This window comes from Capra hircus, chromosome 17, assembly GCF_001704415.2.
Source record: "Capra hircus breed San Clemente chromosome 17, ASM170441v1, whole genome shotgun sequence".
In the NCBI taxonomy this organism is placed as follows: domain Eukaryota; kingdom Metazoa; phylum Chordata; class Mammalia; order Artiodactyla; family Bovidae; genus Capra; species Capra hircus.
The window spans coordinates 2995643-4149075 of record NC_030824.1 but is presented as its reverse complement, the minus strand read 5'-3'; the positions used below and the strand labels follow the sequence as shown (position 1 = coordinate 4149075).

General features: G+C 44.8%; 8 protein-coding genes, 2 long non-coding RNA genes, 1 other non-coding gene and 1 pseudogene across 21 annotated transcripts in view; 4 read left to right on the top strand and 8 right to left on the bottom strand.

Moving 5' to 3' along the window:
- Positions 167071–175418, bottom strand: LOC108637869. The gene is made up of 4 exons (XR_001919377.1): positions 175137–175418; positions 172054–172221; positions 171173–171285; positions 167071–167511 (listed from the first exon to the last, which is right to left on the bottom strand). It is a non-coding gene; the product is annotated as an uncharacterized LOC108637869 (long non-coding RNA).
- MN1 (MN1 proto-oncogene, transcriptional regulator) lies at positions 240940–290334 on the bottom strand. 3 transcript variants are annotated; one of them, XR_001919358.1, is made up of 3 exons: positions 285038–290334; positions 242279–243896; positions 240940–241878 (listed from the first exon to the last, which is right to left on the bottom strand). XR_001919358.1 is itself a non-coding variant. In XM_013970805.2 (2 exons), exons 1-2 carry the CDS (start codon positions 288792–288794, stop codon positions 243715–243717), a joined length of 3939 nt encoding a protein of 1312 aa, XP_013826259.2. In that variant the 5' UTR covers positions 288795–290334; the 3' UTR covers positions 240940–243714. The 3 variants fall into 3 exon arrangements, 1 of the variants encoding a protein (XP_013826259.2); XR_001919357.1 differs by having other exon boundaries at positions 240940–242357; positions 243456–243896; XM_013970805.2 differs by having other exon boundaries at positions 240940–243896.
- On the top strand, positions 316114–316185 carry TRNAW-CCA. The gene has a single exon. It is a non-coding gene; the product is annotated as a tRNA-Trp (tRNA).
- Positions 326200–330077, bottom strand: LOC106503043. The gene is made up of 3 exons (XR_001296720.2): positions 329135–330077; positions 327727–327837; positions 326200–327589 (listed from the first exon to the last, which is right to left on the bottom strand). It is a non-coding gene; the product is annotated as an uncharacterized LOC106503043 (long non-coding RNA).
- Positions 334109–397553, bottom strand: PITPNB (phosphatidylinositol transfer protein beta). Of its 2 annotated transcripts, XM_018061054.1 has the most exons (12): positions 397440–397553; positions 392609–392639; positions 389702–389847; positions 378747–378838; positions 377831–377838; positions 377253–377327; positions 375568–375651; positions 355500–355577; positions 342455–342565; positions 340660–340782; positions 337306–337391; positions 334109–336134 (listed from the first exon to the last, which is right to left on the bottom strand). In XM_018061054.1, exons 1-11 carry the CDS (start codon positions 397457–397459, stop codon positions 337344–337346), a joined length of 816 nt encoding a protein of 271 aa, XP_017916543.1. In that variant the 5' UTR covers positions 397460–397553; the 3' UTR covers positions 334109–336134; positions 337306–337343. The 2 variants fall into 2 exon arrangements, with proteins under 2 accessions (XP_017916543.1, XP_017916542.1); XM_018061053.1 differs by lacking the exon at positions 337306–337391.
- TTC28 (tetratricopeptide repeat domain 28) lies at positions 452072–1026442 on the bottom strand. 3 transcript variants are annotated; one of them, XM_018061050.1, is made up of 23 exons: positions 1026247–1026442; positions 1004943–1005221; positions 729768–729915; positions 721084–721356; positions 720055–720185; positions 608468–608975; positions 549490–550831; positions 547715–548238; positions 544140–544249; positions 542323–542452; positions 540056–540274; positions 537945–538110; positions 485605–485745; positions 474944–475088; positions 469696–469875; positions 467383–468103; positions 465760–465884; positions 463055–463286; positions 462498–462574; positions 461235–461258; positions 460698–460827; positions 458293–458400; positions 452072–457340 (listed from the first exon to the last, which is right to left on the bottom strand). In XM_018061050.1, the coding sequence occupies exons 1-23, from the start codon at positions 1026346–1026348 to the stop codon at positions 455725–455727; spliced, it is 7431 nt and encodes a 2476-aa protein (XP_017916539.1). In that variant the 5' UTR covers positions 1026349–1026442; the 3' UTR covers positions 452072–455724. The 3 variants fall into 3 exon arrangements, with proteins under 3 accessions (XP_017916539.1, XP_017916540.1, XP_017916541.1); XM_018061051.1 differs by lacking the exon at positions 461235–461258; XM_018061052.1 differs by lacking the exons at positions 1004943–1005221; positions 1026247–1026442 and adding an exon at positions 865620–866496.
- Positions 1027560–1065358, bottom strand: CHEK2 (checkpoint kinase 2). 3 transcript variants are annotated; one of them, XM_005691608.3, is made up of 16 exons: positions 1065188–1065358; positions 1063930–1064114; positions 1062528–1062825; positions 1057854–1057978; positions 1057588–1057735; positions 1055072–1055162; positions 1051061–1051169; positions 1049221–1049274; positions 1043767–1043828; positions 1041783–1041882; positions 1039351–1039437; positions 1037617–1037780; positions 1037276–1037391; positions 1035860–1035945; positions 1031655–1031735; positions 1027560–1030568 (listed from the first exon to the last, which is right to left on the bottom strand). In XM_005691608.3, exons 3-16 carry the CDS (start codon positions 1062817–1062819, stop codon positions 1030479–1030481), a joined length of 1605 nt encoding a protein of 534 aa, XP_005691665.2. In that variant the 5' UTR covers positions 1062820–1062825; positions 1063930–1064114; positions 1065188–1065358; the 3' UTR covers positions 1027560–1030478. The 3 variants fall into 3 exon arrangements, with proteins under 3 accessions (XP_005691665.2, XP_017916535.1, XP_017916536.1); XM_018061046.1 differs by lacking the exon at positions 1039351–1039437; XM_018061047.1 differs by lacking the exons at positions 1031655–1031735; positions 1035860–1035945 and having other exon boundaries at positions 1030433–1030568.
- Positions 1038267–1038924, bottom strand: LOC102183898 (annotated as a pseudogene). The gene has a single exon (XR_001296727.2). The product of XR_001296727.2 is annotated as a 60S ribosomal protein L17 pseudogene (transcript).
- On the top strand, positions 1065433–1074432 carry HSCB (HscB mitochondrial iron-sulfur cluster cochaperone). Of its 3 annotated transcripts, XM_005691708.3 has the most exons (6): positions 1065434–1065733; positions 1067223–1067319; positions 1067828–1067917; positions 1068487–1068631; positions 1072846–1072893; positions 1074288–1074432. In XM_005691708.3, the coding sequence occupies exons 1-6, from the start codon at positions 1065498–1065500 to the stop codon at positions 1074377–1074379; spliced, it is 708 nt and encodes a 235-aa protein (XP_005691765.3). In that variant the 5' UTR covers positions 1065434–1065497; the 3' UTR covers positions 1074380–1074432. The 3 variants fall into 3 exon arrangements, with proteins under 3 accessions (XP_017916537.1, XP_005691765.3, XP_017916538.1); XM_018061049.1 differs by lacking the exon at positions 1065434–1065733 and having other exon boundaries at positions 1067828–1067922; positions 1074288–1074427; XM_018061048.1 differs by lacking the exons at positions 1072846–1072893; positions 1074288–1074432 and having other exon boundaries at positions 1065433–1065733; positions 1067828–1067922; positions 1068487–1068569.
- Positions 1088823–1099658, top strand: CCDC117 (coiled-coil domain containing 117). Its single transcript, XM_018061045.1, has 5 exons — positions 1088823–1089116; positions 1089814–1089870; positions 1093687–1093911; positions 1094351–1094488; positions 1096743–1099658. The coding sequence occupies exons 1-5, from the start codon at positions 1088935–1088937 to the stop codon at positions 1096978–1096980; spliced, it is 840 nt and encodes a 279-aa protein (XP_017916534.1). The 5' UTR covers positions 1088823–1088934; the 3' UTR covers positions 1096981–1099658.
- XBP1 (X-box binding protein 1) lies at positions 1102203–1107237 on the bottom strand. Its single transcript, XM_018061044.1, is given in 6 exon segments — positions 1102203–1103333; positions 1103635–1103742; positions 1103745–1103780; positions 1104891–1105019; positions 1105806–1105902; positions 1106965–1107237. Coding segments are annotated over 6 exon segments (1155 nt in total). The 5' UTR covers positions 1107192–1107237; the 3' UTR covers positions 1102203–1102775.
- The window catches only part of ZNRF3 (zinc and ring finger 3), a 145266-nt gene continuing 139985 nt past the window's right edge, over positions 1148153–1153433 (top strand). The window contains exon 1 of the mRNA XM_018061043.1: positions 1148153–1148711. Coding sequence (XP_017916532.1) covers positions 1148412–1148711 — 300 coding nt within the window. The 5' untranslated portion in view covers positions 1148153–1148411. The remainder of the gene's footprint in view (positions 1148712–1153433) is intronic.

Genomic DNA, 1153433 nt, shown 5'->3' with positions numbered 1-1153433 from the left:
GACCTGGAGTGGGTGCCTCCTCGCTGGGGGTATGGGGTGGGGGCCTCTCAGCCAGCTTTGCTTCTCTAGCCCCCCACAAAGCACATGGGCCCCAGCATCTACCTGCTGACCCACAGGGTTAATCGCCCAGCCTGCCTGGCTGTGTTCCTTCTGCTGGCATTTTGTTGCACACCTACTACACGCGGGCCAGGCAAGGCCTCTGTGGCCGTCTGAGCTCTGGGGTTTTCTCTTCTATGAGAAGCCGAGGAGGATGGGGAGGTGTCAAGGAAGAAGAGCTCTGGCTCCCCTCTCAGCTACAACACTGGTCTGGGCAGCCCCTGCCCTCCCCTGGCTTCAGGGACTGTGGGCAGTCCACAGCCTCAAATCTCCAGTCGTGGGTACACAACCGTCCTCTGGTTCCTCCACGTGGCTGGCTGGACACCCCCTCTTGGCTGCCATCTTTCCCCCTCTCTGTATCCACGGCTTTGACCACGTGACTGGCAGAGCCCTTCCCCCTCTGACTCTGGGCTCAGTCACCTGCTTTGGCCAACGGGATGCCAGCAAACACGATGGGAGCAGAGGCTTGGAAAGCACTCGTGTGATTGGGCTTCCTGCATCTCTGTGGAGGCTGTGAGGACACGCTGGTGCCAGCCTGCTGCAGGCTAGGCTGTGTGGAGCCGAACCTAGATGAGTTGGCAGCCGACCCCTCCAGGACCGTCTCAGAGAAGATCAGCCCAGCCCAGTTCAGGGCCCCTAAGTGCCATGGACACACAAGCTGAATGATTATTGATCACTAAATTCCACTGAGCTTTAGCGGCTATTTGTTAGGCAGCATAGTTGTGGTCGTAGGTAACTGATACACTCTCCAACTCCTCAGACGTGGCGTGGGTCCATCTAAACTCTTTTTCTTTGCTGCCAAACTGCCCACTGACCCCCGTTTTATGGAATGCCCCCACCTTCCACCCAGCTGCCCAAGTTAGAGATCTAGGCTTTACCTTCAACTTCTCCCTCTTCCTCACCACCTGCCCGCCCCCCCCCCCCCCCGACAGGTGCTGCGCTGCAAATTCCAGCCCTGAACATCTCTGGACTTGGATTCATCTCACCTGAACGTCTGACTCTTACGCTTGGCTTATTCCCACAGACACCTACCTCTGAACTAGTCTCCCCCATCCAGACTTGTCCTCGTCAATTGGGTATCCGCCCAGCCCTGCCCCCAGGAAGAATTTCCTGAAAGGGAATCTGCCTGAAACTATTCAGCAGATGCCAGAGATGCAGCCCAGCCCGTTCGCCTCTCCAGACAAGGACTCCTACTGTCCTCCTCCAAGCCTCCCTCACTCCGCCTCCTCCTCCGCAAACACTCCTGTTTCATGACTCTGTGCCTTCGCAGGTGCTGTTCCCTCCACCAAAGATGCCCTTCTCTGCCTCTTTCAGGTTGGCACCTTCTATGACACTCCTTCATAAATATTCTGTCACCTCCTCCGGAAAGTTGCCAGCTGCCATGGGCAAGAGGTGCCACAGTGCAGAGGAGTGGGAGTGGGAGACAGTTCACTCTCCTCCTGGAAATTCAGGAAAGCTGAGCTCGGGATTTTGACTTCCGCCAGTCTGCCGTGAGAAGTGCGTGCATGGCCCCGGAGACACAGAGAACCGGTTTTAAATCCCAGCTCGACCTCCCCTTGCCCGGGCAGCAGCTTTTGGAGCCTGTGTTCTCCGCAGGCAGGAGAGTGGCTGTTGGAGTGTAAGAGCCAAGGGCCCCTAGAGACGTATAAGGTGTGCAGGGGCTCATGGGATCCTCTGCTGACCCTGCTGCACAAGGGAGGAAACTGAGGCTTTGAGAGGATGGATGAGTTGCCCAGGGAGCTGGAGGTGCACCCCCTCAGGGGGCCTTCAAAGAATAGAGAGGGATCAGCCCAGACCCTCCCATCACCAGCTTCCCTTCCCCCCAGCTCCTTCTTGCAGGAGTCCCTCCCAGTCCCCTCTTTCATTCCAGCGGAGCCCCTGACCCCTTGTCCCTGAGGCTGGCGTTAGATTACAGATAAACCTCTGCCAGGAAGGCAGGAGCGGAGGCTGGGGAGGCCCTTCCCCCACCATGACCTCTGACCAGGGATGAATGGGGGCAGGAGGGGGGCAGAGGGGACAGAGAAGAGCCTGCCTAGCAGAGTGGGGAGATAGGAGAATAAAAGACAGCTGGGGGCTGGAGCCAGAGTCAGGAGCCAGGGGACCTGGGAGTGAGCAGGGGCCCCGGGCTGGGCTAGTCACAGGTGGGAAACCTGATGCCCCGTATCCCACCAACTCTTACTTGCCAGTCTCAACACAGACCCCCAGACTCCCAATCCAGTGCTCGCGCAAACCACCCCACCATCCAACCCGACCAACATCAGAGAGACCCCCTCGCCTTCTCCTTAGCTTCCCTACAACCCAGAGAGGTGGGCAACATGGAAAGCTGAGACCCATTTCACAGATGGGAAAACTGAGGCCCCAGGTGTTGTACTCCCAGTCTCACAGAGACACGGTGCAGGCGCTGGGATAAAACCCCCTGGGGCTGATGCCTCCAGGTCGAGGCAGACGCAAACATCATCTGGAGGAAGCACGCAGTAGGAAGGCGTTAACAAGGACACTAATGTTGGCCGGCACCTCCCCCAGGCCGGACACTGGGTGACCAGCGAGCCAGGCAGGCGTGGCCCCTGCCCCTTCACGGCCCACAGCTGGAGGCAGAGACACAGCACAAGCAGGACAGTGCGGAGGGCCCGGCAGGGGCGGGGACCCCGGGGGTCAGCAACCCTACGAGACAGACCCCAGGGTGACGCCGCGCCCATTTCACAGATGAGGAAGAGGGGCTCAGAGCTGGGACGGTGCCTTGAGCCCCAGCTGACCTCAGGCTCCCTTTCCCATCATCTCACCACCCTCCTCACTCTCAGGGCCATCCTGGGTCTGGATTCTCTTTGCTGGTCCCCGTGGGAGATGGCAGAGGTGTGGCTGAGCCACCGCAGGCCCTGGGCATGCACCAGCATCACCAATCACCTTGGGAGCCTGAGGCTGGTCTTCCTGGTTGGATCCAGAGTCCAGCCCCCCAGGACCATGGGGGGATATAGGTGCTGTGAAGTCTTGGGTTGGGGCGTCACTAAGCTGTGTGAACTCACACACACACACACACACACACACACACACACACACACACACAGGCACAGATGCAATCTCGTTGGCCTTGGAAGCAGCTAATCTCTAGCTGCTAGATGTCAGGATTGGCCCCAAAGTAAATACAGAAATCAAACTTCTCTCCAGAGGACTTGCAACCCCGTTCCTGCGGGGCCAAGAAATCCTCCCATCTCAGGGGCTGCGAGAGGCCGAGTCCCTGACAAAATACAAGCCGCCCCCTTCTTCCTGCTGGGTTTTCACCCACCCGGGGGTTCCCAGGAGAAGGCTCAGAGACCTCAGCCCCGGCACACTGACTTCACAGATGTGGAGCCTGAGGTCTGGGTGGGGGTGGCGGGGGAGGGGGGGATCATGGCAAGAATACACCAGGGTCACATGGTCTGGAAGCGAATCAAACCTAGGCCTGTCTGAGGCCAGGCCCAAGGGTCCATCCACTTGCCCTTAGACTTCTGGAAAACAATCTCGACATCTTTTTTTTTTTCCCTTTTCTTTCCCCTTACTTGAAGGCAAAGGGAGAGAGGGCGGCAGAGGATGGGATGGTTGGATGGCACCACTGACTCAATGGACATGAGTCTGAACAAATTCCAGGAGACGGTGAAGGACAGGGAAGCCTGGTGTGCTGCAGTCCGTGGGGCCGCGGAGAGTCGGACACGACTGAGCAGCTGAGCAGCTACAAGAACGGCTTGCCCCTCTGTTACCGGCCCATTTTCCCTTTTCACTCCCTCGTTTAACCGTCCACCTGCCCTCCCTTCTGTCTCTTCCTTTCCTCCCTCTCTCTCCTCGGCCCCTCCCTCTCTCTCTCTCTCTCCTCGGCCCCTCCCTCTCTCTCTCCTCGGCCCCTCCCTCTCTCTCCTCGGCCCCTCCCTCTCTCTCCTCGGCCCCTCCCTCTCTCCCCTCGGCCCCTCCCTCTCTCTCCTCGGCCCCTCCCTCTCTCTCCTCGGCCCCTCCCTCTCTCTCCTCGGCCCCTCCCTCTCTCTCCTCGGCCCCTCCCTCTCTCCCCTCGGCCCCTCCCTCTCTCTCTTCGGCCCCTCCCTCTCTCTCCTCGGCCCCTCCCTCTCTCTCCTCGGCCCCTCCCTCTCTCTCTGGCTGACTGTCCGGTTCACCTCTTCCTTTCGCATTCCACTCGTCTCTATCCTCCTTAATCCTCTCCCTGTCCTCCGTTTTTCTCCCGAGACCCCCATTTCCTCTCCCCTGCACCCCTTCCCCATTCCCACCTTTAGAGGGTACCCTCTGCCTCTCCGCCCACCCTTCCCACCAGCATCAGCACTGCTCTGCCCCATCCCCCAGCCCGAGCTCCGCAGGAGCCAGGAAGCTTCCCGCCCTTCCCCCTCCCACCACCCCCTTCAGCCCAGGACCACCAGGCCCCGGCTCGGGCTGTATCTGCAGCCACGAAGAAGCCCCCACCCCAAGTGAAAGAGCAAACACCTGAGGGGTGCAGGGCTGGGGCTGGGGCTGGGGCGGGGGGAGCTCAAGTCCTGATTAAAGAATGCGCTTCCCGGTGCGGCCTGGTTTGCATTACCCCCGGCCGGGCCGGCTCCAGCCTGACAGCTGGACACACTTTTCCAGGGTGCAGGGAAGGGAGTTGGACCGTCTGTGTGCACACATGCGTGGGCTCCGTCCCGGACAGCCCCGTAATGGCTTTCGCATGGAAGAGGAAACAAACTTCTCCAAGCTCAAGCACCGATTTTCCTGTCAAGAGATTTCTGGATTCCAGAAGGAAAGAAAAAAAAAGAAAGAAAAAAAAAAAATTATAATCACAAAGAAAAGGGCTTTGCAGTCTGCACAAAAGGGCCTGGAGCCCTGTGAAGTCAGATTCTGAAATGGAACCAGGGTCAGGAGACAATAGCCCAGGGACAAAGGGAGGGAGAGGGGCCAGTGACTCTATGGGGGCAGCGCCAGGCCTGAGACCCTCCCGGCTCAAGCAGGACAGAGTAGAAACCTCTGCCACCCCGCCGTCCGCCAGCACTGGCCCCACGCTCCACCCCCTGCTGTCTGTCCACCTCCTTCCCAGGTAGGAGAGCCTGAGAGCATGAACCCAGATTCCAGCATTTGCTCCTGGTTTGAATCCCAGCTCCTTCACCCACAGCTGTGCTGAACCCGAGTCCTAGCTTCCAGCCTTGTGAAATGGACCCGTGTGCCTCCTTCCTGGGGCTGTGGGGAGAATCTCCTTGAGCTGGGACCTGCACCCTGCTTGGCTGATGGCCTAGATATCTTCCAGCTGGAGGGAGCTCTTCCTCCTAGGAGGAAAGCACCGGGCTGGAAGGCGGCAAACACAAGATCCACCCTGGCTCTGCTTTCATCTCTCTGAGGTGTCTCCCAGGCCTCAGTTTGCCCGTCTGTAAAATGGGCAGGCAGGACCTGAGCCCTCTCATGTCCTCCTTCTAGTGTCATGACCTGCCCTAGAGCCTGGCCCACAGAGAGGCTCACAGGACTTCTCCTGCCATTTCTCCCTGCTTCACCGCCTTTGCCTGGAAGGCCCTTCCCCTCACCCATAGGTCCTAGGGGAGGTGACTCCTGCTACAGAAGTCCTCTCTGAATCTCAGCCCACTGGAGTCACAGATTGCATGAGTGTAACCCTGAACAATCCCTTTATGAAGAAATAGAAAATTTCTCCTGCCACAGAGCCCATCAGTTCAGTTCGTTCCGTTCAGTTGCTCAGTCGTGTCCGACTCTTTGCGACCCCATGAATCACAGCATGCCAGGCCTCCCTGTCCATGACCAACTCCCGGAGTTCACTCAGACTCACGTCCATTGAGTCAGTGACGCCATCCAGCCATCTCATCCTCTGTCGTCCCCTTCTTCTCCTACCCTCAGTCCCTCCCAACATCAAAGTCTTTTCCAATGAGTCAACTCTTCGCACGAGGCGGCCAAAGTACTGGAGTTTCAGCTTTAGCATCATTCCTTCCAAAGAAATCCCAGGGCTGATCTCCTTCAGAATGGACTGGTTGGATCTCCTTGCAGTCCAAGGGACTGTCAAGAGTCTTCTCCAGCATCATAGTTCAAAAGGATCAATTCTTTGGCGCTCAGCCTTCTTCACAGTCCAACTCTCACATCCATACATGACCACAGGAAAAACCATAGCCTTGACTAGATGGACCTTAGTCGGCAAAGTAATGTCTCTGCTTTTGAATATGCTATCTAGGTTGCTCATAACTTTTCTTCCAAGGAGTAATCATCTTTTAATTTCATGGCTTCAGTCACCATCTGCAGTGATTTTGGAGCTCCCCAAAATAAAGTCTGACGCTGTTTCCACTGTTTCCCCATCTATTTCCCATGAAGTGATGGGACCGGATGCCATGATCTTCGTTTTCTGAATGTTGAGCTTTAAGCCAACTTTTTCACTCTCCTCTTTTACTTTCATCAAGAGGCTTTTTAGCTCCTCTTCACTTTCTGCCATAAGGGTGGTGTCATCTGCATATCTGAGGTTATTGATATTTCTCCTGGTAATCTTGATTCCAGCTTGTGTTTCTTCCAGTCCAGCGTTTCTCATGATGTACTCTGCATAGAAGTTAAATAAGCAGGGTGACAATATACAGCCTTGACGTACTCCTTTTCCTATTTGGAACCAGTCTGTTGTTCCATGTCCAGTTGTAACTGTTGCTTCCTGACCTGCATACAGATTTCTCAAGAGGCAGGTCAGGTGGTCTGATATTCCCATCTGTTTCAGAATTTTCCACAGTTTATTGTGATCCACATAGTCAAAGGCTTTGGCATAGTCAATAAAGCAGAAATAGATGTTTTTCTGGAACTCTCTTGGGGCATAGACTTGGAACAGAGCCCATAGTACCCAGCAATACAGTGGCTTGTCTAATTATAAGAAATTGAATATGTATAGGGCACCAATTATGTGCCAGGCACTTTAGCCATAATAGCAAATGAATGGATGGTTGGATGGATGGGTGGGTGAAAGCATGGATGGATGGGGGTGGTGGGTGAATGGATGGATGGGTAGATGAGTGGGTGGATGGATGGAGGGTGGGTGGATGGATGGATGGGTGGGTGGATGGATGAATGGTTGGTAAAAAATAAAACACGTGCTTAGGAGGCACTTATGCCAAGCCCGTGCCAAGCTCTCTACACGAATCATCCAGTGTGACTCTCACATCAACCGTTCTCCCGTTCTACGGCTGAGGAAGCCCAGACAGATTAGGGAACTTGCTCAAGGCTGCATGGCCAGTGTGGTGGAGACAAGATTCAGTCCCTGGCCGCTGGTTCCAGACCACATGGGTTCAATCACTCAGCTAGACTGGGGCCAGCTTGAAGCGATCATGAGGGTTATCTGTAGAGATGTCTGTCCCCCACCCCACTGGACTGTGGGTCCCTGGGAGCAGGGATGGGGTGGCTCACCTCTATAAGCAGCCTGGACGTAGAACACAGAGGCAGGGCAAGACCAGCCTGGGAAGGGGCTCCTGATCCCAGGGAGGTTGTTTGGGGCCCATTTTACATCTGTGAAGGACTTCCCTGATGGCTCAGACAGTAAAGTGTCTGCTTACAATGCGGGAGACCAGGGTTCGATCCCTGGGTCGGGAGAAGGCAATGGCAACCCACTCCAGTACTCTTGCCTGGAAAATCCCATGGATGGAGGAGCCTGGTAGGCTACAGTCCATGGGGTCCCAAAGAATTGGACACAAGTGAGCGACTGACTTCACTTACATCTGTGAGGGATTGTGGAATTAGACCTGGTTTTGAATCCCTCCTTCTCTCCCACTGTACCGACACAAAGCGACTGATTACCGGCTGTATGACCTTGGGCTGCGTGTGAGCATGTTCAGTCATGTCTGACTCTCTGAGACCCCGTGGATGGTAGCCCGCCAGGCTCCTCTGTCCATGAGATTCTCCAAGCAAGAATACTGGAGTGGGTTGCCATTTCCTCCTCCAGGGGATCTTCCTGACCCAGGGATCGAACCCAGGTCTCCTGTGTCTTGTCTCCTGCACCACAGGCCAGTGCTTTACTGCTGAGCCATCTATGACCTTGGGCAGGACACCTAATTCTTTTGAGGCTTGGTTTACCCATCTGAGCAATGGGAATGATAAAACCTGCTCTGCAAATTAACACGCTCCTGTTGCAAACACATATCCACCCAGTTCGGATCCGGGCACTCCGGGCGGCGGCGGGTGGGGCTCCACTCCAGGCAATGTTTCAGGAGCAGCAGAACCTCCTGAAGGACTCGTGCCTCCCGGACCCAGCTGGCTTCTGGCCTGGGTCCAGCCTGGCCGCAGCCGCCAGTCCTCCAGGCTTAATATCCTTGGCGGCAAGGCTGGAATAAGCTGCCTTTCAAGAGGGGAACTTTATTTATACGCTGATGCCAGTCGTGCTCCTGCTATTAGAAATTTCATCGGCTTCTCTGATTTAGGGCTTGCCACGAGCTGCCAATCGCAGCCGCCTCCCGGCCCGGCCCCGCAGCTAGGCCAGCCTTGTTCCGGCTCACAGAGGCAGAAATGAACATTATTTAATTTCCCGCCAGCGGGCAGTGAGAGCCGGGGCTCCCCCTCCCGCTGGATGTATTTATTTAATCCTTTTTGAAAGTGTCTGCCGAGGGATCTGATGGGCAGCTCTGGGGACCCTCCTAATTCCCTTAGCCTGGGCAGGTGGGGCCTGGGGATCACTGAGGGAAGGGGTCTCTTGGGAAGATTCTAGGGGTACCTCAAGATGGGGTACCTGCCACCTCCTGACCTTTGAGGGTCTTTGCATGGAAGGTGTTAGCCATAGACCCCGCAGTAAGCACTCCAGGGTGTTTATCTGAGAACAGATCCCAAGAAGCATCCGAGGAGATGGAGGAATTGAGTAGGAAAGGATGAAGCGCCGGCAGTCAAATCAAGACGCGTAAGTGAGCAGGTTTCTACCGTGGGCGCGTGGGGCTCTGGTGTGCCTGGAGATTGCATAGACGCATCTCAGCATCATCCACCCAAGGGCGCAGAAGGTGGGGAGTTTGTATCCCAGCCCCCGTCTGCTTTCAGGTGAGGCTGCTTCCCCTGGGGGAGGGGCAGTCCTTCTGCAATACTTGTCTCCTGCCCCACGTTCAGAACAAACTGGACCTGCAGCTGCCCTGTCAGCTTGTGTAGGGGAGGCACTGGGCGTGGGAAGGTGGGGCACTAACCTCACACATGAGTCTGCTCATCCTCCTTGTCCCCTGTCAACTCCTCCTTGTTCTTCAAGGGCACCTCCTCCAGGAAGCCCTCCCTGAGCAGCCCAAAAGAGAGACCGTGACCTTGTCATCAGATAGTTATTTCTTAACCTGTTCCCTGGTGGCTCAGAGGTTAAAGCATCTGCCTCCAATGCGGGATACCTGGGTTCGATCCCTGGGTCGGGAAGATCCCCTGGAGAAGGAAATGGCAACCCACTCCAGTATTCTTGCCTGGAGAATCCCATGGACGGAGGAGCCTGGTAGGCTACAGTCCACGGGGTTGCAAAGAGTCGGATACGACTGAGCGACTTCACCTTCACCTTCAACCTGTTTCATGAGCCATGATCCTCCATGTATTTGTTGGTGGGTTTATTGTCCCTCAGCCTCAACTAGACTGGAAGCCTCCTGAAGCAGGGAGTCGCGTCGAACAGTTTCCATCATTGCCCCTTGCACAACCTAGCTGCACAATGAATGCTGTGGGAAGGGGCAGGGGAGGGCTAACACACCCCATATTCCAGGCCAGAGGTCATTTATCCCAGCACTGAGCATCAGGCTTGGCTTTTTCACATGTGACGACAGATTCTTTAACACTCAAGCCAAGCTTTCTAGGAAGGGAGTGGAATGCCCATTTGACAGATGGAAAGATGAATGCTCAGAGGGGACCCTGCATCACACTCAGCTGCAGGCTTACATAATGCCCACATCTTGCTGCTTCTTCCCTGCAGCCCCAAAGAACAGGTAGAAAAGTCTTTCAGACCTCATTTCACAACCAGGAGAGCTGAGGTTCTTGGGGCAGGGAACGGGGAAGAGAAAGTCCTCCTGGAGTCTATAGGATCAAGAGCTGGAGGATAACAGTGGAGAAAAGTATTCAAAAGGGGTGAAGCAATCGAAGAATGCTCCCTGGAAGAGGTGGCTTTTCTCTCTCTCTTATAAGCAGTCAAACAAGAAAGTCTCTTGAGGCTTGAGAAAGGAGGAAATTAAAAATATTTGATGACCCATTAATCCCAGCAGTATTGAAACTTTCATGCACAACATACTTCCAAATTGGAACTTTTAAAATACATATGGCTCAGTGTTAAAGAATCCGCCTGCTAATGCAGGAGACGTGAGTTTGATCCCTGGTTCAGGAAGATCCCTTGGAGAGGGAAATGGCAACACACTGCAGTACTCTTGCCTGGGAAATCTCATGGACAGAGGAGCCTGGTGGGCTACAGTCCGTGGGGTTGCAAAGAGACACGACTTAGCAACTAAACAACAACAACAACAAATGTAACATCATGTTGCATTTTACATGTAATGATTTTTAATATGTAATGATTCCAAATTGCTGAAGCTGGGAGATTAAATGCCAAAAAGTCTAAAACAAAAGGGAACGAGAACACAAGAAACAGTGTGTAACTAGATGAGGTGGTGGATATGTTAACTAAATTTACAGTGGTAATCATTTTAAAGTATATACATATATCAGATTATTATGAGGTACACCTTAAACTTATACAATGTTATATGTCAGTTACATCTCAGTAAAGCTGAAAAAACAACATAGTAGGTCAAACTGAAATAAATAAAAGGGCGAGAGAGAAAATCCAGGGTGAAGCGGACTGGAGCACATGGGGGGAGAGGCGTAACTCTGAGCTACCGACTCAACGCCAGGGTGATGTCGGAGCCTTTCTCATTGGACGTGGTGGCGGCACTGGCCCGCCCGGGAGTGTTAATTGTCTGTGAGTCCTAATAGGTGTAATATTACATGTTACATGTGCATTAATTCAGTCACAGTGCATTTGGCTTCAAATCATGCAGAAGGCTTGTGTGGTGTTTGCACGGGCATAAATATCCGTTCAGTTACCAAGTGGCTGCCGTGCTTTTCTCTGTGCCCATCGAGGTCAGAGAAGGCATTTTGGGGAAATGGGGGGTAGTGGAGCCAGAAAGGGGTTCGGGGAGTGAGGAGAGCCTCTCCATGGCCCGGGACAGTGGGGAGGGGGAGGGAAGAGGAACAGAAGATAAGCTCAAACATCGGGCAACCGGTGCGCTCTGAAGTCACATTCAAAGCCCAGCACTGTCCCTGACTTGCTGTGTGACCTTGAGCAAGTGGCTTGGCCTCTCTGAGACTGTTTCCTTATCCAGAAAACAGGACCACAATAGGACCCCCTCACGGAGCAGTTGTAAGAGACCCAAAGGATGAGCGCCTGAAAAGCGTGCAGCGCAAATCACTTCAAGATGGGCAGGAGTGATTTGAGCCTCATTTTGGGATGAGATCTGGGCATCTCAAAGTTGGGGTCTGGCCCCAGGTGAGTCCTGTGCGTTCAAGACACTCCAGGCAGAGCAGAGACTACAGAAGAAGAGGACGGTCCCTGGCTCGGTGCAGTACTGAGCTCTCCGCGTGGGAGGGAAGCAAGCAGCTGCAGCAGCTACCTGGGAGAGACCGCCCGGGGTGGGAAGGGGCCGGACTTGTTGCAGGATGGGGGCACAGATATGCCATCTCGTCCCCCTTTTGGCTCCTGCAGGACGTGATGTGGGCTCGGTCCCTCTTCTGTTCTGAGCTGCAGTCATCAACATGGGGCCATAATTCTGAAACATCCTGAGATGTGTGTGTTAGTCGCTCAGTTATGTCTGACTCTTCGTGATCCCGGGGACCATAGCCTGCCAGGCTTCTCTGTCTATGGAATTCTCCAGGCAAGAATATCAGAGTGGGTTTCCATTTCCTTCTCCAGGGGATCTTCCTGACCCAGGGATCAAACTCAGGTCTCCTGCATTGCAGGCAAATTCTTTACCATCTCAGCTACCTGGGAAGCCTCAAAGTGTCTGTAGCTGACTGCAAGAAACCTTACTAGAATAAGAAGGATGTTGACATTGACAAAGAGATGGGGGATCTGCAGGGCAATGGAGGTCGCCAGGGTCCTTCCTGACCTCAACAAGTGTCCCCTAGCATCATCAGACCTCGTGCCTTCCTCCCCTTCCACAGATGAGGAAACCGAGGTCCCAGGAAGAGAAGGGACTCTCTCAAGGGCTCTTTGCCATCGGGTGGCAGCCTGGAGTCCAGAACCTTGACTCCTGGCCCTGGTCCCTTTCTCTCCAAATCCGCAGGGGGCCCCCAGTCAGAGCAGCAGCCCACCCCATCCACCGGGTGACCAGGACCACGGGTGGTTTGTCTGTTTCACACTCTCGCGGCTCTGTGTTTTCGCTTCTTTTTAAAAGGGCTCCAGATTCAGGAAAACCAACTCAACGTGCATAATTTAGTAATTATTTCTTGCGTTCATCCTCAGGGCCGCGCCTGCATACAGATATTGGAATTTGCATAAAACAATCTTGCTACCGGTCCTCCCCCCGCCCCCCACCCCCACCAACCCCGCTTCCTGGGGAAGAAAACGCCCAGGTGGGGGAGGGGAAGTTCAGGTCAGGCCCACCTGTCCCTGGTCTGTCCTCCACCACAAAGGGAGATCCGGGGGCCGGGGGGCAGGGGGGGGGGGGGGGCCAGGGCTCAGCCTCTGGTACCCGCACCCAGGGGAGGCAGCGGAAGGCGGGACCCGGTGGGGCCTCGGTGGGCAGGAAAAACACCCCATGGCAGCTCGGAACCCTCCCGATTAGTATTCAGCGAGCATCTCTCTCAGAAAGGATTAATGGAGTCTGATGCTTAATATCCTGGAGAACAATTAATTTGCCCACAGTTTTGTCATGGTTGAAAGTCAAGTGCTGGAACAGATCGATGCTCGCGCGGCGAGCAGGAGCCCAGGAACCTTCGGCAGGAGCGGAATTTTAATTTTCCCGTCGTCCTGGCCACCCCCTCCCTCCCCCCACCATTCCCAGCACACCCACTTTCTAATAGTTCTAAAAGCCACCTTCTCCACGTACAGCGCGTGTTATCTTCACGACATAAGTCCACTGGGAGCCTTCAAAGGCAAAACCCTCCCCATCTCCCATTATGGGATTAAAGTCGGCTGCTCTTTCTTGGGGGGGGTGGATCTGACCTGTTTAATTCCAGTTGCCCTCTCTAGGCCCTCCCCCCCCAACCCCCACCTCCCCTATGCTGGGCCCCTGATGTCTCAACACTGTCAGCCAGAACGCTTGTTCTGAAAGATGCTGGAGTGAGGTGGGACGTATGTGGGATGTGGCGGGGATTTGCTTATTTATTTGCTTGCCAGGGTTTCACCATTTGTTTACCCTGAGACATTGACTTGGCAAGGAAATCACAGGCGTGGTGGTGGGCTTGAAAATGTGGTGAACTGATAGGCTGGGAAGGAACGTGGGCTTTGTTTAAAAGTCACTTCCAGCTGGGCTGAATGGACGAGGTGACTGGTGATTTGATTCTGGTCGGGGGTTTGGGGGTCTACGAGTTGGGGGCTTCATGGGGGGACACGGTGCCAGAGGGAAGCTTCCAGGCCACCCCATATGACCCCTCCCCTACCAGCTGGGGAGACTGAGGTCCAGAGAGGCCAGGACTGGTTGTCCGAGTTCACAGCGCATGGCAGAGGACCAAAACTGACAACCAGCTGAGCTTTTAATGCTCCCCAGGGCTGCCCCTGAGAGCTCAGTTGGTAAAGAATCCGCCCGCAATGCAGGAGACCCTGGTTCGATTCCTGGGTTGGGAAGATCCGCTAGAGAAGGGATAGGTCACCCACTCCAGTATTCCTGGGCTTCCCTGGTGGCTCAGCTGGTAAAGAATCTGCCCGCAATGTGGGAGACCGAGGTTCAATCCCTGGGTTGGAAAGTCCCTGGAGAAGGGAAAGGCTACCTACTCGAGGATTCTGGCCTGGAAATTACACGGACTGCATAGTCCGTGGGGTCCCAAGGAGTCGGACACGACTGAGCGACTTTCACTGCACAGGGCTGCCGCGACACCCCAAACCCAGCTCCTCCAAGTGCAACCCCAGGCCAGCAGCAGCCACCTCCCCTGGAGCTTACTGGAAATGCAGATCCCAGGCCAGCTTCTCAGACCCATGCAGCCCGTATGTTTAACTTAATGCTCCGCCGTCGACATCTTGAAATTCTTTTCAACAATTTCTGAACCAGGATCTCGCATCGCCATTCTGCCCTGAGCCCTGCAAATCAGACAGTCAGGCCTGCTCAGTCAGAGTCTGAATTTTAACCCATTCTCCGAGTAACTCTGGAGCACAGTGAGCTGTGATCGTGGTGGATTTGAAAATCCCAGGTACCAGCCCCCAGTTCGGAGGGCTGGCCAACGGGTGCAGTCAGCACCCCAAAAATCACAACAGGGCCAACAGATGCCACCTACACCCTCTCCCCAGGAGCAGAGAGCCACCCTCAATGGGCAGGCTCTCCTATCAGGCTGTGTTTCTGCTCGTTCAGTATGGACCGAGTGCCAACACCTAGCCCCCTTGTTGTCATTTAGTCGCTCGGTCGTGTCCGACTCTGTGACCCCATGGACTGTAGTCCACCAGGCTCCTCTGTCCATGGGATTCTCCAGACAAGAACACTGGAGTGGGCTGCCATGCCCTCCTCCAAGGGATCTTTCTGACCCAGGGATCGAACTTGTGTCCCCTAGGTCTCCGGCATGGCAGGCGGATTCTTTACCACTGAGCCACCGGGAAAGCCCCACATAACCCCCAAGGCAGGCACTATCCATGGGCCCATTTTACAGATGCAAATGCTATGGCACTGGGCAGGGACATGCCTTTCTGGGGACCTCAGGCTGGGGGAGTCTGGGGAAGGCTGAGTAAGGGGCCGGCTGTCCTGGGCCAGTGTCCAGGCCCCTTGGTTCAGACAAGCGGTGGGAGACAGATGATCCCAGTGGTCTGACCCCACCTTACACACCCACTGGGTGACAGAGGCCCCAGCTGGGACCTCCTGCCTGGCCCCAGGAAGCCCAGGTGAACCCCACGGGCATGGGCATTGGGGGCACTGGAGAATGCAGGTCCGTGGGATCTCCCCAGCCCCAGAAGAAGGAGCCAGAAGGTTCCGGCAAGCACACACCCCTGCACAAATGCTTTCCCAGCCCGCCCTCGACCGCAGGCTGAACCCCGTCACAGAAAGCACCCCTCCCAGCCTCAAGGCGTCAGCCAAGGAGATCCTCAGCATCCAGGGCCACAGCTGGAGCCTGCTTCGTGGACACCAAACATCTGGCTGCTGGCTTCCAGAACCACAGATGGGCTGTGGGGGAGACGGGCCCCTCAAGAACGCCTGGGTCGGATCTCCCCCCAAGAGGCCCCAAGCCTGGATCTGCCCACACAAGCAAGAAACAAAAGTGGGGAGAAGCATGAACTTGCTTCTCTGGGAGGCAGGGTGGGCCACCTAGGGTCCCTCATCTACAAACTAGGGACAATAAGACTCCATTCATAGACTCTGGAGGCACTGACCCTACCAGCCTCAGGGTGAGTGCTCAGTAAGCAGTCACTGCCAATATTATTACTTTTAACCAGAAATACAGTCATTCCTCAGGATCCCTGGGGCATTGGTTCCAGGGCCCCCTGGCTGGTACCAAAATCCCCAGATGCACAAAATCCCCGGATTTATATAAAATGAGCAGCATTTGTATATAACCTATGTTACATTCTCTGGAATACTTAAATCATCTCTCAGTTCAGTTCAGTCGCTCAGTCATGTCCGACTCTCTGTGACCCCATGGACTGAAGCATGTCAGGCCTCCCTGTCCATTACCAGCTCTGGGAGGCCACTCAAACTCTGGTCCATCGAGCCGACCAATGATGTCATCCAACCATCTCATCCTCTGTCATCCCCTTCTCCTCCTGCCCTCAATCCTTCCCAGCATCAGGGTCTTTTCCAATGAGTAGTTCTTCTCATCAGGTGGCCAAAGTATTGGGGTTTCAGCTTCTGCATCAGTCCTTCCAATGAATATTCAGGGTTGATTGCCTTTAGGATGGACTGGTTTGATCTCCTTGCTGTCCAAGGGACCCTCAAGAGTCTTCTCCAGCATCTCTAGATCACTTATAATCCCTAATACAATGCCCATATGAAGCAAATCATTGTAAAGACCACGTAAATGCTATGCAAACAGTTGCCTGCACGTGGCAAATTTAAGTTTTGCTTTTGGAAACTTTCTGGAATTTTTTTTCTCCCAAACATTTATAACCCAAAGTGAGTTGAATCTGCAGATGTGTGGATTCAAGGGCTGACTGTATTCACCCCACCATGCACCCTCTGAGCTTCACTTTTAGTGCGGAGAGTTCAAGGTCAAGGAGGTCATTGGAGATTAAGCCACTAGGAGAGAGGCAGCATGTGTGGCCGATGAAAATACAAGGGGCTGGGCTCAGCTGGGCTTGATTCTTCCTCAGTCTCCACTTCTTGCTCTCTTGTGTCCTCAGCAAATTATTCCTGAGGCTGAGCCTCTGTTTTCACATCTGCAAAATGGGAAGAGCGCCAGCATCACTGGGTTGCCTGGTGATCTCACAAGGCTCTGACTGTCGGAGTTTATGGTCAAAGTCTCTGTTGCAACTAGATTTTTTTCATCATTGTTGTTTTACTTAAATGCCAGGCCCTCGGTAGACTACTGGTTCTCCTAAGACCTAATATGATGATGCCTGGTAGCTGGTTCTCATCCTCGGGTAACGCCCTTCCGAATTAGTGTGGACTCAGTTTTCTCTGCTGCACAATGGGGAGAAGGCTTTGGCCAAGGTCAAGTGCCCCAGCCCTGACATGCCCTCCCTGGATATGACAGAGGAGCCGGAGGCAGCCTCCAATCAACGGCCACATTCCCCAAAGGAAGGTTGGAGACAGGGCTGGGCGTGGCGGGGGAGGCCGGAGACACCATCCATCTTCCGGGCCTGCCCCACGTGCCGGCACGGTTATTAGCGCCGTGAAGGTCCGATAATGCTGCTCATCTGTCTGGGAGCCGCATCACGTCCCAGCTGTCTCCTGCATCCCAGCAAGGGAAGATTTAGAGACGAGGCCTTTCTTTAGGGCCCCGGGGATGGGGTGTTCCCACTGAGGAGAGCCAGGAAGAAGACGGGGGTCAGCGGTGTGGGTTCAGGTCCTGGCTTTGCCTCCTCCTTGCTGCAAGGCCTTCCTTCTCCGGGCCTCGGGTTTCTCATGGGTAAAATGAGGGTCACACTCAGGACCAGTAAGTGCAATAGCTCGGGTCGTGCTGGGCACCCGCAAGTGCTCGGAAAACAGAAGGCGTCAGAGTTCTTACAGAATCAGTAGGCGCATGAACTTTAGTCTCCAGACCCTCGACAGCACTGTTTATCTCTTGTGCCTGGATTTACAAGTCAGTTAAAGACCCAGCAGTGTTTAGGGGAGCCGCAGGCTGAGCAGCTCAGGGTGAAGGGGAGAAATGGCAAGAGTGTGGTCTCTGGACCAGGCCCAGCCTAGGTTCGCATCCTTGGCCTGGTCCTCGCAGCTCTGTGAAGCCTGCTGACCTCTCTGAGTTTCTTTCCCCATTTGTGAAATGTGCAGAGCATCCCCACCTCGGAAAGGTTGAAGAATGTTCTTACATATGTCAGAACCATCCTGGTATACAGTTCAGTTCAGTCGCTCAGTCATGTCTGACTTTTTGCTACCCCGTGGACTGCAGTATGCCAGGCTTCCCTGTCCATCCCCAACTCCCAGAGCGCACACAAACTCACGTCCATCACATTGGTGATGCCATCCAACCATCTCATCCTCTGTTGCCCCCTTCTCCTCTCGCTTTCAATCTTTCCCTGCATCAGGGTCTTTTCCAGTGAGTTGGTTCTTCGCATCAGGTGGCCAAAGTATTGGCGTTTCAGCTTCCTTCTAACGAGTATTCAGGACTGATTTCCTTTAGGATGCACTATTGGATCTCCTTGCTGGCCAGGGGACTCTCAAAAGTCTTCTCCAACACCACAGTTCAATTTTCAGCGCTCAGCTTTCTTTATAGGTCAACTCTCACATCCATACATGACCACTGGAAAAACCATAGCCTTGACTAGATGGACTTTTGTTGGTAAAGTAATGTCTCTGCTTTTGAATATGCTCTCTAGGTTGGTCATAGCTTTTCTTCCAAGGAGCAAGCATCTTTTAATTTCATGGCTGCAGTCACCATCTGCAGTGATTTTGGAGCCCAGGAAATACAGTAGGAGCTGGATAAATGCACTCTGTCATGGCTCCAGACTCGAATGAGGTTTCTTATCTTCATTAAAGTAACTTGCAGCTTTCTATAGGAAAAGATGTGTTTTACTCACAGATACCCAGTTTTAACTGTACCTATTTCACAGATATTTCAGACAGTACCTAATCGGGGTTGGGGATGGGGAGATGGGAACTTGGAGTTCCAGGTCGGGGAGCCCAGTCACACCACATTCGGTGATCTTTAGCAGGGTGCAACTCTCCTCTGAGGCTCACTTTCCAGGTTTGTAAATTGAGGAAGTACAGACGGTTAACCATGATTATTTCTATGAGAGAGGAAAGTCCTTTGATCATATCTCCTCACCTTCATTGTGGTTCATAGCAATGGCCAGCCACTGAGAATCATCAGATGAATGACATCAGGGGATTTGAGGGTGACTTTGCAGCCCTCTTGAAGCCAGCAGAAATGAGACAGTGTCAGAATTTACTAGAACCGAGGCTGGCTGTTAACTTTGCACAAGTTCCCCTGGGCAGGTCCCACTGCTCCCTAACTACTGGCCACAGTGTGGTAAGGACCCACTGCTTCAGTCCTTCAAGGGGGCAGCAAGGACTTCCAAAGCCATTTTTGAGTTAGACAGTGGATAGAAAGATGGGTGAGTGGGTACATAGGTGGACAGGTAGTCAGGAGGCTGGGTAGAAGGACAGTTGGATGGATAGAAGACAGGTGCATGAAAAAATAAACAGGTGAATGAGTGAATGCTTAGAAGGGACATCAAAGAAACAGTGAAGTGGAGAGTGGAAACCCCAAAGATTTTCTAGTGAGAGAGAAGTCCTTCACCTTCTCTCCAAGTCTATCCAAACTCTGTTTTGGAGCCCTAGCGCCTCTCTGGGACGTTCCTGGGATGGCCACAGTGTGAATGAGCCTGGTTTCCCACCTGTCTTTAAGGTCCTCCCATCCCCCATCCCACTGCCCAACAGAACAGGAGGTCCTTGCCATATTCCTTGTTCTTGAGGACCTGTCACAACCACTTAACACCTGGTAGCCTGGGATACAGAACCATCCCTATTCCAGGATTCTCCCAAGTGCCTCAGAAGCAAAATTGGATGCTCTACGGATCCTGGAGCTGGGAGCCCACTTGGAAAACAGGCTTGAAACACAAGCACCCCGGCTCTGGGCTCTGGGATGCGAACCACCAGCCCCGAAAAGTTTCTCCAGAGTCTGATCAGTGACGTCCTGGTACAGCTGCTCATCCAACCACGGACGTATTCATCCAGTCAGCTGTTTGCCCATCTGTCCGTCCATCTGCCCATCTATCCGTTTGTCTGATATGTATTTGGTGCTTGCTGCCTGCCAGGTATCATGCTTGGTGCTAGGTGCCAAATCCCATTTGGGGCTCCAAGGTGCCAAGTCTTCAGGGTTTCATAGCCCAACTTGCCAGTTACACAAAGGGGGAAAGGGCGGGGCAGAGGGAGGAAGAGAGTGGAGTCTCCGGTTCTGTCCCCTCTGCCACCCCCCCGCCTCCAGCTTCCCGCTGCCCTCCAGCCTGGGAGAGGGCAGCCTAGCTCTCTTGACTGATCAGGCCACTAACTTGGCCACTTGCCTTTAGCATTTAGCACATTCACAGCTTTCAGCCCGGTTCACACCAAGGTGTGAATGACTGGATACTCCTGCCCCCCCGGGGAGTCATCTACTGAAAATTAAAGGTGCTGAACCCCAGGATCTTTCTGGCAGAGCCCTCCTGGATCGAGACAGAGAAACCTAATTAAGGAAGCCCCTGAGACAAGGTCCCATTGGGGGTGGCATGATGGAGGGGTCAGGGCTGGAGAGGGTCCTGGAAAGCCCTGTCTACATAAGAGCCTGGCTTGGGGGAGGGGGAGAAAGCCCCGAGGAGTCAGCAGTCTACTGTCCCGTGTTGGGTGCAGACATCTCGGCTCATGCTCCTGTGCGCCGCACTCAACAGTCTGCGTGGCGTGGCTGGGCAGACACATCCCATCCTGCAATGAAGGGACTGTCCGCACGCCAAGGCCAGTGGCGCCCTTTCTATTGCCATGATCTGTCATATGGCTCCAGTCCTCCAAAGCAGCACACTTTTTGCCTCCGGGTCTTGGCGTGTGCTATTCTGCCTTCCTGAAACGCTCTTTCCTCCTCCCCCGACCCCACCCTGTTGCCTACGTATCTGTTTCTCAGCTGTCAGATTTTGTCTCGTATGTCGCTTCTTCCAGGAAGCCCACCGTCGTCCAAGCGTGGGAGCTGTCCGTGGTGTGTGATGCCACACCCTCAGTGGTTCCCGGACCAGTAACACAGCCTTCGATGGAATTTTCTTCCTCTCCATCTCAACCTCAGTTCCCTCACTCCTGCTTCCTGTAATCAACTCCAAATACATCTCCTTATCCCTAGGTCTGTGTCTCGAGTCCCACTTCCTTAGGAACCAAGTTAAGCTCGCTGACCATACTTGCCGTTTCTTTGAAGGCACAGCCTGTACACTCCGGGGTCTTTACCGCATCCTGCGCCTAGGACCTGGCCAACAAATGACCTTGGAGAGAGGGGAGGGAAGGGGGAGGAAAGGCAAGACAGAGGGGGAGAGGGAGGGAGGCAGAGAAACAGCTCGAACCGGGTGTGTCTTGCATCATACCCCAGACATACCGAATCATACCCAGGTTCAGCCAGTGTAGACAAAAGAAACCCCTAGGGTGGACATGCTCCCTCATACTTATCACCATTCAGAAGAACTCTAGTTCCCCCTTCTCTTGCTCACCACCCTCACACACACACGTGCAATGAATTATATCCCTGGTGGGGGTGGTGGGCATGGCAGGGTCCTGCCTGGGTATTAAAAAAAAAAAAAAAAACCCGTAATAGGAAACTCCACCAGTCATTTTCCCCCCTTTTTGTATCCATGAGCAGGTGCACAGTGTGATGGCCTGATTTTCAAGATCTGATTAAACTGTCATAGACGCAGCGCAATCGCAATAACTCCTCCGCCTCGGCGAGGCCCAAATTATCATGGACCCGCGCACAGCCCGAGACGCTGTAGATAAGGGCCTGTCAGCGTTTCTATCACTGAGCCCTGTTTGGGGGATTTGTTTATTTAAATTGGACGGACTGGGTGCGCCAGGGAGCGATGGATGCGCTGCAGGCAGCGTGGGCGGCTGCTCGGGGAGGAATTGCCTTCTGGCTGCCACCTGTTGACGTCACGCATGTCTCGGTTCAGCGGGATCCGACGGGCCCCAATGACTAACGGTGGATGGAGCGGGTGGAGCGGCCGCAGGAAGCTGGAGGAAGAGGGAGTCGCTGGAAAGATGTTGGGTAAAGTCGGGTGCAGGAAATGTCACATCCACCCGGGTAGTGATTTTAGAGAAGAATCACAGCGAGGGGCCAAAAGGAAGTGGGGAAAGGAACCAACAGAGCTGGAAGAGGCACCTTGTTATAAAATAACTCCTTGCCAGGCATTTGGGGCATGATGGCCCCATGGTAAAGAATCTGCCGGCCAGTGGAGGAGACATAAGAAATGCAGGTTTGATCCCTGAGTCTGGAAGATCCCCTGGAGGAGGGCATGGAAACCCACTCCAGTATCCTTGCCTGGCAAATCCCATGGACAGAGGATCCTGATGGGCTACAGTCCATGGGGTTGCAAAGGAGCCGGACACGATTGAGCGACTAATAAGCAATGTGTAAACTTGAGCTCAGGGATGGGGGAGCCTGGTGGGCTGCCGTCTTTGGGGTCGCACAGAGTACTGAAGCGACTTAGCAGCAGTAGCAGCAGCAGCAAACTTGAGCTTGACCTCACCAGCACCTTTGCTCCCAAACTCTTGGCCATGGATAGCCTTTGAGACACACTGCGATTGGGCCTCACCTCTGACACACCCCCAGCCCATTCGCCCTGCTCCAGCCACATGACTACTCAAGTCCTTGAATACGCCAAGCTTCTGGACCACTGGGCCTTTGCACAGGCTAAACTGTCTGCCTGAAATGCCCTCCACCCACTGGCTCCCTCACACTCTTCCAGCCTCAGTATAAATCACTCCCCTGATGACTGTCCCTGACCATCCATTCAAGGCTCCATGCCCACAGCCTGCTTCAGCATGAATTGCTCTTTAGAGCATCCTGTCTTTTGCCGACAGAGCATTTATCACCCTGGGTAATTATGTCCTTGAGTGTTTATTTGTTTATTCTCCGAAGAGGACATATGCTGTTTTTGTTTTCCCACCCTCCCTTCTCTGGAGAAATCTCAGCCTCTTGTTGCATGTCTGCTCCAGCCTGGCTGCAGTCACAGACTCACCCTCCCTGCCCACCCCCCCGACCCCCGGCAGTGTGCACACTGGCCCCAGAAAGCAGGGGGTGACCCAGTCCTGGACAGTTGCGACATCCCCTTCTGCAACAAGAAGGACTGGCTCAAGGAATGCACACGAGACCCAAGCAAGTGCATTCAGTGACCCCAGAGCAGAGGCTGTGCGGTGGCTTTAAAACATGGCAGCAAATTCATTGACCCTGCCTGCTCCCAACAAAAAAGCAGAATCTAGCTCTCCTCTCCTTGGATTTGGACGGCCTTCTTTCTGTAAGTGCTGCAACGAACAGAATATAGCAGGAGATGCCGAGTGGCCTCTAAGGCTAGGTTACAAAGGATGACTCAGCTTCTACCTGGCCCTCCCTCTCTCGGGGCACTCATCTTTGGAACCCGGCCACCATGTTGTAAGGAAGCCCAAGCCACATGGAGAGGGCGCACGTTTGATGTTCCAGCCCCAGCTGAGCTCCCAGCCAAGAGCCAGCATGAACTGTCAGACGTGTGGGCAAAGGAGACTGTGGATGGTTCCAGCCCCCAGCCTTTGAGTCTCTATAGGTGATGCCAAGTGGAGCAGAGACAAGCTGTCCCGCTGAGCTCTTCCCAGATTGCAGATCTGTGAACAAAATAAATGGTGTTGTTTTAACACTCAGTTTTGGGGTAGCTGGTTATATAGCAATAGAAGAGGGGAATGGCATACTAAGCTGAGAACTCTGGGTAACCAGGATTCGAATTCAGGCAGTGTGAATAAAGGGTGTGTGGCAAACCTTAGGGCTGAGCAGCTATCCCAGGCAGCAAGGAGAAGCAAAAATATTTCTTATGACCTGAGTACTCTTTGTTGCATAGAAACAGTGAAAAGAGAAAGAATGGGGCATGGGGAGGGGGGAAGAAAACTCTTACTCAACACTCAAGACCCCAGCTAAAATGCCCTTCCCCACTCTGATCTCACATAGAATATAGGAACTCCCCTGTCTTGTGATTACCCTATAATAATAACAAAAGTTAATATTCATTGAATGCCTACTATATGTCAGGGGGTGTTCTAAGAGTATTACACAATTTAAATAATCCCTATGGACTGTAACCCACCAGAGTCCTCTGTCCATGGAACACTCCAGGTAAGAATACTAGAGTGGGTAGCCACTCCCTTCTTCAGGGGATCTTCCCAACCCAGGGATTGAAGCTGGGTCTCCTCTATTACAGGCAGATTCTTTACCATCTGAGCCACTAGGGAAGTGCCAACAATAATAACAAAAGCTAATATTTACTGAATGCTTACTGTGTGTCGGGGGTGTTCTAAGAGTCTTACACAGTTTGAATAATTCTCATGCTCACATAGATTCATGAGGCAGGTATTATTGGGATCCCTACTCGCAGATGAGGAAATGAGATTCAAAAAGGTAAAATGACTTGCCCACGGTCTCCCAGTTAGTACGTGGCACAGCCAAGATTTGAGCCCTAAGCGATCGGTCCTTGCCCTTTACCAGGCAGTTGGTACTTGTGTGTGTCTCATGGGTCTCTGAGCTGGTCTGACTTAACTCTGGGCCTCCCAACTCTCCTGCCACCAAAAGCTCTGTCTTCCCTCCCATCTCTCCTGCCACCAAAAGCTCTGTCTTCCCTCCCATCCCTGGGATCCACCCTCACTCCTGGGGACTCTGGTCCCGTTTGCGACACTTGTCCCTTCACCAGGCAGAGTCCTGGGGTGGAGGCATCCTGGGACCTGGGGCGGGGGCGGCTCTGGCAGGCTAAGGCACTCCTCAGAACTTGCAGGGCAGGGTGGGGACCCCGAGCATCAGAGAGAGTCCACACTGGGGTCTGCAGGGTCCAGCCCCGCGGCGTGGGAAAGCAGAGAGGCCAGTGGAGAGAAAGTTTCTTCCAAATGAGTGGGGAGATGGAGGAGGCAGACACAGGAGGGGAAACGGACAGAGATGAGGAAGACAGAGACACAGAGGGAGAGAGGAGCATTGAGGGGGAGAGAGAGATGAGAGAGAGAGGAGAGGAAGAGCCAGGAGGGAGGGAATGGCCGGGAGGGGGTGGAGGGGGGCGACACAAACCGCCGCAGACAGGGACAGCCAGAGGGACGCGGGGACACCGAGGCCCAGAGACAAAGAGACCCAGGGGTGGAAAACCAGGGGACAGCGAGCCCGGAGCAGAGAGAGACCAAGGAGAGGCCGGCGCGACGAGGCAGGCGAGGACCCGCAGGCGCTGGCAAGAGTGCAGGGGCAAGATGGGGCTTAGAACAGCCCCCTCGCAGCCGCCTGTCACCCTGCTTCCTGTACAAGCACCCGCTTTGGTGGCCAAACAAACCTGGGCGGAGTCTGAGCTACATCACTTTCTCGTGGCAACTGCTGCCATGTGGAGAGACCCCCCCCCCCACCATCTGAATAATCCTACATTCCCCTCCTCCCCGGATCCTGAGCTCGGTGCCCTCTGACCCAGGGTGGGGGGCGGGGAGGGGGGCCTCCCTCAAGTCTGGAAAAATAAGTGTGCCCTGTCTCTTTTTATCCTTCCCTTTCCCCCTCCCCGCCCCCATCACCGCCAACCCCAGCACACATCCCAGGGAATTTTTTATTTTTTAATTTTTTTTTTTAAGAAAACAAGTCTTTCGAGACAGAGGTGACCCCGACAGTGATAAGTGGGAAGGTTCACCTGGGAGAGTGTTATCAGCTCTCCGTGGCTGCCCGGGCCTCAGATTTCTCATTTTGATGAGGAGGCCGGGGAAATTGGATGCAACCTGACTGTGCATCCTGTGATGAGCTTCCTGGAGCCGCGCCTGCGAGGGCAGCGCTGGCCTCTCTCCGAGGTCGGGGAGTGCGGGGATGTGGGACGGGCTGGAGGGGCCCTGGGGCTGGCAGGGAAGGGCTTTCTGTAGTGACTTTCTCTTTCAGCTTTTCCTCTTTCTGAGCCTTCTGCCTGCCTCCCGCTTTCTTGTTGTCTCAGCCGAGGGGAGGGGTCTTCCTGAGTCAGGAGGAGATGCCCATGGAGGGCAGCTCACAGCCAAAAAGATCCCCATGGTGGACACAGTGGGGACGCCCCCAGCCCACCTCCTCGTTCCTGCTATCAACATCCCACCTAGGGGTCAGCCACCTGGGCTGTGAAAAGACCCGAGAGTAAATGCTTTCAGCTTTGCCACTCGTGGGGTCTCCGTCGCCCCTCGACCCTGTTTGTGTAGACAGTACGTGAATGAATGGGTGGCTGTGTCCCTAAAATCTTTATTTACAAAAGCAGGTAGCAGATGGGACTTGGCTACTGGTCTGCCACGTCCTGATCATCCGTAGCCTTGCTACTCAAAGTGCGGTCCCCAGATGGACCTGCAACCTGGGCGTCCCCTCGTTAGAAATGCAGAAGCTCAGACTCTGCCCCCAACCCGCTGTCTCATTTAATAAATTCCCTGGTGAAGTCTGGGAAGCCCTGGTCTGCACAAAGAGAGGGGTGACTTGATCTCTTGCATTTGAGATTCCATGTCACGTGACAGGTGAGGAACCTGAAGCTCAGAGAGAGGTCAGCTGCTCAAGTACACAGGCCAAGGGTGGCAGAGTCAGGATTTGCACCCAAGTTCAGAGCCCATGCTCTTGACTTCCAGGGAAAGAAGGGACCTGGGTGTGGTTGCTTCCGTCTGCCTGAGGGTCTATGCAGGGACCCTGGGGTGAGTAGAACTCACTCTCTGGCAGCAGCTTCTCTGCTTGGAGAGACCTGTCAGCCTGCCGTGCACTGGTCTGGTTTCCTGGAAGGTGGGGCCCCCTGGGGAAGGGCGGTGGGACCCCGGGGCATTCGGCCCAGCGCTCTCTGGCCAGGCCCTGTGGCCCCCACCCCTGTCCTGCCCTCAGTCTAGCCCCCGCACTGCCCCATGCCCCAGTCCTCCATGCCCCTGCCCTTCTTCTCCACGCTCGGGTCCCCTCCTGGAGAATACACAGATGCTCATTGACTCCGATGCTTGGAGAACAAACCTGTGGTCAGAGCTGCTGGCAAGGGACCCACTCTGTGCCCACGGGACCCCACCCTGGGTCCACGATCAGACCTCCCCGAGCACCCACTGTGTGCCAGGCTCTCGGCTGGAAATAAAAACATGAACAAAGTGCTTTTTTCCTCCCCCAGGGAGTGGAGAGCCTGGCGAGGGAGGCAAATGTGGATCCAAGCGGCTGACGGGAGGCAGAGAGGGGGGTCAGTGCTAAGGCCAAAGACCTGGCACTGGCTGCAACGTCATAGACCCACTGTGAGCCAGGCAAAGGCCCACTGCGGTCAGTGTGACCTGTGACACTCTGGGAAACATCGGCCTGAGAAGGGGCGTGAATGCCGAGTGGAGAAACCCGCAGGTCTTGGCGCCGGCCTGGCACCGTGTGAGTGTGGATCTGGGCCCCGCCTCTGTATGACTTTGGGTCAGAGTGAGTGCTTCGATAAATAGCACTGCGTGCATTGTCGTTATTAATACTGGACTACGAGCACAGCTGTTGACAGTATTTTTCTGCCAGACCGTCCACTTCAAGATAAGTAGACTTTTCCAGTTTCTGCCAATGCTGAACAGCCCAATTCCATCATCCTAGAAGAGAAGACCAGATAAGAGAAATTACCTCTTTCCTATTCTATCCATTAGGGTTAAGACTGACTGAGAGAGAAGTCAAATAACAGTGGCTTCAACAAGATAGGCTATTTCTCGCTGATATAACAGAAGTCCAGAGGGAGACTCTCTATATAGAACTTTGTCTTCACAGTCCAGTACAGCTGCGTGAGCGCCAGCCATCGTGTCCACCTTCCAGCCAGCAGGAAATTGGCACAGAGGAAGAAAAGGCGACCAGGGTGCCCACCCACGATGTTTTAAAGAGGTTTCCCTGAAACTCTTTCCACATCACTCTGTTTGCCTCTCATTGACCAAAGTGTAGTCACAAGGGAGGTTGAGAAATACAGTCTTTATTTTGGGAGGCCACGTACCCAGCCAAAAATTGCAAGTTCCAATGGTAAGAGGGAACAAACACATTCAGTGTAGGTGACTCATAGGCAATGCTGCCCTTCTTATTTGTGGGGGTGGGGGTGCAGGTGGGCTCCCAAGGCAGGCTGGAACCCACCTACTGGAGGATTATCTTTGGAGGCTTCCAGACCTGGTAAGAAGGAACAAATATATTCAGGTGACATTTTGAAACATCCCAGGCACCCTGCCTTCCCTCCATCCTCATGGTGTGAAGCAGAAGATGAGAAAGTCCAGGGTTGGAGGGGGACAGCCTCCCCAAGGTTACCCAGCTGGCCAGGGACAGGGCTGGGTTCTGGATTCTTGGAGGCCAACCTCCGACCACTTTCCCATAAAGCTCACCCCAAGTTGTTGGGAATATGTTCATTTCCTGTCTTGACTCTGAGAGGCAGAGATGGAAGGAGAGAGACACACACATATATACATACATAGAGATGGATACCTATGTCTCTCTGTCTCCATGTCCGTCTCCTTTCCTCTTCCCTTTTCGAAAAGCAATTCAGAACTTCAGTTTATCAAAGCTCACCCTTCCTGAATAAGAGGCTCCCGATGAGCCCGGGGGGGCTCCCCAAATAGGACCCCCAGCCCATGGCATGTTTTTAGATCCCCGCTGGGGGAGCCAGGCCTGGCCTCTTCAGGGAAGAGCTGGAGCTGGCTGTCTCTGGATTTTGGGGAGTGTGTCTGTGCCAGCCCTGGGCATCTGGTGCCATCAAGGGCTACAGAGGCAGACGTGTTGAGGACGCCAGCCTGGGGAGAGGGGCAAGTGGGCTTGGCAGACAGACGTCACTGAACCTTGGCCACGGCCCGGCAGGCGTGCCCTGACAGTGTCCCAGCTCCCTGCTGGGGACTGGGATTTAGGGGCGACCCTGCTCAAGCCACAGCCTCCCAGACAGAAAAGGGCAGGATTCAAATTGGGTGGCTCCATTGTCCCAGCCCTTAAGAGAGTCCTCACAGCCCCACCCCCGCCCCACCCCAGGTGCTGGGTCCTCAAATCCACAGTGACCCGAGGGCCCAGCAAAGGACCAGGTGGTCCAGACAAGTTGTAAAAGAGGGGGAGTTTTTGCTCGTGACTCCACACATACACACACAGAGGCGTGCGTGTGGACGCAAAAAAGCACGTACACGTGAATGTATACACAGGCACACGTGTGGACCCGTGCAAGCACAGACCAAATGAAGACGTGTGGACGCAGTGAACCGCGTACACACATGCACGCATGCTCGCACGCACGTGCACACAGGGCCCGTAGTCCAAACAGGGCCCCAGTCTCTCTGACCCCGCTGTGGAGGGGGAGGCAGTCTCCAGACACTCCTGTCTGTGGCCTGTGCGCACTGGAGACTCCCCAGCCAAGGGTGGAGAAAGCGAAGACCCCAGAACTGAGGTCGGTCAGTCCCCGAGATCTGGTTCCCTGATCCAAACTCTACCCTTCAGGCCCCAAGGTTGGGGTGGGTGGTGGTCTTTGGGAATATTTTGGAGTCATCCAGTTTAGCCTCCTGCTTACAGAACCTTCTCCCAAGTCCAGCCTATGAGCTTGAATGCCCCTGGGGGTGGGGAACTCATTACATTCCTGGGCACTCACCCCAGTACCAGGCCACTCAGGACATCAGAAGAGGCCTCACTTGCCAGCCATGTGACTTGGAGAGACTGCACCCCCCGCCCCGACACACACACACACATTTTACTGCTCTGCACCTCGGTCAGCAACCGCAAATGGAGTCGATGTACCCACCGCCAACCTGGCCTCTGCCGCCATGAGGCTTATATGCCATCAGGCATGCACAGCTCTTCTCTGAGGAGATGAGAATGTGAGAGAAATCATTCTTCATTTCTGCCTCCTCCAAAGCCAGCAGGCCCTTCCCTGTTTGGCGCAGGGCATCCCCCCTGTGGAGAGGGGAGAATCAGAGGACCCGGGGCCTCTCTGCAAACAAGAGGGGTTGTGCTGTGTCCTGGGATCCACCCTGATCCCACCCAGAAGTGTCTCCAGCCCTCACAAGGCTCCCACAGGTGAATGGCTGCTGGCCAGGGCTCCCCAGAGATGGGTGGTCGTTGGGGTATCACCACGATGAGCCAGCTGCCAGCATTCATGAGCAAGGCTGCTCAGGAACGTGGCAGAAGCAGATACTCTGGGCAGGAATGCAAGCATTGTGTTGGCTGCTGTGTTACGGCTGGCAAGCCTCTCTTCTGCCCTGAGCCTATTTTCCCAATTCTTACCCAATGGGGAGGAGCACACACACCTACCCCGGCACTCTGTGGTGATGGTCCAATCCACAAGTAGGTGCCTATCCCCAAAACAATAGGTACTCACCTGTATGACTATTAGTTTCAACCAAACTATTCTATAGAGAGAAAAGTGGACACCCAGAGAGGGCAAGTCGTTGGTGCAAGGTCACACAGCACGCGTGACCCTGTCATCCATCTCAACCCTTATTTGATGAAAGGAAAGCAGCTGCCCCATGGGCATGGAGCCCACCCCCAGCACAGGAACCCCACACGTCTGTCCTTCAATAACGTACACCAGATCCACTGGGCACTGAATTAACTCCTCCTTTTGCAAATGATCCGCAACAGAAAACTCCTCCAGAGACAAGGAAAAATATTTCCCCTAAACCTATTTACTTTTCAAATTTCAGTTGCCATAACAACTCAGCACAACTATTTATGTGAAATCTTCGCCTTCCAAGTCTTGTTGAGCACCACGTTCTGCAGAGAGTTCAACTCGGCCCTTTCAATAACAACACATTTTTTCAATCAATGTGGGTCTTGGTTTTTTTTTTTTTTTTTTTCTTTTCTATAAACATACATAAAGTATGTTGTGCAAAACTTTTGAAAGCTAACAGGGAAACGCTGAGTTTTACAGACCTATTCTTCTCTGACTGCCCCCAGTAGATCCTTCTGAAGTATGACAGTGACAGAAACGACAGGCCAGCTTGGGTTTTGGGGTTTTTTTTTTTTTCCAAATGTCTCTGAATTGTTTCCACTCCTGGTGTCTGCGGAGCGCCTAGAGGCAGCGGCCCTGAACAACCGGCTCCAGCTCAGGCCCTGCCCCCAAACAGGCTGCGCATCCTTGGAAAACTCAGCGCATGTCTCTGGGGACTTGGTCCAGGCGCGCACTTGGTCCAGCTGGGCCCCCGCCCAAAACTGAGGGATGGAGGATCAGGACAGGCATCGTGTGTCTGAGGCATCCTGCAAAGATCCTGGGATCATGATGGCCACGGGTTTTTATTTTCCAAAACAACCCCAGCTTCAGGTTTTCTGTTCCAGGGTGCTTGAGAGCCTTCGTGCAAGCTGTTCCCCTTGCCTGGAATTTCCCCTTTGTCGACCGGTCAAGTTGACGCGAAGGGGCCCATGCTCGATGTCAAGCTCTGCTGTTGCCGTCTTGAAGTTCATATGTAATTTTGAACAAGAGGCCTGGCATTTTCATTTTGCAACTGGATCCTTGGATTCCATAGCAGATTCCTTGCAATTCCATTCCGGCCGGTCTCTATTCTAGCACATGGTGTGTATCAAACCGTTGAATCCCCAGACAACCCTTTAAACACACTGTGGTGATATGTTTTACACATAAGGAAACTGAGTCCCAAGAGATCAGAGGTCGAGGATCGTCATCATTCCCACCCACCACCACCACCCCCACCCCAATAGGAGCTGTTATGCATTAGGAACCATTCCAAACACTTTTTTGGGTCACCTCATCTAACCCTGTGAGAAGGGAACTACTATGATTCTCACTTTCCAGAGGCACAGAGAAGTTAGGTAACTTACTCAAGATCACAGAGCAAGCAGAAAAGCCATACTTTCCTATGAGGCCCTCTGGATCTCTCCCCTACATGCCAGCAGCAACTTTCTCAACGGGTCCTGACCTCTGAGCTAACCCCTCCCAGCCCATCCTCAGCACAGTAACCAGAGCCATGCGTCTCCCATAAACTTTCATTATGCTACTTTCTAGTGACAAATCCCCCCGTGGCTCTCAGGAACCTCAAGAAACAACTAACCTCCTTCATCTGACCATTGAGACCCTCAGTGATATGACCGTTGCTGATCTCCACCACTTCAGTGTCCCCTGGCTCTCCATGCTCCCACCTTCTAGATTATCTGCAGTTAGATCTCTGCACACATCCGGCTGCTTCTTGATTTATCAAGTTAGGGACTACTGGTTCCCTACACAGAGCCTGGCACACAGGTATTCTAGAAAACTTTGCTGAACTGAACCAACCTGTCCTGGTGGAATCCATCAGGATGGATGGATGAATGGTGGCTGGATGGATGGAGGGATGGGACGGTGGATGGGTAGGTGAATGAAAGGATGGATAGGATAGTGGATCGGTGGATTGGGTGGTAGATGGGCAGGTGGGTGGATGGCTGAATAGGATGGTGAATAGATGGGTAGATGAATATACAGATGGATGAAAGGAAACCCCAGAAACCATCTCATAACCATTAATAATTGGATGGTAAGGAACTCGAAGTTCTGAGTATGGGGTAGACCAGCAAAAAATGTTGATTGAACGGATGGTTAAATGAATGTCAGAGGGCGACTGGTCATTACCCCTCCATAAGCACCTGTGTTTCCTCCTGTTCATTCCTCCCTCTCCCGTCTCCACCCTCACTCTCGCCTCCACCCTCATTCTCCCAGCTTCCCATTTCTTCCTTCAGTTGTCACGTGACTCACAGTGGCCAAGGTCCTCAGGTTCATGCCTGCACGTTAATTATTGAGTCATATAATCCAAATTTATCAAATGAATTAATAATAGACCATAGGGGTATTTTAATAATGAAATATTTGAAGTTGTGTTTTGATAATTGCAGCAGGCTTTCATAATTACAACAAGGCTGTGGGACTAAAATCAAAATCAATTAGGTGGTATGCCATGACACCCCAGGAGCACCCCTCAAAGCTTTAATAGATAGACCCACCAGGTTGAGGGAGAACCACTCATCTCTGGAACCAGATGAGGCCTGGGGAGTCAAGGCCTTTGCTGGATGCTTGAGCTGGGGAGGGATTCCAGGAAGGACAAGGAAAGGAACATCACTGAAATACATCAGATGTTTGAGTCACAAAGTGCTTTAAAGGTCAACCGAACAAGCGTCTGCTCTTATAGAGGAGGAGACGGAGGTTCAGAGAGGCACCCTGACTCACCAAGGCATCCTTACCGTAGAGAGCCTGGACTGCGTCTCTGGACTCTAGTCCAGTGTTCTCTTGGACCCGGAACACACACTGTCCTCCTCCGGCCACAATACATCTCTCAGTGGCTTGGCTATGACTCTGCCTCGACCCCTGAGACTCCCTGTCTGTACAACCAAACCACGTGACGCTCAGGAACTTCGACATCTCCACACCTCTCTGCTTTTCCCTGTGCTGTGCCCTCTGCTCAGGGTGCCTTCCCTTCCCCACACTCAACCTTCAGATCCTCCCAGCAGGGGTGACCTCCTTTCCTCCTGCCCTCAAGAGCTCCCACTATATGGTGATTGCTTCTCTGCCTCCTCCAAAAAGATTGGAGCTCCTTTAAGCCAAAGGCAAGTTCACTGTGTCTCCCTGGGATGTTAACATGGGGGCGCTAACGAAGAGTAAATGCATAATATAGGTTTATTCAAGGCCAGATGGTGGGCCGGGAGGGAGGAACAAGAGCAAGCAAGGAAAACAAACAAAAAAGTTGGTTCTGGAGTTATTTCCAGAGTGCATTTAGCCAAGGCCTCTGAAAGGACATTCGGGCTTAAAAATACTTGTTTAGGGACATCTCTCGGATATTTAAGCTGCAACAAAATTAGACGCATGAAAGCAAGGGGCATCTTCTCAGGAGGACAAAGAAGGCTGCTGACGGCAGATTGGTATTCTAAACCACCACCCGCCCCCTCAATCCTCCCCACACAGTCAAGAAACCTGGGCAATTGACCCTGAGGTCCCTCTCTAAGACGTGTCCTCAAGGAGCTACTTGAACCTTCGCAGACACTGCCCAAAGCGGGTCCCCTGTGCAGAGCTGACAAGCGGCAGCTGGGGCTGCAACCAGTGCGATTAAGATCCGTTTCTGAAGGCCGTGGCGATCCCACTGCCGGTAACCGTGGAGCCGAGTGTGAACTGCAGAAGCCAGCCAGGTTTGGCCACCTTTATCATCTGGGAAACAACGGTCAGGTTTCTGGGGGTGGGAGGCAGGCTAACGCGCAGGAGTTTGGTAACCTCGAAGTATCACCACCTCCCACCCCCTTCCCCCACTCCCCACTTCCAAACAGGATCTATTGATTCAAGCTCTGAGCTTTATTTTGAGAGGCATCATAGCACTGCAGTTAAAAACACAGACTCCAGAGCCTGACTTTCAGGGTTCAAACTCCAGCACGGCCACTTAGGAGCTGTGTGACCTTCGGTGAGTTTCTTAGCATCTCTGTAACTCAGGGTCACTTGTGGGGAGTAGTGAGCTGATTTACCTAAATGCTGGATTAGGGGAGGTCTCTGTTCTCACCTCCTCTGTTAAGAGCACCTTGATGTGCAATGCCCTTCCCTGACTCTCAGTGTGGACTGGAAAGTACTGGTCTCGCCCACCAGTGCCAGGACTTAAGCCCATCCCCCATAACCAGCCAATCAGCAAAGTCCATTCCTCTGGACTACAGAGATTGGTCAGGATCAAACCCTTACCGTCAGTTCAGTTCAGTTCAGTTCAATCCATTCCAGTCACTCAGTCATGTCCAAATCTCTGCGACCCCATGGACTGCAGTATCCCAGGCTTCCCTGTCCATCACCGACTGCCAGAGCTTGCTCAAACTCATGTCCATCACGTCGGTGATGCCATCCAACCATCTCATCCTCTGTCGGCCCTTCTCCTCCCACCTTCAATCTTTCCCAGCATCAGGTTCTTTTCCAGTAAGTCAGTTCTTCGCATCAGGTGGCCAAAGTATTGGAGTTTCAGCTTCAGCATCAGTCCTTCCAATGAATATTCAGGATGGATTTCCTTTAGGATGGACTGGTTGCGTCTCCTTGCATTCCAACGGACTCTCAAGAGTCTTCTCCAACGCCACAGTTCAAAAGCATCAATTCTTTAGCACTCAGCTTTCTTTATAGTCCAACTCTCACATCCATACATGACTACTGGAAAAACCATAGCTTTGACTAGATGGACCTTTGTTGGCAAAACAATGTCTCTGCTTTTTAACATGCTGTCTAGGTTGGTCATAACTATTCTTTCAAGGAGCAAACATCTTTTAATTTCATGGCTGCAGTCACTATCTGCAGTGATGTTGGAGCCCCCAAAAATAAAGTCTCTCACAATTTCCTTTGTTTCCCCTTCTATTTGCCATGATGTGATGGGACCGGATGCCATGATTTCAGTTTTCTGAATGTTGAGTTTTAGGCCAACTTTTCCACTCTCTTCTTTCACTTTCATCAAGAGGCTCTTTAGCTCTATTCGCTTTCTGCTATAGGGTGGTGTCATCTGCATATCTGAAGTTATTGATATTTCTCCCAGCTATCTTGATTCCAGATTGTGCTTCATCCAGCCCCGCATTTCGCATGGTGTACTTTGCATATAAGTTAAATAAGCAAGGTGACAATATACAGCCTTGAAGTACTCCTTTTCCTATTTGGAACCAGTTGGTTGTTGCATGTCCAGTTCTAACTGTTGCTTCTTGACCTGCATACAGATTTCTCAGGAGGCAGGTCAGGTGGTCTGGTATTCCCATCTCTTGGAAGAATTTTCCAGCTTGTTGTGATCCACACAGTCAAAGGCTTTGTCGTAGGCAATAAAGCAGAAGTAGATGTTTCTCTGGAACTTTCTTGCTTTTTTGATGATCCACCAGATGTTGGCAATTTGATCTCTGGTTCCTCTGCCTTTTCTAAATCCAGCTTGAACATCTGGAAGTTCACAGTCCACGTACTGTTGAAGTCTGGCTCAGAGAATTTTGAGAATTATCTTGCTAGCGTGTGAGATGAGTGCAATTGTGCGGTAGTTTGAACATTCTTTGGCATTGTTTTCTTTGGGATTGGATTGAAAACTGACCTTTTCCAGTCCTGTGGCCACTGCCGAGTTTTCCAAATTTGCTGGCATATTGAGTGCAGCACTTTCACAACATCATTGTTTAGGATTTGAAACAGCTCAGCTGGAATTCCATCACCTCCTCTAGCTTTGTTCGTAGTGATGCATCCTAAGACCCACTTGACTTCTCATTCCAGGATTGTCTAACTCAATGAAACTATGAGCCATGCCATGTAGGGCCACCCAAGACGGACGGGTCATTGTGGAGAGTTCTGACAAAACATGGTCCACTGGAGAAGGGAATGGCCAGTTCTGTATTCTTGCCTTGAGAACCCCATGAACAGTATGAAAAACCCTTACCTGAAGCCCACCAATCAGAGCTAAGGCGGCTCTTCATCAGGGATTATCAGCTAGTATGGCTGTTATGCAATTGTGACAGATGTTGGCTCTCCAAGTTGAGTCTGTCTAGAGGGTATGAGAGACAAGGCAACTAAGAGCTTTGGGATCCTTGGGAGGAGAATGCCTGTACCCTTTTCCCCTCTGCTCCCCAGCAAAGCTGGGTTGGCAGCCTTCTCTCCTGGTGCTCACAGGCTCCTGCTATCTCCTATGGTAAAATGAAATAAAACTGGTCATTCTGAGTGCGGGCCTTGGGTCTGGTAGGCCTGATTGAAACCTTGATCCCAAGACATCGTTGGTAGTCCAATGGTTAAGACTTTGCCTTCCAACGCAGGGGGTGTGGGTTCAATCCCTAGTCGGGGAACTAAGATCTCACATGCCTTGCAGCCAAAAAACCAAAACAGAAACAGGATGGTGTCAAATTCAACAAAGACTTTTAAAATGGTCCACATCAAAAAAAAAATCTTTTTAAACTAAAACAATCCCAAGCGTCCCTTCTTACACGTGGGACCCTCTTCTCTCACCGGTCAGTTTCTTCACCTGGAAAGTGGAGATGACAAAGGACGCTGACTCTGGGGAGGCTCTGAGACTCAGTGCAGTCAGGCGTGTCTAGCACCTGGCACCAAAGAGGGGCTCGGGCGCAGGTGCAGGTCATTCGTAACATGCCCGTTCTGCCTCCTCTTGCACAACTGGCTCTTAACACATCTGTCCGCTGCCACACTGGGCCCCTAAGGCAGGGCCAGTGAGGATGGTCCCTGTGCCTTCAGCATCCTGTGTGAGGCCAGGCGTGGGCGGGGGAGGAGGAGGGGGATAAAGGAAGGGAGAGGGGAAGGGAGGGAGGAAGCTCAGGGGTCTTTCTGACACTGAAAGCCCAGCTGCTCCAGAATCAAAGCACATTTAGATCAGGAGACAGAAGACCAGTCTTAAGCCCTTCACTCTGCAGAGACAGAGCTCAGAGGGAGGCTCTGCCTTCCCCAGGGTCACACAGCAGAGCCTGGCTAAACAGCCCCCTGCCAAGAGTGCCTCCCCAGACCCTCTAGCCAGCCTCTGGCTTCCCAGCAGCCCAACCCCCTCAGGCCGATCCCAACATGCAGCGCCTTTTCCTATCTGGAGGGAGAGACACCACCCCCAAGCCAGGTGTTCCCCTCAGGTGTCTCCTTCCCCAGACCCCAGAAAATACCCTGGGGCCTCCAGGCCAGAAGGAGTAAGGTGAGTCAGAGCCAGCTGAGGGGGAAGTGCAGGGAGAAAGAGGCTGGGGGTGTAGCGAGGGAGAGAATGCTTTGTAAGTGAGTCAGGCAGGCAAGCTTCTCTCCAAATAATAGCAAGAATCTCTTGGCCTGAACTCAAGTCTGCAGAGCACAAATGTTGGTTTCCTGTCACTGAACTTGCGGGACCGAAGCCCCCTGAGCTCGGTTCTGATCGCACCTGCCATGTGACTCCCTATAATGGGATGACCTCTGGCTTCTCTTCTTTTCTGGCGGCCTCACAGGGAGGCGGGAGGTCTCTGTCTTGTTGAGGGAGTGGTGAGTCACAGGTCACCAGTTCTTCCCAATGAATTGCTTGTATCTGAGGTTCTGACCTGTGAAGTGATCGTCCCTCCTCACGCCCCAGAAGCATCATTCCCTCCTCTAGGCAACAAATGCAGGATGCTTCCCCCGCCATGATGCCCTGATTGGGGGGTGAGGGAGGGCTTACAGGAACCCTAGAAGCAAAGCTCTGGGTCTCGTTTCAAAGGAGCATGTCTCTCCTGCCCGGCCAGGATGGGCTGCCCCAAAAGCACACCTCTGCCGACAAGCACGGTGGGGCAAAGGATGTAAGAGGGTTGGGAGAGAAGCGAGGAAGAAGTTAGAAGAAGTAACCGGGGTTGGAAGACCTTGAACCACCCCTGGGAGTGTCTCACCCAAGGGAGAGGGGAGCTGGGGTGCTGATCCTCCATCTCCCATAGGGTCTGCCATTGGCCGAGGGGTACTCCCCCGGCACATTAACCTCTGTCCCCATGAGACAGGCCTGGGACCTGGGACTCTGCTGCAGTGTGGCACAGCTTGCCCCTGGATGCACCTCTCCTCAAGCTACAAAATTCAGAGAAACTACATGGGACTGTGTGCCGGCACAGCTGGGGCAAATTCTGGATCAAAAGATATCAAAAAAGGAAGAAAAAAACGCCCTGCTGTCATTTCTGAAGAGCCAGGAGCAAAAAAAAAAAGCTGGGTGTTGGGAACAAAAACGGGGTATCGTTCATGCCATCTGCACTCACCATCACAAAGGAGTGGGCAAACCACCTCAGACACCCCTCCAGCCAACCCCTGGACTCACCCTCACCCCATAGAAGACTGAGCTCGCCCCTCCTCCGGAAGCAAGCGAGGTAACCTGAGTTACTTGTTTTAGCTCCCCGTGCAGCCGGCACATGAGCCCCCGGAAGCCTTGCCTGAATTTCTCGTCTGGCCTTTTTATTATTCAGTCGCTCAGTCGTGTCCGACTCTTTGCAGCCCCAAGGACTGCAGCACGCCAGGCTTCCCTGTCCTTCACCATCTCCCGGAGCTTGCTCAAACTCATGTCCACTGAGTCGGAGATGCCCTCCAACCATCTCGCCCTCTGTCGTCCCCTTCTCCTCCTGCCTTCCATCTTTGCCAGCATCAGGGTCTTTTCCAATGAGTCGGCTCTTCGCATCAGGTGGTCAGAGTATTGGAGCTTCAGCATCAGTCCCTCCAATGAATAGTCAGGGTTGATTTCCTTTAGGATTGACTGGCCTTTAGTCAATTTCTGTTGATGGGGGAAGGCCAAGCCCCCTGGTCAGTATCAACTTCATTAGGGAAGGACTGGCATTTGGAAGCTGTGGGGTGGGCCAGCATAGGGAAGGTGAGAGCCAAGGAATAGTGGGTGAGCATCAGCGGTGTCTGCCAGACTCACTCAGCTAGGAATACTAGCCCTCTGGCTGTGCATGGAGCTTTGCCATTTACACTGCACTCACCTGTGGTTTCCTAGCATCACTTGCAGACATTGGTTCCACCCTCTTATTACAAATGAGGAAGTTGAGACCTGGACCAGGGAAATGGCTCACTGGTAAGAGGCCAAGAGGGGGCCACGAATCCAAGCAACTGGCTTCTAGATCCAAGAGAACCAGCTCCAGAGTTAGCCCTGGCTCTGGGTTCAGACTCTGGTCTACCTCTCCTGGCTTTCACAATACGGAGCAGAGTTGTAGACCTGACTTCCCTTTGGCCTCTGTTTCATCAACTGCGAAGTAGAGACAAGATCAGGCCCCCTCACAAAGTCGACGTCAGGATCCAACAAGGGGACACGTGCAGACAGACGGGAGCAGGCCCAGCACACAGTAGCTGCTCAGCCACCAATTCTCTCCAGACTCCTTTGGCCTCAGTCTGCTCCCCTCAAGGTACTCTGCGACTGGGGGCCAGGCCACGATTAATCCAGCCGACACTTACAGAGCCCCTGAGGTTGCACTGTTCCCATGCTAGTGCTGCTTATGAACAAGACAGGCCGGGACCCTGCCCTCGTGGGAGGCAGGTGGGTAAAGAGAGATTTGAGCAACATGGGGAGGGCTGCACACCCTCCTGAGTGGGAGGCCCAGGAAGGACAAATGAAGTTGCCCCGAGGAGAGTCAGGAGGCGTGGAGGGGGCTGGGGAGAAGTGAGGTCACAGCAGAGGCCAAGTAGCCGGTCCTGGAGGCAGCCTGGGGTGGGAGCAGGGTGGAAGGCTGAAAGCTAGAGGTGGCAGGGCCAGACTTTTAAACACCTATGGCTGCTGCACGGATACTGATCGGAGCTGACCAAGAAGGACCATCTCTTAACAGAGATGAGCAAAGATGATGGCCTGGCCTGGGAGGAGGCCTGCAGCGGGGAGGTGGGCAGAGGGGCTGCAGTGCCAGCGCTGGCTAGGTCCTTGGGGAGGCAGGAAGGGCAGTCAGGAGGCATCAAGGACAGCCTTCATTTGGGAGACTGAGCCCAGCTTGTCCCAGGACCTCAGCTGACCCTGCCCAGATTGTCCCAAGACCCAGAGCGCCTTCCCGTGAGCCCCACACCCTTCCTGCACCTCGGGGTTGTGCCTGTGGCCCCCTGGACCCTCCGCTTCCCTCGGCTCCATAGTCACTAACTTGCTTGTTGTTCAGTCACTAAGTTGTGTCCGACTCTTTGCAACCCTATGGACTGTAGCACACTGGGCTTCCCTGTCCATCACTATCTCCCAGAGTTTGCTCAAATTCATGTCCATTAAGTCAGTGATGCCATCCAACCATCTCATCCTCCATCACCCCCTTTTCCTCTTGGCCTCAATCTTTCCCAGCATCAGGGTCTTTTCCAATGACTCAGCTCTTCGCATCAGATGGCCAAAGTATTGGAGCTTCACCTTTAGCATCAGTCCTTCCAAGGAATATTCAGGGTTGATTTCCTTTAGGATTGACTGGTTTGATCTTCTTGCAGTCCAAGGGACTCTCAAGAGTCTTCTCAAGCAGCACAATTCGAAAGCATCAGTTTTTTGGTGCTCGGCCTTCTTTCTGGTCCAACTTGCTGGGGCCCCCACCATCAGCAGATACACAGACCATTCTCCTCCAGGAGGAGCTCTGAGACCCAGCTCCTGCTGAGAGAAACCAGAGGCCAGCAAAGTAAACAGACCTGGGCAATGATCCCTTGCCTGGTAAAAATGTGGACAAATGATGTGAGAAGGACTTTTTTTGGAGATGTACCCAGCCCCCAGGCTCTCTGGCAGGCACCTAGATCAATTTATCCATTGTCTTATTGTCAGAGGGACTTCCCATTATCTGTGTCTTCTCAAAGCAGTGAGGAGCCTTGAGCTCCTAAATCAGATTGGGGGCTTATCCGAAGAGCAACAGGGGACCCACTGAGTGTGCAAGGATCCCTAAGTCAGACAATGGGTCCAGCAAAGGAAAACACATTTGAGAGGTTGTTCCAAAATGTACATTCTCACAGCGGGAGCATTCAAATTAACCTGAGCCACTGTTCTTGCTGGGGTTTTCCTGGTGGCTCAGGTGGTGAAAAAGCCGCCTGCAATGTAGGAGACCCAGGTTCAATCCCTGGGTTGAGAAGATCCCCTGGAGAAAGGAATGGCTACCCACTCCAGCATTCTTGCCTGAAGAATCCCATGGACAGAGGAACCTGGTGGGCTACAGTCCATTGCATCAAAAAGAGTCAGACACGACTGAGTGACTAACACGTTCACTGTTCTTGCTTGTGTTGGATTGTTTTGCTTCGGTTTGATTTTTTACAGTTGAGCAAGGGATATACTATTATGGTTCATAATTCAAAAGGTATGAAAGGATATACACTGAAAAGTTTATTAGTACAGTTATCCCTCAGTATTTGCAAGGCATTGATTGGTCCAGACTCCCATAGGTACCAAAATCCACGGATACTCAAGTTTCTTACAGAAAATGGACATAGCGTTTGACTATAACCTATGCACATCTTTTTAATTATTCCTGGATTTTTTAATGATACCTAACACAATGTCAATGCCATGGAAATAGTTATAAAGAGAACAGGAATGCTACGTGAATAGTTGCCTGCAAAGAGAAAATCCTAGTCTTGCTTTTTACTGGCATTTACTGGAATTCTTTTTCCTGAATATTTTCCATCTGGGGTTGGTGGAACCATGGGTGGGATGCAGGATCCATGGGTGGCTGGCCAACTGTACACTGAAGAGACTCCCTTCAGGGCATTGATTGGTCCAGACTCCCAGTCTGTCAGTATATTTAAAACACTGAATTGACCCATAAGGTGAATTGTATGGTAAGTGAGTTATATCTCAATACAACTGCTGAAAAAAGAAAAAGTCTCCCTCCTCCTACTCTCCTCACCCGGGTACCACTCTGTTATCTTGGAGACAACTCTAGGATCTATTCTCTTCTGCCCCATGCATTCCTTCTTTAGACTTGGGTGGATCTGAGGTTAAAAAAAAAAAAAAAGATGCTGTCAAAATAGAAGTACCAAATCTCTCTCTCTCTCCCTCCCTGTCTGACATTCAATAAGCACCTACTACTTGCAACCATTCTGACATCTGTTTCAAACTTCACCACCACGTACTGAGCAGCAATAGTTACTTTCACTTGCCAGATGAAGAGGAAAGCTGAGCATAGCCTTCCCAATTCTGGACATTTCACTGAAAGAGAGTGATAAAAGATGCAATTTGTGCGTGTGTCTGGATTCTCTCACTTAGCATCATGTTTCCAAGGTTCATCCGTGTTTTAGCGTTCGTCAATGCTGTGTCCCTTTTCACGGCTGAATAATATTCCACTCTGTGCCTAGACCCCCCCCGCATTGGATTTATCTGTTTCTCTGTTGAGGTGCAGGTGGGTTATTTGTACTTTTTGGCTGTGGCGAATAATGCTGCTATGAACATTCATTTGCAGCTTCTTTTGTGCGGACATATGTTTTCAGCTCTCTTGGGTGAATGCCTGGGAATGGAACTGCAGGATCACATGGTAGCTCCAGGTGTCATTGTTTGAGGAACTGCTGGACTCTTCTCCATTGCAGTTGTACCTTTTTTTTTTTTTCATTCTCCAGACAAGAGTGTCGTTTCTTGAGCCAGGAGCTCATACAAATGATCTTGCCAAATCTTCCCCACAAGCTGCGGAGGAGGTGGACGCGACTTTCATCCCATCTTCCAGATAAAGAAACTGAGGCTTAGCAAGGCAGACCCACTGGCCCAGGTCACCCAGCCCGTGTCCAGGATTCCAGCCAACTGGCTGGCCTCAGACCCAGCCATCGAGGAGCTGATGGGACCTTGGAGGCTGACGTGAGAAATCGGGGGGCGGGGGGTACAGACGAGACTCCAGCACTGGGGAGACCCTCCCCCATGCCTGCCAGGTGATCCTGGAGAGCATTTACCCTGGGGCTTAACTGGCTGAGAGCGAAAGCCCTCGGGGGCTGTAACTGAAGAGGCCGGCCCTGGGGCTCTGCTGGGGCAGGAGAGAAGGCATAAAGGGTTCTTTGTCCTGCCCATTGTTCAGTCGGCCAGCCAGTCTTCCTGCGCCCCTCGGACCAACAAGGGACGCGCTGGGTCCGCAGAGCAGCTGGGCTGTCTCAAGTTCTCCAGGGGGCCCCCTGGGATGGGCCTGAAGATTCATTAGGGGCTTGGGAAATATTGGGGGATTAGTAGATACCCAGCGTATGGGAAACCATCGTCCTGATTTTTTTCACTTGTCTTCTGTCCTTGATGTAAAGTCCCCAGGACATATGCAAGCACAGAAAACCAAACGGCCCTAAGGACGGGTACATTCAGCCTTCCACACTGAGCCCTCAGCCATATCCATATCTCTTGTGTATCTTTCCAGAAAATTGTCCTTGCTTGTAGAGGAAAGCATTTGCACATGTGTATGTGTATATCTGCTTGGTTTTTTTCACACCCATCCCTTTTTTTTTTTTTTTTTTTTGTATGTGGCACCTGGAGATGATCCTGTCCCAAGACCAGCCCCTGCCTTCTTCTCAGTGACTGTGGCTCTCTGTCTAGAGAAGCAACATCCTTTATTCAGTGAAGCTGCATTTAAGCTTCCCTAGTCCTCCTACTGGGCTTCCCTGATAGCTCAGCTGGTAAAGAACCCGCCTGCAATGCAGGAGACCTGGATTCGATCCCTGGGTTGGGAAGATCCCCTGGAGAAGGGACTGACACGAATGTCTTGCACACAGATCTTGGCACACAAGGGTGAGAATGCCCTGGGCATGTGTGAGATGGGCCATTGTTTCGCTTCTCTGTGGAGGGTGGGGGCGGGCTTCGCACTCTCCCCAGTATGGCATGGGAGCCCCTGTGTACTCAGCACCCAGCCAGCACAGGATGGCATCAGCCCTTCTGTTCTTTACTTTTTCTGTATAAAAGAGCATGTCCATCCTCAGAGTCCAGCTTGGTGGATTTTCACCAAGTCAACACCCTTTATAACCAACACCCAGCTCAAGACCCAGAACATTCCCAGCTCCCAAAGCCTACTGGTCACACCCTTCCCAACATCCCCCTGATGTTTGGTCAGCCCTTTCTGCTCATTAAAACCCCCCTCCTGTACCCAACCTGCTTCACCACAGTGGCCACGCCAACACCACCTCAAGCATAAGCCAGAAAACTTTAAAAAAAGGGGGGGCTTTGTTTTCAAAGAAAGATAAATCAATCAGAACAAAGGTCAGCCAAATCCAGCTCATAGCCCTTTTTTGTATGGTCCGCAGGCTTAAAAGGATAGCCTTCGTTAACCATTTTTAAATGGTTTATAAAGAAACCCACAGAAGAACAATTTGTAGCACATAAACATTTTATCAAATTCAAACTCCAGCACCCATAAATAAAGTTTTATTGGAAGGGAGGCATGTCCTTCATGTATGGATTGTCTCCGATCGCCTTCCGGTCACAACAGTGTCGAGGAGTTACTACAGAGACCCTGTGCGCACAAGGCTGAAAATATTTGCTATCTGGCCCTTTGCAGAAAATGTTCGCCAGTCCGTAACCAAAGCATCATCCCTCCTTAGGTAGGGACCTAGATGCTGTCCCGTCTGGGGGCTGGAGCTGCAACAGGACCCAAACCCCCCTCCACCCAGTGGGGCTGCAGGGGGTGCAACCAGAACCCGGGTGGCGGATGCTGCAGCCTGGACTCGCTGGCAAGGCAGCAAGGATGGAGAAGAGGAACTGAAGTCGAGCAAGTCTAGAGGTCACAGCAGCAGCCGCAAGCTGCCGAGGGATGTGCAGACAGAAAGAAGGGAGGACGAGAGGATTCGGGAACGATTTGGGAGAAGCACTTAATGGCTTCCTCACCCCAGGAATCCTCTGATCCTGCGCATGGCACAGGTGTCCGGAATGCATTTAACCAAGGGAAGGAATTAAGGGAGAAGGAACAACGTTGTTGCTTGCAGGAGGTGTGTGTGAGGGGAGAGAAGACCCCACACAACCACCAGGGGCGGTTATTTGTGCTGGGCACAGCAGGACATTTGAGAATCACCTGGCCCAGCTGCCCATCCAATTGAACAGAGAATTGCGGGATTAATATCGAGCAGTGGCCATGGGATGTTTCTAGAGGTTTCTCCTGGCTTGAGAGTGAAGACGGTGCACGCAGGCTGCAGACTCGCGAGCCTGTAGGAGAATTCTGGCCGCATCGCTTAGGAACCCTGGGTAAGTTCTCATCACCTCTTATATCCTCAGTTTTCCCTTCTGTGAAATGGGACTGTAATCTGAACTTTGTAGAAGTACCATGAAGATTAAAGGAGATGCCTGTGTGTGAGATGATGGCTCATTGGAGCCTCAGCCCAAATGCCAGCCCTGTTGGGGCCTTCAGAAAAGTCTCTGTAGATGGGCAGCCAAGAGTTCCACTGTTTTGTTGATTTGGAGACATTTTCCCCAGAGGGTGACTGCGGGAACAGAGTGGAGGCGTTCCGGGTTGGGGAGACGCCGTTTACGACTCTGAGTGATGCCAGCTCCAACGCTTATTGTCATAAAGGAAGTTATTCAAACACAATCAATTAGGCACCCACATTAGCATATTTTTCCTTGTGATACAGCCGCAAAGAGGAGATTCTAGAGACTGTTTATTGCTGTTCTGAGCTAATATTTGTTAAAGTGATTAATATGTTTTTCAAATATCTGTGACAGGCGTGGCAGGTGTTATTTATCTCCACCACTGGAGCCTGGAAGGGTGCCGGGTGAGAGTCCTCGGAGAGGGGCTCCAGGTAGGGCCTCGGGAGACCGGTGAGGACAGTGTCCACCTCCCTCTCCCTGCTCAAGCCTCACCCCTTCCACTGTCCCCAGTCCCAGCCCCTCAAGCCAGCCTTGAACTCCCTGCTCTACGGACCATTCTCATCAGCATTCAAGGGCATCTCCCAGTGCAACAGATAAAGACCCCACACCCCTTCTCCATCAGTTCCTCTGAACCCCCATGTCCTCCAGCTCTTTAGCCGTCTTCCTCCTTTTCTGTTCCAAAGAACTCTCCCTACCTCCTTTATTCACCTTCCAGTCCCAGCTTTTAAGAAGTCATTCTGAGATATGAAAAGCACACAGAACCTTCTAGAACAGCACCGTCCAAAAGATGGTTCTATGATAACGGGAATGTTCTCTTATCTGCATCGTCCATAATGGGAGCCACAAGCCACATCTGCCTGTCGAGCCTCTGAAACATGGCCGGTGTGGCTGAGCTATTTATTGAAAATAAAATTTTAAATTTCATTTATTTTTAGTGAACTTCTACGTATTTAATTTTAAACTTTTTGTTTTGTATTGAGGCATAGCCAGCCGATGAACAATGTTGTGATAGTTTCAGGTGAATAGGGAAGGGACTCAGCCATACATATGCATGTATCCATTCTCCCCCAAACGCCCCTCCCATCCAGGCTGTCACGTGATATTGAGCAGAGCCCCCTGTGCCATACAGTAGGTCCTTGTTGGCTATCCATTTTAAATAGAGCAGTGTGTCCATGCCCATCCCAAACTCCCTAAATATCCCTTCCCCACATCCTTCCCCCAGCAACCATAAGTTCGGTGAACTTCTATTTACACTGAAGTCCCCATGTTTGGCAAGAGACTACCGGGTAGAACCACTCAGCTTTAGAGAGTCATATAATGAACACCGCACACTCACCACCCATCAGCTTTATCGAATGTCTACATTTTTGTCATATCTGCTTCTGATCTTTTTTTTTATGTAATTAGATGTTATGGATCTGTTTTCCCCTTTTCCTCTGTTGAGTTAACCCACTGTCTCAAATGTTTACATCTCAGTATTTATCCTTCCCATTCATGTTTTTATGTTTTTACTATATATGGATCCACAAGCAATACATAGCATATTTTTCACATTTTAATACTTTGTATACATGGTCGATTATTCTATGCATCATTCTGCAACTTGCTTCCCCCCCCCCCCCCGCAAATCGGCATCTCACTAGTTCATTTTTACCAAACTACAGTATCCTACTGCATAAGCAGCCTGCTGTTTAGTTCTCATCTTGAGGAGTGTGTTACTAACAACATTGTGATGAACATCTTGGGACATATTCCTCCGGGCAACAGGCTAACGTTTCTAGAGAATATTCACCAAGAAGCAACAGTTTGGTCAAGTTACAAAGCTTTAACTTGACTAGAGGGTCCCAGATGACGCTCCAAGATGCTTGTACCAACTCACACTCCCACCAGTGGCAGGGGAGAGGCCTGGCTGCTCTGCGGGCTCATTGACACTTGGTATTCTCAAGTTTTAAATTTTCTGTTAAGCAGATGGGTGGCGTCTTAGAGTTCTTTCCATTTGTGTTGCCTGATTACTGGTGAAGTTAAATGTCTTCCATGATAATCAGTCCTTTGGGTTTTCTCTTTTGAGAACTATCTGGTTGTACCTATTGCCTATTTTTCTCCTGGCTAATTGGTGTCATTCCTGTTGATTTGCAAGTGCTCTTTACATATTATGGATTCAATTCTCTCTTAGTTATATGTGCTCAGATATTGCTTGCTGGGCTTTCCAGGTGGCTCAGTGATAAGGAATCTGCCTGCAATGCAGGTTTTATCCCTGCATTGGGAAGATCCTCTGGAAAAGCTATCTGGGAGAAGGAAGCCCACTCCAGTATTCTTGCCTGGGAAACCCCATGGACAAAGGAGCCTGGAAAGCTACAGTCCGTGGCAACAACAAAATTGCTTTCTAGTTTTGTCTACTATGTTAACTTACTTATGATGACTTTGATTGAAAAGAAGGTTTTAATTTTAAGGCAGTCAAATTTATCCACTCTTTTCTTAAGGTTTGTTTTCTGTGCTATGATAAGAAATCTCTTATCCCAGGGTTATAAAGGCATCTTATATTTCCATTTGTAACCTAATTTCCCCCCCTCCTTTTTGTATTTAGATCATTACTGCATCTTGAATTTATTTGTTTGTATTGTGCTATGCAGTTTGGTATCTAATTTAATACTGTTTATATTAGCTGTCGACACTGCATGATAAAGCTGTGCACAAAACTGATGATTTAAAACAGCACATATTTATTCTCTCACAGTTTCTTTCTGCAGTCTGGACACAGCTTGGCAAGAGCCTCTGCTTAGAGTCTGACCCAATGCCATAGTCAAGGAGTTGACTGGGGCTGCGTTCTCATCCAGAGGCTTGACTGGGGAATGATCCACTTCAAGCTCCTCAGGTTGTTGGCAGAATTCACGTCTAGCCAAACATGGCAACTTCAATTTAAATAGAAGTTCACCGAACTTACGGTAGATGGGGGGGTGGGGAGGATTGTAGCTGTAGGATTCGAGGCAGCTTGTCTCCTCAAAGCCAGCTATGGAAAGAAAGAGAGAGTGGAAGGGAGAGAGACACACCCCCAGGAAGACAGTCTCACATGACGTAAGGTGATGGAAGCAGTGACCTCCATCCCCTTTGCCATATTCTGTTGGTTAGAAACCAAGTTTCCAGTCCTGCTCACACTCAAGAGGCAGGGGCTGCACAAGGGCCTGAAAATCAGGAGGCGGGGTCACAGCATCGTCTGAGGCTATCTGCATCTTGTGCACGCTGACCATCATTTGCCAGTATTCTTCTGTTAAAACTTTCTATTTTTAGAGCGATTTAGGTTCACAGCAAAACTTAGGGGAAAATACAGAGCTCTTTCATAAATTTTTTTCATGCAATTTCATAAAAATTTTTCATAAATACCCCCATATGCACAGCCTCCCCCGTTCTCAACATCCCCCCCACCCAAAGGGTACCTTTGTTAGAACTGATGAACTTCCAGTGACATGTCATTATCTACCAAGGTCCATGGTTTACATTCTAGCAGCTCAGTCTTGGTGTTGTACATGCTATTTGTTTGGAAAGTGCAAGTCACGCAGTCATGCCCAACTCTTTGCAACCCCACGGACTATACATATACAGTCCATGGAATTCTCCAGGCCAGAATACTGGAGTGGGTAGCCTTTCCCTTCTCCAGGGGATCTTCCCAACCCAGGGATTGAACCCAGGTCTCCCTCATTGCAACCAGATTCTTTACCAGCTGAGCCACCAGGGAAGGCCAAGAATACTGGTGTGGGTAGCCTCTCTCTTCTCCAGGGGAACTTTCCAACCCAGGAATTGAACCCGTGTCTCCTGCATTGCAGGCGGATTCTTTATCAGCTGAGCTACCCAGCAAGCCCATTTTTTTGGACCAATGTATAATGATGTGTATCCATCGTTATGATATCATCCAAAGTGCTTCCACTGCCCTGAAAAATCCTCGATGCTCTGCCTGTTCATCCCCCGCCTCCTCCAGTTCCTGGCAACCACGGATCTTCTCACTGTCTCCATGGTTTTGCTTTTCTTCCAGAATGTCAGAGAGTTGGACTCATACAGTAGGAAGCTTTTCCAGATTGGCCTCTTTCACCTAGTCACCTGCGTTTGCGTTTCCTCCACGTCTTTTCACGGTTTGATAGCTCATTCTTTTCTCGTGATGGATAATACCCACCAGCATTCTTTTATAGATGGCCCAACCTCTTCTCCACTGACCGGTAACGCTTTCTCCAACACATACGAGGTTTCCCGAGGCACAGAAGTGTTTCTGGGCTCCTTTGTGATTGTCGTTGCTGTAGTGGGCTTCCTGCTCCTACCATCCGTCTGAATATGCTCTAGTATGGGGTCATCAAGAGTGCCATGCTGTTGAATCATACTGGATCTTTCCAGACCTCAGCCGGCTAGACCCCTCACAGACACTGGGTTATTGCTGTTCATCAGCTCTGTCATGTGCGACTCTTTGTGACCCCATGGACTGCAGCCCGCCAGCCTTCCCTGTCCTTCACCATCTCCCAGAGTTTGCTCAAACTCATATCCATTTGAGTCAGTGATGCCATCCAACCATCTCATCCTCTGGGTACCAGGGACCTTTCTCTCCCTCTTGAATCATCCTCTCCAGGTTTGAGGTGCCTTGGCATAGATCTCCTCCACCAGCTGTCCCTCCTACCTGACTCAGAAGCCCTAGAAGTCATTCACCTTTTGTTCACTGTCCAGGTAATCTCCCCTGTGCTTTGGAACCGAAGGCCATCTTCAGGCTGAGGGGCTCAGGCCCCATCCCAGGCTGGAAGCTTCCTGGATCTCCACGTTGGCATAGCCAGTGGCTTGTTAAACTCCACCCAGCAGATTCACGGCCAGCTTGGACAACACAACCGCACGGCATTGGGGCTTGATTCTACCGCCCCCCATCAAGGACCCCTATCCATCATCTGCCTCTAACAAGAGGTAGGTCTCCCACCCTATGCTCGCGGCCGCCTCACCCTGGGTCTGGCCACCTCCTTCCATTTCCTGAGCTCCCACCCGGCTTGATCCACCATCACCTCCTCCACGAGCGCCTTCAGTAGCCTCCCAGCTCCCACGCCTGCCCTCTGCAGTCAATTCTCCACACGGCGGCCAGAGCAATATTTTCAAAAACATAAATCATCTCACATCATCCCCCCACTTAAAACCCTTTCCAGAGCTTCCCACTGCTCTCGGAATGGGATCCAGTTTCCTCAGCGTGCCCTCAATCAATAGTGGCCTGTCACCTCCTCTCCAGCTCCATCCATCACCACCCGCCCCCCCACTCTGAGCCCCCACCTCACCCCCACCCCCGCTGGACCGTGGAGATGATCTGATTATTTCTCTAAGGGGGGAGACTTTGGGGGTGGTCCAAGCGGTCTAGGGGTGAGGTGCCAAATTTCCCCTCTGAGTGGCAGGACCCGGGCAGGGCCACGAACCCCAAGGAGGTCAGGTTAAGCAGCGCTATTTACTTTAACCCTCTCCAAAGTGTGTTTTGGTGGTGGGAGAGAGTTATGAATAAGCTCTTAATTCCAGGGAGGGCGTGGGTCAGCTCTCCGACAGCGGCGTTTATTGACATTCGCATCTGAGCCTTCGCCCAGCGCCCCGAGTTTGAGTGGCCTGTCTGTGGCGGGCCTGGTGGCCCCAGCTCATCTGGACCCGGATGGGCACAGTCCTACCTGTCAGCTCTCTCCAAACTGGCACCAGTATCTCGATTTTCCTACTGGACCCTCAGGGAGTAAGCATCTGCGAAAACCGTGGTGAGCGGGGAGGGACCCACACCCCGCACCCGGGAGGGAAACCCAGAAACCAGACGCCACCCACGGAACCAGGCGGGTGGGAGGTCGGCGGGGACCGTCTGAGGGCCTGTCACCTGGTCGGGTTGTTTGTTTGTGTTTTCACCAGGCTGACAGGGTCCTTGAGGGCGGAGAGGGAGCCAGCTGGGCTCGCGGGCGGCTGGCTATGTGGCTTGGTTTCTCTTGCTGGTCCTCAGCGTCCCCATCCGTCTCACAGCCCTGCTCTGCTGTGGACGAGGATGCAAGCACATCCGATGGCAACCTACAGCTTCACAGAGGACCGTGGCACCTTTAAAGAGGAATATTTGAGAACAGAAATCGAAAGTTCAGAGAGGACAGTTTGTGAGGCATTCTTGAAACGATGAAACTACAGCGTTGGAGCCCAGAGGAGCGGTGGCCTGGGGACTGGAAGAAGGTCAGGAAGGGCCCATCCCTGACGGGGGGCCACACAAAGAGCTCCTCCGTGGGGACAGATCATCTTGACTGCGGGGGTGGGGGTGGGGGTGGGCCTGGGTGTCTGTTGTTGTTGTTCAGTCGTTAAGTTGTGTCTGACTCTGCCAACCCATGGACTGCAGCACGCCAGGCTTCCTTATCCTTCACCATCTCCTAGAGTTTGCTCAAACTCATGCCCATTGAATCAGCAATGCCATCCAACCATCTCACCCCCTGTCATCCCCTTCTCCTCCCACCTTCAATCTTTCCCAGCATCAGGGTCTTTTTCCAATGAGTCGCCTCTTCACATCAGGTGGCCAAAGTATTGGAGCTTCAGCTTCAGCAACAGTCCTTCCAATGAATATTCAGGTTGATTTCCTTTAGGATTGACTGGTTTGATCTCCTGGCTGTCCAAGGGACTCTCAAGAGTCTTCTGTAGCACCACAATTCGAAAGCATCAATTTTTTGGCGCAGGAGAAAAACCATAGCTTTGACTATACAGACCTTTGTCAGCAAAGCGACGTCTCTGCTCTTCAACACGCGGTCTAGGTTTATCGTAGCTTGGATGTCCATACGTGAGAGCAAGTTGCACAGGACTCCATTCACACGTTCATGTACAAACCAGTGAAAACTCGGTAAGTAAGTGTCAGTCACTCAGTCATGTCCAACTCTTTGCAACCTCATGGGCTGTAGCCCAACAGGCTCCTCTGTGGGCAAGGGACTCTCCAGGCAAAAATACTGGTGTGGGTTGCCATGCCCTCCTCCAGGAGATCTTCCTGACCTAGGGATCGAACCCGGGTCTTCTGCATTGAAGGCAGATTCTTTACCATTCTTTCCCACCAGGGAAGATCTTCGGTAAGGTCCTGGGGTCTAGTTAATGCTTGTACCGAGGTCAGTTTTCTGACTGTAATATCGAGCTCCGGCTCTGTAAGGTGTCAGCACTGGGGAAAGCTGGGGGAAGGGTCCACAGGACTCTCTGTATTCTTTTCACAACTTCTCATTTCGAAATGAAAAGTTTCACGAAAATGTTCAGGGAGGGTCATGAATGTGTCCAACGCCACCCAGCCAATTGAGAATGAAGCTAGAGTTAATACCCAGGTGTCCTGGTAGCCAGGTTCTTACTGATCTTTCCTAGAATGACAGGATGGGCAGGCATTCGGCAAAATAAAAATAAGTGAGTCTTAGCGATGGCAGCGTGAGAGGGGACCTAGCGGAAGTGGAGATGATCGTAGTAGTGGCCACAGTAGCAGTGAAGACGGCAGCTTCTATTTAGTGAGGCCCAACACCAGGCAAGGCATCTTGCAGGCAGCCTTAAATGCAAGACTCCTGTTCCTCACCGCGCTCTCCAAGGTCACACCAACCAAGCTGAAACTTGAACCCAGTGCCCAGTGTCAGCTCCTCGGGCCTGTCTACTCTTCGAGGGGGGTCCTGGCAGACACGAGGGATGGTGGGATGGCCGATGACCCTGTCTGGGGTCCTGGCAGCCATCCAGGGGTGGCTCTAGCGCTGAGCGGCCCTGCCCACCTCACATTCACCCACGAGCCATCCTGACGGAGGTCAAGGGCCAGGACAGGGTGTCCAAACAATCGCAGCAGTGTCACCCAAGGCTGTGAACGCAGAACGAGTCACCGGCCGAGGAGCCCCGGGGCCTAGCTGCCAACCTGCCGCTGTGGGCTGGATGCCTGCGAAGAGCTCATCCGTCTCTGGCCTCAGGTTTTATCTTAGAAAATTCTAGGCTGGGGGCTTCCTGCTCAGATTTCACATCTTCTCCAGGTGGGGATGCTTCTGGCTCCCCAGAAAGCCTAACCCATCCATGTCTGTGTGGCCTGGGTGGCCCTCTGCTGCTGGGCAGGGCCCTGAATTACTGTCTTCTGGCCGTCACAACAAACTGTGTGGCTTCCAATAACACAAACATAGTCTCTCACAGTTTTAGAGGCTGGAAGTCTGAAATCAAGGAGCTGGCAGGGCAGCGATGCCTCCACAGTCCCCAGGGGAGGATCCTTCTGTCCTCTCCCAGCTTCTGGGGGTTCCAGGTGTTCCTGGACTCATGTCGGAATCCCTCTGTCTCCACCTTCGCCTGGCCTCCTTTGCTCTCTGTCTGTTATAAAGGTGTTGCTCCTTGGATTTAGGGCCCACTCAAGCAGTCCCGGGCTTCCCTGATGGCTCAGTGGGTAAAGAAAATCCATCGGCAACACAGGAGACACAGGAGATATGGGTTTGATCCCTGGGTCAGGAAGATTCCCCTGGAGGATGAAATGGCAACTCACTCCAGAATTCTTGCCTGGAGAACTCCATGGACAGAGGAGCCTGACATGCTACACCGTCCATGGGGTCACAAAAGAGCTGGACGTCACTGAGCACACACACAGCCTTTGTTGAGGTCCCACCATGCACCAGGCATTGCTAAGTTGTCATTTCAACAGCCAGCTCTGAAGAGTAGGTACTCTTCTTGTCTGCATTTAACAAAGGAGGAAACTGGGGCTCAGAGAGGGGAAGTGAGTGACCCAGGGTCACACAGCAGTCATGCCTCAGACAGAGAGCTAGAACCCAGGCCTCCCAATCCTAAACCCCAACTTTCATGTATTCACTTTGACCGTCTACCATCTTTGACCCAATCGTATTCTCATTCTGGACTTGGAACACGCCCACCCCAAGGACTGTGACCCAAGCATCTACACCGGAGGTTGGCATACCACAGCCCACCGTGCGCCTATTCCAGCCCAACACCTGTTTTGTTCTGTTTGGTTTTAAAGGTGCTATCGGTTTATTTCATTCTATTCTGTTCTAAGCCACGGCCGCATGTGAAACGGCTTAGTTCCCCGGCCAGAGATCTAACCTGTGCCCCCTGCAGAGGCGGCACTGGAATTGGAAAGTCTTCACCAATGGACCACCAGGGAAGTCCCCCACCACCTGTTGTTTAAAAATTAAAGTTTTCTTCTAACACAGCCACCCCCGTCCTGTTACGTACTGTCTTTGACTCCTTCCATGTTCTAGCGCCAGAGCTGAGTAACAGAGACTGTGAAACCGCATAGAGTAACTGGCCCTTTACAGATCAAAGAGCTTCCCTGGTGGCTCAGCTGGCAAAGAATCTGTCTGCAATGTGGGAGACTTGGGTTCAATCCCTGGGTTGGAAAGATTCCCCTGGAGAAGGGAAAGGCTACCCACACCAGTATCCTGGCCTGGGGTCACAAAGAGTCGGACACAGCCGAGCAACTTTCACTTCACTTCACTTACAGATAAAAGTTCGCTGAGCCCCGCTCTGGAGTTAAGGATGGTTGGATCCTGGCTTCATATACTTAAAAGTAGAAGAATGATGCCCATAGTGGGGCCCCTTACCCCTGGAGCCCATGGACTCCCAAGGAACGCTGCTGAGATGAGGGGCTGGGGGTGGGGGTGGCCAGGACAGGTGTGCATGGGTGGGAGGGCAGGGACAGCTGAGAAAGACTCGTTTCCTGCTGCAGAAACATCTCTAGTTTCTAGATGAAGGAAAAAGCCCGGGGCTCTCAGCTGCCTCTGACTTTTCAAGCTCGCTGGTTTCCCCGACCCCCATTTTCCTCCTCTCCAGCCCCTGGCTTCTTCCAAGGCATCTTTGCATTCTAGAAAACATAGCCCCTGCCCTTCTAAGTCACCAGGGCCCTCCAGCCCCCAAGGGAGCCCTGACTCAGGAGACAATGAAAAGTCGGTGAGAAACCCAATCTGGGGCTATCAGGTGGGCAGCTCGGCGGAGAGGGTCTCCTTTCTGGCCCCCAGACAGGTCGGATCCTCTTGCCCCCTCCCAGACGTCGCATTCCGGGCACCAGTTGGATCCTCTCGGCTGAAAAGAAAAGTCCTTCCAACCTTGCAGGGGTTCCGAAGACTTTATTTTTTTCAAAGTAACCCCCCAAACAGTGGCTTTTCAAGCCACACACAGACTGAATCAAGCTTCATTTGTTTCCAGAAGGCCGAGGGGCAGCGGTTTGGAAAAAAGAACCTTCTCTGTAACTCACGGGGAGGCGAAGGCGGGGTCAGAGGGCACATTCCGATTGCTAAGATGCATTGACAAGAGCCCAGGCCCCCCCTTGGCCCTGCCCGGAGACCTGAGGAAGGGGAAGGGTCCTGGAGGGGTGCACAGGGGCCTCAGAAACGCTCCCCTGAGTCACAAAGAGTCGAAGGGTGACCCCTCCTCTCTCGCTGGCCCCCCACCTCCTACAGATACGCCCAGAAAGAACCCCCAGGTCTGGGAGGAACAGAGGAGGGAGGTTTAGCTATGACAATTTTTTTTTTTTTCCCTTAATGTAGGTTTGGTCAGCTGAGTTTTGCCCCCAAATGTTCAACTGGAAGCACAAGCGATGAGCCATGGTGAAAGCTGGGAATTTTTCATGAGCATTTGCAAAAGGGGAATAGACGTGGACTGGGGTGTCGTGGTACAAGTCCAAGCTTGGCTGTCGATGCCTGGGCGACCTTGGACAGCTGTCTGTACCTCTCTAGGCCTATTTCCTCGATGTCAACTGGGATCTGCCCCTGGATCTGGGCCATCCACTCAGATGGCGACACCGGGCGAGGGCACGCACAGCCAGATGCTCTGAGCTGGTGATGGCGGAGGCAGGGAAGACTGAGGGACCGGGGCTGAGCAGACGAGGTCCCAGTGGGGGTAGGGGAGGACCCAGACCCAGAAGGAAGGGCTAACCTTGCACCGTGGAGGGGCTCAAATAAAAACTCAGAGAACCATCTGTCGAAATGCTCTTTCCAGGGGGAAACTGAGGCCTGGGGTGCATGCCACGCATCAGTGGATGAACCCCTGGCATCACCTCACACCCAGCCCCCCGTGCTCCGCACTCACCTTCTCCAGGTGGCACTTTGACCAGATGCCTTGGTCCAGCCCTTCAAGGTGGGTCAGAAGCATCATTCCACTACAGAAAATGGGAGGAGGGGGTGTGCCTAAAAAGTTAAGAAATGCAGAAAGAAAGGTGGCCTTTCTCCCTACAGAGAATAAGCATTCGCAGCCCACGAGTTCTGGCCTCGGCTCGGTCTAGCGGGGTGAGTGGGAAGTATCACAGTAGCACGTGATACAAGGTGAATTCACAGGGGTGTGACTGTGGGTCATACCAGGAGCAGGGCGGTCCATGAAGCCTCATCTCCTCGCCCTCCTTAGGCAGCAAATCCCCACAAATTCCCGGGCAGGCTGGGGGACAAGGGGACGGAACGCTGGGGAGAGGTGTTGGGCCATCTACCCTCTTGGGGCAATTTCATCATCCTGATAACTCTCCAGGCAGGCTGCTGGTGCTGTGTCTTCCAGACTCAGGTTCTCAAACAGGTTCTGAGGGAGGCCACTTCTGCTTTGATCAGCCCATTTCCCCATCAGCCTGTCCCAGGGGTCTACTGAGGGTACCAACTCTCCTGGGAACAGCACTGAGCTGGCTAAAGCAACAACAATCTTCTTTCCTCCATTTGGGAGATGCCTGGTCCCCTCTTGCTTCTTGCCTCCCGCAGAACCAGGTGGCCCAGAGTCTCCTCCAACAATGAGATGTTTCAAACTCACCTCTACTGACAAACCCTCAGGAACCAAGCTCCAGTGCTTGGGAGGAAAAATGGGATGATGGCTCCTCCTGGGACCTGAGACCCCGCCTCCCCAGGACAAGTACACTCTCTTATTGCCTCCAGTGAAATTCTCAAGGTTGGAAATGATGGGAAGATCCCACAGAGGTCAGCCCTGGCCTGGGGCTCCTTCCTCATAACATGGCACGTGTGTGATCTTTGCTTCTGCACAGCGCCCGGGGCCTGGCCTGGCTCACTAACCACGGAACCCCCTTCTCAGTGCTTTTAGAGGGAGGCTATACTGCCAGCCACCCTCAGGGTCCTTGGACTCACTGCATCTTCCCGCCCAACAAAACTGTGTTCCTGATCAAGCCAGCCCTCCCACGCCTGGACCAAAGCCACGACCTCAGTTCCTACCTGTGTGTCTATCACCCCACTTGGAAGCTCCTTCCATCAGGAGCTGGTGCTTCCCAGATGCTCTGGACCACTTCTGTTTCAGCAGTTTCCCCACCAGCTACTTCTGAGCCTCTGCCAGCGGGGACCATCACAGTTCCAAAGTTGGGCTGATGGGAGGACTCTGTGGCTGTGAAGTGGACCCGAGTTCTAGGTGGCTGTCAGGATCAGTACTGTGGAAAGGGGCCCCAGGAGATTCTAACACTGGCTCAGCATATCAGGGAGTGTGAAGGTAACATCCTGAAAAACAGCCTCACACGTATATGCAAATGAACGGCAAAGCCCACCATGGCCAGGTCCACAGCCCTTCACAGTTTGCAACATGTTTTTCCTGCCTTCATGAGAGCTCCCTGGCTCTTCTGAGCAGCTTCTCAAGGCAGGGAGGACAAGAATTCTCATCCCCATTCAGCAGATGAGGATGAACCAGGACTCAGGTGAGAAAGGTGTTAGGCAGAGGCAGAGGGAGCTGCTGGAAGCCCTGTCTCAGAGGATCACATCCTGGGTCCGCTATGGATGAACTGTGTGACATTCAGTAAGTGGCTTGGCCTCTCTGTACCTTTATTTGCTCATCTGTCAAATGGGGATACTAAGAAGTTCCTACCTCTTGGGGTTACGGTAACATGAGATGAGCTAATAAATGTAAATCACTCAGGGCCTGGCACGTGGCAAGCAGGAGAGCAATTGCCTATTGTCATCACCTTTATCGTCATCCCAGCCCCGCAGCCAACCAGCAGTGGGGCCTCGGGTAAGTCCTCTTTCCCCTCTGGGCCTCAGTTTCCCCACTGGCAGAATGATCCCTGATGGTCTCTAACAGCTCAGTTGTGTCCACAGTTCATGCTTCTAGACCCAAAGCACAGACCAGAAAGGGGATAGACAGTGGAGCTCCCAGAACTCACAGAAGCCCACCTCCTCTTTCCTGGGCCTCGGCGTCCCCTTCTGCCAAGTGAGGAGGGGGAAGAAGCACAGAGCCCTGTGCGTACACCGTGACCTCACCAGGGTCCCAGACGGGAGCTCTGGGGGAAACTGAGTCATCAGCGTCCACTTGCTCCTCTGTGGCAACCCGGCTGCAAAGCCAGGGCAGGGTGCAAAGGGTTAACCGCCTGCCGGCCAGGTGAAAGGAGCCCCAGGAACCACCTCCGGACCCCAGTTTCAACAGCCAGAGCCCTGGAAAGAAGAGCCCTCATGTTTGCATTGGCAGCTGGGCCAGTGGTGGGAGGAATCGCCGCTCGGCAGGGCCTGGAAAAGTCTACTCATCTCGCAGCTGGGCCAGGCCGGCCTCCTCGCTGGGGTCCCCGCTCCACCTCCTGCCACCCCATTACCTAAGCCCCATACAGGACATGACTGCATGGCCCAGGATGAGGGGCGCAGGCGGCCCAGACAGGGTGGCCATTCACGGAGCCACCCCCAGCCTGGCTCACATGCAGCCCTGGGCACCAGGCAAAGGAGAGGGTGCCAGGAAAGAAGGGCACCCGGTGGGGGCAAGGGGCAGGGCAAACCCGGTCGGGGCGCCCCACACAGAGCTCCTGGCCCAGGAGGACATGTGACGTCATGGGGGACGGGAAGCATGGGGTGAGTTAGGAATGGGGAGAGCTGCCCCTCCCTCACCTGAGCCCCTGGAAACAGGGCTTCGCTGAGGGCCCCCCGGGGGTGGGAAGCAGAAGGCTGAGCCCATTCAGGAGCTCGTCCCACTTTGGGGAGCATCACAGAGGCTGCAGAGGCAGCGGGACGTGTGGCCTGGCTGTTGAAGGATGGAAAGGAGCTGACCCACCAGACTAAGGAGAGGAAGGTCCTCCAGGTGTAGGGAACCATGTGAGCAAAGATTCAGCCACGCAAGACCTTACCTGGGGCATCGTGGTCTTTTGAGTGGGAGGGAGGTGGAGGAAGGAGTTTCCCTGCAGGGCACTGGGGTCTCAGGGGGTCTGCTTCCATGAGACCTCTGGCAAGCCATTTTGCCTTGCCTCAGTTTTGGCATCTGTACAATGGGCACAATCATTGGATTGCAGATATAGTGAAAAGTTTCTGACTCACAGTAGGCCCTCACAAACCCACAGGCCTCCCTCTTGTGAAATTCTGGGTCTCCATTCGAGGCACTGAGGCAGGATTCAGAGACTGGACTCCAGTCCTGCCCCGTGGAACCACACCTGCAGTCCCTCCAGCCCTTGATTTCTCGTGTCTGAGATCAGATTGTCCCCTTCTCAGCATCCTCACTGACCAGCCTGGGATGAGCAACCAGAAGATGCATTGCCAGTAGAGGAACTTCTGTGACTACTGGGGCCCAACCTGGGGCTCGGGGTGGGAATCAGCCTGGGTTCAAGATTTCATGGCGCGTAGTTTGCCTCTCGGTGTCCCCAGGTGTCTCTCACCTGTAAGATCAAGGCCGTGGCAGCACCTGGCCCACCAAGGTGTGTTGTGCGTGATATGAACTGGACCAGACGGGGCTATGGGGCTCCTCAGCCCCTTGGCCCCTGACTATGAGGGCTCATTCAGTCATACTGATGCTGGCAGGCCAGGGCCCACGTGGAAAATCACTGGTCTTGTGCACGTAAAGGCTGGACCTAGTGCCGAGGACATGGAGCCCATCCCTCCAGATTATAGCTCTGGTCATGCTATTAACAAATCCTAAGCGTAATAACTGTCCCCCTCCAGCGAGCATTTCTGGTCATGCAGACTCTGGAATTTGACCCAAACGCCTGTTCCCAGGGTTATATCAGGCCCAAGCCCCCATATCAGCAGGGGCAGCCCTGGCCTTCCCAGGACTTCCCCCACCTGGACTGCTAGGGCCCCAGCCTAGACCTCCCAGACAAGCGTGTGCTGTGTGTATTAGTCGCCCAGCCATGCCCGACTCCTTGCAAGCCCCTAGACTGCAGCCTGCCAGGTTCCTCCGTCCATGAAATTCTCCAGGCAAGAATACTGCAGTGGGTAGCCATTCTCTTTCTCCAGGGTATCTTCCGCCTCAGGGATTGGACCTGAGTTTCCTGCATCGGGGCTTCCCTGATAGCTCACAGTTGGTAAAGAATCTGCCTGCAATTCAGGAGACCCCAGTTCGATTCCTGGGTCAGGAAGATCTGCTGGAGAAGGGATAGGCTACCGACTCTAGTATTATTGGGCTTCCCTTGTGGCTCAGCTGGTAAAGAATCCACCCACAATGTGGGAGACCTGGGTTCGATCCCTGGGTTGGAAAGATCCCCTGGAGAAGGGAAAGGCTACCCACTGCAGTATTCTGGCCTGGATTCCATGGACCATATGGTTGCAAACAGCTGGACTGAGTGACTTTCACTTTCACTTCCTGCATTGCAGGCAGATTCTTTACCATCTGAGCCACCAGGGAAGCCTCACCCCCACACCCCCTTCCCACCCCCAGATAAGAAGTGAAGAAGTGAAGTCACTCAGTTGTATCCGACTCTTTATGAGTCTGTGGACTGTAGCCTACCAGCTCCTCAATCCACGGAATTCTCCAGGCGAGAATACTGGAGTGGGTTGCCATTTCCTTCTCCAGGGGATCTTCGTGACCCAGGGATCGAACCTGGGTCTCTCGCATTACAGGGGGACGCTTTACTGTCTGAGCCACCAGGGAAGCCGCAGGCAAGAAGGAGGCTAAACAACAAGCTGCTGGGGAAATGCGAGCTGCTTCCAGGCCCCACCCCCTCCCACCTGCCCTCAACCCCCCTCAACCCCCTCTACCCCATAGCCCAAAGACCTCTGAAAAGAAATCCCTTTCTTTCTTTCCCTTTGTCCTGCCCAGGGTGGGGCTGTCACTGGAGCATCTTCCCTCCCCAGACAGGCTCAGCCTTTCCCCTAGGAAATGTGCCAACCAGTTAGGAGATTTGTTATTCATACTCTCCTTCTGGGCAAAGGCCAGCTTTCTGGGCTGCGCATGACATCTTGGGCCACAGGTAACATATCAGAAGGCTTAGAGCCTAAGAAGGAAGGGAAATATCAGAATGCAAGACAGTAGGGAGTGGTGGGGACTAGGGCCAACAGTAGAGTACCGGTCCAGCCTCCAGGCGCTATTGCCCTGCACAAATGTGCACCCACAGTACCCACTTCTTCTTAGTTCTTTGAAAGAAGCTGGAAATTTAGAATTTTCTCTGTTTAAAGTAAGAGTTGCTGACCTTCTAAACCCTATGTGGACCAAATGAAAAATCGCTGAGGACTAGATATGGCCAGGAAGGTCATAATTCCTGACCCTACTCCAGGCTAGTGTGTTCTGCAGACCAGGAATCCACAAAATGATCCCTGATTAAAGAGTTCCCTGGTCAATATTGCTGGGCAACAAAGGCATTCTAAATCCCCTCTGGGTGTCCCAGTGTGCATTAGCATACTAAAGGCTCTGAAAAGGTCTGCAGGAACTGGACCTAATGAACTCTGTGAAGCCCAGGAGAGCATGAGTGATCCACAGGGCCTGTCCTGGGTCACAGCCTAGAGCTGTGACTTCTGCAACGTGCTCACCAATTCAAAGGTTCATGGGCCCCTGCGGTCCATCTGAGCCCTGAGTTAGGAAGCTCCTTCCTTCATTTGCTGGCTGAACAATAGCTATGGAGATTGTGCTGCGCCAGGCTTGGTGTGAACTCCAGGGTCCTGATGCTCGCGTCCCTGCCCTGCCTCGTGGAGCCCACACACAACTGCCCCTCTGTCCAGGTTTGCCCCCTTCAGCAACTCTGGGCTTCCCATCACACAGCACTGATGCACTTTATATAAATAAAAAGCCTTTGTCAGCCAAAGACAGGAACCGATGGACAAGTCACCAAGACCCGGTTCTAGCCCAGGGCTACTTTGCACATCCTGTGGCTCATCGAGACAACATTTAATCAACAGTACTGACTGTGCGAAATTAAAGGAAATTGGAAGATGAAATTAAAAGATGCTCGCTCCTTGGAAGGAAAGCTACGACAAACCTAGACAGCATGTTAAAAAGCAGAGATATCATTTTAACAACAAAGGTCCGTAGAGTCAAAGCTATGGATTTTCCAGTAGTTGTGCACAGATGTGAGAGTCGAACCATAAAGAAAGCTGAGCACCAAAGAACTGATGTTTTCGAATTGTGGTGCTGGAGTAGACTATTGAGAGTCCCTTGGACTGCAAGGAGATCCATCCAGTCAATCCTAAAGGAAATCAACCCTGAACATTCACTGGAAGGACTGTTGCTGAAGCTCTAATACTTTGGCCTCCTGATGCAAAGAGCTGACTCACTGGAAAAGACCCTGATTCTGGGAAAGATTGAGGCCAAGAGGAGGAGAAGGTGACAGAGGATGAGATGATTGGTTGGCATCATCGACTCAATGGACATGAGTTTGAGCAAACTCTGGGAGATAGTGAAGGACAGGGAAACCTGGCGTGCTGCAGTCCATGGGGTTGCAAAGAATCAGACACGACTTATCAACTAAACAACAACAATTGACTGAGCACCGACTAGGTCCAGGCAGTGAGCTCAGTGCCGGAGGCACAGCTGCAAATCAGAGAGATCTCAAGACTTGGCCCCTGTCATCATCAGGCCTGCAGTACAGAGAAGGAAACAGAAAAAAAACCAAGGGGGCTGGGGAGACAGTGGGAGAGAAAAAATACAGTTCCGAGGAAGCTTTTCAAGTTTCTCAAAAGACATAAACAAGAAGCTGAAACAGAGTGCGATGAGCTGGAAAACCTGCTTTTGATGGGGTCAAGAGAAGTATCTCTAAGAAGCTGTTATTTATACTGAGACTTAAAGTGTGGAAACAAAAGATCCATGAGAACGCTTTCCAGGCAGACGGCACCGCATGGACAAGGGCTCTGAGGCAGGGAAGAGCAATAATCACGGAGGATAGCTTAAGATGAGACTGAAGAGGTCAGAAGGGCTCAAATCATATAGTAGCTGTGGGCTGTATGTATCCGCCAGCTATGGCTGCATAACAAACAAGCCCTAAACTTGGTGGTGTGTAGGAAGTACCATCAATTATTATAGCTCACACTCTGGGGGTCAGATGGTGTCGAGGGTGCTCTACATCAGGCTGAAGAAGCCTTACTCCACCCATTCCTCCTCCTCCTGCTTAGACTTGGGGGACCTGCCTGGTGGTCCCCTTCTCATAGTGATGGTGGGAGGGCAAGAGAGAAGCAGGACCTGCGAGGCGTCTTGGGGCTCAGACCTAGAGCTGATGGGCCGTTTTACTTCTGTCCCATTCTATTGACCAAAGCAAGTTGCCCATCTCCTTCAGGGGTGGGGAATGACATCCCCCCAACAGTGGGAGAACATCGCAAGGGACAGAGGAGGTGGCTCAGATGAGGATGGTGACCACTACGGAGAGAAGTAGAGGACATCCAGAGCCATCTAAAGGCAGGAGCAATAGGAATGCTGATGGATTAGAGGTAAGGAAAAGGGTGGAATCATGTTTGGCTTCTGATTTTCTCCCAGAGGGATGAGGTAGACGGGGACGTCTATAGGAGGCAGAAGAGACGAGACACGGGGGCTCACCCCAGCTTTCTCTGGCCCCTCGACTTCCTCTTCTGCACCATGAGAGGTCAGGGGAGCCTCCCCGGCCAGCCCAGGCCTCTCTTCAGCCCCCTCCCCAACCAGAGCACAGGCTTCCCGCGCTCCTGTACAGTGAACATCGGCCGGCCCTGCGGTGAATTACGACCCCCATAGCTCACAGCCGGGCTGGCGCTGGAATGATGTGTTGTGACCATCCATCACCACCTGACGGGCACCCAGCGCCAGAATTCGGCAGCTGCCCTTCACCAGGACACTTAATTATAAAGGCCTGAAATTTTCCCCTACCGGCCCAGGAAATAAAGGCTTTGTTTACCAACTGCAAGAGGGGAGGCACTCAGGGGAGAGCCCATATATCAGAACAGCCTGGCAGAGGCAGGGCGAATCCTGGGACCTGGTGGGCGGGGCACAGCAGAGGCTTCTGGGGAGCTGTCACCTCGACCCCCACCACCCCCCAGCCCTGTGCTCCTAGTCTCCGTAGAAATATTGATCCCAGACATTCTAAGTCATCTCACCTGTGCTGCGTCTGAATTTGTTCAAAGCCGACTCAGGGCAATGCTCTGGGCCCTTCTTCTGGGTTTGCCAGCCCCTCCAAAAACCCTCGGGGTCTTATGGACCTTGGGGAGAAGGAGAGGGCACAGCAGGACATCGAAGTCACAATACAGCCCACAAAGATGTGCATTCATCCTGCCCGGTTCTCAAAGCGTGGTCCCCAGACCAGCAGCCTCGGTCTTTAAATGTGTGTTCTTGGCCTTTGAGAAGTGGCATTAGTTGCTCAGTGGTCTGACTCTTTGCAACCCCATGGACCACTAGGATCCTCTGTCTGTGGAATTCTCCAGGCAAAATACTGGAGTGGGTTGCCATGCCCTTTTCTAGATCTTCCCAGACCCAGGGATCAAACCTGGGTCTCCTGCATTTCAGGCAGATTCTTTACTGTCTGAACCATCAGGAAAGCCCTGACCTAATGAAGCAGGAATTCAAACGGCTGTTGCTGGAGAAGAGCAGACTTCCTCCAGGGAGAAGGAAGGGGTTCCCAGCACTGTAGGTCCCTAGAACAGGTGCATCGGAAGGAGGTACGCAAGGAGAAGCTGAATTTGATCCTTGCCAGGTGATCGGTCCAAGACATGCCTTCCTCCAGATCTGATCCCCTCAGTGGAGGCATCACTGTCTGAGCACATCAGGGAGGACTCTGCAAGCACCCAGACCCAACCCAGCAGGGCTGAGTTATCCACAGTAATGTGGACCCCTCCCAACACTCACACTCTCTCTTCGCTGTCCCCCACCTCATTCCAGGGGACCATGGGGCTTGGCAGCTGCCCCGAGAGATGGAGGTGGTTTGCGGCTGAGGGATAGCGGGCATTCATCTGCCCACAGGCACTGCAGGCCACTCCACAGCACCATAAAGTGACACACGGAGAAACTGAGCCACTGGACCCGAAAGATATCTGGCAAGTTGGGTGTGGAACTATGCCGGGCCTGCAATCATGGCCTACTGGCCTCCAGTCTGCACTCTATGGCCCACCAGCTCTGTTTCTGAGCAAGTCACTGCCCTCCTCTAGGCACTGGAGTCTTTGTCTGCAACATGAGAATAACGATATTCCCCCACTGGGTTGATCCAAACCAGAATGGGGATGACCAGCGATGACGGATTCCAATCCTAATCACTGATCTGGATCCCACATCACTTTTCGGGAATGTGGCTTGTTCACCAACCCCAGCCGTCCTTGTGCTTTTTTTTTTTTTAAATTTGGAGTAATAACTACCGTATCTTGTTTATTCCTTTGGCTGTGTTGAGTCTTAGTCGTGGCACGCAGGATACTTCATTGCGGTGCATGGACTCTCTAGTTGTAGCTCTTCTTTAAAAAAAAAAGTTGTAACTATTCCACTGTCTTTGGACTCCCCCAGAGGCAGGCTTTGAGATAAGTCCTTTGCTTGGAATGTGCAAGGTAACCCTTGCTGAGGAGCAGAGGAACAAGAGACGAAGGCACCTGTAAAGGAAGTATTACCACAGGCAGGTACCACCAGGCGCTCCATCTCTCTGGGGCGCGTTGGAGCCTCTGTAGACACATGCCTCTGGGGTATCCCGCCTAAGATGGGAGGGAGCTGGGGTGTTGATACACCAGCTCCTGTATGTCAGTGGTTGAGGGCTTCCCAGGGTTGTTAATTCCCAGCCCCTTTTGCCTGCCCCTAGAGAGGGCAGAGAAGACACTAGCGGCCAAACCCTCAGACAAGGAACTTTTGGTGCTGGCCATTGGATGGGGCTGGTGTGCCCAGAAACACTTAGTGCCAAGGGGGGACAGGTGGGGTCCCCAGGACAAGCCACAACCTCCTTCCTTCTCCACGAGGAGAAACGCTTTATCTATTTCAAGACCCAGCTTGGGGTACAAGCTTTCCTCCAGTCAACCCTCTCCAAATGCCCTAAGGAGAACTGGAATGTGCCTTCTTGCAGCAACTTTATCTTGTCTCTTTCATGAGAATTGCTTTCATTCATTTGCCAGATGTTTCTTCAAAGACAGCTGGGTGCCAGGCACCACATGGGCCCCTGATCACACTGCACCATAACCGTTCTTGACTTGCCCGTGAGCGCTGGACCGTGAGGGCTCCATAGGCGGGGCTGGATCAGATTCCTGTGGGCATCCCCAGCGCTGAGCACATAGTCAGCTGATCTGAACTAGAAGGGAAGAGCAAATCTGACGCTACATGAAAAGTGCTTGGCTTGGTACAAAACCCACCAAAAGAAAAGACCTGAGGAAATAGCCATTAATGTGTGGGTACAAGCTGCGTGAGTCCCTCTGAGACACATCACCACACTGATCTGTACCTGTCTCACCCCAGGCGCTCCAAAACAGAGCCTGCATCCCCTTGGGAGAGCCCCCAGCGTAGGAGCCATCTAAAATTAGACCTGCCCCTGCGGGCGCTTAAAATTAGAAGGACTTTGCATTCCAAGATGCCAACAGGTGCCGAGCAACAGTTCAGGGACCAAAATAAATCAGCGGCTCACTGGGACTCAAAGTTAGATGAAGCCTCTGGGTCCAAGCAGCTGTCGGTGTTGGGCAAGTTGTCTTCCGTTAAGGATTGAGAGGAGGTAGTCCAAAGCCCTCCATATTAGAAGCCCTCTGATAAGTCAAAAGGAATGGATGTGTACTGACAATCTACCTGGTGCCAAGCCTGTGCTAACAGCCTGGCTTGCGTTCTGCAGTTAGATGTACACGGTGGAGCCGGGAGGGAGCACTATCAATTATTACGCTGCCTGGAGATTGATGCCAAAGAGCTTCATTCCAGGGACTTGTCCAAAGGCACCCAAATGATGGAGCGCAGTTTGAGCCTCTGCTTCTCCCCGGCTGCTCCTGGCTCATTTCAGGGAGCCAGACCACCCTCATCCATTTCTAGGAGGATCCTCACCCACCCCCTCTACCTCCCCAAGCCTTTGTTTGGGGTCACGCAACCTGCCCCCGGCCACACTGATTGGGCCAAAGCAGCAGCATCATCTAAAGTGAACCACTCACTGGCTGGTCAGAGACTTACAGCGTCGCCTGGGAAGGACGAACTGGACCACTCGGGGCTCCTAGGAGAATGTGCAGTGAGCAAGCTTCCTAAGAGGGAAGGGCAGAGTAGACCCAGTCGAGGAGAGAGGGGGATGGGGCAACATCACAGTCATGCAGCAACTCCAGCTGATGTTAGGGACCAGTGGGACGTAGCACACACCGCATCCTTAACTCATTCATAGGAATTTCACCCCCTTTTACAGAAGAAAGCAACTGCTATCAGTTGGGTTAATTGCTCACAACTCGTGTCCCACTCTTTGCGACCCCATGGTCTGTCCATGGAATTCTCCAGGCAAGAATACTGCAGTGGGTTGCCATTGCCTTCTCCAGGGGATCCTCCCTACCCAGGGACCAAACCAGGCTCTGCTGCATTGCAGGCAAATTCTCTATCATCTGAGCCTCCAGGGGAGCAATTGTGATTGGACAGATCACCAAACGACCCCAGAGATAAAGATGCGGTCTGGGTTCCAAAGTCTTCCAGCCTAGGGGTGCCCAGCCACATGTGTGCATGTGTGTGAGCGTGTGTGGGTGTGCACAAGCCCATGGGTATCACCCAGAAGAGAGGGCACAAGGAGGGCTGGGGATTCACAGCAGGTGCGGCCCTCGACGCAGCTGTAATGGGCTCCCCACCCCTCTGGGAACCTCTTCACGTTTCTTCTGTTTTCCATTGACAGGGCCCCCTGGGCTCAACCAGGAATTGCTATTGACACCAAGACAGAAGGTGCTGTTCGCTGCCTGGGCACCATGGCCTGGCAGCTCTGTCCTGCCCTCCAGGCTCCTGAACCAAATAACCAGTTTTGGGAAACTTGGCTGTCAAATCCTGGATCATCCGTAGCATGCCACTGGGCCAGATCTAAGCTTCTATCACTTCAGTTTCTCCATCAACGACGTTGGAGAAATAATGGCTCTTTTTTTTCTTTAATAGATTGTTCCTAAGAAATAGATACGTGAAGTCATTGTTTGACATTTGTCAGTTTCTTTGAATATCCTAAGATCAACTTTCACGAGGGCTCCAGGAACGCTAAGTTCCACTTTTTCACTCTGCCACAGACCCTCTGCAGGGCTTCCAGCAAGCCCTTTATCCTCTCTGGACCACAGATGCTCCCAGTTCTATGACAGAAGTGTAGCCCCGATTCAATCACTGATTTCCACTGGGTCCTGCATTCAACATAGTAGGTGCAGACATGAATGAAAGGAGGGTTACTGCAGTATCTGGGAAGACTTCCTGGAAGAAGAGGCATTTGGATGACTCCTCTCTTTCTTGGGAGGCTACAAGACTTTAAAAAGAAAAGGGGTCCACCTCAAGGGTTCCTGAGGCCTGTTTGTCAACTGGCTCACTGAACCCGGAGCACACAAGTGTGCACATCCACATGGGCCAGTGTAGACATGCAGGACACACCCTCCAGAAGACAGGGTGTGACAGGCCCAGAGATGGCATCTCGGGGAAAAGGATTAATCGGAGAGAAAACAGGAAGCAACTCCAAATGTTCAAGGCTCCCTCAGCAGCCACGTTCTTTTTCCACACTTTAGGAAGATGAGATGGGACAGTAGAGGGCGGGGAGGTGTGTAATGCTCTGGCTATTTCCTGACGTCCTTCCCAGTGCCTCCAGAGGACCAGACTGAGTGCGGTTATCTCCTCCCTGGCTGGGAGGGGGCTGCTTCAGAGCCAAAACCACCAAGATACGGGGAAGAAGCATGCAGAAAGAGACAAACAAGCCAGGCTCGTGACTTCAGGCCAACAGGAATGGAGCCAACCATTCTCCCCAGACCCAGCCCACATCCAGACGCTGGCTGGTCCCCCTGTTATCGGCCACAGAGGTGATGGGAGTCCAGCTTCAGGATCTGAGCCCTGATTCCTGAGTGAGACTGATGGGGGAGCTGGTGTGGGAAGATGAGGAGATGGGTGCATTGCGCTCTGTCTCCCTTTCTCTTCTTTGGGTGTCTCCAGCTCCATCGTGTAAGAGCCTTGGAATCTACCTTTATACCTGCATCTCAGCATCTCTCATCACCTTCATCTCTGTCTCACTTCCCGGTCCCTACGGATCTGTGTGTGTCCAGTGCCTATCTCTGAGAGGCGGAACCTCTTTCTTTCCCAAACAAGTAGGGGGAAGCCTCCAGGATAGCTGGAAAAATCCAACTCTACAAAAAAAAGAAAAAAGAAAAAACATGTTATGAGACACCCTCTTCTACCACATTTACAAAAATGAAAAGATCAGCGATATCCTTCATTCCAGATATTATATTAAAGACAGAGCAAACAGGCCCTCTCAAAAACCACTGAGGAGAGTAAAATCCAGTATTATTTTTGTGTGTGCGGGCAGAGCCATTTGGCAATATCTACAGAAATGTTGAATGTACACACTCACTGAAGGAGATCCAACCAGTCCATCCTAAAGGAGATCAACCCTGAATATTCATCGGAAGGACTGACGCTGAAGCTGAAGTTTCAATACTCTGGCCACCTGATACGAAGAGCCAACTCATTGGAAAAGCCCTTGATGCTGAGAAAGATTGAAGGCAGGAGGAGAAGGGGACGACAGAGGATGAGGTGGTTAGAGAGCACCACCAACTCAACAGACATGAATTTGGGCAAACTCCAGGACAGAGTGAAGGACAGAGGAGTCTGGCGGGCTGCAGTCCAAGGGGTTGCAAAGAGTCGGTCAGGACTTGGCAACTGAACAACAGCAAAGAGCACATGCCCACTGACCCAGCAATCAATGTGCACAAAAATGTATAAGGATGTACAAGGCTGTCGTAGCACTGTTAACACACCATTGTGTGTAACAGCAAAAAATATGGAAACAACTGACAAACTACTTAAGGAGGACAGGTCAAATAAGTCAAGGTGAAGCCACGCTGTGGGAGCTGTGGATATTAGGCAGATATTAAAAAGAGTGAGCGTGACCTATGAGTCAGGGCAGGGAAAGATGTCCACAAAATAAAGAAAGTGACAGAAATGGTATGGACCTAACAGAACCAGAAGATATTAAGAACAGGAGGGCCTAGAGGAGCTATCCCATGTTGAAGGTCAGGAAGGGTGGCGGTGAGGAGATACCCTTCGTCCAAGGTAAGGAGCAGCGGCTGCGCTTTGCTGGAGCAGCCGTGAAGAGATACCCCACGCACAAGGTAAGAGAAACCCAAGTAAGATGGTAGGTGTTGCAAGAGGGCATCAGAGGGCAGACACACTGAAACCATACTCACAGAAAACTAGTCAATCTAATCACACTAGGACCACAGCCTTGTCTAACTCAATGAAACTAAGCCATGCCCCTGGGGCAACCTAAGATGGGCAGGGCATGGTGGAGAGGTCTGACAGAATGTGGTCCACTGGAGAAGGGAATGGCAAACCACTTCAGTATTCTTCAGTATTCTTGCCTTGAGAACCCCATGAACATCATGAAAAGGCAAAATAATAGGATACTGAACAAGGAACTCCCCAGGTCAGTAGGTGCCCAATATGCTACTGGAGATCAGTGGAGAAATAACTCCAGAAAGAATGAAGGGATGGAACCAAAGCAAAAACAATACCCAGCTGTGGATGTGACTGGTGATAGAAGCAAGGTCTGATGCTGTAAAGAGCAATATTGCATAGGAACCTGGAATGTCAGGTCCATGAATCAAGGCAAATTGGAAGTGGTCAAACAAGAGATGGCAAGAGTGAACGTCGACATTCTAGGAATCAGTGAACTAAAATGGACTGGAATGGGTGAATTTAACTCAGATGACCATTATATCTACTACTGTGGGCAGGAACCCCTTAGAAGAAATGGAGTAGCCATCATGGTCAACAAAAGAGTCCAAAATGCAGTACTTGGATGCAATCTCAAAAATGACAGAATGATCTCTGTTCATTTCCAAGGCAAACCATTCAATATCACAGTAATCCAAGTCTATACCCACCAGTAATGCTGAAGAAGCTGAAGTTGAACGGTTCTATGAAGATCTACAAGACCTTGTAGAACTAACACCCAAAACAGATGTCCTTTCCATCAGAGGGGACTGGATGCAAAAGTAGGAAGTCAGGAAACACCTGGAGTAACAAGCAAATTTGGCGTTAGAATGCGGAATGAAGCAGGGCAAAGACTAATAGAGTTTTGCCAAGAAAATGCAGTGGTCATAGCAAACACCCTCTTCCAACAACACGAGAGAAGATTTTACACATGGACATCACCAGATGGTCAACACTGCAATCAGACTGATTATATTCTTTGCAGCCAAAGATGGAGGAGCTCTATACAGTCAGCAAAAACAAGACCGGGAGCTGACTGTGGCTCAGATCATGAACTCCTTATTGCCAAATTCAGACTTAAATTGAAGAAAGTAGGGAAAACCGCTAGACCATTCAGGTATGACCTAAATCAAATCCCTTATGATTATACAGTGGAAGTGAGAAATAGATTTAAGGGCCTAGATCTGATAGGTAGAGTGCCTGATGAACTATGGAATTAGGTTCATGACATTGTACAGGAGACAGGGATCAAGACCATCCCCATGGAAAGGAAATGCAAAAAAGCAAAATGGCTGTCTGGGGAGGCCTTACAAATAGCTGTGAAAAGAAGAGAACCGAAAAGCAAAGGAGAAAAGGAAAGATATAAGCATCTGAATGCAGAGTTCCAAAGAATAACAAGAAGAGATAAGAAAGCCTTCTTCAGCGATCAATGCAAAGAAATAGAGGGAAAGAACAGAATGGGAAAGACTAGAGATCTCTTCAAGAAAATTAGAGATACCAAGGGAATATTTCATGCAAAGATGGGCTTGATAAAAGACAGAAATGGTATGGACCTAACAGAAGCAGAAGATATTAAGAAGAGGTAGCAAGAATACACAGAAGAACTGTACAAAAAAGATCTTCATGACCCAGATAATCACGATGGTGTGATCACTCATCTAGAGCCAGACATCCTGGAATGTGAAGTCAAGTGGGCCTTAGGAAGCATCACTATGAACAAAGCCAGTGGAGGTGATGGAATTCCAGTGGAGCTATTTCAAATCCTGAAAGATGATGCTGTGAAAGTGCTGCACTCAATATGCCAGCAAATTTGGAAAACTCAGCAGTGGCCACAGGACTGGGAAAGGTCAATTTTCATTCCAATTCCAAAGAAAGGCAATGCCAGAGAATGCTCAAACTACCGCACAATTGCACTCATCTCACACGCTAGTAAAGTAATGCTCAAAATTCTCCAAGCCAGGCTTCAACAATACGTGAACCGTGAACTTCCTGATGTTCAAGCTGGTTTTAGAAAAGGCAGAGGAACCAGAGATCAAATTGCCAACATCCGCTGGATCATCAAAAAAGCAAGAGAGTTCCAGAAAAGCATCTATTTCTGCTTTATTGACTATGCCAAAGCCTTTGACTGTGTGGATCACAATACACTGTGGAAAATTCTGAAAGAGATGGGAATACCAGACCACCTAACCTGCCTCTTGAGAAATCTGTATGCAGGTCAGGAAGCAACAGTTAGAACTGGATATGGAAGAACAGACTGGTTCCAAATAGGAAAAGGAGGACGTCAAGGCTGTATATTGCCACCCTGCTTATTTAACTTCTATGCAGAGTACATCATGAGAAACACTGGACTGGAAGAAACACAAGCTGGAATCAAGATTGCCGGGAGAAATATCAATAACCTCAGATATGCAGATGATACCACCCTTAGGGCAGAAAGTGAAGAGGAACTCAAAAGCCTCTTGATGAAAGTGAAAGAGGAGAGTGAAAAAGTTGGCTTAAAGCTCAACATTCAGATAACAAAGATCATGGCATCCGGTCCCATCACTTCATGGGAACTAGATGGGGAAACAGTGGAAACAGTGTCAGACTTTATTTTTGGGGGCTCCAAAATCACTGCAGATGGTGACCGTCGCCATGAAATTAAAAGACGCTTACTCCTTGGAAGAAAAGTTATGACCAACCTAGATAGCACATTCAAAAGCAGAGACATTACTTTGCTGACTAAGGTCCGTCTAGTCAAGGCTATGGTTTTTCCTGTGGTCATGTATAGATGTGAGAGTTGGACTGTGAAGAAGGCTGAGCACCGAAGAATTGATGCTTTTGAACTGTGGTGTTGGAGAAGACTCTTGAGAGTCCCTTGGACTGCAAGGAGATCCAACCAGTCCATCCTAAAGATATCAATCCTGAATATTCACTGGAAGGACTGGTGCTGAACCTGAAGCTCCAAAAACTTCAGCCACCTGATGCAAAGAGCTGATTCATTAGAAAAGACCCTGATCCTGGGAAAGACTGAAGGCAGGAGCAGAAGCTCCAAAAACTTCAGCCACCTGATGCAAAGAGCTGATTCATTAGAAAAGACCCTGATCCTGGGAAAGACTGAAGGCAGGAGCAGAAGCTCCAAAAACTTCAGCCACCTGATGCAAAGAGCTGATTCATTAGAAAAGACCCTGGTCCTGGGAAAGACTGAAGGCAGGAGCAGAAGGGGATGACAGAGGATGAGATGGCTGGATGGCATCACCAATGCCATCGATGGCCGTGAGTTTGTGCTGGAGAGGGAAGCCTGGCATGCTGCAGTCCATGGGGCCACAAACAGTCAGACACGACTGAGCAAGTGAACTGAACGTGACATGTTAGTTGACATAGGTCAGGTTATGCAGCGATAACAAATATGCCCCGGAACTTCAGGGGCTTAATACAAAAAGTGGTTCATTTCTTGTTCACACAAAGTTTGATGGAAGTTCAGTCCCTCTAGGAGAGCTCCCTCAACACAGTGACTCAGGGATCCAGGCTGAGTCCACCAGTGTGAATCTACTCTCTTATACTGGGGCCCATCATCACTCAGAGAAGGAAACAGCAACCCACTCCAGTATTCTTTTTTGTTTGTTTTTTTTTTAATTTTTATTTTTACTTTATTTTACTTTACAATACTGTATTGGTTTTGCCATACATTGACATGAATCCACCACGGGTGTACATGCATTCCCAATATTCTTGCCTGGAAAATTCTTTGGACAGAGGATTCTGATGGGTACATGGCTACAATCCATGGGAAGACAAAGAGTTGGACACGACTGAGCGTTCGCACACTCACACACGTGCACACACACACAATCACTTGTGCATGGGAAGAATGGGCATAAAGGACCACTCTAGGATGCACTGTCCTTTGGCTGAAGATCAGTTGCTCCACCAAAAGCAAGGAAATCAGGGGAGTATGTAGATATCAAGTGGACAAAAAACGGCTCAGTCAAATATAATGATCACATGTAGAGCACAGTCTCGTGTATGAGAAAAAAAAGTTAAAGCTAAACTATGCTGGGGAGTGTGGGAAATAGATGAAAACACTTCAGAAAAGATCTGGAAGGACAAATCAAGGTATTGAATGAACTGATCTCTGGGGAGGGGGGATAGAATTGGAATTAATGGGCCGGGATGCAATAATTCTAATTTCACTCTATATTCTTTCATATTGATTGATGTCAAAACAGCATAAGGCTAGAGAGGCAGAGAAATGGAGCCCTGGTGACCCCATTTGAGCATCGGGATCAATCCATCCCTGAAGCTGATGCCAATCACTGCGCCAGTATGTTTTCATTCCCCACTCCCCCTATTTTTTGGTGTGTATGTTTTCATTTTTATTTAATTTTTAAAATATGTTTTGGCTTGTTTCACTTAAGCCTCTTAGAGGATGGGTTTTTCATCTGGACTTAAGTCCAGATCTGCTAAATTCCAACACCCATTCTCTTAACCAACATATAGGCTACCCTGTCCAGGGCACTGGAGTCAGAAGGGAACTTGGGTTATTATTAGATGCAAACCCTTTCATTTCACAAATGAGGAGATGAAGACCGGAGGAAGCCAAGTGACTCCCCTGAGGTCACAGAGAAGCCCACCTCGCAGCCTGCATTGCTGTCCTATATGCCCCAAAGCTTTTCCCAAAGAACCCTCCCGTGGCTCTGGGACCCTGCAGACGTCAGCATCACTTCTGAAGCTGATGACTAAGGCCCACCCTGGTACCCTTGGCTGTCAACTACGTCCTGAGACTTTTGCTGCCAGTAACCGTCCAAGTGCTGACACTCATGACTGACTTAGGTACTTTTCGTTTCCATTGAGTGTGGATTCTAGTGACATCACCCACCCTCCCTGGCCTTCCAGTGGATTTATTCCAGGCAAGGGAAAAGCTGAGAGTGGCTGCTGACCCACTGCAGGAATTAGCGGAGTCCCACTACCCAAATGTCCCGCCACTTTAGACCTCCAAGCCTCAGATCACATTCCTGTGAAATGGCAGTAACCACAGCACCCGCCTCGTAGGGTGTTGTCACAATGAGATGAGATTTCACGTACGCGATCCAAGTGTGCGATGGTGTGGATGTCACTGAGCGTCTTCCTCATCCTCCTTTAGGGGCTCCAGCCTGGTGGGGTATGAGACTGGGGGGCTGAGACTTAGGAGATGGGCATGTCGGCCCCAACAGTGTGCCTCATTGCTCTGAGTCCACGAAGAGTCCCCGCCACACTGAGCCTGTTTCCCCCATCACAAAGTAAGACCAAGATTCTCTAAGAACCTTCCCACCCTAACCGCTGGAGAAATGCCATTTAGCTGATAGCTTGGAGTCTCTGCACGCCTGCTGGCTACCAGTCCATGCCAGGGGCCCTCCATTCATTTGCTCACCAGCCCTATTGGGGCGGGAACTGTTGCCTCAATGTTCAGAGAAGGAAACTGAGGCCAAAGAGACTCATGAGGGCCCTCCTGCCCCAAGGTTCCCGGACACGTTTCCAAGCGAGCAAACTGGACTCCATTCCAAGCTTCAGCAGGCTCAAGATGTGTTCTTTCCTTGAAGTGAGGGTTCCCCAGTTATTGGTGGGGAACCCCCCAAGTCCGGAGATCTTGACCACCTTGCCCAAAGCTACAGAAGAGGAGCTCAGAACAGGAGTCCATGGGGCCTGACTCCTGAGAAAGGATTCTTTTCCCCAGATCATACTGTTTCTTATGGATTAAGAATGCCCTTCTTGGGACGGCCATGGCCGTCCAGTGGTGAAGACTCAGTGCTTCTACTGATGGGAAACTAAGATCCTGCATGCCACACAGTGTGGTCAAAAAGAAAAAAAGAAAAGCCCTTCTCAGTTCTCTTCAAACAGCAAAGCCCTCAGAGCTGTTTTTCAGAGGCAAGGAAAACTGTGACTTTTACGATCAGAAGGGGGAAGAACCCTAAAATCCAGTCCATCTTGAGCTTCAGTAACTACCAGTGGTAACCTTGGGAATCGCCCCACTAAGACGAAAAATCTTCAGCCATAGGCCCTTCTGTGTCATGATTCAATCAACAAACCTTGACTCCATCAAACCCCATGCAGAGCTGCTAAGAGGTCCCAGGGGTGCCAGGAAAAACCCAAAATGTGGGATGCAGCTGTAGGAGTTACTAACGATCTAGCCCATCCCAGGCTCAAACTCCAGCTTGGCCACAAGAGAGCTGGGCTGAACAGCAGCACATTTTGGGGCCTCTGTTTGCACATCTGTGAAATGGGGATGGTGGAACCTAGCACATAGTAGACACTTGATAAATATTAGCTCTTGTTATTATAGCACTGGAGCCTCAGTCACCTTTCAATCTGTTAATATGAAAACAAAATTTTAAACGAGCATAAAGATAGCCACTGGGGTCCCCCTGTCCCTGAGGCCTTCCGGGGTGGAGGGTCCCCCTCCATGTACTCCTCCAAGTCCCAAGTCTGCATTGCAATTTTTCTAGCTCAAAAGATCCACTGCAGAGGATGAGCTCCAGCAGAGTGTGGACAAAAGATACTTGGGAGTGGTGGCCTGACCCCAACAGAAGGAAGGTGGGAGAAGGGGATGAGGACCCAGCCCCTCTGGGCCTCCAGTAGGACCCATGGCCACACCCCAGGGTGGAGGAGGGGGTGGATTTTTTAAATCAGCCCCTGGTGCCCAAGAGACCTGAGTTTAAATGGCTCAGTCACTTACACAGGCAAGTTGCTACTCCCCTCCAAGCCTCAGTTTCCCCATCCCATGGGGGGTGTGGTGCAGACCAGGAGAGAAAATGAGTGTGACTGCGTGTAGGTGAGTGTGCACAGCATGGGCAGAGATTTGAGCTTGTGTTGGACCAGAGCAGAACCGGGGTGAGACCAGCGAGGTGTGCAGGGCACACTGTTTAGGGAGGCACCCAGTCCCAGCCCTGGTTGGGGGTCCTTATTGCCATCACCCCAGCACCCCCTGAATCACCGGGTATGAAAAATGAGCTGGCGTGGCCACCACCTCTCAGCATCCAAGCCCCTCCATCTCCAACCAGCCTCGGGCGCCCCGCCGGACAGGAAGGAGTTAAGTGGAGGCCCTTCCAAAGCAAACAGGGCTCAGAGCTACAGCCAGCCCCGAACTCAAAACACATGGGGAGCCAGGCCCCTCCTCCCGCCCTCCCCTCCCCCAGGGCTGCCTTTGTGTCTCCCTACCCTAGCCCCTTCACCCCTGCCCCTCAAGTCCTAGGGGCTCTGCCTCCCCTGTTCCCCCTTCCCTCCCTCCATCTTTATCATGCACAACCTATTCCCGCTGAGAGTGGAGGCCCCAGGGCCACCAGCTGACCTCCTGGACACTCTCAGCCTCCCCAGGCCTTGCCCCCACCCGCCCCCCCTACCCATGGGCTCTCCTCCACCGCTCTGCTGTAGGACCAGCTCACTCTGGGGTCATCTTTGCAACCTCCATTGACTCTGAGAGTGGTGGTACCCTTGAAATGCAGGCATCAAACCATCCACATAGCGCCCCCCACCAGCCCCAACTCAGGGGGAATCTGGCAAGAGTTAGGCTGACAGCAGCTAAGATTGGTCTGTACCTCCTGGCTGGGTGACTGCAGCCTTTTCCTGGGACTGTAGTATCATGGGTGCCCAGCCTTCCTCGGGGCCTCTGTGAGGATGGAGGGAGGCCTTGGGTGGGTAGGGGCGGCCCACGGGGGTCTCAGCATCTTTGTGTCTCTACTTTCATGCTCTCTTGCTCAAATGACTCTAAGAGGAAGGGGACTCTAACTCAGTATCTCTACCCCTTTAACACAAGGGCAGGTGGGAACTGATGATTGACCGTTTAGTAATAGAAATCATATGAATATCTTACTGATCCATACTTGCACACCAGTCCCTGCATGGAGCCCTTCCTTCCTGTACATTATTTCACGTATCTGCATGATAACTCTGAAAGGAGGTTAATACTCTCCCCATTTTACAGATGAGGAAACTGAGGCTCAGAGAAGTTTTTAAATGTGCCCAATTGCATTTCTCTTTAAAGAAGAAAAAAAGGACTCAAAAATCCAGCTTTCTCTCTACCACCCTCATCATTTATCAGTTGCCAAAAACAAATAAACAAAATCCTTGTCTAGAGGTTAGAGACGCTTCCAGTCTGCACCACGGGAGAGGTGACCTGCAGGTACCAAAGTCAGTGCGGACAGCCCGCACAGGGAATCAGAGGGGTCAGAGTCATTCATTTCCTTATTCCTCAAAAGTGGTTGAAAACTGATCTGAGCTTGCAATGCTTTAAACTGACTGTCCACAAGGCCACTGGCAAGGCAGATCTGACTTGCCCATTTTACAGACGAGAAAGCTGAGACCTAGATGGGAAGGGAATTGGTTGGGGTCACAAGGTGGTTATCCAGATGCAGGAGGAAACTTCAGCTCCCAGGCCGGGATCCCATGGTTCAGTAGAGGCTGTCAACGTCTGTACTCCCTGGGAAGGCTTGTTACAACACAGACTGCTGGGCACCGCGCTCAGAGTATCTCAGTCAGAAGGTCTAAGCGGACCCAAGAAATTACATTTCTAACAAGTTCCCAGGTGAAGCTGATGCTGCTGGCCCAGGATCTGAGGAGTTCAAAAGAACAGATTTGGGGTAGGGATGGTCGTGCCCACAAAAGTTATTCCATACAACCAGTTGCAACTGGGTCCCCCCATTTTGCAGTTGGGAAAACTGAGGCTCATAGAGGAAATGTGCCAGGCCCAAGGCAGCCTGGCTGAGGCTGTGACTAAAGCCCCCAGGAAAGAAAAAAAAAAAGGTGGCGTGATTGCTGGGCTCATGGCAACATGCAAACGCAGCACTCCTTGTTTGAAAATGTATTAAGAATTTCAGGGGACTTCCCGGCAGTCCAGCGGTTGAGAAGTCATCCAGCAACACAAGGGACACTGGTTCGATCTCTGGTCGGGGAACTAGGATCCCACATGCCACGGAGCAACTGAGCCCGAGCGCCACAACTAGAAAATCCGAGCGCCACGACAAGGATTCCGCAACCGAGACCTGCACAGCCAAATAAATAAATTAATTTAAAAAAAAAAGAATTTCACGATAGCAACGGCAGAGCATGAAACAAAGCGTGGGGCCCTTTGGAGCACGGAGTTCTGGGCAAGTACAGGGGGTCCCAGGCCATGGACTGGCCTGTCCCCCATCTCTGGCTTCACCCTGTACTGAGTCCCCAGCTGAGAGTCTGGAGGCACCGTGGGGGTCACAGGACACCAGCCCCCCCGCCCCAGCTCCTGGCCGCAGCTGCCTTCCCAGGGAGCGGTCTGCACCATCCTCCTCCAGGTGAAAGGACCCCAGGAGGTGGCCGCCTGGACTGGATTTCAGTTTGTTTTCTTTAGGTGGAGAGACACCGCGGGAAGCCGACCTGGAGGAAATCCAACCCCTGAAGAATTTGGCCTGCCCCAGCCTGGCTCCCAGCACCACCCCCTCTAGGCCCCCCTATCCAGACCCCTCCCCTCCTCCCCTCCCCTCCAGTCTGCATCTTATTCTTGAGGATTTTAGAAAGCTTTGTGAGCCAGGGGGAGGGCCAGCTGGGCCAAAAGTGGGAGAAAATGATTTTAAAAGTCACAGACCAAGGAGATGTAGCCCTGAGGAATCACTGAAGAATAGAGTGGTTTTTATAGAAAGAAGTGAGGGTTGGGTGATGCTTTGCTGAAATTCCCAGAGCAGCACAGTCTGGGTTGGCATCATTCAAAGTCAAGAGGGGAGAGAGGAAAGGACAAGGGCGTCCCAGGAGAGGACCCCTCTCCTCCCCAACAGAGACCCCTTTGTCCCCAAACTCAGGTGACATGGAGAGTGTTCCAGGCCGTGTATGAGCTGGGGCCCTGAATGAAGCCACTACCTAGCAGATTTCCAGCAGAGAGTATATAGAGCTGCCACCTTCTTTCCAGGGACTGTGAAGGGAGGGGACCAAAGCCAGCTGCAAGACAAGACACCCAGCAGCCTCTCACTTGTGTCATTAGGCCATGTGTGCGTGTGTCTGACGTGTGTGTGTGTGTTCAGGACACTGGTCCATTGACCATGGTTATCTGGGGAAGGGGTGGGAGAGAGGGTGATTTTTGTTATTGGCACTAAACCTGCCCCCACAGCAAGAGTTTTTCTAAGAATACACATGATCTGGAGCTTTAGCTTAAGCTGTTAAACTATTAACTGATGAAAGGATAAATGGAATGCCGTACATTCATTCAATGGAATATTACACATGCTACAACATGGATAAACCTCCAAGTATGAGGCTGAGTGAAATAAGCCAGAAGCAACAGGCCATGTGTTGTATAATTCCACTGATATGAAATAATAAGAATAGGTAAATCCATAGAGATATAGAACAGACTGATGGTTGCCAGGGGCTGGGTGGGAAGGGAGAATGCAGAGTTTAATCTCCAGACTGTATCAGGGGTACAGGGTTTAATTTTAGGGTGAAAACAGTGTTTTGGACTAGACAGAGGTGGTGGTTGTATCACACTCTGATTGTACTAAATGCTACCAAAGTGTTCACTTTAAAATAGTAAACTTTACTTTATGTCAATTTTACTTCAATTCCAAAAAAAAATTAAAAATGGAAGTGGACCCTTGGTGCACCCTAAGGGACTGCTCAGCAAGATCTTCTGAAACTGGACAAAGAGCTGCCCATGGGTCCCAGAGACCCACAGGCGGATGTTAGCAGCCGGCTTTTCTTAATAACCCCAGACCGGAAACTACCCAGATGCCCATCAGTAATGGACGGAGCACAGACTCTGGGAGATTCACAGAACTGAGAACGCCCCAGCCATGAAACGAACGCACTACTAATACTCACAATCACAGGGGCGAATCTCAAACGTGCAGCGTGAGCCAAAGAAACCAGGCGACAAAGAGGACGCACAACTCCGCTCCAGCGAAGTGCAAGAACGGGGGACCTTACAAGTCAAGATGCCAGTAACTCACACCTGCTGAAGGCCAGGAGTGACCAGAAAAAGAGAGAAGTGTTCATGGGTGGGGCTCTTTTGAGCGTTTCCTGCAGCCAGGCAACATGGCAAGCACTCTGTGCGCACGAAACCCTCAAATGTTTTTATGCCCATTTCACAGGTGAGGAAGCTGAGGCTCCGAGGATTGAAGGCTTGTGCTCGAGGTAAGAGAAGGAAACGGCAACCCACTCCAGTGTTCTTGCCTGGAGAATCCCAGGGACCGGGGAGCCTAGTGGGCTGCCGTCTGTGGGGTCGCACAGAGTCGGACACGACTGAAGCGACTCAGCAGCAGCAGCAGCAGCAGCTCGAGGAAAGGCAAGGAGCTGAGTGGCAGGTTGAGGTGCGAATGCAGTTGTGGTTGGTTCTGGGGACTTAAACACTAGGGGGACTTGTTCAAAGACTTCTAGGAACCTCTAAGTGGGACCTGGACCCTGAGCCTGCCTGAAACCAAAGCCCCATGCTCTTAACCCCTCCCTTCCAAGTTGGAGTATTTTATAAAAGACTAACCGCTCAGCAGGCGTTCAATCCACATTGTGCATGTGTGCTGAGTCACTTTAGTCATTCACGTCCAACTCAGCGCAACCCTATGGACTGCAGTCCGCCAGGCTCCTCTGTCCACGGGATTCTCCAGGCAAGAATACTGGAGTGGGTTGCCATGCCCTCCTCCAGGGGATCTTCCCGACCCAGGGATCGAACCCGCCTCTCTTACGTCTCCTGCGTTGGGAAGCCTGTTCTTTACCACCAGCGCCACCTGGGAAGCCCCCAATCCAAGTTAGTTATTATCATTAATAATAGTGGTAGGACTTTTCTAGCAAGCGATGTGGAATGGAGGACAGCCCAGCCTCGTGGTCAGTGGTGGATCCAGCCTTGTAAGGGAGTGTAGGGACAGAGGCCCATGGCCTGGGAGCCAACAGGCCAACGTGGGGTCCACATGCCAGAGCCCAGAGCCCTGGCGCCTGTCCTTCCAGAGCCCCCAGGCTCTCTTCCGAGGTCTACTTGACCATCCGGACCAACTCCAGGCGCATGGGCCACTCCAGGCCTGGTTCGGGGAGGTGGAGTGCGTGTTCATAGAGCTCTGGATGGAGCGGCTCGGGGGCTGGGACCAGCGCAGTGTGCTCTGAGCTCCTCTGCCAGGAAATGTGCATTGAAAATACATCTTGATCGATCAGAGGCCGGAGGTCAGGCTCCAGGGACGATGCATATTCCCTGCATGCCCAGACGTCCCTCACAATTTCACAAATGAAAATGGAGAACTCCTTGATTACCTCTCCTGGGACAGACAGAAAGGGGCTGTCTGGTGTCCCCTTCCAAGGCCGGTTTCTCTGGCTGATGACAGCAACCTCAGGCCCAGTAGAGCTGGGGAGGGTTTCAATTTCAGCTACTCCAGTGCCCCCATTCTACAGGTGAGGACACTGAGGCCCAGAGGGGGAAGTGGACCAGACCAAGCTCAAAGAGTGAGAAGGGGAGGCACAGTCAGGTTTCAAAACCACGCTCCCTGACTCCCAGGCTAGCTCTCTCTTGGCCAGTGTTCTCACTGTCCTACCTAGAGGGTCTCATTTCGCAAATATCTATTGAGTACAGCCCTACCCCAGGTCCCACGCTAGAAGCCAGCAGGGAGCCAGGCCAGGCATGGGGCCTGCCTTCCGGGAGCTTACAGTCCAGGGTGATGGCGCTTCCAGCAGGCCACTTCTCAGCCTTGGAAGTGCAGTCACCTCAACTTCGTGGGCAGCGGCCCAGGCTGAGGACAGGGCCGGGCCCCAGGTCAAGGCCAGCGGGCAGAAGGCGGCGAGGGGAAGGTATTGATTTACCGACAGTGTGGTTCCTCCATTTTCCTCTTCGGTTTTCATGTCAGCAGCCTGCGGGAGAAGAAAGATGCGCCCACTCGCTCTGTCCTCTGAAGAGGAAACTGAGACCCAAAGAGGGGAGGGCCTTGCAGTGAGGTCACCCAGCCAACTGATTGGCGGAAGCTGGACTTGGGGGCGGGCCTTCTGGCTCCATGCTTCCAGCCGGTGGGGTGTGCCGGAGGCAACTTGCAGCCCCTCCGCATCTCAGGGCACCGTAAAAGAGGGCGCCCGCGTGGCCCCCCCCCCCCCCCCCCCCCCGCCACAACCACCTGCCCGAGGTGTTCTTCCTGGAGTCTTCAAGGAGAATGTGCAGTCCCCATAAGCCCCGCCCCCACCACCGCAGGCCCCGCCTCCATTTCCCCCAGGCCCTTACTCTATACCCAGACCAGCCCCTGATCTCACTATGTCTCTTGCCAAAGCAGCTGAAATCGTTCAGGTCTTGGCTGGAGTCTGCTGGGGAGGTTGGAGGTGGGGGGTGGTGCTGGGGAAGGGGATGGAGAGAAACAAAGCCTTCCTCCTCCTTAGAGACAGTTTGTTCTGCGGACGGCTTGTTGAAAATATTGTTCCTCCAGGTTCAGAAAGGAAAGAGGGGAGACAGCTGGGTAGGGGAAATGTTACTTGGTAGATAGCTGCGTCCAGGAAGGAGGCGGTGCGGGGTCAGGGGGATGGGGAGTGGGGGGCGCACCTACTGCGCTCTGCGGACCCTCAGAACAGCAGCAGCTGAGCCAGGATTAGAGGGGGCTCTAATCGTGTTGCATTCACGGCTCCACTCCAGACTTCCGCTGATGACTCTGCCTCTCTGAGCCTCAGTTTCCTCATCTGTAAAATGGACGTGACAATAGTTCCTTCGTGGTGGGATAACCGGGGCAGGAAGTGAAATCACTCAAGCACTCAAGCACTTAGCCCAGAGCCAGGGACAAGCCCGGGTTCTGTTTATGCAGCTTAGAGGCATTATTTCTGCCGGTGAGGTTATCGTTGTTGCAGTGATCTTTGAGTTTAGGATGATCTGGTTATCTCTCTTTCCAAAGCAGGGGTTAATCACAGGGGCTTAAATGGCTTGTCCAAGGTCTCAAGGCCACTGGACTGGTTACACAGTTTGGGGGAACTCAGTGCAAAATGAAAGGCAGGGCTCCAGGCTCAAAAATTATCAAAAACAGCAAGATGGCAACAATGGAGCAGAAAACCATGCATAAGGCCCTCCTGCGTGTGGGGCCTCAAACGGCTGTGCAGGCATGAATGCACTGGCACGTGGAGACGTTTGCGTCCAAGGTCAAGTTCTCAAAGAGCTAGTCAGGCCCCAGAGTGGATCTCCACTCAAGCACCTCCCTTCTCTGTCCCCCTCTTCTTTCCACACCCAGGGCGCCCCAAACTCACTCCTTTGACTCTTTCTAGAGCCTGTTTCCATATGTATTCTCGTGTGTGACAGAACGGAATCACAGCTGAGAGCAGGCTCACAGTTCCTGGGGGCTGGCCGTGGTGAGGGTGAGTTGGTCCCACAGTCAATGTGTGACACGATACACTCGCTCAACATATTCTCACAGTGATGACCGAGCTCATCTCGCCTCTGAGTCAAGGAGGGCTCTGTGGCATGCGTTCCACTGGACAGAAGAGCCCAGGGAGGCCCAGGTGGGCCAGGGTCAAGTCAGAAGACTGGCAGCAGGGTTAGAGCCGGGTCCGCCTTGCCCCACCCCCACCTGCTAAGTCAGCCACTGCCCACCCTTCCCTCTCTCCATACTCGTCCAAGGTCTGGGGCTTCATCTGCCTTGCTCAGTGTGTATGCCTCCAGGCCTGGTAGGGAGCAAGCCGTCAGCAAGAGCTAGTTGAATGAATGAATGAATGAATGAATGAACCGTGGTGGCAACAGACTCTAGGGTGCCCCCATCGCAAGACCCATACCTTCTAATATTTTTCTTCTGCACAGTACCCTCTCCTGGAGTATGAGTGGGACCCCTAACTTGCTTCTAACCCATAAAATACAGCAAAGTTGACACCATGTATGTAATTACCTACAGTACTGTAACACCCATCTGACTGGCTTTAGAGAAGCAAGCCGCCGTTGGGTAGGCTCCCTATGTTGGGAGGCCCACGCAGCATGGGACTGTGGGTGATGTCTAGGAGCTGAAGGTGGTCTCTGACTGACACGAAATGCTGAAGCCCTCCGTCCCACAAGCAGGAAGAAATGAATCCTACCAACAGCCTGAGTGACCTTGGAGGCAGACCTCTCCCAGCTGACCCTCAGTGAGACCACGGCCAAAGAGTGACACTTTGATGGCAGCTTTCTGAGACCCTCAGTCGAGGACTCAACTAAGCCCTGTCGGGACTCCCGATTCAAGGACACGGTGAAATACACAGAGGGGCCATCACTTGCCCAGAGTCCCACAGCTGGGAAGGGGCCGAGTCAGGATCAGAACAAAGTCCTCTTGCCTCTAGAGTCTTTTCTGTGAACTGTTACACCCGTGAGACTGGCGGGGCCCAGTGCAAAATGAAAATGCAGGGACCCTTGTTCAAAATTTGTGAATTTCAAGTCAGTGACTGCTGCTGCTAAGTCACTTCAGTCGTGTCCGACTCTGTGTGACCCCAGAGACGGCAGCCCACCAGGGCTAGAACACTACAGTGGGTTGGCATTTCCTTCTCCAATGCGTGAAAGTGAAAAGTGAAAGTGAAGTCGCTCAGTCATGTCCAACTCTTAGCAACCCCACGGACTGCAGCCTACTAGGCTCCTCCGTCCATGGGATTTTCCAGGCAAGAGTGCTGGAGTGGGTGCCATCGCCTTCTCCGAAGTCAGTGACAGTTAAGCATTAAATGGAACTCAAGGCTCTCTGTGACAGCACAAGTCACGTGCCCACAAAGCCGGCATTGTCGACATGGGTGATGTTAGCTCATGTTACTCATATTACCATTTCCTACTCCTATGTGCCTGGAGTCTTCAAGTCAGGAAACAACAGAACAACTGAATTCTGGAGTCTCAAGGATCTTGGCGATGCTGGAATTACAGAACAGATCCTTGCTAGATTAGGACTCAGAGGATCAGAAAGGATACAGAATAGGCTGGCATATACAGAGTGTTGGAGCTGGAAGAGGTCATTGAATCAACCCATTTTACAGATGTGGAAGCTGAGCCCCAGAAAGTAGGAGTGGCTTTCCTGGTACCCAGGACCCCCGGATCCCCCTTCATGAACAGAGCCTCTGGGTCCCAGGCTCTCCTCATTTAATGGACAAGCCTCCCCCATTCTTCTGCCTCTGGCTCCCTAAGGCGATTCTTCATTCTCCTGTCCCCCTTGAGGACTCCTCTTCTCCCAAGCCATCTGCCTCTCTTAGCTCAGTACCCCAGGAGAGGTTACCAGAGGTTGCTTAACTCCAGTGATAGCTTCTTTAGAAAGAACAAAAAGGAGAGAGGAGATACAAGCAAACACGCCTCTCTAAAGAGGCCCTCATCAGCCTGTTATGAGTGAGGAGTTTGTTTTTTGTTAATATTTTTTCTGCATGGTGTGCTGAAAATAAGAACATTCAGAGAGCAAATTGGTGGCGTATTTATTGCCGTTGGCTCTCCAGCAGGACTAAACCAGTCATCACAGAGAAGCCCGCTTGACGTACAAGCTCAATTCTTGCACGTCAAGGTTAAAGAGGCCAGGGCTCCACTCAGAGGCTGGGTTTCATCAAGTTGGCTCAGAGCGCAACCCCAGAACGCCCAAGTGTAATCGGATCGAGCCTTCCATGTGCTCCCAGCTCAGGGCAGGTGCTCAGCACCCAGCTTCGGGTACCCACCAAGTACCAACAAAGGACCAGGGAGGGCTGGCGTCCCCCCTGCCCAGTGAAACTGTGTTCTCAGTGCTGCAACATATCACTGGGTACCCGACTGGGGGCTACAGGAAGGCTCAGAGAGTGGCTGTGAATTGCTCAGAGTCCCCAGCTGAGCAGGGCCCAAGCAAGGGGCCTGAACCAACTCCAGAGTCCTTCTTCTTAATTGCTACACCCAAGGCTGGCTACCTAATTGCAAGGCTGGGTGCAAAATGAAAATGCAGGGTCCCTTGGAAGTCACACCCCAGGAGGACAGAGGTACATCTCTGAGCAGAGGGGGCCACCTGGGTTCAAACCCACAAACTATCATTCCTGAATGGGTGGTCTTAACCTGTCCGTCCATACCTCTATTTCTTCATATAAAATGAGTAAAATACTGAGTACTTACCTCATAGGATTATTATGAGGATTAAACTGAGTTAATACACAGGAAGCCCTTAAGACAGTCGTTGATCCATAGTAAGAACTAAACAAGCATGGATTTTATCATCATTGGAAAGATCACAAGTCTGGAATCTGCAGCCTGGACTTCGCATCTCGAGTTGTTTTGCTTTATATCATCATAGGCTGACATTGGGCTTCCCTGGTGGCTCAGTGGTAAAGAATCCACGGGCCAATTCAGGAGATTCAGGTTCAGTCCCTGGGCCGGAAAGATCCCCTGGAGAAAGAAATGGCAACCCAACCCAAGATTCTTGCCTGGGAAATCCCATGGACAGAGGAGCCTGGCAATCTACAGTCTGTGGGGTCGCAAAAGAGTCAGGCACAACGTATCGGCCTAACAACAACAGGCCAACATTATGTGCTTTATTTTATGGGCATTAAAATACCTCAGTAAAAAAAATTTTTTTTTAAGTGTTTGATCGTTGGGTCAGGAAGGCCTGGATCCAGTGTTGTTTTGCCCTTCAGCGGTCCACAGTGACCTTGGCCAAGGCACCTCACCTCCGGGGACCTCCAGACACCCCATTGTGTTCTGAGGAAGCTTAAACTCAGCTACATGTGTGTGGTTGCTTAGCAGAGCAGGGCATCAAATGGCCGCTCAGATACAGACCTGGCAGCTCCAATTCAATTCCGAATCCCAGGGTCTCTGAGGGGTCTTCGTTGTGGAGCCTGATGGGCAGAAGACAGATTCCCAGGGTGCCTTTCCTGGGGCGACATCCCCCGGTGCTTCTGGCATCTGGGCCTCTCTTTTCCATGGGATGCTGAGCAAGGCCTGCGGTGACCACTTTCCCGGATTACTGGGCCCTGCGCTGACACCACCCGTGTTGCTGAAGGTTTCTGCCGGGAGGCGGATGCGCACACTGTCTCAGCACCACCCTCGGCCAGCTTGTCTCCTCCATCAAGAAGGAGGAGGCACCCTGAGTTGCTTAGATTTGGAGCAGAGGCTTAGACAGGATGCTAGTGGGCAGGGTCCCGGGACCCTCTTCCCTTCCTCTAGAAGTGTTGAGACCTTGTTGCCAAGCTGCCTTGCTTTCTCTCTTCTCTGATTTACCCACATGGAGGCAGACCTTGTTGGCTTTCTCTCATGTGCCTTCCTCATCCACATGAAGCTAGAGCAAGGCCAGCTTCAGCAATTGATGTGGTCAAGCAATGAGCCCCGTAGACCCGACACACAGATCCTGCGGCCCAGCCTAGCCAGGTCAAATTCACTAACAGCCATATGAAATTCACCTTCCAATGCCCTCTTCCCACCATCTCTCCTTTACAGATCTTGTCATATTTATCCTGTTGCACAATTTAATTCTGCTCCTCAGGAGGACAGACTTGGTTCTGCATTGACTAAAAGCCCAAAAACCAACTAAGGCAAGTTTGACCACTCGTCACCTCTCTTCACCTGCCCTCGGCACATGGTCAGAGGCTCAGGTGTGAAACATTACTTCCATTTAGATCAAACTCAGTCTTTTTTTTTTCTTGTCTTCCTGCTTCCAGCTCTCTAAACATGCATGAATAGAAAATATAAATATATGTAAATATAATTCTGTGGCTGTTTGTGTTCAGGATTTAGAATTTCCTCCTAGAGGGAAAAAGCAGGAAGGGAAAGGCTTGTAAGCACGGGCTGTGCTTCATTAAGAAGCGTGTTTGGGGTGGCGATCACTTTTCTCTAACGTAGACGAGTCGGCTGGAAGCTGACCTCGGTACATCCTGAAATTTCATCAACTCCTCCCCCCCCCTGCATCCCCCACCACCACAAAGAGCCTCTCCTGACCCCTCCCCCACCAAAACAGAGCCCTTTTCCTTCCTGCCTCCCCAAGGACCTCCAGGGGTCACAGGCTGTGCGTGAAACACACCCCTCGGCTCGGATCTGTGGGGCTCCGGGCTTCCAGACGGCTGCAGATGCCTGGCAGTCCGCCCGCCGGCACGTGATAAGGCCCCAGGTCACGAACAGCAGGGCCGAGGGCTGATGCTGAGAGCCACTGTCTGCACTGACAGAAAGGAATCCTTGTCCTGATTTCAGCCACAGACACACTCTGCATCGGCAACACAACTGTTCCAGAGTACTAACACACGGAATATCGATACTAACACTGATCGTCGCACCAGCTCTGCTTGCGTTCACTGTCTCTGATAAAGACGGAAACCCTGACAGCTATTTCTTGGGTGTCTGTTAGATGCTAGGGGCTTCCCAGGCGGCACAGTGGTTTAAAATTTGCCTGCCAATGCAGGAGACACGGGTTCCATCCTTGGGTCGGGAAGATCCCCTAGAGGAGGAAATGGCAACTCACTCCGATATTCTTGCCTGAGAAATCCCACAGGGGCATGGCTGGGTTCATGGGGTTGCAAAGAGTCAGACACAACTGAGTGACCAGGCACACACACACACACACACACACACACACACACACACACACACACCCTCACACACACACACTCATACACTCACACACACACACACACTCACACACACTCTCACACATACACACACACACACTCACACATACACACACATTTGATGCTGACATCTTATAAACATTTGGGTATCCAATTCTCACAAGGATCTTATTCAAGGAGGGTGGATTATTTTTCCCATTTTACAGATGAGGAAACCAAGGCTCAGGAGAGACGGGCTCCCTTGTCCAAGGGCACCCACATGGTACAGAGTGGCACCTGGCATCATACCTGGGGCTCTGCCTTTCTCTCTATCCCAAACATTCACCGCAGCATGGAGATGTCAAAATGACATTTCTTCCTGGATTAAGCTCAACAAGCAGGCTCCCTCAGAGCTGGAGCCTGTGACCCAGACTCCCACCTGCCCTCCTAGCCCCTGACAGCCTCGTAAAAACCCTGAGATTCCCCATCAAGGTTCATCTGAGCAAAGCCCTGTTACCAGGCTGTCGCCTGCCAAACACCCCAGCATATGCGTCAGCCCAACCCTCATGGTATCAGAAATACGGAAACTAACTCAGGGCTTCCCCGGTGGCTCAGCGGTAAAGAATCTGCCCGCAGTGCAGGAGATGCAGGAGACGTGGGTTCGACTGCCGAGTGGGGAAAATCCCCTGGAAGCGGGCATGGCAGTCTACTCCAGTATTCTCGCCTGGAGAACCCACGGACAGAGGAGCCCGAGGGGCTACCGTCCGTGGGGTCACACAGAGTCAGACACGACTGAAGAGGCTGAGCTCGTATGCAGGCAGGGAAACGAACTCACAAACGCTCCGCCGGCACTGCCCTGGCCGCTGGCAGGGTGCTCCCGGCGCCTGGCTTTGTGCAGACGGGCGGGCCGCCATGCTGGTTTCAGCTCTGGGCGGGCCCTGCAGGAGGCAGAACCTTCTCTTGCGCTCTCGACTTAACCTCTCAGCCAGAGTCGGCCAGGCTTCGGGGGGCTGGGCCGGGTCGGGGGGGGGGGGGTGGAGGGCCCGATCAGCCTGAGCAGCGAAGCCCCCTTCAGCTGGCGGGACATCAAAACCCACGCAAAGTGCTTCCATGTGGTGCTAGCCCTCGGCCCGCGTCCTTCGCGTCGGATTAATCCCCGGGCTGCTCGGACAGACATGTCCTCAGCACTCCGCTTTCATGTGTGCCCACAATTTCAATGTCATCACACAACATCAAGGCTAATTGCGAACAGACCTCCCCCACCCCCCCGTCCTGCCTCCCCTCCCCTCCCACCTTCCCTGGCCACATCTGGATCCCACAGCCTCTCCGGGGGCCTCGGGGACCTGCTGAGGTCGAACTCTTAGAATCTAACTCGATCCGGCCCGCCTTCCCTTCTTCAGCCTCCTCCTGAATCTGGATATCGGAAAGTTCTGCTCTTTCCTCTGCCGTTGACTTTGTCATTTGCCAAGACGACCCCCAGGAATTCTCCACCTCTCTCTAGGCGGACGGCTGTGCTCTGGCAAAGCCAAAGGAAACCCCTCTTCAGCCGGACCAGGAAAATCACCCAGAGCTTCCCCCTCTGCCGGTCACATCCCACTCCCCCCAACCCTCACCCTTGCTGCGTTTTGCATGAGCAGGAGCCCGTCATGATGCATGAATATGTTCCCCCCACGGCCCTCATCCCTCCTGTGCCCTCGTGTGAGTGACATGTCACCCACAGCAAAGGGGCATTTCTGGCTTGATGGGGCTCCCCGGGCCAAGAGGAAGGAATTTGGTGCAGAAGAAACGGAGGTGTTGACCACCCTTGGAGGATCCCAGAGGAAGAAAAGGTCTTTGATGCTTGCGGGTGACTTCTTTGGATGAGGGATCTGGGACGAATCTCCGGGTTCTGGTGGGAGGAGAGGTGCCCTCAGGTACTCAGGGCTCTGGGGAGGGCAAGATGCTTGGGGACAGAAGGGTGGCAGGGGGGAATCTCCAGCAGTGATTGGTGTCAACTATGTGTGGCCAGGTCCCCCAGGGCCTTCCAGAAAGAAAGTCCACGGGTTGTAATGACACTTTGTCGCTGTTGTTCGGTCGCTAAGTCGTGTCCGGCTCTTTGAGACCCATGGACTGCAGCACGCCAGGCTTCCCTGTCCTTCACTGTCTCCTGGAGTTTGCTCAAATTAATGTCCGTAGAGTTGGTGACGCCATCCAGCCATCTCATCCTCTATGGCCCCCTCTCCTCTTGCCCTCCATCTATCCCAGCATCAGGGAGAGGAAATGGCAAACCACTTCAGTGTTCTTGTCTTGAGAACCCCATGAACAGTATGAAGAGACACTTACTATCTCTACTCAAGGAAAAAAAAAATCATAGTTTCTGGAGAATTCCCTGGTGGTTCAATGGTTAGGACTCTGTTAGATGCCTCATCTGGGAATTAAGATTCCCTCATGCCACACCATGCAGCCAAAAAAAAAAAAAAAAAAATTCATAGTTCCAGAGTCTGAGTAGGGGCTCCAGGACCACCTAAGTACCCATTGTGCAGAGGAGAAAGCTGAGACCCAGAGAGAAGAGAAGGGCTTGCCCGAGGCTGGAGAGCAAGGTGGTCCTTTGGGACCAGGAGGGTCTTGCTTTTGGGAAAAGATGGCCATGAGCACCACTGGTGGCTTGTACCTACTGCTGGGGCCCCCAGAGAAGGCAGCCCACCCCAGACAGGTCTGAGAGGAGATACAAAGAATCTGAGTTTGGATCCGAGCTCAGCAAACACTGCTCAAACACAGGGCCAGTGGCCCCGGGCTGGGTCTGCAGCCCCAGGCGACACGTGCGCTCAGATTTAGCAGAAGAGCAGAGCAAAGGGAAGGAAGCAGACCTGCTGGGCTCGTATCCCACCTGCTTGACGCGCTTGCTGACCGTGTGGCCGTGCGCAGCAACCTAACCTTTATGGGATAGAGTACACTTCCACCACCGCCCTTGCAGCACCAGCCCTCTCCTGCAAACCAAGTGTTCAGCTTAACCCATTTAGCTCTAGCACAGTCCTGGGCTATCACTGTCCCATTTCCCAGGTGTAGAAACTGAGGCTCTGGTGCCCATATGGACACATGAGAAGTCAAGATTCCAATGAGAAACCCAAAGGGAAGCTTATCTTAGCCAATAGCTGGTGCTTCTTACCCAGCCCGCAACCTCTGTATTGCCCTTCTGCGTCCCCTCTCCCCACTGGTACCCCCTGGTTTGTCCTCTGTATGGGTGAATCTGCTTCTCTTTTGTTGGATTTCCTGGTTTGCTGTACTTTTTAGATTCCACAATAACTATAAATGGAGTATATTTTTAACCTTTAAAAACCGTGAATGACTGTATTGTACACCTGTAACATATAATATTGTACATCAGCTACACTTCAATAAAAAAAAGTTATAAACATAAAAACCAAAGTGATTATGGAAATGAATAAAGGGACGATGTGAGTCATTTAATAAACCAGCGATTTAAGAAGCAAGGAGAGGCGCAGTTGGATGGATGGTGAATATACACTCGCCCTTCTCGCGGGCTCTGGGGCACACTTTGCTTTCCCCGCCTTGGGTGGAGCTCAGTGTTGGTGGGGGAAAAGCCCTGCCACTTCGTTTTCAAGGACCGCAGAAGGGAATTTAGACTCGTACCTCTCCCCTGCTGTCCGCATCTGCCAAGAATAAGGCTGAAGCCGCGCCGACAAATGAAATTCTGACAGAACATGTCACAGGCTTGAAGCATCTGTCACCGAGGGGAAGAGACGCACATTTGAACGTGAGAGAAGCGCCCCAAGCTTTCGAATCACAATTGCACGGTTCCCTCCAACCCGCCCCTCTGACCTTCCCGGCAAGGAGGGCTGTCTTTGGCAAACATCCCCCTAAATAGTTTACCTTAATAAAAAATGCCCAGTGATGGAGACAGAGTTAATTTGAAAGGGTTTCCTCGGCCGTTTCTCTTGTCGGCCTATCGCTGGGCGATGGCTAGAGTCAGTACTGTCCGTGCCTGGCGGGGTCCTGCATGTCTGAGGGGAGGGGGCAGCACGACCCTGTGTGATGAACCTCTGAGGAGCCCAAGTAGGCGATTTCAGCTGGCACGCTGGACTTGACCTCAGACACGGTCAAGGGCCTAACTGTCATACTCTCACCTCTTTGCCCTGGAGTTTAATAGCAGAAGGTGGGCAACTAGATGTCCATTTCACAGATGTGGAAACTGAGGCATGGGGAGAGGAATCAGAAGCCTGTGGTCCTCTAGCAAACTGTCTGGAGGCTTGGAAACTGTGCTGTCCTTCCCTGAACACACTTGCCACTGCCAGCTGGTAACTGCATGCTGCAGATATAAAATTCAGTAAATTGCAGCAGGAACCCCCGGGGTCCCTACACCCAGTGAGTGGAAAGAGCAGGGGCTTAGGGGTGGGAAGCATGGGTTCAGATTCCACAGAGGCTACCTCCCGGCTGGATCACTTGGAGGACGTTGCTTAACTGCTCTGAGTCTCAATCAGAAAAGTCATAATATTTCACAGGAGAGTTCTGAGGGTCCAGCAGCTTTGCACGGGGATATAAAGGCCTCATGCAGTGCCTGCCACAGAGGAGGCCTCGCCAAGTGTAAATTCCCTCCCCTGATTCCTAATCCGGCGTCTTTTCACCCAAACCCGTCTGCCTCCCTGTTTTGTCCAGGCCTGAGCCTCCGCGCTGCCCAACCCCGAAAACCTTGCAGATGTGGCGAAAGGAGGAACGCATTAGGCTGGCCAGCGACGGTCTGCACGGCCGTGTTTATGTTTGCAATAAAAGCAAGCAGGTGCTGGCAATTTAACTAATCAGGTACCATCCTGGCCCCAGACGCCTGCCCGCCGCCGCTCCTCACTGTGGGCTAATCTCTGCCTGGCCTTCCCCAAGCCCGCAATTAGCCTGCTCCCCCGGCTCTGCACACAGCTCGGATTACCGCCACAGAATGGGTGAATGGACAAACGGACAGACCGTCAGTGGTCCAAGACCGGCGCCACAGAACTGAGCCCTTCTCAGACCCCTGAAGAAGAGAATGGCAACTTCTTGCCTGGAGAATTCCATGGACAGAGGAGCCTGGAGGGCTACAGTCCATGGGGTCGCAAAGAGTCGGACACAACTGAGCGACTAACACTTCCGCTAACTTCTGCTAAAGAGGACTCTGTCAGGGGTTTGCCCAGGGGAAGATGAGCAATACAGGCCCTCAGACAAACCCTGGTCTGGGTGAGGACAAGCCCCCAGAATTCAACCTGATCAACTTAGCCCTTCAGAATCTGATGGAACAATCTCTAAGCCATAGCCTGCAGCTTAGTATCAGGCACACAGTCCAGAGACAGAAGTTCATGGTCCTCCTGCTTGCCCAACCCCGCATGTATTCCCTGTATGACCCCAGACACACCTCATCAGCCAGTCTGGGCCTCAGTTTCCTTATCTGTCTAATGGGTGGATCTCTTAACCTCAGCACTATGGATCTTTGGAACTGGATATATCTTTGTGGTGAGGCTGTCCAGGGCATCGCAGAATGTTTACCACCCACTACCCACCAGACGCCAAGGAGATATATACATATATATATATTTTTAAGTTCCCAAGATGATTCTAAGGATGCAGGAGAGTCGAGACCACTGGGAGCATAAAGATCATGAGAAACCATCCCGCCCCCCGCCCCTTTCTGGGCAGAGTCCTTCTCGCAGAAGCTTGGCCAAGACCCCCAGTCCAGCCCCACACTCCTCTCTGTATTGCGGGCCTCTAGGGACCACCCAGTGCTGCCCATCCCACTCCACGTGCGGCTCTTCACGTTTCCGAGCAGACGTTATTTAAGCATTCCGAGTTGACCAGAATCCAATCAAATGCAGGCCCTATGACACTTTCACAGCTAATTGGTTTGACTGGTACGCTGTAAACGTGTGAAGCGACTTTGATGAGGGACAAGGGGGACCTCGTTAACCTTTCCGCAGGACTTGGCTCGTTTGTGTGTCTCTCACAAGGTCCGTCCTGCCCCCCGGGGCAGGGGGATGTTAAGCATCTCTCCTTGACCGTAACGGGCACTCCAGAGCTCCCGGTTCCCTTCCTGGCATAGGGCTTCCCAGGACCCTGGCTTCCGAGGCTCTGATATCGTCCTCCTGAGACAAAGTCCCACAGGCCTTCCTGACCCGGCCCTGCCCTCCTCCCACTTTCCTCCTCCCTGCCTCCCCACCTGCCATCCGACCAGCCCCTCTGGGGTCCAGGCCGTTCCTTGGACACTCAGCTTCTCTCTCTCTTAGAGCTTCACCCATGCTGTTCCCTCGACTTAGAAATCTGTTCCCAGAGGACTTCCCTGGCTGTCCAGTGGCTGAGACTGCACTTACACAGCAGGGGACGTGGGTTTGATCCTGGCTCCTGAAACTAAGATCCCTCATGCCCCATGGCATGGTCAAAAATAAATAAATAATAAAATAAAATAACTCAACTTTTATTTTTATGTATTTTATTATGTATTTGGCTATACCGGGTCTTCGTTGTGTCACATGGGATCTTTAGCTGTGGCGTGGAAACTCTTAGTTGCGGCATGTGGGATCTAGTTCCCTGACCAGGGGTCAAACCTGGGCCCCCTGTATCGGGAGCACAGAGTCTTAAGCCACTGGACCACGAGGGAAGTCCCTAGCCAAGAAGGCATTATTATCTATCATTGGCAAACAGGGGAACTGAGGCTCAGAGAAGCTATGTTTTAGCAAATAGCCAAGCCCCCGGCCCTGCCTGTACAGCTCTAGAACCGCGCTCTAAACATTCTGTGTCACGTGACCCATGAAGTCTCTACCTGCCCTCAGTGTTTGTGGTTACCTGCTTACTGTGGGGTGGGAGAAAGGAGACGCAAGTTCATGGTGGGTTGAATAGAGGGCATCAAAGAGGTCTATCTGGCTGGACCATAGGCCTTTGCAGAACCTTGGCAGGAACTGGAAAGAGTAGACCCCAAGGGGCCACAAACCACAGAAAAAAATCAGTTTGACTCAGACCCTGAAGGTTTCCCCTGCTGCTTGCTGGGTTCCTGGGGAGGGGTGGGTGACTGCGTTCCCCATCCATCTGGGAGGGGCCTCTTGGGGGCATTGGCCTCCCTGTTCAGCTGGCCTAACGTTTTCTATTTAAATGCAAATTTTGACTTTTCGCTTGGCAGCTAGCAAAAGTTTTTTGCACTGGAATGAGGGTCAGGATAATAATTTATCCACCGGCCTTTTTCTAACAATTATTATTTGTTCAAGGGAGAGGGCGGAGGCCCCGGCGATGGGGGAAGGGGCTCAGTGCCAGCACACAGGGTGGCCTGCAAGTGTCAGGGGCAGAGGCTGAACCTCTATCCCTGAGGCACTGTAGCCAAGGGATAAACAGAGGTAGCCCACCCCGGGGACCCCAGCCCCTGGGGCATACAGAAAGGAAACTGGTGTTTACTCAGACCTCAGCCCTGTGCTGGGACCTGAGTGGGCCTCAGAACTTTTTAAAAAATAAAGGTTGGTCTAAGGGAGCTCCCAGTCTGATGATGGGGACAAAAAAGGAAATAGACCACTGCCGTACAGGGTATCGCCAACTTGGCACTGAGGCTGGGACCCTGTTGAGGCTAATGAGCTGAAGGCAAGGTCTGAGAAGCCTTCCTGGAGGAGATGACAGCTGTTCATAATCTTAAATACGATGAGGGGTCAGCCAGGCTTTTCTCATATTCTGGTGGCAGGGTGTCCATCGGCATCCTCTATGGGGAATAGTTAGATAAAATCTATCGATACAATGAATTGGCACTTATGCTAGAGAGTTTCTCCCATAGGCACACATAGATGTATAAGGTTACTTAATGAACCTTTTAAGTAATGGAGACAACCCAGATGTCCATCAGTAGGGACTAGATACATAGATGGTGGTGCATTGACACCATGGGATACTATACAGCTGTATAAAATGAACCCAGAGGCCCTTTATTTACTGACATGGAAGATTTCCAAGTCATGGAGAGTGAAGAAAGACACGCTGAGTATAGCAGATTTTGTGGGAAAGGCATCAAGTGTAATCTTCTTAAGTATTTGAGTACATTTGCAAAAAATGTCTCAGAAAGGACTCATGCCAATTGAACACGGGGTTTGCCTGAGAGGAGGGGCCTTGGGGGCTGGAGGACAGCACTGGGAGGGAGCTTCTCAGCATGTTCTGTACCTTGATGGGCTTGATCCTGAATGCGATACTGATTCAAAAACGGAATTTTTAAACAAGAGGAGACTGGCCAGACTGTTAGACAACAGGAGTCCCAGGCAGAAAGGATACCATGTGCAAAGACCATATTCATTCTCTGGAGAGAATGAACTAAAAGGCTCACCTTCCTCAACAATGGGGGTGAGAATTGGAATAGGTTAATCAGGACGGGCTCTGGACTGTCACCATCAGCCTCCAGGGTGGGCTAACTCGTTGTGGGGGAGACTTTAAGCTCATTGTTAGCTTAGGGGTTCGTTCATTGCCTTTCCACACTGGGAATACTTCTTTCTAGAATGAGTTTAAGTTTTTCCTTCACTGAACCCTTTCGTTCAGTGAGTGTTAGCTATCTCACTGCATCTCTTGTCTTTTGGATCTCAGATGAAATGCTATTCAGAGGGAGCTTTTGCATCAGTCAGCTCCTGCTGCGTAACATAACACCTCAAATGTCATGGCTTCAAACAGCAGGCATTAGTTTACCCCACACGTCAGCAGGTTACGTGGGTAGTCCTACTGATCTGGACTGATAAAATGATCACTGCATTTGAGGTCAGCCAGCAGATCAGCTGTGTTCTGTCTTGTCTAGGCTGACCTTGACTGGGATGGCTTTTCTCTGCTCCGTCAGACTTCCAACCTCCAGCAGAGTGTCCAGGCTCATACTCAAGATGGCAGCAGGTTTCCAAGACAGGAAGCAGAAATGTGCAAGGTCCCTGGAGGCCTCTGGTTGGAGCTGGTCCTATATTGCTGATACCACATCCTACTGACCAAAGCAAGTCCCATGACCAAGCCCAGATTGCAGGGGTAGGAAATAGATGCCGCTCTTAAGGGATTGAGATGCAAAGATGCATTGAGAGGGGAAATGGCTACAGGGAACAGTGAAAGACTGGGCACATTTTTGCAATCAACTTTCCCCGCCCCCTTCTGCACAGTATCTAGGGAAACACTCCCAAAGGTTGTCACTTCATCTATGTGGTTTCTCATGCCACACTTTTTCCAGTGTGCTCTTGTTTATTTAGTTGTTAACTTGTTCTTGTCTAAGTCTTCCACGAAAATGTAAACTCCTGAGGGCCTGACACAGAGCCTGACAAACAGCGGGAGCTGGAAAAACACTGTCCTGTCCCCTTTCAACCAATACCCGCACCTCTCCCCATCCTGGGATGAACAAAGTAACCCAGTTCAATTCCGGCTCAGAGTTGGGGAGAGGATGCTGTACCTGGAAAGCAGGGATACAGAGCTCAGCCCAGCCTGGACCACATTTCCCATAGCTCCCCCACCCCAAGAGTATTGGCATATCCTCCCTCCCACTCCCCAACCCCCCTGAGGAGTCTGTGTCTTGCCTCATAATTGCATCTGAATGCAAATAGCTCTGCCAATGCGAATATATTAAAATCCGCATTGTCAGCGATCACAGTGGAGGGAAGGGGGCCGTGGGGGACCCAAAACACAAATGACTGTCTGGATGGTCGCTCCATTCCAGGGAGGCTGGGAGTGGGTACCTCCTTCTGTCCCAGGAGGGTTTCCTGCTTAGCTCCGTGAAGAGACACCACTGGGGCCGAGCTCATCCTGGCTGTGAAGTTGAGGCATTAGCAGAAGACAATGCCTGCCTCCAAAATGATGGAGGCAGTATCTTTCAAAGGGGGTCACCTGCCGGGTGAGGTTGATTTGCGAGAGGTGGGTAAAAGAGGGCAGGGCCTTGAACCCCAGTGGACCGTGAAGTTGAAGCGGTGCTTGTTCACCAACTCAAATAGCTCATTCATTCTTTCATCCATTCGGCATTCCCTGGGCACCCACTCAAATTTATGGTGGTGTTAAGTCCTTCTTAAAATTATCCGAGGTCCCCTGCAGTGCCTCACATGGGTGAAGCTTCTTTACCATCTGGCTTCTGCTCCCCTTGCCTCAGCAGCGCCCCCGCCTGTCCCCTGACAGCACAGCACTTCATTCAGGCCTTCCCCACTTCTGATGCCACCTCCAAGAAGTCCTCCCTGACTGTCCCCTTGACCACAGCATCTGTATTTCTTCATCGTCCCTGATATCATTATTTAAGTTGATTTAATTTTTTTTTCTTATCTCTCTCTCCCCGTTAAAAATGTCAGCTCTGTGTCTGTCATTTTCGTAGCTGAGTTCCATACATTCGTCCATGGCTTGCCTGATACCTGACAGTAGGTGTTTGTTGAGTGACTGAGTGAGCGATCAAGACGAGCAGTGGCTGTTACTTGTCATTGCTGCCTAGGACATGCTGGTTTTCAGAAGACACGGGGAAAGGATATAATAACCCTGTGTTCTGAATCAGGAGGTTGGAGGATACAAGTCCTGGGATGAGGTTCAGAGATGACCCCCACTACAGTGGGGGAGGCCACCCGAGTCCTTCTGGAGACACCATGGCAGCCAGGTGGACACAGTCCCTGCTCTCATGGCCAGTACGGCAGGCAGATGATGATGGATCAGACAAATGTATAGTATGAAGTGGTGACACGTGCCAAGCAGGGAATTTGAGCTGGAGGAGGGGTTAGATAGTGTTGGGGGCACGGGCAGTATCAGGGAAGGAGAGAATGCTTTCGGCAGAAGCTCAGATGGAGAGAGGGCAGCCCTGTGGGGACGAGAGAGACTGTGTCCCAGGCAGAGGGACTAGCCCGGCCAAAGAGAACGCAGCTGGCGTGTTCAAGAAACGGCAAGAGTTCCCGGGTAGAAGAGTGGAGGGACTAGCGTGGGGCCAGGCAGGAGACGCGATGACAGGCGTGGGGTTTTGAGAAGGGCTCCACGGTCGAAGCCCCTGCAGAGGACAAAGCAGACCCAGGGGATCGGACAAGCAGATTCCAGGCTGCACTTTGCTCTGTGAAGAGGAAAAGCTGAAGGGGCCCCAGGGAGAAGCAGAGAGCCGAGCGAACGGGCCACTGCAGATGAAGGGGTGATGGCGGGGAGCTGGCGGGCTTGGGGCGTTTTAAAGGCAGAGTGGTCAGGGTTTGCCAAAGGGCCGCGTGTGGGTGGAGAGGATTCCAGGGTGACCCGGGGTATGGGGCCTGAGAGCTGGGCATGGCACGTGGGGAACAAAACAGGCCTGGCCAGTGCCAGCAGGTACGGGCCCCTTAAACTCGTGTGGCCCACATGTCACCAGAACATCCTTGCCAAGTTGCTGTCCAGCTTCCACTTACAGCCCTGCAGTGACAGGGAGCTCACCACCCAGCCAGGGAGCCAGTTTCCTTGTCACAAATATTCTCCTTCTTAAACTCCATTAAAACAGTTTAATCCATGGCAGAAAACCAAGAAATGAGAAGAGGAAGGGAGGAAGGGCAGCGTAAGACAGGAGAGGGTGAAGTTTTCCAAACCCTGGAGCTCAGGGCTTCAGCATGTGAATCTGGGAGCAGAGATGTAAACCCTGAATTGGTAGCATCCTCCCAATGACTTGACTTCAGTGATGCCACCACTCCCAAGTGACAAGTTAGGAGACGGCGGCTCAGAGAAGAGGATGGACTCGCCCAAAGCCTGCAGGAAGTGCGTGGAAGAGTCAAGATTCAAACCAGGGTCAGGATCCCACCTGTATAGTTCAGTCTTAGCATCCCCCATGGCTGGCCTCAGAACAGAACTGATCAGGGAAGTTCCTCTGTCCCCACCTCCTGCAACCCACCAGGCACGGTGATGCCCCAAACCCAGCCTGCTGGGGTGAGCCTGGGGCCTCCGCCTTGAAGGCATGTGAGAAAACAATTTGGGGTACATGGTTTTCTTGGAGTTAGTGAGGGCCACCATGACCTTTTCTGACACCCGACCCAGCTCAGGAAAAATGCCTGGTTTGCCAGTCTCTGCCCCAGTCTAGGGACACTGCCTCATCTGTGCCATACCCAGCATATAGCACGGCCCTCGGCACATAGTAGGTGCTCAATTAATGCATGTCTGAATCACGGGGACAGGTCATGTCCTGTCCCCTCCTCCCTGGTAAGGAAAAAAGATCATTAAGCTCCCCACTTTCAAAAAATATTAAAGATAAAAGCCAATCCATCCACCCGGGGTTTCGGTGGCAGGGGCCGAGAGTCTGGGTGGGTGTGCCAAGTCGCGCTGGGACAGGGCGCCCGCGTCAGCCCCACTGTGAGCCACTGATAAGAGGCGCTCGGCCGGCGAATCCAGACGGCTTGTCCATCAGCCTATTAAACACCATTCTTACAAGTTTTTTTTTTCCTTCCCCCTTTTCATTAATACGCAGGGTGAATAGAACATTGAATAAAAATCAGCCTTTCCCCACAATTGCAGGATTGAAAGGTAACTGTCAACAGAGGGATTTGGGTGACAAAGGGGCCAGTTTCAGCGCTTAGCAAATGATTTTCGGCTTGTCATTTCAATGGGCTGTGTTTTTCAGAGATTGTGGGGTGAGTTTTTCTTTTCTCTTTTCTTTTTGAATAGCATTTATTACCAAGCTTTAAAAAAATTTTTTGTGTGTGTTCTCTTTGCAGCCGTCCTTCCTTCACAGATGCCGTGTTTCCACCCTTCCTGGGTCTTCTGGATGCGACTTTCTCCCCAGATAAAATAAGATTAAATAAGACACACAACAGATCTGAGAGGCCAAGGAGGGGAGAAGACGTTGTGTGAGGAGTGGATAGTTTGGAGGTGGGAAACAGAGGGCAGGGGTCCGAGTGGAGGCCGGAGGGGACCTCTGGGGATGTTAAGACTGACCTGGGGCTCAGCCTGCCCAGCTCTGGCCTCGGACATCGCTGGTGGCCGCCTGTCTTTCTCAGGGTGGAGATTAGTGACCCATCCTTGTCCTCTCTTCCACTGGGAATTAGTGTCCAGCAGCCCCCTCACTGTCCGGACCCCAGCACTGCAGTCTGGACGGCTTGCGAGGGCCCCAGGTCTGTAGAGATGGTGTGCCACAGGCTGCGGTCCGATGGCCGTCCCTCAAAGCTCTGTTGTGACCGCCTGTCCCCCGTCGTCAGCTCTTCAGACAGGCAGGAATAGAGGGACAGGACAGGGCACACACAGTCAGTTACAACGTCGAAAGAGCACCTTCTGCACCTCCAAGTGAAAGCAAGAATTTTTTTTTCTTTTTTTTTTTTTTTTGGCCTGTAGGGGCTTAGTTCCCTGACCAGGGGTTGAATTGAAGCCCCCCTGCATTGGAAGGCAGAGTCTTAACCATTGGACAGCCAGGGAAGTCCCAGCATCCTTTGAAAGAGCTCTGTTAAGAGGGTATGACCAGGAATCAGAATGAAGCCTGAGGGGTCCAGCTGCAGCTGGGCAAGTCTGTTTCAATTCCTGGGCCTCTTTTCTTCTCATCTGCAAAATGGGCCAGTGGGACCCAGTAATGGCTCCAAACATTTTTTAAAACCCCAGAGCAGGAAATCATTAGCAGGTAGGAAAATGCAAATTCAAACCACGGTGAGATGTCATCACTTCCCTATCAGAATGGACAAGGCAGTGTCCCTGGGATGGTCAGAGCCAGGGTAGCATCGCAGGAGAGATGCGGGGGCCCAGGATGGGGAGGAGTCCTGTCATCAGAGGGGCTGAGCTCATGAATGCTTTGAAAGCATCGCTGTCTGCAGTGGAAAGGTTCTAAGAAGGCAGGGACGGGATGGGACCTCTCGGGTGAGGTTGAGCAGATCCCACGAGTGTGCAAGGTGCTGGTAACACACCCAACCTCTGGCTAGCCTCTGACCAGCTCAGACTCGCCAGCCTGTTTGTCCAGCCCTGCTGCAGCCGGTAGCCTGGACTGTCCAGGGGTCCTGAGGACAGCCGTGAATGCTGCGCCGCAGGGTATTCCCCTGTGGCCATTGTCCAGCCTCTGAGTAGATTCAGGGCTCATCTTTGATGGACCTGGGATCCCCCCTCACTGAGGGCCCAGAGCCTCTTTTTCCTCAATGTTTATTTATTTGGCTGCATCAGGCCTTAGCTGCAGCGCGTGGGATCTCCGTCACATCATGCCAAATCTTCCCTTGCGGCTCAGGGACTCTGTAACTGTGGCACATGGCTTAGCTTCTCCTCCAGCATATGGGATCTTAGTTCCCCAACTAGGGATTGAACCCATGTCCCCCGCATTGCAAGGTGAATTTGCAACCACTAGACCACCAGGCAAGTCCCCTCGGAGCTTCCTGAGATGCTGCCAGCTCCCAGAAGGGCCACCTGCACTATCCCCCTACCCTTCCCGTCCAAGCTCTGCACCGCACAGACTGGCCCTGTGGCTACGGTCCCAGGCCCCCTCTGAGACAGGCTGCGTTTTATTAGTACCAGAAAGTCGAGTGCTGTGATTCATGGGCCTCAGGAAGAACTGGCTCCGTGCCCCAGGCGTATTGACAGGTAGGCGGGAATTACAGGCTGGTGAAGAGTTTGCCTGTAGGTTTCTTGGGAGGGGGGAATGAACTCCTACCAGCCTCTCCCCACCCCACTTCCTGCATACCCTGTCTTCCAGGTGGAAGCTCTGCTGCCCAGCCCTGCCCCCCATGCTGGGTGGGAGACACTCCCTTGCCTCCTTCCCACTGCTTCCTGTTGGCAAGTTTAGACTAGGGCCCCCAGCATGGTCCAGTCGTGGTGACTGATGGTCAGACCTGGGATGCTGTGGGCCTGGGAACATCCCTAGGGTCCCTTCTGTAATGATTAAGAATGATTATTGCCTGGCAGGTACTTGAAAGACACTGGAGGAAAAGATGGATGGAAGGATGGATGGATGAATGGAAGGATGAATGGATGAATGGACAGATGGATGAGTGGATGGATGGGTGGGTGGGTGGGTGGATGGAGGGATGGATGAATTGAAGGAGGGATGGATGGAGGGATGGATGAATGGAAGGATGTATGAATGGATGGATGGATGGGCAGATAGATGGATGGATGGAGGGAGGGAGGGAGGGAGGGAAGGATGGAGGGATGGGCAGATGGATGGGCAGATAGATGGATGGATGGAGGGAGGGAGGGATGGAAGGTGAGAGGGAGGGATGAATGGATCAATGGGTGGATGGATGGATGGATGGGTGGGTGGGTGGATGGATGGATGGATGGGTGGTTGGATGGATGGATGGATGGGTGGGTGGATGGATGGATGGATGGAAGAATGGATGGGCAGATAGATGGATGGATGGAGGGAGGGAGGGAGAGAGGGAGGGAGGAATGGGCAGATAGATGGGCAGACAGATGGATGGATGGAGGAAGGGAGGGAGGGATGGAGGGATGGATGAATTGAAGGATGAATGGATGAATGGATAGATGGATGAATGGATGGATGGGTGGGTGGATGGATGGATGGATGGAAGAATGGATGGGCAGATGGATGGATGGATGGAGGGATGGATGAATTGAAGGATGGATGGATGGGCAGGCAGATGGATGGATGGAGGGAGGGAGGGAGGGATGGGTGGATGGGCAGATGGATGGGCAGACAGATGGATGGATGGCAGATGGGCAGGTGGATGGATGGCAGATGGGCAGATGGATGGATGGGTGGGTAGAAGGACGGATGGATGGGAAGAAGAGAGGAAGGAAGGGAGGATAGGAAGATGGACAAATGAATGAGTAGACAGCGGGATGAATGGATGGATTCTTTCAGAGTTGAACAAACTCAGATTTAAGTTCTTATTCCTCCACAACTTATCTGTGTGATTTGTTCAAGCTGCCTTTTGTCTTTGAGCCTCACATTCCTTAACTGTAAACTGGGGGTGGTGATGTTTAGCTTGCTGTAACTTCTAACAAAAATCGCCCGTATAAGGGGACTGGTCGGATTTTCATCACATCGTTCTCAGAGTCTCCTGGCAGTGGCTCATCTGACACATGGTAGGTCCTCAGGAAGCCTTGGAGTTGGGGCTAAGGTCACCTGGCTTTCTTTGGGGCTAAGGTCACCTGGCTTTCTTTGGGGCTCTGAAAGCCCTTTCCTCAGTGGAATCAAGGGGAATCTCTGATGTTGACTCCCACTAAGGAGTGAGGGGAGCAGGGCTGGGACACACCCTCTGCTCACCTGAGGGCAAGGTAGACACCTGCCCCAAGTTTGTCCTTCTCAGGAATCCACCGATTTGGAAGGTCCCAGCCCAGCCTCACAGGGGCGACCCAAGGAAGCAAGAGAAGCAGGAGCCCCATTTCTCCAGCCTCCAGCCCAGGAATTGGAGAAGGGGGGAAGCCAGAGCAGAAACAGGTCCACGCGCTGATGTCTAGAAGATCAGACAGAAGCTCTCAGCTGCCACTCCCACGGCAAAGGGGATATTTGGAAATCTGAGGAATTTTCCAAGTGATCTTCAAACCCACTCTGCTTGGGTAAAATTCAGGAAGTTTCCCAGTGCTGGATATATCACCTGGAGAGGATCCCTGCTTGGCTAAGGACCCCTCCAGGGGTCTTGGGAGTGAACCTGGTGAATGAGAAGAAAAGCATGTAACCATCGTTCTCAGCTCTTCACCTGCCCCTCGCTCACCCGGGGCTCTGCTGGGGAGATGTGCGACATTCCAGACTGAAGCTGCCCTCCAAACTCTCCAAAGCTTACTCTGTGAATGGTCCCAGCTCCTCCTATCTAACACTTTCTTCTAGAATAAAGCTGCAGGGAATCCTCCTCGCAGACACATCCTCTAAAAGGGGCCCCGGGAAAGGGCTCTCCGAATAATTGAATAATCCCGACAAGTGTGAACAGCAGTGAAGGAGGCATGTGGAGGGGGAGTCCAAGGTGAAATTTATTTCTGTCAACTGGTGGTCTATTTCCCTGATACTATTTCCTTGTATACAGATAAGGAGTTATCTTAAATGACCATGTCTTTTTCAATTTGTACTTAACAGTCAATCCCATTTTCCTTATATGATGCTATCGCAGCTGGATGAAAAATGCATTCAGTAATCCCTAAGGATCTTCATATATCAATATCAAATGGTCTGAAATTGACCTGTTATAAAATCCAGTCCTTCAAGCTAGCAAGAGACTAAATCAAAAAGAAGCAAATTTTAGCACTCACGGTGTTTTTTGTAAGCTGACTGCTCCGGCACGGACTTTAGGACTTTAATGAGAACAAATTCTCAACATCCATTAAAAACCAAAAAAAAAAAAAAAAAACTACTCCAAAGAAGTATCTGGATTATCGATACAACTTCCTGATGAATGGGCCTTCTCAGACAAATGGGCCCTGTCAGGAATACTAAGGAACAGAGGGCGGTTAACAAAATCTATCCAACAAAAGTTCTTAGGAACCTGAGGTCTGTGCCCCAAGAATGTCTTGGACTACACAGGGGAGACACTTGGGCTCAGGAGAAAAGGCCGAGACACACACCTCATGAAACTGTCTTTCACGTGCCTGGATCCCTTCTTCGGCAGTAAATATGCAATAGGCATTCTTGCAAAATAAGAGTCATTGTTCACAGCTCGTCACCTGCTCTTGGCAGCCATCAGGAGCTCTACTTGGGAAAGCAAGTTTCTTCCTGGCTTCTAAAGTCCCCCGGCTTCTCCCTATCCATAGTTAAAATGGGAGAAATGTCTAAACTCTATCTTATGGAATACTCCAATACCTTGGCCACCTGATGCGAACAGCTGGCTCATTGGAAAAGACCCTGATGCTGGGAAAGATTGAGGACAGGAGGAGAAGTGGGCGACAGAGGATGAGATGGTTGGAAGGCATCACCGACTCCATGGACATGAGTTTGAGCAAGCTCTGGGAGATAGTGAAGGACAGGGAAGCCTGGTGCACTGCCTTTTGTGGGGATGTAAAGAGGCGGACATGACTGAGGAAGTGAACAACAAATGGAATACTCAGAATAACCCTCTGATGTTAGAGATGGAAAAAGTGAGGCTCAGGGCATGAAGAGGGGCTTGTTCAGGGCCATGTACATAGCAGCAGAGCTGAGGTTCAAGCCCAGGCGCTCCTAACTTAGAGATTATGCCCTTAAACATTGCACATTGTATCCCAGTAGACATTTAAATCATATTTGCCAGTGATAGATGGGGAGGGGAGAGGAAGGGAGAAAGATGGTGATAACAGATGGTACTACAAATGGTCTGGGCTCCTTGGAGTCAAAGAGAGGAAGCTGAGGTCCCTGGGCTTGGGGCAATCAGTGTAGGCTTCCTGGGAGAGGAGGATTAACTAGTGTGCAGAAGGGGGAAGATGGTGGAGTGGGTTCTGCCTGATGGCCTCATGCAATGCCCTTGCTACTAATTAGGCAGCATGTGAGATCTGTAGGGAACCAGGATGAGGAGATATTGGTTCTGCCTTCAAGGTCTGGACTAAGATTACCACAGGAAGGGAGAGAATAGCAATCTCCGTCATGTATGGATGTGAGAGTTGGACTGTGAAGAAATCTGAGCGCTGAAGAATTGATGCCTTTGAACTGCGGTGTTAGAGAAGACTCTTGAGAGTCCCTTGGACTGCAAGGAGATCCAACCAATCCATCCTAAAGGAGATCAGTCCTGGGTGTTCTTTGGAAGGACTGATGCTGAAGCTGAAACTCCAGTATTTTGGCCACCTCATGCGAAGAATTGACTCATTGGAAAAGACTCTGATGCTGGGAGGGATTGGGGGCAGGAGGAGAAGGGGACGACAGAGGATGAGATGGCTGGGTGGCATCACCAACTCGATGGACATGAGTTTGGGTGAACTCCTGGAGTTGGTGATGGACAGAGAGGCCTGGCGTGCTGCGATTCATGGGGTCGCAAAGAGTCGGACATGACTGAGCGACTGAACTGAACTGAACTTGTTTTTTGTTTTAAAGGCACTGTTTTTCTTGCTCTTTTTTTGGTTTTTTTTTGGACTATTTTTAAAGTCTTTATTGAATTTGCTGCAACGTTGCTTCTATTTGACGTTTTGGTTTTTGGCCACGAGCCAGGTGGGATCTTGACTCCCCAGGCCAGGGATTGAACTCACACCCTCTGCTCTGGAAGGTGAGACCACCAGGGATGTCACCCAGAACTCCGTCTGTAGTCCCATAGAAGACCCTCTACTTCCCTCAGTTGGCCAGCTTGGGGCTCCTGGTATGCGGAGCTGGGACTACCAGGTGGGAACCTTACCCTTCAGCAAGGACAGGTCTCCTCCAAGAAGAGGCAGACCTGAGGGTCTGTCCTGACAAGCAGATACTCTTGTGTGGGCTGGATCAGTGTGGGCGGAGGGGGGTCCTCCCCGAAGAGAAAGTGGAGGTGAGGAAGATAACTTTCTCTGTAGAAGAAATGAGCAGGAAAATCCAACAAGCTTGGTCCAAGTTCCAGTGTGATCAAGCTGGTGACCTTGGGCAACAGCCCTCACCTCTCAGATGCTCTCATGTTGGTGTTAGAAAGCAAGGTGATCAAACCAACCCTAGGGAGTTACAAGCAGAACAGCCATGTCAAGAACTCCTGGTATGTTACAGATGCTCACAAAACACTGGCGCTTTCTCCATCCTGGCTGGGAAGTCAGCTCTGTGAGGTCAGGGCTGGCATCTGCATCGCCGCTGGGTCCTCAGAGCCAGATGCAATCAGTGCTCAGAGAATATTTGTCTAATAGATGGACAGACAGATGGGTATACAGAGTACCAAGCTCTGTGAAAACTAAGTGTTTCGGCAACCCTGTCCCCTCCCAAGGGAAACATTCTGCTCCTTCAAATCAAGAGCCAGGAGTGGGAATTCCCCGGCAGTCCAGTGGTTAAAATTTCACCTTCTAGTGCAAGGGATGTGGGTTCGATCCCTGGTCAGGGAGCTGAGATCCCACATGACTCATAGCCATAAAAACCAAAACAGAAACAGAAACAATATTGTAACAAATTCATTAAAGACTTTTAAAATGATCCACATCGGGAAAAAAAAAAAAACAGGAATAACCGCTCCCCTGACCAGACCCTCTCCCAGATCCTTCTGGCTCTTCCACAAAGGGGGCAGGACACCATAAATCCCCACCTGGACCCTCAAAGTGTATGAATGTATGTATGGGTGTATCCTGCCAATACTAAATCTGAGAAATGAAAAGAACAGCCAGATAGCAAATCTAGACACATCCCCAGCCAATGCTGGAGTGTTTGATGAGCCAAACTCCTGTCGAGGGTGGGCTCACAGGTGCAGTGGGGGCATCCCCCTAATCCTCCATTCAGTAGATATCCTCTGAGTGTGTATGTAAGAAGTGCAGCTGACCTGACAGATCACTGGGTACCAATCACTTGGTGAGCAGTTTGGTGCATCCACTTACCCAGGTACCACAGCAACCCAGCTTGGCAAAGGCTGCTCTTCCTCACAGCCCATTAGGGGAAACTGAGGCACAGGAGGTTGAGGAGGCTTCTGAGGAGACATAGATGTAAGATGAGGTTGAGCCCACATGGAGTGTGCCATCCCACAACATGGGCATTGGTTACAGTTCCACAAATGTTAGTGTATTGTGGTGTATTCACATATCCATCATGGATGCTTTGGCGCAAATGCATTTGAAGTGGCCTGAGCAAAAGCAAGGAAGGCTTCCTGCAGGAGGTGGCATCTAAGGTCTAAGTCATATTCAATAGTAAACAGACACAGTTACTGGAAGTTTCCCAGGAAATGGGCAAAATGGTATTACTTTCCCTGCCAAAAGGTATTTGAGAGGCTTCTCTGGTGGTTCAGCAGCTAAGACTCCATGTTCCCAGTACAGGGGACCCTGGTTCAATCCCTGGTCAGGGAACTAGACCCCACATGCTGAGAGTAAAGGGTCCATGTGCTGCAACAAAGACCCAGTGCAGCCAGGGCCTTAATTAAGTGATTTAAGTAATTAATTTTAAAAAGATATTTAAGCCAAGGAATCGTCTCCTTTGAGCCCTTTAATGTCTAACCATTACACCTTCCAAAACCTTCCCATCAGACTCAGAACACAACTTAAACTCTGCTGTAGCCCAGGTGTGGTCAGGCCCCTGACCAGCCCACGCTCTCGGCCCTTCACCCACACAATTCCAGCCACACTGGGCTTCTGCCCATGCCTTGACTACTCTCAACTCTCACCAGCCCCAGGACCTTTGGGCATGCTGTTCTCCATGCCAGAAGTAACTTTCTTCCACTTTTCATGTAACCAGCCTTCTCTCATCTTTGGATCTCAGACTGAGAGTCCTGTCCTCAGAGAAGTCTTCCCTGACCAGCCCTCTAGTGTACAGCTGTGTCCCCTCATGCACCATCTAAGCCCCTTCTTTTTTCCCTTCTAGGACACTTATAACTTCCAGATATTTTACCCACTTGTCTCTTGACTCATTTGATCCATCTCCCCCACTGGACTGTGGAGTCCAAGGGGGCAGGGATTACATCCTGGTCTGGGATTAAGATCTCACATGCTGTGGAGGATGGCAAAAAGGAAAAAAAAAAAAAAAAGATATCAAATGAATGAACAAGGGAACCGACAGCTTCCAAATTTGAAACACTGGTGTCAAGCAGAGGAATCAAACATCAGACATCCCTTATGTGGCTCTTGAAGACTGAGGCAGAAAGAAAATGAGGAGGTAGACACAGATGGTCACAAGGGGGACCTAGCCTATGAGAGCATCAGAGACGGTTCCTGGAAACCTTGTCTGCGTGCTCAGTCACTGAGTTGCATCCAACTCCTTGTGACCCCTTGGACGGTACCCTGCCATGCTCCTCTGTCCATGGGATTCTCCAGGCAAGAATACTGGGATTCGTGCCCATTTCCTCCTTCAGGAGATCTTCCCGACCCAGGGATCAAACCCGCGTCTCTTGCACCTCCTGAAGTGGCAGGTAGATTCTTTACCGCTGAGCCACCTGGGAGACCTTGCCCAGCGAGGCCCAAATGCACAACCAGGAGTGTGCTGGGTCAAGGCAGTAGTGGGCACAGAGTCTTCCCTCCACACCACTCTGTTTTTCAGAGCGGCCCCAGAAACACCCACATCAATATCTCTGGGAAGTGAGATCATGTATTAAAAATACAGATACCCTGGCCACCCTCCCCATCCTGCTGAATCAGAGCCTCCAGGGCTGGCGCCTGGGCATCTGTATTCCTACCAGCTATTGTAGGAGATCCTAAGTACATCAGAGTTTGGGAAATGCTGCAAAGGTCCACATAGTCAAAGCTATGGTTTTTCCAGTAGTCACGTACGGATGTGAGAGTTGGACCATAAAGAAGGCTGAGCGCCGAAGAATTGATCCTTTTGAACTATGATGCTGGAGAAGACTCTTGACAGTCCCTTGGAGAGCAAGGAGATCAAGCCAGTCAACCCTAAAGGCAATCAACCCTGAATATTCATTGGAAGGAATGATGCCGAAGCTGAAGCTCCAATACTTTGGCCACTTGACGTGAAGAGCTGACTCATTGGAAAAAACCCTGATGCTGGGAAAGACTGAAGGCAGGAGGAGAAGGGGGCAGCAGAAGATGAGATGGTTGGATGACATCACTGACTCAATGGGCGTGAGTTTGAGCAAACTCTGGGAGACAGTGATGGACAGGGAAGCCTGGCGTGCTGCAGTCCATGGGGTCTCAAAGAGTCGGACACGACTGAGCAACTGAACAACATTTCACAAAGCCAGCCCAACACTCAGAGCCAAACTCAGCCACGAAATGAGTCTCTTACAACCAGCTTGATGTTCCATCATCCCTGCTCCCAGGTCTCTCTACTCGAGCCTCAGTGCGTCTCAGGTCAGCCCTTCCTCCCTCAGGTCAATAACTGCCCTCTTCCCAAGAAGACCCTGACAACCCCACCGTGTTTGGTTCAAACTGACTTGGGGTGCTCCCAGGTCTCCACGTGGAGCCCCAGGAACTTGCTACCTCAGGGAGAAAGATCTACAAACAAGATGCAAACATCACTCATCCTGTTTGGTGGTTGGAGGGCTTTTATTTTTTAAAGAAGAGGGGGGAAAAAAGTCTCTGATGATTGACTGCGTTTTTGCATCTTCCAGCCATTTGTTGCCATGTGATATAGACATTTGCCTGTCAACAAAAACGCCGTCAGTTTTACAAACACGCTGATTCCACTGGCTTCGTCAGGAGGGAGTGTTTTGACTGGCTTCAGTTGTTGAGTGTCTGTGTGCTGCTCTGCCCCGACCAGCTGCAAGAGAGATTGAGGCCACCTCAAGCTTTCTCTTCCCGACAGATCTCCACCCACTCAGGCCAGCAGGATCTGACCAACAGACCTAGTGGGTCCATGAGAAATGGGTGGGATTCAGGAAACTAGGCCTGAAATCACACAGTAACATCTTTAAGACTTAGACGAGTCGCTTGGCTTCTCTAAGCCTCAATTCCCTCCTCTGTGAAATGGAAATCAGCCTCCAACATTTGCTGTGAAGATGAAGCTAGATCATCTATGTAAAGGACATGGTGTGTGTGGGAGCCAGCCTCCAAGAAGGTGCCCAGTGAACCTTGGTTTCTGCTAGCCACGCCTCAGTGTAGCTCCCTCCCACATGGAATCAGAGTCAGCCTACATGATCAAGACAGTCTGGTGGGTACAATGCTGTGCGACTTCTGAGACTAGGTCACAAACGCCATTGTAGCTTTTGGACCACCCCTTCTGGGGGAAGCCGAGCACCATGTTGTAAGGGTGCTCGAGCGTCCCTGAGGATAGACCCGTGTGGAGACCAGAGGTACTGAAGGCCCTGCCAGCTAGCCGACCATGAATGAGCCACCTTGGAATTAGACTTCCCCGTCCCAGTCAATACTTCAGAGATGACAGCCCCAAACATCTGACTGCAACCAGCAAGAGCAATCCTGAGCCGAAACCGCCTTAACCCAGCAGCTCCCACATTCCTGATCCACAGAAACCATGAGAGATAATAAATAATTATTATGGTTCTCACACACACATACACACACACACATGGTTTTAAGCTACTAAATCTCAGGGTGATTTATTATACAGCACTAGGTAACCGATACGCAGAGTAACTGGATATACAAGATTTGGCACATACCTCTACCTCAGGATATTTGTTGCCAATACTTACCGCTCCCCGTGCTGCAGACACACTGCTCGTTCATTTACATACATTTACATATCTCGTGCCATCCTCACCCGATGCCTGTAAGGTAGAGTCCAGCACGAGGCTTGTTTTAGAGACGAGACTTCGGAGACATGGAACTGCTTCCCCGAGATCAATCACACAGCCCGGAAATGGCAGAGCCAGGATTTGAACCCAGGCCTGTCTGCCTCTGAAAACAAATTCTTCGCCAAATTTTTTTTCATCGTATCACATTCCAGAGCACAACGTGAACTGTCACTATTATCACAATTCTTGACTGTTGACTGGGGTGTTTTTGTTTTCCCCAGGGGGAGGACTAAGAGAAAAAAAACAGATTATCTCCGAGCCTCCCTCACTGCCTTGGTCCTCCATGGCAAATGGGACACACCCCAGACTCCCCTGTCCTAGGGGCTTAAAGTCAGACGGCGTCAGGGGACGGTTTGGAGGAGACACAGATTCCCAGTAGGAACGGCCCCATCCGCTGCCGGCACAGCCTGCCTGCCAGGGCTGCAGGGGTTAAAGAGAACCGCTCGGCTGCAAGAAAATATCTCCAACGGTGTTAGAGCTGGGGAAAAAGGCAAAATGATTGTAAATTCCGCCAGGGGAATTCTGCCATGAATCCGGCTCACCTTTCGCGGACTCCCCCCGCCGCCGCCCGCCCCGCCTGAGAGGATAACTGACCTTTGGAGGGAAATAATGAAAAGAAGAAATTCCTTGGAGAAAATAATGTGTCCGGGCCCCGGTAATGAGATCGGCTCCTTTTATGTTGCCATGGCGACGGCAGTCATTTTATAATACAAAATACATGAATGGGTGCGGGCAGGGGCAGCCTCGTCAACCAAAGGGGTGGAGGCCCGGGCCACTGGGCGGTAGGGAGGGGGTTAGCCTCTTGCAGGCCGTGGTCTGGGGGTCGGGCAATGGCTAGGGTCAGGGGCCACCATGCCTCCTTTCCCCAGAGAAGCAGGCCTGGCTTGGGCTGGGCGGGAGCGGGGCAGGGGGGGTGGTTTCTTCTTAGGCTGGGGTCTGGGGATGCAGAGAAGGGTTGGGAGGGCCTGGGGTAGGCATCTTCTTCATGGACTGCGGGGATCGGACATGGGACCCGAGGCTCTGGCATATTCATAATATTAGCGCAAGCCCCCTTTTCTCTGCATGTGTTTCTCTAGGGCAGGATTTCTCTGTCCCTGCCTGGGAGAGAGGGAACTGTGGCTCCATTGTACAGATCAGGAAACTGAGGCTCAGCCAGGTGAAGCAACTTGTTCAAAGTGACACAGTAGGGATTCCAGCTCAGTTACCTCCAGGGCCACTGATTGGGGTTATGATCGTGGACTCTGAGTGGGGCATAAGGGAACTTTCCAGGGTGCTGGGGACGTGTTCTGTGTTGTCATAGGCAATGTCTGGATGTAAAAATGCGTCGAGTTCTCGCTTAAACTTTGTGCATTTGATAGTTCGTAAATTAAACCTTAATTTTTAAAACATGTTTGTTGGGGAGGGGTTGGTGGATGGACGCCTAATGCCACACGAAGATGAAGTGTGGGGTCTCGGCTGTCAGCTGGACCAAAACTCAGACCCCAGCCCCTCCCTGCCCAGCTTCCTCCTCCAGGTCCCCCGTCCTTACCTGTAAAGTGATCCAATAACGTGCTCACATCCTAGGGTGTCAGAGGACGTTACCCCAGGATGGACTTGGTGCACGACGTGGGATTCAGGGAAAGCCATGAAGTGCAGCTAAGAGTCTTCACTCTCTCCTGCTGTTGCTTTGTGGGTTATGATGCCCATCACAGGCAGAGCAGGTGGGGGCAGGAGTCTTCCAGAGAAAGAACAGGAAGAGAGGAGAGAAAGGGAAGAGGAGGAAGGAGCAGGGGGGAAATGCAGCAAAGGGGCGAGGAGAAAATTCGGGAAGAGAAGAGGCAGTGGGGCCCAAGGTGCGGAGTTGGGTGTCCAGAAAGACTGTACACTCTTATGCTGTGTGGTCTTGGGAAAAGCACTGTCCCTCTCTGAGCTGTGGCTTCCTCGTCTGTAAAAGGATTATCAGGGAGGCCCAGGGTGCACATAGTAGGTGTGCAGGCTGCTGAAGGAGGAGAGAAGGAGAAGGGTCAGGGCAGGGGGCACCTTTCCTCAGAGCATATGTTTAACAACCACCACCTCCTTGGGTTTGTATCCCTCGGTCGGGAAGATCCCCTGGAGAAGGGAATAGCAACTCACTCCAGTATCCTTGCCTGGGAAATCCCACCGAGAGAGAAGCCTGGCATGCTATAGTCCGTAGCACTCTTTTCAGGGGTCAAAAAGAGCCGGACATGACTGAGCAACCACCACACACAGACACACACACACCCCAGCCCTGGCTGCAGTTGCCACCCATCTGTCCATTCCTCACCCTTGAAAGCCGGCTCTGAGCTCTGTCACCAGCCATGGGAACCAGAGGCCATTTCCAGAGAGGACCCTTTGTGGAAAACGCAGTGACCATCCTTAAAATAATAGCCTGATCAGGTTTTTACAGATCTGGGCCTGAGTGGGTGATACAGAGGCCAACCCAGAGATCCCTGTAGACAAGAGATGTTAGGACAGGCCAGCGGGTGTCTGCAGAGGACCCTGCGTCAGTTCTGGAGGGAAGGCCTGGAGGGCTGCGTCACTCAGCATCCAGCAGGCTGGCCTGCAGGTAGAGCCGAGGCAAGGGGCAGCCTGCCCCTGGCTCTTACCTGGCCACTTGCCCTTGAAAGAAGATGGGCTACCTTGGTGCATCCCTTGTCTCTCTGAAAAATGGGCTTAACATCCAAGAGCCAAGAGCTTCTAGCACCATCTTCCCCGAGCATCACACATCTGTTATTTCTATGAAGTGTCACAAAATGTGATCATTCCCATTTTACAGATGAGAAAACCGAGGCTCAGAGAGATCAAGCAATGTGCCCAAGGTCACCCAGCTGGTGAGAGGCTTGACAGGCGTTTCAGCTCACCTCTGGCTCACTCAGGAGCCCACAGCCCTGAGACTGTGATGCTCTGCCTCCCGGGTGCCTTCTTCTGAGGAGAGGGCCAGCCTTGTGCAGGATGCACGACCTGTCTGTACACAGCTCACTGGCCCTGTTGACTTGCCGCTGAAATCTCCAAACTGGACAGGAGAACCGAGGGTGAAATGTTCTATCTAGGATGTTAGTATTGGGGCCAATTGAACGTTTCTTGGAGAAATTCCATCTTGCTGGTCAGTAATCCCTGAGAAAAATATCTTGGGGCAGAAAGGAAATGTCAGAAAAAGCCTGCTAGCGAGAAGACAGAACAATCTTTCCATTGCCGTGTTCTATTACATGTCGCCGCTGCAGGAGCTGGTTACGTTAAATATAAAAAGTTATCTGGCCAAGATTTGTAGGACCTGGTTTCTGAGCCCTATTTTGCCATTTGCCTGGCAGCGTGATTGCGGGCCTCAGTTTCCCCATCTGCAAATTGGGAACTAGCAGATCGTTAGGAATCCTTTCCATTTCTAAGTGTCAACAGTCCCCAGGACACCCTCATATGGCCAAGCTGGCTATGCTGAGCCCATTGCACAGATGTGGAAACTGAGGCTTAGAGACGGCAGAGTGTCAGCCCCGAGCCCCACAGTGGTTTTGAGCTGGACTCAGCCTTAGGGCTCCTACTTGGGGAACAAAGCTGAGTCCCTGGTCTTCGGTCCCTGCCCAGTGAGAGCATGGGGACCTTGCAGGGCAGTGGATCCCTTGTGGGTGTCTGGGGCCCCTAACCCAGGGCTGTATGCAGTGTCACGGGGACATCTGGGGGTCATCTGGCAGCCTCCTTGGCCTCTGGGTCTCTGAGACATCCTGGGGCGTCACGCACATCTGGCCGGCTGGCGGGAGCCGCAGCAAACATCTGGGGGAGAGAAGGAGGAAGGGGCGGAAGGAAGCTGATGCTCCCAGGGTCTGAGGGATGGAGTCCTGGCCCTGCTCCAGCGAGCCAGGTGAGCACTTTGGTTTCAGGTCTCGGAATGTGTGTATGAGTGAGTGCAAGTATGAACATGTGTGTGCACGTGTGTGTGTGTGCGCACGTGTGTGTGTGCGCGCACGTCTGCCTATGAGCAGGTACTGTGTCCATGTGATTGCATGTGTGTGGATGCACGCATGTCCGGGTGACTTAGTGGTAAGACTGAGCTCAGAAACCAGCTCCACCACTGGCTGGCTGTGTGACCTCAGGCCAGTCGCTTCACCTCTCTGAGCCTCTACATCCGAGATGACGGGTGGCTGACTTAAACAATTACCTCCTCCAGCTGGTGAGGTTTGCTGAGTTAATGCAGAGACCGATGAACACCAACCCACGGCAAGAGCTGCGCAACTGGCCACAATCAGTCCTCTTCTCTTTCCTACCCGCTGTGTGTCTGGGGGCTTCGACGTTCCCCACGGCAGAGCCAGCCCATTTGCTTGTGGGTCTGTCCGCCGCTCCCCCGTAAATTCAAAAACTGCCTGCTACAGGAATGCCGTATTTCTATCATCTCCCAGACAGCGTCAGCCTTTTCAGAGCTGTTTCCCTTTGGCCTACAGCCAGGTTTAAGAGTTTTACGAAAATTCCCAAGACCTTTTGCCGTCTGGACTTGAGAAGATGGGGCTGCTGGGGCCAGAGAGAAAACTCGAGGCTACTGAAGGCAGGAAGCAAGCCGGATTCCTGGTCCCGAGGAGGTATGGCCAGGCTGGCGGGAGGCTCTGAAAGGCCAGGACATTCTTCCCCGAGTTAAAAACATGCAGCTTGTCATGTGCGGCACAGCCACTATGAACTAAATCCATTCCAGAAAGCAGCAAGGTACAGCAGTGTCTACACTTTAGCCTGGGAAGCAAAGGAAGGGGGGGTGTCTTCCAAAACTGTAGGCCCCCAGCTGGCCCGTGTCCACCCTGATAGCACCACTCCTGGCAGCAGCATTCTTTCCACCAGATCCCCGTATCCTCAGCCACTCTCTCTGCCACACGACATCCAGTTCTGGGGTTCAAATCCCAGTTCCACTCCTTGCTTGCTGTGTGCCCTCTGGAGAGTTGCTCTACTTCTCTGAGCCCCAGTTCCCTTCACTTTAAAATGGGACCAATAGATAATCCACAAGGACCTACTGTATAGCCCAGGGAATTCTGCTGCTCTGTAATAACCTAAATGGAAAAAGATTTTGAAAAAGAAGAGATGCATGTATGTGTATAACTGAATCACTTTGCTGTATGCCTGAAGCAACAGTGTAAATTCACTATGCTCTAATAGAGAATAAAAGCTTAAAAAAAATTTTAAGTGAAAATAAATAATTAAAAATATGAAAATAAAAAAGAAATTTTAAATGGGACCAAGAAGGCATGCCTCCAAGGATGGACAGAGACGGTGTCTGTGACTCTCTGCCTGCTCTCATTTCAGAGTCAGGCAGGACCCACCCTGGGGGGAGCTCTGCCTTTCCCGATGCATGCATGGTAGGGGATGCCCCCAGACCTGGGAGGCAGGAGGCCTGAGCTGTACTGGCTCTGTGGCTTTGGGTAAACTCCTGACCCTCTCTGTGCCTCCATGAAATAAGATGGTTGAACAGGATCAGCAAGTCCCCAAATGAGTTTCAGACATTGAAGTGGCCAAGAGATGGTGGTATACATCTTAAAAATATCACCACTTAAGTCCTGGAAAGTCATGGATCTTGTTGCTAAGGCTGAGGCTAACATCCTTTTTAAGTGACTTAATATAAAGTTGATTTGAAACATGACGTTGGATAAATTCTAGAGCAAGACACTGGGGCGGTACGGGAAGGTTTGAGGTTTGGACACACACTCCCTGAGTAGTGGGCAAAGGAGTCTGGTTCAAATCCTGGCTTCTTCCTTTCCCAGCTTCAAAATCAGGAGCCAGCCACCACATCTCTGAGCCTTGGTCTGCCCCACTAGTGTGGACCCCAGCGGGCACCAGGCGTGGGGTATGCCCCTGTGAGTATTGGGCATGTTTTCAACAGCTTACACGCTTGTGTGCTCTGGTGGGGTACCACGCATGTGTGGGGGGACAGGGGGGTCTTCCCTGGTGGCTCAGCAGTAAAGAATCTGCCTGCAATGCAGGAGACCTGGTTCGATCCCTGGGTTGGGAAGGTCCCCTGAAGGAGGGCACAGCAACCTGCTCCCAGTATTCTTGCCTGGAAATTTCCATGGACAGAAGAGCCTGGCAGGCTACCGTCCACGGGGTGGCAAAGAGTCGGACATGACTAAACCGACTGAGTGTGAGTGTGAGTGTGTGTCTAGGGCCGGCTGTGTGCTCACCTGCTGGCACCCATGTCCACTGTCTCCATCGTGACCTGTGAGATGTCCCAGGTGTGAGAGAGTGAGTGTGTGTATCAAGGGAAGATGCTCCAGAACTAAATCCATTGGCTGGCGTCCGGGAGGTGCCTCCCTGCCAGCCCCCCAACCACCCCCCTGCCCTGCTCAGGCTTCCTGGTTCCATCACTCTGTGTAGAACCCCCAGGTGCAGGAGAGGAAGGCGCCCCTGTTGCTGGGCCCCCAATATCCTGGTGCAGAGACTCCTTTCACCTTCCCTGCTCCCTCCCAGAGGTGGGTCCCATGAGGCACCCTCAACTTACAGAGGCGAACCCAGGGCCCCACAGGGTGGGAGTCAGGATACAAAACTCGGCCTCTGGGCCTGGCGAGATAATGGTAAACCCTGCCTGCTCTGTCTCTGCCTCCCCAGCCCTGACCCCTGCCTTCGCCTCCGTGGGAGAGTTTTCGAGATTCCCCACCCGTGTCCCGCTTATCCCACCTAAGATTTCATCTTCTCTGAGATCACTGATCCGGGACTTCCCTGGCAGTCCAGTGGTTAAGACTCGGCACTTCCAATGTAGGGGGCGCAGGTTCGATCCCAGTTCCGTGAACTGAGATCCCACGTGCCGAGCGGCGTGGCCAAAAATAAATAATAAAGTCACTGATGTGATGGGAAACCGGGGCCCAGAGAAGGAATGTGACCTACCTAAAGTGAAACGGTGAATCTTTAGTGAAGGAGGGAGGTTTTCAGCTCTCATAAATTTGTCTCACCGAAGGTGGGGAAATGAATGCAGGCTGCTGCAGGGCATAGAAGGAAGAGGGGCTTTGGAAGGACAAGGCCTCGGGGATGCCTGCCCCACTTTAGACATAGGGTCAGGTGATAGGCGGGAGAGGAATTACCAGGATCGTGGGAGATCTCAGGGAATAAGCATGCCCGTCGGTCACTACGGACACCCAGCCTTCTGCCAGGAATCAGAAAGACAGTCTCTAGGTTGGGAGTGTCAGGGTAGGCGTGCTGGGCTCTGTTTCCTCATCAGAGGGGACTTCCTCATCACCCAGGCCCGTCCAGGTTCCCTCAGAGAGGAAAACTTCATCACATTCAGGTAGACGCAGAGTCCAGACTCTGAAGAGAAGCATCTGCTAGGAGAGGATTAAGGCACGGCTGAAGGGGCAGGATTCGAACCCAGGCAGCCAGCCGCAGAGCCTGGGTTTTTACTCCACCATCCACAGCCGGAGGGGGGCAGGGGGCTTCCCTAATGGCTCAATGGTAAAGAGCCCGCCTGCAAAGCAGGAGACCATCCGCAATGCAGGAGATGTGGGTTCAATCCCTGGGTTGGGAAGATCCCCTGGAGAAGAAAATGGCAGCCCATTCCAGTATTCTGGCCTGGAGAATCCCAGGGACAGAGGAGCCTGGCGGGCTATCGTCCACGGGGCTGCAAAGAGTCGGACACGACTGAGCGACTAAACAGCAACACAGCAGGGAGGAAGGTCCCCCGGCCAGTGCCCGAGGGGAACCCCGGAGCTCTGGCCGGCCCAGCGCTCTGCAGACGCCACATTGATGGGTTTCCACCCGAGGGACCCGCCCAGACAGGAGACAGAAGCAGCTGCTGGGTCCAAAGAGCGTGGAAAGGGCCAAAAGTCAGTGGGCTCGGAGTGGGGCCCAGATCCAGCGTTGCCCCGGCAACCCCAGACAACAGCCTCACAAACAGGACGGCCCGGGAGGAGCCAGGCAGGGAGGGGGGCCTTCCGAGGCTGAGGATGCAGGGCGCCTGGCAGAACCTGACAGGTTTGAGGAGCCAGAAGTCAGTGTGACGCTGGGAGCAAGGAAGCCTGAACACAAATGGGCCCCGAGCCATCAGGCTCAGGGCAGTTCCGTGGGAGATGATCCTGGCCAGGGTCCAGGCAGCAGTGCCAGACACCCAGGGTTGGGAGGGGTGTTAGAAGTCCCTCAGTCAAACCCTCTCACTGGTGCCAGGAGACATGTCAATGATCTGTCTAGAATCTTGTTGCATGCCTCCAATGACAAGGAGCTCATTCCCCATTTCAGGTACAGACAAACCTGTGGAATATGGAACTTCATCAGCTCCCACTCATTCATCCATCCCTTGGACCACACTGAACAAAGGCTGGAAAATGCTCAGATCCCATTTTGAATGGAGCTGAGGTGACATACAGGAGGTGACGTACAAAATCCATGACTGAACAAGATAAACCAGGCTCCACCCTCAGTGGGTTTACAATCTGGCAGCTATTTATCAAATAATGAACTGGGTCAGTGCTTCTTGCCTCTAACCCATTCCTCACTCTGAATCTAGAAAAAGCCTGAGAAGACCAGATCCTTGCCCTCCCCTCCATCCCACCCAACTAGACTGGGGGAAAAAAATACCCTGTCAATCATCACTGCCCAAAATGTAAAGGGTTAGAGGCTTTTAGAAAAGCAATCACATGCGTTATTGCTGAAAATGTAAAAGCTACCTTAGAGACCAGCTAATACCCCTCCTGGGAGTCTGTCCCACAGAAACAAATGCACAGCTCTGAAGACTATGTGTTCGAGAACGTCACCAGTGGCGTTCTTTGGCACGGCCAAAAGTCAGGCAAAGCCAAACCAGAGCCCTTTGGCCAGAGAATGGGGAGTGCTCGAGAGTGCCTCTGTGCCACAAAACATTACTCAGCCCTCGACGGGAGGGAGCAGAGCTGTGCCAACCAGCTCGGGAGACGCCCAGGAGACTTTGTGAGTGAGCACAGCAAGGTGGAGAGATGTGTTTGCAACACGATCCCATCGCTGTGAAAGGAAATCAATCACAGAGCCTCAAGTGTGTGTTTGCACATGGCCGATGCTGATGGGAGCGTGGGGGACAGGCGTGACAGTTGTGGGGAGATTAAGACCAAGCTGTTAACTTGGGTGACCCGGTTGGGAGGAGGGGAGGAGGAAACCAAAGAGAAAGAAAAAAAAAGAAGGAAATAAAACTGTCAGCGCTAAAGGAACGCCTACGCGACAGGACATTCATGCAGGTATATAAAATTACACACGTGGGTAGCGTATGAAGGAATTAAATGTAGACACTGAAGAGACAGCAAATGCTAATCTGCCCCCCACCGCTCCTCCCCTCCCCAGCCTCCTCATCACCTGCAACATCATGGTGTCCTGAGGACGCCCAGATTCTGCCCACCTCCAGCCTTCCTCCTGTCTTCCCCTCTGTCCCGGACGCCCTTTTCTGCAGCCACATCACATCGTGGCTTCTTTCAGAGGATCCCTGAGAGATGCTCGTCGAGCCTCAAGACTACATGGTTGAGCATCTACCGTGGACCAGCTGTGGGCTGGGCTTGGAGCGTCGGCTCGCCGGCTTCGTCCCCGCATGGCCCCAGCTCTGTTCTTCTCTGCTCCACTGAGCATCGTTCTCGCCAAGCACTGACCCGTCCATCCAAGCCAGACGCCCTTTCTAGACTCTCAGCCCTGCCTCATCACTCACTCCAGTTTGCACTTTTTCAGCTTGGCAGGCAGGGAGGCCAGGAGGGTGCCGGGAAGAGGGTGTTTAGTGAGGCAGGTAAATATTAGGTGAGCACAGGGGTGATGACCACAGGCTGAGGAGGAAACTGAGGTTCAGAGGGGCAGGTTCACGTGTCCAGGATCACGCAGATGGGGAGGTGGGCTTTGCATCCAAGACACTGACCCTTAGAGAGTGAGGGAGACTGGGATCGACATGTACACACTGCTCTGTTTAAGACGGATAACCAGCCAGGACCTAGCGTACAGCGCAGGAACTCTGCTCAGTGTCACGTGGCAGCCTGGATGGGAGGGGCGTTTGGGGGAAAACGGATACACGTATATATATGGCTGAGTCCCTTTGCTCTCCACCTGGAATTATCACAACATTGTTAATTAACTCTGCTCTAATGATTCACTGGTGGCTCAGACGGTAAAGCTTCTACCTGCAATGTGGGAGACCTGGGTTCGATCCCTGGGTCGTCGGGAAGATCCCCTGGAGAAGGGAATGGCAACCCACTCCAGTGGGAATTCCGTGGACAGAGGAGCTTGGCGGGTTAGAGTCCATGGGGTCGCAAAGAGTCAGACACGACTGAGTGGCTTCATGTTCACTTTTCTTTCAATGTAAAATAAAAAACTAAAAGAGAAAGAAAAAAAAAAAGAAAAGATTCTGACCCTTAGCTCCAGCCTCCTTACTGGGAGCCACTCTGCTCACTGCTTGGAGAAGGATAGGAAGAGAGCTTGATTTAGTCAAAGCCATTTCAGGGCTGAGGTTGCTCATCCAGGGGGCTCCTAGCCCAGACTCAGGCTCTGGAGTTGGGGGCTGGGGGTTGAAGCACCTGTCGGGGGTCCCCGACACGGTCAGGCTCAGGACCCCTCCTTCAGGCTTCCCAGCCAGGAGACAGCTTCCTACCCTGCCCCCAGCCTGCGGTCATCACCCCTGTGCTCACCTAATATTTACCTGCCTCATTAAACACCTTCTTCCCGTCACCCTCCTGGCCTCCCCGGCTCCCAAGCTGAAAAAGTGCAAACGTCGCGGCCCGTGGAGCAGGCCCATAAATCACCAGGGTTTGGCAGAAGCACTACTGTATCCCTGTCACCTCTGGCTGGGAGGCAGAGGCCAGCCTTGCCAGGTCTCAATCACACGCTCCCATGCATGGACTCTGCCTGGCTTGGGACACCACAAGTTTCCCAGGAACCTGGGGACAGAGGTGCCTCAACAAAGCCTTAACATTAGGCGCCTCTGCAAAACGGGCAGGCTGGGGTACTGTAAGCCACTGTAGGGCATTGCCGTCCACTGGGATCTCTAAGTGGGTGAGTCCCAGCCCAGAGATGGGGAGAGCCGTACCTGAGGCCACGCAGCAATCGAATCGAAGCAGTTCCCGGGTCATACAGGAGATGGCCATGCTCACCTCGACAACAAAAATCGTTACCACCACCATCACTGTCGCCACCGTCATCAAGCCACAGACCATCCTGGGACCCCGGCTAAGCCCCCACACGACGCTAATTACTCTACATGAGCTTCTTCTGAATCCAACATCTTTGGGCCATCTCCCTGTGTCTGCCTTCCCCAAATACTCCTCCCAACTACTTATTCATCTTTCCTTAAAAAATATTACCTTCTGTTTTCAACCTCAGCCTCATCTGAAGCAATGACATCTGTGAAACCACTGGTAAGACGTACTTGTTACATCTGTGTCTAGTATTTATTAAAACAAATACATAAACGTGAAAAACTGAAACTTTGCTCATCTCCTGTCCTGCTTGTCAGTGAAATGCAGACTACACTCTGGCAAATGCTCAGTCCTTTTGTTTAATCTTCACAATGACCCTTCATGGTTGGTAGACTGTGCCCATTTCACAGATGAAGCAAACTGAGACTTGGAGGTAATTAAACAAGGGCTGGGAGTAGTTTGGTCAACTGGCCCAGGAGAGGCAGAGCCAGGATTCAGAGAAGGGTTTGTGTGAATCCAAGGGTCAGCTCAAAGCTCCTCCTTTGGCTGCTTCTAGAAGTCAAACATGCCAGGAGCCTTTAAAATCTATTCAGTAGTTATAGATTATTAGAGGCAAAAGCAGCTACTCCATCAGCATTGCTCCCATTTTACATATACAGAAGCTGAGGCCCCAGTGGGCAGACCCTGCCGCCCAGCAGCCTCATCCCACCCCCACAGCCACGCAAGTCCTTCCCCAGCGCTGTATTTAGCACTCAAAACAGTGTGTGACGCATAGGAATCCCACGAGGGTCTGCAGAGAAAGCGGAAAGGAGAGAGGGAAGGAAGGAAAAAGAGAGACGGTGAGCCATCACATTCTAAAATAGACCGAAGCACAGAGAGGAAAAGAGATTTGCACAAGGTCGCCAGATATTGCAGTCTCTCCACACAGAGCCCACCTGTCCGCCTGGTCCCCTGTCTTCCACACACACACCAGGACGGCCTGCACCAGCCCTGCGCTGGGGCCTGGGGAGACACGGTGGCCGGTGGCCAGCCAGGGCCAGGATAACGCAAGCCCGGACTCGCAAGTCTGCATCCCGTGAGCCACACCATCCCAGTCGGAGAGCTGTCAAGGAAACCCGCCCTCTCGTCACAGCCAATTGAATTTCAACCAATTTATATGTCAGGAAGGCACTCACAGGCCCGAATCCTGGAGCTTCCGACTGTAGTCAAAATATACCCCTGACACCCTCCCCCTGTGAATTATGGGCCAGCATCACAGGTTCCTGATGACCTGCTTCCTTCCCTTTGCCCATCGGGAGGCTGCAGGCCATGTCCACGAGGGTCTTAGCTCCCCGTGGGCCACTCCTGTCCAGCAGCTGCAGGAGGGCTGGGTGCTGGGGTGATGCCAGACTGGGCCCTGCCTGCGCTCAGACACAGAGCCACCTGCCCACAGGTGCCGTGGCCTCGGGGTCCCCGGCATCTAGATGGAAGGACCGGAGCTGGGGGCTGGGGGCTGGAGGGAGCCTGTCAGGGATCGAAGGCTGCCCAGGGCCCCTGGTCACCTGGCTGGGGAGGGGCCACAGCGTCTGCTGATCAGACCTAAAGAACAGAACTGAGAGGCAGGGATGCCTGCCAGATCCCCGGGTCCTGGTGCTCCAGCCATGGGTTCTAAGAGCCCCCATTTTGTCCACCCTACTGTGTGCCAGGCTCTTTATCAATGCTGCCTCCCACAGCCGCTCTGCAAGCTGGCTTTCACGTCACCCTGTGGACAGATGGGAAAACCGAGGCCCAGAGAGTTAAGTATCCATCCGAAACCACCCAGGTAGGATGGGAGAGAGGCAGGACTCAGTCGCGGTTCCCTGTATCTTCTCATTCAGCCTCCTCCATGCCTTCAGGCCTGGGCCAGGGCAGTGTGTGGGTGTGGCAAGAAAACCGTGCGTGTGTTTCAGTGTGCTGAAGCTCCAATACATTGGCCACCTGATGCAAAGAGCTCACTCATTGGAAACGACCCTGAAGCTGGGAAAGATTGAAGGCAGGATAAGAGGGCGACAGAGGATGAGATGGTTGGATGGCATCACCGACTCAAATGACATGAGTTTGAGCAAACTCTGGGAGATGGTGAAGGACAGGGAAGCCTGATGTGCTGCAGTCCATGGGGTCAGGAAGAATCGGATATGACCTGGAGACGGAACAACAACAACATGAGTGTGTCCGTGTAGTAGAGGAGCGTGTGTGTGTGTGCAAGTGTATGTACGTGCCCCTGTGAGTGCGTGTGAGCAGCCCGCAGTGTGGACACATTGTGTAGGGGTCCTGGTGCGTGTGTGTGGACATGTTGACAGGCCTGCTCTGTGCCCTTGTGGGTGTTTGACACACACGCCCTACGGCTGGTGGTGCATGGTCGTACATGGGTGGCTGGGTGCATCCCTGTGAATGTGTGTGTAGGTGAGTGTGCACCACAGCTGGGTATGAATGTGCTCACGTGTGTATTGCAGTGCATCCATCCGTGGGTGTCTTCTTGTGTGTAGATGTGAACGTGTGTTGCGGAGGGACCCGCACAGGTGTACATTGCCTTGCATGGGCAGCCTCAACTGAAATCCCCAGAGGCCACAAACTGGGCCTCGTCTTTCCTCCCAGAGCCTCTCAAGCAAAGGGCTGGACTCCATCAATACTAGGAGGACCGGAGTATGTTCAGGCGGTGATTTTCATATGAAAACACGACAGCCTCATCAATCAGGTCGAAGCTGTGGCCATCACAGCCTCGGGATTAAACACACCTAGTGGCCTGTTTAGGCATCGATCACACACATTTGCTTTGGGCCAGGCTGGGCCAGGGCAGGTCACGCAAGAGCAGCGTGAGCGGGTCACTTTCCTCCCCGGGTGTGTCGGGCCCAGGGCCAGGAGCCCCACTCAGCCGCTCCCCAAGAGGCAGGTGTTGGGGGGCTGGTGAAGCGGGGGTCACAGGTGCCCAGAGGACCAAGGAAGGCAGAGACTGAGGTAGGGAGAGACTGGTGTTTATGCCCCAGGCCTGCGGCTGTCCGCTGTGTGTCTTGAGGCAGGTCGTTTGACCTCTCTGAGCCTCGGTCTATGGGGACACTGGTCTCACTTCACTGGGACGTTACGGAATCAGATGAGATCACACGACAAAGGTCTGGCCCTGCACAGGGCACAGAGTCGGAGTGCAGCCCGTATTCCCTGTTCTTTGCCATGGAAACCAGCTCAGATCTGGGGGCAAGGGGATCCACCTGGCCCAGCCCGCTTTGTCAGAACTGACACCGCATCCCTGAAAACCACAGGTTCCTATAGGTACTGCTTCCTGAGGCTTGCATCTGGAGTCAGTAAGGGAACCCGCTAAAAGCATTCGCCATGTGAACAGTGCTCAGAGAAGGCCCAGCTGCTATTATTATTTTCTTATTATTATTATATCTGTCGTTCATGGATGTAACTCCATTTTCTCTTCCTGTGAATTTAGTGCCAGCCTTTCCCAGCCTTTCCCTGTCTCCCTCTATCTCTCTCTCTTTCCCCATCTTATTGGTGCTTTGCAGCTTCTGGGGCCCCTCTAGGCAAGAGGCAGGCCTGGGGGCAAATACGGCCTGAGGTTCCTTGGAGGCAACGGTGACAGTGGCTTTCAAACTCTTAGCCGCACCCAGCGAATTTGTTGTTGTTTTTCATTCGTTAAGTTGTGCCCAGTTCTTTGCGACCCCATGGACTGCAGCATGCCAGGCCTCCCTGTCGCTCACTGCCTCTCAGAGTTTGCCTGACTTCATGTCCATGGAATCAGTGATACCATTCAACCATCTCATCCTCTGCACCCAGAATGGGGACCCACAAAGGACTAGAGGGGGACAGTGGGAAGGGAGTTCCTTCTGAAACAACCAAACAGCCCCCACCACCATGGGAAACCAGGGGCTGGAGTCCTCAGTCCCTGGGCGAAGCAGGAGGGCAGCTCAGAATCCCACCTGCCATCTCTGAGCCTCAGTTTCCTCATCTATAAAATGGGACTGGTGCTAGTATACTCGCCCCAGCACTGGTTGGAGGTCACCCTGTGTGTCTGTGCCCATTGGGATCAGGGTGGTTTATTGACCATCGGCCACATGCACCCCACCTCCCAACCCCAAAGGGCCTCAAATGATGACTTGATTTGGACAATGCCTCCCATGGAGCTCGGAGATCTGTCATGGAAACACGTGACCAGAGCTGAAGGCAGAACCTGTTCAACTTTACCTGGTACCCAGACCACATGCCCATGGTGCCTTGCAAGTTTTATCTGTTTGTTTTTTTTAATGAAATGATTTTTCCCCAGCAACTCGACCTCCCTGCCTCAAAGTGAAAATGAGAGTGAAAGTGAAGTCGTGTCCGACTCTTTGCGACCCCATGGACTGTAGTCTACCGGCTCCTCCGTCCATGGGATTTTCCAGGCAAGGGTACTGGAGTGGGGTGCCATTTCCCTCAAAGCCTCTCTGAATTACAAACTGAACCTCGGTGCAGGTGGACATGGGAAAGATGCCTGGGTGCTTATAATTCTGTGGCCCCTGTGGTTGATAATACAGACCAGGAGGCTCAGACAGCTGAAGCAGCCAGGATGGGCCTCCACCTCTTCCTGATGCCTTCTGCCTCGTCCTAAACTGGGGTCCCCAGGAGCTGCAGTTCACTGCTCCCCATCACTCGCCTGCAGTGGGCCCCCCACTCCCAGCTTTTTAAATAGCACATGTCATTTAGGGTCATTTCTATAAAGAATAAACACCAACAGACATACACATGTCCAGGGTTGCCATTCACAGCTGCCCAGGTTGTGCACTGGAGAACTGCAGTCACTCCTGACACAGAGTCCCCGAGTCTTTCCTCTCCAGTCTCTGTCCTCCCCTCCCGCTTTGGACCTGGAGCCCCATGGCCATTTCACACATGGTTCTGCTGCTGCTTCTCGATCTCTCTGAGTCAGGGCTGCCAAGAAACGACTTTGTTTCTCTCTCCGCCTCTTCCACTTACCTCATCTCTGTGTGTCATTGATCCCTTCTCTTCACTCTTCCCCTCTCCCAGATGCCCAGCCAGGCCTCCCCAAATCCAAGGCCTGTCCCCTCCCAAGAGCCCTGGGGTCAAATCCCACCTCCTCCTATTCTCAGTGATAGACCTTACTTAGGTAGATGACTTCATCTCTCTAGGCCTCCTTCTCTCTAAACTCAGGATCTTTAAAAGTTTCTACCTTTTCCAATTGTGGAGAAAATTTCTTGAGAAGGTGTACACGAGGATTTTAGCTATGTTCCTGTGCACAGTGAGTGTGCAATACACGTCTGTGGCTGTGGTGGGGGTTGCTGGTTCTGCTTTCAGTATTGTTACTATTATTATTACTGGGGCTTTCCAGGTGGCTCAGTGGTAAAGGATCCTCCAGCCAATACAGGAGACACGTGAGCCCCGGGTTCGAGCCCGGGGTTGGGAAGATCCCCTGGAGGAGGAAATGACAACCCACTCCAGTATTCTTGCCTGGGAAATCCCGCAGACAGGGGAGCCTGGAGGGCTACAGTCCATGGCGTTGCAAAGAGTCGGAGACGACTGAAGTGAGTTCGTACATTATTGTTACTATTACCCTCAAGCAAGAAAAAGTTGGGGAGGGTGATCCAGGAAGATGGAAGAGTGAGGGTGAAAGTCCCGAAGAGTAATGGAACACGGCGTGTACGGTGCATCTGGGGAAGGGACCATCGAGGCCCCTCAGAACTTGTAAGAATGATCAAGGTCTGCAACATGACGAAAGATCGGTTTCCCCCAGGAACCAGGGCGAAATTCCAGTAAATCACCCCTGCTACGTGGAGCCAGCAGAGTCGAGGACTCGTTCTCAATTTCCACCAAGCCGCCTCCCAGGCCTCCCTCCTCAAAATAGCGCCCAGATTCCAGGGCTGGGAACCGTGAGGCCCTGCTGGCTCTGGAATGCAGGCAGGGGAGGGGAGGACCTAAGACCCCTCCTCGCCTCCTGACAGTCTCAGGCATAACCTCCCCGGGAGACCGATTTCTCTTCCATCATCTGTCGTCTGTCCCATTCCCAGCAACCAGCCCCCACTGGGCCCTTCTTCTCTCCTGCCCGAGAACGGTCCACGGTTGCCCACTGCCTGCCGACCACTGGCCGACTCTTCATGCTGACAGTCGAGACCCTTCCCAGGCGTCGCCCTTTGCTTTTCCACTTGATTTCCTCAAGTTTCCTCCCTCTCACCACCCACAAGCCTCCCGCTTTAGCCACATCAGGTTCTCCAGTCTTCCCCCAAAGGCCTCCCAGTCTTTACACCTCCAGGCCACCTGCACAGCCTCTTCCCTCTGCCTTGTATTCCATTCTTTTTTCCCTTACGCTCTGCAGAACTCTCACTAAGCCTTCCAGACCCACTCCCAATGGTGCCTTCTCGGTGACCTCGGCCCAGTCCTCCTGCTGCGCGTGCCTTCACCTGCTTCACACACCCGAGGACAGGCACGCCTACAGCAGCACCCTTGGAGACGCAGGATATCACAGCTAAAAGGGCCCTTAGGAATCCTGGAGTCCTAGGCCTACTTTTTAGCAACAGAATCTTTTGTTCAAACAAAATTTTTATATGGAATTCCAGCATATAGAATGGATAAACATAGCTTGGCCCTAGTCCCACATTAATTGCAGCTCTTTGGGTCGTAAGCTACAGAAACTCAACTCGAACTTGCTGAAGCAAAAATAGAAATGTATAGGCTCATACAACTGAAAAAAGAAAAAATTACAAGCCATCAGGTATGGCTGGATCCAGGAGCTGAAAGGATGACTTTGGGAATCTGTTTTGTATTTTGGTTCTATTTTCTGCAGGAGACCCGGGTTCCAGCCCTGGTTCGGGAAGATCCCCTGGAGAAGGGAATGGCTACCTACTCCAGTATTCTTGCTTGGAGAATTCCATGGACAGAGGAGCCTGGTGGGCAAAAGTCCATGGGGTCACAAGGAGTCAGACACGACTGAGCACCTAACACGGTCGCTTTCTTTCCATTGACTTCATTCTCAGACAGGCTTTTCTCCAAACCATGATCAAGAATGGTCTCCAAAGACTGATCTCCCATCCCCTGGCTCAGCCACTCCAAGGGAAAAAGAGTCTCATTCTGAAGTTCCAGCAAAGGTACCACGAGAAAGTTTTATTGGTTCTGATTGGCCAGATTTGAGTCATGGGTTTGGTGCAAACTACTCACTGTCACGTCATTACGCTGACCTCACCAGCCCATCCTGTGTCACTGGCCACCATCTGGAGCCAGGGGTTGGTTAATCCCTTCAGAACTACATGAACTGATGACAAGGAGGGAGGAAAAAGGAATGTGGACAGGTTCCTCCAAAATGATACCCACCCCACTGAAACCGCAGCCATTCTCATCCGTCTGCCTTCCTTTTAGGCTGCAAGACATGTTCTGAACACTTAGGACTTCTGCAGGACATGATTAGAAAATCATGTCTCTAATATTATTTTATAGAAAAAAATTGAAGGCCCAGAGAGGGAAAGTGGCTCCCCAAAAGTCACACAGCACTTTCCAACATCACAGTCCCAATTCCTTGAAAGTGCCTATTGGGTCCTGGATGAATCTCCTCCCACTCTGGGTCTGTAGCGTCTCCATAGCGGGTTTGGCTGAAAGGGTTTGTCAGTTGTCGGCTTGCTTGTCTAACTAAATTAATGTTTTACATTTCTCCACCAGTTTGCAAACTTTTAAAAAATTAATCCCATCATTTCAACAAGTGTAACAACTAAATTATCATCTTTACATGATTAAGGAGCCTGCCGCGTCTTCTCTTGGCAAACACTGCATGCACATAATTTTACTAAATGTAATAAACCAACCATAGAACTATTAATTTTGCCATGGTATTCATAACAATTAGAAACGCATGAACCTTAAAATGATAAAAACCGAACGGAATACTGAAATCATAGGAAATTCCCAATCCTCCCTCTGCAGGCTGAAGACAATGTCATGAGATGCTGAATAAGGTCGAGAGGCAGAAATTGAAAGTCATCTGCCTCTTAACACACTCAGCATGAGACAGACCAGGGTGAGAGCACTTGGCTAACTCAATGAGGCAATTCTCAAAATCTAGACATCTATGAGGAACAAGATGGCAGGAAAAATTCCCTTCCTTTTCAGAGCTCTAATAGTCTCCGAAAGTGTCCAGTCCTCGAATAGCTAGTAGATGGCAAAGGAACCATCACCTCCCTTCCCACACCCATCACAGACATTATTAATTGATCACAGCATGTTTTCCTGCCAAGTGTAGATAACTTGGAAACTCAACACAATCACAGGATGATAGTGACTGTGATTTAGTCCAATCTCATTAGCTTACAGGGAGAGAAACTAGGCTGCAGAGAGGGAGATGACTTAGTCAAAGTCAGACAGAGATTCAGGCTGGAGTCTAAGGTAGAAGCTGGGATGATGTGGCTTTATTGCTATAGGCCAGGAGGCTGACCTCTCACTGACAAACTGCTCCTCTTTCAACCTCCTAAAGAGAACATCTGAGCTACAGGCCACTAGTGGATCAAATATCCCAATATCCCCTCTCTTTTTCCCCCTCCTGCAATTTTATCCAATTTACACTAACCCTTTTCTTCCCTGCATTATTGCTGGAAATCTCCTGGAGAACAATCTTGCAGTTTGTGTTTCAAAAGACTCATACATCAAATATGCTCTTGCTTGAAATTCCTAGAATTTATCCCAAGAACTTAAATATACAAATGTCCCCAAAGCATGTTCATCATGCTATGTTTTAAATAAAATGGAAATAAAATGGAAATAGCCTAATAATTTAACTTATTGTTTTAAAAACATTTGGACTTCCCAGGTGGCTCAGTGGTAAGAATTTGCTTGCCAATCAAGGAGACACAAGAGACGCCGGTTTAAACCCTGGTTCAAGAAGAGCCCAAGAGTAGGAAATGGCAATCTAATTCAGTATTCTTGCCCAGAAAATTCCATGAACAGAGGGGCCTGGCAGGCTACAGTCCATGGAGTTGCAAAGAGTTGGACACGACTGAGCATGCATTTAAAATGAGATATTTGTTAACATAAAAAAACTGATCATGGTATGTTTTTAGTGAGAGACATGGCTTTTCAAACAGCATATGTTGCTTGGTGTCAATTCTATAAAGAATAAATAGCAAAACACACACACACACATATACACCCAAGGTTGCCATACACAGTTGCCCAGGTTGTGCACTGGACAACTACAGTCACTCAGAACACAATATGAAAGATGCCCAATGGAATTGGATGGTGCCCCATCCCTGCATATAACTTAAAAAACATGATGGGTTGTTTACCAAAATGGTAATAGTGACTATTGTGGAGGGGTGATTTTTGTAATGTTTGTCATCGCTCTCTAGTATTTCTGTAATGAACATGGTTCACTTGTGTAAAAATAATAATTTTTCATAGCGCTTTCCTGCTGTGACCCACTTGTGACCTGTGCTGGCTCATTGCACTACATGCCTCGGCTGGCTCTGCTGCGTGTGTATGTGTGACAGTAGTAAATACGCACAGGCGGACCCATAGGGGCCAGGCATTGTGCCAGGGATGCATCTCGGCCCTCTCGAATTTCAGATCCGATGGAAGGGACGGACATCAAGCAAATCCTGCAAACCGCTGTGGGCCAGAGCTGTTGGGGGGTGCAGAGCACCCTGCCCAGCTGTGCAGTGCCAGGGGCTCCGGGGAGGCATCCTTAGGGGTATTCTGTACGGCGCGTTACAGGGCCACCTTGCCTCCCCACCGGACCAAGCATCTAGGGGCACGTACTGTGCCTTATCAGACTTCTCAGACCACAGGACTCAGACGCCTTCCAACAGAGGCTGGGGCTGGCCAGCTTCTAACATGCCCCCGAGCCCGGCACCTGGGACTCTTCCTAACACTCAGTTTAATACCGCAGAGCTGGGAGTTCCCTGGTAGGCCAGTGGCTAAGACTCCGAGCTCGCAAAGCAGGAGGGCCCGGGTTCAATTCCTGGTCAGGGAAGTAGATCCCACATACTCAGACTAAGAGTTCACATGACTCAACTAAAGATCCCACTTCCTGCAACGAAGATGGAAGATCCCACATGCTACAACCAAGACCCCAGGCAAATTGAAAGGGGGAAAAAAAAAAAAAAACCTCAGAGCTCTGAAGCCAGCAGAACTGGGCGTAAATCCAATGACTGAACCTCAGTTTCCTCATCTGTGAATTGGGTAGAACCACGGTTCCTAACTCCTGAGGATTCAGTGAAGTAAAACAGGCAATGTATAATGAACGCAGGGCTTGGAGCAAGCGTTCCATGGATGGTAGCATTTATTATTTATTGTTAACATTATTATATAAGGGACTCAGCTGATGAAAGAGTCAGACATCAGCTCCACCCTGTTCTTCAAGACAGGGTTGGAAGGGGATCAGAAAGAAAGCATTTTCCCAACCTGGCTATGGACAGAGGACTGGGCAGCTGCTGGCAGGAGATGTGACCTAGATATTTTCAAGGTTCACCTCCCTTTGTCCCCCCTTCCTACCTGTCCATTCTCCAAGCGTTCGGCCCCAGACATTTTCCCCCTTAGATGGCAGCTCGTTTCCTAAGAGGAAATTGCCGTCTGTGCATATGTGACCCCCACCCTTCAAGAAAAATTGAGGTGACCTGAACAGGTCTGAGAACTGGCGTCTCCCTACCTGGCCCCGTATGCCTCTTTGTCAGCCAAGAATCTCTCGTTTTCCTCCCCAGAATGTATCACAAGGCCGGTCCCAAAGGAAAGGAGCTGGACTCAGTGTCAGAATTCCTGGCTTTCAACCTGGCTCTGCTATAAGATGACAGGCAAATCCTCTTATCTCTGAGTCTGCCTTTCTGATTCTGCACTGGTCCTGGCTCAGACAACCCCAGCATTGGCTACCTCCCACCTCCCAGCCTGGAGAGATTTCCCTTTCAGGCCCCCGTGCCTTTGCAAAGACCACCATACCTTCCAAAGAATGCCTTCCCCAGGCAAGTTTGTCTCCTTCACCCTCAAAGAAGATTCCACCCACCTTTGCCTGAGAATCACCCCTAAACAACCTTATGCTCCCAGATGAAGAGCCCCAGCATCTAAGGGATGGCTATCCCCTCTAAGACCATCTCTGCATGGGTGGGCAAGCAACACTGCTAGGCTGGATCTCCAGACCCCTGGGATTACCATGTACTTGGGCAAGTCCCCTGTGCCTGAGACCACCTCTTCCGAGGGCTCTGTTGACCAGCAGGCTGGAGGCATTCCATCCTTCAGAGAACACACATAGTCTGAGTGATGTGCCAAGGCGTGGATCGGGAGGCCAGGGGTGCAAAATCGGGTAAAGCCCAGCCCAGTGTCCAAGGAGCTCCCAGCCTGGGGCAGGAGGATGGGAAAGCAGATCATTGCAACACATCATGGCTTTCCAGGCAGAAAGGGCGCAGTGGACAGGCGGAAGTGCAGGAGAAGGGGTGGGAAGGTGAAGGTGGCTTGGTCGTGAGGGTGGACAGGTGAGGGTGGGGGCTGCGGAAGAGGCGGGTGCTGATGGTCCAGACGCCGTGGCTCCTGAGAAACCAGAGGAAGGATGTGAAGCAGGGAGTGAGCTGCATTTCACAGCGATGCTTCTGGCTGCCGCGGGGAAGACGGCTGTGGGGGCGGAGAAGGACTGGGGAGACCACTGTAGAGGGAGAAGGCAGAGGCCTCACGGGGCTGGGGGCAGTGGGGGTATGGAGATGTATATGGACTCAGGGGAGACTCGGAAGGTGAACTCTCTAGGCCTCGGGGATAGCTAGAGTCTGGGGGTGATGGGAGGAAGGAGAGTCCTGGGCAGGCTCTAGGACCCTCTATTCAGGAGACAAGCAGCGACCCCCAGAGGAGGTGGAGGAGGGAAGGGAGGGGACAGTGGGTTCAGTTTGGAGTGTGTTGAGCTCAAGACATCAGCTGTCCACAGCTAAACACAGCAGATGCTCCAGAACAAACGAGAAGACGCTGACATCATCGTCATCAGATGACTCAGTAGATGAAGGACAGGCATATGCAAGAAGAAACTGGGACAGGGGGTCCAGGAAGATTCTGGAATCTGGGTATCTAAGCCCCCAAGACTGGCCAGGAGGCTTCGCTTTCAACCAGAGACCTTGGCTCGCCTGGGCTGAGTTGGGTTGCCTGTGTCATGGGGCGAGTCCCTTTAGTTCTCTGAGCCTCCTGGGGTTGCTAGGAGGATCAGAAATAAAATGGGGAGTGTGTGAGAGTAAAAAAGAAACTTTCTCAGGGGCATCGTGGAAAACAGTGGGTGAATCATGCTGGGTACGGTTATCAGTGTTGTCAATGACCCCCCTCCCAGGTGCCAGGCCTTTTTCCACCCAGCCGGGCTGCAGCCCAGTGGCCCCTCCGTGCCCCAGCACCTTGGCTTTGCTCCACGGAGAACCTCCTCAGCCTCCCCGATGATGACGCTCCCCAGAGACGCCAGAGCCTCTATTTGCGAGGAACTGGAGGAAAATCAATGTGAACAATGTAGTCAAAACAGTGTCGGCAGGCGTCGGGCCGGCCGGAGTGAACATTACCGGGGACTCAATCGTGCCCCTTATCTGGCAGTTTGTTCTCGAAAGGGAGCTCTAGCCTCGCTGCGAACCCAATAAGTCTTTCAGTTTGACTTGAAACCCTACATTTTTCCTCTTTAGAAAAATGTCACCGACATTCTTCTGTTTCATTACTCTTGGTCTCTGAGGCTCTGGCCACAGGGAAATTGTTAGCGGAGGGAGGCGGCCTGCAACCGCTGGCCACCGCGGGATCTGGCCCCAGCTGGCAGGCCGGCCCCTGCTGGACGCAGGCTTCTTCACCCTGACTGTCACCCTGCTCGGGCTGGCCACCCCCACCCAGCTGTAGAGCCCCGCTCTACTCCCACCTCCCTGTGATAAGCCCAGCCGAAGCCCCCCAGAGAGCCAGTGGACATCAGCTTCCCCCTCCGCCCGGCCCTGACCACGTCTTGCCAAACCTATCTGTCTGTCTCCATCTCTGCCTCTTTTTTCGTTCATCTCTCTGCTTGCATATTCAACAAATATGCATTGAGCACTCGGGCTAAGTCACTTCCGTCGTGTCCAACTGTGTGAGACCCTATGAAGCCCACCAGGCTCCTCTGTCCATGGGATTCTCCAGGCAGGAATACTGGAGTGGATTGCCATCCCTCCACCAGGGGATCTTCCCAACCCAGGGATTGAACCTGCATCTCTTACGATTCCTACACTGGCAGGTGGGTTCTTAGCCACTAGCACCACCTGGGAAACCCACTGAGCATTTAGTACTTGCCAGACACTTGAAAGCTGTGATGCAGGAAACCTGGGTTTGATTCCTGGGTCAGGAAGATCCCCTGGAGAAGGGATAGGACCCACTCCAGTATTCTTGGGCTTCCCTTATGGCTCAGCTGGTAAAGAATCTGCCTGCAATGTGGGAGACCTGGGTTCGATCCCTGGGTTGGGAAGACCCCTTGGAGAAGGGAACGGCTACCCACTCCAGTATTCTGGCCTGAAGAATTCCATGGACTGTATAGTCTATGGGGTCACAAAGAGTCAGACACGACTGAGCAACTTTCACTTTCAAGAAGCTGAGGCTATGCAGCGAGTAAGACCAGGTCCCTGTGGTTCTGAGACAGGCAGTAAATGAAGAAACAAATGCATATATGGAGTGGATTATATTTTCCAAAGAGGGTCACACAATCTCCTCTTGTCTCCTTTCTCCTTGAAACTGGGCAGGCCTCCGTGACGGCCTGACCCACAGAGTAGGCCTGAAGTTTTGCTGGTACTTCCAAGGTGGGGTCATAGCAGCATCACAACTTGCACCGAGTTCTTTGGGGAGACTTGTCCTGGAGCCCAGCCACCATGCTAGGAGGAAGCCCAAGCAGCTCGTGGAGGCCCCCACATGGAGGGGAGAAGAAGTCCCCAGACAACGGTCATCCGGTCAGACACACGAGTGAGCAAGCTTGGACAGGAACCTCCCAGTCTCCGTAGCCAACCCCATGTAGAGCAGACAGGTGTCTTTTCTGCTGAGTCCTACCCAGATGACAAGTTGTGAGCCAAATAAATGATCCTTGCTGTTTTAAACCACTCAGTTATGGGGCAGTTTGTTACACAGCTGCAGATAATGAAAGCAGCCTATGAAATAACGAGTGGAGGGTAGTGATGAGTGCTAGAAAGAATCAGACTGAGCAAGGAGATAAGGAAAGTCAAGATGAGAAGCAGGGGGAGGTGGAGCATGGCAAAGCTGAACCTCCATTCCAGCCCTGCCTGATCCCAGGGGCCAAGATATGTTAACCAACCCCATGGACATGCTGGGGACACATCAGCTGACGAAAGAGGAGCTTACAAGTAGTCTCACTCCCAGAATGCAAACTCCCAACCCCAAAGCCCCCAGCCTAGGCTTGCATACTCCCAGAGACGGGGAGATCACTCCCTAGCCCAGGCAGCCCTGCTGGAACAGGCTGTGGGGATGGCCTCCTTCCCACCAAGGGAGGCCTGCCTCCGTGCACTGCCCTCTGGGACCTTGTGAACACAAGACAGGGACCCGTGTCCCCCTGACCACCTCCAGCTCCACCCACATCCATGGTGGTCCTTAGAGAACAGAGCAGGTAGGACCACTGGAAGCTATGAGTGTGTTCAGGATGGGATGGAGTCACAGTCAGGGGCGACATTTGTCATCACTCGGGGTGGAGGTAACGGAGGTCACATGGCGGGAGTGTAAGCAGAATAGAGCTTCTGAGCCTCAGTCACCACAATTTGGCTGAAATTGTAGCAGAATCATGCCTACGTGGTCACAAGTTCTTTTGTGGGAACAGCTCACCAAGGGGGTCCTGACCTCCACTTCACCCCTAAATGGGAACAACTCCCAAAACAAATGCTTTGGAGTCATGAAGACCTAGAGTTGGAGTCCCTTCTAAGGGACACGCACTTCCTGTGTGACCTCAGGCAAGTCACCGACCCTCTCTGAGCAGTCAATGCCAAAATGACAAGCGTGTGCTTGTGGCCTCCAGCAGCTTTTCCGAACTTCACCAGTTTGTGTATCTCCAGGTTAATTTCTGCCCTCTCCCGCCTTCCTATCTGAGGTGACCTACTTAGTATTTTTTCTCTAAATTGATCTCCTCCTTCTGCAGAAATAAACATTTTTAAAGAAACTTTTAATCACCATCTTAAATGGGAAATGAACATTAGATGCCATAAATCAAAAGGTACCCTAAAAATGAAAAAAAAACCAATGCTGGTGAGTTAGAGACAAACCCTGTTGCCCTCTCCGCCCTCCCCCTCAACAAGGCTTTTCAAAGAGAGATTAGCAAACCTGAGAAAGAAGTGTTAAAGACACATTAGCACCCAACAGGGACTCTCTGGTGTTAAGGGAAGTTTGCAGGAAACCACTTTCTCATCACTGGTTTGGGAAGCAGCTGCACCCCTCCTGGCCAGGGCAGGTGGTCCAGCCTTTGGAAGCCCTGAGGTCCTGACCTACGGTGACAGAGGCAGGGAGCAGCTGATCTAAGGGGTCCCAATAATGGCTTTTTGCCCCAACCTCCCCCTCCCAACAGTCCAAGCAGGGGCAGAAGGTCCCCAAGCTGCAGAAATCAAGAATGACTTCCTGGGGACAGTGGGGATGAGTCACCCGATGGACGGCTACCGGCCATGCAGGCACTGGCCACCAGTCAGCATGGCTACAGCCCGGCTCCAGGAGAACAAGTGGGCAGTGGGGCTCTGGATAGGGGCAAGCCTGGGGGACCGTGAGGGGCTGCCCCGTCCTTCAGAGGGAACCTGGCAAGCACCTCCCATCCCCCACCCTCCACCTAGGCGCTCACTGGGGCTTGGTTTATCCAGCTCTTTTGTTAACAGGATGTGTGTCTCTCATTCCTCTTTGAAACTCAATTCTCTCCCCCTCAGTTTCCCTTCGGTACAGAACCAATTTATCCGTCAGGCATGGTAGTGATCTCGGGTGGTCTTGGCCTGAAACGGCATGGAGCGGGGCTTGGGTTCCCAGCCAGAGGCTGAGGCCAGGTCACGGCGGTAAAAGCACCAGATCCCAGCCACGAGCCCAGGGGTCAGTGACTAGGGCCCTGGCCCTTCGCTTTGTGGATAAGAATCCTCACCAAGACGGAAAGTACTGAAACAAGAAAAGTGTTTCTTAAGAGGGAAAAAGAGTACAGCGCGTGTGGATGGACACGCACGGCAGACTCGGAGGATTCCTGAGTCGCACCGTCGTGGCGGTTTGAATTACTTTTATGGGGTATTTCTTCTGGGTTTTCCTTGGCCAATCATTTTGATTTGCCTGGTTCACAGTCCGTATTTGGTATAGCTCACAATCCTCCCAATTCAAGACGGATTTTACCGCAAAGGCATCTGGGTAGAACATCCCTTGACCTAACTCCCCTTTGGCCTCCAAGAGGCCTTTTCTGCGCACGTGTGGTGGGGGAGGTCCCCTGACTTCCAGAAAAGAAATATGTGGTCTGGGCAGGGCCCACCCTCCTCGCCTTAATTGTCCTGCTATTCTCAGCTTGGAGTTTCGATCCACAGGGAATGAATCTCCAATCGCTTTACCCTGGGGGAAGGAAGGGGGGCCATCTACCTCCTGCCTCAATAGTCCCAGAGCCTCGGGCCCACAACAGTTTTAGGGTTAGGATTTAGTTTTTCTCATTTTGAAAAACAATAGTTTTTCAAAAAATATTTTAAAATGTTTTCATTTTTTTTTAAATCCGAGGGGGGAAGGAGGCTTTCTGAAGATCATGTTTTAATTTCTAAAATTAATATTTTCATCCTTAGACCAACAATCATAATGTAATTTTTAATTTTTTCAACAGAGAAAGAGACCCACAAATAATAATAATAATGTGGCCTCTGTAAAATGAGGAAGAATAAAAGCACCTGCGTGGAAAGCCTTTGGCCAGAGACCCGGCACCTGGGATGGATCCAACAAAACCTTCTCTTGTTCTTCTCATTGGTGTTGTTCTTAGAGTGGTGAGCGCTGGTGTAGAAGACAGGATTCGGGGTGTTCTGGGCTCTGTCCCCGCTCTGTGTGACCTTGGGAAGCTGTCCCTGGGCTGGCCTCAGTTTCTCCCACTGCTCAGCGAGGGTCCTGAAGTCTGGCATCCTCTTTGTGCTTCTTCACTGCCTTTCCGCCTGGGGAAGTGAGCAGCCCCAGCCCCACCCCACCCCTGGGGGAGGCAGACCAGCTGGCAGCGGCAGCGGGATGGCCCACTCTTCAAACTCGTCTCGTCCCCCCAGCCAGGTAAATATTACAGGTTCAGACAATAATTGCGGCTTCTCTTTTTTTTTGTTTATTTTTTTTAATTCCCGGATGTTTGACTTGGCTGGGGCCCAGGGCCTGGTGTGTTCACCTGGGCCATCTCTGATTTCCACTCTCGTCATCAGAGCTCCATGTAGGAACAGGTCAAGCATCTTCCAGGGGGCTGATGGGCACCGTCTGGGCTGGGAGAGGCTCCCGATGGAGTCTGCAGAGTGTCACCAAGGTGATCACTCCCCAAGCACCCACCCTGTGCCCGATGCTGTTCCAGGCCCTGGGATTCGGCTGTGAAGATCAGAGGCATCTCTGATGGGGGGTGGAGGGTGGGGGGCCTCCTCCACTCTCAAGGCAGAGAGCAAGGCAGATATAGAGCAAGTAAGGTGCTCCTCCTCATGAGAGGGGGGCTGGGGAAGGCAGGGGAAGAGGAGCAAGGAAACGCCTAAGAAGACAAGTGCAGATGAGTCTGCAAAGGTCCCCCCTAAAAGTACGTGATGGTTAAACATCACTGATGCATGCACAGCTGTCAACTAGGAGGACGGGGAAGGAAGGGCACCCAAGGCAGGTGGAACAGAATGTGCGAAGATTAATGTGCTTTCCATCCCATTCTCCAGATGAGGAAACTGAGGCTCAGAGAGGTCACATAGCTGGTAATTGGCAGAGGCATGACTTGTACTCAGGGCTGCCTGGCTCCAAAGCTGGTTGGTAACTACTAGGCTATGCTCTTCCCCTCCCCACCACATCCTCCACCCTTCCAACATCCCCATCCTCAACCAGCCTCACTGGAGGAAAAGGTCAGAACCCAGATTACCTACTGGGACTAGTTTTAAGGTCTCCAGAGAGGCCATTACCTCTGTGTAAAAGCAACAGCCAGCTCCTCAAATGCCTCTAGCAGAGTCATGAGGCCCATCACCTATAAAATATGATGCCCCCACCCCAAGGGGTCCAGAGAGAACCCAGGTGGGAAAACTGAGGCTCAGGCTGCTGAAGGCTTTGCCCAAGGTCACCCAATGTCAGGAGACAGAGACGTGGAGTCCCAGGACCCAGGTCCCTGAGCCCCAGCCCTGTCCATGGGCAGGACACCCCCCTCCCCAGCCCTCAGTTCGGGCCCCAGCCCCCTCCTTTCCCCCCAGGACAATAGGGCCTTTCACAGCCAGACAAAGGGAGAAAGTTTAAAAGGCGAGAATTATGTTTCCACCAAGGCAAAGGGGGTGGAGCGGGGAAGCGGGGGAGCTGGGCCTGGGGAGGAGCTGCGGCAGCCGCAGAAACGGACCGGTGTGTATTTATTCATGTCTGACACAACACAATTTGATTTTCCACATAAAAGATCAAATAATATTTCAGTTACAGTTAATTACACACCCCAAAAGCACATCAAAGGACAGTCCGCGTCCGCCCAGCCCTTGCTTCGCCGCACCGCGTGCGCCCAGATTTCATGCCTGGCTTCGAGGTGGCTGCAGCACAGAAGCTCTGCAGTTCACGCCCACATGGGCCTTTGAGGCTGGGCTGGGGATCTCCAAGGTGCCTCCTGGGCCCTCAGGCCCCTTGCTGGGCTCCCAGGACTGTCCAGTGCCCAACAGATACCCCGCCTCCCCACCAAAATAGTAGCCCTGGTGCAAGTGCTTTTATAAGGCCCAGTCTCCCACAGAAGAGAAACACCCCCAGTGACACCAGCACTCCCCCTGCAGGCTGGGGAAGGGAGCAAAGTGGGCACATTATCCCCATTTGTTAGATGAGGAAACTGAGGCCCAGAAAGAGGAAGTGATTCACCCAAGCTCACACAGCCTAAAAAAGTGGAGCAGGGATTTTAGGTGAGCTGGATGACTCCAAAGAACCTCCCTCTCACAATGTATCACACCTTGCTGGAAAAGAGTCATGGAAGAAGGAATTGGTTTAACATCAATCACATCAACAGAGTCATCCTTTTCTCAGGAAGCCCTGCTGACTGACCAGCCACAGTACAAACCCCTTTGGGGTGGGGAACAAGGCTGAAGTGGGGACACTTAGGAAGTGTGACCTTGGGGGACCATTAACCCTCCTGGAGTCTTAGCTCACCCTGCGATGCTTCTCAAAACACTCACTGTGCACATGGTGGAGAAAATTCTGGAAAGATCAAGTCTGAGAATCCCAGAGTCTTAGAATATTGAAGGTGAGAGAATCTTAAAATCAGGAATTTCAAGAACAAGAAGAGACATCCAACTCCAGAGCTATCGTGAAGCCCAGAATGGTTGTGTGCTCAGCTCAAGATCACACAGCAGGCGAGGTTGGGCTTCCTGGCACCACAGGTGCAGTTTGGGGTGGTAGTCAGTTCACCCCAGAACCTGGACAGAGCTGCACTCTGCCAGAATCTCCCATCAGAGTCCCTACTTTTAGGAAGGGCCTTTGAAATACCTGCAGAAGGCCTGTCCCTGGCTCCTCCCCAGGGTGAGAGCTTGCTGAGAGCAGTACCTGGGGGAGAGGGGTGCAGAGACCAGGGCTGGGGGCGCCCAGAGCAGGGGAACCTAGATCTGCTCAGATGGCAGCTCTGTCAGAGGGAGGGAAGACCCCCAAAAGCAGTTCCTTCTCCCCCAACTCCAGATCCTATAAGAGCCCTGGGCCTGGAGATGGAAGCAGGGTCTTGCCAGGCCAGCCACTTCCCCTCTCTGAGCCTGTTTCCCTTCTGCAAACTCAGGCCCATGGAAGGCTCAGAAGATGATGCCTCACCGTGAAGTTTCCTGGCTATGGCCACTGGGGCGGGGTAATGGGGGTGTAGAAGGGCTGGAGGGGGCCAGGCAGAGAGCAGGGGCAGAGGAAGGGCAGGATCTATTCTGGGCCCCTCTCCCTCCCTGCACCCATGCACCAATGCTCAGACGGCAAACGACCATCCTGTTTGCCAGGCAAAGATGTTTCCTGTGCTGGCCGCAGCCAGGCTGAACCTGCCTGGTGCCCACCGCAGGCTCTTCCCAGAAGCCTCTGCTTTGCAGCCACCTTGGGACCAAGCCCCGCACAGCCTGCCTGGCTCCCGCTGCACCCCTCAACCGTTCCATCCCTCCAGCCTCAGTTCCCTTGTGCCCCAACCAGAGTCAGAACACCCAGACCTCACGAGGCTGGGACGCTTAATAAATAACATCAACCAAGAGAGGCCTGGCACATGGTAGGTTCATGCTTCACATCAGTGGCTTGACTGTCGACATGTCTCACACTTGCTGGCACACAGCAAGCCTCAGACACAAGGGAGTGTTAGAGCGATGGTGGATGACAGTGGCCCCATTGCCCTATTTACGCTCCCATCCTCGGCATGGAGCACACGGTTCTGTGAACAGCGGATGCCTTTGGGGTGTGTGCTGACCTTTTCCCTCGTCACCTTGTCACTGTTTGTTTGTTTCCTTGAAGGCAGGGCTGTGTTTTATTTACCTTTGTGCTTTGCAAATATTCACGAGTATGTATTGAATGGATGGTGGGTGGAAGGATGCATGGACGGATGGATGGATGGATGGATGGACGGATGGATGGATGGGAGAGTAGGTGGATAGGGAGCTGGAAAGAAAATGAGTGGATGACATTTTGTGGTACTACATTTATCTGTAGTTGGATCTTTTACAACAAGAATATGTTACTTTTTCAATCAATTTATATTTGAAGAAAAGATGCGAATGAATTTGTGGGATTCACTCCAAAACTACTAAATTAAATTTTCAAACAAACAAACAGAAAGAATGAGTGGATGAGTGGATAAATAAAAAGAAACCAAGGGTGAAAAAGCACTCTGGCTAGAGGACTCAGAAGTCCTAGATTCAAGTCTGCCCCCTCAGCTTATTCTGCTGTGTAGCCTTGGGCAGTGAAGTCACCCTCTCTGAGCCTGTTTCCTCATTTATCAAAGGAACCTGGCGACTCTGCTCTGGCAGCTCCCTGGGAGGTCTGGAAGATTCCTTGTGAGGCTGGTGGAAATTCCTTCCTAAACTGTAAAGTGTGCTGCCCTGGGCAGGTGGTGGCCAGTTCTGAGTCTCCTGGGGAGGCAGGCAGAGAGAATGAGGCCTGGCGTGGTGTAGCCTGGCAGGTGATGGAGGTCCTGAGGCCTGACACCCTGGCGGGCTCTAATCCCGCGTGGCTTCACTCGTGGGCAGAAGCTCTCACTCTAGTAAAATTTTATGGCCTCTGAAAACAGGCAGAGAGCTGCCAGCAGCAACTCTCTGGAAATTTATGACTGGCCTCCTCCCTCCTGGCCCGCCCTTCCTCAGCCCAGCTCTCACCAAAACTGAAGGCTCTGGGCTTAGCCACAGGGACCTGAGCCCCTCAGTGGGATAGGGGAAGAGGGGCTGAATTAGGAGAGGCTAAGAGATCAACCCTGGGATTTCTTTGGAAGGAATGATGCTAAAGCTGAAGCTCCAGTACTTTGGCCACCTCATGCGAAGAGTTGACTCATTGGAAAAGACTCTGATGGTGGGAGGGATTGGGGGCAGGAGGAGAAGGGGACGACAGAGGATGAGATGGCTGGATGGCATCACGGACTTGATGGACGTGAGTCTGGGTGAATTCCGGGAGATGGTGATAAACAGGGAGGCCTGGCGTGCTTCGATTCATGGGGTCGCAAAGAGTCGGACACGACTGAGCGACTGAACTGAAAACATTGTGGTCAAAGGCAGGACAGAGGCAAGCTGAAAGACCTGGATCTGAGAAGCATTTACTTGTCAAGATTGTGCAAAAAACTGTCACACTCTACATGAGGTTACAAAACACGCTCTTATCCAAGATCTCTTTGGAAAAAACAGGAATGTGGCCACAGCAGCCACAAGTGTCTCTTATAGTCCCTGAATACATCTTTCCCCCCACCCCAGGGCCTTTGCACATGCTGTTTCCTCTGCCAGGACACCTTCTCCCCAAACTATGAGTTGCGCAGTGAGCCAGAACGCACGTGTACAGCTGACATGGGTAGGCACATGTGTGCACGATGCTTATGTGCACGAGTGGGTTTCTGATGCCTGCAGCATGTCTCATGAACAGGAAAACCAGAGGGCCAGGTGGTGGGGGTGCAGGCCTGTGTGGCAAGTGCTGGGTGTGGCCCCAGGTGGGAGGGAAAGGGGGCAGTACCCCCATTTCTAGGGGATGACAGGTCCCCAGCACTGCATGGCCTATTTGTGAGTGAGCCCACTAACCTGACATCAGGGTTACTCATTTAATCTACGTTTCATAGAGGCAGAAACCTAGGCATCCAAGATCTGGCCAGGGGATCTGAACCCTGACTATAGAGGGGTGCAGCACCCCCATCCAAAGCTGGATGGGCTAAGGAAGAGTTCTAAGAGGGCTCCAGCCCCCCATCACTGCCATTGTGGAGGCTGCATGGAGAACAAGCAAGGAATGAGGGGACCGCCGGGGACCGGGCTGACGGTGGGGAGGGGAATGAGAAGCACCAGACTAAGAGAACCTGCGAGGGGGCGGGCAGGGCTGTGGGGCGGCCCCTTCCCAGGTCAGGCTGGGAACCCGCTTCCCCCGCCAGCCCTGCCGCGCTCTGGCTTCGAGGTGGCGCTCTGGTGGCGAGGGGCCGCCGTGGTCAGGACCCGTCAGGCTGATTTACGGGCCCTCCCCGCCCGCCACGCACCGGCAATCAGCTGCAGCCGCCAGATCTATTATTGATGAACTTTCTGAGCCCCGCTAATTAACTGCGTGCACCCCCGGCGGCCGGCTAAAATACTGGCCTGGACGCTCCAGCCAATGTCACAGGCACCGCCCCCGGACCCAATGGGGCCCAAGGCAGAGAGTGGACAGGGGGCCCCCCAGAGGAATCTCAGCTAGCTCAGACTCAGCCCCCCACTCCCAGGCCCCCGCCAGGCTCACACCAGGCCTCCTGGCAACCTGCTGTGTGACCTGGGGCCAGCCGCTTAATCTCTCTGATCCTCAGGCTCAGATCACCTACAGCAGGCAGCAGGGGACTGGAGCTGAGCATACTGCAGATGGAAGGGGTATGAAGGCTCCTGTTTGTCCTTTGAGAAAAAAAGACAAAAAGATTGAAAGCACCATAATTAAGGGCACAGCTTTGGAGCCATGCAGACCTGGGTGCAACCCTGGCTCTGCCGCTTGCCAGCTGTGTGACCTCCAGCACGTTCCTTCCCTGAGTCTCAGTTTCCAGATCTGTAAAATGGGTGGCAGCTGTCCCTGCCTGTGGGCTGTTGGAAGGAGTTAAGAGCTGGGGGCTGTGTGACAGCTCCAACACAGGTGAGTAGACAGTCGGCGCTCAGTCATGCTCCCTTCCCTCTGTCCTGAAAAACAGGCATGTCTGGCCTCTTGCCAATAACAGCCTCCTGGGGGCTCCCAGCTCCCCCCTCCCTCTTGAGAACACCTGTGCAGACCCCCTTCCCCGGCCCCATGGAATGAAAATTATGTAAAGAGGCCCACACTTCTCCCTTGCAGACAAAGACAGAAAAATAAAAATTCCACACTGTCCCAGGAGGCTGCTGGAGGTTCAGGAAAGACCCCAGCTGAGACCTCTCCTCCCCCAGGGCATGGGGGCTGGGCCTTCGGGACCCCCCCCCCTCCCCGCCCCGATCCTCACAGCTGGCGGAGAGCCAGGCAAAATGGTTCAGGGTGGGGAACCTTCATTCATCGGAAGAGAAAAGTGAGGCCCTGAGACCGGAGCCAGTGGCCCCCAGTCTGGTGCCCGAGACCCAGAGTTACCCCCTGGAGTGTAATGTAAGGACGCTGAGGGGTCGCAGGGGTGGTCAGGAGGGAGCTGAAATGTGCTCGCCTTCCTGGGGACTGGACTGTGGATTCAGATGCCGCAGAGTGGGCTGGGGGCTATTCATAGACAGCGAGGCAAACACCACTGAAGAGCAGGACGATACCAGCCCTCGTGGTCATCTTCCAGCTCTCCTGATAACGGCACAGAAAACCGCACCCGGAGGCTGCTGGGTCTTAAACATCTAACGGAGGGAGTTGTTAGCCTGGGCTCTGAGGACAAGCACCGCCACCCCACCACCGGCCAGCTAGTCTGAAATGCGCTTGCACTTCTAACTCAGGACTGAGTTTTCACTTCCGGCAAGTCGTCAGTTCAAAGCAGTGTTAGAAAGTTTCGAACTGAAATGAAAAGCAAGTCCCTTTAAATGCACACGCAGTAAGAACCAGTGCAGACGCAGTGGTGGGACGGGCTCCGAGGGGAAGCACGCTAGGCAGCTGGGGAACCGTGTTTCTTCCCAGCTCAGCAGATGGGCGGCTTCTGGCCTGCCCCTCCCCCGGGGGCGCCCGCACCCAGCCCGTTCACCAGTCATCAGCTAGCAGGTAATGCGTACCAGCCACGTGCCCCGTGCCGGGCTGGCTGCTCACAACACTCTGCAAACAGACGAGGCCCTGCCCTCTGGACCTTACAGTCCAGCAGAGAAACCAGGACATCAGATCCTCGTGGATGGAGATGAATGTCCTGAGGACCCCAAGCTGTGCTAGAGAAAAGCAAAGGGTGGGTGGGACGTGGCGGGCGGATGGACAGGAGGGCTTGCCATACTTACTGCTGCTGCTGCTGCTGCTAAGTCGCTTCAGTCGTGTCCGACTCTGTGCGACCCCACAGACAGCAGCCCACCAGGCTCCCTCATCCCTGGGATTCTCTAGGCAAGAATACTGGAGTGGGTTGCCATTTCCTTCTCCAATGCATGAAAGTGAAAAGTCAAAGTGAAGTCGCTCAGTCGTGTCCGACTCTTCGCGACCCCATGGACTGCAGCCTACCGGGCTCCTCCATCCATGGGATTTTCCAGGCAAGAGTACTGGAGTGGGGTGCTGTTGCCTTCTCCCTGCCATACTTAAGGGGGACCCAAAGGACGAGAAGGTGTAGGCTGTGCTGAGAGCAGAGGAAACAGCAGATACAAAGGCCCTGAGGCAGGAAAAACCACCACCACCCTCTCCCTGGAAGAACTGATGGGGGGAGGGGGTGGGGCAGTGAGAGAGAAGGTAGGCGGGTCCCAGCCCACTCAGGACCTGGAAATTTCCAGAGAGGATTTGGGGCTTTGTTCTGGGTATTATTTGGGCTTCCCTGGTGGCTCAGACAGTAAAGAATCTGCCTAATCCAAGAGACCTGGGTTCGATCCCTGGTTTGGGAAGATCCCCTGGAGTAGGAAATGGCAAACCCACTCCAGTATTCCTGCCTGGAGAATCCCATGGACAGAGGAGCCTGTCAGGCCACAGTCCACAGGGTTGCAGAGACCTGGGTTCAGGAGACCTGGGTTCGATCCCTGGTTCGGGAAGATCCCCTGGAGTAGGAAATGGCAAACCCACTCCAGTATTCCTGCCTGGAGAATCCCATGGACAGAGGAGCCTGTCAGGCTGCAGTCCATGGGGTTGCAGAGTCAGACACAACTGAGTGACTGACATTTCACTTCATTTCTGGGTATAATGGGGAGCTCCTGGGTTGTTTTTATTTTGTTTTGTTTTCTTAATCAGGAGAGTGGCTTGCTCCCGTTTGAGTTTTAAGCAGACCCCCTAGCCAGTGTTCAGATCATGGACTTGCAGGGGCCACCGTGGAGGAAGGGAGGTCGAGATGAGGGGGCTTTGTCTATGGGGGTGGGGGTGCCAGCTGGTGCCAGAAAGCAGTCAGACCTGAGGGTGATACTGGAGGAAGGAGCAGCGGGGTTGGGTGACTTGTGTATGTAGTTGACAGGTATTTATTAAGGACCTACTGTGTACCAGACCTCAGGCTGGGCACCAAGGAACCCTCAGTGAGTGACACTGGGAAGGAATCTGGTCCTTGTGGGGCTGGCTGTCGGGGGAGGGGGGGACATCACACGATACGCCCACAGCTGTGAGTGTCACACGTGCACAAGCCCACTCTCACCCTCTCCCCCGGCACACAGGCACGCGCACCCCAGGCGCCCGTGTGCACACGCCTGGCCCCCGTCACTGGTGCTCACATGCACACATGCACGCAGTCCTCGGCTTCACCTGTAAAAATAACCTTGGTGATTACGCCGCATCGGGCCGACGCTGGCAGGGAATAATTGAGATCCCCTCACTGCTGCTTTACCAGGTGATTCACTGAGAACGCACTTGGCCCTCGCCTCGGCCCCGCTGAACGCTGTGAGCACCAAGAATACTTTCTTTTATTGTAGCGAATGACATTTGAATTCATTTTCCTCCCCATTATGCGGCGAGATGGCAGAGACGGAGGGGTTATTACCTGCCCGCCATTATGTAACGTGACAGAAATCCGCCACGGCTCGCTGCTGCCGGATGCCTCTGGGGCCCCCCGACCCCAGGCCTCCCGGCTAAGAGGTGACAGCACCCATCTGTGGGCCAGGTCCCCGGGAGGCCGTGCAACTGCCAGGGGGCTGTGAGCCGGTGGCCTCAGTTTCTTCATCTGCTCAACGCGGGTGAAAAAGATGAGCTGAACAACCTTCAAAGTGTTTTTCAACCCTGCCACGTGTGATCGGCAGCTCCAACGAGAAGTTTGGTCTCCTCCTAAGCCTTCTCTGTTTAGGGGTGAGGGTTGTCTTTGTTGAGGTTTGAGAGAGTGATTCTTCCCTGTATGAGACTCCCCTCAGACCCTGAAGGGGTTCCCTGGAGCCCCTCCAGCCTCCCTGGGGGGTACAGATGGGAGGAAGTAGAGCAGAGTTCCAGGCCCCACTCTGTTCCCCTCCCAAGACAGGACCGTCCTTCTTTTTCTTTTTCTTTATTGTTAATTGGAGGATAATTGCTTTACAATATTGTGTTGGTTTCTGCCGTACATCAACCTGAATCAGGGATAGGTATCCCGCCCCCTCCAGGCTGTCACCAAGCACCGGGTTGAGCTTCCTGAGGCGTATGGCAGATTCCTACTGGCTATCTCATTTTTACACATGGCAGTGTATATGTTTCCCCGCCACTCTCTCAGTTCATCCAACCATCTCCTTCCCCTTCTGTGTCCACAAGTCTAGGCAGCCCTTCTTGTCTGATCTCTGGGGTCCTGGAAGAGTTTTCCTGAACCACCGCATCATGGCTAAGTAGGAAAAAATTGAGAGTAACAACCAAGCAAGGCAGAACGGGAGGAAGGGAGAGCAGGAGAGGAAACGCGTGTTTCTGCAAAGAAATGCAGAGGAGTCAGCGCTGGCATTCAACGCGTCAAGGCTCGAATTTCCTGGTTCCTAGCGGGAAACCAGTCGATCCCATTTCAACCCAATAACACAGGCTCTGGTGCCGCTGAAACCTGACAGACAAGCTGGAGAGCTGTCTCCTTCCCCCTCCCCAGGAGTGGAAAGGGCGCCCGGCGCTAGGAGGGAAGAGTCGAGGGTGACCACTTGAACCCTGACTGGGAGGGTGGGTATCACCCTAAACACACTGGCTGAGCCAGGAACCCAGAATTCCAGGAACAGCTAGGGGATATCCACAGAGGTCCCCAGATGTCCCCCTATCACAGGCGGACAGCTGGGTGGTCTCTGATGTCTGGGATTCTTCCTGAGGGCAGCCTGGCATTCTGGACCCAGCCACATGCACAGAGGTGACCCTCAGGCTTCCTCAAGTGCCTCCCCAACCCCAAATCACGTTCTCCCCATTCCACCCTGGCACTCGGGCCTCAGCTCAAACTGTTGCACCGTCATCAATGACGCTGCTTCTGTGACCCTGTCACTGAGGACCCGCAGGCTCGCTGAGGTCACCATGGAGCCACCGTGTGGGTGCTGGAGGGCCTGGGAGGTTTCCCAGGCCCCCGCCCTGTTAGAAACAGGGGCCAGTTTCTGACACTGTTGTAAATCGTCCAAAGGCCCTCGAGGATTTCCTACGAAGGCCCCGTGATGGGACCCCACATGCCGTCGAGTTAAACCTGAGTTGGATGAGACACCACTGGAGTTTATTCAAATTACAAGATGGGAAAGAACTGGATGGAAAAAAAGAAGAGAATAAAAAGGTAATGAGAGGGCTTCCGCGGTGGCTCCGTGCTAAAGAATCCGCCTACCGATGCAGGACACACAGCTTCAATCCCTGATCTGGGAAGATCCTACATGCTGCAGACCAACGAAGCCCAGAGTGTCTCGGCCACTGAGCCTGCGCTCTAGAGCCCGGGGGCTGAAAGTGCTGAAGCCCACGGTCTACCCTGAGCTGAAAGTGCTGAAGCCCACAGTCACCCTGAGCTGAAAGTGCTGAAGCCCACGGTCACCCTGGAACCTGTGCTCAGCAACAAGTGATGCCACCACAATGAGAAACCCACTCACCGGAACTAGAGAAAAGCCAGCACAGTCACAGAGACCCAGCATGGCCGAAAAACAAACAAGTAAGTCAATAAGACAATGACAGGGACTTTTCCTACTTCTTAACAATTTCTAGTGTGTCTGATGAAGTTGATCGTACCCACAAACGGAAAAAAAAAACTCCTCCATCTGGGGTGGGCTCGGAATGATCCTTTCATTTCCTCGGCATCCCACCCCCTGCCTACAAAGCCTTCCCCTCCACTCCCCTCCCCTCCCCTTTAAGCACTGATGACTGAAACTCCTTTCACCAGTATGGTTTGTTTGTTTACAAAGTACCACTGGCCATTACCAGGTCTAACCCTTCCCACCACCCCCCATCCCTGCCACCCAGAGCATCTTCTCCTATGGGTTCTGGAGGGCCCTTGAGGACATCAGGGGTCTTTGCCGGCATCCCAGCCTTTGGAGAAGCTGGTTTGACAGCAGGATAGAGGCTATGCGGGCCAGAACCACATGGATCCTAAACGCTGCATCCAGACGAGTGTGGCCGGGCTCCTTGATACTCAGAGTCCAGAATTTCCACAGTGAAACAGGAGAAATCTCCCACTTTGTCATGGATTAACATTCCAGATTTGACATCTTGGTCATGGAGCTTTGAATTGACGGTCAAAGCATTAACCCAGAGCTGGACAGCAGGAACCTGGGCTCCTAGGGCTTGAAACCACGTGTTCTCAAGGAGCTGTCATCTCTAAGTTTTGGAAGATGTGAGCTCTTCACTTTGGAGAACTTTGAATCTAGGCAGTAGAGACCTTTCATCAGAAGGGTTGGAGGGCTGCCTAGTCATCACCCACATGTGATTTCAGAGTCATCAAGAAATAACATGTGTTATTTCTTACATCAGATGTAATACACTTATTGAATACATTTATAGAAAATACCTATAGCTGTGAAGTCAGGAAAGAAAAGCACCTAAAATTATCAAGCCTGGAAATCACCAAGCTTATCATATTATTACCTTTAAACTTGTTCTCCATACATTTGAGCTGCATATTTATGCAAAATAGGATAACACGGATAATTTAACATCCGTAAAATGCTCTTTCCATGTTGTTCAGCGTTCACTCATCTGTTCATCCTCCAACAAATTATCGAACGCCTACTGTATGCCAGGCACTGTCCTATTTCCTGGAAATGCAACAGTTTAAACATGAATGGGTAGGGACTGCTCTAGCGGTCCAGTGGCTAAGACTCCATGCTCCCAATGCAGGGGGTCAGGGAACTAGATCCCGCATGCCGCAACTAAGGGCTCGCGTGAAGATTCCCCATACCGCAGTGAAGGTAGGCGATCCTGCATGCCACAATTAAGACCTGGCGCAGTCAAGCAAATAACTTTTTTAAAAAAATTTAAATAAATGAATGGGAGAACTAAAACCTTGTCCGCTTGGAACTTTCTTCTTTACATTCTGCTAACCAACCAGTTGGTCGTATGATATTCCACCGTGACAAGGTAGCATTATTCATTTAACCAGTCCCCTGTGGTTGGGCAAGTTAGGTTGCTTCTTCTCTTGATGAGATGAACATGCTTTTATGGCTGAATCTTTCTGAGACACTGTGATCATTGATTTCTTAAAGAAGGAGCCCTGAAGATGAAAGGGCTGAGCAGAGAGATAAATAACCACCTGTTTACGTACACTGCTTTGGATGTCTGCTTCCAAATTGCCCTCCGAAATGAATTCTATCCATGCGGACACTTGCCAAGCAAGGAAGGAGGGTACATGGTAGGAGTGGATTTATTTAGACTAGACGGGAGAAAGTTAAGGAGCTTCTCAGTCTTTTGTTTCTTTATTCATTTGGGGCTTTGCGGGGTCTTCGTTGCTGAGCGCAGGCTTTGCCTCACTGCAGCGAGTGGGGGCCACTCTCTAGCTGCAGGACGTGGGCGTCTCACTACAGTGACTTCTGTTGCCGAGCACAGGCTCCAGGGCACGTGCGCTCAGCAGTTGCGGTTCCCGGGTTCTAGAGCACAGGCTCAGGAGCTGCGGCAGACAGCCTTAGTTGCCCCGAGGCACTTGGGATGTTCCCAGACCACGGAGTGAACCCATGTCCCCTGCATTGGCAGGCAGATTCTTAACCACTGGACCATCAGGGAAGTCCAGAGTTCCTCAGTCTTAAGAAACAAAAGTAGGAGATCGTTCCCAAGACCTTGGAGACATGGGTTAAAGGCCATTTTCTAAGAGGCAGGAGACGAAGAGTGAAGTGAAGGATGAGGAAACCCCGTCACTGCCACAGGGACAATTTCCTTCTTGCAAACACCTTTGGAGACTCAAAGTCTCTTGTGTTCCCAGAGCACAGTACCGCACTCTCCAACATGATGTCAGCTTAGAAGATGATCCTCCACATTATATATATCTAGGGATACCAAGTCTCAGAAAGAAATTACGCAAAAGGGACTTGTGAAGTCTGGGAGTAGTGGAAACAAATTTTGGAGCAAGTCAGACCTGGTTTCAAACTGGTGTGGTTATTTCCTTCCCTGTGGTTGTGGAAGGCAGTATAATGCCCCCTACCCACGTCCCTGAGATGTCCATGTCTTAATCCCTGGGAACTGTGTTACCTTACATGTCAAAAGAGACTTTGAAGTTAAGGCTCGTGAGTTGGGAAGATTATCCTGGATTATCTCGGTGGGCCCAATGCCATCGTGAGTGTCCTTATAAGAGGAAGGTGGGAGGGTCAAACAGAGAAGGAGGTCAGAGTGATGAGCTTCGGAAATGCAAGAAGGAGCCACAAGCCAAGGAATGTAGGTGACCTGTAGAAGCTGGACAAGGCCAGGAAGGCCACTCTCTCCTAAAATGTCCTGAATGAATGCAGCCCTGATGACGCCATGATTTTAGCCCCGTGGAAACAGGGACAGACTTTATCTTCTTGGGCTCCAAAATCACTGTGGCTGGTGCACTGTGGACGGTGACTGTAGCCATGAAATTGAAAGATGCTTGATTCTTGGAGAAAAGCTATGACAAACAGTGAATTAAAAAGCAGAGACATCATTTTGCCAACAAAGTTCTGTATTGTCAAAGCTATGGTTTTTCCAGTAGTCATGTATGAATGTGAGAGTTGGATCATAAAGAAGGCTGAGCACCAAAGAACTGACGCTTTCGAATTGTGGTGTTGAAGACTCTTGAGAGTTCCTTGGATAGCAAGGAGATCGAAGCAGTCAATCCTAAAGGAAATCAACCCTGAATATTCATTGGGAGGACTAATGCTGAGGCTGAAGCTCTAATATTTTGGCCACTTAATGCGAAGAGCCAGCTCATTGGAAAAAACCCTGATGCTGGTAAAGATTGAGGGCAGGAGGAGAAAGGGGCGACAGAGGGTGAGATGGCTGGATGGCATCACTGACTTGATGGACAAGAGTTGGAACAAACTCCGGGAGATAGTGAAGGACAGGGAAGCCTGGTGTGCTGTAGTCCATGGGGTCACAGAGCGTTGGACACGACTGAGTGACTGAATAACAACTCATTTTGGAATTCTGACCTCTAGAACTGTGGTGGTGCTGGTTTAGTCGCTAAGTCATGTCCAGCTCTTGCAACCCCATGGACTGTAGCCTGCCAGGCTCCTCTGTCCATGGGATTTTCCAGGCAAGAATACTGGGATGGGTTGCCATTTCCTTCTCCAGGGGATCTTCCCAACCCAGGAATCAAACCCGGGTCTCCTGCATTGCAGGCAGATTCCTACTGACTGAGCTATGAGGGAACTATAAGGTAATATATACCTGTATAGGAGGCTCTGGGTCTAAGTCTTAGTTCTAGCCAGGGGCTCCTTCATGTCCCTTCTCTGAGCCTCAGTTTGTCCATCTGTAAAGTGGGGACATAATAGCAACCTTCCCCCAACCCCTAAAACAGACGATGTGGACAGCACAAAGGATAAAGCGTTCACTCACTGTAGAGAGAAGTGCCCACCCCAGGAGCCTGCTCTACCACCAGCCCCTTACCAACGCACTGGGCAGGGATGGGAGAGGTTATTCCCAGGGCCCAGCCCAGATGGGGCTTAAACTCCAGCCAGACAGGAGCCAATTTCCCCAGCTCATTATCCCAAACCAAATTAGGAGCAGCCTGGACTGCGCCACTCCTGGCTTAATTGGGGCTCACAGACTCCCCTGGCCCGTGCTTCCTTTCTTCCCCCACTCCCCCGTCCCCAGCCAGGCCGCGCCTTGAGGGAGCCAGAGGCTGTGCAGGCCTTGCCACCTGGGCCCACGCAGACGCCCCAGTGTAATCAATTAGAGCCAGGCCAGGCTGGGCGCATAATGGGGCACTGCTGGGCAGCTGGGCCCGGCATCGATCCCGGCCGCCGGTGACCCCCAGGGAGGCGAGGCAGCCAAGACAGGCCCGCAGATGGCGGTCTCCAGGGCCCTCTGCCCCCATCCCGACCTGGGGCTACCCGGCGGACGGCTGGAGAGGCTTCTGCTCCGGGTGGACCCCCCCAACAAGCCTGGGACGCTGGACTTTGGTATTTGGTCTCCAAAAAGAATGAGAAATATTCAGGAAATACTGCCTTTCTGGGGTATCATTACATACCCACCCCCAAACTGGAGCATCTTTCATTCCTCAGAACCACTGGATGCCCCCCGTGACACCCATGCTGACCAGGCCCAGTGCCCCCTCCCAGGGCAGCCCCTGCAGATGCAGCCAGACCGAGACGGGCCAGAGTTTCTTTGAAGAACCTTCTCCAGGGCCTCCTGGGCTCCCTTCCCGCCACAAAGGTTGGTTCAGACTGGCAGGGGGCGTGGAGGAGGGGGCCGCGGGATTCCCATCTGGGGACCGTGAGGAAGCCTGCATGGGGGTCTCTGCCACGGTTTCTACCCAGGATGCTGCCCCATCCCCCACCCAGCTGCTGTCACCCCAGGAACAGGGCTGGAAGCTTTGGACCCCGGGACGGGTGTGGAAATTTGGGGAGGTGCCGGGACTAGGGGGGAACTTCCTGCATAGGGCTAGGGGTAGGGATGTCGGGGGATATTGTTGAGGGTTGGGGGGAACATTGCCTGAGGGCAAGGACTTCTCTGGGATTACCCCGTTATCCCCTGTGAGGACACACAAGAGGCGTTAAGAACTATTTGCTGAGCTATCTGTGTGAATGGGCCTGTGAGGGAGGGAGCGTGCACGTGTGTGTGCATGCGTGTGTGTGAGAGACAGAATGTGTGCACGTGTAGATGACTGTGTATAAGAGTATGTGACTCTGTGTGTGTAATTGTGCGTCCGCGTGGCATTTTTTCTCCCTCCCTCTGGGCCAGCGTGCATATCTAAGAAAAAACTCAAGGGTTTGCTTCCTCTGGGAGACTCCAGGCCCCAGAGCGCCCCAGCCACCTCCTGTGGGAACTTCCTTGCCCAAGTGCAGGTGAAACGCAAATTTGGAAAAACAATGACGTAAAAAGAATAGAATAAAAATCACCTCTCGTGACACCACTTATAAGCGTGCCTGAGCAGAAGCGCTCCCCTCGCAGCCGTGCAGGGCAGTTCCTGCTAAACGTCCACTTCACAGATGGGCAGCGTGAAGCTGGGGGAGGCTAGGGGTCAGGATTGAGCTGCCAAGGTGCCGAGACCAGGACACAGCCAGGCCTTGAGGAGAACGCTGCCTTGCAGACAGGAGGGAACTTAGGTTTCCTGAGGGCTTGGTGCCCTTTGGGGCTGAATTTTATGAGTCAGGTGCCCAACACAACAGTGTGGAATTGAAGTGAACCCAACCCAAGAAACTCTAGCAGGCTTTCCATCTCACACCTGCTACCAACTGGCTGTGTGACCTTGGGCAAGTTCCTTACCCTCTCTGGTCTGTTTCCCCATCAGCACCACTGCCTCCAACAGCTTAGAACTCAGGGAGGGCCTATTCTATTCTCCTTCCTAATATAGAACCCCCCTTCCCCTTAATCTATGAGAAACCTGCCCAGCCACTGCTTACACACCTCCCCCAAAGAGGAGCTCACTCTCAAAAAGCACCAGGTTGTACAGTTGGCCAGCTGAGTCACACAGAGAGGCACATGGACTCAGAAGCCCGACTGCCCGGGTTCTAGACTTGCCTCTCATCATACCAGCCGTGTTATTAACCCAGTAGTGCCTCAAAAGCATCTATAAGATGGGGGTATTTCACTCACAGGGCTTCAGATGATTTCAGGAAAGCCAGTCTGCCTCAGCAGCTGCCTTAATGCTATTTGAACTGCTGCGCATCTTCCCTGCACCCACACACCCCCTGTAAAAAAGGATGCTTTCAAGCCGGAGTAGGATGGTGCAGGGATGAACAGTCCTGGGCACTGACTGAGGGCCATCAAAGTGCTCGTTACTGTGATCGCTCATAAAACCCTGCCCTGTGTTCGGAGGCATCCGCCTCCTGTCCCTTCCACTTACTAGTTCTCGGTCAGGAATGAGCTCACCCATTTGACAGATGCAGAAACTGAGGCCAGGCGGATGAAACTATGGGCCCAGGTCACCTCTCAGCACTCTGAGCCGCAGGGCTGCTGTCACGCTGGGGCTGGTCCTTCCATTGTCCACCCATCCTTGTCTGTTTGGGTCCTAGCCAGGTGGGCGGGGAGGCCAGAGAGAGGGGTTGGGCCGAAGCTCCCCTCCCCGGCCAGGGACACGGAGCCGGGTGAGCAGGCTACGGTCCAGCCACCAGCGCAGGCTGCCTAATTGCCGACGCGCGGCCGCTGCCCTGGCCCGTGACACGGGCCCCTGACAGACGTGATTTATGAGGGCCCTCGGCAGAGCGGAACCCACTCAATTGCCTATTACCTCACTTAGCAGACACCTTGTCACCGCCCGAGAGCCGGGTGTTAAAAATACAAACCAGGCGGCCAGCAGGCCCTGCGCACGGGCCCTCCACCTGCTCCCAGCCAGAGAACCACTCCCCCCAACCCCTCGCTGGCCAGGCGGCCCACTGATCTCCAGTCGGGCTGGGCTTCAGAAATAGACGGTGAGGCTGAGAGAAGTGGGTGTCATCGGCCTCAGTGGCTGAGAGGGAAGCAGGGCAACCGGAGAGGGGACAGAGCTGGAGTTTAGCATCTGTGAGCCCCGCCCCCTCAAGGCAGGGACCGTGGCTGAGCCAGACGCCCAGTGTTGTTGCCGGGGACACAGAGGCCCTGAGTCAAATCCCGTCTTCACCCTCTCCCAGCTCACCAACCTCAAGAGACTCCCTTAGTCTCTCTGGGCCTCAGTTGCCTCATCTGTAAAATGGGTTATGGAGAGGGTTAAGTGAATTAATACAGGATGTGCAATTAGGAGAGTGTCTGGCACGTAACAGATGCCCAGGAGTATGGTCCTTATAATATTGTTTTTCTCCTCCTTTCAAGCACTTAGCACCTGGCCAGGGGCACATGTGTTCTAATCAATTGATATACCATAATCTGCCTGCAACACAAGAGACCTGGGTTCAGTCTCTGGGTCGGGAAGATCCCCTGGAGGAGGGCATGGCAACCCACTCCAGTATTCTTGCCTGGAGAACCTGCAAGGACAGAGGAGCCTGGTGGGCTACAGTCCATGGGGTCTCAGAGAGTTGGACATGACTGAAACGACTGATCACAAACAAGCACATCATCATCACCATCAGCACAATCATCACCATCATCACCATCATCACTATCATCACCATCACCACCATCATCACCATCACCACCATCACCATCATCATCACCACCATCACCACCATCACCATCATCACCACCATCACCACCATCATCATCATCACCATCATCACCATCACCACCATCATCATCATCACCATCATCACCATCATCATCACCATCACCACCATCACCATCACCATAATCATCACCATCATCATCATCACCATCATCACCATCATCACCATCACCACCATTACCATCACCATCATCATCATCACCATCATCATCATCACCATCACCACCATCATCACCATCACCACCATTACCATCACCATCATCATCATCACCATCATCATCATCACCATCACCACCATCATCACCATCACCACCATCACCATCATCACCATCACCATCATCACCATCACCACCATCATCACCATCACCACCATCACCATCACCATCACCACATCACCATCATCACCACCATCACCACCATCATCACCATCACCATCATCATCACCACCATCATCACCATCCATCACCCATCATCACCATCACCATCACCATCAATCATCCACCATCACCACCATCACCATCACCATCACCATCATCACCATCACCATCACCACCATCATCATCATCACCATCATCACCATCACCACCATCACCACCATCATCACCATCATCACCATCACCATCATCACCACCATCACCATCATCACCATCACCATCATCACCATCATCACCATCACCATCACCACCATCATCATCATCACCATCATCACCATCACCACCATCACCACCATCATCACCATCATCACCATCACCATCATCACCACCATCACCATCACCACAATCATCACCATCACCATCACCACCATTACCATCACCATCATCATCACCACCATCATCACCATCACCATCATCACCATCACCACAATCATCTCCATCACCACCATCACCATCATCACCATCACCATCACCACCATCACCATCATCACCATCACCATCACCACCATCACCATCATCACCATCACCACAATCATCACCATCACCATCACCACCATCACAATCACCACCATCATCACCATCACCATCACCATCACCATCATCACAATCATCACCATCACCAACATTACCATCACCATCAACATCACGATCATCACTATCATCATCACCATCACCATCACCATCATCACCATCACCATCATCACCATCACCATCATCACCATCATCATCATCACGATCATCACCATCATCACCATCATCACCATCATCATCATCATCATCATCACCATCATCACCATCACCACCATCATCACCATCACCACCATCACCATCACCATCACCACCATCATCACCATCATCATCATCACCATCATCACCATCACCACCATCATCACCATCATCACATCATCATCATCACCATCATCACCATCACCATCACCATCATCATCACCATCACCATCACCATCACCATCACCATCACCATCATCACCATCATCATCATCATCATCACGATCAACACCATCACCACCGTCATCATCACCATCATTACTAGAAAGATGGGTCAGGCCATTCTTGGCAGTGGGAGCCACTCATCTTAATGATGACAATAACCCCTGACATTCACGTGGGTTTGTAAAGCTACCGAGAGCTTTCCCAGATGCTGTTCCTCTTCCTCCCCCGAGTCCTGAGGGGACGTGGGAGCCCAGAACTCTGTCCAGCACGGCTTTGAGGCCAGACGGCAAGCATGCTCATTGCTTCTCCACCCCTTGCCGGGTGACTCCTGGCCAGCGCAGCGCCTCTCTCAACTTGGGGGGGCGCAGCTCAGCTTCCAGGAGTGTCAGTGCAGCCCCCGATCAAGGAACCACTGCTCAGCGGACAAACGGCCTGAGGTCCTGGGCTGATGGCCGGCATTCCTGGGCCTGGCAAGACCACACCTGCTTCCCTCGTGACTCACCTGCCTGGGGCCCCAACCCACGTCCCTCAGCCATATTATGGTTTAGAACCAACATTAAAAGAAGCCACAGTTGAGATTTTTCTACAAAGTCGTGCATTGATTCAACAAACATGAGCTAGAGGCATCTCCTAAAGGAGCTCACACTTCAAGTGGGAAGATAGTGGCTTTGGTTAGAACAAGGGGCTTTGCGGGTACCGTCAGGAACACTCACAGCAGAGGAACTGAAGCCACGCTGTGGAGGAGGTGGTGGAACTAACTAGAAGGAAGGAGTCTCAGGCAGGAGGAATAGCACATGCAAAGGTCCCTAACCTAGAAAGAGTGCCAAGAACTCAGAACTGGAGCAGAGAGCAAGAAGCAAGAGAGGGCGGCCTTTTCCAAGACTTTCCACATTAGAAGGCAAAGCTGGGAGGGACTCGGTCACGTGGTCATTCACCCTCTTGGTCGTTCAACAGTTGCAGCTTATCTACTCCCTGCCAGACCCAACTGGGAGCTGGAGACAGGGAAACAGACAAAGGAACACGTGAGACAGAAGAGGGAAGCCCAGGGGTCATGGGGAGAGCCAGTGGGAACGGCATTAGGGAAGACTGCCTGGAGGAGGGGGCTCCAAGCAATCTAGAAAATGCCTCCTTGTACTTCTAAACTAAGCTCGGGTGTCAAGGGCAATATTGGTCCCAAAGCTCTCCCTGATGTCAAGGGCAAGGAAAGTCCAGATTCCTCTGGTAAGCTGATATTCTCATTCATTCATTCACTCATTCTCCCAAGTGGTAAGACAGGTAGAGGTAACTCAGGCCCAGCCCAGCACTCACCTGTCTCCATGTTGCTGCAAAGGAGACAGGTGAGCATAAACAAATGTAAATCGGTGTCCAGGGTGATAGAAGGTGGCCACCCAGTGCAAGCTGGTCACAGAATCACTTGGAGCCTTGAAACAAACAGATTGCCAGGCCCCGCCTTGGGTCACTGACTCTGCCTCTTGGGGTCAGGGCAGAGAACCTGGATCCTAAAACCCCTCAGAGGTGGGAGAGGGCTCAGCCTGGCGCTAGCCTGCTGACTGTCATTTCAGAACCCACCATGCCGGGAGCATTGAGCCCCCAAGGGGCTGAGCTGACCCGCTGGCAGGCAGGACCAGCTCCTGCTGACTTCAGGTCTTATTTTAGCCTCTGGTGTGTCCCAGGGAGGCCCAACGGGAGGAGGTTGGATGTTTTACAACGGGGATTTGCACGGGTATTTTCAGTCCGGATAGAGGGTCAGGCTGGTCCTAGCTGGCCAGCCCTGCAAGAAGAGAAACCAGGTGCTGAAATCGAATACAACTCCCCACCCTTCACCCTCCCTGGAGACGATGGTCCCCCTAAGCCTGGGGTGGGGGCTTTCCAGTGAGTGATGGGCCAGAAGAGCCCATGTCAGCTCATACCTGTCACCTGGGGGTTCCAAATAACTTGAAACTCCTTGGTTGCAAAAGAATGGGGAGGCAGATGACATCATCCCCATTTCACAGATGCAGAAACTGAGGCTTGGAGAGTCCAAGGCCAGCATCTTAGGCACACTCAACCCTAAATCCTGTGACAATGAACTAGATTCTTGCTTAAAAGGCAACATCGGTGCCTAACTACCACCACTCCAAGCTGGTGATTAATAATAATTGTGACATCCAGAGTTCACATGGCCTTGTTCTAAGCACTGAGTACATTTTGTAAGGACCTTGTTTTCTTCCATCCTCCTAACCACCTACAAAGCAGGTACTGATAGGATGCCCATGTGATAGATGAAATAAAGCCACCACCCAGCTCGGAAGTCAGGCAGAGGGTCTATGGAGCCCTGACTTTCCGTGACCTTTTCCCTCCCCAGACCACCTCCCCAAACCCTCCCAGCCCTAATGCCTTCTCTGATGGGTCCTTGAGGCAGAGGCCCGAGAGTAGGTTAACAAGACACAAGACATACAGCATCCTCCAGGCTTTGGTTATACCTGCCACGTGGGAGCTGGCAGTGGGGGTCGAGAGGCAAAACTGGAAGCCTGAGTTTGAATCCTAGCCCTGCTCTGGCCTGGCTGTTGCTCCTTTAGAAAGGTCTCTGGCCTTGGGACTTCCGGGGCAGTCTCGTGGCTAAGACTTCACCTTCCAATGCAAGGGGTGCAGATTCGATCCTTGACTGGGGGGCTAAGATCCCACATGCCTCATGGCCAAAAAGCCAAAACATAAAACAGAAGTCATATTGCAACACATTCAATAAAGACTTTCAAAAGGTCCACATCAAGAAGAAAGAGAAAGATTTCTGGCCTTTCTGTTCCTCAGTTTCCCCTTCTGAGAAGGGGGAGTGTCTCTTCCCACCCCGTGTACCCCCCAGCATAGAGGACTGGATCAAGCAAGTGGGGAAACACTTCCCAGGCTGCAGACCAGGAGGCTGAGCAGAGAGCGACTGGGAGACGCCCGAGGCCCCCAGCTGGGCAGGATCAAGTGGGCCCTTACAAATTTTTACATGCCACTGTCAGAGTGACAATTAAGGGGGAGTCAAGGAAATGGCCCCCACTCCAGCATTCTTGCCTGGGAAATTCCATGGACAGAGGAGCCTGGTGGGTTACAGTCCATGGGTTTGCAAGGAGTGACTAACACACCCAGCCCATGGGTCTCAGGAGGACGGGGTAGGGAAGATGAGGATCAAGGAAGGGCCCCCAGTAGGCTGGGTGCTGGAAATTGCAGGGCTGGCATTGGCAGGAATGACCCAGAAGGGCACTTGGGTGGAGGAACCGGCCAGGCAAAGGCCTGGAGGGGACTTCCCTAGTGGTCCAGTGGTTAAGAATCCGCCTGCCAATGCAGGGGACACAGGCTCCATTTCTGGCCCGGGAACCGAGGGTTCACATGTGAAGCCCTGGCTCTAAAGCCCGCGATGCGCAGCAAGAGAAGCCAGCTCCGTGAGAAGCCGGTGCGCGGCATCAGAGAGTAGCCCCCGCTCGCCGCAGCGAGAGAAAGCCCACGCACAGCAACGAAGACCCAGCACAGCCAAAAATGAACAAATAATTTTTTTTAAGAAAGAAGGCATTAAAAAAGGGTGGTGGGGTGGAGGCTAGAGGTTAGACCGCGGGGAGAGGCATGCGTAGAGAACAGCAAGGCGTTTGGACGGCTGGAGCTAAGGGTGTGTGAAGGTCTGCAAATAGGTGTGTGAAAGGTGGCTTTTCATCCGTGCCTGTGCGCGCATGTGAGCCTGAGCGCGTTCTCCCTGCCCCGATCCCCCATCAGCGCTCCGTATTTGTTTGCTCGGTTCCGGCCCTCCCCAGCCCCCTGCTGCCTCCTGGCTCCCCGTTTGCCAGTCGGCTCTCTCTCCCTCTCCCGGGGGCTCCATGGGTCACTGAAACCGAAACAAGCCCCGGCTCTGATGGTTAAACCAGATGCCCAGACCTCGTCCCGCCTGGGCCCCATCCCAGGTCAGGAGGAGCCACAGGGCTGCTGCAGAGGCCCCGCCCCGGCAGCATCAGACCGCGGGGGGCCTCGATCCCCAGAGGGACAGAGCCAGACGAGGGGAAACCCAATCCCGGACACATGGAGATCATTTGCAGACAGGACCGAATCCGTGACCAGCGGAGGGGAGGGAACGTGGAGTGAGGGGTGGGCTGGCCAGGGAGCACGAGGTGGGGGTGGAGGGGGGAGGCCAATGAGAGAGGGGCCCGGGCCAGCTCTGGGCCAGCCCCAGACCAGGCTCCAAGGCAGGGAGCCCGGGGGCAAGGCTCCCACCCTCTCTGGGCCTCCACATCCTCCTTGCAAAGACAGAGAGGACTGCAAGAGATAGCTCACAGCCGCACCTGACCCTGTGCCCAGCACACAGTCAGCCCCCAGCAAACGGGGTTGATTTGGAGCTGAGGCAGCTGAGGCCCAGAGAGGTTGTGTGACTTGCCAAAGGACACACAGCGAGTCAGCACAGGAGTGGCGCTGGAATCACTCAAAAGGCCCTGGGAAAATGATACGTCCATAGGGAAGGGCTCAGAGGTAGCAGCCGGCTACTGTTTGCCAAACTGGGTGTAGTTTGAGTGGCCTTTGTCTGCCCGTGGGCAGCTCTTCCCTCTACCTATTTCACTGGGAGTCCGGGGACCCCACCCCCCAGAATGGCTCCCACTCATTTTGTTTTGCTTTTCATTCACATATGACACAGTTCACCCATGTGAAGTGTAAACTCAACAAGTTTTGGTATATTCTATGATTTTAAAATTGCTGTAAAATATATATAGTGTTAAGATCACCATTTAAAACCATTTTAAGTGAACAATTCAGTAACATTAAGTACATTCACAATGTCATAACCTTGTGCAACCATCACCGCTAACTCCAAAATGTTTTCAACACCCCAAACAGAAACTGCTCCCATGGAGCGATTAGCCCCGCCCCTCCTCCCCGCAGCCCCTGCTAGCTTCTACTCCTCTCTCTATGGATGAGCACATTTAAGTGGAAGCACACAGTGTTTGTCCTTCCGTGTCTGGCTTCTTTCACTTTGGGTTTTCCACGTTCATCCACATTGTCGCCTGTGTCAGTATTTCATTTCTCTTGAAGGCTGAGTCAAACTCCGTTGGAAGAACAGACCATATTGCGCTGTTTTCATCTGTGATGGGCACCTGGGCCGCTTCCGCCTCTTGGCTCCTGTGAATAATATTGCTGTGAACGTGAGTGAACCCTGCTGGAGTCTCTGTTTAAGAGTCCTTTGGGTGAGCGAGCACCCAGGCGAGGAATTGCTGGGTCACAGGGAGACTCCAGGTTCCCTTTTGAGGACCCACCAAACTACGGCTGCACCAGGAGTCCGCAGCCCCCTGGCTTGGAGTCCAGCCCATATAAAGATGTAGGGACTGGGGCCCAGAGCTGGTCACCTCTCGTCTGGACCTCCCAGGAGACTCCTTGCTACCCCTGCCTCTGCCTTAGCTCCTCCTGCCTGAGAGATCCTCTCCAAACTCTCAGAACCCATGTGTGGTCCCCATGGCTCTCTGGATAAAATCCTCGGACGTGATGCCTTACATGGAGCCCTCCTGACTCCAGGCTGGATGGGGGTCCCCCCTCAATGTCCCACCTTTGCTTCTATACCACCACAGCACTGATCAGGTGCCCTGGGCTTCCTACTGACTCGCCTGTCATGTCTGCTCATGGTCCTCAGTGTAGGAGGTGCTCAATAAATAAATATATTTCACGGATGAAGAAAGGGGACTCAGAGAAGGAAACTGACCTGCCTGAGGACACTGAGCTGAGAAGCGAGGGTAACCCGAAATGGGTTAACTTCTAATTCAAGAAGAGAGCGGGTGTCAAGTGCCTGGCACATAACTGGTGTTCGAAACATATTAGGTGCCAGTTTCTCTCCCATCCCTTGCCTTGGGATCCTAAATGCCCCTGGGTCCAACCCAAGTGTGTGTAAGTTGCTCAGTCATGTCCAACTGTTTGCAACCCCATGGACTGTAGCCTGCCAGGCTCCTCTGTCCGTGGACTTCTCTAGGCAAGAATACTGGAGTGGGTGGCCATTCCCTTCTCCAGGGGATCTTCCTGACCCAGGGATTGACTCCAGGGCTTCTGCATTGCAGGCGTATTCTTTACTGTCTGAGACACCAAGGAAGCCCAGGTCAAGCCCAAGCCCTACCTCTAACTCCCTGTGTGACCTCGAGCAAGGCTGTTGCCCTCTCTGAGCCTCAGTTTCCCATCTGTGATCTAGGGGCTGGAATTTGAGGCTTCTCCAGCCGCCACCACCCCCCTACCTCCTAGCAGATTCCTAATAGCTCAGCTGGACCCCCTCGCCGACCCCTCCTGCCCACAGGTAATTAGAGGAACGCGTGGGGGTCGAGGGCAGGGGAAGCCCCAGCAGGCAGCTCCTTCCTCTGAAAGGAGCCCCTCAACACTGCCGGCCCAGCCCCCGCTGCGAGAACAAAAGGCCTTGTGGACGTTCAAAGCAAGGAACTGGGCGGGAGGCCAGCGTGGGCGGCCGTAGAGATGGCCACGGGGCTCGTGGCGGGGATGGCCGGCAACTGGAAGCTGTCCCCATCCATCAGTCAGCGGTGACAGCTCCCGGGGCCCCGCGGCCCCCTGCAGCCCAGCCAGCTGACCATCCCGGCTGCACGGGCCACCCCCACCCCCTCCCACCCGGTGGCTGCAGTCTGATGACCTGAATAATGGAGCCGCCTTGAGCGTCCGGCCACAGTGACAGACACAATCTCTGATCCAGGCCTCTCACACTCTGCCACTGAGCGTTACTGTCTCAGCCACAGCCCCGGCCACCAGCCCGCCGCGTGAAGAGAGAGATATGACATTCCGACGGGGCTGGGCAGCCTGAGCTGGTGCGCCCAGGGGCCTGGGAGTCCGGGAGTTGACCAGAGCTTGGCCTTGCTTGATGCCAGCCCCCTGTGTGACCCTGGGCAAGTCTTGATCCCTCTCGGGGCCTCAGTTTCCCCTTTTGTGAAATGAAGGTGTCACATCCAGCTTCAGTGGGTGAATTCTGTGGTGCTCAAGGGTTTGGGGAGACAAGTGAAGGTGGGAATGATGTGAGCTGGATGATCTGATATCAAATCTCATGTCCACTTGCCCCTGAGGTGAGATCCCAGGCAAGGTACTCAGTGCTTGCGATCCACCTTCTCCTTCCTGCCTGTAAACTGAAGACCATCCACGCACTTCTCTGAAATGAGACCATCATTGTAAAACGCTCAGCCCAGTGCCTGACCTGAATCTTACAGACACAGACCATCAGCCAAATGACTAGTTAATTCCTGGGAAGGATAGAGTGAAGAGTCCAGGAAGGGTCCTGAGAGGCAGGGTTGGAGATGAGCCTGGAAGAGCATTCTGGGCAGAGGGAACAGGCGGTGTGGATGCTCAGAGTTAGGATCAAGCTAGGGGAGGGGGCTGGTGTTTGAGGGATATGGTGGAGGGGAGTGATGGAGGGAGGCGGACTAGGCATTGCAAAGGGACTGGCTTTGCTGGGTGTCTTTGGGAAGCTGCTTGGCCTCTCTGGTTCTCCACAGCTCTGTCTGTTCCTTGAGCTCCACACTGGGATCTGCCTCGTGGAGTACAAGGAGGAAGAGAGGCGGCGAGCTAAAGGGCTCAGAATGGCCTTGCATGAAATAGACACTCAGGATCTGGGAGCTATTTTGCATCATCGTCATCCTCGCCATTGTGCAGCATGCTGAGCGCTTTGACAGATCATATCGGCTTTCTGTCGCCAGGTGCTTCTCTTTTAGAGAACACTGGAGGCCAGGGATGTCGACGGGTACGAGAGAGTTCCTACAGCGTGGGTGGTAAGAGGAAGGAAAAAAAAAAAAATTGGAAACAGCCTAAATGTCCATCAGCAGGAGGATGACTCAATGAATAGTGACATCCTCGTACCGCGGACGAGTCTATCGCAGTGACAGTGTGGCAACTGGAGCGTCACGTATCAACAAGGATCAGTCTCAAACGAGGATGCTGAGCCAAAAAAGCAATCACCGAAAATACATATGGGATGCTTGCATGTAGAGAAAGTTTTAAAACATGCCAAGCTGCGCTGTAGACCACGTGTGGATATGCACGTAGGTGGTGGAGAAGCCAGCGGGGTGGGGGAGTGATGACACAGGCTCAGGAGCGCAGTTCTCCCGCGTGGGGGGTGGGGGGCAGCGCTGGGGGACTGGCCAAACCCCAGGGCTCCCTTCCAGCATCCTCTGCTGCATTTTTATGATCATCTGACATGGTATGTATCGTAACCTTTCTTGTTTGTCGTTAGTGTTCCTTACTAGAATGGAAGCTCCATGAGGCCAGGGATCTTGGCCTGATTAGGTCCGTGCTGCGTCCCCAGAGCCTAGAATGGTGCTCTCTGTAAGTGTGTATTGAATGGGCAGGAGGGAGGAAAGGAAAGAAGCACAGGAAGGAGTAAATTAGCATTGCAGAGAGAAACACAAGGCCTTCCTATGCAAGACTCCCCTGGAGGCTCAGACGGCAAAGCATCTGCCTGCAGTGCAGGAGACCTGGATTTGATCCCTGGGTTGGGAAGATCCCCTGGAGAAGGGAATGGAAACCCACTCGAGTATTCTTGCCTGGGAAATCCCATGGCAGAGCAGCCTGATGGGCTATAGTCCACGGGGTCACAAAGAGTCGGACACGACTGAGCAACACACACACACACACACACACACACACACACACACACACACACACACAACTTCCTTATACAAAGGAAAACATCAGGACCCCAGGTGCAGTCAGAGGGTGGCTTGAGGAAATGGAGAAAGACCACCCCCTCTATTACCTCTGCCTTCGGGGATTCCAGCCACCCCAACCCTGTGGCTCAGGGGTCCCCACGCACCTGACATTCTCCCTGGAGCTGGGGGGACGGGAGCCTGAAGTGAGCCCTCTCTCTCCTCTGCTGGGAAAGTAGATAGGAGACAGGGTCCACTGAGCCACAGGGAGTCTGCCTGCCTGGTGTAGGAGAGGTTCATCATCTCCGAGTCAGGGTGGCCCAAGAGACACAGATGCCCTGAATGACCGTGTTCTTTGCCACCATGGCCTCCCCCGATGGCCTGAGGTCAAGACATCCCGCCAGACTTAAACCCACCAAGCCAGACACCCTGTGCCCCCAAACCCAGGTCCCCAGGGTCCTGCCCTCTAATAATTTTCACCAGGTGTGTCCGGCTTTCTCCATTCCCTGCCCCCCTCTCTGCCGGACCCTACTGCGGCCTCCTGGCTCATCTCCCTAAGACCCCCTCTGACCCCTCCCAGCCCTCTCCTCGAAGTTGACCAGGTCCCCTCACCTGGCCCAGCCTCCATGGGCCTCACAGAACTCGGGGCACGGTCTCCGCCACAGCCAGAGGCCCTGCCTGCAGCTCCCCAGAGTCATCCCCGCCACCCCCCACCCACACTCTGCTTCAGCCGCTTCCCCCGAGGTCCCCTCCCACTTTGTACACACCGGCCCCTTCCCTCCTTCCCCCCAACACACCCCCCACCAAACCCCCGGCCACTGAACGTTCCTCCTTCTTCAATAACTCAGCTTATAAGCACACGCCCCACCACCTCCATCAGGAAGCCTTCCTAGACTTCCCAGCCTAGGTGAAGACCCTCTTTGGGACTCTGCCAGCACCCTGGGTTTCCTGTTGCACTCAGAAGAGTGAGCTGCAGTGGGACAGAAACCACGTTCTGTGCACCACTGCACCCCTGGTACTGGGTCCGGGGAAGGCGTTGGTTACATACCTGCTGAATGAATGGATGGATGGGTGGATGGGTGGATGAGTAAACAAATGAAGAAACCACCTGGATTTAAGCCTCAGGATCCTTTGGAAGGTCTAGTCGCAGGGATTCAAAGCCATCTGAACTCGAGGCCTCCGGGGGGGGTGGGTCTGCCTGGCCCCACAGCCCCTTCTTGCAGGGAATAAAGACGTAAGGAGTTTATCGCCTGTTCCGAGCACTTGTCCAACCCCACCTGTAATTCCCCCGCCAAGTAAAGTGAGCATGATATAGCTGATAAAACTGCATTAAAATTCCCCTCGGCCTGATTTCCCTACAGGAAAATGGTGGAACCCTAAATCGTGATGGGCATGAAATACAGCCAGGAGTGGGCAAGAGCCGCGCTGCTGGGAGGAACCAAGGAGCAGGGAGCTGCAGCCTCATAAATTGCCTGGAGCTGCTGCCCTAGAGGCTCAGCCCAGAGGAGGCTTCCTGAGCCGCTCCCATGGCGGGGGCTGCGGGGAGGCCGACCCTCTCCCAAGCAGCATGGAAGACTGTCCAGATAGGATAGGCCTGGAACATTTCGGGTTGGGGTGGGGCAGGGGGAAGAGTTACAAACCCTTTTGCGCCTTCAGCCCCTCTGAAGCACCTACTTTAACTAATCCCTACAACAGCCCCAGGAGGAAAGTGCCTTCATCATGCCTGTTTCCAGATTTGAGTCTCAGAGAAGTTCAGGACCTTGCCCCAAGGCACACAGCTGAACAGGGCAGAAGAGGCGGACGGAGGCCAGGCCTGAGGATGGTCTGGTATGGGGAGAGGAAGTTTAAACAGTAACTTTTTCCTCTCCACCCTCTCTATATCCTTACAACTTCCTGTCTTTGGCAGCTCCCACCACCCTTCACAACAACGGGGGTGCAGACCCCAAGAGATGTCGAGGAAGAGTAGGGAGTGCCATCCAGGCAGGCTTCTCATGACAGCACTTTCTTCCCACTGTGTTTATTTTTGAAGACACCTTCTGTTGGCAGCCACTGATATCGGTTTCCTGTTATGTTCAGCGAGATAAAGCTTCCCTTTTAAGAAATCTCTTCATGTGTTTGAAGTGAGTCAACTTAAAGAAAATGTTAGGTAAGTAATGCAGGTGATAATGAGTCAAATCTGCAGACCTCGCCTCCTCTCCTGCCACGTCAGCTCCTTTTGCACTGCCTCTGCCTCCTCCCTGGGGCAGGGATCGCTGCCGGCTTAGTTCAGGGGTCTCTCCCGAGTGGCCTAGTGCTCAGCACTCAGTAGATGCTCAATAAATAACTGTGAGATGAAGGCAGTGGCCATGTAGGAGTTGGGTACTGAAAACATGCACAGCCAGCCCCTTTGCGTGCAATTCTAAAACCCTCCGACCCTGATATTCTGTTGCTGTCCGGGATTTCATGGACTCAGATTCAGGAGCCCTAGGTGCGGGGAACCCAGGATCTTGGCTCTGTGGTTCTCTGATGCCAGGCTTCTCTGTCCCTAAGGCCTTCAGTGGCTCAGAAGTGTACACAGTTGCTCGGAGACTCTAAGAATGTGGATGGATGGATGAGTGTAAGACTGGATGGACAGACAGGTAGATGGATGGAAGGGTGGTGGGCAGTGCATGGACAGATGGGTGGATGGAAGGATAGGCAGACAGATGAGTGGATGGGTAGTGAGGATGAAAGAATGAGAAGGAGAGAGACAGGATAGTTTAATGGATGACTACTTGGCAAACAGTTTTCATGAAGAGTGCCCCTCCCCTCTTCCGAAAGCTTCCAATCATCCACCAGCTTCTTCATCCCGATCCTGTCCAAGACACATCCCTATAACATAACATCAAGCTAATGACTGCAAGAAAGAACTGCAAGGAGAGAAGAACAAAGCTTCAAATACTGGTGAGACCTGCCAGACGAGAGGAAACCAGCCTCGAGAACATAAAGAGAATGAGTGGCTTAAGCATAGACCTGAAGCAGGAACTCAGCGGCACTCAGGGTATTTAAGGAGCAGAACTGAGAGCAGTGGGAGTGACGCTCTGCAGGAAGGAGGAAAAGAGGGCCTCGCGGGCGGAGTTTGCACTGGGATGGATGCCACGGGTTTCAGACAGGGGGCTGACTCGACCACCGACTCAGCACCCAGCTCACCGTTGCTCCTGGGGGAGGAGGGGCAGGGTTGGGAACAAGAGAGGCAGAAGAGAGAGAGGGTGGCGAGGCAGGGAGGCGGCCGAGCGCGGGCTCGGGCATGTTTGGAGGGGGACCCATCAGGTCTTGGCGATGGGTCACCTATGGAGAGTGGCCAGTGCTGGAAGCAGGGATGACTCTCAAGTCTTCTGGATTTCAGCTCTGAGAGTGTGGTGGGAGCCGAGATGGGGCTGGGGAAGCCTGGCTGGGATTGCAGATGGGATGCCCAGCACTCTTCTCTCCCTCCATCTGTAGAGAAATGCTTGATGGGGCACCTACTATGTGCCTGGTCGTGCACTGGACTCACAGAGAGAATGTACCAACTCCCCCACCTCCCGGCCACGCAGCACATCATGTACCCGACCAAGTTCCCACCAGCTCACCAAATACCCTGGGAGTGACAGGACCAAGTGTCCGGCGGTGTCAGATTCCCCCAGTCCCTCCCCCCCAGCAACCAGCTGGCCCCATGTTCATGGCGCCAGGCCACTCAGAGTGCAGGCGACCTTCCCGAGTGGCCGGTGCCCTGGGTGCTAATCCCTCCCCCAGCCCGGCCTTCTCCTGGATGGGCACACCCAGGACTTACACAATGGTGGCCCAGGACACCCCCAGAGGTCATGCCCTCAGAGAAGAGACAGCAGCTACCCAGCTGGCCCTCGCCAACTGTGTGACCTTGGGCGGGCCACGTTCCAGGAAAGATCACCCTTAGGTGTCATCTGTTGACCTGTGTTCACACAGCACCTTCTGTGTGCCAGACTCAGTGGGAACAAAAGAGACCCTTCTTGTTAGACTACCCCCTCCCCCACTGCCACCAATATCCTACCCAGAAACAGATAAATCAAGAAAGATTTCCAGAGCGAGGGCTTCTGGGGAAACCCAAGTGAAAGCATAGATCATCACAGACCACACACATCCCTTCTTTCATCTTACCTTCACGTTACCCCCAGGACAACCAGGGAGACGTGAGGAAATTGAGGTGCTCAAAGCTGGAAGTTCCTTCCCAGGTTGCATACGTATCACACCTGCCTCTTACAGCTGCTGCTGAAGTGTCAGGCTTGGCATCCGCTTTATCTAACCATGAGAGAGGCAAGTGACCACGTGAGCTGGAGGCTCGTGGGCAGAGAATAGACTAAGAAATGGAATGTGTTCTGGGGGTGTCTGATGGAGGACTTGAGGGTCTCTTGCCTACTCTGAAATGCCCCCTCCGAAATGCCCCCTCCTGACCATGCCAATTCTATCCCTTCCAAAAAGGATCTGAGAACTCCCCAGGTCCCACACGAGAGCCAGGGTTGGAAAGATGAATCGGTCAGGGTTACACAAGGCTTTGCCAGTCGCTAAATTTACAACTGCAATGTGAACCTCAGGACACAGTAAAAACACTTGGGGGAAAACCTGGGGCCAAAGGGAGAACTTCAGACACCTCTCCAGGCCCTCTGAGTCCGGCAGAGCGAGGCAGTTCCCAGTTGGGCCCGGAGAGAGGCTCTCAAAGCCAGCCTTGCAGACAGTTGGAGAGTTACCAGCCCGCCCAGCCCGAAGGGCTTTGCAAGCCTGCCCTGGTCACCGGAGCTACTCTCTGCTCTCTGGCTCCTGCCTGGAGGTCCTTGTTTCTGATTCGAAGAGGGAAGAAGAGAGAGAAAGACCCTCTTTACTGGCCCTTGAAGCAATGTAAAAGGAGCATCTCTCCCTACAAACATCTCCACACGAATTAAAATATTAAGTTCATGAGTACTGATATGAAATGTTCAGAGCAAGCACAAATCTATACCTTACAAATATCTACTAGGTTTGACCTACTCATCATGAACATACATTTCACATGTAATGTCCACAAATACATAAAAAAAGGACGTGCCCATGTGTGTCTTGCTTATGTGTGTACAGACACTCACCCATGTGGTACACACGAACATGCAAAGGTGATAAGCACAACATATGTACTCACATAAGATTCTGGACCCAATTTTCTGCACACACACACACACACACACACACTCTCTCTCTCTCTCTCTCTCTCTCTCTCTCTCTCTCTCCATCAACATCATAGGTAATTCACGTAGAGCTAACTATGGACCAAATCGGCTTCCCTGGTGGCTCAGACAGTGAAGAATCTGCCTGAAATGCAGGAGATGCAGGTTCAATCCCTGGGTTGGGAAGATACCCTAGAAAAGTGAATGGCTACCCACTCTAGTTTTCTTGCCTGGAGAATTCCATGGACAGAAGCCTGGCAGGCTATATAGCCCACGGAGTCACAAAGATTCAGACACCCCTAAGAGTGACTAGCACTTTCCCTTTCTCATGGACCAAATACCACTCCCAGTAGCATGTTCTCTGTGACCCCATGGACTGCAGCCCGCCAGGCCTGCCCTGCCTAAACAAGGGCTCTATGGGCATGGCCCCCCTCACCGAGAAAGGGCAGCCCCAGCCCCCGGCCCTTGGCACTGCTGGCTTCCCACCGGCTCCCAGTAAGTCATGGCAGGGGGCTCCCGGGGCAGCTCTGCAGGTGGGGAGGGACAAGTCCTCTAGGACTGGGGTCCCCAACCCCCAGGCCACCGACCAGTACCGCTACATACCGCCACATCAACACACTGGTGTGAGGCTGTCATTTCTCTGACGGGGAAACAAAAGCACGAACCTCAGAGTCGCCCGCCCAGGGTGCCAGAGCCAAGTAAACAAGGAGGCTGGCAGGTCTAGCATCTCTGGCTCCAACCAGCCCCGAGGCCCCATGCCCCGTTCCTGCTCGCAGCCCCCCGCCCCGGGTTCCAACCCCAGACAGTGCCATTTTCTTCCTGCTACCCAGATGGTGCCTTCTCTTTGTCTTGAGGGGGTTTCTCCCTTCCCTTTTTTTTCCCTCCGCTTTCTTTTCCGCCTCCCCTCTCCCCAGTTCGAAGGATGAAGGAGCAACTCCCAGGATGGATCTGAGAACAAAAGTGGCTGCTGTCACCCAGAGCTGGGGGATATGGAAATGAGCTGGTGGGTATGCAAATGAGGCTTCTGGGTGATTTGCATAGAGGCAGCCAGGGCGGGGCTGAGGTGGAGCAGGTGGGAGAGGCTTCAGGGAAGACCTCCTGGGGGCCCTTCCCCCAGGTACCAGGCTTCTCCAGGCCCACCTCCCCGCCGGAAGGTCTCCCTCAATACCCCGGCCTCTGCAGCGCGAGATACCTGGACAGCTGTTGGGGTTTAATCGTTTCTCTTTGGGTAAATGAAATTAAATTTCTGTTTGCTATCTCATGGTGCAAACACATAGCTGGTTTAATTTTTTTTTTAAATCAAGTTTGGAGTGTAAGTTTGGGATGACTTAACAAGATATTCCTGGATGGAGAAAGGAAAGGGAAAGAAGGGAGGGAGGGAGGGAGGAAAGAATAAAGGTAATGGATGCATGGATGGATAATGAGTGGACGGATGGATGGACGGATGGATGGATAACAGGTGGACAGATGGATGGACGGATAGATATAGATGGATGGATGATGGCTGGATGTGCAGATGATGGATGGATGATGGATGGAAGAATGAAATGATGGGAGGATAGGCAGGTGGAGAGAAAGAAAGAAGAGAGGAAAGAAGGAAAAGGGATTGGAAGGAGCGCTGTCAGCTTGGGCTGCCGTGACAAAATACTACAGACTGGGTGGCCTGAACGACAGAAATGCATTTCCTCATCACTCTGGAAGCCAGAAGTCTAAGATCAAGGTTCCAGCTGATTCAGCATCTGGCGAGGCCTTGGTTTATACTCTTCTCCTCGCTGGGCGCTTGGAGGACCTTTCCTCTGTGCATACAGGGGCAGAGGGAGCTCTCTGGGCTCTCGTCTTAGAAGGACTCCAATCCTATTGAATCGGGCCCCATCCTCATGATCTCATTTAATCTTATTACTTCCTTGCTGTGTTGTGCTTAGGCACTCAGTTGTGTCTGACTGTTCGCGACCCCCATGGACTGTAGCCCGCCAGGCTCCTCAGTCCTTGGGGTTTCTCCAGGCAAGAATACTGGAGTGAGTTGCCACGCCCTCCTCTAGGGGATCTTCTCAACCCAGGGATTGAACTCAGGTTTCCCACATTGCAGGCTGAATCTTTACCATCTGAGCCACTAGGGAAGCCCTGTGTTACTTCCTTACAGCCACACTGGAGTTTAGAGTTTCAGTGTATGGATTTGGGGGGATACAGGTGTTCAGTCCACAGGTGGATGGGTGGATGGATGGGTGGGTGGCTGCGGAAGCTTCACATCCTTCCCTGATATTCCTCCAATTATCCAACAAGCCCTCCTGAAGCATCTGCACTGAGCACCAGTCCAGGTCCTGGAAACACAGGAGGAGGTTTATTCTCAAGGTCACGTGCAGGGAGGGAGTAGGAACAGTCCACGCTGCCTTAGCCTCTGGCCAGGATGAAGAAGGTTTGCGGGCGGCCAGAAGGCAGCTGCTCCACGTCTCACTCCCTCCCCTGCCCACAAGTGGAGGGACACACGTTTCCTCCTTTGTCTCTATCTCTGCCCAGCCCTCGTGCCATCAATCCCCCTGCCAGCCATGGGACAGAGCGGGCTTGCCCTGCCCTGCCTCTGAACGTGCCCCATGGAGACAGTTATACTTTGGGGTGGAATTACTGCCCGACCATCTCCACTGGGCTCTTCCAGTGGATCTCCCAGTGATTTAAAGTCTTGTTCATATTCTATCAATAAACGAATTTCTCGGGCCCACATTTTGATGTAAGCACTCCTGAGCCTCTGGAAGGTGGAGGAAAAAAAAAAACTCCTCTTGAAAATGCAATGTCTCGTCGAACAGGATTCTATGACTTACAGTTCTCTCCTCTTCGCTGCACTTGAATATTAAATGTTGTATTAATAGCTCACTCTTAATTATCCATGAGTAATGTACTACAGCTCAGAAATTAATGAAGGCAAAGACCCAGGCGAGAATATTTCCCACTCCTCTGGGGGCCGCAGGGCTGATGGGAGCAGGGGGTAGATTTGCATAAGGTTTGTATGAGCCACTGTGGGTCTGGCAGTCCTGGCTGGGAGGGTGATAGGAAGACGTGAGATCCAATGTGAGGACTGCTGTGAATAGACCCAGCCCCTTCCCAGCACTTTCCAAAGAACTCTCACTCCCACCTCCCATCTTGTGCCCATTTGATCCCCTTGCCAGGAATGCCCAACCCACACACCTCTGTGGACTCAGGACAGAAACTATCACACTAGCTGCCATCCCAGGTGATGCTAGTGGTAAAGAACCAGCCTGCAAATGCAGAGACTTAAGAAACACAGGTCGGGAAGATCCCTTGGAGGACAGTATGGCAACCCATTCCAGTATTCTTGCCTGGAGAATCCCATGGACAGAAGATGCTAGGGGGGCTACAGTCTGTAGCATCGCAAAGAGTCAGAGATAACTGAAGCGACTCAGCACACACACACAAGGACAATTCATCTCAGACACATAAACAAATATATTTATATACGTAGCACACATGTACAAATGCAAATGTCTATATACAAACACACATTTCCTACCATTACAAACAAAGTTCAGGAGCTTCCCTGGGGGTCCAGGGGTTAAGACTCCACCTTTCGACCTAGGGGGGCGAGAGTTCAATCCCTGGTAGAGAAGCTAGGATCTCAAATGCCTGGAGGCCAAAACACCAAAACATAAAACAGAAACAATATTATAAAAATTCAATTGAATACACTTTAAAAAAATCTTTTTTAAAGAAAGTTCAGAAAACATATGTTACATATACATGTCTCAATGCTATTCTCTCAAATCATCCCATCCTCACCTTCTCTCATACAGTCCAAAAGTCAGAAAACAATTGACAAAAAGCTCAGCTTAGATTTACCGAAGGACCCAGCAATTCCTCGACTGGGCATCCACCCAAGGGAAATGAAAACACGTGGACACAGAAAAATGTACATGAATGTTGAAGGCAGCATTACTCATAATAGTCAAAAGGTGGAAATAAGCTGTATGTCCATCACTGAAAGAATACTAAACTAAACGTGATGTGGATCCATAGGATGGAATATTATTCAGCTACAAACAGGAAGGATGTACTGACGTGTGCTACAGTATGGATGAACTGGGAGAACCTTCTGCTGCATGAACGTGACCAGACACAGAAGATTATGTTGCATGGTTTCATTTATAGGAAATATCCAGAAGAGGCGAGTCTATAGAGACAAAGTTGATGACCCGTTGCCAGGGGTTGGGGGAGGAAGGAATGAACGGAGTAGGGAGAGCTGGGGGTACACAGTTTCTTTTTGATGAAAATGTTCTGAGGTTCACTATGGCAATGACCGCATCATTCTTGAGCACACCAAGTGTTACTCGCCCAGTCGTGTCTGACGCTATGCTACCCCACGGACTGTAGCCCACCAGGCTCCTCTGTCCCTGGAATTCTCCAGGCGAGAATACTGGAGTAGGTTGCCATTCCTTTCTCCAGGGGATCTTCCTGACCCGGAGATTGACCCCAGGTCTCCTTGTGTGCGGACTCTTTACTATCTGAGCCACCAGGGAAATGAACATACTGTTGAACTGTACACTTCAAATGGGTGAACTGCGTGGTTTGTGAGTTATATCTCAATCAAGGAATTATAATAAAAACCCACACGTTGGATCTTGCCTGATGGTTCGGTGGTTAAGAATCCACCTTGCAACGCAGAGGACCTGGGTTCGATCCCTGGTGGCGGAACTAAGATCCTACATGCCACAGGGCAACTAAGCCTGTGCACCACAGCTAGAGAGTCAGCAACGAAGCACCCCGCATGACGCAACTAAGACTCAACACAGTCAACTAAACAACACAAATTTAAAAACCCATGTATTTATGTCCTCTCCTACCTAGGACTTCGCATATGCCATTCCCACTGGTGGAAACACCCTTCCCCATCTCCCTTCCTCTGACCAATAGTGACATTCCCTGGGGACTGAGAGGCAGAGCCTCAGGTAGGGCATGTGGGGTCTGTAGAGACCTGTCGTGACAACCAGCTGCTGGGCTGTGTGATGTCCTGGGCGAGTGACCTCGCAGCCCCGAGGGTCTGCTGAGTCTGAGCGTGGGGGGCACATGTGAGCTGGTGAGAAGAAGGCTCACCGACCAGTGCCTAGTGGGCAGTGGTTCTCAGGCCTCCTCCTGCTTGGCGCTGAGGTCACAGGTTCGCTGGGAGGCCAAGCAAAGCAGGATACAGCCAGCCTGGCTCTGGGTGATGCCCAGGCGTGGGGGTGACACGGGGCCTTGAAGGCGGGCAGGGCCTTGGCTTGGCCAAGGAAGGGATTTGCTGTTCCCAACTGCCTGCAGTGGGGGCAGGCGGTCCCCCACCCCAACAGGTGGCCCAGCTGATGGACCCACATATGGGGCACTGCCCCCACCCCAAGGATGCCAGAAGGGAGGGCACGGAGGAGGGTCCTTGCATCAGGAGGCCGGCAGACTGCCAGCCACAGCCCCACGGAAGCCAAGGACCTTTCAGAATGTGGATCTGGTCACGTCCCTCCCCTAATGAAACCCTCTGCTCACCTCTGACGGTGGCCTGCGTGTCCTGGCCGTGCCCAGAAATCTGACCCCGTCTCCTCCTGCCCTTGCCCTTACCCAGCCGAGCCAGCCTCCAGGCCTTTACCCTTGCTGGTCCCTCCAACTTTCTCACTGCTTCCATCCCTCTGCCCCAGCTCAGGGGTCACCTCCCAGCGAGACCATCTGCCCCAGCACTCTCTCTTCTCCACCTGACTCTGTCTTCAGTTCCCCTCCCTCCAGTCACAAGCTCCAACTGCTCAGGCCTTCATCTGATAACCGGCGTTTTGCAGCTGCCCTCGTGGAACAGAAGCTTCAGGAGAGCAGAGACCGAGTCTGGTTCAGCCCTGATCCTGCAGGACCCAGCCCAGTTGCTGGCATAGAGCTGGTGCCCACTAACGATTGTCCAAAGAACGTGTGAGGCAGGCAGCCTGGGTCCCAGCCTCTGGGAGACATTGAACAAGTCACGCCTCCTCCTAGATGACTGGCCTGGCCTTTTTGAAGCCAAGGAATTCTCCCTTTTGATCAAAATTCTGGGGGGCCCCACAATATCAAAAGCAGTCAGAGACAATTGTTTGGGCTCAGAGTTGGGGGGGATCTGGGGCCTCAGGTGCCCAGTCCCTCCTTTGCCATCCTTCCCTACGAAAATGTGGGACTTCTCGAACCTCAGGGATGGATCCTATCCATCGGAGATCCCCGCACTTGGAATATTCCAGTGCCGAGTTAAGAACCGCAGGGACTTTAATCGATATGACATAAAACTAGCAGAGTACCAGATTGTACATTCAGGATCAGGCCAACCATGTAAAGAGAAATATGGAGAGCAAAATACACCCAAACGCCAATGTTGATTATTCCGATGGTAGAAATATGGAGGTAGCGGTTCCTCTTCCTTCATACTTTGGTCATTTTTTCATTTTCCCACAATGAATAGTTCTTTGTTTATCAGAGATAGACGATTATTTAAAGGAAAAACTCTAAAAAATCATCTGAGAATGTAGAGCTAGATAATGTCTCAAGGTTCCTCCAGGTCTAGAAAAGGCAGTGAGAAACTGAAAAAAAAAAAAGGGGGGGTGGGGGGGCAGGAGGGACCTTTGTCTTTTTCGAAACAGATGAAACACAGATGGGGAAATTTCAGGGAGTATGACAACCTGGTGGGACAGACATCAGTACATCATGTTCCTTTATTATTTCTCATTCGAGGTCTGTAGAACTCTCCCCTCATCTTGCCCATGGGCTTTTCTGGTTTTATTCATTCATCCATTCACTCATTTTCTCCCTTAACTCACATGCATGGAGTGCCTCCTGACCTTAACATTGCCATCTGAGAAATGGGTATATTCCTAGCACCCACCTCTATGGTTCACTGTGAGAGCTAAAGATCCAGATAGCTGCCTGGTACCTGGCACTGAAAAGTGAAAGTGAAGTCACTCAGCCGTGTCCGACTCTTTGCGACCCCATGGACTGTAGCCTACCAGGCTCCTCCGTCCATGGGATTTTCAAGGTAAGACTACTGGAGTGGGGTGCCATTTCCTTCTCCAGGGGATCTTCCCGACCCAAGGGTGAAACCCAGGTCTCCTGAGTTGTAGGCAGATGCTTTTACCGTCTGAGCCACCAGGACACTGAAGAAACTCAAAATAAATGTGTTAATGTGAAGAAGACAAAAGAGAGACACACAGCTTCACTATCAGGGACAAATCTGGACAACGTTTTGGCCTGCTTCCTTCCAGGTATGTTTTCTCTGCACAGATTTATAGAGATATAAAATGAAGCTGTACAACAATTGGATCATGTGAGAGTTCTATTCTGTCATTGGGTCCTTTTTTCATTTAACAACCTGGGAGTTATCATGTCAATACATTCTCTTTGAAAGCTGATTTCCACCGCTGAACAACATTTCAGCATGCAGCCATATCATAATGCATTCAAGCAATACTAGTCAAAATTAGTCAGCAGTAAGAAATGGTAAATAAGCAGCAAATAAGCAACCATGGTTTCTTTTGCATTCATCTTTTAGTTTGTTTCCACTTGTTCAGTGTAAACAATGGGGTACTTGTTGATAAATCTTTGTCTACAAGAAAGAAATGCTTTAGGATTTCCAGAGATAACGAATCCTCAGAGCTGAGACTACAAATCAGCTTTCCTGAGTGTTGTCCCCAGGATATGCTAACAGAGAAGGCGAGCAATCTTTTGGGTCATTTTTTAGGTAGCAAGTGTTATGTTTTGCATCTGACCAGTCATTGAGTCTCCATAACAACCTGTGAGATGGGTACTCTTACCCCCATTTTCCGCATTTTAGGGCTTCCCTAGTGGCTCAGATGGTAAAGAATCTGCCTGCAATGCAGGAAACCCAGGTTCAGTCCCTGGGTCAGGAAGATGCCCTGGAGAGGGAAACGGCAACACACTCCAGTATTCTCGCCTGGGAAATCCCGTGGCCAGAGGGGCCTGGCAGACCACAGTCCACGGGGTCACAAAGCGCTGGACACAACTGAGTGACTAACACCCACATTTTCCATATTAGGAAACTGAGGCCCACAAGATTACAATATCACCTTGCACTTATAAAGCCTGTTCATGTTTAGTTACTTTAATGGGTATACAAAATATTAGCTAACTGCTCCCCTGACAGTTATATGTGATAAAGCCTCTTTGTCCCCACCACTACCCATTGCTTGCTGCTGCTGCTGCTGCTACTAAGCCGCTTCAGTCGTGTCCGACTCTGTGCGACCCCATAGACGGCAGCCCACCAGCTCCCCCGTCCCTGGGATTCTCCAGGCAAGAACAATGGAGTGGGCTGCCATTTCCTTCTCCAAAGCATGAAAGTGAAAAGTGAAACTGAAGTCTCTCAGTCGTGTCCGACTCCCACCAACCCCGTGGACTGCAGCCCACCAGGCTCCTCCGTCCATGAGATTTTCCAGGCAAGAGTACTGGAGTGGGGTGCCACTGCCTTGATTTCTGTCAGTTAGCTATTGCTGTGTAACAAACCACCACAAAACTCAATGGCTTAAAACAGTAAGCATTTCGTACTGCTCTTGTACCTACAGGTCAGTTAGGCAGCTCTGCCAGGCCCACTTCTACACTATTGGTTGGCTCTATAAGCTTTGTCTGGAGCTTGGTTCTGCTCCACATGGTCCCTCATCCTCCAGAAGGCTAGCCCAGGCTTGTTCACAGTGTGGCAGCAGGGTTCCAAGAGACCAAGCAGAAGTTGCAAGGCCTCCTGAGGCCTGGGCTCTGCATCATGTCCGCCACATCCTATTGGCCCAAACAAGTCACATGACCAAGTCTGATTCAGAGGGTGAGAAATAGACTCTGTCTCTTGATGGGAAGAGCTACAAAGCTCATTGCCAACGGGATAGATACAGGGAGCGCCAGAGAACTGAGAATATTTTTGCAACCAATTTATCATATTTTATAATCATCTAAATTTTTTAATTTCTACCAATTTTGTAACTTAAAATTTTTTGTTTTAAGGTATATTTTTGGATCACCTACTGCTGTGATGACCTTTTTTTCCCCTCCCATCTGCTTACTGGGTAGAGATTGATTCCTTGCACCCAAACACTAGTCTTTACATCCACCTTGGCCCATGGTCCCCTTGGAAGTCCTGCTGGTGCCCCTTCTGGAAACCAGCCGTCATCCCCACACATCAGCTCCTCCTTCCCATAATGAATAGCCCAGGAGCCCGCAGGAGAGAGAGCTGTGCCCGCCCCCTGCCCGCACTCCCCCCGGGCAAGCCCCATGATGACACCATCCATCACTGTCACCCTCAGAAGCTGGACGCCCCAGGCCCGGCCAAGGAGGGGAGGAAATGCTGCCCACAGCTCAGTGGAGCCCTTAATGATTACGTCAAGTGGCAAGCCATCTATTAGTCTCCTTAGCGGCCAAAAAAAATAAGACCTGAGAAGCCGGCAAGAACATTGGGGGACTGCGGTTTAATTTTTTATGACGGCGTCAAGCCTCAGACACGGAGGGGGATACAGGCCTTGCTGGTTGGGGGTAGCAAGCAGGAGTTCTGGGCTCTACGCCTGTCTCTCCCAATAGACGTGGGCACAGAGTTCCTGCGTATCCTGTCCGAGGTCGCAAAGCTCCTAGGTCAGGTCTGTGTCCGTGTAAACAGCCCCCGTGGGGAGCACGGCCTCAAATATGTTTTTGGAGTTTGGCAGCTAAAAATCAGCTGAGTGGACACAGGTGGGGAAAAATAGAGCATGCTCTGGAGTGAGCATACCAGGGCTCTAGTCCCTGCCATTTCACTCCCTGGAGCCTCATGATTTCTCATCTGTGAAATGGGTGTGATCAGGATCTGCTTTAGATATGTGCAGTCTCTGTGGTCAGAAGGGCTCCACACCAGCTTTCACATTTTGCTGACATTGTCTCGGAATTCATTACAGTTTTATCTTAGAACCTGTGTTTTGAAAGTGAAGTCCAATGAGACAGTAGAGCGTAGGCATGAGCAAAAGAAAAGGAAGGCTTTCTATTTCAGTACCTCTATGGGCCCACCTCCTGCTGTTTGAACAAGGAGCCCTGTGTTTTTTAAAAGATATTTATTTACTTCTCTGGCTACATCGGTGCACGGGTTTTCTCTCTTTGCTGCTGCGTGGGGGCTTCGTTGTTCCTTGACATGTGGGATCTTAGTTTGCTGGCTAGGGATCGAACTTGTGTCCCCTACATTGAAAGTCAGATTCTTAACCACTAGACCATCAGGGAATTCCAAGCCCTGCATCTTTATTTTCCACTGGGCCCTGCTAATTACTTAGCTGGCCCTGGGCATGACGATCTCTCCCAGGCTTCTCTTGTACCTACAAGGCTCGCTGCACCAGGCAAGGCCCCCATCTCCCCCTTCCTCATCTGACTTGGCTCCTCACCTTCATCGGGACCTGTATTATTCTGGACAACGCCCCCTCTTCTCTGGCCACATCCAGACCAGAGCTGAGTCCTTCCATGCCCCCCCTTCTCTTCCTCGCAGCCGCCCCTGCTCAGATCTAGTCCCCCAGTATCACACCCCTGGATGGTCTCCACCTAACCGCACCCATCCCCACATGCTCACCTCCTAGGGACAAGTCAGCCCCCCAGACCCTTCCCTGGCTCCCCAGGCTCCCAAACCAGGCCCACCACCTCCCACTCTGGGCTTTAGATGTTCCCGCCAACCACCGGCTGGCGGGTGCCAAGTTCCACGTGTCTTGTACTCCCCACACCCTCTCAACCATGCATGTTTTATTGAGCATTTACTGTGTACCAGGTCTTGTGGATTAGCTAAGCCCCCTACATGGATTACCTCGTTGTCATCTCAAGATATAAGCACCATGATATCTTCGGCTTACAGGTGAGGTAAGGCATGGACAGAGCAGTTCCTCCGTGTGCTCCAGGTCACACAGCAAGCGGCAGAGCCAGGATTCGACCCCATACACCAGCTCCAGCACCCCCTCCCTTAACCATCATGGAACTCCTCCCCGGTACCTTAGGACCAGTCAAGCCTTCCTCTGGAAATGCCCTTCCTGAAAGACTTAACCTGCCCAACAGTATTTGCCAAAATGGTGAGTAAGTAAATGATTCCGCCCCTTGTTTGCTGTGTAGCTTTAGGTAAGTCACTGCCCATCTCTGGACTTCCATTTCCTCTCACGTCCAAAGAGAGTGAGCTCAGAACCCCTCACTGAGCAAAGTGAAGCCTCAGATTCACTGGGATTGGCCGCAGCTGCTTGGGAGGAAGCTAGACAGAGACACTGCCTCTTGGGGCCAAGGTTATATCTGGGCCATGACTAAGCGTGCCCAGCCCTGTCCCATCTGTCTGTCCCCATCTGTCACCGCAGGGCGGGGTGGAAGGTGGCATCCCTGAGCTCCAGCCCCGCAGGACACCTCCTCCCAAGAGGGTAGAGCTGGGTGGTTCAGGCTGCCGGCTTCTCAGCCATCCCACCGCATGACCACAGCCCCTCCAGGGCTCCCATCCTTCCTTACTGGGCAGGAAGGGCCAGGAGGAGCTTTGGGCTGGTCCCAGCTCACCCTCGGCCAGGACCTTGAGAAAATCCTCAGTGCAGCCAGTCACCAGGTACCCGTTGTGCCCCTCATCCCGCTGGCCAATGCCAGGTTCTTAGCCAATGCTGTGTGTGTTACCTCCTTGAACTCCGTCCCCCTCAACCGAACCTTGGGATGTGCGTGCTCATATTAGACCCATTTCATAGAGGGGGCAAACTGAGATGTGCAGAGGAGTTGGGACCATTCTGAGGTCAGACAGAGGCTGTGGCTGGAACCACTGGGCTTTCCTGCCCACCTTGTGCAGACACTGGCGGGGGAGAGGGGACCCAGGGCAGAAGCAGCACCCATCACCCTCCAAAGGTGTCTAGAGGCCAGTGCACTCATGCAAGTGACCCAGTCACCCTTCCTCACCAAGGCAAAGGGCCTGCCTCGACCCAGGCCCTTGTAGCTGGAGACAAACGGGTGCCTGTCTCCCTGCCTGGCCAGCTGTTCGCGAGCACCTGATTTCTTCCCCACTTCAAGGCTAAGCTGTGTGACCTTGGGCAAGTCACTCTGCCTCTCTGGACTGCCCTTTTCTCCTTCATCAAGAGGCTTTCAGATGCAGTCAACCATGTGACTCGTCTAGATGGAGCCTCAAAACCATCCATAAAGGTTGGTGGGTGATATTTCCCATTATCCAGATGTGGAAACTGAGGCTCAGAGAAAGGGAAGCTACTCGCCCGAGGTCAGGAAGCACATTCAGGGCGCGGCAGAGGATGCGGGTGTCCACAGGGCATAGGTGCTTCCTGCCCAGGGCTGAGGCCAGGGCCAGCCAGAAGGGAGGGACAGTAACCCTTTCCTGGCCATGCTCCTCCCTCCCACCCTCCTCCCCCTACCCCCTCTGAGGCCTCCAAACAAAGCTGCCTTTATCCAGACTGTAGCTGCATTCCTCAGTGACACACGAGGACAAAGGCGGGGGCCACCGGCAGCGGCAGGAAAGCCCTACCGCCCCAAACCAGTTTGCAGCCTTCCCACGCCCTGCCCCCACCCGCGGGGCCTCCCCGGGGCCTCCAGCCTAGCCCGGCGGAGGTCTGGGAGGAAGCCTGTCCAGGGCCTTGGGCCTCGCCTGCCCCCACTAGGGCTGCACCGGTCATCCTGGTGAGGGGCTGAGCTCATGTGGCTGAGGCCTGGGTCCCTCCACAGGTCTCCTCCCCTCTGGGCCTCTGGTGCCCTGTCTGTAAAATGGGGGAGGATATCTGGGAGGGCTCGGAGAGATGATGCATAGGGGAAGGGGATTATTGTTGTTATTGCTGATTTCCCATCTCCGCTTACTTCTAAGCTGGTTTCCGTCCACTCTCAGAGCTTTGCATATCCACTCCCTTTCACCCTTCCACCCTCCCCCGCTTCACTCCCACAGGTGTTTCCCTAGACACCCCCTCCTCCAGGCAGCCTGTCCTGACGTTTACGGGCCTCCTGTGGGCTCCCACACGCCCTGTGCGTCCCCAACACAGCCCCCAGTGCCCTGAATTATCATATCTGTGGACCTACTGTCACCCCAGGCTCTCAAGGGCAAAAGCACAACTGTTCTGTTCCCTGTTCAATTCCCAGAACCTGGCACCGGCCTGGCCCAGCTCTGTCAGTGTTGTGAGGTAGATGAGGTGTGGTTGGATGGATGGATATATGAATGGATGAATAACTGGGTGGGCAAATGGATGGATAGATGGGTGGGTGGATACATGGATGGGTGGGTGGATACATGGATGGATGGGTGGATACATGGATGGGTGGGTGGGTAGATGAGTGGATGGGTGGATGGGTGGATGGACAGATGGATGGATGGATGGATGGAGGGGGGATGGATGGGTGAATGGATGGATGGGTGGGTGGATGGGTAGATGAGTAGATGGATGGATCGAAAGATGGATGGACAGATGGATAGATGGGTGGATAAATGGATGGATAGATGGACAGATAGATGGATGGATGGATGGCTGGACAGACAGGTAGATGGATGGATGAATGGATAAATGGATGGATGGATGAGTGGATGGGTGGATAGATAGATGAATAGACGGATGGATGGGTGGGTGGGTGGATGAGTGGATGGTGTGGATGGATGGATGGGTGGATGGGTGAATAGGTGGGTGGATGGATGGATGGGTGAATAGGTGGGTAGATGGATGGATGGATGGATGGATGGATGGACGGATGGATGGGTGGATGGATGGGTGGATGGGTGAATAGGTGGGTGGATGGGTGGATGGATGGGTGGATGGGTGGATGGATGGGGGGATGGATGGATGGGTGGATGGATGGGTGGATGGGGTGGATGGGATGGGTGGATGGGTGAACAGGTGGGTGGATGGGTGGATGGATGGGTGGATGGGTGGGTGGATGGATGGATGGGTGGATGGGTGAACAGGTGGGTGGATGGGTGGATGGATGGGTGGATGGGTGGGTGGATGGATGGATGGGTGGATGGGTGAACAGGTGGGTGGATGGGTGGATGGATGGGTGGATGGGTGGGTGGATGGATGGATGGGTAAATAGGTGGGTGGATGGGTGGATGGATGGGTGGATGGGTGGGTGGAGGATGGGTGGATGGGTGGGTGGGTGGATGGGTGAATAGGTGGGTGGATGGGTGGATGGATGGGTGGATAGGTGGGTGGATGGATGGATGGGTGGATGGGTGAATAGGTGGGTGGATGGGTGGATGGGTGGGTGGATGGGTGGATGGGTGGGTGGATGAAGTAACAGGTGAATTGCAGGACCCTATTTCCTGAGAAGGAAGGAAGGCAGTAAAGCAGTGGTTTGGGTCTCGTGGGTGCGAAGGGAAGGGGAGGGCTGGTTACCTCTCCATTCCACCAAAAGGTTGTCAGGGGAGGTCTCTGAAGCAGAACTGGCCCCCCAATCCCACCCTATCTCCATTTTTGCCTCACTGGTGGCAGATTCTGAGGCCAACGTGTTTCCATGAAAATAAGAAGTGCAACCATCTCTCCCCTTCCACCCCCGACCCTGGCCCAGCTCTCCCAGGAGAATGAGCTCCACTCGGACAGCCAGAGCCCTCCAGCCAGATCTGCACAGTTGGGGACGCAGACAAAGCTGACTAACAACCCACTCACCTCATTTCCATGTTCCTTTCCGGAGTACCTTCTATACATTAGATAAGATAGAAAGATAGAACTGAGTCCAGTTTTCCCAAGAACTCACAGCCTGGACCTGCAGCTCGAGAACGGGCCTTTGAGATGACCTGGTCAGATCAGAGAGGGACAGATATTCGCCCAAGGTCACACAGCAGGGTACAGCAGTGAGAATGAGGACCCAGGGTTCTGGACTCCTGACCCCATGCTCCCCTCTCTACAGCGCAGGTCCAGGTGGGGAGAAGCCTGCGTGACAGAGACCAGGAGAGATGGAGGTGGGTCAGGGGAGAGAGGAAGAGATTCTCAGCACCTGCTGTGTGCCAGGCCAGTGCCAGCTGTTTCTCTCTCATCCGGGATATTGAGACCTCTCCCAGCCAACCCTGGAGACTGGTTTTATCATCCCCATTTAGTAGATAAGGAAGCGGAAGTGCTAGGGCAGGAGTGGGATTGGGATTCAACCCCAAGTCTGCTGAATTTCAGACCCTGGTCTTTTAACAAAAGGATGCCCATAGAGAACAAAGACGCGGGCACTGCAAGCACCTGGCTTGTAGTAGGTTCTTAATACACGGCGGTTAGAGGAAGGAAGGGAGGAGAAAGGGTGAGACGGCTGCCCATGAGTTGTTCACAGTGGAGGGTGGATGGAAGGACCCTCACGTGGACAAGTCCAGGGCTGCCTCGATGCAGGAGCATGGGGTGGACCCCTGGGCTCCCAGAGTGACCACCTATGAGTGTGAGCTGCCCCGCCTGGGGGTCACAGACCCCAGGCAGCACCCCCAGCCCCGGCACAACCTTCAGCCTGCCTCCAGCTTGGATGGGCGGCTCCAGGGAGGCCCCCGGGGGCCTTTCAGCTGGACATAAAGGCTGTGTCTAAAAACAAACAAACGACTTCCGGGGCAGAGGGCAGGGAAGCGGTTCCAGTGGGGTGTTTGGGCAGCACGTCAGCCATTCAGTCAGACCCGCTGGGCTGTGAGGGAATCAATCATGGGCCGTGTGTGTTTGCTAAAGGACGTGTGTGGCTGTGACAGCAGCAGGAGACCCCGGGGAGGCCCCCCGGGGACACGTGTCCACCACCTGGGCTCCCATGTCCGCTCAGCCCCAGAGGCCACAGCTGCTTAAATACAGTTTCCCGGTCCCCGGACTACAGCCTTGCAACTGAATTGCCAGAGATGGGGCCCAGGGCTCGGCAGCTCTCCTCAAGGGTCTCCCAGGCACTTCTGGTGAGCAGCCAGGCTTGGGGGCCCCGCTTGAGTCCACCAGCAGTAGTTGGGACCACTGCTCCATCTCCAGCCATGTGTGGGCTACTATGAGAGTCCCTTGGACAGCCAGGAGATCCAACCAGTCCATCCTAAAGGAAATCAGTCCTGGAGATTCACTGGGAGGACTGATGCTGAAGCTGAAATTCCAATACTTTGGCCACCTGATGCGAAGAACTGACTCATTGGAAAAGACCCTGATGCTGGGAAAGATTGAAGGTGGGAGGAGAAGGGGATAACAGAGGATGAGATGGTTAGATGGCATCACCAACTCAATGGACATGAGTTTGAGTAAACTCCAGGAGTTGGTGATAGACAGGGAGGCTTGGCGTGCTACAGTCCATGGGGTCACAAAGAGTCCGACACAACTGAGCAACTGAACAACAACAACAGTGGGGTCAGAAAGGAAGGTCAGGGCCGAGGAGAGAGCCGATTGGCTGGAGAAGCTGCCCCTCCCCGCCCCCACCCTGAAGCTGTTAGCACGCTGCCTGCACCTGGACTTCCACCTTGCAGAAGAACAGCCACTGTCTTCATTCCGACCAATCCCTCCCCCGGACCTGGCCATCAGCCATCCTTTTCTGAGCCCTGGCCCCCACCCCTGTCCACTGCCACAAAAAGAAAACACCCACAGGACCAAGCCACCCACTGCACAGATAGGGAGATGGGCCCGCAAGGGAGCACTGGCCCAGAACCGCCCTGAAAGTCTATGGCAGCCCTTACGACCTGGATCATGGGTGGTTTTCTCTCTCAAAGGCAGCCTAGAACCCCAGACTCTCAAAGGGCATCCATTTTATTCAAGTCCATGCCCCTCCCCTACAGATGATGTTACAAATGATGACTACAGATGACAACCAAAACCCAGAAAAATAAGGTGACCTGCCTGGAATCACATTAGGATCACCATTCAGATTTTTTTGACACAACCCTGATGCTCTGGATGGTGCAGGGGGTGTTGGGAGCATAAATGAAGAGTTGGTTAATCAAGAGTTAAGTCCTTCATATGTCTGGCCTTGCATCCTAGGTACATTTAAGTGATTTTAGTTCAGTTTGGTTAAGGTCAACATATTGAAACACATTGGCCGCCCTTCCTCCCAAGGCGGGGGAGGTTTATAGGGTGAGGGACTCCCCACACCCCTGGCTTTGAGGTGTGTCTTCCATGAGCCATGATCTCACCTCCGGTCCCACACATCCCTCTGGGTGTGAGCACCAATGACTCTGGCTCTCTGCGACCCTCACAAACTTCTTTATGTGGCGTCTGAACAAGAAAAAGCGTGATCTGTCTTCACACAGGAGGAAAAACTAGCCGTGTTGGATTTATTGAGAGATGGCAATGGGCTCTAACATGACGGCTTCCCAAGGAACTTTCAAGGGCGTTGAAACTATGCCTGATTTTCCCCTTGCACACTTGTCCTCTACATAAGATGCAATCCCATTGGCTCACTGGCAATGAGAAAAAAAGCAAGAGAATTGGCATTTTTCTTCCTCTCCACCAAGGTATAACCTACATAGCAATGCACACACTGCAGGCACATAGCTCAACGAAGTTTCCCCTGGTGGACATTCCCAGGTGACCAGCCCCAGAAGTCCCCCTCACACCTCCTCCTAGTCACTATCCCGCTAGGGCAAGCACTCTCCTGACTTATCTCATCATAGATTACTTTTACCTATTTTTGTACTTTATGTATAAATGGAACCATATAGCATGCATTCTTCTTGGTTGAGTTTCTTTTGCTCTGCATGGTATCTGAGGTCTCTCTGCATCCTGCGTTCAGTTCAGTTCGGTTGCTCAGTCGCGTCCGACTATTTGCGACCCCATGAATTGCAGCACACCAGGCCTCCCTGTCCATCACCAACTCCCGGAGTTCACTCAGACTCCCGTCCATCGAGTCAGTGATGCCATCCAGCCATCTCATCCTCTGTCGTCCCCTTCTCCTCCTGCCCCCAATCCCTCCCAGCATCAGAGTCTTTTCCAATGAGTCAACTCTTTGCATGAAGCGGCCAAAGTATTGGAGTTCCAGCTTTAGCATCAGTCCTTCCAAAGAACACCCAGGACTGATCTCCTTTAGAATGGACTGGTTGGATCTCCTTGCAGTCCAAGGGACTCTCAGGAGTCTTCTCCAGCACCGCAGTTCAATGTATCAGTTAGCTATTGCTGTGTAACAAAGCATCCCAAAGCTTAGTGTCTTAAAACAATAGCCACCTAATTAGCAAATGCTTCTGTCGGTTGATTTGGACTGGAATCTGCTGGGTTGTTCTTCTGGGCTGGGCTGGGCTGATCTCAGCTGGGTTCGCTCACGTGTTCGCTCACGTGTCTGCCATCTGCAGCTGGGGCTGGCAGGTCTAGGATGATATCAGCTGGGAAAGAGTATATCTGCTCCACCCAGCTCTCATCCTCCAGACCACTGGCCTGGACTTTTCACGCAGTGATGACAGAACAAGGAGAAAAGTGTAAGGCCCCCGGAAATCTGGGCTCAAAAGAAATGCACATCCTGCCACATGCTACTGGCCACAGCATACAACAGGACCAGTCCCAGTTCAGACGGAGAACAAACAGCCTGCCTCTAAATGGAATGGGCTGCCGAGAATTGAAGCTGTTTTTGCAGACAACTGAAGCAGGCATTTGGTCATTTTCAGTTTTCAGCCGAGATAAATAATTCCACTGTGAACACTCTGTGCTTGTCTTCTGATGACCGCAGGACTCATGCCAAGTGGGGATGTTCCTAGGGGTGAAGGTGCTGGGTTATGGAGAGAGCTTTCATTCAGCCTATATAACTATTTGTCCAGATGAGCAGAAGCTGATATGAGATTTATCTTCAGGAAATCCCTTAAAGGGGCATGTGCCTGAAGTCCTCCCCACCTCCAGACAAGCCCCTTCCTCATGCAAGAACTGCCCTGTCACCCTCTGGACTGGACTGACTAGTGCCCCCTCCTCAAAATTCAGGTCCACCCAGAACCTCAGAATACAGCTCTGCTTGGAAATAGAGTCTTTGGAGATGTAATCAGGTTAAGACAAGGCTCTTATTCGGTGATCAGTGTCCTGAGAAGAGACGCGGGGTTGCTTTTTGGATACAAAGGCAGAGGCACACCAAGGGAATGCCCGGAAGCAGAGACTAGAGTGATGGGTCTATAAGCCAAGACACAAGGGTGCCAGTCAACCACCAGAAGCTAGAAGAAACAAAGAAGGATTCTCTCCCCCTAGAGCTTTCAGAGGGAGCACAGCCCCATGGGCACCTTGATGTCGAACTTCTGGCCTCCAGAATCATAAGAGAACAAATTTCTGTTGTTTGACACTCTCCAGTGTGGGGTACTCAGCCTCAGCATCCTTGGGAAATGAATACACACACCCTCCTCCCATCTTCTTCCTACTCTGTCTTCCGGTTCAGAGCAGGAACAAAGGACAAGTTCCCTTTTGCCCCTTGCACTTGACCTTTTCATGCTGCTTGGTCCCCAGGGTCATCCGTGTAAGCACGTTACTCGGAAGATTTATCCCAAAGCACGCACAGGGCACGGGTCCCGTGCAAACACTTGCTGCTGGTTTGATGTGATTTACTCACAGATTACCCTCCGATGGGGTTCGGGGCTGAGGGGCGGTGGCGGGGGCAGCGCCCAGCTGATGAGCCTCTCTCATATATCAAAAAGGAAATCCTGAAGACATCCCTATAAACGCAGCGGGGAGGAGAACCTGCCGACGCCATAAAGTTACACGACATGGTGGAGTCAGATGGGCCATCTGCTCCTCTCTCCCATCCAGATGCAAGCGGCAGAGTGGCTCACTTCCAAGGCTCCACGCATACCCCAGACACCCCCTTTCCCCATCTTCTCTCCGCACCATCAGCAGCGGGGCAGCCCACAGGAGGGTCACATCAGGGTATCAGGAGGATCTGAATTATAAACCCAAGCGTGTTCAAACCTTGGCTGTGCCACAACAGCACCGTGAGTCCTGGGCTTGAGCCACGCCTTCTCTGAGTTTCAGCCATCCTGTCTACAAAATAAGAGCCTTCCTCAAGTTTACAGAGCAGAGGAGAAACTTGAATGAGAAAGTGTCCTGCCCGGCTCCATACCTGGCCACCCTCCCCCTCCACTCAACTCCTTACTGATAAATGGTATTACCAGGACTGCTGGTTGCAAGTGACAGAAACTCAACTCACAGTAACTTAAGAAACAAGCAAATGAGAATAATTTGTTTTCTCACACATATCTGAAAAATTTCTGAAACTACACCTTCAGGTATGGTTGGATCCAGGGTTTCAACAATGCCAACAAGAACCTTCCTCTCTCTCTTTTTTCTCTTCTTTTTTCTTTATTTTCCAGTTTTATTGAGACATCAGTGACATGTAATATTGTGTAAGTGGCTGTCTGTCTCTCAAGTCAACTTTCCTTTTGATTGACTTTGTTCTCAGGCAAACTCCCCTTGGGGTAGCTTAGCAAATCCAGCGGAAGAGAGGAAGATCTTTCCATATGCCCTGGACTGACATGAGAAAATTCTGATTAGCAACAAGGCTATGACGAGGTGGAAACAAACTCCCAGACTCATGTAACAAGATATTTGTGAGATATTCGCTATTGCTTTTTTCACCCTCGTCTATCTTTGCAACCTCTCAAAAGACAATAAGTTTGTCTACAGGCCCATGACTTCTGCTTACTAGACAAGGTTCCCATTGTCCTCCATGGGGTACCATCTCATTTCCCTCTGCCCCCAGGCCCGTTCCTACCCTTTCTTCTGGGAGGACAATAACCACTTTTGCCTGAAGACTCTTCCACATTGTCAGTTGGGAATTTTGCACCCTGAGTCCTTCAAGGCTTAGCCTATTGAAGCTCAAAAGCCAGGTTCTAGTAACTTAAGACAGACTTTTGAAATCAAAAAGCCACAGACTTGGGCTTCCCTAGTGTCTCAGTGATTAAGCATCTGCCTGTCAATGAAGGAGACACAGGTTCGATCCCTTATCTGGGAAGATCGCACACGCTGCGGGGCAACCAAGCCCAAGGCCACAGCTACCAAGCCTGTGCTCTGCGACAACAGAAGCCACCAGGTGAGAAGCCTGCGCGTCGCAACCGGACAGCAGCCCCTCCTCCACAGCTAGAGGGAAGCCCACGCAGCAATAGAGACCCAGACAGCTAAAAAAATTGTTTTTAATATTTTAAGCCACAAACTTAACTCTTTTATTTTTCTTTGCTGTTACATCCACTACTTAGGCAGAAAATACAGAATGCCCTGTGGCAGCCTGAAGTAGAGGAAGGATGGGTGGGGAGCAAGGGAGACATTGGTTAACGTATTGAAGCATCACCCTGACAGTTCCCACACAGAGCTGGAGCTCACCCTCGGCCAAACTGCCTGCCCACCAGCTCCTCTCAGGGAGGAGACCCCACCCCACCCCAGTTCATCTGAGTTTCTCTGCCCTCCAGTCAACGGAAATACCTCTTCCTCCAGGATGCCCTTCTAGGTTTGCCCAAATAAGAATGGTTCCTCTACTTCCTCCCTTCTCTTGAGAGTCCCTTGGACTGCAAGGAGGTGAAACCAAAACGAAATCAACCCTGAATATTCATTGGAAGGACTGTTGCTGAAGCTGAATCTCCAATACTTTGGCCATCTGATGCAAAGAGTTGACTCACTGGAAGAGATTCTGATGGGAAAGACTGAAGGCAAAAGGAGAAGCAGGCAGCAGAGGATGAGATGATTAGATAGAATCATCAATTCAATGGACACGAATTTGAGCAAACTCCGGGAGTTAGTGGAGGACTAGAGAGCCTGGTGTGCTGCAGTCCATGGGGTCGCAGAGTCACATACAACTTAGCAACCGAACAACAACAAACCATATTTTAGGCAACTGGCATTTACAAATTAGTTTTATAGCGTGATGATAACATGCCATGTGAAATCTAAGTGTGTCTCACTTCTTCTAAAAGACCCTGCGCTACTTGCCAGCAAGGGCCTGTTTTATTCTCTTTTCTGTCTCTGACACCTGGAACCCAGCAGCCACCCTGTTTCCATTAGACAGAAGGGAGTGACTTCCTTACTTACACCCAGAGCCACCAAATGAAAGTGAAAGTCCCCAGGAAGCAATCTAAGACTTGGAACCATCAGACCTGGGCAGAGATGCAATCACCTGCCTCGTTAAGGGGTGAGCTCCCTGTCACTGGAGGCAGACAAGCAAAGCCAGCTTGACAGAGACATTTGAAAGAGGATTCAAGTTTCAGATGGGCAGTTGGTTACCTAGAATCTGAGTAAGAGAACTGAGCAGCTGAATGAATGAATGACCTTTCATGTACCTTTCAGTTCAAGATCCGATATAAAATTCCAAGTCCTGCATGTCCAGGGAATCTGTCTGTTCCATTTGATCCACACTGCCAGAATGACAGAAGGCCAGAGTTCCAAGCTGAAATGGGGCAGACCCAGGGACAGACAGAGCTTCTGGGGCCTCTGGACCCCAGGTCAAAGTAACCCCAGAGACCTGGTCTTCCCCAAGAGGTGCTTACAGGAACAGCTCTCAGCCCTGCAGAGCAAGGGGAAGTTGAACCCATTTGCTGAGGATGACCCCACACAGGGCTCTACTTGGAATCCAGCAGGGCTGGAAGTTTGGAGGCAGCCCTGGGGTCCCTCCAGGGCCCCCCAGAGAAGTTTAGCCCCTAAGGCAGCACCAGGACGCTTTGAACACCTTCCCTGTGCTAGTTTCTTTCTCCAGGAGTCAGTCCAGGGAAGTGTCTGGGTGAGAGCCTGGTACACAGTAAGCATTAAATAAATGACTGCTGGCATTACCGTTGTCACTCTTCATGGTGACTCCATGCGTCTGCTCCTCCCTCTAACAACTACTGCATGTCACTGCATGATAATGAACAAGAGAGCCAGGTGGAGAGTTACAACAGACATCAACCTTGCCCAGGCGGAGCTTCCAGTCTGGAGGCCACCCAGGAAAGACACCCAGAGATGCTGCCAAGTGGTATGCGCTATGTAGAAGGTGCCAGAGCTACTAGCGAGAGCCCCGGGGGCTTGACCTGGCCTGTGGAGGGGAAGGATCCTCTGCCTCGGGCTCTCTGACTTCTCAGTCTGCCCTGCAGTGCACTTGAAGGGGAGACATTCCCGTGCATGGACCCTTCATCCTGGTGGATGCCCAGAACCAGCCTGAAGCCGGCAGTTCCCGCCTGTTTCTGCATCTGTGGGCTGGTCCTCCTCTCCCCCTGGCTGCTGCAGCCACCCTGGAGTCGAGGAACTTGCTGAACTGGGAGAAGTCACCCTGGACAGGTTCAGTGGCTGCAGGTCAGGGGGCAGAGCAAGGCTGGTCTTGGTGCTTCCTGGATCTATAACCCAAGACAGAATTGCCCTTTCCCTGGGCCACCGGAGGAAGTGTCACAGCCCCCGTGTGTCTGGTTGTGCACGCCAAGAGCTGAATTTCTTCCTCGTGTACCTCTTTGCCCACCCCCACGTCGCTGCCTTGGCCGGTTGGGGCCCCTGGGTTCCCTGAAACCTCTCTCTCTCTCTCTCTCTCTCTCTTTTTGCTGGTGCTCTGTGAAGCTTTCTGCATGATTGGTTGACTGTGACATTGCCCTTGACTTTGTAAAGGCCTTAGAATGAATGGGGGGCAGGCACCTGAAAGGGCTGGTCTGAGGGCTGAGAAGGGACAATCTTGTAAAGCTGGCATTCTTGGAAACCCCAGAAGGAAACCCCATGGAAGAGGCCAAAAGTGGCAAATCAGGACTTGCCTGGCAGTCCCATGGTTAAGACTCTGAGTTTCCAAGGCAGGGTCATGGGTTCGAATTCTGGTCAAGGAATTCCCCATGCCATGTGGCATGGCCAAAAAATAAAAATGTTTTTTAAAAAATATATATTTTTTTTAAGTGACAAATCTCTCACCTCCACCAGCTGCTTACTGGATTAAAAGTGGGCTGGCTATGTGTTGAACTGTGAGGTGCAAAAGCTAAGTGGATCGTATAAAATCCTGAAAAAGGGCCATTAGTGACTTTGCCTAAACATGGTCCTCTCAGGGATTTAATCATTCAGTTTAGCTCTCAGGGAATAAAATCTTCACCTTTGTATAACATACGAGTTTATTGCTCAGTTTCCACACATTTGAATTGCATATCACGCACGCCCATCTGTAGCATAAAACTGGGGGCTTGGAGGGAGGCCTGTCCTCAGCACAGGGCCTCCCCAGGGCTTGCTCTAGGGCTGCCAAGAGCCCAGGGACCCTGGAGGATTGGGAGGAGCTGGAATCCCAACAAGGGCCCAGCCATCGGCTCCCGGCTCTCCGAATCTGGAGATCCCAAGTCCACCCCCAGGAACACAGGCCAGCCAACCTCGCCTTCCCGTCTGCAGCCCCAGGAGCAGGTGATGGGGCATCTGTCCTTCTGTGAGCCCCTGAGGAATGAGAGAAAGGGTGGAAAGCGTGTAAGGAGCCCGTGTGTCTTCCTCAGGAGGCCAAGGGCACCCGGGACGTGGAAATTAAAAAGGAGGAGGGGAGGCCCAGCATATTAACCTCCTTAATCTTTCATTTCTGACACAGATTGTGGTCCCTCATTTCAAAGAATTTCAAGCTAATGTCTGGAGGGCAGAAAAATCTATTTCCCAATATGCGGCTGCAGCTTTTTCACCAATCGACTGCCCTTCCTGGTACAATCAGCCGAGCATTGATTTTTTTTTCCTTACTCTCTCCCCTTCTCTCTCTCTCTCTTTTTTTTAATCCTAGAGCATCATCCAAAAATCTATCAATACGAACAACATCTTTGGGGAAAATACTGGCAAGTCCCAAGTTGCTTCTCCATTAACCCCAGAGCTGCTGGCCTGAGATGGTAGGGTCACTCCTGGGAACCCCCAACACTGGGGATACATTTGTGCTTCTGAAAATGTTCGTCTCCCCAAGGATGTGTGGATGCTGGAATCTTTAGTTTCCCTGTGTCTTACTGCTTAGCCCTAGAGCTACAAGCGGTGATTTCAATGTAAATTAATTGGCATTACATTAAAAAAATAGTTTATCAATCAAATGAGCCTCATTTCCATGGCTCAAAAGCCACATGTGGCTTGTGGCTACCCTATTGGATAGCACAGGCCTAGAATATTCCTAGAAAATTCTGCTTTGGAACTTCTCTAAAGAATCCAATAGTTTTGACTTTATGGACCATACAGCCTCTATTGTAACCACTCACTTCCTGCCACCTTTGTAGCACAGAAGCAGCCATGGGCAATAAGTAAACAAATGGTTGTGCTGCGTTTCAATAAAACTTTATTTATAAAAAAACAGGCAGTGGGCCAGACTTTGCCATCTCCTGGTTTAATGACTTCTTCAGAAAACTTCAGGGTCTCAGAAGGTTAGAATAATCTAAAACACTAGAAAGGGACATGTAGGAGCTGTCAGGGACTGGAACTATTTCTTATCTGGATTCAGGCAGTGGTTATACAGAGATAATGTAATATCCGTGCATTTTACTGCACATGGGCTTCCCTGAGTTCAGTTGGTAAAGAATCCACCTGCAATGCAGGAGACCCCAGTTCAGTTCCTGGGTTGGGAAGATCCGCTGGAGAAGGGATAGGCTACCCACTCTAGTATTCTTGGGCTTCCCTTGTGGCTTAGTTGGTAAAGAATCTGCCTGCAATGTGGGAGACCTGGGTTCAATCCCTGGGTTGAGAAGATCCCCTGGAGAAGGGAAATACCTAACTCCAATATTTTGGCCTGGAAAATTCCGTGGACCGTATAGTCCATGTGGTGGCAAAGAATTGGACGTAACTGAGCAAATTTCACTGCACTTACTGTGCATAAATTGTCTCTCACTTTTAAAAATTCTTGAGAATGTTAGGCTGTTTTAGGGAGATAGAATGTCTTTGGGATACAAAGTAAGACTTGGAGCTGGAACCCCTGGGAGGAGGTCTGCGGGTGACATGGGGATGAGGCTGGGCACAGGAGTCTCTGGGACCCCAAGTCCCACTTTGGCCAGGGAGATTCCGTATTCTGCGTATTGGGTTTGTGAGTAAGAATGTGGCTATATAGAAGTTCTTTTTCAAGAGTTTGCTAACCACTGCCTTCTGGTTTTGGAGTCAGAGTATTTTAGCTCAAAGCAAGCAGCAGAGTGGAGGGCTAAAAGCACAGACTCCAGAGCCAGAAGAAGGGTTCAAACCCCAGCTCCAGCTGTGTGACTTTAGGACAGTGGCTTCCCCTCTTTGTGCCTCAGTTTTCTCTTCTGTAAAATGGGGTCAGTGATAGGACGCCCCCCACAATCATAGGTTGTTATGAACATGCTTAAACAGCACTTTGAACCATACTAAGCATCGTGCGTTTGCTAAAGAAGAAGGACGTCAGAGTCTGTCTAGGACCACCTGCTCGCTGCTTGCTGCTGCTGCTGTTGCTAAGTCATTTCAGTCGTGTCCGACTCTGTGCGACCCCATCGACGGCAGCCCACCAAGCTCCCCTGTCCCTGGGATTCTCCAGGCAAGAACACTGGAGTAGGTTGCCAGTTCCTTCTCCAATGCATGAAAGTGAAAAGTGAAAGTGAAGTCACTCAGTCGTGTCCGACTCAGCGACCCCATGGACTGCAGCCCACCAGGCTCCTCCATCCATGGGATTTTCCAGGCAAGAGTATGGAGTGGGGCTCACTGCTTAAAGATCCCCTTAACAAGCTCCACTGATGGAGCAGCCAGGCCTGGAGAAGGGGCATCCCGGCCAAGTCACAGCCAACACCCTTTGCTCCTGCCTCCCAGGTCCCACCCACCTCCTGCCTGGCTGCTGCTCCACCACACGGGCCCCTGCAGCCAGTGCCAACCAAGACCAGCAGCTCAGCAGGAGACCCCCACCCCCAACCCAGGAATCAGCTCTGCCTCAGGAGCCACCAGCCTCCGATGGCCCCAGCTGAGCTGGGGAAGGAGAGGCCCCCTGGCCCTGACCTGGACCTGGCAGCCTCCAGCACCCCTGCACCTGCCCGACTCCCTCTCCCAAGACTGGATCCTGCTCCCTGCTCCCTGTTCCCCACAGCTAGAGGAAGCCTCTCTCCAGGGCCTGCAAATGTCCTGGGGTTCTTTCCCCGCAAACATTCACCTGCCCATCCATCCATCCTGATGACTTCTCAGACCTGAGGATCCCGCATCCTCAATCAGTCACTTAACAACTATTTATAGAACACCTTTGCTGTTGTTTAGCCACTCAGTTGTGTCCAGCTCTTTTGCAACCCCATGGACTGTAGCCTGCCAGGCTCCTCTGTCCATGGGATTTCCCAGGCAAGAACACTGCCACTTCCTCCTCCAGGGGGTCTTCCCGACCCAGGGAGCAAAGCTGCATCTCCTGCACCAGTAGACCGATTCTTCACCACCGGGCCGCCAGCAAAGCCCGTAGAACTCCTACCACGTGCCAGTTCGGCTCCCCGGGATCACCGGGAAGAAGAGAAACGCAGTCTGCCCTCATGAAGTTTCCATCTAGTTGGAAACAAGAAATAAGCAAGCAGAGACCATTTCACCTGGAGATCAGTCCAGAGATGAAAATAATCCAGGCAGAATGGGAATGGATGCGGTCAGGGAAGGCTTCCTGGCAGAGGTGATAATTACACGGACACCCAATGGAAGGAAAGGAGCCAGACAGGCGGAACTAGTTGAGGGGCATTCCAGGCTGACAGAAAAGCACATGAGAACAGTCAGTGCCCTGGGTAGGCCTCTTACCTGTCTGCTTAGCAGAAACCTTGCTTTGATCTGCAAATGAGCTACCATTTATTGACAGAGCCTGCTAGTTACCCTCTGCAGGCTACAACCACAGGGGTCTGGGTTCGAATCCTGCTTCAGCTGCCTCCCAGCTGAGTGATCTCAGACAAATTTCCCCCAGGCCAGGCCACAGCTTCCTCACTGGAAAATGGAGAGACTCGAGCATCTGCCAGGGGCTTAGAGTGAGGGTCAGAGTGAGGGTGAAAGAGCTTAGCACAGTGCCTGCCATGGGGTGAGTGCTCAGCCAGCACGAGCCAAGACAGAAAATCCGTCACCCCTGACGCCAGGCGAGGCCTAATTATAGATGCCAGGGGTCACTTTCCAGGTCCCTGTGACTCAGGACCAGGACCAAGGCAGCTCAGGCCACCGACCCAAGGGAGGTTCTCCTTACGGTCACAGACCTCTGCCCATAGGCTGGCCCGCTCCCATTTACACACGGCTCTGCAGGACGTGGACAGCAAGAGGCAGCACAGGGCAGCTGGCAGGGCGAGAGATGAAGAGCCCAGCTGCAAGGATGTGCCTCAGTTTCCCTGCTATCCGTGGAGCCCGCTTCCCAGGGCTAAGTGTGGGTTCAGGGGCCCAGCACCCAGAAGGGGCTCTGTCAACCCCCACAGCTAAGCACACAAACGGGACCGTAGCTGTCATTTGGATAAATTTTCCCTCGAGGCTTTCTTCTCGTTAATTCAATAAATAGATGCCGAGACTCTTGGTGTGTGTCTGGCTCCGGGTTAAGTGCTGGGTGGACAAAAATACCCATGACAGCCACCCAAGGGTTTACAGAGCTGATGAAAAGGGTCAGTGAGGTCGCAGGGGCATGTTTAACCTGCTCAAAGAACAAACTAGAGGTTCCGGAGTGAACAATCTTTTTCCTTTGTTCTTCTGCTGGTTTGTTTGTTCAGCGTCGTAGGAACCAGACATCGTCCATCATGCCTTGGTGTCTGAAATCTGCTGGCAAGAGTGGGGAGGTGGAGGATCCCTTTCCCCAGTCCCGAGAGTGGGACCCTCTGCGTGACCCTGGCCTCCAAGATGACCGTATTCACCTCACGATCTGAGTTCAAGTCCGGAGTCTGCCCCTGCCGCACTGTGATACCTTGGGCAAGGCACATGGCTATGTGTGTACCACAACTTTCTCATCTGTGACAGAGGTGATGATACTAATAAGAATATTCTGTATGGGCTGTTTAGGGGGGTGATTGTGATCACGACGGTGCTCTGTGACCTACAGGCTCCAGTAGGAATCAAAGCTCTCCTTACTATCTGTCTAGGAGCTGATGGTGATTCCAGTTCTAACATCACCCCATGTCGAGGAGGGGAGACACATCCCTAAACAGCCCCAGTACCAACCCCACTGGATAACTTTGGGCAAGACTGTCCCTCTCTCAGGCCATTTGCAGGTCACCCTCTGGAAATGAGAGTGCGGGGCTGAGTTGAGGTGACCACCAAGGAGACTTGCTCTCCTTCCGAATCATAGCGTCATTGCTGGGAAGCAGTGGATCAGGCTGGGACTACATTTCCCAGCACCTTTTGCCTCTAGTTAGGGTCATGTGACTAGATCTGGCCAATAGCCTGTTAGAGGAAGTGGTGTGTATCACTTCAGGACTGATGCAGTTATCAGGCTGGTGTGTCTCCCCAACTTTTCCTCCCCACCAGCTAACTGAATGGGGTGGACTCGAAGCCACATGCTGAAGATAACAGAGCCACAGATAGAAAGAACATGGGTTCCTGAATCACTGCCTGGAGGAGGGCCACCCAACCAGAAATGCTAGCAGTAGGCTGTGACGTTAGTGAGGAATCATCTTTTACTGTGTTAAAACATAGAAGCATCAACTATATCCATGCAGCTAGCATCGCATTAATTATTACATATACACTGTATACATATTTTTTCAGTTGTACTCAGCAAACTTCTAACACCAATTATACACGTTTCTAATGTTTTGAGCACGTAGTTTGTGCCAAATCTGGGGCAATCTGGGTGAAGTCTTTTGCATCTATTTTCTTCTTTGTCTTAACCACAGTTCCATAAGGTGGGCTCACAGGCTTATTATTACTATTATTCCCAACTATTGATGAGGAAACTGACACTCAAAAACATTCAGAAGCCTGCCAGGGTCATCAGCTAATAAATGGAAGTATCTGCATTAGAACCCTGAGCTTACCTTATTACTTGCTACACTCCATGCCTCCCCACTGGACAACCCAATAAGGTAGCTATTACAAGCCATGATTTACAAGTGAGGACACCAGGCCTCATAGGAGGTCCATAACTTGACCATGGTTGCAGAACTAATAAGAAGAGTGACTGGCTTAGAACCCAGAGTCATCTGGCTCCCAACCTAGCGTACTTGTCTCACCCACACTGCGGTCTCAGTTGCCCTCTCCAGCGGGCATATAAGCCCTGACCCTGTTTCCATTCACCAGCGTTACTGTGCCATGGCTGAAGGCAAACTTGGCAACCACAAAGCCTGTTATGACGCTAAATAAATTTTTCTCCTGGCAGCCTTGGCACTTATTAAGCACCTGGGAGGCTGTTAGTGCTTCATGCTGTCCAAAACATTCTTAATTACTGTCTAATGAAGATATCTTTCACTGTAGGAAAAAAATAAGACAGATGATAAGGGGAAACGTTCATGCATGCATCTTTCGAGTCCTTCCTTGTGCGTTTCCCCTCAGCCATCGTATCTCCTGAATCTTGGTCAGGGAAGAGAGTAAAGAAGTGAAGATGGAGGGAAATTGTCACTGAAAGAGGCTTTGCTTTCCCCCCAGCAATATAACTTCCTGGACTTGATCTGGAAGTAAACTGGAATGACTGAATGGTGAAGATGGGCCTTACCTGGCTGCTGGTCATAGGGGAAAACTGAAGACATCTAAAATTCCTACTGATGAGGCATGGGTTAAATAAACTTTGGTTCATTCATGCAAGGGAGTACTATGTAGTTATTAAAAAGAATGACCTGGAGTGCTTTGGCGTGAAATGCAACAGTCTGCAGAAAAATCAAGATGCAGAACAATAAACTTCCTATGCTCCCAGTTGGGTAAAAACAAAAGGACATTTGTTGTCATTCCCAGCAGCGACTGGGGCTTAATATATCACATTTATTGCTTCATCTAATCCTTTCAAGAATTCTATGATATAGGAACTTTTATCATCCACGGATTGGGGATGACAGTATTGTGGCAAACCAGGGAGAATCGAATGCTAAGCCCCCCGCCCCAAGAATACCAGACACGTCGTCAGCAATGGCACCCAGGATTCCCACAGTTACAGCCATATCAAACATGAGCTCGCAATCCCAAATTGTAAAACATATGAGAAAGCAAACCACCGCAAAAATGCCTGGCAAGACACAGGAAGAATTGATGGCAGTGGTTGCCTTTGAAGAGTACTAAGTGGACAGATAAAGTGGAGCCAGGCTGTGGCTTTTCCCTTAATACATAACTAGAGGCAGGTTGAGTTTGTTAAAATGAGTTAATGCTGCTTTCTTCTTCCCATTTTAAAGTAAGAGATATTTAAGTTGAAAGAAGGGAATGGATGCAAGAGAGAAGATAGCTTTTTGTGGCCCCAGCCCCCACTCCAAGACCACTTCCAACTCTGCTTTTGCTAACTATGGCTGTGGCCACTGGCTTTAGTAATGCTTCATAGAACAGGAGTTCATAGAACCTTCCCATGTGCCCATGATGTCTCTATATAAGTAATCAGCTACTTTATCTAAAATGCATAGTTAGGGTCCGTGCCCTAAAATTGCCTCCAACAGAAGGGAGGCCCCACTTTAATTCCTCTGCTGGCATCAATCTGTCACCAAGTTCCTTGTTTCCACTTATTAAATATTCCTCAAGCCCTGCCACTTTGTCCTCCATCCCTAATGCCTCCTCTGTCCAGAAATCAACCCAGACCTTGCTCTGAACACAGTTCCCCTGGCTCTTCTGCTGACCTGACTGGCCCATCCTAAAGCCAGCAGCCTAAGAGATCTTCCCAAGATGCAAATCAGATTACCCCCCTGCTTGAATTGCTCCATCAGTTGCCCTCTTGCTCAGAATAAACACAAGTCCCTGGGTGACCTGGTCCCCATTGACCAGTCCCACATCATACCTACTGTCCCTCTTCTCCCCACCTCCACTCCCTCAGCTCCATTCAGTGCCTAACACAGCTGTAATCCCATGTCTTCCCGCTGGAAATGTCAGCCCCATGGAGGCAGGGCTGTGTTCCTCTCCTTTACCTTGTGCCCCTGGAGTCTGGCATAGGGCCCAGCATGCTGGGCATCCTGGATAAATGTTTGTCTGGTGGCCAACTGAGTAAATCAGCCTTTTAGATAAAGTGGAGCATCCTCCAGAAAGCAGAAAGCACTCACACTGCCAAAAGCCTCCTAATTGGTCTTTGGGGGCTGCTTTAATGGAGCCCAAGTTCCAGCTACAACATCCCTCTGCATGCAAATATGGGAGGTGCTAAAACCCCTCAGGGAGTTTGCTCCTCTAAATGGATTAAATGTGCCCTCTGCCACCAACAGCTGCTAGTACAGATCAGGCTTCCTGACCTCTGTGGGTAGGACTAAGCCACTGGGTGGAGTCACCAGCTCCTGATGATGGGCCCCCAGGAAGATCTCTCCTGTTAGCAGAGATCCTTAGCCAGCCCTCCAGGGCTTTCCATGACTTTGCACCTGCTGAGCTTGCCTGCCTCCACTTTCATATCCCAACTTCCCTCCTGGATTCCAGCCTCTCCAGACCAGTCAGTGGTTCCTCTTTATCCTCTGCACCTTTGCACATGCTGGTCCCTCTGCCTGGAATATCATTCCTCTCTTTCTGACCCTGGAAAATTTATGCTCAATACCCAGCTAAAATGTCCCTTCCTCCAGGAAGTCCCTCCGTCCTGAGCATCTGTCTCTGATTCTGGTCCGCCATTCTGGCTCCACCTTCCTCACTAGCCTGGGAGGTTCTCAAGGGTGGGGACTGTGTGTGACAGCCTCGTGGTCAGTCACGGTCAGTACCAGGAGCTCCTTTGGAACCACACCTCAAAGTCCTGAGTCTCAGCTTCCTCAGTCGGAGAACAGGATCATCACACGAACCTCCCAGCACCGTGGGGAGGAGGACACAAACGTGGCATGCGGAGCCCCTCAAGGAGGATGAACAGGGAAAGAGAAGCCACACCTCAGCCCAGCCGGAGCACCGAGCAGGGCCCACCTCCACCTGGCAGGGGCTGAGCGTGAGGATGCGTTAGACTTCTGCTGGGATGAAGGGCAGCAAGCACAAGTGCAGGCCACGCAGTCCTCAGAGCCGCCTTCCTCCCCTTCTATCCTCCCCGTGACCCGGCTGAGCCCGTCCCTGCCCGTCCCTGCCAGGTTAACACTCGCCGACCTCATACCACACCGGTCAAGAGACCAAAAGGAGAACTTGTCCCCAGTCTGGGGCCAGCTGTCCTCACGGACGTCACGAGGCTGGGCACCAGTGAAAGCTGAGCCCAAGAGTCACTGAGGCTCCTGCCTTCTGCCCTTAGCCAGGCCACAATGGAGACAGAACCAGACCGGGCACCCCCAGTTCCCAAGGGTTCCACAAGTTTCCCAAAGGTCATCTCAAATGCCCACACCAGCCTGGCGGTGTGTGCCCTGAGCATCCCCACTCTACAGATGGGGAAGTGAGGCTGGGTGTCAAGGGACGGGTCCCAGGTTTCACAGCCACGGGGCAGTGGGGAGGGGGGCAGCGGTCAGGACGTGACCCTGTGTCTGTTGAATGTCCCCGTCCTCCCGGCTTCCTCGCTTTGGCAGCTGCTGTTGGTGGTGTTTTCAGCCAGGGGACACCCTCCCCTCCCCCAGGGCCACACTGTGGTTCCGTGTGTACAGCAAGGAGGCCCAGGAGAAATGGCAAATGAAGATGTGGGTTCTTACTCAAGGTGCCTGGGGGTCGTCTGTCTCCACCAGGGAGTGGAGGTCAGGGGGTCCGAGGGCTCCTCCTCTCAGGACCCAGCTGAGCCACCCCTGTCCCTCACAAACAGAGAGAACCTGGGCCAGAAGACTGAGCCCCAGTTCACTCAGCTGCTGGCTGGGGAGGGTCAGGACAAGGCCCAGCTCCATCCTCCCACCCCGTGACCTGCATTTATTGAATACCTACTGTGGTCACCGTGCCCAGGGAGGGTCTTTTTGTCCCTTCCTTGCATGTACCCGTCATGATATCACCTCCCAGACTATACTCACATGTCCCCCTCAGCCCCTCAGGGCACATCCATTGATAATTAAGACAGAGCTGGGCAGAAGTTGGACACTGTCCCTGCTCTATCATCTCATGGAGGAGGCAGACAATACACAGATAAGCAAACCAAACGCTAAATATTAATAAGTAAAGATTGCATGAGGCAGGGAGAAAGGAAAACAGGGCACCACATAGAGACCACAGCCTGTGGGGAAGTCAGGGAAGGCTGCCTGGAGGAGGAAGTCCCTGAGCTGAGAGCTCAGAAATGAGGAGCCACCTTGCAAGAGTCTGGGGGAGGAGCATGGATTAGAGAGAGCAGAGCGAGAGAAGACTTTGCCCGGCCCCTGCCACAGACAGGGGCTCCATCAAGGTCACTCTCGAGTTCTCCACGATGTGACCACACCACCCTTCAGCTGCTGGGTTTCATACTGTAAAGCGCATCATAGTTTACAAGGCCTGTTCCTCCTCAGGACCTTTTTTCAGGTCCTCACATCTACTCTGAGGAGTGTCGATGAGGAAAACTGAGGCTCAGAGAGGAAAATGTCAGCCAAGGTCACACGGCCAGGTGTCCCCCTCCTGGTCCAAGCCCCCGCCCCACTCCACCTGTCTCTCCACCTCCTCAGAGGGCAGTGGCTGGAGGACCCTTGCCCACACCCCCTCCCAGCTTCCTGGGAAGGGAGCAGTTCTGCAGGAGCCCATATATAACCCGCTCCATGCGCCTTCCCTGCATTAATAAATGGGGAACCAAACGGTCATAAATCCTCATGCTGCCGATGTCCCCGGGACCAGCTCTTTCTCTGGCCACGCACTAGTACTCTTTACAACCCATTAATTAGTCCCTCTAATAAAGTTTGACAAAATGATAACTTGCCCATGAAAAGTGTTGTAATAAATACATTTTCCCTAACTTTCGACCATTCGAGCATGGCCGCCCCATAAACCCTCCACCACGGTTCACTGCCCTATTGTCTCTCTATATTTCTCCATCACCATCAAAGTTCGGGGCCTGGGGCCTCGTGGGCTCCAGATAGACCTGGGCCTGACTTCAGGTCCCTGCCATCTCCAGGGAGACAGTCATGGGCTGCACCTCCCCTTGCTCCCAGACCTGAAGGGGCTCTGCTGTTCAGGACAAGCCTCCCCCAAACTCCAGTCCCGTCTTCCCAAGTTCTGCTTCATCCCTGGGGGGCTCAAAGGAATAGAGTCTGAACATTGTGTTTCCTTCAAATCGATTCCCTTAAATAAACTTATTTTTCAAGAAAACTTTGTATCAGCATTAGAGAAAACTGGAATCGCAGAATAACAGACCCTGAAGAGGAAGTCAAGACAGATCCAGCGAGACAAAGGGTGTCGCTGAATCCCAGACGACAAGTCCTGCTGTCTGCCGCACATGCCCAACCGGGGCCTGTCTCTGTGTCTTTTATGTAAGGGGACCAGGGCTGAGGGCACTCCAAGAGGAGCCGGGGACGCAAGGGGAGAGCTCCTGCAGTGACACAAGAGTACACGTTCTCCTTAGTGAAGACGGAGGAGCTGACAGTAGGTTTCGAGTGGAACCGTCTTCTCCCTTGGAGAACCTCCGTAGTTGAACCCTGTGCACCACCGAAGAGGGGTTTCATGGCTGGAGTGGTACCCAGGTGGCCTGGGGGTGGGGAGGAGCTGGGGCCCGTCTGGAATCCCCAGCTGCTTTCCCAGCCCGCCGTGTTTCAGGTCTGAAACGAGAGACAGCGTTCTTCAGGTTCTTCCCATTTTACAGAAATTGGAGCAGTCAGACATTGCTCATGCGATAGTAAGAACTGCAAGGTGTGGTTTGCAGGGTGCAGGCTGGAGTCATATCGGAGTTCACCCTCGACCCCTCAGAATCAGTTGTCCATTCCCCTCCCCACAAAGGAAGATTCAGAAAGACTCCTAAGCTTGCCGCCAGCTCAGCACTGACCTGCCTGGGGTCCCCAGGTACCAGACCCAAGACCTCTTAGATCTCCCCCACCCCCATCAGGCCACCATCCACCTCAGGGCTCCTGGCATTTCTCACTCCTGTCCCTTAAGGTGAGGATTTGGGCATAGGGTTGTTATTCTCTCTCTGCTCCCGAGCCTGACCCCACAAGAAGGAGGGTTCCACTCAGTGTTGCCTGAACGAGTGACTGAGGGAGAATCTGGATGTCTGGTGATGGGGCATCCCCATTTCACAGATGAGCAAAGCAAGGCCCAAGAGGAGGAATGATGGGCCCAGGATCCCAGAGAGTCTGGAGCAGAGCAGAGACACTGGAGCTGCCCTGCCTGTGCCCAGAGCTGCTTCTCCAGCAGCCACAAAATCCTCTGGGGTGTCTTGGCTACAATCACTGCCCATATCTTGGGACCCAGCCCCCTTGAGCCCACCTGGACCGGCAGGGGCTTCCTACTTCTGGGCCAAAACCACAGAGATTTGCAAATCCACCAAACCAGTATGGCTCACTGGTAAACCATGCTTGCTGATGCAGAAAGCCCAGCCCCAGGCTCAGGCCACCGCCCATCACAAAGGTGGCTTTGAGTTCTGTGAACCACACTGTCGGAGAGGCACTCTTCCCATTTGTCACTGCTGAGCTTCTCAATAATCCTCCCCAGATGGGGTGACTCTGCCCATTTCATAGGTAGACAAACTGAGGCTCCAAGAGGTGAAGGCACGGCCCAGTCCCAAGCATGCCAGTCTGCACTCCTATAGGGTAGTCATCGGGGCTGACCCAGTTGTGAGGCACAGGAAATATGACTTGTCTACCACTTGGCACCTAAAATCCCACCATTGGTCTCACCCATTTGTGATCAAAGAACCTATTGCCTAAAGGCCTCCTTAGCACAGAGCAAGGGAATCTAGAACAAAGGCTATGACCAACACAGCGTATTAAAAAGCAGAGACATTACTTTGCCAACAAAGGTCTGTATAGTCAAAGCTATGGTTTTTCCAGTAGTCATGTATGGATGTGAGAGCTGGACAATAAAAAAGGCTGAGCGCCAGAGAACTGATGCCTTCGAACTGTGGTGCTAGAGAAGACTCTGGAGAGTCCCTTGGACAACAAGGAAATGAAACCAATTAATCCTAAAGGAAATCCACTCTGATTATTCATTGAAAGGACTGATGTGGAAGCTGAACCTCCAATACTTTGGCCACCTGATGCGAAAAGCTGACTCATTGGAAAAGACTCTGATGCTGGGAAAGACTGAAGGCAGGTGGAGAAGGGGACGACAGAGGACGAGATGGTTGGATGGTATCACCAATTCAATGCACATGAGTTTGAGCAAACTCCGGGAAATAGTGAAGGACTGGAAAGCCTGGCGTGCTGCAGTCCATGGGGTCGCAAAGAGTCGGACACGACTGAGCCACTGAACAACAAGAAAGAGTATTGGATTGGGAAGTAAAGCACCCAGATTCTAGTGGTAATTATTCTGTTAACTCCAATCTCAGCTAAGTTTATCCCACTACCTGCCCTGGCCTCAGTCTTCCAGGAGAAGAAACAGGGGAGGGGGTTGGAGGAGAGCATGGTTTCCCACAGTATGTTGGGGTGCAGGGGGAGAGGGGTGCCCTGAGAGATTATTTTAGGAGTATGTGTGGATCCAGCATCAAGAATTACCTAATGAAAACATTGTCTCCTTTCTGATCACTCGCCCGATTTCTAAGAAGAGAGTCTCAGTTTGGTGTCAATGCGTCTTTAATGCCTCCCTTTGGGCTACCCTCTTTTTAACAAAACTCCAGCAGGGCTCAGAGCCTTCTGTGGACTACAACGCCTGGCCGGAATTCTCACAGAATCATTCTGCTGTTTTCATTGCATTTTGGTTGAAGGGCGCCTTCTATTTAGGGCAAGTGGAACGCACTTCCCATTCACTGCAGCCGTATAAAATGCCCTTTGTAAATACACTCCCTGGAGTGGAAAGAATGAGTTGACATAAAGCAAACCACTGAATAAATGCGGGTGTTGGCAGAAGGGAGACTTGTGTGTGGAAGGTGAGTGTGGATATAGGGGAGACCCCAGCCCAGGGGCTCTGTTCGGGGCAAATGGGGACACTGTGGACAGCTAGTCATGAGCACGTGTTTGAGTCACAGTTTACAGAAGCCCTCCCCAAGCACGGCTGTGGTTGGTGCCCCCCAAGCCCAGAGACCCCACCTCACAGGCCCTTGCCCCACGGCCATGTCCTAGAAGCATCCCACCTGCCAGTCACAGGCTCTGATGGGCATTGCAGGTATCCTTGAACCGTGGCCTACACCTAGCCTAGGAAAAGGGCATGACATGAACCCCGCCTGCCAGAGGAGGAAACTGAGGCTCAGAGAGGCTAAGGGACCTGCCCAAAGTCGCGCTGCCATCTATCAGTGCCCCATGGCTTAGAGCAACAGGCCTCACTCTCCCGCTCTTCTGGAAGCCAGAAGTGTAAAATCACGGTGTCCGCAGGGCTGCAAGCTCTCGGGGGAGTCTCTCTCTCGTCTCTGCAGTTTCTGGGGGCTCCAGAGCTCCTTGGTTCATGGCTGCAACACCCCGGTCTCTGCTTCCATCTTCCCGTGGCCTCCTCCTCTGTGTCACTTCTTCTGCTTCTGAGGACACCTGTCATTGGATTTAGCGACCACCTTAATCCAAGCTGATCTGGAGACGCTTAACCTAATTCCACCTACAAAGACTCTTTTTCCAAATAGTGCTGTGCACTGGTTCCAAAGACACCTTTGGGGGATCCACCATTCAATTCACTGCAACTGGGATCAGAATTGACGCTTAGAACAGAGCCTCCTGGTTCCCTCCACTCCACACACACACAAACACACACCAGAGCCTCCCTCCTCTGCCCATGCCATCACAAGCTGCCTATCCTGCCACCTTCATGCCCAGGCATACGGGGCTCCAGGGGCAGCAGGGCTCAGCTCTCAGGCCCAAGTTGCCATTTAATTAGGACAGAAGACTGAACTCGGTTCAGTGATACCAGCATCAACCCACCCAACCTGCCTGGGGACCCATCTCTTTGAGGAAATTTATGGCCATAATTTAGCGAGGAAATTATGGCTACCAGCATGAGAGCTCTGAGAATCACCCCGGGCACATTAAATCCACCCGCTGATGCCCCTCAGTGCCAGAGCTGCCCTCGCAGAGCTTGTAAAGCAGGGGATGGCAGAGAACGGGGCCCTCGAGGGAGCCACCAGGACCCCAGGATTCTGGCAGCTTCTGGAGCTGGGGACTGAGGCCTGGATCTCCTCCTGTGCTGCCCGGCTAGGTGAGCCCTGGTGGGCCCCATGCCCATCCCAGGTGCCCAGTGGCCTGGTGGCACCGAGGGGGGTGCGTGGAGTAGCAGCAGCAGCATCTTAGAGAAGGTTAGAGACGCAGGAACTCATACATGCATGTTCAGTTCAGTCCAGTCGCTCAGTCGTGTCTGACTCTTTGTGACCCCACGGATTGCAGCACGCCAGGCTTCCCTGTCCATCACCGACTCCCAGAGCTTGCTCAAACTCATGTCCATCAAGTCGGTGATGCCATCCAACCATCTCATCCTCTGTCGTCCCCTTCTCCTCCTGCCTTCAATCTTTCCCAGCATCAGGGGCTTTTCCAATGAGTCAGTTCTTCGCATCAGGTGGCCAAAGTATTGAAAGTTCAACTTCAGCATCAGTCCTTCCAATGAATATTCAGGACTGACGTCCTTTAGGATGGACTGGCTTGATTATGCGTAAGGTGACTACAAAACCCGCGTTGCAATTTTTCTTTTTTCTTTTCTTTTAGAGAGAGAGTCATGTATCAGAGGTTAAAAAGCTCAAAATATTTTCGGTGATCACCTTTCTCAGTGCCATTAAGACCACCACATTGATTTTTTTTAATTTCTTCAGACCTGAGCTTTCAAAAAGCTTAGGACAAATGAAATCCTATTCCACAAAGAAGATAAACATATAATAGCCGCTGACTGGTGGCATTGACTAGATTGACGACAAAGGTAAATAATAGCAACAGCAATCATGGTAACGTACCCTGAGTCTGGGTTGCTGGCTGCTGACCCATTTCAATCACCCTTTGCAGCTAGCTTCAGTCTCTTGCACTCTGTCGAGGTGAAGATACACTCAGAAGCCAAGTCCCCAATTAGGTTGTTTGGAATTCCTAACTGGTGCAATTAACAGATCCCAAACACCGTTAATTATGTTTCCCGCGGCCAGTATACACAGAGGCTGATCGATCCACCCCGTGCTGCCAATTATGGAGGCACCACAGCATCAGGGCTCCTGGGGGGCTCCAAGTAAGGTTTCGAGCAGATCCACCAGGCACTTTCCTGTCGGTCCAATGGTTAAGAATCCATGCTTCCACTGCAGGGGGTGTGGTTACAATCCCTGGTCAGGGAACTAGGGTCCCACGTGCTGTGCAGCTTGGCCAAAAAATTTTTTAAAAAACCAGCTTACTTTGCTGTGTGGTTTTTCCTGTAGTCATGTATGGACATGAGAGCTGTACAATAAAATAGGCTGAGTGCTAAAGAATTGATGCTTTTGAACTGTGGTGCTGGAGAAGACTCTGGAGAGTCCTTTGGACAGTAAGGCAATCAAACCAGTCAATCCTAAAGGAGATCAACCCTGAATATTCATTGGGAGGAATGATGTTGATGCTGAAGCTCCAACACTTTGGCCACCTGATGTAAAGAGCCAATTCATTAGAAAAGCCCCTGATGCTGGGAAAGATTGAGGGCAGGAGGAGAAGGGGACGACAGAGGATGAGATGGTTGGATGGCATCACTGACTCAATGGACATGAGTTTGAGCAAATTCCAAGAGATGGTAAAGGATAGGGCAGCCTGGCATGCTGCAATCCATGGGGTCGCAAAGAGTTGGACATGACCGAGCAACTGAACAAAAACTTTGCTGTATACCTGAAATATAGTAAAAGCAACTATACTTAAATTTTAAAAGTTAAAAAGAAAAAAAGACTCACCAGCCTGCTTTGGGGTGTGGCACCAGCAAGCTCAAGTGGGCCAGAGCCAGACGCTCAGACCTAGAAAGCAGGAGGTCATGAGCCCATGTCACCTGCGAGGGAGCAAATGTCCTGACTCCCGTGTGTGCCACTGTCTGTGACATGGGATGCGTGCCTGTGTGTGTGCGGGATACGTGACTCCAGGTGCGTGTGTGCAAGCATAGGCGGGGGCAGGACCGGAAGGGTTTTTGAAGACAAGAGAATGTGTGCCTGTGTTGGAGGGCTAGGTGTCTCTGTGAGTGTGGGTGCGTGTAGGTGCATAGAATAGGCTGAGTGTGGGAATGTGTGTGAAAGAAGTGTGCAAGTGAGTGTGGGGCCCAACTAGGAGCTCACAGAGTCCTGGGAGAGACAATGTTTGTGGAGTGTGTAGAGTGCTTCAGATTAGAGGTGTATGGGGGGACTTCTCTGGTGGTCTAATGGCTAAGACTCCTGCTCCCAGTGCAGGGGGCCAGGGTTCAATCCCTGCTCAGGGAACTAGGTCCCACATACCACAGCTAAAGATCTCGCATGCCACAACAAACAGCTGGTAGCGCCAAATGAACATTAAAAGAGAGAGAGAGGCGTGTGGAGTGACAAGAGTATGTATCCCCCTTCTTAACTCTTCCTACTTAAAGAAAGTTCTCTTCACTTTATCTCCATAGCCCAGAGGAATAGAACAAACTTCGCCCTGGAGAACCTAGCACAGGAAAGAGAATACATTTTTAAAACTACTTATTGTATGAATGAATGGGTACTGGAGATTCAGCTCATGGTTAGCACTCAAGCCCTCAACTGCCAATCTCATGCCCATGGCAGACATCACAAATCAATTCCAGCATGCTAGGCCATGGATCCCTGATTCAGTCTCTATATTCTTAAGTCAACAGCCCAGGCAGCCACCTCCAATCAACATCAGCATGGAAGAACAGACGAGATTTAGCTGACCCTGTTTTGCAGGTGAGGAAATGGCAGCTAAAGAAGGTCCAGTGAGAAGTCCATGTGGACCAGCTGGTATCCTCTGGCTGCCTGCTTTACCCAGCCTCTCCAGAAGTTCCAGAGAAGCCCTTGTCTGGCTGGGCAGGCTGGGGTGCCAGGGAGGAGCGCAGCTGGGAAGCTGGCATGGGTCCCTTGCAGCACTGCCTGTCCGCGCCGCATTCCCCACTCTGGCGACGTCCCTGCTGTTTTCCGTTGCCCTCTCCCCACAGCTGCTCTTTTGAAAGCCCTGCATGGGAAGCTGTTGATGCGTCTCTCTGTTCCCTTTGCAGACCATTGTCCTCTCATTGGCGCCAGCCGTGTTCTTCTCTTGGCCGCTTAATTAACAGTATTATTAATGCCAAGAGGAAAGAGTCACCCAGATCCTTTCTCATAGCAACTCGTGCTTGTGAATATGAGCTGCAGGCAGACAGGAAGCAGGGGCTGATGCCAAGAGGTGCCCTCCTCCCCGCCCATGGGGCCCTTCACTTGCCAATGCCCAGCTGGACCCCTTGGCTCTGACTCCCAGGGGCAGCCATCGGGAGTCAAGCAGGAGATGAAAAGTGAAAGTGAAAGTCATTCAGTCGTGCCCGACTCTTTGTGACTCCATGGACTATACAGTCCATGAAATTCTTCAGGCCAGAATATTGGAGTGGGTAGCCTTTCCCTTCTTCAGAGGATCTTCCCAACACAAGGGATCAAACTCAGATCTCCCTCATTGCAAGCAGATTCTTTACCAGCTGAGTTACCAGGGAAGCTCAAGGATACCGGAGTAGGTAGTATATCCCTTCTCCAGCGGATACCCAGGAATCGAATGCATTGCAGGCGGATTCTTTACCAGCTGAGCTGCCAGGGAAGCCCCAAGGAGGAGATGGTTTGCAGCAAATCTGTCTGGAGGTCCCCAAGCCTAGTTGATAAACCCTGCTCTGAGCAATGTGAGCAAGTTAAATCTTTGGGGAGAGGGGCTAGGGATTCCCCTGGGATGAGGTGGAAGACAGTCGTGTCTTCTACAAGCGGAGAAGAAGCAGTAGATGGAAAGCTGCAAGGAGCTGTGTGAGCTCGGGCCAGCTCACCACTGTCTCTGTGCTCGCTTTCTTCTCTGCGAAAAGTGCTCCCCACACACGTGTTCCTGGGCTCAGCCCCTGCGTGCCTGGTGTCAGCTATCCCTGGTTGCAGCGGTCTACTGCTACATTACAGATACCCCCAAACCGTGGTGCCTTCAAACAAGAACATGCCTTAAAACAAGCATGAATCTGTGATCTGTGCAGGGCTCCACAGGTATAGTCCACCTCTGCGCCACGCAGCATCAGCTGAGACAACTCAGCTGTGGGGTGGGGAGTAGCTTCCAAAGGGGCTCACTTGCCTGGCTGGCAGGTTGGCCCCAGCCGTTTGCCGGCAGCCGGGCTGGGGCTGTACCCCAGACAGAGCGGGGTAGCCGGAAGGGAGTGTGTCTCCATTCTTCTCTGCAGGCTGCCTGGGCTTCCTCACGACACGGTGGCTGGGTTCTGAGGATAAATACCCAAAGAAAACCAGGCACAGGTACATGGCATTCTTATGGCCTAGGCTTGAAAGTCGTAGCATCACCTCCACTGTACTCTGTTGGTTGAAAGTGAAAGTGTCAGCCACTCAGTCGTGTCTGACTCTGCCACCCCATGGACTGTAGCCCACCAGGCTCCTCTGTCCATGACATTCTCCAGGCAAGAACACTGGAGTGGTTTGCCATTCCCTTCTCCAGGGGAATCTTCCAGACCTAGGGATCAGACCTGGTTGAGGCAATCACAAACGCTCACCCAGTTTCAAGGACAGGAGATTTAGACTCCACCTCTTGCTAAGGGACTGGAGAGGGGTGGGAAATATTGGTGTGACTGCCTTTGGAAGATGCAGTTGGTCACCTCCTTCAAGACAGGTGTGAGGCAGGTATGATTCTTAGTCCCATTCTACAGATAAGGAAAAATGAGTTTCAGAGAAGTTAAGTAATTTCCCCAAGGTCACACAGCTAAGATTTGAACATATGCAACCTGACTTCAAAACTTAGGGCTTTGGTCTTTTTTTCTTTTTTAGATGCAAAATTCTTTCTAAGAAAAATCTTTTGGGGAGAGACCTGCAAAGGGAGGCAGGGAAGCAGTGAGGGGAGAGCCATGATCCCATTTGGTCTTCAGGAAGAGTCCTTGGCCGTGGCATGGATGATGGATTTGGGGGTATGGGGAGTGTGGCTGGACTGGAGGGGTCATCCTTGGGCTGCAGAGCAGGACAGCACCATCTGCCCTGGTGCTCAGCGGGGATGGCCACTCCCAGTGGAAAATGGAGTGGAGGGTCCTTTGTCCTCAGGAGACTCCAACGACACAGGACCAGGGAGAAAGGAGATGAGACATGCTCTTTGTCAGGTGACTCATCAGAGCCCCCCCACCCCCAAGCTGCCAGCCAGGCTGCTCTGACGTCAGCCTGAGGCCTCTGTCTGCCCGTTCGTCACTTCCCAGAATGCCTGGGCTGCTCCTTATGTGGTGGCTTTGACGTGAACACGTCTTTCCTATAAAAAGAAGGGTTTAAAAATAGCCAACTTGTCATGAGGTGTAGGGAAGAGAGACACCCCCTCCCCACCCACAGGAGTGAGGTGGAAAGTCCCCATCACTCGGCAAAGCTGTGCTCATCACTGCCACCCCCTCCTCACCACCCAGAGCCACTCAAGGCAAGTTCTCGGAGATTTACTAAAGTAACTCAGGAATCTTCCTGCTACTTTAGGCAAATCATCCTGGTGATCAATGATATGACAGCTGCCAACTTCTCTTTCTCTCTCCTCTTAGGGACCAATGAGGCTGAGAAGAAACGCCTGAAGTCATCCAGGGGCCAGTTGGTATCCAGGGAAGCCTGCAGGTTGGGGGTGGGTAGTGCTCATAGACTGGCTCTGGACACCGGTGCATCTAGGTTCAAGTCCCCTCCCTTTCCCTTCCCTGCTGGGTGATCTTGCACAAGTGATTAAACCTCTCTGGGCTTCAGTTTTCCCATCTGTAAAATGGGTCCCAATGAGAGTTGGACCATAAAGAAGGCTGAACTTGGAATAATTGATGCTTTTGAATTGTGATACTGGAGAAAACCCTTGAGAGTCCCTTGGACAGCAAGAAGATCAAACCAGTCAATTCTAAAGGAAATTAACCCTAAATATTCATTGAAAGGACTGATGCTGATGCTGAAGATCCAATACTATGGCCATCTGATGCGAAGAGTTGACTCACTGGAAAGGACCCTGATGCTAAGAAAGACTGAAGGCAGGAGGAGAAGGGGATGACAGAGGACCTGATGGTTGGATGGCATCACCGACTCGATGGACGTGAGTTTGTGCAAATTCCATGGGATAATGAAGGACAGGGAAGCCTGGCGTGCTGCAGTCCATGGGGTCGTGAAGAGTCAGACAGGACTGAATGACTAAACAGCAACAGAATGGGTCCCATAACTCGGGGAGAAAAGAGAGGCACTGGTGAAGAGGGAGGGAAGATGTGGAAGCATCTAGAAGGCTGGGGCTGGAATCCCCCTCGTCCATCTTGCAGGTCCAACGAGTGGCTTGCTTCCCATGCGGACACTCGGCAAAGAGCACGGCCCACGGGAACAGCCTGAGCACCTTCATGCTGCTTGATGGATGTTCCATTTAGTGCAATAAACAACACAATTACTCAACTCCTGCAAACCCCACTCTGAGGGCGGGGGGCGGGGGCAGGGAGGACGGGCCTTCTGAGTCAACCCTGCTATTAATTAAGGCACGAGGCGCAGTTCTGGAAGCCTATGTCACACCTTCTCAGCTGCTGAAAGGGTGGGTGTGGTGGTGGGCGAAGATGGTATCTCATGGCCCTTCATTATGGCGCCCACAAAGGAGGCACAGCCAGAGATGGCCTAAGAGAGATACCCTCCCCTTCACGGGCCACTGTCCCTGCTTGTTCTCTTTGTCCCAATAAATCCTCACGACGAAACAAGGACAACGTCAGCGGCATCCAGTGCTTGGCTGGGATTCCTCTCCAGTCTGGAGCTGAGCTGGCTGTTGGCTTATCGAGGCTGGCCTCGGCGACTCAGTTCTGTTCCACGCGGCTCTTGTTTCTCAGCAGGCTTTGTTGTTAGTCATTCAGTCAGTCCTGTCCAGCTCTTTGAGACCCCATGGACTGCAGCACGCCAGGCCTCCCTCTCCTTTACCATCTCCCAGAGGTTGCTCAGACTCACGTCCACTGAGTTAGTGATGCCATCCAACCATCTCATCCTCTGTCGTCCCCTTCTCCTCCCGCCCTCAATCTTTCCCAGCATCAGGGGCTTTCCAATGAGCCCACTCTTCAGGCTAGCCCGGACTTATCCTCACGGCGGCTGAGCAGGAATCTGAGAAACGGTAGAACCAGCAGACCCTCATTAAACCCAGCTTGGAACCGGCATAGCTCATTTTCAGCCCCGTCCTTGGCTAACAGGTCACACGAGCACACCTAGATTTGAGGGATGGAAACAGACGTCGCCTCTGACGGAAGAAGATGCAAAGCCACAGCATGAAGAGGCATTGCGAGAGGAAGGGACCAGGAGAAGGAACTGAGGTCTTTTCTAACACCTCCAGCCCCCTCGTATAGAACTTATGTGTGCCATCTTGGAATAGCACAGGCAACCTGGGCTCACCATTTTCTATCCATGTGACATCTGATAAGTTGCCAGCCTTGCTAAGCCTCTTTGCCTCACTTGCAAAAGAAAATAAAAGGAATAAAAAATGGGATTGACCTCAGGGGGCATCGTGAGAACTAAAAGACATGATGTGTCTGAAGTGATGGCCACACAGTATGTGCTCAGTAAATCTCTGCTCACCATCATCAATACCACCATCACAGACCAGTAACAAGGGGGTGGAAAACTTGACCTGAGTTTGCATTCTGGCTCTGCCACTTGCCAGCTGGCGGTCTCTTAACCCCTATGCCTCTCCATTTCCTTAATAAACTGTGGAAAATTCTGAAAGAGATGGGAATACCAGACCACCTGGCCTGCGTCTTGAGAAACCTATATGCAGGTCAGGAAGCAACAGTTAGAAGTGGACATGGAACAACAGACTGGTTCCAAATAGGAAAAGGAGTACGTCAAGGCCGTATATTGTCACCCTGCTTATTTAACTTATATGCAGAGTACATCATGAGACACGCTGGGCTGGAAGAAGCACAAGCTGGAATCGAGATTGCCGGGAGAAATACCAATAACCTCAGATATGCAGATGACACCACCCTTATGGCAGAAAGTGAAAAGGAACTAAAGAGCCTCTTGATATAAGTGAAAAAGAAGAGTGAAAAAGTTGGCTTAAAGCTCAACATTCAGAAAACTAAGATCATGGCATCTGGTCCCATCACTTCATGGGAAATAGATGGGAAAACAGTGGTAACAGTGGCAGACTTTATTTTTTGAGGCTCCAAAATCACTGCAGATGGTGATTGCAGCCATGAAATTAAAAGACGCTTACTCCTTGGAAGGAAAGTTATGACCAACCTAGATAGTATATTGAAAAGCAGAGACATTACTTTGCCAACAACGGTCCGTCTAGTCAAGGCTATGGTTTTTCTTGTGGTCATGTATGGATGTGAAAGGTGGACTGTGAAGAAAGCTGAGCACTAAAGAATTGATGCTTTTGAACTGTGGTGTTGGAGAAGACTCTTGAGAGTCCCTTGGACTGCAAGGAGATCCAACCAGTCCATTCTAAAGGAGATCAGTCCTGGGTGTTCTTCGGAAGGAATGATGCTAAAGCTGAAACTCCAATACTTTGGCCACCTCATGCAAAGAGTTAGCTCATTGGAAAAGACTCTGATGCTGGGAGGGATTGCAGGCAGAAGGAGAAGGGGACGACAGAGGATGAGATGGCTGGATGGCATCACTGACTCGTTGGACATGAATTTGGGTGAACTCCAGGAGTTGGTGATGGACAGGGAGGCCTGGCGTGCTGCAGTTCTTGGGGTCTCAAAGAGTTGGACATGACTGAGCAACTGAACTGAACTGAACTGAAAGTGAGGATATTAATATACACTGCCTCCAAAAGCATGGTATGAGGCAATGAGATAATTCCTACAAGAAGCTTAGCTCGGTGGCTGGTATAACACTGAGTTCTTGGGAAATAGGGATGATTATGATTATTAATATCCATAAATAGGAATATTAATACTTATCTCAGACAGTGGCTCTGAGGAACAAGGAGGGTAATGAATCATGGAGATGCCTTGGAGGCCAGGAAAGTCTTGCATTTATCAATACTGTTTTAATCTTAGGAGACAGAAACAAAAGTCCAAAGCTTGTGTTTGAGCTTAAGCAAAGCAAAAGATGTTCTTGGCTCTAGTCACCAAAAATTCTGTGAGGAAGACAGGTGTGAGACAGGTCTCCAGGATGTCAGCCTCATCTGGACATTTTACTGGGCACCTTCTTTCCCTCAGACGTACCTCTCCACAGAATCAAGGACAGCTCATTTCAGGGAGGAAAAGAACTTGCCTTCATCCAGCCCAGAGCAGAAATCCCAGAGAAGGCTCTGATTGGCCCAGTGTGGGTCACATGCCCATCTTTAGATCAATCACTGCAGTCAGTGGGTGGGACATTATGCCAGAGAAGGCTCTGATTGGCCAAGTGTGGGTCACATGCCCATCTTTAAATCAATCACTGCAGTCAGTGGGTGGGACATTATGCCAGAGAAGGCTCTGATTGGCCAAGTGTGGGTCACATGCCCATCTTTAGATCAATCACTGCAGTCAGTGGGTGGGACATTATGCCAGAGGAGGCTCTGATTGGCCAAGTGTGGGTCACATGCCCATCTTTAAACAATCACTGCAGTCAGTGGGTGGGACATTATGCCAGAGAAGGCTCTGATTGGCCAAGTGTGGGTCACATGCCCATCTTTAAACAATCACTGCAGTCAGTGGGTGGGAGATTATGATTGGCAGCCCCCATCATAAGTGTTAAGATGCCTGGAAGGAAAAGGAAGTTGGATAAAAACAGGATACTTGCTTTGGTTCTGTCTGACCCTCCCCAGTTCTGCCTGCCCACATTTCATAGGGAGTTCCTTAAGTCTAAGCAAGAGACTCACTCAGGGGACTTTGCTGGCACTTCAGTGATCAAGACTCCACACGTCCACAGCAGGGGTCAGATTCCACATGCAATACAGTGCAACCTCCAAAAAAAAAAAAGAGAGAGAGAGAGAGACTCACTCAGGTTACACCACAGGAAAAGAAAAGCCCAGTCCTGACACTATGTGATGCTGTTTCTCACAGGGAAGAGTCCCTTGTGCCTGGGCAGCCCTGCTCAGCACCTCGCCCAGCCTGGCTGAATTCCCCCTGCATCTTGGTCCCTATCCATGTGTCCCTGGCACATTCACAGGAGGAGCTGTGGCATTTGGTTGCTCACACCTGGACCGGTTGCCCTCGCCCAGCACTGCAGGCCATTCTGCTGAGTCTTGGAGTTGTCAAACATCTCAGAAGCAATCGCCTGCATATTTTAGGTCTAGCCAAGGCTGCCTGCCTTTGTCCAGCATCATTTGCTGTATATTCCAAGAGAAATTGGATCCACATGGACCAAATTCCTCTACACTCATCTCACACTGGCAAGGGTTTGGCACAAAAGAAATAAGGACTGTGGAGAGTCTTCTTCTCTTCCCCTGGGGACCAGAGCACAGCCTCCAACGCCAAGGGGATGACAAGCTCCCAGCCGAAGGTGCAGTCAGTGCCGCCAAAGCCTAGCTTCCTAGGGTCAGAGAAGGACAAAGGCCAGAGAGGCGGAAAACCTGCTCTCCTGGCCTCCTGGGCTGGCGGGGGGGCGTAGAGCACACACAGCCTCTCCCACCCACTGCCTGGAAGCAGGAGGCATGGGTTAGGTGAGCTCATGAGGCATGAGCTCAGTGCTCAGTGGTTAGACTATCCCGGCACCCCACCCCAGCCCACTCTGCTACCCTTCAGCTAGGTGGCCATGGGCAAGCCTCAGTTTCCTCATCTGAACAATGGGGTTAGAAATGAAGTCGACCCCACAGGATAGTGGTTTAATCATAACAATGAAGTGAGGAATATAAGAGTCACGATTAGTCGACAGGAGTATCTGTGCTGTCGTGGGCTTCCCAGGTGGCTCAGTGGCAAAGAATCCATCTGCCAGCGCAAGAGACGCAGGTTCTATCCCTGGGTCAGGAAGATCCCCTGGAGGAGGAAATGGCAACCTGATCCAGTATTCTTGTCTGGAAAATTCCATGGACAGAGGAGCCTGGTGGGCTACAGTTCACAGGGTTGAAAAGAGTCGGACACGACTGAGGGACAAAGCACAAGTTCGTGCTGTTCCCACCGCACATCACTTACACCATCACTGTAACCATCATCACCACTACCAACACCAACACCAGTATCACCACCATCAACATCATTACATCATCACCATCCCAGTCGTCACCAGCACCACCAACACCGTCACCGCCACCATCGTTATGACCACACTTGTCACCACCTCATCACCATCATCAACGCCGTCTTCACCACCATCACCATTAGGCAAAGCCTAATTGTCAGGCCGGGCTTCCCTCGTAGCTCAGTCGGTAAAGAATCTGCCTGCAATGCAGGAGACCCGGGTTTGATTCCTGGGTCGGGAAGATCCCCTGGAGAAGGAAATGGCAACCCACTCCAGTGTTCTTGTCTGGAGAATCCCATGGACAGAGGAGCCTGGCGGGCTACCAAGTCCACAGGGTCGTAAGAATCGGACATGACCTAGGGACTAAACCATCACCAATTGTCAGGTCAGCCCTCATACCTTCCATCCCAAAGCCACCATCCTCCTCCAAGTCACTAACATCTGCAGACTGCCTACCTGCCTCTAGTCTCACCCCCTCCAAAACCCCTGTTACAGCTCCAAACCCTTCCCTGACTCCCATCACCCAAAGAATAAACCCCAAGCCCTTTTGTGTGGCACTAGGGCCCTTTCCTTAGCAGCAGCAGCAGGGCCCTTTCCCCTGGGGACCCTTCCCACATTTGTCACCCAAACCCTAGAGTCCTGGTCACATCAGGTAGTACCCCTGTCTCTCAAGTAGGCCACACTTCCCCAGGCCCCCAGGTCTACACCCCATGGGTTCCCTCCGCTCGGAATACTTCTTCCTATTCCCTGATGAACTCCCAGTGACCTTTCTGGGGTCAGCTCAGATGGTTCCTTCTTAACCAGTTGTTTGGTCTCTAAGTCGTGTCCAGCTCTTTTCTTAAACCAGCTGTTTAGTCGCTTAGCTGTGTCCCACTCTGCCACCCCATGGACTGTAGCCCACCATGCTCCTCTGTTCGTGGGATCTCCAGGCAAGAATACTAGAGTGGGTTGCCATTTTCTTCTCCAGGGGATCTTCCCAACCCAGGGATCAAACCCGCATCTCCTGCATTGGCAGGCGGGTTCTTTGCTGTTGAGCCACCGAGGAAACGGCCACTAAATTCTAGCCAGACAGCACAGCCTGCAGAAGGTTCTGCACTTCTTGGTTAAAACAGGAGATGCGTAAGAGCTGGAGAGAGATGTTAAAGTCACATTAGCACCCACAGGAGTCTTCCCCTGATGTCATGGAACTGGGAGGAAATAGCCGTCTCGCTATAGGGAATTCAAACCGATTCATCTCATGACCCACCCAGGGGGCTGCACCCTACTCTTCAAGACACATTGGCAGGTATGACGTGCCCCATGGGGTGCTTGGGGCAGGACTCTGTCTCCCCAGCATCCTCTCTGAGCTGAGCCAGTCCCACAGGTTTAGAAGTTCCATCGTTTTTTACGGCTGAGGTTACATCATGTGTCCTCTGAAGCAGACATTCCTAGTGTAAATCCCCGCTCCGCCCTTTCCCGTCTATTTGAAGGATCTCGTTTCCTCAACTATACAAGGCTGGGTTGTAGCAAAGGACCTCAGAGGAGCCTTCCCCTCTTATCCTGAGCGGGGAGTCACAGGGCTTGAAGCCGACAGATCTGTTTTCCGCCTGGCAGAGCTGCCCACCCCGACCATGAACGTCGGGGCTCCCCTGCCGTGTGCTGGAAGCAGCATGCTTGGACCTCGGTGTGGATGGCGGCCTCCACCCTGTGCCCGGCACCCGCAGAGTCTGAGCTGTGCTTTCTGAACACGGAGCCTGGCACAAGGGGAGCCTGTGCCAACACGGGCTGGGTATGACTCAACGTTCTCTCCCCTTCCTCTCCCAAAGTGCGGTTGCCTTGGGCAGGAAGGGGCTTGGAGAGGAAGCCCGGGCAGGCTGGACGCCCGGAGGGGCCAGACCCTCTGCCCACCAGCTCCCGTGACGCTCCTTTTAGAGCTGTAGGCTTCGTGACAGAGCATTTGGCTGGAACCTTCACAAATAAATGATTTCAGAGAGAATGCAAATGACACAGGAAAATGAGCTGCAGATGGTGCCTGCCGCCCAAAAGAGGGCCTCCCTGGCCCTCTCCCGGGCCCTCTCCCGGACCCTCTCCCGGGCCCTATGTCAGCACCCCTCAGGCCCCACTCCCATCCTGCTGACCCACTGTGGCCTGCGGGAGGTGCCCTGGGGAAGGGGCAGCAAAGTGGGGAAGGCCCAGCTGCGTTCCTGCGCAGAAGAGAGGAGGGAGGGGGCGGAGCTGCCTGTCTCGCACCCGCTGACCACCTCCTGGGTGTCAGGCCCTGCCCTGGGGACACTAGGGGAACTTCATCTGATCCCCCTGGCCCAGGAGGGAGGCAGAGAATCTCAAAACCCCAGTGCCTCAGGGGACTACATGAGGCTGGCCCACCTCCCAGGCTCATCTCCAACCACCCTTTCCTCTCTCCTTCTCCTCTAACTGCACACAGCAAGCGCTTCCTGCCCCAGGGCCTTTGCACTTGCCAGTTCCTGGGCCTGGATGGCGCTTTCAAATTGCACCCCTTCAAAAGAACTTCTCTCATCACCTGGAGTGATCTCAGCCTTTTATTCCTTATTAAAGCACACCATTTATGTCCTCCATACATGTTTTCACAACTAGGAATAATGTACTGGTGTGTGTTTACTTCCTCCTGGGCAGACCAGGGAAGTTTATTCATCAGTGTTTCTCTAGGACCTGGCACTATGCCCTGGAATATAGAGGTACTCAGGTATTTATGGGATGGAGAGGTGTTTGGGTGCTTAAAGAAGCGAAGAAAAGGCCATCTGAGCAGGGTTCTGAACAGAGCTCAACAGGTGGAGGGAAAAGAGGCGATGAGGCAGAACGGGCAGTGAGGTGTGAGCAGGCAGGCCTGCGGGAGTCTGGCCTGGTGGTTCTGGCCATGCAGGGAAGCATCGAATGGCCTGGGCTTAAACCCAGTCACCCCATTCACAGTGTCTTTGGGGGAGTCACCTCAGCTCTCTGAGCTCAGTTTCCTCATCTCTAAGATGATGGGGTGGAGGAAGGGGGATCTGGGGAGAAGGCACACAGTCTTGGCCCCACACTTCACACAGTCAGCTGGATAAGCAAAGTCACTATTGTTTTCATCTAGAGACTCAGCTGAAGAACTTGTAGGACCCAGGCCTGGGAAGGAAGGAGGGGAGGGATGGAGGAGGAAGGAGGGGAGGGATGGATGAAGAAGGAAGGAGGAAGGAGGAAAGAGAAGGAAGAGGGGAGGGAGGAGAGGAAGGGAGGAGGGAGGGAAGGGAAGGAAGGGAGGGGAGAGGAAGGGAAGGAAGGGGAGGAAGGGAGGAAGGAGGGGAGGAACGGAGGAAGGAGGGGAGGAACGGAGGAAGGAGGGGAGGAAGGAGGGGAGGAAGGACGGGAGGAAGGAGGGGAGGAAGGAGGGAGGAGGGAGGAAGGAGGGAGGAGGGAGGGAAGGAAGGGAGGGAGAGGGAGGGAAGGAAGGGAGGGAGGAGGAAGGAGGGAGGGAAGGAAGGGAGGAGGGAGGGAGGGAAGGAAGGGAGGAGGGAGGAGGGAGGGGAGGAAGGGAGGAGGGAGGGGAGGAAGGGAGGAGGGAAGGGAGGAGGGAGGGGAGAGGAAGGGAGGAGGGAGGGAGGAGGGAGGGGAGGAAGGGAGGAGGGAGGGGGAGGGGAGGAAGGGAGGAGGGAGGGGAGGAAGGGAGGGAGGAGGAGGGAGGAGGGAGGGGGAGGAAGGGAGGAGGGAGGGAAGGGAGGAGGGAGGGGAGGAAGGGAGGAGGGAGGAGGGAGGGAGGGAGGGGAGGAAGGGAGGAGGGAGGGGAGGAAAGGAGGAAGGAGAAGGAAGGAGGGAGGGGAGGAAGGGAGGAGGGAGGGGAGGGAGGAGGGAAGGAAGAAAGAGAAAAATCTGGCGCATCTCGTTCATGAGGCCAGGCTCTCAGGGATCCTTTGGCTCCGTACAAAGAGCCAAGTTCCAAGGAGCAATCTTGGCTGGGGGCCTGGCCCAGGAATCGTCCTGGTGGGGGGTGGGGGTGGGATTTAGAGTCACATGACCCTGGGGCTCTCCTCTGGGGCCTGTGGCTCAAACCTCCACCTCTGCCTTCACTGTTCCTGCTCCAGGTTCTAGGCTTTGGCAGCTTTCCCCTGAGACCGTCTCTAACTCCAAGCCTTCGCCCAGGTCATGACTTCTTCCTAGAATGCCCTTTCTTGAGATGTTGAAACTTTCAGCAAATTCGCAGCCCGTCTCTGATGACATGTCCGTCAGGGGCTGTCACTTACGTCCCACCCTCTGGCCACCTACCAAGGGGTGATGAGAGCTGTGGCCTCTGGCTTCAGGGTGTGCACAGGGCATGGCCCAAACAGTGAACCTAGGCTGGGAAGAAAGGCCCCGTCCCCCAGATCTGAAGCTCCTCGGGACTAGGATCAGGTCAGTCTTGCCTGGCACAGAGTGAACAGTCAGCCAACATAAGGACTAAGTAAGCGAACTTACTGAACTGCGGGAGTCAGGATAGTAACTGGCCTCTGTAACCTCAATCCCAGAACTTCCTTGGTGGCTCACTGGTAAAGAATCCACCTACCAATGCAGGAGACGGGGGTTCAATCCCTGGATTGGCAAGATTCCCTGGAAGAGGGCATGGCAACCCACTCCAGTGTTCTTGCCTGGGAAATTCCATGAACAGAGAAGCCTGGCGGGCTACAGTCCTTGGGGCTGTGAGGAGTCAGACACAACTGAGAAACTCAACAGTGACAAACTCAATCCCGCTTCTGCTCCTCACCAGCACCCCATCCCTGTGAGGCAAATCTGATGACCTCCAATCCAATCTGGAGGGTGCTGAGGTCCAGGAAGGTCCCAGTCTGGCCATCCATGACCTCACCTGGGCCCCTGCTCCTCCGTGGGCCTCAGTTCCCCCCTCTGAAAGGGAAACAGCGTCCTCCGGAACAGGACCAACCTCTCAAGCCTGCGACATGTCCAGGCTACACACCCCATGCTCTCTGAGGCCCCACAGTTGGTTCAGTCTTTTGCTGTTGCTGTCTTAAAGTTCCTCATAGTTTCATTCGAAAACGTGTCTTGTCAAGCGAAGTCTCTTGGGACAAAGGAGCATGCGTGCAAGCGGACGAGACACATGGGATATGGGTGTCCGCTGCCGTTTGCTGCTGCACGGCGCCCGTGTAGCTTTCAGGATGCCCCACGAGCAGAGTTCAAGTGGACGCCTCCTAGGCATGGGGATTCAACAAGAAGCAAATCAAGTGCAAGGTGGGGAGCTCGCATCTAAGACTGAGTGAGCAGAGGAGGTTGCCAGCTGGGAGAAGCCCCCTTTTCCACCTGAACTTACTTCATATGCAGCAACAAGGCACTAAGAAACACAGAGAGCCGAGGGGTCCCTGCAACCTCCCTGACCCGTGTTTACTGACGCCACAAACGGTGGCGAAGGAAGGGGAGAGTAGCCCGCTACTCCTCCTCCTTTCAGTGAGCCTCTCTCCAAAGGCAGGGTCCTGGAAGAATGTGCGTGTATCGAGAAGTGAAAGGAAAACATCCGGGTTCGTTCCTTTGAGCAGCATTTCCACAGTTCTGGTTACGATGCGTTTGTACCAACCACAAACCCAAGTTGTGTAATTTCGATGATTCCGTACATAAACACTCTTGTATTTGCGCTTTGAACTGGTGTTGCACAACATGAAACTGAGTGGCGAAATTCATGCTAATAACTTAAAAGTTTGATTTTTCTTCACTTAGACCCACATTAAATAGCAAAGAAAAAATACCAGCGGTCGGAGGAGTCACCGCAGCAGAAAGAGAGAAGTTCTGCATGTCAGTGCCTTTTTTGTGGGTTTTGCTTCCTGCTCTTTGAACAAGGGGCTCATGTTCTTATTCTGCATTTGGCCCCCAAAGCTGTGTAGCCAGCCTGTCCTGAGTGGCCAAGGAGCCAGCCCAGCTATGTCTGAGCTCACTGCCTGCAGCCCTTAGCCCTCCATCTCTTTAGGAAGCTGGCCTAGCCACCCTGCCCTCCTTGCTACACAGGGTCAGCTGCCATCAGGACAGGGTGCTGGCGGATGGGGCTCTCCACCTGAGTTTCACCACCTGGCCCAGAAGTCGGCATGTCAGACTCCACATCCAGAGAGTCAGGTCAGAGCATCCGGACAGGGATCGGGGCCTCTGCGGCCTTTCACACGTCCCCCTGTCCTCGCTCCGAGCCGTCCAGCTGCTCAGCAAACCCTGCTCTCCAGACCCCAGGAAGAAAAGGCACTTGGCTCCGGAGCCTGGGCTGCTACGGGCTTTCTGCATGCAGCTCAGTGACCCCAGTCCTGCTGGAAGGCCTCCTAAGGAATCCCTGAGCCCACTTCACAGCTGAGAAACGGAGGCCCTGAAGGCAAGAGTCTGGCCCACCCAAGGTCACACGACCAGCAGAAGGTCCCACAGGACTCAAGTCCCACGCAACACCCCAGCATCCACACAGCGCTCGTCCAGCCCCAAACGGGGCCAGACCCTGGGGCCACCGACCGTTCAGGCCCTGCCCTGCCTGCCATGAAGTCATACCACAGCCAGACTTGTCTCCTCATCTTCACATGGACCATGACCGTGGTGTCCACTTCACACCATCACTATTCCATAGCCATGTCCACCTTTAACACGACACAGGGAAGGGATTCAATGAAATCCTGAGTGTTCAGCATGTGTGACACGCGCTTCCTCACCCATAAACAAGCTGTGCATGCTAGGTCCCTCAGTCGTGTCCAGCTCTTTGCAACCCCGTGGACTGTAGCCCGCCAGGCTCCCCTGTCCACGGGATTCTCCAGGCAAGAATGCTGGAGCGGGTTGCCATCCCTTCTCCAGGGGATCTTCCCGACCCAGGGATCAAACCTGTGTCTCTCAGGTCTCCTGATTTGGCAGGCAGGTTCTTTACAAAGAGCGCCACCTGGGAAGCCCCATAAACAAGGCGTGATGACCCCGCAAGCCTCCGAGTACCTGTAGACACAGGTACAGCCAATCACCCCACACGTCCCAGTGTGAGGGCCGTGGGGTAGGGGTTTGCTCTGTTCCCTGTTGGGTCCCTGAGGCCTGAAGCAGCGTCTGGCATGCTCAATAACTATTTGAGCATGAATGAGCTATTTGCGAATGAACGAGTGAATGAATGAATTATAGCAATAAAGGACTATATTCTGTTACGTGCAATCCGGAAATCCAAAAGGGCTCTAAAAACAGAAAGTTGTCAAAGTCGCATGCCTGGAGGTCTTCAGCCTGCTAATGAGAGCATTCTGATGGTTTCTAATGTTTGATGGTAGCCCCACCACCACCCAGGAGCGGGGTGGGGTGGGTCACTGAGATGTGGTATAGGTCCCGTGCGTGCGTGTGCGCTTGTGTGTGTGTGTGTGTGTGTGCACACTCAGTCATGTCCGGTATAGGTCCTACCTTACCCACTTTCTAAGTTTTCCCAAATTCTAGATTCGGAAACACAGCTGGCCCCAAGAGTTGGATGCAAGATGGTAACAGTAACTATATGAAAAATATTCAACCCAGTACATTATAAATACAATACGACAGTTACAGGTGATCACCAGCCACTGTGGACTCTCGGCACCTCCCAATCACCCCATCTCACAGATGGGTAAGTCAAGGCTCCCGGAAGCAAGGTCCTCAGTGTTGTGGGGGGTTGGTGGGGCACAAGTAGCCTTGTCAGCTCTTGTCAGGGACTCCGCTCTGCTCCTCCCCCACCTAGCCTTGGAGCCTCAGTGAGCCCTTTGTCCTCCGAGGGGCTCAGAACTCCTGAGGGTTCCTTGCTGGGACAAAGGCTGCCTGGGGTGGCTGGCAGGGCTTCAGAGGCACAACCAGGAAGAACGTGCTCCCGCAGGCGAGATTCTCATGGGTCTGGCTCCCGCAGCACAGTGGGATGGGCTGTCATGGTGAGAGGAAGGTGCTGGCCTCGGTGCCTGCAACACTGACCTGCATCCCCACAGCCCCCACCCCAGCCCCCAACCCACCAGCCGGATCTGCAGGGCTCCAGCCCCAGGAGGAGCAATCCCTACCTCCCAACAGTGGGCAGGAGGGGGGCTGCTGGGAACACCCACCTGGCCCAGGCTGAGAGAGAGGAGGCACTAAAATCAGGAGACTCCTCCTCCCCAGCCTCTCCTCCCAGCCTCCTTAGCCAACAGCAGCCCAGAGGATGGGAGATCTGACCACGCCCTGTCCTGGGTAGAGGACAGAGCATTTATCTAGTGATCACTCTATGCAGGGCGCAGAGCAGGGCAGGCAGAACAAAAGACCTGACACCTTAACCCGAAAGACCCAAATTGCACCTGTACTCGGCCACTGGCAGGCTGTGTATCCTCAGGTAAGTGGCTATGCCTCTCTGAGCTTCATCTGTGTCACCCATTAGGGGCTAGCCAATCCTGGCCCTATGCTGAGCATGACTGAATCCTCATGGTCCCAGGAGGGGGAGCTGCCACATGCTGCCCTCAGCCAAGTGGCTTCACCTCAACTTCCTTCTGCAGAAAATGGGGCTCATAACAGAGCCAGTCTTCAGTGCTGTCAATATAACTCGTCTGTGGGAGTAAAATGCTTGGCTCAGGCCCCTGCACATTGCATCGTGTGAGTGTTTCCTATTATTGTTTATTATCACTAGGTCTGTTTTGCAAGGGCTTCCCAAGTGGCTCAGTGATAAAGAATCAGTCTACCAATGAAGGAGACACAGGAGACCCAGGTTCGATCCCTGGGTTGGGAAGATCTCCTGGAGGAGAGCACATCAACCCACTCCAGTATTCTTGCCTGAAAAATCCCAAGGACAGAGGAGCCTGGCAGGCTATGGTCCTCGGGGTTGCAGAGTTGGACACTGAGCCCCCCAAACCATTGATTGAAAGAGTAGAGCCCCCAGCTCACACCAGGGAGCATCACAGCTGTTTCCCTGGAGCCTCCACGAGGCTTCCCTTCCCCACATCCCCAGACCCCGGTGCTGTCCCTTTGGGCCTGGCAGCCTCCTGCACACACACAGATATCACATAGATCTTTGTATCACTCCTTTCAGTAAAATAAAGTGAGGGGAATGGCTGATAACTAGTGAACTTTGAGGAGAGCCAGAGACTCAGAGACCCTGGGACATGCATCAGGCCCAGAGAATCAGGTAGCAAGTGGGGTCAGAATGCAAACTCTGGGAGCCCAGGAGAGAACAGGGAGACAGAGAGGATGCTTTTCCAGTTATTGTCTTCAGATGCACCAGAGGAAGAGGTTTGGAGGACAGGGACCAGTTTCTGAAAGCCCCTTGCTGCTCTGCCTCTCTACAAACTCTGTGCCCATTGAAATGTGCTCATCCTGACCACCACAGGGCCTTTGCACATGCTTTCACTCTGTCCAGATATCTGCTTGGCTCGCTCCCCAACTTTCTCAGTCTCTTCCCCAGGCCTTCTTGGGCAAAGCATTCCTAAGCCATCCCTAACTCCTTTCCCAGCTGTATTAGCCTCTTAATAGAATTCACTCAAGACCGGCTGTGGGTTTTGTCACTGCAGCCGTGAGTGGCACCAGAAGTGTATTTATACATCAGCCAGAGTCTGAGTCTTAGCAATCAGCTCTCACCCCCAGACATGAGCCCTGTTCTCCATCCATTAACCTGACAAGGGGGGCTCGAAGCAAGAAGGTGGGAGCCACCAAGGGCCCCTTTTATTCCGCCTGTATCTAGTGCAGCCCTACTGTGTGCCAGGCCCGTGCCAATCGCTGCAGATACTGAACCAAACAAAACAAACTTCTGCGTGGCGCTGCCCTCCCCTTCCGTTAGCCTGGGATTACATCTGAAGACAGGAACAGTTAGTGACCAGAGGCAGGGTATTTGGTTCTGGCTCTGTGGCTGCCTGGCTGCCTGGCCTTGAACTGGACATTCTGAGCCTCCGAGTCTTCGCATGTAAAATAGAGAGATTGAGCAACATTTCTGGGAAGTCTGGGGCAGGATGGCACATGAGGTGCCCAAATGAGCCTTGAGCAATCCCCAGCCTCCTAGTGATGAAGTCACTCCTGTTTCAACTCTCTCCAAGCCCTTTCCATTGCTGCAAAGAGGATGTCTCCGCTCACTGCTACTCCATCTCTAACATCTCTCTCGGGCAAGCTGACCTCATTTTCAAAAAAGACGGACATTTTCAGGCCGGGGCCCTTCAGCAGGAACCAGTGACACTGCCATGTTGTCCACGGGGCCCCAAAGAGTCAGACAGAACTTAGCGTCTAAACTGCAGCAGCATTTCTTTTTTAAGATTTTTTTATGTGGACCATTTTTAAAGTCTTTTCTGAATTTGTTGCAATATTGTTTCTGTTTTATGTTTTGGGGTTTTTGGCCCCGAGACATGCAGGATCTTAGCTCCCCGACCAGGGATCGAACCCACACCCTCTGTATGGACAGGCAAAGTCTTAACCACTGGACCTCCAGAGAAGTCCCTCAAGGCAAACAAATTCTCATTTATTTTAGAATTGTGGAGGACACACTATAATCTCTTCTAGACTCCCTCTCTTGTCCATTCTTCAAAAAGAGCTTACCAAAATTTCTGCCCCAGCCTAAAATTTATACAGGGAGCAGAAGAGGGGCAACAAAATCAGTAGAATAGAGGGTTCAAAATTGACCCCCTACAAATATGGTCAAATGATTTTCAGCAGTGGTACCAAAACAGCCTAATGGAGGAATGGAAAAATCTCTTCAACCAGTGGTGCTGGGACAATGGAATATTCTAGAAATAAAGAACTCTTTTTTATTATTTGTATTTTTCTGCCCTGTGCTGCAAGTGGGATCTTAGTTCCCTGACCAGGGATTGAAACTGCACCCCTTGCATCGGAAGCGCGGAGAAAGAACCCTCACCTTTGCCTCATGCCGTATACAAACCTCATACCAAATGTATATTATGGGAAGCTCAACGTGGAAGCCAAACATAAAACCATAAAGCTACTAGAAGAAAGCAGAATCCCAGGGAAGACACAGATGGCTTTTGCCCTAAAGAGAAACTTGATGAAATGTACTTCGTGGAACTTGTGGAATATTTAAACGTTTGCACTTCAGAGAACACCGCAAGAGAAACCACAGACTGGAAGACGAAAACATTTGCAACACACGGAGAAGGGGCTGGTGTCCAGAATATACAAAGAATTTTTAGAATTCAATAACAAAAAGACAAGCAATCGGACAAATAATTGGGCAAAGGATCTCAACAGACATTTCACCAAAAAAAAAAGATATTCAGGAAGCAAATAAACACATGAAAATACACACAGCATCATTAGGGAAATAAAAGTTACAACCTCAATAAGATATCACTACACACATACTAGAATGGCCAAGTTAAAAAGACAGATAGTAAAAAGTGTTGCCAAGGATGTTAGAAGGAACTTGGAGCTTTCAGATGTCACCAGTGAGAAGGCAAAGTGGCACAATCACTTTTGAAAAATGGTTTGACAGTTTCTTAAGCAGGAAAACATACACCTTCTATATGACCCACCCCAAAACCTAGTGGCTCCAACAATAAAGAATCTGCCTGCAGTGCGGGAGACCAGGGTTCTAACCCTGGGTCGGGAAGATCCCCTGGAGAAGGAAATGGCAACCCACGCTAGCATTCTTGCCTGGAAAATCCTACAGACAGAGGAGCCTGGTGGGCTACAGTCCATGGGGTTGCAAAGAGTCAGATATGACTGAAGCAGCTAAGAATACAAGCACAAAGAACACTTGTACACAGATCTTTACACTAGTTTTATTCCTAGGTACGTGGAAGGACAGACTGTGGTATAGCCATACGATGAAGTCCCACTCAGCAATTCAGTGTTGTTTCACTGCCTCCTCTGGGCTGAGACTCGCCTCTAGGAGGGAGCTGGGGACCCTGAGAGTCCTCTGCTGGTGGCACTGCCCCATGGAGATTGTCTGGGGATCTCGATAGGACTCTTCCACTGATGTTACCATAGTCCCTGTGTGACTAGCGACTATTTGATTTGCAGAGTGTGTTCTAAGCCTTTGCTTACATTATACTCTCACCAGTATTTACAATTAATTTAACAGACACATTTTATGAGTTTTCTCCCTAGAACAACATACGTTGATGTTTTTAAAAGACCCTGATGCTGGGAAAGATCGAGGGCAGGAGGAGACGGGCGCGACAGAGAATGAGATGGTTGGATGGCATCACCGAATCAACCGACATGAGTTTGGGTAAGCTCCGGGAGTTGGTGATGGACAGGGAGGCCTGGCGTGCTGCAGTCCATGGGGTCGCAAAGAGTCGGACACGACTGAGCGACTGAACAACAACTCTCTGTCTCTATGTCTTTGCCTTTTCTAGACATTTCACATAAATGGAATCATATGATCTGTGGACTTCTTCTGTCAGACTACTTAGTGTAATATTTTCAAAGTTCACACTTTTCTACGGCTAAATAATACTCCATTGTATGAATATACCACATTTTGTTTATCCATTCGTCATCCAGTCGATGGCAAGACAGTGTTTCTGTTAATATGGAAAGACCAACCTGCCAGATGCGCCAGCCTGAAGCTTGAGTCCCACCCTGCCCTCCTCGGGGCCAACACACACCTCAGTGTGAAACCCCATCTGTACCGCATGATCCCACGCCTTCCCCTCAATACGCCAGTCGGTGGCCCTTCTGGTTCATGAATCCTCGGAGACGTGAACCCCTTCACTTTCTCATCTATTCGTCTCACACCAATCCGAAGGCTCTCAAATGCCCACACCTCACTGCTCATCATTCTCTCATCTTTCTTCCCTTCCTTGGGTACCAAACATGGCCACGTACCACTGCCACTTTGAACAGAAGATCTTTCAAGCTTGAAGAGATTTTTGAGCTCCTCCAGATTATAGTGAATAGAGAGGTCACTGTCTTAAGATTTTACATTCTGACAAAGACACTGTTGCGTTAACTGTTGACCCCTGAACCACAAGGGATTTTGGGGTGCTGACTTGTCCTCAGTTGAAAATCTGCATGTCGTTGATAGTCAGTTCTCCTTATATCTGGTTCCTTCAAATCTGTGGTTCTGCATCCATGGATTCAACCAGTTCCAATTGTATTTACTATTGAAAAACATTTGCCTCTAAGTGGACCCACACACTTCAAACCTATGCTGTCCAAGGGTCAACTGTATAAGAAAACTTTTTAAACTGAAGGGGAAAAAAATGCAACAAAATTTCTGCCAAATCAGGGTCCGTTGTATGCTGGGATGAATAAGGTGAACTCCTATTCATCCTTCAGAACCCTACCTGGGAATGACCGTTGGAGGAAGCCTTCCCTAAGCCTCCGATGTGGGGTTCATGGATCTCTGGGAGTGACATTCATCCCTCGTCCTACAGTTGGTGACTGGGCATATTCTCCTCGCTGGTACCTGTCAATTTATTTGTCTTGTCGGTCTCCTCCCCACCACATTTCCCCCTTTGGAGACTAAAGGTCTGCTATGACCTCAAGTCTAAGGCTGTAGGTGCCAGAGTGAACCTGCTGTCCAAAGGGAAGCCCATGGGACAGCCAGGGCTTTACAGGGCCTGTGAGCTAGTGCTTATGGTAACCTTCAAGCTAGATGTGATTTACTCCATTTTATTTATTATTTAAATTTTTACTTATTTATTTTGGCCATGCCTTGCAGCTTGCAAGATCTTTGTTCCCAGACCAGAGATTGAACCCGGGCAATGGCAGTGAAAGTGCAGAATCCTAAACACTAGGCCACCAAGGAATTCCCTCATTTGCTCCAGTTTAGACATAAGAAAGGGCTTCCCTGGTGGCTCAAACGGTAAAGAATCTTCCTGTAATGTGGGAGACCCAGGTTCGACTCTTGGGTTGGGAAGATGCCCTGGAGAAGGGAATAGCAACCCACTTCAGCATCTCGCCAGGAAAATCCCACGGACAGAGAAGCCTGGCAAGCTGCAGTCCACGGGCTGGCCAAGAGCTGGCCACAGCTGAGCAGCTGACACCCACACATACACACAGATAAGAAAATGGAGGTGGGGTAAACCACTTGTCCATGGCCCAGGGCTGCCAAGGAAGCAGCCCCCAATGCAGAACCGCCCACCTCCAAAACACCATCAGCTGCACGGTGAGCTGATCGACATGACACTAACAGTTTCTGTATATGGAGCCCTCCCATGTGCTGCGTCCACACAGACCGTCTCCTAGAACGACTCCACGAGCGCTCACATCATGGATGAGGAAACAGAGGCGCCGAGCACCTGTGAAACCTGGAAGCTTCCTGGGATCTGAACACGGGGACCCAGAAGAATAACCATCACCCAGCACAGCCCCTTGCCCCTGCCTCCCACTCCCTGCACCAGTGGTTCTCAGCTCCAGGGGGTCATGTCCTGCACAGGACATCGAGCAATGCTTGGAGACATTTGGAGCTGTTGCAAGGGAAGTGGGGGGAGAAGAGAGGCTACCGGCAGTTAGTGGGTAGAGACCAGGGACGACGCTAAATACCCTGCAGTGCCCAGGACAGCTGCCCCTCCCCCGCCACAGAGAGTCTGAATGACCCAACTTAGAACAGCATCAATGCACACATGCGCACGCGCGCGCGCACACACACACACACACACACACACACACACACACACGCTACAGCATCCAGACCCACATTCCCATCCCCCATCCTGAGTCATTCCCTGGTGACTCAGAGGGTAAAGAATCTGCCTGCGATGCAGGAAACCTGGGTTTGATCCCTGGGTCAGGAAGTTCCCCTGAAGAAAAGAACAGCAACCCATTCCAGTATTCTTGCCTGGAGAATTCCATGCCTGGAAAGAGGAGCCTGGCAGGCTACAGTCCATGGGGTCACACACAAAAAAAGAGTGGGACACGACTGAGTGACTAACACAAGGTAAAAGGGGAGGGGATGGGGAAAAATAATGCAAGCCCCGCCCACAAATATACCACAGTCACCATTAACGTCATATTTATTGTTATTTAGCTGCTCAGGAAAACATATACAGGTATATACAATATGCATGAATACAGAAGACTGCACTTTACATATTTTTTTAAAAAAAGAAAGAAAAAAATAACACTCAATTTCATGAGCTATTGTCACAGTCTTCCAACCAAGCATTTCAGAAATGAATTTCTTTTAAGAGTCAAAAAAGATTACAGGATTGCCTAACACACAGCAGAGTTAAGTTTCCATATTTTACATGTGCAATAACGTTTTCATATTCTTTCCCGAAGAGTTTTGCTATGCAGTACCGATTACCAGTGTTTGTGGAGTCTTGCGGGTTGGGTGTGTTTTTAATTTGCTTTTATTCTTTCCATTAAACCAAATCTAGTGAAATAACATCCTTTTGCTTAAGGCTATTTTTAAAGCTGTTCCATTCTGGGGTCGTGGGGAGCGAGAAAGTTGAAAACTTCAGGGGTTTCCGAGGTTGCCAGGACCATGAGCTGATGGCCTCAACGCAGGGAAAGTCAAAGACAGAAGTCAAGACACTTGGCTCCCCGGCCTTAAGCAATTAAGGAGAAATCATTCCTGTTTAAGAAATAAAAGGATGAAGCTCTCAAACAGCTGTACATTGCAGAATCAGAGGGGGCGTGGGGTTTCACTCAGACTATGGCTGGCCCTCCTGCAGCCCACTGCAGGAGGGGAGATTCCCTGCCCCTTTCTCTCCTTTACTGGGTGAGCTCCCACCTTCTTCTCTTTGATCAGTCCACACCACCCTGCCTTCTGCAGGGGCCGGGGTCAACCCGGGTGAAACTGCCCATGCAGGAACTTCGGATGGTCCAGACTCAGACCCCGAGCCAAAAGGGCCAGCAGGAGGAAAGACGAGGAGGGGGAAGTGGAAAGAGCCAGATTTTTCCGGATGCTCTTCTCCCTTTGCTAAAAAGTTCTTTGAAATAAACAATGTGGGTGTTGTACGGTGAGCTCAAAGCCTTCAGGTCACTTGCTTTAAAAAAAAAAAAAAAAAGCCGGGTCTGCAAACTCTGGGGACATGGGGCGGGGGTGGGGGGAAGGATGGAGGGGGAGTGAAGCTCAAAATGGAGCATTTAGTAAGATGCTCAGAAATTGAAACTGAGCAGAAGAGTTACAGATTTGGGTGACGTGGTGTCAGTCACTCCTTGTCTGGCCCACCCTGGAATCTGGGCCACCCCCACCACTCCCGTGAATCACACAAGCCCTTTGCAGTCATCAGCAGCACCCAAAGAAAGCCTCCCCTGCCAGCGCCGGGCCTCTGCTGACCGCTGCTCTGGAAGCACCAGGTAAGAGGCCTCAGCTGGGTCCCTGCTCACCCAGCCGCTCCTTCACCTCTGCTCAAAGAAGTCATTCCTTCAGGAGATGCTCAGGACATGGCTCTGGTTTTGCAGCAGGCTGAAATTACACCAAAAGCAGGAGGGGGGATTCTGGGGTTTAAAAAATAGAAAAAGGCCCAAGAATCAAAGTCACTAGTTGCAGCCCCTTTCTCTCCTCTCTGGCCCGTGGGAGTCCGCAAACTCCTCCACAGAAGACACACAGGCTGGGAGGCGGAAAGGGGGCTTGGCCGAGAGAGCCTGGGGGCTCCTTTACTCAACAAGCTCCTCCAAAAAGTGCTGGTCCTTCCCAGGGATGTGGGGGCGGCCCAGAACGGAGATAAGTGGGGGATGACCCAGAAACCACTCCTTCTTGCCCTGATGCCTGGTTGGCAACAGATATCGGGAAAGGTCAAGGCTGAGACCTGACCCTTAAGCTCCAACACCCTAGACCCAGCCAACCTGGCCCAGAGCAGAGCGGGAGCCTGCTACCATCCCCGTATGGAACAGGGATGCTCCGCACAGCGTGAAAATTCAGGGCCTGGGCGTTGGTGCAGAGGCCCAGAAAAGGAGAGGAAACACCACAGTCGAATATTCCAACTGCTTCCCACAGAAGCGGGCCGGACACGTCATCACCTCCATTGCAGTGAAAGGCAGCTCCCAGCAAAAGAGAGAACGGAGCTGAAGGCTGAGCGTGTGTTTGTAGGAACGAAAATATATATGTCTATTTTCTTAGGGAACAGACAAAACAAAATCTCAGGCGGAATACCTAAGGGGGGCATTAATTGTTTGGCTCCTGCCTGACTGATGACAGTTGGGTGTCAATATATAATATTGTGATGACAATTTGACTCTCACCCGGCAATATTCCAGAACTACTATTCTCCAGGATTTCCATTTTAATAAGCAGTGAACGAAGCAAAAGGAAAAAGGAAAAAAAAAAAAAAAAAAGGAGGTGGGCAGGAACAAGACTAAAAGAGAATTAAAAAGGAAAGCAACTCTTGTCTTATTATGAAATACAATACTTGGACATACAGCAGCACGAAAATAAAACAAGGAAAGAGGTCATCTAAAAAAACGTATGCCAAGATTACAGAAAAAAAAAGGGAATTATCTAGCAGGAAGAAAATGCTTCAGCAAAAGTTTGCTAACTGCAGAAGGGTTAACACTGGTAACATACCGTGGCAGACGAGTTTCTTTTAAAAAAAAATTTTTTTTGAGGTTTTTTTTTTTCTTTCCCCCTTTAAATTAACCCCTTCCGGTCCATATGCCACTAAGCAGGTACCAACCTAGAAAAAAAAAAATCACCCACTCAGCAATAGTGGCCCTTTCGAATTCACGCGGTGGGGGCAGGTACGGGTGGGGTCAGGTGAAGTGGGAAGAGGAGAGAGAAAGGGGGAAGGGAGGGCCTGGTGGGGGAGGGGGTATTTCTTGTCACTTCAAGTCAGGGCGGCCACGAATGTCCCGAATCTGTTGGAAATGTCGGAGTGCAGGGACCGCCAGGTGGGCACAGAGGCTCGGGCCTTGGCGTCACCCACATCGTCTGTGCAGTGGACAGACAGGCACTGCAAGTGGCTGCCGGGCTGGGGTGCCGAGGCCTTGTTCGCAGGGAGGTCGTGGGCTGCAGAGAAAGAAGGAAGAGAGAACGTTAGCTGCTTGCTTGACTCTACAAGAGGCCCTGATGGGGACAGAGTGGCAGAGGCAGGAGAAGAGAGGACAAGTCCAGGCCCTTTTTTTTCCTCATGCCTAAAGACAGCCTAAGGAGATCTAAAGTCGCTTGGTTTGAATCCTCACGCTGTTGCCTTTGACTTGCGCTGTCACGCTTTAGCCAAGGGAAGACCCCTCCCTCTTGGGTCTGTTTTCCCCCACCACCTTGGAAAATAGAAGAGTTAGGCAGGATAAACTCAGTGTTTGCCCATCTCTGATGGACTACAGTTCCCAAAAGATTAACTGCTCCTGTAGTAAGTTAGGATGGCTTCCTGGAGGAGGCATATCTCAACTGGGTGTTGAGGGATATGTAGGAGTTCATCAGATGCAGTGAATTAAATGAGAGTGGGGAGGATCATCCAGGTCTAGAATATAACCCATTCTCTTGTCATCTGCTAGACAGACATTTGCTAAGGGGCTGCTATGTGCTGGTAACCCTCTTATGAAGTGCCAAACTGCTCAGAGCAGTAGAGACTTAAGAGTGTGGGCTCCCCAGCCACATGGGTGCCTTTGCCCATCCCCAGCTGCTGCACGAAAGGACTTTCGGTGATAGAGGCAAGGGAGTCTACTCCTCTCCTACACCCTCAATGAAAATCCCCTCAAGTTCCTTCTCATTCAGTCATACAGCACCAGAAATAGCACAGACCATAGCCATGCTTTGATTAGACATCCATGAGGGGAAAGAAATTTGACAACCATTCACACCTGGTTTAAATTATATTAGAAGACAACAGGAATTGGGAGTCCTAGGGCAGGGGAGGAAGAGAGCAGTCAGTTCAGAGGACTTCTAATTTACTGTTGCCCAGTGACCCAGAGTTCTGTTCTGAGGCCTATTAAATCATGATTATTCTCACTGTTCCATTTTCACAGCCTGACTCTCAGAGAGGCAAGGTGACCTGCCCAAGGTCACACAGCCAGCCAGGAGCAGAGTGGGGTTTGAAGACAGACAGATAGTGAACTTCTGACTCAGCAAAAGTGAGAAGAGCCGGAATTGGGGGTGGGGGCCCAGCTCCGTCCGAGGGAGCACACCCAGATACTGAACTCCATGACCGGCCCGCCCTCCTCAGCACACTGTGCAGGCCCAGCCTGGGCCCTGCGCCAGGCAGGAGTCACCCCACCCATCCCGCCCTCTGGGATCTGGGCGGGTGGAGGGGGGGAGGCTTCCCCCGAGAGCTGAGCCACGGCCTGCAAAGAACAATCCTCCCAGAGGGACGGGCCTAGGCAGCCAAGGCCAGGTGTGACTAACTGGGTTTGGGGTCCCCACCCCGAAGCCCCAAAGACATCCCGCCTGGGGACCTGTGCTCTTGGGAGGAGCTGGGGCTGGGAGGGAAGAGTCTCTCCCTCTTCTTTCCTTCATTCAGTTACGAAGCCTTCACTGCCACCCTACTATGTGCCAGGTGTGGTGGTGAGCCTGCAGATTCCAGCGGGAGACAAGGCACTTTCTTACTCCTCCTCCTCCTCCTGCATCTGACAGTGAGGCTGGGAAACGGCGCCAGAGCCCAGGCACTTTGGAGTCAGAGGCTGCAGCCCGAATCCCAGCCCCACCGCTGTGTGCACAGGGCCTGACACTCTTCCCTCTCTGACCCTCAGTTCTGTGCACCGCTAAAATGGGGTGATGCCGTCTCCCTCGGGGCCTTGTCACAGGTGTCCTGGCACACAGACACATCCCCAGGCAGGGCGGCAGAGACTGTCATTCATGTCTGGGGTTGGGGAGGCAGCCCTTGCAAGCATCTAGAAGCCTTCAAGCCTGGTCCCCTCCTTCAGACTGGCCAGCTGGGCGTGTCCCTGACCATGAAATGGGAGTCTTTGACCATTTTGTGGGCAAGGAAGCTGAGCCTAAGGTTTCAGCGTCAGTTAGAGCTGTGATGCTGTGACCCCAGGAAGCTAGAGACACCAGATTCAGGGTCCTCTCACCCCCAGCAGGCCCTGGATTCCAGCCACGCTGATGCACAGCCCTCACATCTCCACTCTTGAGCCCACGCTTGCCTTGCTTCCAGTGACACCCTGCCGCTTAACACCGTTGGGGGTATTTTGTTCTGAGCATTGCAAGATCTGGACTTGGGAGAAGTAGCATCTATCAGAGGGTGGGGAGAGAGAAATTCTGAAAGGGGTTCCTTATTTCACTTTACACATTATTTCAAGGAGCCAACACAGCAAAGCTTGTGCCCATTTTACAGGTAGGAAACGGAGACCCCTGCCAAAACCTGCAACAGCTAAAGACAGACAAGACCCAGACGTGAGCTCCAAACACCCGGCTTCCTGGCTCTGCGGCTGACGCGCCAGAAAGGCAGACACAGGAGGGCCGGGACTCTCACAGGAGCTGGGTTGGCTCAGCGGTGGTTCCAGATTGCCCCAAATGGCCATGTTTCCTAAAGATGCTCTCTTCCCAAGATAACAGACAACTCAAACGCACACCATGCGCCAAAACCAGAGACAGCTGCTCTTTTTACTTGAGGTGGATTTAATGAGGGCGTGGCAGGCAAACAGCTGAACAAGTCCGTGTATTATCTAATTCCATCCCCCAGCAAACCCAGCAGTGGGGGGACTCTTCTCTTCCACTTGAGAGGGGGCACCTGTGGCTCAGAGAGGGTGAAGGGCTTGCCTGGTATCACAGAGCATGGGCGTGGGAGGAGGTCTCCAGACCCCTCTGCCTGGGACAAGTGAGCAAGTCTGGTATCCACGGGAAACGTTTCTGGCAGAGAATATGACTCTTCAGTTCTCGACAACCCAAGCATGACCAAACTCATCCTCCCGCCGGGTCCATTCCAGCTGGGGGGACCCAACACGCCCTCGGACCGCGGCTCCCCTGGGCTGCCGATAAATCAGTCCCGCAGGAGCTGCCTCAAGTCAGGGCCTGCCCCGGCCCGGGGCGGGGAGGGGCCCTCCATCCACCCTCCTCGGGGGCAGCAGACGGGCCAGCCCCCACGCCAGGACCCAGAGATAAAAGCCGCCCCCCTCGCCTAGCTCCCAGGGTTGGGAGAGACCCTGGGGTTACTCAGCGCCCGGCAGTGGCAGACACTGCAGAATCCGCTGGGCGTTGTCCGGTTGGCTGTCGGCCTCCCCCGTCAGACTGCGGCTGCGCGGGGGAGGGGCGGGTCTGGCCTGCTCAGCTCAGCTGGGCCCCAGGCACGCTGACTGTGAAGGGACTTTCAGCCCTATTTGACAGATGGGGAGACTGAGGCCCCAAGGGACAAGGAGCTGCCCAGGGCTCACCCGAGGCCAGGTCGCCAGCTCTGGGACCCGCCCTCTCCTTTCAGCCTGTGATTCCTTGAAGGGTTGGGTTGAGATGGAACCCCAGATCCTCCAACCTGGGCCACTGGCCCCCTCCTGCAGGGCCTCAGTTTCCTCATCTATATCTTAGGAGAGTGGCGGTGATTCCCATGGCCCTGGCTCTACGCTGCTGGAGGAGGACGTGCAAGAGAAAGAGCTGGGCTTCCCTGGTGGCTCAGTGGTAAAGAATCCACCTGCCGATGCAGGAGACACGGGTTCAATCCCTGGTCCAGGAAGGTCCCACGTGCTGCGGAGCAACTAAGTCCACGCACCACTACTGAGCCTGTGCTCCTGAGCCCAGGTGCAGCAACTGCTGAAGTCTGAGAGCCCTAGAATCTGAGCTCCACAGGAGAAGCCACCACAATGAGAGGCCTGCGCACCACAACTAGCAAACCCCCCGCCCGCTGCAGCTAGAGACAAGCCCACACAGCCACGAAGACCCAGCACAGACAAAACTAGCTACATAAATAAAATCATGTGTGTGGGGGGAACTTACTAAAAATTCTTATATAAAAGAGAAAGAGCTGATGACGCCCTGCTGTGAGGGTCAGCTTCTGAGGCAAGGATGGCATCGACTCAAAATTATAACCATGAGGTGCCTCATCCCGGGCAGCCACAGGGCTGAGATGAGGGCTTCCGGCTCACAGGACAGGGTGGCGTGCCTGCCCAGCAAGGAAGGACCGAGCGGCAGTTTTTAAGGTCATCCCCCTAATTGGCCAGGCTTCCCAGGTGGTGCAGTGGTTAAGAATCTGCCTAGACAATGCAGGAGACACAAGAGACATGGGTTAGATCCCCAGGTAGGAAAGATCCCCTGGAGGAGGAAATGGCAACCCACTCCAGTATTCTTGCCTGGAGAATCCCATGGGCAGAGGAGCCCGGTGAGATACAGTCCATGGAGTCCCAAAGTCAGACATGACTAAGTGAGCACGCAGGCACTCTAACGTTCGGAAGGTACCACCTGAGTCTGCACGCACAGGGCAGGGCCTGAAGCTGGGACGCCTCATTTCTCCTCTCCCTAAAGGCTCTCCCCACCCCTTCCCCCTGTGCACAAGCCCTGGCTGAACTATCCAGCCCCTTCCCAGCCACCCCTCCCTAAACGCCACAGACCTGGTATCACCCTACCCAGATACCAGCTGCTTCGGGCTCGCCCTGACGCCAACACAAGGCCACGTCGGATTCTGTCTTCGGCGCTTCCCCATCCCATAAATTCCACAAAGGGAAGAAGGAGAGAACCTTGAGCCAGTGCCCAGAAAGTGACCGCATGAATAATGGATGGAATTCCACTCCTCCGGTGGGTTCTGCAACCGTCGTGGCCTGCCGAGTGCGGAACGTGGGACTTTCGGGCACATCACCCCTCCAGCTCTCAGAACCTCAGTCCCAGGAAACGGGGGAAATAATAGGACTGGCCGCCACGGAGGCAGGGATGAGGATTAAGTGAAATGATCCATGTAAAGTGCTTAGCACACAGCGCTCCCGCCATCGCCAGGAGGACTGCCCCGTATGATTGTGGACCGGCCCTGCAGGGACGGGCAGGGCTGGGACGGCTGGTCAGAGCGCTAACAGGGACGGCTGGGTGATCCTTGGGCTGGCCGGCCACGGCTGGGGTGAAAGGGAGAAGGGAAAAGATGCTCCTGTCTTCGAAGTCTGGTTGTTAATTTCACTTCCGGAGGTACCGCCCATGTAAGGGGGATGGGTGTTTCTTTTTTTAATGTCAGCAAAGCAGGCCTTGTCACTGCTTTGCTCTGCACTCACTATCCTCAGGAATGGGTTCCAGTCTGGGTCAGCCATGTGCTCAGGCATCCAGAACTCTGGAGGGTGGTAGCTGCCACCCACCTCCCACCACCCCCCCTCAAATCCCCCATGGCAGCTTAACTGCTGCCTTGGCAGTACCCACAGCCACCACTTTGTTCTTGAACCCTCAAAGAGGGGACTTTTGACTGGTGACCTCCTGTTCTTCAGCACCCCCTCCCCAGAAGGAAGGCCAGATTATGGGGGTCAAGGGTGGGCTCTAGATAGCACCCGGGTCAGAGGCCCCACTGGATGCTAATTCAGGGTGTGGCCTAAGCAAGGTGTTAACCTGGGCTGTAAAACGGGAAAGTATTCACGGGCTTGGAGGAGGAGAAAGTGCAATCCCATGGGTGAAGACTTCAGCACGCGATGCGCTCTCAGAAAAGGTTAGCTGCTCTTAGGATTTTTATAATACTCACGACACTTCAACAGCCCAGGGCTTTGGAGGCAGGCAGCGCTAGTACGGCCAGGCGCCGGCCCTGTGCCATGGGGCAGTTTCTTTGTCTCCTTGGGGGCCAGGGGCCTGCCCTGCCCCTGCCCGCCAGAGGCTGGGGGTTGGGGTGCCCCTCCAGGGTACAATCCCAGGCAGAGAGGCGAATTAGAATTCCATGCGTATTTTTAACTCGAAGCTTATGTAAGGAGCAGTGTGGGCCCCAGAACACAACAGCGAATGACTCTCGCCCGGCTCACCAGCTCACCCTCGCCGGATTCCGACAAAGGGAAATGTATTTTGGTTTTTCCTTTATTTGGACCTGGAAGGGACGGGGGGTGGGGGGCTGGGGGGGTGGGGGGGCGGGGGGTGAGACGCCGGTGTCTGTGACAGCTGCCACTCAGCTAGGGACTGGGCTGCTGGGCCTTGAAGCAGAGCCAGCAGGCCTGGAAGGCACAGGGCTGAGCCGCTGAGCCACCTGTTCTCAGCACCTCTGTCCTGAAGCCTGGGAGTCCCTTAGGGCCCCTAGACACATCCATGTCCCCCCACAGATGCTCCTAGTTAGAAAGGCGAGGCCATTGCACCCAGGCTAATGCTGGGCGTCAGTCTTCTCCAAGCTTAAAGTCCAGCACCAGGGAAGGAAGAGCCTGCCTCCAAACTTCACCACCCACTTCTCTCCTGCCCTGCTGCTCCCACCCTCGTCCAGGCCCCCCACACCTGCCTGCAGGGACCACCTTGCCACTGTCTGCTTCCACACTGGCACACACGCTCCTCTTCCCTGAGAGTCAGGTGAGACACTCTAGAACACCAACCAGAACAGCCCCTCCCCGCCTGCTGAAACCTTCCATGGCTCCCCAGTGCCCCCAAGATAAAATCTCCAGCGTCCCCTGACCTCGCTTGCTGCCTTCTTGGGCCTCCAGCCTCATCTCTCAGCTATAAAGCCTCTCACAGAAGCCTGATCCTTCCCACCTCCACCCCTCTGTTCCTGATATTTCTTTTGCCTTGAACACCCCCTCTCCCCCACCGCACTCCTCATCTCTGCTGACTCCTACCATCGACCTGGCTTGTCAGCCTCATGGTGATGTGGCCCCAACTCCCCCCAGTTGCAGACAGCACCCCTGCCACCAGCCACAATAACAGGAATGATGCCACCGGCAACTGCCCCACCGGCTACAGCAAAGTGGCCACACACCTCCCCCGGCAGAGAGGGAATCCTGAGTTCCCAGCTCCTTATCAATAGGTCACCAAAGATGGAAAACACCATGCCGAGACTTGGGAATCAGACGACCTGACGTCTGCATCTCAGCCCCTGGCACTTTCCCCAGCCTCCACTTTCCCATTTGTAGAAGGGGTAACATTCCCACCAGTAAAGTTCAGAGAAGCCTGGCCTGGACAGAGACCCCCCAGAGCCAACACACCCAAGGGGCTCCCCAAGGTCTCTCTGGGGGCTGGCATGCAGTAAGCACCTGATAAAGATTCGTGAAATATTTAAATGAATTACTCACATTCAATGAAGGCAGAAGGGTGAGGTAGGTGCCCTCTGAAAGCAAGGGACACCCTGCGTGCTGTGTGGCCCTGGGCAAGTCACTCCCCCTCTCGGAGCCTACCTGGTATACTCAGAAATGGATAGTGGTGAGCGACAGCAGATTAAAAAGCAGAGACGTTACTTTGCCAACAAAGGTCCGTCTAGTCAAAGCTATGGTTTTTCCAGTAGTCATGCACGGATGTGAGAGTTGGACTATAAAAAAAGCTGAGCGCCAAAGAATTGATGCTTTTTAACTATGGTGTTGAAGAAGGTTATTGAGAGTCCTGTGGACTGCAAGGAGATCCAACCAATCAATCATAAAGGAAATCAGTCCCGAATATTCATTGGAAGGACTGATGCTAAAGCTGAAACTCCAATACTTTGGCCACCTGATGTGAAGAACGGACTCATTGCAAAAAACCCTGATGCTGGGCAAGATTGAAGGCGGGAGGAGAAGGGGATGACAGAGGATGAGATGGTTGGATGGCATCACCGACTCAATGGACATGAGTTTGAGCAAACTCTGGGAGTTGGTGATGGACAGGGAAGCCTGGCATGCTACAGTCCATGGGGTTGCAAAGAGTGAGTAACTGAACTGAACTGAGTAGATGTACAAGCCCCCAGATCTTTCTATCCCTTTGGGATGGTCAGATTTTACATTCAGTGAAGGCAAGAGGGTGAGGTAGGTGGCCTCCGAAAGCAAGGCCATACACTGACATACACTGACCTCGGGCTCTGTTCGGGACCGGGCCTCGGGCCAATCTCACTGGCCCAACCCAACACCCAGGGAGAGGAGGCATTTTACGGGGGAGGAAGCTGAGGTTCAGAGAGGGAACGTCACTGGCTCACAATCACACAGCTGGCCTGCGGCAGAGCCAAGGCCACTCTCGGGCCTGCCTGATGCCAGAGTCACAGGAGGAAGCAAGACGTCGCGGCCAAAGGGCGGGGACACCCTCTCTGTCTCTGCATCACTCTCTTCCCACCCCGCTCCTTCTCAGTCTCTCTCTCGGCCACACCCTCCTCGCTCGTCCTTGTCTCCTCTGCCCCCTCCCTCCCACTCTCTCTCTCTCTGGATCAACACTCCCCCTTTCAAGGAGAGGACCCCGAAAGCACACAGACAGACTGAGAACAAGCCCTGGAGATACAGCAGCCCTGGACAAGACCCGAGACCCCATTCAGTGACTTCTCCGTGGACGCTGACCAAGCGTTTCCACATCAGCCCCTTTGGACTGGGGGGGGCAGGCAGGACACGGCCCCGCACTAGGGGCTCCTGAAGAGGAAGGAAGGGCCTCCTACCAACAATCGGGAGGCCCCACGAGTGTGAGGAAGGGGCCTCGCTCCAGCCGCTGGGGCGGCTCTGTCTGGGGAGAGGCTCAGCCAGGCCCCTGGAAGCCTTCGGAAATTAATTGGAGTTGACTTGGCTGAGGGCAGCTGTCATTTAGATTGAGAACTGGCCGAGGGCTCCACTGAGGCGAAGCAGAGAGGGCATCGCTGGGACCAGGCTGCTGAGAGCTGGCGGGGGGCAGGGGCTGGGGCTAGGGTGGAGGGCTGAATTCCAGGGACCCTCCCCAGTCCTAAAGGAGGGGGCACCAGGGCAGTGTGTAAGCCCGAGCCCTCTCCCCAGCCTGAGCATCTCCTCCGGGTTCTTCCTCCCGGCGCCTGTGGCCACGTGGCCAGTGACCTGTGACGGATGTAGCCCTGTGCACCCCTGGGCCTCTCCCAGCCTGCCAGCTGCCGAGATGTGACAGGCTGGGGGGGCACTGAGCCCACCCCTCAGCCTGCACCTTCCTTCTGACAGCGTCCACGGGGGACACACCAAGGCTGCTTGTGCACAGTCCATGCAGAGCGCTTGTCTTTGGGGATGTTCACATCTCCCTGCCTCAGTTTCCTCATCCGTGGAATGGGGCGGGAGACAGTATTCTTCTCACAGGGCTGTGGGGAGAGTCCAGTGATAATAACGAGCAAAGTGCTTCAAACACTGCCACGCACCAAGGGTGCCCAAGGAATAGTAGCTGCTGTTAGTATGTCTACTATGATTATTCCCTTGTGGCTCAGCTGGTAAAGAATCCACCTGCAATGAGGGAGACCTGGGTTCAGTCCCTGGATTGGGAAGATCCCCTGGAGAAGGGGAAGGCTACCCACTCCAGTATTCTGGCCTGGAGAATTCCACGGACTGTAATGTCCATGGGGTGGCAAACAGTCGGACACGCCTGAGCGACGTTCACTTTACTTCTTCACAATGATTATTACACTGGAGATTCACTCCAGCCCAGTCTCCAACACAGCCCCTCCCACTCTGTTTTCTCACCTTCTCACCCACAATTCACCCGCCTCCCCATGACACTGAGCCCAATGCTGTGTGCCCCTGGGCAGGGCACTGTCTGTCTCTGAGCCCCAGTGTTCCACCCGTACACTGGGGGCAGCGTAACACCAGGGGCAACACCTCGCTGGGCTCCCCCACTCTGCCCGGTGTGCAGTAAGCCATTCAACCATTATCTTTAGCAAACAAGACAAATCTACACCCATGTTTCTAAAGAATTAGAACCACGATGCTGTCAGCCCACGGGAAGAGAAACCAGATTCAGTGACAGGTCTCAGTTTTTAAAAATAAGCTTTTGAAATGTGGATGCTTTGGGTAGAGGATCTTGGGGGCCTCTGCCGTGGTCACCCATCCACCGGAGAAGCTCTGAGATCTTCCCGCGTTGGGTCAGCGGGGCAGCAAGTGGCCGCATGGCCAGGAAACTTCCCACAGTGCTGCTGTGTCTCGCAAGAGGGCTCTGCTTGGGAGTCAGTCAAGGAACAGTCACGCCCTTTGGAGACAGAAACTTAGGTTCAAACACCAAACCTGTCAGTGCCGGGCTGTGTGGCCCACGATCAGCTGCCTTGACTCCCCAAGTCTCCTAAAAACAGTCTTCCTCACCTAAAAACAGTCTGGTCGTTGCTGCCTTGCAGAGAGGGGATGAAATGCCTGGTACCCAGGGTATGTTCCATATCTGGTTACCACGATCATTTCCCCAAACCAGGTGGGGGGCAGCCAATAAGAGGGAGTCCTTGAGACGGTGATAACGACATGATGACAAGCTAAAACATCACAAGCAAATGCATGTTCCCGGCTGTGTGCTGAGTGCTGGGCTCAGAGAGCCCCCGGAGATGTGCTGGAAAACACGTAACTGCAGAACAGAGACGATCCCTGGGGGACAGGTAGGGACACGCTAGGGGGCCTTGAGGATGAGCATAAAGCTCTGCCTGAAGGAAAGCAAGAGGGGAGCTCCAACCCCACTGTGATGGCTTCAAAAGAGTAAGAGGTCAGCCCGGGGACCCCAGTTTAGGGCCTGGGAGACACAGAGGAAGAGGAGGCTGCAAAGCTCAACTGGACTCAGTTGTGGAGGACTGGAGACTCCAAGAGAGGAGCCTGGCTTTGTTCCTGCAAAGGAGACCCGAGGAAAGTTTCCACGCAGGGGAGGAACTTCGGGAATCTGCCAGAATTAGTAAGAGGCTTGCACCTTCTCCACCCCAGCCCTGACACAGGACACCCGACTAAGAAACTCTTCCCCTCGTTGGAGACGAGGTCCCTTGCTCCCCAACTCTAAGCAAGCATGGGGATCGGATGGCAGCCCCATGAGAACGATACTCCGAGAGAGTGCTGGTCCAATTGGACCTGCCATTCCTCCTCGGCATCTTCTGAGTCAGACACCTGTAACCCAAGTCCCCAAGGAGCCCAGCTCAGGTCCTAATCCCAACCCTGCCATGCCTCAGCTGGTGGACCCCCACGAGACTCCACCTCTCTGTGCTTCCACATCCCCTCGGCACGATGGACGTGATCATTGTGCCCCTGCTTTTACATCACTGAATCCTCTCTGAGGATACAGGTGGGGAAACTGCACAAAGGGGCAGACTGCACCCCAGGTTATCCACTGACGAACAGAAGGGTTGAGGGCAAGTTACCTGATCCCTCCGCTTCCCAGTTTCCCCATCTGTGAAATGAGAGCCTATACCAACTGGGCGGTGCTGCCGGGTGACTGACCTCTGATAGAAGCAACTCACAGACAAGAGCTAGTTGGCACCTATCATGTGTTTGTTCTTTTAAACTGACTCCTTCCTCAGCGGAACCCTGGAGGGCAGCTTCTATTCTCTTAGCCCAGTGCACAGATGAAGAACCCACCAAGTGTTAGCATATTACAACCCCTGGGGTGAGTCCGGCCCACTGTCTGTTTTTATAAATAAAGTTTTATTGGCACATAATAATGCACACAAGTCTACATCTTGTCCATAGATGCTTTCATGCTATAGTGTCAGCGCTGAGTCATTGTGACAGAGGTTGTACAACCCACAACCTAAAATATTTACCATCAGGCCCTTTACAGAGAAAGTTTGCCAATCCTTGGATCTAAGGCTTAGAGGGGTGATATCACTTGTCCAGGTTCACACAAGCGGGAAGGAACAGCCAGCTACCCAGTAGGCGCTCAATACATGCTCCCAAGAAAGGTATTTGTGTACCAACAACACTGCTGATCTGTGAAAACGCATATGGTGATCCGTAGGGAGTCAGAAATGCCCTCCCCATTCATGTGGTCCTGGTTTACCTTCTCTGGCCATGGAAGAAACTGATTTAAAAACTAAAGAAACAGTAAAAATGCTGCTTGTAGGGGAGAGGGGCTGTTGTTAAAAAAAAAAATATTGTGGGAAGTTGCTGTATAGCACGGGGAGCTGAAACAGTGCTCTGTGACAACCTAGAAAGGCGGGATGTGGCGGGGGGTGGGAGGGAGGTTCAAGAGGGAGGCACATGTGTATATTCATGGCTGATTCACACATGGTTCATACATGGTCCATTCATGGTTGTTGGATGGCAGAAACCAACACAACACTGTAAAGCAATTATCCTCTAATTTTAAAAAAAAACCTAGAACAGAAAAAAGAGATTTCTTTCTTTTTTTGATAAAGATATTCTCAAGAGCATCCACAAATGCAATGAGGGAAGAGAGAGGCGGGCTTTCTGAGAAAAGGTGGGTCGTCCACATCAGACCGGAGGTGATGGGCAGCCACCCAGCACTCACGGCCCACCGAGGACCCATCTCAGCTCAGCCTTGACTCGGGGAAGGACTGAAGGATAGGTTGGGCGGGCGGGGCCTGAGGGCTCTGGTCAGCAGAGCTTCTACCCTGGGGCTGGGCCGGGACCTTCTCTCTGGCCGATCCCTTTTGTCTCCGCGACAGCCCCGTGAGGACCGAGGTCACACCGCTGGACAGTGGAGAGCTGGAACCTGAACCTGCGTCCGTATCCCTTCAGCCACCCCGGGGCATCTGCTTGGCCCAGGGAGGGAGGCAGGTGGAGCGGTAGAAGCTGGTCAGGGCCTGGGTGAAGCTGGCTGGTCATTCTTCATTCCCATCCAAACAACAGGGACCAAAGCTCCTGGGGTGCCTGGTCTGGCAGGCCCACCTCCCAGGGAGGGGTTCCAGCAGGTCCAGTCTTGGCTTCCTGGGAAGAGGCGTTTCAACTAAAAACAAACCCCGACCTGCTTTTCCCTGCTTGCTGGGCTCTCCTCCAGCTGTGTGACTTCAGGGGCATCACTGGCCCTCTCTAGGCTGCCATCCCCATGGTACGTGTCAGGAGTCCCCACTGCCAGACCTGCCACCCTGTGACTTGTGACCCAGTGACCCTGTGTGTTCCCCACTTCACACTGCGCTACAGGCTGATGGGAAATGTTAGCCAATCTCTGCCTTGAGTGATGGAGGGGACTGGCTTGGCCCTGAGCGTTCTCACAGGGCCTGCAACGCCCACAGCGTGCCTCTGGGGTTGACCTGCCAGGTGGGGGCCACCGCATTCCTTCCAGGCAGGGAGCGTGGGACGCGGCAGGCACAAGGGTGGGGGCTAGGTGACTAAGCCGACCCCAGTCTCGCCTTCTGTCACATTTTCCCTGGTCTGGACGCATTTCGCAACACTCACACTCCACCTCTTGGAAGCCTTTTCTGGATCTGGTTTATGTCTCAGGTATGAAGAAGCAGGATTAAGACTCACTGCCTCAATTCCCGTGGCAGAGGTCACAGACCCTCGTCCCCGTGACCTTCTGGGGAAAGCAGAACGGGATTCTAGGAAGACCGGACTGATTGGCGCCGTGCACTGGAGAAGCTGAGGCCAGAGAGGGCAGGTCCAGGGCAGCAGCGTGGCCCAGGGTCCGGGCCTGCCTGCCTAAGCCGGCACGTGGTCCTCCTTTTATGCAGAAGGTTCCAGTCACATCTGCAGCACGCGCTCACCAAGTGTGCCAACGCTATCGTGCCAGCTCTCCCCTCCTCCTGGACCCCTCCTTCCTTCACCTAAGTAATAATTCCACATTCTCCTTACTCACGAAGGTCTCTCCCAGCCCCTCAGGGGGCTCCAATACCCACCAGACTGTAGCATCTGGGGCTAACCATGACTTCTCAGAATTGTCCTGTTCTGGGCTACTGCCTCCAGAAGAGGAGTTCCATGAAATCAGAAGTCCTGACTCTCCTAGTTACCCCTGTGGCCCTGGCACCGGGTACATGGTTGACTCTCAAACCATATGTGCTGACTGCAACAAACTCTAAAAAACAAATCATTAAAATAAGGAAGACTCGAATCACATCACCTGGGCCTCCAGACAGACCTGAATAAGGGCTTTTCAAGGTTTCCTTGATAACAGAGAAGTGAAGCTTTGTTAGGAGGTCTGCCCACTGCCCCTCCCCAAAAATCTACTGAGAAGGACCACTCCCTCCAGACTATCCAGAAATGGAGGGGTGGCATCCGTTTAACTCTCCTGACTCCCAACCCAGTCAACAGACTTCCTTCAAAGAGGAAGTCAGAAATCTCACCATTTATTTTAGGCCCTACTGGTGTCTGAGAAAGGCACAAGATGCAGGTGGCTTTAACGGAGAGAAAAACTCAGGGTCAGTGGACAAACGCCAGCAATCTCCTGCCGGAGGAAGATGACCCAGGGAGGGCCCCTCTCCTGACCCACGCCCCTACCAGACACCTTCCTGCCTATGGATCCTGAGCCTGGACCCACTGGAATAACCTCTGAGATGTGCTTTAAGTGCACACCAGGCATGGGAATCAATTAGGTTACCTGCCAACACTTTAACACCATTTCTTTTTTTTTCCCTTTTCCAGGGAAAGGAACCACATCCCAGATACCATTCTATGCGTTTCTTGCACGTCTCTGTATTGGGTCCTCTTGTTAACCTTTGGAGGGCAGGGCTGTTATTCCTTTACTTTCCTTTTTTTTCAGTGTTTGCCCTTGGGTTTGGCTCATTGTGTGCAGATGTTATTCTTTTAATGGACGTTAGGAACAGGTTCAGGGAGGTAGGGAGACTTGCCCAACATCACACAGCTAGGGACCAAGTAGGATGAAGACAAGTCGTTTTCCAAAGGACTACTTTTGCCCCAGGCCAGAGAGGGAGAGGAAGGAAGGAAGAGAGAAGAAGGGAAGGAAAGAATAAAAAATGATTCTCAGTCTCCTAAAGGCTGCCACCTGGCCTTTGGTCTTGGCCCATCCACTCTGTTCATTAGAAGGACTGATGCTGAAGTGGAAGCTCCAATACTCTGGGCACCTGATGCGAAGAGCTGACTCATTGGAAAAGACACTGATGCTGGGAAAAACTGAGGGCAGGAGGAGAAGGGGGCGACAGAGGACGAGATGATTGGATGACATCAAAGACTCAATGGACATGAGTTTGAGCAAACTCCAGGAGACAGTGAAGGACAGGAAAGCCTGGAGTGCTGCAGTCGGTGGGGTCGCAAAGAGTCAGACACAACTGAGCAACTGAACAACAACAACCCACTCTGTGTCTGGGAACACCTGCCTGTTTCCTGGGGTGCCACGGGATGAGAAGAAGGTGGCCTTCCTGTCATGGCCTGAGAGGGGCATCTGATCCAGGCCAGGCCTTGCCCACTGCAAAGTCTGAGCCCTGGGGAACCAGGAGCCCTGGGGAAGGCAAAGTGGAGCGGAAGGGAAGAGCTTTATCATCCTGCACAGAGCTCACCCACCTGAGCAAAGCTCTTGCAGAGGTGGTTTCCAGCTGCCTGGGGGCAGGTACTGTTGCTAAGCAACAGGCTTTCACCCGACGACCTAGCCGAAGTTCACGGTATGCTTGGGGTATAACAAGTTGATGACCTTGGGGGCCTCTCTAGGAGTCTAGAAGCAGGCTGGCCTATATAATAGCCACGATACGTGTGATGTTTTAAATTTAAATAGGACATAAACATCAATTCCTCATTCACAACTAACCACAGCCATCTGTACAGTACAGACACAGGAATCCCCAGGAGTCCCCCTCACTGCAGAAGGTTCTACTGGACACAGCGGGTCCGGAAGTATAATCTACCAAGTCTCTCCTGATCTGTACCAGTGGCCACTAGCCACTGTACCATCTGTACCAGTGACTACTAGCTTTCTTACAAAAGGAAATTCCTATTGCCTCTCACACAGGAAGCTCCCATAGATGGAGGCAAATTCTGAGCCAGAAGGAGCCACAGGGGTCATCTTTTCCAGGATTATCAACCACCTGGGACTCACACCGAAACATATTTCCTCTTGAGCTCACAGCAGACATCGCTCGTCAGCCTTGGCACTCCGTCCTGTGGAAGTCGGACCCAGCCTCAGAGTCTTTCTCAACACAGTGCTCTAGGCAGCCAGAACCAATCCATCCAGAGCAGCGCTTGACACTGAATCAGTAAGTCTGACCCAGCCCAATCACAGACACGAAGGCACTGAGGCTCTGTGAAATAAAGTGACTTCCCTCAGGTCAGACGATGGGTCAAGGTCACGTTAGGATTAGAACTCACATCTCCGGCTTCCTGTTCTCCCCACCACATCCCCACCCCCACTCCGTGAAAGCTCTGGATAGTCCAAGTTCAAAACCTTTAAAAGAAGAAGCCAGGAAATGCAGTGACCAAAGACTAAGGAGAGTGAGGTAATATTAGCAATAATAACAATAACAACACCAGGTTATTGATCACCTGCTCCATGGCTGACCCCAAGCCTCACTTTTCACCAGGACCTTCCGTTATTCTCATGACAACCTGTAAGGAACACCATCACTCTTCCTGTTGTCCAGAACAATGAGCAAAAGGAGACTGGAAGACCTACGCGGACCCGCCCGAGGACTCATCATCACTAAGTCACAATCACACTCTGATATTGGTAACTGGCATTCAGAGCGCCTAGCGCCGATTGTGTGCAGTGCCACAGTCCTCACTCCAACCCAAGACAAGCCCTGATCTCCTTTCACAAGACTCTCCCCCTAGTCCTCTCTGGCCAGCACAGCAGATGGATCCCACAATCCCCTGCCTTAATTCATGGAACGATCAAAACTGCCCCCATTTTACAGATGAGAAAAACTGAGGTTCAGAAAAAGGAGGTGTTCTGGGCCAAAGTCCCACAGTTGGGAAGTGGCATTGCTGGGACCTGAAGCCTGGGGAGAGAATACTAAACCTCCTCAGGTTCTGTTTCTGGAGGTCCACTGTTGGGATCTTCTGGGCAGATTACAGGACAGGATGGATGCAGGGCCACCTGCTGGAAAAATCAAGCCTGGTACTGCTTGCTGAAGCTGCTCAAACATAAAGTATGCAGAAGGGGCTATGCGTGTCCAACTGCTTGGACCTCCGCAGGGCTCACTATCTTGGGAGAAATCACCACTTCGGGTTTAAGTCCTGGTGATGGGGACACTCAGGGGCAGTTCACATCTAGCCACCGACAAGCCAGTACCCGGACTAGCGAGCACCAATCCATCCTGCTCTCACTCCCGTGCTTCACCACCTCCCGGTACAGAAATTGCCCAAGACTAATTGTAAGTAATATTTAATTTTATCAGGGATAATTACCTGAAATTAACTCAGCTTCTACCTGGAAGCATTTTGTTACCATTGGCTTTCCCAGGGAGCTGGGGTGAATACCGAGCCCCACCTGCCAGAAGCAACCAGGGGAGGAGAGAAGGGAGAGGGCACTGGGAATAGGCAGTGGGCACCACCAAGTCATCAAGCAGAGATAACAGCTAGCGCTAAAGTGAGCACCTACTGTATGCCTGACTGAAACGCTCCTTGGATGATATCACTGAGTTCCCCACAATCCTGGAGGTGGGCATGTTAGACCACACCCTCCCCAGGGCCCCCATTTACAGAAGAGGCACGGGACCCCAAATGGAATAGGAGCAGACACCTATGAGCTGTCAGAGAGGGAGCTGGACTCTGGCTGAAGCCCTGCCCAGCCACCTCCTAGCCGTGTGATCTTGGACAAGCCAGCTTGGGCCTCAGTTTCCTCATCTGTCAAATGGGAATAAGGAGAGTAAACTGCCCCAGTGGCTTTGAAGAGTCCATAAGGCAGTGCAGACAAGACACTTGGCACAAGTGGGCGTTTGGTGGGGGCTCCAAGGATGCTGCCGGCACGCTCAGCGTCACCTCCATCTGCAGCACAGCTTCCAGGCTGGGCCTCCTGCCTCCACTGGCCCCCGTTTGAGGCTGGGTTGGGGGAGGATCAGGAGAAGAATTTGAAGAAGGAAGGCCTGGCTTTTTCGGCCTCCCCAAGGAGGCCTCACACACAGAACCTCTGAGCCAAGAAGTACAAATGGGCCCCCGAACAGACTGAGAAACCCAGGCCGCCCCTCCCCAGGCTCCAGCCCCCCAACCCAGCCCTCCAGGAGCCCCATTTAGGGGCACAGGCTCCCCCGGGGCACCAGGAAGAAAAGGGGGCCCCTCTCACACAGCTGCTACCCTTGCCAGCCTCCCCGAGGCCTGACGGGGGTCCGGAGCGGCTCTGAAAGGCCGCCGGGCGCCGGGGGTTCATTCAGCTGTTTTCGGGTGGCTCCAATGAGTTCATTTTACCACGGCAGAATATTAAACAGCTCCTGGGGAAACAGATGCTGGGCTTTGGTTTCAGAGGGAGGGAGGAAGGGAGGCCACGGGCCGGCAAGGGGAGAATTCAAGTTCCGCTTCAGGTGGTTCCAAGGACGTTTCCAGGCTCAGCTCAGCCTGAGTCGTTGTCACAGTGACTGGGGCTTGGGGACCAAGTGCATGGCATCATGTGGGGCGGGGCGGGGGAGCAAACTGGCACCTTGAATGCCTCACTCAGGTTTCACAGCCACCCAAGGAAGCGGGAGCTCTACTATGCCCATTTCACAGACGAGAAAACTGAGGCACAGGGCGGCAGCATGATGCACTCAAGACCACGCAACACAAGAGGGCACCAAGACTGGAACTCAGGCCCCCAGACATCACTTTGGTCCTTTTAGCTATGTCAATATCACTCACTGCCCCCATGGTACCCACCCAAGGGCAGATACTGAGCAAACGGACCCCTGGACAGACGTGGAGATGCTGGGTGCCACGCATCCCTTGTGCTCCGATTTCCTTCCACTTCCCATCATTTTAATAATAATTTCCCACATCTGAGCAGCTCTCTCAGAGGCTGCCAAACACATCTGGGAGGATCACTTCCTCCAAGCTTCATAGCAGCTTCCCCATTCCAGATGGGGAAACTGAGGCCCAGCCAGAAGGGCGAAACACAGAGCCGCTGCCGAATTAAAGGCAACATGATGGAGCCCAGCCTCCTCTGCTCCCCCTGCAGTCTCAAGGTCCAGATTCATCCCACTGCCCATTGAGGAGGCTGGCATTCTCTCCCCACCGCCAGAGCACAGAGATGGGAGCAGGCTTGCCCACAGCCACATAGCCTGGTTCAGAGGTCCACCCCTTGAGCCAGGCTGGGGCGGAGCTCCTCGGTCCCAGCTCTCGCTGGCCCCCAGCTCTCCGCAGAGGTGCTGGTCACAATATGAAGCTTCTTCCCTTTGAGACTTCATCGATGCCTACATTTTTTCCCCCTCTGTGATTAGGAATAAATAATGACGACAGTTCCCTGGAGAAGGGATTGGCAACCCACTCCAGTATTCTTGCCTGGAAAGTCCCCAGGACAGAGGAGCCTGGCGGGCTACAGTCCATGGGGTTGTAAAGAGTCGGACATGACTGAGCAACTAACACACAATGTGTATTGAAGCTTACCAGGTACGAATCACTGATCATAAAGCTTAACGTATATGAACCGGTGTAGCCCCCAGCTACACTGGACCCCCACAAGGTGGACACTGCCATCATCCTCACTTGAGAGATGAGGAACTGAGGCTTGGGGATCAACACTGAATGGTCTCCCAGTTGCCCTTGGGCAACTCCACGGATGATGGAGGCCAGGTGGTCCCAAAGCATGAGCTCGGTACTGTTTTTCCTTTTTCCATGAATTGGCAGTGTCCCCGTGCTTAGGGCAGCCTGGCCCAGTGGGCAGAAAGATGAGTTAGGAGGTGGGAGCAGATCTGGCTACACCACCCACCGGCCACATCCACAAGCAGGTCCTTCACCACTCTGCACCTCACCCTTCCTCATCTGTAAAATGGGTCAACAGAAGGAGCTGCTTCATAGTAGGGTGAGGGTGACTCAGAAATTGGCACAAGCTCAGCTCTCAAACTGACCCCCTGCCCTTTCCATGGCTGTAGAGTGGTTAAGGAGTCCAGACACCATCCTAGAGCCAGGACTTTTCTCTTACTGGACCCTAGAGACGGAGGAGGGGGATTGGCAGGGCTGGCAGTCTCTAGTAAATAGGAATCAAAGGTTCAGAACAAGAAGCACTGAGCCTCCATCGCATCCCTACCTGCTATCACCAGGCCTCCTGGGCCTCGGGCTTCCCATCTGTGAAGTAGGAAGCCTTCTGGGACACTGCCAGGTTGCTGTTCAGTCCCTCGGTCGTGTCTGTCTCTTTGCAACCCTACCGACTGCAGCACACCAGGCTTCCCTATCCTTCACCATCTACCAGAGCTTGCTCAAACTCACGTCCTTTGAGTTGACGATGCCATCCAACCATCTCATCCCGTCTCTTGCCCCCTTTTCCTCCTGCCTTCAAACTTTCCCAGCATCAGACTTTTCCATCAGAGTCACACTGATGGAGTCAGAGCGATGAACGTGACTAGACCTGCCCCACCAACCCCGTTTCCAAACAGGCACCATCTTGAGTCCAGTTTCCAGCACAACACAGGGGTTCATTACGTGCTCCGGGGACCCCAGACCCAACTTGCATTCTTCCAAGGGCTGCTGATGGGACTCATCCTGCTCCCCCAGCCCTCATCCTGTTCCCCGGCCCCCCACCAACACCATGGTGGGCGGGCGGCGGGGGGTAGTTTTCAGCATGCTAGGTGCCTGCATGCTCAGCCATATCCACCTTTTTGCGACCCCATGGACGCTACCCCGCTGGACAGGGTCCTCTGTCCACGGGATTTCCCGGCAAGAATAGTAGAGTGGGTTGCCATTTCCTCCTCCAGGGGAATCTTCCCAACCCAGGGATCAAACCCGAGTCTCCTGCACTGCAGGCGGATTCTTTACTGCTGAGCCACTGAGGAAACCCCTGTTTTCAGCTCGAAACCCTAAAAAAGAAATCCTGGTGACAAAACTCCCCTGACTCCAGTGAAAAGAGTAAGAAGAGGCGCCTGGAACCCGCAGGCAGGGGCTGGGCTCCAAAGGGTTAAGCTGAGCTCTGATTTCTCCGGATGGCAGAGACAGCCACAGGCTGCCCCCTGCTCCCCGCTGCCTGAAGCCTGACCCCTGACATTTCCACTCCCAGCCGCACTTGCATTTAAAAAAGGGAAGGAAAAAAATTTAACCATCCACACAGACAAACAGTTTGGGTAGAAATGTGGGGGGCGGGGGGTGGGTGGGTATCGGGGTGTGGGCAAGGAAGGAGGGAGACTGCTGCAGACTTCCTTTAACAGAGTTCAGTTCACCAAAAAAAAAAAAAAAATTTTTTTAAAGAAAGACCTAGAAGGGAGGCAGAAGGGGGGAAACAGAAGAATGAAAAGGTGGCAGACAAGTTCTCCGGAATCACTGGGCACCACTACATTTTCTGATTAATTAACCCTGAAAGGGCCTCTCTCTCCCAGCCCTTCCTGGGGGAGGCTCTGGCTGGCGGAGCCCCTCTCTGGGGGGGATTCACTTAGAGGTCCCCGGGGCAGGGGGGTGGGTGCTCAATTCCCTCTTGTGGCCGCATTGCAGCTAAAGCCAAGGATGATAAGGAATTTATCAAATGAGATTTACACAGGGAAACCCTAATTAAGAGGTTGGTCTCCAGTTTAATTGCCTTCAAACCTAGGCAGGCGGGCCCAGGCAGATGGATTTTCAGTCTGACCTCATTAAAAAATAATAATAACCAAATAGAATACAGAGGAAAATCCGAAGTCTACAATGTGGCTAGCAAGTAGAGGGGGGCAAGGGGTATGAAGGGCCGGGGTCGGCCTGACCCAGAATCTGCTAGCTGGCGCCCCCACCTCCTTCCAGCTCCTGGGCAGGCCTCAGACCCCGAGCTTGTGGTCCTTCTCTCTCCTCTCTGGAAGTCTGATGGTTTGGGCGCCCTCTCCCCAGCTCCTTGAAGGCCCTTCTCCCCTAACCCTTGCTCCCCTGGAAGCTGGCACATCAAATATAAATTGGAAGCATGCATTTCCGCCCCCACCAAACCCAGGCGCACGCCACACACCAGACAAAACGACTACAGGCCTGGTCATCTGGGGTTAAGAATGGTTTTTGTTTTTGGCAGGGAAGGCGGAGGAGCCCAAAGGAACTGGCCTGGACGATTGTTCCAGGCATGAAAGACAGAAGGAAAGATGGGGGCGGTGGGGAGAGGGAGATGGACAAACACCTGGGGAACCACAGCCAGAGGCAGTTTCCTGTTCCCCAGGGGATGACATGCAAAGTTTTTAAAACACAAGGGGGGGATGTGGACGTACCCCAACTCTGGGCAGATAGAACCTTGCTCTCTACGTGTACCCTTTTCACTGCCCCGCCCCCAGCTTTGTTTGATTAAACCATAAATTAATACATGAAGTGGAAAATCAGAAAAGATTTCTTTCCAAAAGCAAAATCTAGGGAAAAAAATCTCCAGCAAATGGGCTTGCTTGCTGTCACACAGATCAGGGGAGAAACACAAGCAAGATGCAGACTCCTAGAAGGTGTCCCTCTTTTTGCTCCAAGTAGTTGCCCCAGGCCAATGACAATGTAACAAGTCACAGCTAAGGGTGCTTCCTTCCAGCCAGGCACAGTTATTTAGTTTTGTTTTTTAACATTCCACTCAAGTATTTATTTAAAAAAAATTTTTTTTCGGCTACTCCACGGAGCTTTTGAAACCTTAGCTCCCCCACCAGGGATCGAACCTGCAATGCCAACGATGAAAGCAAACAGTCTAACTCTTGGACCACCAGGAAGTCCCCAGGCACAGTTTTGAAGGGCAACTAGCAGTTTGTTTCATAACCGCCCATGGAGAACACATTGCCGCCATCCATACACAGTGCAATTAATGTGCTGTACACATTATTAGCATTGCTGCTATGATTTTTTTTTTTTTTTTTTTTTTTTTTCAGAAAGTTCCCTAACGTTAGCAAGCAACTGATTTTCAAAACCCCACATAAACAGAGACGCTCAGATGTGGGTATGCGGGGCGGGGGTATTGAAAACTCTAAGGGGCTTCGGAAAAGGCACAGTTTTTGCCTCTGATCTGTTTCTCACTGACTTGCCTTCCGAAACATCTAGCCGTCTGTCTGGGGAGCTTCTGCCAGCTGCCACCATGGCTACCATCCACAGCACCCAAGATCACCTCCAAAACTCTGTAGGTCGATTTTTCAGGGCCCACAGGGAAGAAGTGATGCTGTCTAGGGGCACCCCGCTGCCCACTTTTCTGTGGCTTGCCACTTCTTCCCCTTGTAGGTCCCCGACTCGTCCCGCCCAGAAGGTGGAAAGCACTGTATTTACCTCAGGGTTTTGTGACCACTATGACGCGCCAGACACGGGGCTGAGAGCTTCCCTTATCTCCCCTGATCCTCACCAAGGCCCTTGTTTAACCCAAAACCAGATGAAGAGACTGAGGCCCAGGGCGTGAAGGGACGGACGGAGGGGTGGGGCGGGGGTCAGGCCACTACCGCCGCTGCCTCCTGCGCTGTCCTCGTTCCCAAGGCCTGGGGTGCAAACGCCAACGGTCCGCGGTCAGGACACTAACAGAGGAAGCTCCGGCCTCCTCTCCAGGGTCAGGCGAACCCTGATGTCTGTCCCAAGCCTTGAGTGAGACAGAGGCTGTGTCCTGGGCCCCTGGGCCTCGGGCAAGCACAGCCCACGGAAGAGAAGGGCTGGTGAGGACCAGTGTCCGGGCGGGAGTGGAGGGCGAGTGAAGTTAGGACAAGGAATTTCGATGCCCAAGGCTCCCTCCCTTTCCCACTCAGCCCTGCAGAGATGAGGGCTGGGACTTCTGAGCCTGGAGCAGCCCCACCCACCTCCTCTGCAGGACACCACCATCACTCCTGCTAGGCGTCAGGAGTTTTGGGGTGGTACTGACCCCCAGCCCTAGGACTAGACAAGGATGCACCCCAACAGCTGACAAAGCCCCCTGCTTTCATTCATCCAATCTCTGGGCACCCACTGGCCATAGGCCAATGCCAGGTGCTGGGGAAAAACTGCCTCTTCATCTTCATTCTCCATTTACACAGCAGAGGCCCTGCTATCCTGGCCAGCGGGCACGCCCCAGATCCCCTCTCCTCACACTGGCCAGTGTCCTGTGAATTATTAATGTAAGTGTCCCTTTTTTTCTATATATTTACTGGGTAATTCCCTCTCTTAACAAGCACGATGCCTGTTTTACTCACAGCACCGATTCTGGCACGGTGCGGGACACAGGCCATACGCTCCCCACTCACAGGGCTCCTAGGAGATACCAGAATTGACCCACCTGAAAGACAGGCAGACTGAGGCTCAGCAAGAGTGCCAAGCCTCACCCAAGTCACACCGAGCCACCTCCTGGCCCCCAAGCCTGGGGCTCTGCCTGCTGCCCCTTCATCCACAGGGGACAGATGGCGAAGATCTGGACAGTCAATGGCACGACTGACATTTGTCAGGAGGGGTGGTGCAAGGCTGGGAGCTGATTTTTGTTTTGGGTTCTCTTTTTTTGCTAATCTCTATTTTTACTTTTTTTTTTAATTGAAGTATAGTTGGTTTATGGTATCGTTGGTTTCTGATGCACAGCAAAGTGATTATTTCAAGCATCTGTCAGTGAGAAATCAGCTTCCTGGTTCATCCTTACGGGTTCTGAGTACAGATTCCCAAGTCAGGTAGGCCCAGGTGTGAATCCACTCTCTGCTCCCCACTTCCTAGCTGGGTGACCTCAGGCAGGTCTCTTTCCCTCTCTGAGCCTCAGTTTTCTCAGTGGTAAAACGGGATTTGGTGTGATTGGTGCTCAGTGACCACGGCCTGTTACGACTCCTTTGCAACTCAGAGAGTCAGGGAGGAAAGCAAAAGAAAGGCTTCCAGAAGGTGGACGCCAGGCCCGGGTCACCCGGAGGCTCAGTCCGGCTGGTCCTACGCCTTCCTGCCCCGTGACCTCTGAAGGGCCTGGAGAACAATGCCTGGGAGAAGAAGGAAACAGTCTCCCTGGGCTAGGACGTGAGCCATGCCCCGCCCAGATCGGGGAGAGGATAGTCACTCCCCTGACGGCCCCCCACCTGCGGCAGGCTGAGTGCTCCCTGGGGCCTGAGGGCCGTCTCCTGGGGGAGGGTGGAGACACCCCTGTCCTAACCTATGGCCCAGGTGCTACCACGCTACTGGAAAAGAGTTTCTGCCTCCTTGGAAGGGACCAGACAGGAAGAAAGAGAAGGGCAACAGACATTTCTCAGCTACTCTAGACTCAGATGCAACCAGCATTAATCACTCATCTAGTATGCGCCCTGAGCTTCCATCCTCTTGTGCCCAAGGCCCTTCCCTGGCCCCTCACTCCATCATTCTCAGAATCAAACCCATCCTCCTGACTTGAGTGTGATGACAGACCTCAGCGGTCAGGCCCCTCTTGCCTGGACAGGCTACACACACACACACACACACACGCGCACGCACACGCACACGCACACGCACACGCACACGCACACGCACGCACACACACACACACACACGGCCCCTCCCTGTTCCTGGAACTTGCCTGCTCAGGCCTGCCTCGGGGCTCCTGCTCTCCTGCTGCCTGGAACACCCTTCCTGCAGAGCTGGACCGGGCTGGCTCCGGGGTGTAGGAACCTATTGTTAAATACTCAGGAATTCTGCAAGCTGGCTGACAGCTGACGTTACAGCTTGACATTGGTCATGGTAGGAGTATTTACACCACGGGAATCAGCAAATGCTCTAAGCAGAACTTTTCCCTTCCTGGAGAGCAGGCTGTTAAACAGTTCCAGCACACCACGGGCTGAGTCCTTCTCATCACTCAGGGCCCGCCTTAACCATCACCAGCTCACAGAGCCCTCCCCAGTAGCCCCGTCTAGAACCTCTCATGCCCATTGCCTTCTGATTCTCTGTTCCTGGCCCTGCTCACTCTGTGACCTTCTTCTTATTTGTTGTTTGTCTGTTGGTCTGTCCTCTCCCTTAGGATGTAAACTCCTCGAGGGCAGGAGCTTCTGTCTATCCGCTTCCCCACTGAATCTAGGTGCCTAGCACAGCGTTGCCATGTGCTAAGCATTTGACACACGTTTTGTGAGTCAGTGCTGTGAGTTCAGACCTTACTACCATGTATCCAGTTTTGAAGCTCACCTCAATCCTTCAGTGTAGTTCAGGGGGTCTCAACCTCGGCATTTTGGGCATCTAGGGCTGGTTAATTCTCTGTCAGGGAGGAAATGGGGTGAGGAAGACGGTCCCTGAGTGTTGTAGGTTGTTGAGCAGCTTCCTAAAGGAAATCAACCCTGAATATTCATCAGAAGGACTGACGCTGAAGCTGCAGCTCCAATACTTTAGCCATCTGAGGCAAAGAGCCAACTCATGGGAAAAGACCCTGATGCTGGGAAAGATTGAGAGCAGGAGGAGAAAGGGGCAGCAGAGGATGAGATGGCTGGATGGCAACACTGACTCGTGGACATGAGTTTGAGCAAACTCTGGGAGATGGTGGAGGACAGGGAAGCCTGGGGTGCTGCAGTCCATGGGGTCGCAAAGAGTCAGACACGACTGAGCGACTGAACAGCAACTAGACTCTACCCTTCAGATGCCAGGAGTGGCCTCCTTTCCTGTAGTTGTGACAAGTGGACACTGGCAGGCATCCTGGAGGGAGGGGAGGGGTTCCATCACGCCAGGGCACGGACCACGGCCAGGGCCCCTCAGGGGACTGTGTCACTTGCCTCAGTTTGCCGCTGAGAACGCTGAGGCTGGGAGAGGGGCTGGGACATGGCCCAGGGCCCCCGGGCGGAACAGAGGATGAGTCCCCTCCAGCGGATCCTAAAGTCCTTGCTTTCACAACCTTCCCCCCACTGCTGCTCACTGCCGCCACGGCCCAGGGCTCAGCGACCCTCTGAGAGAGGTCCAGGGATCCCACCTGTGTTACGCGTCCTGGAACCTATGATTCACTGGTCCAGGGTCACGCAGCGCACAAGAGGCAGCGCTGGGGTTCGAACCCGGGCCTGTGTGACAGCTAAGCCCTCCCACCCTCACCAGCGGGAAAGGGTTGCCCACTCACTCCCAGGCACGCTCGCTCTCTATTCAGCCCAAGCCTATCAGGTTCCCAGGGCCCCACCTGAGGTGCCAGACGGCGGGGGGTGGGTGGGGAGGGGTCTAACTTCTTCATTGCCAGCACCCAGACTGTTTATGGCTGGCACAGGCTCCTGGCAAGGTGCTCAGGGGACAGGGGCCTGCTCATTTCACAAATTCCTTCCGCGAGGAGGCTGACCATTCTTCACACTCATCAGAAAGCTGTTCCTTCGGAGCCCAGGAGGGCTGTCAGGTGAAAAGAAAATAGCGGAGCGTTGGCATCCCAATGCCAAGGACCTGGGCCTGAAACCGCAGCTGCCCGCACCAGGCTGGGGCCAGCCCACCGAGGGGTGCACGCGGTCTGACTGCCCCCCGGGCAAGGACAGGGTCTGACAGCGAGGCCTGAGATGGCTGCTGCAGGAGCAGCGGGTTCCAGCCTTGCCCAGCCCTTGGCCACGTAACAGGTACTAAGATGTGCCTGGGTGCCAGGCCCCGTGCTCAGGGCCCGACGTACAGCCTGGCAAGGCTGCCCTCCAGCCGGCATGACTCCATAGCCCACGACAAGTCACGTGGGCTCTCCATGACTCATTTCCTCACCCCCTAAGACAGGACAAACACTAGCAGCTATACCATCCTGCACTCCGAGGGGTCATACGACAGGACAATGGAAACCCCAGGCATGGAGGAGGGGGGCTGCATAAAAGCTGGGACTGGTATAGTGTTTCCTCAGTGTTGGGCAGGCTTCTAAGCATCTACTCACGTGTGTGTTAACTCAGCAAATCCTCCCTGCCCCACGAGGTACACACTGTTATCCTCTTTTCCTGATAAGGAGATGAAAGCATGGAGAGGTTAAGAGCCCTGCCCAAGGGCACACAGCTAGGAAGTAGAGTTGCTTGGGTCTGAACCCAAGTGGTCTGGCTGTAGAGCCTGTGCTCTTAGCCACATTATTATAGAATCATAGTCTCATTTAGCTAAAATTGTCCTATTTAATCTTCACAATAGTTCCATGAGATAAGCACTATTTTTTTTTCCCCCTTTTTTCAACTTTAGGAGGAAATCAAGCTGGGAGCCCTGAAGAGGTGATGGTCACAAAGCTCAGAAGAGCCAAAGAGCCAGGCCTGAAATCTGGACCACCCATCCGGTAGGATCCAGAGCCACTGTGCTTTCTCCAAGGTCAAGAATTGTCTCCCATTACAACCCATACCTCCTACAGCTCCGAAAGAGGAAGGGGAACGGTGCTGCTAACAATATGCGTCACGGTGCTTCCTACAAAAGGCTTGGGAATTGCAGACTTGGGAGCCTGGTTTGCAGATCCTCAGCAGCCAAGTTACGGGGTCAAGAGGTAGCAAGGCAAGATGGAAGCCGAAGTGTAGCTTGTCGTGTAACTATGCTGTGTGACTTTGGCTGAGTTGCTTGCCCTCTCTGGGCCTTAGATCTCTCAGCTGGAAAATGTTGTGGAGAAGAGGCACAAAAAGAGAGAAGCTTTTCTCTCACTCTTTAATTTTACCTATGCTTTCACCTTTGTGGTGTGTCAATGGCGAAAATTACAAGCATGTTTTCCAGGATACCCATGTACCACGGCACTACAGCTTCAGTCTCCGTCACGTCTGGACATCTGAGTTGCCAGCACAAGTCTACCCAATATCTCCACATACGCACACCCTGGCAGGAAAAATTGGGTCAGCAGACAGTGGCCCAGAGCAGCCAGCAAAATAAACTCTCAAAGACTTTCCACAACGATGCCGCCGCAAAGTTCTGCTGGAATGCACAAAGTAGGCCTTCTAAGAAGTTCTGAATTTCCACTCCTCCCAAAATGGCCACAGAGGCCCTGGCAGAAAGGCAGAAAGCTGACCCACAGAACCGCCCCTCACTAGGCACCCTGGAGCTAAAAGCATCCTTTTTCACAGCTGTCACTAAAAGGGGAGCAGGCAGTGGGCACCTAGGACTCCTAGGAAGTAATGAAAAAGTCAGGGATCAAGGGACACACCAAGAGGATGATGGGAAATTCCCTGGGGCAAGACAGGTTAAGCCTCCTACCCAGGGAAGGTAAGGGGGGCAGGGGCACCAAGCACAAAGAGTTCAAATCTCAAGACCAGTTTCTCTGTGGAAACCGTCCAACACCTCCAAGCCCACCCCAGGAAGAAGAAAGAAAAAAATGTGGGTACACCCATCCCCTCTCCCTGTTCTCAGCCTTAACGTGGGCAGAGAAGAGAATTACCATTCCACCCTCTGCAGTACTAAACTTCAAAAATCTTGGGCGCAGAGCAGAGAAAGAAGGGGCCAACCAAAAACTGGGACACCAGTTTTTGCAGGCTTAAAAACAGATCAATTTTACTCTAAAGTTTAAAATGAAACATGCTCCTGTTTGGGAAAAGAATTTCATTAGGAGGAAAATATAATATAAAAATACCCATTTAGAAAGAATGTGCTATTAATTCTTAGCACTCTATGCAGAAGGGAAAATTGCATTTTTATCTAAATGGTTTTTCTGCATAAGCCATTTACAATATTCTTTGCCTCTCTATAATAGGCCCTGCTACCATTAGTAGTGGGACGACCAGGCTGAGGGCTGAAATCGCCCTCAAACACATTTAATACATAACCCCTGAAAATCTATTCCAACAGGGACCTCAGCAAACAGGCCCAGCATTCCTTCTTTAAGGAAGAAATAAATATTGCTGAGGGGGGTTGGGAGTGGTGTGCTGATGGGGGAGGAAGGAACAAGATGGTTTAAGTTAAAAGCAAGCGCTCTGGGTCCCTTTAGCAGCGTTAAAATCGCAACTGATTCTGGCTGCATGATTGCAACCACTTGACTGCCTGTGTGTGTGCAGTTGTGTGTGCTGGTATCCACCCCCCACACACATACAAACACACACACACTCATGGGTTTCCATCAAACAAGCAAACAAGCAAGGGATGAAATTCAGGATATGAAAACAAACTATTTTTAAACACTAAAACAAACACACCAAGATAGCAATACTGTTATTTTCCCATTAAACTAAGTTTCTCTCAATTTGAAAAGTGAGAAAAATCTAAACAATACTTCCAAACAAACTGCATCGAGCTTGGGTGTTGTGGCCTCCACCGGCTTTAACAACGGAAAAATCGCTCTGTAGAGAAGCAAAAACAGGCGGGGATGGGGCCAGGCGGTTTCACCCATGGCCTGCCACGTCCCACCCAGCAGGTCCCCCCTGGATGCCCAGTCGTCTCCAACTTCAGAAAGCAATACTTTTTGTTTTTTCCAAAAAAAGTTGTTTTTTTTTTTAAAGTCTTCCAGCTCTTTCTCTCTTGGATTCCCAAAATAACTACTTACTTAATACCAAATGTCGGGGAGCTGAATTAATTCATTAAGGAAACGCAAGGGATGTGACGGACACCAAGCGTGGGGGCCCCCGTGATTTTGCTGCCAGGAGCCAGAATGCTTTGAGCTGCTCTCTTCCGGCAAAACTCGGTCCATAAATTCCTCCTCTCAAACCAGGAGCCCAGAAATGTCATAATTATAGCTGATACAGGTAACAGGTGTGCCCCTCTGTCCCTCCCACGCCCCACCACCCGCCTTCCAGACAAGCTGCTGGAAGATTTAGTGGTCTAGCCAGGGGTGTCGTAATTACCGGAAACGACTCTGGTTTTAAGGGTTAGATAAAGACCCTCTCCAAATTTAAGGCCAGACACCGATGTCCATTAGACTTTAACGGGCCCACATAAAAAAAAGAAATTGTATCCTCATCTCTCCGAATGCCTGCTTCCCTAGCGCCTCGAGTTCATTTCAGGCTGGCTCAGCGCCCAAAATACTCCTGTCCGGCCCTTGCTCTACAAACGCATGGACTTGGTAGAAACTGATGTGCCAGGCATTAAGCAACTGGGGAGGGGGGCTCAGGAAACCCCTTTGCTCTATAATTGTTACCGCCAAAACCTCTCTTTTAAAAAATAATAATAAAAGTGGAATTTTAACCTCTCATCTAGAAGCAGAGAGACAGGGAGGCTCTAGGGCGGCCGAGGAGAAAGAGGTGTGGGTGGCTGGTACCCAGAGATGCCTGGCTGAAGAGCCCAGCACCATCAAGAATGACACATGCTCCCCTCTGAGACTCAGTGTTCAGAAAGGCCAAAGCTGTGGGCTGTTTTGCTGTGTTTTTCTTTTTCCCAGCTTTCGAGACTTACGCATGCTTTTTCTTCCTTCTTTGGAAGTCAAGCCAGGCGTTCCTCTAAAAGTTACACACACACACAGCCTCCAGCACTACTGTCTGTCCAGGGGCAGTGTGGAAGGAGCCCCCAAAGAGGTTTACGATCCCTCACTCTCCTCCACGTCTGCACTCAGCTCCCAGTCAATTAAGAATTAATGCTCAGAAACTTTCCGGGGACTAAGACACCAGTAGGAAGCGGATGTTCTCTGGCCGTCTCCGAGGCGCTGGGAGGCTGAGTTTGCTGGCTTGGGCTTTTTCTCCCTCCTTCCAGACAAGCGATGCTTGGAGGGGCCTCACCCTCCCTTTCTGCCCTGGGAAGGTGGTGGGAACCTCGACTGGGGGCCTTTATTCCATGACGGGCAAGCGGGCCCATTAGTGCATATACACACACTCTCACACACACACACACACACATACACGCACACATGCTTCTAATCCCAGCAAAATGCTTCACACACACTGAGCACAAAATAAATGCTTATTAACTAAACTGACCCAAAATAGTGAAATGTACAAGTAAATTAATCATGCCTCTGCCGGAGGCCTAACAGGATTACAAATTCGGCAAAAATTGACCACACGGAGATCAATGAGCTTCTACTTAAAACTCAAAGGCGCCAAAACTTTGTAGGAGCTGCTTCTTGGAGAAAAAAAAAATGTATTTTTTCATCTCTTATTAAGACTCCTAAGGCCTGTATGTGTGCATGTGGGTGTATGTGAATGTGCTTGTGTGTGTACTCGAGTTGGGGGGGGGGGGCGGGACACGGCGGTATGGGCGTACATGCCTGCACAACAAGCAGAAACCAGCAAAAGGCAACCAGAGCTTTATGCCCAGACAATTTAGAAATAGTCACGGCATAAAGATCGTGAAATTGCTCCGGTTTAAAAAAAAAACAAAAAACAAATTTTGGTCCACAGCCTCCCTTTCTTTTCCCTCACACATCAAACAACCACTAAAAGTTACATCACAGGGGATGAAAGTGATCACTTTGTTTTTAGCCAATTAGGTCTCACTTGCTACAGAAGTTTTAAGGGCTGCTGATGGCTGGACCGTGGGTCCCCCCCACCAAACAGGAGGAAGACAAACCTCCACTGTGTCCAGCTCCTTTCCACACTAAGCTTATCTCAAGCCAGGGAAATCTTTCTCTTGCTGAATTTGTCACTTACTTGCATTTCCCTTTTCGGCTACCATCAGAAAAAAAAGGGGGGAAAACACACACACACACACACATATATATATATATACATATTGTGTGTGGGGCACTGTGTGCTTTTTAAGACGGTGAGACCTGCCTGCGAGGTCTGTCACAGACAAGAATATCCCTAAAGAGGTTCAGTGCTGGAAGAGACGCATCAGTGGTCACTTTATGGGGTCACCAGGGAAAAGGTCACTCCTTTTTCCCACCCCCATCATCCCCCCAGGAAACACCTGGGGGCATCTGTGAAACTTGATGCTTTGAAACAGGCCCCCTGGGACCGGCTCCTCTGTAGGACAAGCTGGCCACAGCCACAATACAAGGGCTCAGCCTGTCCAGGGCCCGTCCCGGTCATCATCTCCACTCTTCCCCTGCCCTACGCGTCTAGCCTGGCCTCTGACTGCACAGAAAGGGGGTCTGATTGCCAATAGACCCACCATGTGGTCATCAGCCCCAAGCTGAGTCCCCTACATCTATTTCCCCCGTATAGCTGCAGTCATGTGGAAGCCCCAGGCCCAGCAGAGGGGAGCTGAACCAAGAACTTTCTGTCCTCTGTGAGGTCTGACACCAGCCTGCAAGCCATGCCCTCAACCCCCAGCCTCGACCAGGAGATGGTATTATAAATGACTTCGACACTTATACATTATTTTCCATTCCTAAACCCTGTGTTGGTAAATAACATTTCAACTCTGAGGGGCACACTTCTCCCTTCTCCATCCATCCCTCAATCACTGTCCCCCACAAAGAAAATAAGCTACACCCCAGTCTGCGCCCAGTGTTCCTAACTGCGGCTGGCATTTTCTTCCTCTGCCTTCCAGCTCGTAGGAAAGAACAGAGTGTCCACATCAGGACTCAGGCCCTTGAATTTCAAGGACTTTCCTAACAGCCCATGAGATCTGGGTAGAACCTGCTCTCTTCCCTGTGAATTCTCAACCAAGCCAGGCTTTCTCTGGAAGGCTGAGCTCTGGGGATTTCAAAGCAGGCTATGTTTTCTGCCGACTTCCCTGGCCCCTCTCTGATCGTAAGATGGTCCCTCAGAAGTATTTTATTCCTGGTGGTCGTTGCCAATCACTCAACAATGCTTGTGTTCCCAGATCCAAAGGCGCCTGAAAACACTGCTTCACGGTAACTTTAAAGGGTCCTATCTTTTTCACATCACACCCTGCCCTATACTGGATGAACAGGGGGCCGGGTGTGTGTGTGTGTGTATCTGTGTGTGTGTGTGTGTGTACAAGTGCATGCACATGTGTGCGCATCCCCTCTCATTGCAGGAGCTCCCAAATACAACCAGGAACATTGTCACTGGGGCCCCCACCTCTGGGGCAGACAGATTTCTTTCCCCAGTCACGCACCACACGAAGTCACCTAAGCCAAAAAGGCCCAAGCTTGCCCAGCTCCAGTCAAAGCGTTGACCTGAGCTCTAAGAGCAAAGGAAACCTCCATGCCCAAACTCTTTAAATTATCATCAACAATGAGAAGGGAAAACTCATTTTAAATCCTCAGATCGCATCTCCGGGCCACTTAGGTCTCACAAGAGAGACAGGGCTTCTGGAGGAGGGAGGGGGAGGCCCGGAAGGGTCTCAGGACCCAAGTTAGCCCACATCTCCTGCAAAGGCATGACAATGTTGCCCATTTCTGAGTCGCCGTGGACAGGGTTTTTGAGACATGCAGGATAAAAACAAGAGATGGTTCCCTCCAACTTTCCAAAGGCCATCCGAGTCAGTGGGCCCCAAAGATGCCTCCACAGAATGGTCTCTTTGGGTCCCTAATCCATCTTCCAACATACCTGACTCACCTAAACTGAACACTAGCACAGGTAAGTCAGACTGAGGCCCAGAAAACCAGAGATTCTCCCCCTAAGAATGGGAATCCCAGGGCCAATTGCCAAAGAGTCCAAGGTCTTCCAGAGACATCAAAGATGGGAAGAAGACAGAGCCTTGGGGTCACAGGGTCCATCCTACCAGCTACAGGGGAGGCGGGGCAGGCTGAGTCTGCTGGACCCCTGAGCTTTAATGATCAGAACATAAAACCCTGCTTTCCCTCTAGCGTGTGAGCTTGCGTGGGGATGTTTATTGGAGGTTTCCCCTCTTTGGGGAAAAGTCTATCCCACATATGATGTTCCTTCTGGGATACTCAGAGAACCAATTTGTTATCGTGAACGTGCTAAGGCCTCCAAACTGTTAAATTCAACTGCCGTTATGTTTAAAGGGCATTTGGGTCCTTACGGTGATGTACATAAATCGTGAAAAGTTCCACGCACGACCGCCATAAAGTACTCCCTCTGATCCCGCTTTGCAGGAAGTGGAGGTGATGAAACCCTGCCGACTTTCTCAGCCAAGAAGAAAAAACGAGAATGTGGGATGTTGGGACTATGATGGACCCCCCTCTCCGGGAGGGGGTACCCAGGATGGCAGTCCAAAGGGGACTTATGGGACCAAAACCGAAAGCCATCGGGGCCCAGCAAAGAGCCCCTTGGATTTCTCAAGTCTGGGCAGCCTCTCCATAGCACCCCCCCACCAACCCCTGTCCTTCCTGGACAAACACCATGTTGGGAGCAGACCCTCCTCTTGCTTCCCAAACCTCAGAGGCCGCTGATTAAAATGCAAGCCAGCAAACAAAGCAAGCTTCGGCGTCCTGCAATAATTACACCCCGTGAGAATGATGGCTTGCAAACGTCCCTTCTCTGTGCAAGTATAAGAAACTGAATTCTGCTTTTCGATCCAGGTCACAAAGTGAAGTTAGGATTTCGGGGCCCCAGATGTGCACACCCACGGGGTAGCTTCTGACCCACACCCTAAAGTCACCAATGGGCCCACGAGGCTATGTGAGGATGCCTGCTGTCGTGTCACTGGAAGATGGCAAAAAATGATCAAGGCTGCCGCAGCCCTGAACAACCCCATCCTGCAAAAAGTGATGGGCCAGGGTTCCGGAACCATCTCTCCCTTCCGGTCCGGTTTGTGAGTTGGGGGGACCGTTGGCTGAGCTGCTGTACACCAGGACACTGAAGGCAAAGCTGTGACTAATTCAAAAGCCCAGCGTCCTGTCCGCCAAGGCGCTGGTACCAAAAGATTACAATAAAGGAGAGGAATTTCCATAAATGAGAAGCAGCGTCCGCTTCCCACCACTGGGAGGGGGCGTGGGGGAGGGGGTGGTGGTGGCGGTGGGCCCTGATTCAAAAGATTCCTCTCCCCGGCTGGAGAGAGTTCAGTTAGCTGAACTCAGCCAGAGACACCTCCACGCGCAGAACCCAGCGAGGGACGACGTGCGTCTGCTACCGAAATACTCCAGATCAAAGTCACCCACAGCCTGGGAGGCCCGGGAGGCCGAGATTTCGTAATTAGGATCTTCAAAATCCTCCTCTATTTTTAGGACGTGCGCTCATTCAGTCCTTTAGAGAATCAGAACCTGTCAGCTAAGGCCAAAGAGACTGAAGGTTTGGTTTCTCTCCCTGCTTCCCCCATTCCCACCCCCCCACCAAACCCTACTCTGCTTTCGGAAAGCAGATTAAGGGGAAACTAAAGGAGTAACTGGATGATTTGATGGAAATATACTTGGTCATGCATATGTATATGCGCGTATGCTGGGGAGGGGTTCCTTCCCACGAGAAGGCCATGGGCCCTGCTCCCCTCCCACGAGCTGCAGACGGACCCCGACCAGACATCGCACGTCGGTCACACTCTTTCAAGCCAGCCCCCAGACCACTTTGCCGGGCTCCAAGGTGTACCAGAAGGCGAGGAAACTTGAAAAATGTCCCCCAAATGTCTCTTTTCTCAATCATGCACTCGTGTACATATCAACATCTCTGCCACTAGCAATCAAAACCCACACTAGAATCTGTCCACCCAAGACGCGCCTAAAAATAGACATCGTCCGAAAACAAACACATTGCCTGGGCAAGTCAAAATCCTGACTTGAGTCAAAACGATGAAGCTGGGGTTCTTCCAGCCCCTCCAGACTGAAGACGTGGGTGGAACAAGCAGGGGGGCATTGAGGGAAGGATGTAAAGTGACCCCACTAGTTACAGGGGACCCCTCCATAGATTCGGGGGCCCCCATAGATTCAGGCCCCCTCTGATCTAAGAGGTTGGGCGCTTTCATGTCGCAGTGCGCTTGGGCAGCCTTCTGGCCCTCACACAGTGCCTGGACATTTGATCCTATTACATAAAGCTGTAGTTTTTTAATCTCTAAAATTAACCAAACATAGGTAAATACAGTATTTCTTACTTGGAGTATTTATCTCTTAACAGCTTTCGGTAAAGCAGATCACTCCCTGGGCAAAGAACAAGACTCGACATTGCTGTCACTCAAATGGAGAGGAAAGTGATTTTTGCTAAATTTTCCAGCATATGGTGGGTTCAGGAGATTCTGTGAAATCCCAAAGATAGGCTCATGTTTGCCCTTCCAGAGTGGGAAGAATGCCCCTCCTCTAATTTCACCTGGTCCTCCCAGACTGTTTATTAAAGATGTATATTTTATATCAGCCAGAGAATCTCAAGTAACTTCTTGGCAAGGGCAGCTGTATTTTCAGGACCCATTAAGATTCTTTGTGGAAATTTAAATACCTCTGTCAGACAAACAAAATCATATCAGGAATCATAGAATTTCATTGCTAGAAAGAGAAATTAGATTAACTAACCCTCACTCCTTTCCTAGAAATCTCAATAAAATAGAAGTACATTTCAATAGTCTCTTCCGGTCTGAGGGGCCTCACCAGAAATCTAAATGAATTAAGGTTTAAACTAAGAAAGCTAAAGCAAGCTATCCTGAAAAAGGCCTTCCATCTACAAATACTGTAAACATCAATACAGATGATAACATATAAGCGTATATTCCATATTAGAAAGCAGAACCTATTTAAAATCAAAACAGAAAAAAACCCAGTGGCAGAAACCACAAGTTCAATGCCGATAAGCTTCAGCCCCTTGGAAATCCTTGTCCTTTATTAATATTTAGTAGAAATGTATAATTGCAGATGTGCGCTAGGTTGGGGTTTTATGTCGGGAGGCGGGCAGAGAAGACAGGTTTATTACAACCATGAAATATTAAACAAGCACCAAAGAAGAGTAGCTGTGTGTCCCGGACTAGCCAGGGAGCAGGCAGGCCCAGACCGTCAGCTGCACAAAGGGGGCTCCTATCTGTTTACATTACCCCTGATTAACACCTGCGAAGTTTTGGGTTACATCTTCCGGAGGCTGCAAAAGTCACTTGAAGGCATGCAACCCGTGCTGGGTGATTTCTTGGGGAAATAGGACTGCAAGGCTTCGCCATCCCAAAACCAGTTGGAAGGAGCCTTAAAAATTCTCTCCACAGTGTGAGGAGTGGGGAAAACGACTTAGCAAAAAAAAAACAACACTAGGAGCCTTCCCCCTTGCCTGCCCCCAGGACTGAGGAAATTCAGCATTCAAATCCTGCCTGCCTAGTACTACTCAGCACCGCTTTACTGGGCTCTGACTGGAACATTGAGAGAAGCATGAAATTCCAAAAATTTCTCCCGCATCACTGTAAAAATATCATACTTCCAAAAAGGGCCGGATTGCATGCAGAGCGTAGACGGAGACCCCTCCCGTTTCCATGTGTGTGAAAGAGTGTTTCTAGACATCTCTGGATTTCATGATAGAGAACAGCCAACAGAATGGAAGTTTGGCAAGGATAAACTTATTAGGGAATAGACTTAATTCAAGTTTTGAAACCTATAAGGGACCTGTGGGCAGGGGCGGAGGGACATACTTTTTTTAAGCTTAATACCCTTTATCTACAATCTATTAAGATTTCCCCTTCTCTCTGGGTTTTGACATTCCTCCATAGCCAGACACCTATTACAAAGATGGGTGGATGATTTTGCAAACTAATTTCAAATTCAGGTAATCCTCACTGATTTAATAGATGTCTGAGTAGGCCCAAACTCAGGCTGGTTTTTCTTTTTCCCCCTCTTTGCACAACCTCACCCTTCCACCAGCCCAACTCTGTGCAAACAGAATCTCATGAGGAAACCTAGACTTTCATGATATAAAAGTTGTTTGGCGGGTTGATTAAGAAGTCAGAGGAAGCATAATTTGCAGAGGCTCACTTTCCTGTTTTTTTTTTTTTTTTTTAAAGAGCATCATCACATGTGATTCTGGCCTAGACTTTGTGAGAAGTGTAACTTGCCAGTCAAGTTCCCTCCCCTCCGAAGGACATCTAAACCCCACAAGACAATATGGGCACGTCCTCTCCAATCTGAGCAGGATCATTTTTGTTAAAGACCGACTAGTATTTTGTCATCGGAGCAAAGAAATTTCAGAAACGGTGTTAATATTTAATCACATTAGTACTGGCATGTTTTATGGCGTGACAAAATAAAATATCATTACAAAAAATGGGCTTTGCCTGAGGTGGGGGGGATGGGGGCGGGTGGTGAAAGAGTGCTCGCTGGGGTTGGAACTTAGAGAAGGCACATTCACAGCTGCTTCGTGGCTGATGGGACCCTGGGCTTGTGTTTACAGAAAAGCAGGATGCTTTCCTTTCAATTCTTTTTTTTTCCCTCTCTCTCTACTCTGTTTTGAAGGGGTACACTTCATTCTGATTTTCAACCAGGGCACCGGGGGGCCCGTTGAAGGCTCTGTGTACCTATTTATACAACGTGCAGATGGAGCTGCGGGGTGTTATCATAATGAAAAGTTTAATCGTCCTTATTTACTACCAGTAAGGGAGCAGGAATCAGATGCAGATATCTTACAAAGCCTTAACTAGCAGTCCCAAGGCTGCAGAAGCTGTGAGTGACCTCAATTCGGGGCTTTATCTAGGAAACTGTCCTTCCTACATCACAGAGTGGAAAACAAAGGAGGTCAAGTGGGTGTCCCTGCCGAGGCTTCTAAGGCAGCCAGCCCCGAAGCCGGTCCCTGGAGGAAGTTTCCCATCTCCTGTGTGCAGGGGAGGGTTGTGTTTAGTGTACAGGGGGAAATCAACCCCAAAACTGACTAGCATCTGTTTCCAAAAAAATATTTTCCTTCGCCTGACGGTGATAATGAAACAAACAAAACAAAACATTTCTTTAATGACATTTCTTCATTCTCAGTCTGCATTTTTTTTTTCTGCAAAGGAAGATTAGTGGGCTGAGAAGGGAACAGTGCAACACCTTGAAAAAAAAAAAATCTCATTACAGCCATCCAATTCCTCTGCACCTAAGGCCCTTCAAAAGACTTGCAGGCCAAGTGCTATTGGTTTTTCTTTATTAATTCTCTGAATCGGGTTTTTTTTTTTTTTCTTTTTGACTCTTCTCACACCATTTTGGCCAATGTGGTCTTAATTATGGGTGCGGGGAAGGGAAGGGAGAAGGGGAAGGGGGAGGGGCAGCCAGGCCTAGCCAGGTAGAAGTGACAGGGGCAGGCATTTGTGCTAACCAGCTATCGATCGCAGGACCAAGATGTTGTCTACAAGAAAATAAAAGAGAAGGGAGGCAAAGCGACCAGGCTGCTAAGTCCAACTCCATTTTTTAAAAAGGTGGGGCGGGGGGGGGGCCAGGGAGAAGCAGCGGAGGGTCCCAAACTAACCAATTTATGGCCTTGCCTGGGAGAAGCCTGGAGAATGCTGATGCTGGCCGCAGCATCTGCTGTGCATGCTAAACACCCAGCTTCAAATGAGAGAGCGGCGTCCCGGGCTGGGCAGTAGGCGAACAAAGAGAAAAGCAGCAAGGCCGCATTCATGAATTAGAAAACCCAAGCGGGAAAGCTACCCGGGACGGGCGGTGAAAGCCCGGAGTTCTGAGCCACCCAACTCCTGCCGCAGGTCCCCTCCCCCTCTCCCTCCGCCCCCATCCCCTGGTCCTAAAACCAACAGGCACCTTAAACCCTGGGTCAAAAGACGGCAGGATGCAGGATGTGGGCTGAAACTGAAGGTAGAAACTGAAGGCAGAGGAGAACCACTCTAAGAGAACGCAAGGATCAGTGGACGAATTTTTTTTTTTTAAGACACAGTTAAATCGCCAGCTACAGACTCCAAGGTAATAGCCTGGTGAGACCAAGGGGATTCAGGGAGATTTAAAAGCAAAAGGTAGGAATGGGGTGGGGGTAGAAAATGATGCTACCTAAAAAGGCCCCATAAAAAAATAAAACAGATTTCTACTGCAGCCCAGGTCACCTTTAGGTTTAAAAAAAAAAAACAAACTATTATTACTTTAACGGCAATGGTGGTCCATTTTACTAACCCCCACCCCACCCACCTTAAAGGCCTCCTGGCCCGACAGGGAGGGAATGCTTAGAATGCAAAGGAGAACTGGAAGCTGACATCTGTCATCAAAGCCAGGCGAGATATTGACAAACTAGGGTCCTTTGTGTCTTAAGAATATATATCCATATCCCCATGCACAAATGATGCCCTGGTCGACTGGTCTGGTCTCTGCCAAGTAGACCCCACCCTGACTCCCGCCTGCCACTTCCCCCGCCCCAACCAAATGTCAAGGAGGTGCACTCTGAAAAGGCTGCCTGCCTCCTACAACCCTGACAGGTCTCCAGTTTTTCAATGAAACTCTAATCGTTAAGAAGAGACAAAACAGCTATTCATTAGGAACGAATGTCAAATTAGGCGTTGCCTCTGAATGATGCTGCGGACACCAGAACTGGTAACTTTTTCCCCCAAAGATGCTGGCACATGCGAGGGAGCTCAAGTTGCAGGCTGGCTGACTAGGAAAAGATGGGGAGGCGTTAACACAGCTTCCCAGGTGTCCTGCCAGGAAGTGGAGGCTGGAGGGGGGCGGGAGGATGGTAGGAAACTCCTGAAAAGTGGAACAGGCCTGAATGCTGAGGGGTGAGGAGGGGTCTGAGTGTGAAAGGGAAGAGGCCTAGTCCTCAGGGGACCCAGAAACTCAGCTAAAACTTGACAGGGGGTCCTCTACAATAATCCCCAAATGGGCGCCACTTTAAGTTGTTACCACTACAGCTGTGAAACTAGAGTCTACCTGGCAGCACCTAGGGGGAGGGAAGGGGGTCTGTCCACGGAGCCCCTTGGGTAACCAAAGGAAGGGTACCAGCTCTGAGCTGGGCGTCAGGAAGGCCCTGTGCCCTGCCGACCCTGAGGGACCCTCCCCTTTCCTGGAGCCTTCAAGGCAGACGCCAAGGCCAGCGATGGGGGTGGGGCGCGTATCTGCCAGGTGAGAAAGGAACCGGGAACGAGGGCATATACCTTCTTTGCTGTTGGGATTCTGGGGTTTGGCCTTCTCCCAGGGCGCCAGCGTCTTGTCCTCCTCTGTGCCGTCCACCAAAGCCTTGTCAGCCGGCATGTACCAGGTGGCGCCGTGCTCTGCCATCAGCGAGTCCAGATCAATGGTGCTCATGGCGCTCTTGACCGCCTCAGAGCAGCAGCTGCCCAGCTCGCTGTCGCCATTCTGCGCGCCCGAGGCCCCGACGGCACACTCACCCTTCTTGCCACCCTTGAGCCCCAGGGGCTGGTCCTCAGAGATGCTGAACTGCTGCCTCTGCAGCTGGATCTGTGCCTGGAGGATCTCCAGGGGGTGGATCTCGTCAGGTGGAGGGGCACCGCCGCTGCTCGTCGGGGTCCGAACCTGCTCCAGGCCCGGCGTGCCGGGATGGCCCGTGCCCCCTCCGCCGTAGCTGTCAGGGGTCGAGGTAGACGTAGACAAGATGCCCAGGCCAAGCGGGGGCGGGGGTGCCTTCGGTCCGTGTTCCCCGGCGCCCACCCCACGGGGAGGGAGTTTGGGCGAGCCTGTCACCAGAGGGCTCCTACTCGCTTTGGCCAGGGCTGGGGGGTTGTCGGAGCTGGAAGACACCTCGTCCTCGTTGGCGTAACTCGTGCTCACCTCGTCGGAGGCGAACTCGCCCACATGCGGGGAACTACCGTCCGACTTGGCCCCACCGTCCAGGGACGCCATGAGGTCTGGCTGGTCCCCCAGGAGCAGCTCGGCCCCCTTCCCCCACGACGGCGACGTGAGCGCTTTCTCGTGAGGCGTAGGCGCCCCGCGCGCCTCTCCCGAGTTTCCCCCGACGGCTGCGCCAGGCGCCTGCTGTTGCCCTGGGCTCACACCAGGCGCGCCCCCGCTGTCCGGCGCCGCCGCCGCCGAGTACTTGTCGAAGAAGGTCCCGGGGCTCACGTGACCACTGTCCCTTTTTCTGCGCCCCCGTCCCCGGCCGCCGCCCCCGGGGACCGGCTTGCCGTCGTTCCCCGACGTCGATTCCAGGGTGTAGTTGGGGGAGAGGCTAGTGCCGTCCCCCTGGGCGGGCGGATTGGGCGGCCCAGAGGCTTTAGAGCCGCTGCTACTGGTCCCCGACTGGCCTCCGGGCCCTGGAGCCCCAGGAGCAGTCCCTCCTGGGAAGTAATCCGAGCCCGGGTTGCCGGCCACGGCCGCGCCGTCGGTCTCGTTCTGGCTCAGTTTCCTCTTGCCCTCGGGCGGGTTCTTCTTGTTGAAGGTCACGTTGAGGTTGGGGGCCCCGAGGCTGGCGATCATGTTCTGGCAGGCGGTGGAGAGCGCAGCCAGGCAACTCTGGCCGAACAGGTTGTCCTTGGAGCTGGGCTTGTTGAAGGAGCCCAGCGAGAGCGCGCCCAGCTTACTGGCCGAGGTGCGCTGGCTGGGCTGGAAGTCAGGCTGCGGCGGGTATGCGCCCCCGCCGCCGCCGCCGCCGCCGCCACCGCCACCGCCCGTGCTGCCACCGCCCCCGCCCGTGCTCGGGGGCGAGTTCACGCCTGGGCCGCTGTGCGGCGTGGCCTGCCGGTTCGCTGCGCCGAACGGGAAGCCAGGCTGGCCCCCGAGCGCGGGCGTCGTGAAATCAGGTGGCTGGGGCCGGCGCTCGGAGGGAGCGCTGGGCAGCCCCACCCCAGCCCCGGGCGACTGCAACTGGCCCAGGCTGGCCAGGCTGCCCCCGAACTGCAGACCAGGGGAGGGCAGCCCGGGCACGTGGCCCTCTCCGGGCATCCTCAGCGGCTCCTGCAGAGAGCCCCGGAACAGCACCCCCGAGCCACCTGGCGGAGGGGGCGGCGCCAGTCCTGGGTCGTGCGGGCCGCAGTCGGAGGGCAAGCCTGAACCTCCCATCCTGCGGGGCAGCAGGTCGCCGGGCGGCGGATGCGGACCTGGGAACCACGCGCTCTCCTGAGCCAAGTGCTGCGCCTGCGGCTCGAACGTGCCCAGGCGCCCGGCGCCCGCGCCGCCGCTGTCGCGCTCAAAGTTCGGCTGGGCCAAGCCGCCCACTGGGCCGCTGTGTACCAGGCCACCCTGGCCCACGTCCCCGGGGTGGCCTAGCTGGGCCAGGTTGGGCTGGCGCAGCCGCTGCTGCTGATTCCGCGACGCCATCTGCTTGATCATGAGGGCCGCGTTTTGGCGTTGCTGCTGCTGCTGTTGCTGCTGCTGCTGCTGCTGCTGTAGGGACGGGTGGTCCGGGGCCGGATGCTGCAGAGGTGGCCCCGAGGGGAAGCTGTCGGGCACAGGCGGCGTGAACTCGCCGGGCAGGCCGGAATAGGCAGAGGGCGAGAGGTGGTTGTCCAGAGCGCCATTGTGCATGCTGCCGTTCCACGAAGCGCACCGATCCACTCCCGCGCTGCCCGGGAAGTCAAAGCGCGGCCTCTTGGCCACGTTCATGTAGGGGGGTGCGTCGAAATGCTGCAGCCGCTGGTTGGGCGCCTGCTGCATGTTGAATACAGGCTCGGAATAAGGGTGCATGCTGCGGTTCTCCAGCCGGTGGATGGGGTACTCGAACTGCGCGTGTTGGTTGGGCAGCATGGGCCCCCCGTCCTGCAGGCCGCCGCTGGGCGTGCCCGCCTCGCCCTGCTGGGGACGCGGGAGCGCGGGCGGACACGAATTTTGTCTGACTAGAAGCCCAGGCGGTGGCGGCGGCGGCTGCTGCGGGGGCGGCTGCTGCGGGGGCGGCGGGGCCTGCTGCGGGGGCGGCTGCTGCGGGGGCGGCGGGGCCTGCGGGGGAGGCTGCATCAACGGGTGCCTGGAGCCGACTCCAGGCTCCAGCCCCACGGGCATCTTGCGGGTCCCGCCGAACCTCTCGAAGAACACGCCGTGCTGCTGCTGTTGCTGCTGCTGCTGCTGCTGCTGCTGTTGTTGCTGTTGCTGGGCGTGCATTTTCGACAAGCCCACCATGCCTGCAGCTCTGGGCATGGCCGAGGCACCCGGGAAAGAGCCCCCGGGAACCTGACGACCCGCTGCATAATGAGGCAGCTGCCCCTCGGAATCAGAGGGGGAAAACATGTCGAAATGTCCCGAGGGCGGCTCGCCCGGGTAATTGTATTCCAGCGAGTCGACGGCTCCTTGGTTCGCCACCCTCCGGGGCTCCAGACTATGGGAATCGGAGCCACCGGAGGCGGGCAGGCCGTGGAAGGAGGCGGCTCGGTTAGGACTCTGGTCCAGCGGCAAGCATGGGGCAGGCACGGCATGGCCCGAGGCGCCCGAACTGTGGAAGTCCGGCAGGTTCCCGGGTCGCTGCGGGCCGAAGCTCTCCGGCCCCTGGCTCTCAGCCATATGATCGTAACCCTCGGTGAAGGGCGGCTGGCTGCCCAAGCCGCCGGCAGCGCCGCCGTAGCCGAGCAGGCGACCCCCGTGCAGGCACGAGGCCCCTGGATCCGGTCCGCCAAAGTTGCCCCCAAAGTGGGGGTGATGCTGGTGGGGGTGGTGGCCTCCGGGGTGGCCGTGGTGCGGCTGTTGGCCTCCAAAGAATCCGTGCACCGGCTGCGCCTGCAGCCCCCCCGCGTGCAACTCCGAGTGGCTGCGCGCGTGAAAGCCATAAGGCTCCATGTTCATGCCCAAGATCGGGGGTTCGCCCAGCCCGCTCATGGCAGGGTCCACGGGGCCAGGGGGTCCCCCCGCGTGGAAAGCCGGGGCCTTAAAGTGGGCGTTCATGCTTAGTCCGGCCTCGTTAAAGTTCCTCTCGCCCTGGCCAGCGTTCCTGCTGTTGATCTGGGGCTCGAATTGGTCCAGCCCAAACATACTTGGCGGGGGGCGGGGGGATCAATAGGGCATGACAGCCTGCTCTCCGCGGCGCGCCTCCGGCCAGCTACTCGTTCCGGCCCTGGCTTGGGCGCTCAGCACCGCCGGGGCGCAGCGCGGACTGCCACCTCGCCTGGCTTGTGAAGGCTTGGGGCTATCAGCTCCTCTCCCGAAGCTCTCGTTCTGCCCGACGCGGGCCTCTCACATCTTGCGGCGCCTCGGGGCCTCCAGGAGCCGTGTTGGGGGGCCCATGCCCCGGGCGGTTGGTACAGCCGCGGGTGGGTTTGCGGGGAGGGGACGGAGCTGCGGGTGACTGAAGACAAAAAGTTAAGTGGGGGGAAGGAGGCGGGAAGGAGGGAGGGAAAGCAGAGCAATCACCTTCTTAAGTCCGATCGGGTTGGATGGGGAGCCCCTGGACGCTGCCTGAAGCCTCCCGGAGTCCGTGGCGGAGCTGCTAAAGGGCCAGGCAGGGAGACCCTTCAAAACCGTGGCTGGTGCCGGGGCACAGACCGAGCGGTCCCTCCCCCCTCCCCCTGGAGTCCCCGCGCTCCGCAGCCGGAGCCTCAGCCAAGCACGATCGGCTCGCACAGTCCCCGTCGGCCCCAGCAAGCGGCTACTGCTTCTTCAGCGGGTCGGAGGACTGGAAGCTCCGCTCGGCATCACTGGTGCCCGCCCCCGAGCCGGGAGCTCAGCGGGGCTGAGGAGGAGCGGCGGGCGCCCGAGGTTGAAACCGAGGGTTGGTGGAAGGCGCGGCTCCCCTGTTCCGCGGCGGGTGCGCTGCACCCCGGCGCGCCGCTTCGCGGCCACGTCCGCTGCCTGCCGCTTCTGTCCTCTGCTGTTCGGTCTCTGAGTTCGCGGGGATCTCCGAGCCCCGTTCCAGGCGCGGGCGGGCAGCAGACGAGGAGTTAGGACGCTCCAAGGCTAGGTTCCCTGCCTCCGCGCCGAGGTGCTTCGCAAGTCGCCCTCGGACCCGGGGAGGGGGGCGTATGCGGGTTGGGGGGCCACGCTGGGCTAGCAGGCTAAGGCTTTCCGGGTGCGCTTTCGGAGCCCGGAATGGGAGGGGGCGGGGGCAGCTCTGGGGGGTCCGCGCACCCCTCTCCTGGCTGGCGGGGGGGCCCTGCGTGGGGCGTTCCGAGGGTCTCGGCTCCCCTCTCTGTGTCTGCCTCTCGCCTAGAGCCGGGAGAAGCAGCAACAAGTTTTGCATTTCAGCAATCAATTTCAGCCATTACATTTGCACCAATCAGCGCAGCCCGAGCTCCGGGCCGGGGGCGGGGCTCGCTCTTAAGGTGGTCCTGGGTGCTGACTGCTGAGGCCCCCGCCACGAACCCTCACTTCGCCTGTTCCGGGGTCCCCCGCACCGGTTAACCTCGGGGTCCGGTGCCAGCGCGTTGCGGGCGCGCCCTGGCCTCCCCGCGCACCCGGCTAGAGAGGGCGCAGGCGGAGAATGGCGGGAGCTTGGCTTTGTTCACCCCGCTTCCCATTCACCACAGTTCCCAACTCCCCACCCCCAGCTGAAGCGAGACCTGCGGGGTGGCTAGGGGGCGGGGAGGCCGGCGGTTAGCGGTGCGGGGCGCTCAGACAATGGGGTGGCCAGGCAAAGATCCTGGACTCGCCGCGGAAAGTCGCTTGGTGTCGACTGCACTTCAGCACTGGAGCGAACCTTCGGCTCTCCACCGCTGTCTGCTTACTTGTGGCACCCAAGTTAACCGACCCTTGGATTTTTCTGGAGGTGAAAACAGACAGGGAACCCCGAAGTTAGGGATCTCCTCGAGAGATAGGGGTGCTTGACTCGCTCCTCCCTCATAGGGCGCGCACAATTGTTCCCTATCCTCGCTGTCCAGGGTTCCCGGTTCTCAGTGACCGGCTTCCATAACCACTCTGCCACTTTATGGGGGCGCGTTTCGGATGAGCTCAGCGCCAGAGCGGCGAGGCAGCGAGGAACCCCGAGAAGACCAACGCGCCGAGGGCCACCCTGGCCAGCCAGCGCACCCTAGTTCAGGCACTCTGGCCAAGGCCCAGGCCCTCTTCCGGCGCGAGGTTGGCCTCCTTAAGAGATCAATTAAACTGAAGAGGCCAAGGAACGGAATTGGGTTGTGATACTAAAATCAATGGGAGTAATTTAATATCTGCCCTGCTCTTTATGAAATATTTATCCCAATAATCTTAGTTAAAATGTTTAGATCTTCCTGATCCCCACTGAGGCTGCAATCTATCTTGCAATTAGAAGTTGGGAGTTAGAGGTTGATGGAGGGTAGAGGAAGTGTTTATTCTGTATGCCTGCGTGTGTTTGTGTGTGTGTGTGTGTGTGTGTGTGTGTGTGTGTGTGTTTTCCTCCCTAAAGCGTTTGTAGGGGAGGAAAGGGGAGAAGGCCTTCAATTTTCCTTGCCATAAAATAGCACGAGGTGATTTTGCTAGCAGGCCAGCATTCTTAGGAGAAGGGGGTGGGGGGGAAGGAACTTCTTTGAAGTGCCCCTGAAATCGCTATTAAATCTAAATAAAATTAAGCATGGTGTATAAAAATGCCTTTTCCCCCCACAAAAGAAAGTGTTTATCGCCCGTCTGTCTAGCGTTTGCTAAATTGCGCATGAAATCTGAAATGAAATAAACGTTATAATAAAACCAACCCCTGAGCCCTTTTTATTTAAAAACCTCAGATTAAGCACTCCACTGTCGCAGGCGGGGAGTTAAAAAGTTACCAGGAGGAGCTGAGCAGATTCATTGCTCCCCGGAGTTACTGGTGGGAAGTCTGGGTGTTCTAGAACTAAAAATGCCAAGAAAATGGGCTCAATTTAGGGTGAGGGGAGTCAGGAAGCAGGGTCTTCGCAGACTCTAGAAGAAAATAACACCTTCCCCCCACCACCCAATAATAATAATAAATAAAAGCAAATGATAAAAACGTGCAACTTTAAAAGTCAGAGAGCAGAAGCCAGCTCAGATCCCAGGCCCTTTGTGGGACCTCCCTGTAGTGGATGTCTGCAGATTTTTTTTTCTTTTTGAAATTAAAAATGAAAATTACCCCCACCAAAAAATGGGGTCCATAAATAAGCATCCAGGAAGAAGTATTTGTACAGGGCGGTGGAGTTTTAAAAGGATTTTTCTGCAGGATCAGGTTGTTGGTCTGTGATTAAATATTGATTTTGTGTAATTAGTTTTCATGTGAACTATCCTCTTGCTGATAGCTTAGAGGTTTCAGAACTAGAAAAGAAATGGAATTGGACATGGAAATTATTACTTAGCAAAGTGACAGGAAAGTGAGGGCCGGAGAAAAGACTGAGGCTTGGCTGATTTCGGCACAAAGAAATAAAGGGCCTGGGTAGGCCTCCAGGGACCACCCCCAGAATCCCCACCCTGGGGCCCCAGGCCAGATCAGGGGAAGGGCCCCCTGAGCAAGGAAGGGGAACTGAAGAGGAATGGCTGCCAGAAAGAGGACCCTGCATGGGCAAAGACCTGTGCAAAACCCATGACACCTGGCCACATACGCTGGGCTCTGGGTGCCTCAGGAAGCCCCCTTGTGAGGATCCTTACATCTCAGGGTGTCTGGAGGGAATATAGAGAGTCCGGGCCTGACGGGAGCCCTGGGTGGGCAGGGCAGGCAGTGGGAAGAATGAGCCGCAGCCCTGCACTCTGGGGAGACCCTGCTTGGACTGTGCTCTCTGCTGAGGCATGACTTCACGCAGGGCTGGGCGGGGGTCCCCTGAACACCTGGGCAGGTTTCCTGTGGAATAATTCTGTGCGTTCCAGGGAGGAGGGGGCGGTGGTGTGGGAGTATTTTTCTGGGGCTGTTTCCAAGAGTTAAGTCTACAAGGTGTGTGAGTGTCTGAAAGCAGGGTATGTTTGGGCCGGGCTGCGTTTCTGCGCAGGATGTGTGTCTGGGTCACCTTCTCTTAACACTGAAGAATGTTGCGCGGGTGTGCAAGCATGCGGGTGTGCAGGCAGGCGCCTGCGTTCGTGTCTCCGCCCAGGTGCGGGTGCCCGGCATCCGAGCGTGTCTGTGTCCACATCTGCGTGTGCCCGCGTTGCTGTGGCTCTGTGAGGGGCCCTGTCTGTCCCCCAGCCCCTTGCTTCTCTCTGTGGATGCCTCTGTGTTTGTATACCTGTGTGTGTGTCCATGGCTGTGGGCCTTGCATCTTGTGTGCCTGTATCTCTGCTCACGTGGGTCTTGTTTTCCCCCCTAGTGTGAGAGCCTGTGCCCCTTTCTGTGCCCATCTGTGCCCGTGGATGTGCTGGTGCGTGCGCCTCCGCGGTGTGGGCGCCCCTGCGCGGGTCTGTCTGTGTGCGCGCTTAGCCTGCACCGGCCCGGCGGCTTCTTTGGAACAGACACACTGCCCCCTAGCGCTCAGATGAATTCCAAGTCCCCGCCCGCTGGCGGCACACAGCCCCAAGCAACAGGAGCGGCAGGATCCAACCTCCTCGGGCTCTTTCCCTCCTCTTCCCCTTCTTTCAGTCTTTCCCTGGAGAGGGGCACTGGGTCAGAGGGGGCCTCCCGGGCAAGGAAAGGAGGAGAGACAGCTGGACGGCGGGCCCCAGATCTGAAGACGGATGCTCTCTGCTGCTGACAAGTGGGGAGCTGCTCGGAATGGCCCCCAGGAACTCCAGTCCCAAACTAGTGAGCACCCCTACTCCATGAAAACACAAAGCAATCGACCCTCAACACCCTTTCTCCAGTAGACACACAACCATCACCCTCGCCAAAACCAGGCAGGCCCCCCCAAAACTAATACAGACACACACACTCACAGTCACAGACACGCACACCTCCACGGGGGATGCATCTGCACACTGGCTGCAGGCTACTGATGGCTCCTGTGTGTGGGGCCTGCGGCTTTTTCATCCAGAGTCCCATTTCATCCTTTGTAGCAACTCCTCAAAGTTAGGATTCTGAACCCATTTTACAGATGAGGTCATGGAGCCTCAGACTAATCAAATGGCTGTCAGCAGAGTGGCAGAGCTGGGATTCCAAATCCATCTGCCCTACCCTGAGGCCTGGCTCTTAACCACTACCTGCTCTACGTGTCTGTACTCGTTCAGGTAAAGTGATCAGCACAGCACAGAAAACGCAGCAAATGCCAAGAAATATTGACTACTTTTATCACTATTGCCATTGTGATCATCATTAATATTATTGTGATTATGATTAGTACCAGTCTCAAATTAGTGTGTGTGCACACACATACACATTGTTTTATCCTCAGCCCTCTCCTCACTAACCTCCATGCCCTTTAGAGCTGGAAACTCACAAGGATCAGAGTGGACCTGGTCTCTCTTGCAGACAAAGTCCCCCAGGACACCTGGAGGGCAGGTCTTTCTCCTGAGGGTGGTCACCTCTTTCTCCTGAGGGCGGTCACCTCTTTCTCCTGAGTTAGTGGCAGAATGTATATGGGCCTTGGCATTGCACACCCTAATTCAGATCTTGGTTTCACCACTGCTGATCTGTGTGACCTTGGACAAAATACTTTCCTCCTCTGAGCCTCAGTTTCCCCTGTTGGGAGGGGGACTCATCGCCAGTACATATGGAGCATAAGGATTGGAGACAATGTTTCAAAAGTGGCACAGAGGGTGGCAGATGGCGGGCATTCATTAGAAGGTAGCCTCTTATTACCATTAGTAACATTATCATTTTTTCTGTATTTGGGTCCAGGGACGTAGAAAGCAGTACAAGGATGCCAGATAAACTGGGTTTATTTGACAAATCAGTTCTGCCTCAACAGCCCGTCTGTGAGAAAAAGGATGACTCTCTTAGGTGCTCACATCAAACTCTCGCACCCCCAACTGTGCTGGTGTAAAGGGGGTGCAGGCCCAGCTTCTGTCCAAGGAGCACCCAGGGCTGAAGTCTTTGGGGAAGGTCTGGCTATGGCTGGAACCCAGGATTCAGTAGCTGGCTAGAGGTTGGGAGGGATGAGACCTCCATGTAACCATGGGCTGCCAGTTGCTAGGCAACAGCATCCCCCCTCCCTCTATTTTTGACGCCTGCTATCTTTGGGGGTCTCTTCTCCATTGAATAAATACATATTGAGTGCCTCCTGAATATCAGGGTTCAGTCTAGGAACTCAGAAGAAAACAGTGGAAGATCTAGCCCCAACCTTCAAGCCAGATCAAAGGGAACCTAGTATTCTATGCAAAAGGGACTATTTCACACACTATAAGGAATAAAATAACTGTCCTAAGAGAGAGGGATAATCCAGAAGTGTTCCCAGAGATGGGTTTTGAAGGTAGAATAGGAGTTTAACAATCCAACCAGGGTGCAAAGACTTCCCAAGCAGAGGAATTAGATTAGAAGGCATGTGGAAAGTTTCAGGCAGCACTTTGTTGAGAGCGGAAGAGGGAGGGGCAGGATCTGAAGCTCAAGAGGTCAGCAGGACCCAAGATCAGGAGGGCCACATAAGCAGATGGGGAATTTTGGACATTGTTCTGGGGAACCAGCCATGAAAGGGTTTTAAGCAAAGCCAAGTGACATAGAGGTGAGTTTTAAAAGGACCTTGGAGACCTCAGGGTCTCCCTCTTCTTTGCCTTTCAAGGTGACTCCAGAAGCCATCTTCACTGGTTTCCCTGGAAACAAGGTCTGGGAGATGGAAAGTTCCAAGTTTGTCCCCAAGGAACAGCACAGATCAAGGCAACACAGGCTGACTCTCCCACCCCCAGGGTTGGTTGAGTGAACAAGGGTCTCCTTGGGCCCCAGCATCGAGGAGAGATAGATGCTGCTTCCCAGTGAGTAAGACTTCCCACCCTCAGCCGGGGGAGGGGAGGCCAGGGAGCATTTACAGACGAGGCATCCTAGGTTCAAAGCCCAGCTTACCACACCTTAACCACATGACTGTGAGCAAGACCTGGACTGGAGCTCCTCTTTCTGGATTTACCAGTGTCCTGGGGTGTCTAGGGGCTAAAAGTGTGGGAAAATACCCCGCCTACACTCTATAACCTTTTTTATATAGACTAGATATTACCACAGTCTATCATAGATTCTATTATTGTACTGTATAGGCTTCCCTGGAGGATCAGACAGTAAAGAATCTGCCTGCAATGCAGGAGACCCAGGTTTGATCCCTGCATCAGGAAGATCCCCTGGAGAAAGGAATGGCAACCCACTCCAGTATTCTTGCTTGGAGAATTCCGTGGACAAAGGAGCCTGGTGGGCTATAGTCCATGGGGCTGCAAAAGAGACGGACTTGACCGAGCGACTAACACACGCGCACACTCACCCTGTGAGGTAGGTTCTGTTGTTTAGTCGCTAAGTTGTGTCTGACTCTTTTGCAGCCCACGGACTATAGCCCCACCAGGTTCCTCTGCCCATGGGATTTCCAGGCAATAATCCTATGGTGGGTTAACATTTCCTCCTCCAGGGGATCTTCCTGACCCAGGGATCGAACCACATTTCCTGCTTGGCAGGCAGGTTCTTTACCATCTGAGCCTCCAGGGAAGCAGGTTCTGTTAGTTTTCCCATTCTATAAAGGAGGAAGCTTAAGTACAGAGAGATGAAGGGACTTGACCGGGGGTCATCTGGCAAACGAGAGGCAGAGTGGGACTCACATCAGACCTGCAGTGACCCCCACGATTGGCCTGCAAACCAGTCCACAGTCTGTACAAATGTGGGCCAGGTCTGAATCTCAGAGGCAGGGGCTGGGGAGGGGCACGGGCAGGGCCTGAGAAACTCCCCTGGACACACCCAGCCTAAGGTGGGGTCTCCTCCCTCTCTGCTCCTTCCTGCACCTTCCTGCTTCCAGGAGGCCTCCTACCCCGCCCCAGAACCTGACACAGGGTCTCAGTATGGCGAAGCCATTGCCCTTTCCCATGAACAATAGCTGGATTGAAAGTGGCTGTTTCCCAGCTCACCTGGCCAGGAAGGGCCGCGGGCACAGGAAAAGAGCTCTGGCCTCCATGAGGCATTTCGGCTTCCCAGCACCGAAGCCTCCCTGGCAACCCAGTCTTCCCTCTGACACACTCTTTTTTCAGGATCTAGCTCAGAACCAGTTCAGACATCCAAATAGCAGGGCAACATCCTGGCTGATCAGAGATTGGGACCACTGCCTGGAAGTGTGAACAGCAACTTCGATAAGAGCTTCCCCTTTTTCTGAGCATGGAAGTTCTCTGAGATCTTGTTTCATCTCGAAGACACTCCCAGGAAGATGGTGTCACTTTCACCCTTGGGAACTTGCTGGCGGCCACGAGGCTTGTCCGTGGCAGGGCCCAGGCCCAAGCCCGGGTCCACAGGGTCCTGAGGCTATTCAGCAAACTTCTCCATCTATGACGATTTCTCTTCCGCAGACAGCATCCAGCTATGAGCTTCTATTTTCCATTCTCTAGGCGGAGTGCACTGAACCCAGGCCCTGGTCCCAAAATAACTCAAACCAGCCCCACGAGCTGGAACTGAGGCCCCGGCGACTCCAGAGCCCAGTCCAGCCTCCCCTTGAAAAAGTTCCCATTCAGCAAAAAAAAAAAAAAAAAAGAAAAAACAGGCATCATACATCACGCATCACGCACCACACAATTAGTCAGAAAATGGGAAAGTTCGGGAGCGTTCATAATTATTCAACAAACCTATTTAGCATGATCCCCCCAACCCCCACTTCTTCAGTTTTCTCTCCCTGCAGCAATCAGCTATGCGGGCTCATTACCACAGAGAATCTATCTGGCAAAGCAGCTTCATAAACAGAACCAAACAAGCATGCATGATGGGAAAACTCTGGACCAGCCAGTCATTAGCCAAAGCTTTTCAAGTCACATCTCTGTGGCTCCTCCCATCCCCACTCCTCCCCTGCTGGGGAAGACTGCTGTTCAGTGGTGTCTCCATGGGGCGGGGATGGGGGCTAGTAGCATCACCCCCAAGGCAAGGGGAAGGTCACCCAGACTTGGTCCCACAGTGCCTGGGGTCACAGACTTGTCTCCCAGGAGGGAACCTCTCCGGGTATCAATCAGCAGCAGCTGCAGGGGCAAGGGTGATCAGGTAGGTCCCTGTTTGCTCAACTCTAACCCATCCCTCTTTGCTTTCCATCACAGAGGAGTGGGCTGGTGTGACTCAGAGCACCACATAGATCTGAGGTCTGTGACCGGGTCATCCCCTTCCCTGTGCCTCACTTTCCTCATTGGGCACCTGTGAGGATGGATTAAGTGTAACAGGCTCACACTTCCCCTCGGAGGTAAGTGGGGCGGGGGGGAGCGTTATAAGGACACAGAGGCATCCTCTATAGGACTTTCTGGAAATGTGAACTCCTGTGTAGGAAATGCAACCCTCCCCCAGCAACTCACAGTAAGAGGGAAGCAGTCTCCAGCCTTGAGGCATCACAGTGTGCTGCGCTCCATCTGGGTCTTTGTCATGGGCTATTTCTCCTATAACAATTGCCACAGCAACCCTGCAACAGGGGTCCTAGGCGTGTGCCCATTTTGCAGAAGGGAATGTAGAGGACTGCATATCAGTTTGGGAAAGAGCATGGGGAGAGTTCCTCTGAAACCAGAGCCCATGCAGTTCGCCCAAAGCATCCTGGCAGGAGTCATACAGAACTTCCCCAGGGAAGGCTCAGACTCCCCCGACTCCAACCGCCCCCCACGCCTTGCACTCAGGCTGTGAAGTGGGCTCCGGGCTGTTGGGCTTTGAATGCCCTCCCACTCTGACAAAGAGATAGAGCCCAGGGAGAGTAATGTGCTTATTTGAGTCAGATCCTTGGAAACGTTCACAAATTATCACTGTTTGGCCCATGACAGTACGAACAGATCTTCCTCTGAACGTTGTTTCCGTTGTTTGGAACGTGTAGGACAGCGTGGCCTAGGGGTGAATGCGGACAGCGGCCTCAGGCTTGGCCGCTTAGAGCGGCTTTCCCGCTCATAGCCTCAGTCTCCCCATCTGTTCAATGGGGAGAATGATATTTCCGAGGGTTGTCTGTGAGGGGGCACCCGGCACAGAGCACTTAGCACATAGTTAACACTCAATAAACAGCAGTGCTACTGCTGCGGGAGCAGGCCCCTGCAGGGCGGGCCCAGCTCCCACAGGGCTGCCCAGAAAGGATTGATGAGGTGGCTATGTCACACGTTTGCTCCCTCCCCGACCCCAGCTGTGAGGTCCCGAGGCTCCCAGCTTGCATCCAGAGTCCTCACGATGCCAACGCTCTGCCAGCTCCCAGGAGGGGCGACACCCCCTCTACCTCACCCACCTCGGGTTCTCCTGGCCAGCCCCCAGCTGTGCGAGGCCCACCCTCCCGGGAGCCGCTGCCTTGCCACTGGAGGCCCAGCAGCCTCTGACATTGGCCACCGGGCCACCTGGTGAGCTCCGGGTGGGCTCCAGGCGCCAGCTCCAACCCCCTCCCCCACCACCCCCCACTTCTGGCTCGGGTGAGCTCATCTGGGTTTGGTAACATCCAAAGCAGCCAGGAATGTTTGCTCAAATGTTCCAGGCCCAGCGAGCAGGAGAGCGCAACGCCGCCCTCCGCCCCCCTCGAACATGCAGAAAGCAGTGTGCTATAACTCAGACAGGCGGGCTTCACCAGGCCCCAGGAGATGGATGCGGCATTTGGGAATCTATATCACCCAAAAGGAAAATGCCTCTTAAATCACAGGGAGCTGGCAGAGGACAGGGGCTCCGGGGGCGGGGCTGAGAGGGAGGGGCGGCACACTGGGCACTGGACCTCCTCCTCTCATTGGTCATAGCTTCTCCCCCTCGAGGAGTCTCCAGGGGAGGCAGGGAAGCCTGAAGGTGTTTGGCCGATGTGGACACTCATGGGAGAATGTGTGGACCTGCACGCATACACACACGCACACACACACACGCATGCACACACATCCTGTCCCTCCCCAGGTCCTGTTGAAATCTCTCCTGGCTCCATCCCTTCCCTGGTCCTGCCCCGCCCCTCCCCAGCCCTGACAACAGCCAGGATCTAAATCTCATCAAATTCAGTCACTCTCAACCCTCCTCCTGTCCCGACACCTACATCCTTAAAATGTGCCAATGGATCTCACCGTTTGAAAATACAGATCAAGTTTCTCCCCGTGCCCTCTGTGCCCGGGCCCTGGAGACCTCGCTGTGCCCACCCCAGTCTCCCCAGTGGAGCCCACACTGGCCCCAAGTCTGTCCTTGCTTTCCCCCTTCCGGGACTTGGCAGATGCTGTGCCCAAGGCTGAAGGGCTCCTTCCTGCCCGCACCCCCTTCGCCCAGTTGAGAAGGCACGGCCATCCCGCTGCTCGGCTGCCACATTCTTAGAGAAGTCTTCCCCAGCCCCTCCCAGGATGCTCTCCCAGCCCAAGGACCAGATAGTGTGACATCCAGTAAGTAGCATTACCTCTTTAATGAATTTCTGTCCACCCCACTCGAAAGTGAGCATCTGCCTGCTTCTGGGTCCTTGCTGTTTGCAGGTACCATGTAGGAACTCAGGACTTCCCAGGTGGAGTTAGTGGTAAAAAACCTACCTGCCAATGCAGGAAATGCAAGAGATATGGGTTCGATCCCTGGGTTGGAAAGATACCCAGGAGTAGGCTATGGCAACTCGCTCCAGTATTCTTGGCTGGAAAATTTCAAGGACAGAGGAACCTGGCGGGCTCCAGTCTGTGGGATCACAAAGAGTCAGATGTGACTGGGGGATTGAGCACACACAGGAACTCGATGGACATTTGCTGAATGAAGGCACTGTACCAGTTACAAGAAAGCGGCAAGGTTAGGGGTCCACAGCAGCATTTCTAAGACTTATTAGAATCAAATCCAACAGTTCTGCTGGCCAATAAGGACCCCTGGTGTTTAGATTTCCCTGTTCAGTCCTACCCGCTCTGGGGCCTTTTTGTCTGGTCTCACTGTTACTTGCCCATCCGGGCCCAATAAACTCCTATTCACTCTGCAGGACCCAACTTAGTGTTTTTCAAACTGCAGACTGTGATTAATCCATAGATTATAAGTCATTTAGGAAGTGTGGTATATGCATGCAATGGAATATTAGCCATAGAAAAGTGAAATTCTGGTACCCAGCATCCTGGGAGGGACTGGGTATATTCACCGTGAATATACCTTGAAAACTATATGCTAAGTGAAATAAACCAGACACAAAAGGACAAATAGTGTGATTCCACTTACATGAGGTAATTAGACAAGGGAAACCGGTAGACAGAAAGTAGAACAGAGATTACCAGGGGTGGGAGGGCAGGGGCAATGGAGAGTTAGTTTATAATGGGGACAGAGTTTCTGTTTGGGATGATGAAAAATTCTAGAAATGTACAGTTGGTGATAGTTTCACAACATTGTAAGCATACTTAATGCCATTGAGCTGTACCCTTGCTGCTGCTGCTGCTGCTGCTGCTGCTGCTAAGTTGCTTCAGTCGTGTCCGACTCTGTGCAACCCTGTAGACAGCAGCCCACCAGGCTCCTCCATCCATGGGATTCTCCAGGCAAGAGTACTGGAGTGGGGTGCCATTGCCTTCTCTGGAACTATACCCTTAAAAATGGATAAAATGGTAAATTTCACGTTATATATGTTTTACCACAATTTAAAAAAAAAAAAAAAAACAAACCTCTTAAGCTAACCAAGTAAGTACACAAGTAAGAATAATCTGGTGGAACTTTTTTCCATGTATGTGTGTTAGTGTGTTTGTGTAAACTGTATTTCCAACACTGGGTCAAGGTCAACTGATTCTGAAAAACACTGCGCCCTGGGGTCACGGGTCATCAGAAGCCTGCCCTGACCTCGCAGAGTGGCATCCTGCCCGCTCTGTTCCCTGGCCCCTGTGTGCCAGCTCTCAGCACTCAGCAAGCTTCCCCCTGTGGTCTAACCTCACACCCACCTGTTGATCACCAGCACCGGATCCCAAGCTCACTGGGCCCAAGGGCTGTGTCCCACTTCTCTCTGTGCACTTGAGATGTCAGTTCCGTGCCTGGTGCATAGTAGGTGCTCAGCATTTTTAAGAAGTGAGCAAGCTGTCTGTGAGTCCAGCAGTCCCAGCTTTGGATTCACCTTGATGTCCATTCCTATTGATAGCTCTGCCACTGATATGCTGTGTGAGCTCAGGCAAGTCACTTCACCTCTCTGGCCCTCCATTTCCCATTAATAATAATAATATGACCTATTGCCAGGCTGAGTGTTTTATAAATGTTGACTCGTTCATTCAACAAATGCTTGAGCACTGACTATGGGCAGCTTTGCAGATTAAAAAGTCAGCAGGACATGCAGGTCCTGGATCTTTATCTTTATGGATCTTTATCTCAGCAAATCCTCCCAGCATCCATTGTACAAACAAGAAGACTGAGGCCAGGACATTTCATTTGACTCTGAGTCTGACCTCTTTGCTGCCTCTCATTGCCCTATGAGGGTCACGTGGTCACAGCCCCAGGACTTGAGAAGAATTGATTTCTTCTTCATCCCACAGAGACTTCATGAGCCCTACTTTGCACCAGATCAGTCCTGCACTGGCTGGGCAGATAAACACAAGAATGGTCACTAATGCCCGTATGGGGGAAGGTCTGGGCCTGCGGGAGCATGTAGGAGATGCTAGAGGGAAAAATGAGTCAGGATAGGCCCCCTGGAGGAGGTGACACTCAAGCAGAGTGCCGTAGGTGAAGCAGGGAAGGGCATTGGAGCCCTGAAGACTCTGGAGGGGAACTAGATGAACCCATAGCAAAAGACTCTGACTAAACCTGGGCACAGAATAAGCAGATAAGAGTTAACCAGGTTAGAGAGAGACAAAGAGAGAGAAAGGGAAACTGCTCCAGGCAGAGAAAATGCCACGTGCAAAGATCCTGTGGCAGGAAGCAACCGGCAAAGTTCAAGAAATGAGGACGATCAGAGTGGCCAGAGATGATGGCAGGTTCCAAGCCTGCAGGACTCATTGACCAAAGGCACCCATGGAAGTTTAAGGGGCAGTGATATTCATTCATTCATTTAACAAATCAATCGGCAGTTAGCATCTACTGTGGGCCCTTCTTTGCCCAGCTCAGTTCTAGGCTCTGGAGACACAACCCTGAGTAAAACTGAGAAGGTCCCAGCACGCACAGAGCTCTTGAGGTCAGATTTGTGACGTCACATAAGCCTTCTTTGTCTTCCCTCTTCCCTCCCTCCCTTTCCACTAATTTCTCCCTCCTCCCTCCCTCTCTCCCTTCTTTCCTTCCTCCCCTTTTCTTAACTTCAGCCATCCCTTCCTGTTAACCTCAATGTTCTTACTTATGTCAAGTCACCATTTTGGAGAAAGAGCACCTTTCAGCAGCTAAAACAAGATGGGTAGTGACCCGTGTGTTAGTGCCCTAGACCTGCCGTAAACAGAGCACCGTAAACTAGGTAGCTTCAAAGAGCAGGAAGTTATTGTCTGGCTGATCTAGAGGGAAGAATCTCGAAACAAGGGGCTGGCGGGGCTGGGGTCTCTCCAAAGGCTGTAGGAGGGACTCTTCCTTGCATCTTCTAGCTTCTGGTGGCTCCCGGAAACCCTTGGCACTCCTGGGCCTGTAGACGCATCTCTTCAGTCTCTGCCTCCATCTTCACGTGAGCGTCTCCCTGTATCTCTGTCTTCCAGCATCCCTCTCCTTATAAGGATACCAGTCATACTGGCCGTGGGGGCCAGCCTAATCTAGTATGACCACATTTTAACTTGATGACATCTGCCAAGACCCTATTTCCAAATAAGGTCACATCCACAGGCTCTGGGTGGACATGAACTTGGGGGTACACTATTCAAATCGGTACACTCTGCTTCTTTTAAATCAGCTAGAATGTCTTCCAGCGACACCAGCTTTTTTTCCAAGATACACGGGATAAAACCCATGGATAAAAATTTTAAGCAATTTTGTCCAGATTCAGCATGTGTTATTCAATTAGGTGTTAAAATATCTTTTGTCGAGTAATATCACAAAGCATTTCATTTCAGTTACAGTCAATCTGAATTTCATCTCACACAACATTTAATAGGTTCAATTCCAATTAACCAAAAAAAAATTTTAATAGCTAATTGCAGACTGGTTAAATATGAGTATCCTTTACACTTAGTGTTCACTCAAGGTAGAAGAAAGGTTTGATCTTGATTCATCTCATTATGGGATACACTTCCCAAAATATATAGTTAATAATTATTTCATAATATAGCTATTTTATACTTAAAACTTATATATTATAGGAAATGTTGTATAATATTTCCTATAATATATTTGATCCTTTTCTGTTATTTTGATCAATTGAATGCCAATAATTGGGCTTCCCAGGTGGCTCAGTGGTTAAGAATCCACCTGCAAGGCAGGAGACGCAGATCCGATCCCTGGGTCAGGAAGACACCCTGAAGAAGGAAATGGCAACCCACTCCAGTATTCTTGCCTGGGAAATCCCATGGACAGAGGAGTCTGGAGGGCTACAGTCCATGGGGTCACAAAGAGTTGGATATGATTTAGTGACTGAACAGCGACAACAACTATGCTGGTAATTACTGAAATAACTATGCAATCACAACTCAAGACAGAAGAAACACTGTAACCCTTAGAGCTTTACAGTCACAGAAAAGATGACACATGTTAAAAGTTTTTTAAAAATCTGTGTGCAATACTTTAGCCTTGAGAGGATGAGGGCTGGGTTTGAGCGGTGACGGTACTATTTATTTCTATAGCACACGCCACGGGCTTAAAGAGCTGAATGAGACCCGCCTGCCTTTCTGGATCTTTCTCACGCTCTGGCCAGGACATGGCCCAGTGAGGAAGATGCAGGACACCTGGGGAATCGTCAGCATCTCAGAAACCACTCCCCACCTGGGCTAAGATCAGATCTCTTGAACCCTGATGGTGAAATTCTTTAGGCCCAGAAAATCAGAACGCCCCCATCCCGCAACCCCCAGAAGGAGAAATGTCAGCACAACTCCTCCAACCAAAGACAACCTCCCAAGAAGTACTTGCGAGCCTGCAGACTCTAACTTGGACCCAGAGGCGACCAGAAGCGCGAGGGTTAGTTCTGCACTAAGGTAGAGAAGCCAGAGTGGGAACAGTCAGAAGGGGCTGCCCTCCCCTGCACATCTCACGGTAGACGCGTGTTCCCTGCACCCTGAATGTCCAGAGAAACGTGAATTCCCCAGGTGCAGATGTTGGGGTGTCTCCTGGCAGCTCGAAACATGTGTGAAGGCAGTCAATGAGCCCGATTCACCTGCCCCGTGGAAATATTAATATGTTTCAGTAACAGACGTTTCAGCTTGGGTCAATAGGCTTTCCCCACAAGGGTCCTCATTGCTAAGACAGTTTCCTAACAGAACCCCTGGGTCACTCATCTGACCTTGGACCTTTGAGGGAACCTCCATAGAGGGCTTGACACAAGCCCAGGGTGGGGGCGGGGAGGGACGCAATGCAAACCCGTTTCCAAGGCCACTGCAGGAGGCGTGGAAAGCAGGGCTGGGCTGCCAGAAAACTATAGGCCAGCCACTGCACAGCCAGCAAGCCCAGTATCTTCCCAGGGCCTCTACTTTCTGATCTGTTAAATGGAGCTGCAGAAATCCTATCCTTCCAGAGTCACTGTGAGGGTCATTTTTATTTTAAATGGAGGTGAAATTCCTGTAACAGGAAATTAACCATTTTAAGGAAAACAATTCAGTAGCGATTAGTATGTTCACAATTGTACGGCCACCGCTTCTGTCTAGTTCCAAATGTTTCCATCACCTCGAAAGGAAATCCTGTATCCATATTAGTCCTCATGCCTTCTCCCCGCAACCTCTGGCAACCACTGGTCTATATTCTGTCTTTCTGAATTTGCTTATTGCGGACATTTCTTACAAATGGAATCATTCAATGTCTGACCTTTGTGCCAGGCTTTTTCCACGTCATATGATGTTGTTGAGGTCCATCCATGTTGTAGCCTAGGTCAGGACTTGATTCCTATTCATGGCTGAATAATATTCCCCTGCCCAGACAGACCACTTTTGTGTATCCATTTCTCCACTGATGGACACCTGAGTTGTTTCTACCTTTTGGTTATTGTGAAGGATGCTGCTAGAAACATGCATGTACATAACCTACTATGTGCCAGGCACTGTGATAGGATCTAGAAAAACAACAGGGAATAAGCTGGAAACACGTCTGCCCCTTTGAGCTCTTTGCAACACAGCATGGGATGAGATATGCGAATGATAAAGGGGGTTCCCTACAGGACAGTTCCTCTTTCGGTTCTCCAGCTCCTGATCCATAGTAGGAGCTCAATAAATATTAGCTGAATGAATGAATGGATGGATGGATGGATGGATGAATGGATGGATGAACTTTTGTCTTTGTCTTGTTCATTACTGGATCCCTAGGGTCTGGAACTGAGGCTACATGTAAGGTACTCAACATCCAATTGCAAATGACTGGGACTGAAACCTGGGGCCTGGTCCCACAGAGGCACTCAGGGCTTTGTGTTTAGAACCAAACAGAAATTCCAGCTGTGCCATTCACACGTTGGGTGACCTTCGCCAAGTCTTCCGCCAGCCCCTCGTCTGGAAAGCAGACATGAAGCTACTGCCCTTTTCCCTGGCTGCTGCTGGATCTCCAAGGCCAGAACACACCAGGGAGGGCTGTCAGCCCCTGCAGGGTTAAGGCCGTGCCGTGTCACGTGGCTGGTTGCCCTTCTTACCTGACAAAAGGCCAGTTTAATCCATTCGCCGTCACTGCTGCTGAGTCTGGGGGTACAATGCAGCAGGTTTGCCGCCAGCGTCTGCCGATCAGGTTCCGAGTAATATCCCCGCCAGGCTGCCCAGCCCAGCAGACAAAGGCCTCTTTGTTGCGCATATATTTTTTAAATCCCTCAAGATATTAGCAGTGCAGGGCAACTCACACTGCAAAACAGTTCAGAAACTGTTTAAGGAATATGTTTCAAATTTGGGGGGTGATTGTTTAAATGGAAGCTGCTCTGCTGCTTTCTTATCAGGAACAAGATTAGCTCAGGGCAGACTTGGCCCTTGGACCTGAGCTGGGACGTCTCAATGGTGAAATAATCCTAACAGGCGTCATAATGACAAAGCCAGTTGTGATTTACAGAGTCCTAGACAGGTGCCAGCCCACCTATGTATGTTAATCCCGATCCTAAGCACTTGGATTTGGACCAGTGATACCATTTTATGGATGGCAAAACTGAGGCTTAGGGAAGTCTTGGCCCAGAAGGACAGCTGACGGCCACGTGACCCCATGCACACCAACCTGGTTGAAGTTCACCAATTGGAGCGCCTTCCTCAAACCTCCCCTGCAAACCTCCTCAAGTAACTCCAGCGGTTCCAGACCACACCTACCCTTGTGTCTTTAATAAAGGACAGTGACAGTTCTTCAGGGCTATGTAGTGGCCTAAAGCATGCAGACGCTTCGTACCCCTCAGCCTCAAGAGAGCAGATGGGCAAAGTACTTGACCTTGGATCAGAAACACCAGCTCTACAGAGATTTTCACAAGCTGTGTGGCCAAAAGCAAGTTAAAAGTGAATTCAACATGGGGAAGAGTTAGTTGGGGTGTCTGGGTTCAATGTGTATGCTCTGTTATGTTTAAAATGGATAAGCAACAAGGTCCCAGTGATAAATAGCACAGGAAACTCCACTCAGTGTTATGTAGCAACCTGGATGGAAGGGAAGTTTGGGGGACAATGAATACATGGATATGCATGGCTGAGTCCCTTTGCTGTCCACCTGGAACTATCACAACATTGTTAATCAGCTATACTCCAATATAAAACAAAAAGTTTTACAAAATGAGTTCAGTCCCTCCACCGTTGAACTTAGAAACACCTTGCATGTGTGCATGCATGCTCAATCGCTTCAGTCATGTCCGACTCTTTGTGACCCTATGGACTGTTGCCGGCCAGCCTCCTCTGTCCATGGGATTCTCCAGGCAGGAATACTGGAGTGGGTTGCCGTTCCCTCCTCCAGGGGATTTCCCGACCCAGGGTTCAAACCTGAGTCTCCTGCATTGCTGGCAGATTCTTCACCACTAAGCCACCAGGGAAGCCCTAGAAACAGCTTATGGCCCAGCAATTCCACTCTTAGGTAGACACCCAAGAGAACTGCAAACAAGTGTTCCAAGGAAACTTGGACGTGAATGCTCATAGCAAGGTTATTCATAAGAGCCAAAAGGTAGAAACAACCCAATGCCCATCAACAGAAGAATGGATAAGCAAAAAGTGGTTCATTCATATAATGGAATATTATATGAACTAGAAAATAAAGAATGAGCAAAATACTAATACAAGTTACGATATGGATGAACACTGAAAACATGCTAAGCGAAAAAGCCAGACACAAAAGGTTGTTTGATTCCATCGATATGAAATGTTCAGAACAGGCAAACCCATAGGAACAGAAATCAGATTAATGAGGGGCTGGTGCTCGGAGGAGGTGCAAGGGAAGGAGAGGGACAGCTCATGTGGATGGGGTTCCCTTTCGGGGGGATGAAGACACTTTGGAAATAAACAGAGGTGGTGTTTGTACACTGCTGCTAATGTACTATTAAATGCCGCGAATCATTCCCTTTAAAATGGCTAAGATGGTGAATTTTATGTTATGTGGATTTCGCCACAGTTTTTGGTAATTTTACTCATTTATTTTTATTTTTGGCTGTGCTGGGTCTTCGCTGCTGTGCGGGCTTTTCTCTAGTTGCAGCGAGCAGGGGCTCCTCTCTAGTTGTGGTGCTCAGGCTTCTCATTGAGGCGGCTCCTCTTTTTGTGGAGCGCGGACTCCAGGGTGCGGGCTGCAGAAGTTGCGGTTCCGGGCTCTAGAGCACACGCTCAGTAGTTGCGGTGCGGGGCTCAGTTGCTTCACGGCACGTGGCATCTTCCTGGATCAGGGACTGAACTCATGTCTCTTGCATTGGCAGGCGGACTCTTCACCGCTGAGCCACCAGAGAAGCCTCAGTTTTACTGCTATTTTTTAAAAATGTATTTGCCATCTCTGTGCCTGCTTCTCTTACCGTCACATATTATTGTGAGCTCTCGAGAAGATGACACATTTAAAGAACCTGACACCAAGCAAGTGGTGACAGCTTGTTTATTTTGCTTTAATTGTCAAAACCACTCTTCGGTTCCCTTTATAGAGCAGGGAGCCAAGATTCAGGGGTGAGGTGGCCCGGCCAGTTGCACAATTGGGCAAGGGCTGCGGCAGACCCCAAACACTGCTCTGCCTGGGCCTCTGCAGTGTCCACTATGCCCTGGTTACATCTCCAGGAAAGAGGATAGTCTGATTACAAGTTGCCTTCAACTCCCCACTCTGTGCTGGACACGTTGGCAGTGATTAATCTTTTTAGTGCAAAGTCAAACCAGGACTCAGACCCTGTGCCCAGCCTGGCCCTCGAGTCTGACTTTCCTCATCAGATAGGGCCCTTTGCATTGCAAACATCTGAGAAGAGTCTCCACGTGTATGTACTGAGAGCTTTTACTCTGTGCCTGGATCAGCTGGAGTCCAGCAGAAGCTGAGAATTGGGGCGAGGTGGGGGGAATGTGATGGATGTTTAATAGAAAACCATTCACGGGAGAAAGGGCCAGGGGACAGGCCTGCAGAGGAAGTGTGTGCACCAAGCACTTCACAAACACAGGCGTATGCACACGGATGTGTGTATACACATACATACATGCACACGTGCACACACACATACACACACACTTGCCAGGAGGACTCAGGGGACAACACATAGAGGCCCCTCTCATTCTCTTAAAACTGGCCAGGGGACTTCCCTGGAGGTCCAGTGGTTAACACTCCACACTTCAGCTTCAGAGTGCGTGGGTTCAATCCCTGGTCAGGGAACCAAGATCCCACATGCTGTGCAGAGATGCCAAAATGAACAAAAACAAGCAAACAAAATTGGCTGGGATCCTCTCTCTCAGATTATGAAGCTTCATGGCAGCATTATTCCCCTGGAGAAGGAAATGGCAACCCACTCCAGTATTCTTGCCTGGAGAATCCCATGGACAGAGGAACCTGGTGGGCTACAGTCCATGGGGTCATGAGTCGGACACGACTTAGCAACTAAACCAGCAGCAGCAGCAGCAGCAGTTTTTGGTTATTCACAATAGCCAAAAAATGGAAACAACCCAACATCCATCAACAGATGAATGGATAAACAAAATGTGGTCTAGCCATCCAAGAACATTAATCAACCATGAAAGGAATGGAGTACCAACACAGGCTACACCAAGGATGGGCTTGAACTCATCACGCTATTGAAAGAAGGCAGTCACAAAGACTGATCCCATTTCGAATGATTCCATTTATATGAAATTTCCAGAAGAGGCAACTCTATAGAAACAGAAAGTAGATTAGTGGTTGCCAGGAGCTGAAAGAAGGGGAATTGGGAGTGACTGTTAGTGGGTATAGAGTTTCCTTTTGATGTAAAAATGTTCTGGAACTAGTTGGAGGTGACGGTGGCACAGACTTATAAATGTACTTGTAAATGCCAATGAATCATTCACTTTAAAATGGTTTAAATGACTATTTTATGTGGTATTTTAATACACACACACACACACACACACACACACCCCTCTATGACACTGCTCTTTCAGGCAAGAGGTGACATGAGGGAACAGGAAAAGAGCATCAGAAGATGTAGGTTCCAACTGAGCTCTGCCCAACCTGCTGGGCACCCTTGGGCAGGTCAGTGCACCTCTCTGGGCATCTTTGTCCTCCCCTATGTATCAGGCAGATTGCCCTGGGCTCCACAGACCTCACCAGGCTCAAGACAAACTCATGCAGAAGACCACGTTTGGAAAAAAAAAAAAATTTCATATTATGACATTGAGAGCAAAACAAGAACGGAACCCTTGGGCGCCACACAAACATTGCTCAAACTTCCCTTCTTTTTCCGAAGAGCCCTACTTCACTTTCTCCTCACAAAATCCCTGGAAAGAAGGCAGGCCAGGGCTGGGGGGGATTCTCCCAGCACAAACTGCAGGCACATCCGCCCTGGCTGGCTTTCCAGAGCACCGCAGGCTGGGTATACCGAGGGGAACCTTCAGACGCCTGTCTGTGCCGGTAGGTGGCCGTCCATTTCACTGGTGATCTGTCTGGACCAGTAAGGGCAAGGAGACGCAGCAGACACAGCCACCTCGGGTCCTCTGCCGGCTCTGCGTGTTCCTCTGGACTTTGCAGAGGCTGCTTCCCCTGCCTGGAACTCTCTTCCACAGTATTAGTTTCTGTTGGTGCTGTAACGAATTACTACACACTTACTGGCTTCAAGCAATACAGATTTATTATTTCAGCTCTGGAGGTTAGACGTATTTCCGGTTCTGCAGGTTAGGGTCTCCCTAGGCTAAAATGCAGCTGTTTCATCCTGGAGGCTCTAGCAGAGACTGACTTTTCCTGCTTCTTTGAGCTTCTAGAGACTGTTTCATTCCTTGGCTCATGGCCTTCTTCTTCCATCTTCAAGGCCAGCAGCACTGTATCTCTCTGGGCATTCTTCCACAGTAACATCTCTCTCTGAACAGAGTCGGGAAATGTTCTCTGCTTTGGAGGGCTCATACAATTACATTGCCCTTACCCCAGATAATCCAGGATAATGCCTCCCCCTCCGCCATCTGCAGACCCCAAATCTTAATCCCATCTGCAAAGACCCTTCTGCCATGCAAGGAAACACAGTCACAAGTTATTGGGAATTAGGATGCGGACATCTTGGAAGGCTGTTACTCTGTCCACCACAACCACCTCCTCTTTAGCTGAGCTGTGCTTAGTCACTCAAAATGTTCCTGACTCTTTGTGACCCCATGAACTGTATACCCCGCCAGGCTCCTCTGCCCATGGGAATTCTCCAGGTAAAAATACTGGAGTGGGTTGCCATGCCCTCCTCCAGAAGATCTTCCCAACCTAGGGATCGAACCCAGGTCTCCTGAATTGCAGGCAGATTCTTTACCATCTGAACTACCAGGGAAGCCCAAGAATACTGGGAGTGGATTCCAGGGGATCCTCCCAACCCAGGAATCGAATCGGGGTCTCCTGCATGGCAGGCGGATTCTTTACCAGTTGAGCTCCCAGGGAAGCCCCTTACCCTAACTCCTACTCATTCAGTGGTTCAATGTGTACATCTTGGGCGCCTACAATGTCCCAGGAACCATGTTGGGGACATAGCAGTGATTAAGACAGATGCAACTCCTGCTGTCATGGATCTCCTAAACTGGCAGGTCTCAACACAGACAATCACTGCCTCCAAGAAGCCTTCCCTGACTGTCCTGACTTCTCCTTTGACAGGCAGATTCTTTACCACTGAGCCACCTGGGAATCCTCAGCCAGGAGACAGGGCCCCTGGAAATTCCACAAGGTCGGTCTCTGATTTCCCGTAACTTAGAGACTCCTACTAGACTCCTAACTTTGGAAAATATTCTCTTAGCATTTGCAATTCTTGATCTGGGCCCAACACTGAAATTACTGCAGACTTTTTTTTTTTTCTTCTTCTCTTCTCCTTTTGACAGCTTGAGCAAAAGGAGCTGTTTTTGAATTTCAGAGGGGAAAAACACACACACTCACGCACACACCCTAAACAGCATCATTTTGCAGGACAAAATGTCCCCTGTGCTCCAGAGCGGGCGGCCCGGGCCCCGCGTTGCTGGCCTCACAAACATTTACTGTCACTGGGGGTTATGTAAGCGCGGTTTGGGCCTGTGAGGTTGGACGTGGCCTTGGGTTTAAAAAGGAGGCAGAGGAGTTTGGGTGAGGAGACGTTTGGCTCAAAATAAGCCCAGGAACAAAATGCAGGAAAAAAGCATAAGAATAAGCCCCAAGACTCTAATGGAGGAATATTTAGATGTATCGTTTGGAACATCAAGAACTCAGAAAAATCCAGCCAGAGTTTGGCCAATGTGGCTTTCTCAGCCTTCTTGTGCACATGTGTGAGGCTGAGAGGCCAAGGGAATGGGGGTCAGGGTGGGGTGGTTATAATGTGACCCCTTCAGAGGAATAAAGGGCAACATGCAGACCACATCACTCCTGGAAGGAAAACATTGATTCGTAATATATTTGAAAACTGTTTGTGCTTTTGTTCACTACATCTCTTCAGTTGGGGTTTCCAGCTCTTCAGCTGGGGCCCCAGATTCAGCGATTTCTACCGGCCAACAGGGACCAAGGCAGGCAAGCAAGATCATTGATCCGAGGAGAAGAAAGCAAGAGATGTAGGGCCCCCAACTCGTCCTGACTTGCCCCAAACCTTCCCAGTTTTAAAAACTAAAAGCCTTACATTCAAGGAAACCTCTCAGCCCAGGGTAGATGGGGCAGTTGGTCACCCTACAAAGGAGAGTAATCATGATGGCCCCTCATAACTGTTAACGGTGGTGGTGGTTTAGTAGCTAAGTCGTGTCTGACTCTTGTGACCTCATAGACTGTAGCTCACCAGGCTCCTCTGTCCATGGGATTTCCCAGGCAAGAATACTGGAGTGGGGTGTCATTTCCTTCTCCAAATATTACACAGCATCTGCTAAGTGTTCCTGGCCATACTAGGGAATCTATATAAATACTATTATACTTCATCCTCCCAGCTACATTTTCACGTTGATTATGCCCATTTACAGACCAGGCAACTGAAAGAGGGGAAAGTCAAACAGTAGGAGCAGCAGAAGACCATCAAGGACCCCAGCTTATAACACAATCCCAGTGACCTGTGCTTATAACACAATCCCAGTGATTCTGAGCAAGTAACTTCAGTGTGCAAAACTCAGCCAAGCTCCGCCGGGGATGGCCTTGGAACTGAGCACAGAAAGGCAGTTCAACAGGGACAGGTGTCTGAGTGGAGGGAATAGCATAAGGAAGGGAGACTATATAGCTGGATACAATTCTCTCCAGGAACAGAGCAGGATGAGAGGCTGCTGTTGACGGAGGAGCAGCTTGAATTCCCGGCTAAGGAATTTTGAATTTATCCCGAGGTCACTGGGGATCCCTTGAGAGGATGTAAATGGTAATGACAAGGTCAAATTTGTACTTTTATAACCCACCCTCCCAAGTGGGTCCCTAGCAAGAGTCCTTCTGTCCAGTGTCGTTGGAATCAATAGAATGAGACCAAGTTTAGTTCAGAAGCAAAGGAAGCCTTTATCTTTTTTTCTTTGTGCTGCAGGGAATGTGGGATGTTAGTTCCCTGACCAGGGATAGAACCTGCACCCCCTGCCTTGGAAGCACAGAATCTTAACGACGGCATCACCAGCGACGTCCCAGTTCTTTGATCAAAGCATGGATAGATGCAAACTCAAGCTTTACAGTCCAAGGTATCCGGGCAGGCTATGGGCGGGGCTACTTTATAGGGTCAAAGGGGAGAGGGCGGAGTTCTACACAGCTGTGCTGCTCCCGGCTCCAGAGCACGTGGCCCGCCGCCGCCATCTTGAATTGTGTCGTGTGCCACACGTCTGCACACCGCCCTCCGAACTGAGGTGTCTGTGCAGCCATTTAGCATCAGGAACTCTGGCTCGAGGTCTGAAAGGTTTGAAACCTCAGCATGTGTGTCTCTATGAGTGAGTGAAACTAAGCACAGAGGAAAAACGAAAAAAAAAAAAAAAAAGGTTAGACTTCATTATATCCAGATTCTACATTATATCCAGATTCTACTTTTATATCCCGAGAACTGTTACGGGGCTTTGCTGCTGACAGAAGAACCTCTCCTCCGCCCTTCGTCTGGCTCCTCAGTCCGTGGCGGCGCTGAGGGAGCAGGTCTGCCTTCCGTGCTGCGTCCTGCCGGGAGGCACGGGCCTCATGGTGGCGGGTGGGGGAGCGGAACTGCTCCCGCCACGTTCAGTTCTGTTTGGTGGTCACCCGGCCCTGAGCGTCGGCATCTCTGAGTGACCCGAGGTGGCTCAGTTGTTCCTGAAAGACATAAGCCCCAGGTCTGGGGGTGTCGGGTGGCGCGTGCATCCGGGAGTCTGTGTAAACACTTAAGATCTTCTGTATGGCGAGCTCGCAAGCTCCGGGAGGCCTGTGCGTTCGGCATTTGGGGCAGAAGTCCCTGGGGGAGGCGTCGTGCCTGTGTGACTTGGGTCTGGCGGTCCCTACGTGTCCGGGCAGCCTCTTCCCCTCTCTCCAGCTGTGAACCGCTCCCCGTCAGCGCTTGGTCGGGGCTCACGTCGGAGGCAGGGGCGTCTGCAGTGGATTTCATCTGTGTCCGTACGATCGTGCTTCCGGGCCCCGTTTCTGTGGGGAGCAGGGTGGTTGGGTGTAGCGTGTGACAGGTTTTTATGGAAACCACTGGCTTGTCTAAAAGCACAGCCTGAGCTTGAATCCACCTTTTGGGGGCAATATCTTTCTGTTCCCTTAGAACTTAGCAAAGCCTGAACCTGCTGTGGAGTCCACACCGCAATTGGAAGACCAAACTGCACACTTCCGCTGCCGGTAGGCAGGGAGGTCACTCCTTAGTGGTCCGATCCAATTGTTTAGAGAAACAACCCCCTGAGTGAGGGGTCCCAGGTTTTTGGGTTTTTTGTTTGTTTGTGTTTTGGGTTTGTGTGTGTGTGTGTGTTTGTGTGTTTCTACCTGCTACATAGCTCAGTGAGATTTTATTTCCGTAGTCAGGAATCAAATCTGTGCCCCTTGCAGTGGAAGCTCTGCGTCTAAACCACTGGACCACCGGGGAAGCCCAAGGGGAGGTCCCAGTTTTTGAGCTCATACCCCATGGGTGATCCCCCTTCTCTCATGAACATAAAGGTCAAGGGTTTAGCTAAATCTGGGAGGGCCAGGGTGAGGGCCTGAAGTAATTGCTTTTTCGACTCTTGAAAGGCCCCTTCCCATTCTGAATTTCATTCAAAAGGATCGTCATCCTTTCCTTTCAATGTTTCATATAGAGGCCCAGGTATTAGATCATAGTTAGGGAACCAGCTGTGGCAAAATACAGCCATCCCCAGGAAACACCCTGAAGCTGTCTTCCAATTCTAGGAGGGGCAAGACTGCAAGTAGCTTCTTTCCTTACCTGGGGAAGGCTTCTCTGACCTCCTGAGAGAATGAAGCGTACCTAGGTCACCCTAGTTTGTGACATCTGAGCCTCTTCCTTGGACACCTTATATCCCTTATCAGCTAGGTGACTCAGGGTGGTTACAGCTGGAGATCTGATGTCCTCTAACATGTTGGAGGAGGGTTCCCTCCTCCAGATGGAGATCTTTTAGGTCTTTAGCTAAATTTCCCCAAATATGGTGGGGGGATTTTTGAACCCTCAGGGCAGGACAGTCCGGCAGTAGTATTGTTTTTTGGTTGTGTGTTTGGGCCCTGCCACCAGAAAGCAGAAATGTCTTGTGCCTCTGGGGCTAACGAAATACAGGAGGCATCTTTTAAATTTAATGTTGAATAGCAGGTCCTGGTGGGCAGTAGAGTGGCCAGCAAGGCATACAGATTAGAGACCACGGGACATGTATCCTCAATGTCTTCACTGGCTGTCCTGTGGTCCTGTACCATCCGGTATTCCCCACTGGGTGTTATTTATTTATATTTTGTCCATGAGCTTCCCTGGTGGCTCAGAGGTTAAAGCATCTGCCTCCAATGCAGGAGACCTAGGTTCGAACCCTGGGTTGGGAAGATCCCCTGGAGAAGGAAATGGTAACCACTCCAGTATTCTTGCCTGGAGAATCCCATGGAGTTAGAGGTCTGGTCGGCTACAGTCCACAGGGTCACAAAGAGTCGGACACGACTGAGCAACTTCACTTTCTTTCATGTGGCATGCAAGATCTTAGTTCCCCAACCAGGGATCGAACCCACACCCCTTGCAATAGAAGCGCACGGAGTTTTAACCGCTAGACTGCCAACGGAGTCCCTCCGCTGAGTTTCTTTACGAGGAGACTGGGGATATCTCAGGTTGATTGACCTGGTCTAATAGGGTCTAATGGGCTTCCCTGGTGGTTCAGATAGTAAAGAATCTGCCTGCAATGCAGGAGACCGGGGTTCAATCCCTGGGTCTAGAAGATCCCCTGCAGAAGGAAATGGTTACCATTCCAGTATCCCTTGCCTAGAGAAAGCAGCCTGGCGGGCTATAGCCCATGGGGTCACAGAGAGTCAGATACGACTGAACAACTAACACCTTACTGTCACTCTTTCAGTGAGGCTTAACAGGGTCAGTTGGGCCCTGTATGACAGGGCAGTGCCCAACAGAGAGGGTGCTGTTTTCTACTGGGCCACATACATCCAGGTTGTAGATGGACGATCACGGGACTGGTTCCTGCAGCTTGTCCCACCCTGGGGACTTACTCCAGGGCGGTCGACTTGCTCTGTCCAGGGAGGTTTGTCCTCAGCTATGAACACTGTCATCCGTGCCCTCTGTCTAGGGGACACCAGTCTCCAGCTTGTCTCCCAGTAGGTGGACGGTAGCTCCCAATTTATGTAGCATATCCAGTCCTAGCAGAGGTATCAGGTATTCAGGGATGTATAGGGAGGAATGACATGTATTCATCCAGTTTGTGTTCTGATGGCTCTGTGACTGCTCGTTCTCTCTCGTCCCTGATACCCCCGTAATTTTGCAACTCTTGTGATTGAGTTTGCCCTATCTCGTGTTCAGAACCAAGACCATGTAGGGGGGGAATGAAGTAGCCCAGCCATGAGCTGGAACCCACTGTATTACCGTGCCCCTTTTGCCTGAAGTGGAAGCAGAGAGGTGAAGTGAGTGGCAGAAGGTCACACAGCAACCCAAGGTCTCTCGACGTCGTTCAGACGCCGCTAAGGCCAGCGGTTCACCTGTGGCTCCTGTAGGGTGGGGGTTGTGCACGCTCCTTGGAAACAGCCTAGAGAAGCTGCCCAGGGACTCTCAGCAATTGAAGAAGCACCTCCAGAGGCTGCCCTCACGCAAGCCCCGTCTCAATAGCCAGTCATTCTGCAGGCACAGAGTAAAAGGAGGAGTCCTCAAGAAATCTCTGGGCCCGAGCTGGGGATTGAGTGGGGCCTGGAAGCCCCCAGGACAAATCACTTCGTGTGAGAGGCCTGAAGGAAGGGCTGCAGGCCGTGGAGCCGGGGTCCCTGAAGCGTGGGATGGCACAGTGACCTGGCACCTGGGCACAGCTCACTCCCACATGCAGAGCTGTGGCTGCCTGGAGTGGGGTCTTCGCAGCATGAGAAGGGGAGCAGACAGCCTCAAGCAGCCCTGCAGAGGGCCTGCTATGAGGCCACCGTCCTTTACCTTTCGGGCTCCTCTCCCTCTGCCTCCAGGAAGGCAGGGACTGTGTCACCTGTCCTCAGCAACTAACAGGCCTGACACACTGTGACACCCGACAAATAGTTGTCAGATAGTGAATAACTGCCCCAGTTGTCCTCCACACCTCCAGGCACTGGAGGCTCACTGCCACCAGTGTGGTCTGTCCCTGTGGAACAGCCCTGCTGGAAATGCCATCCTTAATGTAACCCTTCTCCAAAATGGCAAAGTAACAGAGTAAGACCCAGGGATCTCCCAATTTGAAATTCATCCCCTGGAGATAATTTTAAAACGGCAAAAACAAATTATCCATATGAAGATGTTGTCTACCATGGTGGAAACGTAGGAGCAGTCTGAACACCTCACAGTTGACAAAAATTGTGTGAGTGTGAGCATGTGTGTGTGTGTTTGTGTGTATGTTATGTGTCTGTGTACATGTGAGCATGTGTGCTTTAGTTACTCCTGAGACACGGATATAATGGACAATTTAGCAACCATTAGAAATGTAAACCGTGGGAATTCCCTGGCGGTTCAGTGGTTAGGACTCTGTTTCCACTGCAGCGGCCATGGATTTGACCCTCGGTCGGGGAACTAAGATCTCACGTGCTGTGCAGTGTGGCCAGGAAAAAAAAACACTGTAATCCACGAGAAGCACGTAAAAATGTGGAGAACTGTGATCTAACAGAAGGTTAGGAAGAGCAAAATGCACACTATGCCTGCAGCCACGTAAGCCAAGTGTGTGCAGACAAGACAGAGTGGGAACGTGGAAGGAGGGGGCAGTCAGAATGGCAGCATCTTCAGTTGTTTATTTAAAGTTTCTTTCCAGTTGTAGCCCCTCATCCTATAGATGCTATTACTCCCATTTTAGAGATGAGGAAACTGAGGCTCAGGGAGGTGACACTATTTGCATGTGGCTGCTGAGATGAGCCAGGCCGCTGACTGAGTCCCTCTGTAATCCTGTCTGCCTCCCCACCCGAGCCGTCAGCTCTTGGGGGCTGAAGACAAAACTTGCCTCCAAGGTCTTCTCTCCTCCTCCTCGACCATCCCTGCACCTCTGGCTGTCCCCACTAAGACTCAGTCTCAAGTTCCCCACCGCAGCCCAAGAGGGAGCAAGACCCAGAGAAGCCCCCACACCAGATAAGAGTTGCCTGAAAAATACCCTCATGGCCACAGCCTGCCTTTTGCATGAGTCTGGGCACAAAGGCCCCTGTGCCCACTGGGGTGGCCCTGCCAGTCGGGCAAACAGAGTGATGGGTCAGAGCTGCCTGGCGTGGCCATCTGCTCTTCAGAGCGCAGTTAAATCTGACCCAGCAACTACAACCGGAGAAGGCAATGGCACCCCACTCCAGTACTCTTGCCTGGAAAATCCCATGGACTGAAGAGCCTGGTGGGCTGCAGTCCATGGGGTCATGAAGAGTCAGACACGACTGAGCGACTTCACTTTCAGTTTTCACTTTCATGCATTGGAGAAGGCAATGGCATCCCACTCCAGTGTTCTTGCCTGGAGAATCCCAGGGATGGGGGAGCCTGGTGGGCTGCCGTCTATGGGGTCGCACAAAGTCGGACACGACTGACGCAACTTAGCAGCAGCAGCAACTATGACTTCACAGTAGACGATGGCCTCATAAATGCGACACATCCCCAGGCTCCAGGCTCCAGGCTCCAGGCTCCACAGAGAACCCTAGAGCCTCACACACTGTAGGGTCAAAAGCCCCTTCTTTGAAGGCAACTGGAAGAAGTGACTTGTGTCCACAGCTGGCCTTGCTGGGCCAGGCTGTCATGCCAGCTTACTCACTCTTCCTGAGAACTCATTAAGGTGCATGTCTTTCTCCCTGTTTCACAGACAAGGAGCATGAAGGCAGCCAGTCTGGCCTGGAACATGCCCCTGTCCTCCAGCTGAGGTGAATGAGCACAGCTCTTTCTCCTCCCCTACCCCAGCCCCACATACTTTGCTTCTGAGTCACTGAGTTTTCTTTAGACACAAGCTCCTCTGCAGATATTTATCAAGTGTTGACCCTAGGCCAGAATCTGTGCCTGGAGGAACAAAAGGTGCCATGAGCAGGGAAAAAAAAAAAAAAAAAAAAGGACACAGCCCCTGCCCTCATGGAGCTTATGGACAAAATAAGGAGGAGGCATTCAATAGTGCAAGAAGCTATACAGTCCGAACAGAAAAAGGAGGGGTATATGATGCCCTGAGAATGTGGGATTCACGGAGGGCTTCCCTGAGGAAGTGCCACACAGGTGGGACCTGAAAGCATCGGTAGGTAACAAAGAAAAGGAAGAACGGTATCCCAGCAGCAGACACAGCATATGAAGAGGGCCTGTGGTGGGACCCAAAACAGTGTGATGGAGGCACAGACAGTGTGCAAGGAATAATCACGTCTTTCCATCCACAAAAAGGGCCTGGAATCAGTATTTGCATCAGCACGTTGTTGAGAGGATTAAACTGAGAAGTTCCTAGAAATGGTGCCTGTTGTGGCGTGGTGATGTTCAGTCGCTAAGTTGTGTCCACCTCTTTGTGGCCCCATGGACTGCAGCACAGCAGCCTTCCCTGTCCTTCCCCGTCTCCTGGAATTCGCTCAGACTCACATGTGTTGAGTCGGTGAAGCCATCCAACCATCCCATCCTCTGTTGCCCCCTTCTCCTGCCGCCCTCAATGCTTCCCAGCATCAGGGTTTTTTCCTAAGGAGCTGGCTGTTTGTATGAGGTGGCCAAAGTATTGGAGTTTCAGTTTCAGCATCAGTCCTTGCGATGAATATTCAGAAATGATTTCCTTTAGGATGGACTGGTTTGATCTCCTTGCTGTCCAAGGGACTCTCTATAGAGTTTTCTCCAGCAACACAATTCATGGCATGGAGTAAGCATTCCCTAAACAGTAGTGATTCTTGTATTTTTCTCTTCTTATCACCATATGTCATCAAACCTAAGACACCACATCCCAATTTTAGAGGTATTAAAATGCAAGAGGGAAAGAATTACTTTTTTAGAATTGATGGAATACAGCATAATTCCTGTTGCCCAGACTGAGGCGGTGAGGCTTGGGGCAGGGATATGATTTGCCTGTTTTTCTCCCCATGTGCCCTGGGACAGGGTCCTCACCGGGTCATTCTGGTGTCAGGTTCAGGCAGATTTTTGCTGTTAATGACATGTTGCAAGAGGAGACTCAACCCTTGTTTGAGCCATGGATTAACTTCTTTTACTGCCATGTCAAAGAGAAGCCGAAGTCGGGAGCAATTATGCTGATGGGGGCCCCACCCACCCCCCCAACACCCTCCTCCCGGCCTCTGCCAAGATGACTCAGCCCCAACTATCCCCCTAATTGTCTCAGCCTGTGTAGACTCCCCACTGAGGCCCCCCTTCCCCCAAACTCGCATTACTGGATCCCTAAGGGCTGCAGGCAGGTGGAGAGATCCTCTCTCTGAAATGGACTGTGGGCTCCCAGGCCCTTCCACCATCCCTCATAAACCCAGGTCCCACTTCCCTCTCCTTTCTGCCCGCCCTTCTCAGCATGTATGCCCTGCGGTTGATGGCATTTATAGAAGTTCCTGCTTAGCACTCTTTCTTTGGGCATCCCTGTTTCTCCACCCCTGGCCTTGCTTGTCAATCTGTCTGGGAAAGGAGAGATACTGAATTTGAATTCCACCTGAGAAGAGAAACTATTTTGCGCTGACATCTAAAAATCCCACCCAGAAGAGCTCATGGCACAAAGAAGTCCTTCAAGACAAGTCAGTTGATATATGATATTCATTTTTCTCTTTCTGACTGACTTCTCTCTGTACAACAGGCTCTGGGTTTATCCACCTCATTAGAACTGACTCAAATGCATTCCTCTTATGGTTGAGTAATATTCCATTGTGTATAGGTACCATAACTTCTTTATATATATGGAATCTAGAAGGATGGTACTAATGAGCCTATTTGCAGGGCAGGAGTGGAGACGCAGACGCAGACAGACTTGTGGACACAGTTGGGGAAGGAGAAAGAGGGTGGAACGGATTGGGAGAGTAGCATTGAAACTCACACTTTGCCATATGCAAAATGGATAGCCAGTGGGAAGTTGCTGTATGACTCAGAGAGCTTAAGCCAGTGCTCTGTGACAGCCTGGGGGGCTGGGATGGGGTGGGAGGTGGGAGAGAGGCTCAAGAAGGAGGGGACACGTGTATTACCTATGGCTGATTCATGTTGATGTATGGCAGAAACCAACCCCAAATTGGTAACTATCCTCCAATAATAATAATTAAAAAGACAAGTGGGTTGAATAAAAGAGAGGGAAAAAAACAAAGAAGAACCAAAGAAGAACTTTGGTCTCAGAAGAGACAAGAAGGCCTCCAAGGAAGGGGATGATATGGCTGAATCAGATTCCTGTAGTGGAACAAGCAGAGAGAAAAACAATAGCGAAACAACAGCAAGAATGAGCAGACGTGCCGATGTTCCCTGCAAATCTAGAAATCAAGGGATCCGTAGATTCTCACGGGGAGAGAGGAGAAGGCGCTAAGCACGGTCTTCACGCTCAGGATTCAATAAAGGACCTTTTGGCTGAGAAAGTGCTCCTAGCTATGTCAGTGTTATGAAGGCAGGAGTCCCACAAACTGAACAGGCGTTGAAAGAAGCCCCACTGAGCAGGCAGACTGAGGCTCTGGGGCCCAGGCCCAGGCTGGGAGGCAGTAGGAGCCTGACTGACTTGTCTTTAATTGGCGGATGACAGGGATGAACTGATTCCTTCAAGGACCCTCATCTGTGAGCAGCTCAGTGTCATCATCTGTCTAGACAGACCCTCCCCTGCCAATCTGTTCCCCTCCTTGCTACCACAGACATGGGCATTATGTATTTAATGTGATTTCAGCCTTCCAGGACACCTGCCACCCCTTTAAAGACATTGCCTTGGGTAGGTGATTTTCATTTATTATTTTTTAAAATTTTGTGGCCACGATGCCACTTGGCAGGTGGGATCCTAGTTCGCCAACCAGGGATCGAACCCACGCCCCACTGCATTGGAAGCACCAAGTCCTAACCACCGGACCACCAGGAAAGTCCGCCAGGGTTAGTGGTTTTCTGAATGAATGTAAGTGATGTCATCCTCCGTGGTTCATTTGCCATTTTATTTTCTTTGTCAGTGTAAATTTTCAAAGGTTCATCCTTGCTCACTCCTTTTAGCTACTGTATACTACTCCATTTGATGAACATCCCTTATTTTATCTGTCCATTTCCCCACAATGTAAGTTATCTCTAGCCCTACCGTACCACATACTTCATTTCCTTTTATGAAAATGAGGTGCCACCAAGGTGACTTCCAAGTTTCCATAAGCTGGCTGCCCACACAGTACAGACCGCCCCCGCCCCCCAGGAAGCACACGGTCCAGTTGGAAAATTCCTGATCTGTACATACAGACGAGGGATTTCACGGCTTGGCTGGACTGGGTGCCAGATACGTGTCTTAATTTTCATCTCTGCTCTTGGCCCCTCACCCTGAGGATGTTTTGCAGAGTGATCTGATACAGGGGTGGGCTGGAGGGGGCCAGTGGGGTGCAGCTCCATGGATTTTGTCAGGGGGCCCTGCCTCGTCCATCAGTAGCAGTCCGTCCTGGCCCAGACCGGTAGGACGAACCTCACGTCACGCAGCGGGAATCCTCTCACTGTTATTTATGTTGGCTGCAAAATCCAGGAAATCGCCACTGGATATATAGCCCAGCGTCTCAGGATTAAATCTTGTTAGCATGAATCTCATTCCTCGGTATTCCCCTGTGAGCCAGACCGCAGGGCCTGCCCGGTGCTGCATCCAGGTTTGTTGTTACAGGGAAAAGAAAGAAACCAGAGCCCACGTCAGGGAGGCCCCGAATCAGATCTATGGCCGGGCGGAAACACTGCCATATGCTTAATTGTACTCCAATTACACAGAATGCTCTAGAATCGCCGCTCTGGGGTGGAGTGACGCTAATGGCCATCATTACATTTGGACAGCCCTGTTCGGTTATACTGTGATCTTTGCGTCTACCATGTGGTTCACGGAGAGTCACCAGCCTCTTCTAACGTTGGAGAGATGCTGGGCTGAGTCACTTACACGTGCTGACTGAGCACCTAGTGCAGACCACACAGGGTTCCGGGTAGGAGGGCCTCATGAGACAAGCTCTCGTGGGTCTTCCAGTCCAGGGGGAAGAGACACGCAGTAGGCACGCACACGACACACAGGTGCAGGTGGTGGTGAGTGCCTCGAAGGGTACCGAGCTACGGCAGACGGGGCTGGGGGGCTGTTTTGTGTACGGTGGCTTGAGAAGGCCTCCTAGAGTGGGGAGGGGGCACATGAGGGCATCTGAGAGGCAGGAGAGGGAGCCGGGAGGGGCTCTGGGGGCCGTGTCCCAGGCAGCGGGAGCAGCAAAGGCCCCAAGGTGAGCGGCCGGCATGTTGGAGAGCTGGCCCGCGGGAGGCTGGCTTGGCTGGAGTGTGGAGTTGGGGAGAGGTGAGCGGGAAGGGGTGGGCACAGACGGGGCCTAGCAAGTGGCTGTCTGTCACTCGGGAGGACGTTGAGCAGAGAAGGGCTGATACGGTTTATCGCTTAAGAGAGCCACTCCAGCTTCCCTGTGGGAGAAGAACGGGCCGGGTAGGAAGGTCTCCAGGGAGGGGATGGTGGCTGGGCTGGGTTCCATTTGTTGAGGCAGCTGTGGTGAGAAGGGTTGAATTTTAGACTTGTATTCAAGGCGGAGCCCATAGGAACGGGTATGGGGATATGGGGGGGGGAGGGGTGCACATGACTCAGTCGGTGGGGGTGTAGAGGGTGCTGGGAGGGCTGAGGGGGCGGGATGGGAAGGCACTTCACCTGCTCAGCTGTGCCCCCAGCTCCCTCCACCGCAGCCTGTCATGGGCTTTGCTTTATCCACTTGGACAAGCAGCTTACTGCCATTAAATCCAGTGGGCTTGACGCCTGTTCAGGTGATCCCTGGACTCCCCTTTTGCTTTTGAGGACTCTGCTTCTTGCATGCCCTCCTTCTTACCAATGGGATTATGGTGAACAGGGTTTGGGACCAGGACCTCGGGTCAACCTCAGTGTTTTCACAGATGCATAAAACCCATACAAATGATCCTTTGTGTTTGCACCTACTTCAAAGCCATACCCGGAGAAGAGGAGAGTCATCACCTGGCTGAGCCCTGCCCAGGTTGAGGCGTGCAGGATCCTGATGCTGGGATCCTGCCAGGGCCAGACACTGGTTCCCACTCCTTCCTCTCAGCTCATCCCATTTCCTAGGCTCCCTGGTCCCCATCATCTGGCCTGGAGACCTCACAGGCAGGTCAGAGAAGAGTCCGTCTTCATGCACAGCTGTGATTATTTGAGGAGCTACAGATTTTAAACATTTGAAAGCACTAAGCGATGCTAGGCTTCGATAATCAGGTACAAGGCATCTGGCCTCTTGTTCTTTCTGCCTGCAGAAGCTCCCGTGATGATTAAGAAAGAAAGCAATTCTGTCTTAGGATGTTCATGGTTCCAGTCCATTCCATTTTAGAATTTCTTAGATCTAATTCCTTATTTGTTCCATCTTGGAACGTTCAAGGTTTTCACTCCCTTAACAAAATATCCTAGGTCTAATTCCTGCCCTTCTAGAATTTCCTTGATCTAATTTCTAACTGAGTCTGCCCCAGAACTTTGGAAGAGTACGTGGGAAACAGGTCTGGGTCACTTTCCCTACTGTGGATATTTGCTTGCATCCAGTTATTTCTTCACTCGGTCTGAGTGTGACTGTGAGCCAGACAGAGAGCTGGGAACTGAAGGCAAAAGCAAACTGGGCTGAGCCCTTCCCTTGAGGAGCTCACCCCGAGGGAAGCAGACGGTCTACACAGGAAAGTGACAAGGGCGTCTTGTGCTGCACGCGTGCAAAGTGAGGGAATGTGGGCCCCGAGGGTACTGCGCTTCCCAAGTTCAAGTGCTCCATCACCACAAGGGAACTGATCAAAATCAGATCCCTCGGCCTGAGTCCTCAGCAGTAGTTCTTCTGGGGTCCGGGGTGGGGCCCAAGTAGGCTGACGTGGAAAGTCCAGGACATGGGACTTCCTGTGCGCTGGACATGGGACTTCCTGTGCTAAAACTAGGGTCGTTCTGAGCAAACTGGGATAGTCTGTCTCCCTCAGTCCAGGAGTCTCCATTTTTAACGTGATCCTCCAGTGATTCAAATGCAGGTGGCTCCCGGGGACCTGCGCAGGTGCAAAGAGGAGGACCTAAGCCCCAGTCTGCCCCAGGATATTTGAGGGTTCCCGGTTTTCCCTGGGATGGGGTGGGGACATGGCCAGGCTGTAAAGTCCAGAGCGAGTTTGCAAGGACAAAGTTGGCTGGTTGTTGTTTAGTCGCTAAGTCGTGTCCAACTCTCTGCAACCCCATGGACTATAACGCACCAGGCTTCTCTGTCCATGGGATTTCCCAGGCAAGAACACTTGTGTGGCTAGCCTTTTCCTTCTCCAGGGGATCTTCCCGACCCAGGGATGGAACCCACACTCCCTGCCTTGGAAAGTGGGTTCTTTTTCCATTGAGCCACCTGGGTTGGCTGGTGGGGATGTGTAATCCTGCCAGACAGGGCGGTCAAGACTGCTGGGAGTGGAAGCACAACTGAGGGTTAAGCCTCCTGAATCTGCTGACCTAGATCTGAGTATCCCATCCCCGCAATGTGGCAAGCTAGGGTGGGGGAGCAGTAACAATGAAAACAGATTGATTACCCTAACTGGGTGGAGATGTCCAAGCTTGTTGATACCACCAGGCCAATTTTCCCAGCAGCCCCCCAGCCAGGCACAGCTAGCTTCAGCTTCTCTGAGCTGCAGGATATTTGGAATCAAGGCTCAACCTTGAAGAAGTATTAATGAAAATGTCACAGGTACTAAAGTCAAAGCAGATGCAAAGCCGGCTCCATGGGCAGACATAGCTGATAAGAAACAGCCCAGGAGAGAACAAAACCTCTTGAGATTAGGTCAAGGGCAGACCGGGAAGAAGAAAAAAAAAAATGACATCGGGGATCCCCCATGGCAACTCAGAGGAACACTGTTGCTCCTGTGGACAAGCTGACATTTTTGTGCTGCTGCGTTTTATACCGACATCCCGACAGGGCAGCGTTCGGAGGCCTCCACATCAGCAAATAAATATTACGTCTCCATCTTCAGCTAAGCAGAGCTGTGGTGCATTCCTATTACTTCATGTGGATTAACCATCTGGAAGTTGAATCAAGCCACAGAGTAAAGAATGGGATCCAATTCTGCATTCACCAAAATAAGCCGTACTAGTCTCAATTTATGGCAGATGGTTATGCAGTCTCAGTGGGCCAAAAAAGAATCTCTCTGCAAAAGAATAAAGTTTATGCCAATTACTGTAATAGGAACCAGCACAACAACTGTGTGGGTTGACTAAGATCGCAGATATTGCTGTACAGCTCATAAACCGTGGGGGGCCCCAGGGAACGATGGGGACCCAGTTAATTCATTAAGATAACGCGAGAGAAATGAGGAGCAGAGTTAGTCATAAAACAGAAATATTTCCTCACGAAGGAGGGGAGGGGAGCGAGGTGGGGTAGCTCTTAAACTGGGACGTGGCCTCGGCCGGGCTGCAGGCAGGGCAAAGGGGAAGGCTTAACAGGTAATGGTCGCGAGAGAGCCTGTCTGCAGCCCTGTGGGAAAGGCGTGAGAGGGCAGGGGTTAAACCTGGGGCTTCTCGGCTCCATGCATTCCGAGCAGATCTGTGGCGCGTGGATGACTCCGTGGCAGACAGTGGGGAGGCCCTGAGCTCTCGGTGGCCGATGCCGCCAGTGCTCCTGGTCCCTGCGTTTACGGAGCTCCCAGCTTGGCAGAAATGGCAGCATACAGTAGGGATGTTGGCCTTGTTGGGAGGTCAGGGGAGGCGTCTGGGAGGTTGGGCCCGCATCCCCAGGCGGGCTGAGGTTGAAGGATGAACAGGGAAGGGAAGAGGTTGTCCAAACCTGGGGCTCAGGTCTCAGAAACTGGGAAAAGGCGCATGTAGCTGGAGCCTGGAGGTGAGGGTGAGGATGAAGAGGGTGCCGGGCCAGTACAGAACGAGGTTGGCTTCTGTCCTAGAAGCAAAGATGGAAGGAATAACCTGACCCACCTGCTTGGGCAGAGAGGCCCTGGCCACAGGAAGCATTGCCTCTTGTCAGCCGGGGTCAGCTTCTTGATCTGTGGGAAGTGTGAGGACTTCCTGTTCCCTCCGGGGTGGTGGTAGGGTGGACCGTGAGCTAGAGCAGAGGGTGGGGAAGGGATTCGCTCCCTCCACGATGGGTCATCCCGCCTAAGGAAAGCAGTCCCAGGCCCCTGGGCCAGGCCTCCCCAGCCTGGAGCGACAGAGGTAGTCTAGGGGCACACGAGGCTGCAAGGCAAGGTTGTCTGTTTCCTATACAATCTGGGTTCGGCTTTTGTATTTGTTGTTAAATGAAAGCTTTTAGCTTCAAGAATATTGATATTTGGGGCTGAGAATAAGGTAAGCAACTGCTGTAGTTTGCTCAGGATTGTCTTGGTTTTAGAACCCAAAGTCCAGCTTCCCAGGAAACCCCTCTACCTGGATGAACCAGGATGGCTGGACCCCTAGCTGATGAGTCGACCAACCCCAGGGCAAGTCCAGTGCTGGAGAGGTCTCCACACATTGCTCACACATTCACGTCTCCAGGCCACGCCCCATGTTGGTATTATCACCCCAGCCTTCACTGGCAGGACAGTGAGGCTCAGAGAGGCTGAGACGTATTTGTTGGGCCACTGCTCAGTAAGTGGACATGTCAGGCTTGGGACGCAGGCGGTGGATGCCAAAGCCCCCATGTCTAGAGAGACAGCGGCAGTGACCGTTAGTAAACCCGACAGCAGTGGTCACGGTTGACGACCTCCACGTTCTCTGGTGGACGGACTGACAAGGACAGGAACGGAGCTCTTGGCAAGCAACAGTAATCCCACTGTTCCTCGCCTGGCCAGATGACTGGTCCGTACTCTCTCTCGGGCCTGAGCAAACACAGGGCCTGCATCTCAGCCTGGTGGCCCAGAGCCAAGGCTGGGCCAGGCTGTCCCCAGTCTCCGACGGAGCACCCCCTCCCCCCTAACCCCAGGATCCAGGGCGGCGAGGAGGAAGGAGAGGGCCAAGGAGGGGGCCGAATTCCAGGGTGAGTCTGAGAAGCCCCTGCCTGAGGCCTGGCGCTCGCATGTGTGGGGAGCTCGCCAGCCGGAATGCAGGCGCTGACCTCAATCACACAAGTGGAAAATCTGAGCCTGTTGGGTTGGAAGGGGCTGGGAGGAATCCTGAAATCCCCCCACCGACGGCTTTCTGGCACATGCCTAGGGGAAGGGGTGATCTCATGGGGTACCAGCTGCCGAAGCGAAAATTCCTACCCTCAGCGAGAGAAGGCACGGCCGGGCACGCACACGGGAAAGTGCTCTCAAGGTCCCGTGCCTCACAGGGATAGCTTCAAGAGTCTTCTGTAAAGAAAGATACTGAGGACAATTCTCGGAGGAAAAGAAACTACCCCAAATTCCACCATGCTGACAAAACCACCACGGTGGCCTCCCCCTCCAGGGGGCCACGGGCCTTAAGATTACCCGCAGCTGAAGACTACAGTTCTTCTGACTTCTCACCTCGACGGGGCACACACTGGGTTTCTACATATGTCAGAATCATCACTAAACCTTTCCCCCAAGGAGTTTGAGGGGACTTCCAACCAGGAGGTGCGGGCACAGGCCCTCAAACGTCACAGCACCGCCTCAAAGTTCAAGTAGGAGGGGTGGCAAGGGGGACTGGGTGGGTGTGGGTGGAGTGATGCTAGGAAGCCTGCCTAAAGAGGTGGCCTCAGTTTGGACATAAAATGCCACATGGGCGTTTCCTGACATCTAGACTGACGGGGAAACCCAGCACCGTTTAGGAAGAACTGCTTTCTTGGCTCTGAGCACTGGGAAGAATTGGTCATGGAAGTTTGCTCCTAAGTGGTGTTTGAGAACACGAGTGTCCTCAGTGGAATTATCATTGTGGCCACTCCTTATGCCAGCTCCTTATGTCAGTATATGGCACAGGCGTGGAACCTTGCAGCTCTCAAACACAGGGAGACACAGGGGTGATGGGCAGAGGTTGTGCGTGACCCCGCAGTGGCCCCTGGGTAAGATCCCTGGCGCCACTGTTTTCCGTAATAATACCTAACACAGTTACCCTTATCTGGGCCTCAATGTCCTCGTCCGTGAAAGGGGGCAGTAACAGCATCTATTTCATTGGGGGGGTGCTTAGTCGCTAAGTCACGCCCGACTCTTTTGAGACCCCATGCACTGCAGCCCTCCAGGCTTCTCTGTCCATAGGATTTCCCAGGCAAGCATACTGGAGTGGGTTGCCATTTCCTTCTCCAGGGGATCTTCCCGACCCAGGGATCGAACCCACATCTCCTGCATTGCAGGTGAATTCTTTACCACTGAGCCAGTGGTAGTGAAGATTAAAGGAGGCCATTTACATGTTGTGCTTAGAACAATGCCTGACAGACACTATTCAATGTTGACTGTTTTGGTGGGGGGTGGAGGTGGGGCAAGAATCTAGAGATTGGCAAACTATGGCCCTAGGACCAGATGCCAGCCCACCACCTGTTTGTGCAAATAAAGTTTTATTGGAACCCAGCCACACCCATTCATCTGCACAACATCTGAGGCTGCATTCGAGCTACAAAGACAGTATTGAGTAGCTGCGACAGAGACTGCATGGCCCACAAAGCCCCGAATATTTATGAAATACGTGACCCTTCATAGAACAGATCTGCCACCCTCTGATCTACACGAACGAACGGCTGCTCTGGGCCTGATCCTCAGCCTCCCTCCAGCCTTCCTTGGGAGCAACCCCATCCTACAGAGTGCGTCTCTGGGAAAGATCTTTCTGGAGCGATAGCTACAGAACAGCATGGATGGGACGCACCAACAGCCCCTCTCGGCAGGCTGAGTGGTCTCAGGGCTTCCCGGGCCATGGGAAAATGGAGGTGGCTCTGAGCGAGCACGCCAGTCATCAGTATTCGGGGCTGCAGGGAGCTGGCGTGCAATGGGATGCCCAGAGGCGAGGCTTTTGTTAAGCACCTACATTAAAAAACACCGTAAGCCACTCCTCCGTTCCACTTCATGAAGCCCCCTCAGTCTGGAGTGCAAGGCAATTCTGCTATCGACTGATGAGCAGGTGGTGTCAGAATATATAAGCGATCCACGAGGCGGAGACGTGTCACGGTGCTTTACTGCTTCTCAGAAACCCAAGGAGTAAACAGATTCGACCCAAGGTAGAGTGTCACTGACTTGGGGAAAACTCTGGGCTGTTTTCCAGGCCTAGCCTTACCGTGCCCGGTCAGGAGCCATGGGGGCCAAACTCAGGTTAACATGTTAGCAATGGCATCTATGGAAGGAACCAGATTTTAATTATGGAAAATGTATAGGGCATCTGTGAGCTTTCCCACGAGAATAGCATTTTGGTTTCACAGGCACAGATAGTATTTCCTGGGCAACAGACACACAGCAACGTAAAAATATGCCAGTTGGGAAGAGTTTAGCTACCTGGGATTATCTTGTATTTTATACGTCAACAAATTTTGTTAGCACAGCTCTACTCTTCAACTTCTGGTCTGTGCGTGTCTGACTCTGGGTTGGCAATCAGATGGCAAACAGCAGCGACTGCTTTCCTAAGGCTGGAGCCTTTCTAGAGACAGCACCCAGTCCCTTCATACATCCAATGGCCACGAGGTGGACAAGCATCATTGGCTCCACTTTACAAACAGGAGATTGAAGCTCTCACTGCTCACAGGCCTCAGCTGCACGGGTCTCTGGGGCCCCGGGGAGCCACGCAGGTGTTCAAGCAAGCGTGCAGCACCATCAGGAGCCGTTCTAGAAAGTCACCTCTCACAGAGCCACATTAAGGCTTTACAAGTGTAGTCCAGCGCTTGGCACCTATGGCCTCAACAGCCAAATCTGGCCCACTGCCTGTTTGTGTAAATAAAGTTTTATCAGAACAGACATGCTTACTTTACCTATTGTCTATGGCCGTTTTTGCCTTGCAAGGGCAGAGTTGAATAGCTGGGAGAGAACACATGGTCTATAAAGCCAAAAACATTTACTGTGTTTGCAGGCCCCCTGCCCCAGATGAGAGGCTGGCTCACGGTTGCACAGCTTGCACCAGGATACCTCAAGAGGAGCAGGATTTCACAAGCACTTGGGGACACTTTTAAGACTCAGTGATCAACTAAGATTCCTGGCTTGGGCAGCACAGCCAGTCATGCAGTTAAGTGATGGGAGGAGGAGGAAAGACTAAAGAGTTCGGTTTTAGACTCCTGAAGAGTCCACCAGAGCTCCTGTTAGCATCTGGAAAGCGAGGATGACACGCAGACCTGGAGCTCCCTCGTCTGTTCTCTCCATGTACTTTGTATGCTGAGCTACCAGGAGTGCTACCTCCTGCGGCCGCTGGCAGTCAGGGGTTGATTCTCTGAGAGGAGAAATTTGATCTTACGGTTTTTTTTTTTTTTTGGTTATGCTCCCCACCCCTTTAACCCCAGGATTCAGAAGCAGCCCTGCACGGCACAGGCAGGAGTCCGTTGTGGGCAGGAGCAGCTTCAGAGTCAGACGTTCCACCAGGAGAGGCGGTTCTGGGGTGCCACTGTGACCCCTGCCCGGGAGGAGTTCCCCAGCTCACGTGGGAAGCGGAACGTACAGACACACGAAAGATGACAAGCAATGAGCATTATTAACCGAGGCAGCAGAGCCTGTAGGAGCTGAGTGAGGGGAATGGGCCGCTGGCAGTCATGCTAGGCAAATGAAGGCTGTGTGGACAGTGGGCACTGGGCTCTGAAGAACCAGCAGGAGTCTGATGACTTAGAGAGAAGGTGGTCTTCTTGACTGTCTTCCAGGAGGAGACTGGAAGTTCTCTAAGCCTTTCCCCTGTCATTTGAAAACGGCACACTGAACACAAGCCATAGAAAAGCAACTGGTGGGCAACTGGTATTTTTAAAGGTTCCTGTGTGAGTCTTAGTGGAGCCAAGATTGAGAGCTTTTGGTTTGCATGCGCTGAACTGCTTTGAACCAGTGCTCAGCAGTGTAACGGAACACTCAAAGTTGTCTACTTTCCCTAATCCAATCTAGTTTAATAACTGGTTTTGAAGAGATCGTGGTTGCTTAACATTTCCAAGTCAGAAAACGCCAAGTGACCCTGGCAGGGATCCTAGGAAGCACGCCCGGTAGATGCTCCAGGGTCATCAGGACAACCTTTAACCTGTCTCCGAGCACCTTCCCTCCCTCCCTCCAATCGTGTGAAGACCCCAACTCTAAAACTGACGATGAGGGCAACTTGAAAAAAATCAATTTTGGACCCACTCAACTCTATCTCCTAACATCCAGTGGCTCTCAATGGTATTAGGTCTGAGTCCAAGAACAGTCAGAACATTCTCCTTCCACACGGAAGGTGAGGGGTCAGGAGAGGGGCTCCCAGGGACCCCGCTACCTAGCTGCCTTCAGCCTGGACTTTAGCCTTCTCCTATGTATGACGTGGATGACGTCTCAGGTGTCTTTCCACCAACTCTCTACTGTCAGACGACGACTCGTCAGACGGAGCCGTCGCCTACCTGTTCACACGCCGGTCTCCCACACTGGACTCCGCTCTGCTGCTCACTGGGGCACCTCCAGGAGGCCTGAGGGCCAGCTGCGGAAGCAAGCGCACTGCTGAGCCCACGGGTGGCGGGCAGTGCACGAGAATGCAAGCATCACCTCTGAAGTAAAACGCCAAGGAAATCGCCTTGGAACACACACACAAGAACACCTTGGAAATACAACATTACACTAAATCCATCTAGATAGCCGGCCACCTCTCTGAAGGTTGAACTGCTCTAGAATGTTAAGCTGGCACCACGAGAAAAGTTGTGTGTCTAAAACCAGAAGACTGGAAGTGACGAAGTCCCCAAAGAGGAGATGTGAAACCCGGCTGCAAACCAAAAAGCCATGGTCTTGAAATGGCAAAATCCTGAGTACTTTAAAAAATACTATGGGTTTTCAAAAAAAAAACCAATACTATGGGTTTTCCATAATTTTCCCCTTAAAAAATAATTTTTTAGACAACCTCTGAGAATAATATATAATCCTTTTTTACTGTTCAGCTTTTAGAGACAAAATTATTTAAGAAATCAAATGTACCAACTTGAGGTGGCACAGGCACGCCTCCAGAACAGAGGCTTGCAATAAAAACAAGAAAAAAGATGCTTCCCCAAAGCGACAGTGCTGCACATCGCAGAATTCCTGAAAAACAGCAGAGAAGCGGTTCACCGTGTTCTGAACCAGACGTGGCATCAGGCGAACCACCACTCAAGCACACAAGTGGCATTTTGTGATCAAATTTATTTTCTGTTTAAATTTCATTTACTTTGTTTTCCTGTAATTTACACAAAAGACTGCCAAGTAAACTAGAGACTTTACACTCACCACACATTCCCTCAAATCTCCACAGTTGTTAGAGAAACATTAAAGTCCATGCGCTGGGCTGTCATTTCCACGTGCGCCCAAGCTCCCAAATGATGCTACAGACGCCAGTTAGAGTTAAGTTCATCAAAAGGAGAAGGCGAGACTCTCCACTTCACCAGATTAGCAATAATCTTCCTGGCATCAGACACTTTGCAGACAATGATTATGCTCTTGACAAAACCCATCTTACAGCAGTGCCCAGAGAGTAGACGTCGGTTCTGAACCTGAGTACACAGAGGACACGTGCGATGTGGGGTCTGCAGCTGAGGGGACCGGGTGTTGCCACATAGGAGTGACCCTGGACAGCCGTGTCCAGGCCACTCTGATCACTTCAGTGGGGACACAGGGCTTCTGCGGGAAACCAGGGAGCAGGGAGGGCGGGTTTGTCAGCGAATCGGATTACGAATGTGGTATGACCACGGGGCCTGGCGTGGGGCAGGAGGGGTGGGAGGTTAAAGAAGATGGCTGGGACCTGAAGGCTTCAACGACAACATTCTATTCGAGCGCCCAGGACTGACAGGAGAAGAACTAGACTTGGACAGAGAAAGATGATAAAAATCTTACCTAGCTATTGTTCTTTTCTTTAAAAAAAAAAAAAAAAAAAAAAAGGAAAAAAGGAGGCCAGCAGCTTCTAGGCTGCGTTTTCCGGATGCATGTTCAGGGTGTGTTCCAATGACGTCCCAGGAGAGCACACCCCAGCGGGTGCAGCTGCGCTGGCCGCGGGCCGGGCCTCCTAACCGTGTGCAGACAGGCCTCGAACTGCCTCTGAATCTCTTCCTGTCTCATACGCAGCATCTGCCCCTCCAAGTATATATTTCAACCCGAAAAGAGCAAAACGTCATCACTATCTATGTTCTACCGTGTTAAATTGTGAGGAATCTAGATCATTTGCATAGTCTCCAAGCTGCAATTTCAGAAAACAGTCATTTTAGAAACAAGACTCCATGGAAGTGCTATACTTCCAGTTTTTCTTCCAGCCTACAATCCTATTAATTTCTTCATCAATTTCTGTCTTTGCATAACAGAAGCCTGAAAAATTATACAGTGTTCTTTTTTTTTTAATAAATCACAGACCGTCATTTCCATTTTTCCTAGACTTGATGTAGAAAAATACTTGAAATTTAAAATACAAAAATTCAATAAAAAATGGAATTTTTTTAAAAGGAGCTTTACCTCAGGGGCAAACAAGTAAAAACTGGCCTGTAACTCTCTTCACTAATAGATATTGTCCAATTTGGCTGAATGATAACAAAAATCCAGAAAAATGATTTTGAATACATTCAGAGTTTCATTCCAGATTCCTTGGAATACCAAAAGATTTTTAATAAACTTTCCTGTGGGATTCTGTTGATTATGGGACTAAAATTAAAATTTGTAAGAGACTGATTTAAAAGAACAAAAAAGTAATAAAAGGTTATATATATATATGTATATGTATATATATATATATATATCTTGGTCCACAACTTGCCATTTACGAAACATACCAGCTAGTATTACATTGCAGTCAATTCATCCATTAATGGCATTACTCTGATAATTATTAAAATCTGTTCCAGGTATATATACTGAAAATACTTTCTTTTGCATTCTTGCTGAAGATAGGTACAGTACTTTGGAGAAATTGTACTAATCCCTTCAGTATGTTTGTATGTACATATATACACAAGTGTGTGTACTGGGATCTGTAGCTCTACATGCGTTTTATATACAGCTACAGATTGACACACACCAACATATATACACACGTAGTTGGGACCCGTGCCTCTGGGCACAGACCCACAAGCACACGTCTGGGAAACGTCAACACTGCAAGACATGGTCAGATTCTTCTTCATTCATCACTGGCTGCACTGGTTCCCCTTACTTGACCTTGATTACGTAACTGTAAGAAAAGCAAGAGACAGTGCAATGTGTTAAAATACAAAAACACACAAAGACACACAAAAAACATTAGACCACAGCTTGTCGCAAACATTCTCTAGGGAAAAAATCCTCAGTGTAGCAAAACTTCTGGCAGACAGTACACCCCAACTACTACATTTCTAACATTTAACCTCTTGATTCAGGTCTTACTAAGAGCATATACTTTGTTTCATCAGAGGGAAAATAGGTTAGAAGCAGAAATAATGACAGAAACTCAGGAAAACTTAATGAAAGTAACAATAAATTTTTTAAAACTTTTAAGTGAGCACTGAGTTTTAAGCAAAGGGCTTTTGGAGGAGCCCTCCACTCTGACTTGGTGCTGCTTTCCTTCAGGCCTGAACACCGCTTGCTCAGTAACTGAAAAGCAGGCAGCACATGTCAGGGGGCCGCAAAGCAACAGCAGGTGAGAGGACTGCTCTGTCCTGTCATTTCCTCAATAGACACCACAGTTCAGCATTAACAAACGGCAACAGTATAATGCCTGTTTTTGTTTACCCATCCTGGTCTCAACATGTGGGCTAGATTCTGATGTTCTCTTTTCTCCCCTATAAGAAAATCTCTTATCTGGCATGTAAATGTGTATGAACAAAGTAACACCATACAAATATTTCACACTGGAAATGAAAACCAGTGTATTTACACATATTAAAGCTAAATGTAAAGATCCCTGAAAAGTCAACATGAAGGAAGGCTTCCTGGTATTCAGAAAAACATTTCAAATCCAATGGATTACTGAGACTGACCCTCATGGCATGGGATGAAGGATCTTTGATTTTAAATGCTTTCACATGTTTCCTTACTAACCACAAAAGGCCCTAGTGAGAAACAGGTCAGTTAACTGGTTGTCGATGGGAAATGAGCTGCATGGTGAGTGAGTGTACTTGGCAGCTGGATTCTAACCTGCAGCACTAAGAACGAACTTGGGATTACTAAATCCAGCCTGCTCCACAGATGAAATTCTTATACAACAGTAACTCGTATTCACTGTCAATGTCTGAAATATATTAAATTCTCTTAAATTCTAAAAATTAAACCACATTTAACACACTGTCTCTATTCAGCAAGTTAACTACCCATTACCAAAAAGGTTCTGGTGTTTAAGCATTCTGGTCACCCAGGTCTTCACTTACACAGTTTGGTATTGTCTCTGACCCTACAGGGGACTCATCTAGACATCAGCAGCCGACGTGCCTCGGACGGAACCCTTCTTACGCATCTAGATGTAAAATAAAATCGTGAGCTGCTGAAATCACAGGCTCTACAATGGGTTAGTAAGCAAAGGGAGAAAAAGACCTTGAAGAGATTGTGAAGTGATCGCTGTCTGTTTACAAGCAGATATCCACGTCAAAAATGAAGTTCTGAGGCCATTCTAGTTACCTTGATCTAAAGAAAATCTTACAAAAGGCTTTTTCTTCTTACACAGCACAAAAAAACATGTTAATATCTATTCTCGGAAATAGGAAACAAAAGCCTGCAGACTGATGACGTGAAATTATCAAAGATCGCCAGGGTGAGCGAACTGCTCACCAACACAGTGTGAGAAAATGCCGATAGTCTGGTTCACTTTTTCACAGTCCTTGGACCAGAGAGGAAGCCGTGTGGTGTGGCCACCTCTGGCTTCTGAGACCAGTTCTTCACGGGAAGTTTATTAAAGGGCGGGAGGCGAAAGAAGAACGAGAGCGCACAGGGACAGTGAACAAACAAGAACACAAGGACGCATCACAAAGGACAGGCGCTCACCCCAGACGACTGGATGAGAAAACCAAGGAAAGGACGGACGGGAAAGGAGCACACGCAATAAGCACATTTCTGAAGCTCAACCCCTCCCACCACCCTCCCCTGAAGGGCCAGGAAGAACAAGCCTAAGGCTGCCCTAAGTATTCCTTCAGTTGCTGGGCCTAATCTCAGTGTTTCTCTGTGGGATGACAAGCACGGGCATTCCTCTCATGCCTGACCTCTCGAGATGCTATGCCTTCTCTCCAGGGCCAAAACCCATTTGAAAGAAATCCAATCCTTAAAATATTTGAGAATTAAGAAAAGAATTACAACACATCAAATTCTACCATCAGGTGTCAGGGAAACAAGACCTCAAGGAAAGGGGAAATGCCTCCGTAGTGAAGAGGACGTGGAAGTGTTAAGCACTCTGGGTAGGCACTCTGGCCTGCAGGCATGCTGCTGCCCAGACTGAGAAGATGCCCGCAAACCAACCGTCAGGACTCAGAGCAGCAGCGACGTGATGCGGAATAAAGCTGTCCCTGGTGACCTAGAGCGAAATAACCTATGTGGGATTTAACATTAAGATGACTAGCACTTCACCCTGAAATCTCACTTGAAGTATTTTTGAAATACTTCAACAAAGAAACTGCCATGGACTCCCAACCCTGAACCAAAGACAGATTACTACCCACTTTATGAGGGAATTTGTCAGTTTCGGCCACATGGGTACAATCATGATGCTTTCTGATACGCTGGGTTTCTGTGTGACTACCTATCTTACACCTTCAAGTGCAGTTCTCAACTCACGGGTGACAGGTGTGCCTGGAGGCGCAGCTGGGCCTGCAGGTCTGCCACAGGTGGGAGACAGTCACCACCTCCTGCCGGCGCTGCGCTCGGGTGTCTGAGACTAAAGCGCTCACAGGGAAGCGAGCACACCCCGGGGAAGAGGTGGCCTCAGCCGTCTGCCCGAGGGCTCCGCCCACTACCCTTTGGCCATCGCCACTCCTCCTCGTGCTACGAGTGGGGCCTCAGCACAGAAATCTAAAGAAAGCCTCCTTCCTGAGAGTTCAAACCAGTACTAGAAGTCCATTTTCGGTTTTCTAACTGGTGCTGGCAAATTCCTTTTTGGAGATGCCAAGGCTGTACCGTAAGCTTACTAAGGAAGAGGGTGTAACCCTGGTCTTTCTCTTCTGTGTTCAGCTGACACCCGTGGCTCGCAGGGGCTGGAGGCAGAGCTGGTGGCTCTCTGGAGCCTGGAGCACCCGGAAGGAGTGCAACCAGGCAAGGCGGGCGAAAGGGGCTGAGACAGTGTGGTGGTGAGGGGCACTGCTCAGAGAAGGGCGTCTGACTCGAGAGAAACAGCTGTGGAACAGAGGCATCGCAGGGAAGACAGCAAGCATCCATGACTTACTCTTGCCTGCTTAAACATCCTGCCTGGGGCCAGCCTAAACACACGGGCAAGGGACGGTCTTCTGTACCAGCCAGCCTATCAGCCGGCTCCCAAGACCCAGAACTCAGAGCCGTGCCGTGTGAGGAACTGAGGCTGGCGAGGCCTCTACTGGCTGGCCTGCGAACCAAACCCTGATTTATGTTGCTACTACGGGGGAAACATGTTCCAAATTTCAGAAACTGAACTTAAAAACTTTTGGAACAAAATCCATTCATAAGCTGGAGGCTGCTTAAAGTTTACTTTACATATAAGATAAGGTTAAAACATTTTATTGCCTTATAGAGAGAATATGTGCTGGTCCTCTCAGAAGGTTTGTCTAAAGCTAATTAGAAGCAGATCTGCTGTAATCACCAAAAGTAAGCAATTTTAAACACAGATTCTTTACAATGCTACGTGCCAGACAAATAGATTTCCTCCTGTGCCCAAGAGCCTGATCTGCTGCCAGTCTCCTGTGATTAAATGGAGCTCCTGCCTCACACACCGGCGCTCGTCAAATACTCCCCTCCTGCCTGAGGGGCTTCCCAAACCGGGGCTGCTGGCAGCACTCTGGATGACTGCACGGAAACCACGAGCCTTCGCTGGACATTCCTCGCGTTCGTCTTCCCCGCAGGGCCTTACTTTCAACTGAGAAGAAGCGCAGCCCAGAGCAAAAGCAAAACCAGACACAGGCAAGAGTGGGGGGGGGAACCATCCGCTCTGGGAGAAAGGGGGTGCTCGCGAGCTGCAGGGCTGGCTCACAGGTGCGGGGAGGAGCTGGGGTGGGCTGTACTTTCTGAGATGCGGCCCGCAGGCCTCTAGTCCAGGGATCACCTGGATTTCTGCCCCAAGCTTGTAAGAAATCAGGAGTCACTACTGGCTGTGGGAGGGAGGCGGCTTCTGGAAAGCTAGTACCACTATCTTTCTCATCTTGGGTACAGAAGAGGGAACTAGGACTTACTGTGCTAACGGTAATAACCTATTGTGGTGATAAAATGACAGAGGCATCTTGGCCTGAGTTGCGTGAATGCCTAAAAGGGCTGTGAGCCAGGCACCAGCACAGAGAGCCAACACGTGCAAGAGAATACAAACCCACTGGGCATTTTACGGGTAACAAATTCTAGATCAACAGAGCTCTAGGCTACTTGCATAAAGATGCTCAACAAAAGAGAAATCAGAAGTGAAGGATATCAGTGTCTAAGAAACCAGAGTTTAACAAGGATACAGACAGCAAGAAATGGCTTTCAATAACACGTTCCCTAATTTTACATCTAAACTTATTAAGCACGGACACAGTTTTAGAAAAGGGAAATCAGAGAATTTCCACAGAATGAAGCCTTACTGTTTCTAGTTCTTTCTGAGTTTCATCTTCCATTCTCCTAATGTCTTCCATTGTCAGATCAATCCACTTGTCAATCCAACAAAAAAGCTGGCGATGAAAGTTTGTAAATATCCTTTTTTCTTGCTTTTAAAACAAAAGAAAAGTATCATAAGATGGCAAAACTCTAACATTAAAAACATTTTTTGTTTTATATGCCCCAGTTAACCCATGAAATGACATATTCTTGGCTTGAAAAGACCACTGTTTCAAGTAGTGAAAATCTTAATTCCATCCCATTAACATTTTGTAAAGCAAAATAAAAATCTCCCTGAGAAATGTGAAAGGATTCTTCTTGCAAAGGCAGAATGATTTGTCAGAAAGTGAAAAAAACGTGGTGGACGAGTTCAGATCCAACACGAGCTCCTGTCAAACCAACTTATTTTTACATTTTTCTAATGTCAATGACCTAAGGTCAATTTGACTTCTGCTACAGAACCACACATTGTCATTTTCCCCTGCAATTCAAAGAAATACTGTGAGGCAGAATACAACATGTACTGAAAGAAGAGTCTTAGGTTCTTCAGAATAAGATGTTTTATTAACTTAAGAATTACTACATACTCTCCATTAATTTTCCTGCTCTAGTATTACTATTAATAGGTATATATGTGTGTGTGTGTGTGTGTGTGTATACATAAAATTAGTGACTTTAACGTATGTAATTCATGGCTTTCACTGCTGGATTATTCAAGTTTTACTACACTTTCCAAAGAGAGAAAAGTGCCATGAACAGTGAGTACTTTAATACTTCTGGACAATCTTCAACTTAAAATTTTTTTTCCATGAACAGAAGGGACCTCATCAATTATATGTGTAACTTCTTTATCAGAACTGGATTGTTAACCAATTATTCTGATCTAAGAGGAAGAAAGAGAGCCAGTATTTAGAATGCCTACTGTGGCCAACTGCAAGCAGGCTTAGGAATAATAAGTTTCCAGCACTTTAAGATCCTTAAAAGAAAAAAAAAAAGTTACAGCAGTTACAGTTTAAAAGTAGAAGTTATGGTGAAATTCAGATACAACTAGTTGTAGGAAGTTCCAAGATAACACAGGGGCTTCTAAATAATGACAGTGGAGACAATTCACAGACATCTATGAATTATTCACCCTACAGGAAAATTAAATACCAAAGAAACTTTCATATTCCTTACAAAATTATAATCACAAGTATCTATGCAACTGCAATTCTCCCCTGTCTAGATCAAAACACTTGTGTTACTATCTCTTGAATGAAGAAGACATAAAAAAGAGGTAATGAGAACCGGGATCCTCAGAACATGTCACCACAGGTTCGGTGTAACCATTCTCAGTGAGGACGTCTGAGGAGGACATCCCACCACAAGGTGCTAAGTTCAGAGACAGCACTGTCCGGAGAGACCTGCGGGGGGGCCGTAGGCCCAGCGGGAACAGAGGAGCCTCAGCAGCAAGGCCTGGCCTCTCCCCTCCAGCCAGGGCCGGGACCCAGGTTCCCTTGGGGACATGCAAAGGGCTCCCCACAGAAAAGCTGGGCAAACCATCAGGAAAGCACTTGGCTCAAAAAGAATGCTTTGCTCTTCCCCAGAGAAAGCCCCTTAAAACCTCCACTGGTATCTGATTTTGCTGTTTGTAGGGAGAAAAAGGAGGGCAGCGAGGCATTATACTGGGACAAGAATTTCACCCAAATGAGAAGGAAAAGGTGGTGAGAGAGACAACACCCCACTAACGGCTACCTCCAGTCTTAACCCACGCTTAGTCACCGCATTTGGGACAGGCTTTACCTTCTGGATGAAGTTTTCTACCTTGCTCTGCAGGCCCCACCACTTGAATTTGATGGTCACCAGCTTATAGGCACACATCTGAGGACAGTCAGGGTTGTTTGCCAGCTCCTTCTGGATGAGGAAAATAAAAAATGGGAAATCGTGACTTGAATATTTAAGTCTTGATTAAAACTGACTGCTGTGTAACAACATCACAGACATCTATGAAGAAAATCACATCGTATGTGTTTAATTCAGGTACCTGGGAATCCGAAATCATTTTAGCAAAAGCAGCAGCATTCCCTTGCTGCCGACCCTCCTTCCACAGAGCAGGCTACTTCCTGGTTCTACAATTTAATAGGCACAGCGCTCTGCCTCAAATCACACTATTTGGATTTCACATTAAGTACCAAATTCTATTCACATCGTGTCACCAGCATGCCTTTAATATGTGGAGGTTTTCATAACGCCATTATCGCACTCCCACCGTGGATGTGCTGGGGCCTCATCCATTTAACTGGGCCTCAGTAAGAACACCATGAGGAAGTTTGTCTTTTAGCTCTGGCAAGCACAGGGGCACTGCTGTTAATTGAGGTATTTTCCAACCAAATGAGGGGACTTGAAAAGGTATGTAGTAGCAAAAATCATCTATTATTACCAAGTATTTAGAAGCAAATTCCAGACAGAAATAAGGACTTTGATTTCCACAAGTAATTATATCTCATAGTTTAAATGTAGTTGAGAGTTAGGGTAAAAAAGGGAAAATAATGGGGCGGGGAGGGGGGGAAGCAAGGGAGAAAGGGTGGAGAACTATCTGGATTGGAAAAACAAAATGTTTATAATTTACTTTCATAAGAAAACAAAAAAGCAATTAGAATTTGGATTCTCAAAACACGTTACTCTAGGTCTAAGAGTATGAAAACTTACTCTGGATTTTTAGGTTCAGAAATAAGATAAAAAATTGGAGTGGAGAGGAGGAGTGAGAGGAGGCAGAAAAGGAGGGAACAAACAAACAAACACGACAAAGTGTCAACAACTGGCAAATCTAGGTGGAGGCGTTTACAGTTCTCTGCTTTGGGTTTCTTGACTGCTTTTGAAATTTTTCATTATAAAAATTGGTGGGGGGTGGGCGCTGCAACCCACAGTACTGCTGCTGATCTCTGTGGTGCAACTCAGTGCAGGCGGCTGTCCTGGCACAATGCACGAGGTTTACTTGGGGGAGAGGGGTGAGCTGGGGGAGTGTGTGAACCAGCTCACCGCACACTTCACTGTCCTCACCATGGACCCACTGCATCACGGGGCTCTCCCACGGGGGCGAGTGCAGGAGACGGACTGCCTGCCTGCTGGAGCAGAGAGCCTGGGAGGGGCCCACAACAGTGAGCAAAGGCAGCCGCGGGCCCGCGCCTGGAGCTCCCAGTCCAGCCCAGAAGGTAGGTCGGGCTCAAAGATTCCCAGGTGGCAGAGGTGGGGACCGCTGGCGGCAGTGGGGAGGGAAAGGGCCATCCTGCAAACTCCCGGCTCAGTCCTGGTGTACTTCCAAGAGCAGAGCCGTATCTCAGGACTGTCATCAGGACTAAATAAGGCAGGGTATGTGTGCTCCGTGCTTAGCTGGTGGGACTCAGCTGAGCACGCCTTAGTTCTCTTTCTCCTTTATTCTTACGTAGAGCTCAAACAGCAACTTGAATATGGAAAACAGCTTTTCAAGAAAGTTTCCCAAGAGAGCAGAAAGTTATAGGGGCCCTTTCTACAGAAACTAAATTACGGAGTGAGAAGGTAGCGCGCCTTTTACAAGGGTCCTCCCCTCCTCCCTCACTGCTCTCAGTGTCACCCAGCACTCAAGGCACCTCGGCCCTGGCTGCAGCCACACCAGGAGCCGCTGCCACTTGCTGCCGCCTTCCACTCACACGCTCGCCCCACCGGCAGCAACTTCGCTGTGTGTGAGCAAGTACTGTTTCCAGCCAGCCACAGGTACATACAGTTGTTAAATGATGAATTTCTGGGTCTTATTTTAAAGCCTCAAGATTATTCTTCATTTATGCAATCATAGCAACCAGGCCACATTTCACTCCCCCCACCTTCCCCTTCAAACCCTCACTAATGTTCCAGTTTCAAGTGAATTCTATGATACATGAAAAAGAGTCTACTTTGGTATTATTAATAGGACTCAAAAGTTCTGTAGAGTCCTGCATGACTGATCATCTTTCCTCAGCAAACATCTTCGGTAACAACATTCCACCTTCTGAATGATGACCTGGTACCTGGATTAAATCCGTGAGGCAGCACCACAAGCATCTAAATACAAACATTACGCACAGCAAACTGTCCTTTCGTCGGTGAGTTCTATGTCAACAGAGGAACCTGACTAGCTTATAGCTCTATTTTTCCAATTTCCTTCCCATAAAACAGAGTACAATGTTAAAATTCAGCATGGATGGGTACACACACACACCCACCCTTAATTTGTGAACAAGTTTAATTCAGCAAGTATTAATTGGGCATCATTTACAACCCAATCTGTGCTAGGTGTTATGAGAGGACACACGTGGCTGTTAGACAGGAAAGTAACTATGTATAAAAACAATGATGAAACCACTACCCTTGGTACCAACAATCTCTACCAGAAGGGACACCTACTGTGGATGCTGCAGCCTTGGACTCCCGTCTCTGACCTGCAGGCCCTGCACTTAATTAAGCTGGGCGCTGGGGTCTACAAGTCAGTCCACAGCCTTCCCCAGAGGGCAGTGAGCTTCTCAGGGCCCAGCCTCATTGAAATGTCAATGACAAGGCTGGTCCTTTACAGATCATTTTTTCAATGAGCAATGAGCCAGTGTGGAGGTGCACTCTAATCCAATGACGGTCAGTGACAATGCTCACATGAAATACATTGGGGTGTACGCAAAATAAGGCATTTAACACAGTGAGGTACACCTGCCAAACAGCAGTGCTAGACTAGGAGTAAGGGGCTTGGGTTGCAAAATACCCTATGTAACGTAGTTGGGGTTCTTTCCCTCCCCCGGCCAGTAGAAGTGAACGATGGGCTCCACTTGACCTATTTATCCCCCACTGACGTGCCACTGAGAGCCGGGTTGTGAGCTGGTTGTGAGGGGTGGGGTTGGCCCAGGGCTGCAGGGGCTAGGCTCATGTCCCTGACATCCAATGGCTCGTCTTAAAACTTGCTATAGTTTTGCATTTTATTCTATAATATGCCCAGGCTTAATAAAATATCCCCCTGCCCACCAACTCTGGCTGAAACATCCTCTCGGGGGAGAACCTCTGATACACCACTGATTAGCCCTAAGACACCTTCCAGGAATGGAACATTCCAAGGTCCCTATTAATTATGGGCTAATGAGAGCTTCGTTCTCAAACTCCACGTCGCTGGACAGCCTGTGCTAAGTGAGAACCCTGGGTATTTCTAGAACACCAGCTCTTCAGAATCCACCCACCCCTCCCCCCATTTTATAAAAACCGCAGGATGAAGCATGGTTCTAATTAAAGAGTAAGCTAAATTTAATACACACATGCCTATACCAAGCCGGGCCTCCAAGAACAGAACACACACACGTGACTCCAACAATCACCCGAGTTTGCTTCTCACATCTTCCTAGTGACTTTGGCAGGCTGCTCAAGCCAATTAAAACGACTACTGGTAATTGATGAAATCTACTGGTCTACAGAATTTAGTCTGGAAACTGTAAGTGATAGGACAAAAAGGAACCAGTTCTCTGAGCTCTCTTCCATGGATGTAAAATGTATAGTCAATCTGCTTTTGGTTTTCTATCCAATTATTAAAAAAAAAAAGTTCAGGGAAGAATATGGAAATCAATCAAAAAATAAACAAGTAAACAAACAGCCTGCTGTCTTTATTTCTTGGCCTAATTCTCTATAATATCAACAAGCAAGGGGGAAGCACCAAGGTGACATATAGAAACATAATCTTAAAGAGCCTTGGAGAAACATGAGAACACAGAAGTTATATATTTTCAGTTATTATTAACACTGTATTATTATTATATTATTAACATCTGTCATATCTGAGATCTCATCCAATCTAAAGATGACTTTTGCAATTCACCTCTTTATCTGTGCTATGGTCTTAAAACTAGTGACAAAATAAAGAAAATAAGAAAAGTCTCTATTACTTAATGACAGAAAATAATGAACTTGACTATAAGTGGTTAAAAAAAAGAATTCTTTTGGCATAATCTTTCTGGGGCAAAGCGGGTGGGGTGGGGGTGGGGCGTCCTGACACTAAGTAATTAAAAAGTCTTAAAGCTGCTTGTATCTTATATAGATGTCGTATACACTTCAACCTGATAATTCTACTTTCAGTAATGTATCACAATTCATCAGGTAAGAAAATAACAACGCTGCAGATATGTTTACAATAGCATAAGCCTGGACTTAGTAAACGCCATACCCACTGAAACAGCTGGTGAAATACCTCACAGGTCTTCCAAACAATGGGCTGTTACATGAAGGAATACAAAGCATAACATGAGTATAAGTAGGTATCTGTGTATAGCATAAACATCTGTAACAAAATAAACTATGTGAATTAGGGAATATAACAAATAGCAATGACTGAATGGTGAGGCCACAACTAACTTTTTTCAAAACTTCATAAATATGTATCATTTTATAATCAGGAAAAAAACTAATACACTTAAAAAATAAGACTAAAAAAAAATAAGACTAAAATAAAAGTTTTTGCTGTCAGCTGAGTATTTTAGGACAACAATTTACTTTGCCTTAAATTATTAGTATCTGGGATCTATTTTAAATCTTCATTCATCTTTGATTACAACAATAAATGTTTTTCTGCCTATTTTTGAGAGTTCATAAATCAAAGCTAAAAGTTGAATTAAGATCTTTAATATATAACTTTGGTCCAGTCCATATTTAATTTTTCCTCATCTTAAACTTCTAAAGCAAAAATGAAGTATAAACGTAGAGTAAAATATTATCAACTCTTCAGAGTTACCAGAAGTATTCTTATGAAAAAATATGTAACCTTTAAATGGTAATCTAAATGGGACAAAATATTTGTGACCCCATATTCTGAGCAGTGTTCCAGAATCTAGATAACCCGAAGGAGTTTTGGCTGGTCCGCCCAGCCTTCAGGAGACTCACGTGATGCTGGCCCAGGGCAGAGTCTGCTCTCTGGCCTTCAATAATACAAATGTTTTCTGATTCTTTCCTCTTCCACCAGTTGGGGAAAAAAAAAAATCCCCTAACAAATAAAGCCACAATCTAAATGTGGATCATTCACAGCTAATTCCAATCCAGCCCAACCCTAACACTTCCTAACCTAATATAGGAGTAAATAAAATTATTTAACTTGTATTTAATGAAAATACAAGTTTTACACAGATTATGGCATGAAAATTAAAAAGAGCAACTGAAAATAAAAGGTAAAGGATGGTGGGTTATCAAAATATAAGAATCAGAAGTTCTATAAAAAATTAAGTCATGGGCTAACAGAAGAACCCCAAATCACTCATCTCCACATGATTTAAGTTTCAGCTGTAGTACTAGCTAGTTGTGAAATGTTTCCAAAATTGTATTTAAATAGTTTGTGTATTCACTGAATTCCTTACATTTCACGTTTCTAACTATAAACGAAACCCCTAAACTCAAATCATGTTTTTAATTTAACGACACATATTAGGTTACTCTGAGGTATGTGGACAAGGCCTAAGGGAGAGTAATGTATACTGAAGCCACACAACGTAATTAAACAAAACGTAGCGTGTTTAACCGGGCTGGTGAGCAATCAGCCCACGCGCTCCACAAAAACTGGTTTCCTGGATCTGTGACAAACACACACAAATGTGAAAGGGGGGTGGGGAAGCCCCAAAGGCATTCTGCAGAATCATTTTCTGAAAGCGTGCCCTCAATGTCACCCTACACGTCAACTGCACATATACTCTTTCCTATTTAAAATGTGTCGGGATAAAGACAGAACAGATATATGCTACATTTTACCAGTTAACGTTTTGCAAGGACACAGAAGTTTCTATAAGGCTCACACCCCCTTCATATTTTAATTTCTCAATTTTAGACAATTTGAATGCTCAATCCCAGCTGCTGATTTCGTAAGGTTCGGTTTCCAGCCCAGATTCCACTAAAGAAATGTTACGAATAAATGCACTGCTGGGCCGCTGCCAGTGCACCATCAGTAAACGTCAACAGAAGATCACACTACGTGTGCCAAGCATGTGTGCCGAAATCTCAGGTAGAGCCCGATTCTACCATTCCCAGCCATTCCCCCAATCTGTTCCGATTTTGGTAGCCATGTGGACAGGCCAACACTGGACACTACATTCTCTGCAAGTACATGGCGAGTCTAACACTGATGTTTACTTAAGATGGCTAACCTGAATTCAGTGGATACTTACTAAGTGTCTATGTTGAGCAGACAGACCCCTGTGCTCAGCACTGCACCTATCAAGTGCACTGGACACGGGGCCTACAGGCTGAGAGTCTGGAGGGTGGGGACGAAGGTGGGGACGGAGTGGGTGGGGTAAGGGAGGGAGTGTGAACCTGTGAACTGTGTCCCTAACGCGGGACACACCAAGGGCCATGAGCAGGGCATCAATATTGATACTCAGAAGGTTTCAGAGTCAGGAGATTCTTATATGGTTGGGCAAAGGCTGTCAGATGGAAGAAGTAAACGTGGGATCAAGTTCAAAAGATTAAACTAACCAAGGGTTAAACTTATATAGTAAGTTTCACAATAATAAAGAGAGCAAAGCTTATTGCCTGGGAGAGAATGATTGGTCACATTTTCCATGTCTCCACACTTAATATTTTTGTAGCTCACACCCATTTTACTAATCAGAACTCTGACATATGCTTCATGCTTGTGTCCAATTATTCCAGGAGTGACACCAAGTACAAGTGAAATCACAACTTCACCCTTCAAGTGAAATGCAAGAAGTTTCTGTCCCTGACAGTGTCAGGAAGACACAAGAGGCCCACCTTGTCAACGTACCCCACGCACCTGAGCGGGACACCCCATCCGTCCACACCCAGTTCTTTGGCTCTGTCCAAGAACAGAGGCATTCAAGGGCCCAAAATAAGGCTGGAACTAATCATGTGCTGCTCCTGGGGAGCTCAGCTTCTGGAAGAGACAGAATGGCTCTTCTGGTGTCCTCTTAGGAGTTGCATAATTAATACACACTAAGGGTAAAACTATGCCAAACCTTTTGACTGTGTGGATCATAATAAACTGTGGAAAATTCTGAAAGAGATGGGAATACCAGACCACCTGACCTGCCTCTTGAGAAACCTGTATGCAGGTCAGGAAGCAACAGTTAGAAGTGGACATGGAACAACAGACTGGTTCCAAATAGGAAAAGGAGTACGTCAAGGCTGTATATTGTCACCCTGCTTATTTAACTTCTATGCAGAGTACATCATGAGAAACGCTGGGCTGGAAAAAGCACAAGCTGGAATCAAGATTGCCGGGAGAAATATCAATAACCTCAGATACGCAGATGACACCACCCTTATGGCAGAAAGTGAAGAGGAACTCAAAAGCCTCTTGATGAAAGTGAAAGAGGAGAGCGAAAAAGTCGGCTTAAAGCTCAACATTCAGAAAACAAAGATCATTGCATCTGGTCCCATCACTTCATGGGAAATAGATAGGGAAACAGTGTCAGACTTTATTTTTTGGGGCTCCAAAATCACTGTAGATGTTGACTGCAGCCATGAAATTAAAAGACGCTTACTCCTTGGAAGGAAAGTTATGACCAACCTAGATAGCATATCCAAAAGCAAAGACATTACTTTGCCAACAAAGGTCCGTCTAGTCAAGGCTATGGTTTTTCCAGTGGTCATGTATGGATGTGAGAGTTGGACTGTGAAGAAAGCTGACCACCGAAGAATTGATGCTTTTGAACTGTGGTGTTAGAGAAGACTCTTGAGAGTCTCTTGGACTGCAAGGAGATCCAACCAGTCCATTCTGAAGGAGATCAGTCCTGGGTGTTCATTGGAAGGACTGATGCTGAAGCTGAAACTCTAATACTTTGGCCACCTCATGCAAAGAGTTAACTCATTGGAAAAAACCCTGATGCTGGGAGGGATTGGGGGCAGGAGGAGAAGGGGACGACAGAGGCTGAGATGGCTGGATGACATCACCGACTCGATGGATATGCGTTTGAGTGAACTCCGGGAGTTGGTGATGGACAGGGAGGCCTGGCGTGCTGCGATTCATGGGGTCGCAAAGAGTCGGACATGACTGAGCGACTAAACTGAACTGAAAGGTGAAACGCCTATTTTTTTTATACTGAATTAAAAACCCAGTTGCCAAAACAAATACTTAAAAAGAAAAAAGAGAGCGTGCCATGTTTTAGGGTCTGCAAAGATAATCCATAATGTGGTCTAACTAGAAACTAATTACTAAGCCTCTTTATACCACCCACCATGGGGCTTCCAATGTGAGATCACAGATGAGGGGCAGGTTTTAAATGCCTTCACATCCCTCCCAGACTCAGAGCCGGGTCCAGCAGAGGACTCAGGAGAGCACCCCCAGTCCTCCTCCTCGGGTGGCCCAGTGAGGGGCAGGGCTCATTAGCCTCTCAAGGATCATCTGGGCTGCTTCCCTGCCAGTCTCGACCTCAACGAGGCTTCCACAGCAGGGTTTCAAATTCTCCCTCATCCCCCCGTTTTTCATTCTCCCCATTCCCGGTCCACAGAACCCTGTGGTATCTTTACGTTAGGCCACCAGCAACTACATCTGCCTTCTTTTCACGGGTGTGAGGGGGAACAGGAAAAAGGCGTCTTGGCAGCACAGCAGAAAATACAGCAGCATTCCCATTACCCATCGACGGCTGTCCTCCCCCGGCTTGGAGAATCCAGAACGGCCCCCATGGTTAAGTCCAAAAGGAACCTAAAGCGTGCCCACGTGGGTGAATGGCACAGCAACTGCTAGGCCAGGTCAAGCTCCAGCTGCCGGTGCTTCCGTGCAGACTAGAAGGAACTGGCACAGGAGATAAACTGCCCGTGTCTTCAAGATCAGAAAGAGTCTATTTATATAAAGATATGTAAGAAGGGAATATAAAACCCACCACAATTTCTGCATCAACTTCTTTATTCAACTCGATCCCCTAATACCCTAGTATTCAGACACCAAGTCTTCCAAGACATGTCAAGCAAAGCCTCTGACAAAGACCTTTACAGGCCTAATTATTAACTATCATACACACATACACACACACGTGTGTGTGTGTGTGTGTTTATAGGCACAACAGTTTATGTCTTCATGAGGCATCTGGATTAAATGAAGAAAAAAATTAGACCATGCTATAATCTTCAAAGGTGTTGTTTCAGTTGGTTAACATGACAACTCCTCACCCATCAGAGAAAGCAAACTGGAAAGTTAAAGGTATCCACAGGTGAATGGATAAGTCACTGGTATTGGTAATCACACCCCCGAAACACAAAAGGAACCACAATATGGATGTGTGTAATCTACACATACATATATGTCTAATGCTATTCAGAAGAAATACACTTACATCCATGAGAAATGCATGGTTTTGCCTTGAAGCAAAAACGTTTATCAGGTTATAAAATACTCTATTATTATGCAGACTCAACCAAGTGTTGGGACCTAAATAACAAAATATAATTCATGCGCTCAGATTTTAAAAATTCTTTTTTTTAGAGGGAAAATGAATATATATACATCTAAAGTCTGGACCTCTAGGTCTGTAATTTTAAAAAAATTAAAAAGCTATGTATCACGCCATAAACTAAAGAAGTCTGTACTCTTAACAAATACAAAATATATGAAAATCGATTATTCCCTGGTAACCCCATGACCCCCTGCTAGCAAAGGCTCTAAAACTGTGCAGCCTCTGCTTTACGGCTGACCCTGGGTCAAGCACTCACTAAACACTCATAACCACGAGGGGTAAGGACAGGTGAACCAGGATGCGATGGACGATCCCCAAACACCGGAACCATGGGAGCCCCTGGACACTAGACAGAGAAAAGGAGTAACTGCGTCCCCAACAAGGCAGCACACTCACTGATCTCACTACGCCCAGGAGATGACAGAGGCCTGACAACAGCAGGAAGCTGCCATTTACTGTGCACTCCCTCTCTGCTGGGAATATAACACTCATTAGTTCTCACACAAACCTTCAGAGGCAGTTACTAATATCACTCCCAATTTAGAGATGTGGAAACACGCTTCAGTTAAGTTATTTAAGTCACAACTTGTAAGATTCATGGTGGTTTTTTAATGGGTCTCCCCTAGTGCCACTGTCTCCTAACAGCTTCCCAGACTACTGGAAATATGACTGGTATTAAGAGAAGTATCAAATTCTGGCAAACACCATGAATAAGAGAGCCACACCCCTATCATGATACAGGAGGGCAAAAAGGTATGTATTGGTGAGCGGTGTCTCTGGATTAGGAGTGAAAATCTGCTATGTCTCCATGCCTTATGCATCTCTGGGATGAGTACTGAATCAGGTATGACAGAAGCAGCAGACGTTTCTTCTGTGACTATTATCCGCATTTCTCTGGCCAAGTTTCTCATCTATAAAATGAAGCAACTGTATCTACCCCATAGGAAAATTGTGAAGATTAAATACGACCTCATATTGCGCCTGGCACCAAGAAAACGGTTCTTTTCCCTTATCCAGTTTGGTGCAGACAAGCAGTAAATACTGCAATAATTCAGAAGGAAAATACCACTGTGGGATAAGTGAAGGAAGTTTCAGAGAGATCACGGGGTGTGCACGGGGCAGTGGATGCACTCTGGACTGTGTTCTGGTAAGGCGAGTCGGCGGAGGGGCACGGAGCGCCTCTGGGGCACAGCAGGACCACCACCTGGTCCGGAGCACTGTCCCATGCAGCCCTGGGGAAGCGGGTCCACGACGGGTTTCTCCTTCCCCTCTGCCCCAAGCACCGTGCGCGTCTTCCCTATTCCCGTATTTCAGAAGGACAGAAAACTTCCACTGTCACCCTTCCCTGGGCTCCCTCTGGTGCCGTGCAAGTAGGGCCTGCTGAACAGCGGCAGGAGACGTCGACAAGGGCAAGTCAGTCCCGAGGCTCCTATGATTCCAGCTGTTTCCCTGGAATCCTTCTAGATAGTCAATCCTTCTTACTTTTCATTATCTATCTCAGCAGTAAGCGATGGGTTCCTTAGTTATTCTTGACTACCTGAGTTATTTCTGAGATCATGATAACTCACTGAAATCCGGTTAAACAGTAACCCAACTTATGGAGTAGCTGCACCTGCCATCATCTGGCTCGAGTTTAACAACTGACAGGCAAATGGATAGAATGGTATCACTATCAGCCACACTCTCCCTGAGAAATCAGCTATTGTTCAACCCCCCGCCACAGACACACACACACACACACACACACACACACACACACACGGGGTAAAAATTCATTACACTGCAACCTGAAAAAATGCAAAATTCACATTTCTAAAACTTAAACATCTTCTAGAAGTTTAAGTAACCATTAATGGATAATAAAAAGACAAAGCAATGTTAGTTAAAGAGGTAAAAAGCAGAAATAAAAAAGTAGTAAATGTCATATCCCAAGTTCCCAAAGGTTGGAAATCAGGTAGAAATCAGACTGTCAAGCTATGTTTGCTGTCTTTTGTAAAACTGGCTAGGAGTTCCTACAGGAAAGATAGGCACCCAAACATAAATAGCCAACCATATTATATAGCACCACCTTTTACTGACAATGTGAAGAAAATCCAAGATTTAATTCACCTCCATGTCTCAAGCTCACGGCCCCCTACTATTCCCTGAAAAGAGGAGCTGGTATTACTGGGACCAGACAGTCTGTGAGGACTCCGGCAGCCTCGCAAGCAGCCTCCTGTCCGCTCCAGCACAGTTCTCTCTCTCTCTCTCAAGGCCTGTGTTAAATCTGTTAAATCTCAGAGAAAAGGCTTCTCCTCTGACTCAGGGTGAGTTCTAAAGTTCACAGCGAGAAATCTTGAAAGGGGTGTTGTTTTTTTAAATCCATTAGAGTAAATTTAGAACACATATACTGAACTTGTCCCTTAATTTCTAAGTGACATGTATCACTTTCTGGGTATTGGAAGCCTCTAGTCATGGCCATTAAACTGGTAGAATCTTGAACCAAACTCTACTTAGAGAACAAATGTGAAAATAAGATAATTATGAATCATCTCTTAGAGAAGAAAGTCAGACTCATTCTTCATTTTAATTGATGTGTAAGACAGTCCCCAACAGTCCAACACCCATGGAGAGCCACTCACGGGGCTCTTGTGGGGCTGTTATAGTAATCCCCTATCTACAAGCAACAGCTAGCACCTAGACATCATTCATCAATGACCTGTGACTGGCTTCAGCATGAACAGATTGGTTACCAAGTAAAATCCCATTGGTAGAGAATCTGTTTTGGGCATGTTTAGGCTTTTATGCTCCTCTTCTCTTGTCAAATTAGCTGTAATAACTTGCCATCAACACATTAAGCCTTCTCTAAGGGGCTGTCATTTGGTTTAGCGGATGTCTTTAAAATCCATTATATTTCTATAGCGATTTAAATTACTACCTGGACACTGCTTTCCTTACTTCCACAAATAAAAATAAGGATGTGCTTTTTATTAGAGCACTTGCCATCAAGACTGTTCTCTGGTGCCCTGTTTTCCAAAATATAACTATTGAAAGGCCAGGAACATGAGCCTGGGGAAGGTGAACTTGTTCAGTTTTTACTAAGACTAAATTTAAAACTATCAACCTTCATTTAACATAGACTTCTGTACTGCTTCAAGTCTCAAAAGAGAACATTACAATCCCCAAAGACTAAATCACTTGTCTCTTGTAAGAGTTATCAGAATAGCATTATGCTGAAAGTGACAGCCTGGCTCTGTTCTGTTTGTTAATGCAGCACAGACTTGCTGGCCAACTGCAACTGGCTGTGAGTCCTTATCGCAAATAAAACTGTTTTTGTGCCATTTCTATTTTTCACTTAAACGTCGCCAGCTCCTCCAAACTCAGGACCTGTCAAGTGTCCTGCTGCCAAGACTCTGCCTGTCAGAAAGGTCAGCATCCAGTACCTTCCAGTTGGGTCCCAGAGGGCCTCTCTTGGTCTTGACAGACTGGAATAATGCTGGGTCTTCATCAGCTTTGTAGTCCTGCAAAGCAAAACAAAGTCAGAGGCGGAGAAGAAAACCAGAGAAAAATTTTCTAACCTCGGCCAGAATAGCCCTTTGCAGCTATTAAACACAGGACAGAAACCGACTGGGCTTACTGTGCTCTGCATAAATGCAGGGAAATGCTTCTATGTGACATTAAGTTGTCCGTTGGGTTCTCTTTGCTCTAAGCTTTTACCTTAAGGCAAAACAACTACATAATAAAAAGCAATACAAGTCTTGATCAACAAGTCTACCACAACTGGTTGCTGGATTGCTGTTAGTATCTCTAAGAACAAATTTTTAACACTTCTCAACAGTTTCAGCATTTTGATATACTTATCATCACACTCAAGAAATTAAGCAGACCCACACCAGTTCTGAAATGCTCATGAGACTCTAACACACGCTAGAGAGCAACTACCATGACTGGAAACACAGATCAGAACCGTGGGTTCTGTGCACCCCAAGCGCTGCCATGTCTGGGTCTGAGGTGGAGCCTGTCCATGGAGAGTCACCAGTACAAACGCCTTAGGGACCACACTCAGGTCAGTCCTGCATGACCAAGTGACATGAGGGAGGGCTTCACAACTCCATATGGGACTCAGTTACAAGCACGTCACAGGGCACAGCCCTAAAATCTAGGTTTTATGCAAGGTTCCTGTGTGTATAAATTCTGCTTCCCTTAATATAGTCTTTCTGGTAGAATGGAAAATACAAGAGAAGTAAATCCTTTAATCCTGTCTGCTTTACGAAAGTTCTTGTGTCATTTCGCACATACACACACGTAATCCACATACAGAAATTAAAAATTATTTTTGAATAGTTAACGTCCAGATTTAAAAAACGAAGTGAGTTAGATCAGGTGAAAATATTACAAAAGGATGGCCCCTTTCTTCTTGGGCAGGGGTCCTTCTAAAGCAGGGGTCCTTCACAGGATTTGTGGAGGACCACCTACTTTGAGAAAAATGCCCAGACAAGTCAATATGAAGAAATATCATTGTTTTAGAGATAAAGTCAGTGCAAGCACTCAACGCATGCCAAAGCACAATACAGACTTTCAAAATCAAAGAAAACGGGCTGAGAAGCAGCAAATCAAGACTCGACAGTCAGTCAGTAAATGCATATGGCATGTTAGCAGCTTCTAAAGAGAAAGTTACAAATAAATCATAGGAGGAAGGAGAAAAGTGAGGTTCAGGTACATAACAGAACTTCTTTAAGGGGCGGTAACTGGGCAAATATGTGACCTTGAACTCAAAGCCTATCTAAACGGTTACAGAGGCGAACCTGACTGGCCGCGCTGGGCCTTGCTGCTGAAACACGCAGCACGGCGCAGACACAGGAGGAGGTCAGCCAGCGCCGTCCAGGACAAGCTGGGATGAGCCGACTACAAGGAGTCGGACAACTGCAGCCACTCGGTGTGTCTGGGCACATCAGCAGAGAGTTCAATTACTGTCAGCTAACAGGAATTCTTAAATTCTAGTTTAGAACCACACCTTAAAATTAACAACTTCACTGCGGACTGAGGGAAAAAAAAAGAACCAACTGCACAGGTGGTCCCTAGACCTGGATTCACAGTGAGACACCAGCTCTCCTGCTAACAAACCAAGCAACATTTTCTTTTAGGTCAGAGCCTTGGAAACTCAGAGACGAACTCAATTTCCTCCAAAACTGAAAGCATTTAACATCCTATCAAATAATCACTTTTGACATCAACTCCCTCGATTCAAGGTCTATTTACTGAACAGCCATCACAGAGAAGGGTGCACTGCATAAGCACCTAGCAGGGCGCAAGATGCTAAGAGGTAGTCTGGGGTCCAAGAGCAGAAGAGCCAGCACCTGGGTCCAGATCCTGGGAAGTCAGTCTAGCCGGAATCAAAGCAAGAGAGACAAAAGGTACCCGGAACCGCAGGGATCACATGCCCACTGCCAGCAGGGAATGGAGAGAAGAAATTACAGTCAGAACGGAAGCCGATCAACACCAGCTGAGGAAAACTGTTTTTAAAATGAGTTTTAACATCATGTTTAAAAGCAGAAAAGTCTTTCTGCTAAAGTGCATTGTGTTAAAATCTTTTATGATAAAGTTTTAATTATCTGTTTAATGTTCAGGGGCCTGGCCAGTGTTTAACACTTAACAGTTCATCCCACTTGAGGGAAAAACACTTTTTTTTTTTTTTTTGCTTTTTTACTAAGCGGGGTGTGACCTTACTGAGATCAAGATGCCCAAGTTTTTTGCTTTTTCACAAAATCTTTTTTGCTTTTTCACAAAATCTAAGATATTATGGGGCCCTGCATGAGCTGAATAGTAAATAATCACATTTCCTGACTCTGAGAGACTGCCAATTACAGGATGCTCCATTATTTTACGTACCATTAAGAAGGAAAACACCGGGCCAATAAAACATGCCACAACTGGAGGACAAATCTGACTTTGACTATATCAAAATATGAGGAGAAAAATGAGGGAGGGGATCTTAGAACTGACGAAACAGAGACTGCAGAACTACCTCTGTGGATTCTAAACTTGCCAGCTCCAAGACAGAAAGAAAAACAAAGTCCACAAAATACAGTGTACACAAGTGTTAGCAGGACCGACAGTATACAATAGGGCAGTAGACAAACCAAGGCAGAACTAATTTAAGAAAAGCGAGCGTGGTCTAAATTGTAATCAGCATAAATGATTGTCACGTAGAGGTAAACTAATTAAGGCGGTGGGTGCCCCAGGAGAAGGGCTGACGCAGGATTAAGGCCGCAGCACTGAATGTGAAAATGTTAGGCGAATTGATTAAATGGACTTCTGGACAACACTCCTTTCTCCGTCCTAACCCCATCCAGCACCACACCAGGGAGACAACTTAGGGGATTTTTTCAATACTTATTTGACATAATTAACTGAAAAATATGGAGTAAGCTATTTCAGAGCCTTCATTATTAGTGCTGTCAACTGGGTAACTTTTCTGAACTATGGAGTCACAACATGTTAGAGGGGACTGCACCCTGAAGACCACCCAAGCCGCCTCATTTCACAGGTGAGGAAACCACGGTCCAACAAGGAGGTGGTACGGCCCGCCTACCTGGGGACTTGCACACCAGCCTCCTCACCCTCCCTCCGTCCGAGGCTCATTCTGGGCCATCACACAGGAAGATGGCAGAAGAGCATCCACACAAGCCACACAAACGAAACACATTTCAAAAACGGCAAGCAGCAGCAGCACCATAGATACTAAAGTGGATCCTCCTAGAAGGCACGAGTGTGTGCATATAAAACATCACACACACACCCCTCCCCCCCAAAGCTAAGTCTCCCCTTTCTGCTCTTTTCCCTTGAATATAAAGCAGCAACATTAAAGATACACTGGAAATGTTAACAAAACCCAATTATTAACAATAGCACCTTAACCTTGACAGATGAGGAAAATGCATCTTGTCAAAACCCAGGAATTTTCGCACTTTTTAATGTTAGTTTGAATATATAGATGTTTAATCAGCTGAATTAAGTAGCAAGATATTAACAAGCAGCAAGCAAGTGTGGTTTTATTAACCTCACTTTTGTATTTATATAACATTTAATTTTTTGAACAGTATCTTTCTGGCTACAATTATATCGTTGGGTATCTAGTTTTGTCTTTCTATATCTGAAATCAACTGGCTGATTTATATCCGTATCACAATGAACAAATATATTCCTTCATGTATGACAGTTTCAGCATACAGAATGCAACCTCAGCTACCAATTATAGCTGCAAATGAGCAATAGTGTGGAATGAGACAGCTGCTGGCTTTGTTAGTATTCTGTCTCCTTTGGGGTCCCATGGGGAAAGGGGAGGCTCTGATGAAGAGAAGCCCTTGGCTCATGGTTTATTGTGCTTGCCACCAGCTGCAGACTTCTCATCTCATTAGTTCTTTTAGAATACTGTGGGTGAAGACAGCTGTAGCCTACTTGAGTCTTCAGCTCCTGGGTATTCTGAAGGCTGAATTTGCTATGCACTTTCTGTAATCCTTGGGAAAAAAAAAAAAACAAACAAAAAAACAGCAGATTCACTGGGCCAAGGAAAAGTATTTTTTAAATGAGTTTTAAAATCATGTTTAAAAGTAGAAAAATCTTATTGCTAAGGTGCATTGTGTTTAAAATTTTTTTATGATCAAATTTTAATTGTCTGTATAAAATGCCCAGAGGCCTGGCCAGGAATAAGGGCTTAGTAAAACCATCATTATCAAGTTAGGTGTAGTGTCCCCAGACACTGCTCACTCCACCAATGCTGGTGCCTGAACAACAGGAAAACACAATGGTCTCAGCATAAGGCAGATGCGGGTCAGTGTTAACACAACTCTATTTAATTGAAAACTCTGTTTAAGTAAAAAAGGAGGCAAGTCAAGACACCCTTTGGAGAACAAATAAAATCTAATATGGTAAATAAGTGGATTACTGAGTCTCCATGCTGGAGCCACAGAATACATTCATTAAATTCTTATAAGTAACTGTTTTCTGTCACTGGAATACAAAAGTTGTGCTACCTCTTGGGTGTACATCTGTTACTCACTACAGCTTTCGATAGAAACTCTCAACAGAAACCAGATTCATTCTGAAGACAAAGAATATTAGTTTTATGAATCTTTTAGCATAGTGGCTGCCCCCCCAACCCCAAACGCAAGCACAAAATCTGTGCTGAGCCAACCCGAATGTCCTTGAGCCCAGACTGAACTCATGATTATGAATGGGGAAGGGAGCAGGAGGTGGGGGCAGGCTGGTAGAAGCTTCTTAACAGCTTGCGGAAAAATCAAGAGCTCCAGACACCAGAAACTGCTTAAAGAACCACGCCTGGGTCACTGCAGGTGATGCTACCTGTACAGTGAGAAAAGGAAATGCTGGCCAGAACCACGTATGTAAGTCCTCCACACCTGCTCTCCCTGGCAAAGAGAAACTGCTCTACAGGGTAAACAAAAACTTGAGAGGGATACTAGAATCCTGCAGCCTGCTTGTAAAATGCTGTCCTTTAGCATAAGATGATTAATTAGGTGTCTATTCAAATAGCTCAAAGATAATCACCAAGTTTAAAATGCAGATACTGCTGCTCAACTCAGCAGAGCTCATTTCCTCTAATCACACCCTAAAAGTAAAGACCAGGATGGGGAGAGAGCTGAATTACATAGGAAGATAAATATCAAATATCATTTATTAGCACTGTGCTGGATTTTTCAGTACTGTGGCACTTAGAAAAAAGGGGTTCACAGATACTATTATCACTAACCCCAGTGTGTAACTCACTGGAGCTGAGAAAACTCAAGTGACTCCAAAGGGGAAGCCTATTAAAAAAAAAAAATGTTTGCATTAAATTTTGCCAAGTAACAAGAGGTGTAAAGAGAAATTAACATTTACTAACTTGCTTAAGAAACTCATTTCAACATATTTTCAAATAAGCAGCTTTCTTTCTGATTTTTAATTACATCTCCCCAGTGACTCCTCACCCTTTCAGGTTCCCACAGAGTACCATTAATATAGTATAAGTAAATCTTATTAATTCAGGTCCTACCACCTTGGAATTTATAATAATTCGGACAGGGGCTGGACTGAAGTTTATCTTTGCATGATCTATGAAAAAAAGATTTGCTACACAAATTAATAGAGTAACAAGATCTCAGGAGGGCTGTTTAAACAGTTCAGAAGTGTTTTAGAGCAATTCAGAAGCATTCATTTGCATATAATTATTATGCTAATTACAAATCATTCTTATCTATTCATTAAAGCAGATTCCCAAAGGACCACTAATTGTCAATAACTTGTTGGCCTAGTTTCTGTTGCTGAATGTACCTCAAAGGAACAGAGTGGCATTAAAAAATATTCTCTAATTCAGCCCTCTCATTAATCCTTACTGGCTTCTCACCAATGAATCCTTAAAACGGAATTTTTAAACAACTGCCCTGAGAACTGAGAAATGCAGTCAAACCTACACACCCAAGCAGAACACTTGCTTGTAATCTTTTCAACCTCACAGAGACCCCGCACAGTGAGAGTTCGGGTGGGCGAGCGTGGTGGACAGGGGAGGGGGACGGAGGCTGTCAACAGGACCCTGTGCTGAAAGGTGGCCCCAGCCTCAGGCACTGCTGGGCTAGAGCATAGCTAGGGCAATTGCCTCCTCCATTCTTTCTCATCTTGTCCGAATCACAGCCAGAGCCTGCCAACCCTGTCATGTTTATGAAGGCAGACCTCTCAAAGCCTTTGGAAGGTTACAAATTAATACAGAAAGAGAAAAAAAACCCAGAATTTCAGCCATGAAAAGAAGTTACAACCAAAAACCTGATGTCAACAACCCAGCAGGGAAACCAAATAGCTGGGGACCAGAAGAGGGGCTTCCCAGGGAGCCAGGGCTGGTAGGTATCCCCCAGGCCTCCCCTACAGGGGTCAGTAGGCTACTGGTTTGGAGGAGCCCATACTTCATGCACAAATATATGCTGTATTTGTTACTGCCACATATTTATTACTATGTATTTACATATTATAGCATTAAAAAATATATTTTAAACTCTTCACATCAATGAAATTAAGTACCAACACACCAATAAGTCAGTCTTATTAAAGATGATTGTTAAATATTATATATTTTAAAATTAAACTGCATACGCTTAAAATGTAAATAATAAGTTTAGGAAAGTTTTATTTAATATGTGCTGTGCCTAGTCGCTCAGTCGTGTCTGACTCTTTGTGACCCCATGGACTATGGCCTGCCAGGCTCCTCTGTCCGTGGGAATTTCCCAGGCAAGAATACTGGAGTGGGTGGCCATGCCCTCCTCCAGGAGATCTTCCCAACCCAGGGATCGAACCCAGGTCTCCTGCATTGCAGGCATATTCTTTACCAGCTGAGCCACCAGGGAAGCCGAAGAATACTGGAGTGGGTAGCCTTCCCCTTCTCCAGGGGATCTTCCCAACCCAGGAATCAAACCAGCTCTCCTGACATTGCACGCAGATTCTTTACCAGCTGAGTTATCAAGGAAGCTTCCCTGATGGCTCAGATGGTAAAGAATTCCTATTTTTAACATAAAATGCATTTCCTTAAATGACAGTAGACCGAAGAATATACTACATTAAATTCCTTAAAGTGGGAATATCCTCTTGAGAACTTACAGGTGAGCCTTCTCCACTACAATGTTCATTTTGGTGCATAACCTGGGCTTCAGGCACAGCTGCTCGTAAGTCCCAGGACCCCACTGATTACATTAGCACCAATTTAATAAACACTAAATAGGATATGGCTTCCCTGATTCCTCAGCAAGTGAAGAATCTGCCTACAATGCAGGAGACACAGGAGAGACAGGTTCAGTCCCTGGGTTGGGAAGATCCCCAGAGGAGGAATTGGCAACCCCCTCCAGTATTTTAGCCTGGAAATCCCACGAACTGAAGAGCCTGGTGGGCTACCGTCCAAAGGGTCTCAGAGAGTCGGACACGACTGAGCGACTAAGCTCAGTTGCTTAATTATAAGTATATAATTAAATATACTATTTAATTAAACAATTATCAATTATAAACATACAATTTAAATTATACATTTTAACTTTAAAATATATAATATTTAACAATCATCTTATAATTGCAGAAAAAATTTAACTTTTTTTTCAAACAATAATACAAAATCTGATAAGCAGGATCATTCCTGCTGCTGTTTTTGGAAACCTTATTTTTGTTCTGGGCACACACCTCCTCCTAGTTAATCCTCCTCACAACCTTGGGACAAGGTACTACCATCGCAATTGGGGATGAGAAAATGAAGGTCCTGCCCAACCAAGTTGACAGCAGCTGAGCAGGGCTAGGACGCAGAGAGATGCTGTCCTGTGGACAGCCAGGCTCAGAAAACTTCACTGCAAAAATGCGATGTGGTTTACACTCATCACCTGATAAGGCTCAAACACTTCACTCCCAGATCAGTCTAAAGAACCTCTCCTTGAGGGCTTCTACTGCTTTGGGCCTTCATAAGGAATACACTTTAGAAACTTGATTCGGAGCTGTTTATGCTGATTTCTTTAAAAATATCTGTCATTAGCTGCTCAAAAAACAAAAGAAAACCCACAAAAAAAGTTTTCTAACTCTTACCAGACCGTTTCTCCCCACCCAGGAAAACTTCACACTTGACCACCTCCATCACCCTCTCTGATTTTTTTTTTAAACTGTGAAACCATGCAAGAGATTTAGAAGTAAACACTAATAACAGGCTCTAGTGGGAAAAGTATCTTCTGCCACATAAGCTGGTATACGCAGAGTTTTCAGGGAAAATTTTTATATTCTTGCCAAGATTTAAGCAAGCAGGAGATAAGCAACGTGTTCTCTTCCCACAAGAGGGCACTGCCATCCAACTATGCCTTCAAACACACAGGACGTTCTCTAAGTCCACCCCTGGATGCAAACCTAAGTGTTCCAGAGTACTTGACCATGTAAGGCAGCAGAAGAAAGTGGGAAACATTTTCACATTTCTTTTTAATAAGAACCATGCTTACATTTATTTATATCTTCTTTGAGAAAGGGTGGGAAAAAACAAAATACCTCTGAAAGTCACTACAAAAAGGATCCTGACAATGGTTTGCTTCACAGCATAGCAAAGGGGGATGAGACAAGCCACCAACAAGCGAAATTTCTTAAGCAAAAGCAAAACCACTGCTACCTCAAATCCTGTAACTTGAGTTGTTCTGTTGTCTTTTTTCCCGGAGCTCAAGGAGGCCACTACTCCAAGTCAGGAACTGAGTCACAGTTCTCACCTCTTTATTATGCACACACTTTAATAAAGAGCTTTTGGAACTCCTGAACACAGGCCAGGAATAAGCAGCACCCTTTGGAGATAGAAATGAGTATCTGGGTTTATCCTAGTGGCAGAAGGAAGAGGTTCTCAACTAGGCTCGGTGTGTGCTCGTGCCAAGGAGACTCGAAGCACTGGGCAACCTCAGGCTCCTTGCACTTGCTGGAAGCTGGCCACAGACTTCTAATAAACAAACGCTCTTTTCAGGGCTAAAGAACAGGATAGCCACAGCTCTGGGAGGCAGACCGCCCTTCTCAGGAAGTGAGAAGCAGCAGCTGGGATACAAGGAACATCTAAGATGCAGGTGTTTCCAGAAAGCTGTGAGCAAGAACGAACTGGAGTGGCAATCAGCCCTAACCATTATCATCTACCAAGGGTTATTTCTGAAGTCTATTAGGTTGACCCCCAAAGTGTCATTTTTGCAGCTCAAAAGCTGACAAATATTAACAATTTCATATGGTCCGATCAAATATTTAACTTTTTCCAGTCGAACTTCATCATATTTCTAATTTTAAAGAGGAAAAAAAATGTAATCTTGTAAAGATTATTTAGAAAGCATGTTTTCTGATTCTTACATTTCTTTAAAATTATGAAGTTTTTTTCTGAAGGCAGTGCAATAAAGCACATATTGCCAAGACTATCTGCTCAAATGTGTAACATCTGGGCACTGTCTCACAGAACGTCTGATCAAAAGAAAAGATATGCCTGAATCCTTCCTAGAGCACAAGAAACAAACACTGCTTAAGTGTGACCAAAATTTACACGCCTAAATACATTATACCACGTTTCATCAGCTTTCCATGGCTTACATTTAGGAAAAAGTATGTTTGAAAAGAGCAGTAACTTTAAAACCATACATACTCAAGGTTTAAAACACTTATAAAGTGCCAGACTGTTCAATACTCAAATAATGGAATGGTGCTCAAAGTGAAAAATAGCTGCTGCTGCTGCTAGTAACTCACTTCAGTCGTGTCCGACTCTGTGCGACCCCATGGAAGGCAGCCCACAAGGCTCCCCCGGCCCTGGGATTCTCCAGGCAAGAACACTGGAGTGGGTTGCCATTTCCTTCTCCAATGCATGAAAGTGAAAAGTGAAAGTGAAGTCGCTCAGTCGTGTCCGACCCTCAGCAACCCCATGAACTGCAGCCTTCCAGGCTCCTCTGTCCATGGGATTTTCCAGGCAAGAGTACTGGAGTGGGGTGCCATTGCCTTCTCCGAGAAAAACACCTCAATGGGTGGAAAAGGCAAGTCTTATACGCTCGTTTCCAAAGGCAACTGAGACTTCAGAAAATCAGATACAGAGGAGCATACTTCTGCTGTCAACTGCTGCTCTGCCCACCAAAACATATTCACCAAACATACAGATCATAACCAGGGAACAAACAGTCAGTGCTGGAAAGAACAAGCGAAAAGCACAAACTTCAGAAGCCAACTCATCTTCCTGGAGATCGCCATCATCACGGGACTTCCTATAAGCGGCTTGGATGACCCCACCAATCCCATTACTGTCTGTGGATATGCAATTAAATGATGGGGCTCTTCATTTAGTGGCTCAAACGGTAAAGAATCTGCCTGCAATGGAGGAGATCCGGGTTCAATTCCTGGGATGGGAAGACCCCTGGAGAAGGGAATGGCAAGCTACTTCAGCATTCTTTCCTGGAGAATGTCATGGACAGAGGAGCCTGGAGGGCTACAGTTCACGGGATCACAGAGAGTCAGACACAACTGAGCGACTAACACTTTCACATCTTCATTTAGTAAGGTAATAAACTCCAAATCTCCCATCTTGTCAGCCTACGGACCCGGACTTTGCCGGCACCCTGGAGTCCAGCGCTGGTCTCTATCAGATGTGAGAAAAAAAGCTCTTTGGTGGAGGGCACTACACACCACCAGATTACATGATCAGAACAAACTCACTCCAAGCCACTCAGAAACACTTTAACACATTCACTGACTAAGAATCCTGTACGCTCTTCAGACAGACACAATTCTTACTTTATCTGGAAAAACATTTACCATGCCAACAGAGAGCAAATAGCAAGTTCCAACAAATGTTTGCTAAGTGAACATGAAAATATATGAGTGATGTTCTCTATTTTAAGTACCCACATCAAAAGACATCCCAGGGTCTCTAATCCTTTTACTCTATGCATGCAAATTTCCAAACATGCCAGAGTTTAGGGGTTACGGATGGAGGGAACCAAGGCCACAGATGAAAACTGCTATTACGATGGGGTCGGGGGAGAACAGGGGACGCACAGGAAGATGGACGGAAGAGCAGGCACTTGCTTGTTCTACATCAGTCGAGAATGCTCTTCATCAACATCATGCTAAGGAAGAAACGCCAGGCAGAGAGATGTTCTAGGAGAAGTAAGTCAGCAGCACTGCTCGAGTCCTGGCTGCCCTCCGTCAGTAATGGCAAGTCACAGCACTTCGCTCGGCTCAAACTCCTTAACAGTGCAACTCATGACTGCTGTGGATGTTCTCAACCATGGCGTCCAACTGAGATTTCCTGGGCTTCCAAAATCCTAGAAGAGTCCCCCCTACCCTGTTCACCGTGAACAGGGCACTAAAGCGCTTCTCAAGAGTGAGCAGAGATCACCTGGAGAGCAGGACAGGGCCCAGAGCCCCGGAGGTGCCGACCTGGCCACTATGGCAGTTATACTCGTGGGCAGGAAAGGATGAGAACCTGGAAGCGACAAACTGGGCAAAGGGGGGTTCAAAAGGTCGGAACAAGGAAGAGATAAGAATGAAATCCGAGCCTCATCTCAAAAGTACAAGCGTACTGGGTCCCCCACAGTGAAGGGCCCCTCCGAGCTCTCCAAGGAAGTCTCCGCCAAGGACTCGATCAATCAGACCACACCGTGCATATCCTGTCTGTGACCCAGAATCAATACAGCATGTGAGTTTCCAACCTGTCTCCTCCTTTTAGGAATACCATCTTCAGACAACCAGCACCAAGTTTACAAAACTGGGCAACTCTTGGTTTTGAAATGCCTCATTTAGGAAAAATCTTTCACCTTTAATCAATACACTCTAAGATGCTGACACGAGGGGGAAAAATCATTCTCTTTAAACTTGCTGCATTTTCATTTGGAATGGAGCTATTGTTTTAAACTACATCTACCGAACAACTTAATACTTTTAGGCCATCAATATTTGCTTATTATTGACATCTAAAAAACAGATGTTAAGCTATGTATCATTTTTAGACCTGTGAGCCTTAAAAATGTGAATCGAACACTTTTTCTATGAAAAAAGAATTGGAAATGGTAAAAATCAAGTCCCATACATGTACTTTAGAGGAAGCATAGACTACAGAGGAAGGCTGATACAATCCTTTCTGGTTACACACAAATACCTAAAAATGTGGTTTCAATTTTTTCTCTTTTTTTAAACCATGCTCATTTTCTTTCAAATTACTTCCAAAAATGAAGGTCTCTCTGATGTTAATCGTATGTACACTTCAGCTCACACTTTAAAGAGTCTCTCTCTCCTGGGAAGTGACTTTTGTATACAAATCATGGGAAGCTACTTAGACAAAGTGCTGGAGATGATTAAAAGGGGCCAGATTCAAATTTATACCTTAAAAACAAAAGCAGAAGCAGATGTCAGCTGACTCATTTGTGTATATTCTGGAAATGAGCTGAAGATATGCATGTGCGTTTCATCAGGACATTTAAAGGATTCTCAGCTTTTTACTGTGGTTAAGTATCAAGAACAACTTTAGAAATTAAAAACACTTTGAAGCTTATATTCCACCGGAATATATGCTGGACACCTTGACTCCTCCTTATAATCTGATCTAACTGGAACACTTTTTAATCTGACAGAAAGGCGTCTGCTCATGTAGAAAGGACAGTTTTTAGAACTGAAGGTCCATCATATATACATCACGGTCTAGGATTAGTGAAGAAGGAACTGAAGCAGCATTTGCTCACTTAATACTCTAACAATAAAAACTTCATTTCCTCCAAACTACTGCCCACCCCATCCCCTAATTTTAATACCGCACAGGGGTAAAAGTCTGCACCTTCCCACCAAACCTTTATTGAAAAGCGCTTGACATAGGCAATGAGCACCTTGCTGGGTCCTAGAAACACAGAGATGATCAGTCCAGTCCAGGCCCACAAGGGGAACCCGGTTTACTGAGGAAGGCTTTTTAGGAGTGCTGTCCGGGTTATATCTGAAATGGGGGCTGGGTGGGAGGCTGAGGGGACACAGGAGATGGGTGCGGGCAGGGGCATGTGCTTGGTGGCAGAAGGCGCCTTCCTTCTTAAAGACTATAACATCCTAGTATTTCACTCTAATGCCTCTTTTCACTAAAACAAGAAATCTGTTGTTTGGCCAGAAGATGGCCGGGTGGGGACATTTACACCGAAGTCACAGACAGCTCAGCTCTTTCATTAGGCAGTGACGTATCTTCTAGAAACTATACAAAATACTGGCCACATGAAGTCCTATGCAGACTTCCCATTAAGGCATCAAGGGAAAAAACCAAGTAACCCATCACTTTAAACGTATGTATGATTCCTGTAGCAAACTACTCGGTGACTGCGTCACACTGGCAGAAGTTCAGAGTCATTGTGACAATGTCATCCTTCGATTACGTAAAGACGTCAAAGTCCCCAACCTGAGCATTCAGTGTTACTGCAGATCTAATCACACCCCTTCTGTGCTTGGTGAAACATGGTACGTTAGCGTGACCCAAACCCAGCAAGTGTACAATGAGAACTGTCACCAGCAAACCAGCATTGAGAATTAGATACTCAAAGTCATCAACAGTTGCTCTTAACTAAAATGGTGTTAAGGGCTGTGTTTGGGTTAAATCCACCTGCAGTGACGGAAAACGCCCACCAGGTGGAGTAAAAAGATTCAAGCTTCACTCCCAACTTCTGGTTTCTTAACTTCCACCCAATTCATATTCATCCTGATTTGGGAGACTTGGCTAAACCCTCTCAAAATTACTGTTTCCATTTCTTTTAAAGCAAGTAATATGCAGGACAGAAATTCAACCATTTAAGAAAAATTAGCTCATTCAAGAAAAACTAGGGTTCATTAAACACAAAATGAAAACCAAGGAATTAAGTTGGACTGAGACTAAAGTGAAGTCATTCAGTTGTGTCCGACTCTTGCAACCCTGCGGACTATAAAGTCCATGCAATTCTCCAGGCCAGAATACTGGAGTGAGATCGAACCCAGGTCTCCCACACTACAGGTGGATTCTTTACCAGCTGAGCCACCAGGGAAGCCCAAGAATACTGGAGCCTATCCCTTCTCAAGTGCGTCTTCCCAACACAGGAATTGAACTGGGGTCTCCTGCATTGCAGGCGGATTCTTTACCAGCTGAGCTACCAGGGGAGCCTTCCAGGAGTTCAGGTACCAGCCTGAGCTTGGAGGGATCTCCACACCTGCAGGCCTCCCTGCTGGAAATCCACCATGGCCCATTCACAGGTACCAAGCTCCCAACTCCAGCGTCAGTTTATCCTTAAAGAACAAGTTTTAGGTACTAACAAGTGATCACTGGTGTGGCAGTCACATCCTAAGATGACCCCTCTCTCCCCACTGAGTCATAATCTTGTGTAATCACCTCCCCTGAGAACAGGCGGAGCCCGTGACTTGCTTCCAGCCAAGCGACTAAGGCAAAGGTGATGGGCTGTCATTCTTGAGGTTACATCACACAACCCTTCCCTCCATTTGTGGTGATCTGTCATGTAGAAACAGAAAACCCTACACTGAGTGAGAAGAGGTCGGCCCCCTATGCCGTCCACACCTCTGCAGACTCGGCCTCATCTACCCTGTCCCCCACATCTAATCTAGCTACCCACGTTTGCTGAAGAATCACCATTACCACCATCTTACACGTATTTCTCAACTGTCTATACGTAAGCAAGCAATAGACATTATCCTGTCCCCCCGCCCCCCCCCGCCCCCATTATCTTGGAAAGGATTCCCTATCAGTACAAACAGGCTCACTCCCTTCTGGAAGCTGCACTGAACTCCACCATACAGGTGAACCACATTCACATTAGTTCCCCACCTATGGAGAAACATCTGAGACTTCATATCGTTTCCTTATAAAGTTCTTACGTTTATGTATTTGGTACTTCACACTGAAGCAACAGATTTTATTTTCTTGGGCTCCAAATTCACTGCAGGCAATGATCGCAGCTGAGAAATTAAAAGATGCTTGCTCATGGGAAGGAAAGCTATGACAAACCTTGACAGCGTATTAAAAAGCAGAGACATCACTTTGCCCGCAAAATGTCCATCTAGTCAAAGCTATGGTTTTTCCAGTAGTCATGTGTGGATATGAGAACTGAATCATAAAGAAGGCTGAGCACCGAAGAATTGATGCTTTCAAACTGTGGTGTTGGAGAAGACTCTTGAGAGTCCCTTGGACTGCAGGGAGATCAAACCGGTCAATTCTAAAGGTGATCAACCCTGAATATTCATTGGAAGGACTGCGGCTGAAGCTAAAGCTCCAATATTTTGACCACCAGTATTTTGATGGCAAGAGCTGACTCACTGGAAAAAGACCCTGATGCTGGGAAAGACTGAGAGCAGGAGGAGAAGGGGGTGACAGAGGATGAAATGATTAGACAGCATCACTGACTAAATGGACAAGAATCTAAGCAAACTCTACGACAGAAGAGGACAGAGGAGCCTGGTGTGCTGTGCGCAGTCCACGGGGTTGTAGAGAGTTGGACACGATTCAGCAACTGAACAACACTGCTTCAGACTGAGTAGGACCAATTCCGAGAAGTGGAATTTTGCTGGGGCTAAGGGGACATACATCTGCAATCCTGCTACAGAGGCTGTGCGACTTACAAGCCCACAGGGATATACGGGAGTGTGCAATGGGTCACCCCAGCCACCCAGGTGCGAGCCATCAGTTTCTTCATTGCCATTAAGCTCATTTGACACACGTATTCACAAGCAGCCACTCAGTGAAGAGCAGATAGGTTCCTGAACATAGAACAAGACACAGCAATGAGACAAACAAGAGCTGAAACTCAGAAGAGGGGAAGACTGATGCGAAGAAAGGTGAAATCCCCCGAAGCAAACTCTGCAGGACACACAGGCTACTGCCCAAGAGGAAGGACCCCAGACTCTACCATGCACCAACCACTTCACTGTGCTGGGTCTGTCTCACCCAGAGTGTGAGTCTCTGGAGGGCACTGGAGCCACCTCGAGGAGCTACTGGGGGCGCGCCAGCCACACCGACTGAGCCCCGCGACAGGGACTGACTGCTATGACAACACTGCCCTTTCAGAGATGCAAATACGTCCTCAAAGCCTCCTTTGACACCGTGGGCTCTCATTTCCAAGGAACATAATAAAAGTGCAGAATCAAATGAACAAATATAACAGAAAACCCAAAAGGGATCTGGCAAGAGGGAAGGATGACTAGGTGGTCTAGGTGTTTGCCACAGAAGCTAATCCTGACACAAACATTAACTAGAGGAGGCCAAAGAGATCAGGTGGAACCTGAAGGGAGAGTGTGGGACAGCCGTCTGTGCCAGCAGAGGGCACACGAGAGGCTCTCAGAAAGCAGAGCCCGAGCCCCTCGACTACCCCAGCCTCACCCACCTCCGCCTTCACACACGCCAAACTGTCGAGGGCACCCGCACCTCCCACCACACAGCTTTCCTTCCCCTCTCCCCTTTATAGCAGAAAATATGCGTGTTGAGTCTTCTTCTCTTTTTTAAAAAATGTCCAAAGGTCTGAGAATCCCTCCACGATATCATTTGCACTTGTATTTTCCACGCATGACACACAGTTCACAGCAGCGCTGTTTACAATTGCCAGAGGGTGAAAACAACCCCAATGTCCACAAAGAGAAGAATGCATAAATAAAACGTGGCATTCACACACTGGACTAGTCTGCTCCCATGAAAAGCGATGACGGGCGACGTGCCCTATGGCAGACGCACCCTGGAAAGATTACACCGAAGTAAAAGCCAGACACAGAAGGCTATATGAAGCAGCCACAACAGACAAGGCCGTGGGGCAGAAAACACTCCGTGGCATACAGGCTGGGGGGAGGGAGCAGTGTGGGGAGATGGACAGTGTCCTGCTGCAGAGATGAGCATGCTCTAGGGCTGGATGGCGGTGACAAGCAGGCAACACTGGAAATGCACGTCACACCACTGCACGTTTAAAAGTGGCTCATATGCATATTCTCACAATAAAGAAAAAGGCACTGTAAAATCAGCAAACTTTAAAACAGGCTATTATTCTACTGGGTTTATGGAGAAGGGAGTAGGAACCCACTCCAGTATTTCTGTCTGGAGAACTCCATGGACAGAGGACCCAGATGGGCTATACAGGACACGACTGAGCGAGTAACACTTTCACTTCCTGGTATCTAAGTGGTAAAGATCCGCCAGCAATGCAGGACATACAGATTCAATCACTGGGTCAGGAAGATTCCCCTGGAGGGGGAATGGCAACCCGCTCCATTCTTGCCTTGGAAATTCCATGGACAAAGGAGCCTGGAGGGCTCCAGTCCATGGGGTCACAAAGAGTCGGACAAGACTGAGCAACTAAACAATAATAATTATCTTACTAACCTTTAAAGGGTAACTTGGAAAACGGGAGCTGTGAACGCTGAAAAAGCTGCACATACTTATGTGAAAAACCGCACATACATACTTATTCACTCCCCAAACCGTGCTCGTACACAGATTCTCAGAACTCCTGCTACGAATAATGACCACAACAGCGAACATTTATTCCACTGAGCACTGCTCTAAGTGTTCATGCTTAATCCTGTGAGGTGATTAGCCCCATTTTACACAAGATAAAACAGGTACAGAGAGGCTAAGCAACCAAGGAGCCAGCAGGCAGCAACCGCAGAATCTGAAGCCAGTCGAGCTTCTGGTTGCACGTCCTCAGCGCCACTGCCCTGGACTCACAACGGAGACCCCTCCCCCGGCCCACCCTGCCTCGCCCTGTCCATCCACCGACACGCCTTCCGAGAGCCCGCCACCTGCTGCACCCCTGCACCGCGGGGCCTTCCACCCAGAGCCGCTGGGGTGGGCTCTCGCCTGCAAACACTGACTGGGAGCCCATCGTGGCCCGAGGACAGGAACCAAAAACCACTCTGGTGGCCCTGGAAACGACAGAGGTGCCCTGCGCTCGGCAGAACAGCGTGCAATGCAAACCTGTGGGGCCAGCACGCCTTTGCGGGACACCCACAGGAGGGTCTGAAGGCCTCCCCGGGAGCACCCAGCCCCGTGGGCTGCACGCACTGCTGCTCCGGGTGTCTGAGCTCTCCCGACCGAGCCATCAGCTCACCCACACCCAGTCTTCTGCCACCCTGCCACCACCCTCCCACAAACAGCAGCTCGTGGCGAGAAGAGATACAAGAATAATAAGGGGCCAGACAGACATCTGAATGTGGTTTTCAAGAGAGAACATACATTCATTTCTAAGGATAAAAAAATAGCCTGATATAACTTCAGAGGTGAAAGTATTTCTGAAACTAAAATAACTTCGAATGACAGCACAACCAAAACTTCAGAATTTCTATGACAAGGGACCCTTATCAGCGCTCACAGCTCTTACAGGGAGGGGGCACACAGAACAGGACCTGGCTGAGCAGAGGTCCAACCTTTGTTTTTGAAAGCTTACCTTTCAATTTCAATGGCAAAACCAGACATTCATTAGTGTTTTTTTTTTGGTTCATCTTACAACACTGCTCAAGTTCAGGGAATAAGCGCCAAAACTGAAATGGAAAGGGACCGTAACTGAACATGTTGTGCTGACACAACTAACCGAGAGGTGCCACCCTAACTGCAAAGGTTCAGCGGCAGAGACGGCTGCTGGCTAGTTTAGCACATAAAAGGGCCACAGCTGTGCCCCACACACTGTAAGAACTGAGTTAACATTTACTGGGTTAAAGTAATAACAAGGGTCTTAACTGGTGGTAGGGGGGTGGGGCTGGTGAGGAATACAGTGTCCTTTGCAGGTGAAAACAATTCTTAAAAAAAATTAAGTCAAAAGTCTAGAGTACTTGTATCTACATCCAGTAAGACTCAACACAACTATTAAACTGGGATATTCTACCATCACCTGTTTTCCACAAATGACAACTTTAGCCCTGAGTTATTGAAAGAGGAGAGTGAAAAAGCTGGCTTAAAAGCCAACATTCAAAAAACTAAGATCATGGCATCTGGTCCCATCACTTCATGGCAAATAGATGGGGAAACAGTGACAGTCACAATGGAAACAGTGACAGTCTTTTATTTTCTTGGGCTCCAAAATCACTGCAGATGGTGGCTGTAGCCATGAAATTAAAAAATGTTCACTCCTTGGAAGAAAAGCTATGACCAACCTACACAGCATATGAAAAAGCAGAGACATTACTTTGCTGACAAAGGTCTGTCTAGTCAAAGCTGTGGTATTTCCAGCAGTCACATATAGATGGGAGAGTTGGAGAATAAAGCAAGCTGAGGACTGAAGAACTGATGTTTTTGAACTGTGCTGCTGGAGAAGACTAGTCCCCTGGAGTGCAAGGAGGTCAAAGCAGTCAATCCTAAAGGAAATCAACCCTGAATACTGGAGGGACTGATACTGAAGCTGAAGTTCCAACACTTTGGCGACCTGATATGAAGAACTGACTCCTTTGCAAAGACACTGATGCTGGGAAAGATTAAAGGCAGGATGAGAAGGGGACAACAGAGGATAAGATGGTTGGATGGCATCACCAACTGGATGGACATGAGTCTGAGCAAGCTCTAGGAGTTGGTGATGAAGAGGGAAGCCTGGCGTGCTGCAGTCCATGGGGTCGTAGAGTCAGACAAGACTGAGAGACTGAACCGACACTGAAAGTTTGTTAAGTTAAAATTCTGCTCTCTTAATCAGACTTTAAATGTATAAGGGACCCATGGTATCTAAAGAAACTAAAGAGAACTCTTGTAAAATAATGTTTTGGTTTTTTTTTCCTCTCAATGAAAACCCCTATGTACCCCGGGTACACTGAGACTTCTTAAAGGGACCACTTGTGCAACGCTGACATCCACACGAGAAACTCCCCCCATCTCCTGCTCTCTCACCTCTTGTGCTGCTCTGATCTCTTTCTGGACCCAGAGCTGAGCTCCAAACTTACTTCAGAGTAGAAAAGTAGGCCACACAAGAGTCAAACTAAGGCCTTGTAGAGGTGAGAGGCTGACAGGTGAAAGGTCATCAAGCTGCACGTAGTACTTACCGCTGGCTCGACTTGACTTCGATCTGCGATGTCTATGTGGACAATTTCGACCGTTTTCCACGTGTTCGGATCTAGACCGTGTACCTATGAATGACAGAAAGGAAACAAGGCCAGCTTAAGACTCTTCTCGTTAGGCAAAACTAGTATGCTTCCATATACAATCTTTATCTTGAGTCTCTCAGAGTACATCAAAAGCCATACTAAAAACAACCCAAGCTGCTATTTCATTAAATCAGCTGTCTGAAGGCTGGAGGGAGGGAAGAGAATGCTGCCACATTCACAGAAATCGCTCATCATTATTTTCTGGTAACTCTTAGAGATGACTAATACAAAAAATAAACCTCACCTATGTTTAACCCAATTGATACATGACAAAGTCCTTGAAACCTCTAAGTCCTAGACAAACAGAAGGTGACATTGTAATTAGATTTTAAGAAGCTGCACTGTAAGCTCTAAAACCTCTCCTGAACTTGATTCACCCTAAAGGTATTCTGCTTCAGTAGGATGTCAATTCCTCTATACCTCATGTCATTCAATCATTTACTTCTGAAATTCCATCAATGAACCCATAAAGAGCTGTTTAAAAATTGCCAAAGACAGGCCCATTTGAACGCTAAAGATGGCAAATTAAATCATTAGACTAAAGCATACCAAAATACCTCATTCAGACTCTAAATTTTAGTTTACTGTGGAAAAAAAAAAAAGTCAAGTCAAGTGAGTGATCATCTTGAAGAAAAACTCAAGTTAAATACTCTAAATTATAGTTCAAAAGTTCCTTTGATTGGCACCAGTACCAGAAAAGCAGAGGAAAAACATACTCTACCACCATTACCCATAAACTTACTTTCCTGTAACAGTATATCAAAAGCTTGCGACAGTCATTCTCAAACTGGAATGCCCACCAGGAAACAGACTGTAGGGCCCCGCCCCCAGAGACTCTGATTCAGTGCACACGGAGTGAGGCCTGAGCATCGGCACTTCCAACAAGTTCCTGGATGCCACTGCTTATTGGTCCAGGGACCAAGAGCCTGGGAACCCCTGGGCCAGGGCATCAACCTACAGCAGACACAGACGCCCTCCCAAGCTCCCTGCTAAACCTTACAGAAAGTTAGAAGCTACATCAAGTCGTAACCGACTTTCTGGTAATTCACTTGAGGGATAAAAGTGTACCAATTTGTAAAAGTCAGGAGCTTTTCAGCATTTTTGTAAATTATTCAAAGTATCTTCTTTCTTCCTGCCTTTTGGGCACTTCTCTGAAATCAACCAATAATTCAGGCCAAATGGAATGGAGGTGAAAATTAAAGCAATCAATTTTGCTATGCACAGGAGCTCTGACAAATACAGAGATGAAAAAAAAAATTTTTTTTTTTTAATTTAACAGCTGAAACTGGCTTAAGGATTTCTGTGAGTTTTGTTTACCTACCCTCTCCCAATCCCAGATAAAGAGAGTTGCTGATAAAAACAGCGGCCTCACCAAGTCCACTCACACACCAAGGCAAGGGAACTGACAGGGAAGGCCCACTGGTTTCTGGCGGCAAGCCTGCCTCACCGCAGCAGTCTGACACACGCCAGCATGGCCAGGCGCTCATCTAAAGCCGTTGGTGTCACGCTGGCGGTGACACAATGACTACGGCACCCCCATTTCGGAGGCCTTCTACACTGAAAGCCCAGAGTCAAAAACTTACATTTTCTAACGTTCCCAAGTCTGGTTTGTGCCATGTTTCAATTTTAATGAAGAAATCATCTTTCATATATTCGTTCTGCAGAAAACACAACAGCAAAAGACAGTGACCTCTCGCCGGTTCCCGGGCTTGTGTCTGCAGGAGCGTTCCCCAGGCACAAGCGTCCACGCTCTGACTCTACGAGAAGACTGGTCCTCAGGGGACAAAGAATCATTAGCTGCCGACTTTCACAGACTTTCAGGCCAACTGCTCGCTGCATGCATTTAAATAACGTACATAACCCTGCTTGACATGCAGCGCACAGGGCTAACACTGAAGAAGCTGCGAGGTGTGCTGAGCAGATGTGACATTCAAAGCAAGTAGCAGAAGCAAAATGAAGTCCAGAGATGTTGAGGTAAGGCTGCAAAGAGCCCCTTAATAGTGGAGTACATGGTGGAGGGTGAGCTGGTGCCCGGAGAACAGAGGAGGGCCATGCAGCAGTGGGGAGTTTTAGCAAAACAGAGCAACGGATAGTCGAAAGCAATCACTACACAGGGCGAAGTTAAAGATGGAGACTGTGAGGCAGAAACAGTTTCACTCACCGTTACAACTGAGGCACACCGGGACAGGCAGGCAACAGAGGAGGAAAAAGTTTCACAACATTAATTGGAGCCAAAACAGTCTGCCACAGTATTTAACGGCACAAAGATTAAACTGCCTGCCGACACAGAACATTTGGTTTAGATGTGCAAACCCAACTGCTGAACAAACGACAATAGGGGATATGTTAAGACTGTGGCGTTGCAATCTGATCATTTTAAGTAATTTTAAAACAATGGTAAAAGGAATACTCAGTCGTGTCCGACTCTTTGCGACCCCATGGACTGTAGCCTATCAGGCTCCTCTGTCCATGGGATTCTCCAGGCAAGAGCGCTGGAGTGGATTGCCATTTCCTTCTCCAGGGGATCTTCCCGACCCAGGAATCGAATGTGGGTCTCCCGCATTGCTGGCAGACGCTTTACCGTCTGAGCCACCAGGGAAGGCATAAACAAACGACAATACGGGATATGTTAAGACTGTGGCATCGCAACCTAATCATTTTAAGTAATTTTAAACCAATGGTAAAAGGAATAATGTCACAAGAGCAAAACACCATTTATAAGGCTCACGGAACAAACAACAGGGAACGGTTCCACCATGTGGCAATGGAAGCAAACTATTGTTGAAACTACATCAAACGATGCTTGCGCATGAGGGTAACCTTTAAGATTTCTGTATTCCTTTTATCCACTGCCTGTGGAGCCTGCTTGGTCAACAAAGATCTCAGGGTGCCTGTCATCTGGGAAGGAACTGTGTCCCTCACCAAGGCTTGGGGGAGGGACCCCTGTAGCTGCTTTTCTGCCACAGCTCATGCAGCGACCCCCACAGAAGGCCCCACCTGGTGTCACCCTTCTCTAAGGTGTGGACCCCGGGAGTGCAGGGCAAAGGGGCGAGACGGTTTCTGGGAACCAGACTTACTTGTTCTACAGTAGGGGTATGCGTTCCAGGCTTTCTCGTGAAACACCAAGGAGCCCTCGGGAGCGATCATCCTCACGAACGCGGGGACTTTGCTGGGAGGAGAGAAACACTGGATATATTCTCAACAGCACCACTGCCTCTTTGTTGGCTTCCATCAGACTGCTTCAGAGAGTACTCAAGTATAAAATTAATGTAGAGACAACAAAATGATCGTGTTTAACCACATAGAAGATTGTGTTTTTAAACAGAAGTAATTCTTTCTGATGGCTTTTGACCTACTCCCGTGACACGAGATCTAAGAGTTACCTGAAGCTGTTCAACCTGTGTGTGACACGGAAGTTGTCTCTGGCATTAAGACCACACCACACTTTCTTAACACAGTAAAGAGTCTCCAGAATAAGGTAATGACTTGGAATAAAAGCCTTTTAACACATTTTACAGAATAAACTTCAACAAAAATGATAATATGAAGGGTCCGTGTAGAGAGGAAGATAGGCAAACATACCTAAGTATAGAATTGTGTTGACCTGGAAAATAAATGTCAACTGTTGCCTCAAGTCTGGTCAGATCAGACAGGTTAACTATGTAACTAACACATGATGAGGTAAGTGGGCAAAGCACAGCCACAGACACACCACTAACGGAGCACACAACTGGAAAATTAGTTTTAACAAACATGGAAAATTAGTTTCATCAGCCTTCACAGCAGTGCCAATGAAATGACTATTTTCCTGACTGGTGCCTATGGTACAGAAACTTTTACATGCGCAGGCTTTCCACAGATCGGATTCAAATCCCAGCATCGCCCTGAGGCTGTGTGACCTGGAGCATACTGTATCAGGAGCTCTCTGAACTCCCTCCTGTGCTGAATGGAGTCCACATCACCCACTCTGCAAAGTTACTGAGAGAATCGCATCAGATAGGACCTGTAATGTGTTAAGCACCGGGCACACTGCCATGAGAGCTGACTAAATGGTAACTTGCTGCTGTGGTTTAGTCGCTCAGTCGTGTCCGACTCTTTGCGACCCTGTGGCCTGGAACCCTCCAGGTTCCTCTGTCCATGGATTTCCCAGGCAAGAATACCGGAGTTGGGTTTTAATTTCCTCCTCCAGGAGATCTTCTGAGCCAGGGATGGAACCCATGTCTCCTGTGTCTCCTGCATTGGCAGGCGGATTCTTTATACCACTGAGCTAGCTGGGTGCTTTTTAATTATAAGCTGACACGTAACTAGGTGCTTTCACATGCCTTTCTTCACTTTAATCCCCCGATAACACTATGAGTTAACCATTAATTCATTATTTCATATAACCAGCATTTAAATAGCTAAATAACAATGTCAAAATGACATCCTCCAACTTGAAGCCCTATGTATATTCTTTCCATCAGAGCTGCTTTCTGAAAACTTAAGTACAACTTAATTTCCTAAACTAAGAGAAAGAACAACAGCCCCACAGTAAGACTGAGCAGTTGATCAGAAATACTCCTAAGCTGAATTTCAGAAGCTAAGCAAGGAAGGTGGAATGGGCCCTCCACCAGCCAGAGTGCTGTGTAACTACAAACAGCAGTCAGGACAGCCATCTCCTTGCCTCTGCAGCACACGAGATGGTGCCGTTTAGGGATTCCCAGGCTGTCCAGCGCTTAGGACGTGGTACTTTCACTGCCGGGGCCTAGGTTTGATCCCTGCTCAAGGAACTAAGATCCAGCAAGCGACATGGCATGGCCAAATAAAAAGAATGCTATGGTGCCAGGAGCCAGTGTGAGGAACTCCGCCCATGGCAAAGGTCATGAGGAATGAGGCTTGGCATACGCAAAGGCGTGATCAAGCCTCAGGAAACCCCCTGTTCCCGAGCATCTAACCCCAAGACCAGAGTCTGTTTTATGCTCTCACCTACACCTCTGACTTTACGGGGGGCTCCTCCCCATAACTGTTTCTCTCAGAAAAGGAGTAAACGTGCAGCTCCAAGGCAATAAAAATTCTTGGGCGTGACAAGAGTGTTTCAGCTTACAGACTCCTCTGAAGGTTATCTAGCGCACCTGTATAGGTTCATCCGGCCACATGTGATTGTTTATAGCCTCCCAACCTGAGAGGCACGAGATGTTTTAGACTTACTAAAGGCAAATTCTTTTGGGGAGTTAGAAATTATTAGTATAATGGGTTGGTTAGGAATTATATTGGTGAAGGGTTTTTCATTTGTTGTGTCAATAATTGCTGCAAATTCCCTGCTCTGGGTGGGACAAGGATGTCCCAGGTCAAACCTCTCTGCTGACAGACTAGCTTGTGTGACAGGATTATCCATACTCCTGCCACATGATTGTTTACTACCTCTCAACCATAAACAGCACAGAGAGTTTTGGAGTATTTTGAGAGTCTTAATTAGCATAGGACTTTTTCTTCTTGTTGAGTCAATGATTGCCGCCAGGCCTCCATATCCTTAGGCACCTGGGAATATATTAATCAATATATTTGGACTATAGAAAAGGAAATATGGTAGGTTTTGATGTTAGCAATACTAGACTTTTTGAGTTAACGAATTTTCTCTTTCGTAATAGATCGCTGTACTTTGTTATAAATCACTGTGTCCTTGCTATGTAAAAATGTAACTTTATCATATTTTAAGACTAAATGGATCTTAAGGGGAGCATTGGTGAAAGGATTTTCATTTGTTGGGCTGATGTTTGCTGCTAAATCTCCATGTTCCCTACCCTTATAATGAATATAACTAACATATAGGAGAAATAAGTATTAACCTTTAAGATTAATCATGTTAACCTTGGCTTAAATAAATTCCTTTCTTGATTGTAACTCACTACACCCTCACCCTATAGGAATGTAACTTTATTTGGAGGGTGGTGCCTGGTTTAAGAAAAAACACCCTTGGAAGAAATAAGTTTTTTGGTTATCAGAAAGAAAGGATCATAAAATGTCAGCAGGTCTCACTCATGGCCAGAAGATGATGTACCTTTTTTATACATTTATGTGAAGCACCTGATTTTGGTAAAGGTCAGGACTGCTGACTCCCGCGTGATTCTGTATTCATCCCTATGTGTAACAAAAGGTATATAAGCAAACCCAAAAATAAAGAAATCGGATCAGTTTCCGGAAAGACTGATCCTCCCATGTTGCTTCTTTCTTGCCCTCATTTTTCTGGCTAAATTCCCATCTGGAGCATGGATGCTATTCCACATAATCCAAGTTATTCAGCCTCTTTTTCTCCACTAATCTTCCTACTACACTATCCATTTCTAATCTCTCTGTATCTGTAATTAAATATGTATTTTTCCAAAGACGCCGACTCCGTCCCCACCTTCGAATCACCCTGGATCCACCGGGGCTGGACCCCAGCAAGTGGTGCCCGGAACAGGCTATTCGAAGGTAAGTCCTTCGGAGCAAAAGCTCCCCCGAGAGTGATCTAATCACTCCCCTCCGCTCCAGTGTTGAGTTTTCGGGACGGATAGGACCCCACTTAGGGTGCCGCGGACCCCCCTGTAGGATAGACAGGGCAAGTAGGAGTGGGAAGTGTTGAAGGGTTTAGAGAAACCTAGTTTTCTAGAGGTTGAAGTAAAGACTTTGACAAGGCAGACTTTTACGGGTTACTATTTGTGGCAAATTAAATCTTTAACTCACTGGAAAAGCTTAAGTATTACTATCATATATGCAGTATGCCCATGATTACAAGGGCGTAAACTTAAAAGATATTAATTGAAGGAGGGCTCTGAGCATGTGCTACTTTTGAAATCTTGGGAAGTTCATACAAAGGGGTATAATTTCAGGGAAATGAAGACAGGATACATCAAAGTAGTATCACATTAAAAGTCAAAGAAAAATCTAAGTACTCCAAACCATTTCTTGCATTGGTAAAAAACTAGAACCAAGAATGCTTTAAATGCTAAAGAGGTCTAATCAGGGTATAATGTAATCCATGTGGGGAATTTTTTAAAATACAAGCTACAAGATTACTTGCTATCTGTGGGTATGACAAACAGATTATCAACGGTTCACCTGGTCAACTTGGAAAAAGGCAGGAGAAAAATAGCTGTGTACCACAAATATATTCTTAATTATTCTATTTCTATAGTGCCCAATATTCTAAAAACCGTAATATTCAACAAGTTTCAAAATTTGCTGACACAAGAAAATTGGCAATCAGTTACTGAAGGTCAGCGTAAGACCAATTTCTAAAAAAATGTTAGTATTTCTTCATCGTGCTTCCAAATGCCTATTACTTTAATTCTAGGATGCTTTTTCTACCATGTATATTTCAACTCATTTTATGTTTGACTTAGTTTCATTCAAGGATGGGCACAATAAAGGACAGAAACAGTAAGGATCTAACAGAAGCAGAAGAGATTAAAAAGAGGTAGCAAGAAAACACAAAAGAACCATACCAGAAAGGTCTTAATGACCAGATAACCACAGTGGTGTGGTCACTCACCTAGAGCCAGACATCCTAGAGTGTGAAGTCAAGTGGGCCTTAGGAAGCATTACTACAAACAAAGCCAGTGGAGGTGACGGAATTCCAGCTGAGCTCTTTCAACTCCTAAAAGATGATGCTGTTGAAGTGCTGCACTCAGTATGTCACCAAATTTGGAAAACTTGGCAATGGCCATAGGACTGGAAAAGATCAGTTTTCATTCCAATCTCAAAGAAGGGCAATGCCAAGAATGTTCAAACTACTGTAGAAGTGCACTCATTTCAAGTGCTAGCAAGGTAATGCTCAAAATCCTTCAAGCTAGGTTTCAACAGTATGTGAACCAAGAACTTCCAGATGTTCAAGCTGGATTTAGAAATGGCAGAGGAACCAAAGATCAAATTGCCAACATTCACTGGATCATAGAGAAGCAAGGGAATTCCAGAAAAACATCTACTTCTGCTTCACTGACTACATTAAAGCATTTGAATGTGTGGATCACAACAATTGTGGATCATTCATCAAGAGATGGGAACATCAGACCACCTTACCTGTCTCCTGAGAAACCCGTATATGGGTGAAGAAGCAACAGTCAGAACCAGACATGGAACAAGAGACTGGTTCAAACTGGGAAAGGAGTACGTCAAGGATATGTATTGTCACCTTGCTTATTTAACCTATATACAGAGTACACCATGTGAAATGCCAGGCTGGATGAATCCCAAGGTGGAATCAAGATTGCTAGGAGAAATATCCAGAGAAGGCAATGACAACCCACTCCAATATTCTTGCCTGGAAAATCCCATGGGTGGAGGAGCCTGGTAGGCTGCAGTCAATGGGGTCACAAAGAGTTGGACATGACTGAGCAACTTCACTTTCACGCATTGGAGAAGGAAATGGCAACTCACTCCAGTGTTCTTGCCTGGAGAATCCCCGGGATGGGAGAGCCTGGTGGGCTGCCGTCTATGGGGTCGCACAGAGTCGGACAAGACTGAAGCAACTTAGCAGCAGCAGCAACAGCAGGAGAAATAACAACCTCAAGATATGCAGATGACGCCACTTTAATGGCAGAAAGTGAAGAGGGAACTAAAAGAGCCTCTTGATGAGTATGAAAGTGGACAGTGAAAAACTTGGCTTGGAACTCAATATTCAAAAAACTGAGATCATGGCATCTGGTCCAATCACTTCACGGCAAATAGATGGGGGAAAAGCGAAAACAGAGGCAGATTTTATTTTCTCGGGTTCCAAAAATCAGCGCGGTCAGTGACTACAGCCATGAAATTAAAGATGCTTGCTCCTTGGAAGGAAAGCTTTCACAAACCTAGAATGCATATTAAAAAGCAGAGACATCACTTTGCAGACAAAGGTCTGTATAATCAAAGCTATGGTTTTTCCAGTAGTCATGTGCAGGTGTGAGAGCCAGACTATAAAGAAAGCTGAGCGCCAAAGAACTGATGCTTTTCAACTGTGGTGCTAGAGAAGACTCCTGAGAGTCCCTCGGACAGCAAGGAGATGCAACCAGTCCATCCTAAAGGAAATCAGTCCTGAATATTCATTGCAAAGACTGTTGCTGAAGCTCCAATACTTTCGCCACCTATGTGGAGAGCTGACTCACTGGAAAAGACCCTGATGCTAGGAAAGACTGAAGGCAAAAGAAGAGGGCACCGGAGGATGAGATCATGAGAGAGCATCACTGACTCAAAGGACATGAATATGATGAGCAAACTCCGGAAGAAGTGAAGGACAGGGGAGCCTGGCATGCTGCAGTCCACAGGGTAGCAAAGAGCTGGACACAATTTGGCAACTGAACAACTATAACCAAAAAATGAGCAAACCTTTGAACTAGTTTTGTTTCAAATCTACTGGCTTTTCATGTTTAATATGAGAACATGAGCTGACTACATTTAGGGGAAATGAACAAATGGAATAAATAAAATAAAATTTCAATTCTATTTCAAAGAAGAATAATTTTCATCAAGGGCAACTTCAATATATTTCTAACAAGACAAGTCAAAGGTGCCATTTATACACAAGAGAAAAGTATATACCTGTTCTCCCCCTCAGTGTCACTTAGGAAGTCACTTCAGCAACATGCAGGAAACTCTGTTTTGGAAGCTTAGTCTCAGGAAACGGACAAATAGTAGCCAAATTAACAAAACAGAGCTAGAAATTCAAAAACAAACTAAAAAGGACATTCATCCTCTTGCTACTCCAAACTAGTCACAAAATGTCCTCTCACAATAAACCAATATTTGTGACAGTGTTTACCTCAAGGTAAACACACCTCGACCACAGAGTTTAAGCGTTAGCCATAGAATCATGTCCAGTTGCACAAACGTTCTTTGCCTGTACACAGCCTTCCCCCACTCCATCTCTGAATACAAAATAAGAATATTTAACTCCAAGTTAAAATTCAACTGAAGTGTTTTATCAGTTGTGTTATCAATATCAAATCTAACCTCGATGTGCTAACAGCTGTGAACCTGTGCACTGTGCAGTAAGATGCCTTGGTCAGAGCGGGAGAAGAGAACAGAGGGCTCACGTGATTTATAATAACACGTAATAAAGGACCACAGGGTACACGTAGCTTCTCCTGATGCAGGAGCCAACTTAAAAAAAAAAAAAAATCCTGTTCCTGAGATAAATAATACCTTGGCAAATCATTTCAAACTGCACTTTCCCCAATGGAAAGTTTACGTCTTCTTGAGTAAGTAATCTTTCACTTTAAAATCAACTGAAATACACCTTATGTACAATAGAGACCTCGTACCTTGATCCACTCAAGTATTTACTAACTGTCCACTGTGCCAGGGACCATGTAAATAACGGTGTACAAACAAGGACAATTCCTACCGAGAGCTCACCTTCCGAAGAGGGAAGCGGAAAATAGGTCAGCAGACAGCAAAAGGCAGAGAGAGGCAGCGTTCCTGAAGTGCCATGAGCTTAAGGAACACGGCAATGGGCGAGTGAGCACGTTAGGCAAAGGAACTCAGGAGAGGTGAGGGAGGCTCAATGAACTGCAGCCAGCCTCATCCAGAGACAGCGATCACAGAGCGGGCAGAGGGACCCGCATGAACAAAGGGCCAGGCGGAGGCCTCCAGTAAGGTGAAGGCTGACCACGAAAGGACAGAGGGACAGAAGCCTAGCATGGTGAGGTGGGCAGGGAGCAGACAGACCACCCAGGGCCTGTCTCAAAGGTCTGTATCAAACTTTCTGGCTTATTTCAGATGCCCCCAGAGAGTTCACTGGTGATAATAAAGGGAGGTTTTTTAATGCATTGGTAAAATTCAGTGAATGCGTAAATTTCAAGTGCTAGAAAAGTAAAACTGAGTAAACCTAAGTAAATTCAATACTATGAATACTATATAGGTTATACCATAAAGAATGCTAAATTTTCTCAAAAGGCACATTTTTAGATATACTTAAGGTGAAAACAACAGAATGGGAAAGACTAGGTATCTCTCCAAGAAAATCAGAGATACCGGAACATTTCATGCAAAGATGGGCTTGATAAAGGACAGAAATGGTACGGACCTAACAGAAGCAGAAGATATTAAGAAGAGGTGGCAAGAATACACAGAAGAACTATACAAAAAAAGATGTTCACAACCAAGATAATCACGATGGTGTGATCACTCACCTAGAGCCAGACATCCTGGAATGTGAAGTCAAGTGGGCCTTAGAAAGCATCACTACGAACAAAGCTAGTGGAGGTGATGGCATTCCAGTTGAGCTCTTTCAATTCCTGAAAGATGATGCTGTGAAAGTGCTGCACTCAATATGCCAGCAAATTTGGAAAACTCAGCAGTGGCCACGGGACTGGAAAAGGTCAGTTTTCATTCCAATCCCAAAGAAAGACAATGCCAAAGAATGCTCAAACTACTGCACAATTGTACTCATCTCACACGCTAGTAATGTTCAAGATTCTCTAAGCCAGGCTTCAGCAATATATGAACTGTGAACTTCCAGATATTCAAGTTGGTTTTAGGAAAGGCAGAGGAACCAGAGATCAAATTGCCAACATCTGCCGGATTATGGAAAAAGTAAGAGAGTTCCAGAAAAACATCTATTTCTGCTTTATTGACTATGCCAAAGCCTTTGACTGTGTGGATCACAATACACTGTGGAAAATTCTGAAAGAGATGGGAATACCAGACCACCTGACCTGCCTCTTGAGAAACCTATATGCAGGTCAGGAAGCAACAGTTAGAACTGGACATGGAACAACAGACTGGTTCCAAATAGGAAAAGGAGTACATCAAGGCTGTATATTGTCACCCTGCTTATTTAACTTATATGCAGGGTACATCATGAGAAACGCTGGGCTGGAATAACCACAAGCTGGAATCAAGATTGCCGGATGACACCACCCTTATGGCAGAAAGTGAAGAGGAACTAAAAAGCCTCTTGATGAAAGTGGAGAGTGAAAAAGTTGGCTTAAAGCTCAACATTCAGAAAACAAAGATCACGGCATCTGGTCCCATCACTTTACGGGAAATAGATGGGGAAACAGTGGAAACAGTGGCAGACTTTATTATTTTTGCACTCCAAAATCACTGTAGACGGTGACTGCAGCCATGAAATTAAAAGATGCTTACTCCTTGGAAGAAAAGTTATGACCAACCTAGACAGCATATTAAAAAGCAGAGACATTACTTTGCCAACAAAGGTCCGTCTAGTCAAGGCTATGGTTTTTCCAGTGGTCATGTGTGGATGTGAGAGTTGGACTGTGAAGAAAGCCGAGCGCCGAAGAATTGATGCTTTTGAACTGTCGTGTTGGAGAAGACTCTTGAGAGTCCTTTGGAATGCAAGGAAATCCAACCAGTCTATCCTAAAGCAGATCAGTCCTGGGTGTTCTTTGGAAGGACTGATGCTGAAGCTGAAACTCCAATACTTCGGCCACCTCATGTGAAGAGCTGACTCACTGGAAAATATTCTGATGCTGGGAGGGATTGGGGGCAGGAGGAGAAGGGGACAACAGAGGATGAGATGGCTGGATGGCATCACTGACTCGATGGACTTGAGTTTGAGTGATCTCTGGGAGTTGGTGATGGAGAGGGAGGCCTGGCGTGCTGCGATTCATGGGGTCGCAAAGAGTCGGATACAACTGAGCAACTGAACTAACTGAAGGTGCTAATGAATTAAAGAAACCATGAACAACACCGTCTCTGGATAATAGATTAATCAAAGTTATTGCCCTCACTCAAACCTGCAGCAGAAGCAAAGAAATGCTGCGTTCTAAGATAACATCCAAGTAAAACTGAAGGTTCTACAAAGTGACGACCCACTTTATATTCATGTGTCATTATAAACAAAGCAACTGCCTTAAACTGAGAGAATTATGAAAAATACGAATCATCACAACCCATCCACAACCTTAAAAGGCTCTACAAAACCCTACCATGAATCAATATGAAGAGAAGAGAGCCAAGTGCAGAGCGATTCCCTCCTCCTTTGATAAACTGGAGACTACTGACAAGACACTTGTAAAACCATCACTGATCTGCCGTTACTTAAGTATTAGTGTGCATTTTCTATTTTAAAATATTTATTTATACAAAAAAACAGAGTTCAAACTGCCAAACTTAGCAGAACTGCAAACTAAGAGATAAAAACAATGAACAAAGGATCTGAATGGTCAAGTCACGCAATAAATTCAAAGGGCCAGTTAATACGAAGAACATTTAACTTCACTGATAGAGAAATGCAAATTTAAACAAGAGGCTATTTTCTGTGCATCAAATTGGCGAAAATTAAAAACAAAATTATGAGGAAACAAATGCTCTCAAATTCTTGGAAGGCAATCTGGCAATAATACCAAAACTTTAAAAGAGCATGGACTTCCAGCAATCCTACTGTAACAAACTTCTTCCAGAGGAATAGGAACCTATGGTATAAAGATTTATGCACACACAGCCACCTTCATAGAAATATTACCTGCAATAGACAAGAAGGCAAATACCTAAAACACCTAAATCGACTTATCATTTAGAGAATGGTTAAGCAAACTGTGCTTCTGGCCACACCAAGATGTTTTACTCAGCTTTGAAAGTAAGGAAAGGGCATTAAATAATAACAATAAGGAAGGATGCTCATGACGTATCACTGCATAAAAATTAATGCAGAGTGCAGAACCGTGCGTGCGGTGTAGATCCTGTTTGCTGTGGACAGCAAGCAATGACACAGGTGACATTTTTATGTTTCTTAAAAATTGCTTTGAATATGTGTAGAAAATTATCTGCAGGGACAAATTTTAAGTTGTTTCTAGTTTCTCTCTAGGGATATGGATTTGTGATAACATGAGGTGGGTACTAGGTTTTTAACTTATCATCTTCTGTTTGAATTTAAGAAGCAGACAGATCAATTCATAATTTAAAAATAATAAAGGAGAGGAATGCTCTCAAAAATTAAAATGCAACATATCATCACAATGAAAATGACACTCAATAGTCAATTAGGTAGTTACATGCTTAATACGTGGCTGGATAGTCAAAGCATGGTTATTTAATACAATGACTAAGCACCAGATGTGAACACCCTGCTTACCTCTTTAGGTGATAAATTTTGTGTGTATACTGTCCCTTTTCTCCATCCTTTTCATAAGGTTCATTCTTTAAGACTTCAATTCCTTCACCACCACCAGTCTCATTCTTACTGGCTTCTGCCACAGAGTAAAGCTGCCCAACCTGATACTGAAATATCAAAGAGTACAGAACTTCGGTAAGTCAGCAGTAATTACAAAAACTTCCTGTGCTAAAATCTTTCTGCAGATACAGAAAAGCACATCCCAACCAGTGAACACATATGTTCCACATGAAAACATGACTCAGATGAGAAATTAGTAGGTGTGGAGAGATGAACACCAGATGATCATACAGCTTCAGGAAACTATAACAGTTTTCAAGATTTCCATTATTTAGGAAAACTGTTAGTTACAAATATTCTGGTGCTTTAATACATACTATCCACTTGTTTCAATGTCAAGATGCATTTTTTTTGAATAATAAATATACATTCATATTTTCCAAATCATCTTCACATCTATGACATCTCACTTTATTTCACAAAATCCTAAAGAAGGTATGACAGGAATATATCTGTTACTTCTTCGCCAAACAGGAAAGCTGAGCAATCAGAATACTGTTCTCAATAATGAGGAGGGCTACAAAGTGACCAAAAAAGCCTGCAAATACAAAGCGCCACTACAGTGCGGACTGAGGCAGACCTCTGGGGTCCTGTTTCGCATGCTTATGCATGTGCACGCCTGATTTGGCTCTGGTCCCCCTAAACAGAAACAGTACTGGGTATCTAGGGTCTCAGTTGTTAACTGTGAAGCTCTCCAGTAAAAGGAAACTGGTTTTAAAGTATAAATAAACAAGTATTACCATGAAAAGGCAAGAAATTGCTGATAGTGCTTTCTCTTTCACTTTAAAGGAGATAAGAATTCTTACTGGCTTGCACCAAAACCTGTGAGTGGACGCCATTATTCTATGCCCATCTGGAATTTCCAACAGTTCCAACAAATGATAAAAAGCAAAGTTCTGTATTCTAATTTGTTTCAGTAACTCAATCATGGCACCATCTCCAATCTCTTCAAATTTGGCTAAATTTCTTCCTTCTAATGATGAGAACCTGAAGAAATGTTTTTCTTTTTTTCCTCTTTTTTTTAAGCATATTTTCAAAGAAAGGCTACCTCTAAAAACTAGTAATTCAAAACTAACATTTTATTTTGAGGAACAAAAAATCAGGGTGGTTGTTAAGTTCAGCAAATAGTCCTATCTACAAAAGCCCATGGGAATGTGATGCTATATTGATGGTTAATTCACACACACACACAAATCTGGAAAGGTTTAGGAAGCTGGAACCAAACAGATTTCTTAAATACGTCAAAAATCAGTTTTCGTAGAGATTTCAGACTGTAGAAAGGGCTGTCTTCTTTCTTCTGGTTTTTATGACAGACCACCAGGGTTAGTCCAGGAATGCTACAATCCTTAAGTCCTTCAAAATACACTTTTCAAGAGTGTCATATTTTAAAAATAGGATTAAAATGTCTCTAAGTCTGAGCATAAACTTGATCTTGGTTAGAAACAGAGTAACAAAAATTTACACAGAAACAAGTGTTCAAAAATATGTTATTAATGGAATGATAACTTGTCACATGACACTAGGCTTTCATTCTCACTTTTAAGAAGAACTTAATGACAGGAGGCATATTAAGTCTGAATGTAACAAAAAGCTGAGATATTCTGGGTGACAATAACAAGACTCAGAAAGATTTCAACAAGTTGATCCAACTAGCTGAAACGAAAATAAAAAAACAAAAACAAATGTCAATTTCCACATTCAAGTTCAAACAATTGTGTAAGTAAAGATATGGGGTGCCTGGCTTATCTGAGTGTTCTAACACATTTGAAGCCTCAGACCCTACTGAGGTACTTGTGGCTGTGTTCAAGTCTACACGAAACAGTGCCAGACAGCTACTCGTTTTCAGTTCCTGCATTTTTTTTCCTTCTGCCTGCCTTCTGTCACCTGTCACATCTTAGGTTTATCAGTTTGTTTTGTTCCACTTCCAATCCAGTGGTTCCAGTTGAGTCTCGGCTCCAGGAGGCCCAGATAACCGAGGAGTACAAGCTGTGAGCACGCTGCAGGAGGACCCCAAGGCCTTCATGGGTTTTGCTCCGTGGACCTGGATTTCTCAGGAGCCGTCTCTGCTCTTATCTTCACTCCTAGCTGTACTACTGATAGCTGAGTCCACGAGACACGCAGCTTTCTGAACAGGTGATGCCCTTCTGTACTGCGTGCAGCTCGAGGGAGATGATGGCCTCTTGCGCTCCCATGCAGAGCACTGCTTTCGGCTGAGAGCACCAAGCACAGCACATGCAGCAGCGATGGGCCGGTGAGGAGGCCCAGAGGTGCTGTTATACCAGGCCACACGCACGTGTGCGAAGGCTTAACCTCGGGACCGCAGGCAGAAAAGGTGGGACGAAGGGCCACGGAGAAGAGACAGAACTGCCAGAAGTTACCCTGAAGGGTCACCATGGATAAGAGAGAACAGGCTTCCTTCCTCCCCTTTCTGCTCAAATGGAAGGAACTGTAAACAGTAGGCAGACTTTACAGGAAAGCAGCTTTTGGTTTAAAGTAACAAGAAATGTTTAAAATGTCCAACAGTAAAGTAGGTGGTTTCTCCAAGCAGCCAGTGACTTAACCCTAAAGTGCCCAGGTTGCAGCTGGAACCTCCATTCTCTGACACGCTGCCGACAGAATTCCTGCACCGGACAGGGTGGTCAGTGTGCTCAGACTCTTCCAAAACCAGGCAGGGTAACAACAGATATTCATTTACCGTTAATTATCTCTAACACATCAGTATTCACTGTCACATACGGCAAAGCAAAGATAAACGAAAATATTACCTCAGATTAGCATACCAGAATAAACTATGCAAGCAAGACTTACCTCCTGAACCGAACATGGCAGAACCACACGGCTAAAAAGACAAAAGGATAACAAATGTTACACACGAAGTGGTTGGCTTTAAAACTGATCTCCGCGATTAAAAGACCTTTTGCTTTAAATCCAATGACAGCATAGTACAAGATGTCATCTATGGAAGAGGGTCCTTGCAATGACTACAGATGAGAGTTTCTAAACTGGGGAAATAAAACTACCCACTGCTGACTCTCAACAATCACTGGCATGCAGCACCCTCATTATACCAGGGCCCCAAAAACACCGTAGTAGAGATTCTTGTGAGGAGTAAAGGAGCAAGAGGAAACTCATCACTGGAAACTGCGGGGTGCACGATGTATCATTTGCAGACTGTCTGGTCAGGCTGCCCTCAAGAAATTTTTAATATGGTTTCATTCTCCATCTATACACTATGCATTTTGTTTTTAAGGTACTTTCTCACAGAATTCATGTCTTGAATCTCACGATAAATGCCTCCAAAAACTGCTCTCTACTACCCAATTATTGCTCAGTCTTATTGAAAAAATCCATGTAAAACATCCTATAGACTTAGTGAGAAAAAACTTTACCATGGAAAATATTTTGAACCTGAGAAATACAACCCCTTTCAGGGCAGATTCAACGAGAGGTTGCTGTGTTTGACCTTGTCCAAGAGTCTGTTCCTGTACACACAAGAGGACTAGGACAGGGACATAATGCTTCTAGCGATGAATTCCAAAAAAGAACTCTGTGATGAACTATTTTATATCAGGATATTGCATTTTATCTCCAGATTTTTTAGGGAAGTACTCTCATACTTAGTTCCACAAGAAGCTCTGAAAACCAAGGTCATCCCCAAATATCACATGTCTCATGGTCCAAGAGGGCAACTCCCTACCCCACCCATCCTGCCCGCCCAACCTGGTCATTCTTAAGACTGTTCCCTCCTACCATCTAACTACCACAGCAATGCCACTAAAAATCTTATTCTAACTCTAAGGAGAGGAAAAAAATACCACAGGGTTCACCTCAATTTTCATTTTACAGGAAATTCCCAATAGTGTTCTTCATTCCAACTTCTCTTCAGCTGCACTTTTAATCTGTTGTTCTCTCCTTAGTCTTCCTCAAACACTGATGCTTGGGTGCTCACATCACCTTAATCTCTACCAGGTATCTTGCGTTACTCCCCCCTCCTCCTCGACTACTGGGGGTCACTCATCACACTGTCATTCTGATAATGATCGACTAAAGACAATGAAGGTTCTCCGAGTCACAACGGTTGCTAACTTCTTCTCATCAAGAATAAACTTGTTATACAAAATCCTTCCAATAACTAATCATTTATTTCAGCTGTCTTCTTGGGGTACACACGAACATGCTCACCGTGTCGGGGAGAGGTGCAGTGGACAGGGGGGAAGACTGTGATATAGGCTGGGAGCCTATTTTGGGAGATTAAGACAAAGATACATGTTGGGAGCATACTTTCAGGGCCTGGAATACAATGGTATGAAATCTATTACATTTATTCAACAACAAAGAATTCTGGAAGGTTGTTCCCAAAACTAAGCAACATAGCTATAGCTAACACGTCCTCTTAGGTACTTAAAGACAATGAGAAGCAGGAGGATGGGGTAAAAAGCCATCTTTTGGGAGGCAGGGCAAGGATTAACAAAGACCCAGAGGAGGATGCTCCATGTACTGAGGAGCCTGGAGGGCTGTCCGCGGATCCATGACTCACACCGACACACACAGGAGAACTCTGAGAAGCCTGGAGGGCTACAGTCCACGACTGACACTCTCACACTCAGTCCACGGGTCCACGACTGACACTCTCACACTCACACACAGGAGAACACTGGGCTGCAGTCCATGGATCCATGACTCACACTCTTACACTTTCACACACACTCACACAGGAGAACACTGGGCTGCAGAGGAAGTCGAAGGAAGGAATAGAAAGGAAACAGTTAAAGACTTCCCTGAAGTTTCACAAAACCAAGAATCACTGCTGAATAATTTTACTAGTAGGGAAAACTTACTTCACAAAATGAAAGTGACTGATCATGACATTCTGAATGAATGACAAGTAACTTCTTCAAGATTTAAGAAAAAGTAAAAGAGATAAGAAACAGACAGGCTTTAGTTTTGCATTATTATTCTAAAAGCAATATTCAACTTTTACAGCACTTTGAAAATTTTCAAACTTCTCTGAAAACTGTTATGAAAATACTTTTCCAAAATCACACAACCTACTAGTTCTTTAAAACCAGGATTTTATGCTAATGGCAATATCACCTACTGCTTAAGTAACAACTTGAAGGTAACTCCCCATCCTGGAAAAGTTATTTCTAACCTTTTAATTCATGTCAAAAATAGCCGGCATTTTTAAAGACAACAAACATTTGCCAAAGTATATTACAGTTTACCAACATCCTTACATAGGGATGACCTACCTATTCATTGCTCCTGACCAAGAACAATTTTAGAAAACTGACAGGTGAGTAGGAAGAATCATTTTTTTCATTAGACAACACTGAGTTCTTACAGTGCGCTAAACTAGATGCCATGCTGGATACCAGGAATACTTGAATAAGAAATAGCCTCTGACCTCAAAAAGTCTAGGAGAAAAACGGGAATTCCCTGGCAGCCCCGTGGTAAGGACCCTGAGCGTTCACTGCCAAGGGCCCAGGTTCAATCCCTGGTTAGGAAACTAAGATCCCACAAGCCACATGGGGCAGACAAAAAAAGACGACTTTCGGAGGGAAATAAAATCTAGGGGAGACATAGGTGAGGAGTGGACATCAAGAAACGTAACTGAGAATTCCTTCAGAAAAAAGTATTACACTTTGAGCATATTTCAACATTGGTTATATTGGCACATTAAAATTTTTATAAATAAAGTAATGATTCACAAAAAGCATAATGTGCAAATTCCCAGTGAGAATTGCTTTCCATGATCTAGCCTGACACTACTCACGTAACTGTCAAAGGGACCTGCTGAATACAATTCACATTACAGAAAGGAGGAAGTAACTCTAATAAAAGAAAAATTACTAGATCTGCAACCCACAATTAGTTCCACAACTTACTTGCTGTGTGACTTGGGCTAAGTCAATTGTCTCTTATTTCCTCCACAAGCCTTAACACCTGCCAACTACAGACACTACAAAAATTTCAGAGTAATAAATCAGCTAACGCTTTCATGCTACATTATACAAATGAAATGGAAGAGAATTTTTAAAAATTTTAATAAAATTTTAACTAAAAAGTTGTCTTTTCTCAGGATCGCTGTAACTGACTGAAGTTAGAATGTTTCATTCATTTAACAAATATTTATTGAACGTTTACTATGTGCCAGAGACTTCAAGAATTGGGAATACGAGAGTGAGCAAAACAGACAAATTCATAGTTTATGTACAGTGAGAGAATACATCCAGTAACAGAGAAGCAAGTCAGATGGTGATAGCTCTATGAAGAACAATGAAGCCGGAAAGCAAATACCAAACCGTGCGGGTTGCAAATGGATCTTCAGAAAGAGATTCCAAGAAAGTGATATTTAACCAAAGACCTGAAAAGGCGTCAATTAGTAAAATGAAGGTAGAGCTCTTCACCCAGAGGCAAGAGCAAGCAGAAAGGCCCTGAACTGAGCTTATTTTCCTGGAGTAGGAAAAGCAAGAAACCTTGTGAGCTTGGAAAGGGCAAGGGAAGTGGTGTAACTGAAATCAGAAAACAAAACAGTGGTTAAAACCTCCCAGGGTATCTATCCTAAAGGCGTTGGCTTTCACTCTCAGTGAGATAAGGGGGTCCGGAAGATTTTTAAGCAGAGAAGCGACAGGAATGACTTTTAAAAAGAAATCTGAACTAACACTAAAAATAAGCTGTCTGGAGTTAGCTAAATTAAGTCCAACATTTCAAGAGTTTACAATGAAAAGAGCATTTGAAACACCCAAGAATGGGCCACACTAGAAATCCTCAGTTGCCCAAACAGTGGCTGACATGAACCAGCTGTGACAGCGGAACACTCGCTGCCAACCAGATTTCCTGCGATCAGTAGTCACAGTCCTTGCCGGTAGGAAATGCCGTAACTTTTCAACAAAACCACTTCGCCGGTCTGATACACCTGGGAACCCTTCCATACGACCGACCACATGTTAATGCCTGACCTAAACCCGGGGAAAGTCCATGGAGCTCAGAGTGTCATCCCATCTTCAAGATGTGGAAACTGAGACTCAAGAGCAGAGAGAGATGGCTCTCTCGGGAGCTTCGCTTCCCAGCGAAGACAGGTTTTTCCCGACTCCCAGCTCCTGCAGGAACTTCGGGGCGCCTACCTCCCACCTCGAGCCCTCGACCACCAGGGCAGCCTTTAGCTGGCAAGCCCACCTTCCGCGGGTTACAGGCAAGCTCCACCCCGGGGACGACAAGTCAGAGACCCACCGCGTCTCCCCCGCACCCTCGGGCTTCGGCTGCGGGTGGGCCCAGTCTCAGACTAGGGTGGCGGGGTGCTGGGGAGAAGGCGGGTCCCAGCGGAAACTCCCGGCCGCGCCCGCCGGAGCCACGCGCTAGGGCCGAGACCCTGCCTCCTCCGCCCCCGGGGTGGGGGTGGGGGTGGGGAGGGCGCTGTTACCACAGCAACAGCGCTGGGGGTTGGGGGGAAGCGGGCAGCGCACTGCTGAGGGGCCTCAGGCGGGCCGGGGGCGCGTGCCGGCGGGAGGGGGCGCGCGCAGGGAGCGGCCGGCCCCGCGGTTCGCTCCTTCTTAGGAATATTCCGCCACTTCTCAGTCAATGGATCCCCTACCACTGCCGCCCCGGAACCTCGCTCACGCCCACCGGTCCCACTCACAATTCTTTAATCAGCACCATCTTTCCGGAACCCCTTCACAGCTGCCGCCGCCTCTACCTCTACCACCACCGCCGCCGCCGCTACCGCCTCTCAAAGCGCCTGCGCGGCTCCGCCCCCTGCCGTCCCAGCCGCCGCGGCGCCTGCGCGTCCACACCCTTCCGCCGCGACCCGTCGCGTCAGCGCGCGAGAGGAGCTGGCCCCGCCCCAGTCCCGCGCCCCGCCCTGGGCGCGCGAAGGTTCGTCTGCGGCTGCGCGGGCTGAGCGCGCGCTCGCTTGTCTCCTGGCGGCGGCTCGGGTTTCCAGTCAGGTTCTGTTGAGGGAGGCAGTGCAGCCTGCGTTCTCTGGTGAGTTCCGAGTCGGTTCCCTGAAGTCGTTTTCTGGTGAGAAGAGCTAAACTTTCTCTCAGTGCCTTTGAGAGAAGGTCGCCTTCTTGACGGACGTCTCCGTTGCGAAGTCGGCGTTAAAGACTCGAGTCCGAGAAGGGTTGGTCCGGTGGGGGGTTTGCGCGCCGGTTCCACAGACCCAGGCGCGCGCTGGGGACAGCTGTGGCCTCACGAGTTCCCAAAGTCCATATCCCTTACTCTTGGGTCCAGAATTCCGGCCGTGGCTGTGGCCCGACCGCGGGGGCGTCCCACCGTCCCGCCCAGCTCCCCGGGGGAAGAGGGAGTGCGCGTCCTTAGGACCCGGGGAGGGGGCCGGTTGTGAGGAGACGCTAGCGGGTCCCGATGAAGCCCCCACACGACCCGGGCTCCAGCCGGGAGCCAGGAGGTGGCCGTAGGAGGAGCTGTAGCTGGGTCAGTCGCATGCTCAGTGCCAGGCACAGTTATAAGCCCTGGGTGCAACCAGCAAAACAGATACTATCCCTGTCCTCACTTGGAAACAAGAGGATTGAGCGTCGTGGAAAGTACTAGTCCAGAAATAAGATAACACAGACTGGTGGGGGAGGCAGACTAATCAAGGGAAGAAGGGCTCTCAGGAGGCCACAGTTGTGATAAATAGCCCAGATTTTATTTTCTTGGGCTCCAAAATAACTGCAGATGGTGACTGTGGCCATGAAATTAAAAGACGCTTACTCCTTGGAAGGAAAGTTATGACCAACCTAGGCAGCATATTAAAAAGCGGACATATTACTTTGCCAACAAAGCTCCGTCTAGTCAAAGCTATGGTTTTTCCAGTGGTCATGTATGAATGTGACAGTTGGACCATAAAGAAAGCTGAGCACCGAAGAATTGATGCTTTTGAACTGTGGTGTTGGAGAAGGCTCTTGAGAGTCCCTTGGCCAGCAAGGAGATCCAACCAGTCCATCCCAAAGAAAGCCAGTCCTGAATATTCATTGGAAGGACTGATGTTGAAGCTGAAAGTCCAATACTTTGGCCACCTGATGCAAAGAACTGACTCATTGGAAAAGACCCTGATGCTGGGAAAGATTGAAGGTGGGAGGAGAAGGGGATGACAGAGGATGAGATGTTGGATGGCATCATGGACTCAATAGACGTGAGTTTGGGTAAACTCCACGAGTTTGTAAGGGAGGCGTGGCGTGCTGTAGTCCATGAGGTCGCAAAGAGTCGGAGGTGGCTGAGCCACTGAACTGAACTGTGAAGTTGGGGGAGGCATCCTGTCCTAGTTAGGGGAAAATAGACCGTGAGGCTGAAATTCCTTAGAGGTGGTAGTTGAGGAGCAGGTGGAGGCCAGGTGTGGCTAGAACGTCTGAAGTAAGGGGAGAGGAAAGAAGCTGGGACTAAATAGATGGTGAAGAGTTTGCGTTGTATTCCAGGAACCATTGGAAGCTGTTGAAAGGTTATTAACAATATTAAATGAGTAATAAAACACATATATAAACCTATATAAAATACACCCAGTGAAGTTAGGACTGCCTCCAAGAAAAGTAATAGTAGTGAAATATGTGTCTAAAGTTGGAAACTGCCCCCTGTGGTAATCCCTGGGATTGCCTGGGTTTCTGTGATGTGTGAAGCACTGTGCTAGTTGTTGTGATGATGAGGATTCAAGGAAACACATGCTGTTACTTTCGGGGAGCTTAGAAAGTGGCAGTCACTTCTACTGGTCAGGCCTCTGTTATATGCCAAGTACTGTGTCAGGTAGTGGAAATGTTTGTCTCATTTCACCCTTAGAACAACATTAGGAGATAGGTGTTTTAGCACGCTTTTAAAAGGAAAAAAAAGTGTTCCTCGAGCCAAGTTAAGTGACTTGGGCAAAAGTCACTCAACTAGCTTGTTTACAGAGCCGTTTCAAATCTAGGTTTTAAAAACTTCAAAATCTGCTCTTTCCAGTACACTGACTTTGTTCCAAATAAAAATGAAAAGTTGAGGCATATAGGCAATATTTAAGACAAATCATTGTTCTCAGTTATAGGTGATACTTAAGGGTGAGAATAGTCTACCATTTGAATACTGTAGTGCTGAACAAGAGCACTAGGAGGTTTATTTTAAGGTCCAAGGAGATCATATTGGATCAGTCAAAAGGTTCACTGGGGTTTTCATAGCATTTTGCATCTACTCTTAGTGAATGTAGTCTGTTTTCCTCTAATTGGGACTCCTCCCTCATCTTCAAACAGGCTGGGCTGTTTGTAACATTAGGCTCAACTGTTGCCTTCTGAGAGTATTTCCCTTGATTACTCTGCTTCCCCCACACTGTATGGTTGCAAAATAAAAGACTGTCTGCTGCGTGAAGCCTAACTCTGAACTAGTATACAATATTGACACTTTCTCTTTCCACATGAAAGAGTCATAGTAAAACACTCAATTGAAAACCACAAGATGAGGAAATCAACCAGTTTAGATGTATATATTGAGGGAAACAAAACATGCTAATCCAGAAGTAACTAGTTTGATAGGAAACATGAAATCTGTGTAACTAAATGTCTGTACATTGCATCTGCTCAATTGATAAAAGTGGCAGAATGTGGGAATGTTGAAGAAGACTAGATAGCAGGAGAGACAACCACCGCCTGAAATGAGAAGGAAGGAAGCGTGAAGAAAAGACTGTTACACGGGGAAAAGTAAGCTGATGGGCTGTGTGGCATTTTCTTGTTTTAAAACTAAAGATGTTGCGTCTGGTACATTTTTGCAAATATGAACCTACAGTGGGATGTAACTTATTCGTAATTTTTCTGGTTCTATAAAAGGTCCTCCTCCTTTAAGCCTAATGTCTTTTGATCTTTGTTCTAACTTTTGATTCTTCAACAAAGGTAACCTTTACACATTAGATGTCTGAATTTAATTCTGGAAGCCTCCTGTAACCACCAGCCTCATTACTTCTCTTGTATATGTTCTGGAACAAAGAGCTCGTTATAGTTAGAATGGTGGTAGATTTTACTGAGGCAAACCAAAAGGTTTCTGATTATAGCAATGTTTGGACCATTTATGCACTAGTTAATAAAGTGCAACTCGGGTCAAAGAAATTTGGATGGGCCTTCAAATGTTATCAATGAATATGGTCTGTTTTTGCCCCGAAGAGAAGTTTTTAACCTGGATTCCAAAGGCTTTTTAGTGATTGGTCCCAGGAAATTTGTGAACTGCTGAGATTGTATATATTTCATGTCTGTGTACGTTTTTCTAGGGGTGCCGTCTATAGCTTTTATTTGCTTTTCTTACTCTGCGTTTTGCCATCCTCTTTTCTTTATCGTCTCCCCATTCTAGAATTATCTTGATTGAAATATTTTTATGAAAAGAATTATTTCCAAGAACGCTTTAATATCGTCAAACATTAGCACGTAGGTCGTAACATTGTACTGCTGTGGGAGAGACAGGATTGGGCCTTGCAGTGGAAAGCCCTTGGCCTGAATCCTGGCTCTGCCACTAGCTGACTATATTGATAGCTTGAGTAAATCATTTCATTTCAGATGCAGTTTATTCATCTATTAAAAAAAAAAAGGAGCTACTGATATCTACAACCTAGATTTGTTGCGAGGAATATCAGATACGAAGTGTATCTTACACATTACCTGATATGTATTAGGGTTTCAGTGAATGGGAATCATTTTATTTTAATTTTTTGGTTGTGCAGGGTCTTCGTTGCTCTGTATGGGCTTTCTCTGGTTGCCGTGAGCAGGAGCTCCTCTCTAGCTGCAGTGCGCAGGCTCCTTGTTGCAAAGGCTTCTCTCATTGCTTTTGGAGCACAGGCTCAGTAGTTGAGGCGCACGGGTTTAGTTGCTCCACGGTGTGTGAGATCTTTTCGGACCAGGGATCAAACCCATGTCTCCTGCATTGGCAGGCGAAGTCTTCACCCCTGAGCCACCAGGGAAGCACCAGAAATCATTTTAAAACCTACAGCTTTCAGAGAGCAGAACAGTAATTTTTTTTTTTTTTAAAGGTAAGAACCTTTTTTCTAGAACTTTTTTTTTTGGCTGTGCTGCATCTTCCTTGCTGCACTGGGGCTTTCTTTTGTTGCAGCGACTGGGGGCTCCTCTTACTTGCTGTGTATGGGCTTCTCATTGTGGTGGTGTCTTCTGTTGTGGAGCACAGGCTCACGGTCTCAGCAGTTGTGGTGTACGCGCTTAGTAGCCCCTTGACGTGGGATCTTCCCGGACCAGGGTTGTAACTGGTGCTCCTTGCATTGGCAGGCAGATTTCCTAAGCACTGGACCACCAGGGAAGTCCATAATTTAAGATATAAATAAGTTCCTCCCCACTCCCTCCATCCCTAGGGTAACTACTATCACTGATCACTATTCATCCTAATGCATGAATCGGAATGCATATGTATGTATGTACATTCCTGGTGGCTATAAGCAAAGAATCTACCTGCAATGCAGGAGATTCGGGTTCATTCCCTGGGTCAGGAAGATGCCCTGGAGAAAGGAGGAAACTGCAACCCACTCCAGTATTCTTGCTTGGAGAAGCCCATGGACAGAGAAGGCTGGTGGGCTACAGCCCATGGCATCACACAAGAGTCAGACACAACTTATAAACTGAACAACAACAACAAAATTCATGTATGTAGTGATGTATGGTTGTAATGTACCTTTTCACCTGCAGTTTATAATAGTAGTATAAATTTCTGTTCTCTGTTGCACCAGCATTTGGTATTGTCAGTTTTTCATTTTTTACCAGTTTATTGGTTTTAAAATGCTATCTTGGTCACTGCATTTTTCTACAGGAAGAGGATCTTTTCATGTTGACTGGCCATGTTCTTATTCTTTGCTCATTTCCTGTTTTGTTGTGGTGACTTTTCTGTGCATTGTAGCATGTTCCACAACATCCCTGACCTCTATCCATTAGAGGCCAGTAGCACACCTCCAGTCATGACAATCCAAACATTGCCCAATGTCCCCTGCGGGGCAGAATTGCCCCTGGTTGAGAGCCACTGTTTATAGTGACTCGTGTGCAGAGTTGTTTGTCTTTAAGAAAATTTTGTCACAGTAACATTTTTGAGGTTTATATTACATGCCAGGTGCTAAGTGTTTCTAGAGTTTTCATATCATTGATATACAGTTGACCCTTGAACAACACATGTTTAATCTTCGGGTCCATTTATAAACATTTCTTTCAGTGAATGCAGTACTGCACAATCCTTGGTTGAATACACAGATGTGGAACTTCAGATATGGAGGGCCATCGGTGGGATTTGAGCGTCCTTGGATTTTGTTACTCGTAGCTGGTCCTGGAACCAGTTCCCCATGGATACTGAGGGATGACTGTGCTATAACCTTATTTGTTTCTGGCTTTTTACACTCAAGTGTTTTTGAGATTCATTAATGTTAGATGTAGTTCAGTTCTTTTCATTGCTGAGTGATATTCCTTTGTGTGGATATATCAGATTTTGTTTACCATGTGCTTGGTGAACATTTGAGTTCTTCCCAGGGTTTGGCCATTACAAATAAAGCTCCAATGAATATTTTTACAAAAGTCTTTCTGCAGATATGTTTTCATTTCTCATGGGAAATTTTCCCTTGAATCGTAAAGCAAGTGGACATTTAACTCTGGGACAAACTGCCAAATAGATTTACGAAGTGGTTGTGCTCAGACGGTAAAACATCTGCCTGCAATGCAGGAAACCCAGGTTCAGTCCCTGGGTTGAGAAGATCCCCTGAAGAAGGAAATGACCACCCACTCCAGTATTCTTGCCTGGAGAGTTTCATGGACAGAGGAGCCTGGTGGGCTACAGTCCATGCAGTTGCAAAGGGTCGGACACAATTGAGTGAATATCACACTTGCTGTTTTGCATCCCTACCAGCAATATATAAGAGTTCAGTCACTTCACAGCCCTTTCAGCACCTGTTAGCCATTCTAGTGGATATGTTGTGGTATCTCATTGCAGTTTAATTTGCATTCCTCTGAAGACTAATGATGTTGAGTACTTTTTCTTGTACTTATCAGTCGTTTGTATATCTTTTGTGAAGTGACTGTTTAAATATTTTACCCATTTTAAAATTGATTTTACTATTGAGTCATAACAGTTCATTATGCTAGATACAAGCTCTTTCTCAGAGGTATTTGTTGTGAATACTTGCGGCAGCTTGGCTTTTCATTTTCTTGATGGTATATTTCAAACAGAAATTTTAAATCCCAAGGGAGTCTGATTTTTTTTCTTTAATGTTTTGTGCTTTTTGTGTCCTACCTAAGAAATCTCCCTGGTGGCTCAGAGGTTAAAGCGTCTGCCTGCAACGTGGGAGACCTGGGTTTGATCCCTGGGTCGGGAAGATCCCCTGGAGAAGGAAATGGCAACCCACTCCAGTATTCTTACCTGGAGAACCCCATGGATGGAGGAGCCTGGTGGGCTATAGTCCACAGGGTCGCAGAGTCGGACACAACAGAGCGACTTCACTTTCAAGAAATCTCTACCTACCTCAAAGTCACAGAGATCTTATTTTGTTTTCTTCTAGAAGTATTAAAGTTTTACCTTTTTACATTTAGGTCTGATCCTTTTCCTTTTTAAAATATCCTTTATTTTATTATAAGGTCTGTTCCTTCTTTTTTTATTGTGAAATGTACATAATTTATCATCTTAACCATTTTAAATTTCATAATGTTTTGAGTTCATCTTCATCAGTTCAGTCGCTCAGTCGTGTCCGACTCTCTGTGACCCCATGAATTGCAGCTCACCAGGCCCCCCTGTCCATCACCAACTCCCGGAGTTCACTCAGACTCACGTCCATCGAGTCAGTGATGCCATCCAGCCATCTCATTCTGTGTCGTCCCCTTCTCCTCCTGCCCCCAATCCCTCCCAGCATCAGTCTTTTCCAATGACTCAACTCTTCACATGAGGTGGCCAAAGTACTGGAGTTTCAGCTTTAGCATCATTCTTTCCAAAGAAATCCCAGGGCTGATCTCCTTGCAGTCCGTGGGACTCTCAAGAGTCTTCTCCAACACCACAGTTCAAAAGCATCAATTCTTTGGCGCTCAGCTTTCTTCACAGTCCAACTCTCACATCCATACATGACTACTGGAAAAACCATAGCCTTGACTAGACAGACCTTTGTTGGCAAAGTAATGGCAAAGTAATTGGCAAAGTCCATCTTCACAGCTCTTATTATTTTGTAAAACTAAAACTCTCTTACCTATTAGGCAGTAACTCTCCACTCCCCTTCTCCCCAGCCCCTGGCAAGCACCATTCTACTTTTTGTCTATATGATTTTGACTACTATAAATATCATATAAGTGGAATCGTTCGGTATTTGTCTTTTTGTAACTAGCTTCTTATTTCACTTAGCATATTGTAGCCTGTGTCAGAATTTCCTTCCTGTTTTAAGGCTGAATGATATTTCATTGTATGTGTATACTACGTTTTCCTTGTTCATTCATCTGTTGCTGGACACGTGGGTTGCTTTCACCTTTTGGCTGTTGAGAATACAGGCATACCTCTGAGATAATGCAGATTTGGTTCCCAACCACCACAGTATAAAGTGAATGTCAAAGTAAGTCATGAGTTTTTTGGTTTCCCAGTCTATTTAAAAGTTATATACTATATTATAGTCTATTAAGTTTGCAATAACATTATGTCTAAAAACATGTACATACCTTATTTTTAAAATACTTTATTGCTAAAAAATGCTAGCAATCTTCTGAGCCTTCATTGTTTTTTTTTTTTGGCTGGGTCATGTCTTCCTTGCAACATGCGGGATCGTTGGTTGCAGCGAGCAGGCTTAGTTGCCCCATGGCCTGTGGAATCTTAGTCCCCTGACCAGCCCCCTGTATTGCAGGATGGATTCTTAACCATTGGACCACCAAGGAAGTCTCAAGTTTTAATCCTTTTGCTGGTGGAGGATCTTGCTTCAATGTTGATGACTGTTGACCGATCAGGGTGGTGGTTACTGAAGGCTTGGGTGGCTTGTGGCACCCCAAAACAGCAATGAAGTTTGACACATCAGTTGACTCTTCCTTTCACAAATGATTTCTCGGTAGCATGCAATGCTGTTTGGTAGCATTTTACCCAAAGGAGAACTTCTTTCAAAATTGGAGTCATCTTCTCAAACCCTGCTGCTGCTTTATCAATTAAATTTATGTACTGTTCTAAATCTTTTGTTGTCTCCTCAGTAGTCTTCACAACATCTTTACCAGATGTAAATTCTGTCTCAAAAAACTACTTTCTTTGTTCATCCATAAGAAGAAACTCCTCCTCAGAGTTTTGTCATGAGATTGCAGCAATTCAATCACATCTTCAGGCTCCACTTCTAGTTCTCTTACTATTTCTGCCACCTCTGCAGTAACTTCCTCCAATGGAAGTCAAACCCCTCAAAAATCACCCATGAAGTCTGGAATCAACTTCTTCCAAGCCCCTGTTAATATTGATGTTTTGACCTCTTTCCTTCAATCACAAATATTATTAGTGGCATCTAGAATGGTGAATCTTAAGGCAGGTATAGACTTTAATGTATTTCTTAAATAGTAATGCTTGAAAATTGATTCCTTGATCCATGGGCTGTAGAGTGGATGTTATGTTAGTAGGCATGAAGACAACATTAATCTTGCTGTACATCTTCAGAGCTCTTGGGTTCATTGTCAATGAGCAATAGTACTTTGAAAGGAATCTTTTTTTCTTTTTTTTGAGCAGTAGGTCTCAGTAAACCATATTGTAAACAGATGTACTGTCATCCAGGTGTTGTTGCTCCATTAGTAGAGCACAGGCAGAGTTGATTTAGCATAATTTTTAACAGTCCTAGGATTTTTGAAATGGTCAATGAGCAATGGTTTCAACTTCAAGTCACCAGGTGTGTTAACCCCTAACAAGGGAGTCAGCCTGTCCTTTGAAGCCCGGCATCGACTTTTGGTCTCTACTTATGAAAATCCTGTATGGATGTAAGAGTTGGACTATAAAGACATCTGAGCGCCAAGGAATTGATGCTTTTGAACTGTGGTGCTGGAGAAGACTCTTGAGAGTCCCTTGGACTGCAAGGAGATCCAACCAGTCCATCCTAAAGGAGATCAGTCCTGAGTGTTCATTGGAAGGACTGATGCTGAAACTCCAATATTCTGGCCACCGGATGTGAAGAGCTGACTCATTGGAAAAGACCCTGATGCTGGGAAAGATTGAGGGCAGAAGGAGAAGGGGAGAACAGAGGAGGAGATGGCTGGATGGCATCACCTACTCAATGAACGTGAGTTTGAGCAAGCTCCAGGAGTTGGTGATGGACAGGGAAGTCTGGTGTGCTGCAGTCCTTGGGCTTGCAAAGAGCTGGACATGACTGACTGACTGACTAAACTGAACTGTGAAAATCCTAGAGGTGATACAGACACTCTAAAATTTTTAAATTTCACATTTGGGTCTTTAATCTACCTGGGCATAACTTTTCTGTATGGTGTAAGGTGTTGTGATCCAATTTTTCCCCCTATGTGGATAATAAATAATTTAGCATCATTTATTGAGAGAAATATTATTATTGTTGACATAGATGTTTGATTTTTCCCATTTCATACTTTATAGCAGAATGTGGCTTAACAAGATAACTGGTAGTATCTTGAGATTCAGATAATACTTTACAAAGAGGGGCAAATGATACTTAAAACAGTAGCTTGAGAAGTTTTTTTTTTTTTCTTTCAGGTGAATTGATTTATTATGTGTAATGTCTTTCTAGCATTGCTTTTACCTGCTACTCATTTAGCTAAATCAAGTCACTTTGTGTTAGTACTTGCCCCGGATATCTTTCTGTCTTTTTAAACTTGTTTGTTATTTCGAAAGCAATTTTATCATATGCAGAGTTAGAAGCGTGTAATAAATTCCAATATGTCCATCACCCATCTTTAACAATTGTCAGTTTGACGTTCTTGTCTCATTTATTCTCACTCCCCAATTTATTTCTTTGGAGGGGGATATTTAAAAGCAAATCCTAGACATATGATTTCTCCTACAAGTGTTAACTGTTTCCTTTCCCATCTCCTGACTTTCAGCTTTACTTTGTATATAAGTGTAACTCTTGTTAACAGGTTATGTTTGTTTAACATTTATTCTGATTTTCTATAGTTCTGATATCAGTGTAATTGTCCATTTCATTCATTGTGAGTATATTTTTACAATTTTAGGTTCATCTTACTGTTTGTATCCCTTTTATACCTTCTTGTCACCTTTTGGGTTGAAGGGTTTTCTTATTCAGTTTTGCTACTTTTCTCCATTTTGTTCATGTATTTTTGGGGAATTTATATGCCTTTGTCTAGTCTCTCAATTATTATTCGAGCTTTTAAAACATACATGTAAGGTTTAAAAATAAGTGGTATTTTTACTTTCCTCATGAATAACACAAGGAAGTTCAGTTCAGTCGCTCAGTCGTGTCCGACTCTTTGCAACCCCATGAATCACAGCACGCCAGGCCTTCCTGTCTGTTTATCACCAACTCCCGGAGTTTACTCAAACTCATGTCCATTGAGTCGGTGATGCCATCCAGCCATCTCATCCTCTGTCGGGATCTTCAGTTCAGTTCAGTCACTCAGTCGTGTCCGACTCTTTGCGACCCCATGAATTGCAGCACTCTAGGCCTCCCTGTCCATCACCAGCTCCCAGAATTCACTCAAACTCACATCCATCAAGTCGGTGATGCCATCCAGCCATCTCATCCTGTGTCGTCCCCTGCTCCTGCCCCCAATCCCTCCCAGCATCAGAGTCTTTTCCAGTGAGTCAACTCTTCGCATGAGGTGGCCAAAGTACTGGAGTTTCAGCTTTAGCATCATTCCTTCCAAAGAACACCCAGGACTGATCTCCTTTAGAATGGACTGGTTGGATCTCCTTGCAGTCTGTGGGACTCTCAAGAGTCTTCTCCAACACCACAGTTCAAAAGCATCAATTCTTCGGCGCTCAGCTTTCTTCACAGTCCAACTCTCACATCCATGCACGACTACTGGAAAAGCCATATCCTTGCATAGACGGACCTTTGTTGGCAAAGTGATGTCTCTGCTTTTGAATATGCTATCTAGGTTAGTCATAACTTTCCTTCCAAGGAGTAGTGTCCTTTAATTTGATGGCTGCAGTCACCATCTGCAGTGATTTTGGAGCCCCCCAAAATAAAGTCTGACACTGGTTCCACCGTTTCCCCATCTACTTCCCACGAACTGATGGGACCAGATGCTATGATTTTCATTTTCTGAATGTTGAATAGTCTAATTTTGAACATGTTTGAACTTGAAACTTTAATTTTAATATACCGAAAATATACTGAATTTTATGTTAGTCCCATTCAGTTTTTTTCTTAGCAAACATTTTTGTACCAGATATTGTACGATCAGTATGTTATTTAGATTTGCCCACATTTTTATCAGTATATCTGCTCATTCCCGTTCACATTGCAGCCCTTCCATCTTAGCTAATTTTATTTTTGCCTGGAATTTGTCTTCTAAAATTTACCTGAATAAAGGTCTATTTCGTGGTAAGTGATGTTTTCTTGGTCTGAAAATGTCTATATTTTGTCTTCATTCATAAAAAAACGCTTTGTTATAGAATTCTAGGCTGAGATATGTTTTTTCTGGATATATTTAGAATACTATCATCCTGTCTCCTAGCTCCCATTTTTGCAGTAAAGAAATTAGTCGTCTAATTCCTGGCCCTTTATAGGTGATACATCTTTCCTCTCTAGCTTTTTAAGATAAATTTTTACTAAAATATAGCATACGTACAGAAAAGTGAAAAAAATCATAAAGATATTGCTTGGTGGATTTTCTGTAATAAAAACATATAACTACACCCAAAAATATAAATGGAGCGTTACTAGAACCAGAGAGGTCTCCCCTTATAACCCATTCCAGTATTTACCATCTAATTATTGTTTCATCATTTATCATGATAGTTTTTTCTTATTTTGAACTTGTATATAAAAGGAATAATAGGCTTTCTTTTGTGTCTGGCTACTTTTCCTCAGCACTCTTTGAAATTCTTCTGTAACAATTTGGTCGTTCTCATAGAATATTCCATTATAGGAGTACACATTAGCCACTTTACTGATACTAGTCATTTGAGTTGTTTCTAGTTGTTGACTGTTAGGAATAGTGACACTGGTCTTTTAGTAACATTATCCTTACTTCTATTGTGTATGTACTTAGATGGGAAATTTCTTGCAGTAGGAAACTGCTTAGTAGTTTTCAGAAGTGGTTATGTCTTATGCTTCCACCAGAAATACATAATTGTTCTGATTGCTCCATAAACTCATCATCTTTGTTATGTTCAGGTTTTTAAATTGTATCTGTTATCTACTGTGGCTTTAATTTGAATTTCCCTGATGACTAATGTGCTTGTTGGCCAGTCATATATTTGTTAAATATCTGTTCAAATCTTTTACCCAGTTTTTGATGTATAATTGACATATAACATATTAGTTTCAGGTGTAAAATAATGACTTGATATATGTATGTATTGCAGAATGATCACCACAATATGGCTAGTTAACATCCATCACTGTAATTAAAAAGCTTTTTCTTGTGATGAGGACTTTTAAGATTTACTGTCTTCAGTTCAGTCTCTCAGTCGTGTCTGACTCTTTGCGACCCCATGAATCACAGCATGCCAGGCCTCCCTGTCCATCACCAACTCCCGGAGTTCACTCAGACTCATGTCCATTGAGTCAGTGATGCCATCCAGCCATCTCACCTTCTCTTCCTGCCCCCAATCCCTCCCGGCATCAGAGTCTCTTCCAATGAGTCAACTCTTTCCATGAGGTGGCCAAAGTACTGGAGTTTCAGCTTTAGCATCATTCCTTCCAAAGAAGTCCCAGGGCTGATCTCCTTCAGAGTGGACTGGTTGGATGTCCTTGCAGTCCAAGGGACTCGCAAGAGTCTTCTCCAACACCACAGTTCAAAAGCATCAATTCTTCGGCGCTCAGCCTTCTTCACAGTCCAACTCTCACATCCATACATGACTACTGGAAAAACTATAGCCTTGACTAGACGGGCCTTTGTTGGCAAAGTAATGTCTCTGCTTTTTAATATGCTGTCTAGGTTGGTCATAACTTTTCTTCCAAGGAGTAAGCGTCTTTTAATTTCATGGCTGTAGTCACCATCTGCAGTGATTTTGGAGCCCAAAAAAAGAAAGTCTGACACTGTTTCCCCATCTATTTCCCATGAAGTGATGGGACCAGATGCCATGATCTTCGTTTTCTGAATGTTGAGCTTTAAGCCAACTTTTTCACTCTCCACTTTCACTTTCATCAAGAGGCTTTTGAGTTCCTCTTCACTTTCTGCCATAAGGGTGGTGTCATCTGCGTATCTGAGGTTATCTTGATTCCAGCTTGTGCTTCTTCCAGCCCAGCGTTTCTCATGATGTACTCTGCATATAAGTTAAATAAGCAGGGTGACAATATACAGCCTTGACGTACTCCTTTTCCTATTTGGAACCATTCTGTTGTTCCATGTCCAGTTCTAACTTGCTTCCTGAGAAACTTCCAAATATGCCAGTGAAGTTGCTCAGTCATGTCCAATTCTTTGGGATCCCATGGACTGTAGCCTACAACAATGGAATTTTCCAGGCAAGAATACTGGAGTGGGTTGCCATTTCCTTCTCCAGGGGATCTTCCCAACCTGGGGATCATACCTAGGTCTCCCACATTGCAGGCAGACGCTTTACTGTCTGAGCTACCAGGGAAGCCCTCCAAATATGCAGTCCAATATTATTAACTGTAGTCACCACACTGTAAATTATATCCCCATGACTTATTTATTTTATAACTGAAAGTTTGTACCTTTTGATCCCCTTTACCCATTTTGTGCAGCCTTATACCACCCCTCCAACCCCTGCTTCTGGCGATCACCCAGCTGGTTCTCTGTATTTATAAGCTTGGTTTGTTTAAGATTCCACATATAAGTGAGATTATACAGTATTTGGCTTTCTCTGTTTGACTTATTTTACTTAGTATAATGCCCTTAAGGTCCATCCATATTGTCACACATGGCCAGATTTCTTTGTTTTCATGGCTGAGTAATATTCCGTTATAAAATTTAAATATATATGTAGCATTTTCTTCATCCACTCATCCGTGTCTTGACTCTTAGTCTAAACAGTGCTGTAGTGAACAGGGGGTGAATATATCTTTTCAAATGAGTGTTTTTACTTTATTCAGATAAATAGAAGTGGAATGACTAGATGACATGGTAGTTTTATTTTTAACATTTTGAGGAACTTGCATACTTTTTCCCACAGTGGCTACCCTAGTTTATATTCCTATCAACAGTGCACAAGAATTCCCTTTCGTCACATCCTTGCCAACACTCGTTATTTCTTGTTTTTTTGATGACAGCCGTTCTGACAGGTGTGAGGTGATCTCTCATTGTGCTTTTGATTTTCATTTCCCTGATGATATTGAGCACCTTTTCATGGTCTGTTGGCCATCTATATATCTTTTTTGGAAAAATATCTATTTAGATATTTTGCCCATTTTTTTTAACTGGGTTGCCTTTTTTTTGCTGTTATATGAGCTCATATATTTTGAATATTAACCCCTCATCAAATATATGATTTGGAAATATTTTCTCCCATTTAGTAGATTGGCTTTTCAATTTCATGATTTTCTTTGCTGTGCAGAAGCCTTCAAGTTTGATGTAGCCTCTGTTATTTATTTTTGATCTTGATACCTTTGCTTTTGGTGTCAAACTCAAAAAGCTATTGCCAGTTCTCATGTCAAGGAGCTTACTACCTATGTTTTGCTCTGTGAGTTTTAAAGTTTCCCAGATCTTGTGTTCAAGTTTTAATCCATTATTTTTCCCTTTTTTTAAATTGGATAATTTTTGTCTTGAGTTGTAAGATGTTTTTTAAACATATAGTCTGTAAATGGGTTCTTTGGTTTATTTTCTGTATATGGGTATATACAGTGTGTATATATATATATATTTTCTATATATATGCTGTATATGGGTTCTGCTTATTTAACTTATGTGCAGAGTACATCATGCGAAATGCTGGGCTCCATGAAGAACAAGCTGGAATCAAGACTACCAGGAAAAATATCCATAACCTCAGATATGCAGATGATACCACCCTAATGGCAGAAAGTGAAGAGGAATTAAAGAGTCTCTTGATAAAAGTGAAAGAGGAGTGTGAAAAAGCTGACTTAAAACTCAACATTCAAAAAACTAAGATCATGACATCCAGTCCCATCACTTCATGGCAAATAGATGGGGAATCAATGGAAACAGTGACCAACTTTATTTTCTTGGGCTACAAAATCACTGCAGATGGTGACTGTAGCCATAAAGTTAAGAGACTCTTGCTCCTTGGAAGAGAAGCTATGACCATCCTAGACAGCATATTAAAACTCAGAGACATTACTTTGGTAAGGTCTATTTAGTCAAAGCTATGGTTTTTCCAATAGTCATGTATGGATGTGAGAGTTGGACTATAAAGAAAGCTGAGTGCCAAAGAATTGATGCTTTTGAACTGTGGTGTTGGAGAAGATCCTTGAGAGTCCCTTGGACTGCATGGAGGTCAAACCAGTCCATCCTAAAGGAAATCAGTTCTGAATATTCATTGGAAGGACTGATGCTGAAACTGAAACTACAATACTTTGGTCACCTGGTGTGAAGAACTGACTCACTGGAAAAGACCCTGATGCTGGAAAAGACTGAAGGCAGGAGGAGAAGGGGGACGACAGAGGATGAGATGGTTGGATGGCATCACTGATATGATGGACATGAGTTTGGGTAAATTCCGGGAGCGGTGGTAGACAGGGAAGCCTGGTGTGTTGCAGTCCTTGGGGTTGCAAAGAGTCAGACACGACTGAGCAACTGAACTGCTATGGGTTCTTTGATACATTTAATTTATTTAATGCACTGTTTACTAAATGGTGGGATCTTAAGGAACAAAATTTTATGTTTTAAATGACACCCCTTATATGTGGAACCAAAAAAAATGATATAAATGAACTTAAAAAACAGAAAGAGACTCACAGACTTAGAGAATGAACTTATGGTTGCTGGTGGGGGAGGGATAGTTAGGTACCTGGAGATGGCCATGTACACACTACTGTATTTAAAATGCGTAACCAACAAGGGCCTACTGTACAGCACGTGGGTCTCTGCTCAGTGCTCTGTGGCAGCCTGAACGGGAGTGGAGTTTGGGAGAGAATGGATACAGGTATATGTATGGCTGAGTCCCTTTGCTGTAGACCTAAAACTATCACAACTTTGTTAATCAGCTGTATCCCCCAATAAGAAATAAAAAGTTTAAAATTAAAATAAATTCAGTGTAGCAATTTATTAAGCCTTAGAGCTCATGCTTTTAGAGTTCTGTCTTAAATCTTTTCCTGTCCCAAAGTTGCATAGGTTTTTCCTCTTACATTTTTTTCTTGGAAGCTTTGGTCTTCCGTCCCTTTAAGTAAATTTCATCTGTAGTGTGAGGTAAGGGTTGACATTCATTTTGTTATACAGTTGCATATTCAGTTGTTCATCTCATTGATATGTTATTTAGTAACAGCTTTAATTATAATAATTTTGTTGTAAATCTTAATATCAGCCTTCTATCTTTTTCAAATCTATTTTGGGCATCAATTTCTGTATAGATTTTAGAAAGAGTTTGCCAGTTCCTATGAACACAGACCTGCTGGGATTGGATTGGTTAGTCAGTTTGGAGAGGACTGACATCTGAACAGTACAGTTGATCCCTGAACAGTGCAGGGGTTCGGGGCCCCCGTCCTCTGCATAGTTGACACGCCATGTATAACATATTGGGCCCTCCTGCTGCACGGCTCCTTCAACTATGCATTCCCTCTGTATCTGTGGCTCTACGTCCACCGATTCAACCAACCAGGGTATTGTGTAGTAATGTATTTACTGTTAGAATAAATGTACATACCAGTGGATAACACAATTCACACCCATGCTATTTAACTGTATGGAGGCTGCCAATCCATGAACATAGCTTTTCTCCAGTTTTTTTAGGTCCTCTTTACTATCTCTGCTGCTGCTAAGTCACTTCAGTCGTGTCCGACTCTGTGCGACCCCATAGACGGCAACCCACCAGGCTCCTCCGTCCATGGGATTTTCCAGGCAGCAGTACTGGAGTGGGGTGCCATTACCTTCTCCTTAGTATCTCTAAGCAATGTTTTATACTTTTCGGCGTAAAGGTCAGAAACATGTTTTATTAAATTTATCTCTAAGCGTTTTATGTTTGTTGTTCGGTCTCCCAGTTGCGTCCGACTCTTCACAACCCCATGGACTGCCTCACGCCAGGCCTCCTTGTCCTTCGCTGTCTCCCAGAGTTTGTCCAAGTTCATTTTCATTGCATGGGTGATGCTATCCAGCCATCTCATCCTCTGTTGCTCCCTTCTCCTTTTGCTTTCAATCTTTCCCAGCATCAAGGTCTTTTCCAATGTGTCAGCTAATTGCATCAGGTGACCAAAGTATTGGAGCTTCAGCATCAGTCCTTCCAATGAGTATTCAGGGTTGATCTCCTTTAGGATTGACTGGTTTGATCTCTTTGCTGTCCAGGTGACTCTCAGAGTCTTCTCCAGCACCACAGTTCAAAAGCATCAAGTCTTCAGCACTCTGCCTTCTTTATGGTCCAGGGTGTTCCTGATAGCTCAGCTGAAAAAGGATCCGCCTGCATGCAGGAGACCCCAGTTTGATTCCTGGGTCAGGGCAATCCCCTGGAGAAAGGATAGGCTAACCACTCCAGTATTCTTGGGCTTCCCTGGTGGCTCAGCTGGTAAAGAATCCACTTTCAGTACAGGAGCCCTGAATTCAGTCCCTGGGTTGGGAAGATCCCCTGGAGAAGGGAACAGCTACCCACTCCAGTATTCTGACCTGGAGAATTCCATGGACTGTATAGTCCATGGGGTCACAAAGAGTCGGACACAAAAGAGTGACTTTCATTTTTCTCACAACTGTATGTGACTACTGGAAAGACTGTAGCATTGACTATACTGACCTTTGTCGGCAAAGTGATGTGTTTGCTTTTTAACACACTGTTTCTGATTGCTTTCCTGCCAAGAAGCAGTTGTCTTCTAACTTCATGGCTGCAGTCACCATCCGCAGTGATTTTAGAGCCTAAGAGGAAATCTTCACTGCTTCCACCGTTTCCCCTTCTATTTGCCATGAAGTGATGGGGCTAGATGCCATGATCTTAGTTTTTTAGTATTTAGTTTTAAGTCAGCTTTTTCACTCTCCTCCTTCACCCTCATCAAGAGGTTCTTTAGTTCCTCTTTGCTTTCTGCCAGTAAAATGGTATCACCCACATATCTGAGGTGGTTGATGTTTCTCAGTCCAGTCTTAATTCCAGCCTGTAACCCATCCAGTCCGGCATTTCTTATGATGTGCTCTGCTTATAAGTTAAATAAACAGGGTGACAACAGACAGCCTTGTACTCCTTTCTCAATCCTGAAGCAGGCACTTATTCCATACAGGGTTCTCACTGTTGCTTGTTGACCCGCATACAAGTTTTTCAGGAGACAGGTAAGATGGGCTGATACTCCCATCTCTTTAAAAAAGTTTTCCACAATTTGTTATGATCCAGTCCACACATAGTCAGTGAAACAGGTTGATGTTTTTCTGGAATTCCCCACTTTCTTTATGATGCACCAGATGTTGGCAGTTTGATATCTGGTTCTTCTGCCTTTTCTAAAGCCACCTTGGACATCTGGAAGTTCTCAGTTCATGTAATGCTGAAGCCTACAATGCAGGATTTTGAGCCTAACCTTACTAGCATGGGAGATGAGTGCAATTGTCCAGTGGTTTGAACATTCTTTAGTACTGCCGTTCTGGGGCATTTGAATGAGGATTGACCTTTTCCAGTCCTGTGCCCACTGCTGGGTTTTCCGGATTTGCTGACCTATTGAGTGCAGCACTTTGATAGCATCATCTTTTAGGATTTTAAATAGCTCTGTTAGAATTCCATCACCTCCTCTAGCTTTGTTGACAGCAGTGCTTTCTAAGGCTTATTTGACTTCCCACTCAGAATGTCTGGCTCTGGGTGAATGGTCACACCATCATGATTATCTGGTCAGTAAGATCTTTTTTGTACAGTTCTTCTGTGTATTCTTTCCATCTCTTCTTCATCTCTTCTGCTTCTATTAGGTCTTTACTGTTTCTGTCCTTTATTGTGCTCATGTTTGACTGAAATGTTCCTTTGATATTTCCAATTTTCTTGAAGAGATCTCTAGCCTTTCCTCTTCTGTTGCTTTCCTCTATTTCTTTGCATTGTTCATTGAGGAAGGCCTTTTTGTCCCTCCTTCTATTCTCTGAAACACTACATTTAGTTGAGTGTACCTTTACCTAGATAGCATATTCAAAAGCAGAGACATTACTTTGCCAACAAAGGTCCGTCTAGTCAAGGCTATGGTTTTTCCAGTGGTCATGTATGGATGCGAAAGTTGGACTGTGAAGAAAGCTGAGCACTGAGGAATTGATGCTTTTGAACTGTGGTGTTGGAGAAGACTCTTGAGAGTCCCTTGGACTGCAAGGAGATCCAACCAGTCCATCCTAAAGGAGACGGGTGTTCTTTGGAAGGACTGATGCTGAAACTGAAACTCTAATACTTTGACCACCTCACGCGGAGAGTTGACTCATTGGAAATAAGACTCTGATGCTCGAAGGGTTGGGGGCAGGAGGAAGAGGGGATGACAGAGGATGAGATGGCTGGATGGCATCACCGACTTGATGGACGTGAGTCTGAGTGAACTCCGGGAGTTGTTGATGGACAGGGAGGCCTGGTGTGCTGCGATTCATGGGGTCGCAAAGAGTTGGACACGACTGAGCGACTGAACTGAACCTTTCCCTTTCTCCCTTGCTTTTCCCTGCTTTTCTTTCTTTAGCTGTTTGTAAAGACTCCTCAGAGAAGCACTGTGTCTTCTTGCTTTTCTTTTTCTTTAGAATGGATTCATTCATTGCCTCCTGTACAGTATTACGGACCTCTGTCCATAGTTCTTCAGGCACACTGTTTAATAGATCTAATCCCTTGAATCTATTTGTCACCTTCACTGTATATGTATAGGGAATTTGATTCAAGTCATACTTGGCTGACCTAGTGGTTTTCCCAGCTTTCTTTCGTTTAAGCCTCAATTTTGAGATGGAAAACTGATGATCTGAGCCATAGTCAGCTCCAGGTCTTGTTTTTGCAGACGGTATACAGGTTCTCCATCTTTCTACAAATAATGTAATCAGTCTGATTTTGGTATTGACCATTTGGTGATGTCCATTTGTAAAGTCATCTCTTGTGTTGTTGAAAAATGGTGTTTGCTATGACCAGTGTATTCTCTTGGCAGAATTCTGTTAGCCTTTGCCCTGCTTCATTTTATACTCCAAGGCCAAACTTGCCTGTTACTCCAGGTTATCTCTTGACTTCCTACTTCTGCAGTCCCTGGTGATGAACAGAACATCTTTTTTTGGTGTTAGTCCTAGGTGGTATTCTAGGTTTTCCTAAAACCAGTCAACCAGCTTCTTTGGCATCAGTGGTGGGGCATAGTCTTGAATTACTGTGATGTTGAATGGTTTCCCTTAGAAACAAACCGAGATCATTCTGTCATTGTTGAGGTTGCACCCAAGTACTGCATTTCAGACTTGTTGATTATGAAAGCTACTCCATTTCTTGTATGGGATTCTTGCCCACAGTAGTAGATATACTGATCATCTGAATTAAATTCACCCATTCCCAGCCATTTTAGTTCACGGATCCTAAGATGTTGATGTTCACTCCTGAGTCTCCTGCTTGACCACGTCTGGTTTACCTTGATTCATGGACCTGACATTCCATGTTCCTGTGCAGTACTGTTTTTACAGCGTCAGATTTTACTTTCATCACCAGACGTATCCACAGCTAAGCATCGTTTCTGCTTTGGCCCAGCTGCTTCGTTCTTTCTGGAGCTGTTAGTTGTCCTCCACTCTTCCCCAGTAGCATATTGGACCCCTTCTGACCTGGGGGGCTCATCTGTCGGTATCATATCTTTTTGTCTTTTTATACAGTTTGTGGGGTTCTCACCTCACGGCAAGTATCCCAGGGTGGTTTGCCATTCCCTCCTTCAGTGAACTGCATTTTGTCAGAACTTTCCACTATGACCTATCCATCTTTGGTGGCCCTACATGGCATGGTTCGTAGCATCATTGAGTTATGCAAGCCCCTTTACCACAACAAGGCAGTGATTCAAGGGATTTTATGTTTAGTCTGCTAAAAATTAATTATTGCTATGGTTGTTATCACCTCTGTTTTTCTTCTGTTTCTGCTTTTTAACTATTCCCCATTGTATTTTTAAAAGGAATTAGGAATTAATTAATCAAGTTATTAGGCCTTCCCTCATAACTCAGTCAGTAAAGAATCTGCCTGCAATGCAGGAGACCCAGGTTCGATTCTTGGGTCGGGAAGATCCCCTGGAGAAGGAAATGGCAACCCACTCCAATATTATTGCCTGGAGAATCCCATGGACAGAGGAGCTTGGCAGGCTACAGTCCATGGGGTCACAAGAGTCAGACACGACTTAACAACTAAAGAGAGAGAGAGAGAGGCAGAGAAATTTATTAATCTAGGAATTAAAATATATAAACTCATTTTTCATAATCTACTTAGAGTTAAAATTTATGTACCGCAGCACATAAGATACAAGAATCAGCCATCTCGGTTTATGTACTCCATTCCTTTGTAAAGATCTGTTTCCACCTGGTATCCTTTGCCTTCTGCCTAGTAACTTCCTTGCATTTCTTATAATTCATATCTGCTGATAGTGAATTGTTTTAGTTTTGTTTTATCTAAGACTCTATTTCATGTTAATTCTTGGGATATTTTACTAAGTATAGAATTCTGGATTTATCGTTTTTTATTCTTTTAGAATTTTAAAGTTGTTGATCCAGTGTTTCTTCTGGCTTTTGTTGATTCTGGTGAGAAGTAAGCAGACTTTTAAATCATTTATTATGAAATGTGTTTTTTTCTTTTGGCTGCTTCAAGGTAATTCTCATCATTTTTATTATGACTGTGACTGGGCATATTTTTCTTTGTGTTTGTTGGGCTTTGCTGAGGTTGCAAGTTTATATCTTGCATATTTAGTCAGTTTTTGGCAAGTATTCATTCCTCCAGGTATTTTTTCTTTTGTATTTTCTCTCCTTCTAGGAATCCAGGTACATACACGTTATACCTTTTCCCACAAGTCCCTGAGGCTCTGGGAGTTTTTTTAAAACAATATTTTCTTTTTCTAAATATTTGCTGCTGCTGCTGCTGCTAAGTTGTATCAGTCGTGTCTGACTCTGTGCAACCCCAGAGACGGCAGCCCACCAGGCTCCCCTGTCCCTGGGATTCTCCTGGCAAGAACACTGGAGTGGGTTGCCATTTCCTTTTCCAATGCATGAAAGTGAAAAATGAAAGTGAAGTCTCTCAGTCGTGTCCGACTCTTTGCGACCCCATGGACCAGCCTACTAGGCTCCTCCATCCATGGGATTTGCCAGGCAAGAGTACTGGAGTGGGGCGCGATTGCCTTCTCTGAAATATTGTCTAATCTCTGTTCATTTCAAATGTCCTCCTATTCCCTCCATGTGCTGTTAGCTCATCCAGTGAACTTTTTTGTTTCAGATATTGTAATTCCAAATCTAAAATGTCCAATTTATTCCTTTTATATTTTTTGCTGTTGTTTAGTCGTGTCCGACTGTCTGTGACCCCATGGACTGCAGCACGCCAGGCTTCCCTGTCATTCACCATCTCCTGGACTTTGCTGAAACTCATTTTCACTGAGTCAGTGATGCTGTCCAACCATCTCACCCTCCGTTGGCCCATCTCCTCCAGCCCCCAATCGTTCCCAGCACCATGGTCTTTTCAGTGAGTCAGGTCTTTGCATCAGGTGGCCAAAGTATTGGAGCTTCAGCTTCAGCATCAGTCCTTCCAGTGAATATTCAGGGTTGATTTCCTTTAGGATTTACTAGTTTGATCACCTTGTAGTCCAAGGGACTCTCAAGAGTTTTATCCAGCACCACAATTCGAGAGCATCAACTCTTTAGTGCTCAGACTTCTTTATGGTCCAGCTCTCACATCTGTAGGAGTACCAGAAAAACCATAGCTTTGACTATACAGATCTTTGTCAGCAAAGTAATGTCTCTGCTTTTTAATACACTGTTTAGGTTTGTCATAGCTTTTCTTCCAAGGAGCAAGCCTCTATTAATTTCATGGCTATAGTCATTGTCTGCAGTGATTTTGGAGCCCAAGAAAATAAAATCTGCCTTTGCTTCCATTGCTACTCCATCTATTTGCCATAAAGTGATGGGACTAGATGCCATGATCTTAGTTTTTTGAACATTGAGTTTTAAGCCAACTTTTCACTCTCCTCTTTGACCCTCATCAAGAAGCTCTTTAGTTCCTCTTTCCTGTCTGCCATTAGAGTGGTATCATCTGCATATCCAGGGTTGTGTATATTTCTTCTGGCAGTCTTGATTTCAGCTTGTGCTTCATCCAGCCCGGCATTTTGCATGATATATTCTGCATGTAAGTTACATAAGCAGGGTGACAGTATACAGCCTTGACGTGCCCCTTTCCCAGTTTGGAACCAGTCCGTTGTTCCCGTGTCTTGTTGGAACTGTTGATTCTTGATCTGTATACAGGTTTCTCAGGAGACAAGTATGGTCTAGTATTCCCGTCTCTTTGAGGATTTTCCAGTTTGTTGTGATCCACACAGTCAGAGGCTTCAGCATAGTTAATGAAGCAGTAGTGTTTTTCTGTAATCCCCTTGCTTTTTCCACATTCCAATGAATGTTGCCAACTCGACCTCTAGTTCCTCTGCCTTTTCTAAACCCAGCTTGTACATCTCGAAGTTCTCAGTTCATGTACTGTTGAAGCCTAACTTGAAGGACTTTGAGCTTTACCTTACTTTCATGTGAAATGAGCGTAACTGTATGGTGATTTGAACATTCTTTGGCACTGCTTTTCTTTGGGATTGGAATGAAAACTGACCTTTTCCAGTCCTCTGACCACTGCTGAGTTTTTCAAATTTGCTGGCATATTGAGTGCAGCACTTTGCAGAGTACATCATGTGAAATGCTGGCCTGGATGAAACACAAGCTGGAATCAAGATTGCCGGGAGAAATATCAATAACCTCAGATATGCAGATAACACCACCCTTAAGGCAGTAAACAAAAAAGAACTAAAGAGCCTCTTGATGAAAGTGAAAGAGGAGAGTGAAAAACTTGGCTTAACACTCATCATTCAGAAAACTAAGATCATGGCATCTGGTCCCATCACTTCATGGCAAACAGACAGGGAAACAAAGGAAACAGTGAGAGACTTTATTTTGGGGGGCTCCAAAATCACTGCAGATGGTGACTGCAGCCATGAAATTAAAAGACGCTTACTCCTTGGAAGAAAAGTTATGACCAACCTAGATAGCATATTCAAAAGCAGAGACATTACTTTGCCAACTAAGGTCCGTCTAGTCAAGGCTATGGTTTTTCCAGTAGTCACGTATGGATGTGAGAGTTGGACTGTGAAGAAAGCTGAGTGCCGAAGAATTGATGCTTTTGAACTGTGGTGTTGGAGAAGACTCTTGAGAGTCCCACGGACTGCAAGGAGATCCAGCCAGTCCATTTTGAAGGAGATCAGCCCTGGGATTTCTTTGGAAGAAATGATGCTAAAGCTGAAACTCCAGTACTTTGGCCACCTCATGTGAAGAGTCGACTCATTGCAAAAGACTGATGCTGGGAGGGATTGGGGGCAGGAGGAGAAGGGGACAACAGAGGCTGAGATGGCTGGATGGCATCACTGACTCGATGGACGTGAATCTGAGTGAACTCCAGGAGTTGGTGATGGACAGGGAGGCCTGGCGTGCTGCGATTCATGGTGTCGCAAAGAGTCAGACACGACTGAGCAACTGAACTGAAAATTACTGCAGATAGTGACTGCAGCCATGAAATTAAAAGTCACTTGCTCCTTCGAAGAAAAGCTATGACCAACCTAGACAGCATATTAAAAAGCAGAGACATTACTTTGCCAACAAAGATCCGTCTAGTCAAAGCTGTGGTTTTTCCAGTGGTCATGTATGGACGTGAGAGTTGGGCTATAAGGAAAGCTGAGTGCCGAAGAATGCTGCTTTTGAACTGTGGTATTGGAGAAGACTCTTGAGAGTCCCTTGGACTGCAGGGAGATCCAATCAGGCCATCCTAAAGGAAATCAGCCCTGAATATTCATTGGAAGGACTGATGCTGAAGCTGAAACTCCAGTACTTTGGCCACCTGATGCAAAGAACTGAGTTATTGGAAAAGACCCTGATGGTGGGAAAGATTGAAGGTGGGAGAAGGGGACGACAGAAGATGAGATGGTTGGATGGCATCACTGACTTGATGGACATGAGTTTGAATAGGCTCCAGGAGTTGGTGATGGATAGGGAAGCCTGGTGTGGTGCAATCCATGGGGTCGCAAAGAGTCGGACATGACTGAGCGATTGAACCAAACTGAACTTTAATAGCATCTTCTTTTAGGATTTGAAGTAGCTCAGCTGGCATTCTATCACCTCCACTAGCTTTGTTTGTAGTAATGCTTCCTGCGGTTCACTTGACTTCACATTCCAGGATGTCTGGCTCTAGATAAATGACCACACTATCATGGTTATCTATGTCATTAAGACGTTCTTTGTATAGTTTTTCTGTGTATTCTTGCCACCTCTTTTGAATCTCTTCTGCTTCTGTTAGGTCTAAAATGGCCAATTTACTCCTTTTCTGTTTCTGCTTATCTGATGAGTTTTTTGTCTTTTTATTCCTTATAAGCATATTCTCCTTGATGTCTTTGAACATCGTTGTCATAGCTGCTTTAAATTCCTTGTATGTAAATTTCAACATACGGAGTCCTCAGAGTCAGTCTCCACCGAGTGAATATCTGAGTGGGTTCACAGTTTCCCATTTTTGAATCATGGCGCACACTTGGGTTGCATGCTAGACATTATGAATGATATTTTATTGTAAAGGCTTTGGATTCTGTCACATTCCTCCTAAGAGTATTCTTTTTTCTTTTTTTTTTTTTTAATCAAGCGATTAGGTTGGTTGAACTGGAACTAGAGACTCATCTCCAAGGTGGGCAGCAGCTGAAATTTTTCTTTAGTTCTTTTAGCCTTTTAGGGCCACATGGTGCCTGCTCTTCACATATGTGCTTCAGGGATTAGCTAGTGATTTGTGCACTGTTTATAAATACTTTCAGGATACTTGTTTTGCTCTCTCCATTGTAGCATTTTCTTCCTTACCATTTGCCCTGAAATCTTTCAATCTTACAAGAAAGTAAGACTGTAGATTTCTTTATATGAGCCTCTTGGCATGGCATGGTTTGGGTCCTGCCCAACTAGGAAATGGATGGAAAACTCAGCCCAGGGCTCAACCCTCCACTGTAGAATCTTTCTGCTTCTGATTGCCCTCTAGTACTTTTAGGGGAGTTGTTGGATTTTTGTTTTGTTTTTGTCCAGAATTCATGGTTTTTATGTGTAGAATTGTTTTTCCAATAGTTACTCAGCCATATTAGAAGCAAAATCTCTGGGCTCTTTGTAATGCATGAGCTCTATATATACTCTTCTGGGGAGAGCAGTCCTGCCTAAGCTTTCTGAGTACCTATTTTAAGACATGAGTTACATGACAAGCAGACATAACATTATCCATGATTTCACTGCAGAGTTTTTCTGTTAGATTTGGTAGTAGTAACTGAACCAGGAATCCTTTATTAGAGTTAATTAGATCAGTTTATTCCGTCAGTTCAGTCACTCGGTTGTGTCTAACTCTTTGCAACCCCATGGACTACAGCATGCCAGGCTACCCAATCCATCACCAACTCCAAGAGCTTGCTCAAACTCATGTCCATCGAGTCAGTGATGCCATCCATCCCCTTCTCCTCCTGCCTTCAATCTTTCCCAGCATCAGGGTCTTTTCCAGTGACTTAGTACTTTGCATCAGGTGGCCACAGTATTAGAGTTTCAGCTTCAGCATCAGTCCTTCCTTTGAATATTAAGGACTGATTTCCTTTAAGAAATCCGGTCAAAGTATTCTTCCAAACTGTATGTAATGAGAACACTGTACCTTATACAGCCAGTGGTTTTAACAACTTGTAAGTTTCATAAATCTGTAGAGCCCAGTGAGGCAAAAGCCTTCTTCATGTGGTCAGTGCATGTTAAATCACTCTGATAAACAGTTTCAGTCCTTGTAAATGATTCAAAATAAGATATAATTTAAAGTAGTGATGGATTGGAGTGTGTCCAAGGAAAAGAAAATTGCCTACGATATTAGAGAGTTCAAGACATATAACCATCTGTGACTTGATGGAGGGGGGTGTAACATAAAGATGTATGATGCCATTTGTAAAACTAATTTCTCTTTCCATTTAATTTCTTGTTGCCTAAGAAAATGCAGCTAGTAATTAAGATACCATTTTGGTCTTGCTTGTAAATGTTGCTGCCTTCATTAAATTTCACACTTGTGAAAAGGAGCTATTAAGAGACAGCCTAAGGTAACACTTTTGAATAGCTAACTTTGTTAAAAATACGTTTTCCAAATTTCTTGCAATAAAATGTAATTGCATTTTCTGTTTTCACTTGTGTAGCGTCTTCTCACATACTATCTATTAGAGAGAAGATTTGGTGCTAGGGGGAATATTCTGTTAAACCCACGTAGTAAAGTGACTTCAGAGTTCTCCTCTCCTTGCCTTTCATAATAAATAAAGTTTTCTGGTTTTTCTAAGTGGTGGCAAGGGAGAGATTCTAGAATATATACTATTTTGAAATAGTGTCATTTCAAAGGATTGTCACTGAATTCAAGTGGTTAGGAAGCAATCAATCACTGAGTCTATTGAATTACTAGAGTACTTTGATTGAACACATATATGGTTAAATACAAAAGAGTGTGAGGGAAGAAAAGAGGAAAAAATCTATGTAATCTTTTTATTGTTGATAATACAATCATGGCACATGGAAACATTTTCTGTCTTATAAAAATGGGTACATAGTAAAATTGTTGCTGCTCTGTGTATGAACATTGAACTTGTGTGACATGTTTTTTACTGTTTCACGTATTGTGATTTTTTCATTGGGATTCTAAGTGTTTGCTTCTGTTACTGGTCACTGCTTCATGCGTGCATGCTCAGTTGTGTCCAACTCTATGCAGCCATGTAGCACTAGTGTTAAAGAATCTGTCTGCTGCTGTTGGACAGTTGGATAGAAATTCCAAAAACTCTTACTGAGATACAGTGTATGGATATCGCCATATCAGATTACTGTGGAAAAAATGAACTTTATAATAAGTAGTGTTGCGATTATAGGATAGCAATTTGAAAAAATATATTGGATCTAAACCTCATACTGCTCACCAAAATACATTGAGATGGGTCAGAGATACGCAGTTGACCCTTGAACAGCATTGGTTTGAATTGCAGTTGGTTGAATCCACAGGTGGGGAACTGCCAGTGGGCGGGGGCGGGAGGGGAGCTATAAAGTTACATGCAGGTCTTCAACTGCACCCTTAACCCCCACCTTCACTGTCCACCCCCACTTTGAAGGGTCAACTGTAATGTAAGAAATGAAACCATCTAAGATCTAGGAGGGGGAAAAATGGAAGAATTCCTTTATAACTTGGTAGTGTCAAAAGCCTTTCAAACTCTTGACCAGTACATAAAAATTATGGTATATCTGAATACCAAAAATACTGTCAAATTAGTAGCAAACTGGGAAATGATATTTGCAAACTGTGTCACAAGAGGCTGATCTCATTAATGTACAGGGAGCTCTCAAAAAAATGAGTAGAGAGATCAGAAACCCAATCAAACACTGGGCAGAAACTTTAATTTCACAGGAAAGAGTGTCAAATGGCTTTTGAACATATTTAAAGATGCTCAAAGCCACTCACAATAAGTGACATTCAAATTAAAACCACTATAATGTAAAAAGTGAAGGTACTAGCCAGCGATAAAGAGGCGCAAACTGTAGGTACCAAAATTAGGCTGCGTGAAAGATGCCACACACAAAGACTTCCTACTGTGATTTCATTTATAGGACATTCTGGAAAAGGCAAAACTTGACGGGACAGAAATGAGATTGGTAATGGTCAGGGAGATAGGGGTGGTGGGATGGGACATGAGGGAACAGTTCAGTGAAAAGTGTCTTGTACTTTGACTGTGGTGGAGACTGAACCAAGGGGGTAGATGTTATTTTGGGTAAATTATGCCTCAACAAACCTGAATTTAACAGCAATCAAATAAAAAGCACATCACGGTATCATTTTGTTGTGTTCAGTCGCTCAGTTGTGGCCGACTCTTTACGACCCCATGGGCTGCAGCACACCAGGCTTCCCTGTCCTTTCCCATCTCCCGGAGCTGGCTCAAACTCATGTCCATCAAGTCAGTGATGCCATCCAACCATCTCATCCTCTGTTGTCCCCTTCTCCTTCCTCCTTCAGTCCTTCCCAGCATCAGGGTCTTTTCAAATGAGCCGGCTCTTCACATCAAGTGCGCAAAGTATTGGAGCTTCAGCAACAGTCCTTCCAATGAATATTCAGAACTGATTTCCTTTAGGATTGACTGGTTTGATCTCCTTGCTGTCCAGGTGACTCTCAAAAGAATCTTCTCCAGCTCCAAGGTTCAAAACCATCAATTGTGTGGTGCTCAGCCTTCTTTATGGTCCAGCTCTCACATCCATACGTAACTACTGGAAAACCATAACTTTGACTATTTGGACCTTTGTCAGCAAAGTGATGCCTCTGCTTTTTAATATGCTGTCTAGGTTGTCATAGCTTTTGTTCCAAAGAGCAGGCATCTTTTAATTTCATGGCTGCAGTGATTTTGGAGCCCAGTAAATAAAGTCTGTCACCGTTTCCATTGTTTCCCCATCTATTTGCTCTCAAGTGATGGGACCAGATGCCATGATGTTGGTTTTTGAATGTTGAGTTTTAAGCCAGCGTTTTCACTCTTCTCTTTCACTTTCATCAAGAGGCTCTTCAGTTTCTCTTCACTTTCTGCCACTGGGTTACTGTTATCTGCATATCTGAGGTTATTGATATTTTTCCCCCAGAGTAGGAAATGGCAGCCCACTCCAGTATTCTTGCCTACAGAATTCCAAGGACAGAGGAGCATAGAAGGCTATTAGAGTGCTTTAACCTGCATATCTGAGGTTATTGATATTTCTCCTGGCAATCTTGATTCCAGCTTGTGGTTCATCCAGCCTGTCATTTCATATGATGTACTCTGCATGTAAGTTACATAAGCAGGGGGACAACACATAGCCTTGACATACTCCTTTCCTGATTTTGAACCAGGCCATTGTCCATGACCAGTTCTAACGATTGCTTCTTGACCTGCATACAGGTTTCTCCCAAGGCAGGTAAGGTGGTCTGGTATTCGCATTTCAAGAATTTTCCAGTTTGTTGTGATCCACACAGTCAAAGGCTTTAGTTTAGTCAGTGAAGCAGATGTTTTTCTAGAATTCCCTTGCTTTTTTTATGATCCAACGAATGTTGGCAATGTGATCTCCGATTCCTCTGCCTTTTCTAAATCCAACTTGAACATCTGGAAGTTCTCGGTTCAGGTATTGCTGAAGCCTTGCATGAAGGATTTTGGTATTACCTTGCTAGCATGTGAAATGAGCAGAGTTGTGTGGTAGTTTGAACATTCTTTGGCATTGCCCTCTTTGAGATTGGAATGAAAACCAGCTTTTTCCAGTCCTTTGGCCACTGCTGAGTTTCCCAAATTTGCTGGCATATTGAGTACAGCACTTTCCCAGCATCATCTTTTAATATTTCTAATAGCTCAGGTAGAATTCCATCAGCTCCACTAGCTTTTTTTGTACTAATGCTTCCTCAGGCCCACTTGATTTCACACTCCAAGATATCTGGTTCTAGGTGAGTGACCACACCATTGTGGTTATTTAATGGATATACATACAAGTAGAAATGAACATTTTCTCCCTTTCAGACAGATTTCTGCCTCATTTACACACTGTTCCTTTAGTTTCTTCACAAGATATATCAGAGATCTTTACGTACATACAGGGAAGGGTACATGCTTAATTTTGAAAGAGTATTTATTAACAAATTGCCATCAGTAGGGATCGTGCCACTTTATACTGTTACCACTGATGTATGAGAAAGACTGTTTCCCCTAAGCTTGCCAACAGAATTTGTTCCTAAGTCTTTGGATTTTTTATCAAAATTGTCATATTTTAGTTTTATCCATTGGTTGGTTTGCTATTAAGTTGCCTATCTTATATATTAGATTAAGTCTTTTGTGATATGAGTTTCAGATATTTTCCTGATTTTGTCAATTGTGCTCTTGACTTTGCTTTTGGTGGGTGTTTTCTTTTTTCTGTATAGAAGTTTCTTGTTTTTATGATGTGAAATTTCTTTCATAGTTTGTGATTTTTTTTTTTTTTTTGAAACCGCATGCTGTTCTCCCCCCACCCCCTGCCAAGGAGAAATTGGGTAATTAAATTTATTTCTAGTTTTTTTTTTAGCTTTATTGTGTTATAATTTACGTATATCACTGTGTAAATTCACAGCATAATGACTTACATATATTGCAAAGTGATGACCACAGTACAGTTAGCTTTCATCATCTTATATAAGACACCCCCCAATTTTTTTCTTTTCTTTGTAGTGAAAACTTTTAGGATCTTTTATCAACTTTCAGATACATCATACAGCAAGATCAATTATATTATCATGTAATACATTACACCCCCCAATAGTTATCTTGTAACTGGGAGTTTGTACCTTTTGACCACCTTCATCCAATACCCATACCTCCTGCTCTTCACTTCCAGGAACCACAAATCTGATCTCTTTTTCTACAAGTTTGGCTTTTGAGTTCGGGGAGATTATTTTGTGTTTAGATTACATATGTAAGTGAGATTATATGGTATTTGTCTTTCTCTAAATGTTTTGCATTCCTTAATGCCCTTGAGGTTCATCCATGTTGTCATAAATGGCAGGGTTTCCTTTTTTTTGCTGAATAATGCAATTCCATTGTATATGTATATCTATCCCACCTGTTCTTTACCCATTCATCTGTTAATGGACACTTTGTTTCCATGTCTTGGCTGTTGTAAATAATGCTGCAGGAAGCACAGGGTTGCAGGTATGCCTTCAACATAGCGGTTTCCTCTCATTTGGATATATACCCAGAGGTGGAATTGCTGGGTGATGTGGCAGTTTTCGTTTTAATTTTTTGAGGAACCCCTTTACTGTTTTCCATAGTGACTACACTAATTTACATTCCCACCAGCAGTACACAGGGAGAAGGCAGTGGCACCCCACTCCAGCACTCTTGCCTGGCAAAGCCCATGGACGGAGGAGCCTGGTGGGCTGCAGTCCATGGGGTTGCTAAGAGTCGGACACGACTGAGCGACTTCTCTTTCAGTTTTCACTTTCACGCATTAGAGAAGGAAATGGCAACCCACTCCAGTGTTCTTGCCTGGAGAATCCCAGGGACGGGGGAGCCTGGTGGGCTGCCGTCTCTGGGGTCGCACAGAGTCGGACACGACTGAAGTGACTTAGCAGCACACAAGAACTCCTTTTTCCTTGATTCTCATCAGGACTTGTGATCTCGAATCTTTTTGCTGATACTCATTCTACAGCTGTGAAGTAGTTCATTGTGATTCTGACTTGTGATGTTGAGCACCTTTTCATGAACCGGTTGGCTATTTGAACCTCTTCTTTGGGAAAATGTCTGTTCAAGTCCTTTGCCCTGGGAAATTCCCTGGCAATCCAGTGGTTAGGACTAACTGCTGGTGCCCGGATTTGATCCCTGGTCAGGAAATTAAGATCCTGCAAGCTGCAAGGTGTGACAGGGAAAAAAAAAACCACCAGACTTTTTCTGCTATTAAGTTGTAGAAATTCTTTATATATTTTAGATGTTAACCCCCTATCAGATACATGGTTTGAAAATATTTCTCCCATTCCATAGGTTGTCTTTTCATTTTGTTGATCATTTCTTTTGCTGTGCAGAAGCTTTTTAGTCCCACTTATTTTTTATTTTGTTCTTTATACTTTAGGTGTCATCTAAAATATTATTGCTAACACTCACATCAAGGAGCTTTTCTCCTATGATTTCTTCTAGGATTTTTATGGTTTCACATCTTACATTTAAGTCTTTCATCCAGTTTGAATTTTTGTGAGTGGTGTTTAAGATAGGAGTTTAGTTTCATTCTTTCACATGTGAATATCTGTTTTCCCAGACGCATTTAGTGAAGAAACTCTTTTCTCTGTTGTTTTCTTGGCTCCCTTGTCAAGTGTTAGCTGGCTGTCTCAGTAAGGGTCAGCTTTCTGGTCTCTTGATTCTGCTTCCCTGGTCTGTGTGACTGTTTTTATGTCGATACTGTACTGTTTTGACTACTTAGTCATGGCTTCATAATATAGCTTAAAATCATAAAGCATGAGGCCCCCTGCTTTGTTGTTCTTTCTCAGGATTGCTTTGACTCCATATAGATTTTAGGATTTTTTTTTTTCCTACTCCTTTAAAACATGCCATTGGAATCTTGATAGGGATTGGATTGGATCTAGATTTGTGTAGTATGGACGTTTTACAATACTGATTCTTCCAGGCTGTCTTTCCATTTATTTTTGTCAGTTTGTGGATTTTGAGTTCAGTTAAAGAAGGGCTTTCTCTAAAGTTATTAAAGAACTTTGCCATATTTCCTTCTAGTGTTGTTTCTTGTTTTCTTACCTTTAGCTCTTTGATTCTTATGGAATATATCCCAGTGGATAGTGTTCTTATTTTTTTAATAGTGAATTATCCTAACAGTTTATTGAACAATCTGTTTTCTTCTTAGTAATTTGAGATATCACCTTTCCCACATACTAACTTTTGAAGTTTTAGTCTATTTCTGTTGTTTATTTTGCCTCATTGGCCTCCCTGGGTCAGGAAGATCCCCTGGAGGAGCAAGTGGCAACCCACTCTAGTATTCTTGCCTGGAGAATCCCATGGACAGAGGAGCCTGGCGGGCTGTATCCATGGTGTCGCAAAGAGTCAGACACGACTGAAGAGACTTGACATTAACAACATTGTTACATGTGAACCACAGTTACTGAGGCTTTCACCATTTTGTATGGCTTAAACCCACTACTTGTTTTTAAATATATATATTGTTTTTCCCCCCTCAGAGTTTTCCTGTCTTTTATATTTCCAAATGAACTTGAAAGTCTTCCTATATAGTTGAACAACAGTAATAAAGCTCTCTAAAAACTCAGTACTAACCAGAAGCTGATTTTTTAAATTAAACTTGTCTTACATGTATAAATTAACATTACAGGAGCTTGCATTTTCTTCCTAAGCAGCACATACAGCATACCATACACTTTGAATACTGGAATTTTGGGCTTTACATTTGAAGGATTAAAATACTCAAAATAACATTAAATAAAAATGAAATAAAGCAGCAGTAGCTAAATACAATCAATACTGTATCAAAATAGTGTCTCACAGCATCTTTAAAAGCATTCATAATTATATTCCCTGGGTTGCTTTTCGTGATTATCAATGTGTCTCCCTTTGAGTATCAGTTTACTTCTCTGCCTAGCCTGCTTGTGTTGTCAGGAAGCCAAGGTTTTTGTCATAAATACCCATAAGTGTTGGTTGATGCTGTGATGTAACTTTTAATTTCCCACTCCTGTAATCTCCCTCTGTCCCTTTTCATACCACTTACTTAGGTCAAACTGCATGCATTTAAACAGACAGTTCATGGGTATTTTAAGGAGACTCATTCTGTGTTCAGAACATATTACACAGCTGCAGAAAGCAAGGAGTGTACTAATGGCCAAAGGATAGGCATGTCGACTGTGAGATATGTATATGTCTGTCTGTCTGTCTGTATGTATGTATGTATAAGTGTGTGTGTGTATGTGGTGGTGGTTTAGTGGTAGTTTAGTTGCTGAATTCTGGCTGACACTTCCGACCCCATGGAGGGTAGCCCGCCAGGCTCCTCTGTCCATGGGATTTCCCAGGCAAGAATACGGGTTGTTGTTGTTTAGTCTCTCAATCGAGTTCGACTCTCTGCAACCGCATGGACTGTACACACCGCTTCCCTGTCCTTTACTGTCTCCCGGAGTTTGCTTAAACCCATGTCCATTGAGTCAGTGATGCCATCCAACCATCTCATCCCCTGTCGCCCCCTTTTCCTGCCCTCAGACTTTGCCAGCATCAGGGTCTTTTCTAACAAGTTGACTCTTCACATCAAGTGGCCAGAATATTGGAGTTTCACCCTCAGTCCTTGATTTTCTTTAGAATTGACTGGTTTGATCTCCTTGTTGTCCAAGGGACTCTCACGAGTCTTCTCTAGCACCACAGTTCAAAAGCGTCAGTTCTTTGGTGCTCAGCCTTCTTTATGGTCCATCTCTCACATCTGTACACGACTACTGGAAAAACTATAGCTTTGACTATACGGACCTTTGTCTGCAAGTGATAATCTCTGCTTTTTAATATGCTATCTAGGTTTGTCATAATTTTTCTTCCAAGGAGCAAGTGTCTTTTAATTTCACGGCTACATTCACTGTCCACAGTGATTTTGGAGCCCAAGAAAATAAAGTCTTGAGTTTGTCTTTGCTCTCTGCCATAAGGGTGGTGTCATCTGCACGTCTGAGGTTATTGATGTTTCTCCTGCAATCTTGATTCTAGTTTGTGCTTCATCCAGCCTGGCATTTTGCATATTGTACTCTACATATAAGTTAAATAAGCAGGGTGACAATGCATAGCCTTGGCATACTCCTTTCCCAGCTTAGAACCAGTCCATTGTTCCATGTCTGATTCTGTTGCTTCTCGACCTGAATACAGATTTCTCAGGAGGCAGGTAAGGTGGTCTGATATTCCCATCGCTTGAAGAATTTTCCAGTTTTTTGTGATCCACACAGTCAAAAGCTTTGGCCTAGTCAATAAAGCAGAAGTAGATGTTTCTCTGGAATTATCTTGCTTTTTTGATGTTCCAGTGGATGTTGGCAACTTGATCTCTGGTTCTCTGCCTTTTCTAAATCCAGCTTGAACATCTGGAAGTTCTCGGTTCACATACTATTAAAGCCTGGCTTGGAGAATTTTCATCATTACTTTGCCAGTGTGTGAGATGAGTGCAGTTGTACAGTAGTTTGAACATTGTTTGAACATTGCCCTTCTTTGGGATTGGAATGAAAACTGACCTTTTCCAGGCCTGTGGGCTCTGCTGAGTTCTCCAGAATTGCTGGCATATTCAGTGCAGCACTTTCACAGCATCTTTTAGGATCTGCAATAGCTCAGCTGGAATTCCATCACCTCCACTAGCTTTGTTTGTAGTGATGCTTCCTAAGGCCGCTTGACTTCAGACTCCAAGATGTCTGACTCTAGATGAGTGATCACACCATTGTGGTTATCTCAGTCATTAAGATCTTTTTATATAGTTCTTCTGTGTAGTCTTGTCACCTCTTCTTAATATCTTTTGCTTCTGTTAGGTCCATACCATTTCTGTCCTTTATCGAGCCCATCTTTGCATGAAATGTTCCCTTGGTATCTCTAAGTTTCTTGAAGAGATCTTTCCCATTCTATTGTTTTCCCTATTTCTTTGCATTGATCACTTAAGCAGGCTTTCTTATCTCTCCTTGCTGTTCTTTGGCACTCTGCACTCAAATGGTTATATCTTTCCTTTTCTCCTTTGCCTTTCACTTCTCTTCTCTCAGCTATTTGTAAGACTTCCTCAGATAACCTTTTTCCCTTTTTGCATTTCTTTTTCTTGGGGATGGTTTTGATCACTGCCTCCTGTACAAGGGTTTTGATCACCACCTCATATACAGTGTCACAAACTTCTGTCCATAGTTCTTCAGGCACTCTATCAGATCTAATCCCTTGAATCTATTTGTCACTTCCACTGTATAATCATAAGGGATTTGATTTAGACCATACTTGGATGATCTAGTGGTTTTCCCTACTTTCTTCAGTTTAAATCTGAATTTGCCAATAAGGAGTTCGTGATCTGAGTGACAGTCAGCTCCCGGTCTTGTTTTTGCTGACTGTATAAAGCTTCTCCATCTGTAGGAGAAGGCTGCAAAGAATATAATCCATCTGATTTCAGTATTGACCATCTGGTGATGTCCATGTGTAGAGTCCTCTCTTGTGTTTTTTGAAGAGAACATTTGTTATGAACAGTGCATTCCCTTGGCAAAATTCTGTTAGCCTTTGCCCTGCTTCATTTTGTACTCCAAGGCCAAACTTACCTGTTACTCCAGGTATCTTTTGACTTCTTACTTTTGCTTTCTAATCCCCTACAATAAAAAGGACATCTTTTTTTTTTTTTTTGGTGTTAGTTCTAGAAGGTCTTGTAGGTCTTCATAGAACCATTCGACTTCAGCTTCTTCGGTATTAGTGGTTGGGGCATAGACTTGGATAATGTGATATTGAATGGCTTGCTTTGGAAATGAACAGAGATCATTCTGTCATTTTTGAGATTGCACCCAACTATTGCATTTTGGACTCTTGTTGATTATGAGGGCTACTCCACTTCTTCTAATGGGTTCTTGCCCACAGTAGTAGATATAATGGTCTTCTGATTTAAATTCACCCATTCCAGGCCATTTTAGTTCACTGTTTCCTAAAATGTCAAGGATAGGGTAGCCTATCCCTTCTCCGAGGGATCTTCCTGAACCCAGGAATCAAACGGGGGTCTCCTGCATTGCAAGCAGAGTCTTTACTGGCTAAACTACTAGGGGAGCCCTCACACCCACTAGGATGGTCATAACAGTTAATAACATAGTTAATAACAAGTGGTGGTGAAGATGTGGGGAAATTGGAACCCTCGTGTACGTCTGCTGGTGTAAAATGGTGCAGCCACTTTGGTGCTTCATGTGAACTGTGGAAACTGGGCCAGTGAGTCGAGTGCTTCTCAAGTTGAGAAAGTGGCATCAGGATTTATGTATATGTGCACTATCATATGTGAAACAGACTGCTGCTGATGTGTTGCTGTGTAACACAGGGATCCTGGCCTGGCGCTCTGTGAAGACCGAGAGGGGCACAGTTGAGGGGGAGGGGGAGGGGGAGGCTCCAGAGTGAAGGGACGTTTGTATACTTAAGACTGATTTGCGTTGTTGGATGGCAGAAACCAACACAACATTATAAAGCAATTTTCCTCTAATTAAAAAGATTTTTTTTAATTTAGAATATCCTGGATGTTTCCTTTAGTCATGCTGAATGTTCTTTTTGGCAAACTTCTATGATATAATGCTCTGAGAGGGGAATTCTAAGCTTATTTGGAATGGAAAAGTCGGGAAATGTTTATCTGTTAGCCATTTTTCTTATCCTGATAAAATATTTACTTTCATAATATTATTTAAAGGTTCAGCTTAATTTTCAGAAAATGGGAAGTGAAGGTACTATTCATTGACATTTTGCCCTTAAAAAAAAAAAAACTAATACAAGATTAGCAAGATTATTAGAGTTGTGGTAATTGGATGTCTTTCAGGGAAATACACCATTAAAGTTTATGAGTCACGTCAACAGAAAGCCTTCTCATTTCCACCATTTCCCTTTATCAGTTCATTCTACAATAAACATAAAATCCTCTGCCTGGAGTTCAGAGCGCAGCAAGGGAGAGAGGAAAAAGCCAGAGCAGAAAATCCAGACAATAGTAAGTAGGAAATGTTCAGTTGGTAACCTTTTGCTTCTCATGGTCATGACGAATGTCCTGTGCTCAGGGCACGGCCAGGACCGGCAGAGTTTGGCTATGGTGAGACTTCCTCTCAGCGGCTTAGTAACTAGTCTGTGGTCTCAAGGATTCAGGGACTCCCAGATAAGTTTTCTGGAAGTCTTCTGGAAGTTGAAGAGTATATTTGTATATAGGTGTTCCTCAATGCATTATTGTAAAAGGAATACCCAAATTGACATACATATAAAAATAGGTTTTTCATGATTTATGATAAAGTCTTTCTCAAAGTCTTATTCATTAAAAGATGATGAAAGCAAGTAAGAGCATCAGTAAGGGCTCTGGCTGTTCGTGCAAGAGTCACTTGATCATTCCTGGATGCCGGGGCATCTGGGGGCAGGGGGCAGCACGCAAACTGTCTCTGAGCACAGGACAACCCCCTCGATTCAAAAGAGAAGAGTGCCCCTGCAGCAGCATGGTGGGCCTGGAGACCATCGCACTGAGCGACGAGGAAAAGACGCGCCACGCGGCAGTATTTACACGCGGCATCTAAAATACAGGACTGATGCGCAGATCTGTGGAACAGCAACAGCCTCATGGCACAGACTTGTGATCGACACGGGGAGGGGTGTGCAGGAGGGAAGGACTGGGCGTTTGGGGTTAGCAGATGCAGACGGTGACATCCAGGATGGAGAAACAGCGAGGTCCTACTGTGTAGCTCAGGGAGCTGTAGTCAGTTCTAGATAAACCATACTGGGAAAGAGTCTAGGTGTGTGTAACTGAATCACTTTGCTGCGCAGTGGAAATTAACATTGTGCATCAACTGTACTTCAATTTAAAAAACAGAGTGCTTTGCTATCCTTCCCACTGTGAACTTGCCATTCGCACTTGGAGGAGCCCTTCGGAGGAGGCTGTGTGAGTGATCACAGACCACAATCTGCAGAACCCTCGAGTGTTTCTGATTTACTTACTTTCTTCTTCCTACCTCATTCCATGATTCTTATTTTTGTTTCTATGGATTCTGTGCTTTTATTTAGAGCAGCTTCTCGAAACCTTTTTTGGAAATTAAGCGTATATTTGTATATAGGTGTTCCTCAATGCATTATTGTAAAAGGAATACCCAAATTGATATACATATAAAAATAGGTTTTTCATGATTTATGGAAAGCATGATGCAAATCTTACTGCATGTGGGTTTGCTTTCAAAAGAATTATTTGATTACAAATTTTTCAAATTAAAACAAAGTCATTGTTGGCAACATATTCTTCAAAAAGAATACGCAAACTGCCAGAGCTCTTTTGTGGCCAGGAAGGTGTATCAAAAACATATCCCTCTGTAGAAGGTTCAGCATCCTTCTGTGAATCCTGAAAGGTTGAAAAGTCACATATGCAGTTGTGTGTGTGTGAAGATCTGGGTAGGAATGGGGGACAGAGGGGTGGGGTTGGGATGGGCTCAGAAAGCAATCCAGCATTGACTCAGTCAGTTGTGAAGTCACTGGCCTCTTCAGAACCCTGTACGTAGAACCACTTTTACTGTTTTGTTTTGTTTTTTAATAAAATCAAAGTAACCATTCTTTGGCCTCCATCGCCAGCCTGAAGGAACTTTATACTTCCAAGCAGCCGTTCATACCAAAGACTAGGGGAAAAAACAGTTCTATCCTGTAACCTCTGGTAGAAAAGGTCAGACTCCCAAAATGTTCTTTTGTCCTGCACACTCACCTCATGTGTGCACATGACTCCAAGTACAGTTCATGGTTGTAAGCAAATTTTTCTTTTTATGGAGTTGGATATATATCACTTACCAGTCAGTGCCTGCCTGAGGGCCAGCCCCACCCAGTCTTTTAAGATGTATTAGAGCTTCGTCAGTTATTTGGATCTGGACTAATTATCAACTTGGTCCGTTTCTACATGAAGTCAGTTGCCTTGCCTACAGTGTCAGAATCTGCTAAATGTCTGGAAACTGTCATCTGATGTTACCTTTGTGGAACTTCCGTATGAGTGCTTCCCCTCACCTCCAGAAAACAGGTGATGTGCTAAAATAAAATTGTTATGATTTTTATTTTAACCAGTTTGGACAAAATTTTTTCAACTTAAATAGTAACATTTATTTTAAAAGTTTCAGGCTTAAAGGTAGTTAGAATAATAATGAAAACCTATTTGTCTACCATCTGTCCTAGTAAATAAAACATTATAAATATAATTGAAACTGCTGGTATATTCCTCCCAGGTTATATTTTTCTCTAGTTACAATTCTGTACAGATTAATTTTACTCATTTTTGTTGATGGGATTTACCTATGTGTGTGTGTAACTCTAGGTTAACAAGTCCCCAGCCTTTTTGGCACCAGGGACTGGTTTTGTGGAAGACAGTTTCTCCACAGACTGGAGTAGGACTGGACGGTGGGGGTGTGGGGGAATGGTTTGCAGATGATTTAAGGGCACTGAATTTATTGTGCACTTTATTTCTGCTATCACATCACTTCCGCCTCAGATCATCAGGCGTTAGACCCCAGAGGCTAGCATTCTTTTTCATTGCTCTGCATTTCGTCGTCGTCTTCTTGATAGGTATTTAAGTTGATTTTTTTAAAAAACAAAACGTTTTAACATTTTGCTGTTATAACACCTTGATGGACCTTAAGATGCTTTTTGGTGCACAGAAATTAATTTTGTTTGTGTCTTATTTTAAGAAATCTTTTCTTACTTTGAAATGATAAGAATATTCTTCTGTTTAGCTTATAGAAACTTATTTTTCACATTTAAGGCTATAATTCACCTGGAATTGAGCTTTGTGTATGTAAGAAGTAGGGATCCAGGGTTTGTTTTTTTCTGTTGAAATAGATATTTCTTATGAAATGGGTCCCAACAGTCTTATTGAATAGTTCATATTTTGATCTATAAGCTACTGTTGCTCTATGAACTGTCCATGAAACTGACCTGCATTTTCACTTCCGTCAATACCAAGTTTCAATATATGCATGAGTTTAATTCTGAGCTTTCTCTTTCTTTAGTTGTTTATTTCTGTGCTAATCATCACCAGTCTGCCTTACTTACTGTAACTTTTCATTCAACCAGGGTCCAGTCAGGAGAACCAAACCACTCTTAAGTATTTCAAGCAAGAACGGGTGTAGTATGGAGAACAGGGCCCTTAGCAAAACAGTGGCGTGACTGTCCAGTGCAGGAAGTGACTGACTGCTGCCTCTCAGGCTTGCCGCTAACTTTTAGGGAGTCAGGAAGGTGCAGAAACCACAAAAGATCTCTGGAATTAATCAGTTGTCACTGATACTGGTGATTTACCAAAAGACACCTGAAGGCTGCTGCAGAATCACGCGTCTGCCCTTCCTAGACAAAGGAGCAGAAATACTCTACAGCTTCTCCTCTGCCTTCTGGTTTTAGGAGAGCCTTCCACTGGGAATCTAACCCGAAACCTGCTGGCAGGGTCCAGGGAACTAAGCTCCTGGACAGCCAGCCCTGTGTGTGGGAGAAGGGATGTGACTTGCCTGCAGGTGTTCTGGCCTAGGTTCTTGCTAGCCTCACTCCATGTAGGACAGTCCTCGCTTCGCCGTACACACACCCTTTCATTATCAGAACCCCGAGTCCTTTGCTATATGAACTCTTCAATGATCTTGTTAAAAACACAGGATTTTAGTTGGTGTTATACCTGATTTTCACACTAAGTTTGAGATAATTGACCCTTTATGATACTTGGGCTTCCTGTCCATGAATATGATCCATCTTTCTTGTTAATGTGTTTCAGTAAAGCTTTATGTCCTCTACATGAAGGTTTTGTGTCTCTCTCATTATATTTAGTAATTAAACAACACTCAGTTTAAAAATGTATATATGCTATTTCGGTGGTGAGGGAATACATACTTGTGAACAAAACGCAAAGTACCTGTCTAATGGACCTTCCATCCGTTCAGTTGCTCAGTCGTGTCCGATTCTTTGTGATTCCATGGACTGAAGGCAGCACACCAGGCTTCCCTGTCCATCACCAACTCCTGGAGCTTGCTCAAACTCATGTCTATCAAGTCGGTGATGCCATCCAACCGTCTCATCCTCTGTCCACTTCTCCTCCTGCCTTCAATCTTTCCCAATGAGTCAGTTCTTCACATACATGGCTAAAGTACTGGAGTTTCGGCATCAGTCCTTCCAGTGAATATTCAGGACTGATTTCCTTTAGGATTGACTGGTTGGATCTCCTTGCAGTCCAAGGGACTCTCAAGAGTCTTCTCCAGCACTTCTGAACACAGTTCAAAAGCATCAATTCTTCGGCACTCAGCTTTCCTTTTATAGTCCAACTCACATCCATACATGACTACTGGAAAAACCATAGCTTTGACTAGACAGACCTTTGTTGGTAAAGTAATATCTCTGCTTTTTAATATGCTGTCTAGGTTGGTCATAGCTTTTCTTCCAAGGAGCAAGTGACTTTTAATTTCATGGCTCCAGTCACTATCTGCAATGATTTTGGAGCCCCCCAAAATAAAGTATCTCACTGTTTCCTTTGTTTCCCCGTCTGTTTGCCATGAAGTGATGGGACTGGATACCATGATCTTAGTTTTCTGAATGTTGAGTTTTAAACCAACTTTTTCACTCTCCTCTTTCACTTTCATCAAGAGGCTCTTTAGTTCTTTTTTGCTTTCTGCCATAAGGGTGGTATCATCTGTGTATCTGAGGTTATTGATATTTCTCCTGGCAATCTTGATTCCAGCTTGTGCTTCATCCTGCCTGGCATTTTGCATGATGTACTCTGCATATAAGTTAAATAAGCAGGGTAACAATATACAGCCTTGATGTACTCCTTTCCCAGTTTGGAAGCAGTCTTTTGTTTCTTATCCAGTTATAACTGTTGCTTCTTGATCAGCATACAGATTTTTCAGGAGGCAGGTAAGGTGATCTGGTATTCCCATCGCTTGAAGAATTTTCCACAGTTTGTTGTGATGCACACAGTCAAAGGCTTTGGCATAATCAGTAAAGCAGAAGTAGATGTTTTTCTGGAATTCTCTTGCTCTTTCAGTGATCCAACGGATGTTGGCAGTTTGGTCTCTGGTTCCTCTGCCTTTTCTATATCCAGCTTGAACATCTGGAAGTTCACGGTTCACCTAGGGTTGCAGCCTGGTTTGGAGAATTTTGAGCCTTACTTTGCTAGCGTTCGAGGGCTTCCCTGGTGGCTCGGAGGTTAAAGCGTCTGCCTGCAATGTGGGAGACCTGGGTTTGATCCCTGGGTCAGGAAGATCCTCTGGAGAAGGAAATGGCAACCCATTCCAGTACTCTTGCCTGGAAAATTCCATGGACGGAGGAGCCTGGTAGGCTACAGTCCATGGGCTTCCAAAAAGTCGGACATGACTGAGTGAGTTCACTTTTTCTCTTTGCTAGCATGTGAAATGAGTGTAAGTGTGCAGTAGTTTGAACATTCTTTGGCATTGCCCTTCTTTGGGATTGGAATGAAAACTGACCTTTTCCAGACCTGTGGCCACTGCTGAGTTTTCTAAATTTGCCAGCATGTTGAATGCAGCACTTTCATAGCATCATCTTTTAGGATTTGCAATAGCTCAACTGGAATTCCATCACCTCCACTAGCTTTGTTCAGGGTGATGCTTCCTGAAGCCCACTTGACTTCGTGTTCCAGGGTGTCTGGCTCTAGGTGAGTGATCTCACCATCATGGTTATCTGGGTCATGAAGATTTTTTGTATAGTTCTTCTGTGTGTTCTTGCCATCTTTTCTTAATATCTTCTGCTTCTGTTAGGTCCATACCATTTCTGTCCTTTATCAAGCCCATCTTTGCATGAAATGTTCCCTTGGTATCTGATTTTCTTGGAGAGATTTGTAGTCTTTCCTATTCCATTGTTTGCCTCTATTTTTTTTTTTTTTTTTTTTTGCATTGATCACTTAGGTAGGCTTTGTTATCTCTCCTTGCTATTCTTTGGAACTCTGCTTTCAAATGGATGTATCTTTCCTTTTCTCCTTTGCCTTTTTCACAGCTATTTGTAAGCCCTCCTTAGACAACTTTTTGCCTTTTTGCATTTCTTTTCCTTGGGGATGGTCTTGATCATTGCCTCCTGTACATCGTCACGAACCTCTGTCCATGGTTCTTCAGGCACTCTATCAGATCTAGTCCCTTGAATCTATTTGTCACTTACACCATATAATCACAAGGGGTTTGATGTAGGTTATACCTGAATGGTCTCGTGGTTTTTCCTACCTTCTTTGAGTCTGAATTTTACAGTAAGGAGTTCATGATCTGATGAACATATGGACCTTGCAGCACACTAAGTGTATTACCATTTAATATAAGATCTGTGATGAGAACTAACGTGGAGTAAAGGGTATAGGACATGATTGCAGATAATGCAGTGATAGAGGGCCGGCCTCTGAGGGGTGAGAGAGCGGACGCTGGGTGGGGCAAGTGTGGGAGCCAGGAGGACGCTGGAGGGCAGCCCTGCAGAGGTGCGAGCTGCTGCTGTGTCCTGCCGCTGTGCGGAGGGAGCGGGGCGGCGGCGGGGCCAGAGCACGGAGAGTCGTAAGCCGGAGGAGGGCTGAGAAGGCTTTAGAGCAAACTTGTAAGGTGAGTGGTTGTATGTTCAGCAGTGGTTGCTGTGGCTGCCCTTATGGAGAACAGAGTGCGGGGAGAGGGGGTGGGCGCAGGAACGACCAGGAAGGAGGCCTGGTGGGCAGTGAGCAGCTGGCAGCGGTGAGACATCCAGCAGGTTTGCTCTGGACTGTGTGAGGCGTGAGAGAAAGGAGCGTGGTGGGCACGGCCTCCCTGTATTTGTCCTGAACGGTGGGATAGAGCTGCCATTCTACTGAGATGCGGGAGACTTCAGAGGGAAGACGACTAGGGAGGAGAACTGGGTCGGGGGTCTTTTTAACTTTATGCGTACTGATGTGTGACACACACACGGGAGAGTACACCAACTGTGATTGCACAGCGCGACGGTTTCTTCCCGAGTGAACCCATCTAGACGCACACGCACCAGAGTAGCCAGTATCCTAGCTTTAACCCCATCCGCTTGTTTTGCTAGTTTTTGAACTGTATGTAAACAGAAACATGGTATATATTCTGACTTCTTTCTCTCCACATTCTATTTCAAATATTTGTGCTGTTACACGTGGTTCCCATAGCGTTTTCCGTTGTCTGATACACAGTCATTGGTTTAGTCATTCTGTAGTTGATCGTCCAGTTTGTCGACTTTTTATATCCTGTGTAAGAAACATTTGCTTACCTTAAGGTTATGGAGATGATGTCTTCTGTTTTCTTCTAAATATTTTCTGTTGATTTTCTGCCTTTTAGTTTCATATAGCCCACCAAAACTTGACCTGTGGAGGTCAAGATTGATTCTTTAAAATATGTATATCCAGTCGAACTACCTGCATTTATTGAAAAGTCTGTTCTTTCTCCACTGTGCTACAGTGTCATAAATCATGTGTCCGTTTCTAGACTTCCTATTGTGTTTCATTCATGTTTGTCTAGCTTTGCACCAATACTACTGTCTTAATTTTTTTTGAGGTTTAGAGTTCTGTGCGTGTAGATTTCATAGGTGCAAATAGAAACAAAACTAAAAACCATCACGCAAACAGATGCCGTGTATGCTCGGTGTCAATTGGCATTGCACTCTAGAAGCGGGGGCCACCAGCACCCGGCCCCCACCCAGTAACCAAGGGCGGGAACCACCCCGCCCCATGCCGCCCCCTTCACTCTCTGCTCAACTCTGTGGCCAGGGCACCACCTCCCTGGGCCCAAATCGCAGCCACCAGAGTGCTGGGACAGAGAGAGTTAAGCGGAGGGTTCTGGTAAGATTTCTCCATGGAAATCAGCGCCATGATTTTAGGACAGGCAGCCACCTCATCTGCTGGGAAAATCGTCTTTCATGCTTGGGCATAAGAAACCTTATACAATATGCATACAGATTGTAGTAAAGGAGATTATTTGGAATAAGCGCAGGTACCTCATTGTGACAGTGGCAGCTTCAGTAGCTACTGAAGACATATTTTGGGGGTAAAAAGACAAGTCAGGGCTTACTTAGTGTGCAAGATGCTGGAAAGCACAGAACTGCATCCCCCCCCCCCCCCCGGCCCTCCCCGCCCCGCCAAAGTTCCATTTTTGTTTTCGTTTTTGTGTGATTCCCTTGTTCATCCAAGTACCACGACAGTTTCTAAACACTGGAGCATTTAGGATGTGAATGCCGTATATATCGGTGTGTGGTATTTGAAAGTAAAAACCTCTATTAACCAGGGAATAAAACGGGAAAGGTTTCTGACAAAGCGCAGTGCTACGTGTCTTAATTTTAGCTTTACAGTGGAGCTTCTTTTCTGGCCATGGAACTTACCAAGCTCTTTTTCCCCCCACTAGACTGCCTTGGATATTCGTGGCTCCTTTGCATTTCCGTACAAAGTTTAAAATCACCTTGTTAATTTCTAGCCCCCCCCCAAAAAAAAAGTCAGCTGAGGCTTTTATGTAAGTTATGCACAGTAAGATGTGTAAACTTTGAGAGTACAATTTGATAAGTTTTGACAAACACCCACTCATGTAATCAGCACTCCAGTCGAGATACAGGAACTGTTGCATCACGCTAGGACAGTCCATCCTGTCACTTTCCCATAATCCCCTTTTCCTCCCAGAGGCAGCCTCTTCGATTTCTGTCGCCATAAGTTCGTTTTGACTATTCTAGGAGAAGGCAATGGCACCCCACTCCAGTACTCTTGCCTGGAAAATCCCATGGACGGAGGAGCCTGGTGGGCTGCAGTCCATGGGGTCGCAAAGAGTCGGACACGACTGAGCGACTTCACTTTCACTTTTCACTTTCACTTTTGGAGAAGGAAATGGCAACCCACTCCAGTGTTCTTGCCTGGAGAATCCCAGGGACAGGGGAGCCTGGTGGGCTGCCGTCTATGGGGTTACACAGAGCTGGACACGACTGAAGCGACTTAGCAGGACTTAATATGAATGGGATCATCAAGGGTGAACTCTTGTGTTTGACTTCCTTACTCACCTCAGTGTGTCTGAGTCTCACTCCCGTTGCCACCCGCCCCCTTCGCTCCCTCTTTCCCTAGCACCATGCCCCTTGTCTGTCTGTACCACAGCTCCTTTATCCTGCCACTCGGGTTTTCCCATTTGGGGGCGCCCGTGAACAAAGCAACTGTGGACGTTCCTGTAGGAGTCTCTCTGTGGGCATCTGTTGTCATTTCTCACAAGACATAGGACTGGGTGGGTGTGTATTAAGTTTTATGAGAAACTGCTAAACAGTTTTCAGTAAATGGTTGTATCATTTCGGTTCTGGATACGCACCAACCCTTGGTATGTGTGGCCAGTGTCTGATTTAGCCATTCTAAAGGTAGGAAGTGTTTTGTTTTACTGTGATTTTAATTTGCATTCCCAGTGACTAATGGCTCTGAGCGTCCTTTCATGTGCTTATCGACCATTCGTGTGTCTTCCTTTGTGAAGTTTCTGCTTCAGTCTTTCATCTTTAGTGTTTGATATCTTACTGGTGAGTTGCAGGTGATAATAGATATATTCATTCCAGATACAGCTGTGCCATCAGGTAAAGTTACTATGAAAAATTTTCATGAATATTTTCTTCTAGGCTGTGCTTGCCTAGTTATTTTCTCAGTGATACCTTCTGAAGAGCAAAAGGTTTTCATTTTGACAGAACACCATTTAGTTTTCTCTGATGGTTAGTGTTTTTCGTGTCTTATGAAATCTTTGCCTGACTTGGGGTCAAGAGGTGTTTTCCTGTGAATGAAGCTTTGTAATTTCAGCTTTTATATCTAGGTTTATGATCCATCTTGAGTTACTTTTTGAGTGTGACGTAAGGTAATCATTGAGGTTTTATTTTTCTGAAGATACATAGTTGTCTTACTGCCATATGTAGAAAATACTATTCTTTCCCTCTGTTGAGTTTCTTTGGTACCCTTGGTTGAAAATCGGTTGACCGTCTATGTCTGGGCTCTCTTCTCTTTATATTTTTCTGGACTCTTCTCTGTCCATTGCTTGTTTATATTTCAAAACTACATAGTCTTACTTACTATAGCTGTAAAGTAAATTTTGAAGGCAACTTTCTTCAAGTTTGTTTTGATTCTTCTAGATTCTTTGCATTTCCAAATTTTAAATGTATCTTGGCAGTTTCTAATAAAAAGACTAAGACTTTTTCCTGTTTATGTCAGTATTTTCATCACAGTTGTGGTGCTATAGATAAGTCTGGGGAGAATTAACATCTTAACAATATTGAGTGTTCCACCTGTCAATGTAGTATCTTTCTCCATTTACGTCTTTAATTTTTCTCAGTAGTGGTTTGTCTTTTTCAATGTAGAAATCTTACTTGCCTTTTGTTAAATTTATCCCTAGGTATTTTTTCATCAACTTTATTGAGGTATAAACTACATGTTATGAACTTTACCCATTTTGACTATAGAGATCAATGTGTTTTAATCAGTTTATATTTATTGACATAATAGTAAACAGAATGGGTTTTAATTTTGTCTTCCAGTGTTTGTTGCTAGTATATAAAACTACAGTTGTATTTACATTTGGTTGTGGTGTCAGTTACTTAAAATTCTCTGTTGAGTTCCTAGCCTCTTGCTTCTCTGCAGTATTGGTGTGTTTATGAGAGCAGACCGCTGTGTGTACAGACAGAGTGCATTTCATATCCTTGGTCACTCTGGCCGTGCTGTGGCTGCTCAGACCACGTGTGCTTAGTGGCCACTGGGTTGGACGGCACAGGCCGTCTTCACTGTGTTGAGAAGCACTGCGTGGAGGGAGGGGTGACCCCACCTTGGGACTTACCTCGCTGCCTCCTCAGTCTCTGTCCCAGTAAATAGAGTTACATGGCTGTGTTTAGAAGCGTGATTGCATGTAGGTTACACCTTTATCTCACTTCCCCTCACAGGCGGTGCCGGCTGCTTTGTACCGCATCACGAGGAGCAAGAACCGGCCACCGGGCTTATAGCGGTGCTGTGCCTGATCTCGCGCTGGCAGAAGCGTGGTCTGAAGGGTGGTTCAGGAGAGACATGGGCTGCACTGAGTATACAGCTTCGTTCCGAAAGAAGCAGTGAAACGGCGGGTTCGCAGGACAGGGATGTGGGGCTGCTGGAGAGAGTACAGGGCATCAGCGTGTGAGGGGGGCTTCCCCTGAGAGGAAAGCTCTGATGGTGTGGGTCCTTCAGCGAGCAAGCCAGAGTCAGTCTGGCAGTTTAGGTGGGGGCCATGGAGGGGTTCCAGGTGGCTCCCCCACAGTGATAGCAGGGTCAGTTCAGTTCAGTCGCTCAGTCGTGTCCGACTCTTTGCGACCCCATGAACTGCAGCACGCCAGGCCTCCCGGTCCATCACCAACTCCCAGAGTTCACCCAAACTCATGTCCATTGAGTCAGTGATGCCGTCCAGCCATCTCATCCTCTGTCATCCCCGTCTCCTCCTGCCCTCAATCTTTCCCAGGATCAGGGTCTTTTCAAATGAGTCAGTTCTTCCCATCAGGAGGCCAAAGTACTGGAGTTTCCGCTTCAGCTGCAGTCCTGCCAATGAGTATTCAGGACTGATCTCCTTTAGGATGGATTGGTTGAATCTCCTTGCAGTCCAAGGGACTCTCAAGAGTCTTCTCTAACACCACAGTTCAAAAGCATCAATTCTTTGGTGCTCAGCTTTCTTTATGGTCCAACTCTCACATCCCTTACACGACTACTTGAAAAAACAGGAGGGTGGGCTGAGCCTGAGCTGTAGGAAGGGACTTGGGGCTTCTCTTCCGATTGATTCCATTATGTATTTACACTCAGGATCACAGAGGCCCCTCTCTGGATGGCCTTAGACTTGGGTGTTCATCCATTTGATATGTGTATCTTACTCTTTGGCTATCGTGTCCGTCTTCAGTTTGCTGGCTCTTCTGACTTGCTTCTTTTTTACCACATGTTCAGCATTCACAGCAAAGGCCCTGCTCAGGGCCCCTGTGCCTCTGCCCTGGCTCATCTCGGGCAGAGCCAGGGCTGTTCTAGCAGGGCAGAGGCCGGGAGGAACCATAATGGGCATTTTCATTCATCACTCTGTTTGGACTGTTCGTAATGCAGGAGAGAGCGGTAGTACAGGAGAGAAGACACAATTTATTTTATGGACTTTTAATATCTGTTTTACCTTTCCTGCTCTCTGGGGGCAGGGGAGGCTATAGTCTATTTGTCACAACAAACCCTCAGCAAGTATTTGTAGAGTCAGTGACTTTTGAAATGTTAGATAAGAACTATCTCTTTTCTGAATTACATAGCAATTTTATATTTGCATTTTGGGTTCAAAAGAGAATGGCTACACTTCAGGCAAAAAACTTCTGTAACTTCCATTTATGGGGGGAAAAAATATTCAGACTTGACAGAATGCTGCCCGGCAGATCAGAGTGCAAACCCATTTACCTGTCCAGTTAACTAGAAAGGCAGACTTTGAGCTCTGCTACTGGGATTCAAAATTATTTTAAAATTTTAGAACTTCTTATTTAATATAATATATTAAATAATGTAATATATATATTATTAATATATTACTTCTTATTTAATATATGTATATCAAAGATATTTATATATTTAAGAACGTATTATTCCCTAAGGCCCAAATGCACAATTGCTGCAAATCTAATAAATATCTTGAGATTGGATGCAAATTCATTTGGGAGGCAGAATGTTTCCTTAATGCCAACACATCCCTTTAATGTATTTGGATCCAGATGTTTCGGCCTCATTTGCTGGAGTGGATGCAGCATTAGTCTGTCAAGTTCCCTGCTGTTTGCCATTATTTAGTATTGTTAGAGTCTGTAAGCTTGCACTCTCATTGGGAGAGTTGAGGAAAGGCTTTAAATTGGAAAAGATACCACCAAGCTGTGGCCCTTGTCCAGAATTCCTCAGGTTAGAAACAACAAAACAGGGACTTCCCTGGTGGTCCAGAGGTTAAGAATCTGCCTTGCAGGGACAGGAAGGAGGGAAGGAGAGAAAGAGACAGGGCCATATTGAGAGACAGAGAAAGAAAAGGAGAGGGAGACAAGGCAAGAGAGAGAGGGGGAGGGAGGAAAGGAGAGAGAGAATGAGGGAGAGAGGGAGGGAGGGAAGGACAGGGCGAGAGAGAGAAAGAAGGGAAGAAAGAGGCAGAAAGGAAGGACCAGAGAGAGAGAAGGCGGGAGGGCGAGAGTCAGGACACAGAGGGTGAGAGGGCAGGGCAGGACATGAGGGAGAAAAGCAGAAGAATCCGCCAGGCGGTGCAGGGACACGGGTTCGGTTCCCAGTGAAGAAACTAAGATCCGCGTGCCTGGGAGCAGCTAAGCCCACGCGCCACTGCTCCAGGGTCCCTGCGCCTCAAGGGGAAGGCCTGCACGTTGCAGGGGAGACACCTTGTGCCGCAGCCTAGCAGCCAAACAAAATATTTTCAAAATCTTTTTAAAGGTGACTATAAATAAAACATTAGAATACTAATATTACAAAGCAGCACCGTTGGACTTTCCCTGGTGGCCTAGTGGTTAAGACTCCATGCTTCCACCTTAGGGGGCCCGGGTTTGACCCCTGGTTGGGAAACTAGACCCCACACACGGTGCAGCACGCGTCAGGAACTGAGAGCAGTCCTGCTGGCTGGCTGTAAGGGCCCAGCACATGCACACCAGAGCCTCACTAAGGGCCGGCCTCTCCTTCTGGGAAGCCTCAAACTTCAGACACGCGAATTCTCCACCTCTGACAGATTACGTAAATCGTGTTTTCTAAGGTAACAAGGACCACACAACTGTGCTCAAAGATCCTCCGTGGCGCCGCGCTACCCTTGCATCTTTTGATCTGCTCTGCAGATGATTAAAGTCACTCTGCTCTAGCAGGAACGGTTTCTTAAGAAGCGGCTGGACTGCATGGAGTCCCCCTCACACTGGCAGGCCCGTGTCAGTGCCCCTAGAGTAGGAGTGTCCCGGGTCTGCCTTCTTGTGTGATCACAGGGTGGACCTTAGGCTCGGCGGCACCCAGTTCTCCGAGTGGGACGTGCTCCGTAGTTCAGTGCTGATCGCTTTTCCGTATGTGAGTGTGTTCACAGGTACACCGCTTAGGGGCAGAGCTCTAGCCCTTGGCAATACCGCGTGTGTTCATCAGTAGACACAAGCTCCAGTGACTAACACGTGGATGCACGTTCAATCTACGTTTTCCTGGTTTTAATGGAGGAGGAGATGGCAACCCACTCCAGTATTCTTACCTGGGAAATCCCATGGACAGAGGAGCCTGGCAGGCCATACAGTTCACGGGGTCGCAAAGAGTCAGAAATGACTGAGCGACTTCACGTCTTCCTAGTTTTAAAGGCATAGGAATTTAATGGTCATTGTTTTATTTCAGATTTTTATGTCCAGATTCATATATTAAATGGGCCTATACTATTTCTTATACTATCTATTGATCTTAGAATTAAGAATACCATTGTGGAGTGATTTTAATATCTTATTTTTATATTGTCTTAAACCATTTGAAAATACAGAGTACCACCAGTCCCCGAAAGTTTAGTGAAATATGTGTAAAACCTTCTGGGTCTGTATGTTTTGGAGAGCTGGATAAAGGGCAAGGAGTTACAGACACCGTTTTAATTTCATGGGTTCTGGTTTCAAGTTTTCTTTCCCTTTGTGCACCGGAGTTTTTAGTATTTTTCCTAAAAGTTTATATAATCTAATTTTTGCAGTGTAGCTGCTGATAACACTTTTCATGCATTCTTAAATCCCTTATGAAACAGTTGGTGTGTGTGGATGAGGGGCTGTACACTGCAGTGCTCTGAAGCCACGTGCTCACCACTCCTGCATCGGAGGCCCCCACCCCCTGCATTCAGGGGCCCCTGAACTGTGTAAATGTGAATGCCTAAAACACACCGGGTGTGATCTTGCATTTTCACATATTTTGACATAAAAGCATTCACAGTATTTTCTGGTTAATTTCTGCTGCAGCTTTAGCTCTGCCCCCTTTTCCTTCTGTCTCACACACACACGTGCATCTCACACACACACGATCAGCCTCCTCAGAAACTGGTATGGTTTTCTTTTTTGGCAAAGTTTACCCTGCTTAGTCTTCTGTACTGTCTTCTGTGAGTTTCTGTGTGATTCCCTCCCTGTTCTCTCTGGGTTTGTTGTTGTTGTGCTGACGTCAGTCACATGCTCAGTGGCACCTTCCTTCCCAGCAGGCCAGCGCACACTTGTACCACAGCACTGGCTGTTCAGAGCATCCTGCCTCACTGGCTGGGCTTTAAACAGTTACATGTTTAAAATTAACCTTGAAAATAAATATTTAGGTCTGTAATTTTTCTCTAAAAATGCCACTTTCACTGTATCCACTGATTTTCATGAAATTTTAAATCAATTTTATTTTTAAGCTATTCGTAATTTATGTATTCCCTGAAAGTAGCATGTAAGCAGAACTAAAAATAAGTCTATATTTTACCTTATTGGGTGAAAAAGATTGTGGTCTGCTGTGCAAACTTCCAGTCTTGAACAGAACAAATAAGAAACCCCTCTGTCATTAATAGAAGTAAACCACAGAAACTCCCAAGGGGGCACCAGAGGCCTCTGTTCGGATACGGAAGGCCACCTCTGCTGTGCACTGGCAAACGTGAGACAGAAGTATATTCATAAGGATAAACTCCAGACAGGAGTCTGTGTTCATTAATGACACAGTACCGTGTGTACTGCAGAGAAGCCTAGAAAGTGTAGAGCATGCAAAGAAAGGGATTCAGATACGGCACTTAAAACCAAGGGAACTCATGCTTTAATAGACACGGAAATCACAAAGGAAGGCCAAGTGCCTTAGCAATCTCAATAAAAATACCAAGTTCTTTTTACATGGTAAATTTCATAATATAAAAAGTTTAATGCCATCTGGAAACTGTCATTTACAAAAAAAAAAAAAACAGTCCACATAGGCCAAGGATGGCTAACACTGCATACAGGGGCGTGAGTGCCACGTGGGGAAGGCGTGTGAGGAGGGGAGACGTGGCCACAGGTGTCCTTCCACGGGGCATCTCTGAAGGACCTGGCCCAGTTCACAAAGCACATGTACAGGTTCTTTTAGGTAAAAGAACAAAATATGTGATGAAAATTACACAGTTTTCACATTCTGCCTACTGACTAAAAGCAAGCCCGATTATCGTGCGGTGGTTTTTTTCCAGCCTGAATTGAAACTGGCAAAGTGACGGTTCTCCTTGTGGTGGCTGGGGGGCGGGATGGTACTGCTGGGCACCCGCGGCGGTGACCACCTGCCGGCTTCCCCTGGACAGCCGAGCAGATACGGATGCGTGTACGGCGCCGTGTGGGCTGGGGACTGTTGGAAGTGGGTGGAGGCGAGAAGGTTCTCGTTTCTCTACACACCAATACCAAACGATCAGAACGCAAGCCTGAGTGGCTCGCTGTTTCTTGGTAAATGGACCCTGTTAAGATGAGTGAAGCGTGAAGAGTTGCCTGCGTGGCCCACTGGTGAGAAGTAAGATCTGCTACCAGGGTTTGTAGGAGAGGGAGATTTTATTGCTTGCGTATTTGCATCTGATGGAGCAGAGCAGGGGCAGGGGTTCCAGTTTCCTGAGCTGAAAAAGAAGTCCTGTCCAATGCTGTCTGCATACAGCAACCCAGCGACCCCTTCCACGTGGGGCGGGGAGCCAAGGACTCCTCCAGGGCCGGTCCCTCCCCTCCATAGGGCTCGGGTTCCCACCCACCCCGTCAGTCTGTCCACAGCCCGTCCACAGCCCGTCGGCCGCTTTCTGAGCCTAGAAACAGAACATGAGCCGGGTGTGTTTTCTGCCATCTGGACCAGGAGTCAGCAAAACGTTTTCATAAGAGGTTCTGTGGACCAAGAGGTAAAAATCACAATATTATGTAGATAGTTATATAAATATTTTAAAATGTAAAATCCATTGCTAGCTCATGGCTGTAAAAATCCAGGCCTCTGACCAGATTTAGCCTGGAGGTCATTTGCCAACCCCTGATCTGTACAAAGAAATCTGCAAATTACACAATCTCACATAATTTTTAAGTGCATCCTTTTTTCAGGGAAGCCTAAAAAATTCACTTTGAGTTTACATCCATCTCACTTGAATAGAAAACACCAAGACTGACAGTAAACAGAAAGAAGTGGCCGTTGGTCTTGATTTTATCATCTTTGCTTTCCTTCATTGAAGCTTATATCCAGGACCAAAAAAAGAATCATATATTCCATTTGGCTTTTGAACATGAAACCTACAACAACAAATGTACTTAGACTAAAACCAGGTTAGGGTCCACGCGTCCTCCTAGCTGGCTTGGTAACCAGGAGAAGCGGTCTGGGTGGTAGGGGGCTGTGCTGGAGGTGGGCACCCAGGGCCGGAGCACAGACCGGCCTTTCCTCCAGGGCTCCTTGGCACTTGGGAGAGAGGCTGAGAGGTGCTGAGAAAGGACGAGCCTAACTGTCTACATGCGTGTGGATTCAGAAATTCACTTTTGAGGTTTGTTTCTTGTTATTGAGGACCTGATTTTGCTATCTAAATGCACAGTGCTATAAACTTGGCTTTCATTTGCTACATTGGTACTTTTATTACCATTTACAAAAGACATAAAGACAGCCTCATAGTTGCTTGCTTCTTGATAAAAGTATTTCTCTTCCAGTGTTGGGATCAGGGTTAGGATGAGAGGGACTTCCTTGCTCTTGTCAACATGGCTGTTGGGTTAAACACAAAAAGTTTCTATGACGCAGCTCAGGAGAGTAAGACAGATTGAGTATATATTATCTTTCCCTCTTTGCAGAGTACAGTGAGGAATAATAGACAGGTGGTCAGTGTGAGTCAAGTGAGGCCTCCCCGAGGTTAACCCCCCGGGTGTCGTCGTCAGTGAGCCTGCTGCCAGGCCCCGCTGTCCTCTCCCCGGGGCTGGTGTCCCGGGACCAGAGGCTGCTGCCTTCTTTGGGTGGACCTTCACAGTCAGGAGGAGGTAGGAGTTCCACTTGAGAATCACCTAAAAGGGGCTCATGTTCTCCAGCTAAACTTGGCACTAATGTGATTTTCAGCATTTCATTTCCTTATAAAATAAGTTAATGGTTACCCCTACCTAGACTGTTCTTCTGTCTCGTCCTGGCTGGCGGCAGTATCAGGGAACCATCATGGCTGTAGAAAGAGTCCCTCTTTTTTTTTCCCCATATGTCAACACGGTTAAGACTCTCTCTCCCTGTTGAGCAGTAACTCAGAGTATATATCCCAGCAGAGGCCCTGCTTCTGAGGCCGTGGACAGTAAGGGTCTGTCCTCAGACCACAGGAGCTGGGGCACCGGTCACACCAAGACGGGAGTCACATGCAGCTCACAGGCGGGAGGTGCTGGGACTGTGGGAACCTGGCAGCAGATGTAGATAGGAGGGGTGTTAGAAGCCTGATGTTGGGAAAAGATAATAAAAGTAAGCAGGAAGTAAAGGGATAGGAGCTGGAAGGCTAGATTCTGGTTAAGTCTAGTTAGCCATGGGATTTTTTTTTTTTTTTTTTTGCTATTTTTTTCTTCTAAGGAAACTGAATAATTTCAAACTCCCCCCCCAAAATTTGATAATTACTTATTGATGACTATTCAAAATTTGACATTTTAAAAAACTTTTTGAGCTTTTAAAAATAATAGCTATAAATGCAAAGTACTATTGATAACAAAACCAAGTTGTTTATCCACGTACAAAAAAGGTCAGTAATGTTTTAAAAGCACAAAGTTGCATTTTAAATCACAATTGCATAGTTCTAAAATGCCTGGATAGGAGTTATGTAAATTTTCAAGTTTGGTTGACCATGGGGCTCCAAGGACATTTGTAGAGCTCAGGAGAGCAGAGTTCAGGACGGAAGCACTATTTCCAGGTGAATTATTGCATCGGTTCTATGATGTTACAGTACCGTGAGACCAGAATTGCTACAATTTAATTACAAATCATTGGCATTTTTAAAACCGGTATCTTGTTTTTTTGGCTACTATAACAACACTTTCATGTAGAATTCAACTTAGATTTTATGTACCCCAACCAGCACCTGAAAGCCTTACAAAAGCTCTGTATTCTGTGTATAAAAGGTACTGCATATATACCTCTTAGCAAAATATGTACTCCCTCTCCTCCCCTGCCCCAGAACCTTGACCATTTTTGTACAAAAGTCCTATTGAAGAATCGCATCAAAGATGAGAAGAGGGAGCTCACAGGTAAACATTTGGTGACGTGTGTAGAAAATTCCGTGCGCGTCCTGTACCAGCTCCACAGAAGTCCTGGCTTTTGGTGAATCTGCCCAGAGTCCCTGGGGGCCACCAGTGGGCGGGGCGTCTGGGCGGGCGGCGCACGCAGGGCAGCGGAGTGAGTGCGGAGAGCCCGGCTGGGCCGCTGCGCTCCGGGTTGCCGTCGGTGGGCATAGAAGATGCTTTAGCATTTAGAGGAAGGAAAAAATCTTCCTGGGGACAGAAACTTGTAGCCGTTTCCAGAAGGAAGTCTCAAAGGGCGCGTGGGAGCCGGGGCAGGCGGGCGGGCGGGCAGCGGCAGCGTGCTCAGCGAGGTGGTCTCCGTGCGCCAGTGTCCATTGGGCGGGGCTTTGGGGGGTGTTTCTCCACGTCGCTGCAAAGACAGCTCCTTGAGTTCCAGCTTGTCTGCGCCCTCCTCCTTCTTGTTGTGCCGAGGTGACAAATTTAAGAGGCTGAGGACATCTCTCTTGGAAGTCATGGTTCCAGGGGCCCCCCGGAATATTTTCATTGGTCCCGTGGAGTGCTGGGGTGTGCTCTGCCAGAACATCTTCAGGTTGTGGACGGCCTGCACCTTCTCGTCGATGGCCGCCATCTTCAGCTTGTCGAGGTCGGGGTGGTCGGCGGGGCTGGACCGCGCGGAGCCTGCCGAGGAGTAGGAGAGAGCCGGGGACGGTGCACTTCCGGCGGGAGACTGGTGGCCTGAGCTAGGGGACATGTTCCTTGGAGATTTGGAGATGTGAGCGCTGTAGGGGGAGCTGGGGTACTTCAGCTTGAAGAGGGGCTGGTCGCTCAGGGAGGTCTGCGAGTCGGAGCCAGGCGACGGCCGGCCGCTGTGCTGGCTCGGGCTGTCTTTGGCGGACGCCTCGGAGGCGGTGGGGCTGCTGTACCCCGAGCTCACCTTGGGGAGGGAGGAGCTCCTGGCTGGGGGCTTTGGCTTGATGGTGACCGGCGACGACGGCGGTTGGCTCTTCTGGTGGGAGAGGGCGGGCCTGCTGAAGGCGCTCGTCTCTGACGCTCGGAAGACGGCAGCGCTGTTGGGCACGGAGACGCCGTCTTCAGAACCGGCGCCCTGACCGCCGCCCCTCTGAAGACGCTCCACTGCCATGAGATGGCTTTGTGTCTCCTCGAGAATCTTCTGCGCCAGCTCTTGAGGGTCAAGCTTTGAGTTGCTTTCTTCTTGGGACTTCACGGTACTATCTGTTTCTGTGCTCGACTGGTCTGATTCTCCCGTATCTGAACTTGCTAGTTTTCCAACTTTCTGGAAGGGTGAGTTTGGGCTGGGAATCAGAGTCATTTTAACGGGAGAGTTTGGAGTGCTTGAGCTCACCGAGACTTTGATGCCGCCCGCTGTCCCCACGCGGGCCTGCTTGTGGTCGGGTGAGAAGCCCGTTGGTGGGTCCTCCTGGGAGGCCGCCAAGGGCTCCGTGCTAATGATGGAGAACCCCTCGTACTCCTCCTCGTCCTTGGCGCCTGCGGGGCGGGCGGGCGGGGACAGCGGGCTGCAGGGCAGGGCGGCGCGCGGCGGGCAGGTGTTCTTGGACCGCTCATAGTCCTGCCGTCCCCGAGGGACCGCGCCTTCTGATCCCCCATCAGGCTTGGAGACGAAGCTCATGGAGGAGGCGATGGAGCTCAGGCTGTACACAGAGATGGCATCTGAGGCTATGCTCTCCGCCCCGGTCGGGGAGAAAGGAGGGTGCTGGTAGCCCAGGGGCAGAGCGTTGGAGACAGACTGGGCTGAGGCCAGCGACTCCAGGGAGGACGAGCTGTCCAGGCTGAGGCGCTTGGGCAGCTCGGTGGAATCTGCGACAAAGGAGCACAGTTAGAATTCTCTATGGTGTTGACTTTTACAAGCATCCTCATATGCATAGAAGCTAGTTATACACAATCTGAATTTGTCTCAAGCCTGCAAAACAGTCCTGTGGGAAAAGGTAAGTCTCACGCTGGGGACAGAAACAGGAGAGGCCCCCAGCGCTGCAGGCCCAAGGCCCCGTGGCCGCATCACCCCACATCGCAGCGCCCTCCCTCCCACCTGCTCAGAACCCGCTCCAGACAGGCTTTTGTCTCCCCAGCTCATGTAAAGGTCATCAGTGGCCACCACCAAACTTGGCATTCACTGCCCACTTCTGCACAGATCACACCCTTGGGGTATGAGCCTTCCCCGGCCCTGCCTCATCTGTGACCTTGACCCCGGGAGGGCCCACAGGACAGTCTTGTTCGCCTGAGCCTTGTGGGCACGTTAATGTCTCCACTCTGGACTCGTCTGACCAGCTGCCTATGCATGCGTCCAAGAGGGAACTCAGACCCAGTGCTCATGCACCTTCACCGTCTCGGCAAAGGCAGCCCATGCTAGCAGCTGTCATCTCTAACCCCTCTCTCTGAGCACATTCATCAGCGGGCTTTGCTGGTTGCCATCAAGCCTTGACACCAACAGTGCCAGCATTCAGCCTCACTCCGCCCCTTGAGGGCAGGCTTGCCCCAGGGTTTGAAAACCGCCCTGCAGGCCCAGCTCTGGGTGCCGCCCCTCCCGCAGCACCTCTCCTCCGAAGCCACCTGCACTTCCTTGTCCCTTAATTTCCTCGTCTGACATATACTGTGCATGTGCACACCATAAGCTGAGGTCCAGCAGTATAGGGAGCTTGTTTTTTGGACATTCCCTGACATACAGCAGACATTTGCTCACTTAATTCTTCCCCTTCCCAAACCATACCCAGGGCCGTGCCCGTAGCTCCTGAGAGCTGCAAGGTGCTCTTACCGAAGAGCGCGAGCAGGGCCTGGAGCGCAAAGTGCATGGTCCGTCGGTTGGCTTGTTTCCCAGTTTTCAGGATTACTTCCTCCTGACCGACCTCACAGAGATCAAAACCTAGAGAAACAAAGACCATAAACACCTGCCTCCTTGGGGAAGCTTCGCGGGCCTGAAAAGGATGTGCACTCTAGGGCTTCTCACCCTGTCCTGGGGAACCTGTGCAGACCCCTCGGAAAGCCCTGCCTGCACATCGGTCCCAAGAACGTCAGTCACGGGCACCCCTCACACCTGCAGGGGCTCCCCTGACCGCTGTCCTTCCACAGAGCGCTGGCTGCTGCCCTGCCCTGCCCTCTCCAGAGAGGAGCTGGGAGTAGTAAGGCTCCTTGACACTTGTCCCCACAGGCTCTGAGACGAGCTTCTCCAATGCTGCAGAATCTGTTCTGGGCTGGAGCGCCCACCAGGGACTCGCTCCGCCCCACTGGAGCCCACAGGGAACAGCCCCGAGTCTAATAAGACCCAGCGCGGGTACAACAAAGGCTGGGCGGCCGCCTAACAAGCTGTTGCCACAGCACTTGGACTCACTGGGGCCGTGGCGGAGGCAGCCAGCAGGTAAGGACCTAAGGCCGAAGGGGCTCGGCTCAGAACATCTTCACTTAACCTCCCAGCAGATCACTGAGCTCTGCTTCAAACAGTGTGGACACTTGGGGCCAGCAGCAGCCCAGCGCTCCCAGGCCCTTCCCTGCCTCACCTCAGTGTTCCTACAGCACGGACCCCAGCGCCAGATGAGAAACCTGTCTTTTTTATTCTTGTAATTCCTGTGTTGGGCCTGGGAACTGGACTCAATAAAGGTGCCTTGAACTCAGCATTCTGGTTGCTATTGGACATTTCCCCCTCTGAACTCAAAAATAAACAGACCCTGAAACCAACGGGAAGGTATCTGAGAACTCAGCACTTAGAAAATGAATGACTAATAACGTTTTAGTTTAGAATCCTCTATCAAGGGGACTTGAACTGGTTGTCCCAACAGAACTGAGTTCTCTAAATAAGTCACAGCCTGTGACTTGCCGAGGGCTGGAGGGGGTAGTTCTCCTGACTCGCCCTTGAGTATCAGTGGGATTCAGAAAGTAGAGGAGCATCAACAAAAAGCACCCAGGACCCCAACCCGAGAGCGTGCCAGCAACACAGCCTGTCCCCGGGAGGACAGGAGCTCCTCCTCCTTAAAGACCTCAGCTCTGGCCTTGCCTCACCTGCAGCCTCATACAAGTGAGACCCATCCTGGGTGTGGAGCTAGTCCTTCTCAGCCCTGCTCCACTTGCTCATGACTACGCTTACTAGATATAAATGTACTATGTTTATACCAAGAAGGCTATGTTTTAAGTCCACAAGAAACAAGCAAATAATAAAAATCATACAGGATGTCAGAGTACCTACTGCCAGGGGATTTGGAACCCCTGTAGGGTTGTGTGGGTTCCCTCCTTGCCTCCAAAGAAGGTGGAAGCCCCCAAGTTGAGATGGGCTGGGAAAGGTCATTTAATGGGCTAGAAAAGGTGCCCAGGCTTCCCACGCAGGAGGAACATTCCCACAAGGCATCAGATCCCCACTCCCTCAGACTAAAAACTAAGGGCCTCCCACCAGCATCTCGATCCCAGGATCTGCCTCTGTGTCCCCTGCCCAGGCCTCAGGCTCTTCCCTCGGCCTGGATCTTTCCTCCACAGGCTCTGGGCCTGCGGGGCTCCTGGCCATCTCTGTGGCCCTGATGCTTCTGTCCGTGCCGGGGTTCTTCACTTCTGAGCTGCTCCCCTTAGACTGCGTCTTTCTGTGTGTCTGTCTGTCTGCCCCTCTGGTATGAAAGCTCTAATAAGAGCAGGACCTTCTGTCCTGTGCTCACTGCTGCCTCCCCCGTGCCTGCGGCAGGACGGCACAGCCTCTCGGGGTGATTGAGGAGGAGACAGCAGTGGTGCTGGAGCTTCCTCAGCTGGCCCACAGCGCTGGAGGAGGAAGTGTCCTGACTAGAGGAGGATCTTGCAACAGGCTGTCCTAGGTTTCTGTGGTCAAAGGCAGTTTCAATTGTATTTTTTTCTCTGCCAAGTTTCTGTAGCCAGTGATAGAGCCCAATGTTGAAATCGTGACAGCTTTCTTTAGGCTGTAGTCATGGCTTGACTCCCAGCAGTTTCATCTTAACACGATGACTCTGAGTGTGAGGAGGAAATAATCTTGTAGGGGATGGGGGGCAGCCGGAAGGCCGTCTGAGAGCTGTGCTGAAGCACCAGCCCTCATGTTAGCCACTGAGTAATAAACACGGAAACAACACTAAGACCCGAGAGTCTACCAACAGCACCCAACAGAAACCAGGAGAGAAACAAGTTAAAAAGAAAGGTGGAAGGAAAGGAGCCCCTTCGCGGACGCGGGCCTACCTAGAGCCGCCAGGAACTCGTGGCAGCCGGGGAGCCGCCACAGCTGAACGCTGATGGAAACCTGGATGGGCGCCGCAGCGAAGTCCTGCTCCTTCTCGCCAGCCTGCAGCTGCACCAGCACCTGGTGGAGCTGAGCAGGGAGAGCGTCAGCCTGCACCAGCCCGGGGCTCGTCCCTAAGCTGCCCGCGCACTGGGCACAGGCACGGCTAACGGCCTCCTGTGTGTGCAGCACCTCAAGTTCTTTTCACGGGGCCTCTGTGCCTGCTGCCCTCTGTCCTCTCCGTGGGAGCGGGGGGGCTCGGGGCGAGAGGAGGGGCAGGGGGCTCCCAGACACCTGCTGAGCGTGAGCACTCCCCCCGGGGCTGCTGGCCTGCCGTTCTGAGGGAACTTGAAAGGTCAGATCCAGAGCAGAGCGGGCGGAGCCGGAAAGGGAGCCAGAGCCGAGGGCTGGGGCAGCCGCCTGGGCCAGCAGCACGGGGCGGGGCGGGCGGGTCGAGGGGCTCACCGGACAGCAGTGCCACTGAGAGTGGTACTCACCATTCCAACCACATTCCTAACAGCCTTCGGCCAGCAGAGTATGAGAGAGAGAGAGAGAGAGAAGAGAGTTTAGACTCAAGCACAGGCTGTTATGCACCACACGCTGATCACTGCTGTAGGAAGCGGGCTGGCTCTGACCCGGCGGGGAGCGGAGAGGAGCGAGAGTCAGCAGGGACACAGGAGAAGGCGCAGCCACCCCCCCGCCAGACGCCCCAGAGGTCGCCGCCTGCCCTTCCTTGCCAGGAGGGGGCGGGACTGCGGGCCCTTGTGGCCACTCCAAAGCAGTCTCCAATTCGAGTGGCTCAGAAGTGCCTGCCGTCCCGGGGCAAGGGCTGTGGAGGTCCCCGTGCCACCAAAAGCAAGAAAGTAAGCAGTTGGCTCCAATGCTCAGCCTCACCCTACACATGTGCCTCTAGCCTTTTCTCTTGGAAGAGCACAGGCTTGTAGCCCTGAAGTGTCTTCCTGATTCTCCCCAACGAGCAGATCCTAACGCTTATTACGAAGCGAGCAGAAACTCACGATCAGTGAGCTACGCTCGGAATCGGGGGAGAGGCGCCAGGGCTGAACCCTCGGAGCAGCTTATTTCTACAGATAAACAGCTCCACTAAAAGGAAATCTGCTGATAAAGACTAATAATGTATATTACTTTGTCAAATTATTACACTTCAGAAAACCGCTCCATCCTCTTCAGGGGTCACTACATTGTCACCAGGGGCTTGTTCCAGACCCGCACAGGCCAAGAGGAAGATCTGAAGCTCGGTGGCCAATTCAAGAACGGCCTACATGATGCCAAGGGCTAGAAGCCTCCAGTTCTCTAAATCAGATCTACCTTCCCCTAAAAGAAAGCATTTCGTGAAGAACTTGCTAAGCAGTATCTTCCATGAGAGGTGACTGCTCACCACTGCCTCAGCGGTGGTGCTGTTTCAGGCAGGGGTCACGCTCTGACCTGAGAATAAGTATGGGAACACCTGCTGGCTTGGGGAAGTGGTGGTCAGGGGTGCCCAGTGCAGGAGGCCGCTGGATGCAGAGGTCAGGAAGAGCCCTGAGACCACAGGGGACTGGGGCCCCTTGGGCGTCCTCTGAGGCCCTGGTGCAGTTGGCACTCAGTGCCCAGAGAGGGCCTGAGAACCAGCTCCTCCGTGCCGGCCGACCTACCCCAGCGCTCGCCTCTCCCTCATCCCGAGGGCTGAGCTTCCTGTCTGGATCGGAGCTCTGTCCCCCAATGCGGCCCAGCCCCCGGGCTCCGCTTCCTGCTGGACTCACCCGGCTGATGAGCTGCTCGCCCGTCTCCGAGGCTGTGATGAGCTTGCAGAGGGCTTGGAGGGCAGGGTTGGGCAGACCTACGGCAAGGAGGAGGTGGCGTCATCTGGAGGGGCACGCTGCACCCACAGTCTGCACCTTCCTAGGGGAATGCACCCCGAATGCTCAGCTTTGCTCCCACTTTCAAAAGCTCAGCAGAGCCAGACAGTGTGTCCAAGTCCCACCTGGATGCTCTCTGAGAAGGGCAGCCAGAGGCTGCACATGGTCACCCCAGGATCCTGACTGGTCGCTCAGGCAGCATCACCCCCCGCCAAGCGATGCAAGAAGCGGAGCCCTATGACCCCGGGTTCAGCCACAGGGCCCTATTGGGCCCGAAGCTGCCGACAAAACGTTTGAGCCGCTGCTGTCTACCCTGCGAGGGGCAGAGCTGGGGGTCACAGATGGAAGCACCGGGCCGGAGGAGTCTGCGTCAGGGACTCCGGAGACCCCGGCTCCTCCCCGTCCAAGAGCAGCGGGAACCACAGCCCCCCATGCTGCACGTGCTGCCGGCCGAGGCTCACCCAGCAGGGACTGGATGGTGCTGCTGCACTGCTGGAGCCGGTCGCCCGGGTCGGAGGTTGGGAAGAAGACGGCCGCTGGCAGGCCACTGGCCGGGGGGTCCAGCCGGAAGCCCACAGCAGTGAGGAGGGCCTGCCAGCCGGGGATGCCGCCCACTTTGTTCTCCACGCTCTGCTGGGACGTGTACATGGCGTTGCGCTGCCCATTCTGGATGCGCTGCAGCGACTTCTCCACCTGTGGGGGAGGGGGGAGGCGCTGCTCTGGGCGGGCGTGGGGACCCTGGTTTCTCTCCAGGTGGCTTTTGGGGGACACACAGCCAGTGTGGGGAGCGGTGCGGGGCTGACGGCCACACCCAGGCCTGAGGGCCACACAGCAGCAGCCAGCGCCCCGCAAGGGAGGGACCGCCACTCTCAGAGCCAGCGAGGGCTGGGGGCTCCGAAGAGTCCCGGCCCTTCCCTAATGTGGCTCCAGGCTCTGGGCACCTCCACGCACGTGGGAGATCTGTCTGGAAACCCATCTCCTGCCCAGGGCCTGCCCCAAACCCTGCAGGCTGACTGCCCATCACCAAGACGAACCCTCAGGCCTTCAGGATCCCGCACACACACGAGGCGGTGCCCTCACTGGGCCTTGTCCCCCAGCCCTCCGACTCCTCTGCCTGCGGCACTGACCTCTGGACCCTGTCCTGCGCGTTCCGGGGCCGCCAGGTAACAGCCCCTCAGCTCTCCAGGAGCCTCCAGGGCGCCTGCAGCAGTCATGCACCTTCCCTCGGCCCCTCGACTCCATGGGAAGCATCGGTCGGTCCTGAGACATCCCCTGCCCTGCACGCCCTGGCAGGGACAGAGCGCTGTCCAGGACGCCCCCAGAGTACAACCCGCGGGCGCTGGGCGATGCCCCGGCTGCCCTGTCGTCAGGACTCCGTGCTCCCACTGCCTTGGGCCCAGGTTCAACCCCTGTGAGGGGACTGGGCTCCCACGAGCTGTGCAGCTCAACAGAAAGTAAGAGAAAAACAGACAGCATCACATCTGGAGGCACTCTGAGTGTATTCAAGGTTTGAAAACAACCCTTGGCCAGGTGAGCCTGCTTTTAGGAACCTACCCTGTACCACTGTGTTTCCCAGGTCCAGACTGTAGGGAACCCCCTGTAGTCAGGGCTCTACGCTCCTACTGCAGGGGCGCGGGTTCAGTCCCTCACCAGGAAAGTGGCGCATGCCGCAAGGTGCAGCCACAAAAGGAGAGACCCTGGGGCGCTGGGGGCTGACTTCACAGGTAGGAGGAAACATGAGTTTCCGGGCAGGACAGATGGGCAGCCAGCTGCTGTCCCTCGTGCTGGGCAGCCCCTGGGGACACTGTCTGCTAGATAGGTAGGGAAGGACTGGTAAATTCAACCCATGGGCCCTACATTCATCCCCAAAGATGAAGCCGAGAATGAGGCGAGAACCCTGGGTGAACTTGAGGGGCCCTGAGGCTGGATTCCAGCCCTGGGAGGCAGTGCCAACACCTACAGCCGGGAGGGGGGCACCGCCTGCCAGTGTCCTGGTGCTGAGCAACTTTACGTTCAGCTTGCAGGCACAGGTTTAAAGAAGAGACCTTTGGAGAAGGTCTCGCCAAATTCTCAAAGCACGTGAGTGTGTCTACCCAGTGGGGTGGGGGTGCTTCCTTGTGTCCAGCCCGAGAGCTGTCAGAGGTCAGCCTCCAGCAGTGCTGTCCACATACTGACTTTTTTTAAGTCTGAGAAAACCTTCAGACAGACCTGAGTAAGAAGCAGCTGTGGCTGACCCGTCACTGGAGCCTGCCCGGCCCCTGGCCAAGGCCGTGTCCACTCGGGGACCCCAGGAGAAGCCTTCGCCAGCTCTTCCCTCCTCAGCTCCTCTGAGCTGCCAGGTGGCCACAGGGGGAGTGTGGGCCTTGGCTTTGGAAAGAACGTGGATGTGGTGGGGACTTCCCTGGTGGCTCAGTGGTAAAGAATCCCCCTGACGACCCCCTGGAGGAGGAAATAGCAACCCACGCCTGGGAAACCCCATGGACAGAGGAGCCGGGAGGCTACAGTCCATGGGGTCGCAAAGAGTCAGACCCAACCGAGCGACAACAATGGATGCAGGGTGGGTTGCTGCCATGCGCTGGACAGCGCCTGGTCTTTCTGGCAGAATTCAAGGACACTAAGAATTCTGAATTATTTGAAACTGCCTCTAGGTTATCAAGATGAAAAGGTGGAACAAGTTTCATGTCACTCCTGGCTTGGTTTACAACCTTTCAGTTCTGTGGACGAGCAGGGCCAGTCTTGAACTCTTCCAGCTGACTTTAGGGAGAGGCCAGTATCCTCTGATTATACCAGCTCTCAGCTACTGGGACCCTGTTGAGTGCCAGCTACTCATTTCTCTAGCCCTCAAGGTAACCTTGAAAAGGTACATTTTTATCCCCTTCCACTTGCAGCTGAGGCTCAGAGAACAAGGTCATTTGCCTAAAGCCACATGGCTGGAAGTGGCTGTGGTCAGGCCTTACTCCAGAATCCCACTTGGCTGCCCCTGAGGATGGTGAGCCATGGGTGACCACCCACCATGCCCACCGCTCGGACCAAGTGACTTGACCCACAGACACTGGGGACAAAGTCCCCTCCATCTGCTCGTCCCCTGCCCCCACGGCCGCGGGACCCCAGCCTCACTGCTGCTCGAGCATCACAGCCGCCTCCCCGAGGGTCCCGCGCCCCTTACCAGGTGCAGTAGCACTCGCAGGGCATCCCGCGCGCGCTCCGGGTGCTGGAGGATCTCGGTGAGGGCCTGTCCGATGAGCGAGGAGGGACTGTTGAGCTTCACGTCGCTGCCGATAAGCATGAACCCTGTGAGGACATGGAAGCACCTCAGGGCGGTCCCTCCCCACCCCAGCTCGTACACAGAGAGTGAGCAGGGCCCGACCAGGGCAGCTGCTCCAGGGGCTGGACCAGGGCAGCTACGCACGGGCAGCTTGACACACCCCCACCCCCACTTTAAGAAGCAACGCTGTCTGCTGGGCAAGCTGCTCAGGAAGGTGCCCCTGTGCTCCTGCTGTGCTGAGCAAGCCAGGAGGCGGCCCTCCGCTGGATCAGCCCCCATCCCAAGGAATAGTCTGCCCTTTTTCCCTGAAATTCACTGGTGTCTGCTGGGATGGAGGAGCGGTGTGCTCGACTCCTCAAGTCACCAGAGGAGGGGACAGGAGGCGGTTCTCCCCCAGACAAGCAAACGGAGCCTGGCTTGGGGGAGCCGCATGTCTGCCCTCCTCCTGCCCCACGGCTGCTTCCCCAGCACCCACTTCCGTGCATGGGGCCTGGGCCTGGGGGAGGCACCGCAGAGCAGCTCTGGGAGCTCTAGCTCCTGCCCCGAGTCACGGGGGGAAGGGCTTCTAAGAAGGAATGCACCGAGGCTGCTCTCCAGGCTGACAGGGCAGCACCGGTAAGCACTTTCCCCCGTAACAAAGCTGGCTTTCTGCTGTCACCGAAACGAAGCTGGGACCGAACACCACTTCCACGAGCACCCTGACAAGTTGGGGAAGGGGTCCAGTCAGGACTGCGGCCACGCACAGGGCTGGTCCCCACAAAACCTGCAATAATACATCCTGTGGGACCTTGGGGGGCTATTTTTAAACATATAAATGAATGGTGTATTTTTTTGCCGTTAAAGTGTAAATGTTTGAGAACAGTGTTTCTGGTGTTCCTGTTTTAGGGGTCACTGCAGCATGGGTAGGATTGTGGCTCAGCTAATAAAGAATCCGCCTGCAATGCAGGAGACCTGGGTTCAATCCCTGGGTCAAGAAGATCCCCTGGAGAAGGGAAAAGCTACCCATTCCAGTATTCTGGCCTGGATTTTCCATGGATGCTATCGTCCATGGGGTTGCAAAGAGTCAGATACGATGGAGCAACTTTCACAGCTACAACGCAGCTCAGGTCACACAGCCTGACACAAAGCTGGACTGAACCCAAGTCCACCGACGACCAAACCTCAGGTCTTTCTACGGCGCTGACTGCTCCTTCCTACAGTCTGGGAGTCACAGGAAGGCTGTAAATGGAGCCCCCAGCACCCACTCGACACACTTGGACAGTGAGCTCTCCTGCTGCTCCCTGCTCAAAAGACCACTTTCCTATCAGGCGAGTCAGGGCTGACTTGGCAGCAGGCCAGAGTCTCAGCCGGGGGACTCTCCTGGAGCCTCTGCACTGTCCTTTCCTCAGGGTTCCCTTCCTCACACCCCACCCCAAAACCCACTAGCCTTCTGACAGGCGCCCGAGCCCCTGCCCCCTGCCCCCCGCCGGGCGCCCAAGCCCCTGCCCCTTGCCCTGGGCCCTCTGACGGCTCCTGAGCCCCTACCTGCCCAGTTGGAGGGGTGTGAGAAGGCCTTGCTGCTCTGCACCACCTTCATGGCCTCGCCCAGCGCCGCGCTGGCCTTCAGGCCGTTCAGCAGGGACGAGTACAGGGCGTGCAGGAACATCTTGGAAGCGGCCACAGGCACGGGCCACAGAGACACGAGGACGCACTGAGCGCCCGCCGCCAGGAAGGCCCGCGTCAGCGCCACCACCCCGTCGGCCGTGATCCTGCTGCTGGACTCCTGGGAAGAGCCGAGCACCACCAGCTTGACGGGCAGGCGCAGGTCCAGGACGTCGGCAGCCGTGAGCAGCAGCTCCTGCAGCGGCGGGCAGTCCGAGATGCTCTCGCCGTCGCTGGCGTCGTCCTGCACCCGCAGGGACTCGGGGATGGTGTAGGGGTGGCCGAAGGAGCTCTTGCCGCCTGCAGGGGCGCCGTCCACACTGGGCGTGAGGACCAAGGCCGACAGTTTCCAAGAGATGTGGGTGGCAAAGTGGACGCACTCGGCCTGCGTCAGGGCGCTCATGACCCGCTCTTTGGTAGCCACGCTGCCCACCAGCGGCTGGCAGCCCAGCAGCTCGGAGACCATGTAGGCTTCCTCCTCGGCTGACGGCATCGGGCCCCACAGCCACCTGTCCATCACCGCTGATGGCAGCTTGGGGTTGCCGACCACCGCTGCCATGGACGTGGAGCTGGAATAGGTGGGCGGGCTCTTCCTCAGGTGAGACTAGGAGGGGAGGAAAGGCAGCGAGCACCCGTCAGGGCTTCTCCCGGCACCTGGAAGCCAGCGCAGGTGGGGCCACGTCCAGCATGGCCCACCTGTCCTCCTAATAACCTCACTCACTCCACTTTTCAACACCTTCCTGACACAGTGCACGTCTGGCTGAGAATCACACCTGCTGTGACAAGCTCTTGGAAAAATCCAGACTAGACAGGGGGCGGGAAGACCCCATGCTGTTTGTCAAGCGGGGGCAGGGGTGGTGGTGCTGGAAGCGGGAGCAGGGTGTGCAGGGGTGCCAGGTCGCCTGCCCCACATCTCCCGCAGGTCCCCCTGTGAACCCCTCAATAAGGGGGAGCCCACGCCCGATGCCACAGGGGCGGCTTTGTCTAAACCCGCAGAGAGCAAGTCACTCTCTGGGGAAACGGCCAAATTAAGTCCTATACCACTGAAACGATCACAATCCCCCTCAAAAGAGAAACATCCCCGAATTCTAAAGTCAGCATAAAGAAGCCCAACAAAGTTCTGATTTCGCCCCACAGTGCCTTCTGATGCATGGAGGGGACACATCAAGTGTCAAATTATTTAAAAATAATTTTCTGGCGCTTCCACCTGCTGCTGCCTTCAACTCTGGGAGAGAGCACGGCCTGTGGGGAGCCTGTCGGAGGCGGGGCTGTCCCGTCCCTGCTCACCTCTGCCCCTGGGCGCCTGGCATCGGGACGGGGCAGCCCTCAGGCCAGATGCACAAAGCTCGCTCCTCAGTGGGATTCAGTCAACCGTGGGCACAAGGAAAACTTGGAGAAAATAATTTCTTTCTCCTTGAACTGAATCTGTCCCATGTGAAGGATGATCCAGTAACAAAAACAGTCAAAACTAAGATCTCCAAAGCCCATGGGGCAGAAACTGGCTCGGCGGAACCCTGCCAACAGCCAAGGAAGCGGAGGCTGAGGTGGGTCCCATGAGGGCGCAGGCCTGCGCCCAAGCCTGGGGTGGAGTGCCGGGACAGGAGGGAACGCGGGTCTCAGGGTCCCTGGGCGAGCCGAGAGAAGGGAAGAGGGTTCGGGGCTGGCTCCGAAGGCCCTCTAGTCAGGCAAGCAGGGCCAGGGGCGGCAGTGGGGTTAGCCCTGATCCACAGGGGCCCACTGCTGTCCCATGGAGTCTACAGAGTTCACCCTGTGCTGATTCTCACTGAATAAGACTGGGGTCCCCTCTCCCCGCAAGGCCACCCCTCGTGTGGGTTCCTCATCGCCCGCAGGGCTCTTCTCTACTTGACGCTGATCTCATCTGTCTGCCCTCTCTGCCTGTGGCCCCTCCACTGGGCGGACGCAGTGCCCACTCCACAGTCAGCGTGCCAGCGGGCGCGGCCTCGGGGGAGCGATCCGCCTCCATAGGCACTGACCCGCCTCCAGCCCAACTCGGTGCCAGGACTGAGCTCCCATTCTGGTGTCACAGCAAAGCAGCGGAGACAGAAATGTCTCCCGGGCGCCCCCTGGGTAGCGGAGGACTGTCGGGTCAAAGGCTGTCCCCACCTTTAGACAGATCTGCTCTGAGGTCCCCGCAGCCTCTGGCCGTGGCCCAGCTCACCGGGCAGCCTGACTTACCTTGGCCTGCGGACTGAGGGAGCGGATGGAGGGGACGGCGATGAGGGCGAAGCGCTCATACAGGTACTCGTTGGAGGAGCTTCCCTTCAGGAGGGCGAATGGGATGAGGTAGAGGTCCCCCTCCAGGACCAGGACCAGCTGCCGGTGCCGGCCCACAGGGCCGCTGGAGTGCATCAGGCCCTGCGGGGGAGCGAGCAGCTGACAGCCGGCGGATGCCTGCCCCCCAGGGTGCACTCGGGGATGGGGGGCGCCCGCCTGCCTCCCTGGACCCGCCCCGAGGTGGGAGGTGGAGGAGCATGGCCAGGAGGAGACGGGTCCCCCGTCACGGAGGGGGTGTCCCCAAAGATAAGGCCCAGCAGGTCATCTGGATGTGTCTCCAGGAGGCGGGTGTTCAGGCCAAGGGCAGCTGCCCGAAAGCGCCAGGGGGCCCCGGAGCAGCGTGCAGCGGCCTTTCACACAGCACTGAGCACTCGGCCGGGGCGGGACACACTGTCCACGGGTGAGAAGCGAGACCCAGCATGTGGACAGAGGCTCTGAGGCCAGGGCGACATCCCCGGAGGAGGAGGTTCGACTGCAGGGCCTCGAGCCGCCTCGGGGCCTCTGTGTCCCTCCCCGGCTCCGCAGGGCTGCCCCACCCAGTCCCCTGTGACTGGCGGGGACCCTGACCCTGATAGACCCCCGTCGTCATTCCTGGAAGGCCGGGCGGGACCTGAGGGGAGGGTGCACGCAGACCAGACAGACACCTCATCCTCCCACAGAGCTGCTGCTGGAGACTAAGGCCAGGTGACCAGATAAAGAAAGCAGGCGACGGCTGTGAAGACTGGACTGGACCCAGGGTGGGTGTGAATAAAGACGAAGTGGCCACAGGTGCCTGCGGGCCACGGTGCGGGGCCCACAGACCGCAGGCAACAGGTGCCGCGTGGCCCTGAGCCCTGGGGTGCTGGCTGGGGGAGGGTCACAGCCGGGTGCCCCTGCCCTCGTCCCTCTGCTGCCCGAGCTGCCGCGCGCTGGCGGGTGAGCACTGGGCTGAGGGTGCAGGGGACGCTCAGCAACCACGACTGAAAGCTACCAGGACTGTATCCAACCAGAAGTGCAAAGGTCCAAATTCAGCCCACGCCACTGTACTCTCTGAACCACAGGCAGCAGACCACTGGCTCCCCTGGGGAGTCTGAGAAGCGGAAGAATCTGGCCGTGGAGAGGCAAGACCAGAGGGCGGCCAGAGCCAGAGGGGCCCCCGGAACCCCCAGGGTCCATTCTCAGCCACGTCAGCTCCGGGGACTGCTCACGCGCAGGGGCCTCTCTGAGGCCAGGGTGGTGACGACGAGTCTGCACACCCTTGGTGCAGGTGGGCCTCGGCTCCCCCAGAACCTGCTGGGGTCCGGCTGAGACGGGGGCAGTTGAACGTCAGCTTGAATCAACCCACGAGCCCTGACCCCGGGGAGGACGCCACTTGCCCGGCAGGCGGGCTGGCGTTCTCACCGCTTCCGTGGCCCAGACAGCTGGCCGGCCAGTGCCTCCATTCTTCCTGCTCCTTGTCAGCTGTGGAGACGCCTCGGTCCTCAGGTACTGTCTGTCCTTGTGGGAATGTTACTCCAGAGTCCCCAGCAGAGACCAGACAGCCTCGCAGTACCCACCCCACGGGCCTGGTGCCCCGTCCACACTCGGGCATTGAGGGCCAACTGTTCTGTGGACGAGCGCCCCCTGACAACCTCCGAAGCCCCCGTCTTCTTACAGACCAGCCGTGACCAGGAGGTCATCTCCCCGTGAGAAGAAGTCGGGTTACCATACCACTTGATTCATCTTTACAGTCACGACCCGGTGGAAGACACACTCCTCTCCTGACCAAGCCCCTGGCAGAGCCAGATCCCTCCTTGAGTTTTCAGAGGGTAGGTGCTGGGCCACCCCGGAGCTCTGGTGCCTGGGGAGGCCGTGTACTGACCTAACTGACGTGCCCGGCAAGTTGGAAGTCACTGTAGTCCTGAGCCCGATAATTCCACTTAGCCTAAGAGTGGTCTTTGCTCAACAGCAGAGGAGGACGTGGACGACCTTTCTCTCTGCCCAGAAGCATTCATTCCTCCCACTTGTCCAACTATCTTGGCTTTGAAGACCATAAACACAGGGAACGGGATTTAAATACATGGAAATAAATATAAGAAGGACAAAGACCATAACTAGAACAAGCCCAGAGACTTCCTAAATCACGTACAAAGAGTAACTTGACAAATCCTACGGAATGTTTTTGCCTCTGAATCTGGTCCTGGATGCTAGCAGCCCCTGGCCCTGGACAAGGCCCGGTCTGCTCACGGAGGGGGCGGCCGGGGACCTGTGTGCACGACTGGCTTCATGCGGAGCAGCCTGTGGTTGCGAGGGGCTCCTGAGGCGAGTCCAGGCTCGGGCATGAGTTACTCCCCTCCACTCCAGGGTGAATGCCACGGACGTGCACCGGGTCTGGTCCCTCTCACACTAAGCAGGCACACATTTCCTTTGCATCTGAGACAGGATTTGACTTAATGTTTGCTGATGGCTCGTGAGCAGATGGAACGGGGCCTCCTCAACGATAACTGGACACACTTGCCCCGTCCTGACAGCAAAGGACGGCGGGCTTCCAGGAAAGAGCCACGGCGGTATTTCCCTTCAGCTAAATTCAATCAAGTCCTGGTGCAAGCCTGCGGGAAGACATTCCGTTCCACTTTTCATACCATCTGACCTAGTCCCCTAGCAACAGGGCTGCGGCTAAACAAAGGCAGTTGTTCAAATAATTATAAGCCGCATGTGAAGAGGCTAATCGCTTTAGTCTTGAAGTGTCAGTGATTCATAATCTTGGACTTTGGGTTTTGATGTGTATTTTCATTGAAAACGGGGAGAAAGCCTGGCTCCATCTGGCAGCTGACAGCGCGGGAGCAGCGGGCGGTGTTGCCCTCTAGTGGCCTCGGAGCAGAGTGGGACCGGTCAGGACCATCCGCCCCCTCCCTGGCCAGCCCACTGATGGGGAGGGCTGTCCGGGAGCACAGGCCGACCCCTGCCCCGTGCCCCCTCGTGTTCAGGGTGGGGTGCACCCAGCAGCGCCCGGTGCGTGTCAGTGAACACTCGTGGGATGAGGCCAGCTCCTGAGGGAAGTGGGCTCATGGACCACAGTGGGTCCTGAGAGAGGCTCCCCCATCTCGTTTCCGCTGACGGCCCCTGAGAGGTTTCACTCCACGTCTCTTTAGAGGCTGTCTGACTCCTTCACTGTATTCAAATGCCTCAGTCACAAATGAGAAAACTTTTAACATCAGGAACTGAACGTTTTCACCCTAAATGCCTCCTTCAAGATGAGACTGCACTGCTGAGGGTCACACCTATTCTCACGCACAGCTCCTGGGCGCACACATCGGGGACCAGACTTTCCTTCCTGTCAATTGTATAAAGCCATGACTTCAGTCACTGTTCCAATGCGTTTGGGGCTCAAGTCCATACATCTTCCCTTCCTGGCTCCCCTGGAGGAGCACAGAGGTCCAGTCACAAGCAACCACTAATTCCACTGGCAAGTTTTTTATTCTTTAAGTCACAGGGCAAAGTCCTCAGAGAGAAAAACTGTCTAAAAGTCACAGGGCAGATTCAGAAGGGGACCCATAAGGGACAACTCACAGTTGAAGCAGCCCCTCCACTGGGCGGAGATGCTGTGATGGACAGAGGGAGGGGCCGCCCCCCCACGGACCCTGCCCCAGGACTTCTGCCTTCCATACGGGGAAGAGCCCCTCCAAGCCCTGCCTCCTGGGGCCCAAAGGGGCACATCCTCCAGCGAAACAACTGGCACTCAGGTGCCGATCCCTTGAGACACATCCCTGCACTTGAGATCTACCCAGATGTGAGCCAGGCCCAGCACCGGGCTGGGGGCCAGGGTCGGAGGCTGAGCCTCAGAGCTGCCCTACAGGCCCAGTGGCTTACTTCTGCACCCAAACCTCTCGGAAAGCTTACGGCTGCCGTCCAAGAGAGATCACAGAGAGCCCACTCACTGACTTGGGTCTTGGGTCTTCTGTTTTGCATCCAGGCTAGACCCGAAAGCCAAATGCATCTCTGGACCACGTACCGCTGATGTTTTACTGAGTGCCAGCACACACCAGGCCCCGGGCCAGCCGCAGGGACATGGAGACGGCTCTGCTCGGTGGCACGTCCTCAATCGGCCTCCAATGGCACAGGCACCTGGCCTTTCCAGGGGCCTATTACGAACTGGGTGTCTGTGTCTCCCCAAGTTCATACGTTGAAGCCTACCCCCTCAGTGATGGTATCTGGAGGTGGGACCTTTAGGAGATAATTCGGTTTAGATGAGGGCAGGAGTTCCAAGAGGGTCCCCATGATAGGGATAAGAGACCTGAGTGTGCTCACTCTCTTTCTCTCCACCACGTGAGGACACATGAGAAAGCAGCTGTTTGCAAGCCAGGAAGTGGGCCTCCACCAAGAAGCTGACGATGCCAAGCACCCTGACCTGGGACTTCCAGCCCCAGAACCGTGAGAAATCCAGGTCACCCAGCCAGTGGCATTTTGTTACAGCAGCCAGAGCTAACCCACAGTCGTGGGCAATGGCATCTGGTGGGCTTGTGCACGGCCGTTCAGATTCACAAGCTCCCTGAGCCCCTCAGCAGCTCCGCACCCGGTTAGAGAGTCATGTCTGGACGTGCAGAGACCAAGGCCACAGAGCCCCCCCGAGGCCACGCTGAAGCTTCTGGGAAGCACAAGGATGAGTCTTCCGCTGGACCCCAAGGTGGGGTGCATCCTCCCAGGGCAGGGGCCAAGGGTCTGTTCTCGCCAGGAAGGAGCCCCTGGCTTGAAGCTGCTCAGGCGAGGCCCTCGGATGAGCGGTGGGCAGGGGAGCTGACGTGGGCACATCTCCCACCCTGACTGTGGAGGAGATGGGGGAAGGCATGCAGCCCTGGGCCCCTGGACCTCCTCAGGTGTGAGAAGCAAGCAGGGAAGGAGCAGCGTATCACGTGCACCCGAGACTGCCAAGGCCGACCCGACTGCCAGCAAGGAGACTGGCTAGGACCCGAACCTATGTCTGCCCCCTTGGTGCCCAGGACCCCATCTGCAGCCCAGCGGCCCCCTGAGAACAGTGTGGGCGTCTGGAGGCTGACTGAGAAGCCCCATGTCTGGAAAATCCCCACTGTCTCAGGAGCCTGTTCTGTGTCTGGGGCGGGGGGCAGGGGTAGGGGCAGGGGTTGCTGAGCAGGAAGTGATGCATCCTGATACCAATGGCCGGCCGGGCACTTACCCCTTCCATGGGTGCCACGAGCAGGTCGTACAGGGCGCGGAGCGGTGGCCTGGCGAATGAGCTCTGCCTCCTGGGGAGAGAGGAGGTCCCGTCCTTGACAGGCGATGTGGTGTTGCCGACCAGGCTGGTCATGCTCTGGGAGCTCCTGGGGAGAGAAGAGGGGTTGAAGCCGGCAGGAGGCCGCCCTCCCTCTCAGGTACATTCATAGCACCACAAGCACAGACGCACCGCGGGCGGACCAGCTGCACACAACACCTACATGGGCTGTGGAGTTTTTCTGCATAATCAAATGTCCTGAAGCATTGTTCAAAGCATTTAATTACATCCTCGTGTGGAGCGACTGGGCAGGCAAACGTGAGGACCATGAGAATTGGGGCAGTCGCCAATCTGCCAGGAAGGCAGTGTCCCGAGACATGTTAGTGTCCAGGGCGGGAGCCGCAGACACGAGGCTCCTGGTGGCCCCGCTGGAGCCCCAGCACAGCCCGAGAGGCAGGTCGGTTCAGGCGTGGCTGCAGGGTTCTGTTTTGTTTTTAATGTATGGTCCATTATTTCTAGGCAAAATTTTATCACTACAGATGGTATTTTCAACCCCAAGGCCCCAACTTTCACACTCCTGATGTTAGGGGCAGCACACTGACTGAAGCCACTCACCCTGGCCAGGCACCAGAGTAAACATCTGCATGAGTTATTTTATGACAGGAGGTCCCGGTAAGGAACGCAGAACTAACAAGCTACTGCCAACTGGAAGAATTCGGGAGAGGTCCAAAGGAGATGTCACATGTCCTTCCGCCTCCCAGAATCCTTCTTGCTGGCATCCATTCTGGCTGAGCAATGCACGCACCAGCACGAAGAACCCTGAGTCAGACTGGCCAGAGAACCGAGAAACTGGCCCCATCACCATAAAACCCGAGTCTGCAAGCCGCGTGGCAGAGCGGCCCTCCTGGGTTCCCTTTTCCTCCTGCTCTCCCCCAGGGGGCCCCTTCCCAATAGAGTCTCTTGCTTGGTCAGCGTGTATGTCTCCCTGGAGAATTCATTTCTGAGTGTTAGACAAGAGCCCACCCTTGGGCCCTGGAAGGGGGTCCCCCTTCCTGCAACACCGACACAGGGTGAGAGCATTTGCTGTGTCACTGATTCACTGAGCAAACGCTTCCTGAGCTCTGGCCACCTGCCAGGCACTGCTGCAGGCACGCCTGGGGACTGAAAGAGGACAAAGGACGCAGGTGAGAAGGAGGAAAGACAGCGGGCAGGGAGACAAGCCCATTTCCACTGCAAGGGCAGGCTGCCCCTCAAGTCTTGCTGAACCGGCCGTTCAGCCTGGTCGGTGTGGCCTCAGCACAGCCTCCAGTGACAGGCTCCACAGAGCTAGGAGACAGTCAGTGGCCCCTCAACCTTGATTCAGACACTGTGCATGGTTCAGGAGTTTCTGCTACACATTTAGGACCTTAAGACAGAGAGCAGGTCTCACACCAGACTCAGCTAAGTCAGGGCTCTGGACGCAGGACTGGTGGCTCTGTGGTTGTCACCAAAGGGAAAAGCAGAACACGCCCCTGCCCAGCCCCCCGCCAAGCCAGGGTCCTTGACCATCTAAAGAAATGATTGAAAGGTTTATTTTTGAGACCTGGCTCTATCCCCTGGCCTTCCCCCAACCCTGTGGTGTTCTCAGCAACATCCCAACTCTAAACCCTAGGGCTGTGCCATGCCAGGCTGAGGGCACCCTCTGCCCCCACCTGCTCCCACAGGAGAAGGAAGGGTAGAGGACTCGAGGGCCTGGGAGCCGGCTCACGGTGCCCGTCCGTCACCCTCACTCAGAAAACATGTACTCATGAGCGACAGGGGCCGGGACCCGTCTTTGCTATCAGAGCCAGTGAAGTACTGATAGCCCTGGAGTGACGCTCATAGGCTCACTGGATTCCCTGGAATACACCACAAAGAGCATTGCTCCCCTGAAAGAGTGAGCATCAAACCGCCCCCCGGAGGAGACAGTCTGGCATGACACGTGGCGTCTGTCTCAGTGGCGTGTGCGCCTGCTCCTGCACACAGCCTGTGTGCACTCACACCCTCGGGAGCCCGAGCTGCCCCCAGGACAGCATGGGGGTGGAGCAGGGAGCAGCCAGACGGCAGCACCCTCTCCCTGCACGCCCCTCGCTAGACACGCGTCTGCCTGGACTGTGGACTGGTTGCCCCATTCAGGCACCTGGTCTGATTAATCTGGCCAAAGACATCCGGGGGAGTGCCATGTTCCCAGACAACGCTGCGTCCCCAGGTCCTAACAGGAACAGATGAGGTGCTCCCCAAGGCCCTGAACTAAACAGCTCCTACTGGAGAGAGACCAGCTCAGCACCCTGAGCTTCCCTGGGTGCCAGGAGACCAGCATAACTAAGCTGCACGGGGTGGGGGTCGGGGGGAGGCAGGAGGAAGTTGGGGGCTGCATGGTGGACAGACAGTTTGCAAAAAGGGCAAATGGTGCAGGATGGGAAGGACAACAGTGAAGCATCTAGAATCTGGAGGTGCTGGCGTCTCCGCTGATGGGACAGTGAGTGGGGGAGGTCTGGGCAGGAAGGCCAAGTGGGCTGGGGGCCTTTTTATTGAACCCGGGAAGTGCCAGAGGCACCTACCGGGGCCCAGCAAAGCTAACCCTCTCAACATGCATCATGCCCACAGGGTGCCAGGTGCAGGCCCACAGAGGGCCAACCCGAGGGTCCCTGCACTGGCCTGTGGGGAAGGGGGTCCAGGGCACAAGACTCTCTGCTGGTCACAGAGCCGAGGGCAGGCTGTCGGGGAGGACTGCTTGCTGAGGGCTAGCCCGCCTGGAGACAAGGCAGGGAAGGCCACTCTAAGGCCAGGAACAATGCGGGGAGAAGCACTGGGACAGTGCCTGGGACAGTGGGGTTGGCACTGTTGGCAATGGGATGGTGGGGAGCCAGGGGTAGAGCACTGAGGGAAGTGGATGGGGGTGAGCTGCAGGGTGAGTAGGATGGCTGGCTTGGCCTCTGGGCTCTGGCCCACACCCTTCAGCACCAGGCATGCCTGAATAGGAAAACAACTCCACCAGGCCAGTTCCTTCCAAGGCTGATCAGAGAAAGGCCCCGCGGACTTGCCCCTTCCCTGTAGGCCTCTGGCGGGGCTCCAGAGCTGGGACCAGGCCAAAACACGGTGCCCCCACCCCTGGCCAGTTCAGGGGGGAAGCCGGTTGATATCCCTGGTCAGGGCTGATAAACACATGGCTGGCCATGGCACTTCAGCGGGGGTTTCCAAGGACACTCTCTGGGCATCTGCACACTTCCAGGGGCAGGTCTCAGGCTAGGAAACCGCTCCCCCTCCCGCTTGGGATCATAGGTGGGAGCAGCGGTTTCCTCACCTCCAGAGAGCTGGCCTGGACAGACTGCAGTCAACCAGCTCCGTGTGTGTGCAGCTTCTGGTTTTTCCTTTTTTTTTCTTTTCGCCTGTGACTTCTGTTTTTACTACAACATTTGACATTCACAGTGACTGAGGGCAGCTCTTGCTGACCAACAGCACACAGCCACGGCCCAGAGCCCTTGCTGAGCTGCCTGTGTCAGGGGCAGGGGGAGAGTTGGCCTCACAGATGTGTGTCCCGCGGTCCCCTGGCTCCAAGCCCCGGCCGCAGTGGTCGACAAGTGTGAGCGGGTGTGTGGGATGGTCCGCTCCCTGCTGTCCTCCTTCCTGGCAATGTCATCATGCCCCAGTGACCCCCTCACACTGCGGGCGCTGGGCCACGGGCTGGGGCCTCGGTGACTGACTGTACTGCTGCGATTTCTGTGGCGCCTTTCAGCCTGGCTGACTTCTCTCTGCCTCCGCAATCTGGACTCAGATGGGGAAATGGTGCTCTGACAGGGTGGACGCATCCCTGTGACGCTTGTGAGCTGCGGGAGGGGCCGCGCCCCAACCAGGCCCCAACTAGGCCCACCACACCCACATCACCGCTCAGGAGGCGGGGCGGCCCCTCCCCTAGGGAAGAAGAGCCCAGCTTCAGAGAGGCCAGGAGGCTGCCGGGCAGGGCAGGGTCAGGGCTCCCACCTCCCGGAGAGCCGTGTTTTTTGTGTCCTCCCTGCCCTGAGGACATGCTGAGCCCTCTGCACTCGCCTCTGTTCCCCACCCGCTTTGCTGTGACCTGACCGCGGCAGGCGGCCTCTCCCAGGCTCTGCGGGCACAGGAAGGGGGGCTGGGCTCCCAGGACTCGCTGCCGCGCCGCCACGTGGCTCCAGCAGGGGGCGCTGGCTCCCCGTCCTCGAGGCCTCGTTGGCTGCCAGGGACCCAGCTGGGCTAACTGACAGCCCAGCCCTCAGCACAGAGGGTTTTCTCACTCCGCGCGGGGGTCTTTATCAGCTCCTTCTTTAGGTGATGTTTATTAATCTGCTTCTGAAGAAATACTAATTTTCTCTGCAGCGTGGCCATCTGTGGGCTAACGGGATCGGAGAGGGACTGAGTGGTACCCGGGCCGGGAGGCTGACAGGCTGGGGGAGCCACCTGGGCTCGGCGCCCTCGGCGGGCAGAGCTGCGAGGTGAGGAGTGAGGCGCCCCGAGCAGGGAGAGGCCGGGGTGGTTTATGTCTCTGAAATGATGACAAATGCCCGGCGGCCCGGGGAGCACGCGCGGCTCGTGAATCTCCCTGGGGATGAAGAGATCTATTCCCCAGGCAGGGGATTTATAACGCAGGGCTGCAGAAGACCCTGCGCGCTGGGACTCGCTCAGGCTCACACGCTGACGCGGCCCCACCCGAGGCCTGCCAGGTGCCCGGGGACGCTGGGGACACTGCGGGATGCACACTTGGAAGTCTCGGCCCCAAGCGCCGCTCTCAGCACCAGGCCAGCTGCCCTGGCTTCCAGTCAGGGCCCCATGAAGGAGGGGAGTTGAGGGCACATGCAAAGCCGGGGTGGTGGCACACCCCCTCCCTGCACCCGCCACACACACACACACATTTCTCAGGCTTTCAGTCAAGATGGGCAGCTAGGTGAGCAGCAGAAATGGAGGAGCATGGCTCAGCCCTCCACAGGTGAGACTAAGCAAGGGCCCCATCAAGCCCGAAGACCCCATGGACGGAGGTGGCCAGCCTGGCCCTGAGGTCCCGTCTGTCCCGCCGGTCTCTTCGCTCGGAGGGAGGAACCCAAACCTAAGCTTGGCGCATCCGAGACTCGCAAGGACCAGGGCCCCACTGCCACCCGGAGGCCTCTACACCAGGAGAACAGGCCACCCTCCTCTGAGGAGGGACACGGACCCAGCAGAACACAGGGGAGCAGCGAGCACAGGGGGCAAAGGGGTGACTCATGAAAGCACGGAGGGGCGGGCTGGCTGAGGCGGCGCAGGGCGGGTGCCCCTGCACCTGGAGGTCCTCCGTGCTGCTCTCAATTCCCTACCAAAACTCAGGACCTTCCCACCTGACCCCGTGCACACAGGGCCAAGATGGGAGCTGAGCCAGGAACGCTTCCCAGGGGCCCTGCCATCTTTCGGGCCACAGGAGGGAGGGGCCTCAGCTGGGGTGGGCCTGGTCGGGCACATACACGCCTGTCCCTGCAAGCCTCCCATAGCCAAGTCTCGCCTCAGACCCCAGCCCACCCCGCCACAGGTGGGTAAACGGAGACTCTAGGCCTGAGGCCCTGAGGCCCAGGGCAGGGGCAGGGCCCAACCAGCTCTCAACAGTCAGGCATCAGGAAGCTGGGAGCCCAGGGCCCAGCACTGCCACAGTCTCAGGCCTTGCATCGTCTGGAATGCTCGACAGAGATGCTGCAGGACGTGCCCAGGTCAGGGTGTGCAGGCCAGGGGGAGGAGGGTTGGGGGGAGGGGAGACAGTGGAGAGGGGAGGCGGAGGTCCCCACAGTGCTGAGCTCCTTCCAGGTGCCGCCCACCTTTGCTCAGGCAGCTCCTCTCCTGCCCTGAGGTCTCTATCACAGGTTCTCACGTTCCAGTGGCCAGTTCAGGAGGCTTCCTGTCTGCGCTCACAGCAGCAGGGTCCCAGGACTTGGGTTGGGGCTCCTGCTTCTGCTCCTCTTGAGTCCCAAGAGGCCCCAGCCTTCCTCAGGGGGCCTCCTGCCCCACATTCGAGGAGCTGGGAGTGGCCCTGGCAGACAGGGCCGAGTGCCTACTCCACAGGCATCTGCTGCTGTGTCCCACTGCGCAGCTCCTCCCCACCCTTGGCCCTACCCGAGGCTCCAAACTCCCCTCAGGGCTCTGAACTGTGTCTGCTGAGGGAATGGGAGCTGGCTGGCCTGAGATCTGAACAAGCGCCTGGATTTTAAGGTACCAGCGGAAAGATTAATTGATGAACCCATTATATTCAAGCAGCCAGTGACTCTCCACCACGAACTTCCTCACAAGAAGGCTGTCTCCTCAGGGAGGTGAAGGCTGTCAAAGGCTGCATTTTAAGTACTTATTCAATAAGCTGTTGGCACTGTCTGCCTGCTCACCTCCCCAGTCACCCAGTGCCCAGCTCCCTGGCCGCTCCCTCCTCAGGGGCTGGGCTCAGGCAGAGACCCCTGCCCTTCCAGGGACGTGACTCCTCTCAAGCCCAGGGACAAACCTGGGCCACGCAGGACTCCTCTTCTCCTGCTCATGGGCTCTCCCGGGAAGGCTGGTCAAGGGCTGTGACACACACACCACCAAGGAGCTGGGGACGGCCCTCCTGTGGGGACCACGGCGCGGCCCACTCTGCTCTTTGCTCCACAGCCCAGTCGGGGGCCAGGGGGGTGGTCACCTAGGAAAACCTGATGCCCAGGGCAGCCTCACACGGGCTTTTCCTGCTGACCCCATTAGGGGCCCAAGCTGGGCGTTGGGGGGATGGGCTTACCATGCACTGAGGGATGGAGAGAAGAAGTCACTGTGTGTGTGGCCTGCCCAGCTGATGCTAACACAGAAACACCCTTTCCAAAGGGCCTTGTACCCATGGGTGATCTGTGGGTCCTGTCCCACACAGGACCTGTACCCCCACAAACTTGTGGAATTTCATGGAGTCTCACTCATTTACAAAAAAACCCCAGAGCCAAATTAGTGTTGTACAGGGACAGAAGGCACTGCCTCAGAAGTGGTGAGTTCTCGCTCACTGGAGGAGTTCAGGCAAAGGCTGTGACCACTTGGAGGGAGCCTTAGATGGGTGGGATCTGGGGGCCGGAGCTCTGTCTTTGGAGCTGGCCAGACATGGATCCTAACACTGGCCTTGTCACTGGTCCCATGTGACCCGCCCATCGGGAAGGTCCATGTTGGAGCCACACTGACATGGGCGTGTGGACCATGCCTGGGGGCCCTCTCTTTAATCTCTTCTTTCCCGTCTGGTCATGGGAGGCTTATCCCCCACGATGGTGGTGCTACCCTCTCTTCCCACAGGACCCTCAGTCTTTGTCACTGACTCTCTTGGGGGACCCTGACCAGGCCGAGGAGTCTTGTTTGCCAATTCACCCTTTTGCGGGGGTGGTTGGGGTGTTAGTTGGAGGTTGCAGAGCTGAGGGAGGGCTCTGGCCCCAGGTGGCCCCTCTCTAGAAGGGAGAACCTCGACACATTGTTGCTGTCTGCTTGGGTTCCAACCACTGACACCTGAGCAATAAGAAAGTTCTTCCTACCTCCCATCACACACACTGCCAGAAGGGGAAAGAGCAAAGACAGTAGCAACAGTGGTCAGAACCCTTCTGGGATCTTGGCCCTAATGGGTCCTGGCTGGGTGCACCTGCAAGGCCAGGGCACGGCCTGCGACCCAGAATCCCAGAGCAGCTGACGGCATATCCCATTCCACTTCCTCTTTTCCGCAGTAAAAGTGATCTGCTGACTGCCCCTGGGTTCAGACACTCACACATGCATACACACACATGTGCATTGGCGTTCCAGCCTTCAGCATGACTTCTCAAGCGTTCTGCAAGACGAGGGGCAGAGGCCCCTTTGGGCGCTGCTGCTCTGCCCAGGGGGGCACCCCAAGGTCAGGTACTGAATGAGAGAAGACTCCTTGCTTTTCCTCACTAGCAGTGCCTGCTCTGGGCTCAAACACGCCACTGTGTTTTCTGCCAAAGCACAGAGGCAAGAAGAAAAATAGTGGTTGTGGTGACCTCAAGAACAAAGACCAAGCTGTGCAGTGTGTGGAGGGGAGGGGGAGAATTCTAAGGCCAAGTCTCAGCTGACTGGCGTCTGCCGTGGCAGCCTCATCCCCAACCAGTCCAGCAAACCACCCGGAACAACAGGGCCAGCAGCCCATGAATCACAGAGCTGGAGGGCCCTGCAGCAGGGACCTGGCGCTGCTTATACACATGGCTGCTGCCACCTCACCACCTTGGGCTCGGGGACGGCACTCTGCAAGCCCCCACAGCATTGGGGTCTGCAGAAAAGCCACTTCTCAGCCGTCCCAGCCAGTGACACACCAGCCCCACCTCCTGGTCATGAAGGGGCAGAGAGAAAGGCCTGCGGGGACCCCACGAGGTCAGGGCAGTGGGGAGGTGGGACCGGACACAGAGTCCTGTACCTGCTGGGTGGCAGGTCTCCACCCTCCTGGCCTGTGTGCCCCTCATCTGCTACAGCCATGGCTGGGCTAGAAGGTAGCAAGGGCCCGCGCCATCCTAACCAGGATACCTCTACTTCTGTGGGTCGCTAGGATGGACGGAGGCCAGCACCCCACTTCCTGGGCCTGTGGTTGGCAGCAGAGGCCTGTGGCATGCGGCACCAAAGCTGAAAGAACAGACTGTTTCCTCTTCTCTGAACTGCCCTCAGAAGCCTCTAGGAGGTCAGGACTGGCAAGGCGTGCAGAGAGGTGCAGGATTTCCATTGCCAGCGTCTTCCTGATGGCAGGCTCGAGGCTTGAGGCAGGTCAGGCCTGACGAGGGAGCCGGGCAGAGAGCAGCCAGGCAGTGAAGCCAGATTCCTGCACTGCAGGCCTGGCGGCCCCTCCCAGCCTCAGGCTGGCCTGTCCTCGGCCTGGCCGCAGGCACTGACCGCATTAATGAACCATTGTTTAGTGAGCTAACCCGTGGTCCTGGGCTCACTGGACCTACCTCAGAGCTGCTCAGAGTGACAACGAATGTTTTCTTAAAACAAGCAACTCCATGATACAAAATTCATAGCCCTTCTTATCCAGGGATGATGAGCTAGGACCCCGGGTACACCTGGTTTGACCCCTTCCTTGCCTAGTGCCCAAGGCCCTGGAGGAGGGGCTCTTGCCTGCAGGTGTGCCTGAGATCAGGTCGGCCGCAGATGCCTGACAGCGGCCTCTGGCGTGTGCGCTCTCACACAAACGACCCGAGGAAGGACGGGAAGAGAAAGGGCGGGTGAGGCCGCAACCCGGGGCAGCTGCACAGGTACATGCACATTTCATCCCTTCCAGAGTTTATCCACCCACGTTATCGGGAGAATCCAAGTTTACCAGTGTCCTTCCCACTTCACTCAAGACAGCAGAAAGTCAGCACACCTATGAGCTTTCTGCACACTCCAAAGCCTAGCGTGTGCTGTTCATACATGAGCTGCTGTAATTCCATGTTAAGGGAACCCTGCAAAGTAGGAAGCTTGTTTCCACTTCAGTGATGAGAAAAAGGCTGACAGTGGTGAAGTCACCTGCCGCAGGTCCCATAGCTGACAGGCGACAAGGCCAGACCCGAGCCCTGCACTCTTCACACCCCAGTTTACAACCAGGGATCGCAGCACTGGGAGAGCCGAGATTGCCCGCCCCAGAGCCCGAGGAGCTGAGGCTGAGGATGGAGCCAGCCTCAGCCCCACACCTCCTCGTGCCTGGTCCTGTCCCTTCCAAGAAATTAGAGCCACGAGGGACACCTGCGAAGGGGGCAGGGCCGTAGAGGAAACTGGGAGTGAACCAGCCTGGGTTTTGGCCTCCTGACAACCAAATGCCAGTCTCTTCAGCCCTGGCTCCTGGCTGCCACCCCATCTGACTCACCCCTGGGAAAGTAAACACACGTTTGTCACCCTGACAGCACAATAATGGGAGGAAACCAGGGCCTGGAGCAGGAGCACTGGGGGTGTGATGGCCCTGCCCACAACGGCCACTCCCTCCCGCGCGCCCGCTCCCCCTACCACACTCAGAGGCGAAGGCCTCAGTGCCCAGGGTGTCTTTCTGGAAAGGTCTCTCCAAATGTGACTCCCAGGTGTTGCCAACCAGTGACAGCGGGAGAAGTGCTCCTTAACCCCAACCGCCTCCCCTGTTCATCTGGACACAGCTCAGGTTGCACCCCCGGTGAAAAGACGCAGGGGCGCACCAGTTGGCAATTTCAACCTTGGCTCATCTCAGCACCACTGAGGCCTATGGTCAAGTAGTGGAGACAGGCCCAGGTGTGGACGGGCTCCTCCCCAGCAATGCTGGCATCTGCTCATCTGGCCTCCTCAACCTGAGGCCAGAGAGGTCTGCACAGGGGCCTGGCCGTGAGCTATAGGCAAAAGCTGGCCAGGGAGAAAGTGTGTGGCGCAGCCCTGTGCGGCCTCTCCTGACATCTGGGAGATCAGCCCCGAGGCCTCGGGAGGAAGCAGCCGACTGTCCCCTGGGCCTCCCACCCAGCCACAGTGGACGGTCACATCAGGCCTGCCACACTTCCTCCCCCGACCTGGAGGGGCTGCTGTGACCCCAAGGGCCAGAGCCCCGCGCTCGCCCCTGCAGACCGCCATCCCACCAGAGCCCACGCAGCTGGAAGGTCACGGAAGCTGCACTGCCCGGGAGGCAGGGCCACACGCACCTGTTAAAGAGGTTGTTGCGACGAACCATCCGAAGAAAGCCAGTGGGGTCAGTGACAGAGTTGAGCCTGTTGTTCATCTCCTCGAACTGCTGGTCCATGATGTCTCCGGCTTCACTCTCGGTCTCGCTGCTGGCGCAGGCCCTGCGGGAAAACAGCAGAGAAAGGTGCCGAGTGCTGCAGGCCTGCTCCGAGGCCCCGTCCATCGGCTCCAGCATGGTCCGGCTCCTCCCGAGTCCCTTCCTGCTCCCGGCAGTCCGCCTGCTCATGTCCAGCACTAGCCCCTGGCTGCAAACCCTCTTCAGGAAGGGGTTGTGCCAGTGCCCGGGGTGCACTCCCTGTGTCCAGCGTGTGCCCCACATGGACAGGGTGCAGAATCGCTCCTTGCTGAACGAATGGCACCACTTGCTGTGTCCTGCCGGCCGGCGGGCACTCCACCAGCACAGGGCTTGGGCAAGTGCACAGTGGCAGGAGCTCCGGTCCATTCCAGCTCAGAACCAGTAACTAAGCACTTGCCTGTGCCAGGCACCATACCAGGCGGGGGATGCACAGTCCCTAGAGGCACTTTTCCAGACGAGAAGACAGACATGCCCAAGAGTGGCTGCAAGGCCAGGCAGAGGGGGACTGTTTGAAATGTAGGCTTGAGAAACGTGGCTGATTGAAGCCCATTCCAAGGTCAACATGAAGATGCTGTAAGTTTTGAATTACTAAATTCGTATTTCCCCTATGACAGACTGTGAAAGAACATCTCAGGATGGGTTTTAAATAAAGAGAAATACTCAGGAGTGCCTCGATTCACCAGCCTGATTAAAATAACAGAGGGCATATTAAATGTGTGAGAGGCCAAAAGAGGCAGCTCAAGCAGCCGCAGACACGCAGAGGGAGTGCCGCCCCCGGTCCCCACGGCGGCCCTGGCCACTGCGCTGGGGGCTCAGCAAAGGCCGCTCCATGTGTGGAGCCCCGCCTTCCTTCAGCGCCCATTGCTCCCAGACTCTGGAAATGCAGAAGCGACTCCCAGCCCGCACGGCACTGTGTGTAAAGCTCCTGCTGCCGAAGGAGCGGGTGGAGGGGTAGAGAGCCCTGGAGGCACAGGACAGACTCACGGACCAGCCACGCAAGCTGCTCGTGTGCAGGAGAAGTGGCACCTGGGAAGGGACAGACCTGCTGCCAGAGAAGAGGCTCGGCACACTGAGACTCAGGCTGAAGCTGAGCATGGCCTGCCTCGAACAGCCAGGCCGGTGAGCCCCTGGCGTCAGGACCACAGGACAGAGAATGGATGACTCCCCCCACCCTGGGTCGTCCTGGGGCCGAGATGCAGCACGTGACGCCACTTAGTAAACCTGAAGGCTCTGCGTGAGCGTCAGCCCTGATGAGAGGGTCCATTTTATGTGTCAACATGAGCAGGCCTGGCCGGGGTGCCTGGCCCAGCGTCACTCTGGGTAGTGAGGCTGCGAGGGCGTTTCCGGGTGAGATTAACATTGGAATCTAGACTGAGGAAAGCAAACTGCCCTTCCCAGGCCGGTGGGCCCTGTCCAATCCACTGAGCATCTGAACGGGAGAAGAGGGAGTGAGAGAGGCCTCCCTGCCCACTCCCCTGGAGCTGGGGTGTGGCGCTTCCCACCTCAGATGTGGACACCCCACAACTTACACCACCGGCTCTCCGTCTCTGGCTCGCCAACAACAGACCTGGGACCTCGTCTCAGCCTTCAGAACCGTGTGAGCCAATTCCCCACAACAAAGCCCGTGTGCATGATGCCCTGTTGGTCCTGTCTCTCTGGAGAGCCTGGCACGAGGCACCGGAGCCCTACTCAGCCATGCTCCTTGGAGGAGGTCACACCAATGCCCCACCACTGGGCGGGGATCCCAGGAGCTGAGCCCCAGAGAAGGGCTGGGAGATGGACAGCCTTCAGGGACGGCAAAGAGGTGTGATCTCAGAGTCAGCTACTCTCCTTCGTCCCAGAACCACACCAATGGCTGATCAAGGCATTACTAGCCCAACTTCTTCCTGGCGCCCACAACTGAACCCGCCCTTCAGACCCAGCAGTGCCTGGCACACAGCAGGTGTACAAGGAAGAATGGCCAAATGATGCCAACACTGGGGAGCATCTTACAACATGCAGGGTATTTCTAGCCAGGTGTGATCTCATCTGTACAGCAAGCCTGTGAGGCAGCTCTCGTCATCTCCTCTAGGTCTGGAGAAGCTGAGGAGCTAGCCAAGCCTGACTCCCGCCCCTCCCGCTCTGAGGTTCCAAGCCTCTCACACAGTCCATCTCTCCCTGCTGGGATTTGACAGGGGAGGGAGGGAATGAAGACAGGAAACAAGAGGAACCAGGAAACTTCCAAGCACCTAAACAAATCACCGTGCCTCCACCCTGCTGGAGAGCAGGGAACAAAGCTTTATTCCTCTTGCCACCCCACAGGTGTCAGTCGACCAGGCCAGCAGCTGAAGGCTGAAAATGCTCCCTTGGGAGCTCAGGGCCCTTCATGGAGACCCTGGTAAATATCACTCAACAAGCTCTTCTGTCTAGGGACACATTTATCGTCTGAACATGACGGCCTGCTTGGAGCTGAGAAATCTGCCTGTCATTTGGTGCTTGCAAAGGGGAGAAGAATTGGCTGAACTGGTATCAGCCTCTATACCTTGCAGCTCTGCTCTCACTGTCAGCTGCGGACGGAGCCCTCAGAATCTCATGCTTAATGCGGCTGTTTCCTGTCTCCTGACCCTTCAGAGTATTAACACCAAAGGGAAAAACAAACAGGTGATGTCACAGATAAGGGAATCTCCCATTTACAAAGCGAGCCTCATCCCTACGGCAGGGAGCCCGAGTGCCTTGCCATCAGCGGTTGTCATATCACAATCACAGCCCTCTCATCTCTCTAAGAGACTTTCTAGAGATGGCACAGCAGCTGGTCTGGTTCCATTCACTTTGATCCAACAAGGATTACTAACCGAGACCTACATCCAAGAGCCACAGAGGCCAAACAGAAGACAGTAACATGCCTTCAAGGTACAATACATCCAGTATGACCAGTGACCACGGGCTAAGGTGGGTTAAAGAGGCAGGAGGGTGTCGGCCTGGAGTCAAGAAAGGGAGGATGCGAGAGCCCTCTGGAATCGGCGGCATCTGAGAGGCACTGGAAGGACAGCTTAGACAGGAAGGGACTGGGGTGGTGTGTGGGAATCAGGGGATGGAATGGTATGAGAAGGCATGGAGGTAAGAGAGTGGGGGGCTCTCTGGGGCCCAGGGACTAGCCCTGGTGAGCTGGAGGAGATGGTAAGAGTGGCAGAGAGGAAGGAGAGAGAGGTGGAGGGCCTTGAACCTGGAAGGCAGTGGAGAGCTGTCAGTCCAGGCTTCTGGTGGGCTCAGGGCAGTTGTCTGAGAGGTAGTCAACTGGCCCAGAGTGGAGAACATGGACTTACACGAGGAGAGAGAAAGTCAGGTGGCTTTTAGCAGCACTGCTCAGAAGCAGCCCTGAAGGGCCCAGGGCCAAGCCCAAAGGAGACTGTTAGCTCCTGACACCTACTAGGAGCCCCATTCTCAGGAGTCACTATTGTGTTAACACATCAGTGTGCCTGGGTCTCAACATGCCAAGTGAGGCAAGCTTTCCACAGCCCTCAGGCTTGGAGATCTGGGTAGCAGCGCCCTTCTCCCCCAAATCCCGTCTCCCTATAAATGGACATTCCTGGCTGTGACCCCATGTTCCTGGTTCCTCCTCATGATTTGCTCTCTACTGTCACCAACAACGGTTCTGCTTGTCCTGTGGTTGGGCCAACTCATGAGTCTAGACGTGTAAACTAGGGTGGTAAGGTGGAGAGTAAGAAAGTAAGAACTATCAGGAAAATATTACCAAAAAGAGAACTTATTTGCCTGAAACTCATTGAAGGAAAAGGATAAAAGACAACTAGCCGTTGATTTATAGCAGATGGGCCAGTGGTGGCAAATGAAGAAACTGCAATTAGGAGGTGGCCTTCAGTGGCAGAGGAATGGGTTTAGTTTGGACGTGCTGAACATGCAGACAGGACTCTGTGCTGGTGATGCCAAGTGTGCAGATACTGGCTATTATTTAGATGCTCTTCATTCCAAAAGGGCTGGAGACTTAGAAATTCCAGTCTGGTGCTGAAGACAGAGCTTGGGACCAATTGTTGATAGCTCATTCATTTATTTACCCAATAAATATTATTAAATATTTGTTATAAATATTCTGCTATGCCACGTTCTAGTTCCAGGTAAAATGGAGTAAGCATATAACACTCCATCTTGCTGAACGAATGTAACTACACACTCTGTCTGGACTGCCCGGAACAGGATATCTGAGGAACATGAAGAGTTAATATCAGGCAAATGTGAGAAGAAGACCAGAATTCAAAATGGCACCAAATCACAACTGAACTTCACATTCTTTGTCTCTGTAGAATCCATCAGACAGGCCTCTCTGCAGCTCCCCCTTCTCTGTAGCCCCACTTCTCTGCAGAAGTGGGCATCGGCATGAACAGAGAGCTCCAGGAGAAGCTCTCTATTTCCAGCTCAGAGAGACCAGAGAAAATCCCCCAATTTTCTTATTCTCTCATGTCTGTTCTCGTGTTCCAGGCCACAAACAATCCTGTCAATTGACTACTCTAAAATAATCACTAATGGAAGAAGAAAAATGACATAAGAAGGCATCAGGAACATCAAGAAAGAAGGGAGAGTAATATAAATATCAAATGTCTGAGTAAATATAATAGACTATCCTCCTCCTCACACCGTCTCCTGGAGTTTTCACATAAGTAGATGTAGTATATAAGAAGACAAATGCAAGATGGGGGCGGGGTGTGGTGGTAGAGGTTCCCATATGGTGATAAGACTTTCACATTTCATTCAAATTCATAAAGTATCAACAGCAAGTAAACTACAAACTATAAAAAGTATATATGTATTATGATCTCTAGAATAATTATTTTAAAAGTTACAAAAGAGACATAGTCAAAGACATAAGAGATAAATGAAAATGAATTTTTAAAAAGTTCAAAACTCCAAAATAAGGCAGGAATGGGGAAATAGAGGAATAAAAACAAAGAGCCAACAGAAAATAAATATTCAAATATTGATATGACATACATAAACCCACATATATCAATAATTATATTAAACATAAATGGTCTAAATATAGAAGCTGACAGAACGGAATTTAAAAATAATCTAATTAAATGCTTCTATAAGAAAGTCTCCTCAAATATAATGATATTAGAAGGAGTAAAGTAAAAGGCAAAGAGATGGACCATGCAAATATTATTCCAAAACAAAGCTGGAGTGGTTAACAAGTAGACTTGTATACAAGTCGACTTCAAAGCAAAGAAAATTACCAGGGATAAAGAGGGACGTTACACGATGATAAAAGGGCCAGTTCATCAGGAACACACAACGGTTCCAAATGAGTTTTCACCTTTCAACAGAGCTTCAAAATATGATGCAAAAAGTGACAGAACTGAAAAGCAAGGTGCATAAATTGAGACTTCAATGCTCTTTTCTCAGTAGTTGACAGAATTGGTACACAGAAAATCAATAAGATACAGAAGAACTTAACAATACCATCAACTAACTGAATATCACTGGCATTCAGAGAAAACTCCACTCAACAAAAGTTCAATACATATTCTTGTCAAATTCATAGCAAGTATTCCCCAAGATGGACCATAACCTCAGTCATAAAACAAACCTTAATAGTTTTTTAAAAATTGAAATCATGCAAAACAAGCTCTTCACCCACCATGGATTTAGATTTGAAAGTAAAAAAACAACAGGAAAGTTTCCAAACCCTTGGAAACTGAACAACTCACTTCTAAATAACTGTTAAGACAAGAAGTCTTAAGTGAAATTAGGAAAATATTTTGAGCTGAACAAAACTCTAAGTACAACATAAAATTTGTGAGACATAAATAAAGACTTAGAGATACATTTATAGCCCTAAATGCTTATATTAAAAAAAAACTTTCCTGGTGGTCCAGTGGTTAAGAACTCACCTTCCAATGCAGGGGGCGTGAGTAAGATCCCTCATCAGGGAACTAAGATCCCACATGCCATGGGACAGCTAAGCTTGCATGCTGCAATTAGAGAGGCCACATGCTGCGGCTAAAGAGGCCCAAGTGCTCTAGAGCCTGTGCTCTGCAATAAGAGACGCCCACACGCACAGCAAAGAGGCCATGCAGCCGAAACTTCCATAACAGGTGCTGCGGGGGCTGAAATGACAAGAAGGTGGACGCACCAGCACTCATGTCACACAAAAGCTATAAGGAAAGACAAAGGACGCTATACAATAAAAAGATTGATACAAGAAGAGAATATTACACTCATTAAGATGTATGCTCCCAAAACAGGAGTGCCTAAGTGCATAAAACAAATACTAACAGACCCAAAGGGAGAAAGCAATGGGAATATAATAATAGGAGACTTTAACACCCCACTGACATCAATGGACAGATCTTCCAGACAGAAAACCAATAAGGCAACAGAGATCCTAAATGACACAACAGAACAGTTACACTTAGTTGATATTTTCAGATATTACATCCAAAAGCTCAGAATACACATTATTTTCAAGCAGACCTGGAACACCTTCTATGGTAGACCACACAATGGGACACAAAACAAGCTTCAACAAATTTAAGAGGATAGAATTATTTCAACACTATTTTGTGACCTCTGTAGCATGAAACTACATGGAAAGAAAAGACAAAAGTAAGAAAAAATCATCATATGGAAACTAAACAGCATGTTACTAAAAAACCAGTCAATAATGAAATCAAAGAGGAAATTAAAAAACACCTCAAGACAATGACAATAAAAACATAACCATACAAAACCTATGTGATGCAGCAAAAGCAGTTCTAAGAAGGAAGTCCACAGCAATACAGGCCTTCCTCAGAGCAAGGAAAACCCAGATAAAAACCTAGCCTACCAACTGAAAGAGAGAGAAACAGAATAAGAAGGAAGTCCACAGCAATACAGGCCTTCCTCAGAAACAAGAAAATCTCAGATAAACAACTTGACCTTCCACCTGAAAGAAACAGAAAAAGAAGAACAAACAACATAAAGTCAGCAGAAGGAAAGAAATAAGAAAAATCATAAAGGAAATAAAAGAGACAAAATAACAATTAAAAAAATCAATAAAACCAAGAGCTGATTTTTGAAAGAATAGACAAAATTGACAAACATCTGGCCAGGCTCACCAAGAAGAAAAGAGCAAGGACCCAATAAGTGAAATAAAAAATGAAAGAGGAGAAATAACAACAGATACTTCAGAAATACAAAAAAAGAAGAGAATACTATGAAGAATTACACGCCAACAAATAGGACAATCTAAAAGGAATGGACAAATTTCTAGGAATGTACAGCCTACCAAAAGTGAATCAAGAAACAGATCATCTGACTGGACCAATCCCTATTAGTGAAATAGAATCTGTAATATAATTTTTTAAAATCTCACTGCAAACAAAATTCCAAGACTGGATGGTTTCACAGGAGAATTCCACTAAATATATAAATAACTTACACCAATCTTTCTCAAACTCTTCTAAAAGACTGAAGAGGAGGGAACACTCCCGAAGTCATTCTATGAAGCCACAATCGCCCTGATACTAAAACCAACACTACCAGAAAAGAAAATTACAAGCCAATATCTTTGATGAATATTGATGCAAAAATCCTCAACACAATATTAGCACACCAAATACAACAACACATAAAAGGATCATACACCATGATCAAGCTAGGTCATTCCAAGGTCACAAGGATGATTCAACATATGCAAATCAATGTGATATACTACCACAACAATAAAAGACAAAAACCATATGACCATGAGGAAATATATCTCAACATAATAAAAGCTATTTATGACAAACCAACAGCCAATATAACAGTAAATAGTGAAAAGCTGAACACCTTCCCACTAAAATCTGGAACAAGACAAGGATGCCCACTCTCACCACTTATGTTCAACCTTAAATTGGAAGTAAAAAGAAATAAAAATGAAGGGAAGAGGTAAAACCGTCATCATATGCAGATGATGTGGTGCTCTAGATAGAAACTCCTGAAGACTCCACACAACAACTACTAAAATGGATAAACAAGTTCTGCAGGGTAGCAGGACACAGGAGTAACATACAGAACTCTGCTGCAGTTCTCTACACTAATGATGAAATATCAGAAAGACAAAGAAAAAATCCCTTTTAAAATTGTATCAAAAAAAAAAAAAAACACACCTAGGAATAAACCTGACCAAGGAGATAAAAGACATATACGCTGAGAACTATGAGACACTGATAAAGGAATTGAAGATGATTCAAAGAAATGTAAAGATATCCCACACTCTAGGACTGGAAGAATTAATATTGTTAAAACGGCCATACCACCCAAAATAATTTAAAAATTTAATGTGATCCCTATCAAACTATCTCATGACATTTTTCACAGAACTAGAACAAATAATCTTAAATTTTATATGGAATAGCAAAAGACCCAGAATTGCTAAAGCAATCCTGAAGGAAAAGAACAAAAGTGGAGGCATAACCTTCTTGGACTTCAGACAATACTGCACAGCTACAGAATTCAAAACAGTGTGGTATTGGCACAAAAACAGATATATGGATCAATGGAACAGAACTGAGAGCCCAGAAATAAACCCATACATTTATGGTCAGTTAATCTTAGACAAAGGAGGTAAAAATATACAATGGAGAAAAGATAGGAAGTAGTATTGGGAAAGCTGGACAACTGCATGTAAATCGAAACAGTTAGAACTTTCCCTCACACCATACATAAAAATAAACTCAAAATAGATTAGTGAATTACATATAAAACATGACATCATAAAACTTCTAGAAGAGAATATATGTAAAACACTAACAACAATTGTAGCAATGTTTTCTTAGGTCAGTCTCTCAAGGTGAAAGAAATAAAAGCAAAAATACACAAATGGGACATAATCAAACTTACAAGCTTTTGCACAGGAAAGGAAACCATAAATAAAATGAAAAAACAACCTATGGACCGGGAGAAAATATTTACAGATGATGTGACCAACAAGGGCTTAATTTCCAAAATAAACAAACAGTTCATACAGCTCAATATAAAAAAATAAGACAGTAACCCAACCAAAAACTGAGCAGGAGAGCTAAGAAGACATTTCTCCAAAGAAGATATACGAGATTGCCAAGAGGCACACAAAAAGATGTTCAATGTCATTGATTATTAGAGAAATGCAAATCAAAACTATAATGAAGGGTCACCTCATACTGGTCAGGATGACCATCAGTCGTGTCCGACTCTTTGCGACCCCGTGGACTGTAGCCTACCAGGCTCCTCCCTCCATGGGGTTCTCCAGGCAAGAGTACTAGAGTGGGTTGTCATTTCCTTCTCCAGAGGATCTTCCCAACCCAGGGATCGAACCTGAGTCTCCCACATTCCAGGCAGACACTTTAACCTCTGAGCCACCAGGGAAGCCCTCAAAAAGTCTACAAAGAATAAATGCTGAAGAGGGTTTGGAGAAAAGGAAATCTTCCTTCACTGCTGGTGGGAATGTAAATTAGTGCAGCCACTATGAAGAAAAGTATGGAGATTCCTTAAAAAACAAAAGAGTTACCATGTGATCCAACAACCCCACTCTTGGGCATATATACAAAAAAGATGAAAACTCTAATTCAAAAAGATATACACACTCCAATGTTCATAGCAGCATTATTTACAATAGCCAAGACATGAAAGTAACCTAAATGTCTGTTGACAGATGAATGGATAAAGAAGATCTAAACCATATTCACAGATCCTAAGACTCAATTCCCAAAGTAATCTCTAAGTTTAACATAAGTCCAATCAAAATATCAAGCCATTTTTATAGCTATACAGAAGTTAATTCTAAAATTTATATAAAAAGATAAATGAACTACAGCAGGTAAAGCAATTTTGAAGAAGCAGAATAAAGCTGGAGGAATGGCACTGCCAGATTCTAAGACCTGCTATAAAGCCACAGTAACAAAGATAATGTTGTATTCTTAAAAGGACAGACATAGAGAGCATTGGAAAAGACCCTGATGCCGGGAAAGACTGAGGTCAAGAGGAGAAGGGGGTGACAGAGGATGAGATGTTTGGATGGCATCACCGATGCAATGGACATGAGTCTGAGCAAACTCCGAGAGATAGTGAAGGACAGGGAAGCCTGGCATGCTGTAGTCCATGGGGTGGCAAACAGTAGGGACACAACTAAGTGACTGAACAACAAAAACAACATATATCAATGAAATAGAATAGAGTCTAATACTAGACCCATTCAAATGTGGACAATTAACTTTAGACAAAGGTTAATTGCAAAGATGACTTAACAGAGGAAGAAGTCTTCTCAATAAATGGCTTTGGAACAACTGGACATCCACATGCAAAGAAATGAACCTTGTAAAATAAACCTCAGACTACATAATACACCTTATAGAAAAACTAAGTCACAAAATGAATCACAGATCTAAATATAACAATATAAAACTATAAGACTGTTAGAAGAAAATAAGGGAGAAAATTTTTGTGATCAGATTTCTCAGATTCGTTTCACCAACAGCATGATCTAGAAAGAAAAAAAACTGATAAAGCTGATGTCATAAAAGTTAAAAACTTTTGCTCTGTGAAAGACACTGTTAAGAGAAGAAAAAGACAAGCTATGGATTGCAAGAAAATCTCTGTAAACCAGATATTGCAGCTTCCCTGGTGGCTCACATGGTAAAGAATCCACCTGCAATGGGGGGAGACCTAGGTTCGATCACCGGGTTGGGAAGATCCCCTGGAGGAAGGCATGGCAACCCACTCGAGTATTCTTGCCCAGAGAATCCCCATGGACAGAGGAGCCTGGCAGGCTACAGCTCACGGGGTCACAAAGAGTCAGACACGACTGAGTGACTAAGCACACATCTGTAAACCAATGTATATGTTAAAAGACTTATATCTAGAATATATAAAGAACTTTCAAACTCAACAACAAAAAACATACAGCTTAATCTGAAAAGTGAGCAAGAGAGCTGAATAATCTTCTAACAGTTTTCTTTCTCACCAAAGAAAACAAAAGGATGGCTAATAAGCATATGAAGAAATGTTCAGTGTCATTTTGCCATTAGAGAAATGGCGAGATATTACTACACATCTATATGAACGGCTCAGATTTTAAAATGCTGACAATATCAAGTGCTAGCAAGACAAATCAACTGGAACCCTCAGACACCGCTGGTGTGGATACAAAATGGTATAGTCATTACAGAAAATACTTTTCAGTTTCCTATAAAATGAAACATATATTTATCATATGACCCAAAAATTCCACTCCTAAAGAATTTATTTATCCTATTTACCCTAAAGAACTGGAAATTTATGTGACATAAAAACTGTCAATGAATATTTATAGCAGTTCTAGTCATAACTACCCCAAACAAGAACCAACTCAGAAGTCCTTCAGCAAATGAATGGATAAGCAAACCATGGTACATCCATACAATGGAACACTCAGTAATAAAGAAGAATGAACTACTGATACAGTCAGCAACTTGAAAGACTCAAAAACTTGAGGCTGAGTGAAAGCAGCTAGTTTTAAAAGGTTATATACTGTATGATTCTTTTAATGTAACATTCTCAAAAGAAAAGACTGTACTGACAGAGAACTGATCAGTGGTTGCTAGGGGATGGTGGCAGAGGGAGGTATAGGGTATGATGATAAAAACACGGAGCTTTCTGGGTTGCAGAACCATTTTGTATCCTGGTCATGGTGGTAGTCACACAAATCTTTGCATGTATTAATCTTATAGAAATGACATCAGAAGAATAACATGCACAGCGTGCCAGTTATCCATTTACTGCTTCTATGCTCCGGATTCATTCTGCCTTGCCCGCCCTGTGATAACGGATCACAGCCCCTTAAATATTATTCCTTTGTCAGTGGGCACAGTTCTCAGCACTGTCAGTAGGCAGCACTAGAGAGACAGGCAGGAGGAAGGGGTTCTGCCCTCCTGTTTCTGGTGTGTGTGTTCAGCGGGCTCCTGTTGGGCGGGTGCCTTCTCCAGGGCCCAGTTCCTGCAGCTCTGGTGCCTTCTCCACAAGCCTACTTTCGCAGCACACAGCAGTTGGCAGCCTCCAGTGGCCATCAACTGCCCCTGGCATCCATCCCTGGGTGGTTCTGTAGTGGACTAGCACAGCCCCCCGTGAACAGCTTTCCACAGCACCCTAGAGAGCACAGTTCCAGCAAATTCTGAGGGTGGATTTCCAGCATCTTCTCTGCTGTGAGCCATGGCGGTGCCTCTCCAACAAAGGCCAGATCTCAGCCCTCAGTGAGGGTGGGGTGAGGTGGGGCCTTCCTCCTCAGGATAGTGACTGTTCCTTACATCTGCTCTTCCTATATCCTTTAGAATATTCTTACTAGTCAATCCCTTTTCATTCACTTCTCTGTTAGAGTGTCTATCTATCCCTGTTCAGACTACTGGGTGATTTCTTGCTCTTGCTTTGATGCTGACTGAAACATATCTTATGTTCATTAAAAAACATAAATTAAATCCTGCTATTACTAAATCCTGAAAGAAATTCAGAAAAGCAAGATAAACCTCGATGCTACTTATTTATCCATCTGGCCATCAGGCGCACCAACCCTCAAAACAATTCACTGTGCAACCAGTGTGTGCCGGGCCCTTAGCTGGGGCTTGGATCACTCCAAACGAAGTCGGCCTCTATCCTTGACAAGCTCAGGGAAGTGCTAGGTGGACAAACTAATCTCTGAAACACAAAAATAAATCATTACATAGTGGTATCTATTTGTATAGGGATTAAATGAAGTACTGGGGATGAGAGAGAAAGAGATCGAGGCTGAACATGAGCATATGAACAGATAAACAGCCCGTGATTGTGCAGAGAGAGTCCCTGGAGCACTTGGACACATGGCCAATCTCTGGCCACTCTTCTGATGGCCATGATCTCAAACAGAAGGAAGAGCAGAGAAGTGCCAGCTTGGCAGACAAAACTGGTGGCCACAGTTCAGCAAAGGAGGGACCAGAGGCCTGGAAGGACAGAAAAGGTGTGGGCCAGGTGGCAAGGTTGGGGAAGAGGAGATGGGAGGCTGCCCAGAATGAGGAAGCCAGGGCCGTGCCAATGCCTTTCTCCCTATTCTGCCCACATCCAGTCCAGTGGGCCTAGCCCTGGATCCCTGGCCGGCCTGCCTGTCCCGCCCCCTGGGCTACCTCTCCGCCCCGGGTGGCTCCCTGGGCCTAAGGATATTCTGGCTCAGATTTGCCTCCCTGGCCCTTTCTCCTGTTGGACCTCCGAGGGAGGCAGCGTTCTCCATTCTTGTTCCAGGCCCCTGACTTTGCATTTGCCCAGCAGCCAGAGTTCTGGCTGGACCTTGCCCCAGGCTCCTGCATGGGGCTGGGTGGAAGGTTGAGATTTGGATCATTTTGGTTATGGAGAACAGTGAAGGCAAAGGCTAAAGCCAGTATATGCGGGCTAAGGTGCATGATGGTGGTGCCAGTCCTGGTAAGGGTGAGCTGGGGGACCCAGTAGGTGGGCGGTGGCTTCTCCGCAGTGCTCACCTGCCCTACCAGCATCTGCTCCAGGCTGAGCAGACTGGTCCTTCCTCTGCTCTCGGGAATACAGATCATGCTGGCACAGAACAGGCTCCAAAATGCTGTTCACATGCAGCTTTCCCCAGAGATGGAAATGGCTCATGAATCAGGTGCCACGGAGCGGCACCCAAGCTGTCCTGTTCTGGGGGACAGGGCTTGGCCACGATCTCCAGAGAGGATTTTCATCTGCAAGCATGGCCTCCCGATCTCTCCAAGTACACACTCTCTGTCATCCCTCTGACAGCTGTGACTGAAGCATCACACAAGCATACTTTAATTCATGTCTCAGCATCCCTCTGCTAACTCATTCCTTCTTCATCCCCCTACCCCATCTCTAGGCCTCTTCTGCACTGATAACCAGTTACTTTCCAAAGACCACCCCTGGCAACCTTGAAGCTAGAAACAATGGGGAGAAGCCCCATTCAGTTCCTGGTGCAGCAGGAAGCACAGGTCGGTAGCTGTGGTAGCTCCGGTACCGCTAGTCCCAAGCCGATGGAATCAGCTCAAGGGCAGGAAATGCCCCTTCTTTCAAAGCAAAGATTTCTTTTTAAATTTTTTACAAAAATTTATCTATGAGTCTTCCTCGCGATGCACAGGGTCTTCACTGTTGCCCACACGTCTTCTCTAGCTGTGACGAGCAGGGGCTACGCTAGTTGCAGAGTGTGGCTGCTCTTTGTGTGGCCTCCCTTGTGGAGCGCAGGCTCCAGGGTACTTGGGCTTCATAGCTGCAGCTCGAGAGCACGAAAGCTCGGGCTGAGCAACTGTGGTACACAGGCTTAGCTGTTCTGCAGTATGTGGGATCTTAGTTCCCAGACCAGGGATCAAACCTGTGTTCCCTGCATTGGCACATGGATTTTTAACCACTGACCACTAGAGAAGTCCCAAGACCTCTTTATAACTGAAAAAAAAAAAAAAAACAACTTGAGGCAAGAGTTAGTTCATTTGCTGCCACTGCACACACTCATTCTGGGTTTCCTGATGACGAGGCCAGTCTGACTGCGCCAGCACTCTGTATTATGGGAGTCCAGAGCTGGGTGCCAGAGAATGTCTTGGAGATATGAAAAGGCAGACAGAGGGCAGGCACCGTGGGCACTGGGCTTTGCACAGCTAGTTAGCCAACAGCTGAAAAGACCCACTTATCCCAGAAGCCACTTAGCAAGAGTCTCTGAAACCAAAGACGTGCGACTCTGAACTCAAGACTTCTAAGACCTCTGAAATTTTTCCATGTGAATTACTTGCTAGTCCCTGTCTGTTTTTTCATCATGATTATAAGTGAAACTTCAGGTGGAAAGAGCCTGGGGCTTCCTTTCAGGGACAGCAAAGAAAGGAGGAGTGGAGAAGCAGCGTCCTGCTCTGTGGCATCTCGTAAGGGAGAAGAGCCAGGGGAACAGAGACGCTGTGGCAAGGCTTTAAAGCAACAGGGAGAACGCTGTGGTGCAGCAGACGACTTGAGGGCATCTGCCCTGGTCATGATGATTCTACTTGTAGAAACTGTCTCCCTGACCCACAGGGCCACAGGGGCGAGTTGCTGCTGCCAAGTGTGTACCTGACAACCCCCACTGCTGACTGGACCAGAGGTGGACGCCAGGTCTAGGCGGGCCAATCAGATTCCTTTCCCAGAATCCGTGCCGAGAAATCCAGGGAGAGCGAAGTGTGACTCGCTGTTGTCAGCTCTGCAGGCCATGTGTGAGCACAGCAGCTGCTTCTGATGGCCCTTCCCACTTGGGACGAGGAGAAGGAGCAAACAGGAGGCACACAAGGGAGTGGCTGAGCAGGGGCGGGACCAGGCTGCCCTGCGCAGCCGGGGCTCCCCACATCTTTCCTTCCCCATTCTAAGTTCGCCTCAGGTTTCAGGGGACGCTTTGACCCCATGACCTTATTATAAATGCCCCTTTTTGGTTGAAGTGAACCTTTGAGAGGACTGCTGTGGGGGGAAGGGAGGAGGAGGGTTGAGAGGTGTCCTTGAAGACCTGTGTGACCTTAGTGCAGGGAGCCAGTTCCACAGCTGCTCAAGTTGCCTGGGCATCACTCCATGCTGTGGGGCACAGAGGAGAGGCCAGCAAGAGTTCAGGGGGAAGGAAGAGTGTGAGCTGCCACCAAAGACAGATGTGCCAGCATCACCCAGGACGGCAGGGCCACGAGAACGAGCAGCCCTTCCCAGTGAGGGAGGTACGGCAGAGGTACAGTACAGCCAGAGGCACAGCAAGTGCAGACCCGAGGGAAGAGCCAGGGGCCTAAACCCACACTCCTGGGGCCCCCGCCACCCTGCAGCAGCACACACTGTCAACACTGCCCGGGGCACTGTTGCTTCTTATCAGAAAGCGAAAGGCTCCGTCACCAACTCATCTCACTGGAAATGCTTGTATTAGGGTGGAACGAAGTTTAATTTGCTGTTCCTCTACATCCCTCTGAAAGTGAAAGTGTTAGTCGCTCAGTTGTGTCTGACTTTTTTTGACCCCATGGATTGGGGGCCCCCAGGCTCCACTGTCCATGGAATTCTCCAGGCAAGAATACTAGAGTGGGTTGCCCTTCCCTTCTCCAGGGGAATCTTCCTGACCCGGGGATCGAACTTGGGTCTCCCGTATTGCAGGTGGATTCTTTACCATCTGAGCCCCACCAGGGAAGCCCCTATATCACTCTAGAAATTACTTCTCCTTGTATCGTCTCAAGATTGCAATCTACACTATTATCTAACAGTTATTATTTACAGAACAAATCTGTTGGTCTGAAGGCAAATGATTATATTCAACTGCCAGGAATCTACACATAAGACACACACAAAATCAGTAAGTTCTGTTAGGTGCCCTGGTTGTTAACCGACCCTGGAGTTGCATTCTTAAAATAAGCGTCTCACTGTTGAAAAAAAGCCTCTTGCCTTTTGCATCCAGACAGTTGCACAGTTTTAACTCAGAAGCACTTGTGAATCCTGAGTATCTCAAAGCCTGGAATTATCTAGTCTCTACTTAGGAGGAGGAACATGGGTCTCTTCCTAGCTTTTCTTCCTTCAGTAAACACAGTGATCAAACAAATGAGGAGGTTTCACTTCCACTAGCTCAATAGCCTGTGTGCACGAGGACAAAAAGACTGTAATTGACAGGAAGGACCCGTTACTTGGTCTCTCATTTTTGAAATCTCCGCTGAGAGAGTGTTGGCAGTGGAGAGCTCTCCTAACGATGTGACTCTGGAACCCTCTCTATCATCGATTTGGCTTCATCACATCAATAAAGACCCATTCAACCAACATGGACACCGTGTATTACAGTGTGTGAAAGTGTTAGTCACTCAGTTGTGTCGGACTCTTTGTGACCCAAAGGACTGTAACCTACTAGGCTCCTCTGACCATGGAATTCTCCAGGCAAGAACACTGGAGTGGGTAGCCATTCCTTTCTCCAGGGGATCTTCCTGACCCAGGGACCAAACCTGGGTCTCTTATATCTTCTGCACTGCAGACAGATTCTTTACCCCCTGGGTCACCAGGGAAGTAGAAAGAGCCTAAGGCCCACATCAGGGAGACCCAGGGAGACTCCCGATCTTGGTCACCACCTGTCTCCCAGGTGACTATCCTTTGCCTCACACTGGTTGGAGGCTGTCTAAGGGCTCACAATGGCCCTGCTCCACTTCGTCATGTGGTGTGTAAGGGTGGTGAGGTTCACAGTGCGGTGGCCAGGGAAGGAGTGAGTGTTCACTGTGCAAGGTGAACGTGTATGGGAGAGCTGTAGCTGTGAGGGTGTGTGCAGACAAAGCGTTTTATCAGGGGAGTGGCTCTGGCCCTTCCCCAGGCATCTGAAATAGGGTATCCATTCTCATCCACAGGGGGCCCCAGTTCCCAGTCCAAAGGGTAGCAGAGCTGGGATGTGTTACCATCCACAGCAGGAGGCAGTAACTGAGTGCCGGGCCGATGCTGAGGGAAACTCAGAGGAGTACAGGCACCTGTCCAACCAGCCCTAAGCAGCAGAGCTGGACTCAGGAGCCAGGGGGTGCAAACTCAGGTCTATGCCTCATCATGCCCCCATCCCAGCTTCCAAGAGCTCAGAAGCTATCTGATCCAGGGACATTTTCTAAAGGCAGGTGGGGAGTGCGAAGCCCAGAGTCCACAGAGGTTCTTCCAGACCTCAGCCTCTCCGCAGCAGCCCCTCCCACACACCATGCATGCTGGCTTTTTTTTTTTTTCTCTTCATTTGATCCTATGTCTTGTGGAGAACAGGCTATTATAACGAAAATGGTTTTTGAAGATCCCCATGAGGTCCATTTCCCTTGCCCACTAAAAGCCAAGAAGTTCTGTGGAGGGAACATTTGCACCCATGGGGAACGTCCTGCATATCATCTAGGGGCACGTGTGCATGGAGGGACCGATGCAGGAAGGTGGATGTGGAGTGTGGGCATTCCTTCAGCAGCTGCTCCAGTCAGTCTTTAAAGATTTTCGTTCTCTACAACTGCACTAACACAAATTATATTACACAGCCAAATGAACCCTTTTAACAAATGGAAAGAGATGAGGTTTAGGATGATGAGAGTATTACAGCAAAGCTCCTACTGTGTCTGTTTTTGCAAAGGGAGCCCTGCAGCTAGGCCTGTGTGAGATGCTGTGAAAGAGCCCCTCAGAACTGTGCCAAAGGCACCCAGGCCTGATATGGCACCATGACAGTGCATACTTCAATACAACACGGGCCCCTTAATGAGGAAAATCAGAGGGGCTGTGTGGTAGTTTCATTTATAAGCCTTTAAACCTAAGTAAACTGCACGCATTTGAAATTTTACAAATAGCTGTGAAAAGAAGAGAAGTGAAAAGCAAAGGAGAAAAGGAAAGATATAAGCATCTGAATGCAGAGTTCCAAAGAATACCAAGAAGAGATAAGAAAGCCTTCTTCACCGATCAATGCAAAGAAATAGAGGAAAACAACAAAATGGGAAAGACTAGAGATCTCTTCAAGAAAATTAGAGATACCAAGGGAACATGTCATGCAAAGATGGGCTCAATAAAGGACAGAAATGGTATGGACCTAACTAACAGAAGCAGAAGATATTAAGAAGAGGTGGCAAGAATACATAGAAGAACTGTACAAAAAAGATCTTCACGACCCGGATAATCACAATGGTGTGATCACTCATCTAGAGCCAGACATCCTGAAATGTGAAGTCAAATGGGCCTTAGAAAGCATCACTACGAACAAAGCTAGTGGAGGTGATGGAATTCCAGTGGAGCTGTTTCAAATCCTGAAAGATGATGCTGTGAAAGTGCTGCACTCAATATGCCAGCAAATTTGGAAAACTCAGCAGTGGCCACAGGACTGGAAAAGGTCAGTTTTCATTCCAATCCCAAAGAAAGGTAACGCCAAAGAATACTCAAACTACCTCACAATTGCACTCATCTCACTTGCTAGTAAAGTAATGCTCAAAATTATCCAAGCCAGGCTTCAACAATATGTGAACCGTGAACTTCCTGATATTCAAGCTGGTTTTAGAAAAGGCAGAGGAACCAGACATCAAATTGCCAGCATCCGCTGGATCATGGAAAAAGCAAGAGAGTTACAGAAAAACATCTATTTCTGCTTGATTGACTATGCCAAAGCCTTTGACTGTGTGGATCACAATAAACTGTGGACAATTCTGAAAGAGATGGGAATATCAGACCACCTGACCTGCCTCTTGAGAAATCTGTATGCAGGTCAGGAAGCAACAGTTAGAACTGGCCATGGAACAACAGACTGGTTCCAAATAGGAAAAGGAGTTCATCAAGGCTGTATATTGTCACCCTGCTTATTTAACTTATATGCAGAGTACATCATGAGAAACGCTGGGCTGGAAGAAGCACCAGCTGGAATCGAGATTGCCGGGAGAAATATCAATAACCTCAGATATGCAGATGACACCACCCTTATGGCAGAAAGTGAAGAGGAACTAAAAAGCCTCTTGATGAAAGTGAAAGAGGAGAGTGAAGAAGTTGGCTTAAAGCTCAACATTCAGAAAACAAAGATCATGGCATCCGGTCCCATCATTTCATTGGAAATAGATGGGGAAACAGTGTCAGACTTTATTTTTGGGGGCTCCAAAATCACTGCAGATGGTGACTGCAGCCATGAAATTAAAAGACGCTTACTCCTTGGAAGAAAAGTTATGACCAACCTAGATAGCATATTCAAAAGCAGAGAGATTACCTTGCCGACTAAGTCCGTCTAGTCAAGGCTATGGTTTTTCCAGTGGTCATGTATGGATGTGAGAGTTGGACTGTGAAGAAGGCTGAGCACCGAAGAATTGATGCTTTTGAACTGTGGTGCTGGAGAAGACTCTTGAGAGTCCCTTGGACTGCAAGGAGATCCAACCAGTCCATTCTGAAGGAGATCAGCCCTGGGATTACTTTGGAAGGACTGATGCTAAAGCTGAAACTCCAGTACTTTGTCCACCACATGCGAAGAGTTGACTCATTGGAAAGGACTCTGATGCTGGGAGGGATTGGGGGCAGGAGGAGAAGGGGATGACAGAGGCTGAGATGGCTGGATGGCATCACGAAATCAATGGACGTGAGTCTTGCTGAACTCCGGGAGTTGTTGATGGACAGGGAAGCCTGGCGTGCTGCAATTCATGGGGTCACAAAGAGTCGGACACGACTGAACTGAACTGAACTGAATACAAAGAATGTCACCATAAGCTACCAAACCAAGTCTACTTAACAGGTCTGGGCACCGAGATGCGGGACAGAGAAGGTCAAGGCATGGCTAACTGCTGGGCAAAGGCCATGGGAGGGGAGTTCTTTGTGGTACATAGTCCCTAAAAGCTTCTAAAATTGCTTCTACAGTCACCCCCTATTCCCTAGATCCTCTGTCAAGACTGTTCAATGAAAACAGAGAGACAAGTTGAGGGGACCTGTCAGGTGACTTCTGTGATGATTTCTGATGTCATAGGCATGCTTGGTACTGTCTCAACTGAACTCTGGGTGGACAGTTTCAGTTCACTTGCAGTGTTTGCTTCCCGAGGAGAAACACTGGTTTTCTGAAACAAGTTAAAATGATATAGGATTTTCCTTTGTTAATATCGAAGTCTTTGACCTCGAGGGGAGAACCAGTTCCCCCCACCCTTCCCTCTAAGCAAAGTGTATTTCCTTTTCTGTCTAATTGGATTTTCTAAAAGGATCTGTTTCCCCTCCTCTATCCAGATGCCCGCGATACAGCGCTGTACAAAAAGCCGCTGGCTGGTGTCATTCTCATCTTTTTCTGCCACATTAACCCGGTAGGGGGTTTACCAGCTCGAGATTTTGAAAAGCTGTTGTCAAATTGTGAAAGCCCCCAAATGCAACTTAAATGGTTATTAGCTGGTGGGAAACGTCCCCTGCATTCTAATACCTCCATTTAAATAACAATAATAAAGAAAATAGTAACAATAAGAGTAAACTCCATGCCTTCACAGCCATGATTATACCCTACCACCCATAGTCCACACAGTCCATGGCCCATTCTCAAAAGGGTGCAGCTTTGGCTGGTTGGGCGCTTCTGATTTTGCAGCCAGCCAGCAGGGGTCGCTCAAGCCATCTAGCAGCTAACTCGAGCTTCCATGACACCGTGGATAATTCCTTTAAGCAATCCAAGGCATAGACAAAAGAGCCAAGGGGGTTCCTTGCTCTATTAAAAGCCTTGAAACACATGTATTTGCCAAATGGAAAGGTGCAGAATTAATTGGAAAAGAGATGAAATTTGTGTTCCTCAGCTCCCTTGGGGGTTTTATAATTAATAAATATTTGTAAAGCCTTTGATAAGTATGAAGTACCATATACGCACTAAACAAAACAAGCTTTTGTGAGCTTCAGAATGTCCTTGTGGTACATTTCACATTAAATCAAAAGACACAACAGTTAGGAATAAGAGAAATGATAACAGTGCCAGAGAGTGACCCTTTATTACATGCCAGGTATTTTCCCTGTTATTGCCTTCATCATGATCATCTACCAAGGTAGATATTATTATGCTCATTTCATAGGTTTTTGTCAAAAGCCCCTAAAAGCTCTGTGAGATTCTGTCACTTGCCCCAGGAAGCCTAGCCAATAAGTAGAACAGCCCTGATTCAAACTGGGCACTACATCCAATTCTTTCCAAGTCCCAAACTGGGGTTCTTTCCATAGCCCTCTTGAATAGCCAGCATAACAAAATGTAAGAATTCCTTATGCCAGGAATTCTCTAAAGGAAATATTACAGCAGGAAAAAAAAAGGACCCAGCCATTTTTAGAATAATTAATGAAGTACAAATCGTGTAATACCAAAAAAAAAAAAAAAAACCCAACTGAGTTGGCTACAGTGGTTCTAAAATAATGTCTCAAGTGTTTTTATTTCTTTATGTATATTCAATACTCTATAAAATGTCTACAGATGTGAAAATTACAGTAAATATGTTCTGCAGTCTTAATTGCTAAATGATTACAAAGTAACTAAATAAGAGGTGGCAGGTTGCCCTGTGGCTTTATTCGCCTCTTTCCGGAGAGCAGCAAAATCATAAAGTCTTCTCTGACACAACAGGTTTCTATGGTTACGCGAGACGTAAATATGTCATATGTCCTGTGCGGCATGAGAGGGCCAGGCAGGCGCGCTGTGTGCAGCAGCCCCCAGAGGGAGAGCACTCATGCAGACGGCACTCCTCAGCCAGTCAAATATTTGTTTCCAGGTTTACAACAGGGTGGGAACAGGAGTAAAAGCTTCTGGTGCTAGCGAGACGATCTACAGAGCGCAGAGAATGGATAGGCATGCTGGTCACAAAGAAATGCAAAGAATGAAATGGCTTCTGCTGTGTTAGGCTTGAGAACCGGGGCTTGGGCCTTAGCTGTGGGAGACAGAGGCTTCATCCATTGCCCCTCTGGATCGGGGTGGGGGGGGTCTATCTTTTCCCACTGGGCATCTGAACAGAAGCTACATAGATCCAAATTATTCTGCTGGTGGTCTGCTTTTTTAAAAAAAAAACAAAAAAACAAAAAAACAAAACCTTAAAGACGTGTAACTCGCTAGTGGCTGCTGAGAAACCAAATAAGGAAAGTCGTTTCCATTTAAGACAGAATAGGGTTGAGAACTGCCACCTCTAAATCTAAGGTTTACTATGTGTATCATGAGAAGTGACAAAATGCAATAGCCTCCATCATTAAGACTCAGGATGGAATATCAGCAAATCCAAATTCAAAGACGTAGGATAATAACAGCTGAGATTTCTCCAGAGCTATTTTTATTACATAAATTATGAAGCAATAATAAATGGAGAAATGCTGTTGCCCATTAAATGGAATTCCTGAGACTCTGAAGTATGGTCTCTCCCTGCTTAGCCCTGAAGTGTTTCACAGACTACCTGCTCTAGAATGCACACACTCCAGGGGCCCTGCAATCTGGGAAAGCAGTGACTGGTGCAGCTACATTCTTTTATTTTTCAGTGATGAGAAAAGGAAGGATGGGTAAAAAATCCCTAAGAGAAAAAGAGGCAAGGTCTCCTGGGAGAAACAGCTTTTGCCTGAAGATAGTGCTTACTGGTACCTTTTGGAGAAAAAAGTAATGCCTCTTGGTAGATAGTTCATCTTTTAAGGTTTTTAGAATACAATGAAATAATTCTTTTAAACGTAAATGTTAACTGGATGCTTCTTACCCAGAGGAAGGCTTATACAAACCCTCAGTACTTTTTCCACTTAAAGGGGACAATCTGAGTTAGGAAAATAGCACAGGGACCCATTTAGGGGAAGACAGGGGCATATATGCTAGGTATCCAGCCCTCCCAGAGAGAAAATACAGAGGCTGGTTTCCTCAGCTGTCTTACAGGCACTAGAAATGTGGCAAAGGCAGGAATGGAGAAGGAATGATGAGATGGACCAAAGGGAAGTCCCTGGTGATCCCAGGATGGTCCTGTGGGCAGCAGACCACTGCTGAAATGAGGCCTCCCAATGAATAGCTTGGACTGATTTGAAGACAGGAAATATTAGGCTGTGCTAAATTCCTGCCTGGGTTCTGGACCATTTCAGCTGGCTTCCATCTGCACCAGACACAATGCAAAACCAACACTTCTGGGCTGAAATATGGGGTTCCAAATGGGTTATTTGGACTTCATTTTAAAATCAGGGTTTGAGCCTGTCTTCAGCCCGAATGAAAGGAAGAGGAGGTCAGAACCAAATCAAGGATGAGATAAGGCTGTTGCAAAGGACAGAGCAGAGAGGGTAATGGCTTCCAACTCGATGACTAGCCATCTTGACCCCTTTAAGTCACGTGACAATCCTGATGCGGGACCAACGTTCCACGGTGGGCTCCCCTCTAGTGTATACCTGCAGCCATTACCAGCTCCCAGCTCACATCACTCTACACCCTTGGAATGTCCCACCCTATCTTTAGACAACCCACATCTCTCCCCACCAATAAACTCTGCCCAATATTTGCCTCCTCCAATGAAGGCACTCCCACTGACTAAGCCCACTGGCTTTAGATCCTTTCATCTGCATTTCAAAGGTTTGAGTATATAAAATCTAAGCGGACTTCCAGCTCTAAGTTATTCACAGTTTAACAGAATAGCTGAAAACAACAGCCACAGTAAAGAGGTCTTACTACAGTCCTTGTCTTTATTACGGTCCCTGTCTTTGAGTCCAGTGGGGTTCTGGAACCACATCCAGCAGCACATCTTGGCTGGGCTCATACAATCACATTGGTGTGTTTGGATAATTTCAGCAAGTCTGAAGGTGAATAAGAGCAAAGATAAATCAGTGTGCTGACCAGACAGCACTGAGTGAAAAGAGCAGTGACAAAAAGGTAAGGTCTATCTTTTCATTCATTCAGCAAGCAACTGCTGAGCCCCTTCCATGAGAAGACAAAATAGGGAGAAATACAGACACGGTCTCTGCCTTTCTGGCCAGGGGAGAGACATACAAGTGACTCCACAACAGCAGCACCGGGTGACCACTGAGCAGAGGGACACTCGGATCTCCGAGTCCTCAAGCAGCTATGGGATGATCAGCGAAGAGGTAAGACAGACAGACACAGAGCAACTCTACACATGTGAGACAAAGTTAGACAGAAAGGAACGGCATGTAAGTGCCAGTGGTCCCTGGCAAACAGGAAGAAGGGGCATGGTTTTGTAGACTTAGAGAAGGTACACGCCTTGAAGGACATCCAGGACTGAGATGAACAGAAAGAGAAGGAAAGGATGACGGACTTTAGTCTACCACAGATTTGGGACTGTGTGCTAGGAACTTCCTGAATACAATCTGGTTTTAACTTACAACAACTCTGTGAAGTAGGCATCATAATCTCCATTTTACAGACGGGAAAAGTGAGTCTGAAGAATGTTAAACAACTTGTCTAAATGGGCACAGTTAGCAATTGACGAGGTCAAGATCTGACTCATCAAGGACAGGCAAGCCTGGCGCACTGCAGTCCACGGGGTCACAAAGAGTGGGACACAACTTAGGGACCGAACAGCAACAGTGCTTACCACCCTCCCATCACCCTCGTTCCTTCTCTCCCCACAATCGCCACTTGCCAAGCAAAGCCTACCTACCCAACACATCCCATCATCCCTAGAAGACCCCACTCACATTTCCTTTCCCATCGGCAACTGTTCTAATGTGTTTGTTGTATATCATTTTGCCTGAACTTCTTCCTCCAAATCTGGATATAGGTATTTAAATCATATTAACAGTATCATTTTATATACTTCATCCTCTTTCTCATTTTTCCACTCTAATGTTTAAGGTCCATATGTCCATGGTGCACTTAGTATATTTTCCCAAAATGTAATTATGAAAGAATTAAACATATAGAAAAGTTGAAAGAATTTTTATAGTGAATATGCAATTACTTACTGCCTAGATTCTAACATTAACATTTTAATAAACTTGCTTTATCACATATCTATTCAACTATTTTTCTCTCTTTCCATTCATCAATTCATTTTGAATTTTGGATTCAAGTCAAAATAAATTTACAGACTTTATTAAAGTTCCCCTCAATACTTCAGAAGGCATAATTATTAGCACAATTATTTGTTTACAGTTTTTAATGTGAAATTTATATATAGCAAAAATAAAAACAATTACATGAAATGAACTACACAAGTCTTCATTATGCATTCACTGACTTCTGACAAAGGCATGCACTTGTATTCAAAAACCCAATCAAGATACAGAACATTATTTTCACCCAGAAAGTTCCTTCATGATTCTTCCTAGTCAATCTTTTACCCCAGAGGCAGTGGCTGTTCTGATTTCTTTTCCACTGTGGGTTAAGTCAGCCTGTTCTAGAACTTTGTATGAATGGAATCATACAGTATATACTCTCTTGCATAAGGCTCCTTTCACTCAGCAGAGTATTTCGGAGATTTATCTGTCCTGCTATTTGTACTCCCAGTTTGTTGCTTTTTATTGTTGGGTCCCTGGTGGCTCAGAAGGTAAAGCATCTGCCTACAATGCGGGAGACTCAGGTTTGATCCCTGGGTCAGGAAGATCCTCTGGAGAAGGAAAGGGCAACCCACTCCAGTACTCTTGCCTGGAAAATCCCATGGACAGAGGAGCCTGGTGGGCTACAGTCCATGGGGTCACAAAGAGTCGGACATGACTGAGCGACTTCACTTCACCATTCCGTTGTACAACTATAGCACAGTTTGCTTAATCTTTCTATTGATTAGACACTGAAACTGTTTCTAGTTTGAGAATATTATGAATAAAGCTGCTAATAACATTCATGTAGAATTCTTTTTAGGAACATATATTATCATTTCTCTTAGGTAAATACCTAAGAGTGAAATTGCTGGCCCACAGGGTAGATATATGTTTAGTTTCATAAAAACTTTTAGAACTTTTCCCAGAGTGATTATCTAGCTACAGCCACTCTAATAATACATGAGTATTCCTGTTGCTCTACATCCTAACCAACATCTGTGTTGTCAGTCTTTTAATTTTAACCATTTTGGTGGGAATATAATGGTATCCTTTTGTGAGTTAAACCACCTTTCCCTGATGACTAATGACAGTTAAAAAAAAAAAATTCTTTTGATGTGCACATTGCCATTCATGTAACTTTTTGTGTGTAAAATTGTGAGTTTTTTCTTAAGTATTTAATAGAATTAGTCAGTGAAACCATCCAGGCTTTAAGTCAGTTTGCTGTTGTTATTAAATAGTTTTTTATTGAATTAAATTTCTCTAATAGATATAGGGCTATTCATATTTTGTTTCATCTATTGTTGGCTTCTGTAAAATGTATTTTTTAAGGAATTTTTCCATTTCACTGTAGCTGAATTAATTGGTATGAAGTTGCTCCTAATATTCTCTTATCCTTCGGTGTCCATAGGATCCGTAGCAACTATGCTCCTTTCAGCTCTTACATCCGTAATCTATGCTCTAGCTCTTCTTAGCCAGTCTCACTTGAGGTTCCTCAATTGCTTGCTCTTCTCAAAGAAGCAAGTTTTAGTTTTGTGTGTTTTGTATACATTTTCATGTTTCTCTTTCATTGATCTTTCTTTTACCCTTGCTATTTCCTTCTTTCTACTATGCTCTTTCCCCCCTAGCTTCTTTAGGTGTAAATTTAGGTCACTGATTTTATTTCTTTTTCCAATATAAACATTTAAAGCTATAAATTTCCCTCCATGTATGTTTAGCTACATATTGTAAACGCTGATGCATTTATTTTCATTGTTATTTATTAGAGATATTTTTAAATTTCCTTTTTGTTTTCTTCTTTGACCTATAAATTATTTAGAAGTGTGTTTAATTTCCAATTATCTGGGGTCAGAACACATACTCTATGTAGTATTTCAACCATTTTTAGTCTGCTGAGATTTATTTTATGGTCTACCTTGTTGAATGTGTCACAGGCACTTGAAAAGAATATGTACAGGCAGACCTTGGAGACAGTGTAGGTTCAGCTCCAGACCAACACAGTAAAGCAACTGTCTCAGTCAACTGGCCCAAATATATTTTTTGGTTTCCCAGTGCATAAAAAAGTTACATTTATACTATACTGGAGTCTATCAAGTGTGCAATAGCATCATATCTAAACAATGTCCATACCTTAGTTAAAAAATAATTTATTGCAAAAAAAAATTTTACTGCTAAAAAATACTAACCATTGTCTGAGCCTTCAGTGAGTCGTAATCTTTTTGCTGGTAAAGGGTCTTGCCTCGATGTTGATGGCTGCTGAATGCTCAGGGTGTAGTTACTGCCATGACTGTGGCAACTTCTTAAAATAAGGCAATGTTTCAAAACAGTTATAGTAGTGACATCAAAGATCACTGCTGCTGCTGCTAAGTCGCTTCAGTCGTGTCCAACTCTGTGTAACCTCATAGACGGCAGGCCACCAGGCTCCCCTATTCCTGGGATTCTCCAGGCAAGAACACTTGAGTGGGTTGCCACTTCCTTCTCCAATGCACGAAAGTGAAAAGGGAAAGTGAAGTCACTCAGTCATGTCCAACTCTTAGCGACCCCATAGACCGCAGCCTACCAGGCTCCTCCGTCCATGGGATTTTCCAGGCAAGAGTACTGGAGTGGGTTGCCATTGCCTTCTGACCACAGATTAATACAACAAATAATAATTTAAAAATTGCTGAGAATTACCCAAATGTGACGCAGAGACACAAAGTGTGCAAATGCTGTTGGAAAAAATAATGCCAATAGACTTGTTCAATGCAGAGTTGCCATAAATCTTCAATTTGTAAAAAATACAATATCTTTGAAGTGCAATAAAGCAAAATGTAATAAAATAAGACATGTCTATCTTCTTCAGTTTGGGAACGTATGTGTGTGCGCGCTTAGTCACTCATTCATGTTCAATGCTTTGTGACCCCATAGACTGTAGCCTGCCAAGCTCCTCTGTCCATGGGATTTTTTCAGGCAAGAATACTGGAGTGGATTGCCATTTCCTTCTCCAGGGGATCTTCCTGACCCAGAGATCAAACCTACATCTCCCGTGTCTCCTGCACTGCAGGCAGATTCTTTCCCTGCCTAGCCATCGGGGAGGCCTGGGGATGCAGTGTTCTACAAATATAATTAGGTCAAGATGATTTGTGTTTTTGTATCATCTATGTTTCTTGTTTTTTTGTGTTTTTTTTTCTCTAATTGTTCTATCAAATTCTAACAGTTTATCAATAAAAAATGGTGTTAAAATTGCCAAATACAATTGCAGAAATGTGTGTTTCTCCCTTTAATTTTATTAAATTTTCTTTTATGTAATTTGAAACTCTGTCATTATGATTACATTTGACTTTTCTGTATTTTGGGTCAATTGATCCTTTTATCATTAAAAAATGTCCCTCTTTATCTTTGGTAATACTCTGTGCTGAAGTCTATTTTACCTGATTGAAGGCACTTCATCTTTCTTCAGGCTTACCTTTTGCATGGTATATCTTTTTCCATGCATTCACTTTCAGCCTATTTATAAACTGCAGATATTTTGGTTCTGCTTTTCTAAAAATCTATTTTGACAGTGCCTGTCCTTTAGTTGGAGTTAATTCCTTAATATTTAATGAAAGTACTAATATGCTGGATTAAAATCTAGTGTTTTATTATTTTGTTTGTCCCCTGTGGGGTTTTCCCCATTTCCCACCTCCTTTGGGATTATCTGCTTTCTAGAATTCCATTTTAATTTATATTGGCTTTTTAGGCTGGATATTTGTTGTGTACAGTGGTTGTCTGGGGCCTAGAATGTACATCCTTAATTTTTTAAAGTATTACACAAAGGGTCCATTTAACACCACTTCCAACTTTCACTATATACAGAGTGAAGTAAGCCAGAAAGAAAAACACCAATACAGTATACTAACACTGGAATTTAGGAATTATGGAATTTAGGAAGATGGCAATGACGACCCTGTATGCAAGACAGGGAAAGAGACACAGATGTGTATAATGGACTTTTGGACTCAGAGGGAGGGAGAGGGTGGGATGATTTGGGAGAATGACATTCTAACATGTATACTATCATGTAAGAATTGAATCGCCAGTCTATGTCTGATGCAGGATACAGCATGCTTGGAGCTGGTGCATGGGGATGACCCAGAGAGATGTTATGGGGAGGGAGGTGGGAGGGGGGTTCATGTTTGGGAACGCATGTAAGAATTAAAGATTTTAAAATTTAAAAAATAAAAAAATAAATAAAATTAAAAAAAAAAGAAAACAAAAAAAATTGTGATATGTATCTCAGCTATCTCCATTATAAATATCATAGGACAGTCTGGTTTTTGTTTTATATAATCTTACGCACTTTTTAAAAAATAAGGGAAAAAGGTCTTGTTTTTACCCATTATTTTCCATTTCTGACATTCTTCTTTCTTCCTGAAGATCCAAGTTTCCATCCAGCATTAATCTTTCAACTGGAAGTATTTCTTTTAGTACTTCCTGTAGTAAAGGTCTTCTGATTATCAATATTCAACTTCTGAAAAAAAATCTGAAAACATATTTATTTTGCCTTCATTCTTAAAATATATATATATATTTTTGCTGTTCCTAATATTCTGGATCAATGAGTTCTTCAGCCAACATTTTAAAGATAGCATTCCCAGTGTCTTCTGACCTTCATGTTTTCGCATGAGAAATCCACATCGCTCGAACCACTGTTTCCTCCTATGTAATGTGTTGATTTGAGCTGCTTTCAGAACTTTCTCCATCTTACTTACGAAAGTAAGTATCTTATTTATTTTTGCTTGGGGTTATCTCAGAGATTCTTCAATTTTTAAATGTTATGTCTTTCATCAAATTTGGGGATGTTCTTCAAATATTTTTTTCTACCTCATTCTCTCTCTCCTTTTTTTCTTGGACCCTTATTACACATGTTAGATCTTTTGGTAGTCCACAAATTTGGGAGGATCTTTTTTTTTTTTCTCCAATCCTTTTTATCTCTCTTTTCTTAAGATTAGATACTTTCTATTGATCTATATACAAGTTTAATCTTTCTTTTGTCAACTCCATTCTGTTATTAAGCCCATCAAGTGAATTTTAAATTTTAGATACTATATTTTTCAGTTTTAGAATTTCCACTGTGTGCTCTTAAAAAGTTTCTCAGTTCAGCTGCTCAGTCGTGTCCAACTCTTTGCGACTCCATGAACCGCAGTACACCAGGCCTCCCTGTCCATCACCAACTCCCGGAGTTCACTCAGACTTGCGTCCATTGAGTCAGTGATGCCATCCAGTCATCTCATCCTCTGTCGTCCCCTTCTTCTCCTGCCCCCAATCCCTCCCAGCATCACAGTCTTTTCCAATGAGTCAACTCTTCACATGAGGTGGCCAAAATACTGGAGTTTCAGCTTCAGCATCATTCCTTCCAAAGTAATCCCAAGGTTGATCTCCTTCAGAATGGACTGGTTGGATCTCCTTGCAGTCCAAGGGACTCTCAAGAGTCTTCTCCAACACCACAGTTCAAAAGCATCAATTCTTTGGCGCTCTACCTTCTTCACAGTCCAACTCTCACACCCATACATGACCACTGGAAAAACCACAGCCTTGACTAGACGGACCTTAGTTGGCAAGGTAATGTCTCTGCTTTTGAATATATTATCTAGGTTGCTCATAACCTTTCTTCCAAGGAGTAAGCGTCTTTTAACTTCATGGCTGCAATCAACATCTGCAGTGATTTGGGAGCCCCAAAAAATAAAGTCTGACACTGTTTCCACTGTTTCCCCATCTATTTCCCATGAAGTGATGGGACCGGATGCCATGATCTTTGTTTTCTGATTGAGCTTTAAGCCAACTTTTTCACTCTCCTCTTTCACTTTCATCAAGAGGCTTTTTAGTTCCTCTTCACTTTCTGCCATAAGGGTGGTGTTATCTGCATATCTGAGGTTATTGAAATTTCTCCCGGCAATCTCGATTCCAGCTTGTGTTTCTTCCAGCCCAGCATTTCTCATGATGTACTCTGCATAGAAGTTAAATAAGCAGGGTGACAATATACAGCCTTGACGCACTCCTTTTCCTATTTGGAACCAGTCTGTTGTTCCATGGCCAGTTCTAACTGTTGCTTCCTGACCTGCATACAGATTTCTCAAGAGGCAGGTCAGGTGGTCTGGTAGTCCCATCTCTTTCAGAATTGTCCACAGTTTATTGTGATCCACATAGTCAAAGGCTTTGGCATAGTCAATCAAGCAGAAATAGATGTGTTTCTGTAACTCTCTTGCTTTTTCCATGATCCAGCGGATGCTGGCAATTTGATGTCTGGTTCCTCTGCCTTTTCTAAAACCAGCTTGAACATCAGGAAGTTCACGGTTCACGTATTGCTGAAGCCTGGCTTGGATAATTTCGAGCATTACTTTACTAGCATGTGAGATGAGTGCAATTGTGTGGTAGTTTGAGCATTCTTTGGCATTGCCTTTCTCACCTGCTGCTAAATTGTATTTTCATATTTTTTATTTTGCTTTATATGTATATTTTAAATATACTTGACAATATATTATATATTTTATACATTTAAATTTAATGTTATTCTTTTATTTTCTTTCATTGTGAGCATAGTTAATTTAACATCACTATAAATGCTTTGAAATCCTTGTTAATTCCAACATCTGAATTATCTCAGAGTTAAGATCAGTTGACTAACTTTTCTCTTAAAAACTGAATTATATTTTTCTGGTTCTTTGTATGTCAACATCAACATTGTTTTTTCTTTTCAGTGCATTCAGGGTGTTGTGAAAGTTATGCTGTGAATTCTGTTACATTCCTCTCAAGAGTATTGACTTTCCTTTTTTTTTTAAAGCAGGAAATTCACTTGATTGGATTCAAATGGAAATTCTTATCTGAGAGGCAATTCAAACCTCAGTTCCATTTTACCTTTAGCTAGAATCTGTCCTGTGCATCTGCAGTTCAGAGGTGAGCCACAGATGGGGCAGAGTTTATCCACGGGCAGCGGCCACCCTGAGCACAGTCATCTGGTTCTTCAGACCAGAAGGCTGTCATGTTTTGTTGGAGTTCTAAGTGCCAAATATGGCTGCTGACTACGGTCTTAGTGAAGTTAATGAAGTCGCTCAGTCGTGTCCAACTCTTTGCGACTGCATGGACTGTAGCCTACCAGATTCCTCTGTCCATGGGATTTTCCAGGCAACAGTCCTGGAGTGGATTGCTATTTCCTTCTCCAGGGGATCTTCCCGACCCAGGGATGGAACCCGAGTCTCCCGCATTGTATATAGACGTTTTACCGTCTGAGCCACCAGGGAAGTCCACCTTAGGCTAAAAGCTGTAAAAACGGGACACACCCTCTATGCCATTCATTTCTTCCATGGTGTGACTCCTCTCCAGAATCTGTTTGCTCTGCTCGCTCTCTGTACCGTCGGGTACTTGGTCTTTTTCTTCCCCATGAGTTTAGCTGCTGTGCGTGAGAAGCTGATTTCTGGCACCAGAAGCGGAACCGCTGCGAGCGCAGTGTCCGCTGCTGCCTGTGGCACCACCCCCTTCCCTCCACAGTGACTTCAATTCCCCATCCACACAAACGACACCGTCCAAGGCCCTTTCTACCACATGCCCCTGTGGTAGGGAGGCATCTGGACAGATTCCTTCACATTCAGGATGTGAACCTGGTCCATGAGGAGGAGGAGACAAGACCAGCACGGCTGTGAAAAGGCTGAGTAACAACTGGGGCGGGGACTACACAGGAATGGGGCACTGAGCCTCCATCAAGGGAACTGCAGGACAGCCATGGTTCAGGAGGGATCTTGTACCAGCAGGGAGCTTGTTGTCCTGGACTGCACAGAGACTGGGGTCCAGGAATCTGGTTTGGTGTCCTATTTTCAGCACACATTTGACAGGATATGAACCAGGAGAAGCATAGTTGGCAGGGCTGGAAATAAAGGACTGATGTGGTCTTATTACTTTTCCTGTGGATGAGAGAAGGGTGCAGGAGTGAGGCCACTTTAAACGTAGTTTGCAAGGCTGCTCCTCACAAGACTGGAGATGAAGGAGTGGAAGGAATGTACTCGAACTCCATGTCTGTGGGTTTGGTGTCTTGGGAGGCTCATGGTATCACTGACACACAAATCAGAGGGAAAAGGATGACTTCAGGCTTGGATGGAGTCTCTAAATAACCTCCTGGGCCCCTCGAACTTCAAACCTCTCTGATTCCATGTTTCCGAGTGCGGTTTTATGATCATGTAATGTTCTGAAGTTTATTTGTGTTACTTCGATGCCTTCATATTGATGGTAACATCCTGAAAGCAGGAAGCAAGCTTTTATATCTTTAATATTCTATGGTATTTTAAATAGAGCTCGACAGTTGAATTTTTATCATCTTTTAATAACTGCTAGTAATCAAGACCCATATGCATTTGCTGGATTTTAAATAAATAAAATATCTGTGTTATGAAAATAATAATCATTTATGCTCTGGCCATCCAGTCTGGGGAGGCAGCACTTCTTGGCAGAAATAGGCACGTACTGAATTTGAATTCCAGTTCTGCCACTTTCAAGTTGCACATCCACTGGCAATTTACTCCCTCTCTCCGTGTCTGTTTCCTCAAGTGTAAAATAGGTGAACACCAGGCATTAAATGGCATACCTAAAGCACCAAGGACAATGCTGAAACAGAGGCGGGCTCAGAGACCGGTTACAGTGAGACAGCTTTCTTAGTATAGGTCTTTAATAAGCCCTCACAATATTGCTTGTTTCAGTATTTTATTGAAAGCAAGAGACAAAAGTATTTCTAAAATCATACCAGATTCCCTTACAAATCTGAATATACAGTAATGGAAATCAATTCCGCTAAAATCAGGCTTACAACACTGGACAGAAGCCTGGACGCAAGGGGAATCCTCTCACATCTAACTGCCACTGATCAGCAATAAAACAAAGAAAGGCACAGATTTTCTCTTCACCTCAGTTTTGTGAACTGTAAAGTGGAAATAATAATACTATAATACCTGCTCTTAGCTGTTTTCTAGATTATAATAAGATTAAAATGAGACATGGGATAAAAATATTTCAATGCTATATCATGTAAAATTAATATTTTATTGTTGAACAGGCCTAATTACGCCCCTGCCCCAAATAACTTCATACTCTCAACATCAGCTCTATGTTCAGAATGAAGGTGGTAAAGTAGTTTTCCTATAACTATTGTGAAACACCTTCAGTGCGCTTAAGAAGCAAGAGGCAGACGTGTCAAAAGTAAACGGTGAGATTTTCTCTGGAAACGTACCCGAGAAACTGGAATACCGGCCAACTCCAAGGAGAATTAGGTCGTGAGAAAGCGAGATGGGAGAGAGACCGTTCACCATTGTCTCTCTGAACCCTTGAAGTTCATACCAGTTACAAATACTACCGACTGAAAAACTAAAGTAAGAATGCAAATGGTGGGTGAATAGGAGGCGCATTTAAAGAGAGCTATCAATGCGTCATTTTGCTGCATTATACACAGGAATGTGCGGCCTTGTCTACTGCATCCAGAAACCAGCACCGCCTCTGCTATCCCAGCCAGGCCACCCCCCTCGTGCAGTGACTTGGCAGCAGCTGCTAAACCTCATGGGGCCAGCCAGGATGGACTCTGACCACACTGGGTATTTCCTTTCAGTGATTATGGACACACGTTCTCTTCCCAAAGTGGTATATGCAAGGGCAATTATGCTTCCCACCAAGACGAGATTCTTCCAAAGAAGGAAGTGAAAACCTGTGGAGCTGAAGAAAGCACTGGTTCCTCTGCCGCAGCTCACAATCTACGCACTTAGCCTTCCACTGACTTAGTGTATGCTCCAAGGTCACTAAGAATCTGTGACCGAGGCGAGCTGACATTCTTTCCAGACTGCTCTGCCATATAACATTATTATTCTTCATAAAATGATCAGGCCAACAGGGGTCAGGCATGCTAACTGTGATCATTTTTCATTTAAGAAAACACCCTATAAGGCCAAAATAATTTAAGAAAACATGTTTTCTCTGGTTAAACTGAGGGCCAGTGAGCTCCTTTGACAGTTGTGCTACAGTGTTTAAAGACAGTTCAAGCCTCCCAGCCTCGTCTGCCCTTCAGAAGAAGGAGACTATTTATTCCTACTGTTTTTTATTTATTTTTACTGATACCATGACAAAAATATTCAAGTTTAATTCCAATAAAGAATAGGGTAAGAAGAGCATTCGGTACCATTTCATACTGCAGACTCAGGAATGTCTGTCACAGACTCAGACCCTGGCCCTGAGTTTAGAGAGAAGAGATTTTGGTTTGGACTATGCACAGCTAAAACCTTGCTTGTTCCCTGAACGTTTATCCCGGCTAGGTAATTTTCTGCCAACACAAAGACATTACTAGGAAATGCACATATTTTATACTTGACTTGTTCTTACAACATCTGCTGGAGCAAATCAGAATATTAATTTTCTGGTTTTCTCTAGAACTAGAAAGTGAGCCTCCTCCCTTCTATGTACAGTATTTCTTGGTTGAAAGCAGATGTTCAACATGACTTAACTGTCCAGCAGGTTTTAAAACGGTTCCCTTTACTCCTAAAATAACAGACCATGTAGAATATTTAACCCAAGAGCCTCAGAGAGCACAGGGCAAAATGATCTTGAGTTTTCCTTGGACAAGTGGGACGGTGTGTCTCTCTCAAATGAAAGCTTCCTGGCCTGGCTGTGGGGGGACCACAGCCACAGCCAGACAGCGTCTGGTCCCTTCACACCTTTCCAGCCTGTTTCTAGGGGTGTTTGGGTCAAAGTTCTCCCTATACTTGACATTCCAACTGTGCTGCCCTCCCTGCCTCTCCCCTCTGGTGGCAGCTGCCTCACAGCCCGAGCCTCCGCTTGTGCTGCACACTCCAAATGGGGTTCACCCTGCCTTGCAGGCCTGGCAAAAACTCACTGCACCTCCTCCTCCAGGAAGCCTCTCCTGACTACACCCTCTTGGAGGCACAAGTGCTCCCGTGGCCTCTGTGAGCCTCTCCCACATTTCTCATCAGTGACAGCAGCAACTGCATGAAGGCTTTTAAAGTGCCCAGCTCTCTCCAACTGTTTTTCAGGTATTATCATTTTAGTGTTATAAAAACCCCATGAGATTAAACTGTCTGCCAAAGATCATACAGCTATAAGCAGCAAATCCAAACAGAATGCATTTGTTTTTCATCTTTCTCCTTTAGACTGAGAGCTCCTTACCACAGGAAAGCTGTTGGTTTCATCTCTGCAACCCCAGTACCCAGCAGACAACCAGACGCACAGTACACATGTGACAAATACTTGCTGAATAAATGTCTCAGTGACTGGACTTCTCAGAGACGAGAGTGACTGCATTATCTGCTGTAATACGAAATACTGAAAATTCCAACTTGAAGAAAATAAAAGATCTGAAAACGTAGGGATAGGTAAGATGAATGCTAGACCTCTGTGAAACTTTCATCTGTGCTTTTGAGTGTCTTTATTCATGACACCCACATACCTACTGGCCTGAGAATGCCTAAGGACAGGAGAGTGTGAAGTTGCTCAGTCATGTCTGACAGGAACCATGTCTTTTCTTGGGGCCCAGTTTAGTAACTGGCCTTATGAGGATATTAAGCAAATAGCTGCTGAATGAATAAATGAATTAAAAAATTTCAAACTCTATTTGAAAGCCTTACTCAGAAAAATGCTTCTAACATCGTCCATACTATATTGCAGACCCTTCACAGCCAGTCTTTTAACTAGAGTAGAACTGCACTAAGTGACATCCTATTTATTTATTACTTTCTCAGTAGCGCCACATAGCTTGCAGGGTCTTAGTTCCCAGATCAGGGATCGAACCTGTGCCCCTTTGCAGTGGAAATACAGAGTCATAATCATTAGACTGCCAGGGAATAACCTGCTGCCGGTCTCTTTTTCCACTCTGATTTAAGCAGCTTCAGATTTATTCTGGAACCCACATGCCCAAGCCGTGTAGAAATTAAGTAGATCAGTTTATTTATATACTACTGACTGAAATTTAGTTCATCTGAAGGCTTTAGTGTGACACAGAGAATAATTCAGAACTTTATTATTACAGCTCAAATTCCATCTCTATAAATACTGACACCAGCCCCAGGCAATGCCCATCTGTCTCAAACACAGGAAAATTTCTACTACAGTGAGAGACTTGGCATGAGCCTTGGCATATCTAACAAAAGCTTATCCACAGTAAATACTTGCCTCTTGAGAGAGACAAATGGCTCCGTTGGAAAGAGCAGTAGATGGGAACCTGGAGGCCTGGGTCCAAGTTCCAACTTTATCCTTTAGCTGTGTGATCTTGGGTAAGTCAGTTTTAGAGGCTCAACTTCCTTGTCTCAAAAAGAGGGATCCTAGCAGTTGTCTTACCTATCTCCAAGGGTTACTATAAAGATTAACTAAGGAATGAATATATGTGAAGATGCCTGGTAGACGTTATATAAAGTTCCCATATAGAACAGGTGGTATTATTATTATTATTGTCAGAGCTGATAGCTCATTGCATTCTCGGCTTGCACACACTTACTTCTCTCCTCTAGTCCCTGTGGATAAAGGGTTTAAACCTCTGAAGTCTCTATGTCCTTATAACTGTTTCTTTCTTTCAAATGAAGTCAAATATACAACAGATTCAACTCTGTTTCAAGGTTGAGCTAAAATCACCAAAGCAATTATTTAGGGAGAGTTCAGGGAATTGTATGTAAGATTAAACGATCACTTTAATGTTTGAATGGAAACTAGGTAAATTCTCAAGGACTGCTGAATTACTTCTTTCATGATATGGCTTGATATGTACTCTTTTCATTTCAAGAAATACCCTGGGTAATGAAGGATTTATTTTTTGAAGATATTCTTTAAGCCAAAGGACTTTTATTTCTCAATGAGAAACCATGATCCGTGCTCTCAAATTCACCTTAGTAAGACTGTTTAAATGCTGTGTTAGATTGCCCTGTGACAGAATATTTCTCTACTTTTTCATCTTGTATATTTTCCTACACTGCTCTTTCCTTCATTTTACTGCTGAGACTGGAGAATACCCAGTTCTTGGAGACTCAATGGAAGTTGCCAGAAGGGGAGGAGACAACTGTACTAAATTCTCCAAAGGGACAGCAAAAGTCTGGAAAGGCACTGAATGAGTAATTTTCTGTCTTTTTCTCAAACAAAATCATTTGAAAATGCAATTCTAGAGCCCCAGAAGGCATAGCACGCTTTGCTTCTGAGAAACCCTTTCTAAAGCCCACATCCAGTTCCACCATTTAACTAGCTGTGAACCCCTGATAATTCCTTGAGTAACTCTGAGTTTCTCTGGGCTTCCTGCTATGTAAAATAGGACTACAGTCACCACTCAGAGGACATCACAGTGAGTGAGTATGACCGTCTGTGTCTGGCACAAGGTAAGGGTCGTGAAGGCCGTTTCTCTCTTCTTCCCTGAAAGAAGCAAGTTGAGAGGTTCTAATAGGGAGTCAGAGTTAAAATATGAGTGTTAAACAGAGCCCCCAGGAAGGCATTTTACTTATCTTGGTTTGTTAATACCACACAGTAGTGTAAGATGAAATCAAAGCTGTATACATATATTGAAAAATCCTACCTGCCATGAGAAACTGAAATGCTTTGTATTTTACAGAACCTGGATTCTCTTGCCTATTTGACTCATTTTCAAAGATAAGTTAGACAAATAGCTTTTTTCCTCTTTGTAACTTTCTCCCATCTCTAATTCTCTATCCTTCTAAACTTAGCCATTTCCATCATTCAAAAATACCATAATCCTCATTCACTACAAGCTCTGGTGAGTTTTCTCTCCAGAACTTAAAAGTCAACACTGAACTAAAGTAGGAGGAAGCAGATTTAAAAAAACAAACAAACAAAAAAAAAACAGTAACACATTCAGTTCAGCTCAGTTGCTCAGTCGTGTCTGACTCTTTGCAATCCCATGAATCGCAGCACGCCAGGCCTCCCTGTCCATCACCAACTCCCGGAGTTGACCCAGACTCATGTCCATCGAGTCGGTGATGCCATCCAGCCATCTCATCCTCTGTCGTCCCCTTCTCCTCCTGCCCTCAATCCCTCCCAGCATCAGGGTCTTTTCCAATGAGTCAACTCTTTGCAGCAGGTGGCCAAAGTATTGGAGTTTCAACTTCAGCATCAGTCCTTCCAATGAACACCCAGGACTGATCTCCTTTAGGATGGACTGGTTGGATCTCCTTGCGGTCCAAGGGACTCTCAAGAGTCTTCTCTAATACATTAGCTTACGCTTAACTGAAAGAAAGTTTGTACACACACACACACTCCCTCCCATCTTCCCCCCACCCACACCCCCATTTCACTCTGGTATTAATTCAGTTTGCTCAATCTGTGTCCTTCTTTGGAAACTGTTTTCCTTGTATGTAGCCAGATCAACTCTAGCATTGAAGGGAAACTTTCCTAGCTTCAGCAATAACAAAACTTAACATAACTGGAGTGGGTAGCCTTTCCCTTGCCAGGGGATCTTCCCAACCCAGGGATCAAATCCAGTTCTCCCGCATTGCAGAGGGATTCTTTACCTGCTGAGCCACAAGGGAAGCCCATGAATGTAACTATGAACTGACAATGTTTGTATTGGGGAAAGAAAGGTAGGCCCACTTCATTTAGTCATTCAATGACTATTTTCTGAGAGTCAACCATGTTCCAGGTACTGTACTGATGGCAAACCACACAGACCCAATCCTCACACTCAATGGACTTCTAGTCCAGTGAGACAGAGAGACACTACAAAATTAACTCCATACAATAAACAATACTATGATCAGAATACCCAACAATGAAACATACAAGGTGCTGAGACAGAAGGAAACAGTGAAAACCCAACACTGAAACAGCCTAGACCTAACAAATAGCTTTGTGGAAAAACCCCAAAGAGACGTCTTCGTTCTCTGCAGGGATGTGGCACCAAGTCTGGGGTGGCTGGTCTAAGGAAAGGAAATCAATGTTGTGTATCACTCTGTCTTTCCATTTAATCTTCTCAAGAGAGGCCGTCTCCAATCCTGAGCTGATAATCAATACGTGACGCCTGCACTGTCGGCCCCATCGGCCTAAACCAGTACGTGTGCACATTAGCTTACAGTCAGATCTGCAAGTTATCCCCACCCCATGGTTCTAGCCTTTCATGGACGACATGTGTCCATCCAACTTCAAGTTTTAGGTGGAAACATCCACTGTTGCTTGATCCACCTGTGAAGCTGGAGATGAGGACACAGAAAAGGCACTGGAGCCAGTAAGAGCAGCAGGCTCACAAGAGGCCCTGGAGTGGAGGCAGGGAGGGGACGAGGACAGGACAGCTATGTGGCTGACTCCAGAGATGGGAAGGGATGCCATCCCTCCTAAAAGCAAGATGCTTTCAGAAGGGATGTCAGAACGAAGTGTTGTTTCTTGTCTCTAACAGGGGATGAGCAGCACACACAGGAATAAAGGAAGAGACAGTTTACAATGATACCTTTGTCTCCATCAGACAGTGTGTTTTTGGAGGTGACAGATCCTTAAATCATTCTGCTTCTCCTTGCTTATTAGCGCTGACTCCTCACTGTATTAGCATAAGGCCATCAAAAGCCAGGAAAGAACATCTCGTTACTTTTGAAGCCTTAACAAGTTTAATGTGTTACTAAGACTCAGAGGAGTTTCATGTGCTGGCCTAGGGGCCAAGTTTTGTAATGTGGATGTAAGTTCAAGGTCTGCACTAATTATCTGATTTAAGTCCACCTCTTTGAGTGTTGAAAATTGTGCTTTCATGGTACTTCATGGGGGTGGAAGTGGGAAGACAAGACCAGAGCAATATGGGAAATAACTATGAAACATGTTCCCACCTGTGTCATGCTTTGCCACATCAAGGATGCCATACTGACCTCATGGTCAAAAAAGGAGTCCTCCTAGCCCCCAGCAGTTCTCTCTCTCTTTTCCTTACCCACTCATCCAGTGAACACTCACTGAGTGCCTCTTAGGTAGCAGGCACTGTTAAGAGCTGGGACTGTAGAGATAAGACACAGTCATTAGACCTGGTCACTGTCCAGCCATTCAGGGACAATACTATTGGGACTGAGCCAGTCTGTCCTATTTAATTTTAGCTACCCAATGAGTATACATCAGACTTCTATGTATCACATGCCCACACTTTTCTAAATCCTGATGGTAGGTAAAGAAGGGGGGAAAGCATGGGTGGTCAGCTCCCAGCAGGTATCCCCTACTTTGTCCTCTCTCCTTAATACCTTCTGCCCTACTCTGACTTCAATCCACCTGTGTAAGCAAATCCTGCCTTCAATGTGTGCTTAAGACTTCCAGGAAAAGCAATGCCCCAGGGATTAGGACTCCAGGGGATCCCACGCTGGCAGAAGAAGAAAGTAAATGCAAACCCAGGAGAATGTGCACGATCTGGAGGTGGTAGGGGGCGGTGGTGGCAGGGGGTGGGGGAACCTGACCCCTGTTGGAACAGAGGATTGACTCCAGGCGCTGGAGTGAGACAAGCCATATGGAACAACGGGGCCTACTGACCCAGTCACTCCAGGTGCTCCTCAGCTGCCAGCATTCTCTGTGGGTTATGATGTGTGTGGGAGCCATCAGATGACAGTGGAGTTTTGGGGAAACTCCTCAGGCAGCAGAGGGCCAAGGGAACTGAAGCAGGAGAAGGAGGCAGGAGGCAGGGAGGCCAGGCTGGTCACCCAGACATATTCTTATAAGAGCCAGCCCAGGGTGGGAAAACCGGAAATACAGGTGAACCTGATTGGGTACCACGTGAGAAGAGGTTTGACTTTGGATGTGGGAAGCCTGAGGTCATTTCCATGGGACCTGCTTGTATACAGGGGTAAGGTCAAGCCTAGAAATCAAGTGAGACACTGGGCAAGCATGCACATCTGTGTTCCTGAGGAAGACGACCTTTCCAAGGGGAAGTCCAATAACCAGATGTGAGCGTGGGGAAATGCCTGTAGTTTCAGAGCAAGAGGAAGATGAGAAGCCATCAGAGGAGATGGAGGAGGGCTTGCAGAGCTTGGCTCACACCAGGGTATGTGCTGCGTTGAGGGGCAGAGAGAAGCAGAAAGTGGTCCACGTCAGATACTGAAGGGAACAGAAGCAGGAAGCCTGAACAAAGATCATCATGTCTCTGCCCATCTGCAGGGGCGCTGCGGGCGGGAGTCTGAGCTCCTGTTCAGCACACGATCACACAGGAGAGACTCCTGTCCTGTCCATGTCCCACTGCATACATGTCTTGCTTTAGATGCGAGCAAGCGGTGAGCCTGATGGTTTTGCTTGGCCTCCTGTGATCCTGGCTTCTGCTCTGAGAAGAGTGCTGTCTGGTCACAGAAAAAATGAGACACAGACACCTAAGCCCAATAGTCTGGCTAAAGCAGAACCACCCCGGTGGACCTACAGACCCAGAATAAGGAACATGTCTGTGGTACATGTCTCTGAAATGTTGAGGTGCTCCATGCATTATCAGAGGCAAACCCCACCAGCACAGTGTGAGCTGTGGTCTGACAGCCAAGTGTGCTCCTCTAAGGACGGCACCTCTTCAGGGCCTCCTTACCACTGTGCTCAAACCGTTAAAGTACAAATGAGATGAAAACAATACCTATTTTAGCCATTCCAAAGAGGAACTTGGTGGCTACATTGAGGTTATTTTCCCAAAGCAAGATAAGTCAAGAGTTATATATTAAATGTCTTAAATATTGATTGTTAGATAAAGCTGCACAGAATCAATCAGAAAGAAAAGACCAGGGAATATCACTGGGGCAAAGGGCAGGATATACAAAGTCAGAGATATTGAGATTTGATTAGCTCAAAGAATTTCTACAAAATTGGTTATGGCAACAGCCAGCCAAGGCTGAGGTGGGCCTGAGAGGGAAGCACTGACTGGACTGGTCAGTGGATTTGCCTTGCCCCTCTCCTCTAGCCCTTGTTCTAACAGAAATGCCACTCCAAGCTTTGGGAACATGAACAAAGGATGAGATGAGACATAAAAGAAGTGTCTGGTGTCCACCACTGTCCCTGCCTGGGCCCCAGGACACCTACCAGAGTCGCCCTTGCCCTGTGGCCCCGGTACAGACATGTCGGCCCCTGGTCCAGGGAAGTCCAGGCCTTTCACAGCTCCAGGCCCAGGGACCCCACACTGGCACAATGACTGGCACAAATGGTGTGCCTTGCATCACTGCTGTCGCTTTTTTGTCCTTAGGCTGATTCTACTATTCACCAGATTATCCCTCCTATGAATAATGGGAAAACCCATATTGAGCAATTTCAAGAATTCTGCTTTTAGAAAATTGCATGAGAAATACAAGAGGAGATTCAATTTAGGCTATTTCAAAGGTCATACAAAAAGACCAACTACACTTATCCTTCTTGCTAAGCTGCTGACTTACGCTAAGAAGCTTACCAGAGCCTTCTGTACTCATTTTGTATTCAGCCTTCTGGAAGGAATCCAAATTCAGGAATCCGGGGCATAAGACCAGAATCTACAGCATGTTCCACTCATTTCTGCAGCTGTGTCTCTTCAAGTGCTCTAATCCCTAACCTGGCATCATGTTGTTTTTATTTTTCCTCTTCAGATGTAGCTGAGCCTGTGTGAGTCACCTCAGAGATAAAGCCTGCCCTTTGGAATGAATCTTGTCACGAGAAGACAGGACATAAGAGATTCAGCTAGGTAAGCCCACCCTATCAGAAAGGGAGCTTGACTTCAGATCTTACAGGAAAGAGGCGAGCCTCTGAAGGCAGCAGCTGAGCACTGGGACGTAGGGACGACATTTCCTGCAACACAGGACAGGGGTCCTCCTCTTGCAATGACCACTCACCAGCTGAAGGCCTGGGCCCTTCCCTTTCTCCAGGCCCCGCGGGTGAGGGACTTCCTCTGCGGGTGAGGGACTTCCTCTGCTAAGAGTGACCTCTCAGCCTCATGCTTCAGCTGGTGCTGCTGCTGCTAAGTCGCGTCAGTCGTGTCCGACTCTCTGTGACCCCATAGATGGAAGCCCAACAGACTCCTCTGTCCCTGGGATTCTCCAGTGGGTTGTCATTTCCTTCTCCAATGCATGAAAGTGAAAAGTGAAAATGAAGTCGTTCAGTCGTGTCTGACTCTTAGCGACCCCATGGACTGTAGCCTCCCAGGCTCCTCCGTCCATGGGATTCTCCAGGCAAGAGTACTGGAGTGGGGTGCCATTGCCTTCTCCGAGATGCTTCAGGCCTAGCTCAAATGTCACCTCTGAGGAAACCTCCTGAACCACTGCCTTGACCCCTGGGGGGCAAAATGAGGCAAGGTCTTTTTCTGGTTTAGACCTTTACCATAGTGTTTCACATATGGCGGATTAATAATTTACACATTTGTTGCATGCTCCACACTGGCAGCTACTGTAAGGCCAAGAATTCTGGCTATTATTCATGCATGCATTTCCAAGCTCAGGATCAGCTCTGGCACAAACTGGGTTACATGCTCATAAAATATTTTCAAAATGGCACTGCCCTAATTTAGGATGAAATTGGAAACTCTTTACGGGATAAAATAAATGTCCCCAAATATTATGTCCACTTTTACTTCATAGAATTCTGGGAAAAAATTTGGGATAAGAAAAAATATTTGATTCGTAAAATAAAACCTTACTAGTCTGGATTAATTGGGAGGTCAGCCTTAATTAGCAATTTGCCAGAATTAGAAAATATCATGAAGACAGCTTTAAACTTTCAAAGTGAAAGTCGCTCAGTCATGTCCGACTCTTTGCAACCCCATGGACTATCAGTTCAGTTCAGTCGCTCAGTCGTGTCCGACTCTTTGCAACCTCATGAAGTACAGCATACCAGGCCTCCCTGTCCATCACCAACTCCTGGTGCCTACCCAAACTCATGTGCATTGAGTCGGTGATGCCATCCAACCATCTCATCCTCTGTCGTCCCCTTCTCCTCCTGCCCTCAATCTTTCCCAGCATCAGGGTCTTTTCAAATGAGTCAGCTCTTCACATCAGATGGCCAAAGTATTGGAGCTTCAGCTTCAACATCAGTCCTTCCAATGAACACCCAGGATTCATCTCCTTTAGGATGGACTAGCTGGATCTCCTTGCAGTCCAATGGAGTCTCAAGAGTCTTCTCCAACACCACTGTTCATAAGCATCAATTCTTCTGCGCTCAGCTTTCTTTATGGCCCAACTCTCACATCCATACATGACCACTGGAAAAACCATAGCCTTGACTAGACGGACCTTTGTTAACAAAGTAACGTCTCTGCTTTTTAATATGCTATCTAGGTTGGTCATAACTTTCCTTCTAAGGGGTAAGCGTCTTTTAATTTCATGGCTGCAGTCACCATCTGCAGTGATTTTGGAGCCCCCCAAAATAAAGTCAGCCACTGTTTCCACATCTATTTGCCATGAAGTGATGGGACCAGATACCATGATCTTAGTTTTCTGAATGCTGAGCTTTAAGCCAACTTTTTCACTCTCCTCTTTCACTTTCATCAAGAGGCTATAGAGTCCACGGAATTCTCCTGGCCAGAACTCTGGAGTGGGTAGCCTTTCTCTTCTCCAGGGCATCTTCCCAACTCAGGGATCGAACCAGGTCTCCCACACTGCAGGCAGACTCTTTACCATGTGAGCCACAAGAGAAGCCCTAAACTTTCAAAGGCTCACTGTAATTTAAAATAAGCCAACGATGAAGCAATGACCAGTGCATGGTTACTTGCTTAAAAGGACAGATATAAGTAGTTTAAATCAGTCTATCAAGTATCGGTTTCATCAGCTAAATATGTCCTAGTTGCAATCTTGCTTTTGCAATTCGCTTGTTTAAAAAGCTCTGGGTTTTTTCCCCCTCTTTTAGCAGAGATGGGGGATGGGAATCTCTTTGGGACTGAATTAATCATAAACTTTGGTTCATTGTTGATCCATGAGCAGCCTGTTTTCACATATTTATTCAGTAATTTTTAATAAAATCATAAGTACTCATAAACCCACCAGCCCAAACAGCTAGAGAGCAATTTACAGCTAATCATCTGCTACCTCCCAAAGAGCCCATTCCCCCCCCCACCTCAGTCTGAGGCAAGTCCCACCCCCAAGCCCACGGCCATCACTCCATGCCTGTCCACTCCACACAAGTTTTACTGCCTCTACCTATATTCCGTTGGATCATAGAAAAAGCAAGAGAATTCCAGAAAAACATTTACTTCTGCTTCAGTGACTACACTAAAGCCTTTGTGTGGATCACAACAAACTGTGGAAAATTCTTCAAGAGATGAGAATACCAGACCACCTTACCTGCCTCCTGAGAAATCTGTATGCAGGTCAAGAAGCAACAGTTAGAACCAGACATGGAACAACGGACTGGTTCCAAACTGGGAAAGGAGCAGGTCAAGGCTGTATACTGTCATCCTGCTTATTTAACTTATATGCAGAGTACATCCGTGAAATGCCAGGCTGGATGAAGCACAAGCTGGACTCAAGATTGCAGGGAGAAAGATCAATAACCTCAGATATGCAGATAACATCACACCTATGGCAGAAAGTGAAGAGGAACTAAAAAGCCTCTTGATGAAAGTGAAAGAGGAGAGTGAAAAAACTCAACATTCAAAAAACGAAGATCATGGCATCTGGTCCCATCACTTCATGGCAAATAGATGGGGAATAATGGAAACAGCGACAGACTTTATTTTCTTGGGTTCCAAAATCACTGCAGATGGTGACTGAAGCCATGAAATTAAAAGATGCTTGCTCCTTGGAAGAAAAGCTATGCCAAACCTAGAGAGTGTATTAAAAAGCAGAGATATTACTTTGCTGACAAAGGTCCATCTAGTCAAAGCTATGGCTGTTTTTCCGGCAGTCATGTATGGATGTGAGAGCTGGACCATAAAGAAGGCTGAGCACCGAAGAAGTGATGCTTTTGAACTGTGGTGTTGGAGAAGACTCTTGAGAGTCCCTTGGACTGCAAGGAGATCCAACCAGTCTATCCTATAGGAAATCAGTCCTGAATATTCATTGGAAGGACTAATGCTAAATCTGAAACTCCAATACTTTGGCCACCTGACATGAAGAACTGACTCACTGGAAAAGACCCTGATGCTCAGAAAGACTGAAGGCACGAGGAGAAGGGGACGACAGAGGATGAGATGGTTGCATGGCATCAGCAAGTTTGAGCAAGCTCTGGGAATTGGTGATGGACAGGGAAGCCTGGCATGCTCACAGAGTCGGACATGACTGAGCAACTGAATTGACTGCTATATTCCTAAAAGCATATTTTGATTTCAGTTGCTTTAACTCTATCAATAAAGATGTCATGCTATAGTTAGTATTTTGGGGACCTACTTTTTTGCATAATATATCTCCAATTTATTTAACTTATTTAATAAGAGGTTCACTATGACCCATCTCTTTTGTCTGCTGCCCAATATTCCATTTGGGGACTAACTGCAGCACTCTTTACTCATCCATTCTCTTACCAATGGCCTGTACTTCCAGAATTTTGCTATTGTTTGCAGTGTGACTCTGACGATTCCCGTTCATGTACAAGATCCTCTCTTTGACATTATACATATATTATGTTATGTGCCTGGGTCAAAGGGTAAGCAACTACTTGGCTCAGAAAGTGATGACAAACCATCTTCTGATGTGGTCATGCCAATCTACTTCCCCAAGCCACATATAAGATATCCTGTGGACCCACATCTCCTCCAGCACTTGGGATTGTCAGTCTTGTTAACATTTGTCCCTTGTTATCAGGCTAGAATCAACTAGAGGTATCAGCATTTATGATCTGGTGTACTCTAAATTAATCAGTGTTTTGAAATAAGAAAATACATTTGATTATAAAAATAACTTTCACTATAGAAAATTCAGAAATATAGAAAAGCACCAAAAGAAAAAAATAGTAGCAGCTATAGTGTATCAAGATTTCATATTCATTTACAGTAATGAAGGAATATTTACCCTATTACAAGGGCAGTCTACAACTGCAATTTATTTAAAGACCCTGAGGAAGACCAGACCAGATCTCCCACTGAACATGGCCCTGCTAGTATTCTAACCTGTCAGCTTAGCACCCTCAAAGTGCCACTGCACTGTCCCAGGTGCCCAGGAAGCAGCAAGGCTCTAGCTAAATATCAGAATTAAAAACTGAAGATGTGCTTTGAAATTCATAACATCTCCCTTATGGGAGGTTCATGTTCTGTACAGTGGTTTCAATCTACGCCTCTTTTGATCTAGGAGGAAGGGACTGGAAGTTCTTATTAAACACTTAACAAAAGCGGTTCTTTTATTTTAAATCCATTTTCAGAAACTCCTTTGTAGCAATGTACTTCCTTTCAGCAGCAAGATGCCATTAAGGAGAACAAAAATGGTCTGCAGAATAACAAGGATATCATGGCCAGACTGTGGGTAATTGAATGAAGGTGGTCCCCCAGGCACGGAGACTCAGTTTCTAGGGGCACACTGTGTACTTTACATCCACTGGAAAAAGGGAATTGGTGAGCCAGCCTAACATGAGCAGAGGGTCTGCTCACAGCACAGCTTCTGGTGACTAAATTTCAGATTCACTGATGTCCCACTCTGGGCCAGGCACTGTGTTAGTGAGAATTCAGAGAGAACACCACACCTGCTCTCCATGGCATCACCATCTCCTTGGGAAGACACAACCCAGGTGACTATGGAACAAGGAAGAATGAAGTAAGTGTAATTGTTAGGACCATGGAGAATAGCAGAGACCTGAGTTAGACGTACAGGGCTCTAAAGGGAGATGAGACTACCTACAGGAAAAGTAGAAGGACAAACTTTTTGGCCAATCCAATATTTTTAGAACAGCTAAACCAATTTATATTCCTAGGGTATGAGACTGTCTACTATATCCACAGTTTAAAAATATTTACTCATTTTATAGATGAGAAATAATTTATCTGTCACTTGAAATGCTTTCTTGAAACTGTGAGGCAGAAACCAGTCTCACAAAAACTCCGTTTTAGTAAATTCAAACCATGCCAACAAAGTATTCAATTTTAATATCATAATTAAGAACCTGAGTTTGAGGTCACAACAGATGAACGAATTTCTAATAAGACTAGTTCAAAGCAACAGGAAAGACCCTCACTTCTGGGTGTTCAAACTGGGATTGAAGCTACTGAGGGCAGCCCCCCAGACTAATGCTGAGCATCAAGCCAGCCCACATCCTGGAGACCCCTGAGGATGCACCCTGATTTGTGAGCTTTCTGCCCCAGGCAGAGGGGAAAAGGTTAATGCAGGAAACAGAAGCAAGTCACAGTGTTTTCCTCTCTCCCTGCCATTGACAAACGGCTGACCTACAACCTCAAAGTCATTTTTCTAAATCAAAAGGCACCAGGAAGCAAACTTAGTCACCCTCCAGTATCTTGTAAAAGAACTGCTCAGGCACAAGCGTTTGGAGTTTAACTATAGTGTCCAACAAGGGGGTGCTGGGAAGTCAAAGGGTAACCCTCTCCTTCTCAGGATGAATTTCAACCTAGGTCCAGGAAAACTGAGATCAAGAGAAGGCTGTACGTTTGCACAGGCTGAGTCCTCTCAGTGGCTGGTGTGGACTGTGATGTCCTGGCTGCGGCAAGGGCGGTGCACACAGAAACCACCTCTGCACGCGTAGGGGTTCAGACGGCAGGTGCTGCACACCCGGGTCCCCTCATGATCTCATCTCAGTTCAAGCTCTGGAGTGTGGTCCTGCAAGCTTGAAAACCTCACGTTATAAATGTGCTCAAAGAATCTTGGCCTCATGGAGCTCACTTCCACCAACCAAGGTCATAGAGCTGCACAGATCAGAATGCCAGTTTGTTATGTACACTTTACATCTGCAAGCAGATGTCATGAGAGACCAAATGATAATCAGAAAGCCTGACAAAAAGCATCAGGGAGGCAGCGTCACCTGAGAGGTCTCTCCACTGAGGGTCACTGCAGACCCTGTGCATCCCGCCTGCGTGGCCTTCACCTAGTTTATTTCTCGTCATCCTTCTGTGCTCAGCTCAAACACACCTTCCTCAAGACTGCACCCCCCTCACCCCCGCAACTCCCAGTGTGGGTTTCCCCACTGCTTACACATTTTCACTACCCCCTGCACTTTTGTTTAAGTGCTGACAGCAATTTCCATTAAAAGACCGTATCTGCTCTTTTTTTTTTTTTCATTTCCCCTCAGAGCAGGAGCTATGCCTACCACCTTGACCACTCTGCCAGATCTCCAGTGGATGCAGCATGTAGTAGGCACTCAAATAAGTGTGGAAGGGTGGGGAGAAGGAGCGCATAATGACTGCCTGTCCACTACGATGAGAACAGCCTTCCGGCGGGACCTGGAGTCCTTTTGCCAAGATTCTCTCTCCCTTTGCACAAGATCAGAAATGGGCACGGCTGAAGTCTGCCCTACTTATGGTCCCTTTCCTGTGTTTCTACTGCTGACCAACCCTTCCCCCCTCATACTTGCTTTGGATATGCAATACCTTTGACTGGGTTACAGGTTAATCAGATTGGTCTAAGCACGTTTCTGTCTGCTAAAGCAGCTCTGTGTACCCTGGTCTAATCTATTTTACGGTCATTTATAGTTGAATCTCGGGGAGTAGCCTTACATCCAAGTTCGAGGGGTTCCCACTCTGTGAAGCTGCTGTGGTCACCACCCCACATGCCAGCGTTAAGGACAAGGATGCTCCAAGATGCTCGGTGGCCGGGGAAGAAACCGAGCAGCAGGGCGCACATATGGCGATGCCTGCTCATGCTTCCCACACACAGAAGCTAGAGATGACATTCTTACATGCTCCGGCTATTGTCTCAAGTATGATATTAATTTTGATAATTGAAAGCAGAACCAGTACTGGCCTGGGAGTATGGCTGAGATTGAGATCATTTTGATCCCAGCTCTGACACCAACTCGCTGTCAGCAAATCCCATTCTATGCCGGCTTCCGTAAATAATGAGTTGGCCTTGATGACCAGCAGGGCCCCTTCCGGCCTTGACAGTCCATTTTCCAATGGTTACTTTCTGTCTAAGAGCTCATCTCAGACTTGATAAACACCCAAAGACCAACCCAGCTGCTGGCAATGACTACCATACACTCGGGAGTCTGAGTTAAGCACCTATCTCTAAAGAAATCACTGCCACATCTTAGGATTTTCATGATTACAAATGAAATCATTCAAGAGAAAAGCAGATGTCCCTGGGACCCGACACCAGCTCACACAGCAGATTCTCTAACACAGATCTTTTCAACATTTGTTAATCACAGAACGGAGGACTGAGACGTCTGGGAAATCTGCCTATGACCCAACTCTCAGGGACTCTCTTCCTTCCATCTTCCCAGAAACAGGGTCCTTGTGGAAATTACTTTCTATATATAAAATATATTATATATATATATATTTCTATATACAAAATAGTCAATTATGATTAAATATTTCCATGAGTATATAACTTCTACAATATTTGCAAAAAACAGCACTTTTCTTCCCTATCCTTGACATTGGAAGTTCAGCTTCTTCACCTCAGCCCCCCAACGCACAGATCCTGTCACTGGTGATAAATTCTCAAACAGGCGTTCAGTTGTAGTGCAAACTCATTATGAATCTGTTTATAACCCAAAAAGCATCTCAATTTTAATTAGCTAATATGTTAAATTCAAAGTCATGTTTATGTTTAAACATTCTACAAACCCCTCTTAGAAAATGGGCATGTCTGATGAGGCCCTTCCCTGTCTGAAAAGAAATGACTGAAAAGAATAGAGACATTCTTCCTGCTAAGGGGTTTGTACTCCAGAGACACATATTTGCTTCTACTGCAGCAACTGTGAATAGACTGAGCACAAGTGTGTGAATTTCAGAAGATTTCTTCAAGTAGGATGTTTATAAAAGAAGAAACAAACAAAAACCCTGGTATCTGAAGGCAGGCCCAGGAGCACCGCTCTCCTTACCTCGAGTAGTAGGACTCCACGCCCAGGGCCTCCCGCACGCTGGCAATGTGCTGCTCCAGGGCCGAGCTCGTGGCTGTTGGAAGGGCTGTGCTGCTGCCCGTCTGGAGGTCACTGGAGTTTTCCACTGTGTTGTCTCCCAGGTAGTGTTCATGAAACTTCAGAATTCCTGAAAAGACAGGCACAGCCAATGTTATACCTGCCTGGGGTATAAGGGAAAGGGAAGGTGGAGGGCAGGGGGCAACAAGGTCAAAGCTATGTGACCAAGAGGTCAAAGACGACGAGCATACTGTCCTCCAAACCATGGGAAGAAATCCTAAAATCCTAGGTCTTTCAGAATTCTGGTCAGTACCATTTTTACAATTTTCACTATCAGGTTTGGTGCATGAAAACAGGGAATTCAAGACAGGGCTTTTGCTTTTGATGATATATATTCAGAAGCTCCGGGGCTGATGACTAGTTCACATATTTTAAAATAGATGCATCTCAGAAGCAGCAACCAGGGAAAGTTCCCTTTGAGAAATGGTGCATGAGCATGCCAAAGGTATATTCTTCCCAGGAGATGCACTCCTGACAAAAACCGTAACTAGCCAAATATAGACCTTTCGTTTCACAAAAGCAAAGCAAAATAAATACACAGCATTAAGGCCAGATAAAAACATTTTAAACCATCTTTAAATAAGACCAACTGGTCAATGGTCATTCATGGATTAAAGGAGCAAAAAACGATGGCTGTATGAAACCAAGGCAGTCTGCAGTGATTTTCTGGCAATAAACACAGGACATATTCTCAAATGGTAATGAGGTGTGTCAGCCCTAGAAAATGCTGGTCCTCTCTGATTGGATTAAAGCCCCAGTGAAAGCTGCAGAGTCTAATTAAGAGCAAAGAGAAACAGAAAGAGAAACAATAGGAGCCTCATTATACATGACTCATTATTACAGGGATTTGGATATGCCACCTGTCAAATCATGTCCCCACAACATAACCACCACGGAGAGAGAGAATGTGCTCGATGCCTCCATTATCAGCTGTATCCTCCTGAGTACCAGGGCCCTCCATGGGCTGGGATACAGAGATTCAGCCCACTGTGTCTGACACTCACCAAGTCACCACAGACATCACAACTCAAAACTGTTAGCATATAAAGGTCAGAGGCAAGAATGTTCTTTATGGGAAGCCTATGGAAATGTGGAATTAAGGGGGAAATTACAAAGAGTAATCCTGAGGCATGGAATGTATAGGCATTCTCAGAATGTAATTAGAACCCAAGAAACACCTCAGAGCTGTCATCCAGCAATCATTTTTTAAATTAAAGGGACAGAGAGGTAATCAAGAAAAGCTTGTCAGTTCGCCTTGGCAGTTGAACGTTCTGAAATTGGCTTACAGATATCCAAGAAGCTCATTCTTCAAGATTCCCAATTATAAGATCCACTTCCCCAGTCAATAAACTCTAATTGGATCTGGTGTGTCTCCAACATGGTAAAACCATCAGCATTTTATTATGCAAAAAATATGGCCCTAACAGCTAATTAGTGGTTCTGTACTTAGTGAAGCTGTTAAAAGTCTGAACATTTAATCCTGATTTAATCAAAGGGGATTTTTATTTCTGAAACAGATTAACAAATGAACTGGTTAAAAATGGGTTTTGCTAAACTCAGACATTTCAAGCATGAGACTTCATTGATAAACTGTGATAGAGTTGCCATCACCATTTCAGTCTCTTTAACTGGACCACAACAAAGGGTCACAATTATTAAATCATATCTAGAAAGAACTCATTAGGACTTACAGTTATCGCTGTATTAGCTAATGAACAACAGTTGCCTAAAAATAGGGCTGCTGGTGACATTAATCCTCCTGTTCTTAGTCTTCCTTAATAAATGCTTCCACATTCACCAGCGAGGAGCTGTGGTTTCTTGGGGGAATGAAAAAGCTGGGCTGTCTTATTAATTGAATGCCCCACCACCAGCTACCCACTGAGGCTGAGGTTTCGCTGAAAGCCAACATTAGCTCCTGGATCTGATCTATGGTAACGCATCTCTCCCACCTCTGTTCATTAGACTTTCACAGTCTGCTGTCTTAATTGCCCTGTTCCCAAGGAAAGAGGTCTTACCTGCCCCAGGAGCAAGCAGCCAGCTGTACAGGTAGCCCGCCGCCAGGGAGTAGTAAAGCACGAGTCCCCTCTGGCCGTTAACCACCTCTAAGATCTGATCGATAGTGACTGGGGAGTAGGGGTCAGAGTCCTGCTGCCCTGTTTGCCGTTCCACCAGGAGATCTGCAAACGCCCTTGTCCGTCCTCTTTCTGCCACAGCCAGAGCTTCATCATGATGGCCTAGGAGACAAAGGGATAGGCTGGGAGTCCACAGGGAGTGTGCTTATCAGAGAGGGCCACCAGGTCCAGCGAGCCCGGCAGGCGGAAGCCCCACGGCCTCTGCACCAACACGTGGCAGACTCTCAGTCAGACTGTCGAGTGCGCCCCTGCCCCGGGGCCGCATGCAGGGGCCACTCTTCTCAAAGCCCCAGGTTCAGATCCCGCACTCCTCAAAGCTGCCGGGCGTCCCTGTCTGACAGCCACCTCAGGAGCGCTGCTCATGGCATCCATCCTCACTTGCCACTCTCCCTCCTCACCCCAAGTTGCTCCAGGCCTCCTGGCTTCTGACCCCGTCCCCTGGCTCACTGGACCTGATGTTCTGCTCTCTGGCTACCCTCTCACTTTCCCGCTCTGCTTGGTTCCGATTTGGTCGTGACAGTTGATCCCTCTGGACATGGTCATCTTTCTGTTTCTCCTCAATGCAGCTCCTCCGTGCATCACATTGACCAGCCCCGTTTCCACATCTCCCACCAAATTATACCTTTGTGTCCTTACACATGCTGGTCCATCTGCTGGAGTGCCTTTTCCTCTGTCACTTGAAACAAGGGCTCCTGACAGCTGTCCTGACTATCTCAATGACTAAATGAGCCCCTACACGTGGAGATGCCTAGTAGGCAGCATTCAAAGCACGGTGTATATATAAGCGACATTATAATCGCTGGGAGTTTATACCTTATTCCATTCTGGGGTCCCATACACTTGCTTCTTATCTCTTCTAGTTCCCACAGGCAAAGGGTTCAAACCTCTGAGGTCTCTAATTCTTTGAAATTGCTTCTCTCTTTCCAGTTTTTCCTCAGCCTTTTGATCCAACCTCTAAACCCACTTTGTCTAAAAAACTAGTCTGTAATCTAGTGTAAAAGCTACTGCACAAAAATGAGAGCATGAAAGATGCACCGACATCCTTTCAAGTGAAGATTGTTAGAAGAAACACAATGCAGAGGGTTTACTTGCAATCGCAAATGTACAAACAGAAGAGCTGCTAGAACGAAGGTCCACAGAGAGAGTGGGCAGAGGCTGGAGGCCAGACGCCACAGCTCCAACAGCACTGCGAGGACGCCGCTTCCTGCAGTCCGTGCAGCAGCAGATAAGCAGGGATTTGCATGTGTGCATGCAAATGTCTCCTCTTACTCTATTAAGTTATTAACTGGAACAGCAGGGACGATTTCTGTACACACTGGAAAATTGGCCCCAAAGTGCTAGACAGACTGAACACTGTGATTATAACAGATAATAAACTGTAATCCCAGGCAATAAGCACAGTTAATAGACACATTTTTTAAGGGGAAGTTTGAGTATTCATATATATATAAAGCAAAGGACAGGTTATTGGTGAGGCCTTAACAACCAACTTCAAAGACATTGTTAATTCCAATGGACACCTACTTAACCCAACTTCTGGGCTGCGGAAAATGGTCTGCAGAGATAGGCAGGCCTGAGGAGAGGCAGAGCTGGAATCAGATGACTGCCACAGTTAAGCTAGGTAAGGGTAGGGGGTGCTGCCCCAATGCAACGTGGCACACCAGCCCAGGAGAGTTGTCACTGACAGTGTCACGGCCACGGGGCAGACAGTACACATATTTACTAGACAGCAGCATTAAAGGATGTGTGGCAATGAACCAGGGAAGACGCCAGTGACTTCTCAGGGCCTGCCCCCATGTACCGATGGGCAGCGGGAACACCTGCCTCAGGCACCCTGTCTCCAGGACACCTCCTCTGGCTCCTGGGTCTGCCTGCCAAGCCTCTTTGTTTCCACAACCAAATCAGACCCTCCTGGACCCCCAACTTCCATCTGCTGATGAACTAAGAGCTTCCAGAGGTCAGGAGCTGGGCCTTCTTGACCAGCACGCAGCACAACATTTGTTGGATGTATGAACGAATTTTCAAAGGCTAGGTTGTGGTTGTGGCTTCAGTTCTGCCATGACAACAAATTGTATTTCATCACGGTGCTCACTAAGTGACTCAGACACGGGGTGCACGCTCGGGGTAGAAACCCCACAGCTCGCTCTCACCGAGGCTGACGAGCACTCGCTGCAAGGCCTGGTAGGAGGACGTCTGCAGGTCGAAGAGGGAGAGCTTGTAGTCCGTGCTCAGCTGCGCCTCGTGTCGGATTGTCTCAAACAAGGCTGATGCCCGGTAGAGCTGCAAGGGGGGAAAGAGAACATTATCCATCTTCCAGAAACTACGGGCCAGCCGTTCCCTGACTAGAGACCACTGCTGCTCACATCTTGGTATACCGTGGGAAAGCTGTTTTCAGAGTCTCCATTTCCAGACCTGAAAAGGCATCAGTTGGATCATACTTGGTAAATTACAGTTTGTATAATCAATTTTTGATAGACAAGAGGATCTAAAAGACAGGGGTAATAGACTCATAGTCTGAAAGTTGCAAAAAAAGATCAGCTATTAATGCAATCAAGTCCTGATTTTGATTAAAACAAACAAAAAGCCTCTGCTCTTGTCATCAAGCCGCTGTAATTCACCACCCCACACCTCCCAGTGCAGAAGGGCTGGGGAGGGGGGATGGGGGTGGGGTGGAGGGGGGTGGGGAGGGGGTGAGCCCGTGAGGACAGCTGTGCTCTCAGGAGGAGGAGGGGGCTTTGTGCAGGCTGTTCTGAAGCAGATGTTGCTCTGCACAGCTGTGTCCACGCACATGGATGCCCCAACACCAGACACACAACGCCCCTAAGGAGACACTGTCCTGCTGCTCTCTTGGCTTTTCTGTCAGTGGGACGAGGAGGCTTTTCTCTGATACTTACAGGCGGGAACAGTATCAACGTTTAAATTCATGCAAATGTAAAGAACAGAATTCTAAGACTAAGGGACTGAGACCAGGCAAGAGGAACATACTCCCGACCCTGCCACAAATTTGCTGGGGGACTTTCAGCAAGACTCAGAGCCTTGGCTTCTTCTCTATAAAGGGATGGTTATCACTCTAGCTCACAGGGTTTTTGAGGAATACACTCAGTCAGTGAAAGTACTTTGAAAACTATAAATCACTGTATCAATAAAAACTTTAATATCTGAAACCAGAAAACCAGAGGATTAATTCTTTAAATTGTAAAATGTCATAAGTTCAGGCACATCATGTCCTCAATCCCAGGAGCACCTCAGATGAGAGCCTGGATTCACCAATCCTGGGCCCCTTTGCTAGCACAGCACCCTCCACGGTAAGGGCTGCCTCAGCGGCTGAGCGCTTGATTTTCAAAGCCATCTCACAACTCCTGCAACGCGACAGAGGGATCTTTGACTAGAGACCACTCCAAGGATCTTTCTAATTTCCAGAGCCAGCCTAAGAGGAGATTTCTCTTCAACTGTTGGTTGAACATATGCAAAAACATGAACTGTGTGTGTGTGTGTGTGTGTGTGTGTGTGTGTGTGTGTGTGTGTGTGTGTGTGTGTGTGTAAGAGAGAGAGAAAGAGATGGGCGGGGTGGGTGGGGGAGAGGGAGAGAGAGGAGAGAGAGGGAGGGAGAGGGGAAAGAGGCATCTACTGATATAATTAGAAACCTACAAAGACAGTAAATCCAATAATTATGAATTCTTGGATTACTTCTGTCAAAAAATGTATGTAATGTCATATTAAGGTTTTATGAGGAACAGCAGCACATAATACAAGAATTCAAAAGAAATTATTGAGAAATCAAACAAGTGGACAAGTCTTTACTATGGTTCAACATGTCTAGGCTGAAACAAGCTAGATATCTTGCATGTCAACCCAAGAGTACAAGTCAACACCTTCTGACAAATGTCATCACTGTTAGGATAGTAATCTCAAGATCTTCCACGTTTCTAGAAACAAAATCTACTCAGAAATGTGTTCTCCTGCTCACCTGATGTTGGGCCTCCTCCAGATTCCCGCTCGCCCAGAGGGAGAGGCCAAGACCATGGCGAATTTTGGCTTCATCTTCTCTTCGGCCTAGCTGCTCTGCTAACCTTAAACCTGAATTCAGAGAGAGAAATTTTGAGGACGATAGAAGACAGACAATTCCACCCTGTCAAGGAGTTCTAAAGGGTAATTCTGCCTCAGGTGGATATAAAGATTGTCAGCAACCCAGCGAGATAAAATGCAGGACAAGAGCAGACTCAGCCAAGGCAGAGTAAGCATTCTTATCAAATTCTGTGTTAGTAGCGACCTTTCCAGGTCACTCCAAGATGCCCCAGCAAGAGCTCAGGCAATGGCTATCAGCAGGAGACAGGCTTGCAGGGCAGGCAGAAACACAAGCAAATAGAACCCAACTGGCTGCCCTCCCCACTGTGAAATCCCTAGCTTTGCAAATGAAAACTCCAGGCCTATAAACGTATTGAACCCAATTCTCTGGCTGGCAGTAGTGTTTCTGACGCTCCACAGCCAAGCACAGAAGCCAGCTCAGGTCTCTCCTATCACCCCGTGCACAGCATCCAATCAGCATTGACAGGACACACATCGGATGTCCTTCTGGAAGCAGAATGCTCGCACTGCCTGACCCTGCCTTCTGTTACTGATGCCACTGACGCACTTCACATCCGATCTGCTTTCCCTTTAAGGCTGAGACTTCGATGTGCCTCAGTGGGGATGCAGAACAAGTGCTTTTGTGAGTCAAAAGCTTTAGATCAGACTGTCCTCATTCTACTGGCCTTCGGATAGGCACCAGCAGTTTGGGTCACTTACTCACAGCAAGCTTCTGGATTTCAGGATGCTGGCAACCTCCAGGGCTTTGAGCGAGTCAAATCTGAAGGCAACCTTTTATTGTGTGGGTCACTAAGCAGTTCTCAGCATCACTCTGCCCTCGTTACCCTGCTCTCTGAAATGAGAAGTCAGCTTGTGTCGAGATGGCAGGAAGGGCCCCGTGCTACAACTGTACACACAAAGGAAGGGCTTCCTCTTTCTAATCTAATTCAGGGTGAATGGGAACCTGCATCTGAGCATGCTGGGCCCACTCAATTTCAGACTTCTGGAAAAGAATCGAGTCAGTTGAGAGGCTAATAAAAGTGAGACTCGGGTTCAGGCTCCATAAAATATCATGTATCTCAAAATGCACATAACTCAGAAAACTTAGTAACAGCATTTTACATTTGAATCATGTCACTGGGTAACAAAAACAATATGTACTTGTAAATTATTCACATTTTAAAATACTTCATAGAGTAGGAACAGAAATAGAAGAAATGGTTCTTGTGTGAAAACCAGGAGGAGGCTGGTTGTTTTAACCTTCAACCAGCTAGCCCTATTCCCTCTTCAGGATTGCTCTCCTTGTCAGGCCAGGGCCTCCTAGCTGGGAGTTCACTGTGGCAGCCCCTCCAGAAGCTATGTTCTGTGCAAGCAGGGACTTGACCATGCTCCCTGCTGGATCCCATAGTGGGGACCCTCCCTGGTCCCATGGTCACAAGTTCAACAGTGAAGAGCAAACACGGTAGACACGACATCTGTGCTATCCCAGTTTCCACCTGCTTCTGCTCTGAGGATCTGACCCAGCCATCCGGCTCTCCTGGAGCCGAGTTGGCTCTAGCTCCCTTGCTTTATTTGCAAAAAGAGAAAAAACTGGATGAGACCAGTGGTTTCAATCAAGGGTAACTATACAACCCACAGAGCTTGTTCAAAGGACTCTGACCAAGCCCACCTATGAGATTCTATTGCACATGGGTGGTGTGATGCTAGTCCACAGCCCCTTCTGAAAGTCAGGAAAGAGAACTAAAGTGGTTTCCAACTGAACTGTTCCCTCTTTGCAAGAGGCTGAAGACCCAACTCAGAGCACTCAGAAAGCATCCAATAGGGGTCCTGCACCTATAACAACTCATGTGAAGAGGCGGATGGGCCCAAGAGGAACATCAGGCTCTGGGGTAGACCACATCCACTAAAAAGACACTGAGGAGATGCCACAATAAGAATTTGGATCTCTGCAAGACTTAAAATTACAACAATAAAAAAAAAAAAGCTTTCCATAAATCTAGAACTATGTTACAATATCTCAGGCAAAGCAGCTGCTTCATGGAAATAATGTTTCAGGAAAAACCAAAGAACACAGCTGAAAGGTTGTCATTCGCTAGGTCTGAATTTAATAGTTTTCACATATTCGACTGAAAACTGCCCCCAGTCTGTTAGAATTTTACCACAGTCTAGTTTCAGGAAACCAAAAGCCAACTCTCGTATTTAATGCATTGAGGCAGAGCTCCCATTGAGCGGGAGCCAAATAATGTCTGGGGAGTGGCTTACAGCCTCCCAGTAACCTCTCAGCCTGCAGGCCAGGGCAAGACCTGGTCTGCACAGAGGACCACCCTGACCATCGGCTGCTGGCCCGTTCTCCGCTCCGTGTGCTGTCTCTCTCTCCCAGCTCCCAGCTGGGGCTCAGGAGTGATCGTGGACGCGACTGCGCCAGCCTGGCTCTGTTCTAGGAGGCTGTGTGGGGTCTCATGCAGTTCCTGGGGTCAAGAAACCTGGGCTGAGCCCCACACCACCACTGACTGACCACGCAGTCAGGATGAAGCCACTGCACTCTGAGCCTCAGGTCACTTAGCTGCCAGTGGGAATGAAAAGATACACCTCTCAGGGTTACTAAGAGAATTAAATCCAATTAGATAAACTATGTATGGAAAGTTTTTTGGAAAGCACACATGAGCGTTTTTGCTGGAAATCAGTACCCCTTTCCTTTTACTCAAGAGCCAAGAACACTGCGTCTGCTGTGCTCCCTTCCAAGGTCCTGTGAGAAGAAGTACTTTGCAGGAGAATTTTCGGAGTGGAGGGCAAACACACTGCCGCAGGGCTTCTGCACGGTGAGGGAGGAAGCACCACAGGACCACCTGTGTGCAGGTAGCCGCATGGAGCCTCTGCCAGAGAGGGAACAGGGCCAGGGGAAGTGGAAGCAGGCACTTTCCGGGCCGGCCTGAAGCAAGCGCACTGTGGCGCCAGCCCAGCCCCGCGGGTAACCAATCCTGGGACACCTGGCTGACAACTTGAGCGACCCTTAGACAGATGCTACTGGATTAGACCCTGGCACCACTCTGAAATGGACTTCTACACAGTGCTGACGCAGCTCATGTATTGTCTAGTGCACAACGGGCTCGGAACCGCTGCGCATCTCCTGATGCAGAGCATTAAACTGTACGCCTTAAAATCTAACTTCATCTTGTGGAGAAGGTGTTTTTCATTCAGTGGAGGGCTCTGAAAGGCAAGGAGGGTATCAGCTCCCTGGACAGATGGCTAGCAGAGTGAGACAAGCTGGGTAATGCATCCAAGAGAGAGGAAAGAACTGTGAACTCTTAAGGAGCACCCAAGGGGCAACACTGTGGTTTTGGAGTTGAGCTGATGATGTAGCCTCTGAATCCTCACTCCAGGTCGAGATGGTCACTCACACAAGTGCATTTCCTCCTGGGCAGACTGTGAGCTCAGACTCAGAGTAAATCGAGAAGCTGCACAGACCTTTCCACTTACCTTCCTGCAAGTACATGACTGCCTGGGAGTAGTTTTGCAGAGCGTGATGCGTCCTTCCAAGGCTGCTGTAAGACACTGTCTTGGCCACCAAGTCATTCATCTGTGCAGCAATGCTCAAGTGCTGTTCCTGATAGACCACGGCTCTCTCGAAGGTGCCCAGGGACTCATAGGTCAGGCCCAGGTTCCCATAGGCCCGGCCCTGGCACGTGGGGTTGTTGGTCTCCTCGGCAATCTGCAGATCCAGCTGGTGGTACTGCAGGGCTGTATCGTACTCTCCCATCTGCTGGTACACACCCCCCAGGCCACAGGCCGCGTCACTTTCCAGAGCTCGGTCCTTCATCTCTCTAGCAATGTTCAGCTGGCGTTCAAGGCAGGAAATGGCTTGTTCATAATTCCCTAATTGGCTGTGCAGACTTCCCAGCTCGCCATAGGCCTGGGCTTTATTAAAGGCCTCCCCGAGCTCATGGGCGACCACGAGCCTCTTTTCAAAGCACACCAGGGCTTGCTGCAGGCTCCCCATTGCCCTGTGGGGATGTAGACAGAAAAGCAATGATATTATTTTGTGCAGGTGCAGACATGCTAAAGCCCCTGAGAAAATGAAAAGCATTTGTCACTGTCACTTACTATAGAAGCTCTTAACTCCTCTTCTAGCTAAAATCTATCATGTGCCCTTAGAGTGAGATGCAGGGGAATTTCATAATCTGGAAAGCAATTCAAGAGTCATCCCTTAGTGACCTTCCCAAGAGCCTGAGATTCAATGGGATATACACCCCAGAGGAAACATAAAATATATTAATAGGCACAATGATAGCAAGTGAACTGTTTGGTTCTTTGGGCCTCCCAATTTCCACTACTGCACAGACTATGTTTTTGAAATCACTTTACAATGGCGATAAATCTTTCACCCTGAGCTTCCCAGAGCACTCTGTGGGTGATGATTTAGTCTGACCCTTGCCCTTCCTCCTCTCCAGGAGCCCTAATCCCCTGCCTGTCTGGAGAGGCCATATATTCTGCAAACACAGACACCTTCTTGGGTTCCCCACACCCAGGAGGAAAGCAGTGCCTTGGCCGACAGTGTGTCTTGTTGGGCTGCTAAGAGATGACATGATAAGAGGGAGAAGGGCGTGGACTCTGGCAGCAGACCAAACCAGCTGTGTAGGACATGTGGATCCCTTTCCCTGAGCTTCAGTTTCTGGATGCTGATAAATCCCACATCCGGTAGCCAATAATGATAAATGTAGACTAATACACACTGCAAGAAATATTAAACAGGATGTCTACACAAGGTGCCTAGCATGATGATAGTATATGCTCATTCACTCCCCCTCGTTTGAGGTGGCTTTCGCTAAAAGCAACGATATGGGGTCCAAGTAATTGGTGGGTAGAGATGTTATATTAATGAACACATTCATATAATGTGAGGGGCAATCAGAAAAGGTAAATTAGATTGATTCATTCATCTTTCCCCTTCCTATTCTCTCTTTCAGTCTGCTCATTATGATGCAGTCAGAAAGGCACTGCATTTGGAGTCAGAGGGTCCTGCGTTAAACTCTCAGCTGTCCCTTTCAAGCTGTGTAACCCTGGACATAAACTCTGGGCTTAGCGTCTTCCTCCATGACACAGGGTAGAAATACCCCTGCTAAACCCACGGAATCCCTGGAGGAAGCGAGTGAGCGGTGTGTGGAGCTGCTCTGCAGTCAGTGCACTGCCATGTGGACATAACAGCTGCCCCTGGGGCAGGTTTACTAATCACACTTGTCCTCTGTCATTTTTACCTGTGTCCATTTCCCAGGCCTCGGTAAGCCTTGGCTTGGTCTTGCATGCGATTCAAACTCTGGGCAACAGATAAATACTGTTCATAGTACTTGATAGCTTCCTCATAGTCGCCCAGGGCCTCGTAGCAATCCCCCAGGTTGCCGTAGGCCCGGCCCCTGTCGAGCACAGACTCGTTCCCACTCAGCTGCTGCAGCATGGCCAGCTGCTGCTCGAAGTAGCCGATAGCTTCTTCCATCACATTCATGTTCATCTTTGTGATGCCCATGTTGCCATAGACCTGGGCTTCGAGACTTGGGTCCTTCAGCTTCTGCCCTAGATCCAGCTGCTCTTCGTAACACTTGAAAGCCATTGTGTACTTCCCCAGGGCCATGTAGACTGCGGCCAGGTGCCCATGGGCTCTGCACTCTCCCGGCAGGTCACTCAGCTCCTGATATACCTCCAGCTCCTGTGTGTGATAACCCAAGGCCTTGTCGTGTTTCTGGATCATTCGGTATGCAGTGCCCAGGGCTGCATACGCACTGGCCTCCAGTCTCCTGTCCTTCACGTGGTGAGCCAAGCCCAGCTGCTGCTCATAGAATTTTATTGCACCATTGATATCTTTTTTACAGATGAATATATCGCCCAGGTTCCCCAGGGCTCTAAATTTAGCCTGGGAATTATTCAGGGACTGGGCTAGGGACAGTAGGTACTTTTGACACTCTTCAGCTTTGCTGAAATTCAGCAGAGCCTTGAACGCTAAGCCCAAGTTGCAGTAAGCTTTTGCTTGACTCAATTTGTCGTGAAGGTCTTTGGCCAGGGCCAGATCCTGCTCATAGTACTTTACCGCCTCCTGGTAATTTCCAAGGCAGTAATGGGCATAGCCAAGGTTGTGGCAGACCTTCCCTTCTCCCTCCATGTCTTGAAGGTCAGGAGCAAGCCGGAGGTACTGTTCGTAATAGGGGGCGGCCTGGACGTACTCCCCTCGAGAGCAGTGGAAGTTGCCCAGGTTGCTAAGAGCCCGCGCCTCGCTCTGGATGTCTCGCAGCTCCCGGGCGATGTTCAAGTGGTTCTGATAGTGCTGTAGGGCCCGGTCGTGGGCGCCCAGTGCCTGGTAGGCCACGGCGAGGTTCCCGTGCGTGGATGCCTGTGAGGCGCGGTCGTTCACTTCCATGGATATCTGTAGCTCCTGCCGGTGGTACTTGACCGCCTGGTCGTACATGCCCAGAGCATTGTAGGCATTGCCCATGTTTCCATAGGCGCGGCCCTGGGCGGCGTAGTCGCTCAGCTCCTGGGCGATGCACAGGTGGGTCTTGTGGAGTTTCAGTGCAGTGTCATAATCACCTTTCATCTGGTGTATGATTCCTGAGAAAGAGCACAAAAGAAAAGGGTTGGAACGACTGATTAGCAATAAAATGTAATTTGCAACTCGATTTATACTCCAACACAATCCAGATGAATTAAAGAATTTAAAATAACAGAAGGTAGAATTAAATATTTATCAGCTCTCCAGAGGGGGAATAGCTTTCTAAGCTTCAAAGCAGCAGGAAAAAAAAGAAAACAAAAAAAAACACAAAAAACACTGACAGATTTGGTTACAAAAATAGTAAGTTTTATACTATAAATAGATGCCTAAAATTAAAAGGCAAACACAATACTGGGAAATATATAAATCATATACAAAAAATTCAATAGCTATTGTGTGTAAAGATTTAACTGGGTTTGATTAAAAAAAAATCAAGACCTTAATTTACTGAAATAGGCAGACAACTCATAACCAAGGAAATACAAAGAGTAACCACAGGGGAAAATGTTAATTTCTTTTAATAATCAAAGAAATGCAAAATAAAGCAACTCTGAAGTACCATTTTACTTCTGTTAAATTAGCAAACAAAAAATTTAAACAATACCCTGTACCAATGAGGTGGTCCTGAAACTAGTAAACCCATCAACTGCTGGACATAAATGGGAACAGCCTCTGGAGGAGCGGCGAGACAGCCTCACTTCCGGTGCTGCTCAGGCCCTGCAGTCCTGCTCAGGGGAGTGTCTTCTAAGGAAATCCTCAGAAGTTCTACGCCTGACAGTCTTTACTGCAGGGTTATGGATTAGTGGAAGATCAGAAACATCTTCAATGGCAAACACTGGGGGTTGTATAAGTACATTTCGGTACATCAACTCAATAGGGGATTATGCAGTCATTAAAAAGATCATTACAAAGACTATGAAGAAAAACAGGGAAAAATGGGTTCTTGCAATAATGTTAAGTGGAAAAAGCAAAGAACAATGCTGCATGCTCCCTGTACAATGATGAGGAAAATGAATGTGTGCACGTGGACAAGACCTCAAGGGGATTATGGAAAGATAAAAACAGTTGCCTTGTTAGGTGATGGGATTCGAATGACTTCTGTTTCAAAATTTCTTCTAATTTTGCTATCCAGCTTTTACAGTCAAAAATAATAGCACTTCAAACAGTTCTCATAAACTATGTTATAGCTGCTAAGCTAAGCGGTTGTTTTTACAAGCAGTTCAAAATGAGATATATCATAAATACCATAAATATAAAGCAGTTGCAAATGAGGGATATCATAGAAGGAACTTGGGAAGCACCTTTAAGGACAGCCTGGTTCATTCCAGTTGGGGCTGAATGGGAGATATAGAAGAGGCAAAAGGATCTAGTATGCAAACAGGTTTCTCTCTGCCCTTGGTTTTGAATATGCTTTTCTATTCATCAACGTGTGAACTTTGTACTGGTGACCAAAACCTGCAGAAGTATAAAAACTCAAAAACACCAAGATGGCTTCTCACTGAAATGTCTGAATTGAACATAGAGGCATTGAGAAAGCAAGCTATCAAAATCCAGCCTCTGCAATTTGCTTATCTTTACAATACCTTTCTTTCCTTCCTTCCTTCCTTCACTCACTTACACACTGACCCAGCAAATATTAACTGAACATTTATTGTGTACCAAGCCTTGTGGTAGGCAACACACAGGGAGAGAAAGGAAGACACAAGTCTGCCCTCAGAAAGCACAAAGGGTCATAAGGGAGACAGTCATGAAAAAAATACTGCCAACATACACAATACAAGCTGAAGTGAGCAGGGCGTGGGAGAGAGAGGAGCATGCCAGGGCCACTCCTTTGCTCCTGACTCCCTGCCGCAGAGGTCTGTCCTGCCCCAGGGGTTGTGCCTGTCTCTGGATCCAGCCATCCGTATGACATTAACTGGATTCAGGACACTGGATAAATCATTTAGCCTCTTTGAGAATTTTTTCAGTTCATCCATAAATTGAGGAAAATGATAATCTTGATACCACTAGGATAGTAGTGAGGATCAAATGAAATGATGTATGTGCAAGCTCACTGCAAACTATAAAGTGAAATTCAAATATTAGTTACTGAAATTACTATATGCTTCCAGGGAAGGGAATTCTCAAGGTGGTAGAGATTACACAAACTATGGTAATTCTGTGTATTTCCTTGTATGAGCTAAATATTTCAGTTTAAAATAAGCAAATTATGGTACTCTATATGATGGAATAACATGGTACCATTAAAAATGGTGAAGTAGAAGTTTATATATTGACATGGGAAAAAATAAAATGTATTAAGGGGTTATACGGGCTTCCCCAGGGCTCAGCAGTCAAGAATCCTCCTGTAATGCAGGAGGTGTGGGTTTGATCCCTGGATTGGGAAGATCCCCAGGAGGAGGGCAAGGCAACCCACTTGAGTAATCTTGCCTGGAGAATCCTATAGACAGAGAAGCCTGGCAGGCTACAGTCCATAGGGTCACAAAGAGTAGACACAACTGAAGTGACTGAGCAAAGGGGTTATACGGGCATAAAATAGTATCCTTAACAAAAACATTAATAGGGTTCATGCATGTATGTGTATAGATATATGTTTATATTTATACATACAGTATATATTTTTTAAAATGTTAGCAGCAGTAATTTTGGGGTGGTAGAATTTTACGTATTTTATAGGATTTTTCTATGCTGAATGCATAATCCTTGGTTTAAAAATTAATCAAATATTTATGAAACTCTGCTCCAATTGGAGAAGATTAGGTCTGGTCACTCCCCTGGATCAGGGATGTCACTGGCATCCCAGCTGGAAGGAACAGATTTTCAAAGACTGTTTCAAGGTTAGAAACTCTAAGCTGCCCAAAACGCATTACCTCAGAATCACCTGAAACCCTAGCGACAGAAACATTTCAGTTCTGAAGGCCTGAATGTGGCCTGGATCCCTAACCTGCTTTTACCTAAAGAGGAAACTTGTAAGGTTTCAACTTTCCAGGTATCCTTCGCAGAAATGCACCATTTACTCCTTCTCTCCTCAGCTTTGCATGAGGAGAAATAAGCAGCAGGATGCCCGCCCTGCTGTGAGTGCAGAGCCGGAGCTGGGGAGGATGGCAGAGTGTCCTCTTAACCCTCTCAGACTTCCCCTCACAGTGATGCCTTTGCAATGATTGTTTCCCCACAGCTTTTGGATTTCACAGCAATGATTTTTAAGGCAATGTGGTCACTAATTGGTCGCTAAGATGATGGTAAGAGGAAGCGAGCAGCATGGGGCCTTCAGAGAAGGCAACGGAGGAAGCTCAGGTTTTGTGTGTGCCTCCTATCACCAAAGAACAGGTCACCTGCCTAGCACCCCAGCCTCCCCACCTGTACCCCATCCTATAGGAAGCTGGTTAAGTATCTGGAAAAGCATGCTATAATGGAAAAGGCACAGGACTTTAAGTCAGAAGTCCCATTTTATAAGCCTGGCTCCCATCTCATTCAATTGATATCTTTGAGACTGTAAACTTAAGTCTCTGAGCCTTTGTTTTGTTGGTTTTTTTTTTAAACTGAAAACTTTTCAGTGTTTTTTTTTTTTTTTATTAACGAGGCCAGGTTACGGTAATCTCAAGGAAACAGTATGAGAAACACAGTAGTGTATATCAATAAGCTTTGCTAATGATGCATGCTACGCAAACACGCTATGAGCAGTATTCAGAGAGTGAGAGTTCAAAGGAAAAGGAATTCCATTTCTCTTACTCTCAGGGCCTCAAGAGTCTGGCTAGTTAATAGGGAGCAGTTGGGATGATAATGGCTACCCAGGGCTCAATGATTTGTGAAAGAAACTGCCTGCTGGTTATGGCAAAATGATCTGACCTCCAGCCAGCTTGCCCACACTCCCCTTTCCTTCGCCTTTCTCCTCAGCTGACACCTCCAAGAGTCTATAAAGAACACAGGAAGATTCTCAAACAAAGACTGCCAGACACAGCTAAGGGTAAGAGGAGCCAGGCCGGCTGAGGTGGGCATTTTTCTTCTGCCCATGTCTGCCCTGTCCCCACCGCTGCCAGCCCGGAGCATTCTGAACGGAACATTACACACTCTTGGCAGCCCTTCTCTTTGTTGAGGCAACATAAAAGCAGCCCTGAGAGCTGCCAGCAGAGTGACTGCACATGCTGCGGACATAATCTGCAGATCCTCCTTCCCTTTTGAGACCACAGCTTGATCTTCCAGGGCTGTCACTCAGATGAAGACTTACAGAGGGCCTGTCAGCGGGGCGCACTAGGTGGCAACGTGCTGCAGGAAGGGGAATTAAATGAAGATTAGTGGGGCAGAAGAGCCTCACAAAGCCCAGTTCTCACAAGGCGTGTGGGGAAAGGACACGTGGTTATGGATTTACTGCTGCTGTTCACTCACTAAATCGTGTCCAGCTCTTTGCGGATCCCATGGACTGCAGCACACCAGGCTCCTCTGTCCTCCACTCTCTCTCGGAGTGTGCTCAAATTCACGTCCATTTAGTCAGTGATGCTACCTAACCGTCTCATCCTCTTTCACCTCCTTCTCCTTTTGCCTTCAATCTTTCCCAGCAGCAGGGTCTTTTTTCAAGGAGTTGGCTTTTCACACCAGGTGGCCCAAGTATTGGAGCTTCTTTAGGATTGACTGCTCTGATCGCCTTGCTGTTGAAGGGACTCAAGAGTCTTCTCCAGCACCATAACGCAAAAGCATCATTTCTTCGGGGTTCAAGTCTTCATGGTCCAACTCACATCCGTACATGACTACTGGAAAAACTGTAGCTTTGACTATATAGACTTTGGCAACAAAGCGATGTCTCTGCTTTTTAATATGCTGTCTAAGTTTGTCATACTTTCCTTCTAAGCAGAAAGTGTCTTTTAATTTCATGGCTGCAGTTACCATCCACAGTGATTCTGGAGCCCAAGAAAATAAAATCTGTCACTGCTTCCACTTTTTCCCCTTCTATTTGCCATGAAGTGATGGGACCGGATGCCATGACCTTAGTTTTCTGAATGTTGAGTTTCAAGCCAGCTTTTTTCACTCTCCTCTTTCACCCTCATCAAAAGGCTCTTTTGTTCCTCTTCACTTTCTGCCATTAGACTGGTATCATCTACATATCTGAATTGATATTTCTCCCAGCAATTTTAATTCCAGCTTGTGATTCATCCAGCCCAGCATTTCACATGATGTACTCTGCACAGAAATTAAATAAGCAGAGTGACAATATATAGCCTTGTCATACTCCTTTCCCAACTTTGAACCAGTCAGTTGTTCCATGTCTGGTTCTAACTGTTGCTTCTTGACCAGCTTACAGGTTTCTCAGGAGACAGGTAAGGTGGTCTGGTATTCTCATCTCTTGAAGAATTTTCCACAGTTTGTCATGATCCCCACAGTCAAAGACTTTAGTGCTGTCAATGAAACAGAAGTAGATATTTTTCTGGAATTCTCTTGCTTTCTCCATGATCCAATGAATCTTGGCAATTTGATCTCTGGTTCCTCTGCCTCTTTGAAACCCAGCTTGTACATCTGGAAGTTCTCAGTTCATGTACTGTAGAAGCCTAGCTTGAAGGATTTTGAGTATAACTTTGCTAGCACACGATATGAGCGCAACTGTTTGGTAATTTGAACATTCTCTGGCATTGCCTTTCTTTGGTACTGGAATGAAAACCACCTTTTCCAGTCCTGTGGCCACTGCTGAGTTTTCCAAATTTGTTGACATACTGAGCGCAGCACTTTCACAGCATCATCTTTTAGGATATTTTTGAAATAGCTCAGCTTGAATTCCATCACTTCTACTAGCTTTGTTCATAGTGATGCTTCCTAAGGCCCACTTAACTTCACACTCCAGGATGTCCAGTTTTAGGTGAGTGATCACACCATCATGGTTATTTGGGTCATTAAGACCTGTTTTGTACACTTCTGTGTATTCCTGCGACCTCTTCTTAATCTCTTTAGCTTCTGTTAGGTCCTTACCATTTCTGTCCTTTAACATGCCCATCCTTACACGAAATGTTCCCTTGAAATCTCCAATTTTCTTGAAGAGATCTCTAGTCTTTCCCATTATATTGTATTCCTCTGTTTCTTTGCATTGTTCATTTAAGAAAGCCTTTTCATCCCTCCTTGCCATTCTCTCAAACTCTGCATTCAGTTGGGTGTATCTTTCCCTTTCTCCCTTGCCTTTCAACTTTCTTTCCTCACCTATTTGTAAAGCCTCCTCATTTTGCCTTCGTGCATTTGTTTTTCTTTGGGATGGCTTTGGTCACTGCCTCCTGTACAATGTTATGAACCTCCGTCCATAGTCATTCAGGTACTCTGTCTACCAGATCTAATCCCTCGAGTCTAATTCATCACCTCCACTGTATAATCATAAGGGATTTGAGTTAGGTCATATCTGAATGGCCCAGTGGTTTACCGTACTTTTTCCAATTTAAGCCTGAATTTTGCAATAAGGAGCTCATGATCTGAGCCTCGGTCAGCTCCAAATCTTGTTTTTACTAACTATATGGAGCTTCTCCATATTTGGCTGCAAAGAACATAATCAATCTGATTTTGATATGTACATCTGGTGATGTCCATGTGTAGTGTTGTCTCTTGTGTTGTTGGAAAAGGGTGTTTGCTATTGACCACCATGTTCTCTGGACAAAACTCTGTTAACCTTTGCCCTGATTCATTTTTTAGCCTAAGGTCAAACTTGTCTGTTATTTAGAGTATCTCTTGACTTCCTGCTTTTGCATTCCAATCCTCTGTGATGAAAAGGACATCTTTTTTTTTGGTGTTAGTTCTAGGTGTTGTAGATCTTCATAGAACCAGTTGACTCCAGCTGCTTTGGCATCAGTGGCTGGAGTATAGACTTGGATTACTGTGATGCTGAATGGTTTGCCTTGGAAATGAACTGAGATCATTTTTTTTTTTTTTTTAATTTGAACTCACATCTAAATACTGTAGTTCGGACTCTTTTGTTGACTATGAGGGCTACTCCATGGATTTATATATCCTCACAGTAAGCCTTCACCTATGCATTAGGAACAGTCCCTGCACAGGAATAACAAGAGCTACTGCAAAGATCTGTGGTGAAGGCCAAGGAGTCTTGCTTATGAGAAGCTAGAACAAGTACCTAGGAGACAGTAAATGCTCAATACATTTTTGCCTCTGTTGCTAACCATTACCAGCAAAGACCAAAAAAGATGTGAAACAGGATGAGACTAACAGAATTCTGCTGAAACTAAAACAGCGTTTTAACAGTGAATTTTGGCAGCCTTTTCTCTTGCAAATTCTCTAAAAGGAGGGCCTCAGTGTACTTCAATGTATCACCTTCAACGTACAAATGATGGATGTATTCTCATTTACTGAAAATATTACTATTCTGATTATTAACAGTGCATGATCCAAATGGGGCTTTAAGAGCCTATCTATTCTTTCCCACTGCTTTCAAACAGGTTGAGTTTGACTAAATCCTAGCCAAATCACTAACTATTCTCAGAAACTATCAAGATTTGGGAAACAGAAGAGCCCTCCTAACTTTATAAATGATGTGGCCCTGGCCCAGTGAGAGGAAGTGAGTTAGTGACAGTGGAGAGGACTCTCAATCCACAGACCTTTAGCTGTCTCAGCCCATCTGCTTGCAAGATAAGCAGAAGAAATTAAGGAATTGTATTTAGTCTCACTAGGAGTGACATAAGACAGCATCTGTACTTTAAAAACTTTTCATCTGCTAGAAGTACATATGGAATTACTTACAGATAAAATAACATGGTGTCTACTGTTTGCTTTAAAAATATTCCTCAGAGGGGAAAAGTAAGTATATGTGTGTATTTAGGAAAATAGATGAAATAATATTAGCAAAATGTCAATAACTGGGCAATGAATATAAGGGGATTTATTATACTATTTTCTCTGTGTGTGTATGTATACGTTTGAAGGTTTCATAATACAAAGTTAAATCAAATAATTCAGACAAACATAGGGGTCTGTAGCTCCTTGTGGATCGGGAAACGTCCTCACAGCTAAGGACCAATATGGATGTTTAAATTTACATCTCCTCTGTGGGACCTCGGTAGAAAAAAAGAAAGCAGCTGGTCACCAGCAGGTACAGGTATACCAGCCTCTATACACGTCCTTCTCCAGGCTGGGCAGAGGACATGTGCAGAGAGAACAACACAGGGCTTTGTCCTATTGCCCTGATTTGTTTAACATCATGATATTTTGTTTTGTCTATTATCTTAAAGGATAGGGTGATGTGTTCTTGATCAAAGGGCAAAGTGGGAGGGAACGGGAAGAACAGCTGAGGAAACCTGCTCCAAAGAATGTTCTGCAGCACTGTGCATTTCAGGTGCTTCTGCCAATCCTCACCCTCCCCAGGAGACAGGGTCCCAGTTTTTTTCTGGGGATTCATTATTACAACTCTAGACACTGCTATGGTGCCCCCATCCCATGCCTCTACCAGAGACACCTGGACACTCGCAGGCAAGCCTAGAGTAATCATGAGAAACCCTGGGCTGGATGAAGTACAAGCTGGAATCAAGATTGCTGGGAGAAATATCAACAACCTCAGATATGCAGATGACACCACGCTTATGGTAGAAAGCGAAGAAGAACTAAAGAACCTCTTGATAAAAGTGAAAGAGGAGAGTAAGAAAGTTGGCTTAAAACTCAACATTCAGAAAACTAAGATCATGGCATCTGGTAGTCCCATCACTTCATGGCAAATAGATGGGGAAAAAGTGGAAACAGTGGCTGACTTTACTTTTTTAGGCTCCAAAATCATGGCAGATGGTGACTGCAGCCATGAAATTAAAAGATGCTTGCTCCTTGGAAGAAAAACTATGACAAACTTAGACAGCATATTAAAAAGCAGAGACATTACTTTGCCAACAAAGGTCTGTCTAGTCAAAGCTATGGTTTTTCCAGTGGTCATGTATGGATGTGAGAGTTGGACTATAAAGAAAGCTGAGCGCTGAAGAATTGATGCTTTTGAACTGTGGTGTTAGAGAAGACTCTTAAGAATCCCTTGGACTGTAAGGATATCCAACCAGTCCATCCTAAAGGAAATCAGTCCTGAATATTCATTGGAAGGACTGAAAGTGAAGCTGAAACTCCAATACTTTGGCCACCTGCTGCGAAGAGCTGACTCACTGGAAAAGACCCTGATGCTGGGAAAGATTGAGGGCAGGAGAAGAAAGGGACGACAGAGGATGAGATGGTTGGATGGCATCACTGACTCAATGGACATGAGTTTGAGTAAACTCTGGGAGTTGGTGATGGACAGGGAGGCCTGGCGTGCTGCAATCCATCGGGTCGCAAAGAGTCGGATACGAATAACTGGCTGAACTGAGACACCACTACGTTCCCTGAACCCTATCCCTCCCTCTCAAATTTCCACACAGAGTCCTCTACAGTGTAGTTAAAATATCTCAGAGCCTGGGGTGGGGAGGCGGGGACAGACCTGGTCAGTAAACAAATGGTTACAATCAAAGGCATGGGAGCATATGCTCTTTATCTTAAATGCAACCAACTGGCTGTCCTGACTAGCTCATTTTCAGGTGATGATGTTCCCAGAGACAAGTCTCCATTATTTTCACCAGTGGAAGACAGCGAAGACATAGATGTTTTCAAATGGCAGGCCAGTCCAAAATTACTTATCATATGATTTCAGCTGCAAGCATTTCCGGGTAGGAAGCTTTTCCTGAGAATCTGTGCCTGGTTTCCTGCTTTGATGATGTCATTCACTTGTCAAGACAATCCTGTGGTCTCAGAAACCCACAAGGTTCAAGAACTTATCCAGGCCTGTGTAGGTCTAAGTGGCAAGAATGATACTGGAATCTGGTTCTTTGGACTCAGAAGTCCAAGCTATTTCACTTGCTCCCCTTCTGGAATGAAGCTGGTGTAAAAGGGTGCTCATGATTTTGTACTCGTTTCTTCTTTATTAACATTAGTATGCTACTGCGGCAAACCAACCCTGTGGCAGCTATGTAAAAACAGACTGATGGCCTGGCTAACTTTGTTTCTAGAGCAGACAGGTATACATGACAGACCAGAAAATCCTGAGACTCAGGAAGGTAGGAGGCGGCAGCAGATGTAATCGTCTGTGTGGGCATCACCTCTGGAGAACTCTGCGGCCATCATGCGTCTCTCCTGCCCTTGTCTGTCTTAATCACATCAGTCTACTTTTTCTACCAAACCCACCAGGCTCTTTCTGTTCCTCCAAAGGATAAGTGAATTTAAGAGCCTCCTGTTGTCTTCTTTAGCTTCCGCAGTCATCTGGGATGTCTCCAGTGACACTGAGAGCACTGGGGTTCTAGATCCCAACTGCCCTGCCCTTCGGTCCCAACCCTGAGGCAGTGGCTACAGTACAGCTGAGGAACCCCTTGCACATGCTGCCTCCTCCTCCCACAACGTGCCTCACTGGAAACTAGCTGTCCCACCACTCACCTCCAGCTTTATTGAAGCACAATTGACAAATAAAATTATATACATTTAACGTGTACCATGTGATTTGATACACATATAAGTTAATTAACACATCCATCACCTTTTCTTTTTTTTACTTTACAATATTGTTTTGGTTTTGCCATATACCAACATGAATCCGCCATGGGTGTACACGTGTTCCCCATCCTGAACCCCCTCCCACCCCCCTCGCCCCGTACCATCCCTCTGGGTCACCCCAGTGCACCAGCCCCGAGCATCCTGTATCATGCATCAAACCTGGACTGGCGATTCATTTCACATATGATAATATGCACGTTTCAATGCCATTCTCCCAAATTATCTCACCCTCTCCCTCTCCCAGAGTCCAAAAGACTGTTCTATACATCTGTTGTCTCTTTTGCTGTCTCACATACAGGGTTATCGTTACCATCTTTCTAAATTCCATATATATGCGTTAGTATACGGTATTGGTGTTTTCCTTTCTGGTTTACTTCACCTTTTTGTGGTGAGAATGCTTAAGACCTACTCTCTTACAATACAGTATTATTAACTGTAGTCACCATGCCGGTGGCTCACTGCCTGCAAAGCAGGAGACCGAGGTTCAATCCCTGGGTCAGGAAGATCCCCTGGAGAAAGGAATAGCAATCCACTCTGGTATTTTTGCCTGGAAAATTCCCTGGACAAAAGGGCCTGGTGGGCTACAGTCCATGGGGCCACAAAGAGTCAGACACAACTGCATGACTAAGACTTTCACTTTCACCATTCTGTACATCAGATCCCCAGAACTTACTCATCTTACAACCAAACTTAAGAAAATGCAGTAGGAAGGGGAAGAGAGCCATAGCCCTAACTGCTCCACCCTGGCCCTCAAGGCTTCCCTGGGGCTGAACAGAGGCAGCTCCTCCGGCATCCCCTTCTGCCACCATCCCCAAGGCCGGAGCTGAGTGACATGACAAGAAGCCAGCCTAGAGCCACTGAGCTCACAAGTACTTCACTGCCTTCATACACGGCCCCCCTTCCTACCTTCCCTCGGATAGTTAAAAACCAGGACTGCAGGGGAACAGCTCAGTAATTCCCTGGGCCTGTACGGCTGTAAATCCTGAGGCAGTGGGGAAGATTAATTGTGCCATGAAGTAGGGGAAGTAATAATTAAACCTATTAAAAAGGAGGTGGCTGCAGAGGGGGCTGTGGAGATGGATGATGAGGTAGGAAGTGCTAGGCACAGTCATCCCTAGCGGCTGTGACCAGGCCGCTGTGAGGGAACTTGGTGCAAAGCCCAGAGCAGAGTGAAAAATACGCTGAGCCTGCCTGGCCAAGCCTGGCCATTAGTCACTGCTTGGAGAAGGCAAAGCATGCCTGGTTTTCATTCTGGTTCACAATAAGAGGTGGGAGGCACCCTCACAAGTGAACAATGCAGAGAATGTTACAGGGAGCTTGTTTCAATATGAAACCAGCGTTTCTTTTGTTTCCAGCCCTCGGGTGGACTCCTGAAATGCAGAGATAGCCACTTCTGCTCCTCCCTCGAGAGGAGCCTCCACTGGAGCGGCCCCACCTCCCAGCAGCACCTTCTGAGGGTTCCTCCGGCCTTGAGGGTAAAGAGGAGGCCGGTTACAATGGCATTTACGAGCTCTCCGGATGCAGGCCCAGCCCAGAGGTCTGTGCCCCGTGCCCCCTGTGCTGTGCCAGCCACAAAGCCGCCCGCTCACCAGTTGCTCTGGACGCCTGACTTCCTCAGCCCACTCCCGAGAAAGGCTCACCTCGTCTTTCTCCCCATTCTGTGATAGACTCTACTAACATTCCCTGTTCTCTGGTTCTCTTCTACATCCATTGCCCTACTCACTGGAAGTTAGGCATGGACAAGTGAGTTGCTTTGCCCAATGAAATGCGAGTAGAGGCGATGTGATTCGGCCAGATGAAGCACTGAAGGGCTGGACTGCAACATTCCATTCCCTCTTCCCCTGCCCCACTGACTGGGGAAACTGTGCTCCACCCGGATGGCGCCTCTGGAGGAAGATGGAGCCACGGCTGGCCTGGCTCAGCGACCTGCCCCTGAGGGTTGCATGAGCCTGTGGTGGGCTGGGTGCGACCATAACACCTTGTTGCTTTAGGGCCACTAAGATTTGTGGGCTGTTGTTTCCTCATCAGACCCTAATACATCCTGATGGATATGCCATTTAATATCAGTACTCCAAGACTTGTCATAATCTATAATTTCAAACTGTCCTAAAAAGTCTATGTGAGAAGAGAGCTACCTATTAACACACATTTCATGATGGGTTTTTGCTTTTTTGCATTTCTTTTTCTTGGTCATCCATGCCTTTGGATGTTCTAAATTCTAGCCCTGGATCAAGTGAGACCACTAAAATCCATAAACTTGAACCAAATTACCTTTGACTCACACCGAATAGGCTGCAGTGAATTGAGGTTTAACTTGAATGCCCTAAGGTTAGCTGGTTTGTTTTTGATTCAAGTTTGATAGTAGAAAAAGCACACTGAAATCTATTATAATCTTTGCTGGTAAAAAATTTGATAGTATAAATTTTGTCAACAAAATCTGTTATATAAAACCTCTTGGGAAATGTCTTTTAGAATTCAATTTTCCTTCCTCTGAGGAACTCTTGCTCCTATCTTTTGCGTGGTGAGAATAAGTCTTTTCTCTTTTTGCTTTGGCCACCAGGAAGCTCTGACTTGAATATGAAGCTCTGTTTAACAACTATTTGAGCCTTCATGGGCTCATGTTTAGGCTCTTTTCCTTCATTTTGGTGTCCTACTTTTATTTGTATTTCCCTGATGCTGATTTTCTATTTCTACTGTATCATCATTAGATAAGTAAAATCCTTTATAGAATGAAACAAGTTATAAGTAAGCAATCAATCAAAAACCCTTTTCACATCTGTTGTACACTCAGCTGACCCTGCCTTGGTAATCTACCCACCACCCTAGCCTGTCACTTCTTGGCTTTGCCTCAATTTGTTTCTTTGACCCTGTTCTACCAACCTTAACAACCCAGAAGCACCCATTACTTAGAGATGGCTCTTTATGATGGGAAGATGCTGTGACCAGAATTAGAAGTTTCCTGTTCTACCACATCCCTGTTTCACACTCTTAGGAAAAGTTACTAATTCTCTTGGCCTCAAGTTTTCATCTATCTCAGATGGTTGTTATGAAGATCAAATAACACTGGATACCACTGTTTTATATTCCATTTTCTAGTACATCGGTATTATTCCAAACAGCTCATTTATCAAAGTGCTCGATATTACTAATAACAAAATCAAAATATGCCACTCACTCTAACTTTATTTTACCATAGAGTGTAATTCACTCTGTCTTAAGATGCCATCGTATTTCCAAAGTGAGTACACCACAGGGAGCTTGATAACAGTTCATATCATCTAAGGATAGTGCAAAATCAAGGGCTCTAGGAATACTATAGCCAACTTCTGTATGTGATGAGAGCAATGGAGCCCATTTCCTTGAGAGTCTCATGTGGGAGAGGAGGCCCCTCCAGGGGCGTCTGGAAATGCAGAGGGGCAATCTGGGCTGTGATCGTATCTGGGGGCCACAGTGGCAGGCTATGGGCGGGGCTTGCATCATATGCGCAAGCGGAAACTGCCGCATCCTCAAATCCTCAAGGGACCACACTAAGAAGCACTGGGGCTGAGGCGATCTTATACTCTGGCACCAGTTAATAATCTGAAAAATACAACTTCACTTCTACATACTGTCATATATCAAAACTAATTAACTGGGAAGTCTTTTGGCTGGTATCCAATAATTTAAGCAAAAAACTAAGAAACTGAAAACCCTAATTTTAAAATCTAGTATGGGCTTCCCTCGTGGCTCAGACAGCAAAGAAACCACCTACAGTGCAGGAAACCCAGGTTCAATTCCTGGGTTGGGAAGATCCCCTGGAGAAGAGCATAGCTACCCACTCCAGTATTCTTGATGGGGAATTCCATGGACAGAGAAGACTGATTGATCCCTTTCATCAGTTTCTTACTGTGAAATATAATTCAGAAAATATAAATTAAAAGACACCATATATAGGCTTCCTCCCAATTTCATTATAATAATTAACAAAGAAGAGGGGAACTTTTCCCTATGTAATAAAAATAGTAGTAGCAGTAATAATGACAATAATATACAAAATACTTCTTTGTGATCACATTCAATACTATGACAACACAAAACAATTGTGTGACTCCCAGATATGCAATTTCAGGTCAGAGTTCTTCCCTAAACATTAGTCTCATAAATCTAATTGCCTAATGGATATACTTCAGATATACCTAAAATTCAATTGTTTCCAAAAATGTTCATTGAATAACTGAACAGAATGAAATCTAACATTTTAGGGCACTTGTTGGTTTTTAAAGTCTTCAGCCTCCACTATCTTATTTGACTCCAGGACAAAGGCAGGGTAGCTGGGCTGGCTTCTGAAGACACTCACAAAGGCCACACAGTCACTAAGTCACACAGTTAGGACTGGAACTCAGGCCCACAGCCTCCCAGCCCCACACTTTTCCCCTCGATTACTTCACCCCTTCGAGAGTCTGAGACAGCAACTGCTACAGAATTCAGCCGTGAGGTCTGCAGTGAGGATAAAGCCCACCTCCTGAGGCTGCACCATTCCATCAACCCAGAGAGGACGAGAGGATGGCAGGGTCTGCCCAGAGCAACAGGGAGCCCTGGGAACAAACAGGGAAGGGGAGGAGAAGCAGAAGAGCTGGCCAAAAGAACAGCTCTTCAAAATGATTTCACTTTGCAAATTCAATTGCAAAGACAGATGGATTTTCCAGCAAGGCTGGAGAGCAAATTATGAAATCTGCTTTCCCAAGGCAATCGGGTCTGAAAAGCTTCATTTTAAAAATTCACAGTGGATAGAAAACTCAAACTCTATGATTGTGTGAAGTGTTCTAGCTAGATTAAGCATAATGCTATCAAAACAAGTGATTCACATATTCTGCTCATTTTTCTATTAGTATATGGGCTTTTGGCTAGGGCAACTTCAAAAACATGGAGAGCAAACTGGGATTGAAACTGAATCCATTTACTGCTTTCAGTTTTTATTCTCTTTCTGCTTAATTGAGAGAAATTTACTTAGGAAATTAGAGGCTCCTGAGGTGGGCTCACTCATGCACATCACAGAATATTTAAAGGTATATTCCTCTTTTGAACCGCTTTAAATCTGAAACCCCATTTACCTCCTTTATTCAAGGTGTAGACCCAGAGGATCTGGAAATCTGTAGAAATCACCTAAACTAGGCTTCCCAAAACATCTGTTAGTTCTTGACACACCTCAACCCTGCTATATCAGGACAAGGTGGGTCCCTGTCTGTCTATCTTGCCAGACCAGTCACCTGTCCATCTACACACCTATCTCCAGTCAACCACTTCTTCCATGTACATATAAATAAAGGAACCACCCAACCTCTCCCCCTCTATCACACAAAGAAATGTTAATGCAGAATACCTTAACTGTCAAGACCTAGAACAGACAACTTCAATGCTTTTCCTTCTTTTTGTCCTTTAGGTATGCATATTTCTATGTTATAGAGATACGATAATATATCAAATTGAACGTAATAATCTCAAAAATATTTTCCAATTTTAAAAATAATACATGTTAAAAAATATTTCTAGCAGACACAACTTTTGGCTCACCCAGCACTCATTTTCTCTTCCTCCCCTTCCCGTGCTGCCTCTGGCTATGGAGCTGGAACTGTAAATATTCACTTTCCCAGCTTCCTTTGCAGTCAAGATTGGTTAAGTGACACTACTGTGGACAACAGACAAAAGCACAAGACTGCCAGCATTTTAGGAAAAGTTTTTGATTTTCTGATAAAAACTGCTTCTCCCAATTTGAACAAGTCATGATGCCTGGAGTTTTAGCAGCCACTGTGTTACAATGAGGTATAAGAAACTAGCATGAAAATATCCTTAACCTCTGAACCAACATTAGATGTCTCACACTGTTTTGTGAGAAAAGTCCTTATTTGTTTAAGCCATTGTAAATCAGATTTCTTAGCCAAGGATTATTGTCACTACAGTCAATGTAGAAAATACAAAACACAGGAAAACTCTATCTACCCACCTACCTACCTCAGTCCATGACTATCTGAGATAATTATTGCTAACACTTTAGTATAGTTCCTGACAATCTGTTTTTGTGCTGGTATAGATTGTTTTATTTCTATCATTGAGACATTATATGTACTGATTTTTAAACATAACTAAAACAAAACTCGGTTCTTAAGAGAAGGTAATAATAAAAGAATGTTGATGATGGATATCTGCCATCAGGTTTATGCTCCGATTTAGATCATCCAGTATGCATTTACAGGATGCAGACAGTCATTTCTCAAGTTTCTTGGTAACGAAAGCAGTTATTATGTTGCTCTCCACAGCTCTGCTTTGCTGAATAAAAACTTTTAAGTCCAGCAATTCTTCTGATAGTGTTTTAACAATGTAAAAACAAGCAACTCTTAGGAAGTGCTGGGAAAGAACTACCTCAGGTATACAGTCTTTGGGGGTTTCACACTTGACAACAGATTTCATTTGAAATAGGGGGTAAAGGATGTGGCAAAAGAAACATTTCCTGGTGTTGGTCAGGAGCCAAAGAAGGGCAGTTGACGTACACAAGAGGTTCATAGAAGCCACTTCACGATATACCAGCCAACGGAAACGTGGAAGATAAAGCTCAAGGCTAACACTTCCTAATTTGCGTCTTTGTTTCTAGGTTCTTCTCTTCTACATCCCAACAGAGTTCGCTCTCCAATGATTCAGCTTTACACTGCTCAGTTCTACTTTTATTGGCAGATTTTACATGTTTAGATTCTCTGTGGTTCTTCTTCTATCGCTCATCTTCTTTTTCATCTGACCTCTTTTTCGTATCATTCTGCTTTCTTCTTCCAGTTTTCTACTCCCATCTCATGTCTTTTTGCACCTACTAAGGACACCAAATTCATATAAGCTTTTCTCTTAGTTCCCTAGTAAACATTATTTAAGGGTCTGTGTACTTTCTGACAATCAGTGTTGCCTCTCCCTCATTTTGTAGCAGTTTTTCATTTATCTCTATTTTTTTCTTGTTTAACCTCCAAATAAAGCAAGGTGTGTCTAATATTTACTCATAAATAAAGTACAGTGTTTGTGGTCCAGTGGGATTTGACCGCATCCTCCATTGCATGGGCTCTGGCTAAATCCCAGTCTCAGATCTGTCATGAGATGACAGAATGCTGATGTATATAATGCCTCACTCAATTCCCAGTGTATAATAATATCCATTTTAATAATTAAAATTATTGAGGACTTATTATGTGCCAGGCACTATTTTAAACATTTACATATGTCAATGTGATTCTCAAAAGAGCATATGATTTAAGTACTATAATTATCCTCACATTCTAGACAAGCCCACAGAGAGGTTAAGGAACTTGCCCATGGTCATGTGACTAGAAAGTGGCAGGCAGGGATTTGAACCAGGCAATCTGATTCTAGAATTCAAGAGTTTAGCCAGCACATTTGATACCATTTAATGGCATCTGGACAATAAACAATTAATCAAGGCTTCTGTGAAGAAGATGCAGGTGGATAAGGTGGGATCTGGGGAGGTACAACTAAGCTCGATAACTTCTAAATCATGTCTAGATTGCTCACCTGAGGCTTTCACTAGATCAGCTTGGGATGGAAGGATGGAGGGGAGTGGGTAAACTTCAGCACAAAGTCCCAGAGGTTCCCCAATACTAAAAAGATGGAATTTAAACTGGGTGCATTCTAAACTGTGTACCCAACCTCATCTTCCACATCTCACTAACCCAAACCCTCTACTCCAGCTTGCTCTCTTCTGTGCTCTTGAAAGGAGTAAACTGAATATACCTCACACCCCCAAAGAAACAGTAATAGTGGCAATTACAGTGACGGAGTGTAACACTGGTCTCGCCTCCAAAGAGTTCACCATGCTCTCATCTCTCTCTCCCCTTTATCTTTATAGCACGACTCAGGGGGGATGCAAAGTTATTAATCATTCATTTTCCAGATGGAGAAATTGAAGTACAAAGAAGGGGAGCAACCTACCAAAGTCAGACAGCTGGTTACTGTTAGTATGTACCTGGCTCCTATCTCATCTCCTTAGGATCAGGTCCTGGGAGCCCTCCAGAGTGAAAAATGACTTGATTTATTCATCTCTGTTGGCTCAGATATAATTTGCTAAAATGCCATTACCACTCTTTCAGCGAACATTTACCGCAGCGCTGCAGTGGGCATCAGGGATAAGAGACAAGGACTACGGATTCCTGCTCACGACCTGGTGGGGCAGAGGGGCCTGATGACTATGCGGGGTAACAGGTATGGGAACGGAGGCACTGCAAGAGACACACAAGCCCCCCAGTCAAGCCCCCCAGTCACCAGGTTCTTGCTTGAATGACCACTAGTGCCGCCAGAGGCTCTGCTATGTGGGGCAAAAAGAGTAAAGAATGCTTTTACACCTTGAACTTTTGCAAAGGAAACAGTACAGATCAATACTGCAGGCTTTACAGCAAGAGGATTCATGTTTCTTTTTATACAAGCTTATCTGCAATAGTTCACAAAGGTCTGTTTGAAAAAAAAGGATTATCACCAATTATTAATAAAACAAGTTAATTTGCTTAACAATGATTTTTTAATGATTAATGAAATTTATTCAGCATAAAAAGATGATCATAGTTAATTCACACATGCTTTAAACATACCCATCCATTAAATTACAAAAACATGCCACAGCTTATTAAAAAAAACTGGGTAAGAGACAAAAGGTAAGTTTTCTCTTATGAGTCCTCTGCATAAATTAGGTGAAAACAACAGCCACACTGGGAGCTCAGAGACCACACATACCAGCTACAATCCTTAGAGGAGCTGAGGGAATGGAATTAGAAAGCAGCTAAGTCCTATTCTGTTCGTCACTTTGAAAGACACTGTACCCTGGAAGCAAAAAGCAACATACAAAACAAGAGAGAATCCTCTGGTCCTGGAAAAGGCTGGAGAGAGAGAGAAACTTGTCCACTCAGTCCAAAGCACTGAACATCCAATCCTGACAACAGCTCCTAACTACATGCTGCCACGGGTGCCAGTGAAGGACAAGACAGCTCGTCTCTCTCTCTCTCTCTTTCCCAGCTCCTGCTCCACCCACAAAAGGGTGTTTCCTCAATGTTTCTCTAGAGGTGTGCTGTCCAATACAGTAGCCAGGGGCCACATGTGGCTACTGAGCACTTGAAACGTGACCAGTCCAAACTGAGATGTGCTGCCAATACAGGAGATGCAGGTTCGATTCCTGGGTCAGGAAGATCCCTGGGAGGAGGAAATGGCAACCCACTGCAGTGTTCTTGCCTGAAAAATTCCATGGACAAAAAAGTCTGGTGGGCTTCAGTCCATGGGGGCCACAAAGAGTCGGACGTGACTGAGCAACTGAGCATGCAGGCATGTAATATAAAACACACCCAGGGTTTCAATTTTCACACTGATTAATGTCATTAATTTTCATATTGATTACATGTTGAAATGATAGCATGTTTTATATAGTGAGTTAAGCAAAATATGTTATTAAATTTATTTCCACTTTTTTTTTTTTATCTTTTATCATGTGGCCACTGGAAAAATTTAGATTATGTATGTGGCTCACATCATCTTTCTAGTGGACAATGCTACTCTGGCCCATTTGTCTACCCTTCAAGACAGTGAGCTCCGTGAAGCAGATGACTGATCATTTCTGGAGCCTCGGGTCTGGGTTCAGTGTTTGACTCACATCAGAGCTGCCAAAAGTCTTTGTTGATCTAACTGGAACTGCAGCTCCAACAAATAGCTTACTTCTTCTGAACCGCAGTTTGCTCACCTGAGAAACAGGGTAAGGAGAGGATTCAATGAAATACTCATCTAAAGCAAACAGCCAACTTCTGTTGCCAACCGATGGACTGGATTCAAATTCTGGTATCTATTCTGAACACTTCTGTGGCTAATACTGAGATCCACCTGCAGACCTAAACATAAGATTTTAAGTAGGTGGTGCTTGGTGATGAGGGCCAGTCTGCATGAGGAGTAAAAAAAGAGAATTCTGCAATCATCATAAAGATTGGTTGGAAAAGAAGCCTACTCTGCCTTTAGACATTTAGTGAGATTTAAACGGCCCTAGTCAATTTCTCTCTCCCTGAACACAGTGGGGTTACTGCACACAACAACACATCAAATGCTTTAGGTATTTATACTACCACACTGGCATTCTCAGTGTCGGCAATCTGAAAGTCTACCCAGGCAACAAGTGAAGCAAGGCAGGTACACTATTCCCAACAGGAGTCCTGTCAACGCGCCACACAGACAGACATTCAGCCAGTCTGTAAACGAGAGGATCTCATCCTTAGGGTACATGTCAGACTCACAGGGGGAGCTTTTAAAAATCCCAATGCCAAGCCCAGACCTCAGGCCAATTAAATCAGAATCTCTACAGTGGGGTGCTGTGGTCTGAATGTTCCTAACCCCCCAAAATTCCTATTTTGGACTCCTAACCTCCGAGGTCATGGTATGAGTCGGTGGGGCTTTAGGAGGGGACTGGGTCATGCAAGTGAAACCCTCATGAATGAGATTAGCGCACTTATGAAAGAAGCTCCAGAGAAATCTAGCTTTTTCTACCATGACCCAGAAGATGGTCACCTAACCTCACCCAAACATGCTGACCCTCTCACCTCAGACTTCCAGCCTCCAGAACTGTGAGCAATAAATTCCTGCTGTCTATAAGCCACACACCATGAAATTAAAGGACACTTACTCCTTGGAAGGAAAGTTATGACTAACCTAGATAGCATATTAAAAAGCAGAGACATTACTTTGCCAAGAAAGGTCCGTCTAGTCAAGGCTATGGTTTTTCCAGTAGTCACGTATGGATGCGAGAGTTGGACTATGAAGACAGCTGAGTGCCAAAGAATTGATTCTTTTGAACTGTGGTGTTGGAGAAGACTCTTCAGAGAGTCCCTTGGACTGCAAGGAGGTCCAACCAGTCCATCCTAAAGGAGATCAGTCCTGGGTGTTCATTGGAAGGACTAATGTTGAAGCTGAAACTCCAGTACTTTGGCCACCTGATGTGAAGAGCTGACTCATTTGAAAAGACCCTGATGCTGGGAGGGGTTGAGGGCAGGGAGAGAAGGGGACAACAGAGGATGAGATGGTTGGATGGCATCACCAACTCAATGGACATGAGTTTGGGTAAATTCCAGGAGTTGGTGATGGACAGGGAATCCTGGCATGCTGCAGTCCATGGGGTCGCAAAGAGTCAGACATGACTGAGTGACTGAACTGAACTGAAAAGCCACAGTCTGTGTATTCTCTTATAGCAGGTCAAACACACTAAAACAGCGGGCATCAGGGCTTTGCGATGTTCCTCAGGCAGTTCTAAAATCAGCCAAGGCTGAAGTCTGCTGTGATAACCGCTTTCTCCTTCTAGCATGTTTTTAACACTTGGAAAAAGAAGGGGCCCTGAGATCAGGGAACTATCTGGGCTCTAGCGTTTCCTGACTGTGTGATCTTGGATTTACCTACCCTCAGGAGCTGCATTTTCCTCTATTGTCAAATGGAGCTAATAATACCCCCCTTACAAAGTGTGCTGCAGATGAAATGAATATGATCACCTATGCAGAGTGACTGGTGTGCAATGGGTTCCTGAGGAACCACGGTTGCAATCATTGTCATTATTCCCTCACCTCAAGAGAGAAGACTCCTGCGTGTGGTCAGGTTAGTGACACTTTCTCCTGTGTTCACGCTATGCTGGCAGAGCAGACGAGGCACATAGAAGAACTCTGCAGACCAAGGCTTCTCAAACCTTAATGCGCATGAGTCACTGGGGCCCTTGTTAATATACAGAAGCTTATTTCCTAGGTCTGAGGTGGGGCTGAGAGTCTGTACTCCTAATAAGCTCCCAGGAGATGAGATGCTGCTCATCCATGGGCCACACTTTGAGTACCTCGAAAATGGTAAACTGTTCGCCAAAATAAAATGCTACTAGTACTTCCTTAGCTTACTTTTCAGAAGTATCGTCATATTACCTACTCTCGTGAATGTTCAAATGTTTTTCTTTTGAGAGACTTTATAGCAAGTTTAATACCTATAAAGGAACCAGTACAATTAGAGATCCTACAGAAAAACTTGAGGTTTAAGCTCATTATTTTCCACTTTATAGTTCTATTCCTTCCATTAGTCACCATCTGATCGAACATAATAAATACATCTGAATTGCAAGTGTGAAAAACGCATTTACCCTCCACTTCCCCAAGAATTGAAGGTATTTATCCCTTTGTCTGTTCCAGAGGACAATGAGAAGATACATTACAACCTCCAAGGTACTTTGTGTTTCTTCTACTACTTTGGGAAAATAACAATAAACTCTTTGACGTTTCAGAAACTTCTCTGGCTTTATCTTCATAATGACAGTGGTATTTCTCAATGTGAGCAGATTCATTTGAATGTCACAATCTTAGTCCTGCATGTGCTCTATCTGAATGATAATGGAATCTGTTTTATATGCATGTATCCAGCTTTACATATAACTATGTCCTCAACAACTGAGCAAGAGAAACTTATAAGTGAATCAAATCATATTTTAGATGCAGAAAAACAGCTGGCTATTTAAGATTTCTATGAAAGTTAATTCTGAAAACCATCTTTGAAAGTCTATTTTGTCTTTTGGAAAATCTGGATTTTCCATTTTTCTGCAGGAGTGAATTTCATCAACCTCAACTAGTGATCACCTCTACAGGGTGTCTTCCAGGGCTATGGATTCTGGGTTTTTTTTTTTTTTTTTTCCTCCTCTTGGCTTAGCCTTGCTGTGTGATCTAAGGTTAGTCAATAAATTTCTCCACATACAAGTTTTCTTATCAGTGAAAAATATTCACTTTCTTATAAAGCGAAGGAATTACATTGAATAACATTTTATAAGAAAGCTTTTCAGTTCTAACATCCCATAGTTCTAGGATCCTTTTAATGGTAGGGTACGCCAATATTCTGATTTTCTAACATGACTCTCACAATGTCTGGAAGCACCCCACTGACAGCTTTATTCAGGTCACAAGTCATGTGCCTCGAGGGCAAAAATGTCTCAAACTCTTTAGCAAATACAAATGTAGCAGACTATAGAATACACCAGTGGCTCTTGGAAATGGTTCCAAGTGCCTGGAAGTCACAGAGGCTAAAGAACTAGAAGAGTTCACCAGTTCTGGCATCCAGACTTGGCATCTTGAAATTGTAAAAGCAAAAAAATCAGTTAAATTTCTTGAGGGTTCAGAATGATAATCAAGCTTTTGATAAGAGCAAAAAGACCTTGTTTTCAATCCTGGTTCTGACTTTTAACTGACTGTAAGTTTTTAAAATAGTTTTTACTTTGAAATAATTATACTTTTCCCATTCTGCACTGGCTGATACCATCATGTGACTTTTCTTCATGAGCCTGTTAATATTAATACAATGGCTTACAGGGACCGATTTTCAAATATTGAACCAGTTTTGCATGCTATGTGTAAACTCCACTGGTCATGGTGTATAATTCTTTTTACATGCTGCTGAATTCTAATGGCTGATACTTTGTTAAGACTTTCACATCTGCATTCATTACCTATACATATATATATATATATATATATATATGTATATACTTTAAAAAAAAGTCTTTGCTTGGTTTTGGAATCAGGATAATAGTGGCTTCATAGAATGAGTTAGGAAGTGTTCACTCCTCTTCCATTTTCTGGAAGAGATTGCAGAATTCATGTTAATTCTTCTTGAAATATTTGGTAGAGTTCTGCAGTGAAATCATCTAGGTTTAGAGACCTCTTTGATGGGTGATTTTTAATGAAAAATTCAATTTCCTTAGTAGTTATATTCATAGGACTATTCTAAACATTGGGTAAACTGTGCTGGTTTGTACTTTTCAAGGAATTAGTCCATTTTAAGTAAGTTGTCAAATTATGGACATGGAGTTGCTCATAGTATCTCCTTATCCTTTTGATGTTTGTTGGGTCTATGATGATACTCCCATTTTATTCAAAATAATAGCCATCTGTGTCTTCTCTATTTTTCTTTGTCAGTGTTGCTACATGTTTTGCAATTTTATTGATCTTTTCAAAGAAACAGCTCTTAGTTTTACTGATTTTCTCTACTGTTTTTCCTGTTTTCAATTTCATTGATTTCTGCTCTTACATTTATTCTTTCTTTCCTTTGGATTGTTTTAGGTTTATTTTGCCTTTGTTTTCCCAGTTTCTTCAGGAGGAGCTTAGATTACTGACTTAAGATTTTTCCTCTTATCTAACTTAAATATTTAGTGCTATAAATTTTCCTCTCAGCACAAATTATGATATGTTGCATTTTCATTCAGTTTAATGCACTTTTTCATTTTCTGTAAGACTTTTTCTTTAATCCACTTATCATTTAAAAGTGTTTAGCTTCCAACTGTTTGAAGACTTTTTATTTTTTACCTGTCTTTCTGTTTTTGATTTCTAGTTTGGTTCCATTACAGTCAGAGAACATTCTGTGATATCAATTGTTTTACATTTGCTGAGGTTTATTTTATGGCCTAGGATATATATGGTCTGGTTGCTTTCAAGAGATTTTTCTTTGTCTTTAGTTTCGTGAAGTTTAACTAGGATGTGTCTTGGTATAGATTTCTTTCTGGATTTTTTCCTATGGAGTTTGCTCAGCTTCTTAAATCTGTATGTTTATATTTCTTGTCAGTTTCAAGAAATTTTCAGCTTTTATTTCTTCATATTCATTTTCAGCCCCTCTCTCCTCGTTCCAGGACTCAAACAACACAAATGCTGGATCTTTTGTTATAGTCCCACATGTCTCCAAGATTCTGTTCTATTTCTTCCCCCAGTCTATTTTCTCTATGTTGCTCAGACTGGATAATTTCTACTGTTGTATCTTCAACTTCATTGATTCTTTCCTTTGTCTTCCCCATTCTGCTGCTGAGTCCATCTGTTAAGATTTTTATTTCAGTTACTGTATTTTTCAGTTCTAAATTTCCATTTGGTTCTTCTTTATACCTTCTTTTTCTTTGCTGAGGCTTTTCATTGTTTTCCATTTGTTTCAAGAATGTTCATAATTGCTCAATGAAACACTTCTGGGAAATTTGCTTTAAAAATCTTTGCGAGATAATTCTAGCAAATGTGCCATCAGGATGTCAGTGTCTCTTATCTCTTCTCATTAAGTGTGAGATTTTCCTGGTTCTTAATGAATGAGTTCCAACTGAAACCTGGTCTTTTTAATTATTATAAGATTCTAGACCTAATTTTAATCTTAGGTTTTAGCTGATCTCCTCTGACATCACCAGGTGGGTGAAGGGTACGATACCATCTTGTCACTGCCAGATGCAGGGAGAAGTCCAGTTTTCTCCACTTGGCCTTCTAAAGGAACTCACTACCATGCAGCTTATTGTCTTGTCATTCTTTGGTCCTGAGGTCCATACTGGTCTACCTTGTTTTTTCTACCTTTCTGAGCATTATTATGCTTGTTTTATACATAATACTTAGAGTTTTGGGAAAGTATATCTATTCCATTCCCTAGAAGCAGAACTTGGTGATGCAATCTTGAGTGAGCCATTTCACCTCACTAATAAGGAACTATCCTTATTATCCAGCAAAGAATCTTATCCTCCATTAGAGGGCAGACAGACTGAAAACCACAATCACAGAAAACCAACCAATCTGATCACATGGACCACGGCCTTGTCTAACTCAGTGAAACTATGAGCCATGCCGTGTAAGGCCACAAGACAGACGGGTCATGATGGAGCGTTCTGACAAAACATGGTCCACTGGAGAAGGGAAGGCAAACCACTTCAGTATTCTTGCCTTGAAAACCCCATGAACAGTATGAAAAGGCAAAAAGATAGGACACTGAAAGATGAACTCCCCATGTCAGTAGGTGCCCAATATGCTACTGGAGATCAGTGGAAAGAATGAAGAGATGGAGCCAAAGCAAAAACAACACCCAGTTGTGGGTGTGACTGGTGATGGAAGTCAAGTCTGATGCTATGAAGAGCAATATTGCATAGGAACCTGGAATGTTAGGTCCATGAATAAAGGCAAATTGGAAGTGGTCAAACAGGACCTGGCAAGAGTGAACATCAACACTTTAGGAATCAACTAACTGAAATGGACCGGAATGGATGAATTTAACTCAGATGACCATTCTATCTACTACTGTGGGCAGGAATCCATTAGAAGAAATGGAGTAGCCATCATAGTCAACAGAAGAGTCTGAAATGCAGTACTTGGATGCAGTCTCAAAAATGACAGAATGATCTCTGTTCATTTCCAGGGCAAACCATTTAATATGAGAGTAATCCAAGTCTATGCCCCGAACAGTAATGCTGAAGAAGCTACAAGACCTTCTAGAACTAACACCCAAAAAAGATGTCCTTTTCGTTATAGGGGACTGGAATGCAAAAGCATGAAGTCAAGAAATACCTGGAGTAACAAGCAAATTTGGCCTTGGAGTACAGAATGAAGCAGGGCAAAGGCTAATAGAGTTTTTCCCAGAGAACGCACTGGTCATAGCAAACACCCTCTTCCAACAACACAAGAGAAGACTCTACACATGGACATCACCAGATGGTCAACACCGAAATCAGACTGATTATATTCTTTGCAGCCAAAGATGGAGAAGCTTTATACAGTCAGCAAAAACAAGACTGGGAGCTGACTGTGGCTCAGATCATGAACTCCTTATTGCCAAATTCAGACTTAAATTGAAGAAAGTATGGAAAACCACTAGACCATTCAGGTATGACCTAAATAAAATCCATTACAATTATACAGTGGAAGTGAGAAATAGATTCAAGGGATTAGATCTGATAGACAGAGTGCCTGAAGAACTATGGACAGAGGTTCGTGACACTGTACAGGAGGCAGTGATCAAGGCCATCCCCAAGAAAAAGAAATGCAAAAAGGCAAAATGGTTGTCTGAGAAGGCCTCACAAATAGCTGTGAAAAGAAGAAAAGAGAAAGGCAAAGGAGAAAAGGAAAGATATAAGCATCTGAATGCAGAGTTCCAAAGAAGAGATAAGAAAGCCTTCTTCAGCGATTAATGCAAAGACATAGAGGAAAACAACAGGATGGGAAAGAGATCTCTTCAAGAAAATTAGAGATACCAAGGGAACATTTTATGCAAAGATGGGCACAATTAAGGACAGAAATGGCATGGACCTAACAGAAGCAGAAGATATTAAGAAGAGGTGGCAAGAATACACAGACGAACTATACAAAGATCTTCATGACCTAGATAATCCCGATGTGTGATCACTCACCTAGAGCCAGGCATCCTGGAATGTGAAGTCAAGTGGGCCTTAGGAAGCATCACTATGAACAAAGCTAGTGGAGTTGACAGAATTCCAGTTGAGCCATTTCAAATTTTAAAAGATGATGCTGTGAAAGTGCTGCACTCAATATGACAGCAAATTTGGAAAACTCAGCAGTGGCCACAGGACTGGAAAACGTCAGTTTTCATTCCAATCCCAAAGAAAAGCAATGTCAAAGAATGCTCAGACTACCACACAATTGCACTCATCTCACATGCTAGCAAAGTAATGCTCAAAATTCTCAAAGCCAGGCTTCAACTGTATGTGAACCATGAACTTCCAGATATTCAAGCTGGATTTAGAAAAGGCAGAGGAACCAGAGATCAAATTGCCAACATCCGCTGGCTCATCGAAAAAGCAACGGAGTTCTAGAAAAACATCTGCTTTATTGACTATGCCAAAGCCTTTGACTGTGTGAATCACAACAAACTGTGGAAAAGTCTTAAAGAGATGGGAATACCAGACCACCTGACCTGCCTCTTGAGAAATCTGTATGCAGGTCAGGAAGCAACATTTAGAACTGGAAATGGAACAACAGATTGGTTCCAAATTGGGAAAGTAGTACATCAAGCCTGTATATTGTCACCCTGCTTATTTAACTTATATGCAGAGTACATCATGAGAAACGCTGGACTGGATAAAGCACAAGCTGGACTCAAGATTGCTGGGATAAATATCAATAACCTCAGGTATGCAGATGGCACTACCCTTATGGCAGAAAGCAAAGAAGAACTAAACAGCCTCTTGATGAAAGTGAAAGAAGAGAGTGAAAAAGAGAACTAAGATTATGGCATCTGGTCCCATCACTTCATGGCAAATAGATGGGGAAACAATGGAAACAGAGGCAGACTTTACTTTGCGGGGCTCCAAAATCACTGCAGATGGTGACTGCAGCCATGAAATTTAAAGATGCTTACTCCTTGGAAGAAAAGTTATGAACAACCTAGATAGCATACTAAAAAGCAGAGACATTACTTTGCCAACAAAGATCCGTCTAGTCAAAGCTATGGTTTTTCCAGTAGTCATGTATGGATGTGAGACTTGGACTATAAAGAAAGCTGAGTGCCGAAGAATTGATGCTTTTGAACTGTGATGTTGGAGAAGACGCTTGAGAGTCCCTTGGACTGCAAGAAAATCCAACCAGTTCATCCTAAAGGAAATCAGTCCTGAATATTCATTGGAAGGACTGAAAGTGAAGCTGAAACTCCAATATTTTGACCACCTGATGCTAAGAACTGACTCATTGGAAAAGACCCTGATGCTGGGAAAGATTGAGGGCAGGAGGAGAAAGGGACGACAGAGGATGAGATGACTGCATGGCATCACTGACTCAATGGACATGAGTTTGAGTAAACTCTGGGGGTTGCTGATGGACAGGGAAGCCTGGCATTATACAGTCCATGGGGTCCCAAAGAGTCGTACACAACTGAGCGACTGAACTGAACTGAATAAGGAATTAATGTGCCTGTGCCTTTTTAACCAATGGAAAGCACTCAGAAAACAATGGCTGAAGTAAATCAAATGAAATTCAAATGTCTTAAAATGAAGACACAGTATCATTCATGCTTTGGAGTGAAGAGAAATTAAGAGTGAAATAGGTGATGTAACTCTGTGTGCATGTGTGTGTGTGTTTGATTTCCAAACAAAAAAACTAATTTTTTAAAACTTACAATTTAAAACTAAGATGACTCTTATTCACATTACAAAAGAATTCTTTACAAAATAAGCACAGTTGCTTATTAAATCCATTCATGAACTAAATTTCAAAAATTTTACTCTAATGATTTATGCCCAGTTTTTGCTAACCAGAGTTGTTGATAAATAAAACCCCAAAGCTAAGAGGAGCTTTGGAAGCCAAGTGAAGGAGGAATCCGAGAAAGGGTGTCAGTGATGCAGACACGGAGGGGAGCTCAAATAAATGAAGAACAAGGCGAGGTTGACAGATCTGACATTTAGAAAATCACTGAGACTTTAGCCAAAGAAATTTAAAAGGCGGGGGGTGGGGGGGAGCAAGAAGAAGACAGATCTAAAGTGGTTGATAAGTAAATGGAGTTAAGGAAGGAGAACCTGAGAGGAAGAGGAATAAAAAGATGAATCCAAATTTGAAATTGAAGGGGAGGAACTATGGAGATTTACATCCTGATATCACTGCTGGAATTGTTACTGTATTAGAGTCATTTCCAAAAAAAGATCAAGAAGACTTAGAACAGAATGGACATATGGAATAAATCCAAAAAAGAATTCCAAAATTGGCTATTCCTTTAACTATATCTAAGACTGATCGGATATACTATTGAGCAATATTTCTAAAACTATCTTGGTGAAGGGCCAGTTTGGGTATTCTTTGCTTTTTATAATCAACTGCAACCTAATACTATTATAAGACAATGAAATATCATAGCAAGGTCCAGTTGCTATAAAAGTTTCAAAATGCTTACCCTTGCTTTCTTTCCTTATCTTCTTGTGGACGTGGAATAGATAGTTCATGGACTGGCACTGACTCAGCTTAGAGCAGCAGGGCTCTCTAAAGCTGGACTCAGGCTGCACAGACCTCAAATTCAAAGCCTGACATCTCAACCGAGCTCCAGATGTCCAGGGAAATGTCTAACATGAGGGCATTCCATTTCTGTGCCCCTGCTTGTATTAATCAGGGTAGGCTAAGTCATGCTGTCACAAAGCACACACTGGTCTCCGAGGTTTACCACATGTGTTTCTTGCTCACTCTGCATACCAAGGTGAGTCAGCAGGAGGCTCCGTTCTGCATACCCACCACCCCAGTGGCTGCAGCAGGAAAACAGACACTGAAGAACTGCATGAGCGCTTTCCATGGCCTCACATTTTATTGGCTGGAAGCGGTAACACTTCCATGTCAAGGAAGCTGGGAAACTTCAGCATACCACTTTAACCATAAGCAGCACAGAGGAAAGTCTGTTGTTCTGCTGGAAACCAGCTGGTGGAGAAGTACTTCTTTCTCCCTTCCTCTCTCTCCCTGGTGTACTGAGCTAGGAGATTTGGGAAGGGATGGGTGACTCTTAGTGTCAAGTTAAAGTGTTAGTTGCTTAGTTGTGTCCAGCTCTTTGCAACCCCATGGACTGTAGCCTGTCAGGCTCCTTTATCCATGGAATTCTCCAGGGAAGAATACTGGAGTGGGTTGCCATTCCCTTCTCCAGGGAAACATCCTGACCCAGGGATCAAACCGGTGTCTCCCCCACCGCAAGCGGATTCTTTACTGTTTGAGCCTCCAGGGAAGCTTAACCAGTATTCTCTTGATGACTGCAGGCTTTTTGCCCAAGACTGGCTACTGCTGTTACCTGTACATAGGCATCCAACTGCCACCCTCATTTGTAAGGGTCTTATACAAGGAAATGGCAACCCATTCCAGCATTCTGGCCTGGAGAATCCCATGGAGGGAGGAGCCTGGTAGGCTACAGTCCACAGGGTCACAAAGAGTTGGACACGACTGAGCGATTTCACTTTCACTTTGTACAAGTTCTCTGGAGCTCTGGGGGGAGATCTATCCACTGCACAGCTCCCTGATATGGGAACCCTCTCTTGGATTCCCTCCACAGTCACACTCCAGAGCCTTGTGCTGCTAGGGTTTGCTCATCATTGGCAGCCCTCCTGGGAGTGGTTCTGGAGAGCTGTCTCATACCCACCTCTCCTCTCCCTGGGCCACTGGACACTGGTGCGTGCCTGACCTGCCAACACAGGAGTGCCGCTCTCCACTGCTGGCCCTGTCTCCATCTTTCTCCTCTCCCTTTCAGGAAGGTACAGAGAGCAGACCAGCAAGTTCACTATTTAGTCAGATATGGGTCTGCAGAATGCGACTCCCATGGCTGCAGGTACCTCAAGCACTAGGAGCAGTTCTCCTGCAGGCCCCTTCTTGGTCTGGACGGTGAACACCCATGTATGTCCCCTGAGAGGTTAAGTATGAGCATCCTCACGGTGAGGCAGCTGACTTCCCCAAGTGAGTGCTGCAAGAAGGAAGGAGCCAAGCAGACGCTGTATTCTTTCTATAACCTTGCCTCAGAAGTCATATAGCATCACTTCTCTCACATTCTGTTCTTCGGAAGGGTTATTAAGTCTGGTCCACATTCCAGGGAAGGCGATTTAGGCTCTATTTTGGAAGGGAGAAGTGTCAGTGAAGCTATGGACACATTTTAAACCCCCACTCTCCTTAAACACTTTCCAACTCAGTCTGTGGAATAAACTATAGTATGAATCAGCCAGAATCTGGATCAAACAAATATCTGACAAAGATATCACTAGAATCTCAAGATATGGACAAAAACTGTCAGAACGCTCTGCTTTTATAAATAAAGGGTAAAGGGATGTACTGCTAGACTCTTGGGAAATGAGATCCAAAACCCTTCAAATGCTCTGATAAATCTCTTTCTGCCACAGATTTTTAAAAACACTGAAAGAATGTTTATAAGTATTTGCACGAGGGAAGTTTTAATAACCAATCAAATAAGAGAGCTGGAAGCCTGTTCGTCTGTATCCTCCTCCTGCCCAGAGTCCTCACGAAGACTCCCGCTCTGGCAGAAGCCCTGCTGTGTGTCTGCATGGTGATCACAGGAAACAAGCCAGGCTTCACCGCTCTTCTCAACTGTGATGACACTGACTTTGTCAAAACAGCTTTGGCTTCAACAGTTTGGGAAAATCCCAAGACTTACCAAGGCCTAACAACTTGCCCAGAGATAACCTCACAAGCAGGATATGAGCAACCCTGTGCCCCTCCGACTCTACAGCCTGAACTCTTCATCATTGGGCAGCGTTCTCTCTCCTAAACACCAAAACATAACTCAATATGCAACAAAGATCTGAGCTGGCTTCTATTTCATTAAGAGGAAATCAATATCGTTGAACTGAACTCCCAAAGATACAAACAAAAACAGAGGATAGTTCAAATGAACAAAGAATAACAATGACCAGTACTTCTGAAAATACAAATGCTTACGAAAACAAACATAAGCATGAATCATGAGGCTGCAGTGTTTCCTGTCTGTTAACTATTAGGATTACAAAACCACTGCCTTCATCCTGAGTTTGAGCGGGGGGAGTTGAGGGGACTGAGGGAGACGCAGTGTTAACCTGCTACCGGAATAAGCACACTCAGTGATGCTTTCTGAGAGTCACATACACAGCATCCTCAGACTCCAAAGGCTGGATACCAGGCCTTCAAGGAGCTCACAGCCTACAGGGGAGGAGAGACACAGGAAGAAATAAGAACACCACCCTGAGACACAAGAAGCACCAGAAAACGAAACATGGTTCTGTGCGATGAGCACCTGCCTCCAGTCCCCAGTCACCTCTGTTTCTGCGGCACATTCACGAATCGAGATGGTGGTAAGGAGGATAAACCCACAGTAACAAGGATAGGATGACCTTAATCACTGCTCATTTCAATTAAAGACATTTTCATCAGGACTTTTAGGAACCATGAGCACTGGATGAACAATCTTAAAATATGAAACTCAAAAATTAAAGGGCTTTCCATTGTAGAAAGGGATTAAGGCAAGGCAGTCTGATATGAGGAAGGAAAATACTAAGAAATCTGTTCGCCCAGGCATCAGAAGAACCAGGCTCTCACAGTGCTTGGCCTCAAACCAGCCCTGCGATTTAAAGCCCTCCACTCCCCTGAGCTGCGGTTCTGCTTTGCTTTGCCTCTCTAGACATTCAGGGGGCTGGATGATGCAGTCCCTCTCCAGCTCGGAAGCCTGGGATCCTCGTGCTCTAGGGACGCGGGCTCTGCTCTCAGGTGCCATTGCCCCTGCAGGGTTCTCTGCTTTCAGGCCTTGAGCCAGATCTCCTTTCTCTGCTCACCTGGCTCACCTCCCACACGGCCCAGCGACCACCACACAGACATAACCCCGGAGGACTCACTCCTTAGAAGGACCTGCCATAGGTCAGGTGCTGTGCCAAGGAGGGTGGTCCTCCCCTGCATGGTGGCCCTGGGGAAGCTTCCATAAGCTTGAATCTGGGTGTAGTCCTGGCTTCTTGGGTGATCTTGGACATGTGAATTCTCCACCAACCAGGGCAAGAGGGTCTGCCCTGAGTCTCTGCAGGGTTGTTAATGGGAACAAAATGAAGCAATTCATAAAGCACTGTACAAATACAGAGTATTACAGCAATGGACCATGATCACCAAATGCTCTGAATTCAGGGGCTCCTCCAGCCGCAAGTCCTGCCAGGACAGAGTTGTGTGCTTTCTTGCTCCCTGAGAGGAAACTTGATGCAAAACAGACACAGCCTAGAGGCTGATGTGTCTCTGTATCTCTCCCCAGAGCAGCTAGTGGCTCTAGAACTAATAAGGTCCCAGCGGATTCCCTCTCTAAAGAAGCCTGAAATGTTGCTGTGAACTGACAGTAATGCTATCCACATCAATCCCACTCGGATCACAGTCTCCGGAACACACCACATTAGAAACTTTAACTGGAGAACTTTTCTGTCACTTCCCACTTAGGTTGACATTAATGCCACCCACTGTCCCATGTAGAGTTCTAAGAAGTTAAGATCTCTATCCTATTAAAACTCCCCCAGAAGAGTTTCATGGGACTGCAGGCATGTAGTGTAATGTACCCATGGGTCTGGACTTTTCAGAGATGGCCAATTTCATATAATCTCCTTCTTCTCAATAAAGGTAAAGATCACTTAAAAGTGTGATTAATTATAATTAATTTTCCAAGTCCTTTGGATATTTATTCATATAAATTAATAAATTAGGAAAACATTTTTTCAGATCAGATTCTTAAATTAGAAAATTTTACACACGCGCGTGTGTGTCCAATTCTTTGCAACCTCATGGACTGTAGCCCGCCAGGCTCCTCTGTCCATGGGCTTCTCCAAGCAAGAATACTGGAGTGGGTAGCCTTTCCCACCTCCAGGGGATCTTCCCAACCCAGGGATCAAACCCAGGCCTCCTGTACTGCAGACGGATTCTTTTTTGTTTTTTAATTGGAAGATAATTACTTTGCAATATTGTGATCACTTTTGCCATATATGGACATGAATCAGCCACGGGTACTCCTGTATCCCCCTATCCTGAACCACCCTCCCACCTCCCTCCCCACCCCTTCCCTCTGGGTTTTCCCAGAGCACCGGCTTTGAGTGCCCTGCTTCATGCATCAAACTTGTACTGGTCATCTCTTTTACATAGTAATGTACATGTTTCAATGCTATTCTCTCATATCACCCCACCCTCGCCTTCTTCCAAAGAGTCCGAAAGTCTGTTCTTTACATTTGTGTCTCTTTTGCTACCTTGCACATAGGGTTGTCATTACCACCTTTCTAAATTCCATATATATGCATATTAATATACAGTATTTGTTTCTCTAACTTACTTCACTCTGTATAATAGTTTCCAGCTTCGTCTATCTCATTAGAACTGACTCAAACATGTTCCTTTTTATGGCTGAGTAATATTCCACAGTGTATATGTACCATCACTTCCTTATCCATTTGTCTACAGGCAGATTCTTTACTGCTGAGCCACTGGGGAGGCCCAGTGATGATTACTCTAGATACTGTAAATCCTGGGTTAATCCTCATGGTCAGAGAACACAAAGCTGTATTTAATTTTCAAGTGCGAAAGAAGACGAAAAGGAGAATAGAATCAATAAACACCAAATACATTCATGCAAGCAAGAAGAAGGAACTGACTTAAGAAAGGGTAACAGTGAGCAAATTACAATGATGGAATTCAAACCCAAGTTTGCCTCACTCTGAAGTTTACTCTGCTTCACTCAGGTTTCTCTACAAACGTCAGCCCCTCATAGAGGTCTTCTTTGACCTCACCACCTAAAATACCCCGGCTGGCACGTGACTCCCTCCTTCCTCTCCATCCATTTGCTGTCATTCTACACCCCCTCCCCAGCTCATTTCCCTCACAGTACCTATTTATCCAAAACCACTTCTCCTATACTAGAATATAAGCTAAGCAGAGATTTGTTGCTGTTGTTGTATTCACTGTTTCATCTCCAGTGCCTAGAAAGTACCTGAGATGTGGTGCTCACTATTAAAAAAAGAACAAACTAACCTAAATGCTTGTGTTTTTCATCATAACTCACTGGAGGGTATAGTAAAAAAGCAGCCATGTGTATACATCCGTATGTACACAGTCGGTTTCACTGTTCTGTCTACGCTCTGGGTGCTAAGGTCATAGAGTAAGGATTCCAGTTGACTGTGGACACAACTCAGCAACCTCTCTCCACAAGAAAAGAGCTTCTGTGTCCTAGGAGAAGAGGACAGCTTACACCCGTGCCAGCGCTCCTGTGTCCTTCGTCACAGGAATCAGTACACATCAAGAGTCCACCAATCTGCTAACATGATTTCTATCTTATTTTTCCATACAAAGGACAATTTAATACCAAACAAAGCTCCCAGATCCTTCTTACAGTCAATTCCACAACCACTAAACTTATCCTGACTCACCAACAAAAGCCACATCAACATGGGAGCAAGGGATTCATTTATTATACCCAAAGAGTCTCTTCAGAACTTTCAAAGTAACTGCAATTTTTGGTCATTTAAATAATTTTACATTTAACACAGGCTCTCTTTACAGATCTTTCTGAAATAGCTGGAAGATACACCTAATAAAAATAATTTCAACAAAAAGGAATTAAAGAGATTATGGAGCTCTGGGGTCATCATCCTGGGAAGGTAAAACTTTAAAAAGGAAGAGATGCCTCCAAGGGTACATCATTAGCGCACACACCCACTTTATCAAGGCAGAATGAATGTACCATAAATGTTGGTTCACCCATCATGTATGACTTCCACATAAGAGATACTCTGAGATCTAAATCACATATCTAATATTCAGCAGTGGGGCCAAGAATCGAGGGGTGAACCATGAGGGGAGGGAGATATGCGCTTCTTCCTGATACTTGTAAGCACAACACTGCTGCACAGACCCATTTGGTGTTTTTATAATTGCCTCAATTCTCTTCTTTTGTCAGAATTCATTCTCAGTAACAGCTTGAGCAGTGTAGCAATCGTGGTCTGAAATGACTTGTAAACCACAGACACAAATATTTGGGCCAAGAATGTGGAATCCATTGCTGTCACATTCCATTATTTCTGGTGGAGCAATTCACTAACATTTTGGAATCTAGATCATAAATTATGCAGAGCCTCAGCAAAAGAGCTGAGGACACAAACTGCTGTAATAAAATTCCTGTTACTGGAGCCATAAAAACAGAACAAAAGAAAGGCAAAGAAGGGAAATCAGGATTGGACTTTTCTGACATTCCTTGTCCGCCATTGTTAATGGTTTTACAAAATCAAAATGTAACATGCGGGAAACCATCAGACAAGCCAAAAATGATATGATGGGCATACTGTCGTTTATAAACACCATGACCACCATGAGACTCCCCAGAATAAAGTGAGCTTTGTGGAGAAAGCTTGAATATTGACATAAATTAAAGTGCCTAAACGCACAACAGAGCCATCTGTACATTTTTCATGATTCTCAAGAGGTGTGAAATGTCCTTCAATCACAGCACCCAGGCAGTGGTCGACTTTTCTTTTGAGATATATTAGAAAATGTCAGAGGGAAAGAGCTCTCTGAATTACCATGTTACTTCTTTCTGTGGAAACTGAGTTAATGGCAGAGCCGGAACTAAAACCCTATCTCTTCACTCCCAAGCCACTGGGTTTCATCTTGCAGAATGGTGTCTTAGGCAGGGAGGTGTTCAAAAATTATTTCATGGACAGATGGATGAAAGAATGGGTGAATAGATGGGTAAACAGATAAATGAATAAAATAAAAAACCGTCTTCTGTGGGTCAATGTTCATAATGAGAAAAAGCCAAAAAGAACATAGCACTGAAATACTTTAGAAATAAAGAACTGGAAAGTCAGCTGGATCATGCTTAGCAACCATTCCCAATGTGATTCTAAGAATTCTTTCTTCTCAAGTATAACTTGAGAGCACTGGCATACGTATGTATGTGTACACATGTAGGCGTATGTGCGTATACCCCAAAAGGAGTAATGAGCACGAGAGCAACAGGCAAGCGTTTCTTAGGCAGGACCGCTCTTGGCAGCGTTCAGTGCAGCTCCTTCATCAAGGTGCACGTGGATGAAGGAGAACAGAGTGGGGGGCGGAAGCCCCAGCACAGAGGCGGCCTGAAAGGCAGGCGTGCGCTTTCTGAGCACAGCACTGCTTCTGCAATTATCACAAACATAGTCAGAAGAAAACAAAATGCTTTTCAAGATCACATAGAAGGCCTAAAATGTGAAAACAGGAAAAAGGGGCTCAGCACAAGTTTAAAGCCATATAAGGGAAGAAAGCTATTTTTTCACCAGGATAGGAGGAAACTTTTCTTCTAGCAAATCCCAGAGCACAACAGAAACTAGCTCCAATCATCTGTCTAGGTGAGGAATTTTCAAGTCTTCTATGGAGAAGAACTGCTTTAAATGTCCCCAGAGCCTTGACATCACTCTGAGGAGGAGGGAAAAGGAGTAGGGAAGGAGGAAGGGAAACATAGCCAGTGGCGCCAGCAGGGTCCCCAGGCGCAGGTGCCCTCAGTGCAATGCCAGCCACGATCTGAGCCTGCGCCGGGCGCCAGGCACGGTGCACAGCGCTTCGCACACATTGGCTCACTGAATCCTCGCAGGCCTCTACCCCTGGCCCCACCCTGCAGGCTCTACTCTTAACTCCTTATTTCAGATGAAGAAATTGAAGTCTGAAGAGGTTATATAACTTTCCCAAAGCCACACAGTTCATAAATGGCAGAGCTACGATTCAAACCCAGTCTGGTCTGACACGAAGGCTCAGGTTTTTCTGTCTCCTGGCTGCCAGCCTCCCTCCCCACTGAGAATCCCAGAAAGCCATGGCTTTACCAGGCTTAATAGATGGTTTGGAAATCTACCAGGTATACCTTAAAGTTCTTTCAAGACTATGAGCTGAGAGTGCTGGTCAGAGTTTCGAAAATCTGGGTTTACCATTACAAAACAACTGGCAGTTGTCTTTCTTTGGTAAAAACCTTCTGGAAAGCCAAAAATTGCTGTGCTATGGTCATTCCTTACCCAAGTCTGCATTTTAACATCCAGCTAATTGAGATGAGTGGAGACATCTGTAAGCTGATTTTTAAAAGAGACAAATCTCTTCAGAGCATACTAACAGCAGTACCATTTACTGAGTGCTTGCTATGTGCTAAGCACTGCTCATTAATTCATGCAGCATCAAAGATCAACAAGCTAGTACTAGGCCCTGGGAATACAAATGCATCAGAGGGCGGCCCACAGCCTGCAGGGAGCCAACACGCAGAGCAGTCCCTGCCTGTCGGGCACAGGGCATCACGAGGGTGCCACAGAGCACCCGTGTGGCTCCTGGAAGCCACCTTGCAAGTGCGGTCACCTCACAACACCTCAGGATGGAACCGGAGGGTCAGAAAGCTTAAGTAATGTAAAAGGGCACAGCTTTGAGGTGGGCTGAGCTCAGGTTCGCCTCACTTCAGAGCCATGCTCCGTCCACCTCTGGCTGTGGCCTCACAAGAAAATACGTTCCTTAAAGCTCCTGCCACAGGATGATCTTTTCTTACAGGGTAACACTAGACAAAACCCCCACACTAACTCCTAGGGTCTCAGGCGAGTCACATGATGGGACTCCTATTTAGTACCTGTGACTGTGTGCTCAGCCCCTCAGTCGTATTCAACTCTTTGCGACCCCGTGGACTGTAGCCTGCCAGGCTCCTCTGTCCATGGGATTCTCCAGGCAAGAATACTGGAGTGGGCTGCCATTTCCTTCTCCAGGGGGCTCTTTCCAATTCAGGGACTGAACTCGTATCTCTTGCATTGCACGCAGATTCTTTACCACTGAGCCACCTGAGCTAACACTCATCAAAGCATTTTCACATTCACATTCTGAGCCTAGAAACCATCTTGTAAAGACCAAAGCTATTATATGGTGCTTTTTTCTTTTTGCATGTGAGAAAATTAAGGCTCAGGAAGGGAAAGCAACTTGCCAAACAAAGTTGAGGCCCAGAGCTCAGTTTGGGGCCCTCTCAGTCCAGCCAATCTCTGAGCCACAGAACATGAGCTTATCAGGCTGGTTTGTGTGTTTCCTTTCTTGGTGTCCAAAACTGAATGACTTAACTCCAAAAGGGAGTAAACAGTGCAGCCGAGCTAGAGTCTGGGACCAGTTCTCCTCAGCCGACGTTCTGGTTTCGATGAGACTCTAGAAACAGTACACTGATGGTTACCAGTGGCTGAAGAGGGGCTGAAGAGATGTAGGTCCAAGGGTACAAGCTTTAAGTTATACGATGAGTAAGTTCAGGGGATCTAATGTACAGCTTGATGACTAAAGTTAGCAATACTGTATTGTATACTTGAAACTTGCTATGAGAGTAGGGCTTTAATGACTTCACAACAACAACAAAATGGTAATTATGTGTGGTGGAGGGTATGTTAACTAACCTTACTGTGGTGAAATATTTTGCAATGTATATATGTATCAAATAATCACACAATCCACCTTAAACCTATACAATGTTAAATATCAGTTACATCTCCAAAAAGTTGGGGGGAAAAAAGAGAGATGAAGAGATCAAAGAACAACATGTATTGCTGGCCCCTGAAAACCACCTTCAACTTTCAGTAGATCAGAATATTCTGAAGGGTAAGAAATACTAGGTATTTCAGTAGCATTTTCATCTTTCTTTTAGCATCTTCCCACATGTGATATAAAGTTATGATGATGACAATGATGAAAACAATTTTGAATATTATGTGTTAGGCACTGTTCCAAAGGTTTTACACATATTAACTCACTCAGTCCTCATAGCCATCTTGGGAGATGGGTGCTAAAATTATGCCCATTTCACAGATGAAGAAACTGAGGCAGAGGGCAACTAAACATCTTGTCCAAGGTCACAAAGTCATTAAGTGGCATAGTTGGGATCCCATGCCAGGACATATGATTTCAGCAGTCAGGTTCTTTACATGTATGCCAGACATAGGGTGACTTGATACCCTATATCCTAGACTGGCTCAGTGATAAATTCTATAGTCACCCTAGCTTTACAACACTGTTAAAGTCATCACATTGGCAGAGAAGGGGAGCCACTTGTGAGTGGGGCTTCTTAGTGATTAAAATGGAGAGAAACCAGCATATGAGTTGAGTGGTTTCTACATCACCAGGAGAAAGCAAAAGAACAGCCCAAAGGATTCCTATGCAGAGTGCCACAGCCCTGGAGGTCAGAATGGGAGCAGGGGAGAAAGATCATAAAAGTGTTCACGGAAAGATTCAGCATATAGGTGCTTCCTATTCCCTTTGTCACACACAAAGTAGTATGAGTTCCTCACTGATGACAAAGAGAATGTCTTTCTCCATCAGGCATTTAAGAAGTACCAGGAGTTGTCAAGGCAGACATGCCAGCTTGCCGGATGGTGCCACGAACTGAAGAACACCATCTGTTTTGTTAAGGTTGACAGTCTGAAATTTCTGGTTAAACTCCAGATCTCCCCTTGTTGTGCAGGGCTTGACAACTTTGAGTCCATTACCTTCTGCTTACTGAGTCACGGAGCATATTATCCCTCCCTTCAGAGCACTCCAACAGCTGGGCCATGGTATAAGCTGTCTCTTTCTTATTCGGTATTAAATAATGGATTTGATGGGACCTTCCTTTTGAATCAGGGAAACTCAGAGAACTGCTGTTGTTTCAAATAAGTGGCCAATTCTGACATTCTGGCTCAGTAACACAAATCTGTTACTTTTTTTTGCCACTGGGGCTGTTCTGATGAGGGCTTGCTTTACAAGCACATTGGACAGATAACAACAAAGCATTTACTTCACTTTTTAATTGCTCTTGGAAACATTCTAAATGGCACGAATGCAATTTTTACTTGAAAATGAAAGTGTTCGCTTCCCAGAGTAACTTAACTCTTCAAAGGAGGGCAGAAAATACTACTTTTTGAAATCCCTTGAAAACTGAGAGCCTGTATTCAGGAGCTAACAAAGCTGTCTGAAAGTCAAATGGGGACAGGCTGAGTCAGCCATACCAACTAAAAGTCGCATTTCGGCTTTAATCCAATTCAACAAATGCATTTTCTGCTGTGTCAGAGAGAGCCTTAAGAAGAATTTCTGGAACAACATGCTGAAAATGGTTCTCGATGAAAGCTACTTTTTGAAGGCACTGTGAAATTACTAATTATGCTGAAGAGAGTCTTAAACACTTGAGCCTTTTGTGGATTTCATGCTGGGAAACAGAAGTGAGTTCAGGTTGTGGTCTATGAGTAGCCACACGTATGCCCGGTGTCAGTCTGAAGGTGTGCCTGTGTGTGCCCGGCATGAAGTGGGGATAAGTGAATGAGAATGAAAAGAAGCTGCGGTTTTGTAAAAAATGCTCATTTCCAGTTTTTTTCCAGTTAAAATGTCAACTCGTCCTAGCCACTTAAAAATGCAAGAGTTCTCCCTTTCCCTAAATAATTGTAGCCACTCTCTTTACAGAGGCAGGCCGCATGACACTGTATTATAAAGACCATGGACTTTAGATCCAGAGAGCTCTGGGCTCAAATCTCACACACTCACTGTGGGACCTTTAACAAATTAACCTCTCTGTTCTTCAGGTTTTTTACTTCTAAATGAGAATAATAAGCACTATCTTTCTGAATTTTAAAATGAAACAATGAATCTGCAGAGAAAGCTACCCCAAGAAAAGTGTTAGCAACACTGGAGGCATTCCAAAAGTGAAATGACTTATTATTATCATGACTTTTAAGCCACTTCACAGTTGTGTTGAAAAGAACACAAAGGCCTTTCATATATTCTCTATGGAACCTGTTATTTGAATACCTAAAAAGTGAAACTAGTATTAGTTTCCTAAGACTAGATGATAAGTGCAGAGGAGAATAAACTGCAAAGTTATACACTGAAAAGAAGAGACAGTATGATATCTTAGTGATTTTCTTGTTCAGAAGTAATAAATATTAGGGCTCTTCAAACCTGCACAAAAGGCCTCATTTTAACCATGCTTTGTAAACTACTTGGATAAAAGTCCAAAAAGGTTAATCTATTAGTTTGCCTGCTTCTCAGACTGTCTCAGTTATCATAGGGCAAAAGACTATGTAAAAGAAAGAAATACCTGCTCAATTCAGTATTCCTACTGACTATAACAAGTAAAATTAAAATGGTATCATAAAACCTAATCACCACCTGCTGGTTCAACTATTTCTCAAGCTGATTATAGTTCTGGTTCATTTAAAAGCCTTAGGATCAAGTTCCAGCTTCCATATACATTGTCTTTCCATGGAAAAAATAAAAGAATTTCTGTTTTTTAAAGTAGCAGAGAGTTTCAGAGATCATTTACACCAACGGGAATTTGAAGATCCAGTCTGCAATGCATGGAAACTGCCACTCTTCCAGGACTAGTCCACCTGTGCTACGGGGTCAGAAGCAGCAGGAATTATACCCTGACTTAAAGCAGCAAGGCACAATGGATGAACACAGTCGCTGTCAAAGAGGTAAGTAAGCACTTGACCCTCAGACTTCAGTAATAAGGTCCTGGAATTTCCCACAGTACTTGGCTCTTGTCATCCGTATCTATTCAAGATACATATCTGGTGTGGCCACTTACTAGCTAATAGGGAATAAGACCACAATAAAAGCTAAGAAACATATCCCGTCCATTCTTGGCATTTATGATTTGGTTGGTAAATAATTATGCTTAACAAGGGCCATATAATGTTAGATCACAAATGAACACTAAATTTCCTGGAAGAGTCTGAGAGGCTTAAGGTAATATGGCCTTTGACTGAAGTCTGAATGAATAAGCAAGACTTCAAAGGCTTGACAGAAGGAGAAGGACTACTCAAGGCAGAAGAAATCGCGTGAGGAAAACCGTGAAGGAAATACCACGTGCAGAGGTTTGGAGGAGGAGTGAGCGAGGGGCAGGGTGGCAGAAAACAGCATTAGAAACACAAGCTGGGGCCAGTTCCTTAGGGTAGAGTTCTCTGGCACACCCTACCTCAATTAAAATTGCACCCCATATAATTTCTGAAGTCACTCAGTACTCCTCCTTTAAGCACTTAAAATGCCTGTTTTATCTACCACACAGCCACTGCCAATAGTTTCTGGCACATAGCAGGTGCTCAAGAAATACTTTTTCAATGTTTAGGGTTATTGAAAAATATATATGCTAGGTGTAAATGAAAAAAATCTCAGTGTTTTCCTTCCTGTCTAGGAAAAAAACAGTTCTTCCCAGTGTCTCTCTCTCCCCTGAGTCTCCTGTACACTTGCACAGAACACTTCATTCCAACACTGCTGGTCATCAAGCGTGGTGTTAGGGGATGTTCCCAGGTAACAAGTGAGTCTTAGACCAGCTGAGTGTCCTAGGACTCATCTCAATTCTGACCCTGTCTACTCAAAGCTGGCATCAGATCCCACAGGTAGGGGCTCAGTCTCAGAAGACCACCCCCACTCCCACTTCAGATACCAGTCTCAACCTCTGTGCTTCTGACCAACAGGCTATACACAGGAGGTTCCTACAACCTCCTCCTCAGGGCTGACTATTGGCTAGAGAAGTTCACGGAACTCAGGGAAACACAAACACCAGTTTATTAAAGGGCATGATAAAGGATACAGCTGAACAGACAGATGAAGAGATACACAGGGCCAAGCTTGGGAGGGTCCTGAGCGCAGCAGCTTCTCCAGAGGAGTCTCCGTGGAGTTGGGGTGCATCACCCTTCTGGTGTGGGTGTGTTCCCCAACATGAAAGCTCTTTGAACCCCCTATATTAGATTCAGTTCAGTTCAGTTGCTCAGTCATGTCCGATTCTTTGTGACCCCTTGAATCACAGCACACTAGGCCTCCCTGTCCATCACCAACTCCCGAGTTTACTCAAATTCATGTCCATTGAGTCGGTGATGCCATCCAGCCATCTCATCCTCTGTCTTCCCCTTCTCCTCCTGCCCCCAATCCCTCCCAGCATCAGGGTCTTTTCCAATGAGTCAGCTCTTTGCATGAGGTGGCCAAAGTACTGGAGCTTCAGCTTTAGGATCAGTCCTTCCAATGAACACCCAAGGACTGATCTCCTTTAGGATGGACTGGTTGGACCTCCTTGCAGTCCAAGGGACTCTCAAGAGTCTTCTCCAACACCACAGTTCAAAAGCATCAGTTCTTCAGTGCTCAGCTTTCTTCACAGTCCAACTCTCACATCCATACATGACCACCGGAAAAACCATAGCCTTGACCAGACGGACCTTTGTTGGCAAAGTAATGTCTCTGCTTTTCAATATGCTGTCTAGGCTGGTCATAACTTTCCTTCCAAGGAGTAAGCATCTTTTAATTTCATGGCTGCAATCACCATTTGCAGTGATTTGGGAACCCAAAAAAATACAGTCTGCCACTGTTTCCCCATCTATTTCCCATGAAGTGATGGGACCAGATGCCATGATCTTCGTTTTCTGAGTGTTGAGCTTTAAGCCAACATTTTCACTCTCCTCTTTCACTTTCATCAAGAGGCTTTTGAGTTCCTCTTCACTTTCTGCCATAAGGGTGGTGTCATCTGCATATCTGAGGTTATTGATATTTCTCCCAGCAGTCTTGATTCCAGCTTGTGCTTCTTCCAGCCCAGCGTTTCTCATGATGTATATCAGATTACTATTAGGATTTTGTAGGCTTTCTCATATAGGCATGATCAATTATTATTAACAACTCCATTTCTAGTTCCTCCCCTAGTTCTGGAGGATGGGGAGGTCAGGGCTGCACATTTCAAGCTTCTAATCATGGGCTGGTCCTTCTGCTCCATCCAGGAGCCCACCCAGAGTCGCCTCATGAAGTTACAGACAGAGAGAGGGCTGTTTGGGGCAGATGGAGCTGTTGAAGGAGCAGGAATAGACAGATGTCTCAGATGGAAGTGAGGTCTGGGTTTGGGGATTTGGTGTATGGTGGTGAAGGCCATGGTCATGGATTAGGATCAAGAAGGGCATAACATTCCAATTCTACCCTATCTGCAGAGAGCAATGTGTTTTTAAAAGTAAACCTTCAATTAAAGTATAATATACAGTCAGAAAGGTATGAAATTTTAAGCATACATTTGAACAAATTTTCAAAGTGAGCACAGCCATGTAACTACCACCCCAGATCAAGAAGTAGAACAGTACCAGTATCTCTGCAATGCCTAAACCATCAAAAGCATTTACTGCCAATATCGTATTGGTGACTTAGAGACCTGGAATCTTCACCTATAACAATAAGCTCTCTTTAAATAGAATTCACCATGAAGAAGAACCACAGACGTGATGTGAATGTCTAGCTAAGAGACCCAGTTCAAATGTTCAACTTTTTCCACTGTTATTTTGATTTTCTCAAAAAATTAATCAAAAAGTAAATTCCTCCAGGCTGACCTCAAAACAGATGGATTCCTTAAGGAATGAACATGCGACTAAAACAGAGCCAAATGTTTCTGCAAGAAATACCCTGCAAAGCCCACTGCAGTCATGCGGCGCAGGTCCAGCAGGCAGTGTCCAACACAGATGGCAGGACCTGGGGTCACATCTGTACCCACCATTGCTGGCAAAGCAAATGGCTACACAGGGGCTGCTGCAGATGGAAAGACTCAGGGACAGGCAGGTATGCCAGCGCCAGGTGTGGGTGGCAGGAGCCAGCAACTAAACCTCATGGTGAGGCTCCCCTGCTCATAGCACAGTGCCAGGCAGCACTGCTCACCCAAAACAGCCACGCAAGAAGGGATGAATGCTCAGTGAATGCCAAAGTGGCAATACCCCCAGAGGCAGTGCCCACCTAAGTCTGGGAAAATGAAATTGCGTTCAGAAATCAATGTTCTCCAAAATGATCACTCAAGTGTTCCCTTCTGAAGTCCTAACAGAAGTGTTATCAATGCTCAGGACTAGGCTGCCTAATGGGAAATGCCCCCATGGGGGCTTTTGACACATAAACCTATTCAGCTTCACATGTTCATAATCATTTGTGTAAAGAAGAAAAAACCTCCAAGCACTAATTAGAAAGATGGAGCTGTTGTATTTTCCTCCTGATCACCTTATCTTCTTTATTCAGTTCTTGAAGACTCAGCTATTAAAAGAAATTAAGTAATTCATCAAGACCATTTCAATTACCTGCTGCTGATAACATCAGATTACAATTAGCATCTACAAATGAACCAAGTGCCAACTGCCAAGCTGAAACATAAGCTAATTTACTGCTAGACTCTGCCTGCTGGAGACAGAGCCCTGGGACCTGGCAGCAAGCATCCACTTCATTATTCCAACAACAGTTTTGCAGCCTCTGCTGCAACCCTCCAAAGTGCGGCGCTGACCAAGATTTACTGCCCTGTCCGTCGCCGCTCACATGTTTACAGACGCACTGTATCTGTAAGCAAATCACTGCTCCCTTTAAATGGCAATGTCTAGACAAGCAGGGTGACAAATCTTGACCTAAAGGAGAGGATAAATATTATTAATATTTATTAGGTACTGATAGGTGTGGGGTGCAGCGCAAGATGTGCATGTCACCACCGTAATGAGGGCCTGAATCATTTTCTGTGAGTCCTCTGGTGCTTGATCAGAAAAATCTCCTGCTCTGGTTGACGCTCTCTATTTTTCATTTCTCCTTTCAAACAGGGAAAGCACTTTCTTGTTACTTTTTTTTAGATGTCTAGAAAAATCTGCTTCAGGCTCTGGGACACATTTTTCCCCATTTCATGACCTGAACAGGAACTGCTCTGAAAGGAAAGCAGAGGTGTGTGGTTTGGCTTCCTACAGCACGGATCTTACTAGACTTTGACAATCTGTGTAGTCTTGTCTATGAGTCTCAAGTAAGAACTAACGGTTCAATTAAGTGCATGGGGTTCAGAGGAGGCTGTGAGCTGTTGCAGAAGACAGCAGGTATACCTGGGTTTGGATCTTGCCTCTGCTGCTTATAAACCGTACGATACTGGGCCAGTACCTTTACTTCTATGCCTACCACAAGGCTCTGTAGTAAAGATGACATGAAATAACATACGCAAAGTATCTAGTTCAGTGCGAGTAATCAACAGAAAATAGACCCTCCAGGGAAAGAGGAAAGAGGCCTGCTCCCCGCTGACAGTGCCTGTCCTCCGCAGGGAGCACAGGCTGGGACCACCGCTCACGGTGGCCGAGAGCCCTCCAGTGGTGCTTCTTTCATCTTCCTCTGGATGGAGGGTGGGTGCGGCTTTTCGCCCTAGGCTAAGTAACCTCAGCATGGCGCCCTCTGGAATCCACCCACCCTTCCAGGGGGAACGCTCCCTCATAGAAGGATCAGTGGACCCCGGAATCAGAGACTGGAAGTCTAGACTCAACTCTGCCTCTTACTGCACAACCTTTGGTGAATTACAGACATTCACCAAATCTCTGGATTTAATCTCTGGAACCTCATCAGTGAAAAGGAATAATAACAATTTACCTCACAGTATACCTCATAAATACCAATCTACTTCATAAAACACAAATGTTATGGAATTACATTGCTGTAGCAAGAACTTCTTTGTGAGGTCTTATGGACCCTTCAGTATCTTAAGTGGCTATTTTGAACACAGTCTCATAAATCATACTGTGGATTTTCAAAGATAAATACCCAATGAGTGTAAATTAATTACTATCTACAATTACTAACATTTTACTTATAAAGCTAGACCTCTCTCTGCCTAAAGAAAACCCAACATATAAAAATTGAAATGTGAAAAATAAGCAAAAGAGAGTGACTGCCATATGACAGAATTTTTTTCTCTTACAAAAGACTTATTACAAGATTTTTCAGGATATTGTGTTTTACATGTGTTTACAGTAATTATTTAATTCATAAAATGTACTCAGGAATATGATATAATTAAGGTACAATGTCTGTTTGTCATGTATACAACATGTAATACTGTTCCATCTTTCTATGGGAATTTAGAATTTATTGATTCAAACTGTCAGAGTTTGTAAACATAATTTTTATAAAAGTTACTCAGATGATATTTCTTAAATCCTAGAATTAGAACAGCTGTGAGTCCCACTTCTGGTGACTATTATTTTGCTGTACCGTGCATATACCCACCAGGATAGCTACCAAACTTTTACCAAAACACGTGACTCCCACGTTGGTTTGAAAACATGGGGAAAAAAGAAGCCACATCATTTTATAAGCTCTTACTAAATCTTTTATGCTACAGGTCTCTTGAAACCAACTAGATAAAAAAATTTTTAAATCTGTCTGGGCTGTGATTTTCTCATACGTAAAATTAATTAATACTCTTGACCTCATAGGTTTGTGGAGATGATTAAATATGAAAATGAATATATATATGTGACACAGAGCAGATCTCAATATAAGCTTGGCAAATGAAAAACCATAAGCTCTATGGGGACAGGAACTATGCCAGCTTTATTCATAAAAGATACCACAGTGCCTGTCACATAACTAATGTTCAATAAATATTTGTTGTGCAAAAGAATAAATGATTAAGTGAGCAAATGAATTAATGAACGTTAGTCCCACACTGCTGTATTTAAAGTAGATAACCAACAAGGTCCTACTGTATAGCACAAGGAACTCTGCTCAATATTTTATAATAACCTAAACGGGAAAAGAACTTGAAAAAGAATAGATGCATGTACTTATGTAACTGAATCACTCTGCTGTATACGTGAAACCAACACATTGTTAATCAACTATATTCCAATATAAAACAAAATAATTTAAAAAACCCCACAAGTCCCATTTCCCTTTCTTTCCCAAATAACCTACTTTCCAGATATCAAACATCTTTTTGACTCAAAAGGCACAGATATTTTAAATTTTTAAATTATTTTCCATAGATAATTAGATATTTCACCCTACGCCCTGTTGAAACATACTTTTCATTTCTCATGTCTGACCCAATACCAGAAACAGAACCAGCTGTGACACTGTTGCACATGGGAAGTGGTTTCTGAAATATGCTCACTCTTGTATGTATTTCAGGGGCATAGTGGCAAGCGAAGTGGTCACCTTCATCCAGAAAGGGAAAGGAAGAAAAAGAAAAAAGGAAGGAAGGGAAGGAGGAGCCATCTTTCTAATGCACTCCCTTCTCACTTCCCTAACTGCAGCTTATCTCAAAGTAAAATGAGAAGCATTGCTGCCTGTCTGCACATGAGTGCGAAGACCTGGGATGATCAGAGAAAGAGACTTGAACTGAGTCTTGACTCAAGTGACATGCTTTGCAGCCTAACAGATTTGACTCCACACTACCAAAATAAGAGCCATAAAGAAGGTTACCAAAAAACCAAACACTACAGAAATAAGATCACGCAACTACCATTGTTTTGAGCATAAAAAAGACAAGATGAACATTTTTTCAGGCAAAGTTTACATTAGCATTATTTTCACAATTAAAACATACTTAGAAAACACCAAGCGATTGTTTGTTGTTCATAAGAAACCTAAAGAGTCTAAATCATTTCTATTTGCTTTATTTTAAATCAACTACAAGGTGGATGGTAAATATTGGTACATGCTGACGCTTACTCCTTCGAAGAAAAGTTATGACCAACCTAGACAGCATATTCAAAAGCAGAGATATTACTTTGCTGACTAAGGTCCATCTAGTCAAGGCTATGGTTTTTCCTGTGGTCATGTATGGATGTGAGAGTTGGACTGTGAAGAAAGCTGAGTGCCGAAGAATTGATGCTTTTGAACCGTGGTGTTGGAGAAGACTCTTGAGAGTCCCTTGGACTGCAAGGAGATCCAACCAGTCCATTATGAAGGAGATCAGTCCCGGGATTTCTTTGGAAGGAATGATGCTAAAGCTGAAAGTCCAGTACTTTGGCCACCTCATGCGAAGAGTTGACTCATTGGAAAAGACTTTGATGCTGGGAGGGATTGGGGGCAGGAGGAGAAGGGGATGACAGAGGATGAGATGGCTGGATGGCATCACCAACTCAATGGACATGAGTCTGAGTGAACTTCAGGAGTTGGTGATGGACAGGGAGGCCTGGAGTGCTGCGATTCATGGGGTCGCAAAGAGTCGGACATGACTGAGCGACTGAACTGAACTGAACTGACCACCAAGGCCAAAGATTTCTTGTCATCTCCACCTGCTCTTTTTCGCCATCCCCGTAAGTTCTATTGGCTTCTCCCTCAGACATGCACAGAAAGCCTCTAAGGTCAGAAAACCTTCTTAGTGACTCAAATCTCTCTCTCCTTGGCTTCTCTGATACGAGTGATATGCCTTCCCCATGCGGTCGCTCTCCTCTCCCTGAGCTCTACCTGGGTCACCTCCACCCTCTGTGACCCTGACTCAGGCTCCCTGATTGGCTTTCTTCTCTTACCTTATAGGTATCATTAGGATGATGCCATCTTAATACTTGTTTCTAGTTCGATTTGTTCATGTTACATCAAGAGAAACACATACTGGGCATGTCCAAAACAAACATACCACGTTTGATAAGTAACAGGTTTTGGCAAGTTTTTCCTCTCAGCTTTCCTGTTTCTTTCCAAAGGCACCACTATTCTTCCAATCACCAAGGCACAACATCTTGGCATGAGCTTTGACTCATTCAATCTAATCATATAAACACTTACTGGGTTCTCATTATGTCTAAGCAGTTATACTCAGAGATACAGGGACCATGGAGTTGAATGCTGTTCGTTTACACATCTATCACGTTTTAATCCAGTGGAGGTAACTATACAAGTATACAAATAACCATATTTTATGATTGAATAGAAATAGAATAAGAGAAATTTTTAAAGTAGACTCAGGACTCAGACAAGGTAAATAACTTTTCTTGTTATCAAGAGACGGTTTCAAGAAATGAATGGTGTCTGGGATAATACTAAAATGATGGGCAAACTTTAGACAAGCAAAATAGAGGAACAGAAGTTCTAACTGGAAGAAATAGCTTGAGAAAATACATTAAAGCAAGAAAGGAGAGCCAGGCGGGCTTGATTAGAGAAGACGGAAAAGCAGTTTTAGGTAAAGAGTATGGACAGAGGAGCAGCAGAATTTAAAAATGGAAACCATGATAGGCCCCATTTTGAGGTACGGTTTAGGAAGGTTGGTCTACTCTTGACTTGTGGGATGGAGGACACATGGGAGGGAGGGGATGGTAGTGAGGAAAACCCAACTAGTTGGTTATTGCATCAGACTGGGCAACTAGGAAAGGAGCAAGAAAAAGAAAAAACTTCAGTGAGAATATTTATTTGACAACTACTAGATTGAGTGTCAACTGAGAAAAAGGGGGTGGGGTGGGGTAAGAAATCAATGATGACTTTAGATTTCTAAATCAGGATGGTATGACCAAGGTGAATGACAAACCCCTCCCTCCCTAATGTCTGCATTCTAATCCCAGGAAGCTGTGGATATTACTTTACATGACAAAGGGATTTTGGAGGTATGATTAAACTGTGGATCTTGAAAAGAATATTCTGGATTACTCAAGTGGGCTTGATGCAAACACAATAGCCTTTTTTAAAGAGGGATACAAGAGGAGTTGGGTGGGAAGAGAAGGTAATATGATGACTCAGAGGCAGAGACTGGAGTGGCACACCCTGGAACTGGAGGAAGAGGCCACCAGCCAGCAAACACAGGCAGCCACCAGAAGCTGATTCTTCCCAAGGGCCAAGAAACCAGGCTTGCGAACGCTGACCTCCGCCTGGTGAAATTAATTTCAGTCTCCCAATCTCCAGAACTGTAAGAGAAACCATTTGTGTTGCCTGAAACCACTAAGCTTGTGGCAACGTGTTACAACAGCAATAAAAAATTAATAGAGATGACTAGAAGAATGGGGCTGTAATCAACAGAATAAAAAGACTAGGAGAAGCAGCTAATTTAGGAAAAAGATATTTCCCATTTGGACTCACAAACTTAGTCAGATCAGCATGAAAATCAGACGAAGCATCCACTAGGCAGCTGAAGATGTGAAAACAATCTCAGGCAGCAGGTCAGACCTGGTGAAAACAAGTTTAGAAATGCTGGGTGCTGAAGCAGCAGCTGAAGGTGTGGTGGTACAAATGATAAAGAACGAGATACAAAGAAAGAAGGGGAAAGAATCAGGAACAAGATACAAGAACTCCCACATTTAACACATGGCAATACAATGGAAAAGGGCCATTAAAAATAAAGTAGGGAATCTGAATAATGACACAGAGGGAAGCCCAAGAGGGAAAGTGGGCTAAAAAAAGCAGGTGGCTGAAAAGGATATACATTATGATCCAAGTTTTTAAAAAAGGAACAATCTGTACACACATGTGTATATTTACATATATGATTGTACTACTGTGTGTTTACGTGCACAATAAAAAGGTCTGGAAAGAGTCTAACGAAATTGCTAACAGTAGTTAACTCTGAAGAGTTCAACAGAAGAGAGAATGTAAGGGGGTGCACCTCCTTTTTCTACTTTATACCCTTTCATAGTGTAAGAATTTTTTACAAAAGTAAGTACCACTTTTGTAACTTAAAAAAAAATTTTTTCCCCCTCTTAAAAAAAAGCCAATGAAGATGGTACAGAAAGAGCAGCCAAGAAGAAAATCAGGACAGTGGTGCTTCCCAGAAACTGGAGGAGGAGAGAATTTTACGAAAGAGTAGAGCCTGCCAAATGTTGTGTACTGATTAGGGAAATTCAGAGGTGAGATCAAGAGATCTTTCAACTGAGCCATCAGGAAATCACCATTGATCTTTTTCAGGGTACACAAGGTACATATCAAATTGTAGTGGGTTAGGAGTCTGGCAGGCGACAGTCCATGGAGTCACAGGTGTCAGACATGACTTTAGCAACTAAACCACCACCAAAAATGAGTCCATCCTAAAGGAAATCAACCCTGAATATTCACTGGAAGGACTGATGCTGAAGCTGAAGCTCCAATACTTTGGCCACCTGATGGGAAGAGCGAACTCATTGGAAAAGACCCTGACACTGGGAAAAACTGAGGGCAGGAGAAGGGGATGACAGAGGGTAAGATGGTTAGATGGCATCACTGACTCAATGGATTAAAGTTTCAGCAAACTCTGGGGGATAGTGAAGGACACGGAAGCCTAGTGTGCTGCAGTCCATGGGGTCGCAAAGAGTCGGACATGACTGAGCCACTGAACAATAACCAAACAGATAGGAGGAGCTCCGCTTCCAGTAACGGAGGAGCAGCTCCTCTCAGACACCCCACCTACAGATAACAGCTAAGAGTCTGACAGGGGGCAGGAGGGTTGGTGTGGAAGGGGCAGGGGGCTAGTACGGAGAGGGAAGGGGAAGGGACTTACCTAAAAACATTGGTGTGCAACCAAAAGCAGTGAGAAATTGTTAGTGAGGTTGGAGTTGACTCTTTGCAGAAGGGAATGGCATTAGGTGAGTTTCCCACTTTTGAAATGCCAGAGGGCCTTTTGTGGCGGCAGGGACCAGAGGGCAAGCCCCATTAGAGCTATGTGGTGAGGCTAAAACTCAAGTATGTATGCACCATCTTTCTGGTTTGAAAACATACAGGCAAAATCCCAGAGAGAGAGTCACAGTGAGTGGGAAGCCTTGAATTCTGAGTATAAATTCTACACAAATCTCTGTTTAACTCATGAAATATGCATGTGTGTGTGTGTGTGTGTGTTAGTCACTCAGTCATGTCCGACTCTGTGACCCCTATGGACTGGGCCCACCAGACTTCTCTGTCCATGGAATTCTCCAGGCAAGAATACTAGAGTGTTGCCATTCCCTTCTCAGGGGATCTTCCCGGCCCAGGGATCAAACCCGGGTCTCCAGCATTGCAGGTAGATTCTTTACTGTCTGAGCACCTGGGATCTAAGCAACTCCATGAAAGCTGAAAGACTGAACAGACATTTTAGCTGCCTGAAATCACAGGGAAGACAGAATCTAGAGTTTGAATTAAGTTAACTGGTAAAAAACAACAAAAGTCAATACTGTTAAGAAAACTGTATCAGAATCCAGAGTCCTTCTAAAGTATCACTGACAATGTTGGATATAATTCCAAATCAAAAAGTACATTAAAATGTGACTAAAAACTCGAAACAAAAGGCAATCAATGCAAAACTCTGTGACTACACTACAAACCACTGAATCACACACCTTAAAGGGATAAATAGTAGCTATGTGAATTATACCTCAATCAAGCTATTAGAAAATAAAGACAACAACAGGCAATCAAAAGGGTGTAACTCTGAGATGATCCACATGGAACTAGAAGCAAGAGTTTATAAGCTTTTGTAATAACTAGCACTGCCTATGAGAAGGAAAATATACATGTATAAATGAATAAACACATATATCTTAGGAAAACTGAAATATTAATTAAAAGAACCAAATGGAAATTCTAGAGCTAAAAATTATTATATCTAAATTTTAATATGCACTTACGCAGTAAAGAATTAACCTTGCCCAGAGAGGTCCAGCCTTTACCGGTGGCTCTCAGAGGCACTCTATAAGCCCCTAGACTGCCCAGTCTAAGAGTCTTTGTTTACCTGAGGGCATTGGCCATGCCAGACAGTGGATGCTAACAATATATAACCATCAACTACCTTGACCAAAACAGCACCTGCAGAGACACCCATTGCAATACTACAAAGTATGTTCTCTGACTACAATGGAATTAAACTAGAATTTGGTAACAATAAAGTATCTAGGAAAATCACAAATGTTTTAAATTAAACAGCACTTCTAAACAACACAGGGTTTAAAGGGAAATCACAAAATATTTTGGAAAATAATTTAAACCCAATGAAAGCAAAAACATATCAAAAATTATTGGATGCAGCAAAATCAGTGATTAGAGGAAATTTTATATTTTTTAATGCTTGTATTAGAAATAAGAAAGGTCTAAAATCAATGACCTAAATTACAACCTTGAGAGGCTACAAAGAGGACCCAAAGAAAGTGGCAGAAAGAAAATACTAAAAATGAAACCAAAAAAATGAAATTAAAAAATAAGACGAGCAATAGAAAAAAAATTAACAACAAAAGTTGGTTCTTCAGAAAGATCAAGAAAATGGATAAATATCTAGTTAGAATAATCTAGAAAAGGATGAGGGGGCTGTTGTACAGGTATAGAATACAAACTACCAATAACAGAAATGAAACAGGGCATACCCTGCCAGCATTAAAAGGAAAACACAGAAGTATTACAAACAACTTTATGCCAATACATTCAACAATTTATATGAACAAAGTCTTTGGAAAATACAGCTAATCAAAACGATAGATTTCTGACACAAGATGAACTGTCCAACAGGCACAGCCTTCTACACTCCAGGTTCCAAGCCCTCCAACCTCTCCTACATGCCACTGCTCAACTTGTCTTCTTAAAACATCTAGTCAGTGTTCTCCCTCCTACATTTCAAAATCTTCAGTTCCTGTTCGCTAGCAGTTCCTTGCCTACTTTTCATAATAATCTTATAATCTTCTACCATCCTCTAGCACGTTCCTGAAGGCTAATCATGCCACCATCCCTCAGATAGGCCAACCTATCATATCGAATTCCTTGTATCACATACCCCTTGCCATTAATGCCATCCCATTTCTGGCCAAATCTCAACTATCCTTCAAGGTTCACCTGGGTGCCATGCCCTCCAAGAAGCCTTCCAGACTATTCCCACTCCTCAGGGATTCCCTTCTGGGAATTTCATGGCAACACAACATCATTAACTCTGCTTTGTAGGGAGTCTGCTGTTGCCCTAGGTATTTGTCTCATTTTAGCAACTAAATTATAAGTTCTTTGAGGGCAAGGATTTTTTTTTTTCAAACTTCTCTATCACTTGAGGCAATTATTCCAGGATTCAGCACACAGTAATGATTCAATAAATACCTGAAATCTGTTGAATGAATATGTAATACCAAGAACTTATTTCTACGGTTTTTATCAGACTCTCCAGGTTCTCATTCTGATCTCATCTTCAGTGTCATCTTCAGGGATTTGTCAGACTTATTCTAACAACCGTATTAACGAAACGTATGGTTACAGTAAGTGGAGGCAGAGGGGAGGAAGAAGTAGTGCTAAAATTATATGAAGAGAAGTACGGTTTTGTAGGTCACATAAGCAAAGGGGACTGAGTTTTACACTGCATTGCCGCTATCTGCTAAGCATACGCTGGTACCAGCAAGTTCACTGTCTCCTTGTCCTCTCCCACCTGAGTTCCTGCGGCACAAACCATAGGCTCCAGGCTCAAGGATGACTGCAGCTTATACCTCTGAACACATCTGTTCTCTTGGTTCATTATGTACCCACATCTGCTTGGGTACAGAGAAAAGCTACCAATATCTTCTAAGAAGTAGCCAGACAATAATACTTATTACCTCTTACCATTCCTTATAAATTCATCCAAATATATAAAAATCTTAACTGTAACCAAGTATTGGAGTGGCCAAAAAATTCATTCAGGTTTTTCCAAAAGATGTTATGCAAAAACCCAAACAAACCTTGTGCCCAACCCAGTGTGTGTATCAAAACACACTGCAAATTTCTTAAAATTTAAAAAATTAATAATTATTATACATTTACACTAATACTATAAATATCATTTGTGACTATACACACATTGAGAGGAAAAAATACATTTCCTTCGTGTTAAAGTCACCAAGTAAAGAAATCTCTCTAAACAAAAATCCTCTCAAATTCCTTTCCATTGATGACTTCCTAGCAGCTTCCCTTTCATTTAAACCAAACATAGCTTTATATCTGCATTTCATCCCCCTTCTCTCAAATTAGATAAATCTGCTCACTCCTCTCTCTAGACAGATTAAAAGGCTGGGGTGTTTTGTTTTCCAGGATTTCAGCATTCTAATGCTCACAGCGCTGGGATGACAGAAAAGATCCTGTCATTTTGAGCAGGCAAGCTCCAAGGAAATATATCTGAAGGAAAATATAACACAAGCAATGAGGACTACTGGAAATAAACACACAGACTCCTGTCAAAGATAGCGGGTCACTCCAGCAACTTCCAGTCCATGGCCCTGACCCTGGTCCCCCAAGGAAGCCTGTACTTACCCAGATTGGAAGATGCTCGCCCCTCTGCAGCCCGGTCCTTGAGATCCTCAGCAATGCCCAGCTGCTGCTCGTGGTACTGTTTGGCCCTCTCTAAATCCTGCATGCACCTGGCAGCATGGCCCAGGCCAGCGTAGGCCCGCATCTCTATGGCCTTCTCCATCAGCTCCTGCGCCAGCTCCAGCACGTAATTGTGGTAAGACATGGCCTTGTCAAAGTTCCTCCTGTAGTGATAGGCACTGCCCAGATTGCTGTAGGCCCGGGCTTCTTCTCGTTTGTTCCCCAAGTCCTTGGCTATCTTCAGATGCTGCTCATGGCACTGCACAGCATTCTCAAAGTCACCCATGGCAATATACACAGCTCCCATGTTGCCGAGTTCTCGGGCTTCAGAAAGCTCATCTTTGGATTGCTTGGCGAGAAGAACACACTGTTTGTGACTGGCCAGTGCATTGGGGTAATCTCCAATGGCTGTGTACACGTGGCCCAGACTGCTCAGGGCTGATGAAGCTGCCTGGAGAGAAAGGATAAGGCAGAGAAAAGAAAGCACATCAGAAAATGGCTTTGGTTTGTTTCAGCAGATAAAATGTTTGAGAGTTTGCCTGTAACCATCCAATACAATTTCCAATGGTGTCTCTATCAGAGGTCTGCAGACCTATGCAGAACTGAAAAATAGCGCTTCCACTCAGCAAGTTCCTAATAAAAGACAATGGCACTTTAATCAGTAACTTCCAGTACCGAATCTCACAGAAACAGGTTGTGTGTCATGTAATTTTCATCTTAAAGACTTGACATGTTTAATATTGTGATATTATATCTCTGTTAATAGCTATTAACCTCTGCAGCTACAAGAAAATGTTAAAGAAAATAAAAATTAATTATTACATGTAATGTAACACAGGACATTCACAGGAGAACTCCATGCATGGCTCTTTGCACTCCTGGGCATTTCTCAATTCTTGTCTTCTCCCAAGCCAAATGGATACACTAACAGCAAGGGAGATATCAAGAATGATATAAAAATGCCTCTTTATTGGTATAGTGAACCAAAGGGAAACAAATATAACTAAGGAGATGTTACATGGGTTCATGGGTTTGAGAATCTTACTAAGTGCAGACAGTCTTAGATTCTCACCTCTAGTTTCTAATTCCTCTGCAGAGACATAGAAGGAAGTTACACTGCACATTTCCTGCCCTTCTTTTCATTCAGCAACTTGCCTGTCCTCCCCTCCCTTCTCACCAAACCTATAGCTGGAGCCACGTAGCCCCCTTTCTTTGGGATGCTCCCTCCCTCTACCATGAACATGTGATCCTGGCAGAACAAATGGTAAAATAAACTGTCACAAACGGTCAAGCAATCTTCATGAGGGCCCCCAGGCTAGGGAAGGCCATCCCACCTGGAGCCAGGGCACTGCTTTATCAGATGTGCTCCACGTCTGTGTGTTTCAGAACGTGTTTACTAATATTTTATAGCTGTGAGTGATTTGCTACTTTATTTCTTTGCCTCTGAAATAGAGACTTGAGACTGACCATCTTCACGATGCTTGCAAATTGTCTATTTGCCAAAGGTTCCATACAGCTTTAAGCTTCTTTTATCATTTCACAGATGGTCCAACAAAAAGACTGAGGAAAACAGAGAGGAAATAAACACTTAGAAATGTACTTTTTTTGCATTTTTTTCTGAGTGGTGGAGAGCAGAAACAATTCCGTGAACATCACAATCCTACAGCAACGTGATTCTGGCAGAAGCAGCAATGATGTTACCCAAGAGCATGCCACTTGGACGTGAACTGGCCTCTGGTTCCTACTTTGGGAACCTCTTTGGGATCAGAGGTTAAGACTTCATGTCAGCACATTGCACATGGGCCTTTCTACTGCTCACAGCTCCCCACCCCACGCCCGATGAGCTTCTATCCTCCTTGCCGTAGGCCCAGGGGCTCAGTCCCTCTCTCTTCCTTCTGTAACTGGCCCTCCCCTCCTTACTCTCAGGGGTCCTTCTGTGCCCAAGTGGGGCTAGAGAGAACACAGTCAACAAACCCTCCCATCTGCAAATCTTTGTTGCTCTCAAAGTAAAACACATGGCTCTTTCACTCTGGAGCTAGTGTAACTTGGAATCAGACGCACGTGGTTCAAAACCGTACTGCTGTTTCCGAGTTCTGGGCTCTTTAGAAACTTCACTTTTCTGAGCCTCGGTTTTCCAGACAGATGTTTCTAGGACCCAGCAGTAAGCCAGGAACTGAGTGTTTTCAAACTTAGCCATGAGCCTCTGTCAAATGTGTAAACCATAAATAATTCACTAGGTAATTCCAAACAGTAGGTCTGGTTGGAGGCAATGAGCCCTTGAACACTGCAGGGAATAGATTTATAAGGCCTGGGGCAGGCACAGCACCCCAGGCATCACTGTTCTTAGAAACTTCTGGTTTATGGCAACTCCAAATGACAGCCCAGGGATCGTCTGCTTCTGGTTCTTCATTTCTGTAAATGCCAGAGAGACACAGGAGCTCATTTGCTCAAGCTCTCCTGAACATAAGGAAAGGGAGTACTGGGGCATTTCCCTTCTGGGGTATGAGGGAAAGAGGGAAGAATGGCTGCATTAGCTCTTCCCTGGCACCTGCCAGTCGCAGGCAGCACCATCAGGCTGGGACTCCTCATGGGTGTGTCCTGGAGACCTGCGTGTGTCCTGGAGACCGGCAGCTCCAGACAGGACAATATAGTTTGTGAAGCACACGTCACAGCCTCCGAAATGAGAAAGGCTGCTTGACGCAGTGCAGGAATGGAACAGGATGTAGAGTCAGAGGCCCTGTCTGTGTCACCCTGGTAAGCCATTCAGCTTCTTCACTGTGTTTTCTTTATATGTGAACTGTTCTGATAATGACAGCATGTGTACTTCCCAGGATTAGGATGGGATCAGATGAAGCAGTACATGCGAGTGTCCTGAGTAAACCGAAGTTCTCTGTAAATGCATCACTAAGGTGTGGACGGATGTTTTATGACTGTAAGCTGGCAGGGCTGAGCTCTGCTACCAGAGCAGAAGCTAGTAACAGTACTGAAAACATCAGTCATTGTGACCAAACATCTATATTCCTATCAGTTGCCACCGGAAATGAAGGTCAGTGTTTTACAGCCACTGGGCAAATAACATGTGATGATATTTATCAGCTAAGTGAATTACAAATTAATCACTTGTCTTTGTTCCTGTTCCTTCAGAACAAGCTTAGATCTGAAACAATAGTTTCAGGCTGTTAACGAGAATATGAAGACCCACTATCTAGGGGACTCACAAGCCCCACCTCAAGCAGATGCTATCCTTGCCACTAAGGTTCACACTGCCTTTGTATATTAATCTCACTGAGATTTCTGTGCTAGAATAGCAGCAGCTGCTTCCCACAGTGGAAACATTTTGGAACATCTGTATTTGAATATCAAAATGCACACAAATAGTTATGCTAACAAACTATCTGGTTGGAATAAGACAACACTTTTCTCTTTTTACAAAAGATAAATTACTCATGTTCTTGCCAAAGCATGATTTCCAGCTGCAGACTTCACACACAGGAGTCATTACCTCTCGCTCTGTGACCTGAGTATTTGCAGAAGAACTGCACCTGATGAGTCCTTTCATGGGACGTGAAGCTAGAGAAGGAAACTGGCTCATATTTTTTCAAACCATATCTAAGGACTTCCAGTTTGGGACATAAAACAGACACAGTCTAAAACTACCTGGGTTGCAAAAAACTGGACATGACTTAGCAACTGAACAACAACAAAACTACCCCAACTATAACCACATTGATGATACTACTATTAAACATTATTTTGAAGAATTAAACATGCTTTCCTTCACAGCTAGAATGTTTTTCCCCTTATTGTATCTATTTTCATAAGGGTTATACTTTGTGGGATGATTAAACACACATTAGAGAATATTTGACATAATTGCTGATTAATTGCATATAGTTTTAAGAATAGGGGAAATACTCCCACAACTAGTACCAGAAATACACTTTTTCATCTTTGCTGTCCCAGTCCACACACACCTTGTATCCCCTGCCAGTTCAGTGCCCATGAACCCAAGGCATTGAGTTAACCACCTGCAACCCAAGAGGCAGAGGGATGGAGAAGAATAGGGACAGACTCTGGAATCAGGCATGTATGGGTTCAAAGGGAAAACTACATAATATTGCACAAGTTATGCCACATCTTTGAGCCTCAGTTTCTTTATATGTAAATGGAAATATTAATATTTTGCAGTGCTCTGATGAGTACAACGTAAGATAGAAATTGTAAAGAGCCCTTTTCAGGGCTCACAGAAGATGCTCAAAATGTTTAATTTTCATTTATTTACCTACCCTAACCAAGACAACACTCACTTAGTGTCAATCACTCAGTCATATCTGACTCTTCGTGACCCCATGGACTGTAGCCCTCCAGGCTCTTCCGTCCATGGGTTTCTCCAGGCAAGAATATTGGAGTGGGTTGCCATTCCCTTCTCCTGCGGATCTTCCCAACCCAGCGGTCTCATTTCAAAGACGTGGTAGAAGACAGATGACCAGAAAATAGAACATGATGTTATGTTACCAAAACTAAAAAGACAACACAAGAAGCTTGCCCCACTGATGACGGGAACGGTTATTATCTTCATATGCTAAAGCATATTGCTCATAATACTCTTCTGCTAAGGTAGGCATAAGAAAATTCACCCTTTACTCCAGGTCATTTTAGAATCATTGGTATATGCAATACAAAATGTTGGTAAAAATACAAAATGTTGGTAAAAGCACTTTAAGTGGTCAAAACTGACAAAGATTAGAGTGTCTGGGGTCTGTCGGGTGGTTCATTTCCTTAGTCACTCATACACTCAAGAAAATTCTCTAGACTTACACAAACAGAATCAACTAATTTTGACAAATGAGCAAAAGTAATTCAAAGGTGAAAGGACAGTCTTTTCAAAAAATGGTGCTGAAACAACTGGGCATCCAGATGCAAGGAAAGCAAATCTAGACACAGACTTTACACCTCGCATACAAACTGACTCAAAGTGGATCACAGTACATGTAAAGTGCAGAACTATAAAACTCGTTAGAGATAGGAGAAATTCTAGGGGACCTGGAGTCTGGCAATGAATTTACAGATAAAACACCAAAGGCATGACCCATGAAAGAAAAAATTACTAAATTGGATTTCACTAAAATTAACAACTGTGCTCAGTGAAAAATATGGCTAGGAGACTGAGGAGACAAGCTACAGGCTGGGAGAAGATATTTGGAAAACATTTATCTGACAAAGGACTTGTATCTGTATCCAAAATATATCAAACATTCAAACAAACAAACAAAAACCCTTAAAACACAACAAGAAAACAATACAACTTTAAAATGGACAAAAACCCTGAAAATACACCTCACCAAAGAAGATACAGTTATCTTCAGTATCCACAAGGCATTGGATCCAGGACTGTAGCAGGTACCAACACCTGTGAATGCTCAAGTCCCTCATGTAAAATGGTATGGCATGTACACACAACCTATGCACATCTTCCCATATTCTTTAAATTAACTGTAGATGACTTATAATGCCTAATATAATGTAAATTCGGCTTCGCTGGTGGCACAGTTAGTAAAGAATACACCTGCGATGCAGGAGACCTGGGTTCAATCCCTGGGTTGGGAATATCACCTGGAGGAGGGCATGGCAACCCACTCCAGTATTCTTGCCTGGAGAATCCCCATGGACAGAGGAGCCTGGCGGGCTATAGTCCATTGGGTTGCAAAGAGTTGTACATGACTTAGCAACTAACAGCAGCATACATAATGTAAATACAAGGTAAAGAGTCACTCAGTTCAGTTCAGCTGAGTTGCTCAGCCGTGTTTGACTCTGCGATCCCATGAATTGCAGCACACCAGGCCTCCCTGTCCATCACCAACTCCCGGAGTTCACTCAAACTCACGTCTATCGAGTCGGTGATGCCATCCAGCCATCTCATCCTCTGTCGTCCCCTTTGCCTCCTGCCCCCAATCCCTCCCAGCATCAGAGTCTTTTCCAATGAGTCAACTCTTCGCATGAGGTGGCCAAAGTACTGGAGTTTCAGCTTTAGTATCATTCCTTCCAAAGAACTGGTGAACAATAAGTTCAAATTTTGCTGTTTGGAACTTTCTGGATTTTTTTCCCAAATATTTTTAACTTGTGGTTTGTTGAATCTATAGATGCAGAACCTGTGGATATGGAGGGCTGACTATATATATATGGCAAAGAAGCATATGAAAAGATGCCCGCAGCATGTATCATCAGAGAACTGCAAGTTAAAACAACGAGATACCACTACACACCTATCAGAACACTGAAAATCCAACACAACTGACAACGTCAAATCCTGATGAGGATGTGAGCAATAGGAACTCTCACTGACTGCTAATGGGAATGCAAAATGGGATAGCCACCTTGGAAAATATTTGGGTCATTTCCTACAAACACACTCATAGCATATGATCCAGTAATCATGCTCCCAAGTATTTACCTTAAGGAAATGAATATTTATGTCCACCCACAAACATGCACATGTATGTTTGCAACACCTTCGTTCATAATGGTTACAAGCTGGAAGCAACCAAGATGCCTTTCAATAGGTGAACAGACAAATAAAACTTGGTATATCTTTAGAATGGAATATTATTCAGCACTGAAAATAAATGATCTATCGAGCCACAAAGAGACATGAAGGAAACCTTAAATGTATATTGCTTGATGAAAGATTCCAATCTTAACAAACTACACACTATGTAATCTCACCTATATGATCCTCTGGAAAAGGCAAAACTACAGAGAAAGCAAAAGGCTCAGTGGTTTCAGTGGGGGGAGAGGATACAGCACAGGGGGTTTAGGGCCGTCAGACTATTCTGCATGACATTATAATTATGTACACAGTGCATCACATGTTGGTCAAAACTCACAGGTTGTGTAACATCAATAGTGAACCCTAGCATAAACTATGAACTTCAGTTAATAATAATATATTAACTATCGGTTTGTCAATTGTAACAAATGTACCACATTAGTGTAAGATGTTACTAAGAGGGGCAACTGAGTGGGAAAAGAGACAGAATGTGAGAATTCTCTGTACTATCTGCTCAATTCTCTGTAAATCTACAACTGCTCTAGAATGAAGTCTATTAGTTTAAAAATTAATAAATAAATTGGAGTTTTCCTCACTGGGGGAGTGGGCAATTCTAGGAAATGGAAACAGCACCAGCAAAGGTATGAAGTATGACAGAGAGTATAGTGACTAGAGACCAAAAAACCAGTTAGACCTGGGAGAGGGGATGTACTGGAGAGAAGTCTGAAAGGTAAGCTTGGATAAATTCTATCAATTTGTAAAAATTCTATCAATTTGTAAAATCTAAAATATATTCCATGCATGTTATTTCATTTAATCATTATAAAAACCCTCTTAAGTGTGTTATTATTAAATCCATTTGTGAGATAACGCTAGACTCAGATAAAATGACATGCCTGAAAATACACAACTAATAGCAAAGCCAAGGTTCACATCCACAGACATCAGACTCCAGCTCTTATGCTCATACACGCAGCTTATCCTCTACTGAAGAATTTATGATCCACCCATGGGGCAATAACCACCACACATTTAAGCAGGAGACTGACAGGATTAGATTCATATTTTCACATATTTCCACGAAGTAACTGAAAAGGAGGGAGACTGGTACTAACTGGTACTAACAACAACATGTTTAACTAAAATAATGACTAATTAGAAAACAATAAGATCTATGTTAGGCACTAATGATATAAGGGTGGAGGAAATGCCAACCCACTCCAGTATGCTAGCCTGGAAAATCTCACAGACAGAGGAGCCTGATGGGCCACAGTCTATGCGGTTGCAAGGATCGGACACAACTTAGCAACTAAACCTCTCCATGATATTAGGGTAGGCTTTAGGGATATTCACAAGTATGCTGGCATCTCTGCATCAAAGCAGGTAAGACTGTACCTCCCTGCCTGCAAGAAGTCAGGTATGAGTGGCAATACGGCTTTTTTTTGGCCAATAAATGTGCTCACATCGTGTAAAGCTTTAAGAACCAGTGCAGGCTTCACCACATTCCCTCTTCTCCTTGCTACACACTGCTCCTCCCGAACTGAACTTCAAATGACAATCACAGCATTGCGGAACAGAGCCCTGGCAGACTTATAACACACACACAGTGGGCACAAGAAATCAGGCACTAAGATTTGGGAGGTGACTATTATTGCAGCATAACCTCGTCTACCCTGACCACAATACTGAGCATAAATTAATCATTTTCATGCTCCAGTCACTATCTATCTAGTGGTTCAATTATTTGAATTACCATAGGTTTTTATATGATAGAATTTTGGTCATTTTTCTAGAAAAACTAAATTTGAGGAGAACTGGGTACTAAATACAGAAACTTAGCTAATCTTTAAAAATCTGTATTAATCTATAGACCCCAAAACAAGGGTCTACTTGGTAGTTATTTATCCACACTGCAGATCAATTTAGGAGGAATTAATAGCCAACCAAATACAAACCTGTAGAAAGTGAAGACTGAGTCATGTTCTGCAGGGTCTATACACTCCCTACAATCTTAAATGACATCCACTCTCCATATAATGAATGTACCATAGCCTGAAAAATCTACCCTTGGTCAGCAATTGAGCTGATGAAGTAATTCTGTACAAAAAGTTACAATAATCACTAATGTCCAGAGTGGCTTACTCAATAGTTACACAAAACCAACCAGACAAAATAATAAAAAAGTGTATAATCTATGTTGTTGAGGACACTGTCCATGATACCACCTGATGTCATCTTCATAAGAATCAATGGAAAAGTCTCCAGAGTCAATGCTTCTACAAAGCAGCTGCTACGGTTTTATCTTAAGAAAAATGTGAATCTTATAAGTGGTCATGTTTACCTCTTTGTTTCAGTCACCAGGAAGCTTATGATTTAATACAGAGCCTTCTTTTAACAGCCAGATAGAATTCTGTAATAGGTACCAAGTCTGCCCTGGCTTCAGCATGTGATAGGATCCTAATCTTCTCATTACTCTGATTCCTTCCCTTTCATGTTTTGTTTCCTGCTTCCACAAATCCTTCTTGGATTGCAACAAAGAAAAAACAAATCAGCAAAACACAAACAAAAAACAGTTAAATATTAAGGCTCTTGGTAGGGAGAAAGCTTCCTGAAATGGGATCGCTAAGAATTGTGAACTCACAGCCACAGCCTAAAGAAGAGACTTAAACACCGCATAAATAGGGAAAATTTTAATTAGATGATCTTTAGCAGTCTTCTAGACAGCATATTAAAAAGCAGAGACATTACCTTGCCAACAAAGGTCTGTCTAGTCAAAGCTATGGTTTTTCCAGTAGTCATGTATGGATGTGAGAGATGGACCATAAAGAAAGCTGAGCATCGAAGAATCGATGCTTTTGAACTGTGGTGTTGGAGAAGATTCTTGAGAGTCCCTTAGACTGCAAGGAGATCCAACCAGTCCATCCTAAAGGAAATCAGTCCTGAGTGTTCATTGGAAGGACTGATGTTGAAGCTGAAAGTCCAGTACTTTGGCCACCTGATGCGAAGAGCTGACTCATTTGAAAAGACCCTGATGCTGGGAAAGATTGAGGGCAGGAGGAGAAGGTGACGACATAGGATAAGATGATTGGATGGCATCAAAGATTCAATGGACATGAGACTGAGCAAGCTCCGAGAGCTGGTGATAGACAGGGAGGCCTGGGGTGCTGCAGTCCATAGGGTCGCAAAGAACTGGACACGACTGAACAACTGAACTGAATACCATAGTTGGAATAGCTGGTTTGAATCTACTACTATGAGCTTAGAGAGCCATTAGTGATGGTTATAACTTCTCCAGAGCAACCTGTCAGCCTTTTCTAATGTTACAGGGCCAGAAGAGCTTTCACAATAATTATTTTTATCAAAATTATATTAGGGTTGGAAGAATAATACAGTGTCAGAAAGATCTATTACCTAGACCTAAGAGTTTCTGTCACAGGTGATAAATTATTTATAATGCCCAGCATTAATACAGCAATGTTTTCAAAGCAAGAATTTGTAAATGTCCTTTGCAGATGCAAATTAACAGATTAATAAGGAAACAAGCTTTCTTGTTTGAGAAACTGGATGACAGATTAGCTATTAAGAGCAATTTATAGGTCATAAGATATGAAAGTTGGCAAGAAACACTACCTCTGCTGGCTCTATAAATAGTAAAACTGCATTTAGTTTCCCAGAGGTATCCTGTTAGACATTTTAATTATACTATAAAAACTGCCAGAATTTATAATGAATTCATTTTTTTTAAACTTGATGCTCACGTAAACTTGATTCAATACATCAGGCATCTGTGCTATGTGCTATAGCTGCCAAGTTGCAGCCAATGCAAGAGTGTGTGTGCGGCTTCCTCGTGAAGGACTGCAAATGGTGAGGTTGGTGCTGAATGTCAGACAGAAGAAGCGTTCCTTCTTAACATCTCTTCCAGGTTACCTAAGGATTCTCCTCCCTCCTTTACATCTTAACTCTTGCCATGGCAGCCACATGCTATCCCTCCAGAAAGATTTTTATAAGTAATTCCATTCTACATAGCTCTTTGATCACAAGATGATGACCAAGTGAAAAATGCTACAGTCCTGGTAGTCCCTCAGGGAAGTGAGTTTCACCAGGTATAGATTTTCTCACTCACTCAAAATAATCAGGTAAGATGACTTTTGGAAACTTCTTTCCCATTCTCAGTTTCACCTATATCTTCAGTTTTATTTGAGGGAGTGATAGGCAGATAACTTAGTCTCAAATTAGCTTTTTTATGACATAATTCACTCAAGTTTCTTATGCATCAATACTGGTTTAGTCCAATCAAAACTACCCCATTCCACACTTGCCAGCCAACCTGAATTTTAGTGGACTATAAAACATTGTTCCGTAGGGAGCTGGAATGGAGTCAACCACCCTTTGAAGACTGAATCATAAAAGCTGTCTTTGGCTGAGCAGGATGTAATGGAGAAATGTGGAGAGGAAAAAAGATGGAAAACACATATGTGTTCAAATGCACATACAAGACACAGAAGAGACATTTCTTGGAAGGAAGAAAACCCAAGAAAAGGACAGCTTATTTACAAGGATAGGCTGATAAACAGTTTAAACAAGGAATCTTTTCATTAGCTGGAAAGGAGTCGGCCACGATCCTGGAAAGATGTTAGGAAATTAAGAAACAACTGAGGACTTCAGCTATCATCCATGAAGGAATATTGTCATGGCCCTCCCACTATGAAGAACAGGCCCTAGTGCAGGCTGAGACCTTCTTAAATTCACAACTTCTAACTGCTCAGGAATAAATGGCCCACCATCTCAGCTCTCAGTACTTTCACTCATTCTAGCAGATTCAAATTCTATCCCTTTTGGATGATTATAAACTCAGATTGCAGAATAAGAGACAGGGGATTTTAGAGCTGGAAGAGGCCTTAGAGCTCGCCTGATCCATCAGTTTTCAAACTTTTAAAAAATCAAATTAAAAATATGTGTGATAAATGTGATTAAAAGTGTAGTTGTTTAGGTTACTTAGACTAGAGTGCACTTTTCTCCCCAGCACCCTTAAGAGAATCTATGGCCCCCTGAAGGTTTAAAAACCACTTAGCAATAGTACTTCTCAATGTCTTTAGATAGAGAAACTAAGACCAAGACATGTCAAGTACCTTGGCAGCAGGTCAACCTGCTAATGACCAGCAACAGCAGGACTAGAGCCCAAATCTTTAGGCCCCCAACTGGTAAGCTCCCCAGTCTGCTTTGCCCACATTCCACCACAACATCTAACAGTCACCTCAAACTCAAGCCTCATCACCTTTCCAAAGCCTTAATGAAAGAAGTAAATATTACCTCAATTTCTTTCAACAACTAGTTAAAAGCTCAGTGTTATCATTGACTTTTCCCTGTCTTTTTGTCCTCATAGTTAGCACCTACAGCAGACCAGATTTATCATACTTGTAAAGTTATAATTATACTTTTATTTAATAATCTTCACTTTAATGCAAATTATTTATGCAAAATATCCATTCAGAATTAATTTCTGACCATTTTATTTTAAATACTAAATATTACCTTTAAAGTTATATGACAATGTTAACAGATGAGGTTTCTAATATATTTTAAATACATAGTACTCCTCTTTCTAAAATCTAAGCCAGCTATTTAGTGACAAATTCAGTGGCAAACTTTAAAACTTCAGTCAAACTTTAGCAATTTTTCTAACAACTACTGATGCTGTCTGCTGAATAATAATGCACTCAGCAATGCAGGGCAATACAGCGATTAGAACCATCTAGGTTGAAATCCTGTCTCTGCTGGCCACCTTCCTGACTCTCTGTCCTGTTTCCTTATCTACAAAGTGGGGGTAATGATATCTATCTCACGGGATTGTTACAAGCATACACTTAAAGAACTTAGAGCTGCATCCAGCACATCACAAGCATTCAATTACTGCTAGAGTTTATTACAGATGCTCAACACCAATAAAATCAAGTAAATTAAGTAATCTTAAAGTCATATATTCATTTAATCTGTTTTGTATATTTATTCAAAATTTAAGTGTACTAAATTAGTGCCTCTCTTTCTCTTTCTCATCATATTAATTTTAAAACCTGAACATCTCACTTCCTGTGTGTGGCATTTGGCATTCCCTGTGTCACTCACTATTCCTCTCGCACAGAAATTATTTGGGTATACAAGCATATAACACTCCTTCCTGGGGATATCCAGAGAAAGGGGACATCACACCAAGATCTAAAAAAGGAACACAGTAAGTTCACAGGCAGAGGAACCAGAGATCAAATTGCCAACATCCGCTGGATCATCGAAAAAGCAAGAGAGTTCCAGAAAAACATCTATTTCTGCTTTACTGACTATGCCAAAGCCTTTGACTGTGTGGATCACAATAAACTGTGGAAAATTCTCAAAGAGATGGGAATACCAGACCACCTGATCTGTCTCTTGAGAAATCTGTATGCAGGTCAGGAAGCAACAGTTAGAACTGGACATGGAACCACAGATTGGTTCCAAACAGGAAAAAGAGTACGTCAAGGCTGTATATTGTCACCCTGCTTATTTACCTTCTATGCAGAATACATCATGAGAAACGCTGGGCTGGAAGAAGCACAAGCTGGAATCAAGACTGCTGGAGAAATTTCAATAACCTCAGATACACAGATGACACCACCGTTATGGCAGAAAGTAAAGAGGAACTAAAAAGCCTCTTGATGAAAGCGAAAGAGGAGAGCAAAAAAGTTGGCTTAAAGCTCAACATTCAGAAAACAAAGACCATGGCATCCAGTCCCATCACTTCATGGCAAAAAGATGGAAAAACAGTGGAAACAGTGGCAAACTTTAGTTTTGGGGCTCCAAAATCACTGCAGATGGTAACTGCAGCCATGAAATAAAAAGATGCTTACTCCTTGGAAGAAAAGTTAGGACCAACCTAGACAGCATATTAAAAAGCAGAGACATTACTTTGCCAACAAAGGTCCATCTAGCCAAGGCTATGTTTTTTCCAGTAGTCATGTTTGGATGTGAGACTTGGACTATAAAGAAAGCTGAGTGCCGAAGAATTGATGCTTTTGAACTGTGGTGTTGGAGAAGACTCTTGAGAGTCCCTTGGACTGCAGGGAGATACAGCCAGTCCATCCTAAAGGAAATCAGTCCTGAATATTCATTGGAAGGACTGATGTTGAAGCTGAAACTCCCAATACTCTGGCTACCTGATGCGAAGAGCTGACTTATTTGAAAAGACCCTGATGCTGGGAAATTTAGGGCAGGAGGAGAAGGGGATGACAGAGGATAAGATGGTTGGATGGCACTGACTCAATGGACATGAGTTTGGGTAAGCCCTGGGAGTTGGTGATGGACAGGGAGGCCTGGCATGCTGCAGTCCATGGGGTCGCAAAGAGTCGGACACAACTAAGCAACTGAACTGAACCGAAGTTCACTGAAGAAAAACTAAAATTTTAATTAAGATCTGAAACTACTTTTTAAAATGTTAACTTGTTATAAAAATATCCAAACTGACATTAAATATAGGTTACACTGATAGAGAAAATTTCTAATTACAAATGTGACCAAATTCTTCATCTTGTTAGTTACCAAATTTGTTCTCAGTGGTATGCTTCCTTTGGATAAAAGTGAATATCAGAAAATGTACTAAAGTGTCAAAGGAAATACGTTCTAAAACAAAAAGATGTGATTCATTTAGTTTCTATTTAAAGCAATAAGCTATAGGATATGGGTGGAAGGATGAGGAACACAGCATGTGAAAGGTCAGACCAGGCTTTCTTGAAGCCAAGAGTTGTCCTCATCTCTGAAACTTCAGAGTCCAGTGTAACAACTGGCACATAGCAGGCACTTGGCAAACACTTGAAGAACAATCCAAATTTCAGTCTGCATAGAAGAAGAAAATCCAACCCTCTAAAGTAAGAATACCAAAATCAATGTGCAGTACCAATACCTCAGCTCTAGTTTTGTTTAAGCACAATTCAAACGCACTAAGACTTTTCTACAGCTCTAATCGGGGATCCAGAGACACACAGGGGTTTCTCAGTTGCACTTTGGTGTCTGTATGCCCAGAACTCACGGTCCCCATATCTGTCCTTGTTCTGCCTGCTGCTCCTCATTTAGTCTTTCTTTCTAAGTCTGATGAAATCTTCTTCCTTTTACATTGTTCACATGTGACATGAAATGATTAGACAGGAGCCATTCTTATTTCTATTATAGTATTATTTTTCCTGAGAATGATTATAATGGTACCCCCCCCAAATAAAGTCTAGGAAATTTAATCTGGGAACCATGAAAATCTTCCTTAGAAAAAATATACCATATAATAAGTATGACTACTATCCACTGAGAACCAGGCAAACCACGTTTCTTCAAATCAAAGTTGCCACCAATTTAAGAAGCACTTTACAATACGTATCACAAATAAAGGGACCAAAAAATTACAATTTAAAAATGAGAACATGCTTTCTTATTGACTATAAAATCATCCTACATGGAAGCAACCTAGATGTCTATCAACTGATGAATGGATAAAGAAGTTTTGGTACATATATACCATACATATATGTGGTACATGGAATATTACTCAGCCACAAAAAGGAGTGCATTTGAGTCAGCTGCAATGAGCTACATGAACCTAGAGCCTATTATACAGAGTGAAGTACATGAGGAAGAGAAAAACAGATATATATTAATGCATATATATGGACTCTAGAAAGATGGTACTGGTGAACCAATCTGCAGGGCAGTAATGGAGATGTAGCTGTACAGAACGGACTTGTGGACATAGTCGGGAACGGAGAGAGTAGCACTGAAACATAAACGTTACCGTATGTAAAACAGACCGCCAGTGGGAATTTGTTGTATGATGCAAGGAGCTCAAACCCAGCGTTCTGTGACAACCTAGAGAGGTGGGATGTGGTGGGAGGAAGGTTCAGGAAGGAGGGGACACACGTATACCTATGTATGGCTGAATCATGTTGATGTATGGCAGAAACCAACACAATATTATAAAACAATTATCCTCCAACTGAAAATAAATAATTTTTTTTAAAATCACATTTGTATCCCAGGCGTCTGCATTACTCCCTGGGCACTGATATAACCTCAGTGTGCTGTGTTTCCGCCTGCTTGTGTTCTGAACCTTACTTCACTCTTTATTCCTATAACTTTCTTGTGGAAAAAAAGCAAAAAATAAAGACAAGTTTCTCAAATAATATTTGCCATGAATATTGTACCTGAAACTGTCTCCTCTGTCTGCATATTAATTTTAATGCCACTGTAGATGTAAAAACTGCTTAGGAAATGAGAAATTCAGGTAAGAGCATAGGAAATGGGAAATTCAGGTAAGAAAGAGAAGAAAATAGAGACAGATCTCAAAAAGCATGAGGTGATACTATATATGTACGTATTTATATATAGTGTATATATAATAAAAACATATAAATATATATATGAAATACACATATATTGAAATTTCAAAAAAGCAACAAAACAGAGAGCTCTAGTGTTGTGAGGCTGCGAGAGCTAGAGTGGCACATCTTTTCTCCTTAAGTTAAGGAAAACTAAATTCCCATGGTTTTAGTCGCTAAGTCGTGTCCAATTCTTGCGATCCCATGGACTACAGCCCGCCAGGCTCCTCTGTCCATGGGATTCTCCAGGCAAGAATACTGGAGTGGGCTGCCATTTCCTTCTCCAGAGGATCTTCCCAACCCAGGAATCGAATCCAGGTCTCCTGCATTGCAGGCAGATTCTTTACCAACTGAGTTATGAGGGACGTTAGTAAAAATTTCTGTAAGATGAGTAAAAGGATCATGGTCTTATAGATCAGAAACTAGACTAGGCCACTAAAGAGGGAAAGGAAATAAAATTTGTCAAGCTTATTAAATACAATTTTTTATTTTAAAAAAAAAGGAACAAAAAGAAAGAAAAACATATTCAGTGTATCAAGGAAAGAAAACATGAGCCAAGGGGGGGGGAAATCATCCTCGAGATTATTGTACTAAGAAAACTAAGAAAGAGAAAGACAAATACCATATGATATCCACTTATATGTGGATAGGACACAAATGAGCACATCTGTGAAACAGAAACACACTCACAGATACACAGAAAACACTGCGGTTGCCGGGGTGGGGGTGGGGGAAAGATTGGGATTTGGGATTAGCAGATGCAAATTACTAATATTATATATAGCATGAATAAACAACAAAGTCCTACTGTATAGCTTCCCTGGTGGCTCACATGGTAAAGTATCTGCCAGCAATGCAGGAGACTCGGGTTCAATTCCTGGGTCAGGAAGATCCCCTGGAGAAGGGAATGACAACTCACTCCAGCATTCTTGCCTAGAAAACTCCATGGACAGAGGAGCCTGGTGGACTACAGTCCATGGGGTTGCAAAGAGTCAGACACGACTGAGTGACTAACACATACATACTGAATAGCATAGAAAACTATAATCAATATCTTGTGATAAACCATAATGGAAAAAATATGAAAAAGATTATATTTATATGTATGTATAAGTGAGTCACTTTGCTATATAAGAAATTAATGCAACAATGTAAATCAACTATACCTCAATAAATTTTTTAAAATTATTTTAAAACATCCTGATTTGAGAGACACTAAAATAAGAAAATAAGTGTGCATTTTAGAGTTGATAAATGATATATTAGGTGTCTTATTTACATTGTCCCAAATCCACACCAGACCTCTCGGAGGTAAGAAATTTTTACTTTTACTTTACAGATGACGATAAAGACATTAAGCAACTGGCCTGAAGTCAAAATAGCTAATAAATGATTAAGACTGGAGTTTAAACCTAGGTCCACCTGACTGCATATCTGAGTATTTCATTCATACGGGACTTCCACTTCCAGAAATCTCAGAAAATGAGGAAAACAGAACAAGCACTTGCTCTGAAAGGGCCTACTTACTATTGCTGTTCACAATCAGGTGCTTAGAATAGCTTAGCAGGCAGGTGTTTCTAATTTGCAATATTTAACAAAAAATGGCTATTGTCAAGCTGTATCACAAACTAGATACAGGCTCAGAATTTTAGCAGGATGCAAAAAAGAAATCTGCAATAATCAACCTACCTTGTTGTTTTCTGAGTAAAATAATGTTTTACTCTCTAACCCCTATATATAAAAATTGCTTCTGGGTGTCTTCAAGTTTGCCAACCTACCTTTGAGTTTCAAAAGAGATGTATTTTATTTGATTAATATTATCCTTGGGATGATATACAAATGCTGAAATACAATGTGAAAAGTTTAGGAATGTGCCAAGTCTAGGACTGGTTAATGTGTTTGGCATGCCTGAAAAATCCCAGAAAGCTGCTCCGAGCTGCCTGTAATTACAGACATTCATAGCTCAGTCGGTAAAGAATCCGCCTGCAATGCAGGAGACCCTGGTTCGATTCCTGGGTTGGGAAGATCCCCTGGAGACGGGATAGGCTACCCACTCCAGTGTTCTTGGGCTTCCCTTGTGGCTCAGCTGGTAAAGAATCCACCTGCAATGTGGGAGACCTGGATTCAATCCCTGGGTTGGGAAAATCCCCTGGAGAAGGGAAGGCTACCCACTCCAGTATTCTGGCCTGGAAAATTCCATGGACAGTCCATGGAGTCCATGGGGGTCACAAACAGTTGGACACAACTGAGTGACTTTCACTTTCACTTAGGAGATGTGTTATGCGTCAGGTTTAAGCTTATTCCATCTAGTGACAGAGATGGTTTTTAATAGCGGTACTGGGCTATGAGTTCGGCAGGACTGCCCAAATGTGCCTTAGTAACGCATGTGTGCTGGGAGCTCAACAAGAAAAGAGTTAGCCCAACTTTTTGAATGGCAGGGTCTATTTCCAGAAGGTTCCATTCAAAGTTTATGGTATTAAATACAGACTGCTGTAAGTTGTGTAGTTTTATGGAAACCTCAGAAGCTTTTTTCTGAAAAAATCTGGGATTAGGAATGGATTGGTTTACCTTGCTCATAGTGAACAGTGAAAAGGGAGGTGATGATTCGGTCACTGTTAAAGAGAAAAAGCTGTGGGAGGGAGAAGATGAAGTGGTGAGTGATGACACTTCTGTTGATGCCCCACTTCCAGATGGGGGTGGAACACAGCCTTTTCCTGCTCTGCTTCTGCCCAAGAAAGTAGCAGCACATTTTCCCCACAATAAAGCACATGTTGCATCATACCTGATTATACCTAAAACTTATTGTACCTAATTTTTTGTAGTTTAGAAGACAGAGGAAATGAGGGAGAAAACAGAAAGATAAATAAAGTTTCACTTCCCAAGTTCTACAGTTACTCATTTGGTAGCGACTTTATTCTGTGCTTAGTTAGTGCCCAGAATCTAAGATAACTAGATAGAAATGCTGAAGACAGGGAGTCATTCAGTCAGAGTAAGGGCAAAGATTAACCTGTTTTATATAAGAGACACAAAATTAAGAATGGAAAGAAGTGGGGAAATGCCAGTACTAAAACATTCATCCACCAAAAATAGTTTTGCATAAATGTGAAAGTGGGACAACTTGAACTTAATTTAAAAGAAACACAAAGCCTTAATTTGCATTCAGTGAGCTGTCAAAAAGACAGAAATTTGATTTTTTTAACCTAATTTTTAGTGGAACAAAATTAAACCTGCCGCAGCAGTGATAAAAGGCAGAGGCCACTATCCACAACCACTCCAGGCTGCAGTCAAGGATCTGCCAGTCTTCCGCAGCGGCATCCAGATGTGCCCAAGTGAGCTACACTGCCCCCTGGGATGTTTCTTCCAACATCTTCTCTCTAACAAGATAAATAGTGGTTCTCACACTTCTCATGGGTGCCATCAGAGGCAAAACCAGAGCAGTGCATTAAACATGTGCTGGGTACTTGAGAGCAATGTGGTGATTAAGTCAGCTGGGGGCATCAAGGATGTGCTTCAGGGGGTTGGTAATAAGAGTCTGGGAGATATATTCATCATTGGATACTTAATAAAATCCTCCGCATTAACAATGCCCACTGGGAATTCTAAGTAACTCGAGCATACTGCGAATACCAGCTGCATTCAAAGGAGACTGGCCTCATCACAATGGCAGAATTTAGAATGGCACTGGAAGCACTTTACTTATGCACACTTCAAGAAAATTAGTATTTTGCAAAACTAACAAATTTGTTTATTAAAATTGTAATAAAATTTATTTACTCATTCATTCAACAAACATTAGAGAGGCCACTATGTGCCAGGCCCTGGGAAGATAAAGACAAATGAGCCAAGGTATCTGCTGCAAAGTCCCTCGCAGCTTGGGAGACAGAGCAGGACACGTGGATGCAATAGAACCCTGGGTGACTAGAGCAAACGGAGACCCCAAGTTTCTCAACTTCTGTCAGACAGCTCAGAAAAACAACAGTGGGAGAATTTTTTTTTAAGCTGTAAGCTCAAATAAATAAGAAGACTGAGAAAGACACCAGCAGATGAGAGATATCCACCAAATTTTGGAAGAGGGAAAGCAGATGGATGGATGGTAACTGATTTGGTAAGACAGGGAAATGAAAACTAAACTGCCTGCAAGGAGGAGCGCCAAGTCCAGCTGCAGAACGCTGGAAAGAAACAGGAGCTGAGGCGCGAGGGCTTCCGAAGTTCAGGGGAAGGGACACAGGGTTGAAACAGAGAAGGGCATATAAACTCATACTGATATGTAACATATATAAACTTATGTTGATATAAACATATATGGGATATAAACAATGTAAAAAGCAATGAGAGCCTAGATCTGCTCCCCAAATCTGGCAAAGATGGAAGCCTACTTTCTATAGATGCTTAGAGATGATAGAAATGAAATGCTATACTGGAAAAAACAAACCCAGTAAGCTCAGTAAAAGTCTGCATTCTGCCTGATTCTCCTCACCCCACACCCTTCCTCACATTACAAGTCCCTCTGCTCCGCTCAGGTCCTACTAAGCTGGCAGCTTCGTGGATCTCTTCTGGCAGCAGACTGGAAGTTTCTGGGGAAACTGGTCCAAAGGAAAGACGTGCACATATTAATACGAAGGGATTCCCCAAACTGAAAAAAAAGTTCTCTGTCTTTTTAACCTGCATTGAAATCTCTCGCTCATAAGACCCAACCAGACACAGGCTCTCATCAGTTCTAGTGCCTCACTCCTAGCATGAGAGTTGGCCAAAGATGATCAGACACCTGAGGAAATCTCTGACATGAAGACGTGACTAAAACAAACAAACAACAGAACTTAACAGGGAAGAGATGCAATGAGAGGATAAAAACCAACTTTCAAAAAAAGTCTGCTGGGACATAAAATAACATACTGCAGCCGTTAACACAAGGTGCCACACAAAGGGACATTCAGAGAAAAGCCTTCAAAGTTTCAAATGACGGCACAAAAACATCTTGTGAAGTAAAATGAACTGAAGAAGAGCATTACATCACAAGAAGTAGGATCTGAAACAATAACAAAGAGATAGAAGAGACGGTGAAGGACAGATAATCCAATCAGAGGAACAACCCAAGAAGCCTAACATCTGACTAGCAAAGCTCCAGCTGTAGAGAACAAGGAAAAATTATAGCAATAAACTGTCAGAATTTTTTCAAAGAAACTTTCCCAGAAATTTTACACTAGAAACCCAGACAATGAAAAAGAAGGGGGGAAGAGCCCACTATAAACAGGATAAAGAAAAGATTCCAAAATATTCCAGAGGAAAAAAAATCTGCTAATAAATAATTAAGAGTCAGAGTAACATAGGGCTTCTCAACAGCAACTGAAAGCTAAAAGACATTCAGTTCAGTTCATTTCAGTTCAGTTGCTCAGTCGTGTTTGACTCTTTGCAACCCCATGAATCGCAGCATGCCAGGCCTCCCTGTCCATCACCAACTCCCAGAGTTCACTCAAACTCACGTCCATCGAGTCAGTGATGCCATCCAGCCATCTCATCCTCTGTCGTCCCCTTCTCCTCCCACCCCCAATCCCTCTCAGCATCAGTCTTTTCCAATGAGTCAATGAGTACTGTCAAAATTTTGGGAGAATATCATTTCAATCTAGAATTCTATTCCTAGACAAACTATCAGTGAATTAAAGAATTTTGAGATGTTTAAAGTCTCAAAAACTTTACCTATCATCCAACTTTTCTGAAGGTGTGCTCTAGTAACATGTAAGTATAAACCACCCCCACCCCCAAAAAAGATGCAATCTAGGGAAAAATGGCTACAAGACAGGAAAGAGGCAAAGTGAATTCTCAAGAGTCACAGGGGAGGGCTGTCAGGGGCCTATAGAACAACGAGTTAAGTTTGGAGCAACACAGAAAGGCCTTCAAGAAGAATTTCTCCAGAAAAAAAGAAAACATATAGAGTATTTGATATGTTTGGAACTCTAGAAAGCAGTTCTCTCGTTCAGTTGAAAAGCCTTATGGTAGTGACTGGTACACAGAAAAGCAAGCAAAACCAAAGCAACAACAAAAAGTATAGTAGTAATTAATTCTGATTTTACAATACAGAAAGATCATTGGGGCAATGTGAAGAATGGATTGTGGCAGGGGTAGGACTGGAGGCAAGGAGGATAGGTTAGGAGTTGAGTGACCAAGTCTGGAAGAAGTTATAGGGCCTGAACCAGAGCAACAGCAGTGGGGATCAACATGAGACCAATTTAAAGGAATGGAGAGCTGGGAGTATAATTTCTGATATAAACTCAATCTGTATCCTTAACTACAGTCTTGCTGATGAAGAATTAAGGCAAAAAAAATTTTTAAAGGAAAAAAAAAAGGAGTGTCACTATAATCAATTAACTGGGTGGAACAGTAAGCATTGCTTTTCTCATTAAGATGCCTAAGTAGTTTCAAGGGGATTCAACAATTCTAGTACTGCTAGACCACTATGCTGGCCCTTTTCAATGACAGGATTAGGAAGGTCTTGCTGTTCCCCCATTTCACTGTGAGGCATGGAGAGAAGAAGTTAATGCACCCATGGTCACACAGCTGGGAAGTGTCAAAGGAGTCAAACCCAAGCCAGCTGTCCCCATAACCTAATCCCTTAACTGTGGGCTTCATTCTAATAACTACTGAAATAAGAATTATCACTTCCTATCTGAGTACTCTGTGTCAGCACTGGGCTAAATATTTTACATGTGTTAACACATTTAATCTTCAGAACAATCCTATGAGATAGATACTAGTATCATCCCCATTTCACAGATGAGAGATAAAGTGAATTGCCCAAGGATACCTAATTAGTAACTGCTAGGATTCAGGGAGAAGGCAGTGGCACCCCACTCCAGTACTCTTGCCTGGAAAACCCCATGGACGGAGGAGCCTGGTGGGCTACAGTCTATGGGGTCGATAAGAGTCGGACACGACTGAGTGACTTCACTTTGACTTTTCACTTTCATGCATTGGAGAAGGAAATGGCAACCCACGCCAGTGTTCTTGCCTGGAGAATCCCAGGGACGGGGGAGCCTGGTGGGCTGCCATCTGTGGGGTTGCACAGAGTTGGACACGACTGCAGCGACTTAGCAGCAGCAGGATTCAAGCGCTTGCTCCTTGGAAGAAAAGTTATGATCAACCTAGACAGCATATTAAAAAGCAGAGACATTACTTTGACAACAAAGGTCTGTCTAGTCAAAGCTTTGGTTTTTCCAGTAGTCATGTATGGATGTGAGACTTGGACTATAAAGAAAGTTGAGCACTGAAGAATTGACGCTTTTGAACTGTGGTGCTGGAGAAGACTCTTGAGAGTCCACTGGAGAGCAAGGAGATCCAACCAGTCCATCCTAAAGGAAATCAGTCCTGAATATTCATTGGATGGACTGATGTTGAAGCTGAAACTCCAATACTTTGGCCACCTGATGCGAAGAGCTGACTCATTTGAAAAGACCCTGATGCTAGGAATGATTGAAGGCGGGAGGAGAAGGGGACAACAGAGAATGAGATGGTTGGATGGCATCACTGACTCAATGGACCTGAGTTTGAGTAAACTTGGAGTTGGGGATGGACAGGGAAGCCTGGCGTGCTGCATTCCATGGGGTCGCAAAGAGTCGGACATGACTGAGCGACTGAACTGAACTGAGGATTCAAGCCTAGTCATGAGCTGTGCTCATTCTTAAGAGCTGTGCTCTTAAGGGTGCTGCCTCATGCACCACTGGACCAGATCACTTTCTCTGCAGTTATCTTGATTCCTCTGAATCTCCTTCTTTCCCTAGATCCAATAATGGGCAAATCCTATTGAGGTATGCATGTCAAACAGCACATGGTGGCTAGCAAACATACTTTATTTGGTTCAAACAGTGTTTTTTGTTTTAATTAGGAAATCTCACATAAAAATCCAGGTTTTCAATTTCCCTAGGGGGAAAAACTCAGATCTGATAATACCAACCCATAGTTTCCCTCACACACAAAAAACCACCTAACTGAATAGTGTCTGTCTCTATCAGGTACTGAATATCTGCGTTTTCAAGTTCTCCACAGACCCCACCACTCCCCACATCAAACTCCACATTCTTTTGTAGTACTGCCTGGCTCCTAGGGGCATCTGACTTTTGAGACCTGTTCTTTGGCCAGATCTTTCCCACTCTGGGCCTCTTTATCTCTCACCTGTGTTGTTTTAACAGTCTCTTAACAGGTCATGCAGCCTCTACCCCCTCCATCTACTCCATTAATTTCTGCTAAAGCATAGCTCTGACTATGCCATCCCTTTGCTTAAAAAACCTTTGATGACTTCCCAGTGCATACTAATCCAACCCCAGGCTTGGCAAGTAATGGTTTTTCACAATTGCGGTTCCAATCTTCTTTTTTACTATTATCACCCTCCTTACAACCCAGACCTCCTGGCATATTTGTTGTTCTCTAAACAACCAACTCATTTCCTGCTTCCAGGCCATGGCCCATATTTGTGTTAAATTTTTAATCATAAGAAGTATTCAAATGCAAGTTTATTTTTTCAAATTATGCTAGAGGCTTCTTTAAAAATCCTGAGAATTATGAGAACAATGGAGAAATAAAGGATTATTACATAAATGGAGATGGAACAATTAGTTTAAAATATATAGTTCTTTCAAAAATAAATATCAGATAGATTAAAAGGTTAAACATAAGAAATAAAAAACAAACAAAAAAATGAAGATGATATAGGTGATTAATCTCTGAATGGGAAGGCGTAAGCAATCGAAATCCAAAATCATAAAATCAAAAAGATTTGACTGTATAAACAATTTAAATGTATGTCAGAAACATCATAAAAAATTTAAATGGCAAAAAAAAAAAATCCTGAAAATGTATCTGTCACAAATAAGGGATGAAAAAAAGATACAATTTATCAATACAATATAAAAAAATCCATGAAAAATTAAAAAATTAGTAAAGGAACACAAAAGAAAAGATTCAACTTCCACTTTCAAAGAGCAAAGAATAAAAACTTAATTAAAAAAAACTCATCGTGTTGGTGAAAATGGAGTGAGGGGGACTTTAGGGCGCTGTTGGTAGGAACACTGGTGAAGCCACTCTGAAAAACAACCTGACAGAACAAATTGAAAACCCTAAAATGTTCTTTGACACAATAATTTTTCTTCTAGACTCAAGACCAAGAATTTTAAACTGCAGTACTGTTGATATTTTGGGCTGGATAATTCCTTCTGTGGGGCTGGGGGTGGGGGGAGAGGGGACTTTCCTGTGCATTGTAGGAGGTTTAGCAGCATCCAGACTCTACCTCCTCGATGCCAGTGACAACTCTCTCCCACTCCACCCTTTAGGAAGGGCACACACCAAATGGACAAGAGTGTTACTTTAGGAGGATGGGGAGGGGGGAGTAAAAGGTACATTCATTTTACCTGTAATATTGTTAAAACCTACCATGAGAGTCTGTGTATATTCGTGTACTTTCATTATTTCAGAAATAAAATTTACAAACATATTAACAGTAATTATCTTAGAGTCATAAAACTGGATGACATTTGTTGTATCATTTATCTTAAATACTGATTTAAATTTTTTAATAAAAGTAACCTTATTTTTAAAGAAAAGAACAAAGACTGAAAAGATATAAAAATGTTAATAGTGCTTTCACGTGGGAAATGAGATGATGTGTCATTTTTGTTTGCTTTTTTGATCATTGCTTTCTAAATTTGCTACAGCAGCACGCACTAATTTACAATTCAAAAAACTTTGCTTTTTGAAAATCCTAGTCTTATTAACTCTGAATTGAAAAGAATGGTTCCAAAGAATAAATTAGAACCAAATGAGGTCAGAGATAGTGTTGGTATCTGGTTCCTCTTCACAAGGCAGTTCAAACACCTAGCCTTCAAGATTGGACACCAGGGTCAGGAAAGAACTGTTTAGAACTTGCTTTAGCTTCCCTGGTGGCTCAGACGGTAAAGCGTCTGCCTGCAATATGGGAGACCCAGGTTCGATCCCTGGGTAGGGAAGATCCCCTGGAGAAGGAAATGGCAACCCACTCCAGGACTCTTGCCTGGAAAATTACATGGATGGAGGAGCCTGGTAGGCTATAGTCCACGGGGTCGCAAAGAGTCGGACACAACTGGGCGACTTCACTTAGAATTGCAAGATAAGGAACACAGCCCCTCTGAGGGCTTAGGAACCACAGGAAGGATGGGCCCAGAATGGGGAAGAAACAAGTGTGCGTGATGCAGTCTCAAACACGCCATCTCCAACTAGCAATTAGGGAGCAATACAAACAGCCACTGGTTAAGGCTGGAAATGGCCTAGCAGGAAGAAGATTGCAAACTCTGCTAAGATGAGCAGCTGATAACAGATTCTCAGAGACTTGCTCTACTTGATTTACAAATAGAAAGTCATATTGTGTGCTACTATGCAAATAATTTTTGGTTGCTTTTATTTTGAAAAAGCACCATTATATTGCCTGGAAAATCTCTATCTTCTCCCTTAACTATTCATGAAGGAAAAAAATGGTATTCACTTTGGCATCTGCTATGTGCCAGGCAGTTGACACAGGCTGGCTTACTTGCAACTTAAAACACGCTAGGGTTGGAAGCTGTTATCTCACTTCAAAGGTTGGAAAACTGAGGGTCAGACAGGCAATTTAACCAAGAGCACACGGTGAGTAAAGTAGAGGAGCAGCACTTGATCAATCTCAAAATCAATTCACTCAAACATTTAAAGCAATATTTTGGGGCACCTATTATCTGCATCTGGGGACATAACAATGGCCATGACAACCTTTGCTTTTATGAAGAGTGTGGGGCTACTGTAGAGTCAGACTTCACAGAAGAAATCACAACACAGGGTTTGATGAAGGCTGAGGAAGTGTGGAAGATGAGGTCAAACAGCAGAACTCAGCCTCGGCTAGAGATTACTGGCGGCCTCCCAGAGAAACAGGTTTAAAATGAAGCCTGAGCCAACGAGTGCATGAAAAGACGCACACCACCACCAACTACCAGGGAAACACAATTCAAAACTGCAATGAGACACTACCCACACCTGCTAGAATGGCTTTTATCAAAATGGCAAGAAACAAGCATCATCGAGGACGAGGAGAAAAGAGAAAACTGGTGCATTGTTGGTGGAAATGTAATTTGGTGCAGTCACTACGGAAAACAGCATAGAGACGTCTCAAAAACTTAAAAATAGAACTACAATGTGATCCAGCAATTCTGAGTATTTATATGAAGCAAATGAGAACACTAATTCGAAAAGATACATGTACTCCCATGTTCACTGCAGCACATAGCCAAGATACAGAAGCAACCTAAGTGTCCATCAGTAGATTACTGGGTAAAGAGGACAGATACAAATATTCATATATATATTCTTGCCATCTGGAGCAACATGGATGGACTTTGTGGGGCATTAAAGTAAAATAAATCAGATACAGAAAGGCAAATATTGCATGAGCTCACTTATACATGGAATCTAAACCCAAAACAACAAAACCAAGTTCACAGATACAGAGAACAGACTGGCAGTTGCCAGAAGCCTGAGCAGGTGCACGGACAGGGACAAAAAAAAGCAAAGGGGGTTCAAAAGACACAAATTTCCAGTTATAATATGAGTTATGTCATAGGGATGTAATGAATACAACACACTAACAATTAGTTAATACTGTATTGTATATTTGAAAGTTTGCTGAGTGATCTTAAAAGTTTGCATCACAAGAAAAATATTTTTCTATGTATGGTGACAGATCTCAACTAGACTTACTATGAGGATCATTCACATTGTACACAAATATCAAATCCTATTGTACACCAAAACTCATATAATTATTATATGTCAATTATACCTCAATTTTTAAAGGGGGAGAAAAAAAGCCTGAAAGATGTGTGAGAATTAAAAAGGTGAGGTGGGGCAAGTTGCAGAGGGAGGACAAAAAACAAGAGGCAAAAGAAAGCATGAAAATGAAACTTTCAAGTTCCTGAAAAAATTCAGATTGGGTGAGTCTTGCACTGTGGCCGAGATCCGTGAGAAAGATGTGAGGACAGCAGGGACAGCCAGGAGCACCCAACAGGCTGAAAGCAGCAAGGCAGGCCTGTGGTCTGACTTGGGTCTCTAAGGAAGCAAAGAACTTGGATGGAAGCTGGCATGGACACAGGATTATCAATTAAGTGGCTGTTCATCAAGTCTGGATGAGAGATGAATGTACCCAGAACAGGGCTGATGGCCTTGGGATTAGAGAGAAGTGAGCAGACACGAGGAATACTAGAAACACAGAATTGGTTGGATATGAGTGCTGCACTCAATATGTCAGCAAATCTGGAAAACTCAGCAGTGGCCACAGGACTAGAAAAGGTCAGCTTCCATTTCAATCCGAAAGAACGGCAATGCCCAAGAATGTTCAAACTACAATACAATTGTGCTCATTTCACATTCTACCAAGGTTATGCTCAAAATCCTTCAAGGTAGGCTTCTGCATTACATGAAGAGAGAACTTCCAGATGTACAAGCTAAGTTTTGAAGAGGCAGAGGAACCAGAGATCAAACTACCAGCATTCGTTGACTCATGGAGACAGCAAGTTTCAGGAAAACATCTACTTCACTGACTACACTACAGCTCTTGATTGTGTGGATCACAACACACTGAGGAAATTTCTGAAAGAAATGGGAGTACCACCTTACTGACTCCTGAGAAACCTGTATGTGGGTCAAGAAGCAAGTTAGAACCAGACATGGAACAACTGACTGGTTCAAAATTGGGAAAGGAGTACAACAAGGTGCATACTGTCACGCTGCTTATTTAGCTCATATGCAGTGTGCTCAGTCACTCAGCCGTGTCCGGCTCTTTGCAACCCAGTGGAATATAGCCTGCCAGGCTCCTCTATCCATGGGATTTTCCTGGCAAGAATACTGGAGTGGGTTCCATTTCCTCCTCCAGGGGATTTTCCTGACCCATGGATCGAACCTGGGTCTCCTGCATTGGTAGGCAGATTCTTTACCACTGAGCTCCTGGGAAGCCTGTTATACGCAGACTCAGTTCAGTTCAGTCGCTCAGTCATGTCCGACTCTTTGTGACCCCATGAATTGCAGCATGCCAGGCCTCCCTGTCCATCACCAACTCCCGGAGTTCAGACTACATCATGTGAAATGTCAGGCTGGATGAATTACAAGTTGGAATCAAGATTGCCAGGAGAAATAGCAACAACTTCAAATATGCAAATGATACCACTTTAATGGAAGAAAGCCTCTCGATGAGAGTGAAAAGGAGAGTGAAAACACTGGCTTAAAATTCGTCATTCAAAGAACTAAGATCATGGTATCTGGTCCCATCACTTCATAGCAAATAGAAGAGGAAAAAGTAGAAACAGTGACAGATTTTTTTCCTTAGGCTCCAAAATCACTGCCACCAGTGACTGTAGCCATGAAATTAAAAGACGCTTCTTCCTTGAAAGAGAGCTATAACATATCTACTGCTGCTGCTGCTAAGTCGCTTCAGTCGTGTCCGACTCTGTGCGACCCCATCGATGGAAGCCCACCAGACTCTGCCATCCCTGGGATTCTCCAGGCAAGAACACTGGAGTGGGTTGCCACTTGCTTCTCCAATGCATGAAAGTGAAAAGCGAAAGTGAAGTCACTCAGTCATGTCTGACTCCTTGCGACCCCATGGACTGCAGCCCACCAGGCTCCTCCGTCCATGGGATTTTCCAGGCAAGAGTACTGGAGTCAGTTGACATTGCCTTCTCCATAACATATCTAAATAGTGTTTTAAAAAGCAGAGATATCACTTTGCCAACAAAGGCCCATATAGTCAAAGCTATGGTCTTTTCAGTAGTCATGCATGGATGTGAGAGTTGGCCCATAAAGAAGTCTAAGTACCAAAAAATTGTTGCTTTTAAACTGTGGCACTGGAGAAGACAGGATCCTGAGAATCCCTTGGACTGCAAGGAGATCCAACCAGTTAATCCTAAAGGAAATCACCTCTGAATATTCATTGGAAGGACTGATGCTGAAGCTAAAGCTCTAATACCTTGGCCACCTGATGTGAAGAGACAACTCACTGTGGGGGGTGGAGGGAAAACCCTGATGATGGGAAGGATTGAAAGTAAAAGGAGAAAGAAGGCACCAGAGGATAAGCTGGTTAGATAGCATCACCAACTCAATGGACATGAATCTGAACAAACTCTAGGAGATAGTGAAGGACAGAGGAGCCTGGCGTGCTACAGTCCAGGGGTCGCAAAGAGTCGGTCACAACTTAGCGACTGAACAACAAAAAAGTATTTGTATAGACTTCTGAGACCAAATGAGATAACCTACTCAGTTGAGCCTATTACGCGCTCAACTCTTTACACATATCCCCTCTAGCCCATGACAATCCTATGAGGTAGTGGTTTCCTCACTTCACAGAAGAGGCAGAGGCTCAGAGAGGTTTCATAACTTGCCCTCAGTCTCATGGTTGTCAAGTGGCAGGGCTGGGATTCAGATCTTAGTCAGTCTGACTTCATGGAACCCCACTAGGCTCCTCTGACCATAGAATCTCCCAGGCAAGAATATTGGAGTGGGTTGCCATTACCTACTCCAGGGGAATCTTCCTGACCCAGGGATTGAACACCAGTCTCCTGCAATGGCAGGCAGATTCTTTACCACTGCACCACCTGGGAAACCCCATGGAACCCCAGCTCTTTTCAAATACCATACTGCATCTGAATAGATTCAGAAACTTCAAAATCCTGCTTTTATTCAATAGTTTAAAGACAAGAGAAACAGGGATAGGAAGAAGAATTTTCTTTGCATCATCATTCTCTATTAGATTTATATAGCTATAAAGATGTCAAACTAGCAGAGACCTTGGTCATCAGAGGACCACAGAGGTTTACGGCTGTCCTCAAGGGGCTTCCGAGGCGCCTGCGCTGTCTAGCTCTTCCCGCCTTTCACTAGTGCCACCAAAAGCTTTCTGTGTCATAATTTAGGGCCAGTTTTCCTTCTGTTTTTAATTTTTTGAAATTTTGAATATAATGAGTGCCTGTGATTCAACTTTAACAGTTTCCTGTATTTGCCTTGGGTTTTTCTTCTCTTTTTTATGGAAAATAAATGTTGCAGATGCAGCTTACCTCTCCCTCCCTTTCCAGAGTATCCACTCTCCTGAGTCTGAAGTTCATCACTGTATCATACTTGATACTATAGGAATCCATAACAGGTGTTAGCATTTTGTATGGTTTCAAATGTTATAGAAATGGTAACATATTAGGCATATCATTCCATAGTTTTACCATCTACATGTATTTGTATTATTTGTATCTTCTGGTAGAAGACAGCATGGAAAAGTGAGGCAAATATGGACTCTGGGAGAGCCAGGGAGGCACTATGGCTTTTTCACGCAGGCTCTCAGGTGAGTTACTGAACTTTCCTGAGCTCCAGGTTCCTGATATGTGAAATGGCGATAAAGAGCTACCTTCCAAGGCTACAGGGAGGTATAAGATAATAACTATCTTTAAGCCTGGCACCAAGCAAATGTTCAATAAATGTTAACCATTATTTGCCACAATAAAATAGTATACCCTCAATAAACAGGAGCTGTTTTTATTGTAAACTGTAAAAGTTCTTTATATCTTTGGGAATCCAAAGCCTTGAATGGCCCCAAGGTCCCCAGTGTCTGACTGTGCTTGGTAACAGGAGGTGCGAGAATTTCCAGGTCAAGTCTCCATGAGTTTTTATGTAGCCTCCATCTGGCTGGGCTGGGCTTGTTTACTTTAATGGCAGAATTAAACTCCTCATTCTTTGCTCTCTACTGAACACCATTCTGTATGATTGAGATCAGGAGTACAACTTGCAGAAGTCTTTTAAAGCCTACTCCTGTCCGCCAGCCCCAGACCTTTTATGTCTCCCATGCACAAATTCATCCCACTACAATTCTGTGTTATTCATAAATTTAATGAGCATTCATCTCTGTTTTCAATAAAGATGCTAAACACGGACTCAGGACTGACATCAGCAGAAACACTGCTGTTTATATCATCTCAGCTTCACTTGTCACAAGATTGATATTATGCCTTCAAAAGCTCTGATTATGTTACTGTTCCATTAAAAAAAAGAAAAAATATGTTTATTCATTGTCTTATTTTTAATACCTTAATCCAACTTGTCATACCTACTTCTGCTGGTCAAAACTTCACCCATTTTTCGAGATTCCTCCCAACTACCAACTCCTTCATAAAAGCCATCCTCACTGCCCCCTGCCCCAAAGGGGTAATCTCTCTCTCCCCCACCCCCTTGCTCTTCTGAATCCAGAGCCTGCAACCTGTTGCACAAAGATCAGCATGTAGTTAGCCCTACGCTACCCTAATTAAACTGCAAGCTTCCCAGAGAAAGACTCCAACCCACTTCTCTCACAGGAGTCAGAAAGCTGATTAAGAAGGTACTGACTGGAAAACTCAGTAACTATTAGGACTTGGCACACGGTGATGATGGGACACCAGCCCATATGCCAACCATTACCACCACTGAGTGCCGACCAACCTGCTTATTCTGATGTCAACATGGACTCAATCTCTGCCTAAAGGTTATTAGTAATAGCTAAAAATTAAGAGTCTCTGCCATGCCTGGTCCTGACATGAATTCTATCCTCATATTAATCCTGCAAGAGAAGTGGAGCTGTAACCATTTTTCAGACTGCAGCAGAACCATCATTGAAATTCAGGTCTGTCTAACTCTGAAGTCCATGTTCTTCCCACTTTGAAAGTCCAATATAATAAACACCAGGATGAATCTTATGGCTCTGCAATGCAGCTACCCTGCCATATGCAAATGGGCTTGAGGCAAGGAACACAACGAATAAGTCAGTCAGGATGCCCTCGGACACAGCTGAACGGTAACTCATAAAAAACACTTAATCTTTCCCAAGATTCCTAAGCCTCTGGTCCTTCCATCCCCTAGAGAAAATCCCAATCCATTCAGGATATTAATTATGATAAAAATTTATTAAACACTCATAAATGCTAGACACTATGGGGAACACTAGAAAAACACTGCTATGTATCTTCACTCTTATTCAAAGAAAATTAAGTGTCTAAATGATGACTCCCAGTAGCAGTAAACACTACTTATTACTTGCATTTCCCCCACCCTTCTCTTAAAATTATATATTATTTATTCTCTTGGATTTCAGACAATAGGCCAAAAACTAATACGTGTTCCAGTAAAATATGATCTTATTGGAAAGCATACCATCAACTCACCATGAGCCTTATCTCTATCATAAGGGTCCTTGTGAAATATTTACCGATCGTGCTTTCCTGTTTCTTTGCGCCTTCTTAGACTGAAACAGGGAATAAAAAGGGCTTAAACCTTTTATACAAATACAGTGAGGATGAAAGGATGCGCTTTTATTTTAATGCTAGAATTGCACAGAGAGAGAGAGAGAAAGAAATGACTGTATTCAATCTCATCTATTTTTCCACAGAAGATCTGGATATTCTTTCCTTATAAATGTCCTCAAATTTCAAAGACTCATTTTTTTTCCTCAGAACCTCTGTTCAAGGTGACAGAGCACAGTAATTAATATATGTGACAAGACCAGAAAAGATCCTGTGCATCTTGAAGCTCAGACTAGAATTTACACCTGACGGTAATTCTGCCCAGTTGCCCCCCACTCCAAGGTCAAGGTGACATTAAATTTTTAATAAAATGACACTTCTATCTAGTGGTTTCCTAGGGACTGAGGTAACTGAAATTAACATAGGAAAATATCAGACAAGTGAATGATTCATCTATTTGGTGGGTATCAATTAAATGAGAATTTTCAGTGATGAAGACGTTAAATGAATAACAGAATAAAACATTTGATGGGATAAGTATATTCAAATTAAACACCTGAGAACTGAAATAAAAGTATGATTTCCTCTATCAGGGAAGAAGCCCACATAAGCCCAAATCCTCTTCCTTTCCTCATGCATGAATTCCTCTAACAAGCCACAAAATCATTTATTTCACCATTAGAGATCAGGCTTAAACAGAAATAACCCCTTGGAAGAAGTAGCACATTGATTTTCATGAAATAACATTGATTTATTTCCACCTCCACCCCCGCATCCCACAACACACTGATTTATGCTAAGGTTTAAGTATCTGAAGAGTAGAAGAGGGTTACTATAGACTGTCTGCACAAATCTCTAACTAGCCATGAGATGTCAAAAAAAAAAAAGAGGGAACATTATAAGAATCTGAAGCAAAACACTTAAAATCCCACCTATGTCCCTTGAAAGCCAGCTTGCAAAATCTACTCCCAATTTTTCTAATTATGCATTGGGTCAGCTTTGAGATACTCTACAGTAACTGTTAATTAAAATACAAAGGCCCATCATCACAGAGAGGTAAGTGATGACAAATAAACATGCATTTACAGAAGACAGGAGAAACCTAACCCCCTCAGATTTCTTTGCATTAAATACTGGCTCACCCTAGGCTCTGACTCAAGTTATGGCCACAGAGCAACTCCAGATCTTTTGTTGTTTAATTCTTTGGAGAAGTAACAAAGTATGTCCATTTTCCAATCATCTTTCAACATTAATACCATCAGATGCTAATTACAATGTTTGTGCTAGCCCAAGCAGCAGTTAAAGCGTCTGAGCTAGTGAAGAGAACCTAGTCTATTACACTGCTCAGACATTAGGCCACAAAGGAAAATTTAGCTGACTCTGCTGAAGCACAAATCTAGTTAACACATCCCTTGCAGTAGATGAGCTCTGATTAGTACTTTCTCTGTTAAATCATTTAAGACCTGAGAGTTGCATTTTGCCTTAAATAGCACTAGGGCTTCATAAACAAAAGACATGGGTCCTCTCATCAGGGGTTTGAAAAGTCACTGAATGCCAGAAACAAGAAAATTGACACAACTCTGTTTACCCTGGGAGACACACTACATTCAAGTTACCGGCCTCATTAGTACTTTACTCAGCACTATCCCAAGAAACAGCCACTCAAAGATAATTTAAGTGCAACTGACTCTCATTGTTACAGATAATGAGGAAAAGTCTCTACTCTGGGCAGAGGAGGGGGAGAGGCAAAGGCAATAAAATGTGAAGGACAAAGAAAAGGACTAATTCACTTTAACATTTCAACACTGGATTAATATAAAATGTTGTTAGGAAAGTAAACATGGGACACTCCTCCAAATGTAAATATTTAGACTGTCTAGGTTGGGATTATCTATTACTGGAAGTTATCTACCAGTTTAATACAGTACCCTTAAGGGGAAAATTCTGAGTGCAAATATGACAAGTAACTAAGCCCTTTGAAGAGGATGCCACTTGATTTTATGGAGGCTGAGCAGCTAAATCTTTAATGCTGTGACACAGTATAATCACTTTGGGTTAATTCACCCTAAAAATCACTGTAGCATTCCATTAGAGGAACACAAAAACAGTGACCCCAAAACACTATCCTTGGCTGCATGGTACACGGAAAAGGGCAAAATGCCACCTTCTGAATCAGACAGATGTGGAAAGGAATCTCTTCCCTCCATTCTGTAATCTGCCTAGAGTGTTGCTTAAATAAACGAAGGGCACCTGGACTTCCCAAGAAGCACTCACTGATATCCAGGAATTCCAACTTCTTAATAACTAAAGACAATGTAACTTAGCATTAGCCAAGCCTAAAGGTGCTTTTCTATGGTGGTAGTTTAGTTGCTAAGTCTTGTCCGACTCTTGCCACCCCATGGATTGCAGCCTACCAGGCTCCTCTGTCCATGGGATTCTCCAGGCAAGAATACTGGAGCTGGTTGCCATTTCCTTCTCCAGGGTATGTTCCCGACCCAGGAATCAAACCCAGGTCTACTTTACCTCTAAGCCACTAGGGAATGTATTTTCCTTCACCAGCCCTGGCCACAAAACTCCATACTACATTTGGTTCTTCATCCACATAGTAATGTGACTAAAACAAAGAAATGGGAGAAATGCTAGAACTGCAAGGGTGGTTTGGTGAAAAGGGCATCACACTAGAGGAATCAGAAGAACTAGGTTCAAGTCTTAGCTCCAACTTAATCAGAACAGTTTCTAACAGTTTTATGCCATAGCCAGAAAACAATGAAGTTCAAAGATTCTGGAAACCCGGGAATAAAAACAGCCACACACCCACATAGGACCTTCATGATATCCCCCAGGCATGACTATAGTTCACACTTACACAAAGGTAATTTATCTTTTTCTACATAAACTAATACCCTACGAATTCTAGTTACAACAATCCATAGTCTTCTAAACTATGATATTTTAACCACTAAAACACACACACACTTCAAAGATGCAAAAAAGCTGCAGTCAATACCTGGAACTGACTTGAAGACTTGATAGACCTGAAACCAATTTCAGCCCCTGAGAAAAGGTCTGTCAGAAAATTGTGTGCTCGGATTTGAGATTGAAGATACTTATCCTCTACATACCAGAGGGTCAATCGCCAATCATTCAGAAGAGCAATTGCTCATTAAAATCATCTAGGACCTGCCAAGGAAAATTACGTGTTTTGTACCCACTGACCCAAACCTTTAACTCAGTTGAGTTAAAAGGTTTCTCAGACACACAGCCTTGTTCAAACAGACTTAGCACACACCAAGAGATCATGGCTCTCATAGTTTTTTATTTTCACGCCAAGGGATCTAGAGATTGGCTACCACTAACTGGCTGAGAGACTTCTTAGTACTGCTGTCTGCTTAGCTACAGAAAAGGAGATGGGATCAGATGGTCCATGTGGTACCTTCTAACCCTGCAACCCAGCACCTCGCTCCCTCCGGACAGCCACCCCTGTGCTGCCATCTCCCACACTGCACAGGAAGGTAGTGTTTCCAGTGATGGGTCACAGTAACTGGGGTTTGCTTACCGTGAAAAATAATGCCTTCCCTGCCCTCTTTGTTTCTTGGTCCTAATTCGGCAGTTAATTTTCTTCCCCACAATAGTGGCCTCACTATGGAGTTTATCTCTTAAGGAAATAAAAGCAAGGCCATCTCAAGGTGACAAATCTCTGAAGTGATCTTAAAGCGTGTACATCTGTGTGTGTGAGGATGCGTTTGTGAGCAGAGGGATGTTGGGGGTTGAATCAGAAGTCTATGGTCCTAGTGACAGTGAGAAAAATGGGAATAAAACCATCTTCTCTACTTATCTTAGGCAGACTGTAAGCGTCAAATAAAACAAGTATGGGAAAAGATTTGTTAGGCATAGTGCAAACAAGAGGTGTGTTTTTATTAACTTTCCTTACTCTTATATACAAGTACCTGGAAATCAGAGAGAAAAAGCCAGACTCGCAGAGTGCAGGCTCACTAAAATTTAACCGGCTAAAAGCTTAAATACCAGGACAGACGGTGAATGAAAAGTATCACACTATTCATTAGACATTTTCTGCTTAGTGCTCACGATGCAGCAGACCCTGGGGGCTGAGAACCACATGCCTGCATCACTACTGTATCCTCACTACCTGCACAGCAGTTAAGACAGAGAGGCACTCGACGTTTGCAGAGGGAAGGAGTCACTGAGCCGAGAGTGCAGTATGGAGACCTGGCACATAACAAGCCTAGTGATTATCATAGCTGATGGAAAGAAGTCCACGTGGTCCACGCATGAAGGAGGGAGTGATAGTCGGGATGGACTAGGTTTACTGAGCAGGGGTGAACTGGAGAGAAAGTCAGAAAAGCTTCAGCAGAAGAGGTGAGCTTGGACTGAGCGTCCACATACAACTCACTCACCAGCTTAACTTTCCTTGAGCCACAGGTGTTTGGAGGGAGACACATGAGTCGTGTGTTGTGAAGTGGGGTGCAGTAAGGAATAGATGGTGTTTCTATCATCTTTGCTATGTGTAGTCCTACTGAGCTTAATTTATATGCCTTACATGGCCTTGTTTACAAAGTTAAAACAACAAAAACAAAGCAAGAAGCAGTCACTGAGGAAGAAAGAATATTAGCAGCTCCCACTAAGGACCAGCAACACGACAGTTGCTACTGATCCCGAGGCCTACTAAAGATGTTAAGGACAGCAAATGTTATTTTTAAGGATAACTTATGTGATGAAAACTCAGGTTTGGAGAAAATACTAAATACCCTCAGACACAGGCAAGAGACTTGCTGTAGTCAGTTCTAGCATTCTGAGTGCCTGCACGCTCAGTCACTTCAGTCATGTATCTTTTGCGACCCTGTGCAGCCCAGCAGGCTCCTCTGTCCATGGGATTCTTCAGACAAGAATACTGGAGTAGGCTGCCATGCCCCCCCTCCAGGGGATCTTACCCACCCAGGGATCGAACCCACATCTCCTGCACCTCAAGTGGATTCTTTACCCACTGAGCCACTGGGGAAGCCCTAGCATATTCATTAGATGTCATTAAATGGTCCAGGTTGGAGAACTCATTGCTCCTAATAGCTGACTGTTAATGACTACCCAGATATACATCATCCTAAAGCTGTGGTCCCAAGAATCACTCTACAATACAGGAAAGACAGAAGGGAGTAATTAACAACCCAATTTATATTGCTTTCAGACTGCAAGGCTAAGGAATTATTTCAATGGCAAGTTTGATTGCAACCTACATAAACTGGTCAGTAAAACAGTCTACAGTTTTGCACCATTAAAACTGAGTGTGACTTGCCAGAAAAAAACCTACAAATGACCTAACAATAAATTCAGAAAGGAATATAAAATGAGTTCTACCACATACCTGTTTATATCAGTTCAGCCAAGTCATGTCTAATTTATGAATCCCATTCAATAAAAAGGAATTGCGGTGATAGAGGAAGGTGGTAATTGTATATAATCTCCCAATATTATCAAGAGATTTCTTTCTCAACAGCAAAATCAAAGCGAATAGTTTGAATAAAGGTGAAGTAGGCTCAACATCATTAGTGACAGGATTATGCATCTTTAAAATGTTTATAACATTTCCCTTTATCTTCAGAATAGACATGTAGGTACAAGAAACAGAGTAGAAAACATCATTTCAAAAAGTACTTTTTGGTCTCAGGACCCCTTCGTACTCTTAACAACTACAACAGTAAAGTTTGTGTGTGTGTGTATTTTACATTTCAGTATTTATTATATGAGAAATTAAAATTATGGAAAAAATTAAATATTTATTAACCATAAGAAAGTATAAACCCATTATAGGTTTAATATAAATCACACATTTTTTATGAAAACCAACTAGATCTTTTAAAACAAAGAAATTAATGAAAAGTATTGCATTGTTATGTATTTCTTAAGATCTTTAATGGATGCTTAATAGAAGACAGCTGGATTTTCATATCCATTTCAGTATTTATTCTGTTGCAATATGTTGTTTGGACGGAAGTATATGAATAAACCCAGCCTCATACAGATAGGTAAGGGGAAAAGGGATAATTGCAGATATTATTCTTTAATACTATACTGAAACTTGACAAGTGATATTTTTTAAAGGTTAGCTACAATGTGGAATCTGAGGCTATATTAACAAACTTTTTGTACTCGTTCTGTTAAAACACATTGGTCTACCTTGTACTTTGAGTGGATCTTTTACCTACTTATGACTTTGTACTGTCAAATGCATTGGTGATTTGAAAATATTCTTCACTTGGTTCTCAGATCTTCCAAAAGTTGACACATTTCATTATACAACATCAAACACTCACTACCAGCCTCATCAGAAAAATCTTCAGGAAGTTGTCAAGCTCGCAATTACAGTAGCAAACACAAGTTTTCCAAGATTCTAACTTTTCCTTGAAGCCTTGAATTGGCAACAAATATTGTTTTCCTTCTAGCAATAGGCTCATTCAGGTTTCCTCCCCACTCATTCATTTTTGATTAAACCTCTTTATATATTCAAACCTCTCTATATAGTCATCTATATATAGATGACCACAGTTTTTTGTCAGCTATGTAAGTAAAAAGGGTGTTCCAGGAAAAAATCAGCCACTGGGTCCACAAATCAAACAACACAAGTGCTTTTCTCTGGGCCAGCCACAGTACTTTGGCTGGTAGGCAGCAGAGCTGATGTAAACATACCACCGATCTGGTCATACAAAATGTTAAAAAAGACATGGACTCAAGGGTTGAGATGCAACAAAATTAATGTTTTTTTATTGCTTCAATGGGGATACTCAAGTGAAACTGGCTTTTTCCCTTTAACTGCAAGTTTATGGCATGAAGAATATAATGGCTTCTAGTAGTTTGGTGCTACTGCCCAAATTCATGCTAAGATGCCAGCAGTTTTTCCACATGGCTTTTTTTTTTTTTTTTGCCACTTTATTTTTTTAATTGAAGGTTAGTTGCTTTACAGAATTTTGTGGTTTTCTGTCAAACATCAACAAGAATCAGCCATACTACTGGTATAAAAAAATCAATGCGGTTAAAAAAAAAAAAAAAGACACCCAAAAGTAACATCTTAGTATTAATATGAAAATAATTTTGACCTCATGGGGTCCCTAAAAAGATTTCAGGGGCCCCAGGAGGTCCATGTACCAAATCCTGAAAACTGCTGGGGTATAGGAAAGACAGCTCAGAAGGCATGCGCATTAGAGTTCCGTCTCAGACTTACTAGTTTTGTGCTCTTGTGCACACAACTTATCTGGCCTTGGTTTGCTCACTTAACAAAATGAAGATTGAAAGGAAAAAAAAAAAAAAAACCACCTCATTTTATAGACCTGCAGTGACGATCATATGAGATGTGAAACAAGTAGCAAACTACTCAGTAGGTGTTTGCAAAATGCTCTTTTTAACTCTTTCCCCTACATGAAATGGAGATTAGCCTATTTTCAAACATATGCAAAAGCAAAGAGAAGTTGTTAAATGACTGAAGATCAGAACTAAAATAAATAGAAAAATTACTATGAGAATGATGCATAAATAACAGATCAATCTAATATTTTTATGAAACTGAGATTTTTAAATGCCGTGGACGAATGCTGACTTTACTTGTAAACACTGGTGAACTGCCCTAATTCCAAGCGATGGTACTCACCCTGTCACTGCTCTAGACACTACAGACACTCCCCCAACTTTCCAGAAAATCTCTGAGGGACCCATTTTTTTCCTTTGTTCTCTGCTACACACAAGGCTACACTCAATATAATCTCTATGATTTTATAGTTTTCCTACCCCAGCTGCTGGATCCCATCTGGTGTTCTTTATCTAGGACACCTGTTTCAGGAATGAGACAATTAAGGTGATGAACCATTTCCTTGTAGAAAATAAAAATTTCCCATTTCCTTAGGAATGTTAGTAGGAGAGAGAAAAATGCTTAATAAAGCACAATTACACATCTAATTACCAGATGTCAAGTATTTAACTAGAACAGATATTCTAATTGCTGTATCTTGTTTTGCTCCACTGAGACATTGTATTAGTTATCTACTGCTGTGTAACAAAATTACCACAGATTTAGTAGCTTAAAAATAACACACATTTCTTATTTCACAGTTCTTTGAGTCAGGAGTCCCAGACATTGCCTAGTTAGGTCTTCCACAGGGCTGTAAACAGGGAGTCAACCAGGCCTGGGTTCTCCTTACAAGGCCAGGTAGGAAAGAATCTGCTCCCTCTCCCCTCATGTGACTGTATGGAGCAGAGACCCAAGCTACCTGCAGTTCTCTGCCACACGGAGTTCCCCAACATGGCTACTTGTTTCCACATAGCCAGCGACAAAGAGACTCCAGCAAGACAGGTGCTACAATTTTATATAACATAACCACGTACACATGATCATGTATATTCTGGCACCACTGCCATATTCTATTGGTTAGAAGCAAGTCACAGGTCCTGCCCACACTCAAGGGGAAAGGACCTTACAAGAGCATGTTTATCAGGAAACAGGGATCATAGTGACCATCTTAAGAGTATGTTCTCCATAGACATGTTGGAGCATACAACGTGGCTAGTGAGGAATAAGAATAAGTGGGGAAGAGCCAAGATTAGGGTGAGAAGAACTAATGAGTTTAATGAATTTGACAGTTATGGAAAAGGAGGAGTACAAGCTTATTACCAATATAAATTTATATACATCATTTCAGTTCAGTCGCTCAGTCGTGTCCGACTCTGCGACCCCATAAACTGCAGCACGCCAGACCTCCCTGTCCAACACCAACTCCTGGAGTCTACCCAAACCCATGTCCTTTGAGTTGGTGATGCCATCCAACCATCTCATCCTCTGTCATCCCCTTCTCCTCCTGCCCTCAATCTTTCCCAGCATCAGGGTCTTTTCAAATGAGTCAGTTCTTCGCATCAGGTGGCCAAAGTATTGGGAGTTACAGCTTCAACATCAGTCCTTCCAATCAACACCCAAGACCGATCTCCTTTAGGATGGACTATCAACATGCAACATATCCAGACAAAAGATGAGATGATCCTAATACACAAGGAGGTCTATGCTGGTGAGTTGGATACCACTGTAAGTGTGACAGGCACTCACAATCAGCAGGTGACAATGGTGTGGCTCTGGGAAAGTGTCAGTTGGAGCAGGATCCCAGTGAGCAAGTGGAATACGGAAAGAATCTAGGCTTGAGAAGGATGACTGACAAGACAGACTCAGTCTTGGCTCTCGCTGAGGAGGCAGATGCATGAAGCAAGCTCTAGCTCTGGGAATTGGAGAGCTTAGTAAGAAACCAAGCAAAAGCACAGTCACAAGGACCAAGTGAACAAGAACACAGCAAAGGCCCAGTCACAGAGCTCAGGGAGCACCAGGGCACAGCACAGTTTAGGGCAGCAAGACTAATTCTAATCCTACTGTCTAACAACACAAAGCTATCTTAGCTCCAGAGATTGACTTGGGGATTGACTAGGGAGGATGAAATTTAAGGTATAGTGTTGGGAGCTTAGCGAGAGAAGACAGGAACTTGCTTTGAAGGTTACCCCCTCCCTTAGGATGGGATTCCTCAGTGGCTCAGTGGTAAAGAATCCACCTGTAATCCAAAAGAGATGCAGGAGATGGGGGTTTGATCCCTGGGTCAGGAAGACCCCTTGGAGGAGGGCATGACAACCCACTCCAGTATTCTTGCCAGGCAAATTCCATGGACAGAGAAGCCTGGTGGGCTATGGTCCATGGGGTCACAAAGAGTCGGACAGGGCTGAAGCAACTGAGCATGCACACACTCATGACTTACAACACTGGCAGGGGTCTGAATCCAGGGTATAGTATGAATGCCCTCATAATCTATCCTCAGTCTGCCCACCTATGTTGACACTCCTTAGACTGAAACTAGTGGACCGGCCTACCATGCTGTGAAACTGGCAAGAACTTGCATGCCTCTGAGACTCCTTCTCTGTTCACCATGCCTAGAGGGCCCTGTCCCCGTCATCTCCATCTTGAAAGATTCCTACTTTCCTTTCAGGACCTAGTTCAGATGTGAAAGTCGCTCAATCGTGTCCGACTCTTTGCAACCCCAAGGGCTATACAATGCATGGAATTCACCAGCCCAGAATACTGGAGTGGGTAGCCTTTCCCTTCTCCAGGGGATCTTCCCAACCTAGGGATCAAAACCAGGTCTCCCGCACAGCAGGCAGATTCTTTACCAGATAAGCCCCAAGGGAAGCCCAGTTCAAATGTTACTTTCTCCATAAAATGTGCCCACTGTCCAGGCCACCCTCGCAGCACTTAGCAAGTTGGATTCTTTACCAGGCAAGTCTATCCTATAAGGCTATGGGTATGAGAGGGAAATGGCTTCTCATCTAACCACTCAACTTTGTATCCTTCCCACCTGGAAGAGTGGTGGGGATCTCACTGTTACTCGATAAAAATTGCTGAAACAACAAATTCAGGAAGCAATTAAATCACGCTTTATTGATCTTGCCTTAGGAGCCTAATTTTGTTTCCCCCTCTCACTGACACCCCCACCCATCCCCTTGCTACACACCTACTTCTTGCAATATTGATGGGAGCTCTGTGTATATGTCTGGGTTCACATAACCGCTGCTCTTTAACGAGCATTAATGCAGTTGAAGCTTGACATAGAGGGCTGAAAAAACAGTACTAAATCTTTTATGGACAAACTGCAAATCTGTGTGCACAGTCAGACATTTCCCTTGTTGGCCCTGGGCTCTGATCACCAGATGTGAGCAGCAAAGCAGAACAAAACACCCACATGTTTTCAAAAGAGAGTAAATCCCAAGTGCAGTTCACGGCTGCCACTGTGGGTAACCCAGAAAGTCCACATGACCCGAAGGTGATTCAAAGTCCCTCTCCCTCTGCTGACAAGAAAAACAAGTCTTGGCACTTAGTATCTTTAGTGTCTGAAGCTACAGTAAAAGTATTTCCTCTTCAAAATTTATTCTGCATGTGAGAATGGCTTCCTTCTGCCCTTGCATGTGAGACTTTAATGATTAAACCTAATGCACAAGCACAAAGCTGGATCACAGATACAACCATGGCTATTTCTGCGGCCAGCTCTCGCATTCAGCACTGAAGGATGTTCAGAAGCTGTCTACCTTCTACTGGGCAACAGAGAAAACTGTTATTCCTCATCACCAGACGTGCACAACAGTATTAGTCAATTCTTTCCTATGGTGAAAGATTTTAAGTTGAGATGAATCTTTAAAGTCTGATTGTTAATGCTCAAGATGACCCCAACAGGGAGTGGCTGGAAACAAGCTCAGCTAATTTGCATGATCCCTTTTAGGCCTCTTAATATAGACATTAAACCCTGGAAATGGGGACAAATTATGCACACATCTTATCGTTTTATTTTAAAATATGCATAGATCCATGTTTTAAAATGGCCCTTTGGCCCGTGACAATAAAAAATTCCATTCATAATGAGGGACAAGCATAAGATATGCTGAGAAAAAAAAAAAAACCAATTTGCTTAATATGTCCTCAGAGTTGGCCTTGTGGAGAGAATGTGTCCAGGAACCGGATGGCCCTTCTGTCAAGATGCTGAACACAGCAGGTGAGTCCTACACAGAGCGTCAGCTGTGCCAGCATCTCATGTACGGTCCTGACTCCTCTGTGTGCTCGTCAGTCCTTTTCTTTCCATTACACAAATGCTCGCTGAGAGCTTGAAGTGAAGTGAAAGTCGCTCAGTCGTGTCCGACTCTTTGCAACCCCATGGACTGTCCATGGAATTCTCCAGGCCAGAATACTGGAGTGTGTTGCCTTTCCCTTCTCCAGGGGATCTGCCCAACCCAGGGATCGAACCCAGGTCTCCCGCATTGTAGGCAGATTCTCTACTAGCCGAGCTTACTCAATGTTATTACAGTAGACTCCTTCAAGAGTAGAATTTACATAGTAGCATTAGTAAGAAATTAAAGATGTAAAAAAAGGAAGTTTTAAACCACATTAGGTGAAGCCAACAAAGTCCCTTTGGAAAGCATACTTGGCTTACTTCTCCAAAAAAAGAAATTGAAATTGCAAAAATATTTACTTCCACTGTTCATTGTTAAAAGTTTAAGGAAAACTATTAAAATGATTCTGGCTATTATAATCCATTTCCATGAGCTTCAGACATCTGGGCATTAGAACCTAATTATTTGAACTGGATTTGATCTGTTTTTACATCTCCACAGTTGGTCACAGCAGTGGAACTTCCTGAATGATTAGAGCTTGAACTTCCCAAAGAGATTTCTTTGAAAAGGACTCTGTTAAATGACAAGAGGTATTTTATAGAAAACAAATACAATTAAACAAGTGCTAAATTCAGGATTTAATGTGTACATGGTAACTATGTGAGTAAACATTTTACCACCATATCAGAAAAAATGCAAAATGAAAACAAACGGCTTTCCAAATCAATGCAGCACAGTGTATAAGAATGTGACAAAACCTAACACTATGAAGAAATAAAAATTCACTAAAATTCTGATATTAAATCTACTCTTTTCATGGCCTTTGGCTTTTGGAGGGAAAATCCCATCAGACTGACTAATGTTTATACAAATATTTATAGTTTATAAAATACTTTATTTCTTTTAATACTGTAAAGTAATGGTTCTCGACCAGGGCAAGGTCCCCCCCTCCCCTGGGGCACATCTGGCAATGTGTGGAAACATGTTTGGTTGCCACAACTGGGAAAGGGGTGGGCAGAGGTTAAGGGTGCTGCCAAACATCCTACCAGGCACAGGCAGGCTCCTCACCACAAAGAATGACCCAGCCCCCACGTCAAGGCAGAGATGGAGACATCCTGCTCTAGGCAGTGTGTCTGGAGCTGTAGAGTGAATGTGCCTCACGTGAGGTCAGGTCAAAATGCAGTGTCCAGGGCAGGGTGTGAGGTTCGGCACTACTCTCTGCTCCAGGTGATGTGGCCGTGGCTGGTCCATTGAGTACCAAAGGCTCTGCAGCTCACATGCAGTGTTCAACATGCCTATCTTGTGCAGCCCTTCTCAAGAACCTGTTCCCAAAGCCCACAGTGAGTGGTCTTCATGACTCCACCCTCCCAGCAATGGTTCCTATACTTCAACAGACCCTAGAAACTAGCTGAGCCTGTCAGATGACCTAACAATTTGTTATCAGGTCTCAGGGGCTCTGGAGAGTTTCTGCTGAAAACTAGGAGCTAGCAATCAATTCTGGGAACCAGACACTAAGCCAGAGTGAGGTTTCAGGATAGCTGTGTGTCTGGTCCATGTGCACAGAGACACAGAAGGTTCTGAATGAGGGAAGGAAAGAAGGAGAGGAAGAAGGAGGGCGGGCAGGAGGGAATGCCTGAAGAGAGGCAAATCTAAGAGTTGCACAGATATAAAAACTGCACAGATAATTCAAAATAAAATGCAATCTGTTTACTTAGGTAACTGACATAAAATAAACAGTATATATTTGAGGTAGAACCTGCTAAGCTCTGACATCAACACCTGTGAAACCATCAATATAGACAATATGGTGAACATACCCCATCATCCCCAAAGCTTCCTCTTGCCCCTTGGTAATCCCTGCTCTTTTGCCCCTCTCCACTGGCCCCCACTCCCAGGCAGTCAACGGATTTGCTTTCTACAGCTAAAGATTAGTTTGTATTTTCTAGAGTTTTATAAGTGAAACCATAGAGGGAGGTTCTTTCATTCACGTAATTATTGAGGCCCATCCATGTTGTTTTATGTATAAACAGTTTGTTCCTTTTCATTAGTGAGAAGCATTCCATTGTTTCAACACAACCACAATTTGTTGATCCATTCACGTGATAACGGGCATCTGGGTTGCTTCCAGGTTTTTTTGGCTATTACAGATAAAGCTGCTGTGAACATCCATGTGTAAGACATTGTGTGAATATGCTGCTTTTCTTTTCTCTATACAGTCCATGGAATTCTCCAGGCCGCAATACTGGAGTGAGTAACCTATCCCTTCTTTAGCGGCTCTTCCCGACCCAGGTATCGAACTGAGGTCTCCTGCAATGCAGGCAGTTTCTTTACCAACTGAGCTATCAGGGAAGCCTCCAGAGGGAATACCTCAGAGCTAAATTGCTGGGTCATACAGTAGGTATGTGTTTAACTTTTTAGAACTGCCAAACTGTTTTTGAAAGTGGTTCAGTTCAGTTCAGTTCAGTTGCTCAGTCATGTCCGACTCTTTGCAACCCCATGAACCGCAGCATGCCAGGCTTCCCTGTCCATCATCAACTCCCAGAGTCCACCCAAACCCATGTCCATTGGTAAGTGGTAAAAGTCCATTTGAAAGTGGTTCAGTTCAGTTGCTCAGTCGTGTCCAACTCTTTTGCGACCCCATGAATTGCAGCACACCAGGCCTCTCTGTCCATCACCAACTCCGGAGTTCACTCAAACTCACGTCCATCGAGTTCGTGATGCCATCCAGCCATCTCATCCTCTGTCGTCCCCTTCTCCTCCTGCCCCCAATCTCTCCCAGCATCAGTCTTTTCCAATGAGTCAACTCTTCGCACGAGGTGGCCAAAGTACTGGAGTTTCAGCTTTAGCATCATTCCTTCCAAAGAACACCCAGGACTGATCTCCTTTAGAATGGACTGGTTGGATCTCCTTGCAGTCCAAGGGACTCTCAAGAGTCTTCTCCAAGTGGTAGTAAATTTGAAATTCTCAGCAGCAGCATATATGAGTTTCAGTTCTTCCACATCCTCACCAAAACTTGGCATAGTCAGTCTTTTTAATTGTAGCCATTCCAATGTGTTATTGTACATTACTCTAAAAACTATTCATGTTGAACATCTTTTTATGCTGTTTTTGCTATTCAATGTCATTATTTGATCAAGTATCTATTCAATTCTTGCCAATTTTTTGTTTCTTTTTATTCTCTCAAAAAAGTCTTTCAAAGAGCAGTTATGTTATAAAGTTCAATTTATCAATCCTATTTCTTTAGAAAATACAGGGCTATCCAGGTCATCTATTTATAAAGTGTTCTTTTAGTTTTTATCTTTCAAGAAATTTGTCCATTCCATCTAAGTTGTCAGAGTTATTGGGATACATTTGTATAATCATAAAATCCCTTTAACTTTTTAATATTTGTAGTGATACTTGCTCTTTCATTCCTGATACCTGTAATTTGTGTCTTTTTTCCCTAATTAGTCTGGCTTGAGTATCAATCTTACTGATTTTCTCAAAGCACCAGCTTTGAGGTTTATTGATTTTCTGTATTTTTCCTATTTCATTGATTTCTGATCTTTATTATTTCCTTTCTTCTGCTTACTTTCAGTTAATTTGCTCTTCTTTTTCTAGTTTCTTAAGTTAAAAGCTAGAGTCATTGATTTGAGACCGTTTTCCTTTTGATAATATAGCCACTAATGCCATGAATGTCTCCTGAAAGTGCTGCTTTAGCAGCATCCTACAAACTTTGATATGTTGTGTTTTCATTCAGTTCAAAGTACTTAATAATTTCCATTTTGAAATCCTTTTCTTTTTTTGGCTCATATGTCAGACAGGATAAATGACTGACCCCAGGGACATGAAGCAAAGCAGCAGAGCAGCTAGAATTTGAATCCAAATCTACCAAACTCCAAAGCACAAGTTCTTAATCACTATGTAGTAACCAAAAGGGCAACCCTTTTTGTGCTTCCACACTATTTCTGCCGTAACACTCTTCCTTTGCCTTTTACTTGGCTTTCAAAATCATTTCAATCACTACCTATCTAGAAATAACAGTGAGATAAAAATTTTAAAACTGGACAGAATGAATGTTAACATTTGTTGAGAGGCACTAAATTCCAGATAACACACATATTTAGACCTAACAACAACTCTGTAATGATCAATAGTGTATTTCCAATCTCAATTCTGAAGAAATATCCAAGGTCAAAAACTGGAAAGTAGATAAGTTGAGATTTAAGCTATTTTCTAGCCCCAAATACTACTGGGAAGTTTGGGAAGGCCTAGGAGCATAGTGCCTAACTAAAGACAGGCATCAGAGCTCCCTAAAGCTTTTCAAAAATATACATGTTCAAACCAGCTGCATTTATAGATATTAATAATGAACAACCCAAAAAGGAAATCAAGAAAATAATTTCACTTGCAATAACATCAAAAAGAATAAAAATAACTTTTAAAATAGTAAATATAAATTGAATAAATACATAAATTTAACCAAGTGACAAAAGATATTATACATTGAAAACTTTAAGATATTACTGAAGGAAAGTAAAGAAGCCACAAATAAATAAATGGAATGGCAGCTATGTTCATAGGTTAGAAGACATGTTGTTAGCATGTCAGTGCTACCCAAAGTGATCTGCAGGTCCAATGGAAGTCCTATCAAAACCATAATGGCACTTTTTTGCAAAAAGGAGAAAAATTCATCCTAGAATTCTTAAGGAATCTCAGGGGACCTAAATAGCCAAAATAATCTTGAAAAAGAAAAATCAAGTTAGAGGATACACATTTCCTAATTTAGAAACTTCCAAGAAAGATACAATAATCAAAATATTGTAGTACTGGCCTAAAGACAGAGCCCCCAGATGAATTCTCATATAAATGGTGACTTGATTTTCCATCAGAGTGCCAAAACCATTCAATGGGAGAAATGACAGTCTTTTCAACAAATATCACTGGGAAACTGGATATCTACATGTAAAAGAATGATCTGGACCCTTACATTACACTATATATAAAAATTCAGTCAAAATGGATCAAAGACCTAAATGTAAGAGCTAAAACTATAAAACTCTTAGAAGAAAACACATGGGAAAATCTTCAGGGTTTGGAAATCTGCCAAACCTTAGATTTGGCAGTAGTTTTTAAAGTATAACATCAAAAGCATAAGCAATAACAGAAAAAAATAGAGAAACTGAACTTCATCAAAATTTAAAACCCTTGTGCAGAGAACACTATCAACAGAGTGAAAAGACAATGCCCAGAATGAGAGAAGATATTTGCAAGTCATATACTTGATGAGAACTTGATATCAGAAGATATAAAGAATTCCTGTAACTAAGTCAACAACAAAAAATAAAGAACCCAATTCAAAAATACCTAAAGGACTTGAATAGACAAATGGTCAACTAGAACATGAAAAGATGCTCAACAACACTAGCCATTAGGGAAGCACAAATGAAAATCATGATGAGATACCACTTCAGTTTTGTTAGGATATTATAACACGGATGGGATGACAGAGGATGAGATGTTTGGATGGCATCACCAACTCGATGGACATGAGTTTGAGCAAGCTGCAGGAGTTGGTGAGGGACAGGGAAGCCTGGTGTGCTGCATTCCATGGGGTTGAAAAGAGTCGGACACTACTGAGTAACTGAAATGAACATCTAAGAAAGGAAAGGCAGGAGGGAGAAAAGGAGGAAGGAAGGAAGAAGGAAATAAGTGTTGGTGAAGATGTGATGAAATTAGAACCCTTGTGTATGCTGGTGGGAATGTAAACAGTGCAGTTGCTGTGGAAACCAGCCTGGCAGTTCTTCAAAAAATTACCGTATTATCTAGCAATTCCACTTCTAGGCATACAGTCAAAAAAATTGAAAGCAAGGACTTGAACAGGTATTTGTATAGTCATGTTCATAGCAACATTGTTTACAACAGCCAAAGGGCAGAAGCAACCCAAGTGTTCATCACAGATGAATGGATAAACAAAATATGGTATACACATACAATGAAAAGTTATTCAGACTTAAGGATGGAAATTCTGATACATACTACTATGTAGATTAATCCTGATGAGAGTAAACTATGTGAAACAAGCTGGACACAAAAGTACAAATATTATATGATTCCCTTATAAGAGATATTGAGAACAGTCAAATTCATAGAGAAAGAAAGTATAATAGTGGTCACCAGGGGCTGGAGATATGGTGGAGAAGGGAATGGAGAGTTAGAGTTTTAAGGGTAGAGTTTAAATGAGGAAGATTTGAAAGTTCTGGAGATGGATAGTGGTGATGGCTGCACAACAATGAGAATAAACTTAACACCACTGTAAGTGAAAAGTGAAAGTCACTCAGTGGTTTCTGACTCTTTGTGACCCCATGGACTACAAAGCCCATGAAACTCTCCAGGCCAGAACACTGGAGTGGGTAGCCTTTCCCTTCTCCAGGGGATCTGGGGAGGGAGGTGGGAGAGGGGTTCAGGATGGGGAACATGTGTACACCTGTGGCAGATTCATGTTGATGTATGGCAAAACCAATACAATATTGTAAAGTAATTAGCCTCCGATTAAAATAAATAAATTTAAATTTTAAAAAAGTTAAATTAGTAAGTTTTATGTTTCACCACAATATAAAATAAAAATTAAAAAGTACACATGTTCAGATTACACTCTAGATCTAAGGAGAGTCACCCAAGATAGTGAAGATCCCCTTTATTGGTAGAAATCATTTTAAAACTCTTATTTAAATCAATAAATGAAATATAGATATTTTCCAGATTGTTTAAAAATAAAAACAACCCCCTCAAAAAGATAAAGTTAGTTTCAAATGAAAAGATAGCCAATCTTGTATCTTTTGAACAGAATATCTACTGCCTTTGAAAATTACACAGAGAACAAATAAGTTCTCCATTTGGCTTTAAAATACAAACAAAAAATTTAAGTCAAGCTAATTAAAACAAAAGAGGGACCAAGTGGATCAAGAAGATAATTAACTTTTAATGGCTATCATAATGAACTACTATCAACTGTAAATAGCAAAGACCAACTTCAAAAATATTAAATTCAACCTGGTGGCCCTACTGTCATATAGACATATAAGATATAGAACTTATTACCTTATTTAAATACTCCAGACTCAACTAATTTTACTATTTTAATTTTCTCCTAACCATTTATTCATGATTGTATAATTAAAAGTAAAGCAGTCCTCAGAATAACGCTATAGGTTAGCAGGGTGGTTAGGCAATAAGCAGGTTCCCAAAAGATGCTAGTCATAAAAGTTTATTCTCTACCAATCCCTTCAATCCACAACCATATAAATCAGGGGTTAAGACTGATCATCCAGGGTGGACAGCAATAACTGAAGACTCATTCTGAGTTCTCTGGATTAGACACAGTCTAATCTCTCAGAAATGTCCTCTTCTAACCCAGGTAGACAGAGGTGTTTTCCCTTCTCAATGAGAAGATTTTGAAAATTACAGTTCCATAAACATTTTGAAATGCTTAAATTTTTTTTAAAAGTATAAATAAAAAATTCTATTCCTAATGGCAGTCTCACGATGTGGTAATAAAAAGGATGACACATGCAGTGTGTCTGGGCTCCAGACGAAATATTCAACTAGCAGGAACCGCTCTCTAGTCTGGTCACCAGCTGACAAACACCAATTGAAAAGAAAGAATGGAAAAAGCCACTGTGGTAGTAGCCTGTATCTGGCAACAGCAAACTGGCCTCACTTCTACTGTGAAAGGTAAAAGAACTTGACAGAGAAAAATGCAGGCTCATTTTCTACTTGCAATGGTCACATCAACCCAAGTTGACAGTATGATGCACAAGAGTCAAAGAATGAAAGCAAATATCCATAGTCATGGAAAGGCCCCTTCCAGCTAAGCTGAGACAAAATTTCATGTGGATAGGCAGCAGTACGCATAGAGCTCTGTTGGCTGTAAAAGGCTTATTGATCCTGCTGAAGCATTCTGCAGGTTATTAAATCTAACTCAAGAGATCCAGACAAGACTTATTACAATCCATTCACAGGTGACTGCAACATAAGACTGCACCTTCACATCAGGGGGATGCTCTTTGTCTCTGCATTGCCAGAAAACAACCCTCTTATTCTCAAGTGATACCTGGATACCACAGGAGATTCATCCAAGGAGATTCTTCCACAGCCTTTCCTTCACATGCCATGACAGTTTCATGCACAAGCTTTTACTGTATTACAGGGAGAGGCGAGAAGGGGTCCAGCAAAAACAGGATATTTTCCCTTGGAAGTATACCCTATACTGTGCCAGCTGGGAATGATCTGAACATTAAGTCAAGTGTGAGTTGAACCAAAATTTTTTCTTTATGGTCAGGAGAAACTTTTCATAACTGCAAACTACTGAGCTCTCATTCATTCCAGTCCCAGGATTCCACTCCTCCTTAGCCAAGAGGAGTGACCTAATGGGAAGTCTAACTGCATTATGCAATTCTTTGTGTGAGTTTTAGACAAAAATGCGTAAGTAAGAAAGATGTGTGTGCCTGCATGGGAAGCATGTACTGGTAAAAATGCATCAAGTATTTTAAAGGTGTGAATTATAATAAACATTAACATTGGTGATCCTTGTACATATTTAGGTATATTCTAAAGTTAAGATCTCTAGCTTTTCTTTCAACAACCTGTTCATGCCACAGATGCTGTCTAAGCACATACATTACTGCACTAGAGACAGAGGCCGAAGGGTGAGGGGTGAAGAGGAGAGTGAGCAGATGAATTAAACTTGGTATCTGCACTTGAGGAACCAGCAGTTTATAGAAGGAGATAGATATATAAAACAAATGGCTATATAAGTGCTTTAATACAGAAGCTAAGGAAACTCAAAGAGAAGATCATAAAATCTGAGTCTGGGTTTTTAGCATGAGACAGGACAATGGGCCTTGAGTCCCATTTCTAAATTTTAATTCTAAAACACACAACTTGTATCCAACTCTTCTAACCGTCCTAGAATCACAAGATAAACCCACTACAAGAGAGGCTGGTATCTGCAGATCACAGCTGGGAACAGCTCCGGGTTCTGTTTGTTTTATAAGTCCTATCGGGGGGGTCATGGAATGTTTAGCAGTTTACACATGGCTGATGGGGAGAGGCTGTGCAAGAGCCACCAGGAGCTCAGCTCTAACAGACCGGGCCAGGCCATAAGGAAAGTCTGTGAAAATAAATGTCTGGAAAGAAGATATTCGTTGTTTCAAAGATTCAAAGAAGTTAACCATCAGGTCATTTACTGCTATAATCATAAATTAATTCCAGCATTGATAATGGCTAGGTAACAATGGAAAATGATTTCATGAAACTTAAAGTATCAATCAATGCCTTGAAAACTCAAGGACGTTTTCTCTCTGATTAAATACAAGGCTTAAATACTTCTTCCAGACTTACACATCTAGGAGCCACAGCAGTTCGTAATGTCTGAGAAAGTATCCAGTAGACAATCAGGGGCCATGGATTCTTTTTTAAAGTAATATTAACCGATAACCATGTAGGTCAGGTATTGGTCTTCTTATATCACACAAGACAATGATAGGGAACGCAAGCCCATAAGCCCCTTGAAACTGCTTCTTCATCCCAGCCCTAGCTGAGTGCCACAGCTGGCCAGGGTGAGCACCACAGTATCTCAACCACCCTGTCGTAACTGACTCAATCAGGTGTGGAAATTTTGACTGAAAGACAGCCAATCAGCTGGATAACCAGTGACCTGTTTTGTGGTCTGGAATGAAAGAGAGCATCAACCAATTGGATCAGTTCACTTTCAGGAAATCAAACTGATAAATATTAAGAGAATTAGGCAGTTAAAAGTGAAACTAAAATTGAGGCAACGCATAAAAAGAAGCCACATGAGGCACCTTGGGGGAATGGGTGCTCCTGGCACAGCTAAATGATGGCAGATTCTCAGAGAGCAGTAAAGATCTAGAGACACACACACAGACAGACATTAATCGATCCAACAGACAGAGAAAGCTGGTGGTCCTAACTTGCGTTTTCATTCCAGGGTAAAATGTATCCTCACAATAAATTTCCTTTCATTTAATGTATTTTTCACAAATTTCTGCTCCTTGAAACCAAAAGAATCAAGTACAATCTTCACTTTACAAATGAAGAGACTGAGATTTAATAAATTAAATTATTGGTTGCGTGGTAGAGTTAGGATGGATTCCTGTAAGTGGCTCAAGAGAGCAAAGTAGTATAAACAGATAAAATAATGTGACTGACATCTTTTGCAAACTTATGGCTTTTTTTCTTTTACTTAAGGTTCCTTTAATGACATTACATCATTTATTTAGCTTTTTAAATTTTCCATTTTAATTTTGATTTGTATTTCCTTTATTGCTTTATATTTATTATAAAATTTAAATTCTGGATTTTTTTCAGTGATAGTTTTTGGAGAAAATAAAGTACACTGGTAGAAAGAACAGTTGAAAGTGCTCCTCATCAATTTATATTTGAATTTTAGACCATTTTTCTCATACTTTGCTACTTTTAAATTACAATATGTATCATATAATTATGCTCGTTTCAATTAATTTACTTTCCCTCATTAAAAGATTTCTCTACACCTCACAAAATGCACACAGTTTTATTAATATCTTATTTATACACTCTTCTAAAATATTGCCATATTATTAAATACAAGACTATTTGTCCATTATATAACTAGTAAAATAGTAGAAAATAAAATAACAAAAAACCCAGGGGTTAATTCCCTTGTTGAACATATATATTCCAAGTATCACTCAGACATTAAAAATTCACCAGCAATACATCACACCACTCAAAGTCATGTGTGTCACTTGTTACAAGAGCACAAGGCACCATAACTAATGTGCATTCTACAACATAATACATCACTGACCAAATGACAATAAAAGAATTTGCTAAAATTGTTAGGGAAAAGGGAATTCACTAGGATCTCAAACTCCATTTCTATCATGTTAGCCTCATCTTCTGATCTAAAGACTATACAGAATTAGAGGCTGAGATCCCTTAAAGTGTTTATTCATATATAGTGAAACAACAGGGTGAATAAAACCCTTAAACTCTAAGAGACATGCTAAGAAAACACTAAAAATATATAATTTACTTCTAAATTAGAATTACAATGGTGAATTGTTCCTGTGGGGTTGTGAACTTACATGTAATAAGCCCTTAAAATATACTCACTGACAGACAATCTGCCAATGTTTATCTCCAACTTGAGTCATGATCTTTTACATTATTTCCAAGGAAGGGGCTCTTATATTACAAGTGCCTCTTCTCTGAGGCTTTTCTGATACACAGTATTATAAGGTTTAGTCATACAATGTTAGAAAAGGAAAGACTGTTTGAAGTGTTTAATCTAGCCCACTCATATGGCAGATGGGAAATCAAAGCCCAAAGAGATGAAACAACTTTCCCAGAGTCAAAGCTACCAACCTCCATATTACTTTCTCTTCATCCAGACTTTACTGCTCCTCCAGTCATTCTCATAATAAACTCATTGTTTGTCTGCTTTTTACTGTTTGGGGTTTTCTTCCCACATTCTAAAATAGGCAAGACCAAGAGATCAGGGAAGGAACTGACATTTGTCCTAGCATTTGGTATCTGGTTTTCACTCGGCTCTAAATATGAAAGAAGCTTCACCCCAGCTGAAATTCCACAGTAACCACTGGCAAAGCTAATTGGACTCTAAATCTCAAATCTGCCCTTTCCATTAACCAATCCAAATATTAAAGGTGAAACACAGATCTAAGTGAGAGTCTACCTAAAGAAAGAGTGGTATTTAAATACGGACTTTCAAACTTACAATGGAAGACTAGCCCTAGCAGATATGAAAACATACTACAAGTCTCCAGGAAAAAAACAAAGTGGTGTTGGTATCTGAACAGACAAAATGAACTGCAGAGCTAAGTCCAGAACAAATCAAGTGCATAAAGAAGCAGAGTATGAAAATGGTAGCATCTCAAGACAGCAAAGCAGAGATAGACTTTTCAACAAATGTTGATGGGGAAAACTGAATAATCTTGGGAAATTATAAACTGAAATCCATAAATCCTAAAGGAAATCAGTCCTGAATATTCAATGAAAGGACTGATGCTGAAGCTGAAACTCCAATACTTTGGCTACCTGATGCAAAGAACTGACTCATTGGAAAAGACCCTGATGCTGGGAAAGACTGAAGGCGGGTGGAAAAGGGGACGACAGAGGATGAGATGGTTGGATGGCATCATGAGTTTGAGTAAAGTCCGGGAGTTGGTGATGGACAGGGAAGCCTGGTGTGCTGCAGTCCATGGGGTCGCAAAGAGTCGGACACGACTGAGTGACTGAACTGAACTGATACCTCAGAGCATAGACAAGAATAAACTCAAAATGGATCACAAATAAAAACAATGTGAAAACTGAAACCATATGACTGTTCTACTCTGAGTCCAGCACTACGTTTCCTAGATTGCCGCTCCTTCTGTGGTTTCAGGGCAGAGGAGGCCGAAAGAGGAGCCCGTGAGAAATCTGGAAGGTGGAAGCGAGCCACAGCTACTACTGTCTGAGAGACGTCATGGTCTAACATGACGGTGAACAGACAGAGAGGCACCTGGTGTATTTCGGCCTGACTTACTCCTCTGCTCCACACCCAGGCTGTCTTCCTAAATGCTGGTCGTGTTGACCATCTGCAGTCCCAGGTCCACCCCCAGAGTCTTGGCAGAAGACAGAGGCAACCGTCAACTACCCCCTCCACAATTCAACGTCTGTAGCTGGGCACACTCACTTCTTACACTCCTCCACAAGCTCCAACCTGCCCACCTGTGCCAGTGCTTCTGGAGTGGAGTGACGTTCTTCCTCTCATCCTCCAGCTCCCTTCTTGACCTTCATTTCCTTAGCTAGTCCCACATTTGTGTAGTTCTAATTCCTGAACACTCATCATGGATTTGCTTATATGACTGATGTATTACTATTACAACTATCAGTCTTAGAAGTGGAATTCCAAGATAACAGAATGAAAGGGAATCTAGAAATAGTTCTCTGATCTAATTATACTCAAAGGCACTAGTACCCAAAACCTTTTCGCTGGTTTTAAATGGGATACTGAGTATACAGCACACAGAGGCAAAACAGATTATAAAGGTGTTACCTGGAGTTGCCTGAAGATAAGTGCCAACAAAGGGCAAAACTCTGGGTGACCAAGAAGCTGCTGCCATGGTATACACTGGTAGAAATAGAGTATAAAGACTGTAGGTTTGGTTGCTTCTAAGGATTGTAGAGAGCTTGAAGGAACAAAATTATGAGCTCACCACTATAAACATCCAGCCCAAGGTCAGGGTAAGAAAGCTTCCATGACTGCCCTGAAAGAAGTCCTAATTTTCTAAAGTCAGGTTTAAGATTTCTAAAAATAAATTATGACATAGACTTAGAAGGAATGGGACCTTGAAAAAAAAAAAGAATGACGACATATAGGCATATTCTGATGAAACTGAGGACCTCAAATTCCAAGGGTTAGTCTTTCCTTCCCTGATAACCTAAAATGAACTTCTCCTGAAGCAAGTGAAGCCCTGCAGAAGATACTAATCTTCTTGAGACCAGACCCCAACTCCGTCAGATCTCACTGTTTCTAGACTAGGGTTTCTCAGTCATGGGACTACGGACATTTGTTGGATAGTAATGTCTTATGCACTACAGGATGCTTAGCAGCATGCCTGGTTTCTACTCACTGAATTCCACTAGCCCACACCCCAAGTTGTGACAATCAAAAATGTCCTCAGACAAGGTCAAATGTCCCCTTGGGGGCAAAACTGCCTCCAGTTGACAACAACTGTTCCAGGCCAATAACTAGTCTTTTTCTTCCCCAGGTCCTCTCTCAGTGGCTGCTTTCAGGGCCCTCTTTGACTGGAATTCTATAGCAGATTTAAGTCCAGATGCCCTAAGGCATCCACTGTATGTAATCATTTTACTCTTCTATCCACCTTAGGATGGTAGTATTTACATCTCATCCTTAGGAGAACTGGGACAATAGTCACTCAAATAATTTTCTGTATTCTGAGGTTGAAACAGGGAACTCCAGTTGAGAAAGGATGCTAGGGTTTACAGTATACATACACATCTTTAACTTATCACAGTCTACCTTTAAATATTACACTTCATGTAAAATGTGAGAATTTTATAACAATATACCTTCATTTCCTGCTCTTGTCCTTTGAGCTGTTATAATACATTTTACTTCAACATGCCATAAGCCCCACAATAACTGCTATTATTTCTGCTTTATACAGTCAATTATCTTTTAAGTAAATGAAAAAAGGAGGGGAAGAGTCATTTCTATTTATCTGCATATTTGCATGTTAAGCTCTCATCTTTCCTTTGTGTAAATCTGCGTTTCTCTCTGGTATCATTTTCCTTCCACCTGAAAAGCTTCCTTTAACACTTCTCTAGTACAAGTCTGCTGGCAACAATTTTTCTCAGCTTTTGTCTGAAGATGTCTTTATTTCATCTTCGTTTTTGAAGTGTGTTATTGCTACATATAGAATTCTAGGGTGACTTTTTTTCTTTTAAGACTTTAAAGATGTCATTGTATTGCTTTTTTGGCTTGTAGTCTTTCTGATGGGAAGTCAGCAAGCACTCATCTCTGTTCCTCTGTATGTAATGTCTTTTTTCTCTGGCTGCTCTTCACACATTCTCTTTACCATTTGTTTTCAAGAGTAAACCTTGGTGCAGTTTACTTTATGTTTATTCTGTATGCATGGGGTTTATTGAGCCTCTTTGTATAATTTTGACACTATTAGGAAATTCCTTGGTCATTATTTCTTCCATATTTGTACATCCTATTTTGGGAATTCAGTTACACATATGATAGACCACTTAACATGTCCAGTGGACCACTGAAGGTGCTATTCGTTTTCCCTGGTCATTTTTCCTTTTCTTTAGTGTGGATGGATTCTATTGTTTCATCTTTAAGGTTTGTTTTTTTTTTAATCTTTTCTTCAGCTCTGTCTAATCTGTTATGAAGCCTATCAGTAATTTTTCATTCTCAGTATTATATTTTTTCCAACTTATTAATAGAAGTTTAATTTGGTTCTTTCTGATTGTTTCCACTTCTCTCTTCATTATACCAAATATTTTCTTTTAAATCCTTGAACATATTTATAACACCAGTTTTAAAGTACTTGTCTGTTAATTCTATCATCTGTATCACTTATTTGCAGATCAGTTTATTTTGAGACTTCTTGGTTTGTTAGTTGAAATAGTATGTCTGAATATACATGTATCCTTGTTATGAGTTCTAGCCTATATGACTTTTTACATTAATCAACTAATTACTAGCCCTAACTGGGTTCGGTAAGTTTCAACTTTATCATCTACAACAGATAGCCTATAAAAGGCAGAAGTAATAATAAATAGATTCATTTTAGAAAACATGCTAAACTTGAACAGACATCAGATTGAGCAACCATGTCCTAACACAGTGCTTCTCAAACTGTGGTCTCTACATCAGTCCTGATCTGCAAACTGTTACTGGTTTGCAAGGACACATGTACAGAAACTAAGGGTAGTATTCAGAAATGGTTATCAATTTGACAGAGTAATTTTAAGTCTATTTAATCTAATAACTTAAAAATTGGGGCTTACATCATTTTTTTAATTTTATTTCATTTTTCCTGGGTTTTTGGAGGGGGGAAGTAGTCTCCAAATATGTCAATTTGTGATGGGTTAGAAATTTAAGACTGATCCTTACCCACAGAGTTTGAAAAGTACAGCCCTAATACAGCATGAGCTTTTTGGCGCCTGTCAAGACTACAGAGCTAGATAAAGAAAGATCTGAGCCAGCAAGAAAATTCTTAGAGTTGTAGGCTTGAGCTATAGGGAATGGGGAACAGATATCCGCTGAACATGCAGTTCACTGCTTTGGTAACCTCACAAGCTACATGGGGTGAGAAGGAAGCCAGGTAAAATTAGAGTGTCCTCTGGCACCAGGGCTTCCCTGCGAGCTCAGCAGTAAAGAATTTGCCTGCAATGCAGGAGCTGCAGCAGACATGGGTTCAGTCCCTGGGTTGGGAAGATCTGCTGGAGAAGGGCATGGTAACCCACTCCAGTATGCTTGCCTGGAGAATCCCATGGACAGAGGAGCCTAGCGGGCTACAGTCCACAGGGTGGCAAATAGCCAGACATAAGTGAAGCAACTTAGCACACACGTGCTGGCAAAGACAAGCAAGTGAAGATAAAGGTGAAGAGGAATAGGGAAGTGAGACAAGGATAGGGGAGTAAATGTAGAATACCTTTCCCCCAAATCCCTTGAACCCAGGGAGTTCATTCAATTCATTCAACAAGTATTTATTGAGCACCTATTATGCAACAGAATCCCAGGGACAGGGGAGCCTGGTGGGCTGCCGTCTATGGGGTCGCACAGAATCAGACATGACTGAAGTGACTTAGCAGCAGCAGCAGCAGCAGCATTATGTAACAGGCACTGCTAGAGGTGCTGGCAATACAGAACAGATGACACAAACAGAAACAGGCATCTTTACCTTCATGGAGCTTATATTCTAGGGGTAAGATTTCAGAGATGTTAAAATGTGGAATATAATACATAAGCAACAAATATGGCAGTAAATTAGATAGTGCTAAGTTCTGAGGGAAAAATAAAGCAGGCAGGTGGATAGGCAGGATTGGAGTAGGTCTGAATAAAAACATGGAGGAAGTTGAAAGAGTGAGCTAAGTGGAGACCTGGGAGAAGAGCAACGGGAAATCACAGAAGTGAGATGGAGACCAGCCCCTGCTTCACCAGGTAGAGAGCTATCGCAAGGACCACGTGGGTTCCACTCAGAGAAATCTCTTCCAGCCACCTTGTCCGCAGTTACTTTTCACCTCTGTTCAACTATAGGGGAGAGATTTAACTGAGAAATAGCTTATCTTGGTTTTCTAACCAAAAAGTAGGCAAAGAATGATTTAGCAATGGAGAGGAAAAAACTTGTGTAAACACACTACTACACCTAAGTCAGTGAACGAATGAATGTTACTGAATGACTTAACTGATTGCCAGACTGTCCTCTTGTCCTCTTGCTAGTAGGGTATAAAGAAGGCAAATGAAAAATCTGAAAGAGCTTCAAAAGAGAAACCCAAAGCACCACGTTTTCTTTTCCCCAAGTACTAAATACATGCTCTGAATTCTCAACACCTCTGCTTCCAGGGGCTCTTGATACATTATTCAATGTTTTTAATTCACGACAAATTACATCTAAATTTCCTCACTCATGTTCATTTATGGGACATTTTTATCTTGTCATCTTTTTTCATGGACCGTGCAAGCAAGAAAAGAACACCCAGCACAACATACCCTTCAGAAATAAGCTAATGGCACAATTTGGTGTCAATTTCACAGCTCAGTGAAGTGAAAGTGATCTAGCTGGCTGTCCACATACACCTAGGAGGAGGTCTACTGAGAGCGCCCAGCCTTGATGTTGCTTGTGTCGTGCCTACAAGCAAGATAAGTTCAAGTGGAGACATTATGTATTAAGAGAGAAAGCACTTATCATTCAGATGCCCTTAGAGCTCGCTAGAACAGAATGCAGAGAGAGAAGGCAAGCCAGACCTTTCATTTTCACACTGCGGAAAGTTGTTTTTCAGAAGTCATGCTTATATTCACAAATGGCAAGGAACAGTAGCTTCCCTTTGGGGTTTTAATAACATTTAGAAGCAGAAATTTTCTTTAACAGAAGCATGAGAACTGAATATTTTAACAGCTTTCCCAGCTTCATGACGGGAAAAAATCATAGACTTCCAGCTACAGTTAATACAAAACCAAAATGCAGTAGAAAGATTATGTAGCTTCTATTATGAACAGCAATATCAATACCATGTTTTGCTAATACTCAGTAATGACTCCATTTCATCCTTAGTTTACTCTTTCAAAGTTAAAGGGCACAATTAATGATTTTCCCTATTTTATAGATAAGGAAGCTGAATCTGAGGTGACAGTTAGTACATGCAAAAAAGTCAAAACTTCACCTCTGGTTTTTAGGGGGGAATTAGACTAGATAGTCCCTAAGACTCTTTTCCAGTCTTTAACATTCTGTGATTCTTTGAGGAGCTAAGCTTATATTCATGTATAACATTTTATACTGAACTTGTTCTGTGTGACAGTGTTTTTTATCCTTCATGGACCCTAGCCAGCCTCATATAGTAATGATCACAGTGATCGTGTACTCAGGGTTCTATATGCATACATTATCTTGCTGAATCCTCACACTAACCTCACACAGAAACTACCCCCATTTTCAAATGCAAAAACTAAGGCTCACAGAAGTCATAGGCCAATCACACTCTACTAAGTGGTGGAATGCTTTTTCACCCCAAGTCCTGGACTTCAAAACTCCTGTTACGTCCATTGTGCTTGCGGCCTCTTGCAAAACTGACAAGTAGAAGGAAGACCAAACATAGCAAAGTAGTAAAAAGATACGGTGGAATGAAAGGTGGGAAAACAGTTAAGAGCATCAGGATAGAAGGCACTCTTTCTAAGATACTACTTTCCTCCTAAGTGTAAACAAGGTGACTGCTAGGTGCCTGCTAGGACCGCCAGAGACAACACTCACGAAGGAAAATAGATTGTACAGTTTGCATATCTGGGCTCCTCAGTCATGGAAAATTGAGAGAGTCGCACTGCCGGCCAGTTCTTCAATGTGAACCTTCTCATCGTGTGGGTGTGTAAGGCACTGGATAAGGAGGATAATGAAAATCATATGTGACTGTGCCCGAGTGAAGCTCAGAGTTGCTTATAAGGCAGTTCAAGTCAGTTCACGAATCACTAGTGGCTGCCTCTACACTTCTTAAGGCACGGGACGGGCACCTGAGGGTGGATGAGAGAACAAGTACTAGCCAGCCTCCAGGCTACCCACACCATGAGACAGAGAGAAAAACATTATTTCAACACCACAAGGTAAGAAATACCCATGACAGATGGCATCTCACCATTCTCGAGCACACAGAATGGGTGCAAACCCAGACTGCGGCAAGGAAAGTAGGGAGGGCTTGCTAGGGGAGCTGGTAACTGACTCAAGCCTTATAGAGAGGGCTTCACCTTGATGAAGAAAGCAGAGAAAGACCTTCTCAACAGGGGAAAAAAGAAGCAGAGGTCAAGGGAAGACCCAAAATTGTACAGTATATGTGGAGAGCTAACAGCAGTTCTGCCTTCTATAGGCAATGGAAGGGGATGAGGCTGCGGAGAAGGCAAAATCCAGTTTTGAACAATTCTGACTGAGTCACTGAAGATTTAAGCAAGGTAGACACATGATCAGATCTGCGTCTTAAATATCATCTCCTCTAGAAACAGCTAGTAAAATGCTTCTTTACAGATGAATTTCTCATAATACCCTTATATGATAAACCTTCTAAAAGAACTAAGTCATATTGTTTGCTGCTTACTTGTAGCAGGGCCTGAGTGCCAGTCAGTATCAGTAACTGGCCTATGATAAATGACCCATTCTACTCTGCAGCAAGGCTGGGGACAGAGAAGGGTCTGAAGTGTCCCTAATGGAAACAGCATGTGTTCTTGTATTTGTATTCACTGAACACACCACATGTGGTGCCCACACATGGCTGAAAACTCCAGGAAACCTTGGAGCCCCCATCTATCTCCCTGACAGTTCTCACTGTAGCCAGCCTGGAAAACAGGGGCCAGGCTGGGGGGTTGAATTTAGTCTAATCTCCACGACTTTCCCAGGCTTATTTGCCATGGGAAAATGAAGAGTTAATTTCAGAGGTGCTCTTTAATTAAGGAGAGCATTAAAATTTAAAGCAGAACATAGTTCTCAACACTCAACCATCAAAATACTGTGACAATAACCAAAACATACCTTACTGCATGCACTACCCAAATACAGAGGGTTGTTTTTAGTTCAACAGTTAGTAAGAGGAAAGACTTGGAATGTGATCCCACTTTTCTGGCTGCAGCTCTGTCCTTCATAGCACACACCCACCGAAGCCACACTAGAGTTTGTCCTCCACTGATGTTTACTTGTGCAAAGAGAAGGGATCCTACCTGAAGTATCCTATAAACCTACAGGGGCTTCTAACCCATGCTGCCAAGAATAAAGGTACATACTCTGACTTCAAATCAAAATTTTCTTGTAGGTTTGCTTTCTGCTTCATGAGGGTTTAATAAGTCACTAGTCTAGCTGCTCTAACTTTTCTCCATAATAAGACAAACTAAAATTTACAGCAGTATGGGGTATTCAGCAAAGGGAGAAAATGCAAAACTTCAAAAACAGTTTGCTTTTATACCAGCTTTACCATGTGAGTAAATATGTCCTTCCAACATAAATAATATACATGTTAATTAATGGGTAAAACTCATAGAAATAACATTAATTCTTTAATTCCCCCAATTTGTCAATTTGCATTGTTATATAATTTTTCATAGAGCCTGATAATTTATTTCCAGAGAAAAAAAAAAAGAAGGCAAACTAAACACCATAACTGGTAAAGGCAGAATAACACAGAGGTTGAGAATACAGTCTCTGAAATGAGACAAACCCAGGTTTCAAATCCCAAGTCCTCCACTTGGGAACTCTAACCCTGAGTGTTCTCATTTGTAATATGAGGACAAGAACAGTATCTGCCCCAGTGGGCAGCTGTGAGGATTAAATAAGTGAATGTATAGAACATTTTTACTTCAGTATCTGGCACACAGAAAATGCTCAGTATATGTAAGGTCTAATTATCTTTATCATTGTTACTTCTCAAAGGGCAGCAAAGTGACTCAGAATCCCTACAGATCTTCAGAGCAGGTAGAATAAAATCTCCCACAGGTAACTTTTATTTTTTTAAACACAGCTTTAAAATTAATTTTGAATTATATAAGAAGTACATGAAGACACTCTCCTTTGCCAGAGATAATTTAAGTGAATTCCTACTTGGAGTCAGAGGGCTGGATGAGATAATGTCTTGCAATCTCTAGTAGCTCTAGGAACTGATGAATTTCCCAAGGACAAGGGCAAAGGGCAGCACCTCCACCAGGACTTGTAATACGACAGGGACTCAGCCAAGCTTCACATCCCCTGTGGCAGGGCTGCGTGCCCTCATGGCCGCCTTTCACTGAGATGGGCAGGCCCTTAATGGTAAACACATTGTCCAGCAAAATGAGAGGATGGATGTGTTTCCAGCTCAGGAAACTTAATAAAAATTCTTTATCTATTTTATTGAAAACTCAGTTCTGAGACATTACCTCAGAGGTCAGGCCTGAAGACCAGCCACTCACTTGCTATTTCATGTTGAGACCAATTCACTGTGCCTCCAAGCAGCATCTCTGAAGTTTCACTCTTCTTGTTGTGATTAAAATGAGGACTCTCAACCACTTAAATAAAACATTTCAATTAACACTCAACTAAGAAGCTAATTCTACACATAAGAGAGGTATCTAATGCAAGTAACTGACAAATCAAGGTCCTGGAAGACAGTTGTGCAGATTCATAAAGCATTTTCAGTATTTCAAAGCCTCTAGGAAACTGTAAACTGCAATCTGAAATGTCATGTTTCCTTGCTGTGCCTAGCACACAATCAGCACAGTCACAGTGTGACTCACAGTGATCACTTCAGTATGAGGTTTTCCCTTTCAATGTCCCAGAGGACATAAACAGAAAAGACTGTCTATTCAGGCATTCTTTGGTTTATCTATCCTTTTGCTGTATTTCAAAATTTTAAACTCTATGTCACTCTTAAGATTTCAAGTTTAATTTTCTTATTATTACTCTATACCAACACTTTTTAAGAATTTTTTTTGTTTTTCTTTGCTTTCTGTACCATCACTTTTAAAGAGAGACTAATATTAACTTAAACTCACCTCAGTGCATTAAATTACATTTACAAATTTAATATATTCAGTTCTAAGTTCTCTAGTTACCTGACAAGCGCTTTCAAAGAGTATAGGTAATTCTTATAAACAAATGTTCAAATATGAAAATTCTTGGGTTGTCTAAAATATTTCAGTATGATTTATAAACTTAGAGTTCTAACTCAAAATCACAAGTCTAATCAAGTATTCAATTAAAAATATTAAGAACACAAGGCTGATCCATTGATCTAATAGTCCAAATTCTCTTAAACTTAAAAGTACATATTGCTAAAAACAAAAATACTAACCCTGGGGTTTGAATCATCTCTATATTTCAACATATAATTCTGAAAAGATGCTTACACACTAAGGAAATGATTATGCCATCTGCAATAAGACTGAGAGCTATTCTGGGAAGCAATCTGGGGGTTAAGTTAGCTGCACAGCCACTGAGAGATTGGCTGGGCTGCAAGTTTATGGACACAGGTATCAGGGAATTATTCTCATAACCCAATGGGAAGGTGGGCCCCTTTTTGCAGCTGGCATGTTAACAGGTTACAGAAGCTAAAAAGGGAGATAGTCACGCACTCCAGGCCCAAGGCTTGAGTTATTTCATTATCTAATTTTCAAATCCTCATCTAGAAGGCTGTGCCCTTGACAGGAAAATAGACTCTGGGTATCACAAGACAATATTTGACTCAAGGGTCACAGCTTTTAAGAAACATGCCATGACAGGTTTTATTTGGTATTAATTTTAAAACGAGAGCATGAACTCATTATTATGTAATATTGAGTTTGTTTAAAAGTCTAACTTTTATTTTTTTTTTTAATTTATTTATTTATTTATTTATTTATTTTTTTTTTTTTTAAATTTTAAATCTTTAATTCTTACATGCGTTCCAAACATGAACCCCCTCCCACCTCCTCCCCACAACATCTCTCTGGTCATCCCCATGCACCTGCCCAAGCAAGCTGCACCTACGTCAGACAAATATGGGGGACTAGGAGGAGTCACAGATGGGGAACATATAAGACCCTTTAGTAAGGAGAAGTTTGGAAGCTACCAGTTTAGAAAAAAGGCTGGCAAATTCCACGCACCACATATTTTTCTAAATAAAGTTTTATCGGAACACAGCCATACCCATTCAGTTACTCTCTATAGCTGGTTTCAAGCCACAATGTGTTGCAATGATCTGGCAAAAAAAACTCTGAAGTATTTACCATTTGGCCCTTTATCAAAAAAGTTTGCCAACTTCAGGTTTAGAATAGCCACAGAACTGGAAATGAGAGAGTTGGACTCCATACCTAACTCCTACTTTGTAGAGAAACAAAAATACAGTATGTATGAATTACTAATAAAATGTAAGTGATTCACAAATATATGGTGGCATATGATTAGTAATTAACTGAGCAATCTTAACTACTTTATTTAACCTATTTTTAGCTATGTTTCACAGCCTAATGTAAGGAACAGTGGTATTTATCCTAACCAATGATAAAAAACATGAGAAAATACAGACTTTGAAACATTAGAAGGGCTTTGCAATAGGGTAGTCCCATTCCACTCTCCATTAAAAAAAGGTACCCTGGATCCAACTCAATCTCTTTCAGTATTCCATCTTCCACGTTAATAAAAGCAGAACACACACCAAGGCCACAAGCATTTATCCTAGATCCCCAACACCACTGCTTCTTAGTAACATCAGCTAGCTGTTCTTCACTCAGTGACTAATTTTTTTTTTTTCAGAAGAAGAAATTAAATTGCATTATATTCAGCAAGGACACAATTCAGAAATAGCTACAAAACAATATAGTATCATAACACAAGAGACAGTTACATGGTAACATGTTTCCTCTCTGTTTCCAGAACAGCCTTGGGCTAATATGGAGTCATTTTGATTCTATATTTTGCTCCAACTCATTTGATAGGGCAATTTCAACAGATTTTCAAGAACTCCTGTCCCATCATCCAGGAGTAGCGACAGTCATTGGCTAACACCAGCGACAACTCCCTACCAAAACAGAGCTCCAGTATTCACTGTAAAAAATGAGATGATGAAGTATTCCATCATCATTTTTAAACTGCCCCACCTGCTATTCTGTGGTTCAACGACTGAAACGTACTGACCTGAGAATGGCTGCAAAAGTAAGAGAGGGGCGGAGGTGAATGATGGTATATATTTTGACAAAACTGAAGCCAGACAGTTAAGCTGTAACAGTCATGACTAAACCCATATATGCAAATGGTGCTGTCTCATATTCCTATCAGCATTTATCTAAGTGAAACAACTGAAACCAGAGAGAAGCTATTTATTTGCAATAGGTAGGATGTTGGATCTTTTCTCATTTCACACTACCAGGTTCATCTTCATTAGCACTGCTGAAATTCTTCAAGATGTGGACATTAGGGGAAAGACTCAGGTTTGTGTTCAAGGGCCACAAAAGACCTGGCACCATCCTCTGGCAGAACCTGACTATGGGGACAGGCGTGTGGGCAGTTAACTCAGTCAGCAAGCCAAGATCAATGTTCTGTCCCTCTGCCCTTACCCAAACTGGAGTTATCAGTGAACATGATTTGGCTACTGATTTTAAAAACACATTGACTGATTCATCAGCTGTAGCAAGCAGAAAAACAGTGTAATACGGACATGAAAAAAAAAAAAAGTGAAAAAGTGAAGTCACTCAGTTGTGTCTGACTCTTTGCGACCCCGTGGACTGTAGCCCACCACGCTCCTCTGTCCATGGGATTTTCCAGGCAAGAGTACTGAAGTGGATTGCCATTTCCTTCCCCAATCAATATGGACATAAAGATACTCAAATATACACCCTTCCTGTTAAATGCTGAGACAGGATTTGAGTACTCCAGTGTTCACTTGCTCTTGTTTTTTCCTTAAAATGTCACAACACTTTAAAGATCCCTATAAAAAATTAACATTGCTATTTCAGAGAGTGGACTAAAAAACCAAATCCTGAAAAAAAAATTATGAGTACTCTTGAGAGGGAGTATATATTTCCAGTTCTGGGAAATTCTCTAAATATAGTTTAAAGAAAGAGCCACCACATAAAAATAACATACCGTATAACCAAATGATTATTTAAAAGAAGATATTTGAAAAACGTAAAGGAAATAATTGGTTGGACTTCCAAACAATTTTAAGTAAATTTATGTTTCACATACTTAAAATTCAGAGAAATAGCTATAATATGGCATTTTCTGGCACTTATTTTCATTGTAGATTGAATCTTCAAGAGAGATTTTTATTCACATTCCAAAAAACTAAACCTACAAACTACCTAAATCACCACTAAGTAACAAAATACTGTCACTGCAGTGCAATGACTTTCTGCTGTCTAACATCATGCTACATGTTATATGTTTACTTGTTCACTATCTCTCACATGTGAAGAAAAGCTCTTTGGGGCAGGGACTCTGCTATCTTAGTCACCACTGTGATTTCAGTACCTAGCACACAGTACCTGGCACATGGTAGGTATACAATAAATACTTATTTTATGAATAAATGGATGAATAATAAGAACCTTAACCATGTATGGTAGTAGGGATAGAGAGAATACTAATTTTTAAAACATTTAGGAGCTCAAAGAGCAATTCCCGGTATCTAACTAGACAGCAGTTGAAGGAGAGGAGGCCTGACTTCCTGTTTGAATGACCAGGGAAAAGGGGGTGTCATTAAGTGGCATGAGGAATTCATGGAGAAAATTAGTTTGGAGAGGAAAGTAATGAGTCCAGGTTTAGATATGCTTACTTCCCTGGCTCAGTCAGTAAAGAGGCAGCCTACAATGCAGGAGACCCGGGTTCAGTCCCTGGGTGGGGAAGATCCCCTGGAAAAGGAAATGGCAACCCACTCCAGTACTCTTGTCTGCAGAATTCCATGGACAGAGGAGCCTGGTATGCTAACAGTCCATGGGGTCACAAAGAGTCAAACACAACTGAGTGACTAACACTTAGATAAGCTTAGTTTGGGGGCACTTAAATGCATATGTTCAGTGAGACACTGAGCATACAAGGAAAGGAAAGGAAAGGGTAAGGTTAGAAACACAGTTTGGTAATAGTCATAATCATGAAAATATATAGGATCATACAAAAAGAGGATAGAGAGGAACACAGTGGAAAATAAACTTGAACATCAAAATCTGGTGAGTGGGAAGAGACTGAGACAGTGAAGAAATACCAGCAAGTACCAAAAGACTCAGAAAAGTCTAAGAAGAACATTTCAAAAAGAGTGCTTATTCAGGAATACTAAATGTGCAGAGAAAGTCTATAAGACAAGAGGCTGAAAAGTATCCTGAGATTTCATAAAATGGAAGTCAATCAGAAACCACTGAAAAATAGGTTGAGTGTGTAAGAGAGAAAGAAGATATACTACAATGGCTGAAGAAAAGACAGAAGCCTGGTAGGGACCCTCGCCCATTAGAACACATAGAAATGTCAGATATGATAACATGCTAAAGTTCTCCGGGTGCTAGACACAGAAAAAAACACAAAACCAAACAAGTATGGGAGCAAATACAGCTGTGGACCAGGGTCCATCTGATGAGGACACCTGGTCTTAGGTTCACAGAAGGCAGAGAACCAGAACTGACACTCTTGCACAAAGCAAAGACTCTGAAAAGGCCTTCTCCCTTCAATGAAACAGGGACTAAAAAAAACACCCTCGGAAGACACAGGAACCTAGTCATCTGTCTTCTATACAGAAACACTGTATCCACTAAGAAATTAAAACCCCAGGCCTGTGCAAGACAGAGCTGTGGACTCTTGAATTTAAATCTCACAAGTTGTGTAGAATCTCAAAATAAGAAATCAACATTGAGAACAAGTCCTAGACCATGGAAACCCCTGAGTTTCTTCAGCAGAAGCAAACGCAAAGCCATCTGTAGGAACTCTTCTACAATCATAAAGACGATCTTGCCATTTGAGAACAGCACGGACCACACAAAAAACCCATTTACCAAGAGGGGGTCACAAGACACAATAAATTGAGAATTAGCACCCCTAAAAAGTGACATAACATAACTGTGGTTGTCGCCAAAAATTTCCAACCCTTTGCCTCCAGGGCGTGTAAGCCTGCACCTTGTGGCCAACTTGTAGGTGAGCAGCATGTGCCACTTCCGGTGTGAGACCCTCCTATCACCACTCTGATGTGACAACAACCAATGTTCAGGATGGTGGCTCATCTCTCGGTCTGGGTCTCTGAGTGGCTCTAATGATCAGAGACTCTCTCTAACAACCTGCAAAGAACATACAGAATAAACAAAATATGCACCTTAGTTGTTCTAAACCACTGAGATTTTTTGGTTGGTTGTTATTGTAGGATAACCTAGCCTGTACTGTCTGAAATGAAAATAATTTAGAAAAACTAATAAAACACATTTTTAGCATGATCAAACAGATTTTTTTTTTAATGGAAGAGTGACTAAAAAGTCAGGAACTGTGACTAACAAGTGTAGGTTATGTTTTTGAGAAATGTGTCTTGCTTTGGTGGTAAAGAAATAGCATAGTAGCTAAAAAAAGGAACATAGGGCAAGGGAACTACTTTTTCTAAAATAGGAGAGACCTGAAGATATTCATAAGATTAATGATAAAGAGAAAGAGGTTAACATAGGGTTAAAGATAGACAAAAAGAACTACATATTGTTTATCACTTCATCTAAGCTCGCTAAGCAAATCAGATAAGAAGTCTTAGCTGATTTTTACCACCACTGTCCTCACAGAAATCCTATTTCCTTTCTTTATAATAATTAAAAACCTGTGAAAAAGATAGCCCCAAAATTTTCTCCGTAAAATAAAATAATTGGCCTCTACTGTTGTTGTTCAGGCACTAAGTTGTGTCCAGCTCTTTGCGATCCCATGGATGCAGCTGGCCAGGCTCCTCTATCCTTCACCATCTCCAGGAGATTGCTCAGATTCATGTCCACTGAGTTGGTGACTGCCTTCTATACTCTTATTTTAGTCCTCCCATTTTCTACCTTCCTTAGCAGAAGCCAACATACTATAAATTAACACACTATAGTTCGATTAGTCGGTGCTCTTAAGTGATGGACGTTACTTATCAATGCCCTTGTCTTTTAAGACAGAATGCTCAACTTTCGGTGCATAATTTGCACCAAATGTGAACAAAGGCTGAAAATATGAACAAAAGCTCACTGTGCCCTAGTCAAACAATGAAATTTCATGTTATAATGGATGTTCTGATTCTACAATTACATCTAACCTACTAGGCAGGAGCTTCAAAGATATATTTTCAGCATTTTATATATGTCTCAAACTTTAATCTTTTCCTTAATTTACTAGGAGATATCAAAGGAAGTCAAACTGAAGATAAAGATATATTATTTGGGGCAGGGCCAATAATTTTCCATCTTAATCTCAAATGTATTAATTTATGAGACCCACATATCTTTTTGTTAATATTAACACTTTTATATTTAAATTTCCAATCCAATCATTTTTATAAAATAAGGGCAATATGCAATAAAACATACAAATAATTACACAAACTCACTCACAATGAGTTTGCCAAAGATGGCAATAGGAGAAGACATGTGTAATGTCCAAAACTGGCAAGTGACCTAAACTCTAGAGCACAGAAGGAATGCCTGCAAGTCAACAGGACAGCAACTCCAATAAAAACAACAACCCCAACAACATCATCATGATGTCTAACGATTTACAGAAGAGGAACTTAAGGGTAAACAAGAACATAAGCAAATGCTCCAATTTGTTAGTAATGAAAGAAATGCAATTAAAACAATGAGGAAGCATGTTATACTTTTTAGACCAACAAAAATTAGAATCCTAAAGAAGGCCAAGTGCTGACAGAGATGTAGGACACAGGAATATATCTGTGGAAATAAAGACTGATACAGCCACTCCAGGGAAGAATCTGGCAGTTTCTGGTTAAATCTAGTACATGTATAATCTATGGCCTCACACTTCCAGCTGAGTATATATTCCAAAGACATTCTCACCACGCCCAGAAGGGAATGAACCTGCAGGTGATCTTCGAAGCACTGCTGTGGTGGTGGGAAGCTGAAGTCCATTCCTGGGGGCTAAGTGGGTAAAGGTGACGGATGCACACACATCAGAGAGGCAATCGCTCTTTAGCAGCCACTTGCTATTGCTGTCATTGTTGTCATTTTTCTGCTTACCTATCTGTCTTTTCCTCTGAACTGTGAGCTCTTCAAAGGCAGGGACTGAATCTTATTCATCTCTGTACTGAAGTCATCACACACTGTTCCTAGCATATAATAGGTGTTTGTTAAATATTTAATGAGTGAATAAAAATGGATTTAATATAACCTCTAAGGTGCAAAAACAGTATATATAATGTCTGAGAATACAATTTTTACTTCTACATAAAAAAACAACTTGACAGCAGCTGCAATAATAGTGGTAATTTAACATTTTGGGTTTCTTTTTGTTTTTTTTTTTCAGTTTGGACTCAGAGTACCACAGATAACAAAGTAATTGATGTTAGTTCAGAAATACTTAGGTATGTCACAAAACCATGAGAAATGGTTCTAGGATATAAGACAAATGCTAGAAAAATCTAGTTCAGACTGTTGTAGATATCCTCAGATCAAATCACATTTCTAAGAAAAATGTGCTGCATGTTCAATGGATGGAGCATCAAATACGAAAAGACAGCTCAATGGGTTTACATCATATTTAAAAAAAAAATGAATCAGCTAGCCACCTTTATGTATGATGTCTAGAATCCACTAAGAGCAGCTATAATGGAAATGTCAAACGAAACTGCTTCACTATTTGCCTTTAAAAGTGTTGTGCTGCATTTTAAAGACACTTAGATATTTGGCGTCAAAAACTGTGGTGACAAGGTCACATGACTTCTCTTAGAGGAAAGCACAGAGAAAGAGGAAGAGGGCAGAAGGAGACCGCCATCTGGCAGCAGAGGCAGAAAGTCAGTTTTCAGTCCCAGACCCTCTACAGCTGAGGTTTCTCCCAAGGACAACGAATCAACCATCAGTGCATTTATCAGAAAAAGGTCTTCCCACAAAACTGGTATATTCAGGTAACGCTGTGTTCTCTTGGATGAACGCTTCGGAGAAAAGACAGGAACAGATGTGGAAGACGTAATAATTTATTAGGAATTAGTAGAGCCTGCGCTTTGTTTAGGGCAATTACACGTTCCAAGGCAAAAACTCATGGGACATAAATGTACTTATACACAATTCTCTTTTCATGCAGCAGAAGAAGAGGAAAACTAGTAGCTGTGATTCTGCACTACAACATTAAAGGGGACAGACTTTAGACTAACTCTCAAGGACAGTACTATACTCATTCCTTTTAGCTAATTAAACAGAAGTGGTATACTCCACCCATCTGGAGAAGAATGAGGTTTAAAGTTCTTCTTTTATATCTTTTTGACAAATATATGAAAGCAAAAGGGAATCTCAACAGCTAAAAAACAAAATCTCTATTTCTTGGGAGCAAGAACTAGAATTATCATTATAGTCTAAATCTGAAACTTAGCCTTTTATTATTTTTTTGAAAGAAAAAAAGGAATTCATTTTTAATATAATGAATTTGAGAAGTAAAAGGTGAAATTATCAAAATCCAAAAACCAAATGAACAAGCTTTGTAAAAACAACACAGCAACAAAATCTGTCATTGGAAAAAAAGTATCCCCCAAATGAACCTGTTCTTTTCATAACTTGTTTGGCATGATTTCACATCCTGCAAATATGTGCATAAAGAATGACAGGCCAGTGTTTCCCGAACTCAGAACTGGTCAGAAGCAGGCTGGACTGAGGACTCGCTGTCAAGCTGTGCCAGAGGGCTTCTCGGTCTTTCAAGCGACTCTGGCTGCAGTTACAGGAGAACGGGCACACGACGGCGACCACCATCCCCTCCTCCTGTCTCAGGAGCATCACTCCTGTTTCCTCCTATTCCCCTTCTCATCCTTGGTGCTGAAAAGGATATTGTGACCACATTCATGGTACAGCATCGTAATATGACTCACATGTGACTTTACCTCCTTATACAAGGACTCTGTAGAGGGGGTCCTTCTGCTCTGCTTATGCCTCTGCTCCTTTGCCTGGACTGTTTGGGATGGAAGTGGTAAAAATCTGTACATTTCTTCCAAGCCTCAGGAATACTGTCCTCATCTAGATCCTTGATTTCTCCCAAGGACAATTAGCTCACTCAAAAAATAATTATAGAGTACTACCTATGAAGCAGTATTTTAGACGCTGGGGTATAGCATCTAAAATTGTTGTACCTCTGGGGTACAAAAGAGGAAAACACACACACACAAATACTGTCATCATGGAACAACACTCTAGTAGGAGGAAATCCACTTCATGGATAACAGCCGTTTTACGGCAAAGGGGCTTGCCTAACTCAATGAAGCTACAAATCATGCCTTGCAAGGCCACCCAAGACGGATGGGTCATAATGGAGAGTTCTGACAAAATGTGGCCCGCTGGAGAACCACTCCAGAATTCTTACTGTGAGAACTCCATAAACAGTATGAAAAAGCAAACACATGTGACACCAGAAGAGGAGCCCCGTCCCAGGTCAGCAGGTATCCGATATGCTACTGGGGAAGAACAGAGGGCAATTACTAATAGCTCCAGAAAGAACAACCAACCTAGAGAGCATATTAAAAAGCAGAGACATTACTTTGCCAACAAAGGTCCATCTAATTAAAGCTATGGTTTTTCCAGTGGTCATGTACGGATGTGAGAGTTGGACTGTGAGGAAAGCTGACTGCTGAAGAATTGAGACTTTTGAACTGTGGTGTTCGAGAAGACTCCTGAGAGTCCCTTGGACTGCAAGGAGATCCAACCAGTCCATTTTAAAGGAAATCAGTTCTGAATATTCATTGGAAGGACTGATGCTGAAGCTGAAATTCTAGCACTTTGGCCACCTGATGCTAAGAACTGATTCATTTGAAAAGACCCTGATGCTGGGAAAGATTGAAGGTGGAAGGAGAAGGGGACAACAGAGGATGAGATGGTTGGATGGCATCACCAATTCAATGGACATGAGTATGAGTGGGCTCCAGGAGTTGGGGATGGACAGCGAGGCCTGGCGTGCTATAGTCCATGGGGTCGCAAAGAGTTGGATATGACTGAGCGACTGAACTGAACTGAACCAGAAAGAATGAAGAAGCTTGGCCAAAGCAGAAATGACGTTCAGTTGTGGATGTGTCTGGTGATGATGGTAAAGTCTGATGCTGTAAGGAACAATACTGCACAGAACGCTGGAATGTTAGGTCCATGAATCAAGGTAAATTGGACACGGTGAAGCAGGAGATGGGAACAGTAAACACGTGTGTCTCAGGAATCAGTGAATTAAACTGGACAGGAATTAAGAGTGCGTGTGTGCTCAGTCATGTCTGCCTCTTTGTGACCCTGCGGACCGTAGCCCACCAGGCTCTTCTATCCATGGAATTTTCCAGGCAAGAATACTGGAGTGGGTTGCTATTTCCTACTCTAGGGGATCTTCCCAACCCAGGTATTGAATCTGCGTCTCATGAGTCTTCTGCATTGGCAGGCCAGTTTCTTTACAACTGAGCTACCTGGGAAGCCACAAAATGGACAGGAATGGGCAAATTTAATTCAGATGACCATTATATCTACTACTGGGGGCAAGAATCCCTTAGAAAAAATCAAGCAGCCATTATAATCTATAAAACAATCCAAAATGCAGTACTTGGGTGCAATCTCAAAAACGACAGAATGATCTCGGATCATTTCCAAGGTAAATCATTCAACATAACAGTAATCTAAGTTAATGCCCCAGCCACTAATGCCAAAGAAACTGAAGTTAACTGGCTTCTATGAAGACCTACAAAACCTTCTAGAATTAACACCAAAAAAGATGCCCTTTTCATCATAGCGGATAGGAATATAAAAGTAGGAAGTCAAGAGATAACCTGGAGTAACATGCAAGTTTGGCCTTGGAGTAAAAAATGAAGCAGGACAAAGGCTAATAGAATTTTCTCAAGAGAACACAGTGGTCATAGCAAACACCCTCTTCCAACAACACAAGGGCCGACTCCACACGTGGACATCACCAGATGATCAATACCAAAATCAGACTGATTATATTCTTTGCAGTTTACAATCAGTGCAAACAAGATCTCAAGCTGACTATGGCTCAGATAGTGAGCTCCTTATGCAAAATTCAGGCTTAAATTGAAAAAAGTAGGGAAAACCACTAGGCCATTCAGATATGACCTAAATCAAATTCCTTATGATTACACAGTGGAGGTGATGAATAGATTCAAGGGATTAGATCTGGTAGACAGAGTGCCTGAATAACTATGGACAGAAGTTTGTAACACTGTCCAGGAGGCAGTGACCAAAACCATCCCAAAGAAAAAGAAATGCAAGAAGGCAAAGTGGTCGTCTGAGGAGGTTTTACAAATAGCTAAGAAAAGGAATGAAGTGAAAGGCAAGGAAGAAAGGGAAAGATATACCCAAAAGAACAGAATTCCAGAGAACAGCAAGGAGAGACAAAATAGCCTTCTAACAGAGGAAAACAATAGAATGGGAAAGACTAGAGACCTCTTCAAGAAAACTGGAGATATCAAGGAGACATTTCATGCAAGGTTAGGCATGATAAAGGACAGAAACAGTAAGGACCTAACAGAAGCAGAGGAGATTAAGAAGAGGTAACAAGAATACACAGAAGAACTATATAAGAAAAGTCTTAATGACCTGGATTGGCCAGGTCATTAATGATGGTGTGATCACTCACCTAAAGCTGGAAATCCTGTAGTGTTAAGTCAAGTGAGCCCTACGAAGCATTACTATTATATGCACAAAGCGAGTGGAAGCTATGGAATTCTAGCTGAGTTATTTAAATCCTAAAAGATGCTGCTGTTAAAGTAAGGCACTCAATATATCAGCATATTTGGAAAACTCAGCAGTGACCACAGGACTGGAAAAGGTGAGTTTTCATTCCAATCTCAAAGAAGGACAATGCCAAATAATGTTCAAAATACTATAGAATTATGTTCATTTCACATGCTACCAAAGGTTATACTCAAAATCCTTCAAGCGAGTCTTCAGCAGTATTTGAACTGAGAACTTTCAGGCATACAAGCTAGATTTAGAAGAACCAGAGATCAAATTGCCAACAATCAGTGGATCATGGAGAAAGCAAGGGAATTCCAGAAAAACACCTACTTATGCTTCACTGACTACACTAAAGCCTTTGACTGTGTAGATCATTAACAAACTGTGAAAAAGAAGAGAATACCAGACCACTTTACCTGACTCCTGAAAAAAACTGTATGTTGGTCAAAACGCAACAATTAAATTGGACGTGGAACAACTGACTGGTTCAAAATTGGGAAAGGAGTATGACAAAGCTATATATTGTCAATCTGCTTATTTATCTTATATGCAAAGTATATTACGAGAAATGTTGGGCTGGATGAAGCACAAGCTGGAATCAAGATTTCTGGGGAAAATATCAACAACCTCATACATGCAGATGATACCACTCTAATGGCAGAAAGCAAACAGGAACTAAAAAGACTCTTGATGAAGGTGAAAGAGGACAGTGAAAAAGCTGGCTTAAAACTCAACATTCAAAAAACGAAGATCATGGCATCTGGTCCCATCACTTCATGGCAAATAGATGGGAGAAAAGTGCAAACAGTGACAGATTTTACTTTCTTGGGCTCCAAAATCACTGCAGACAATGACTGCAGCCATGAAATTAAAAGACACTTGCTCCTTGGAAGGAAAGCAATGACAAATCTAGACAGCATATTAAAAAGCAGAGACATCACTTTGCTGACAAAGGTCCATATAGTCAAAGCTATGGTTTTTTCAGCAGTCATGTACGGATGTGAGAGTTGGACCATAAAGAAGGCTGAGCGCCAAAGAATTGATGCTTTCAAACTGAGGTACTGGAGAAGACTCTTGAGAGTCCCTTGGACTGCAAAGAAGTCAAAGCAGTCAATCCTAAAGAATAACAACCCTGAATACTCGTTGCAAGGACTGATACTGAAGCTGAAGCTCCAATACTTTGGCCACCTGATGCAAAGAGCCAACTCACTGGAAAAGACCCTGATGCTGGAAAAGTTTGAAGTCAAAAGGAAAAGGGGGTGGCAGAGGATGAGATGGTTAGATAGCATGACCAACTCAATGGATGTGAATTTGAGCAAGCACCAGGAGATAGTGAAGGACAGGAAGCCTGGTATGCAGACATGACTTAGCAACTGAACAACAACAACAAGGAGGAAACAGATAACAAAATTACATAAGGCCATGACGTAGTTAGTACAGTAGAAGACATTATGTGCTATGGAGAAAAAACAGAGCAGGAAGGGGAGTGGGTAGGGAATACCTGCTGGACAGGATGGTCTAAGGGAGCCTCATTGGGAGGTTTGCTGTGCCTGGAGAGGGCAGGGAGAACTAAGAGATGAAGTTAGAGAGGAACAGGCGGTCAGAGTTCGGGAAGCCACTCGAAGAATCTTGGCTTTTATTCAGTGTTACATAGGAACTTATTTCATTGGTTTTGAGTACCAGAGATGCATACTTTGTCTTACTATTTTTTAACTGGATATTTCTGATGGAAATTAGTAGGTGTCCCACATAAAAAGAAATAAAAAAATTCAAGTCAGGTTCCCTAATTAATTAGCCCTCTCTAATTAGTAGCTTTATGATTAACACAGTATCTTAACACATTTAAAGCTCTGAGAGTTCATGCAGAAAGACTTCTACTAAGGTTATTTTTTAACCTTTGATATCACATACCTACTAGGCCCATAGAATCCTTTGATTATCAAACATCTTACAAAATACAGTTCAGAACCCAGTTTAGGAAACACTGAACTAGACAATTTTTAAGGTCCTTTGAGATATAATAATCTAAGATTTTGTAATCAGAAACATTTTAATACAAGCCTAACTAAACTGATATTACATAACATCAACAAAATTGCTCATGAAAAACAGATGAAATAACTTCAGGCTTTAGATGACAGTGCTTTACCTCTCTCTTGCTGCAGGGAAATAATAACAAAGAGAAGGGAATCGTGAATACTTGGAAGCAAAATTAGGGCTAAAATCGCTTTGACACTGTGATACTAAGCAAAATCAAAGTTGAAGTCATCAGTTCAAGCAGAGACCCCTCAGTGGCTCTTGTCTGCCACATAAGAGTAGCTTTACAGCTTGAACTATCACAACTAACACAACCCTGCAGCCATTTATATCTGACACAAATGTTTATCTCAGCTACCGACTTTGTAAATTAGACTTTATGCAAACAATAGTTCTGAGCCACTAAACTAGAAAAATAGAGTTTTCCACACTGCAGCATGGCTAAATTAAAGTTACATTTTTCAAAGCAATATATTCATTACACAATTTCTTTCTTTAATCATCTCTTACATCAAAGTATCTCAAATGCTTCATGCAACCACAATATCACTCAGTCACTAAAATCTAATATAAATGAACAACCTATTTCTATAGCTTCATCTCTGATACAATTAACTATGAGCTGTATATATAAATGACAGGTCTACAGATTTCTATTTGTAAGGATCCCAAGAAGTCATGCATTATACACATGATTCCTTATTATACATAGATAACTCAGTTAAACTGTATTGTTGTACAGTCACCCAGTCCTGTCCAACTCTTTGCAACCCCATGGACTGTAGCACACAAGCCTACCTGTCCCTCACCATCTCCTGGAGTTTGCCCAAGATCATGTCCATTGCATCAGTAATGCCATCCAGCCATCTCATCCTCTGATACCCTCTTCTCCTTCTGCCCTTGATCTTTCCCAGCATCAGGGACTCTTTCAATAAGTCGGCTGCTCACATCAGGTGACGGAAATACCGGAGCTTCAGCTTCAGCAGCAGTCCTTCCAATGAGTATGTAGGGTTGATTTCCTTTAAGATTCACTGGTTTGATCCCCTGGCTGTCCAAGGAACTCTCAAGAGTCTTCTCTAGCACTACAGTTCAAAGGCATCAGTTCTTCAGCGTCCTGCCTTCTTTATGGTCCAGCTCTCACAACCGTACCACATGACCACTGGAAGACAACAGCCTTGACTATATGGACCTTTGTCGGCACAGCAATGTCTCTGCTCTTCAACACACTGTCTACGTTTGTCACAGCTTTCCTGCCAAGAAGCAATCGTCTTCTGATTTCATGACTGCAGTCACCATCCTCAGTGATTTTGGAGCCCACAAAGAGGAAATCTGTTACTACTTCCACCTTTTCCCCTACTATTTGCCATGAAGTAAAGGGGCTGGATGCCATGATCTTAGTTTTTTTAATATTTAATCTTAAGCTGGGTTTTTCACTCTCCTCCTTCACCCTCATCAAGAGGTGTTTTAGTTCCTCTTTGCTTTCTGCCATTAAGAGTGGTATCATCTGCCTATCTGAAGTTTCAATGTTTCTCCTGCCTATCTTGATTCCAGCTTGTAACTCATCCAGCCTGTCATTTCTCATGATATGCTCAGTATATAAGTTAAACAAGCAGGGTGACAACAGATAGCCCTGTCATACTTCTTTCTCAATCTTGAACCAATCAGTTGTTCCATACAGGGTTCTAACTATTGCTTCTTGACCCACATACAGGTTTCTCAGGAGACAGGTAAGATATTCTGGTACTCCCATCTCTATGAAGTGAAGTGAAGTGAAGTCACTCAGTCATGTCTGACTCTTTGTGACCCCATGGACTGAAGCCTACCAGGCTCCTCAGTCCGTGGAATTTTTCAGGCAAGAGTACTGGAGTGGGTTGCCATTTCCTTCTCCAGGGGATCTTCCCAACCCAGGGATTGAACCCGGGTCTCCTGCATTGCAGGCAGACGCTTTACCATCTGAGCCACCAAGGAATCCCATCTCTATAAGAGAGTGTTATTATATGCTGTATTACACACAGATAATCCAGTTAAGGTCTAAGGCAGGGACTGGCCAAATATTAGCCCAAAAGGTCTAACTTTTCTCTCCAAAGGGCAAGCAAAGATGAGAAATATGTTATCCCACAAGCCCCAACTGGCAATAAAGAAGATATCATGGCTTTCCTCATGGGAAAGAGTAGCTCCTAAGACCAGACAATGACTACCAGAAGTCAGTTCCTCATGAGACCACAAGAGGTGCAATATGGTTGACAAGTAAGCATATTAGATGCAGGGTGGGAGCCAAGCTACAGAACCTTAATAAGGGGTAAGAGGCAAAGGTAGATCAGGAATCAGGCCTGGCAAAGACAAGGAAGACAAGGGCAGACAAGCAGAGAAGGTGGTCTGGAAGAGTTCCAGAATAAAGGTTAAGATACACAAAGTGGTTTCTAAGGAAGCCACAGGATGGGTTTTCATGGTGAAGCTTTATGTTGGATGTTGAATAAGAGATAAATGAGACAGTTTCTGGCATCAAAAGATAAACAAAAATAACAATAATGGCTAACATCTATTACATCTTTACTATGTGCTTCCACTAGGCATGATGTTAGTGTGTTATGTGCATTTTTAATCTCTTTAACAGCCCCATGAACATTTTCTGTTTTTACCCTCATTCTACAGATAAGTAAACAAATGTTGAGAGAGGCTGAACAGCTAACTTGAGTGTTTTTAAAAAATAATATGACTCTACTCATACAACTCAACAGCAAAGAAAGCTAAACGATCTAATTCAAAACTGGGCAGAAATGTGTATTCAGATAGACATTTTCCCAAAGAAGATATACAGATGCCCAATAGGTACATGAAAAGATGTTCAACATCTCTAATCATCAGGGAAATATAAGTCAAAACCTCCACGATACATCACTTCACACTTGTTAGAATAGCTATTATCAAAAAGTCAAGAAACAACAAATGCTGGGAGGATATGGATAAAAGGGAACCCTTGAGCACAGCTGGTGGGAATGCAAGTGGGCACAGCTATTGTGGGAAACAGCATGGAGGTTCCTCAAAAGACCCAAAACAGCCCTCAGGATCCAGCAATCCCACTTCTGGGTATTTACCAAAGAAAGCGAAAACACTTGCCAAAAACAGACACACACCAGCCTGTTCACTGCAGCATTACTTACAATAGCCAAGACATGGAAGCAACCCAAATGTCATCAGTGGACGAATGGATAAAGAATGTGTGGTGTGTATACATTATCTGTTGCTATTTAGTCACTAAGTTGTGTCTGGCTCTTTTGCAACTCCATGGACTATAGCCCGCCTGCCTCCTCTGTTCATGAGATTTCCCAGGCAAGAATACTGGAGTGGGTTGCCATTTCCTTCTCCAGGGGATCTTCCCAACCCAGGGATTGAACCTGTGTCTCCTGCACTGCAGGCAGATTCTTTACCCCCGAGCCACCAGGGAAGCCCTGATATGTATGTATGTATGTATGTATGTACATACACACACACACAATAAAATATTCTTTGCCATTAAAAAAGAATGATATCTTGCTACCTGCAAAAACATGAATACACCTTAAGGGCATTAAGCTAAGTGAAATAAGTCAGAAACAGAAAAGCAAATATCCTTTTCTCTCACTTTTATGTGGAATCTTGAAAAAAAGAAAAAAGCTAAACCAAAGCAAACACACACCTGAGCTCACAGATTCAGATAACAGAAACTGGTGCCTGCCAGGAGTAGTGGCAGGGGGATGGGCAAATGGTTCACACTGCCAGTTATACAATAAGTAAGTCATGGGGATATAATGTATAGCATGGCAATCCGTCTAGTCAAGGCTATGGTTTTTCCTGTGGTCATGTATGGATGTGAGAGTTGGACTGTGAAGAAGGCTGAGCGCCGAAGAATTGATGCTTTTGAACAGCGGTGTTGGAGAAGACTCTTGAGAGTCCCTTGGACTGCAAGGAGATCCAACCAGTCCATTCTGAAGGAGATCAACCCTGGGATTTCTTTGGAAGGAATGATGCTAAAGCTGAAGCTCCAGTACTTTGGCCACCTCATGTGAAGAGTTGACTCACTGGAAAAGACTCTGATGCTGGGAGGGATTGGGAGCAGGAGGAGAAGGGGACGACTGAGGATGAGATGGCTGGATGGCATCACTGATTCAATGGACATGAGTCTGAGTGAACTCTGGGAGATGGTGATGGACAGGGAGGCCCGGCATGCTGCGATTCATGAGGTCGCAAAGAGTCGGACACGACTGAGCAACTGAACTGAATACTGTATTGCATATTTGAAAACTGTTGACAGAATAAGTTTTAGAAGTTATCATCAGGGACTTCCCTAGTGGTCCAGTGGTTAAGAATCTGCCTGCCAATGCAGGGGACATGAGTTTGAACGCTGATCTGGGAAGGCCCCACATGCCACAGAGCAACTAAGGCCACGCACCACAACTAGTGAGCCCATGTACCTAGAGCCTGTGCTTCACAACAAGAGAAACCACCATAAGCAGCAGCCCATGCACTGCAATGAAGAACAGTCTCCAGAGTTACTGTGGCGATTTCTCAATGTGCAGAAATATCAAATCATTATGTTGTACACCTGAAACTGACATGTCAACTGTACCTCAATAAATTCTTAAATCATGAAACTCTACTACATCTGTCCTTCACATGTCACATTACATGCAGTAGTCTAAAATAAGCATCTCGTGCCTAGCGGCACAAAAATGAATAGCAACTCCCCAAATTAGCAAGGCGTAAATTATTTTTTCTTTAGTAATAAACATTCAATTCTGAACCGGGACGACTTCACAACATGCAATCTGCCTTTCATTTCCTATAATCATTCTACTTCCCTATATCTACACTATTCACCTGTGTCAATTCTGATATACATGTGAAGCAACGCAGACAAAAGAATGTAATGCTGTGTATTCTTTTTAAATTCTTCATTTATTTATCTCTTATTTATGACTGCATCAGGTCTTAGTTGTGGCATGCAGGCTTCTCTCTAGTTGTGGTGCATGGGCTTAGCTGCCACGTGGCATGTGGGGTCTTGGTTCCCAGACCAGGGATCAAACCTTGTCCCCTGAATTAGAAGGCAGACTCTAAACCACCAGACCACCAGGGAAGTCTCAGTGCTGTGTATAGTGTTCAAATGGTTTATCAGTGCTCACTTAATCCCTCCCAGTCAGTCTCTACAGAGAGAAGAAATGAGAAGAGGTGTGTATCAGATCACCTGCTGAAATACTTTCTCAAGGAAGGTACCTCAGTTTACAAACATGTAGAACAAAGACGATACTCTGTAATTGTGTGGCTTATTTTAGGGATTAGAGGAGACGCTGCCTGTACCCTGTGGGACACAAGAAATAACCAGCAAATGGTAGCTGTTGTTATAGTATTACAGGTTTGCTAAATGACATATCCCAAGGAATTCTCCAAGCAAGAATACTGGAGTGGGTAGCCATTCCCTTCTTCAGGGAATCCTCCCAACCCAGGGATCGAACCTAGGTGTCCTGCACTGGAGGCAGATTCTTTACTGTCTGAGTCACTCAGTTCAGTTCAGTCGTTCCATTGTGTCCGACTTTGCGATTCCACGGACTGCAGCACGCCAGGCTTCCCTGTCATCATCGACTCCCAGAGGTTGCTCAAACTCATGTCCATCGGGTCAGTGATGCCTTCAGTCTTTCCCAGCATCAAGGTCTTTTCCAATGAGTCAGTTCTTCACATCAGGTGGCCAGAGTATTGGGGTTTCAGCTTCAGCATCCGTCCTTCCAACGAATATTCAGGACTGATCTCCTTGAGTCCAGGGGGCTCTCAAGAGTCTTCTCCAACACCACAGTTCAAAATTATCAATTTTTCGGTGCTCAACTTTCTTTACGGTCCAACTCTCACATCCATACATGACTACTGGAAAAACCATAGCTTTGACTAGACAGACGTTTGTCTGCAAAGTAATGTCTCTGCTTTTTAATATGCTGTCTAGGTTTGTCATAACTTTTCCTCCAAGGAGCAAGCATCTTTTTAATTTCATGGCTGCAGTCACCATCTGCAGTGATTTTGGAGCCCCCCAAATAAAGTCTCTCACTGTTTCCATTGTTTTCCCATTTATTTGCCATGAAGTGATGGGACCGGATGCCATGATCTTCATTTTTAGAATGTTGAGTTTTAAGCCAGCTTTTTCTCTCCCCTCTTTCACTTCATCAAGAGGCTCTTTAGCTCCTCTTCCCTTTCTGCCTTAAAGGTGGTGTCATCTGCGTATCTGAGGTTATTGATATTTCTCCCAACAATCCTGATTCCAGCTTGTGCTTCATCCAGCCCAGCATTTCGCATGACATACTCTGCATATGAGTTAAATTAGCAGGGTGACAATATACAGCCTTGACATATGCCTTTCCCAATCTGGAACCAGTCCATTGTTCCATCTCCTGTTCTAACTGTTGCTTCTTGACTTGCATACAGATTTCTCAGGAGGCAAGTAAGGCGGTCTGGTATTCCCATCTCTTTAAGAATTTTCCACAGTTTGTTGTGATCCACACACATTAGCAGTTCTACTCAAAAATCATCCCCTATGTTAGGCTGCTTCTGGGTGACCCATGCTAACTACTTACACACTTAAAATTCTTGGGACAAGACAAATATTAGAGAGAATGATGTTAAAAAGTCAGTCATTTGCCCAAGATAATAACAGTAAGTGAGACAAACTCAGAAAAACCAAGCAATAAACATTGAATCATAAATATCTTATGGTAGAAAATGTCCTTTGAAAGTTATTGATGTTCCTTCGACAGCATCCAGATAGGAGTCAGAAAGCCCAAACTATTTAAGGATAGCAAAAACTATTAGAGCTATTAAAAGGGTCCTTCTTGTAGGCTTTTGTACAGATAAAATGGGAAAAAATATGAAAGGGCTGGATAAACTGATTCACCATTTGTCCTGTTCTTCCTTCTTGAGACATGGGACAGTAAGTTAACAGAAATCATACTGAAAATAATTCATGCTAAGTAATTTGTAACCTGGGTATATCATTTTCAGATAATTATGCCACCACACTGAGGTAGAGTGATTGCACTGATAGTTCCAATTTTTCACCCCTCTCACCGAGGATGCAGTAACGGCTCGAGGCTCAGTCAAGTTCACTTGCTTATTAGGCAATAAAATGTGCAAGTGTGATTCAAGCAGAAGCTTGACAAGAACTTGCTGCTCGGCTTTCATCATAACAGCATGCCCAGGGTGACCCGCTGGAGAATGAGACACACGGAACAGAGCCTGCTCTGCACGGCTGTCCCAAGGGATTTCTCAGACACATGAGGGAGGCAAGGCAAGGTCAGGGAAGCTGCCTTGCCAGCGTCCAGCTGACTTCAGCTGATGGCAGACACACGTTAGCCCTGCTGAGCCCAGCTCTGATCGGAGATATGTACACAAAAATAAATGTGTATTGTTTTAAACCACTGAGGTTTTGTGGCTGGTGTGTCATAAGGCATTACTGTAGCAACAGAATGCTGATATACATGATTATTAAGCATGTGAAAATTGTTTACTCACTATAAAGCCCAGACTCCACCAGAATGACTACATGACAGTATCTCAACTATGACCGAGTTGTGTGCGTTTGAACAGGGTTTGGGTAATCACTTTTCTTTGGGTGTTTCTAATCAGATTTGAATAAAGAGATGCATCAAGCATGGGACCTTTCCTATTATACTAGTTTTAAGCTCCAAATCAGAAGGCATCAAGGAAACTGAGCTGCCTAGGTCATATCCATTTGAAAAAATTATTTTGTATAATGGCCGACTTCCTAGGTGCATGCAGGGGAGCAGCACAATACTATACTAAACCCTGGGCTAAATGCCTACAGTATCTTTCCTATTTCCAATTTCTGTGATTTCTCATTCGATACCTTGATAGAGAATCCTGTTTTCTAACTATACAGAAATATTAGTTTCCAGTGAGAAGAAAAAGCAGCTGGATTTCTATTTCTATTGCCTGGAAAGTCTTCTCCAGTATTTTAGAATCTAATCTTTGCATATCAATCTAGAAGAAACTCTATAAGCCAGGAAATCCACTGCTTTTCATAGCCACATGGGACACTGAAACAGCCAGGTGCCAGGGCAAATGAAACTTAGCAAACAGGAATAAGGCAAGCCAAAAGATCTGTTTCTAAACTTCAGTGGGAGAAGGGCCCAAGTCACTGCTTTCTTGTGATCCTTTACCTAAGTCCAATTCCTTCCGTAATCAAGAGAAATAAAGAACAAGAAGAAAACATAAAAGTCTGAGAGTCATAATAATGAATGTGCTAAGACAAAATATTTTGAGTTCTTCAGAGGAAGCTTATCATAGTAATTAACCTAGTACTATTAATTCTATTGTCTAATCAGCTAACAACAGGAATTAAACCTGCAGAACCTAATCAGAAAAGGACATTCTCTAAAAAATATATATATATATATATATGTTAATGCACAAATATGGAATCTAGAAAAATGGAACCAATGAGCTTATTTGCAGGGCAGGAATAGACACACAGATGTAGAAAACAGACCTGAGGGCACAGTTAAGAGAAAGAGTGGGACGAACTGAACGAGCAGCACTGCGTAAGGCAGAGAGCTGGAGGGCGCTGCTGTATAACACAGAGAGCTCTGCTCGCGCTCTGTGATGACCTAGAGGGCTGGGATTAAGTAGGGGTGGGATAAGCAGGGGTAGAAGTGAAGTTCAAGATGGAGGGGATATATGTATCAGCTCAGTTCAGTTCAGTCGCTCAGTCATGTCTGACTCTCTGCGACCCCATGAATCGCAGCACACCAGGCCCCCCCTGTCCATCACCAACTCCTGGAGTGCACTCAGACGCACGTCCAAGTCAGTGATGCCATCCAGCCATCTCATCCTCTGTCGTCCCCTTCTCCTCCTGCCCTCAATCCCTCCCAGCATCAAAGTCTTTTCCAATGAGTCAACTCTTCACATGAGGTGGCCAAAGTACTGGAGTTTCAGCTTTAGCATCAGTCCTTCCAAAGAAATCCGAGGGCTAATCTCCTTCAGAATGGACTGGTTGGATCTCCTTGCAGTCCAAGGGACTAATTCACATTGTTGTGCAGCAGAAACGAACACAACATTGTAAAGCAATTATCCTTCAATTAAAAATAAATTTTAAAAAGTGAAAATTCTCTAAACATAATAAAGTCAATAACATGAATTAGAGTTTTCCTAAATTCAAATGTCTTTGCTCAAGATTTCAGTCAATGTTTTCAGAATCTTTTTGAAATGATTCATTTCCCACATTTCTAAGTAACAGTATGGGACAGAGATCAAGTCCTGTGAGACTAGAGCTGGTCAGCTGCAGTGAAATCCTTTTACAGTTTTAAAAGTTTAATATCAGACATTGTATTTAAACCTAAAGGGCATGTTGAAGACTTCTGTGCCATCAAGAATGAGCTAACAGCTTCTTTTTTGGTCATTTACACTGGAGATGCATACTCTGGTACACTCAGGAGACTAAAAGCAAATGGAGTTTATGAACCAGATTAATGGTCTGGTCCCTGAGGTCCTAGTGCAGAGTTTATTTAAGATGAAAGCTTTGGGTACAGAAGCGAGTTTTTAGATATAACCAAGATTCTCACTTAAATGGCCCCATAACAGCATTAGTACTGAAACCCTCTGGCTCATTCTTTCCAAGGCTCCTAGAAACAAGAACACTGCAGGAAAAGCTGGTCCAGGGCACTGCCTGCAGTGGGTACAGGGAACGAGCTCTGCAAGTCCAACAGCAGAGCAGGTCGGGGAGGGGTGCATCTGCCAACAGGAGTCCTTTTAAAACACTGACTCACGAGGCTGGGAAAATCTTTTCATCCAGGTCACTGAAACACATCTTTGAAGGCAGAATGACTTCAAGACTCATCTATGTTAATGATATATGTGGGAACGAAAGCCAATTGCCACGGTAATGCATATTTAGTAGCAAGAACCAGTGAACCAGAGCAGGCTCTGTGACATACTAGTTTGAAAATACTTGATTCTAAGAAAGAATCAGTTTTCCTTTCAAGTTGTAATGAGAATTCCAGATCTTCTACAAATATGCATTTAATGGGAAATGCAATGATCCTCACTATACCTTTCATGTCTAATTACCCTTTATGGATTACTTTTTTCTCCTTTACAAATTAATGAAGAATTAGCTTTCTGTTGGTGGTGGTGGTGTTCCTTGTCTAGACCATCTAGTTTCTTAGATGTTAGCTCTTAGATACTCTTCTTCATTTAATCAGTTTCTTTGAGAAAAGCAATAATATTTCTTCTTCAGTTATTTAATTTCATCTCTATTTTGATAAAAAAGTAACACATTTATTATGACTATTTTTCTGATCCATTTTCTATTACTTAAAAAAAAAAAGGTTAACACGATCATGAAGAAGAGACATTCTATCTTTAATAAAACGCCTAATTCAGGTCTCAACATGCTGGCCAGTGAATGCCTGAGTACTGCCAACACCCAGCGGCCTTCTGGCAGCATGGGGCCTTCTAAAAGCTGTTCTCTGGCAATAGTCTTTCACGCAAGCACTAATTTTATTATAGCTAGTTTATGATTTTCCCTTATTTCCCTGCTATTTTTAAACATGGGGCTGTAACAGGAGGCAGCCAGAGGCTCAGGAGATGAAGGAACCATTACACACTGTTGGGCCTCTGTGGTATCAGTGGCCTTTGGAAGCTAAGGACTCAAACGCAACGTCAAAGAGTATTTGAACACAGGGTCCCTCACAGGAACTCTGCCCAACAAGAAACACATTGCTTCGCTCACTGAATTTTCCTTTTAATTTCTGCTTTCAAGTCCTTGTGGTCTCTCAACACTCTCCTCGGCTTTGCTCTTTAAAGTTATTTTTGCACGTTGCTCATTCTAGCCAGGCCTATTTAGCTGCATTTGACAACCCTGTCTTGGGGAATGAGTTTTTGACATTTTGCATAATGTACCAGTAGTGATTTCTGTAACCCAATAAAACAGCAAATAATGTATGCAAGACCTTGCATGAAGAAATACCAAATTTACTTCTTGTCTGTCTACATGTAACTTTGGGATGCAAGCATTCAGAAACACTGGCTCTGAATTTATGCTAATTAGAAAAAAATGTGAAGAAGTAGAATGGATTTCAAGGATGGTTTATCGGGAAAAAGAAAGACATTTATGAAACGGTAGGAGGAAAACCATGTGTTTTCCTTAGAAACATACTTTTAATAACTAAGATAAGCAGAGCTCTCACATAGGAAAGTGATAATTAAATGCCCTAGGCCCAAACTGCACCATTATCAAAAATAAGGGGGAAAAGTTCAAGATACAACCCAAGTTGCACATTTATAAATACCAAAGCACCATGACTTTAAGCTAGAAAAAAACACAGGTGGAAGAGTAGGGACCAATCAATGACAAGAACAGTGAGTTGTGAGTCAGAGGGGTTGCAGACTAGTCCAAATCTACTTCTAATCTGCCCCAGAGACAACCCAGGGTTACATTTACTTCAAAACAAAATAGAGAAAGATGAGAAAAGTCATAAGCACATAGACGTATGGTTCTAGCAATACTATTAAACAGTATGAATCTCTGGAGCGGACACTGCCTAGCAAATATACTTTGTATGAAGAAGGTAAAAGCCCAAAGTGACACTATAATTCCTCGGACAGAGATCCATAGTATCGTACAGGAGGTGATGAACAAAACCATCCCAAAGAAAAAGAAAAGCAAGAAGGCAAAGTGGTTATCTGAGGAGGCTTTACGAACAGCGGAAGAATGAAGAGAAGTGAAAAGCAAGGGAGAGAGGGAAAGGTACATCCAATTAAACGCAGAGTTTCAAAGAATACCTAGAAGAGATAAGAAGGACTTCTTCAATGAACAGTGTTCCATAATGGAAGAAAACAACAAAAGGGGAAATATTAGAGATCTCTTGAGGAAAACTGGAAATATCAAGGGAGCATTCCACCCAAAGATGGGTACAATAAAGCAGAAAAATGGTAGAGACCTAGCAGATGCTGAAGAGATCAAGAAGAGATGGAAAGAATACATGGAAGAACTGTATTTAAAAAAGATCTTAATGAACCAGATTACTACACCCAGAGCCAGACATTCTAGAGTGCGAAGTCAAGTGGGCCTTAAGAAGCACTGCTGTTAATAAGCCAGTGGATGTGACAAAATGTCAGCAGAACCAGCCAAATCCCTAAAGGACGGTGCCATCAAGGTTCTGCATTCATTATGTCAGCAAATCTGGAAGACCCAGCAGTGGCCACAAACTGGAAAACATCAATCCTCATCCCAATTCCCAAGAAGGGTAATACCAAAGAATGTGCTAACCATCGCACAACTGCACTCATCTCGCGTGCTAATACGGTCATGTTTAAAATCTTTCATGCCAAGCTTCAGCATTATGCGAATCAAGAACTTCCAGAAGTCCAAGCTGGATTTAGAAAAGAGGAACTAGAGATCAAATTGCCAACATTCACTGGATTATAGAAAAAGCAAGAGAACTTTAAGAAAACATCTAACTCTGTTTCACTGACTACACTAAAGCACAGATCATTTAGATCATGACAAATTGTGGAAAGCTCTTAGAGAGATGGGAATACCAGACCATCTTACCTGTCTCCTGAGAAACCTGTATGTGGGTCAAGAAGCAATAGTTAGAACCTTGTATGGAACAACTGATTGGTTCAAGATTGAGAAAGGAGTACAACAGGGCTATCTGTTGTCACCCTGTTTGTTTCACCTATACACTGAGTACATGATGAGAAATGCCAGGCTGGATGAGTTACAAGCTGGAATCACGACAGTCAGGAAAAACATCATCAACCTTATATATGTGGATGATAATACTCTAATGGCAGAAGGTGAAGAGGAACTAAAAAACCTCTTGATGAGGGTGAAGGAGAGGGTAAGAACCGGCTTAAGACTAAATATTAAAAAACCTAAGATCATGGCATCCAGCCCCATTATTGCATGGCAAACAGAAGGGGAAAAGGTGGAAGCAGTGACAGATTTCCTCTTCTTGGGCTCTAAAGTCACTATGGATGGTGACTGCAGTCAGGAAATCAGAAGACAAGTGCTTCTTGGCAGGAAAGCTATGACAAACCTAGACAGTGTGTTGAAAAGCAGAGACATTACTCTGCCAACAAAGGCTCGTATAGTCAAGGCTATGGTCTTCCCAGTGGCCATGTAGGGTTGTGAGAGCTGGAACATAAAGAAGGCAGAATACCAAAGAATTGATGCCTTTGAACTGCAGTGCTAGAGAAGACTTCTCAAAGTCCCTTGGCCAGCAAGGAAATCAAACCAGTCAATCCTAAAGGAAATCAACCCTGAATATTCACTGGAAGGACTGACACCAAACCTGAAGCTCCAGTATTTTGGTCATCTGATGCGAACAGACAACTCACTAGAAAAGTCCCTGATGCTGGGAAAGATCAAGGGCAGAAGGAGAAGAGGGCGTCAGAGGATGAGATGGCTGGATGGCATCACAGATGCAATGAACATGAACTTGGGCAAACTCCAAGAGATGGTAAGGGACAGGGAGGCCTGGCGTGCTGCAGACCACGGGCTTTTAAAGAGCCAGATACGACTGGGAGATTCAACAACAACAATAATGAAGAAGGTGAAAGCTCAAAGTGACACTAGAATTCTGTCTCAGACTGTCATCAATTACAGATTACACTTTGTCATTAAAAACAAAAGACTCTAAAATAGCTTTCATATGTACAGAGGTCAAACACTAAGCAGAATTTATTTCCCATTAATGTCCTTTTCTATTTACCTATTTCCATCACCTGTGTTTCATTTCCTAACACAAAAACTAAAAAGGCAAACAGATATGGAACCCAGGTGCTACCTTAACACATCCTTGTAGAGCAGGTGATCAAACTTTGTTATTGTAAAGCCACTGTCAACAGCTCCACTGTGGGACCCATAGCCTAGATCAAACTTTAGCCAGTCAGATCCATCCATTCTACAGTGTATCCTCTGAATTTACAAGTAAGTTTATCTTCTGTAAGAGTAGCTATTAACTTGACTGATAAATAAGATTAAGATTATTCAAATCTTTTAGAATGTTCTAAAAGCAAACTGCAGAAGTCCAAAACAATATTCTTTGGTTTACCACCCGTTGATTGTATGTGATTTTCACAGTCATATATACCTTATTCTTCTCTGGCATAACCTCGAGCTATCATAGTTAATGAATACTCCTTATAGCATGATAGATGGGCATGATCTGGTAATGTTCTTTATGAATTATCCACTCTAGATTGGAAAAAAATTCATTTTACATGTAGAGTATAACAAAAGGGGTAAAAGAACTTTAGAGGCTTAAATGTGGGTGGTTTGAGTAGCCCAGATAGGTCTTCATGGATGTGCCTGCAATTTGACAATATTATTACAACTTCAAAATGTAAGCTCTTTTCTCATAATATGAAGCACAATCATCACTCAACCAGGCCAAGGTTGAGTTGATTTTATAGAATGCTTGTTAGACATGGTTTATGACCTCAGGAAGTGAGTAAAAGACACAAATACTGTATTACCTACCAGTGATGCAGTGTAAAATTCAATGGACTATAAGTTGGGAGTCCCTGATATAAGAACAGGGCTTCTTATATGGGCTGTGTGTCCTCTGATAGGTCTCTCTGTCTCAGGGCCCTCACCATCTCAGCTATAAAATGAAGACAAGTTACTCTTTAACATTTTTGTTTGATCCAAAAGTTGTGATTCTAAATAAACAAACACAGGAATCTAAATATTCACTAGCAAAGAGTACATAATAAACTACTTCCAGTCATGACAGACCAATTTGTAGCTAAAGAGTCCACTTGTCAAGAACAACTAGGAAAAAATGGATTTTAAAAAACATTTAAAGGCATTAAAAAAAAATAACTGAAATTACAAATGTAATATGTAGGCTTAACAGCAAGTCAGAGCTAAAGAGAAAATATTTGTGATCATGAATAGAGCATAGTAAAAAATATCTAGGCTGAAACACACAGAGATAAAAATTTCCCAAAGATAGAAAATGCAGTATAAAGAATTAGAGACAAATGGAACATTATGAAAAGGTATAAGTTATATACAACTCAACTCCTAGCAGGAAGACAGAAAAACATTTGAAGGGATGATAGCTGAGACTATTCCAACACTGATGAAAGCATCAAGCCACAAATTTAAGCAGCCCTAGAAACTTCATACAGGATAAATACAAAGCAAATCACATCTAGGCAATGTAATAGTAAAAGTGCTAACAGTCAAAGACAAAAGGAAAAAGCAAGAAGAGGGAGGAAAAAAGACATCTTCAAAGGATCAACAGTAACACTGAGATAGACTTTTCAATAGAAAGAATGGAAGTAAACAAGATGAACAGTGCATATATTCACATAATAGAATACTATGTAGAAATGAGAATATATATTACTGCTATAGGTATCAACAATAATGAATCTAAAAAATACCATATTCAGCAATAGAAGCTAAGCACAAAGAATATATTTTGTGAATCCATTTTATAAAGTTCAAAAACAAGAAAAACTAACCTACACTATTATGTGACTTAACCTACACTATTAAGTCAGGATAGTGGTTATCCTTTGGAGGTGGTTAATACTAGAAGGAGATGAGACTGGGTTGTTGATAACATTCTAGTTTCTCATTTGGGTAGAGGTTAGATATGTTTACTCTGTGAAAATTCATTTTAAAAATAATTTGTGAACTTTTCTGTGTGCATGCTATATTTCAATAAAAGTTTATTAAGTAACACATGAATGGATAACAGCAGTCTTTAAACTGCAAGTTCATTTCACAATGATTTCATATACAACTTTCTTCCCTTTTATTTTTTTGCATGTGTGCTCAGTTCAGTTCAGTTCAGTTCAGTCGCTCAGTCGTGTCCAACTCTTTGCAACCCCATGAATCGCAGCACGCCAGGCCTCCCTGTCCATCACCAACTCCCGGAGTTCACTCAGACTCACATCCATGGAGTCAGTGATGCCATCCAGCCATCTCATCCTCGGTTGTCCCCTTCTCCTCCTGCCCCCAATCCCTCCCAGCATCAGAATATTTTCCAATGAGTCAATTCTTTGCATGAGGTGGCCAAAGTACTGGAGTTTCAGCTTTAGCATCAGTCCTTCCAAAGAAATCCGAGGGCTAATCTCCTTCAGAATGGACTGGTTGGATCTCCTTGCAGTTCAAGGGACTCTCAAGAGTCTTCTCCAACACCACAGTTCAAAAGCATCAATTCTTCGGCACTCAGCCTTCTTCACAGTCCAACTCTCACATCCATACACGACCACAGGAAAAACCATAGCCTTGACTAGACAGACTTTAGTCGGCAAAGTAATGTCTCTGCTTTTCAATATACTATCTAGGTTGGTCATAACTTTTCTTCCAAGGAGTAAGCATCTTTTAATTTCATGGCTGCAGTCATCATCTGCAGTGATTTTGGAGCCCAAAAAAAGAAACTCTGACACTGTTTCCCCATCTATTTCCCATGAAGTGATGGGACCGGATGCCATGATCTTCGTTTTCTGAATGTTGAGCTTTAAGCCAACTTCTTCACTCTCTACTTTCACTGTCATCAAGAGGTTTTTGAGTTCCTTTTCACTTTCTGCCATAAGGGTGGTGCCATCTGCATATCTGAGGTTATTGACATTTCTCCCAGCAATCTTGATTCCAGCTTGTGCTTCTTCCAGTCCAGCGTTTCTCATGATGTACTCTGCATAGAAGTTAAATAAGCAGGGTGACAATATTCAGCCTTGACGTACTCCTTTTCCTATTTGGAACCAGTCTGTTGTTCCATGTCCAGTTCTAACTGCTGCTTCCTGACCTACATACAGATTTCTCAAGAGGCAGGTCAGGTGGTCTGGTATTCCCATCTCTTTCAGAATTTTCCACAGTGTATTGTGATCCACACAGTCAAAGGCTTTGGCATAGTCAATCAAGCAGAAATAGATGTTTTTCTGGAACTCTCTCTCTTTTTCCATGATCCAGCAGATGTTGGCAATTTGATCTCTGGTTCCTCTGCCTTTTCTAAAACCAGCTTGAACATCAGGAAGTTCACGGTTCATGTATTGCTGAAGCCAGGTTTGGAGAATTTTGAGCATTACTTTACTAGCGTGTGAGATGAGTGCACCTGTGCTCAGTCGTGTCCAACTCTTGGCAACTCCATGGACGGCAGCCCGCCAGACTCCTCTGTCCATGGAATTTTCCAGGCAAGAATACTGCAGTGGGTTGCTATTTCTTCCTCCAGGGTCCTCCTTTTTACTCACTGCTTAATATATCTTCAAATTACCCCATTTGGGGGGTTCAAAGACTCTCAAGAATGACACAGTCTTAAAAATAGAAGCTTCAGTTTATAGAGAGTCCCTTGGACTGCAAGGAGATCCAACCAGTCCATTCTAAAGGAGATCAATCCTGGGTGTTCATTGGAAGGACTGATGCTGAAGCTGAAACTCCAATACTCTGGCCACCTGATGCGAAGAGATGACCCATTTGAAAAGACCCTGATGCTGGGAAAGATTGAGGGCAGGAGGAGAAGGGGACAATAGAGGATGAGATGGTTGGATGGCATCACCAACTCAATGGACATGGGTTTGGGTAGACTCCAGGAGTTGGAGGCCTGGCGTGTTGTGGTTCATTGGGTCGCAGAGAGTTGGACATGACTGAGTGACTGAACTGAACTGATAGCTTATGAAGTAACTAAGGTATTCACGGCCAGGCTGGGAATTTGATCATAAAAAAAATATCTGCTTCGATAAGGAACCAATTTTAAACATAAGCAAAACAAAAAGTATTTAAAGAGGGAAAGAATTGTTTATTAAGAGTAATGAGAGAGAGAGAATGGAGTGCCGAAGAGGCTAGTAAGGAGCATTAGGAAATGAGTAACTTGATAAGATGGTTCTGAAGGAAGAAACAGACGGGGCTGGACTCCGTCTTAGGCCAGGCTGCGAACATTAGGCTACACGCATGGTCACCCTCCCAATGGACTCTGAACTTTGTGCCCGGTGTCTATAGAAATGGCATACCAATGGAAAACCAGACCCCCAATAAAAGAGCCTCAGGACTTGGACTTGGACTCTCCATTGCCTAAAAGAATATGCTAATTATCTCCGTAACAGAACAAAGTCATAAATTCCATTATGTTTATCAGGATACGACTACAGTCCTATTGATAAATGTCCACTGTTTATCTAGTCTTGTGACACACGAATCATGGGTTAACTTTGATCGTATCTCTTTTTTACCTTGTTCAGACTAGTTTCAAGGAATCTGGGGAGGTGGGGTTGAGCAAGTACACTTTGGGTATATAAGGTTTTCACAAAAACTGGTCTGGTTCCTTGGCTAAGAGGAGACTCTGCCTTGGGCCCACCAGTGTAATAAACTGCGCTCCATTATCTGCATTGTCCTTCTGAGTGAGTTTGTTTCCCGGAACATGTGGCTACAACAGTTCAAGAAAATATAGTATCTTAAACTTCACAGTAAGGGACCCACTTGTGATACATGTGAACACTTATCAATCACTAGGAGAACAAGAACTGTAAAACAGGGTAGACTACTCAGGATACATTATGTATCTGTATAAGAAATTCTACATTTCTAGACGAACTTACAGAGAATCCATCAATCAGGTGTAAAAGCTTTGGCAAAGGCCTTCCCCACCTCATGTTATATTTCACTTGGAACAAAGAGAGGGCCCTTAAAGTATTAATAAATTCCCACCACCACCGTAAGTTTGCCTAAAGCAATAAAATCAGTACGTGGTTTGTGATACAGACTGTTAATAAAGCAATCTTACTGATTTGGCAGTTCTTTTTTCCTAATCATTTTCTGACAAGACCTCAAATGCAGTAAAAGTGGCTTTATAACTGAACAATGTTAGAAACCAGAAACCCAATACAGGCTTTACAGGTACTGAATATTCTTCCATTCCAATAATTTAGTAAAGGAAACCCTTATCAGACTCTGCTAAGCTTTGGGGAAGAGTCACTGTTAGAAATATTCATACTTGACCTTATAATTGTTCTTATATGAAAATGCCCTTTTCTTCTTCTCCTTTATGAAAGAAAGCACTCCAGCTGCTTTTTAGAGACAGTAAAGGTATGTCCCAGGTGGCCTAGTGGTTAAAGAACCCGCCAATGCAGGAGACATAAGAGATGCAGCTTCAGTCCCTGGGTCAGAAAGATCCCCTGGAGGAGGAAATGGCAACTCACTCCAGTATTCCTGCCTGGAGAATCCCACAGACAGAGGGGCCTAGCAGGCTACAGTCACCAGGAGCCAGACACGACTGAAGCGACTGAGTACAGCATGCACAGAGGTATTCTGCACTAGAGCAAAAGGTAACAGGTTTCTAATCTATTGGGGGTGAACAGGAAACTTAGAAATAAATTTTTTTTTCAAATTAGGCTGTCTACCACTCTACTCTCTTATAATACTGAGATGGTGAAAACATTAAATAGATGGGGTATAAGGTGGGAGCCAGAAAATTTGGTCTGGAAAGGCTGGCCATGTGCTTCAGATCCTCTAGCTGAAGCAGCTCTGGACTGCAGCAAAGCAAAGAAGCTGATACTCAGAAAGTAACAGGTTTCAGAGGACGGTTTCATTGATGGCTAAGAAATCAACAAAATACAGAGTGCTTTTATTACAGGAACACTTCAAATGTATCAGCACGCAAATCTTGGTTAGCCTAAGCCACTGGGATCAAGCTATAAAGTATCAAAGGAAAAATAAGTAATTCACTGATTTGGATTCAGGAAAGAGAGGGACCTTAACTGGTAATAAGATTTCATTGGATAAATAGGCAAAGCGAGGATACCATCAAGTATACACAGTAACCAGAACTTCTCTAACAGCTTTTGTGGCTAGAGGAGGAGGATGAAGGTGATGAGGACGGTGGTGGCAACTCCTGCAGCTTACCAACTGACCACATGCTGTATGCTAAAAACTGTGATAAACATTTTATTGTGTATTATCCCTATTTTAGGCTTTGGGATACTGAAGCTTAAAGAAATGTAAGTAATGTACTCAATGTCATATAACCAGGTAAATGTCAGAGTGAGAACCCAATTGAACAGACATTCGATCTTAATCACATTCTGCTCATAATTTTGATCAGCATAGTCAATTCCTTCTGTGCTGAACACCTCTGGAGAATTGGGGAATGCTTATTGTCTTAAGGAGTTATTCATCCTATAACCATTATTGCCCACGGTTTGTCTAGTGAAAGTGAAGTCGCTCCGTCGTGTCCGACTCATTGCGATTCCATGGACTGTAGCTCGCCAGGCTCCTCCGCCCATGGGATTATCCAGGCAAGAGTACTGGAGTGGGTTGCCATTTCCTTCTCCAGGTTTGTCTAGTAAAACCTCCTAAAAGATATAGTTAAAGTAAAAATTGAGGCTTAACTAATTACCACAAATTCTAAATAGAATCAGTTGAATTAAATGATTAATTAGTGAAGTGCTATAGGAGACCAAAATGGTAAAAAGAAAAAAAAAAAAAAAGATTCTTAGGACTCTCAACCTCTTATCCTTCAGGAAAGGCCCAAAGACATGCTGTAATATACCTCCAGAAACCAGCAGACACCTGGCTAGTGAGTCTGCAGGAGAATGTAGATTAAGGAATAAAAGCAGCAAGTAATTCAATGGTGATTTCTTTGGGACATGATTTCTTTGGGACGTGATTTCTCTGTAGAAAAGGAGAACTTTGAGATTCATATGTGTTTTACGATAATTAGAGAAAAGTGCTTTTATTCAGGGGGAATAAAAGATTCTGATTACTGCTTTGAGAACTGATTTTTTTTCTCCCAATAGTGAACTAAAGTTGAAAATAAGAAAGGATTCCTAATTTGGATCATCTGTACCAGTGGAGGGGAAGGGTATTGTATTACAATCTATTTTCATCAGATTTTAATTGTTCTAACCCACAATAACATAAAATTAAACAAATCTCAGTGATGTCCTTACAAAATTAAAAAGGACTGCAGGAAATTACGGTTTCTGTTGTTGTGTTTGTTTTGGAAATTACCTTTTTAAAAACTGGACACACAGGATAAAAATTCATTTCAGCCAGGATTAATGAATGATTTGTACCAAAAATCTATTCCAGTGTGTTCTAGCAGAACACACTTCATGTTGTATTCCAAGGCTGTGATTCTGACACTTAATTGTCTGTGGGGCCTAAAGAAAAATCATTCATACTCTTTAAGTGTTCATTTTCTCATCTATAAAAGAGAAATAGGATCAGTAACTTGCTTCACTTCCCGAAGTTTCCATGGTCCCTAGAACACATAAATTCAAAGGTAAAAATCAAGTAAGTGCAAGTTAATCTGGCAGCTATCCTGTCAGGACAGTTCACCATCATCCTGGAAAGACAGTGTCTCAACGCCACACACTGTCCGAGTACCTTCAGGAACCACAGCACTCACACTCCTCTCAGCCCTCACGTGGCACTGCAGTCTCCTCTGTGTCAGAGTCTACCTGTCTCTGAGTCCTTTGACTCTTTATGCTTGCATCTCTCAGCTCTCATGGGAAGTATATGCAGTATATGCATAACCAAGCAAAAGGCATTTGGTATAGCCCAGGGAGCCTGTCTCTCTGCAAACTTACTCAACTTTATCAAGCAATACAAAAATCCATTCTGGAAACCTAAAAACATGCTCTGGGGTTTTGTGACAAGAAAATACTATATAAGGCAATAAGAAATGTATTTGGAAATAGTAAACATTAATCACATATATATATAATAATTAGTTATCGTTGATAATCATTTCAAATAACTAGGACTCAGTTAACATTCTACAAATTGTATCATTATACAGAAGATACTTGACAAATTTAGGACCTTTAGAAGTAAACTGCCACACAATGCCCAAAAAAAAAAAAACTATTCCTAAATATAATAGCTTTAAGCAATTTACTGTTGATCTTAGGCCAAGCCACTTCATTTCTATAGGCTTCCTATTCCTTAAGATAAAAAAGAGGACTAGATCTGGTGATTTTTAGTAAATGATATAAAGTACTTTTTTCATGGGGCCTATATCTTAGTCCCTGCCCTATTCTATCTCCTTTTGTGACAGAGGAAGAGGTGGCTCCCCATAGACAGTGCTGCAAGAAGAGGCCACTGGCCATGCAGTCAAGGTGAGCACGCCCAACCTCACTGATGCAGAGATGATACCACCACTCCCTCCTTCCACTCAGACCAAAGATCCTTCTACTTTATTTAGTTCTCCTTAATCTAAAATAACCATATGTGGCTAATGGCTACTGCCTGGGGCAATATGACTCTAAAAGTCATCTGATCTGATTTTTCTGTTTATAGACAGTGAACCAGCAACCAAGAGTTTCCAGAAGAGGTCTGTCCATGATACATAGCTGCTGGTGGCAAAACCAGGACTCAAACTGAGATCTCCCAATTCTAGTCTGAAACTCCTGCTACCCTGAAGAGAAAGAGAATGCAAAATGTTATAGCTGGAAGAGGACAACCAAAAATATAATGGATGAGTGATGATAAATCAAACTTGAAAAAATTATAGCCAGAAAAAATGGAAAAGCTGAGGGCACAAAGATTTGCAAACACATCATACGTTACATACACATACACACATATTCACTGGGTGTGCCCATTTCTTTTGACGTAGTAACTATTTTGCCAGGAGGAGAAAAAGAGCTTTTAATAACTCATTACAGGCCCAAAAGGTCTGACTTAGCCAATTTACACAAAGAGCACAATCAAGAAATTCATGTCTTATCTCCATTCTCCACCAAACGTCTACTTTCCAAGTCCTACAGTCTTCAGTGATTTGCTGAGTTACAGCTTAACGCTCTTATTTGTTTCTCAAAAGCCTGTAAGATACACACATCACTGGCAAGGTTGCCAAGCATTCGCCTCCTGAACTTAATATTTCCTCTGAGGATATGGCTCTCTGCTAAAATGGAATGCTTTTCACCTTTTAACCCACTCTCCTGTACTACTGAAAGTAAAATTATTACCTCTCTGCATTCCTTCTTTGTCTGTCTCTCTCAAACACATGCCACCCCCCGCCCCACAAACCTTTGCATGGATCTCACACTAGGGCTACTAATATACTAATATACACAGTGTAGAAAATGTCTGCAAAAAGGTCCAAGAAAAACAGCATTGTTTTCAGAGAAAGTGCTGTTCACTATGATGTCATAAAAAATCATCTAATTAATTTCCTGTAGTTACATCCTGAAAGAAATCCAGAAGGCTCAATCTTCTCACAAAGTCAAGTGGCCTCTTTGGGGAGACACTAACTGTTCCTGTGAACCCACAGGTGTCATAAGCTGATAAGGATTACAATTTACCTTTAATCTTCAAAATCACAAACAGTGAAATTTCATTCTAAAAGATCTTTAATGTGGGAGGCATTATGAAAATATAAAAAGTATCCTCATTAAATGTATATTTTAGATTTTAGTTACTGAGAGCAAAGAAAAAAAATGAGTAAAGGTATCAATATTAGGTATCAATATTCCTAAACCCAGTAATCTCCTGGGCTTCATAAAGTTCCCTCTCCAGATCTGAGTGAACAAAGACCAGCATTTACAAGAGCCAAGGAGAGAACACACTGTACCCACTGCACAGCCTCAGTGCTCTTCCTCCAGGCGACAAGCATTCGCCAGTACAGGGCTGGAACACTGCAGGAGGTCTGCCAGATTTGCACTCCTTGAGGGCAGGAGTAATGGCAGATTCAGCTTTACACCCAAAGGTATTATAGCACTGGGCACCCAGTAATCACCTGGTAAGCATGCTTTGAATGAATTAATTAATAAATGAGATAATATAAGTGAGTTATCCTTTCCCCCCAGAAGCTGCCAGTTAATAATGTCAGAAGACCGTATTACAAACAAACAATCAATAAACACCATAACTGAGGTACCACTAAGGGCTACCGTCTGCCAAACAATTTGAAAAAAATCTAAAAATTAATGTGACGTGCTAATGGGTTTAAAATATCCCCTGCGGTGATCATTGGGGAAACCCCTTTAACTTAAAGTATGTATTAATACCTGTTGATCCAGCAATCCCACTTGTCACACACTACTCTCGTCCTAAATGTATATAAAAAGACTTGTAAAAGGTCTTTTCTCCTGCAGCCATGTTTGTAAAAGGAAAAACAAACCTCCCTGAACATTCCACCAGCAGATGAATGGCATATTCATAATACATATACTACAAAGAAGTTCAAAAGAACACGGTTGATCTGTATGTTCTAACATGAAAAGAGGTTCAAGACTATTAAGTGAAAAAATCATTTGGAAAACAGTATCATATTCCCATCCAGAAAAACAAAGCTGTAATAGAAAATAGCTAGAGCCATGGTGTATAATACAAACATAATAATTTAAACTTTCTAGCAACCACAGAAAGAGATAAAAGAAAAAGAAAATTAACTTTAATAACATTTTATTTAACTCAATGTATCTAAAATATTATGACTATATTGCCATCAATATGCAAACTTAGTAATGAAATACTCAACATTCTTTTTTCATTCTAAGTCTTCAAAGTCCAGTGCGTATTTTGCATTTATGGCACATCTCAGTTGAAAGCACACACATTTTAAATGCTCAACAGCCACATGTATCAGTGGCTACCAAAGCAGATGGCATAGGTCTAAATGATACACTTCAAACTGGTAACAGTGATCACTTCTGGAATGGATTGTGTTTTAATCTTTTACATCAATAACTAACTCATATATTACTTATGTGATGGTAAAAACACAATAGCAAAAAACCAAGCAGTATGGGAAAATGGGTGGCTGAACAAACATACCTATTCCAAGGGTTAAAGAACATCCAGCTAGAAAAGGGGGGACCAGGGAAAAATAAAATGTAACAATATCATTTATAATAACACACCCAGGTGTGTGCATGCATACATGTACACACACACACAATACCTAAGGATAAAACTAAAGAAAGATATACAATAGTTCTATATTGAAAACTATAAAACATTGCTGGAAGAGATTTTATAAGACCTAATAAACGAAGAAACATACCATGTCCATGGACTATGAAATTCAAATATATTTATAGATTCAATGCTATCCCAATCAAAATTTCAGCAGGATGTTTGAGTGAAGGGAGGGGGACTATAAGCTGATTCTAAGACATATATATGTTTTATATATTTATGTGCTGTATGCTCAGTCATGCAGTCTTGTTGGACTCTTTGAGGCCCCATGGACTGTAGCCCACCAGGCTCCTCTGGCCATGACATTTTCCAGGAAAAAATACTGGAGTGGGTTGCCATTTCCTCCTCCAGGGGATCTTCCTGACCCAGGGATTAAACCTGCATCTCCTGTGTCTCCTATACTTGCAGGCAGATTCTTTACCCTTGAGCCACCCGACATATATATGAATGTAAAGAACCTGGAATGGCCAAAATAATTTTGAGGAACAAAGCTATAAGAATTTCTAGAGTTAATAACAAGCTATAGTAATTAAGTAATATGCTACTGTCATAAAGATAGACTAACAGACCAATAGCACACAGCACCTTGTCTCTGACAAAAGTGGCACACAGCGCAATCCTGTGAATACTCGGTGCTGGGGCAACTGGGTATTCATATTGGGGGAACTGAAGTTTGATACCTGCGCCAACCCAAACACAAAAGTAAACTCCAGGTGGCAGCAGAGCAAAATGTCAAGGTAAGACAATAAAGCCTCATGACCTTGGGATACACAAACATTGTCTTAAACAGGACACAAAAGGCACTAGCCATTAAAAAGAAAAAGGATTGGTAAACTGGCTTTCACCAATATTTGTATAATATTGGATAGATAAGAACAGAAACTGAGAAAGAGCTTTAGTGAGCAGAGACAATTCAAACAAACCTGGATGACAGAAAACATTGCTGAGGTGTCAAGGAAAAGATCTATGCAGAGGAACCATAATAAGAAAAGACACAGAGGCTAAAGTATAAGGCACTTTTAACAAAGTGTGGCAAATGGACTTATATGAACAGATTACAAGGTGTCTGACACACAGAGCAGTTGAAGAAAAGTTATAGAAGAAGATTATGGAGGAATTTGGACTTTATCTTAAAGGCAACAAAAAGTTGTCAAAGGCTTTTTAAGCAGGAAAATTACATGATCTGAAATGAATTTTAGAAGGGTAACTCAAAGAGCTCTGTCAATGACGGTTCAGAAAAAGAAGAAACTAGTATCAGGGCAGAGCTAAAACAGATTTCACAAATTAGAGTACTTAGATAGTCCAGTGCGACAAGAGGTGTGCAGAGCTCCTAACAGTACTTTTTCTAAGAGTGTCCAGTTTACCTATCTGGGGGAAAACAATTTTACACTACAATAAAAACTGATCTTATACAGGATATGCAACATTCATATGAATTATTTAAATGATAATGACAATGATAATGCCCATAATAATGCTTTTTGTGAATCCTTACTATGGCTCAGTAAGGAAATGGCAACCCACTCCAGTACACTTGCATGGAAAATTTCATGGACAGAGGAGCCTGACAGGCTACAGTCTATGGGATCACAAAGAGTTGGACACGACTGAGTGACTAACACAACAATCCCTTATATTGCTGATGATAAAACTTGGTACAACTACTTTGGAAAACTGGTAAAAATCATAATAAATCTGAACATACACATAACCAAACATTTAACAGATGTTAAGTGCTAATGTTTACCTAAAGATATATGTCTATAGTAACTTTTCCATAACAGCCAAAAATTGGAAACAACTCACATGTCCATCACACTTAGAAGAGTTATGTAAGTTTTAGGGACATACTAATAAGTGGCCAAGCCAACATTCAGTCCCAAGTCTGTCTAATAACTAAGTTCACACTCTTGGCCACTACACCATACTTGAAAAAAGTTAAATTCTTATGGCAGTAGCTTCAGGCTACAATCACAGATTCAGGTAGTAGACACCCTCTCTTCTTTGCTTGGAGGAGAGCACCTGTTAAAAAGTACAGAAAGTTCTGAGAGGAGGCTACTGCAACAGTCCAGACAAGATGATATGGCAGAAGGAAGGCACCAGAAAAGAGATTTCTTTTCTTTTTTTTTTTATTTTACTTTATTTTACAATACTGTATTGAATTTGCCATATATCAACATGAACCCACCATGGGTGTACACGTGTTCTTTTATAGAAAGAAGAGAACCCAGTAACAAATCAAACATGCGAGTGAGGTGGCTTGAGCAAGAGGACAAATGGTGACAGCAGAAGTCAGCACTGATCGAGGGCTAAGTCAGGCATATTAAACTGAAGACGGGTGTCCAGGATGTATTTGGATAAAGAAATATGAAGCCCAGGAGAGAAATCAGACTGATAAAAAATAAAACAAAAACTCCCAAGTCATCAGCATAAGTGTATATCAGATTTCCTGAATAAAGAATAACATTTCTAAAACAATGTAACTCATGCACTCTTCTGACAATTAATATTAGCTCACAGGAAGGTCTCTGCGGCTACCTGAAATTTATTTTGCAACTGCTAACACAGATAGAAGGCTAGTTAGAATGAAAGTGCCTGCTCTCTCCTATTGAATATCTGAGAATAGTTGTACAAAAGAAAAACATACTGCTCTTTAAGGTAAGTGGACAGTGGTTTCAGGCTGCTTCTTGTTACTTGGTAAAACCTTAAAATGCATTATAGCAAAGATGTAAGAGGCAGAAAGATGCAGCTTGGTTTTCTCACCAGTCATAGTATTTAAGTGGTTAATCTCTGCTTCAAAAGGCAGCTTCCCGTACTTTATTTCAATATCAAAACAATGCAAAAGGAAACCCAGGATATAATTCAAGGTCACAGACACAATGTAAGAGGAGGATAATCATTAAAAAGTACATCCTCCAAACTTTTTATACTCAAAGGGTATGATTGCTTTGGGGGTAAGAGTTCTCAAAGTTCTAACCAGTGCAATAATTAAAAGAAAAGAAAAAGTAGGGGTATAACATAAGGATAGAAATGTACAAAACTATCATTATTTGCAAAAAGTCTGCATTACAAGAAAATCTAAGGAAATCAACAAAAAAAACCATGAGCTATGATGAGAGAATTTTTGCATGGTCAATTATAAAATCTGCAAAGTAAACAGCTTTTCTATATGCCATTAGTAACTAATTTTTAGGAAAGACACAATGAAAACATATCCCATTTCCAACAGTATATATTAAATATCTACACACCCCAAAAATGTAGATCAGTGAGCGGTATAAAAGAGTGAATGAAAGAACAGACCAGGCTCTTAAATAGAAGATCAGCCATTAAAACTACATCAATTTATCCATAACTAACATGTAAATTTAATAGTTTCAGTAAATACCACAATAGGAGAGTCTCCAAAATTTGACAAAATGATTTTAAAATTCATTTGGGGGGAGATGGAGAGACAAGAATATCCTAGACATTAAGAATAACAATGATGATAAGGGGTTTGTAGTATATGAAAAATATAGAGCCACAGTAAATAAAACTAGAACACAAATTGCCCAATAGCTCAGCAGAATGATACAGCAATGTCAAAAATCATATCAATATAAAATAACCAATATTGCAATAGAAAATAGTTTGAAAATTAAAAATCTTTATAAAAGAAAAATTTTTTAATAGTCAACCCAATAGCAAGCAGAGAAATATAAATCAAAAAATAACATACCACTTTTAAATACGAAGCTGACCTTTTAGTTTTAACAATAATGCCTACTGTTAGCTTTTATCCACTGTTTGTAGAACTGAAATAGATACAGCCCTTCTGAGAGCAATTTAGCAATACATATCAGAAGTCTTAATGTTCCAAGTAAGCCCATTTAAGCAAAGGAAATAACGAAGATATGTTCAAAGATTGATCTACAAACGTGTTTTTCTGGATTTTACAACCAAACAATCTGAAACAAACTAAACATGTAACAGCGCGTGTGTGCCGTCACTTGAGTCATGTCTGACTCTTTGCAATCTGATGGACTGTACTGGAGCCCACCAGGCTCCTCTGTCCATGGGAGCATACGGGAGGGGGGTGCCATGCCCTCCAGGGAATCTTCCCGACCCAGGGCTTGAACCCGTGTCTTTTACGTCTCCTGCATTGGCAGGTGGGTTCTTTACCACTAGTACCACCTGGGAAGCCTGTATAACACTAGGGAGATAGATTAAATGCATGATGATAAAAGACCTTCATTTAATAAAACGAAGACCATTTAATAAAATGAAGAAATGTTTAAAATTAAGAGTAAAATGTTTTCATGTATAATATTTATGTAATTAGATACAACTAATATATATCACATTTTTTAAAAACCAAGAATCTGTGACTATATACATGATATATATATAATAGAATGGTTGAAAATATCTGTTTTAGACCTCATATGCCAATTTCTACATCTCTCTCCGAGGCCAGCTTGAGTTCTGCCTGTTTCACAGAGCTTCCTCAAGTCTATGTCACTTTCTGCCTCCTTGGGAAGGACAGAATCTTGGCAGTGAATTAGGATGCTTTCCTTTTTTAATACCTATCACAACCCTCTGCCCCTAATTAAGTCTTTCTAATCTATCCAATAATTGGGCTAATATATACATCTCAAAGGTTAGGAAAACAGGGTATAAACCCAGCTCTTGACATACTTACAGCTATCTGTCCCTACACTAAATGGCCCTATCTAGATACCTATACTATTTTAGTTTTTAAACCTGCCTTAACTTCTTAATGCTATCAGTATATTTGTCTCTAGAAAGCTGAGCCCTGTTTTTCATCCTTTTAACATCAAGAAATCAGATCATCTGGCTTATAAGGATTGCTTGTAAACTAAGAGTAAATAGGCAAAGAGAAAAGTGTGTAGGCAACTCTCTTGAGAATAAAACTGCCAAAATGTCATGGCCCTTGGTAGCTTTCCAAGGCTTTTATCTGATACTCATGGATGAGAGAGACTTTGTAGAAGTCCAGCATTCCCAAGGGGAGATTCCAGCATGCCACTAAAGTAAAGGCTTTTTTTCTTTACCGTTCCTTGCTAATACCTGACTGTGTTCTAGAGAAATGAAGATCCTGGGTCATTTAAATAATATAATTAATCTCCATAATGTCCTACAGTGAAATTCTAAGATACAAATGTAACTAAACTTATTTCCCACCATATAGATTAATTCATAAATTTACTGTTGCCTCAGCTATTAACCTTCTCTTTCTCATTTATAATATTATATTACTATTACCATTTATGGAATTCCAGGTACCATGTTAGGTACTTTACATACATTATTTATAATCCTATCACAACTGTGTACAGAATGAATGGAATCAGCATTTTCTGAATAAGAAATAAGAGGCAAAGAGAAGTTAAACAATAACTTCCCCCAAATCCCCGAGCCAGGATGAATTGCAGCAGGCATTCAAATCTGGGTCTGTCTCCCGCCAAACCCCACCCTCTTTCCACTCTGCAGGGACCATCATGAGCATCTACTAGACAACAAGTCTCTAAGAATTTTACATTTCATTTATCTAGAGAAGACTAAGGTGATATTTCTCTGTCATTATAATTCAGCTCTCTTGATGAGACTGAATATGTCTCTATCACCAGAGTAAAAATCCACCAAAGAAACGGCGTGAAGGATTCGCAGCAATAATACTCCATCTCTGACAAAGCCTCATGTGTGCTTCCTTAATTTAATGGACACACCATACTGATACAGCTTTTGGCTAGTTTTACACATATCCACAGCACATGTGAAGCGCGTAAGAACACTGCATCTGACAAGCTATTAGATCCTGAGGTCAGAAGCCAAGTCTCATTTATCTTTATATCCCCAAGCCCTGTATGTGGCAGGTGTCCAACACCTCTTTGTTGATGAAAGCTAGAAGCAATGATTATCAACTTCTGAAAGTAATATATTAAGATGATTAAAACATTTTGAGCATCAAAAAAGAAAAATATCCCATGTTTCAAACAAACTGGTTTTGGTCTGCATGTAAACTTCCTACCTCTCGATCCTTGAGTTTCATGGCAAGCACCAACTGATGCCTGTGGTTAGTGAGAGCCTCCCGGTAATTTCCTTTGGAGAAGAATGCAGAGCCCAGGTTCCCATGAGCTCGGCATTCTCCTGTCTGGTCACCTGAATTGGGTTTAAAAAAAAAAAAGAGAATATTCTCTAAGTTACAGCATTATTTATAATATATAAAGGCCATCTTAACTTGAGAGCCACAGGTTTACTAGTTAAAATTTCATCTTTTTTTTTTTCTTCCTCTAAAAGACTCCATGTGGGAAGTTATGATCCTAGAAGTTAAACCTCTGGACAATCGTTATTGATGTTATAACATATAACTGCAGTCAGGGACACAAATTTCCTGGAAATGAGAGGTCACTGCTTTGGTTCTGAACAACCATCATCTTGTTGGTTGACTCCAAGCCTATTATATGTTGCTTCTTTACAAGTATGCTAATGGAAGACTCACCACATCTCTTCTCTTACTGCAATCTTCCAAGACCTTAAATAATCAATGTGATGATTATCATAAACAACCTTTTTTTTTTTTTTAATGAGGAAATGGCAGCAGAGAGAGGTTGGGCAACTTGCCAAAAGTCACACAAGCTAGTAAGTAGCAGAGTCAAGATTCTAAACTCAGCAGTCTGGTTCCTCAGTCCACACTCCAAACCACTGCTCTCCACTGTCTACTCCAACAAAATGATGGCGCATTCTTGTAGGCAAAAATGTAAATTTAAGTGAAAGATCCCACAAATACTACCATTTGAGATATTAAATCAGTGAGCTCGCATCTCTGAGAAGGCAATGTGTATGTTCATCCATATCTTTTGTCCTTTTGGAACCTTGATACCTTGTTAAATGAAAAGTCCTAAAGACTTGAGTACTCTCAAATATGGAATGTTCTAGAGGTAGAATCACTTTTCACTGCACATGCTTTCATTGCACATTTCAATCCCATTCACGTCAGGTTAATCCGTTTTCTTCATTTCCTTTCTGCACTCAAATAAAGGAGAAAAACATACTCTACCTAAGGTCTTGGCTACATCCAAGTCCTGCTGCATGTATCCAGTGCTCTTCTCTGTGTTCCCGAGAGACCAGTAAGCACTGCTCAGTGCGGAGAAAACGGAGCCTCTCAGCTTGAGGCTGCAGGTGCCAATCTTCAGAGCGGCTTCTAAGACAACCACAGAGGCCCCGTGATGGCCAGCTGTCAGGAGCTCCTGCCCAACCACAGAGACAACCACAAAGGGGCTCTTGTCCAGTTTCATTTTCTGAAGCTGCTGATAAGTGGGCTCGAGGGAGTCTGAAGAAAAACAAAAGAAAACAGAGAATGCAGGAGAATACACAAAACAACCCTTTCTAATACGCTCTAGAAACAACGGTTTCTCAAACTTTCTATGGTCCGTTTCAGGTACAAACTCTTCAAGCTTTTCATCCAGCTACAGCCTCACTGTCCACTCATTCACATGACTGGACAACACCATCAGTCCAGCAATTTCCTTACTTCAATCTCACAGGCGTACGCCACACTCTTCCTCTCTTCTGGTCTTTCTTTGATTAGGACCCATCACTTTCCCTGAATAGTTCTCTCTTCTCTGACCTTCTGACCTCTCAAAGTACTACAGGTACATCACTCAAGTCCCACCGCTACCATATCTAAGCAGACCTCAGAGATGCTGTGGGTCTGCCTCCAGACCATTGCAACAGAGCGAATGTCACAATAAAGCAAATCGCATGCAATGTTTGGCTTCCACGCATATCAAAGTTATGTCTACACTATACTGTAGTCTATTAGGTGAGCAATGGCATTGTGTCTAAAAAATCCCATTAATTAAAAATACTTTACTGCTAAAAAACGCTAACCATCATTTGAGCCTTCAGTGATGCAATAGCAACATCAAAATTAACAGATCACAGACCACCAGAACAACTACAACAATAATGAAAAAGTTTGAAATATTGCAAGAATTGTCAAAGTGTGACACAGAGACATGAAGTGAGCAAATGCTGTTAGAAAAATGGCACCAATAGACTCACTCAATGCAGGGTTGACGCAGACCTTCCATTTGTTAAAAAAAAAAAAAGAAAGTATCTGTGAAGCACAATAAAGCGAATGCACTAATACGAGGTATGCCTGCATTACCCCAGGTCCTCCCGCCCACATTAATCTTTGTATCTAAACTTCTGATCTATTTTTATAGTTAGTATTGCAGTTTGGCCCTTAATCTTTTTAGAGATGTTTCACGTGTGTTAATTTTTAAAATATTTTCCAAGCTAAATCTGAAGACCACTATAGGACTGTTTAATACTTTATTATAAACCATTTCTCTATAGGTGAAAGCTCCTAACACATCTGGCATTCAATGAATGAAATGTTTGTTAAACCTGAATCTGAATGACTGATTAATAAACTCTGTCCACCTTTTTCCCTAGAAGATATAAAAGCAGCTCTCTCAACAAATAGCCATCATCCTCACTGGCAACCCAGTGTACCCTGCTGTTACTGAGACTAGCATGACCACATAAAAAAGTACTATCAATTTCTATTGTGATGACAAATGAAACCATAAAGAAATCATCTGAGTTTACTAAGGTAAGATGAAAAACAAAATTAATGTTTAGCTTGTTTTCTTTTCATGTGGTGGAAAGGACATAGATTAGGGGTCAGGAAGCCACAAGGAGATTCTTTCCATGTGAAGCTAGGTTTCAAAGTGGATGACCTTTAAGTTTCTTCTTCCTCTTCTCCTCTTTTTTCCAAAGACAATCGCAGAGCTAATGACTATAACCCTACAGTGAGGTAGCACTTACAACACTTTTGTTGTTAGCTTCCCTGAAAGACTGTTTCACATTAGTTGTTCCACTGTGCCTATGTTAAAAGAAAAAAAAAAAAACTATTAAAAGGTTGGTCTCTTTAAATTGTGAATCTCTCAGCCAACAGTACTGCATTAAAATGTAATTTTTACAATTTATGACTTCAAATCTCCACTCACTATGGAGCTCTCGTCTGAATCAACATTACCACGGAAACCTCGAAACCTACTGGTGCCTAGAGCATTTTTTTCCCTTCAATCAGATCACTAAACAGAGAACAAAGAACATTTTTACACCTGTCAAGATGCAAGCAGTGCACAAAACCAGTAAACCCTTGCTAACCAATAGGGTTAAACACAGGCAAAGAATCCAGGAATTGCTGGAACAGGAAAAGAACAATGCCATACTCAAACAACTGGGAGCAGAATTTTGGTGGTACCCACTGGACTCAGCAGCCAGTGATGAGCATATTAGCACACCACTGGCCAATCAGCTGGAGCGAAAATAACAATTTTAGAGCTGAAAAGAACTTGAAACCACCCTTTAATTTAGAAATGAAGAATCTGAGTATTTAAGTAATTCATGCAAGGGCAGACAGCTTGGGACAGAGCCACAAGAACCCATTGCAGGATTTTAAGTTCAGGCTCTCTGATACCATACCACACAACATTCTTAGTTGTCCATACAAGAAATCAATTAGAGCTGATTTTAAGTGGAGAAGAAAGGTACCGAGAGGCTACTGGGAAGGGGATGTGGGTTCAATCCCTGGTCAGGGAGCTAAGATTCCAAATGCCTTGCAGCCAAAAAACCAAAACATAGAACAAAAGCACTGATATAACAAATTCACTTAAGATAAAAAAAAAAAAACAAACTGTATAGGCTGGATTAGGTGATTTATAAGGTTTCATCCCAACTCTACTATTCTACAATTCTAATTCGTATCCTACAATAAACTTAGGCTGTTAGCAAAAGGACTAATTGTGTGATTTTCTCAGGCTAGATGGAACAGAGATTTGGCAGCCTGTAAAGATATTTTTCTTTACAGAAATTATGCATAATACATAAAATATCCAATGTCAAAACAACTTCATAAGAATGTAAAAGTACTTTGCAACAATCACTGAACACTAGTTATGCGCTTTCAAAATGTAAAGGCTTTAAGAATTTAAGATAAACAAAGTTTTATTTCCTCACACTTGAAAAACTTGAAGGAATGTAGTATTCAATAAAAGCTAGTAACAGGCAAATAATCATACTCAGTTAAAAGATATGCTATATTTATTTCATCAGTACTGCATATTTATTCACCTATTAACATCTGTGAATTTGAGATTTATTATCCATGAACTCCCACTTCCTTAGTGGCTCAATGGTATAGAATCTGCCTGTCAATGCAGGAGATGTGGGTTCAATCCTTGGGTAGAGAAGATCCCCTGGAGAAGGAAATAGTTATCTACTCCAATATTCTTGCCTGGGAAATCCCATGGACAGAGGAGCCTGGCAGGCTGCAGCTCACAGGGTCACGAAGAGTCAGACACGATTGAAACGACTAAACAACAGCAACAATCCATGAACTCAATGGCGCCTTACAATGGTTGGTTATTTCTATATCTGTGCTGTGCTTAGTTGGTCAGTCTGTTCAACTTTTTGTGACCCCATGAACTATAGCCCACCAGGTTTCTCTGTCCATGGGGATTCTCCAGGCAAGAATAATAGAGTGGGTTGCCATGCCTGCCTCTAGGGGATCTTCCCAACCCAGGGATCGAACCCAGGTCTCCTGCATTGCAGGCAGATTCTTTACCATTTGAGCCACCAGGGAAGTCCAATTCTATGTCTAAAAGTGAAGTGTTAGTCGCTCAGCCGTGTCTGACTCTGCGATCACATGGACTATAGTCCACCAGGCTCCTCTGTTCATGGGATTCTCCAGGCAATAATACTGGAGTGGGTTGCCATGCCCTTCTCCAGGGGATCTTCCTGATGAAGGGATCGAACCCAGGTCTCCCACACTGCAAGCGGATACTTTACTGTCTGAGCCATCTGGAGTTGATTTTCTTAATGATATGTAAAATAAAGATACAACCTTCAATCCAGATTTCTCAGAACTGGTAGGATATGCTATAGGACCCCTGAGGAGAAGGTAGGCAGGTCCCAGGTAGGTCTGAGAATGCTTTCTGGAGGTAGTGATATCTGAACAGAAACTGGAGCTATGAGAAACCAGTGTTTCCCAGGAACTGCACATAGTTTTAGCTGGGAGTATCTTAGTGATGAGACTAAAAGAGATAAGATCTTTTATACTAAAGCAGTTGGCCTTTATCCTGCAGGCAAAAGGGAAAATGTAGAATTATGAATAAGAGAATGACAGATCACATTTACATTGTAGAAAATTCATTCTGGAAGGAAAGTAAAAGCAGGGACTGGAAAGAAGCCTGGAAAGTCAGTTGGAGGAAAAGTCCTATATTTGCAATGACAAAGCAGATGGAAAATAAGAGATAAATTTAAGACATATTTAGAATTTTAAAAATCTACAGAATTGAGGAATAAATGTGTTAACAGGTACAATGCCTTATTCCAAAGTGATGATATTCTACTGACTGTCTCCTATGAATCATTCTTAAGGTAACTGAAATTGTACAGACTTCAATCTATCCCAGGTACTAAGAAGACATTCTGGAGCCTTCCATTTTATCTTTATAACATTTAATTACCATAAATGACTAAGAGGGCTTCAACTTTCCTAAAAACCTGGTGATATCACTACCAATTACTATTGGATACAATGTAACACTGAACTGCAAATTCAGAAGGGCGGGGTAGGGAGGGGAACAATCTTGGAATGAATCTCCAGAACAGGGATCCAGAGAGAACAGCAACTGCTAACACATAAGAAGGCAAGCAAAGTGTAATGAGAGTAAAGTACTGCCCGCAAACAAAGTTTAGAGGTAAGGTTCATAATATTAACTTAATTTTAATTTCTATCTTTTCTTAAGCAAATTCCTTATAGAGGAAACTAAGTTAAAGATCACCGGGCACGTCACAAAAAGGACAAATACTGTGTGATTCCACTTACGTGAGGCACCTTGGGAGTCACCAGGAGCTGGGGTAGGGTGAGGAGGGAGGAGGAGTTATTGTTTAAACAGGTACAAAGTGTCAATCTGAGAGGATGAAAATCTGGAGACAGATGAAGGGCTGGCTGCACAACCTTGTGAGTATACTTAACACCACACAACTGCACAACTAAAAATGGTCAATTAGATGTTATGCATATTTTACCACAATTGAAAAAAAAAAAAAAAGAGCTTTGGTTCATACTAAAAGGAAAACTTAACCCTGCTCAAAAAAAGAAAAAGAAAAACTGACACATTTAGCTAAGTCACTTCATATTTTTCTGGGTTCACTTATGAATTTATTTATATCCTACTTCATTCCAAAAGGATTCAAAGACCTTCTAAAGAAATAAGGCAGAAGACATGGTAGTCAGAGTGAGGGGAAAGTGGAGTAAGGAAAATTCATCTTAAAGACTGTTAAATCCTGGCACACTTCTTTAAGGTAGCCAGGACACTGGGTTCTACTGCTTCACAGAGGACAAAGCAGAAGAATCAAGAATCACTTTAGGCTTTCCCAGACCTTTTAAATAAAAATACACTAACACTGAGGCAAAAGGCAGTTTTTCCAGGAACCGAGTGCTTAGCAAGAGGATCGTGTGTGCTGTGCAGTGTTTGTTCCACAGCCACAGCGCAAAGACAAGAGCAAGCTTCTCACCACCGCGACTTCTCTCTCCAGGAGGAGACGCACCACACTGGGGGGTAGGTGTCCTAAAGGGGCCTGCCTTTACGTGCCAGGGCTTGATTCTCAAAACGACAGTACAAGCTACTCGTTCTCATGCCCCTTTTACAGATACCAACCAAGGGGCAGAGAAAGGAAGAACCTTGCCCAGTCAATAGGAGAACAGATGGCAGTGCTGGGATCAGAGTCCCAGTCTTTTCAGGAAAAGTCAGTTCTGTTTTGTTTTCAACGTTTCAGAAACAGGCTATCTATGAAAAGTGACTGCCTTCTAAAAAAAAATCAGACAAAAAGAGTTCTCAAGGGTGGACAATCAGGTAAATAAAAGGTGAGCCCCAATTTGACTATGAGAGAAAAGCTTATACACATTCAAGCCATTTTCCACCAGTACATCATAAAAATCAGCTTCCTGGATCCTCTGAAGCTGAAAGAAACACCACGACAGGTGATAGCCCATAAATGTAATAGTGTTTAGATTACCGAATTAACAAGAGGGGAGAAAATATACACAAGAGAACCCTCAGCAAGAAGCAGCCCTGCCGTCTTTAGAGGAACAAATAAAGGTAAACTCCATCTCACTTTGTAATTGTATTATTAAATATGTGGTTGGCAGCAGGACTATGTGACACTATCCAAATCTGCACAAACATTTATAAGATATAATGAACTGAAATTGCTGCAAGACAATCTAAAAAAGAAAAATGGAAAATAGTAAAAGGACAATTTGAGAGTCATGAAAAAGTCTCCCTTTATATTAATACTTATATTTGTGTATTTTCATAAATGATTTAAGGGAAATACATTACATACACAGTGATGTAAATATATTTACAAGAAAAATAGATAATCTCATATCTGGTTGGTAAGCATGAATGAAACCATAAAAATAAAGTAAAAAAGACAATGCAATTATCAAAATAGGGAACAATATTTTAAAAAATCAAGGAAGTTTCGATGTGGATTAATAGAACGTAGTTATTTGGGAACAAGGGTATATTATCCCTATCCTTTAAATAAAACAACAACAACAACAAACTTGAAACTTCCCCCAAAGGCCAAATGACAAGAATGCTATGCACAAAGGGGGAGCTTTGTTTGCTTACAGAAGCACTTGAACAAGGGAGTCTCCATGTTGCATTTCAGATTCATTTTGCATTTCAAAATAAAAACAATGGACACAGATCAGACCTACACGTAAAGCATCCTGGGCCACACAGCTACTCAACAATGGCAGAAACTAAAAAAAAAAAAAAAGCAAAAACAATGGCAGAAACTGAGAACACTGAAGGAGATTAAAATAAACAGTGGCCAAAAAATGGGCAGCAAATAATGACAGATTTGTGAATTATAATCGTATGACAGAGAGGTCATTAAGATGTGCAATGATAAACAGAACAATGCTGTGTAAAGCAACAGTCTTTCTATACAGTGTTGATAAGAAAAGCCCACCTGGAACAGATACAGTGGTAAAGGCAATGTCAAAAATAAATGACATAAGTCATTTTAAGGATAAAGAAGAAAATACTGAAGTGCTCCAGGCACCTGTAAGATGCAGCTTTCTCCAGGGTCGCCCTTAGGTCACTCTGTAAGATGCGAAAGAACATGGCACAGAAAACCCTAAGGGGGACAGCAGCACTGAGCTATTTCTTGCAGTGCAGAGATTTGTTTACATTTACCTAAATAAGTTGCTTCAAAGGCAAACTGGTAAGTATGATTCTGCTGACCTCAACACATTCACTCCAGTGTTCTAAAGGCAGCCCCAGAAATACTTCAGAATAAAGGGATATCATGAACTAAATAAAAAATGATCTATGTAAATTACTTGCAGAGGGATACAGGGAGAGAATGAGAAAATACTAGAAAAACAGAAAGGAGAGAAAGAGATTGATTTTCGTTGTTGCTGTCCATCTCCCCTCCCTCCCTTCCCACTCCTGGCACTCCAAAGTGCGTCTGCTCTAAGTCAGAGTTTATTAACAGCAGGTCCCCCAGTGGGAGAAGCCATTAGGTTCCTGCAGCAAAGACTCAGCTTTGTATGGGGTTATAAAATCGCAAGAAGAGAGGTTTCCTTACCACTTTTTTTCTAAAACATGAAATCTTCGCTTTCAGGAAAAGTATTTTTTATAGCTATGAATTGCTCAGAAACCATATGAGTACCATGTAGTTCATCAAACTTTTACTTAGCACATAAATATTTTGAGCCAAGTATCAAACTAGCCAGTATATTAAAATTATCTAATGCTGCAAATATTTTCAAAACTAAATAAATTACCTAATGATACTGCCATCCAGGTTTTTAGGTTCACTCAAAAACACACCATGTCAGAGGCGAAAACAGAGTTTTGCTTGACATCATGTAGTTAGTATGGGACATCATCAGCATCAACCTGCCTTAGTGTCTCCATCATTCCACAAAGATATACACAGGTATACACTTTTAGCCCAATCCTCCCAAGAATTCTTTCCACAAAAATCTATGTTCCTCAAACAGAAGTCAATCTGATCTGAGCATTAGAACACCTCCAACCTTCACAGTACTATTTTCAATCTATTGTTCCAGAACACCAATTGGTATAACACAGAAGTAATACAGGTAAAAACCACATATCTACTTATTTTTCTCTTTCCTTTTAATTCAACATAATCTTTTAATGTTCTTCTGAAAAATGTTGGACATAGCCTACAGTTAGATCCATATTTCCTCTTAAGAAATGTCTAATGTATTCTCTCATTTGTTTATTTCTAGATGGCATACTGGTCCAGCTGAGCAGATCAATTTACTACCAGAGGTGTTTTGTTTTAGAGGTAGAGAATCTGACAAGTACAAAAAACATAAGGATTCTTTACATAACCCTAAAATCCAGAGAGGTTGTATAGCTAGTTAATGAAAAATTCAAAATATAATCTAGGTCCACAAAGTTCCAGACAAGTGGCCTTACCACCATCCCACCGTGCCTCATTAATGTCAGCTATTGATAGTGATTTCCAATTTTCCTCTGTCTAAAATATCCAACCTTAGCTAATATGATAACCTATCAATTCTCAATGCCTGAGTCAAAAATCTTCAAAGATTAGAAACGTTCTGACTCAAATTAGTGTTGGAACAAATACTTTTATCATATTTACCTCTCATGGGAGATTTCATGGCTGCTTCTACCATCCCCACCAGAAGCTGGAGACTCTTGGGGTCCTGAGCCAACCCAGATGCAAAGGCTGCCAGGGCATCGGCATGACGTCCGAGGTACTGGAGGGCAACACCCTGTCGGAAGTATGCCTGGAAATAAACAAAAGATAATGCACATATTACTTATACACTAGGCTCCACCAGGCTGAGGAGGATTCTTAACTAGAACAACAGCTCGGCAGAACTAAGATTGATGTGATCTCAGTTCAGAAACCTAGTGAAGAGTTTGTAATCAAATTTGACTTCTCTGAATATCATAAAATGTAAGCATACTTCTTTCAGGAACGTTATATTTAAAACTTTCATTCTTTTCACTTCTAGAACATATTAATTTTATCACATTCTTTGGTACTTATTCACATAGTATGTAATATTTTACCATTTTTTGATGATTTTAAAAACCTTTTACCCCAATTTAATAGCATAAGCTCCTCAAGAACAGGGGTTTGGAGATTTCTTTACATCTCACCAAAGTATCTGGTACAGTGCAAGACAAATGAGAGACACTCCAATTTCACTTATTTTGTTTTATCCTCATTAATTAAAGGAATATATCAGCATGTGATTAGTATTAAGATAATTGTAATGATGAGTAACACAACATGGCTACATTTAATGCAGTGTTTCATACATAGTATTTTAAAACCATTATTTAAAATACATGTGCTTTGCTTAGAAACAAAATAAGATTGCTGTTGTTTGCATCGTTTAATTGGATTAGTTTAAAAACTGGCTTTATCAACTATAAATAAAAGAAAACATTCCTCCTTCCAGCTAATTACAGAAAGGGCCAGAAAATTAATAAAATATTTAAACTTCATAATGATCATAAGAACTTATAAGTTTAATTCGAACACAGAGTAAAATCAAGTAAATGATCAAAGTGTTACAAGTATATAACCAGCAAAGGACTTTGAACCTGATTACATAGCACATAAAACTGACATATTATTAATGCATTCATTGTTTATATGACATCTGCTTCTAAAATATTTGGCCTATTTAAATACTTTTACAATACTCTATGCTTGTAACACAAATGTAACTTTTTCATCCAATATCTTTTTCAATTGCAACAAATTGTATTTATGGGCTCTAAATGAAGTTTCAAACAACTTCTAAAACTACTATTCAAGTGTAATACATAATTTTATAATTTTATATTATGTACACACACTATGAGAGAGCACCTTTCATGTTTACAAAACATAATTACTTACCTTATTTCATTTTTACAACTATGCTTTGAGGTAATTTAAGATAAGCAATACCATTCAGTGTTTCTATTAAGAAACAATCCATACACAGAATGAATACTCAAATTATTATGGTCTATTCAGACTTCTATTAGTTTAAACTACCAGCAGCTGTTAAAACTCAGACTCCAGTAAGACAATAACCTGCAAATGCACTTTCATCACTAATTCATAAGATCACTTCCTTTCAGTGGACTCAGTCACTTTTTAATCTTTAATGTGTTTATACACATTTTTTTACTACCCTTTTCATCTAATATTTTAGGTAATTTCTATAATCCAAGAGGCAACATGTACCACATTCCAACTAAAAATAACTATAGTTTATATAATTCTAGAAATGCTACATTAAAGCTAAATTTAAAATTTTATATATGCGTGTATGTATACATGGGCTTCCTAGGCGGCGCTAGTGGTAAAGAACCTGCCTGCCAATGCAGGAGATGAAAGAGATAGGGATTCGATCCCTAGGTCATGAAGATCCCCTGGAGGAGGGCATCACAACCCACTCCCGTGTTCTTGCCTGGAGAATCCCATGGACAGAGGAGCCTGGCAGGCTACAGGCCATGAGGTCACACAGAACTGAAGCAACTTAGCACAGCACAGCACACATGTATATATAAATATATACTTGAAATATTTATAAACTATTATTTATGAAGAGAGACCAAATAAGTCTGTGGTTAATGATTTCAGGTATATATTTTAAGAAACACAAAAATCTATTGTGATAATCATTTCACAATATATGTAAGTCAAGTCATTACGCTATGTACCTTAAACTATTAACATACTGCTATAAGTCAATTAAATCTCAATAAAACTGGAGAAAAGACATTAAAAATTTAATTAGTCTCAATGAATTTTGATAATTTTTTATCTGTTTAAATCAAAGCCTATCATTCATTATTTCACTGAGAAAATAACTGATTTTCCTATCTCCCAAATGAAGTCTCAGAAAAGTATGATGTATATACTCCTTAGTGGGTTCAATGTTAATGGAAAGTTATGACATCAAACAAACAAAGGAGTTGCTTCCCTGGGAGCTCAGCTGGTAAAGAATCCACCTGCAAGGCAACAGACCCTGATTCAATTCCTGGCTCTGGAAGGCCCCTGGGGAATGAATACGCTGCCCATCTCCTTTGATCCTCCCTAATGTCGTTCCAGAATCCCCAACCCAATGTCACAATATTTTCTATTAAAAGCTTAGAGTTGTCAGCACAGTGCCTGATATAGACTAAATACTTAATAAAGTAAGCTATTTTGGTTATTAATTAATGAGGAAAATAAGAACACATAATTACAGACTAACAGAACATAAGGAGAGCCCAATAAATATTTCAAACATTTCATTATTCAATATAAAGCATTCAATTCCTGTCACTGCTTTATTCACTCCTCCCTCTTGCCCCACGTTAAGACTATTAGCAACTGGGAAACTCACTGGTCTAAGGCTCCCAGACAAAATCTGAACCACTCGAAATTGGTACTAACAGGTCTTGGGAGATGTAGCAACCCACATTCCCCGCCCCCCCATAGGATTTTCTGTCAGTCTCTCCCAAAGGAAAGATCAAGAAGCGCTGAGTTTTACCGCTGTTTACTAAACTTAAAGAAAACTGATGTGACCTAATTTTTCTCTTACTATCATAGGTTTCATAGGAAGCAGCAGCATCTGGGAAAGGAACAAATCTGGGTCACTTAGGATTGAGCCCGGCCAACCTCAGATAATATACCCCTGTCTCTGCACTTCTCATGTATATATCCACATTCTGGTCACTGTTATGCAACAGAGAAGGGAAGGCAATATGGACTGACTTTGAGAGCCCCTATGCCCTGAGAACAATGGTTTTAACCTGAAGCTTTAGCCAAGAAGACAGACTTGCAAGGAGCTAGTTAATACACTGGACCACAAGGGGAATAGCTAGATTTTAAAGTGTTGTAGAGTTGTTTATATATTTGTTGTTGTTTACCACAAAGAATCTTCAGTGATTATTCCACACATGCTACAAGTAATCTCACAAATAATAGAAATACAAGTAGGTTAACAAGTATGTTTTCATTCCTTCCATACTACTTCAATTAACATTCTCTAAAAATCCACAGAACCAGGTACTGTGATATGTATCACAAATAAAAAAAAATAAAGATAGGACTTGGACTCAAGGTGCTTGTGGTCTAGAAGGAAAGAATATAAAATTTCTTGACTGCTACCTATAATCAGTTCAGTTCAGTTGCGTCCGACTCTTTGTGACCCTGTGAATCACAGCACGCCAGGCCTCCCTGTCTGTCGCCATCTCCGGAAGTTCACTCAAACTCACATCCATCGAGTCGGTGATGCCATCCAGCCATCTCATCCTCTGTCATCCCCTTTTCCTCCTGCCCCCAATCCCTCCCAGCATCAGAGTCTTTTCCAATGAGTCAACTCTTTGCATGAGGTGGCCAAAGTACTGGAGTTTCAGCTTCAGCATCATTCCTTCCAAAAAACACCCAGGGCTGATCTCCTTCAGAATGGACTGGTTGGATCTCCTTGCAGTCCAAGGGACTCTCCAGAGTCTTCTCCAACACCACAGTTCAAAAGCATCAATTTTTCGGTGCTCAGCTTTCTTCACAGTCCAACTCTTGCATCCACATATGACCACTGGAAAAACCATAGCCTTGACTAGATGGACCTTTGTTAGCAAAGTAATGTCTCTGCTTTCCAATATGCTATCTAGTTTGGTCATAACTTTTCTTCCAAAGAGTAACAGTCTTTTAATTTCATGGCTGCAATCACCATCTGCAGTTATTTTGGAGCCCCAAAATATAAAGTCTGACACTGTTTCCACTGTTTCCCCATCTATTTCCCAAGAAGAGGTGGCAAGAATACACCGAAGAACTGTACAAAAAAGATCTTCACGACCCACATAATCACGATGGTGTGATCACTCACCTAGAGCCAGACATCCTGGAATGTGAAGTCAAGTGGGCCTTAGAAACCATCACTACGAACAAAGCTAGTGGAGGTCATGGAATTCCTGCTGAGCTATTTCAAATCCTGAAAGATGATGCTGTCAAAGTGCTCCACTCAATATGCCAGCAAATTTGGAAAACTCAGCAGTGGCCACAGGACTGGAAAAGGTCAGTTTTCATTCCAATCCCAAAGAAAGGCAATGCCAAAGAATGCTCAAACTACTGCACAATTGCACTCATCTCACACGCTAGTAAAGTAATACTCAAAATTCTCCAAGCCTGGCTTCAGCAATACGTGAATCGTGAACTTCCAGATGTTCAAGCTGGTTTTAGAAAAGGCAGAGGAACCAGAGATCAAACTGCCAACATCTGCTGGATCATGGAAAAAGCAAGAGAGTTCCAGAAAAACATCTATTTCTGCTTGATTGACTATGCCAACTCCTTTGACTGCGTGGATCACAATAAACTGTGGAAAATTCTGAAAGAGATGGGAATACCAGACCACCTGACCTGCCTCTTGAGAAACCTATATGCAAGTCAAGAAGCAACAGTTAGAAGTGGACATGGAAAAACAGACTGGTTCCAAATAGGAAAAAGAGTACTTCAAGGCTGTATATTTTCACCCTGCTTATTTAACTTATATGCAGAGTACATCATGAGAAATGCTGGGCTGGAAGAAACACAAGTTGGAATCAAGATTGCCAGGAGAAATATCAATAATCTCAGATATGCAGATGACACTACCCTTATGGCAGAAAGTGAAGAGGAACTCAAGAGCTCTTGATGAAAGTGCAAGAGGAGAGTGAAAAAGTTGGCTTAAAGCTCAACATTCAGAAAACAAAAATCATGGCTACCTATAATAACCGTTTATAATAGGAAGGGTTTGTAACATTTTAGCAGTAATAAAAATGTAACTAATGACCAAAGTGCTTACATCCTTTGGTTAAAATTGTTAGTATTTTGTCCTTAGTGAGTATACATTCTTTTCATCTCAGAGAGTTTGCTAGACTGAATGTGTATGTCACTCCAAAATTAATAAGCTGAAACCTAATCGACCAGTGTGATGGTATTTGGAAGTGGGGCTTTGGGGAGGTGATTAGGCAATGAGAGTGTACCCCTCAAGCGTGGGATTAGTGTCCTTATAAAAGTGACTCCAGGGTGCTCCCTCTTCCCTTCTACCACATGAGACTAGGCACAGCAAGAAGACAGGCAGGAAATCAGCCCTTACCAGATACAAAATATGCCATTACCTTGATCCTGGACTTTCCAGCCTCCAGAACTGTGAAAAGTAAATGTGAGTTAAGCCACCCAGTCTACAGTATTTTGTTATTTCAGTCCAAACAGACTAAGATAGGGTTAAACTAAAAACACTCAAAGACTAAACATGTGAAACAGTAAGCTATTCACCCTTCAAGTACCCCTGGAAGCAATGAAGGACCTTTAAGTCTTTTCTTTCAACATTCTATTCACAATTCTAAAACATCACTGAACTCAATAATAACATAAACTTCCTCCTCTTCCATGGCTCAAATCAGTAATAAGATAAATTATGTTCATAGGTACATATGTACATTCATAACAAAAAAATAACAAAAAAATAAATGTATATAATATGTAATGATACACAAAATTAAGTGTTTGCTTACATGTACAATATAATCTATTACTTAGTACAAGTGCTCGCAAACACTCTTGCTTTCAATTTAATGTGTACTTTTAAATGGTGTACTTTAATGTTCCTAACCTGTTTTTCACTGTTTGAATTTGAACTTTTTTTAAAACATCTTCTGAAGAATAAATATCTCTATAACATGGTAGTACACTTGCTAGCCCATCATACCACCTGCTACCATAACATCACCATCTTGTCAACAATACTGGTAAATCACAGAACTATTTCACTGACTTTTCCCTTACTATTTCATTTAAAAATGAGGAGAGATTGCAAAAATAGAAATACTGATTCTAGTTTTTAAAAGCACCAGCGTTAAACTATAATTTAACCACGACTGGGTCAAAAGTGAAAATGATTACAAGGTGCCAAAAGTAGAAAATTTTTAACATCATACAGAACTAACTATGCTCAGTCTTGATGGAAAAGGATAAGATTAGAGAATATATACATTTTAATGAGTCTTAAAAGGAAAGCCATGATTTGAGATTTTATTTTTCAGTTCTCTAGGAATTAACGCTCCTTACTCACTGAATTTGTCAATCTCTTGATTAATATTAGTATATTTGACATCTCACATATTTGACTTTCATATACTTTTTTAGGAAGGCATTATATGAGAAAATAAAAGACTGTACTCCTTAAAACATATCCATCATACAAGAAAAATGCAAATGTATACACAATGCCCACTATAAAATTTATTACGCATTATAAATTATATGTCACATTAAAATATGACACATAAGAATGAAGGGATAGGCCCCATGTTCTCAACAAGTTTCCACAGTCGCTCATCAAAGAGGGACCCAGATGGGTACATAAGCACAAAGTATTTTTGTAACATATTTTGTTATGTATGCTCATTTAGGACAAGGGAGAAATTAACAGAACTTTCTACAATGATAAAACTGTTCCCTATACTGTCTAATAACAGTACCCTCTGGCCAGCCACCTGTGGCCACTGACCATGTGAAATGTGGACCATGTGACTAAGAAACTAAATGTTAAATTTCCTTTCATTTTAATTACTTTAAGTTTAAACAGTCACAACTGGCTAGTAGCTACTGTATTAAGACAGTACAGCTCTAGAGTTTGGGTCTTCCTTTAACAACAAACCTCCAAACACAAAGTGAAAGGGTATACACTCAACAAATAAAAATAACTACTACAAAAGCTGGGAACTGAAGCTACGTGATTTACTTCCAGGGCAGCTGCTGCAGAAAAAACTCATTAGGCTGACACTAGAATCCTATCCCAGTTGCTTTTCAGCTGTGTGCCTTTAGGCAAGGCACTTCTCCCAACTTCATGTTCCATTTCCACTTACAGCTGCTAAGTCACTTCAGTCTTGTCTGACTCTGTGTGACCCCACAGACGGCAGCCCACCAGGCTCCCCCGTCCGTGGGATTCTCCAGGCAAGAACACTGGAGTGGGTTGCCATTTCCTTCTCCAATGCATGGAAGTGAAAAGTGAAAGGGAGGTCGCTCAGTCGTGTCTGACTCTTCACGACCCCATGGACCACAGCCTACCAGGCTCCTCTGTCCGTAGGATTTTCCAGGCAAGAGTACTGGAGTGGAGTGCTATCACCTTCTCCATCCACTTACAGAGAGGATGATAATAATGACCTCAATAAAGAATGCTAATTGATATCACATATGGTATATGAAACAAAGAGTGGGTACATTATTAAAAACTGAAGAAGAGTGAATTTCTCACTATTGAGTCTCAACTTGGCATTTGCTATTTAATCAGGTGGCTCATCTGCTTTACCAGTTCACACAATAGAAATTACTTGTGGTAAAGTGGGTGACGAACAGCCAAAAAGTAAGCACAAAACAAAAATTGATGATCTCAATGATCACCTTTGGTCATTAACAGAATAGTTAATTTATTAACTATGTTAATAGTTAATTTATTTGGCATCTTCCATTCCAGAAGCCTATAAATAGGTATACTGTTTAACGGAAATTTTTAAATCAAAACTGCTTTTAAAAATCTTTACACTTTTGGCACTTGATTGGGTAGGCTTCAATTATCTAGTAAATTTGTTACCTGGGAAAACATATGCAGTTTAAATCAAGTCCCTTAGCCTAGGTGGAAAAGAAGAAAGAGGTGGCAAAAAAATAGATGACACACACAAATCTATCTGTAGAAATATGAAAAAGTCCTTTCTGTCAGAGACTCTATCCTGATATACTGATGATGAGAATTACAACAAGATGTTCTGAGGTCCAAGCCTGAACACCTACCTTAGAATTAACAAGCGCCCAGCCTTACCGTATCAGTCTCGCCATTATAAAACCATAACTGTTAGTGCAGAGATGCTTGATTTCCCAAAATCCCTTCTCGTTATCATTTATTGAACCACTATTCTGTGCCCCACACAGTGCTGGTTGTTTTCCATAGCTCTTCACTCACACTCACGATATTCTGCAAGCAGTTCTTACAACAACTACTGCACAAAAGAGGTGGTTATGAAACTCACCCTGCTGCCAAAAACTCTACTATTCCACACTGCCTCTTTGATAAAAGAATTAATAGTGTGCAATTAACCTCTAAATCAAGCTTTTTGTTTGGGAATTCTTATACTGGCAAAATTCAACCTATGGAGGCAGAAATGAAGGAAAATCAGAAATGACAAAGAAAATTTATGAACATGAATATTTAATCTCTATTCCATTAGCAATCGTTGATTGTGGAACAATTTTTAATGAATTAGATGGAGGGAAAATTCATTTCATTAACCTTTTATATAAATGTATTATTATTGAACCAAACAGGCCACTGTACTTGCAACTCAGTTCGATGTTAATTAGATTACAGGCATGAGGCTTTAAATCAAAGAGAAACAAAGGGAGCCATCAGCAAGCTTCTCAGCCAATGCTTATTTGTTTGCTGGCTAAAAATGGATTTCTACCTGCAATACAATTTGCCGTGCTTCTTTAATTTTCTGAGATTTTCAAGTGGAGTTTCTTTTGCTTCTATATGCTGACATTTTGTATTAAAAATAAAAATAAATAAAACCTTGAGAATCGGCAAAGAACACATTTTTCATGTAGCAATGTTTTACCTGCTCAGCTGGGAGTAATCATTCCTATCTCTCCAGAAAGCTATGCTTATATTTTTTCCCTAGTCTGTCTTATTGTATGCTGAAAGCACATGCAAGAGATTGAAGGCTATTTTAGAAAACACCATTATTCAGTGTGTAACCCAGAGTCAAAGGCCCAAATGGCCTAAACATAATGTTCTAACCAAATCTGCAGCTGTGAAGTGTTTTTCTCTTCAACGTTGCTTTGGTACATTCAATATCAATTTCTAAAAGAAATCTGCTCTCAATCATGATTGTTTCATACCATATCAGCTATTTCTTAACCCTAAATTAATTTTAAACTAATTATATCAAACTTGTTAAAGTAACAGTTTATGGGAAAATCATACTTTGAAAAGAAACTAGAAATCTGATAATTTATCTGATAAATCTGATAAGCAGTTAAAGACAACCAGGAGTTAAATAACTAAGTAGGTGTCGTTTTCTAGCACTGGAGGAATTCCTAACGCTGAAGTTCATGTCAGATTATAAAATCTGTGTGCCATCATCTGGAGTTTCCCTTGTAAACTTTGGAAGTAAACAATGAAAGAAGTCTGAAGTCCCCTATAGTAACGGTTCTGAATTGTCCATACCCTGTGCCGTCACTCTATGGGTATGCACAGGAGGAGTGTAAAGACATGCCAAAAACAACACCAGGGAATTTTCTGAACATTCTCCAAGTAATCATCTGGCTTCAGCGTAAGTTCTGTGCGCCTGCCCCACCAACCCTCCTCTACTCCAGAACACTGAGCACCTGTGCCTTCACACATACAGATGATCCTGGGGAGAGTTTGAAACCAGGGGCAAAATGGGAAAAAATGATGGTGAACAAGGAATTAGGGAAAACACTGAAGCCAACATATGGGAATTATAGGATTCACTAACTATTGAAAAAAGCACTTGGTATTTCACCTACCATAATGCAGCTACACCCAAACCATACCAGACTAACAGGAATCCACTCCCTCCAGAAAGCAGTCTATAAGAAATTACTGCCAGAAGCGCTATACATCAGGATACAGGCGTTCTATACAAGGCGTCCTTGAGCAGATGAAATCCCACCATTAGTTGTTCATTCTCTGATCTTTCTGATCTAACAGCTGACAGTTTGCTAATTGTTGCTTTTCTCATCAAAGTATAATTCAAATGTGAGTCCATGGCATTATACCATGGAGGTCAAAATTATATGATAACATAACATGTCTCCTGAAACGTCCAATCTATTTGAACTTTCTGGGAGAGAAACTTTTTAATTAATAAACTACAGCAACTGCCATACAACCACTGTTCTGACACATGCAGAACTTCCTGCACCACTGTGGTACATTAAAAAAAAAATAATAATCAATGGAGAATTATTTTGATAGAAAAATTATAGAAGAAAATAAAAGAGTTCACACAATTTTTAAGAAACACAAATAAATACCCATCTACAGTCCAGCTATAGCCCCAGTCCCTCGGACAGTCCTCTCTTCTGACTCCTCAGGTACTGGGGAAGCAAAGTTGGAAAAGCGCTGCCAGAAAACACTGATGGCTTCATCGTCGTGAACTGCCAGCTCACACACAGAGCGCCCAGAAAAGAAAGCGCACTGAGAAGAGGGACAAGACAGGCTGACATGAGCAAGTGGTAAGGACAGAGCTGAAAGGCAAGAATATACCTTAGAAAACCTTACGCAAATATTTCATGCGTGCTTTTCTAAACAATGAATTTCATAGACTATGTCTTTCCCCTTCCTATATCAGGTAATCTTTCTACGTTGTCACATGTGTGTTAAGGTGCCACACATCACAATGAAACCCAAGAAAAAGAAAAATGTCTACCCCTCAGTATCTACCACCACAAAAACATAACGATATACTTTCAATCTTTTCAAAAGAGGAAGGGTTCCATTTCTAGGCAAGATAGAGCAAGTATCCAGTCTTTCCACTGAATACCATCACATCTGGAAACTTCGTGGAACAGATCTCTGAACAGTAAACACAGTAGATGAACTGAGGAAAGAGACCAGAATTCAAAGTAGTACCAAAGCAGCAATGGGCTTCCTCTTGTGTTCTGTATTCTTCCCATCTGCTATCACCCACCTTGGATTCAAAGGCAGCTCAAAATGAGGAAACAACGGTGCAGACAGAAGCTCTCCAAGGAAAGTCCTATTCCAGTCAGGGAAGCAAGAAAGAGAACTCCCAAGGGTCAGAAAGAGTAGAAAAAACCCATTTTTAAAATCCTCTTTCCATTCTATCTCAGTCAACACCTCAGGCAAACCAACAGTGCCAGGGAGAGTGACTGCAGTGGCTTCTGGGCAGGCATATAAAATTGTGAGGAAGAGAGCCCTGATCATAGGGCCTGTGGTTCCCAGAGTTCAGGATGAGTTCCAAACCTTTTTGTTTTTCTCTCTCTCTTTCTCTCTGGCCTTTCACTACTTGATGCCTCATTAAAGACATAATTATAGGATATGCATGGCAGAGCAGAGAAACTAAAGCCCTAGTTTTGGCTAGTGGATGAGAAGGGAAGAGGGCAGCCAGAGAGCTGGAAAGCATTGGGGAATTTTAAAAAAGATGTAGGAGGGAGCTCACGAGAGATTCCATAAAGAGGTGTTTGGATCTGACCTTAAATAGCATACCAAGGCTTTGAGAGCTAAACTACAGAACAGACTACCATCTGGTTCTCAAACTGGCCATTGGGTGGTGCATAGAAAGGCAAGGTCCCAGTACAACTACAAAAACTCCGAAAACTTAACCAACTTTGGAACCAAAGTCCACAAAATATGGGCTGAGACTTACAGCCTACACCTAATCAGGTAAATAGTTTATTAAAATAAACAAATTTATTCTTCTTAAATTGTAAACGATGCAATGAACAATATCAAAGCATTTGGGATATAAGCAAAATAACTTCACCTCTGAAGAACTAAAAAAAAATCTCACATGCCAACTCTAAAATGACACAGAAGTTAACATGATCAGACAACTATTATATTCATGTTGCGAGGTAGGCAAATAGTCTTGCAAAAAAGATGACATCCCCAGCAAAGAAATAAAAGATATAGAGAAAAACCAAATAAAAAATTAAATATAAAATAATTATACTGAAATATCTCGGAAGGGGTTCAAGAGCAGAACTTTGATTACAGAGAAAAGAATCAGTAAATTTAAAGACAGACCAAAAGAAATTACCCATCTGAACAACGGAGAGAAAGATAATAGAAAGCCAAAGATATTCAGAGCCTCAGGGATACACTGCGCAATATCAAAAGCTTTAATATGCATGTCATTGGTAGGTATCCCAGTATAAGACAGTAAGGAATGTGAAGCAGGGGGGAAATTTGAAGTAACTGAAAATGTCCCACATTTTGTGAAGGACATAAACCTACAGATTCAAGGTCAGCAAAACCCAAATAGAGTTAGCCCAAATAAATCCATGTCTAGAAGCATCATAATCAGCATTTGTTGTTGTGCGTTTAACTTTTATGCGACCCCATGGACTACAGCCCCCCACACTCCTCTGTTCATAGGATTTCCTAGGCAAGAATACTGGAGTGGGTTGCCATTTCATTCTGCAGGGGACTTGCTCCACCCAGGGATCAAACCCATGTCTCCTGCATTGACATACTGAAAACTAAAAACAAAGAAAAGCATCTTGAAAGCAATCCAAGAAAAATGCCATATTATTTGCAGGAAAACTACATTTCCAATGGCTGCAGATTTTTCATGAAAAACCATCAAGGCCAGAAAGCAGAGGAAAGACATTTTTAAATGGCTGAAAGAAAAGAAATATAAACCTGAAATTCTATAAACCTTTAGGAAAACATCCTTCAAGAGAGAGAACCAGATGGTAGTCTGTTCTGTAGTTTAGCTCTCTCAGATCCAAATACCAAATAAAAGGACTATGAAAACTTGAGTTACAAAAACAAAGAACCCAATAAAAATTAGGCAGTAGATTTGAACAGACACTTCAACAGAGAGGTTACTGAGATGGCAAATAAGCACATGAAAAGATGTTCAACATCTTTTAGTTAACAGCCAACATTAGTCAAGAAAATGCAAAGTAAACCACTATATACCCATTTGAATATCAAACAAACAAAACAAAAAAACAATGTCAATAGCCAAGTGTTGGTGAAGATACAAAGCAACTAGAAGAACACTCATACAGTGCTGCTGCTGCTGCTGCTGCTGCTAAGTCGCTTCAGTCGTGTCTGACTCTGTGCGACCCCATAGATGGCAGCCCACCAGGCTCCCCGTCCCTGGGATTCTCCAGGCAAGAACACTGGAGTGGGTTGCTATTTCTTCCTCCAATGCATGAAACTGAAAAGTCAAAGTGAAGTCGCTTGGTTGTGTCCAACTCTTGACGACCTCATGGACTGCAGCCCACCAGGCTCCTCCATCCATGGGATTCTCCAGGCAAGAGTGCTGGAGTGGGGTGCCATCGCCTTCTCCGCATACAGTGCAGGTGCACTCTGGCATGTGAAGGACAGGGAAACCTGGTGCGCTGCAGTCCATGGGGTTGCAAAGAGTGGAACACAACTTGGAGACTGAACAACAAAATAGTTAATCTGTATTTTATTTTATAAGAAACCGAAAAACTATTTTCCAGATATTTGCATTGCACCAGCACTGTATGCAATATCTGGAAAATAGTTTTTTCAGTTTCTTATAAAATAAAATACAGATTAACTATTTTGTTGTTCAGTCTCTAAGTTGCGTTCCACTCTTTGCAACCCCATGGACTGCAGCACACCAGGCTTCCCTGTCCTTCACCATATGCCAGAGCTTGCTCAAACTCATGTCCATTGAGTCGATGATGCCATCCAACCATCTCATCCTCTGTCACTCCCGTCTCCTCCTGCCCTCAATCTTTCCCAGCATCAGGGTCTCTTCCAACGAGTCAGCTCTTTACATCAGTGGCCAAAGTATTGGAGCTTCAGCTTCAGCATCAGTCCTTCTAATGAATATTCAGGGTTGATTTCCTTTTGGATTGACTGGTTTGATCTCCTTGCAGTCCAAGGGACTCTCAAGAGTCTTCTCCAGCACCACAATTTGAAAGCATCAGTTCTTCAGACCTCAGCCTTCTCTATAGCCCAACTCTCACATCCATACATGACTACTGGAAAAACCATAGCTTTGACTATATGGACCTTTGTCAACACACCGACGTCTCTGCTTTTTAATATGCCATCTGGGTTTGTCATAGTTTTTCTTCCAAGGAAAATTTAACTATATAATCCAGCAATCCTACTTTTTAGGTGTTTTTCCTAGAAAAATAACAGATGGTCACACAAAACCTGTACATGAACGTTTACCACTGCTGTATACAGAATTTCCCCAACTGAGAACAATCCAAATGCCCTTCACAGGTGAATAGATAACTCTTCTTTTCAGGTTTGATATTTTTATTACCAGTATTTCACCCATTTGCCAACTATTTCAAACAGAGTCAAAGCAGAACCCAAATAATGTCAAGGGATAAATGTGTGAAGATCAAATTCAGGGTTGTGAGTTATGGGGATGATTTAAAAAATGTAAAGGTATTTTTAAAAGTAAAATGCTGCTTTGGACATCTCAGCGAAAAGCACACACAAACAATACACACTGCAAACTCTACTGTGAAACAAAAAGAACAGTTAAAAATGAAATGCACTTTGTATAAAATGAACAACAAAACTACTGTATAACCCTTACACAACTATATTTATATAAACTATTATTTAAAGTAAAGCCCAAAATATGAAGTTGTGAGATTAAAAAATGGATAGAAATATGTATAATTAATCTCATTATTCACAGATTCTATATTTGTGGATTCAACTACTTACTAAAATTTATTTGTAACCCTAAAAATCAATACTACTGTGCTTTCATGTTCATTACAAGATATGTGCAGAGTAGAGAAAATTTGAGCTACCCAATCTGTATGTTCCTAAAACAAGCTGAAACGTTGTCTTCTTATTTCAGCTGTCAAAAGTAAACAAGTATCCTTTTCATTGGTGATTTCCCTGTTTTAACTGGCCCCCAAGTGTAGTTCTAGAGTGTTTCTAGGTACAAGTCTATTATATTCCCTACAGTGAAAATACATGTCTTAGATAAGCCTTGTTCAGGAATGATTTACAGTGCTTCTGGCCATGAGTTCAATGTTAATGAATCCACAATATATATTAAACTCAGGCATATTTAAACAGAAGCACACATAAACAAGGTTACGTGTAGATCGTCTGACAAAAACGTTGTGCCCAGAGACCTGCAGGAACCTAACTCTGTATTTCCCCTAGGAGCAATGGTTCAGTATTTGCTGACATAGAATATAACCACCTTGTAACCAGAACTGATTGCTACATTTTAATTAGAGGAAAAGGAAACCATTTCCCTCTTGGCTTTGACATCCAGTGAAGCGGCAAATTGCCAACATCTGCTGGATCATGGAAAAAGAGAGAGAGTTCCAGAAAAACATCTATTTCTGCTTGATTGACTATGCCAAAGCCTTTGACTGTGTGGATCACAGTAAACTGTGGAAAATTCTGAAAGAGATGGGAATACCAGACCACCTGACCTGCCTCTTGAGAAATCTGTATGCAGGTCAGGAAGCAACCATTAGAACTGGACATGGAACAACAGACTGGTTCCAAATAGGAAAAGGAGTACATCAAGGCTGTATATTGTCACTTTGCTTATTTAATTTCCATGCAGAGTACATCATGAGAAACGCTGGGCTGGGAGAAACACAAGCTGGAATCCAGATTGCCAGGAGAAATATCAATAACCTCAGATATGCAGATGACACCACCCTTATGGTAGAAAGTGAAGCGGAACTAAAGAGCCTCTCGACGAAAGTGAAAGAGGAGAGTGAAAAGGTTGGCTTAAAGCTCAACAATCAGAAAACGAAGATCATGGCATCTGATCCCATCACTTCATGGGCAATAGATGGGGAAATAGTGGAAACAGTGTCAGACTTTATTTTGGGGGGCTCCAAAATCACTGCAGATGGTGACTGCCAGCCATGAAATTAAAAGATGCTTACCCCTTGGAAGAAAAGTTATGACCAACCTAGATAGTATGTTGAAAAGCAGAGACATTATTTTGCCAACAAAGGTCCGTCTAGTCAAGGCTATGGTTTTTCCAGTGGTCATGTATGAATGTGAGAGTTGGACTGTGAAGAAGGCTGAGTGCTGAGGAATTGATGCTTTTGAACTGTGGTGTTGGAGAAGACTCTTGAGGGTCCCCTGAGATCCAACCAATCCATTCTGAAGGAGATCAGCCCTGGGATTTCTTTGGAGTGAATGATGCTGAAGCTGAAACTCCAGTACTTTGGCCACCTCATACAAAGAACTGACTCATTGGAAAAGACTCTGATGCTGGGAGGGATTGGGGGCAGGAGGAGAAGGGGACGACAGAGGATGAGATGGCTGGATGGCATCGCTGTCTTGATGGACGTGCGTCTGAGTGAACTCCGGGAGTTGGTGATGGACAGGGAGGCCCGGCGTGGTGCGATTCATGAGGTCGCAAGGAGTCGGACACGACTGAGCAACTGAACTGAACTGAAGTGGCAAATATGCAAGTGCTCTACTGTCCACTGCCCTCTCCTGGAGCCCTAAGGCGGGAAGCAGAGAAAGAATGGTTACCTACATCATACGCAGAGGTACAATTACTAACAACGCGATAATAGCTACTGTTCGTTAAGTGCCTCTTAATTTACCAACACTCTTTCATGTGCTTTACATTCATTCATTTGTTCTTTAAACAAATACTTGTACGATTAGCTCTATGCTAGGCACTCCAAGGGAGAGAACACAGACACCGTCTCTGCACTTCTAAAGCTTTCATCTACTGCAGGAGTAAACAAGTACATAGTGAAAAAGATTATAAAATATAAGTTGTGAAAGTACAATAAACAAAGCATGCATAGTAATATAGAATAACTGGTGGGGGAGACATCCCTTATTTTAAAATATACCCAGAAGAGGTACCATTTAAACTGAGAGTTAAGGATGGTAAGAAGCCAATCCAGGAAAGAGCAACGCAGGGAAGAGTGCAAAGGCCTGAGAGCAGAAAGAGGGCAGTATGCTCTAAAAAGGCCCACCTCAGTGGGAAAGAATGGCCTGAGATGAGTTATTCAGTTCCTTTAACAACTTTGGCATTATCATCCCTATTTTTAAAACGAAGGACTTGAAGAGTTCAGAGAAGTAAAGAGACTTGCTCAAGGTGCACATCTAGTGGGCAAAAATTCAATCAGGATGAACTGATGCCAAAGTCCATATTCTTTCACTTACATCATGCTGCCTCCCACTTTCTTCCTGCTACCCTATGACTCACCCCCAAAGACTTCCCTGTCTCACTAAGGTGTATATATTTACATACCTTAAAGAAAAACTAACTAAGTAAGAGAAACGTAATAAACAAGACTTGATGCCAGCTAGCTGATATATGTTGTTTCCCTGTACATCCTGGGACCTTATGCACTTCTAAATAGTCACATCCTACTGCTGACACATGTTCAGTAATTACATTATTATCCTTATTACATCTCTGTAAGCCCTTGATGCCAGTGCTTTCTCTCAATCATGAGCTAATCTAGCTTTCCCCTATGAGATACGAACAGAAAATGACTTCTATTCTTATACAGGGAAAAACTAAGGTAAAGAGAGGTTAAAGTTCACAACATTGTCCTCTTAGCACATCACAGTTACCCTACTTGGGTAGTTGTTTTGCACATGGTATTTACAGAGACTTTAATCATGAAGGGGTCTATGTCAGGGACTCAGGTTTCCCAATTTCTTTCTGTTTTTGTTTTCTTAGGTAGTTATTTATGTGACTGTCCTCGTAACTAAATGGACCAATCTGGGCATAAACCATTTTCTCATTTTCTCTGCTTATAGAAAGGAATGGCTTATTTCAGCACTCCAGATAACATCTTCAGGTCTCAGGAGGATGACAAATTGGAACAGTCTCTTTCTTGCCTAACATTTCTTACCCAAGAGTCAAGTGATGATGTTAAGTAACAAATTTCTCTTCTGACAATTTGCACTTATTTTCTTAATAGCCCTGCTAAGATTCAGTGAATTTTAGTTTGCTTAGAGCCTACTTAGCGCCTGCCAACAAGCACAGGATGCTTCCATTCATCAGTGTAATAGTCCTAGGAGTGAGGCACTGCTATGAAATTATGGCAGCAATTCCTAAAAAGAAACAGCAGAAATAGGGGAAATGAATTATCTTTCAAAAGAACCATCAGAATAGCATAGCGGTGCCTACATAACTAGAAACTTAATATTTGATTGAGAAATATTCAGAAATTTTATTGAGGTATAATATCAACATGCTAAAAATTACCTGTTCACTGGCTTTATCTGTATTTTACAAAATCATTTGAAAACAAGTACAGCCACTGGGTACAACTGCATAACTCTATTAATAAATCTAAGTGTTGGCAATCATACACAAAAAGTAACATTTACAGACTCCTGATGCCTCCAATGGCTAAAGAATTTCAGATTATGACTGGTGTTGACCTGTTAGATTCTCCTGCACATAATTCTGGTGTATTATTTGATTGGTACCTTTGGTGCAGCAATGGTGTGTTTACGCATCTCTTCCCAAGATCACAAATTGCTAACACTGTTCCCCCTATCATTTAAGCTCTCTTTCTTTAAAACTTGTAAATGAAACACTCTTTTCTAGTACTACCTGTTAACAAGTTTTAAGCTGAAGGGTCAAAACAATTCTGCATTTGTAAAGGAATTCATCTTTGGCCTTTTTCTGTAACTTTCACCTTTCATCTGTCACTGGTTCTCTGTCTACCATGTATAATGTATTCAGCTCCTCAGAAGCATATAAGAAGAGATAATTAATGTCAACTTTCAGAAAGCATATAATCAACTTAGGAAGGTATATAAAAGCTGCACATTAAATAAAGAACTGTTTCAAAGCAACATATGAACAAGTGCCTATGAAACTGAATATGAATCCTTCCCAACTTACAAAGCAATTGTTTTTCAAAAGTTCATTTTCAAGCCAGCTATTCAGAATGTTTTAAGCATTTTTCCATTAAAAAATTATACTGTAAATGGTAGTTATTTTATCCAGCCAATTCACAGTGACCTACTGCATATAAGATGCCACTGGATTGACAATATTATGGAATGGAAAAGAAATGGAACTGATATTAGTATGTGATGAGCACTATCATACAAGTAATGTTATTTAGCCTTACTAATCCTGCAAGGTAGATTATTATGTCTTCCTTAAAAGATAAGGACCTTGAGCTGATAAAGGTTGAGGAACTTGCCCATAGTAATAGCTTAAAAATGACAGAACAGATTCAAACCCAGAACTGTCTGGCTCTAAAGTCAGGACTCCACTCCTGCAACATGTAGCTTTCCCTTAAGACAGCATTTATAAGGGAACATTTTCTCAGTGTTTCAAATGGGAATGTCAGAAATAAATTTCACAACCCTGAAGCTCCTGAAGTGCAAAAACAATACCTTTTCATCTTTGTATCTCCAAGGCAGTATCTGACACAGAGTAGGTAACCTATGATTACTGAATGAATGAACAAACAGAAAATGAGTTCTTTGAAGGAAGGGTCATTTTTTTATTCATATGTAAATACCTACAGCCTACCACAGACATATAATCTATCCATCAATAAATATTTCTAGTAAAGAATTTCATCTTGCTAGCACACCTCCTCCCATTCTGCTCTTCCTGAATTTGCAATCCTGACCACTTCCAAATTCACTCCTTGAACTCAATGTCTTTCAAAATCTCAGTTCTCTCCTCCTTCCTTTCCTTAGACAATGAAATCCAGAAGACTAAATCCATATTTACATTTTTTACAGGCTCAGCAAGCTCCCTAGCCAAGACAGATATGAATTTAACCTAGGAAGCTTTTCCCATAATGCTCTTGGATCTCCGAGTTTGAAAAAGATGCATTGCCCCTTGGGGAGAAATTATCCAAACCAGTATCAATGAAGTGGATTTATCTTGCCAGAAGAAATGCAAATGAACTTTAGTTGCATCAAGTTTCTGAAACTATACTGTTTAAGCAAATTAAGAAACCCATTTCAAGTTGTTCGAAAGCAATGTTGGCTGACACTTGCAAATGAATCTTCTACAGAGAAGGAGCTCTGATTCTACAGCTTATCGTTTCATATGATCTTAAAGATGAATATTCAGATCCCACATCAATTCTTAATGAAACGGATAGAATCCCAAAAGCTTAAACTAGGTTCCACTTCATAATCTGTCATTCTCTCTACCTTCTTTCAGGATACATTAATTTTTTAATAAGTTCTTTTAACTATCTTCTAAGATACATTTTTAACCACTACAAGTTCAAAAATGATGCACCAAGCCCCTAATTTAATTGATATCTTATGTATAGAATCCTTATTAATTATAAAATTGTGACTATAATTAAATACAGAAGTGACAGAAATACAGGTTCTGAATTTCTTAAATTAAAAGTCCTTGGAAAAAAAGACAAATCATTTTCTTAAGCTGCCAGATGAGTACATTTAATATCCTATACCAACCATGTTATTTTCAAAATTATCCTGACTATTATTAACGGCAAATGTTAAACTACCAAATATCTTGTACTATTGATAGATTATCTCTGAAGACATGGCTCAGCAATTTCAGTATATACACTTTGTGAAACAAGAGAACCAGAAGTACTTTCAAGAAAGAACAACAAAATCATCATTCCCTTCAGCACAATTGGCTCAGAGTAATGAAACAGAAATACTTGTTTTTAAAACATACTTTATACCCACATTTAAATGCCTAATTAATCCTAATAATTAAATGCATCCACTAACCATTTTCTTTGCAAGATCTCTTTTTTATTTCCATAAACCCAGGAATTTAATGGAAATCATTGTGTCATTATGGCCAGGGTAATAAATGCCTATTGGTCAATAAGCTCTGAACCTTAACAGGCAGTTAACTAATTCAGTTGCAAATAAGACCAATAGTTCTAATGGCCTCTAATTTCACTGCAAGAGTCCAGCCTTATGAACTATAGATGGTTTTCATGAGTTCTTCCTAGAGCAGAGAACAGCAATTTAAATGTAAAAAACACGCATTTCAAATTCAAGCGCTTACACTGATTTCATTCGCCAGTGAGACCACAGATCAGAAGTCCTCCCAGAAGAAATATTTAAATGCAATAAGTAGAGCCAATGCGAGCAAAAATAAACTATTTTAAATTACAAGAGATCAAGGTAGTCTATTTGAAAATCATTCAAATTTTCTTTTGCTTATTTCAAACAATGTGAATAATTTTTTTAAAACTAGACAAAAGTAACAACTGTACAAACACCTTGTAACAAAAACAAAAAGGGAGGCTTAGAAAGTTGATCTCTTCCTCCTGTCTCACTCATCCTCCTCCCCTGAGTGAAGGCTTCTAGATTTCAACACAAATAGATACAACTTAGTATACAGATATCCGATATCAGTATACTTGAAATAAAATAGTTTGGAGACATCAGTATCCACACAAAACCTGATCTTTTCAGCTGTTTGTCACACTGCAACAGCAGAGAACGCACTTCAAAGGATGAGATAACAATGTCCCTTCATCCTGTACCAGGAGCTGACTTCCATACAAAAAAGAACTAGGTTATGTCATTGTTCTGCCAGCTTTCAATTCTGACCTGATTATTCTGTGCCTCTCTCCATACTTTTACAGTAGTTACACTTAACAGGAAAACCTCTTAAATTACACATTTGGGTTCCTTATTCTTATGACATTTAATTTAAAAAGCATTTACATGCCAAATTTAAAACGTCCTTATACTTATTCATCATTTACTTTGTCAATTATGGTGAAAGAAATTAAAGTTCTCTGGTCTGATTTTATACCAAACTTCTGACAAACCTAAAGAAAACAAATCACTATACTTTCCAGCCTCTAGTTCAATCATAATCACACTTCTCACAAAATATTTAGACTATATTAATCTTCCCGACAGCACAGTAATTCAGAGAGTAATAATATATAGTAGTGAACTAGAACACTAGGCAGGTAGTAAAAAAAACCTTGGGCTGGTATTAGCCTTGTAACTAACCAGTTACATTCATTTCAATTTACTTTCCCAGCCTCAATTCTATCATTTATAAAATGAGAGGTTGGGTTAAATGACCTCTTAAGGTTCTTTAGAACCATGTAACATCCTAAAATCCTATTCAATGAAATGTGATCTTCTTTAAATATTTATAGACTGGCTAACTGCTGAGGTATCCTATTAATAAATTTCTCCTTAATACTCCCACATTCACTATCATTTGGAAACTTGTGACTATCATACTTGGTTTCATTTCAATGTCTCCTTTTTCAAATATATTTTACCTAAAAGAAAACCTAACACAAGAGTCCTAGATAAAATATCTACCCCCAGCATTCCTCCCCCAAGCTTTCTCTTTTAACAAAACACACTCGCAATTGTCAAGAAGGGTGTCAGCCAGTCTATTTCTTTCCATGTGTTAATGAACCACCTATTGCCAAATGGTAGTCTTTCCTTAATTCCAGACCAGTAAACACAGTTTTCTGATGATATAAAATGACAAAGTACTAATTAGAAGGAATCTAATATGAAGTCACAATTCTCATTAATTGGAAGTTATTAGAGTAATTATTAAGTCACATTATCATTAGACCAAAGAAAATGTCAAAATTGATTTATGTATTCAGGAGTTTCCAATAATCAGGGTCTACAATCAAGGTCCTCTATAAAATGACCGGAGTAGAGAAAATAACATTTTACCGGTTTAACGAACGTTCTGAAAATATCACATTTTTTTATTGTTCGGATGTCTCTTTCTGGCATTTAGATATACCCTGAAACACTGAATTAAACAAGATGACTAGGAAGAAAGTACTTTAAAGTCTCCAAAGAGTACAACCTGTAGCATCTTTAAGAGGCTAAAACAACCCTAATTATGACTAATGCTGTGAGGATCCCAAGAAGCATCTAACTCTAAAGTCAAAAGAATACTGCCTTTGTTCAACTCCCTAATTAAGATGAATTGAAGATAAATGCAAACAAATATTGAAGGCCTTTGGAGGCCAATACATCAAAACAATAGAGGGAAAAAGCTGTTCAACTAATTGCAAAGCCCTAACAACATGAATAAATTTTATGTTTCTCTTGTAATTCATCAGATTTCCTAATTCTTTTCTTAACAGATTTTTGCAATTTTTGAACTAGCTCAGATGATATAAATACATTGTAATGTTAGCAAATTTTGGTATGTATTTGTACTCTGAACATAGTTCAAAACTCTGTAATGAAAAGCTACTGATCACGGGAATTCCTTGACAGTACAGTGGTTAGGAATGTGCATGTCCACTGCAGGACACACAACTGTGATCCCTGGTTGGGGAACTAAGATCCTACAAGCCAAGCATGCAACTGGGGGGAAAAAAAAGCTACCGATCTTTGATTTATAAAAGCAAAAATTGTTCTGTGTGTGTGTTAAATTCCCTAAGTGCTACATATGGTCTAGGTTGCAGAACAATGTTCTCAGAGCATAGTGTCAGTCGCTCAGTCATGTCCAACTCTGCGAACCCATGGACTGTATTCCACTGTCTCCAGGAGATTTCCCGGAACCAAAAATCAAACCCAGGTCTCGCGCATTGCAGGCAGATTCTTTATCATCTGAGCCAAAAATGCTAATGTGATGGTGAAATCAAAAGTTAATATAACTAAAAAATTATTTTACAGTTAATTTCACAAGTTAAACTCAAATTTTGAAGCTAATATATCTTGTTGTTGCTGTTCAGTCACTCAGCACTCTTTCCAGCACTGCAGTCTCCCCTGTCCTTCACTGCTTCCAGAGTTTGCTACAATTCATGTCCAGAGTCGGTGATGCTATCTAACCATCTCACCCTCTGCTGCCTTCCTTCTCCTTTTGCCTTCAATCTTTCCCAGCAGCAGGGTCTTTTCCAATCAGTTGGCTCTTCACATCAGCTGACCCAAGTATTAGAGCTTCAGCATCAGTCCTTGCAATGAATCTTCAGAGATGATTTCCTTTAGGACTGACTGATTTGATCTCCTTGCTGTCCAAGGGACTCTGAAGAGTCTTCTCCAGCACCATAATTCGAAAGCATCAATTCTTTGCTTCTTCACCTGCATACAGGTTTCTCAGGAGACAGGTAAGGTCGTTTGGTACTCCCATCTCATTAAGAATTTTCCACAATTTGTTGTGATCCACACAGTCGGAGGCTTTAGCACAGTCAATGAAGCAAAAGTAGATGTTTTTCTGGAATTCTTTTGCTTTCCTCATGATCCAACGAATGTTGGCAATTTGATCTCTGGTTCCTCTGCCTCCTCAAAGCCCAGCTTGTACATCTGGCAGTTCTTGGTTCCCATACTGCTGGAGGCTAGCTTGGAAGATTTTAAGAATAACCTTGTTAGCATGTGAAATGAGCGCTACTATAGTTTGGACATTCTTTGGAATTGCCCTTCTTTGGGACTGGAATGAAAACTGACCTTTTTCAGTCCCGTGGCCACTGCTGAGTTTTCCAAATTTGCTGGCATATTGAGTGCAGCACTTTCACAGCATTGTTTTTTAGGCTTTTTAAATAGCTCAGCTGGAATTCCATCACTTTCATTAGCTTTGTTTCTAGTAATACTTCCTAAGGCCCACTTGACCTCACACTCTAGGATGTCTGGCTCTAGAGGAGTGACCACAACATCATGGTTATTCAGGTTATTAAGACCTTTTTTGTATAGTTCTTCTCTGTACTCTTGCCACCTCTTCTTAATCTCTTCTGCTCTGTTAGGTCCTTACCATTTCTGTCCTTTTTCGTGCCCATCTTTGCATGAACTGTTCCCTTAATATCTCCAATTTTCTTGAAGAGATCTCTAGTCATTCCCATTTTATTGTTTCCCTCTATTTCTTTGCATTATTAAGAAGGCTTTCTTATCTCTCCTTGCTATTCTCTGGAACTCTACATTCAGTTGGGTGTATCTTTCTCTTTCTCCCTTGCCTTTCGTTTCACTTCTTTCCTCACATTTGTAAGGCCTCCTCAGACAATCACTTTGCTTTCTTGCATTTCTTTTGCTTTGGGATGGTTTTAGCCACTGCCTCTTGTACAGTGTTAAGAACCTCCATCCATAGTTCTTCAGGCACTCTATCTACAAGATCTAATCCCTTGAATCTATTTGTCACTTCTACTGTATAATCATAAATGATTTGATTTAGGTCATACCTTAATGGCCTAGAGGTTTTCCCTACTTTCTTCAATTTAACCCTGAATTTTGCAATAAGGAGCTCATGATTAGTCACAGTCAGCTCCAGGTATTATTTTTGCCGACTAAAAAGCATCTCCATTCTTGGCTTCAAAAAATATAATTAACCTGATTTTGGTATTGAACATTTTGTGATGTCGATGTATAGAGTTGTCTCTTGTGTTGTTGGAAAAGGGTGTTTGATATGATCAGTGTGTTCTTTTGACAAAACTGTTAGGCTTTGCTCTACTTCATTTTGTACTCCAGAGCCAAACATGGCTATTATTCCGGGTATCTTTTGACTTCCTGCTTTTGCATTCCAATCCCCTGTGATGAAAAGGACATCTTTTTTTGGTATTAGTTCTAAAAGGTCTTGTAGATCGTCATAGAACCAGTCAACTTCAGCCTTTTCAGCATCAGTGGTTGGCACAGACTTGGATTACTGTGATGCTGAATGGTTTGCCTTGGAAACAAACTGAGACCATTCTGTCGTTTTTGAGACTATGAGGGCTGCTCCATTTCCTCTAAGGGATTCATGCTCTCAGTAGTAGATATAATGGTCACCTGAATTAAATTCCCCCATTATTGTCCACTTCAGTTCACTGATTCCTAAAATGTCAATGTTCACTCTTGCCATCTCCTGCTTGACCATATCCAATTTACCTTGATTCATAGCCCTAACATTTCAGGTTCCTCTGCAATATCCTTCTTTACAGCCTCAGACTTTACTTTCTCTACCAGACACATCTACAACTGAGTGTTGTTTTTGCTTTGGCCCAGCTGCTTCATTCTTTCTGGAGCTATTAGTAATTGCCCTCCACTCTTCCGCAGTAGCATACTGGAACATCTTCACACCTGGGAGGCTCATATTTTGGTGTCAGACCTTGCCTCTTCATACTGTTCCTGGGGTTCTCGTGGCAAGAATATCGGAGTAGTTTGCCGTTCTCTCCTTCACTGGACCATGTTTTGTCAGAACTCTCCTCTGTGACCCATCTGCCTTGGGTGGCCCTGCATGGCATGGCTCATAGCTTCATTGAGTTACACAAGCCCTTTTGCCATGACAAGGCTGTGATCCACGAAGGGGCTAATAAATTTATCAATTACTAATCAAATAAAAACAAAATTCTCAATTAACAGGTCACATAAATAAATTTACAATCTGTCTGCAATGCAGGAGGCCTGGGTTTCATCCCTGGATCAGGAAAATCCCACTAGCCACTCCAGTATTCTTGCCACAAGAATTCCATGGACAGAGGAGCCTGCTAGGTTATAATCCATGGGGTCCCAAAGAGTAAGACAGGGCTGAGCAATGAACATTTTATCTTATTTGTTTATTTTTTGGGCTTGGGCAGGCAGCTTGTGGGACCTTAGTTCCCTGACAAGAGACTGAACCCACACCCCTGGCAGTGAAAGCATGGAGTCATAACCACTGGACTTCCAAGAAATTCTCTACATTTGCTACTGCTACTGCTGCTAAGTCGCTTCAGTCGTGTCCGACTCTGTACAATCCCACAGATGGAAGCCAACCAGGCTCCCCTGTCCCTGGGATTCTCCAGGCAAGAGTACTGGAGTGGGTTGCCATTTCCTTCTCCAATGCATGAAAGTGAAAAGTGAAAGTGAAGTCGGTCAGCCGTGTCCAACTCTTAACGACCCCATGGACTGCAGCCTACCAGGCTCCGCCACCCATGGGATTTTCCAGGCAACAGTACTGGAGTGGAGTCCCATTGCCTTCTCTACATTTATCTTATTTTAAAGATTTATATTATTCTAATTAAATAATATATGTTCATTCTAGAAATTTGGGGAAAAATAAAAAGCAAAACAAAAATTTAGCTCATCCTTTAATCTCATTACCCAGAGATCATCACTTTCATTTTAACTTATGTGCTGTGCTCAGCCAAAAAACCAAAACATAAAACAGAAACAAGATTGTAACAAATTAAATAAAGACTTTTAAAATGGCCCACATTTAAAAAATCTTGGATGGGATAATTATGTGTGTTTCTGATACAGAGGAGTAACACTGTCCTAATCTAATTCAAGAATTCCAAAGCATTACTTTTATGAAGCACAAGGAAGTCCTTCTTATGAGATTTATAGAATATGGCATGGAGATGAATATAATTTAACTTGGAATTAACATGTGCAACCATCTATAAACATCTATTGGAGCCCATCTGTTTGCAGCAATATTTTCCCTGAGTTATGTGTTCTGCTGGAGGAGGAAATGGCAACCTATTCCAGCATTCTTGCCTGGAGAATCCCATGGACAGAGGAGCCTGGTGGGCTACCATCCATGGGTCACAAAGAGTCGGACAGGACTGAGTGACTGAGCACACACACATGTGTTCTGCTCACCAGAAAAGAAAGCTCTATAGCTTTTGAATGCTGATTTTAAAAAACTAGCTTCTACCTACTGAAAAAATTACATGAACAGTAAAAGCTTGGATTACCCTAGTGTTCTAGTATTTTTCATTTCCTTGGGAAGAATATACAGAAAAGACAAGAAAAGGATTTTTTATTTCAGCATTAAGCATATGCCATTGCTTGTACATGACCATAACTACGTATGTATATATCCCTGATTACTCTTTAGCAGTATTATGAATTTCAGTAGGGAAAAAAGAGCATTTACTATTTTAAAACAGCCTTAGTCATTCTACTAGTCATTTGGTGTCTGCTCTATGTCCATGAAAAAAATGCGCTCAGCACACATATACCAATCCTGGGATCACTGGTCCTTAAATCTAGTGTGGTGTCTTGCAACATAACTGAGAAGTCAGACTATATTCAAAACAAGTACCTTTAGGCTGAGCCTTAAAGGAGAGTCACTACCAGAGAGAATAATGAAACACATTACTACATGAGGCAACATTACCAAGAAAAGGTAGTTCAAATTCAACCATGCTTCCTCTGAAATAATCTCAACTCAAAATTTCTTCAGCTTTCCTTCTCAATTAAAAAAATCAGATATTAAGATCTTTTTGAAAAAGGCTTAACAATTAACATGCGACAAATACCTTGTTGTCAGTATTTAATCAGGATACCACCTGCCAAACCAAATAATCTGAAAGCATTAAAGAAACTGTAGCACTGAGTCTCTAACATGCTAAAAGATTTGGAAGACTTGAAGAAAATATAACTAAAAATAATAAATTCATTCTTTGATCAGTATTATCAGGGATGAGAATTATTACAGTTAACAACCACAGAGGCACTCCTTTTATGCCCCATTCTCAAACTTATTTTATAATCATCCTAATTCTATAATCTGCATGAAATAAGATATAGCCTATAGGGATTAGGGAAGTTTCCCAGAGGGGTGGAAAAATGAGTCACTCTGACCTTAATTAGGAGGAGAAAGAAAGGTTTTTTCCTCTCCTTTCATCTCTAAAGGAGACGGTAAGGCGCTGGCCCAATGTGAAACCAGGGGTTGAATTCTTTTATGAATAAGGAGTGGAAGGGGAAGGAGAAGAACGTGGGGATGTCTTTATATACAGGACACGTGACATAAATCAAATTGTCTTAACCACCCTAAACCATGAGAATTACTAAGTCATTTTTTCCAGTGAGGGAGAGGAGCCTCTGAGAGGCGGAGCAGTTACCCCCATGTCACACACACTCAAGCAGTTGAGTTGGGAGTCAAACTCAGATCTAACTTCAAAGGCTCTGCTCTTTCCATGGAAGTATGCTGCTGCCCTGACTGAAGTTTTACTCAGCAAAGTTTAGTCATAATACCTTTCTCTATCAAAATAAATAACTTTAACCAGCTGGTCTTAATATTACAGGAACTGAAATTAAGAAGAAAAAAAATCACAACAGTCACAAATATCTGGAACCACAAAGGAACATGTTATGTTACAGTCAATAAAGTGCTGGTTAACAAAAATTCCAAAGTTAGACCCCCAAAATAAAAACTCATTAGAAGGAAAAAAAAAAAAATTACTGCTGCCAAAATGCAAATAATCATCCCCTAAAGATCCTTAACATAACACATGGGACGATTGAGTCTTCAAGCCCAGAACCATCTTCTTTCCCAGGCCTCCTGCCCTCCCATTTCCCTCAGCCTCACTCTTCTCAGAGAGCAAAGGTCACCAAATTAGGTGCCTGCAATGACCTTTTATGGATCTGCCTGCCTGACTTTGCTCACAGAGCCCAAGGCAAAGCAACTTTTTCTGGCAAAGAAACTCATTTTCAGTTGTTTTTATTTTTAAGAGAAAGCATCATCACAAAATATTAATGCTCTGGGTACATAAACAAGAAAAATTTGTTATGAAGCTCACTCTTTTTTCCAAAGACTTTTACTGCATAAATATCAGAACTTAAAACCCAGAAAGAAAGTGAAAGTCGCTCAGTCATGTCCGACTCTTTGCAACCCCATGCACAGTCCATAGAATTCTCCAGGCCATAATACTTAAGTGGGTAGCTGTTCCCTTCTCCAGGGGATCTTCCCAACCCAGGGACTGACTTACCAGCTGAGCCACCAGGGATGCCCAAGAATATTGGAGTGGGTAGCCTATCCCTTCTCTAGCAGATCCTCCCAACCCAGGAATCGAACTGGGGTTTCCTGTGTTGCAGGCGAATTCTTTACCAGCTGAGCTAGGCATATTACATTAGTTTTTCCAAAATAACAATGAATTATAAAATTACAGGGCTTGAAGGGATCTTGCACAGTTACACAGACCATCATCTTCACTTCAAACAAAACTTATTGAAGCATTTTAAATAATTGGGAATTCATTCAATGTTAAAACCTTCTCTCAGAAAAAAAAGCATTCACAGGCAAGAAATTATTTCATATAACATGAAACACTCATTTTCCCTTATAAAATTGTGAGGAGTTTATTTTAAAAAAAACTTATTAAATCTTCAGGGTGGGAGTTGGTGGTAGGGACGGTTTGTATGAAAGAAAAGAAAACAATCATTACATGTCAGGCACTGCCCTGAAAGCTTTTATTTAATCTCTACAATGATCTGTGAAACAGGTACTATGAACTCATTTTACTAGCAGGTATTAAAGTTCAGAAGGGTAAATAAAATGCCAAAGGCCAGAAGATTAACAGATGGCAGATTTGGGACATTAATTCAGGTTTGCCTAACTATCCTCTTGTCAGCTCATAGTCAGAGATGGCAATGGCAACCCACACCAATACTCTTGCCTGGAAAATCCCATGGATGGAGGAGCCTGGTAGGCTGCGGTCCATGGGGTCGCTAAGAGTCAGACATGACTGAGTGACTTCACTTTCACTTTTCACTTTCATGCATTGGAGAAGGAAATGGCAACCCACTCCAGTGTTCTTGCCTGGAGAATCTTGCCTGGTGGGCTGACGTCTGTGGGGTCGCACAGAGTCGGACACGACTGACACGACTTAGCAGCAGCAGCAGCTCATAGTTCATCACCTTTAGGCCAGATATTACCAATCTTGTCAAACTGGTTGTACAGTGTCTTCATTATCAGGGTGAAATGAGACAGCCTGGATCAGGGACAGTAACTTGAAAGCTAGGGATAGAGACAAGCGCTGGCCAACAGCTCTTATTTGAAACACTGAGTCTACTTTATAATCACTGGAAACTTCTAACAGCCAGGAGAGCCACACCAGCTCCAAACTCTCACCAGAGTTTAAGAACAAGAGATTCAAACTGGCTGAAAATGGGCCGCAGATTATGAGAAAGAGCCCAAAACTACCACCTGTTAGGGCAGTGGCTGACAATAGCCCTTGCAAGTGATAAGGAGTGGAAACTGTGGACAGAAATATCCATGAAAACTGCTTAACACAGCTTTCCTTGGTATACATTTCAGAGATCACCAGTCTCTGTAACATACAGGACTTTTCACATTCAGGTAATACAGAGAACATAGAGAAAGGGGCGCAGGGAGAGAATAGGGTAACAAGATCCCGGTCTCATTGTTCCAGAAGATGGGGCAGGAACTGGGGAGAGCACTGGACAAGCATGCTTCACAGCACAGCAACAAAGAAAACAACTTAAATCAAAAAGAATAAAACACAAAAGCTAAACCAAAAGTCAGAAAACGAGCAAGCAAAAAATTCAAAAACTATTCAGTGATGTGATCTGGGTAGAAATAATCTAAAGATTTTTAAAGGAAAACCTCTTGAAAAGTCACTTTTCTCCTCAGCAAACTCCTTCTACTTACACTCTTCTCCATTTACACTGCACTCCATTCAATTTCATACTCCATTCTTAGTTTTGTTAATAGAGTCTCATCTTAGATAGCTTGAGTAGCAATGACCAATACATTACTCAGCAACAATATACACACATAAAATACCTAATGCCTCCAGATCATCAAATTTACTCCTAACCCATTTGGGGCAGGTGAGGCCCACCAAGAAGGGCAGCGGGAAGAACAGCTTCTATGCAATCTCACATATTTTGAGAGAGAGACTTAAAGCAATGGGATTTTTACATCTTCCTTTAGAACTATCAGATTTGCCTCAACCAATCAAAACCAAAAGCAGGCTTGCCACTTGAGTCTGAAGCAAGCAGGAAGCGTCAGGCATATGCCTTTCCACAATTCCAAGTCAGTCTAGAATTTGTACCTCAATTTTAGCCAGTCCACCTAGTGCTTGGGAGCTATGATGGAAAAAGATTCACCCCTGGGGTAAAATCTTTAGAAGAAAACAGCCATAACTCTGTTAGATACTAGAAACAACTGCAGAACTCACAGATGTGGTCCCAGGTTGTCCCCCCCAAACAAAAGCTAAAAGCAGCAGATGAACCTCTAGCCCTTCCCCACATCCACAGCAGGCTCAAGCCCTCTCATCTGCTTCTGGTGTTTGAAAGGTGGAATGTAGCTGGATGATCAAGGGAAAGAGATGATATTCAGCACTCACTGGGGCTCCCAGAGGGTACCGGGTGTCAGTCTAGCCTATCAGGCCTCCAGAGTTACCTGAGCTCAAAAGAGAGCACAGAGATTCCCTAAAAGCCTTGGAATTAGCTCTCACTTGAGAGGAAAAGAGGCTTCCCTGAAGCCTAGTGGAGCTAGAGCAACTTCTCCATGTTGGAATCAGAACAGACAGACCTTCACAGGCAGCAGATACACTTAGTTGTTTGGGAGCTGACTTCCAAATATGTGGGGCTTCTTTCATGACTGAATGCTGCTTAAAAGTTATAGACTACTTCTAACCGATCGATGGCTTCTGATCCCATACTCCCTGCTCAAGTGAACACGGAGAAACGAAATGTCAGGTTCTTTAAACATGCCAACTGGAAATCAAACTGAAACGCTGAAGGAGAAGTGACAGCTCAGTGTTTCTAGTATAAATTCCCTGGTGTTCACTCTTAAATTGTCCCAGTCCTTTCCTGTTTGACATTTCCTGCCTCGCTTAAGCTAAAGTGGGGCCTGTGCATAATCACTGATGAACTAAATGCCCACATGACCACCTCAAGTGACACACACAGTGCTCTGACACAAAAAACAAAATCAATAATCTACTGCTCTGTGTCACATGGAAATCCTGACTGCTGTCAGCAGAAAGGAGGAGGAGACTTGGGGGTTGCAGTAGAGACAATTAGAGCCCTTGGAAAAGCAGAGCAGAAAGTAATGAAACCTCCTCAAGTTCATCACTTACACACACACACACACACACATGTGCGCACATGAAATGAAAAGGCCATGTAGCCAGAGGTCATATTTTTCCAGTCTGCTAAATTAAAGTGACTGAAAAGCTCCGTAATTACATAGAAACAGATGAAATTGTTATCTTAACTAAATTGTAAATGCACTTTAAATGTCATAAGTTTTGATGCAATTGAATATTTTAAATGGACATTGTTCAGTATATTCACCAAGTATATACCAAGCCACTGGGGATATAAGCCATGTCCATTATCAAGACTGAACAAAAGCTCATCCATCTGCCTGAGCAGTACAAAAGGATACTACAGAGACAGCAAAGACAGACCCTCTCTAACTGGAGTCACAGAAAAGAGCACTGCAAAAGAGCCAAGAAGCCCCATTCCAGTCTCAACTCTGCCATTTACTCACTCTGACCTTAGGCAAGTCACAACCCCTCTGGGCCTCAGTTTCCCTCTCTGTGAAACAGAAAAATAATCCCTGACATACTAGTGTCACAAGTTACTATGAAGATAAAATAAAATAAGTAAAAATATTCTGCAGATACAAATGTAAACAACCATTAGAATTTATGCCATTACGTATTTGGGGCAAAATAGGAAAACAAATCATTACTTACGATAGCCCACAAAAGATCTAAATTAACTTTCCACTAACCAGTTGGTTAAAAACAAAAAAAAGGGATGAATGACACATTCTCAGTGCATTACTATTAAACCCTCAGAGTGTCCAACACTTATGTTACAATGAAGATGAGGCCATAGTCTTCATGTACAAAACACAGACATACCTATCTAGTATATACATAGGAGGGTAAAAGAGCAAATAAATGTACTCCTTTTCATATCTAACTCATTAGCAGAGAGTGACATAAGCACTGGAGAGAAACCGATCCATTATCTCTCACCTTTCTTTGTCCCTTCCTACACACACTGTATATAAAATAGCAACTAAAGCAGACTAAGAGAAGTACTAAAGTGGCAAGTTTATATATTAATTGCATTCTAGATAAAGTACAATTTTCTCATAGTAATAGTAACTTATTTTCCTATTACACATTCTGTGTATCTAGCAGATTTACTTGCAATTTTTGGACTCAAATGCATTATGTATATTATTAATATTGTTAAAATCTGGATCTATATTTCAGTTTCCAGTCTTTTTAAAGTAATAATAGTTTTTAGATATCTGTTCATCAAAAGAAGAAAAAAAGGTTTTTTCTTTTTCATGCTTAATGTGTTTTGCTCAAACCCTCCAAAACTTTGCTTTGGGATTAATCACAAGAATGGAAAGTTTTAGCTTTGATGGAATATTTTTTGAGTCCTGAATTAGGTTAAAGGGAAGGCAATGGCACCCCACTCCAGTACTCTTGCCTGGAAAATCCCATGAATGGAGGAGCCTGGTAGGCTGCAGTTCATGGGGTCGCTAAGAGTCGGACACGACTGAGCGACTTCACTTTCACACATTGGAGAAGGAAATGGCAACCCACTCCAGTGTTCTTGCCTGGAGAATCCCGGGGACGGCGGAGCCTGGTGGGCTGCCATCTACGGGGTCACACAGAGTCGGACACAACTGAAGCGACTTAGCAGCAGCAGAAAATACTTCACACTTTGAGCTGTACAGGACTCCATGGATGGAACCGTATTTCTACAATCATTCTCTCTTATTATCACAGGTTCTACCAGATTGCTAAGGCAATCCAACACACAGACACAGACACACACACACACTTACACGGATGTCTGAGTTAGTGGTAAATCAACACAACAATGCAATCAGAAACAAAGAGGACTGGAGTTAATGCACTGATAGTGGAGAAACAGAAAATGACTCAGGGAGTATTTAGGAGACCCTCTTGCTCAATTTTATATATGATGCACCAGTCTACACACAGATAATTTAGTATGGTACATAAAGGTTGAGAATTACTGTTAAAATCCTCCAGAAATATTTTCCAGAGCTGTCAGGACAGAACTGACAACACTGTACAAAGAGAGTGTCTCCTAACAACCTGTGTTCTGCAAACAAAAGAGCTCACTCCCACAACAAACAGATCTCCACTTTACATGTGTAGAGAAAGCATTGCTTAGTCCACTTGAAAAGAAAAATACTACCAAAACAGAAAGGAGAACATAATGTCTTAATATAGTCTTCCATCATTTCAGCCTTTGGGCTCACTTGATCTGAAGAATTCCATATATGCTTTGAGAGGTGAAAAGCCTTTCTGAATAATTGAAGACAAAATAATGAAACCCTAGAATGTCAGAGACATAATATAGTTTTGTAGAATTCATCACGGAGCTTTTAAATTCCCAAATACTACATGCTGAATAATTTATTCCTGTGTCAATATGGGGCCAGCAGATGTTCATTCAGAGCCAATATTAACCCTCCTCAAGCTGAAAAGCAGAAAAATAGGCTCTGTCTGAGATGGAAGAAGGCACTTAGCTTAAGTGAGATTATCTTGGTATTTATGAGAAAATTAAAGCAGCTTTGAAAGTCAAGAAAAAACACACTACTTAGTCGGCAATCTTTTATCAAAGTCTGCTTATAAAGATAAGGAGGTGAATTTCATGAGAAAACACAAATGGTTGATACAGGGGAAGCTGATAACACTGCTTTCTCCTTTCAGAAGCGTCCCTGAGGACTTTTCACTGATTCTGTCTAAGGCTATCTTTTAGTAGTTTATTGATATTTACCTCCCTCTTTGGATCGCTAATTCTTGATGCAATTTTGAACTCTACCGCAATTTAGTTTCTGGGTATTCTCTCCTCTATGGCCCACTTCTAATTCTGTTCACTTTAATTAAAAAGAGAATAAGAGAGAAGAAAACTGAAAAATTAAGCAACAATAAAGTTTAAAGTTTCACCAATGGTATGAAACTTCAAAACTGGAAACCAATGCCTTCCTTAGATCTCATTCATTCATTCACTCATTCAACAGCTAGTTACTGAATACTACCTCGGTACAAAATATTATGCCAGGGCCAAAAAGAGATGAGATGTTTAACAAAATCTAAAGATTTATTAGACAGGGGAATATACATGTACATGTCTAGATACCTGTGGAGGCTTCCAGTCAGTACGGTGTCAATGGTGTACCGCTGCTGCTGCTGAGTCGCTTCAGTCGTGTCCGACTCTATGCGACCCCATAAACAGCAGCCCACCAGGCTCCCCCATCCCTGGGATCCTCTAGGCAAGAACACTGGAGTGGGTTGCCATTTCCTTCTCCAATGCGTGAAAGTGAACAGTGAAAGTGAAGTCGCTCAGTTGTGCCCGACTCTTAGCGACCCCATGGGCTGCAGCCTGGCCTCTGCAAAAACAGACAGTTCTTGATCTGAAAACACACAATGGGTATATATGAAAATAATTTTAGGCTACATGACTGAGCTCACATCAAAGGAAGGGAAATCCCTCAACTGCTAGAAACAGAGAGGAAATAAAGACACAGTGACGAGCAGGGGGTAAAGCCAATAAAATTCCCAGGAAAAGTAATGAATTCAAGTCACTGAAGGGGCACCCTGATACCACCTCAGCGAGAGGTGCCCAGGCTACAGCTTCATGTACTCCTCGGTGGACATGAACTACCTGAATAAAATTAAGAATCACCAAGGTCTACACATGAAACAGAGACAAGGAAAAAACTTTACCTATCACCCAGAATGGTGATGTAGATGGAACAATCTACACCACAAGAGTCAGGCATAATTCAACAGACTAAAAGAAACTTTAAAAGAACTATGTTTAAAATGTTAAAGGAGATAAAGATACAAAGAAAAGTAACAAGGTTTAGGAAAAAAAGAAAAAGGACAGTACAAAAAATGACCAGAGGATAATATGAAAAAGAATCAAATAGAAACTCTAGAAATAAGAGAGAAGGTAACCTCATTTAGGGGGTGTAAGAATTCAAAGGTGTCCTGAGCAACACACAGCTGATAGAAACTAGGACTATTAACTCAGGGAAATCATCCAAAATTCAAGACAGACAAGGAGATAAACACAGGAAAAAGAGCTCGAGACAAAGAAGATAGAATAAGATGGTTCATCTATACTAACAAGGATTCCAGAAGAGAAGCAGGAGAAAAAGCAGAGAAAGACATAATTGAAGAGTACTATCTAGAACAGACCTGATTTTACAAATGAGAAAATCTCAGCCCAGAACTGTCTTCAGTCACACAGCTTGCAAGTTAAAGGAAAAGGGACAGCACACGGGCCACTAGCTGATCACTCTTACATTATTAAACATCTTTCCAAACGGAGAAACTCACTTAAAAAACAAACACCAACCTGAAATTTCTTTTAGTTATTATACTATTTGGATATTTTATTTAAATGTATTTGACACAGTGCTAAAATCCTTGTATGTTACTACCACTGATTTTCCAAACAACTCTATTACTTTCATTTTACAGATAAGAAAACTGATACTTAAACAGAAGTAACTTTCCCAAAGTCATACAAGTGATGAGTGGCAGAGCCAGCATTCAAGCAAAGGTGTGTCTGGTTCCAAAAAGCATACTCTTTTTTTCTAATGGAAGTATCAGTTCAGTCGCTCAGTCACATCTGACTCTTTGCAACTCCATGGACTGCAGCGTGCCAGGTCTCCCTGTCCATCACCAACTCCCAGAGCTTACTCAAACTCATGTCCATTGAGTCGGTGATGCCATCCAGCCATCTCATCCTCTGTCATCCCCTTCTGCCCCCGCCTTCAGCCTTTCAGTATAGTGGATTGACAATGCTGTGTTAGTTTCTGGTGTACAGTAAAATAATTCAGGTGCGTGTGTGTGTATGTATTTTCTTAGTGGTTGTGGTTTAGTCACTAAGTCATGTCCAACTCTTCCGTCCATGGGATTTCCCAGGTAAGAATACTGGAGTGGATGCTACCATTTCCTTCTCCAGGGGATCTTCCCGACCCAAGGACAGAACCCATGTCTCCTGCATTGCAGGTAGATTATTTATCAATGAGCCACCAGGAGAGCTCTATATATATTCTAATACACATATGTTTTTGATATTCTTTTCCATTATGGTTTATTACAGGATATTGATATAGTAATATCAATATTACTATAACAATAATGATACAGTAATAATAATGATACAGGATAGCACAGTTTCCTGTGCTATACAGTAGGACCTTGCTGTTTTATCTGTTTTAAATACAGTATTATTTGTCTGCTAATCCCAAACTCCTAATTTATCCTTCCTCCACAGCCTTGCCCTTTGGTAACCATAAGTCTGCTTTCTGTATTTGTGTCTCTGTTTCTATTTTGTTAAGTAAGCTCATTTATATCAAATTTTAGGTTCCACATGTAAGTGATATCACATGGTGTCTTTCTCTTTCTGAGTTTACTTAGCGTGACAACCTCCAGGTCCATCCATGTTGCTGCAAACTGCATTGCTTTTTTAAGGCTGAGTAATATTCCACTGTATAAATGTACCACATCTTCTTTACCCATTCATCTGTTGATGGACACTTAGGTTGCTTCCATATCTTGGTTTTTTTAAATAGTATTGCTGTGAACAATGGGGGGCATATATGCAAAAGAAAGTAAAAGTGATGTCATGTCAGACTCTTTGCAACTTCACAGACTGTAGCCTGCCAGGCTCCTCTGTCCATGGAATTCTCCGGCAAGAATACTAGAGTGGGTTGCCATTCCCTTCTCTAGGGTATCTTCCCAAGCCAGGGATCAAACCCAGGTCTCCTACACTGCAGGCAGATTCTTTACCATCTGATCCACCAGGGAAGCCCATATATCCAAAAGGCATACTCCTTAATCACTATATAACAATGCTTCTATAGTGATATAACTTTAAAATAATAAGGCATCCCTAAAATTTACATTCAAAGATCAATTTAATTACATCACAGTCTCACTGTATACTTGGGAGTATGATCTTTAAAAAAGTACAGTCAGTCCTCTATATCCACAGGTTTTGTATGTGCAGATTCAACCACAAATGGAAAATATGTGTTTTTTTTAAATTCCAGAAAGTTCCAAAAATCAAAATTTGAATGTGTCATACACTGGCAACTATTTACATAGCAATTTCATTGCATTTATAATTATAAGCAATCTAGAGACAAATTTAAAGTATATGGAAGGATGTGTGTAAGTTATATGCAAATACTACACCATCATATAAAGGACTTGAGCCTCCTCAGATTTTGTTAATCTTACAGAAAACCTTGAACAAACTTTAAGGCCAACCTAATATATACCCCAAAAAACTGTAAAGCAGAGACTCAAACAGATACTTGTATATCAACATTCATAGAAGCATTATTTTCAATATTCAACAGGTAGAAACAACCAAGTGTCCATCAACAGATGAATGGATAAACAAAATGTGGCATATACATACAATAGGATATTATTCAGTCACACAGAGGAACAAGATTCTGATACATCCTACATCACGGTTGAACCATGAAAATATGCTGAATGAGATAAGTCAGATGCAAAAGAACAAATCATTTAAGATTTCACTTAATGATGTATCTGGAATAGGCAAATTCATAAGCACAGAAAACAAAACAGAGGTTACCGCAGACTGGGGATAACCAAGGAGGAATGGGGGTTTGTATTTAAACAGTACTGTTTCTGTTTGGGTTGATGAAAAAGTTCTGAAACTGGAGAGTGGTGCTGTTTGCACAACTGTGAATGTACTTAAGGCCATTAAATTATACACATTAAAATGGTTAAAATGATAAATTTTCTGACACGTATATTTCACTGCAACAAATAAATGGAAATGGCATGTGACTTACAGAATATCTTTTCCTAATGTTATTGAAATATACTAACATATCTTAAACATCTTTAAGAATAAATACCCCTTTACTATCACAAATACGGGTACAAGTATTAAAAAATATAAGATCCTTCAGTTCAGTTGCTCAGTCGTGTCCGACTCTCTACGACACCATGAACGGCAGCACGCCAGGCCTCCCTGTCTATTATCAACTGCCGGAGTTTACCCAAACTCATGTCCATTGAGTCACTGATGCCATCCAACCATCTCATCCTCTGTTGTCCCCTTCTCCTCCTGCCCTCAATCTTTCCCAGAAGCAGGGTATTTTCAAATGAGTCAGTTCGTCACATGAGTCACATGAGTCACATGAGTCAAAGTATTGGAGTTTCAGCTTCAACATCATAGGATCCTTAGATAATCTCGAAATATTATGCAGCTGAAAAAAATAATTACAGGATTTCCTAGTAGCTCAGCTGGTAAAGAATCTGCTTGTAATGCAGGAGACCCTGGTTCGATTTCTGGGTCAGGAAGATCCAGTGGAGAAAGCATAGGCTACCCATTCCAGTATTCTCAGCCTCCCTGGTGGCTCAGCTGGTAAAGAATCCTCATGCAATGTGGGAGACCTGGGTTCGACCCCTGGGTTGGGAAGATCCCCTGGAGAAGGGAACATCTAACCACAAATGTGGGTACAAGTATTTAAAAATACAGGATCCTTCAGTTCAGTTCAGTCCAGTCGCTCAGTCGTGTCCGACTCTTTGCGACCCCATGAACCGCAGCACACCAGGCCTCCCTGTCCATCACCATCTCCCAGAGTTCATTCAGACTCACATCCATCGAGTCAGTGATGCCATCCAGCCATCTCATCCTCTGTCGTCCCCTTCTCCTCCTGCCCCCAATCCCTCCCAGCATCAAAGTCTTTTCCAGTGAATCAACTCTTCACATGAGGTAGCCAAAGTACTGGAGTTTCAGCTTTAGCATCATTCCTTCCAAAGAAATCCCAGGGCTGATCTCCTTCAGAATGGACTGGTTGGATCACCTTGCAGTCCAAGGGACTCTCAAGAGTCTTCTTCAACACCACAGTTCAAAAGCATCAATTCTTCAGCGCTCAGCCTTCTTCACAGTTCAACTCTCACATCTATACATGACCACAGGAAAAACCATAGCCTTGACTAGATGGACCTTAGTCAGCAAAGTAATGTCTCTGCTTTTTATCTCAAAATAATATGCAGTTGAAGAAAATAATTATTGTTCATATTTACTGAGCACTTACAATGTGCTAGCCACCACTCTTGCAAGAACGTCGTAACACATACAATAGAACGCATATATATATATATATATATATAATTACCGTGACTTTACAGATAAGAGAAAGGAATCATAAGAAGTTAAAATCTGTCACTATGCAAATGTTTTTAAAAATAAACAAGTTATTTTCTTTGCAAAAGTATTCCTGCTTTTGTGGAAAAAGAATTATCACTGAAAGTTTTCTTATAATATAAATTTCATGCAGTACAATCAAAAATTCTTAATTGATTTTGCACATAATATATGCAACCATCTCTACTGCATCAAGAAAGGTATAGCTACATGATATTTAAAAAGAAAAAAAGAGAAAAGAGAAAAAAAGAAACTAGTTTGTCAAGCATCAAATCAGGCACCAGAGACTGTACTAAGCATTTTACATATCTCATTTAATCCTCTCAGTAACTTGGGAGGTAGGGATTACTACTTCCATTTTACAGGTAGGGAAAACAAAAATATACTAATCCAAAATACTCCTATTCGCTACTTTCCAATTATGATAAATATTTTATTCAAGTAGGAGCCAATTAATTCCAGTTCCCTTGGGAGTCAAAGAATAGTGGTCACTGCCAAAAGCTACCACAGATACCCAAAGAAGCCAACGCGACAGCTGCCCCAGCACGCTGCATGACCGAGTGTCCCAAAGCCCAACAGATCTCACACCCAAACACAGTGTGCAAGGGCAGAGGATCACCCCCCTGCACCACTGAGTCCAAGAATGGATTGTGTGGCCTTCTGCTCCAGCATCAGCCCAACAGCTGAAACGACAACCAAACAGGGACAGCCCTGATCCACGTTAAGGGGGCTCACACTAACCTCCCCTACAAGAATAGAATCTAAGGCACCTTCTTTTGCTTTCGAACGTGAAAACTTCTGAAATTCAAATAAGTGCAGCAGAAACCATACAATAAATTTTTACCAGATATTTTGGAAATGATTATATATTATATTAACTTTTCCCTCTGGGCTTACTTTATCTTATTAACACAAATATTCTCAGTTCTCTTTACAAAACAAAACACAAAGAACCCTTCTATTTTATCTCCCACCCCAGCTAACACTCTTTTCCCTACAAAGCAAGTCTTTCAAAACATGTGTTTCTGGTTCAAATGCTATCAACACCCTCACCTTTGACTCACTCCTTCATATCCTCCTATCTGGGTCCCCTCCAACCCCTACTAAACCAATCCTGTCAAAGTCACTCTTACCTAAACCATGGCGGATTTGAAGGTGCCCAGAGAAATCTCTGAGTGTTCTGAAGAGCAGAGTTTGAAAATTACTAAACTTGGGTCTCGTTACATATTTTGTGGGGGCAGTTACATAATTTGTAGAGGCCAGTACTGAGAGAAAACGTGAGGCTCTTGTTTAAAAGCAGGAAAGAGGGCTGTTTCCTTATTTTGCCAACTGTGTTCTCTCTATACACAAGTTGTGATGTTTTCTATTTGCTACTTGATACTGTGCTCCCTAGGGCATGAAGATGTCTGTAGGACAAATCCAGATCCTCACAGGCACCCAGGCAACACCCAAGACTTCGTGTATAGGGCACACACCAAACCCCACTCCTCGCATGCCCCTGCTCAAGGCCCTGCCAAGGCTGAAGAGTGGCAGCAATCTCTGAGAGGAACAGGGAAGCAGGCAGCCAAGAGTCTGTCCCAGGGAAATGGTTAAGAAGTAGGAAAAGGCTAGATCGCAGAAGCTCCATGCCCCAGCACAGGCACCACTGTTCCATCTGACTTCACTCACAAAATACAATTTCAAAACTACAAGTATGCAGAATGTCAAGATGATAACCACATAGCATTAAATTTTAAGCACAGGACTCCCTTCTGAGAATGAGATTTTATGCAACTACATTGATGGCAAACCCCAGTCCTCGCTACACCATGTAATAATCATAATAACGCCACCTTATAGCTGCATAAAACATCATAGTCCACAAATAGTTCCAATGTAATTTTAATCCTACAATAAACCTATAAATAGAGATCCTCATTTTACAGATGAAAAAGTGACTCAGAAAGGTGAAGTGCATTGCCCAAGGCACGGAAGAGCAGGTGTGAAACCCAGCTCCTGACTCCAAGTCCAGGATTCTTTCCAGTGCAACACGCTTCCTAAGCAAAGGGCAGATGGGAGGGGACTAGAACAGCAACCACTTCTGTACATGAGCCACTGGCCTAGTCATTAGGTGGAAAGTATTTCTGCCAAACTTCTGTCAATTCCAGTTTTTAAAAACTTGATCTTTTAAGTTGTCGAATTCAATGTCTTTATATAAAATATATGGTCTAAAAAAAGTAAAAGCAACAGGTGTAAAGTTAGATTTTTTTCCCAATGTACCCCATCCAGTATGCACCTTGAGACCAAGCTACTCTGAGACACAATGTACTTCAACTATAGGAGAGCCAATTCCTTGATTTTGTTTGGAGAAAATTCATCAAAATGCCAGACAGCAACAACAGAGATGACAGGGAAGAAGGTAGCTAGGAGACAGCAGTATCAAGGAGGGAGCTAGTTTCTTCAATCTGACTCTTCCTTACCTACTTTACACATATGTTATAGAACTCAGTCTTTCCAGATGGTGATATTGTTGCTAAACGTCCTCATGTTAAAATAAAGGACTTTATTTTCAGACTTGAACTCTCAACTCATTTGTTTCCTAATTCAGTTACTCAAAATTCTTCCCTAAAAGCAATAAGAGAGCATTTTTTTGTGGTTGAACTAATATGCATTTGTTACAACCATTCACAGTGTCAACCCTTCACACTGGCTGATCACCCAGAAAATATTGAAGGAAAAAGAAGTGCAATTGAATGTTAGATCCAAACAGCACAATCTCTCAGCTCACTAGAGCAGAATCTCTCTCTAATACACTGGTCACAGGCTATATTACTAGCTCTTTTTATCCTATCTCTAGGTAGGAAAGCTATAATTTAAACTGACAGCATTACTTGTCATGAAGTCTATGGGTTTACAATTTCTAAATGTCAGTTTGAACTTCTGACTAGTTCCTTAGAGCACTACTGTTTGTTTCTAAATGAGGCAACTTGTCAGCTCTGCATACATAAAAGCAGTTAATCAGCAATTTGCAGTGCAACACTAGCGGGATCAGCTGGTATGCTAATAGTGAGCCCACAAAGCACCTCCAATTAGGAAAGAAAGCCTTGTCCTAAGCCAATAATATCCTCATACATCATAAAACTCATTCTCCTACTCAGTAGATGAAACATTTCACGCCAAGGAACTTATTATTTTGAAGTAACTGTCTGCCTCCAGCCTGATATACACAAGCTCCCACTGGCCTATAACAGAGGAGCTGCAGGCAGAGAGTCAAGAACACTGACTCCTCTCTTCTGGCTTCTCTTCACTTCCCAGTGGGTTCTTATTCTTGACCCTCCTTTCTACCATCCTGCTGTCCCCTTTTCTATGTGGCCTTCACATCTCCTGTCTTCAGCTCTCTAAGTAAAACAGGATGAGATCCTACCTGAGAATTACCCTGGTTCCTCTAAATTTTTCATTATCACCCGAAGGCCATAATTTCTGTTAGGGTTTATTCTTGGGTGATATTGGGCTTCCCTGGTGACTCCGACGGCAAGGAATCCGCCCGCAGTGCAGAAGACCCAGGTTTGATCCCTAAGTTGGGAAGATCCTCTGGAGAAGGGAATGGCTACCCACTCCAGTATTCTTGCCTGGAGAATTCCATGAACAGAGAAAGACTGGAGGCCATAGCCCATGGGGTCGCAAAGAGTCAGACACGACAGTGACTAACACTTGGTGTTAAACATTCTAGGATTTGGACAAATGTACAATGACATGTATCCACCATTATAATAGCATACAGAATAGTTTCACTACAGTAAAAATCCTCTGACCTGCACCCATTTTTTTGCGTGTTTTAAAACAATGTTCAGCATTCTCAAAGCTGGATACAAAAGTCCTCTTCTCACTAGGACATTGATATTAAATCTGAAACTAAGAAACATTAATTTTTTTCAACACCATCAGCACACATGAACAACTATCTGATATAATAGATTTATTTAGGTGATATTTTAAATTAAGAAATATCATGAGATAATTGATGGCAAAGTGAAGTAAAAGTCACTCAGTCATGTCCAACTCTTTGTGACCCCATGGACTGTAGCCTGCCAAGCTCCTCTGTCCTATGGAATTCTCCAGGCAAGAATACTGGAGTGGTAGCCATTCCTTTCTCCAGGGGATCTTCCTGACCCAGGAATTGAACTGGGGTCTCCTGCATCGCAGGCGGATTCTTAACCAGCTGAGCTACCAAGGAAGCTAATTGACAGTAACGTAACAGAAGTATCATTCCGAAAAGTTACCAGGAAAAAGGCACATGAACCTGAAAGCACAGAAGCAAGCTTTGGGAAACTTTAGCAGAAAACATACATGATTATTATCATATGCAAACACAAGGCATCCATCTTATTCTCTTGAGTAACTCTTTTCATTAGTGCTAATGGGCTCAGGGCCTCTGTTTAGAGGCTTTTTCTGCAAATGCTAGAACAACACAAATCTTGTTCTTTTTGGTGAAGTCCAATCTCATATACAAGAAAAAAATGAAATCTATGTGTTGATATTGACACATGTTCACATGAGTATTTGTCTATGTATTACTTCTAATCACTTTTCCCTTTCACTTGAATTTATTAGTCATTAAAAATCCTGCCAAACATTACTGAGTAATACAATGTAAAAACAGCACCAAAATAAGATCCTATGGACATTTCTAACTAAATCCCTTTCATCAGGATTAAGGATTTTTTAAAACTATGTGTAAAAAGGTAGTAGCATTGAAAGTCATTCACCACAGGTGGCTTAAAGGTGTGTGCATTCAGTCATGTCTGACTCTGCGACCCTATGGACACTATAGCCCAACAGGCTCCTCCGCCCATGGGATTCTCCAGGCATGAATACTGGAGTGGGTTGCCGTGCCCTTCTCCAGGGGATCTTCCTCACCCAGGAATCGAATCCATCTCTCTTGCATCTCCTGCATTAGCAGGAGGGTTACCTAGGAAGCCCAGCTTAAAGGTATTCATATAAAACATGCCACATATCAATCATATATTTGTTAAACACCAATTTACATGTGGTTAATGGGCTTCCCTAGTCACTCGGTTAGTAAAGAATCTGCCTGCGAAGCAGGATATCCAGGTTCAATCCCCAGGTCAGGAAGATCCCCTGGAGAAGGAAATGGGAACTCACTTCAGTACTCTGGCCCGGAGAGTTCCATGGACAGAGGAGCCGGGCAGGCTACAGTCAATGGGATCACAAAGAGTCAGACACAACTGCGTGACTTTCACTTTTCACTTTACATATGGTTAAGTGCTAAATAACATACAAAACTGAACCCAAAAGGCATGTGCCCAATTCAAGTGGCTACTGTTTTAACAACTTCCTTCCTCTTCCTTTACACATATATATGTTGAAAATACCATTCTCAATATACCTTGCCTGATCACTATCTTCTGTCACTTACAAACTACATTCAATTAAGTAAAAAAACAATGCCAAACTTCAACCAAGAAGGTTGTCAATAAAGAAATCTATGGAAAACATGCAGTTCTAAGAATTCCTATAGCCCATTTGACATTCTGCCCCACAGAGGCAAATAAAATCTAAACACGATGTAATTTCTTCTCAATGAGTTCTTTCTGTTAAAATATTCCCCTCCTGATTTCCTCTCTCCTCTCTCAATCACCCATTCTTTAAACATTTTCTTGTTGTGAGTTCTATTTACTGGGATACAAAGGTGAAGTAGTAGTAACATTGGTTCCTGTCGTCTCAGGAGCCCACAGTCTGTTAGCAAAGACAGAAATGCACGCAGACAATCACAGGAGAAAGTAATAAGTACTCAACAGAGGTCTATCTACATTGTTTTGGTGATGCAAAAGAGGGAGCAGTTAACTTAGGCAATAAGAGGTTTCTCAGAGGTGACATCTGGATGAACTTAACAAAGAAGTAGACGCTTAACTGGGCAAATGATAATTCAGGCAGAGGGAAGAGCTTGTGAAAAAGTACAGAGACCTGAAAGCCAATGACACAGTCAAGGAGCAGTTTCACACAGAAAACTGGGGGAGCTGGGAAGAGACTAGCTTTGGCAGGAGATGAACAAGGAGAGTTAAACTGGGGCAAGATTATTTAAAGTCGTGTTTATTTTCCAAAGAGTTTGGTCTTTTGTCTGTTCTCCTTTTGTTTTCAGAGTGCTGAAAAACAGCCGAAAAGCAGAAGGGCACAATCCACTGGTTTTTAGGCAAAGGCACAAAGATAATGCAGTGGAGAAAAGATTGCCTTTCAGCAAAGGGTGCTGGAACAACTGAATATACATATGGAAAAAAAAACAAAAAAAAGAATGTGGATCCACACCTCACTTTGTATATAACAATCAACTAAAAATCAACCATAGACTGAAATACAACACCTAAAACTAAAAAACATCCAGAAGAAAACATAGGAGAAATCTTTACGACTTGGGAGTAAGCAAAGATTTCTTACATATGACACCAAAAGCACAATGTATACAATAAAAACTTTTAAATGCATTTCACCAAAATTAAAAATATTGCTCCTCAAAAGACGATTAGGAGAAGAAGATAAGCCAGAGACAGAGAAAAATCTTTTTGATAAAGGACTTATGTTCAGGGCAAGAAGAGCTCTCAAAATTCAATAATCAGAAAACAAACAATCCAATGGAGGGGAAATGGCAAAAGATTTAGACACCTGCGTTAGTTGCTCAGTCATGTCTGATTCTCTGTGACCCCATGGACTGTAGCCTGCCAGGCTCCTCTGTCCACAGAATTCTCTAGGTGAGAATACTGGAGTAGACTGCCATTCCCTTCTCCAGGGGATCTTTCTGACCCAGGGATTGAACCCAAGTCTCCCACATGGCAGGTAGATTCTTTACCATCTGAGCCACCAAGGAAGCCCTTCAGACACCTGACCAAAGAAGATATATGAATGGCAAATAAGGATATGAAAAGATGTTCAACATCATTAGTTATTATGGAAATTCAAATTAAAACCATAATGAGATACCACTACACATCTATTAAAATGGCTAAAATTAAAGAGATTGACCATATACACCGAGCGTTAACAAGGATGAAGAGCAAACAATTCTCCTAAACTGACAGAGGGAATGTAAAATGATACAACCATTTTGAAAAAAGATCAGCACTTTCTTGAAAAATTAAACATACACCTACCATATGAATCAGTGACCCCATTCTTGGATATTTACCCAAGAGAAAATAAAATATATATTCATACAAAGATTTGCACATGAATGCTTATAGCAGCCTTATGTATAACAGTCAAAAACTGGAAACAATCCAAATTCACATTAACGTGAATAATTAATACACCGTGGTTTATCCATACAATGGAACACTGCTCCACAAGAAAAAGTAATGAACTGGTGATATAGAAACAACATGGATAAAATTCAAAATTATTATGCATAATTATGCTAAGTGGCAGAAGCTAGATACAAAAGACTACATACTTCATGATTCTATTTACATAAAAATCTAGAAAATGCCAAGTAATTTACAGAAAAGACAGTGGTTGGTTGCTGCCTGGGGACCACATTGCTGGGAAGAACTACAAAGAGCACACACAAGGAAATTTCTAGGAATAGTATGTTCACTATCTTGATTGGGATGATGGTTTCAAGGACGGATACACATGTCAAACTGATCAAATTGTACACTTCATATATGTGCAATTTATTTAATGTCAAATATATCTCAAAAAAGCTGTTTTTTTTAAAGCATTAAAGGAGTCTATTCAATCATTAACAATCATTTTACTTCTACCCTGCTTTTATACTTTCTTTGCAAGAGAACTGAATATGTGAGATAACACAACAAAGGCACTATCTAAGGTTTGTGTTTTCCAGTAGTTTCCCATATTTGTGACCAAGTTACATATGTTAAGATGAATAAGTAGACAAGTATAGAATACACAAGTTGGTAAAGACCAAACTTTTGAGGCATCTCCACAAGAAATCTGGTATGTATAAAGTAGCTGCTCTTCTTTATTTTGTTTCCCCTTAAACTACCCAAATAATGTATTTGGTTCCTTATTTTTCCCATGACTGCAAAAAAAAATTTAATATACAGCAGTCTTTAATTTTTTTATTATAATGATGAAAAACTACAAAGAATGTTTCCAACCCATCAGGCTAACAGGATGCTGCAATATTACTGTGAAATCACATGTGAGTGCATATACTACAACATGTAAATACTCTGCCTAGGAAGACAAGTGTTTAATAGAACAGTGGATGGTGCTTTCAGATGGTGCTCTCAGAATATGCAAAAACATCTAAAAGAGTGAGAAGACTTAAACATTTTTAACAACACCCATCTCAAGAGTTTATAAAAATATACCACAAAATAAATACCATTCAATACTCTGGCTTTCTCCTCTACGTGCCCTAAAAAAATGTTCCAAAAAAGATAAGTATTAAACTATTCTAGAAGGAAAAGAAATCCAACAGTGCAGAATGAGGTCATGTCCTGGCTACAGTGCATACACTTGAAGTTACTTTCTCAAACTACAACAGTAAGCCAATGTACTTTAGATCTGAATCAAGGGCTTAAAAGGATGTCTGGCTTTTCGAGGAGTCACTACTTAAGAGTATCCACTGTTTTTTGTCTGTCCTAAAACACTTTAAGAATAACAAAAACAAAAAACATCCAGCTCTTTTCTTAAAAGTTCAGATCTGAAAAGCTAGTACTAGAGTAGTAGTATATTCTAATGAGTGTGATGATCAGGGACTAGAAATGAACCAAGCTGACTGGGAAGGTATCTGGCCCCATTACCAGAGGCAGAGGCATTAGTTCTTAGGGGTAGCTTTCTCTGAGTGAACAGTGCAAGAGAACTTCACCAGGTTAGAGAACTCTCATATCTTGAACACAAAAGGGCTACATGTAAGGGCATCAGACTGAAGCTCACTTGTAAATATACTAAAAAGTTGCTGGGTTTTGTTGCTTTTGTTGTTTGTTTTTAACACAGAACTGTCTCATTGGAGGGATAAGGTCTCATAGCACTGTATGCAACTCTGATGGGCCACAAATAAAACCGGGCTTGTAAACTTCTAGACAGATAATAGGTTATAGGAAGATCTAAGTTGTATCATGAAGGCACGTCAACTATAGAAATATATGAAAAATATCCACTGTGTGGTCAGTTGTAACAAGCACTAAACAAATTACTCAAAAGATTGGACACTAAGATAAAAAGAACGCTTTCTTTGTACAGTCCATGCACAAAAAGGCTGTTCAAAGACTCATGCTTAAAGTTATCTTTCACCAGCTTCAAAAAAAATGTCAACATGACCAACTAGATGTATTCTCTTCTTGAGTGTAATAAAGATTTACAGAAATAGAATCTACAGAACAAGCTGATTTTGGCTTTTATGGTTTATATAGAACACCCTCTTCTTGAAGTTATAAGGGATAGTGAAAATTAATATTTGTAAAGAGTTTAAAGAACAGATGCAACAGATTAACAGAAATATATAGTAAGCATAAGAAGAAATCATAGCTGTGTTTCTTTTTACATTAAATCTGAATTTTATTTGTAAATCAAAATATATCCCTTCTGTGGTGGCTATTCTGTTTGTCCTCCCACTTATCCATACCTGCCCATGTCTGCTCCCTCTGCACCAGGAGGCCAACCTCTGCAGAAACCTACGGTTTCTTCATCACCCTGGCTTCAGGTTGGGCTGAACCAATGGGAGGCACCAGCAAGTGATGAGAATGCAAGAGAAGAGAGGCATCAGAGAACTGACTCCTGAGCCCTCTCTCAAGACCCCTCAGTTCCTCACTCTGCTCACTGCAGGTGTTGCAGTGGCTTCATTCCTCTGCAGCTCTAACTTCCGCCTCATGGCTCTTCTTCAACAGCAGCAGCGTTCATTAAGCTTTACTGCACTGTTCTCTCCTTCTGGATGAGGAGACACAGTGATCCCAGATACCTCACTATCATTTCTAGTTTCCTTAACCCTGCCCGAACCTCTGTAAATAGTGCCCTCATTAAATTCTCTTCAGTCAAACCCTGACTTTCTACATACTGCATGTCTTTAAAGCAAAATAGTCCTGTTTTCAGAGATAAATGAACACTTTACATGAAGACTGCTATTACACATGTTGGCCAATCTCACATTCCCCGTCTATCTGAAGCATCACTGTGATACCAGAGACTGCACACATCAATCTGCACCATTACATTTACAATCATATGTTAATCCAAAGGTTTCCTGGGGGGGGGGGGGAATCAAATATCTTATCTCAAAAGATAATCATCTATAGTTTCTTGGTAATTAGGTAATTTGACAGAAAACATCATATGTGAAAATTTGAGATGTTGAATCCCAGGATCATTCAAACTAGTATGAGTATATGAGTGCTGCATCTAGTAAGTACAGGGACCATTTACAGAAGAAAAACTCAGATACATAAGGAACCCAGCTGTTCAAGGCCCTACTCATTTCCACCCAGCATCCTTTCTTCTCCACCAAAAAAAAAAAAAAAAAAAAAATACGAAGGATGTTTCCAAAATCCAGGATATCTTCTAAGACAGCTGTTAATTCTACTTCTGTCCAGTGACAAGAAGTATACAGTATCCAGAGCACTGAAAAGTAAGGCACTCTGCGGGGCTTTTTTGGCTTTAGATTAACTAGTGTTAAATATTACAACTACATATTGACGGCTTGCCATTTCCTTCTCCAGGGGATCTTCCTGGCCCAGGAATCGAACTCAGGGTCTCCTGCATTGCAGGCAGATTCTTTACCAGCTGAGCTATGAGAGAAGCCCCTCGAAAATACAAACTATATCCAATATGTTAGCCCAAGCAAATCTACTGTTTGTAGGTTTCTGTTGAAATTAGATAATGTGTTTTTAAGTAAATAAAAATATTTATTTACATTACCCCTTAGCTACATTAGTAGATAAATGAGAGATGAATGCAATATATTAACCTTCAAATTAAACACACAACATATCAAGTCTAGCCCCACTCTATAGAAAAAGAAATTTATATTATGATGCAGAAGTGATCCAATTAAGAATTTAAAGAAACTAACAGCCAACATGTGAAATGTTCTTTACCAATTGATTTTTAAAAAATCACAGAATGTCATAGCTAAATAGAGCCTTGAAGACCATCATTTAAACTCTCTTATTTTACAGATGAGGAACTTAATGCCCAAGGTTTAAGTAAGTTGCTATAAATTCTTAGTTGCTCTGAATCCTATCAGGGCTAAATCTGATGGGCAAGAAGTATGGCTGAAAGAAGTATGACTTCTTGATGGGGAGTGCCTAAATTAGGGGAAGAAATTCTGTAATGATCAAGCTAGCTGGGGGAATTTACATGCTTTTCTAATACTTTTAAGGGAACCACGATCACCCACAAAAGGATGTCTCAGAGTCCAGAATCTTGATGATGTGTCAAAATTCAGACTCCCCCTTCACCCTTGGCATTGTTCCTTATCTCTGATAACAGGGAGAAAGGTTTTGGCTTAAACTTTAAGTGGGAAATACATCATCAACATCATTAAATACCGTTCAACATTCTTTATTGAGAATCTCTGTTCCCTATATTATAACTCTGTGAGTAGAGTGTGTGTGAGAGAGAGACAGAGAAACAGTGAAAGAAGGGGTAGGTTAAAAGAGAAGATAAGGAGAGAAGCAAGATATCAGAGAGCAGAGATAGAAAAAGGGAAAGCAAAGGAGAAAACAAAGAGACAAGAGAAAGAGACAGAAAGGCAGAGATACAGAGACATGTTAGTCGCTCAGTCATGTCTGGCTCTTTGCAACCCCATGGACTGTAGCTCACCAGGCTCCTCTGTCCATAGGATTCTCCAGGCAAGAATACTGGGTAACCATTCCCTCCTCCAGTGGATCTTCCCAACCCATGGATCAGACCCAGGTCTCCAGCATTACAGGTGGATACTTTGCTGCTGAACCACCAAGAAAGGTGAAACAGAAACAGTGAGAAACAGAAGTAGAGAGAGAGACAGATAGCAATGGAGAGACACACAGATCAGAAAATACACAGGAAAAGAGAAAAGGAGGAGAGTAAGATAGCAAAGCCACACTAGAAACCCCTTCGTTAGACAATGCTATCCTCACCAAGTTTTAGCACTACCTGAGAATTTGTTAGAAGGCAGGAACTCAGGTCTTGTCCCAGATGCACTAAATCAGAATCTATATTTTTAAGACTATCCCCAAGTAATTCAGGGGCTATGAATGTTATTTCTATTTACTCAAGGTCATTTTTAACTGTCATTAAAGGAGTGAAATGGTTGACACTATGTGCAAAGTTAATAATACAACCTTTTGTTTCCACAGAGATTTCCTTTCAAGTGTTCAGAAAACAGGAAATCTTTAAGACTGACAAATGACAGGTTTAATCAGATACCTCTGAAACAATCACTCATAGTTGGGAAATTTCTAAGCAGCCACTATTAAAAACATTTCATTTCTTTTTTTGAAAAATTTAAGATGTAGCACCCATCCCATGATGACACATACATTTAAGATATTCTGCACTTCAGATAAAGAGTAAATATATAGTAATTTCACTACCCGATATTTTTATTAAACAGCCAAGCACGTAATTATAGGATTTTCAGTGCAAAATTACTGCCGCTTTGAAACTCCAGTATTTCACTCACCCACATGGCAATGTTTTTCTCTTCCTACAGTCCCAGTCATATTCCCTGAACCTCTGCCAGCTGCTCCTTTCTCTCTCCACTTCCCTATTGTTTATGGCTTATCCTATTTATCATCTTTTAAAGGAGAAGAAAATAAGTATTAGACACTGATAACTACTATTTTTCAAGAATATGCTCTTTTATGGAGAACAGTGTGGAGATTCCTTAAAAAATTGCAAACAGAACTGCCTCATGACCCAGCAATCCCACTGCTGGGCATATACACTAAGGAAACCAGAATTGAAAGAGACACATGTACCCCAATGTTCATCGCAGAACTGTTTATAATAGCCAGGACATGGAAACAACCTAGATGTACATCAGCAGATGAACGGATAAGAAAGCTGTGGTACATATACACAATGGAGTATTACTTAAAATACATTTGAATCAGTTCTAATGAGGTGGATGAAACCGGAGCCTATTATACAGAGTGAAGTAAGCCAGAAAGAAAACCACCAATACAGTGTACTAACACATATATATGGAATTTAGAAAGATGGTAATGATAACCCTATACGCAGGACAGCAAAAGAGACACAGATGTATAGAACAGTCTTTTGGACTCTGTGGAAGAGGGAGAGGGTGGGATGATTTGGGAGAATGGCACTAAAACATGCATACTATCATGTAAGAAACGAATCGCCAGTCTATGTTCGATACAGGATACAGGATGCTTGGGGCTGGTGCACGGGGATGATCCAGAGAGATGATATGGGGTGGGAGGTGGGAGGGGGGTTCAGGATTGGGAACTCATGTACACCTGTGGCAGATTCATGTCAATGTAGGGCAAAACAATATAGTATTGTAGAGTAAAATAAAGTAAAAATAAAAATTAAAAAAAAAAAAAAAAGAATATGCTCTTTGTGCTATGCACTGAGTAGAAATAATAACTGTTCCTAACAGAAGGGCCAGGATGTGAACTCTTGATTCTGATGGTCACCTTTTCCTTCTCTTTCCTCTTCCCTTCTCCCTCTCAGTCAATCTCAGTGACCCTTGACCCTGTCAACATGTCCTAGCTAGCCAACATCTGAAGTGGAGAAAGCAACACAGATCTGTGCTAAAGGGGAGCAAACACTGAGGTCAGAAGAACAGAGCTACAGACCACACACTGAATGACCAAATGACCTTGAACACACCATTTCCAAGCCTAGGAATGCCTCGTTCAGTGAAATGTGGGTTAGTTAAGTCCTTTCCAGAGCGAACACTCTGTTTCTAGCTGAAATTTGCATTTAGCTGAACCCCTCTTTTCTTCTCATATATAACAAAGGACTGAGTGGTGAAGAATACCACAAGAGCAAGAGAAAGAGAATATGAGAACACTGGACACTGGTGAGCTCACCGCTAAAAGTACTTCATACTCTGGGAGCACCTTCACATTATTCACTAATCCTCTCGTTATTTACGAAAATAACAAACATCCCCCCCCCAACCCCCCGCCAAAAACAAAAAAAAAACGATGAACAAATTAAGAGGATCCCAAGTGCTCAGGCTGCTTTACTTACATAATAATGCTTAGCATCCTAGGGCATCATAGGGCTATCAACCACATCCTTCCACTGGAGAAGAGATGATAAAGAACGTTCAAATCCACAGATTCCAATCACATTTTCAAAACTACCTCTATTTAACATCTGCACTCAATGAATTACTCTAGAGTAATGTGTTTGGTTTTTTTAAGTTTTTTTAAATAAGTAATTATTAAGAATATAAATAGTAGCTAAAGAAATAAATAAAACTACCACCAAATAACTCTACTAAGTTTACAGAATGACACAAAACTACCTTCTGAAAATGACAGTAATCTTCTGCCTAAATCTCTAAGCAATATAGGTAACAGAACAGAAACTGGTCAAAATAGGTTCTTGGGGGAAAAAATTTAACTATTCTAATAAGAAGGAAGTAAATGGGGTTAAAACTCAATTACAATGAATTTCCTTGTTGGTCCAGAAGTTAAGAATCTGCCTGGCAATGCAAGGAATGTGGGTTCGATCCCTGGTCCAGGAAGATTCCACAGCTTCAAGGCACCTGAGCCTGTGCATCACAATTACTGAAGTCTGATGCAGAGTACATCATGAGAAATGCTGAGCTGGAAGAAGCACAAGCTGGAATCCAGATTGCCGGGAGAAATGTCAATAACCTCAGATATGCAGATGACACCATCCTTATGGCAGAAAGTGAAGAGGAGCTAAAAAGCCTCTTGATGAAAGTGAAAGAGGAGAGTGAAAAAGTTGGCTTAAAGCTCAACATTCAGAAAACGGAGATCATGGCATCTGGTCCCATCACTTCATGGGAAATAGATCGGGAAACAGTGGCAGCCTTTATTTTGGGGGGCTCCAAAATCACTGCAGATGGTGATTGCAGCCATGAAATTAAAAGACGCTTACTCCTTGGAAGGAAAGTTATGACCAACATGGATAGCATCTTAAAAAGCAGAGACATTACTTTGCCAACAAAGGTCCATCTAGTCAAGGCTATGGTTTTTCCACTAGCCATGTATGGATGTGAGAGTTGGACTGTGAAGAAACCTGAGCACCGAAGAATTGATGCTTTTGAACTGTGGTGTTGGAGAAGACTCTTGAGAGTCCCTTGGACTGCAAGGAGATCCAACCAGTCCAACCTAAAGGAGATCAGTGCTGGGTGTTCATAGGAAAGAATGATGCTAAAGCTGAAACTCCAGTACTTTGGCCACCTCATGCGAAGAGTGGACTGAGTGGAAAAGACTCTGATGCTGGGAGGGATTGGGGGCAGGAGGAGAAGGGGACCACAGAGGATGAGATGGCTGGATGGCATTACTGACTCGATGGACATGAGTTTGGGTGAAATCTGGGAGCTGGTGATGGACAGGGAGACATGGCGTTCTGTGATTCATGGGGTCACAAAGAGTCAGACACAACTGAGCAACTGAACTGAACTGAATTATATTTAGTCATAGACATTTGCTCTATAAATGGTATCTACTAAAGGAATTATTATAACTTCCATGAAACTGGCAAAGAGCATCTCTGTTTGATGTGATTCTAGAAAAGCATTATTCTGAAAAGAAAATGCAGTAAATTTACCTGTATATAAGATATTTTTAAAGTTAAAATCTCTCAAGAATATAGTTATATATCTATAATATATTTCAAAGAAAGAATTACCATTTAACAGGGTCCTACACAGATATGGATTACTCAATAGTCATTATTCTTTGGGGGAAGCAAATGGTTAAAAAAAAAAAAAAAAGATGTTTCTCTTTTCATAGATATCATGCAAATATCTACAGACTGAATGCTAGCCACTAAGCAAAAAGACTGTTCAGAATCCTTGCCTTGAAAGAATATAAAATACATTGTTGACAGAGTATATAAATCTAGACACAACTAAAATGTGTCACTAGGTAGCAAAAGGCAAAGGAGAAAGGGAAAGACATATCTAACTGAATGCAGAGTTCCAGAGAACAGCAAGGAGAGATAACAAAGCCTTCTTAAGTGAACAATGCAAAGAAACAGAGGAAAACAAAAGAATGGGAAAGACCAGCAATCTCTTCAAGAAAATTCAAGACACCAAGGGAACATTTCATGCAAAGATGGGCATATAATAAAGGACAGAAACAACAGGGACCTAACAGAAGCAGAGGAGATTAAGAAGAGGTGGCAAGAATACATAGAACTATACAAAAAAGCTCTTAATGACTTGGATAGCCATGACGGTGTGGTCACTTATCTAGAGCCAGACATCCTGGAGTGCAAAGTCAAGTGGGCCTCAGGAAGCATCACCACAAACAATGCTAGTGGACATGACAGAATTCCAGCAGAGCTATTTAAAATCCTAAAAGATGATGCTGTTAAAGTGCTGTACTCAGTATGCCAGAAATTTGGAAAACTCCATAATGGCCACAGGACTGGAAAAGGTCAGTTTTCATTCCAATCCCAAAGAAGGACAATGCCAAAGAATGTTCAAACTACCATTCAATTGTATTCATTTCACAGGCTACCAAGGTAATGCTCAAAATCCTTCAAACTAGGCTTCAACAGTATGTGAACATAGAATTTCCAGATGTAAAAGATGAATTTAGAAAAGGCAGAGGAACCAGAGATCAAATTGCCAATATCCATTCACAGAAAAAGCAAGGCGGGAATTCCAGAAAAATATCTTCTTCTCCTTCACTGACTCGGCTAAAGCATTTGACTGTCGATCACAACAAATGATGGAAAATTCTTATAGAGATGGGAATACCAGACCACTTTACCTGTCTCCTGAGAAACCTGTATGCAGGTCAGGAAGCAACAGTTAGAACCAGACACGGAACAACAGACTGGTTCAAAATCAGGGAAGGAGTACGTCAAGGCTGTATATTGTCATCCTGCTTATTTAATGTTGATGCAGAGTACATCATGATGTGAAAGGCCAGGCTGGATGAATCATAAGCTGGAATCCAGATTGCTAGGGGAAATATTAAGAACCTCAGATGTGCAGATGATACCACCCTAATGGCAGAAAGTGAAGAGGAACTAAATATTCCCTTGATGAGGGTGAAAGAGGAGAGTGAAAAAGCTGGATTAAAATTCAGCATCTAAAAAACTAAGATCATGGCATGCGGTTCCATCACTTCATGGCAAATAGATGAATAAAAAGCAGAAACAGTGGCAGATTTTATATTCTTGGGCTCCAAAATCACTGTGGATGATGACTGCAACCATGAAATTAAAAAATGCTTGCTCCTTGGAAGAAAAGCTACGACAAACCTAGACAGTGTATTTAAAAGTAGAGACTTGGCTGACAAAGGTCTGCGTAGTCAAAGCTATGGTTTTTCCAATAGTCATGTACAGATGTGAGAGCTGGACCATAAAGAAGACTGAGTGCCAAAGAATTGATGCTTTCGAATTGCGGTGCTGGAGAAAACTCTTGAGTGTCTCTTGGACAGCAAGGGGATCAAACTAGTCAATCCTAAAGGAAATCAATCCTGAATATTCACTGGAAGGACTGATGCTGAAGTTCCAATACTTTGGCCACCTGATATGAAGAGCCAACTCACTGGAAAAGACACTGAGGCTGGGAAAGATTGAAAGCAGGAGGAGAAGGGGATGACAGAGGATGAGATGGCTAGATGGCATCACCAACTCCATGGATGTGAGTGAAAGACAGGGAAGCCTGGCGTGCTGCAGTCCATGGGGTCACAAAGAGTCGTACACAACTTAGCCACTGAACAACAACAAAGCCACATGAGTAGTGCAAAAAACACTTAAACAGTTGTTCTTCAATCACTGTTATAGTTGTGATTCTGTCATTTACTAGATGTTGTTCACCGCTTATCTTCTCTGAGTCTCGGTTTCTTCCTTGGGAAACAGAGACAAAGATTCAAGCACCAAATAAGTTAATGGACATGAATACATTTTGTTAATTATAAGACTATATACACATATTACCAAGTTGTATATTAAAAAGAGTAGTTCACTGAAAAGAAGCCTAGAAAGTTGCAGTTAGGTATGGTTATTTCAGTTTGGGGCTTTATATCTCTGGGGTAAACGTGAAAGTGAAGTCGCTCAGTCGTGTCTGACTCTTTGCGACCCCATGGACCATCACCTACAAGGCTACTCTGTCCATGGGACTTTCTAGGCAAGAGTACTGGAGTGGGTTGCCATTTCCTTCTCCAGGGGATCTTCCCAACCCAGGGATCAAACCCAGGTCTCCCACACTGCAGGCAGACACTTTACTGTCTGAGCCACCAGGGAAGACTCAACTACCAGTAAAGTTAATAGTAACCATTTATTAAGTTCATGACATTGTACAGGAGACAGGGATCAAGACCATCCCCAAGAAAAAGAAATGCAAAAAAGCAAAATGGCTGTCTGAGGAGCCTTATAAATAGCTGTAAAGAGAAGAGAAGTGAAAAGCAAAGGAGAAAAGAAAAAGATATACCCATTTGAATGCAGAGTTCCAAAGAATAGCAAAGAGAGATAAGAAAGCCTTCCTCAGTGATCAATGCAAAGAAATAGAGGAAAACAACAGAATGGGAAAGACTAGAGATGTCTTCAAGTAAATTAGAAATACCAAGGGAGTATTTCATGCAAAGATGGGCTCAGTAAAGGACAGAAATGGTATGGACCTAACAGAAGCAGAAGATATTAACAAGAGGTGGCAAGCATACACAGAAGAACTGTACAAAAAAGATCTTCACGACCCAGATAATCACAATGGTGTGACCACTCATCTAGAGCCAGACATCCTAGAATGTGAAGTCAAGTAGGCCTTAGAAAGCATCACTAAGAACAAAGCTAGTGGAGGTGATGGAATTCCAGTTGAGCTGTTTCAAATCCTGAAAGATGATGCTGTGAAAGTGCTGCACCCAATATGCCAGCAAATTTGGAAAACTCAGCAGTGGCCATAGGACTGGAAAAGGTCAGTTTTCATTTCCAATCCCAAAGAAAGGCAATGCCAAAGAATGCTCAAACTACTGCACAATTGTACTCATCTCACACGCTAATAAAGTAATGCTCAAAATTCTCCAAGCCAGCCTTCAGCAATAGGTGAACCATGAACTTCCAGATGTTCAAGCTGGTTTTAGAAAAGGCAGAGGAACCAGAGATCAAATGGCTAACATCCGCTGGATTATGGGAAAAGCAAGAGAATTCCAGAAAAACATCTATTTCTGCTTGATTGACTATGCCAAAGCCTTTGACTGTGTGGATCACAATCAACTGTGGAAAATTCTGAAACAGATGGGAATACCAGACCATCTGACCTGCCTCTTGAGAAACCTGTATGCAGGTCAGGAAGCAACAGTTAGAACTGGACATGGAACAACAGACTGGTTCCAAATAGGAAAAGGAGTACGTCAAGGCTGTATATTGTCACTCTGCTTATTTAACTTATATGCAGAGTACAACATGAGAAACGCTGGGCTGGAAGAAGCACAAGCTGGAATCCAGATTGCCGGGAGAAATGTCAATAACCTCAGATATGCAGATGACACCACCCTTATGGCAGAAAGTGAAGAACTCAAAAGCCTCTTGATGAAAGTGAAAGAGGAGAGTGAAAAGCTGGCTTAAAGCTCAACATTCAGAAAACTAAGATCATGGCATCCAGTCCCATCACTTCATGGCAAATAGATGGGGAAACAGTGGCTGATTTTATTTTGGGGGGCTCCAAAATCACTGCAGATGGTGATTGCAGCCATGAAATTAAAAGACACTTACTCTTTGGAAGGAAAGTTATGACCAACCTAGATAGCATATTAAAAAGCAGACATTACTTTGCCAACAAAGGTCCATCTAGTCAAGTCTATGGTTTTTCCAGTAGTCATGTATGGATGTGAGAGCTGGACTATAAAGAAAGCTGAGCACCAAAAAATTGATGCTTTTGAACTGTGGTGCTGGAGAAGACTCTTGAGAGTCCCTTGGACTGCAGGGAGATCCAATCAGTCCATCCTAAAGGAAATCAGTCCTGGGTGTTCATTGGAAGGACTGATGTTGAAGCTGAAACTCCAATATTTTGGCCCCCTGATGCAAAGAGCTGACTCATTTGAAAAGACCTTGATGTTGGGAAAGATTGAAGACGGGAGGAGAAGGTGATGACAGAGGATGAGATGGTTAGATGGCATCACCGAGTCAATGGATATGAGTTTGGGTAAACTCCGGGAGTTGGTAATGGACAGGGAGGCCTGGTGTTCTGCGATTCATGGGGTCACAAAGAGTCAGACAAGACTGAGCAACTGAACTGAACTGATTAAGTCCTAACTCTGTGGCAAGCACTGTGCTAAAGGGCTTTATATACATTAACTTAATTAATTCTCTCAACAACCATATGAAATATGCAATATTGCCCCATTTTACAAATGGATTAGATAGGCAAATAAGTCTGCTGTGAATTAGTGAAAAGAACAACAAGGAATTCAATTCAAGTCTGCCTATACAGTCTGTGCTCCTAACACTATACCATTCTGACTTTGGGGAAAAAAAAATAATTTCAGATAAACTTACTACCTTCTATCAGGATCGGAGTACTAACAATGATGTTTTAGACCTGGTAAAATAAATAAAATAGAGGAGGAAACAGGAAGGGAGGAAGGGAAACACTTTTACTAATAGCTCTTGCTTTTTAATACTCTGGTTTGTAAGTCAGAGAAAGTGAGTCAGAACAAAAAGGACTGGCTCATGATCTTAGTTTCCCAGACTAGTGCAAGCCATTCTCTCCCCTTTTTTGGTGCCAGTAATAACAACAAGTAACATTTACTGAGTGCTTAGTATGTGCCAGGAACTCTTCTAAGAGCTTTATGTGTATTATCTTATTCAATCCTCACAAATCCATAAATATTATCTTCATTTTATAGATGAGTAAACTAGAACATAAGGAGATTAAATAACTTGGCTCAAATTCTGCCTCCAGGCAAGACAGAGCAACAGGGACAAGACTTATTTACCTAATTACTTAAACAACTAAAAATCTGTAGAGAAATATACAAGAAGTAACAGTTTTCAGACACTGGACAAGAGACAGCAAAGGACAACGATCCCTGAGAAAGAATAAAGAAAGAGATATACTTATAAATGGCCAACCTCACTGCATAGAAAGTTTTACTAAGCTGCAGGGGAACCCAAGAAAAGCCCAGAAATTTCCCTTAGTTGAGAAGACAGAGTGGGGAGCTCAAAGAAGCTATGTTGGGTAGAATCATGGTGCAGAAGACTGGGGAGGAGGAGCTACACTGAGAGAAAACTGCAGAGACCTTCAGGGCCCTCCCAAGCCCTGCCCTAAGTCTTCATCTGAGGATGGAGGAGGGCGCCCATATGAGGAAACCATCCAAGGCTGGAACAGAACCACCAGAAAGATGCAGGTGGAGTACCCTTAAAAACCACACAGGGCCAGGAGAAGGCTTTTCACAAGCCAGAGTGGAAAAGCCTCACAATACATAGGACATGAAGTATTCTAAAGGACACTACCTCAATAGTGGAGCTAAAATTTGCCTAGACTATAGGCTGCTCTGGTCCCCTCTAATAAATGTTAAAAGTGAGCCTCAAAAAGATCAAGCAATTTCCAAATAATTTAACAGCAACAAAGCACCATAACAAAGTAAAAAAAATCTTCTGTGAACACAAGAATACCTAGCATTCAACAAAGTAAAATCCAACGTGTCTGACATCCAATCAAAAATTACCAAGCAAGCAAATAAGCAGGAAGATAAAATCCATTATGAAGAGAATAATTCAGTAGAAACCAAACAAGAAATGACACAGATAAGTATACAAAAATTTTAAAAGCTATTATAATAATATTCTATATGTTCAAGGAAATAGAGGAAAACATGATCATGTTAAGACCTCGAAGACATTTTTTAAGACATATATATCAGAGCTGTAGAGATAAAGCCATAATGTCTCAAATTTTAAAATGCAGAAAATGTGACTAACAGTAAACTAGAAATTAAGAAAAGATTAGTATATTTGAAATACACCAAATGAAACAACTAAAAATGAAACAGATAGTGTTTTAACAGAACATAGTGAGCTGTGTACAAGTTCAAGCAGCCTAATGTATGTGTAATGGAAGTCTCCAAAGGAAAAGAGAGAGAGAAAAAGGCAGGAAAAAAATCTTATTCATGGAAATAAGAAGTGAACTATGTCCAGGTTTAGTAAAGATTATTATTTAAAAAATAAAAACTATTAAATAAAAAGTACAACAAGGCACATCATAATCAATTTTCCTAAGCATATTAATAAAGAAAAAGTCTTAAAAGCATTCAAAGAATATAAAGATTTGATACAGGAACAAAGCTAAGAATGACAGTGGATTTCTCACTGGAAATAGCAGGAGAGAGACAAGGAAGCAACACTGTTACATCTGTGAAAGAAATCTCCAGACTTAGTGAAAATATCTTTCAAATAGCACAGCAATTGCTGTGTTATATGTCTAAAAACAATCTTAGACATATAAAAGCTGAAATGGAAAACAGTACGGTGGCTCCTCAAAAAATTAGAAATAGAATAACCATAGCATCTAGCAATTGGTGGTGCTAGTGGTAAAGAACTCACCTGCCAATACAGGAGATACAAGAGATGTGGGTTCAATCCCTGGGTTAGGAAGATCCCCTGGAGGAGGGCATGGCAACTCACTTCAGTATCCTTGCCTGCAGAATCCCATGGATAGAGGATCCTGGTGGGCTGCCATCCATACAGTTACCAAAAGTCAGACATGACTGAAGCAATTTAGCACACCTGCACTAGCAATTCCACTCCCGGGCATATACCAAAATAAACTGAAAAGTAGTCACTCAAACAGATATATTTGTACACTAATATTCATAGCAGCTTTATTCACAATAGCCAAAAGATGTAAGCAACCTAAGTTTCTATCAACAAATAAATGGATAAACAGAATATGATATATACAAACAATGGAACATTATTTGCCTTAAAAGAAACTCTGCTACACAGATACACAGGTTCATGCTACAACAAAAGATAAACCGTGAGGACATCCTGCTAAATGAAATAAACCTGTTACAAAAAGACAAATACAGTATGATTCTATTTATATGAGGAACCTAGAGCAGTCAAATTTAGAGAGACAGAAAGTAGACTGGTGGTCAGCAGGGAATAGGGGAGGCAGGAATGAAGAGCTGTTTAATTGCTATAGCATTTCAGTTTTGCATGACAGTGTGAAAGCACGTAAAACACTATAGAACTAAACACTTGAAATTGATATCAAAATTTTTATGTATATTTTTACAATTTAAAAAAGCCTTTTTCAAGCTGAAAGAATTAATCGACAGCTGCATTACAAACAAAAAAAAAGCTAGAGGAAAGACTGATAAAGACAAGGAAGACAAGTTATGTATCAGAGGCCACTTGAGACTGCTCAGTTAAGTGCAATACAATGTGGGATCCTGGATTATATCCTAGAGCAAACAAGGGGATTAGGGAAAAACTGGTAAAAATTGTATGGGTGGTAGTTTAATTAATAGTATTGTACTTGTTTTAATTTACTAGTTTTGATAATTACACTGTTTATTCAAAATGTTAACATTAAAGGAAACTATGTGAAGGGCATATAAGAATTCTCTGTTCTGTTTTTGCAACTTTTTTGTAAGTCTAAAATGTTGTGGGAGATGTTGTGGGGAGGGAGGTGGGAGGGGGGTTCATGTTTGGGAACGCATGTAAGAATTAAAGATTTTAAAATTTAAAAAATAAAATAAAATAAAGATACAATCCAGCATGCGAAAAAATAAATAAATAAATAAATAAATAAATACACAGATGTAAAAAAAATAAAAATAAAAAATTGTTTTAGAAGAAAAATATTAAAAAAAAAAAAGAAGAAGAAGAAAGCATGGTTAGCATAACACTTGTGACAAGAGTTAAAGTTCCCCTGTTAACATAGGCGACTGAGGTCCCAAGTGAGCACATTTTAGATCTAACCTGGAAGAGAGAGGAGCAGTTTTGTTTTGCCTTTTTCAGTTTAAACAGAAATATAGAGGAGAATAAGGTCATCAAGTATTGTTGAAACAGCATAAAAATCACGGTCTACACTTCACAATAATAATGCCACCTTACCAAAGTTGTGATACATGTGACAATATCCCAGAATTAACCCAACAAATATGGGGATGTAGGTACAAAAGAAATGTAGGAGGAGCCAAGAGAAAGGAAAGAGGATTAAAGGACTCGTTTGTGCAGTTCTGAAATCCAATCAATTATAATCAATCCCTTAAGATAAAGAATAATAATTTCTTAGTTAAATTTCCATAAGAAGACTGCATGTTTTCCCTCCACTGTTCCTGTCCAAGAGATCCACAAATTTAATTCTCAACCTTCTTATCCACTGCAATCTGGAGAGCAGTTTTATGGAGCATCAGATGGTAAAGCGTCTGCCTACAATGTGGGAGACCCGAGTTCAATCCCTGGGTTGGGAAGATCCTCTGGAGAAGGAAATGGCAACCCACTCCAGTACTCTTGCCTGGAAAATCCCATGGACGGAGGAGCCTGGTCAGCTACAATCTATGCGGTCCCAAAGAGTCGGGCACGACTGAGCGACTTCACCTTACTCTGTGCCAGGTATTGCATGGATTATTTGATAATCCATTAAATCCTCACAATAAGCCTAACGAAAAGGTACTATTATCTCCATTTTAACAGATGGGTGATCCAGTGCTGGCTTTTCTACTATGTCACTGGGAAAGCTTATTTGAATCACAACATCTCTGGACCCACAAAGACTAACACAGTTAAATGTCACTGCTAGCATTTGTTTCATACCTGCCTTACGTATCTCTCCTACTCTGAATTCCTGCAACGTAGGACAGTCGTGACCTTGGTATTAGGCATATACGTGCACAGGTCTGCAGCTGCTGAAAAGAGCGACTGTTACGTGAGAAGGCTGAACTAACTAGAAAAAGAACCACTAGAGTTTCCTACAGTTCTGCTATCATATTCTTCAAAGAAAAAGCATTAGAGAAAGGAATAGACTAGGGATGAAGAATTTGGGATCTGGTCCCAACTCCACCACTGATTGGCTCTGTGGTCTTAGGCTCACAAAAACTCATAAACCTCTCTTTATCTAAGACTCAAAACCAGTGCAATAGAAAGTAGCTGACCTTTTTGATTCAGCATACTGTGAGGAATGAATGAGCCTATCTTAGAGGCTTATTATAAAACTAAAAGAGACAAAATACGTAAAGCTCCTGGTACAAGATCAGCATCCAGCACTATTGGTTCCCTCCGTTCCAACACAAGGATTCAAGGATGGAGCTGCCTTGTTAGTAGACGGTGCCTTCTTGTCTGCTGCATTTTAGTAACCTGGCATTTTCACTCTGATGATATTTTTTTTGTGGTATCCTACAAATGTTGGTATAGAGGGTGATTCATCATGTAAACTAAAATCACTGCTTGCAAGTAAATGCAAACTGAAAATTACAGAGAGAACAGAGGTTTAAAAATGTACTTAAAAATAATAAAAACTCAAGTGAAGTCACTTAATCCAATATTTTATTGGAAATTGGACCACTTCCAATTCTCTTAAGGGTACCCACAGTTTGGTAACCAGATGTTAAGACTGTTCTTCTGCCAAAGAAAACTTCAGGATTCAAAGACTATTTTTTTCTTTAAAAATTATATTTATATCTCAAAACATGTATTTCTCTGATACCTTAACAGAGTAGACTAAAAACAAAGTATCCCTTCGGTCTCCACATTTCTCTAAGGTACATTTGATGTGCACTGGCAGGAGGCGCTGGAGAAGAGAAAGGGCCTATTTATTATTTGAATAAAGAATAAAATAGACACCAGTAGATAGCCAGCCTCACATTCGGATTCACAGCTGAAAGGTAAGCATTAGAAGCAGCCCAGACCCAACAAGAACTTAATTACTTTATTATAACCAGCAAGATGAGCTTTATTAAGGGACAGGCACAGTAGTGATAAAGCAACGTGGCTGCTGGTACAATCCAACCTATCAACAGGAATAAAGTAAACCATCATCCAAACCAACCAAATGTCAGATTAAAGTAAATTCTCTGCAATTTCCCTCAAGACACAAATATGAATATCCTAATCCACAGTAACAGAGTAGCAATTATGACAACTATACCAAGGCATTTTATTACTCTCTACTAGACTTGGCTAGATCTCTGAGCTGCTTTCATCATCAGTTGAGTATTCCCTGAACCCCAAAGCTGTTTCTGACAGAAATGAGGCACAGCAAATATGATATTCATTTTGTGCCATTCTCAAAGTACAGATAACAGAACAGAGTAGATTTGATTCTTTGACAGGATTATCTATGGGCCTGACTTTTGGTAACTGTTTCTAAGTTCATCAGCTAACCAATAAGTAAATGAGCAAATGAACAGGAGAGTTGGAATGCATGACTGTTAGACCAAACCCATATCATTGTGCAAATACCTCCAACTTAAAATCTTAATTATCAAAGGAATATGAGAGCTAACCTAGACCAAATAGATACACAAGTGGCTACAGCAAATGACTATATTAATATCAGATAAAGTAGACTTGAAAACAAAGAGATAAAAGGGACATTTCATAATTACAAAAGGGAAAATTCATCAGAAAGACATTACTGCAATGTGTATGCACCCAACTAACAGAACTTCAAAATTCAGGAAACTACCTTTCTGTCACTACTTCATCTCCCACTTTCCTGAATCCTCTCTACGAAAATGTCCCTAAGCAAGATCACCAGTGACATCCATACTGTCAAATCCATTGATCAATTCTCATTTCATCTTACTTGACCTACCACTTCCTCATCCTTGAAACATTTTTCCCTCTGGACTGAAGGACTCTATTTTCTCTCCATTCTTCTAAAATCTACCATCTTTTCAATTAAGAAGTGCATTAGGCAAAAGATTGGATACAGAAACAACAGTTGGAATCATTCATTTGACCTTTTTCCATTGGTTTCCTTTCCTGGTTTCTGATTGTGCTTTTCTAAATATTCTATCCCCAATATGTACCTGGTTTTGACTTCTTCTCTATTATGCCTATTAATTTACTTATACACTTTCTTTGATGAAAATGACATTGTTTAATTTGAAATACTTTCCTTTGCTCACAGGGGTGATGTGTTTATGCTAAATTGTCCACACCCCCTTATCTACCTCCATTTACAGTATGTGGTTTTAGCGTAACTGACCATTGTTTCTCAGAAGAAATGGAGTAGCCATCATGGTCAACAAAAGAGTCCAAAATGCAGTACTTGGATGCAGTCTCAAAAATGACAGAATGACCTCTGTTCGTCTCCAAGGCAAACCATTCAATATCACGGTAATCCAAGTCTATGCCCCAACCAGTAACGCTGAAGAAGCTGAAGTTGAACAGTTCTATGAAGACCTACAAGACCTTTTAGAACTAACACCCAAAAAAGATGTCCTTCTCATTATAGGGGACTGGAAGGTAAAAGTAGGAAGTGAAGAAACAACTGGAGTAACAGGCAAATTTGGCCTTGGAATACGGAATGAAGCAGGGCAAAGACTAATAGAGTTTTGCCAAGAAAATGCACTGGTCATAGCAAATACCCTCTTCCAACAACACAAGAGAAGATTCTACACATGACATCACCAGATGGTCAACACCAAAATCAGACTGATTATATTCTTTGCAGCCAAAGATGGAGGAGCTCTATACAGTCAACAAAAACAAGACCAGGAGCTGACTGTGGCTCAGATCATGAACTCCTTATTGCCAAATTCAGACTTAAATTGAAGAAAGTAGGGAAAACTGCTAGACCATTCTGGTATGACCTAAATCAAATCCCTTATGATTATACAGTGGAAGTGAGAAATAGATTTAAGGGCCTAGATCTGATAGATAGAGTGCCTGATGAACTATGGAACGAGGTTCATGACACTGTACAGGAGACAGGGATCAAGACCATCCCCATGGAAAAGAAAGGCAAAAAAGCAAAATGGCTGTCTAAGGAGGCCTTACAAATAGCTGTGAAAAGAAGAGAAGCAAAAAGCAAAGCAGAAAAGGAAAGATATAAGCATCTGAATGCAGAGTTCCAAAGAATACCAAGAAGAGATAAGAAAGCCTTCTTCAGCGATCAATGCAAAGAAATAAAGGAAAACAAGAGAATGGGAAAGACTAGAGATCTCTTCAAGAAAATTAGAGATACTAAGGGAACATTTCATGCAAAGATGGGCTCGATAAAGGATAGAAACGGTATGGACCTAACAGAAGCAGAAGATATTAAGAAGAGATGGCAAGAATACACAGAAGAACTGTACAAAAAAGATCTTCAAGACCCGGATAATCACGATGGTGTGATCACTCGTCTAGAGTCAGACATCCTGGAATGTGAAGTCAAGTGGGCCTTAGAAAGCATCACTACGAACAAAGCTAGTGGAGGTGATGGCATTCCAGTTGAGCTATTTCAAATCCCGAAAGATGATGCTGTCAAAGTGCTGCATTCAATATGCCAGCAAATTTGGAAAACTCAGCAGTGGCCACAGGACTGGAAAAGGTCAGTTTTCATCTCCAATCCCAAAGAAAGGCAATGCCAAAGAATGCTTAAACTACCGCACAACTGCACTCATCTCACATGCTAGTAAAGTAATGCTCAAAATTCTCCAAGCCAGGCTTCAGCAATACGTGAACCGTGAACTTCCTGATGTTCAAGTTGGTTTTAGAAAAGGCAGAGGAATCAGAGATCAAATTGCCAAAGTCCTCTGGATCATGGAAAAAGCAAGAGAGTTCCAGAAAAACATCTATTTCTGCTTGATTGACTATGCCAAAGCCTTTGACTGTTTGGATCACAATAAACTGTGGAAAATTCTGAGAGAGATGGGAATACCAGACCACCTAACCTGCCTCTTGAGAAATCTGTATGCAGGTCAGGAAGCAACAGTTAGAACTGGACATGGAACAACAGACTGGTTCCAAATAGGAAAAGGAGTCAAGGCTGTATATTGTCACCCTGCTTATTTAACTTCTACGCAGATTACATCATGAGAAATGCTGGACTGGAAGAAACACAAGCTGGAATTCAGATTGCTGGGAGAAATATCAATAACCTCAGATATGCAGATGACACCACCCTTATGGCAGAAAGTGAGTTCAGTTCAGTCCGGTCGCTCAGTTGTGTCCAACTCTTTGCAACCCCATGAATCACAGCACGCCAGGCCTCCCTGTCCATCACCACCCCCCAGAGTTCACTCAGACTCACGTCCATCAAGTCCATGATGCCATCTCATCCTGGGTCGTCCCCTTCTCTTCCTGCCCCCAATCCCTCCCAGCATCAGAGTCTTTTCCAATGAGTCAACTCTTCGCATGAAGTGTCCAAAGTACTGGAGCTTCAGCTTAGCATCATTCCTTCCAAAGAAACCCCAGGGTTGATCTCCTTCAGAATGGACTGGTTGGATCTCCTTGCAGTCCAACGGACTCTCAAGAGTCTTCTCCAACACCATAGTTCAAAAGCATCAATTCTTCGGTGCTCAGCCTTCTTCACAGTCCAACTCTCACATCCATACATGACCACAGGAAAAACCATAGCCTTGACTAGATGGACCTTAGCTGGCAAAGTAATGTCTCTGCTTTTGAATATACTATCTAGGTCGGTCATAACTTTTCTTCCAAGGAGTAAGCGTCGTTCAATTTCATGGCTGCAGTCACCATCTGCAGTGATTTTGGAGCCCAAAAAAAGAAAGTCTGACACTGTTTCCCCATCTACTTCCCATGAAGTGATGGGACCAGATGCCATGATCTTCGTTTTCTGAATGTTGAGCTTTAAGCCAACTTCTTCACTCTCCTCTTTCACTTTCATCAAGAGGCTTTTTAGCTCCTTTTCACTTTCTGCCATAAGGGTGGTGTCATCTGCGTATCTGAGGTTATTGATATTTCTCCCGGCAATCTGGATTCCAGCTTGTGCTTCTTCCAGTCCAGCGTTTCTCATGATGTACTCTGCATAGAAGTTAAATAAGCAGGGTGACAATATACAGCCTTGATGTACTCCTTTTCCTATTTGGAACCAGTCTGTTGTTCCATGTCCAGTTCTAACTGTTGCTTCCTGACCTGCATACAGATTTCTCAAGAGGCAGATTAGGTGGTCTGGTATTCCCATCTCTTTCAGAATTAAGAGGAACTCAAAAGCCTCCTGATGAAATTGAAAGAGGAGAGTGAAAAAGTTGGCTTAAACTTCAACATTCAGAAAACGAAGATCATGGCATCCGGTCCCATCACTTCATGGGAAATAGATGGGGAAACAGTGGAAACAGCATCAGACTTTATTTTGGGGGGCTCCAAAATCACTGCAGATGGTGATTGCAGCCATGAAATTAAAAGACGCTTACTCCTTGGAAGAAAACTTATGACCAACCTAGATAGCATATTCAAAAGCAGAGACATTACTTTGCCAACTAAGGTCCGTCTGGTCAAGGCTATGGTTTTTCCAGCAGTCATGTACGGATGTGAGAGTTGGACTGTGAAAAAAGCTGAGCACCAAAAAATTGATGCTTTTGAACTATGGTGTTGGAGAAGACTCTTGAGAGTCCCTTGGACTGCAAGGAGATCCAACCAGTCCATTCTGAAGGAGATCAACCCTGGGGTTTCTTTGGAAGGAATGATGCTAAAGCTGAAACTCCAGTACTTTGGCCACCTCATGCAAAGAGTTGACTCATTGGAAAAGACTTTGATGCTGGGAGGGATTGGGGGCAGGAGTAGAAGGGGACGACCCAGGATGAGATGGCTGGATGGCATCACGGACTCGATGGACGTGAGTCTGAGTGAGCTCCGGGAGATGGTGACGGACAGGGAGGCCTGGAGTACTGCGATTCATGGGGTCGCAGAGTCGGACACGACTGAGCGACTGAACTGAACTGAACATTGTTAAAACTTGAAAATCTCAAGTTTATAACTACAGTAAATTCCAAATGTGTATTCAAATCACCACTTAGATGTCTAATAGGCATCAAATCTGCAATCTTAATTCCAACCTCCCTTCCCCTTTTTCAATAAATGGCTCAAGCCAAATAACTTAGCTCCATTCTCTCTCTCATAGCCCCATATCCAATCTTTCAGGAAGTTCAGTTAGTTCTATTTTCAAAAAGAGATCCAGAACCCAACCATTACTTACCATTCCATCACTATCACCTTGGTCCAAGCCTCCCTATTGGTCTCATTGTCCTGAAGCCCATATAGCCTGTTCTCCATATAGCAGTTAGGATGATCCTTTTGAGCACTAGTGTGAACCTGTCTCTACTTTGCTCAAAATCCTCTGATTTTCTTCCATTATAGTGAAATCCTAATTCCTTACCCTGGCCTTCAAGCCTTACATGATCAGCCCTCCCTTCAACAACCTCTTTGACCACACCAGAAATTCGATCATTACGGCATTCATTCCCTCCAGCCAAACTGTTCTCCTTCCTCTTCTGTGCGTACAGCAAGAACAATTCCTGCCATGGGTCTTTAACCCTGATCATCCCCTTGCCTGGACTTCTCTTTTTTTTATTCCCCGAAACCACATGGCTTTTCCCTTTACTTCTTCCAGGTCTTTGTTCATATATCACTTCTTAAGAAACTCATCTGACAATTGGATAGTGCATCCATATGAAGATATTCTCTCAATTAAATATCTTCAGCATTTTCTCTCCCTTATTACCCTCATCCCATTAGTATCTAAGTTCTTTCAAATGTGCATCCATTACATATTCTTCACATCTCTCCATTTCCACGAGTTCAGCCCCCATCATATATCTTCTGCAACAGGCTCACCAGTACTCTTTCTGTATCCAATCTCTTGTCTAATGCACTTAATAAGTGGAAAGATGTCTAATGCACTTAATAAGTGGACTTTAAAAACTAGACAGATACAGACTTTCCTTGAGCAGTCAATTACCAGCTATGTGACTTTGAACAAATCATGTGAAATTTTCAGGGTTTCAGTTTGCTCATTTGTAAATAGAATTAATAAAACCTACTTTAAAAAATTTTACAGACTTTATTTTTTAAAACAGTGTTAAGTTCACAGCAAAACTGAGCAGAAGGTACAGAGAGTTTCCACATACTCCATATGAACTCCATAGCTTATATATATGAACTTCTGCTCATATATAATACTTACTTATCAGGACTACAGTGATTAAAAAAAATAAGAATACAAAGCATGCAATGATGGTCGCAATGTACATAGCAGACACTCAACTATTACAAGGAATTTTTTCCTTTCCAAACTGATCATATATTCCCTGGTTCAAAATTTTAACCAGCTTACCACTGTGTGTTAGTCACTCAGTCGTGTCCAACTCTATGTGACCCCATGGACTGTAGCCCACCAGGCTTCTCTGTCGACAGGATTCTCCAGGCAAGAATACTAGAGTGGATTGCCATGCCTTTCTCCAGGGGATCTTCCCGATCCAGGGATCAAATCCAGGTCTCCTGCATTGCAGGTGGATTCTTTACCATCTGAGCCGCAAGGCTTACCACTATATACAGATAAATCAAAATTTTCAGTATGGTATCCAAAGACTTCCACAACTTGGCTCCAGCCTAGTTTTCCAACTTTATCTTTTATTTAATATTCCTATCTACTAGCCCCCACACAAATTCTACTCCACCCACAACTCTACTTGCTATTTTTGATCACATTCAGCATTTTCCTATGTCTATTCTTTGCCCCACCTCTGCCAAAAATACTTTTCTCTTCCAGTATGTCTGCCAAAATCTTGCAATCTTTCTAAGCCTGGCTCAAATTCCATTTTTTATAAGAAGATATCCACAGCTTTACCAGTTGGTGTTTATTTCTCTTTCTCCTATATGTTCATGTTACTTTGTTTATGCCCCTTTTCCCATTCTCTCCTGATGAGCAGGGACCACATTTTATTCAGTAATTAGCACAGTGCTGTGCAATACTCAGCATTCAGAAAAATCTGTTGGATTGAATCAAACATATCGACTACAAAATCACAAGTTACTTAACATTAGAGGAGAAAACTAGAGATCCATCCCTAGAATATTCATCTTCAAATGAGTACTTGGTCAAATGTAAGTATTCATTCTATACTAGGATTCTACAAAGACTTCTACTTTGAGAACTTTTAAGAAAATGCCTTGGGGTGAAAAGGAAGAAGGGAATAAGTACGGGGAAGGAGAACACTAAATATCTAAGAGCTATGGAATCTTAAAAATTGTATAACTTCTCAGAAGAATGAGGTTAAATGTTTTTATTTAACTTTACCCAGAAAGTCAGAGTGTTAAAATAAGAAACTAAAATCAACTTGTCCCTGAATCTCTTTCTGAAGGACGCTTTCCCCATCTCTAAGTTCCTAGAACAATGACATTTACATCACTCACCTGATAATCATATCCTGCATTTTGTTACTATTGCAGTATTTCCTTGAGCCATTTTTAAATCTTTCATCACTGAACTTTAACTCTCATATTCTCAATTAGATGATCAACTCCAAAGAAGTAGAGTTCATATCTTGCACTTTTACAGTCTTTCCTGCTACAACACATTTCCACAATATCACAGAGCTCATGTCGATAGAGTGTGGAAATCATATGTGATTTTTTTCTTAGGCAAGAAGAGCTGGAATAGTAGAACAGAATTACAGCCTTCAGAAGGAAAGGTAAAATGGCTTCAGCAAGTCTGCTATACTGACAAGGCCCTTTGCTCTACTTAAGGAAAATGAAAAGTGAATGCCTGCATACAGGATATGAGAGGTGTAATTCCTGATTCTCTTCTCAGGGCAGGTCTCACTTCCTTCTGTGCTCCTTAATGGCAACCCCACTGGCTCAGGGCTCCACTTTCAAATGCATTATCTCACATTTCTGCAAGTCAGCATTTTTTACTCTTTTTTAGTGCATTTTTAATATCTATGGCAACTTGCACCCATACTGAGCTATCTGTCTGGGCTGTCCAACCTAATGTTTTATTGGTTCCATGGTTCAAAGTGGCGTGTGTGTGTGTGTGTGTGTGTGTGTGTGTGTGTGTGTGTAGTCACTCAGTCGTGTCCAACTCTTTGTGATGCTAAAGGACTGCAGCTCATCAGACTCCTCTGTCCATGGGATTTTCCTGGCAAGAATACTGGAGTGGGTTGCCATTTCCTCCTCCAGTGGACCAGACCCAGGAGTCAATCTGGCGTCTCTTGCATCTCCTGCATTGCAGGCAGGTTCTATACTGCTAAGCCACCTGGGAAGCCCATAGATTTTGAGTAATCTACATCTAGCCCTATTTTTTCCCCATAATCTCTATTATTTTATACAGATACATACATATACATACACACACATATGCATAGATACTATGTCATAGTAAAATGCATGATTATCCAAGGTCATTAACACATTACCTTGAATATAAAACTTATAGGTTATTGCATTTAATTCTGAAAACATCTGTATTTTGCCATTGTTCACATGATCTTAAATCTAAAATCCACTTTCTGGGGTTCCTAAAACCCTTCAGCCCCACAAGGAGTCCTTCATTCCCTGCTAAGGTATCTATCATCATACCAAAATCACTATTTAAACTAAACCACTTCTGCTAATATAATATTCAACTTACTGTTGTAAAAAGATCTAACCTGCAACATCATCAGTATGACTCTCAGACCCGAATAAATGATGTGACCTCTCTGCTTGGTGATGCTAAACTTCTAGACACAATGAATGGAAAAGCAGAGACAAACAGGCTGTTTTCTATTCACTTTCACAGCTGCTTGGGCTACTGCCCAATCTCCATAATGAGGGTGGTCTCTTGCTTTGTTTTTATGAAACCAAGAGCATATAGAATGCATAGCATTTCAATATGCAGCCTTCAGGATATTATATTGTCCCCAATTGCTTGATATTTTGCGTTTCTCTTCAGAATAGTCAGAAACACATTGAAGCTATAACAGTAACTATGACTTCTACTGAATCAGCTTAAACAGTCTACTTACTGTCAACAAGATGAATAACCAACTGATCATTTTAAGTGGAAGTCTCCACACTTGGATCTTTGGGACATGAGTTTCAATTAAAACACTTGGAGATGAGTAGTATATTGTATTATATCCCCAACCAGGCCTGATGACACTCCTTTAAACCGGTTTAGGGATGTGCACATATATGTGCATACCTTCACATATACAGCAACATGATTTGTTTCCAACACACACGAATGTCTTCCACACATAATTCAAGGAGAGAGAAGAAACCAATCTTCCCTCCTTCTTTCCTCACTCCTTTCCTCTTTCTTCTTGAGGGAGGTGGGTGTGGTGCCAGAAAACATTTTCCTATGTAAAACAGCAACAATCCCAATGTTCACTGTTATTGTGTATTTATATAAACCCTGTGTAAACAATCCCCATGTCCTTGTAGGGCTATTTCATCCCTGACATATGATGCTCAACCAAATTATTTACATTACAAGATATATTCAAACAAAAGCAACATTTTTAAACACCATGCAACCAAGGCCTAACCACCATTTGGATGTGAACTGTGGCTTATCTTTCATCAAAGCAGGAAAAATCAGAAAAGGCACTGATAAATGTCATGTTTCTTAGAATCTGAAAAATATTCACAAATTATGGCTAATACTGACAAATAAGAAATCACTTTCAAGTTATGACCTTAGGCCCTAAATTCTAAAATTCTAAAATATCAGCTTGAAGGTACTTTAAAGATCAGATATTCCAACCACCTCATTTTCACATGAGAAAATTAAATCTTATAGTGAGGAAATGAGCAGTATAAAGCCACAATGCCAGAACTGTGCACTGATTCTTGAGCACCATTAATGCCTCTTTTCACAGTTTAAAACAATTATTTTAAAACATATTTGGTTTTTAACTTTTTAAATTTAAATTTATTTATTTTAATTGGAGGCTAATTACTTTACAATACTGTACTAGGTTTGCCATACATCAACATGAATCTGCCACGGGTGTACACGTGTTCCCCATCCTGAACCGCCTCCCCTTCCCTCCCTGTAGCATCTCTCTGGGTCATCCCAGTGCACCAGCCCCAAGCATCCTGTATCCCGCATCGAACCTGGACTGGAGATTCATTTCTTATATGATATTATACATGTTTCAATGCCATTCTCCCAAATCATCCCACCCTCTCCCTCTCCCACAGAGTCCAAAAGACTGTTCTATACCTCTGTGTCTCTTTTGTTGTCTCGCATACAGGGTTACCGTTACCATCTTTCTAAATTCCATATATATGTGTTAGTATACTGTATTGGTGTTTTTCTTTCTGGCTTACTTCACTCTGTATAATAGGCTCCAGTTTCATCCACCTCATTAGAACTGATTCAAATGTATTCTTTTTAATGGCTGAGTAATACTCCATTGTGTATATGTACCACAGCTTTCTTATCCATTCATCTGCTGATGGACATCTAGGTTGCTTCCATGTCCTGGCTATTATAAACAGTGCTGTGATGAACATTGGGGTACATGTGTCTCTTTCAATTCTAGTTTCCTCGGTGTGTATGCCCAGCAGTGCAATTGCTGGGTCATAAGGTAGCTCTATTTGCAATTTTTTAAGGAATCTCCACACTGTTCTCCATAGTAGCTGTACTAGTTTGCATTGCCACCAGCAGTGTAAGAGGATTCCCTTTTCTCCACACCCTCTCCAGCATTTATTGCTTGTAGACTTTTGGATAGCAGCCATTCTGACTGGTGTGAAAAGGTACCTCACTGTGGTTTTGATTTGCATTTCTCTGATAATGAGTGATGTTGAGCATCTTTTCATGTGTTTGTTAGCCATCTGTATGTCTTCTTTGGAGAAATGTCTGTTTAGCTCTTTGGCCCATTTTTTGATTGGGTCATTTATTTTTTTGGAATTGAGCTGCAGGAGTTGCTTGTGTATTTTTGAGATTAGTTCTTTGTCAGTTGCTTCATTTGCTATTATTTTCTCCCATTCTGAAGGCTGCCTTTTCACCTTGGTTATAGATTCCTTTGTTGTGCAGAAGCTTTTAATTTTAATTAGGTCCCATTTATTTATTTTCGCTTTTATTTCCAATATTCTGGGAGATGGGTCACAGAGGATCCTGCTGTGATTTATGTCACAGAGTGTTTTGCCTATGTTCTCCTCTAGGAGTTTTATAGTTTCCCGTCTTACATTTAGATCTTTAACCCACTTTGAGTTTATTTTTGTGTATGGTGTTAGAAAGTGTTCTAGTTTCATTCTTTTACAAGTGGTTGACCAGTTTTCCCAGCACCACTTGTTAAAGAGATTGTCTTTTCTCCATTGTATATTTTTGACTCCTTTGTCAAAGATAATGTGCCCATAGCTGCGTGGAGTTACCTCTGGGCTTTCTATTTTGTTCCACTGATCTATATTTCTGTCTTTGTGCCACTACCATACTGTCTTGATGACTGTGGCTTTGTAGTAGAGCCTGAAATCAGGCAGGTTGATTCCTCCAGTTCCATTCTTCTTTCTCAAGATTGCTTTGGCTAGTCGAGGTTTTTTGTATTTCCATACAAACTGTGAAATTATTTGTTCTAGCTCTGTGAAAAATACCATTGGTAGCTTGATAGGGATTTCATTGAATCTATAGATTGCTTTGGGTAGTATACTCATTTTCACTATATTGATTCTTCTGATCCATGAACATGGTATATTTCTCCATCTATTAGCATCCTCTTTGATTTCTTTCACCAGTGTTTTATAGTTTTCTATATATAGGTTATTTTAAAACATATTTTGAAGTAAACTGAAAACGTTATTGACAGAAACTTTTTGCAGGCTTCTAAAATGTATATGCTAATTTAGCACCTGCGCTTAGTCAACTGTCTATTTTCTTCTTATAAATTGTTTCATATTTGTTAACACCAGATGACATTCCCCTGCAACTCCAAACAATTTTGGCAGCCTTTTCCATCTATTGGGATGTGCTCAAAAAATATATGCTACATTAAATATTTATTTAAGTAGAATCACTAGTGAGGCAAATTCACTGAGAAAACAACAAATTAATAGTAAGAGTAAGCAGTTAAGTACCAGACACTATAATAAGTGCTTTACATTCATTACCTAACTTAGGCCTTATCAACCCTAGGATGTGGGCATTATTAACATTATGCTTTTATAGATGAAGAAACTAAAGCACAGAGATAAAATACCCAGGGCTGACTATCAATTTGTAAACTCCAGAACAGGTGTTCTAGCTTCTGAGTCCATGCTCTTAACCACTATACTACAGGGCCTCTCTAAAAGGAAATCATACATTTCAAAAGGAAAATAATTTCTTGATTAGCTGGAAGTTGAAATATTAACTAGACTATAATATCTCATAGAAAGATAAAATTTTCAAGCTCAACAACACCCAGAAGTCACTAGTCCAAGTCTTTCATTTTAAACACAAAGAAACTGACATTCAAAGAGGTTAAGTGATTTGTCCAAGGTCACACAGTTTTTGGTGGTAGAAACTATTTGTCATTACAGTCTAGTATTATTCCTCATTGTTCTCTTCTGCTAACAGACAAGCTAGAGAAAGTACTATTTAAAGTAGTGATAACTACCTATCAGATAAAGAGTCTAAAGGGAAAACTTGACTTTGGGGAAGTGGAATTTCTAAAGAGTGACACATCAAAGAAAAAGTATGTATGTAATTTGGTGATTACATGTTCCACAAATAGACAGAAGAGATTTTACTAGTTCAAAGAAGGTCAAAGTTACATTATCTCTTAGAAAATAAGAGAGATTTTGCTAGTATTGATTATTCCTAACTGAACATGGCCAAAACTGAGGTCCAGCAGACAGAAAAAGCAGTCCACGGTCTGGCTGTTCTCACTTGGCCACAGAGCTTAACTCGTAGGACTGTTAACTCTGAGTTATCAGTTTGTGGATTCAAGTGCTAAACAAAGCCTACTGTGGCCGCCCAGATCATTTCCTCCTCCCCCCCTTTTTTAATGAAGCCACAAATTCAGTGGAGCCTGGAGATTTAAATTCTAATCATTTTCCCTTTGCCCTTTAACACTGGTGCTCCCAGGGGAAACTTTACTTCCAAGCATTACTATTCTAGGCCCCTGAATCAATAACCCACAGCTCTAAAAGGCAAGAATGCCAAGTAAATGCTGTTCTCTCTCTCCCTCCCCATCCCAATTAAAGAAAATGAAATTTATAAGGCTGTGGAAGAGCCTCCAATAGACATACTATCATAATAAAAACCACTTAGAACATCTCGAACCAGACTAAACAAAATGCTGCATTCTACTTGCAAACAGCAGCCATGCAATAATCCAGCTGACTACATTTAGGAAGAATGCATAGGTTTCCTCTCAAAAGAGGGAACCTAAATCTGGTTGCCTTTTTGTCCCTGCTCCCCATCCAAACCCACCAGAAGCACCCAGCAGCCACCTTGTTCCTGTACACAGGAAGAGATCTACCAGCAGACAGCTAGGTCTCTGCATTATCGATACCACTTTGCACAAAGGATGTGGCTGGTTGTACAGCAAACCAATTCAATGTTAAGAATAAAAATAATTTTAAATTTCAATTTAATGAATATTTATTGACTATCTTTAATATACCAAACATTGAATTATATGCTGGGAACAAAGTAAAGGAAGAATATCCAGTCCCTAGTTCCAATAATCTTACTAATACGGCAAAGAGATTAGTGGGCAGACAAAAATCTAACAAAAACTACTTACAGTTATATAACCGTTCATAACTTTATAAAATTTTTGCATTTTTTATAAAATGTTTGCATCTTTCAGAGTTCACTGATCTCTGCAACAGTCCTGAGGGAGGTAAGACAGTTCTAACTACTCCTCTTTACAGATGAAAGTACAAATACAGAGTAGAGAACTGCTATGAATAAAAGGCAAGAGGAATAACACAGCTCAAAGCTAGTGCCAAAGAAACAGTGTATTTAATGAAACCACAGACACTGTTGCATCATGGTCATATGAGGGAGCTCAGCCTGGCAGTGAAGAGCTCCAGCAGCAGAACAGCGCTGAGAGAGTGACGACTTCAGTACTATACCAACCAAAGACATTTTTTTACAGGTGCCAGGACCATGTGATGCTCTAATTCTAACTCTGCTGAACTGCTGCTGACTTGTTTAATGCTGTTTTGAGATTTTAGTGTCTTCAATTATGTCACCAAAATGCCATTTTAAAAATTTGCCACAAATCTATATATATTTTTAAATGTGCCACAAATATAAAAAGCTGACAAACACTGACTAAAAAACACAGAGGAAATAAGCAGTGGTATAAAACAGAGATTTTGATCTCTCATTCACTGCTCTTTCCACTGTAAAATATAGCCTCTCAGACTGTACAAGGAAGTCCAGATCACACAAATTTCCCTTTGGAAAAGACTCCTTTAATATCCAGAGGGCTTTCAGTCCAGGACTCCTGCATAAATCCCACGTTTCAGGTAGCCTCAAAATTGATCCCTGGGTCCCACACACCCCCAGAATTTGTAAACCAGGCTGTAACATCTTTTTTTTTTTTTTGATGCATAGCTGATTTACAATATTATCTTAATTTCTACTATATAGCAAAGTGACTCAGTAATACACACATATACATTCTTTTTCATATTCTTTTCCATTATGCTTATTTATGGCTGTTGTTCCCTGTGCTCTACAGTGGGACTTTGTTGTTTACCCATTCTAAATGCAGTAGTTTGCATCTACTAACCTCAAATACCTGATTCTTCCCTCAGCCTCTCCCCTACCCCATCGGCAACCATAAGTCTGTTCTGTATGCCTATAAGTCTATTTCTGTTTTGTAGACAGGTTCATTTGTGCCACAGTTTATACTCCACATATAAGTTATATCATATGGTATTTGTCTTTCTCTGTCTGTCTTATCTCACTTAGTATGATAATCTCTTCTTCTATCCATGTTGCTGCAAATAACAATATTTCATTCTATTTTTATGGCTGAGTAACATTCCATTGTATATTATGCACCATATCTTCTTCATCCATTCATCTATTGATGGACAGTTACATTGTTTCCCTGTCCTGGCTACTGTGAATAGTGCTGCTATGAACACAGGGGTGTATGTTATCTTTTTAAATTATAGTTTTATTTGGATATATCAAGTCTTAACAACTTAAAGGCACCTAGACCAGGCTGGACACCCTGCAAGCCCAGTTCAGACCTACGGGCCCCAAGACTAAATGGCTCCAAAAACATAAGTACTGTCAGGAACAGTGTAAATCTTGTCAGGCCAGCACACAGGCCCCCAACCAATTCCAAATCAAAGATGATCTGGTATTTACATAAAATGGCCACCTGAGAACTATGGAGCTGAGTGGCTACAGGGGACCCATGTGAGTGCTCAGAAGAGATGGCGAAACAGGGTAAAAAGAGAGAAAAATGGGAGGGGGGAAGGAAAATGTGGGAACAAGAACTCGAACTGTGGGAATAAAGAAGGGATGGATGTTATCAATGCACTGCCCCTTAGTCAGCCTCTCATAGTGTGGACCCTTGGCCATGCTGAGGGTGGCTTAGTGTGTAAGCATGTCTCCTCCCTAAACATCACGGCCCATAAACAGAAGCCAAGTGTAACCGGGGCTCAAAAAATCTGCTGTATTAATGTTATTAACCTCTAACATGAAATTTTTAGAGAGAATTTTTTCAAGGTCAGTCAGTCAGTCAGTTCAGTCGCTCAGTCGTGTCTGACTCTTTCGACCCCATGAATTGCAGCACACAAGGCCTCCCTGACCATCACCAACTGCTGGAGTTTACTCAAACTCGCGTCCATCGAGTCGGTGATGCCATCCAGCCATCTCATCCTCTGTCATCCCTTCTCCTTCTGCTCCCAATCCCTCCCAGCATCAGTCTTTTCCAATAAGCCAATTATTTGCATGAGGTGGCCAAAGTATTGGAGTTTCAGCTTCAGCATCAGTCCTTCCAATGAACACCCAGGACTGATCTCCTTTAGGATGGACTGGTTAGATCTCCTTGCAGTCCATGAGACTCTCAAGAGTATTCTCCAACACCACAGTTCAAAAGCATCAATTCTTTAGTGCTCAGCTTTCTTCACAGTCCAACTCTCACATCCATACATGACCACAGGAAAAACCATAGCCTTGACTAGACGGACCATTGTTGGCAAAGTAATGTCTCTGCTTTTGAATATGCTATCTAGGTCGGTCATAACTTTCCTTCCAAGGAGTAAGCGTCTTTTAATTTCATGGCTGCCCTCACCATCCGCAGTGATTTTGGAGCCCCTCAAAATAAAGTCCGCCGCTGTTGCCACTGTTTCCCCATCTATTTCCCATGAAGTGATGGAACCAGATGCCATGATCTTAGGCTTCTGAATATTGAGCTTTAGGCCAACTTTTTCACTCTCCTCTTTCACTTTCATCAAGAGGCTTTTGAGTTCCTTTTCACTTTCTGCCATAAGGGTGGTGTCATCTGCATATCTGAGGTTATTGATCTTTCTCCCAGCAATCTTGATTCCAGCTTCTGCTTCTTCCAGCCCAGGGTTTCTCATGATGTACTCTGCATATAAGTTAAATAAGCAGGGTGACAATATACAGCCTTGATGTACTCCTTTTCCTATGTGCAACCAGTCTATTTTCATTATTTCATTTTTCACTTGAGGTCTTAACTCTGGAACCTATGGCCCAAGTAATATGTAGGTAGGTAGTTTGAATGGTTCTATGAAGACCTACAAGACCTTTTAGTACTAACACCCAAAAAAGATGTCCTTCTCATTATAGGGGACTGGAATGTAAAAGTAGGAAGTCAAGAAAGACCTGGAGTAACAAGCAAATTTGGCCTTGGAGTACGAAATGAAGCAGGGCAAAGGCTAATAGAGTTTTGCCAAGAGAACGCACTGGTCATAGCAAACACCCTCTTCCAACAACACAACAGAAGACTCTACACATGGATATCACCAAATGGTCAAAACCAAAATCAAATTGATTATATTCTTTGCAGCCAAAGATGGAGAAGCTCTATACAGTCAACAAAAACAAGACTAGGAGCTAGCTGGCTGTGGCTCAGATCATCAACTCCTTATTGCCAAATTCAGACTTAAACTGAAGAAAGCAGGGAAAACCACTAGACCATTCAGGTATGAACTAAATCAAATCCCTTATGATTATACAGTGGAAGTGAGAAATAGATTTAAGGGACTAGATCTGATAGACAGAGTGCCTGATGAACTACGGCTGGAGGTTCGTGACATTATACAGGAGACAGGGATCAAGACCATCCCCATGGAAAAGAAATACAAAAAAGCAAAATGGCTGTCTAAGGAGGCCTTACAAATAGCTGTGAAAAGAAGAGAGGCAAAAAGCAAAGGAGAAAAGAAAAGATATACCCATTTGAATGCAGAGTTCCAAAGAATGGCAAGGAGAGATAAGAAAGCCTTCCTCAGTGATCAATGGAAAAAAAATAGAGGAAAAAAACAGAATGGGAAAGATTAGAGATCTCTTCAAGAAAATCAGAGCTACTAAGGGAAAATTTCATGCAAAGATGGGCTCGATAAAGGACAGAAATGACATGGACCAAACAGAAGCAGAAGATATTAAGGAGAGGTGGCAAGAATACACAGAAGAACTGTACAAAAAAGATCTTCATGACCCAGATAATCATGATGGTGTGATCACTCACCTAGAGCCAGACATCCTGGAATGTGAAGTCAAGTGGGCCTTAGAAAGCATCACTACGAACAAAGCTAGTGGAGGTGATGGCATTCCAGTTGAGCTATTTCAAATCCCGAAAGATGATGCTGTCAAAGTGCTGCATTCAATATGCCAGCAAATTTGGAAAACTCAGCAGTGGCCACAGGACTGGAAAAGGTCAGTTTTCATTCCAATCCCAAAGAAAGGCAATGCCAAAGAATGCGCAAACTACCACACAATTGCACTCATCTCACACACTAGTAATGTTCAAAATTCTCCAAGCCAGGCTTCAGCAATACGTGAACTGTGAACTTCCAGATGTTCAAGCTGGTTTTAGAAAAGGCAGAGGAACCAGAGATCAAACTGCCAACGTCCTCTGGATCATGGAAAAAGCAAGAGAGTTCCAGAAAAACATCTATTTCTGCTTGATTGACTATGCCAAAGCCTTTGACTGTGTGGATCACAATAAACTATGGAAAATTTTGAAACAGATGGGAATACCAAACCACCTGACCTGCCTCTTAAGAAAGCTGTATGCAGATCAGGAAGCAACAGTTAGAAGTGGACATGGAACAACAGACTGGTTCCAAATAGGAAAAGGAGTACGTCAAGGCTGTATATTGTCCCCCTGCTTATTTAACTTCTATGCAGAGTACATCATGAGAAACGCTGGGCTGGAAGAAACACAAGCTGGAATCAAGATTGCCAGGAGAAATATCAATAACCTCAGATATGCAGATGACACCACCCTATGGCAGAAAGTGAAGAGGAACTAAAAAGCCTCTTGATGAAAGTGAAAGAGGAGAGTGAAGAAGTTGACTTAAAGCTCAACATTCAGAAAGCTAAGATCATGGCATCTGGTCCCATCACTTCATGGGAAATAGATGGGGAAACAGTGGAAACAGTGTCAGACTTTATTTTGGGGGGCTGCAAAATCACTGTAGATGGTGAGTGCAGCCATGACATTAAAAGACACTTACTCTTTGGAAGGAAAAAAAAAAGTGAAGTCGCTCAGTTGTGTCTGACTCTTTGCAACAGCGTGGACTGTAGCCCACCAGCTCCTCCATGGGATTCTCCAGGCAAGAATACTGGGATGGGTACCATTTCCTTCTCCAGGGGATCTTTCCGACCCAGGGATCGAACCCAGGTCTCCCGCATTGCAGGCAGACGCTTTAACCTCTGAGCCACCAGGGAAGCCCTTGGAAGGAAAGTTATGACCAACCTAGATAGCATATTCAAAAGCAGAGATAAGACTCTGCCAACAAAGGTCCGTCTAGTCAAGGCTATGGTTTTTCCAGGGGTCATGTATGGATGTGAGAGTTGGACTGTGAAGAAAGCTGAGCGCTGAAGAATTGATGCTTTTGAACCGTGGTGTTGGAGAAGACTGAGAGTCTCATGGACTGCAAGGAGATCCAACCAGTCCATCCTAAAGGAGATCAGTCCTGGGTGTTCATTGGAAGGACTGATGCTGAAGCTGAAACTCCAATACTTTGGCCACCTCATGCAAAGAGTTGACTTATTAGAAAAGACCCTGATGCTGGGAGGGATTGGGGGCAGGATGAGAAGAGGACGACAGAGGATGAGATGGCTGGATGGCATCACTGACTCGATGGACATTAGTTTGAGTAAACTCCAGGAGTCGGTGATAGACAGGAAGGCCTGGTGTCCTGTGATTCATGGGGTCACAAAGAATCAGACACAACAAGAGTGACTGAACTGAACTGAGCTTCAGATTACTTTTCTCAAGGCAAACATGATTTCCCTACCATCTGAGTATCTCCAGCTTTTTGCTATTATTCCTTCTTCTAATTTCTAGTTTAGTATTTCTATATCCTTCTTCCAACCCCAATCTAGAAAAATAGGATTCCAGTAGCTGGTTCAAATAGAATGTAATTCTTAAAGCTTAAATATGGACTAAAGAAACCAAATCAGTTTTTATTATTTCTAACTTTAGTTATTCAGCAATGAAAATTCATTGCATTGCTGATGATCCTAATATACGATGCACTTCAACTCTACCAGACTTCTTCATTTTCCAGCCAACTGTCTCCTGTCAGCCTTTGTTTGAAATTCTTAACTCCTGGGGATTTCTGCCAAACTCTTAATACCATGAACTCTGCATTATCTCTATAAAATTTAAATCCCAGACTGGCTTCCCCAGTCACCTAGCTCATTTCTGAACTCTTTTTACTACAAGCTGTGTATAATCTGAGAAGAGAAACTAATTTTATTATCACTGTGAAACATAATTAGGAAGGTAAATTTCTCATAATCAGACAAGTTGATAAATTTATCTTAAAAACTAACAGTTAAAAGATAAGTTTTTTATTCTTGATACTTTGTATTATCAAAGTCACTCTACTTAAGCCTTCAAGGTACTCAGTCCCTTGTCTCGCCTAGCCTGGCCCCACACCAACATTCATCCTCATCTATCACCAAAAGCTGACTCTATAACACAGTCTTCTTCAATAGCCACTTTTGAAGACAATCTCTTATTATAATAGTAGAAGCACGTTCATTAGTAATACATAGAAAACACAGATGAGTAAAGTGTTTCTAAATAAACATTCCACATTTCCAGCATTCAGAGATTAGACCTTTCAACATTTTGATTTATGGCTGTTAGGTCTCTCCAAAGAGAATGATCTCTGTTTGTTTCCAAGGCAAACCATTCAATATCACAGCAATTTAAGTCTATGCCCCGACCACTAATGCCGAAAAAGCTGAAGTTGAACGCTTTATGAAGACCTACAAGAACTTCGAGAACTAACACCCCAAAAAGATGTCCGTTTCATCATAGGGGACTGGAATGAAAAACTAGAAAGTCAAGAGATTCTTGGAGTAACAGGCAACAGAATAAAGCAGGGCAAAGGCTGAGTTTTGCCAAGCGAACACACTGGTCATAGCAAATACCCGCTTCCAGCAACACAAGAGATGACTCTACACATGGACATCACCAGATGGTCAATACCGAAATCAGACTGATTATATTCTTTCCAGCCAAAGATGGAGAAGCTCTATGCAATCAGCAAAAACAAGACCGGGAGCTGACTGTGGCTCAGATCATGAACTCCTTATTGCCAAATTCAGACTTAAATTGAAGAAAGTAGGGAAAACCACTAGACCATTCAGGTATGACCTAAATCAAATCCCTTATGATTATCCAGTGGAAGTGACAAATAGATACAAGGGATTAGATCTGATAGACAGAGTACCTGAAGAACTATGAACAAAGGTTTGTGACACTCTACAGGAGGCAGGGATCAAGACCATTCGAAAAAAAAGAAAGGCAAAATGGTTGTCTGAGGAGGCCTTACAAATAGCTGAAAAAGAAGAGAAGCTAAAGGCAAAGGAGAAAAGGAAAGATATACCCATTTGAATGCAGATTTCCAAAGATAGAAAGGAGAGATAAGAAAGTCTTCTTCAATGATCAATGCAAAGAAATAGAGGAAAACAATAAAATGGGGAAGACTAGTGATCTCTTCAAGAAAACTGGAGATACCAAGGGAACATTTCATGCAAAAATGAGCACAATAAAGACAGAGGTGGTATGAACCTAAAAGAAGCAGAAGATATTAAGAAGAAGTGGCAAGAATACACAGAACTGTACAAAAAAAATCTTCATGACACAGATAATCACAATGGTGTGATCACTCACCTATAGCCAGACATCCTGGAATGTGAAGTCAAGTGGACCTTAGGAAGCATCACTACAAACAAAGCTAGTGGAGGTCATGGAATTCCAGTTGAGCTACTTCAAATCCTAAAAGATGATTCTGTGAAAGTGCTGCCCTCTATATGTAAGCAAATTTGGAAAACTAGGCAGTGGCCACAGGACTGGAAAAGGTCAGCTTTCATTCCAATCCCAAAGGAAGGCAATGCCAGAGAATGTTCAAACTACTGCACAATTACACTCATCTCACAGGATAGCAAAGTAATGCTCAGAAATCTCCAAGCTAGGCTTCAACGGAGAAGGCAATGGCAACGCATTCCAGTACTCTTCCCTAGAAAATTACATAGACAGAGGAGCCTGGTAGGCTGCAGTCCATGGGGTCGCAAAGAGTCGGACATGAGTGAAACGACTTAGCAGCTGCAGCAGCAGCAGGCTTCAACAGTATGTGAACTGAGAACTTCCAGATGTTCAAGCTGGATTTAGAAATGGTAGAGGAACCAGAGATCAAATTGCCAACATCCACTGGATTACAGAAAAAGCAAGAGAATTCCAGAAAAACATCTACTTCTGTTTTATTGACTATGCCAAAGCCTTTGACTATATGGATCACAACAAACTGAGGAAAATTCTTCAACAGATGGGAATACTAGACCACCTTACCTGATTCCTGAGAAACCTGTATGCAGGTCAAGAAGCAACAGTTAGAACTGAACATGCAACAATGGGCTGGTTCCAAATTGGGAAAGGAGTACATCAACCCTGTATATTGTCACCTTGCTTATTTAACTTATATGCAGTGTACATCATGCAAAATGACGGGCTTGATGAATCACAAGCTGGAATCAAGATTGCGGGAGAAATATCAATAATCTCAGATACACAGATGACACCTCCCTAAAGGGAGAAAAGCAAAGAGGAACTAAAGACCTCTTGATGAAAGTGAAAGAGGAGAGTGAAAAAGTTGGCTTAAAACTCAACATTCAAAAAACTAAGATCATGGCATTCGGTCCCATCACTTCATGGGAAATAGATGGGGAAACTGGAAACAGTGACAAACTATTTCCTTGGGCTCCAAAATCACTGCAGATGGTGAGTGCAGCCATGAAATTTAAAGACGCTTTCTCCTTGGAAGATAAGCTATGATCAACCTAGCCAGCATGTTCAAAAGCAGAGACATTACTTTGCCAACAAAGGTCCGTCTAGTCAAGGCTATGGTTTTTGCAGTAGTCAGTTATGGATGTGAGAGTTGGACTATAAAGAAAGCTGAATGCTGAAGAATTAATGCTTTTGAACTGTGGTGCTAGAGAAGACTCTTGAGAGTCCCTTGGACTCCAAGGAGATCCAACTAGTCAATCCTCAAGGAAATCAGCCCTGAATATTCACTGGAAGGCTGATGCTGAAGGTGAAACTCCAATACTTTGTCCACCTGATGAGACGAACTGACTCACTGGAAAAGACCTTGATGCTGGGAAAGATTGAAGGCAGGAGGAGAAGGAGATAACAGAGGACGAGATGGTTGGATGGCATCACTGACTTGATGGACATGAGTTTGAGCAAACTCCAGGAGTTGGTAATGGACAGGGGAGCCTGGTGTGCTGCAGTCCATGGGGTCACAAAGAGTCAGACATGACTGAGCAACTGAATTGAGCTGAGGTCTTTCCCCTTGCCCCATATACACACATTCCATGCACATTTTTCACCAAAATAACATTATAACAAAGCTAGTGGAGGTCATGGAATTCCAGTTGAGCTGTTTCAAATCCTGGAAGATGATGCTGTTAAAGTGCTGCACTCAATATGCCAGCAAATTTGGAAAACTCAGCAGTGGCCAAAGACTGGAAAAGGTCAGTTTTCATTCCAATCCCAAAGAAAGGCAATGCCAAAGAATGCGCAAACTACCACACAATTGCACTCATCTCACATGCTAGTAAAGTAATGCTCAAAATTCTCCAAGCCTGGCTTCAGCAATACATGAACCGTGAAATCCCTGATGTTCAAGATGGTTTTAGAAAAGGCAGAGAGGAACCAGAGATCAAACTGCCAACATCCGCTGGATCATGGAAAAAACAAGAGAGTTCCAGAAAAACATCTATTTCTGCTTGATTGACTATGCCAAAGCCTTTGACTGTGTGGATCACAATCAACTGTGGAAAATTCTGAAAGAGATGGGATACCAGACCACCTAACTGCCTCTGGAGAAATCTGTATGCAGGTCAGGAAGCAACAGTTAGAAGTGGACATGGAACAACAGACTGGTTCCAAACAGGAAAAGGAGTACTGTATACTGTATACTGTATACTGTATACAGGAAAAGGCTGTATACTGTCCCCCTGCTTATTTAACTTCTATGCAGAGTACATCATGAGAAACGCTGGACTGGAAGAAACACAAGCTGGAATCAAGATTGCCGGGAGAAATATCAGTAACCTCAGATATGCAGATGATACCACCCTTATGGCAGAAAGTGAAAAGGAGCTAAAAAGCCTCTTGATGAAAGTGAAAGAGGAGAGTGGAAAAGCTGGCTTAAAGCTCAACATTCAGAAAACAAAGATCATGGCATCCGGTCCCATCACTTCATGGGAAATAGATGGGGAAACAGTGGAAACAGTGTCAGACTTTATTTTGGGGGGCTCCAAAATCACTGTAGATGGTGACTGCAGCCATGAAATTAAAAGACGCTTATTCCTTGGAAGAAAAGTTATGACCAACCTAGATAGTATATTGAAAAGCAGAGACATTACTTTGCCAACTAAGGTCCGTCTAGTCAAGGCTATGGTTTTTCCTGTGGTCATGTATGGATGTGAGAGTTGGACTGTGAAGAAGGCTGAGCGTCGAAGAATTGATGCTTTTGAACTGTGGTGTTGGAGAAGACTCTTGAGAGTCCCTTGGACTGCAAGGAGATCCAACCAGTCCATTCTGAAGGAGATCAACCCTGGGATTTCTTTGGAAGGAATGATGCTAAAGCTGAAGCTCCAGTACTTTGGCCACCTCATGCAAAGAGTTGACTCATTGGAAAAGACTCTGATGCTGGGAGGGACTGGAGGCAGGAAGAGAAGGGGAAGACCGAGGATGAGATGGCTGGATGGCATCACGGACTCGATGGACGTGAGTCTGAGTGAGCTCCGGGAGATGGTGATGGACAGGGAGGCCTGGCGTGCTATGATTCATGGGGTCGCAAAGAGTCGGACACGACAGAGCGACTGAACTGAACTGAACATTATATTCTACACATGCTTCTGCATCCTGTTTTTTAAAGCCTTTGCTTTTCCATTTCAATACGTTTTCATCTTATCTAATATCTAAGCCAAATTCAGATATCCCAGGTGACCTGAGGTGGTTTAATTTTGTGTCACACCTAGAATCATCACAACAAATTTTAAGTTATTTCTTCCAAGCCTGCTATGACCTGCCTTCTTCCCTTTGCAGATCTACACAGCTCAAGTTCTTCATTCAATATTTCCAAAGTGTTCCAACTCTAATCCCATCATGTGTACAGTTGTATACAGTAGTAATAGCAGCAGCAGCAGCAATACTACCACCTGGCACTTGGAAGCATTTCCTTATCATCCACATAAAAAACTTAATGCCGTGCAAAATCTTTGAGTTAGTAAGCACCTTATACCCAGTCTGGAAAAAAATAGAAACTTCAAGTTAGAGGCCATATTATGCAGACTGATCAAGATCTAAATGAATCTGTGACTTAATACATAAATATTGGCTAAAATACTTAGGATAGACCAGATGGTAACAGCAGTAGTGCCAACTCCTCAGGCCACTTACTAATATGCTTCTAGTATTATTCTTTCAGCTTTCTATATTCTAAACAAGTGTGTGTACATAAGAAATCCAACAAGATCTAATTTTATTTTTTCAAGTCTTAGACTGAAACATTTTTAAAAATACAAATACATACTCATCAAACAGTGAAAAGGCATTAAGTTTTATTCTTATTTTTAAGTAAATGTTTCAGCTTTCTTAATTCTCATTTATATCTGGGTTGAAAGAGAAGACAGGAGTAGTAAGGGCAGGAAAAGGGGGGGTCAGGGAGGTATGATAAGAAAGATAATACAGGATACTTTACAGTTTAAAAATGAAGCAGAAAGAATGTTGCTAGAGGGCCAGAAAGAAAGGCAAACAAAAGGAAAACTCAAAGGCCTATTACAGCCAGTCAAGAAACCAGTGAGAGAGAAGAAAATATATAATGGCTGAACTGCCCTTTCCATTAGAGGTACCTCCACAGATTAGCAGTAACAGGGTTCCTGCTCACTAAGTGATTATCCAAAACCAAAACAAAATCCAAAGCTTTTAAACGTGCTTAAAAGAAATTCAGAGAAGTCAGATTCAGAAATATATCTGTATGCCTTCATTCATTCCCAAGTGTTTGCTGAAAGCACTATGTTGAGCAATAAACATGCATATATCACACATCCCTAATGTCAAGATAATTATTCTCAGATTAATGTTGTCTCTTTACTAGCCTATCAATAGGATTTTTAAATCATAAAATGTTCCTACGAGGAACAAGAAAAGGAGAGGGAGGATAAGCAAAAGGAGGGAGGAGGAGGAAGATGAGCAAGAGGAAGAACAGGAAGAAGAGGATGACAAACCAACACTGACAACAACTTACCACTTTAGCCAGATCAAACAATACTCTCAATGGGCTTAAGTCTCCAAATGAAGTTCATAGCCATCCATTATCAAATTAAACCACTAGACTCACAGCCTAACATAGACACAATCAACTAATTTAGAGATCCATGATGCCAAACGTAAATATCAACTTGATGAAGAAGATCTATGCATTTAATTCACAGCTGCTATATTTCAAACATGGGATTTTTTAATTGACACCCTCTCCCTTTTTTTTTTTTTTAAAGATAAAATCCAAGATCTTCCATCATCTACTTACTGGTAAAGTTCCCCTATTCTTAGTTCAAATTTAAAGTCTGACTTCAGAACTAATTTCACTTAAATATGGGATCCCAAAGAGTATGTCTATCTATAAAGGCTGGTGCACTGGAGATTATAGTTCTCTGTTTAACTCTTGAAATGGTAAGGAAGGCAAACACAATACCATCACTTTATGCAAGCTTGTCAGAGGAAGCACTGGCATGGTAGGCTTAGAGAACATCTGTTTCCAGTAGCAGCAGTAGATGGATGGAGAAAAATAAGTTCCTGGTGTCTGCACTGAATAATGCCTAACGCAGTGACAGAAGACACAGGGCTCACAAACACTGTCATTTTTAAAGCATAGAAAATCAGTTCCTTAAAAATCCTGTGGTGGCACATGCAAAAATAAGAGCTATTAATCCTTCCCTTCACCTGAAATTACCCGAGAGTGTTAGTTAAGTAACTCACACTCTAATTCATTCTGATCATCACATGTTGTTAGTTTGTGATCTTTGATAATATGTTGAAAGCTCTGCTTTCGGCTACGGTGCCTTAGAAGTTTTGGCACTACTTCTCTGCAGGCCTGTCTGTATTATTATTATTATTTTTTTCATCTTAAAGCATACAACTATAGAAATTGGGCAGGACACCTGTGTCAGACAGATCCAAGTTCGAATCCCAGATCACTAGTTACTAATTTTGTGGTCGTCAGCAAGTTACTGAACTTGTCTTAGACTCAGTCTTCTCCCCTGAAAAACAGTCATTCTAAAACCTTCCTTCAGTATTGTTAGGATGTGAAGGAGGTAATGATGTCAGCACTGTGCCTAATTCACAAGAGGCTCGCAGTAAGTGGTAGGTATTATTAGTATTAGCATTGACAACTTTTCTCCAGTTCGTCTATACCTCTGTTTTATTTCCATCTGTGAAAATGGAAAGGAATTTCAAAAGTTTTATCTCAAATTATGCTCTTACAACCAAGATTTCCAGATTTTCTTTTAATTATAAGTCTATCCTATGGTCACAGACTAATAAGAAACCAATACAAATTCTATACAGTCTCCCAGTCTCCAGAAGGCAATTTAACCTATGGAAGCAGCCAAACATTACAGATATTGTCCTTTTAGATCTTTTAACTGTCCATCAATCTGTTCACTAAGCAAACCAAGAGATATACACCAAATTTCACTAACAGGCTCTTGCCAAATTTACTGCAGGTAACATGGAAAACAATCACTGATTTTTGCTACCGCCAGTCTCCCATTGTTACTGGGGCTAGATCCCCAACATGACTACTACACGGCTGACACATGGAAGAAAACTGGCCCCAAACACGTTGTTTTAGCCACAGACTTAGATTACGAACAAAGACGCTCCCTCCCTATAATATTAGAGACTCTTGTTACTTAGAGATACGGTGGCTCAGATGGTAAAGAATCTGCCTGCAATGCAGGAGAACTGGGTTCGATCCCTGGGTTGGGAAGATCCCCTGGAGAAGGGAATGGCAACCTATTTCAATATTCTGGCCTGTAGAATCCCATGGACAGAGGACCCTGGCACGCTACAGTCCATGGGGTCACAAAGAGTCAGACACGAATAAGCAACTTTCACTTTCACTATGGTCTAAAGGGAGATTTTAGTGAATGGAAATGAATGGGCAGATGGATTCCAAAATTCAACTCATTAAGTAGACAACTGCCCTGGTCATGTGTTAAATACGATTTGGGGTCTAAAGTCAAAGCCTGGCTAACATTTGCTCATGTTACCTCCTGTTTAGGCCCTTTGTACAGACACTATCTCAAGTCAGCAGGCTCCATAAAAGCTGATTTTACCTTGCCTCCAGCTACCATACCAAATGCTTCAGGAGAAGCATTAAATTGAGGTCTCTGACTCCCAACATAGCTGGCAGTCAATCCAAGCTGTCTCTTGACTGTAAATAACATCCTATCTCACAAATGCCCCATTTCTTCTGCTTCACATATAAAAGAGTGTGAACAGCTACCAGAGAGCCTCAGATAGGTCTGGCTTGGCTTCTTGCCAGCAGAGGTGAACAGTTTTGGGTGGTTCAAAGCAGTGATGGATCTCCTTTTGTCACGAAAACAATCTCTGCAGCCATTCACACTGTAAGTCTGAGGAGGTCAGCCACAGCTGGAGAGACAGACACATTTTTTTTTTAAGCAAAGAAACATCTGCCCCAAAACCTGAAGTAATAAGTTTCCATCTTCACGGGACTGTGGCTTGGCTTTTGATCTCTGCTTCTAAAATGACAAGCTCTAGAAGCAAAGGACACAAAACCACTAACAAAAAGGCATCCTGAATACTAATAAGATGGAGAAAAACTTGAATATACACTTTGTTTTTAAGATACACACACAAAAAGGAACGACGTCGACAGATGTGAGCCACTGCTCTCCTACACACACTTGTTGTCTCCTCCTAGGCACTGGCCTGCCTGTCAGCCCATCCTGTGTTGACCTCTGCTGCTGCTTACTCCCAGCCTGCCTGCCAGCACCCAGCCTCAGGTTCCTCCCCTCTCCAGTCTATCTATCACCTCTTTCCCACACACCTTTGATTTCCTTCTATCTTCTCAGATGTCCCCATACGACTTCATACTAGGAGGCTTAACAAAGGCATTATCATTAGCTGTCGAAATCTTAATGTTTGTTTTATGAGAATTATCTAGGAGGGCAGAGCTTTAATAATGATAAGGTCTGGGGAGTGAGATAATAATGATCACCATGAAGGGACAGAAAAGTATCAGTGGTGGAGACTTGTTTTCAGAGGCCTACAGAACTGGGAATGACCAGTGACTGCTGGAAGCAGCACCTGAACAAATATTCCACTTTATCATACCTCCTCAGATGCATGGTGAGTTTTTTTCTGTTTGCCCATTAGTTTATCATTTAATAGTGTGTGTTGTTAGGACAGGAGACTTACTGAGACCTCTGAGCTCTGTACAATTAATGAATTCTGTTTTGAAGAAGGCTTGTGTGTGTGTGTGTGTGTGTGTGTGTGTGTATATTCTTGGTATTTAGTCAGCAAGGTTTTGTTGATTCTGCTAAGAGGATCATATGTCAGTTTCTTATACAAAATTCAGCATACAAAAGTTTCTTAATGATTCTAATTTAGTATTTTCAAAATTTAAAAATAAAAATATTCTTACATACTTAAGAACAGGTTCTAAGTCCCTTCTCAAGACCTGGAGTATGATTATATAGATTAAAGTCAATGATAAAATATTTCTTTCTATTGATCATTCACTCAACAAATGTTTCTGAGTAAACCACAACGTGCAAGCCATTGCCTTAGGCTCCTTGGAAGACAAGACAGTGGTCTGTCACTAAGCCTGCCTTTAAGAAGCAGCATTTGTAAAACATGTGGATATAAACAGCAGAAAGTAGAAAACATTGTAAGAAGTATATAGATAAAGCACTCCAGGAGTTCAGAGAAGGAAGAGATCAATTTCAGTTGAAGGACTCATGGAAAAGATGAGGGAGTGGGACAGTTTAGACAAGAGGCCATTTCATCATGTATTACCACATCAATTTCTGTGACCTCCAGTAGCCAAATCTCCTGTGGAATCTACAGGTTCTATGTCTGATGTCAGTATTCTTATCTATAAAATTTCCCCAAATTACCTCTCCCATTCACTGAAATGAAAATATTAGAAAGAACATAAGGATTTAAACTCAAAGGGACTGGAATACAAGCATAATTCACTTGACTAAGCCTCAAGCCCTTTGTATTTGATAGCAATAATCCCATAGCAACTAGAAAACACACTTATCTTATTAACGAGATTGGAATTATTTTAATTAGGTATCTCCACATGCACCAACCGTTTGAAATCAGACTGTTTTGAAACAGTTGTTAATGACTTAACACGGCAAACGTTTCGCTGAATTTCAGAGGGAAATCTATGATTGAAACAGATGGGGAAGAGCCTGTCCCTGCTGTGTAGCAGAGGAACAGCCTTGTGGGCCTAGAAACACATTTTCCACTGGGATTTAGCACAACAATCCTAGAGACACCCAGAAAAACAATCAGAAACTTTGATAACATCTGTTACACTAAAAGTTCAAAAGTGACACTAGCACACATCTAATAATGAAGAAATGCTTCATCTCAGAAACAAGTCTCTAAATTTCAAAGCCTCAGAACACCCAATAAGAACATCAGAGCCCAAGGTCTAACCCCAGACTTGTGGCTAACCTGGCTGAGGGTGCGCTCTACCTCTACCAGATCCTTCTCACTCAGACAAGAAACAGGAAGCATAATGGAGTTCTAGTCTATGCTTCACATCCTGTTGGAAATCGGGTTGTTTTCAGTTTATTATTAATTCACAGAAATGCTTCAAACCTTTGAAAAGGCTGTTAACAAATTTAAAAAAATATTTCCAGGGCCATCTGAGAAGGTACATGCCCTAGAAATTCTATGTTCAAGAGATACGTATGTGGCTTGCCTGAAACAAGATTGAAATGTGTTAAAATGCAACAACTGGAAAGAAATATATTTTATCTTTTAGCAGTTACATAAGTACTATCCTTCATGGTACTTCACAGGTAAGTCTCTACCTGTCTATTGAAAGCAAATATGTCAAAAAATGGCATACTGATTTCCTTTGCTCTTATTTTGTGGCCTAAGTAGGAAGAAAAGTAATAGAGTTCTCTTCCAGCCAGTCTCGTCTTTTCCTAGACCTGGAGAAAGTAAGAGGGAGAAAAGCAAACACAAGCATAATAATACTTATTTCCAAGGTCTGTGGTACTCTGTACCTGCTATTTCTCCAAGGGTATGATGAACAAAGGTTTTTCTGCCTGGCATGCCTGGGCTCCCTGGGCTCCAAAGTTTGGGAATATGAAACAATTGTTATGTTTCATAACACACACACACACACACACACACACACACACACACACACACACTGTTTTATAGAAGGTTTTGCTGTTTGGACAAGACAGAAGGTCTTTTGATTATAAGGCTGAGGGGCAAGGTAGGTATGGCCTATAATCCATTTAACTGCTTCACTGATTAATTTTTTCAGAGTTCTAATCTAATTTTACAAGATAGAAAAAACTTACAGTTGTTACCAGATACAATAACATTTTTGGTCTAGGTATTTTTGTGGTCTAATATGCATTGTGATTTGCACATATAATGAATATAAGGACTGAATCACCCTGCTAACAAACACCTTTTCTCCTCTATTTTTCTAGTTCTCTCATAGCCAACACTTTTATTGGTGCTTAATGACCAAAGGACCAGTCTATTGGATCTGGCATACTGCCAAGTTCACAAGGAGATGAATGCTTCAGAGTCAACATCTTCTCTAAGGGATGAGAGTTGGATAGAAAAGTCGAAGTCCCAAGGCATCAATTAACTCTTAAAATGGTAAGTGGAGGTACAGCTGATGCTGTTTACTAACTGTATTCCAGAAAAGATGTTTATGAATTCTTAGTAATCCCACTTATATTTTAATATTTTCTTTTATAATTCGGTTATATTATGGAAGAATTACTGTAAACCTGGCTATAGTTTCTGTTTTTCCTGCTTGGTAAACACATTTTTATAGGGTAGACTTAATAAGATGCCTAGGAAGCAGACTTCCTAAAAGTTGCAAAGAATGGAAGAAAATAACAATAAAGGAAGTTTCTAAAACATCAGCACTGCATGTGGCAAATACACAACTTTCCAGTTCCACTGAATTGTTTTAGTTCCTCAGGAAGAACAAGGAGTTTGGATCAGGTTTCTTCTAAGGTCCCTTCCACCTAGAAGAGTCCATGTTTCTCAAAAGTATTGTTTATTTCATAATACACATAATCAGCAAACACTTTGAGGAAGAAGTTCCAACTTTTATTTTAAAAACTCAGTCTTAAAGCCAGTACTTTTCTTCATCTGCTTTGCCATGACCATAGGACTACCAACATGTGTTAGAAATTAACCTACAATTAAAATGAGCTTTTCAAGCGAATCCTGAACTATCACCTCGAATTCTTGAAAGAGAAGGTGAACAAAGAGAATTGTTGCTCCTGTAGAGCAGAAGGTACAGTTACTAGTCACTTAAGAACCAGGCAACAGAGTATTTCTTGCATAGAATTTCTTCAGATCATGTTTCATTATTCATTAAACTTGGAGCTGAATCCTTTCCGAGCTACCGCAGAGTAAAGGAATCAGTTCCAAGCTTCCAGCTGCAATTTATGACTCTTATCCTTGCTTCCTTGTCCTCCTTGCAATGTTATACAATATCCGCTTCAAGAAGTGGGAGTTTCACTCCACCCTTCTCCTGCTGTGAAAAATTGGTGATAATCATAGGAAGAAAAATAACAATTGTTAAATAATATGGTTGTAAACTTTAAACTAAAAAAGAGGTCACTCTCATAATCATACCTATGTGTACTGACTCCTGTGTTATTAAAGAGCTGAGAAAAGTGTATCTTTCATAATCAAAGAAATCCAGCATAGAGGTCATTTAACTCAACCTTCTCTCAAATGCCTAAATTGTATCAGGAGCAGCCCCACAGCACCTCCACTAACAGAAAACTCAAGGCTTTCAGACAGAGAGCAGCAAATCCTGAGACCATTCTATCTGAAAGCTCTGCTTTGCATTAAACAAACAAACCAAAACACGGCCCCATCTTTTCTACAAACTAGTCGTTGTACTATTTTTTAAGATATGATTCCTATACCATAAAATTTACCCCTCAAACAGCTTTTAAGTAATGTGGAATATGGCTAATTTCTCTTCCACATCATAATCCTTCAAATACTTAAGAACAATATTATATGCCTCTTAATACTAAAGATACACATTTCCTTCGATCATTCTTCATCTGAAACTACTGAAAAGCCATACTGTCATCCAGTCTCAGCGATGGAGGCTACACTGGGCATACTATAGCTTATCTTCATCTTAAGTTACATCTGCCTTATCATAAACATGCTAAATAGCAAATAAAAAATAAATTATAGAACTGTAGAAAACATTTCATTGTGAGAAGGATCATGGAATAATTGTATTACTGTGAGAGGGAAGAGGCAAACTAATTAACAGATTTTTCTGAGATCCAGAAAGAAAGGGTTCACTGAAAGACAGAGAAAAGCCTAGTAGGTTGGGAGGAGACCTCACTGTGCTAAGGATAACAAAAATAGTATTTAGTGAGAAACAAACAAGAACACATTTAAATGAAGAGTTTAGGATACATCTGTGAGGATAAAACAATAAAATGACTAGAAACAGAGGAAAATGGAAATTTAGTGAACTAGCAAATAAAGTTAATATATACAGTAGAATTCTTTTTCAATCTTTCCAAAAGAAAATAATTCTATCTTTAATGATGTAAACTTTGATATACAACTTTTTCATTAATAATTCTGCTCACCTTGGATGGGATTAAAACATAAAGAAAACCCAAACAACTGTTCTAAAACAGTAATTTGGCTATGTTATGGATAAGACTTTATTTTCACACAATTTATTTATTTTCACTCAATTTCTTTATTTTCAAGTTTGCTTTTTAAAAAGTGATGGACTATATTCTCAAAAAGTGATGGGCTAAAATCTCTGGTTTTAATACTCTAATGAAAACCTGTTCAGAACACGTTGTTGTTTTTAACAGATGCAGCAAAACTCCAGATCAAACTCTTCTGATTTTAAATTAAAAGTGCTACATTTTTATGATGTTTTGTCACCCTTAAAAACTTCAAGTCCAGCTGCAGGGTCAAAGACAGCCACACTTGCAGATCCTAGCTATGTGGAGCCAGGAAAAGCAACTGCAGAGTTATTAGTTATTCAACTTGTTACAGAAGGCATTCTCACCACTGTTCAACCATGTTTATCATATTTAGTAATCTAAAAGCAAACTTCTTCCAAGAGTCCATTACAAAAACATAGTCTTGGAAAAGATTTTTGGTTCAAGCGATCATTCTTCTCCATCTGCAGAACCTCAAAAAGTGGTTCTGCAAAAAAAAAAAAAAAAAAAACCAACTATCCTTTCTGCAAGAATTCATCAGAAATCAGTGCTTATAAGATACCACCATGTATCTTGACAACTAAATGAGAACTACAACCTTCCCAAAAAGGCACAGGATTAAATGATGCCTGCAAGAAAGCATGACTTTCACAAGAACACTTATAATGTCAGTTTAATGGCCTGCACACTATTGATGACCTTCTCAGTACCAAAGGCAGTGAAAGAAGTACCTTAAAAAAAAGGAGTAGTTCTAACCACTATAGGAAATCCAACTACTACAACTACAGCTATAACTGTAGCAGAAGTATACTGCTACAAAAATTCAGTATACAAAAATTCATTGTTGCTGAATTTGCTTCTGCTTGTGTAGGTAGCAGTATACAAGCAGAAACAAACTTAACACCAGAATCATTTAAGTTTTTCTCACAAGAGACATGGGAAACAATCAAAACTAAAGTTGTCAGTCTGAGATCTGGCAAACAGAACCATAACACACAGGTCTCCAGAATTCTCTCCAGAAATTCTAGACCCTGCTGGGGTTTCCTAATATAAAGACCCCACTCAATATTATTTCAAAATAATCAAATACTTCAAAGCATAGCTATTTCAAAACAATAAGAATAGTACAGTAACATAACTTCTGAGAATAGTGAAGCCAAGTTCTATAAGCAGGTTGACAAGTCATTGTTAAACCTTATCCCACTTGGAGAGCAAAGCTAGGACTTCAAAAGTTCCCCAAATACATGCCTTGATAAAGATTACAAGCTCCCTCTTTCAGACATCTGAAAACCTGTCACATAGAAGATGAACGAAGACTGTGCCAGATCGTCAAATTCAATACCTTAGTCCAGCTTTGTTACCCCCTGATTAGAACTATTAGTGCCTCAGTAGATAGCAGGTCTTACCCCTTTTCTCCATAGCTGCTTCTTCCCAGTTCATCTTCTACCACACGGTCATAAAGAGAGAGAGAGAAAAGATGATCATGGTTCTCTACCAAACGTGAAAAATATTTCTTGGATGTTCACTGGCTCCTAAACAAAACTGAAATTCCTTTTCTTGGAATACAAGCCTTCACAATGTGACTCAGGCTCTCTGTCATGCCTGGCTTCCTTATGCCTTCCCACCAGACTCATGAAGGCCCTGCCACGGAGATCTTCTCCACCTGCCAGGTTTGCCAAGTGTTTTCACAATTCTGTGCCAGAACACCCTTCCCCCATCCCTCCCCGACCTAACAAAAGTTTACTCCATTTTTTGCATCAACTCTGCTCTCAGAGTTAAAAGTGTCTTACTCTACTGTTATGTTCATCTCACAGGTTTAGCATGTACTGTGTTTTTCTGTAATACTTCTTCTGTTTTTAGGAATGGTGATGCTTAGAGATAGAACGTGCAAGAAACAAAGAGGTGGGCTGAAAGCAGATAGGAATGCAAAATAGTTACAGGCAAACTTTCTCCATTTAAACTATTTTATCTAAACCCTTGGTTGTCAGCTCTTTAAAAGGCACCCCACTTGCTGCATTACTTAGATCACTAATGCCTGAGAGCACATTCACATAGGCTTTCATAAAGAATTTGGGCTTAATGACTCCTTTAAGATCAGACCATATCTAAGAACCTGATGTAATACTGAAAGAACAATGTGAATTAGATTTTATTTTCATGAAATATTGAGAGATAAATGCTTCAATGCTACAGTGAACTCTGGTACTTTAAATGCTACAGTGAACTCTGGTAAAACAACACAAGAGTCAACTCTACATATGGACATCATCAGATGGTCAATACCAAAACCAAACTGATTATATTTCTTTGCAGCTAAAGATGGAGAAGCTCTATACAGTCAGAAAAAAAGAAGACCTGGAGCTGACTGTGGCTCAGGTCATTAGCTCCTTATTGCAGAATTCAGGCTTAAATTGAAGAAAGTAGGGAAAACCACTAGACCATAAAGGAATGACCTAAATCAAATCCCTTAGGATTTTACAGTGGAGGTGATGAATAGAGTCAAGGGATTAGATCTGGTAGACAGAGCGCCTGAAGAACTATGGACAGAGGTTCTTAACATTGTACAGGAGGCAGTGACCAAAACCACTGCAAAGAAAAAGAAATGCAAGAGGGCAAAATGGTCATCTGAAGAGACCTCACAAATAGCTGAGAAAAGAAAAGTGAAAGGCAAAGGACAAAGGGAAAGACATACCCAACTGAATGCAGAGTTCCAGAGAACAGCAAGGAAAGGAAACAAAGTCTTCTTAACTGGACAATGCAAAGAAATAGAGGAAAACAATAGAATGGGAAAGATAAGAGACCTCTTCACGAAAACTGGAGATACCAAGAGAACATTTCATGCAAAGATGGGCACAATAAAGGACAGAAACTGGAAGGACCGAACAGAAAAGAAGATATTAAGAAGAGGTGGCAAGAATACACAAAAGAACTATATAAAAAATTCTTTATGACCCTGATAACCACGATGGTATGGTCACTCATCTAGAGCTGGACATCCTGGAGTGTGAAGTCAAGTAAGCTTTAGGAAGTATCACTATGAACAAAGCTGGTGGAGATGATGGAATTCCGGTTGAGCTATTTAAAACCCTAAAAGATGATGCTGTTAAAGAGCTTAGCTGTGCGGTAGTTTGAACATTCTTTGGCATTGCCCTTCTTTGGGACTGGAATGAAAACTGACCTTTTCCAGTCCTGTGGCCACTGCCAAGTTTTCCAAAACTACCGCACAACTGAGTTCATTTCATATGGCTAGCAAGGTAATGCTCAAAATCCTTCAAACTAGGCTTCAACAATACGTGAACCGAGAATTTCCAGATGTACAAGTTGGATTTAGAAAAGGTAGAGGAACCAGAGATCAAACAGCCAATATTCACTGGATCATAGAAAAAGCAAGGGAATTCTAAAAAAACATCTGCTTCATTGACTACACTAAAGCCGTTGATCATGTGGATCACAACAAACTGTGGAAAAAATTCTTAAAGAGATGTGAATACCAGACCACCTTACCTGTCTCCTGAGAAACCTGTATGCAGGTCAAGAAGCAACAGAACTGGATATGGGACAACAGACTGGTTCAAAATTGGGAAAGGAGTATGACAAGGCTGTGTATTGTCACCTTGCTTATTTAACATCGATGCAGAGTACACCATGCGAAATGCAGAGCTGGATGACTCAGAAGCTGGAATCAAGACTGCCTGGAGAAATACCTACAACCTCAGATACACAGATGATACCAGTCTAAATGGCAGAAAGCAAAGAGGAACTTTGTCCCTTGGACAGCAAGGAGATCAAATGAGTCAATCCTAAAGGAAATCAACCTTGTTTATTGGAAGGACTGTTGCTGAAGCTAAAGCTCCAATGCTCTGGCCACCTGATGCCAAGAGCTGACTTACTGGGAAAGACCCTGATGCTGGGAAAGACTGAGATCAGGAGGAGAAGGGGGTGACAAAGGATGAGATGGCTGTATAGCATCACTGCCTAACTGGACACCAGTTTGAGCAAACTCTGGGAAATAGTGAAGGACAGGGAAGCCTGGCATGCAGCAGTCCTCGGGGTCACAAAGAGTTGAGCACAGTTTAGCAACTGAACAACTTATAGTGACACCAGAAGCAGCCTGGAGGCCAGCCACAGGGGTTAAAAGAGAATCAATTTTGAAATAGAAAAACTTATTTTAAATGCATAATTCAGGAGGAACACTTTATATTTCAAAATATCTTGTCAAAATTATTTAAAATCCTAAAGAAACAAATACATTTTTTCCTCGGTGTGTATGCCCAGCAGTGGGATTGCTGGGTCATAAGGTAGTTCTATTTGCAATTTTTTAAGGAATCTCCACACTGTTCTCCATAGTGGCTGTACTAGTTTGCATTCCCACCAACAGTGTAGGAGGGTTCCCTTTGGCATTTCTCCACACCCTCTCCAGCATTTATTGCTTGCAGATTTTTGGATCGCAGCCATTCTGACTGGTGTGAAGTGGTACCTCATTGTGGTTTTGATTTGCATTTCTCTAATAATGAGTGATGTTGAGCATCTTTTCATGTGTTTGTTAGCCATCCGTATGTCTTCTTTGGAGAAATGTCTATTTAGTTCTCATCGCAGCACTGTTTATAATAGCTAGGACATGAAAACAACCTAGATGTCCATCAGCAGATGAATGGATAAGAAAGCTGTGGTACATATACACAATGGAGTATTACTCAGCCGTTAAAAAGAATTCATTTGAATCAGTTCTGATGAGATGGATGAAACTGGAGCCGATTATACAGAGTGAAGTAAGCCAGAAAGAAAAACACCAATACAGTATACTAACACATATATATGGAATTTAGGAAGATGGCAATGACGACCCTGTATGCAAGACAGGGAAAGAGACACAGATGTGTATAATGGACTTTTGGACTCAGAGGGAGAGGGAGAGGGTGGGAGGATTTGGGAGAATGACATTCTAACATGTATACTATCATGTAAGAATTGAATCGCCAGTCTATGTCTGATGCAGGATACAGCATGCTTGGAGCTGGTGCATGGGGATGACCCAGAGAGGTGTTATGGGGAGGGAGGTGGGAGGGGGGTTCATGCTTGGGAACGCATGTAAGAATTAAAGATTTTAAAATTAAAAAAAGATTAAAAAAAAAATACATTTTTTGTTGTTGCTGTTCAGTCACTCAGTCATGTCTGACTCTTGGTGATGTTTTTAGAATTTTTTAATTAAGATTGAGGGTTTAAAAAACTAGGCAACTTCTCCCCACCATTCCCATGAGTTGTGGTCTATATCACTTATAATACTGCCAGCAGAATAAATGAAGGTGGACTATTTGCTTTGGGTTGTTCAAAAACAAAGTGCAATGACAACCAAATGACATAAAGCCAACAGAGTTTTGTGGAAAGCTGTCATATTTAAGCTTTGAGGTGATATTATGAATAATGAGGAAAAATATAAACTACTGACTATTTCAAACTCAGAAACAATTCTCTAATTCATTAGGAAACCTAGAAACATGTCAAAGCTTTGATGATCTTACATATTCTTATTTTCAACTATTTCTGTCAATCATTAATATACTACATCATCATCTAATTTTGTTTGCTATGCAGTACATCTGAATGGAACTTAAATTTCTCTTCCATGTACAATGAGTACACAAGAGAAAAAAAAGGCTGTACTCTGGCTCAATCTCCGGTGGCTGGAATTCACACCAGGAAATGACCTTTCAGAAACAAACACCCTGCACAGATGCAGCACAGCTCTCTAGAGAGCAGCAGTAAATCTGAAGTTGATCAGGCTGTAACTGGGGAGTGCCTGGAGGAAGGACTATTTGAAACATCTGGGATGGTAACTACAACCCTCTAAAATAATGTAAGGTGACAGAGAGTGTGAGGAGAGCCCAATGTGTTATGTTCTCAGGAGCTGGTTCTTGTCAGACTAAGATATCGGAAGATATTGAGAAGACGATTCTGAGTTGAAAACTGTAGCAGAGTTGGCCTGTGGTGGGAAAAGCATTTTCACTGGAGACAAACCATCCAGAGGTCTGTGCTTCAGAGATGTAAGAGCAATGTAGACATCATGATGCAACAGGAACAAGTGTCTCAAAAGCCAAGGCAATCTGTCCAAACATTTATATTAGTGGGTGGGGAAGGGGAAAATTGAAGAGAGAAGGACAGGCAGGACAGGGATGTGTAAGCCAGTCCCTGAGGGAGAGAAAGTGAATATGCAATGATCTAAGCACAAAAAATGGAGCTAAATTCTGTTAACTGCCTAGTAAATTCACAACCCGTATAGTTCAATGTTCAATTTTCTATAGAAACTTCAAGAAATATTTTCCTTTGAAATAAACAAGAGTAATAAGCAATAATCAGTACAGTATTTGCAACTTTTAAAAATCATTTAATCAGGTTGGACAGACTTGATCAAGTTTCTTTTAATATTTTAACTGCATAATTTGTTGAATTATGGCAAAACCAATGATCTAAAACTGTAATCTAGTAAAATATCTGAGACAGGGTCTCAGAGTCTAATTCACAAGTTTAATTAAAATTGGCCTAATATGGGCACTGCCAGATGGATTGACAAGTGGCTGTGAGATCACATAGGAAAATGATGAAGGAAAATATGTCAAATGGGAGGAGAGTCTGCTGCAAGCGCCAGGGTTGGTACTGCATCTGAGTTTAATTAACACATTCCTTAAATGACAAGAGAAAAATAAAATAATATCAGATAAATGAAATTCCCTTGAGGTAAATAAGAGAAATTTTAAATGAAGGAACAATTATAGAAAAGTGGAGACTATTCTTTGGAGGCATGCAATAAGCAATTATAATTTTTATTAGAAAAAAATAATACATGGTACAGATTTAAGGGGAAAATCCATCATTTTACTGAATCAGAATTGAAACATATGTTCAGTGTGACTCAAAAACTATGGTGAAATCACATTTGGAAATTAAAAAGTTTAAATAAAAATTTGCTTACAATAGACTATAGCGACCAAAAAGTAAATATAATTTGAAACTCCCTTTTATAAAAATGATAATAACGTATTGCTTTCCAGTTTCCTAAATGCTTTCACATATATTATCCTGTGAAATCCTCATAACAGCCTCTGAGACAGGCAAGGTTCCTTATCCAATTGTGCAGATAAGAAGCCCGAGGCTCTGAATGGATACATAATGCGCCTATGATCATACAGCTAGGACACAGAAGAAATGCCAGCAAACCTCAATTTGCTGACTTCTGTTTCAATAAAAGAAAAGGATCACATCACTGGAAGAAAAGCTTCTGCTACTGCAACTGTAAATCTTCCTTCAGTGCTTTATCAAGCACTTCAGCCTCTAACCTGGGTAAAATCCAAATAATGATCTGACTTATTAAAAGGGCCAAAATAATTTTTTTTAATATTTAAATATCAAATATATAGGTTTTCTACACTTTACACCTTCAAAAAAGTTTATGAATGTTGAAGAGTTCTAACATTCAAGGTTAAAAGTTGAATTTTCCTGAACACCTACCTATGAAAGAAAATGCTCTAAAAACTGCCTATTTTTCTTACGCAAGTATACAGAACTTGAAAAAACACACCAGAGAAGCCAATATCAATTGTTATAAAGAATATATTCTCCACCTCAGGTTCCATTAATTTCAGTGTATTAGATCACAATATTCTATAGATTGATTGTTTTTCCTCTGCCCTTTGAAAGATCTGGTCTTAGCAAAAATATTTATTGACAGTGTACTAGAGGAAAATATCATACTGGTACAGGCAGTTTCCGAATAATTCTACACAGTCTCAGCAGGCACTACCCTTCCATGTATCAGTCTGAAGTGATGGATCTGGAACATCATGTGGTCATGACATACTGAATACAACTCCTTGCAACCTCCACACCCAAAGAACTTTTGCTTTACTGCAAATAAACCAGAGGAAAATTTGCCAGGTTGTAAAATGGAACTTGTGCTGTCGTTGTTATACTCCTAGAATAGTCTTTTCTTATGTCCACCAATCTTACTGCTTCAATAAAACATGACAAGTTACAGTGAGCTCCAGAATGGCTTGGGTCAGTCTCATCCCTCCAAGGTTTTCAGTTACCCCTACCTATGCTCACGAGCCATGTGGGAAAGCACAGCACACAACACCGAAACAAAAGAGATAGTAACACACTTTGCAAAGAGAGCTGGGAACATTTGAACCAACAGGAAGACTGCAGTGAAAGGAAAGATTTAGAACTCCTATGATAAAACTTCAAAACTTCATTCAGTCAACAAATATTCACTGGGCACCTTCTCTCTATATAAAGAACACATTCATAGAAAATGGCACATCCATGCCACAGGCATATTATTAATAACTTCCCATAAAGAAATTTTTCAAAGGAGTTTCTTTTAACATAGTCATTTTTTCCTCAGTTTGGAAAAAATTAAGGAAAAAACATTTACTTGCACAATTCCAATGAGGACTACCTTATGTTGACATGAACCTTAGGAAAAATAATGAAATCGCTGTGTTCTATGTTGGAAAGAAATTCTAAAAAGGCAGACAACATATGGCTGACTTAGATGACTCAGGAATTTACAAGATTTAGATTCTGCCTATCCACCAAAAACTGTGGTAGACGTGTTCACATAATTTCATTACCAAGGCATATGCACATGCATTTTCATTACATCAGTAAGTTACAATACCCCAAGTCAAGCTCCCTGACAGAAAGATGGCACGACATGTGATTACTAATCTACATATCAGGCCAAGCTATGGGAAACAGTAGCTCTGAGCCTAAAACCTCAAGCCTTCTCACTAAAAGATGCAGATGGTTGGTATGAGTCTTAACCCAGGAATTAATGTGGCTTTTAAAACATTAGCTATCTCTTGCTCTGAATGGTACTATGCCATGGTTTCTCTAAAATATGATCAACTTCTTAGAATAATCCCAATACACTAAAATACAGAGACATCTTTTAGCTTTTGTCTGACAGTAACTAAGAAAACCAAGTTTTAAACAGCACACAAGCATAATCTACAATGGAGGCAATCTCTCAAGACTTGAGCAAAGAATTAAAAGGGAAAAGCTTGAGAAGACAGTAATTGGGCCATTGGAGTCTCTTCTTACTAATTATCCCAGAGTGGCCATTAGCTATGTAACCAAGGAGGAAAGTGTGTCAGACTTCAGCGAAGCTGTGTCTTCAGCATCTTATGGAATGCACCCTAAAGCCACTATGTAATTAACTGCCAGGAAAATGCTGAGCGAGTAGAATAAAGAAGCTATAACAAATCAAATATACTGCACAGTTCAACCTCTAATGACAGCAGTTGAACTGCTTAGAACGTCAAAATACTCATCAACATACATTCCCTTTTCAGAATCTCCAGAATACAGATCTTGGTTGAGTAAAAACGCAAAAATACATGCTTTATGTATTCTATAAATAAAATCATAGAAATTCTCAGCAATATGACTTGCTTTATCTAGCTGCCCTTCATAATGTTACAGGAACATAACTATCAGTGATGCTCAAAGCATGGGCCACAAGGAACCTATGGGGCTTTTCCAAAAACCTAAGAACATGATACACTGTGGTCAAACAAAGGAAGAACAGACCAAAACAGGGAAGAAGGGATGAGTCTTGAATTTAATGCAGGTACTCTCCATTAAGACTTTTCAGTAATTCATCTATTCAACAAATATTCAAATATCTGGTACAACATCTACTCAACAAAAACGTTTTGAGAAACTATGTGCCTATGTGCTTAGTCACTCAGTCATGTCTGACTCTTTGCGACCCCATGGACTGGAGCCCACCAGGTTCCTATGTCCCAGGTGATTCTCCAGGCAAGAATACAAGAGTGGGTTGTCAGGCCCTCCTCCAGGGGATCTTCCTAACCCAGAGATTGAACCCAGGTCTCCCACATTGTGGGCGGATTCTTTACCACCTTAGCCACCAGGGAGGCCCAAGAATACTGGAGTGGGAAGCCTATCCTTTCTCCAGGGGATATTCCCAATGCAGGAATCAAACTGGGTCTCCGGCATTGCAGGTGGATTCTTTACCAGCTAAGCTATCAGGGAAGCCCAATAATAATATTCCCAATCCAGGGATCAGACCCAGGTCTCCCACACTGCAGGCAGATTCTATACCAGCTGAGCCACCAGGGAAGTCGAAGAATACTAGAGTGGGTAGCCTATCCCTTCTCCAGCGATTTTCCCAACCTAGGAATCAAACCAGGGTCTCCTGCATTGCAGGTGGATTCTTTACCAGCTGAGCTACCAGGGAAGCCCGAGATAGTAGAGGAGGGCGTCCCTGGGTGGGCTCAAATCACCAGCCTTTCAGTTAACAGCCAGACACGCTAACCGACTGCACCACAGAGACATGCCTATAACCAACAATAAACTCCAATTCCACTTAAACGCTGAAATTTCAAGGATCAAATAACTAGGCATAGGCTGAAACATGCCCATTTGTTTTGTTCTGATTGGGGAACACAGGAATGAAAGGAGGAGAACTATATTTTCAGTGAGCAATGAAAGCTCATAAGGAATGTTATCTTCCAAACCTGGCAAGGCAGAATCACAAGGAACTTAGAATCTTGAACCCCAGCCAACATCTACTGAGACAGACTGAGAGTAAAGTCCAGAAACATACAGTTTTTAAGAATCCTAAGCCTAGACAATTATAATGATTGGCCAGGTGTAAGAATCCCCTATTAAATATAGGATCAGAACCAAAAATTCTATGTAACTATCTGAAGCCATAATTGCTCACTGAATCACCATTTTCTTCTTTCAAACTTATTACCTGAAAAAAGAAAAAGAACATCACTGTTTTAAAATACTTTCCTATATCTACTTCTTGAAATTCGACCCATTGTTCATGACAAATCAAAATGCAAATTCGTCCAATAAGCTGTTGCTGATCCCTCAGCAGTAACTGCTCCCTCCCCTGTATTCCATAGCACTTTACACTTCTTATATTCTGCCTGTATTACAAAAGGCTGCTTATTGGTCACCCTAGCAAAAAATTAATCTCTGTGACACATGGAACCTTACCAACTGAATCTCTGTATCTATTCCAGCATCTAATTTCTTGCTCAATGCAGATGTTCCATACATATTTGTTTAATTGAACTAAACTTATAAACCAGAACAGAATTTGTCTTTTCTTTCTGTGGGGGGCATTATTAAGAAACACTGATGATTCAAGACTCTTGTTTAAAACATGATGTTAAAACAGCATATCAACAATCTAAATAAGAAAACCACCACCTCTAGGCATGGTATGTCAGCATTCTGGTTAAACCAAAGCACTGACTTATAAGCAAACTGACCATGACAAAGAAATTGCTTATTTCACTTAAAATAAAATCTCAGAGTTATACTCTAAATGTAAGATTATACAGGTTCTGTTTCATTTCTTCCAAGTATTAGAACTATCCAAATAGCTTAGAATTCTATTTTCCCAAATACAGCTCTAAATAAGACTGAGACCCAGTGTATTTTCAAGAAAAGAAGCCACAGATGATTATAAGTAAATATCCCCAAATCCCCATTATGGGACATTAATTTAAGACTTTTAAGAAGTTAGGTAATTTGAGTTACCAATCTTATCATGTTAGGCAAGTTGGATTCTTTGGCAGCTGCTACTGGTATTTGTACAGCCCTTGTCATCACCCCCAGACGACTGCTGACTGACAGGACTAACTGATTTTTGTTTTAATTGTAAAAAATGACAGATGAAACCTTTTGGCTAGATGACTAACTGCTCATCTTGAGTAATAAACATGCCTCTTTCTCTCCCTCCATATTAAATAACTATTTTCAATTCACGATTAACTAATTAAGTAGTACTGCAATAATTAAAAAAAAGAGAGAGAGAAAGAGTATAACGCAAAAGTTCAAGTACATCTCTTTGAAAAAACAGGTTTCTTTTTCTAACCTTGATACCAATTCAGTTCAGTTCAGTTGCTCAGTCGTGCCCGACTCTTTGGGACCCCATGAATCGCAGCACGCCAGGCCTCCCTGTTGATCACCAACTCCCGGAGTTCACTCAGACTCACGTCCATCGAGTCAGTGATGCCATCCAGCCATCTCATCCTCGGTCCTCCCCTTCTCCTCCTGCCCCCAATCCCTCCCAGCATCAGTAAGGAATTACTAAATACAAACACCAAGTGAAACTTAAGTATTTTCCTGGTAGTTTCTCTTCTCTGCAGCTGCAATAATTCTCAAAACTACTCTTAAAAATATAGAGACTGAGAAGGAGAATATGCACATCCCTTAACTCTGAATTTTTCTCCCTAAGCACTTGAAAGAAAACAATTTCATTCTGTTTTTATAATCAAAAACCAAAAAACTCAACATTTTCAACAATTTTAGCTGAGATACACCTGGAAAAGAAAGTACATGTCTACTTTGGGCCCTCTTTTGGCTATATTTTATATTAACCAATATACACTCAAATCTATAATGCCACATTTTATCCAAAAACTATGTATCAAATTTATGACTGACCAAATAAAAAAATTATTTGCCACTAATATGATGTAAGTACCGAGAGACCTTACTCTGCTATATAGCTGTGTATGACCTGCAGAAGCTAGTGTTATTACTGACCAATAGACCAGATGTTCAACAGTACAAAAAAGATCTTCATGACCCAGATAATCACGATGGTGTGATCACTCACCTAGAGCCAGACATCCTGGAATGTGAAGTCAAGTGGGCCTTAGAAAGCATCACTATGAACAAAGCTAGTGGAGGTGATGGCATTCCAGTTGAGCTATTTCAAATCCTGGAAGATGATGCTGTCAAAGTGCTGCATTCAATATGCCAGCAAATTTGGAAAACTCAGCAGTGGCCACGGGACTGGAAAAGGTCAGTTTTCATTCCAATCCCAAAGAAAGGTAATGCCAAAGAATGCTCAAACTACCACACAATTGCACTCATCTCACATGCTAGTAAAGTAATGTTCAAAATTCTCCAAGCCGGCCTTCAGCAATACGTGAACCATGAACTTCCAGATGTTCAAGATGGTTTCAGGAAGGGCAGAGGAACCAGAGATCAAATTGCCAACATCCGCTGGATCATGGAAAAAGCAAGAGAGTTCCAGAAAAACATCTATTTCTGCTTGATTGACTATGCCAAAGCCTTTGACTGTGTGGATCACAATAAACTGTGGAAAATGCTGAAAGAGATGAAAATACCAGACCACCTGACCTGCCTCCTGAGAAATCTGTATGCAGGTCAGGAAGCAACAGTTAGAAGTGGACATGGAACAACAGACTGGTTCCAAATAGGAAAAGGAGTACATTAAGGCTGTATATTGTCACCATGCTTATTTAACTTACATGCAGAGTACATCATGAGAAACGCTGGGCTGAAAGAAGCATAAGCTGGAATCAAGATTGCCGGGAGAAACATCAATAACCTTAGACAGGCATATGACACCACCCTTATGGCAGAAACTGAAGAAGAACTAAAGAGCCTCTTGATGAAAGTGAAAGTGGAGAGTGAAAAAGCTGGCTTAAAACTCAACATTCAGAAAACTAACATCATGGCATCCGGGCCCATCACTTCATGGCAAATAGATGGGGAAACAGTGGAAACAGTGGCTGACTTTATTTTGGGGGGCTCCAAAATCACTGCAGATGGTGACTGCAGCCATGAAATTAAAAGACGCTTGCTCCTTGGCAGAAAAGTTATGACCAGCATAGACAGAATATTAAAGAGAAGAGACATTACTTTGCCAACAAAAGGTCCATCTAGGCAAGGCTATGGTTTTTCCAGTAGTCATGTATGGATGTGAGAATTGGACTATAAAAAAAACTGAGCACCGAATAATTGATGATTTTGAACTGTGGTGTTGGAGAAGATGCTTGAGAGTCCCTTGGGCTGCAAGGAGATCCAACCAGTCCATCCTAAAGGAGATCAGTCCTGAGTTTTCATTGGAAGGACTGATGTTGAAGCTGAAACTCCAATACTTTGGCCATCTGATGCAAAGAGCTAACTCATTTGGAAAGACCCTGATGCTGGGAAAGATTGAAGGCAGGAGAAGAAGGGGACGACAGAGGATGAGACGGCTGAATGGCATCACCGACTGACTCAATGGACATGAGTTTGAGTAAACTCGGGAGTTGGTGATGGACAGGGAGGCCTGGCGTGCTGCAGTCCACAGGGTTGCAGAGTTGGACACGACTGAACTGAACTGAAACCAGATGTTCAGGAAGGAGCCACAACATTCCTGGTTTACCTGACAAATCAGTCTATAAAGATACTCTATGGCCTCAAACTGTGCTCCCATGTATTTTCAAAGCATTTCTTTTTTACTTTCTTTGTTCCTTTTGTCCTGCATCCACTAAGTATAGAAAAGGAACTGGCACATCCTATCCTGTTCCATTCTTACATACAACATCCCAAAGCATTCTCAATGTATGTCGTCTTTCAAAATTAAACATATAAAATTTCAACACTAGAAAACTAATTTGTCTCAATCAAGGAAGATATAAGTAATAGAATGAGATCTTCAAAAAGAATTGTTTTGATTCTACTTTACATGGTAATTTACTGACTCTTTGAAGAAAGTTACAAATAAGCACAATATCAAAAGAAAAGAGGGCAATCTCCCCCTCCAAAAAAACCTGCACTGTATTTCTCTGTTGACTAATGAGGTTGGAATGTTTTTCCATATATACTAGCAGTAATTATTAATTTATGGCTGATTATCTGCATAAAAAATAACACACAAGAAATGATACCATTATATAATTCTTTAAAGCATTTATCAAAATGCCTATAGTTGCTATTTTAAATCAAGAAGAGTTATAAAAATGCCTAGTCAGGGGGAAAAAAAGCAAGATACATTGTCTAATATAAATTTTAAACATTTGACATAGATGTTATGGTCTTCAGTTGTATTTCTCTTTAAATTTTTAAATGACTATTTTTAAGAGGAAAGGAGTAAATGAAGTATCTCTGTTAAGTCAACAAAGCAGTAAATGTTATATTCAACACTGTAACAGTAATAATACAATGCTCAAAAACATGAAAAGCAGGCTGTATAGCTCTCACTTCATACTTGAATGATGTCCCTGCTAAATGATTCTGATGAGCAATAACTGGTTCTATATATAAATGGGCAAATGTATGGATGGATTTCAGTGGTCAAAAGCTTTTTTTTTTTTTTTTTGAATCATGCTTCCCTGGTAGCTCAGCTGGTAAAGAATCCACCTGCAATGTAGGAGACCCGGGTTTAATTTCTGGGTCCGGAAGTTCCCCTGGAGAAGGGATAGGCTTTCCACTCTAGTATTCTTGAGACTCCCTGATGGCTCAGATGGGAAAGAATCTGCCTGTAATGTGGGAGACCTGGGTTGGATCCCTGGGTTGGGAAGATACCCTGGAAGAGGGTCTGACAACCCACTCAAGTATTCTTGCTTAGAGAATCCCCATGGACAGAGGAGCCTGGAGGGCTGCAGTCCATGGGGTTGCAGAGTCAGACACGACTGAGTGATTAACACGGCACAGCACAATGGACCCCACAAACTATGATCACATCTTTTCACTTGTGATTTAAAACTTTGAATATATCTAAGTTCTATGTAGTCTGCACCTTTTGCCATTCAATAATATTACATAAGTTTAATTTTATTCAGGCCTCAATAAGAAGCTTAAAAGCATTTTGAAACCCAGAAGAGAAAGCCCTTATTCCCTAAACACTAAAAGTCTAATTTTTATTTTTAAAATCAATTATACGTATTTTTACATACATTGATAATGTTATCAATAATTCCTATCAATGGATAATACAAATTGCCATTTTCTTATTTCCAGTCACCTACCTCTTCACTCAAAATACTGACCGCATAGTTCAGTATTTTTCATGAAGAAATACAGGTATTACAAACCATGTATCTGATAAGAAAAATATTCTAGAGTAATAGTCAAGAACTTAAAAGCCACTACATGTCCCTGACATTCCTAAAGATCTTTGGATCATTCTAATTCCTCCAATTTGCAAAAGATACTACAGCATATAGCTTCCTCCACAAAATTCAATAAAACATGACTGAAAATTTTAGGTGACCCCTTTCAGACTCTTGATTCTATAAATAATGAACTAAAGTAATTTATGATGCCAATAAAATAAGTCCTTCCATGCAAACAAACTCTAAAGTCCATTAAGTTACATCATTATAGTAGCTACATTAACCTTATCTGTGTGTACAAAACAAGAACAGCACTTTCCAACCAAGATGTCCATCAACAGATGAGTGGATAAAGAAGCTGTCATACATATATACAATGGAATATTACTCAGCTGCAAAAAGGAACAAATTTGAGTCAGCTGAACTAAAGTGGATGAACTGAGAGCCTGTCATACTGAGTGCAGTAAGTCAGAAAGAGAAAAACAAATATCATATATTAACGCACATATATGGGATCTAGGAAAATGGTACTGATGAACCTATCTGCAGGACAGGAATAGAGATACAGACGTAGAGAACGGACTTGTGCACACAGCAGGGGAAGAAGAGGGTGGTGCCAGCTGAGAAATTAGCACTGAAATGTAGACATTACCATGTATAAAACAGATCGCTAGTGGGAAGCTGCTGTAAAACAAACAGTGTTCAGCCCAATGCTCTGTGACAGCCTAGAGGTGTGGGGGTGGGGGGCGGTTGGTAGGGAGGCTCAGGAAGGAGGGGATGTGTTATACTTATGGCTGATTCACACTGTTGTACAGCAGAAACCAACACAACACTGCAAAACAATTATCCTTAAATTAAAAATAAATTAAGAAACCAACACAATACAGTAAAGCAATTATCTTTCAATTAAAAATAAATTTAATTTTAAAAATTAAAAATTTTAAATGTAAAAAAAATTTTTTTTAAATAGTGCTTCCAAGGGCTGATGATGGCCACTATACAGCACACAGACCGTCATGATAAAGAGAAGTATGGTGGTGGTGAAGGATGGTGCATAGCAGGGAAAAGTCAGTTTACACTAACAGTAACCAAAATGTGGGTATATTTACCAAATGGTTGAATACAAGGTTGCTGGGTAGCCAGCTATACTCACTCACTAGCTAAGCAACTCACAGGTGGCACACGAGCAGTGCATGCTTTATCAAGATCACAAATTTCTATATCACTCTTTGGGATCTCTAGAACAATTTAACTCTTGAAATTAAATCTGGAAATGACAGGTGCTTTGGCATACTTAAGTATAAGTAACCCTATGAAATAACTTGAAAAAGATATCTAATAACTGCACATAAAAAGATGCAATAAAAGATTGTCCTTTCGCAAGGAAATTAGGCTCTGAATAATTATCTGCACCACACACTTTACATTCCCACAATACACAAATAAATAAATGTGTCTTACTGTTTAACATCTTCCTGCCTTTGCCTATGGTGAGGGCCTGCCCAAAATGAAACCGTCTCACCTCCCTTCAAGTGTGGGAAACCATCTCTATTTCCCTCACACTCCTTTCTTAGCCAATCCATGATCCATAGTACACACTTCATCAGAATACTCAGAACACTGTACTATAACTAATATTAATATATGCCTCTCAACTATACTCTGGTAAATATAGTGCCATTTTTAGGCTGTTTTGAAAATTATCTCTTTATCCAGGCCACAGTATAAGTCTGGTAACAATTTCCTTTTAATATAGTCCCAGGTAAAAGCATCTCATATCTAATTCTGTGTTTGTGTCTTAGCTGTTTCTAGTAAAGTTCTTTCTTACCACTTGGCTTTGAGAGGAGGTGATTTCTCACCTCTGGGCTTTACCATACCAAACTATAACCACGTTTAGTCAAACATTTAGATCTTTGCTAATTTCCAGTTAGCTCCTATCCATATGTTCCCCCTTCACAAACCTCCTGGATTAAATCAGTAAGGAATGGCTGCTGGCAGCTGTATGTCGTTCAATTTTGCTACCACTAAAGCATGTGAATATTTCATTGTTTAGGCATTGCAGAGACTCTCAGCAAACATTTACTCTGGGTTCTTGGATTAGAAGAACATTTGTGGTAGGCAAGAGGTAAATAATAAACCACAATGCTACTCAACCAGTGACCTAAAAACCTTTTGACATCTGACTCTATTGCTTACTAAATCACTGTGCATATAAACAAAGATTCAACCCTTTGTTTCTATTACCAATTATATTTCTAAAACATACTTCTTCAGTTATTTAGTTTATATAAAATAGGCTATAAAGTAAGGCACAATAGTTCAGTGACTTGTAAGCTAACATAAAAAGTATCAGAATGTGAATTCATCTGTAACTGACTGACTACATACAGCTGGATGTCACAATATAAGCTGTCAGATCTCTGGTTTCCTCCAATATAAGTCTATATGTAAGTTTCAACTTTAATGAAGCAATATTCATGAATCTTCAGTCTGTGTGTCAGAAATGAAAACAAATTCAATATATTCAAGGGCACTTGCTGAAAGCCTTGGACAGTCAAGCACTATGTTGGGCACATGAGAGAAAATGAATAAGAGGCATCAGTGCTCTTTAGGAGGTGTAAATCTAGTGAGAGAAACAGATATAAACAAGCAATAAGCAATGAAGAGTTAGCTCACTGAAGATTTGATCAAAGATAGCTCATCAGTTCCTTCCTGATATGTTGTATGGCTGACACACTGTGTGTAACAAACACATATACTAATCAATCAATTCACTGATCAACTGATCAAATAGCAAAAATTGCTCTAATAATGGTTAAACCAGTGAAATGGGGGTCTCGGGGAGCCTCTTGGAGAGAAAGGCTTGAAGAAAGTTTTGAAGAACAAGTTCCATTTGGGCAAGCTGAGATGCAACAGAGCAAGGGAAACTTCCTCACTGAAACAACAGAGTCTAACAATATCTCCTCGGTTTCACTTTCCCCTGGGGTCTGTTCATGTCAATAGTGGCCGTCACCATCTCACTGGCACCAAGACATGTGTTGCGTTCCCTAACTTCAATAGGCACTTGGTAAACAACTGTTCAACAAAAGACCCAACTGGTGGAAGCAGAGGAAAACAGTAACAAAATCTTCCTTTTGTCTCTTCAGTTGCAGCTAACGACATTCTCAAAAAGACTCAAAATGCCAAGGTTAAAAAAACTAAGCACAGAATATTATTAATTAATTATTTAACTAATTAAATTAAATTGACTGACTCACACAGTCAACATTCTAAAGCTACCTTAACATAGTTAGGTGGTTTGCCCCAGGAGTTGTATCAGGTCATTCTAATTCCTAAACTAGCTACATTCTAACCCCAAAGCGTCCTTACAGCTTCCCAAGTTTCTTTTCTTCTACATCCTAAGGCTACTTTGATGTAAAGGGATCACTTGGGGATGCACCACACAGGAGCTAACCAGAATATTTTGACAAGGTTTAGGGCACACGCCCACTGTTAAGAGCCCTGTTCTATGCAACCTGGTAAGACTAAGGTGAACAGACTCAATGACTCTCCTTGACCTCCCCTTAATCAAGCTCAGGAATGACCAGCTTCAAAAGAATGACAGCACTCCATCAAAAGAAGTCCAAATAATTGAGCAATTCATATCCTCATTCATGACTTAAAGATAGGCTACTACAGTTCACACTGTTGTAGGCACCATCACACTAAGCGACTCTTTTCCTACCACCTCAAACTTATGGCCCCTTAAAAAGTCAAGAAGAGAAAATGTTTTCCCAATTGTGAAACTGACCAAGGGAACTGCACCCTCTTATCTAACTTTGTATTGTTAAAATTTTCAGTCCTTTAATAACAAAGTGAAACCCTCATAATGTTTTTCAGGAAAAACAGTAGGGAAATGTTTTACGTGCTATAAAAAATTGAATGTGAGAAAAATAGCTTGGCACTTAGCAATATGTTCATATCTCCAGGGAAATGTTAAATCCAGGAACCTGATAAGTAGACTTTACTACGTCACATGTTAATAACATTTTATAACTTACAAGATAAGTTTTTGTTTTTACCTTCTGGCTGCTACCAGTATTTTTCCCTCACTTTTCTCTATCCCTATAATCTTCTCATTTTATTTCCTTCTCTTGCCTTCTTCTATTTCCTTCTAATTAATTTCAGCCATAAGAAAAAAGTATTTCCATAATGACTATATGAATTTCTATATCTAATCCAAAATAAAGATGTTAATAAAGCAGTTCCCAACACATATATTTTCATGTTATTTTAAAAAGAGGCCATATGTGGGAAATAACTGATTGAATAAAGGTAAAGAAGTCTCTCTTCTCCCCTTCATTCTTTCTTTTCTAATTATAGGACTTCTCAGAACCCTCACAATATGCCAAATGAGATAGTGTGGGTATACCTCTTTTAAATTTGTTTAACCACAGGATTTTTTCCTCTTCAGTGAATCCAGTGAAGTGCACTTTAAGAACTGTTTTCCTAAATTAAAAAAAAAAGGAAAAAACAATATAGGCATAATACATTCAAAAGGTGCATGTGTTGTAGGAAGAGGGAGGCCCCCCTACAGGCCCCCAAAAGCGGGCTCTTGTCTAACACTCAGAAAAGAATTTTCTGAGGAGACACATGCTGACAAAGCAAGAGATTTTACTGGAAAGAGCACCCGGGTGGAGAGCAGTAGGGTAAGAGAACCCAGGAAAACAGCTCTGCCCGGTGGCTTGCAGTCTCGGGTTTTATGGTGATGGGATTAGTTTCCGGGTGGTCTTTGTCCAATCATTTTAATTCAGAGTCTTTCCTGGTGGCACACGCATCACTCAGCCAAGATGGATGCTAGTGAGAGGGATTCTGGGAAGTGGATGGACATAAGGTGTCTCCTTTCCGACCTGAACTCTTTCGGTTGGTGGTGGCTTATTAGTTCTGTATTCTTTACCAGGATCTCCTGTCATAAAACAACTCATGTGAATGGTTACTATGGTGCCTGGCCAGGGTGGGCGGTTTTAATCAGTGTGCTTCTCCTGGTTTTAATCAGTGTGCTTCTCCTAACAACTCCCCCCTGAGAGACTTCATACTCAAGATACTTTTTGGGAATTGGGGCCAAGGTCTCTTTCTCCTGAGTCCCCTTACCCTACCACTCTCCACCCGGATGCCCTTCCCAATAAAATCTCTTGCTTTGTCAGCACGTGTCTCCTTGGACAATTCTTTTCCAAGTGTTAGACGAGTGTCTGCTCTTGGGGCCCTGTAGAGGGGCCTCCCCCTTCCTATAACATATGTATACTAATTTTTTTTTTTTAAAAGAGGACATTATGCCATAAGGTCAAAAGCTGGCGGGTGGGGGGAGGGGAGGACTGAGATAGCACTCATTAAGAATCCAACTGCAAAAACTAGTCTACTTAGAGGTGAATATGTACAAAATGCATTAATCTTCCAGAAGTATTTAAGAGGAAATCAAGCTATGAACAACAATATGACAACATTAGAGTAATAAATGAAATACAAATGGGGAACTCCTTTACAATTAGTTTAGTTACCTTTAAGTCACTTTAGTAAAAATGAAAGGGTAGGTGATAAGAAAGTCTGTACTACAGAAAACACGTGGTGGTTATTAACCTAGACAACTTCCACAGGTAGGTCAGTGCTTAGCTCCTCCCACCTCCTCTTCCCTCTTTCTCCTGCTGCTCAGTGTTCCCACAGCACTCTATATATGGTACCACTGTTATCATATTGTATTGAAGTAATTTATTTTCTCATCTAACTTCCTGTCTAGACTGTAAGCTCCTTGAGAATGGGGTTTATATTATATCTGAATCTAACACTTCATAAATTACTAGAGTGTTTATAGTTAGTAAATTAATTGATTCTCTCAAATTCAATAATTACTACCTTACTTAGCGAACATTCATAAGGATTAACTGAATATCTGAAATTTTGGAATAATGGAGTCACCATTAAGTATTACTCATTTTTCCTCTCCATGATATAAAGAGCCAGCATGTGGTACAGACTAGGCCCTCAATAAGTGCATATTGAAATCATTATTCAATCAGCTGACCCCAAGTTTTGACTACAAGTTTAGGCCTTAGTGCAGGGGACAGGATACCTAAAGCCTGACTTCTGACTGCTGCCGAGCGCTGCACATGGCAGCAGGAGAGACAGACATTTCAGCACTAAGGCACCATCTCAACCCACTGCAGCCAAAAGCAATTCCTACAAGAGGTAAAGAAACAGGTGCTACCTGAAAAGCTCAGAAGTTTATAAAGCCACCCCAACAGCTCTAAAGACTGAAATCATTCTTTTTTTCTTGTAGACAATCACAGCCTAACAAGGAGTTAACTTCCTATATTGAGCACCTTTGTCACCTACGCAGACATTAGTCCATCATTTCTTTTTCAATATTCTTTCCAATTAATTATATTCTAGTATAAGCCCATTCTTCCCACTCCAGTTTTCTCTGTCTTAACTACACACAAGTTATCTTTCCCATATGGTATAATTAAATACATTAAAAAGTAATCAGAATTCTGTCTTCATAAAACTGCCCAGAGATATAGCGTTCCTTTAAAGCTACAGCAATTACACATCAGCCTAAACGCCATCTAAAGCTTAACATCTTCAGGGAATAGCATGACAGGTTGCTGCTGCTGCTGCTAAGTCACTTCAGTCGTGTCCAACTCTGTGCGACCCCATAGACGGCAGCCCACCAGGCTCCCTCATCCCTGGGATTCTCCAGGCAAGAACACTGGAATGGGTTGCCATTTCCTTCTCCAATGCATGAAAGTGAAAAGTGAAAGTGAAGTCGCTCAGTCGTGTCCAACTCTTCGCAACCCCATGGGCTGCAGCCCACCAGGCTCCTCCGTCCATGGGATTTTCCAGGCAAGAGTACTGGAGTGGGGTGCCACTGACAGGAGAATGCACCTTCCAGACTATGACTTTGGAAGCTTATTCTCCTGGTAGAATTGTATTATTCTTTCACAATTTACTTAGGGTGGATATATAAGTTCTTTCCAACAAGAGCTCTGGAATACAATTTTTTTTTAAGACTGCTTAACAGAAATTCGAACAGAAATGTGAATTAAAGGGGTAATTTCAGATGTAGTGAAAAGCTGTAATGTCCATTCAAACTAATGAAGGCACACAGTATTAATCTCCTAAAAAGATTCAAATACTATGAGTAGAGCAATTCTATTTCTTGGTAGGAATAAATTAAGATTATTTCCCTTACAGAAATTGCCATAATTACAAGTAATTATCTTGTACTCTCTAAATTTACCACTATAGCACATTCTGCAAATATCATTCCCTTCAAATACTTTATTTGGAAATACAGGAGAGATTGTTGTTTTATGAATTGTGCTACAGACCTCAAACTGATTGTTTAACAGTTCTACATAACATATGTAGTAAAGAGATGACATTCTGAAGTTGGAAAGACTTGGAATTCCAAATTTATGATATTCCTATCATCAGGTAACTTATACTACCCAAAGGATTACAAACAAAATGAGAATGGCAAACGTTCAAAGATAAACTTGAGTCAAATGCAGACTTATGCATGAAACAAAGAGGAGAATCATTCTGATATACATAGATAGGGCAATCATGAAAAACATGTAAACCGTTGCTGCAGTATTTATAAAAATCCTTGCAGAGCCAAATAAAATCCCATCATTTACAACCTACTCAGTTGTTCATTTCCCTTTAATAAGAAAGGGTGAGAAAAAGCAGTTACTCATCGAGCATTATGAGGAGAAGCAGCATGTGAAAACCTAATTCCCCATCTTTGGGGCCAATTACTGTCTGGATTTCAGCTGGCATTTGAAATCTATTCTCCAGCCAAACTGGGATGGCTTACCATGCTGTAAAAACATCCTGAGAGCTTGCCTCTCCCTTCATTATTCTTGTTGCCTGGAATTGTCTCCTCGTCTTCCTCTGGCAAGCCCACCAAGTCTAACTGCAGCCCCACCATTGACTGACTAATGCCTTCCCCGAACTTCAAACCCTTCCCCTTCTCACCAACTCAGCTGTGTCCTCGCCTTTTAGTTACTTTCTCTGGTGATGCTTAACATCTGCCACCTCACATTTCAGACATTTGTGCACATGTCTTATCCTCCCTTCTAGAGGAAATGTATTTCATTCATATTTGTATCTCAAATAGCTTTAATAAATGCTTACTAATTTGATCGTTTGAAAGAAATTTTATTTTTAATATTATTATTGAAATTACCTCTAGAAGGGCTTTGTTGTTGCTGTTGTTTAGTTACTAAGTCATATCCGACTTTTTTGTGACCCCCCATGGACTGAGCCCAGCAGCCCTCTGTCCATGAGATTTCCCAGGCAAGAATATTAGAGTGGGTTGCCATTTCCTTCTCCGGAGGATCTTCCCGACCCAGGGATCGAATCCACATCTCCTGAACTAACAGGCCAATTCTTTACAGAAAGAGCTACAGAGTCCATTAAGAAAACATACTTTTTTAAACTCTGAAATAATATCTGGTTTTATTTAATCAAAAATTGTACATGTGTATAATCAGTGTTTAAAATTCATCCACAGTAATATTATAATCTCTGTGTCTATCAATCTTCCCTAGTGTATTTGGTCAGTGTGTGCATGCTAAGTCACTGCAGTAGTATCTGACTCTGTGACACTATGGGCTGTAGCTCACCAGGCTCCTGTGTCCATGAGGTTCTCCTGGCAAGAATACTGGAGTGTGTTGCCATTTCCTACTCCAGGAGATCTTCCCAACCCAGGATTGAACCCACGTCTCTTCCATCTCCTGCACTGGCAAGCGGGTGCTCCACCACTAGCACCCCCTGGGAAGCACATATTTAGTCAGTATAAAAACTGATTATATTTGCATACATAAATACACATAATAGCTCAGTTGGTAAAGAATCTGCCTACAATGCAGGATCAACCCAGGTTGATCCCTGGGTTGGAAAGATCCCTTAGAGAAGGGAAAGGCAAACCCACTCCAGTATTCTGGCCTGGAGAATGCCATGGACTGTACAATCCATACGGTCACAAAGAGTCAGACACAACTGAGCAACTTTCACTTTCAATAACTTATCATTTAAGATCCTTCCTGAGGCTGGTCAATCTGTTAAAGTAAGAATTTTTACATTTAAATTTTAAACCAAAAAAATAAGGAAATCTATTCACTTTCTCCACATTTTACACTATTTTAATCAACTTCTCAATGTCAGCAGTATATTCTATACGTTTATAATAATTTAGAAATTAGCTCTAGGGATTTTACATTCTCATTCATCCTTAATCCAGAATGACAGAGTGCAGTGTATATCAATATTATGAATTCACTTTTAAAAATTGTCACAGAATTCTGTTCAAATTAATACAGATAGTTTACTCACAGTTATATTTGTACTAGAAACGCTGGTTCCATAATAGTCCAATTCTTCTAAATTGTTTGTTTCATGACCACTATAAATGGTAAAACATTTGTGTGGTTCATTAAAATTTCTTGAGAACCACAGCTATCATCAGAAATAATTAGAACAGTGACAAGAATATTCTGATATGATTTATTATTAACGAGGTCTATTTCAAATTTGTGGAAACCTACATAAAGTGTTTTACTTTCCAAATAAGTTATTCTGTCTTTATTGATAGTGATCGTTAATTTTTCTTCCCTTATCCTTGGTCCTCTGTGTCATCTACTCTCACCTAGAGCTGGTCATAACCTTAAAATTACAAAGTACATGGAGTTTGTGGTCAACAACCTCTCTCCATTTCCACTCTCAGCATCTTTTTCTCCTGTTCTCCCTGGATGCTACCCTCTTAACGCTACTTCTTTTTCACTCAGGATCTCCTCAAAGTGACCCCATACTGCTAAGTCGCTTCAGTTGTGTCTGACTCTGTGTGACCCCATAGACGGCAGCCCACTAGGCTCCTCTGTCCCTGGGATTCTCCAGGCAAGAATACTGGAGTGGGTTGCCATTTCCTTCTCCAATGCATGGAAGTGAAAAGTGAAGGTGAAGTCGCTCAGTCGTGCCTGACTCTTAGCAACCCCATGGACTGCAGCCTACCAGGCTCCTCCGTCCATGGGATTTTCCAGGCAAGAGTACTGGAGTCCAGTGCCATTGCCGTCTCCGAAGTGACCCCATACTCCACCTCAAAACAGGCCTCTCAGTGACCAGGAATTGCAACATGCCAGGCCTCCCTGTCCATCACCAATTCCCAGAGTTCACTCGGACTCACGTCCATCAAGTCAGTGATGCCATCCAGCCAGCTCATCCTCGGTCGTCCCCTTCTCCTCCCGCCCCCAATCCATCCCAGCTTCACGGTCTTTTCCAATGAAACTCTTCGCATGAGGTGGCCAAAGTATTGGAGTTTCAGCTTCAGCATCAGTCCTTCCAAAGAACACCCAGGACTGATCTCCTTTAGAATGGACTGGTTGGATCTCCTTGCAGTCCAAGGGACTCTCAAGAGTCCTCTCCAACACCACAGTTCAAAAGCATCAATTCTTCAGCGCTCAGCTTTCTTCACAGTCCAACTCTCACATCCATACATGACCACTGGGAAAACCATAGCCTTGACTAGACAGACCTTAGTCGGCAAAGTAATGTCTCTGCTTTTGCATAGCATGGCATTTATCAAATCATTCAAAATGTTTTTCAGTCCCTGTGACCAAGCATCCTCAAAAGTATCTAACTCAGTGTTCAACAGAATAACAAATTCTCACTTACCAAAAGGTCATTTATTAATCACCTTAAATATCTCAAACACTGCCTAAAACCAGCAATTATTTTTAAGAAAACAACCTCTAAGTAACCAAAACAGAAAATCACACTTTATACTCTCAGGTTCAATACTCATAAGAGAAACCCTCATTCAGAGGCTACTTACTTTAATTTCAGTCACAAGTTAAGGCTCACTTAGCTGCACTTCTCACTCACCACAGACAGGAAACAAATACATAAAACAAAACTGCAAGAGGCAGGCACATGACAGCAGCATCACTCTGGGCAACATGGAAAGAGGTAAAAATCGCACAAAGACGAAATAAAAGTATTTTAAAAGAAATAAAAAAGCAGTCTGGGGTCATTCAGTATAGGAACAAATAATTCCATATTCCTTAAAAGCTATCCTATAGTAGTGCTGCATTATGCCAAAGTAGAATAATTCATGCTTGTGATAATAATCCCGAGTAATCTGGAGAAGCTTAGTACCTTCTGTTTAAGAAGGTAGAAAATGTATTATATATTTTAGAAAATTTCATATTAAAGAACGGTTGAAATTTAACAAGGGCTGGCAGTTAATGAATTAAGTTTGAGCTAACAAGAAATTCACAAGAACCCCACAGTTAAATAATAGCATAGTGATTTTTCATGGAAACTATGGTGACTACAGAATATTAAAATTCATAATTAATCCCTCAAACTTATTTTAGTCTTAATTTCAGTATTTATCACCACCATTCCTAACCTACCAAATACTAACTGAATCAAAGTAAATTTGTAGTATTATAGGTAAAAGGTGGTGAAACATCAGCAATTTCACATGCTTCAATCTAATATATTCACCAAAATTAATAACAATATAGTAGGCTGCATTTATCTTTTATTTCTCCAGCCCACCCTCTGTTGGAAAAAATGAATTATTAAATAATAAAGTTGCAAAGTCCACCAAAATGATCGTGAGTCCACTACCACTCACTATGACATTCTCTTTCCACTCCTTAAAAACAAATTTATTTCCGAAACTACCTGATAGATCTGGGCTTAAGCATTTCAGTTTTTCACAGATAATCGTGATTTAACATAATCCTAAAAATGAGTATGTGGATTTCCATATGTTGATTTATAAATATTTAAAATATAAAACATGCTTAACAATTGTCAGAGCAATGAAGTAATGAACCAGATAAATATAATACTCAAGGTTTTTAGTTATATAAAACAAGTTGGCACTCAATCTGTTTTTAGGTTCAAATATTGTTATTTTGATTTTCCATAAAACAAGGAACATCTATTTATTCACTGGACCAGTCAAAATAAGAAATCACTTATCAACTTTGAAAAACCCAATCTCTAATCTAATAAATGTTGTTATGCCAATATAGGATATGTCATCCCAGAACGCACAACAAAATTTCCTTATAGCTTTCTTCCTTCCCTACCCCCACTACTATCTTTCAAGGTTTAAGTCTACATATATCTCTGTGTTTAGGAGAGTATGTATCCAAACACAAAGAGTTCCCACAATGACCTGCTAGTTCCCAACTCCACTTTGTCCCTATTCCAAATGGTAACTGCTCTCTACCTCAAAATTACCTCAAAATCTGTGTTTTCACAAGCCTTAGTCTCTCAATGTGCTATAAATCCAAAATATTACCTCCCCCAAAGTAAGTAATGCTGGAAATATGGGTATTCATGAATGGACATTAGCTTACACAACCAGACATAAGCTATAGAAATTTCGGCCTTTCATAGTCCAAACTGAGAGATATCTACCAGCAGAAAGCTTATGTGCAGCTGACAACTGACATCATTTATTTCAAGTACTCAGGTACTTTCTTCAGAAATGCTAAGTTTATTACAGAGAAGGTATAAACCAAAGGATACAATTTTATGTTTTTCCTAACAATACATGCTGAAAGAATAGAATACTCAAAATAACAAAGAAAAAACAAATGAATAACAAACTGTGTTGAAAAAGGAATATAGTTAAAGGGCTTGATCATGTGAGAATATTCCCCTTAGGTACAAAAATCTAAAAAGGGAGACTAATAAGAAACTTCAGGACAAAAGATTCATATATATCCCAGAAATGACAGTTAAATGATATAATTTTTATAGCTTTCAATAAAACTACATGGTTTTAGCACATCAATAAAAGCAAAGTTTTAAAGCTGAGACATACATTGTTATTAATGACATAATGAATTCACTGCAGAAGCTAAGGCTGACAAGGCCAGCCAGGATTTCAGGTTTTCTCCTGCTTCTGCTGTGTTTTCCACAGCATGTCATCACTGTGACTGACTAGCAAAATGAAGGTGGCTGCTGGAGCCTTTTCTTGAAGTTGGGCCAATTAAACTCTGTAGCCTCTCACACTAGCAATGTTTACTGGCTAGCTCCTGAACAGTAAAGGTGCCAAATCAGATTTCCTCATCACTGACTTCCTTCACTTCTTATCAAGTCTATCAGCTATTTCTAGCTACTCCAATGTCCCTGGAAGTAGTTTTCTATTGATGACCATTTTCCCACCAGTTTTACAAGATCAAAAACATTTCAGGCTGAAGGGAATAAAGATTTACTCTGGTAGTTTACAACCATGGTGTTGCTCCACTGGGTATCTTGCGACCCAGTTGTAAGATGTTATAATTTCATGCAAAGATGGGCACAGTAAAGGACAGAAGTGGCAAGGACCTAATAGAGTAGAAGAGATTAAGAAGAGGTGGCAAGAATACACAGAAGAATTAAACAAAAAAGGTCTTAATGACCCAGATAACCACAATGGTGTGGTCACTCACCTAGAGCCAGACATCCTGAAATGTGAAGTCAAGTGGGCCTTAGAAAGCATCACTACGAACAAAGCTAGTAGAGGTGATGGAATTCAGTTGAGCTATTTCAAATCGTAAAGGATGATGCTATGAAAGTGCTGCACTCAATATGTCAGCAAATTTGGAAAGCTTGGCAGTGGCCACAGGACTGGAAAATGTCAGTTTTTATTCCAATCCCAAAGAAAGGCAATGCCAGAGAATGTTCAAACTACCGCACAACTGAGCTCATTTCAGATGCTAGCAAGGTCATGTTCAAAATTCTTCAAGCTAAGCTTCAACAGTACATGAACCGAGAACTTCCAGACGTAAGGGCTAGATTTAGAAAAGGCAGAGGAACCAGAGATCAAATTGCCAAATTCACTGGATCATAGAAGAATCACAGGAATTCCAAAAAACATCTACTTCTGCCTCATTGACTACGCTAAGCATCTGACTGTGTGGATCACAACAAACTATGGAAAATTCCTAAACAGATGGGAATACCAGACCACCTCAGTTACCTTCTGAGAAACCTATATGTGGGTCAAGAAGCGACAGTTAGAATCTGTCGTAGAACAACAGACTGGTTCAAAATTGGGAAAGGAATATGTCAAGGCTATATATTGTCACCCTGCTTATTTAACTGCTATGCAGAGTACATCATAGGAAATACCAGGCTGGACAACTCACAAGCTGGAATCAAGATTGCCAGGTATGCAGATGATACTACCGTTATGGCAGAAAGCAAAGAGGAACTAAAGAGTCTCTTGATGAAAGTAAAAGAGAAAAGTGAAAAAGCTGGCTTAAAACGCATCATTTAAAAAACTAAGATCATGGCATCTGTTCCCATCATTTCATGGCAAATAGATGGGAAAAAAATGGAAACTGTGGCAAGTTTTATTTTCTTGGGCTCCAAAATCACTGCAGATGATTGCAGCCATGAAATTCAAAGACGCTTGCTCCTTGGAAGAAAAGCTATGACCAACCTAGAGAGCATATTAAAAAGTAGAGACATCACTTTGCCAACAAAGGTCCCTATGGTCAAAGTCCCTATAGTTTTTCCAGTAGTCATATACAGATGTGAGAGTTGGACCATTAAGAGCACTGAAGAATTGATGCTTTCCAACTGTGGTGCTGAAGAAGACTTGAGAGTTCCTTGGACAGCAAGGAGATCAAACCAGTCCATCCTGAAGGAAATCAGTCCTGAATATTCATTGGATGGACTGATGCTGAAGCCAAAGCTCCAATACTTTGGCCACCTGATGTGAAGAGCCATCTATCTCATTGGAAAAGACCCTAATGCCATGAAAGACTGAGGCCAGGAGGAGAAGGGGGCGACAGAGGATGAGATGGTTACATATCATCACAACTCAATGGAAATGAGTTTGAGCAAATTCCAGGAGACAGTAGAGGATTGGGAAGCCTGGCATGCTGCAGTCCATGGGGTTCCAAAGAGTCGCACACAACTGAGCAACTGAACAGCAATAACTAGACAAAAGAGAGACATCGCAGAATGTTAAAAAGGAGAATAATACATGTGTTTCTTTAAATAATTACTCTAGAAGAAGAAAGAAGGGAAAGTCAGAGGAAAAAAGAGACAAGAAAAAGAAAAATCATTAGGATGTCATTTGCAATATATCCAGCAAGTGACAATGAGGCATTTGACTCTAACAGTGAAGAGTCAGATGTGAAAGATTAAATGACACGCCCAAGGACACAAGTCATGGGAACTGCCAGAACCAAAACCTAGGTCTCTAGGTTGCACTGATCCAGGAATGATGTATAGAATAGATCTGCAGAAAGACCTTTATCATGAAATTTCTAAGACTTCTCTTTAAAACTGCTTTGGTCACAATGCTTATTTTTAAGTTTAATTTTATACTATAAACAAACTGTGGTCCAAAATGAACATGATAATATCAACTAGCACAACATTTAGGCAGGTAACTAAGTAAAATTCAGTATAATTGTATTAAAATTTGAAGCTGAGCTTTCTAATCTAAAAACAAAATACTTTATCATAGAAAAAGTGCAGGGATTTGAAATACCCTTTTTTTGGTAAAAGTAATAAGCTATTTCCAGACACAAATTTATAGGATATAATCCTTGTAAGTGAGCTTTGAAATAAGCTTTTTAAATGAAGCCCTATCAGAGAAGTCATTTAAGAAGCCAGAGTCACATTATATTAATGTGAAAAGTATAATAAGATAAATACATCATATGATTCTCAAATGACATAATTAATGTAGCTTATGTGACATATTCCTCTTAATGATCTTTTATTATGTATGAACAGTAAAATAACATTAGATAAGCAATGAAAAAATCCAATCAGTAGCAGCTTTCCTGAAGGTTTTGACTGCAGTCTTATTTACACAGTGTTATCTGATACTAATCCTTGGATTTTAAAGCGCAAAAATCACTTCAGAATTGTAAACAAACATGTTCCTATGAGATGATCATTTTAATTACTATCATTTCTGTAAATACAATATAAAAATAATGTGCTACATGATCACCTCTTAAGGGGAAAACAGATTCTGCCAGGCCCATAAGGTTATGTTAATAAAAGAATCGTGACCCTGGATCCGATCCTAGCCCACAGAGCCTGATAGTGTGTCTTAACAATGACTACTATGGAACCCGTGTGGAAAGTATAGCTGTCCCCTCCCCGATATTGTCTACAAAAGATCAGAAGTGAGTGTCAAAATACTGTTGTTTTCTTTAATAATCCATTACAGTCTAATACCTATGAGCCAAATGAAATATTTTGAACTTTTTTACATTTAAAGATCATACCACCCTAAAAACAGATACAAGTTTTACAGAGCAATATTTCTTATTTACTTTTACATCAAATAAATATCTACTGAACAACCATATTATCCTTGGCACCAAAAAGAGAGGTGTGAAGTATTGTTTCTAAACTCAAGGAGCTTGAAGCATAATTGAGAGGCTGATTTTTTAAAAGGTGGGGGGAGGGGTGGCTTACTATCAGTAAAGCACAATCTAGATTTTAAATGCTCCAGGAATTCAGAAGTAGATAAAATCACTGTTTCTTCAAGAAGGGGAGGGAAGAGCATCTTGGTGGTAGTATCCAGAAGTGAGGGAGCAAAGCTACAGCTAACTGAGCTCCTCACTGATCCTGAGGGCGGAACATGATTAATCATGTTCTGGCGGTTTCTTTGTGAAAAAAAAAGGTAGCAGACTCTAATTGAATACTCCAAAGCCCACATCTTGCATTTTAGTATTTACTAAAACCCAGCAAATAAGCAGAGGAAATAAGAGTAAAGAGCTCCCTTTCAATCATATACCCCAGCTGCATGCTCAGTTAGAAACAAAGAAACCTAGAACCTATGGTCATGGTATTACGGTGAGCCCAGAATTTACAAAAGCCAGCACTGGCAGTGGCTGACAGGGCACCAGGACAGCAAGTTACCAACCAATCCTAGCCATGAAGCCCAGCTACACCCAATGCTGTTTGGATCAGTATTCTACTGATGATCTTCCTAGCTTTGCTGAATCACATCAATGTAGTATCACTTTTCATTTGTAGCCTAAATGGTTTTTATGAAACAGTTTGACAAAACACATGGCACGTGACTGCACCACCACAAATGTGTTAGCACACCCAGCCAGAGACCATGGCAATGACTGGATCTGTGAGTATTCTTACAAGTGTAAAAAATAAACATAATCTTTGTAAAGACTTATTTGTGCCCTCTAGGAGTTGAATATTCTTTCAAGGAAGCTTCCATTTCCAATGTAGAAGAAGCAATAAGAACTGTTCTCCAGCCACCTCCAAATAATCACACAGTATTTGATAGCTCAGCTTATTTTTAATCTTCCATGAACTCCGTAGAATTTTATCTGGATCCTTGTAACATGATGATTTGGGATTATGAATGCAGTGAATAAACACAACCTTCTGGTATAGCAATTTAAGTATCACAGAGTGAGTAAATACTTCAGAGTGAATCCTAACACTTGAAACAGAATCTTCCAGAGTCCAGAAATCCACCTGACTGCCAAGAATAATACTTCCGTGGTTCAAGCAATACCAGTACCCAGAGGGGTTTCCACAGACATAACCGCATGAGTTACTGCGTACTGGGTAAAATAGAAAAAACAGACATTTATGAATGTATATTTTGCAGACGTCTTAAAAGTACTCATAAATATACAATTTACAAATACAGAAGAAATTGAGGGGAGGGCTCTAGGAATACACAGCATCTGTTTAAATTGCTTGATCATATCATTTCTTCTACGGGTTTTCCTCACCCTAACTCTGATTTTCATAGGTCGGGGGAGGTGGGGGGGGGATGCGTGGATCTCTTATCTAAAACACATGAAACCAATCTCACTGAAAGAAGCTCTATGATAAGAACTAATACATGAGAGATTCTGACTTCAGGATGAGGTAGAAATGACTTTGTTTCAGATAGCAAATTAGATAGCAAAGAAAACCTTTCAATTCACCAGGCTATATTGAAGCAGTGTTTGTTAGATTTTCTAGCAATAAAACAAATGCACAATATCTTCTCATGCATTTCACACAATTTCTATTTCAGCTCTGATGTAAAACATGGTATCACACATCATGCCACAAAGAAAGAGTCAGTTTAGCTAGTTCAAGTAAAACACCAGGCAGCTGCTAACAGAGACAGGTCATAGCTGGGGAGGCGCACAGCACATTCAGTTCACTATGTTTTCCCTCAGAAGAATGTCAATAAAAACCAGGCCAAATTAGGCATTTGGGGGGGCGAGGGGAGGAGTCCTGCTATGCAGTGAACCACTGTTCACCTAACAGCACCAGTCAGACAAGTTAGCAAAAGGGAGCCCTAGCCAAAGCTACAGCCGCCAACAACTTGAAGAAAGCTGTCTTTCTCCCTGAACGTCCTGGGGTAGCGACCAGTCCCACATTTAGAAACGTTATTTCTGGGGCCAATAGCAATTTATTTTGATAGAACCACTGGATTTTTTTTTCGTGAGTTCTCAACAAAGGAGCCATATTAGGAAATAATCTCGCAAAAAGCAAAGTGCCCCCTCCCCCTCTTCCCCACGATCGATGCACACACACCCGTGCAGGCTGCCACGCACAGACACATGCCCGTGACAATGGCTGGCATGTTCACTCGCGCTGGCCCACGCGGCCGTCTGGAGCCCCGCGGGCAGAAGGCCCAGCCGGCCGGCCCCAGGCGCTTAGGCTGGAGGCCCTGCGGCCCCGCTGCCCGGGAACCAGCTGCTGGGCGGTTGAGCTGGGGATGCTCGCCCCCCAGCGGGGCCCTGGGGAAGCGGCTGCCAGCGGCTCAGAGCCTATTAACCCCTGGGGGAAGTAGGTGCTACAACACCCACCTGCGAGGACATTGGAGTGTGTCGGGAACACAACCCCAAATGGCTCCCCGCAGACGAGGCGCCACCGAGTTCTTAGACCCCGGCAGCTCTTGGCTGGCTCCGGCAAAGCTAATCGTGTTGCTAGCTCCACCGGGTTTCTAAAGCAAAGGGATGTTTCTGAGCTGTCACCCCTGAGAGTCCGGGCATACCAAGAAGGAAAAACTTAAGAGGGCAGTGGACGCAGATCAGACTTGCTAACTCGTCCCTAAGGAACTGGCCTAAGTCCCAAAGGGACACAGCTATTTGGACCTGCCCATCCAGCTAACTATGGAAGGGGTGGAGGGACCCGAGGGCAGCCGCCCCCTGTCACCCCTCCCTGGGTCGGGCATCAGGGCCCCGTCCCCACTCCGGGACACTTACCTTCTTCCGGGGCTGCCATTTCATCATATTTGTACAGCCGATATGTGGAACATCAAGATGCTGGCTGGGGGCTGGGGGCAGATGCAGGGCAGCGGCGACTCCAAGTCATGCTGCCTCCCTCCCACCCCCTAATTCTTTCCCATATTCACCGCGAAGGGAAAGAGCCCAGGAGAGTCCAGTCTTTTCGCCTTCAGTTCAATGAAGTATCCCCAAACCAGGAACACGCTCCCCACGGGGCTAGGAAGTCCCAGCAGCAACCAGCGTACTCCAGCCAGAGCGGAGCATTTTCCCCTCGGGCCAGTGCCCGAAAAAGGAGCCTGCGGCAGGGGGTCTCCAAGCCGGCGCAGAGACCCTCCCTCAGAGAAGAGCCGGAGAACGCAAGCTGCTGCAGAAACCCAGTCGGGTTCCTGCCATCCAAACCCCTTTTGACGAATTCTCCTCTTCTCAAAAAAAGATTAGACAAGCAATCAAACCCTCACGCGCAGCCTGGAGCAATTCCCAAAATTCTGAGTGTATTTCTCGTTTGTAAAATTTAGCAAAGAAAATTCCAAAGATCTGTAATCAGAGCTTCTTTGCGCTGTTTTCTCTTCCTTCTTGGATAACTTGGGGAAAGGATCTACCCTTCCCGAAATGTCTACCTTCCCTTAACACTGTAAATAGGAAAACTTGGTTTGTGTGTTTAGATTTTTTTTTTTTTTTAATTCCCAAGAACCTTAGTGGGGAAAGGCTGGAAGGAAATCCTGCAAGAACCCAACTCCACAGCTCAGTCTGCACTAATGACTTCCTTCCCTTCAGTGCGAGCACAGCCTGCCCAGCTCCAGCCACACAGAGCAAATGGTTTCTGGGTCTTAGTGCCACGACATCTGCTTCAAAGCAAAAAGTAAAGCACACAGTTTCAGAGGCACCTCACAGGTCCCAAGGAATTAGAGCCAGAAGAGATGTACAGAAGCAGGAGACCATTTCAAAAGATCTTGATTTGTGAGTTATATCAATAGACCAAAGGGCTATATAATCTAAAAGTCTGACTTGAAGGAAAAAGATTTAAGGTATCTGACAAGATTAAAATTTTAATCGAAAAGTAGACTCTGCTTCTCTAAATTTAGCACTGATTTTATTATTGCTATCAAGATTAAGTTTCATGCAGCATCTGTAAAATGATTCCATCCTACTTAAGGAGCTACATCTCCAAACACAAAATACAATGTAATTCTATTATTTGTCATCCAACATGTCTAGTAATTCTTATCACCATGAGGCTACTTTGATAGATGGGAATTAATGGGTAGTGTAAGCTACTAGAATACTAACTGATGTACATAATAAAAACAGCTGATGTACCATCACTCCATTGTTCCAACCACGTTTAACGTATTACTCTCAAAGTTCTATAATATAATGCATTGGCAGGACTGACTGATGGGGATGATTATAAGCAGATAGGATACTAACAATATCAGATACAAATGTCATTAAAATACCCAAAACAGTTAACTAAAACAAATTATTTTTGAGTCTTTTTTTCTAAGCCTGAGTCTGAAATCTGATTATGAAATCATTATCTTTAAAAAAAATAATATTAGCAATTATAGCTAAAGGAATAAGCACTAGTTCTTAAGCCATAATCTACATCATAGGTACACCTCAGCCTTACTGCTCTGCTCAGTAAAACTACTAAGTGCCTATGATGTAAGCACCTGTTATTTGCCAGTTCCTGTTCCAGACACTAGAAATATGAGTAAGAGGCTATCCCTACTCTTAAAATTACATACTGCAGGCTGGAGTCACAAATAACACCAATACTCTGTGTATGTTCTAACATCCAAATCATTTTTCACAGCTTAACATGGATAGCTTAGTAACACGGAAGTTTAATAAACTCCAAACCAAATTCATTAATCTTCCCCAAAATCAGTTTCTCTTCCCAACTTTCCTATATCTGTCCATAGCACTGTTATTCTTCTAGGATCACAAACTAAAACTTTAATTAACATCATTCCTATGTCTAATCTATCACCAAGTCCTTTCACTTCTTTCTTAAGACATTGCTTTCAAATTCCTGCTACTGATATCTGAGGTCAGAGCCTCACAAAACAAACATATATTAAGTCTCAACTGGGTGCAAAACATCATATAGGATAGAAAGATATAAAACCAAGTCTCAACACTAGAAGAAGTTAAAAGAAGTTAGGACAGAGCCGAAGACCTATAAGAAGACAACCAGACATTTGCCTTAGTCAGTTAAACAAACGAGTTACGTGTTTAATAGCATTCTAAGAGACAGAAGAAGAAACCACTGTAAACAGGGATGGCCAAGGACGGTGTAACAAAGGAATCTGAAACAAAACTCAAAGGAGATACAACTCACTCTAGAGCCAAAAGCCAAGGTCCTTATCACAGGCAGTAACGCTCTTCAGAATTGCAGAACTCACCTCCCACCCACTCTGCCCCCAACTTTCTCAGACCCTGCCCTACTGGCCACCTCACTGTCCCTCTTCCAGAACCACTCTTCCCCCAGCACCTTCTTGGATCTCGCCCTCAGTCCCTTCAGTGCCATATCATATTGGAGAAGCTCTCTCACGGTCCCGCCTAAGCCACAGCACTGTGACCCACGCGCTGTTGCTGTCTCTCTTCCTCGGGCTGCTACAGTTACTCCACAGGCCTCATGGCATATATTAAGAGTTCATGAATTTACTGTCTTACATCCCCAAGAATGTAAGTTACAATGGAGCAGGAACTTTGTCATAAAATCAACACCCAGTGAACAGTGCCTGATGCAACAGTCAATAAATATTTGTTGAATGAAATAACGAAAGAAAAGGATAAATAGTGTGAGCAAAGGAGGCAAGCCTATGTAAGATGTAGTCAAGATACAAAATATATCAATCTGCCTAAAATTAAAGCTTAAATATGAGAATGTTAGAGGCAGAATGTTTCTTGTTCAGCTCTGTAATCCTCAGGGGCCAGCATAGTGCCTGGCACAGCAGAGGTGCTCAATATTTATGGGATGAAAGAATGGAGGGAGGGCAGAGATTGAATGATGAATGAATGAAATTCCATTCCATTCCATATAAAGTAAAAGATACTTTGGCAAGGTACATTGGAACCAAATGGCAGGGAAGAATGTAAGGCAAAGAAATTTGGACTTTATCCTATAGGAGGCAGGGCATTAAACGTATTAACAGTGGTCAAGAGGCACACTGAAGCAACATTTTTAAGCAATCTAACAAAATATTAACCATGACTTTATGAGGCTGCTTTGTACATAAACCTTTAGGTTTTTAAATTATGCGCATAGCTAAAATGTTTATAATGATCATTCGACAGATATCAAAACTGAAATCACAGGAGTTAACTGACCTTTTCAATGCCACGGGGCAAGTCAATGGTAATGGAAGGATCAGAATCCAGGGCATATAAACCAACACCTGAGTGATGGAGGCAGGAACCTACAATTGGTTAGGAGTCAGAATAAAAGTTTCTATTTTTCACTCTGCCCCTGACTTGCTATACAACAAAAATTTTCAGAAGGGCAAGGCAGGTGACATGAATAAATGAAACAGGTGTAACATAAGAGAGAACTGTAAGGATTATAAATTCAGAGAAAGATAAATCATGAAAAAGAAGGAGTTACAACATAACACTAGTCAATTGATGTCATAGAGGAGTATCAGTCCAATGGTGCCAGATGCTCTAAATTTTCATGAGAAGCTAAAATTTTCCTGATTTTAACTGTTTGCTCAGAAGTTTTAAAGCATCCTAACAGGCCAAACAAAACATGCCTGTAGGTCTAAATTCCATCTGCAAGTCATAATTTGTGACTGTGGATTTAACTACTCAAGGTTTCACTTTCCCATATGTAAATTAAGAGACCTTCACGGTCCCTAATCTATGGGGTGATTTTCTGAGGGCATCTGTAAATCCATATGCATACCACACATGGTCTGTGGACTGAGGAGCTCAGATGCTGTCCCATGCTCAGATATTACTGGACTTAGTAAATTAAGACAGTTATTTAAATTGGCAGAGGGGGGCTCTGAGAACAGTGGATTGTAACAGGAAAGTCAACAGAGATATTTACGTTTCGATAAAAAGACATAATCAGTCTAAAACTTCAAGGTGATACAAGGTTTCAGTTGGTTTTCAATTTTTTAGGTATGCTTCCTTTGGGTTACTTATCTGTAAGGTATTTCTTCCCCCACTGACTGGTGAGTGTTTCGGCTTTCATTTAGTAGGTGCCAACTGACAGAAGAAGCCCGTGGACAGAGGAGCCTGGCAGGCTACACAGTCCATAAGGTTGCAGAGTCAGACGCAACTGAAGCGACTTACCGCAGCACAGCATTCAACAGAGGACCATCACCTATAAGCCAGTAAATATGAAAACGCTCTTAAATCATCTTGCTGTTCTTCTTTGTGCCTTTATTTATTTTGCTTAATCCAAACTGACTTAGTAATTATACCTGAAATATTTATAGAATTACTATCATACCAGTATACCTTCTCCTTTGAAAATTACTTATATAGAGCTACCAAGATAACACGACTCAGTGTAGCTTACTGTTTGAAAGATCCAGTGTCAGACAGTAAGAACACAATTTCTCAGATACGCAGCTACTAAAAGGCATCTGTACAACTCCATTTTTTAACACAGCACTTTGCAAATCACTTACCTAAAAACAGATACTGTAAAACAGTCTATTAAAATAGTGTTTTCCTCAATAACTACTTGTCTATTCAAATCTGAACAAAAGCAAGAAAGAGGAAATGAATGGAGAAAACACACCTTTTTTCATTGTTGTGAATTTCTTCAGGATTTCCTAAGGAGTGATATGTCTGACACTGATCACAGGGTAAATGCCTGGAAAAGCTAGTCTCATAGTTATTTACATTTATTGTGTTTTAGAGTAATACACTCAATGTGAAACAGTATTTGGAAAATACATTAATTTTCCAAAGACCTCTAAATCATTGTCAAGTATCTAAAGAGACATTAGGAAAGTAAAGGGACAAAGGCAGAAGTAGATTTGAGACCAAAAAATGTGGCCTTAGTGATGCGTGTGTGCTCGGTCACTCCGTTGTATCTGACTCTCGGCAACTCCATGGAGCCTATCCGACTCCACAGAATTTTCCAGGCAAGAATACTGGTGCGGGTTACCATTGCCTACTTGAGGGGATTTTCCCAACCCAGAGATTGAACCCACATCTCTTGCATCTCCTGCACTGGCAGGCAGATTCTTTACCACTGCACCACCTGGGAAGCCAATCACTAGTAACATTTCACACCACTGGGTGCTTTCAGAATATTAAAGTCCTTGCTTTGCTTTAAAAAAAAAGAAAGAAAGAAAGAAAAGAAACAGAGAGAACTTAACCTGTTATAGTAAGAATTCTGCCACACAACCAAGCAGATGTAGAACCATGTTCCCATTCCTTGGAAGTAAACTTCTCTACAACCTCCAGGGAGAATCACCTCTAATCACCTTAGCCACCTTGCTTCCTTCCACTATGTCAGACAGTGTCAGAGAAGCTGAAGCACAATCCTGTAAATTCAACACACACTGATGTAGGAGATAGAGGGGCTCCAGGTTAGACATTTACAACTGGCCTCCTGTTTGCATTTCATGGGGCACAAAGAAGTGGACTTCAGGCTGGATACAAACTATTAGCATTTTCTGAGACAAGAGATGGTGGGCTCCAGTTAAAGCATTTACAATCAGCCTCCTATTTACTCTTCGAACAACAGAAACAGGGTAAATAGCCAGTATTTGTCTCTTGCAAACACTTAAGAGTCATGCAATAGTCAAGGTAATAGTCACAGCAAGGACAAGGAAGAGTAAAACCCTGTTTGATTAAAGGATCTCTGTTACCCACTCTGGGGACAAGGGAAACACTACATATACACAGAAAGGCTCCCTATGGGTCAAAAGTCAAGGGATAACGCCAGGCCATAATGAGTTGTGGTTCTCCCAGAAGCCTTCATGTTGAGATCCATCTTGGCTCAGGGATGTGTGCCCATCTAGGAGAGGGTCCCAGCATACGTCAGGTGTAGAGAAAGAAACCAGATAATTGGCCTGAAAGAAGACAAAGACCCAGAAGAGCTGACCTATGTAAACGACTCACCATATCGTTACTTCGCTCCCCCTCACTGGGGGGACACCTATACCCCTCCTCTCGGGGTGTGCATCTCCGCCTCGCTTCTGCCTTAATTCAACACACCTTTTCTCTATGTGCTCTCCGACCTGTTGCTGTGCTGTGCCTCTAGTAATAAGCTTTGTACCTGCATTTACAGTTCCTGCCTCCACGATAAATGCATTTTTCACTGGGGGTAAAAATCCACGGAAAAATAGTTTCTAGCCTCCAGCCCTTTGCTGGTCTGGTGGCTAGGATTCCTGGTTCTCATCCAGACTATCCAGGTTCAATTCCTGGGTAGGGAACTAGAGCTCACTTCATGCCATGGCTCACTGCTGCCTCACCAAGATCAGACTGAGTAGCCATTCTATACAAGGGACTCTACTAGGTACTGTGAAAGGAGACAAAAATAAATCAGATGATTTTTGCCCTTGAAGACAGAGCAGTCTGGTGGAGGTTGAAGGAGAAGACAAGTACACTACTAACACAAACAACAATAACAATAGCAGCTAACCTTTATTGATCTTGTCATTCATCTGACTTTAAGAATCCAAGCTCTTAGAGCAAGCTAAGTGCTAGAAGACGAAATAATTAAGGGCATATTCTCTCATTAAGACTCAGTTCAGTTCAGTCACTCTGTTGTGTCCAACTCTTTGCGACCCCATGAAATGCAGCACACCAGGCCTCCCTGTCCATCATCAACTCCCGGAGTTCACTCAAACTCACGTCTATCGAGTCCGTAATGCCGTCCAGCCATCTCATCCTCTGTCATCCCCTTCTCCTCCTGCCCCCAATCCCTCCCAAGATCAGAGTCTTTCCCAATGAGTCAACACTCCACATGAGGTGGCCAAAGTATTGGAGTTTCTGCTTGAACATTTGGAAGTTCACAGTTCACGTATTGCTGAAGTCTGGCTTGGAGAATTTTGAGCATTACTTTAACAGGCAAATTTGACCTTGGAATACGGAATGAAGCAGGGCAAAGGCTAATAGAGTTTTGCCAAGAGAACGAAAACTGGTCATAGCAAACACCCTCATTAAGACTATGAGAGCCCTAAAGAGTAATTAATTCTGACTGTTGTAACTAAGAAAGGGTTTAGTGGAGAGGTGGCACAGTATCCTTTCAGCAAGCAGAGAAGAGGCTGGAGAAGGAATGTGCCAGACTGAAGGAACAGAGCATGAGCCAAAACACGGAGGCATGAAAACATGGACCACATCAGTAAGTCACCTTATTGACCTGAGACACATAACACAAGGCAAGGCATAGTGTACTGAAGGTTAGAGGGCTGTGAATGCTATTGCCTTAACAATAATAACTATCATTTATTGAGTATGTACCAAGCACAGAAGCCTTTTATATGTATATGTTTTTATTTGTTGATTCTTCTTAATACCTTTATGAGGAGGAACTATTATTATGCCCATTTTACAGAAGAGGAACTTAAGACTAACGGGTTAACTGCCAAAGAATTCCCAAAGAATCATGGCTAGAAGAAAGGAAACTGGAGTCAGATTCTCAAGTCTCGTTCTTAACTCCTGACTTACAAGGGTGAGCAGCATAGGTTCTTAATTAAGGCATCAGCAAATCTATTTGAGTTTCATGCTAACTCTGGAAGTATACTGTGAAGGACAGAAGAGCATATGAGAATAATAAAGACAGAAAAGCCAAAGAAGTTTCTATTGCAATAGCTCAGGAAGGGATGAAGAGGTCTTGAATTAGGGCAACAGAAACAGAGAAAGGCCCTTCTTGAGAGACATTTCACAAGTAAAACATGGCCTAGGCTTCCGGGGTGGTTCAGATGGTAAAGAATCTCCCTACAATGCAGGAGACCCATGTTCGATCCCTGGGTTGGGAAGCTCTCCTAGAGAAGGGAATGGCTACCCATTCCAGTATTCTTACCTGAAGGATTCCATGGACAGAGGAGCCTGGCAGGCTATAGTGAGGTCACCAAGAGTCAGACGCAACTGAGTGACTAACACACATACAACACCAAAAGGGAAGTTGTTATGTGAAAGAGACAGAGAAGGAAGGATTTAAAGATGATCCCTAAATTTTTCACCATCTTTTAGAAAAAGAGATAACCCATTAACTAAGGTATCGGTCACAGAAAGAACAGGTAGGTATTAAATTCAGTTCGGGACTTCTGGGTCTAAGGTAGTCATGAGAGATTCACAAGAATGTAAACTAGGCAGGTGGAGGTGCTGCCTGGAGCCAAGGATAGATATCTGTATCTACAGCTATAGCTGTTAAGAGATCTGTAGTTCATTTACATAATGATGACATGTATAAAGCTTTGGTGAAAAAAGAAAAAATACAATATAATTCACTGCTCAGTTGGGATGGGTGGGACACCTGCCCAGTTTCTTGAGGCAGCATTTTTAATTTGGCTAATTATGCCTGGTTCAAACTCTAGATCCACCAACTAGCTATCTGACCTTGGGTTACTTCATTTTTCTGTACTTCAATTCCCAACTTTGCAAAAGAGAGATAATAATAGCAAAGTATGGTTGTTGGGAGTTTTAAATTATATATGTAATTATACACACACACACATATATATAATATATCCTGTATGTATGTTTACTGTTTGTGTTACTGTTGTTGTTTTACTATGCTAACACTGACTTGATTTTTTTTCTCTCTTTATCACACCAAGGATTTTGTATTGATTATATATTAAGGGCCACACCTGTCAGGTTCTAATTTTCATGTATTTCAGTGGTAAAATCATTTTTCTAATGAGACTTCTGCTTCTGTCCACGACACAGCAACTGGGACCAGGCGTACTCTCCTAGCATATCTAGAAAACTGGATAAAATACAGGAAAAACACTGTTTTTTGTACTATTTCAGACAACAATATGCACATAGTCCATGAACCTTGAGAGAAGCAAAACAAATGAGGTAACCCCTGTGATCACCCTGGATTTCTGCCTGGAGACACTTTCCGGACCCCAGAGGAGGAAAGGGATCCCAAGCAGAGCACAATGGTCTTGAGGAGTCAGAGTCTGAGGATGCCAAGGAAGCTGGAACATTCAGGGCAGAGAAATGAAGAAGATGTGGACATGCTTCTCTAGAAATCAACAGACGGTCTTCTTGAGTTTTGGATGAACACAAAGTTGCCCAAAATAGGGTAAAACTCCATGAGGCTAAGTGAAGGAAAGCTGTAAGATGAACAACTGTCAGAACTCTCTAGGGCTGTAAGTCTTTTCAGTTCCAATAGCTAGAGTGGAGGGACTACCTGGAGCATTCAGTAGAGACCTCAGAAGAGTCATTTCTCAATAGAAGAGGTTAATGACACTAAAGTATACTGTAAACCTACCCTGACAAAGTTTAAAAACCAGTCTTGAAAAAAGCACATTTAATCTACAAGTAACTTAACTATTCAGCAGAACAAAGTTCAATACTCTTTGAAGGAAGACAACAAAATCTACCACTCAATGAAAAAGTCCAGCATTCAATTAAAGGACATGGGTAGTAACCTGGAAATACTTTATCTCTTTGGTAAATAATGAATCATCTATCTTAAGAATACCATGACTCCATGACTGTGTTACAATTTTCTCATATAGATCAGATCAATGGACTACCATATTCTGGGCTACAATTTTGTTATTTCTCTCTACCAGGTAGCCATAGCTATAGAGCATGCATAATTTATCAACCTGGGAAAAATTTCAGCATATGTTATCTTTACTTAGAATTCATAGGATTTATCTCAAATCAGTTCAGTGGTCAGATATTTGAGGCAGAACATACAGGTTTGGGTTTATCAACCTTCTTAAAGGAAACCTGAATATGCAGGGGCAGTGTTTTATTATGCTAAATTTAACATAATAAAGAAGCTTGAACAGGGGGCTTATTTACTTGTGTGTTTTTAAGCAAAAATGACTACAATTTCTCTGGTTATGGTTAAAAAGAACACAGGGAAAGTAGATCTCGTTTCCATGCTATGGCAGGATAAAGGCTATTAGAGAAGAAAGTCAATAGAAGAAAATATGACTCTTGAAGTCCATTTGAAAGCACTGACTTGTTGCTACTCTGTAATTAAGAAACAACCAAATAGGTGACACTCACAAAATGGACACCTATGTATGGTAGTTGTTGAACTCCCTGGCAAGAATAGTAAGAGAATTTACTCTGGCAGGACCCACAGCAGCAGCTAGCTACTGTGATCATCGGTACCAGGGAGCTCATCATGACCTACAACATCCAGCTCCAGGATATAGCAGTGTGCTGCGGGCCCATTATGGCTGAATTCCAAGTACCTTTGGATTAAAACAGTCACAATTATTTTCTGTTAAACTTGCAACCAAGGGCTTCCCTGGTAGCTCAGCTGGTAAAGAATCACCTGCAATGCAGGAGACCCCAGTTCAATTTCTGGATCAGGAAAATCTGCTGGAGAAGGGATAGGCTACCCTCTCCAGTATTCTTGGACTTCCCTGGTCACTCAATTGGCAAAGAACCTGCCTGCAATGCGGGAGACCTGGGTTCAATCCCTGGGTTTGGGAAGATCCCCAGGAGAAGGGAATGGCTACCCACTCCAGCATTCTGGCTTGGAGAATTCCATGGACTGTATAGTCCATGGGGTCGCAAAGAGTCAGACACAACTGAACGACTTTCACTTGCAACCAAGAACTGTGCTTGACTCACATAAACAGGTTTGATTTTGTTTATATGGGAACACAAGTTTTTCTTGCATGAACATATAGGAATGAATAGATATGTATGTATGCTGGAGAGCTCCAAGGCAGAGTCTTCTGCCTATAAATACTCCCTCAGATTTCAGCTAGCCCCAAGTCTCTAAATATCACCTCTTAATTGATGACATTCATATTTATACATCAAATTTCTACCTCTCTGAGCTCCAGACTTATATGAATAGCTGCCTACTCAACGTCTTCACTAAGACATCTAACAGAACATCTCAGACACCTCAACAAAACTCTTGGTTTCCCCTCAGTAATCTGGTCATTCTTCATTCTTTATTTTATCTCAGTTAATGGCATCTCTATTCCTCTAGCAGCTCAGGCCAAAAAATTAAAACAGTTACTTTGGATTCCACTCCTGTGCTTGCCCTCAACATCTAACCCATTAGCAAGTCCTCAACTTTCTACCTACAAATTCTAACTCATATTCTGCCACTTCGCATCACCTCTACCCTTTCCTCTTTAGCCACAGTAGTCATGGATATCAACTGGACGACTACAAGAGCTTCACTCTGCCTCCTGTGATCCACTCTCTCTGTGAAAGTGAATGTCACTCAGTCATGTCCAACTCTTTGTGACTCCATGGACTATGGTCAGAATACTGGAGTGGGTAGCCATTCCCTTCTCCAGCGGATCTTCCCAACCCAAGGATCTAACTCGGGTCTCCCGCATTGCAGGCGGATTCCTTACCAGCTGAGCCACAGGGGAAGCCCAACAACACTGGAGTGGGTCACCCATCCATTCTCCAGTGGATCTTCCCGACCCAGGAATCGAACCAGGGTCTCCTGCATTGCAGGTGGATTCTTTACCAGCTGAGCTACCAGGGAAGCCAGAATGATTTTTAAATAATATAAATTAGATCATGCAGTTCCCCATTTGAAAACTGCTTAAGGCTTCCCTTTGCACAAAGTGCTTCCCTGGTGGTTCAGATGATAAAGCGTCTGTCTGCAATGCAGGAGACCCAGATTCGATCCTTGGGTTGGGAAGATCCCCTGGAGAAGGAAATGGCAGCCCACTCCAGTATTCTTGCCTGGAAAATCCCATGGACGGTGGAGCCTGATAGGCTACTGTCCATGGGGTCACAAAGAGTCAGACACGACTGAGCGACTTCACTTTTACTTTGCAAAAAGTATAAAAATACAAAGCCTCTACCACGTCCTGCAAGGCCGTACATCATCTAGCCTCTACTTTTCACCCTCATCTCTTACCATACTTTTCTTTAACTGTGGCCAGACCTGCCTTCTTATGCTTCCTTCATGACCTCAGTGGTTATAGTTATGTCTGCCTGGAAATCTCTTCCTCCAGAGTAGGTATTCCTTCTCAATATTTTGAGTCTCTTTTCAAATATAAATAGCAAGTCCTCAAGGAGTAATCCTGAACAAAGCAACTCCCCACTCCAAATTCACTATACATTCTCTTGTTTTCTTCAAGCCACATCCACATATTACAGTTTGAAAATGAATTATTTACTCATTTGATCACTATGTCACCCAACAGATTCTAAGGTCTAGAGAGTGATATCTGTATCGCTCACCACTCTAAGTCCAGTACTTCAAACAGGTCCCAACATATTAAGTACTCATTAAATATTCATTCAATGAATCACTGAATTTAATGCTAGCCAAAAAATAAGATTAAATAGACAGAATTTCCTTTAGCAATAAAATTTTCAGCACAGCATTTACTCATTTACCAAAGGATTTGAGCAAGCTTCAGGAGATGGTGAAGAACAGCGAAGCCTGGCGTGCTGCAGTCCATGGGGTCACTAAGAGTCAGACACAACTAAGCGACTGAACAACACTTGGAAATACCTTCAGATCTGAAAGATACACTCTCCCAAGTAATGCCAGAAGGAGCTTTTCCCGTTAAATCAGTACTACGCTCTGGCCTAAGTCTGAAAATGCTTAAGTGAAAAAATATAAGCTTCTGAAATATAATTATTGTCCAATAATTTTTTTAGTGCAAGAACTTCAGTACTATCAATTTCTATTTTCATTTGTATTAAAGAGAATTTTATGTTACCTAAAAATGGGTGGATAAAATGATCTTTAGATAGTTTAATAAATAAATTAAAAACACTTTGAAAACCTTAGATGAAGTACAAATCACTTGTCAAAAGTACAATCTTATTTGTCAAAACATGAAAATGAGAAAAGAGAAGACACAGAAATAACAGGCTCAGAGCTGCCAAACTGACAGGCTGTCTTAAGTGAGATAGTCAAAACATTCATATGCTAATTTTTTAAAGTGCTGCCTATCTGGCCATTGATATAAAAACAAGACAGGGCTTTTTCTTCCAACTTCAAGAGTACATGAATGGGCCAGATAGTGGACACTGATTACCAAATTAAGGAACAGCAGTTAAGATCGTAAAGAATTTTCTGTTTATTCTGAATGCACATATAAGACAAAAACTAACTTGCATGAAAGGTATTTCAGAAGATCCACCTCCCACAGAAACACTGTTATCATCTAACACAATTACTGGTAGTGTTCTGCACACAGGACACAGTACAAAAGATGACTGTCCATGTTAGTAGCTGGGATTAGCTATACATTGTAAATGGCAAAGGTTGAACAGCAAATAACTACCAAAGTAAGTTAGAAGGTTAAACCAAAATGTACCAACAATGTTTTAAATTATTTTCCTTTTTCAAGTGTTTTCAGGTTCACCTTTCTACTCGGTAGTCCTCTTTCTTACAACACTAACAATTCTAAACAAAAGAGCACCTCCTTGAAATGCTCCGTTCACTGGGCTTATGAATCTATCATCCTCAAATCTATTAGCAAATCAAATCAAATCTATCATCAAATCAAAACCCACTTCCTGGGATGCTACACAAATCCAGTCTAGAAATATTACTGAAGTTTTGTTCAAATTTGCTTTGGTAAGAATGCTAATGTTTCCAGACTTAGATTCAGATGTTCTGCTGCTAAAAAAGAAGGTGACACATACTGTATGGTTCCATTTATGCAAAATGTCCAGAACAGGCAAATTTGTAGAGACAGAAAGTCAACTGGTGAGTGGTTGCCAGGGTTGGGAGGGGCAGGGGTGGGGAGTGGGGGGCTGGAGAGGGAAGGGGGAGTTGGGGAGCGGTTAGGAGACAGGCAGAATGGCTGCTAATGGGTATTTCTTTGGAGATAGATGGAAATGATTTAGAATTGTACAGTGGTTACACAACTTACTGAATAAAAGAAAAACCACTAAATTATACACTCTTAAAAGGGTAAACTTTATGCTATGTAGGGACTTCCCAGGTGGTCCAGTGGCTAAAACTCTGTGTTCCCACTGCAGGGGGCCCAGGTTCAATCCCTGATCAGGGAATTAGAAACTTTATGGTATGTAGTTATTCCCTGGTGGCTCAGATGGTAAAGCGTCTGCCTGCAATGCGGGAGACCCAGGTTCAATCCCTGGGTTGGGAAGATCCCCTGGAGAAGAAAATGGCAACCCACTCCAGTACTCATGCCTGGAAAATTCCATGGAAGGACAAGCCTGGTGGGCTGCAGTCCATGGGGTCGCAAAGAGTTGGACACGACTGAGCAACTTCACTTCACTTTCACTTAGGGTATGTAAAAAGTACCACAATAAAGCCTTATTTTTTAAAAAAGTGATCAGTTTTCCCCAATACACAGAAAATTTCAGTTCAGTTGCTCAGTTGTGTCAGACTCTTTGCAACCCCATGAACCGCAGCATGCCAGGCCACCCTGTCCATCACCAGCTCCTGGAATCCACCCAAACCCATGTCCATTGAGTCAATGATGCCATCCAACCATCTCATCCTCTGTCGTCCCCTTCTCCTCCTGCCCTCAGTCCTTCCCAGCATCAGGGTCTTTTCAAATGAGAAGAGGTCTTTTCACCTCTTTGCATGAGGTGGCCAAAGTATTGGAGTTTTAGCTTCAGCATCAGTCCTTCCAAAGAACAACTAGGACTGATCTCCTTTAGGATAGACTGGTTGGATCTCCTTGCTGTCCAAGAGACTCTCAAGAGTCTTCTCCAACACCACAGTTCAAAAGCATCAGTTCTTTGGCGCTCAGCTTTCTTCACAGTCCAACTCTCACATCCATACATGACCACTGGAGAAACCATAGCCTTGACTAGATGGACCTTTGTTGACAAAGTAATGTCTCTGCTTTTCAAAATGCGGTCTAGGTTGGTCATAACTTTCCTTCCAAGGAGTAAGCGTCTTTTAATTTCATGGCTGCAATCACTATCTGCAGTGATTTTGAAGCCCAAAAGACAAAGTCCACTGTTTCCCCATCTATTTGCCATGAAGTGATGGGACCAGATGCCATGATCTTAGTTTTCTGAATGCTGAGCTTTAAGCCAACTTTTTCACTCTCCTCTTTCACTTTCATCAAGAGGCTCCTTAGTTCTTCTTCACTTTCTGCCATAAGGGTGGTGTCATCTGCATATATGAGGTTATTTATATTTCTCCCAGCAATCACAGAAAATTTAAGTTAATATATAATTCTCTTTATTTAAAACTCTTCCTCTCATAAATTTTTAACTCTTTGGCTTGAGCTATCATTCTCCTTCTAGCATCAGACAACAAAAATAAAAATTCATCAGACTGACATCAGCATGGAAAGTTGAGAGAACAGATCAACAACATTCTCGGTTGAATGAGTTATTTTATTCATGGACATGTGCTGATGATATTAATTTATTGTAACCATTTTCTATAATTATCATTTATAGAGTATCTAAAAGATAAAATATGTCAATATTTCACATTATTCTACTAAGAACACCATGGCTCTATATGGTATCTTGTTTAGACACATTAGAGCAAATGAAACAGAACAAAGCTGAAAAGGCCAAATAAAGATGAAACTAACCTTTATAACAATATATGCTAGCCTAATATGGTTCATCTGTGACTACAAACTCTTAAAAAAAAATAATAACCTGTACACAAACTTTTCTGACTGCCTCCAAAAAATAGATGGAAAGGTTGTTTCCTATAATTCTCACCAACTTTAGCATCACCAACTCAAAGATAAGATTTTTAAATTCCAATCCTAAAACACCGTGACTATTCTGTGTCAGAATCAGTTCCAACTGAAGAAAAAGAAATCTTAAAAAAAAACCTCTGCTTCCTGAAGTAGTCAGATCTTAATGACAAGTAACAGTCACAATTTTCATACCTGCCAAGTGTAATGCTACTTATTTTATTGTACTCTCACTTATTCTATATCTTAGTCAACTTACTTAGACTTTCTACATATAAAACATCTCTACATATATAACATATAAATGTTATATTTATATATAAATTTATATATAAATGTTTCTACATATAAAATATTTTGCCTTAATTTTATATAAAATTTTAAAGTTTTACCTCAAAAAGCTTAGAGTAAAATTCTAAATAATAATAAAAATGCATTTAAATGGATAAGGGACCTGGGTCTGAGGACTGAGAAACAGAGGGAGGGTGAAAGGATGAAAGGAAAGGAAGAAAGATAATAAATTCATCCAAAAAGCAAAACCTAGGAGATTTTAGCTTGAAGATAGTATGGACTTCATTTAAACTTATATGTAAAAACTACTGAAATGGGTGAGACAATTTGAAAAATTCCAGATATATCTAAGACTATTTTTCAATAACTTTCTCAATAACCTCCCCAGAAATGGAAGTTCTAATACAAACCAGGATTTGGTAAAGACAGAAACATCAAAAGATATGTTACTAAATGAGAGGCTTTAATCTTTTTTAAAGGTCAGTTTCTGAAAGGTAATACTGAAATAGTCACCCCATTAATAAAAGGGTAGTCTTATTTCATCAGGTCATTAATGCATCATGTATCCCAGTAAAAGATTATTAAAAGCCACAAAGATCTCCTACGTGTGTGTGTGTGTTTTGACAGAGCGAGGTGGAAGTGGTAAGCGGTTTAGCTTGGGAGTTTTTATATTCCTACTCCAAATCTTACTCTTTTTTTCTAACACAGAATCTAAAGAAAGTAAGTGGAACCTGACACAAACTGCCTTGCCCTCCAACCTTTCTCTCAAAGTGCCACCTACTTACCTCTTCCAGGTCAGGTCAAGTCCACTCATACTCCAAGATCAGTTTCTGTTTTTTGCAGAAAATATATATAAGCAAGCTCATTTCTTGTTACTATTGTTGTTCCGTATTAGCAATGTAATCAATTATCTTATGTTTAATCCTCAATCCCCTTATCCAATCACTTGATACCTACTCCTTATCCAGGTTTTTTCTTCCCTGTCTCTGAATACTCACACCCAAAGCCTGGCTCTTGCCCTCATGAACAACTTGATACCTGACCTATATATTATCTGACTCTGATCTTCTGTGTGTATCTTCTGTTCTGGATTGTCCTCTGCTCTCAAACAGCCCAGACTCGGTTGTAGCTATTAATTTCAAGGTTGTCCTTTCAGGAAATGTTCCTTGTCCTATGGAGGAGGAATACGGAAGTGGAGGAATATGTTCATTGAAAAAAGACATTAAATAACAAACAAATTTTCTTATGTGGTTAAAAGAATTAAAAAAATTAAATTTTACCACAATTTTAAAAATTTGAAAATAAAACAAAACAAATACAGAAGTGAACCTCAGACTATATGGGAAAATAATAGCTCTCTGATGAGACCCCTAAAAGGAAATACAAATAAGATTATCAGGATAAAAGCTGAATAAATGAAAGAAGCCAGGTCAGAGTTGAACTATATTAACATGAAGGTTTTAGATTTAGGATGTTTAAGTCCAGAGATAAGGTCACAGGTAAAGGTTGATTATGGTGAGATACTTTTTTGTTAAACTAGTTATAATTATAAAGTTAAAATATATTATGGTAAAATGTGAACAGATAGAAGACTACAAAATAAAAAAGACTACAAAATAAAAAATTTAACTTCTCCTTCCCATTACTGCCTGAACTGTTCCATGCATATTCAAACATTTTTTTCAACTCACATGGTAACACTTTACATATGGACCTGTAACTTGTTTCTTCAGCCGAAAGAAGATCTATGACATGTCATGCGCTACCTCCACTAATTTATAATGGTTACAGTCTCTTGGACTGCAAGGAGATCCAACCAGTCCATTCTGAAGGAGATCAGCCCTGGGATTTCTTTGGAGGGAATGATGCTAAAGCTGAAACTCTAGTACTTTGGCCACCTCATGCAAAGAGCTGACTCACTGGAAAAGACTCTGATGCTGGGAGGAACTGGAGGCAGGAGGAGAAGGGGACGACAGAGGATGAGATGGCTGGATGGTATCACTGACTCAATGGACGTGAGTCTGAGTGAACTCCAGGAGTTGGTGATGGACAGGGAGGCCTGGTGTGCAGTGATTCACAGGGTCGCAAAGAGTCGGACACAACTGAGTGACTGAACTGACTGACTGACATTATATTCAAAATACAATAATTAATCATTGAGAGTATCTGTAGTAAGAGAAACTCATTCACCATTTGGATATCCCACCAGCTGTTCAAGCACATTAGAATACATACAAACGGGCCCCATAAGGCTGAAGAATTTATATCTCTCACAAATTTCAAGGTGATGCTGCTCCTGTCTAAAGACTACACTTTAAGAATTACTAGGCAATGAATAGTTGATCTGCTCTGATAATTTGAGAAAACAAGCAGAAAGAGACAACAGTGGAATAGGTTAAACTCCCATCAACTGGCATGGCAAAGATATAAGAACTTCCAAATTCAGTTATCATAGAAGGTGACTTGGGATATCTTGCTGGTACCTTACCCAGGAAGACTGCCTGGAGGCAAGAGGATTCCAGTAGCAGGGGGCTTTAGAGTGTATCACTAGAGGTGGACCCTCAGAGAGGCTGGAAGAGACAGAACTGGAACTTAGTTTCTCATATTAAGAAACTGTAATGGAGACGTTCCTAAAGGGCCCTTCAAAATAATCATACATGTGCCTCCATAAGAGAACTAGCATTTGGACACCTGCCAATGGAGACCAGAGAAACTGCAACAATCAACACTGAGTGAGCTACAACTGGACCAGTTAAGTGAGACATTAAACTCTTTACATTTCCTTCCTTCTAACTCACTGGGAGAGCTAGAGATCTAGAAGAGGTAGGGAAATTTTTTGTTTTAATAAATTTATTTACTTTAATTGGAAAATTTTTTTCATGATGAAGCCTGAGCCACTGGCTTTGGACAAAGGGGATGGGAAGAACTTTAAACTGGATATACTATTGGAGTTTTAAACTGGAATTTTTTAAATATTCTAAAGTATACACAAAGTTATGGAACTGAGAATCTGCTCAAAAAGAGGGGTTTCACAGAACATGGTTAGGGAAGTGATTACAGGAAAACAAAGCCATGTCATGCTTGTAGCTCCAAAGGTGGTTAAGGGAGCCAGATGCTAATTTATCATATCAGCATCTTCATTTTCCTGATTATGTGTCTATCTTTTACAGTCTCTTGATGATGCTTACTTTTCAATTTAGTTTAGGAAAGATTTTCCCTATCTATGAAAAAGACTAAATTAGTGTATGGTAAGATTTTGTTGGCCTTCATTTGCTCACTTCAAAAGAGAGAAAAAAAATCCTCACACTTTTATCTTCCTTAGAACATAATTTAAAATGAAATACCCTTCTTCTCTCTCAGTATCAGAACTTGAATTTCATCTTTACTTTTTCTATTACTATCTCTAAGCTACCCTATTATCATTTCATTTTCAACACTGGAAGAGATGATATTTACCCGATGTTGATCCTCCCAGGATTTTTACATCTACCTAACTAAACTACAGCATTCTTCAGTGCTTTAATATCCTCTTTGAGAACAGAAGGAAGCAATACTACTTGGAAGCCATTTATATTAAGCCAAATTTCAACTCACAAAAGAATCTGAAATGACTTGATAGTGTGGTCTTTTATAGACTTCACACCAGATGCTTTCCATTTTATAGACTCCCCCAAATTTCTTACTGTTGTTGTGTGCCTCTGTGTCCAATGATCATATATAATCAGCAGAACCATAAAACATCATAGATTTACATTTCTGGTTACTGACTTAGGTTTACAAACTTTGGTTTCTCTCATTCGGGAGAAAAAATTCTTCTTCAGCTGTCTTACTGAAACACAATCACTAGGGTAAACTCTATATGTAAGAAAATCGCAGGAATACATCAGGTCAGATATAAATAGTGAGAAGAAAACCAGAAGCCAACTTTTAATTTTTAAAAGCATATATCTAAATGCTAGAAGTGGTCAATTAACCAAGCTTATAATAGGTACAAAGTAAGTCTTATTTGAGGATGCTTATGTTAGCCAGGGTTAGCTTTAGCTTCAGGGACTAGATAACTCAAAATAACAGTGGCTTATCTAAGACAGAAATTTAACTTTCTCCTATATAAACAAAGTGCAGAGATTATAAGTTCAAGGCTGACATTATGTTCCCTATCCTCAAGAATCCATTCCCTATCTGGCCTTCTCTCATCTTTAATACATACTTTCAGTACAGTTCAGTTCAAATAGCTACTTAACCACCAGCCAATATCTACATTCCATCCAACAGGAAGGAGAATAAGACAGGAAGAAAGCACATCTCTCCCTATAAAGGTGTCCTAGGAACTGTACCAGACACTTCGGATTACACCCCACGGACCAGAATTTAGTTTTATGAATACACCCTAGCTATGAGTCTGGGTAGTCTTTATTCGAGGTGGCAAAAGGTCCAGTTAATAACTACAGAGCACACTGCACAGGAAAAAAAAGGAAGTGAATACTGGGGAAGAGCTAGCAATTTCTGCCTCAGTGATGATCGCGTTTTGTTGTATCTGAACACCAGGACTTAGCTTGCCACCTCAGGCAAGTCAATTTACATTTTCTCAATCAAAAGTTTCCCAGTTTCTGGCATGAAGAATATCAACTAGAAAAAATGTAAAGCATACAAACTTTAAGTTAGAGTATGAATACATTCTAGGATCTAAAGTACAGCAGGTCATTATAGTTAATAATACTGTATTATATAAATGAAGGTTGCTAAGACGGTAAATCTTAAATGTTGTCATCACAAGAAAAAAATGGTAGTCACATGACCTATGGTGGTAATCATTTTGCAGTATATGTTTTTATATAATGTTATATGTCAATTATACCTCAATAAAGCTGGGCAGGAGGAGAAAAAAGGCTGAAAATACAGGGCTATACTGAGAAAGCCAAGAGATTCTTAGAGGCGGCAGTAAATTTCCCAAAGATGTTAGACAGCATTTGAACGAGGGAAGGATATAAAACAATGCTGATCTGATCTGTTTCTTCCTTCCCCTTGAGATCTTTCCTCCGTGTTGCAGGTACAGGCATCAAAAAATTCCACTGTAAAGCATCAGTGATGTATAAAAAATGGCATACCAAGCAAAAGTAATAAATCTAAAGAAAGCATACAGAGCACCAAGAACGTGAAATGTGATTTGGCACTAAGACTCGCACAGAGCAGCACAGTGTGTGATTAATCCTCATGGCCACATTTACATCTCTAATTTGCTCATATAAATGCATTAAGCCAGATGGTTTTAGAGACTAGCACTCTGCATATACTCGTGGGTCAGCACCCACATCTTCTATACTTGATGGGTGCCCAGACTTTGATAGGACACACCCCTTACCCTTCAGCAGTTTCCTAACATAACCCCTTTATTCTTAATTTTCCCCACTTCCCATAATCAGCATTCTCACATCCAATATTCACTTATGCCAACATCTGCTGTAATGTTGCTAAGCAATATATTAGGAGGACATGAAGAGACAACTGTCACTTTCACTTAGAACACATCAGAAAGACAGTTTTGAAAATGGGGATTTTATTTTGTGAAAAATTAACACCCCCTACCAAAAATAGGAATTACATATTTTACTAGCATAAATCCTATTCCATCTTTTAAAGAAAAATTCATACCAATAACTGATATTCTCAAATATCCAATAAAAATTCCCAAACCAAAGCTTTTATTTGTGAAATTTTAATACTGATTTTCAATTATTATAATAACTCTACACTTACTGATCTGTTGGCATCTTGCTCCAACCAGAAACATCATGTGAGCCTATTCAGTAAGGCAGCTGTGGTAGCAATTTGATTCTAGGCAAATAATATACTGTTCAATATGGTCATTTTCTTCTATCTCAAGTGCCATCAATTAACGGACCATCAATTAGTCTTCAGTACAGAACTGTCATGTTAGGAACTATACATGACAAGCAGATATAAAATAAAGATACCCCTGAAGCATTCACAAGCTTAGGATTTGGGTCATAACCTAAAAAGAAAGTAATCTCAAAGAGCTCAGAAAAGACCTGTTTACTTTAGAGACATAGGGTACAAAGTAAGAATGCTACGAAAATACGATGGTGTGTTCAAAAGAAAGACATCTTTGAAGATGTGCGGATGACTAGGAGGACTACAGACACAATTCTCTGAGAAGAAGCTGAACCCCCTTAGTAAACCTGCAGGTGCTCTACAAACAGTGGGTGCGGCTGGGGTGGAGGCAGGTATCTTAAGGTTCACAACGCAACTAGGAGAGGCCCAGGGTGCAATCGCAACACCCACCGGATTAACCTATTTGAATCATGGCAAAAGCTATTTAAATCAGCAATATCAGGGAAATATAAATAGTGAAGTCGCTCAGTCGTGTCTGACCCTCAGAGACCCCATGGACTGCAGCCTTCCAGGCTCCTCCGTTCATGAGATTTTCCAGGCAAGAGTACTGGAGTGGGGTGCCATTGCCTTCGAGTAAAGACACAGAGCTATCAAAATCTCTGTCTATGGGTCCTATCTCCCCTCTAATTTTAGACGACCATTTCTTTCTTCCTCTACCTCTTTTACACATGTAAGAGTTTACTCCTTATGATGCTGTGTGAGGGGATCACACTTGCAGGATTGTCTCTCATTTGGTTTAAGAGCAAAGGGATAAAAATCATTATGAAACTATCATTTCTTATTAGAATTCATCCATTTTGGTACAATCAAAGCAATCCAATTACGATTTTCGAGAACATGCAATTATTCTGTCTCTAGTTATAACTAAATCAGCAACTTCAGTTTAGGTACCCTACTTATCCTTCTTTCTGTGAGAACTGCACCCCATCAATAGGATAGGGAATCTGAAAGTGAAAATGAAGTCGCTCAGTCATGTCCGACTCTTTACAACCCAGTGGATTATAGCCTACCAGGCTCCTCAGTCTATGGGATTTTCCAGGCAAGAGTACTGGAGTGGGTTGCCATTTCCTTCTCCAAGGGAGTCTGAAGCTGTGTTTATTAGGAATGAATCTGCCTCTTGGCCACAGGAAGCTGTACCAGGGTTGGAGATCTGACCAAGTTAGGGCTTCAAACTGCTTTGTAGGAATCTGGAATCAATATTCAATTCTATTATCTACTATCCTATTAATCTGAACTATTCTCTTGTGAACCCAAGACCTAAGACTGCCATTGTGGTTAGATATGCTTGGTACTTGTATACCAAAACAGAGAAAGGTGGTCTTCAGAAAAAACATGAACAGCTGCAGAGAGAGAAGGAATGATTAGAGATTAGTAAACTAAATAATAGCTCCCAAAGATATCCAGGGCCTAATCCATGAAATTTGTGAAAATAATGTTATACACCCAAAAAGTACTTTGCAGATGTCATCAAGTTAAGGATCTTGAGCTGCAGAGAGTGTCCTGGTTTACCCAGGTAGGCCCTACATATAACTGTAAGCGCTCCTAATAAGAGAGAGGCAGAGGGAGACTTTACTACAGGAGAAGGCCATGTGGCAACTGGAAAGAAAACACAAAGTCACGCTGCTTTGAAAAGATGGAGAAAGGCACGTGAATCAGAAAAACGAGAAATATAACTCTAGGAGATGGAAAAGGCAAGGAAACAGATTCTCCCTTAAGTCTCAAGAGGGAACACAGCCCTGACAACACCTTGATTGGAGCCCAGTGAAATTGTTTTCAGACTTCTGGGCCTCCACACTTTTAAAGAGAATAAATTTATTGTTTAAGCCACTAAGTGTGTGGTAATTTGTTACAGCCGCAACAAGAAATTAATTCAGAGACCATGTGGCCCTACAGAAAGAGGCTTTGAAAATGGCTGCCTGAGTTCTAACTGCTTTCTATTCCATTCCTTCACATGACCTAGCTGGCACATCTTGCCATCAGGTTCCACAAGACACCAGTGTTTCACTACAATAAAACAACATTTTGCTTAGGCCAACCAGAGGCTGAGCTAAGATGTAAAGAGGGCCAGTTAAGTAAAAGTACAAGAAGCTATGCAGTGTAATTTGAAAAGAACCATAACGTATGGTCTCCAGATGAAAATGCCCCAAGGTGGAAAGCAATGCACTGAATCTCTACCCCGGAATCACCCTGCAGCTTTAAGTGTCATCTCTAAAAGCCCTTGCTTTAAAATGAAACTCTTTTACCTGAAAGTGGAATTCCCCAATATAATTGCATCAACTGAACACATCAATATGGATTTGCCAAAAAAATAATGTTAACAAAGTTTATATTTGGCCCTAAAGAAACAGGGCAAAGAAAAGGTACACTGGCAAGAAGGAACTTGTAAGAGGCTGGAAACTGAAACAGCATGTAAAAGGGCAAAATTTAGTAAGGTGGAGGTGTTACAATAAGAAATATATATTTGGTCTCTGTCTTCGGTCCCTGACACACAATTCCTAAAACCCTTGGTATCTCTGCAGTGGTGAAAGCTTCTTTGGGGAGGTGAGAATTCTTAACAATGAACCTCCAGTGCCTCCCGAAGAGTGTCTTTTGCAAGCTAGACACTTCAGTGGAGGTTGGACTCCAGAGAGACCAAGGTGTGTCTAGAAGGTTGGTATATTCAGGCCCACCTTCTGACCTCCAGGGAGGGAAAGGGCACTGGAGGTTGAGTTAATCACCAAGGACTGATGATTTAATCAATCGTGCCTACATAATGAAACCACCATGAAATGACACGACCACCTAAATGACAAGGCTCTGAGAGCATCTGGGTTGATGAATACATGGAAGTACTGGAAGGGTGGCACACCCAGAGAGGACATGGAAGTTCTATGCCACGCCCCCATATCCTGCCCGATGCACTTCTTCCACAAACTATTTCCCTGCATTGTGTGAGCAGTAAGAGCACATTATCAAACTTGAGGAAGGGTCATGTTGTTGTCGTTGAGTTGCTAAGTCGTGTCTCTTTGCGACCCCATGGACCATAGCCCACCAGGCTTCTCTGTCCAGGGGATTTCTCAGGCAAGAATGCTAGAGTGGGTTGCCATTTCCTCCTCCAGGAAGGGTCATGGAACCCCTAATTTATAGTCAGTTGGTCACAAGTACAGGTGGCAAACCAGGACTCGCAAGTGGTGTCTGAGGTGAGGCAGTTTTATGAAACTGAGCCCATTAACCTGTGCGATCTGCACTAACTCTACATATTAGTTCAGAAATTAAATCGACTGTAGGACCCTCATTTAGTGTCTGGACAATCAGAGAAGTGGTTTGCTGTGAGAAAAGCTTACACATTGGCAATGGAAAAGGTTTCGACAGGTAGAGAACAACATAAGAGAAGTGTTAGATGCAAACCTAGAGATGGATAAGCAGATTTTCCCCACATTTCAGCCTAAGGCTTACAGATCAACAGAGAAATCAAAGTGTTTCAAAAATCAAACCTATTTTAAAAGCTCAGTACAGAAATTACACTATCCCAACATGAATCACTAAATTTCAATAGGATGAGAGAAGTCCTTTTCCATTTTCAACGAGAAACAATCCTTTTATCTTTGAAAGCTTGGCAAGTTGTACTTCTGTGAATAATTATTAGTCTATCAGTCTGTTATTTACCTTTTTAATGGTAGGTGTGAATAGCTCTTTTTCCAAAAAAGTGTTATCTTTCCTTGTAGTACTTTTGTGGGATAGGTTCACTGTAGTGCTGAAATTCCTAGTACTCAATCTTCAATTCACATGAAAAGACAAGATGTCATTAGAAACTGTTTGATTAGTGATGCAGAAAAACAAAATCCTAACATAACAGAGAACTAATCCAGGTTGAAATGCTACAGCTAAAAATCATGGGAAATGAAGATACACTTACCTAGAAAGGATTCTCTAACAAAAGAAAAGATCTGGGGGAGGAAAAACATGCTTAACATAAGTTAGGAAGATATTGCATCATTTGGTGAAGAAAAAGCAGAATTCCTGAACAATAGGTAATTAAAGTGCTCATTTATCTCTTGGAAACAACAGGGAGGCATGAAGGTCAGAACAGAGGAGCAATCACCCAAGCAGGATTATTCGTGAACTCTAAGTGCTTGTCACTAATTACAAATTATCTAGTAATACTGTGAAATGATCAAATAGGTTAATACGGGATTTGAATTAATCTTCCTGGGTTTAAGATTTTTCCTCTAATCCACTGAACCTTGGAATTAGTGAAGTGTGATTCCTGTGTTCTCAGAAAGAACACTGGGATCATTAACACAATATTCCAATCTCTCACCAGGCCAATCTCAGATACATCTCTTTTACTGGAGTAAAAACTTAATGCTTTGTGTTCTGACCTTTATTAGGATCTACCTTTTAGAGAAAGATCCATTTGAGGTTAGAGAGCATCTTTGACTCTCTAGAGGGCAGTGACTATGCTCAAAGCATCTTTGAATCTTCAATGCTTAATAACTGATGTAAGGCTGACTGATAAATGAACAAGTTAATATCGAAAACCTTTCTTCAAAGATTCTGCTTATTTAGCTAATTAAAGCTCCCCAAAACACCACCATACTGAAACCAACTAAGAAATATTTATATCATTCTTTTATTAATTGACATTAAACATAGTATCTACCATTCATGTTCCAATTCTCCACCCTGGATTATCTTCTTCCTGATGTCCCTTATCACTTTATTTTTTTCCTAAGTACAACGACATTTCATAGGCTAAATGGCTGCTAGTCCCTTTACATAGAACGGCTTGTATAGTTTATTCTTTTACTAGTGGAGATTTTGAGCCTCAAGCAGTGAAGAAATAATTCTTACAGGGGATGGGAGGTAAAAAGCAGAGGATAGAAAAACCCCCATTCTATGACTGATCTTGGGTGGTTTGTTTCACAGGTGTTTGCTTAGTGATAAATTATACATCTAATTTTGCATACTTTGTAGACAGTTACATTTTAACAAAAAGAAAATGTGTGTGTGCATCAACAGATATATAAAAAGAGAAACTGCAACCATGAAATAAGGACAGGTTAATAAAACACACATGCACTACAGAGAATCAAGAACTCCCGAAGTTAAATACATAATAAAAATGAAGGGTTCACTATGAGGATAGTAATATGATAAAACCTAGGGAAGTTTCTCCACAAGTATAATGAAAAGCAAAAAAAAATGTGAAAAAGAGAAAAGCTAAGAGCAAAAACTACCAGTCCAGGAGTGCCAATATCTGCATAACCTTCCAGCAAAGGAGAATAAAGAAAACAGGGGGAAGAAATCATCAAAGAAATGATTCAAGAAAATTCCAAAGGATATTAACTTCAAGATTGAAAAAGCTCACCAAATATCCAATGCCATGGATGAAAATTTCACCCACATCAAGGCATCACATCAGAAATTTCAGAACATTTAATATCTTATAAGCTTCAAGGGAAACGAAGATATTAAAGAGACATGAAGCTACTGGCACAAAGACAGAAATATAGATCAATGGAACAAAATAGAAAGCCCAGAGATAAATCCACACACATATGAACACCTTATCTTTGACAAAGGAGGCAAGAAAATACAATGGAGTAAAGACAATCTCTTTAACAAGTGGTGCTGGGAAAACTGGTCAACCACTTGTAAAAGAATGAAACTAGATCACTTTCTAACACCGTACACAAAAATAAATTCAAAATGGATTAAAGATCTAAATGTAAGATCAGAAACTATAAAACTCCTAGAGGAGAACATAGGCAAAACACTCTCAGACATAAATCACAGCAGGATCCTCTATGATCCACCTCCCAGAATTCTGGAAATAAAAGCAAAAATAAACAAATGGGATCTAATTAAAATTAAAAGGTTCTGCACAACAAAGGAAAATATAAGCAAGGTGAAAAGACAGCCTTCTGAATGGGAGAAAATAATAGCAAATGAAGCAACTGACAAACAACTAATCTCAAAAATATACAAGCAACTTATGCAGCTCAATTCCAGAAAAATAAACGACCCAATCAAAAAATAGGCCAAAGAACTAAATAGACATTTCTCCAAAGAAGACATACGGATGGCTAACAAACACATGAAAAGATGCTCAACATCACTCATTATTAGAGAAATGCAAATCAAAACCACAATGAGGTACCACTTCACACCAGTCAGAATGGCTGCGATCCAAAAATCTGCAAGCAATAAATGCTGGAGAGGGTGTGGAGAAAAGGGAACCCTCCTACACTGTTGGTGGGAATGCAAACTAGTACAGCCACTATGGAGAACAGTGTGGAGATTCCTTAAAAAATTGCAAATAGAACTACCTTATGACCCAGCAATCCCACTGCTGGGCATACACACCGAGGAAACCAGAATTGAAAGAGACACATGTACCCCAATGTTCATCGCAGCACTGTTTATAATAGCCAGGACATGGAAACAACCTAGATGTCCATCAGCAGATGAAGGGACAAGAAAGCTGTGGTACATATACACAATGGAGTATTACTCAGCCGTTAAAAAGAATTCTTTTGAATCAGTTCTGATGAGATGGATGAAACTGGAGCCAATTATACAGAGTGAAGTAAGCCAGAAAGAAAAACACCAATACAGTATACTAACACATATATATGGAATTTAGGAAGATGGCAATGACGACCCTGTATGCAAGACAGGAAAAAAGACACAGATGTGTACAACGGACTTTTGGACTCAGAGGGAGAGGGAGAGGGTGGGATGATTTGGGAGAATGGCATTCTAACATGTATACTGTCATGTAAGAATTGAATCGCCAGTCCATGTCTGATGTAGGGTGCAGCATGCTTGGTGCTAGTACATGGGGATGACCCAGAGAGACGTAGTGGGGAGGGAGGTGGGAGGGGGGTTCATGTTTGGGAACGCATGTAAGAATTAAAGATTTTAAAATTTAAAAAATAAAAAAATAAAAATAAAAAAAAATAAAGAGACATGAAGAAAGGATTTGGGATCAGAATGACTTTAGACTTGGGATCAGAATGACTTCAGATTTCTTGACAGAAACACCCTGTTTAAGCAAGTTTGGGTGAGTGTCTAATCTTTGCAGAAGCATGGAAAAAGAACCTCAGCTAAACATTACTAAGCTCATTGAGCTTGGGGAAAGCATAACTCAGAAAATGAAAAGAGAAAGTCATCCATAATTATTCTTATAAACATGAAAGATTTATTTGCATTATAATGAAATAAAAATGAAAAGGTATATAGGCTGAAAGTATTAAAATCAATTCACTTAATAAATGTCACAAATATTCTTATTATAGACTGAATTCAGATTACTGAAGTCCTAATTCCCACCCAGTACTTCAGAATGTGACTATATTTGGAGACACAATCTTTAAAGAGGTAGTTAAGATAAAATGAGGTCATAGGGATGGGCCCTAATCCAGTATGACTAGTGTTCTTATAAGAGGAGATTATAACAGATAACAGACACCCACAAAGGAAAGTCCATGAAGATAGAATGAGAAAACAACCATTTACAAGCCACAGAGAGAGGTCTCAGAAAAAATCATCTTAATGTTGGATTTCTGACATCTTAATCCTACTGACATCTTAATATTGGATTTCTAACCTCCAGAACCTCAAGAAAATAAATGCCTGTTGTTTAAGCCACTCAGTCTATGATACTTTATATGGCAGCCCTAGCAAGCTAGCATTTCTAATACTCTGCTAAAATAATTATTACTAGTTAAACATGGTAGATTAAACACAAGATTTGCATCTCCTCTCTTCTAAAATTCCACCTAAAAGACATTAAAAGGATTTTATAAACGGCATAAACTCACAATATAAACAAAAGATTAGAAGATGAGGCAAAAACAGCAAAGTTCTAAAGGCTAGAAAGCAGATGGGCAAGTGGTAACTGACTTAGCAGAACCAAAACTTAAGCCACCAAGAAAAGTCTATTTATATTGCAGAATTTCTATCAGGCTCAGGAAGTGGCAGCACTATGTACCTCTGGAAGCTGAGATGAAGATAGACTAGAAAGCTAAAGATAGGTTAAAAGTCTGTTTAAGAAGCAGTTACATATCCAGATGACTGCTACTCTCTCTTCTGGCAGAAGCCTGGATAAAGGAAAACAGAGATCTCTGGTTGGGAGATAAAAGGCATAGTTGGAGGGTTCCATACTGAAAAAATGTGGCTGAACTATAAGCTTGTATGTTTGGCTCTCAGAACTCTGTCAGGGAGCCAAACATAAATCCTCAGATAGAAAAATGGAAGAATTGGTGCTAGAGAATCTGACTGCACACAAGAAGGGGTAAAAAGACCCAAAGGCATTCTACCCAGCCAGATCACCATGTGATGAAACGTACAATCAGTCTCACCCATGCTTAGAGAACTTCCATTAAGTTTTATTGTACCTCAGTCTTAAATCTAAGGGAAAAAATAAGGATGGTAGACATTTTTGGAAAAACATCTTATATAAAAAGCAGACACCAAATCACAGAAAAAAAGTTACTTGGGTAAATTAAAGAATATGTACAAAGATAAAATTTTCAAAAAGATCTGAAAGATAAGAAAAAATATTGCTTCAATGAAGTAAGAACAGGATTTACTAAAAAAGAACATTCAGGAGAAAAAGGATATATACACACACTATAACATGAATTGAGCCTGAAAACATTATGTTAAGAGAAAGATACAAGAAATAAAAATTCACATATTGTATGATTCCACTTACATGGTATGTCCAAAACAGGCAAATCCACAGAAGCAAAAAGTAGATTAGTGATGTCAGGGGCTGGTGAGTAAGGGGAATAGAGAATGACTCATGAATAGGGGTTTCTTTTGGAATAATGAAAATGTTCTGAAATTAGAAAGTGACAATGGTTGTACAACCTAGTGAATAATGTCTCATTTTTTAAAAGGAATTTTTTATATTAAAAATATGATAGAAGAAACAAAATACCCTCAATATAAGATCTGAAAGATAAGGTAGAAGAGATGCACCAGAAAGTAAAGCAAAATGAAACAATAATGAAATTAGGAGAAAAAGAAAAGGTAAGAAAATTAAATGGCAGCCTCATGAGGTTCAAAATCCTGGTAACAGAAATTCTAGGAAGAGAGAATAAAGTAGAGAGATAAACTGTCAAACTACCTATCTGTAAGTTCTGTAAAAATTTACCTGAACATACAATCAAAACAGATCTACATTAAGGCATTTTGTTGTAAAACTGCAGCATGTTGGGGATAAAAAAGATCTTATAAGCTTCTAAAGAGAGGGAAAAAAAAAAAACCCAGCTTTCATACAAAGAATCAGGAATGAGAATAGCACCAGACTTTTAAGCTGCAACAATTAAAACAAGACAACACAGGACCAATGCCTTAAGAATTTGGAGGGAAAATAATTTCTAAAGTAGAATTAAATTAATTGTTAGAGTAAAATATATCTCTTTTCTCCCTTTCTTATCAGCAAGATACTAAGGAGCATGCTCTACCAGAATGAGAGAATAAACCAAAAGATATGAAGATGTGAGATCCAGGAAAAAGAAGATTCAAAAAGGTATGAAGCAAATGTACTCTCCAAATGATGATAAAGTGAAATCCTTTGGTAACAGCTATACAGCAGAGATAAAGTAAGAAAGGGAGGAGAGAGCAGAGAGAGAGAGGCTTAAATTCCAAAGTGAAATACTACTTTGGGGGGTTGGCTCTTTATGTGAAGAATCAGGCTTAATCAATCCATCAGTAAGAGTGTATTTTTATTTATATTCCAAGTGATAACATAAATACTATCATTGAGGAGATGCCAGTCAGACAATGAATGAATAAATTACGAATTAATGCTGCAAATGTACTTAAATAAATGTTTCCACACTTTTAAGTGCCCATTTAATGGAAATTTGGACCTACACACTGAAGTATGAATGGGGAATCACTAACCTAAGAACTATGGTGTACGGACAGGATGGGCTGCCAAGCCTGTACACTTCTGTCAAATACAGTACCCCCTTCCAAGTAAAAGGTAAGAACTAGCTTTTCCCTGTAACAGTTGGAACAAATTTTGCTTTGAATGAAATCAGTTATTTATTTGTCTCATTATAATCCACTCCTCTATACAAAAGCCAGAGGAGTTGTTTAATTTGTATGCTCATTTAAATATTTGATATACCAAGAGCTATACTAATGATTATATTTTAGTTATAAAGCAACTCAGGACCAGAACATTACGATTACTTTGCATCTACCTACAACTCCATCAACCTGCCCTAACCTTCCGCCTAAGGAAATATTCTTACTGTTATATTTATCATCTTCTTGCCTTTTTTGACATAGTTTTATCACATTATGTCTGAACAACATATTATTTAGTTTTGCTTGTTTATTAACTTTATCAATGTTGCAAATAATAGTTCATTCATTTTCCCTAATATATAATACTGTAATGTGTGAATATGCACAATTTATCCTTTATCCTATCAATGGACACTTAGGTAGTTTCTGGTCCTTTTGTTATTATAAACAGTGTTATTCTCCAAATTTTAATGCACAGTTTCTAATACACTTGCACAAGAGTTTCTCTACATAGGAGTCATTTCAATATATTGCCAAACTGTTTTCAAAATCAGTTATACCAGTTAACAGTTAACATTCCTACTAACAAGGTATAACAGTTCCTAGTGATAATCACTGCCTGCAAAACCGTGTTAAATGGCACTTCTATAAATCTAGCATGTGAACATAGTATCTCACTGCAGTCTTAATTTGCCCTTCTTTGATTGTAATGAGGTGGTACAGTGTTGAAAAGCAGTTTGACAATTTCTTATAAAATTAAAATACACTTAACCATATGATTTAGCAACTTCACTTTTAAGTATTTGCTCAAGGAAAATGAAAACATATTTACAAAAAGACTTGTTTGTAAACAAATGTTCATAGCAACTTTATTCATAATAATCAGAAAGCTGGAAACAATCCAAATGTCTATCAACAGGTAAATAAATAAACTGTTGTATAGTCAAACCATGATAAAGCAATAAAAATAAATGAATTCACTAATGCCTGAAACAACACAGATGATTGCACAGTACAGACATTATGCTGAGTGAAAGGAGACAGATACAAAAGCGTAGCATTAGTATGGCTCCATTGATACGAAGTCCTGGAATAGTTACAACTAATCTATGATGATAAAATCAGATTAGGGGTCATCAGAATGGAAAAGTGCCTGACTGCAAAGAGGCAAGGGGACACTTATTGCAGTAATGGAAATGTTTGATACCCTGGACTTAACCAAGAAAAAAAAAAAAAAAAAACATAAATTGCTCAAGTCATTCTCCAGCTCCAAATCCAATATGGCTGGCTGTCCAGTCACTCTTAGGAAAACACCCAAACTCCTTCCCATGATTCACAAGGCACTGAATGAATTAGCCTACACCCTCCAAGAAAAGGGAGAAGAGAATGGCAAACCACTTCAGTATTCTTGCCTTCAGAACCCCATGAACAGTATGAAAAGGCAAAAAGATAGGACACTGAAAGATGAACTCCCCAGGTCGGTAGGTGCACAATATGCTACTGGAGATCAGTGGAGAAATAACTACAAAAAGAATGAAGAGACAGAGCCAAAGCAAAAACAACACCCAATTGTGGATGTGACTGGTGATAGAAGTAAAGTCCGATGCTGTAAACAGCAATATCGCATAGGAACCTGGAATGTTAGGTCCACGAATCAAGGCAAATTGGAAGTGGTCTGACAGGAGATGGCAAGAGTGGACATCGACACTTTAGGAATCAGTGAACTAAGATGGACTGGAATGAGTGAATTTAACTCACATGACCATTATATCTACTACTGTGGGCAAGAATCCCTTAGAAGGAATGGAGTAGCCATCATAGTCAACAAAAGAGTCCAAAATGCAGTACTTAGATGCAGTCTCAAAAATGACAGAATGATCTCTGTTCGTTTCCAAGGAAAACCATTCAATATCAGATTAATCCAAGTCTATGCTTCGACCAGTAATGCTGAAGAAGCTGAAATTGAATGGCTCTATGAAGACCTACAAGACCTTTTAGAATTAACACCCAAAAAAGATGTCCTTTTCTTTATAGGGGACTGGAATGCAAAAGTAGGAAGTCAAGAGATACCTGGTGTAACAGGCAAATTAGGCCTCGGAGTACAGGATGAAGCAGGGCAAAGGCTAATAGAGTTTTGCCAAGAGAAAGCACTGGTCATAGCAAACACCCTCTTCCAACAACACAAAAGAAGACTCTACACATGGACATTCAGTTCAGTTCAGTTCAGTCACTCAGTCGTGTCCGACTCTGCAACCCCATGAATTGCAGCTCGCCAGGCCTCCCTGTCCATCACCAACTCCTGGAGTTCACTCAAACTCACGTCCATCGAGTCAGTGATGCCATCCAGCCATCTCCTCCTCTGTCGTCCCCTTCTCCTCCTGCCCCCAATCCCTCCCATCATCAGAGTTTTCCAATGAGTCAACTCTTCGCATGAGGTGGCCAAAGTACTAGAGTTTCAGCTTTTGCATCATTCCTTCCAAAGAACACCCATGACCGATCTCCTTTAGAATGGACTGGTTGGATCTCCTTGCAGTACAAGGGTCTCTCAAGAGTCTTTTCCAACACCACAGTTCAAAAGCATCAATTCTTTGGTGCTCAGCTTACTTCACAGTCCAACTCTCACATCTATACATGACCACTGGAAAAACCAGAGCCTTGACTAGACAGACCTTTGTTGGCAAAGCAATGTCTCTGCTTTTTAAGATGCTATCTAGGTTGGTCATAACTTTCCTTCCAAGGAGTAAGCATCTTTTAATTTCATGGCTGCAATCACCATCTGCAGTGATTTTGGAGCCCCCCAAAATAAAGTCTGTTACTGTTTCCACTGTTTCCACATCTATTTCCCATGAACTGAGGGGACCAGATGCCATGATCTTCGTTTTCTGAATGTTGAGCTTTACGCCAACTTTTCACTCTCCTCTTTCACTTTCATCAAGAAGCTTTTGAGTTCCTCTTCACTTTCTGCCATAAGGGTGGTGTCATCTGCATATCTGAGTTTATTGGTATTTCTCCCAGCAATCTTGATTTCAGCTTGTGCTTCTTCCAGCCCAGCATTTCTCATGATGTACTCTGCATATAAATTAAATAAGCAGGGGGACAATATACAGCCTTGACGTACTCCTTTTCCTATTTGGAACCAGTCTGTTGTTCCATGTCCAGTTCTAACTGTTGCTTCCTGACCTGCATATAGGTTTCTCAAGGGGCAGGTCAGATGGTCTGGTATTCCCACCTCTTGAAGAATTTTCCAGTTGATTGTGATCCACACAGTCAAAGGCTTTGGCATAGTCAATAAAGCAGAAATAGATGTTTTTCTGGAACTCTCTTGCTTGGACATTACCAGATGGTCAATACTGAAATCAGATTGATTATACTCTTTGCAGCCAAAGATGGAAAAGCTCTATACAGTCAGCAAAAACAAGACTGGGAGTTGACTGCAGCTCAGATCATGAACTCCTTATTGCCAAATTCAGACTTAAATTGAAGAAACTAGGGAAAACCACTAGACCATTCAGGTATGACCTAAATCAAATCCCTTATGATTATACAGTGGAAGTGACAAATAGATACAAGGGATTAGATCTGATAGACAGAGTGCCTGAAGAACTATGGATGGAGATTCATGAAATTGTACAGGAGGCAGTGATCAAGACCATTCTCCAAAAAAGCTAGATTTAGAAAAGGCAGAGGAACCAGAGATTAAATTGCCAACATCCGCTGGATCATCAAAAAGCAAGAGTTCCAGAAAAACATCTATTTCTGCTTTATTGACTACGCCAAAGCCTTTGACTGTGTGGATCACAACAAACTGTGGAAAATTCTTCGAGAGATGGGAATACCAGACCATCTGACCTGCCTCTTGAGAAACCTGTATGCAGGTCAGGAAGCAACAGTTAGAAGTGGACATGGTACAACAGACTGGTTCCAAACAGGGAAAGGAGTACTTCAAGGCTGTGTATTGTCACCCTGCTTACTTAACTTATATACAGAGTACATCATGAGAAACACTGGGCTGGATGAAGCACAAGCTGGAATCAAGATTGCCGGGAGAAATATCAATAACCTCAGATATGCAGATGACACCATCCTTATGGAAGAAAGTGAAGAACTAAAAAGCGTCTTGATGAAAGTGAAAGAGGACAGTGAAAAAAGTTGGCTTAAATCTCACCATTCAGAAAATGAAGATCACAGCATCCGGTCCCATCACTTCATGGCAAATAGATGTGGAAACAGTGGAAACAGTAACAGACTTTATTTTGGGGGGCTCCAAAATCACTGCAGATGGTGAACGTAGCCATGAAATTAAAAGATACTTGTTTCTTGGAAGAAAAGCTATGAGCAACCTAGACAGCATATTAAAAAGCAGACACATTATTTTGCCAACAAAGGTCCATCTAGTCAAGGCTATGGTTTTTCCAGTAGTCATGTATGGATGTGAGAGTTGGACTATAAAGAAAGCTGAGCACCAAAGAATTGTTGCTTTTGAACTGTGGTGTTGGAGAAGACTCTTGAGAGTCCCTTGGACTTCAAGGAGATCCAACCAGTCCATCCTAAAGGAAATCAGTCCTGAATAGTCATTGGAAGGACTGATGTTGAAGCTGAAACTCCAATACTTTGGCCACCTGATGCAAAGAACTGACTCACTGGAAAAGACCCTGATGCAGGGAAAGACTGAAGGCAGGAGAAGAAGGGGACAACAGAGAATGAGATGGTTGAATAGCATCACTGACTCAATGGACATGAGTTCGAGTGAACTCCAGGAGTTGGTGATGGACAGGGGAGCCTGGCATGCTGCAATCCATGGAGTACAAAGAGTCGGACACAACTAAGCAACTGAACTGAACTGATACCCTCCAAACCTTGTCGATCATTCAGTCCCTCACTACTACATTCCAGTCACTTTAGTCTTCTCAATATTGATTAGAAATTCCCAAATCTATTTTAAAAAATAAAATACAAGGTAAAAAAGTGCAGAAGGAAGAATCTAGTACAGTAACTAATCATAATGTATGAACTTTATTTGGATTCTAACTCAAACAAAATTCAAGAGGAAGTCATTTATAGCATTTGTGTTAGATTGGTTGCATCAATAAATTCAATGAATGACTTTCCTGAATTCTCTCCATTTTGTTCTGAATCTTTGTAGTCCCCTCCCACTCTGTCTTGCTTTGACCAATGGGATGGTAGCAAAGGTGAGGCAAGCAGAAGCTTGAAAAGCACTCATGCATCTCACCTGCTCTCTTGCACAATTCAATTTTGCTCTTGCTTTTCTGTTTTCACCATGAAAACATGCCCAAGATTGCTTACTGGAAGAAAAAACACATGGAGCAGGATCTAGTCGGTCCATTCAGCCCTAAATATGTGAACAAGCCCAACCAAAATCAACAAAAATCATATCCATAGCTAACTACAGATACATGACTGAGTCCCTCCAAGCCCAGCTTAGAGCAGCAGAACCACTCCACAGACTCTACACTTGCTCTTTGTCTTTGAACTTCCAAGGTTTTGTGGTTGTTTGGTATACTGCACAACTGTGACAAAAGAAAACTGATAAAGCATTTTCAGACAACTGTAGGTTCAACACTAACTTATATTAAGGAATTTATTGTTAATTTTTTTCTAGTCATTCTGGCCATATTGTTTAAAAGAGTTTTAGATACACATTGAAATATTCTTCAGTAATATGATGTCTGGAAGATAATATGAGTGTGGGGTAGGATAGGAAGGCCTATCCTGCTCAATTCTGATTTTCCAGCCTCTACAACACATCTGGCTCATTGTAGGTACTCAAATAATAAACAAACAAACCAAACCACAGCTGACTGAACCAAGCTGCAAATGCAGAAGTCAAGGCAATGAAGACAGACTAAGCACAAGGGAGAAGACACACTTCTCAGGTGTCCTCACAGAACCACAACCAAGAGGCCTATTCAGGGCAGAGTACCCCTCTAGCTGACCCAGTCAAACTGTCTGTCTTGAAAATGTACAAACGGTGCACAGAATGAGGAGAGCCACTTGTTTCAGGCTGTTAACTACTACCAGGCTGGTCTCTCCAGAACAACCCTCCATTTTCCACTGTTAGCATCAGGGTGAGAATCCCATTAGGGTGACATTCAGTACTATGCACATGTTTCCTCACAATAAATTCTCATTCAAAAGGTAATAAGTATTTCTTTTCTTTGGGACCATGAAACCTATCTAATCACAAGACAATGACAAATCTGACCTTAATATGATCTTACACTAGCCACTGCAGTTGCACCTAAGGGAATTTTCATTCTAGTGAACTGCTCTGATTTACCCATATAGAAAAGAAAGAAAGTGAAGTCGCTCAGTCATGTCCGACTCTTTGCGACCCCGTGGACTGTACTACCAGGCTCCTCCGTCCATGGGATTTTCCAGGCAAGAATACTGGAGTGGGTTGCCATTTCCTTCTCCAGGGGATCTTCCCGACCCAGGGATTGAACCCGGGTCTCCCGCCTTGCAGGCAAACGCTTTAACCTCTGAGCCACCAGGGAAGCAGGAAACCTCTAATGACTTAAGTATTAGAGGTGATGAATCATATTTAATTAACAAACATTTTCAAAGGACAATAGATAACAGATGATAATCAGAACCTCAAAGCTTAAAATGAGAACTGTGTAAATTCTCACTGATACTAACCTCAAAATAACTATCTTTGGTCTCCCTCCCCATTTTCCCCTACCCCTGTTATCCAATACCCCAGTCTCTTCATCTTTGCCATTCTGCCACCCATTCTCAGTTTCTCTCTTCCATTCCCTTTCTTTCTTCCTCCACACTCATTTCAATTCCTTGTCTTATCCCCACTTTCTTCCCCTCCAAGCTTCCACTGAAATGAACTCATTCACATTTTTTTAATATTTATTAACTAATACACAAGAAATGAAAAGTAAAACCATAAAAATATATTGCTTTTACCTATCAGATTGAGGCTCTCCTTCCTGAGGGAGAGAAAAAGGAAAGCAGCAAGCTCACATTACAGAAGACGTGGCAAAGCCAAATGGGGGTTATCAATATGCAGATTTTACAAGTCTCCAGATGTGAACTGTCAGTCACAGTGATTACCACAGTAATCTCACAAAGGCTATATATGAGAAACAAGAGTGCTGCTACAAGCATTCATTCTAAAAGCATTTGTTTAATGGCTTGGGAAAATTTTTGCAAACATATCCAACAATTTTCTTTCTCTTGTTTTTCAGATACTTGTTTCTCTTATAACTAAGCTATATATAGATCCTAAGGTTTTACGCCAACAATCTTGCCATAAAACTAAAGTTTTACCCTTGTGACCTCACCATCAACTTTCTGGCAGTAATATCAGGTCACAGACTCTACAGAAGAAAGAAATAAACACTCAGTAGAAATCTTGATATGTTCAGAAAATTAATTAGTATTTGGCATGCTGTTTAAAAAGTCTTTCATTCTGGTTCTGTCAAACGCAGTCTGGCACATTTCTCTAACAATCTGATGACTAGTAAACCAATGTTTTATTTAGGTCCTTTCTACAGTTCTTCAGGGTTTCATTTGCATACATACATAAGAGCCAAGTCAAAACTGAGGTTCTAGAGGAGGAAAAGGCATTTTATACATATTCTTTTAATGCTTTTTTATGATTTTAAGACTATTTCCTATCACATGAGACAACAGTAAAGGAAACAAACCAAAAACAAGAAAATGCAGTCAAGTGTTCACAGCCTCAAAAAGAGAGAAGTTACCTTGCAAATTTTCTTATTGTGTTTTTCAAAATCAATCATTTAAAAGAACAATCACCTCTGACTACATGTCAGATTCTATTTTTTAAAAGGGCTACCAAAGGAAGGAAAGCTACCACCTTCCCTGGTAGCTCAGACAGTAAAGCGTCTGCCTACAATGTGGAAGACCCAGGTTCATTCCCTGGGATGGGAAGATCCCCTGGAGAAGGAAATGGCAACCCACTCCAATACTCTTGCCTGGAAAATCCCATGGACTGAGGAGCCTGGTAGCCTACAGTCCATGGGGTCGCAAAGGGTCGGACACGACTGAGCAACTTCACTTCACCAAAGAGACAGCTTGATCATCCTCATTCTATAAATGGACAAATGATTATTATTAAGGTTAAATGGTTTCTCCAAGGTCGCACAGCAAGCAAATAGCAGAGAAGGGATGAATGTTCGGGTTTGATTCTAAAATCCTACACCTTTAGCTACTATGCTGCTGCTGCTGCTGCTGCTAAGTTGCGTCAGTCGTGTACGACTCTGTGCAACCCCACAGAGAGCAGCCCACCAGGCTCCTCCGTCCCTGGGATTCTCCAGGCAAGAATACTGGAGTGGGTTGCCATTTCTTTCTCCAGTGCATGAAAGTGAAAAGTGAAAGTGAAGTCGCTCAGTAGTGTCCGACTCTTCGTGACCACATGGACTGCAGCCTACCAGGCTCCTCCGTTCATGGGATTTTCCAGGCAAGAGTGCTGGAATGGGGTGCCATTGCCTTCTCCAGCTACTATGCTACTCTTACTTTATTCTCCGTTATAAATATATTCCATTACATCTATAAAATATACTCAACATAAAATCTAGCTATATCAAGACAGGTACTTTTACAAGAATGAAATGTTTCTCTTTAACTTTTATTTCTGTCACTTATCTAACAGGTGACATGCTGCAGAAATTTTGGTTGTTCATTATTAACTTTCAAAGAGAAGCAGTTATAATCTGCATTTGAGAATAACCTTAGGCTTATTGCTTAGTTTCCCATTTGATAGATGCCTGTAACACAGAAACCATTGCTAATAATTAAACACATGGGAATATAAAACAAAAAAGGGAAGGTGAATAAAGGCAAAAAAACACTTTAGGATTATAGAACATACATAAAAGGCTGTATTTTAGTATGGAAAACACCAAGTCTGGATACTTTGTTGTAATTTACAATAATCCAAATTTATTTAGATTCTGATTAGCAAAACACAGACATGTGCATGTGACAATCATTGTGGAGCCCAGCAAAGCTACAGAATGAAACCAGGTGAAAAGATGAGAATAGGAAAATTGTTGCTTAGAAGAAGGGCAAGATTTTCTAACTGCTGGGGTAGAATGACTGAATTCAACTGTTGAGACATAATTTGGATTAATTTTTTGGTGCTGTTTTCCTTCATTTCCCTAGGAAAAAAGATTATGTCACTCAGCAATGATACTTCCACTCAATTAAAGGATGGGTTTGGGCTATACCTCCAAGCTGGAAAGATTTCAGCTGTAATATAGGAGCCACAATAAGGATAAAGTAAGGAAGAGCAGGTAAAATGAGCTCTATCACACAGGCAGGCAGGCAGTCTCATGGGAAGGAAAGAGCCAAAGAATTACTATTTCTGAACTTGACAAGTGAACGTCACAGTCACAGAGACTCTACATGCACCAGCAATCTTATTCTGCTCTGTCTGTTATACTGCAAATCAGGTTTGAGGAACTATTTCTAGGTGTGTTCCATGTCAATCAAGGATATTTCTTCTCCCACACAAACCTAAAACTTCTGTAGATTTTTAGTCTAATCGCTGCTTGTTCCCCCTCTCCCATTTTGCTCAGATCACAAAGCTAGTAATTGGCAGTGTTATTCACAGTACCCACAGCAGGCACTCAAAACAAACTGACCACTTTCATCATTCAGCAAACAGGCATTTTTTTTAAAAAGCATTTTAAAAATAATTTCAAATATCTCATTTTAAAATACATTTTTTAAAATATTGAGGTGAAATTCACATAACATAAAATTAACCATTTAAAGTGAACAATTCAGTGGCCTTTAGTACATTCACAATGCTGTGCAACCACTGCTCCAAAACATTTCTATCACTCCAAAGTGAAACTCCAATCTCGTTAACCAGTTTGCCCCCACTTCCCTTCTTCCTTCAACCCCTAGAAACCTTTAGTCTGTATTCTGTCTCCATGGATTTATCTATTCTGGACATTTCACATAAAAGGAATCATGCAATATGTGACATTTTGCATCCAGCTTTTTTCACTTAGCATATGCTTTTGAGGTTCATCCATGTTGTATACATATCAGATATTAATTTTTTATGACTGAATATTTCATTGTAGGTATATACCACAATTTGTTTATCCATTCACTCATTGATAAGACATTTCCACCTATTAGCTAATATGAATAGTGCTGCTATGAACATGCGCGTACCTGTGTTTGAGTGCTTGTTTTACATTCCTTTGGGCTATATACCTAGCAATGAAATTGCAAGATCATATGGTAATTCTATGCAGCTTTCCTGGTGGCTCAGATGATAAGACTCTACCTGCAACATAGGAGACCTGGGTTTGATCCCTGGGTAGAGAAAATCCCCTGGAGATGGGAATGGCTACCCACTCCAGTATTCTTACCTAGAAAAATCCATGGACAGAGGAGCCTGGTGGGCTACAGTCCATGGGGTCACAAAAAGTCTCTAACACTTTCACTTCACTTTTCTTTTATGGTAATCCTATGTTTAACTTTCTTAAAAACTACCAAGCTGTTTACCACAGCCAAGTAAGCAATTCTGAGCACCAACCATGTACTAGATAAAGTCCCTGATCTCATGAAGTTTACATTCCAGTGAGAAAAAAATAAACAAGTTAATCACTAATGTTGTTATATTGGGCCTATTTGTAAAAATATACACATGTAAGTGTCATGTCAGATGGTGGTAAGTAGTATGAAAAAGTTATGCAGAGTAGGGTACAGAGTTATGGGAGAGTACTATTTTATATAGGGCAGTCAGAAAAACCCTCTCTGATATGCAACCAACATGAAATGAAATCATTAAATATTTTTAGAATACATCAATAGTCAGCAAAATATTATTTTTATGAAACATTATTTCTTATATTACATTTCTCCAAAGTACTTTCATCTTTTTGGCTTGAATAATGTTCTCTTTGTGATTTTTTCCTGAACGTTAATTCAGACTAGTAACTTTATATAAAGATCCTTGTTATTTATTCTGTACAACACAAAACAAATCCACCTAGTGAATTTTGTTGATCATCAGTAATGACCTGTGGCAACAAATCTACATTTCTGATACCATTACAGTTAGAGGTAATCATTAGTTGTGGAATGTAAGGACTCTGTAGTCATTTCAAACCATTAATTTCCCGTAAGACTCTAACCAGAAATTATGAATAACTCATATAAAGTATTAAATCCCAAATGTGGGACAAATACACTGGGCATGCAGGATCTTAGTTCCCATATGAGGTATCAAACCCACGTCCCCTGCAGTGGAAGTGCAAAGTCAACCATTTGACCACCAGTGAAGTCCCTAGACTCCATCCTTGCCTCTTCTCCTCTACTGCTACTTCTTAGTTCAAGTCATTTCCATCACTCTCTTAAACTACGCAACAAGAATCACCTCCTACCTGTTCTCCTTTCCTGATCCCCTATAAACCACACATTAGCCACAGTGATATTTCCAAGTCACTGATCAGATAATGGCACTTGCAGGCTTAAAACTCAATGTATTCTTACTGCACTTCAATAAAATCTTGCCATGTCCTACTACAAAACCTCATGACCTGGTCTCTTACCACCCTCCCTGACATCACTTCTCATTACAACTCCTCACTCTCTTGCTCCAGCACACTGCTCCTCTGGACCTCAAGTATAACAAGTTCATTTCTGTCTCAGGGTCTTTGTTTGTGGTTTTCCCCTACCAGGAAACCTTGTCCCCAGATCTTCATATAACTCATTATTAAGGTCTCAGTTTAAATATTACCTCCACAGGTTACATTTGAGACCAAATCACTAACACTCATATAATTTATTTCTTTAGAGCACTATCGCTATCTCTGTCTCCAGAGAGCTTCTATAGCATCTTGTATTACTGTAGGTGCTCAAAAAATGATTAAAATTAATGAAGGAAACTTTATTCTAAAGTGTCCAAAATATACTTAATTATATATACTTATATTTATATTTATTGAGCATTTAGTATGTCCCAGGTCTTACTCTAAATGCTTTATGGATTATTTAATTTGACAAGCCTAACAACTCCATGAGATAAAAAATATTATTCACATTTTACAGAGATGTAGGATCTAAACATAAAGAGCTTAAGTAACTTGCCCAATGTAACACAACTACTAATTAAGTAGCAGAGCTGAAATCTGAACTTAGACATTTCTCCCCAAGACAAGCATTAGTATCAGCTAATTGAGGATTCTCAGAAAAAGCCTGCCATTTTCTCTGTTTGAACTCATAACTTTTCAGAGAATTTGAGGTTCTTCTAAATTTAAGTAAGCCAAAAGTTTATTTAGGTCATAGCTGTGACACAATCATTATTTCATATTAGAACAAGGTAACCTTCCAGAATAGTTTTCTCTGCTATGAGGTCCAAAGCAATGCCAGAAGGATTTTTGAGCAATGAAAAAACTGTAAGGCATAAACTTAATCCATAATCACTGGAGGGAGAAATTGGGTTTATAGCTTAGGTGGCTCAGAGGTAAAGAATCTACCTGCCAAGCAAGAGATGCGGGTTTGATCCCTGAGTTGGGAATATTCCCTGGAGAAGGCAATGGCAACTGACTCCAGTATTCTTGCCTGGAAAATCCAACGGACAGAGGAGCCTGGCCAACTACAGTCCATGGGGTCAGAGAGTCGGAAATGACTTAACAACTAAACAATAACAGTTAAGTTTATGATTCAATATAAAATTCAACAGCATACTGAAGAAGTATAAAAATTCTTAAATATTTGGCTAATATACAAAAAGTAATATGAAATATACTACTTCACAACAGGATTTGTGAATAGTTAATATGAGGTTCCAAATAGGAAAAGGAGTACATCAAGGCTGTATATTGTCACCCTGCTTACTTAACTTATATCAGAGTACATCATGAGACACGCTGGGCTGGAAGAAGCACAAGCTGGAATCAAGATTGCTGGGAGAAATATCAATAACCTCAGATATGCAGATGACACCATCCTTATGGTAGAAAGTGCAGAGGAACTAAAAAGCCTCTTGATGAAAGTGAAAGAGGAGAGTGAAAAAGTTGGCTTAAAGCTCAGCATTCAGAAAACGAAGATCATGGCATCTGGTCCCATCACTTCATGGCAAATAGATGGGGAAACAGTGGAAACAGTGTCAGACTTTATTTTTGGGGGCTCCAAAATCACTGCAGATGGTGACTGCAGCCATGAAATTAAAAGACGCTTACTCCTTGGAAGAAAAGTTATGACCAACCTAGATAGTATATTGAAAAGCAGAGACATTACTTTGCCAACAAAGGTCCGTCTAGTCAAGGCTATGGTTTTTCCAGTGGTTATGTATGGATGTGAGAGTTGGACTGTGAAGAAGGCTGAATGCCAAAGAATTGATGCTTTTGAACTGTGGTGTTGGAGAAGACTCCTGAGAATCCCTTGGAGTGCATGGAGATCCAACCAGTCCATTCTGAAGGAGATCAGCCCTGGGTGTTCTTTGGAGGGAATGATGCTGAAGTTGAAGCTCCAGTACTTTGGCCACCGCATGCAAAGAGTTGACTCATTGGAAAAGACTCTGATGCTGGGAGGGATTAGGGGCAGGAGGAGAAGGGGATGACAGAGGAGGAGATGGCTGGATGGCATCACGGACTCAATGGACGTGAGTCTGAGTGAACTCCAGGAGTTGGTGATGGACAGGGAGGCCTGGCGTGCTGCGATTCATGGGGTCACAAAAAGTCAGACACAACTGAGTGACTGAACTGAACTGAATATGAGGTTATGTTTTTTCATAATATATAATTCAACTCTGTGAAGACTGATAAGCAATATCCTTTTGGCCTTGTTCTTCAAAACCTCTGCTATATTCATGACCCATCATCCTCAAAGTCTCATCAAAAGTGTGATGATTCCATAACTTCAGAATATCAAACTTCTTATAAAAGCAAGCAAACCCTGTAGTTCACCATTTTTAATATTTGGAACTCCTCTGATTCTAGCCATGAAGGCTAACGGGTAGACAACCTCAACAGTGTTCCTGATACACAGGCCCTACATCTCACTCTACAATTATTCTCTTCCCCTGCTCCCTAGGTCCTCTACCAAAGATCTCTGCCATGGACATTAAACTCTTGATAGACTGGGGCCGAAAAGGAAAACTCTCCATAACCCCAAGCCCAAAAGAGCCTCAAATGACAAAATTATATAGATCTGTATTGAAATAATTCAATGAAAGTATATAATAAGAGGAGTAAGTAAGCAAAAGGTAAAGAGAAAACAATAGCAGACAGACCTCACAACTATTCTCTGAAATCTGAAGACTCTTCTGGGTTATCTTAGAATCCTCCAACATGATTTATGTGTCTGATCTGTCTCCTCAGCTTGACACTAAGTACACTGAATAGCACAGCATCTGTAAATCTCCCTAATAAAAATATCCGTAAACTGCTCCCCCTAGAATGCTCCTCAAAGTCCAGTTTATTTTTACTGTCCTGTCAGTTTTCTGTCATGATATTATGACAGGGCTATTTCATTTTAAAGGTTACCATTCCTTCAACTGCCAGATATCAGCTATCACAGGAGCAAATAAAGGAACAGTATTTCTGTAATCTACATAGAGTCAACATTTTTTAAAAGGTAGTGAGTGAGTGAAATGATCCAACAATTCTAAAACCCAGTCTGATGAGAAAATAAGAAAAGACTACCAAGTCTGAGGAAAAATAGAATTCTTCCATTGGTAAACTAGTACCATATCAGGACTGAATGAAGCCTTTTCATTACATTTTTAGTTATATGGAAGTCAATATCATACATATATTAAAGAATAATCTGAAAACCAGAATAATTTATAACAGTGAAAACCAGAATAATTTATAACAGTGACTTTAACACTGCCTTTATTTAATTTTCATATTAAAATATAAACTGCTGTCTGAACACGACATATCTGCTTAATTCCTAATTAACTTCACTTCCTTCCTTTCTTTTCCATAGCTTTTCTCATTTGGTCAGCTTTAAAAATACTCATGCCAATTCCCCAAGTCTCACCAGCATGATTAAAAAAAATTTATACAATATTAGTATGGGAGATGATTGATAATCTTATTTTTTTCAAACTGATTTCTTGCTGGGTCTGTGGGGTGGGAACAATGTTAAAAGTTATTTAAAAGCTGATTTTCTGAAATCCTACCTTTTCAGATGAATATCAAAAAAGAAAATGAGCATTTAGTCATTCTACCTTTAAAATGAGAAGCCCATACTGTGAAAATAGAGGAAAATATATTCAAAGAGACTGAGTAACACACTGCTCAAGCCATTTCCTGAAAAGAAATTACATTTGTGATTGTTAAATTATAGAAAGCAACTTTCTGTTCTTCAAAAACCACTAAAATATGACTCCAAAATTGTAAGTATTATTTTTTTAATATAAAGATGCTAAGAGCAAAATCACATTATTAATAAATTTAAGTAATGAGCTGTTATACTAGAAGACAACTGTGGTAAGATATACACAAAATACTAACTCATCTTGCCAAAAAAGAAAGACAAAGAGTAATAAAGACAAGTATAAAAGAAAATTGATTAAATCACCTTGAAAAGAGGGGCTGATGCTTTTGAAATTCTTTACTATGGAATTTTCTTCCTATGGAATATTGTACAAATGTCTTTGTCTTGTCTAACGTGCACTAAAATTACAAATACACACACCAAGGAAAATTGCTTTTACTTATCAGGTTTAAAGAAACAAGGAAGCCTTGGAAAAAGAGATATTTCCAGGAAAAAGTAAAGCAGAAAAGTGAAGGTATAATAAAAGGACTATAATCAGAGATATGGGAGGAAGACAAACTGCATTAATTAATTTTCTTTAAGAAATGAGACTAGCTGCACACTGAGATGAATTGTCTCATTTGCCAAGTGTCCCAAGTGGCAAAGTCAAACAAATAACTCTGTAATTCTTCATTAGTATTTCATCAAGTTTAACCATTTGCAGACTGCCAAAGGTGGGGGTTGGGGAAATCCTTCAAATCTTATGAGAATCACAACTAATCAACTTTTTACATGGATTTTTCAATATCTTCCTTTGTTGAAATAACCAAGTACCAAATGGAAATGGATTAAAAACAAAGCAAAAGCAAATAAGATAAATACCAGGAAGGGTCTGCTCTTCATGGGAGGCCAGGGTGGACCGAGCCTTTCAAATCCTTCAGAACTGGGTTTAAATTCTAACTTTTTCATTTCCTAGTTAAATGACTGTCTCATTTACTTAATCTCCCGAGTCTCAATTTTCAAAAATGTACTAAATGAAGGATATATCAGCACTGCAGGAATGTTGTGAAATTAAAGATGACTGTGATTTAAATATCACAAAGCATCTAGCACTTTCCTTAATAAACGTTAATTTCTCTAATAAAGTATACAAGTCAGGTAAATATTTAAACATTGAGATATATTGTTAAATGATCAAGTTTTTAAGTACTGTGTGATGTTCTGAAGACAAACAACTCTCACTCTAACATTTAGTTGAGAAATTTAATCTTCAATTTTTATGTATTTTCATACAGAGATAAAACTCATGGAAAGATTTGTTATAAAACAGTCGGACACAACTGAGCAACTTCACTTCACTTCCTTAGACATAAGCTTCCCCCACCCAAGCCCCACTACAATAAAGTTTTAAACCTAAGCCTAGCTTTTACTAACACAGGGACATTTTTTTTCCAAAATGAAAATAGCTTTATCATTTTTATCATTAAAAAATAATTGTCCTGATTATTTAAAACTAGATATTATAAAAATACCATAAAGAATAAATTTTTGAAATCTTAACACCTAGAAATAAGTGATTAAGATTCTGACCATTAAATAAACACATACACACATCCCCATCCTAGACCTCTTTCTCTGTATAAATATACGTATGTTGTGACTGTTTGTTGTTTAGTCGCTAACTCATGTCCGATTCTTTTGCAATGTCATGGACTGTAGCCCATCAGGCTTCTCATCCATGGGATTTCCCAGACAGGAATACTGGAGTGGGTTGCCATTTCCATCTCCAGGGGATTGTCCCGACCAAGGGATTGAAGCCCGTCTCCTGTACGGGCAGGCAGACTCTCTATCATTGAGCCACTAGGGAAGCCCATAAATGTACATATAAGTTTGAATAACTCCTGGATGTCTGTTTTTCTTTGCTTTTCGCCACACCACACCACTTGCGGGCTTCCCTGGTGGCTCAGACAGTAAAGAATCTGCCTGCAACGTGGGAGACCTGGCTTCGATCCCTGGGTTGGGAAGTTCCCCTGGAGGAGGGCATGGCAATCCACTCTGATATTCTTGCCTGGAGAATCCCATGGACAGAGAGGAGCCTGGCGGGCTACAGTCCATGGAGTCACAAAGAGTCAGACACAACTGAGCAACTAACCACAGCACACAGCACACCACTTGCAGGATCTTACCTCCCCAACCAGGGATCAAACTGGGGCCCCCTGCAATGGAAGCAGAAAGTCTTAACCACTGGACTGCCAGGGAATTCCCTGGATTTCTTATTAAAAGTACAAAATCATAAGAATAACACCAAAAATATAAAAAAATTTCCACAATCCCAACACCTTAAATCATGTTTTTGTCACATCCATTTCTAAGGCTTGCCCATACAAATAAGTAACTGACATAATCATAAAAGAAAATTTTATATTATCTCTATATCCATTGTAAGCATGTTCTATGTTGCTCCATGAAAAAAATTAATACAATAAATGAGATACTTTGTCATAAGAACTAGTATCAAAATATCCTTCCTGATCATGATTTATAAAGCCAATTCCTCATTCTCAGAAATGACTAGCTTTAACAAGCATACCTACTTTCATTTTTAAGGTTTTTATACTTTGTTGCTATGGAGATTAAACATAATGGGATGTGAAAACTCTTGGTAAACCTGGATTATATTAATGTAACATATTACTATTATCAATGGAATATAGTATGTTATGAATGAACATTACCAAGTATATGTGCTGCTTCTCAATATTCTTAAGAATGACTTTTCTAGGTCTTTTTGGTTCCATAGCAAATAAGACTCTTCCTCTATCCTACAATTATATCAGTATATATTATGAAAAAATAATTTTATTATGAAAAACAAATTTTCATGTACTTCTGGGTTTGCAAGCAAGTAATGGAAAACTCTAAGAGAGAGAAAGGAAGGAGTTGAAATAGAGTAGGGAGCACAGAGGAACTAAACCTGGATGAACAGAAAGAGAATTTCCCACCTCAAAATTCAGCCTAGACTTTTTTTTTTTTTTAAGATTCTCTTGTTTTGGACCATTTTAAATGTCTTTATTATTTGTCACGACATCGCTTCTGATTTATGTTTTGGTTTATTGGCCATTATGTTTTGATTTATGTTTTGGTTTATTATCCCACAAAGCATGTGGGATATTAGCTCCTAGACCAGGGATCAAACCTGCATCCTCTACATTGGAAAGCAAAGTCTTAACCACTGGACAACCAGGGAAGTCTCCAGCCCAGACTCTTGAATTATGCTAAACTGGCCCCAGGTCCATAGAACTGTTGGCATCAGACAGAAATAAATGCTAACTTTCCCTGAAATAAATAATCCCCAATTTGGGCCCTTAGGATTCTCACAGATTAAGTTCAAATATGCACTAAAAGTTAGTTTTTAAAAATCACTGAACCATTCACGGAACTAAGCCACCATGAATGAGAGTAAAAACAACATGCAAATTTAAACTTCCAAGTTTTTTTTTTCCTAAAAGAAAGCTATAATTTATCAATACATTAAAAGACATTGATGCTTCCACAAGGTCAGAATTTAAATGTTTTATTTCTGTGCCCTATGATGCAAACTACTGTACAAGTATCCTCACTGCAGATGCCAGCAGGGTTATGCCCCAAATCCTTCAAGCTTTGCTTCAGCAGTATGTGAACTGAAAAATTCCAGATGTCCAAGCTGGGTTTAGAAATGGTAGAAGACCAGAGATCAAATTGCCACCATCCGTTGGATCATAAAGAAAGCAAGGGAATTCCAGAAAAACATCTGCTTCATCGACTACAGCAAAGCCTTTGACTCTGTGGATCACAACAAACTGTGTAAAATTCAAGAGATAGGTACACCAAACTACCTTTCCTGTCTCAGGAGAAACCTGTATTCAGGTCAAGAAGCAACTGTTAGAATTGGACGCAGAACAATGGACCGGTTCAAAACTGGGAAAGGAGTACGTCAAAGCTGTATATTATCACCCTGCTAATTTAACTTCAATGCAGAGTACTTCATGTGAAATCTCAGGCTGGATGAATCACAAGCTGGAATCAAGATTGCCAGGAGAAACAGCAACAACCTCAGATATGCAGATGATACCACTCTAGTGGCAGAAAGCCAAGAGGAACTAAAGAACCTCTTGATGAGGGTGAAAGAGGAGAGTGAAAAAGCTGCCTTGAAACTCAACATTCAATAAACTAAGATCACGGCATCCAGTCCCATCACTTCATGGCAAACAGATGGGGGAAAAGTGGAAACAGTGACAGATTTTATTTTCTTGAGCTCCAAAATCACTGCAGATGGTGATTGCAGCCATGAAATTAAAACAGGCTTGCTCCTTGGAAGAAAAGCTATGACAGTATATTAAAAAGCAGAGACACCACTTTGCCAACAAAAGTCCTTACAGACAAAGCTATGGCTTTTCCAGTAGTCATGTATGGCTATGAGAGTTGGACCATAAAGAAGGCTGGGCACCAAAGAATTGACGCTTCTGAACTGTGGTGCCGGAGAAGACTCGAGAGTCCCTTGGACAGCAAGGGGATCAAACCAGTCAATCCTAAGGGAAATCAACCCTGAATATCCACTTAAGGACTGATACTGAAGCCATCTGATGTGAAGAGCCAACTCACTGAAAAAGACCCTGAAGCTGAAAGATTAAGGACAGGAGGGAAAAAGGGTGACAGAGATGGTTGGATGGCATCACTGACTTAATAGACATGAGTTTGAACAAACTCCAGAAAAGAGTGAAGGACAGGGAAGCCTGGCATGCTGCAGTCCATGAGTTCACAAAGAATCAGACAAGACTTAGTGACTGAACAACAACGATACAACCACAATTAGCAAAGATGTGAAGAATATATTTCTCCAAAATTTCACCCTGAAATTTCATCCTTCATAAACTGAAGCTTGATTTTAAAATAGTCATTAAATTTTTTTTTAAGTCATCTTTTTTTGTTCTTAACTGCTTAAGCAGGGATCAAGGGAAACAATAATGCCTTGGTTTTCTGGTTATTGTTGTTTTGTTTTTAGTAACTAAGTCTGTATTATGGTGTGGTTAGTAAAGAAATGCTAAATTACAGCACAGCAACACAATCTCCAATCACTGAGGCTTTAAGTAAGCAGGGTTTTTTTCCTGCTCTCCCTGCATGTCCACTGCTCTGCTCTTTACAGTCCTCACACAGAAATACAAGCTGCAAGAGCTTCTACTGTGTGGAACAAGACAGATCACAAGACAGAAGTAAACATGGCATATGGCAAATTGTGAGCTGATCTTGTGACATTTACTTGGTCAGAGCAAGTTGTATGACTGTATCTAAGTTCAAGGGGTAGGGAAGTAAGTACCAGCCTACCATGTGCCTAGAATGAGGAGAACCAGGATTACTGATGACTAGCACTAAGCAATACCACATACAGTTATTTTAACTCTTCAAATGGCATCTACATTAGCAACATAAATTAAAAAATGCTGAGCTGGATGCAATTGAAAGTTTATGTAATAAATTCCACTGCTCACTTTTAATGGAGAACCACAAGATGGCCTCAGAGAAATGTGGGTTTGACAACAGCTTCAGGCATTCACTGTTTCAAGACACTAGACTCCCTTATAAACTGAGTAAACCAAGCAGTTATCCAGGGCTCTACTCCTCCAACTAATTTAACTCTCTAACTTAATGTTTCTCTAATCAGAGGAGAAAATTGTTGACATACCACAACAGACAGAAGTCAAATAAAAATCACCATTATATGCTATGTACTTAAAAGAAATATCTCTGATATCACTAGCAATGCCTTTTTACCTAAAATATAGGTCAATCATACAATAGTTTAACCTGCTTTTAGTCAAGAAGATTTGTTTCTTTTTTTAAGACATGGGCAATAAAGCTATCAAACTATAAACTTAAGAATAATCTATAAATTCTCAGCCTTGTCATTTCTTCCTGTCCCCCTTGCTTCTATCTCTTTATCTCTCTTTTTCTCCTCATTGAAGGTAAGTGATAAAAGATATTTTTAACAGTTTCCCTTAAAATGAGCATTACTTTGGTTTAAGAAAATATCCTACTCTGTAGGTACTTTGAAGAGGGTAAAGTGAGGACAGTCAAACTGTTGCTCATAAGAAGTTAATGGGTGGCTTCTAGTTAAAGATAATAGATTATATATAAGTAGTTAGCACACACAAAAAAATGACTAAAACTAAAAGGAAAGAGCTTATCATAAATCTGCAAGGAGGAAAAAAAAAACAACAAAAAACCCAACCTAGAACAGAAAGAAAAAAAGAGCAACAAAATTTTGGAAGCTGTGAGTCAACGAACTAGTTCTAACAGACTAAGCGGATCTAAGACAGTGAAGCCAACAGTACTGAAATAACCAATTTATAACAATGAACCTCTCAAGACTCAGGAAGCAATAACACCAAGTACTTCTTGAAAAAAAAAACTGGTAAAAATTGATCTAAAAATAGAAGGACTGGTAAAAATATATATATATATATCTGTTTAAGGATATAGACTGTGGTCCCTAAATATCACATCTCCAAAAAGAACAGAATTCCCTAGAAAATGGCTGATTCCATCTCTTATGCAGAAAAGATTAAAAAAAAAAAAAAAAAAAGACTGTGCTCAAAACATTTTGTCATTCCAAAAGGTAAGATAGCTTTCAAAGATCACTGGAGTCATGTCAAAACACACAGAAGTCAACTTGAAGAGGCTTCAAGGACCAGAGATTGGATACTGACAAGGATAATAATGACAACACACTGACACCCATCAAGTCCATTTAGTCCAAGGGTTCATTATGATGCTTTAGGAAAAAATTCACTGATCTCCTTTGGAAGACATGAAGAAATCAATTTATAAGTGTGAAAATAGGAAAATAAGAGAAAGAAACATTCATCTTGCCTTTCTATAGGAACCACATTACAGGTAATCAAACAGCTATTTAAGTGGAAGACTGCTTTATAGAAGTTTTCTAGCTAATAAATACAGATGGAATGATATTATTCAGGGTATCTTCATTTTGCAACCCCAAATTAATTTAAGGATCTAGGCAATGATCATCAGTGGCTGCTAACAACACAAAATGAGAAACAAGGTATTAATACCTCATGACAGAAGTATGCAACACTTGTGAGGTAATCTCCCCACCCTCCAAAACTGCAGTAGTGAGTCTGACAAAGCATCTAAATCCAACTTTCAGTTTCTGGAAACAGAAGAGAACCGTAACACGTAAAAACACCACAAGGATGCAATCAGCAAAGTCCAGGCTGAAAAACTGCATGACAACTGACTCTGTTTCTTCAACAAGTATCTTCAAAGAGAAAGGAAAACAAGAAAGCAAGGGAGAGACTGAGGGCAAGAGCATATATAAGATAAAAAAAAGAGAGGGAGAGAGAGGGAAGGGGAGGGGAAGAGAGAGGGAGGTTAAGAGACTTAAGAGCAATACATGGATATTAATTTAAATCTTGAGTCAAACAAACACACTGTGGGGGGGATACAGGAGCCATTATTGAAACAATGAGGGAAATGTGAAAATTAATCTATCTGTGAAGAGAAATGACTGTTATATTTAGGTATGATGATGGTATTGTGATTATGCTCCTTGTTTTTTAAAAATGTCTTTTTCCTTTAGAGATACATTTAGAAATATTTATGAATTAAATAATTATGTGCAGAGCTGCTTCAAAATAACATAAAAATGGACATAAGTTAGTAACTACACATGCAAACTCATTTCTCTTCTTGTGCATGCTTGAGATTTTCATAATGAAAAGTTTAAAAAGCAATTAGATAATCCCTACCCAGATACTTTATTTTCAAACTATGTCCAGTAGAAGATGGCACAGATTTACCTTCTGGAGGGGATTCCCTGGTGTTTCAGGTGGTAAAGAATCTGCTTGCAATGCGGGAGACCCAGGTTTGATCCCTGGGTTGGGAATATCCCCTGGATAAGGGAATGGCAAACCACTCCAATATTCCTATCTGGAGAACGTCATGGACAGAGGAGCCTGGTGGGCTACAGTCCATGGGATCGTAAAGAATCAAACACTACTGAGCAACTAACACTTTCACTTCATCCTCTGGAGAGGTTAAAACACTGGGTCTCTGATGTAAAGGACATCAGGAACACTTGAATGTAGGATACTGCATGAAATGAGATTTACTTGCAAGTTTACATGATGAATGTTGAGATTCTTCTCTAACCTCCTTCTCCTACTGGACTTCAACAGCACTGGCAATCAGAAAAATATCCCTTTGGGCCAGAAACTGAAACAGTCTTCATTACAGAATCTCACATGCCCAAGAAAAGAGACCTAAAAAGACTGACATCAGGAGTTCCTCCCAAGGAAACAGCCCAGCCACTCACCCTGTGGAGATGACTTAGAAGAAACAAAGCGAAGAATAAAATTTCAAAACTACCCTTTGAGAGATGAAGAAATATTGCATTTATGAAACAAGAATAGAATGCCAAAAAAAAGACTAAAGTTATTAAAAATAAGAGAGAAGAGAAAAAACTAAACAGAAGGATTTGATGATAAAATTTAAGAAATACTGGAGAAAACAAATTAAGGAACAAGAGAGATGGAAAATGACAGAGAAAAATATCAGAAGATTAGCTAATGAGATTTGATATCCAAATAAAAGTAGTTCAAGAAAATGAGAACAGAGAAAACCATAAAAATGAAGTCATTAACAAAATCACTCAAGGAAATTCCCCCAAATTAAAGTAAATACATCAGTTCAATTCAGTTCAGTCGCTCAGTTGTGTCCAACTCTTTGCGACCCCATGGACTGCAGCACGCCAGGCTTCCCTGTCCATCGCCAACTCCCAGAGCTTACTCAAACTCGTGTCCATCGAGTCAGTGATGACATTCAACCATCTCCTCCTCTGTTGCCCCCTTCTCCTCCTGCCTTCAATCTTCCCCAGCATCAGGGTCTTTCCCAATGCGTCAGTTCTTTGCATCAGGTGGCCAAAGTATTGAGTTTCAGCTTCAGCATCAGTCCTTCCAATGAATATTCAGGACCGATTTCCTTTAGGATGGACTGGTTGGATCTTCTTGCAGTCCAAGGGACTCTGAAGAGTCTTCTCCACATAACAGTTCAAAGCATCAATTTTTTGGCACTCAGCTTTTCTTTATAGCCCAACTCTCACACAGGCTTTTAGATTAGGAGTTATCCATCAAGTGCCCTGCATTGTTGATGAAAACAAATCCTCCCTAGACAACAATGAGGAGAGATGGTTGAATGGCATCACTGACACGGTGGACATGAGTTTGAGTAAGCTCTGGGAGTTGGTGATGGACAGGGAAGCCTGGCGTGCTGCAGTCCATGGGGTCACCTTAAAGAGCTGGACACAACTGAGCGACTGAACTGAATTGAACTGATGTATTTACTTTAATTTGGGGAAATTTCCTTGAGTGATTTTGTTAATGATTTCATTTTTATGGTTTTCTCTGTTCTCATTTTCTTGAACTACTTTTATTCGGATATCAAATCTCATTAGCTAATCTTCTGATATTTTCTCTGTCATTTTCCATCTCTCTTGTTCCTTAACCTTCCTGACTAAGAAAGTTTCCATATAAACAAGCAAGTTTTTAAATTTCAACAAAAAGAAAAGAGGACAATGGCTAAAAATCAATTTCTTCAACATTTAGAGGGTAAAATAATTTGCAACCTAGAATACTATAACCAAACTATTCCTCTCCTGTGAGAGTAAAGACATTTTCAGCAATGCATGCCACTCAAGCATGTTTCACTTCTCACAAAACAGCTCATGCATGTGTGCCTCCAAAATAATGACAGGAAGATGACATGGGATCCAAAAAATAATGAATCAAATATAAGAGGCTAGAAGTGTTCTTTGGCTGATTACAAATGATTATCAAAATAAAATAGCTGTAGAGCAACTAGATCAAACTGGAGCAGATCAAAAGGCTCTAGAGAGACTTCTTCAAACATATGAAACTGTTAGAATGTCTCATGTGTCTAAACAAATTAACATGGTTCACACAACCAAGGAGATTGGAGGGGGATTTAATTCATAATATATACTTATTATCTCCAATTTTCTCTTCCCATCATTTCTTAAGCCCATACCAAACAGGTGTTTCACCACCATCACGCCACTGAAATCTGCTCCTGTCAAGGTAATTAGTAAGCTCCACATTGCTGAATTCAATAGCCAATCTTAAATCCTTATATTAACTTGGTTTATTAGCGAATCAGGCCAAAGAAAAAATCAAAAGGGAAATCAAAAAAATATCCTGAAACAAAAGAAAATGGAAACACAACATACCAAACCTATGGGATGCTGCAAAGCAGTCTAGGAGGGAAATTAAAGCAAAATATATCTACATTAAGAAAAAAAAGGTATCAAATAAACAACCTAGCTTTACACCTCAAGGAACTAGAAAAAGAACAAAGTAAGCCCAAAGTTAGCAGAAAGAAGGGGAAACACATACACAAACACACATCTGTACATGTGTATATATGTACATACATAGAGAATACAGCAGAAAGACAACATGGATGAACTGTGAGGGCATCATGCTAAGTGAAATAAGCCAGACAAACAGAAATACTACAGGGTATCACTTACATATATGTGGAATGGGGGAGGGGGAGTGAAACTCAAAGTAACAGTAAAAAAGTGGTTGGCAGGGCTGGGTGAAATAGGGAGAAGTTAGTAAAAGGATACAAACTTTCAACTATAAGATGAATGAGGTCTGAAGAGCTAAGGTAAAAAATACTGACTATAGTCAAAACTGTACTATATAATCAAAATTTGCTAAAAGAGTAGAATTAGAGTGTTTTCACCAAAAATAGATAAATATGTGAGGTGATGGATATATTAATTAACTAAGTGGGAAGAGTTCTTTCACAGTGTACACATATGTCAAATCATCACATGTACACTTTAAATATCCTACAATTTTTTTCAATTTTATCTTGATGAAGCTGAGAAAGTAATAACATACCTTTATTCTAATACCTTTCGAAATACAATACAAATAGTATGTATTGAATAAATACTTGTTCAATTGATGTGTTAATGTGTAAACCCCTTGGAGAGCCTATAAAAAAAGCGAGAGAAGTCTCCAAGAAGGAACCCTCACCACCTAAACCTAAGACTACCATGAGCTGTCTGCCATCCGTAGCAAGTGCTTAATATCATCCATTTGCATGTTCTGCTGTTAGAATTTCACTGTCAGTGTGTTTAAGACATTTAATTATGTCCATATGGCCTTATCAAACTTCCTCACAAAGCAGGAAGAATTCAAAACTGATGTCAGATACATGTAATGAAGTTAAAGTAGGTCAGTTGCGTCCGACTCTTTGCAACCCCATGGACTGTACAGTCCATGGAATTCTCCAGGCCAGAATACTGGAGTGGGTAGCCGTTCCCTTCTCCAGGGGATCTTCCCAATCCAGGGATCGAACCCAGGTCTCCCGCATTGCAAGCAGATTCTTTACCAGCTGAGCCACAAGGGAAGCGTGATACATGTAATAACCTTTCAAAAATATTTTTCTTATAGAATGATCCATTATTATTACACATAAAAAATGGTTATCAAATGGTAACAGCAAAAAAGTATAATGTAAGTCCAATTTATGCTTAATATTTAGAGTCATTTTATCTCTTGAATAATACAAAATCTTGCTAGGACACAGCTAACTATATTAAAGTCTACAATATGCAGAAACCTCAAAATTTATAATAGATAATTCCTTATCACAGTAATCCCATAATTTTCATTAGCAGTAAAAACTTCTATTTCTTAGCAATAACAATTTCTGCATTATTCTTGATAAAATGAGTTTCATAAAGCTGTACAAAGAGTAAAATATTTAGTTAACAATTTCATGAAAGGAGACAAGAGAAAGAGACTAGAACAAATCACTTAAGGCACTACACTCTATAGCTGGGATAAAAAATAATGTTAATATTCTATTCTATTTGCCTTTAATTTGCTTGCAAGTATGAAAAACAGTATATTTGACTAAATTTAGGAGACTGGAAGAATATTTCTTACTAATATGAAACATGAACATTTTGGAAAATATTCTTCAGTCTATTTCTAGAGCTTTTCTTAAAACTTATAAAATAAACAGTTGTACGCCACCTACTACATACCAAGCATTGTATTAGGGGCTAGATACACCAAAAAAAAAAAGGAAAAAATGCACCTTAAACCTTATCACACATTATACATAAAAGTTAATCCAAAGTTGATCACAGACTAGATAAAAGTAAAACTGTAAAACACCTAGGATAAGAATATTCACAGTCTTTGAGTATACAAAGATTTCCTAGACATAAAAAGCATCAATCATGAGAGAAATATATGGTAAATTTGACTTCTCCATAATTTAAAAGTTCTGTTCTTTGAAAGACACCATTAAAAAAATCAAAAGACCAGCTACAAACTAGGAGAAAATATTCTCAAGCATATACTTGATGAAAGACTTGTATCTAGCATACATTGCTAAAAACTCAACAATAAGAAAGAGAAAAAGAAGCAACCCAATTAAAAATTGGGCAAAAAAGTTGAACAAATACTTTACAAAAGTAGATATACTAATGGCCAATAACCAGAAAAAGATATGTAACATTACAAATTCATCAGAGAAATGAAAGTTTAATTTTCCTTTTTAATTTGGCCATGCCATATGGCACATGGGATCTTAGTTCCCCAACCAGGGATTGAACCCACAGCCCTGTATTGGAAGCACAGAATCACTGAACAGTCCCCTGGAAGTTTAAAATCATAGTAAGATACCATTACACATTCAAAAGAATAGCTAAAGTTAAAAAGAATGGCAAACAGTCAAAGGAGGTATCACAAGGAAAGTTAGAAAAATACACTGCAACAACAACAAAAAAAAAAACAAGAAAACACTGAATTAATGAGATGCAGCAAAAGCAATGCTAAGATGGAAGTTCACAGTGGTAAATAAATTTAAAAGAAATATTTCGAATAAACAGCTTAATTTACATTTCAAGGAATGAGAAAAAGAAGAACAAACTAAATCCAAAGTAGGAAGTAAATAAGGATTAGAGCAGAAATAAATGAAACGGAAAAAAACAGAAAGATTCAGCACAACTAAGAGTCCGATTTTTGAAATATCAACTAAAGTGAAACCACCCTTAGATAGACTAAGAAAAAAAGACTCAAATAACAAAAATCAGAAATGAAACAGGAGACACTACATTTGATGTAAGAGAAATAAAAGGAATATAAGAGACTACTACAAACAGTTATATGTCAACAAATAGGATAATCTAGAAAAATGGATACATTCCTAGAAACACACAACCTACTAAGACTGAATCACAAAGAAATGAGAAATCTGAAGGTAACTTCAACTTCAAGGAGATTGAACTTTTAATTTTAATTGAAGGCCATTAAAAACTTCCCAACAAACAAAAGATTCTCTAAAAAAATTCTCACAAACATTTGAAGAAAAGCTAACAGCAGTCCTCCTCCAACTCGTCTCAAAAATTGAAGAAAACACTTTCAAACTCCTTTTATGAGGCAAGCATTACCCTGATACTAAAGCTAGACAAAGATGCTAGGAGAAAATAAAACTACAGACCAACTGACATAAAAATATTCAACAAAATACTAGCAAACTAAATTCAACAGCACATTAGAAGAATTCTACATCATAACCAAGTGGGATTTATCCCTGGAATACAAGGATGGCTTGTCATTTAAAATCATTCAATGTAACAAAAACACATTTACAGAATGTAGGAAAAGAACCGCATGATCATCTCAAGTGATGCCAAAAAAGTATTTGACAAAATTCAACACCTTTTCATGATAAAAACATTCAACAAACTAGGAACAGAGGGAAATTACCTCAACATAATGGAATCTACATATGAAAAGCCCATGACTAACATCATATTCAATAGTAAAAAACTGAAAGTTTTCCCTTAATATCAAAACAAGGCAATATTGCCCATTCTTACCACTTCTATTCAACACGGATCTTTAGGTCCTAGCCAGAGCAATGATGCAAGAAAAAGAAATAAAAGGCATTCAAGTTGGAAAGGAAGAACTAAAATTATCTCTGTTCACAAATGACATAATCTTATATGTAAAAAAAATCCTAGACTCCATACACAAATTTTAGAACTAATAAATGAATTCGGCAAAGATGCAGGATACAAAACCAACATATAAAAATCAACTAACAATGAAGAATCTGAGAATGAACTTAAGAAAACAAGCCCATTAACCAAGTAAATTTAACCAAGGAGGCAAAAGATCTATATGATGAAAACTACAAAACATTGCTGAAAGAAATGAAAGATAACACAAATAAATGGAAAGACATCATGTGCTCTTGGATTGGAAGACTTAATATTGTTTAAATGTTCATATTACCCAAAGCAATCTACAGATTCTTACCAATATCCCAATAGTACCCTTTGCAAAAATAGAAAAAAAAAAAGCTTAGAAGTCCTAAGGAATCTTAAGGGCCCACTAACTGCCAAAATAATCTTGAAAAAGAACAAAAAAGGGTCCACATTTCTTGACTTCAAAACATACTGCAGAACAACTGTAATCAAAACAGGGAGGTAAAGCATAAAAACATAGAGACAAATGAAGCGGAATAGAGAGCCCAGGACCCTCATGAATGTAACCAAATGATCTCTGACAAAAGTGTCAAGATCACAAAATTGGGAAAAGACAACAGGTGGTGGGAAAACTGTATATGCATGTGCAAAAGAAGGAAGTTAGACACTTATTTATACCACATACAAACGTAACTCAAAATGGATTAAAGATCTAAATAAGACCTAGAATTATCAAACTTCAAGAAAACAGGGGGAAAGTTTCACAGCATTAGATTGGGCAGTGATCTCTTGGATATGACACCAAAAGCATCAGCAGTAAAAGCAAAAACAGACAATTGGGACTATACCCAGCTTAAGAACTACTGCACACAAAAGGAAATAATCAACAGAGTAAAATGGCACCTATAGACTTGGAGAAAGTAACTGAAAACCATATATCTGATACAGAGTTAATGTTCACAATATATACAGAACTCTTACTACTCAACAACAACAAAAAAGTCCAAGTTATCTGATTTCTTATTTTATTTTTCAAAGATTTTTTAATGTGAATCATTTTTAAATTCTTTACTGAATTTATTACAATATTGCTTCTGTTTTATGTCTTGGTTTTCTGGTTGTGAGGCATGTAGGATCCCAGTCCCCACTCAGGGATTGAACCTGCACCCTCTGCATTGGAAGATGAAGTCTCAATCACTGGATCACTAGCGAAGTCCCTAACCTGAATTTTTAAATGGACTTGAGTAGTTACTTCTGCAAAGAAGATAATATAAATAGCCAACAAGTATATGAAAAGATGTTCAACATCACTTACATCAAGGAAATGCATATCAAAACTACAATGAGATAATACCTCACACTATTAGGATGGACACTACAGAAAGAAAGGAAGAAAGAAAGAAAAAGGGAGAGGAAAAAGAAAGAAAACAGTAAATCTTGGTAAGGATACGGGGAAATTCGAATCCTTGTGCACTAACAGTGGGAATGTAAAATATAGCTATAGGGATAAAATACAGACACCCTGATTAGTGAAATAAGCCAGTCACAAAAGGCCAAATATTGTAACGATTCCACTTATATTTCTACTACAGAAAACAATATGAAGATTCCTCAAAAAACTAAAAACAGAATTACCATATGAACTAGCAATCCTACTTCTGGGTATACATCCAAAAGAACTGAAAGCAGGATACTGAAGGGCTATTTACACACTAAGTTCCCTACAGCATTATTCACAATAGCCAAAAGGTGGAAGTAGCACAATCTTCAACAACAGATGACTGGACAAAGAAAATGTGGGATATATACACAGTCAAACATTATTCTACCGTTAAAAAAATCCTACCATTTGCAACAACATGGATGGACCTTGAGGGCATTATGAAATACACACACACACACACATTATTCACACTTATACATATATGTATTCATTGGAAAAGACCCTGATGTTGAGAAAGATTGAAGGCAAAAGAAGAAGAGTGTGGTAGAGGATGAGATGGTTAGATAGCATAACCAACTCAATGAATATTAATCTGAGCAAACTCTGGGAGATAGTGAAGGACAGGGAAGCCTGGCACGCTGCAGTTCATGCAGTCACAAAAAGTTAGACATGACAGTGACTGAACAACAACACACGCATACATTCATATACATACACAGATACAATGGAATATTCAGTTCAGTTGCTTAGTCGTGTCAGACGCTTTGCGACCCCATGAATCGCAGCACGCTAGGTCTCCTTGTCCATCACCAACTCCCAGAGTTCACCCAAACTCATGTCCATCGAGTCAGTGATGCCATCCAGCCATCTCATCCTCTATCATCCCCTTCTCCTCCTGTCCTCGATCCCTCCCAGCATCAGGGTCTTTTCCAATCAGTCAACTCTTCACAAGAGGTGGCCAAAGTACTGGAGTTTCAGCTTCAGCATCAGTCCTTCCAGTGAATATTCACGACTGACTGGTTGGATCTCCTTGCAGTCCAAGAGACTCTCAAGAGTCTTCTCCAACACCACAGTTCAAAAGCATCAATTCTTCGACGCTCAGCTTTCTTCACAGTTCAACTCTCACATCCATACCTGACCACTGGAAAAACCATAGCCTTGACTAGACGGACCCCTGTTGGCAAAGTAATGTCTCTGCTTTTTAATATGCTATCTAGGTTGGTCATAACTTTCCTTCCAAGGAGGAAGCGTCTTTTAATTTCATGGCTGCAATCACCATCTGCAGTGATTTTGGAGGCCACCCCAAAAATACAAACTACTCTATGCCCAAGGTCAGGGGTGGCGGCCGAGAGGAGCAACCCCACGTCCGAGGAGTGGCGGCTGCACGGGCGCAGGAGGGCCGAGAGGAGCTACTGCACATTCAAGGTCAGGAGGGGCGACCTCATCCAAGGTAACGAGCAGCAGCTGCACTTTGCTGGAGCAACCATGAAGAGATACTCCACGTCCAAGGTAAGAGAAACCCAAGTAAGATGGTAGGTGTTGAGAGAGGGCAGACACACTGAAACCATAGTCACAGAAAACTAGCCAATCTGATCACATGGACCACAGCCTTGTCTAACTCAAGGAAACTAAGCCATGCCGTGTGGGGCCACCCAAGACGGGCGGGTCATGGTGGAGAGGTCTGACAGAATGTGGTCCACTGGAGAAGGGAATGGCAAACGACTTCAGTATTCTTGCCTTCAGAACCCCATGAACAGTATGAAAAGGCAAAAAGACAGGATACTGAAAGAGGAACTCCCCAATATGCTACTGGAGATCAGTGGAGAAATAACTCCAAAAAGAATGAAGGGAAGGAGTCAAAGCAAAAACAATACCCAGTTGTGGGTGTGACTGGTGATAGAAGCAAGGTCCGATGCTATAAAGAGCAATATTGCATAGGAACCTGGAATGTTAGGTCCATGAATAAAGGCAAATTGGAAGTGGTCAAACAGGAGATGGCAAAAATGAATGGAGTATTAGTCAGCTTTTAAAAAGGAGGAAATCCTGTCACATGCTACAACATGGAAAAACCTTGAAGACACCCTGATGAGTGAAATAAGTCAGTCACAAAAGGCCAAATACTGTAATGATTCCACTTATATGAGCTATTTAGAGTAGTCAAATTCATGGAAACACAAAGTAGTGGTTTCCAGACCAGGGGGAGAGGAAATGGAGAGTTGTTGGTTGAGTATTACCAAAAAAAACGAAAGCATATGTTCACACAAAGACTAATCTCATAGCACCTTCATTCATAATAAACAAAAATTAGACACAGTCCAAATATCCATCACCAAGTAAATGGATAAACTCATTGTGACCTATTCATACAATGGAACACTACTTAGTAATAAACAAAGAACACATTATTGATATGTGCAACAACTTATATTAAGCTTTAAACTTCAAAAATTATACTGAGTAGCAGAAGATGAATACAAAAGAAACATACTTTCTATATAATTTCTTTGAAATGAAACTCAAGAACAGTTAAGACTAATCCATGATGACAACAGATCTAGTGGCTGCCCAGGGAAAGGGGCAGTACCCACAGGGAAGATTGCAAAGCAGTAAAAGGAAACTTTTTGGATGATGTCAATGCCTTACATCTTGATTGAAGTAGTTTCATGGGTATATGCATCTGTCAAAACTCATTAAATTTATGCTTAAAATATGTATATTTTATTATATGTAAATTATACTTCAAAAGAGTTGATTTCTTTAAAAAATCAACTACAGACTAGGCCAGAAAAAGCAAATCTCAATAAATTTCAAAGGATTTTAGTCATATAAACTATTTCTCTGACAACAATACAATTAAGCTAGAAATCAGTAGCAAAAAGATAATCAGAATATGATTAGAAATTAAGCAATAAACTCTTCAAAATAGATAAGAGTAAAAATTTTTAAAGACGGTAGAAAAATATTTTTCAATGATATTTTTGATTTAATAAAATCAATGATAATGATAACCAATTAATCAATGATAATGATTAATTATGATAATTAAAGTACAACTTATCAGGACTTCCAGGGCAGTTCAGTGGTTAAGAATTCATGCTTTCCATATATATGGAATTTAGAAAGATGGCAATGATGACCCTGTATGCAAGACAGCAAAAAAGACACAGATGTGTAAAGCGGACTTTTGGACTCAGAGGGAGAGGGAGAGGGTGGGATGATTTGGGAGAATGGCATTGAAACATGTATACTATCATGAAAGAAATGAATCGCCAGTCTATGTCCGATGCAGGATACAGGATGCATGGGGCTGGTGCACGGGGATGACCCAGAGAGATGTTATGGGGAGGGAGGTGGGAGGGGGGTTCATATTTGGGAATGCATGTACACCCATGGTGGATTCATGTCAATGTATGGCAAAACCAATACAGTATTGTAAAGTAAAATAAAGTAAAAATTAAAAAATAAAATAAAAAAGAATTCGTGCTTTCATTGCAGAGGAAATGAGTTTCAATCCCTGGTTGGGGAATTAAGATCCTGCAATGCTGCAGAGTGCAGTGAAGGAAAAAAAGTACTAAATATCAAAATCTGTGGGCTCACAGGAAAATACACAGACTTAAATGCAAAGAAAAAGACTGGAAAATCAATAATCTAAGTATTCTTCTCAATAAGCAAAGCATGTGCACCCACAAAAACACAAACACAACAAGTTAAGCTCAAGGAAGAGTAGAAAGAAACAATAAAGATTAAAACAACTTGTAAAATAGGAAATTCAATAGAGACAGTCACAAAAGAAAATGTTGATTCTTTAAAAAGACTAATTTATAAACTTCTCAAAAGGCTGATCAAGAACCAAACATACAGAAAGAAGGCTCAGATAATAAATATAATGAATAAAAAGGGCTTCCCTCATAGCTTAGTTGGTAAAGAATCTACCTGGAATGCAGGAGACCCCAGTTTGATTCCTGGGTTAGGAAGATCTGCTGGAGAAGGTATAGGCTACCCACTCCAGTATTCTTGGGCTTTCTTTGTGGCTCAGCTGGTAAAGAATCCGCCTGCAATGTGGGAGACCTGGGTTCGATCCCTGGGTTGGCAGTCCAGTATTCTAGCCTGGAGAATTCCACGGACAGTCCATGGGGTTGCAAAGAGTCAGACACGACTGAATAACTTTCGCTTTCAATCACTACAAGCCCTCCATTATTACAAAAATGATAAGTCTCCCTAAATTGATCTACTATAGATACAATGCAATCCCAATTCAAAATCCAACATATGTAGTAATGAGAAGTTGATTTTTAAATAGAAATGTATAGAAATGTAAAGAATAACGAAGATAACTTTGAAGAAGCAGAAGAAAGATAAGCAGTTACTCTACTGGATATCAAGACATAATACAAACTCGATTAAGATAGTGTAGCTTTAAAGCAAGCACAAGCAAAAAACAAATAAAACAATACAGAGAATCCAGAAACAGACCCATATATGTGGACTGGATTTATGACAACGGTATCACAGCAAAATAGGCTTCCCTGATGGCTCAGCAGTGAAGAATCCGCCTGCAACACAGGAGATGCAGATTTGATCCCAGGGTCTAGAAGATCCCCTAAAGAAGGAAGTGGAAACCCACTCCAGTAAGCCTGGGAAATCCCACGAACACAGGAGCGTGGAGCCCTACAGTCCATGGGTTGCAAAAGAGTCGGACATGGCTGAGTGACTAAATAATAACAATCACTGCAGAACAGTAGAGAAAAGCTGGAGTTTTCAATAAACAGTGTTGGGTCAGTTAATATCCACGCTGGGAAAATAAATAAACAAATAAAGCTTTACCCCTACCTCTTCCACACAAAAATCAATTCAGGTGAACTGTACATCTAAATATAAAATGTAAAATAATAGGTGATGTAGGAGACAGATGGGTCCCAGGTTAGACATTTACAACTAGCCTCCTGTTTGCATTTCCTGAGACAAGAGACAAGTGAGCTCCGGTTGAGGAATTTACCACCAGCCCCCTGCTTACCCTCCAAAATGAAAGTAACAACAGAAACAGAGTAAATAGACAGTCTTTGCCTCTTGTAAATATCTCAGGGAAATAATCAAGGCAAGGACAAAGAGGCAAAACCCTTTCTGAGTAAAGGATTAAGGAAACTCTGTTCCTCCCTCTTTTGGGGACAAAGGAGACACTCTACACATGCTTAGGGGAAGGAGCCCTTGTGGGTCCAAAGTTAAGGGATAAACCCAGACCATAATGAGTCTTGCTCCTCCCAGAAGCCTTAACTTAGATCTCTCTTGGCTGAGGGGTGCGTGAGAGTGCACCCCAGGAGAGGGTCCCAGGGTAGGTCAGGTGCGGAATAAGAACGCAAGTATTTGGCCTGAAGGAAAACAAAGACCCAGAAGAACTGACCTATATAAATGACTTAAGCACCTCACTAGGGGGAACACCCACACCCTTTCTCTCTGGATGTGCATCTCTGCCTTGCTTCCACCTCAGCTAAACAAACCATTATTCTATGTGCTCTCCCACTTGTTGTTGTGCTATGTCTCTAATAATAAACTTTGTACCTAATTTTTTTTAAAAAAAAGGTAAAACTTAAAGCTTTAAGAATATAACACAGGAGAATATGTTCATGACCTTGAATGGGTAAAGATTTCTATGTAAGATACAAGTGAGAGTCATTCAGTCGTGTCTGAGTCTTTGCAACCACATGGACTCTACAGTCCATGGAATCCTCCAGGCCAGAATACCGGAGTGGGTAGCCTTTCCCTTCTCCAGGGGATCTTCCCAACCCAGGGACTGAACCCTGGTTTCCTGCATTGAAGGCGGATTCTTCACCAACTGAGCCACAAGGGAAGCCCAGGAGAACTGGAATGGGTAGCCTATTTCTTCTCCAGCGGATGTTCCAGACCCAGGAATTGAACCAGGGTCTCCTGCATTCCAGGTGGATTCTTTACCAACTGAGATATCAGGGAAGCCCACAAAAGTGTCACCATAAGGGAAAAAGTACACTGGACTACATTAAAATTAAGAACTTTGTTTATCAAAAGACACCATTAGGAGAATGTAAAGGCAAACTACAGAGTGGAAGAAAACATATGCAATGTATAAATTCTTGACCAAGAATTTGTATCTAGAATATATAAACAGTGTTTCTACAAATCAGTAAGAAAAAAAAAAAAAAACCCTCAGCAAAACATTTCAATAAGCACTTCACAAATGAGGATATCCAAATGGACAGTCGGAAAAAAAGTGCTCACATTCATTAATCATAAAAGAAATACAAAAAATAAAAATAAAAAGAAATACATATTAAAGTCATAATGAGGTATCACTACACAATCACCAAAATGGCTAAAATTAAATAGACTGAAAATATCAGCCACCAACAAGGATGTGGAAAAACTCCTCACCAACTCATCAACTGCTGGCAGGCACTCAAATGGGCACAAACTGTTTGGGATCACCTATAAAGGTGAACACACCCTATGACCCAGCGTGGAAAAGGAAATGGCAACCCACTTCACCATTTTTGCCTGGAGAATCCAATGGATGGAGGAGCCTGGTGGGCTCCAGTCCATGGGGTAGCAAGAGTCAGATATGACTTAGAGACTAAACCACCACCACCATGACCCAGTAACTACATTTTCAGGTATGTACCCAACAGAAATACATATGCCTGAGCATTTAAAAATTATCCAGGAATGATTATAGTATCATTATTCATAATAACTAAAACCTAGAAACAATCCAAATATCTAGCAACAGGATGTAAAAGTAAACTGCCATATTTATATTCATCAATAAAAGTGAACAAACTACTGCTACATGTAACAAGTCAATCTCACAAACATATTGTGAAGCTAAAAGAGCCAAAACACACGGAAAGCCATCAAACAACCTATACTGTTGGATTTCATTTAAAGAAAGATCAATATCCATTCTGTTAGACATCTGAATAGGGGTTACCTTTAGAGAAGAATGGGAGGGGAAAAATTGGGAGGGAGCAAAAAAAAAAAAAGTGCTTCTAAAGTGTTGGTAAGTAAGTAAAGTCACTCAGTCGTGTCTGACTCTTTGTGACCCCGTGGACTGCAACGCACCAGGCTCCTCAGTCCATGGGATTCTCCAGGCAAGAATACTGGAGTGGGTTGCCATTTCCTTCTCCAGGGGATCTTCCTGACCCAGGGATCAAACCCAGGTCTCCCGCATTGGAGGCGGACGCTTTAAGCTCTGAGCCACCAGGGAAGCAAAAGTGTTGGTAATATCCCATTTCTTCACTATGAGTGGTGGTTTTTAAGAGTATGTTCATCACTTGATTCACACATGATTTATACTTTTCTGTATGTATATTATATGGAAATAAAATGGAGCTTTTTCAAAGTTAATGTGGGTCAGAACGAGGGCAGTGGCAGTGAGAATGGACAGGAGAAGATGGAATTTTTTTAATTGCAAAAGATATAACGGATGTAATAAGGGATACAAAATAAACGCGTAAGAGCAGGACATTGCTTCAAATCACAAATAGCTTATATTTCACATTCCCATGTAGAAAGAAGTTTCACATTTTGAATCTCAGAATGTCTGTACTAGAGATCTGATAAAAGTCAGTTTGAAATATATGATATTTATTCCTATTCTATTTAAAAAGATCTCCTCTAAGAACAACTTTTATATATGTGTGAAGAAATCCTATTGATCCAGATTTTTAAAAACTGAATTAGAATCTTACTGAGCAGTTCTTCATTTCAAAACTTCATATTTTCATAATAATGCAAACAGAGGGGCCAGGAGTCTTTCTGTTATGCTGCTGCTGCTGCTAAGTCACTTCAGTCGTGTCCAACTCTGTGTGACCCCATAGACGGCAGCCCACCAGGCCCTCCCGTCCCTGGGATTCTCCAGGCAAGAACACTGGAGTGGGTTGCCATTTCCTTCTCCAATGCATGAAAGTGAAAAGTGAAAGGGAAGTCACTCAGTTGCGTCTGACTCTTCACGACCCCATGGACCGCAGCCTACCAGGCTCCTCTGTCCATGGGATTTTCCAGGCAAGATTACTGGAGTGGGGTGCCATCGCCTTCTCCATCTGTTATGCTACTCTTTTGTCTTTTTATACAATTTATGCAATGTTGGAAAATATATTTTTTAAAAGTCATCACACACCTATTCACTTTTTTATAACCAGTCTTCTTTAGAGGCAATGAATTTTTTAACTGCCACTAAGTTCTGGGTTTCACAGGGTATTCTGATGCTTTAAGTTAAAGAGTTGATTGGTTCTAAAAGCTTTCTCTAGTACCTATAAAAGCATTATGTTTTTTCACCAAATCTTTAAAGATTTACATAGTTAAAACAGTATTCTCATACACATTTCCCAAGTGGAACAGAACAGCATTATGATTTTTGGTGATGGACTATAACTAAAGCCTTAAAAATTATCTGGTAACAACCAATTAAGAGATAATTGCTGTTTCTACCCTGGAGCAGCAATATCTGTCTATTATAGCCTAACCTCCATTATCCCTGAGTCTGAGGAGAGTTGCAGCTTGGAAAATATTCATCTACTGATATCAATATCACTTAGTAACTGGCAACACATTAAGAACCATGCAAACCACCTTCTAAATTATAAAGGAAAATGTGAAAGTAGCACCCAAAAGTCCTTCTAAAAAGCTTTCCACAAGATTCTGACAATTAGGCTGTCAACACAGAAATCTTGCATAATGAAGATCTTCCCAATTTTTATAAAAGTCAGAGGAAGGAATTGATCCTTCAAAACAAGGCTAAAAAGCAAGCATATCCTAGCTTGGGCTATATATTTTGTTAATAAAAATTGACCATATAATACCACAATACCCATAAAAGTCCAGGGCTGGCTCTGGGCAGTATTTTAATTTTTGCATTTTCTAATTTAGATTGGACATTCGTATTCTTTCAGAGGAGCCTGGCGTGCTGCAGTCCATGAGGTCACAAAGAATCAGACTCGACTTAGCAACTGAACAACAAATTCTTTCATATAGCATCAAACATCGCCTCGTATAAGGTAGTAGGAACTAAATTTGTTGAGTTTTTCTGTGAAAAAACATAAGATTTGAGCCCTGACCCCTAACTACATCACCAGACATCTTTTTCACTCATTTTTTGTGCTTCAAACACACCTATAATTTCAGATTCTTCCCCCGTTCCTCCTACCTCCTCCCCTTTCTTCAGAACTCAGATGAAGCATGTTTCCAGGGAATTCCAGATGAGGTCGGGTCTTCCTGTTTGCTCTCATTTTGCATTGTACTCTTTCACACCATTAATCACAACTGTAATTAAATAATTATCCCATGATTGATTAGTTTAATATCTGGCTCTCCCTGGGGATATAAGTGCCATGAGTTTTCACAACTTTATCCCAGTGCCTTTAATAAGTAGACTCAAAATAACTGATTATTGATAAATAAATTAGTTTGAACCCTAGCTATAAACCTACTAGGTAAATTTGAAAATATCACTTAATACCATTAAGCTTCAGCTTTTATATCTATGAAATGATGATAATGAAAAGGTTACCTTATTGAGTTGTTAGGATTTATGGTGAACTCTCAACTTTAAAATATTGTATAAAAACCTTATTATTCTCAGCAAGGATAATCCACACTATAGTTAATATTGTCTTTAGCTATATCTTAATAATCTTAGCTAAGGTCTTCAAAAAATCTTGCACATTATCAAGATGCTAATAAATAATGGAACTATCTGACAAAAATTAATAAGTGATCATTAGTTCCAGTCAGTAGCAGCCTGTGACAGATTCCAAGCACTGATCTAACGATTGCCAGTTTCATAATGATTGTCCACCTCACATGAAAGCTGGCAGACCCACTGTAATTCATGCCTCAGAGAGAAGCATATCCTATGGAGTCAGCCTCAGACGAACAAATACACCAGTTAAAGCATGGATCAATAGTGAAAAGATGAGCTTTTCCAATTCACTCACAACTATGCTGGAGTCAACAGACTCATGTAAATCAATAATTTGTTATATTTACTACATTTACAGACTTGATCTTTAATATAAACCTGGCAATAAAACAACACACATTTCTTTTCCTGTGTTCTACAGTGATCTGAGCATGAATATGGTAAAGGAAAAAAAGTATTTTCCCTCTCATCTGAGTAATAACTACAAACCAAATTGTCCATTAACCTCTTTCAGCTATCTCTGGTAACTGTCTTCATGAAAAGACTTTAAAATGTATGTAAACAACAACTAAAAGCTAGATACACAAAGGGCAATTACAAAGCATAAGTAATTTTACATCCTAGGTTATATACTTTTCCTAGGTATTCCTACAGTATCCTATACATGTGTATGTATTAATATATATGTATACATTCAAATATTCACCACACATACACACACACGTGCAATATATACATGTACGTATACATATATGAAATCTCAACCCTTGCTCTACTGTTATAATTATGTAGTATTTATCTGTATCCTCTCCTAGAAAATTACCTCTTTAAAGGCAGGGTCAATGTTTTTTAAATCTGTATTATCCTGTAGTAAAGTGTTTCAACATAACAAACATTCAGTGAATGTTTGCTAAATGGATGTTACCCTTTCTATCATAATATTTTTCTGACACCTGATTCACAGTGAGCTTCTGAGGCTGTCCATTCCCAGCTCTGAAGGAAAACATGCTTTTAATAAAAAAACACTTTCCTGATAATAACATCTTGTTGTTTTCTTCAAGAAAATCCAGTGCAAGGGGGGAAGGATGATGCAAAGGTGAAATAAAATTGTCTATGAGCTGATAATTTATGAATTTTTAATATTGATTCATTATATAATTTGCTCTACCTTTGTATGTTTGAAAATTTCCTTTATGAAGTTTAACTAAAAAACAGTAAATTTTCCATATGAATTTTACACACCATGCTTCTTTGAATATCTTCACTTGATTAATACTCATACTTAAGACAATACAGTAAGTAGCGGTTATTAACCAGTCCACACTTTGAATTTCTGTAGCAGTCAGCAAGATATTCGTTCTTGCTTTTTCTCTACAACAGTCATGCTGATACAGAATGAAAAGAGCCAAAGTGAGAGTTAATGTGTCAACTGATAGCTTCAACTACCTTCTTATTTAATCCTACCCACTGCTTCTCCAGTCCAAATTTTAGGAACTGAGAGACAGCCAGATAAGCCAAGACAAGCTATCTAAAAAAGAAAAAATAATTTTAATGGAAAGGTCTAGTGACTTTTTCCAAAAGGCAGCATTTCCTTTCAAAGATAAAAACTCAATTTTCATTACAAAAAAAAGGGGTGTGTGTGAAAGATTTATACAATCTGAAAAGAAACCAGAGTCTCAATTCTCATTAAAAATGAGATTTCTAAAAACATTTTAATGACATGAGAAAATCTTATGCTATATAAAGTAAAAATTGCCAAGGAAATGTTCATTTCAAACAGCTTCCAAACATTACAAAAATAAAAATACATATCCATATCTAAACACACAGATAAGTTCATGCATTTATCCATGTGTACATACACAGAAAAAAAACTAGAATGAAATATTAACAGAATTTTTATATATAACATATACTTTATTATTTATATTTACTATATGTTCTAATGCAGTACTTGGATGCAATCTCAAAAATGACAGAATGATCTCTGTTCGTTTCCAGGGTAAACCATTCAATATCACAGTAATCCAAGTTTACACACCCTAACCAGTAAAGCTGAAGAAGCTGAACTATTCTATGAAGACCTACAAGATCTAGAAGTAACACCCAAAAAAGATGTCCTCTTCATTATAGAGGACTAGAATGCAAAAGTAGGAAGTCAAGAGATACCTAGAGTAGCAGGCAGATTTGGCTTCAGAGTACAGAATGAAGCAGGGCAAAGGCTAATACAGTTTTGCCAAGAGAATGTACTGGTCATAGCAAACACCCTCTTCCAACAACACAAGACACAACTCTACACATGGACATCACCAGATCGTCAACACCAAAATCAGACTGATTACATTCTTTGCAGCCAAAGATGAAGACGGTCTATACAATCAGCAAAAACAAGACTGGGAGCTGACTGTGGCTCAGATCATGAAATACTCATTGCCAAATTCAGACTTACTAGGGAAAACCACTAGACCATTCAGGTATGAAATCAAATCCCTTATGATTATACAGTGGAAGTAACAAATAGATTCACGGGATTAGATATGATAGACAGAGTGCCTGAAGAACTATGGACGAGGTTAGTGACACCGTACAGGAGGCAGTGATCAAGCCCATCCCCAAGAAAAAGAAATGCAAAAAGGCAAAATGGTTGCCTGAGGAGGCCTTACAAATAGCTGAGAAAAGAAGAGAAGCAAGAGGCAAAGGAGAAAAGGAAAGATATACCCATCTGAATGCAGAGTTCCAAAGAATAGCAAGGAGAGATAAGAAAGCCTTCCTCAGCCATCAATGCAAAGAAATAGAGAAAAACAATAGAATGGGAAAGAAATCTCTTCAAGAAAATTAGAGATACCTAGGAAACATTTCATGCAAAGATGGGCTCAATAAAGGACAGAAATGGTATGGACCTAACAGAAGCAGAAGATATAAGAATACACAGAAGAACTGTACAAAAAAGATCTTCACAACCAAGATAATCACGATGGTGTGATCACTCACCTAGAGCCAGACATCCTGGAATGTGAAGTCAAGTGGGCCTTAGAAAGCATCACTACGAACAAAGCTAGTGAGGTCATGGAATTCCAGTTGAGCTATTTCAAATCCTGGAAGATGATGCTATGAAAGTGCTGCACTCAATATGCCAGCAAATTTGGAAAGCTCAGCAGTGGCCACAGGACTGGAAAAGGTCAGTTTTCATTCCAATCCCAAAGAAAGGCAATGCCAAAGAATGCTCAAACTACCACACAATTGCACTCATCTCACATGCTAGTAATGTTCAAAATTCTCCAAGCCAGGTTTCAGCAATACATGAACCGTGAACTTCCAGATGTTCAAGCTGGTTTTAGAAAAGGCAGAGGACCAGAGATCAAATTGCCAACATCTGCTGGATCATCGAAAAAGCAAGAGAGTGCCAGAAAAACATCTATTTCTGCTTTATTGACTATGCCAAAGCCTTTGACTGTGTGGATCACAATAAACTGTGGAAAATTCTGAAATAGATGGGAATACCAGACCACTTGACTTGCCTATATGGGTCAGGAAGCAACAGTTAGAAGTTGACATGGAACAACAGACTGGTTCCAAATAGGAAAAGGAGTACATCAAGGCTGTATACTGTCATCCTGCTTATTTAACTTATATGCAGAGTACATCACGAGAAACGCTCCTTGGAAGAAAAGTTATGACCAACCTAGACAGCATATTAAAAAGCAGAGACATTACTTTGCCAACAAAGATAAAGTTCACTGAACATTCATCATCTCATATAGACACAATATTAAAGAAACAGGAAAAAAAATCTTTCTTCCTTAAAATGAGAACTGAGGATTTACTCTCAACAACTTTCATATATAACATATAGCAGTGTTAATTATATTTATCATGTTGTGTATTAGTTCCCTAGTACTTATTTATCTTACCACTGGAAGTTTGCAACTTCTAACTATCTTCATCTTATTCCCCCTCCTCCCACCCTTCTTTTTATATACTCCTGAAATTATATTATCTGTTTATGAAGTGGTCTCTGTACACAATACAAAGCAGTTTAAGATTTTAAGATGGCATATATTCAAGGTTAAGAAAACAACACTGGATTTTTACTAAGGACATTGTGACTTGGAACAAAATTTTATGAATAAAATAACTGGGTACATAAAATTTTTTTATCTCCATGAATTCTTCTATTCTGTCTTATAGGTTGTAAATTCCTAATAGAAATCAATTGCATTACTCACTTGACATATCCATTACTGACATAGCCATATACTATCAGAGCATAATGTCTTAAATAACAGTAATGAGAATAATTAAAACACAACAACTATATCCTTTCTGATATATAAAGAAGTGGAACAATGACTACCAGTACGAATCTCCCCGATAACCCTGTTCTACTGGAAAAAAAGAGAACAATCTGGCAAGTTAGCTAAATCAATTAATCATTTCCATCTGCTACAAACCATACACACTAAAATACTCTCCCAGCTTTACTTAATGGAGAAAATGGAACTTTCATTTGGCGTTCATATCATATCAATAGAAAGAACATGCTGAATAAGGCCTTCTGAATGGACTACTTTGAGAGCTAACAAAAGGCCGGAAGCTAGAGAATTAAGAAGAGAAAACCTTACAGGGAGTATTCGTACTTGGCAGCTACTGGTGATTTGATCAGGCCCGGGACAGAACATTCTTGTTTTACTTCTCTGTATTTTCATAAAAATGATTTTTCCATTCCAACACTTACATATGCCTGTGCACGGCAGTAAGAATAGCATTCACTGACTCTCAGTACATATGGTATGCATTCAATGACATCATTCACTACCACATTTGCCAAGTTTAACCTCTCCTATAGACCACCAAAACACAGCTTCACAGTCCCTGCGGGGCTAAGCAAGTAGTTCCAAAGCAACAGGTCAGTCCTGCAGAATGGAGAGGTTATTAATGTTTCATCCCATATACTCCATACCCTCCCTATCCCCTAATAAATAAAAACCTTTGTAATCTTGTAATGTACTCAGCTTTTATTAACTCTTTCGCTGTTGCTTTGCACAGTGAAGTGAATGCACACTTGACGGCTCTTACTGCCACAGTGCTCTGGCAGGTGGTGTTTACTGTCATTTTATGCAAGAGATTATGAGTGAATTTTTATTATGAAGATAGATGAAAATTACTGTGTGAGCTGTAAATCATAATTTGTGTAACTGATATTTTTAATTAATGATCATGAAACAAAAATCAAAGCAGCTTTTCTATCAATGGAAAGCTTTCAATAATATTCTGATTTTTTTAATTTAAACATCCCACTTAAAAGATTTTTAAAAGATTATATAATGGACTCATGATCTTTCAAAACAGTTACAAAAACCTCAATAATAATTTTCAAAGAGGTATTAAAGACTTTGCTTAATTATTTTTCAAACCAGTGGAAAAAATTAGAGAAAAAGCAACATTACTCATATAAAATTTTTTCCAATGGTCTATGATATATAACCACACGTGTAAGTATAGGAAAACTAAAGTAAAAAGATACTGCTGAACGATTTCAGGTGGTGTCTTGCTTCACAGCATGCTGGTTACTGAGGTAGTTTAGCAAATAGCAGAGCTCTTAACACAAACTATTCAGGGCTTTAAAGCAAATGTCAAGAAACCTAATCTCTGAGCAATGCATCAGAGTACTCTTTTTTGAAAGGCCTCAGCATCTCTCCTTGAGCTGGCCTTTCTCAGCTTGTTACAGGCTAGAAACTACAAATGGGGTCTGAAATTCTGGAAATTACAATTTAAGTCAGGTATTACACGACAAAATTATTATATCTTTTTAATAAACTTGGATAGTAACATATTTCCATTTAAAAGAAAATTTCAATGAATTCATGTGATTTGCAACAGATATGATTTTATTAACCATGTTTTAATGTAAACAGTAATCTGTTGCAGCAATGCTATGAATTTTCTGAGGTATGAACATTCCTACTAGATATTATGATACTTAAGAACAACGTAAGCATCTCAAAACCAAAACCTATTTAGAAATGTATGACCCAAGAATAATTTTGAAAAATCAATGATTAAATTGTAAAATACATGCCATGTTCCAGAATAATAAAATAGTTTTCATATCTTGAGTTGGTCATATCTTGAGTTGGTGATGGACAGGGAAGCCTTACGTGCTGCAGTCCATGGGGTCGCAAAGAGTCAGACATGACTGAGCGACTTAACTGAATACTCATTACAACTCACTCCTCGATAGCAAGTAGGTAATACTCACTACAACCTATTTTATAGTTGAGGAAGCTGCGCTCTGAGACAATTACTCTCTTGCCCAGGGTTGCAGAGTGAGTAAGAAGCAGAGCTAGGATATCAAACCAAGTGTTACTATTAAGCTTCCCAGCTTTTCTCTATATGAAACTGACCACATTTAAAGAGACTTAATATAAAAGTATAAAGCTAAAATTCTCTAAAGACTAGTTACCCAAGAAGATTGGAATGAGAGCTTTCATTTCCATAATATGAGAGTAAACAGGATAAAAGCAGAAATTTTCCAGCATTTTTTGACAGCCAAAAGTAAAGATAAATCTATTAAGTAAGATGAAAGACACATTCTATTTGATTAAAATATATGTAGGTCAAAACACTATGCAAAGTAGTCCCGAACTCTCAATATTTACTGGATTCCTTGATATATATCCCGTTTCTAAAATTCTGTCCTTCTATTTGCTGGCCAGTGTTTGAGGAAAACAGTTCCCTAAAACCAAGAGATAACACTGCCTTCCCAAAAATAAAAACTGATGGGTCCTAAATATTAAAACAATCTAGTGTAAATTAGGGATTAAAGCATTTCTTCCGATCAGTTTTTGCCCAACATAAAGTAGAGCATCATTAAAGATGTATATGTGCGCGCATGCTCGGTCACTACTGCCATTTCCTCTTCCAGGGGACCTTCCCACCCAAGGGAACAAACCCGAGTTTCCTGCATCTGCCTGCCGGATTCTTTACCACTGAGCCACTCAGGAAGTCCAAAGATTCAGTATACCCAACAAAACTAGAAATCTAAAGAGAAAAAAAGATTTCCACAGAAGATACTCAAGTACCCACCCTCTTATCCACCTCAAAAAGAAATACAGATAGAGAACTGGAGGCAGAGCCTAGGGGTACAGAATCATAGCCAGTGAACTCTCACTTGGGTTTGGCATACAAGCCAATGGCAAGGCTCTATCTGTGATAAGGAAACGTTTGCAAGCTCCTAAACTACAGAACATTTCAATCATCAGACTTCCCAATAGCCAGGTTAACCTAAAGTCCCACAGTTCATCCTGAAACATTCATTATGAACATTTCATAAAGTCATTTAAATTCCTTTAAAATAATGGTTAAATATGTATTAAAGCAATGTTCTGACTATTGTAATTAGGACTGTAGTAAGAAAATGCTTTCAACTCTACTTCCTCAACATTACTTCAACACTTACTAATATATCAAATGTGAACTCACTCAAAGTGACTATTAAGCAATTTTTCTCTTTTCTGAAGTTTTCAGAAAGAGCATTTTTCAAACATTTATTAAGCATCTATGATATCTCTACTATAAATATTACCTATATTATGCTCAGCAATTTTCAGAGGAAATCTTCAAATATTCCTGTCAATGGCTTTTTCTGGCTTCAGCATGGAAATTTTAGATTTATGAAAATGAAGACTGCTATAGAGTTTCAGCTGCATGGGCTTAAGTGAATTGAGATGTTTATTTATAATAACAGATACCTGATCTAAGATCACAGATGACAAATTTATGTTAAGAATTAGTATATAACATTAAGTAGAAACACATATATACACAAACAAACCAAACTTCTGCTGAAGTAACATGTCTGGCAGAATCCATCTACCAATTAGGAAGGAAAAAGATCTCTAAATATTCAAGAAAGATGTGCTTTATTCATTAGAGTTATTCAGGCCCTAAAAAAGAAAAATGGTGGAAAAACTGAAGACCATAGTACAGTCCATAGAAAACATTTAGCTCTTGTCCTGCGTTAACTAATTGCTGTGCATCTTGGCCAAAGCAATTAATTTCTCTGGACCTCAATTTCATTATGCATAAAATATAGAAAAGCAACTCTAGCTACCCTCTTAAGTACTAAGATGGTATTCTTCTTTTTAAAGACATTTTTAACACTCTTGGTTATCTAGTTTTTGAGCAAAAACAGATCAAAAATAGTCAATTACAGAGAGAAGGAGGAGGTGTAACAAGAAGCAAATCATTGATCATGGCATAACTGGCAGGTGACAAATAATTTAACAATCAGACCCAGGAACCCTAACAATAATATGAGTCTGTTAGGAATAAAAGAAAACAGCTCTTCAAGATATAGATTATTCAAGAGTCTTTATTTTGGCACTTCAATTTTGCTTTGGTCATTTTACTGAACTAGATGATGAAAAACAGACAAGACAGAAATAAAATCTATTTCAAGTATTAACAATTCAAACACAAAACTCTTTGTTAGCTTATGTTTCACTTAGAAAAAAATAAAGAAAATGCATCCTCTGAGTATATCTGGAGGTTAGACACTACTTTACAGTTCTAATAACCCTATTAGGAAGTAAGACAAATTGATTTACACAAGAAACAGTTTCTAGAGTTCCAAATGGATGTATGTGGGGAAAAATATCAGATTTGGGGGTCATATGATCTGGTTTTGAGACCTAATTCTACCCAAAAGCAGCACATGAAAGAAGACAAGTCATAGTCTTTTCAAGCTCAACTCTTAATTGGAAAATGAAGAAGAAAATAATAATACTTAGAAAGCTGAAAGGATCAAATGAATTTAAATCTTTGAAAGTGTTGTGCAATTCTACAAAAACCTTTCACAAACAAGTGTCTCACATACACAACTTATGAATGTCCATCTCCAAGGTCTAGAGTAATTCTTATATAGTTTTGCCTTCTTACAGAGAATAACTGCAAGACAACTGCATTAAAAAAAAACTGCATAAATATGAATAAACTACAAAAGTTAATTATAAAATAAAAGTTAGTGTATTTCTCTGACCAACACTGCTTTGACTCACTCATAAACCGAAGCAGAGATATTATCCAGTTAGGGCAAACTACTGATTAAAGTATGATGGAGTTACTTTGTGACAGACCAACTCTCCCATCAGAAATACTCCAAAATATCTACATAATGGACGGATGGACATGTTCACTCAGTCGTGTCTGACTCTGAAACCCCATGAACTATATAGCCTGCCAGGTTCCTCCACCCATGGGATTTTCCAGGCAAGAATACTGGAGTGGGTTGCCATTTCCTTCTCCAGGGGATCTTCCCAACCCAGGGATTGAACCCGGTCTCCCACTCTACAGGTAGACTCTTTACTGCCTGAGATAATATATATTTTTAAACTATCTGTTTAAAGGCATCAGAAAGAGCAGGTAAAGCAACTGGCTCTAGAGAAGCCAAGATTCCAGGGAGCAGAAAGGAGCTGAGGTGAGCTGATATTCTACTGCCTCTCTTTCCCGTGGGCATTGCTAATTCTGGGTAAAGGTCAAGAGGCTGAGAATCCATCCTAGCTTTCCTCTCAAGAAGGAAGGTTGCTTCTGGAAAACACAGAAACATACAGAGTTTTTGCTTATCTCCTGGGACTAGTAAAGCAAAATTAGAAACTTGAGGGGCCAAGATCCCAGAGAAAAAAGAGGTAGAGAACTAAGTCTGACATAGAGCCAGCTTTCTCCTCAAGACATCTGCTAAATAATGCAGGACAAGAGCCTAAGCAGAAAGCCTTCAAAAAGTAAGAGGTAAGTTTTCAGCAATCTCAGAAGCTGAGGAGACAAGAATTAAAGCTCAGAACCTATGATGCAAGAAGCTTTATCGAACACACAGAGCTCTTTGTAGAAAGTTCTCGAAGGCTAGCCTCAACTCAGTATCTCAGTAGATTAAGGTGATCAGCCCCACTCTATGTGCCTACCAGAAGAAAGAAAGAACTTCTCCAAAAGAAAACATTCTCTGAACACTCTCCAATTTTTATACACAATGGCCACCTTTCTATCAAAATTACCAGATATGCCAAGAATGACAAAGCTGACAATCAAGAGAAAAAAACAGAAACACAGACAATTTAGAAAGCAGAGTTAGCAAATAAGAACTTTTAAAGTACCATAACTAATATATTGAAGAAAATGAAGAAACAGATGGAAAATATTGAGAAACAAGCTGAGAATTTCAGCAGAGAATTAAAATATTAAAAATATAAAATGGAAACAGTAGAACTGAAAAACTACTAAAATTAGAATTCAATAGATGAGTTTAACAGTAGATTACTGATGAACTAGAAAGCCAGCCAACAGAAAATAAACTGAAACAGACAAAGGAAAAAAAACACTATAAAAAGAATGAAGTACTAATACATGCCATGATATAGATGAGCATAAAACACAATCTAGGAGAAAGAAGTCATGCACAAAAAAAGACCAAATATTGTATGATTCTATTTATATGAAATATCCAGAACAGACAAAACCACAGAGCTAGAAAGTATATCAGTAGCCACCAGAGTCTGGGAGGTTGAGGCAGGTAGGGAAAATAGAGAGTGACTGCTAATGGGTATAGGATTTATTTTTGGAATGATAAAAATGTTCTAGATTTAGATAGTGACAATCCATGCAAAACCATACAAATATACTAAAAATCACTGAATTTAAAAAGGATATAATGGCATGTGAATTACATCTCAAGAGAGTTATTGAAAAAATGGAATAAAACTCAATATATGACTTATAACAGACACACTTTGAATAAAAGATACAGGAAGATCAAAAGTACAAGGATAGAAAAAGATGTAACATGTAAACACAAGCCAAAAAGCTGATAAAGCTACACGAGTATCAGACTTTAACAAAAGTAATATTATTCAAGATAAAGACATTTCACAGTAATAATTTTAAAAGTTAATCCATCAAGAAAATATCACAATGCTAAATCTATGTATACCCATATGATAAAATGAGTTGTTATTCAGCAAATATACTTACCCCTCTACATCTCACTGAAGGTATTCTCCCCACTCTCTTTAATGTTAGGCCTGGCCAGATTACTTCCATCAGCCAGTGGACTGTCAGTGAGCATGATGTGAACAAAGGCCTTTAAATGTATCTGCACATTCTGGATTGAGTCTTGTGCTCACTGATCTACTGTAAGAAGAGAATGACCCAGATAACCTTTCCCCATTAGCAGGAGCTGCCAAACAATACCACATAAGGTAGAACTAAACTCAGTCTGCAGCCTGAAGCAAACTACCCAGTCAAACACAGACCCATGAGAAAAATCAGATATTTATTGGTATATGCCACAGAAAGAGGTTCCTGAGGTCGTTATGCTAATATATGTATATATATAATAACTCTGTAATATATATAACTAATATAATACTATACCAAACTATATAGTGCAAAAAAATGGACAAAAGTAAAACAGTAAAGTGGACAAATCCACAATTACTGTGAAAAACTTTATATACTTATTTTAATGGCTGATAGAGCAAGCGGACAGGAAATCTACAAGAACATAGAGGAACTGAATATCCAGCTAGGTTTTATTATAACAAATTGGTATAATAAATATCTCCTTGGTTAATAATAAAATTGGAATCATTTGAACAGAAAAGATTGCAGCAAAAGGCATTACCATCATATTCTGATAAACAAGGCTAAACCTTAAGTACAAGTCCTATATATGAAAGTGAAAGTCACTCAGCATCTGACTCTTTGCGACCCCATGAATTATACAGTCCATGGCATTCTCCAGGCCAGAGTCGGTAGCCGTTCCCTTCTCCAGGGGATCTTCCCAACCCAGGAATAGAACCCAGATCTCCTGTACTGTGGGATTTTCTTTACCAGCTGAGCCACAAGGGAAGCCCAAGAATACTGGAATGGGTAGCCTATCCCTTCTCCAGGGGATCTTCCTGACCCAGGAATTGAACCAGGGTCTCTTGCATTGCAGGCAGATTCTTTACCAGCTGAGCTACCAGGGAAATTATAAACTGAAGTTTAGCTTTAAAAAGTGTGACCTTCAATGCCTCCTTCACAGGTTTGGGGTGAAGTCATTTACAATCCTTAGTCATATAAAGTACTAAGTATCACCTCATTTTTCTGCTTCTCTTCAAAGTTATACTTCCCCCAAAATATTGTCCCCCAACTTGGTTAACCCCCAACTTTCTCAAACCCCCTTCCCCTTCACTCTTCTCTCATGCAAATATAGCATCTGGCAGCACCATTCCACTGAAATCACTTACAAAGCCAACAATACCTCTCATTACCAAATGTAATGGTCACTTCTCTGAAATCATCTGATTCAAGCTTCCTCTTGCCTCTAACACACCTGTCACCCTTTACTGAAACAACAGTCTTCCTCAGTTCTGATGACTATGTTCTCCTGCTTTTGCTCCTACTGCACTAGCAGCTTCCGCTCAATCTCCTTTGCTGGCTCTTCAAATCTCTAAATGCAGGTGTTAGGATTCAGTACCAAGTCCTCTTTCCTTACTTAAACTACACGTAATCCATAATGATCTCATCCTATCCCATGGCTTTAAATACAATTTAATAGATTCCTATCTTCAGTCCTGACCTTTACTCTGAGCTCCAGATTCAAATATATGACTGCCTATTTGATATTTCCCCTTGAGTCTACTAGAAATATCTCAGACATGTCCTAAACCGAACATTTGATTTCATCTCTCTCCTTCCCAAGTCTGTTCCTTCCCAACAGTAAGTAAGTCATCATTGCCTTAAGAGGTATTTATTTATTTGGCTGGGTTTTATTTATTTGGTGGGTCTTCCTTGCTGCACACGGACTTTCTCCAGTGTGGTGAGCAGGGGCTTCTCTTTGTTGCAGCACGCCAGCTTCTCACTGGGGTGGCCTCTGTTGTTGCAGAGCCCACAGGCTCTGGAGCACACAGGCTTCAGCAGTTGCAGCACACGGGCTCAGTAGCTGCGGCACACGGGTTTAGTAGCTCCACAGCATGTGTGACTTTCCCAGACCAGGGATCTAACCAGTGTTCTTTGCACTGCAGCAGATTCTAAACTACTGGACCACCAAGGAAGCCCTGCCTTCTTTTCTTTATACAACATTTCATTAGCAAGTCAGGGCAATGCCATCTCCAAAATTTATCTCCTATACCAACACTTCTTTCCATCTTCAATGCTATTTCCAAAGTCCATGCTATCACCCAGTCACAGCAGCCAGCTCTGGTAAAACCTCCTAAGTAATAAACTCTCTTTAGGGACACTTGCATAGAACAATTTAAGAAGCATTTAGGCGATTTATCCTACATTAAGGCAATTTAGGTTAAAAAAAAAAAGCACAATAGTTTTGAATTTTTTATAATTTTCTCATAAAAATAGAAAATTTTAAAGGTTGGCTGATAAAAACAGCAAATTGGAAATCTCAGGAACAAGATTTTTAAAAAGTATAACCTTTTAAGCCAAACAAAAATCACAAAGAATTGGACAAGTTGCCTTTAAGTGAAAGCCACCAGACAAAAATTACACAGATCATATTAATAATTATTTAACAAGGAATGAGATGATGATCCTGATCCTCCATTTTTCATTTGGTTTAGTTCCTTCAGTTCAGTTGCTCAGTCATGTCAGACTCTTTGTGACCCCATGGACTGCAGCACGCCAGGCTTCCCTGTCCATCTCCCAGAGCTTACTCAACCTCACGTCCATCGTATTGGTGATGCCATCCTACCATCTCATCCTCTGTCATCCCCTTCTCCTCCCACCTTCAATCTTTCCTTATAACTGAACAAAGTCCAAACTCTGTTGAGCTTCAGAAGAAAGAGAATTAACTAGCCAAACATTATTTATATGGCAGTCTCCCTGTGTCTTTTGGAAATTTACTATCAATAAAAACTTTTAAGCCTGCAACACTGTATGACAGGGAACCATAGAGACTAAACACAACACTCTATCAGGAGCTAGATTAAGATAAATCAACCTTTCTAGCTTCATTAGTAAGTCACTTCCCTAAAGGATCTGCTTCAGAAAAACAAAAGGTAGTCAAGGCTATGGTTTTTCCAGGAGTCATGTATGGATGTGAGAGTTGGACTGTGAAGAAGGCTGAGCACTGAAGAATTGATGCTTTTGAACTGTGGTGTTGAAGACTCTTGAGAGTGCCCTGGACTGCAAGGAGATCCAACCAGTCCATTCTGAAGGAGATCAGTCCTGGGATTTCTTTGGAAGGAATGATGCTAAAGCTGAAACTCCAGTACTTTGGCCACCTCTTGTGAAGAGTTGACTCATTGGAAAAGACCCTGATGCTGGGAGGGATTGGGGGCAGGAGGAGAAGGGGACGACAGAGGATGAGATGGCTGGATGGCATCACTGACTCGATGGACGTGGGTCTGAGTGAACTCCGGGAGTTGGTGATGGACAGGGAGGCCTGGCGTGCTGCGATTCATGGGGTCGCAAAGAGTCGGACACGACTCAGCAACTGAACTGAACTGAACTGAATGATGCCATTATTTAATAATTTTTTTCCTCTACTATCCATCTAGGCAGTCATTGTTGAGCACATTTTTACCATTCAAAATGCACCACAACAGTGGCAGCTATGAAGATGAGAGCGTCAAGCTTAATAACAGCTGAACTTTAATACAAAATTTTTCTCTGTTTTAGTGTATCTTCTTTTAAAAAATATAATTGCTTCCCTTAGGCTTCCTCCTCACCACCAAACGTGTTTCTTTACCCAAAAAACTTTCCCCTATCACCTGCCACACGGTCTGAAATCCCACACCACAAGTTACTTTGATACAAGCATGATTTTCAGAGAGACCATTTTAGTAAGAAAATATATAATTGGTGAGACCTTGTAAAGATCCAAGAATAACTTTTCAAATACAAACATTACTCACTTACTATGTGCTGGCACTGAACTAAATATTACATTCATTTTCAAATTTACCCTCAAAAGAAACTTATGAGATAAATACTATTTCCATTTCAGGGAGGTAAAAACTGAAGGCTTCCCTGGTGGCTCAGCTGGTAAAGAAGCCACCTGCAATGCGGGAGACCTGGGTTTGATTCCTGGGTTGGGAAGATCCTCTGGAGAAGGGAAAAGCCACCCACTCCAGTATTCTGGCCTGGAAAATTCCACGGACAGAAGAGCCTGCTCGGCTACAGTCCATGAGGTCGCAAAGAGTTGGACACAACTGAACAATTAACATTTTCTTTCACTTTCAAAGAGATTTGGTTACTTGTTCAAAGTCACATTTATCCATCTATCTAGTAAAGCAGTGATATGAAGCCAGATCTGGTTGACTTTAGGAACCAAATAGCTAAAATCTTAAACAGTAGGACCTAAAGAGAGTCAACAGAAAAACAAGTGTTTTATGGTAATAATAATAGCAGTGGCAATACCAGTGACTTTTGAAAAGTACTTAACTTCAAATAACTTTACATTATCTTATTCCCTCCTTTTCCTTCTTTTCCCCTATTTTCTTAACATACATAAAGGCAAAACAGTACTTAGTAGAAAAACCTAGAAGGAGGAAGAGTATGAAAAACAGATTCTGAATAATTCACAATTTCATCAATATTTACATTTATTTAAAAGTATTTTTAATAGAATGTCTTTGAATTTTTAAGTCATTTTCAAAGGGTGATGAATGAACATGAGTAAGTAATTTACTCTAAAAAAATTAATAGTAGCCAGTAAATATATGCAAAATGTTACCCTCACTAGAAATCAAAGAAATGCAAATTGAAAAGAAATCATTCTTTACCTCACAAAAATATGAAGTTTTTTAAAAAATTATAACCTCCAGCATTGGCAAAGCAATGGTGAAATAAGCACTCTCACGTGCTGCTGATGAAAATACAAATTAGTATAACCTTTTTCAAAGGACAATTTGGAATTATATATTGTTGGCCACAAAAATTGTAACACTACTGAACCATGTAATTCTAATTCTGGAAATTCATACTAAGGAATAACCATAGGCAAAGATTCATGCAAGTATTATTTTAATGTGGAAAAACTGGAAGCAATCTGCGTGTCCCCAAATAGAAAAATAGTTAAATAATAAAATTATAATATCTGCATATAATGAAATGCATTTAATTATTCTCAGTCACATTCTCCAAAAATTCTACAGCCATGAAAAAGTACTCAGGACATATCAGATGGAAAAAATGTTTATTGGACTGACTGCTAGGGATTAAATTATTTGTAATGTATCTTTAAAATGATCTACAACTAAAATGTGCCGTATTAAAAAATCTTTAATCCAAAGAGGTTTTTTTTAATTAGTTATTCTGTAGTATAGATCTTTTAGGCAAAACACATTCACATCTTTTTTAAAGGATTATTAAAATTAGGATCACTCTGAGGAAAGGGGAAAACATTTAAGCTTAGACGACAGAACCCATTTTTTCTTTTATAAATAATTTTGTTTGTTTAAATAGTCTGATTATCTATATTCCATGAGGTTTCCAATACAGAGAATATAAATACTACAAATGGAGTCTGTGCAGGTGCCAGGAATATAAGAATTTATTCTCATATCTTAATATTAACTAAAACCCCAAGGGAATATTGACAATAAATCTGAAAACCAACAAAATATTTACATATTTAAGAAGAATTAATCAACCTATTAAACACCTAAAATAATGCAGTACTTACAAATATTTGTATGGCTTTGGATTGAATTGAATTAAAATAAGTCCAATGTAGTAAACACCAACTGACAATCTAGTATGCTCCACATCCTATAAGAATTCACAAAAATGAGACAGCATACCATTTTGCACTTAAGAGACTAGAATTATAATGAACAAGTCAAAACATCAATTACAGAACTTTATTTTTCCTTCCTGTACTAACATTATGACCAAAGCTGTGTTTATGCCTCTATCTTTAATAATGGGACATGCACTGTGGAACAGGACATGTGCATTCAAATATTATCTCTGCCATATGATCTCAGCAAAGTAAGAACCTCTCTAAGCTTCAATATCCTTGATATGAAAAACTAGAGAGAATAACTAGCATTAGGCTGAAATAAAGTAACATATCTCATTTGATATATGGTAGATGTTCAACATATGTTAAATACAATTATTCTAACAATACCTTTCACAGCTTTAAATTTTTCTTTGTACAATAAAAATGCAGGTTCCACTACCAGTAATGGTAGAGCAGCTTATATGGACCATCTCAACATAAATATTTTAAACTATTAACAAAATATACAAAATAACTGTTAAAAAGGAAGATGACAAGTGAACTCGGAAAGAAGACTGAGAGGAGTCAACCTTTGAAAGAGAACCGCAGTTGACAAGAATTGTTTGTATACAGCTTTTCGTCTGAGAACATTGCATTCCACACAGTGCAGGGCAGCTAGAACTCAAACAGAAAGCCAGTCTTACTGGCCTGAGGAGTTTGAGAATGCAGTTGTCTCTACGCTCCAAATTCACCCTTCAATACCTGCTCCACAACAATGAATGGCAATCTCCTTTAGTCAACACACTGAGCTTTTTCAGTAGAGGGCACTAGAGGACCACTGCAAGAGGAAGGAGCTCCGATCTACTCCCGGTTGCACGCAGGGAGTCAATGGTGTCAAGTATGAGGACATCATGTTACAATCTGCCCCAGCCAAGTGCTAAGAACATGGAGTCACTTAGCAAATTCACAGTCCTCAGCTCGGCCTGGTGATTCCTCTCCTGCAGCCTCTGAACACAGACACTGCCTTGTCCCAGGTCTCCTGCCCACACACTGGAGTCTCAACTCCCTCTGCTTGCTCCTTCCCCGGGTGGTTTGTTTCCTACAACCACCTCAAATGCCACACTTCAACCCACATGGACTTCCATACACTAGGTCTGATTGTACTGGTACCCCTGATTCGTCTAGATTCCCATCTGACTGGTGACCAGTGTAAGGCCCGCCTGTGCCCAAGAGCTGCTTCATGTTTACCTAGAAACTCCAGACCAGTTCTGGCCCAGGCAAACTGGAAACTGCCATTCAGTGGGCTACAACTACATCTTCTCTGATAAGGACACTAGCCTTGGGGGAAGGGACACCCTTTCTAGTTTGCCCTTTCTTGGATATTCTCCCTAAACTTTAGGTACTCTAGAGAATTCTCTTAAATCTTATAGATACACTTCTATCATAGATTAATAATTCTTTATACTAAATTTTCCTATTTAAATTACTGCCTCCTGATTGGAACCAAAACGATACAGAATTATTATAGGGTGTGGTCCCTGGAAACAGACTCCTAAAGAAGAGATTTTTGGATTGGTCTTATTGGGCTCAGGGGTTTTAGGGAAGTTATATGCTCCTTGTCAATGGAAAATAGGATATTAACAACCCATAGTATACAGTGGAATCACACATAATCAAAACATCACCTGTGGCTGTTTGTAATGAAGTGCAAGTAAAGCAAGTGCTTAAGTGACTCAAGTGACTGATGTACTTCACAAATTATGATAATGACAACTATAAAGACTCTATTATGGGATGAATCCTTTTGACTGCCTTTCAGTGCTAACAAAAATAAAAATAACAAATTCAAGTCTGTTGACTCTCAGCCCAAATCGTGGTGTGAGATTCATAGTTTCCATGAGAGCCCTAAAAATCTTTTATTTCATGTAGACAGAGGGATGGAGAAGGCAACGGCACCCCACTCCAGTACTCTTGCCTGGAAAATCCCATGGGCAGAGGAGCCTGGTAGGCTGCAGCCCACGGGGTCGTGAAGAGTCGGACACAACTGAGCGACTTCACTTTCACCTTTCACTTTCATGCACTGGAGCAGGAAATGGCAACCCATTCCAGTATTTTTGCCTGGAGAATCCCAGGGACAGAGGAGCCTGGTGGGCTGCTGTCTATGGGGTCGCACGAGGTTGGACACAACTGAAGCGACTTAGCAGCAGCAGCAGACAGAGAGAAGATCTTGCTAAAAATCAAACCCAAGACTTAATTGTACAGGCTGCTGAATTGCAACAGCAGTTGAATGTATAGTCTCACCAAGTTTCTCATGTGGAGTTTAGATACTGATTAAGAATGGGTTTCTCAACTGAAACTTGAAATAGGAAAATTTTCATATGAGAAACAGTGAGACCAGAAGAAACTGGAATATCTTTAAATGCTGAAAGTGAAATCATTCTTCAAAAATTAAGAGAAAATAAAGTCATGTTCAGAAAAATTAAAACTGAGAGCATTTATCCTCTACAAGCCTTCCCTATGAAAATTCTAAAACAGGTTTTTCAAACTGAACAGAACTGATGCCAGATGAAAACTGAGATCTTTGGGAAAGAATGAAGAGCACAGGAAGTGACAGATTTGAAAGTAAATACAAAAAATACACCTTATCTTCTCTTGATTTCTTATAAGACACATGATTTTATAATAGCTTTTGCTTTCTTTTAGTCTTTAAATTTTTATTTTGAAGTAACTTCAGACTTAAATGTTGCAAAAAGAGTACTGAGATTTCCTATGGATCCTTTATTCAAACCTCCTAAACATTTTATGTAACTATAGCATAATTATCAAAATTAGGAAATTAACATTGGTGCAATACTGTTAAGTAAGTGATAGACCATTTTCTGTTTCAGGATTCAATCTAAGACCTCACTTTCCATATAATTGGAATACCTCCTTAAGTCTCCTCCAATCAACATATGACAGTTTAAAGCAAAAATTAAAACACTGTATTGTGGGGTTTACAGTATATAATACAATATATATGACAACAATGTCACAAAGGATAGGGAGGTGATAAACAGAACTATCTTATTGCAAACGTTTGAGAATACATATTGTAATTCCTAGACTAGCATATTAAAAACTGCAAAGAAGTTAGCTGAAAAGTCAACGTGGGAATCAAAATGAAATATTTAAAGTTCATATAGCACAATTCTGTAATAGTTAACATGAGCAGAAATATTATGATTCACACTATACTAGTGATTTTGCAAATCTATCAATTTCCAGTGGAAATAAATTTCATTTGCTATCCAATCTCTGTAATACCAATTATGCTTTGGTTTTTTGTTTCATTTTTCAAACAGACCACTTTAAATAGTTTGAACACATGTCTAAAGTATGCATGGAAATGAAACTGAAATAAATCAATAAGCAAGGAAATACATAAATAAAAACACCAATAACATGAAATCAACACAAAATGGTAGAAACTTGAAATTTTTTTAAAATCTCAATTTAAAGAACATGGCTACTTTCTTAACATAATAAAATAGATACATGTATTTATATAGATCTCACCCTAAAAACGAGCATCATGTTTAATAAGGAAAGCTTTAGAAGTATTCCTACCAAAGCCAGGAGAAAGCCAAAAACATATCCACTATAACCATGACTACTTAACATTGTTCTAAAAGTAACAGTTCATGCAGTTGGATAAGAGAATAAAAGCTCAAAAAGTGGGAAGTTAAAGTTATATTTGCAAATAATATGGATGTATTCCTAGAAAAACTTTTTTTAAGCAATAAAATTAATAAATTTAAAAATGACCTTCACATATATAAGCAACAACTATTTTGGATGATATAAATGATATAAAAGATGATACAAAAGAATAAATTTTTTCATTCATAGCACTACACAGCACAATAGGAACAAAAAAAGATGACTGACCTAAGAATCAAGTTTATCAAGAAAAGTACAAAATCTACATGATAAAATTCTTTAAAACTACTGAGAAATACTGACTAAATGTAACTACCTATCCTATCTTAGACAATGCTATTAAGGCATCAATTTTTGATATACAATTTTAATGTTTTATAAATGCAATGCAGTCCAAAAAATTAGCAATAAAAGTTTTACATTAGACACCTTGATCTTAAACAAAAAACAAACATGCAAATAAAACTGGAAAGATATTTTTAAAAAGAAGTAATGAGGAATACTAGCCCAACTCAGATACTGAACTATGGTTATATATTTTACATTATAATACTAAAATAATTACAAGCATGGTCATGATATAACAATAGGCAGACACATTAATGAAAAATAAGAGAATCTAGAAACAATCCAAGTATATATGAAAATTTAGAAAATGAGAAAGATAAAATTGTTTAACAGTGAGAAAAAGATGAAGGGGCTAGCCACCATGGAAACGACACCAAAATAAACTGCAGGTTGATCAAAAGTTTAAATACAAAAATGAGCATTGTTAAAACCTTAAGAGTAGGGAAGTTCTTTCAAATAATGGTTGAAAGACCCAGAAAGATAAAAGAAAAAACTAACAGATCAAAATACATAAAAATTGAAATTGTATGCAAGGTTAAAATACACAGCATAAACAAAGCCAAAAGACAAATAACAATTCAAGGTAAATATAAAAATTACACGTAACTATACTTATTTTATCACTGAATATAACAGCAAAAGCTTAAAAATAATCCATTATTATTTGTTCAATATAAAGCAGCTGATAGACTAATAAACAGTTTTCTATAAACAGAGATGGAAATTTTTTTAATACAAAAAGAGGAAAAAGCATAGAACAGAACAATGTACACAGTATGCTACTCAGTGTGTGTGTATATGCACATGATTTTAATACAGACAGGTATGCCTTTATATGCATGGGATATCCTACCTGCATAGGGAATAGTTCTAGAGAGGGAAACTAGATTGCTGAAGGTTGGGATGGGGTGACAAGGACATAAATTTATATTTCTATAAATTCCTGTTAGTACCTTTCATATTTCAATTACACACATTTTACATAATCAAAATAGTTAATATTTAAAGGACTTGGGCAAGAATTTTGAATGGAGATTAAGAACTTAATATCCACATATTCAGTTGTACCTCTCCTTGCAAGGAGTTATTTCTAAATGACATCCTCTCCTACCAGGAAGTTATCTCTAAGTGAGATGATATGCAAACCCAATTATTATAATAGTACTTTACCATCTATTTGCATAAGATACTATTAGGATGTGCAATAGTTATGAATAAATGCCCTTTGTACTATAAAATCTAATACTCTAATACTGTTTTCCTCTTTGGTTTATTATTTAACTAGATCAAATAAGAAATAAACTTTGCAAGAGCCAGAACACAGTGTCTTCATTTTTAAACAGTGCTTAACTGGTTTCAGAGCTTAGAATTCAACCTGCAGTGACATTTATAGACAAAGACAAAGAATCACAGAATTTTTCAACTGAATAAGGTTTTAGATCTTAGGTCATCATTCTAATATGCTTCCTTCATTCTACAGTGGAAGAAACGAATATCTGAATAGTTTGACTGCCTAAAAACCCACATAACAAATCAGAAGCAAAATGAGATTGAATCTTGCCAGATTCAGTCTTCATTCTATGTTATGCTAAATCATTCCATTCCCAGTACCATTACCATAAAACAAGGGGAGAGTAACCAAAAGGCAACAAGAAAAGATCAAGCCATCTTCAAAGAATTTACTCAGAATAAATCCTTGATAGACCAAAAGGAAAAAAAAAAACATCATAATGGAGATATTTTAAGGTATTTCAAAGAACAACCCTAGGTGTATTCAGTAGTCATTCACTTAAAATAGATTGGCTATTCTACATTTCTACCGACCAAGCGGAGCCATGATATGCTAATATAGAATACCATGGCTACATAAGCTGCTGGTGAAATATGGGAAGATATGAATACCTATGCTACCTAAGTAGAGATAAAATGGTAACTGTAGCTTACATATCACAGCGTGCATTTCACCAATGTTAAAACCTGATACAATAATCTTGGGAAATTTCAGTTAAAAAACAATCATATGAAGGATTGACCAAGGCTGGAGGATCTACTTCCAAGGTAGCTCACTTATATGTCTCACATATTGATGCTGGTTGTTGACAGCAGCATCATTATTCTGCTTTGTAGACAATGTCTCCAATTTATGATGGTTCAACTTACAATTTTTTGACTTTACATTGGTGCAAAAGTGATACACATTCAAGAGAAAATATACCTCCAATTTTGAATTTTTATCTTTTCCCAGGCTAGCAGTACCTGATATGATATTCTCTCAAGATATTAAGTAGTGGCAGCAAGCCACACTTTTCAGTCAGCCACATGATCACAAGGGTAAACAACCAATACACTTTTAACTATTCTGTACCCATACATTCTGTTTTTCACTTTCAATGCAGTATTCAATAAATTACATGAAACATTCAATCAATTCAGTTCAGTTCAGTTGCTCAGTCATGTCCGATTATTTGCGACCCCATGGACTGCAGCATGCCACTTTCCCTGTCTATCACCAACTCCTGCAGCTTGCCCAAACTCAGGTCCATCAACTCAGTGATGCCATCCCATCATCTCATCCTACTTTATTATAAAATAGGCTCTGTGTTAGATGATTCTGCCCAACCTGTAGGCTAGTGTAAGTGTTCTGAGCACATTTCAGGTAGACTAGGCTAAGCTAGTTTCTCTCCACTCCCCCTTGGCCCCGTGCACATTCTGTGTGATTTCTTCAAATCAATCCTACAATTTATTAATTCTCTCTTTTCAGTTCAGTCGCTCAGTCGTGTCCGACTCTTTGCGACCCCATGAATCGCAGCACGCAAGCCTCCCTGTCCATCACCATCTCCCAGAGTTCACTCAGACTCACATCCATCGAGTCCGTGATGCCATCCAGCCATCTCATCCTGGGTCGTCCCCTTCTCCTCCTGCCCCCAATCCCTCCCAGCATCAGAGTCTTTTCCAGTGAGTCAACTCTTTGCATGAGGTGGCCTAAGTACTGGAGCTTCAGCTCTAGCATCATTCCTTCCAAAGAAATACCAGGGCTGATCTCCTTCAGAATGGACTGGTTGGATCTCCTTGCAGTCCATGGGACTCTCAAGAGTCTTCTCCAACACCACAGTTCAAAAGCATCAATTCTTCGGCACTCAGCTTTCTTCACAGTCCAACTCTCACATCCATACATGACTACAGGCAAAACCATAGCCTTGACTAGACGGACCTTAGTTGGCAAAGTAATGTCTCTGCTTTTCAATATACTATCTAGGTTGGTCATAACTTTTCTTCCAAGGAGTAAGCGTCTTTTAATTTCATGGCTGCAGTCACCATCTGCAGTGATTTTGGAGCCCAAAAAAATAAAGTCTGACACTGTTTCCACTGTTTCCCCATCTATTTCCCATGAAGTGATGGGACTGGATGCCTTTAGTCATGTCTAATTTGCTCTTTAATCAAGCTATTGAGATTTCAACAACACTTTTCACTTCTGGACATTCTATCTGGTTCTTTTTCAAATTTTCTTGGTCATCTTTGATAATCTCTTGTTGCTTGTTCATTTTGTGAACCCATCTCTTATTTCTTTAAATATTTTATGCATAGTTACTCAATATTCTATACCAGATCCTTCCAATATCTTAAGTCCATGAGGATCTAAATACATTGTTTTTCAACCAACTCCTTAACAATGACTTATATGATTGGTGATCTTTGATTGTGACCTTCATATCTGGTTGACCTTCATATCTGGTTGACCTTAACTGAGAGAATCCTAGGGGACTTAAGAATGTTTTCCTTCATAAAGAATTTGTATTTTCTTCTGCCAAGAACCATGGAGCTCTGTCTGTCTCACTTTAGCTCCCTTCTATGGTCCTTGGCTTAAAGCTGTAATCTCATATTCGGCTTTCTCACCCTGTTACTGGCCCAAGGCTTAGACTCTCCACTGCTGTAATGATATGGGCATTTACTTTCAGGGAACCTTTTATGTGTGCTTATCTTTTATTGTTCCTGTTTTAGTTCACATCTTTAGTTGAGATTTTGTTGTTGTTATTTTGTTTTGCTTTGCATTTGAAGGGTGCTATAAGACTTCCTTTAATATTTGCAAATCTAACAATGCAAGAGCCAATGGTTTGCAGTGAAAGATCCCTCTAACTTAACTTTTACATCATTCTTTCAGAAGTGAAAGTCCCCAAGGCCTTTACTGATCCACTCATCTTTTACATAATAAATAATTTCAGAGAAACTATCATGAACTCATTTCAATATTTATCTTAAATAATTCATCATTTAGAGTTCATTTGCATGATAGTAAGATGTAAGCCATCAAGAAACCAAAAACCTTGGGATATTTTAATCATATAGCACTGAATTAATGTGGTACTCATTAATGTGGACATTAACTTGTAACGAGGATACAACACGTCAGAAATATTGCAAACTTGGAAAAACAGGAATTCCTAAGTTGCCAAGTACATAGTATCCCTGAAAAGAGGAACTACATATAGAGGGCCTCCTCCAAACTGACTGCTTGAAATCGTTTACACGAGTTACTCATGTCCATAGAGATCTTTATCTTATTCACATACTTAGAAATACTTTTTCCACAAATATCAATATACCCTTAATCCAAAATATTGGTGAAAATTTCATTAAAAATTTGACTTAGCCAAACTTGCATAATTTGATCAGTTCAAATAACACTAAAAGCCTCAGCCTCTAATGTATCCAAAAGTATGCCAGCTGCAATAAATTTAGCTTTTTGTTTTTTCCTTGTTTAAATACTTTTAGTGTTTAAAATTCAATCTTTCCAAATATTGCTATCTAAGACTCATAACAGTCACTCCATACCCAATTATCAAGTCTATTAATTCTGCCTCCTGAATTTGTCTATAACTCTCCATCCCAATTCCACCACCTTAGTCTAAGACACTATCATTTCTCTTCTGGGTAGGTACAATAACATTTTACTCCCCCACTTCTAGTACTGCATCAACTTCTAGAACCAATCCCCTGCACATACTGAGAGATGGCTGTATATGATATCAAGAACTGGTTAATCCATAAAAACAGAATGTAGAGTGGTGACATAGGCTACAGGGAGAGAGAAGTAAGGAGCAACCATTTATAGGTACAGGGTTTTCCTTTGAGGTGAAAATAGCTTGGAACAAATAAGATAGATGGAGGTGGTAGATGCATAATATTTCAAATATATTAAATCCTCCTGAATTGTTCACTTTAAAATTGTTAATTTTATATAGTGTTAATTTCACTTCCATTTTTTAAGTGTAAATTGTTCAAAATAATTATTTTAACAAAACCTAAAGTTGAACTTAATGTTGAAGAACCTTCAAGATGCCACTTCAAAGACTGGTCCAAAATTTAATGGTCTATTCAAACATTAAGGTGACTGAACATTCAGTGTGGCTTAAGTGCAATGAGAGGAGATTCAGAGAACTAGGGGATATCTGGAAATGAACTAGTGACAAATACATAGAAAAAAATGGAGAAACAATTATCATTAACTCAAGAGAAAAAGTTTTGCAAGAAAGGAAATGTAATCACAGTACACCAGTACACATAATCACAGTACATATAATCACAGAAATGATTCAGCTGTGAATGACCTTTTCAGAGGCCCTTTATGCTTTATTCAACTTACTTTTTTCAGGAACCCCAAGAATTTACCTGTCTGCTCAGAAATAATGATATTTTTACACAAATTTCAAACATAGTTAGGTTTAATTAAGCATTTACTAGAGACATTATAAAAATAATATTTACCAAATACCAGTAATGTACTGAACACTGTATAAAATCTAAAATTAAAAATTCCTCCTACTGAACATGAATTGCAATTATTTTTACCTATTACTTTTCTTTGACAAATCTGCCATTCATTTCTAAAGTAATTTATAAAATATGACATGTTGGGTCTTCAGGTTTCAATTATCTAAGTCACTCTAAAAGCATTGCAAAGATTGTCTTAGGGAGCTAAAGTCCCAGAGGCCTCAAACTGTACCCTCTTGGAATAAATTAAAATTAGCATTTATTTAAATAAACTTTCTAATTATATCATTGTCTGATTTTGCAATAGCACTCTTCCTTAAAAATAATTAAGAAAAATACAGTTATATAAAATAAATTTTATTTTAATAACTTTATATCATCCCTTGAGATATACCCTAATATACCCTAGAATGTTACAAAGTAGGAATATAAGAGTGAATTAAGTAACAGCAGTAAATTTCAAGGGATAAATACATAATATGTTGTGATTTAGTGGAGAAAAGTCTTAAAATTATTCAAAGTATTTAAGGAAACTAATAATCATTAGCAGTTATCAAACATATGCACACACAACTTGCAGTTTCAACAGGTAGGAGCAGGACACCATTAACAAATAGAATTCAGTGATTTTTATCTATAGACATCACTGTAAGAACACTCTCCCTTTTGTCACGTGGCTATTTTCCTATGTATCTATGTTAGCTGGCATCATTTTATTAGTAGATCGTACACTATAGTCAACCCACTGGTGTATGTGATATCTCAAGTAACTGATATACAGCCTAAAACAGAGTAAAGGGCTTCATAAATTTTTTGAAAGAGTGTATTATTTAGAATGCTTTGGCAAGCACAAGGTTTTTATCTCAAAATAATATTAAGTAGTTTCTTTTTCTTAAAGCAAAGTAATATTTTTGAAATAATTTTGCGGTCTACAAAGCAAATGCTCATATCTATAATTACTAACCATTTTTCTTAGGTAAGAATAGATGATTACTATATAGGCTTTTAGATTTATCTGAATACATCAGGATGATTACTGGGCCAAACTCTGTCCAGTGCTATGACTTAAAATGTTATAAATATTTGCTACAACATTAAAGAGCAATGAGGAGAAGACCCCAGAAAACAGAGGAAAGAAACAACTGTTTCTTTATGGCACCAAAAAGATGTAGAATAAAAAAGTTCCACACTTAAGTACAGAGCAGCTTTAAAAAATACACATAGATTATGCCTCACAGAGGATAAGTAAACTGAACTGAATGATCCAAGATGTTGAAAATGCTATCATACTTCTTTCAAGGAAGACCAGGTTAGTAACAACACTATAAGAACAATATAACAGCTGCAACTGTGTATTATTTAAGGAGGACTAAGGTGAAACTTTTTACTATCAAAGTAATAAATGTAAATGTGCAAATGAGAAAAGGAGATTGAAACCCATGAAACGGTATATGCCGAATAACCCATCATAGCTTGAGAACTAGCAAATCCAAAAAAACTCCATTAAAAAGTTTTACGTCTAAAAAATTGGAATGTATCTTTTTCACAAATTAAAGACAGATTGTAAAGAGAGGGTTAGAGTTGGAAAGTTCCCTGCTCATCAGATTAAAAACAAGAGCTCTATTCATAAAAATAAAAAAAAATGTTTAAAAACGTATGTGGTCAAGTCACATTCTTAGGTTGAAAAGTTTTTATGCAACTAGGGGTGAGCATTCTACTGATTCATAAAGAAAAATGTCCAGTGTAACAGGGGTTCCTAGAGCATGTAAGTATATTCTAGGTAATACATAAGTAGCCATTTAAGATACCATAGGAAAAGAGAAAACATACCCTTAATACTTGGAGGAAATACTGTGTTCACATGACCAACAGCTGGACTTGATTAAAAAGAAATACCAGGTTAGGCTTGAGGGTGGTTCTCCCACAGTTACATGACAACACAAATGAGAAACGCTACATTTCTCACAGCCTGTTGCCTAGTGATTTCAGTGCCTGCTCCTTCATCCACCCACACAATGCAACCACTTCTTCTCCCTTTCTTCCTCATCTTTATCATTTCAGTATTCTCATTTTACAAAAATCATTATTTAAAAGGACATAGAAAATAGAGCAAGTATAAATAAAGTCAGTTTCACTTGTAATTTGAGATTCATTTTCACTTTCATAAGCATGATAAAGGAACAGCTGAAGTTTCATTATCAATAATTAATAAAAAGTTACAAATGTATACAAAATTACTTTAACTAGATTAAACTATGCTGGTACAGTAGAATTCCTGTCTTCTGAGAATTCAAAGTTAAAATGCAAGATAGAAAGCAAATAACAAATCTTTCTTCCTAAAAATTAACTGAGCAATACAGCAGAAGGTTGTAGAATATAGTACTATGAAAACAACACAGCTTTATTTAACTGTGAACTACAGAGTTACATTAAGCACCCACAACTCCTTGTGGAAAATCTCTCTGTTTCCTGCTTGTCAGCGTCTGCGTTTCACAGCTGCCTCCTCAGTATGGACCCTGACTTGCGGAAGTTCAGAATTTAAAACATTAATACCCAGAAGCTGAAAATCACAGTATTAATAACTTATTCAGATGGGGGGAAAACACACAGCATTCTTGACTAAAGATGAACAGAAAATAAATCTAAAGACTGGAGATAACTATTTACAGAATATAAGGATGAAAAGATCTCTTCAGACTCAGCAAACATATTTATGCTTGAAAAATCCCACACACACACAGAGAGAAATTCCTTTAAGCCAAAAAAGCAGATAAAGGTTAATAGCAGGTTTAAGGTATTATTTACCAAAAGGTTAAAAATCCCAAGAAAATTTTTCCCAACCACTTACTCTTTTCCCTTAATAATACAAGTAAACACCATTTTTTACTTCTGACATAAATGTTTAACCCAATACAAAAAGCCTAACTTCCAGTAATTTTCCATTTCTTTCTCTCATTTAATGAGACTCCTTTTATTTTTCTTCTGCAGTCCAAGATAATGATAAAAGTAGCTCCTGCCTCTCCTGATACCACCATCACTCATGGTTAGCTTTCAAAGTATTCCTTATTTCAAATGCTAATCAAAACTAAATGAAGTATCACCTCACATTGGTTAGAATGGCCACCATCAAGAAACCTACAAACAATACATGCTGGAGAAGGTGTGAAGAAACCCTCTTACACTCTTAGTGGGGATGGAAATAGTATGGAGGTTACTTAAAAAACTTAGAACTATCATATCACCCTGCAATGTCACTCCTGGGCATATGCCTGGAGAAAACCATAATTCGAAAAGATATATGCACCCCAATGTTCACTGCAGTGCTGCTTACAATAGCCAAGACATGGACGCAGCTACACATCCATCAGCAGAGGGACAGAGGAAGAAGCTGTGGCACACATCTATGCAAGGGAACATGGTCCGTGCTGTGCTTCTCGCCCATGGGATTCTCCAGGAAAGAATACTGGAGGGGGTTGCATGCTCTCCGCCAGGGGATCTTCCCAACCCAGGGATTAAACCCAGGTCTCCCGCATTGCAGGGAAGCCCACAAAGGAGTATTACTCGGCCATAAAAAAGAATAAAATAACATGGTTGGACCTAGAGATTGTTATACTGAGTGAAGCAAATCAGACACAGAAAGACAAATATCATACGGTATCATTTATATGTGGAATCTAAAATAAAAGGGTAAAAATGAACTTAGAATCATGAATATAGAAAACAAACTTGTGGTTACAAAGGGGGCGGGGGAAGGAAAAACTGAAAGACTGGGACTGCCATATATATACTATATAAAAATTAGATAATATGAACTGTCTATATACCACAGAGAACTCTACTCCATACTTAGTAATGGCCTATATGGGAAAAGAATTTAAAAAATAAAATAAAAGTTGATATACGTATATATAACAGATTCACTCTGTGGTACATCTGAAACTAATACAAATTGTAAATCAGATATACTCCAATGAAAATTAAAATAAACAAACAAAGTATTCCTCATTGCAAGGCAGCTCCAACTTCTCCCATGGAGCCTTAACTCTTCCCAGCAACAATATAAGCTCTCTGGCATCATCACCTCTGCTTCCTTTGCTCAACCCAGCTAGGCCTGGTTATAATGCCAATTTGCTCCCTTTTTAAAAATATCCTGAACCTAAATCAGCATGTCCAACGGAATTTTATGCAATAATGAGAATGTATCTGAGCTAATAATATGGTAGCTATTAGTCACATGTGGCTATTTAACACTTGAAATATAGCTAATGAAACAGAAGAATTAACTTTTTATATTTCAGCTGTTATTAACTTGAATTTTCTTTTTTATTAAAGTTGACATACAATATTACATTAGTCTCAAGTGTACAACATTGTGATTTGACATTTAATACAAATTGATCACCCAATAAGTCCAGCTACTATCTGCCACCACACAGTCAATATTCCCAACTATATTCTCTATATTCTACATTACAGCTCCATGACATTTATTTTATAACTGCAAGTTTGTACCTCTTGACCTTCTTCCCCTGTTTTGCCCAACACTGCAGGCCCCTTCCTCTGGTGATCACCAGTTTTTTCTCTGTGTCTACAAGTCTGTTTCTGTTTCATTTTATTTGTTCGTTTGCTTTTTCAGATTCCATGTATAAGTGAAATCATACAGTCTTAGTCTTTGTCTGACTTATTTCACTTAGCATAATGCTCTCTAGGTCCATCTGTGTTGTCCCACATGGCAAGATTTCATTCTCTTTATGACTGAGTAATGTTCCGTTGCATATAGATATACCACATCTTCATTATCCATTCATCAATCAATAGACACTGAGTTGCTTCCATATCTTGATTATTGTAATTAACGTTTCAATTAACATGTCATTTTCAATCACGAGAGAAAATTCCACTAGATTCCTGCCTCTCTGGCATTCACCCTAAATTAGTCAATGAATCTCCTTACAGAACCCAGACACTTTACAAGCTGCTGCTTCTGTGCTAGATAGAACTCAGAGCAAGTAAAAGTCTCGGTTTCCCACAGCCTCCAGTTCTCCTGGATGCAAGTCCCACTGGTTTTCAAAGCCAGATGTTAGAGGGACTTGTCTTCCCAGTGCAGGATCCCTAGGCTGGGGAGCCTGACATGGGGTTCTGAGCCCCTGCTCTGCAGAGAGCACTTCTATTGTTGTGCTATCCCTGCTTCTTATGGGTCACCACACCAATCGTGTGGTTTCTGACTAGACTATGTCTCAGTTCAGTTCAGTCGCTCAGTCGTGTCCGACTCTGTGACCGCTATGTCTCTAGCCCTCCTATTCATCTCAACGTGGCCTTTTCTTTATATCTTTGCTTATAGAAAATCTGTTCATTTTCAGAGATAGTTGTTCATGTAGTTGTTGTTTTGGGGTATTTGTGGGAGGAAATAAGTTTGGAATCTTCTTACTCTGCGATCTTGATCTGGACCTAATTAAATCAAATTGAATTTTATATATCCACATATGACTAGCAATCTATCACATTAGTACAGATCTAGAACAAGAGTTCTTTTTTCCCTACCAAAAATGACTAACTTTATCCTGCAAATGATAGAAAGCTACTAAATGACTGAATTTACATTGCAGAAAGCTTTTTCTGGCTGCTTTAAGGGAGTATGATTTGGAGGGCTGGGAACAAAAAGCAAATGTTGAAGGTCTGAAAGATGCTCACTGGATTTGGCAAGTAGGAGATCACTGCTAGTTTTAAATAGAGAAGTTACAGTAGAGTAGCAGGGTTGTAAACCTCACTGGAAAGAGAGACTGCAAATACAAACCATTCTTGAAAATCTGTTCATTCATATTTTGAAACTGCCTTTTGGTTAATTATTCTCCTCCAAAGACCAGAATCCCTAAGTAAAGGATTTTTTAAAGTAACATCTCAAAAATAATTTGAGATATATTTATACAATCTAACTCATGTTTTCAGATCCTAGAGGGGGAAAAAAAAAAAACTATGCATCTTTCACTGTCATCCTTAACTTATTATATACTTATGCTCAAGTCTTCTTAACTCCCATTTCTCTTTTACCACTTAAGGAAAACATAGTAGCACTGAGATATTCTAAATAAGTCCCTCCAATTCTTATCTTAGGCATTTCTAAGTCCTAAAAGATAAACCTCCAGTCCCTCATCTTCTAACCTATAGTTTATCTAAATAACCTTGTTGTATATTTTCAGTGACACTTTCCCTGAAAGGAACTATTGTACTAAAATTCAGTTTTATAACATCTATGGGGCTTCCAATAACTTCCTGCAATTACTACTATTTGAATTATAAAAATAACAAGATCTTGACAAGATTCCTATAACTTTTTATTTGATTTCACTGGCATATTCCAATTTCTATTTCAAAGAAAAAGATGTGCAAGAGGGGAAAGTAGTGGTCTGAGGAGGGCCTTTGATGGGGAGGAGCCCTGTGATTAGGTAGGAGAGCTCTAACCATACCTGAAATGTTTTATCATTTGAACTGGGTATGAATACAGATATGTTTATCACTTTTTCCTTTATAAAACAAAATATATTAAAAACATATTTTAAATATTGTAAAATAAATGCTTATAACATTTAAAAAAAAAGAGAAGAGAAGCAAAAGGCAAAGAAGAAAGGGTAGCAAGGAGAGATAAGAAAGTCTTAAGTGAATAATGCAAAGAAACAGAGGAAGACAATAGAATGGTAAAGACTAGAAATCTCTTCAAGAATATTGAAGATAGCAAAGGAACATTTCATGTAAAGATGGACACAATTAAGGATAGAAACTTCTCTTAGGCAAGGACCTAAAAGAAACAGAAGAGATTAAGGAGAGGTGGCAAGAATACACAGAAGAACTATACAAAAAAGGTCTTAATTACCCAGATAACCACGATGGTGTGGTCATTCACCTAGAGCCAGACATCCTGGAGTATAAAGTCAAGTGGACCTTGCGGGCTTGTGCTCAACATTCAGTCCTGTCCAACTCTTTGCAACCCTGTGGACTATAGCCCACCAGGCTCCTCTGTCCATGAGATTCTTCCAGCAAGAATACTGCAATGGGTTGCCATTTCCTCCAGCAGGAGATCTTCTCGATCCAGAGATAAAGCTTGCATGTACTGCACTGGAAGACAGATTCTCTTCTGCTGAGGCCACCTGGGAAGCATACTAAGACAGCCTTAGGAAGCATTAGGAACCAGAGATCGAATTGCCAACGTCTGTTGGATCACAGAAAAAAGCAAGAGAGTTCCAGAAAAACATCTACTTCTGCTTTACTGACCACGCCAAAGCCTTTTACTGTGTGGATCACAACAAACTATGGAAAATTCTGGAAGAGATGGGAATACCAGACCACCTGACCTGCCTCCTGAGAAATCTATATGCAGGTCAAGAAGCAACAGTTAAAACTGGACATGCAACAACAGATCGTTCAAAATTGGGAAAGGAGTACGTCAAGGCTGTATATTGTCATTCTGTTTATTAACTTATATGCAGAGTACATCATGAGAAATGCTGGGCTGGATGAAGCACAAGTTGGAATCAAGATTGATGGGAGAAATATCAATAACCTCAGATGTGCAGATGACACCACTCTTATGGCAGAAAGCGAAGAAGAACTAAAGAGCCTCTTGATGAAAGTGAAAGAAGAGAGTGAAAAAGATGGCTTAAAACTAAACATTCAGAAAACTAAGATCACGGCATCCGGTCCCATCATTTCATGGCAAATAGATGGGGAAACAGAGGAAACAGTGGCTGACTTTATTTTTGGGGGGGCGCTCCAAAATCACTGCAGATGGTGACTGCAGCCATGAAAGTAAAAGACACTTACTCCTTGGAAGGAAAGTTATGACCAACCTAGACAGCATATTAAAAAGCAGAGACATTACTTTGCCAACAAAGGTCCGTCTAGTCAAGGCTATGGTTTTTCCAGTAGTCATGTATGAATGTGAGAGTTGGACTATAAAGAAAGCTGAGGGCCGAAGAATTGATGCTTTTGCACTGTGGTGTTGGAGAAGACTCTTGAGAGTCCCTTGGACTGCAAGAAGATCCAACCAGTCCATCCTAAAGGACATCAGTCCTGGGTGTTCATTGGAAGGACTGATGTTGAAGCTGAAACACCAGTACTTTGGCCACCTGATGCAAAGAGCTGACTCACTTGAAAAGACCCTGATGCTGGGAAAGACTGAAGGCAGGAGGAGAAGGGGACGACAGAGGATGAGATGGATAGATGGCATCACCGACTCAATGGACATGGGTTTGGGTAGACTCCGGCAGTCGGTGATGGACAGGGAGGCCTGGCGTGCTGCGGCTCACAGGGTCACAACGAGTCGGACACGACTGAACAACTGAACTGAACTGAAGATATGCAGGTGCCACTCTATGCTGCCACTATAAAGGCAGCAAGCAAAGAGGAACTAATAAGGCTCTCGATAAGGGTGAAAGGGTGAAAAAGCTGGCTTAAAACTCAACATTAAAACACTTAAGATCGTGGCATCCAGTCCCATCACTTTATGGAAAATAGATGGGGGAAAAGTGGGACAGTGACAAATTTTATTCTCTTGGGCTCCAAAATCATTGCAGACTGTGACTGCAGCCATGAAATGAAAAGATGCTTGCTCCTGTGAAGGAAAGCTATGACAAACATAGATAGCATATTAAAAAGTAGAGACATCACTTTGCCAGCAAAGGTCCGTCTCGTCAAAGCTATGGTTTTTCCAGTAGTCATGTATGGATGTGAGAGTTGGACCATAAAGAAAGCTGAGCACCAAAGAATTAACACTTTTGAATTACTAGAGAAGACTGTTGAGAGTCCCTTGGACTGCAAGAAGATCAAACCAGTCAATCCTAATGGAAATCAACCCTGAATATTCATTGGAAAGACTGATGCTGAAGCTCCAATATTTTGGCCACCTGATGCAAGGAACCGACTCATTGGAAAAGACCCTGATGCTAGGAAAGACTGAGGGCAGGATGAGAAGGGGGCGACAGAGGATGAGATGGCTGGATGGCATCACCGACTCAATGGACATGAGTTTGAGCAAACTCCAGGAGACAGTAAAGGACAGGGAAGCCTAGCATGCTGCAGTCAACGGAGTCATAAAGAGTTGGACATGACTTAGCAACTGAAAAATAACAGCAATAAGCCTTCCAGAAGGCCTCAGTAATCTTCTCCATGGAAAATTTAGAACAAATCTGCAAGAACTCCCCAAATCTCCAGCAATGATGTAAAATATCTGTTTATGCAATAAATGAGCAGGATTGATGAACCTTTGCTAAACAATTACAGAAACTGTGATCTTTTGAAAATTTTCAATTAAAGGACATTTATAGAATGCTATAAGCAACTTCCACATCCACTTAAACCCACTCGACTAATTCCAGGAACAATATTCACAAAGCATCTTTTTATATCATACATTTTCTGTATCTTGACCATGTTCAATGACAGCTGACCCAATAATGAGTTATATTATGACTTCCAAGATGCCACACTCTCGTTAATTTCTTCATTGCTCATCTCCTCTTCAACCTCCTTTTGATTGTTGTCCATCTTCTCCCTGATCTCTGAATGGTAGAATACCTCCAAACTCAGTCCTTAAGACATCTTATCTTCTCTTTTCTATCTCCCTTCAGTAATTCTATCCAGCATCATGGCTGTAAATATAAATTTATACATCTAGCTCATCTCTCTAAAATCTGAGATTCATATATTTAACTGCCTACTCAACTTTTCACATGGATGTCTTTGAGGTATTTCAGATTCAACACGTCCAAAACTGAGCTTTTGATCTTCTTCTCAATCCAACTCCAACTCTAAACTTCTACATCTCAGTTGACAGAAAATCTATCCTTTTAGTTACTCAGGCAAAATGGCTTGGAATCATCTTAGACTTCTTCCAAATTGTCAAAAAATATTGTTGGCACTACTTCAAAATATATCTGGAACCTAACTACTTCTCACTACCTCCATACTGACACCCTCATCTCTGACACAGATTACTGCAACAGCTTCCTAATGGGTCTCTTATCCTATATTCCACAGTCTAGTCTCAACACAGCAGCCAGAGTAATCCTCTTAAATGGTAAGTTAGATTATTACTCCATTGCTCACATTTCATTTAAAAAGCTAGAGTTCTTATAGCAGTCTATAATCACCCAGATGATCCGGTTCCTCTTACCTTCCTCCCTGCTCATTCCTCTCCAACCATATGAAAGTCCTTCTTCAGATGCACCAGGTACCCTCCTGCCTAAGGAGTTTTGCTTTAGATATTCCCTCTGCTTAGAGCGCTCTTTTTCCAGATAACTTCATGGGTAACTTCCACACCTCCTTAAACTGCTTGCTCAATTATTATTTTTTGCATAAAACCTACCCTCACTCTCACCGTCCTAACAGTGCTACCTTTACTTTGCTTTTTTTCCCCCTGACAGCACTTATCATTTCTAATGTACCATATATTGATTTTTATTATTGTTTATTTCTCTCCTGTCCCCAGATAGCTCCATCTCAGCTGATGAAAATTTTTTCTTTTGATTCATCGATGTATCCCAAGTTCCTACAACATTATCCAGCACATAAAAGATATCCAATTAATATCTGCTGGGTGAAAAAACCAAAACTCATAAGCCAGTGGCCTGTTAGTGACTAAGAATGACAAAAAACCACAACTACTAAGAGCCATGAAGCCCTATTCTTTTTGTTCAATCTAGCCTAACAAATAGATTATAAACCTACTGGTCCTACAAATAATGACAAGTCTTGCAAATTATGTGTCCACATTGTTCCTAAAACCATAGAAACATGAACTTAATCCAAAAGGGACACTATTCACTGCAGATTTTTGGTCTATACATAGTGTTGACAGCAAACTCATTGCTTGCAGGTAAAATCAAGTTAGGGAGAATTATAACTTTCAGTCAGTTCAGTTCAGTTCAGTCGCTCAGTCGTGTCCGACTCTTTGCGACCCCATGAATCGCAGCATGCCAGGCCTCCCTGTCCATCACCAACTCCCAGAGTTCACTCAGACTCACGTCAATCGAGTCAGTGATGCCATCCAGCCATCTCATCCTCTGTTGTCCCCTTCTCCTCCTGCCCCCAGTCCCTCCCAGCATCAGAGTCTGTCCCAATGAGTCAATTCTTCGCATGAGGTGGCCAAAGTACTGGAGTTTCAGCTTCAGCATCATTCCCTCCAAAGAAATCCCAGGGCTGATCTCCTTCAGAATGGACTGGTTGGATCTCCTTGCAGTCCAGGGACTCTCAAGAGTCTTCTCCAACACCACAGTTCAAAAGCATCAATTCTTTTGATGAAAGCTCAGCTTTCTTCACAGTCCAACTCTTGCATCCATACATGACTACAGGAAAAACCATAGCCTTGAATAGATGGACCTTTGTTGGCAAAGTAATGTCTCTGCTTTTGAATATGCTATCTAGGTTGGTCATAACTTCCCTTTCAAGGAGTAAGTGTCTTTTAATTTCATGGTTGCAATCACCATCTGCAGTGATTTTGGAGCCCCCCAAAATAAAGTCTGACACTGTTTACACTGTTTCCCCATCTATTTCCCATGAAGTGATGGGACCAGATGCCACGGTCTTCGTTTTCTGAATGTTGAGCTTTAAGCCAACTTCTTCACTCTCCTCTTTCACTTTCACCACTCTGCCATAACTTTAGAAAGTAGAATTAAAGTTCAAAACTTCAAAGTGACTTTGAATTTGTGAAATGGTCTATTAAAAAAACAAAAACAAGTAATTTCCTAGCAGTCCAGTGCTTAGGACTCAGTGTTCTCATTGCTGGGGCCCAGGTTCAAACCCTGGTTGGGGAACTGAGACTTCACAAGCCACATATCACGGTCAAAAAACACAAAACAAACCCAAGATGACCCTTAATAGGTAAAAGTATTCTTAATAATTAAAAGTATACAATTTTAAGTAAGTTTCACATAGAGCTCTGCCACCTACAAATTGTTTTTCAGAAAAACCCTTAATCGATCCTCACAACAATCCCAAGAGATGTGTTATCACCAACTCCATTTAACTGTTGGGGTAACTGAGGTTAACAGAAGTTACCTGCCAATGCAGGAGACACGGGTTCAATCCTTGATCTGGGAGGATCGCACATGCTACGGAGGAAATAAGCCTGTGCACCACAACCATTGGGCATATGCTCTAAAGCCGAGGAGTTACAACTACTTAAGCCCATGCACCCAAGAGCCCATGCTCCACAAGAGAAATCACAGCAATGAAAAGCCTGTGCACTGCAACAAAGCCCCAGCATAGCCAAAAGTAAATATTTTTTTTAAATTTTACTTTTTGGTGTATGCCTATGCATGTGTATATATAGAGAGATTTATATATCCATCAAATACCTGGGAAGGATACAAAACAGCCTAGTAGCAGCAGATGCCTTTGAAGAGGGAAATTGGATGTCTAAAAGAAAGGAATGAAAGGAAAACATATTTTTTACTGTATAACCTTTTGTACCTTCTTAAATATCATACTATAAGCATCTGTCACCTACTCAAAACTGAAGCAGTTATTTAAAAGTTACATACCCACCTAATTATTCTAATATTCCCCTGAGGGCCCCACGGACACATGGTCATTTACTAGTTTTACTGTTCAAATCTCTGAGCTGGAAGGACTAGTGGAGTAGAGAGAGGAAGAATGACTTCTCAGGAATTAGGTTTTGTACTCATAGCGGAAAGATCAGTTGTAGGCTACTGGTCAAAGCTTCTTGAGCTTGGAAGAAGTTTTCTCATTCATTCACTAGTATATTTAACAACTGCCCTTGAAAGATACAAAGACAACAATAAGAAGTCCCCAGCGCTACAGTTAAGGCACAGATAAAGTATGGAAGTTGTGATGAGAGATATCTATGCTATACCTAAAACTTTAGAGACAATATGAGCTTCAGAGAACATTTAGTCTGCAGTATTGTTTAATTATTAATAAGCTAATCTTATCTCTCATTGCCAAGGGGAATTACAGCTTTTTGACCTTATTATGAGATTGATAATTCCAACATTTAATAAACTCTGAATGCAGCAGACTAGTCAGAAGTACAATTTGGGAATTTCAATAAATTGAGAATTTTAATCAGGGATTACATAAATTACTAAAATGTACTAGATCTTTTACTTAAAATAAACACTCTGAGGAATCTAGTAAACTGAAGCATTAAAATATTTTCCTTAACATCCAGTACCAGAGCCATTACCAACTGTTAGCATCTCTTTCCCAGATAATTCAGAGTTTCTATATGGTTTTTAAGAGAGAACAGGGGTGTTTTGAATTATTTCTCAATTCTTATAAACCACAGTGGGGGAAAAAATGTTCTTTGCACTCATCTGTCAATGAGCCCCAAACAATTCAGTTAATCACTGTAGTGAGAAGTCTTATTCTAGAGCTTCAAGTATTTTTCAGAGCATTTTCCCATGTTCTGAACTTCAGAAAACAAAGAGAACAAAAAAACAGTAAAGCTGTGCAGTTTTCAGTACAGATGACAGACAGTTCAGTTCAGTCACTCAGTCGTGTCCGACTCTTTGCGACCCTGTGAACCACAGCACGCCAGGCCTCCCTGTCCATCACCGACTGCCGGAGTCTACCCAAACCCATGTCCATTGAGTCGGTGATGCCATCCATCCATCTCATCCACTGTCGTCCCCTCTCCTCCTGCCCTCAATCTTCCCCAGCATCAGGGTCTTTTCAAATAAGTCAGCTCTTTGCATCAGGTGGCCAAAGTATTGGAGTTTCAGCTTCAACATCAGTCCTTCCAATGAACACCCAGGACTGATGTCCTTTAGGATGGACTGGTTGGATCTCCTTGCAGTCCAAGGGACTCTCAAGAGTCTTCTCCAACAAAAGCATCAATTCACAGTTCAAAAGCATCAATTCTTCGGCCCTCAGCTTTCTTTATAGTCCAACTCTCACATTCATACATGACTACTGGAAAAACCATAGTCTTGACTAGACAGACCTTTGTTGGCAAAGTAATGTCTTTGCTTTTTAATATGCTGTCTAGGTTGGTCATAACTTTGCTTCCAAGTTACAGATGACAGTAATGACAGCGTAATTATCATACCTGTAGGCAGGTGAAAGTACAATCAAGCATTGGCCAAAGGGTATATACTTCTAGAACTAAATAGAACATACCTTATGTTACTGATCTGTTAAAGCTACCTGAGCTGAGAGCATGGCCTCAACCACTTATGTGTTGACTCTAAAATCACTATCAGGAAAATATATGTATTGGTTTAAGGGCAGAATACCACAGGAGGAAGAGTAGGGGTTTGATATCTTCATATCTCCATAGAGACTGCAGAATGTGTTTTACAAGGCATTTCACATTTTACAGTTAATACTAAACATTAAAATCAAGCCTCACACCTATTTTGAAATTAGTTAAAATGCTAGTTCTCATTAACTCCATGTAATTTCCAAAAATTAGTAATCAGTGCAACAATGTGCCAAACCACCTTCAGAAACCATTACCTAACCTTTCAGCATCCATATCTTTGTCACAGAGAAAAACCAGTTTTAAGTGTCCACTAGTGCTTTCAGAAAGTTCTGAAACCAGTATTTCCAGCATAACTTCCTAAAATTTCACTGATAGAAGCCATTGTGTAAAACAACTCCCAAATATCTTCTACAGCAAAAGACATTTGTAAATGGCATCTTTCTGATTCTGCAGTAAGTATCTTTATTTAAAATATTTCCAGTTTACACAAATTCAGCATTCATTTACAATATTTGCTGAGCCTTTATTATGTACTAGGCAGTATGGACCTGGAGCACGTAAATGAATAAGACAAAGTTCCCACACTCAAGAAATTCAGTCGAGGGTTCTCTGGTGGCTCAGTGGTAAAGAATCCACCTGCCAACACAGGAGATGCAGGTTAAGTCCCTGGTCCAGGAAGATGCTACATGTTGCAAAGCAACTAAGCCCATGCACTCTAGAGCCCAGGAACTGCAAAATACTGAGCCCATGTGCTGCAACTACTGAAGCCTGTGCACCCTGGAGCTCATGCCCCACGACAAGAGAAGCCACCACAATGAGAAGCCCCCACACAGCAACTAGAGTAGCCTCCACTTGCCACAACTAGAGTAAAGCCCACAGCAACAAAGACCCAACACAACCATAAATAAATAAAAAACAAATAAACAAAATTATTTTAAAAAAAAGAAATTCACTGTCTAGGGATACAGAGAAGGATAACAGTCAGCTATAATACAGTGTGAATGGTCACTACTGATGGCTGTGATAAGGACAGAGCATTATGGGAGCACACAGAGGTATCCCCAAGAAGAACCCATTAATGCCCAAATGCTTCATGATTTTTAAATTTCCATATTTTATAAAACACTGTTGCTGGTGTTTAATAAGGACAAATGTGATACAAGGGTAAAATATTTGGGAGAATGGGAATTCTAACATGTATACTGTCATGTAAGAATTGAATCGCCAGTCCATGTCTGACGTAGGGTGCAGCATGCTTGGGGCTGGTGCATGGGGATGACCCAGAGAGATGTTGTGGGGAGGGAGGTGGGAGGGGGGTTCATGTTTGGGAACGCATGTAAGAATTAAAGATTTTAAAATTTAAAAAAAAAAAAAAGAAAAAAAATATTTAAAGTAATATTCTTTTTGATGACTGCCAGCCCTTATTTGGTGAAGATGAATAACCCTAATTCTCTGAAGTAGGACTCTAATTATATAATGAAACATGAAGCCCTCTAAGATATGGAAAAAAAACTGCCATAAGCTGAAAATCAATGAAGCAGCAAGCCACTGTTAGAGCTTTAAGTATATCTTATCCCTTCGTACTTTAGGGTAGAAACAAAGGTTGAAACTCACTGCCAAAATAAATTTAAAGTAAGTTTCAATTTATTAGAATTCTAATCTATTCATAACTTTTAGAGAAAATCTATAATATAGCATAGCATAATATATTATAAAGTGGGGTACCCCTGTACGTATAACAATCCCTAGATATCATTACACTTCAATTACTGAAATAGATAGGATCCTCTCTTTAGGAAGGAAAAATGCTTAAACACAAGATATCACAAAAATATGGGAAAATGAAAGTCAAAATATCTGTTGCAGCCTTCACTATCTGATCAATACGAAGGGAAGTCTGTGTGTTAAATCAAGTCGCTAATCACTCACAGCCCTGCACTGCTGTTGAGCTTGCCCAAGCACACTATCTTCTTGGTATACTACTGCCTCCCGGGGGTTACAGCACATTATTACTCCTTTGAGAAAACTGGCATAAACAGAAAACACAGAAATTATTTTCTACTGAAAATACAATACAAAAGCTCCATGTCAAATACCTTTCCTAAATAATCTCTATTTTTAACTGTCATATTTATTTCTGTCTGAATAATTGGGAACAAAGTACATAATACAACTTAATTATAGAAAGTGGTTGTTAATATGATTAAGAACATCAGGGCTTATACAGCATTTTGCATTTACAAAGCACTTAGCCAACATTAGGCAATTAATCTTTAGAACATTCTTGAGGTCAATATCACAACCATTTTTTTTACAGGAAAGCAAACAGCAAAGTTAAGTGAAGTATTAGAAATAAAAAGACTAGTCATAATCAGCAAAGTGCCACAGAATGGTTTAATGTAAAATATGAAGCATTAACACAGTTATTCATTTCTAATACCCTATGACCCATCTCTAGGAGAAACTAACTAGTTACTCTCTTAAACTGTGGTCCCATAACATTTTCTAGATCCCTCTATTATAAGACTTACTACTTCTGTATTATGGTTATCAAATTGGCATATCAATTGCTGTGTATCCCCCACAGGGCTTTGTACAGTTTCTAGCACACAGCAAGACATGGCAAAGAACCATTCAGGCATCTTCCAAGTATTAAGGACCTGCTACAAGCAGGGGCTATTCTGGATACAGTGGTGAAAAAGAAAGCCAAGTTCCCTAGTCTCATGGAACATACAATCTAGGCGGCAAAGGTGGATGACAAAAAAAAAAAAAATCAAGTAATAAGAAGAGCTATAGAGAAAACAAAAGCAGGGCAGTGTGACTACAGATGGCTATGTAGTTACATTAGATTAGGCAGTGATATTCAAGCTGGTATCTGAACACAAAAAATTACCAGCTATAACTATTAATATATGAGGAAAAGACAATTCCAGGGGGCAAATGCCAAAAGTCGGGAAGAAATGGAAACGTTCAAGGCACAGGAGGGAAAAAAGAAAAATGAAAACTGTGATAAGAGCAGTGGGCCAATGAATGAGTGATAAAATATGAAATCAGAGAGGTGGGCAGGGCGTTCTTGGGTCATGATAAGAATTTCACTCTGAATGAAATGGAAAATTCTTTATGACTTCATAACATGTATTTGGACTTCCCTGGTGGCTCAGATGGTAAAGCGTCTGTCTACAATGCGGGAGACCCAGGTTCGATCCCTGGGTCAGGAAGATCCCTTGGAGAAGGAAATGGCAATCCACTCCAGTACTATTGCCTGGAAAATCCCATGGACAGAGGAACCTGGTAGGTTACAGTCCATGGGGTCACAAAGAGTTGGACACGACTGAGCGACTTCACTCACTCACTCAACATGTATTTGCCAATCTGAATTGCTGTATTTGTATGGCTCGTAGCATTAAAAGGAAAATTAATTCTGAGAAAGGAAAATTACTATGCTATTCGTTAGGGAGCCTTTCTATGTTAATAAATTAGTTTTCAGTGAAAAGTTATTTTATAATTAAATCTTCAGACTAAAGGATAAAACAGCAGTGTCTACTAACATTTTAATAGAAGTTAGAATAATGAGATTTTGACAGTCTCTTATTGGAAGAAATGGAAGGGCTCCTGCATAAACCACTGTACATTATACATGACAGTACTAGAATCTTATGCTAATCACTTATTAATTTTGCAAAGCCTAAGATATCTCCAAATAGCTCATGAGGAGTGCCAGACGGGCATCTGGAGAGGAGGTTCCTGAGTGAAAGCATGGAAGTATCATTAAATATAATAAATCTCTTCCTCTTACCAGAGAAACCAGAAAGAAAAAGTATCCATTTAGAAGTGAGAACACTTCTCACCATATTAACTGAACAAAATACAGCAATCACCTAAAAATCAAGTGCAGATTTAAATTTCCCCTGTGATGACAACGGTGCTATGAAGGCCTCAAGGCCAGTTCCAAGCTACAATACCAAGATTCAGTTAAATTTAACCTCACAAATAGTCAATGCGCAAAAAATATCATTTGCACATTCTAGGTAGCTGGTTCCTGACATTTGAACTTTGTGTATTATCTATCTATTTAAGGTGTTTTTTTATTTTTATGGTAAAAAAAGGTAACAAAATTACCATCTTAGCTATATTTAGGTGTACAGTTCAGTACTATTAAGCGTATTCACATTGTTATGCATCAGATTTCCAGAACTTTTTTATCTTGCGAAATCTATACCCACAGAACCACACTGCCTATTTCCCTTTCCCCCAACTCCTGGCAACCACCATTCCACTCTGTGTTTCTATATCACTCCCTGTTCTGTTTTTTACTGATAATATTACACTGTAATAGTACACAAGTTCCTACAAAAGTAACTATGTATACAAGATTTTGATTTGGTAATTTAGTTGGTTTGTTTTTGTTTAAACACACAATTTTATCCCTGTTTCCTAAACCAAAATATAGATAGTAGAAGGGGCTAAAAATTACCTACAATACGTAGGCAAGAATACAGAAGTGACCTGGAATTACACTGTAATACATACTATGCTATTTTCAATCCACCATGAATATTAACAAAATTATTATAGAGAAGAAAGCTATTAGCCACTAGTAGTATGCCAAGGAGTCAATATGATACAATCTAGTTATATGGAAAAATACATAGTATATAGGAAAAATTAATCATAGACTTCAAAAGACTTAAGTTTGAGAATAGTCCAGTAGACAATAATAAAATTTTTATTTTTATATTTTATCAAGAACTTCTGCATATAATAATTCATTAAGTTAAATCACAATCCCTCCAGATGCTTCCTTCTTCTCTAAGAGATAAAAATGCTTACCATGCTGACCTCATAAGGATGATACAGAGTAAAAAATGAAATAATAAATGCAAACAATTTGAAAGTTGATACTTCTGCATGTATATAAATTGTCTGAAGATAAATCCAAAAAAGGTATCACTTATAACCAAGAAATAGTCAACATGGTGCTAAATTTATTATTTGTTTATTATTATTTATATTTATTATTTGTCAAATAATTTATAGGTTATCCTGAATATGAAGAGACAGCAAAATTTCCTCTACCCACTTGGTGCCAAAAAAAAAAAGAATTCTCTCAAATCTGCTAATAGTCAGGTCAAAACTAAAAGAAAATCAAAATACAAGTCTATAGACTACATACAACAAGAACCAAAGGAGCAGGAATACAGGTGTGATTACTCATGATACAGAGCAGAGAGTCTTTAAAAAAATATACTATATGTAAGTAACTTTTTCCAAAAGTACTTTCTTTTTGAATTGGCGACTTGGTAAACTGCCTCCCAAGTAGCACTAGTGATAAAGAGCATGCATGCCAATGCAGGAGATGTAAGAGTCATGGGTTCAATCTCTGGGTCGGGAAGATTCTCGGAGGAAGAAATGGCAACCCACTCCAGGATTCTTACCTGGAAAATCCCATGGACAGAGGAACCTGGCGGGCTATTGTCCTATACTCCACAGGGTCGCAGAGTCGGACATGACTATAACTTACCACATCAGTAATATCTGCTCCACAAAAATTACAAAGGCACAAGCACAGGCAAGATTCTGTATAGAACAAATTAACACTAAAATCAAAAACAAAACCACTTCTCTGTGACATTATATAGTTACAGAACTATGTGGAATTTACATGAAGAATCTTGTATCTCATTCTTTAAAAAGCTGTATTAAATTTGAGAATATGATCAAGAAAGTCATATTTATATATTTATAAAGCCATATTTATTTCCATCCCTGAATTGTACAAATTATCCTATAACTGCCTACACAAATCAAAAGTAAGAGGGTTTTATTATTTAGTAAGCAGGCAGTCAAGTTCAGTTGCTTACTGGTGTCCAACTCTTTGTGACCCCATGGACCCCATAGGTATCCTTACTCAAACTCATGCCCATCAAGTCGGTGATGCCACCCAACCATCTGTCGTCCCCTTCTCCTGCCTTCAATCTTTCCCAGCATCAGTGTCTTTTCCAATTAGTCAGTTCTTCATCAGGTGGCCAAAGTATTGGAGCTTCAGGTTCAGCATCCGTCCTTCTAATGAACATTTAGGACTGATATCTTTTAGGACTGACTGGTTTGATATCCTTGCAGTCCAAGGGACTCTCAGAAGTATCAATTCTTCAACACTCAACTTTCTTTATGGTCCAACTCTTACATCCGTACACAAACTACTGGAAAAATCATAGCTTTGACTAGACAGACCTTTGTTGGCAAAGTAATGTGTCTGCTTTTTAATATGCTCTCTAGGTTGGTCACAGCTTTTCTTCCAAAGAGCAAGTGTCTTTTAACTTCATGGCTGCAGTCACCATCTGCAGTGATTTTGGAGCCCAAGAAAATAAAGTGTGCCACTGTTTCCATTGTTTCCCCACCTATCTGCCATGAAGTGATGGGACTGAATGACATGACCTTCATTTTTTGAATGTTGAATTTTAAGCCATCTTTTTTACTCTCCTCTTTCACTGTCATCAAGAGGCTATTAAGTTCCTCTTCGCTTTCTACCATAAGGGTGGTGTCATCTGCACATCTGAGGTTATTGATATTTCTCCCGTCATTCTTGATTCCACTTGTGCTTCATCCAGCCCAGCATTTCACATGATGTACTCTGCATATAAGTTAAATAAACAGGGTGACAATTTACAGCCTTGACATGCTCCTTTCCCAATTTGGAAACAGTAGGCAGGCAAGGCATTCTCAAATTCTGAACCTCTGATAGCAGACCCTTTATAATCACCTTTCAAATTCCTCCCCCTTTTGAAAGGAATCCTTTGCTTATGACACTATTTGGTAAGCTTCTATCATCAGTTTGGCACAAAACATAAAGCCACACTAAAGGATTCTAATGGGATCCATAAAATGAATCACAATAATTCTGTCCATGAAGAGTTCAAATAACTGGGGGCTAGGGGGAGGGGAAGAGTTCTAGTTTCATGTCAATTAGAAAAAGGCTATGGTGAGATTTCAATGTGGTTATAAGTACCATAGGTATTAATAGAAAGGTCCTACTTCAATTAAATATCAACCCAGATTAAAAGTCACTTATTCTCCAGGTTTCTTTGCAACCAGAGCAACAAGCTGTCCTTCAAAATACGGCAAGGTGCAATTATCCAACTAATTTCAAATCTTTCAATCAATAAAAGAAACTATTAATTATGATACTTCATTTCTCCTTTTAACAAATATTTATTGAAGGACCACAATGTTCCAAACTCTGATTATTATGATCACCCAATAGAGTCTATATAACAGCCATAGAAATTTCATATAAAAATAATGGCATAATTAAACTTTCTAAATCTTTTAAAAATAACTTATATATACTTTGATAAATGCATTAACTAAATACAATAAAATTAGATGTTCAGTTCAGCTCAGTTCAGTCTCTCAGTCATGTCCGACTCTTTGCCACCCCATGAACCGCAGCACGCCAGGCCTCCCTGTCCATCACCAAGTGCCAGAGTCTATCCAAAGCCATGTCCATTGAGTCGGTGATGCCATCCAACCATCTCATTCTCTGTCGTCCCCTGCTCCTCCTGCCCTCAGCATCTTTCCCAGCATCAGAGTCTTTTCAGATGAGTCAGCTCTTCGCACCAGGTGGCCAAAGTATTGGAGTTTCAGCTTCAACATCAGTCCTTCCAATGAACACCCAGGACTGATCTCCTTTAGGATGGACTGGTTGGATCCATCCAAGGGACTCTCAAAGCATCTTCTCCAACACCACAGTTCAAAACCATCATTTCCTTGGTGCTCAGCTTTCTTTATAGTTCAACGCTCACATTCATACATGACTACCAGAAAAATCAAACTTTGACTAGACGGACCTTGTCTCTGCTTTTGAATATGCTATCTAGGTTGGTCATAACTTTCCTTCCAAGGAGTAAGCGTCTTTTAATTTCATGGCTGCAGTCACCATCTGCAGTGATTTTGGAGCCCCCAAAAATAGTCAGCCACTGTTTCCACTGTTTCCCCATCTATTTGCCATGAAGTGATGGGACCAGATGCCATGATGTTACTTTTCGGAATGTTGGGTTTTGAGCCAACTTTTTCCTTTCCTCTTTCACTTTCATCAAGAGGCTTTTTAGTTCCTCTTCACTTTCTGCCATAAGGGTGGTGTCATCTGCACATCTGAGGTTATTGATATTCCTCCCATCAATCTTGATTCCAGCCTGTACTTCTTCCAGCCCAGCATTTCTCATGATGTACTCTGCATATAAGTTAAATGAGCAGGGTCACAATATATAGCCTTGACATACTCCTTTTCCTATTTGGAACCAGTCTGTTGTTCCATGTCCACTTCTAACTGTTGCTTCCTGACCTGCATACAGGTTTCTCAAGAGGTACGTCAGGTGGTCTGGTATTCCCATCTCTTTCAGAATTTTCCACAGTTTATTGTGATCCACATAGTCAAAGGCTTTGGCATAGTCAATAAAGCAGAAATACATGTTTTTCTGGCACTCTCTTGCTTTTTCCATGATCCAGTGGATGTTGGCAATTTGATCTCTGGTTCCTCTGCCTTTTCTAAAACCAGCTTGAACATCAGGAAGTTCACGGTTCACGTATTGCTGAAGCCTGGCTTGGAGAATTTTGAGCATTACTTTACTAGCGTGTGAGATGAATGCAACTGTGCAGTAGTTTGAGCATTCTTTGTCTGGGGAGGCATTACAAATAGCTGTGAAAAGAAGAGAAGCGAAAAGCAAAGGAGAAACGGAAAGAAAAACTCTGAATGGAGAGTTCCAAAGAATAGCAAGAAGAGATAAGAAAGCCTTCCTCAGCAATCAATGCAAAGAAATAGAGGAAACCAACAGAATGGGAAAGACTAGAGATCTCTTCAAGAAAATTACAGATATAAAGGGACCATTTCATGCAAAGATGGGCTCAATAAAGGACAGAATGGTATGGACCTAACAGAGGCAAAAGATAAGAAGAAGAGGTGGCAAGAATACACAGAAGAACTGTACAAAAAGGATCTTCATGACCCAGATAATCATGATGATGTGATCACTCATCTAGAGCCAGACATCCTGGAATGTGAAGTCAAGTGGGCCTTAGAATCACTACAAAGAAAGCTAGTGGAGGTGATGGAATTCCAGTTGAGCTCTTTCAAATCCTGGAAGATGATGCTGTGAAAGTGCTGCACTCAATATGCCAGCAAATTCGGAAAACTCAGCAGTGGCCACAGGACTGGAAAAGGTCAGTTTTCATTCCAATCTCAAAGAAAGGCAATGCCAAAGAATGCTCAAACTACTGCACAATTGCACTCATCTCACATGCTAGTAAAGTAATGCTCAAAATTCTCCAAGCCAGGCTTCAGCAATATGTGAACCATGAACTTCCAAATGTTCAAGCTGGTTTTAGAAAAGGCAGAGGACCAGAGATCAAATTGCCAACATCCGCTGGATCATGGAAAAAGCAAGAGAGTGCCAGAAGAACATCTATTTCTGCTTTATTGACTATGCCAAAGCCTTTGACTGTGTGGATCACTGTAAACTGTGGAAAATTCTGAAAGAGATGGAAATACCAGACCACCTGACCTGCCTCTTGAGAAACCTGTATGCAGGTGAGGAAGCAAAAGTTAGAAGTGGACATGGAACAACAGACTGGTTCCAAATAGGAAAAGGAGTATGTCAAGGCTGTGTACTGTCACCCTGCTTATTTAACTTACATGCAGAGTACATCATGAGAAACGCTGGGCTGGAAGAAGCACAAGCTGGAATCAAGATTGATGGGAGAAATATCAATAACCTCAGATGTGCAGATGACACCACCCTTAAGGCAGAAAACGAAAAAGAACTAAAGAGCCTCTTGATGAAAGTGAAAGAGGAGAGTGAAAAAGATGGCTTAAAGCTCAACATTTAGAAACCTAAGATCATGGCATCTAGTCCCGTCACTTCATGGGAAATAGATGGGGAAACAGTGGAAACAATGTCAGACTTTATCTTTTTGGGCTCCAAAATCACTGCAGATGGTGATTGCAGCCATGAAATTAAAAGACGCTTGCTCCTTGGAACGAAAGTTATGACTAACCTAGATAGCATATTCAAAACCAGAGACATTACTTTGCCAACAAAGATCTGTCTAGTCAAGGCTATGGTTTTTCCGGTAGTCATGTATGGATGTGAGAGAGACTGTGAAGAAAGCTGAGCGCCGAAGAATTGATGCTTTTGAACTGTGGTGTTGGAGAAGACTCTTGAGAGTCCCTGGACTGCAAGAAGATCCAACCAGTCCATTCTAAAGGAGATCAGTCCTGGGTGTTCTTTGGAAGGAATGATGCTAAAGCTGAAACTCCAATACTTTGGCCACCTCACGCGAAGAGTTGACTCATTGGAACAGACTCTGATGCTGGGAGGGACTGGGGACAGGAGGAGAAGGGGACGACAGAGGATGAATGGCTGGATGGCATCACCAACTCGATGGACATGAGTTGGAATGAACTCTGGGAGTTGGTGATGGACAGGGAGGCCTAGCGTGCTGCAATTCATGGGGTCGCAGAGTTGGACACGACTGAGCAACTGAACTGAACTGATGTGAAAGTAAATGTTGGGGACAGAACCAAGGAAACACTTAACATTCTTTCCTCTTCTAATAATGAGATTAGATAATATGTATTGAATAGTTATCATTATACTTGAAAACTTAATCTGTTCAAAACACTGCACATATACCAATTCAATCCATCAAACTACTGAAAGGCAGAACAGTCTTAACTATAAACACAAGAGGGCGCACAAGACTGGTAAATTCATAAAACTGAACACAAGTTGCATTCTACTCAACCATCTGCAGCTCTTAAAACAGTCACATGGATTTACAAAGGATTCTTCATGCATGTAGTTGAGGCCAATTGCAATGAAAATATTCCCCTTTCTCAATATACTTTTGAGAAATCAAATCACTGCATCTCTTGATAACACTCCTATCCAAACAGACTTTAAACTTACATTTAATATCTCATCACTATGAGAAAGTATGACTTTTTTCCAAGGTATAGTTGCTTTACACTGCTGTGTCAGCCTCTACTGTCCAGTGAAATGAATCAGCCATACATATACCTATATATCCGCTCTGTTTTGGATTTCCTTCCCCTTTAGGTCACCACAGAGCACTGAGAAGAGTTCCCTACACAGTAAGTTCTTTTTAGTTACTTAGTATTCTACACACAGTAGTGGTGTCTTCCCTGGTGACACAGACAGTAAAGAATCCGCCTGCAATACAGGAGACCCAGGTTTGATCCCTGGGACAGGAAGATCCCCTTTAGAAGAGAATAACTGCCTACTCCAGTATTCTTCCCTGGAGAATTTCAGGGACAGAGGAGCCTGGCTACAGTCCATGGGACTGCCAAGTCGGATATGACTGAGCGACTAGTATACACATACACACAATGTATATATGCCAATCTCCCAATTCAACTCACCCCTCTTCCTTTCCCCTATGGTACCCATACAGTTGTTCTCTACATCTGTGCCTTTATTTCTGCTTTGCAAATAAGAACATCTAAACCATTCTTCTAGATTTCACATATATGCATTAATATACAATATCTTTTTTCTGACTTACTTCATTGTGTATAACAGTCTTTAGATACAACCACATCTCTACAAATAGCACAATTTTGTTCCTTTTTATGGCTGAGTAGTATGCCATTGTGTATGTATGTGCTCCAACTTCTTTATCCATTCTTCTGCTGACAGACATGCTTCCACATCCTGGTTATTTTCAATTGTGCTGCGATGAACACTGGAGTGCATGCGTCTTCTGGAACTATACTTTTCTCCAGTTATATGCCCAGGTGTGGGACTGCTGGGTCACATGTGCTTCTATTTTCAGTTTAAGCAACCCCACACCGTTCTCCACAGTGGCTGTACCAATTTACATTCCCACTGACAGTGTAAGGGGCTTCCCTTTTCTTCACACCCTCTCCAGCATTTATTGTCTGTAGATTTTTTGATGATAGCCATTCTGATCAGTATGAGGTGATATCTTATTGTAGTTTTGATTTGCATTTCTCTAATAATTAGTGATGTTGAGCACCTTTTCATGTGTGTGTTGGCCATCTGTATATCTTCTTTGGAGAAATGTCTACTTAGGTCTTCCACCCATTTTTTGATTCAGTTGTTTTTTTTTTTTTAATATTGAGCTGCAATGTATATTTTGGAAATTAATCCCTTGTCACTCTCTTCATTTGCAAATATCTTCTCCCATTCTGAAGGTTGTCTTTTTATGGTCCCCTTTGTTGGACAAAAGCTTTTAATTAGGTCCCATTTGCTCATTTTTGTTTTTACTTTCATTATTTTAAGAGGTGGGTCAAAAAAGATGTCAATGCAATTTGTCAAAGAGAATTCTGCCTATGTTTTCCTCTGAGAGTTTTACAGTGTCTGGCTTAACATTTAGGTGAAAGCATGACTGTTAATCAGAAGTTTATGCCACTTCATAATCTAACTTTCTCCTTGGAAAATCTACCATTTAGAAGCTAGCCAACTCTTATAATGCCTGTTTTCAACTAACTTAAAAGCTTCTCCATTTAATGACTAGAATCATAATAAACTTATCTATAGGAAATAAACCTCCAACTTTTAGAAACTGATGCAAATCTGTATCATACTAGTATCAGCTATTTAATTCTCAGGTAGTTAGTATTCTTTCTGTAACATTCTATTCCAAAATTGGCTGTGAATCGATTCTAAGTAATAGAATATGATTTCTTTAGTTCACTCACTCACTAAATAAGCTACCATGTAAGAAGTTTCTCTATGTGAATAAAACAGACTAAGATTACAGAGCCTACATGAAGGTACATAATCCAAAATAACTGCCAAGCATGTTCTGCCTACCCTAAGATTCACAGCAGATCATATTCTACACACACACACAGTTCTAGGCATGCAACTCTGTTCAGCTTTATATTGTCCTAATACAGGCTGTGACACATGAAATTACCCTGAATGCCAGTAGTTTCATATGTTGCCTACTTCCTACAGAGAAGAGACTTGAATATTATTTATCCCATACATATCATTACGTGAAAGTGAAGGTCGCTCAGTCGTGTCCGACTCTTTGTGACCCCATGGACTATACAGTCCATGGAATTCTCCAGGCCAGAATACTGGAGTGGGTAGCCTTTACCTTCTCAGGGGTTCTTCCCAACTCAGGAATCGAACTCAGGTCTCCCACATTGCAAGTGGATTCTTTAACAGCTGAGCCACAAGGGAAGCCAAGAATACTGGAGTGGGTAGCCTATCCCTTCTCCAGAGGATCTTCCCGACCCAGGAATCTAACCAGGGATTCCTGCATTGCAGGCGGGTTCTTTACCAACTGGGCTATGAGGGAAGCTCCATTATTAAGTGAATGAAACAAAAAAAGACAGATGAAACTGACTGCTAGGATCAAGAGTTAGGCAAAAAGTCCAAACCAGGCTAGGTAGTATGAGCAAAGCCTGACAATCCAGAACAAAGGATAAAAAATGTATTATTTTAGTCATCAAAAGTCAAGGAACAAACCAAGGGAATAACAATTAGAACCCAGAATCCAGTCAATTAAATAAGTTACTTGTAATGTAAGCACGTGGTACAGGCTTGGATACAACAGTCCATCTATCTGATCTAGATTCCTAATATACTTCTTTCTAGGTACTTAATTCTGAACCAGAGAGGGAAAGGTATTTATAAAAAATACTACCAGAGCATCCGTGAAATCTGAATAGGGTCTGCGGATTGGATAGCAGTATTGTATCAAAGGGTTGTACTGTGGTTATATTCAGTACTTGCTGAAGGGTTTAGGGGTAATGGGACATCATGTCCACAATTCATTCTCAAATGGTTCAGAAAACAACAGTAACAGTTATAGGAAAAGAGAATTATAAACCAAATATGGAAAAATGTTAGCAACTGGGGGATCCAGATGAGAGATATACAGGAGTTCTTTGAACTAATATCACAACTTCTCTGCATGTTTCCCATTATTTCAAAATTAAAAATATAAAACTAAGTAAGAAAATAAAATTTATAAATGCTTTGATAAGAGAAATATCTAAATTAATAAACACATGAAAATATTTCAAAATAAAAACGAAAGTAAATGAGATTCTTTGACAAAAGAGTATATTACATCTCAAAAAAAATCTGTTAATAAACACATGAAGCAATTCTAACTTCAATTCTTAAAAGCCTCACTGAATTTCAATTAACATGAAAAAACATTTCCCTCAAATTAATGAGAACATACTCGTTCCAAAGAATTCAAATGAAGGTAATAGTGTCAACATTCTAGAAAGCCATCTGAAGGTAAAATATTTTTTATGTTTTAAAATATAATAAATAATGCTTTTAGTAGTACTCTTCAAAACTAAAACAGTATAACCTCTTATAAGGGGGAAGGGGGGAAATCAGTAAATTTAATCAATGACTAGCTTTACTCAGTGACTTCCAGTGTTGCTAAAAAGTAACACAAATATAAGAAGAATTTTCCAATTCTGGTAGTAGTAATACCTTAATTTCAAAAAAAAGATTCTTTTTTTTTTTTTTTTTTACACATATTGGTCATCTAACAATCTTATCATTTAAAAAAAGGTTTTGGAAAAACACTTCCTTGCCATTGTTTGAGTTGCTTTCATAACTTTTAATCGGAAATGTTTCTTTGAGACTATTGAAAAATATTTTTCTGAAATGGCTGTGGAAACCCCTAAGTTAGTTTTTCTCTTTTCATTAACATAAAAAATGCTACCAACCCTTAATTACAGAACAAGAGAAACAGAAAAGTTGAGTGTCCTAATACATTTTGAATACTATCTCCCCAAAAGCGTACATCTACAGTCCAATCAGCTGTCAAGTATAAACGACAGTAAAATTTTCCCTTCATTTAAAACTATGCATTCCCTTTCCCTACTGATAAATTCGTGCCATCTAGGACCTGGGAGTGAAATTGTTACTTACCATATGTTTATAGCTTGGTCATTAGAACATTCTTGAAATGAATTATGACAAACAAACCTGAGATTTTAATAACTACGTTCCCATTTCCTGAATTTCCTTTACAGCAAGACTTCCCTTCTTGCCAGACTTCCTGAATCATTTCCTAAGGATAAAGTACCCATCTTAAAAGTACTTGGTTCTATCCCACGAAAGTCTGGTTTCCAAGGAGATGGTGTGTACTCTGCATTACCTCAGGCTCACATTTATGAGAAAAATTCCTCTCAGTAAAAACTGCAATTTTCATCTCAAATCAACAAGAATAAAATAAAAACTTAATGTAAACATAAGTAAATGACCGGTGAGCTTAAAACTCACTTCAGCAACAAATATAAAAAGCTACCAAGTAAATGGTAGCAACTAGAAAATATACTTTTGTCCATCATCTCTAGTCTTTTCTAGAACAAAGAAACAAAGACTACTTTGTGCCTTTTCATATGTACCCAAGAAAACACAAAAGCCCTCAACCACTCTACCTCATCTCTTACTAGAGACTTTTATCTTCTTCTTAAATAAAAAGTCAAAAATACTAAACTGGATTCATGTATGTGTGTATAGTTGTACATATATCATAAAATATCTCAAAATATTGAAATTGAATAAAAACGGTTAACTCTAGAACTGGAATGGAGGATAAGGAATGGAATGAGAGGAATATAATTTTTATTGTCTGAGATTTTTCTAAAAATAATTTTGAGTTACTTTTGTAATAAGAAAAATATGTATGTATGAACATATAACTTACAGATTAACCTATAATACCTGAAATATAGCTTCAATGGCATACAAATAATAAGCCTGTCATAAAATCATGTTTTAAGACATATGAGTTTAGGCTTCAGCACAGCTTGTCTTCTCTCTGCCATCCTGCCTCTTCCCCTCTTCCCTTCCAGGAGCATAAGGTTGCTCCTGGGCTACTCCCTAATAAACATCTTGCACACGGGGGGGGCGGGGGGGAAAGACATATGAAATAATAGCTTATATTAATAACAAGAAACCATGATAAACTGGTAACAACATTTGTTCTGGTAATCAACAGCATTAAAAGAAGAAACAGTTGACTGTGCTGGATTTCACATCTAGTAAATATAGAGACCACTTAACTTTAAGGCAAGTGTCACATTCTTCCTCTTTCCTGATTATCATTCCAACTGTCCACCAAAAACTTCGAATAACTAAAGTCTCACTTCCTTAAAAGCAGGAATGAAATTACGCAAAGAAATTAAGTAAGGAAGACAGTCTATTTTATTGTAAATATTTATTCTGAACTTAATATTTGACTCATAACTTTGATTTTAATGTCATGAGACAGAATGCACAGATATGGAAAAAACTGGAGTCAGGTAAATAGCATTTCTAATTCTGATTTTCTTCCTTACTCTGACTGTAGGCAAACTACTTAAATCTTTCTAAACTTAACTTTACCACCTATAACAGGTGGTTGTTATAAGTATCAGGCAGAGCTTTAGAATTATAACAATCAGCGAGTTTTTACAAAGCTTATGTCATGCCCCTCAGTTTCTTTCCATTCAACACCAGTAGTCTAGTCCAAATTAGCAGTATCATCGGTCTGCCTGCTTCTGCTTTCACTCTCCTACTTTCCATTTCTCTCACAATGGTCTTTTACATTTTTCCATAAAGAAATTATGAAGAAGCTCTTCCAAAATGGCATCATAAGACTTCCAAAAGTCTGCTTTTCCATAAAAACAGCAAGAACATTAGCAAAACTTTTCAAAATCAACTTCTTTGAACTCTGGAAATTAACCAACAACTTGCAGCAGCCCAAGAAGTGTTTCTTCAAGAAAAACAGCTGAGTCTCAAAGAACAAGTTTGTGAGGTTTTACCCTACACTATTTTTATCCTCTTCTCCCAACTATATGGTAGATGTGAAAACCAAGCAGTCTCTCAAACACAATACTTGTGAAAACCAGAAGCTTAGGAACCAATGGTGGGGGTAAAAACAGTTTGGAGTTTTCCAAGCACCCTATCCCTACCACTATCTGACTTGCTTGGCAGCTTCTTAAGAAACCTACAGTCTTAATACTTTATTTGACCAGACTCAGAGATAACTCAGTACAAACAGCCCTCCCCTCAGGGCATGTGTCAAACAAAATCAGTGACAATAGCTTAACATCACAGCTGCCTGAAGAAGAAATACAACTGCATAAACAAGATAAAGAAACATCTGGAAAATTAGATGTTCATAGGAGGCCCTGAAAAGCTCCAAAATATTCTTAGAAATCTAGGAATGTGAATGCCCAAGAAAGACCTGAGAATGATTCTAATCTCTTACCTCTGGCTGAACTTGAGGTTTTACACAAGCAGGAAGTGAAGGCTAAGACAGCGCTGCAAGTTGCCAGAATGTTCAAAATATGCCCCACACACAGAGAGCTCTTCATAGGCTGGGAGAATTATTGGTTCAAGGCATTTAAGGAACTTCTATGCAATCAACAGCTAGCCAGGCAGAAACTTCAGTGGCTACACATGACTTTAAAAAATTAGTCCAGGAAAGTCACTAACTCACAAAAGGCAACAACAACAATCAATAAGCCCAGGCCGGGGGACAAGGAATACTATGGTTTTCAAAGTTGCTACAATATGTATGTGTGCTAGGTCACTTCAGCTGTGTAGGACTCTTTGAGACCCTATGGACTGTAGCCCGCCAGGCTCTTCTGTCCATGGAATTCTCCAGGCAAGCATAATGGAGTGGGTTGCCATTTCCTCCTCGGGGGGGATCTCCCGACCTAGGGATTGTTTTCTGCATTGGCAGGTGGATTCTTTACCACTAGCGCCACCCAGGAAGGCCCTAGCTACAATATATTACTACTTAAAAAGTATATTTTTCAACAAAAAAATTATGAGATACATAAAGAAACAGGCAGGTATGGCCCATACACTGCCAAAAAAAAAAAAAAAAGCAGGCAATAGAATCTGTCCCTGAGGAAACCCAGATATCAGACTTAGGAGACAAAAAGTTTCAGCCAGCACTATAAACATATTCAAAGTTCTAAAGAAAACCATGTCTAAGGAATTTAAAAAAAATTAAAGGAAAGCCTGAGCACAATGTCTCACCAAAAACAGAATACCAATTAAGAAGTAGAAATTGTTTCATTTAAAAGACAATGGCATAAAGTAATAATTATAAGATTATGCTGAAAGACTTATAATATATAAAGATGTCATTTGTAGGACAACAAATAGCATAAAGGAAGGAGAGAGGAATGAAGCTATATCATAGCAAAGTTTCATATATTTTTGAAACTAAATTTATATAAATTCAAACTATATTGTTTTAAATAAAGATGTTAATTATAACTCCTAGGGCAACCATCGGGAAAATAACTAAATATATATATAGTAAAAATATATAAATATAAAAATATATATAGTAAAAAAAAAAACAAGGAAATAGAAATGGTACATAAGAAAACATTTAACATAAAAAAGGAAGTCATGCAGGAAGAGAACAGAAAAAAAGACACACAAAAAACAAATAAGACATTTAAAAAGTCATATACAAAACATATTTTTAAAAAGGTATAAACCCTACCTATTCAGCAGTTACATTAAATATAAATGAATTAGACACTACAATCAAAGGAGAGGGATTGGCAGAACAGATTGTTACTAAAAGACAAAACCATGATATAGTCATAGACTATCTACAAGACACTCATGTTAGTTTCAAAGTAACAAGTTGAAAGGAAAAGTATGGGGAAAGATATATCATGTAAGCAACAACCAAAATAGAAATGGTGCTATATTAAGATCAGACAAAATAGATTTACAGCAAAAATTGTTACTACAGACCAAGGATATTTTATGACAAAATGATCAATCTTTCAGAAAGACATAAAATCATATAAGTATTAACACCAAACAACAAAGCCCCCAAAATACATGAAACAAAACTAACAGAAGTAAAGGGAGAAAAAGAAAATTCAACAATGATAGTTAGGGACGTCAAAACTTCCAATAATGAACAGGACCACAGAAGACTTGAACAATACTATAAACTAATTAGACCTCAGTTCAGCTCAGTCGCTCAGTTGCGTCCAACGCTGCGACCCCATGAATCGCAGCATGCCAGGCCTCCCTGTCCATCACCAACTCCCAGAGTTCACTCAGACTCGCGTCCATCGAGTCAATGATGCCATCCAGCCATCTCATCCTCTGCCGTCCCCTTCTCCTCCTGCCTTCAGTCTTTCCCAGCATCAGGGTCTTTTCCAGTGAGTCAACTCTTCACATGAGGTGGCCAAAGTACTGGAATTTCAGCTTTAGCATCATTCCTTCCAAAGAAATCCCAGGGCTGGTTGGATCTCCTTGCAGTCCAAGGGACTCTCAAGAGTCTTCTCCAACACCACAGTTCAAAATCGTCAATTCTTCAGCGCTCAGCCTTCTTCACAGTCCAACTCTCACATCCATACATGACTACTGGAAAAACCATAGCCTTGACTACCTTTTGTTTTCCTAAAGCAGTGACAGACTTAATTTTGGGGGGTTTCAAAATCACTGCAGATGGTGACTGCAGCCATGAAATTAAAAGACGCATACCCCTTAGAAGAAAAGTTGTGACCAACCTAGACAGCATATTGAAAAGCAGACACATTACTTTGCCAACAAAGGTCCATCTAGTCAAAGCTATGTACTGGCTGAAGTATGGCTGATGGCTGGATGGCAACACTGACTTAATGGACATGAGTTTGAGTAAACTCTGCAAGTTGGCAACAGACAGGGAAGGTTGCAAAGAGTCAAACACAACTGAGAAACTGAACTGAACTGAATTTTTTAAAGTAAGAGTTGAGTTGGACCTATTCTATGTAGCCCAGTGGGGTTCCTTGGTGGCTCAGCTGGTAAAGAATCTGCCTGCAATGTGGGAGACCTGGGTTCGATCCCTGGATTGGGAAGATCCCCTGGAGAAGGAATCGGCTACTCACTCCAGTATTCTGGCCTGGAGAATTCCATACAGTCCATGGGGTCACAAAGAGTCAGACACGACTGAGCAACTTTCACTTATGTAGCCCAATAATAGTAGGTGCATGCTAAGTTGCTTCAGTCTAGTCCCACTCTTTGAGACCCCATGGCAGCAGGGACAAAAACCCCAAGCATAAAGCTTGGCATAAACAAAAAGAAAAGGGAAATGAGTGGATCAACAAGAACAGGTCTGTCAGCAGAATAGCAAGAAATAAATGGAGAAATGTGACAACTGAAAGCACTGGAGAGTAATGAGAAGCAGTGGATCCTGGAGGAAGAAAGCTGTGAAATGAGTTTCCACTTTCAGGGTACAGAGATGAAGTGCTGATGGCAAGTGAGCAGGACAAGAGTGCTGTCTCTTGGTAGTCTGTGGAATCAGACTACCGAAGCACAAAAAAGTCATAGTCTTTAGCCAAGGAAGAAGGGGATCTCAGAAGGAAAAGAGGCAGAAAAGGAATACACAAATTCTTCCTTCCAACATCTCTGGATAACCCTTGAGTTAACATGTATGAAGCAAGTTCAAAGCAATTCAACTAAAGACAATATCTGTATTGAAGCTGAAGCTTCAATTCAAGAAATAATGTAGTTTTATTCTAATCAAGAAAATTACTAGCCAAACAATATCATCAACAACCACTGAAAACAATGGCAAACTTACAAGAAAAAAAAATCAACTCAAAAAGATTTCAAATAAACCAATAAATAGCAGGAAAAGAGTAACAGAGACAAAAACAGAAATAAAATGGTAAAGGCAAAATCAATAGCATTGATGATCACATTAAATGTTAGTGGACAAAGATCCACTTAAGAGACAAAGACTGCCAAAACTGACTTAAAAAGCAAGACACAATTATATGCTATTCAAAAGAGATGAAGTTTAAATGTAAAAGCCGAGAGAGATTGAAAATATATAAATAGAAAAATATACATAAAGCAAAAAGTAAGCAGAAGACAGCTAGAGATAGATTTTAGGACCAAAATTAGTATACTAGAAATAAAGAGAAACCTTGCATAATAATAAAAGGATCAATTCCTCAAAAAGACATAATATTAATAAAAGTGTTTATGTTAAAACAGAGCTTCAAAACACATGAAGCAAAATTTGACAATCAATATTAAAGAGGGAAATCTCCAATTCCAAAATCTTAATAGGAGATTTTAACTTTATTCCAGCAATTGATGGAATAACTAGACCTAAATAAGTCAGCAAAGAGAAAGAAGATATGAACAACACTATCAATGGCAACCCACTCCAGTACTCTTGCCTGGAGAATCCCATGGAGGGAGGAGCCTGGTAGGCTACAGTCCATGGGGGAGCCAAGAGTCGGACACGACTGAGCAACTTCACTTCACATCAACTACCTTGACCTAGTTGATATTCATAGAGCTATACCTCACTACTGCAAAATACTCATTCTTTTCAACTGCTCAGAGTAGGTTAACCAAGATAAATCATATGCTGGCCATGAAACAAGCCTCAGTAAATTGAAAAGCAATAATATCATTCCAAGTATGTCCTTTAATAACAATGGAAATAGATTAGATATCAATAATAAGATAACTTTTAAAAACCCAAATATTAGGAACTGAAGTACAAACTTCATTAAATAACTCATGGATCAAAGAAGTAACCATAAGGAGGATTAGAAAACATTCTTAACATTATCATTATAATGAAAACATGTCAAAATTTGTGGGATACGGCAAAAGCAATGATTGGAGAGAACATTTTAGGTTTAAATGATTATATTAAAAAAGAAGAAAGATTTATGATCAATAGCCTAGGTCTTCCCTGGAGGGCAGTGGGACACTGCACTCTCAGTGCAGGGGACACAGGTTCCATCCCTGGTCTGGGAAGATTTCACATACTACCGAGAACTAAGCCCATGTACCACAGCTACTGAGCCCATGCTCTAGAGCCCTCCTGCCACAACTACAAAAGTCTGCACCCTTTAAAGCCCACACAGCTCAACTACTGAGCCTGTGTGCTACAACTACTGAAGCCCACGTGCCTAGAGGCTGTGCTCCACAACAAGAGAAACCACCACAATGAGGCCCATGCACCGCAACTAGAGAGTAGCCCCCACTTGCCACAACTAGAGAAAAGCCCAAGCCCGTGCAAAGCAACACACACCCAGCACAGCCAAAAAGAAACACAGAAAAAAATTTTTAATAAAATCAATGGCCTAACCTCCCATCTTAGGAAATGAAAAAGACAGAAAATTAAATAAAAAATACTTAGAAAGAAGAAAATAATAAAGAAAAGAAATTGATGAAAGAGAAAATGTACAATACTGAAAATCAATAAACCTAATAACTGACTGAACAGAAAGATGAACAAAATTGATAAATATCTAGGCAGACTAATGAAACAAAAGAGTACAAATTAACAACAGTGGGAATGAAAGAAAGGATACCATTATAGATCCTACAGAAATGAAAACAATAATAAAAGAATGTTATTAAGAATTTCATGCTGATAAATTTGCAACCTGGATTAAATGTAAAAATTAACTGAAAGAAACAAAATACCAAAACTAATCCAAGAAGAATTAGAAAATTTAAACGGCCTCATATCAAAGAAATTTAATCCATAATTAAAACCTTCCCACAAAGAAAAGTTAATGAAAAGATGGTCAATTCTACCAGACTCTAGAATAGACTGGTCAATTCTACCAAATACTTAAGGACAAAACAGCCTTTTTCCAGAAAACACAGGAAGAGGGAACACTTCAAAACTCATCATATGAGGCCAATAACATTCTGATACCAAAACCAGCAAAGACTTTACGAGAAAAGAAAACACAAATCAAAATTCCTTATAAACACAGATGCAAAAACTCTTGACAAAATTATAGCTAACTGTACCTAACAATATATAAAAATGGTATATATAATGACAAAGTGGTATTTATCCCATGACTGCAAGGCTGACTTAACATTCCAAAGTAAGTGAGAAAAAATATCATTTCAATAGATGAAGAAAACATGTGACAAAATTCAACACTCAATCATAACAGAAATTGAATGGAATATCCTCCACCCGATTAAGGGCATCATCATCAACAATACAAAGCTCATACCTTTGCACTAAGATCAGGAATGAGCAGAGGAAGTTTGCTCTCATCTTTTCTATTCATAATTGTACTGGATATCCTAACTGGTACAATGGCGCAAGGAAAAGAAATAAAAGGCAAAGGCCAAAAAAAAAAAGGAAGCAGCAAAATTGTCATTACCTGCAGACAATAAGATCATCCACAGAGAGAATCCAAAAAGCCCTACTAGACCTTAAAAGAAAATTCAACAGGGTCACACGACACACTTTTTCCTATACACTAGCAATTAAAATTGCTAAATGAAAAATTTTAAATACATTTGTAATAGCATCAAAATACAAAATACTTAGAAATAAAGTTAATAAAAGATGTGAAAGACCTGAACAGTGAAAGTGACAGAAAGTTGCAAAGAGAAATAAGATAAAAACTAAATAAACAGAGAGATATACCATATTCATGGACTGGAATGTTAAGACAGCAATTCTCTCCAAATTACTCTAAGAATTCAATGCAATCCCATTAGTTGCCTAGTAGATTTTTTTAAGAAATTGATGTTGATTCTACACTTGTATAAAAATGCAAAGACAGAGAATAGCAAAAACCTAGAAAAGGAATAAAGTTAGAAGATTCACAGTATCTAATGTCAAAACTTATAAAACTATAGTAATCAAAACAATGATTTTGATAAGGATAAATAATACATTAATGGAACAAAACAGTGCAGTAATATCCTCGCACTTTTACCGTCAAATGGTCTGTGGAAAAGGTGATATAGATAATTCAATGATGGAAACATAGTCTTTTCAACAAATGTACCTGGAACATGGTTATCTATATGGAAAATAAAGAAAGAAACCTTGATCCTTACCTCATTCAGTCCCTAAAATTAATTTGAAATGAATCACAGACCTAAAGGTAAAACCACAAAAATTCTAGAGGAAAAGAAAAACTTTACAACTTTCAGTAAGACAAATATTTCTTAAACCTGACACAGAAAGAATGACTATACGCACAGACAACAGCTAAGAGGCAGTTGGAGATAAACGTTTCAGAATGAGATTGGGTTTGTTTTCTGAGGGGATCTTATAGTGTTTTCGTCCATACTTCTTTTGAAGTCCATATCACACCAAAATCACTATTTCTTTCAGACAAAATAAATGAGAATAAAAAACTCTCCATCCAATCTCTGGAACCCTTGGATCTTAACATAAAAACTTAACTTTTACAGAGAGAGAAAGAGAAATTGGAAGGTATGTTTTACCACATCAAACTAGACAACAATGACAGTTGGAGAAAGATTTCAGAATGGATTATAATGAAAAAGCCCATCAAAAAAGTCAAAAAGAAAAGGAATTGATAAAAATTTACCAGACATATCTTTACAAGGGAGTAGAAATGAATCTTCTTTTATTAATGAGTATATTCCTAGAAAAGTATAAAAGCAAGTTTTTATCAAAGGAAACTTTTATGCAGTAGAAATTTCTTTATAAGTTAATATTATGAATCATATTATATAGAAAGACCCTTTCATGACTTCAGTAACAAACCCTAATTTATATTTTACATAATTCTAAATCTTGTTGCTTAAAGCCAAATATGGAGTTGAAATATTAATGAAAATTGTAAATATACAATAAACATACTTATCATAAGGGAAAAAAATCAGAGACTAAAATTGAGAGAAATTATCTTAAAAGTTGATCTCTCATCTATAATCATAAAAGTGCACTTTCCAGCCATTTTCTGTGCAAAAATCATAAGAAGTGGACATGAGAAAGTGGAAATGACACAGAAAAAGGGAAAAGATAAAAGTTTGAAGCTATTCACAAATAATAATATAAAATAAGTAGACCTCAATAAAGAAGGAATGAAGACACTTGATCTAAATTTAAGCACTCTATATTTATTGGGCTCATTGTATCATCACAGGTTTTAAAAAAGAAAGAAAAAGAGAGGATACAGACCAAGGTTTGCTAGAATAACTTACTAATTTGAACATTCAATAAAAATGCACAATCACAGCTGTTACACACAAAATACCAAGTATGTACAAGTAAAAAATTATCTCTAACTCTTAAATAACCTTAAAGATAGGTATTATCATTCCATTTATCTTAACCCCAGAGATGTTAAGAGACTTATCTAAAGCCATATTGTCATTAATAGAAGTGAAGGAATTTGAACCTAGGTCTGTCCTTTGAAAACAGCAATCTAACTCCCAAACAGTGTCATGTAACATTTTTTTAAAACAGATCTTGTTTCATTTACAGTGATTATAGTTGTAAAAGAAATCCTTTAGGGAATTACAGAATCCTAAACAACTTATAAGGTAGCAGCATTACCAGAAATTCCACTGACTAAAGCCAAAAATACCTACCAGAATTAAAGCAGAAAGCAACATGACTATGACATATCACTAATAAGACAGTAAGAATCATTTTTAAATTTCTAGGAAATTTCCACTAACATTTGTTAGTCCAACAGAAAGCCAAAAATAGAATGAAATGGGTTTGTAGTTCAATTAAAAAAAAAAATCTCAAACACTTTGATCATATCTTGAGAAAGCATTTCTAAAACTGGGTGTTAGAAAGTGAATAGGCACAATGAAAATAAAGTATATACCAAATAAAGATAACAACTCAAGCCTTAAACTATTCAAGGGAATACAGATAATTATACTGATTTATTAGGGAAAAAAAAGCTTCTCTGATCAACTACCATTCTGAAAACAAGCAGTTGTTGATAGAGAATAAAATTATTTTAAATTGAAGAAACACAATCATAATACCCCACCTGAAATATCAGTGCAAAAAAAGAGATATCCAAAACTTAGATAAATAACTAGAATGCATCCTATCAAGAAGCTACGTTGGAGTAAAAAAAAAATGTGTATCTCAAACACAAAGGAAAAGAATTAGACACAGAAAGCATACTTCCAAAGCATAAAAAAGGAAGGCATACACTAGCGTACCAGCTCAATGAAGCCAATTCCACATCTTGCTGAAGTACAGACTATTAAAATATTAATAACTGTACTCAGTCAATAAAATGTTACATTAAAATAAGAAAGCACAAAAAGTTCTGTGAAAGTAAAGGAAATTTCTACCTTTGGCCACTTGGGATTGAGAAGTCGAGCTTTGATTGCATCATCCAGTGCCTTGTCATACTGCTGGATTTTCATATAGGCTGCAGATCTATTGCTGTATAAGATACAGTTCTGAGGGTCAACAGCCAGGGCTTCATTGTACAGAACAATAGCTGTGTGGAAATCTCCATCATGACAGGCCTGATTACTCTGACGAACTTTCTCAACAAATTCAGCTTTGCTCAGCACTGGTCCATCAGGACTTCTCCGGCCAATAGTCTTAGCACCAAAGAGAGGAATCTACAAACAAAAAAACTTTGTGAGATAAAGTTCAGTTAATCCAGAGAGGTTCCTTGTTGAAATTTCAAAAGAATATGGACATTCTTCATAGTCTGCTTTATACTACAGTTAACTTTTATGCCCAGAAAGACAACACACTTTCCAAGAAGCAGCAAACATAGTACCTTAAATACATATGTATATATGTATCTGTTCTCCTATATACACATATAGTTACAAAAATACATATTTATATATGCATATATTTTTTGTTTGAGAGAATGAATAAACGAATAAATGCAAAAAATAATCAGGCTTTTCCTTGGCAATTTAAAGTTATACTAAGAAAAAAACAAAATGCAAACCAATGCAGACAATATGATCTCAATTATGTTAAGATGGCTGTATTTAGGAAATTAACAAAAGGAACAAGATCAAAATATCAACTATGCTAAGATATCTTTGGATACAAGATTATGAGTTATTTTCTTAAAATTTTCTTTTAACCCAATGTGATGTAATGAGCACATGTAAGTCTTAAATTTAAAAAAATAATAACCTTTTAAAAAATAAATTTTCATGTACCAAGGAATCTTTTTAGGCTGGCAAATTTGGTAACTATAATTTGCCTACCACCACATTTTTGGAGATCATCAAAAAGAAAAAAAAATCTGCTGTAAATTGTATCTTGGCAATTTAAGCCCTGTCTCTGACGTTGATTTTTCCAAATCACTAAGTTTTCTATGACTTTATAGCAGTGACCTTAAAACGAAAAGGAATAAATGAGTCAAATGTCATTCATTTTTAAAAAAGGAAAATTAGAAACTGCATTAGAATCCCAAGGGTAGATGCTTAAGACAGCAGTATCAAGACAAACAGTTTGCAATTTCAAGTAGGCTTGCCCTAAGTGAAATTGTAACAAAAAATTTAATTTCCTTCCTCATGTCTTCCTTTAAGACTCAGTCTAGTCCCTCCATTCAGAAGTGGACAGACCTAATAGGTAACAGATACAACAGGTACAAAAGTAACAGACTCCTCACAGAAGTAGTTGCATTAAAAAAGAACAGACTCCACAAAGAGGAAGAAGACAAAGCCAATCTCCCACAGAGGGAAGCAGATTTTTTCCTCTACTCAAAGGGATATCATATCCTAGCTTTCTAGGACAATTTAAAATTTCCTAGAAATTTCAAATATCAGCACCCAAATTATATCCCTCAAATTCCTCGTACGAATATAGAAATAGCCAATAATGTATACTCTGGTTAGGGTTCTGTTTCTGTTTTTTTTAATTATGATCATGAAACATACTGCTTGAAAGTGAATGGACTATGGAACACTGAGCAAATAACCAGGATTTTCCTGAAGAGTCTTGATTAATTTTTTAATGATTTCAGCCACACCAAACTAATGGATTAAAATAAGACATTTAACAATGTATAAGACATTTCATTTTGGGAAACAGGCATCATCATGACTCTACTTAAGGGCAGTACTATCCATAAATTATAGAACAAATTCAACATTTGAAAATTCAGGGGTACAACATAAAAAGAGCAGTAACAGTAACAGAAGTAAAATTCGTTAGGTTCACATGTGGCCTAAAAGTGAAAAAGACATAATCCTACTATTACAGCATTCCTTGCTTCTCAGGGTAATTTGGTTCTACTTCAAAATAGATAAGAATCAAATTAAGAAAAGAGTCTGCATTCTATTATCTCCATATACAGTAATACAAAGTAACATTTTCCAAAACATGTTCTAAGGAACCCGTAGGTCCTCAGGAGACTGGGATGAACAAAGTTAAATTAAGTTTCTTCTTTAGTGGAAGACACTTCAACAGTCCATGGAGTCCTCCAGGCCAAAACACTGGGGTGGGTAGCCTTTCCCTTCTCCAGGGATCTGTCCAACCCAGGGATCAAACCCAGGTCTCCCGCACAAGGGAAGCCCAAGAATACTGAAGTAGGTAGGCTGTCACTTCTCCAGCAGATCTTCCCTACCCAGGAATTAAACTGGGGTCTCCTGCATTGGAGGCAGATTCTTTACCACCTGAGCTATCAGGGAAGCCTGCTAAGAGTTATTTCACACATTGTAAATCTGATAGAGGAGATAGCTACAATACATAATAAGATCAAAGTATCTTTTCGGTGGAGTACCTAGCTGGACGAGAAAATGCTCGAAATACTGATGTAAACTATTAGATAATGCCTCTAAGAGAAAAGAAAAACATCATGAAAAAGTTAGTGCTACTGCAGAAAGATTATAAATACTAGAGAACTCCAACACCATCTTCACCACCAAATGCCCTCAAATGTAAGAGAAAAACACACTCTAGTAAATGTCCACAGAAGCATCTAATTTGTCAAAATATGCCTGAGTCTACTCAGCTGGTTACAATGTGGTCCTTAGGATGCTAAGAAAAGGCAATTTTTGTGTATGATTTTTTAAAAGAGATATAATTTCCCTTGTCCTTCTCTATCTTCTCTGCAATTGATAAATTTAGCAATACAGAGAGTTTTTTTTTTAAAGGTTTGCATGTATTTCTCAGATTATATAGTACCTGGAATAAATGGCCATATAAAATTCATAGACTAGTAGGGTGAATATACAGTACTACTCAAGAAGACCAAAAAAAACCAATGTTTTGAAATACCACTTAATTCCTCTGATATTCTTTCCTCACATATTTCATTAGGTATAGTTTATGAATGTCAACATCCGTTAACATTGTTGATGTTTTCTTCTGACCCTCTGATAGACTCATCTTAAAAGGACAGTAGCATCAATAACATATGGACCAAATTGACTCAGACCTATTCAGCCACATACAATTACTTAACATAGCTCCAGTCCTGCTATAAATTTTGACTATTCAAATGATATAAAAAATGCTTATCAGTTTTAAATATCTGCATGGAAAAAATTATTTTTAAAAAAGTAAAAAGATGAGTCACAAGTAGGTTAAAAATATATATTTGTAATACATGATAAAAAGCTAATTTGCTTACTATATAGTGAAAGAAAAGTAAAAGTCGCTCAGCCGTGTCTGACTCTTTGCAACCCCATGGACTGTAGTGGGGTAGCCTTTCCCTTCTCCAGGGCATCTTCCCAACCCAGGGATCAAACCAGGTCTTCCACATTGCAGGCAGATTCTTTAACAGCTGAGCCACAAGGGAAGCCCTTACTATTTAAAAATCTACAAATAAATTTTTTTTAAAAATCCAGTGGAAAAAGGTAAGAATATGCACAGGCAGATCATGAGAAAGGAAATTCATATGGCTTTTAATCATATTTTTTAATGTGTGGCTTCAATTATTTTAAAAGAAAATCAACCTGTGAAATATCACTTTTCACCTCTCCTACTAATGGGGGGAAAAATACATTTTAATGCTAAGAGGATAAAGAAAAAGTCCCACCCATACATTGCTGGTCGAAGTGCAAGCTGGTGTAATCATAGAACAATTTAGGAATATCTAAAAAGAAAAAATGTAAAAGATACACACCCTTCAAATTCTAGAAGTTTTTCCTACTTCTAGTAAATTAGACTTCAGATACATTAACCTATGTAAACAAAGCTATATATACCAGGATATTCATAATAGCATCATTTGTATGAGCAGAGCTCTTGGGTGAACAGGTGCATTGTCAATGAGCAGTACTATTTTGAAACAAATCTTTTTTTCTGAGCAATAGATTTCAACAGTGGGCTTAAAACAGTCAGTAAACCATGCTGTCAACAGATGTACTGTCATCCAGGTAGACAGATTTAGCATAATTCCTAAGTACCCTAGGATTTCTTGAATAGTGAATAGCATTGGCTTCAACTTAAAGTGACTAGCTGCATTAGCCCTTAATAAGAGTCAGCCTGTCCTTTGAAGCTTCAAAGTCAGGCACTGACTTCTCTGTAGGTATGAAAGTCCTAGATGGCATCTTCTTCCAACAGAAGGCTGTTTCATCTACACTGAAACTAACTCTGTTGTCTAGTGTAGCCATCTTCATTAATTACCTTAGTGAGGTCTTCTGATTAACTGGCTTCTATGTCAGCACTTGCTGTCTCCTAGTCCACTTTCCTGTTATGGAAACAGCTTCTTTCCTTAAACCTCATAAACCAACCTCTACTAACTTCAGTTTTTTCCCTGCAGCTTCCTCGCCTCTCTCAGCCTTCACAGTAGTAAAGAGAATTAGGGCCTTACTGCAGATTAGGCTTTGGCTTAAAGGAATGTTGTAGCTGGTTTGATCTTCTATCCAGACCCCTACAACTTTCTCCATGTCAGTAATAAGGCTGTTTCACTTCCTTATCTTTACATGTTCATTACAGTAGCACTTTTCTCCCCTGCAGGTTTAATAAATTTACCCCTTCAGTGCCTATTTGCAGTGCTCAGTATTCCTTCGAAATACCAGACAGACTTAGCAGTGGCCAACAATAAAGTTTAGACCTCCAAAGTTTAAAAGCTCAGGTCCTCTGAGCATTCTGTGTTACACTTGTCCAAAATTGGTGATTCTTTATAGTTGAAGAGCTTTAAAAGTACCAGTGAAAAAAGGTTTCTCCCCTTCAAGGGGAAGAAAGAAAATCACTCCTCAAAACCCAGCAGATCTGTCTGTAGGGGCTTTCCTCCTGTCCCATCTCTTCAGGCTTGTTTTTTGCAATGGAACAAGAGACCAAAACCTAACTTGAGTTACAAGAAACAAGACAGTGATGGCTATAAAGGGAGTGACAGAAGCAGCAGATTCTCCTTTACCTTTCGCATCCAATATATGTGCCTCACAGAAAAACAAAAATAACAGGTCCACAAAACACAACAGCTAGAATTATAAAAAATCCATTCATCCAATGATGGTGCAGTGTTAGCACTCAGTCGTGTCTGACTTTTTGTAACTCCAGAGACCACAAACCGCCAGGCTCCTCTGTCCATGGGATTCTCAAGGCAAGAATTCTGAAGTGGGTAGCCACCTCTTTCTCCAGGGGATCTTCCTGACCCAGAGACCACCGACATTGCAGTCAGGACACATAAAACATTTACCAATTAAGTCTGGCATCTTATATGGGTGTAATTAACTGTGCCCCAAAACAACCACAATACTAGCATCACAGATAACCATAACAAATAAAAATTTTTTGAAATATTGTGAGGATTACCAAAATGTGACATAGAGATATGAAGTGAGTAAACGCTATTAGGGAGGAAAAAATGCCAGCAATAAACTTGCTCAAAGCAAAGTTGCCACAAACCTTCCATTTGTAAAAAAAAAATAAAAGAAAAAAAATGCAGCATCTGCAAAGTGCAGTCAAGCGAAGCACAGTAAAGTGAAGCATGCCAATATGCTAGCTTGCTCCTTGGAAGAAAAGCTATGACCAACCTTGACAGCATATTAAAAAGCAGAGACATCACTTTGCCGAAAAAGGTCAAACCTATGGTTTTTCCAGTAGTCATATACGGATGTATGGACTACAAGTAAGCTGAGTGCCAAACAATTGATGCTTTTGAACCTTGGTGTTGGAGAAGACTCTTGAGAGTCCCTTGGACTGCAACGAGATCCAACCAGTCCATTCTAAAGGAGATCAGTCCTGAGTGTTCATTGGAACGACTGATGTAGAAGCTGAAACTCCGATACTTTGGCCATGTGATGCAAAGAGCTGACTCATTGGAAAAGACCCTGATGCAGGGAAAGATTGAAGGGAGGAGGAGAAGGGGATGACAGAGAATGAGATGGTTGGATGGCATCACCGACTCTATGGACATGAATTTGGGTAAGCTCTGGGACTTGAGGATGGACAGGGAGGCCTGGTGTGCTGTAGTCCATGAGGTCACAAAGTCGGACATGACTGAGTGACTGAACTGAATATTTTAGCCAATGACAAAACTGCCAATATTTATATTAAAAGTAGATATGCTTTAGATAGCTCATGATTTTGAAATGTTGTGGGAGGAACATGGCTTTCTTACTTTTAGTGCAAATTAAACTTAAAATGGCCCCTATGTTCAGGAATTATTGGATGCAATACTTTTACCTGCTACTTTCAGTTCAGTTCAGTCGCTCAGTCGTGTCCGACTCTTTGCGACCCCAGGAATCGCAGCATGCCAGGCCTCCCTGTCCATCACCAACTCCCAGAGTTCACCCAAAACCCACGTCCATCGAGTCAGTGATGCCATCCAGCCATCTCATCCTCTGTCATCCCTTCTCCTCCTGCCCCCAATCCCTCCCAGCATCAGAGTCTTTTCCAGTGAGTCGACTCTTCGCATGAGGTGGCCAAAGTACTGGAGTTTCAGCTTTAGCATCATTCCTTCCAAAGAAATCCCAGGGCTGATCTCCTTCAGAATGGACTGGTTGGATCTCCTTGCAGTCCATGGGACTCTCAAGAGTCTTCTCCAACACCACAGTTCAAAAGCATCAATTCGTCGGCACTCAGCTTTCTTCACAGTCCAACTCTCACATCCATACATGACAACTGGAAAAACCATAGCCTTGACTTGACTGACCTTTGCTGGCAAAGTAATGTATCTGCTTTTTATTTTTATTTTATTTTTTTTTTAATTTTTATTCAAGGCTATTGCAATAGGGGAGAGAGTGGACTTGAGTCTGCAGGAAGAAAAGGCTGCAGGATTTTTAAACCTGGGTGATGAGGGGGAAGAGTGCTGGTCACTAGAGGGAGCTGCTGAAGTGAAGTGAAGTTGCTCAGTCGTGTCCGATTCTTTGCGACCCCATGGACTGTAGCCAACCAGGCTCCTCCGTCTATGAGCTTTTCCAGGCAAGAATACTGGAGTGGGTTGCCATTTCCTTCTCCAGGGTGTATCTGCTTTTGAATATGCTATCTAGGTTGGTCATAACTTTCCTTCCAAGTAACCGTCTTTTAATTTCATGGCTGCAGTCACCATCTGCAGTGATTTTGGAGCCCCCAAAAATAAAGTCCGCCACTGTTTCCCCATCTATTTCCCATGAAGTGATGGGACCAGATGCCATGATTGTCTTCTGAATGTTGAGCTTTAAGCCAACTTCTTCACTCTCCTCTTTCACTTTCATCAAGAGGCTTTTTAGCTCCTCTTCACTTTCTGCCATAAGGGTGGTATCATCTGCATATCTGAGGTTATTGATATTTCTCCCAGCAATCTTGATTCCAGCTTGTGCTTCTTCCAGCCCAGCGTTTCTCATGATGTGCTCTGCATATAAGTTAAATAAGCAGGGTAACAACATACAGCCTTGACATACTCCTTTTCCTATTTGGAACCAGTCTGTTTTTCCATGTCCACTTCTAACTGTTGCTTCCTGACCTGCATATAGGTTTCTCAAGAGACAGGTCAGGTGGTCTGGTAGTCCCATCTCTTTCAGAATTTTCCACAGTTTATTGTGATCCACACAGTCAAAGGCTTTGGCATAGTCAATAAAGCAGAAGTAGGTGTTTTTCTGGAACTCTCTTGCTTTTTCTATGATCCAGTGGATGCTGGCAATTTGACCTCTGGTCCTCTGCCTTTTCTAAAACCAGCTTGAACATCTGGAAGTTCATGGTTCACATACTGCTGAAGCCTGGCTTGGAGAATTTTGAGCATTACTTTACTAGCATGTGAGATAAGTGCAATTGTGCGGTAGTTTGAGCATTCTCTGGCATTGCCTTTCTTTGAGATTGGAATGAAAACTGACCTTTTCCAGTCCTGTGGCCACTGCTGAGTTTTTCGAATTTGCTGGCATATTGAGTGCAGCACTTTCACAGCATCATCTTCCAGGATTTGAAAGAGCTCAACTGGAATTCCATCACCTCCACTAGCTTTCTTTGTAGTGATTCTTTCTAAGGCCCACTTGACTTCACATTCCAGGATAGCTATTAAAATTCCAGGGCATTCTAAACTTGACCCTCTGGAAGCTAAGGGAAATCACCTTGCTGACATCTCTGCAAGTAATGCTACCATTAAAGGAACCAACAATCGCCAAACCTCTGTCATGGTCAAAAGGGTTATTTCCCTAAATGATAACTTAGGAAAACTGGCTAGAGAAGCCCAACGATGGCCTCAGGAAAAACAAAAACAGGATTGGAAACTCAACAATTGTTGACTTGATAAAAAGAGAAAGTTGTGGTTTGGACCAAATAACAACCCCATCCTACCAGAGACTCTCAAATTCTCAGTCCTCACCATCGTACATGCAATAAGCCACTGGTCTACCAACAAAATGATAGCCTTCATGAATCAATATTGGTGAGAAAACAATAACAAGGCCACAAAAAGTGCCTACCTCACTTGTCTCATTTATCTAAGCACAACCCAGGGAAGCCTGTTAGTACTGCTCTCGGACATTTTGAACTGCCCAACGGACCATTTGAGGTCTGGCAAAATGCATATCATACAACTTCTTCTGTCTCATGAATATAAATATGTTTTAGTCATGGTTTGTGTGTTATCACGCTGGATGGAAGCCTTCCCTTGCAGACAGGCTACTGCCTCCTTTGTGGCTAAAAAGTCCTTAAGGAAAAAAATTATCCCTACCAAAAGAATGCTTCTCAAACTTCACAGTGATCAAGAACACATTCTATGGCCACTTCCTTTGACAAGCCTGAGTAGTTTGGCCTGTTTTACAATACTTTCACTGTGTTTACCACCCTCAATCCTCCGGTTTAGTCAAATGCTCAAATGGCATTAAGACTGGAAAAATTTGTAGAGGCTCTCCAAATACCTTGACCAAAAGCATTGCCATTGGTCCTTCTAAGTCTCAGACCCACCCCTTTCGGAATTGACAACCTTTCACCCTTTGAAACAGTCATAGGATGCCTGATGCACTTGGTCCTGGTTTTTTTGATGCACAACTAATAAAAAGGAAAGGTATTCCAATACTGCAAAGGTCTAATTGCTTCTCAGATCATGAACTCCTTATTACCAAATTCAGACTTAAATTGAAGAAAGTAGGGAAAACCGCTAGACCATTCAGGTATGACCTAAATCAAATCCCTTATGATTATACAGTGGAAGTGAGAAATAGATTTAAGGGTCTAGATCTGATAGATAGAGTGCCTCATGAACTATGGAATGAGGTTAGTGACCTTGTACAGGAGGCAGGGATCAAGACCATCCCCATGGAAAAGAAATGCAAAAAAGCAAAATGGCTGTCTAGGGAGGCCTTACAAATAGCTGTGAATGGAAGAGAAGCAAAAAGCAAAGAAGAAAAGGGAAGATATAAGCATCTGAATGCAGAGTTCCAAAGAATAGCAAGAAGAGATAAGAAAGCCTTCTTCAGTGATCAATGCAAAGAAATAAGAGGAAAACAACAGAATGGGAAAGACTAGAGATCTCTTCAAGTAAATTAGAGATACCAAGGGAACATTTCATGCAAAGATGGGCTCAATAAAGGACAGAAATGGTATGGACCTAACAGAAACAGAAGATATTAAGAAGAGGTGGCAAGAATACACAGAAGAACTGTACCAAAAAGATCTTCATGACCCAGATAATCATGATGATGTGATCACTAATCTAGAGCCAGACATCTTAGAAAGTGAAGTCAAGTGGGCCTTAGAAGGCATCACTACAAACAAAGCTAATGGAGGTGATGGAATCCCAGTTGAGCTCTTTCAAATCCTGAAAGATGATGCTATGAAAGTGCTGCACTCAATATGCCAGCAAATTTGGAAAACTCAGCAGTGGCCACAGGACTGGAAAAGGTCAGTTTTCATTCCAATCCCAAAGAAAGGCAATGCCAAAGAATGCGCAAACTACCGCACAACTGCACTCATCTCACATACTAGTAAAGTAATGCTCAAAATTCTCCAAGCCAGGCTTCAGCAATACATGAACCGTGAACTCCCTGATGTTCAAGCTGGTTTTAGAAAAGGCAGAGGACCAGAGATCAAATTGCCAACATCCACTGGATCATGGAAAAAGCAAGAGAGTGCCAGAAAAACATCTATTTCTGCTTTATTGACTATGCCAAAGCCTTTGACTGTGTGGATCACAATAAACTGCGGAAAATTCTGAAAGAGATGGGAATACCAGACCACCTAACCTGCCTCTTGAGAAATCTGTATGCAGGTCAGGAAGCAACAGTTAGAAGTGGACATGGAACAACAGACTGGTTCCAAACAGGAAAAGGAGTATGTCAAGGCTGTATATTGTCACCCTGCTTATTTAACTTATATGCAGAGTACATCATGAGAAACGCTTGACTGGAAGAAACACAAGCTGGAATCAAGATTGCCGGGAGAAATATCAATAACCTCAGATATGCAGATGACACCACCCTTAGGGCAGAAAGTGAAGAGGAAGTAAAAAGCCTCTTGATGAAAGTGAAAGAGGAGAGTGAAAAAGTTGGCTTAAAGCTCAACATTCAGAAAACGAAGATCATGGCATCCGGTCCCATCACTTCATGGGAAATAGTTGGGGAAACAGTGGAAACAGTGGCGGACTTTATTTTTGGGGGCTCCAAAATCACTGCAGGTGGTGACTGCAGCCATGAAATTAAAAGACGGTTACTTCTTGGAAGGAAAGTTATGACCAACCTAGGTAGTATATTGAAAAGCAGAGACATTACTTTGCCAACTAAAGTCTGTCTGGTCAAGGCTATGGTTTTTCCTGTGGTCATGTATGGATGTGAGAGTTGGACTGTGAAGAAGGCTGAGCACTGAAGAATTGATGCTTTTGAACTGTGGTGTTGGAGAAGACTCTTGAGAGTCCCATGGACTGCAAGGAGATCCAACCAGTCCATTCTGAAGGAGATCAACCCTGGGATTTCTTTGGAAGGAATGATGCTAAAGCTGAAACTCCAGTACTTTGGCCACCTCATGCGAAGAGTCGACTCACTGGAAAAGACTCTGATGCTGGGAGGGATTGGGAGCAGGAGAAGAAGGGGACGACCAAGGATGAGATGGCTGGATGGCATCACTGACTCGATGGACGTGAGTCTGAGTGAACTCCGGGAGTTGGTGATGGACAGGGAGGCCTAACATGCTGCGATTCCTGGGGTCGCAAAGAGTCGGACACTACTGAGCGACTGAACTGAACTGAATTGCTTCTGTTAAAAATAGTCATGCTTTGGTACAGCTATCTTTTCACAGTGCACTCTCAGGAGACAAAGTACTTAAGCATCACATCTTGAAACCTGGAGATTTCATCTAAAGGAATAGACACCTCCAGGAGAGTATTTTTCAAAGTTAATGTTAAAATACTGCTGCATTTAAAGTAACTATACACAAAATGTGATAAAATACTACACAAGAAGAAACAAGACTTTTTTTTAATGTTTGAGCTAAATTGATACAAACTCACTCTCACAACTTCCTCTGATCAATCAAAATGTTATGACAGAGACTTCCCTGGTAGTCCAGTGGCTAAGACTGTGCTCCAAATGCAGAGGGCCTGAGTTCATTCCCTGGCCAGGAAACTAGATCCCACATGCCACAGCTAAGACCCAGCGCAACCAAACAAATAATGCTTTTTTTTTAATGCTATGACAATCGTGGCAAACCAACTACATTTTGAAAAACATTCAGCTAGTGTCAAACACAAACTAAATCTAACTCCTCCAACTTCAACTTAAACTGGAAATAAATATGTACTCTAAAGCAAAAGAGTAGGGAATTCCCTGGTGGTCCAGTGATTAGGACTCTATACTCTTGCTGCTGAGGCCCTGGGTTCCATTCTTGCATCAGGGAAATAACATCCCATAAGTTGCATGGTGCAGTCAAATATATATATATATATATATATATATATATATATATATATATAGGTATGCAGAGAGAGACAGCAGTATAAAACTGTTTGACACATTTAATTATTTCAACTCTTTAATTCAAGAAAAAGGAATAAGCTCAAAAATTAATATTTATTAAGTAGAAACAACCAAAAACTTCTTTCAGGAAACTAAAACTGTAGTTTTATTTTTCAAATCTGTCCTTGGGCTAAAATTCTGAATCAATAAATTCCTTATAGTGTTAGTTATCTTTTGTTTTTAGTTAACGACTTTTAATTTGTATTATAAAGACTGATTCCCTTCATTAATAAGAAAGGAAATATAAGCAATGATTTTACAATTCTTTTATTTCAGAGATGCATATGAAATTACAATCATTCCTTTACTATCTTAAAAACTATTATTTTTATGTAGCCTCATTTTGATACTTTTCTTCATTATCTGGTTTAATGCCCAGTATTCATTCAAGAAACATTTATGTCAGATACTGCATTAAGTATTAGTTTAATAACAGTTTTATAACTTTAAATACTTAAAAATAAACTGCTTACCCTGCAGTTAAGTTTATATTTTGATTAATAAAGTTGTGAGATAATAAAATGAAAGAATAAACTCAGTTTCAAGTACTCATCCTTTTGCTCTATCATTATAAAGACTCAAATTTCAGAATACTGTGCCAACATAACCTTAAACCCCAAAATGAAAACTAGATCTTTAAAAATATCCAGGTGCATTCCTATATTACTGTCTGGCAGTAAGTCTAATATCCCATAGTAAAAGATAGTTATAATGGATTATTATTTGCTTAATGATCATTCAAATCAAAGACAGTCCAGTGCAATGGCTAAGAAAGTAAACTCCAGAGCCTAACTACTAACTTAGAATCCAGGGCAACTCAGCTTCCTAACTGTGGAACTTGAGCAGGATACTACTTAGTTACTATTGTTACCCCTTATTACACAAAAGAAAACTGAAGTATGGCAAGGTTACTATCTCATAAGAAAGATAGTTGTGAGAATTAAATGAGTTAACTTATGTAAAGGACTTAGAACAGTACCTAAAACACAGTAAACACAAAATGTTAGTGATTAAAATCTGAAATCAACAGACCCTATACTTTATGGAAACAACACTGCCAACATACAGTATTTTATAATTTACATGATTCTTCCAAATATACCTAATGAAAATTTTACTTTTTATAAAATATATTTTGAATTTATGACCAATTTCCAGAAAAATTTTTATGAATAGTTCTCATAAATCTTCATAGAGATTAGGAAGTAATTTAATAAGAGTATTATTTGACAGTGGAGCAACTTTCAAAAATCCCATTTCTTCATAACCTAAAAGATTTAAGACAGCACTCTACACAAAAATATTACATACAGAACAAAAGCATTTGTGACTATTTTTAGTACTCTCTCAGGAAATTGTGCAATCCCCATAATACATTTTTCCCAAGGACAAGAAACTATACACAAGGTCAAATGTCCAATAAAGGTGCCTGAATTCCAAAATCATATTAGTAACATGAAAATTTCTGAGACGGAAATGAGAATGACCAAATCAAACCAGTCAATCCTAAAGGAAATCAACACTGAATACTCATTAGAAGGACTGATATTGACGCTCCAATACTTTGGCCACATAATGCGAAGAGCCAACTCATTGGAAAAGACCCTTATGCTGGGAAAGATTGAAGGGAGGAGAAGAAGGAGCCAACAGAGGATGAGATGGTTGGATACCATCACCAACTCAATGGACATGAATTTGAGCAAACTCCAGGAGATACAAGCTACAGTCCATGGGGTCACAAAGAGTTGGGCACAACTTAACAACAACAAATTCACTCCAAAATTAAAAATACTGTTTCAACCTAAGTGCTTAGCCTTATTAAATATATACTCTTCAGTATCAAACTATACTAACAAAATTTCAGGAAACTAAGCTCTTAGAGGAGAAGGCAATGGCAACCCACTTCAGTATTCTTGCCTGGAGAATCCCAGTGACAGAGGAGCCTGGTGGGCTGCCATCTCTTGGGTCGCAGAGTCAGATATGACTGAAGCGACTTAGCAGCAGCAGCAGCAAGCTCTTAGAAGACGAAGGTCACAGGGTAAGTCTTACAAAGTTGATGGCTTCCTCTGCTCTATAACTTGGCATAATAATCTCATAAATATATAAAGGTTACCGTGCTTGCATTTAAAATGTCACTTACAGACCTGTGCTTTCTGATAAGAATTTTATTGTTTTTGCTCTTACATTTAGGTCTTCAATACATTTTGAGTTAATTTTTGTGTATGGTGTGAGACAGGGGTCCAAATTCAACCTTTTGTACGGGGATATCCAGTTGTCTGCTGTCCAACAACTTTCACTGAAAAGACTATTCTGCCCACTTAGAATGGTCTTTACATTACTGTTGAGAATCAGTTGACCATACATGTGAGGATTTATTTCCAGACTCTCAATTCCATAGACTTAAGTTATTCTTATGCAAGTAATACACTCTCTTGATTACTCTCACTTTACAGATTTTGAAACTGGGAAGAGTGAGACCTCTAAGTTTGTTCTTTTTCAAGACTGTCTTGGGAATTCCCTGGCAATCCAGTGGCTAGGATTCCATCTCCACTGCAGGTGCCACGGGTTCAATCCCTGGTCTGGGAACTAAAGTCCTGCAAGCCTCAAACAGAGATCCCAGTAATTTTTGGAATGAAAAGTGAAAGTTAGTCACTCAGTCATGTCCAACTCTTTGTGACCTCATGGACAGTAGCCCACCTGCCTCCTCTATCCATGGAATTCTTCAGGCAAGAATACTAAAATGGGTTGCCATTTCCCTCTCCGGGGGATCTTCCGGACCCAGGGATCGAACCCAGGTCTCTCACATTGCAGGCAGATTCTTTACCAACTAAGCCACCAGGGATATCAATTTTTTTTTTTTTTTTTTTTTTTTTTTTTTAGCTCAGCTGGTAAAGAATCTGCCTGCAATGCAGGAGATCCTAGTTCGATTCCTGGTAGCGAAGATTCGCTAGAGAAGGGAAAGGCTACCCACTCCAGTACTCTTGGGCTTCCCTGGTGGCTTAGCTGGTAAAGAAACCCCCTGCAATGTGGGAGACCTAGGTTCGATCCCTGGGTGGGAAGGTCTTTTGGAGAAGGGAACGGCTACCCAACTCCAGTATTCTGGCCTGGAGAATTCCATGGACTGTATATTCATGGGGTCGCAAAGAGTTGGACACAATTGAGTGACTTTCACAATTTTTAGAATATTGTCCTTTAAGTCTAATAACTACCCTCTTCTCTCACCTCTGCTTGCTTCTACTTTCTGTTTATTTGGTTGATTCTTTTCCAATATATCTTCTCTTCTAACCTATTCTTACTTTCTTCTCATCTTCAAAAACTTTTTCTTGTGCCTATTATCTAAAAATGGATACCAATGCATGATTTTGCAAAATATAAGCATCAAGTTTTCTGATTTTCCTTTTATGATGACAGAGGGAAATAATCATCTTAGGAAGTTACACCTTCATCAAAGTGACATTTTTTATCCATTTCTGCAAGTGAAAAGAATACTGATTTTTAAAATTTCCTATCATTTTCTGAAATTCAGTCCACATTAATAGAAACACTACTATGGCAATTTTTTAACTTCCACTATGGCAAACTTATGCAGTCAGAGCATGGAAATGTCATATATATAATCATGAAAAGGGAAACTGTATACAGTAAGATTCCTTCCCATATCTAACAGTCACAGCTAAACTTTTTTTTTACTCTTGCAAAACCACAACACAGAGTCAGGTTTCCTATGTTATGGAGACCACCTGCTATTTCTTAGCAATCTGTTCTTTACCCACAACATAGTACCACATCCCCATTACGAATCATAATTTGTCAACTAGAATCTCAACAACTCACATTTCAGAATACTGCAAGTTAACTTCACACTATTAATTATTAAATACTGCATATTCTCCAGACTGAAATTTCCTCTCCTAGACGTAATATAGTCTGGAGATGAAAAGTTTTTGGTAGTGGTCGCAGTAAGGGCAATTAGAGCCCTTAAAGACCACCTGCCTCCCCACTTTTACGGTTCTACTCTCTAGTTACTCTTACTGCTTTCTCAGTCTGTGTGTGTGTCTGTGTCTGTGTGTGTGTATGTCTGTGTCTGCACATGCTTAGTCGCTCAGTCGTGTCCAACTCTTTGCGACCCTGTGGACTGTAGCCCACCAGGCTCTTCTGTCCATGGGGATTCTCCAGGCAAGAATACTGGAGTGGGTTGCCATGCCCTCCTCCAAGGGATCTTCCTAACACAAGGAATGAACTCAGGTCTCCCACATTGCAGGCAGATTCTTTATCATCTGAGCCACTAGGGAAGCTCCAATCTGCCAGTACTACTTTGATTTCCAATAAAATGGACTAGTCTCTAATTTCAATATCCCATAAGTCTCGCAGTCAAAAAAAAAAAAAACAGATGTACAGAAAAAATTCCAGAAAGTTATGCATTAAAGTATTCATAGTAATCACTATATTGGCAACGTTATGAGGGTGGTATTTTTGCTTGTCTTATATTTTCTAATTTCATACAATGCAAACATAGTTTTTGTAATAATAAAAGGGTTTAATTTTGTTTTGGTTGTACCACACCACATGCAGGATCTTCCCTGACCAGGGGTTGAACCTCTGTCCCCTGCAGTGTATGTGTGGACTCAGCCACTGACCCCTAGGAAAGTCCAAAGTTTTTTTTTTAAATAAAGACATTATGATTTAAATTTTTTATAGAAATATCTATGAGTTATCAGTCTGAGGATGTGGGGGCTATAAATTTAATTGTGATCTTGAAGATAAGCTTTTGTTTAAATAATACTTACAATATAAACAATTATTTTCTTTGGTTCATAGTGAATACACATTCAGTGAACATGATTTGTTCCAAGCACCATATCTGCCTTAATATTGTTACTTCTGATTTCCTCCTACAGAAAATAGCAATCTACTCTAGCTACTAAAGAAACCTCAAAATAAAAGTACTATTAAATTTAAGTTTAAACATCAGGTTGAGTTTTTCTAAAATAGCAACCACTCTAAAGAAGTAACTATTGTAACCATCAAACTTAATGAAAAAGCACTGCTTCTGATTTTAGGAAAAATAAGTAGTAAAAGAACAGCACATTAATAAGAACTGTGGAATAAAATCAGCTTTCAGTTACACTTTTATTTTTAATAATACATACAAATACACTATCAAGTATCATACACACAGCCCAGATTTAGCAGCCTTCTATAATACAACTGTGTGGTGTGGGAGACTTTGTCTTTCACTGTTCCTCAAGCACTCACAGGGATTTCTTGGGTCACAGAAAAGTGATGGAGACAGGAAGAGGTTTGAGGTTTTTGTCTGTGGTTTTTTCTTTGTGGGTTTTTGTGGTTTGGTTGTTTCGTTTTTTTGTTTTTCTTGTCTTGTCTGTGTTTTATGTTTGTTTATTTGCGGGGGGTTGTGTTTGTTTATTTTGGGGGGAAAGAGGGTTTTTTTGCCTTTTTTTTTTTGGTTTGGCAGTTTTGTTTGCTTTGGGGCTTGCTTTTAAATAGTTAATTAGCAAAAGAAGATAAACAACAAGTACCAAATCCCTACCACACGCAAGGCATTGTTCTAAATATCTACCTACACTCTCTCTTACTTAGTAATTCTTTGAGGTGGATATCACTGTCCTATTGAGTATATGAGAACACTGAGATGTAGTAACAGTTAAGATTTGTCAAAAACTCAACTAGTAAGTAGCAGAGCCAAAATCTGGAGATATGAACCTACATCTGCATCCATACTTGAGCTTTCAAAGACCTTTCTTCCTTACCATTTTCAAGGAAAGATCTGAAACAGAAAACTTTAAGAGACTACCATTAAATGATGAGGTTGAAAGATAACATCTAAGAGGTGGGGTGAGAGAGAGGCTCAAAAGGGAGGGGATATATGTGTGCTTACAGCTAATTCACAGTGCTGTACACCAGAAACAGCTGACTCATGTTGTTGTACAGCAGAAACTAACACAACATTGTAAAACAATTATCCTCCAATTAAAAATAAATATTTAAAAAGATATATCCAAAACTCAACTGTATTTCTACTATACACTAGCAATGAACTAGTGATGAACAATGACGTGAAATGAAATGTTGATAACAGTTCCAGGTACAACAGCAACCAATACAACAAAATAAACACTAAGGAATAAATTTTTGGAAGAAGTTTAAGACCTGGGCCTAAAAACTACAAAACATTATTGAGAGAACAGATTAAACACAATCTTTATAAAAATTCCAGCTACTCTTGGGCAGAAATTGACAAGCTGATCCCAAAATCCATATGCAAGGGACCCAGAAAAGTCAAAAAAGTCTTGAAAAAGAATGAAGTTATAAGACTTACACTTACTTTCAAAACCTATTACAAGCTTATTATCAATGCAAATCTACTGTAACCAAATAGTATAGTACTGGCATAAGGACAGACAATAGAATAAAATTGAGAATCCAGAAATAAAATCCAACAGTCAGCTGATTTTCAATAAGGGTACAAAGAACATTCAATGGAACAAGAATATGTATGTTTTCAATACATAGTGCTGAGACAACTGGATCACCATATGCAAAAGAATGAATTTGGGCCACTGCTTTACACCATACACAAAAATCAATTTAGAATTGATTGACAACCTAAATATAAGGACTAAAAACATAAAACTCTTAGAAGAAAGCATAGGGGTAAACCTTGAATTTGGCAATGAATTCTTAGATACAGCAACAAAAGCATGAGCAACAAAAGCAAAAACAGATAATTTGGACTTCATCACTTCATCACTTTGCAAAAAAGGACATTGTCAAAAAACTGAAAACAAAACCTACAGAGTGGGAGAAAACATTTGCAAATCATATATGTGACTTACCAAAAATTTTTAAACTCTTGCAACTCAATAATAAAAAGACAAATAAGCCAATGAAAAACTGGACACCTGAAATGGACAAAGGATTTGAACAGACATTTCTCCAAATATATACAAATGGGCAGTAAGGTCATGCACGCGTGCACACACAGACACACACACTCAATATCATTAGTCATCAAGGAAATCCAAATCAAAATTGCAATGAGATACCACATAACACCGACTAAGATGGCTAAGTTAAAAAGACAAACCATAACAAGTACTGGCAAGATTGTAAAACTCTCATACACTGCTGGTGGGAATGAAAAAGGATGCAATGCCTTAGGAAACAGATTTTCAACTCTTCAAAACATTAATACAGAGTTATCATATAACCCAGCAAATGGGGTATGCCCAAGAAAAATCAAAACATTACATCTACACTGAAACTGTATACAAATGTCCATAGCAGTATTATTTATTATAACCAAAATGTGGGGGAGGGGGGGGACTCATGTCTATCAATGCATCAAAAGATAAAATGCGGTATATCTGTTCAATATTACTCAGCAATAAATAAATGATACACATGCAACATGGATAAACCTCAAAAACACTGTGGTAAGCGAAAGAAACCAGTCACAAAAGACTTTGTATTGTAAGATAATTCTATCTCTAAAAAGCTGGGTTGTTTCTTTAAGATACTTAAAAAAAAAAGTCATGGGAATATAATGTACAGCATGGTGACTATAGTTAATAACATTGTATTGCATAATTGACAGTTGTTAAAAGAGCAAATCTTTAAACCTATCACAAGAAAAAGCTGTAACGATATAACTTATTGTGATCATTTTGCAATATATAAATTTCAAATCATGTTATACACCTGTAACTAATCAAGCCATTATATTGTATACCTGTAACTAATATTATATGTCAATTATATCTCAAAAGAAGGAATTCCTTAAAAGACACTGCATGAACTACAAAAATGAAACAGTGGGAGAAAAAGAGCACCTAATTTTCAACTTTTCTTCTTCAGATGCAATCTCAATTCCTACAATTTTGTCTTCCTATACATTCGTATTCCATCAACAAGAACTACTAAAATTAAATCAACTACTGAAATTCAAAACACATGAAAAAAACAGCCCCTGAAATTTCAAATAACTTTCAAACAATTCTACTCAGCATTGATTCTGAACTAAACATAAATCTCAATTTCAAAATATCACATAAAGATTAACAAACACTCAGAGGTTTAAGCAAATTGCCAACTTTCTGAATAAACTAATTCAGATTTGCTTTGTTGAAAATGTAAATATTTACCTGCCTCAAAAGAACAAAATCCTATAAGCCTAGCGTTCCCATGTGATGAAGAGAAAAAAATATGCATTTTTAAATTCAGAATTCAGTTTCAGAAATTAATTTCTATCTAGCTAGGGTATACATAGTTGATGGCTTATACTAAGCAATGTATATACCCTGCTTTTGCCTAAAATATACTGAAAACAAGGAATTTATAAAGTCATAAAAGTTAAGTTGGGACCTGAGGAAAATCACATACAGTATATCTGACAGAGATCTTAACATCAAAAAGCTCCTGAAAATACCTCAAGAACTCCTATTTTGGAAGCTCCCTAAGTCAGTCTTCCTGCAAATATTTACTGACCATCTACCATGAGCCAAGCACCGCGAGTGATACCAGGATGCCATGGTGAGCTCTGAACATAGTAACTTGAGTTTGTTAAAAATTCAAATGTGCTCCTCTGCCTTGCAGTGCCTGGGCCTGGGGTGAGTCGTGATGCCTGTATTTTTATCAAGCGCTCCAGTTTATTCCCAACCCCTGGCTTGTCTGGGGGCAGGGTGCTCTGGGGCATCTCATCCCACCCAGTGGGAGCCACACCTCCATTTCACTCGGTTTCAGTCCATTTCACTCAGCTTCCGGCACTCAAACGAATAAATACCCCAACCACACAACCAGCTGAGATAAATGTAAAGCATTCCAAAACACCCTCCGTGCTGACACTCTGACAGACTTGCTTCCTTCCGAGGACGGACAGCTCACTCCCTCAGATTCCACCTGGGGCTGTCTGCACCTGAGCATCCCGGAGCTGCACCGACACCTGTCTCCCAGAGGCTGCGGTCTCCCTCTCCCGTGGGCCCGAACCGCGGGCAGTCGCCGCCTCGAGGGGCCGGAGGCAAGGAGTGGCACCGCGCGCATTAGGCGCCGACTGTATACCGCTCCCCTCCCCGATGGCGCGCACACACAAACACTCCCGCGGAAACTGAGGTGGGCAGGCGACAGACCCGGCCCCGACGCCGAGCGAGGCGCGGCCGGGCTCGAACCTGGACGGCCGGGCGGGTTCCGCCTCGCGGGCGCTCGTCAGCCTCAGAGGCCCGGCCCGGCTCGCACCGACGGAGTTTCACAAAGAAACTCTCCCGGCCCGCGCCCCTCAAGCACTCACCGGAGCCGGCGCCGGCGGCGACTCGGGCTCCCGCCGTCTACGACTCCGTGCTGGGGTCGACCCCGGGGTGGGCTCAGGAGCGGGCAGCGGCGACTGCTCCATCCCCGCGGGGCACGGGCCGCGTCCGCCTCGAGCTAACGGTCCCGCCAGCTAGGCGCGCGCGCCGGCCCCGCGCGCCATGTTCCCGCCGTGCCGCGCGCCGCCGCGGCGTCTCACACTACCCCCCCGCCGCGCACGCGCCGCGCACGCTCCCCGCGCGCCTCCGCGCGTGCCCCCGACCGCGCACGCGCGCACTCGCCGCGCCCCCGCCCCCCCGAAGCCTGACGCCCTCCGGCCCCGGCCCCGCTCTTCCCAGCCTTGCGCCCACCCCCTCCGCACCCGTCCGGCCAGGCCCAAGCGCTCGCTGTTCTGGGCTGGGCTCAGCCGCCTGCCGCACTGCGGACGACGCCAGACCAGACCCCTTGTAGCATTACCCCTTTTAAAAGCTTCACCTGCTTGGACTTGAAGCGGTGGTCTACCCCAAGAGGGAATTACCCCCAAGAAGTGTGAGGGGAAGGACACCGCTAAGGTGATCGAGATCCCCATCGCGGCTGTCGGTGAGCACGTGCGTGAGCCTAAGCGGCACAACTGGGTGTCTGTGTCACTGGAAAAGCCACACTCAATGGAGAAACTTGAGTTCGAGTCCCGCATCCCCACTAACCTTTACCTGATTAAGGTCAGGTCTCCAGATGCCTGTTTTTCCTTAATGGGGAAGGTCTAACAACTAAGGTGAGTCAGAGGACTTGAAGTAATCCAGATAAAATATCAATACCGCGCCTAGTACTTTTACCAAGTGGTAAACTGGTGACAAAAACCTCTTATGTAATTTTATGATCAAAAACCAAGGTCTCTTGAAAAGGGAAATTTCCGTTCAAGTCTTGACTCCACTTCTTGCCAACTGGGAAATCTCTAAACCCGTAAAGGGAGGAGGGGCAGTAACGCCTCACAGGGCTGAGGTGAGCTTTCTGAGGAGGCACACGTGTGTCTGAGCACAATGCCTGGCACACAGCAAGCTCTCCAAGCTTCAGTGGTATAATTCCAGCCCTGTCCTTTCAAGACTCCTAAAAGTTTAATGAAGGGGGCTCTGCTCCCAAACCCTGTGGTGTAATTAGCTGGGAGGGGGTTCTCTCAACCTTGAGGCTGGAGGGATTCTTAGTTCCCACATCTTCACTTTCCATTCTTTGCCCCAAACCTCTCCAAAAACCCTGAAGTTGGCACAAAAACAACAGTAGTTGTTTAGTTTTCCCTACTTAAAAAGAGTGTCCAAGGGTCTCTTAGAGTTTGCAAATGGTTGGATTTATTAGTCTGGCCTTTTCCAGACACAAGTGACCAAACAATGAAAAAAATTAAAATAATTTGTTTTTTTAATTTAAAAAACTCAACCTGAAGTAAATCAACTAAGGGAACAAATCAAAGTCCTGGTTGGTACCTCACTAAAGGGATAGTTGGATTCAGGTACTCATACAATAAGCTCAGTCATTCTACATCTCAGCTCTGCTTCTGTCTGTGATGACTTCATTCTCATACAGTTCTCCCCAGTGTCCCAGGCACTTCCCAGCTCACACCTCTACCAGGGTAGGGTGAATAATGGCCTCCAAAGGTGTTCTCATCCTAACTTCCCATAATTTATGCATGTGACTTTACATATTCACAGCAGGAACTGTTTCCCAGAAGTTCCAGCCAAAGGCTTGGGTTTTCTTTCTTTAGGGCCCCTTTGAGTCACATGCATCTGCCTGAGCCTATCACAGCAAGACTGGCCAGAATGGACCATATGGAGCCCCTCTAGGAAGGGAGTGGGGTCAGCCCTGCCAGGACATGGCGGGGGGTGGTGGGGCAGGTGGAAAAAGGGACCCCCCCCCTTCTGATTGCTCCTACTAATGCTGCCATCCCAGCTCCATTTGCTTATGTTTCAGTCCTGTGCCCACCTCCAGCTGGGTGGTCAGTGGGAGGAGCTCTACCAGGGGAAAGGCCTCTAGGGACCCCTTTGGCTTCTTAGGTACCATCTCCCCCTCCCACTATGAACTCATGGGATAGGGGAAAAGAATTCCCCCCTAAAGAAAAGTGGAGTATGAGGTTAAGAAGTGGAAGTGGATGCTTGGTATCCCCAGATCAGCAGCTGATGTCTCATTAGTGAGTATATGTTTCCTCTGGCTGCTGTAGCAAACTACCACAATCTCGGTGGTTTAAAACAGTACATATTTATTCTGTTAAGTGTGGAGGTCAGAAGTCTAAAATCAGTTTCATGTGACTAAAGTCAAGGTGTAAAGTAAAAGCAGTGGTTCTTTCAGGGGGCTCTGAGGAGAGAATCCATTGCTTTTGGTCAGATGCTAGTGACTGCCTGTAGTCCATGGCTTGTGGCCTCTTCCTGTTTTCAAAGAATACCACTCCCTCTCTTCTGACTCTTGACTCTCCGTGTCCCTCTTAAAAGGAACACTGTGACAACACGGGCCCACTTTGATAAAACAGGATAACCTTCCCATCTCAAGATCCTTCACTTAATCACACCTGCAAAATCTCTTTTGCCATGAAAAAGGAACATATTCATAAATTCTGCGGACTAGGATAAGAACATCTTTGGAGGCCATTACCCATGGTAGGTGTAATCACAGAGTGCACTGAAAACAGAGACGGGCTGGTTGACTACCCCAAGAGGGAAAGATGCCCTAAGAAACCACAGCCTTCACATTAAGTATTCAAATGAGCTGAAACCCATCTAACTTGGCAATCTCTGCCTCATTCCTTAAAATATGCAAACCACCTAAATCCCCATCTAGCCCTCAGCAACAGGCCAGCCAAGCCTCAGAATGCCTACACACCCTTTTAATTTCCATTGCCAACCATCACCCTCACTGCCTGGGGCAACAGCTGTGTGCCCCTCACCCTCCCCTGGCTGGCTCAACAGCAGCATCCGAACCAAGGCACTCAACTCACGGCACGGTCAGCAAACTACAATGTGGCCTAGCATCAGTCAGCCAAAGTGACCAGAGAGGCAAATTCAGTGGGTTGGAAAGAGACAAGAGAAGCCAGCCATTAGAACTGCCCAGGCTAAGGCCGAAACAAATCCCCTTTTCCATGAAGTAATTTGAATGGGCTTCTGTTCCTTGTCCCCAAGATGTCTCAACTTCCACAGATTATGGGGTTGTATCCATCCATCATGATTGAACATACCAGTATTCAAGATTTAGACACCAGCCTCACACGAGTTTTGTCTGTGAGTCTACATCCCTAAGTCTGATCGAACAAGGGACAGAGGAGATAGGGAACAAGATTTGAGTCAGGAAGCCCTGGGCTGGGTCCCAGTTCTGCCACTTCCTAGCTGTGTGACATTGAGTAAGTCACCTCACTTCTTCGGTCTGGGTTCCCCACTTATAACATGATGATAATCAGAGGACCTAGCACATTGAATCACTAGACAAGACCAACCAAGGCAGGCACTTTACACAGGGTCTTCTTGGTCATCATTGGGTCAATAGGACAAGCACACATGCCTTTTTCACATTTCAAACACAGTCAGTGTTTCTGGTCTTTTTCCTATAATCAAGAAGTTTTTGATTTTCACAACTTATCTGGGTCTGTGATTTTAGGGACCATGAGGGTGAGAATGGGACTCTAAAACCATGGGGGAATTCCCTGATGGTCCAGAGGTTAGGATGTCATGATTCAACTGCAGAGGGGCACAGGTTTGATCCCTGTTCAGGGGACTAAGATCCCGAAAGCTGTGCAACCAAAAAAATAAAAATTGAATTTAAAAAATTAAAATAAAAATCACAAAAGTGGGCCATGGTACAGGCACCAAAGTACCAACTGTCTGGTAAAGACTCTGGCAACCAGCCACTTTCAACAAACCCCACCCTGACTTGCTGTGCCCCTCCCCCTGCAACTTTCTAAGGGGTCTTTAGAACTTGTACACAGCTTACCCAGGGATGTATCCTCAGAAACACGTCTAGTTACAGCCAAAGTAGAAGCACCAGAAGTATACGTATCAAATACATACACACTAAAGGCATGTAGCTAAGAGCTGATCAACACACAGAAGCACAAAGCCCAGGTTCCATCACATTTTGAATTGTGTATCAGTGGGTGTGGAAAAGCAGCTGTTCCCATAATGAAATACAAACTGTACAAAACATATTTAAAGAAAATGGCAGCAGAGGGGTTCAAGAAGGTACACTTCTTTCGTGGTCCACCAGTGTTCACGAGACAGCCGCGCACACAGCCAGGCGCTTCGTGGGGTCGGCATTCTCTGCTTCCCCTTCAAGAAGCCGCTTTCGACTTGTGGAAGGCTGCAAGTAAAGGAAAGGGGAGAGATGTTCAAAGAAAACCTCCGGCTTCGTCACAATTATCAGTTTCCCAATATGCTTCCAGTAATCTTGGAGCACTTCATGTGAACCTTCTAGGACCAAGAGTACTGGCTGTCCTCATTGGCTCTGAACCCCTACCACACCCCTCCCCGACTCACACACGTTTACTGGACTGACATTTCTCTCCCTTGGGGCCTCCAACCACTCAACGATGCGTATTGAAAGTAAGCTGCAGGGACTTCCCCTGGGGGTCCAGTGGTTAAGCATCCGTGCTTCCACTGCAGAGGGCACAGGTTCAATCCCTGGTTGGAGAACTAAGATCCTACATGCCATGTGGTGCAGTGAAAAAAAGAAAACAAGGAAACAAGCACCATAACCAGCCTCCTCTTGGTTGTCTTCTCCTGACCCTTTCGTGTGTTTTCCCACTATAGAATTGTGAGGGACCGATGGGAAAATGAATGTTACCGAAAGAAGGTAGGACAGAAAATGAACAGATATTAACATATATACAAAGAACTTCAGAGGAATAAGATTATAATCAGTAAGTCATCAACCACTCCTCCAAATTTTTAAATTTTCAACAAATGTAAATCTGAGCCTCTAATACAGTCTTCCAATGTGGCTCAGTGGTAGAGAATCCACCAGCAACACAGGAAACACTGGTTGGATCCCTGGGTCGGGATGATCAACTGGAGGGGGAAATGACAACCCACTCCAATATTCTTGCTGAAAATATCCCATGGGCAGAGGAGTCTGGTGGGCTACAGTCCACAGGATCACAAAGAGTCAGACGAGACTTAGCAACTGAGCACACACACAATCTTGCCTTACAAGAGACTTTTTGAATAATGACCCCCACCTGTGCTTCTCTAATTCATAAAACATATTCTTCATTAGTAAATCTTCTAAATGTATCAGAGCAGATAAGCTGAAACAAAGTATCTACGACATTACTCCTTACAAAAAAATGTTAAGCAATTGGAGCTGAAAAGACTATTCAAGCTCTTCATCCTCTACTCATGGGCTCCTTAAACTTAGCCTACATTTAATGACCATCATCCAGAATACCTGGGCAGAGACCTGGGGCAGAGCCATCAACTTATCTTCTTCAGAAAGCAAGTTGTTAAATTTTCTCTTCATGTCCTCGTCCTGTGAAGAAATGGAAAACCTAAGTAGGCTGTGAATGTGGGAAAGAAAGCTCCTGAAAGTCAGGGCCAGGATGCTCCCAGAAACAGAGAAGTGGGCTAAGATGGGGTGAAGAGGAGAAAAAGGAACAGTCTAATCAGCAGTCAACACTCAGTCAACATGGGCTCAACCAAATCCATACACCCTAAGCGTTCCAGGTGGGTCAGAGAGAACCACAGACCCCAGTGGTCAAATACTTTTAGAACGAGCATCCCAGATCCTGAGAGATGGCAATCAGAAAGCCAGATACTGGGGTTGGCTCCATGCTGCTCCACACATCTTTCCAATAGGTGCCCCCTCCCACTGCCAACAATGAAGCCTGTTACCAGGGCCACCCTAACAAAGCAACCCTGCACCCTAGAAAATTCAGCAAGCAAGCACTGTACGAATTAACTCTGACAGTAAACCCACAATACCGCAGAGTTAATGAGAGGAAAAAGTGAACAGGTGCTTCCTGCTGCTAGAGATGGAAATGAGGGGTGGGGCAGGGCATGTAGACTCCCCTGCCCACCTCCCAAGATGCTCACTTCTGCAGGGCTTAAGGATTTGCCAACCAGGAGAGGTGGCCTGGTGTAGCTTCCCCCTTCAGAAAGGTGAAGTGCCACATGATTAGGAATGTGGACTTTGGGGCCAGCTGAAAGCTGAGCTCAGCCACTGCAAGCAGCACGTGCAGAACAGAGTCCCAGAGCAGCTCGTTTCCAAATCCCCATGTACCTTCCCATCCCAGCCCACCCCCACCTCTCCCACTATGTATTGGCATACACAGTGCACCGTGGGGGATGGGGGCGAGGAAGAACCAAGGAGGGAAGGCCTTCAACATTCAGTAATTTGACTGCAGAAAACTTAGTGCACAAGGATCAGTTTACCTGTTCTACACGTCAGTTCAGTTCAGTCACTCAGTCATGTCCGACTCTTTGGGACCCCATGGACTGCAGCAGGCCAGGCCTCCCTGTCCATCACCAACTCCAGGAGTTTACTCAAACTCATGTCCATTGAGTCGGTGATGCCATCCAATCATCTCATCCTCTACATTTAGCAGCTCGAATCACCTGCTTCCATCACTGTGTTTATTGAGCTACTCAGTGTAGCTCCCCACTGTCCAAGCACCAAGTTCATCCACACTCTCCTCTAGGATCTCACTTCTCAGGCAAGGCCACCCTCAAAGGTCCACCCCTTATTTCCTCCTATACCTGCTCACAGCCTCCACCGGGAATGCCCTCTGTGCCTTCCTGCCCACCCACCTCACCCACCTCCCTCTTTCACCCAGTGAACAAACAGTTACGAGGACCCTTGGGTGCCAGGCACCGTAATAAGCACAGGGGCCTCTGTATCAGAGGGGCTCAATCAATATTGAAAATGCTATTCGCCCGTCGTTATGGCAACTGAATTGTGATTGTTATGGCTGAATTGTGTCCCCTCCCCCTTTCCCCACTTACATATTGAAGCCCAACCCCCAGTATTGTGACTATTTGGAGACAGGGCCTTTGCACAGATAATTAAGTTAAAATGGGTTTTAGCTTAAATATAAGACATGACACCATACAACTCCTAGAAGAGAATATGGGCAAAACATTCTCTGACATAAATCATACTGATGTTTTCTTAGGTCGGTCTCCCAAAGCAATAGAAATTAAAGCAAAAATAAATGAACGTGACCTTATCAAACTTACAAGCTTCTGTACAGCAAAGGAAACCATGAACAGAATTGAAGGACAACCTATGAACTGGGAGAAAATATTTGCAAATGATGCGACAAGGGCTTAATTTCCAACACATACGAACAGCTCATACAATTCAATAACAACAACAACAAAAAAAAACTCAGTCAAAAAATGAGCAAAACACATATATATATTCCAAAGAAGACATACAGATGGCCAACAGGCACATCAAAAGATGCTCCATATGGCTAATTATTAGAGAAATGCAAATCAAAACTACAATGTGGTACCACCTCACACAGGTTAGAATACCCATCATTAAAAAGTTTATAAATAAGAAATGCTGGAGAGGGTGTGCAGAAAAGGGAACCCTCCCAAATTGCTGGCAGGAATATAAACTGGAGCAGCCACTATGGAAAATGTGTGCAGGTTCCTCAGAAAACTAAAAATAGTTGCTATATGCGCCAACATTCCCACTCCTGGGCATATATCTGTAGAATGCAAGAATCCGCCTGCCAATGCGGGAGACGTAAGAGACTTGGGTTCGATCCCTGGGTCGGAAAGTTTCCCTGGAGTAGGAAATCACAACCGGCTCCAGTATTCTTGCCTGGGAAATTCCATGGACAGAGGAGTCTGGCAGGCTATAGTCCATGGGGCCACAAACAGTCAGACACAACTGAGTGACTGTGCACACACATATAATTCAAAAAGCTACAGGCATCCCTAAATTGGACACTGTTGATGACAAGAAAGAATGACAAGAGTCATATTCTTTGGACAAACAAACAGTCCAGTGCCAGATCCACAAAACCATTTAGTTTCTTCAAAAATGTTGAATTTCCCAAAATAAAACCTAAACTGTCACTAACAGGTGATTTATGTGGGCAGTCGGCATCCTTGTCATCACTGAATGTTCACTCCACCTTTTGCTGGAAAAATAAAACATGGACAAAAGAGTATTCAAGTGAGACCCCTGTGGCAGGGCTGAACTTCACCTTTTCCTTGGCCGTTAACAACAATTTTCTTTTGAGACAGAAAGTTAAAGAAAAATGGGCTACACTTGTTTGTACATTTCGGGTGGATGTAAATCCTATTCCCAGGCCTAACTGGCAAGCTCTGTTTTTTTCAAGACTAACAGCTCCTCCACCTCCATATCTGGCCCCCAGGAGTTTCCCTATTAAGGCATATGAAAAGAGCCAAAAGGAATGTTTTTCTTTTTCATCAAAATTAAGTCCCCACATGCAAAGGCCCCCTTTGTTTCCAAATTCCTTTTCTCCAGGGTCCTGCAGTTTCAAATCTGTGTGGTCTATTAAGTGCTAAATCATCTGACAGGTTTTTGGTTTTTTTTTTTCGCTGGGGGGGGGAGAGGCAGGGTGGGGGGTCAGGGGGGACTGCTGTTTCCAGGGCAACATCCCAAACATATACATCTACTTTTTTTTTTTTGTAGGGATTTCTTGTTCTCAACCTGAGCTGGCCTGAGCTGAGGGTTGGAAGACAGAAAAAATAAGGACAGTCCTCCCAGAGCCCCAAAAGCACAGTGCTGAGACTGGATGGCCCCAGGAGTTCCTGGACTAGAAATTCCCAGAGTATCTGAGCCTCCAGCTTAAGCAACCTGGTTAAGTCCCCCATCCATCCCCACAAGTAACAGAGACCAACTGCAAGTTAACAGAAAGGGGTATGGCTGGCTGTGCTGAAAGGAACTCCACTTCACAGACCTGGCATCCATCAGAGAGCCTGCCCAAGGCTGTAGTGAATTCTAAAACCAAAGACTAGCCCAGCAAAGGCACAAAGGACTTCCAACTCCAGTAGCTTGAATGAAGTCAACGCATAATCTAATGGGAGCCACAACCCCTAGCAGGGACAGAGGTAATGCAGACTTGAAAGGCGCAGGTGACAATCTGCTAAGAGCACACTTGCTCACCATGAACAGGAAGTAGGACCCCCTCATACCCAATCACTTGGGCTTAATAGCCAGGTTCTCCCCGCAGGAGGCTGCTCCCCTCCTCCCACCCCCGTTTCCCTGATCTAAGGTTGAAGATGGCAAGAACGCAGCTCATCCCATCTGTCTGAGTAAGGGGTTTGAGAGAAGAGAAGGACGCAGCTGGGGTGGAGGTTTGGAGCTACAACCACCTCTCAAAGGAACACAACTGAACTGCAGACTCGGAGAAGCCACACAGAACCAGGACAGGCCATAAGGAGAGCTTGTTCATCCAAGTCAAGCTGTAAAGGCTGCACACAAATGCAAGACATGCCCACACTCACACCAACAGACATAAATATGCACCTCCACCCACCTAAAGCTCAGTCTTGAAAAATGGCATTAGACCCAACCAAGCAAACGTACGTTTTCATCCTCTTCCCCATCTCAGGGACACAGTTCAGGGTTGCCTGGGTATTTCAGGCGGACAGCCACTGCCCCATACACACCTGAAGCCACGGGTGTCTTAAAGCCTCTTCTGTCGTAAAACGCGCCTTTGGATCCACTATCAACAACTTCTTGACGAGATCCAGAGCTAAAGCAGTAAGATAATTTGGCAAATCACAGTGAGAAGGATAAAAACATTAAATCAACAAAATGAGAGTGTGCCAGAATCACAGGCCAACATCCAGAAAGAGAAGAGAGGGGCTGAGGTCACAGTGAGTCAGCAGACAGAGTGGGCAGGGCCCCCTAGGCCTCCCCACTCTCAGTATTTGTCCGAAGACTTTAGAACACCAGGAATGCCATGATGGTCCCCGTGGCTCCCTGCTCAGATATCACAACTTAACTCCCTTTTCCTGCTCCCCTTACTGGACTCAAGTTCAAACTAATTAAAGCTGAACTTCCCCCAGTTCTAAAACACTCAGGATGTTCAGCCAACTCTCTCTGAGACCCATGGAGTGATGGAGAGAGTTCCTCAGCCAGGGAGAGCTCTCTCCTAGGAATCGCAGGCTTGGCAGAAACAAAGCTGGACTGGCCAGCAACAAGTGGAGGCTGGCTGGATATTGCAACAGTATTATTCATCAGATGTTCTGACACTTAGCACAACCATCTACGTTACATTGTTTGACATTTAGTTTCAGCTTTCTACTTTTCCTTTTGAGAATTACAAAGTTACCCTTTTAAATTCTAAAACACAGAATAGCAAGTTACATTTAGCTTTGCTGTGCGTCCTACTTCAAAGGAGACCTTGTGACTAAAAAGTTACCCATTATTTTGCACACTTAAATAGATATCAGGCACAGTGAGTATATTACACTTGCTGCTGCTGCTGCTGCTAAGTCGCCTCAGTCGTGTCCGACTCTGTGCGACCCCATAGACGGCAGCCCACCAGGCTCCCCCATCCCTGGGATTCTCCAGGCAAGAACACTGGAGTGGGTTGCCATGTCCTTCTCTAACGCAGGAAAGTGAAAAGTGAAGTCGCACAGTCGTGTCCGATTCTTCTCGACCCCATGGACTGCAGCCCACCAGGCTCCTCCATCCATGGGATTCTCCAGGCAAGAGTACTGGAGTGGGGTGCCATTGCCTTCTTCGATATTACACTTAACCCTCACAAAACCTCCTTAAAATAGAGGTTTATTGTGCCCTCTTTTACAAATAAGCAAAAAGTAGACCCAGAGAGGTTAAGTAACTTGCCTAAGGTCACAAAGGTAAGAAGTACCAGCCCCAGGACACAAGCCTACATCAGCCTGGCTCTAGAGCCCAAGTTTCCAATAACTTCCTTTGCCTCTAAAATGGTACAAAAACTAACAGAAAATAAGAACAGGATTGACAGGAGAAAACATCACAGAATTTGAAAATAAACTCCCACCGCAGCACACATACATTTAGCAAACCACAAATTCTGAACTCTTTCGTATCCATACCCTTCTCTGAGACCTCTGCCCAGACTTCAGGAATGAAGTTGTATTTTCCACTGGTGATCTGATCCTTCAATGACACTTGAGTCTTATGCTCAGAGAAAGGTGGATACCCACTAAGGCTTCATATTGGTAGAGAGAGAAAGGAAAAGAAATCAAGTGGCATTCTCAGTGGCATTCAGATGTATCAACTTTTTTTCAGCATAATGAAAAATCAGGTATTGCTTTAAATCAATGGTCCAAAAAAAGGTGACCTAAATTAAACACAAACTCTCTAACTGGACACATTTTTTATTTCACCTTAATACCACTAACCACAGTCTGAAGCGATAAAAACTTCTTCTTACCAAATGAAAAGAATAACTCCTAAACTCCAGCAGTCCACAGCACGGTTATATCCAGCAGTTCCAAAGGAATTGAGAACCTCCGGAGCCAGATAGGTGGGGGTACCACATAAGGTTCTCATCAGAGAGGTCTCCCCCAAAATCTTGGACTGCCCAAAATCAGTAATCTAAAGTAAGGACAAAAGGGCATCTTTTAATGTCATGAAATAAAAAGTAACATAGTCTGCCAATTCAAAAAAGACATGAAGGTTACAATAGTTCCTAGCCTGATTCATGCCACTGTTAATCAGGAGTCTACACATTCTTGTCTTTGTAAGGTAATTTTTTAAAAATATTTTTATTTATTTGGCTGTTCTGAGTTTTAGCTGTGGCATCTAGTTCCCTGACCAGGGATCAAACCCCGGGCCCCCTGCATTGGGAGAAGGGTCTTAGCCACTGGACCCCAGGAAAGCCCTGTAAGGTAATTTTAAATCCTCCAAGTTATTAAATTTTGCTTAAATAAAAATTCCCAAGCCAAGGAACTTTAAGGCTCAGGTTTTCTCCCAACTTAGATCTGTATTCTCTGTAACCTTACAAAAGGCCTTTAACCCTTAACAGAGACTCTAGAAATCTAGTTATTCCTGACTTTTCTTAGACCCCAGTTTTTCTTTTTCTTTTTTTTTTTTTTTTTACTTTTATTTGCATTTATTTTTTGCGGCATTTATTCCCGGGCCATAAGTTTTTGTTTCTTCAGTTTCTTCTGGGATATCTTTTTCTTCTGTGCAACCTCCTCTTCTGGTTTAGGAACAATCTGTTCTTTTTCAGTAAGGATCATCTCAATGTGGCAGGGAGAGCTCATGTAGGGGTTGATCCGACCGTGAGCTCTGTAAGTCCTGCGTCGCATCTTGGGGGCTTTGTTCACTTGGATGTGCTCAATGACCAGAGAATCTACATCTAAGCCCTTAAGTTCAGCATTACTCTCTGCATTTTTGAGCATGTGTAGTAAAAATTCAGCACTCTTTTTGGGCCATCGACCCTGAGTCCAGCCCCACTGTTTGGCCTGTGCACACCTGCCAACTCCACCGTTGTAGCGGCGGAACAGCACACACTGCTTCTTTAACGTGACGTCCTTCAGATACTTGGTGGCTTTTCGGATATGCATACCCTTTATGGCCTGGGCGGTTTCACGAGTGTTCTTAAAGTGTACACGAAGATTTGAACCTCTTGATTTGCATGATTTTGTGGGGTTTTCTGGGTCAAGTGAATAGCGCACCATTTTTAGGAGTCACCTCAGGCCGCTTACCGGAAAAGCCCAGTTTTTCAATGTTGGCTGTAAACGGAAATACTGAGGAGCTGGAGAAAAATACTTCACCTGGGTGCCACCTACAGCAATTCCAAGGTGCAGGCTTGCTGTCGTGGTTTGGTTTTTTTTTTTTCTAAATCAACAGGGGATTCTCAAATGAAGCCAGGCTTGGGGAGTACTATCTTAAACAGAGGAAGGCAGGGGATGTGTTTCTCCCATCTAGACTCCTCCTTCCTCTCTCTGAAGATGAAAGTGGCTTGTACACATGGAGCTGAATAAGTGCTCATTTGCATCTTCACTGGAGCAATACTACCTGGCCGCTAAAAGAACTGCTAAGAATGGAAAGGTCAAATCCCCTCCCCTTTTATGCTCCCACTTTTTACTTGATGAATTCGAAAACAGTTTCTGAACAGAAATCTACTGGAGTGGCCACATACAGAGCATAAATTTCTTACCTTTATAAGGCAGTCCTCCTTTGGAGATGATAGTAGAACATTCTCTGGCTTTAAGTCCCGATGTATAATGCCATTTTCATGAAGGTACTACACAGAGAGGACTGACCCTTAGATTTATGGAGCAGGCGCGTGAGACAGACACACACACATCTTACAGCTGGATGAAAGTATAACTCATGTTACGGCCACATTCTCTCCCAAATCAGAAAACCACTGGATAAGCGCACTACTATTTACAAATTTTCTTGCAAGAAAATCTTTAAAAAATAGAAAAATGAAAGAGGCCACTTATGACAGTAGACCTTTTATTTCACTCTTCAAGACAATAACTATTCCTTCATGTTAGCAGAAATAGAAGGTATCAGTTTCAATAATAAAAATGCAACAGGTGACATAAAACATTTGGGGACTATTTAAACTCTAAAAATTCTACCTAAATAGTGTATTTGTTGATTCCACTTCTGAGAAAATTTTTAAGGCACTCTATAAAGTACACGTGTAAATTATCTGAACACCTAGAGTTAACATATTCCTTGATGCAAGATCAGTCTTTGAAAACTTGATGACTGAAATAGAATGGTTTCTAAACATCATAAATAGAATGATGTTTCTCTGTGTACTCATTTTTATATATCAAGTCATATTTCTTTAGGAAAAAAAGAATTTCCCATGTCCACTGAGTACTCAATTCACCTTAATATTCTTGGTATAAAGTTGGGAGCAAACCATTAAGGGCCTTCTCTGGTGACTCAGTTGGTAAAGAACCTGCCTGCAATGCAGGAGACCCAGGTTCAATCCCTGGGTCAGGAAGATCCCCTGGAGAAGGAAATGGCACCCCACTTCAGTATTCTTGCCTGGGAAATCCCTTAGACAGAGGACCCTGACGGGCTACAGTCCATGGGGCCGCAGGAGTTGGACACAACTTAGCAACTAAACCACCACCACAAACCATGAAGAGAGTGAAACAGTGGTTAGACTGATAAGAGCAGATACTACACGTTACATGTGATCTTAACCAAAAGGCCGAGAAGTGATGCTTGGCAGAAACCAACGCAATTCTATAAAGCAATTATCCTTCAATTAAAAACTAAATTAAAAAAAATTAAAAACATAAAAATCACTGGTTAGGTGTTTATGGGCTTTAGGTTTCTCTGCATATCCCTCTGGCCTACAGCAAAATACCTCCAAAACACTTTCACTGGGAAAGTGATCTGGTGAAGCCCCCAGGCTGGGCGCCCAGGTAGATCAGCCCCTGGAAAATCTCCTTCCAGCCTCAGTGCAACAGCTGCTCCCAATCCCTGTGTTTCTTGCACAGAGGAACATTCTCAAGGGAAGAGACCTTGGCGGGAATCCCCACAACATCTGGGTTGAGAAAGGGTGATGTTCTTTGAAGCATGCAGGGTGCCACCAGCCATTCACCCCAACACCTGCCCCGAACACTGAAGAGGAGGCAGTACACGTGCCTGCCCGTGTGCCTTCTGCAGCACTGAAATACCATGTGTACGTTCAACTCAGTTCAGTTGCTCAGTTGTGTCCAACTCTTTGCAACCCCATGGACTGCACACCAGGCCTCCCTGTCCATCACCAACTCCTGGAGTTTACTCAAACTCAAGTCCATTGAGTCGGTGATGCCATCCAACCATCTCATCCTCTGTTGTCCCCTGCCCCTCCAGCCTTCAATCTTTCCCAGCACCAGGGTCTTTTCAAATGAGTCAGCACTTTGCATCAGGTAGCCAAAGTATTGGAGTTTCAGCTTCAGCATCAGACCTTTCAATGAATATTCAGGACTGATTTCCTTTAGGATGGACTGGTTGGATACAGATAGCCAATGGAAAGTTGCTGTATAGCATAGGGGGGGGTCAGCCTGGTGCTCTGGGACAACCTATATCGGGTGGGAGGGAGATTCAAGAGGGAGGGGACGTGTGTATACCTATGGCTGATTCATGTTGATGTATGATAAACCAATACAACATTGTAAAGTAATTATCCTCCAATTGAAAATAAATAAATGGGAGAAAAAAAAAAAAAAGATGCTACAGAAGAAGGAAACTCCTAGCACTGTGCCACGGGGGAGTGATCCATCCTCACACCTGCCCAGTTGCCTCCTCACCCCTGCCCCAGAGGTCAGGGGGATTTCTGCAAGGACCAGGCACAACAGAGATCCCTGCCCCCCATAAAAACCTCCTAGCTAAAGAGAAGCCACGTGGGACCGTGTGTTTATTTAACTTCCTTATTTCTTTTTTTCCTCTTAAACTTCACAGCAAGAACTTTCTCATCTGAGTCAAAGGGGTGGGGTGTTTTTGCCAAGAACAGAACAACCCAAACACAGACTCTGCTCTCTGGGTTTTTATCCCTGGTCCCTCATTTTCTGCCAACTCGGAGAGTAACTCACCTAAAAGAAAGTTGTCAAAAGCACCGAGGGCTTCTCTTACCTGCACGGCCAGGAGCATCTGGTAAAAATAGAGCTTGCATGTGGCTTCTTTCAGGCGTTTATGCCCCACCACCCTGTCGAACAGCTCTCCTCCTTCCATCCTGAAACACACAGGCGAAGCAGGGGGTTCATTCCTAGAGGGAAACTCACTTGGAGGGAAGATAACAACACAAACAGAACAAACTCATCAAGACAAGCAAAGTGGTTTATCCACTCTCGGCTCCCATCTGTCAAGGCACTGAGGTGATTAGCCACATACAAAATAAAGACGCGTCCATTGGAAACTGAGGAGCAAGGAAAGATACAGAAAGAGAGTGGTGGGCATTGGACACGCCTGGGGAGCTTTCAGAAAATCTGATGCAGTAGATCGGAAGCAGACCCCAGGGGTCTGCATTTTTACTGTGCACCCAGGTGGTTCTGAGACTGGTGTAGGGGAGAAAGCAGGAGCCTAGGACCTGACAACTGGGTCTGAATTTCAGCTCCACCACCTCCCAGCTGTGGGACTTGGGGCAACTTATGCAAGCTCTCTGAGCTTGTTTCTAAACCCCTTCAACAAATGGGGATAAAACCCCACCTACCTTGATGGCTGCTGTAAATATTAAGAGATTAACTGCTTATAGGTAAAGCACCCGGCACAGTGGAGATGCTCTGCCAGATTATTCAATCCCTCTGCAATTCAGTCCCCATTTCTGTAAAGTGGAGCTCAAGACAATAACTAACTCACCACTTCACTTATGTGACTGCCCTGGTGGCTCAGATGGTAAAAGTGTCTGCCTACAATGTGGGAGACTCAGGTTCGATCCCTGGGTCGGGAAGATCCCCTGGGATCTTCCAGGAAGGAAACGGCAACCCACTCCAGTATTCTTGCCTGGAAAACCCCAAGGACAGAGGAGACTGGTAGGCCCCCGTCCATGGGGTCGCAAAGAGTCGGACACGACTGAGCAACTTCACTACTACAACTCACCACTAACTTGTATACAACCTGGATAACAGTTATGCAGGTTACATGAGTCAATCCCACTGAAGTGCTTACAGCAGGATTTGGCTCATATTAAGTGTTTGATTAGTATCAGTTACTGCTATTGTATTATTACTACTATTATTAAACAATTTCTTTAAATTTATCTGACTGAGCCAGGTCGTAGTTGCAGCACACAGGATCTTCAATCTTCATTGCAACATGTGGAATCTGGGCTACCGGGGAAGTCCCAAACTGTTTTGCGATCCAGTCGAATAATAAATCTCCTATTTCATAGCAACAGATATTCTCTTAAGCACTTCAAGGGCTGTCCAGTCTCTCCTAGCGCTATGACTGGCCTGCTGTTTACTCTATAATCTTTATGGTCAGCCAGCACGGCCACTGTTGGCCACTCAGGAGTAAGGCCCAGCCTGTCTGCCATGATGGCCAGTCCCAGAAACACTGCACACTTCTGCAGAATGGACACCAAGGCAGGCCTCTTTCAGGAATGAGACAGTAAATGATTTTAATCATACCAAGTGAAGCTGCAAGTACACCAGCCCATGAAAGATACTCAGGTGTCACCCTGGTGCAGTGATCCTGAGCAACAACGGCCGCCCAGGATATTTCAGAGTAATGACATGCACCTGCATTGGAGCACCACGCAGGCCACGTGCTCTGCTGGAGGCCTTCCAGCCCTCAGAGCATTTGATCCTTATGACTGCGCAGGGAGCTATCATTATTACTTCACACTAGGAATATGAGACTCAGAAAGGTGAAGTCAACTAACCCATGGGTAGACAGCTAGTCACCAGCAAAGTGGGCTTCAAACCCAGGCCTCAGATCCATCTGCCTTTGGAAACACTAGAGTGATTTTTTAAATTTATACTAACCCCATGTGCTCATTTTACGGGCCACCCCCCACATACATACGCTGAGGGTCCCCAGGATGAGAAATGCAGGCCAGCATTAGACCCTTTGGTGGTTTATAAGCATTTAAATGGAAACAAAAAAGTTTGCTACTTACAATTCCAAAACAATATAATAATCTTCAGCATCAAAAAAGTCTTTAATCTTGATGATACAAGGCTAAAAGGGGGAAAAGAGAAAAAATAGTTAAGAAGCTCTCCAAGAGGAAAAGTACAAGAGCAGAACTCAGGACACCCACCCAAGGTGTCAAGGAGGCCAAGACCAGGCATCCGGTCCTTGCCTCAGGACTCTGCAGTTCATGCAGGGGAGGAGCATGCGTGTGTGCTCAGCCACTGCAGTCGAGTCTGACTCTTTCCAACCCCATGGACTATAGCCCACCAGGCTCCTCTGTCCACGGGATTCTCCAGGCAAGAACACTGGAGTGGGTTGCCATGCCCTCCTCCAGGGGATCTTCCTGATCCAGGGATCGAATCTGCGTCTCTAAAGTCTCCTGCATTGGCAGGTGGGTTCTTTAACACTAGCGCCACCTGAGAAGCCCACAGGGGAGGAGACAGAACCCTAACTTAGCTGGCTCCTTCGTGAGTACACACAATAAACTCTCTACCCCACCAAACTGACAAGGGAGCAGCTCATGCTTCACATTTAACGCTGGCGCCAAGGGTGGAAGGCCAGTCTCTTCCCAGCCTTCCTCCTCCCTGTCCCAGAGCACAGGGACTCAAGGACATCTAAGACACCTAGGACCCTGACAAGGAGCGCAAGGAAAGGAAGCCCAGGTGGGAGGCCCAGCCATGCTGCCAGACAGCAGGGCTATTCAACTGAGGCAACTGGCACCACAGGGCAACCCATGAGACAAGAGGGCATTTTCTAAGGAAGAGGGCAATTCTAGTTTCAGAAGAACTCAAAAGCACGTATGTGTGGTGGAGGAGAGACACACACACACACACCTGTGCCTGATAGTCTGTGACCTCTGATCAATGCTGGGTGCATTTGCTAAAGAACCAGGGAGAATCGTGTAGTACATTCAATGAATATAACACCCCTAATTGTTTCTTCTAGTACAAAGGATCGGCGCTAAAGCTAGTGGTCAGGGTAGATACAAGAAGTGGTGAGTATCAGGGACATACACTCCTACCCACCAGGGAACAGGATTCTGGCTGTGTCAATCAAAAGGAAGAGAGTGGTATGATTTTTAGACTGTATTTATTTTTTTATCAAAATCTCGATTTTTATTGGTATATCTATTCACTTTAGATTTTTCAATTTTCAATTAAAAAGAGCAAACACCCACCAAAGTGATTTTCCTGCAAAGCACATTTCATCCCTTCCATTGCTGATTAAAATCCTCCAAGTGATACCTCCCCACAATGAACTGTTAGCCGTGAATGGACACCCCACCACCTCCCCCAGCACAGTGGATCTTGGAAACACAACGCCAAGTGGAAAGGGCAAGTCTTGAAACACTTTTGAGAATGAGGTAGATTCGACAGTATGATCAGGTTTCTTCGTTCTTAAACTCATGGCAAGTTCAAAGGTGTTCATCCTACCAGTTCGCTTTACCACTTACATTTTACTTTACATGTGTCAAATATTATATAATCTTAAATTATTTTAAGGTAGAAAGGGAGAAGGGTGAGAGGAGGGAAGGAAGGAAGAAAACAAAAATCCTTCAGCACCTTGCAGCTCAGAGGCTGCAATCCAACTTCTCAGCAGGGGTTACCAAGCCCTACCAGCCCTTCCTCATCCTGCCCCCACCACCACCCAGCCTCACCTCCTTCTGCCCATCCCAAATATCCTCCTCTCCTCCTCTCCAGGCCACAAAACTCCCTATCCACCCCAGGGTCTCTCCCCATGTCACATCTTTGCTCACACTACCCTCCAGCCTGGTGATCCAGCCTTCTGGCCACACTTGGCCTCAGGTATCAAGCCCCTTTAAATTTTTTTTTTTTTGCACAGCACATTCTGTAGCATGTGGGTCTTAGTTCCCCAAGCAGAAATCAAACCTGTGTCCGCTGGATGGCAGATTCTTAAACACGGGACCACCAGGGAAGTCCCCCCACTTCCAGAGTTTGGATCCACACTTCCTGCAGTCGTACTAATCTGTGTGGCCCCACAAGGAAACTGACGCCCGACAAAAGTCTCTCACCAGGTACTGCATGGGCTAAGTCAACGAGCCAGTCTTATCTTTATCTTCCTAGGACCAACATTCAACAGAGCAGCTGGCACATGGGGGACACTCATACACTGTCCGGTTTAATACCATCAACACCAATAACAGACACAACCACCCACTGAGGGTGGGTCCTGCTGGCCACGTTTTGGTCATGGATTCTACAGCCATGGGGTGAGGCTGACAGCAAACCATTTCCACCTCTCCTTACCTGTGATCACTGTATACTTGGCTCTGCAGGGCAACCTGTTATTGTCACGATAATGGAAACACTAAATATGCACTGTAGTATTACATTAAGAGGAACAGAAAAGAGAGCTGAGGGACTTTCCCGGCGGTCCAGTGGTTAAGAGTTCATGCTTCAGGGGTGAGGGTTTGATCCTTGGCTAGGGAACTAAGATCTTACATGCCACTGATAAAAAATTAATAAAAAGAAAAAGGAGAGCTAAAATTCTCTTATAACAGAAAGACAACAAGCTATTATTATTGATAAGCCAAGAGACAGCAGTTTATGCATTAATAAATCACGTAGAAATAATGGAGGTAAATTCTTCTTTAAAAAAAGCTGAAAAAACTTTAAATGCAGGGAAGGCGATTAGGAAAGAAGTAAAGCTGCTATTTATAAACCTTTTAGCACCATCTGACTCTAGAATATACACCTGTGACATCTTTTTCTTTTGACCACGAGGCACACGGGATCTCAGTTCCCTGACCAGAGATGGAACCCTCATCCCCTGCAGTGGAAGTGCAGCGTCTTAACCACTGTACCACCAGGGAAATCCGTATTAAAATGAAAGGGAAGCAGAGAGATGATATGGGATGGGAGGTGGAAGGGGGATTCAGGATTGGGAGCTCGTATACACCCGTGGTGGATTCACGTCAATGTATGGCAAAACCAATACAGTATTGTAAAGTAAAATAAAGTAAAAATAAAATTTAAAAAATAATAATAATAAAATAAAATAAAATGAAAGGGAAGGCAGAAGAAAAGACACTCACATGGAAAAGGAATGAGAGGAAGGACTGGGAACTGCTCGGTCTGTTTGGCCAGTGCCACTCTGGGAATGGGATGGGGGCGGCCAGCCACTGACAGAGCACGCAAAGCCACCACTAGACGAAGCCGGCATGGACTGTCTCCAGGCCCCACCAGCTCTAGAGCCACAGGCTGCAGTTGCCACAGCTGAAGCATCTCAGAAGCCAGAGGCCACCAACCCAGACACTCCACTCAGGTCCTACAGGGCAAAGGGTAGGGAATTGCAGATCACTGTCATGCCCCAAGCATGATTCCTGTGCGGAGAGCTTTGTGTGCACGCTCAGTCGCTCAGTCACGTCCGACTCTTTGCATCTCTATGGACTGTAGCTCACCAGACTCCTCTGTCCACGGGATTCTCCAGGCAAGAATACTGGAGTGGGTTGCCATTTCCCTTCTCCAGGGGATCTTCCCGACCCACGGATTAAACCTGGCTCTCCAGCGTGTCCTGCACTGCAGGCAGATTCTTCACCACTGAGCCACCTGGGAAGCCCTGAAAGCTTTAGAAGCACATATTCAAGTCTCATTGACCTTTGAGGCAAGTATCCTACGGTCTCTAGAAACAGACAAGGGAGCAGAAGCTAGGCAAAGTGAAACGACCTGCTCAGAACAAGGGATGGGAACCCAGGTCTGCCTCCCCACTAGACTAAAGCCATGTAAGACGAGAGGTGGCTAGGTCTATCTGTGCTGACTGCCTGGGGCCTAGAAAACAGGTTGACACCGTAAACACTCGACAATTGATAAATCAGTGCCTGACTCTAAAGGCCAGGGTCTACTGGACTTTATACCAGGCTCTACTCACTGTCCCCAAACATCCAAATGCACTCATGTGCCCATCTCTACTTCCCAAGGACTCCCAAGTGCCCTTGTAAATTGCCAACAAAAATCTCCAAGGATCTTTTTTAGAGTTTTGAATTCCTCTCCTGTGCAGCAGACATCGGATTTGTATAAATGTTATGCTTGGGGATCTTCTGACATCAGAGAAAATTCTCTGAGGATTCTAAGTGTTTATCTTTGGGGGATGTTTGAAGCAACCCCACCCTGAAAAATTAGAGGGCTCCTCTCTTTAACGAGATTCCAGATCCCAAGGAAAAAAAGAGGCAAAGGCAAAGAAGAGAGAGAAGTTGCAAGGCATTAGAAGAAAGCCAAGCAGGAAGTTCAGCCACTCACATTCTCATGGGTCTTCAGATCCACCACAGATTCTAAAGGAACCTACTGAATTATTGTGTCCATGTGATGTTCTTAGTTTCTATTTGTTGTTAGGAGGATCTGACCAGGTCAGAGAAGGGAGAATAAACCTTTTGTAGTTCAGAGGTTAAGAACCAGAATCAGACAATCCAGGGGTCCCCAACCCATGGGAACTGGGCCACACAGCAAGAGCTGAGTAGTGGGCAAAGGAGCAGTTTCACTTGTACTTACGGCTGCTCCCCATCAATCGAATGACCGCCCACTGGTTCTGTATTATGGTGAACTGTATCATGATTTCACTATATATCACAGTGTAATAATAATAGAAATATAAAGTACACAGTAAATGCAATGCACTTGAATCATCCTGAAACCATCCTCCACTCACCCCGGGTCCGAGGAAAAATCGTCTTTCATGAGACCAGTTCCTGGCGCCAAAAAGGCTGAGAACCACTGGGATAATTCTCAGCTGGAAGACTGGAGGTCTTATTTCAAGTTTAACTCATGTAGCTCACGACTACATGGGGGCCCACGAATTAATGAAGAAAAACAGAAAGAAGAAAAAGGAAGATGGGAGGAGTCCCACTGGTCTAACTTTCTCTTCTCACATCTTTAGACTCTTTCCACTGAGACAAGGTCATGATTGCACAAAAAAGATAGGACCTCTGATACTCAGTGGGGCCAGAGACACCATTCAAACACCCAGGATGTTGTCATACTTATTGGGTACTCTTGGATATATCTGATTTATTCCAACCAAGGCGAATGGAAATCAGCACCTCCTAAAGGTACTTAAGAGGTATAAAATTCAGGTATAATTAATGTACCAAAAGAGCACTGTCTCCTCAAATATAATCAGTTGATCAAGCCCCTACAATAGTATTTAGCAGATTTACTATGGCTTTTGGTCCAGAACTAACTCAACGGAAAAATAACATACTTAATAATAAAATCTTTTCACAATATTTTCCTTTCAAAATTTTAGGGTAAAGCTCTTCCCAGCTTAACAGCTAAAACCATGCATGTATACATACACACACGTATACACACACAATTAAGGAACCCAGGTTAATACTAGTTTTATTACACTGAAGCGCTTTGCACTCTCCCCATTTTTTGAGATAAAAGAATTTAAGTATGGGTCATTTTTTTACAGTAGTACTTACATGATTTAGTTTCTTCAAAATTTCTATTTCTGTTTCAACATTGAGTGCCGGATCCTTTAATAAAATAACATTAGTTTATTAATGATAATAATAGCCAGTATGCAGAAAATGTTTACAGTTAAAACTTAGTTGAGTAAAAGCTGCCTGAGTTCCAGACTCAGCACTGTTCTTACAGAGAAATCAAGGATGAATTACACAAAAACTCACCTAAAATCACTTTGCAAAATGCTTGGTAAACAATAAGCCATTCAGTAAGTGACTAGGCTCTATGCCAAGCTCTTTATCTAAAAGGGTCATCTCATGTAAGCTCCATAATCCAAGTGAACTGGGCTCTAAAAGTATTCCCATTTTACAGATGGAACAAAGCTCAGAGAAAGGAAGCCACTTGCTGCAGTTCCCACAGCCAGAAACAAATGTGTTCCCACTGTTCTTACATTGACCTGGTAAGCTCTGCTTGCCTCATCAAACTGAGGAACTGTTTACACTTGTAAAAATAATACAACAAGCAAAAACCATAAACGAGAAGGTATTCAATTAAACTGTGTAAAGAAAACATAGAGTCACATTTCTCATAATTTAGCAGAGCCAGGGTCCAATTTCAAATGCAAGCTGAGATATTTACTGAGACTCTAAAGGGAAGAGGAAGCTTCAGGGTAGAAAAGTTGCTCTCCGTTACAATTCCAGAAGAATGACTCGAGTTACTCAACCTCATGGGCTACACCCTCTACAAGCAAAGAGGATATAGAATTACATATTTATGTAAAATGGACTTCAGCGAAGAAAGCCAGATGTTTAATTTTAAAAGCCAACCTCTTCCTGTAAGCCGGTAAACTCATTACCAAGGCCGGGTATACTCTGATGATAGAGAGCTCTAAAGAATATGATAGGATTTGAAAGATGAAATTAAAACATAAAATTGTGTTCCAAGTCATTAAGAATCTGGTAGGTTATTTTCTTCCCCCCAAAATGGAAAACAAACCCAGAATCACAGGGGAAAGATCTATAACAAAGTGAACACTGAAAGGAAATTCCTCTTGCTATGCGAGAATGGCATTGTCTAGGGACAAAAAGAAAAAAAATCGATCTTTAAGGAATGTAAAGCATAATAGCCAGAAACAGCTGGCCACAAAGGAAAACGTGACTAGAGGACACATTTTATATTACTTTGTAGGGTCATATGTTGAAAAACCAATACATTTGGCCACTCCACCAATGCAGTAAGTATGTATTATAGGAAATGTAAAAAGTGAATGGTTACCATATAAACAGACCATATAATTTAATTAAGATCTTTTAAAAATCTATAAACATGGAAGTATTCATTGCCACATTATCGGGAAGAACAAAGAATTAGAAATTATCTAAATGACCTAAATGATCAAGCAGAGAAATGGATAAAGTGATAAAGTTGATGAAACAGAGACTCAGTCATCCAAAAGGATATAGTAGGGAAAGTTTACGCATTAATGCTTATGTGAAAAAGCAGAATACAAAACTGTATACAATACGATCTCAGCCATCTAGAAACATGAATTCACAGGAACAAAGACTAGAAGGAAAGGGAAAACTGAAAACAGCTGTGGGGTTCCAGCGGCGGGGATACAGCGGGATTTTTTTTTTCCCCTAATTTCCTTTCATTTATTGTAAAAACAGTCTTGTAACAACTTGGAAGGAAAAAAAAAAAAGTTCCTGCTATGTGTATTATTATGTACAACCAAATATTTTTGGAAACAAATTATCTGTGTTTAGGTTAGTTCAGTATACCCAAAATTTTCCAAAGTTCTTCTGAGCGGTAAATTCTTTATGATGGGGCCAAGCAGCCACCAACACAGGTACTTACTGCCTCTCTCTCAGAGCCGATAGCAAACTTCCTCTTGCTAATGATCTTTATGGCCACTTTCATACATGTCTTCCTCTCGAAAGCTAGCTTCACCTCACCACAGGCACCGCTAATAGGGAAAAATGTAAAAAGTGATTGACTGTCACCGTGTTTTAAATCCTGAGACCCACCACTCTTGAACTGGCCTGAGCTATTTCAAGTTAAAGACAGTCCATTGTCTCTGTTTTCAGAAACCCCACCAGGGCAAGATGTTAAGGGCATAAAGGAACAGGGACCATCCAGCAACACTAAGTCAGCTCCAAATTCCACTTTTTGAGCCGAGCCATATAGACCTAAATCTTACTGTGCTCAGAAAGACACTAAAAATAAATCAGAGAGAAATGACTTCTCCCAGAGGCCAGAGAAAGATCAAATATACAACCAAGTCCTAGTTTAAAATGAATGCCTGCAACAAGGAATATTAAACAGCATCTGCAAATAAATTACTTCCACTCATCCATTTCTCTTTCTTATTCTCTGTCTTCAAAGGAAATGCATAAGCAGTTGATGCCATGAATTGCACTGTAAATAAAATTACTAAGAAACCAATAGTATACCAGGAAACTGCTTGCAGCAAGCTCCTGAAGATTCGCAATTAACTGGGATACTGATGCTAAAAGGCAGGACTGCTACCCAGGATGGCACTCAGTACAGTTATTCAAGTATCAAGCCCTCATTACCTACCTGAAGTAGATCTTTATAACCATTGTGGGTTTGGGGATGGGGTGAGGGGGTTGCCGAGATATCTTTTTTTATGTATTGTGTATATACATAAAATTTGCCATTGTAATCATTTTAAAGTGTACAATTCAGTGGCATTAAGTACATCCAATGTTGTACAACCATCATCTCTATCAAGTTCCAGAACTTTCTCAGCAGCACAAATGGAAACCCCATACCCACTCAGTGTTCCCTCTCCATTTTTCCTGCCCCTAGCCCCTGGCAACTTCTATTTCTCTGTGTAAAGATTTGCCTGCTCAGAATATCTCCCACCAGTAGATTCATACAGTATGTGGTCTTTTTTCCGGCTTCTTTTACTTAGAATGTTTTGAAAGTTCATCCATGCAATATCAGTCTGCTCATCAGCATGTTCATCCGTGCATGTATTAGTATTTCATTCCTTTTTATAGCTAAATAGTAGCCTGTTCTATGGATACATCACCCTTTGTTTATCCATTCTCTTGTTGATGGACACTTAGGTCGTTTCCATCTTTTCGCTATTGTGAACAGAGCTGCAATGGAACATTCATGCATGAGTTTTTGTTGAACATCTGTTTCCAATCTTGGGGGTATATACCTACAAGGGGAACTGCTGGGTCATATGGTAATTCTATGTTTAACTTTTTGAGACAACATCAAACTATTTCCCACAGTGGCTGTACCATTGTACATTCCCAACAGCAGTGCATAAGGGTTCTAATTTCTCTGCATCCTCACAAATGCTTGTCATTTTCTGTTTCTTTACTATGGTCATCCTAGTGGGTTGGAAGTAGCATCTCACTGTGCTTTTGATTTACACTTGCCTAATGACGCTATCTTCTCAAGTGATTTTTGATCACTTCTATATATTCTTTTGGAGAAATGTCTATTTATATATCTTGCCCATTTTAAATTGGCTTCTCTTTTTGTTGTTGAATTGTAAGAGTTCTTTACCTAATCTGGATATTAGGTCCTTATCAGATATATCACTTGCAAATATTTTCTCGTTTCATATGGGTTTCACTCTCCTGACAGTGTCTTCTGACATGCAAAAGTTTTAAAATTTGACAAAGTCTGGTTTTTCTATTTTTCCTCTTGCTGCTTGCATTTTTGGTGCCATTTGAGAAACCACTGCCAACTCGATGATCATAAAGAGTTGTCTCCATGTTTTCCTTTTACAGTCGTATAGGTAAACCTCTTACATTTAGTTTTTGTTTCATTTTGAGTTAACTTTCGTATATGGTATGAGATAAAGTTCCATGTAACTGTGATTTTTAAAAATCTACTCAAAACACTTTTTAATTCCCTTTCTGCTATGATAACAGTCACCTTTTGCCTGAGAAGTCTTTGTTGAGTCTAGCAGAGCACCTATAGTAGTACAACACCCACTCCGGGGACTATGGGGTGGATGTACACACAAAATTGAGCCAATTAGGGATTTCTTTGGAATCAAATGCTGATGTTGGGAGAGAAACAATTCTCTATGCTGTAGTTTCTAGAAGAAAGAAAATATGAATATGAGACTTTTGGAAGGCATTTTTCCTGACACCCAGAGAAAGTAATTCTATGGGAGAACAACATAGAATAGGGGAATCAAGAGATGGAGAAAAAGCCCTGGTAACACTTCAGGAACCCTCAGACTGAGCCACATAAAGCCAAATAGATAATTAAAACTCAAGAGTGAAATAAAGCCCTAAAGGCCTCCTGGTCCAGTCATACCAGAAGTCAACTGTGCCCCTGTATTCCCCAGTTATAAGAGCCAGTAAATTTCTTTTGTTACCTGGCTCATTTCTGTCCCTTGCTAAAAGCTAGAGAATTTGTGTTGAATCCTCCCTTAGGAAAAAACAAGAGTCCCAGACATTTCTTTAGGGTTGACACAAATTTGGCTGCAAGCTTCCAAGCAGCCAATGCCAAATATGGAAACACAATGAGCTACTGAATTTAATGTTCATAAACTAAAATATCTCTCGCAGATGATCATAAAGAGTATACTGTGCTTAATTCTCTCTGGCAGGAACGTGAGTGATTATCACCTTCTCCTATTTTCTACTTTCATGTTTCTGAAAATATCAATAAATAGAAAGTCTGTTGGGGACAGGGGAGGACTGGGAGGGTGAAGGACATTGGATGCCATGGTAAAGGTGTCCTGAACACCTTCCCTAAGGAAGTGGTTCTTGATGGGCAACCCCCAAAGGGCCCTAAGATCCATTCAGAATGCCCACAAAGTCAGTACTAGCTAGGGAATGACATGAAGACATTATTTGCCTTTTTCTCTCTCATTTTCTCACCAGTATACAGTTTTCCAGAGGCTACATGGTATGCAGTATCACAAAAAAGAAAAACAAGTGAAAAAGCAAATATCAGGCTCCAGCCACTATCTAGTAAGCCAGGTATGAAACAGATCTGTAAAAATGTGAAGCTTTCCCTCTCTTCTCACTAATCTTTTCTAAAATAATTATTTTTCATTAAAAAAATGTTATTTATCTTAACATAAGTGACTATTTTTTAATGAATTAACAAATATTAGTAACATGTCTCCATTTTAATTTCTGGACTGCCCTGGTGGCTCAGTGGTAAAGAATCCGCCTGCCAATGCAGGAGACATGCCTGGGTTGGGAAGATCCCCTGGAGAAGGAAATCGCAACCCACTCCAGTATTCTTCCCTGGGAAATCTCACGGACAGAGGAACCTGGTGGGCTACGGTCTGTGGGGTTGCAAAGAGTCGGACATGACTAAACGACAGCAACAATTTTAATTCCTAACACAGTAAATTTCAAGACCTAAGTCACACAAACAAAAGCTCTTTGATGTCTTCAGTAATTTTTAGGAGTGTAAGGGGTTCTGATACCAAAAGGTTTTTGAGAACTTTGCCCTATTGAATGGTCAGCTTCATTTCTCTTTCCAAGATGTCACAATTCTAAAGAAGGCAGAAATGCAATAAATGTTTCTTTATGGAAGGTAATGAAAATGGTCTAAAATTGATGTAGTAAAGGCTTCACAGTTCTGTGAATATACGAAAAACCATTGAATTGTACACTTTTAAATGGGTGAATTATATGATATAAAAATTATCTCAATAAAATTGCTTTTAAAAAGAAAAACTGTTCAACTGAAAATGATCAAATAAATCAGTAACATACCTATCACAAATAGGTACCCTAAAATATTTTCTATACATAACAAATGCTATAAAATCAGGAACAAAAAGCTAACCAGTGACAAATGTCTAGAACGAAATTAAGTGCAAATTCCATAAGAAAACAAAAAAGTTACCTTCCAAGAGTTTTTGACATGATGTATTCGTCTCTTAATTCCTTAGGATACACTGACTGATCATCTACAGTCAGATCAAAAAATACAAAAACTAAGGGGGAAAAATGGCAGAGACAGGTCTCATTAATCCATTTGACAGAGAGAAGATAAATGGTCCTATAACTTAGTAAACATATGGAATATAAGACAATCATGCTTAGTTCCATTTAACATCTAACCCCAAAGAAATCATTAGCTAGGCTAACAGATACCATGAAACCCTTGAAAAGTGACGGCAGCAAGTTTCATTCCCACTATGGAAACACACAGTATCATTCTCACTACACGGCAAGAAACTCATATGTAAATACTGTGCTTATTCACTGACCTCAGAAGAGTTATCAGCTGGGCCCAGAACCAAATGCCAAATAGTTTAAATCTAGAAAATATATTCAAGGCAAGTAAATATCCAGATAAAAATAAAGCCAGAGGTCACCATCACTAATATTATCATCTCTCAGTCATTTCTACCTTTACCTAGCTGGTATTTTGTAGCGCAAACCATCCTGAACTTACTTGTAAAAGTAAATAACACTTTCCCCCAAAACCTCCTTTATTTATTTACTATTTGGCCTATATCTGAGAAAGAATACCAAAAAAACTGCTCATTTCATAATTTAACCATCCACTGGTCCAAACCTGCAGTCAGTTATTAAACACTTCAATTCTACAAAATGGTACATTTGCAACAGCCTATAATATCAGGAAAGACTGAAATTTGTGAAGACCCTTGAGTTTCTCAGATTTCAACTGACAGGTCTTAACCACTCTGGAGTAACCTAGAGAACCAGTGTCAGGCAGAAATCTGAACCAGTTCAGTACGTTTCAATCCAGGCTGGTCCCAGGAGGCAGACACCTGCCTAATGAATGAGACCTGCTGGCCACCGAGGATACAACCATTCCTCTCTGTGGATATTTATGAACCTAGATGTTATAATGACACCTGAGATCAGTGGATCTGAGGGGCTCTGAGATGTATTTTTCCCATGTCTACTTGGGAGGTCTACTTCAAAGGCTGCAAACTCAGTTGCCTACAGAAGCCAGAAGGTCATGGAAATAGGTAAGGCTGAGGTGAGTGTAAGATGTAGAGCAGTGAGTGGGGACTTGAACAGAAAAACACATCACCCTTCTAAAGGAGACAGCCTCTACTTAGCACCTGCAGATCCTCAAATTAAGGGACGATAGGCTCAAGTGTGGCCAGATATCCCATCTTTTCAAAGACAGCTGGATTTTCACATTAAAGCACACACATCAACCAAAGCCTCATAAAACATCAATAGGCCAAATGCAGTCTGCAGAGTATCAGTTTGATCATTTCAATCGTGGCCAGCTTCAGACTACAAGACACCTAGTTTCAAATTTTAAAAGGTGCCCTTTAGGTAGAACAATTATGAAAGGATGGCACACCACTTGTCAAGTAGAGGACAGGCCACATTTCAGTGCCCACTTGCCCTCTCGACTGGGCGCTTTCAAAACAGCAAAAACCTGTGCAGCTGCCCTGACTGTAATTATCAGAGAGGAAACAAAAGTAGAAAGAACAGAGAAAACTAAGGCAATCATAAAATGTACACCAGGCCGGCAAGAATAGCCATAATCCCAAGATGTTGGTCTGAAGACTGGCTGTAGGAGAACCACCTGGGAAGGATTCTTAACACGCCTGGAACTAGTGGACCAGGCTCTGTGGGACAGTGCCTCTGGGAATCTGTATTTTTAAGGTGTCACCCACACAAACAGATACTATTTCACATCACTCAACCCTCAAGTTTTGGGAAGATCTGTGAGGTTTTTTCAAATTAAAGAAACAAGAGTATTGCTCTTGTCCAAGGTTTTACAATCACTGTGAGCTATGTTTAATTCTGTAGGTTGTTTTTTTTCATCCCCACTGAATGACAACTGTTCATTTCAGATGTGACAGTCATGAAGTTTTAGAAACAGCTGCGTATAAAATGCTACCCGATGGTGATGATGAACATCTCCACTTTCAGAGGATAACCATGTTATATTTAAGGTGGAAGGTCTAAACTGAGACTCTTACAGGGAAACCCATAGCCTAATGCCGGGCTATACATAATAGCTCAATAAATATATACAGAAATTAATGTCTAAAAGGAACAAAGAAAAGGAAGAATGAGGGAGAGAAAAGGGTGGGGAGGGAAATGAGCTAATGGCCTAAAATAATTTATTGATATCTAAGGTTGACATGATAAAATGGATCAATTAATGAATGATAAATTAAGCAATATGATTATTTAAAGCACATGGCTTTAAACGAAATTAATCAAACCAATCCAACCTTAGAAAATCTGTCTTGAAAGAACTTTTCATAATTAAAAAAAATGCAGCTAAGATTGAGATGAATCTTGAATGCTAATCTACTTACTTTATTTACCTAAACCATACTCTGCAAAGGACACAGTGTCATTTTTCCTTTTATACGGGAGGAGAAAGTGCCAGTAACCAGAAGATAATAATATTACCTTTATTACTCCATACTGAAAGTGCAATTTCAGAATTGTTACTCAAAGGAAGGCGTCTTCCTTTCCCTACAAGCTCTCTATTTACAAAGGTTCCATTCCCACTGTGATCTTCTATGTATGCGATGTAAGAGTTTTTAGGACCCATTTCCTAAAATAGAGAACATTTTATTTCAAAGTTTTAATAGTGGGGTGTTAGAGTCGGGAGACAGCTGAGCGTGATGTCTAGATGACCAGTTTTCCCAAATGTATGTGTATTTGACACCTACTCTGAAGATCCGAAAGTGTTTCTTGCTGTATGTCCGGTATTTATCGGTGCTTTTCAGCAGGGGTTCATCGAAGCAGTATTCACAGTTTCTATCCCTCCCAAACCAGTAGCTGTCATTAATACAATCTGCAACACAAAAGCACACATCAGAGGGCTGTTGAATTTCATGTCTCAAACACCTTTTAAAACTGCTTGTAAACATTGAAACACACGTTACCATGAGTAAAATAAGATAGCTAGTGGGAAAGTGCTGCTTAGCGCAGGGAGCTCAACAGGCGCTCTGGGACAATCTAGAAGGGTGGGATGGGGCAGTGGGTATGAGGGAGGTTCAAGAAGGAGGGAATACCTATGGCTGATTCATATACTTATGAATATACTTCAGCCATATACTTATGGTTGATTCACGTTGTTGTATGGTAGAAACCAATACAACATTGTAAAGCAATTATCCTCCAGTTAAAAAAAGACTGCTCAGAAAATCGTGACACAACATGAATGAACTTTGAAAACATTATGCTAAGTGAAAGAAGCCAGACACAGAAGGACAATTACGATTTCACTTATGTGAAATATCTAGAATAGGTACTCAAAAGACACAGAAAATAGGTTACAAATTAACAGAACTCAATGGGGAATAGACAATCTCTTCAATGAATGGTGCTAGGAAAACTGAATAATCACATGGAGAAGAATGAAACTGGACCCCTATCTTACACCACTCACAAAAAATTAACTTGAAATAGATTAAGGACTTAAATAGAAATGAAAGTGTAACGCTACAAGAAAACAAATGGTCATTATGTGATGTGATGAAGGTGTTAGCTAAGGCCATGGTGAGGATCATTCTGCAATATATATCGCGTATCAAATTGTACATCTTAAATTTATTCAATGTTACATATGTTAGTTACATATGCTTCAGTAAAGCTAGGAACGGGAAAGGAGAAATTACCAAAGGAAAAAATTTTGGAACTAGATAATGGTGATGGTTGCAGGACACTGTGGAAGTACTGATGCCAATGAGCTGTATTTGTTACTGTTGTTTAATTGCTAAGTCAAGTCCGACCCTCAGGCTCCTATGTCCATGGGATTTCCCAGGCAAGCATACTGGAGTGGGTTGCCATTTCCTTCTCCAGGGGTTATTTCCAACCCAGAGATTAAACCCCTGTCTCCTGAATTAGCAAGCATCAGATTCTTTACCACTGAGACACCAAGGAAGCCCAATGAACTGCATATTTAATGGTTAAAATGGCAAATTTTTATGTTATATATATTTTATCACAATGAAAAGAAGAAAACATTAAAAAAAAAAAATTTCTAGAGGTTGAGAATCTGCTTGCCAATGCAGGGGTCAAGGGTTCAATCCCTGGTCTGGGAGCTTCTCAAATGCTGTAGATCAACTAAGCACTGAGTGTCACAACTACTGAACCAGTGTTCTAAAGCCCGTGAGCCACAGTTACTGAGCCCCTGAGTTGCAACTACTGAAGCCTGTGTGCCTACAGCCTCTGTTCTGCAACAAGGGAAGCCACCGCAATGAGAAGTCCACGCACCCCAACCAAGAATAAGCCCCTCTAGTCACAACCAGAGAAAGCCTACATGCAGCAATGAAGACCCAGCACAACCAAAAATAAATGAATTAAAAGAAAGAAAAAGAAATACTAAAGTATATAGTTTTTAAAGTGTAAAATTTGTATCCTGAAAACTACAAAACATTGTTGAAAGAAAAGAGACCTAAATAAATGAAGGATATCTCATGTTCATAGACTGGAAGACTTAATACAGTTACAATGGGAACAGTATCCAAACTGATCTACAGATATAACCCCCTTCTTTGCAGGAAGTGACAAACATATCCTAAAATTCCTATGAAAAAGTAAAGAACCACAGTAGTCAAAACAATCTTGAAAGAGAACAAATCAGAACTCACTCTGGATTTCAAAACTTACTACAAAGCTACAGTAATTGAGACTTTGTGGTGCTGGCATAAGGATGTCCACATAGCTCAGTGGACTGGAAGTCCAGAATTAAACCCTGACATTTATGCTCAAACTGATAAGGACAGAGTAAAGGGATAAAGTAGGTGATTAAATAGTCATGCTAGAGGATTATAAGTAGAAAAAATATGGGAGACCCCTATAAGTTAATGATTACTCAAGAAAGCAAGCTTGCTTAGCAACAAAACCAAGCAAGCTTGCTTAGCAACAAAACCATGTAACAAAACCACAAGACATGCCCCTAAACAATAAAACAATGGTGGTGTGAGCCCCACATCCTGGCCAGTGAGCTCAGTAAGTTAATGATCCCTGGGACATGCTCTCTGCTCACATAAAAACAATTTGTGGACCTAGCTTGACCATGAAGGGACAAGAAAACTCCCCTGCTAAACCTGCAGGAGGAGCTGATGATGGAAGCATGATATCTGCTCAAGAAAAACAAACACGGTCTTCTCCCTTCGCCCACCTTTTTTTTTTTTAACACAAAGCTACAGACTAGTAAGTTCTCAGTGCAGCATCTCTCACCCACCCCACTGGTGAAACTCAGAAGTGCCCTATTCTAATAAGTCACTTTATCTATCACTTTGCCTCTCACTGAATTCCTTCTGTGCTGAGACATAAACTATGGCACCAGGAGCTCTTTGGAGCCGCCCTCCCGCTCAATAGGCCACCAAATGGCTTCAAAACGATCTCTGATGAAGGTATCAAGAACATTCAAAAGTCTCTTCAAAGAAACAGCTCTTGACAACTGGGCATTGCCATGACAAAGGATGAACTTGGACAATCCCTCATACCAAGTACAAAAATCACTCAGGGATCAGTGTAAGAGCGAAAACTGTAAAGTATTTAGAAGATAGGGTTTGAATCAGTAACAATAAAGTTGCTTCTCTTTATTCAGCAATTACTTTATTGTTATTCAGTTGTTAAGTCATGTCCAACTCTGTGTGACCCCATGGACTGTAGCACGCCAGGATCCTCTGTCCTCCAGTATCTCCTGGAGTTTGCGCAAATTCATGTCCACTGAGTCGGTGATGCTACCTAACCATCTGATCCTCTGTCACCCCCTTCTCCTATTGCCTTCAATCTTTCCCAGCATCAGGGTCTTTTCCAATGAGCTGGCTCTTGGCATCATATGGTCAAAGTATTGGAGCTTCAGCTTCATCAGTGCTTCCAATGAGTATTCAGAATTGATTTTCTTTTAAGATTGACAGTTTGCTTTCCTTGTAGTCCAAGGGACTCTCAAATCTTATATATCAAGTTCTCCCTTTTAAAGGAGATACATCCAGACACAGATGTAAGTAAAGAACAGTCTTTTGGACTCTGTGGGAGAAGGCGAGGGTGGGATGATTTGAGAGAATAGCACTGAAACATGTATATTATCATATGTGAAACAGATCACCAGTCCAGGTTCGATGCATGAGACAGGGTGCTCAGGGCTGATGCACTGGGATAACCCTGAGGGATGGGATGGGGAGGGAGGAGGGAGGGGGGTTCAGGATGGGGAACACATGTACACCCATGGCTGATTCGTGTCAATGTATGGCAAAAACCACTACAATATTGTAAAGTAATTAGCCTCCAATTAAAATAAATAAATTAATTTTTTTTAATTTTAAGAGGAGATACATCCGACTTCACTCTTAACACTTCTGTGTCCCATTCACCATACATCAGCCTTAAGTGTACCTTAAAAATATGGCTTAAATGAGTAAAAAATAGCTTCAAATGTTTACTTCTAAATTTAAAGTTATACATATGAATAGTTATATTATTTCTCCACTTTTTACTGTTTTTTCAAGTCACCAAGTTGTCCATGATATAAAAGGAAAGGTGACTGACAAGGTACATTAGTCATTCATTTCCTTATATTATTATTCTTTATTCTATTAACATCAAGTTCATTTTTTTTTTTAAATGAAGTGTATTGTGTGTATTTCAGTCGTTCAGTTGTGTCTGACTTTGCAACCTATTGGACTGTAACCCTCCAGGCTCCTCTGTCCATGGGATTTTTCAGGCAAGAATACTGGAGTGGGTCGCCTCTTCTTTCTCCAGGGGATCTTTCCGCCCCAGGGATAGAACACACATTTCCTGTGTCTCCCCATTGGCAGGCTGATTCTTTACCAGCTGAGCCATCTTTTTAATGAAGAGGTCATTTTAATTCAAGACAGAGGAAAAATACTACATAAAACATACTGAAAGCAAAGTCTCACTGTTGGAATCAGCCGTCAGAGTGGATGAGTACATTTAAACAGCAAGGTTGGCTATTTTGAGATAAAAACAAATAACAGGCAGTCAACAAATAACCTTCCCCATCCTGAGACTGTAACACGGATGCTCTAAAACTGCTGCACCAGAGCAGGAGTGAAGTGATGACATTTCTGTGATTAGACAACAAATGTTTGCAAGTTTGCATGAATCAGCATTTTTCTAGGGAAAAGATCCACAACCCTCCTCAGATGGACAACACATGGCAGAGGCCAAATCAAATTCTGGAGAAAGAATAAATGAAGGGGATCCACAGCAAGAGCCAGTACACTACCCAAAACTGCTTTCTCGGTTCTGTCTTTCACCACCTCCAAACTCCAAAATCATTCCAGGAGTGTCTTGGGTTATCTGTTGCAACAACTTTCTCTAACTGTTTTTCTGAGCAAAATATTGCACTGCACAACAAAAGATCTTACCAAGATTGGAGAATCCATCCTGAAGGGCCCATAATCGAGCCCAAGGGGCAGGGACAGGCTCCTCCGGTTCTTGGTCCTCCGGGATAGAATAGAGTTCCTGCGTGGACACTGTGTCTAAGGAGCTCAGCGTGCCAGAGCTGGAGTGAGAGGACTGGCTGGATGTGCCCTGGGACTGTGAAGAAGAGCTGTGTAGCTGCGAGGAGGGACCTTGGGACTGCGAGAAGCCGCCTTGGAACTGCGGGGAGGCGCTGCCGCGGGGCTGCTGACACTCCACATTCGTCTCCCGAGACATCACCACCTCAAAAATAAGTGTCCCACAACCAGATGAGTTTCAAGGAACAAGACTTAAAGGTCAACGATGAAGGATGGGCACATTACAACAGCCAAACAACACAGAAAAGAAGATCCAGGACAAGCATGCTCTGCAAAAATTAAAATTCCAACAGTCTACAGCTATTACTCTTCTGAGCTCAGTTTTTCTTCAGATCATTTTCACCTTATAAGTTTTTTGTGTGACAGCCACATACCACAGGGGAAAGAAACAAAGAAATAATTTGAAGGCTATAAAGAAGTGAAAAAAACAAGATACTGAATTGGGGAGGGGGAGACAATCATAACAGCTTACACTCATCCAATTGTTAAAAATTAGAAATGGCGGTCCCTGGTGGTCCAGTGGCTAAGACTCTGTGCTCCCAATGCAGAGGGCTTGGGTTCAATCCCTGATCAGGGAATTAGATCCCTCATGCCACAATTAAAAATATTCCACAGGCTGTCACTAAGACCCAGCGAAGCCAAATAAATAAATAAATATTTTTTAAGAAAAAAGAAATGGAACCTAAAATGTATTCATTAATACAATCAACACCACTTAAACTTCATATGTATTTTCGGAAAGCAAAGAAGGGGAAAGGTCGGGTAGTTTGGCATAGATGATGCGCAAAGAAAAATTCTACAGAAATTGGCTGCATCACCCCAGCAGTGATATTTACATAAAATGTCACTGATGCCCCTTACCCAAACCAGCTCCTGGAGGATAGGACCCAAGTTCATTCTAGATTCCTAGACTCCAAACTAAGAGCTGGGCCACTTAATGAGCAAAAGACTAAGACAGCTCTAAACAATCCCACCTAGCCCTTTGTGATGCTAATTAGCCATGTGGCTTATCTTTTCAGCATCCCAAATGACCTCCCAGCACAACAGAAGGAACTATTCAGACACACAGAGGTTCCCACCCTTGTTGTAGATTTCACAGGTAAACCCCAATAACAGAACCTACAGTAAAGTCAAAGTAACTTTCAAACCCTAACTTTAAATCCCTAATCTGATTTTTTTTTAAGTGCTTTCTCTCCAGAATTCCACACTCAGGCTATTCCTCAGGGAAAATATAGTAAACATGACTGACATAGATTATTGCATTTACACAGGCCTTCCAGACACAAACGTCCTTCCAGATGCAAAAGTCCGATGAGGTTTCCTGAAAGTGCACCAGGGAGGTGCTGCCAGAGCTTCGACTTCAGGACCTGATGCTCTGATACCACCTCAGCCGAGGTGTGACCTCCTGTGTCTTTGGAGCAAAACTTCTCCGCCCTGAAAAGTGGCAAAAGACAGTGTGTCAAGAGGTAGCTGCTATCATCACACCTGATAAGAAGGGTCCACCACACCAGGACTACATGGGCCTCCCCCAGGTACAGTGAAGAGCTTATAAGCAAACACATTTGGAGTCAGCTAAGTCAGTTCTTCGCATGACCTTTAGGTAGATCACAACCACCCTGGACCCAAAAAGTAGACGGAGCTAGAAAATCAAATGAGATGCTGCAGCAACGTTCTTTCAACCTCACCCCCTCAGTAAAGCTTTATAATCGGACTTTCAGGCCCAAAGAATCTGAAAGCAGGGAAAGGCCTTACAAGCGCAACACAATTTATTTTTCCTCAAATAGAGAAACTGAGTCCCAAAGAAAACTGGTGGCCCCCCTCCCCTCCCTTTGCCACCCAATCCCCCACACTTCCTTAGGGACACTCTCGAAGCATCGTCTTACACAAGTCAGTGTGCTGCTGCCAGTTCCAGCAGAGCCTATTGAGAATGGGTTCTCAATAAGCATTTTTCAGATTGAACCAAACTAGGATAATAATTGGGCTTCCCTGGTGGCTCAGACGGTAAAGCGTCTGCCGGCAATGCGGGAGACCCAGGTTCGATTCCTGGGTCGGGAAGATCCCCTGGAGAAAGATATGGCAATCCACTCCAGCACTCTTGCCTGGAAAATCCCATGGACGGAGGAGCCTGATAGGCTACAGTTCATGGGGTCGCAAAGAGTCGGACACAACTGAGCGACTTCACTTTCACTTTCATGATAATAATTACTAACACCTTTAAAACTTTCTGCAGAGCAGCTTGGCTCTGATTCTGAGGAGCACAACTTTGTTCTTTCTTATCCCGTACTTCTGGGCCAGTTTCTGCTTGTAAGGAACAAGGGAAGTGAAATTCACCTCGAGGTTTGTCTACAAAGGAGGAAGAGACTCGCCCACGCATTCCTCTCCCTCGCGCCTTCCCGAGCTCATACACAGGACAAGATGAAGGCTCGGGAGATTCAGCTCGCAATAAGACCCTGAGGACAGGATTCGAACCCCTAAATACCCAAAAGAAGCTCCCCACTATGACTCACCGCGTGAGCCCCTCTGGAAGAGTACAACCCAGAGCAGCCGCAGCCAGCGGAGTGGCGCTAAACCTGCAGATACAAACTCCACCTTCCACCAATCAAAACACCCCTCCGCTCCCGCTGGACCAATGAGAAGCAGCGGATGTGGCCGCCCGCAGCTTCAATGCTTTCTGGGAGTTGTAGTTTAAGCTGCAGAGTGGGACTCAGAACCCAGGTTTCCCCCGGGTCGTCCCGCCCCGCGACCAGTTCCCCAGCCAATCACTAGCACGAGTCTGGTCAGTCTCAGGTGACCTCGGCGAGGCAGGCCGCCGGCCCGATGTGGGCCGGAAGGACCGGGACCTTGCTCCGGCTGTCGGGGTGGTGGCCGACAGGGGTGCTCGGGAGAAGACTGCTAAACTGCAATGCTGCGTCCCTGGCAGGAAGCAGCTCCCCACGATGTTGGAACTGTGGCGGCGCAGGGGGCCCACCGCGGGGGGACCGGTTCTTCTGCCCTCAGTGCCGCGCGCTGCAGCCACCTGACCCGACTCGAGATTACTTCAGCCTCATGGACTGGTATGGAGGCCGTTTCCTGAAACGCGTCTGGACGTGCGAGAGTGGAGGGCGGGTCAGGCTAGGGGAGGAGGAAGGCTGGACCAGTCACACTGGTTGGCGGAGCCCTGGGGGACCGGGCTGGGGGTGGAGCCTGGTCTAGAAGGATGCGTGGGATGTGGCTGGGGAGGAAATTAAGGGGCTGGCCTGAGCGAGGACGCTTTAAGGGGGTGAAGACGAGAGTGAGTCTTGGAGTAGATAGGCTGGGACGTGGTTAGGGGAAACTGAAGTTTGAAGGCAGCCATGGAGGGGCGGGTTCTGAGAGAAGGCCAAGTTGAGAGGCGGGGCTTTGAGGGGAAGGTACTTGCGCGGCCCTAGGGCTTCCCTTGGGCTTCCCTGGGGCTTCCCTGGTGGCTCAGAGGGTAAAGCGTCTGCCTGCAATGCAGGAGACCTGGGTTCGATCCCTGGGTCAGGAAGATCCCCTGGAGAAGGCAATGGCACCCCACCCCACTCCAGCACTCTTGCCTGGAAAATCCCATGGACAGAGGAGCCTGGTGGGCTGCAGTCCTTGGGGTCGCTAAGAGTCGGACACGACTGAGCGACTTCACTTTCACTTTTCACTTTCATGCATTGGAGAAAGCAATGGCAGCCCACTCCAGTGTTCTTGCCTGGAGAATCCCAAGGAAGGGGGAACCTGGTGGGCTGCCGTCCTATGGGGTCGCACAGAGTCGGACACGAATGTAGAGACTTAGCAGCAGCAGCAGCAGAACAACTTTCACTTTCACTTTGGAGCATAGAAGCTTGACGTTCAGAATGTTTAAAGTTGGCTTGAGATTTTTAAGAAAGAAGTACAGAAGTGGTATCCAAAATACGAGAGTAAGAGCATGGAAAAACTTAAGGCTGTGGGTAGAATCTAAGGGAAAAGTGAGAACTGGAGGGTCTGAGAAATAAGTGTTTTTCCTGTTTACCGCGGAAGGTCGAGGAGTTTGGAGAGGTGACAAATTTGGGCGAAGCTAAAGAGATAGTGCAGGCTCTGGGAATAAAAAGCGAAGGGGATTCATTTAAAATAAAGTAAGAGGCAGAAATGAAGGGACCTGGGCCTTAGAAAAATAGAGTGTGATTCTGGAATGCCCCTTAACTCTGAGCTCTGGCCCCACCAGTCACTGAGCGCGTATGAAGGGTCGCAGTAACACTACCCTGTACGTTGTTCAAGCATGCCAATCTTGTTCTAACTTCAAGGTCTCTGCGTGTTCCCTGTGCCTGAATGTGTCTTTCCTCTGATCTCTGATTACTCTTCATCATCATTTAGGTCTCAGCTCGAATGTCATCTCTTTGTCCACTACATCTACCATTCTCTGACCCTATTCTGTTTTCCTTTACAGTACCTACCACTTTCTGGAATAGCTCTTGTCTACATGTTTGTTGTGTCCCCGCTAAAAAGCGGAACCAGGCCCATGGTATACAGATCTATAAATATCTGATGCATGAGTTTCATCTCCTGATTTCCTTCCAGCAACCGCTCCTTCAGAGTTGACACTGTGAAGCTCCAGCATAGATACCAGCAACTACAGCGCCTTGTCCACCCAGATTTCTTCAGCCAGAGGTCTCAGGTAAGCCTATTGGCCATCCCTAATCATTCCCTGGATGAGGAAGCTCCCCTCTAGGAGGTCATGGCAACCCACTCCAGTATTCTTCCCTGGAAAATCCCAGGGACAGAGGAGCCTGGTGAGCAACAGTCCATAGGGGCGTAAAGAGTTGGACGTGACTGAAGCGACTTAGCACAACAGACATAGCACAATCATACCCAAACACATATGCACCCTGGGTGCAGTGGCCTGTGTTTATGAGATTACCGATTACCAGGGACAAAACGGGACAACCAGCTTTGCCCTGGGGCAGCCTGATTACAACCAACCAGGCCCCGGATCAGTCCCACACTCAGAGCTTTTACCTTACTTCCTAGCAGAATTAAAACCCATCATCTGAAAATTAAAACAGCTTATCCCACACCAGTTCTCCTTCCTTATGTGCCTGCCCATCAGTGTTTTATGAAACAGTTTGTGAATGTAAGATGGCTGATTTGCATGGCAATATGACTATCTTCATTTCCCCTTACAGAATGAAAAGGACTTCTCAGAGAAGCATTCGACCCTTGTCAATGAGGCCTATAAGACCCTTCTGGCCCCCCTGAGCAGGGGACTATACCTTGTAAGGTGATTTTCCAACCCTTCTATCATGACTGCCTGATCCCATTGCTCTGGGGGACAGCTGTTCCCCTGTATTCAACAGAAGAGTGCTTAAGATCTTAGCTAGTCTAGGGACCCATAATTAACCTCAAAAATGCTTCATGCATGTAGTTTTCTGAGTATCTCTATAAACTTTACTTGCCCAGTTGCCTTTTTTTTTTTTAACCATTTGCTATAAATTTAAAGAATTAGGCAGTACTACTGGCTTTTAGGAAAGAGTAATTTTTGTTTTGTTTTGTTGCTAGTAGAGAAGTGAGCATCTTAGAGTTTTAGGATTTAATAGAATCTTTACAGATACATAGTTCAACCTCCCCAGTGGAAGAATGATTCCCCTAGGGTCACATAGTTCCAGTTAGGAGAGTTCCAATACTCCTGTCTCAGTCCCAGTTTCATCACTGGGACGCTTAAAGTTTTCTGTGTGAGTGACATTTTGTTCTAAAGGGTGAGAAGGATTTATGGTGAGTAGGATTTATGACTCTAGCTATAATTTCTTGAAATAAACTTAATTTTCCCTGCTCTATGCCCCAATAGCTAAAGCTCCGTGGAATAGAGATTCCTGAAGGGACAGACTATGAGATGGATAGTCAATTCCTCACAGAAATAATGGAAATCAATGAAAAACTTGCAGAAGCTCAAGATGAAGCTGCCATGAAAGAGATTGAATCTATTGTCAGAGGTAAAAGATGAAAATAGTACCAAATATATTATATTGCTATTTTGAGTACATGTAAGAAAATCCCACGGACGGAGTAGCCTGGTAGGCTGCAGTCCATGGGGTCACTAGGAATCAGACACGACTGAGCAACTTCACTTTCACTTTTCACTTTCATGCATTGGAGAAGGCAGTGGCAACCCACTCCAGTGTTTTTGCCTGGAGAATCCCAGGGACACGGGAGCCTGGTGGGTTGCAGTCCATGGGGTTGCTAAGAGTCAGACATGACTGAGTGACTTCACTTTCACGCATTGGAGAAGGCAATGGCAACCCACTCCAGTGTTCTTGCCTGGAGAATCCCAGGGACAGGGGAGCCTGGTGGGCTGCCGTCTCTGGGGTCGCACAGAGTTGGACACGACTGAAGCAACTTAGCAGTAGCAGCAGCAGAGTCTAAGTCACTCAGTCGTGTCCAACTCTTTGCGACCCGATGGACTGTATAGCCCACCAGGCTCCTCCATCCACGGGATTTTCCAGGCAAGAATACCAGGAAATACTAATACCATTTCCTCCTCCAGAGGAGCTTCCCTATTCAGGGATAGAACCCAGGTCTCCCACATTACAGGCATATATTTTACCATCTGAGCCACCAGGGAAGCCCAAAGGCAGATTCTTAACCACTGGACCACCAGGGAAATCCCTGTATATGTAGAAGTTAAGTGGGAAATGAATATAAAGAGGACACATTGGTCTTCATAGTGATTCAGGGAATTTTTTTTTTCTTGATCATACTGAAACCCATTTTGTTAGACCTGCAGAATCCCTAATTCTCTGGAAAGCCGGCTTAAACTAAGAATGTGATAGTGTTTTGTAGACCACAGTGCTCTTTCCCACCCATGACGTCATTTGGATGATATTCTTATCTCTGCCAAGAAAAACAGGCCTCAGAAGTCCATGGGAATACCCAAAGTCAGTCAGCAGATATAGCAGAGCAAAGAATGAAACCTTGCTCTTATGATCCCATATCGCTTTACTTTCACTTCATTCCATACAGTGTCAGTCAGGGTTCTCCAGAGAAACAGAATCAATAGTGTGTGTGTGTGTGTGTGTGTGTGTGTGTGTGTGTCAGGGTTCTCCAGAGAAACAGAATCGATAGTGCGTGTGTGTGTGTGTGTGTGTGTGTGTAGAGAGAAACTTATTTTAAGGAACGGCTCGTGATTATAGGAGCTAGCAAATGCAAACTATGTCAGATAGACCAGCAGGCTGGAAACTCAGGCAGAACTTCTATGCTAGTCATGAGGGAAAATTCCCTCTTCAGGAAAACTCAGTTTTTGCTTACTGTCTCCAACTGATTAGATGAGGCCCACCTGTGTTATTAAAGATAGTCTCCTTAAGGTCAGCTGACTGTAAATGTTAATCACGTCTACAAAAACCTCCACAGCAGCATCTAGGCTAGTGTTTGACCAGACAACTGGGCACTGCAGCCTAAACAAGTTGGCACATAAAATTAACCATGCCAAGTAGAAAAGGCTCCAGGTTCCTCACTCAAATTGTATGCATGTACAAACTTTCACAAATGTTTATGGTGTGCCTACTATGTATTAGGCACTGTGCAGGACACTGAGAACCCAGCAGTGAACAGAAGGACATGACCTGGGCCTTCAAGGAGATTTTATATTCCAATTCAGTGTGTCCCACATGGAAGCCATGAGTGTCCATCCTCCATCCCCCAAAACCAACCTATTCCTCTGGAGATACTCCCTTTCTAAGTGGATGACGCTCTGCAGTTGCTCAAGTCCAAAACACTGAGTAGGCATTCTTGACAACTTACTCCCCCTCCCCGCCATAGACAGTCGATCACCAAGTCTTGAAAAACTGACTTTCTTACTGTGTCTCAAATCCATCCACCCATTTTCACTGCCACCACCCTGTCCCAAGCTGCCATTCTCTCCCACCTGGACAACTGGAGTATCTCCAGACCAGTCAATCTCTACCTTCAATCTGACATATTCCTACACTATCACGTGTGTTCTCTTTCTGAAACCCAAATCTAATCATAGTACCCTTGGCCTTGCTTAAAAACTTGGAAGTGGCTCCCTTGGTTCCCCATCACTTTCAGGTTAAAGAGACCTGGATAACTGGGCCTCTGCTTCCTCCTGTTTGCTCCTTCCATTCCAGCCATGCAGGCTGCTTCCAGTTCTTCATCTGTACTTTCCACCTTCCTGCCCAGGGCATTTGTAGGTACTGTTGCTCCTGCCCAAAATCCCCTTCTCTTCCACCCCATCTACTAACTCTTCCTCCTTGAGATCTGGGGGCAGTCCCCACTTCCTCAGGAAGTCCTCAGAGGTCCTCTGTCTATGTCTTTTAGCCAAGAGTACCCCTCTTTTGTAAGACTAATAATAGTTATAACCTTATTGTTCTGTGTGAGATTATTGGCCCCACATCAGCCTCCCCCATTAGACCAGAAGTTCTGCAGAGGCAGAAATTGTGTCTGCTTTTTGCTTCGCTCACATCCTCAGCACACGTAACAGTACTTGGAGTGTAATGAGGACTCAATAAATATTTATCAAGTGAGTGAATAAATAACAAGTTAAAACCAGTAAAATAGAAGTTCTGGTGGGGGAGCAGTCCAGTGGGGGTATATCAGCACTAGAGCTGTGTGGTATTGGAGAAAGAGAATCTCGGCATTTGTAGTCAGAAGGCCCAGCTGCATAGCTTTGGCTGGCAGATCATGAAGCTCTGGGTGAGGTGGACTTGGGTTCAGTCCCAGCACTGCCACTGACTTTTCATGTGACCTTGAGCAAAGTGCCTTCACCCCCTCTGAGCCTCAGTTTCCTCATCTGTAAAATGGAGACAATATTAGTACCCATTGTTGCAAGGATTAAATAAGTAGTTAAAAACACCCTGATGCTGGGAAGGATTGAGGGCAGAAGAACGGGGCATCAGAGGATAAGATGGTTTGATGGCATCACCGACTCATTGAACATGAATTTGAGCAAACTCCAAGAGATAGTGAAGGACAGGGAAGCTTGGCATGCTGCAGTCCATAAGGTCGCAGAGTCAGACACAACTTAGCAACTGGACAACAAAGTGTGTAAAACACTTGATAAAGAGCCTGGCTCATGATAAGTGCTTAGTCAGTGGTGGGGGTTATTTTAGCTCTATAGTTAATGTCTGGCTTTAAGCAGGTCACTGACCTTCATTTAGAGTAATTCCTAAATTTCCTCCCTTACCTGCTAAGGCCCAGTTAAAGTGAACATTCAAGGGCATGAGCTAGATGGTTTGCGGGTCAGGACTTCAGAGCCTCCAGACTCCTAATCCAGTGTTCTTTTTTGTCGACACCATGTTGCTACCAGAAAAGTGAGTTTCTAGCCACTGAACTAGGAGTCAGGTGACTTGGGGTCTGTTCTGAGCTCTTCAACTCTCCAGATCTGTAACCACAATACATTTTCTCAATACCTGTCATTGCCTATGATGGGGATATAATATATTTAAAAGTGCTTTGAAAGCAAGTACCCGCATAAATGATTAATACTGTCTGTATCTGGGAAATGCACTTATAAAATTCCTCATTTCCTAATGAGGAAACAATGCAAGCGTGAGAGAGCTGCTCCTTTACTTCATCTGGCGTCTTCTCTCTTCAGGTACGTTCTAAGTGCTAAGTCACTTCAGTGTCCAACTGTCTGCGACCCCATGAACCATTGCCCACAAGGCTCCTCTGTCCATGGGATTCTCCAGGCAAGAATACTGGCATGGGTTACCATTTCCCCTCTCCAGGGGATCTTCCCGACCCAGGAATTGAACCCGTGTCTCTTACATCTCCTACATTGGCGGGAGAGTTACCACTAGCGCTACCTGGGAAGGAGAGGCTGTATGATTTGCTAGTGGTTGCCTGATTCTATAACACCTTGCCCCAGCTTGTTGATTTTTCTCCTAGCTGAAACCTGGAAAACTCAGAGTGCTTGGTGGAGATAAGATATTTCCTTGTCCTTTTGTCTTTTTTCATTCTTCTATAGCCATTTTATGAACTTTGGTGATTGCCCCTCAGACCTTGCATGGGTAGGAAAACAGTGTGATTAGGGTCAGCCAGAGCTGCACGAAACAGGAGCTGCCACTGTGAACATGTAGAGACAGAGGTCTTGAGGCCTCACCCTTGAATCCAAGCTCCCTGCTGTGCTGTATTCACAAGATGACAGAGGGTTGTCTTCTAGAAAAATTAATATCTTGGTTTTCTTTTTCAGCTAAACAGAAAGAACTGACTGACGATGTGAGCAGAGCTTTTGAAAGAGGTACTCCCTTCATTTCATGACTTTCTTAAATATGGAAAGAAATTCTAAGCACTGAGGTATAACCATTTGTTCAATAAGTAGCTATTATATGCCCATCCTATGACAGGTATGTGGGGAGCAATAGAATAGAGATGAGCCTACATTTCTGCCTTCAAGGATTCACAGTCTTGCTAGAGAATCGAGGTGTGTACCAAGCCAGTAAATGTCCACTGAAGATTAGATGAGAGAAAATGCTCCCATTCCCCTTTGGCAAGTAGGAGAAGATAAGGTGAGGGATGTGGGCTGAAGCCAACCCAGACTGACCTGAGGGCAAGGCTGCACAGTCAACATTTGGCAAAGCCCCGTCTTCTGCAGAGCCCAGAAGGAGAAGCCCATGGCCCATCTGTGCTAAATTGTAAATATGGAGTCCTCACTGCTCCTGGCTCTCAGGCTGAAAAGACTAGATCTGTTTCTAGCTATTTTTAAGCAAGAACAGCCCATTCCCTCCATCCCTGTCTTGTGCCACCCTTTAAAGAAGACAATAATAGCCCTTTGGCCTAGGGATCATTCCACTGCAGGAAGGAGAAAGCATCTCATACTAACCCAGATAAAAGGAGGTTATTCTAAGGAATTAGGGCCACCTCTCAGAATCCAAAGTCCCAGAGATGAGTCCATCCAGTATGATGAGAGCTGTTGTAGAGCAGGACCTGGAAAGTAGAAGCAGTCTGGAACCAAGACTGCGGTCCTGAATGTGGCGGCCTGGCGGTCCACTCCATCCTTCTCTCCCTGCACCAGGTGCTTCCACATTCCTTATCAGGCTTCGACCACCATATATGACGAGGGGAGGACTCTTGAAACACAACTTAGGAACTTCCCTGGTGGCCCAGTGGCAAAGAATCTGCCTGCCAATGCAGGGGACACAGGTTCGATCCCTGGTCCAGGAAGATCCCACAGGCCACGGAGCATCCATGCACCACAGCTACTGAGCCTAAGCCCTAGAGCCCCTGCTCCGCAACAGGAGGAGCCACAGCAATGAGACGGCCGAGCAACACAGCTAGAGAGTAGCCCCCACTCGCCACAACTAAAGTAAGGCCCATGCAGCAACAAAGACCAGCACAGCCAAAATTTAATTTAAAAAAAAGCCAACTTAGTTATACTGGGTATCATCCTGAAAAAGAATCAGTTTCTCATTTAAAGTCTGAGTCCTGTGAACAAGGATGCTTTTGCTCCCTTGGGTTGTAAGTCCTCTGTCCCCGAGAGCAATCCAGGTGTTAAAACATCTCCCTCTCTCAGATCTACTGAGTAAACCTTCCAGAGCCCAGCCCTCAGCTTTGATCCAGCTGCCTTGGGTGGTAGAGTGATTTTATTCGTGCTTGAAATGAAGCCTCTCACATTAATCTTTCTCTTTATTTCAGACAATTTTGAAAAAGCCAAGGAACTCTTAACAAAGATGAGATACTTTTCAAACGTTGAAGAAAAGATTAAGTTAAAGAAGATTCCCCTCTAATGGTTGCTAGTTTTAAAGTTTTAAAAAATAAAGTTCTTACTGATTTCTGGCCTCTGCTGACTGAGAACAGAGGTGCTTCAACCACTTTGACCATCTTAACTAACCTGTGGCTCAGGCACTAGCGGGCGGCAGAGTTTGTCATGTCAGCGGAAGCACAGCCTAGCCAGGGTTTGAGCGGTTGGCTCTTCATGGGGTACTTGATATAGCATGTCCCCCAGCTAGGCTGGTGAATGAAGAGATGTAAACAGGGCGAACTTGAGGCCCTTGAGAGGACAGGACTTTTTCCTGAAAAGAAATATTTTCGATTTTGTGGGCCGCCTCCTCTGTTGCAACTACTCGACTCTGCCCTTCTGGCATGTGCGTACTAAGCTGCTTCAGTCGTGTCCGACTCTTTGCGACCCTATGGGCTGTAGCCCGCCAGGCTCCTCTGTCCATGGGGATTCTCCAGGCAAGAATAGTGAAGTGGGTTGCCATGCCCTCCTCCAGGGGATCTTCCCGACCCAGGAATTGAACCCACGTCTCTTACATCTCCTGTATTGGCAGGCGGGTTCTTTACCACCAGCGCCACCTGGGAAGCCCTTATAGCATATTATTTACTAAGCAGGCAGTGGGTTAGATTGGAAAGGGGTTTACTACCCTCTGCTCTAGAACCACATCTTCCTTCCAAAGGCATGACCTTCACAAATAGTCTTGTTAGTATGTCTTTCAGGGAATTCCATTTTGGAACCATGCAAACTGCCTAAGGGTCTCTTTGGTCCACACTTAAATAAATGTATTTTATCTACATGAAATATAGATAATTTTACCAAGAATTAGTCTGGTATGAAACACCAAGCACATTTTCAGTTCCACCTTGGTGGAGCAGAGCGTTTTTAGTCTATTCCTGGACAGTTGCTCTCCTGTCACCCGGAGCAGCTTCTTTCCCCTTTTCGATCTTTGGAAATTCAGTTTAAAGTTCTTGATTCATTTCCAGAAGAAAAAAAAAATGTTTTAAGTCTCTGGATCAAGGAAGATTAAAATAGAAAATTCTGAGAAACAGCATTCAAACTCTTAGAACTGCTTGTTTATAAATGAAAAAAATTCAGGGTTCTGAACTAAGGTTTAAATATTACTCCTAGAGCTTAAAACTGCAGCTCCTAGGCCTTTCCTGGTGTCCAGTGGCTAAGACTCTGCGCTCCCAAGGCAGGAGTCACGGGATCAAGCCCCGGTCAGGGAACTGATCCCGTATGCAGCAACTAAAGATCCTGCAGGGTACTATTTGGCACAGCCAAATAAATAAATTTAAAAAAAAATTTTTTTAAGAAAAACTGGCATTCTTTTGCATCTTCCCTCATCACTGTCTTAAGAATTTATATCTTGTGAATCCAGTTATACTCAGTTAACGTTTCAGGATTTATGGATCTTTCTTAAGGCAAATGAACCACAGCAGCTGTCTGGCTTAATGGTATTTAGGAATATCAGTACAATCTCCAAGCCCCCATAATTTACAAGAAGAATGAGTTACTTGTCTGAACATGCACAGGAAGTCCTTTAAGTAAATAATTACAAAGCAAGCAAAGTCCTGATTAGATTGGGTGCTTCTGCTAAGAAGGAAATGAAAGGAATATTCGAAATATGCCTGTAGACAATTTTCCGTCCTTCCTCAGAACAAAGATCAAGACTGAAACTATCCAACCACAAAAAGAAATCAGATCAACGAATTTGCTTTTCGAATGACATTTTTGGCAGCGCTTCAAAGAAACTTCCCCTTACCTATTGCCATTGGCTAGAAAGGCCTCCCAGCAAACCATTTCTGATCAGGGGAATAGATAGAAAAGAATATTTCTGGGATTTCCTTGGTGGTCCAGGGGCCAAGACTCTGTGCCTCCAATGCAGGCGGCCCTAGCTCGGTTTCCAGTTAGGAAACCATCCCACATGCCGAAACCACAAGTTTGCATAGCACAACCAAATATTCTGCATGCTGCAACTAAGACCTGGGTGCAGCCAGGCAAGCAATTTTTTAAAAAAGAAAAGACTATTTCTGAGACATGGTTTCCCCTCTCTTCCAAATTCTTTCCCTTTTAGTCTAAACTCCAAGTATAGCCAAACTTCTCAATCCAGAAGCCCGTTCAAGTGTTCCCTGACAAAGCCCTCTAGAGGGATCCTTCTAGACCTCTGAAAGCTTAGCAGTCCTACTTGGGTTAACGTTTCTGACCGAGGGAAGGAAATTAAGCACCTACCTCCCCAGCCCCACATGGCTCCTAATATAATGATAGAACAAGTCAAGGGGTTGAGTAATTTGTGACCGTTTGCCCTGGTGTCAGATGAACCTGGTGTTATGGACAGAACGTGGCTCCCCAAAAGCTGTATGTTGAAGCCCTACTTGCCCTGTGGCTATATTTGGAGATGGTGCCTCTAGGGAAGTAATTAAGGATAGATGAGGTTGTAAAGGTGAAGCCCTGATCTGACAGGATGAGTGTTCTTACAAGAAAAGACACCAGAGAGCTCCCTTGCTCAGTCTTTTCACAGTCATGCCCAGGGAAAGGCCCCAACAGAAAGCCAGGGAGACGCCCACTGTGTATAAACCTACTGAAACTGGCCCTGATGGCAACCTTGATCTGGGCTTCCAGCCTCCAGACCGTGAGAAAATTAACTTCTGTTGCTTAAAACACCCAGTCTGTGGTATTTCGTTACAACAGCCTGAGTAGATTATTAATAATATGCCTTGTTTTGAATTCCAGCTCTGCCGCTAATTTGCATGAGTCCACAGTTGTGCTAAGCTTCATTTCCTCATCTTCAAAACAGTGATGATAGGGGCTTCCCTGGCGGTCCAGTGGTTGAGACTGTGCTTTCAATGCAGGGGTGGGGGGTGCGGTTTTGATCCCTGGTCGAGGAACCAGGATCCCACATGCCACGGTGTGGCCAAAAAATGAAAAAAATCACACCTACACAGTAATTCAGTACGTTCCTTCAGAACTCCCGGTAGATGTGAAAGCCCACAAGAGTATGAGTGGCTGGCCTTCCTATTGGCTTTCTTCTAATGCCCAGTGCAACGGCCAAAACAATAAAGGTGATAAAGATATTAGCACCACACTCACACGGTTGTTGTAAAGAGTAAATGGAATAAATTGTCTATGCAAACTGTTTAGCACAGTGCACCGCACATAATCACTCAAATGTGATTTTTTAAATGATAATGATTTCTTTGGTTTTTATTTTGCAACAAACTCATGCTTTTCGCTACAGAGTAAAATATTATCCTTTCAACAGAGTTTCAAGCACCTAGTTTGTGTAAGAGAATGCTGGAACCTGAGAAAGTAACAAAAAACAGTGAGATGCTTTCTGTCTATTTGGGGAGAGGACTTTCAACACCGACAACCAAAACAATGATAAAAGTTCCCATTTACTGTGCAGTGACTGTGTGCCAGGCACTATGGGCAGTACTTTGCATGATTCCATCAAATTAAACCCAATTCCACCCATTTTACAGATGAAGAAACAAGATCACAGAAAGTAAGAGAATTAAGAGCAGGGATTCAAACCCAGGTCTGCCTGCAAAGCCTGTGCTCTTAGGGAGGTTGAACCAGCCATGATTAAGTACCAGCCATGGGTACTGACCAATCTTTACAAGAGGGGCCATGTACCAGGGCCTGTACCATGCCAGCCGAGGCAGGATTTGATCCAAGACCCCGTTTCCAAAGTCTGCTGATACAGCTTCACTGAACCTAGGCGATGATCCTCCCCATTGTGGGAACCAGGGAAGAAGGCTTCAGGGAAGTGGGATCCAGACAAGCAGAGAGAACCTGTGTCGGGTGTCCCCGAGACCACCCTCAGCTTCACGGACTCAGTGGGAGAACCTACGGGACTCGGTATATAGTCCTGTTCATGGCTACAATTTATCACAGCTAAAGGATACAAAGCTAAAGTCAGCACAGAGAAAAAGCACATGGGATGAAGTCCCACCAAAACAAGGCACAAGCATCCAAGGTTCCTCTCCTAGGGAAGTCACAGAAAACACACTAACTTCCCCCAGCAACAAGCTGTGACCACGGAAGTGTGAAACTGCTGTCTGCAGGGGAGGCTTGTTAGAGACGCAGTACCTAGAGTTTTTCGTGAGTGCTGGTTATGTAAGCACTCTGTTTAGCATGTGCCAAAATTCAACTTCCAGAAAGAAAACAGGTATTCAGCATAAACTACATGGCTTGCATGAACAGCATAAATTAAGATCATGGCATCCAGTCCCATCTTTTCATGGCAAATAGATGGGGGCAGAAAATGGAAATAGTGACAGACTTTATTTTCCTGAGCTCCAAAATCACTGCAGATGGTGATTGCAGCAATGAAATTAAAAGAAGCTTGTTCCTTGGAAGAAAAGCTATGACAAACCTAGACAGCATATTAAAAAGCGGAGACGTTACTTTGCCAACAAAGATCCATATAGTCAGAGGTCCAGTAGTCACGTACAGATGTGAGAACTGGACCATAAAGAAGGCTGAGCACTGAAGAATTGATGCTTTCAAACTGTGGTGCTGTAGAAGACTTTTGAGAGCCCCTTGGACTGCAAGATCAAACCAGTCAACCCTAAAGGAAATCAACTCTTGAATACTCATTGGAAATACTGATGATGAAGCTGAAGCTCCAATACTTCTGCCACCCGATGCAAAGAGCCGACTCATTGGAAAAGACCCTGATGTTGGGAAAGATTGAAGGCAGGAGGAGAAGGGGACAACAGAGGACAAGATGGTTGGATGGCATCATTGACTCAAAGGACATGAGTTTGAGCAAACCCTAGGAGTCAGTGAAGGACAAGGAAGGCTGGCGTGCTGCAGTCCATGGGGTCACAAAGAGTAGGACACAACTGAGCGACTGAGCAACAACAACATTGTTGTACAAATAACTTAGGTAGAGCGAGCCACTCTTATCAGTTCTGGAAATAGGGAAAGAGTTGTTCAGTCATGTCCGACTCTTTTTGACTGTAGCCCTCCAGGCTCCTCTGTCCATAGAATTCTCCAGGCAAGCGTACTGGAGTGGGTTGCCATTTCCTCCTGAGGGGGGATCTTCCTGACTCAGGGATCAAACCCGGGTCTTCTGCATTGCAAGCAGATTCTTTACCATCTGAGTCACCAGGGAAACTCCCCAAATCCAAGTTCCCAGGCACCAACAAAGGGCCAACCTTGTAAGCAGGACTTTCTAAGGATGTTCAATCTCAGGATTCCCTGGTGGCTCAGATGGTAAAGCCTCTGCCTGCAATGTGGGAGACCTGGGTTCAATCCCTGGGTCAGGAAGATCCCCTAGAGAAGGAAATGGCAACCCACTCCAGTACTTTTGCCTAGAAAATCCCATGGATTGAGGAGCCTGGCAGGTTACAGTCCATGGGGTTGCAAAGAGTCGGACACAACTGAGCAGCCTCACTATAGCTTCACTCAATCTCAGGGCAGCTGAGTCAACTGTCTTCTCCACAGAAGCCACGGGGCAGTCCTGTCACAGTTGAGGGAGTTATATGACCAGTAATCTATAATTGCTAAAGGGCTTTTTGCTATTTGACCACCATCAGACAAAAAGAACGGAGAAGGTGATGGCATCCCACTCCAGTACTCTTGCCTGGAAAATCCCATGGATGGAGGAGCCTGGTAGGCTGCAGCACATGGGGTCTCGAAGAGTCGCACATGACTGAACGACTTCACTTTCACTTTTCACTTTCATGCACTGGCGAAGGAAATGGCAACCCACTCCAGTGTTCTTGCCTGGAGATCCCAGGGACTGGGGAGCCTGGTGAGCTGCCATCTATGGGGTCGCACAGAGTCGGACACGACTGAAGCGACGTAGCAGCAGCAGCAGTGGCAGCAGGCAAAAAGAACGATGCTGCTGAGTGACCACCTAGTGTGTTCAATGACAAGTGACAAACAGCTGCAGCAGACTAAAGCTTTGCTTTGGCAAAGAATTCCTTCGGTTCTGTCACTTTTTATAACATGTTGGTTATATCAGATGGGGCCAGATGAAAAAAGAAAGAGACGACACCATCTTTTCTTTTCTAGGGTCTGCAGTCGGAAGGCAAGAGAAAGTCAGGAGAGTTGAGAGGGGTGAGGGCTCCAGGCAGGAAACACACCGAGCGTTGGCGGTAGAAGGGGCTGCCATCAGAGAGGGGTGAGATCTTGGAGGAATTAGAACATGCACCATCCCAAAGCTGCGGGGTGAAAGGGGAGATGCTACTTGACCCTGGTCCTTGCTGCCATGGTGAGATTCAGAAGCTGTGTTGACCATCTCTGGATTGTTTTTAAGAGAAGCTGAAACTGGGTTTTAACAGGAAATTTCCCTGGGACTGCCCATGGAAACAGACAAGCAGTAAGAGCTAAGTCAGCTGGCGAAAGGAGAGAGGTGAGAAAGGCTTTTGCAGAGGAGGTGATGTGAGAGCAGTAAGGTAAAAAATAAGACAGTTCAGGGACTTCCTGGTGATCCAATGGTTAAGACTGTGCTGCCAATGCAGGACGTCATGAGTTCAGTCCCTGATCAGGGAACTAAGATCCCACATACCAAGTGGTATGGCCAAAAAAATTTTTAAGTAAAAAAATAATAAAGTTCAATGGTTTTTTAAAAAATGAGACAGTTTATCCAGTGGACTGAGGAAGGAAGTTAGGTTACAAATTATACTTGTGATACAGCAGATTTCAGAGATTCAGACAGAACTGGGTTTTGCATCTGAAAGTTCCTCTTACGTACCGTGTAACCTCAAGCAGTTAAGTACATTTTTTTATCTGTAAGACAAGCATAACCATAGCACCAGCCTTGATCATGACAAAGTACAGATATGACATCAAGAGTGAAGAGGATATAAAATAATGGATACGAAGTGCTCAGTACAAGGCCTGGCGATGCACTCAGCAAATATTCGTGGGAAGCACAGAATGACGTGGGAGCAGAGAGGAGCAGCCCCTAACTTTGACCAAGGGTTAGAGGTAGAATCACAGAGGCTTCCTGGAGGTGGTGCCTCATGGTAAGCTGAATCTTGAAGGTTAGAAGGCATTTGCATTTTCTGGTAGGTTAGCAGGAGAAATGACATGCACGCAAGTGAAGAAGACTCTTACTGCAAGGAGGTGACAGCAGGAGCAAGGAAGGGGTAGGGATGCTGTTGAGAAGGAGGCAGCCAGATCAGGAGGGCATAGACAACTAGAGAAAGAGACACATCCGGAGACTTGGGTGGAGCTGACAGCTCTTGGTTTCTGATTGAAGGCAACATGGTGGTGAGGGGACAGTAAGTAGATCCAAGAGCATTCTAGGAAGTGGGACCGTTAGGACTTGGCAGGTAATTGGCTATGGTGAGGGCTGAATAAGGTGACCTCAACTGCCTGGTGTGAGCACTGGGGGGATGGAGAAGCCTTGACCCAGGAAGAGGAGCTGCAGCTTGGGGTAGGGGCTGAGGGAGGGACTGAGCTCCATTTGGACAGGTTGGGTTTGTGTCCTTGGAACTTCTGTAGATGTTCAGTAGGCAACTGGAGGACGCCAGCCGCTGAGGAAGAATGTCTGGGCAGGGCAAAGAGATCTGGTGGACAGGCATTTAATAAGCACGTTATACTCCCCTTCTCCCTGAATCCTCCAACGGGCCCTTTCAGGCAGGAACTATCATCCCCATTTCATGGACGGAGAAATTAAGGCTTTGAAGAGCAGAGTAGCTGTTTTGAAACTGGAACGTGTGCTGAGGAGATGGTGTATTGAATTAAGAATATGCAGATTATGACCTGCTGAATAACGGGACACAGAACACCACGTGGGGTACCAAGGTAGTTCCCTCAGCATCTGAGCTCCCACTTTGGGGAAGTGAAACCCATGGGGCGATTTTGATTGAAGGCAAAGTTTCAATATGCCCACACAAAGGAAGTAAGTTACAAGAATTTTTACTTATAGATCCCAGATGGGGGTTGGGGTGGTTTATAATGAGTGGGGGAAGGGCAGTCCTCAGTCTCACCTCAGGAGTGAGCTGGAGATAGAGAGCAGGGTGTGTGCGCTCAGTTGCTCCGTCGTGTCCGACTCTTTGTGACCCCATGAACTGTAGCCCGCCAGGCTCCTCTGTCCATGGGATTCTCCAGGCAAGAACACTGGAGTGGATTGCCATGTCCTCCTCCAGGGGATCTTCCTGACCCAGGAATCGAACCCATGTCTCCTAATTGGAGGCAGATTCTTTACCACTGAGCCACCTTGGAAGCCTCAGAGAGCAGGGAAGCAAGCACTTATTACTTACAAGGTAATTGGGGTGGAGATCACTAATTTTTTACTTAACCGCTTAACTCTTAAGTGGTTACTTTAAAAGGTGCCCTGGGAAAAGCAAAGTGGGAACTGAGCAGCAAGCATCCCAAACTCATGTCCTTATCTAGATGTTCAGACTCTGGGTGTGAGCAGGGTTATCACCCTGTAAAATGTCTGGGCAGCAACTCAGAACTCCGTGTGTTTTTCTCATCATAGAAGAGAGGCCGAGTTCACTAACTCTGTTCTTTTATAAGATTGTTTGGCTTTCCGGGTCCCTTGCTGTTCTGACAGAAGCGCAGTACTGCAGTGTAATTCTGACACTAACCATCTACATCAGACTCACCAGGTTTAAGGGCACAGGACTGGGTCAAACAAGATTTCCCTTATTTCAGATGCCAGCGTCAAGTGGGTCACCTATGCTTATGACAGACCAGCTACAAATCCAGGAGGTTCCCATGACACCTCTTAGGTTCAACAAATGATTCCCAGAATTGAGGGGAAGTTACATTTTGATTACAGCTGCGTTGTAGGGGTACAAACGAAAGGATACATCTTATGTCTAGTATAAGATGTAGTGGGGAGGAGGGGTGTTCCTGAGTGCAGAGTTTCCATGCCCTCTCCCCATGTGTTCAGAGTGCTTCATCCTCCAGCATATCTATGTGTTCATCATCAGAAACCTCCAATGAGCTCTGGCATCCAGTTTTTACTGGGGTTTTACTGTGTAAAACCAGGCTAGACAGCATATTAAAAAGCAGAGATATTACTTTGCCAACAGAGGTCCGTCTAGTTAAAGCTATGGTTTTTCCAGTAGTCATGTATGGATGTGAGAGTTGGCCTATAAAGAAAGCTGAGCGCCGAAGAATTAATGCTTTTGAACTGTGGTGCTGGAGAAGACTCTTGGGAGTCCCTTGGACTGCAAGGAGATCCAACCAGTCCATCCTAAAGGAAATCAGCCCTGAATATTCATTGGAACGACTGAGGTTGAAGCTGAAACTCCAATACTTTGGCCACCTGATTTGAAGAACTGACTTATTGGAAAAGATCCTAATGCTGGGAAAGATTGAAGGCAGGAGGAGAAGGGGACAACAAAGGGTGAGATGGTTGGATGGCATCACTGACTCGATGGACATGAGTTTGAATATATTCCGAGAGTTGGTGGTGGACAGGGAGGCCTGGTGTGCTGCAGTCCATGGGGTCGCAAAGAGTCAGACTAGACTGACTGAACTACTGTGTAAATATTGCTGACTGAATCACTGGCCATGTGGTTGGATTCAATCTTCAGTCTCTTTTTTTCTCCCTGGGTGCTAGGCTGGCTCAAAGCCCCAACCCTCTAATCACATAGCTGGTCTTTTTGATGACCAGCCCCCATCTGGGATCACCTCATTCATTAGCATAAACTCAGGAATAACCCATAGAGCTCATAATACACACACACCTATCAGTCAGGTAATTCTCAGGATACAGAAACACCCTCCAGAACCAGAGATAAAGGCCAAAATCCTTTTGTTACACAACAGTTGCATTTCTGTACGAGTTTTAAAATCATTTTGTCAATATCTGCAAAAAAAAGCTAAAATTTTTATGATTGCATTGAATCTACAGATCAATGTGGGGAGTATTCAGTATTAAAACAATATGGGACTTCCCCAGCGGTTCAGTGGTTAGAGCTGTACCTACCAATGCAGGAGGCGTGTTCAATCCCTGATCAGAGAATTAACATCCCACATGTCTCAGGTGCAGCAAGAAAAAAAATTTTTCAATTTAAAAACTATTAAACAATATTAAGTGTTTTGATCCATGAACATAGGCAGATTGCCTATTTATTTAGATGTCTTTAATTTCTTTCAAATGTTTTATAATTTCAGTGTAAAAGTCACATGCTATTTTGTTAAGAGTTATTCCTAAGTATTTTACTCTTTCTGATGCTCCTGTAAACAAAATTATTTTCTTGATTCCATTTTCAAGATTATTTATTGCTGCTGCTGAAGTCGCTTCAGTTGTGTCCAACTCTGTGTGACCCCAGAGATGGCAGCCCACCAGGCTCCCAGTCCCTGGGATTCTCCAGGCAAGAACACTAGAGTGGGTTGCCATTTCCTTCTCCAATGCATGAAAGTGAAAAGTGAAAGTGAAGTTGCTCAGTCGTGTCCAACTCTTAGCGACCCCATGGACTGCAGCCCACCAGGCTCCTCCGTCCATGGGATTTGCCAGGCAAGAGTACTGGAGTGGGTTGCCATTGCCTTCTCTGATTTATGCTAGTGTATAGAAATACAGTTGATTTTTAAATTTAAATATTGTACTGTTTTAAAGTAGAAACAGATATCTTAGTTAATGATTTTAGTGCTTTGATGCAAGAATTTGGGTTCATAAAATTCTTTCCTGAAACTATCTATCTGCAGACCTGTTCAGCTAGATTTCCCAGAGCAGAGTGCCTCATCCCTAATCTCTGCCCTGACATCCTTTCAGGGCAGAAAGTCAGCTAGTGCAGTGGCTAATGACCTAATCCTTTTAAAGCCAGAAGATGAGTGACATTCTTTAGTTAGCATCTAATTTAATCATCAAAGCAATACTGGCCTTGTATAATGGATTGGGAATTTTTCCATCCTCTTCTATTTTCTGGAAGGATTTGTGAAGGATTGGTGTCAATTTTTCTTTAAATATTCAGTAGACTTCACTGGTGAAGCCATGTGGACCTGGTCTTTTCTTTGTAGGAAGATAGTTTATTACTAATTCAATCTCTTATCATAGGCCTATTCAAAATTTCTGTTTCTTCTTGAATCAGTTTTACTAATTTGTTCATGAATTTATCCATTTCATCTAAATTGTCTCATTTGTTGGCATATAGTTATTTGTGGTTTTCCCTTATAATTACCTCGTTCATTCCTGATTTTAATAATTTGAGTCTTTGCTTTCTGTTTCTTGATCTGTCCAGCTAAATGTTTGTCACATTGCATTAGCTTTTTCAAAGAATCAAGTTTCCGTTTCATTCATTTCTCTTGATTTTTAAATAACTGTTTATTTATTTGGCTGCACCAGGTCTCAGTTGCAGCATGTGGGATCTTAGTTCCCCAACCAGGGATGAAACCCATGCCCCCTGCCTTGGAACTGCGGAGTCTTAACCACTGAACTGCCAGGGAAGTCCCTTTTCTATTTTTTATTTATTTCAGCTTTAATCTTTATCACTTCCTCCCTTCTGCTTGTTTTGTATTTAGTTTACTCTTCCTTGTTTCTTTCTTTTTTTCTAAAATAACTTTATTCGTTTCTGGCTGTGCTAGTTGTGGCTCACGGGCTTAGTTGCTCCACAGCATTTGGGATCTTCCTGGAGTAGGGACTGAATCTGTGTCTCCTGCACTGAGAGATGGACTCCTTACCACTGAGCCATCAGGGAGGCCCCCAGATGCTGCTTTTGAGAAGGGGGTCCTCTATTGGGAATGTCATTGGCAAGCCCTGAACATATAGGTTTTTCTCTGTCCTATAGAGGTTGTTGTATTTTTTTTAAAGCAGGAACATCAATTTTTTTAGGGATTGTGATGGTTAATTTTATGTGTCAGCTTGACTAGGCTAAGTGATTTTCTGATAGCTGGTGAAATATTATTTCTGGGTGTGCCTCTAAGGATGTTTCTGGAAGAGATTGGAATTTGAATTGGCGAACTGAGTAATACAAATGGCTCTTTGATGTGGGGAGCATCCTCCAATCCACTGGGGGTTCTGGTGGTGGTTTAGTGGCTAAGTCATGTTGGACTCTTGCAACCCCAGGGACTGCAGTCCGCCAGGCTTTTCTGTCCATGGGATTTCCCAGGCAAGAATACTGGAGTGGGTTGCCATTTCCTCCTCCAGTGGATCTTCCTGACCCAGGGATCGAATGGCAGGCAGTCTCCTGCATTGCAGGCTGATTCTTTACCGACTGAGCCATGGGGGCTCTAATAGAACAAAAAGGAGGAGAAAGGGCAAACCGGCTCCCGCCTTCTGCTTGAGCTGAGACGTCCATTTTCTGCCCTTGCCTCAGGCTTTCACACTCAGATATGGACTCACATTGGCAGCCCCCTGATTGGCAGGCCTTCAGACTCAGACTAAATTACATCATTGGCTTTCTGGTTCTCTAGTTATAGAGGGCAGATGGTGGGACTTCTTGGCTTCCGTAACCAAGTGAGTCAGTTCCGATAATAGATCTCCTCTTTTATATATATATATATATATATATACACACACACATCCTGTAGTTTCTATTTCTCTGCAGAACCCTGACTAATGCAAGGATCTTTCCTCGAATATGCATTTGGAGGATGCTCAGCAGGGGAAAAAAAGTTTCTATTTCCTTGTAGAAAGTGGTGATGATATAACTAGTTTCAGAAGCAATCAAACATTTCCAGAACCACCATTATAATTGTGAGACCTTGAGATTGGTCCTTCACCTCTCTGAATCTTAGCCTCTTATTCTGCAAAGTGGTGATGATGAGAAGCAGTGCCCTAGCACACGTGTATGTTAGTCGCTCAGTTTCGTCAGATTCTTTGTGACCCCGTGGACTATAGACCACCGAGTTCCTCTGTCCATGGGATTCTCTAGGCAGGAATACTGGAGTGGGTTGCCATTTCCTCCTCCAGAGGATCTTCCCGACCCAAGGATCAAACCTGGGTCTCCTGCATTATGGGCAGATTCTTTACTGTCTGAACCACCAGGGAAGTACAGAGTTGTGGTGGAGTTAATGAGAAGCAGTGCCTAGCATAGTGAAAGAAAGTGAAAGTGAAGTCGTTCAGTTGTGTCTGACTCTTTGCCACCCCATGGGACTGTAGCCTACCAGGCTCCTCAGTCCATGGAATTTTCCAGGCAAGAGTACTGGAGTGGGTTGCCATTTTCTTCTCCAGGGGATCTTCCCAACCCAGGGATTGAACCCGGGTCTCCTGCACTGCAGGCAGACGCTTCACCGTCTGAGCCACCAGGGAAGTAAGTGCTCAATAAATGCTTGTTGCTGATGTCTGCTTCTTTCAACTTCTTGTTTTTAACCTCATGTTCTACTCCATCTGGGTTAATATACAATGAGGTGCAATGGACACAAACATTCAGTGCATTGCATCTCATTGTATTGAACATGTTTATTTTAAAAACACTGTCAGTAATTTTCCACCTAGGAATCCATTTACCTACTTGCAAATATATACAAAAAACTTAGATTTGTCTACACTCAGCCTTACAATGGGGCTTTCCTGGTGGCTCAGACGGTATGAATCCACCTGCAATGCAGGAGACTGGGTTTGATCCCTAGATTGGGAAGATCTCCGGGAGGAGGGCATGGCAACCCACTCCAATATTCCTGTCTGGAGAATCACCATGAACACAGAGGCCTGGCGGACTACAGTCCCATGGAGTTGCAAAGAATAGGACACGACTGAGCTACTAAGCACACACAGCCTTACAATAGAATTCCACTCAACAGTTGAAAAGGAAATGAAGTAGAACTCTATGTGTCCATATGCAACACAAGTATGAGTTCTTGGTGGTCTTTGACTGAAGGGCATTGACTTTGGTATAAGCAACTCAGACTAGACGGTGCCGTTTCCCGAGACGGGAAATATGGTCGTGATCAGTGGTTGGGATGGCCAACTCTGCTAGCCCTTTAGCAAGCAGTTGTCTCTGGATGCTCCCAGAGGGAGGCTGGAAGGCTTGCCAGTACCGCTCAGAACTTTGAGGCTTTTCCTGATCTTCCATGCTGTTTCCTCTAAAGTGTCACCAACTTCATTTACATTAAAACACCGAAGACTGGAGAAGGAAATGGCAACCCACTCCAGTATTATTCTTGCCTGGAAAAGTCCATGAACAGAGGAGCCTGGCGGGCTGCAGTCCATGGGGTCGCAAGGAGTCGGGCACGACTGAGCGACTAACACTATGTGCCAAGAAGTGTTCTAACTTAGAACTTCTAAGGGCTCTAGAGGTTTTAATTCATTTACTTCTCCTATCAATCTTAAGAACATAGGTACTACTGTTTTCAGGTTTTACTACTGAGAAAACTGAGGTACAGAGGTTACTTGACGAGTGAGGATTTGGACCTAAGACCTCTGGTAGGTAGGGCCATCCTCCAGCCCCGAAGACTCGGCCGGGCAGCCATCTTGTTTGTGGTCCTCAAGGACTTCAGCTCCCGGCAGCCCTCGCGCCAGAAGTTCGCCACACACAACAAATCCCGGCGTGCTCCGGGCGGCTTGGGGTGGAGGGTTCTAGAAGGCGTGACGTGGGGTCGGGAAGCGGGCTCAGAGGCGGGTACCTCTCGGCAGTCGCTGTGGCCGCTGCTGCCGGGCCCGGGGACGCGGACGGCCGGGGCCGTGGGCGCAGCCTCCTCGTCTCCCCGGCCATGGCGGCGCTCGGCCGGCCATTTAGCGGCCTTCCCCTGAGCGGTGGCTCGGACTTCCTGCAGCCGCCGCCGGCCTTCGCCGGTCGGGCCTTCCCGCCGGGGACGGAGGGCGCCGAGGTGGCCCCGCGGCCGGGACTTCGCGCCACCCCGAGCAGCTCCGGCGGGAGCGCGGCGCGCGGACGGTGAGGAGACCGGCGGACGGCGGGGGCGGGTGTAGGCTCCGGCGCGGGCTGGTTGACCCTTTTCGCGACCCTGGTGGGGGCTCTTGAGCCTCAAGTTGCGGATGAGGAGACTGAGCCCCACAGGCGGTTGCCGTAAATCGCGGAGGTCGCACAGCGCGGGGGTCCAGTTCCGACTTCGGCGCGCTTGCGCCGGGAGAAGTGAGGAGAGGTCTGCTCACCCGGGGCGTGCGGGGATGGGAGCAGGACCGACCCGGGCCTGGAGCTGCCCTGGGCGCGCACACGCCTTGCTCCCTCCAGACTGCGGCCCGGCAGCTGTTGTTGGTAACTTTCAGCGACTCTCGGACTCTTGAGTTTCCTCATCCGCAACTTGGGAGAGAAATGGGTCCTTCTAGTGGGATCATAAACTAAAGTGCTCAGCATGGTGCCTGCCCCGATACGTTTTCCCTAGGCTGGTCGCCCCGGTTTATCTCCCCCGGCCTTGACCGAATGAATTTAGCTTTCAGTGTGATTTTGTCAGGACCAGCCAACACTTTTACCTGACTGACCGTGTGACCTGTATATCCATCCCACAGGGCAAGGGAGTGGAGAGCTGATAGTGGGGTGGGCAAGATTATCGGAGCCTGAATTTGGATGCTGAATGTACCAGCTCAGTAAATTTCTCAACTGACTGAGTTTGTTTGTTTGTTTGTTTTAACAGTATTTCAACTCACTGTAGAAAGAAACACAAGCGAGAGGAGGAGGAGGAGGAGGAGGAGTAAGTTTCAAGTGCTTTTTTAGTCACTTAATGGTCACTTAATTTAACCTATTTTATATGCATAACTATTTGTTTTTGAGTGAAAAGGTGGAACATTAGGTGTCTCTGACAGGAGGCCGAAGGAACTGACATCACGGGTTGCCTTTTAGAGAAGTGAGCTGGGCAGGTCAGAGGGAAGCTTGTTACTGCATAAGCGATTGTCATGTTTGAACTTTGAGGCATATGAGTATTATTACATGCACAAAATTTAAGAAAATTCCCAGAAGGCAAAATCTTATGCTCCCAGTTTTCCCCAGAGGGTTATCCTTATTGCCTGTTTCCCTTTAAGGAAGATAATGTAAAAATGTGCAAGTTTATAGCTGTATAATTCTGGGGTTTTACATTTAATAGTAACATACTGTTAACACTGCAACACTGGTGTTTTCATTTTATTCTCCTGTAGCTTGTTACATATGGACACATAGAGTTCTATCTCATTTGTTTTTCAACAGTTGAGTGGAATTCTGTTGTAAAGCTAGGAATAGGTAATTAACCAGTCTCCTGGTGATGGAGTTTAATACTAACAAATCTAAAGTGACCTTCTTAAGTTATTTGTGTTTGTAATTAGATAAATGGATTCCTAGATGGGAAATTGCTCAATCTTTAAATGTATGCATTTTGAATTTTAAAAAAGAGTTGTTGGCAGTTTATACTCCTTTAAACTTAGGGAATGTGTGTTTCTCCATCTTCTCATCAGAATTGTATTTTCAAACTTTTTGATCACCTCTTAACTGATAGGGAAAACACTGCATGTTATAGGCAGGCAGTCTAAAAAAGAAAATGAGTAAAAGACTTCCCCAAAGAGGATATCAAAATGACCAAACAAATGAAAAGATATTCGACCTCATCAGTCTTTAGGGAAATGCATATTAAAAGCACAGTGAGAAACTACTCCACTACCAGATACTGGAGGGTTCTGTAACACCAGGAACTCACAGACACTATTGGATAAGAATGTAAATTGCTACAACACTTTGGGAAACAGTTTTGAATGAGTTGAAGGCACACATACCCATTTACCCAGCAGTTCTTTTTTTGACTATGCATGCTCATCGGAAGACATGTACAAGAAAGTTTATGGCATCCTTGTTCATGATGGGTCAAAATTAACAGTATCTGGACATAATAAATTTTTGCTGAGTTTAGTTCAGCAAAAGAGAAACACTGAACCACACGTACCAACCCAGATGTGTCTTATAAGCATAGTAGGAACAAAAGAAACATAGCACGAATGTATACATATTCAGTATAATTCCTTATATAAGGGTCAAAACCAGGCAGAACTAAAAGCTTTTAATATTGCATATTTATATGCATAATAATGTGTATTTTTTTTTAATGAAATGGTTGTAAAAGACTGTGTACTTACAGGGAGGAGGGAATAGAGTACCATTTAGGGATGCTGATGGCATTCTGTATCTTGACTTTCATGGATTTCTGTTTTATAATTATTATATGTATTTTTATGAGTAGAAGCCTTTTATAATTAAAGAAATTAGATCACTTTTAATTTATGTTTTGTAAATTATATGCGATTTTGAACATCTTTTTCTTTAAGCCATCTTTTCCTTTAAGCCATGGGTGAATTCTTCATGTTTCTGCAGATCTTTTATTGACTTATTGGTCTTTTTTATGTATGTTGTGTTTTCCCCAGATTTGTTGTCTTTCAGCTTTTGTGTGATTTATTATTTTTTTTTGCCAGCAGAAACTTTTAATTTTCTCACCAGGTTGATACATAGACCTACAAGACAGTAGATTTGAAAGTTGCCTCAGTTTAAAAAAACATCTGAGACTTCTCTGGTGGTCCAGTGGTTAGGACTCCATGCTTCCAATGTAGGGGGCGGGGGTTTGATTCCTGATTGGGGAACTAAAATCCTGGATGTCACGTGGCATGGCCAAAAAATTTAAAATAAAAAACCTCTAGACCAGACAACATTTACGTTCTTTATAGCTTTGGGATTGCTGTGGATGCACAAGGACCTCTTTGCTTTTATCTTTTGAAAGTGTGGAAGTGTTTGTTGTTCAGTCACGTCCAACTCTTTGCGACCCCACGAACTGTAGCCCAAGACTCTCCTCTGTCCACGGAATTCTCCAGGCAAGAATATTGGAGTGGGCCATTCCCTTCTCCAGAAGATCCTCCTGACCTAGGGATGAAACTGAAGTCTCCTGAATCGCAGGCAGATTCTTTACTGTCTGAGCCACCAGGGAAGTTTCCCAGGAGATTATTAAATAATTCTAATGTCATAAATAAAAAATTTGAAGTGTAAAAACCATTGACTTTAAAAGTTAACCATCTTTAATTTGCAGATGGAGAGATTGAGGCCCTGGGAGGATAAGGGACTGGACAGTTGGATGTCGAATGCCCAGAAGTGTGTTGCCTGCTTGCCACTTTAGTGGCTCTTATCAGAACTTTAAAGTCTTTTATGTCCCATTTTCTCTGGGACTTAATCATCATTGATCTCTATAAAGTTGTTCTGCTCCTTCTTAGATGATTTCCTATGTGTATAACTTTTTCTTCTGTTTTCCAAAACATCGCATACCTTAGAACTATCCAAATATTACAGAAGTGTTTAATTTATGGAGAGGCATTCTTAGTACTTACTTATGAGTTAAAACTAATTATAAGCTAAACATATGATTGAGATTGTGCTTGGTGATACCCAGGCAATAACGTACTTTTGGTCTAAATACTCAGAGCAGGGCCGGTTGTCTGTTCAGGACACCCCTCAGTAGTAAAGAATTGGCCTGCAGTGCAGGAACAGGTTCGATCCCTGGGTCAGGAAGCTCCCCAGAGAGGGAAATGGCAACCCACTTCAGTTATTTGCCTGGAAAATCCCATGGGCAAAGGAGCCTGGCGGGCTACAGTCCATAAGGTCGCAAAAGAGTTGGGCATGACTTAGTGACTAAACAACAACTAAATGTTGGGCATGTTGCAGTGCTTACAAATACTAGTTTGTGTTAAGAGCTTGAGCAGTTGAACTTCCCTAACAAGGCAGGAGGTTTTAGTGAGAATCCCCTATGAAAAGCATAGAGGATACAGCATCTGTCTCTGGGATTTGGTACCTAAAATCCAACTCACCTTATGTGACACTTTAGAGGGGGCACTTTAGTTTTCTACGTTCTTGTTTCCACATGTTTAAAGCAATCTGAATTGAACTCCTATGGTCTCAGTGAAATGTAAAATTTTCTAGAAAGTGAAGATAGTTTATGTTGCAAGCTGGGAGAAAAGTGCACCCCATTAGGCAGGGACCCATACAGCAAATGACAGCCTCTAGCATTTTTGGCGAGAACAAAGAAATTAGCAATGTCATCTGCACCTGTAGTACTTGCTGCAGACCTGATGAAGCATGTATTTTTGCCCTAAGGGAATATAGGATGCCTGCAGACCACCTCCTCATATGCCCAGTGTAATGGAGCTGCAGCAGTATGAAAAAGTACGGCTGGCCCTGAATTGCTACTTTGTGATTCTTGGTTTCTTTACTTCCCACTTGACCTTTCCAGAGCTGAGTAAGTAAGAATGACTTTAAGTTCCCATATCAAACACTTCTAATCTGGAAAGGCAAAATCTTGGCAGGTGCAACCTAATTTGACAGATGTTAAGGGAACATCTCAGGGTGGCTGTGAGAATGACAGAAAAGAAAATGTGGGATTTTCCATCTTGTAATCACATACTCTCAGAAGAGGTTTTTCATAGCAGAATTTTATTAGCAATGGCGGTGATACATGATTCATTTGTATTAGTCAGGATTTTCATTGATTTTTTTTTTTTTTTTTCAGTTGTCCAGTAAGAAAGAAAAGGCTAACTGAAGCAGGGCTCTGTGCTGGTCCTAATGACTGGATTCTTTGTGCACATCAGGATATAGAGGGTCATGGAGTAAATCCGTGCACTAGTGGCCTTTCTGCACCTGGCATGTTAGATGTTATTTGTGAAGAGATGGATCAGACAACGGGGGAACCACAGTGTGAAGTTGCCCGAAGGAGGCTTCAGGAAATTGAGGACAGGTAAATGGGCCGCATATCCGACTGGCTTCTTGTTGTTCCTATGTAACATCTCCTCTCTTTCAAGTTGGTCTAATTCATCATTTGGTGATTCCTTAATCCTCAGCCTGTCAAACTATCAAAATCAAGAAGCTTAAAGTATGCACTTTAAATGTTAAAGTAAGCATTTTTCATAGAATTGTACTAAATATTTTCATTTACTATGTCTGAATATTAATTTTTTGGTTTATGAGGGTTTTAGCCTTCAAATTTGATATCTTTTTTATCAAATGTTGAGCAGCTCTTATGTATATACTTATTTCTCTCCAAAGTAGAGTTTAATACTTTACTTGACCTTCTGCTGTAGCACCTGTTGAGTTTATCCTTTTTTTTAAAAATTTTGTCCAATTAATAGAATATGTTTAACCAAATAATTTTTTTCTTTGTGTCTACCTTTGTTTAGAATAATTGACGAAGATGAAGAAGTTGAAGCTGACAGAAATATTAACCGTCTCCCCAGCCTTGTCCTTTCTGATACCATGAAAACAGGTTTGAAGAGGGAATTTGATGAAATCTTTACAAAAAAAATGATTGAGTCCATGTAAGTTTTGGTTTCTGGTTTCCATTCAACTCTGATCTTTTTTAAAAGTTCTTTTAAATTTCTTTTTGGCTGTGCTAGGTTTTCGTTGTTGTGCACAAGCTTTCTCTAGTTGCAGCAGCTGGGGCTGCTCTCCAGTTGTGATGCTTTCTTGTTGCAGAGCACAGGCTCTAGGGTGCACAGGCTTCAGTGGCTGTGTTGCATGGCTTGACTCTCAGCTTGTGAAATACTGCTCCAGGGGACTGAACCCATGTCCCCTGCATTGGCAGTCAGATTTTTTACCCCGGACCACTAGGGAAGTCCCCAGTTATGATCTTAAAAGGAAGACTCATTGTCTCTAAACACTTCCTGATCACCAACCGAGTGAAAGCTCAGTAGGTTTTATGTTTAGCCGAGGTTGGAGACCTTTTCTTAGTTCATTGGGGTGAGTGGAATGCTATGCAAGTGGGAATTGGAAGTTCACAGGAATGGCTGCCTTGCTATTTACCCCTGGGTTGTTTTGAAGTCTGGAAATTCACTCATAGTCTAATACTTGGGGATGGGAGGATTAGCAAGAAAGAACCCATTCTCTCAAATTACTGTGATAGGTTGTAGGAACCACACTTGAAAACTACCTGTTTACGTGGCTCTCTGTTATCTTGGACCACCATTAAGACCTTGGAAAAAACTGAAAAGTTTACCAGCAGTCAAAAAAGTTATCACAAAGGCCACAGTCTAGAGCTCATACTTGTATCTCACAGTGTGTGGCCCCTCAGGCCTTTAGCTCTAAGAGCCATTTTGCTCTTCGTTTAGACCATTTGATGAGCTCACTTACCTGGTTTCCTCTGCCATCAGAGTAGAAAACAGACAGCAAGTGAGAGCAGAATAAACTCATGGCTGGTGGGCAGTGACAGCACAGTGTAAGGACAGTAGGGGAAGTGGAAGCGAGCGTGAGACTCTGAAAGCAACGCAGCCTGGGCCCATCGACATAAAACTGACGGTAGCCTGTAATTAATGAGAATGACTTCGGTGGGCTCAAGTGGCCCTTACTCTGTAAAATACAGTTGTCTCTCAATATCCATGGGGGATTGCTTCTAGGACCCCTGCAGATACTAAAATCCTGGGATGCTTGCGTCTCTTACATAAAATGGTCCAAATCAAAACCCCATAGATATGGAGGGCCAACTGTAGTAGGCAAGATATAAAGTACCCTGTAGGTGTTTTCCTAGAAAAGACTTTGAATAGACTTGGAACTGTGAGAGTTAAGTGTCAGATATCTGAAAACTTCTCTTAGGCTACCAGTCCTACTGGTACTAGGTAGATGATTGTTTTTAGACACTGTGGTTTCTCCTACTGCTGGATGTTAGCTCATGGGGGTTTTGCATTAGCCTCCTAGCTTGAGCTTATAATTAACTACCCAGCCCTGAGGGTGGGTAAATAGTTTAGCCACGAGTAAGCAGGTCACATTGCCCTCCAGTGTAAAGCATTGGCACTTGCTGCTCTTGGTAGTTTTCCAGAAGCTAACCTTTGTGTGGTGTTCCTCATTGTGTTTTATTTTGCCTTGCGCTTGGGTCCCAGAAACCATCAAACCACCACTAGATGAAATAGGTTGGGGTGTGGTAGACACAGATAGTGGCTTATTGCACAAAGCATTATATACTTCATAGCTGTACTAATAAGCAGAAGGCTTGCTGAGGTATTTTTAGTGTGTTTAGCCAGTGTTTCTTTTTATTTATAATGGTTTAGTACAAGATAATAACTGACATCTGCTAATACTAACCACAATTTAAGAAGAAACTATAATGTTAAATCAAGGGCCTCTGTTTTTCATATTGAACATTTATATTCTAATCACAGCATTCAGTGCAGTCAGTTGCTTTGCTTACAGTGCGTGCAGAACTCTAAAATTTTATGTACTTGAGTGGCCTTTGTAAAGATAAGTTTGGATTGTCATAATTCTCCTATTTTTATCACATCGCATCCGGTTTTGTTTTTTATTTTATTTTTTTGGCTGCCCAGATCTTAGTTGCGGCACGCAGCATCTTTTAGTTGCAGCATGTGAACTCTTAGTTGCAGCATGTAGGATCTAATTCAGTGAACAGGAGTGGAACCTGGGCCCCTGCATTGGGAGTGTCTTCCCAATATGGAGCCCCTGGCCCACCAGGGAAGTCCTCCCATAAATTTTTATATACTAGGTAGCAAACATTAGTTTTTCACCCTATGTCTTTTATTTCTGCTTTGTAAAGTTGTTGATACAAATATATATTTCCTGTCTTAGGAGCCGTCCTTCCATGGAGCTTGTGCTCTGGAAACCTCTCCCTGAACTCCTTTCTGATAAGCCAAAGCCGTCATCTAATGCTAAGAACTACGCAGGAGAGAGCCAAACTAAGCATGCAGCTGCTGGCACTGCCTTTCCTCAAAGAACTGAACTGTTCTTGGAACCTCGGCCAACAGGGTTGCCTGTTTACAATAGTTTGGAGACAGCTGCTTGCACAGAAGAGGAGATGGAACTCTAGAAACCAGTTTCTACACTAAAGTTGTCACGTTGCAGAGGCTTATGTGTTCAGTCATGAGCCTGCTTGTACAATATAGGGACTTGAAAGTTTGGAAACGGGTGTAATATCTCCACCTGTGATTTGGGGTGGGACTCTGATTTGGGGTAGCCATTTCTTCAACTTCTTGCCAAGGAAACTTGTCTCAAGGGAAAAGCAGTTTTCTAGGGGGCTTATTAAAGGAATGTGAGAGTACATTCTGCAGAGTCAAGTGTAGAAGCCGTATGTGACTTTTAAGTCATCTGTCACATTGTCTAAGTCATTCAGATACTTGGAGAATATTCAGACACTTGAGTTGAAAAAGATGCATTAAAAAAAAAAGAGTACTCTCCCTGCTACAACTGTGCCCTGACAGTTGAGCCACAACTTCAGATAAATGAGCTCTGTTTATAATGGTGACTAGATATTACTGGGGAGGAGGAAGGTGACAGTAGCTTAGGCCTATTGCTGGGGAATTTACGAGGCTCTGAAACTTGTGTATTAGTTGTCAGTTCAGTGTAGCTTTATTGATTAAATAGCCAGTAGTGCTGTGGCTCCCCTCCTCGCCTCTGGCAGTGCCGTGGAAAACAAAACAAAATGTTTTCCTCCGAGGCTTTTTACCCTGTGCTCCTGTGGCCCCTCAGTTTCCCCCGCATAATCGGTAAACCCAGCTCTTCAGCGATGTTTACAGCCTAATTAACTTTGAGTGATAGTTGAGAAGATTGTGAGGTAACCAGTGTGTGAACTGGCTCTGGGAGAAGCATCCTTAGATAATCCTGAGGAAGTGCCGTATCAGCTCAGCCCAGCATATTATTTCAGTAGTTATAGAAATGTGCCTGTAGAAGCAAGTTGTTTTTTGGGTTTTTTTAATGTTAATTTAGGAAACGTTGACTGAATAATTAACTGAGCACATGCAGGTGACATTGAGATTTACTGAAATAGCCAGTTTGCCTGGTGCTTCAACTCTTTGTGCAGTAAGCCTAGAAGTTAACTAGAGGATAGCTTCCTGCCTGCCAGAAATCATCCGGAGGACCCTACCCAGGCTCAGGGTGTCCTCTTGAGAGTAACCAGGATTGAAGTATTTTTTTTCTCAGGAACAGCTCTTCTGCGTTGGCAAGGACTCAATAGTACAAAGTAAAGTGACCGTCCCTTTAGTGCTACAGAATACCCACTATAACTTATTAAATGAGTGTAATACTGGCCCTTTTTATCAGACAGCAGACCACCCCAGTTCTTTTTGTTTGTTTTCTGGGTTTCTTTTCTTAAGTAGGAATCACATACCTTGTATAGAAAAAATGGTTTATGCCAAGTAGAGGTGACTTTAGGAGGCAGCTCCCAGGCAATTTTGAAACCCATGCCGAAGTCCCTCCCCTTGTTACAGATGGCGTAGAAGTCACAAGTCTGTTAACTGGACTGTTTCTTCTGCCTGTAGTTCCTGCTTTTTCTATTTCTGTCTGGATAGTCAGGAAAAGATATAATGTTTAATATTTAAACAAAATATTTAATGTCTACAACAGTAAAATTATTCAGACTTCAAACCAGTATTGAAACCAGTTGGAAACCAGCTACTAGTTTCTTAATCTCAGATTTAGAGATGAATGTAAACTGTGTTCTGTTGAATCGTGCACGTGTTTGATTCACGCCATGTCAGCTGCCTCTAGGTCATTGTTTAATGGGACCAACTTGTAACATTTGTAGCCTTAAAGAAGTCTCCAGATAAAAAGTTAGTTCTGCTACAGCTCATAAAGAGGAAGTGACTGCCTGGAATTTGGAGTTATTCCCAGTGTTGAGGTGAAGAAGAGATGACAGTTTTCCAAAGGACACACACACACTTACACTGTCCTCTGAAGGGGGATTGGACAGGCCTGGGGTCCAGGTCTGTACAGTGAACAGTAGGAAAGAGCTCTCTGAACAAGGCTCTGATACCAAGGCTTTATGTAGGAGAGAACTAGCAGGATTCTATTATTTGAAATCCAGGCAGAACTTGTTTCAGGAGTTACTTTATCTGACACGATCATCATTTCTGCGGGAAACATGGATGTTCAGTGCACCTTTTTAAACCCGCATTCGTTTGTACAAAAATTTTCTTCATCCTTGTGGTGCTTACTCATCTGAGCCGTCTCCACAGGCCCCATGACTTGCTTTGTTTCCCTTTTTGTAGGGTAAGGCTTTTGTTTTTGCCTTAAGGTTTCCCTCGGGAATTAACAGGTCTTTTCATTTTGTAAAACTTTTACAGCATGGATCAGACATTGGCTTACTGTGCTAATGTGTGATGAGAAAAGGTTATCTAAAGCAGGTGAGCTTTAATGAACAAATGTATATTTCCTCTGAGTTTGGTTAGGGTGTGTGTGGTTTTGTTTTTAATTAATATGAAGAAAGTAAGTCCAGTTCTCACAGATAATAATCAAAAATTGCTACTCATTCTTGAAAAGGTGCAAATGTCCAATTAAAAAAAAAAGGGTGGTAGCTCTAACCATGAGAAGAATGTTTACCAGCAGGTTCATTGATTATTTGGGATCTGGAACTTGGCTTTGTTTTTTAAATAAGTGATAAGAATGGTACTAGGAAAGTTCTGGAAGATGCTGTCAGTTTTACTTTAAAATGAGAATCTGGTGTTTCTGTATTTTATTGTTTTCAATAAAACTTAAGTGTTTTGGACTTTTTGAGGTATTTGTATTTCTGCATTTAAGTAAACTGAAATCAGCAAGTTTGGGAAAGTCCAGGAAGTAGGAAAAGTCCTTAATGTTCAGTAACATGGTCTTCCCTTTCTTGAGTTGACAGGTCACTGGGTGGCAGTATTGCCTGCATGTTTACAACCATTATTGGATAAACGTGGATCCCTATTTGTGATTGGGCAGAGTTTTTGATGCAGTTACCTTTTTTACCGGAATTGAAAATCACAGCTAAAAGTTACCTAATTTATTTTTATAGATTTGAAAACTCAGCCTAAGTAGATAGTGACAATTTAGTATAATCAGTTCACCAGGTCCAGGGCTCTTCCTACTTGACCAGTGGTTTTACATACAGTTTCTTGACAGCAATACCTAACATGTTTAGATTTCATTGAAGTAAACTACAGTCAGGTGTAGTTCAGGCAATGTAACTTTAAACACCTTGAGGGAACATGGTTGTATATGTATCTGTTTGGTTCAAATACTCTTACCAGTGGCATTTGAAAGATGAACTTCATGCAGTTAGAATATGGTGTTAAGAGTACAGCTCCAGAAGACAGGATGTTGTCTTTAAAAACCGGTTAGCAGGTAAACAAGCCAGTCTTCCTGTCCCTTCATTAACTTTAGAAGTCACAGGATCGACTGAATGTCTTTGAAGATGAGAATTTGATGCCATAAAGTATTCCTGGTGTAGGAATTGCCTCTGCCTACATGTCTGTTCCTACGTTGCCTGTACCCGCAGCACACCTGCTAGAAAAGCAGGAAGGCAGGCACACATTGGTGTTTGAAGGTTCCAGGAATTGGTGTCTAGCCATCTGTCACCTATTTCTTTTATAATCAGAACTATGTACAACCTTTTGCTTTTAGAATCTTGCTTTGGTTTTGTGGAGAAAGATCCTGATTTTCATTTTTTAACTATTCAATTTAGTGTTTCAATATGAAGATACCCTTGAATATCAGGTGTTTTCTCAGGTCTGAGCACAGTGTTTAGTCATTTTCACCCATCTGTGCAGGAAATGAAAACAAATAATCTATACTCTTGTGTGTTATTCCTGTTAATACAGCTGTTTCTTTCATGTGATGTCACTGAATGTAAATTACCTGAACCCCAATCTTCAGATGCTTGTTATATAATTTTGAAAGCTAAAACATATCTGTACCTTTGCCTATGTTGTTGAGTCACTCAGTTGTGTCCAACTCTTTATGACCCCATGGACTGTAGCCTGCCAGGCCCCTCTGTCCATGGGATTTCCCAGGCAAGAATACTGGAATGGATTCCTATTTCCTTCTCCAGGGGATCTTCCCAAGCCAGGATCAAACCCACATTTCCTGCTTGGCAGGCAGATTCTTTACTACAGACACACCTGGGAAACCCACATTTACTTAAACAATCCCTAAATAGATTCTCAGCACTTAAGTTTTCAGTTGTAGAAAATCAGGTGATCAGGTTTTTAATTGTGGGGGCAGCTGGAAGCATGCTTTCTTATATTTACAAAACAGAAACTCAGAGTTTAAACTTTGCACTGCTAGGCACTAGGACTGAACTCTGGCTTCAGTGACCATCGATTGTCTTGCCTACTAGTGTGCTTCTGGGCATGCTCCCAGTCACACCAAAGGCATTCCCTTGTATTCATCTACTTGGTTGAAACCATAGCCTGCTGTGCCTTGCCACTTGGGATTCTTTGAACCCCATCTCATTTGGTCTGCTTTCACTGACCTCCCCAGAGGTAGTCAGTCAGTAAATACTAGCATAGAATGCTGGCATGGGTGAAATAATTTTTATGAACTAGGGAACTCATCTTAAGTGGTTTCCCGAGGAAAAGAGGCAGCATGATGAGGTTATTAAGTCTGTAATTTGAAGGTCGTATTTTCTCTAGGATATTTTCTTGAACAGGTTCATTCTTTTGTGAAACATGTCCTAGAGTGTATATAACTCTTTACGAGATTAAAACCCTTCCAAAGTGGAATAGGAGATAACCATCAACTTTTGGGATGGTGCCTGGCTTTGTACTAGGTGCTTATAATGCATCATTTATTTGAATCCTCTAGTAGCCTTTAGAGATACTATCATACCCCTTTGAGGTGGGCAAATAAGGTATTTTGAGATGAGGAAATAAGTGGTATTTTATGCCCAAGATCACCCAGCTAAATGGGTGGCAGAGTTGAACTCAGGGAGTCTGAGTCTTAAAAAATGCTCTTAATCTCTGTACCATCAGTAGCCGTATTGATACTTAATAGCATGTCCTTCTGTAACAAGATGTTATGGCAAAACAGTTGTTAAGTGTTCTAGCTCTACCATTTATTAGCTGTAATATTGGTCAGTTAGGCTGAAGAAACTGTCTCAAGTATAGTTACTGGTCAGAGTGTATTACTTAGGGCAGCCAGGAACTGAAGCGGTAATTAAGGGGGAAAGGCCTTCCTTTACTGTAAAAAGTGGCTCAGTGAAGTTGGATAAATCACTACCATGGCAGTGAAACACCTGGAAAGAACAATAAGACCTGAAAAGTTCAAGAAACATTCCAAGAACAAAGACACTGCATTGTACTTTTTAATTGCACAGGTAGTTTTAAATAAATGGAGAAAGCACCTTCCAAAAGTTACACCAGCATGGAAAGATTTCATCAAGCATTTACACAGTAGTTTTCTGTAATTTTACAAAAGATTCCTGATCTTTACTTGAACTGTACATGAGGGAAAAGGAGCCCCCTCAGGTAGGTGTTCTGCTTGCAGAAGCCAACTAAAGGACCTAAAATCAGAGGCAAGCCTGGGATGCTGAGAAGGGAAAAGAGAAATTGATAAAGGACCATTCATTACCTCCATGTCTGAAACACTTATCGCGTGACCCTTGTGTAAGAACCACCGTCCTTAAGATAAAGGTACACCCTCAGAAGCTGTAATTCTGGATCATAGTCATGTATCTACGTACCCTGGACCATAAAGGTCAAAAGATAATACTTGGGGTGACCTAGGAGGCTTGAACAAATACTTTAGAGGAATTCTCTAGGACCACACCCCTCTACTTTGGCTTTTTGGATGAAGCACAGGCCTTTGTGCTGTCCTCCAGGCAGTGTCACAGTCAAGAAAAGAGCATCAGTACTGGATCACTCCTTAGACACTAATCAGCTGGGGAAAGAGTTCACTGGCAAAAGGGTCCTCCCAAGAATGGTCTGCATCAAGCAGGGAGGACATGTCGCTCAAGGGAGAAGGAGAACCCTCATAGCTACAGTCACTGTAAGCATCCAGCAGGCAGGAAGATGGCTTCAGGCAGTTGCTGGCTGAAAGCAGATCTGAGATACCCAGCTCTGGAATGAAGTCATCTTCTACAAGTTCTTCCTTCACTGAGACAGTGAATGCAGGGTGATCTTTCTCTGAGGGGCTGAAAGGTGCTTCCTCAATTTTCACTACCACACTGGCTTCGCTCTCTGTCTCAGAGGGCATCTCTAAGACTAAGGGCTTTGTATATACGTGGTCAAAACGAATCAGTTCATTAATGGCTTCCAGCTTGGCTGATGACGTCCCCAGGGATGGAGAAGCGGAGGCCGGTAAGGAACTGGGTCCTTCTGGGTCCACTTCTGGGAGCTGCTCCAGGCTGGCAGACTCTGGGGAAGGACATCTGAGGAACATGACTGGGTCCAAGTTGAACAGAATGCCCAACAGGATATCAGACTAGAAAAGGAAAAATTAAATGGCATTCAACTGTTAAAGAGTACACTGAGAATTGACCTTAGTGCTAGGTTCCATAATGTAAACTAATCCTTACGCTATAGGATGATCTCTGGGACCCACCAGACCCACTCATGTACCCTTCACTGCATGTCCTAGACCACCTGGAAACAGGAAGGTAGTCAATGTTCAGCCCCAATGCAACCAAAACTGCACTGCCCTCATCTGTCTGGTTAGGGGTGTCAGGCATCACACAGACGGAACCAAGTAAACAGCTCTTTAGTAAAATCTGAGTAAGCCCTACCTCAGAGTCTGAAGAGTCAACACCATCAGAGTCCATGGGGAGATGTTCTGGAGGGGTGACAACTGGGCCTGCACCTGCTGCAGAGGTGCACGTAGTCTGAGTGCTGCGGACTCAGCAGACCCGGCCACCGGCCCCACTCCATTCCCCTGGAAGGAAAGGTTAGTCAGTGAACAGCTCCAACAGCTGGGTCTCCCCCAGGGAAATGCTTGCCAGGAGGCTCTGATTCTCAACTTTTAAGAAAGCTAAAAAAACTTTTTAAAAAAAAATCCATTTATTTTGGCTGTGCCAGGTCTGAGTTGAAAGCATGTGGGATCCAGTTCCTTGACCAGGATCAAACCTGGGCCCCTGCATTGGGAGCACAGAGTCTTGGCCACTGGACCACCAGGGAAGTCCCTAGAAAAGTATTTTTTAGAGCTGAAATCTTTCCCTTACACATCTGTTGTTTCCATTTTTTTGAGTCTTCCTTGAGGAAAAGAAAAGGGAGGTAAGGCTAACTTCTTATTTTCTGTACAATTAAATGTTTTTCTTCCCCAAGCTAAGATTCAGGGAAGACTGTTATTCTTAATTATTATTATCTTATTTATATTCTCAATAAGAGTAACGTCCCTAGTAATAAAGTTCCGTAGTGAATTGAGGCCCAGAATCTTTTTGGATAGTGCTGTACTCAGACACTCAGTCGTGTCCAACCTTTTACAACCACATGAACTGTAGCCAGCAGGCTCTTCTATCCATGAAATTTTCCAGGCAAGAATACTGGAGTGGAAAGCCATTTCCTGCTCCAGGGAATCTTCCCAACCCAGGGGTCGAACCCATGTTATTATTTTTAAAGTTTGTTCTGAACATTACTTTTAGAGCAGAACTGCCAGTCAACCTTAGACCACTTATCTGTTATCACTGGATTTGCCATGATTCATAAATTAAAACCCACATATCACGCTTCCATCAGAAAGGTGTGTCTATCACAACGAATCCCTTCTCTTATTCATATTCATCAAAGAGCTATTTTAATTTTAGTAGCATTCAAAGTCCGGTTTGACTGCCACTCTTATCCTGGTTCTCCTCAATGCTGGCATTGCAGACACGTCAGCTACCAGCATTTGTTAGTACTTGCTCTTAGAGAGTTGTGTAACTTATTCCAGTTATTAAGACTTAGTACTATTCACTACACCCTTGAAAAATGAATATCCTTAAAGAAAGAGGTCATGTCACTTAAAACCAGTTCTTATATATGGCACCAAGTAAAGGACATAACTCACCTTGGTCTCTGCTTCCTCTTCAGTCACTAGGGCATCCATCCCCAACCGCTGTCTTAACTCCTGATTCTCAACTACAAGGCCATGAGTTTTCTCTCGTAAAAGCTGATTTTCTAACAAAAGTTTTTGGTTCTGGAAGAAAGTTCAGAAGAGGCTATTAAAACATCTCATTCTTTCACTTTAAGAACACACCTGACAGAGTTTTACTACAGCAGGTTTTCTTTCCTCCTCCTGGATCTTTTGGAAAACTCTATGCTCACACAGTTGTTCATAATACGTATTAGAAGGCAAGGTCATAAACATAAAAAACAAGTTATTTAAGAAATGCCACTACATGAGGGTCACATATAACACAATGCCCCTAACTATTAATAGAGACCTCAGCAAAGAGTGACTAGTGGCTTTAATGTAGATGTGATGGTTTAAAAAAATCCTATCTTGAACTGGCAGGTAATAATAAAAGTGGTAGTGGTGAGCTGTAAAATTAACACGTTTTAAAAAAAGAACAACACAAATACTCTTTATGTATTCAAGATGTATAACCGGCAACAATTTAAGTTTAGGTAACAAGTGGGCCCAAGAAAGGGAAGGGAACCGTTGGTGGACTAAATCAGGAAAATTTAAGCAATGATTTCCTATCAGCTTTTACTAATTTCTTAGTACTAACTGATAAAACATTGTTCTAATGCTGCAATTCACCAACAATCGATTTAGATTGATCTAGCACCAAATACCAGCGGGTCAATCACTTCTGTTTTCATCAAGCTTCACCACTTAACTACCTATCTACCCTAACTTAGATTCACTTAACTTTTAACAATACATCTAATTGTATTCTAAAGGAGATGAAACAACCATTCACCAGGGAAAGCTACATAATGGATGTAAGATACAGTGTTTGGCCTTAAGTATGTTTACCTCTTCTTCCAAATCTACCACTTGCTGCTCCAGCTCACTCATTCGAGCTTTCTTTCGGTCTCTGGCAGTCTGAGCCGCTACCCTGTTTTTCAGTTTCCTGAGAACAGAAAGAGACATACCACACTAAATCATCTCAAACCTTATTTATACTTGAAAACTTGGCCAGCTGGTACTTTCACTTTAATTTACAGCATAGAGTAATGGTAAAATACACTTCAGGCTCCTCCCCTCAATAAAACAAAACCAAAAAAAAAAAAAAAAATCAGCCTTCTGTGGATCTAGCTAGCAGACCTACTCATCCTCCCCCGGTATTGCGTCACACACCTCAGCCTCATCCCCGCCACAGCACAGGCTGGACACAAATATTATTCATTTTGCATCATAAGATATTTTCTCCTCCCCTTTCTGTTTCCCGTTGCTTCCTGATTACAGTCCCCTCAAAAAGGATCCAACCAGGACTGATTAAACCTAGCGAAGCCTGCAATCGCGCTACTGCAGCAGATAACGTAACCACCACCTAACTCCAAAGAGAGAGAGGCTGATGCGACTTTCCTCCTGGTGCTGAAAGCCTAAGCCCATGTCTGCTCCAGGGGGCACTTCATAAATCACAAAAAGTACACTGATCATAAAAGAATTAACATTTACGAAGGACTAAGTACTAGGCATTTCTCCACCGCCCCAGCGACCTCGGGAAGTAGATAAACCACTTTTAGGGACGCAGAGACTGACTGAGGAGCCTCATAGTGCTTACAGCCCCTTCAACAGCTGGCATTTCAGCTCCGTGAGCCTCCAAAAAGGTAGGTAAACCCATGGCTCCACGTCACAGCCCAAGTTCAGAAAAGCTGAACCCAGGGGTCTGTCTGTGGTCACACAGCTAGAGGGCCTGGAATCCAGGTGCCAGCGTACCCTGCTCTGGTCATCTCTAACGAGACAGAAACTAAAGAAATAAAAAAAAAAGGCCTGCGCTGCCCTGGACTCCACCTAGCGCAATGGATCCGCCTGTCCAGACTTCCTGCCCTGCCCCGCCCCGCCCTGCGCCGCGCCACGCTGGCACCGGACCGGCCAGACACCGGCGCCCGAACGCTGCAGGCGGTCAGCGCGGCCCCAGGCCCCTGTCCCGCCTTCGATTTCGGCCCCCAAAGCCCCGGCCCTAGCCCACCTCCGCAGCGCCTTCTCTTCGGGGCTCAGGTGCGTGAGGCGCTGTCGCTTGCGCGCCTGGGGCGGACCCCCGCTGGCCCCCTCCGGGCTGGCTCCTTGCTGGCCCGGCACCATGACCGGCAGAGCCCGGCCAGCCGGGGCTCCGGCGGAAGCAGCGGGCTGGCCGGACAGCAGCAGTACTTTAGGGGCCCCGGCGGCCGGGCTCTGCGCGGGTGCAACCACCACCATGGCCGGAGCGTGTCTACGCCCGTGCGCGCCGCCGCTGCCCAGTGGGCCGGCCCCGCCGGGCCCAGCCTTTCTACGATCGTGGCCCTTCTCGATTGGCCAGGGCCTCGTGACGCAAGCCTACCCCTGCGCCCATTGGCCATGCGGATCCGGAGGGGGCGGGGCCAGGACGTCCAGCGTGGCCACCGCGGTCGTGCGCAGGGGGCGCCCGAGCGTTTTGCGCCGGGGCCGCAGGCAGAAGTCTCAGAGCAGGTGCGGGGCCCCTGAGAGCAGGGTGGTCGGTGGGGCCCGCTCTGTTGAAGAAAGGTCCAGAACCAGGCAGAGTTTCCTTAATAAATGGATTTCCCCCCCTATGCTGACGGAGAGTTTAATTCGAAACCGTGAGGTTTCCAGAATGAGGAATTTTGACTGAGATTTTTATCCCCGCCTGAGAGAATTGTATCTTGTGCGCCACTTCGGGCCCGGAGCTGAGTGGAAAATCCAAAGGGTAGCGCGAATCGGGCCTTGGGTTAGGAAAAAATAGCCTGCAGAGCAATTCCGCGAAATAAGTACTTAGGAAGTGAGTCGCCCGTTTTAAAACTAGATTTACCTCATAGAGAAGGTTTAATAAACCATAGGTGATGCTCTCTCAGAATGGCGGGAGTGCCTGTAATTTCGTTTCTTTTTGCCTCTCTAAACTTTCAGCTATGAGCGTGTATGTAAGAAAAGAAAAAAAAATGTGTATGAAAGATGAGATTCAGGGCTCCTGCCTGCCTGTTATGGCGCAAAGGGAGTGGGGGTGGGGTACCTGTGAAAGAGGGGCCTCTGAATTGTAGCTGGGGACCAGTTTAGACACAGGAATATTAAAATGGAGAAACCTGAGGAAACACCCTCACAGGCATTTTCACGTTTTTGAAGAAAATTATAAAATGTTAAGTTCCCTGGAATCACGAAGCAACCCTTTCTTTACATTGTTGCTTCCTCTGTGCTTAGCACTGTTTTAGGTTCTTAGGGATGTTGGTCCACTCTTTTGTGACCCCATGGACTGTAATCTGCCAGGCTCCTCTGTCCATGGGATTTCCCAGGCAAGAATAATTGGAGTGGGTCGGCATTTCCTTCAGGAGATCTTCCCAACCTAAGGGTGGAACCTAGATATCCTGCATTGGCAGGTGGATTCCTTACCACTGAGCCACCAGAGAAAGCCCTTAAGGGACCCAGAAGTGAGTGAATCTCTGGTGGTTGGAAGATAGGCAAAGAGGGAAAGAATGCTTCCAGGTAATTCTTCGGTGTTATTAAGTCAGACTAGCTTTTCAGTTATCTTTTGGTGGTGAGAAAACAAGTTGGGAAGAAGGAATGAATGAAAATTCAATCTCTCAATATACAGGCCCCTTTAAGGCATGGTTTCGGTTATCTCCAGGGCTGGACTGTGAGTCTCCTAGTATTTTCTTCCTCCAAACCGGAGGAGTAAAATCAGTGACTTTATTTAAACTGAGTCGGCCCACCTCAGAGTGTCCTGAGCACAGGCTGCTTCCTTTGAGTGGAAAGGAGATGGGAGCTCATCAGAGAACAGGACAAAGCAGCCAGCCTCCCTTTTAACCTCATCAGCCTTGAGCTCACTGGGTCCTAAAGTGCATTCAGGGGTAGGACTCACTCCTGGCCCTGGAGCATTTGGGGAAAATTCTTTGCAATGCTTTCTGGTGGAGACATACATGTTCCTGTTAAAGGACCTTGAAAAGCCATAAGAGGTTCTGAGAAAAGCCATGTAAATGTCATGAAGACTTTTAAGTTAATATTTGTGAAGACCAAAAGAATGTCTGGCACTGTGTAAGAAATCTCAAGGCAACTAAAAGAAATTTAAATCATTTAGACTTAAAATGCATAAGGATTTTAATAGTCCAGCATGGTGTAAATAAGTAACCATATGGAAAAGTTACAAGAGCTGGGGCAGAGGAGGAAAGGAGGATTGCATTTTAGTCTTGGTCAATGGGGGAGAAATAGAATGTTGAAACTAACTCTCCCAGCTTTGTTTTCAAGGCCCTTTTAAAAAAATCTTTTTGATAAACACATTAAATCATACTCAAAACCAGTCACTGGACCCAGTGCTGATTGCAGTCCGTGGAATCATGAACACTCTTGTCCAAGCCTTTGAACAGTTTTATATCCTTTCTGTAAGATTAATAATTCTTGCATCAGATGCCATTAATATTTTAAAACAAGGCACTTGTTTTAAGAGCTCTAAAATTTACAAAATACAAAGTTCTTAGTCTTTGTGAAATGCAAGAAAGAGTAGAACATTCAGTTCAGTAGCTCAGTCGTGTCTGACTCTTTGTGACCCCATGGACTGCAGCACGCCAGGCTTCCCTGTCCATCACCAACTCCCGGAGCTTGCTCAAACTTATGTCCATCGAGTTGGTGATGCTGTCCAACCATCTCATCTTCTTTCACCCCCTTCTCCTCTTAATTTAGAACGTTAAGTCTAAATAAATGTCCATGTAAAAAAAAAAAAAAAACTACACCAAAACAACTCAGAAGCAATCTGCAGCTAAAATTCAAGAACTGCTCTATCTAATACGGGAACCACTGACCACAGGAGGCAATCGATTCTTTTTTTTTTAATCTTTATTTATTTGGCTGCACCAGGTCTTAAGCCTAATCCTAGAGTCATAGTTGTGGCATGCAAACTCTTAGTTGCATCGTGTAGGATCCAGTTTCCTAACCAGGGAACAAACCCAGGCCCCCTGAATTAGGAGCACTGAGTCTTAGCCACTGGACCACCAGGGAAGTTCCTGCCTATTTATTCTTTTTCCCACCTCTCTTTTTCACGGTCTCCATTGTAACACTCTACACTCATGCTTAAGCTTCCCAAGGTGTACTGCCCTGAGGTAGAAAAATCTCTGGGGCTCGGAACAAATAGACCTATCAAGCTACTGGTGATGAGGCTGGAAAAGGAAATGACTTTCATCACTGAGCATCAGATCCCTTTCCAATTCCGTTGGTTCTACTCCTTTGTTATAGACAAAAGTGAGTCGTCAGCAGAGGCTTCAATACCATAATTTTTAATGAGAAATCATTACCATTGGCTTCTAACTCAAAAGATGTTCAGACAATTGAAGGGCATTGTTATAACCAAATATGCCTTCCTTACCTATCCATTTAGGTATACAAACAAAGTTTGGGGGTACTCTTTTAATGAAAAAAAAAAAAAGGAATAAAGTTAATGCTGAATCCTGCCTCACTCTAGCAATAAGTACTATTAATCCACTGATACATGATGGAAAGATACATTTCCAATGTATTTTATTCTGTGTTTAATAATTACCAAAATTTGGAATATGTTGTTTTGATAAGGTTTATAAAATTTGTCATAATTTAAATTGTTAAAAAAAATAAATAAATTGTTACAATAGCTCCATGCAGAATAATTTTTTATGGTTTGAAAAAAGCTTTAAAATACTTAAATATATGTATTTTTTGTCCAAGGTAGCCTTATTAGGTAATCAACAATAGACTTTTAAGCATAAAACTATGTTGCGTTGAGATAAATCCTGTAAGGAAAGTAGAATGGGCAGGAATACACAGAGTGATGCTGTGTTCTCAGTGCATCTTATCAGGAGGCACAAGATGACCATTTGTCCCATAACTAGTGATGTTAATTCTTACCAATTGGTTACCATAGTACCCCCTGAAGTTAATTAGTCCTGGTACTTAATAAGAAAGATACTTATAGAAAGATATTTTAAGATTTCTAGCTATCCTTTCCTCATTAGATTTTCACTCACAGTTCTAGGATCCATAGATGATTCTTCCTTAAATTAATTGTTACCACAGTGATTTCCTTTCTTTTTTTTTTTTTTTTAAAAGCTTTATTCCTGACTGCGCTGGGCCTTCGTTGGCTGCGCGCTGGTCTCAGTGTCTGGGCCTCTCATTGTGGTGGCTCCTCTTGTGTTGGAACACGAGCGTTAGGGCAGATGGGCTCAGTAGCTGTGGTGCCTAAGCTTAGTTGCCCCAGTGGCATGTGGGGTCTTTTTGGGCCAGGATTAAACCCGTGTCCCCTGCATTCCTAGGTGGATTCTTCAACTGACTAACCCTAACCACCAGGGAAGTCCCACAAGGCTTTCTTAGACTGCTAGTACAGACTGTTATTTAACTCTTTCATTGTTACCTGGCTTTCCATTTGTGTACACATTGTTATGTTTTTCCAACCAGATTTCAAAAAGCTCATTAGAAACAGAAGCATGTGTTACACTTCTTTGTGTTTAGTATAGTGCTGAGTACACATTAGACATTCAATAAATATATTTTTAAATGGTTATTAAACTGTTAGGTTGTCTGCAATATGCTTTAAAAGACAGAACATCTTTTAAATTACTCTGGCAGATTGCTACATAATACCATTTTCTTGAAAGCAGAATTCAAGACAAAGCTGGTCTGTCTTGGACTCATTACTAAAGCCTAGAATGTGCTCCTTTTAAGGCACTAAGGCAATATTCCTATTTATTTACGCAGCATCTATTCTGGTTTTCTTCCTTATTAAAACTAATAATAACTAGTTTTGTACAGGTTGCCTAACTGAAAACATTCAGCTTCCCAATTCCCTGGAAACTCTGAGTAGATGTGGAATGAAGTTCAGGCCAGTGTATAAGTGGAAGTAGTAGGCAGAGAGGATTCCGGGAAAGCTTGTTAAATGAAGACTCTGCTGGGAGGCCTTACACCTTTTGACTGTTGCCCCTTTCCCCCAGGCAATGCTGCTTGTCTGCGATGCTGATAGCAGTGGAAAGATTGAGACAGTTCATCAGCCACCCTGCAAACATGAGGGAGGAAGCCACAAACTAAGGATGTCAGAGAGTAAAGACAGAAGGAGTCTGGGTTCCTGATGCCGTCAGAGTGGTCATCTAGCCCTGACTTAGTTCTAGACTGCCCACTTACAGATCCCAAGTTACATGTGACAAGTAGAATTATCATGGTGGCTGGGTTTTTATTATCTGCCCTACAACACAATCCTCGCTTTTACAGGCACGCAATTACACGCTGCCCTAAGTCAGATTTTCCAAACACTGTGTTTGTTGTGCTTGTGAATGGGCTGCTAGTACTGCTGAGGAAGAAGCATACTGAAGTAGAGTGACAGGAAGTAGGTGGATCCCTGAGACAAAGTTTTTATCCGTTCCCTTCCAATACCAGGAAAAGAGATGAGTCACTTAGCATTATAGCATCACTATTTTGTGGCCAGAAAAAAAAAAGAAAAGAAAAAAACCCTGTACATTCTAAGAGGCAAAATAATCATCTTAAAGCTACACTTTTCCAGCTTATCTGTCTGTCCCATACTTCAGTCCCATCATTCTTCTGGAATGTCCCTTTCCTCTCTCTGTTTAAACCATGTTTTCCCAGCCTCATCATTAATTAATTTGGGGCTGAACAACCCTTTGCTGTGGGTGACGCGCTGTCCTGTGCATTGTGGAATCTTACCAGCATTCCGGGTCTCTATTCACTAGAGGCCAGTAGCACCCCACCCCCACTCTTGCCCATTAGGACAACCAAAATTGTCTCTGGACGTGATCAGTGCCCCTGAGAGCTGAGACCTCCCCCCTGCCCACCATTAAGATCGACTGCTCTAAACTTGTGTCAAAAATCACCCCACTGTGCACCTGCATAGACTTCCAGCAACACTGCCTACGATCATCGGCAGTACTGCCTACCTACCTAGATCTCCATGTTAAACTGTGAGCTCCCTGAAGGCAGGGACTACAGCTGACTCATCTTTGTAATCTCCCTGTTCATTGACAAAACAGATATTAAAATGGTCCAGGACAATAATGGTAATAGATTTCAGGAATCCTGGCTCCTTGATACCATGATTTTGACACTCACTGTTAAAGATGCCTGTGTCCTATGCCTTTGCTTCGTATCTTACTTTATAGGCACTCATGCTGTAGTCAAGAGACAGATTCTAGCAGAAAAGTGCTACATGGCTTATTGTTATAAACACCAATTGGATGGTAAAGGAGAGCAAAAAATTGTAAGACAACTTTTTATGGTCTCACAAAGAGAAATGAAAAATTCTTAAATGATAAGGGAAAGAGTGAAAAGCCAAAGTCTATATATACTATTTTTGTTTCCTTAATGGAATCAAACTTGTATTTTAGTCAGAAAGTGCTATGTACACCCCTCTTCCAGTTCCCCTTCCCCCTAATATTGTCCTTTTACATGACTGTGGTCCATTTGTCACAGCTAAGAAACTGACCTGAAAGCGCAGGGATTCATTACCCATGAGAAATGGATGAAGTCGTTTGGTTTGCTAGGACTAGTGATTCTAATGCTTTTAATTTCATGAGTATGTGTTTAAAGGCAGACATTTTTGAACCATTTGAGTAACAGGACACCAACATGTGGGCAGGAAGTCCTCCTGGTGGTGCTGGCGGATGCTTCCTTCAATCCTGCGGGCTGCCCACCCCTTTCTGGAGAAGAGTTGCAACACTTCCTGAAGTTCATTTGTGTGTATTAGGCCTCTAAGAAATTCAATACTCCTTCGGCTTCTGCAAAACGCTGCCGTTCATTTGCTCAGTAAATTAAACAGAGCCTGAAAGGGCGCAGAGAGTAACAAAAGGAAAAGTTTTGTTTGAAAAGGGAAAAGATATTACATGGCTCTCTTTTACAGTTGGCATTGACCCAGAGCAGTAAATGGCTCAACGTTTGTTTTTGTATTTTTTGAAGAAAGTACAGACTCTCCATTGTCAGTACCTTTATTGACACCAAGGTTCAAAGGCAGTAGGAGGAGCAAGTTTTATCTTACTTGAAAGAAGTTTCAGTGGGGCAGGTGCCCTTCATTAGTCCTAAGAAAATAAATATCAATGTGCTGGTTGTGAAATTTTTTTTTAATAGACTTTTTTTGGGTATAATTTTAGATCGACAGAAAAGTTACAAGGCCAATAGAATTCGCTTATGCCACCCTCCCACCCCACTCCCCTACACAAACAGTTCTAGTTTCCCGTAATGTTATCAGCCTTTTTAGGTGGCAGAGTGAAAAAGAATCCTCCTCCAAAACAGGAGACACAAGAGATGCGGGTTCAATCCCTGGGTTGGGAAGAGCCCCTGGAGTAGGAAATGGCAACCCACTCCTGTATTCTTGCCTGAAAAATTCTATGGACAAAGGAGTCTGGCAGGCTACAGTCCATGGGGTTACAAAGAGCTGGACACTACTGAGCGCACACATACAATGTGTTCAGCCTACACTACCATTGTTACATTTGTCAAAATTCAGAAACCAATACTGACACGGTGCTATTAACTAAACTCTAGACCTTATTTGGATTTCAACAGTTTCTCCCTTACTTTCTGTTTTCTGTTCTAGGATCCTGGCTTGGTTTTGATTGCTCAGCTTTCATAAGTATATCTGTTTTTGTAAAATGTTTCATGAGTAATTTCAGTTAGTGATATTTATCTGCAGTGCTGGATTCAACTAAACTCAGCCTTCCCAGACACATACATACTGTGAGGCTCTGACTCTAAAATAATAGCAACTGAATCCCTCCCTCTTTGGTGAGATGGCCTTGCCTTTAGGTGATGCTGTGAGTTTTATCCTGACCCAGCTCATAGGAGACAAGATTTCTTGAGAATGACCCAGGGACTTTCAATATTAAAAAAAAAAAAAATCCTCCTGTCTTTTATTTATAGCTGACTTTGTACATCTAATATTCCTGTGGGGAAAGACAGCGAGCTGTACATTTTCTGTTCTCCCATAAACTTTTTTTCATGAAAACATCCAGGATTTATGCAGCTCCAAGAATCAGCTGGGTAGAATATAGACCAAACTCTGGTTTGGTGAATGAAGGAAATACAAAAAGAGAAAAGCTTTGGAAGCGGAGGACGAGAATTACGATTGCCTTCGAGAATATTAGAACAGAGACCATACATCTTCCATTTCCAGACCCTGTAAGGACAGTCCTTGCAACCTGAGGGCTGGAGGCCTGGGCTAGCAACATAGACAAATGGACATCGGGCAGGTTTTCAGCTCTAACACATACTAGTTAGATAACGTTGGACAAGTTACTTGACCTCTCTGAGCTTCAATTTCCCTGTTAGGGAAATGAGAATTAAGCGTCAACCAAGATAATATGTTAAACACAGCTCGCGACGCAGAGAAAGCATCACAATTCATGTTAGGTATTCCTCTCACCAAGGGTCATCCACCTTCAAACCATGTGTCATTCCCAGACTATTTCTAGCTTCCCACAATTCTCATCCTTCCTTCTATCTCTTCATATCTGGTAGCCAGGAGTTTTGACAGGTCCCAGCAGGCCAAGTAGAGCAATGGTGGGTCCAAGTCTTTAAAATATGTCTGAATATAAAATTTGATCACTGATTACATGCAGAAAAGTGCCCATGAAGGTGGACCATAGTGATGGATGACATGTAGGAGAGGCGTCACTGGGATGGACACCGGGTGACTTTTCCCCAGCTTTGCCCTCCCCCAACAAGAGGACAAAAGGCCCACATTTCCCTGGGGTGGGCTGGACCTGGCCACAGGCTGCCGACAACCGGTTCTGTCTGTGTGACCTAGGTCAACATTCCCAGCAGAGAACTGCCAACATTGCCTCGGTACACAGACCTGTGACCTCCAGTGAGATTCCAGGGTGGAGCCTGGATGATGCCATACCTGGGCCTGGGGGCTCGTGGGAGTTGCTCTGCACAGAACAGCTGAGCAAGGCTGCAGGATCTGGGGAGGAAGAGGTTGGGATCTCCAGTTTTTTTTTTTTTTTCCTCCAGTTTTTTTAAAAAGGGACCCTGTTGGCACCTTCCTGGTGGTCCAGTGGTTAGCTCCGAGCTTTCACTGCGGAGGGCCTGGGTTCAATCCCTGGTCGGAGAACTAGGATCTCACAGGTCACAAGGCGCAGCCAGAAAAAAAAGTGGGGGACCCTGTTGTTTTGTACTAAAAAGAATCATTTTGTGTTTGAAAATGAGTTGTGTTTTCCAACCTAGAGTTCCAGAATTATATAGTTTATTACAATCCTTAGGGCCCACAACATGTTTCCTAAAAGCCCTTGTCACAGTCTGTGCCTGCATAGGAGCCAGAGGTGGGGAACCCACTGCTAAACTTGAACAGCACAGGGTGGGGGTCAGTGCTTGGCTCTGCTTGGGGACCAGGAATACACCATGGATCTTTTCAAGAGCTTTTTTTTCATTGTTGTTGTCTGTTTCTGTTTTAAATTATTTGTTTATTTTTGGCTGTCCTGAGTCTTCATTGCTGTGCGGGCTTTCCTCTACTTTCGGAATGATCTCAGGGGCTATGTTCTCTAGTGGTGGTGTACGGGCTTCCCATTGTGGCACGTGGACTCGGCAGTTGCAGCTCCGGGCTCTGGAGCACAGGCTCAGCAGCTGTGACACCCGGGCTTATGAGCTCCGCAGCACGTGGGATCTTTTCAGATCAGGGATCCCAACTTGCATCTCCTGCATTGGCAGGTGAACTCTTTACCACTGGGCCCCCTGGGAAGCCCTGTTGCTGTCTGTTTTTACTAGAAAAGACAGGCAGGCATGTGCATGAAAGCAACCTAACAGTGCCTGAGTGCCTGGAACACAGGAAGGAGCTTGTTGCGCTCAGGTCCAGGCTCCGAAGCAGAGGCAGTCAGGAAGGAGCTTGTTGCATTCAGGTCCAGGCTCTGAAGCAAAGGCAGTCCAGTCTGAGCCCCTTCACTTCACCGGGGCGGCCCTGTCTTGGAATCTGAAGGAAACTGACATCAGCAGAGATAACCCCCTGTTTGAGCTCTTCATGCCCACAAACAGCCTCCTCGGCACTAGATAACAGAACGCTGGTGACTGGAGTGCCCACCCGCCAGCCTCTGACTCCCACCCAGGGCAGCGCTGACCAGGAACAGGCACTGCCACAGAAAGAATGAATACAGGTTCTCGGACATCCCAAAGCCACATGCCAGGGATCCTTTAGATTCACCTTCCAGGTGACCAGGTGACTTTACAAGTCAAAGGGCCTCTGAATCTGACTTTATTTTCCAGAACAGAGAAAGGGATAGAGAAGATAGCCACCCTGGGCACAGCTTTGGATGAAAATAAAATTTCTCAATTGATGTGTTTCATCAGTGTCTTGAAAAATCAACTTTGTTCAGGCTTGCAGGAAGTGTGTTGTCTACGTGTGACTTTAAACATTTGGGGGGCAGAAATTGAAAACAGTTTTCTAAAGGGACACTCCTAATCTTGATCAGCAAATGTACCCCTACTCCTCCAGGGACCAGGACAAGAAGGAGGAGAACAGTTTGTACTGACTTAAGGTTCTCCTGAAAATTTCCATCCTTCACCTGTGCTCAACTATTTGCATTCAATAGTTGTTTTTTTTTTTAAATTTCTGTTCCATGTGCAATGAACTGATATTTCCAACACTATGATTAGAACCACAGCCAGGAAACCCTTGATTTGGAGTCAGTCATTCATCCTGAGCACTGTGCTGCCTTTATCTGCTCAGTGGGAGCAGAATCTAGAAGAGGAGAGAAATAATAAGTGACTAACATTGTATAACTGTAAGCAACCCTTAGGAGCGGGACTGAGAAGCAAAGGCCTAACTCTGCAGGGCCATCACGGAAGGCTTCCAAGAGGAGGTGATATTCATGAGGCCTTGAAGGATGAGCAGGAGCTTGTGCAGGATTTAGCTTTACTTTTCCCCTTGCTCCTTCTCCCTGCTAGAGAAGCTAGATGCCACCTGGCCCCTGAGCTAGAATCTCAAGAAAGCAGTAATCGTTCATTCGGGGCTAAAAAAGACCTGAAACTACCACAACATATATTCAACCTTTGACACCTGCTACCGTTCCTGAGGCTGAGTGGATAAGAAGACCCTTCTGGATTTCGGTATACTTTATTCCAACTCTCCTGAGACATCCTTTGTCCCTTTCTTACCCTCATCTTTAGCCTCCTTCAGGATTTCCTTGATATTTTCATTTTAACCAACAACTTTTCTTTAGAAATGGAGACAGAAAAGAAAGAGAGAGAGAAAAGATACTTTCCCATCCTCCCCACCCTTCCCTTGTTTGGCTTTCAATTCTGCGCACTCACTCCCTCCCCAGTGCCTTAGCGTGCTTCTCTCCTTAAAGGAGACAGGAGGGACTTTGGGGTATCTGAGTTCAGGGGGTGCTGTCCCTCTCCTGAGTCTCTTGGAGGAGTTTTCCCTTGGGGTCAGGAGCCAGGTGGGAGCCTGGCGTTCTGGGATCTGCATCTGTGCCCCCTCCCACCGCCCTTCCCCAACCCCCCAGCTTTCCTCACTTTGCACAATGAGGTCGTTGACCTTTTCCATTTCATCTTGGTTTCCCTCTATACCCTCCTTGGCTTGGCAACCACAAATCACCTGCTTCCTCCTTGGCATTTCTTATGTGCATCCCATTGAAATTAAAAACTCAAGAGGAAGAGGCCCCACAGACCTTGAAATGTTCAGCCTGCCTCCTGGCCTTGGCCTCTGGCTCGACTGGTCCCACCTGCTCTCCTGGGAGAGTGGGCAGCTGATGAAATCCAGAGGCCCCGAGACCTCCCTTCCAGTAAGTGCTCTTGTTTGCATATCCTGGTTGGAAAACAGGAACCGCTGGCTGGAAATCGATCAGAGAGGTAAAGCTACTGAATGAGTGGCTGAGTGAGCCGTAGACAGCAGCCTTCCCCAGAAAGGCAGAATCTGCCGTCTCTTTTAACTGGTTAAAATCTTCCCTGTTTGTTTGCTCTCTACTTCTGAAAGTTTTCTTGGAACCCTCTTCCCAGAAGAAGCCAGGTAGTGGGAAATCAGGGTCACAAAGAACAAGAAACCTCATTTGGGCCCTCCTAAGTGCAAAGCTCCCTTTATTTTCAAAGAAACCAGCATGAGGATGTGTGAAATAAGTCACTACTAGAACATGAGTGAACAGTCACAGGATGTGAGCCAGGCATGGTGCATAACTCCCTAGCCTCTGGTCTCTTATCTCTGCAAGGTAGGAATCAGCTCTGTTTCTCAGAGGAGGACGATCAGGCTCTGAGAGGGTAAGCCGAAGGTCACGAGGTTGACCTGGGATTCAAACCTGCATCCCTGTGACTTCAGAGGTTGTCCAGCTTTCTGGAGGTTGCACAGGCGTAGAGAGGACCCAGGCCAGGCCCACTGCTTTTAGGACAAGACGCCTCTGAGGCGACCCCCGCCTTCAGTAATTTGCATGGTACGACACAGAAACTGAAAACTCAAGTCAAGGTGTCCGAAACCAGCAAAAGAAGGTTTCTTTCAGTCGCTGTTCCCGTCCACTGGTGGGGGTACAGATTGGGTGACATTTACTGTGCAAACAGCAGCCTGGGAGCCAGGCAGAGCCCACACCTAGCTGAGTAAATAGCACCTGGAGGCCTCGAGGCAGGGCACCCAAGGTCCCTGGTGAGGCCTCCCTTTGAGAGGCAAACAGGAGAAGGTGCCTGTGGGCTGGGAGCCGGGAGCCCGGAGCGCTGGTCCTCGTGCTGCCTCGTGTACGTCTCTGCTCCTCACCTGGAAGTGGAGGAGATCAACACGGCGACACGGGGGTCTGGCTGCAGGGGTCAGTTTGCTGGAGGCAGACCTGCAGAGGGTCAAATCGAGCTGCCTGGGTTCAAGTGTGAACTTCACCACTCACACACTCTGTGACCCCAGACAAGTCTTTAACTTTTCAGAGCCTCTGTTTTCCCATTACTCATCCGAGAATAATTATAGGACCCATCTCACAAGGGTCTTCAAGGAATCACAGTCAGAAGGCGCAGTAGGATTCTAGAATATTCCACCATGGCCACGAGAGTCCTTTCCTTTGACTTTTTGTTGCTGTTGTTAGGGACATTGAGATTCAATTCAAGCAAAAGTTAACAAACTTACAAGAGAGTTAACCTCTTAGAGTTCAAGCTTAATTCAGTGCTGGTATCTAGTTGGGAATTATTAGTGATTCCTTAATTCTGCAAATATTCAGTGAATGCTTGGAACCTGAAAAGGCGCTTTACTAGTTCTCTGGATGATACATGGATATTAACACGTGGACCTTTTCTGTCCAAGAGGAGACGCACACAAATGTCTATGACACAGAGTAACAGCAGTCCAGTGGTTAAGAATCAGCCTGCCAGGGCAGGGGATGCAGGTTGGATCCCTGGTCCGGGAAGAGCCCACGTGCCACTGGACACGCCTGAGCAACTAACACTGTGCCAAGCACCATCTTAGGCTTTAGGTGCTAAGCACATGATGATGAACAAGAATCTGGTTAGAAAACATGAAAATTATCCAGAAATCCCCTGCAAAGAAAGACTGAGCAAGAAGATCAATGGCAGAGCACGCCCAGAAGTCAGAAACCATCCCATGATGACCATTTTAGATGAATTCTGAGTAGATACTGCTTAGCAGGTGGTCACAATTCTCCCAAACCGGCTGCTATTCTCGTATTTAAAACACCTGCTGCTGTTTCCAGGATGCTAACATTTACTTTGGTTTTTATGTCAATGCCTTTTGTACAGAGAGCCAGCTGTGGAGCTTTTCTTGTTTCAACATTGCCCCTGGACTGTGCTTTGTTGATAAGAAAATAAATCACCACTTGCCAAGATAGCGCTGGAGCAGACTTTGAGACTGGTTGGAGCAGAAGCCTTCCCTCAAGAGGAAGAATAGTCTTTCTCCTCCCGGTTAGGAATGTTGTCCCTCTTGGAGGCTTGACCATCTGGAATGCCGCCCTTCTTCATGAGTAGATTGTCTGGCTTGATCTTCTGTCCTTCTGCTTTCTCTTCCTTGACGCTCTCTTTAGTAATCCCTCTCTACTTGTGGGATTTTTGCAAGATGGTTGAGGATTGATGAGCCATAAAAAGTAAAGGTCAGACAGACAGCAGGTGATCAGTTGCCAGGTGCTGGGGTGGCAAAGGCCTGGAGAGTGGGAGCTTGTTGGGGGCGGGGTCTCCTTGGGGGGCGGCGGTTCCTGACCTTTTTGGCACCAGGGACCAGTTTCGTGGAAGACCATTTTTCCATAGTCTGGGCAGGGGATGGTTTCAGGATTTCAAGTGCATGGCATTCATTGTGCACTTTATTTCTATCAGTATTACATCAGCTCCACCTCAGATTATCAGGCATTAGATCCCAGAGGGTGCAGCCCCCTGCTTTGGGGGTGGGGTAATGAAAATGGTTTAGAACTTGAGAGAGGCGGTGGTTCCACACCACGGTGAACGTCCTACACGCCATCGAATCTCACACTTTAAAATGATGCTTTTTATGTTATGTGAACTTCACCCCACTCAAAAATGAGACAAAAGGTTAAAAAGCCAGATAAAAAGGAACATGATCTGTATGAATCAATTCGTCTGATGCTCAGGTACCGGCTCATCTGTGGTGACAGGAATCAGAACAGGGGTCATGTGCGGGGAGGAAAAGGTTGGAAAGACACACAAGGGAACTTTCTGGAATGATGGAAATTGTCTACATCTTGTTTTGGGGCAGTTGTTACAGAAAATATACAACTGTCCAAAAGTAATGAATTGTACACTAAGATCTGTGCATTTAATGATGTTAATATATCTCATTTAAAATTTCAAAAAAAGTTAATTAAAAAAAGGAAAGGTGGAGAATTCCCAGGTTTTCTAGTGGTTAGGACTCCGAACTTTCACTGGTGAGGGTCCAAGAGTTCAATCTCTGGTCGAGGAACTAAGATTGTGAAAGCTTAGTGATGGGGCCAAAAAAAAAAAAAAAAGCAGAGGACACAGCAGTATTTTTTTTAAAATATCTATCTATTTATTTATTTGGCTGCATCAGGTCTTAGTTGCAGCATATGAGATCTAGTTCCCTGATCAGGGATCGAACCCCAGGCCCCTTGCATTGGGAGTGCAGTGTCTTAGCCACTGGAACACCACGGAAGTAACCCTGCCCCCACTCCAGCATTATTTGCTTTGACCGATTTGTCGCTCTTTCCTGGAGTCAGGTCATCCGTTTTTAAAGGCGTTGCCTGGAAGAGCTGCTTGCTGGCGCTCCACTGCTTGTTTTATGAATACAGTTTTTGGAGGGGAGGAGGCTGCATTCTTACTCAGTTTTGGGCATGTGGCTTGTACGCATACACAGTTTCACTTTGGAGAACTTTATGTGCTTCGAGCTAATGGAGCCTGGTCCTGAGCACCACAGTAGCCCTCTCTGGAGAGGGGCTTTGACAAGGTGGTCACCAACCTTGCTTTGCAGTCAGGTGCTCTGGGTTGGACCCTGCCTCAGCGGGATTGACTCTTGCCTCATCTATCTGCCCGGGCCAGTTGGTAGCTGTGTGACGCTGGGCAAGTTGCTTAACCTCTTGAGGCATGATTTCCTCCTAGGGTGAAAGCAGGGATGATAACCGCCCCACCCCACCCCCAGCAGCACTGTCGCAAGTACTGAGCTTGCTGATCCCAGAGCCCCGGACACGGAAGGGCATCGGAAACCACAGCTGTGTGAGTAGGATCGTCAGATACAGTGTAGGACATGCAGTTACATTTGAATTTCGAATAAAGAGCAAATGATTTTTAGTATATCATTATTATGCATCAAATGTATTTGCCCCTCCATCCCCCAAATTCACACACTGAAGCCCTAACCTGTATTTGGAAGAAGTAATTAAGGTTAAATGAGGTCAAATGAGAATTCCAGAAAAACATCTGCTTCATTGACTATGCTAAAGTATTTGACTGTGTGGATCACAACAAATTGTGGAAAATTCTTAAAGAGATGGGACTACCAGACTACCTTACTTGCCTGCCTCCTGAGAAATCTGTATGCAGGTCAAGAAGCAACAGTTACAACCGGACATGGAACAATGGACTGTTTCCAAATTGGGAAAGGAGTACGTCAAGGCTGTATATTGTCACCCTGCTTATTTAACTTATGTGCAGAGCGCATCATGGGAAATACCGGGCTCGATAAAGCACAAGCTGGAATCAAGATTGCTGAGAGAAATAGCAATAACCTCAGATATGCAGATGATACTACCCTTATGGCAGAAAGCAAAGAGGAACTAAACAGCCTCTTAATGAAAGTGAAAGAGGGGAGTGAAAAAACTGGCTTAAAGCTCAACATTCATAAAATGAAGATCATGGCATCCAATTCCATCGCTTCTTGGCAAATAGATGGGAAACAATGGAAACAGTGACAGACTTTATTTTCTTGGGCTCCAAAATCACTGCAGATGGTGACTGCAGCCATAAAATTAAAAGGAGGAAGAGAAGAAGAAAGGCTATGATCAACTTACACAGCATATTAAAAAGCAGAGACATTACTTTGCCAACAAATGTCCATCTAGTCAAGGCTATGGTTTTCCCAATAGTCATGTGTAGATGTGAGATTTGGACCATAAAGAAAGCTGAACACAAAAGAACTGATGTTTTTGAATTGTTGGAGAAGACTCTTGAGAGTCCCTTGGACTGCAAGGAGATCAAACCAGTCCATCCTAAAGGAAATCAGTCCTGAATATTCTTTGGAAGGATTGATGCTGAAGCTCTAGTACTTTGGCTGCCTGATTTGAAGAACTGACTCACTGGAAAAGACCCCAGTTCTGGGAAAGATTGAAGGCAGGAGGAGAAGGGGACCACAGAGGATGAGATGGTTGGATGGCATCACTGACTCAAGGGACATGAGTTTGAGCAAGCTCCTGGAGTTGGTGATGGACAGGGAAGCCTGGTGTACTGCAGTCCATGGGGTCACAAAGAGTCGGACACGACTGAGCGACTGACCTGACTGACCGAGGTCAGGTGAGTGGAGCCCTGATCCAATACAGTTAGTGTCCTTATAAGAAGAGACACCAGCAAGCTCCTCTCTCTTCTCTCCTTGCCCTATAAAGACACAGTGAGAAGGCAGCCATTGGCAAGCCAGGACGAGAACTCTCACGAAAAAATGAATCAGCCAGGGACTTACTTCCCTGGGGATCCAGTGGTTGGGAATCCGCCTTGCAATGCAGGGGACACAGGTTTAATCGCTAGTTGGGAAACTAGGATCCTTCATGCAGTGGAGCATGCCCGCCCCCTGCCCCAATTGTTTTTTAATTAGAAGGAAAAAAGAGCTCAGAACACCAAGACAGGAGATTGGGTCCTAGGCAGGGACAGTCTCCTCCACCTCCAGCTGTGTCTAACTCCTGGGACCAGCCTCTTTTCTTGCTGCCCTTCGCCCTCTGTAGTTATAGATTCTAGGTGTTGTACAGTCCTCCTCCCCACAACCCTAGAACGTTCTTAGCCCTGGTCTGTGGGGCTCTTCGCAGCACGGCTTCCCAGACTCACTGGTCCAGCTGGCTTGCGCTCAGATGCTCCTCTTGACTTCCCAGCTGAACCTTACTCAACTCCTGCTTCCCTAAACATGACACCTGGGGACTTTCCCTGTTTCTCCCCATGTGGAGCTCACACTCCAATTCCTCCACACACCCCAAAGCTTCAGATTACCTGCGCCCGGCCCCACCCCACAGGACTCTCCCAGGAGGAACCTAGGATCTGCCTGCATGACCAAGAGGGAAGGCCACCTTGGGATAATCCCCAACAGCTGTCTGTAGTCTCAGATTCCTCACCGGTAGCTTGGAAGGGATTATGCGTGTGGTGAAGATTCAGGGCCTACAGTGATTAGAACCATGACCACACAGAGTGGGCCTATGAAAATAACTGATTTTTATTCTTAATTGGAGGATAATTGCTTTACAGTGTTGTTTTGGTTTCTACTGTACAACAACATGAATCAGCTGTAAGTACGCATTTATCTCCTTCTCTCTTGAGCCTCCCTCCCACCAGAAATTATTAGCCAAAGAAACACTGAAGAAAACGCCAAAAGACAGCAGGAGACTGACTTGGTGAGGGTGGGCAGCAGGAGGCAGTTCAGACTTCTGGCAGCAAGGCCAGGCTGAGTGAGGGGCTCACATTTTAACAGTTCTTATGAAAAAAGGGAAAAGCGTAGAGAATGACAGCTGTGTCCATAACTGGATGGTCTTCCACACCCATCCCCGTGGCTCTGACGCCTTTTGGCCACACCCCGAGACTCATCATCTTTAAGTGCAAAGCAAAAGCCTGCCCAGTTCCCTCTCCTTCCGTTGCAGAACATCCCCAGGCCTAGGCAGGTTCCTGTCGATCCCTTAGTTGGGCCTTGACCTGCAACTCTATACAAGGCTTCTTCCTTTGGGGACGTCCCTGGTGGTTCAGTGGTTAAGACTCTGTGCTCCCAAAGCCCGGGGCACGGGTTCAGTTCCTGGTTGGGGAACTATTAATAGATCCCATATGCTGCACTAAAACCTTGCACAGCCAAGTAAATAAACTTAAAAAAAAAAAAAAAGATTTCTTGCCTTACTATCTCTCTCTCGGGCCATCTCCTCACATCTTCCTACCTTCCTGATACTCCAGCTGTTTTAACAACTGAGTCACTATTTCCCTTGGGAAATTCTTACTGACTCTGCGCTTCCTTGACTTGATGATTCTTTTATCAACTTTTCATTTCACTATTTTTAAAAAAGCTTCTAAGTGTGGTGTTTGTGTCTGTAACTTTCTTAGATACTGTAGCTTTTTTCAAAGGCCGCTGCCTGGAGGGCTGATAACCTTAATACGACATTACGATGTTTGACCTGGATCCATTTTTCCTGAGAAGCTAGTACTTTACTGATCCCACACTTTCTGAATGCACAATTTAGTAAGTTTTTTTTTTTTTTTTGAGGTCGGCAGATCGTAATGGATTTGCTGTGCAGCATGTGGGATCTTAGTTCCCTGACCAGGGATCAAACCCGAGGCCCCTGTGGTGGATGCGAGGAGTCCTAACCACTAGTTCACCAGGGAAGTGTCAAATTTTTTTTAAAAAAGTTATCCCATGATAGGTCAATTTTCCCAAGAAAGAATATTTGCTAAGGAAAGGGTAACCATCTATTACCATTCCCCAAAGTAAGAAGGGCATGATCTCAGAGTAGAGGATGGCCTTTTAAATTTAGTACACTGAGCTTTTTGAAAAAAAAAATGCCCCCACATTCTGCATAGTTTTCTCATTTCTCTGCTTTTTCTGTGGTTTGGCCACCAGGAACAAAGAGGCTGAGGTAAAGGGCACGGACACCGTAATGAGCTGCAGGGCCATCTAGTGGCCATTTATCAGCACTGCATGTGCAAGTGACAACTATTCCAATGGTTGACTCCCACCCAGGGTTTCTGGCATAAGAATCAATCTTGGTCATTTTGTGGAATTTCTGAAATCTCACGTTACAAACGTTCCTACAACCTTGCACGTAAAATGACTGCCTCGGTACAAATCTTAAGACTGAGTTTCTAGCATTTCAGTGGCGATTCGGAGCACTGTTACCCAGGTCAGACAGGCTTGGGTGAGAGTTTGCTGTCTGTGACGTTGAGCAAGTTACTGGAACAATCTGACTCTCAGTGCCCTCTTGCGCAGTGGAGATAACAGTGGACAGGACTGTTCTGAAGACCCAGGAAAGTGTGCATGTCACGTCTCTGCCACTGTTTCTGACAAGTAAGCCTTTGCTATTAATTTGTTCAGTGCTTATAGAACGACAGCATCACCTAGGTGGGCCACAAACCCACCCAACAGGCTCAAGGAAAAGGTTCACTATGAGGAACTCGAGCATTGTCTCAGAAATCCTTCACTTCCTCTCAGTAATGTTTCTTAGTCGTGTGGGTTGTTTTTCTGTTTTTCCTATATATAAACATTTTTTCTCTTGTATCTATATGTATTTGGCTGTGCTGGGCCTTCCCTGCTTCTCAGGCTCTTCTCAGCAAGCAGGGGCTACTCTAGTTGTGGTGTGTGGGCTCACTGCGGCGGCTTCTCTTGCTGCAGAGCACAGGCTCTGGGGGGCGCAGGCTTCCGTGGTTTTGGCGCACGCACTCAGCAGTTGCGCCTCCCGGCTCTGGAGCACAGGCTCCATAGTCATGGCACGTGGGCTGAGTTGCTCTGTGGCATGTGAGATCTTCCCGGATCAGGGTGGATTCTTTACCACTGAGCCACCAAGGAAGCCCTGTGTGTGTGTGTTTAACTTCAATTAAAAAAAAAAATTTATATTGGGGTGTAGTTGATTTACAGTGTATTAGTTTCAGGTATACAGTGGAGTGATTCAGTTATACATATACATATGTCCATCCTTTTTGCAGATTCTTTTTCCCATATAGGTTATTACAGAGTATTGAGTAGACATCCCTACCTGTATAGTAGCCTCTTGTTTATCTTATATATACTACTGCTACTACTACTAAGTCGCTTCAGTCGTGCCTGACTCTGTGCGACCCCATAGACAGCAGCCCACCAGGCTCCTCCATCCATAGGATTTTCCAGGCAAGAGTACTGGAGTGGGGTGCCATTGCCTTCTCCATTATCTTATATATAGTAGTGTGTATATGTTAATTCTTTGTCTTTGTAAAGGCACTGTGTAGAACCTGATGTGAAGAACTGACTCATTGGAAAAGACCCCAGTTCTAGGAAAGATTGAAGGCAGGAGGAGAAGGGACAACAGAGGATGAGATGGTTGGATAGCATCACCGACTTGAAGGACATGAGTTTGAGCCAGCTCTGGGAACTGGTGATGGACAGGGAAGCCTGGTGTGCTGCAGTCCATGGGGTGGCAAAGAGTCGGACACGACAGAGCGACTGAACTGAGCTACATATTTTCATTTTGATGCCATTATACATGGTGTATTTTCACATTTCACTTTGAAATTGTTTTTGTGTAGAAATCCAGCTATTATATCAACCTTGTATCTAGCAAACTTGCTAAATTAACTTCTTTATTTTACAGTTTGGAATGTTTCATTCATTTGGGCTTTCTGCACGCACAATCAGGGGACTACTGCATACTGGTAGTTTTACTTCAGTGTATCCATACCATATGGTTTAAATATTGCCTGTCGAATGGCCTAAAGAACTGCGGTAAATATTTGTGATGAGAGCAGACACTGTCATCTCATTCTCCATCTCAGAAAGAAAGCTTTCAAAGTTACTGTTAAGTATATTTGCTAAAGGTTTCCAGTGGGCCAGATTTAATGAGACCTCTTCTGCTTTCTAGACCTTTCCAAAAGATGACTCATATAGATATGAGCTGAGATAAAATACTTCTAACTCTTACCCGTGGTTCTCTCAGGATGGGTGTGTGGGGAGAGGTTGTATGACATTGTTCTTGTTCAGTCACTAAGTCATTGTCCAACTCTTTGTGACCCCGTGGACTGCAGCACACCAGGCTTCCCCGTCCTCCTCCATCTCCCAGAGTTTGCTCAAACTCACGTCCACTGAGTCTGTGATGCCATCCAACCATCTCATGGTCTTTAGCGCCTTCTCCTCCTGCCTTCAATCTTTTCCAGCATCAAGGTCTTTTCCAATGAGTCGGCTCTTTGCATCAGGTGGCCAAAGTATTGGAGCTTTAGCATCAGTGCTTTCAATGAATATTCAAGGTTGATTCCTTTAGGATGTATGACATTACTTGTTGTTTAGTCGATAAGTCACGTTAGACTCGTTGTGACCCCATAGACTGCAGCCCGCCAGGCTCCTCTGTCCAGGCAAGAATACTGGAGTGGATTGCCATTTCCTTCTCCATCCGACATTACTTGCTAAGATAAAATTACTTTAACATAGGAATAATTTACCATGAACCTAGATTTATTTTGTCACTAGAAAGAAAATAAAGCCAGAGAGCAATTTAAACTAACATTACATAACAGTCATCAAATAGTGAAATAGATCGTTCTTTGACGAAGCTTTGTGAAGACATGTCCAAGAACATATTTTCTCTAAACCTTTCCCATCATCACATCCTCAGACTCTGTTTCAACTATTTCTTTCTAATTTACGATGAACTGCAGCAAGTAGGGAGATTTGGTCTCTTGGCTGGACACTATTGGTGCCCTGCCCACTGGTACACCCACTTCCCAGCTGTTCTGGGTGTTGGCTGCTAAAAGCTCATGGCTCCATCCTTCTCTGGAGGATTCTCTTAGCTAACGGGAGCTGCCCTGCCAGGAGATGCCTGGGAGGTTACACACACGGCCCGGGTGGCCCTTGGCCAATGACTGACTAACAGGGTGGGGTTTAAAGTCCGGCTCCCTGGCCTCAGGGCAGGACAGACTCTGCAGTGTAATAAATACCCCCCAGCTCCCTATGGGATCGGGCTGCGGTTAGACCTCTCCTGAAAGCACGCATCTGCTCAGTTTCCTCTCTGGCTCTGTCCTGCTTCTTTCAGTTCCTCCCAGTGTTCCTCCCTAGGGTCCTTCCTCAATAAATCTCTTGCGCTAGAATCTCTGGCTATCCCAGTCTCTGAGTGGGCTCTCTTTGTCCAGCACCCACCTGAGCTGTCTGTGATTGGTGGGTGGAACGGGGTGCAGAGTTAGGCAGCCAGGGAAGAGCTGGGGGGTGATGTTGTGGTTGGATCAGGGGGTCCCCGGGAGGGGCAGCCATAAAGAAGGAGGAGATAACACATCTGAGAGGGGAAGTGGAATCTTAGGTTAGGTCTGTCTGACTCTAAAGCCTGAATTTGTAACTATGACCTTGGACTCCTCTTCACTCTCTGCCCATACTTTCTAAAGTTTTGAACAGCAACTTTTCTAAAAACCCTAAAGGGGGGTCTCCTTCATTGATGCAGCTTCTAAAGCATTGGCTGCAAGTTGTATGCCCAAGAGGGCACTGCCCCGCCAGGGCTGCCCTGCGGCTGAGGAACTGGCCCACTTTGACTCAGCCCAGACACCAGACCAGCAGGTCGGCAGGGAAGAGATGGTGTTGGGACAACAGACTCTTTGTATGGAAAGGAAACAGGATCAGCTCATTCTGTCCCATCAGACCATGAACGAATTTCAGATGCATCAAAGCTCCCACTGTGGAACGTGAAACCTTACAATTTTAGCAGAAATTTTAACAAACATATTTGGAACATCAGAATGGAAATGGATCTCTTAAAGAAGATGCAAAAACTGCAGACCATTAAGGAAAAGATGGTTAAGTCTGACTGTATCAAGATTAAAAGCATCTGCGTGACAAATCCCATGATAAAGGGAAAAGTGACTGTGACCATTTCTGACTTACTACTGGGGAGTCAGAAATGTGGAGAAACCCCATCTAGAGCCTGTGCTCCGCAACAGGAGAGTAGCCTCTGTCGGCCACAACTAGAGGAAGCCCGTTGGCTTTCAGAGGGCATTCAGAGGAGGAAACAATTTCTGGGCAAAAGTAACATTAGTGGAAGCTTGCAGGTGATGGGAGGGTGAGGCGGGCAATGTGGGGAGGGCATCAGAGTCTGATGGAACAGGACTTCTTTCCTTGCTTCCCGAACAGAAAGCTTGAAGTTGGCCTCTTGACTCTCTGTCAGCCTTCCCCGAAATTGATCTACAGCTTTATGCTGCAACAAAGACCCAGTGCAGCTGAAAGTAACTGATTAATTAAATGCTGGAGAGGGTGTGAGAAAAGGGAACCCTCCTATACTGTTGGTGGGAATGTAAGTTGGTGCAGCCACTATGAAAACCAGCATGAAGTTTCCTCAGAAAACTATAAATAGAGTTACCATAAAATCCAGAAACCCCACTCCTGGGCATCTATCTGGAAAAGATGAAAACTCTAATTCAAAAAGACACATGCACCCCAACGTTCAGTGCAGCACTGTTTACAATAGCCAAGACATGGAAACAATTGAAGTATCCATGGACAGATGAATGGGTAAAGGAGATGTGTTCCATATACACAATGGAATATTACTCAGCCGTAAAAAAAGCCATTTGCAGCTACAGGGACGCACCTAGAGATTATCATACTAGGTAAAATAAGTCAGAGAAAGACAAATATCACATGATATCAAGTATATGTGGAATCTTAAAAATTAAATACAAATGAATTTATTTACAAAACAGAAACACTCACAGACATAGGAAACAAACTTACAGTTACAAAGGGGAAAGGGGGGAGGGATAAATTAGGAGTTTGGGATTAACAGAAACTCACTACGGTAAACAACAAGGACCTGCTGTATGGCACAAGGAACTATATTCAATATCTTGTAACAATCTATTACAAGAAAGAATCTGAAAAAGAAGGGCTTCCCTGATCGCTCAGTGGTAAAGAATCCGCCTGCCAATATAGGAGACATGGGTTTTATCCCTGATCTGGGAAGATTCCACATACCGTGGAGCCACTAAGCCCAGGTGTCTCAGTTACTGAGCCTGTGCCCTGGGGAACCACAGCGACTGGAGCCCATGGGCCCCAGAGCCCTGCTCTACAAGAAAATTCACAGCAATGATAAGCCTGCACACCACAACTAGAGGCTAGACCCCACTTGCCACAACTGCAGAAAAGCCCAAGAAGCAATGAAAACCTAGCACAGCCAGAAATAAACATCCGTACAAAGTTTTAAAAAGAATCTGTGAAGGAATGTAGGCATCTCTTTGCTGTACACCTGAAATTAACACAACATTGTAAACCAACCGTCCTTCAATAAAGGAGGTTTCCGTTGGCATCGTGGAGCCGTGAGACAAGTGCGCGGTTGCCCAGCTCCGGACTTCCAGTTACACGAGAAGAATAAGACCTCTATTTGGCTAAGCCATTGTAAGCTGAGCTTTCTGTTATATGGAGCCAAACCGATTCCTAGTTTATTCAAGGCCTGAGAGAGCAAGATATGTTAAGCTGGGGAGCTCCAAGTGGTTCAGGGGACTCAAGAAAGGGGGGCTGTAGAGATGACGAGGCTGGAGACATGTTCAGGGACGGGATCACAAAGGGCCTTTGAAGTCTTGCCTAGGGATTTGGGCTTTATCCTGGAGGCTTTTGTTCCTTAAACCTGGATAATGTATAAATGGACTTTTTTTTAAAAAAGGAAAACACTTCTTCCTGACCCTCTCCTTGCCACAGTAGTCACTAAGTGCTTTTATTATAATGTAGAGATATAACATTAGGTATAAGCACCTTATAGAACTATAAAACCACATTTGCAAATAAAAATTACAGTTGTCAACAATCTAATGTGACAGATGATGTTGTTTTTCTTTCTTTTTTTTTTTTTCAATGGCTGCACGGTATGCAGGATCTTAGTTACCCAACCAGGGATTGAACCCGTGCCCTCTGGAAGTGTGCAGTCTTAACCATCGGACGGCCAGGGAAAGTTGCAGATGATGTTGCTTTGCTGGAACTATATTACCACTCAAAACAAAGAGATGGTGCTGGCTGCAGTGGCTCAGTTCTGCCTCTTTGACTTCTGCCACCTATGGAGCCGTGAGTGGCAAACTGGGCTAGAATATTTCATTGTTGATTCGAGAGTTTTCAGAGCTCTATTCCACTCTGTAATGACAACCAGCAATATTCAAATCTGGGGCTACTTTGGTATTATGCTTCGCTTTTGAAGGGAGGTGACATGGAGCAAAGCACCAGCCAATATGTAATGAGTATGTAGCATAACACAGTAATAAAGATAACTCTGTTACAAGACACTGAGGTTTAGGGGCTGTTTGTTACTGTAGCATAATGTAACCTATTGGTATTACTGTAATGGAAAGACATCATCTGGATGATACAGAATATGTTTATTTTGCTGCTAAGTCACTTCAGTTGTTTATTTTAAGTTTCTATTATTATAATAGAATAGTAAAGTGATCATAAACATGGACTCCCCTGGCAATCCAGTGGTTAAGACTCCACGCTTCCAATGCAGGGGGCACAGTTTTGATCCCTGGCTAGGGAACTAAGATGCTGCTTGCTATGTGGCCAAAAAAAAAAAAAAAAAAAAAATAGCCATGGCTAAGTGTGGGGGAAAAAAAGGTCATAAACATAATATTGTGATTATGTAAGAAAATGTCCTTGTCCTTAGGAGATATATTTTGAAGTGTAGAGGAGTAAAATGTTTTCACATCTACAACGTATTTTCAAATAGTTCAGCAAAAGTGAAACAGAATGATAGAGCAGAAGGTTAACAATTTCAATTCTAAATGAAAGCTGTGTAGACTCTCCTTGACACTTTTCTGTGACTTGAGATTTAGAAGGAAAATCATCAGAGACCACTCAGGGAGCCCCAAGAATACATCATTAGCTCTTGGTTTCAGAAGCTGTAGATGAATTTTGAGAAGGCTGACAGAGAGTCAAGAGGCCAACTTCAAGCTTTCTGTCCCAGAAGCAGGTAAGGAAATCTTGTTCCGTCAGACTCTGATGCCCTCCCCATGTTCCCCTCCTCAACCTCCTGTCACCTACAAGGTTCCACTCTGATTTTCCTTCCGCCCAGAAATTGCTTCCTCCTCTGAAGGCCCGCAGAAAGCTCTCCACATCTTTCTACTGTATCTCAACCCAGCTCCTCATCTACATTGTGTGAATAAAAGGAAGGTAAGGCTGTGGTCACCAGCCTAGTGCTACTAAGCTCAGCGTCTGGCACATAGCGCAGGTAGGTAGTAAGGCTACCATCGTTGTCATCACCCTTAATTAACGCTTGGGGTACGTCAGCCAAGTCTCTGCCTTCATATAATTTGCATTCTAAAAAAAAGAAAAAAACTTGTATGAATTTGTCTATGTTTTATAGCATGTACTATATTGGGTCATTGGTTTTTTTGAGAACAGTATTTCTTAGATTATCGGTTCGTGGTATGTGTGCTGAATACAGGGGTCCACGTTTAGGACCTGACTCTAGTCCTGCCTTCACCATGAAGTTGCCGTATGTCCTGATGATTCCCTTTCCCTCCGTAGACCTTCGCTTCCTCAACTTCCTCTCTAATCCAATAGGATTTAGGGTCTTTATTAGAACGTGAAGGGTTTTGATTGAATCAACCACCCCGCAGTGTGCTGTTCTTGTTTCTAGCACTAGGGGGCGATCAGAACATTGGAACGCATTTTGCTATTATAGTTCCGGCTGTTAGATGTAAGGGTTGATGCAGAAAGACGATCGTTCTCTGCTTTAGTTCCCCCACCTCTTCTGAAACCTTAAACCCCCAAACCCGAACCTTCTACCAGGCTGGCTAGAGACTCAGACCTCCGTGAAGGGGAATAGGGCAAAATCGCCCGTGAATCTTGGATCCATCACTTTTCTATCTCTCGTGAATCCTGCATGTAGTTGGAGGGAAGGCAGGTGGGTGATAAAGGCCCTGTCAATGACTAACGGACCACCAGAAGAAGGAGCACTGAGATGTAGACTGAGATTTCGTTTGGAAGAGAAAACAGTTTGGCAGCACCGTCTTGCTGTGATATCACATGAGACCAGCATGTGATGGGAAGGTCCATGGGGGCCATGCATACAGAAGGAGAGCCAGGGCCTGAAGGCAAGGAGACCCAACGATGAAGGCCCAGCTCTTCCAATGGTCAGCATGCTCCAAAGCCATTCAGAGGTAGGAAAGTGTGTACTCAACTTTGCCCTTGACTTTCAGAACTTTGCTTGGAATTTTCACATCCAGGTACACAATGTAGGGCTTCCCCTGTGGCTCAGTGGTAAAGAATCCGCCTGCAATGCAGGAGCTGCAGGTTTGATCCCTGGGTCTGGAAAATCCCCTAGAGGAGGCAACCCACTCCAGTGTTCTTGCCTGGAGAATACTGTGGACAGAGCAGCCTGGCGGACTACGGCCCATAGGGTGGCAAAGAGTCAGATACGACAGAAACGACTGAGCATGCACGCGTGCACACAGTGTGACTACATTTAGGCACAGAGATAAGGTTCCTCTAAGGGAATCTGGGATGAATTCGGGCTTCATTCCTGAAAGATAGGTACATTGTGTGATGTAGCCACCATCCATTTAAAAACAGGCTCAAGTCAGCGTGTCCTGTTAGTGTTACTGGACTAGAAGTCAGGAGACCTGAGTTCTGTTCCTGGCCCTACCCTTTGTTAACCGAGTGACTAAACGTCTCAGAACCTCAGTCTCCCCCCAGTACAATGGGGATTATTAGACCTGCTTTACCTATTATGAAGGTCAAACCAGACAGGTCACATACCTGAAAATACATTGCAAAGGGCAAATACACCATACAACTCCAAGGGAACATGATACGGATTTTTGCAGGGACCTTCTGAGAACATATTTATTTTATGTTCTTCTTTGTACTTTAACAACATTTAAAAACTTTGTATACAGTATTTAAAGGTTACTTTCCATTTACATTTATTATAAAATATTGACTATATTCCTTCGGTTGTACAATACCTCCTTATAATCTGTCTTCCATCCAGTAGTTTGTATCTGTCTCCCCCTCCCCCACCCATATACTGCCGCTCCCTGCTTCCCTCCCCTCTCTAGCTTTTTTTTTCCTATATCTGCGAGTCTGCTTCTTTTTTTTCATATTCACTAGTTTGTTGTAGTTTTTAGATTCCACACGTAAGTGGCTCAAGAAATAAAACCTCCCCCAAACACAGTATCCCCTCTGTGAGCTCTCCCACACATGAACCCTTTCCCAAACCTGATGTCTATTATTCCTCTGGATTTCTTTCCATTGCATCTATATGTATGCCCTACCAAAAAGTAGTACTGTTCTGCATGTTTGTACAACTTATTTAAAAGAAATCATGCTGTGTGTTGTTACCTTTTTACTTAGCATTTATAAAACAACCAAGTTGAGGCATGTAGCTGAGTTCACTCACTTCCCCTGCTCTATGCTGTTTCATGGTAAATGAACAATATCTATCCATTCTTCTCATCATAGTCATTTTCTCCCCCCCCCCTTTTTTTTTTTTTTGCTGTTACAAACAATTGCTCTCTGAACATTTGGACTCACCTCCTTGTATGTATAAGCAAGACTTTTTTTGCAAATATATACATGTAGGCATGTGATTGAGGGGTGGTTGAACTTTGTTCCCTGACCAGGAAACTTTGTTCCCTGACCTACCTGAGCCCCCTGTGGCAGAAGCACATAGTCTTACCACTGGACCACCAGGAAAGCCCTTATTGGATGCTTATCTTTATCCTGTTTGTTCATAGATGCTCTTTAGGTCTTCCCGATGCTGATCTTTATTGATGACGTGTTGTGAAAATCTTCCCATCTGTGGTTTGTGTCTTCCTTTTTTAATAGTGTCTTTTGTTGAACAGAAGATTAAAGTTTAATTTGTCTCTCTTTTCCTTTATGGTGTGACTTGTTTAAGATATCTTTTCCTACTCCAAAGTCAAAACAATGTTTGCCTTTTGAAGTTTTGCTTTTCAAGTTGAGCAATTTAATCTCCTTGAGATGGATTTGGGGGGACATGGTGGTACAGGGATTTCCTCCCCTCTTTTCTCTCTGGATAACAGGTTGTCTGTTCACCAGATGTTCAATAATCAATGACAATCAGCTAATGTCATTCCCCTCCTTAAAACCCTCCATAACTGTCCACGCCACGAGAAGAGGCCCCAGATTCCTTGTTTGAGTCTGCAAGGTCATTCATGAGCTCTGCCTCAAAGTTCCTGCCCTTGCCTCTCAGCATTCTGTGCTTCAGGACATGGAGCAGGCTCTCGATTACTTTGGACATTCACTGGTTTTGTTCTTACTACCCAGCAAGTCCATATTCTTCTGGTCTCAGTTAATACTAGTTGTAGTAGGTTGAATGGTACTCTCCCCCAAAAAGTACGTCTACCCAGGATCTGTAAGTATGGTCTTATTTGGAAAAAGGGTCTTTGGGAGTATAATTAAAGATCTCAAGATGAGGTCATCCTGAATTATCTGAAGTGAAGTATCAGTCGCTCAATCATGTCCAACTCTTTTCACCTCCATGGACTGTAGCCCACAGGTTCTGCTGTCCATGGAATTTTCCAGGTAAGAATACTGGAATGGGTAAGCCATTCCCTTCTTTAGGGGATTTTCCTGATCCAGGGATTGAACCTGGGTCTCCTGCATTTCAGGTAGATTCTTTGCTGTCTAAGCCACCAGGATTACCTGCGGTACCCTAAATCTAATGACAGATTCCTTCTAAGAGACAGAAGATGAAAAGACAGAGAGGAAGGCGATGTGAAAACGGAAACAGGGCCAGAGTGAAGCGGCCACAAGCCAGGGAACTTGGGCAGACACCAGAGCCTGGTGAGCTGGGGAAGCATACTTCCCTGAGAGTCTTTGGAGGGCACATGGTCCTGGAAACACGTCAGTTTCAGACATCTGACCTCCAGAACCGTGAGAGACTGTATTTCTTTTGTGATGAGCCCCCTGAGTATGTGGAAATTTGTCCCGGCAGCCCTAGGAGATTCATACGGATGGGAAGCTGGACTTAGGGAGAACCAGAGAAGCTGATGGACGGGGAGCCTAGACTGGGGGACTGGAGAGGTGGGCGGTGGGATGCAGCCTGTCTGAAACTCCCAACCAGGAGGCAAGTCCACTCCCTCAGGTCTAGGAAGGGGGATGATGACCATAGAGAGGGCGTAAGTGACAGGGCCACGGTGAAAGGACCCTTGACTCCCGATAAAATGGATGAATCCACTCCAGACCCCTTGCGATACCTCATCTACAAAGGAGAGAGGCAGCAGGGATCCCTGGGAGGCCCAGGGAGCCCCGGGCAGTGAGGCAGTGGATATCTGAGCCACAGCAGGGGCTGGAGAGCCTCAGACGGGTCTCAAAGAGAGACTAAGGGCTAAGCAGTGTGTGGCCAACAGCAGGATGGGTAAGGTCTAACCCCAGCCCTGCAGCGGTGCAGGGGTGCATGCCCGCAGGCTAAAGGGCAGTTCCAGGACAGGGACAGTGGGCGGCTTCCTGTGTCTCTGAGCTTCTTTGATCCCTGGGCCACTTGGGTGGAAACAGAGCCTAGGGCACCGACAGGGTCATGTCTGTTTAAACAGAACTAAACACTGGAGGTAAATCATTAACTCACTGAAGAAACAAACAGGGGTGTCAGCCACCCTACAGTCGCCTGGACATGAAGACGTCCCACTTATCAGGGGAGTCTGCCGCTCAAGGGTCCCACAGCCTGTTGCAAGCCTTTGCTGAGCATCTTCTCCACCAAGGAGACCCAGAGCAGGTGCTGTGCCGACTGAGGCACGGACAGTCAGAGCTGGGGCGTCAGAGCTCACGGCCACCGTGGGCACGCGCATCACAGGGCCCTCCGCTCACGGCCACGGAGGGCGCCCACACGCCACCAGGGGCCCTCCGCTCATGGCCACCGAGGGCGCCCATGCACCACCACGGGGCCCTCCGCGAGTCGTCATGTTCTCATCTAATGCTCATGCCGACCCTCTGAGGCAGTGAGCCCACCCACATCCCGCAGACCAGGAGACCCAAGTCCAGAGAGGGAGAGAACTTGGCCTGGCCACACAGCTTGTCAGTGATGGGGAAACAGCTGGCTCTAGCCAAAAGGGGAATGAATTCAGGTTTGGGGTATGTTTAGGAGCCTAAGAACAGTAAGCAGAGCTGGGCCTCTTAACAGACAGGAGCCGTGACCAGCAAAGCCTTTAGGAAGCCACTGTCCTCTTCTTTCTCTTTTTCCAAGATTACATAATCTCCCAACTGTATTTCTAATTGAGTATTAATGTTATTCCTCCCTCTATTTGGGGGTTAAGAGCAAGAGTGAGGGCATCAGAGTTGGGTCCAGTCCTGGCTTCACCGTTTATTACCTCTGCGACCTCAGGCAGGCACGCCACTCCCTCACCGCTAAGTGGGGATGCTGTGGTTCCCACGGAGCGATCAAAGGTGATAACATGTGCAAAGTCCTTGGCACAAAGCCTGGCACATAACAAATGCTTAGCAAACAGAAGATGCTGTTATCATCTCACATGGTAGGAAGCAGTCTCCCCAGCCCTCCCAGATCCAACACTGCCCGTGAGCTCACTAACACCTTGTCCTGACTTCAGCCGGGGAACCAACTATTACAAGGGAGGGTGGTGATGATGGTTTAGTCACCAAGTCGTGTCCAGGTCTTTTGTGACCCCATGGACTGTAGCCTGCCAGTCCTATGTAGATGGAATTCTCCAGGCAAGAATACTGGAATGGGTTGCCATGCCCTCCTCCAGGGGATCTTCCCAACCCAGGCATTGAACTTGGGTCTCCTGCACTGCAGGTGGTCTCCTGCATTACAGGCGGATTCTTCACTGAGTGAGTCACCAGGGAAGCCCACAAGAGAGGGTGGTTTTGTTCAAACACAGTCTCAAGTGAGTGGAGATGAGAAGCTGAGCAGCCTAGTCACAAGGTTTCTGTGACAGACATTTCAACTGAAAGGTCTTGTGATCAGAAAACTGGGTGATCAACCTTTCCAGACTCCTCCAGGATGAATGCTTTGAGTGTAGATGGAGGCCAACCTGCCCAAGAGAGTAGCTGGCTGGCTGGATGCCAGTAGCTTACAGATGGATGCTGACCGATAGGCTGTGGAACGTGCAGGAGAGGCAGGAAGGATGATCTGAATGTCAAGACTTAATATTGGCATAGAATGAAGAGCCATTCATTCGTTTTAGCAAATCTTTATCATGCATCAACTGTACATAAAGCATTTTGGCAGGAATCACCGGCTAAGTGAAAGGTGTAGTCATTGTCCTCAAGGAGTTAAATGGTCCAGTAGAAGGGAACAGTAGGAGGAAATGGACGAATGTTGTCAATGTGATGGAAACTCTAAAGGGATCTGCTTTTAGTTCAGTTCAGTCGCTCAGTCGTGTCCAACTCTGTGACCCCATGGACTGCAGCACGCCAGGCCTCCCCATCCATCACCAACTCCTGGAGTTTAGCCAAACTCATGTCCATTGAGTCGGTGATGCCATCCAGCCATCTCATCCTCTGTCATCCCCTTCTCCTCCTGCCCTCAATCTTTCCCAGCATCAGGGTCTTTTCAAATAAGTCAGCTCTTCACATCAGGTGGCCAAAGTATTGGAGTTTCAGCTTCAACATCAGACCTTCCAGTGAACACCCAGGGCTGATCTCCTTCAGAATGGACTTGTTGGATCGCCTTGCATCCAAGGGACTCTCAATCGTCTTCTCCAACACCACAGTTCAAAAGCATCAATTCTTCGGCACTCAGCTTTCTTTATAATCCAACTCTCACATCCATACATGACCACTGAAAAAACCATAGCCTTGACTAGACAGACCTTTGTTGACAAAGTAATATCTCTGCTTTTTAATATGCTGTCTAAGTTGGCCATAACTTTCCTTCCAAGGAGTAAGCGTTTTTAATTTCATGGCTGCAGTCACCATCTGCAGTGATTTTGGAGCCCCAAAAAATAAAGTCTGACACTGTTTCCCCATCTATTTTCCATGAAGTGATGGGACCGGATGCCATGATCTTCGTTTTCTGAATATTGAGCTTTAAGCCAACTTTTTCACTCTCCACTTTCACCTTCATCAAGAGGCTCTTTAGTTCCTCTTCACTTTCTGCCATAAGAGTGGTGTCATCTGCATATCTGAGGTTATTGATGTTTCTCCCGGCAATCTGGATTCCAGCTTGTGCTTCTTCCAGCCCAGTGTTTCTCATGATGTACTCTGCATAGAAGTTAAATAAGCAGGGTGACAATATACAGCCTTGAAGTACTTCTTTTCCTGTGTGGAGCCAGTCTTGTTCCATGTCCAGTTCTAACTGTTGCTTCCTTACCTGCACACAGGTTTCTCAAGAGGCAGGTCGGGTGGTCTGGTATTCCATCTCATTCAGAATTTTCCACAGTTTATTGTGATCCACACAGTCAAAGGCTTTGGCCTAGGCAATAAAGCAGAAATAGATGTTTTTCTGGAACTCTTGCTTTTTTGACGATCCAGCGGATGTTGGCAATTTGATCTCTGGTTCCTCTGCCTTTTCTAAAACTAGCTTGAACATCTGGAAGTTCATGGTTCACATATTGATGAAGCCTGGCTTGGAGGATTTTGAGCATTACTTTACTAGTGTGTGAGATGAGTGCAACTGTGTGGTAGTTTGAGGATTCTTTGGCATTACCTTTGGGATTGGAATGAAAACTGACCTTTTCCAGTCCTGTGGCCACTGCTGAGTTTTCCAAATTTGCTGGCATATTGAGTGGAGCACTTTCATAGCATCATCTTCCAGGATTTGAAATAGCTCAACTGGAATTCCATCACCTCCACTAGCTTTGTTCGTAGTGATGCTTCCTAAGGCCCACTTGACTTCACATTCCAGGATGTCTGGCTCTAGATGAGTGATCACACATCGAGATTATCTTGGTTGTGAAGATCTTTTTTGTACAGTTCTTCTGTGTATTCTTGCCACCTCTTCTTAATACCTTCTGCTTCTGTTAGGTCCGTACCATTTCTGTCCTTCATTCTGCTTTAAGTACCAGGAAAACACCTGTCCACACAATGCAGGGAGCAGGGGAAGGAGGAGGTGACTATAGCATCTAGTTTTGCTTTTGTGAGTCTTGTCTGCCCAGCATTCCTTCCCCCTCCAGTCGCCAACCAATCTCAGTCTATGTGGTTGGAAGGGACTGACCCTCATCTCCAGGTCCAGAGAAGAACACCTTGAACCAGACCTAGTCAATCCGTGTAGTCCATCCCCCTGGGCATAGTGATTGGTTCACTGAGGTGCATGTAAACTAGCTCTGGCCAATGAGAGTCAACCCATGATTAGTGTTGGAACCTAGACTAAAGAAGCTCTGTCTCCACTTGGAGTGTTGGCAAAGTGGGTGATGTGAGCCTGGAGAAACCAGGGAAAATGATGTCATAGAAGAAAGCAGAGCTGAGAGCAGGAGAGAGAAGGCACCTGATAACATCCTTTGAGCCGCTGGACCCAGCTGGGTCTGAAATCAAAGTTATTTCTGGTCCTTGCGGTTGTGTGAATCATTAACCCCTACCCCACCCCCCAACTTTTTTTTTTAATCTTAAGGCAGTTTGAGTTGGATTTCTGGTATCATAAGAAAAAGGATTCAATATGCCTCTCTCCCATCTCAGGCTTAAAATTTTTTCCTTTATTCAAACAAATCTGGATAACAGTTTCTTCTGTACATTCCTGGAGTATATATGTTTGTTTTACAGAAAAAAAAAAAAAAAAGGACTATCTGACCATAAGTCCACTCGTCTATCTTTCGATGCTCTAATGACCCCCTTATCCACTATCAGTCTTTCTTGGTCAAGTAGGTATATGATTACATTTCCACCTCAATGAGATATGGCATCCTGAAAAGAGGTTCCTCTTGTGGTCCAAGGTGCAGCCCACACATACAGCTATCTGTGTGTGTGTATGCGTGTGTATGATAGTGACTTAGTTGTGTCTGGCTCTTTGCGACTGTATGGACTGTAGCTGCCAGGCTCCTCTGTGCATGGGATTCTCCAGGCAAGAATACTGGGGTGAGTTGCCATGCCTGCCTCCAGAGAATCTTCTCAACCCAGGGATCAAAACCTGGCTTCCTGTGTTGCAGGCAGACTCTTTACTGTCTGAGCCACCAGGGAAGCTCAGCTATCACTATACAGTGCAGCATCTACACTTCTCAGATTCTGCGTTTCTTCTTCTTTCTCTGTCTCAATAGCGAGAAGCAAGAGTTTTACAACCTGGTCCAATCAACATTTGCTTTGTCACTCTTCTCTCCGTTGTCTTTTGGGCCCCAAATGTATTTATTTTGGGACCTGGAGGTGTATTTATTTGGCCTCACACAGCAATATAAATATTTTAAATCTATTGTAAACATTTTAAAACCAACAGACACTACAGACACATTTGGAATTTTGTTTCTTTCTTACAACTCAGAGCGATGATGCTCGGGAGTGGCCCGGACCTACCGTGTGTTCCTAGGCCACCGCTCCCAAGGGTGTTCCTGTTTGAGGCCCCTCTGCCATTTACATTCTTGTGTGCTTAGCCACTCAGTCATGTCTGACTCTTTGCAACCCGATGGACTGCAGCCCGCCAAGGCTCCTCTGTCCGTGGGGATTCTCCGGGCATGAATACTGGAGTGGGTTGCCATGCCCTCCTCTAGGGGATCTTCCTCACCCAGGGATTGAACCTACGTCTCCTGCATTGCAGGCAGATTCTTTACTGTCTGAGCCACCAGGGAAGCCCATTTACCCTCTTACTTGCTGGTTACTTTTGCTCACACCTGGCCCACCTCACTCAGTGACATTCCCTCCCTGGCCCCTGGAGCGTTGTTTGAGTTTGTGACTCCTGGTTGGGTGGCCACTGCACATCAGGGACGGGTTGAAGCAGGGTTTCAACCACTGATGAATCGGGGCCAGCCTGGCCTTCCGCCTCGAGGCTCAAAGTAGATGGAGATTGATGGTGCACTTCAAAGGCAGAAGAGACACTTCTAAGAGTTTTGAAAGAACTGCCGCTACTTGTCTGTGTAACATCTATTGTACCTTTCAAGAGAATTATATGATCTTTAAATACAATAAATTAAAAGTTTCCAGAAATAGACATAAAGGCTGTGGAAGAACGCTAGCACGTCTTCAGTTTGAATCTCCTTAAAGAAACAAGATGAAATTCAAACTCTTAAGTTTACCTGGTGAAGGAAAGTAGACTTGATTGTAATCTTGTGTGACTTCTCTAACTCTCCCCCCCCTTTTTTTTTTTGACATTTTAGGAAAAATTTATTGTACTTTGAATTAGAGCCCAAGTAATGGAAGATTTAACCTGTGAACTTATTGCGCTCAAACTCTGCCCTAAAACAGGCATACAAGAAAAGGAGAACCAAACAGTTCTACTGTCAGTGGCCGTGTCTCAAGTCCATCACGAGTGCCAGTTTGCTGTCGATTTTTGGATGCCACTTAAAATTTTCTTGTGAAAGTGTTTCATAATATAAATTTCCAAATATTAACCTGTATTGCTGAATGGTCACTTACGGAGTTTCATCTATTCATTCAGGAGGGTGCTAGGAACTACCAGAGATACTTTAAGCAACTTAAATAATACTATGATTGCCGCACAGGTTACTAAAAGGAAATAATTCTTGCATGCTGTTGCTGCTAAGTTACCTCGGTCGTGTCCGACTCTGCGCGACCCCACAGGCGGCAGCCCCCCAGGCTCCCTTCCCTGCATTCTCCAGGCAAGAACACTGGAGTGGGTGCTGTTTCCTGCTCCACAGCTGACCCTTCGTCATGCTTGTGTTGTTGTGCTAAGTTGCTTCAGTCGTGTCCGACTCTTTGCTACCCCATGGACTGCAGCCCGCCAGGCTCCTCTGTCCGTGGGATTCTCCAAGCAAGAACGCTGGAGTGGGTTGCCCTGCCCTCCTCCAGGGGATCTTCAGGACCCAGGGATTGAACCCATGTCTCTTAGCTCTCCTGCATTGGCAGGTGGGTTCTTTACCACTAAGCGCCACCTAGGAAGCACCTTTAACAGGTCAGATAATAATAATATCAGTCACTCAGGAACAAATTCAATAAACACAAAAGGTATACAGCTAAGGGTACACCTCCCTCCTTTCCCTGCCTCCCAGTCACCCAGAGGCCACCATTCATCTCTTGTAGCTCCTTCCATACATTGTTCATGTCTGCAAGCCTTCACAGATCTGTCCCCTCCTCGTCACTCCCCTCCATTGTAGAATACCATCTGTACATCTTTTTCACTGACTGGTGTACGTTGGAGATCATTCTGTGTAAGTTCATAGAGTGCTGCTTCATTCTTTTTTTTTTTTTTCCTTTTCCACTCCTTTGCTTGAGGCCTTATTTATTCTTTTGGCTGCCGTGGGTCTTAGTTGTGGACGTGGGGTCCTTGTTGTGTCATGCAGGACCTTATGCTGAGGTGCGCAGGCCCCCTGGTTGTGGCTCGTGGGCTCTGGAGCTTGCAGGCTTCGGTAGTTGTGGGGCGCAGGCTTAGTTGTTCCGCTGGTATGTGGGATCTTACTTCCCTGACCAGGGATCAAACCCACATCCCCTGCACTGCAAGGCAGATTCTTGACCACTGGACCACCAGGGAAGTCCTTATTGCATTCTTTTTAATGACTATTTCTATGTGTTCCATTATATATTATAAAGAGGTATCATAAAATAATGTTTAATGAATCCCCTTTTAGGCATATAGACTCTTTGCTGTCTTTTGTTATCAAGAACAATATGGCTGTGAATATCCATGTCTATTTTGATTTAGCACAGATAACAGTGTCTTTAGGTACTAAAGCATAGGTTTTACTGGTCTCACATCGGTGAACTCCACTATTTGATCATGTGAATAGAACACGGATGGCATGAAGCTTCCTGAAGCTTTGTGTGGTTTCTGGCCTGAGTTAGTGAGGTTCGCTCAGGGTCTGGCAGCTCTAGCTGATGCTGACACTCCCGTGCTCCGCTGCTTTCGTCTGAGCTGTGTCTGAGAGAGACGACCAAGATGAGTTAAGCTCGGGGTGACTGCAAGTCTTGGATAGTGAATGCGCATTGCTTCACTTCCCTCCTATCAGCCCTTGTTCCTGGCCTTTAAGTCTTCCTTCTTATTTGAAGTTATTTTCTATCTCCCCTCACTGCCCAGCAGATTTTGGTGAAGTTTCATTACTCACTGAACACTTCATTTCTAGACAGGTTTACTGCTGAGAGGTGAATCATGTTACTTCCCAGATGGTGCTAGTGGTAAAGAACTCAATTGCCAATGCAGGAGACATGAGAGATGCGGGTTCGATCTCTGGGTCGGGAAGATGCCCTGAAGAAGGAAATGGCAACCCACTCCTGTATTCTTGCCTGGAGAATCCCATGGACAGAGGAGCCTGGCAGGCTACAGTCCATAGGGCTGCAGAGCTGGACACTACTGAAGTGAGTTGGCACGTGCACACGCGCTCACACACACACCCCTTTGTGTTGCTGACCTGTGTCTTATTAACCACACCTTTTAAAAAGAAGATTTAAAATAAAATCTAAACTGGTTTCTTTTTTGACCCTTGACAGGATCTTAATCACAGTCCCTGAGGGAACGACTGTTACTCTTTTCCATGTTCAGAATTTATTTTGGTCCCATGAAGCCCAGTGCTCCTAAACAGCTGTTAACAAGCTGCCCCACATATCTGCAAACTGAGAGGGATACACAACAGTGAGCTTATCACTCATTCATTTAGTCATTAATTCATGCAAGAAATATTTATATTGAGTGCCGACTCTGGGCCAGGCAGCCTCAGCCTAAGTCAGTGAATAAGACAAGATCCTAGCCATTATAGAGTTTGCTCTCTGGCATGTGTGTTTATGGGGCATGAAGGAGAGACAAAAATAAATCAGCAAATTATTTAGTATGTTAGGAGGTGATAAGTGCTAAGGGTGGGGGTGGGGTGGGCAGACCAAAGGAGATTGGGAGAGGGGGACAGGAGCACTCTGCTGTTTTAAAGAGTGTCCTGAGTAAGTGTTGCTGAGGGTGTGAGATTTGAACTTAGACTTCAAAGAACACAAAATAGTCTTACACAGTATCCTGTGTGTTATATGTATGTTTGCCTGAAAAAAAAAAAACCCACTGATGATTTTGTAATATTTATGTTACAACTGTACTGAGATATACTGCACATACCATTAAATTCACCCTTTTAAAGCATGCAATTAAAAAAAAGTGTGCAATTCAGTAGCTTTCAATACATTTACAGAGGTGTGCAACCATCACAAAATTACCTAATCCCAGAACATTTTCATCACCCCCAAAATAAACCCATTAGCTGTTGCTACCCATTTCCATCTACCCTCTAGTTCCTGGAAACCACTAAGCTACTTTCTGTCTCTGTAGATTTTGCCAATTCTGGACATTTCACATAAATAGGATCATGTACCATGTGGTCCTTTGTGTCCAGCTTCTTTCACTTAAAAACCTTATTTCCAAGGTTCATCTGTCTTGTAACATGCATCAGTACTTCATCCCTTGAAGGCTAATATGCCACTGTATGGATATATCACATTTGTTCATCCATTCATCAACTGATGGGCTGCAGTGACTGACCACCCTGTTAAGGACTGGAGGGAGACCGTTGTCAGGCCTGATGTTGCCCAGTCCAGTAAGCACCGGTGAAGCTTGGTTCTGAAGAAACTAAAATGCCACCATTTTCAGAACCCTGCTTTCCCACCTGTCCCTCTCCTGAGCAGTGGCTCTGGGTGGTCCAAATTCAGCAACACAGACCTGTGGGGTTTTTTTTCAAGTGTATTTGCTACTCCATGTTTTGAAAGGTTTCTTTTTTCCCCTACTTTAAATTGTAAACTTGGTAAATTATTTATCCAAGACAATTCTCAATGAGTTTCCTTTTTAATATTTTGGGTGTGGTAGCAAGTAAAAGCAGCAGCTCGTCCCAATCAAATATTTGCCACTATCTGAACAAAGCCATTCTGGTCAGAGAGGAAGAAGAGTCACCTCTCAGCAGTAAATCTGTCTAGAAATGAAGTGTTCAGTGAGTAATGAAACTTCACCAAAATCTGCTGGGCAGTGAGGGGAGATAGAAAATAACTTCCCACGGAGGAAGTGGGAATTGAATCTGGATTTCGAAGGAAGGTTCGATTCTCAGAGGAATAGATGAGGAAGAAAAAGGCATGTTCCAAAGAAAATCCAAAGTGTCTTTTCTGGGTGACTGAGAATCCCTGAGTCCTGGAGCTCATGTCTTAGGTACGTTAATATGGTAGCTATCCTCCGCGCACAAAGTGTGATGGCGTTGGAATTTTCTGGACTTCTGCTCAGGAAAGAATCGAAGTTTCAGAACTTCCATCGAGGGGGATGTTTCAGTTACAGCCTCGGGGGCTGTAGAAAGATTATCTCCATCAGAGTCCAAATGACTTAATGGCTTTCTCACCCCCGCCCCCTCCCTCCCTTACACACACAACTGTCTAAGCAACACCAGTGCAAGAACCCGACACGCCCCGGAATGGCCCAGCAGCAAACTGCCCCAGACCGCCAGAGCCTTTCCCTTTCGATCCTGGAGGTGGGGGTGGGGGTTGAGAGCCGGGTGCGGGGGCTCCGCTCCCAGGAACTGTGAATTGACGAGGGCAGCCGGGAAGGAAGGACAGGAACCTGACTTCTGCATGAGACCAGGAGGCGCGGGGCCTCCAGAGAGGACGCGCATTGCCCTGGAGCAGGATGCGGTCTCCACTCCCGCCGAACTTAAGGAACCGCGAGGAGAAATGTCTGCCGCCGAGGGAGGGGCGCGGCGGGGGCGGAGCTAGAGCCTGGGGGCGGAGCGAGAACGAAGGGGCGGGGCAAGACGGTAGGCGATGGGCGGAGCGACAGCAAGGGGAGGAGCGCAGACAGCGGGCGAGGGGGCGGGGCGAACACAGGGGCGGGGCGGTCGTGGGGGCGTAGCCCACCGTCCGGCTCCACCCCCGCCGCAGGCGCGCCCGTCCCGCCTACCCGCTCCCCCGCCCCCCCAGCAGCCGCGGCGGTCGAGCGCGGGGAGGGAGGGGAGAGCGGGTCACGACGTTGCCGGGGCGGGGATAACCCCTCACGTGGAGCAGATGAAAGGGCCGCGGCGCGACGGCCGTGGGAGCCCAGCCGAGCCTGCGACCCACAAAGCCGCCGCCGCCGCCGCGATGGGGCTGTGAGGCGTCCGCCCGCGCTCGGTCCTCCACCGGCCCGCGACTATGCCCGGCCGCGCCCGCCCTCCGCGCCCTCCCGCCGCAGGACCATGAGGCCGCGCTCGGGCGGGCGCCCAGGGGCCCCGGGCCGCCGCCGCCGCCGCCTCCGCCGCCGCCCCCGCGGCCCCCGCGGCCGCCGCCTGCCGCCGCCGCCGCCGCTGCCGCTGCTGCTCGGGCTGTTGCTCGCGGCCGCGGGGCCGGGCACGGCGCGGGCCAAGGAGACGGCGTTCGTGGAGGTGGTGCTGTTCGAGTCGAGCCCGAGCGGCGACTACACCACCTACACCACCGGCCTCACGGGCCGCTTCTCGCGGGCCGGGGCCACGCTCAGCGCGGAGGGCGAAATCGTGCAGGTAGCTGCCCGCCGCCCGGGCCCCGCGCCGCCGCCGCCACAAGATGGCTCCGGGGGCTGCGCCCGCCGACCCCGCCGCGGGCTGGCGGGCGGGCGGGCGGGCGGGAGGGGCGGTGAGGAGGCCGGCGGCATCCCTCTCAGGCGGGCGGGCGGGCGGGCGGGACGCGGCCTCCAGGGCGCCGCCGTGGGTGGGGGGCGAGCGCACGTGGGGGCTCGCCCTCCCGAGGGTCGCGGGAGGGGAGACCCCGGGTCCGGGCGCCCCCGCTGAGGCAGCCCTCTCAGGCTGTCGGAGCGCTCGCTTTTACCTCAGGTAGAAGTCCCGGGAACTACCTGTTGAATGCCAACTTCGGCGAGACAAGTGATGAAGGATGAGGTGGCTGGTTCCAGGTCGCAGGCTGTGCTTTCCCACCCGTGCAGGTTCTTTGAGGGAGCAGCCAGGCTTGTTCGAGGGGCTTCCCCGGAACCTGCCGCCAGCCTCACCTGGGCGCCCACCCTCCCGCGGGGGCGCGGGACCAGCAGCCGCAGGAGGAGAGGCAGCGGGAGCTGGCGGAGTGGGGATCGCGGGTGCCCCGGAGTGGCCGGAGCAGCAGCCCTAGCTGCGTGCCTCAGATTACAGAGAGGGGGGGAGGGAGGCAGCCTGCCCGCTCCTCGGCCAAGGACTGGTGCAGAGGGCCTGCACCTCGGGAGAAGGGTCGCTCGCTGACAGGGCCTCCACCTTGCTACGAATGAAAGGGGTGTGCATTCCAAAGGAAGCTGGCGGAGTGGGGCGGCGGGGAGGAGGGGTGGAGAGCGAGCTTTCAGCAGACCCCCGCTCTGTGGAGGAGGGACTCAGCCCAAGCCTCTGCAGATGGTGAACTGGGTAGATGCCTTTCTGCTCCTTGGCTGTGATTTTATCGACTTAGTAGACAGCCAGCGCACTTACGCGGTGAATATGCGTGCTTGGGATGGGAGTGATTTGAAGTGGTTGGCTTGTCTTTGAACCTTTTGCGGGTGAGGGGATGGCTGCAGGGGCTCCAAGCTTTGAGGCCTTGTGCGCTTTACTCTTGGATGAGTTATGAATGAAGAGCGGGGGACTGAATGGAATTAACTGCAAACAGCCTTTCATTTCCCCTCCCCTGGTGCAGACTGAAAACTCTGCAGGGTTAGGGCAGGGGGCGGTACGGCTTGGCCCTTAGAGGTGTGTCCTTAGGTCGCCGTCTCAGACTTCTGCAGGACAGATAGAAGGGGGGAAACACAGGTTGTCTGAGTTCTGTGACTACACATATGTTAAAAGCTTTTGGACTTTTTAGGGGGATAATATTATAATTATAGTCTTTAATTTATAAGCTTTAGAGACCAAGGTCTGCTGAAGATTCCTGCAGCCTTTCTTTCAGTTGCAGCCTTCAAGCACAGTTTGAATCTTAATGCCTGCTCCTTGTGACTTCTTGTTTCTCTTTGAGGCTTTCACTGTGGCCTGATGCCTGTAGAAAATGTTTGATTTACAGCTTTCTAAGAGAAAAGATGTTTTAATCATGGCACTTCACTTTTTGAAGGAGACTTTTGAAGTTTGCGATTTTTATCTGCAGTGTTTTAACTTGTACTCTTTCTCCCTGGTAGGTTGTCTGGCAAGCTATCCATTATGAGTAGTGCAGTGCTTTGGAGATAATCTTGGGTTCGCCATTTAATACAAAATTAGCAGTTTAAACACACCATTTGTAACTATTTTATCCTTGCGAGTGGGGAGATACTGTGTGAATTTGGCAGAAGGAATCTATTCTCTTTTGAAAGTTTTTGAAGTGCTTATCAAACTCCTTTGTAGTCCATTAGCCTTGCCAAAAAAAAAGTCAACAACTGCTAAGTAAAGAAAAATGACTTAAATGGTATTTAATAAGTTTACCTGTTAAGCAATCACTAATAAGTATCCTAATTCCCTTATAACTGCAGTAACACTGGTGAGTTTGTCTGAGCTGTCTGAGTAGTCATTTCTTAGTGTTCTCCACATCTTTGATAACTTTATTGTGAGGCCTACTTGCTGAACCTGTGTGCACAGAAGGAGCTCAGCATGGCTTCCAGGGCTGTGTGTGTACAGAGGCTGGCATGCTTTTATTAGTTCTTGGAATACTCCTGAGTGGAGGAACTAATGTGGCCCCTGTCAGCCCCGAAGAAGGTTTTTGTAAGGGAAGCTGATGTTTTAGGACTGCCGAGAGAGAGAATGTCACATCTTGCGTGAGAAATGAGAATGTAGAAGAAACAGCTTGGTTGTTTCTTCAGCTTCAGAGTAATCAGATTTTCTAAGTGCCCTTGTTGAACTTTTCAAGCCTCCTTCTATTTACTATCTTAAAAAAAAAAAAAAAACTCTTGCATAATTTGCTATTTAATATTTTATGGTCTTCGGAGTGGAGTTTATTTTCCTTTAACTAAACCTAAATCATAGCAGTTACAGCACTAGTTTTGTTGCCAGGGGATTCTGTAGCACTGTTTTTCATGCTTTAGGGGAGAAAAGAACCTGTCTGAGAGACTCTTTCCTTTAAGAATTCTAAGATAGGAAATTGGTTTGTATCACTGATTTTTTTTCCCCCTCTGTATTGTATCCAATGAAAGTATGTGTCTGTGTCTGTTTATAGAGTAGATACCTTATCACAGTCTGGTTTGCCCAGATACCTCTAATTAGAATACCTGTTCATTCATCTGCATGGGTTGGGGTAGGAGGAGGCCTGGTAAAGAAGGGGTGTGTGTGTGTGTGTGTGTGTGTGTGTGTGTGTAAAAGAGAGAGGAGAGTGAGTGTGTGCGCGAAAGAGAGAGGAGAGTGAGAAAGACCCACAGGGGGGTGTGTGTGTAAAAGAGAGAGGAGAGTGAGTGTGTGTGTGCGCAAAAGAGAGAGGAGAGTGAGAAAGACCCACAATCTTGGGATTAGTCACTAAGAGTGTTGATTCTCTCTTTGTGCATTTTAGGCTTAAATAACTTTCCCAAGGTCATCACTGTGCACTGAAAGAAGAGAGATCCTTTTTCTTTTTTCTTTTGACATCTTCGTCTGTGAAAGTTGTGGAAACAATATGTGGCTGTGAAGTGTTGTTCACTACTTTTAGTATCTTGTTTATTCATGCAGCATTACAGCCCGTCTATTTGTAAGTGTCAAGCATACAGTGTGAACGCTGGAGGAAGTAATTACACTCCTCTTTTAGTTCTGAAGTGTGGAACTTTAAAGGGTTCTTAGATGTATTGATACATATTTCATCTTTGAACCAATTTGTTGCTATTAATGAGATCATTATCTGAAACTTTCAGACTTTGGTTGTTCAGCTCACATGGTTGGTGATGTTAAATAAAGACCCAATTAAACGCTGGCTAGTGGTATGTGAATTGGTTAAGCAAACAAAGAAAATTTGCATAGCTAGAGGTGAAAGATTGTTTTAAATGGAAATGTATTCTCCCCCCCACCCTTGAAGTCAAATATTTAGAAACACTTGAGAAATTCATTTGTAGGAGAAATCTGAATGGTAGGTTTTGTGTAACTTTAAAATCGGCCTCTGGATCCTGGATTAAGTGTTGAATGGTCTTGAAAACAGAGCTTGCTGAGAACATTTAAGAACTAAGCCAGTGCCTTTAGCCACGAGGGCTGGGAGGAGAGCTGAGTGGTGGGTCAGAAAGGCTTGAGTGAGGTCCTTAAATAGCCAATGTTAACTAAGGGTATCAGAGAGAATAATTTTAGGAAACTAATTCCTCTGCCTTGTCTCCCTGTCAGTGTGTTTCTGCAGTTTAGCATTTGATCAAACACTTTCTTTTCATCTCCATTTTAAGTTAACTTAACAGGCCTGCCTCTCTAAAAATTGACTTGACCTAATAGAACAATTGCGTGCTGACAGCTGACCTGGATTTACACAAAAAGGGATTGCTGACTGTCTTGTCAGAAGGGCCTTCATAGGTTAAAACCAAGCATTTGATTTAGGGGAAGACATCAGGGCTGTGTTTTGTGACCTCGTGAATTCTTTAGGGCTCTTACTTTCTATCTCGTTCCCTGAGATGCCATGGGAGTTACTAATACAGTTCTGAATGGAGATGAAGATGGGAGTGAGGATAAGTGTGCAGCCTGGGGACTGGAGAGGGTGATGCTGGCTTCTCTTTAGGAGCATTTATTTTGTATAGGGCACTATGCCAAGCTCGTCATGTGTTTGCTCATCTATGGCTTTAACATGGAATCAACAACTGTTGTTGACCCATTTGACAGATGAGGAAACTGAGGCTGAGAAAGACTATTTGACTTCTGCAACCTCACATAGCTAGCAAATGATAAAACTTGGGTTGAAACCCGGGTCTGTCTGGCCCCTTTGTTCCTATTACCATTAAATAAATAGGAGTTAGATGGTTAGGTACTGACGTTTGTTCAAGTCTAATTTTTAACAGTCTAGAGTAGGGGTTCTTAACCTGAGGGTCACAGACTTTCAGAGATGGCCTGTGAACCCCTGAAATTATGCATACAATCCCCTGCATGTGCACTTTTATTTTCCTGAGAAGATGTGTAATTTTTCCCCAAGGTGGGTTCTCTGATGCCCCTCCTCTCCAAGAGGAAAAAGAGAAGCAGTCCTCCAGTACTCGTCAAGTCATCCGTCCCTGGGAATTTGAAGGCAGTGATGTGCGGCTCAGGCTAGCAAGAGTCGTTGAGAAGCCTACAGGTTTATGTGTCTCTGTCGAGCGTGTTCACTTGATGGATTTCTACTGAAGCCTGTTCTGTACCAGATACTGTATT

Coding starts and splice junctions, on each gene's coding strand:
- MN1 (XM_013970805.2), bottom strand. CDS start 288,794: ATGTTTGGGCTGGACCAATTCGAGCCCCAGATCAACAGCAGGAACGCT. Junction 243,897..285,037: donor GAATCCCAACAGCAAAGAAG/GTATATGCCCTC, acceptor CTTTCTCTGCAG/CCCACGACCTCCCTGCGAAC.
- HSCB (XM_005691708.3), top strand. CDS start 1,065,498: ATGTGGGCCGGAAGGACCGGGACCTTGCTCCGGCTGTCGGGGTGGTGG. Junction 1,065,734..1,067,222: donor TACTTCAGCCTCATGGACTG/GTATGGAGGCCG, acceptor ATTTCCTTCCAG/CAACCGCTCCTTCAGAGTTG. Junction 1,067,320..1,067,827: donor TCTTCAGCCAGAGGTCTCAG/GTAAGCCTATTG, acceptor TTCCCCTTACAG/AATGAAAAGGACTTCTCAGA.
- CCDC117 (XM_018061045.1), top strand. CDS start 1,088,935: ATGGCGGCGCTCGGCCGGCCATTTAGCGGCCTTCCCCTGAGCGGTGGC. Junction 1,089,871..1,093,686: donor GAGGAGGAGGAGGAGGAGGA/GTAAGTTTCAAG, acceptor TTTTTTTTTCAG/TTGTCCAGTAAGAAAGAAAA. Junction 1,094,489..1,096,742: donor AAAAAAATGATTGAGTCCAT/GTAAGTTTTGGT, acceptor TTCCTGTCTTAG/GAGCCGTCCTTCCATGGAGC.
- TTC28 (XM_018061050.1), bottom strand. CDS start 1,026,348: ATGGAGCAGTCGCCGCTGCCCGCTCCTGAGCCCACCCCGGGGTCGACC. Junction 463,287..465,759: donor TGCGAGTGCTACTGCACCTG/GTAAGGGGCGCG, acceptor CCTCCCCCACAG/GTGGAGAAGTCGCTGCAGCG. Junction 461,259..462,497: donor GCGAGCAGCTCATCAGCCGG/GTGAGTCCAGCA, acceptor TGCTGGCCGAAG/GCTGTTAGGAATGTGGTTGG.
- CHEK2 (XM_005691608.3), bottom strand. CDS start 1,062,819: ATGTCTCGGGAGACGAATGTGGAGTGTCAGCAGCCCCGCGGCAGCGCC. Junction 1,037,781..1,039,350: donor AGGAGGACTGCCTTATAAAG/GTAAGAAATTTA, acceptor TCCTTACTTTAG/ATTACTGATTTTGGGCAGTC. Junction 1,031,736..1,035,859: donor TAAGACACCCGTGGCTTCAG/GTGTGTATGGGG, acceptor ATTTCTTCACAG/GACGAGGACATGAAGAGAAA.
- PITPNB (XM_018061053.1), bottom strand. CDS start 397,459: ATGGTGCTGATTAAAGAATT. Junction 378,839..389,701: donor AAAATTTATCACCTAAAGAG/GTAAGCAGGGTG, acceptor CTCTCCTCCCAG/CAAAGTCCCCGCGTTCGTGA. Junction 340,783..342,454: donor TAGAAAACTTCATCCAGAAG/GTAAAGCCTGTC, acceptor TTGTTTTAAAAG/CAAGAAAAAAGGATATTTAC.